A 1153433-nucleotide genomic window follows, 5' to 3' on the forward strand; every position below is an offset into this window, starting at 1 on the left:
ATGTTCGAGAAATTCATGTGTATGTTTATATATAGCAGTGGTGTGCTGTGTTTTCATTTTGATACAGTTGCCTATCCTATGAAATTACCACAATGTGCTTATCCATTCTGCTATTAATGGACATTTGAGTAATTTCCAGTTTGGGACTATAATGAATCCTGTCGCTATGAATATGCAGAAGTAGAATGGCTGAATTCTAGGGTAAACCTATCTTCAGTTATAGTATATAGTGCCAGCCTGTTTTCCAAAGTGGTGTACCAAAATTACACTCCTACTCTCCATATGAGAGTTCCTGTTGCTTCGCATCCTCACCCACACTGGGATTCATCAGCTCAAACACTATCCATTTGTATATTCTTTGTAACTCCTGTGTATCTGTCAGTCTTTATACTTTTGTACATCATGGTAGGTACATAGTGATATTGCACTGTGATTTTAATTTGCATTACTGATAATGAATGGGGCTGAGTTCTTCCTGTGAATCGTTTGTTCAAGACTCGCCATTCTTCTGTTGGAATGTTTGCTTCTTGCTGTTTTGTAGGAGTTCTTTTTATATTTTGGATATGGTCCCATCATCAGTTATGTATGTTGCAAAGATCTCCAACTCTGTGGTTTGTCTTTCCAGCCTTTAAATTGGTTGTTTCTGATGAATCAGAAGTTGTTAATTTAATGGGTCTGAATAACAATCTTTTCCTTATTGGTTGGTGCTTATTGTGTTCTGATTAGGACTTTTTTTTCCTGCACTGAGGCCATGAAGATAGTTTCCCATATTATCTTCTAGAAGCTTTATTGTTTTCTTTTAGCTTCTGGTTTACAATACACCTGGAATTGATTTTTGTGTGAAGTGTGAAATAGGGGTTGTTTTATTTTTCCCTCTCTACAGATATCCAATATTTCAGCTTTATTTATTAAAATATTGTCTCTTTCCCACTCTCAAGTAGAGCCACATTTGTTAGACATCAAGTGTGTGTGTGTGTGTGCGCGCGCATGTGTTGTGTTGCATTGCAAGGTTTCCCGGCTCTCTTCTATTCTTTTGGTCTATTTGTCCAACCCTGTGTCAAAACAACACTGTTTTAATTACTGTGCTTTTATAACAAAACACTTCTTCTTGAACATCTTGGTTGTTATGTTAGTCTGGATCCTCCAAGAAGCAGACACCAAAATGACATTAAAAATTAATAGATAAATTTTGTTAAGGGAAACACTTATGTGAGAAAAAATAAGGGAGAGGAGCTTGCTAAGGTTGGGAGAGCTGTCAGACTGCAGCACAAGTCTGATTCCAAGTGAAAGGGAGAAGAGAAGATTGGGTGGAATCATTCTAGGCTGCTGTGCAGTCAAAGACAGGTTTGACAAGGTTATTGGTGATTCCTAGAGCCAAAGCTGGCCATCAGAAGGGTCCTTTGTTTCTGAGAAACAGGCCTGCTTTAGTATCCTAAATGCATTCAGTCATTGGCTGGGAGCAGCCCATGAGAGGTCTGGCCTCCATACAAATCTGGTGATGAATCTCAAAGTACAGTAGCTGGGGCCCTTGGTCATTTACTCTCCCTATAGTTGGACGTCTGCAAGTCTCATGTTCACGACTGCCACAGTCTACGCCTTGTCATGGGCAGATCTTCTTCTCCACACAAGTTTGGAGAACAGCTCCTGTAAGCTTCCCTTTGACCAAGATTACGTGAAATCTACAGATCAGCTTGGGAAGAATTGTTATCTTTAAAATATAGGTCACCCAACCCATGAACCTGGTATACAGCTTTGTTTATTTACATCTTCTTTTATTTCTCTTCATAGTGTTTCATTGTTTTCTGTAAGGTCTTATAGTTTGTTGGATTAATTCCCAGGTATTTGATATTTTTTTGCTGTTTGTTGCTAGTATACACAAATGCAATTGATTCTTGTATATTGATCTACTATAGAGCAACCTTGCTAAACTCATTATTAATTCTGACAATTTATTTACACGTTATTTGGATTTTCTCTGTGCACAGTCGAATATATCCGTTACTGATTGTTTTATTTTTTTCTTTCTAATCCTTATATTTATTTTCCTTGCCGTATTGCACTGGCTACTTCCTGTACAATGTTGAATAGAAGTGGACATATTTGTCTTTGTCCGAATCTCAAAAGGGAAATTTCCCATGTTTTAATAGTAAATTAGATTATGCTGTATACTTTTTGTTTGCTTCCCCAGATCCATTCTCCCACTTTTCCACCTGCGCTGTGCTCCAGGAGGCAACTTGCAGGGCCTGAACCAATGGACTCCATTGCACTTTTGCTTTAGATTGGTTGTGGCCAGTCAGAGGCAGCGATGTGAGATAGGGTAGGGAGGAAAATTAAAATGGGGCATATGTTCCCCAGACTACCTCACTACCATGTCACATAGATTAAATGTGTCCTTCTACCAAAGGCCACAGCTTGTGTCATGTAGCCCTCTCCATGCAGCCACTCTTTCCGTCTTTTAGTAATTGCTTCCTTCTCTTTGCCCTTCAGGTCCTTCCGCCCATTACTAGCCCTGGGAGACTACATTATCCCTTGTCAGTTTCTTTAACCTCTACCCCACCTTTATAAACAGTTACTGTATTAAACTCTTTTCAAATCACCCCATCTGCGGGTGCCATCTGCTTTCTGCTGAGTCTCTAGAATAATTGAAGTTTACTGCACATTTTTATGTAGGTTGCCTTTATCAGATAAGGAAGTTTCCCTCTATTTCTTTTTAGCTGAGTTTTTTAAAAAAGTGTGAATCAATGTTGAGTTTTATCATGTGCTTTTTATGAATCTATTGAGATGATAATATGATTTTTATCCTTTATTTCATTAATGTGGTATATGGCACAATGTTACACCATCCTTGTATTCTTGGAATAAACTCAATGTGGTTTATTAATACACTCAATGGTGTATTATCATTTTTATAGACTTGAAATTAACTTGCTAATATTTTGTTAATGAATTTTGACTTAATAAAATATTAAATCTCAAGAACAAGATTTGGCCTGTAGTTTTCCTTTCTCACAGTGTTTTTTGTCAGTGTTGGTATCAATATTCTGTAGGCCTCATAATATGAGTTGAATTGTGTTTCTTCTTTTTCTAATATCTGGAAAATTTTGTTAAGATTGGCATTTTCTTTTTAAAGCTTTGGTTAAACTCCATGTAGAAGGCAAATGAACCAGAAAATTGAAGCAATTCAAAGTTATATGCACTTGATAACATAAAGTCGCATATATAAAGTAAAAATTGACAAACTAAAATAAAAAATAGACAAAATCACAATCAGATTTTAACCTACTTATCTCTGTAACTGATGAAGTAAGTACACAAAAATAAAAAAGATTTAAACAACACAATTAGCAAGCCAGGCACAGTGACATTATGGAACACAGAACCCAATAACTGCAGAACACACGTTGTTTTCAAGCTTACATTGAACCTTTACAGGAGGAAGTCAAGATGGCGGCGTAGGCAGACTCTGAGCTCCTCCCGCGGACACAGCCAATTTACAACTACTCGTGGAAAAATTACCCCTGAGACAGAACTGAAAACTGGATTAGAGGAACTCCTGCAACAACGGACAATCCTAACTGAGTTAGAAGAGGCAGAAACTCCCTTCTGGAGAGAAAAAACGCCGCCTTCACAAGCCGCAGTGCCTCATGGCCGCCTGGGAACAGCCCAAAGTTACGCAGCCCTCCCTGGAGGAGCAGGGCCCTGAGCCGGGGAGCGCCCCCACTGTGGGCATTTTGTGGACCCAGCGCAATCAAGACAAGCGGCATAATATCTGACTTTGCCTGCTACTAAAATGTTGGGGAGTACCCCCAGAAAAGCTGGTTCATAAAGAAAGTAAAACCCGCTCTTAAAGGGCCCACGTGCAAACTCACCCATTTCAGAAAGCATCCTAAAATCACCAGAAAGAAAGGTGCATAGTGCTTTGGTGAAAAGAGACTCACCTGATAGGCCCTGAGTGCATCTCAGTGAGAGGTGAGACCTCTCCAGGGACTGGGACAGTGGCCACAGCCATTGTTGTGGCCTGGTGTGGGCGTGCTGACACAGACGCCATTGGAGTTCTCCCTGGGGCCTGCTAGCCCAGGGCTGCCCCACCCGCTACAGCGCCGATTTAATCCAGCTCAGCCAGGGCAGGCAGCCCACCCTAGAGACTGGCCCCACCCAACAAGCCCTCAGGCAACTTGTGGGCCTGCATAGATTGGTGAACTGGATTCTCTGCAGCATGACAACTGAGCCGACTTCAGTGGGGCAGGGCGTGCACAAGGAGCCAGTGGAGAGTGTGGGGTGGTGGTGGAGTGTGTGGGGCTCCCTCCGTGGAGAGACTGGGTCCACTTCGGGAGGTCAGGGCACGCACACAGGGCAGGACTGTGTTGACTGTGTGTGTGGACCTGTGGGCTTGTCAGCTGCAGAAGACTTGTGCTTCTCAAAGACCCACATAGGGGGTTTAGCCCACCTTCCAAAGCCTGAAACAATTGGGTGCTCCCGTGCCTGAGGCCAGCCCCACCCAGCTGCAATCCTCAGAGAGCTGACAAGAGACCTAAAGGCTTATAGCAATTGTAAGGCCCTGAGCCTAACAACCTGCCACGCTGGGGGACTACTCACTTAAAAGAAATACTGCAACACAAATGTGGTATTAGAACTTGCAGCCAACTGTGCTGGGGCTCCCCACACCTGATAAGGAGACTGAAGGGCCCACAACAACTACAAGCAGCTGAGCATTACAACACCTGGCCAGGAGCATAACTCGGCCTCCCTGGGTGCCTACAGGGAGAGCAAACAGGCCACAACAGAAGGACACACGTAGCCCACATAGGGGTCACCCCTGGAACATTGAGAACTGAGGGAAGCACACTGCAGGCCTCCTAAGCCATCACTTACATAAGGTCACCTATCCAAGAGCAGGAGACGTAGCTGACCTACCTAACACATAGACACAAGCACAGGGAAAGAGGCAAAATGAGGAGGCAAAGGAATACATTCCAAGTAAGGGAACAGGACAAAACCCCAGTAAAGGAACTAAGTGAAACAGAAATGAGCAACCTACCCGACACAGAGTTCAAACAAAGAGTGTTAAGGATGCTCACTGATCTGGGGAGAAGAATAGATGAACTCAGTGAGAATGTCAACAAAGAAATGGAAGATATAAAAAGGAACCAATCAGAAATGAAGAATACAATACTGGAAATGAAAAATTCACTAGAGGGACTCAAAAGCAGAGTAGAGGATACAGAAGAACGGATCTGTGAGCTAGACGAAAGACTAGAAGAAATTACCCAAGCTGAACAGGTAAAAGAGAAAAGAATTAAAAAGAGTGAGGACAGTCTAAGGGACCTCTGGGACAACATCAAGCTCACTAACATCCGTGTTATAGGTGTCCCGGAAGGAGAAGAGCGAGACAAAGGGGCAGAGAATCTATTTCAAGAAATAATAGGTGAAAACTTCCCTAACCTAAGGAAGGAAACAGACATCCAGGTGCAGGAAGCACAGAGAGCCCCAAACAAGATAAACCCAAAGAGGCCCACATCAAGACACATCATAATCAAAATGTCCAGAATTAAAGATAAAGAGAGGAATCCTAAAAGCCGCAAGAGAAGACAAGTTACATGCAAAGGAAACCCCATAAGGCTATCAGCTGACTTCTCAGCGGAAACCTTACAGGCTAGAAGACAGTGGCACAATATATTTAAAGTGCTAAAAGGAAAAAACTTACAGCCAAGAATACTCTACCCAGCAAGGTTATCATTCAAAATGGAAGGAGAGATCAAAAATTTCCCAGACAAGCAAAAATTAAAGGAGTTTGTCACCAAGAAACCAGTGCTACAAGAAATGTTAAAGGGACTGATTTAAGGCAAAAAAAGAAGACCGCAAATAGGAAAAATTCTCTATTTCCATGATAAGAGGGTAATGGATACAAATGCACAAAAAAGAGGTTAGATATGATATCAAAAACATAAAAGGAGGGAGGAGGGGAGTTAAAGAGTAGACCTTTCAGACAGAGGTCAAACTAAAGAGACATCAATTCTGTATAGAAGAAGAAAGGAACAGAGAAGGACTACTAAAACACTGAGAAAAAAAAGTTAAAAAATGGCAGTAAGTACATACTTATCAATAGCTAGTTTAAACGTCAATGGACTAAATGCTCCAATTAAAAGGCATAGGGTGGCTGATTGGATAAAAAAACAAGACCCATATATATGCTGCATACAAGAGACACACTTCAGACCTAAAGACACTCACAAACTGAAAGTGAAGGGATGGAAAAAGATACTCCATGCAAATGGCAATGAAAAGAAATCTGGGGTAGCAGTACTCATATCAGACAAAATAGACTTTAAAACAAAAACTGTAAAAAGAGACAAAGAAGGGCATTACATAATCATCAAGGGAACAATCCAACAAGAGGATATAACACTATAACACTTGTAAATATCTACGCACCCAATGTAGGTGCACCTAAATATATAAAGCAATTATTAACAGACATAAAAACAGAAATAGAAAGTAACACAATAATAGTAGAGGACTTTAACACTCCACTTACACCAACGGATAGATCATCCAAACAGAAGATCAATAAGGAAACATTGGCCTTAAATGACACACTAGAACAGATGGACCTAGTAGATATATACAGAGCATTCCATCCAAAAACTGAAGAATACACGTTCTTTTCAAATGCACATGGAACATTCTCCAGGATTGATCACATATTAGGCCACAAAACAAGTCTCCATAAATTTAAGAAGATTGAAATAATACCAAGCATCTTTTCTGACCACAACGGTATAAAACTAGAAATCAACTATAGGAAGAAAATCAGAAAAGCCACAAATACGTGGAGAATAAACAAAATGCTACTGAACAATGACTGGGTCAACGAAGAAATCAAAGAAGAAATCAAAAAATACCTGGAGACAAATGAAAATGAAAATATGACATGCCAGAATTTATGGGATACAGCAAAAGCGGTTCTAAGGGGGAAGTTTATAGCAATACAGGCCTATCTCAACAAACAAGAAAAATCTCAAATAAACAATCTAACAATGCACCTAAATGAACTGAAAAAAGAAGAACAAACAAAGCCCAAAATCAGTAGAAGAAGGGAAATAATAAAAATCAGAGCAGAAATAAATGAAATAGAGACCAAAAAAACAATAGAAAAAATTAATAAAACCAAGAGCTGGTTCTTTGAAAAGATAAACAAAATTGACAAACCTTTAGCTAGACTCACCAAGAAAAAAAGAGAAGGCACAAATAAGTAAAATCAGAAATGAAAGAGGAGAAATTACAACAAACACTTCAGAGATACAAAAGATTATAAGAGACTACTATGAAAAGCTATATGCCAACCAATTCGACAATCTGGAAGAAATGGATAAATTCTTAGAATCATACAACCTTCCAAAACTGGATCAAGAAGAAGTAGAGAATTTGAATAGACCAATCACCAGTAAGGAGATCGAAACAGTAATCAAAAACCTCCCCCAAAATAAAAGTCCAGGACCAGACGGCTTCCCTGGTGAATTCTACCAAACATTCAAAGAATACTTAATACCTATCCTTCTCAAATTCTTCCAAAAAATTGAGGAGGGGGGGAAGCTCCCTAACTCATTCTACGAAGCCAACATTACCCTGATACCAAAACCAGACAAAGACAACACAAAAAAAGAAAATTACAGGCCAATAACACTGATGAACATCAATGCAAAAATCCTCAACAAAATACTAGCAAATGGCATACAACAATACGTTAAAAAGATTATACACCATGATCAAGTGGGATTTATTCCAGGTATGCAGGGATGGTTTAACATTTGCAAATCAATCAACGTGATACACCACATTAAGAAAATGAAGAATAAAAATCACATGATCATCTCAATAGATGCAGAGAAAGCATTTGACAAGATACAGCATCCATTTATGATAAAAACTCTGAATAAAATGGGTATAGTAGGAAAGTACCTCAACATAATAAAGACCATATATGAGAAACCCACAGCTAATATCATCCTCAATGGTGAAAAACTGAAAGCTATCCCTCTAAGAACAGGAACCAGACAAGGATGCCCACTGTCACCACTCCTATTTAACATAGTACTGGAAGTCCTAGCCAGAGCATCAGGCAAGAGAAAAAAATAAAAGGGATCCAAATTGGAAAGGAAGAAGTGAAACTGTCACTATTTGCAGATGACATGATTTTATATATAGAAAACCCTAAAGAATCCACCAGAAAACTTTTAGAAGTAATAAACGAATATGGTAAAGTTGCAGGATACAAAATCAACATACAAAAATCAGTTGCATTTCTATACACAAACAACAAAGTAGCAGAAAGAGAAATTAAGAATACCATCCCATTTACAATTGCAACAAAAAGAATAAAATACCTAGGAATAAACTTAACCAAAGAGGTGAAAGAGCTGTACACGGAAAACTATAAAACATTGCTGAAAGAAATTGAAGAAGACACGAAGAAATGGAAAGATATTCCGTGCTCTTGGATTGGAAGAATTAACATAGTTAAGATGTCCATACTTCCTAAAGCCATCTATAGATTCAATGCAATCCCTATCAAAGTTCCAACAACATTTTTCACAGAAATAGAACAAAGAATCCTAAAATTTATATGGAACAACAAAAGACCCCAAATAGGTAAAGGAATCCTGAGAAAAAAGAACAAAGCTGGAGGTATCACACTCCCTGATTTCAAAATATACTACAAAGCTATAGTAACCAAAACAGCATGGTACTGGCACAAAAACAGGCACACAGATCAATGGAATAGAATCAAAAGCCCAGAAATAAACCCACACATCTATGGACAGCTAATCTTTGACAAAGGAGCCAAGAACATACAATGGAGAAAAGAAAGTCTTTTCAATAAATGGTGTTGGGAAAACTGGATAGCCACATGCAAAAAAATGAAAGTAGACCCTTACCTTACACCATACACAAAAATTAACTCCAAATGGATTAAAGACTTGAATGTAAGACCTGAAACTATGAAACTTCTAGAAGAAAACATAGGCAGTACGCTCTTCGACATCGGTCTTAGCAACATATTTTCAAGCACCATGTCTGACCGGGCAAGAGAAACAATAGAAAAAATAAACAAATGGGACTACATCAAACTGAAAAGCTTCTGCACAGCAAAGGAAACCATCAACAAAACGAAAAGACAACCTAACAATTGGGAGGAGATATTTGCAAACCATACATCTGATAAGGGCTTAACCTCCAAAATATATAAAGAACTCATGCATCTCAACAACAAAAAAACTACCAACCCAATTAAAAAATGGGCAAAAGACCTGAACAGACATTTCTCCAAAGAAGATATACAGATGGCCAACAGACACATGAAAAGATGTTCAAAATCATTAACTATCAGGGAAATGCAAATCAAAACTACAATAAGATATCACCTCACGCCCGTCAGAATGGCTATAATTAACAAGACAGGAAACAACATGTGTTGGAGAGGATGTGGAGAGAAGAGAACTCTCATACACTGCTGGTGGGAGTGCAAACTGGTGCAGCCACTATGGAAAACAGTATGGAGATTCCTCAAAAAATCAAGGATACAACTACCATATGATCCAGCTATTCCGCTGCTGGGTATTTATCCAAAGAACTTGAAAACACCAATGCGTAAAGATACATGCACCCCTGTGTTCATTGTAGCGTTATTCACAATAGCCAAGACTTGGAAGCAACCTAAGTGCCCACCAAGGGACGAATGGATAAAGTAGATGTGGTATATATAGACAATGGAATACTACTCAGCCATAAGAAACGATGAAATCCAGCCATTTGTGACAACATGGATGGACATTGAGGGTATAATGCAAAGTGAAATAAGTCAGAGGGAGAAGGTCGAATACCGTATGATTTCCTTCATTAAGTAGTAGATAATAACAACAATAAACAAACACATAGAGACAGAGATTGGATTGGTGGTTACCGGAGGGGAAGAGGGGAGGGAGGAGGGTGAAAGGGATAATTTGGCACATGTGTGTGGTGATGGGTTGTAATTAGTATTTGGGTGGTGAACATGATGTAACCTATGCAGAAATAGAAGTATAATGATGTACACCTGAAATTTATACAATGTTATAAACCAATGTTACTGCAATAAACAAAACAAAACAAACAAAAAAAAACATTTACAAAACTTGACAGTGTCCTGGGCCATAAGCAAGTATCAAAAAAATGTAAAAAGATTAAAATAACACAGAGGTTTCTTCCCCCCACAATGTTGTTAAGTTAGAATTCAATTTGAAAATTAGAAAAAGATAAATAAAAAATTTATCACACATTTGGAAATCTAAACTTCACTTTTAAATAAACATAAACCAAAGAAGTAATCACAATGAAAATTGTAAATTATTTTAAACTGAATGATAATGAAAATACTATATATCAAAATATGTAGGTTATAGCTAAAGGTATGCTTATAGGGAAATATATAGCCTTAAATGCATATATTTTAATATATTAATTTTATATTAGGTAGTATAAATTTTAATATTAATAGTGTATAAGGGCCGGCCCCGTGGCTTAGTGGTTAAGTGCGTGCGCTCTGCTGCTGGCGGCCCGGGTTCGGATCCCGGGCGCGCACTGACACACTGCTTCTCCGGCCACGCTGAGGCCGTGTCCCACATACAGCAACTAGAAGAATGTACAGCTATGACATACAACTATGTACTGGGGATTTGGGGGGAAAAATAAATAAATAAAATCTTTAAAAAAAAAAATAGTGTATAAATATTATATTAATAAATTAATAATATACTAATTAATTAGTTAATGTAGTTACTAGTATATTTGAGTTTAAATTTAACATTTTACTAGGCTCTTTCTATTTTTCCTGCCTATTCTAGTTCCCCCCTTTCTGCTTTCTCGCTTTCTGTTGGATTTATTGAGTATATTATTATTCCTTTCACACTATTAGCTTGGGAATTATACATATATTATACAAATATTCTTTCAGTTTTCACCCTAGAAATTACAACATTCATCCTTGACTTATAAAGATTAGTAACATTACTGCACCCAGGATCTGAACCGGCGAACCCCGGGCCACCGAAGCAGAACGTATGAACTTAACCGCTATGCCGCTGGGCCGGCTTCTAAAGGAAAACTTTTTATTATGGACGTTAGTATATATATGGATCTGCATATCAAACATACACAGAGTGGAAAAAAATAGTATAATGAGTTCCTATGTGCTCATCATTCTGCTTCAATAAATATCAATATTCTTTCATTCTTTTACAAAATATATTGTCCCCTGCTGCTGCTGCCTGCCTTCTCCCTCTCCTCTTCCTCCTTCTTCAGTGGAGTGATTTAAAGCAAATCCAAGATATTAGCATATTTCTCTAACAGATATGGACTTTTCTTTTTAAGCATAACCACAAAATCGTCACAGCCAGCAATACTAACACTGATTCCTTAATGTCATCTACTACCCTGTCCAATTTAAGCCAGTCGTGGTGTGTCTTGGTTTTATCATCATCTGCCTGAATTTTTCACTGGGTTGGTCAAGACGTCATTAAGAAAGTGAATCTGAGTCTCTCTGAAATGCTGCAGTGTGTGCAAGGGACCCCCAAGGCTCCACGTAAACACCAACCAGCTGAGGTGCCCCTTCACACACTGGTCTCAACCCCTTTTATTACTGCTAGACTGTTTACATGTGCAACACTCTCCCGTGATTAACAGCTTTCGTTAGACACAGTAATTCTCCCCCGGGGAAGACAGACACAGCAGAGTGGGGTGGGGGTGGAGAAGGAGCTGAGACCACTACCATCATGTGCCGCATAACGACGTTTTGGTCAACAATGGACCTCGTATACAACGGTGGTCCCTTAAGATGAGTACCATATAGTCTACGTGTGTGATAGGCTATACCCTCCAGGTTTTGTAGGTACACTCTATGATGTTCACACAGCAACGAAATCGCCTAATGATGCATTTCTTAGAACATATCCCTGTCACTAAGCAACGCATGACTGTAGTTTGAAGAAACCTCTTGGAGAATCAAGCGGCTTCTCCGCTAGAGAGGTGTGCCTTCCCGCACCCCCCAAAATTAGTGTTTGACCCAGCATTTCCCAGAGTGTGGACTGAGTGACACAGTGTGCAAAGTGATTGTAGAGGAGACACAGCAATGGCAAGTGATAATAGTATCACAAGGTGAGACAATTTTTCCCTTTCAGTTCTCCTCAATACTTCTGACTGCATTAAGAAGAAAGTCTCATTTGGTGTTTATAAGTTTTCAAAACTTCTCCTACCTTTGTTCATCTCTATTTTTTTTTTTTTTTGTGAGGAGAACTAGCCCTGAGCTAACATCTGATGCCAATACTCCCCTTTTTTCTTGAGGAAGATTGGCCCTGAGCTAAAATCCGTGCCCATCCTCCTCTACTTTATATGGGACGCCGCCACAGCATGGCTTAACAAGCGGTGCGTCAGTGCGCGCCCGGGATGTGAACCTGCGAACCCCGGGCCGCCGCAGAGGAGCGCGCGCACTTAACCGCTTGCGCCACCGGGCCGGCCCCCATCTCTATTTTTTTTTTTTAAGATTTTATTTATTTATTTTTCCCCCAAAGCCTCAGTAGATAGTTATATGCCGTAGTTGCACATCCTTCTAGTTGCTGTATGTGGGACGCGGCCTCAGCATGGCCAGAGAAGCAGTGCATTGGTGCAGGCCCGGGATCCGAACCCAGGCTGCCAGCAGCGGAGCACGCGCACTTAACCGCTTGCGCCACTGGGCCGGCCTCCATCTCTATTTTTAACAAAGACAAAACTGGGCTTCCAGCAGGCGGTCTCTGGTTAATATTTAATAAATTGTTTGGTTTTCTTTGTGTTTATTTTTGCAATTATCTCTTATCTATGGCAAGAGATATGCCGTGAGTAGTAGCTAACACTTATCAGGTTCCAAGCAGTGTCGTGAATGCTTTTTGATCAGCAGCTCATTTCATCCTCATAACAACCCTGTGAAAGAGGTTCTAGGACCCCCATTTTACAGATCTAGAGACTGAGGTTTGGAGAATTCAGTAAACTACCTAGAGAGGCAGAGGTAGGAAATGGCCGAGCCTGGATTCAATCCAGAGCCCATGTTCTTAGCAACTACTCCACTCTTGTCCTCTTGTGTCATGCTACTAAGTTTCCTTTAAAAATCATTTAAACTAAAATGAGCTAATTTAGAGATAATTCTTAAGAGTTCAAGTAGAGGTACTATGAGAATGGGGCAAAAATTGAGACAGTGGTTCCCCAAAGATCCAAGTTTGGGAAACTTCCACTTAACTCAAGCTCCACTGTCCTCACCCAAGGGCTCCAAGTTCTCAGCCCTGGTCTGGTCACTGTGGGAGTCAGTGGAGAGCTTGTGGGGCTGAAGGCAGAAAGGAGGGGCCCATCTGATTCCCATTTCAATGCTGTTGCAGGGCAACCCATCCTGGGTGTGGGTTGACTTACACCCTTTTATCACTTTTGTATTTTTCACCATGTAATTGTATTACTGATTCAAACGATATGATGTGATATAATAGTATAAACTAGGGCTTTTTCCAGCAAACCTGGCATAGTAATTAAGAGTTGTTGTGAGGATGAATGAGTTAATACACATCAAGCATTTAGAATAGGGCCTCACGCCACCTAAGTGCACCTGTAAGGGTGTGTGGGGTGAGGATGGTTAAATGAGGATGAGAACGGGCTGAGGGCTGGGGAGAGGGGGCTCTCTGGCAGCCTTGGAAGAAGCAAATCCTTAACGAGCTCCCACTTGTTGCAGCTCAGCAATCGATCTGTCTGAGGTATTTCAGGACTTGCTTCGTTTCAGGCGGGTGTGCAGACTTGCCAGAGCCAGCTAGGGAGTGCCGGAGCAGTCTGCCTCTGTGCCTGGAGAAGCGGCGTCTGATCTGGGCCCACCATGCATCACCAGCGGCAGGATTCCACTGCCACAGGAGCAGAACACTAATGGATTCCCCTATCAACATTCCTCAAACACCTGCCCTGTGTTGAGGTCTGCACACAGCTGGCTGATCAATCAAGGAGTATATTTTTCCAGAGATGGGCACCGTCAGGCAGAAGCGGGCTTTTAAAGCTGGAGGAGATGGATTCTTCTATACCTCTGAATCAGTCAGACTAAGACCAAGAGAACAGGACTAGGCAGGAACCCAGGCTGCCCAGTGAGACCAGGTGCTAGGAGCTGGGACACGTTTCCACTCATCTGCTGGGCCCTTACCTTATGCAGGGCTCTGCAGTCTATAGGGCACCCCCAGACCTGAGGGTGGTTCAAAAGTAAGGCCTTGTATAGAGTGAACATGGGCGTGCCACTAACTAGTTGCCTAATCCCGTGCAAATCATTTGTCCTTCTGAGCCTCAGCTCAGGTGAGGTGACTGCCCCAGGACACACGGCTGCTAAAGGACAGAGCCCTGTTTCAAGCCCCAGTGCCCTCTACCCTGGGTAATATGTCCAGCGCACACTGTCACGTCCAGCTAGGGGCCCTCTGAACTGACCACAAAATGCAACAATCAAGTTCAGGACCCAGAGGTCAGCCTGGGACTCTTGTACACTTGGATAGACAAGGATTTGTTTTATGTGATTAAATCACCACTATGGACAAAAGTGGGCCAAAGTCTTCAGCTGGGGGTAGACGGGGATTAGTAAACTAATGAAGAGAAGCTTTATTTATACCTTTGCAGCTAAAGCTAATCATATGGGTTTTAAATGGGATATTCCACTTGTTGTATACTGCCTCTGAAAACGCACTTGAATTTCTATGTATGTGTTAGATTGTCACAGGCTCAGGGAAGGGCCTTTGTGTATGAGATCCACACTGACAATTTGGCTTCACGCTCAGGAATCACACTGCCTGAGATCAAGTCCTGGCTCCGCCACTTATTAGCTGAGCTGGTGGCTTTTTGGCAAGCAGCAGCTTCCTCATGTGTAAGATGGTGATGATAGCGTGTCTATTTCACAAGGTATCTGTTCATTAAGATGAGGCTTAATTGAGGCTGTGCTACATAAGGCACTTAGCACAGGGCCTGGCAAACAGGAGGTGCTCCATAATGATAGCTATGACCATAATTAAGACACAGAATCTCACTTAAACTTACAAAGCATTATCTTTGCAACCAAAATACCAACCAATTGTTCTCCCCAGTTGTGGACATGAATGATAGCTCCGTTTGGAGCCCTGGTGTCTAAGCTCCTGAATGCCTATTACCTTGGCAAATCCAGCCTCTGCATCTTGTGTGTCTCTATATCCCGCCCCGCTACCCCACTTCCTTCCCCAGGCGCAGTGCTTAGCACAGTGAAGTTCTCCGTAATGGTCTGCGCACTAGAACTGAATATGCCATCCATCAGCTGGGGGAAGTTGTTCCAGAGGGATGGCATAATGGCAATGTCTGGGTATGGGGCCAGGTAAAATGAAGCTGGGAGGACCCTGTTGGACAGACACCTGGCTGTGACTTCAGCAATGCCCATTCTGATTAAAGGTGATGCCTTTCCTGAGAACTTTCCAGCCATGTAATAATTGATGGGATGCTGATAACTCACAGCAAGATTTAATACAGCTGACCCTGGGTGGGTCATGTAGCCCCTCTCTGACTCAATTCTTGTCTCAAAAAACAGGAATAGACAATACCTGCCCTTTTAGATCAAGGATCAAATTAGCTCCTAAGTGTGATGCTCTATAGATGTAAAGACTCTCTCTCTCTCTCTCTCTCTCTCTCTCTTTCTTTCTCTCTCTCTCTCTCTCTCACACACACACACACACACACACATATATGGTTTACTAGCGATTGGTTTTTCCATCTTCCCACCTTGACAGACTGGTGGGAAGATAGGAGGGCCCAGACATCCCTTTTCCCTGCATTAGTTTGGTCCTATAAAGCTCCCTTCTTGACTGCAGCCTCCAGCTGGAAGCGGCCAGCACACTGCTTGCTGGGCAGCAAGAGACAGGTCATTAAACATGGTGGTGATGGTCCCAGGGGTTCATCACCCCAGTCAGCTCAGGAAGGAGACATTTTTCAGGCAGGAGATGCATGAGCATAAAGGCAATCCCCCTCTAAGAGCAAACACCTCTGCGCCAGGGCAGAAGGGAGCTCAGGTATTTGCTCTGGGAGGGGAGAGAGCTTACTGATTCCACCATGCTGCCCTCCTGTGGAGTCTGGACGGCTTCAGCTCAGCTCTGATTCGTCAGGACTCTGCCTTCCTCTGCGCTTCTGAACTGGCCCCTGCCTCAACTCCAGTGCTGGCATTGTCATGTACAATCCTCAATAAATAATAGTAGTAGTAATAATCATCGTAGTAGTGAGGGCTTTGCGTGCATTGTTTCATTTAATTCTTGTGACATCCCAGCAAGGCAAGTATTATTCTTATTTCTATTTTACAAGTTTGGAAACTGCGGCACAGAGAGGTTAAAATGTACCATGTTACAACCTATGCCTGGTAAATCAGGATTCAAACCCCGGCAGCCCAACTCCAGAGTCTATGCGTTTTACCCCTACACCTTACTACTGCCCACCACTTGGATAGAAGGGATGGAAGGAAGGAAGGAGGGAAAGAGTGAAGGAAGGAAGGAAAGAGAAGAAGGAAGGATGGATGGATATCTTCCAAGTCATGAGGATGGAACGAGAGACTGTGTGTGTGAAAGTGCTTTATAAAATTTAAAGTGCCAAAATGGATGAGAGCGTTGTCATTGTTAGATCACAGGTTGTCCCCTTCGGAAGGAAGTTTGTCTTCTCTAAGCTGGGACATCAGCACCTCTGGCATCTGACTGAGACTCTGGGGGCTTTTCCACCCTTCACTGCTCGCCTCACCCAACTCTAAGGCTTTTCTCTCCCTCTGGGATGTGAGGGGAACAAGCGCACCCCAGGACGGGGAGATTCAGAGCTTTCTGCCCTTGGCCGTCTTGTTGCTGTGTGTGACCTTGAACAAGTCCCTTCACCACTCTGTATCCACGAGTCTGACTGTCTCGAAAGAGAAGATCGCCCTGCCCCGGTGCTCTGTGAGAGCCTGTGCCTCACAGCACCTAATTCAGTTGCCAGGTTTCCAGCGCTCCACAGCCACAGCGACTAGAGGAGACAGAACTGCACAACACAGACACAGAACATTTCCATCACCACAGAACATTCTATCGGACAGTGCTGCTCAAGTTCAGTATTTGTTAACAGTTTTTTTTTTCTTTTGAGGTAAAACTTGCATGCAGTGAATCTTTTCACCCCAGAAAGTTCCATCATGCCCCATCCCAGTCAATCTCTACCCCCAACCCCAGAGGCAACTGCTGTTTTGATAATTCTTTTTAATCATAAATTAGTCTTGCCTGTTTATGAAAGACTTTGATTGCCATTGCCACGAGTCCGCTGAAAGCTGGCACCATTTTTCACTCCTCTCAGGAGAATGAGAGAGTCTTGGGACAAACGATTTCCATTTTCTCTCCTCCTCACTTCACTGGCTTCTCCTACATCCAACAGGCAACACAGAACAGAGCTGGTCTTTGGGAATTTGGAGATGGCCTGCCTTCAGGGACCCACTCCATTCTGCCTCCCTGTGTTTTAGATTTGACCCCTTAGGATGGGGATGAACATATTTCCCACTGTGTCCCTTTCCAGGAGTGTCTGATTGGCCTTCTCAGTGTGGGCTTTCTGCCACCATTTGCAGGACTGCCAGCTGGATGGGAGTAGGCAAGGAGAGCAGAGGTTGTCACCTTCTAAGGACTGTCAGAGAGGGGGTTGGCCCAGAGGCCGTTGTTCCGGGCCATACCCAACCTGGGCTGGTTGGTTGCTGGTGGCCCTGATCCTGTAGTGGGGATTATAGGAGATTTGAATCAAGTTTGAGCTGGAAAGTGGAAGCTATAAATTATTTTTGGTTTAAAACTCTGGGCAAGGAGCCACATTTTACCTTTTTGCTTCAGATTAGTTGAAAAAAGGCTCAAGAAGGGAAAACTAAATCTGAGTCTTTGCGTGGATATTATCACCAATGCTTGGAAAATTTCCAGCCTGCCCCTAGGTCAACCTGTCCCAGTGCCTGTGGTGCCGGGGGTGGCCAGAGAAGGCGTCTGTGTGCTGAGAGCCAGGCAGGAGGACAGGAACTGCGATTCCAGGGACTCCTGAGCTGGCGGAAAATGACCTTAATTGACTTTTCCTGGGTGAGGGAAGGCCCCCCCCCCCCACAGGGGTGGAGCTCGGAGGAGGGTGCAGGGAAAAATGTCACAGCACAGTGCTGGAGATTTCCTGAGCCGTCACAGGAGCTGGGGGTTGGCTCCAGCGCCCAGCAGGAGGGACCTCTATGCAAAGCCTGAGACTGTCACCTCCTGCTGTCGCTGTCTGTTGGTCATGCTCACTTCGGTGTGTACTGACTGGCAGCTAGGACAGGATGGAAGAAAAGGGCCTTGGGACCTGGATCACAGGAGGAGAAGGGAGGGCAGCTGGGGACACTGGATCCAGGGAGGAAAGAACTCAGGAAGGATGCAGCTGGGAGCTGCCCCGAGGAGCTGCTGGAGGTGGCAGATTCCAGAAGCTGCTGGGAAGGAAGCAGGCCTGAATGGTGAGGTGCCCAAGGACTTCTCTGGCAGCAGGGGGACCACAGGTATCCCTGAAAACTCAGGGTGGCCCGGCAAGAAAATGATGGGCCAGGAGTCAGGAGTGGAAAAGAACTTTTGTGCTCCTTAGGCACGGCCCCATGAGTGTGTGTGTGTGTGTGTGTGTGTGTGTGTGTGTGTGTGGCAGTGAGAATCTTGGGGGCTGACCTAGGGGCTTCAAGGCGCCCCTGTATCAGAGGCCTCCACAGAAAATCAGGAAGTCTCAGAGGTGTGTTCAGAGTGGTCCCAGCCTCTCCTTCCTGTCCCCTTCTGCGGCCCCAGAAGTCACAGCACACAGGCAGGTTGCTACCTGCAAGGTCTACCTATGTAGGAGGCCACCTGGCCTGCCTGGCCCTTTCCCCTCCCTCTGCCCAAACACACAGACTCAGAGAGAGAAAAATTCTTTCCCTCCAGCTGGGACCTCAGAGTTATCAAGCACCTGTCACCAAACTCGGGTTTGAAACCTGTATTGAGCACCAATGACCCACATAGCTCGGCCCTAGATATGTCAGGCAGGATGGCCAAATCCTATCCACTCAACAAGGGGCAGGAACAGGGCCATTTGTGGGGGGAGATGGGGTGTCGTTCCTGAGAAGCATTAAATAAACACTTTTTTATTTTGAGTAGTTGGAGCTGTCCAACCATAGATTGGTAGAAACTCACTAGAAAGATAGTGAGCTCTCCATCACTGGCGATATCCAAGGTGAGACTGGATAAACACTTGTGTGTATGTGTGTGTGTGTGTGTTTCAGAGGAGGAATGGCAATTCACACAACTATTGTGGGTTTGGAATAGGTTAGTGTTTCCCATTCATGTAGCACATTTTGGATTTTTGGCATATCTGTGACCCATTTAATTATTTCTATACACTTTTTACTTTAAATAATTCACTCTTTTGGACACAAATAAATATATGTTTAAGAAAACTTGAAATCAATACCATAAAGGAAAGCCAGAACCGTGTTATAAATAGAGGATAGCTCTTAAAATCGCCACCACCACCACCACAAACTGAAACAGTGTTATCAAATCCTAGCTGGATACCGTTGCCTGCCCTGTTGTCTAGGTCAAAATGGCGATAGCAGGGCCGGCTCCGTGGCTTAGTGGTTAAGTGCGTGCGCTCTGATGCTGGCGGCCCGGGTTCAGATCCCGGGCGCGCCCCAAGGCACCACCTCTCTGTCCAACGCGAGGCCGAGTCCCACGTACAGCAACTAGAAGGATGTGAACCTATGACATACAACTATCTACTGGGGCTTTGGGGGGAAAAAATGAATAAATAAAATCTTTAAAAAAAAAAAAAAAAAAATGGCGATAGCAGCCGTCGGAGAGATGCTGAAGAGAGATCCGCTCCCAATAAGTCTTTCCTCCTTCAGATCGGCAGAAGGATTGGGAATGAATTGAAAAGTGAACAGCCTCCTCCCTGGGTGATTCTATCTAACGCCCGCTCCAGGACCCCCCAACTGCCCCTTGGTTCTTTCCTTCTCACTGCAGCCTCCTGTGGCCTGGGGAAGGTACCTTCAACCCCGTTCCACCATCTGAAAAATGAGGGGTTTGATTGGAGACACTTGCTGGGGTCCCGTGCAGCTCTATCATTCCTTCCAACTTCCCTCCTATAGGAGTATTCCTTTCCTGTATGATTTCTCAGGTGGGCTTGCCCCAGCCATCATCCAGGGGGAGAGATGGGGTCAGGGCTGCGGCGACCCCCTCACCAGCTCCACTGTAAGCCGCTGCGAGCCCCGCAGGAGGAGCATGCTTCAGTGTTGGGCTTCTGTCTCCAGACTCTCCTCCGAGCCTCTCTGTGCCCCCTACCCCCATCCTCCCCGCTTGGAGTCTGGCAGCATTGAGAGCTTCATGTAGGCTAAATGTCGGTTTGAAAAATAGGATTCCATTAAAAGATTATTGTCTGCCTCCTTACTCGGGCCTCTGAGATGGAGTCTGTCCTTGTTTGATTTGGTTCAGCGGCACTTTCAAAAGAAGGGGTGGTGGGAGGTGGGGGGAGCCAATTTATCTCCGAGATCCAGACAGAGAAGCAGGTTTCATTTGGGGCTTTGTTTATAACTTGGAAAAGTGCTCTGAAATATGTCACCAGCAGGCGGTGGGCAGGGTGACGCCCGGTTAAGCACAGCACCCATGCCAGGATTCAGCAGCACCTGGCTTGAAGCAAGTTCACCATGTGAAAGTCAGGCCGGAGGAAGGAAAGGTAAATTAGTAGGTAATTATGCACTTTACACAGGAAGGGTTTCTATAAGGAATCCTTTAAACAGGCAATCCCTGGTGACTTTTAAATAAAATTCTATTTCTTCCCAGAGTGTGGTAAGGACTTAATAAGATGACCATGTTTCAACCAGATGCATTTTGGGGGTGAATTTCCCCCTGGAAACTACTCCTGTCTCTGTGGAGTTTCCTAATCTGGGCATTTCACAAAAATGAAATCATATAGTACGTGGCCTTTTGTGTCCAGCATCTCTCACTTAGCATCATGTTTTCAAGGTCCATCCATGTAGTAGTATGTGTCAGAACTTCATTCCTTTTTATGGCTGAATAATAATACTCCATTGTGTGCATATATCAACTCATTCATCCACTCGTCAGTTGATCGACATTTGGATTGTTTCCACTCTTTGGCTATTGTGAATGATGCTGCTATGAACATGTGTGGACATATGTTTTCGTTTCTCTTGGGTCTATACCTACGAGTGGAATTGCTGAATCACATGGTAACTCTGTGTTTAATTTTTGAGGAACCGCCAGACTGTTTTCCACAGCAGCTGCACCGTTTTACATTCCCAGCAGCAATGGACGAGGGTTCTGGTTTCCCCACAGCCCCACCAACACTCATCACGGTCCGTCTTTTTGTTCTAGCCATCCTAGTGGGTGTGAAGCAGTATCTCCTTGTGGTTTTGACTTGCATTTCCCTGATGCTCACCTGGGATTTGAACCCAAGTCTGTTGATACCCACTGGACCATAGATGTTCACGCTGCCAACAGAGTCAACAAACACAGAGATTCTCAAGGGTCCGCGCCAACTGCACCTTCCCTCCCTCCAACCCCTCCCGCAGGCTCCCTGAGCTGTGGAGCCGCCATTTTTGCTCGGGCTGGGGATGGTCCCTTGGGGATGCTGGGGCAAAATTAACACTGAAAACCACTGCTCTCGTGGCTGATATTTCACAGGGTAGTGTATTTCATCACTTTACAAGTGAATTATCAGTAATTTAAGTCTTGTTCGGAGGGCAATTATCATAGTTTTTAACCTTTGAATCCTCGGTGTCAGGCATATAATAGGCTTTCGATAAATGTTTGTTGAACTCATCCATCCCTTCATCAAATGTTTATTCAGCATCTGCTTTGTATCAGGCACTGTTCTAGGCTTCTAGGATACAGCAATGAATAAAATAACTAAAAATTCCTGCTCTCATGAGACTTAAATTCTGGTGGATGAGTGAATAAAGTTTACAAATTTGTGTTTGAGACAATGAATAAGAAGGGAATTTGTAAGCTTTACGTGCTACATAAAGGACTATATTCACGAAGAAATAGCAATAATACTAGCAACGCAACAGTTATGTGGAGGCATTGACTATGTGCCAGCCACTGTTCTAAATTATATATATGTGTATACATTATATAATATGAGCATTGTATATAATATATGTGAGAATTATATGTATGAGGATTAAATGGAATTATATATATTTTTTATATATATATGCACAAAAATATGTAAAAATCCATTTAACTCTCACAACAACCTTATAAGGTAGAAGTTATTATTGCCATCTCTGCTTTATAATTGAGAAAACTGAGGCACAGAGAGGTTAAGTAACTTGCCCGGGATCACACAGCAAGTGGGACAGGCGGGATTTGAAGCCAGGCATGTGGCCATAGTGCTTGTGTGCTTGACCATTATGCTATGGCCCCTCTCCATGGACGAGAAGCAGACATGAATTTGGTCTGAGCTGGCTTTCTGTGCTCTGAGTCCTGGTTGCCACAGTTTTTATTCACTGGGTCCAATCTGCACAGGCCTGGGATATTTGGGTTGGTGGCAAGCTAGCTGCGTCATCAGAGTGGAGGCAAGAAAGTCCTTCAGGATCTACTCTATCACCTGTCTGTCCCCACAGGGCCATCCTCAGCCTGCGTGGCCCATGACCTCATGCCCTTGAAGCTGACCCGCCCAGAGTTCGCTCCTTCCAGCCTGCCTGCTGCCCTTCTCCCAGCAAGAGTCCTAGCAAGAATCCTCACCCATTCCTGGCAGTCACTGAGTGACCTCATGGCTGTGGCAAGGGCTTAAGAGTCGAGAACCTTGCTTCCTGTACCTGGCCTGGTCAGTGTACCCAGGCAGGGCAGAGAGCCTTCCGGAAGCTGCAGGAGGGAGGAGGGCAGTGAGCAGGGGACTAACTGGGGTGTGTTCCCATTTTCTCCCTGACCCGGGTGAGCTGTGAACGTCCTCTAGGTTTCTCCCTGCAGAGGGTGGGGTGGTCCATCAAAAGCTGGTCTCAGCACCTTTGGTTCTGTTACTTGAAAACAGACTTTGGAAGCGCCTCCAAGCAGGAGTCTTGGGTTGGAGAAACATGCCAAGGACCCTGAGAATCCAAGAACATAGGCTACAAGAGCTTTCTGCTAAGCAGCAAGCAGGTAGGGCCCGCCGAGTCTTGTTCACAGCTCACTCCACTGCCAAGGCCAGGGCGGGGCACAGGGGAGGCACTCAGGGAGTATCTGTTGAATGAAACGGCTGAAAGGAAAGTAAATCCTATCTAGTCCAATCCTCTCATTTTACAGGAAACTGAGGCCCAGCTGGGGGAAGTGGCTCAGCTAAGCCAATATTTATAGCTAACAAAGAGCAGAAGCAGAGAATCAGGCCAGGCCTCCGGATGTGCACTTTAGAAGAGGTATTCTTTCCATGGCACCAGGTGGCCGAGGTCTACGGGGTGCCTCTCCTGGAGGGAGCCCATACACGGAGTCCCTGCCTCTCCTCTCCAGCGACTCCCTCCGATCTCCAGGAACATCTGCTCATTAGCAGCCCAAATTGGATAGCCAGGAGGCAGGGAGGAGCCAGTTAACCTTTCCAGTGTGAAGTATTTTCATGGGAGGAGGGGAAGGAAGAGAAGGACAGGGGAAAAAGGGAATAATGACAATAGTAATGGCTATGACTTGTTAAAGACCTACTATGGGCCAGCCACTGTGAACGGGCCTCTTTACATGCATCATTTTTAATTCTTCGACAGTCCTAACATATATTATTGCCCATGGTCAGATGGTCCTGGTTGCTGCTTAAAACAAAGAAATTGATGGAATTCTAAACACAATGGAAAAAAATATGGATGGGCCCAGGTACCCCAGACAAATGCTCAAGGGTCTTGTGCTCAGCCCAGCAGAGGAGTAGGCTAAGCTCTCACCACCTGAATTGTGGGCTGCCGCGGTCCTGAGGCCTGCAGCCCACAGCACAAAATATGCAGCCACAAGGTCTTGGCTTCCAGCCCAAGCCCAACACATGCAACCACTCACGTTCTAAAAGTGTGTGAGAATGCCTACCCCCCAGCATCGTAGAGAGGATGAAAGACGTGTGATGAAAAGAGCTCGAGTCCATAACGTGCCACATAGTAGGCATTTGGCGGTTGTCAGTTCTCTTTTCTCTCCTACCTGCAAACCAATGTCTACTGCCAAGAAAGACGATGGCCGTGCATCCTCTTCCCCCAAGGAGTCAGCATTTTAACTGATGACTCTTAGAAATCACAGTCTGGAGGCTCAAAGAAGTGTATTTCAAAAGGTAACTGAGAACATAAAAATAACCACTGACTTGTACCCTTCAGAAAAATCGAAATGTCCTGACATTTTTCAGCTGATATATGAAAGAAACTTGATAGAGGTTTTCCCAAATTTGGTAACAGTTCTGAAGATGTACATGACATTACCAATAATAAGTTGTGAAACTGAAGGGAACTTTTCTAAACTATCAGTGACAAACAAAATTTGGTAAAAAAAAAACCAAAAACTAATTGGGAGAGACAGGTAGGGGCAAAGGGGCTTCCCCCAGGTAGTCCCTGATGGGCCTTGGAGACTCCTTCAAGACTCAGGCAAGTTTCATCACTGCATCTTTTTCTGGGCTGCTCTCTCTGCAGCAGGGCCAGCCACCTGTGCAGGGAGGATGAGGTCTGGGAGATACCTGTGCAGCAGCTGAACCAAAGCCCTGACCTGCCCGTGTCAACCTCTCGGGGCTCAGTACGCCCTGCATACTGTGTGCTCTGCATGGAGGCTGGGGACGGGAGAAATGGGCAGTGGAGGCTGCCACTGGGGAGTTGGAACTGAGGAAGGACACTGGTGACCTCTGGCACCGGGTAAGGGACTAGGGTCTGCTACTATGAGAGTGTTGCAGTGTCTTATCACCATCTCGACAGGTGGGAGGAGGACAACAATGATAATTATCCTCATCGAATGTCCACAGATGGGGTGAACAGAGTCCCAGAATGCCTGAGATTAACCCTTGTAGGATGGGGACTCAGAGCAGATTAAGTTTGGTTTCAGAAAAGTGCTAAAAAGGGTAATGTTTCTTGTGCCTGAGTGTTGGGATAAAATTTACATATGCTACAGATGCATATTGCTAGCATATTTAAGTGTAATATAACAATATGGATCTATGCCCTTTTGTGTTTCCTTTAATGATATGGCCAAAGCCCTGATACTGTCACGGCTGGTTAAACCACAGTAGGTTAAGAGAGTAATTATAAAAATGATATATACATACTTTAAACATTTTATTCTAATTTACAATACATAAGCATACATTAATTTGGCTTTATTTTTACTCTTTGTTATGGAAAATTTTAAACATATACAAAATAACAGAATAGTTTAAGGAACTGTCATGCACCCATCAGCCAGCTTCAAAAATTATCGAATCATGGCCAAGCGTGTTTCTGTATCGGTCCCCCCAACACGCTGTTACTTTGAAGCAAATCTCAGATGTGATCTTACTTCCTCCCTTATATTTCAGTCTGCATCTGCTATGGACTGAACTGTATTCCTCCAAAATTCATATACTGAAGCCCTAGCCCTCAAAAGAAGAGACACCAAAGAGCTTGCTTCCTCTCTCTCCACCCGCACCCACTGAGGAAAGGCCACCTGAGGACACAGGGAGAAGGTGGCCCTCTGCAACCCCAGGAGAGAGCCCTCATCAGGCACTGACCTTGCTGGCAACTTGACCTTGGACTTCCAGGCTCCTGAACCGTGAGAAATAAATTCCTGTTGTTTAAGCCACCCAGTCCACGGTATTTTGTTATGGCAGCCCATGCTAGCTAAAACAGCATCTTTAAAAGATAAGGATTCTTTAAAACAAACAAACATAACAACAATAACACTATTGGACCTACAAAATGTATCACTGAATCCTTCATTTCGTCAGATATCAGCAGGTGAACTTATGATGTGGGGCTACGGCTCTTCTCTAGAGTGTGCATCAGCTCATTGGAGTCCTGCATTGCCTTTCAGCGAAAACCACATCCATGATGCATGATCTACAATGTGCAGTTATAGTTTTTTAATGTGGAAAGAGAACTTAAAGATATTTTTGAAGATATGAGAACAGGATCCTCCCAGGTAGTTATTACTCTCCCCTACCATCTTTTATGGTTGTCTCACTCACACCTATTTTGACATGATTTTTTTTTTTAGAAACTCACTTTTATTGAGCATTTCCAAAGCATTTACCTTAGCTTTCACAGAAATGACTCTCATTTTTGTACTCATACTTAGTTGATTTGTAATATTTGTAATATTTGTAAATATTTGTAATATTTAGTTATGAATTAACAATAACAAGTAGAGCTGGCATAAATAGGTTTGGGAATAAACACAATTGATTCCTGTTAACTCAACTACTTGTAGAAGGGCCTTGCTATACTGGAGAGTGGGTTATCGCACGGTGTGTTTTATGGAGGAACTAGGAGCATCAAATAATTTGGTAAGCCTTTTAGGTGGAGACTGAATAAATGAGCTTCTTATGGGTATTTTGGGGATCTTTTTTATTAGCACCACATCATTCTTTTCATATACTATATAGTATCCATTGTATAGACGTACCATATGTCTTAACCCGTATGTTTTTTATTGGTAGATATAGAAATTGTTTCTAGTTTCTGTCCGTTCATTTTGCTTTTTTGCCAACATATAAAATGCTTCATTGAGGCTCTGTACTCATATACCTTATAATTTTATTTATTTATTTTCCCCCCCAAAGCCCCAGGTTAGTTGTACGTCATAGCTGCACATCCTTCTAGTTGCTGTACGTGGGATGTGGCCTCAGCATGGCCGGAGAAGCAGTGCATCGGTGTGCGCCCGGGATCCGAACCCCGACTGCCAGCAGCGGAGCACATGCACTTAACCACTAAGCCACAGGGCCGGCCCTGTACTCATATACCTTGATGTACTTTAACAAGTATATATCTGCAGGATACATTTCTTAGTGTGGAATTGTTGGGTCAAACAAAAGATATATGTATTTAAATTTTTAATTGATATGGCAAATTGTTCTGCAAAATTGTTGCACTAATTTATACTCCCACCAACAGTATTTAAAAGTGTGTATTGCATACCCACTCACCAACTATTACCAAACTTTTTCGTCCTTACCAGCCTTATAAATAAAAAGTGATATCTTCCTGTTGTTTCTATTTAAATTGCTTTAATTTTGAATGAACTTTCGCATTTTTCATGTGTTTAATGGGTATTTGCACTTATTTTTCTATGAACTATGAGTTCATATCCTTTACTCTGCTGGTCTTTTAAAATAGATTTGTGAAACTCCATTTAATTTAACAATATTCGCCCTTTGCTTTTCTATGTGTGTCATAAATTCACAAAGAGGCTGAGGTGGCTGACTTTCATCAAAAAGGTGTACTCTTCCTTCCTGTGTGTGGCGTCGTCCCTGGGAAGAAGTTACCAGCTGGGGACTACATTTCCCAGCCCGTTTTAGGGTAGGTGGAGCCGTGTGACTGAGTTCCAGCCAGTGGCTACAAGCAGGGATGATACACACTACTGCCAGGCTTAGCCTGTTAGAATTTCCAGCAGCTTTCCTGGATGCCAAGGGTCACAGCTGGCAAGACCTCTGTCAGTCTGCTCTGTGGATGATTTAGAGAAGTGGAGCTGCCCTGTTCTGTACTGTTAGTTGAAACCACTGGGCTTGAACTATTATGCATTTTAAGGTCTATCTCTTTTTAAATAGTAGTTAGCCTCCACTAGCTAGTACACAAAATACCTAAGTAACGTATTCTAACTTATATATTAAATATGTGCAGTAATTGGTTTTTGACCTTTTCCATGCTATTTATTTCTTAACAATACAGATTTTAAAAATGTTTTACATGGTCACTTTTTAAAAAAATGACTTGGGTTTTGTGTTATGCTTGGAGAGAATCTCTCTACCCCAAGATGATTTTTTGAGTTATCTATGTGTCTTCCTAGAAGTTTTAAGTTTTACATTTTTCATTAAAATTTTTGCTCCATCTGTAGTTCAGTTCAGGGTAAGGTATAAAGTGGGTTTTCAGCTTAGTTTTTTTTCCCCCTAAATGGTTAGGCAGTTGTTACCATTCCATTTATGGAATAATCTATTCTTTATCACTGATTTGAATTACACTTTTATCGTATACCAAATTCAAACATGCATTTGGGTTTACATATGGACTCTTTCCTGTTTTGTGAATTTGTTTGTCTATTAATGGACTGTCCCAAAGTGTTTTAGTTATTGTAGATTTACAACAAATACTTTTAAATATCCGGTGAGGAAGTATATCTTCATTTTTTCCCCATCGTTTTCCTCTATTAGTTTCTCCAGATAAACTTTAGAATAAATTTGTCTAGTCCAAAGAAATTATGTGGATATGTTCACCAGGATTGCTTTGAATGAGGAAAAGTGAGATTTTTACAAGACTGAAACTTGTGTTCAAGAATATGTCATTTAATTCATTCAAATACTATTACAATTCCTCAGTGGAGGGTTCAAGTTTTTTTCATACAGATCCTGCACAGTTCTTGTGAAATTTATTCTTAGGTGTTTCATCTTTTTTCTTACTATAAATGAGATCTTTTCTTCAAGCATATTCTCTAACTGGCTGTTGTTTGTATAAGAGGAAACCACCCAACTCAATTCTGTTTTTGTTTCTAAATGTTTTCAGTTGATTTGAATTTATAATCATATCACCTGCAAATCATATTCAATCTACTTCCTCCTTTCTAATGTATTTACTTCTTGCTTTTCTCCTTATCTAATTGCTTTGGCTTATACTTCCAGAACAATATTCAACCACGATGTTGGTGGCAGATTCTTTTGTCATCTGTTGGCTGCCATCAAACTCTGTCAGAGGAAGAGGGGAGTTTGGCATGGGAGGCCTCTGAGGACAGACATTTCTTGCTAGACAGGCCCTCCCTGACCACGCTCTGGGTGATAGTAACCCCACCACCTCAGCCACCTAACCTCCTGCTTGACCCCTCCTAGCACTGATGACGTGGCACAGGAAACACTGTCTCTCCACGAGAACGTAAGCTCTTCCAGGGCAGAAGCAGGTCCTTTTGTTTACTGCTGTTCCCCCAGCCTTGTCACATAGGAAACATGCAATCGATACGTGGTCAATGAAATGACACAATCACTGATAGACTTAGGCTGTATCCTATCAAAAATGTCCTTGCTGATAGCTGCCTCTCACATTTCTACAGCCCTTTCTGGTAACAAAGCCCTTTCATAGACATTATCTTGCTTGACCCTCTCATCAAAAACCCTGCAAATTTTTCCTTCTTAATTCTCCTTTTACAGGTGTGGAAAAGGAGGTTCAGAGACATTCAGCGACTGGCTCAAGATGGCTCAGCTAATAAGGGGCAGAGCGGGATTCCATTGTAGCCTTCTGGTCTTTCCACTGGGCCGTGCTGCTGCTTAGTCAACCATCCTTTGGAAGGTAGCTCTGAAGATTTTCCATCCTGAGAATGAAATGTGACTTTTTTTAAGGCTATCAGCTGAGGGGGAATTGGAGAGTGAAGGAAGGAAGTTGTGCCCCCAAGAAGTTGCTGTTGACTGTGTTCCTAGCAGCAAAGGTATGTTTGTGTGGGATTCTGGGAAGGTGGGATAGGACTGGAGCGAGGGGAGGTGGGTGTGAGAGGGGTGGCAGCCTAGACTTTCCTCAACTCGTTATTCAGATGAGCAGACCTAAACTGTGGTGTCTGAGAGCCCCTGGGCACAGTGACGCAACGTTGGCCCCTTGGGGCTGAGTTTGGGCCTCTTGGTTAGTGGTCCTGTGGAGGGTACCACAGACCTCTGGTACTTTGTGGCCCTCCCTGCGCACACAATCCTGTTCTAGCCACTTTGGGATGGCCCAAAGGAGAGAACAATAGCACCTTAACCCTCAGGGGCCCACATTCTGAAGGGACAGAGGAATTTAACACCTATCACACCGCCCAGATGCAAGCCATCTCACAGGCATCATATTTCACTTAGTCCTCACCACAACTCAAGAGGGAGCTCTAATGATGTCCATAAACAGTCTCAGAGAGTGAGGGTCACAAAGTCCCCCCACTCGCCAGTGTCAGAGCTGGAATTCCAGCCCCAGGTCTGCAGTGCCCACACTCTTTCCCTTGCGCCTCGCCGCCCTCCCCCAGGAAGGCGTGGGCTGATGCACACAGAGAAATGTGGGGCGGCAGAGCAGGGTCCCATCGGGATGGAATCAAGGAGGCTGCCTGGAAGGTGAATTGGAGGAGGCAGGTGAATGGCCCCGGGGGAAGGCAGCAGGCTCTGAGAGGGATGGGTAAACAGTTTGGTCTGGCAGTAAGGAGAGACGAGAGGGATTAGACCCAGGCTCTGCGTTAAAGGGTAACTTCTGAGTCAGCAATACTGAAGGCCACATTCCCCTGAATGGCTGACCTTGGCGAGATGGTGATGTCAATAAAGTTTAGTTACTTTTCCACTCCCCTCCCTGAGCCCAGACTGGATTCTGATCCCACGAGGCCCTTCAATCAGCTACATGTCCCCCACTCTGCCTCCCGCCCACCATGTCAAGCTCCTCCCCTGTATGTCTGCAGATATTTATGCCACTTAAGGGGTTCTCGGAGACCTGAAAGCCTTCCAGGCTGTCTGTGGAGAAGGAATTTCTACCGTGGGCGTTCGGGCGGTGTACAGGCTGCAGGAGGACCTCCTGGCACCCCTTACTGTCTGCGGGACCACTCTCTGCCTGCTGCCAAGCCCACCTTGGTGGTCCACAGGTTCAGGAAGTTGGGGAGCTCAGTGAACGACTTTTTTTCCCACCTTGATGCTGACTCGGAGAGAGCACTGCTGGTGGCTTTCCCCTTCCCTGGCCCTGGTACAAGGCCTTCCAGTGTCATCGAGTCCCCTCTAAAGAAGCAAAGTGGAGCAGTGATCCCCAGTGGCAGTCCGCTGTTGGTCGACTCGATTTCACTATCAGGACGGAAAATCTCGAGGGGTTATTATTTTCCAAAGGGCTGGCCACCTCCCACCCCCATCTCTATTAGTGGCTTCTTAAAATGCAATCCAATATCCTGGTGAATATCACTTTGAAACCAAATCTGGTGTCCTCTGCCTCGCCTTAATCCCTGTATGCCTCCTGCCCAGCACTCAGGGCTGACTCTTCACTGGCCCCCTGCGGCTAGATCCTAACATGACTTGGCTTGGGAGGCAGGATGGAATGAAAGTGGAGGCTCATATGTATGGAGGGACAATGAGAGACTTAATCTGAGGCACTGCCCTTAGGAATTTGGGCTGCCATAAATGGTAGGTAACAAGTAATCCACAAATATGTACACCCTCAGCAAGCATGAAAAATCCTTAGTCAAGGATAATATTGACGTGCAAGGGTCCTGCCAAATTAGAAGATGGGGTTCTAAGTTATAAAACAAGATAGTAGGAGTCAATTCCCCTGAAACTTTCCTGAGGTCAAGGGCGTCACTAGCTTCCTAACCCCTGTCTGTTTGACACCCAATTCTTTAATCTACCCTAAAGAACAAGGACTTCAGATATGAAGACCTATCACATTTCTCATCAAGATTTACACACACGCACACACACACGTACATCCTTGCCTCTCACTTCCCCGGTTAACTCCCTTTTACTTCTAAAAGGAATTAAGACTCTGTGAGGCTAAACTAGCTCAGCAAAGTTTCTCTGAAAGAACCAGGTTCCAAACAATCTGGATACAGCCCCTGATTGACTTTCAAAAATGCTTAAACGAACTCCTGTTACCACCTTATACTCTTTGCTTAAGAAGCTAGAACAGTGACCCCTTCAACACCCCACATCTGATCTAATAGTCAAGATCCTTCTCTGGGTCTCCATTGCTCTGCAGTTCCCCCCACCGCCCCCCAATGTGTGTGCGCACAAACTGTCTCTCCCTCTCATCCCTTCACTTTCCCTCTCCTTACTAAAGACCTGCCTCCCTGTGTCTGCCCTCTGCCTGTGCCATGGGACCCATGCCTCCAGGCTAAGCCTGGTGTCTTCTTTTGCCTTAGGTCTCCTCTGATGCACAGTTCCTTCTGTTCTCAGAATGCCGGGAGCATTTAGAATGTGATTATACCCCACTTTCCTTCTCTGTCACTCTTTTAGCTCCTTGTTTTACAGGCACAGAGCCTTTCTCCCTACCTCTTTTGCAAACTCCATGAGGACACATCTCCTCCTCTGTTACCCCCCTGTGCCTACCACAGGCTTGGCACACAGTTGGCCCTCAGGAAATATTGAATAATTGATTGAGAATTTTGGTTTCCAATCTCAAGGAATAATTCCTAGTTGTTTAAAAAAAAACCCAAAGAAAGTGAGGTAGAAGAAATATAATCAGGAAACATTTGGATATTTTTCACAAGATGTTCTAAGCGTGCCTCCTTCTGTGCGTGTGTGTGCACGTGTCCGCATGTGTGCATGTGTGTGTGTACATGGGTGTGCTTGCCCCCCATAGGTATACATGTGGTGCTTTGGATCCAAGGCAAAATTAGGCTCATTAAGAAGATTCTTGCTGACCACCTGCATATGGGTGCATCCCCACAGTCCTTAAATTGTCCTCATTTGAGATGCCTTTTTCTTCACACATTGCAACAAGCCCTCAGTAATGACAGGGAGCTGAGGCTGGAATGCCTAATGAGCTGTGGATTAAGAAATGATGTGATAGCATCTTGCAGATTGTAATTAACACGCGGCCTCTATTATGTCTTATCAGAACTGCATCTTCTTGCTGACAAGTAATTCCCCAAAATAATCACTTGTCTTTCAACATCTTGATGCAAGGACTAATTGGGAAGAGCTCCTGCCTAGAAAGGCCGCTGGAGCAATTCGAGGACAATTATGTGGGAACCAGTGGCTGCTGGGCACAATTACCTGGACTTGAATACGTAGTGAGTGAGACCAATGGAGGGGAATGAGACCAGGCATGCAGATAGCACCCGCCCATGGCCGCTGGCTTCTTGGTGGGTTTTCTACAGAACTAACATGTTGCCCCAGAGGAGAAAAATAAAGCGCTCATCAGGAGGATTTGAAAGGACTTGAATCATTTTGTTGTTGTTGTTAAATGATACTAGTCATGATTATCTGTAGAAAAATTGGAAAATATAGATAGGGGCTGGCTCCGTGGCATAGTGGTTAAGCTTGGTGCATTCTGCTTCAGCGGCCCAGGTTCATGGGTTCAGATCCTGGGCATGGACCTACACTCCTTGTCGGCCATGCTGTGGTGGTGGCCCACATATAAAGTAGAAGAAGATTGGCACAGATATTAGCTCAGAGCTAATCTTCCTCAAGCAAAAAAAAAAAGAGGAAGATTGGTAATAGATGTTAGCTCAGGGCTGTCTTCCTCAGCAAAAAAAAAAAAAAAGAAAGGAAAATATAGATATAAACAACAAAAAACAAAACCACTACCAACATCTTGGTTAGCATAGTCACTATTATTGCCAACCATCATTATCATCATTACTATCAAAATTGCTACCATTTAGGAGTTTATACTCCATTCTACATACTTTGGTAGGCATCTTAAATATGTTATCTCTAGATCTAACAAAAGTCTTGCAAGGTGAGTAACTATAATCCCATTTTATAGATGAAAAACCAAGGCTCATGCCTGTCCCAGCTCATGCAAAGCAGTAGCTATTAGAGGTGGAATTTCAATTCAGGTCTGTGTGTCTCAAATCTGTGTACATGCTGCCACGCCTGTATCTGTCCTCATCTTTAAGATGGGATGGTGACCCTTTCTCGCCTGGCTGCCATGAATAGTTGCTGTGAGAATTGAATGAGAGACTGGATGTGAAAACTTTGCAAACTGTAAAGTTTTGAATAGATTCAGGGCTTGTTAGGCAGTGCCTGGCATCTGTCCAGATACCATACCCAGTTGGCGAGTACGTGAGCAATATTGATTGAATGGTATTTAATTGAGTCTCATTGAGAAGCAGAGCCTGGGAAGGGCTGTGCAGTTTTCCCCTGGGGAAGAGGAAGGAAGGGAGAGGAGCAAAGCTAGGCAAAGCTGCTGGACATCATGAGTTGAGGGGAAGGAGAATCACTTACTGACTGGAACAGAGATTGTACTGGGCAGTGGGGACACCCTGATCATTCCCATAGTCACCGCAAATAACTATTTATTCAAAATCAAAACAATATGCATAGTATGCAACTGCAGCCTCGAAACAAGTTCCCTAGCCCCTCTTCCAACCAGATTGTCAACTTCTTACATAAAAATTCTATAGCCACCACAGTTGTGGGGCAAGGAGGACGTGAGTTTAAAGACGTGGGGTGAGCACAGTTAAAGGCCTGAGTGTGAGAGATGGACCAGAGCCAGACGTGGAACGGTGTTCTCTCTGCTTCTGTGTCACCCTCGCTCAGCTTTCTCTCTGCTTCGTCTCTGCCTGCCTCACTGCCTCTCTTTCCTTCCTTTCATTCTGACTCTTGACTTCAGGAAATATGTGGAATTCAAAAGCTTTGTTCCTATTGTGTGTGTGTGAGTGTTGGAATCAGGAACTGGTTCTCATATTGAAAGGCAGAGGTACAGAGGCCTCGAATCCTATAGGTCTACCTGGATGCCAGCCAAGTGCCCTGCCAGGCTTGGACGCTGAGCTCTGCTCCCATGTTGGAGGTCCTGATGGCAACCTGAGAAATTAATTGAAGTTCTGTTGGGCAGCTCTCCGCGAGGGCAACTCTCCAGCCCCCTGTGGCTTCTGCATTTGTCTTGGAAGATCACCAAGCCAGGAATGGAGTTTGACCAAAAGTAGGTGGAATTGACTCATAAGAGCCAACTCAGACAGTCACTACCTTCCAAAAAAGAAAGGAGAAGGTGGATGGGGAGGAAATTGGTCAGCATCAATGAAGATGGTACTTTGCTGGGAAGAACTTTCAGCCATGCCTGGGAAGGGGACAAGGTGGGGTACGTGCAGCCACACATATCCTCCAGCTGGGGCCCAGGCAAGAAATGGAGTCTGACCTTGACTTCCACATCCATACACTGTGAAGGTGAATTCTCCCAGGTCCCATCTATCCTGGCCTGCAGAAAAGTAACCAGGCTGGTGATATAACGGGGGACTGTTCACACTGACCAGGCATCTTGCAACTGGCTGTGCAGCCCTGTGGTCAGTGAACTGGGAAGTAGGGAGCCAATGATTGCTATTCTGCTCACGGTTATATGGTGATACCCTTAGAGGGGGCAGCAGAGGCCATGAACTTTCTTTCTTGGCACTGTGTTCTATGTATCAAATACCCCTTCTGCCTTCATTCTTGAAATTGCTGCTGGGCCTAACAGAGAAAGGAGTGTTGTTGTTGTATTTGCTCTGGGGAGGTTTCTAAAGAGTGATGTGAGGAGGAGGGATAATGGATGGAGGAGGTTTTCTCAATGGAAAGGAATGAATGAATGTTTAGGAAATTAAGCTGTTGAGTTGCAGCAGTAAACAGAGTACTGGATAATTTGAGCTGAAAAATCACATAGGACCAAAAAAAATGTGCATACACACATAATTGAATTGGAGTTCTACACCAGGGGTCTGCCAACCCAGTAACCACTATCAATCAGTAGATCTTGATGTTGATGCCGAAGTTCCCCCACAGGAGTCTGCGGGGATTTCCAGAGGAAGCGAGTAATGCTGTACTCAGTGTCTCCTCCGCATTGGGCAGCACGTTGCCCCTCCACGCTGTCCTGCACTGTAGCCAGATTATCACAGGGAAGTGAGAGAGAGAGATCTGGTCAAGATGGGACTTGGCCCCTGGAATGTGGAGCTGAAAGTTGTCATAGCCCAGTTTAATTCTCCACCTAAAGATAGACAGGGTGACTGAGAGGGCGTTGTGAGCCTCCTTATACCTTACTTAGATGGGCTCGCATGAGGTAAACCTCAGAAATACCAGTTAAATAACAGAATCTCCAGGGATTCAGCCACAGAGCCCTATCAACTCCTGGCATCCCTTGTCCCCAGGCTAACCCAGTGGATAGTCCAGCATTGATGTCCTCACGGATCTCTACTCTGGAGTGAGACGTCAGGAACTATTTCTTTGAGCCTCTGACCCAAAAGTCCCTCATTTTTCATCCTGTTCTCTCAGTCTCTGGGTCCATCAAATTCTACCTGCACCTCAGCTGCGTTCCATCTCCCTTTCATGGGGCAGGAGCCACTCTCTCCTTGCCTCCCTTGTTTCAATCTGTCAAAATGCTTGATGAGGCTCTAGAAACAAAGTTTTATGAAAGATGTCTGAAGAATGATGGGATACTTAGATAGGAGAAGAGGAGATGCCAGAAAGAAGCATCACCCCTCTCTTAAACCTACTGACATGTGTGTGTATATCTGGAAGAGGAATCAGATTCAGGTGGCCCAAGAGGTAGAATTAAGATCCGTGGGTGGGAGCTGGAGGGGGACAGATTCCAGGTCATATAAGGAAGTTAGCAGCTCTAAGAGGAGTTAAGCCACCGTTCGAGCAGCTGATACTATTGGGTTTTACCTATTATCAACATTATCATCGTCTTCATGATCATCACCATTTACTGAGCACTTACTGGGCGCCAGGCCCTCTGCTAAGCACTTAACCTGCATGATCTCACTTAGTGTCCCTTCTACCTACTGCCACCTTCTTTTCTCTCAGATCCTCATCCTCCCTATCCCCTAACTCCCCTGGCTTTGGTCCTCACCAGGTTCAGAACATGAGACCAGGAGTCTCGATGAGGCTGGAGAGTCTGGAGAGAGGGTGGTCCCGGTAGGCATGTGCCTACAGAACTGCACGGCTTAGAAAACAAAGTCCTTGTCATATGCAGAAATAAATTCACCCTTATGTATCTGACAACTAAGCCTCGTCCTTAATCAAGTAAGCAGATAAATGTATCCCTTGGCCCAGCCCTCCCTTTCTGAGCCCCTTAACCTCACATGCCATGAGATATACCCTCACCACCCCCCATCCCACCCCATGTGGAAAGCTGCAGAGAGAAATGAGTTATTCACAAGTTTATGTGTAATTTAAAGACTTTGGTTTCTTTTTCCAGGGCAATTTTTTCTACTAAAGCTGATCTTTTATAATACAATGAAAGTTTTTGTTGTCTTATTATTAAAAGAATGTTGTGGCTCTGAGAGCCAGTGGGAGCATTTCAGGGGGCTTGGCAGGAGGCTTGGTTCCCCTCCAACCATGTTACATGGAAAGATAAAGGGGACAGATAAGGATGGATAGAAGGGGGATGAAGAGTTTTTGTTTAATGGGTACGGAGCTTTAGTTTGCAATGATGAAAAAATTCTAGAGATGGATACTGGTGATGGTTGCACAACATCGTGAATGTACTTAATGCCATTGAATCGCACACTTAAAAATGGTTAAAATGGTCAAAGAAAAAAAAAAGAAACAGCGGCTAGGCTTAGTGTTTGGAGACATGGGTGGTAGCTAGCAGAAGAAACAATGAAAAGAGTTAAAAAGGATTGCTTCCTATTGTACATTGCTAGAGGAGGTGCAAAATGGTACAACCCCAATGGGGAGCAATTGGCAATATCAATCAGAATCACAGGTGCTCATGCCCTTGGAGTCAACGATCTCACTACTTGGAATTCATTCTAGGGGTGTGCCTGCCCTTGCACAAAATCATGATGGACGAGGGTCTTCACTGCAGCAGTGTCAGGAACAATGGAAGACTGGCATCGGAAATAGCCCAGTGTCCACCCAGAGGGGGCTGGTCAAGGAAACTATGATGGAGCCACACTATGGTATGCAGTGTAGCTCTGTGTGTGTGTGTGTGTGTGTGTGTGTGTGTGTGTGTGTGAGAGAGAGAGAGAGAGAGAGAGCGCTTCCTATGTGCTAATGTGGAAGCATCTCCAGTAGGATCTGTCCATAGTAAAGATTTATTATAAGGTAAAAACATCAAAGAACAGAATAGTGTAAATAGAATGCTACCTTTGTGTAAGAAAAGAGGGGAAAATCTGAATATATGCATATTGTACATGCCTAAAAGAACACTGGAGGATACCTAAGAAACTAAAAATGTGGCTCCCTGAGGGGGCAGCAGTGAGGAAGGGAGTGGGTAGGCAGAGACAGGGGTGGGAGCTGCACTCTCATTGGATATTGTTTTGATTTTTTAACTGTATGAATAAATTATCTAGTCAGATTTTCTTTAAAAAAAAAAAAAGAATGGCCTGGAGGAGTCTTTGCAAATTCTAACACACCGTACAGATATAAGGAGTTAATGAGAAAACAATACTGATAATAATAATACTCTAATTGCTACCATTTCTCAAGGTACCAGATGCTTGCTAAATACTTTGTATCTATGATCTTCTCTGATCCTCACACAATCTTAAGGGCATAATGATCTTCATTTTTCTAGATGGGGAAACTGGCAATCAGAGGAGTTAATTAGATTGTCCAAGGCTACACTTCTAGAAAGGCGCGGAACTGGGGAATTTGAAGCCAGATCCATTTGACTCTATGCCGCTCTTCCCTTCATGCCATTGCCCTATGGTAGATTTTCTTATACGGGGAGCTTTCTTTGTTTTCTACACTGCCAGGGCGTCCCTTGGCATTGACATGGCCATTTTCCAAGGAAAGCTCAACTCTTTAGTAGTCTTCTTCCATGTGCCATTCTTGGAAAAAACCGAACACCTTGACACCACCGTCTGCCTCAGGCCGTGCGTGTGGTCATTCTGTCTTCAGGAGGTATTTTTGGTCGCAATTTTCCTGCAATATCCGGGCAAGTGCCATGATTAGACACAACGCTTCCTTGCAGTTATTCCTAGCCTTCCTGAAATATCCATCCAGGACCACGCTGGCTCCACTGCCTTGGATGGAGCCCAGAAGAAGGTTTTTGTGGAACACATCTTTAAATTGGTTACCGATTTAGGAAAAACTTGGCAACAAAGGCAATATGCACACGTATGCACGACAATATCGTTTCCTGTGTTCAGAGAACCTCGGAGCCATACACTTAAACCTGCAAATAGGACCTGGTGATTACATGGTCCCAGAGGAGGTCCAACAGTGAAATGAAAATTTGGTCATAAAAATAATTGGATCGCAGGATATTTAAAAATAGGGTCCAGAAGTAGAGCTGCTGGCTTCACCTTCATCTGACTTCAGAGAAGGGACCCCAAGTAGAGAAGCAAAGTGCTGGTATTTTGCAGATTGAAATTCCAGGCTACATTTCCCAGGGCACATGTCTGCTGCTGGTGGGATTGCCAGATGGAAGAAGAAGCCTTTTCAAAAGATTCCACTGGGGAAGTTCGCAGCCTGCCAGTGCCCAGTGTGTTTCCATAAATGGAGCCCAAACCACCATTTCCCAGCACCATGCTTGATGACTTGTCTCTCCTACAACAGTTTATACATTTTTTAAGTTAACGGTGCTCTGTGCCCAGAGAGTGAGGCAACGGACGTGCAAGTGCTTCCCTGGAGGGATGAGTTATGGGATGTCTTGTGGAAACTGAAGGACCAGCTTGTTTCAGGATAAATGGCCTTATTGTGTTCTGTTTTTCTTATCTCAGCTGGTTTCCCACAGCCAGCCTATGGCAGTTGGGTGTAGCACTGGGTAGGAAGAAGAAACAGTAGCATTTTTTTGTTTTTTGCCATAATCTGCAGCCCAGGTATCCTAGAATATCATCTCCCCTCAGGCCATCTCCTCCACCGAGGATCCGAGCATGAGGTTACAGTTGAAGTCTCCCTGGCTAAATCAAGTTCCCTCTCAGGGTTTCTAGACCTCTTCCTGGTAAAGTTTGTTGGTGGGGAACTGGCATTTCCTCCCGGTGATGGATATGTTGAAAACCAATGATGCTTTCTACGAAGATGTCAAGGGTGGCACATACTATGATGGGGAGAGAGAACTCTGACAAACTAGCCCCTGAATCTACACACTGTCTGACCATCTCCATGGGGGTTTCCGTCAGAAGCTTTGGAAGCACTGGCTCCTGTGCAGGTCTTGGACGCTGCCCCAGCTATGGGCTGTCGGTGAGCCTGGAGGTCTCCCCTAGTTAGTGACACATTTGGTAGTGGTGGCTCAGCAGAGTGGTTGGCCTATGCTGTGGGTAGTTTCTCTTTCCTGTAGCAAGCTTCAGTAAGCCCCTCAGCAAGATGCTGCTCCTGCGATTTTGTGGATTTTTGTGGATCTTGCTTTAGAATTCTCAGCCTGCTTCCTGGCAGCTCTTCTAAGGAACTTGTTCCCATATTCCTAGAGTTGGAAAGTCACTGTAGAGACATAGTTACACCTGGAGTTTCTTACTCCCTAAAGAAATGTTCCTGGGATTGCAGAAAGAATTCACTAGTCCTTGGTGGTCGTCTCTGACCTCAGATGGCCATTGGTGACAGCTCCAAATTCTCCTTCCTGTGTCCCACTGTGGGCTAACCTGGCAAACCAAATCCTAGAGGGAACCCTATAACTGGGGTTCCTGCTGCTCCTTGGGATGGTCATGCAAATCATCTCCAACGTGACCCCGAGGTTACTTTCAGCTGGGGTCGGGTACAGGAGAGTCTTGTTCCACAAACACAAGTGAGGTATGAGTGGAGACGTCAAGCTGGCTCCAAGAATTTATTTATATGTTCACTGTACACAGGCAGACCTCTCCCACCCTTCTTCTGCTGAAGTGGTGTAGGTCTTGTATCTCTGCTTTAGGGAAGGCAGGCCCTGATGGTAGTAGCTCCACGGATATAGGAATATTGGTTTCCCACAAAGGCAACCACTCCACCATTCACACTCAATCCTCTAATGCAGGCTTTCTCAACACTATTGGCATTTTGGACCACATAATTCTTTGTTGTCAGAGGCTGTTCTGTGCATTGAAGTATGTGTAGCAGCAGTCCTGGATTCCAGCTAATAGATGCCAGTAGCAAAACCCCTCTCCCCTAGAATTGACAACCAAAAACGTCTCCAGACATTGCCAAATGTCTCTGGTGGGGGGGTCGGGAGTGGGGTGGCAAAGTCACCCTGATTGAGAACCACTGCTCTAGCGATACCAACCTGCTTAGAGTTCCCTGCACGTGTCACTCCACATGCATTCGGGTGTTTGCTCATATTCCTACCATCAGGGATGCTTCCCTCCTCCCCAGTTCTTTGCCAGCAAACACCTGATCCTCTTTCCACTGAGACTTTCTCTCCGGGAAACCTTCCGTTACCTCCCCCTCTTGCCAGTGTTCTCAGAGGACCTCTGCGTGCCTCTGCCATAGCTTTGACCACGTTGGAGTGGTCATTGCTTATGCATCTCTCTTGAGCTCCTAGGGATCCAGGACAGGATCTTACTCTAGGTTGTAGCGTACCTGGCACATAGCAGGCACTCAGCTGAGTGGGATCCCCGCAGCCAACAGCAGACTATGAGGTGTGTCCTCTCTTGAGGGCTGGAACATCCTGGCCACTTAAGATGGTCACTCGTGAATTGGCCCCAATCTTTTCAAGTTGCTTAAATAGCCTGCCAGTACTATCTCTTGAGGGTAATAAGTTCTTTTCTACTCTCACTGAGGCAGTTCTCAATCCCCAGGGATTCGTGGATGCACTTCAGGGGGTCTGCAGGATCGCTGAAAGTTTTGTATATATGTGCAAACAGGCATTGATTTCTTGACCCCTGGGGGGGGGGTGGGGTCAGATCCCCCAGATTTCATCAATTTTCCAAATGGATCCATGAGTTAAAAGCTGTTAAGAATAATTGCTTTAGTTGAATAACCTAGAGCCTACAGTCTAAACACCTACTGCTGGCTCAGCTGAGTGCTGTGGGGGAGACAGGGAGGTGTTAGACTCAGACTAGCTATGAAACAATTAAAGATGGTTTCAGAGCTGGACTGCACAGTACAAATGATCAGTGCAAAGGGGTTCTAAACAGGAGGATCAGTTACGATGCCAGGTTCTGGGAGGGCCCATGTGCTTTAGGGTTGTTGGCTCTCAGGTTCTTTGGTCTAAAACTTTCAGTGACTATGAAGAAAAGCAGTCAATTGTCACTATATACAATACCTTCTTTAAAATCAATTAGTGTATATCTTGAAAACCTGCTCTATCCAAAGTTCTGTGTCCATTGCTTGAAGAAAAAGTGCAGCCTTTTAGAGGGAAAAAAAGCCTGTTTCCCATCAGCTCTGCCATGTAGGAGCTTGGGGCTTGGACAAGTCACTCAGCCTCGGAGTCTCAGAACCTCATTTGTGAAATGATGATAATAAAATCTACTCTTGTGGAACTGATCGTTTTGTCAGTTCCCTTCTGTTGGAGAAGTACTCCTTCCCTACCTCCATCATGAGGTTCCAGTTGGGGGTTTTGATTATAATACCCCATACTCCAGGCTGGATAGACACACTTGATTGGCACTTGTCCAATCACAATGGCCTATCCTCCAGGGCTCACTGATGGGCTGGGAGTGGGGCTGGGATTCAAACTTGGCCAGTCAGAGCCTTCCTTGGGGTTTTTCTAGTGGGAGATCCATCTCTGTCCTTACTTTTAGGTTAGAGTGGTTTAAATTGGGGCTGTTTTCTGCAACCAAAATTGTAGTGACTAACAAAGCACCTTCATTGTGAGATTTATTGAAGAAGTATAAATAATGTATATAGAATAGTTAGTGTGGTACCTGGCACCTAGATGCTTGAAAACATACATTTTAAAAAATAACAGAACAAAATGTTGCAATTAAGAAGGATCGCTATTTACCCCATATTTGAATTTGGGCTACTGAAATGTGTTAGGCACACCCTCCCTTCGTGTCTTTGCTCACGCAGGTTTCTCTGCTTGCAATGGCTCCCCTCTCCACTTGCCATTACACTATGTCAGTTCTGCTTATTCTTATTCTCAAGTCTATTTTGTCTGATAATAAAACAGCTAAACAGCTTTTGTTGGGTTAGATTTGTCTGGTGCATCTTTCCCCAGTCCTTTACTTTCAACTTTTCTGGCTTCTTAAATTATATATGTGTTTCTGGGAAATCACACATTCCTAAACAATTTAAATCCAATAAGTACTTTCTTTTAATTGGTGGGTTGAATCTATTTACACTTACTGTAATTTTAGATATGTTTAAGTACATTCTGACATTTTATTTTATTATTTCTGTTTACTTTAGCTGCTTCCCCCCCACCCTCCTCTTTTCTGGCATCTTTGTTTCCCTTTTTATCCCTCTTTGATTTGGGAGCTATCCATTCATTCCATTTTCATTCTTTCAGTGGTTACCCCTAAAATTTTAACATGTTTACTAGACTTAACAATATCAAGTTAGTTCATACCTCTACCCTCTTACAAACAAAGGCTCTTGAGATGCCCTGATGCACTGTCTCTGTCTAACATGCTATTGTGTCTAGTATTTTGGTTCCATCTTGTTTGGAACTGCCCAAATTTATCATGAATATTATGGCTGTTGTTTCAGAAATCAATGCTTGTTTAGTGGTACCCATTTGGTAATGGGTATCTTTGCTGGTCAGTGCTTCCTCATGCCTCCCTTCTGGGTTCACTTTCTATCCCCTGAAGTTTATTCTTCAGAAATTCTTTCAGGAAGTCTGTTGGTGACAGATTCTCTGTTTTTGTTTGTCTAAAAACATTTTATTTCAGCCTCACAGTGAGTCACAATGTAGCTCAGCACAGAATTCTAGGCTGACAGTTATTTTCATTCAGTTCTTTGAAGATTTTGTTCCAGCGTCCCTGGCTTCAGTTTTGCTGTTGAGAAGTCTGCTAATTGCCCTTCCTCCGTAGGTAATTTCTCTTTTCTCTCGTGTTGCTTTTAATATTTCACTCTGACTTTGGTGAATTTCAGTTTCTCTACAAGGCATCTATAGGTGGTTTTTATTATCCTGCTTAGAACTTGTGCTTTCTGAATTTATGAATTCTTATTTTTCATCAATTCTCAGCCATTATCTCTTTGAATATTATCTCTCCCTATTGTCTATGATCTTTTACTGGAACTCCCATTAGATATACTATATGATAGACATTCTCATTCTATCTGCTGTCCCTCTGTGTCAATGGTCTTATTTATTTTTCCTTTTGTATACTACGTTCCGGGCATATTTCTCAGATCTATTTTTATTTGCCTAATTCGTATAGTCCAATCAAGTCTAATCTGCTATTTATCCTACTCACTGAGTTTTAAATTTTCAGTGTCCATTAAGAATTTTCTTCCATAAGTTCTTTTTGGTTCTTTTCCAAATCTGCTTGTTTTTTGTTCTATTGTGTTTTTTTTTTTCCATTTTAATTTTTTTCCATTTCCTTCTTTTACACCTTTAATAATTTAAAGTTGCTAATTTTATGTTCTCACTCGTATTATTCATTTACGTGAAGTTCTTGGCAGTCTGATTTGTTCTTGCTTTCCTTCTATCTATTGACATTTGCTCATGATGAGATTGTTTTTCATGGATTTTTCAATTTTCAATTGTGAATTCATATTCAATGAGGCTTTATCCTTGGGAATCTTTCCCATCTTGAGTTGAGGATGTGTATCTTCTTTTTCAAAATTTTTTTATTCTTGGCAATTAATATACTTTCATGTGCATCTTAGATGCCCAATAAGCTCTTGTTCATGATATGGGCAACCTATAAAAAGATAACTAAATCTCCTTACTCCCTTTATTGGAAGGAGACCTATCTCTCTACCACATTCCGTCTAAGCGTTTTTGCTTGAGTCTGTGAGATTTTCATTGTTGTTGAGACATACATTCTTGGGACAAGAGAATGCAGCTGACCTTGGGAGAAGAGAAATGAGCAAAGGTTCTGGAAAGGAGGAAAAGAGAATGGAACAATGCTTCAGTCACAGGAGGAATGACAACACTGAACAGCAAACAAAGATGAGTAAACAAGAATACTATCATGCCTGAGTTGAGATAGGGGAGCAAAGACAAGAATAACATGGCAATGGACCAAAGAGGTGGAGGGAGGTATCTCATTGTGTGCTTCAGAGGATGGAGACTCCAGGAAAGTGGAAATAAGTTTATATAACTGCTTTTCTGCTTTTATTAATAATAGCAAAGGACAGTAAAAGGCCAAGACTTGCCATGTGCCGGGTACTGTGGTAAGAGCTTTATTTGGATTCTTTCATTTGATCTTCATACAACTCATTGAGGAAACACTTTCATTCTCCCTAATATACAGATGAGAAAACTGAAATTTGAGAAGCTAAGAAACTTAACCATACCCCACAGCCAGAGAGAGGAGTAGAGCTGAAATTTGAACCCAGCTCTGTCGAACTCCAGAGCAGGAACATGTAGCCAGTTCAGGGCTGAACTAGCTCTTCCACTGGGTTATGATGTAAAACACTTTAATGCATGTGGTAGCTGCTCCAGGGACTCCTCACATGGTGGTGGGGAGAGCTGCTGCGGATGGGAAGACTCCATTTATTGAAATTGTTAATAGTACAAAGCACATGGCACATGGTGAGTGCTTAATAAATATTTGCCTAATAAATAAATGTTTTTTCCTTTGTAGAGTTGAGGAGCTGAGTCCTGGAGAAGTAGAATAGGACATTTTAGGACTTTCCTTCCTATTCTTCCCTTGGGTTTAAAGAACTGCACAGTCAGATGGAGAGACCAATGTCCTGGTCACTTTCCCTGGCAAGGACGCTGGGCTGGGTGGGATTCTCAAGAGGCATGTCACACTGTAGGCTGATAACAGTGACTAGGAGTCACTGCCTGGCTGTTTGGATCGTTTCCTGGCTGGGTGGCAATTTCTAGGTACTGGTCCTTCTGAGCTCTGTTATTGTCAATCCTCATCTTGGTGATGAGAACAGAATACATAATGAAGGGATTCCTCCCTTGTCCCACCTTCTGCACACACAGCCCAGGCTCACCCCCAGCCAGTGCAAACCCCAAGACTTTATAGGGCTGGAATGTCCATGCTGTAGGGTCTCCCCCGACGTGTGCCGTGCAGGCAGACCCAGCATCTCAAGTATCTATTCTCCCTGAGAAAGGATACAGCCCAGAGTGACGGGAATTTGCGGGGGTGGGGGGTGGTGGGAAAGTTCACCTGCCAGGAATTTGCCACCACGATTCCTAGCCTTCCTTTGTAAGGGAAATGACTTGTTTCTTACTGCTGAAGCTTTGGAACCTCCTTATATTACAGCTGCAACCTGTCTGTGTTTGCCAGGGAAGTGGAGCTCCCAGAAGAGGCCATCAACTGGGACAGCTGTGTGTCTCTTTGTCTTCCTCGTGTCTTGGGTCTCCTTGTTTCTCTGTCTTTTTCTTTCTTTTTTGTTTTCTTTCTTTCTTTCTTTTTCTTCCTTCCTTCCTTTCTCGCTTTAACTTTTCATTGCCTTTCTTCCCTCTCCTTCTCTGCCCCCACAACTCCTCTCCCACGCCTCACACCTCTGTTTCTGTGTACTTTTCCACAGCTCTACCTACCTCCCAATGCCTTCCTTCTCTCCAAAGGCGCAGCACGACCCCCAGTCCTGTCATTTTCCCTCACCCCCACCAGGCCTGAAAAGGTCCTGGCTTGCCTGCACCCCCAGCGCTCATCCCACAGAGGTTCTTCAAAGCCCCCGTCCTGCCTCAGACTGCGCCTGGGTTCCGGGGAGAGGCCGAGGAGCTGGGCTGCCAGATGCACCTGCTGAGTTTAAAGTCCGCTACTCCGGGAGCATTTCCTGGGCCAACTGGGACACCGGGCCCCTGCAGGGTGCACAGAGGCACAGACGCTGTGGGGGCGAACTCCCTGGGTGCCTGCTGTCAGCCTGGGGGACTTCTGAGGTCCTTTGTGCTGACCTGGCAGTGGGCTCCCAATGGGGCAACGAGCACCATGGGGCTCAGAGACCCAGATTAGCATTTTAAAGAAAGGTCAGCAAGAAAGGATTTCTGAGACCTGCCGGGAGCAGAAGGCATGATGGTGAGGAAAGTTCACCACCCCCAGGCTCCCAACAGGCCCATCTGCTGACCAGGTGGCATTCGACAGGGCAGATAGGCACCAGATAAGGAAGGGGGAGAGGTGGATTCTAACTTCAGCTCAGACACCGGCGAGCAGTTTGGGCAGGTTACTTATCATCTCTAAGCCTTACCTCCCTCCCCGCTCAAGAGAAAAAGTCAGACAAAATGATCTCTAAAGTCCTCCCAGCCCTAGAATTATGATGGTCCAGGGAGGGGGCAGAGGCTGGGTGACTGTTGTCCACTGGCCTGTGGGAAAGCCTCAGAACAAACACCAGCTCTGTGTGTGACTTTGGACCGGATACTTGACCTATCTGAGCCTCAGTTTCCACACCTGTCTAGTGCGAGTAATACATACTTTATGGGACCCTATGAGAACTAAACCAAGTAGAAAAGCATAGCGTGATTTCAACGACGATTTTAACTCATACTTGATCCAGGCACTCACTGAGAAGGTCGTGCCCTGTGCAATTCTTTCTCCACCCCGACTGCCACGGAGACAGCTGGCGTGCCCTCTGACGCCTCTATAACACTTACCAATTTCTCCTTTTAGCAAAGGGAGGCAGGCCTTAGGGTAAGGGCCTTCAGTTGACAACACCAAGCTCTGATTTAATAACATCAATTTTTATTCATAATGTCTATTTTTACAATTTCCTTCTATTTATTATTTATTTATTCATATTGTTACCTTATTTATTTTGATTTTATTTATTATAATTTATTTACCTTCTATTTATGGCGATGCTGGTTTTCCATGAAGGTAGTGTTACCAAATCTCCTTCTGAGACAAATTTGAGTAAATAAAAGGAGTCAACTGGAGACAAATATTAAGCAAGTAACAGTAAAGGCAGCATGACCATCTGGTAAAAACTGTGAAGGCAATCTAAGAATTGGGGAAATGTTTGCACTAAATTTGGGGACAAGTAAAGTGCCCCTTCTGGTCCCCGAGCTCTTCAGTGGGTAATCATGACTATATCTGCCCTGGGAGGAAGGGCATGTGCTGCCTGCATGCCATTTCTCTGCCTGTCACCTCAGCTCTGGTGGTGCTGATGCCACCAGTCTCCCTGGAGGACCCAGGAGTGACAGAGCAGAGCCAGCCTTCTGGGCAGTGCAAAATGGGGATAAGTTCTGTTCAGTCTTTACATTGGTTCTGGCTCCAATGGTCTCCCCCATTGAATTTAATGGACAGTCGTTGCAATGGCCACCACATTATGAACCACTGAATTTCTACACTAATGATAAAGGGGCTGGAGTCCCCATCTGAGCCATTGTATTTTAAACAGAATATGTATTACCTTCTGAAATAAAAGCCACTTATACATACCAACCAATCTATCTCAGTATAGTGTCACCAAGACAGATCTTGACGGAAGAGCCAAGAGCAAGTCACATAAAATCTTCAAGTCCATGACTGTCATCACCAGGGAGTTCTCAGGACTGTTAAGGGCAGCTTGTGGGTTACTTTGCTCAACTTACAGCTTTTAATTTTGTTCTAAGGAGGGAAGAACAAAATAGATAACTAAGAGGATGTTTTTTGCAAGCCTCCAATCCAGTGCAGCAGCTTGCAGAAGATGCACTTAGCGCAGTGTCCTGGGGCTCCTGGAGGAATTCTGAAAGTGAAGACTCAGCCACGTGCCCCACAGTGTCTGCCTCAAACAGTCCGCTCTGTCCCAGCTGCATAGTGCAAGGTGTCTTTCTGGAAGCATCTAACGTATCTAGAGTTTGTGGTCACATAAGCCCATGTGAGAGGTTCCCAGGGAGGAAGAGCTGGTGAGGCACTCAGTGGATGTCCCCAAACAGCAGTGGCTTTGGCACCTAGAGAAACCAGAGGTCGCCCTTCTCTGTGTTTGGACTTGCTAGAATGGCCAGGCAATTGGCACAGCTCTCCTTGTGGATTGGTAGGACAGCCATGCAAAGTCCACAGGGAAAAATCCCCTTGGTGGTAGACTTAAGGACTCAGGTCCTGGCCAACGGTAAGGATCTACTGCTCCTTCTTGTCCTCAGGAAGTATTCCTAGAATGCTGTTTCATACATTCTGGAAATCTAACAGTGACCTTCTGCTGAAACATGGCAAGCCCCTTCTTAAAGACTTTCAATGAACTTGTCTCTTGAACTCGGTGGCCAGTTTATTGGGCCATGTTTCCTTTACGGCTTATTCTTCTGCAACTCCCAGGACATTGCCAGATTGCGGTTTGCCTTCTCTTGTTTGTTTTTGCAAAAATATTGAAAAAGCAGAATTTCTTGGTTTCACATAGAGAGCTTTACCTCTCACAAGAATACCATGGTTTATAATTTTTTAAGCCATTAAATTATGACCTCATCTTTGGGAAGCAGGAAGCTTGGCAACTGTGGGAATAGATACTAAAGATGAAGACGGGACGTGACTTCAGGGAGGCCAGCTGTCAGTGTGAAATAAAGGGATCCTGCTTTGGACGACATTGTGCCAAAAGCAGACACCAAGGGAGCAAGCTGGAGTCAGAAGGTGGTGAAACCCACAGAGATGTCTGACGTTCGACTCGTCTAGTCTTATTCTCTAGTGGGTTAATAAGTGGGAAGGGTGAGCTCAGCATTGTCTTTATTTGCTAATGTGGCAAGAACTACTAGGCAGGGGCGGGATTGTGGCTCATCTGCACAGTGTCTTTTGTGATGGAGTCATTAGAGCACCTTGGAGCATGAGGGAGGAGTTGAGTCCTAGACTGCCCAGATCTTGAACCAGAGTTTTTGCAAAGATCAAATCAGGGGCCCTCTCAGAAAAGGGTGAGGAGGTCTGTTGGTCTGGAAGTCAGAAGAACAAGTGGGGAGTACTGAGAAGAATCTCTTTCCCTTTGGCACCTCCTTTTCCCAAAAGTAAAAATGGGTGGACTCATTTTTGCCCCACCTACTTCCCAGAGGCAAGGTCCACAGTACTGGTGTTCTGGTGGGACGGCAGTGATCACTGAGATGAAAGGGAGGTGGGAATTTGCAGAACTGTTATTCAGAATAGAGAAGTGGGGGATGAGTTCTAACCAGGCACGGTCCATGAGTTGGGTCTCATTTGACCCAGCCATGGATGTAGTTTAGGGTAATGAAGACTATGTCTCTGCAAGTGTATCCTGGCACTGGGGACAATGATGGGGGACGATATCATTTTCCCCAAAGGCACTGGCTTTAATGTGTTAGAAAAGGGGAGACTTTTTCTGTAGGTGCCTTGTCCTGGCCCACTAATTCTTCACTCGGAATTGTCTGACATGAAGCCAGTGATGTGGGGAACGCTCTCACAGGCACCCTCCGTGGTAGACAGGCCTGGGTCTAGGACGTCAGAATATCAGTGGAAATCTTCTTCAGGACATCTTTTTGACTACCATGAATCACTTACACACAGTTTTAAGACTAATTTAAAACACATTAAATTTTGGAATAACCTAGATATCAGTACTACCCCATCTAATGGGATATTATTCAATTATTTTTTAAAAAGTGTTTTTCATGATATTTAATGACATGGAGAAAAATGCTTACAATTTAACGTAAAGGGAAAATAGGATAAAAATTAGGTGTTCAATCTAACCCCAATTTTGCAAAAATACACACCCAAGAAAAAAGTGTGAAAGAAATATATTAAAATATTAATAATGGTTTATCTGTGGGTAGTGGGATTTTATGTTCTTTTACAAAACTTTTCTAAATTCTTTACGAGTCTGAATTATTCTTATAAACAGAAATAAATATAAAATAAATATTTATAATTAAAAAAACTCCTTAAAGCTTGCTCTGAGTCCCTTTCTCCATTCTGGAGACCAGTACTCCCTTCTGGTACTCAAAGGCCCTTGGGCATGATTTCAAGGGCTGGGCTACTGTGGTCTTCCTCCTTCACTATAAAGCACAAAGAGATAAATTACTCCAAAGGTACAGGCTCTCTTGTCATGCCACGTAACTCAGCAGATCCAAGCCTCAGCTTCCTTACTTGTAAAGTGGGAGAATAGCTACTGCTCTTTCTTACACAATAAAGAGATTACATATAAAGACAAAAGAAAATAAGGAAGAGGAGAGTACTATTAGCTTGTTAGAAGAGAACACAGTGGTAATTTAAGGAGTGGTAGGTTACCAATAGCAGTTATAGCTTGGAAGATCTGACATGAAATCATGGTAACAATCTGAACCATGTTAGCTACCTTTATCACAATAGCTGGTAGGACTGGCAAGTGGGTAATTAATATTATTGTGGTTGCATATTTTTGCAGCACGACTTTGGTATTTTCATATCTCAAATTTCTGACTGTTTTAATAAGCCCCTTTTCCGAACAGTCACAAAATAATATTATGTACCAGAAAGAGTCACCAGAGGGCGCTAGATCACTGATAGAAGCCACCTGGCTCCTCCACAGCAAAAGCACCAAGATTATGTCAAGAATACTGGACCTGGGTCCAGGACCCAGAAAAATGAAATCCAGTGTACATTGATTACGATGTTGAGCCAACATTTAAGTAAATATGTTTAACTGTTCTCCTTGGCTATTACTTTAGTTGCTTTACTTTTTTGGTTTGTATGTTTATGCACTTACTTTTATTTATTTCTCTTAAATCAGTCGAGATTGTTCAGATTAGAATTCTTTAGAAATCTGAAACCCTGGTTGACTTTGAAAGCCGCCACAGGCACGTGTTCACATGATAAATAGGCTGACTTCCTCTCTGAGAAGCTTGTAAATGTATTTGGAAATAAATAAGTGGCCCATATTGTTTTCAGAACAGAGGAGGTTGAAATTTCTATTTTTGTTGAGGCTTTCCATTCTTGTGCCATAGCCCTCAATTCCTGGCCTGCAGACACAGCGACAGGAGCTGAAATGCACCAGGGCTATTCGTAGGTGCTTCTCTACACTCCTCACATTTCCGAGGCTGTCCCAGGGAGGCAATGAGTGGACGTGCGTGTCAGGGTTGAGATAGCCCATTCAGGCTGGAGCGGCTCTGCCAGGCCCTGGGGACTGTCCATATCGGGCTGTCTGTGGTCTGTAGTGTAACGGCTGCAGCAGAGGGCTGGGGCAACTTGCCTCTGTTCTCATTCTAGTGAGGGGCCTTGTGGGGTGCAGAACAGTGAAGTGGGGACAGGGAGCAACAATCCTGTCTGCACTCGCCTCCCTCACTCACCTCACGTGCGTGCACACACATGAGTACTGGCTTGGGGTCAGAAGATCTCGTCCTAGTTTGGCTGTCTGTTTCTGGGTCACAGTCATTACAAATAAGATCTGTATGCCTTCTTTTTCATCCTTACAAATAGCACTTTGAAGTAGGCAGGGCAATTCCTGTTTTTATTCCAATTTACAAATGAGGAAACACAATGAATCAAAGATATCTAGGGTTCCTTTTAAGTTTGAGGTTCCGTCCTGTGTGTGTAGAATCTCTTCCTCGATTGATAAGGCCACATGCCAGGTTTTCTGAACCTGTTGTAGAAGTCTGTGGATGATAAGGAAGTTCCAGGAGAGAGCTGGGCAAAGGCCCGATGAGGCCTATTTCTGGTGGGTGGTGGTGGGTGATGGCACTGTCTCATTCAGTGCCTACCAGTCAGGCCATTCGGGGAGGTGGTGAGGGATTGGGGATTGCAGGAACGGTACGCTCTCGACTTTGACAATGAGGGTCTCTGACGAATCCCAACTAAGCTGAGGTTTTGGATAACACAGAAGTTGCTAAAGGTTTCAATCAGCAAAGGCTGGGTAATAAAGAAGGCAGAAGGAGGTGATGTCTGGGGTCGCCCAGCACCCTCTGGTGAGATGATAAAGGTGATGGTGGAGGAGAAACACAGCTGGGGATTCTGCAATTGGGAAATCAACCAGTGGCCTCTTGCTACTAGCCCCAGACCGGCGTTTCAGAGGAACCCAGGCTGTGGGGGAAGTCCAGGAAGGCCTGGAGGGGATTCATTGGTTTGCAAAGCTCAATTTCGTGGGGGAGGGAATCCATCCTGGGGGTTTCACATCCTACTGGGGAGACAGTCCTATCCTTTGCTGCTCTTTGTATGTTATGGGTGTTTTGTTTTTAAATTTCAAATCTTGGACTTGATTTAAGGAAAGTCCTTAACTTTCCTGGCATAGGCAGAGGCCCAAAGGCAGCAAAACATAGCCATTTAGAAGGCTAATAAGTCAGGGAACCTCAAGATGGCAGAAAGGACCCAGGGCTTTTGCATACATGGGACTGATTCAACAGGGAGGTGTTCAGAGTGGCTGCTGAACATGGAAGATAGAGGCAGGAGGTACCATCCTAGTGACAGATAATTTCACTTTCTGGAAAATACTGTCTGTAGCTCCCTTTTACATACTGCTTTTTAAGTACCAAATACTCAAGGAACTCTTGCCTCATTCCATTGGCCTTGACTCTTTTCTAATGGATGTGTGTCCTGAGCCCAGTGAATGTCTTCTGAATCAAGCACGAATCAAGGATGCAAACATCCCCTTCCGCCTTTCTGCCCAGCTCCGCCTCCTTTGCCAGGTCCTCCCCTGCATCCTAGGGCCTCTGAGGGTGAAGGGAAGGGCTGAGCTGCCGCTCAGGCAGAAAGAGCAACGGGCCTGTACAGAGGAGGATGCTAACTTGGCTGTCACCACTGGAAGGGCTGAGAGGAGCCTGAGAATTCCAATTAGGCTTAAACTAATGAGCTGGAAACTTCGGGGAAACCACTGTGGGCAATGAGGGGAGAGTGTGCTCATCTTCCTTTTAATTTGCATTGGAAAATCTTGTGGTCCAGCTGGTAGTAGGAGGGTGGACAGCGTCCAGAGGGAGCAAAGTTTCTGAGTATCAGAAGGGGGATTCCCCTGGTGGTGTAGGGATAGAGGCTGCAGAACAAACCCAGACTCCTCCCTCATCTTTAACGGGGGAGGAGGGAAGACCCTAAATGGGGAAAGGCGGGCTTGAATGGAGCCTCCCTTCTCCCAGCCGCCCTCCTCACACAATGGAGTCTGAGGCTAGATAAAAGAGGAGGCTTAAGGGAACTTTATTGTCCCTTCCTGAGGCCAGGTCCCTCCTGCCCATCTCTGCCTGTTCTCTTAGGTAGCCTCTGTGCTTCATAAGGAAAAGGAAGAGAAGTCACCTGCTGCTGTCAAAAGTCACAGACCACCTGCCAGCCTCCCGGGTGGTCCTGCCTTCCAGCCATGCAAGGGGCACTGGGGCACCTAGGAAAGGGAGAGGGAAGAGCGAATTAGGGGTCAGTAGGGGTTGATCCTGAAGGGGTGTAGATCCTGAAGAAGGGTCCTCCTTACTCAGGAAGCCCAAGGATCGTGGGGTGTCTGACCAGTGGAATCGAGTCTACAGCTGGGCACTCCTCCCCTCCCCACTGGGGACTCCTTTGGGAAAAACGGCCTGCCACGGGCGCCCCGCTATCCTCCTCGGGTCCCTCAGGGCGCTCGGCTGGGGGCGCAGCACCTTGGAGAGAGGTGCCAGGTCCCGCGCCTGGGCTTGGGGCGCTCTACCTGGCGCACTGGGGGTCAGGGGTGTGTGCCAGGCCGCCGCCAAGGGGTCTGCCTGCTCCCTGCCCAGCACCGAGGAGAGGCGAGCCAGCGTGGCGAGCCTCCTCCCCTCCCGCCCGGCCGGCCTGAGCCCGCGCCCGCTCCAGTTGCTGCAGCTGCTGCTGCTGGCGGCTGCGGGGAGCGTGGGGCGCGCGCCGGAGAGGCTCGGGCGGCGAGGACCAGGACGAGGAGGAGCCGGAGGAGGCGAGGAGGAAGAACGAGAGCGGAGGCCGAGGGGGCTCAGCGGCGTGGCGACGCGGCTCAGGGATCCCGGGAGCGTGGGCTACCGGCGGCGGCGGCGGCCAGGGAGCCGGACGCGGTGAACCTGCCGCGGCCCGGCGCGCACGGGGTCGACGAGCGGGAGCCGAGCGCAGCCAGGGGAGGAGGGCTGGCGCGGGGGCGTCCGGGCGGAGGGGGCTGATTATACATTATTAACGAGCTGCCGCCTAATAAGAAAAGAGCGGCTCGTTCGCGGCGCGAGGAGCCGGCGGCGCGCGGGGAGGGGGTCCCCGGCCGGAGCGCAGCGAACACGCGTGGCGCACGGCAAGCAGCGCGACTCCGAGGGCACCCGGGCTCGCGCGCAGAGCCGGGGCGGGCCAGGGGGCGGCGCAGACCCCGGGCGCGGGCGGCCCGCGGCGTCCCCTCGCTCTCGGCGCTCGGGGCCGGCGCAGGCCGGGGCCAGCGGGGCGCGGGCCGAGGAGGGGGAGCTGCCCGCGCGCCCCATCCCCCTCCCCCCCGGGCGGGCGGGCCGGTGGCCGGGGGGAGGGCGGGCGGCGGCGGCTCGCTGTATATATCTCCGCGCACCCCGCCAGGTCGCGCACAGCGCCCCGAGCTCAGGCGCCTCCCCGCCCCCCTCCCTGCGCGCGGCGGCGGCAGCAGTAGCAGCAATATGGCTGTGGATGGGTGTTCGGGGTGGCGCTGGCGGCGGGAGGAGCTCCCCCGAGCCCCTGCGCTGGCTGCCCGTTGCTAGCTATGGCAAATGGTGGCGGCGGCGGCGGCGGCAGCAGCGGCGGCGGCGGCGGCGGCGGCGGTGGAGGCAGCAGTCTTAGAATGAGTAGCAATATCCACGCGAACCATCTCAGCCTAGACGCGTCCTCCTCCTCCTCCTCTTCCTCCTCTTCTTCCTCCTCCTCCTCTTCTTCCTCCTCGTCCTCGGTCCACGAGCCCAAGATGGATGCGCTCATCATCCCGGTGACCATGGAGGTGCCGTGCGACAGCCGGGGCCAACGCATGTGGTGGGCTTTCCTGGCCTCTTCCATGGTGACTTTCTTCGGGGGCCTTTTCATCATCTTGCTCTGGCGGACGCTCAAGTACCTGTGGACCGTTTGCTGCCACTGCGGGGGCAAGACGAAGGTAACGCGTGCCCCGGGCGCCCGTCCCCTGCGCCAGCCCCGCCACTTCTTGGCGTCTCCTGCAGCCCACCTCCTCGCTCCACAAGGCGCCGTGCCTCCTTCCATCCCTGCCTGCCTTCCTCTCGCCGCCTTCCCTTCTCTCCGCTCTCCCTGCGCCCTCGGCTCGGGGCAGCGGGCGGCGCGCCGGGGGCGAGGAGTTGCCCCCAACCGGTGCGCTCCTCCGGGACGCGGACGCCCAATCCCGTCCCCTTGTTTATTGTAGGGTTGTTTGCGGCTGCGGCTGGGGCCGAGGTGGGGGACGCGCGCCCCTCGGTTCCGTGGTGTGGGGTAGGCAGAGCCAGCCCTGCGGGCACGGAGGAAGCTGGGGGCCGCTAGGTTCGTGTTCCGCACGCATCACCTGCCGCGGCTCAGCTCCTTGAGGTGGGCGAGGAGGAGCACAGCAGCCCGCAGTTTAGAAACCTGTTGGGGAGATGAGTTCCTGGAGTCAGAAAGAAAGGAAAACGCTTTGGGCTGGGGAGAAAATCTTTTGGACTAGGGAATCCCGAGGGAGGAAATGGCCAGAGGAAGTGGGGGACCTTGGGAGGGAATAAAGAAAGTTGGGGAGATCCGTCCAGTTTTGGAGGGAACCCATGGAAGCTGCCACTTTAGGAATGTGGCCGGGTCGCAAATCTGATGTCACCTCCCTCTCCATCCCTTAGATATTCTCGTGGAACAGATTCCCACCCCAAGTTCTTCGATCTCTGTATTCTTGCCCCAGGCCTCCCCGTTTAGGTACCCGGAAATGCCACCAGCGGCGCGGAGCTGGAGTGGGAGGTCAACCCGAGAGCCGGCAGAGGCCGCGGCTTCACGCGGAGCCTCCTCCCCGACGCTTTTGAGGTGGCTGGATGTCGGCTTAAGCTATTCCTGGCGCAGAGACGCCCACCAGCACCGAGGCTCACTACATCTTATGTATGGTTGCTAGGCTGAATGCCTGGTCTGTTGCTGTGTCCCTAGAGATGCTGTGTCCACCCCCCCCCCCTCCCCCCGTCTCTGGTTAGGGATGGGGGCAGTTTTTCATAGAAAACTACAGAATGAAAAAGAAAGAACTGGAAAAAAGAGTGGCAGAGCTGCTTTCTGTTTGAGTAATTTCCATCCTAGGGGACTTCCCAGCGCCACCGTTTGCAGAGGGAAGGGAGGTCAAGGGGAGTAGGGGGACAGCGCAAGGGGCACGCAGATCTCTGGTGGAGTGTTCCCACCTTTTCTAGTAAAGTTAATCCAGAGGACCCCTCCAACTTCCGCAGGGTACAGCCACTTGTAGCCATCTCCTTAGTTGCTACGGGAAGAAGTAGGAAAGCCAGGGGCTATGAGTGAAACACCAGGGTGAACCGAAGCTCTCTTTTCTGATCATTAATTATACATCCTGTTTAGTGCTGGAGCTCAGCTGTGTTTTGTGGCAGCACATTTGTGTTTTGGAAAATACTGGTGTGTTGGAAATAAGGGAGAAAAAGAAAAGCCACCATTCTCTTCCTTCTCCTCCTCCTCCAGATGTTGGCCAGCCAGCTTTCTTTGGAGTTCCCTTCCTAACCATAGAACTTTCTTCTCCTTACTTGTCAAGGTGGAAAACCCACATTCCAGAGAAGCCCTCCAAGGAAGCAAAATCCTAACCACGAGACCCTGAGCCCATGCCCCTTGCCCAGTGCTCCTCCTGACAAGCAGTGATTCCCAGAGCCGCCTTCTTTGCACTTTGCCTCTCTTCCGCCTCCCCGCCAGTCTTCAGTGCTGGGAGTCTTTCCTTTACTGAGATTCAGTGTGCCCTTAGGGGAAAGGTGGCTCAGAGTTGTGTGCGTCTCAAATGTTCTCTAGACTGAGTGATTTTGGTGAACTTTTTAACTGCCTTCTTATCCTTAAGTAACTGTGCAATCTGGACCAGAATGAGAACTTTTTTCAATGAGTGAAAGTTGGTTTTGGTGTTTTTGTGATCCTGGGGTTTTCAGTACAGCTTCTAACGTGTTTCCACTCTGGGGGGTACATCAGTGCTGCTGCAGTGCCTGTGATGAGATGCTAATCGTGTCGTTCCCATAAAGAATCTCTTTCCTAAATGATGACCAAGCAGAACTTCTGTCAGTTTTCTCAAGAAAGTAGGTTCTTGGCAATGATCATGAGAGAAAACAACCCCCAAATATTTGGCTCTATTTGTAGCTCCGAGACCTGCGGAGTTGAATGTAACTGGAAGTTTCTACAAAGAATCAGCCTGAGACGAGAGATGTTTGCAGTTGGTTGGGGAGATGTGAGGCATGTAAAATGAGATCAGGTCACTTTCGATACCGTTCGAGTCCATTTTAAAACATGCCCAGAATCTCTTAATACCCGCCCCTTGATTGCTCAATTAATGTAGCCAGCTCATTATACCCAATAATAGTAACTTAGGCTTTTTACAAGCTTTTTTTCCTACGCTTGAGGTCTGTATTTTTACTGCAATCATGGTTTTGTGTCCTTCATTCTTTTTGCTTTCCAAGTATTTGGTAATTGTCAAGACTCTGTACAGAAGAATGCATTTGGCTTAAGTTTGGAATAATTATTTTAGTGCTAGGTTTCCCAAGCAAACTTAGGCTGCTTTTCACTGAATTCTACCGGCCCTCAGATGTGTTCACTCTCATTCTCTTTCAGCCCTAAGATGGTTTGGTCAGGAGGAAGGTGGGTCTTGTTAGCATCTGAAATTCCGTGGGAGATAAGTTTCAGCAGGGAGCTCTGGAATCACAAGCATTCAGCCCCTGGGTCTGCACCATCCTTTTTGATCAAAGGTGCCGGGAACTGTGGGTGTGCATCATGAGGCATCTCATCATTAGGACCTTTGGCTCCGAATCTCAAATGGTGAATGACTTTACTATTTTAAAAAGAATGGTATGTGGATTTTTTTAGGAAATAAAGAAAAATAATGACATTTCCCCCCGGTTGGGAACTGGGCACAATCATTCCAGTCCTGTGTTCTTCGCTGCACTTTTTCACTTTCCTGTTTTTTCTCTGTTGGATTTCATCAGAACTGTGTATTTCCTTGGCTGTGACATTTTGAGGTCCAATCCAGTCACACACTGTAGCGAACAGGGAGCTGCTCTGGCAGCTTGAATAAGGCGGTGACCTTGAAGAAGTCATTTAACCTCTTGGTCTCTCTTTTCTTGTGTTTAAAATGTGGGGATTGAATTCTGAGTTCTAACGTCCCTTCCTGCTCTGTGATTCAGTGTAGGAGAGTGGAAGGAGTTGACGAACTATGGGTAAAGTTTCTAGCTGAGAATGTGGTTTGCAATTCCTTTAGGAACTCAGCCTCTGAGCACTTATATGTCTTTATTCCCATCTTCTGCTCTTCTTCCAGCATGCAGTCTGCTTCTCTTTAAACGTCTGGGGAAACTGAGGCCAACTTCCTGGTGTAGCTGTGGTTTGCCGAGCCGCCTGAATGTGGCTGGGCATGGACTGCCTCCTGCTCTCAGTTTGAGCTGTCGTCCCCGTAGAAGTTTGGGCTTGATGGAGGCTGGTCTGCATGTCATGAATTATTGAGGTATTGTCTCCATGGCTGTGTCTGAGAAAACAACACGTTTTCTCTGTCAGGCTCGTGACTAATATAAATATCAGATCCCAGTGTGGCTGGGTAATTACACAGGGTCTGGCCTGATGCATCCAATCAGGGCTGGAGCTTCAGGGCCTCAGAATTCTTGATTCCAGATTGGCCCTGGTGCTTTGTTTTGTCCCGGGAGTTGGCTGCATCAGACGACCTTCAGATCATCCTTTTTGATCAGATCACTTAGGGTGGCCTTGGAGAAGTTCTCAGGTCCCAGTCACGGGGGAGCTCCAGCTGACCCTCCTTGTCCAGAGAGCTTTTGCTTCTCATTCCTGGCTCTCTTTGTGGAAATGCACACTTTTAGTAGAGACTCTGCAATCAGACAGACCCAAGTGCAAATTGTGGATCTCACACTTATTAGCAGGGCATCTTTGGCTGGCAAGCCTTGATTTCTTCATCTGTAAAAAGAGCGTAATGATGTTTACTTTGTAAGATTCTTATAAGGAGTGGCAGTAATGGGTGTACAGCACCCAGCAAATGCCTGGCACTTAGGCCTCCTGTAGATGGGAGCTGCCATAGCTTCACAAAGTGGTGAGGTTATTCTCCCTTTGATTCCTTGAACTCTTGGCCCCGATAGGGTACAGACTACGGCAGATAGAACTTTTGAGCCAATAGCAATTTCTAAACCCTGAAGTCTACTGTCCTTGGGTCACACAACCAGTTAGGGTCAGAGTGAGATTTGGACTCATGGCCCTTGGCTGTTGTAAGGCCAGAAGATTGAGGAGGGACAGCCAAGGAAGGGTCCATGGATGATGGCCTGGCAGGATAGCTTGTGTTTTGACGGTGGGGAAGTCAGTGGACTGGCATTGTGGGCTCCAGGAGCTGTAGACGTAGTAGGAATGAAAGGTCTCATGGGCAGGTGTGACTGTCCAGTGTCCCTTGAGAAGGGCTGAATTCCATCCCTGTTATCCCCAGTCCAGAGCCCCCAGTCCTGTTCCCCTGATAATGTGACAGTTCCCTAACCAGGGTGCTCTCTACTCGGACCAGCTTTACCTTGACAGCCCCTAGAGCAGTGTTTCCCAAAGTGTGTTCTGTGGCGTACTTGCCGTTGAAGTTACCTCGTGAAAACAAATTGAGAGTCGTGGCATACCTGAGCCACCCCTTGGAGAGTCACGTCAGAGGCTTGGAGAAGTCCTGTGGTAGAGAAATTGGTTCTGCTGCTCTTGACTGGGCTCACCTTGAGCAGCCTTGCCTAGATGTCAAGCCTGCGATGCATGCAGTACCCAAGAGTCAGCCCGTCACCTTGGGCAAGGACTTCTCTGCTTTATGTCTCAATCTCCTCGTCTGCAAATTGGGGATTGTAATAGAGCACAGCCCTAGGGGTGGGTACTCTCACCAACCCTTCTTATAGCATTTGCTAGGAGGACACTGGTGACCGCAGGCCATGGGCTGGCCCTGCTTCAGGTGCCCAGGGGCCTGTCCAAACATGCGTCAGGAGGAAAGGAAGAGCTGCCTTAATGTTTGGGCTGGGGGAGAAAAGATTCCAAGGGCAAGGCCAAGGAGGCCCCTCTTTGCCTCACCAATGTCTTCTTCCCTGGATGGGGACATTCACTGGGTGCCTGGTAGTAGGGAGTAAGTGCTTGCTCTGAGTCTCTCTCTCTTGCCAGGGCAAGAGAAGCCTGGTGCTGAAGCAAGCAGATTGGCACTGGATTGCAGTGCCAGGACCTCCTTCCCAAAGTGGGCAGCAGGGGTGTCCCAGCTCACAGTGGCAGTGGCTGTGCTAACCTGCGAATCACAGCAGCCAACACCACGTTCCTGGGACTTCAGAGCTGTAGAGCCCCTGGAGGGACGCCTCTGTGGTTCCGGCGAAAAGGCTATGTGCGTGCTGTGATGCTGCAGCACTCGGGGCCCTGCGAAGAACACTGGTCTTCCTGGAGACATGCCGGGGTCAGGCAAGGTCAGGCATCCTGCAGGACCTCCATGGTTCCACAGCCGTTCTGTGCACAGCAAGAGCCGATCCAGAGTCTCCCTTTTTGAAATGCTTCTTGAGTGGGTGGAATCCTGGCCCTGGGCACATGAAGAAGGAAACTTGGGGGCCCCACCCTCAGAGTTAGGGGTGTCTTAGCACTCTGGGCAGAAGGCTCAAGGAACGTTCGATTGGGGTATCAGATCTCCGCCTCCAAGGGCTGGAGAGAGCATCTAGTCCATCTAGTCTTGGGGCTTCTCACATCTTAATATGCATGCGAATCACCCCGGGAACTGTTAAAATGCCGATTCTGATTCAGAAGGTCCAGGGTGGGGCCTGGGATTCTACATTTTGAACAAGACACAGGTGATGCCGATGCTGTGCAGACCACACTTTGAGGAGCAAGGTTCTGGTCCATTCCTCAGTCTCCAAGCCATCCCTCCCTGAAGACACGCCTACTTTTAAATGGAAATTCCCAGCTCTTCAGCTGTGAGCAGGATGAGAGAGGCAGGTTTGCTGTGCTAGGACAGCCAGGTCAAGAAAACTGCTCAGGCCTCTCTGGGTTGCTGTGCTTCCGTCTGGACGTGTATTGCTCAAGCTGATTGTGCGGGCGCCTGCTCCCAAGGAACCCACGAGCACTGTTGGTTTGGAGTTGGACTGAGGCGGCCAGGGCAGCGTTCTGCAGATGTACAGGGTGTGGTCTGCGTGATGCCCATCAACGTGTGGGCTCTCCCTTGCGCCATTGGTCATGCTGCAAGGGGTGAGGCTTTCCGAAGTCCAGCATGGCAACTCAGCCAAACCACCTTCTTGCAAAATTAAATGCTTATGGTGTAGCCGGGGCTGCACTGTGGTGATGCTCCAGGTAGCCAGCTGCTGGCCACTCCCTCTGGAGTGTTTGAAGTCAGCGGGCAGCAAAACTGCCAGCCTGATTTTCCATAGGGCCCTGGGTGGGCCTTCGCAAATGGAGGCTTCAACCTGAAAGGCTCAGGTTCAAGACTTGGTCACTGAGTGGAGAGAGACGTGTGGCCCTGTGCTGTGCAACCCTCCAGTTGTACTTCTCAAGAATTCCAGCAGATTGAAATTGAAAGTAGCTCCTTTTCTCACCATAGCAAGGTTTTTCACAGCTCATACTGTTAGGGGACTTGTTCCTTGAGATGTGCTTTTTTATGTTGTTCCATCATCAACGAGGATTACCTGGAATAAACCATGAGCATCTTCAACAGCCACAACGAAGAAGGGCTTGGCATAAGACCCAGCACACAATAGGTTCTCAAATAAATCCTACGGTTATTATTGTTGTTGTTTTTGCTTTTATTGCGCAGTAAGTGCATACTGTGTGGCAGAAACCGAGCTAGGTGCTAGGGGAAAAAGAAGACCCAGTTCTGACTTTCTTTTGACAGGGTGGGAGGGAAAGAAACAGTTGTCTTCTCACGGGTGTGCACATGTGTGGTCTCTGAGTGGGGGCGGGAGCTGAGTCATGTAAGCGCAAGCACGCATATATGTTGGGAGGACCCTTTGCGTGGTGCTTAGCTGGGGCCTGGGTGGGAATGTAGTCAGTGCAAACACATTTTCCTGCCTTTTTGGGTAATTTGTTAGAAGCTATGGAGAAACTGGGTGAAAGAGATGGGCTTGATTTGGTGACAAAACAATGTTTGAGTCATTCCTGGATTTTAATTATTCATGCCACCCCAGTCTCTCTTGACCAGTGGATAACAAGGATTTAGTTCATGATGAGCAGTTGTTGGTGAGGTGGATGAGTCAGGCAGGGGAAGGAAGGACAGCTTTGAAAGCATGGCTACTTGAAGATGGAATTTGCTTTGTTTTCGGCATGATTTGCTGATCGTCTTTGGGACATTATATCTAATTGCCAATTTGGAAATGTAATTGTCACTCCAGGTCCAGAATGGATATACTTCACATCATCAGGCCAGCCTCCGAATCTTCTCCCTCTAAGATCTTGGTACCTGCATGACTAATGCTTCTTTACATGGCCAAAAGTGAAATTATTTAAAACATCTCATTTACTTTGTATTCTTTATGCTGTTTCATTGGCCTCCCTACCAGGCTTTCTCGGGGTCCAGATCTGGTTGACTCTGGCATTTCAAAGGTAATTAGTAGGGAAGCCTGTATGCCTTCCTTCTGCTCTTCATCGTTTCCTTTACTTCCATTCTTCCCTAGTGAGTCCTGCTAAGTCCAGGAGCAGAGGGACTGAAGTGTGCAGGTTAGTGGACAACAAATAGAGGCTTGATCTTGCAGGTTTAGAAGCACATGGAATTACAAAGTCATAGTGGTGGAAGGGAGCTATGGGGCCTGGGTCCTACTTCCTCCCCGGAGCCAGTGCTGGGGGGGTGCCCTCTGCCCCCTCGCCAGAGGGATGAGGGTGTTCATGATCTCCTGAGGACACCATTCCGCTGGGGACAAACCCACCTTAGAATGCATGCAAAAACTTTCTCCTTGCACCCCTCTTTGCTTCTGGTCTGTTTCCAGGACACAGAACAAGTCTTGATGGATGATAGATTTCAAATTCTAAGTCCGGCCCAGGAAGGCCCAGAGCTGGGTGGTGTTTAGATGTCACAATGTTGTTGAGACATAGAATGCCCTTAACTTGGTTGCTCCTATGCAGGCCACATTCTTTTCCTCTCTCATGACTTCTGGGGTCCTTCTTCTCCTAAAGTGGTGAGGTTTCCCCTTGCCCCATTCCCCAGAGTTTGGAAAACGGCCCATTTCAGTGGTTGGTTCTGGTAGTTTGCCCTCTGAGAGCTGTCGGGTCCTGTCAGAAGCTGCGGGTTTTGGCTGTCCCTGGGCCTCTTCATCACTGGCACGTGCCCTGATGGTTTCCAAAGTTTTGCTTCCTTCACAGTTTAGCCCTGAGCTTGGCTGAGAGCAGATGTGATTTTGGGGCTGTGCCAGGAATCCAGACGTAGAGTGCGGATCCTTTGTTAAGAAGCCTGAGTTGGACTCTGCTTTCTAGGTGTTGGCTCTCCCCAAAGGAGAGAGAACAGACAGCTATCTTGAGCCTCTTTTTGCGTCATTTAAATACAGCTGCTCCCTAGATTGGGGTTGTTCCTCCCCGCTGCTCATCTGTCTCTGCTCCTCTGGGCTTCTCTATACCACTGCTGACATTTTGTTGCACAGAAAGAAACCAGAAAAGAAAAGAACATACAAGAGGAGAAGGCGAGGGAGATGTTCACACAAAGAAAATAGACTCTCTCTTCTGGGAGCTAGAGGTTGGATAAATATATAATGGGGTGGATATTGTTTTTAGTCCCTCCACCTTTGTCTTAATGAGTAAATTCTGACAACTGACCTCACCTCCAAGGAGTGATGCGTTATTTAAAGACCAGTGGAAAGAGTGATTTCACTTTTGGAAGATTTTAGCTTTTCAAGTGAGAAGTTCCATCTAATTAAGTGCTGGCGGGTGCCTGTGTGGCCCTGTGGCCCTGACGCTAGGGGTTATTTGTGTGCGTGTTATATGGGAGCAGAATCTTCCTATTTGAGACTTTGGAAAGTGGACCTTTTGTGGCTGAAAGGGGAAAAAGTGGGCATCCTATGATAATCAAATGGAGAACTCAGAGATGAGGGCTCTAAGGCTTGAAGGAAAGATTTGGAAGATGAAAGGGTTTATCCAAGTGCTGGGGGTTTTCAGGACCAGCATGAGCTGGCAACAGCATTATATGTTGTTTTTCTTCTTTGTGCATCCGGGAATACTTGCCTCCTGGTGCTTAGAGGAATTGTTTTAGCTACCCGTGAATTACGGCCACTTCTCCCCTGGGTTGTGGCAGCCGCAGCCGATTGGGGGATGAGATTCCTGAACGGTGTAGGAATGGTGTCTCTAGCTGAACCCATAGAAGTCCAGGGTTTGCTTCAGTCTTAAAAAAGAAATCCATTTCGTAAGTTCATATGCAACACTGTTTTCCCCATCAGATTTCTTCTTCAACTTCAGTGTTTTACACCTTTGTCCTTAATCTTAAGCGTACTATATGTTCATTGTAGAAAATATAGGCAGTATAGAGAGGGGTTAAAAGAAAAGACACCTCACACCCACCAGGATGGTTACCATCCAAAACCCAGAAAACAACAAGTGTTGGCAAGGATGTGGAGAAACTGGAACCCTTGTGCACTGTTGGTGGGAATGTAGAATGATGCAGCCACTATGGAAAATCGTATGGTGGTTCCTCAAAATAATTAAAAATAGAATAACCATATGATCCAGAAATTCCACTTCTGTTTACATATCCAAAAGAAGATATTTGTACACCTGTGTTCATAGCAGCATTATTCATAATAGCCAAGAGGTGGAAGCAACCCAGATGTCCATCAGTGAAAGAATGGATAAACAAAATGTGATCTATACATGCAATGGAATATTGTTCATCTTGGAAGAGGAAGGAAATTCTGACACATGCTACAGCAGGCATGAACCTTGAAGACATTACGCTAAGTGAAATAAGCCAGACACAAAAGGATGAATGCTGTATGATTGTACTTATATGAGGCACCCAGAGTAGTCACATTCATAGGGACAGAAGTAGAAGGGTGGTTGCCAGGGGCTGGGAGGACTGGGGAATGAGGAATGGTTGTTTAATAGGCAGAGTTTCAGTTTTGCAAGATGAAAAAGTTCACAACAATGTGAATATGCTTAATACTACTGAACTGTACACTTAAAAATAAAGATGGTAATTTTATGTCATGTCTGTTTTTCCACGCTTATAAATAAAAAAAAAAAAAAAGAAAGAAAAAAATCCCTCCAAATCCCACTTCCTGGAGATGACCATCATCTTTGGGCATATTTTCTTTCCAGACACATTCTTCACCATGGTGCTCTCTTTGGTCGGTGGGGCAGCTAATATTCGTCCTCTAAGGATTGGTGAGTGGCAGTCCCATGAGAATTGGCCAGGCTGGTCTTGTTTGGTTTGGATAGTATCCACATCGAGAGCAGAACAGACAGAACAACCCTCTTTCTGCCCGTAGAGTCTGGTTTAATGGTGTCTGTTCTTAGAGTGAAGTTAAAGGACTACTGGGCTTTTTGCTTTTGACGTATGAGTAGCTGTGGGATCTTAGGCAGGTCGTTGTCTCTGGGCCCCAGTTTTCTCATATGTCGCATGCTCTCTGCTTCAATGATTTCAATATACAGCCGTGCCTTAAATCAGATTTCAAAGCTATCATTTTTATCTGAGAAAGAACCCAAGACTAGCGTATTTAAGGCAATCGGCCCACGGAGTGGTTCTGGTTCCACTAAAAATCACAAGAGTGAAATTTGACTGATGTGTCCCCGGAACTTCAATATTGACTTTGATGAGGTGGCATATTTAAGTATTACATTCTGGGGACACAAGCCCCATTGGAAATACCATCAAACTTGTCATTTTAAAAAAAAGTCTCAGAAATGGGTTTTTGTGACTCTGCTGTTTCTTCTAATGACATAGCCACACCACTATTGAGGTTTTAATTTTAATTTTTGGTGTGGGAGAAAGGTTGAAAACGTCTTTGATTATAGACTATAAATAGTGTACTATGACAGGCTGGCTTTGTTGAGGCTGGGCATAAGAAGAAACATTTGATTAAAAAGGAGGTCATGCAAGTCAACTAACTTTGACGCTTTTCCTTAACTGGCCCCAGAAGGCAACCGTGGAGCGAGAATGATCCTCTCAGGCCTGTTCCACGGAGCGTTCGAGCCGCCAAAAGCAGGGAGAAGGTGACCGGAGCTTCTGTGGCAATGGAGGGAGTGTCTGAAGGAATGATCCACACACTTAATAACTTCTGAAATAAAACTCCCCCCACATCGTGAGCAGCCAGTACACGAGAACTTAGTGAACAGTCTCTTAGGTTACATAACATCAATTAGATTGTGCTACTGGGGCCGTGTATTAAATTTTAACTTGTCACAAATACATTACATTAACACTTCATAGATCCACAGTGTGCCAGGTAGCTTTTGGGTGTTATCGAGTGAATTGGTGATTGTGTAGGACTTGACGAAGCCCCGACAAAAATACATGTTAGATTTTTCTGTATTGTAGTTTAACTCTTAATTGGGGGGCGCACGGGGCGGGGGGCGCAGTACAGACAGCCTGCAAATATTTCTTGCAAAATAAGCTAAAAATTGAAGCAGTAGTTATTGTATCTGCAGTACTGAATAGTTGATGTATGACCATGAATCAGAGATGACAGAGATTTTTAAAACTCAGGGAACCTTTTCATTTTCCAGTGGCAGAGTGTGCAAGCACTGTGTTTTTTAATTGGTCCCTTTTCTAAGTCAGGAGCTGAAGTGTTACCGCTCAAATCGCTCCTGAGTTGCATGGAAACTAATAAAATCGTGAAGGTTTCTATTTGTACTCTGTGAACACAGACGGTAATGAAACTGAAACAGCTTTCTCCAGGGATGCTGCTGTTTATGTGCCAGGCAGGGCTTTAAAATGGTTTTAGTGGTGAAAAGAGAAACTAGCACGTGAGGCGGTCCTGTTCTTTCTCCCTCCGTCCCTGGGGCCTCTTCATCTGTGCTCCTGTTTACCTCCCGACCTCCGAAAGAATGGATTCAGGACAAAGACCTCTGATCCCTAATATATCCTGTCCACCACCTGTTTTAGGAATCAGCAATTGTTCTCAAACATTCTCCCAGCCTCTCTGTCTTCCTCCTCAGACACTGCCTTGATCTCCACACTTACTGGTGCTGCTGTTTTGGTAAGTCTTTCTATGTGACCTGGAGTAACTGGCTTCCTAGGGAAAAAAAATTAACAACAAGCTTTTTTGAGTAGTTACTAAGCATTAAGCGCTGTTTTAAGCTCCTTATGTTTATTATGTTATTTAATCCTCAAAACAGTCCTGTGGAGTAAACAGTTTTATAATCCCCATTCTATAAATTAGAAGACTGAGGCATAGGGAATAAATATATATATATTTTTGGATAACTTTGAGGGCTTACTATGTGTCTGGTAGTTTCTAAGCTCTTTCTATGTATTGTCTTATTTAATCCTCACAACAGCCCAGTGAAGTAGAGGGTGTTATCACCCTCACTTTACAGATTAGGGAGCTGAGGCATGCTGAGGGTGAGTAACTTGCCCAGGGTCATACAGTAGTGAGGGGCAGAGCCAGGTTTCAGTGCAGGCAGGTGGGCAGTGGAGCCCATGTGTCTAACCCCTGCACTGTGCAACTACAGTTATACCTCCTGTAGTGGTATAATCACCTTTTCTCTATCCGATAGGCACATGTGCTGTGCGCAGTTGTGCAGGTTGCTCACTGCACAATTTTAGGGCTGCTATGAGATGAGACTCACATCAGATAATACATATTGTACTTTATGAACTATGGCACATGTACCATATGTATGTGGAGGCACAGAATAAATATTGGGGCATTTTTCTGAGTATCAATCTTCCTTGAAGTTTTGGATAAAAACACTATTTTTATTACTAACACATACATGGAAAATGTTAGGAATAGAATGCAGAATTCAAACATTTTTAAAAACTTAAGAGGGGGTGTGTGTGTGTGTGCATGCACATGCAGGAAAGCATGGAGGCATGGTAAAGTTTAACATCCACCAGCAAAGTCCTGTCATTAAACCATGGACCTACACATCGTGATGTGGAATGATGCCTTATTATTCCCACATGCTATTTGCTCATATCTCAAACGCAGAAACTGTGTTGTTAAAAGAATGGGAATTCTATGAAAAGCAAATAAATATATCTGAATTCTCTGATCTGTTATAAATAAAGTGCATTTGGGATGTCGTCGGGACATAGAATTTAATCTGCACACTCAGAAGAAGGTGGTGGTAACTCATTCAGTGGTTATGAATCTTGCCTCACCTTAGGAAGGTCGATTCCTTGCTCCTCTCTACCTCCACAGCCTGGAAATACATTATTGTATCACAATATGGATTTCTTTCTAGACCATTGGGCATTGAGGCCTCGTGCCTGCCAAACATGCATGGAATGTTTGGGAACCAGGAGATGAACTGGTCAGTCTGCGAATCTTTGTCAGCGTGGCTGTGCTTTTCCCAGGGTGCAGGCTTGTGGAACACATTGTTTCCTCCCTGGCAATGCCAGTAGCCGCATTACATGATTCCAGGGGCACCATTCACTTCGTAGACATGAACGAATCCCCTGGAATTGTGCAGTGCACAGCCTACACATTCATATCATGGTTTTTCTAGGCATCTCACTGGGTTGGTATAATAGACTCACATGAGAAATTAAAAACACAGTGCAAGGCCCATAATTCTTAATGGCAAAATGAGTAACAGAAGCATTAAGAACTTGAAATTCAGAAAAGGGGGACAACACTAAGAAGTGTTCAGAGAGGGGGTGGCTAGAGAGAGCCCACTGGGGAACGGGGGTGTGAAGGCAGACCCAGCCTGGCCATCCCTGGGCCCAGCCCCCAGGACAGACTGTTTCCATGACTCTGACCACTTTGTGGCTCCTGATGTGACATTGGAGGCGTCCCAGGCCCCCACGCTTGTTCTTAGCACGAGCCTTTGAGATGGGTGAATGCTTGGGTGCCTGCCCGAGCGTGTCCCTAAGGCCTGTAGATGAGATGTAACGGGACCCGGAGGATTTGGAAAAGGCTTCTCTGTTGCCAGCTGTGCTATTTTTAGCTCCCTCCCACGGCCCCTGCTGTCCCCAGGTGTTTGTCAGCAGAGCATCCTGCGCCTGTACGGAAATGGCAGTCAGAGCCCAGGCCTGCCTGGTAGGCCACAGTAGTCTCACTACCAGGCTCAGTGGCCAGGCCGGGTCTCTGAGGCTGGCAGGCAGCTGTGATTGCATAACTGGCCTTTCTGCCGGCCATGGTGCCTGCTGGTTCTGGGTGAGGAGGTCGAGCCAGAGTAAACAGGTCCACAGTCCACTGCCCCTCCCAAGCCCTGGTGCATTGGATCGGCTCATGGGCCTAGTGACAAGCTGGCACAGCTGCCTGACCATTGCTGCAGAGTGCCCAGGCCTGAGTGACATGCCTGTACTGGGAAATGTGGAGGTGGCCCAGCCTGGACCAGGCCATGGTCCAGATGTGATAGAAGGCTGGGCATGACCTCAGGGATGGCCTGCTCCTTCCCTTCCAATCCTCGCTTTGTCTTCCGCATCCTTCAAGGCTTAGCTCACTTGCTGGGAATGTCACCTTCTTGGAAAACCTACCCGAGTCAGGTCTTGCTCTCTCCCTTGATGCTCTGCACTCTGTTTGTCCTCTCCATCTCATGTGGAGATTGTCCATCTGATGCTCCCTGTGGACAGGGCTGGTAGTTTTCCTTTTTTGAACTTATCCTGTGCCTGGCGGGTGGTCCTGGAGAAAGGGCAGTGAATGTTGGCTGATCGATACCGGTGTGGCAGCTGGCTCCGAAGAAGGCCCTCGATGAACCACAACTCCTGGTATTCATGCTCTTGGGTGGTTCTCTCCTTTGAATCAGGGCTGGCTCTGAGACTTGCTCGTAACCAGTAGAATGTGGTGGGAGTGACACTGTGCCTTCTGAGGCTAGGTTAGAAGAACGCTGCAGCTTCCCTCTTGGTCTCTTGGAACACTGGCTTTTGGGAAGCCAGCCACCATACATAAGAAGTCTGACTGCCCTGAGCCCTTGCGTCTGATTGCTCTGAGCACAGGTAGTATTGCTGTGAGAAGTCCAGGCCACATGCAGAGGCCCTGGAGGATGAGATGCCACATGTGGGGAGAGAGAGAGACTCTCCAAGGAGCACCAAGGCACCAGACATGGTGGAAAGACCCATCTTGGAAGTGATCCTCCAGCCCCAGCTGACGTAAATCAGAGATGAACCAGACTGCTCGTCCTTGCCTGAATTCATGACTTAAAAATCATGAATAAAATAAAGGATTGTTTTAAGCCACTAAATTTGGAGGTGATTTGTTACACAGCAATAGATGACTAGAATAAATAACTACTATTTAGGGTAGTCCTTCCACAAGATCCAGCTCTTGCCTCTCTCTCTAGGTTCCTCTTAGCCTCTCTTCCCAATCTCCCTGCATCCAGCCATATAGGACTTCCTTCATTTCATTAAATTTTTTGTTTTTATGCCTCTGGGCCTTTGCACATGCTATCCACTCTGCCTGGAATTCTCTTTCCTTGTCCTTCCTCTCCTATTTCTCTTAGCTGATTCCTATTTATCTGGTGATGTGTTGGTAAGTGTTTAACAACTGGATCTCCAGGAAAAAAGCCCCTATTTGTAACATTTGTCGGTTCCCGTGGTGTAAATACTCCCCCCATGGCTGATTTCAAGATACCAACGTGATGTCACAGAACATGGAGGCAGGTGTTATTATCTGCATTGTGCAGGTGTGGAAACTGAGCTCAGAGATGTTCAGTCGCTTTCCTGGGTAGGTCATGGGCAGATATGGATTCTGGGCTGCTTGGCCTCAAAGACCGTGCTCATTCTGCTGCACTGGACTGTTTTCATGGAGAACCTGTAGCTGACCGTGAGCACAGGAGTATTGCTGTGTAGTAATATTGGGCTGTCCCATTTCTTCTAGACTAGTGGTCCTTCCTTTGCTTCTCTTGAGTTACTGCTGGCTCTTCCTCACTGGCTAATTTCTCTCTTGGAGCATGGTATGTTATCTAGACTCTGTGGTTCATGCAGTGATTGTGGAAGCAGTGAGCCAACAGGGACCTGTGAGTGCATCTTGAGGCTTGATTAACTGTATGTATTAGTCAGGCTAGGCCAGCTGCTGTAACAAGCAACCCCAATATGTCAGTGATTTAATACAGAAGTTTATGTATTGCTCATATGAGGTACCACTGATGGCGTGTGTGTGTGGGGGGGATGCGTATGGGGACTTGCTCCATGCAGTCATTCAGGGAACTTGGCTCCTTACACCTGTGGACCTGCCATCTTCTAGGTGGCCCTGAAGGTCTCTGCTGAGTCCTCTGCATCCCTCTGACAGATGAGGAATCAGAAGTAGGGATCATGAGGTACGGTTTTTGTGGGGGTAATTCTGGAAGTCATTCATATCACTTCTACCCACACAGTCCATTGGCCAGAACTCAGACATGTGGTACCTTCACTGCAAGGGATCCTGGGAAATGTAGTAGTGTTCCCGGGAGGAGTAGGAAATGGATTTGGAGAACACCCAGGCTGCAGAAGGGGCTCCAGAGTGCCATGCTGGGGGAGAACTGCGGTGAGGGCTTCTGCCGTCCATAGCTGGCTCTGCCACAATTAACAATTACCATGAGGCAGTAATAATACTGAATGTTTACTGGGTGCTGCGAGGTGTCAGACGTGGTGTTAAGCACTCTAGATGTTTTATCACACTTAATCCTCAATAAGCCTATGGTGTAGGTGTTATCATCATCATCCCCATTTTACAGATGAGCAAAAACTGAGGCTTGCAGTGGTTATGGCACCTGCCCAAGGGGCGTCAGTTAATAAGTGATGGGGGACTCCATTTGAACCCAGGATTTCCTGGCTCCAGGGTTAACTCTTAGCCGCTTCCTGTGCTGCTCTGGTGTTCCTCAGCGTTCCCTCTTCCTGTCCCTGCCTCTGTGTTTATAAGCTACTCTGCTTCTTAAACACTTTCAGGAACAAAGGGACCAAGGGGCTTAACTGCCTCCTCTCTCCACATTCCAAAGAGAACAAAGGTGTCTTGGCTGTCACGTTGTCCCTGATTCGTCATGGTAAGGGGTGGTGAATTGACAGTGGTTGCCTGTGCTGGCCCCTATGATTTGAAAGCATCGTCTGCCCCTCAGCTCTCTCCCGTTTTGAGTGTTACCGTAAGTGGCTCTTCTCCTGGAACGTCGAGAGCATACGGGGGTGGACGGCAGAGGGTGGTTCCCGGATCGCTCCTCTTCCCTCCTGTGGTGAAAGGCTTCACCCCGGGACACGTCACTTCACTTTAGCGTATTCCACCCGGTTCAAATTTCACGTTTTAGCAGAGAGAGTTCGAGAGTTCACTGCTGAGACAATACGGTTTGGACGTGAGTAATAACGTGAGTAATGTGGCCGCTTTTCTAAAACCCAGTGGACCAGGACGTACATGTCCAAATGAGCATCATCTCTCATTCTAGTTGGTTCAGTATAGTTACCAAGAGCATGTCCTCTGGAGCCAGACTACTTGGGCTCAAATCACAGTTCTGCTACTTGCTGACTTTTAGACCTTTGGCAAGTTGCTTTACCTCTCTGGGCCTCAGTTTACTCACCCTAGAAAGTGGGACTAATCAGAGTAACCACTTCATGGGGTTGTTGGGGGGATAATACGTGTTAATTGCATAGAGTAGCGCCTGACACATATTAAGTGCTATGTGTCAGTTATTCTCGTTCTTCACTTTGGTTGTCATTGGGAGACCGACTTTTCCCTAACATGGAGCATGACAGTAACCTCCTAGGTGGTCATTCCATCTTCCATAACTCTCCACTCTAGTCCACCCAGCTTCCAGAGGGATGGCTGGCATGCCTGTTCCCCTGCTGGAATGTAGCGTTCCCAAAGTCTGGGGCTGTGCGTGCCCATCTTTGCATCCGCGGTGCTTGGGGTGGTGGAGGTCCCCCCTGCAGAAGTTGTCTGAAGTATCGTCCCCATGTTGAGGGCTCCAAGAGGACAGGGACCTTGTTATGTTTATCTCTGTTTCCTTAGCAACCTAAAACTGTGTCCAGCATCACAAAATGCTTTTTGAATAAATGCAGGACTGAAAGAATGAATGGTTTCATCCGTACTTGGAAAACGAGGATCTCTCCTTGGGAATAGGCCTGTGATAGCATCGGTGCGTTCTTTTGAATGTTGCTAGGGTGACATCTCTCAGTATTGGAGAGTCAATTTGATTTCAGGAAACCATCTGAGGTAGTTTGCAGGCACGGATAAGGAATAAGAGAGGAAGCCAACGTGGATAAGGTATTTCTGGTTCTGCAAATGTGTAATTATAATGTATTGAATCTGAAGGTTCTGGGTGGAGTGTAAATTACCTCTGTAGGTGATTTCCAAAGAAAAGTTCCAGAGATGCTTTGAGTTTTGGCAGCATTGGAGTAAATGTGTAACTTCCTCTCCCTCCTCGCCACCGCAGAGGGGCAGCACTTATTTAAATGAATGTTAACTTTGGTCTCTTAAATTCAGGCTTGAACTTTATAGTCTAGCCTTAGAATTGGATAAAGGTGGGCTTGAATCCCAGCTCTATCTTGTAGTAGTTTGGTGGCTTTGGACAGTTTACTTAATCTCACCAAGCTTACTTTCTTCGTCGGTAAAATGTGAATTCTAAAAATGCCTGCCACATAGGGTTTTTGTATGGGTTAAATGAGGTGATCGCCATGAGCACTTAGCATCTCTTGATGCTTAATAGATGGCTCCTGTTATGATGAGGTTGGCTTGTTTTAGACCCCTCTCCCTCATCAATGGCCATGGCGAGGATGCCACTGGGATGAGGAGGCGGCTGCTGGAGGAAGCACGGTAGTGGGACCATCAGTGAGTACCAAGATGGGCCAACAGTGAGGAGGTCACTTTCCTTGGGACACTCCATATGGAGGCAGAGCTTAGGGTAAAAGAAAAGTGGAGTGAGAAATGCTTCCTTCCCTCTGCCTCGGCATCATCCTCCATCCCCACCCCACTATAGGAAGGAGGAGGAAGGGAGGAAATGGAGGGGAGGGGAGAGGGAGAATTTTGGAGTATGGGAGACGTCACTTTAAAAGCGAGGGGGCCTCAGTTGGCCCACCTCTACAATGAGAATTGGATGAGGCGATTCCAAGGGTCCCTTGCGACTCCAGCAATCCCCTGTGTTTTTGTAATAATTTTGGTTTTGCTTCTAAATGTTCTGCCCTGCACCGCTCACCTTCCACAACCTCAGGCAGATGGAGACAATAGCAGAGGGGACAAAAGGGAAGACAAGTTGTGGAGGGCCTGGAAAGCGCTTCTCCCAGAAGGCTGAGGGTCTGTGAAGAGGCTTTTGGGTTTGGTGGGCCTGTCTGTCTTCTGTTTGGGGCAGCCTTCCTGTCCTGTGAATGCCCACAGGGGCCTGGTGAGCTGTGAATGGACCAGAGGACCTTTTGGACTGTGAGGGCAAAGAAGAAGGGCCTTGTCGAACCTCAGCCTCCCCACCTGAGTGCGCTTATTTCTTATTTGACAGTTTCTCCCGTTTAGGAATAACTGCTTCTCTGATACGTGGAGGTAGGCCAGGTGCCTGTTTTAAGGTTTACATAACATGTGTTGTTTGTCCTCAGACTTTTTCCTCTACTGGGGATTATGTGTTCTGAGGCACCGAAAACATCTTTCTATACGCTGAACTCCAGGAAGACTTCCGGATCCTCTCTCTTTCCCACCTCCTACTTCCTCTTGTCTCAAGTTTATTCTGCCACAGTCATGTGGTTAAGCAAATATTTTGCTCATCAGCCACTTGTGTCAAACCAGGTCAGGCTATGAGGGGGATCCCAGGGCTTCAGTCCTGGTGGTGCTTCCTTGGGGGTGCTGGGTGAGGGGCGGACGTGGTTGCTCCTTCCTCTGCTTGTGTGGTGAGGAGGAAGGAGCGTGGGATTTGGGGCACAAGGACTGATGGGCTGTGTGGTCTTGGGCAAGTTTTCTACGCTCCCCAAGCCTCTGCCCTTGCCTGTAGGATGCAGACCACAGAGAAAATTCTACTTAGCCCGGGAAAAATACACAATAGGTAGTGGCCACCATGTTTATCATGGATCCAGGTGGAAGGATGCCATTTAGCAGAAGCAGATATATTCCAGCCCACTGTTGAACCCACCTTACACAAAGTGCTATGTTAGGTGGGGGGTGGAGATGAGCCCTAGAGAATTCTGTGTTGCTTCACTTGCTCAGCTCTCCAACTAGGTTGTAAGCTCCTTACTCTGGTCCTTCAGGATTCCGCACTCTCTGGACTGTGGGCTTCATTTACCTCTGTGCCCCGGAACGAAGCATACAGCCTGACACAGGGGTGCACTTGGAAGACATTGGTGAATGAATGAACAAACGAGCATTCAGCAGACTCTTGCTGATGAGTTGACTAATATTCCACATGGTTACGTTTATATTTTGGGCACTGAATCTCTTTCTTGTCTGCGGCTTCTTGAGCTCTGAGTGTATTTAATTACTTCTGGAAGCTGAGGTTGAGCCTTTCAGGTCACCTTCACCAAGTCCCAGGCTCCAAGGAGACGAGATGTCCATGCAGGCCTGGGCAGTGGCAGGGTGTGGGTGCCCGGGGTGGGCCTGCAGAGGTGGCCTCTCCCCATTCTGTTTGCCAGTGGTTTGGCACGGGGTCCTGAAGCATCTCACGCCCAGCTTCCCCAGAAGAAAGGCTATTTTATATGCTCTGTGTGTGTGCCGGACAGCAGCTTCCTGCCGCAGACAGTCTTTGCCTGTGTTTGATAAAGTGACAAGTTTGCTCTTTTCTTCCCCACCTCACCCCGTCTCCTTCTTTCATCCCCATGTGAAGGAGCCTCTGTCAGGCGAGCCACCAGCCGTCGTGAGAGGAGCCAAGTTGATCATCACACTGAGCTCAGCCGATTGCTGCAAATGGGAGGGAGGAGGCAATTTTAGTTTGAACGCAAACATCCTGTCAGAGAACAGAGCGATGATAGTTTTGGCTGCCCACGGGGGTATCAGCACAGAGGTGAATCTTGGCATCTGTTTACTGCTAATTAACGCTGGGGTGCACACTCGCGTTGCCACGTGAGCCGGCCTGCAGCCTGAACCACCTCCTCTGGGGAAGGCCCCTTGGTAGCCAAACTCAGTTGGCCCAAATGCCCCCATGGGCGTCTTGCTTTACTTTTACCCATACTGGGTCTGATTTTAGACAAAAGCGTTGTTTTTGGGCCAGATGGCTTTGAGTTGTTTAACGAGGCACAGAGTGTACTGGAGAGAAGTACAGAGCACCCAGGGGTGGGGTTGGTCAGTTCCAGCCAACCAGAGTTTACTGGGCTCCTGGGGAGGTTTAAACCCTGTGCTGTGACTAGGGGGAGGTCGGGGTAGGGGAGCTGCCATTTACTGAGAGCTCGCAGTGTGTCATATTCTGAGCTGGCCACTTTGCATCTTAACTGGTGAAATTCTCACAGCAACCTTGAGGGGCAGGTGTTCTTCAGGAGCTGAGACTCAGAGACGTTAAGTAATTGCCCTAGGGTCACACAGACATCCCAGGAGGTGGAAGACACAGACCTTGGGAGCTTACAGCCCTATTGTGTGGGCAAGAGTTCCAGACCTTTGTAGTTTATTCCCACAATAGACAATTATTGAGCACCTATTGTTTGCCTCTGTTCAGTGCAAGGGATCCAGAAATGAATCAGCCCCAGCTTTGTCTTCCCGGACAAAGGGAAGTTTTGGGGTCAGGAGCTGTGTCAGGGATGTGTGACAAGGTGAGGAGGTAGGGACTCATTCTCGTTGGCGATGAGAAGAAGGCTCCCTCAAGAATGTCACATATGAAACATGCCTTGGAGGATGAGAAGGAATCTGCCAATCTTTTGGCTTTCATTTTATAAATTGAGCTCTAAATACATACTGGGCATTAACAGACCTTAAATGTACAGGTTTGTGAATTTTCACACAGGTATGCACCTGTGTAACTGCCAGTTCTTGGAGGAAAGGATCCTGCGTTGTGTTCTGTGTTCAGGCAGCATGATGAGATGTGGACCGTGACTGCTCAGAGGATTTCAGAGGAAATGGAGCTCAATGAAGCCTCCCCAAATCTGGTTTCCATCATAAGGGAAAAGAAGTTGAATATTCATGTATCTTGATCTCTTTTTGTATCACTTACATTTTGCTTTCTCTGGATTTGAGGCTCCCCACCTGCCCCTGGGTTCTGAAGAATAATTGTTTCATGCATCATATTCCTGCTGCATTGGGAGGAAAAGAAGAGAGAAGAAAAGAAACTGAGGGAAAGAGAGAAATGCCTGGACTCCTTGAATAGTTGAGCCAGCTTCGTGTGCATGACCTGGAATGTGTCTGGGTCTCTGGTCTCTGGAATGTGTCTATTATCTTTGGGGTTTGTCGGGGGGAGTGTATTTGGATCTGGCTAGGCCCATGTGAGGGAGCAGAGGGAGCCAGGAGAAACCAGAAAGCCAGCAGAACTCCCAGCTCTTTCTTTCTGGAACTCTCTTAGCTTTTGTTGTCAAATTGCTTAAATCGTGTAAAGAGCAAATATGTGCTTTACTGTTTTGTGGACCTTGGTCATCTTGCCTTGCAGATGATCAGCTCCTCTGTCAGTTTCTGATCACAGTGCCTTGTCCTCCCCTTACGCTCTTCCCCCTGCCTACCTAGTCTTGTCTGAGCACACAGTAGATCAGCCATGAATGCTTGTTGTATGCACGGATGTTAGGGTCTTTGGTGAAGTTGTCGTCACAGGGACGTGGAATTGGGTTATAAGGTTATAAGCCAATGTCTGGTTATAAGCCAGTAGTGTTCGTTTATAGACATCTGGGTGAACATTGACCTTGGTGAATAGCATAGGAGAAATTTGGAAAAAAATCACAGTAGCTCACGCTTATTGAGAACTCACTATGTGCCAGGCCCAGAGTGAAGGACTTGACGTAGCTGAATCAGTTATGATGCTTTATTTTATTTTATTTTATTTTTGGGGGGAGGAAGATTGGCCCTGAGCTGACATCTGTGCCAGTCTTCCTCTATTTTGTATGTGGGACGCTGCCACAGCATGGCCTGTGCCTAGGATCTGAACCTGCGAACCCCGGGCCCCTGAAGCGGAGTGCACGAAGTTAACCACTATGGCACTGGGCTGGCCCCTCAGTTATGATACTTTTGATTGCAAATAGCAGAAATGCTGACTTTAATTGGCTTAAACATTAAAGGGACTTCATTGCCTCATATAATTGAAAAGGTGAGTGATTTCAGGTGAGGCTTGATCCAGTGGCTCAGTGATATCTCCAAGGACCCAGTTTCTGTCTCTCCAATCTACTCTCCTTACAGGTGGCCTCATCCTGAGGCTACTTTGCCTCTAGGTTCCAAGATGGCTGCTACAGCTCTGGAGGGCACCTTGCTGTTATGTTTTTACTTGTCAGGAAATAAAACACCTTTGTTCCAGCATTCCTTGCACAGGTCCTGAGGGTCACTGTAACTGGACAGGCTGAGGCCCGGGGTTATGATCAGTCTCCTGAGAACCTTAAAGATCCCCAAATGGAAAACAGGATCTGCAAGGAAGGGGGAAGATGGATGTTTGGAAACCAGTCAACCAAAGTCCCCTACACATGGATGGCTGCATTTAATCCTCACAACACCCTTGTGAGGTTGGCATGACTGTTACCCCCATTTACAGATAGAGAAGCTGAGGTACAGAGAGGCCAAGTTGTAATTTGCCTGAGTTCATACAGCTCATGACTCGAACCGGGAGTTGAGTCTGGACAGTCTGACTCCAGAGCCTGCAATCCTGACTACTCCATGGCATATTTCAATAGGTCTTTTCTTCTATTTAGTTGAGACAAAATTATCCTTTTAAAGTGTACAGCTCATTAGTTTTTAGTATGTTCACAAAGTTGTGCAAACATCACCACTATCTAATTTTAGAACATTTTCACGACTCCAAATGGAAGCCCTGTACCCATTTAGTAGTCACCCCCCACTTCTCATCCTCCCACCCCCTGAGTAATCTACCCTCTATCTCTGTGGATGTGCCTAATCTGGACATTTCATATAAATGGGATCACCCAGTATGTGGCTTTTGTGTCTGGCTTCTTTCACTTCGCCAGTGAGTTGTTTGTGACTAGGATTTGCTGTGCTTGATCTCAAGGATTCTCCATTCCCATCTCTCCCATCGTGGCACAGAGAGTGCTGCTGGCGGGCTGGGGAGGAAAGGGGTTCTGTGTGCTATTGAAGGAGAGAGAGACTCTGCAGATGGGTGCTCTATTTACTTTCTGGGGAGCCACCAGGCTGGGGCTCTGTGAGGGCAGGGGGGCCTTTGTCTGTGTGCCCCTGTGTCTTCCGCATATGCACAGCGAGGGTTCCTCTGCATTCTCGAGCACCCCCATGGGCCAGGCACTGTTTGAAACCCTGGGAAAACAGCAAGAAGAGGGCTGGGTTGGGAGCAGGGGTGGGTGGGGCGGGTAATCTACCATCAGTAACTAAAGGAGAGAATTTCTAGTGGCACAGTGGAGAAAACTGAAGAGGGAGATGGCAGCGGGGGTGTTGGAGGGGCCAGCTCAGTGGGTGGCCTGGGAAGGCTTTTCTGAGGAGGTGGTCGTGGAGCTGAGACCTGCCTGAGGAGAGAGGCGGCTGAGGATTCCTGGCAGCGGGGCAGCGTGCCCCAGCCCGGGGAACTGCGGTGTGGGTGGGGCCTGGGTAGGAGCTGGGTGGTGTTAGAGCTAATTGGAAATGGTGGTGACCGCCACCTTGTTTCTGCTTTTCCCAAATGGTTCCTCCCTCGTTGGGACCTTCTTTTACCCACAACTTCTGCCCCAGAAGTGTTTGGCCACTGCCTAAAGGTTGTGGGGAGATTCATCCCTGAAGGCTTTGGATTCTGTTTGGGGCTTTATCTCCTGTGTTCCTCCTGGTTCTGACTCAGGCCTGAGGGGGCCGATTAGCTGTCTTTTTTTTTAAAAGAAAAATTTGATTATTCAAAGGCCTTCATGTTCTTTCTCTTTCAGCATTGTGTCAGCCAAATTTCAGGGGCTAAAGGCCTGGTCCAGACGCTCCAATGGGAGCTACAGAGGCTGGTGTTTGTTGAGTCCGCTGTGTCGGGGAGTAGGGGTAGCAAGATGAGGTTCTTGCCTTCAGGGAGGTTGTATATTTGAGAGGAAAGACCTAGCACACACCATACAACCCACACCACAGCAGTGATGGAAGGGCTTGTTTTGGCAGAGGTGCTAAATGAAGCAGTTCCAGGCAGAGGGCGTCATTGAAGGCGCCCACCATGGTGGGGATGGATTCAGGAGTGAACAAGACATCCACGATCCCTGCCTTCAGGGCCAAGTAATCAGTTTGTCAGGGCCTGGATTGAACAGATAATCTCTCTCTTACACACACGCACACACACACAGGCACACGCACACGCACACACGGGAGTCTAGAGTCTGATGAAAGACCATGGAATATGGCAGGGTCTGTCCTCATCTGCTGCAGGGCTCAGGGGAGGCTCCTCTGCAGAAGTGGGACCTGAAGGAGAGGAGATGTTAGCCAGGCCCAGGCGGGTGAAGAATGTGCAGAGGGATCAGTGTGTTTGAAGAATCCGCGGCCCCAGCGAAGCTTCATGGAGGGGGTGGGCTGGAAGGTGGAAGGACGGAGAGGATTAGAGAGGCGGATGGCAGCGTATTCCAGGCCACAGGGATAAAGACGGAGGGAGAGAGAATAACTATAACCTCTAGGAGGGGAGGGATGGGTCTCTTTTACTCATAGCTTAACCTCTAGTGGCTGGCATGGTGCTGAGCATGGAGAAGGCACCCTGACTTGTATTATTAGTGTGTATTAGTTTCCTACTGCTGCTGTGAGAAATTACCCCAAACTTAGTGGCTTAAGGCACCACAAATTATTCTCTTACAGTTCTGGACGTCAGAAGTTTGTAATTGGTTTCACTAGGCTAAGGTCAAGGCATCTGCAGGGCTGGCTTCTTCTGGGGGCTCTGAGGGGAGAATCCTGTCCTGGCCTTTTGCAGCTTCCAGTAGCTGCCTGTGTTCTTTGTCTTCCTCCATCTTCAGAGCACATCAGTGCAGTCTCTGTTTCCACCATCACATCTCCTACGTTCTCTTCTATAGTCAGATCTCCCCCTGCCTCCCTCTTCTCAGGACCCTTGTGATCACATTTAGGGATAATCCAGGATTCTTTCCCCATCTCCAGATCCTTCACTTAATCACATCTGCAGGGCCCCCTTTGCCATATAAGGAACATTTGCAGATTCTGGGGATTAGGACGTGGACTTCGTGGGGGGCCTGCTTCAGCTGACCAAAGTATGTAAATGGGTGACGTTTTTAAGGGAGTGGGAGGGTGGGCAGTCTAAGAAGCATGCTCGGCAGAGGAGCAGCCCCTTGAAAACACGTGAGGAAGACGACCTGTTGGCCGGCCCGACTCCGCAGTGCTGCCCTCCATCTGTAACTGCTCCTCATCTTCTCCTTATTACTGCTGAGTGAGACGAGCTGGTGTCCTCAGAGTCTCAGAAGTATCCCACTCACACCCTTTCCTGACATTCAGCTCCTTTCCTGCCTCACAGTTCTTCTTCCTGTTTTGTTTCACTTTCTATCTGATAAATCCCTGTATTTGTCAAAATGTTGCCTAAACATCTCACCCTAGAGACACCCCAAGTTCTGCATCACTCGCCTCACCCCTGCCCGGTTGGGTTAGCTGAGTCAGAACTCCAGGCCAGGCCAGGGTGATTGATTGGAGGCAGACAGTCCGGGGGAGGGAGAATTGAGCAAGGCCACTGCCGAGGGCCGGCTGCCGGTGGGGTGGTTCTCTGGGCAGGTTGGCTTCCCCAGATGTCTTGTCGCTGGTCAGGGTCCCCAAGGTGGCATGGGGTGACTAACACAGCTCTTTGCAAGAGTGTGTTGGCCGAACATGATCAACCCCTGATGGGACTGCCTGCTTCAGGAGTGGAGGGCTCCACGGCACCACGGGAGGCCTAGTGATGGAGTGATGCTGCCTGCTCAGCTCGGGGCCCCAGGAAAGGGCTAGGAAGAAGGGACTGCCACATGCAGACATGTCTTTCTTGCCTCTAGGGAGGGGCGCCTTTCTGTGGGTCCTTGGCACTTGCTGCTCTGGGTCTGGATGTTTCTCTGGAAGAGGTGCTTGTACCTGACTGTTCTATCCCCTTTCTTTCAGACTTCAGTCAGGGCTTGGTGACCCTAAACTTAGAGCCAGCCTAGCCTTTCAATAGCTTTATCTGCAAGGGGGCTCAGGCAGAAGGGGTCAGGGCAGGCAGGGGGTCTGAGCGAAGGGTGGAAGGCAGAGCCTGAGGAGAGTGCCAAGGCTGGGGAGATGGTGACCAAGTGGACACATCTATGGGTGTGGCCCCAGGAGGCGGAGCGTTGTGGCAGGGGGTGCGGATTCAGTCCCAGCTCTGCCATTTATAGCTGTGGGGCCTTGGACAAGTTGCATATCCTCCATAAATCTCAGTTTTCTGTAAAATGGGCACCTCCCTCATAGAGTGTTTGTGGCGAAGCAGTAAGCTAATCAGGGTAAAGTACGGGCATTTAGGAAGCACCGACTGAGTGTGAGCCACTTCTGTTACCACACCAAGTGTCGGCTGGCCCAAGGGCCTGCGGGGCATGGCCTGCCTGGAACATGGAAAAGCTTTCTAGAAAGGGGAGTAGGAGATGGAGGCCGCCCCTCCCCCAGCCATGGTAGAGTGTGGGGAGGCCTCTTGGGACTCGCTCCCCCGAGACACTGGGGACTGTCCCAGCAGGTGCGGGAGGCTGCCCTGGAAGCCGACGTGCCCTGGGTCGGGAGGGCACTTAGCAGTGGGCTGAGAGGCTGCAGAGCCCTGTCTAGCATCCCTGACGGCCTGCCACCCGGCCTCTCCAGGAGCCATTGAGAAAGAGGGAAGTGGGCAAAGCCCATGTTTGAAGACAGACAGGCCTGGCTTGAAGCCCAGTGCAGTCACTTCCTGGTTGTGTAAATTCTCAGAGCCTCAGTTTCCCCATCTGAAAGATAAGAATCATGCCCAACTTGTTGGGGTGCTTTTAGGCTTAGGGAAGATGAAGGGTGCCATTCACGGAGTCCTCCCGGCTGCAGGCCCACTGCCGGCTCTTTCTACCTGACCTCCTTCCAGGAGGGCGTCTGAGGCGGCCCCTGGTCTGAGTGCTGGTGAGCACCCAGTGAAGCGCCTCTTCCTACAGGTGGCCTCTGAGGACCTCGCAATCCTGTGGCTGCAGGAGTGGGTGGGGTTCTGGGGAGGAACATCTTGCTGCGGTTCAAGGGAGCCCAGCAGCTGGCTTCTTTGCTCCAGCGTCTGGGGTGTCTGCTGTTAGAGCTGCGGGTTTTTATGGCTGTTCCCTTGTGCTCAGCCTCCAGGCTGTTTTACGAGTCCCTGTGTTCTTGGAGCCACACCTCAGATGGAGCCAGGCCTTTTGAGGTGTCCCAGAGCCTCTCTGGGCCACAGTGGCAGATGGTGGCCACACCAAGCTGCCCGTGAAAGGAAGGGGTGGGGGAGGGGCGAGGTCACAAGGCCAGGACCTAGGGTTTCCAGTGACCCTGAGGCCTTCAGAGAAGTGTTGGATTTCCAGGTGCCCTGCTCTGTTGACAGCCGTCTGCTAATCTCTAGGAAGGGAATGACAGCCTGGTTTCTGTGCTCCGACATAAGTTAATCTCAAAGGACCCGAAGAGGAGAATTTGGTAACTTTTAAGAATGAATAAATGCCATGCCATGCCTGCCGGTTGTTTTTTCTTAAGAGGCTTATTTTAAGTTATTTTTTTCAGTTCCTATTTCCCTGTTCCTCGCTGTCCTTGACAAGAAAGGCTTTTTGTGCCCCCTGTGGGTGTTACAGGAAGCAGTTTGGTATAGGTGGTTGGAGGCACGGGCTTAGGGTCAGACAAACCTTGGTTTGAATCCTGTCCTCACCACTCGATTGTTTGGACTGTCACCTGGACTGGGGGAGCACTGTCAGCAGTTACTTCCCAGGGGCCAGGGAGAGTCAGCATCCTGCCGTGTGTGGGGCAGCCCGTGACTCTCAAGAGTTGCCCCACCCCCAATGCCAGTAGCTTCCCTGGAGAGACGTTATTCGCGGGTCCCCAGTAATATCTGGCATTTATTGCACACTTTTATGTGTCAGGCACTGTTGTAAGAGCTTCAGAATAACCCTGTGAGGTAGGAAGCATTATTATCCTCATTTTATTTTATTGATTTATTGATTTTTTTGTGAGGAAGATCAGCCCTGAGCTAACATCCATGCCAATCCTCTCTTTTTTGCTGAGGAAGACTGGCCCTGGGCTAACATCCGTGCCCATCTTCCTCCACTTTATGTGGGATGCCGCCACAGCATGGCCTGATAAGGAGTGCGTCGGTGCTCGCCCGGGATCCGAACCCGGGGCCGCCAGCAGCGGAGCGCGCACTTAACTGCTACGCCACGGGGCCGGCCCCTATTATCCTCATTTTAGAGATGGAGAACTGAGCTTGAGTAACTTGTCCAAGGTCACACCCCTGGTAAGTGGTGGAGCTGGAGTTAGAACCCAGGCAGCTGACGCCAGGTCCACCTCATGATCATCAAGCTATGTTGCTCCCGAAGCTGTTCTCTCTCCAAGAGACCCGGGTTCTGCGTGAGTATTCGGCAGCCCTGGGGGTGGGGGTCTGTGGAAGGAGCAGGAGGCGGCACTTCCTGCTGTGTAATGGGAGGGGGTGAGTGTGAGCTCAGGCTGACATATCTGCCCCAGCTGTCCCCACCCCCCACTTTAGACTCCTTCCTCTAAACACCAGCCAGGACCCCAGAGAGTGGGGGGTGGGGTGTCGCATCATTGAATGGATCTGTACCCTTCCCCCCACTAACACAGAGGCTCAGACCCTGTTCTGAAGGGACACAGCACTTGTCCACATGTTTGCTTCTCAAGCTCCGAGCCACGTCCTTGAAGTGGGACATCAGAAGGCAGTCTGTCTCAGCCTCGTGGTCCGTGGAAACGTTTCTCTCAGTCCTGGACTCCTTGCTGCTCCCCTTGAGCTATAGAAATCCACGCCGAAGTTGGGGAGAAAGCCTAGGGAAGGAAAATCGAAGGGAGCCCAGAGCGAGGCTGGCCCTGCAGGGAGTCCTGAGAACTCTGGCATCACAAATGCCAGGGCCTGTTGCTTTATTTTTAGCAGTATGAGGGGCCCTGAGGGCAGCAGGGGGATGTGGGAATCCTATTTTTTGCTCTGTCTTGCTAATGGAGCCTCCAGCAGTTTTTATGCCTGGTTTGTTTTCCTCTGAAGTCTGTCATGCCTGCAGCCCCAAGCTGTACTTTTCCTTAGACACAGCTTGGAGGAACACAGATGATGGTGTCAACTGTCGGGCTCGCAGTCTCCCTTCCTACCAGCTCCAGCTTCTCCAAGAAGGAAAGTGGCCGTCTCTGGTTTCATAGTCTTCCGCATCCCGGGCTCCGGTAAAAGCAGCCAGCTTCTCTACCGGATGAATGAATATTCCCAGAGGTGTTTCTTGGGAATGTTCTGAAAATGTTCCCATGCCTGCCTTGATTGCTTAGAACTCTTGAGTCCATGGGAGGGATGAGGGCGGTTGCTTGGAAGGAGGGGCCTGGTGAGGGCTGGACAATGGAAGGATAACGTGTGGGGTGCTGGGCCCACTGCTGTAGGACTGCAAGGAGTGCCAAGGATATGAGGACCCAGTGCAGGGGTGACAAATGGTAAGATGTGGAGCAGGGAAGTACCTCCTAACTCATCTTCTCTCTCTTCATCATCAAAATTTAAAAAAATAATAGTTTTTTGAGATATCACTCACATACCATAAAGTTTCCCCTTTTAAAATGGTTTTTAGTATATTCACAGAATTGTGCAACCATCACCGTTATCTAATTCCAGAACATTTTCATCACCCCAAAAAGAAACCGCTTGCCCCTGAGCAGTCACTCCCCATTCCTTCCACACCCCAGCCCTGGCAGCCTCTAGACTGCTTTCAGCCTCTGTGATTTGCCTGTTCTGGCCATTTCATATAATTTAGATCACACAATAGGTGGCCTCTCTGATCTCCATGTCATGCTACACGAGTGAGCCTCTATCCTTTCTCTGAGCACTTTTGTCTACAGCAGACACGAAGGTCATAAGAACCTGAGAAGTTACCACCATGAGGGCATCTCTTTCTCTCCCAACCCAGGCTTCAGTGCCTGGGTGGAGATGGGAGACCTGGGGCGTCCACCAACAAATTTTGCTGTCAAGCATTGGTGAGTTTCGTGTGCCTTGCAAGATGGAATAAATTCAGAAAGCCCCTCCTACCAACTGAGATGGTGAAATGTATCAAGGGTGGCCTCATTCTCAGTGCCCTTTAGTATACTTTTGGTGAGAAGCAAAGTTAGTTTTTTAGGTGGCAAGGATCTTCTTGTAAACAAAGGAGCAAGGGTTGAGCGCGTGACCTCTGACGATAAACAGATCAATAGAACCAGACTGTGGCCTCCGAAAGCCTGCCGCCTTCTGCGTTGGAACCAAATGCAGGAGCTACGTCATCCTGGGGCTGGTGGGAGTGAGCTGCCGATAGATATTTTGGTTCCTAGATTATGAAAGGGGAGCAAATGTACACTCCAAGGGTATAAAGGTCAGTGGTCCACGTCTAAGGCGACGGCGCTCTTTGTGCTTGATTGACCAAATCATGGGATGACTGCTTCCTCATTCATATCACCAAACACACACTAATCAACATCACAAATTTGGGTTTGAATATAGGTTTCGTTGTAGCTCTGCTTTTTAATGAAATGTTTGAGATGGACCTTTCTTTCCACTGGTGAGGGTTTGGTTGGGATGGAGATAATGATGGGCCCTGGTGCCCCTGGATATGAGTGTGCTGGTCCAGCCCTGGGACCTGGGGCAGAACCTTCACATGTGAGCCTCAGTGACCTTGTCTGTCAAGTCCCTGAATCTCAGGGTGTAAAGCTCGGATGAGATCATGTTTCTGAACGTATTTTGCAAAGGTGGAAAGTGCTGGCCATACCACACAGTCAGACCTTCCTGTGCAAGAAGGGCCAGGATGCAGTCTCTCCTTTGCGTCACAGATGAGAAATGGTCTTCGCTCAGCAGGAGGAACGTTTGACCATCTCCATCTGGGGAGAATCATTATGTGCCCGTTACGTGGCTGTCGCTGTGTTAGGCAATTTAACAAGCAGTTTCATGCCCTGTAGTGGGAGGCAGAGTGGCATAGTGGAGGGGGCATGAGGCCTGGAGCAGAGGCCCTTGGTGCATACCTGGGCTCTGTCACCTCTTGACTCTGTTACCTTGTGACTGTGTTACCTGTTACATAATACCTTGTGTATTTCGTAGTAACTTCTCTATATGTCCTAATATCTAAGAGAACTATTGTGAGGGCTAAGTGAGGAAATGTGTGCAAAGTGCTTGGACACGCTCAATAAATCCTGCTTCCTGCTCAGCCTTCCTCCTCCTCCTCCTTTTGGTTGGTCTATGACCCTCATTTTATAGATGAGGAGACCTGGGCCACTCTTTATCTTGTGTAGAAATACCTTCTGTAACAATATTGTGGGGGGCATTCCCGCCTTTGTTTAAATACCCCCGGGGGAGGAGGGTTTACTCTACCCACTGAGGCATCCCGTTCATTTTGGAATAGCTTCACGGGAATCTTTGAATACCGAGGTGGATGGTGAAGTATTTACATCACAATGATGAGCTGTTCATCTTGAGAAGGTGAAATGAGCAGCCCACTTCCCGCAGTACAGGTTTGGGATGATTTTTCTTGACATGGAGATGGGTTGACAGTGAACTTTCTCTTGACTTGATGTCCCCTTCGTACAGGTGAAGACCCGTGGCATTTTAGGGACTACTGAGCGTTCAGGATGGAGGTGGAGATTAGCCCAGGAGTTAGTTACAGGGTTGAAGAGAGGAGGTGGCCATCAGGAGAGCTCTGGCAGCTGAGGTAGGTTGACATCATTATGTCCAGGGTCACAGCCCTTGTTGCGCCTGACCTTGAAAGTCTGCGTTGGGTTAGGGGCGTCCAGTGCTGTGCAGTCCTACGTTAAAACAGACGAAGGGGGGACAACTATGTGATGATCTCTCTAATTGGGGAAGAAGCATTCAGTATAATCCAGTGGGCACTTTGTGAGAGCACATGGCAAACTTGGCAGAGAAAGGAGTTTTCTTAATTTGATGATGGATTGCTACTAGACTCTATAGCAAATGTTATTAGTTTTAATAGGTAAACGTGAGACGCATTCCCTACAAGTTAAGAATACGACAGGAATGCCCGCTATCACCTCTCTTATTCGACATTGAACTGTAGGTTCCAGCTGGTGCAATAAGACGAGAGAGCCATATGCAGTGGACAGGAAGAGATACAAGTGTCATCATTTGCTGGTGATCTGATCATCTGGCCAGAGGAAATCCTAGACTCAGAATTTATAAATTGTTAGAAGCAATGGAGTTCAGCCATGTGGCCAGAGGTCAAGTACAAAAATGCATGGCTTTCTAATAGACCACCAGTCACTAAGTGGAAAACCAGGTCGAAGACACCAAGGTTCTGTGTAGTGCGAGGTGTTGACGTTATGCCACGTGGCATCTGTTGTGTCGATTGTCTCCTAGCTTATATTTATACAGTGCGATAAAGCACTGTCACACACAGCCAGCCCGCTGGGGCAAGACAGACATCTTTATTTTGATTTTTACAGAGGAGGAACCTGTGGCTCAGAGAGGTTCAAGTGACCTTGCCCAAGGTCACTCCGGGAATGGGGGGCAGAGCTGGGACCTGGCCTCCCAGGTCAGGGCCCCTTCCTCTTTGCTGCTCTCCACCCTTCCTTCAGCCCTTACTGTCCCCAGCGATTGGTCTTGTCCGGTCAGTTCTTTGTTAGCCATCTCAAATAGCGGCGGAGCTTGATGGGAGGGATGGTCCTGGAGCACTGATATTTGGGTTAGAACGCACTCTATGATTTCTTTTATGAGCAACAGCTTGTCCTTCCTAGTATGCTTGTGTGTGTAAGGCTGGGAGGGGTTGGCTTTCTTCTGAGAATGCCCAGCCTGAGACGGGAGGAGGAAGACAGGTCAAGCAGTTTGGGGGCATATCTAGGTTTCCTCTCTCTTCATTTTGGTTTGACTGCCCTCCACTCTGCTTCCTCTTAGTCCGATTTACATCTTTGCTTTTTTGTTTTATTAAATGCCTCTTCAACATTTGTAACAACGTACGTTCACTGCAACTGGTGCAATAACAGTATAGAAGAAAAGATAGTCTTCTTTATTTCTTCTTTGACAGCTCTCTGCTGCCATGCACTTCTCTCCTTCAGCTTCACTGACCAGTGGTAAGAGCCTCGTATAGACTCTTCCATTCATGTCTCCAGGCGCACGTCAAGATGTGCAAACAGGTTTCCCGTTCGTTCAGTGGGGTTGACAGGCACTGTGTAGACACTGGGGATACTGCAGTGAACAAGAGACAAAAATCCCTGCTCTCGTGGAGCTTACAGTCTAGAGGGGTGAAGTATCTGATGGTGAAATACCTGATAGTGAAGTGTCTAAAGTGCCAGCCAATGATAAGGGCTACAAAAAAAAAAAAAGGAGGAACCCCCCCCCACCTTTGTAGTTTTGAATGAGAAGGTCATGGTAGAATTTACTGAGAAGATGAAGTTTGTACAGAGACCTAAAGGATATGTGGGAGAAAGCTATGCAGATCTCTAGGGAGGAGCATTGAGGCTGAGGGTGAGTGCAAAGGCCCTGGGGCAGGATTGTGCCTGGTAATGCACTCTGTCAAGTGAGCAGAGCATGTGATGGGAAGAGAGGTAGGAAATGAAGTCACAGAGGGAGGGGGAAGGAAATGGAGGAGGGAAGATGGTGTGGGGCCTTGTGGGCATTGTCTAGGGCTTTCTGGTTGTGTCATGAGAAGGGGATCTTATTATACTCTTTTTCCTTGTAACTTGCTTTTCTTATTTAATAATATTATCATGGCTCCCTCCTCCCCCCCAGGTCTGTAGATAGAGATCTCATTTTAAAAATAATTACAAAATATTCATGTACCATAAATGATTCAGCCATTCTCTGTTGATGGACTTTCATTTTGTTTTGAGGTTCTTTCTTTCCCCACTATGGCAGTGCTGTAATAAATATCCTTGTGTATGTTGCCTTCCATTCTGGTGCTTTTTATATGTTGGAGTGTAGGATTTCCAGATCAAGGGGTGTGTGTCTTATTTAATTTTAATAGATATTGTTAGAGTTCTCTCTAGAAAGGTTGTAGCCCCTTTTTATGATGGAACTGTTCCTATGTCTTAGATAGCTGGCTTCGTCTCCAAGTTGCTAAATAGCTAGTCTGCAGAGAGGGGAACTCACACCTCCAAAAAAGAACAGCTCTGGAATCCTTCATCTGGTGGGAAGGTGTGTGGCCTTTTGAAGTGTGCTGTTGAGAACAATATCATTTGCTTCTTTTTTGGAGCTTGTATTCGATGGTTGTGACGTCAAGATAGCCAAGAAGATGAAAACACACCTGTTGCTGTGTTGTTTGCATTATGGCTAATTTTCCATATGCTTAAAATAAGCCCAATAACGAGGAGCTGCACGGACACAGATTCACACCTTGTCAAATATTGGATCGTGTTCCTGTAGCATCTTAAGGATAGGCTTCCTCATAGTGTCCGGCCCTGTGAGCGTGTGAGTGCTGGTAGAAGGGCAGTGGGCGTGTGCTTGCTCGGCCCTCCTCCCCCTGTAATGTTCTGGAGCGGGATCTCATAAACTCTGAAGCCGACTTCTCAGCTGTTTAATAGCCGTATGTACGTGTGTGATTTGTCCTGTTGGACATTTAGGCTGTTTCCCATCTGTCACAATTCAAACAATGAATAATCTTGTGCATGAGTCTTTGCACATGTGTGAGGATATCTGTTGGGTAGATTTCTAGAAGTAGAGCCACTGAATTGAAAGGAATTTGTCACTTATCTGTTGAAAGATATTACCAAATTGACTTTCCTCCAAGAGGGACCGGTGTCCCCGTCCATGGGCATTGCGAAAGAGTGCCTTCTTCCCAAACCCTCTGCCACACAGGGTCTTATCACACGTTTTGATTTTTGCCAGTCTGGTGGGTGAGATGTGTATCTCATTGCCATTTCATTTTGTATTTATTTCTCATGAGTAAGGGCGAACCCCTCTTCAGATGTTCAAGAACTAGTTCTGTTTTATGTCGGTGAACTGTCTTTCAAATCCTTTGCCCTTTTTTATTTTCCTGGTGGATTATCAGTCCCTTATCTGGCCCCTTCCAGCATGGTCTGTCCACATGGTGAGGACATTTGACACTGGGATCAGATAACCTAACCTGTCTGACTAGTTAGAGGTCAGTCCACTGCCGTCTTCATTGTCAGGAGTGACAGTCTAGGCATTCGAGAAAAGGAAGCATGTCTCAACAAGAAACTGTGGATCAGGGCTGCATTTTGACAAGTGTGTTGTCCTGACTGTTCCTCAAACAGGTTAAATGCGGTGTAACGGAGAGCTGTTGGACTCCAGGGTCCATCAGCCTGGGAACATCTTTTACATGGTTTCATTTTTATCCCATCACTGGTTTGAGGAAATATAAGGAAACTTGGCTGTTTGCTACTATAATTTTTTTCTCCATTTGCTCAAATTTACAACCCCATTGTGCGAGTTTTCAGAGCAGTGACTCCACTGGATCATGATACTAGTCCAGGTGGCTAACTGCTATTGCAGACAACTCCCAACTTCAGTACTTAACGCAATAAAAGGGTGTCTGCCACCTCCATGACATGTATTATAATACCAACGTGGGTGTTCCTGATGGGGCAGCACCCCCAAGTGTCTGGTCAAGGATCCAGGCTCCTTCTGTCCATGGCTCAGCCCTTTCCAGGTCCCCAGAGGCCTCCTCTGTGTCCTCGGCTGGCAGAGGGGAAAAGAAAGAAGAGGTTCGTGTATGGGAGGGTGTTGTGGGCCAGACTCTCTGCCCACACTCCACTGGCCAGAACTCAATCTTGTGTCCCCTCTCACCGGAGGGAGGCTGGGCAGTGGAGGCCAGTGCGTGCCCCAGGTGATCGGTCCTGAGCCAAGGTGCTTGGTGTGCCGTGCTATCTTAGCACTGTGTGGGACTTGTAAGGTTTCAAAGTGTCTTCTCAAGTGTGATCTCACTCCGTCCTTTGACAGCTCTGTGAGGGAGGTAAGATGGATGCTTATAACCTCTATTTGGAGCCAAGGAGGCTGAGGCCCAGGGAGGTAAGTATCCTCTGCAAGGCGAGGCTCTTAGGTATGGACACAAGGTGCATGTAGAGTAGGTTGGAGAACAAAGCCCTCACCTGGCTGGCCCTTTCTAACATGACACAAGGGCAGTCACCCACTCTGGGCATGCCTGGGCCAACCTCTGTGCATGAGAGAACAGGGCTTTGGTTAGGGGACAGAGGAGGTTGGCTGGAGCATATCCTCTACCCTGGTGTGTGGCAAGAGGGGAAGGTGTCTCTTGCTCTTTGTAAATAGCAGCCAAGTACTGCTACTGGTAGTGGGCTTGGCCAGGGTGTCCCACGTGGGACAGACCACTGTAAACCTGGTGCCTTCAGGGGAGCTTTCCCTCCCCTTGACTTTGGCCATCATCCATCATTTCCATGGGACACTACCATTGAAATTGGGGTTTTCTTCACACCCCCATTTCCCTTTATTTAATTATTTTAAAACATCCGATGCTGCAGTGAGATCAACATGTGACCTGTGATATCTCAAGCAGCAGGGAAACAAATGTGGGATGCTGTTGCCTCCCCTCTGAGTAAGGACTGTGTCTCCAAGAGCCCATTGGATGGACTGAGCCAAGGCAGCTCTGGGTACACTTTGGATGCTTTCCCCTCCAGGGTGGACACCTGGGTTTCCTTATAGTGCAAATGCCTTAAACTAACCTGGTCAAAGCCTGTAGAAACACACTTTTAGGTGGTTGTGTGGATTGTCATGGTAGCAAAGACAGGACCAAGCAACAGAAAGAAGATGAGGTATCAAAAAGCCGATGGTCGGGTCTTAGCACTGTCACTCCTAATTGAATGGCCACTGAACTTGGTTTTCTCATCTGTGCAAAAGAAATTACATCTTTCCAACTACTCTAACTGGATTCTTATGAGGATCACACAAGATGATGTCTATAAAAGTGCTTGGTAAAGGAAAAACAGTCTGCAATATAAATTATTGTATTAATAGTAACAAGTGTCATTTGCAAGCCTGGTGATTCATCTGGGGTAGGAGACCATGGATCTCACCACTGCTACTGTTACTACCCTACGTTGTGCTTCAGAGCTGCAATTATCATGTGCAATTTCTTTTGATGCTTAATGATCATGGAATGTTAGTACTGGAGAGAATCTTAGAGACTAACTAATGCAACTGTATTACTTTATAGATGGTGAAATTGATCTGGAGGGGAGACACTTGTCTGTGGTCCCTAGAACCCGGGACTTCAGACTCTCAGTTCTGCAGAGTGGGCTGTTCTGCTTTTTGGGTTATGATACCCTCTGCTTTCTGAAGAGGCTGGAAACCGGGAGCTTTGGGTGGGATGTTTCTCCTTAGTCATTAGGTGGAGTTGCAGCTCTGACTCATGTCTGCTTGCTCACACTGACCCCACTCTGAGCTTCACTGCTCGAGGCTCTGGGCACATTAGGACAGTGCTCCCAGGAGAAGCTCAGATGCTGGGACGGTTGGGCACAGGGTCCAAGAGAGAAGGGAGTTGGAACTGAGTGGTTTGCCAGCAAGAAAAGGAGACCAGGGCAGGTCCGGAACAAGGAAGACAGAGGTGCACCTGCTGCTGACCTTGGTCCTTGTCAGGCCCCACGCCCCCTTCTGTGCTCTCTGCCATCTTCAGGGGTGCCGGCCATCAGGGCGCGCTCAGGAGGTGCAGCTGCAGGCCTCTGAGGCCCCCCCTGCAGAGAAGACTGAGGGGCACCCAGTGATATTGTAAGTATTTAGAGGGCAACCAGGCTTAGTCTAGATAGAGGAATAAGGACCAATGGGTGGAAGTCCTGGCAAGACTGATTTTGGCTTCATGTTCATTCACAACCCCCCCTCGTGGGCCCCTTTACTGCCTCCAGGTCTTGTTCACATGTCACCTTCTAGATGAGGCCTACAGGAACCCCTCTATCTAAACATGCGACTTGTACCCCCCACACTTGGATCTCTCTTTCTGGACTGGGTTCACCATCCAAAATATACAGAAAAGTTGCAGAGAGTTCCTGTCTACACCCGGCTTCCCCTCATGTTCACGTCTTAACCACAGAATGGAGCACTGCTGGACCCCCAAGATTTAACACTGGTCCAGTACCATTCACTGAACTACAGACCTTCTTCCACCGTCACCAGTGTTTCTACCAGTGTGCTTTCTCTTTTGCAGGATCCAATCCAGGATCCCTCATTGCGTTTATCTGTCATATCTCTTTAGTCTTCTCCAATCTGTGACATGACTTTATCTTTGATGACTTTGACATTTGTGAAGAGCACTGTTTAGTTTTTTTTTGTGGAATGTCCCCCAATTTGGGTTTGTCTGATGTCTTCTTATGGTTAATATGTATTGATTGTATTCACTGTTTGTTTGGCCTGTTCCTGAACTGGTATGTCGGCTGCCTCAGACCAAGCATCCTTGTCTTTCTGGTTGACTGATGTACCCCAGCCTCTACCGGAGTGCCTGGCACCTGTACGCAGTCAGATGAGGGGGTGAACTCCCCAGTGTTAGCAGAGCATCTGAGCTGAAGTGAGAGAAACCAGAGCAGCCGGGGGGCTGGCAGAGCCTTGGTGGGCGGCTGGGCTGGATGGGCCGTGAAGTCTCTTCCAGCATTCAGATTCTGTGATTTTATAACCCAGTGGCGGTATATGAGCTCAAGTTCATTAAATTCCACAGGTGTTAGCTAAACACGTGCTCGCTGTGGAACCCTGTGCTGGGCAAGGTGGGGGCATGGATGGGCACCTGGGATCTGGGCTCTGAAATGAATTTATATTCCCCGCAGGCCAAGAGCCTAGGGAAATGCATGAGAAGGGCCAGTGGGCATGCTGCAGACTGTTAGTGGTCTAGAATCTGGACTCTAGGTCAGTGGGTCCCAGATACCGGTTTGCTTCAGAATCACCAAGTGCACTCTGTTAAAACAGTTTGCTGACTCTCACCCGCAGAGTTTCTGGCTCACTTGGTCTGGGGTGGGGCCTGAGAATTTGCATTTCCAAGTTCCCAGGTGATGACGCTGCTAGTCTGGTGACCCCACTTTGAGAACCGCTGTTCTAGGTGTTCAGAGGAGAAACAGGCCACTGTCAATTAGCAAAAGCCAGGAAGGCTTCATGGAGGAGGAGGTCAGGCTTGAGTGGAATAGGATTTACACAAGTGGAGGTGGGGCTTGGATCATACACGGCCATCTTGCTGCTGCCACATGCAGTCTGTGGGTGCCTTTTGCCTGCCTTTACCCTGTTGGCCTCTGACCTCACTGTGGCCTTGTCTGACCTTCTCGGTACCATGAGCAGTCTTGGCCAAGGGAGTCTGAGCCCCCAAAAGAGGAGGCTGACTAAGCCTTTGACGGGAGTTGACCTTGGCCGGCTTGGATGAAGTCACTCTGAGGCCTGGACGCATCCCGTATTGCACAGGCTGTCTGAATGTGTTTATTTGCCTGGGCCTCACTCGCTGTCTGTTGGCACCGTTGGGGGTGTTGCTGTTGGGCTCTGTGGCTCTATTTCTGTTTTCCCGTCTGGCACCAGCTCAACGGGGGCAGATGAGGTGTGTGGCCACCCTTGCTTTCTTCCTGGCTCCATGTTCTTTTTGAGGCCGGCACTTGGTCAAGTAGAACATTTGTGTCTTACTGGAGTATCTACCGTGGAAGCAAATGGGCTGTTTCCAGAAGAGAGAAATTCTGTGAAGGAGGGAGAAAGCCTTTAGGGAGATAAATAATGAAATTACATTTGGACATAACACACAGTTATGGTAGGAATGTTTACACGTGTGCGTGTGTGTTTAAATTTCCAGAATCATTTAGGAATTTTTATTCCTTGAAGTGATGTTCAAAAATTGATGTTAGAGGTGAAGGGAGGCATCAGGAAGCTTGAGAGAGGCCATGTTGTTAGTGTGGTTGGAAGACTGGGCAGGAAGGCAGTGTGTCATCCACATCACCCAATGTTGGAATAAGAGGGTCATTGGTGTGCTTCTGGGTTAACCCCATCATTTTAACTGAGACCTTGAAAGGCTAAGTGACTTGTTGTGCTCAGATGTCACCACCTCAACTATCCCAGGCCAGACCAAATTGTTCTCTTTTTCCTCTGTGCTCCAAAATTGTTTTATTTATAACACACCTCTCTCGTTTTATAAACCGTCATGTACGGGTTTGTTTTACCCACTAAAGCAGGGATTAGCAAATTACAGGCTGCACGTCCAATCTGGCCCACTGCCTGTTTTTGTAAGTAAAGTTTTCCTGGAACTCAGCTGTCTTCGTTTGTTTATGTATTGGACATGGCTGCTTTTGCCCTACAGTGGCAGAAGTGAGTGGTTGCTAGAGGGACCCAATGACCTGCACAGCTTAAAATATTGACTATGTGGCCCTTTACAGAATAAATTTGCTGGCCCTTGCATTAGAAGGTGAGCCCCTTGAGGGCAGGAATGGAGTTTCACTTATCTTTGCGTCTTCCATTCCTCGCTCATAGTGGGCGCTCAATAAATATACGTTGACTAGGCTTGAAATGCAGTGGGTCGATTTGTCCGAGATTCGGCGTGCAGGGCTGGAGCCACCACCTGGCTGTCCTGGCTTCCCCAGCTTTCAGCCCACCATTGGACCACTCTGTGCCCCAGTTTTCTCTCTATCGAAAAAAGATAATATTGTCTGCCTTGCTGAGTTCATTGATGTGTGGTGAGGCTAGAACAAGATATTAAAATATCTTACTAGAGCTGCCAGCCTAGCTTCTGATCTTCCTGACCATCCTAACCCGGATTCGCACTGGACTTCTCTTTCTCAGACTTTGTCGCCCTCCACCCTCTCAGAAGCTCCCTTTTGCCTACAGGCTACAGTACTCACTGGGCCTGTCGTTCATGACCCTCCTTACTTTGACCTGGCCTACTTGTCTGTTTTGATCTTTCACCTCTCCAGTACGACCTTCTGCTGCATCCAGAGTCTTCTGCATGATGTCCCCTATATATTTGTTGCACCTTTGCCTGGGACTCCACCTCCCACCCGACCTTCCATCTTCCTGCTTCTCTGCTGGCAGGTCTTCCTTTATGCTGACCTTGCTGGAGTCCTTTGACCTTGGCCGGCATGAGTGACTGTCTCATTTGCCACTCAGCGTAGTGTTTTGTTGTTATATTTTAATTCTTGTGGATGCCTGTTGAAAAGCCAGGAGCACAGACCCTAGACCCAGGGAGGTAGAATCTCCACGAGGGGACCCAGGCCTTTTACTTGTTTTTCTAACAAGCTCCTCGTGTGGTTCTGATTCTGGCCACAGTTTGAGGAGCACTACATTAAAGTAGAGTGCTTTGCAGTAGTATTTATCCTTTTGTGGGACTCTTTCTTGTCTCTTCAAATAAACTAGAACCATCTTAAGGGCAGATCTGGGTCTCACTTTCATCCAGAGGAGCAAATATGAAGATTGGGGCTGTGAGATGTTTTGTCTGTGAGATTATCTCCTGCATCTGGCCTGCATCTGGTAGGCGCTCAGTAAATGTTTGCTTGTTGATCAATACAAGATATGAAAGTGCTTAAATGGGAAAGCAAAACAGGGTCTGCAAAGCAGGGGATTGTTGTTATCAGGAGCAGGCCTGTGTGTGCCTTCCTCCGATGCTGCTAAAGATGTCCTCAGATCTCTGGGTGCTCAGCAGCCCAGACGCAGAAAGTCAGCCCCTGAGAAACGCTCACCAAGCAGAATCCTGTGTGCCTGTAGCTCTGTTCTCTTTGCTTTGATCTCGCTAGGCTTATGCGAAAAGGCTCCTTTTTTCCCTCCCCTTTTGGCTTATCCCAGTAATGCAAAGCCATAGAAGTGCATGCTGCTGGGAAAAGTTTGTTTGGACACTTAAGAATGTAGAAGAGGGTTTCGCTTGTATAATGAGTTTTGCTTTCCCATTTAAAAAGCTCGGAGAGAAGTGCACATGTTTCATCTCTGCCTTGCGAGTTATACTGTCTGTTTACACAGGCCTGTACTCCGCGGCCTCAGCGAGGGCTCCTTGCTTTCTTCAGGGTGTGACAGCACAACTTTGGTGTTGAATCTCCAAGCAGATACGGTGCTCAGGCCTCGTGTCTTCTGTCCAGTTATGTGGCAGGAAGGGTATATTGCAGAAAAAATAATTTCAAGCAGTGCTTTGTTTAGAATTGTTGTGCAAGGTTATTTAGAACACCAGCAGGGAGAAGAGAGCCTTGTATGGACCACCCATCAAGGTTGTAAACTTGGGGCTGAGTCAGGGCTCTCTAATGGGACTGGAAATTCTTTGTTTGTAATGGAAAGAGATAAAACAATAAAAACAGATAAAATAAAAATAGAGCTAGGAGTCATAGTGAGGGCTGATTTAGGAGAATGCTCTGTACTTCCTGAGAAAGGTACAGCCTTCTAAGCATATATGTGAACCTTGGCTCTGGCAAATTATACAGAGAAAAACTTCCTTCTCCTGTTGTTTCATTATTAGCATGTTTTATGTGGGGGGAAAAAAGTAGGTTCTAGTACTTGCTCCCCTCCTCCCTCATGATTTCACTCCATTAATATGAGGCTTAATTATTCCAATTTATTATATTAGAGGCTTATTGTTTAATTTAAAAAATTGAATGGATTATTAGCTTTTTAATAAACAATAACATTTACTATCTACTGATGAGCGCTCAAATCATTTAATTTATTACTGTATCTCTGTTTTGTTTGTGAACTGGAACAAAAATTATTTATTACCTACCAGAAACTAGACCTGTGGACTATGCTCCTGTATATGTGGACAGTGGAGGGCGGCCCGTGCAGGATCCAGGACATGTTTCATATGAAGCACAAGAAGAGGCCATCAAAAAGGAGACAATATAGTTTGTGTCTAAATGCTAGAATCCGTTTTCTTCCGTTGTCCCCAGAATCAAGAGCACGGGTGGGAATAGCTCAATAGAGTGACCATGTGGTCTTGTGTTACAAATGAAGACAAAATCTGGCAGAGTCTCTCCAGTGATGACTCTGAAACTGATGGTTTCAGGTTCAGAAGTGGAGAGTGTTACATACTGATTTCAGAAAAATTTTGGATGAAAATTGGGGCCCTTTATTACGTAGAGGGGATAGAAAATGTGTGCTGATAAACACACTGTTTGACTTGGACATTCAATTTCATTGTGATGTAAAGTGCGCTTGGTCAAAGGGGCTTCTATTTTTGATAAAAATGAGATTCTGACAGGCCATTCTGGCTTATGCACTTGTGGGAAAGAGGTTTCAGAAAGGAGTTTTGGTGTGTTCCCTCACAGAAATAGCATGGCTGTAATCATTCCATCATAGAGGCTTGGCACTGAAGAATCAAAGCATGAGTGGACTCAATCTTTGTCATCGAGGAGGTTGCAGTCTGATGGGGACATACAGTATACCTACGCAGAAGGGTGTAACTAATGGTGGTGAGGACCTGTGTTCTTGGATGCCAAAGAAATCCAAAAACAAGGCAGGAAAGCTGTTCATCTGGGAACTCACAAAGCGTGTCAGCTTACTTACAGGAGTTGGCCTCTGAGCTCATCCTTGAGGAAGATATATTTTTTAAACAAACAGATGGAAGAGGTAAAGGAAACAGAAAAAGGTGATAATGTGCAGAGCATGTTCAAGGGAGGTTAATGAATGTTTTTTGAGAGCCTACTCTGTGCATGGAGCTCCAATTCATTGAAAGGAATCAGAAAAGAACTTGGTCCAAAACCGAGCAATATATCTTGTACTTACCTTCACTCCTTACGAAATTATTGCATGTAATAAACAATGTCTTTAATTGTGTTAATTCGTTTAGTCATGACGACAACCCGAGGAAGTAAGAACCGTAATTGTTCTAAGGTTATAGAAGAGGAAACTGAGATGCTCGTAGTTAAGTGAGTTGCTTAAGGTCACACAGCTAGTCTGCCAAGAAGGGGAGGCTCGCTCCTGCTAGTCCCACCCTGGAGCGTGCGCTGTGGCTGTGGCACCGTGCGCTGCCACTCCTCACCCTGAGCTGCAGGGCTTCATTGCTCTGCTCACCTCCCCAGCAGAGTGTGGCAGCTTGAGAACAGGAACTCGTCCACTCCTCTTGGTCCCCATCATCCAGCACACTGTCCGGGATGTGGCCCGAGTGCAGTGAGCGAATGTTGAGTAAAGAGATTTGCTATGGAGATTTTAAGGAGGGAGCGATCACATCTTCTGGGTTTTGAGGGACAGCTTGGAGAAGGTTAGGGAGGGCATCTCAGAGTGAGAGAAGAACACAAGCTAAGGGCTGGAGTGGGTACGTGAGAGAGGACTGTGCAGGGAGTGAAAGATCCTGGTGTCCCTTGGGCAGGAGTGTGGGGTACATATAGGGAGCTGGAGATGATGCTGGGGAGGGAGGTAGAGGCCATGCTGTGGGGAGTCATGCTGAAGTGCTGAGGAGTTCTGGCTTCTCTGTGGAACTTCTCAGGGTATGAAGGATTGGGTCAGACCTCTGACCTCTGAGTTGATGTCAGATGGCCAGGCCCTCTCCCAATCATGGTTTGGTGTCTGTAATCAGAGATAGAGTCTGGGACTGAATGACCCATGGCTGGATTCCAGGGAGTATTTCCTTGGTTAGAAACATTTATTGAACAACTTAAATGTACCACATTCTGTGGCTAGAGAGACAAATAAGGGTTGCTCACAGGCTAATGCACTTATCTGTATGTTGGCTTGTTGGTGCTTCTGGCTGGGAGAAGACTAGGTGGGTTGTGAGGCCCAAGGCCCAGCCAAGGCGGCTGGGGGTTATAAAGAACCAGCACTGTGGATGGACACTGTTCTTTGACCTGAGTTGCTGACTGGTAGAATATCCACATCCTGCTCACTGGGTTTTTGTAACTGAGCTAAGCAATTGAAGAAATCAACAAATTGTCACTAAATCGGGTCCTTGGTAAAGTATGATAAAGCATGACATATGAAAAAGGATACAAGTTGATCATCCTACTCCGTAAATCAAGCCCTCTGCAATCTGTGTCATTTATGAATGAGACTTTTCTCTTCAGAAATGGGAAACTCCTTTTAAATCTACAGGGAGTTACACCTCCTTAGTGTCTCCTCCCTGGGTGTGGTCAAGACTTGGGGTTGGAGAGCAGGTATTTAGGATGTGGGGTTGGATGTGTTGGTCTCTCCTGTTGAGCCAGCATTGAGGCTGAACTTGGAAGGTGGATGACAAGGTTGGGCTGTCTCTGGGAGAGCCCCAAAGCCATAAGGAGTCAACACCCCATCTCCTCTGCATCTATTCTGCCTCAAAGCCAAAGAGGTTACCCCAAAACCCAGGACTAATCTTGATCCTGCTCTGCCTGTTTGGAAAGTTAAGTCATTCGTTAGAGAAGGATAGACCAGTTTCCCTCAAGGATGGGCTATTTGTCATAAAGCTGATTTTTGTATTACTTTCTAAGATTTTCAGATCTTGGAAAATTATAGCAGCATGGGCTCCCAAGGCCAAACATTTTATGATCATTTCTTCTTTGGGATTAGACTCTTCTCGTGTTAGAACCAGTCCCTGGAGATACTGCCTTCTGAACTGGTATCCCTGTGTGAGAAATGATACCCACTCAGGCTTTGTTAAGCATGTGTGTGCCAGGACCTGGATTCCAGTGGCCATTTGTGCCCCTATGCTTCTTTCTGTGAAACGGGGCCAGTGATACATTGACCTGATTTATGATGCTCTGCGGCTACTCACTGTGTAATCGGCTGTGGTCAGGCCAGGATGGGGCTGACCAGGAAGAAGCCCAGCCTGGAAGTCCAGAGAGCAGAAGCAATGAGTCAGGGCCAAGGAGGAACGGGCAGAGCCATGGGGGTCAGGCTCTGAGTGGTCAGAGGTCGGCAAGAGCAGCCCTGCTCGTGAGTTTGGCACAGAGGTGCCCATTAGCCATGACAGTCCTTGACCTGTGAGCGATATTTGTAGCCACAAGAAGGTTGGAGGCCCACAGTGCTGCTGACTGAAGCAGGAGGGGCTGGAGATGCTGGAATTATCTCACCTCGCCAGGATCAACTTTGCCCTGCAAATTGGCAGATGTGGCTGGTAGCCAGTCATGGGTGCAGACAAATCACATAGAAAGTGGGGCCTCCCTGGCTGGCTGCTTGCCCCATGCTTTGGGACCATGCCCATGGCTAAGCAGTCACATGTCTATTAAATCAAGTCATCGAAAGTCTCACCTGGAAGCTAATATAGAACCAAACACCTGGGTGTCTGCCACGGCCTCAACCGCTCAGGTCAAGAAGGCCCCCAGAGGGGCATGGCCCTGGGAGCTGCTCTCGTGGGTGTCCTGGTGGGGGCGGGTGCTTCCTTGCAGTTGGTCAAAAGAGGGCAAATTGCTTGCTCGTCTTAGGGATTCCAAAGGGGAGAGATTCAGGGCATGGAGAGCAGAGGTTGCTTCCTCGTGAGAGCATTTCTTCAGGTTCCTAAATTCCAGCTTGAAGAAGATATTAATACTAAGTGCTAGTAGTTGTTAAGCTCTTATTCTACACATATTAACCCATTTACTCCTCATAACAACCCTGTGTGGCAGGCATTGTCATTTCTGTTTTACAGGGGAAGAAGCTGAGGTACAAGGACATTAAGTGACTTGCCAAGGCCAGTGAGCGTCAGGGCCAGGGATTCAACCCCAGGCCCAACCAGCTCCAGAGCCGTGCGCTGGGCTCAGTGTCTGGGGATGGCGTCGACGACTGTGGGGATGGACTCCGCTTTTGCCTTCGTGGGGCTGGGGTGAGATGCATTTGATCTTGCTAGAGAAATTGCCAATCTTCTAGGCTCTGGGAAATTTGAGAAGTGGAACGTCAGAGATATATCCTGAGGGCATGTCTTTTGGTTTGCTGAATTTTTAAAAAGAGGTTTTACTTTCTTTTTTGTGGCAGGCTTTCTTGCCGGGATATGGGAGACCTACAGTGGCTTGCAGACCCTGCCTCTGTCCTGGCTTTCTCTCCCACTCCTCCTCAAACTCAGATGCTCTTTGAAGGCCTCCCTTCACCTGTCAAGGGGTGTGTGCCTCTGTAGTCAGAGGCGGAGAGCAAGGCCCGACGGAGTGGGGTGGGGTGGGGTGGTCCTTCTGAGTCCAGCCCCTGGGCAGCATTCCAGTCACCAGCCCAAGGCTGCTGTGGAGTAAGTGGGGATGGTCACTGAGGAGGAATGCCTGTTCCCCAAGGAGGGAGAGAGTGGTGGGAGGAGGTGAATTGGGCTCGGGGACTGATTGGCCCAGGCCACTGAGTCTTTGTCCTGCGTGGGCTCAAAGTCCAGACGTGGGTGTCAGACAGATCCTGGTGCCTGTCCTGGCTTTGCCTCTTAGGGGCCTGGAGTAGAGGAGGCACGTCACAAATGTAATTTCTAACTGTGTCGTGGTTGGGCGGACAGGTGCTGGAGTCCAATGGCCTGAGTTCCCTAGTGAGCCGTGTGACCTGAGCCTCTTTACTCTAAGCAGGACCAGCTATCTAACTTGCTTTTAAGATGGTGACAGCAGAGCACTAAACCAAGCATGGGGCCTTCCTGAGTGCGGGGACCTGTATGACTGTACAGGTTGTACTCGAAGCCTCAGTTTCTCATCTGCAAAATGGAGATAATGGTGGTATATCCCTTACAGGCTTGTTGTGAGGTTTACAAAAGATGATAATGCACACAAAGCATTAGGCTATGTGGCGAGGGCTTGATAAATGTTAGCTCTTATACGTGCAAGGTCAGACATTTACAGCCTCTTTTTGCACCATTGGCAAAGGACTGTAGAGAGTGAAGGGACCTTCAGCAATGGCTCAACTTAAGGAACAGTTCTGGGCTTTGTTCTCTGCCCTCATCTGCTGTGGCTTGGGACTTTCACCTTCTTTGCAAAGTGTGGATGCTTCCTCTGAGGGAGCAAGAGGCTTCTCACATGTGCGCAGGCTGGGCCCTGGGTTCCCCAGCCGTGGACTGGAGGAGGGTCAGCAGAGATGGGTGCTGTTGTTGCTGCATTCATGGTTTTTTTTTTTTTTTTGGTGAGGAAGATTAGCCCTGAGCTAACATCCGTTGCCAATCCTCCTCTTTTTGTTGAGGAAGATTGGCCCTGGGCTAACATCCGTGCCCATCTTCCTCTACTTTATATGGGACACCGCCACAGCATGGCTTGACAAGCGGTGCATCAGTCCGCGCCTGGGATCCGAACCTGCGAACCTCAGGCCGCTGAAGCAGAGCACGTGAACTTAACCACTACACCACCAGGCCGGCCCCTGCATTCATTTTTTATTTGCTGAAATAACGTTCAAGTCAATTACTAACATCACAGCATTTCACTCCTAAAGATTTTTACTCTGCCTCTCTGAAAAATAAGGACGTTTTCTTATATATGCACAATAACATTGTTGTAGAAATCAAGGTTTTCTTTTCTTTTAAACAGCATTTTATGGAAAGTTTAGCTGGGTAGATGTGGGGAGGTAAAGTGATTAGTGTAGATTTGCTAGGGTGAAGGGCTGTTATCCAAATTCAAATTCTGCATGCTTGTTTACATTTAATTTAATTGCCATTCATAGAAGGCAGTGGCTCATAATTTTGATAAGAAAGATCACCGGACACCTGCCATTCTAACCCATTGGGAAGGGTTAGAATGAAAACCACTTCCAAGGGGAGTCTCTATGTCTTGTTTCCTTTGCTGAGGTCTTTTCCATCTTCCACCTAAACTATCCCAAGGGCCTCCTGAAGGGTCTCCTGGCCTCTGGAATAACACCCCCGCTGGTCCCTCTTCCACCAGCCACCAGAGAGGGCTCTTGAAATGTCATCTGGACCTTGTCATTCCCTTAATTAAAACTTCTACAGTGATGTACATCAATTATTTCTCAATAAAACTGGAAAAAAAAATCCTTTCAAAACCTCCCCATTGCCCACAGCAGGGGTTGGCAGCCCACCGCTATCTGTATGGCCCACAAGCTGGGTATGGTTTATACATCTTTCAATGGCTGGAAAAAAAATAAAAGAAGAAATTTTTTTTTTTTTTTTTGCTGAGGAAGATTCGCTGTGAGCTAACATCCGTTGCCATTCTTCCGCTTTTTTTTTTTGCTTGAGGAAGACTCACCCTGAGCTAACATCTGTGCCAGTCTTCCTCTATTTTATATGTGGGTCACCGCCACAGCATGGCTGATGAGTGGTGTAGTTTTGTGTCCGGGATCCGAAGCTGCGAACCTGGGCTGCTGAAGTGGAGCGTGCCGAACCCAACCACTATGCCCCAGGGCTGGCCCAAGAAAAATATTTTTTGACACATGAAAATTATGAGAAATTTAAATTTCAATGTCCATAAATAAAGTTTTTTTGGAACACAGCCATGCACATCTGTTTATGTGTCTTCTATGGCTGCTTTCACTTTACAGAGGCAGAATTGAGTAATTACACAGACCGTTACAGAAAAGTTTGCCCTCACCTGAGCTGTAGGATATAGTTCAGGCTTCTTGGCATACATGGCATCTGAGGCCTCTGTCACTGCTGCCTGCTTGCCTCCCCACCCCACCTCGCTTCTTTTGCCCTTTACACTCTTAGGAACTCTTAAATGCTTCAGGCCTTTTGCACCTCTGTGCTTTGCCCCTTCTGTTGTCTCCATCTTTTCCCCTTCCTTTGCTAGATGTCACTGACTCATCCTTGCAGAAATCACCTCCTCCAGGAGGCCTTCCCGACCTGCCTCTCTGGTTTAGTGGCTCCCTGCTCTGGGACTCACTGTTTGGACAGGAAAAATAGAGAGAAGCCCAGAGGCTCTAAGAGCTCAGCACAGGGGAAGCAGGGCCTGGGGCAGAAAAGGCTCACCCAGTCAGCAGACGTGATGGAGTGGCTAGAACATGCCATGCAGTCTAGAGGTGGAGACAGATGACAGACTTGGACTTTGTCTCAGGGGAAGACAGACAATGAGCACATACATTAACAAATATGTGAGAAAGAGTTTCTAGTCCTCGTATGTGCTCTGAAAGGGGGCAGGAATGATGGAAGGGTGGGTTGTCTAGTTAAGTAGGCCAGGAAGGCCTCCGAGGAGCTGACATCTAAGTCCTGAATGAGGCAGAGCACCAGAGAGCCGAAAGCTCCGGAGCTGGAGGGAAGGTTGAGATCTCTTAAAGCCGTCTCTTCCCCTTTCCTCCTCAGCCCCAGGGGACAGTGAGAGGCAGTCCTCTTCTTCTCCCCAGGCCCGCAGTGCCAGCATGCTGAGAGGTCACACCAGGCTCTCAGGTCAGAGCCTTCCCTCATGGGCGGCCTGCACCTTCCCTCACGCCCTTCTCTGGAGCCTCCTGGCACTTTTTCCCAAACACAGGACTTAACCAGGAGCCGCTCTTTGAGACCAGTGAAATGGCTGGGAGGGACCTCAAGCAATGGACCTGTCTGACCTGTTCCTTTCAAGAGGCAAAACTGAAACCCAGAGAAGCTGAGTCCCTTGGTCACTGGGCTAATCAGAGGCAGAGCCAGGACCAGAATCCTGGTCTCCTGACCCTCAGAGAAAGGGATCACTCATCTCCTTTTGAGTTTGTTGGGGGATGCCAGGATTGAGATTAGGCCATTAGAGGCCATTGGGAAACCCTTTGGATCAACACGCCACCTAAGATAAGAAGGCCCACTGGCTGAGACGCCTCCTGTGTGTCACCAGCGCTCTTTGCTGGAGGTGTCCAGAGGCACTGTCCGACACTACTGGCCTCTAATCCCACTGGTTTAATTTAGCTCCGGTCCTGAGGGAGGCTGTGCTAATTATAGCCAGCTGGCCATGCTGGAGCTATAAATGGGGTGGGAGGCACCTGTTTGGTCATCAGTAGGCATTTATCAAGGTACCTACCAAGGATTCAGCCATGGGGCTGGGCATGCTGTGGGCAGAGTAGGCATCTGCAAGCCTTGAACTCTGCTCTTAATTGATAGTTTAGTCAGAGGAAGTCAATGTGAACAGTGGAGTGGGAGGTCGAGACCATGACTTGGGAACTGGGCTGTCCGAGTTCAAACCCTGGCTGTTCACAGCTATGAGACCCTGGGAAAGTTACCCAAACTCTCTGTCCTTCGATTTTCTCACATGTAAAATGGAGGTCTTAATATCTGCAGAATAAGGATGTTGCAAGATTAAATGAGTATATATATAAAATATATTTTATATAATATAAATATATATTTATATATTACAGTTATATAATTATTATAATATATATTCTATTATATAATTATATATCTATATATAAATAATTTATGTGTATGTACGTATATATTATTTAGAGTAGCCTGGTATCGTAAGTGTAATGAAATTGTTTGTTAATTTATTGTATGAAATGGCGTAAGGACAGCTCCAGGCCTAACCTGCCCAGGAGTGACCATCTAGCCTGGAAACCTTGATCTTGGAAGAGTGCTGAGTCGAGGCCCCTCCCAGCCTTTGAGGAGACAGTACTGTGTGGCAGTTAAAGTATAGGTATTTTTGTGTGTGTGTGTGTGTGAGGAAGATTAGCCCTGAGCTAACATCTGTGGCCGATCTTCCTCTTTTTGCTGAAGAAGATTGGCCCTGGGCTAATCCGTGCCCATCTTCCACTACTTTATATGGGACACTGCCACAGCATGGCTTGACAAGCTGTGCGTCGGTCCGTGCCTGGGATCCGAACCTGCGAACTCTTGTCTGCCGGGCTGCTGAAGCGGAGCGCGTGAACTTAACCGCTATGCCACTGGGCCCACCCCTAAAGTGTAGGTTTCTCAACCTAGGGTTAAATTTTAGCTCTGTTACTTCCTCTTTGGCATATAACTTCCCATCTGTAAGTCTCCATTCTTTGTCAGTAAAATGGGGCACCGTAGTAATGAGCATTCATGGGGTTTTGATAGGAGTAAATGAGACTATATTTGTGGAGCACTTAACACAACACCTGGCACATAGTAGCTATTAAATAACGTAGTCGTTGTTAATATTCCTCTTCTCGTCTGACTTGGGCAGGTCAGGCAGCATCTCCAGGCTGATGGAGTCAGGTCGCCTGGAGAAGGGGGCCGGTACCTTAGACGGCAGAGGGCAGCAGTCTTGAGACGCCTGGGCCTGAAGATGTGAGGCCGAGTCTCCTTCCTTTGCAGTCCTCCGTTCCAGCTTTTAGCTGTTATGTTGCTCCTCTTGGGCCCCATGGCACCCTCTCTTACAATGCTGTTTCTCTGTCCTTGCATCCCAGCCGGCTTCTGAGTGCCTTGTCCCGGACTCGGCACGTGGTGGGCACCTAGGAAGCACGTCCCCAGTGGAGAGCTGTGTTTGTTGTGACATAAGAAGAAGAATTAAAGGGATGGGAATTGTTTGTTCTGTATAGAGAGAGGCCAAGGGGTGGAGGAAGGGACAAGATACCTGGGAGCTCTCCTGGGAGAGGGACGCATTCACTTTATCCTGTGCCTCAGAGCCAGGAGGTCAGAGTGGAGTGTCAAGGAGGCAGATCTCCATCAGGGAAAGGGCGAGTTCCCTGGGAGTTAGACATGCTAGTCTAGGCCTTCCTACTCCACACATGGAGAGAGGACCAGCGGCCTGGGTCCCACCCCAGCCCTGCTGAGCCCCAGTCTGAATTTTAACAAGATGTCCAGCTGTGCACACGGACGTCCGGGGAGCACGGCTCTAGACCAGTGCTTCTGAAGCCAGGAGTCATTCTTCCCAACCCCCCATTCTTCCCAAATTCTTCCCAATTTACAGCTGAGAAAACTGAGGCTGTTACAGGGGCCTTGAGCACTGGTTCTCTTCTCTCCCTGGGCCACCAGGGAGCACCGGCTCTTTCCCTGGAAGAGCCGCGTCAGCCACACTTGGGAGCTTGTTAGAAATGGAAATTCTCAGGCCCCAACCCAGAGCCAGTGAGTCCGAACCTCGGGGGGTGGGGCCAGGGCTGTTGTAACCAGCCCTCCAGGTGGCTCTAAAGCACCAGCGAGCTTGACTCCAGGAGCGAGAGCACTGCTCCTAGCCCCACTGCGTGCTGGAATCACTTGGGAAGATGAACAAAGGCAGTGCCTGGGCCACCAGAGAGCATCTGGTGTGGCAGGGACACTGGGAACGCCAGAAGCTCTCTAGTTGATTCTAATGTGCAGCAGGATTGAGAACCAGTGCTTTAGGCCCATGAAATAAACCTCAGTTTCCTCGGCTGTAAATTGGGTAGAATTGAGTAGAATAACCCCTGTTTGCCTTGGGGAGTGACAGTGACAGTGCCTTGGGGAGCCTTTCATTTAGCTCCCGGGGACCTGAAAAGCACAGAGGGAGGCGGGCTTCCATCTGTCAGCAAAGGTGCAGCCGAGATTCCTGTGCTGAGGGGAGGCTGGACTGGATACTGCTCCGGCCTCAGGGGCGGGATTGTAACGTGGTGGCTGGCTGTACTAAGTGCTAAAAGATGATATCCTGCTGGATGCGATAGCTCTGCTCCGGAGAAGGAAATCACTAGTACCTTGAGAGCCCAGTGCAGGCATCCTTCTCCTTCTGTGCTGTTGACCCTCTGCCACCAGTGCCTAATTCTGGGGCTTGCCTTCATGTTGGGGAGATCACGAAGTCTGCACCCTCCCAGGCTCCCGTGGATTAGAATGGTCGGGCTGTGGGGGAGCTGGGCCCCCTCCTTCTGAGCACTGGTGGTGGCAAGAATGAGGTTTAGAGAAATATTTACCCGAAGTAATCCCTCTGCTATGCCACTGCCCGTCTCCCAGGAAGCTGGGTAACAAACACAGCGTTCTGTGCATAATTTATTGAGGGACTGAGCTGAGCCTTCCAAGGACTAGGCAGAGGCGGGAAGAAGGGAGGTGGTTATGGTTTCCAGGCTCAGGCCCTACAGCGGCCAGGGTCTGGGGGCTCCTGAAAGTAGCCATTAGCTCCGACTACAAGGGACAAGCTGCATGGGCATCATAAATGCTGGATTCAAAAGCGTCATGAAACACCAGATGTGGAAAGTAATCATAATATAGTCTTAAAGACGAAACTACATGGTACTTACCCGGAGGCACCTTTTAAATATTGCCTCTTGTGATCCTCACAACCACCCCATGAGCTAAGTGTCGTTCTTGCCCCTATTTTCCACGAGCAGTTGCTCCTGCCGGGTCTGTGATGGTCAGCCTCTGCATTTCACAGATGGGGAAACTGAGGCACAGATGTTAGGTACATACCCAGGGGGGTCATAGTGAGTAAGCAGCAGAGGACATAATTAGAAGTCAGGTCCCAGTCGTTAAAGCACATCTTGAAAACCAAAGGGTTTAGCAAAACCTCTTCTTGATTTTCAGTCTGGGATGACTTGAATACAGAGTGCCTGGATTATGTAACACCAGAAAAAATAATTCACAGGATATTTGTTCTGAAAAGATTCACAAGAAATCCTTTAGCCAGTAAAATTGAAATTTTTTAGACCGTGTCCCACAGCAAGAAACATACTGTACGTTGTGTATATATGTGTATATTGTATATACATGTATATATAACACACACACATATGTATACGTATATATACTATATTAGATTATATATAATGTGTGCATGTGTCTGTCTGTGTCTCTACATATCTATCTCTCACAGAAACGAAAGTTAGTGAAGTAATGGCTGTTCTTACCGCATGGCCAACTTGATGTTTTCTATTTTATTAAGAAAAATATTGCTCATAATCCAGTAAGTAGATTTCATATTCAACCAGTAGGCTAAATCCTGCCATTTGCAAATTCCTGGTGTGGCCCGGCGCTCTCACATTGCATGAGGGAAAGCTGAAGCTTTGCCTCCCATTACGTATCTCAGCCACAAATCTGTAGGATCCAGCTTTACTGATTGCCACTCCCACCCTGCGCCAACCCCGCCATTGCACCTGAGACTTCTCTAAGAACATTTTGGGGCCGTTTGCTAACGTGTTCGGTGGTTTTATGCCCACGCTTTTTCTCCTCTCATGAATGCACTGCAACAGGCCTGGCCAGGCCCTCTCTGGCCATCATCCATCCCAATGCTTTGCTCCTCTCCTGGTCCCTGTTCTTTTCTGCCCTTTCTGAGAAGCAGAGCATGGATTTTGAGACTGAGTCCCAATGAGTTTTGGGTAGATGGATTTAAGTGTGAGGTATTCTGAGGGAGAGCTCATTTATCCGGGTCCACAATCCGTTGTTCACAATTGTGACATCCCCAAAGCTCTGAAAAGTGAGGGTTTTTACATAATCCATGTCGGGGGCAAACCTGCCCCGAACTGATGTGAGGCCGTTCATGGTCTTTGTTCATCCAGCTCAGTCCAAATAGTCATATGTATCAGGCAGAAATGGTAGTGTGTCTGAGTGTGATGTGTGGCCCAAACCCCACTGATTAATTTTCTAAAAATGGAAATAGTCGGAATTCTAAAACACATCTGGCCCCAGGGTTTTGGGCAAGGGATTGTGGACCTGTAGATATATTTGAAGTGTGTGTGAGTGTGTTATTGATTAATCAATGAATGTTTTTTGAGAAGAAAGATTGGTAGCTGGCAGAAAGTGCAGAGGACCAGTTATCGGAAAGTTGACTGTTAATGGCTATAAAATGAACCTTGGAGGGTTTTGTGAGAATGCAGTGAATGATGCCTATGAAAGCATAACAGTCTGTACCCATAGAAGGTGTTGGTGTGGTCTGGTTTTTTTAGAAAACTGGACTGTGGTCTCTAATGATGCACACTTTTCCAACTTGAACAAAGGCCTGCGTCGTGTGTGTGAGTGTGTGTGTGTGTGTGTGGTGTGTGTGTGTGTGTGTGCTGCAAAGGTGTCACTTTTATTTTGCTGTGTCACAGATGAGGAATAACTAAGCAAAACAAAACGACAGAGAGGAATGTCTCTGCATTCTTTGTAGACTCTGTTCACATCTACTCTGCTCTGTTCTAATATTTCCTTCTTCTTTGTTCGTTCTTCTTTATAATATTTCAGATGCCCCTTAATAGAAACTGCTGACTACACACTGGAATGCACTTTTCCTCATTACTGTTAGCCTGGAGGTCATTAAAACCTCACTGCCACTGCTTTTCTTCATTCCCAATAAAGGCTTCAAAATTTCAAAGTTTTTAAAGCTTCTGCCTTAGAGGGCCCTGGGAACTCTGGGCTCCTGAGACTCGAGAAAGGCATGTCCAGTTTTCGGTCAGGTAGAGGAAAGGGCACAGATCCAGGCCCTGAGAGATACTTTGATATGTCCCAAGGAAATCAGGCTGAGGGAGCATCAGACTTTAAGCCAAGATTGAAAGTGTGGCCTTTAGGATGGCCCAGGAGACCAGACCTTGGGTCCTTGCCAGGTGGGAAGCTAGAAATGAGATTCCTGCATAAAGCCAGCCCCTCTGGGGGCTACATCCTCAGGGAACAGGTGGTCCAGCAAACATCTGCCAGAGGGCAAAGGGAGCAGACAGGGAACTTACCTGTTTTTTTTTTTTGATGAGGAACATTGGCCCTGAGCTAACATCTGTTGCCAATCTTCCCTTTTTGCTTGAGGAAGATTGTCGCTGAGCTAATATCTGTGCCAGTCTTCCTCTATTTTGTATGTGGGACACCACCACAGCATGGCTTGATGAGCGGTGTGTAGGTCTGTGCCCAGGATCCGAACCCGCAAACCCGGGGCCACCAAAGTGGAGTGCGCGAGCTTAACCGCTACGCCACCAGGTCAGCCCAGAACTTACCTGTTTTGACTTTGGCTTGGTGGTGGGAGGATGAAACAATGTCTCCTGTGAGAATTTGTGATCATAGATCTGCCTTCTTGCAGGCTCAGATTTGAATTTATATTACCTGCATGACCCAGGAAACCCCAAGCTATGAAATTCACCTGATATAATTTTGGGTTAGTGATACCCCATAGTGTCTCTCAGAATTGAATGAAAATTCTCTCTGGAGGGACTTACTCATCGCTCAAGCATTGAAAGGTTCCTGTGGGTAAAACCTAGCCATTCAAACATGAGCTTTTTCCTTCAAATTACAAAACAGACAAGGAAACAAGTCACCATGAGTGAAAGTCAGCAGAAACAACAAATAGAAGAATCAGACCCCCAAGTGTTTCAGATATAAGAGTGATTGGAAAAACGGAGATATTGTGGGTTCAGTTCCAGACCACCACCATAAAGCGAACATTGCAATAAAGTGAATCACACGAATATTTTGGTTTCTCAGTGCATATAAAAGTTATGTTTACACTATACTGTAGTCTAGTAAGTGTGCAATAGCATTATATCTAAGAAAACAATGCACCTACCTTAATTAAAAAATACTTTATTGCTAAAAAATGCTAACCATCATCTGAGCCTTCAGCAAGTCATAATCTTTTTGCTGGTGGAGGGCATAAAAAACGTAATATCTGTGAAGCACAATAAAGTGAAATGCAATAAAATGGGGTATGCCTGTATAATGTATTTAAAATAATAATAATAATAAAATGTTAATAAAGTAAGTTGTAAAAAAGGAGCAAAAACACTATACTAATTTCAAAAATCTGTGGATGTTTGAAGAAAAACAAACAGAACCTCCAGAAATGAAAAATATGATGACTAAAATTGAAAATATGATCTTCAGCATCAGGCATGTACTTTTACAGGTTTTTAAAATTAGAGACATTAAGACAGCAATTCTGAATAAGGATACATCAAAGATAACATTAAAAAAATTAATCTGCACAGTTTTGCAGGATTGAATGCATTGCAATGTGTTAGAAAGAAACCAGTTGTGGGATCCAGGCAGGCTTTCATTTAATGGCTGTGTAACCTCGGGTTACTTCTTAACCTCTCTGATTCTCATCTTCCTCGTGTGTAATCTGACCCCACAAGTTTGCCCTGAGGGTTCAATTAGGTAATTTTTGAAAGAGTCTTGATTGCCCTTTTTTCTTCACTTCCCTTGATTCTGGAGACTACATGGTCTCCTCCACCTCCTCCCTTGGGAGGGGTCCTGCAATTTCTCATTTAATTAAATTAGCTCCTCAGATGAATAAGGGGACTGTGTTCATAATTGCTGATAGTTCCTGCAGGGACTTGTATATGCTCAAGAGTTACACATCTTCATCTGGAAGCTAGTGGGGGAGGCTGGTGGCTCTATGAGGGGGGAGCCTGGCGGCTCTACGAGGAGAGTGCCAGCATGGCTGAAAGGTCGGCTGCCTGCCAGAGAGGTCAGTCCCAGATAGCGAGGCTCTGGCCAGGCCTCCCCTCCTGGGGTGGTGATGGATGGCAGGTTCTGACTGGGAGAGGGTCCTCAATGTGGTTAATATGGTAACAGATAGGGATCTTGGTCAGACACACCCTGCAAATCCTATCCGCAATTAATCTAATCCCAACCCTTGGGAAATCTGAACTTGGCGTTGAGCTTGAACTCTCCTTTAGGGCTCAGGCCCAACCTGTTACATTGCCCTGCAGGCATCCTGCTCCCTGGCCCCTTGGTCAGCTCTACCAGAGGACGTCCCAGGGCCCCAGCTCCCTGAACAGTGGGGAGAGGGGTGGGGGGAAGTCTCTGGGGAGGGGTGCTCAGCAGCAAAAGCAGCCTTGTGTCCAGATCTCCTTCCTGTGCTTTCTCCTTCCTTCCCTCCCCCTTCCCTGCTTTCTCCTCTTTTCCCTTTCTTCCCAGCCATTCTTCTTTTCCTTCTCTCCTTTTTTCTCTTTCCCCTTTTCTCTCCCTTATTTTCTCTCTCTTTTAGCAGAGGAATGCCAGAGCATTTTTGTCATTCCGGGAAATGAGTACAGTGAGAACTTGAGAGGCAGGTCTCATCTGGGCTTGCCTGGATCCAGGACAATGCTTGGCACATAGTGAGATTTTAGAAGCTGTCAAATGGGGTTGTCCTGCACCTTGGAATAGCTTCTGGATCCTTCTGGTGTGAGTCCAAGTCATGACAATGGAATTCTACCCAGGAAGGGAAGCAGCAGACCTGAGCAGCGCTGGCCTCTGGCAGGAAATGGCAGGTACCCCTCCACAGTGACGTGGGCCCAGCCCCATCTTGGAACTCAGCACTGTCAGGCCTGCGGGTGACGTCACTGGCCTTCCTTGGGACAGCTGCAGCCGGCACCAGGACACTCCAGAAATGCCGGCAGTAATTGGAAACTTTATTTTCATGAGCTTCCCACAGCACTGATGCACGGAGAAGTGCCTCTGCTGTGGGACCTTTCAGGTGGCTGCCCCGAGCAGGGCCCCTGGGAGACCAGCGTACCTGAAGCCGACCTCCATCTTCTCTGGAGCAGGGCCCCTGGGGGCTGGGATGTGGGGCCATTCCCCAGAGGGCCTCAGCTTCATGTGAGTGGGGTTCCGTTTGAATAGGCTTCCAGAGCCCATGGGGTACATTCCTAGGCAATAATTTGCAAGGCCCTTTTTGGTTATTCCATTTAAAAAATGTTTTCTTCTTATTTACCTATCTCTGCTGCCTAATCTTCTCTGTGCACCAGGTGAACATAAGAGGAATGAAGGGAGACAGAAACACAAAGAAAGATTTTAGAGAAGAGACTACTTGGTGGGGACGCAGCAGCTGCCTTCCCACGTCTGAAGGTCTGTGATGGGGAAGAGGCATCAGCCGGTTCTGTGTGTCCCCTGATAAGAGAATTCGGGCTGTGGGGAGGCACATTTGGTCTTGGAATTCCAGTGGGATTGGGGAGCTCACATCTCACACCTGCTGTGGGACAGCCACAGTGCAGGGGGCTTGCTCATGAGCCTCAGGTGTTAGAGACACTTGATGCTTTGGGAGACAGCCTCTAGCTGTCATGAACTCTAATAGCCAGCAGTTACTGGGCCACTTAGCAATCTCAGTGCTGTACCCATCAACTCATTTAATTCTCACGACTGCCGGGTTGGGCAGGAGCTGTCATTTACGGCATTTTACAGATGGCGGAGATTGATTCACAGGGAATCTAGTTGCCCAAGGTCACAGGCTAGTAAGTGGCAGAGGCAGCATTGGGATCAAGGCAGGCTGACATCAGCGCTCCCCCCTCCCAGCTCCTAACTGGCGGGATTTACTGCTCCACGTTGTTTTAATGTGGGTTCAACCCTCCAGTCCTGCTCTCCACACTTTTTTCTCTACCTTCTTTTTACCATAGTCTTAACTGTCATATTAACATATTACCTTATAAAATCGTTGAGAGGATACGACTTGGGGAAAAGGTGCTCCGCAGTGAAAGCTCTCTCCCTGCTCGCCTGCCTCCTCGCTGTCCCTCTTCTTTCAGGGAGCGTACTATGGGAGTTGTCATCTAAACATGGACCGGCTCAGCTCGGGGGATTCAGGCGGGGGCGGTGATCACGTGTGGGAAGCTGGTGCTGGGTGTAGGGCAGGAGACTAGAGGACACTTGAGGTCCAGTCTAATGAGGACAGTCCCTGGGGTGGCCCTTGATGGAGCTCCCGCCGTCGTAGAGACGGGTGTTGCCAGAGGCGTGATTCGGCTGGGGAGGCGGTGGCATCCCGGCCTTCTCACCACCTGCCTGAATTATTGCAGTTGCCTCCCTACTGCTCTGCCAGGTTTACTTCACTCCCTTCCCCAGGCTGGCCTGCGCAGCTGCCAGATTCATCTCCCCAAATACCGGCTTCGTGATGTCACTCTGAGCTGCCTTTTCTCCCCTCTGCGCCAGAAGCCTGAGCTCCTCTACCCCAGAGTCAGGGCCGCTGCCCTGAGACCCCAGCTTGCCTTTCCAACCTCCCCTTCCTTATCTGCCCCCCTTGAACCCCACCCAGGCTGGACTGGTCTGCAGTGGGCCCTGAACAAGCCCTCACAACATACTTGTTCTTATCTGGAAGTCCCTGCTCCTCCCCCATGTGTCCAAGTTCCTTGTTCATTCAGGGCTCCATTTATGCCTTCATTCACTCAACACTCGTCTCTTATGAGGCGACTTGGTGCCAGGAAGAGGCTGGGAGAACGTAGACATAGAAGTCCCTTGCCCTTGAAGAGCTCTCCGTCTAGGGTAGGGGCGTGTAAGAAAGCACCTTTGATCAGCACGGTGGGAACCACTCCAGGTCGTGTACAAAGCCTCCTCTTCCAGGAAGCCTTCACTGATTGCTCTGTCACTATGAACTTGCCCTTCGCTGGAGCCCCATAGATAGATCCCAGTCTCTGTTCTTCTCTTTCAGTGCCTCACTTTCTGCCTGGTGTTATTCACTTTCATTTATTGCCAGTTTCTCTTGGACTTAATCCTAAAAGAACACACCACACTGTGCTGCACCAGGTGCCTATTAATAGAAATAAGCGTTCATATTGAGGTCTGATTACAAAGCCCATATGTTCACGTCCATGATTCTCCTTGATTCTCATAACAACACTATGGGACAGGCAGGACAGATATGATCAGCCCCAGTTTGCAGAGTGATAAGTGACTTGCTCCTAGGCGCACAGTTAATAAGTGGCAGAGCCAGCACTAGGGCCCGGGGTCTTGCATGTGTGTGCCACACAGCCCCACTGAAGGATGGATGGATGCAGTCCCGTCTGCATGGACTCTCCCCTGGGCCTGCAGAGTGTATGTTAGGGTAGGATGGGAGAGTGGAGAGGAGAATCTTGTGACTGAAATCCTGGGGATTCCTTATTGAGCAGGGAGGTACACGGTGGTGACCGGGGCTGGTTAGATAAAGGGTGATTTGTACCCCTAAATCTTCTCATCCAGGCACTCCACTCCTTCTCTTCCTCCGTGGAGACTGGGAATAGCTGGATGGAGCGAGCAGAAGGAATGGAGGGGTGGAGGTGGGGCTGGAGTGGGATAGGATGGATGAGCAGAGAGCAGGCGAGCAAGACCTGGGGACAGAGGCAGTCGGATGACCTGTCGCTTCTCCCTGTAGTAGGATGGGCCCTCTGGTTTCCTTATCTCACAGAGAGGAGGAAAAGCTTCGGGCCCACCCACGCAGCTTAAAAATTTCAGAATTCTATGGGAGTTCTTTAAATTATTTGGTGGAACTGGGGACAAGGTATACAGAAAGTGGAATCCCAGCTCCCTCTCACCCCTGCTGTTGATTTTTGGCTTTGCAATTACAGCAGAGGTGTTGCCACATGAACACAAGCTAATTGGAATGGTTAGGCTTTTGAAGCTCAGCTGTTTGAGCTATCTATGTGTTAAAAGAAAATCTTACCTTGCTTTAACAAAAACAAAATGTGTTTCTTTAGCCTGGGCATGAATCAAAAATAGTTGAACTTTTTTTTTTTTTTTTGCTCAAGTTTAAAAATAAAAAAGTCACCTTTGGGCTGAGATCAAGAACGGAAAATTTTAGGGCATAAGTGTAATTTTTTTTCCATCCTTTCTGGCAAGGGACGATAAGGCGTTTTGATGGAAGGTTTTCTGTAAATGTCAGCTGTGAGTCCCACTACGTTATTGCTTTGCGGCGTCTCCTTGGTTAAGGTGTCCGCGGTGAAGGGTCTCCTCCCTCCTCCTGGCACAACTGAATATGCAGAGTACGGAAGAGGCATGTGTACTTGAATATAAGCAACTAATTGGAATAGGCAAAGGAGGAGATTATTAAAATTAATAGAAGCTTCAGCCCCTACAAAGGTGGTTTTATTACGTAAAGTGCAGGTTAGTACCCTAAGTGATCAATTACTAAAGCTCTAGATTGGTTAGTGACAAGTGTCTAGAGATAACTGCCAGGCCTAAGAAATTGCACTGGCAAGTGAGAATAAGGATGGGGACACTTTTGAATTTTCATTAAAAAAAAATCTGGACGGCCCTTGACTACTGTAGTTAATTTTGAAAGATATTATGGTTAAAGCCTTGTTTGTTTGAGATACAGTAGTCCCCCCCTTATCTGTGGTTTCGCTTTCCGAGGTTTCCGTTACCTGGTTGACCGTGGGTGACGGAAACCACAGAAAGCGAAACTGCGGGTAAGGAGGAAAGCAAAACCGCAGATAAGCGGGGACTACTATAGGGTTTGGTACTATCTGTGGTTTCAAGCATTTGCTGGGAGTCTTGGAACGGTATCCCCCGTGGATAAGGGGGATAGCTGTACTCTATTTTTACAGTTTAATGTTATTAAGATATGAAGAAACTGTTTTATGTTAATTTTACTGTTTCTGACTACGTCTTCTGAGGAAGTATACATTTGTGCAACACACTGCCTCTGATGTTAATTCTAAATTTAGAAGCCACCTTCAATGGGTGCCAAATCAGTTACACAAAATTCAGGTGCTTACTCAAAAAATCTGGATGCCTATGAGGCTGGCACAGTCACTAGGTGGAAATTTGGGCAGCTAAACCTCTCTCTTAGGATCCCAGGATTGTCAGGGTGTGGTATACCAGCTGTGAACGGGCTTTAGACATGTGCATCAACTAATATTTATTGAGCAGTATCAGCATGGATGGAGAAAAGACAAACCGCCATCGACAAACCCTCCGGTTTGCACCAATCCAGGCCCCCTGGGTTTTCATCTGACTGTCGCTTACTAGCTGTGTGACCTTGGGCATGAGGCTTCCAATAGTAGCCTTTGGTTTCCTCATCTGTAAAATGAGAGTATTGAGTCATATATACTCAAGGGTCCTTTCCAGATCCCCAACCCTGTAATTAACAAACCAGAATTCAAAGATTCAAGTAGGAGCTTTAGCTCTCAGTTATCTGGGCTGTTTGTAGTGGTCAAAATTGATAACATATTGAAAAACTTCCCTTCTGGTTAAAATAGCCATTGCCCTGAGCTCTGTGTGTGTCTCATCGCTCTGACTCCTTCCCTGAAAGCCTCTGGACCTCCCCGGAGGCAGCTCCTTGAGGCCCACGTTCTGGCACTGCAGGGCATCTTCAGCCGAGGCCCCTGTCCATCCTGATGGTCACGGCCCTGCCTTTCCCATTGTTAAATATATTGACTGTCCCCTTGGCTTACGAGTACAGTCTCTGGGTGGAGGCGACACAAATGATGTGACTTTTCTGGGTCTCTGTTTCTGCACCTGAAAGTGGAGCTGATCACAAGCAGTAACCTGGAGGTGGTTAGGAGGGTGGGCTCTGAAGCGGCACCGCCTGGGTTCAAGTCTTGGCTCTGCCACCTCGTAGCTGTGTGATCTTGGGCAAGTCATGCAGCCTTTCTCACCTCAATTCATTGCCTGAAAAATGGGGATTATAATTATATAATTATAATAGCGCCTACTTTATCGAGCTGATGGTTGAATAATACGTATGAAATGCTTCGACTAGAATAAACATGGGAGAAGTGATAGCTCTGTGTGTGCGTGATGTTAATATATGCACCCGTGTCATAGGCTTTATTATTTATTGAGTGAGAGAATGTTGTCAGAAGGAGCCGTTCCCCTGTCCCTGGCTCTCACAAAGCACACAGTGTCCTCATTTTCCCAATGGCCCCAGGGGTGGGCCATCTGTGGAGACAGGCAGGCTGGCTAAAGGGCTCTAGTTACTTGCTGCAGCCTCAGCTTGAGGAAGGCCCCCTTGGGCCCAATGGCCCCATGGTTTGCTGGTGTCTTTAAGAACTTTGGAGGTGGCAGAGGAGGGTACTTGATGTGGAGCTTGGGCCCAAACCGTGCCACCCTCAGCCTGGCTGTGGGAACGGGGGCCCGACAAGCGTGTCTCTCTCAGGGCCTCCTGGCCGAGGTCAGCAGGTCAGGAGGTTTAGTCTGCTGGTGTGGTAAGACCAGCCACACTGGAGAACACTTGAGTGCAGCTCTTGGGGGCTGAAGAGCTGGCTGCTTAGCATCCAGGAAACCCAACGCTTGTGTCCAGAGCCAGAGCCGTTTAGAAGAGAAGCAAAGGCCGCAGGCCACATGGGCTGTAAACCAGCTCCAGGCTGCACACTCTCTCTAGTGGCCTTGTGCAGGTTACGCTGCTTCTCTGCCCCTCAGTTTCCTCGTCAGGGATGGGGTGGAATTAGCTAGATGAGGGGCTTTCAAACTTTGTTGTTTTCCTTGAGACCTACAATAAGAGATGCGTTTTCTTTCTCAACCCAGTGCGCACATCCGTGTATATAATTAAAATGAAAGTTTCAAGCAGCAGCGCCTTCCTGTATGCAACACTTTCCATTTTGTATGCTGTTATGTTATTTTTATTTCAGTTGGAAAATGCTGAACTATTAAATTGATTCTGGGCTGGCCCTGTGGCTTAGCGGTTAAGTGCGCGCGCTCGGCTGCTGGCGGCCCAGGTTCGGATCCCGGGCGTGCACTGACGCGCGGCTTCTCGTGCCATGCTGAGGCCGCGTCCCACATACAGCAACTAGAAGGATGTGCAGCTATGACATACAACAATCTACTGGAGCTTTGGGGGGAAAATAAATAAATAAAATCTTTTAAAAAAAAAAAAAAAATAAATAAATAAATAAATTGATTCTGTGACCTGCTAATGGGTCGTAACCTGCAGTTTAATAACACCAGGGTACATGATGGTTGCGGGCCCCTGAGCGCCGTTATGCTGTGATTCTGTCGGGACAGCTGTGGAGGGAGCCGTGGCTTCTCTCTGTCGGGCCGGAGACTGTGGGAAATGTCTAGTGTGTTGTCCCAACCAGGTTTGTAATTCCAGAGATGGAGCCAGGAGCTGCGGCTTTTTTTCCTTTTTTCTCAAAAACAAGTGGGTATTTACATAGACGCACAGACTCCAAGGTGTGGATTCAATCATGCAGAGCTGTAGTTCCTCCTCCAGTATTCCCCTGTTCCAGTGGGAATGATGGGGGGATCCCCAGCCGAAGAGGAGATCTGGGGGTGACCCCCTTTCACCTGTGGAGAACAATGGATGGTGTGGTCTCAGCTGGTTCTCAGCATAGCTCGGTCCTTGAGTCCTTCCACCACTGGGGCACTGAGGGTCAGTCTGCAGCACCATCGACTGAGCACACGCGGGGAGGGTGTTCGAATTGTTTCACGATTGCACAGCCCAGGCACTGATGCAGTCCTGAAGCAGCGTCCCCCTGCTGCGCCAGGTGCCGACTCTGGAGTTGCATTATGGTGAGGAGGTCTGGGGTTGCAGGAGAGGGGCCAGGGTGATGGTGGTGGCACACAGGAGTTCAGGGCAGCAGCTACTTACTAATATGTCCAAAGTATTTCATTATTTTAATGCTGGTAGAGCTGTACCAGTGCCTCTGTCCCAATCTCAGCCCTGGGCTATGCCCCGTTGCCTTAGGTTGTCCCCAAGAGGCCACCATTAGACCCCACCTGTTAGGGACCAGCCAAGGGTGGTCTGAGAACTTACTGAGTGTTGTAAGCCAACAGAGGCTGGACTGACTAAGGGCATAGAGAGTGCCTAGCCTTCTGGGGCTGAAGCCCTCAGGCAAAATAACCCATCTTGTCTTATCAAGCATATGGCCAGAAGTCACTAAGTCACTCATACTCCCAGGGTGGCGTTGGAGCCTAAACGTACACTGCTGTATTAGGATGAAGTTGTATCTGCGGCCCTCCACCTGAGGCTTATAGGTTGCGACCACTTTAAAAAAAGACTCATTAGGAAGCGTATTGCTTGGGGAGGCCCTGAGGCCCAGCAGGTGGGGACTGTGCCAGGGGTGCCGTCTAGACACCTGGCTTACTTCCGAGCCTCTGCTTCTTGGATTTACTGTGTGCCTTCTGCCCTCTTCCATCGGGACAGGCAGGGATCTCATTTGGAATTCTAAGACTGCTGTTGAGGCGTCTCTTGAGACGAAGCAGTGTTCCTGACTGGTAGGGGCAGGTCTGTGGACACAAACGTGCACAGTTGATACTCACTTTATTGTAGGAACCTATCTCCTTGGAACTGGTTGGAAGCCCGGCCTCTTCTCTCTTAGGACCCCCGCCCTCTAAGGCACTTCCTGGCACTGCTCTTAAGCTGGTGAACCATGGGTTGGAGTTCTCAGTTGCTCTCTTCCAGGGCCTTGATTGTCTCCCTCCCCCCTCCCCTGCCCCAGTATCATCCTGATCAAGTGGGTCTGATGAAATTGATATCTACCCACGGCTCAGAGAGGAGTGGTGCTCAGCCTATCCCTCTACAAGTCTGCACTCTGCGGGAGGTGCTGCCAGGTATCATCTGACTCAGGGGGCGTGTCCTATCCTTTGTGCTCTTATTTTTGTAAGACCAGAATTACGAACGTTCCAGGAGTCAACTGGAATCTGGAGAAGTGAGAGCCTGCTTTCTGAGCCTTTTCCTTATCCATTCAAGGGGGATAAGAATACCCACTTCACAGGTTGTTTGAAGATCAAACAAGATGGAGAACATGAGAAAGCCTGGCAAATGATTCAGCTCAAGGCTAAAAAAAATAATTTATCATCATTAATTAGTATTGCTCTTATTTAGCGTTTCTTATAATTTGCACACCCAAATGCCTTATTTGATGCAGTCTTTCTATGATTCCACACTGGGATGTTAGCTTACTTGCTTACAGAATGGTATAAAGAGAAAAAAATCACTTTCCGGGCAGTCTCGATTTCTTAACTTGGCCGGATGGCTTAAGTTTTTTTGTAAACATGGGGGAGGGGGTCCAGAATCACCCAGCCTCTCCTCTGATAGCACATTATTACTGTGTTTTCTCCATCTCCTGTTCATCTCTGGAAATATTAAAAAAGATGAGAATTATATTCTCCGTCAGTGCCCAAGAGTCTCCCATGAACCACATAGGCAGTACTGAGCTGCACACTTGTTTCTCGTAAACTCAGTTGGGCTAATATTATAGACCTGTTTCTGACACCTCTGGCTGGCTGGGTATTTGTGTTTATCTACACATCCTTTATGTCCAGGGCACACACGGTATAGGTGAAGCTTGTGCCCTCTCAGCTGGAGATTGCCCATAACTCATGAACTCAACATTGAAAGGCTAATTGTGGGCCTTGATTCACAGTGTTCCTGAAAGCTTTGGGGCAAGATTAAACTGCCTTTTGGCAGTGATTGACAGCTGCCAAGATTGAAATAATGAGCCCGGAGCCCCTGATTCCCCACAAACCACACTGGAGTTAATCTCCTTGCATGGCTCTCCCTACCTTTCAAAAACCTGCTTCTTGTGCTGCTCTTCACTCAGTCTGTTCACATCCATCTCCTGCTCTTTTGCCAGACTTAATTGCCAGAATTATCTGAGTGAGTTATTTATATTAGTCTACCACCAACCAGCTGTTGCAAATGGAGGATCATCAAATAGAACACATCCTCGATTGCCTTGGCGACTTTCAATCTGGGCCCTGGCAGGGCCATAGGAGATGTGTTTGAGGCACTGGGGTCTGATTGTGCCTATGATTGATGGGCGGGAGGCTGGAGCTGGGGAAATACCCCAATGATTGTATTTTCTTGGGCTGACAGTTGTTTTTGGGTCATAGGTATGCATCATTGTGGCATGACCATTGGGTGTTGATGGAAGATGGTTCCCTGGTGTGGGCATGATGCACTTGTCTGGGTGTGTTCATGACCCAGGGGTCTGTGCTCATCTTGATCCTCAGTTCTGGATGGATCTGATCCATATCTCCAGGTTCCTGGGCTCCACCTGATGCAGCATGATCATGGCTTCCAGATGAGTGAGGAGTGGCCTTATAGTATCACTGTCTTCACCGTCATCAACATGGACCCTTCCATAGGAGCACTTCAGAGGTGACAGAGGTCTGTCACCTGAAATATGACTTTCCATTCCTCCCAATCACTTTGAAAACTATAATTCCGTTTTTAAAGGTGAAGAACAGGCTCAGTGAGGTGAGGTGAGGTGACTTTCCTACAGTCCCCCACATGGCAGGTGGTAGAAAGTGGCTTCGAACCTCAATCTTGAAGCCCAAGCTCTTTCTCTCTGGCCACGCTGTGTATCCACTCTGGATTCTTGTCCAGTCCTCTTGGAGAGGAGCTCAGAGCGCTTTCAAAAACCTGCATTTTGCTACTGCTCCTTTGTAGAATGTCAGCGTTTGCCTAAGTTAGTTCTTAGGTAGTGATGATCAAGACTATAGTAGTTCATTGGGATTTACATAGTTGATTCTAGCATGGAACCAGAGGCCCAAAACACAAACAAGATTCCTGGCTTCTCTGGCATTAAGTCCATCTATAGATGCCATCCTCTTGAGGCGTGTGTGTGTGCAAGGGGGGTGGGGGAGCTAAGTTTGGATCTCTGCTCTGTTTCCTTGTCATCTGTTTAGCTTACCTCCAAAGTCGTATACCACGTTTTCTGTGCCAAATGGAAAATGATGTTTTTGTATTGCTTCATACATCATTTTTAACTCCTGCATGGGGGCTGCCATCTTGGAACACTTCAAGATACTCAGCACAGGACTCTGCTTAAAGCTATGAGAAGCTTTTGGATTTTTTTGTTGTGAAGTTAGCTGAACTACAGAACTAGCAGAACTTACAGTTTTATAGTTGTTTTTTGCGTGTGGTTCAGAAAGACAAGCTTGGAAAAACAGGTGACGGTGAATTGTACTTTAGTAAATGAATTTTTTTTGTTTCTGTTCGAAGGGAGGTTGGCTAGTCTTTGATTCTAATTTTCAGGTTATTTCTCCAAGATCTACATTTCCTTTTCTTTTCCTGACCCATGGGGTCTTCAGTCCTGGATATTCATACTTATAATAGTCTGAAATGACCCTTGATCCATAGAGTTTTATTTGGGCTCAAATCAAGTCTTAAGAGGCACCAAAGGCCTTGTGACTTTGTCGTATTGTCACCGTGGCCTGTGAGGAAGGGCCCTGCGGATCCTCTCCCTGGAGTACATCAGTCACATCTCCTCATCTTTCTGTTTCCCAGCTGCCCAGCTTAGTTCCCTAGAATGAATGCCCTCGTCTTCTCAGTCAGGGGAATTCTTTTTCTGATACATATTTTGTGGTGCACACCTGTGTGCATGTGTGCATATTTGTGTGTGTGTGAAAATGTGTGTGTCAGAGGGAAGAGATGGTGAGGGAAGAGGTATTGTAGGTAGAGTTCTCATTGGGGAATGGTTTTTGGCAGAAGAGAAATCACTTTCACATGATAGGAGAAGCTAGTAAGATGTTTACGCCAACCCTACCACACCCCCTTTGTGATTGACTGTTCCTGCATCTTCCTTGTTTCTCATCTTCCCCGACTCCCTCAGGAGTTGTCTAGTCCAAGAGGATGCACAGTGATGGTTGACTCCATGGGCTTTTTGCCGTGACCATGATGTCAGGGCCTTCCAAGTGCAAGGAGTCTTTGCAGGTGGCAGCGTTTCCAGGAACAAGAAGGCCTTGGAAAGTATGTGAGCTCATTAGCCAGAGGCGAAGGTGCTTTTGGATGTTTCCTTGGTCTTCTTCATTTCCAAATTGCAAAAGCAATTTCTTCGGAATCTTCCTCACCTCCTCAGAGAGGGCTTTGTTCTCAGGGAGTGTCTTCAGGGAGCCTTTGATAGTTTCTCTGCTGGACCCTATGGCATAGCCTGGGCTTTCAGAGGGTTAAAGAAACAGCAGACTTGCCCTCGGATGTGGAAAATCTGGCTCTGACCTAGCACCAAGGTATTTGTTTGGCCTGCTTTGAAGAGCTTGTATTGCCCCGCTGAGGGGCCCTGTGGCTTCTGCTTCCATTGTCTGTAGCAAGAGGCCTAGGCCAGTGCTTCCCAGTCACAGCCACAAGAGTCAACTCTTGGAACCTGAAAAAAAAAAAATCAATCCCTACCCCAGACCTACTTAATTGGAATATCCAGGAGTGGAGTATGAAATCTGTACCATTTAAACCAGCTCTACAGGGGGTTCTGATGCTCTTCCAGACCTGAGAACCACTAGACTCTTTACTCATCGACTAGGCAGTGGGAGAAGGCAGGAGGAGGGGCGAGAGGACACCCAGGTGGGTCCTTGTGTCCTTTTGGTCTCCTGGAGCTTGGCTCCTGGCTGCCCACCTTCATGGTGCTGGAAACAGCCTGCTGTTGACGTTGAGCCTGGGGTTGGGGGGCTCAGCAGGACACTCTAGGCCCTGGTAGGGGCATTTCCCCGGAAATGGCCCTGAGATAGAAGCCGCTGTCTGGGAGTGGGATGCTCCTGAAACAGTGCAGGTGGGCTCACTGCTGAGCAATTCAGTGTCTCCTCCTGGCCCACAGAGGTACCCAGGCCCTGGCTAGGTTGCATTATGGATGAGCAGCGTGGTTCGTGTTGCTGGGGGGCTTGGTTACTGCCCAGTGAGCGGCTGGCGCGCTTCTGGACCAGTGCTCACCCTGGGCCCACTGGTGGGGAGTTTTCATCTCACCTGAGGAGAGCCACCCGCCCCTGCCCTCTGTCCTCTCATCTCCCAAGTGCCCCTCTCTGTGTTGCAGTGGGAGAGGGAGGCTAGGGCAATGGTGAAGCGCCATTTATTCAGGAGGGCCAATTCAGGAACACTGAAAAGATTGGTGGGCCGCATTTTCAAAAATTCAAAACAAAGGTAGTTTTATGGAGTCACAAGGGGGCAAAAAATGAAAAAGAGATTTAGATTTTATATTTTGTGAATATATATGTATATTTCTAAAAAAAAAAAAAAATCCCAGTACTTGAAATTCCAAATGTAGAACATACATATACAGGCTGCCTACCCACGTGGTAGACAAATGCCCCCTTGGGTATTTATGATAGCTATGACCTAGAAAGTGCTAAGTGCTTGACCTCCCCACACCCCCACGATGTATACGCAGTTACTGTCCCTGTTTTCAGATGAGGAAACAGACCCAGAGAATTAAATAACCTTGTTAAGTTCACATAGCTGGTAAATGGAGGAGTTAGGATTTAAACCTGGTCAGTGGTTTGAACCACTGGAGACCTTGGGTTTAACCCCTGCTCAGCACTGCCTTTTCCTGCAGCAGAGGATAACTCAGTTCAGGGCTGTCCCACCTCACAGGACACATTCCGCTGTCCTGCCACCCTTTGTATTGGCAGGGCCCTGTGCTCCTAGGCCTCTCCCCGTCTCTTTGCATACAGTCTTCCTAGCCTTCTGCATCCACACCCTTTCCTTATCCCTCCAGGTTTCAGAAATGCCTGGAAATTGCAGAACTGTCCCAGGAGTGTGTTCCCACCGTGGCTCAGGGAGGTCTGTACCTCTGTTGTTGACACTGACCTCCTCCTTGCCACTGCTGGCCTTTCAGTGTGGCTGGACTGTGCAGGCATCTGTAAGCTTAGAAGCCTGGTGTCCGCTTTGTGGAAATCAACTTCCCAGAGCCATCCCCGGAAGGAGAGTGTGACTTCTGGGTGCACATCTGCTGTGGCTGGAGTAGATGTGCCGGCCAGGCTGGACGGTAGGGTCTTGGTTCTCCCTCGCTGCTTCACACACGCCGTGCTCAGGGGAGAGAGGGTCTTCCTTGCAGGATCAAGGCTACAGCATCAGCCAAACCCTGGCTGGAATCTTGAAGCATCACTGTGCTCATCAGAATTATTTAACTAAGGATGCATCTTAGTAGTGCACTGTCCCAGTCACTGGGCAAGACGAGTTAAATTGGAAGCAGTTACTGGCCTTTTGGGGGGCCCCTTAAAGCTGAGTGATAGTTTCCTGGAAATAGCATTGATCATGAGGCTCAGGGGTGTGGGATCCAGTCTGTATCTGCTCTTCTCTTTCTCTGATCTTGGTTTTCTCATCTGTAAAATGAGGCCGTTAGAAATTGAGTGCACAATATGACACCTTAAACTAACATGATGTTATATGTCAATTACATCTCCATAAAGCTGGAGAAAAAAAGAAACTTGGTGCTTCTGAGAATTTTCTACAGAAGTTCTTAAATGGGAGAGAAGAATAAAGGTAAATGAACCCCTCCCTCCATCTCTTCCCTCAAAATATAGGAGCAAAATCCAAAGTCACCCACTCTGTACACAACATTTACTTAATGAACTTGTGCAGGTTGTTTCTGCCCCTCCACGATGGATGTGTTTTATTCAGTGTAGAAATAGTGTTTTCCCTACATCTTTGAATCAATTTTATTCTCTATGAGTATGTTCTGTGAGTGGATTTGCATACCCCTGACACCAAAATCTTGGTTGGGGCCTTACCTTTGGGAGGCAAAGCTGGGGGAGCAGGGCGTGTGTCCGGCTTGGGTTGGGGGGCAGCATATAAATATAGTACCCCACATGGGCTTGTGCTTGTCTGCTTGTCTGCTTGTTTCAGGGTCTTGTTCTCACACTGCTTTAGCATCTTTCCTTCACAGACTTAATGATTATGTCAACATTTTATTTTAAAAATGCTTCACTTTTGAAATGTGCTCAGAAGGAGCACATCCAGCCCTCGCCACTCCCCAGCCTTGCTTGCTTCTGCCTAGACACAGCCTGGTTCCCCGGGGAGAGGCATGCCCAAATCTGAGATGCTTGCTCCGGAATATTTTCCAAGGCCCCTTCCAGCTCTTCTGTTCTGTGGGTCTACATGAGGTCACAAAGCTAAGACAAGCATGTTGACAACTTTGTGGATGGCACAGCAATATGTTAATCCAAGAGATAAAAGAGAAAGCAAGGGAGGAGAGAACAGTGTGAAATCCCAGAGGGAGCTCGAGGCTCCAGGGACTTCCCGTTGCTTCCAGCAGCAGAACGAAGACAGCTCCGGATCCTGTGGCACCTCTGGGGACCAAACATGCTCCAGTCTACACGGCAGGCATTGAGAGAGAGGCAGCCCCAGCCAGAACCAATATCAGATGGGAGCCTCCAGGGAGAGGTGATCTGATCTGACCTGGGAACAGGGCCAGCCCTCCGTCTTCTCCGACACCCCACCCTTCCAACCAATGCGCCAGGACTTCCCAAGAGGCGAGTTCTGTCTCGGCCTTCTTTTCCATTCTCCCTTGCTCTGCTCGGGCTCTGGTGGTGAGAACACCAAACATGAGCATCATTGCTTGGCTCCAGAGAGTCTCTTGAATGGCTGGGGTGGGGTCCCTGTAAAGCCCCTGAATCTTACACTTCTTCTCCGTGCTCCATGCTCTCTCCCCCTTAGCATCTTCCTCTTCTGAAAAGGAAGCTGTTATCTCCCTGAATAAACTAGCACTTTCATCCTCTAACATTGGCCGTGGAGAAAAATACTCCACGTGGGCAAAGGTAGCTGAATGCCACTGACTCTAATTTTACCTGTCTCTTGGGGAATTTCTTACTTATTAGTACTACCACCAAGATACTAGTTTTTTTTTTTTTTGTGAGGAAGACCAGCCTTGAGCTAACATCCGATGCCAATCCTTCTCTTTTTTGCTGAGGAAGACTGGCCCTGGGCTAACATCCGTGCCCATCTTCCTCCACTTTATATAGGATGCCGCCACAGCATGGCTTAACAAGCGGTGTGTTGGTGCGCGCACGGGATCTGAACTGGCAAACCCTGGGCCACCGCAGTGGAGCGCGTGCACTTAACCGCTTGTGCCACCGGGCCGGCACCCCAAGATACTAGTTTTAAGGGGGTGCCATTTTCCTCTAACCATGGTGGCCCATGCTTGGGTGCATGGCTTTCCAATCTTTTCCTGATTTCTTCTGTTGTGTTGAGAATCTGGCCTGGCGTTTAAATAGGACTTTACTGAAAGCCTGGGGATAGCAAAAGGGAAATAAACGCAGGGTAACAGAGGCAGATAACTGCCTTACAGGGCATAACTTATCTCTCTTAGCTCACAGGGCCCCTGCCAGCATCCTAATTGTTGGCCCACCTCCATGGGCTGAGGTCACTGCTCTCTCTGCAGCCCACAATTGGATATCTGCCCTCCCGGAAATCCCCAGCTAGGAGAGTGTGGCCTGGAGAGAGAGATGCAAGGTCCATCTCCTGGTCAGTTCCAGGCCTGTCTCTTGGGTACAGCTCTCCTGTTGGGAGCCATCCTCTTCTGTGGTGACTGAAATAGGGAATGAGAGCTGCCTTTCCTCATTCTGGGAGACTTCTTCCCAACCTTGAGGGACGTGGCTTTACTCCTCAAGATCACAATGGATGATTTCAACACAGCAAGTTCAACACCTCCAGCCAGCATAGGAGATATCAAAAGGGGTAGGACACTTACATTTCCTTCTCAGTAGAGGCAGGATAACATAGTAGTTAGAGATGTGTGCCCTAGCGTCAGACTGCTGGGGTTGTAATCTTGTCTTTGGCTTTGACCTGTTGTTTTGTCCTGGGAAAATAGCTTTGCTGCTCTGGGCCCCAGCTTGCTTGTCAAGCATATGTATTTATAGTGTCTTCCTCAGTGTTGAGGGCTGCTTGTGATTGTGGGGTTACTACATAGACAGCATTTAGAACAGTTCCTGGCCAATGACTGTTGTTGGTGATTTATTCCCGGAGGTCTGCTCTGTGTGAGTCCAGCCCATAAACGGCCCAGAGTGGGCAGACAGTGTCACCACGATGCAGGTGTAGCACAATGTGGTTTCTCAGAGTATTCCCGCATGCGGTCCTTAGTAGGTTCCAGTCCAGCCCTAGTGTGTAAGCTCCGTGAGGCAGGCTGTTGCCCATCTTGTTTGCCACTATATCTCAAGAGCTGAGAATAATGTCTGGCCAGTAGTAGGTGCTCAGTAATTGTTGAATGACTGAGCTCTGTGAGTGAGGCACAGCGGGTAGTATTAACCCATTCAACAGAAGAAAAAGCTGAGGCCCAGAGACATGAAGCGACTCTCCTAAGGTTGTATGAGGAGTCAGCAGCAGAGCGGGAACGAGACCCCAGGTCTCCTGAGTCCTGGTCCAGTGCCCCTGCCCCGATGTGCTGTTGCCTCTGTCAAGAGTCCTGCCCCTAGGAAGGCTGGAGCAGGGCCTAGATAAAAGGTGGGCTGCTCTCAGGTCTGCTTCCTGCTCCGCCATCCACCCTCTGCCCTGGGCCTGTCTGTGTGCACTTATGTGTGTGTGCTGTGAGATGGAGGCTCTGGGGCTTGTCTACCAGTGGTATCTGCTGTGTGAAATCCTGCCAGGGGACAGCTTCGGGCCAGGCTTCTGCCCCTTCACCAAGTGGGTGGAGCAGATGGCCGTGTGCCTTCCTGAAGCAGGCATTGCTCGCATTAGGCCTCCAGGTCTGGAGGTGGGTGCAGAGTGAGGCTGCATGGTTGCACCAGGTGTGTTGGTTTGGACTCCCGAAGGTGGTACACAGATTGTCCTTCTGTAAATAGGATATCTGTCACGTGAGGTACTGGGTACCAGGCACCCTGTCCCTTTTTTAGCTTCCTGTGGGGCTGGAAGGGTCCTCCAGGGCCATTTTTTCTATCCTTTTCCCTCCATGCAAGATTGTACCAAATATATTCTAGAGAAATTATTTGCTGTCTAAATGGCTGAAGAAATAGGCCCACCCACTTCTGAAAGATTTTCTAAATCGAGGGTCACAAATTTTTTTTCGGTAAACAGCCAAATAGTAAATTTTTTAGGCTTTGTGGGCCGTGCTGTTGCAACTACTCAACTGGGCCTTTGTAGTATGGAATCAGCCATAGATAATACATAACAGGTGAGCGTGGGTGTGTTCCAATAAAGCTTTATTTACAAAAACAAACAGGCCAGATTTGGCCCAGGTTCTGTTAGTTTGCCAACTCTTATTCTAAATGATCGTCTTTGGGGTCAGCTCATTTCGTTTGGTCTTGCTGGTCCTGGGTGCTGCTTAATCATCCAAGGGGAAGGCAATTCCATGTTGACTTCTTTTCTCAGCCTTTACTTCAAAACCCTTCTCAGGGAATACCTGCTCACAAGAGGGCCTGAGAGGTTCTGGAAACATGTGCCTTCAGTGCAGAAGGCTTACTGCGTGTGGAAGGCTGGCTGTCACCCCAAACTCCAGTTGATCTGGAAAAGCCACACAGAAGTGGGCCTGGATGGGGAGGCCCAGTCTTGAGTGAGGCTGGATTACTGTAAATGCTCAGACACTTGGGTTCTTGGTTACATAGCCCCTCCCTGCCTTCCTAAAGCCAAGAAAAATCAAAGGCAAGGGCTGTCTGAACTTAGGCAAAATATTTAAGGTTTAGTGGGTAGGATGAAATATAATTGACCAGTTCTGTTCCTTCAGCCAAGCCTGCATGATTCCTTAATAATACATGGTGGGGATTGCAGCTGGGTGGGGAAGCAGTGGGGCTCCTCAGTAGGCTTGGGATAGATGTCTGGATTCCGGGAGGTACTGGCTTCTGAGAGGCAGATGCAGCACGATTTTTGCAGCTCATCTTTGCACAAGGAGATTTTTATGGAAATCTGAACACTCCCAGCTAAACACCCTTGCTATTAGCATCTTTCATTTTGACAGAGGAGTTTTCTTCCTCTGGTCTGATGGATTATCCAGGCTGGGCTGGGTTCCTGTGTGGAGTTATGGGCAGTCTTTAGGGGAAATGTTTGGTGTGGTAGGAAGATCGTGGTTTCTGGGATTAGATTTGTGTCTTGGCCGTGTGCCATTACTTGTAATGGCCTCAGGCAGGTTCCTTAACCTCTCTGAGCTTCAGACTTCACCTGCACAAGGGGGTGATGGTACTGTCCCTACTGTTTCTGAGGAGGACTGAATGAAAGTTGATATGCGAAGTAATGAGTAGAGTGCCAGACACATAGTAGGTGCCCTATAAAACAAAAATTCAGTTGTATTATCCAGGTCTAGTTGCACGTCTTTGAGGTTGTCTATGTGCTTCCCTGACAAGTAACCACCCAGCAGTAACGTTTTAAAATGAGGATGCCTGGAAGGACAGGCCACTGCACAGTGAACAGGCGTCTCTGAGAGTCAGCCTGTCCCCTCCTCTCCCACTGGAAACAGTCAGCCAGTCTGGGGGCCAGGTAGCACCAGGGGAAGGGGCACAGGTCTGAGAATCTTGGGAAATAACCTTCTTGTGTGCACTTCTCCAGAAGAAGGGGACAGGAATGGCCTGGGACTCTGGATATTTCAGGATACCTGCTTTGAAGAGCTTGTCTTGCCCCTCTCCTTGTACTGGTGCTTTTGTAGGTTCTTGGAGGCTGAAATGTTCTTTTATTGTTCCCTTACATGAGGCACCTTCTGTCCAACAGCCTACTTCCCCTGCTTCCTGTGTCCCGTATATCTGTGCAGGTGCTAGTGTTTCTCATCCTTTTCCTGGTGGGTGGACCAGAGCTTTCTGCAGGTTCTCCATGGAGCCGGGTGCCCCTAGCACTCTGGGAGCTGGTGGGAGGCAGTCAGCTGGGAACTGAGTGGAGGAGGGAGGCCTTGAAGGTTTGGAGAGGGGATAGGACAGGACGAGGAGAAGACAAAGGAGAAGGAGGAGGAAGCAGCTGAGATAGCGTTTGCTTACTGCAGAGTGTGTGATCACAGCCAGCCCCACGCAGACTTCCCTCCAAATGAGAAGGGAGTGAAAATGTAATTTTAGTGTCTGGCTTTTGACTGGTTCCCTGTGGAGGTTCCTTCTGGGCTGTGGTGTTGGGTGTCTCCCCTCCCCTGCAGGGACAGACAGCTGGCCAGGATAAGTGAGTTCAGATGTTGCCTGGGGAACAGCCTGAGGAGGAAGTGGAGAGCAAGGCATGTGCCTGGGGGGCCTGGGGGCTTGGATTTTGGGACATGGAAGTGACATCAGGGACACTGCAGAGGATTTAGGGACAAGGTAGTGGGGTCATCAGCCCGACTCAGTCTGGGCTGAGCTATATTAGGTCTCTGTTCCTACGCCGAGGCATGAAGCCATGTTTTCCAGGCCCTGTTCCATGGCCCCGCTGCCAACACAGGTGTGTATTTTGGTGGAGGCCTGCCGACCTCTGTGCAAAACCAAGGCAGTGGAATCTTTCCTTGGAATAATACCCTGCTGGGAAGTGTGCAGTCCGGGGAGAATGTGTTCCCGGAAAGGCCTGGGGGGCCTCTGTGCCTAGCTGCCTTGTGGCTCCTGGCACAGGAGATGCCAAGCGGTATGCACTGCTGGCTGTACAGACTGTTGCATCTGTGTGTGAAAAGCAAACTTGGGGAGATTATAAACCAAACAGAGTCCCCCACCCCAACCCTGCAGCCTGCACCTAGCCCAGAGAGCGCTCAGTGATAGTGTAGGGAGGATTCACATTTGGTGGAAAATCTACTTAACGTTTTCATCCTACTTTCCCTCCCCTCACTGCCAGTCAGCGTGTTAGGGGAGTAGAAACTCATTCAGATATGAGTCTATGAATAAATATGATTAGGAAGATAAATTGAAAAATGCATAAAATATGCTTACGTGCCAGATACAAATTACTTTATCCACACCTCTATACCCATCCATTAACCTGGAGAGTTGGGAGTTGTCTGTGGCATGAAACTCTCTTGGGAGATTTCCCCAGGGAACCCAACTCTTAAGAACTCCTTAAAAGCAGAACTTAAATGATAGCATATAGATAAGAGCTTCTTGGAAACCTCGTGATTCCATTTAAATTCATCGTTCAATGACTTCATCATGGGTCAGAAAAAAATGCAATCTCTTTTTGGTGCCTTTTGCACCTGGTGTGGGCTCACTTGGGGAGGAAGAAGGCTGGGCAGATAAGGGTCATGTGACTCTTGTCTTTCTATGTTGGAAGGTAATGCCATATGGAAAGAGGTCAGACTTTTTTGGTGTGTCCCCACAGAGCAGATTAAGTGCCATTAGTTAGAAGTTATAGAAAGATAGATCTTGGATCAATATAAGAGATCACTGTCTAGCAAAGCATTTTGGTTAAAAACATGGGTTTGAGAGTCAACTGGAATGTAGGTTGAAGTCCAGATCTACCACTTACTAGCTGTGGGACCTTGGGAAAATTCACTTCTCTGAGTCTCAGGCTCTTCAACAGGAAAATGGAGAAAACAGTAATGAAACCTTATAACCTCATAGGGTTGCTCTGAGGATTCAAGGAGACTGTAGAAGAGTATGATTAGCTCACAGTTAGGGCAATTCAATAAAAAGTAGGTAGGTGGTGTTGTTAGAAGATACAGCAAAGGTAGCAGTAGTAAGAAAATTAGCTGTACTATAAAGTTAAAGTTGTCTTGCAGTGGGATGAGACAATTGGGCGATTGTGAGTGCCACTTCATCCATGGAGATTTTGGCAACAGCTGGCTGGACGGCTTCTTCTCAGGAGCGCTGCGTGGAGATTTCTGGGTGAGATTCAGAAATCATATTCTTGGGCTGGATTTAGTGGTCTTCAAACTTGGCTCTGATCACCTCAACCACTGGGGAGTTTTTTTCCTCTTAAAAATAACAACAATTGTTTTAGAAAATATTCACTACAAATAATTCAAGCAACAGCAATGTTCAGAGAGAAATTCAGAATCTCACCACCTGCAAATAACCGTCTGGAACAGTATGAGAAGATCACTAAAGAATCTTTCTATGGATATATACAGCTGGAAGGCTGCATAGCTCATAGATTAACAGAAATAATTTTAGAATAATAGGATCACGCTCTACATCCTAAGTAACAAAGAGTGCTATTATACTTTGCTTAATATTCTGAGAGGAAACATCTGAAGGAAGTGCTGAGCTCTGTATAAATATTTCTTCATTGAAACATATTTTTTAAAAGATCTCACTAAGGTTATGAAAAATATTAAGAGGCTGGAGTCACTACTTTCTGTTAACAACTACTTTCAATTTTAGACTTTTGAGTCCATACTGTAAAACATAAAGAAATTAGCACTCACATGCTTCCTCCTACTTCCTGCCTCTGCCTTATTTTAGTGATAGCATTGTTTTTACGTTGTTAAAAGTTGGTAATATTTAATAAGCCCCAGAGTTGTCTAGTCTCATTTCTGTCTCTTACGCAGGAAGTCAATTTTCACTTGCATTCTCTCTGTCACTAATTTATTCAGCAATCTGAAATGGTGTTATTTTGGTCTTCAGTTTGTTTTCTTTGATCTGTAATCTAACTTTTCTTGTTTTATTGAATATATATTCTGATTAATTTCTTCTATGCATTAAGCACTTGTAGAAAATTTCTTCTGTTTCTTTGGTTGGGTTTTCTTCTAAACAGCGTTCTTCATCTTCTTTGTGCTGTGTTCCTTATTTTTTCCCCTGTAGTATGCATATACAAATGCCATGATATTTTTTATCTTGCTTATGCTGCACTTGTATAGCTTTGTCTAGTCCTTCTAATAGCTCTGATACTGTGGGCAAATGCTTTATGACTCCTTTTGTAACTGATCTAAAACCTCTGCCTTGGTATCTGAGCTGAAGTTTGAGATGATTTCTGATGCCTGAGAACATTGTAGGGGAGCATGGGGATGCAGGAGCGTTAAGAGCTCAGAGCTATGTGTTCCTTTGGGTAGGACTGCACGCTGTTCTCCTGAGATTTTGTTAAATGTCCTGTTCCAAGGTTCATTCCACTCATGGAGGATGTACCGTTTTCCATGAGGGGATACCCTTGACATTTAGATGATCTCCTTAATTAAGCATTGAACCCTGGAGCCTGTGCTTCTGTGAGAAAGACCCCTACTTGTTCACACTACTGTTTTACAGCCCTCTTCCTAGTAGTTTCCAATTTATCTCTTCAGCTCTCTCCCTATCAAACAGAAAAGGGAAAGAAAATAACAATACAATTATCCTGCATACATACAACCAAAGTCTGCCTCTTTCCAAATGTGTAGCGATTATTGAAGTATCTCAGGATTTTGGCCTCAGCAATAATGCTTCTGGGGGGTGGGGCGGGAACAGGAACCTCACAAGTCATGCCAAATCCTGTTCCCCCTCCCTCACCGCAGGTGTCCCCCTTTTGATGTTGATAGTATTCGTTGTTTGATCGCTGCTAGCTTTTCTCCTTCTCTTTTTTTTTTGTTTAATTATGTGTTCAGACATGGAGTTATTGTGATCTGGCTACACTCTACCATCTTTCTCCAAAAGTCTCTCCGAGTATCTTTTAAAAAATATTGTTTCCCAGGCTTGAGCCAGATACCTGGAATCAGATTCCCCTGGGGGGCAGGGTCACAGAAATCAATAGTTTAGCAAAGTTTCCAAGGTAGTTCTAACAGTCAGCCAAGTCTAGGATCCATTTTAAGTTTCCTGTAAGATTCTTTCTTATAACACCCCTAAGATTCTGTGATTCATTCTGTTCTCTTGAAGAATCAGGGAGGGGGTGTTAGTTAACACAGGGATTCTGTCAGCTCTTTTCCCAGATATTCCCTTGGTTTCCCCTCACTATGCAGAAGAAGGGGTCTTCTTATCTCCCCTTATTCCAGTTATTTCTTTTTCTAACTGTAGGCAGAGGGGATGAGGTTGGAGGGTCATCTAATTTCTGCTTTCCACAACGACCTAAAAGTACCTCTGTCTTTTAGCAAACTTGCCCTTGAGTTTGTGTGCAGATAAATTGTTCTCAACCCTGCCTGTATGTTAGGATCACTTTGGAAGCTTAAAAAATACTGATGCCTGGGCCTCATCCCTAGAGATGCTGTGTTAATTGGTCTGGGGCCCAAATCACTGGCCTTTTCTTAGAGCACCCCGAGGTGTCCTAGCTAATCTGCTTCCGGGATTGAAAATCAGTAGACTGTTCTTTCTTATTTCTTTAATGACTCATGACCCTTTCTCCAATTTCCTTACTCATACTCCAAGCCTTGGTTATGGAACATGTATTTTCCAGCCACTAAATATTTCCCAAGGTAATGTTACGTAGAACAATAGAGTGTCGTGGTTGAAAATGTGTGCTTTGGAGTAAGAGAAAGCTGAGCGTGGGTCCTCTTTTTCCCCTGCTGCCTGTGTGACCTTGGGCAAGTAACCTAACCTCTCTGTTCCTTAGTCTCCTGATGCAAAATAGGGATTTCACATCTATCTTGCACTGTTTTGAGAACCCAAATTAGTTTTGAGGACTTAAATTAGTTTTCAATGACAATCATTCCATATTATACCGGTTTTCTTTCAGTTAGTGTTTGCCTGGTGTATTGGTTTTTGTCTCTTTATTCTCAGCCTTTTCGTATGGTTTTACTTTAGATGTGTCTTTTGTAATCATCACATGATTGAATTTTGTTCAACTTTTTAATCCAATCTGATAATCTCTATCTTTTAATAGGTAATTTTAATCCATTTATGTTTATTATAATCACTGATATAATTTCTAAGTTTTTCCTACTGTTTTATTTTGAGTTTCTGTTTACCAGTCCTTTGCTCCTCTTTTCTCTCTCCTATCTCATGTTGATGGGACATGAGGACATCCCCTCCTTTTTTCCTTTGCTGGTTCACAAACTGTAGATCATTTTCTATTCTCTTATTGATTACTCTTAAATTTTTAATATACATACTTAACCAAAAATTTTTTAGAAACATTGAAAGTGATATAGTATTATTAATAAAATATTGTATATAAAGAATCCAGAACAGTGCCTGAAAGCCATTAAAATGCATAATAATTTCCGGTTTCTAGTGCTGCCTTACTACTGCCAACACTATAATTAACATTAATATCATCATTTTACCCAAAGAGCTGCTAAATATTTTTATCCATGAGTACATTATCAAGAAGCTTTTAACATTAGAAAATAATTCAGAAGAAATTCTAGTCTGAATAGTGACAGTTTTTCCTAAAGGAGGACCTGTTAGGAAAGATAGCTCTGTGTCCTGGTGCATTTTGTTCCTGGGTTTATGACAACGTCTTTTCACGTGTGTCTTCTCATTTGTAAAATGTTAACTCTGAGTAATCAATGATGTTGATTAAATGTTGCAAAGCACTTAGCACGTAGTAGGTGTTCAATAATTGGTAGATGTTTTATCGATACCAAGCTGAACTTCCCTTTTCAAAGATCACAGCCTTGACTCATTACATTGCCTTGTTCCCCTAAAAGCCAGTTCTTGGTGTGCATCCCTCTGGCTCTGACTCCCTGACGCCTGATCCTGTGGGCCGAGCATGGACGTGACTGCTCAGCTCCACTTGGCTAGGGTACAGCCGGGCAGGAGGCAACCTAGTGCTGTGAAATCAATCACGATGATTTCGGGAGGAATTATTGGTGAATTAGCGGAATGCTACGAGGGATGGTCCAGATGGAGGTAGGTGTAAAGTAGAGCTTTGCTGGATGGAGTTGTTTTTGCACAACATATTGATCTCCTTGGGGTGGGAGCAAAAAGAAACAGCAGCTCCTCGCCCCTCTCCCGGAGTGGCGGGTGGGAGAGGACAGGTGGGAGTCTGTGGGCCCCCTCAGCTGGTTTTTTTTAGATGTACCATCAGGTACTGCAGCTGTATTCCCACTGCTCCCCCGGCAATGGAAAGGGCAGATTACTAAGCAGGGCTGGGCTGGCAGCGAGCTTTGCTCTGTTTTCCCTCAGCAGCTATAGTGTTCCTGGAGGTAGGTGGTGCAGATACGCTGAGAGGGGACGATGCCCATGCCTGGTGCCCACAGACTGAGCTCAGAACAGAGAAGTATGGCTGGAAATCCAACCCATGGCTCCCTAGTGCCTGGGTTGCCCACCTCTGATGGACCCTGGAAATAGAAGGAACTAGCAGTAGGGTGAGCCTGAATATCTGGAGACAAGGGACCTGGCCAGACCTGGGTCCCATCCTTGCAGTTGTCTCCAAGATCTACCCTTGAGAGACCAGAGTTCTGGTCACCAAGTCTCGGTTCTGTGTCACCTCCACAATACATTATCTGGGATGTCCTAGGCCACTCACCTATCCCACCTGGGAGTCTATTCCCTAACCTGTAAAATGAGAATTGCAGGTATTTTAGTGGATTAGGGGTCAGGAGATGAGACCGAGGTTTTATTTCTACTTCCATCACTGTGTGATCTTGGACAAGCCACCTGACTTGAGTGTTTCACCATCTGTAAAATGCAAAATAACACCACCTGTCCTTGCTACCTCCCAAGGAAGTTGGGAAGGGCAAGTGAGAGAATGGCCTTGCAGGCTCTGGATCCGAGAGAGAGTTAAAGAAAAGAGGGTTCCTCAGGGACATCTGCTTCTTAGCTAGCCTGGGGGGAGCTGGTATATGGGTGGTGTAAGTCTCAGAGTCCCCAGCCTCTTCCTGGAGGTACTCCTGGACCAAGTAGCCTGTATTGACATCTCTTCAACCCCATGGACAGATGCAGGACCATGACTAGTGGCACAGGGGAGACAGGTCACTGCTCAGAGGGAGGAGGGACCTGCTCAGAAAGCAGCCCAGCCTTGGAGGTAACTTGTACTAAGCGGAGCCCCGTGCCGGGCCCTGTGCTAACCAGTTCCCATGCAGTATCCCACTTGATCAGTATCTTAACCACCAGCCCCTGACAGGCACTCACCAGTCAGATTAGATGGTTTTTGTGGAGCTAGAACAGGATCCTAGAGGCCCCCCCGTTAGGTCAGGCTTAACACTTTAGTCATAGGTTGTGGGAAGATCCAGGGGGTCCATGGAGGAGGGACCAGGGTGGGGGGTCCTTGAGGGCTTCATAGGCTCACGACTTCATGGTCTAGCTGGGCTGTTGAGGACTGGCTTCATATTAGCCCTGGAGTTTGGTACTGGCACTCTCCAAGACACACATGAGGAAATTGAGGTTCAGAGAGGTTAAGTGGCTTTGCCAATGCCACACAGCTAGTAAGCAGTGGAGCTGGGATTTGAACTCAGATCTGGCTAACTAAGGAGTGTAGGTGGGGATAAGGATACCAATGACGGCTCTGGAGTTGGAAGGGGCCAGACTGAAGTGGCCACAGGGGTCCTTTAGTGGCCAAAGAGCCTGGTGGGGAATCCTGGCTCACAAGACCGCAGTTGGGATTCCTGGGTGCTGGTGGCCAAGAGTGAGAGTGTGTGTGTGAGTGTGTGTGAGGAGGCTGTAGGGTGTAGCTTGTGTACAGAGTGTGTGTGTAGGGTGGGCATTCGGTGTGTGTAGGGTGTAGAGTTGTGTGAGTGTGTAGAGTATGTGAGTATGTGTGTGTAGGGTGGGGATTGTGTCTGTGTAGGTGGGGATTGTGTGTGTGTAGAGTGTAGAGTGGGTATAGAGATGTACGAGTGTGATGAGTATGTGAGTGTGTGTGTGTAGGTGGGGATCGTGTGTGTGTAGGGTGTAGGGTGGGTGTAGAGTTGTGCGAGTGTGTGTGTAGGGTGGGGATTGTGTGTGTGTGTGTGTGGAGTGCTCCTCAAAGGCCCCTCTCTGCCAGCAGCCTGCTCATCCATCATAACAGAAACCCATTCCGTTCCCGCTGAGTCCCGCCAAAAAATTAGAGGGAGGGAAAGCCATAAAGAATGTGCACACCCATGGAGGAGCGGGCAGCGTTTTATGGTCTGAACAGCCCATTGTGATGATTTGGGTGACAGTGGGGCCAGCGTTGCCACAGAGACTCTTAATGACTCCTTAGGAGCTATTGTATTCTTAATAACAGATAGTTCCCCAATTCTCAGTGCTAAGTAGGTTTTTTAAAACATTGTTTCTTCTTTTAAAGGCAGAACAGAAGGAGGAAAAGGGGGAGACAGAGCAAGAGAGATTGAGAGATTTCAGGTGTCATCGAGTAAATTCTGAGGCTCTAAGTCAGAAGAAAGAATTCTGAGTGATTTTTATTTGTTTTCGCAGTCATGGAAGGATCTCAGTATGGAAGATTCTTTCTAAGCAAACTCACGTGTCTTGGACTATGGGAGAGCTCTTCTCAGGCCTTGTTCTGGTGTGTGTTTGTGGTTTGGGGAAGGTGGGCCAACAGGGAGCTGTGTAAGGATGAGATTTCTCCTATAGCAAGCCTTGCACACTGCAGACTCAACTTGATTCCGCTGAGTGAGGGGCCCTGGTGGCAGAAATACATCCCTTGAGTTGGCAACTGGTGAGGCATGGCATAGGATGGAGCAAAAGAAGGCATTTCTTATCACTGAATTTGAAAGTGTAGGGAAAGTGATGGAGGAGAAGAGAAGCTTGGTTCTAGAGAGAGTTCAAAGATCTTGTGAGTGTGGGGGTTAGGTGACGCGGTTCCTTCCAACTCTGGGGCTCTGTGTGTTCCCTTGGAGATTTTAGAATGGGTGATACCCAGTGTTTAGGACTGTCTCTGGGAAATAAACATGAACATAAAATAATAAGGGGCCCCTTTGAAGGAAATGAATGAGGGTCAGTAAGCTGTGATTTCTTGCTCTGTGCCAGGCATGTTACTAGGTCATGCAAATTGCTCAGAAATGAGTAAGACACGGTGTTTGCCTCTAGGGCCTCAGGCTCTGTGCAGTAGACTGAGGTTTTTGCTTTTCCCTGTCATTGGCTGTGGTGAATTATGTATCCTCCTTGTATCCAACAGAAAGCGTTGTCAAGATGGCTGCTGAGAGAAAGGTACAGAGTTGGCTTGTGTTGGGAGGAAACTAGTAATACTACTACTGTTTATTGAGGACCTCCTGTGGTGTTTTAGATAGTTGGCTTTTAAAGTTCAGATGACCACCCTGTCAGATGGGCCTTTGTTCCTCCAGTTGACGGATGTATTAGAGTGTAATGGTAAGAGCGTGGGAGACAGACTGCCTGGGTTCAATCCCAGCCCACTGCCAGCTATCTGAGGACCCTGAGCAAGTTCCTTACCTCTCTGTGCCTCTACTTACTCGTCTCTAAAATGGGGGTGATAGTAATAGTACCTCCTGCTAGTCTCATAATCGGGCTGTTGAGAGGAATAGATTAGTTCTCAAATGTAAAGCCCTTAGCTTTAGTATTTAGTGCGTTCTAAGGGCTAAAAAATGTTGATATTACTGTTATCAGTGGAGATTGAAGCTCGGTGAGGTGAGATAACTCACGCTTGGTCATTTACCAAAACCTGGAGGAGCTGGAATTCCAAATCCGGCTTCAGGGGAGGCCACATGCCGACGTTGGCCTCAGCCTCAGCCTCTTCTGCTCTTACTAGCTGGATGTGGGAGAAGAAAAGGGATCTTGACTTTTGCAATGCCGTCTGCTTGAGAAAGGAGAGGCTTTTTGTCTTAGAGGACTTGGAGTCTCGGTGGTGATATCTTCGGTGCTGTGGAACAACACTCTGGTCTTCCCAGTGGCATCCCAACCACGGCAGGACATAAGCCCTCGGGAAAGCCCGCGCTCTCTGATTTTAACAAGAAAGGCTGCTGGCTTCCTTCTCCTCCTAGACACTAGCGACCATGCCCTCACCTGAGGGAAAATTCGAAACCATTATTTCTAGACAAAGAGTAGTTGCCAATTTGGATAATCACACAAAATGCACCTGCCAGTGTGTGTTTTCCTTTTCTTTCTTTGTCTTTTTTAAAAAAACAGAATTGTCTTCTGTCTATATTTTTCAAAAGGAGGGAGGTAAACTTCTTGGACCAAACCTGAGATTCTCTGAGAAGTGTTGGGTAGATGAACAGGAGTCACATCGTGGCCATTTTGACTTTTGAGCCCTAGTAGGAATCTTCTAGAATGTTAGCTTTTCCTTCAGGAATCAAGATCCACTGACTGAATCGATGTGTTTTTGGTATTGGAGTGTGTATGTGTGAGTAGATCTCAAGAAATCATAATAATTTCATGCCTCACCTTCATATCACATCTTCATGTAAAGATTGGCACTTGGGTGATCCCCACAACCCTTTTAGCAACTCTGTAGGTTGTAGATTTGGGTTGTAGGTATAGGCTAGGTTGTAGATATGGGTTGTATTTGTAGATTGTAGGTGTGGGTATAGTTTGCACGTTGTAGGTTGTAGATGTGGGTTGTAGGTGTAGGTTGTGGATATACGTTGTAGATTATAGGCTGTATTTGTAGGTGTGGGTTAGTTTGTAGGTGTAGATATAGGCCCTAGGTTGTAGATGTAGGTTGTAAGTATAGGTTGTAGGTATAGGTTATAGGTTGTAGACATAGGTTGTAGGTGTAGGTTGTAGCTGAGAAATAGAAACAAGAGGCCTTTCACTTCTCAAAGTCACATGCCTTTGGGAACAGACAGACCTGGACCTTGAACCCAGATCTTTTGATGCCAACATCCTTGATCTTTCTGAGTACATGTTTCTCCATGAGAAATGAGATGTATTTCAAAGGTAATGTTTGTATTTTGATGCTATAAATAGACATAAATGTGGATAGAGGAGCGACCTTGTCTCTGGTCTCTCTGCACAGACACCCATTAGTTACCTTTTGATGTGTTTCCTTCAAGCCTCTTTATTTTGTACAGATTTTTAAATTATTTCCCTTTCCTTAGCTATGATTGTACTCTTTATCCAATTTTGTATGCTGCCTTTCCCCACCCCCAGTTACTCTAACAAACATTTCCTGTGCTGTTATAAGTCTGCAAACATTTTTTATGACTGCATGCTACTCGGTATGGCTGCACCACCCTTTCTTAGCCTTTCTCTAGTGTGGAATATTTAGGCTGTTTATACTGTTTGGCTTTATAGTTAAGATAACAACAATCATCTTTGTGCTAAAAGTTTTCTTAATGATGATATCTTTAGGTTCCCAGCGGGAGTGTGGGGCTGGGTGTCACCATGTCTAGAAGAGGCTGGGGAGGGCCTGGTGACTCTCTGAAGGGGAAGCCTCGCCTGGGGTTACATGGCCGCCTGGCTCAAGTGTGCTCTTGGCAGGGGCTGCTGGTCAGGAGGCCAGCCCTGGGCAGTGTAGTGGGCCAGGCCTGGGGTAGATGGAGCAATAGAGGGAAGGGTTCTCCCTCCTTTAGACAGGAGTAGGATATTCAGGCACACAGAGCTAAGGAAAAGGGATGTCTTTCAGAGATTTGGATTATAGAGCCAGTAGAGGTAGGCCCAGTGTTGGAAGGAGCAGCCACACATTTGTAACCTCCCCACAACTCGTCCTTCTGACATTTCTGCTGTAAGTTGTACAAGTGACAGGCGATTCTCTCTCACAGCCGAAGCTGGGGCAATCCGCCCTCCTTTGTCAGGGCTTGGGAAACCCTAGTTGATGCTCATCAGAGGGCTCTTTGGAGGTCAGTGGCTAGAAGAGTGACCCTTTTTTAGGGTTGGGTGAATCTTTCAGGGAGGGCGGAGGAGGGGAGAGGGAGGGGGAGAGCCTGGCACAAAGAGGGGTGGGGGATGAGATACGGGAGAAAGACTGGCCCCTGCACTTGAGGAGGTTATGATCCTCAGAAGTCCTTCTTCCACCCCTGGATGTTCCACATCATGGGATGCGTTTCTTCCTCGTTTGGCTTGCTTTTGCATACGAAGCGGTCAGGTCCTGGAGAAGTTAAATTATTTGTCCAAAGCCGTGTAGTCATTGAATGGGGACCGGAAACTGGACCAGAGAGCTCTAGTTTCCCTGGTGCCACAGCTACCGTGTCTCTAATGCAGCCTCTTGCTTGTGTTGGCTTGTCTTCCTGGTAGGCGCTCTGCTCTGTGGGAGTCAGGGTTGTTTTCTTACCTTGTTGAATCCCCCACACACGTGACATGACATTGTGAGGACACTATGGGCACGTTAGCAACACGGAGTGGTTTCCCAGGTGAAGACGGCAAGGGCCTATCATGGGGCAGGTGGTCGGCCCATGTTTGGGGAATGCATAGCGTTCTTCATCAGAAACACACATGCATTCATTCTGCAAATAATTTTAAGTACTTACTACGTCCATCCTGAGTGTAACAGTAGAGCTTCTATTTCTGTAGAGGAGAAAGTCATCAACAAGAGTTATAAAATTAATTAATTACAGATGGTAGAAGAGCCAAGGAAGAGTGACTTCAGGTTGCCAAGAGAACGTATGCACAGGGGCATGGTCGAGTTTGGGGGCCACCTTTCAGGATCACCAGATGTCCTGGGCTCAGAAGTCAGGGTCTCATAGTGCTAAGGAGAGAGTTTCATTAAAACAACTAGATTTTTCCACTTGGTCTCTGGTTTTGGCTCTACTGTTGACTAGCCGGCTTACTTTCAAAAAGGCATTTGCTTCTTTATGTCTTGTTTGCGTTATCTATAAGCAAGAGATTACATGAATGAAGGCATTGTAAAACCCTACTGTAAATCATTTAACTACCCCATTACCTCCACCACCACCACAATGGAAACACACCAAGGAACTCTTAACCCTGCCTTAAAATATTCAGTACATGCAATATTTTAGTGTTTGTGTTTTCTCTTTTGAGTGGGATTTGACCTTGGCTGGTTCCTGGTAGGTAAAACTTGGAGGGAGGGATGTTGTCCCGGCTTAAGTGAGTAAAAAAAAAAGATCTGGGAAGAAATATATTGACCCCAGCTCCTTCCCACCCAATGGGAGCATGCTTGGTAGGGAGCACATCTGTCTTTTCATTTGCTGGTCAGTCCCTCATCTGCTGCCAGCCTCTCGCCCTCCTCACTTGGTCAGATGGTCCAGAGAGCCCACCGCTCTGCAGGGCAGAGTCTGTGCCTTTTGTACACTTGGTGGAGAGGCTCAAAGGCATCTTGTGTTGGAGTAAAATGACGTGTTAGCACGTGCCTGCTTGGGGGATCCTTCTGCTGTTGACATATTGCATGACACGCAGGGGGTTTTGCATCATGCTGAAATGCATGGCAAGCCTCTTCTCTCTCCGAGCACCAATTCAGTGCATTTTCCCCCAATTGCCGCTTTTTGTAGGAGATTATTTCTGATGCATATTGACTTGTTACTGCAAAACACTTCAGAGGGATAATGAGCTGGGTAGTTTTCCTCTTCATTTTTCTTTGTTATTGTTGTTGTTGAATTCATATGGGTAACTGGGCTCTCCACTTACACTTTATTGATTCCTGAATTTAGGGGATGGCTGTGTAATTGAAAATTTGCTCCATGTAATGTGGGCAGAAAGAAGTATCGTTACCTGTGGATGCTGACTCTACCAGAAGCCATGTGATTCCAGGACCAAGGCTGTTGCCTGAGATGCGAGTGCTTCCATCCAGCCCGGGCCTGACACAGCTGAGTGCCCTTGAGCAAGTCCCGTACTGCCTCTTCCCTGGCTCTGGTTTTCCCTTGCTGTCCTACGGGGCGGTCAGACCAGGTGACTTTGGGCACCGGCCCTCCTGGTTCTCACATTTTCCAGGCTGAGATGGAAGCCCTTTTCTTTGGTGGTTTGGTGTGTGAAAGTCCTGGGCATTCCTGCGTTCACGGATGACACCACTGACCCCGCGTGTTCTTGCCATTGTTTTCCCAGGAGGCCTGAGAGATGTGTGCTGAGTCACACTCACGCACAGCCAGAGTCCCTTGTGACTAAGCTGTGCATTTTTGGGAGGGCTGGCAGGGCCAGTGGTGCAGCCTTTGGACTGGGACAGCCTGAACCTAGCGTTGCCTGGATGGGGAATAAACCGTGACCTTGCCGGTGTGGGGGAGGGGCACCTGCTCAGGGAGCTAACCCCTCTGGGCTCGTGCAGCCATCTCCTTCTCTCCATTCTGCTACTCTGGCTGTCAGCTTTGCTTATGCATAGATGAATTACTCTTGTTTCAGATTATCATGGAAAATCTTACTGTCAAGTTCTTAGGACAGGATTAAGTAGAATAGGTGATAAAGGTCATCAGCATTATTTACAGTCTCTTGACTTTTATTCACCCCTGTAGCCTGTAGACAAGCTGGATGCTTACAAGAGTGGCCAAGTCTTGGGATTTGGAATTAGGCACACCCGTGTTTGAAGCCCAGTGGTGGTGCTTTTGCTGCGTCACCTTAAACGCTGGCCTCCCTGAGCCTCAGTTTACCTTCTCTGAGATGGTAGAAAATAGCATTGACCTAAGAGGGTTGCTGGTGAAGACTGAGTGAGTGAATGCTGTGTTTTGCAGCATCTCAGCACTGGTGGGATGCTCTTAGGTGGGATACAGACAAATTTCTTATTATAGTTGTGTATTTGAATGTGCTTGTGAAAAAATAGAACTAGCACATCAGAGCTCGTGATTTCACAGATATTATTGCTCAGGACAATGCTAATTTTAAAAAAGCGAGACAATTTAAAGTTGGTTTAAAGAATAATGTGCAGTGAATTTTAGTGTAGGGCATGCAGATATGGCAGAAATCAAAAGGTGGGCGAGTAGGACAGAATCTTGGGTACTGCAAGCTATGTTATACTGAAAATCTCATACAGAACACAGGCAATCTCATATAGAACACATTGCCTGTAGGAGCAGAATCAATCTTTGCTTTCTTGTCCACTCCTGGTGCAGGGGAGCTGTAGGGAGCTGGTGTAAGAAGCTCAAAGGGAAATGTTGCTGGTAGCTCAGCTTTGCATATTGCATCAGCCTGACGGGTGATGCTGTTTGCTCCCAGCCATGAGTTCGCTGTGATTATGGGCAATTCAGCCACTTTTCTAGATCCTTCCAGGGCAAATGTTAGTCATTACAGAATTAGAGCCTTAGAGCTAGGTGTGATCTTGGAGACAATCTACTCCATTTTATACTAGACTTAGGTGATTTTTAAAAAAAGTTATTTTAGGGGCCGGCCCACTGGTGTAGTGGTTAAGTTCGCACGTTCTGCTTTGGCGGCCGGGGGTTCACCGGTTTGGATCCTGGGCGCGGACCTACTCACCGCTCATCAAGCCATGCTGAGGAGGCGTCCTGTGTAGAAGAGCTACAATTCTACAGCTATGACACACAACTATGTACTGGGGCTTTGGGTAGAAAAAAAGAAAAAAGACGAAGATTGCCAACATATGTTAGCACAGGGCCAATCTCCCTCAAAAAAAAAAAAAAGTTATTTTATGCAAGAGAACCCAGAGAGGTATAGATTTATTCAAAGACACACAATTAGTGAAGTGGCTGGACCAGTCTTTAGGCGTCTTTCCCTAAAGATCTTTCTTTCCTCTGTCCTGCTTCCCATCATGGACAATAGCTTCATTGTTTGAAGTGCGTTCTCAGAAGAGGACCCACCTGGACTCAGATGTGTAAGTCCAGTGCCATGAGGATCTGCTCTTCAGCATTTCTTGTGTTTCTCCTGTTGGTGAGAGGATCGGAGAGCCAACTGTTTAGACTTTGTGGGAAGAAGAGGAAATGAATTTGAAAATCACAAGTTTTGGCTTTTTGTGCCTGCACTGTTGCATACTAGCTGTGTGACCTGGGCCTGCTGCTGACCTCCCAGGGCCTGAGTTTCCCCCTCTGTGGGCTGGTTTGACTTCTGCAGGTTTGAATGGAATAAGAGATGGGAAAGGCCTAGTGCCTGGCTCCCTCCATCCATGTAGTTGAGGCTGAATCTGAGGCCAGGCTGTCTGCTCTAACATGAGCTCAGGACCTCTTGGCTCCCCAGCCCCTGACTTGTCTGAGAGGGGCCGCTTCTGGTGCCTTGAATTGGCCTGGTCACTGCCTGCTCGGGGTCTCAAGGTCCTTTTCCCTGGAGAGGTTCTGGCATGGGGGGTGGGGTTGAGGTTAAGTTATCTAGGAATTGAATCTCCCTTATTTATACTACTTTTTATTTCCTTTCTGCTGATTTCTAGATAATAGTCTGTAATTTTAACTCATTCATTCATTTATATAATTTTTCTCTGCTAGGCTCTAGGGATACAAGGGGGAATTGGACGTAGCCTTTGTTTGGAAGAAACCTGCAGTGGGGTTGGGGAGCTCTGTTGGGAATACACGGAACATGGCATTTTGGTGAGGGTAGGCAGGGCGTGCTGATGTGGGAGCCCAGAGGAGGAGGCCGCTGAACCCAGTCTGGGAGAGGGCTGCTCAAGGGAAAGGCTTGCCGAGTAGGCAGTGCCTGAGCTGGGTCCTGGGGCAGGAGGGGATGTGGCAGGGTGCTGGGGGTGGCAGGGGTGCACTCCCGGTGGAGAGAATAACACAAGAAAGGCCCGGAGGGGCCAAGCTGCCTGGCATAGATGAGAAACTACAGGCAGTGTGGTGCAGGCAGTGAGGGGCAGGTAGGGGCACAGGAGTGGAGCTCAGTGTATGGCAGCAATCCCTCAGTCCCCCAACCTGGGTGCCTCTATCCTCCCTTACCTCATCAGGCAGGAGGTCTCAGGGGAGAAGAGTCTGAGAGCTGCACATTTTCTGGGTTCTTTTTGTGTGTGTATGTCAAAATGCACATACCATAAAAGTTACTGTTTTCACCATTTTAAAGTATACAGTCACAAAGTTGTGCAGTCATTAGTGCTATCTAGTTCCAGAACTTTTTCATCACTCCAAAGGGAAACCCCTTATCTGTTAGCGGTGACCCCCCATTTCCTCCTTCCCCTAGCCTCTGGATCCATGGATCTGCTTTCTGCTTCTATGGATCATACAACATATGGCCTTTTGTATCTGGCTTCTTTCACACAGCATCGTGTTTTCGAGGTTCAGCCGTGTTATAGCATGTATCACTGCTTCCTTCCTTTCTATGGCTGAATAAGACCCCATCGTATGCATCCACCACATTTCATTCAGCCATTCCTCTGTTGATGGACATTTGGGCTGTTTCCACCTTGGCTATCGTGAATAGTGCTGCTATGAACATTTGTATACATGTTTTTCTTTGAACACTTGTTTTTAATTCTTTTGGGTATGTGCCTAGGAGTGAAATTACTGGGTCATAAAGGTAATGCTGTGTTTAATGTATTGAGGAAATTGCTGGATTTTTGAGGGGTATATTTCCACCCCACTCTCTGCTCAGAGCCGAGCCTTTCTCACTTGTACAGTTAGGTGCAAGCTCTGAGAAAGAGATTGAATGGTTGCCGTGTGCCAGGCGTGGTTTTGCATCATCACTAGCAACCCCAGGAGGTGGGTGCTATTCTTGTTCCCAGTTGTCAGATGAGGAGACTGAGGCACGTAGTTGTTAAACATCATACCCAAGTCATGTGGCTCCTGAGTAGTGGATCTGGGATTTGTTCTTTGTTTTTTTTTTTATAATTTTATTTATTTATTTATTTTTCCCCCAAAGCCCCAGTAGATAGTTGTATGTCATAGTTGCACATCCTTCTAGTTGCTGTATGTGGGACGCGGCCTCAGCATGGCCGGAGAAGCGGTGCGTCAGTGCGCGCCGGGGATCCGAACCCGGGATGCCAGCAGCAGAGCACGCGCACTTAACCACTAAGCCACGGGGCCGGCCCCAGATCTGGGATTTGAACCCAACCAGATTGTCTCCAGAGCCTTGTCTTTTCCCGACATACCACATGACGCCTTAGAGATGGGAGTGTCCACAGATGACGTCACGGGCTGAGCCCGGGAGCCCTCCTGACTTGCGATGGGAGGCTTTGTGTGTGGCATGGAGCCCACGAAAGCCCCTGGGTTTGAGGGCTGCTTTGGGGCCTACTCAGCTGTACCCCCATTCTTTTGTTCCTTTTTCGCCTTGCCTCTCCTCCCCCACCATCCCCTCTCTTTTCGTTAATGGAAGTGGTTTATGGGCTCTCCTAGAAGTAACACCGTAGAAGGACCCTGCCCTCTGGTTAACTGGAGAGAGAGCGAGCGAGAGAGTGCGAGTGAGCACGAGCTCTTTCAGCACAGCTGGGGAGGACCCGCGGGACCACTGAGCCTGGGGGTGTTCATGCTGCCTCCAGGCCTGCTGCAGAGGTGACGCTGAGTTGGGCTGAGGCTCTGGTGTCTGAGTGCGCCCCCTGCCTTGTGACTGCCCACAGGACTGTCTCCATCTGTTGTTGTACGAACAGTGCCCACAGCGGACACTCCACGCTAGGGCTGTTAACGGCTTGTTGAAGAGCCCATGTGTGTTCCCCTGGCTGCAGCTGAAGATGGGGAACCCTGGGGAAGGGGTGGCCTGGCCTTGGAGAGGGAGAATGCCCTCCGGGGAAATGAAGAGGGAGCCCCCAACCAGTTTGTCCTGTGGGAGCTGGCCCCAATTATGGTTTACTGTGCAAATTTGGGAGCATGCCAGGGCTGTATTAATACTGCATGAGGCAGTAAGGGGACCTCGGGCTTGAAACCGGAGCTCTGGCCTAGAATGGAACTGAACAGTGGGCCTTGTCTTAAAGGGACATGACGTGCTCCCAGAAGTATGTGCGGCATTATTTCCCTCTAATGCTGTGTACTATATTTGCACACAATGCCCCCGAAGGGTTTAAAAAGGAAATGGCAATGGAAGACTTGGGAGGTGTTTTTTGTTGCACATGGTAGCACCATTTAATGCTCATTGACTTAATTATTGTTTCTTTTGTTACCTTGGTGAGGAGGGAGGGGATGAGTGAGAGAGAGGAGGAGGAAACCTGTGTTTCTCTCTGATGTTTTACTGAACTCTTTCAGCTGGTAAGCAGATTGAGAAATCTGGGACTCATTCACAGGTAGAACAAAATGAATAACACTTTGAAAGCTCAGATGCACCGACATAACAGAATTCTGCCTTCAAGGTGCCAATTTTGAGTCTTTTGCTCTTGTAATTGAGTTCATGGCTGTGCCCATTGTTTCCACAGAGAAGGGCAAGTCAGTGCTGTTTCTTGTTAGAATATTCGGGCCACTTGCATTTGTCCAGAAACCAAGCAACTGCAAAGTGTAAATATCTGGATGCTACTTGGCTTATGAGGAAGAAATGGAAGGGAAGTGAGTGATCTATTTGAAAGGGTAACCTCCATCCAGATGGTGTCCTACAGCATTTTCTGAGACATTAAAGGAAGATTCAGCTGTGTATAGCATAATTTTAGTGTTGAGAGTTTCGTGTTTTAGAGTATTTTTATTCTTTTCAAATTGGTGGTAATAGGATGCTTTTGGCTGCAAGTAATGGGAAACACTGACTCAAATTGGCTTATAGTAAGGAAGTGTATCTCTCATAAGCAGAGAGAGGTGGCAGGGGTGGGGGTGGGGGCTCTCTGGTGTGGATGGCTCAGTGGCTGAGTGATCAGGTTGAAGCTTTGGCTCCTTTTGTTTCTCTACTCTACCGTCCTTAGTGACAGCTTCATTCTAAATCTGGTTGCTCTCATGGCTGCAAAATGGCTGCAGCAGTTCCAGGCATCACATTGGTCATGGCAATGCCCAGAGGCAGGGTGGGGACCCTCTCTTCTGGCAAGGGCTTTATATAGAGAGGACACCTTTCTGGGAAGCCCCCCAACAATTTCTCCATCTGTCTCATTGACCAGAACTAGGCCAGTTGCCCACCCCTAAAACAGTCAGTGGCAGGTGGAATTGGAATGCCCATTGAGATAGACTAGACAGGACCCAGCAGCTGGCGAGGGAATGGGCTCAGCCTACCTGAGACCCAAGGCAGTGTAGAGAAGGGGTGGGAACCTGAACACAATGAGGCCATGCTAGGAAAGAGGAGGGGGTAATGTCTGACTGTCTCTTGTGTCCATGAATAGCAAAAGGCAGCTCCCATTTACCTGGAATGCACAAGGCATCATGGAATGCTAGAACTTGGAAGGAAAATTAGAGACAGTGTACTTCATACAGACGAAGAAACTGAGCCCTAAGAGTGGGGGTGACTTGCCCAAACTCACTGGATCCACCCTGGCACTCAGGCTCCCACTGTGTGGGTATAACGGGTGGTTGAGGTTATTCTGGCTGATGTTACGCAGCTTGTGGGAGAGTACCAGACCTGGGGTAGGAGAATGTTGGCAGGGCTTGTAGAAACTATTTGTGGGGCCTGTCATTATCATTCAATAAATTTATTGATCAACCACTGAGTCTCTAACCCTGCCCTCTCTGGGTGCTACAAGGAAAAGCACAGTAAGGGAGCCTCGAGGAAGCCACAAGAAAACATGTTCCAACCCACGATGGCATAGCCGAAACCTGGTATGTGTTCTCTTCTGGAGAGAGTTCTCGTTTTTCATAGTCTCACTACCTGATTCCAAGGACTTACTGTGGTGTCTGGAACACAATTGGTGCTCCATAAGTGCATGTCAAATTACATCAATTAAAACTGCATGAGGCCCAGGAAATGTTGATTTCACCTTATTTTAACCTATACAAGGTGGCTATAAAATTCAGTTATGGTAATGATTCTCTACACAAGATTGTCCAAAGAAAAATACTATACCACCTGCCTTCCTGAAAGTGAACCTGTCTGGCCTCATTTGGGGACTGAGATCTTGGTGGTTGGGTATTGACTCGGTTAGGGAATCAGGCAGTGATGGTGGTGCAGGCATCTGGTGCCGAGGGAGGATGGAGCTCATGTCCGTGCAGGTCCTCCATGACTGCCCTTGACCCCAGTGCCTAGAGGAGGTGTGTCCCCCTCTTGCCTCCTGCATAACCCTCAGGGCACGCCTCAGAGCCTTCTCCCACCATCAAGGTGGCTCTGGTTGTCCGTTAGGGTCTGACGTCAGTTGCAGAAAATGTGGGTGGAGAGTGGCTCGTGGATAACTAGGCCCAGACTCCTCAGTCTCTAGATGCCACCCCGAATAAAGCAAAAAAGCAACCCATAGCTGCATCAGTGTGCCTGGCATTTTCCTTTTTTCCTCTAGACCAGAGTCACTGGGGCTGTAAATCATTCAGAACTCAGAACACTACATGCACACCACCGTGCCGAGGTTTCTAAAATCAGGCTTGGGTTCCTGTGTGATCTTGAGAGTGTCAGAAACTCCAAAACATTTGAAGGCTCCCAGAGGAGCAAGGAGTAGCCTTCTTGTTATTCCGAGCGAGTGTAGTTTGCACATTCTTGGCTTCCTCGGCATTTGGATTCTTGAGCTCATTCGGTCTGGGGATGAAGAGCAAACTCTGTCAGAGCCGCTCCTCTTGTCATGCCGATGGAAACTTCTCTGCATCTGTTTTCTTACTCAAGCGTTCCATGTTCCCTTTCGACATCTCACACACTCCTGCTCCTTGCCTTTGTGCAATGGAGAGCTCTCTTACTTTCTAGGTGGTAACAGGTGAGTTCTCTGTAGAGCGAATTTTTGTAAAACAAATTCTATTCTCATATTGACTTCACTTGGACAGTGAAGATAAGTTCCCATGGGGGAAATATTGTTTAATCATTTCTTTTTCACTTTTTTAATTGAATTGTAATATGACACTGAGAAGGGAACACACCATAAAGTCTATGCATCTACGCAAACCGAATACACCCACGTCACCAACACCCAAATCAAAAAACAGAACGTCTTCGTAATTTCTTGAAATAAACACTTAACTAGAGATCCAAGGCACATGTATGTCCTTTCAGTAGCATTTCTGTACTCCAGCCTCTCCTCTGACACCATCTCGCCTACACATCAACAAACTGTGGGAATTTCTCTCCCACGTGGGGGTACCTGGCTTTCATTTCCTGTGTCTTAGCTTCTGCCTTTGCTTGTTGTATGAATATACCTCCATTTTAAGCAAACCCAACATATGAAAAGCCACGTTTACCAATGAAACCAACTGGGATGGATCTTATTGAACACCAATGTGGCTTTCTTTTTTACTGTTCCCTCAAATGGGTGAGCTCCTCTCTTGCATTTGTAAAGTGATTCACCTTAACAAGCCATAACTATTTATTAAGCACCTACTGTGTGCCAGGCATTCTGGCTGAGACTGTGTGTTTATCTGTGATGTGAGTGCAGTGGAGGCAAGATCCAAGGTTGAGTAAGACATGGCGTCTTTTCTCAAGCATGTGCCAGGCTAGGCGGAGACAAGATGGGCACTAGCTTGACCGTGATCTTGCTACATAAGCGAGATATCAGAGAATTGCTGTGAGAGAATTGGGGGAGGAAAAAAACACCCCCTTCTGAGGGAGGGAGGGGAATTCAAGAGGACTGTGGGAAGGGGGGAACATTTTGCATTGCCACATGGAGACATGACTCTGCTCCTTGATGGGACCCACGCTTACAGTAAACGATGTGAACACCAGGGAAAGGAGTCTTATTATGCTTTGATAGTTGGTGCTGCTATTTAATGCATGAAGCTTACTCAAAGGGAAGATTTTGGGTTTATTAAAGGAAATTAGAGCTCTCTGCGTTAGCAGTTCTGTAAGTTCAAAATGTGATACACGGGTTTACTTAACCATGGAGATCACCCTCCGGGGGTAGAGGCCAGAAGCTAGGGCCCGCCAAACTCTGCTCCCTACGTATCCCGCTCCCCAGCTAGCTTGCTCAAGCCCTGCTCCTGGGCAGCAGTAGCTGGGAGGTGTGGGTGAGGGGCTGTTGCTAAGAAAACGCTGATTCCAGCTTGCCTTGTCTGACGTGTGTGTTTAAATTAGCATCTTTAAATGCGGTTCCAAACAGTTATTCCATTTTGAAACTACTGGGGATTTGGGGGCAGGTGGGGGGTGTTGAGGGAGAGGAGAGGCGATTTGAAAAGGCAAAACATTTGGGGGTGTTTTTTAGAAAGTCGAATAAAGGGAAGAATATCAGCTAGGGGAATGTGAGTCTCAGCGTGGTTGCAGAACCCCCCTTGTGGGATGGCAGAACCCCTCTATTCTGCCCCAAGGAGCTAGAGGCGGCCTCGAGGAGCCAGTTGGGAATGGCTCGTGGGAACATATAGGAGGGCCTGAGTCCTCTTAGAGTCCCCAGAAAGCACTGTATTGAGTGAGGATTTGGGATGGTACCTCTGACTGATAACCACCCCCAAGGCAAGAGGGCTCGGGTGTTTGGGAATCTGGATGAGGTTCTGAGGTGGGTGTCATTCATCCACCCAGTCATCGCTCCCAAGGGTCCAGTTGGAGAAGGGGAATCTAATAATAAAAATGGTGATGCTTAAAATAGATAAAGATAATGCTCGCTTTCACTGGGTACCACCTGTGTGTCAGGGACTGAGCTAAGAGCTTCACATCTTTTAACTTCTCTAGTCCTTACAGCGGCTCTCAGAATTGGTTCTCTGTTATGCACGGTTTAGAGATGAGGGAACTGAGGCACAGAGAAGTTAAGTAACCTCACCCAAATCACTGAAGCAGTAAGCGGCAGAGCTGGGGTTGAAATCCTAGCTTCCCTGCACTAGTGTGCATGCCTCTAACCTTGCACTTTGCTGCCACCAGGAATTAGGTACCAGGATGGAAACTGAGGAAATCAGATGAGGGCAAGAATGTGGAAGTGGAAGATAGGAGATGGGGCTCAGAGAGATTTCCTGAACTGAAGATGGTGCCTCCTCTGGCTTTTTAAAGGTTGCTTTTGGATGAGGGTGACACAAAGGTGTCAGTCTGTCCTGGACATTATCTACCCCTAGAATGCTGTCTACAAAGAACATGCCATGCTGTTGTGTACCTCAGGGCCTTTGCATGTGCTGTTTTCAGGTGGCTAGAATCATTGTTCTGCCTGCTTTTTGTATGCTAGCTCCTTCTCATCTGTCATGTTTTAGCCACTGGGACAGAGAAGCCTTCCTGACCATCCAACAACACTCATTCAACAAATACTTATTGTGCATTCATACACATTATTCTAGGCACATGGCACATAGTATTGAACAGACATAAATCAGTGCCCTTCTATTGGGAGGAGATAGAAAATAATAAACAGAACATATAAGTAAAATTTTGTAGTGTGTGACTTTGTTATTCTCTATTCCAGCATCCTGTTTGCTTATTTCAAAGCCTTTATCATGATTTGTCATTATTTTCTTGTTTTTGCTTGATCCTTGTCTGCTAACCTCCAGTGAAGTCCCATGAGGAGAGAGACCTTGACTGTCTTGGTCACACTCTATCCAAGTGCCCAGTTCAGAGCCTGGCACACAGCAGATGCCCAGTAAATGTTTGTCGAGTAAGCAAATGAGAAGTAAGCCTCTGGGACTTTGGGGGAATAACTATATTGAGATGTTTGGAAGAATTTTCTGTAGCTGAGCCTTTTGGGATTTCAGTGTCTTCCAAAGGCCAGGGTTGTTGTGGGAAATGGTGCCCACTCCAACACAGGATGTCATCTGAGCTCTAGTTCACGCCTTTCCCTCCAGGCAGTCCTTGAGAAAGTCTCCTGGATGCCTCACAGGCTGCCTCTGTGAAATGGGGCTGGTAGTGCCCTTCCTCTCCGGTAGGGGAGGAGACAGGGTGAGGGAGCAGGCTTGGCGTGAGCGGGCTCCAGGAATGAGGACTGTATGGTGTGGTCGGGCCAGTGGCCTCCCCTGGGGTGAGTGCTGCACATAGGGCGGGCTGAGGGGTAGCAGAGGACATGCCGTTCTGGTCTCCATTCCTGAGAGCCCGCCTGGGTTGGCGTGGGGACCAAAGAGATCACATCATCGTACTTGAGATGTTATTGTCATTGATAATAACTATTATAATAGGAGCTACTGTTTAGGGAGCACGGCTACATGCTGGACACCATGCCAAGACCTTGAAGTGCATCCTTCCGTGGCGTCCTCACTGGCCGCTGTGTGATGTGGGAACCTGCCAGGTGAAGTGACTTGCCCAAGGTCACACAGCCAGTGGAGCTGGGAACCCAACCCAAGCCAGCCCCAGACCTCACACTCTACACCCTCAAACAGGTCCCTTTTCTCGTTTTTCGTGTCACCAAGCAGAAGGCATTTACATTGTCAAGAGATTTCTAGCTTGAACCTTAGAAAAATTTTTCCATTCTGTGTTTCACCAGGGAAGGCCTTAACTGTTGAGGTAATAGCAGAATTAATGTGCCTTGTAGGCACTCATGTTATTTATTCTTCTTGCTATTGTTAATAAAAGCCATAATAACTCAGTCTTTGGGTTAGAGAGGCAGCAGGAGGGAGCTGGGTGACCTTGGTGGGGATGTTAATACTCTTTTGCAGTCTCCTCTCCATTATTCAGGCTAATGGAATGGGAACCAATGCCCACAAATAATCATAAACAAAAAAATAAATTATCTGCTCACTGGGGTGTTGACTGACAAGTAGGTACTAAGCCTTTTATGAGGTGGCCTTCAAATGTGACTCTCATCTCTGGTCGTCTCATAGAGAGCGTGAGGTGGGAAATAATCCATGCTCTGCAAGTGAGGGATGGAGAAGCCGCTTTTGCTCTGGCCTTTCATCTCCGAGTAGACACGGCGTGTGAATAGCATCAGCAGCCAAGGTGGGGCTAGTACTGTTTTATTCTTTCCTAAAGCAACTCGGGTGGTGGAGCGAGTTGTCTTAATCCCCCCTGAGCATTTTGCTGGCTGGTGTGGCCGCGTGGAAAATGTCAGCGTGCTGGGCCGGGCCAGGCGCAGGTTGAGGCCAGCGCGTCTTAGAGCTCTGCAGGGCTGACGTGGCGTGCAGCTTGAAGGGAATGGAAAGGTCATAAGGGCCTGAGACAAGGGAATGGACAGAGCCAATGGCACTGTCCCGTAACATTATACAGAAGATGAAATTGTAGTGTGGAGCCGAGAGATGCCGGGCGGGGGAAAGAGACCTCAGCATTTTCCATGATTAACTTTCTAATAGTAACTGTGTGTGTATAGATGGTGCTTAGCAATGGGGAGATGATCTTCACTGAGTGTGCATTAATACAAGTGCATGTGGCTTCCCACCAGCGTTGGGTTTTCCCCATTTTGTTTCTATCATCATCAGACCACAAATCTGTCGTCCTAGGTGGCAACGAAGGTAGGCAGCTAAATTTGTCTAATCTCCTAATCGATCCACTCCTGCCCCACCCCCCGGAATCCCCAAGCCTTAGGTGACCACAGAAGTCCCTCTCAGCAGTGTCGTGAAGAAACAGATGCTGAGCGAGTTTACCCAGGAGTTGAGCGTGGAGCTGGGACTGGCGCCCAGGCCTCCTCCCGTCCAGTCCTGTGCTCTGGAAGGCAGTCCTGTGCTTTCTTCCTTCTCCACGTGGGGGAGGGGGAGAGGCTGAGAACACCCCTTAGGTATTTGTGTCCTTGTCTCATGGCCCTCGGGGAGGGGTTGGTGGGGAACAGGCCTTCTTGCCCTGTGAGCCCCAGCCCAGCAGAAAGACCAGCAGGTCGTCGCCCCTCCGAGCCTTGCTGTTCCCACAGACCGCGATATTCGTCAGCTATGTAGCTAATAATAAAGCGCTCACATACTGCACTAATGCCTCTGTTGCTTTCTGGAATCTCCAGGGAATCCAGATCTATGTGTTTAGCCCTGGTGTGAAATCACTAGGAGCCTGAGCTGCCTCTGAGGGACGCAGTGACCCCACGCTCAGGGAGCTCGAGGCACCCGTGCATCGTCTTGGCCTGTGTTGTCCAGGGGCTGTTTTGATTGCCCGGTTGTAGCTGTGTAGTCGCCTTCTGGTCCTTTAACGCAGGAGGCCTGGGTTTCCTTCCAATATTTTTTGATATAAATCAGGCAGCTAGAAACAGGACGGAATTCTTGCAGAGGACCAAGGGCAGTGCGGTCCTCCTCCCCATCTGTCTTTCCAGCCAGAGTTTGCAGCAGGAAGAGGAAGCACCAGCACCTGCTCCCGCCAACACACCTCCCCGCGTTCACACACACGTGCGCACATCCATGCGTGCGTGCCTGCTTCCCCTCACTCTCACCTTTTTTAACGCATATCCCCGTGTCCACAACATCCTTGCCCCTCAACCACTCGCTCGTGCGCCCACACACATCCACTCCCCGATCATGCACACTGGCTCACACATCTGCAGCTCACCAAACACGCCTCTGTGTGTGGGCCCTCTCCACCCCTCGGTCCACCTCTGCACACTCAGATGCTCACCCTACATGGGCACCCCCAGCACATTCTCTTACACTTACACAGAGGGGTTCTTGACCTGCTTTGGAAGCACCTGAGCTGCAGAAACATGATGAGGTGTCAGAAATGGAAAGTTCTGTCTTGCTCACTGATAGCATAAGAGGAGGAGGAGGCAGGGTCCCAGCTGCTTCTCGGGCACGTGGGGGCTCAGAGGGCTTGACTTTGGGCCATACTTTTTGAAAGGATCTTACTTCCTCCTTCTTAAATTTAGTCATTTATGGGGCCGGCCTGGTGGCGTAGTGGTTACGTTCACCCGCTCCACTTCGGCAGCCCACGGGTTCACAGGTCCCGGGTGCGGACCTATGCACTGCTCATCAAGCCATGCTGTGGCAGCATCCCGCGTTCAGAATAGAGGAAGCTTGGCACAGATGTTATCTCAGGGCTAATCTTCCTCACACACACACAAAATAATAAATTTACTCATTTAGCCAACATTTATTATGCCCCACCGTGTGTCAGGCACTGTCCTAGGTGCTAGGGATATGGCAGAGAATGAAGCAGACGCAGGCCCTGCTCTCATGGGTTTCTGTTCTAGTGGTGGGGCAGACCATAAAAGGGATAATTAGGTAAAGAGAGTAAGTCAGATGGTGATAGGGGCAAATGGACAAATAAAGGAGAGAAAGGGGGACATAGTGTTGAGGAGGTGCTCTGGTACACAGGGCGGTGAGACCAGCTCTTTGGAAGGGCAAGCTGTGAGCAGCTGTGGGGAGAGCATTGCAGGAGAAGGGGCAGCAAGTGTGGGATGTGGCGTGGACCCGGTGTCGGGGGGCTCTAGTAGAGAAAGGCCAGGGCTAGGGCGGTCTTGGGTGGGGGCAGCAGGTGGCAGGGGGAGGGTCCTCTTGATGGGGGGTTTCTTAAACATCTGTTGCCCCCAAAAGACTGTGATCCTCTGAAGCCCCTGGATGGGTGGGACTCATCTCAGTGGCCTTATGTGCGCCTCACGTGGTGCACCGATTGGTGCTCAGAAAACATTTGCTCCTTCACGCTTTGCCTGGTTCAGTTCTACGTGGAGCTTTTTCTGTGTTCCGAGATATCCGTGCTGGCTGCAGGGATGATGGGTTGTAAAGACCCAGCCCTTCCCTCCAGAAGCTCCCAGCTAGTGAGATGGCCAGCCAGATGAGTGACTGTTGTGAGTGACCGGAGAGGGATGTGCCAGGACTGGTGGACCAGGGGCTGGCAGGAGGGCACTATGTAGGTGACAGCTCTTTGGAGGAGCTGATACTCGAGCAGAATCTTCAGGAAGGAGAGAAATTGGCCTTGAGTGGGGAGAAGGAGGAGGAAAGAGACACTGCAGGCAGAGGGGTGACTCACAAGGAGTTAGGAATGACACCCGCGTGGTGTATGGTGGGGGTTCCCAGCAGGTGGGGGCTCCAGGAGTGCTATCTACTCCTGCATTCCCACTCTGTTTGTGCTGGGCAAAGGAGGGAGCAAGACAGGCCCCAAATACTTCACCTGGCGAGCTGCCGCTGTCACGGGGCCAGCCCTACGGCTCTGTCCTCCCTCCCCGATCCCTGTGACTAGGAACACCTGGAACACCTGACCCATGCTGTTCCCTGTCCCTCCTGGTCATCATCCTGGTTCCCTCCCCAAAATGTGGGGAGTCAAATTTCCTGGCTTATGGGTCCAGCCTCGCCCTCTGGCTGGTGCTGCTGTTTGAGAGACAGGCCAGGAAGGCCTCCCTAGTGATACGCAGAGAAAGATGGAGGCCTCTGAGCATGCTCCCCAGAATCCAGTCACCCACCCTCCCTTTCAGAGGGAACAACTGGTGGTCTGCAAGTGTGTTTGGTTTGGCCTGCAGGCTTTCACAGTGATTTTTTTGCATTAATTGCCTACATTTACAAACGAAGAGGTTTTTGTTGAAAAAATTGGATTAAAAAATTTAAAAATCTAGCTTTTCTTGAAAAAATGATTGAAAGTGGGCATTTGTCGGCCTGTGTCCCCTCATGGTGGACACAGGTGGATGACTGGCTGGGAGAACAGGTGCAGCCCTTCCCACGCAGAGCCCCTTACTTACTGTAGCAGCCTGGCCCCAGGGCACATGAGCTCGGACCCCTTTTTCCAATGAAGGAAACAAACACACAAGTGTTCAGGGATGGCTTTTGAGCCCTTAAATTCTTTCAGGTCATTCTCATTTCTCAACTAGAAGCCAGTGGGTGGGAGCCCCCTCTCTGTTTTTATTTGCTGCAGGACAGCTGGGTCTCACTGTACGTCAGAAATAGTGGGGGGAAGTGGGAGTGGGCAGGGCTGTAGACCACATTGTTGAAAGACATGGGCCACACCTCCTGACATCTGTAAAACTGGTGTCTAGACCTGGGTGAAGAGGCAGAAGGTCAGTGGTCTTGGAAATCTCAAAGGCTGAGCGCAGAGAGCTCACGGGGGCACAGTCAGGGTCTCCTTTTCTCCTCTCTCGCTCCCCAACTTTCCTCTCATCCCAGTCTACTCACCAAGCCGGGTCCTCAGTGCATCTTTATAGGAAGAAAGAAAAAGACACGGCTGATATGGCAAAGGGTCTAATGAGATGGTTACCCCTTCCCCCACACCCCATCGCCTGGGGTTCCCGTTGGCTTCTAGGATTCACACGTGGTCATTTCCAGTAAGTGGGAAGTCTGGGGGTGGGCTGAGAGGAGGCGCTGCACTGGGAATTTGCCTCTTGAGTCTTCACCAAAGTGGGGAGTCGTGTTCTGTCCTCTCACCTCTGGTCCATGCTCTGAGGAGGGGACTAAACTTACACCGCCTGGGCAAGCTGCTTTGATGGGACCACACGTGATTAGGTGTCAGATGACCACCTGGGGAATGTGCCAGTTGGGCAGCCAGGACACAGTGTGATTTGCTGCCCCCTTGCCAGTCCTGTCCAAGGTCTGGTGTTTGCCTGCAGCTTCGGGAGAGACCAGGTGTAACACTGAGGGCAGATCACCCTTGGGCTCAGCAGTCTGTAAGGTGGCACTACCAGGCCCTCCAGACCTTCAACAAGGCCTACTGTTTGAGGGCGGGGTGGGGAGCCACATGCCGCCCGCCGCTGATGTTGGCGGGGAGGCTCCAGGCTCAGGTGCCAGGCGGGTAAATTGATTTTTCAGCCTGCAGAACTTCTAAAGATAGGCTTGGGTGGCGCTCTGCTGGCACCGGGAGTGATGGGCCATCTGTGAATCACAGGCCTGGCCGCTGCGGGAGTGCAGGCCCCGGGCAGGCTGCGCTGCAGTGAGAGGGGCCCAGATGCGGGAGGGGAGGGCTAATGCAATGAGGGTGAGTCAGCCTGCTCACCAGGCCAGGATCTCCTCCCAGGCCACCCCCAAGGAGGGGTTCTGTCACCTGGCTCCGGGAGGGCTGCAGCCGCCTGTAATTTATGGGGTCCCTATGAGCAGATAAAGCCTGAATAGAATAAATGAATCGTCAGTGTCATTTGTGCCTCTCAAGCCTGCAAGCCTCACAGATTTAAGAAAATGGGTTACTTGGTTTATTTCTTAAATCTCCATTTGAAGTCCCTCCATGTTCACCCTGAATTGTCCATCCTCCCCTTCCTTTTTCCCTATTTTCTTTGAATTACTCGGTTGGCTCTTTTGGGTACTTGTGACATTCACTTACATTTATGCAGAACTTCGCAGTTTGCAAAGCACTTTCAGGCAGCACATATTTACTGAGCTCCTTGTAGGCACTGGACGGGTGCTGGGGCAGCAGCAGTGTGTAGACAGACTCGGTGCTTGCTCTCAGGGAGGCGACGATAAGCTAGTGCTAACATCTAGGGAGAAAACAGCATGAAATGAAACCGAGTGATTCGTTATGATGGGTGAGAAAGGCCTCTCTGAGCAGGAGCCATTCGACCTGAGAGGAAGCCAGCCGGGTGGAAATTTGGGGGAAAACATTCCAGGCAGTGGGAACAGCTAGTACAATGGCCCCGAGGTAGGAATAAGCTGGCTTGTTTCAGAGACAGCAAAAAAGCCACTCTGAACAAAGTTTAGGGCATGGGGGGAAAGTGCTATGGAAGGAGGTTGGCAGGAGCCGTTTCTTGTATGGCTTTGTAGGTCGTGGTGCAGAGTCTGGATTTCCTTCTCAGTGTGATGGGGCATTCTTGGAGGGGTTTGAGTAGCTATGCATGTGATCTGATTAACATTTTTAAAAGCTTGCTCTTACAGCATAAGGCCAGGAAGTGAGGGCAGGAACAGAAGCAGAAGGGCCTGTTAGGTGGCTACTGTACATATCTTGGTAAGAATTAATGGTGCAACTGTACCTTAGGCTCTAAGGCTCAATTCACAGTTACCATTTCAATCCTACAGCAGCCCAATTAGAGAGAGAGGAAGAAACAGAAGTTCAAAGAGTACCAATGACTTGTCCCCTGGCCGGTACACAGCAAGGCTAAAAATTGCAGCCAGAGCCCCAGTGTAAGGTCTCCCACACTCTCCTCACCTCAACTGTGGTGTCTCAGGAGGCCTCCCCGCCTCTCTCTTGCATGACGTGTTGCTGGGTTGTGAGCTGAGGGTGATCCCTGTGAGCCCCATATTAGTTTGCTAGTGCTGCCATGACAAATACCATTGACTGGGTGGCTGTTAGTTTGCAAACTGGCCCCACCACACGGAGGGCAAGGAGACACCAAAGAAAGAGGCAGACCACTCCAGATTGGTAGGTGGCTGGTTTAATAAACAAGAGGACTTACATACAAGGTTTGCTTTGGGCAGCCACAAGGTGAGTAGATCACCACACCAGCCCACCAGAATCTTAAGAGTTTATACGTAGGCCTTAACAACACCTTACTCTCTCAAGGCTGCGTCCTTGGAACAGCTCCCACTGTGGGAACCATGGGCAGAATGTACATTTCAAGGACAGGGGAGGGGGTGGGGAGCCTCCAATTGCCCAGGTCCAGCTCACAGTTCAATGGGCAGTCATGTCCTCTTGATGACCTCCTCCAACAGAGGCTTCAACAACAGAATTTTATTTTCTTACAATTCTGAAGGCTAGAAGTCTGTGATCAAGGTGGCGGCTTCCTTCTGAAGCCTTTCTCCTTGCCTTGTGGATGGCTGCCTTCCCCCATCTTCACGTGGTCTTCCCTCTGTACGTGTCTGTGTCCTCATCTCCTCTTCTGAGGGCGCCAGTCATATTGGATTAGCGCTCACTGTAATGACCTCATTTTAACTTAATTACCTTTTTAAAGTCCTTGTCTCCACAAACAGTCATGTTCTGAGGTACTGGGGGTTAGGACTTCAACATATGACTTTTGGGAGAACACAGTTCAGCCCTTCACATTCCCTTTCTGCATAGAGCCAGCTCGGTAGCAGCATGGAGTGCACACGTGGTGCTGCTTTCCTTTGAACACTTGGGGCCCACACTTGGTTTGTCTCCAGGACGATGGCTGGCCAGTGCTAACAGACATTTGCGGGTGTCTGTGTGCAAGAGTCCAGCTCCACTGCCACAAGCAGGGGAGGGCAGATAGGGTCCGCGAAGAAAGTGAGTGCCCTCTGTTTGTGCGAGGAGGTGGGTGGGAGAAGGAATGAGCTACGTCATCTCTCATAACTACTGACTTTAAAAAGTGTCACCTGGGGCTGGCCCTGTGGCATAGTGGTTAAGTTCCCACATTCCGCTTTGGCGGCCCAGAGTTTGCAGGTTCGAGTCCCTGGTGCGGACCTACACACCACTCATTAAGCCATGCTGCGGTGGCGTCCCACATACAAAATAGAGGAAGGTGGGCACAGATGTTTAGCTCAGGGCCAGTCCTCCTCACACACACACACAAAAGTGTCACCTGGCAGCACACAGATGATGAGCCGTTTGCCAGATGAGGTGGTTAAATAATAAAGTTATCAAAAAGAATAACCAGTATTTCTTGAGCATTTAGTAAGTACCAGGCTCTCTCCCCAGCATCCTGAATGCTTCATTTTGACATCACAGAATTTCTATGAACTAGATGTTGTCGTCATTATTATCCCCATTTGAGAGATAAGGAAACTGTGGCTTGGAAAATTTTAGTAACTTGTCCATGCTCTTTGGCCAGGAGGTGGTGGAGCAGAGATTGGCACCTCTGCTCTTTTCTGTTACAAGAGTCTGTTTATCAAACTACTATGAAATGCTTCCTTTAAGAACTTGTCCCAGAAGAGAATGGATGTTTCAAGCTCTGAATTAGACTTGATTTCTTTGGTGTAGCAGAAATTAGACAGATTTCGTCTATGTCTGGTGTTAAGCTTATATTTGAGGAGTTTTTTACTGTCTACATCAATGGTTTTCAAAGTGGGGTCCCTGGACCAGCAGCATCATCACCTGAGAATTTGTTAGAAATGCAAATTCTCAGGCACTACCCCAGGTCTACTGAGTCAGAAACTGGGGCTAGGATCAATCCAGCACTCTGTGGTTTCACAGACCCTCCAGGTGATTCTCATGCTTGCTAAATTTTGAGGCCACCAGTCCACACCAACTCTGATGTACTAGCAGGAGTTTGCATTTGGAAATCCGTGGCAGGATATCTTTGAGAGCCAGATTTCAAGGCTTCAGGTGGGATGAGGACTAGAGCAGCATCTCTCAAAGTCAATTCAATGTGATGTTAGTAGGTGTTATGTCAAAAAGGTATCTGTGGTCAATATGTTTGAGAAACGTGGGTTTCTTTATTGCAAACCTTTAATATGTTGATTATTGTTTTGCTTTTTTGGGAGGTACTGATGTTTGTGTTTCCCAAACTTGTTTGACCATGAAATCCCCTTTTGGGGGAGGAAATAACAGGACTAATGTTTGTGAAACATTGCAGTCCATAGAGGCTTCGGGGGAGATACAAATGATTGGATTGGGATCCTCACAATGATGAGTTCCAATCAATCAATTAAGCAGTATTTACTAGGAGGTATGCTGTGTTCCTTCCTGTGGCAGAAGCTATGAGCAGTTCCAGAAATGGATAGAGATCATTATTTATCAAACACCAAAGGCAGGCAGAGTGCAAGACCCTACAACCTTAAGGGCTTGATACCATCAGTCCCAGTTAGCAGATGAGAAAACTGAGGCACAGAAAGTGAAATTGCTTGTCTTAACAGCTGGTGGGTGGTGGAGCTGGGATTGTTCTCCAGGACTGTGTGAGCCCCAGATCTCCTCTCTTTCTCTTTCTGTGTTACCTCATGGAGCTTGGAGAGGGAGACAGGAGCCCACTCATGGAACAGAGGACCTGACCCCCAAGTGGCATCTGTGAGATGATGCTCTGCAGTGCTGAGGGCAGGAGGAGGGCTTATATTAGCCCGGCAGCATTGATAGATGAGGTGGGCAGCATTCAATGAGCGCTCACGTTTTCAAAAACAATATTAATTATTTTTCTGATTATAAACATAACACATGCTTCTGGTAGGAAACTGAAAATACATAAAAGTGTAAAAATGCATACCCATTAAGATGGCCATTATCAAAAAACAGAAAATAGCAAGTGTTGGCGAGGGTATAGAGAAATTGGAACCTTTGGGCATTGCTGGTGGGAATGTAAAATGGTACAGCTGCTGTGGAAAACAGTATGGCGATTGCTCAAAAAATTAAATGTAGAATTACCACAGGACCCGACAACTCCACTATTAGGTATATACCCAAAAGAAATGGAAACAAGGACTCGAACAGATATTTGCACGTTCATAGCAGCATTATTCACAATAGCCAAAAGGTGGAAGGAACCCAAGTGTCAGTTGACAGAAGAATGGATAAACAAAATGTGATATATACATACATGGGAATATTATTCAGCCTTAAAAAGGAAGGAATTTCTGACACATGCTACAACATGGATGAACCCCGAAGACATTATGCTCAGTGAAATAAGCCGGTTACAAAAGCACAAATACTGTATGATTCTACTTATATGAGATTCCTAGAGTAGTCACATTCACAGAGACAGAAGGTAGAAGGGTGGGTGCCTGGCGTGGGGGCAGGGGGAGGTGGAGTTATTGTTTAATGGGTACGGTGTGTTAGTTGGGGAAGATGGAAAAGTTCTTGAGATGGGTAGCGGTGATGGTTGCACAACAATGTGAATATACTTAATGCCACAGAACTGTACACTTAAATAGTTAAAATGGTAAATTTTATGCTATGGATATTTTACACACATTTTTTAAAAGTATAATAATGAAAGCAACTATTACATCCCAGAGATGATTACTGTAAATATTTGGGTATATTTCACATCATTCTTTTCTGTATGCATTTAGATGCGTATATGGATCTTTTGCCATTTCATCAACAGTTCTTTGAAAATATGCCTTTTAATGATGCATATTGGTTTCTCAAGTAGATGCACTGCAATCTAATTAAATAGATGGTTAATCTATTTAACCATCTCCCTGTTGTTGGTCCTGTAAGTTAGTTTCAGGTTTTGCACTGTTTTAGGCTGTGCTGTAGTTAAGGTCTGTCTGTGTCCATTTCTATTCACATCACAGGTTGTTTCCTTGGGCCAGACTCCGAGAAGGGGAATTTGCTGGGCCAGAGTCTGCGTGTTTTTAAGATTCTCTATACGCATTGCCAAGTTGCTTTTCAGAAAGGTCGTGCAGCTTTCCTGCCATCTGACCAAAAGTGTGTGAAAAAGACTGTCTTTTCTCGTTAGCTTTCTCTGCTTCCTGAAAGGGAGCCTAGAGGATGTAGAGGGACAGAGAGAAGGGCAGCCTGGTCCCTTCAGATCTCAGGGCTGGGTCTCAGCCTCTGCATTTTTCTCTTGGGCAGGGAGTGGGCGCCTGGCTGGCAAGCCAGGTCGGGGCTGATTAGCTCTCTGAATGGCCAGGGGTTCCGAGCTCGCCTGCGGGAAAGAACAGCCAGTTCAGGGATAATCCCTTGGTATCGGTGCTGTGGTTCCAGTCTAGAGATTTTTATCAGGGCTGATTGCCAGTCCAGCTCTGGGCTGGGGCAGTGCTGGGCAGTCTGCCGAGCTGGTCAGGCAGGGTTCACTGAGCCTCCTGGTTTGGCCCTCAGGTCTCATTTCAGGGGGGCACATTTGAAAGCCATCTCTGTGCTGCTTTTCTCCAGTATTCCCTGGTCTGATATTTTAAGGAGTGAGAAAACAGTGCCTGCTCTCTCATGGACACTCTTCTATTCAACAGGGAGCTAAACAAAGTGGCAAGAATATATATTTTCCTATGGCATTCTTTTTTTTGTTTTGTGAGGAAGATCAGCCCTGAGCTAACATCCATGCCAATCCTCTTCTTTTTGCTGAGGAAGACTGGCCCTGAGCTAACATCTATTGCCAATCCTCCTCCTTTTTTTTTTTTTTTTTCCCTTTTTCTCCCCAAAGCTGCAGTAGACAGTTGCATGTCATAGTTGCACATCCTTCTAGTTGCTGTATGTGGGACACTGCCTCAGCATGGCTGGACAAGCAATGCATCAGTGCGTGCCCAGGATCTGAACCTGGGCTGCCAGTAGCGGAGCGTGCACACTTAACCGCCAAGCCACGGGGCCAGCCCCCACCATGGCACTCTTGATAGCCATTTACCTTTTGAATGAAAAAAATGAATTTGGAGGCTGCAAAGCATTTTCTTTGTATATACATATATATATATGTGTGTGTGTGTATATATATATATATATATTTTTTTTTTTTGAGAAAGATTAACCCCAAGCTAACATCTGTTGCCAATCCTCCTCTTTTTTGGCTGAGGAAGATTGGCCCTGGGCTAACATCCATGCTCATTTTCCTCTACTTTATATGGGACGCTTGCCACAGCATGGCTTTGATAAGCGATGAGTAGGTCCGTGCCCGGGCTCTGAACCTGTGAATCCTGGGCTGCTGAAGTGCAGCGCTCAAACTTAACTGCTACGCCACCTGGCTGGCCCCAGTATTTTCTTTTTTTTTAAAATTTTTTGTGGATTATAGAAACAAATGTTTGCTTGCCCCAGCCAATTTGGGCAATAGCGCGCTGCTCTTTATTCTGAGCCGACAGCATAAACATTGGTCTGGAATGAATGGCCTATTCCTCTGGAATTAAGCTCTGTGATGGGCGGTAGGAGGGGCTTAGAACCCTGGCCTGGGAGGTGGCTGGGAGCTGAAGGCTTCAGAGGAAGACCTCTTTATTCCATCTCTCTTTCTCTCTCCGTCTCCCTTTTTCACTCTCTCCGCATTTAAAAGCTCTCTCTCTCTCTCTTTCTCTCTCTTTCACACACACACACACACACACACACACACGCATCTGGTACTTGGGAACGTCCTCTCTGGCTGTGTCCTTGGTTTCTCTCTGGGTGTAGGAAGCCCAACAAGGCTCCCTGAAAATTCCTTTTGATTTTGGATTGTTCTTGAAAGGACATGTTTCCCGGGTCTAACCATACCAGGGGGAGTGCGGCTCCCTTGATCTGCATCCCTTCGATGTGGAAATGATGGGAGGAAGCAGGATGAGTCATGGGCCTGAAGATTAGGGTTCCACTGAGAAGGCTCACTGTTGGTGGTTTCAGAACTTTCAGAAGAAAGTCTCATTAGCTCCACACATGAGCCAGTGGGGTTAAATTCACCAAAGACGGATGGGAAAGCCATGATACAGTTTCCTAAGGGGATATGGGAAAAGAGTTTCTCTCTCCCAAGCAGCATGGTTTTCAGGGACTGACATCCCCTTGTCCCTTTTCTAGTCTGTTGCCAAATCCTGGCGGTTCTCCGTTAGCTATTTCCTGCGTGCATTCCTCCTCTCCATTGCCGCTGCCTCTTATCTAGTTCAGGCTTCCATTGCTGCTTGCTTGGACTATTGCAGTAGTCTACCAGCTGGCCTTACGATTCTCTTGTTTCTGATTATTCATGTGACTACCCAATTAAACTTTCTAAATGTTAGCTGATTATTTCACTTGTCTCATCAACTACTTTTCCATGGCTCCTCATTAGCCAAAGGAAAATGAAAAATCCAAACATCTTTTCTTGGTGTTCAAAGATCTCCATAATTCCTCCCTGTCTTCCCTCCCCTGTATGTTCCTGGGCGCCAGCCCGCCTAACTACTGCCTGTTTGTGCACCTCTATTTTCTGCCTCGTATGGTAGTTCATTCTATCCTTTCTGCTTCCTTGTCTGTGCACCCCTGAATCTCACCAATTTCTTCATTGTCTGGGGCCAAATCTAGTTCTTCCAAGATTCTCCAAGCTAGGAGCAATCTCTCTCTCCTTTAACCAGCACTCTTCCCCTCAGTTCCCTCTCGTAAAGCGCTGATCTTTTGTACCTTGTTTTAGAGTTTTCTGAATACTAGTCTTACGTCTTGGAGCTTTGTAAAGTTCTGATTCACCATTGAGTGCCTGTTGCCAGGGTACGTGCCTTGCACACGACAAATACGCAATAGTATTTGATGACTAAGTGAACAAATGACCAAGGGGGTCCCATGGTGGTCAGCCTTCATTTTCACTCTGCTCTGTTTGCCCGGCCCTCACTTGGACTGGTTCCTGCTGGTGAGCAGCGTGCTGCCTGGGTACCACTTCACTTAAGCACGCTCGTATATTTCCAGGCACACAGCAAGGGGCAGCAGGTTAGGGATTCATGAGTAGGTGGAAAAGGTGATTGCCTTGAGAGCTGCTGACTCAGCCGCCAGCCGCTAACCTGGGGCTCCTTTAGGCTGTGAATCAAGAGCGATGGTATGAATGAACAGACGGTCGTGGAATCTCAGGGGACCCAGGTCTCCTGGATCTGTACTTCCCAGCTTTAGAAGTACACAGCCCAGGGCGTCATGCGGGAGTGCTGGAAGCCTTAGTATAAAATAAACATGGCACATTTTCTTGCAGAACTAGTTCTTCTTGAAGGTTTGGGAATAAATATTCTTTAATATTCAATCGCAGTTATCATGGGGAGGAATGCAAATATGCATGAATTTTAAAAGATAAAATATAACACTTTTAAAGAAGCTTTCTGCCTGTGGAAGCCTTGCTTCAGATTTCAACCCAGGCTCCCTGAGGTAGGAGGTGTTCATTCTTCTCACCTTTAGGGGCTGTGATGGAAAAGTTTGCAAGGATCTGGGCTAGTTCAGCTGCCTCCCCACCTGGATGCTAGTTTCTCCATCACCGCTTCCCCACCCGATGGGCGATCTTCGGCAGGGTGTAGACAGCAGAGGTTAGACTTGGAGGCTGCACAGAGCTGGGTCTGAATCTCTCCCGATGGACAGACACCATATTCAGAGGACAATGGCGGAAGGGGCACTCTTGCTCTGTCTTTCCAGAAGAGGGGCGTGAATGCTGGAAACATCATAAGACTATGAAAAGTACATGTGGCATAAATCACATACCCAGTGAAGTGTAATAAGCCCCATGGGGATCAGCCTGAGAAACGCACTCTTTTCAGGCAGGAACATAACCCAAAATGAGTAACAGAGGTTTTTGGTGCTTGATGCCTTGTGACTAATAAGGCACGGACCCCTCCCTGCACTGGAGAATCCCACAGCACCTTTGCAGTTCAAACAGGGGAATGGACCAGCCATTTGCTCCCTTGGGTTTCCACAGAAGCTGGTTAAAGAATGCCAGCTGCATGTGGGCAGGGACTTGCCTGATGCACCCCTTATTCCTGCCTGCTGGAACAGCATCTGCCGCTTCGTAGGTGCTGGACCAGTATTGGATGGCCAGATGCAGGAAGTAGATCCATGAACACACAAGCCAGCTGGGCACCAGAGAATGTGCTCAGAATCTCTGAAAAGTTGCTTACTAAAATGTCGTGAATTTAATGACTTCTTCAATTTGAAGTAAAGCTGCCAGGCTTGTCTGGATCTTTCTCTAGGAGCCTAGAACTAAACTCTGGGTCTCATGGAGTGCCCCGGCTGGGTGGGTGAGTGGGGCTCCCCACCTATAGAGGTGTCTAGAATATAAGTGAAGTGACCTTTCTCTCCAAGCCACTGGTCCTGGGGGGAGATGTGTCTTTTGTGCCTTTGTGTACCCTGTATATTCATTGCTCAGAAAAAAAAGAAAAAGAAAGACATTGATTCCTATGATGAAGAGGTGATAGTTTCCCCTCTGAACTATCTGTTGTGCTCCCACCTGAGACTCTTGAGGTGGTGAGGTTACATTTTTTTTGGAAGTTGGATTTTATTATTACATTTTTAAACCAAGAAGTCTGTTACCACCCCATCTCCTTCCATGACCTAGAGGGTTTGGAGTTGATATATCTGCAATGTTTTACCCAAAAAGGGTCTTACTTCTCTATACTTCTTTGACAGAGTTGCCAAGTGGTCTTGGACAGATCAAAGCAAATTGAAAAGTATGTATTACACACAAATGATATTTTCCATCATCATTATCATTGTCATTTTTATTATAGTGACTTCTATTCAGTATCTATTGGGGATGCTTGGAGCTTTATACATATAATCTCATTTAACCCTTACAACAGCCTGGAAGGAAGGTAGTGTTACTGCCAATTTCTAGGTGGGAAAACTGAGGCGCAGAGAGTTTAAATGGTTTGCCCAATTACACAATGTGGGTAAGTGATAGAGGTGAAATTTGAATTCGATGAGGTGCAAGTTCGGGCTTTGCCATCAGGCAGACCTAGTCCTTCTCCTGGTGTCTGTGGGGTGTCGGAGATGTAGGCACTGTGCTCTTTCCTTCCAGATCAGACACAGCTAGCAGTCTGAGGACAAGCCAGATGGTGTATGGTTAAACCTGCGCTCTGATTCCTCCAGGGGATCCTGGTGGCAACAGGCAGGGTGAGAGGAAGTTCAGAGAGAGGGCTTCCTGGAGGGGAGGCTCTGTAAGGGCCTGGAGCTTTTGGGCAGGTAGGAGGAGGGGCAGGCATTTCGAGTACAGGAAGTAATCTGAGAAAGGATTCAGAGGCAGCTTGCTCAAGTGTTCTGGCCTCGGTCTCCCCATCTTCCTAGGCATGTTTAACTATGGATGAAGCAACACAGGAGGCATTTTCTCCATGTAAGAAAAGTGCTATAAAGAAAAACCTTTTCCGGTGTCAGAAGCACGATTATCAGTGGGAGTGTCAGGTAGAAACTTCTCTTCGTGACTTTTTCTCTCTTCCCAGGCACTGCAGCTGTTGTGTTTCATGGCAACCCAATGTAGTAGAAAGAAGCTTCTTTTGGAGTCTTCAGATATGTGTTTTAGTATTTGCTGTTAGATTTTTCTGCCGTGTGACCTTGGGGCTGCCCCAGAGCCTCTCTGTGCTTCATGGGTCTCACCTGCCAGATGAGGGGTTACCCTGGTTGATTTCCTTGGGCACTTGCATCTCTAAAATGCTTAAGCGTTTGATCTAATCGTGATGACACACAGTCAGCAACAGTGAAATCCCTGCCACATCTCAAATTTGAATTACATCTTTATGAGTGGAAAAATTGTCTCCTGCTTCCTGGGACATTTGCATTTAACTAGGACACCCCTGACCCTGGTCTGCTTTGCTGTGGGGTCCCCTGCTCCTGCGGGGTCTGTGCCTGCCCCTGCTCCTTCCCCTCAGCGTCCTGGGATATGCCGGGGGGGCCCCCCTGTGTGCTGGCTTCCTCTCCTCTGCAGAGACTAGAGCCTGGGGTCTGCGTCTGCCTCTGCCCAGCTCTGCAGACTCACCAGGGGGACGAGGATGGGGCTCGGAGGCAGGGATGGAGGGCAATGTGGGCGGGGAAAGGAGGCCTGAAATGAGAAGTTCAGTGAGTCACTCAGCGTCTGCTCCAGCTGGAGAGAGTCAGGGAGGGGTTTATGGTGCTGCCTCATGCAGCAGGCAAGAAAGCAGCCGTGAGATGGCATCTGTTCATTGTCGGGGGTGGCACATCCTCCCTGGGCATAGGAACGGAGGAGTGGGCACGGAAGTAGGTTCACTGAACTGAGAGGCAGGAGAGCAAAGGGCTTCGAGGTGGGCTTTGCTGTGCATCCCTGAATCAGAGCGAGAGCCGTCAATGAGTGCTTTACAGAAGTGATCTCACCCCATCCTCACAGCCATACCCGGAGGGAGGCACTATTGTTCTTCTCTGTTTGTGGATGATGAATCTGAGGCACAGAGAGGTTAAGCATCTTGTCTGAAGTCACCCAGCAATGACTAAACAGGGCTGGATGGCTCTTGGGCTTGGGAGCCTATGGGCTTAATCACTGCATCAGTGGTTCTCAGCCTGGAACCTGCCTCAGAACCGCCTGGAGGGCTGGGCCCCACCTCATAGTTTCTGATTCTGATTGGGCCTGGGATGGGCCCAAGAATGTGCATTTCTAGTAAATTTGCAGGTGATGCTGATGCTGTGGGTCAGAGACCACACATGGAGACCCACTATTCTATACTCATCTTCTCCATCCCAGTCTCCTCACCTGTGAAATGAGAGAGAGAGTTGGATTCTTCTACCATGAATGCCATCCTTCTAATCATTCGTAATTATGTTTCATTTTGGCCAATCTAATTTATGAAAGAGCAGCAGCGGTTTGATAAACTCTCCTGCTTCCACTGTGTTTCTGTCACTTGTCTCCTTTCATTGTTGACAGTTCGCTTTATATGTTTGGATCCTTTCTTACTCTGTGCCTGAAGTCCTGGACTTTCAGACATTCACTTTGGATTATACTCTTTATCAGTATAAAACCTCTTGCAGTGTCTAATTTAATATCTCGTGTCTTGAAAATTTCTTGATCCAGATACCAGTGCCTCCAACCTGGCATCATGCCTTTTACTTGATCTTTGCTGACATATTTTGATCCATTCTTTTACTTTTAACCTTATTTTATCATTCTGTTTAGGGTATATTTCTTATAAAAAGTATATAACTTTATATATTTATTCACCGTATATTATACCATATATTTTATAGTGTGTATATATACACACACACACATATATGACACATATTTTATTCTACATATGTATTTTATTCTAAAAGTGAATATGTTTTGGCCTCCTGACTTTCTTCTGTTTTTTATATTTCTTTGCTGTGTCGTCTTTGTGTTGCTCTAATGAATCATTTTTAATTTTATTTTATGCTTTTCTCTAGTAAACTGAATGTTAGCTCTACATTTGTTGCTCCTCAGATATTTAAAGTTATTTTTCAACCATATTTTGCTAAAGGTTAATACACAGAGTGAAACAGCGTCTCTTGACTCCATACCATGTATCGTAAATAACAGTACGTTTTCCTTCTTTTCATTCCCCCACCCTATCATGTTACGTGTTACATTCATGTGTTTATTGTATAATCTGATATTTTAAATCTCTATTGCATTATTATTACATTTTACATTTTTGTACTTTTATCTTCTCTTTAAAGAAGTTTTATTCTTAATTTTCTTTTTGATTTGTGATCTGTCACATTTATAACAATTATTTAGATAACAATAATAACAATTATTTAGACCTAATGGATCTTAACGTTCATTGCCGGATCATTACCACGGCATCCCCTATTATTGAATTCCTTATTTGGATTAATGTCTTTGTCATAAATATGAAATGCTTGACACCTATATAACTTTCCTGAAAAATTTATTCTGATTTATTGCCCTTTGTGTCTTTCAGTATGAATGACAGCTTGGCCCTGTTATTGAGTTTTACAGGAGAGAAGTCAGATACCAGCCTGAGTTTTCTTCCTTTCATGGGTAATCTGTCACCTTCTGTTTGGATGCTTATACTTCTTCATTGTGAAATACATACATAAATATATATATATAATATATACATATATATATAATACATAGTGGTCTGTGAGCCTTTTGACCTTCGGACCTAGGTCTGTCTTTAGCGTAGGAATGTTTTAGTGTATTTTCATAATTTTTCCATTCAGTTCATTCTGAATTGGCTGCCTGTCCTCTGTATCTGTCATCTTTTTGTATAACCTGCTGTCTTAGACCTCACAATATTTCTGCCCATATCTTACTTCCTCTTCATTTTGGGAGTGATTTTAAAATTTGTCTTTCACGGCACATCTTATTTCAGAGATAAGTCCTCTTGACTTTTATTGCAGATGTAGAATAGATATGCTTTCTCGATGCTTCAGTTATCATGAGTTATCCTTTACGGAGCACCTCTGTGCTCTAGGTAGTGTGCTAAGCGTACATTACTCCCTATAATCCTCAGGACAAGTCTGAGAGGCATGTGCTCTGAGTGTCCTCACTCTATGGATTGGGGAAACAGGTGCCCAGAGAGGTTGAACCCTACTCAGCCTCACTGGGTAGCGAGTGCTGGGGCCAGGATTCAGGGCCAGCTGGTTTCACAACAGAGCCTCTGTTTTTGGCCATGATGATATAACGCCTTTCTAACCTCTAATTCTTTTTCATATCTCTTCTTTCTTCATTTTGATTGCTATGTTCTCTGCTTTTTGTGTTTAAGAATGCTTTCACAGGTCTGGTGGGAGGTTTTTGTGTTTTCCGTCTTTGAATGCGGACAGTGTTTGCCTGTAACTAGGCAGGGTCAGTTCTCCTGGGTCCCTTTGCTGTCCAGCTCACTGCTGATAGAATGCTCCTCTCGGCTCTTACACCAGGGCACTGCTTGATGAAATGAAGTCTTATGTGATGCAGTGAACTGTAAGATGGGGCGGGTGAGCTGGAGTCATGAGTAGTTCCAGAAGGGAAACTTAATCCCCGTGATATTTCTTCTCTGAGTTTGGTGAACCCATTGCACCATGAGCCAACTGTTTGCATCTGGCTTGTTGTTTGACCTGGCCACCGTGCCGGGTACAGACTGTGCTTGAACTTGTCCTCCTTCCTGGAGCTGCCACCTGCCATGTCAGGGACAAGTTCTTGCCCCAGCCAGTTTTCTGCTTGGTGTACCTGCCGTGTGATTCCTGGGACTTCCCAGGGCCGCTGCTGACACACGCTGCTGTGGATCCTCAGTGACAAGAGAGAGCCTGGTGTGTGCAGCTTCCCTGTCCCATGCTTGGCTCCCCGTCCTGCCCAGTCCTCCCCATCTGGGCAGCTCTGATCTGCGGCTCTTCAGCAGTCTCCACTCCTGTTGCACAACCATTCTGCCACTTCTCACAAAGCAAGGCTGCCCAAGGGGCCTCACTGCTTTCTCTCTTTCTTCATCACTTTGTTTTTCAGAGATTCTTTTAGGTTTCTGGCAGAAGGATGGCACCTAGTCCTAGATTCCCGAGCTGTGCAGGTTTTCCAGGCTTGCTGTACTCGTTTGGTTATGTCAGCAGGAATCTGGGCAGAAAGGCGTTGCCTGTCTGTGCTCATGTTGCCGTGGTGACCCATAAATGGACAGTTCCCCGTGATGCTGTTTGCATAGGCTTTTTCCCTCCACTGCCCATGCTCTTGAGTGTGGGGACTGGGGACAAGTTCCTACTTCGTCCTGACTTCTCCTCTACTCAACTACTAGTTGCATCTTCCACTTTCTACCTTTCTCCCCACCTCAGCAGGAGAAGACTGGGGCCTCTGGATTTGACATTGAGGCCACTGCAGCCTCAGATTCTATGACTCTGTGACAGCACTGGTCTAGGTAATGGAAGTCAGGTTAAACTAAGCTTTCTTTTAGGAGATCAAGAGACTTTATAATAAGGAGTGAGTCCTCTGCCAGCTCTCCTTATACCTCACATGGTCTCAAGTTGGGAACTTGGGTTTTAGAAGCCTGTCTGGTGGTTTCTGGAACTCCGGGGTGGGTGCAATAATGTAGCATTGATTCATTGTCAGGAGGTGAGAGTGGCAGCAGTGTCCAGAATAGCCTGAGTGTGTAAGCTCACTCACTCTCAGGGGGTGTGGACTTGCTGTGTCACTTCCAAATCCATTCTAGGCACAGTCACATCCTTGAGGTTTAGTTGATGGACAGTCATTTCTATCAAGGTACCTGACACTCCAGAGGCATCAAATGTGATATGCGAATTGTCTTCACTCCCAGGCTGAGAAAGGATGGTCCTTCCCCAGTGGACTTTGATTATTCATTAAGTGAGCTTGCAGGGTTTTTCCAATGAGAGCTAGGACAGAAAACCAAAAGGACACATTAAGATCGGTGACGAACTCCCAAGGCGAGTCTGAGGTTTGTTTTCTGAAGGTTGCTTGCTGCTATGCACTGGCCTCTGCATAGACCTTCGGAGACACTGCTCCTTTAGTTTGCCTTGCTAGCAGAGTAGATGGTGATGACCTAGTGGGGAGAAAGAGTACAAGAGCAAGGTCAGAGGGCAGGGCTGGTGAGGAAGGGAACAGCAAGCTCGAGGAGGGGAAAACAATGAGTTGAACTTTGGAGAGGCTGAGTTTGAGGTACCCACGGGACACCAGGTAAAGACAGCCAGTAGACAACAGGAGTGAGGAGAATAGGTCTGTGGTGGTGCAGAGGGTGGCATCGGGCTCCTATTTAGCTCTGTGTTTTGGGAAATCCACTTAACGTTTTTGAACTTCAATTACTGTACCTATAAAAGAAGAATGTTCATAGCTCCCTCCCAGTGCTGTTATGAAATCAAGTAAGTCAATAAACCTGGTGTTGCTTTGGGTTTATATTAGAAAATATAAACAGCACCACAACGTGTGTTTGTCTGCACACATACACACATACATATTTACGTCATTTATGCAATTCCTAGGAGTAGGATGCAGAGATAAATTTACTTATGCATATATTGGAATAAATGGACTCAACTTTTATTAGAAATTAAAAACAAATTTTGGACCTCAGGTGCACATAATTGGGTGCGTCAATTTAAAATTAATTCGTATTCCCCACTTGTCTTTCAGAAAGTTTATAGCAATTATAATTTACATTTTCATCAACATGATATTTAATTATCATGATAAACCACATAATATTTGTTTATCATCATTTGTTGCCACTGGTCTGACAGGGTGTTCAAAATCTCTTCCTTGAAGAGTGATTTTTTTGAAATATTCCAAAAAATAAGACAGCCACGAAGTGCTCTCTTATCTGGAAAGCCTGTCCCCTAGTGAGGAGGATTTTGATTAGAAGGGCGACAGAGATATAGGATTTTGTTGTCAGTGAGGGTAGGGAAGGTTCTGGAGTTCAGGATGGTACTGAGGGCTTTCCAGGCTGTGTGGTCAGGTGGGTACAGCTGCATCAAAGATGATTCGGGGGCCCTGGGGCCAAGGAAGAAGAGGTGGGCAGAGAGTCCTCAGGCAACCTTTGCTGGAGATTAAGTGCTAAGACCGTCCACACCCAGATGAGCCTTCTGCCTCCTTCTGGGGTTGGGCTTTTGGGCCTCCAAGGAGGGCTCTGCTTCTTTATCAGACTGATGCTTGCTGAGAATCTCTGGCAGATGGTTTCAGCCAGCCTTGGTGCCAGCGAGCTTCCCAGACAGGAGACTTCCAGAGACTGGCATCCTTCCTTGAGAAACTGCAGGGAGCGAGGCAGAGGAGGCTCGGTAGCTGTCTGCTTCCTCCTCAGGAAAGGAGATGTCTGTCTCTGGTCTGAGGGTCTCTTCTCACGCTCTGCGCAGTGTGGGGCCACTTTCCTCCTTTGCCCACCCCTTGAGCTGGGGCCAGAGCACAGCCACCTGTGTCTGCCTGCGCCAGCCTCTGAGACGGCAGCCTTGACTTGGGCTCCTAGTGCACTTCCTCGAGGTTTCTCAGGCAAGTGTTCGGGAGTGGATGCATGGAGACTTTGCTTTTTCTCCCTTTTACGAATGAGAAAACAGGGCATTGAGAAGTCAAGGGCACTCACTAGCTAATGTTTTTATTGGCACATATCTCCAGAGAAATGAGCAGAAGGAAATGGGCAGGCCACGTTCTGTCTTCTAGACAGTGGGAGCAGTCTGGGGCTGTAGAGCAGGACAGTGCCATGACAGAGGTGGGACTCGATGGTAAGATTCCAGGTCCGGCAGCCTGATGCTGGAAGGCATAGAAGGGAGACAGACCAAAGTCAGAGCAGCCGGCAAGGAGTCCGCCACAGTGATGCAGGCACGAGGCCACGAAGGCAGGGGCCAGAGCCAGGAAGGCGTTTCAGACGTCTAGCCTACTTCTCGGGAGGCGGCCCCAGAATATCAGGAATGTTAGCAATTCCAACTTGGCTTTTTTTAAAACTATTTTTCCTTTGGGGAACCCAAGTATTGTAGGTTGGATTATGTCCCCCAAAAGATATTGAAGTCCTAGCCCACCTTCCCCCCAGTACCTATGAATGTGACTTTATTTGGAAATAGAGTCTTTGCAGATGATGAGTTAAGAGTAAACTTATGAGTTATGAGTTAAGATGAGGTCATTAGGGTGGACCCTAATCCAACATGACTGGTGTCCTTATAGAAAAGGGAAATTTAGACACAGACACACACACAGGGAGAATGCTGTGTGAAGAGGAAGGCAGAGATGGGAGTGATGCATCTACAAGCCAAGGAACGCCAGAGATTGCTAGCACACCACCAGAAGCTAGGGGAGAGGCCTGGAACAGAGTCTCCCTCAGAGCCCTGTTGACACCTTGATCTCAGTCTTCTGGCCTCCAGAACTGTGAGACAATAAATTTCTGCTTGAGCCACCTAGTCTGCGGGACTTTGTTACCACAGCCTTTGGCAGATGAATACACCAAGCTTTCCAGATCCCATTTTTCCACTCCTTGGAAAACTGCTTCCACTGATGTCACAGGATCATGTGTATGACTTCCTGACACTCAGGAGTTCACTGATGATAAGCCCTCCCTGTAGGGTGGCAGAAGCTGCTCTCTGAGCCACAGGGAATCCAGGTAGCTCCTATGGGCAGAGGCTGCCAGTTCACGGGGGCGTTCCTCCCTGTTCCCTTCCTCCCTGTTCCCCATGTACCTGCCTGACCAGCTGCTCTGAAACCCCTGTGGGGTCTGGCGGCAGGCGAAGCTGCCCCTGCCAGGGAACATGTGTGCCGAGCCGCAGCAGACAGCTGGGCCAGCCTCCTTCTGCACAGCCCTCCTTAGGAATTCCCTCAGCACCTCTCCCGCCCTTGACCCTAAGCCAAGGAAGGGCTGGGCCGCGAAGACTGGGACCTCATTGCTGGGAAGCCCGTAGTCTGGTTGGTGAGATACACACACTGAACAGAAGCCACCTTTCAAAGTCAAGTGCAACGTGGTGAGTTGTTTGGACATTCACAGTCCTCTTCCATGGTTGTCTTATTCTACTGAGTGGCACAGTGGCTTGTGTATTTATCCCGCAGCCCTGTATTGTGGTTATCGACTTTTCCATCTTTGATTCCATCCCCTTCATATTACTTACTAGCCTCTCTCTGTCTTGTTCACCCTTGCACAGGGGATGCCAGCGTTTGCCTGGGGCTTGCCTCCGTTGGCCTCAGTCAGCAGGCCTGCATGGGATGTGTTGTTAGTATCATCCTCATTGTGCAGGGGAGGAAACAAGACTCCAGGGATCGAGTGACTTTGTCTAGCAGAGCTAGACACAGGAGTCCCTGGCACATAATAGGATCACAAGAAATAGGGTAACTTGATTGGCACCACATCAGAGTTCTGTGTTTAACGATGCCCTCCAGTGTTCCACTGGTGCCAATCTTGTGTCCTCGGCTAAAACCATGAGCCACAGGGGACAGGGATAACATCTTCTCTGCAGCCCCCGGGCTCCCAGCCCCGGCTTGGACACACTCCCGTCCTGTGCTGATTGATGGGCATGGTGTTAAACGTGTGGCCTTTTGCGGGCAACTCTAGGAGGGCGATGAGCTTTACAAATCTGCCCGGTGCCTAAAATGGAAGCACGCACATAATTCACTCACACAGATCTGCTCAGTCGGGGTTACATTCTCTCTGCCATCCTGCCTCCAGCTCACGCTTGAGGCCTTACAAGTCTGGACTTCTCCTCCAGCACACGGTAGCATGGCTGGCCTGTCCCAAATTCCTGACCTTTAGGCCTTGGGTCCCTGTGGGCAGCTTGCTGCCATCCGAACACCGGGTCCTGGCCCTCAGTGAGTCTCCTCCAAGTGTCCTGCCATCTTCCTCTGCTTTCGAAGCACGGTGCCTGCCTGGGGGTAGGTGGAGAAGGGCGCCAGGGAGGGGCCGGCGCTCCTGATCTGCAGCCAGGGCCCCCCCAGTTAGAAAGCCTTGTCAGAAACCTAGAGTTGTTATTGACTGTTTAAAGGGCCCGACTCAGTGCCAGGCACTGCAGGGAATGTGAAGACACAATCACTGATTCCAGAGAGACAAGACAACCAGCAGATGATTCTAGTTAAAGCTCAGACTCATGTTCAACTACCGGTTCAAATCACCATTCACTAGCTTTGACCTTAGGCGAATGATTTCATTTCTCTTAACTTAATTTCTTTGTGAACGTTTACAAGGTTTTCATGAGCATTAGCATAGCACGTGGCACGTTGCAGGCACCCAGTAAACACCAGGTTAAAATGCTGGCCTCTCCACCTCCACTGCAAGGGTAAGAGCTGACCGTCTACAGTGCCTGCTGTGTGTCAGGCCCCTTTAAAGGGGCTTTATAAGTGTTAACTCATTTCGTCCTCACGGGAGCTCAGGGAAAGACTGAAGCACAGACTGGTTTTAAGGAACAGTCTAAGACTCCAAGGTGTGCAGCTGGGGTTTGGCACAGGCAGTCCAGCCTGGATCTGTACCTTTTACCACCACGCTACTGGTCTTGCTTAGACCCACCTGTGAGACCTTGGACAACTTCCCTATACCTCGGTTTCCTCGTCTTTAAAATTGGGATGATGAGGGTTCGAACAGGACCCCTAAGAGAATTCCTGGAGCTTTGTAAAGAGCTTATAGGAAGCCTAGTACATCATAAGTGCTTAGTAAATGGCAGCAGTTCATTTGATAAGGAGCATATGTGCACAGGTGACCAAGGATGCAAGCCATCACATGCAGAATGCCGGCAAGGCGATACAGCTCTTTTATTACAGGTGTTTAGAGCATGGAGCTGAGCATGGGCTGGAGTAGGAGAGATGGGGAGGGGGTTCCAAATGAGAGGGTCAGCTTGGCCAACAGGGCGGAGGTGGGAAAGGAGAGAGCGTGGAGGCCGGGGTGCCAGGAGGGTTTGGGAAGTTAGGTTGAGGACTCTGAGGATGGGTTTTGACCTGTGGGCCGTGGGGAGGCACTGAGGGTTGTCACGGTCGTGGGATCATTTCAGAGTCTTCTGGCCTGTTAGCAGGTTGGCTGTCACGGATGGGAGGGACTTCTTGTTCATTCAAATCAGCCGCCTATCTCTGGTGAACAGAGCAGTAGTCACAAAGGCAGGGACCAGCAGGGCACATAGGATGCTTGCCCGTTCCCTCCACCTGCCACCCCAAGGGGCTGGCCCAGACCCTGAACACATCTAAGGCTACGAGTTTATTGCCTTTCAGCTGCTGTTTGTGTCACAAATGCCTGTCCCACCAGGGACATTAAAAATAACCCGGTGGCTAATAGCATTTCTCAAAATAACTGCTTGCAAAGTGCTTTGCTGAGGCGAATGGCTACTAAAATTAGACTCCCTGGAGAGTGTGTGTGTGTGATTTGTAAACCCATTTCCCCCAGGGTGAGGCCCACAGTTTGTGCCCTTTTGTTCTGTGCCTCCTCCTGCCATCGCTGGGTGTCCCGAGTGTGTTGACTGGCTCACCCCCGAGATGCCCTCTTCCATCTCTGGGAGATTGGAGCAGCTGCTGCCCTACATTGCCTGGTTGTCCTGCCCTGAGGAGCAGAATTTTGAAGAATCTTGGGGGGCGGGGTGGCCTCATTGTAGCAGTGGCCTCATTCTTCGGTACGCCAGGTAATAATAGCACGCCATGGGGGGAATCTCGCTCAGCACGCTGTCCAAGGGGGAAACTGGGCCACGGAGCAGCGTGGCAGCCCCACTCAAGGTGCCCTAGTAACTGAGGGCACGACACGCACTTTTCCAGGCCCTTGTTCCAGGCTGAGGCTCCGGAATTCTTCAGTAGTCTCCCGGGCCAGTCCTTTGGGCCACCAGGCAGTTAACTGGGTCACTCAAGTCCACTCTATTCTCCGTTCAGTCGTAATACAAAAGGGGACGTGGGTATCCTGAGAGGAGTTATAACAAAGTGAATCAGCACTGGGGGGAATGTGGGTGTGGGACAAACAGAAGCTGAGGGCCGGACCCTGGTTTTCCCTGAGCTAATGACCTGCATTGAAAGCAGTGGGCCTCAGTATGCACATCTTTGAAATGGAGGAACACTCAGTGATCCAGTTAATGAGCATTTATTGACTCCCTGCATGGGCCTGACTCTGCAGCAGGCACTGGAGTTACAGAGTGGGTCAAGGTGAAAGGGAGGTCAAGAAAAATTTACACGCCAGTGTGCTGTGAGTATGTGACAGCCCCACAGGGCCTGGGGTTCTGCGTGGTACAGTGAGGAATGCATCCTGCACATGCTGGCTGCCTTGCTGTGCCTGCTGCCTTGAATGGTCCCTAGAGATTTGGGTCCTATGAGTGTTTTAACCAGAATGGATGCCCAGAGGGTAGTGAATTTCCTGTTCCTGTGGGAACTGCATGTGACGGAATGTTTCTGTAGTGGAAAGAGCACAGGCTGTGGAATCAGGTGGACTGTGTGACTTCAGACAAATTGCTTAACCTCTCTGAACCTGTTTTTTTCAACTGCTAAGTGTGAATCAGCATAGCACCGCCCTCCAAGGGCTGTTGTGAGGATTAAATGACGTAACAGATCCAAAGTGCCAAGCGTGGGCCTGGTGTGTAGTAGGCACTTCACATGTTATAGATATTAGCAGTTGTAGTTATGTTAGTATTAAACTAATCAAAACTGTGTTTGCCTGAGAAGTTCTGATGCTCATCGCCTTCAATCAGGGTGATAGTAATTTCATTTTTGAGTATTATCAAGTCATTGCTGTCTGTAAGGTCATCAAAAAGCTGGAGTCACTTACTGGAAACTGGTTAGGTTAATTTCTGAATGCTAGAGTCAGAGTGAGGTGGAGGTACATTTTTAAAAGTTTACACGTAATCAGATCTTGGTAAATCACATTGTATGTTAGATTCATTATGGGAGCTGGATGTTTAAGAGGAATCTTTTCCACAAACCCACATGTAAAGCCAAAAATTGTTGACTCTTAAAGTTGGCGGGGACCAACTTCAGACATCAGAACAAATGGTCCTCTAGCCCAGTGATTCTTGACCAGGCGTGATTTTGTACCCACCCCCCCATGGGACATTACTGGTGTAATGTCCAACTTAGGTGGGACATTACTGGTGTCTGGTGGGTAGAGGCCAGAGGTGTTGTTAAACATTCTGCAATGCACAAGACAGCTCCACACAATGAAGAACTATCTAGACCAAAGTGTCAATAGTGCAAGGGCTGAGAAACCCTGCCCTAACCTGAAGGTGAGAGAACTGGCCCCTGGTGGGGGGAAGTGACTTGCTGAGATCATCCAGCCTGTCTGAGCCAGAGCTGGGACCCAACACTGGGTTGGTTGACCAGAGGCCAGGTTGTTTCCTGATGCACCTTGGTGACTTTGTATGGGAGGAAGAGATTTCCTTTACCCTCTGGGTCCTTCTGGCTGGGGTACGAATTAAATTGACATGAGACATAATAACAGGAGAAAATCAAACAAAACTTTATAACATGTATACATGGAAGAGACCCAGGAAAAACTGGGTAACTCAACGAAATGGCACAGGCTCTCATCTTAAATACCATCTTCAGCTACAGTCAAAGGAGGATGTTGAGGGTGGGGTGAGTCAATTATGGGACGTTACCAGAAAAGCACAGTGGACAAGAGTAAGGTTATTATGCAGATTTAAGTCCTTGCCTTCTGTATTGATAAGAGTTTCTAGAGATAAGGTCATCCCCCCTTTTTCTTGGTACAGAGAGGGAGATACCTTTACAGATGGAGATTTCCCTTACAAATGTAAATGTATCTTACAAAGGGTAAATTCTGCTTTTCAGAGCTTCTCCCACGTCTGCAGTTTTTAAAAGTAACCAGCCCAAAATAATCCTCACACGAAAGAGACACACTTTGATCCCCCACACCTTCATCTCCTTGTGTGAAGCAAATCATCAACTTTATCATGCTACTGAGGTCTTAGTCTATACTTCTTCACTTTCAAGGCTCGTTCTCTCATGATGTCCTGAGTTCTGCCTCAGGAAATCCAGGTTTCCTATTCTACGCTAGCTGATAGAGTCAGGTTGCTCGATTGAGCAAATAAAAATACAGGATGCCCAGTTACATTCGTATTTCAGGTAAACAAGATATAATTTTTTGGTTTAAGTGTGTCCTCTGCAGTATTTGGGCATACTATCTTAATAAATTATTTCTTGTTTATCTGAAATGAAATTCAAACATAACTGGGCATCCTGTCTTTGACCTGGCAACCCTATGACCTGAGATCACGTGCAGGCCGTGGGACCTCCCTGCCTCTGCGTGAGACTTCCAGCATTACTCATAGGCCCCTCTGCCTGGAGGGGGAAGGTGGAAAGGGGTGGGTGGCCCTGCAAGTTGAGCACGCATCCCTCGCTCCTGGCCTGCCGGTGTCTGGGAGGGACTGGCCGTCTACACCGGGCTAAAGGGAAACAGCCTGTAAGCTGAGAGGGCAGCCGAGCTATCCCTTTTTATAACTGGAGAGTAGTTCAAGTGAAGCGTCGGCAAGTGAGCCGTGTCCCTGGAACACCAGGTCTGCGGAAGTCCTGGCAACTTTGCTCCTCAACCAGGAGCAGAGTGTCCTCTTCATCCTGCTGGCTTCCAGAGAACACTGCCACCTGGGCCCAAGGACCACCTGAGCTGCAGCTGGGCCGAGGCACCTTCCAGGACTGAGGTGCTCTCCCTGCATGGTCCCTGGGCTCTGGGCCTGCCACGAGGGCTGGAACCAGGTGGCTGCAGTCAGCTCAGGGGGAGAAGACAGGCGCAGGGGGATGCACCCCCAGAGCTGCCTTTGAGCGGCGGGCCTGGCCACTGCCAGCTCCTATGCCCCAGCGCCCTTGTTTGGAAGAGGCCGAGATGTGGATGCTGTCAACAGGCTGTGTGAGACGGGGGTGCTGGCCTGGCTGCTCCTCTCTCTCAGCCTCACCCTGTCCTGCCTCCTCTGTTGGCCCTGCTCAAAGCAGGTAGAGGTTAGGTGCTGACAGCCAGTGGCGGGGTGGGCGGGTAGGCTGCTCTCCTGCCCCATTGCCAGTGCCTCCCCACCTAAGGTCCAGGCTTGCTGCTCCTGGGTGTCAGGATGCTGTCTCTTCCCTCTCCCGCAGCTTCCTGCTGGGGGAGCTCATCCCCCCAGCCATTCCTGAAGGACAGTCAGCTGGCCACGGCCTCAGCATGGTGGCCTTTCTTCATGTTGACTGAGAACAGCCTTTGGGGGTCTTTGGAGGTAACTGCTTACGGGATTGACCACATTGCCTGCCGTCTTGCGGACATCCACAGCCACCTGAGGACCAATGGGTACAGCTGGCCTTTGCTGTGTGGGTGCTTAATAAGTGCATGTTGAGTGAATACATGAAAGAGAAGAGCACAGTAACTGCATATTGCAGAAGGTGTCTGATGATAAAGGTTCTCAAACTTGAGTGGGCATCAGCATCAAGGCCTTGCTACAACAGAGACCAGCCCCAACCTCAGGATCCTGGCTCCACAGATCTGGGGTAGGGACTAAGACTTTGCGTTTCTAACATGTTCCTAGGTGATGCTGCTGGTCCGGGGCCGTACTTTGAGAACCACTGGCTTAAATTATTACCCTTCTTGAATGCCTTGCATTTCAATTTTACTTGTATTAAAATATTCACTAATTAACTAATTAAACAAATCTTTATTGAATGCCTACTCTGTCCCGTGCACCAAGTTTGGGGGATAAAAAGATAAAAACGGCCTCAAGGAGGGCCAGCCCCAGTGATCTAATGGTTAGGTTTAGCCCTCTCTGCTTCGGTGGCCCGGGTTCAGTTGCCAGGTGTGGACAGACACCACTCCTCAGTGGCCATGCTGTGGCAGTGACCTAAATACAAAATAGAGGAAGATTGGCACAGATGTTAGCTCAGGGTGATTCTTCCTCAGCAAAAAAAACCCAAAAACAGCCTCAAGGAACTCACAGTACAGTGAGAGAACTGCACAATAAAAACAATCACCAACTAATCTAATTGCTTTTACTGGGATATTTTGTCCGAAGTGCCATGGGAGTGTAGGAAAAGGGGCAGTCGGCGGGGGAATCCCTTTGAAGGCGAGTGTGATAGGGTTTCTCACTCTGTGTATTGCACTTCTGTGTGGCTTGTCTCTCTAGTTGACCCACATGTGAAATCCCTAAGGGCAGAGGCTGAGGTGAATCTTGGTCTTCCTTTTCTAAAAGTGTTCTAGTTCTGGGGACATAGTAGGCAACCAAAAAAATGTATTGCCTGAAGAAAAGATGTCAGTGGCAAAGAAGTGAATCCCTAATGGTAGAATTTCAAGCCCAGGTGTTCGTGAGGGCTTACTGATTTGGATTCTATTATACATGCCTACTTTTAGGGCTGCCCTGGATGGAGACCAGCTTAAGCAGGAGGGCACTGTCCCTGGTCCCCAGCATCAACTTGCTGCCTGAGTTTATGGGGAAATGCTGCTGACATCTCACCTGCAGAGATTCTTGAAACCTGCCATGCTCTTAGAAAGCTCCTTTCCAAGAGCCTTATGGCCCCAGGAGACATGCCCTCCTAGCAGGAGGAGGAGGCCTAGTTAACTTTCTTTCTTCAGAATCTGGGGGCTGAGGAGGCAGGGAGCCCCTCCATGGTGACTGCTTGGGGTTATGAGCTCCACTGGAAATTGAGAAAGGAAGAGCCTGCTGCTTGTTCTCAACAGGGCCAGGAGATACCCTCGGGCTTTGCCCGGGGCCAGGGCTGGCTTCCCTGTGACTTTCCTCCACCCACCCCTGCTCTTCTCCTCCCCGGCTTCAGGAGTGGCAAGCAGGAGCAGAAGTAAGCGTGCTATCCATCATTAGTAACAAAAGTATTCATAACAGCGCATGCTCCTGGAGCACTTACTGTGTGCAGGGCGCCGTTCCTTACAAATACCTTAGATTCTTAACAGATGGAAAAGAGTCAAGAGAGATTAACAATAGTCAATATTGATGGAGAACATACTCTCAGACACAGGTCCAAAGCACTCTGCGTGCATTACTCATTCAGTCTTTAAAACAGCCCTCAGAAGTAGCCATATAATTGGCCCCATTTTAAAGAAGAGAATACTGAGGCTGCAGGAATTTGCACAAAGCTGCCCTTTGGAATATGGGAAGAAAATAGTAAAACTTCTATTTCCTTCTTGCCATTCTTTTAAATGACCATTTCTGTGTACATTTATAATGTATGCAGTATTAGTGCAGTATGGCATCTGATGCACATTCATACAGGCACGTGAGGGTGTACACTGATGGGGGCTGCTCATCCAGAAGTCTCTCCGTGCTTCCAAAGAAGAGGTACTTTAATGACAATCAGATTTCTTGGCTAGAGGATAGATATTAGAATCACTTTCAGCAGAGGAAGGTCCAGATGAAGAACAGAGTGAGTTTTAGTGTAAATTGGCTTAGAACATCCCTCAGTTGATGTTTAACTGTTGCAGATGATGCTTAAGTGTCTCTATGGATGATGTGTAATCTATTTATGGCAACAAGTCTCAAGGGAGTGGTTCCGTGTACGGGGAGGTAGCTTTCTGCAGTCACGTTTTGCACACCTTGTTTCATCACATCTCTAAGAGGATGAATGTGTCAGCTGATAGGTGACAGGAGGCAGCATTAAATAGAGCAGTGGTTCTCAAAGTGGGGTCCTCAGACGAGCAGCATGAACATTACCATGGAACTTGTTGGAAATGCAAATTCTTAGGCTTCACCTCAGACCCCCAGAATCAGAGACTCTGGGAGTGGGGGCCCAGCATGCTTTGCTTTAACGAGCCCTGCAGGTGATTCTGATGCATGGGGAAAATTGAGAACCACTGAGAAACACTGGCAGGAGCCTGGAGTTTGAGCCTTGGTTCTGCTGGTTCTGTGGCCTTGGACAGGTTACTAATGGCCCTAAGTCTTGGTTTTCCCATCTGACTAATGGAAGTTGTAACACCTCTCTCCCAACTTTAGTATGAGGATTAAAATAGGAGATAGCACCATAGAGAACCTGTAAGAGGTGCTCGATAGTGAGTGTCAGCTGTTGTTTTTCTCATTAATTGGATTGTGATGAGGTGGTAGCACCTTCTATAGGAAGGAAACCCAGAAACATCTGATTCTCAGTCCCTTCACTCACTAGCTCTGTGACCTTTGACAAGTCAGTCTCCTTGTCTATCAAATGGGGATAATAACACCCATCTAATAGGATCAAATGAGAGAAGGTGCCTAAAGTACTTTGTAATTTGTAAAGTACCAATCAAATATGAGAAATTTTTAGGGAGTTATTTGCTGAGGGGATTCATGTTTTGTCCTCTTGGAAAATACTTCCCCTTGTCCCAAATCATAAAAGAAAGTTGGAGATCCCTCACGTGGGACCTGCAGGCTGGGTCACAGAGGGCTTTTTGCCCCAAGATCCACTTCGTTTTCTCTCTGTGCCACTTCTGTTCCCTCCCACCCTGATCCTACCCGCCAGATCCTGTCCTCAACTTGCTTCCCCCTCGGGTCTGATGTTGATCCTTTATTAAAATGTCAGCTGCAAGTTGTGAAAACTCTGTCTGGTTTCCTGGAGGAGGGAGGGTGGTGGTGACTGCCCAGCACACCCTTTCGTCATTACGATAATTGCTTGGGTGGCTGTGCCAAGACATCAAATAAATTGCCTCCTCCCCTTAAATGTCTCAGGGCTGTTTTTGCAACGTGAATTGTCCCAGTGTGGAGCTAAGCTTTGCTTATCATTTCACCAGATTCTTAAATGAGGAAAATGGGTAAACAGCTTTCCCTTCCTCACACACTCCCACTTTTTCCATGACAACGTCCAGTGACAGCACATCCATCACCAGAGTGTCCCTGAGCCTGCCAGCACGGGCTGAGGGAAGGTTCCTGTCCTCCCCCGAGAGTGCTGAGGGCCCCATGAGGGTGTCTGCAGAGCAGAGATAGAGCAGAGATCCTGGGGAAGAGAGCCTTCCACCCTGGTATTTCCCATCAGGAGGAGATAGCTCCTCTGGGGATGAGAGGGCATCCTTCCCCCTCGTCTCCTGCCTCAATGAGCCACACGTTGATGAAGTGAGAGCTTGTGTCACAGCTACAACTCCTCATTAGGCTGGTGGTGAATCAGGACAGCAGGAAAAATGAGTTGGGCTCTGCTGTGGCATTTCTCTACCTTTCCAGAAAACTGCCAGGATGTCCTTCTCCTGTAAGAGTTGAAGGGAATGGGGGAGAGGAGAAGGGTTGGAGTGGAGAGATTTCTGATATGCTGTTAATGGTGCAGGCAATTAAAAAGAAATTAAAACAGAAATCTCTGCTGGCTGCTGGAATGCAAAGGCTCGTCCCCTGGCCCCTCTGAACCCTTGAACAGATTAATTGGATGTTGACTGGGTGTCAGCCAAATTCTTAGATACCGGTTCTTCTTTCTGTGGTGGGCAGAGAGGAAGGAGTGTATGGGGGTGGGAGGGCCCGGGGGCTGTGGGGGCGGGTGAGGGACAGCTCAGGGATTGAAAGCACGCTGCATGAGATTTGAGCATTTGGGGGTAGAGGAGACAAAATCTGCTGGGATTTCATCTTGAAGATAATCAAAGGACTGGGAGAGAGACCTTCTCTAGCCCTGGAGAAGACAGTTTGAGGCTGTGAAGCACTCTTGTGTTTGAATTCTTTTTCTCTCTAGACTCTCAAGCCTTGTGAGGGATAAAATGAGCTGTCAGGAAGGCTTTTGTGACTGAGAGTGTTGCTGGAAGGGGCGAGTGAAAGGTCCAGAACGGCCCCACGGTGCTATTAGTTGGCAGGGTGATGGACGGGATGACTTTGCCCTTACGCCGTGTCACGCATTTGTCTGGAAGCTTTTTCCACTGTGTGATCAGGTGACCTGGGAAAGAGACGGGGGAGGAGGCCGCCTCCCCTTCCTGGGACCTGGACGTTTTGGGTCATCTGAGTTCCTCCCTGACCTTGTGAGGTCCTCAGCCTGCTTCCCCACAAGCTCTCTTTCCTTTTCGTAGATTCTCTTCAAGAACTTAGAAAATGGCAGCTGTGGCGCTTTGGCCCGAGGATCTAGAATGAGCATCTTCTTGTGGCCAGGGCAGATGAGCTGGCAGGGAGCAGAGCCCTGTGATGCCTCTGCTTCTGGCGGCCTCGGCCGGCTGCTGCTCTGTCCCAGGGACAGTGGTCGCCTCCCTGGGAACGGTTCCTGCCACACACTGAGCCATAAAAAATTAAACTGCGGGATTATCAAATATTTAATTGGCCTGATGAATGAACACTTGCAAATTCTTATGAATTCTTTGCTTTGATTAAATAAAATTGAAGGATGGGAGTTGTCTTCTCAGCACTTTAGCAAAAGGCGGGTCAGGGCAGTTTCTTTCTGCCCAGGGTCTGGTCCCCAGGAACAGCTCGAGTCCTGTAGAACCCACCTGCTTTGTGTGTCATCACTGACTCTCTATCCTCCAGGGTTTTGGACTTTGCCCGGGTCGTGGTCAAGAAAAGGGCAGTTCTAAGACAGCAGCCCTTTACAGTTTATAAAGCATTATCCCAACAGATCCCAACTCCAATATTCTCAGCCTTGGCTAGCCCTCTGATCTTCATTTTTATTACCTGTAAAATAATAATAATAATAATACCTTACTTATAAGATTATTGTATGAGATAAATATCAAATGCCTCATACCTAGCCCCGAGTAGGTTCTAAGAAATTATTACTATCATTATTGCTTTATTTCTACAATACCATGATTGGGTTGAGTATCTCCCTGTATTTTGGAAAAGCATGATTTTGGAGGAGGATGTACTTATCTAGGCTGCTGCCCACAGTTCCTTGGAGTCATCAACTGACCAGTCTACTAACAAGCCCACTTGTTCATTTATTTGCTAATTCAAGGCTATTGGGTCCGCTCTTCAGCTAGACGCAGGAAGTATAAGCGATTGGACCCCTGATTTTAAGGAAAATATGCTTTCACTGGAGAAATAACATGTATACACTATCTATGTATGTACATGTGTGTGTCTTAATATGTTCATCATACGGGGAGAAGAAAGGGTCATAGAAGTTGGGATTTCTGTAGGTAGAGTTATCAGGGACGGCTTTCCTGGGAGATGAGACCCGTGCAGGGCAAGGTGTGGGGCCAGCACTTTGGTGAAGTCTGCAGCAGTCCCTGTGGTTTCAAAAGAATTCAGCACGGGGAGCCACAGCCCACTGTCTTCAAGTGCGCAGCACCTTTGGGGCAAGCTTAGGCCTACAGGATGCAATTGTAACTACAGTCTCCTTCCTCAGACCTTTATTTGCTGAATTTCCTGCTCTGGGCGAGGGGGACTGCTTCCTTATTTGCCTGGTACTTTAATGGTGCAGGAAAAGTAAACATGGCCCTGTCTGAGTACTTTTGGCTCAGCTGGAAGAAGATGGACTCTGCTGTAGTTTAGGAAGGGACATTGTAGATTGTGTCAGATCAGACTAGACCAGAGTTTTATGACTCGGACTTGCCTGCTGGAGCCCTGGATCACTGTGCCAGGCCCAACCACAGGGCAGAAACTTGAATTGGATCCCGGTGGCCAGAGGAAGGCGGGCAGGGCCAGCCCTTCCTTGTCACTGGCCTGTAGCCAGCCCAGGTTTGGTGGGAAGTGAGGGACACGTCCTGATGTCTGAGTGCCCTGCGATTTATTGGCTGGTGGCTCAGTTCCGCAGGAAGCAAATGTCAACATCACAGTTGACATACGTTGGTGTCCTGGTTGGTAAGGTCAGCGTGTCCTGAAGGAGGTGCATCCGGTTTCTGTCTTGGTTGAAGGCCAAGGTGCCCCATGGGACCATCCTACTCTTTAGCCTATTCAATCAATCAGTCATTGTGCAAGTATTTCCTGAGACCTGAGGTGTCAAGTATTGAAAAAATCTCTAAGCTTGGCTCTGTAGGGTACACAGAAATTATAATGTAGGGACCCCCTCCTCCACCCAAGGAGCTCACAGTCCAGTGGAGGGAAGCAAGAGAGAGATACACATGAAAGGTTATACAACTTGTACTAGCCTCAAAGACAAGACCCTTGGGCAACAACCCAGGAGATGTCCTAAGGCAGGATCTGCTCAGTGCTCCAAATGTCCAGATTGGGGAATGACCGCTGGGCACGGAGGGGAGAGCCTGCCTCCTTGGGCAGACACAGCATCTGTGTCTCTTTGTTTCATTAGTTTCTCTATGTGAGAAGGGATAAATTCTCTCTGTCTCTTTCCAAATCCCGACAAAGATGAATAGTATCTGTGGACATCCTTTTCTATTTCTTAGTCCCCTCCCACTGCTTACGGAAGTCCTATGGGCACATTGTAAATATTTGCAAAGAACAGAAGAGTGCAAAGAAGCAGAAGTAAAATCGCCCGTAATAACATCAGAAACATCAACTACCTTTCACATTTTGCTTTATTTTCTCCGAACAGTATTACTGTGCATTTTTCCTTATAATGCTGAGATCATAAAGTACGTGCAATTTAGTGTTCTGCTTTTTTTCCTTAACATCATCAAACCAGCAATATTTCCACATGTCATTAGGACTCTATAAACATATTTTTAAATGACTAATATGCCACTATATGGATACTCACTCTTCCTTATATTCGCCCTTTAGTTTTTCCTTTTTTTTGCTATTGTAAATAGAATTGCCCTGAGTATCTTCCTGCAGGATTATAGACCTTACCTCATTTGTTCATTTATTTAAAAAACTTGGAATATCTGTCAGGGCTAAAAGACAGAGTGCTTTTAGCCCTGAGAGGGAAAGGGCTTTTGGACACAGAGTAGGGTATTGAGAATGTTATGGGAAGGCTTGAGGGGAAACCTTAGGAGGAAATAGCAAAAAAGGAGCATATATGAGTTACTTAGGAATATGCACAGGTTTGTGATGCTGTTATCAATAGTCACTATTCCTGGCTTGTGATAGGACCATAGGCAGGTTAATTGTGCTGGGCCTCAGTTTCCACATCTGTAGTCACTAGAGGGGTTTGAAGCTGCTTCCTGCCTCCGACAATCTGTGGTTCCACCTGCACATGTGAGATCACCCAAGGGTGCCTCTTTCCTGATGCCTCCCTGAGGCTGTTTGTGTCTGTAGTGTGCCTGGTGCACAGATGCTGCTGCTGCTGGGCCTGGACACAGCCTGCTCTCTTTCCCTCTGGGTCATGATCGCGGTGTTCATCTGCTCAGCTCTTCTTTTGCATAAGTAGTTCAGGGCTTGACGGCAGCCCAGCTCTGTCTGGAATTAGCACAGACATAATAGAATTTTATGAAATTGTGAGCAGAGCAACCAAGGAAGTACAACTCTTCACCAAATGCTGACATGCCAAGAGAGAGGTCCCCTTTAAAACTTGAGCAGGGTAACCTTAGGCAATTGGGAGGAGCTCCTGCTGCATTAAGCCCATGATAAACTCCTGAGAAGTGTTGGAAGTCCTGAGAAAGTCGCCAAGACTTTTAAAAGATGCCATGGAATTAAAGGCGAGAGGATATCTGGTACCTACAGGGTACGTTAGCTGGGTGATTTTGTGTGGCAGGGCCCACGTTCCACAGACCCCAGATAATGGTACACAAATTTGTGAGATACTGTTCTCAGTTTATGAATAACATAATTGAAACAAGCTAGCACATTTAAACGGAGACTGAGAGACCAGCTCATGTATTAAGGATAGTGGTTTCCTGCTGGGATCATGCCTTTAGCTTTGCTGGCTCAAAGAACTTAATGTTAACAATTCACACAGAAGGAATCAGGGTCAGGGAATTGGCCAACCCTCAGCTTACTCTGGAATGACTGGAGGATCCAACCACAAAGGCATGCAACAAGGAGTGTGGTTGAGTGGGGGTATCATCTGTCTAAGTCATAAATGACAAGTGCCACCTCCTAGCCCTTACCCGTCATGGGCATCCTTAATCTATCAGGACACTCTTCAGCTAAGCCCAGATGCAGGCTCAGAATCCTTCTTTTTTGTTAAATAATTTTTATTTATTTATTTTTCCCCCCCAAAGCCCCAGTAGATAGTTGTACGTCATAGCTGCACATCCTTCTAGTTTCTGTATGTGGGACGCGGCCTCAGCATGGCTGGAGAAGCAGTATGTCGGTGCTCGCCCAGGATCCGAACCCGGGCCGCCAGCAGTGGAGCGCGCGCACTTAACTGCTAAGCCATGGGGCCGGCCCTCAGAATCCTTCTTAACACAGTGCTCTAAGCAGCCACTGCCAAACCAGTGGAGTTCATTTGCTCCCAGTGTAAAACCTTCTTGTCATTCCCGTACATAGATGCATTATTTCTCCTAGGGGCAACACCATATGGGAAAATAAGTCACCATCTAGAAGGTTCCTTGGTAAGTGCAGACATATGGTGGCCTGAAAAATTGTCTTTCTCTCCTCTAGGGATGTTTGTCCAAGGAACTGGGTGCCATCTTGAGTAAGACCAGTGAATGCAGAAAAACATAGATGTTCTTTTTATTACTAGTCACCAGAACAAAGTTTGGTTCATGTTGCGATAACGAGTTCTGTCGTAGGCACTTCCCAAAGGGCTCGTCGCTGTGATTTATCTTGTGTTCGCCATAGCAACACCTGTGGGATAGGCGAGGTTGGTATTATCTCCATGGAGCAGATGATGGAGGCTCACGGAAGATAAATGACCTGCACGGAGCAAGTCACACAGCTAGGCGCTTTCCCTGGAAACCCGGTGTCCCTGCCTCCAGGTGCCAGTTCTCTTGGTGTTCTTTTTTAAACACATTAAAATTTTTTTAACCTGTCAATTTTGCGTTAATGTGGGCACCTTCTAGGGCAGGGTCATGTCTAACTTATTTCTGTATGTTTGATTACTTTTCCTCCCCAATCTCAAGTACTGTGACTAATACACAGGAAGTGCTCCAGAAAATATTTATGGCATATAAGTCAGCAGAAGATTCATTCATTCGTGTAAGAAACAGGGGTGCCCCCCCTTCCACGCTGGCCTTTTCCAATCCCTTGTGGGGTAGGGAGTGCGCTGAGCTTTAGTTACAAGAGCAGTTAGGCTGTGAGGCTGCCTTGGCACAGGCACCAGAGCAGCAGATAACGACTTTATCGGTTCACTGGAGGCTGTCTTCCGCACAAAGAAGCTAGTCATTAAATCCTTGTTTGTAGCCCCTGACAGCAGGAGCCACAAGCCTCTGTCCAGCTCAAGACCAGGGGTTAGAGCTGCCTGGGTCCTGAATGGGGGGATCCCTGTGAAGCAGGACTTCCAAGGGAGTGGTAGTGCCACCGTTGCCAAAGCTTGGGGAGCACTCAGGGCAAGGCTGCAGGAGAGAAACCAGCAACGTGAGGGAGTGCGGCATGGAGGGGCGGGAAGTACGTTGGGTTTAGGGCTGTAGGGAGGGGTGGGAGGCCAGATAGTCCATCTCCCCAGTCCCTCCCTGGACCATCTTTGTTTTCTGATTTGTAATGCGTCCCCTTTGGGGATGGCCTTTTGACATGTGCTAATTGTAAGTTGTCCTTCAGTGCATTCCTTGAGAGTTCTAATAATTAGAATTTCTAATTCCAGTCCTCTGAGCTGTTCCCAGCAGCCTTATCCTGAGAGGAGCGCTTGACACATTTGCTGTCATGCTCAAAGTCACTGCAGGAGGCCAGGAGCATGCAGCCTGGAGGAAGGATCCAGATTTGGGGATTAGGGATGGAAACTTCTTCTAGAAACCCAATACAAATGTCCCAGAAGACCTTCTCTTTGTCTTCTGGAATATTTAAAGAGGAATATTTTCAAGGCAAATGGACAGGGTGGAATGGTCTAAGAAACAGACCCCTGGGTTCTGGTCCCAGCCTGGCCAGAGCCTCACTGTGGGACCCTGGGCAAGGGACTCTTTGGACCTCAGTTTCCTTGCCTACAGACCGAGGGAATCACACCAGTGATCACCCAGGGCCCTTCTACTTCTGAGATTATTTGAATCTATGAAACGTGGTCACAGTGTGTTCTGAGTTGAAGCCCTCAGATCACATAGTGACTCTGCCAGGGCCAGCTACATAACTTCATTTGCATGTACTTTGATAACAAGATATTAAATAACTTTGTTTGAGGTGAAGGTAAGAGCCCAAGCCCTGTGTTTTTTTCCACGCTAACACAGTGTCTTGCTTAACCTCCCCAGCCTTGGTTTCTTCATCTGTGAAATGGGAAGGATAATCCTTGGGAGGTGGTATTGGTGAAGCTCTGTGTAAAGTGCAGAGCGCTAAGCATGCATCAGGGATCTTCACACTCTGGCCTTGCACCGGTCCTTTGGAAGAGGCGCGTTGTTTCTTCACTGCCTCATCCCACACAGGACCACAATCCTAAAGCATCTTTAGGGCCTTGTTGCACTTTGGTGCCCAGGATTCTGGTGGGGAGAAGATGGGTGCTCCGTGCCAACTCTGACCAAAGACTCACCCTGCCTTGCTGGGGAGTGGCCTCTTGGGGACTCTGACAGATGTGGATGTCAGTCCTGAGAGACCACTGGGCATCCGCCCTTTCTTCTTGTACGCTAGTGATGGCGAGCCTGTGTGGATGGGAGGATGTTTTACTGGTACACAGCACGTGGGTTCTCGTTATCGTATTTACAGATGTGAGGTTGGGGAGGGAGGTGCCCAAGGCCATGCAGCTAGTGAACCAAGGAACAAGATGGGCAGGACAGGAACCGAAGCTTCTAGCTCCAAGAAATAGCCCCACAGCCGCACCACATCACTCCCACCTCTGTGTGCTTCTCCTGCGGTCGTCCCACTCTGCCCTCCAGGCCTCTCTGTCTGGGCTTGTGCCCCACAGCTGCCCCTTTCGAGGTAAGGTCCTCAAGCCATAAAACTTGTAGAGAGTGTTAGTGCTGGAGGGACCCTTAGATGTCATTTGGTCCAACTGTTTCAGTCAGCTGATGCTGGAGAGGGGCTAAGATGATGGAGTGATTCCATGACCACATAGCTTGTGAAAGCAGCCTGGGGAAACCAGCTCTCCGGCCAGAGGCCCAGTGGCCATTCTCCTACACCCTATTGCCTTTCTTTCCTTGGAATTCCATCAAGGAGTCAGACACTGGTGAAAGCGAGGTCCAAGGCTCTGTTTTGTTTGGCTAATCTTTGAGAGAGAGAGAAAAAAAATTATTTAAAGCCTCCAGACATGGCATGCACCCCACTCCCTGTGTTAGTCAGCTCGGGCTGCTGTAGCAAATACCCCAGACTGGGTGGCTAGACAGCAGACGCTTATTGTCTCTGTTCTAGAGCCTAGAAGCCTGAGATCAAGGTGCTGGCCAGGTTGGTTTCTTCTGAGGCCTCTCTCCTTGACTTGTAGATGGCTGTCTTCTCTTTGTCTCCTCACATGGTCTTCCCTCCGTGTGTCTGTGTCTGAATCCCCTCTTCGTATAAGGACACCATATCGGCTCATACTGGCTTAAGGCCCGCCTCAATGACCTCATTTTAACTTAATCACCTCTTTAAAGACCCTGTCTCCAAATACAGTCCCATTCTGAGGTGCTGCAGGTTACAGCTTCAACATATGGATTTTGAGGGGGGCAGTTCAGCCCCTAACAGTCCCTCTCCCGTTACCCTGTCTGATTTACACCTTTTGCTGTTTGTCTGGCCCCTGTGGGCACTTGCATTTTCAACCCTGTCATCTATTGGGAGTCTTGGTGAATGATCAGGAGAGACCCCCAGATGGAATGAATGTCCCGGGGACGCTAGAGAGGGGGATGCAGAAGGGCCGCCTGTGGCCTCCACCACCTTCATCCTGTGGTGACTGTACCATGGACCAGCTTGGAGTGAGGACGGGAGGACCGAACCTGCTCAGAACATAGTCAGGGCCGAGGAGGGAGCTGGCAGTCCTTCTAGGGAGCGTAGCTGATTAAAATAATCATATTAACTGGCCCTCAAAGAGACATATTTATAGCCGTGGTGACATGTTATTAAGGATCTAATTTGGATCAAGACTCTGGGAATCTTATTTTTAGGCCCAGATGAGAGTCCTTCAGGCAGATGACCAGGAGCTCTCCAGTGGCTGTGTGTTCATTCTGTTGAAATGAAGACTCAAGGTTGGAAGAAATTCAAAAGGTCCTGTTAACCCGTCCTTCCACCTGATAAGCATCACTTATCACTTTGTATCACTGCTCCAGTGTCCCCCTCGAGGGACCACCCAACCTCCTCCTAAATGCCTCCTGTGCCAGGGAGCCCTTTCCATCCAAGGAGGGCCATCCTTCCTAGGAAAGTCAGAAGGAACTTTCTTCTTTCTAAATCTTCTGTCTTTTGCTTCTGGTTCCGCCTTTGAGATGGACGGAATATGTCTAACCATTTGGCAGCTCTTCAGAGCTCTTGGAGGCCGAGCTAAAGGTCTTCTTGGTCTTCACTGCTTCAGGCTAAGGGCCCCAGTTTATCCTTCAGCAGCTCCTCTCAGGACCTGGCTGCACTCTGATTTTTGACGGATATGAATGTTGAGTTCTGGGTTCCAGGACCTCCTCCAATGCCTACCTCATGGGGACAGCTGTAATTCTGTCCACTTGGCCAGTTGTAGTTAACTGACTTTTGTTGAGGAACTTTGGGGAAAACAGGCTACTTTTAAAAAGAAACCCTTCCACAGGCACCTGTGCTATAGGTTTGGCGAGGAGAAAGACAGAGGCTGAGTACTCATAGAGGGGGATTGCCCCACGTGAGGTGCAGCACCATGCCCCTGCAGGGACCCAGGTCAGGCTACACCAGAGAGGGGATAAGCCAGAGCACTCTGATGGGTGGGCCTTCTGGGAAATGGACCTTTGGACAGCTTTAGTTTGCACACCCACCCTGCCCAGCCTGAGAACAGTGGAGTGTCTGTTGGTGCCCCTGACTGACAGGGTGAGCCGGGGTGCATCCTGTGCAAGGCTGCGTCCCCTGGCTCACAGCAGCACACCTTCGGTGTCACGCTGAATGGATTTCGTGCACTCAAGCCCCAGCTCTGCGGCTGAACTACCCCTTGTGGGAACTTGAGCAAGTGTCCTCACTTCTCCGATCTCTAGGTTCTCCCTGCCTCCTCTGCTGTTCTGAGGATGAAATGGGACGATGCCTGTGAATAAACGCAAGCTCTGAAGTTCTCCACAAATGTCACAGATGGAAGATTAGGAAGCTGCCTCTGAGTGCACAGCTATTTATATTGTAGTGCCTAACAACAAAAACAGAACAGAGAGAAATAAATTAGTTTTCACATGTTGGAAAATAAGACTTCAGAAGATATTTTATAGGAACTGTCCTAGTAGGTTTGGCCTAATTGTCCAAACACCAATTTTTTTCTGTTCCCTTTAAAAATTCTCTATTTTCTATTAAAAACAAGAAAATAAACTGTGTGTATATATATGTGTGGATATGTGTGTGTGTGCATGTGTGTGTATGTATATGTATGAAGAGTGTGTGTGTTGTGTGTGTATGTAGTGTTTGGCTGTGTGTGGTATGTGCATGTGTATGAAGTGTGTGTATGTAATATGTGTATGCATGTGTGGCATGTGTGTATATGTAATGTGTGTATATAGTGTGGTGCATGTGTGGTGTGTGTGTGTGATGTGTGTATGTATGTAGTATATGTGTGTGTGTGTATGCATATGTGTGTGTGTGTGTGTGTGTGTGGTGTGTGTTTATTCTTTGCACAAACCATGGGTGTTTCTCTGGGCAAGAAAGCCCTCACACCCACTCCCACCCCCACCGCAGTTTCCTCCTCTCCTCCTCAGCTGGCGTAGTTGTGCTTACATTACCTAAAGGAGCACAACAGGAGAATCCAAGTTTCAGGACAAACAAATGCCTAGAAATTGCACTTCTCGGGGAAATAGCTTTTGGTGGCTCTTCTAGAGAAACCCTTGTCGCTTGAAGTAAGATGAGATTTTCCCGAGTTAGACCCCAGCAAGATGGCAGATCCTGTGGGCAGGCTTTTAAAAATGATGACACTGCTCGTTCAGTATGATCAGGATTATAGTCGAGTGGCTTATTTCTACTCTTCTGCTTGGCTTGCAGCTAAAAATAAGATACAGGTATTAGATTTTTCTTTTTTGTCTTCATCAAAGAGCAGCCTCCGTGAGTGCTGGCACTGTTCCCGAGGAGAGTCCCTGCTCAGAGGCCTCCTACGGTGACCGAGTCTCCCAGCAGCTCTGGGCGCTCAGTTTAAGGTGTGTGGCCTTTGGCTTGTGTTGCTGGGGTAAAGTTCTTCTGACATGCCCTTCCTCCAAGGGGAGACTCCATCTGGGATGCCATCCTACAATCTGACCCCAATCCCAATTCTGGTTACCAACTAAGATTCTGGTCACCAATTACCATGTGTAAGTTTTTTCCCCACCAGCAAGCAATTCTTGGACACCAGCCGGGTGTCCTACAGTTCAACTCAATTCTGACTCTGTTTACATGGCGATAGCGCAGATCCCACGGGTTAAGGGCTCAGTCCCACAAGACTGTGGCTCACGTAACTCACAGAAACATTTTACTTACTAGATTACCAGTTTATTATAAAAGGATGTAACTCAGGAACGGCCAGATGGAAGAGATGTATAGGGCAAGGTATGGGGAAAAGGGTGTGGTGCTTGCATGCTCTCTCCCAGCGGGCCGTTATACCCCAATCTCCACATGTCTGCCAACCTGGAAGCTCTCCAAACCCTGTCCTTTTGGGTTTTTATGGAGACTCCGTTACATAGGCACGATTGTTTAAATCATTGGCCGCTGGTGATTGAACTCCATCTCCAGCCCCTTTCCCCTCCCCGGAGATGGGGGGTAGGGGTGGAAGTGAAAGTTCCAATCCTCTAAGCACATTGTTGGTTCCCCTGGCAACCAGCCCCCATCCTTGGGTGACCTAGGGGCATTCCAAAAGTCATCTCATTAGCATAACAAAAGACACCTTTATAGGGTGCTCAGCATTTACGAAAATTTAAAGATTTTAGGAGCTCTGTGCCAGGAATGGGGTCAAAGACCAAATACATATTTCTTATTATAAATCACAATATTATACACCCCAAGTGTTCCCTTTGCAGTGACCAGTGAGGGACTTTAATGACATGATTCTGCAGCATTACCTTGGTTTGCTCAACCAGAATCCTTGCTGGACCATAAACTCCATGAGGGCAGAGACTGGGTCCATCTTAATCTTCATTGTATCTACCACGTAGTGTAGACAGTCCATAATCATTTGTGGGATAAGTGAATATATTTCCATGTCTAAGGCCTTCCCCAGAATTGCCATGGGGAACAGAGAATTCCATCTGCGTCTCTTTCCTAGATCCCTCCAAACAGGCAGTGAGCAGTGGAGAAGATGCCTGTGGGGTTTCTCCCCCAGCTCGCAAATCCTTTGTCCCTCCAAAAGAGGCCCAGGCATCCCTCTGAAAGAGGCTCAGACGATGGAGAGCCAGAGGCACAAGTAGGCGTCTGACCTTTGCCTCCTTGCTCACCATGATTGATGGGATTAATAGAGTCTTGGCAGCATCCTTAGATCTTCGTCTGCTATTAGCTAATTAAAATTACAAAAAAAAAAAAAAAATCTGCATTCCCGGACAGCCTGTTCTTGATGCAGTTAAAGAAAGACTAAGGAGTTATATCAGCTACTTCCTGGCTCCTGTCATCCTATTTTTGGCATCAAACCCATTGTGAATTGCTATCTTTCCCCCAACCATCAGCGGGAAAATCCATTAACGAATTAAAATTCCCTCCAGAGTCAGAAGGCTTTAGTTTCTGGGTTTCTAAGTGACCTTAGTTTTAATCACCAATGCCATAGAGGTTTGGAAGCAGCCACAGTCACTGAAACTCTTGCTACTGCTCGCTGAGACAGCAGAGTGCTGGGGTTTTCAGTTTGGCCAAGCTTCTGGGCTCATGGTAGTCCCTCTGGAAGCCTTGTTGGTTTCTGAAGGTTTTTGTGCTCCTTCCTGTATTGGCCTGTCCCAAACAGTTTCTCAGTTTGCTTTTGAAAAGTTCCCACACTTATGGGTTAACATGTTCTAGGCCCTCAGGAATCCCCTCTGGAGACTGTTACTGCCTTCAGGGACCCTTTGCAAGACACACTGAGAACAACTGAGACAAAATTCTCAAGCTGCCACCAACAGGCTGCATTATCCTTGGGTGGCTGGGAGAGCTGTCCAGGGCCGTGTCAGCTCTCTAGCTCATTTCAAAGTAAACCCTCTTGACGGGAAATCCTCCCTCTCCAATAAACTGAAAGGCGAGGCTTCTGATTTCCATCGTCTGGAGCTTTGGATGGCCTGTAGATGTGTTTTTGTCACTTCTGTTTTCTGGAGCTGCATTCTACGTTGTTTAACTTTGATAAACTGGAGGAGAATCAAGGTTCCTATTTGGGCCTTCGAGAGTGTTGGTGGCGAGAAGGTGGGGATTGGCAGGCAGGCCCTAAAGCATGATGCGTGGGAGTGACAGCTAGATGGGCGGGAGCGGAGGGAAGTCGTGTGAGTGCAGGGCTGGGAATTCAGACCCCTTTGCTTTGAGGTCCTTGGGGTGAAGCGGTTGTTGGGGGGCGAGGCTAGAACCGTGAAGACTTCGGCTAACATGAAGAATTTGTTGTTCTTCGCTTTACTTGTAAGCCTCTTTGCTCACACAGAAGAGTAAGATAAAGCAGTTTGCCAAGACCAGGTTGAGTTAAGGCTCCTTGTTGGTAATAAGAAGTGTGAGAAACATGTTGGGCACTTGCTGAGTGCCAGGACCTGGGTACTCAACACAGCTCTGTGAGGAAGGGACTGCTATTATCTGCATTTTCCCGATGAGGAAAGCGAGGCGCTGTATTAGTTTGCTGGGCCGCTGTAATAAATACCACAGCCTGGGTGGCTCAAACAACAGAAATTTATTTTCTTTTAGTTCTGGAGGCCAGAACTCTGAGATCAATGTGTCAGCAGTGTTGGTTCCTTCTTGGGGCCGTGCTGCAAGGATCTGTTCTAGGCCTCTCTGCTTGGCTTGTAGATGGCCTTCTTCTCCGTGTCTTCACGTTGTCCTCCCTCTGTACTTCCCTTCGCCTGTGTCCGATTTCCTCTTCTTAGAAGGACATCAGTCCTTTTGGATTAGAGCCCACTCTAATGACCTCATTTAACTTAATCACCTCCTTAAAGACCTTATCTCCAAGTACAGTCACATTCTGAGGTACTGGAGGTTAGGACCTCAACATGATTTTTTTTGAGGGGGACACAGTTCATCCCATAACAGGCACAGATAGGCTAGGTAACTTGCTTGAGGTCACACAGCTACAGGACTAGAAGTTAGGCAGTCTAACTCCAGAATCCCCTGATTCTGTACATATTGAAAAAAAAAATAAAAATGAAGAAAATGTCAAAGCAGGGTTATGCAAATTATGGTTTATTTTAAATGTTTAATGTTTTTTAATGAATTAAAAGAAGGAGGTCTTTTAAAAAGAAAAAAATTGAATACAATATGATTATGCTATCAGAGGACAATTGCTTAATATGTAAACTTAATATTAATTCTTAGTGTACCACCAGGGATAAAATCTGGTACCTGGTAAAGTCTAAACTTGATGGGCAATGGTATCCTTTCCCCCACTCCATGAATGCATCTCCGTGGATGTATGTACGCCCTCATCAGGGATAGCTTCGAGGTCTAAATTTGAGCCTCTCTGTGAGTGTAGAACTTGGCTAGTGGCCTCCTGTGCCTCCTTGTCCTCTTGGGGCAGCCTTTCTGAAACTTTGAGACTCCCCAGTCTGTGGTCTTGGACCACTGTGCTCTGCTTCCTCCCAAGTCTAGAAACTTGGCTTCTGGTCTCAACTCTGCCAGGAAGCAGCAGTGACCGTGGAAAGGTCAAATGCCTCAAGCTTACCTTCCCTGTCTGCAAATGGAGGTGTTGGGGTAAAAGGTGACCTTCATGGGCTCTGCAGCTCCAGACGTCCTCACGCCTCTGATGCCGTGACTGAGGGCACTGTCACCCGATTCTATGGCTGTATATTAAGCCAAACTAAATTGCAATGTCTGGAACCCTGTTGGATTGTCCTTGATGGCACCCAGAACCTTTGGGGTCTTCTAATCACCCAGCGTTATATCTGCTGAACGCTGCTCAGCCAACATCATTGCAGACGATCACATGGGATACGGAATTGCCATCATGAAAAAATACAGTCAATAAAGAGGGGTTGATTGAAGTGTAGTGATTTGATGTGAAGCCTGTCCTTTCCTACTGAGAGCGTAGCAATAGCCTCTGCAACGTAAGATTTGTTTTAACAGAGGGATATGTCAGGCCAAGAGCCAGCGGGAGGTGATGATGCCCGTCAAATAGAGGTGGCAATAGCTGTATAACGTGGTGTCCTTCACAGCCTGGCTGGAGGGCACCCTGGAATCTTGCAGGAGGCTCCGTGTTCTTCAGCTGGGTTCCCCTGCACAGGTTTCTTTCTTTCTGTTTCCTTTACTTTTTTCTCTCCTCTTCCTTTTCCATCCCTTCCCTTTCTTTCTCTCTCCCTATCCCTCTCTCCTTCCTTCCTCCCTTTTTTCTTTTAAGGACAGTTTATGTCATTTAGGCTTCACTTTCTCCAGGGCTTTCCAATCAAATGTAACAATTGCCTCCCCCGTGGGCGTCACCATTCCCTGTGACATAACACACGTGTCCTCAGCTCTGCTAATGGGTGTCCAAGAGTACAGAACTCTCTTGCATAGAAGCGTTATTTGCTCCGTTTCTCCCCTCTCTTACCTCCTGGCCCCTTGCTATCTGGGTAGAGCTAGATTCAGCCTGTCTCCTGCCTGGCTCTTTCTCTGACTCTTGAAGCCTTCAATGATTGGTTATAAAATGCAGTGGCTCCTTTTTTGGAAGTCATCATGATGTAACACATGTATGATGTACGTGATATGGCTGTGTGCTTGGCTGGCCTTTGTCTCTCATGAGAGGATAGCTCTTTGAGGACAGGGACCCTGTCTACCTTTTTCACTGGTGCACTCCCAGAGCTTAGCACAGGATGTGGCTTACAGTAGGTTCTCAAAGCGTGTTTGTTGAATGCGTGCGTGAGGTAGGCAGGTGGGTAAGTCAGTCTTCTTTGGAGCTGAAGAGGCAGGTTCAGATAGCTAGGTGGCTTGTCCCAAGCTTCACTGCTAGCCAGCAGATGACACAGACCTGGGCTCTCTCACTGTACTCCGTTCAAAGGGACCACAGCGGCACTGGTCACTCCCCTGCCTGTGGGGAGCTTACTCTCTAGCTCGGGAGACCAGGGGAAGGAGGGGGAGAGCTGTGCAAGCCAGGCTTCAGAGGGGCAGGAAGCTCTGGGCCAGGGACTGGCGGGTCACCTGTGAGCCACACGGCCTGTCTTTGCCTCTACCTTCAGCAGCTGCAGTTGGATTCTGATGTTCTGGCCAAGGGTGTGACTTTACTGGACTTCTCACTTCCTGCCAGCTGAGCCCCTGCCAGGAGCACTTTCTGGGGTGCTCATGTTCCCTGCCAGGGTGGATTTGGGTCTGTCCTTTCCCTCTCAGCATTCCATGGCCATCTCCATAGGCTGAGGCAGGGTATGGGCTGCCCAGCCCCAGGGGCCACCGTACATCAAGACCATGATGTGGGCAGCGCCCCCTGTCGTTGTGCAGTGGCAGAGGGATGGAACTAGAGTCTGGCAGGGACTGGCCGACTCTCTTAATATAATAGATGAAGGAAGAGATCATTCGCAGGAAGGGCCCACCCCTGAACACCGTTTATTTGTTTTACATCGGAGGAAGGAGCCAACACTCATTATATGTCTGTTGTTTGCCACGTGCCAGCGAGATGCTTTGTATGTGGTATCGTATTTGGTCCTCCCTACAGCCCTCTGAGGCTGATACCGTTATTATCCCCATTTTACAGATGAGAAGCTGAGGTTCAATGTGTTTAAGTGGTTTACTCAAGGTGGGCACCGCTAGTAAGTAGTAGAGTCTAGATTCAAGCTTGGGCTCCTCTAACTCCAATCCCCCAAGTATTTCTATGATACCACAATGCCTTCTAAGACCTGAGAAAAGCCAGGCGGCTCTGGAGATGGGAGGTGCTGTCCTGGAGCCAGAAGGGAGGGCCCAGTCTGGACCCCAGGACCCCTCTCTTTCCATTTGCGTTAAAATGCCCTTGTAGCTGCAGACTGCCTGGTGCCCCTGGGTCGGGGCTACTAGCTTTGTGCTGAGCTGGATCTCCAGCCTGAGAGCCCTTGCCAGAGCCCAAGAAGGCCAACCAGTTTGCTCTCAGTGTTCTCGGGCATCAGCTGTGGGTCAGGAGCCTGGCTTCTGCACATGTCTCCCTGCTGCTCCCGGCATCATCAGAGACTGTGTTTGGGCTGCAGGTGGGGGCCCAGAAGGACCCAAGCCTGGCCTTCTCAGGGCTTAACATCTGAATTACTCATTAGTGCCTGTGTTCCATTTTGGGTGTACTTAAGTCTCCCAGCTGCATTTGGTTTAGGATTTGTGAGCCGTATCTCTTGGTTCCCTACCCCTGTAGATTTACACACAATCACAGTCCTGTGTGGAAGACAGGTGCTCAGCCATCTCAGCCCCTGGAGCTAATGGAGGGAAGCAATGAATTTGATCAAGCAAGATAAGCAATAATTTAGAAACATTCTAAGTTCTGTGATATAATTTCCTCCCATGGCAGATTTACCTCCTCAATTCTGTTCAACTCAGACCAACATGAGAATGGCTTTCCCCTTTCTGTCTGCACACCACTCTGGGTTAGCTGTCAAGGACACAAGTACCCTGAAGTCTTGAAGAGAGTTTGCCTTAGAAGGCAGGGAGCCTGGTCCTTGTCCTGGCCCTGCCTCTCACTGGCTGTGTGACTTTGACACGTTCACATAACCACTCGGAGCCTGGGAAGACTCATTCCTCATATGGAAATTCAGTAGTGATACCTGAATTGCCTGAAGGCAAGGGACAGTGCTGGACCTGGGATTTCAGGATGGAATGCTCTATAGCATACCTCAGATTTGCTGCTTCCCCATTAGCGAGAGGCTTTTTTTTTTTTTTAAGGGGGTGTGGATTGAGAGCCATTAAGATTTAAAATGAAATTAGGAGACCATCTTTCTGGTCTCTGTGTCCTTCAGGGATCATTTCACCTTCCTCTCTGTGCAACAATGACATCAAGAAGGGGGAAGGGAGCAGCCTGGTAGGAATGGAATCATTTGTTTGTAAAGGCCATCCCACTTCTCCAAGGGCTTGCAGATGGAGAATCTGACTTGAGCCTCCTGGAACGCATGAGAGAGAAACAAGGCTCACTCACCCCATAGTCCAGATGAGGAAACTCCAGCACCTAGAGAGGTTCAGTGATTTTCACAAAATCACACAGAAATTTGAAGGCAACAGCTGGGGCAGAACTTAGGGGTTTTGACTCCCCATCCAGTGCTTCTCAAACTTTAGTTTGCACAGAAATCTACTGGGGATCTTGTGGAAATGCAGATCAGGAGGTCTAGGGTGGGGCCTGAGATTCGGTATTTCTGACAAGATTCCCAAGTGATGCTGATGCTGATGCTGCTGGTCCAGGGACCTTGCTTGGAGTAGCAAGGGGCTCCATGAAGCCAGAAGGCTGGGGTCTTTGCAGCCTGATCAAGCCAGAGTGGCCCTCTGCCCTGTGTGAAACCTCTCCCACCTCCCTACTGATTTGTGTGCCCCCAACTCTTTCCCGAGGTTTCTTTCCCTCGTGCGCTAAGGCCTGGGCTCCTCCCTCAGTGCTGCCCTGGCCTGTTTTCTCCAGTTTCTCCCGTCTCATCTTGCTAGCATTGAAGTAAACGTCACAGTTTCTGTGGGGCCCCTGGCTCACAAGCCTACGGCTCTAGGCCCATAGTCCCTGTTCCATGGAGATTCGAATGCCGGAATTAACTCCTCCCTAGAGAGTAAACCACCCTGAGTGCTAACCTAGTTTGTATTTTTAGAGTGTGCTCCATCAATTACTTAACTTGCAGAGCAGCTCTGCTCTGCTCACCGGGGAGGTGCCGGCAAGGAATGTTCTTCCTTGGGCTTTCTCGGGTTACCTCCCTCCTTGTTCCCATCTCTCACGAGCTCAGAGTCCTTTTGCTTGGTGCAGTATCCCTAGCATTTAGGATGGAGAGTTTGTTCACCCCATTTGGTGGGTGTGGCGGAAACACCGAGGCCCAGAGTGAGTGAGGGCTCAGGCTTGGGCAGGGCACTGTGATGGGGCCAAGAAGCTGGGCTCCTAAGCCCTTCACGTCCCCGTGGGGAGAGCTCATGAAAAAGGACATCTTCCCAGGCCACACAGAGTGGAGGGCTCTCTCTCTCTGAGCCACTGTTTGGCAAGATGGTGGTCTGAAGGGAAGCCAGGTGGGGGCCGTGTCCCATGTCACCCTCAGGTAGAGTGAGCTCCTGGCTTTGGTTTTTATTTATGAAGTTCTGCTGGGAAGTCCACATGCTGGGAGAATGAGGCCAGGGCCGCTTCAGCCAGGGATTTCTGCCACGCCCTCCCCACCCTAGGGAGACCGTTGACTCCAGTCCCAGACAAGTGGCCAAATGACTTGCTTTGAGTTTCGTCATGGCGTCTCCCACCTCTGGCAGAGGCGTGAATGAGCAGCACTCCGCCAGGAGGCCGGCAAGAGGCAGACTGGTTCCCAAGCTGGGTGGGGCTGGGGAGGCGTCTCTGGGTTGTGGGGAGAGAGCGGCTTTGAAACTCAGGGGTGACGTGGTCCGCGGGCAGCACTTCTTAACCAAACTCTGCCCTGGACCTAAGGCTCATGGGTATGACAACCCTTCATCCTTCCACTAGTGAAACGGGAGCATCAGCTGTGTTGAAGGCGCCGGGCAGGATGCTATGGGTGTTAAAGGTCTCAGGGTGGGGAGGAAGTGAACAGGACACAGCTTCTTTCTCAGGGACCTTAGACATCTTCCTGGGAAAGCAGCAAACACAGTGCATGCGTGTGTGTGAGTGTGTGTGCCTGTGTGTATGGGCCTGTGGCAGTATGTGGGCGTGTATAGGTGTACGTGTGAGCGTGTGTATGTGTCTGAGTGCACGTTTGTGTTTATGTGTGTGAATATGTCTGTTAGAGTGTTAGTGTGCATGTGTGTTTATGTGTCTCTGCGTGCATGTATCTGTGTGTCTGTGTACCTGTGTGCTCATGTGCATGGATGTTATGTGTCAGTGTCAGTGCGTGTCTTTGTTTATATGTGTGTTTATGTGTGCGTATGTGTGTGTGAATATGCGAACCTATGTGTGTTTATGCCAGTGTGTGCATGTGTCAGTGTCTCTGTGTGCATGTTTGTGTGTGTATGTGTGCGAGTGGGTGTGTGCATGTATCTGTGTGTATGTGTCTGACTTTGTGTGTCAGCAAGCATGCTTTGAGCCGTGACTCTTTGAAGCCCATCCTCCCTGGGAGGCACCCGAACAGCGCCAGGCTGCTCTGGAGTCGGCCCTTGATACCTTGGATAGTGGGTGGGACAGGGACCCGTTCCCTGTGGAATGTCTCTGTTTGGGTCTGTCCTGGAGGTCCCCTCTGCACAGGAGACACTGGGCAGTACTCACAGGTGCGGGGAGAGGAAGAAAAAGCAAACAGGACCAACTCCACTGGATTCAGCAGGTGCCTGGTCCCACACTGGATGCACAGCAGACTCAAGAGTGCACCAGACTAGTCTAGTGTGGGGGACAAGCCTCATATGTGCTCTGCCCGGAGGGAAGCTGAGGCAGGAAGTAAAGAGCCTCCGCGGGAGGGGGCAGTGTAGCTCAGACCTAAACTGAGGCTGGAACGGCCCCCGGACATGGACAGTGGGTGGTTGGCAGTGGAGCTTGCACTGCCGAGCAATTTGCACCCTCTCCCCTCCAATATTATAGCTTCTTTAAGCTTAAGACTACACTGAATTAAGACTCAGGACATTGAGTCTCTGGTGCTGACCCTCACTGTGTGACCTTGAGAAAGTCACTGGACCTCTCTGGGCCTCACTTCTCTACCTGTAAAATGAAGACACTGGATCATCTCCTCATCTTACAGGAACCATTAAATTCTGCAACTGAATGAGTCACTCCACAGGTGGCAGTCTGGACAAGTGTCGCAATAGAAGAGCAAGCACAGTGCTCTGGGGATAAGGCCTAGAAAAGAGGGAAGGTCTAGAAAGGCTTCTTGAGCTTGGCCTTGAAGGATGAGCGGAGGGGGAGGCAGAGGAGACAATGCAAGAAGAGTGTGAGAGGCAGGACGGCACAGCATACTTTATTCATTTAACAAACATTTATGTGGCACTTACATAGGGCGGGCATCGTTCTAAGGTACGACCTGCAGGGCCATCTGGCCCACCCCCTGCTTTATAAATAGAGTTTTATTGGAATATCCATGCCCATTCATTTACCGATTGCCTATGGCTGCTTTGGCCTCCAGGGCAGAGTTGAGAAGTTGCTACAGAGACCACATGGCCAGCAAAGCCTCAAGTACTTACTATTTGGCCCCTTACAGAAGAAGTTTGCCACCCCACTCTAAGTCCTTTACAAATATGGACTCATTGAATCCTCAGAATTTGAGAAGGTATTATTGTGCCCACGTGGCAAATGAGGACACTCAAGCTCAGAGATATCAAATAATGTGCCTAACTCCACACAGTTAGGAAGTAGGAGATGGGCTGTGACCCAGGCAGTTGGGCTCCAGAGGGCCTGAGCTCTGGCCACTGTGCTGAGCTGAGGGCAGCCCCCTGCGGAGGGAGGACAGGCTGAGAAGATGTTGAGGGCTGGGCTTCAGAGTACTACCTTGACTTTGCTGGACTTTTGACCAGGGCAGTGATGTCTCAGAGCTCTGTTTTGGAAATTGCCATATCGTCGATATTCAGGGGCCAGCCTGCCAAATGGGGGTACTCAGTCTCCAAACTCTGTCTCTTAAGCTCTAGATAGTTCTTGGAGGCAACACCTGCGTGTATTAGCCAGGCATTGCTCACAAAGGCTTCTCCATAAAGACTTCCTAATTTAGTTTATTGGTCAGTGTTTATTCAGTTGCCGTGTGCTGTGGTATGTGTTCTGGTTGCCTGCCTTGGATCATAAATGATTGGAAGACCTGGGTTATGTCTTTCTTGGTGTTTTGTCCAGGGGAGAATGGCTTCTCGTCAGGCCAGAGGATTCTGGGGCCACAGTCCTATTGGGCGGGAGCTGTCAAAATGCCTATACCCAGAGGCACTTCAACAAGAGCAGAGTTATGTAGAGGGGGGACCAGTGATGGTAACAGATGCTGTCAGTGCCCTGCCCATGTGCTCCAGCACGCTCCATTCCTGTCCTACCCAGCTGTTCCTACTGTCAGCGCCCTCCCCCTCCCCCTCACTTCCTGGAGCCATAGTGAGCCAGGACAGCTGGAAGTGCCCGGAATCGACACCCCCAGGAGCAGCCCCAATTGTAGACCCCCATGGGAGTATAAATACCCCAGATTCTGGCCCCTCAGGTGGCACAGCTCTGAGGCGTGTTCTACACCAGCGCTGCCCATAGAACGGGGCACAGAACTTCCGTGATGGTGGAAACATTCTATATCCGTGCCATCCAATATGGTAGCCACCAGCCACATGTGGCTATTGAGCTCTTGAAATGTGGCTAGTAAGACCGAGGAACTGATTTTTTAATTCTAAATAATTTAAACGTAAGTAGGCAGACGTAGCTGGTGCCTGCCGTGTTGAGCAGGGCCATTCTGCCCTGCCTCCCAGAGGTCCCCAGTGGGACTGGGCCTCCGTTGTCCACAGCAGTGTCCTGACTGTCATCAAACCCTGCATTGAATTCCTCTACTTCCCCACTCCCTGACTCGTTCTTCCCTGGAATTGCCACCCAAATCAACTATTCATTCAACTCATAGGAAATTGCCAATTTTGGGTCAAAAAATGGTTGAATGTCAGTACTTTCATATGATTGAGTTTGCACTGAAATCCCCACTTTGGGTCTGCGTCTGGGGGAACCCAGCCTCATGGGGTGTTGAGGTTTGTGTTGGTCCCTGTGTGCAAGTCGTGGGAGGGTGGTTGAAGTCGTTCTCTGCTTTGGCTGGGTTCTAATCCTGGCTCTGCCTCAAAGTGGCTTTGTGGCCTTGGGCAAGCCACTGACCCTCTCTGTGCCTCAGTCTTTGGTGAGGATAATCCTGCCTGCACCCCTGGCCTGGTGCCTGCCCTACCTGCCTTGCAGAATGGTTGGAAGGAACAAGGGAGCTCATGGATGGGGCTGTTCATTAAAAGAAGTGAGCCCTGTGAGAATGTAAGGTGCCCTCCTGAGTGGGGCTCTTCCAAGGTGCAGTGTCCCGGCTGCACGCTCTCTGGGGTGAAGGATGCGGTTCACGGCTGATGGAATCCAGACAGCGTGTGTCTTGGATGCTACAGAACTGGCATCCCCAGCTGCCCCAGGCCCCCGATGCGAGTGCCCAGAAGCTGTCTTTGCACGTTTGGGTCTTTTGGGCAGGGAGCACTTAGCAGCTAGCATGAGCTCCTGAGCAGGAATGCTGGGAAAACTCACCCTGGCTGCCATTTGATCAGAGCGGGAGCACGATTTAACGGATGGCTGCTCAGGGCCTCACGTTTATTTCCCTTGTCCCCAAAAAGGCAGTAAACAGTTTAACTAGGAGGTGATTGTGAGGCTTTTCATTTTTAGCTTTTTCCTGGAATGGAACTGGACAGGATGCGGGCAATGTACCTACAGCCTTGTTGGTTTTCCTTGCTTCCTCCATCTTCTTGACATTCCTAGGGGTTTGTTTCTTCAGCTCAGACTGGCCTTTCCCAGAAGCTGAGAGCCTCCCAGAATGCCCATGCTGGAGGGAGGCTGCTGGTCCATCGAGGACCATTCGGGAAACCTGAGCTCATGCCAACAAGTGTAGTAGAAGGAGTTTATATGTAGGTATAAAGGAGCTGGGTATAAAGGTGTTGGAAGAGGTCAAAAGTCAAGCAGGAAATGGAGAGGCAACCAGGAAACAACAATAGCAGGAGGCTGCTCGCATCCCTAGGCCTGGAGGGACAGGGAGCAGCTGGTTTCCTGGAGCCAAGGATCCAGCAGCACCTGGGGATGCCGGAACTTGGCAAGGCCTGCTGGGTGGGGCAGGACTGTCACAGAGGAACGGACTCTCTGGGGAGAGCAGGAGACCACAGGTGGTAAAGCCAGTGTGCGGGTACCACCCAAAGCAGAGAGAGAGGGAGAAGCACCCTTCCCCCCTCCTTTTCACAGGCAGAATACAGTCTCTGCCTGTGTTCCTACTGGCCAGACCTACTAGAAGGCAGAGGAGGGGGGCCGGGAGAGTGTAGTCTTTAGAGGAGGGGTCAGGACCGAGTCTGAGGGCAAGCAGGCAAATGACCAGCATGGGGGCCTGAGAGAAAGCCTTTAGATGAGATGTTCTCATCCTGGGGCCTGGGGATGAGCTTCAGGGAGTCCGTGCACCTCTAGGAGATGTAGGCACTGTTTTGTCACTGTGTACGCACATGCATGTCACTAGAAAGAGAGTCGATATCTTTCTTCAGCTTCTCAAATTGGTCTGTACCACCAAAAGTTTCAGCATAATCAATAATCTGAATATCTCGTCTCATGCGTGGGAAATCTGAGGGTGCAGAGAAGCACCCACAAGTGCCTATAATCTTGGTGCCTGCACTATATCTGTATCTGTATCTATATCTATAGTAGAAATTCTGCTAAGTGGCGTTGCCCATCAGTTGTCCCAGCTGAGCGAGCCTGTTAGGAAAGTCCTCTCTCTGCTCTCTGCCTCTCCAGAACCAGCTCTGTGTCTCATCCTCCCGGGCAGCCTTCCTGGTCTCAAGCACACAGCCCTGCTCCCTCCAGCCTGCTCCTGCCGCCCGTGGCAGCCGTGCCACTGATCTGGCCCAGGTGCACCACACAGGGTGTGAGGCAGGCAGAGCTGGCACTGGAACTAGAACCCAGCTCCCCTTCATTCAGTTTCCCTCCTTTAAAAAACATGTACCTTGCACCTACCACGTGCCAGGCATTTTCCTACATGCTGGGGAGACAGTAGTGATCAAGATAGATGATGTCCCTGCTGTGGTAGAGGTAGAAGTAGAGTCAGAAAATAAAGAAGAGAACAAATACACAAACAAGATAATTTCTAATCATGATAAATGCCAAGAAGATAATGGACACGATGATGGGATAGAGTATTGAGAGTGGAGTATGGGAGCTACTTTTGATGGGGCAGGCCTCTCCTAGGAGATCATCTTTAGGCTGAGATGTGAGGGATAAGAAGGAGTCAGTTTTCCAAGGTCTGGGTAGAAAGCATGTCAGATGAGGACAAGAGCCAGTGCAAAGGCCCTAGGGTGAGAATGAGGACAAAAACCAAACCAAACCAAAACAAACACAACACATGGGCCTATGCTATTAAAGTTAAATGAGAGCTCCTGCCTTACAGTCCTTGACTCTTGTGACTGGCCCTGCCACGCGTCATGCAGACTCTTCTTTAGTGGATGAGTGGGTGGCAGAGTGCCCCTTTCTTAGCCATGCTCCATTCTCAACAGGGTGTCTGGCAGGTGGCTCGAAGCTGGCTTTCTGCCTCCCGAAACAGCGGCTGAACATTTTGGTGTCTCCGAGATGCCAGGAGGATGGCAGATTGTTTCTGTTCAGTCCATCAGTTGCACAAAAGCCCTGAGATCAAAGAGCATGGGCTTAATTTATTTTGTTTATTTTTCAGAGGAAATAGTGCTTCCTTGGACTGAAAGCTCTGAAGACTAAAAGCTGAATGGAGAGGGGGAGTTTGGATTAAATGAATGGGCTGGCCAGCTCTGACCCAGTTTCCACCCAGCACAGCAGTGATGGGGGAGGGAATTGCATTCCGGTTCTCTCTGCGCTGGCCCAGGGGCCAGTCACTTTCCAGCCTGCCCTTTCATGGGGGACAAGCCTTCTGTGCAAGTCAGGCTTGATGGAAGTGTCCTTGAAGGTAGCTCAAGAGGAGGGGGGGAGGGTCGCAGTGTGCAGCAGCCTCGCACCCTGTCCGATCCTTCAGACCTGCCTGACGTCACCCCATCACCTAAGCAGTGAGGGCAGGTGCAATGTAGGCAAATGTCACTTCAGCTTTTTTATGAACCCATCAAATGTGAATGAACTGGGGGGAAGAAATCACTGCTCCTCTGGGCTGCAAAGGAGCACCCAAAATGGGGAGTTCTGAGGAGGCCTGGAGCGGGCTGGGCAGGGAGGGCAGAGGACATTCCAGCTCCTCACTGTGACCAGTTTAGTGCTCTGGTTACAGTGAGCAAGGCGTGCCCATGAGGGCTTGGTTCTGGGAGTCCTGGGTTCGTGTTCCTGGTCCACGTTTCATTAGCTGTGTGACCTTGATCAGGTTACTTTGTCTCTTTTAAAGGCCTCAGCTGCCTCACCTCTAAAGTGGGGGTAATGATACCTGTGTGTTCTACCTCTCAGGGTTGGTGTGACGTTCCAAAGGGATTCAGGGCTTGAAAGTACTGCTGGGCACATAGTAGGTACTCAGTAAATACTGGTTTGCTTAAATGAAAGAATGCGTGAATAACTGAAAGAGGCGAAGGCTGGTGTATTATTATAGAACTTTATACGACTGTAAGGAATGAGGATTAATATAGCAGTGATGGGGAGAGTTAAGGCAGACGGTTGCAAGGGGCCGGTGGAGATCCGCCACCCCAGGGGCTTGGCCAGCTCTTTCAAGTGCCCTGTCTCTGGACAGACTGCAGGTTGTCCTGCTCACGTAGGCTGGATAACTGGGAAGCACAACCTTGGGGTGCTTGGGTCTGTTCATGGATTTCTTGCTCCTCTAGATTGCTTTAGACAGCTGTTCATATGAGGACCTTAAAGGAGAATAGAGCCCAAGAGTGATGGAAGTCTCTAGCCATGGCGTTTTGAGTATGCTCCACTAATTAAATAATTACATTGTTAATCCCCAAATGAAGAAGGGAAGAGTGAAGGCGTCAAAAGAAGAGGACACGTTCATATGCAGTGATTGCTGACAAACTCTGATTGTAATAGACCCTGATGATTGAGGAATAAAGAATCCTCTAACTTAGGGTCGATCAAAGAGGTTCAGGAAGGCAGAATCACAGGATAAACTAGTAAAAATGGCTAGAGATAGCCATGGACCTCTGTAAAATAATAGGCCCACAATTAGAAGATGGACAAGCCAGGATAGTATCACTACTCAGGAAAGATGACCCGGTTAGCAGACAGAGAAACAAAATAGAAAGTGAGCATTTCTGTGTTTTCTCTGTCTTCTCCACCTAGAATGACTCTCTTGATAATGAAAAAGATTGCGCTAGTCTCTTGCAAGGAACTGGAGAGTCATTTTAAAATGTGTTTCTGGAGCCAGGTGGGTTCCGTGGCAGGGTCTTGAAATACACTGGGGATGTGATTGACTTTTAGGGGAGTCTTTTGATTGATTTTTCTTTTCATTATGGGTTGTATTTTCTGGCTCCTTTGCATGCCTCGTAATTTTCGATTGGATGCCAGACATCATAAATTTTACCTCCTTGGGTGCTGGATATTTTAGTACTCCTATAAATATTCTTGAGCTTTGTTCTGGGACATGGTTAAGTTACATGGAAACAGTCTGACTCTTTTGGTCTTGCTTTTAAGCTTTATTAGGTGGGACCAGAGCTGCCTTAATCTAGGGTTAATTTTTCCCCCCTAGAGGCAATACCATTCTGAGTACTAGTATTAGTTTGCTTGGGCTGCCACAACAAGACAGCACAGCCTGAGTGTCTTAACAACAGAAATTATTTTCTCACTGAAGAAGGCTAGAGCTAGAAGTCTGAGATCAAGGAGTTGGCTGGGTTGTTTCTGTGAGGTCTCTCTCCTTGGCTTACAGATGGCCATTGTCTTGCTGTATCCTCACATGGTCGTTCCTCTGTCTGTGTTGTCTGTATCCTAACCTCCTCTTATAAGGACACTAGGTGTATTGGATTAGGGCCCACTCTAATGACCCCATTTTAATTTATTTACCTCTTTAAAGACCTTATTTCCAAATACAGTCACATTTGGAGGCACTGGGGGTTAGGACTTCAGCATAGGGATTTTGAGGGGACACAATTCAGCCCATAACAGTACTCCGCCTGATGCCCCATGAGTTTTGAGGCTTCCTGCTCTGGCTGATGGGATATGACCTATTCCCAGCCCATGTGAGCTCCAGGGTTGTTCTCTATGCTCCTTCAGGGCGTTCTCTTCTCTGATTCCATGCCCCCAGCCCCCTCCTGCTCTTCCCGCCCCCCGCCCAAACCTTGGGCAGTCTCCTCACGTGCCTGTGCTGATCAATACTTAGCTGAACACTCAAGGGGGCCCCTTGGCTGATCTCGGGATTGTTGTCTGGGCAGCTCTCTCCTCTTTGGTGCCCTGCCCTGTGAACTCTAGGTGCCTCAGCCTCCCTGGAATCCCAGTTCTCTCTCCTCAACTCAGCGAGACCCTGGGCTCCACCTGGGTCCGCCTTTTCTGCGCTGTGGGCTGGACACTCTCCAGGCTGGAGGCTGGGGCAGTCGTGGGCTCACCTTGTTTGTTTCTCAGAGATTGCTCTCCTGCCTCGCCTGAGCTCCACTGTCTGCAAACCCTTGTTTCAAATGTCAAGTCGGATTTTTTAGTTGTTTCAGGAGGGGGTGTAAATCAGGTCCCTGCTGCTTCCTGTGGAGAGTCTTTGAATAGTGAGAAACACCTCTAGTGTTCTGGAACTTCTCATTCTTGCTAGTATTTCTCAGGGAGTGTTAGAAGATGGATTTTGGAATCTGCATTCTAATGATGTGCTTTATCCCTGGGAATAATTTTTGATTGGATTGTTAAGCTGTGAGTGCTTCTGAGCCCTTAGAGATGCAAGTGGTGGTCCCAGGAGCCAACCTGGACTTCATACAAACAGGTCAATGTAGCACCACCAGTTGTTAAGGAACCCATGTCAACCTAGAGGGCTTCCTTTACCATGACTAACTTTAAGTCACCGCAGTGAGTTTTTACTACGTACCAGGATTTCCTCTGTGCCGGGTTTTGTCCTTATGGTATCCCTGTTTTCCAGGTGAGGAAACTGCAGAGAGGTTAAGGAAGTTTCCCAAATCTAGAGTTTGAACTCAGTTCTGCCGGCCCTTAAATAAGATGCTCCGTTGTCCAGCATCTTCATCAGTGTCTTGATTGGGGAGGATCCAAGAACTGGAACTTCAACTCAAATCAGCAAAACAAAAACAACACATCAGATGCAACATGAAGGGTCCTCCTTTGTCCCTGCATTGAGACAAGAAAACATGCCCAGAAGCAGATGGAGGCTAAATATTTATTCCTAGAAAAGGCCTCATTTTTGGAAGGGAATTTAGAGATTATTCAGTTCCCAACTTACAGCTGGGGTTAGAAGGGGGCCAGTGGCCAATAGATCCTGTATCAGTGTCTCATGGGCAGACAGGAAGCTTCCCTGGCAGGACTTTCCCCCAGGGAAAGTTGTATCAATCTCCGTGGTATGAAGGGACTTTTCCTTGCTCATTTCTCAAGTGTAGCTGATGGTTACAACTTTGTCGATTATAAATAAATCATCACCTCGCCTCCTCATCACCATCAAAATGTCTTTCACGCTCCAATTAAATTAACCCACTTACTTCATTCTTTAATAAACTTTTCCCAAAGTTAACCCCCCGACTCCATCTAGAGAAGAACCCTGGTTAGATGTCAATTATGCTTTGCTCTCCTGGGTGCCTGCCTCCCTCTGCCCTATGAGTGTACCTCCCTCTGTGTGACCATTGCGCCTGATCTAGGGTCCCCTGTGTGGTCTGGGTAGCCACACGAGGCATAACCAGTCTTACTCCACTGTGTGGGGGACCTGGACTGAAGGAGAGGAGGGGCAGGTGGGGAGAAGATCAGAGTCTGGTGACTCCTTCCAGTGGCCAGGTAGGGCGGTGAGGGGAAGGGGAGAGTCTTGTTGAGTTTTATTAAAAGAGCACTTTGCTGTCCTGGAATGCCAGCTTGTGTCCAGAGCAGTGAGCAAACATAGGATTTGTGCTTTTATTGTCATTGCTATTAGCAAAGTTTTGGTGGGAAGGAGGCATCGAGTGGGGAGTTTAGGCAGAGCCAGGGGTGTTCCACAGAAAATACTTGTTGAGCCTAGTTTTCTGTAGTGAAAAGATTCATGAAATTCAAAAAAAATGTTGTGACTATCCATGAACTTTTGTTTCCTGTGGATTTGTAATTGAGCTATATGCCCTGGGTAGAAAAAAAACAGGCACATAGGTCTCTGGAAATATAGGTGCCCTGACATGGCTGGCAGCCTTATCCATAAGCAGAAGGGGCAGTCACTAGAACATGTGGTACTTACGCTGCAGAGATGGCCCACACCTGGGCAGGTGAACACCTGGCCTCTATTTGAATACATCCAGACTGCCAACCCAGTTCACAGGCTACCTCTTCTGGAAACCATCCTTACACCCCAGGCTGGAAGTGAGCTTCCCTCCTCTGAACCCCAATTACTCTTCATCCATATCTGTGCTGTTAGGGCTCTGGTCACTCTCTGCCTGGGATTTGAGTCAGTTACATACCTTCTTCCCTCCTCACCTGGACTGCACCCTCCTTTGAGGACAGGGTCCAGGTCTGGGTCATCTTTGTGACCTCTTCAGTGCTTTGCACAGAGCAGATGTGGCCTCTTGTTGGTGGACAGATGACCTGCAGGGTCAAGAGGTTCCTTTTTCTTTCAGCCCAATGTTCTCCAGCCAGTGTATTGCTCAGGGTGAAAATAAGAGGAAGGTTCTTCCCCTGTTTAATTCTGGGGTACCTCTGGGTCAGGCTGCCCTTGTATTTCAAGGGCCCAGAGCTGATGGAGAGTGGCTTCAGCTGGGATTTGAGGCTAAGCCAGTACGGCCTTGGGTCTGCTGTGTTAGCTGGCCTCTTGTAATGGGTCTCATGTGGCCCTTTCCCTCTCCGGGACTCAAGACAGTATGACCTTTTGGCTGTGTCTGAGGCAGGACATGACTAGTGAAACCCTGAAATTTCTAAGGTCTTTATTAGAGGTAGTACATCCTCTTACTAATAGGATTTCTTAAAGTTTAAAAAAGAGACTTTTTATGATAATAAAATCATGTTTATGGTAGAAATCTTGGGAAATACAAAAAAATTATAAAGAGAAAGTCTCATCTGTAATTCTGCAATGCAGCAATCATATTTTGGTGTATTTTATTATTATAATGAAATCTTATTCTGAAAACATGATTGGATCATAATATATGTAAAGCTTTAAAATATATTTATTTTTTAAAATAAAAGTAACACATATGATCAACATTCATATAATTCATAAAATGAAAAGTAAAAGTTTTCTGCCCACCCATCCACCTTGCCCTTGAAACCTCTCTGCAAAGGTGTCTACCCTTCAAAGAGTCTTTCCTATCCCTCCATAGAGAGGAGTACATACTGGCTTTTATATGCATGAGTAGTTAGGCTTATTTCTTACTTTTTAAACTCAGAAATAGGAAATGAGCATTTCCTCCTGTTGCTACTGCTGCTTCAAAAATATTTTTAATGGCACCACCCCAGTCCATCATGACTGTTTATTCTCTGTTGTTGGACATTTAGTTTCTTTCCAGTTTATTTGTTATTAAAAGTAGCACTTCATAATAAAAACATCTTTTACATGTAATTTTGCCCACTTCTGCTTGTTTTTTCAGGACAGATTTCCAGAATAATTCCAGAAATGGAATTATTATAGCAAAGAACAGAAACTTTTATGGTCGCTGGTAGATACTGTTAAATTATGATCCAGATTTTCTGTAGAAATAGGACCATTTCTCTTGCCCATAAATTCTTTCTGATGTTTTGAAGATTAAAAAAGTAATACAAGAAGACTTGCTCTTTATAACAAATTCAAATAGTACAGGAGTCCATGGAATGAAAACTAAAAGGCATCCCTCCTCCATTTCCCTCCTCCTCTCCTCTGAAATAAGCCCTGTGAGAGCCAAACCAGGAATTGGACAGACCTGGATTGAAGTTCGAATGTTGCTGTTGATTAGCTGTGTGATAGTGGACTAGTTATGCAGTTGCTGGGCCTTGGTGTCTTCATCCGTAAAATGGATGTGCCCAGACTCGCCTTGTGGGATTGTGTGAGGATGAAGTGGGTGTGTGCAGAGGGCCTGGCCTATGGTCGGCACTATTACAGTTGTCATCTTTGTTAAATGACTGATTGCTGTTCTTTGTGTGAGGCGTAATCCACAGGCTCAGGCTGAAATCGTGCTAGAAAGCAACGCCCTCCTTCTGATGAATGCCGACCCCTCTCTGCAAGTTTGCTTTCAATCTGAGCTGATAGATCACAATCCTTGAGCTCCCCAAGTAGGAGACGGTGTTTCCAGCAGCCTGGGGAGCTGCAGCTGTTCCCCTGAGCTTCGGCATGTGTCCTGGTGTGTTGTCCAGGCCCTTTGAGTAGCAGGATATCATCACTCCTTTATTAGTATGGACACACCCTCGATTACTAGTCTTGAGAACTCTGACATTCAGGAGAATGGAATCAGGCAAGAGAAGTCCCAGCTTGGATGGGCATTCACTGAGTGCCCCCTTGGCACATCGGCCTGCTCAAAATTGTAGGCATGACACCATACACTCTGCTATTTATATTGCACTAAACTCTGCAAATATCTTTAGTAACACTAAGCCCTGGGTTGTTTTAACAGCATCTCTAATTATAACCTTTTTAACATTTACCGTGCTGTCACGCCATCCTGATTAAAGTGCCATGGTGAGCAAGGCTGTTTGCACCTAGTGGCAGCATTGCTGATGAGAAGGTGCCGCTAAAGCTGACCTTCCAGGAAAAAAGGGCTGAGCCATCACTTAGATCGCTGAGGACCCAATGAGCCACTGCGCTGGATCTCAGGATCCAAAACGTCCCAATTCAAGCATCTCCCGTGTGGTCTTCAGGCTGCAGGTGTGAGATGAAAGAGAAAGTGCGCTGTGTGATTTCGAGGGAGCCAGAGGAAGGCAGTTTCTCATAATGGTCTTTCCATTGCCTTGGCTTCAGCATCATTTAGTCTACCTGATCAACAGCTACCTGAGTGTGCCTGGAAGAGGGGCGGCTCTGTGAGAGCTCAGTCAACAGGTAGAAACTTAAATTATCCCATCTGTTTGTCAAACGTTCATTGAACATCTTCTGTGGGAGACACCCAGGTTATAATAATAGCCAACCATTGACTACCAAGAAGGATGGGCACTGCTGCAGAGTGGGTTCTCTGGAAACAGATGCTGAGTTTGGGCGATGGATGTTTATTAGGGATCGATACCTGTGAAAGGAGGGGTAGAGGCAGGATCAGAGGGACAAGTGGAGGCCTGGTGCGGGCTTCCCCAAGCATCAGCCAGCCCCACAGGGAGTTGGGAGTAAATATTGCCCCACAAAGTTGATCCCTTTGGGCCAGAAGGGCTGGACCTCTATATCCCTGCCTCATGTAGTCATCAGATGGTGACTGTACAGGAAGGGTGTGACCTTGGATGAAGCCACTCTGCAGCTGAGGTGGACCATGATGGAGCTGATAGCTGGAGGCTGTTTGCTGACCCCACGTCCTTAAGTTGGGCAATACGTCCTTCCTTGAAGGGGCATCGGGCGAGGGCGTCTCCACAGGCAGGCACAGCTGATGAGGGAGCTTGAGTTGAACCTGAACCCTGAAGGACGTCTTGGGCTTTCATAGTCACAGAGGAACAGGGAGAGCTTCCAGGTGAACAAGATAGTGTGAGTGAAGGTACAGAGGTAGGAAAATAGCACATCGCAAGCCAGAGCCAGTTTGAAAATCATCGCAGCGTGGATGTCCAGGCAGAGACCCTGACACCATTGAGAAATGGCCCAGGGGGCCACCTCTTGTGTCACCTTCCCAGTTGTTTGCTTTCTGCCTATCCTCTGAAGCCTGTTATTCCCATCACCTTTATGGAAGCCAGGCTGACCTGGTGATGCATCCTCCCAAGTGACCCAGAGTGGCCTTTCCTCCGTGTCCTCCAGCCGGTGTACCTGGGGCAACTAGGGAGATTATCTGCTTCTTCCTGCACAGAGCCTGGATTTTCAGGGCTTATCCCTGATGGAAGTGGAGATGACTTCTGGGGCAGCTGACCAGGGCCCTGAGAATCTCCTTGAGCCTGGGCACCCATTTTGATTCACAGGCTCTTCTGAGGCTGTCCAAGGGGTCCGGTTAGAGCTCCCCAACTCCCAAGTGTGGAGGGCCTGCCCTCACCCTCTGACCAGCATCTAGGCGAAGCTGCCAGCCAGGCAGCCATATTTACCAGGTGTCTTGTAGCCCCTCAGATGAAGAAAGACTGGTCTTTGGCCTGATGGCCTGTCTGTCTTGATTCCTGAGACGGCCCTGGGGTGAAGGAGTTTTCGTAGGCAGTGGCTCTGTTCAGCTTCACTGGTGGTCTGGGGTGCTTGAAGCATCAAAGAGAAGAATACAGAAGCAGAATTGTCATCCCAATGGGGCAGGTTACCGGCACCTGCCTTACTCTCTTCCTTTCACATGCTCCCTGTTCCTCTACAGCCTTCTGCCTTCCTCCGGCTCTCCAGCCCATGCTGTCACTTGACTGACAAGGGCCACACCTTGAGTCCTTGTTGCATGAAATTGGATTTCCTCTCGACTTTCCTCAGAGGCCCTGGCTTGGGTGTCCTCATGGTATTTTGGGATGTGACGAAGGAGGGGAGGTAGAGTGGCCCCGTGGCCTATTTGTGGCTAACCTACCTCGGCCTTGACTGATGACTGCGGTGACATCTGTGGACAGTAAGCAGGTCCCAGTGCAGCCCTGTGTGATTGAGTTTCCTGAGTTATTCCATATCAGCAGTCAAGAAGCCAGACTGCTGGCTGCTAATTGTGCTCACTTGTACCTGGTGTGGAGAACGGGTTTCAGGTCCCTCCCTCCCGCTCACTGCAGAGTTCTATTGGGAAATATTGCGCAGCTAAAGTAACAATTACTCTACAAGTATAGTAATAGAAGTGTCCAAAGGTGAAGTTAATCAGGAATTTTCATTAAAGGATCTTGTTGAAATTGGTCATTCGTTGATATTTTTCTGATCTACAAATCAACCATAAGCACATTTATAGATTTTTATTTTCCTATATATACTTGCATCGTGTGTGTGTGTGTGAGTGTGTCAGGGCTGGGGGAGGGAGGGAGGGAGAATATTTCTGCAGAAGATCCTGAATGGGTTGTTTCCCTTTAAGTGGGGCCTGCATGAGCTCAGCACACAAGATATTCTTGGAGCTTGCCATGATAGAAAGCTGAGATACTAGCCACACTTTTTTTTCCTGTGGCTTCCCTGGGTTTTTCTGGACCTGAGCAAAGCTTGTTTTCCATCTCTAAATACTGCTGGCTGGTTTTTGCTGTTGGGATTCCAGCATGTGGGCCTTTCTGGGGCAAGCCCTGGGCATCTCATAGGTGTTCCTGCAGCCGCACTTGGGTTGCTATGGGAACCAAATCTCCTGGTGTAGCACCGGGCCTGTCTAGTTCTCCATGCACTGCTCCTGACCTGGGAAGTACCAGTGATGGTGACACCTTTGCTCATGGCACCAGCTGGGAATTCCCTGTCCCATCCAGCAAAGCTTTTCAAGGCCCCGACCATGGCGACCACCACAGGGAGTCAGTAACTCTTGGGGGTGTTTTTCCCCTTGCTCAGGGAAGCCTTCACCTTTAGACAGGCTGCCCAGCTGCCCCTCCAGGCTCAGCAGCGCTCACTGGGGCAGGGAGTCCTCGGGCCTTTGGGGATGCCTGGGAACCACCCAGGATAACCTCTGGAGTGGCTGGGAACACAGGGCAGATAACCACCCTGGGACTGCCTCCCCCTCTTAGACTGGAGACAACTGAGGCATATTGCTTGGCATTTTACATCTCGAGAACCAGCTGATGGGATTGTGAATGTACTTGCCATGTGGCAAATTAAGCTTACAGGTGTCGTTTCATTATTAATTCTAATCAAAGGCATTAGTTACTATTTAAGAATCTAGGTGCTTGGCCACCTACACCATACTTCATCTGGCTGCCTGCAGCTTTTGAAGAAGAGGGAGAAAAGGTCTCTTTGTCTTCCCTGCTGCTCATCCTTGGAGAATTTACTTTGGTGAAACATTGGGTGATTCTCAGGACTAAATCTTTCCCCAGAGCAGAGGGAGTCAGACAAGTCACCACAATAATTCTGCATGCTTGAAAGTCTCAGCCCCATTAAGCAAGCTCCTACTATGTGCTTACCACCTTTCTAAATTATATCCTTGTATTCTCAAAACAGCCCTTTGTGGAAGGCATTTTTTTTATTGTGAAATTTTTGTTGTACATTATTGTTTGTCAGTCACCATATAAAGGGGCATCCCTTCACCCCTTGTGCCCACCCCTCACCCACCTTGCCCCTGGTAACCACCAAACAGTTCTATCTGTCCGTGTGTTGGTTTATTGTGGAAGGCATTTTTTTAATCCCCATTTCTCAGATGAGGACATTGAGGCTCAGTGAGTTTAAATGGATCACCAGCGTTCACCTAGCTAGGAAGTGGCATGGCTAAGATTTGACCCTGGCCTCTGATTCCAAAGGCTGATCCCTTCATGTGCCACCTGAGAGCCAGTGCAGGGCCAGGCGGGCCTGATTCCTCGTGTGCTGAGGTCTCTGTACTTCATGAGGACTGTCATTCTCTCCAATGGGCAGATATCTGGTCCTGTCCTCTGTGGCCCCCATGACGCCCGGCCTAGATGACCTCCCCTAAGAAGAATTTTCCCAGCACGACCACAACCAATAAGTGGCTCTGAAAATGCCCATGAGGGGGTTTAGTTATGGATCTGAAGGAGGTAGGTGTCTGTGGCAGCCCTCGCCAGCAGAAGCGTCCCAGAAGCCTGCTGGGACCACCGAGAAGACCTTTCCTTTGGGAAAACATGCATGAGGAGAAAGCCTGGCCCCTCAGTGGGAGACCGGTGACCCCCAAGGGCTTTTCTCCTGCCCGGTTGCCCATCTGTATGTGTGCAGCCATCCACTCCTGGATCCCAGGTGATCCCGGGCCATCACCATGGTATCCGTGTTGCTGGGCAAGCACATTAGCTGAAAAGCAAACACATGCCAGGAAGGAGGGCTCCCCCGGCACCTTGGCGACCTGTGTGAAGCCAGGGCCTCCGAGCCAGGACAGGAGGAGGGAAGATGACAGAGGGTAAACAGCAGGTGTCAGACAGCTAGGGAAATGTGTTGAGACTCGCACTGGACAGGATCAGGAGCCCCAGGTACAGAAGTTGAGTGTGCAGACTCCCGTTGCCACCTGGCCTTCTGCTGGGGCGTGAAGGGGGATGAGGGGAGGGGGAGAAACCAGCCACTCACGTGCTGAGTCCCGTGCACATGGGACGTGGGGGCCCGATGTAAGTAAAAGCTGCCAGTGACACTCCTTGGGGAGCATTGCCATGTGCCAGGCTCCAGAAGGAACCCTTTACATGCTCTCTTTCACTGCTCCTCATAAGCAATCCCAGTATCGGGATCGTGCCCATTGGACAGTTGAGGAAACTGAGGCACTGAGCGATTAAGCCACTTGCCCAAGGTCTTACAATTAGTAAAGTAGCAGATCCAGAAGACAAAGCCCAGGCTCCTTTGACTTCAAAACTGAGTCCCCTCTGAGGTTGCGGGGGCTGGAGGGCAGCTTAGGAGCTGGGGCAAGAGACAGCTGATGTGTAGGGTGCAGAAAGCCCGTCTGGGAGGGTGAGGACACTGGTCGGCATGAGTGACGGTGGTGATGGAGTTGGAGAGGGGCCAGGTCCAGATGGTGAGGGGAAGGGGGTCCCTCAGTGCCGGGCTTCCTTTTGCGCGTGCCGGGAATCCAGAACAGGTGTTCCTGCCCTTGGATGCTCACGTAGCTCACCTCCCAGTTCTAGGTCCCAAGAATCGACCCCTTGTGGTGGCTGCTATAGATAGCCTAGGAGTGTGGTGGGGCAGGAGTGATGGCTGAACATGGGCACAGTGGGTGGTCAGGTAGAAAAGGCCTTGGGTGACAAGTGCTAGGTCTTGATCTCATGGGCAAGGAGACCCTCAAAGCAAATGGACCTTTCCAGTCTCCTGGCTGATCTCTTTCCTGATCCCCAACCTCCTCTAAGAACTCTGAGTGGCCAATCAATCTCCACTGCTGGCTCAGCTGGGAGAGGGGAGGTCCCCAGCAGACCAGGGCGTTTCTGAAGCTGCCTTAGGCTGTTGTGGCCTGGACCAAGTGAGTAAACCCCCCACACTCCTCATTCTGCCACCTGGGGCCCCTATCTTTGTTTGCAAGACAGAAAAAATCTCAGCCTATTGTCCAACACTGCTATTTATAGCCACCAAATAATTAAGCAGATCAACCTGTCCAGGATCAGTGGGGCCACCTGGCTGGTGGGCCATATGGTGAGTCTGCAGGGTCGCCACGTGGCTAATAGGAGGAGAGAGGACTGTTTGGAGAGCCTCTTGTTGATGTTCACGCTTCATTTCTTCCCAGTGTGTTGTTGGTCAACAGGAGGATTAAAAATAGCATTTGAAAAAAAATTCTGTTCTCTGGATATGACCCTGGAGGGCCCTATGGATCACGTTTGCTTGCTTTCCTGATGACACAGTGTGCTAAATTCTAAACAGCCCTAGGAGGAAGCCCAACTGAAGACTCTAGTTGTCCCCCTTCCTGGTGGCTTCCTGAGGCGTATCATGACCGTAACCTCTTGTTGTCCTTTGTCCAGACCCAAGGGCTCCTTGGCCAACACCTGTGATAATTCATCAGGTTCTCTCACTGCCACCCTCTAGTGTATCCAGTATATCACCTGCAGATATTTTGGTCGTGATACTTCTCTACCCTCCCTCCAATCCCTCCATGGCTCCCTATTACTTAGAGGGTAAAGTTCTGACTCCTTAGCCTGGTGTCTGAGGCCCCTGAGGTTTGGAATCCACCCACCTTTCCAGCTCTGTACCCTGCTATCCTAGGCCACCTTCAGTCCTTTGGGGACCCCACCTCTCCAAATACGGGGGCTGCCTCTTTGAAGTTTGACTCTTGCTGGAATGCTCTCTCCCTTCCTCTTTGCCTGTTCAAATCCTGCTCACCCTGCAAAAGCTGGTTCCCATTCCATCTCCCGGGCTTCCTACAATCTCAGAATGATCTCACTTTTTTTTTTTCTGGACCTTTAGAGCAATTCTGTCTGAAGGCTTTCATTTGGCAATTAATCATGTTCTGCCTGGCAGTATTTTCCCCACTATTATCTCAAAGAGTTATTTAAATATTTCATAAGCATTTAAATCTTGCTATTTGTCCTGCCACTTCAACTGGGCTGAGTCTTGCTGGAGGGCAGAGAGAGGGTCCTGGGCTTCTCTGGTGGGCAGTGATGTGTGATGATTGCCCACACAGATTCCAGAGCCTGCTGCTGCATTTCCCCTCACTCTGCCTCTTGCTAACCATGTGACCTTAGGCAAGTTGTAACTTCTCTGTGCCTCAGTTTCCCCACTATAAAGTGTGGATCAAAATCGCGCCCATCTCTTAGAGTTGTAAGGATTCAGTGAATTAATACGTGTGAAGAAAGGGCTTAGAACAGGGCTTTGTAGTGTCTGCTGAGATCCTTGTATGCCCGCTTCCCCTCCGCCCAGCCCTGGCCCACTGTCTTGGACATAGTAGACAGGCCAGATTTGCTTGTTCTTTTCATTTGGTGTAGAGTCATTTGTATAGATGAGAAAGCTCTGACCCAGAGAGGGCAGGAGGGTTACTGAAGGGTGGCCTAAGGTGACAGGGCTGAGATTCCAGTGCTCCAGGAGCCGCAAAGCCTTACTTTTCATATGCTGCCCCATTGAGGGTCTTTACTTTGCAAGGGGCTCTGAGAGAAAGCTGTTTTTTTAAATGGTTGAACACCTTTTCCATGGAGCAGATGGACTGGGGTTGGCAGGGATGCCACCACCCTGCAGGACTCTAGGGGGACCATTCACATTGTCTTCTATGGGAATGGCCTCCCCTTGAGGTGACAAAGAGGCCTTGGCTGGGAAATTTCTCTGACAGCCCTCCATCTCACTCCTGGGCCTGGTGACGGAGCCCGAGGCCGCCTGCAGTGGGAAAACACAGAAGCGTCATAGCCAAGGGCTTCTGTGTGAATCCCCTTGAACAGGTGAAGGCCTCTGAAGGTGGGCACAGCTTCCCTTTCCTGTAGAGTTCCCCTCCTGCTGTCCCCTGGCCACTTCTGTGAGACCCCTCAGGACTCAGCAGGTATTTTGAGGTGGGGAGCTGCTCCCCCATACCTTCCCTCCCTGTTTTGTGCCGGAGGGAGAAATCAGAGGCTGGCTGGGACATGTGGAATGATGGTGCGCACAGTTGTTCCAAGATGAAGACGCCCCTTCCCGCCTGCCCCAGTCTTACCCCTAGCCTGGGAGGGAATGGGATGAGTGGGTCTCAGAAGGTGCCAAATGATTTCTAACTCAGAAATGGCAACATCTGAGAGTATTTTGCAGGTTGCTTTTCAAATGGAACGGAAGGTGACAACCTTTGGATAGATTTTTAGTCAGGCAATACAATAAAATGTAATAATGCTCATTGTAGAATCTAGGTGGTGAGTATTCAGGTGTTCTCTGTGACATCCATCCTTGTATGGTTGAAATTTTTCATAATAAAATGTTGGGGGCAGATGGAGTGAGGACTTTGTAGCTGACTGCCTGGGTAGCCAATCCTGGCTCTGCTCCTTTCTAGCCATGTGACCTTTGACAAGTTACTTAACCTCTCTGAGCCTCAGTTTCCTCATTTGTAAAAATGGGGCTAATCATAGATGGTATCCTAAGGTGGTAAGATAATGCATTTCAAGTATTTCTTAGGCAAAGACTTGGGACAGTGTCTGGTGTGCTTAAGCCATCTGATCAATACCAGCCATTATTATTATTATCAATTAGAGAGCTTGTTTGGATAGGATCTTAGAAGAGGACATTGAATTAGGCAGTTCAAAGGTTATTAGTAACCTGAAAGAATAATTCTAGGAGCATGGTGGGGTAGGGAGGAGCAGCCAGATGAAGGGGTTTAAGCAGAGAGGGGGTGGGTGGAGAAGTCATGCATAGACTCCACTTTCAGACGGCTTGTTAGCAATCGGAGAGAGAGCTGGGGTGAACGCTTGAGAGGGCAGGGAATTTGGGGGAGAGAGGAGACTTGTTTGTGGGCCACAGGGAGAGAGAGAATGGGCAGGAGGGAAGGAGAGTTACAGACTGGCTGCTTTGCTCCTCAAAGTGTGGTCTGAGGACTAGCAGTAGCCGCAGCACCTGGGAGCTTGTCAGAAAAGCAGAATGCTTGTGTTTGTTCAAGTTAGAGAACCTCTGAGCTGGAATACACAGTCGAACTGAGGACTGGAAGGGTCTTGCCAGGCTCCAGCAGGAAGCTCAGATGCCCAGTCTCCCAGCCTGAGTCAGGAGGCAGCGTCCAGTGGTCCAGCCAGGCACTTTGTCACTTTTCCCTGGGATCAAGGAACCTCAGATGGGGCCCCGCCTGGACCTTTGCAGAAGCTCCTCCCCACTCTAGCGACTGATATTGTTAGTTCTACCCAGAAGTTTTCTATTGCCCTTTTTCTTGTCAGTCTCCTCTGACAGAAGTGGTGTCTTGGGGGAGCCCTGGGGCCAGCGATGCCTGCACTGTGTAGTAATAAAGCAGGGGCCAGACAGAGGCCAACTTGATATCCTACACTCCTAGGGCATTTCTGGAACGTCTGACCCAGAGAACACATCCAGGGTTTGTGTCACCTTCAGGGTGCTTACGTTTTTCAAAGAATTCGATGCCCGCATCCTCTTCCTTTCCCTACAAGTTTTCTTTAGAGCTTGAGAACCTGCCAAGGAGTTAATAATCTGTTAACAAACACTTAGGTGTTCCAGGGAAGCTCAGACTACAAAGGGTTGCTTGTGGAGAGTGAAGAATCTTCTTGTAATATAAATAGTCAACTACAATTTAAGGTTTTAACTTTGCTAGGCCTCTGGTTTAACTTAAGTGTTCTTTGCCCAGCTCTACCTGGGATTCTGGGACTCCATCCCAGAATGGGAAGCAGGGCCGGGGCCTGGGGCCTGTGGCCTGCGAAGGCCAGCTTTGCCGTGGTCTTCCTGATTTCCTGAGGAAGGGGCGTGAATTGGGCCCGTTGTGCAAGCCTCCTGCCGCAGCTCTTAGGGACGTCTGGGGCTCCTGTTCTGTCTTCCCTTCCCAATTCAGACACGTCTGTATCTGCCAAGACTGATTGCTCCGTTGCTTGGGTGTCATTTGGCTGATTCCGCTCAAGGTCTAAGATGGGGAACAAAAGCGTTTTAAAAGCCCTCCGCCTGTTCAGGATTCTGGGTCCCATGGTACAATCGAAGACTGAGAACTCTTCTTCTCAGTCTGTTGAACTGGGCAGTCTCTCCCCTCTCTGGTCTTTTGTGTCCTCGCTTGTAACCTGAAGACTGTAGGGTGTATTTAACCTTGGGGGGCCGGAAAATTTGGAAACCTAATTCAGCCAGCAGCCCAGTGTTGTTCGAGCGTTGTCTGTCTTCCTTGTTCCTGATTTCTCTGACATTCAGTCATGTACTTGTGGTGTTAGAGAATCTGGACGTGGACAGAACCTTAGAGGTTAGGGTTTAGGGTTTCCTGTGCGAGAAGCACCCGTGGGAAGTATGCCAGGTCCCTCATGATATGTGGACAGGACCTTGAATCATGAGGAAGAGTCCCTTTGCAGTTTTCTTCGAGTCCTTCTGACTATCTGAGGGAGAAAGTCTCCGTTTGGTGATTTGAACACCTCTCAACGCTTGCTCGCCCGTGTCCCTACTGAATGAAGGCACAGCTAGCCTCAGGCCGGGAGCCTTTGCCACTGGAGGCATCTAGCTGGAATTTTGTGACCTGGTTTTGTTTTGCATTGTGTTTTTTTTGAAGGTTATCTTCTGTTTTTTCACAAGTAATACCAATTTTTCACATATGGCAATGTTACAAGGTTTCATTAAAACATATCTACTTAATTAAAAAATATGAGTCTGCATAAAGAAAAAACTTCAGTAGTCGACAGTGTAGGCGGCGTATAGGGCAGAGGCTGTGATGGGGTGTGTGAACGGCACGTTTAGGAGGCCCTGACTCAGTCCTTCTGGATTAGTCCAAGAACTGCTGATCCTGACCCCATTTCTGACCTCACCATTGACAAATAATATCGGGGCAGCTTCCACCAGCCAGAAAGTTCCTTGAAGTTGGGGCAGCTTCTCTTTCATCCTTGTCATCCCGCGCCCTGCACAGGGACCTCAGCATATTATTATGCATCTACTTAACACACATATTGATGAGACACCTGCTTTTCAGCAGCCTTGTGCTGGGCCTGGGGTCCGGAGTGAGAGCCATCACTCCCCAGGCTCTCAAGCTTTGAGGACACTGGTAGATGCTGTGTGGACTGTGGAATATCTTTATACGAAAGAATTCACACTAGGTTTGTAATGACCCAAAACACACGTCACACAAGCAGGTCGGCCTCTCACTGAGGAAAGGGCTAAGCTGGCATCTCGAGGTTGGCCTTGAGATGTGTGTGGGGAAGGCTGCTGCTCCAGAACACAATATCTCCTGGTTCTGGTCGCTTCCAACTCTATTCCACACTGTCCAGAACCACGATCCTTGTCTAGGAGCCTGCCATTCTCCCCTAGCACGGCAGAAAGTATAGTTGTTCTGGTGCAGTCTGATTTCCCCGCAGTCGGTTCTTCCATGGGGAAAATGACCACAAAGGTGAGAGACAGGCCCTGCTACAGATGTCAGAGAGTATGCATATATGAGGGTGGTCTGATATAAGGGTGACACCCCACCACCCCAGGGGTCCACACGGCTCTGAGGCTAGCCTTCGTGTGTTACTTCAATGACGCAGGTGCTATGGTTGTATGGTTGGGCAAGCAGAAGGAAGCTCGAAGCTAGCTGGGGATGGCGGGGATAAAAGTGCTGTGTTGGGCGAGGGAGGGGTACCTTTGAGGTGATGGCAGGTTGGTGCCATAAAGTTTGGCTGAGCTCCTCAAAGAGGGGCATTCTGTGCCGGATGTGGCTCTGATTGCATCGCAGTTACCTTTGTAGCCAGGGAGCCAGGCTCCGGGCAGTTAGGACCTTGTGCCGCACTTAGGCCTGATGCCGCTGTGTGGTTTGGTGATGACAGAATGATCTGTCAAAAAGTGAAATCACTTTTTTTTTTAAAAATTAAAGCAGATCTTATGATCGTTGCCTGATTCCCGAGCCCCTGACCTTTCTCAGTTCTGAAATATGAAGTCATGTCTTCTTTCATATCATGAACAGACTTTGCTGATCTTTCCTCACCCCGACCCTGCTCCATCCCTGACCTTGACCCCTCCATGACCCTCACTCAGTCCCTTACCTCACACCCACTGTTCTTTTTTATTTTGTGTGAGGAAGATTAGCACTGAGCTAACATCTGTTGCCAATCTTCCTCTTTTTGCTGAGGAGGATTGGCCATGGGCTAACATCTGTGCCCATCTTCCTCCACTTTATGTGTGGGACGCTGCCACAACATGGCTTGATGAGTGGTGCGTAGGTCTACACCTGAGATCTGAACCTGTGAACCGCAGGCTGCCGAAGTGGAGCACACGCACTTAACCCGCTGTGCCACCAGGCTGGTCCCCACACCTACCGTTCTTGACCCTCACCCTCCTCCCCATCCCACCCCTGGCCCATCTATAAGTCTCTCCCACCCAGGTAGAGGATAGCAAAGTCAGTTTGGCATCTTGCTTGATAATTAAAAAACATTGAAAGTTTAAGGCTTTGTTTTTTAAGTTGTACCAGAATGTCCCAGCTTTAAATGACTGTGTAGGGAAAGTGCTGGGTTGAAAGTGGAGGTCTTTGAGGTCTCTGCCTTCTGGGCCTGGCTCGGCACCACCTCCCCGTGTGCTGATACCTGGGGCCTTTCACTTTCCCAGGACCCCGTTTTCTCATTGGCCATTGAAGGGATTTGGGCCAGATGAGTGAGTCTCGTTATTTCTGGATGTCAGCCTGCTCCGAGGTGTAACAGTGATGCCAAAGCTAATCTCCAAGGCCTCTTGCCATTTGAAAGTTCCGTGAGACTGACACTGGGTGGCTGTACTTGAGTCCCACAGTTGTGAAATGAGGAAGTGAAATCAGGACGGCTGCTTGTTTTAGATGGATTTTATGAGGAAGGCATCATAATAGAAGAAGATCAACAAGTGAGCAGGGCCTTCTCTGTCTTGTTCACCACCATATGCCCGGCGCCTAGAATAGTGCCAATAAAAATGGGCTGGTTGAGTGAAAGAACACTAGGTGATTGTGTGTTTCGTGCAAAGCGATAAATAAGCCTCAAGGAGGCAAAGTCCCTTTGGCCTCTCCTTGAGTAATACCTTACCCCGGTAAGCCGAAGGTGCCAGCAAGGGGAAAGGGAAGGAGAAAGGAAGTGTGAAAATGTGGCTTTCTGAGTCTGGAATTCTGTACATGTGAGAGCTTTTCCACTCCTCCGGGTCCCAGCCTCTGAGCCCCATGCTCAGTTTTCTAATAGCATGGACTCCAAGGGGAAGCTGCAAATATCCGGCAGAAGCTGCTACATTCCAACAGCTGCAGCTGTTGAGACACCTGTTGGCTGCAGCTACCCTGGGGCTGAGCCCTCAGCCTCCACTCAGTGGCCTGCGGTCACCTCTGTATTCTTCAGACTGGCTGGAGCCAAAGTAAACCAGGAGAGGGGTCCCAGGCCTGCCCTCCAGTTTAGACCCTTCTCCATTCCCGTGTCCTTATGCCCTTCTGCTTGGAAAGTGACAAAGGGCCTGGAGCAATCCCTGGGATCATCTTCTTCTCCCCAGGGGGGAAAGAGTATCTCTGGGATACCAGGGGCCTCGAGGCATGATTATATTTTAATCCCCAAGCAAAATTGTAGACTGTCACACCATCAACAGTTTCCCTCTTGATATTATTTTAATAGTTTTGCAGTCTGACAATGGGAGCCAATCTCTGGTCCCTCCACTGCTCTGTCTTGGCAGCTGAGACCGTCAGGTGAGCGAATGTTCGGTCACTGCATGTGGTCTGGCTCAGAGTGACAGGAAACTAATACCTTGTTATACTGCCTTCAGGAGGGACATTGGGCCAGCTGATCTGAGCTGGAAATTGATCTCTTATCTCTTGGAACTGGTGCAAGTGCAGAGACGGACAGTGGACACTTCAGGGGAAGGGGCAGCTGCTGTCCCTAAAGAGAGCAGTTCTCTGCAGCCTGGAAAGGCCAGGGTGGAATGTGACCCAAGAAAATCGGGAAGAAGACAGAGAGGAGTGGAAAGGCTTTATTGTGTTATCAATGATCTGTGCATTTTAATCAAGGCACATTGATGGTCAAGGCCTCGGTCTTTGTTGGCTGACATATTCCTTCTGCCAAACTTCATTGAGGCCCACTTTGTGCCAGCCACGATACAAAGGTGCATTGTATCCATACAAAGACAAGTTAGGTTGAGTGACTGTGGCGGGAACTGCACTGAGAAGGGCTGGTGAGGTGTGTATGGACGTGATGCTAAGTGGGTGGTGCCTCCCTGTATCCCTCCGTGGTTATGGTGGTCACCATCGTGAGCTCCTCCTTGACTGCCCGCAGAAAGCATCTGCTTTGTTTGCTCTCCTGGGGAATGTTCACGGTGATATTTCACTAGCTTTAGCTTCCCTGTGAATGTTCTGGATGGTGCTGGTGGCACCAAATTGTGGCATGGCTGTGGGAGGATAGACTTCTTTTTTGTTATGGATAACATCCAAATCATTTGTACAGCAAGAAGTAGACTGGGAATCAGGATGCCAGGCTTCTAGACATGGCTCCCCACTCTTCTGTTAATAGGATTTAGAAACGTGACTGGCTTAGTGCTTCAGTTCATTTAGTCAATGGAGAGGGTGGGTATATTATGCACACACACATATATAAAAATCTCATGATATATTGTTTGCAACATTAGCTCTGAAAGATGTAAATAAATAATAAAGGGGTTTTCTTTGAGAAAATTTGCAAAATACTAGGTTAAACAAAGTTATTAAACAGGTTTCTTCTTACTGCAGAACTTTCCAGGGCCTTTCGTATACTAATACGGGGAACATCACAGGAGAGTACAGTATGCAGTGATTCGCAAACTTAGTTGACCATGGAATACTTGTGTTATAGAGGACCTTACTGAACTAACGTTCCTTGGAATCTACTTTGGGAATTGCTCATCTAGATCAGTGGTTCTCAACTGGTGGCAATTTTGCCCCCTAGGGGACATTTGGCAATGTCTGGAGACATCTTAGTTGTCACAACCTGGGAGGGGGGAGGGTGCTATTAACATCCGGGAATGCTGTTAAACATCCTATAACGCACAGCACAGAGACCCACAGCAAAGGTTTATCCGGCCAAAATGTCACTAGTGCCAGGGTTGAGAAGCCCTGAACGAGATGGCCCCTAAACCCCCCACCCCCCTCCCAGCTCTAATACTCAGGGTTTGGTGACACTCCTCCACTTTGTACACCGGTCTACCTTGAGGGATCTCTGGTCTTTGAACATCATTTCTCTCTAGAAGGCAGGAGAGGTGAGGCCATTCTGCCTCTTCCTTGTAGATACTCTCACACTCCTGGCTCAAGAGCCATGTATCCATAGATCCATATGTTCAGGAACCATGGTCCTGCATTTCTGGCAGCTCAAGGGCTGCTGTCTAGGTGAGAAGAACATGAAATCTCCCTTTCCTGGGTCTTGTTTCTACCCTCAGTGGCTAAGCTGGGGGAGCTTACTTTGCTCTGTTGCCTGAGAAACTTGGATTTCAAAGCCCACAGCCTGCCAGGAGCCGTTCCCGCAGACGGAGCTGAGATTCCAAGAAGAGTCTCCAGCTCACAGAGATTCATCATCTTTATGAAGTTTTAAACTCACAGATGGTTTTTATGGATACTCAATGTATTCCAGCTTTTCATGCTTCTTCTTGACCCCCCCTTCCCCAAACACACATTTTTCTCCAGTGACCAAAACACAGTAGGTAATGGAAATTCCGTCACAGGCTGACCCATAGAGATCCAAATGGGATCGGTGCAATTATATGTGAAGCAAGGCACTGTCATGACTAATTAGCCTCTCATAGAAATGCATTTTCCTGTGGACAACTTCAGGGAGAGCAGCCTGCCACATCTCGAGGTACACTCTTTGTGAGCTTCCCTTCCTTCTTGAGGCTTTGGAGGTATGATTTCTCTCAGGATTCTCTGCCACCAGTGGGCCATGGGAACACTCCAACCCAAGGTGAAACTCACTTCCTGCCCACCCTCCAGCCCGTGAGTCCTGTGCTTGTTCTCATCACAGAGGGCCTCATTATTTTTAGGAGTCTGAGCCATTTACTGAGAAACTTGCTTCTCAGTGATCAGCAGGCTTAGCAAGCCCATCTCCCACTGACAGTGGCTTAGGAGGGCCTTGGGGATGCCATGTTGGGATTTTCCATCTCTGTCTTTCTCATCCGTAGAGGGGGGAGCATTGTTCTGTATCCAGAGATATCAGAGGAGATTGAATGAGTGAAATTTATGCAGCAAACGTTATTGGCCATTGGGCCTGGAGGGGATTGTGTGAAACACCTTTTTCAGAAGGACACTCAGTGATGGATGACTTATTGGGTGACACCCCAGGCTCTTGCTTAATTGGTTCAGACATTTATGGAGTGTGCTAGAGAGTACTGCTATTTCTTCTGAAGATTGCAGAAGCTGTAAATATGGAGACATAGAGAAGAGACTGGAAGGTTCTTGTAAGGTTTTGGGTCAGGCATAAGAGGGGACACCAAAGACCCCCCCCCCCCACCAGTCAGCACCGATTCAGTCCTGGCACTTTGCCCAGTATTTTTTGCATCTCAGCTGATTCTCACAGATACCCTTTGTGGGAGATATTAACAACCCCCATTTCCAGGTGAGGGAACTGAGGCTCATGGGAGGTTAAGAACCCACCCAGATTAATAACTTGCAGAACCAGGATTTGAACTCATTTCCAGCAGACTCTAAAGCCATGATCTTAATTCTGTGCCTCCCATGAGTGCTGACTTGAATCTGGGTCCTTAGCTCTCAGCTTGTACCCTGTCTCCACGGCCTCAGGCTCCAGCCAGGCTCAGGGCTCTGGAGGAGGGTCTGAGTGACCATCCGGGCTGTGGCAGCACCATGGTGCTCACACGCAGTGGACACGGCCGTCTAGCTCCTCCTTTGGGAAGGATAGCTGTGCATTACGCCCAGAAATTTTATGTTCATGTTAGAACTGAACTCCTCTAAGAAGAATTTTTTAAGCTGTGGCCACAGCCCATAAGTGGATTATAAAATCAATTTAGTGGGTTGCAACCAATATTAAAAAAACAGAAGATATGAAAGTACATCTCTTATAATAAGGTTAGGTATTGTTTCATGAGTCCGTCGTTGTCATTACTTATATACTAGATGCGTATGCATCACGATGTAAAACGTATTTCTTACTTTGGGTGGAGGTCACAGGTTTGAAAGCTCTGCCATGAGGGAAGCTGGGCAGGCAGCAGACTCTCCAGAGAGAGGCCTGGAGTGTTTGCTCTTTGAGTCTTTGCTGGGGGATGGGTTGAAGGAGGCGGAGAGCACAGCAGGTCTTGGCAGGTCGGTCAGCAAGGGTTGGCTGAGGGTCCACTCCAAGCCAGACTCTGTTAGGGGCTTTGGGGGCTTCAGAGATGTTAGAGAGGAGGCCTGTGCCCATCCTCAAGCTCTTCCTTTCCAGTCAGAGAGACCAGGTCTGCCCAATAAGACAAGAGGATGTAGCCAGGGGCCGGCCCCGTGGCTTAGCGGTTAAGTGCGTGCGCTCCGCTACTGGTGGCCCGGGTTCGGATCCTGGGCACGCACTGACGCACCGCTTCTCCGGCCATGCTGAGGCCGCGTCCCACATACAGCAACTAGAAGGATGTGCAACTATGACATACAACTATCTACTGGGGCTTTGGGAAAAAAAAAAAAGGGGGGCGGGAGGCTTGGCAATAGGTGTTAGCTCAGGCTGGTCTTCCTCAACAAAAAGAAGAGGATTAGCACGGATATTAGTTCAGGGCTGATCTTCCTTACAAAAAAATAAATAAATAAATAAGAGGATGTAGCCAGGCAACAGCTATAAGAATCGTGATTGAGCGGGATGATGTATCCGTGGTTAAGAGCATGAACTCCAGAACAGCCTGTCTGGGTTTAAATCTCGGCTCAACTCAACTGCTTATAGCTCTGTGACCTTGGGTCTATCACCTAACTTCTCTGTGCCTCAGTTTCCTCGTCTGTAAAATGGGCGTAATAATGGTATACACTGCATAAAGCTGTTATGAGGATTGAGTTAGTATTTACAGAATGCTCAGAACAATGCCTGGCACAGAGCCCCCATAGATACGTGTTTGTCATATAAAAATGAGTTATGTGAGCTTTATTTGAGTGTCTAACAGAAAGCTTTACCAAGGCAAGACTTGAAGCAGGTCTTAAAGATTACTCCATTTAATATTCTTCTTTTTATCATGATCATCCATAACTATTCTTGTCATAAATATATTTCAGACACTGTGCAGTCTTCCACATATGTCCAGTGAAGTGGGAATCATTATGCCCATTTTACAGACGGGAAATGAGTGTTTAAAGGGGCCAAGCCAGTCTCCAGACCCAAGTTGGTCTGGCTCTGCAGGTTGTGCTCTTGAACCAGAGGACACATTCTGCCCTTAGGAGGGCCTTGGGGATGCCATGGCCCTCCTGCCGCCAGTTTCCTGGCGCCACTGTTTCCTTTGAAGATGTGGCCACTTTGGTCCTTTTCTGGTCCTGAGAAAGGGTACTGTGCTCCCTACTGGGCGGAGGGAGGGTTTTGAAGCACACTGGCTCTGCAGAGTGCCCCAGGCCCGCCCTGAGGGGTGACTCAGACATACACTATGGAGACCTGGTTTCCTGATGGCTCCTGCAGCTGTTCGGCCCCCCAGACGGCCTTGTCTGGTTGTGCTGAAGTCTGAGATGTGTCAGCAGCCTGCTCTGCCCCACGCCTGGCTCACCCTCTCTCCATCTCATAAGCCAAGGCCCTGCCTGGACAGAGGGCCTGTGACAAACGCAGGACCCCTATTTGAAGTGCTGTGTTAAAGAGGCTTCCAAAAAGGATGGGCAGCCCAGCAGAGACACATGCATTTTAAACGCCCTCCTGCCTTTGGAGGAAGGTCCTCGAAAACTGCTGGAATCATTAGGGCTCTTAGTCACCTGGCTCAGCACCGGGTAACTAAGGGTCCTGGTTCTGTTCTCAGCAGGAGAAGTCCTGCCGTCTGGGCAAGGCTGGCCCACCAGGGAGACCCACCCTGCACCCGTGCTTCCAGGGAGGGCACGGGCTGATAGGCAGTCGACTGATGGGAAGAAATGCAGACAGCGCAGTGGCGGGCCTCTCAGCTGCCCGCCATCGATAGACTTGACTCAGCCCACTGGATGCCCAGGCCTCCCCCAAGCACAGTGGACGAACGTGGAGGAGAAGGCAGGGCTGGGGAGACACCTGCTCACGGGCCTAAACCCGAGCACTGTTGGAGTCTGGGGGTGGGATGGGGGAACCAGAGGATCGGGAAAGCTTCCCACGGGAGAGAAGACAGGTGAGAGTAACCAAGGATGTGGAATTACTACAGTGGTAGATTTGGGCAATGTCCTTACATGTCACGTTCACTCCTTCTGGAAGCAACCACCAGCTCTCCAACGCTTACCTCATTCATTCATTCAACAAATACCTCCTATGTGCCTGCTCTGACCCGGGCCCTGGGTGAACCGTGGTGAGCACAGTAGCATGCTGCCTCTCCCCCGGGCTCATGGTCTAGTGAAGGACACTGACATGAAATAAATCTGCAAATGTGTGTGAAATTAAAACACACAGAGAGTCCGACAGAGGAAGCAAATGGGTTGCTGTGAGAAAGAACAAGGGGGTCCTAATTTAGACGGAGCCGTGCTGTGTGCATCTGTCAAAACCATGCCCATCCTTCGAGGCTCGGCAGAAGTCCCACTTTCTTCCTGAAATGAGCCTGCTCCACAAAGACCATCTCCTGCCATCTAACGGGCCTCTGCCGTGCTCTGTCTTCCTCTCTGGTGCCATAGTCTACTTTTATTTAGTTTCGGGCACTTGTCTTGTTTGCCCTGATAGAGCTTCAACTCCTGGAAGGAGAGGCTGTATTTTATTGTCTGAGAACCTACTGTGAGCATTCCCTCTATGAGCAGTGCACAGGTAAATTGTTGTTGAATGAATGAATAGATATAAGCCTCATTCCTAACCCCACAGACCCCCTATGGGAATGTGGCAGATCCCTGTGCTGAGAGCACAGGCTCCACAGCCAGGCTGCCTGGGCTTATTTCAGTTGCTTACTGGCTGTGTGACCATGGGCAAGTGCCTTGACCTCTCAGTGCCTCTGAGTCCTCATCTGCAGAATGGGAGGTGTTAGTTATAAGGATGAGAAAGATGAGTGCATGTGCATTACTTAGATTCAGACTTAGCACATAGTAAGTGCTTTACAAGTTAGTAGTAATGTACCAGACACATTCAATATCTCACAAAATCCTCACAAAACCCCTGCAAAGCATTTATTATTATTTTATCTTAAAGCCAGAAACCTGGGGTTTCAAATGGTTTTCTACCTGCTCAGCAAATTAGAATTTACTACAAAATAAAACAAACATAAAATGAGGAAAACTTGCAAACCCAGGACTGTTTATCCCCTGTGAAAGCATGCCATTCCTCTGACTAGCTTCATTCTCAACTCTGTAGTCAGAAGCTGAGATGTGGATGTTCTGGAAGGCCACTCTTCTGGCCAAAGACTGATGTGTTGTTCACGGATCGACTGGACATTCGAAATTAGATGCTGGCCTTGGAAGAGATGAGGGAGGGAGTACTTAAATTCTGGGGATGGGGGGACCTCTGCTCCGCCTGTCTCAAAGAATCAGACCCCTCTCTTATTTTTCAAGGGCCTTAGGGTAGAGAGGGCATCCCGAAAGTCTCATGATCTCCTGGGGAGAAAACAGGGCCTTGTCCCCCCTACGAAACATCTGAAGGGTTTCCGGTTCACACCGACTCTGTGTGAGCAGCCATCCTGGTTGGCATGGACTGGAGAGGCAAGGAGGGCATTTGGTTTGTTCTGATTTTTCATTCTGTGGCCTCTGACCTTGAGAATACGGAGTCCCTCCCCCTGGTGTCCCCTTTCTCGCCATCAACAATGACAAGCTGTGTCACATTCTCTTCGTGGCTCCTTCCTAAGGTATCGGGCACATAACTATGTCTGCTTCTTTTGAGAATAAAAATTATACCCCTTATTTTTCCAGAATGAGAGGGGTGTAACTTATGACTAAAACTAGGATGCCCAGACTGTGAAAATATCTCCTGCTTATCCATTTCCATGTCAATTAGAGAAGGCATTTCTAGCTCAGACCCAGAGGAGAAGAAACTTTATTTGTCACTGAGAAGCCCCTTGCCAGTGTCTCCCAGTGAGAACAGGACCAGTGGAGCCAGGATGGGGAAAAGCTAAGTCTCCTTAATTTATTCATTGACTTTTGTTTTAGACCGAAAAATAAGCACGTGCTTTTTGCCAAAACCAGCCCTGGGGCAGGAATCCAGCAAAACATCACATTAATTAGGTAATCTAATTTCCAAAGAGAGACCCCAGCTCAAGCACCCACCAGCTAGCAGTGATGAGAAAAGGATCATAGAGCTGGGGCCTGTCATTCCCCTAAAGTTCATATGGACACCCACCAAGGTTAAGGCTTGGCCAGAGCTTCATCTGTCCTCAGACTAGAACGTTTTAGGACTGTGTGTATGTGTGAAACTCTCGTATCTGTGATGGTGAGAAACACACAGTCTGTGGAAAGAATGCTACAGACTGGGTGCTTAAAATGACAGAAATGTATTCTTTCACAGTTCTGGAGGCCAGAAGTCCAAGATCAAGGATCTGCAGGACCAGGCTCCCTCTGACACTATCGGGGAGAATCCTTCCTTGTCTCTTCCTGGCTTCTGGTGGTGGCTGTCCATTGTTGGAGTTCCGTGGCTTGCAGCTGCATCACACCAGTCTCTGCTTCTGCCATCACATGGCCTTCTTCCTGTGTCTCTGTCTTCACATGGCACTCTTCTCCCTGTGTCTCTTTCTCCTCCTCTTGTGAGGACACTAGTCATATTGGATTAAGGGCTCACTTAATTACATTTGCAAAGACCCTATTTCCAAATAAAGTTACATTCACAGGTAACGGGTGTAGGACTTATATCTTTTTGGGAGAGACAACGCAACCCATGACAGGTGCCTTGCCTTATGCTAGGGAGATGGGTCAGGGTTTCCTCTGCCAGTGTGAGGAAGTAGACAAGTTGGGGCTCTCCTGGGAATCAGGTCCTTGGAAGGAGGAGGAAACCTCAGGTGGAGAACTTAAGCCTTGAAGGTCCTTTTTTTAGGTCACTGATTCTCAAAGTGGGGTCCCCAGACTAGCAGCATCAGCATCAGCTGAGAACTTGTGAGAAATGTAAATTCTTAGGCCCCATTCTAGACCTATTGAATCAGAAACTCTGGGGTGGGGCTCAGCAATCTCTGTTTTAACAAGTCTTCCAAGTGATTCTGATGCACACTAAAGTTTGAGAACCATTCCTCTAAGTTCTTGCCTTTTATCCTCACTACAGCACTTGCTAATGGGGTTGCCTGTGGATACTGGTAGATGTTTTGGGTTCAAGTAGAATCTTCTGTTGTCAGTGAGTTTGGGAAGCACTGTATTGGTCTAAGTCAAACAAGTTCCTTGACCAAAGGATAGTTCTGAGCTTTTGATATGCTTTATGTACTGAAGGTTGAAAATTTCCAGGAAGGAGAACAGTAGCATTTCCAGATTTCATTGATAAATGAACTGTCCTTTTTGTGTGGAGTATTCCATTGGACTGGCATTCTTAAGAGTGTACACTGGGAAACACTGCTCTTGTCTGCATATCCAGACAGTCAACAGATTTTTATGAATCACCTTCTAAGAACCAGGCCCTGTGCTGGGGGAATACATCAGTGAAAAAGACATAGTTTCTCTCTCCATGATCTTACAGTCTAGTGCAGGAGCTGGCAAACTACAGGCCGCGGGCCAAGTCTGGCCTGCCATCTGTTTTTGTGTGGCCTGTGAGCTGAGAATGGTTTTTACAGTTTTTAAAAAGTTGAAAAAAATTTTAAATGAAGGATATTTCATGAATCTGAAAATTATGTGAAATTCAAATTTCAGTGTCCGTAAATAAAATTTTATTGGAACATAACCACTCTCATCTGTTTACATATTGTCTGTAGCCACTTTTGCTCTATGATAACGGAGTTGAGTAGTTGCTCATATGGCATAGAGCCATATGGCATAGAGCCCACGGAACCTAAAATATTGACTGTCTGACCCTTTACAGAAACAATTTGCCGACCCCTGGTCTAGTGAAAGAAAGAGATGCTGACCAGGTTTTTGCAGGTGCCTTGAATGTTATGGAGGAGGAATGCGAGGACCACACCACTGATGGTGGTGGTGGTGGTAGAGGTTGGGGAGGGGTGTTGGGAGGCTTTCTGGAGAAAGATCTTGAAGATGAGTAGAAAGTCTGGAATGTGACTGAATGGAAAAGGTTGTTCCAGGCAAAGGAAATAGAATGTGCCCATCCATGAGTCAGAAAAGAGGACCACTCATTGAAGGGATGGAAGAAAGTCCAGTATGGCCAGAGCAGAAGAAAGGTGAGGCTGCGAGTGGTTTGATACGTGACCAGACACCAGGCAAAGACCAGACACGCAAGAGCACCTTTGAAGGCCGTGCTGAGGGTTTTGAACTCTACCCTAAGAGCAGTGGGGCGTCACTGAAGGGTTTCAGCACAGGAATGACACGAGTGGTCTAAATTTTGAGGTCTCTCTGGCTTCAGTGTGGAGAATGGCTGGGCGACTGGAGCAGGAGTGGCTACTGCACAAATAATTATGAAGCTTAGCAGTCAGCCAGCGGAGAAAAGGTGGGGATGGAGAGAAGTGAGTGGATCTGAGATGTAAAGGCTCTCTGTGATGTTCATCCTCCCTGCTGGGCCCTTGTGTGCTCCTCGACAACCAAAAGAACCTTGTTTCCTAGGGGCTGGGCCTGCATCCTCTCAGACCCTGATTTATTAATAAGCATTGATTGCTTGTTGCACACCTACTACCTATCCTTAGGCACAGTGCTAGATGTAGATATAAAAATATATATTTATAATTTATAGATGCAAGAATTAAAAAGACCCGGTTTCTGACCTCAAGGTTTTTAGCTGGGGGAATGATGGATATATCCACAGTGCTTGAATGTAATGAGGGCTAATAACCAGAGGAACAAGTAATACGCCAAAGGGACAAAGAGGAAGTGTTGAGCTAACACCGCTGGGAGATGTTAATTCTAATTAAGAAATCTGGAGAGGCTTCATGGCGGAGGTGGCTTTTAAGGTGCATCTTGAAGAATGTGTAGGATTTGGAAAGGGGGGAGAGGTAATTAATCTAACATGAGCACAATGATGGACTTGTGACAGTGTGAGGTATGTACAGGGCAGGACTAGGGGAGTGGCTGGAATGAGTGATAAGTGGAGGCTTATGGAGGGCAAAGAGGTGGTCCTGGGGCTCCCGAGCTGGTTTGGAAACTTGACCCAGACCCCTGGCTGCTTAGTGTTCTCACCATCGTAATCCAGGCTGTGCTGAGACCATGAGTAACTCTCGGGAGTGGATTGACAGGGCAGCAGAGGCTCACTCTTTCTCTGATGGTCAGGACCCTGCCCACCTCATTTCATGACCTCCCAAGGCAGGTACAAACCATGAAACACATCCGCCTCCCCATGACCTTGTTTATAGGCAGAGCCCTTAACCTGGGCCAACAGCAAACTGTTGTATCAACAAGTCCTCTTGGGTTTCTTGCCCGTCCATCCTATGACTCTTTCTAATTGCCTTTGACTTCTGCTTCCAACTTTCTCCTTCTGACTGGTGCTTGGCCCTTGGCTGTGCCCCAAGACCAATTTTCTGGTTCTTGGTCCTGTTGTCCAGGGCTGTGATGCAGAGTTATTTCTGTCCTATGTCAGAAGATACTTAATAAATATGGGTGATGATGATGAGTCCCTTAAGAATAGTTTGGCTGATTTATTTTTAAAAGCCTTTTTAAAAATAGTGAAATAAATACACAGAAAAGTATATAAAACATAAAAGTACAAACTAGTGGATAATCATGAGAAAATCCGTGTAACTACCAGCTGGGTTAAGACAGAATATTGCCAGTCTCCCCAGAGCTTCTCCAAGTGTGCTTTCTCCTTGGCTGGCTTCTTACCTTTGATGTATCAAGGCTAAGAAATCTGAGTAAAAATGATCTCTGTCTAGCTTCTGGTCAGAAAAGCAGCTACAGAACGAGAAGAGAAACAGACAGAGACATGGGATTGGGGCAACAATCTGACCTTTCTTCTAGAGCTGCCCATACAAAGGAGGTGCCATCTCTACACGTTCTAGGGGCTGGCCTGAGGGTTTTTCTGGCAACATGGGGCTCAGGTGACGGCTGCAGTGCTCCACGGGGAGCCCTGTCCTGCGGGGCACTTAGATCGTCACGTTAAGAGACTTCTGAGATTTAAAAGAAGCTTCCCCTCTCATGTTACCTTTGTCTCGGTGCCCACCTGGTGTGGCCTTTCCCTCTAGAGGGATTGTCCAGGGGAGATCGTGGGTCCTTAGGCAAGAATGTGGCAGAACCGACGACAGTTCAGTAATAATTCATTAGTAAACTTGACATTCAGGTCACAGCCATTTTTGCAAACTGCGTTTTCTAGCAATTATCTTGGGATCCCTTCTGGTTGCAGTCTGTATTCGTGGAAGGAGGCCAGTCTGAACAGGCAGGAGGGAAAAGCAATCTCCATCGGAAGAGAAGGCTGAAAGACTTCTCTTCCAGGAGAAAGGTGTGCACTTTTCGCGATTTCAATTGTTGAATCACTTGTCCTGGTAGCTCTCCAATACTTATACTGGGTGCATTGCAACCAGACTTGCAAATTCAGAAAATTCGGAGGAGAGAGGGATGCTGTAGGGAGGGAGGCCCCTGTGTGTGCAAGTGTGTGGGCAAGACCTTTTGGCTTCCTGTTGGCTCGTGTTCTCTATCTGATCTCATCTTGGACTGGACCTGCCACTTTGTCAAGTGTGCCCTCCTGAGCAAGGTCTGGAGACCAGGAAAGGGTGTGGGTGCCCCTGGGAGTAGCGAGCTGAGGTCCAGACACTTGGTGTGCTCTGTCTGGGTGGAAAACCTCATCTGAAGCCAGACTGAATCACACCAGTTTCTACGACATTCCTCAACCATGTTAGGCAAAAGAGTCCCCTGCTGACAAGCTGGGGTAGAAGGAAACCTGATATAATTTTGGAAAAACCGTCTTTGAGAAAGAAGGTTCTCACAGCTGCTGAGCCTCTCGCCGACATCCAGGGTTGGAGTGGTCCCAGGCCTCCGGGAGGAGATTGATGGGTCCAGGGGGGCCAAGTAGAGAGCTGAGGCTTTGCAGTGCCGGGGTGCTCGCCATTCCTAGCTCCCTCAGGGAGTGAGAAGGAGAAGGAGAAGTAGTCGCCTAAACCTGGTAGAAATGGAAGTCCTCTCTCCTCTCCCCCAGCTGTTGAATTATTGTTATTATTTCACATTAGCAGCCAGTCCAGACTTTCTTGTATTTGGCTGCTGGGTTGGAAACCTAGATGGAAACTAGGATTGTGGGAGCCCAGGAGCATAGGAGGCTGAGGTTTCGGAGCCTAGCCAGGCCTCCCAAGGGGGTGCAGAATCGTAGTGCAGGGAGACAGGCAGCTCTTGGGAGCCTGGAGGTCTGACCCTGGGCCCCCATGCTGGGCGGCTGTTAGCATTGCTCGGTCCTGCATGCATCTATAACCTGGCCATCTTTCTCCCTCTTGAGGTCTCTCTCACTTGCTAGGCCTTGGTTTCCTGAATGGGGTCATATTATGCATTGGGAAAGGCAGTGGGACGACATAATTGCGACAGCTCTTTTGACCTGAAGCCAAACCCCATCCCCAAGTTCAGCAAATGAAAGAGGCAAAAAAATGTTCATTTGGTGAGATCTATAGGCGTGTACTGGATTAGGTCTTAAATCATGGTGGAAATTTTCCTGGAACAAGACAAATCCTTTTGTAAACAAGAACATTCATCTTTCTTTGACTGATGTGCCTGGTGAGGCATGTGCCTTTCAGAAGCCCCGTGACATCCGATCTTGTTTGGGAGTTGGTGTTTGTATTTGAAAATGTACCTGCACTGAAGAACAGCAATTTTGGAGCCAGTGCTTGGTTCACGCTTCAAGTCATGGAAACTGGCCTGGTTTAGCCAGGATGTCAGTGGTGCGGGCGAAAGGGCTTGCTTTTCCAGTGCCTACTGAGCAGTAGGCATTTACTCAATCAGTACATCTCTATTAATCACTTGCTGTATGCCAGACACACTGGGTATAAAAAAATGGGCTTTGACTTCAAGGAGCTTTCAGGCTAATTGGGGCAATATGACATGCATGGATAAAAAGACAGCTGAGGCCGCCTGCCAGTGCCTGTCCAGTGTTGAGTGAGGGGACTGGAGTGTGGGCCCGGGAGTTAGGACAGGGAGAGCTGCAGGCGGCTATAGCCAGGGAGAGGGCTTCACCAGACCCCTGGGTTTGATTGAGGGGGATGAAGATGGGTAGAGAGCAATGGAGAGGGCGTCCCAGGAGTGGGAACAGCTGGCACAAAGGTGTGCAGGTAAGGAGGACCAAATCAGGTCAGAGAAATCTGGTGGGAGAGCAGGCTCAATGAGGAGCAGGGAGGGTGGCAGGCAGGCCTGAAGACCAGGCCTGGAGGGGTTTGAGTTCTGTGCTATGGGCAGTGAGGACTGGGGAAGATTTTGAGATTCCAGAAAATATGAAGAGAGTAAAATCAAAGCAGAACAAATAGACAGAATTGGTTTAATCATTCTTTTTTTTTTTTGCTGAGGAAGATTTACCCCGAGCTAACATCCGTTGCCAATCCTCCTCTTTTTTCGCTTGAGGAAGATTAGCCCTGAGCTAACATCTGTGCCAGTCTTTCCTCTATTTTTTTGCATGTGGGACACTGCCGGAGCATGGCTGGTGAGTGGAGTAGGTCCAAGCCCAGGATCTGAACCTCTGAAGCCTGGGCCACCGAAGTGGAGCGCACAGAACTTGAACCACTCGGCCACGGGGCTGGGCCTTGTTTAATCATTCTTTTAACACCTTATTAAGTCTCCACTGTGTGCCAGGCACTGTTTCCGGCTCTGAGGATGTGGAGGGAGCAAGTCGGGCCAAGACCCTGCCCTCCTGGAGCTTCCACTGTTGTGAAAGTTGACAGAGAATAAGCACACCGTGTATGAGGTTAGGTAGTGGTAAGTGTTATGAGGGAAAGTGCACAAGCTAAGAGGATGAAAGCGATCTGTTTCATCCAGGGCATGGAGCTCTTACTTAGATTGTTAGTGAGTTACTCAGATTGTTAGTGAGTTACTCAGCTTTTTATCCATGTTACTTCTGTCTGTTGACTTGGAGGGCAATATTCAGCCACAAGCAGTTCATCCCAGCTGCTGTCTATTGGTAAATTCTCCCTGCTTGCCTCCTGAATGGTTTGGGCCACGGCAACAATTGCGGGTTTCCGGGGAGGTTGTTTTAGTTCTGTGCGTTTCCCGCTGTAGAAGTAGTGAGGGCTTCCAAACTCAGCAGTGAGGATGGGAACTTGGGCCCCTTGGTGTGGCCTTGACCCCTGGCAGCTGGTGCCTCCCTCCTCTCTGCTCTCTGGGCCAGTGCTAGCTGAGCTGTTGGAGCCTGAGGGAACTTGCCTCCATTCCTCTGGCCCTACATTTGCTGGCCCCAAGTCTGACCCCGATTGATGTGACAGACACACCCTCAGCACCATGTAGTGGGCCTGGCCACTATGAGCTTGGCCTCTCTGGGCCTTAAGTTGCCCTCTGTAGAATGTGGACTAGGTGAGTGGTTCCTAGACTTTCCATGGGACAGTCAATTAAACTTTAAAAAACATAGAGAATATCACAGGGTTGCCAGCTTTTTATTTTGACAAGCGAAGACATAAAAAAGAAACTGTCAAATGCCAGCTCTGCCATCATTGTCATTTCATTAAAAGGGCATGTTAATACCCAAAAAAGGAGTGATGACATAATGTCAAAGAAAAGGACACTTCTTCCCTGGAGAAGAGTTTCGGCCGTCTTTCACTCACACGTGTACGTTACATTGTGCTGCTGCTTTGCATTTCCAAACTCCATGCTGGGCGGTGCTGTTCCATGACCCAACACGCATGGACCGCGGGCCCACAGGGGCTGTGAGCCAACCTCCCAGGATCCTTTGCTATGGAAAGCAAGACCCCACCTGGGCCAGGTCTTCTTCCCTATCCACAGATGGCGATACTCTCCCTTCCTTCTTCTGCTTCTCCCTCCTTGACCCTTCCACTGTCTGTCTCTCTCAGTAACTCCTCTCTGGAAGTGGGGACATTCCAGATTGTCCCAGGCTGCTTTTCGGGAGCTGGGAGAACCTGGGAGAGAGGAAGAGCCCGTGACCTCACTGATCAGATGCACTGGTCCCTCAGCCATCTGAACTCCTCGTCCTTGGGTAGCATTCAGTGGTTCTCCAACCATGTTCACGTGCTTTTTTAGACTCTATTTGCCTTTTTCCCCAATACTTTGAGTCATAAAAGTTACCACAGCCATTGTATGGAGATTCTCCCTTCTTTTATGAAAATGAGGGGTGGATTTCCTGTGGGTCTTAGATATCCGTATCCAGCCTGTCTTGACTAGAAACAAAATTTGGCCTCCACTTTGGTGAAGTGGGCAGATGAGATTTGCTGTCTGGAAAATATGGATTCACATCCTGATCAACCTTTATTAGCTGTGGGACCTTGGGCAGATCATTGTCCAAGGTCGTACAAGTGCATAGTCTGACACTTAGCTATTAATAATAACTGCTGTTTGCTGAGCCCTCACCACGTGCTTTGCATACATTGTCATGGTTGACCCTCACAGATACTCTCTGAGGAAGATCTTTGTAAGCCTACTTTTCCAATGAGGAAACTGAAGCTAGATTGGGGTGGAGTGACATGCTCTAGGTCACACAGCTTGTAAGAGGGGAAGCCAGGAATAAGACTCAGACTCTCAGGCAATGACACTTGTGCCTCCCACACTTCTCGTGCCATCTCTCATCCACGTGGGGCTATACACAGTCTCTTGTATGAACAAGCTGTGTTTCCTTGAAAAGGCCCACACCCTTCTATGACCGTACGCTCCTCCTTTCTAAGGGGAGGGAACCAGACCTCATAATTCTAAGGTCCCTCGCGGCTCTGACCTCTACAGCTTTGTGACTCTGAGAGTCATTTCATTTTTAAAAAAGAAACGAAATGTTTTTTGAAGGGATTTGAGTGATCTCCTTGAAACAAGTAGTCATGCTAGATTGCCTTCCCATAAAGTACAAGATTCTTCCTACAAGGAAAAGCGATTTATATTGAGCTCCCTGGGCCTCAGTGGGATTTGCAAGGCCACTGTACTAACCGTAGACCTTCAAAGAGCCTCTGTGCCTCAGTTGTTCATCTTTAAAATGGAGAAATAATGCCTAACTTGCAATATTATTAACAGGATTAGCTGAGCTCACAAAAGACATTCAGAAATTTGCATCCATTATTAATCCTCCCGAACTTCTGGCCCTGCCTCAGCCTTGCCTGGTGTGATTATAAGTTATCCCTCGATTGGAAAACAAATGTGATTTTTGTCTTCTGACTGGGCCCCTGTGATGGTTTTCTTGGCTAGGTGGTTCCTGAGCTGTTCCCTAGCACAGAGCAGGCTGCCCTGCAGACTGGCAGCTCAGCCACCACCTCTTTGCAGGTGAGCAGGCCAACTTGGACCCTGCCCGGCTCACTCTGGCTGAGGGATCAGAGCTGAGGTCTCCACTAATCCAATTTCACGTCCCTGAGGCCCAGATAGTGAACTCTGGACTGTCACTCATATCTTCCCATTTTATGAAGCTAATTGAAAGAGAAGGAGATCATTATTTTGCAAATTTGGTATATTGGCCGAGATATATGCGTTAGTCCTGAAAGTTTGGGGTTGACTTATTAATTTTAAGCAGCAAATGTGGCCATTTGAGAACATATCTCATCACAGGATATTATGTCTAATGGGTCATTCTGTTTCCAGATTAGAACCCCCTCCTGTAGGCCATTTCTCCAACTCCCTATCCATACATGGCTGATTAGAACCAGATTTAGATGTCTGTACTACGAAATGTTGTCATTTAGAAGCCATAGGGTATAAGAGGATTGTTTCGGTAGTAGTAACAAACAGCATTTTATAAGGAGCTCCCATCTCTTCGTATGTTTGCCTATCCCGAGGCATCAAGGACTAGGAGAAAAACATGGCCTCTAGTCTTAGAATAGACTGGATTTAAATTTCAGCTCTGCCACTTACGAGATGAGTGATCTTGGAATTACTCAGCCTCTCTGAGCCCCGTAACATTCCTACCTTGCAGGCTTGTCGTGAGGATTAAATAAGATGCCGTAAAACCACCAAGTAGAGAACATGGCGCATAGATGCAGGAGGGAGTCAAGCGTTTCCTGAGGGCCAGCCGACCCCCTGGGTGCTCAGGAGACTGGTGGGCAGCTCAGAGCGTGGCCCTGAGAAGAGCCTGGAGGGACCTCCATCCTCTCCCATTCCACACTGCCAGACACGTGTGAGTGAGGGACTTACAATCCAGACCTGAGGTCACGCGGTTTCAGAGCCAGACAGAACCTTAGGGAGCATTTACACAGCCCCTTTAACTTTGAGACGAAACCTGAGGCACAAAGATGGTAAGCAGCTCGTTAAAGGTCACATGGCCTCTTTCTGCGTCACTGTTTTCTCCCACAAAGACTTATGAAGAGCGGGTGTTCATACACAGCACAGGGATGCTCCTAGGAGTGGGACTCTGGATGGTGCACCCAGGTAGCAAGAGCTAAAAATGCCTGTGATCGTGAAATATCTTACGAGACCCAGTAAACTCGGATGGTTTTCCAACATCCCAGAACAATTGCTATATCCACACTTCTTTTTAAGCTCCTGTGGCCTGAATCTGTGGACACTGTGCCCCTTTCCTGGAGGTGTAGCCTGTAGTTAGCGAACAGGTGGCTACCATGTGGGTTCATCTGACACAAATGTGGTTCCCCCTTGTACATGCGGGGTCCCAGGGGATGGATGGGGAGGCTGCAAGGTGCAAGGGAGGCTCTGACCTTCCAGGGAGGGGTTGGATAAGCAGAACTTCCCAAGGGCAGAAACCAACTATGCCACCCCATCCCACCAGCTCCACGTGGGGCCTGGGTCCTCTGCTGCCCTGTCTCCCCTGCCCCCGAGTATCAGAGCAGCCACCTCCTCCCTCCTCTCCCTTTGCAGAACTCTTGCCATGAAAATCCCAGTTGGTGGTGCCCATGTTATGCTTTATTTGCTTGAGCTGCTTTAGGTAATCGGCCTAATCCCTAATATGCAGGATTATTTGTACCTGGGAGAATCCCGCAGCCACCCGCCCAGGATGGGGAAGAGGCTGTGGGGAGAGTTTCCTCCTGGCCTGTTTGGCAGGAGTGGGGGTGGCTGGAAGACCCTTCCCGGCATTTAGGCCTGGGCAGAGGGGCCAGGAGAGAGGCCCACATGGAGGTACTAGAAGCCCCATGAGTTTGTAGGTTTTGAAGTTCAGGCATTTCTGGGTCTTAGGCCAAACTGTGCCACAGAATGTCATAATCATTGCCATGAAATAAAGCATCTTTTACAAGCTAAAATGGGCCTATGGAGTTTTACTCAGTGGATTTCAAACTTTTTTTCTGCAGAAAACCCCTTCACTCAGATACAGTCTAGCACAGAACCTTAATAGGTAAAAACTCCTCAGTGCAGAGATGCCTTAATTTTCCTAGGGGCCAGGGGCCTTGCCTCCTCTGTGCTCCCTTGCTAACCTCCTAAGGCACCTCACAGAATACACACCACTGGGCTCCAAGGAACAGAACACTATGGGTTTAACCTACTGCTCCCCTTCTTTTCTTAGATGAGGACTTTGCTCAGAGAGGTTAGGTGACTGGGCAAGGCCACACAGCCTGTCCCTGGCAGAGCCAGGCCTAACTTTCAGCCCAGAGCTCTTCACTCTGCCACCATCCCTCTAACAGGAGAGAAAAGCTCTTGCTTTGTGCTCAGTTGAGGGCAGCTGCATGCAGGGGCTGCTGGGTCAGTTTTGACAGATGAGAAGGGGCAGGGAGAGGGAGGAGAGGCTGCTGGGGACGGGGCAAGGGTGAGAGTTCCAGGCAGATCGAAGGAATAACCCAGAAGCAGAATCTGTCAATGCCAACTCGGGAGAAATGGCTTTCTGATGTCAACCAGGGAAATTTGAGGACAAAGTAGGCCTGTGAGACGTGAGGGGAGGGCAGATGGAGGCCTCCTGGTCCTTCTTTCCCCCGCAGCCCCTGGAAGTGGAGCACGGGGGAAATGTCCCATGGTACCAAGGCCCTGGGCAGAGGGTCCGGGCGTGGCCTTCCAGGGATGGAAGGTGCTCCTGGCCCCTACTCTGGTCCCAGAGGGATTAGGGGAGGTGGTTCCCTATTGGAACCCACCCCACCCGGGTGCCACAGACCGTCGGTGCAGGCCAGGATTGCCTCCCAGGGCATCAGAGTGCTCAGGACCGCTGGGCAGAGCAGGCAGGCGTTAAGGCCCTCTGACGAGGCGGACGGCGCCGAGGGAGGCCACATCTTCTCCTTTGGTGGCATCTGCCTAGAGAACCTCAGTGCTTAGCAGGAGGGTTTCACAGCCTGTCAGCTCTGCCATGTTCATTTCCGATTCGATGCTCTGCTCTATGAAGGATGATTTATGGTTCCGAGCTGGTTCTTGGCTGAGAAGGGAACCTCTGTCCTTGATTTAACCGCCCTCTCAAGGCACAGGGACCCTGAAGAAGGGTGTCTGAGGTGCACGCAGTACCCAGACGTGGGATGAACTGAGTGCTCGTGCTGATAATAAACCTTTCGCCAACACTTTGTGATAGTCCGTAATCCTTGCGCACGCGTCGCCCCATTTGCTCCTCATGCTGTCCCTGGAAGGACGTCAGGACAGGTACTTGTCTCTTTCTGGTGTCAGACAGCTGGGTTTAAATTCTGACTGTGTCTTCCTGGACCAGCTACTTAACCCCTTGTCTGCAAGTGAGTGTATTTGTACCCATGTCTAGAGTTATTGGGCCCATGCTCGAAAACGGTAGCCAGTATTATTATCATCACCACTGATTAGTATTAGTATCTGTTCTAGATATTGTGCATGCCAAGAATTGACTCCCATTTGCTGCAGCTCTCCTTTCTCCTTCCCTCCCTCCTTTGCTTTCTTTACCCTTCCTTCCTACGTTTCACCAAGATGTGTCAAGTGCTTACTTTGAGCTTATAATCTTTCGTTGTTGAGGATCCAGCAGTGAGCAAAAGAGACGAAAATTCTTTCCCTCATGGAGCTTACAGACAATAAAAGATGATTACAGTATGCAGACTACTAGATGGTGGTATAAATGCTCAGAGGAGGCACAGAGCATGGATGGGGAGTGATCAGGGTGGGGTGGGGTGTCATTTTCAGTGTGGTGGCAGGGAAGCTCTCACAAAGACCTGAGTGAGACGCGGCAGCAGCAGTGTGGATATCTGGGGCAGGGGGAGCAACCAGTGCAATCAGCCCAAGATGGCAGTGGGCCTGGAACATTCTGGCGGCACAAGGAGGCCAAGGGAGCTGAAATGAGTTAGTGAGAGACTTGTAGGGTGATGGGCAGGAGGGGGACAGAGGGGTGGGTTGGAGTGTGTGAAGTATGACTTGTCCTCTGAGTGAGACCAGAAGCCACGGGGAGGGTGTCAGCCCAGCAGTGACAGGATCTGACATACATTTTTTTGTTGTTGTTGGTGAGGATGATTGACCCCGCATTAACATCTGTTGCTAATTGTCCTCTTTTTGCTTGATGAAGATGGTCCCTGGGCTAACATCTGTGCCCATCTTCCTCTATTTTGTGTGTGGGACGCTGCCACAGCATGGCTTGATGAGCAATGTGTAGGTCTGTGCCTGGGATCTGAACCCAAGAACCCCTGGCTGCCAAAGCAGAGCCTGTGACCTTAACTCACTACACCACCGGGCTGGGCCCTGGCATACATTTTTAAGAGTAGTTTTCCTCCCAGATGATCACTTCAACAGCTTCCCAGATCTGGGATGAGGAGCCAGTGTCCACAGAACTGAGATGTAATTAAAGCCAAGACAGACTTGGAGCTTTGGAGGTGGGGGCAGCCCTGGCAGGGAGCAGTGAGGGGACTCTGGAGTCCTCTGGCAGCTGGCCCCCCCATCCCTGATGCAGTCACCCAGCAGGTGTGGTGCCCAGGGTGACCTTGGCACCTGGTTCGGCCTGACAGGTGTTGGTGCAAATGTGCCTAGGGGGTGAGTGAGCCCATCGGGCAGGAGCAGGTGTGGCGGCGCCTCACAGGGAGGGTGTGGCCAGCATGGCAGGCCTCCTGGCAGGACTTGGCAATTCCAACATCCTGTTGGGGTGCAGGTGGATTACCAGGGCCCCTCCCTGCAAGGTGCAGCTGGGTGGGGATCTGAGAGTTGAGCCACATGCTCTGCGAGGCCTGGCTTTGGGGAATGGGACCCCTTTCTCCAGAGCAGCACTGCTTCCTGCTCAGAACCAGGCCATCCTTGCCCATCTTTCATAAAGTAGTTGGTATTTTCAGAAAGTGCTGTGTTCCCCCTTACCAGATTACAAGGCAGGACTCATCTCTATTTACAGAAGAGGCTTTGAGAAATGAAATGACTTGTCCAAGGCCATCCAGAAAAGCTGGACTTGGACTTGGGTATCTTTCCATCCTCAGAGAGATCATCCTACCGCATCACAGACTTGAAGTTCCCAGTATACTGGGTCCAACTCAGGAAGGACTAGAGACAGGGCAACAGCCCAGATCTGAGGACTGGGGACTGTGGGGTCCTGGGATTGAACGGGCTTGCTCTCCAGCACTGGGCCAGGGCAGCTCCCACTTCTAGGGTAGGCTGGGCCCTTTGAAGACAAGAAGGGTTACCCTGCAGAGCCCCACACCCAAACCCGCTGGTAGCAGGCCACGTGGAGGCTTCTGCTGGTCTTAGGAACACCTGGACTCCAGGTTGCAGGCTGGTGTGGTAGAGGGAACTGCCTGTGATTGATGGGTTCCCTTGGGCTAGATTTGGAGGAATCATCCTGTCAGAGAGACAACAAGAGATGGGAGAAATAGAGCCCAGTGGCAGTTTATGTCTTGGCTCTGTGGTCACCTGGCTGGGCTGGGTGGCAGTGGGCATGTGGCTTCCTCCCAGGCCCTCAGTGTTCCCATCTGTAAAGTGAGGGGGGTTGGCATGTGAAGGGATTGCTGAGGTCCCTTCTCAGGCTTTGGGCTTTGATCTGGTGGTTCAGGGAAAATGCCCAAACATCCGACAGGTACGTGCTCTGTATAGTGAGTACAAGGGACTGTGGTCCTGTTGGGCCCTAGGCCACAGGTGACACAGGACGTATGAGGCCTTCTGTGGCCATGTCAACAGAAGGTCACTGAGGGGAACGCCAGTAAAAGGAATGGGGAAAAGGCAAAAAAGGGTTGAGGCCATGAGCCTGTGAGAGGCTGCCCGTGTGGGTGGGCGGTAGGAGGGGACTGCCGGCCACTCTGCTCTCTGGGGTCCCCCTAGATACCTGTACCCTGCAGCCCTCCTCACCCTCTGGTCTGGGCACTGTCCCCAGGAGGCAGCTGTAGTCTGTTTTACACAAGACCCTGGTGGGGAGAGAGGGCAGGGCTGGAGGGAAGAATGGCTTCCAAAGCAAGACTGAGCCTCTTTCTCAGGGGGATGGCTACAGCCAGGCCTCCACCTTCCAGGACACCCCCAGGCCCCACCCAGTCTCACCTCTTCCCTGCTCCTCCCTCCTCCATGTTCCTCTTCCTCACAAGGCATCCTTTTCTCCATTTCGGAGAATCTCTGGTGGCCTGTCTGTGACCAGGGTAGCTAGAACCTGCAGCTGGTGGGGTTTCTCTCTCTGACACACACACACACACACACACACACACACACACACACACACGCACAGTGATTTCCTGGAGGATGAGTAGGGGTCAGGGCCAGGTCTCTCCTGACATGGGGGTAGCCTGTCTGACCTTGCTCAGAAGTCCTCCCTGTGTAGGGGCTCGGTCCTTCTCTGCAGTGGGAAGTGGAAGATTTAGGGGTGGAGGGACGCCCACTTTGCTATTCAGAACAAAGCTCTGGTTCCCCCTGAGGCAGTGTCCTGTGCAGCACAGGAGAGAGCATTGTACTGGGACCCAGGAGGCAGCCTCTCTCTGGTCCTCAGCCTCATCTCGAATGGGAGGTTGATCTGATGGAGTTTAGAGTCAGAAGGGATCTAAGAGTCACCCGGTCCAGGGCTCACTTAGTGTAGGAATCCCTGCCCCAGCTGTCCTGGAGGGAGTGCCACACAGATCCTGCTGGAAGCCCTCAAGTTGGGGCATGTGAGCTCCCAGGGGTCCATTGCCTATATGAAGGGTCATAGCCATTAGAACCTACACTCATTTATCCTTTATGCTGTAATTATTTATTAAGGTTTCACTTTGGTCAAGTGTCCCTCCCAGGGCGACCAATCGATGAAGTGGTATGGCTTTAACTGAATATCCTTAGAGGTAACAGTCCCATCAATGGGTGCTCTGTCTCGGCACCTCTAACTGCCACATGCTGAGCACTGTGCGTTGCTTATTTCACTTATACTTCGCCACCACCTTGATGGGGTTGGCACGCCTACCCCCCTGTCACATGGAGGAGGCTGAGGCTCCTGAACTGACTTGCCTGCGGTAGCCAGCTTGTAAGTGGCGGAGCAGACCTAAGCCCAGATGGGCTCTCTGCCTCCAGCTCAAGCTCTCAGCCTCTGTGCCTTCCCCTGAGAAATGCCTGCTCTCAGTTGCCCTGTCTGTAAAATGGGGAGAATTCCACCTGCCTGTTGGATTTAGTATAAGTTCTAAGCGAGATAATGCATAGAAAACACTTAATTGTTAGCTGCTGGCACCCAGTTCTGGCTTAATAAATGGGGCCGATCACTATTACATAATGGGCTGTGCCCCTTACCACCGCCCCTGCCTCCCTCGGGTATCCCCAGCAAGGCCAGAACCTCTCTGGGCCTCTGCTGTCTTTTCTCCGGAGTATGGGGTTACAATACCTGCTCCCGGTGAGGGATGCTTTGGCCAAAGTGAGGTCAGAGATGGACAGGGCCTTTCCCTTCAGGCCAAGGAGCGCTAACCTGGCCGCTGGCATCAGGCTTTGCAGAGCTCCCGCCCTCTCCTCATTCTCGCCTCCACTCCCCCAGTCCTGCCTCCCACATGTGGTAATTAAGCTCACGACATCTAGTGTAAGCAAATAATAACAAGGGTGTTATCTCCCTTTCGTCTGTGTGTTTCCTTGCCTATCATAAAGTAATTAAAATAATGAATGCCGTGTGAACAATCCGTAAGAGAACTGGTGCGAGCGTTATCTGCCATATACCTCTTGTGCTGCGAAGTTTTGAAGCCTTGAAACCACGTACGGAGAGCGCTCCCTGCCTCCCAGCCGTCTTCATGCCGTTCCCTCCTCCAGGGTCGGCCAGGTGGCTGCTGTGCCTGAGGAACAGAGAGCTAGCCCTCCAGGACCCAGGCTGTGGGCGTGGACCAGTTCAGAAGCATCCCTGAGGGGCACTGCTCAAAAGGAAACACAAAAGCCTCTGATTTGCGGGCCTTCTCCCTTCCCTGATCTCTTCTCGGTCCACCCCACATTCTCTGGTTCTGAAAGAAGCAGGTGGTTCTGTGCCTGGGTGAAGGGCGAGGCCAGGAGAGAGCTGGGGTTAAGATCCTTGTCCCATGTCAGTTCAGGGCAGGGATGATCAAGCCATGCCAGGATGATTAGGAGCAGTGGCTCTCAAAGTGGGGTTCCCAGACCAGCAGCATCAGCATTACCTGGGAACTTGTTGGAAATGCTAGTTTGAGGTGGGGCCCAGTACTCTGTGTTTTAACCAGCCCTCCAGGTGGTTCTGATGCCCATTCAAGTTTGAGAATCACTGCTAGAGTGTCAGTGCCTCGAGGAGAAGTGGGAGGTGGGGGACTAATTAATCGAACATGTATTATGTGCCACTGGGCACTGGTTAATCCCTGCAGTGCCCATGAGGCAGGCAATAGTGGCCCCGTCTTACGGGGGAGGTCCCACAGGGGTGGGAGAACTGAATCCACATCTTCAGTTACTGAGGCTGCCTTGGTCAGGGCCTCCGTGTCTTCCAGGTCACCCACCTGTGCAGTCTTCACGTGGCCAAGACTTGGGGTCCTAACAGCCCACTGAGACTGTCCTTAGACTTGGGCAGAATGCTCCACGGATGTCAGCAGGCAGCCCCCAAATATGCCCGCCCTGTGTGCCCCACCCCCTGTCCGGCATCCTCTTGGACTGTTTTAGCTCTGTGGGGCCCAATACACCTGGAAATAAAACATGAGCACCAGTGTTGCTTCTCTCTTCCCAGCTTCCCTGAGCCAGGGGAGGCCGGAGTGGGAGGACCAGGGGTCAGGAGCAGCTTTCTGCCGGCCTGCAGTTCTCCAAGAGGACGACCTCCCAGCTCTCCTCTCCTCACTGCCCACCCACTGCAGGCAGAGATTTTCACCTCTGTCCTTGGTCTTCCCCCCTTCCCCCCAAATCGCCGTGATCTCCAGTGTCAGTTTGGTTTGGAAATTAATTCTGGCTTTTAAATGATGAACATACTTGCTGGCGTCTTTTTGAACATCTGTATCTACAGAAATCGTTAGTGGGTATTTGAGTAGAGGGCCCCATTAAATTTAAATTTTAGGTAACTAATGAATAAGTTTTTAGTATAAAGTGTGTACTGTGTGATGTTTGAGGCATACTTATACTAAAAAGGTATTTGTTGTTTGTCTGAAATTCAAATTTCTCTGGGTGTCGTGTATTTTATTCAGCCACCCTGAGCCCAGGCTCTGTGGTCAGTGAGGGGCTTAACTCATAACCCTTTTTATTCATTCATTCATGTTTATTGAGCCAACTATATTCCAGGCGCTCTTTTAGGCACTTGGGATACAGCATTTGGGGGAGGCAGACTGTAAATGAAGTAAGTGAGTGAATTATAGAGTGTATTAGAGGTTTTAAGCGCTATGGGGAAAAATAAGGTGGAAAGGTGGTACTGTTGTAAGGCAGAGTTACAACTTTAAAAGGGTAGCCAGAGAAGACTTCATTGAAAAGGTGATATTTGAGCAAAGACTTGAGGGAGGTGAGGGAGCAGGCTGTTGACTCTCTGTGGGAGAAGACTATTCCAGGCAGAGGGCGCATTGCATGCAAAAGTGTACAATTTAGGGTCCTTTGTGGGGCTCAGTTATCTGACGAGTTCAGCCTTCTTTCCTCAAGCACATTCTAAGCCACGAAAGGGAATGTATTGTCTCCTGTAACTGAAAAGGTCTGGTGTGGATTTCAGGTGCAGCTGGATTCAGGCATTCAAATGATGACATCAGTATTCTGTCACTTCTCCTACTTTCCTCTGTGGCGGCTTCATTCTTAGGGAAGAGTAGAGTCCTACTCTTTCCAGCAAAAGTCCCAGGCTTGAGTCATATTGGGTTGGTGTGGGTCACGTGACCATCCCTGGCCCCATCACTACTGCCAGGGGGATGGAATAGTCTGACTGACATTCTTGATTCCCGGAGCCAGCGTGGGCCGATTAGTCCCTTTTGAATCACACAGACCTAGATGAGGATAAGGGGATTTCCTCAGGAAAGACAGGGTGTTCCTGTGAGAAGGGCTCAAAGGCTGGGCAGGCAGACCACAGCACGCCGACCCACCTCCCTCCCAGCCACTCTGTGACCCCAGCAGGATGCTTCCTTTTCTGAGCTTTGTGATTTTTTTTCTTTAAAACAGGAAGAGAATAATCTCATTCTTTCTTTCACAAAGATATTTTGAGGAAATAAAAGATTCTTTTAAAAAAGATTAAAAAAAATATCAAAGCCCTATCCGTCTGTTCTCCCCTACCCCTGTACATTCAAGCCAGTTCCCACCTCAGCCTGGACCCTTCTGGCTTTGATTCTTTTGGGTGGGGTTGTATTTTTTAAATCCTCTTGGTCTCTATGTCTCAACTCTTGTTCTCTCTGTTGCCAGGAGGCCCAGAAGATTAACAATGGCTCAAGCCAGGCGGATGGCACTCTCAAGCCAGTGGACGAAAAGGAGGAGGCGGTGGCAGCCGAGGTCGGCTGGATGACCTCCGTGAAGGACTGGGCGGGGGTGATGATATCGGCCCAGACACTGACTGGTAGAGTCCTGGTGAGTCCCCAGCTCCCTCTTCACACGAGGAGCCCCTGCTGTCTGGTCCTCGATTGCCTTGTTTATAGGGACGTGATGTTTTGCTGGGTCTTCTCCAGGCCTCTGGCTGTTGGGAGGTGGGGGTGAACAGGGAGTGCTCCATATGGTCATGGAGGACAGGCTGGGTTCTTCATGCACATCTAAGCTAGTGGTTTGTGGAGGGATTTGCAGAGAGTGGGCCGGTGTCCGGGGAGAGAGGGTCTTTTGGGGAAGGATCCATGGAGTTCTGCATGCGTGTGTGTGTGTGTTTGTGTGTGTGTGTTTGCTGGCCTTCTGGGGATGCTACTGTTGTCCTCTGGCATCATGTAGAGAGCCCTTTTTGGGACAGTTTCCTAATCTCCTGCCCTATGTGACCTGGATGCCGCCCACAGTGGAAATCCTCAGTCATGCTGGTGGTGAAACTTGTTGGCAGCCCACCTGTGGCTGCCTGGCCCCGTGTTTGGTGCATTGCTCATATGAATGCACCATATGCGTGTGATGGAATGAATGGGGATGCCTTGATGGCTGGGAAGATCAGGCAGAGATGCTGGAAAATAGATGTCAGCACCCTCAACGTTTCTTGGCAAAAACTCAGTGAGGAGGTGACTGTAGCTTATTTCTGATGAGGCTGTCTCCTAGCCCCATCTGTAGCCAGGGCTCGTCCTGCCCCTTCTCTGTGCACTTCCTGCCTTCTCTCTGATCTGCTTGTATAGAGCTTGGCTTCACTGGCTGGTCTCATGAGCTTCTGGTTCTTGACAAGGATCATGGGTAGGACAAGCATATAGTGATCGACCATCCCAGTTTGCCTGGGACTGAGGAGTACCTGGGACATGAGTCTTTCAGTGCAAAGACCAGGAAAGTCCTGGGCAAACAGGCACGAATTGGTCACTCTGAACAGGCTATGTTCCTGCCACGTGTGGGCCCTCCCCTGAGGTAGCCATGTATACCAGCTTTCTTGGGTCTGCTTTGAGTCAGGAGTTTCCCTGAGAAGGATGTTGCATTCAAAATGATTTCTCGTTATAATTGTGGAAGCTGTTTTGTGTGGTCTGCCCTTGCTGGGCCTGAAGCTTGGGCTCAGTCAAGAGTCATTTGGCTCGTAGATGGAATGAATGGGGATGCCCTGATGGCTGGGAGGATCAGGCAGAGATGCTGGAAAATAGATGTCAGCACCCTCAAAGTTTCATGGCAAAAACTCAATGAGGAGGTGACTGTAGCTGTAGGGAGGTAGTGAAAATTTCACCCATCAGAATCCTTCTTGGGGAGAATTCTACATTATGTTTGGGGGGATAAATATCTCACAAATGGCTTGAGGGAAGGAGTAAGACACTGAATGCCATGCTTGAGTCAAAAAGGTGGCGGCCAAACAGCCTTTAAAGAGGACAGGGTTCCGTTAACTGAGAGACCAGTCCTGAGCTGAGCCTTCTGAAGAGTCTAGACATGAAGCCATGGCTGACATCAATTGGTGGCAAAATAGAAAGGGGAGAAATTTAAAGTTGGGATTTTGGAGGAGGAGGAGAGAGAGACTGGTGAGGCCAGTTGCTGCACGAGGAAGACAGAGGGGGGATGATCTGGGTTCGTGGGACCCAGGAGAGACTGGGCAGCACTGAGGGTCTAATGAGGAATTGAAGGTGGCTTGTTCTGGCCTGTGCTGTGTAACCACCATCCTTGTCTCCCCTCCTGATTCTTCAGTAAAGTCTCCATTGCTCTTTATGCTTGTATATGAGTGGATTCTATGTGGGAAACTTAAAGACATTGAATTCTGGATCTTGGCATTCATTCACATGGGGTAAAGTGGAGGCAGTGCATTCTACAGGTGGTGACGGTGGATGAGGAACAGCAGGCAGTTTGTTGCACAGATATGACGCCTGTTGCTTCCATGTGGCCATTGTAAACAGTTCTAATTATCTTCATCAGCATTAACCAAGAATTACTGAGCACCAATTCTGGGCCAGGTGTTTTTTTTCAGCCCTGTGGAAAACAAGAATGATCTTGATTCCATTGCACCGTAAGTGGAAGTTTTTGAAGGAATGTCTGGAGGAGAAATGCTATGTGTACAAGCATTGTGTATGTGTGTGTGTGTAGGGGGATGGCTGAGTCTGGGGAAGTAGGGGGGATCATGAAAGCCTTTGGAGGGAGGAAAGCCTTTGAGCTGAAACTTCTGTTTCAAGATGAATTGAACACACGCTTTATGATAGAGATGATATAAAAAATGAAAACATAGTCGAGCTTGAAAAGAAGAAAGAAACCACTTAGTGTGTCAGAAGCTGAGAAGAATACCTAATAAAACAGAAAGGGTTTGAGTTGAGTTTTGAAATGTGAGTTAGGATCTTGAAAGTCAAAGGAGAGGGAATCCTTCCAGAGTGAGGGAATAGCAGGAGCAGAGAACGGGCATGGTGCATTGGGGGAAGGACGCCCGCACTGCGCGTGCAGAGGCACCCGAGGGGAAGTAAGACTGCGAAGGTGGGCTGCAGACAGCTTGTCACCTCTTCAAATGCCAAGCTAAAGAATTCAGACTGGATTTTGTAGGGAAAGGAGATTTTGCGGGAGGGGTCTCAGGATTGGTGGTTGTGCAGAGAGATCTGGTGAATAAGCGGAGACAAGATCGGTGAGGCAGGAGCTCGGAGATGGTAGGATCTGTTAGGGTGGTGAGCTGCCAGCCCCTGTGACAGGATGAGAGAGGATTACTGCAGTGGCCCTAGTCAAGCAAGGCCTGAACTAACACAGAGCAGCGGAGGCCGGAAGGTGGATGTGGGTGATACTGTGGAAGAAGAACTCACAGGCCAAGTGCATCCAGCAGCCACCTCGATATTACTGCTAACAATTACATTATCAAGAGTCTTTTGTGAGCCAGGCACTATGCTAGGCCCTGTACATTATGATCAGTTTGAAGGCTAAGGACCATGTTGTATCCACGTGTGTCTCTCATTTTGCTGTTGTGTTGTAGGGGTTCATTACAAGGAAGCAAGCAAGCCAATCTTACCAATGAATTCATCTCTCTTTGACAGTTGAGAAAACCAAGACATAGGCAGGGCAGTGACTTGCTAAGAACATGCAGCCTCAAGTGACAGAACCAGGCTAGTACCTGCAGGCCTCCAGACTCCCTGTCTAGTGCTCTTTCTGTGTCATTACTTCCCAGTCGAAGATAATGCCTCTTCTTTTCTAAACCACTGCCAGTTGTCGCTTTGTCTGTGACATTTTGACATTACCATCTCTGAGCCAATTAAGTCTTGAGGCTGCTCGGCCTGGTTCTCTTAACATTTGCATAGACAAGCCTGGTCTGCGCAGGCCTCCTTGCCTGGGACTGCCCATGATGCCAGTTGCTCTCTGAATGTCTCCGTGGAGAAAATCCTGCCCCGGCTGCTCTGGTGCACTCAGCAGAGCAGGTCCCGCTGCATAGGAGCAGGCATCTCCGAGTTCCGGGCCCTACCTTCAGAACAGGCATCTCCTTTAGGAGAAGGCAGGTCCTGGCTCTGAGCAAGGAGCAGATTTCACACTGAAGTCTCGGTGCACAGGAGAAAGCAGCTCTGCCTGTTCAGAACCCAAAGCTATGTCTGTCTTGAGCTGTCCAAATGTTTATCCTTGCAACAATGGGACTAAAGCAAGACTAGACACCCGGCTGTTCAGAGTTTCCCTTTTCAATTTTTAATTTGTTTTCCTTGACGCACAGCTCAGGAACTTGGCTTCCACATCTGGGCCTGTTTCTCACCTGTCTCATTGTCACAGGTGAGAGTCTCAAAGGTGGGACATTGTGGGTAAGGCCCAGCTGGGGAAGGATTCACCAAGACAGCCTCAGGCTATCTGTAGACTCACCTGTTGTCTTGGGAACCTCAGGATCCATTTGACGAGCACACCATTCATTCACTAAGTGCTTATTTCTCCCCTGTACCAGGCACTGTTTTAGGCACTGGGCGTAAAGCAGTGAGCAACAGAGATCCAGGGTGTGAATTATTTATATTGATACACTGGATATAAAGTTGTAAAAAGTGACAAGTGATAGTCACCATTCATCAGTGCTTTTTATAGTTAACAGCCAGAGCTTCATTATCAAAGTGATAAAAATTCCTTGACCAGGTAGGTGTCAGAATAGCCTGTCTTTGCCTTGCCTCTCACTTCAGCACTCAGGCTCTGCTTCACGCGACAGCAGGGCTGGACAGACCTTCTCGCGGAGCGCATGGCTGAGCGACTCCGTGTCAGAGTGAACACCAGGCTGTCGAGGTGTTCGCTTCCTTACTGCTTCCTTTATCTTTTTTGTTTTTAATTTACAATATTTATTTTCTGATTATACAAAAAGTACATGCTTATTTCAAAATTCTGGAGTATACTGGAGAATTGCTGATAAATTCCACTTTGGGATTTCGAGTTGGCCCACACCGAGGGACATCTCAATGTGGCAGTACCTGTGATTGGGACACCTCTCAGCTGTGGGGGACTTTGTTCACTGCATCTCACATTATCCGCTTTCCGCAGAGACTCGGGGATGAATGGTGCTTTGGTCCAGGGTTTGCTCTGGTCCTCCTGGTAAACCCCCAGTGAACACTCGATCGGGAAGGGGACTGTGGCCCTCTTTTTATAGTGGCTGCTAGGAGCCAAATTCGTGGCCCACTGAAAATACACTGCGTCTCAGGTTTTTATTCTATATATTTACCTCTCCCTGGCTTTGTCTCCACGTCTCTTCTCTCATTTTCTCCTTGCCCTGATTTCCTCACTCTCCTATTTGAACTTTACATGTTACATATGTGGTTATGTGCTTCATACAGTTTTGTGAGCCAGATTAAATCCTTTGAAGAGTAAGGCAGTATATATATAAATAAAGAGGGCAAGAAACACACAGAGTAGGCTTTTGTGTCTTTTGGTTGTACTTTATAGAATCATAGGCCAAAATCAATATTAGAGATAGTCTAGTTCAGGGTTGGTAAGTTTTTCTCTAAAGGGCCAGATAGTAAATATTTTAGACTTTGCAGACCGTAGGGACTCTGTCACAACTACTCAATTCTGCCATTGTAGTTTGAAGGCAGCCACAGACATGTACCAGGTGTGACTGTGTTCCAGTAAAACTTTATTGACAAAAACAGGTGGTGGGCCAGATTTGTTTCATGAGCCATAGTTTGCTGACTCTTTCGTCTTGTTCAACTCCTTATTTTATAAATAAAGAAATTGAAAGGCAGAAATTGAAAGAAATTCCTTAGGAAGGAATTTCCTAAAATAATATAGCACAAAAGCAAGAGTACTAGAGAACCCATTTATAATGGGAAAAGTTATAGACACGCAGAGACACACACGGGTAAATACAGGCACACACGCTCACACCATCTCCATTAGCACCTTATGTCTGAGTATTCATATGTAATTTCCACCTTGACCTCAGTGACTGTCTCCCTAGGAAAACTATGTCTTGTGGCCAAGCAGGGCCTCACCTCAAGGTGTAAGCTGTGTTTACACTGCCTGGGCTGTACCTCAGCCCCTTTACAGATTCATGTTTTGTGCTGCTCTTCAAAGACTGATCTTGCCAATATAGCTATCAGCTCCTTGAGCAAAGATAGAGACCTTAGGGCCGGCCCCGTGGCTTAGCGGTTAAGCGCACGCTCCGCTGCTGGCAGCCCGGGTTCGGATCCCGGGCGCGCACCGATGCACCGCTTCTCTGGCCATGCTGAGGCCACGTCCCACATACAGCAACTAGAAGGATGTGCAACTATGACATACAACTATCTACTGGGGCTTTGGGGGAAAAAATAAATAAATAAAATTATTAAAAAAAAAAAATCCTTCATGTCCAAAAAACACCAAGCAGAACCTTCCCTTTAAAAAAGATAGAGACCTTAGAATTACTCTTTTTGGTTATTTTCCCCATATTTCCATGCGATGACATTTGAATATTGCTCCAGGAAACATACACATCTAATCCATGAACTGAAAATATGTGCTACTTGCTTTAACGTGAGGGGGATGATCTATCGAAATCAGGAGAAAGAAAAACACCGGTCTTTCCCTTTATCTTCCCAAATATATCGCATGTATGGCATTTTACATTAACATTGTGTACACAGGCTGGACCACTCCATCCTTATCTCCTAGGGCCCAAAAGAAAATATGTATCAAATATGTACGTCTTTCAAATAGAAATAATCCTGTTGGTTTAATAGAAGTTAAATAGATGCGTTCCCTGCTGTGCTGTTTGCACATGAAATTGGACCAGTTGAACAAAGTGGAGGTGCACATGAGTATACACTTGATCAAATATGTGACATTCATGGCCTTCATTTCTCCCTTTAGGTGGCTCGTGGTGCTGGTGACATTTTCTTCAGCATCCTCTACTTTTTTTTTCAGTGGTACCTGGTGGTAAATTCACACGCAGCTCACGTTTCCATCTTACTCTCTCTTCCTCTCATCTATGCTCCCCGCTACCTGTTTTTTTGTACATTTTAGGCAAATCTACATAAAATTCTTATATCACCTACAAATGCCGTACCTAAAGACCAGAGGCTTCAAGGGCCTGTATTTTTAGTAAGAAGGCTCCCATAGCAAACATTTAGGTCCTGCTCTGTGCAATTGGGAGTAAACTGAGATTTCATTTGAGTTTTTTTTAAGTCCCCTAAGTGAGGTTTCTTCTCAAGGAAGCATGTGGTAATTCCCCTCCAGGACTTGATAATGGCTCTTCATTTTATCCTATAATACCCATAAATAGAATTTATATTTTGGGTATGAATCAATAAGTTGAAGGTGTGCTTTCTTTATATTATTAAACATGAAATTTTGTCTTCGTTTGATGAAAGATGCACTAGATTGCACTAGATTTGTTACTGGTGACCCAGCATCACTGGATGGGGAAACATGAGTCAGAGGAGTCACTGAATCCAGCAGGCACCCACAATAGGTTGTGAACTGCCTGTCACTGGAGATGTTCAAAGGGAGGCAGCATCACATTTGGTGGTGCTGTTGCTGACTGTTGGTCAGACTTCATCCTTGTTGTTTTAATTAGGTTTTACAGAAAACTAGATCTAGGAGATTCTCCAGGATAAAAATGGAACTTGGACAGAATTCATTCTCATCCCCTTTCGAGATGGCCATGTGTATCAGCGTGTAAGGCGCGAAGAAGTCCTGCAGTAAGAAAGCAGGACGTCGTTTTGCCCAGCATTTCCCATTCCTCTTTCACCACAGAACCTTTTCCCTGTGAAGCACCTGTAGGCATCACAAAGCACACACTTTGGGAAACGTGTAACTGCCCAGGGATGGGCAAACTGTGACCAGTGGCTCACAGCTGGGTCACTGCCTGTTTTGTACAGCTCACGAGCTAAGGATGGTTTTTACATTTTAAAAAAAAAATCAAAAGAATATTTTGTGACATGTGAAAATTATATGAAATTCAAATTTCAGTGTTCATAAACAAGATTTAATTGGGACGCAGCCATGTTCACTCATTTACATATCATCTCTGGCTGCTTTTGCAATGCGCTACAACGGCAGAATTGAGTAGTATCCACCGAGTCCGAAATACCCGCTAGCCTAAAATAGTTACTGTCTGGCCCTGTACAGGAAAAGTTTGCCAACCTCGGGACTAGATCATCAAGTTCCCCTTCTGCTCTATGACTGTCAAGATTCCTCTCTAAGTGGCCAATGGGACTTGGTCCACTCTTCCCCGTGGCACAAGGTGATGGATAAGATGTACCATCTATCCCCTTCTCATGGAGAGCCGCTACATTTACTTCCACAAGCTCAACTAAATGATGCGGTAGACATGTGGAGACAGAAGCCAGAGCCAGGTGGGCCCCCAAGTTCCACAGCAGGTTCTCAGCTGGCTCAGCATATGGATTTCCCGTTCCCAAGGTCAGTGGAAAGTGTCTGGGAATTTGTAGCAGGGTCATTCCTGAAGTCTTCCCTCCACCTGTCTGCATCCCCTGCAGTCAGCACACCCCAGGCCCCTCCCGGCAGCCCAGAGTCTAGTCCCTACCACGAGGACACTCTTGGTTCGGGCCTGCAGGCCAGGCGCCTCAGCCACGCTGGCTGCTGCAGGCCACGTGCTCGGTGTGCCGACCTCTCCAGCGCATTCTGTAAAGAGCAGCTGTTAATTTTACTAGCTGGTGTGCTGGCTTCTCTGACCTCCCCTGTGAAAAGGAAGGAGAGGTTCAGAAATCAGTCTTCACTCTAGAGAGAGGAAGATCCTCCTGGCCCAGGAACAACCTGCTTCGTCCCAGCCATTCATCTCTGGCTCCCAGGGCCTCTGGGCTCCCGTGGCAAGTGCTGATGCTGCTGTTGCCTCTCTCCTCTGGAGTTTCTGGGGGAAGTGGGTGCTTGCTTTGTCCTTCCACCTCATCTGTCTGTCCGTTCATCCATCTTTCCAGTCCACATACCTTTACTGGTGTTCCTCGGAACACAGAATTGAATGTAACACCCAGTCAGTGGGTGCCTAATAAATAAGGCAGGGCACTTCAGGGCCTTCCCTTGCCGGTCAGCAGTGCATCTGTTCTCTGTGTTTCAGCTTCTCTGTCGGGACTGGGAGATAGGAGCCCTGCCCCCTTGCTGATCCAGCGTTATCTGAACTGGGGCTCCTACTCTCCTCTGATCTCCGTCTGGCTCCTTGTGTCACCTTCTCATTTGATTGGAACCAACAAGGAGGATAGGTGGAGCACTTAGCATCCCCAGGTCTCCAGCTCCTGCTTTTCCTCTCTCCCCAGAACATGCACTTGTGGGAAGGGGTGCTGAGGCCCTTGGAACGTGGAGGGCTGCTATGTGTGGTACAATAGGGCGGTTAGGAACCCAGCCTCTACAGTCACTCTGCTGAGTCCCAGCTGCACCACTCCCTAGGGCTTTTTCCCTGGGCTAGTCGCTTCATCTTTTGGTGCCTCTGTTTCCTCATCCCCCTTCAATGGGCATAATAATAGTCCCTGTCTCTTAATGTTGTTGTGAAGATTTGATGCATTAATACATGTGAAATGTTTGGAATGGTGCTTATTACATGGTTAGTGCCTAATAAGCATTAGTGATTATTATTTTGTTATTGTTGTGTGAGCCCAGTCAGTATGTCCTGGAGGAAATGGGCTCGTGCGGAGACACACGGGGTAGGGAGAGGAGAATAAATCCTTTCCTGGGACAGAGATGGAGCAGCCCTGAGACCTCACCAAACTCAGACGTCCTCTCAGAGTACTGAGCTAGCTCTGGGCATGGCCACTTGAAAGGGGTCTGAGTGTCTCAGGCAGGGCCTGGTTTCGGTCCAGCCAGCTGAGGATGTTTGCTCCACGCACACAATTCAGACCCTGTCATTTCTGAAGCTGGCTCATGCAGCCTGACTCACCATTGTCCAGTCAGCCAGGAAATTCTCACTTCCTATAGCCTCCCTGAGCTGGCCGGGGGCCGAAGGCAGGCTGGGCTCTCCCTGGGAGCTGTGCGTTGTCAGCGCGTGTATCACAGGAAACGCCTTGGCAGGATGACAGATGCGTCTTCATTGCATTCACTGTGGTCCCTGTGTCCAGTCCTCCCTGGGTGTGGGCGAGGCTGACAGACACAGGGCTGGTTTCAGAGGGCACGTCAGCACCAGCATGCAGGGAGGTGTCTTTAACATCCATTTTGGTGTGCAACAACCACAAATCCATTGGAAGGAGGCAGGAAAGTGTAAGTCACCAGAAGATAAGGAGACAGATTCTCCTGTACATGCAAGGCGTCTCCTCTGAGCTATTTCATCCTTTCCTTCAAATGTTCCTGGGGCACCTGCTAGGTGTCAGACGCTATTCAAGGCACTGGACACATGTTGGTTTTTCTAGCAAAATCTGTAAAGTGAAATCATCCACAGTGCTGAAATGAAAATGTGATGACTGCATTTTGTTACAATGCTTTTGGGTAGCAAGATTTGTGAAGTAGTTTGGTGATAAATCAGAGCCTGTGACCTGCGCATCAGCCCTTGGACAGGCCTGGGAGCCTGACTCTTCTAATCTTGATCTCACATCTTGGGTCTTCCTGTTGCTGGACTCAAGGGGCCTGAGCAAATGTGTTAGACTCACTCACGCCTTCCTTCCTTCCTTCCTTCCTCCCTCCCTCCCTCCCTCCCTCCCTTCCACCAGAGAGCTGGCGCCCCCTGGAGGCTCTGTAGGAAATGGAACGCCTGTATTTGGAGCCCACCATCTTGGGCTGGGAGAGCTTCTCACCCAGCTTTTCCCCAGGGGCTTTCGGAGGATGCCAGTAGTGTAGCAGCCCCTATTTGCCAGAAAAATATGCCGGTGGACTGAGACTCTCCTTAGGGCCTCCATTTCCGCTGCGAGGAAGTTGGTTTAGCAGGGATGCTCAAAAATAGAGATGATGATGATGACGAAGTCACCAGCCATTGTCGTGGCGGGGAGGCACGTGCTTGGAAAGTCACACTTGGGGCCCCATGCAAGCTGATGCTTCCAAGTTTAGTGTACTAGGCTATGTTTAGGAGGAGGCAGACTGATGCATGCCTCCAGGCCCCAAACATCCCAATTTGGTGCACTAGAAGCCCCATTTTTAGGGTCTGGGTCCAGAGTGAGGCTTTTTCCAGAAAAACAGCTACTTCAGGGGAATGACAACAGAAATCCACCATTTGCCCTAAAAATTTTATTGCAAAAAATATTCTCCTGTGTTTGAGTAGTGAGGGAAGTAGGACAGGACAGTTGCTTCTCTGTCTTTCTTAAGGAATTAGGGCACTCGATTCCTGGGTGCATCTAAGGAATTAGACGCACCCAGGCCTCTTACGCACCAGGGCTATCTTTTTGCCCATCCAGTTAATTTAAGTTCAGAAAATTGGCCTGGTGCTGGCATGGCAGGCACAAAGAAGCCGGGAAGCCAGGGGCCTGTCTGAGTTGAAACTTTGTTCCCAGTTCCCAAGCCTGCGGGGACACAGATCTTTCCCGAGGGCCTGGAAGGTTACCTGTAAACTGTGCCTTCTCCCTGGGCAAGCAGACCTCTGGGCCTTCCTTGTTTGTGGGAGGTGGGTTAATCCAGAAAGTAAATGGACTGGGCATACTGGTTTCTTATACCTGTGGAGAATCTAGGATCCAACAGATTAATCTGAAGGGTTGAGAAACCCTCATGATCCTAGAACTCTTCCCAGACTGCCTTAGCAAAGAGGCTCAATTTTGACCTTTACCCCATTTCTCTTTTTAGTCTTTTTTTTTTTCCTTTCCTTTTTGTGGCTGTTGGTGGAGCAACTGTCCTAAGGGAAACGGGGAGCAGCTCGTTGAAAAGCAGAGAGGAAGAAAAGACCCTGTTCCCACACCACCCTCCCTCAAATTCAGGCTTTGTTTACAGTAAAAATAGCTTGAAACAGAGGCCAAATCACAAAAAGGTGGCATTGCAGAGGGCAGAGGCTGCTGGTTCCCTGGCTGCCACACCAGCCTGCTGGGTTTGTTGGCCTCTGGGCCCCGACTTGCACAGGAAGGCGTGGGATTTGGAATCCCATTGGGAGGAGTCCAGACCATCCTCCTTGTGTGTCCTGCTGGATCTTTCTGGAGCTAATTATACCAGCCGGGTACTCACAGAGCCTTCTGCCTGGGCTTGTGCCCTGGGGGAGAAAATAACTTCCGGCAAAGGAAAGCGGCTGTTTTCAGGACCTGCTTAATCTCACGGGCAAAACTACGTGGGCTCCCAGGGAAGCTGCCCAGAGCCGTGAGGTGGGCAACTTGGTTGCCACCTTAGACCTCTCCAGGAGGAAAGCTTAGATCATCAGAAAGGACAAGTTTACTCACCTAGGTTCATGCTGTGTGTGTCTCTGGGCCTTGGAGATTGGTGACCGTGTTTGAGATCAGTTTGGGATCTGAGAGTAGAGGTGACAATCACTTACTTTCATCTGAGGAACTGTGATCAGCAGAAAACTGGGTTCTTATCCTGGCTCTGCCGTAACCTCTCTGGTGACCTTGGACAAGTCAATTCCCTTTCAAGGCCTCGGTGCCTCCATGGATAAAATGAGTGGGGGAGCGATAGTCTGTGCCCTTGCAGCCCAAAATGTTTCTATGTTTTCTCGTTCCCTCTACTGTCCTTCAATCAGCAAAGGCAGCAAGGGTTTACGGCAGACCTATTATGCACTTGGCAATGTGCTAGGCACTAGGAGAACTGCAGAAGGAGAGAGAAGATTAGTCCTCTTGTCCGGAGCAGCTGGAGAGAAGCAGGGTATAGTCCAGGGGCATCCCTGCGTGGCCCTCTCCTGGCTTTGCGTTTCATTAAAAATAAATCCGAAAACTCTCCCTGTGTGATAAGGCCTGTGCCTCTCACTCATCTCCTACAACTCTTTTCTTCTGGACTCCTTTCCAGGTGTATCTCAATATACAGAGAAGGGAAGCATCTAGCAGAGGGAGCAGGGCCCGTGACCATGGAGTTGGGCAGGATGAAGGATGCCTTGTGAGGAGAGGGTCACATCTCCAAGGGCCAGGTCCTTCCCAGAGAAGTTAGCTTCTTTGAAGCCATTTCAGTCTTGAATCTCCCTCCTTGAGCCATCTTCAGTCGGAAACCTCTGAGGGGATCACGTTCCGATTCCTCCAGCACCAAAATTGACGTTAAGAGCCTTTTCGCCATTGAGCAGCCTCTGCTTGCGGAGACCCTGGGTGAGATACGGCATCTGTCCTGTGCTCTTTGCCTTGCTTTGACAGAAGTGCTGCTGAAGCAAGTCATTGTTCCTGAAAGTCCATTCCTCTTCCGGAGGCAGAAGCAGCTCCATCTCTTTGTACCTGTAAACATTTCATAATAGGCTCATTTATTTAAAATAATGACCGGCAGAGGCACCCAGGAGGGGCTGGGGAGCTAGGAAGCATTGCTGCGGCGAAAGTCGTTTTTTATTTCTGGAGCAAGGTAGCACACCCAGGGTGCTGGTGGGAGTTGCCAGGCTAACCCCCAAATTTACAGCCAGGGTGCGAAATTTGAGGATTCTTAGTGGATTTGGTGTTGCAGAAATTCTCCAAATGAAGCTTCATTTTGGGTGAACTTCTTAAATGAACTTAACAGACAACCACAGCAAACCCTCAGCTGGCTGACAATTTCAAGTGTTTCCAGTTTACAAACATGATTGAAGCAAAGACTGTCTGTAACTTTGGGAGTAAGGACTGAGCCCTTCCCTGGATGCTAAATTACAAAACATCGCTGTTCCTCTGACCTGTGCCCACTTTGCAAACCAGCGGGTTTATCTGGTTGTTCTTCCCAGAAAGTTTCAGCGCTGAAGCAGGTTTCCATAGCAGCCAGGCCCAGAGGGAGTTGCTGTGCTGGGGGCTCAGGGTCATCTCCAGCAAATAAGGCTTGTAGAGGCAGTTTGGCAAGCCACCCTTCCAGCCCCAAAAGATACAATTCCTCTTCCCCGGGTTGCGATGGAGAGATCTAGAGAGAACAGAAATAAATAAGTAACCAGACTCTCTGTCATTTGACTCTCTTTCAGACACAGCCTCTGGTGCTAATTATTTCTGCTGTAGATTTTGTCAGACCTTGAATCCCAATCCTTTTGCCATAGGTGGTATATTTTAGAGATGCAAAATGACATGAAAAATAATCCTCTTTCCTGAAAGATAATTTTGTGTACATTAAACACACATTAAACCATTTACAGGTGAGATGTTTGTTCTCAGGGATCTGGAGGAAATCTAAATTTCTAATTCTGGGCTCTTTAGTAATTTTCAAAAGAACCGAGGGTAATAATTAAATGTCTTGGAACTTCCCCAGGCTGTCTTCTTTTCCATGATCTCAAAGCATTTGAAAAGGAGCATAATTCTCTACCTTGATGAAATTTTGAAGACCTTGGCCCCAGGAGGTCCTTTTTAGCAGAATGGGGGAACGTAAGGTCAAGAGGCTCAGGAAAATGCACAAGGTCACTCTCGGAGCTTCAGACATGGAGTTGAGTGAAGGGCCTTCAAGCCAGTTTTTTTCTTCATGGCCTTGTCTGCTAAGACTTGGAAAAGAGGCCAAGGAGAAGAGAAAAGAGAGGTAGAACTTAGTTAAGGGTATTTGCAATGAGAATACATGTGATGCGTAGCATTTTATAGCTTTGGGGTTCAAGGCTCAGAAGAGATCTAGCCCAGAGACAGTGAACAAGTTTCATCTCCTGGGCTGGTTCTGATTAATCGGTAGTGGTTGCTGAGAATGCTTTGCCTAAGGTTCAAGGCTCAGCAACAGAGTAATTGGGGCTCTGCTCTACAGAATGCTGTGATTGATTAGTGATGTCTGCCATGAGCCATAGCTTGTAGGGTGGCAGTACCAGTGTTATTTACGCCTTATTATGCCTTAGCTATCTCTGTTCTAGATCATTTTCCCTAAAGTTTATTTTATGTGTGATTTAAGTGAGGCTTGTCCAAGGTCACACAATCAGTCCCAAGCAGCAAATGGACAAGAACTCATGTTTCCCAACTCTGTCTAGTATTTGATACTCCAGCTCCATAGGTTAGATCTCAGGGGAGCAAAAGGTTGTCAGCTTCTTGTATGAGCCTTTTTTTCTTTTCTTTTTTTTTTCATATTGCAGCCTGACTTTGGATTTTTCCATCTGGAGACTTTCTTTAGTGTTTGGAGAAGTGGAGGGGGTGGATTTCAGATCCACAGTGATTCTACAGACACACAGAAATGCAAGCACAATTTTCCCACTTGTTCGGTCTGCTCTCAAAACTCTCCTAGCACAGAGCACAGGTTGATCGTGGCCCTCCCACTGCAAAGCTTTCCCCTTGGCCCACTCCCGGGGTTCCATTCTCCCAACCTCTGCAGATGCCTTTCCCCACACCCCGCTCCCCCGGCACCAGGATAAGCTTTTGGTGGGGACTGATGCGTCATCGTTTCCTCTTCTGAAGAAGCCTCACCTCCAATTTCTTCCTGTTTTCTCCCTTAATGTTTTCTCTCTTCAGGTATTCATGCTCACATCTTAATGGCTGAGCTTTCAAAGATAAATACATTTTGCCTCTGACCAAAAGCAGTTTCTGCCCTGACTTGAATTTAAAAGTCTGCGAGTTGCAGGGTGGGAGCAGGGGTAGGGTCCTCAAGCTTCATCCTGGGAGCCATAAAATTTGCTAGGATTTTATTGCCTCCATAAAGATGAAAATGGGGTTCCGAGGCTTCAAATATGATAGATAAATAATAAGGAAAAGTCCAGCTTTTGTCAAAGCAAAGTTCTCTTTACCAGTTTCATGAGTCTACCTGTTGTGCCCCTTCCCTGGCATCTATTTCATTCTGATGTCGGATAGAATCTTCTCCAGGAATTTATGCAAAACTGGGGCTGCATAGAGGATTTCAGACAATTGGTAGAGCTTGGAGGAAGACTGACAAATTGTGTTCTTGGGCCATAACTCACTCCCAAACTCCTCATCCGTTCCTCAATTCTTGCTCGTCCCCTGCCAGCATAATGGGAATTGGAATGGAAAGCTCCATTAGCTGTAAGACCCAGGCCGGGTTTAGATTCTGGGGTTGTGATTGATAGGGTAGTGTAACAGACAGGACTGCAGTTTGATGTACCAGGCTATCTTTCATGTTTGAGGTGGCTGGGATTCTTTGTCAGTATTAAATTGCCATCTTGGCTTCAGTAACCAGCCGCATACAGATGGGAATACCTCAGTCTACATTTCCATGCACTGCTCAACACAGCCCCATGTTTCACCTTCTCTGGAAAGCGGTGCTGCAGGGAGCCCATGTGCCACTCTGCATGGCCAGGAAAGTGCCCAGTGAATGCTCCCTGGAACTTGTTTCTGATTTGAGTGATTTGAAACAGATATAGGGAAGCTTATATAGCTATCTTACATTCTAACTGTAGCCAAGTCCTGTGGATTTGCCCTCCGTGCTCCTGCCTCATTCTCCTGGTTTAGGTCCTGTATCCTCTTCTTTCACCCATTGTAACAGCTGCTGTGTCACTCTCCCCATTTGCCCCATCTCTTTCCTTTAGTCCACCTTGCATGCCATTGCCAGATGAATTTTCCCCAAAGCCAGCTTTGCTTATGGCTCAGAGACTTTCAGTGGCACCCCACAGCCTAAAGCCTAGACTCCTTATGCAGATGGTCAGGGCTCACCACTCTCTTCCAGCCAGCCTTCCCTCTCTACTTTCCAGTGCTCTTGTGTGTTCACATCCTACTCATCTTTAAGATGCAGCGTGGGCTCTTCCCCTCCTCTGTAACCCACCTCTCTTGTACACTGTTCACGTACATTTGTGCAGGTAACGTATGTGCCTTATTAAAGGCAGCAACTGAGTAGTTAGGGACACTGGTTGTATAGCCAGCCTGGCTGAGTTTGACTTTTGCTCTGCCATGTACTAGTGTAACCTTGGGCCAATGACAGTTGTACAGACAGTACCTACCTCATGGGATTATTATGAAGATTAAATGAGCTAATATTTATAAAGTGCTTAGAACAGTAGCTGACACAGACTAAGTATTATATAAATTGTTTGTTAAACAAATATAGTAAACTGTAAATTCTTTGAGAACAGGAAACATGTATTTTAATATTATAATGCCCTTTGTTTTATGCTGGGCTAAAATAATCCTGAACCAGATTGCTGTGACAATGAAATTAAAAAAGAGAGAGAGAGAGAAAACATGTGAAAGCACTTTTTCACTTCTTCATTCAACTGATATTATTGAGTATCTGGAAGTACCAGGCTCTCTGCTAGGTAGTTGTTGTTGATCAAAATGGAGTGCGATATGGGTTCAGTATTCAAGGAGCTCAGTCTAGGGGAAAAGACAGAGATATAAATCAATATCTAAGCACGTTGAGTATAACTGTGTGGAAGACAAGTGACAAACATCATTCTGTTCTCACTCCCATGTTACAGATAAGAAAACCAAGGCACAGAGATTTTTTAATAACTTAGGGAAGACCATCCAGGAAGCATCAGAATTGGAATTTAAACCTGGGTTCCAGTGACTTGATGGTCCAGACTCTTTCTGCTGTACCATGGTGCTTCTCATTGAAGAATGAATGAAGGAATGTATGAATGTGTGGAAAAAATGAATTGGAAGATCCCAAAGACACATGGCTCTAGAAAGAGGAGATCAAACCAGAGATTTACTGTAAAGGATGAGTTCTAAGTCAGGTTGGGCATGTAGTAAACCCCTGAAGCCATAATCATTTGTCTAGTAAGCATTTACTTTGATGGACGGTTGGGGCAGCTTCATTGCTTATCTTTTTGGGGCCACTTCACCCCAATTGTTGTACCTCGATGGCCTCTAGCGATTTCTCTCTCATGCAAAGGTGGTTTTATTTTCTTCTCTTTTGGGTAATACCCAGGACAAAAGGTGGATGCGACGATGGATGGAAAGTGTACATAACCATTCCCTCTTTGATCTGCTTTCATCATAATGGGCCCGTTTGGAAGGTTTCCATAGGTACAGGGACAATGCCTCTCCACTGGGCTTCATCAGCCACCAAATGATCAAGGCGTCAGGGAGAAGTCTGGAGTGAGGCTGGCTGGTTTCCATGGCAACTGCTGCTTGCCTCAACCCTGCACACACTTCCCTCTTTCCACGTAGGCATGTGTTTATTTATTATTGCCTCAACCCGGGAGTGCCCGAGTGGCTACGGAGGTGCTGTCTCTGCCTCCCCTGCTGAGGTCACTCTCTCAGTTTAGAGATGGACCCACAGGTGGGTGGCCAGAGGCACAAGGTTTGTCCCACCGGGAAAGTTCTCCTTTACGCCCCAGACCTTCTGCTATCTATAAGCGTGATGACGGCGATCCCGGGGGTGGGGGTGGGGCATTAGAGATGCTGATCTAGAACTATTAAGAGTCAGACATCATGAAGGGTCCTGCAGTGAATCACAAACTGCCCTGGAGAGCTGATGATGACGCACATACCTTTCATAAACGGACGGCTTGTTACGCACTCTTGGGGATGCCCGTGAGGTGGCTGAGTGTGCATGGGCCTGAGAAACTCTAGACCTGGGCTGTTCAGCACAGGATCCATTAACCCCAGGTGGCTGTTGAGCATTTGAAATACAGCCAGTCCAAACTGAGATGTGCTCTAAGTGTAAAATTTAGTACAAAAATGTAGTACAGAAAGAAGACTGCAAAATATTTTATTAATAATTTTTATGTTGATTACATCTTGAAATGATAATATTTCAGACAATCTAGCCAAAACCTAATCCAGGTTAAATTAACTATCTTATTAAAGTTAGTTTCACCTGTTTCGTTTTGCTTTTTAAAAATGTACCTGCTAGGGCCGGCCCCGTGGCTTAGCAGTTAAGTGCACGTGCTCCGCTACTGGTGGCCCGGGTTCGGATCCCGGGCGCACATGGACGCACCGCTTCTCCGGCCATGCTGAGGCCACGTCCCACATACAGCAACTAGAAGGATGTGCAACTATGACATACAACTATCTACTGGGGCTTTGGGGAAAAAAAAGGAGGAGGATTGGCAAAAGATGTTAGCTTAGAGCCGGTCTTCCTCAGCAAAAAGAGGAGGATTAGCATTGATGTTAGCTCAGGGCTGATCTTCCTCACACACACACAAAAATAAATAAAAAATAAAAATGTACCTTCTACATGGATAGTGATGATGATTGTTCATTGTGAATGTAATTAATGCCATTGAACTGTTACTTAAAAATGGTTAAAATGGTAAATCTTTCCTTATGTATTTTTTTTACCACAATTAAAAGAAAGCAAAAAGAAAAAAATGTCTGATGAGAAAGGAAGCATCTCTTCCAGGTGTCTTAGGAGTCTGGATCACTTGCTCAGGTGCCCCAGGACACCTCCCATTTATTTCATGGGCCAGGACTGAGTCACATGCTTGGTCCTAAACCAACTGCTGGTAAAGGAATGAGGCCACCTGGTTGGTTTAGACTAAATAGGCCTCCCCAGGAGTGAGGCCAGGGACCTGCCTCCCTGAACGAAACCCAGGCTCTCTGAGGAAGGGAGAGAGGGAGAAATGGTGGCCAACACTGTAACCTTTAAGGAAAATGTACAAGCAAAGCAATGTATGTGAGCTTCAAATGAAAGTAATTTGAAAACGTTCTCCCCCTACTTGGAATATTATTATTTGCGTTTATATCTGTCTATAGTTGTAAATAAATCAGTTAAGTGTTAAAAATATATGCCTCCTAGAAAACTTAAAATTACATATGTGGCTTGTATTATAGTTCTTTTGACAGTGCTGCTTTATAGCGTTAGTGGTTAAATGCAGGGTCTGGGCTCTTCTCTTCCATTTGCAACCTCGGTGACCTCGGCCAAGCTGCTTTACTGTTTCTCATTTGCTGCATCCATAAAATGGGAAGAACGGTAATGCCTGCTTCATGGGGTTGTGGGTTGAGTTTATATACATAAAGTACGTAGAACCATATCTGGCACCTAGAAAGAACCTAAGGAAGCTCAGCTCTCATTAGGGCTGCATGGGGACCAGTGGCTGTTCCCAGAGCCTCCAGGCCCCCTCTAACCTGCACGCCACATCTCCTCCGGCAGGCACAATGCTGACTCCGAGATGCGGAGGAATCACCCCAAAGGGAGCTTTAATCAGATGTGGTGATGAGTGCTTGATGGATGGCTTTCCTTCTCTGGATGTTCCCAAGCTGGCTTTTCCTAGATGAAGGGCCTCCTCCTGAGCTGTGTGTCAGCTTCGTGGAAAATAAAGAGGGAAAAAAGATCCAGGAGGAGGAACCCTTTTTTGGGTGCCACTTCTTCGGGGCAGCCCTGAATTAATTGAATTCGAGCTGCTGTGCTCACTTGCGTGGCTCCCGGATAAGCAGGCGTTTGAGGCTGGGTTGGCCAGCGTCCTTGCTGTCAGAGTCCCACTTTATGACCCTTTTTAGGGGTTCGTGTCTATCAGGAGGGTGTCTTGAGGATATCTGAGGAGAAGAAGGTCCCGGGTTTAAAGTTGTTTCCAAGTCAACAATTGAAGAAAATAAAATCACAAGTGAATTTGTGATTGCTCTCACAATTATTTGGGATCAAGGACACACATGGAGGGTTTGTGGGATCTCCAGGAAGTGGGGTGTTCTTTATGTCATTGAACCTTAGACCACAATCATTAGATGTTGACAAACTCTGGTCTCAGCTCAGATTGCTACCTATTACCTAGAGAAATAGAATTTCAGTGCTAGAAGGTACTATGGAGAGTAAAGCAGAGAGGAAACTGAGGCTTGGAGGGAGCAGGGGACATGTGCATGTTTACACAGCAAATTAGTGTCAAGCATCACATTTTTCTGAAGGAGTTTCCCTTATATTTTTGTAACTTTCAATTAATTTTTTGTAACTTCCTCCTATTTTAAACTACTTCTATTTCCTGTCCTTCGTATCTTTTATTTTTCTTTATAACACTTATAATTCTCTAATATAGTATATACTTTACTTATTTATTGTATTTATCAGCTGTCTTTTCCTGCCCCCACTAGAACGCACACTAGCTCCATAAAACAGGGATTTGTGTCTGTTTGGGTCTCTGCTGTGTCATTAGCTTCTAGTTCCTCGAATATAGTAGGTGCTGAATGAATGAATCTGTTGATTGAATGGATGAAAGACTAACGGGTCTCAAAGATCCATCTAATGCAGAGTCTCTTGGAGAGAAATAAGAAAGCCATTTCCACCTCAAATTGGACGCTAAGGTCAGAAAGGCATAGATGTGCCCAGGACTAAGCTGTAAATATTGACTTTCTAAGAGGTGATAAGTTTTGGGACATTGTGCTTTCTCTTTGGAGGTAGAAAAGTCATTTCACATCATCATGCCCACTACGCCGCCTGAAGTAAACAGCAGACAGGGTGGCTACTCGGGGCATCATTCCTTCAAAACAGAAGGCATCTTTCGTATGAAGTGCCGGTAGGGTTTTACTAGGTAAAGGGGAAGGGAGCAGGTGTTCCAAGGGAAGGGACTGCCAGAAGCGAAGCTGCGAAGGCAGACATGATTCTCCACTCAGCAGACATTCATCTGGGCACCTCCTCTGTGCTGGGCTCTGAGCTGGATGTGGATCTGTGGCTTGTTTATGGGTTCAGTTGAAGGAATAAGGGTTCATGACTAGGACACTGGGAGAGAGAAGGATTAACATTTTCTGCCGGGTTCCTGAAATGGGCCTTCATTCTTCCCTGACGTAGGCTGAGCAAGAAAGTAATGCAGGAAGAGTCTCTTTAAAGGAACCCTTCTAGGGGCTCTAGATGAAAGGATTCCTGTGTGAGAGAAATGAAGGAAGGAAGCAGAAGTGATTCTGTGCTTGAACCACAGGCTGAATGAAGACCTGAAATAAGGGAAATGCTTCTCAAAATTAGTGTGGCTGGGCTTCCTAAAAAAGACACGTGGGGAGGGGGACCCACCAAGCTAGAGGGCTTGGTGTGGAAACCAGACAGAGGCAGGAAGGCAATGCACGTCTGGAAGAAACTGAAGACTGTTCTTTATGTTGGGGATGAGAGGAGGCTGGTGCTGAGTATGACGCCTTCAACCTAATAAAGAGAGAACTTTAGGATGATGATATAAAATTTCCAAAATATTTTTCCTCAGTCTATACACACACATTCATTCTTTAACAAATGTGAATGTTTATTAAGGATTTACTAAGTGCCACATCTAGTGCCAGGTGCCCTCCCTGTGTTAACGTCTTTCATCCCTACTATGAGGTGGGTACCATGTTCATCCCCATTCTATGACCCTGTAGGTGAGGAGACTGGCATGAGGAGGCTAGGTAACTTCCCTTAGTAAGCGGCAGCCCTGATGGAAACGCTGGCCCGTGTAGACATCAAATGTTTTATACTGAAAAATAATATAGCATGACATTGTGGGGAGAGATGAGGAGCTGCTGGCCCATGAGCTGGATGCAGTCTTGATGTGATTTTACGCCATTGAGGAAGCAGTTACTAAGAGGTTACATACCCTTTAACTCCTGTAATTGTAAATCTGTCGCATAGCTTTAAAAGCTTTGAGTGATAATCTTCCAAAATTAGAGGGTGCTTTATGAAAGTTTCTATTTATTTCTCATTTTATTGTTGTTTGGTTAGTTGATTGTTTTCTTTTCTGCTTACCTGTGTCTGATTTTCTCTCTCTGCATCCTAGAGGTTTTTCTCAACCACTTCTCTCTGTTTCTTTTCCATCACCCTTGTTTTCTCCTCTTATATATTTATCCAGCTGTCTTCTTTTTTTTACTTTTCCCTTTTCTCTGTACTATCAGCATCCCTTAAATGCCCGTGAAAAAGAATTCGTGTGTTCTTATTGCTTGTTGAGTAGAAGACAGTTATATGCTTTAATTTTAAAATTGTTGATGATTTTAATACTTCTCTCTTTAACATATAATAATATTAAGCAGCTTTTTTACGTAATTAGTATCAGAAAATTATTCTGTTTCCCTCTTGTACAGTGGTCCTTGATGGGGGGGTGGGGAAAGGTTTGCAATTCTCTGTTAACCAGTTGTGTCAAGAAGTTCCTATTCAGTCTCTTGTTTTTCCTGGTTAGTTATTACTTGATTTAACATAGAAATTGTTCAACAGACACTGTTTTCTACAGTGTCAGGAGAAGGCCTTGTTGTTTCCCAAACATCAAATGAAACACTGCTTGTGAACCAAGAACTTCTGAATAGAAACCAGACAATTACCCAAGGTGTCATCAGCATCTCATGTTGGTGTTTGTAATCGAACAATGAAAACGAATGTACGCGGAGGGGCCATGGAATGCAGCTTTTAATTTGAATCAGAGGATGGGGTGAAGAGCTGTCATTTGCATCACACGAGTAGTCCTATAATGAATAGTAATTCTGTCTTGAAATTACTTCCTTACATTCTTCCTGCCAAGTGATCACCATAGATTAGTTGGTTTATCATGAAAATAATAGTGCTTTATATTTGCATAGGGTGCTTCTTGCTTGTCAAGGTGTTCTCTCATACCCTATCTTATTTGGCATTTGAACATCTCAAATGTCCTGAAAGTAAGGAGACCTGGAACTAAGATCTCTCTTTACAATGTGGATACTGGGGATCAGAGAGGCTATGTCACTTGCCTTATAACATATAGTAAGTCAGTAGTGACAGCTGACCTAATCCATGTCTCCAGACTCCAGAGCAGGGTTTTCTCCTGAATGCATATGGCGGGCGGGTGACATCACACTATCCGTTGTGCTGAAGGTGGAGGATGGAGAACTTGGCAGAGTCAGCTCACCAGCTGTATGGCTCTCACCTTAGGAAGAGCAGATTCTCCTTCCTCTTCCTGAAGAGTCAAGACAAAAGCAACTGTCTTCAACTTTTCCTGGCTAAGCCTTTGCCCCAAACCTTAGGCACTTGTGAGAAGGGGGTGGGGCAATGAGGAGATGTAAACACATGATCCACAGAAAGGCTGCATCCTCAGCACCTTGCCCGGGTCCCTAGGAAACCATTCCAGCTGCGGGGGTGAGTCGATGCATTTTATCTTCATGGCCCGTTGGCTCCAGGGGCCCTTGGGGCTGCGGTGACCAGTGCTGCTTCAGGTGGATGAGGACAGAGCACTTTCAGAACTATACCTTATTTTCTCAGCTTTCAAGCAATTTAAACGCTAAGGACTTCTTTGAACTCAGTAGAAGAAGTTAAAGCCCCTACCTTCGTATCCCTAGGATTGGGTGCTCCTCTTCTACTCCAGACAATGAAAAGGGAAAATACTCCCTTAAAGAATATCTCATGAGGGCCGGCCCCGTGGCTTGGTGGTTAAGTGAGCGCGCTCCACTGCTGGCGACCCGGGTTCGGATCCCGGGCTCGCACCGACGCGCTGCTTCTCCGGCCATGCTGAGGCCGCGTCCCACATACAGCAGCTAGAAGGATGTGCAGCTATGACACACAACTATCTACTGGGGCTTTGGGGAAAAATAAATAAATAAAATCTTTAAAAAAAAAAAAAAAAAGAATATCTCATGTGCTGCCAGTGGCTTCTCACATTTATTGAGCACTCGCTCTGAGCCAGGCACAGAAGCACTTAGTGGGCCTTACCTCGTTTAACTCTCACACCCGGACTAGGAGTTAGGCACTGTTATAATTGCTGCTTTACACAAAAAGAACCTGAGCTCAGAGGGGTTGAGTGACTTGCTGAGGGTTGCAGGGCCACTAAGTAGTCTGACTTATGGCCTCTGCTCTGCGGGATCTCCAGCAAGGGAGTTCTTCTAAGGTAGTGGCTTTTACACTCTTAAAGGCCTGCAGCTCTGTGTAAACTGACGAAAGCCCAGCTGCTTTGGTTACAGGGTTGGGTTTGGTCGGGGGGCGGCTAGAGCTCCCTTCTCTGGGAGCCTGTCTCCTTTGACGAGGAGATCATTTCCACGACGCCCAGGAGGGACCTGTCTCAGTCAGTGCTACCTGCTTGGCCTCTGCTTCTCTCCTGTGAAATCAGGAGTTCCCATCCTCTAGGCAGGGAAGAGCCAGCAGCTGTGTCTCCTCGGCCTGCCTCTTCCTTTGGCAAACCAGCCACCAGCAATTGCACAGGTGTCATCTTTGTCCTTGGGAGTGGGAAAGGGAGCAGGCCCTCTCTGGGAGGACGTAGATGTGAGTGCAGGAGATAGGGGTCCTTCTCAGCAAGCCCCTCGCTTGGGGAGAAAGCACTGGTGGGGGAGGGGTGAGGTAGAAAACGCCATTCTCCCGTAGCGGCTGAAGGTTGGTGACAGGTAAGCTGAGATGTCTAAGGCAAGCTGGTTCTGACACAAGGTGAGCCAAGGGGGCTGCTCTGGAGTGTGCTGTGGGCAGACCTGCCTAGATCCCACTAGCTGCACCAGCTGTTCCATCTGTGTGAGCCGGCTCTGACCAGGCCTGAGGGCGTGTGGGCTCCACTAGTTCCCTCTCTTCCTCACCTCACTACCAAAAAGAACTTAATGGCATTTTAAATCTAAATGTTCCAATTCTTCATTTAAAAAGTGAAGCATTTTATGTTTCTTTGAATTAACTTAAAAAAAAAACTAATGCTGCAATTGATAAAATTGTTGTTTTTTTTTTTTTGGCTGAGGAAGATTTGCCCTGAGCTTACATCTGTTGCCAATCTTCCTCTTTTTTTTTTTTTCCTGCTTGAGGAAGATTAGCCCTGAGCTCACATCTGTGCCAGTCTTCCTCTACTTTATATGTGGGTTGCTGCCTCAGCATGGTTGACGAGTGGTGTAGGTCCACGCCCGGGATCCGAACCTGTGAACCTGGGTCCCCAAAATGGAGCATGCTGAACTTAACCACTATGTCATGGGGCTGGCCCCAAAATAATTGTTTTGAAATTAGTCATTTATCTTCTAGAAAAAATTGTTGCTGGTTCTTCTGATGTTGGTAGGAGCTTCCTCCTCCCTCAGGGTGACTTTCCAAATAATGCCCTGAGGTGACCATGCTTCATCATTTCTGTTTATCTGCACCATTCAAGGCCCTCAGTGACTCTGGGGATAGAAAGTGGGCGCTGTCCCATTGCAGGGTTCCCTCTTGTGTGTTCCATTGCTTCCTTCATCTCGCTGCCGAGGACTGACTCTCCCCACTATGTGGGGACATTGAACCTGGCTTTGGTGACTGTCTACAGAGCCCAGCCTCTGCCTGAAATTTCCCAGCCCCTGTTGGATACAACTAGGTGCCTGATTTTCCCTGATGGGGGAATTGCCTGTGTGGAGGAGCGGCCCTCTGGGTGGTCGCAGCGCCCCCATGGGCCATCTTACTTACCCTGCACTCTCGGCCATGCCAACAGCAAGAGCTCCTGGGACCCAGAGGGGCCAGCACCACAGCCTGGCTGGGCACACGGGGTCTGGGTAATGCTCTGGATTTAGCAGGCAGGGAGTCTTGTTTCCAACATTTATTCAATCAACAAGTACAGGGTTTGTTCCAGGTAGGGTTCTTGGGAAGCAGATTCTGAGGTGGAGTTGAGTGTGCAGGGTGTTTGTTAGGGAGTGTCTGTGGGACCACTGCCCATGGGAGGAGGGGAAAGAGGCAGGGTTGCACAGAGGTTGAGCTGTGAGGCAGGCCTGTTGCAGCCTCAGCCGACCCCGTGGAGAGAGCTGAAATGGAACTGAGATGGTCTGCCAGTGTCGTCCAGGGGTGAGCTGAAATGGGCCTCAAGTCCCTAGTCCTGATCAGTCAGAGGAGGTGGGCTGGCCCCGAAGGGCGTGACCTTGGGCCAGGCAGCTCTCTGCTTCTGAGCAAGCCCTGAAGAGGCTGCCAGCAGCCCTCCCAGCAGCTGGGCAGCAAGTCCTTCCTGGAAGCGGGGTCCGTGTCCGTCAGGGTTTTCTCGTGGCTGAGGCACTGTGTTAAGGCCCTGCAGACAGAGTTGAAAGGCTTGGTCTCTGCCTTTAAAGTGGCTCAGACTCCAGGGTGATGGATGCTGGCATGGAGGGCACGTACCTGGTCTTCCAGAGCCTCATTACTCCCCTTGGCATCCCTACGAGGTATATACCAGCACCTCATTTTGCTGATGAGGAAAATGAGGCTCTGCGATGTTGAGTAACTTGCAGGGGTCACACAGCTGGTAGGGAAAGGCACCTGGATTCGAACTGAGGTCCAACTCGGAAGGCTGCATGCTTTCCTTTATTCAAAATTGCCTCTGAAACTGGAGGCAGGGCCAGCAGGAAAGATGCAACTGTGGGAGCTCTGTAGCCTCCCCTCTGCTAGCCCTGCCCACACCTAGCCTTGCCTCGGGGTCTTGGCTGTAGCCATTCCCCCGCCTATGATGCCATCTCTTCACACTTCCTCCAGAAAGCTTTCCCCCCTTCTCCAGCCCACATGGCTTCCTCCTCACCTCAGCTTTTCTCAGCTGGCTATAATTATGTTCTCTGGTCGTGCACTGGAAAAAATCCCATTAGTCCTGTAAGCCTGCACACTTCCAAAGGGCAGGAGTGTTGTACATGTGCTGACCTAGGCCTTGTGGGAGATTCCTGTGCTCATAGTCTAGGAAGTTTGGTGTGAGCCACTTCCTTCCCCCAATAGAGATATTTCTTGAACATTCCTCTCTGGGAGTCAGGGTGTTGTGAAACTCTGGCACTCAGCCCTGGGGGTCATGGGGGAACCCACCGGCTTGCCCACTGGAAGTCCAATTGGTAAAATGTCCTCATATCTGTGCCTTCTTCAGGGACCTGTATTTCCCTACCTCGTGTACCTATGAGAGAAGGTGTAGAGCAGACCAGGCATCGGTGTCTGAAGGAGTCCAGTGATTCCCACGTTTACTGAAACATGAGGCTGGCATTGAAGCCATTTGAAAGCAGATTTGGACAAAACCCAAAGGTTCCAGGGCCTTGACATCCAGCCCCTGTGACCTACCACTTAATCAGCTGGCCAAGGACGTGTTAAGAGGGAGAAATGTGTAAATGTTTAGAGAGCAGTGAGTTGTAGCTGTAAATGGCCCTGGCATGTTTATAAGAAATGAGCAGGCCAGAAAAGAAACCCCAATAGGGTTTTTTTTTTTTTCCCTTGGGTAGAATTACCAAACTGATGGATGGAGAGAGTGCTCTGGTTGTTAAATATTTGGGCCTCGAGAGTCTTTTGATGTAGCGCCTTGTGACAACTGCTTGCAAAGTGAGCTCAGACTAGCTTAAATTAGCTCAGGGCCACATGTTTGGAAAGAGAGGCTAGAGGTTGGAGTAGACTCCCTCCATGGTTGTTTGCAGCTCTGCTGTCCAAGAGTTCAGGACTATGGTAGTGGGAGTACCTAGCCTTGGCCAGATCATGGCACCTGGGGAAGGATTTGTCTCTGCTAATTTACCACCACGTGTGGTACTCACGGTCTGGGTGATGTGGAGAAGGATCAGATCAAGGAAACTTGTGATTTTCAGTCAGATATTGACATATATCAAGACCAGTCAGTCTCTCTCTCCATCTCCATCTGCCGCTGTCCACCTTTCCCACAGCCTTCTCAGCAGCCAGCCACGACTGCTCCCTGGTCACTTTGCATGTCCCCCTCCCCTGCTGCATCCAGTCCTGTCTGCCACCCACAGTTCCTTCAGCCGAGGATGCTCATGTGACCTCTCTCTAAATAGTCCTCCTTAAACCTTCAGGGGCAAGCTCAAAAGAGCATCTCTTCCACAAAGTCATCCTGGACCCGCCAGCTAGAAGCAATCACAATTTTTTCTAAATGCTGTTTCAGTCAATTTGATAGATTCAGAGTGAAAGTAGGAACCATCTTTGTTTTGTATTAGTTGGCTAGATGGGTGGAAAGATGGTTGAGTAGACAGGTGAAGAGATGAATGGAAGGAAACATGGATGGAGGGATGAATGTAGTGTCTTCTGACTAAAAAACACTATATTTCAGCTTTCTTAACCTCATCTGTAAATGGGACTAGTAACAATAGCACCTACCTCATTATGCGAGAATTAAATGGGATGGTGCTTGATGCCTGGGGCTGGATAAGCATTAGCTATTGTTATTGTTGTTTTTGGAAATAACTCCTAAGATGTTCAACCTTATGAGGAAATTATTCTTTTTAAGATTCTGTATTAAAATCAAAGATTCCTAGGGCTTGTAGTTCCCCACCTAGACCCACTCTCTCATGTTACTGATGAGCAAACTGAGTCCAGAAGAGAGAGGGAGAGACTTGCTACACTCTCAGAGTTGGTGGCAGGCTTGGTGTCAAAGTACAATTTTCAAAAAGTTAGAAACGTGACTCATACAAACATTGAACGTGCACATGTCAAGAAGTGCATTCAGCTCCTTAATGAGGGAATCAATAGAGTAGCAAAGTGTCCTTATACAGGCACTGGAGAACAAACATTGAAATAAGATTGCTAGATTAGATACAAAACTAGTTAAGGCCTTACAGGGAAATAAAATCATAAACTTGGGGATTATCTTTTCTACTGAACAGAAATCATTTGTATTTCTACTAGGCAAAACCCCACACATGAGCATGCAACTTCACAGACTCAGAGTCTTTAATGATAGTAAACAAGTCAAACAGAGGCGCTTTCCCCTAGGTAATTAAATATTCTTTGGGTGGGATGTTAAACAAGACCCCAAATATGACATTGAAAAGACATGCTGCCCTTCCTGTGCCTTAATCCTGATAATAGAACCAAGTCTTTTCACCAAACCCACTCCTCTGCCTTCCTCTTTCTGCTCTCCCCATACAGGCATAGAGCCTGGGTCCTTGCTTCCATTTCCTCATTGGCAAAATGAGGATCATAATACCTCCCCTGTAGGCTGTTTATGCTCATTTATGGCTTGGCATGGGGCAGGTGCATGGAAGAAGGTCACACAGTCCCAGCACTGGAGGGACTTGACATCCACGAGTGAGGCTGACTTGTGCAGAAAATTGCACCACCGTTTGGCAGTGGCTGACAGGCAAGAGCAAAGTGCTGTGGGAGCCTAGAGAGGAGTGGCCTGGCAGAGTAAGGGAAGAGAAAAAGACCAAGACAGGAATGTTAGATATGGAGTTTCCAAGCCCAGTAGATCTGGTGGTTGGTGAAAAGGAAGAAAGACATGCTTGGTCAGGGAAACAGCATACGCAAATGTGTAGGGAGTAAAAAGTAAGGTGCTTTTCATTTGATGTGTATATGTTGAGCTTCTATCATGTGCCAAGTTCTGTGTTTGACCCTGAGGTGTGTGTAGGGAGTGGAAGAGATGGGGACACTCATCAATGAGGCGGAAAACAAGTCCTAGTCCTTTTGGAGTGTTTCCAGGAGACTAGGGTCTTGGATGCATTTGGGAGGAGTGCAGGGAGATGGAGTGGAGCGGAGACGAATGAGGCTGGAGAGGCAGGGGAGACCAGCCTTTAGCTGAGTGATGATATTGATGATAATCATTGACCAAACAATTCATCTCTGTCCAGAACTTCCTCTGGGCAAAGCCTGTGCCTCTGGGGAAGGCAAACGAGTGTAAGCACCTGGTGAACTCCTCAAGGGGGGGAACAGGACACCCTCACAGGAAAAGCTAACAATGTGCGGTGGTGGGTGAGATAACTGTTTGCTCAAGGCTTTGGGAGACGGAGAGCTCTTTGTAGCTTGGGTGGTCAGGAGAGGAGAGGAGAGGAGACACGGTTTGTGGAGAGGAGACACTCTTGATAGGGTTGGGTAAACAAAAGAGCGGGGAGGGCGTTCTAAGCAGGGGAATAGCTCCTAACAGAGGCCTGGAAGCAGGGAGATTTCCCAGGGTTCCTGCAAGAAGAATTTGAACAGGTCTGGTGGGCTGGATGGTGAGCACCTTGAGTGTCCAGGTGAGGAACTGGAAGTCCGTATTGCATCAGGGGTTGAAAACCCCGATGCTGATAGGGCCTAAGAAGGTCATACAGTGAGGGAAGAGGGCTTGGTGGGGGCCTTGATCAGCAGAGTGAGAGTCTTCCCAGAGGAGGGAGCAGCTACCTCGGAGCTCTGGCTAACCATGGCCATTTGGCCAGTTTGTGATTTTTCGAAGGAAATCAGAAATCTGCGTTTTTGTGAAGTTTGATGGCTTTTTACATGTTGTCAACTAAGTATAAAAAAATTAAAATCACCCCTTGAGTCAAGAAATAGACATGTGACCTGTGGCGCTCCAGCCTGTGACTTCTCTGTAGACGGTGTAGTCACTGAAGGTCATTACAGGCTTGGGTGCCACAGGGCAGATGGTAGAGGGAAGATGGAGGTGCAGCATCAGGATCAGGGCCATGTGCAGTTGTGGCCAGGGGTCACAATTAAGACCGAGCAGGGCTCACCCTGACCAAAAACCACAGACCCAGAACAGAGGGAAGGAAACCAAAGGAAAGGGAGTGAGGTCTCTGGTTCAGGGCTGGGTGAACAGCACAAATCCAGTTTCTTTTCCTTTATCTTTAAAGAAGCCTGGGTGGTGCTGGCCTGTACTTGTGAGGAGGGCAGGGGATTTCACACTTAACCCAGGTGGGCTTACTGGAATGGCTCAGCGTCTTCATATGGTGGGACTATGAAAAGAGCATTGGACTGGGAGTCAGGAGATCAGGGTTATAGAAGTTATTGCTGTATACTGAGTACCCACTGTGTGTCAGGCACTTCGTGCACATCCTCACTAATTTTCCTAATCTCCAAGTTGCCTGTGAAGTAGAGAACACTGACTCTACTTTCTCACAGTCAACACCACAGAGCTAATCAATGTCAAGGCTGGTATTGGAAGCCAAGTCAGTTGGATCCAAAGGCCAAGTCCTTCCCCATGGAGTCCTCTACTGCTCTGGCTCATGCTGAGTCCCTCCCTATACTCCGTGTCCAGCATTGTGTGACCTTGGATGTGTCACTTCCACCTTCTCACAGAAGAGCAAGAGAGAAAACCTCAGGGCTTGCCTGGTCCAACCTCAGCATGCTGCGATTCTGCAATTGAAGTATTTGTTGGGATATTATGATCTGAAGGTCTTCAATGTTTATCTTTAAACAAAGAGCTAGGATTCAGAGATGTGTCATCCTCAGATAGGCAGTGGTGAGTGTTGAGAATGAACTTGGCAGCCCCGCAGGAAAGGATGTGTTCTCGTCATTCTTGGAAGGGCTTTTTGTAGGAAATAGGTACATGGATGTCTAAAAAATAGGCATTCCAGCATGGCTGTCACTGAGGCTCCAAACTGGAGGCCTACAATGCAGCTTTTGCTGTTTTCATATCTTTCTGCCTATCTATCCTCTTTGAATGTTCATAAACCCTCCAAAGGACCTGCAGCTTCAAAGAGAAGTATTTTTGATGTGTTGGGTCTATCTTTGGCTGGCTGGGGTTGGTGCAGATCCAAAATGAAAGCACTAAGTTTTACATCCATTTTATCTATATCAGCTCCTCTCTCCCCCAAATCTATTAAAAGATAACAGAAACAGAACTGTCTTGAGGCAGCATTCAATTGGTCCATATTTTGGGGGCCAATATGTCATGCCCCACCTTGCCATAGCTGAGACATGCATTTAACATTTACAAGGAGCCACAGAAAAAGACATAGGAAAACTTCCATTTGCCCTTAGAGATTAGAGGAGGGTTTTTCTCTTGAATATGGAGCTGTTTCTCTGACTCAGCAGGAGAAGGAGGTGGATATGAAAGCGAAAGATATTCCCTTGCTGTGAAACCAGTATTTTGGGTCACAGATCTTATTGATTAGACTTATGCAATTGGACGTTTCTCTTGTGCATGCACATGTTCTCTCTCTCCTCTGTCTCTTGCTGCCTCAGTAACTTCCAGAGAGACTTCTGAAGACAAGAGGCAGCCAGAAGATGGGCTTCTGGAATCTTGCATCAGTTCCTGGGTTGGTGGGGAAAGACAATCCTCAAGTATAGGAGATGTGTTGGAGCAATAGAGGGGGTTTGGTAAATCTGTCAATCAAAATTGCTCCTCGAGGGGCCGGCCCAGTGGCGTAGTGGTTAAGTTCATGTGCTCTGCTTCAGCAGCCCGGGTTCGCAGGTTTGGATCCCAGGCCCGGACCTGTGCACCACTCATCAAGCCATGCCATGGTGGCATCCTGTATATAAAGTAGAGGAAGACTGGCAACAGATGTTAGCTCAGGGTCAATCTTCCTCACCAAAAAAACAAATAAAAAAAAATTGCTCCTCAAAAATTCTCAGTGAGGTAACCCTTGTCCTCAGGTGATTCTGATGTACAATGCGGGTGAGAAGCAATGAACCAAGGGCCTTAATCAGACTGACTTAATGAGCATGAGGCCAGAGCCATGGGAACCTAGATTCTCATAAGTGCTTGCCTGAGTCTAGAGTAGGAGTTTACACCTGGTTGCCACTTAGAATCACCTGGAGAACTTAGAAAAATTCCAGTGCCTAAGCCCACCTTCAGAGATTCTTATTCAATTGGTCTAGTTGGGACCCAGTCATCCATATTTTGTAACTCTTCCCAGGTGACTTCACTGTGATTTCCATTCTAGAGCAGTGTGCTTCTCAAAGGCTAATGTGCGGAAAAGTTACTGGAGATCTTGTTAAAACAAAGATTCTGAAGATTTGAAAACATGGCAAAACATACCATGTTCATGGACTAGAAGGCTCATCAGTAAAGATGTCAGTTCTCCCCAAATTTCTCTATACATTTGACACAATTCCAATGAAAGTCTAAGCAAGGCTTTGTGTAGATATAAATGAGCCAGTTTCGGGGGGGGCCCCGTGGCGTAGCGGTTAAGTGCCTGCGCTCCGCTGCTGGCATCCTGGGTTCGGATCCTGGGCATGCACCGAGTCACCGCTTGTCAGGCCATGCTGTGGCAGCATCCCATATAAAGTGGAGGAAGATAGGCACAGATGTTAGCTCAGGGCCAATCTTCCTCAGCAAAAAGAGGAGGATTGGCATGGATGTTAGCTTAGGGCTGATGTTCCTCACCAAAAAAAAAAAAAAGAGCCAATTTCTAAAATTTTATGTAGAAAGGCAGAGTAGGTACAACAGCTAAAATAATTTTGAAAAAGAGTATCTGGAGGAATCGCATTACCTGATTTTAAGACTTAGGAACTATAGTAATTAAGAGAATGTGATATTGGCAAAGAAATAGACACATAGGTCAATGGAGCAGAAAAGAGAGGCCAGAAATAGACCCACAAATATGGCAATTGCTTTTTGACAGAAGTGCAAAGACAATTCAATGAAGAAAGGACAGTCTTTTCTACAAATGGAGTTGAAACAATTGGACATCCAAAGGCAAAAAAACCCACTTCGACCTAAACTGCACACTCATACAAGTTTACTCAAAATGGACCACAGATACAAATGTAAAACTATAAAACTTTTAGAAGAAAACCTTTGTGACCTGTGGTTAGGCAAAGAGTTCTTAGACATGATACCAAATAGATGATCCATAAAAGAAAAATGGATCAATTGCATTTCATCAGAATTAAAAACTTTTGCTCTGTGACAGTCACTGTTTTGAGAATGAAAAGGCACACTACATATTGGGAGAAAATACTTGAAAATCACATATCTCACAAAGGACTTTGTGTAGCCAGGATATATAAAGAACTCTCAAAATTCAACAGTAAGAAAACAACCCAATTTAAAAATGGGCAAAAGACTTGAACGAACGCTTCATCAGTTGTCAGTGTCTGACAATTGGCAAAGTGCTTCCTTGGAACTAACTCCAGAAGTTAGGAGGATCCTAAGGAAGATACATTGAATTATTCACCTCAGCATAGTTGGTCAGTTTTATTCTTTTCTTAAAGCGATTGTGTATTATTCTCTTAGATATTCTACATTTATCTGGGATTCTAGGCAAGGATTCTTCTCCCCATCTTGCAGGGAGTGTCACTGAGACCCTGGGAGGTTAAAGTTATAGAGGATTGAGTGAAAGAACATGGAGGAAACCAGTTTCCTACCCGCCAGAGTGCCCAAGATCCCAGTGAGAGGCATGTTGAGTGGCCTGAACCATCGTGGAGCACAAAGCACAGGGAATAGGTTCTCAGGACTCTGGTGGGGAGTCTGCTGCGAGCTCACACAGGAAGGTGGAGATGGCGGTATAAAAGGCTGGATGGAGGTAGAGAGCAGGGGGAAGGGAAAGATGAGAGGAAAGAAAATGTGCTGTCAAGTCCAGGTTCAAATACACAGTGAAGGACTGAGGGTGCACCTTTGTCAAGTGGTGGTCTGCGGGAAGCCCTACCATCACCTCCTGCTAATTACCTTTCCTCCGCCCCCAACCAGCGGGGGTCATGCATGAAAGTCCCAGGGTTGAATGAGAGGCTCTTTAGAGTCAGAACATCTGGGCTTCAGTCCTGCTTCAGCTGACAGCCGCCTTGTTGAGGGATCTTGAATAAGTCAATTACACCTCCACAAGGTCCCTGGAAAGGGTATCTGGGTTGCTGCAGGTTTGGGAGTGGGCAGTGTCCATGAATTACCATTGCCTGCCCTGGGGTGGGTCATGGTGCCTTTGAGGGAGGCGGCAAGAGGAGCCAGGGGACCTCTAGGATGAGGTGCACCTGTTTCCTAGGTTGGGGTGTTGGGGTGTGAAGTAATGATGTTTCTGTCACTTGCTCCAAGTGCCACTGTCCTCAGTTATGCTTTGGTTAATAACCTCAGTCGATTCTTCTATGCGTATGGCCCTTGCACCTCAATTTTCTTGGCAATTGCTCCTCGACAGAACCCTCTTTGCTGCATGCAACCTCAATTAGTCCTTAGTTAAAATGCCAGAGAGGCTGAAAAGCTTTTTTCTCTTGTTCCCTTTTTTCCCTCTGAGCAGATTGGATTTTGTGCAGCTCCATTGGAAAAGGAGTCAGCTTTGAAAGCAGGTTCAGATTTTAGCCCAGTTCCCACTTATTTATAGCCCAAGTTATTTCAGCAACTGCTGTCAAGTAAAAACTGTTTAATCAGAGGCAGGTAAACATGCCAATTCTATTTTATTACCCAAGCAGCCCTCTCTGCTGTGGTGAAGGAGTGATGCCACGCTGGGTCTAGTCCTCGCTGCCGGGGGATTGGGGACCAACACAGTTAAGACTTGCTCCCCGTTCAAGTCTGGGTACCCAGGTTATTGTCACTTATGTCATTTGGTGGAAAAGGCAAGAAGTTATGAACCAGAGGTTCCAGTTCTGGTTTGGCCGCTTGCTGGCACCATGACTTGTAAAAGTTGCTTAGCTTCTTGGAGTCAGGATTTACTCATTTTAAAATGGCAGTGTTAGTAACTACAGATATAAATGAGCTAATGTAAGCCTCCAGTACAGTGCTTGGTAGGCAGTGGTTTCTTAATTCATGGTTCATGGAAGCTCTTTGAATGAATGAAGTCGAGCATTGGAGAATTGAATGAATAAATGAACACATTTGTTCAGCAAAGATTTGTTGAAGATCTGGTAGGTGTGAGACATTATGCAAGCTGGTGGAGAAAATTAGATATGGTCCTTGGCTTCATAGAGCTTACATGGTGGAGAAGGAGAGGACGATGAACATAGAAATGTATAATCGTGCATAATAAATCTGCTTTTAAAACACCTGAAAGAGAGAAAGGGGTGGGAATAACTTGCACTGGGGAGTAGTCAGGGGAGTTATCTTTGAGGAAGCAGCGTTTGAGCCGAGACCAGAGAGGGGGTGGGGATTGACGGGATAAAGAAGAGGAAGAGCACGTATCCACTCCTGAGGCAAGAAACAGCTGCACGTATTCAAGGAAGGGAAAATAAGGCCAGGGAGGCTGGAGTGTGGTGAGCAAGGAGGGGCCTGGCAGAAAGGAGGCTGGAGAGAAGGGCAAGATCATGTGAGTCTTGCAGGCAGTAGGAAGTATTTTGCATCTTATTTTGGGCGCCACCGAAAGCCAACAAAGGGTTTTAGGCAAGGAAGTAATATAATTCTATTTATTAGGATCAGATGAAGTTGAATTGAATAAAATATTACAAAGAATACAAATGTCATTTTTATGGGAAGAGCTGTGCACTCAGCCCTGAGGGCTGGCATAAGGCAAGGTGGCCTTGATGATTGTCTTTAATTCTTCCTGACTCTGGTCCCTGCTGTGGAGCTGGGGACAGGCTCATAGATGCTGCAGCCTCTGGGGTCCATGGGGTTCTGCCCCTCTGAAGCTATGGACTTTCCCGTGACCTGGACCCATTACACCTTTGGTTCTGAGAATCCCCGGGAGTAGGAATCCAGAAAATGTCAGCTGTGTGGCCTGAACTGGAATTCCAACTGGATGATTGAATTCCACTATTGACTGGAAAAGGAACAGTGAAGCTGTGACGTCAGCTGAAATAAACTGGGTTGAGGAGGCATACCATGTATTTTTCAGAAAAAAAATTTCTTAAGAAACTCAAACCACTCTCCATATTATGAGTCACCTTGACAGCACAGGGATTAGAATTGTCTGCCTCTCAGCCTAGTGCTCTTGGTGCTTCTGGGTACCTGTCCCCACTGGGAGATGGTTCATGCTAAGCCAGCCGTGCCTCTTTCCTTCCACTCACAGGGGACCCTAAACACTTTGAAAGGGGACATGTGTCCCCCGTCCCAACTTCAGCTTCATCTGTGGAGTGGCGTGGCCTAGAGAGCAGCAGAGACTCTTTCCACAGTGTTCTTCCTCTTTATACAAGCGAGTAATCTGGGGAGAGATTCATCAGAGGCCCGTTTGGCTGGTGCATGTCTTTTTTTTTTTTTTTTTTTTTTTACTTATTTATTTTTTCCCCCAAAGCCCCAGTACATAGTTGTATGTCATAGCTGCACATCCTTCTAGTTGCTGTACGTGGGACGCGGCCTCAGCATGGCCGGAGAAGCGGTGCCTCGGTGCGCACCCGGGATCTGAACCCGGGACGCCAGCAGCGGAGCGCGTGCACTTAACCGCTAAGCCACGGGGCCGACCCTGGTGCGTGTCTTTTTATAAGCTAACCATCCAGCAGAGAGTCCCTTCTAACTAAGAAGAGGCTATGGCAGAGCAAGATAAGGGAAACTCAGGCAGACAGGCTGCAGCTCCCATGTCCTGCGTGGCTGCAGCTGCCCTATAAGCTGGGTAGCCAGGTCTGAGGCAGGATGTTGGGCAAGGTCCATCCAAAGAGCATCTCTCATTTATTGAGAGCCTGTTACCTGTGGGGTCTGCCCTTTTCCTCATGCCATCCCATTTATCCTTCCCAGTGATGCTCTGTGTTCTAGATGGAGCCACTGAAGCTCAGAGTGGTTACATAGGCATAAGGGCATGTGCCTCAGAACCATAGTGCCCAAAGGTATAAGGGCAAGATATAGACTGAATATTTGTGTCCCCTCAAATTCATATGTTGAAACCTTATCCCTAATGTGATGGTATTTGGAGGTGGGGCCTTTGGGAGGTGATTAGGTCATGAAGGTGGAGCTGTCATGGGATCAGTGCCCTTCTAAAAGACCCTAGAAAGCTCCCTCACCCCTTCCACCCTGGGAGGACACAGAGAGAAGATGGTCATCTGTGAACCAGGAAGCGGGGTCTCACCAGACACCAGTCTTGGACTTCCACCTTCCAGAACCGTGAGAAGTAAACGCGTGTTGTTTAAGCCATCAGTCTATGGTATTTTTGTCATCGCAGCCCGAATGGACTATGACATGGGTAGAACTGGATTTGAATACAAATCTTTCTGGTTCTTTCCACGTTGTCTCACAGCCTATCCCAGCTTCCTGTGTGTGTGTGTGTGTGCGCGCGCGCGCGTGTGCGTGCATGTCGGGGAGAGGGTCAGTGATGCCCTCCTCCCAAGCATGTGTCCTGGTGCTAAGTCACTCTCCTCAGGGGGTGGAATGAAGGGGCCCTGGGTTGGGAGGGTCCCAGGGTTGGCTCTGGCCTGTCAGCAGGCCATCATTTCCTCCTCTGTGAGGCAGGGTCAGTGTGCCCGCCTTGCTGGCCTGCCCTCTGCCAGCCTGTGTGAGATAATGGATGTGAAATGTCTTTGTGAGGACAGAGTGTGGGAGAGGAGGCCAAGGTGCTAATGGGCAGCTGGGACTGCGGCAGCCTGCTGAGGGCGACCCTGGGCCTGGATCAGCTACGAATGGGCTCGGCTCCAAGGGAATAGAGAATTGGGCCATGGTGTGCCTGGGCTGGGTCAGAAAGGGCATTTCCTGAGCCACATCACCAGCTTCCGTTTGCATGGTGGGGAAGTGCCTGGGTGTACTGCTCCCTGCTTGGCTTTGTGTGTAGACCCTCTTGTCCTTCGTCTTAGAGCCCAGCACTAGCCAGGGGTGGCTCTTGGCCCACAAGATGGACCATGCAGGCTAGCCGGAAAGTCCCTTGGCCTACTCCCAGCTGGAGTCAGTGCTCCTGTTGACAGCCAGTGACCTGGACCACCAGCCCCGTCCAGCTCTCCTTCTACTTCTGTTCTCACCTCCTCCTTGCAATTACTCTGCAGTTGCAGTGGGAGGTTAGGGTTAGGGTTAGTGCTCTCCTGCCCTGCCTTCCTGTTCTTTGCTAAAAGCAAATCCAGGGACCAGCCAGTCACCTTGTTGCTGGGGGGAAGATGGAACCCCAGGCAAGTGGCACAGTGGCCTCCGTGGGAGGAAAGTCTCGTGTTTGGGAGCACACACCATTTGGGACTCCTCTAGGGCTATTCTACTTCAGGGCCCCCGTTCTCATTCTTGTCTGCCAGAGCAAAGGCCTCTGGATTCAGAGTTGGGAAGCCTGGGGCCTGGTCTGAGATATGTCTAACCTTGATGATGATGATAGCAATACTAATAGTTAAAATAGCTATTATTCACCCATGGCTTATTTAGTGCCAGAGCAATTTAGGCCTCATTGCGTTTAATCCTAACAACATTTCTGCAAGACAGGCATTTTAATCACTTTACAGATGAGAAAATTAATGCTCAGAGAGGTTGAGTGACTTGCCCAGAGTTAAACAGCTGGAAGGTTACTGAGCTGAGGTTTGCGCTGGTATCTTGGTGACTTTAAAGCCTAGCTCTGTCCACTGACGCACTCTGACACATAACTTCAGAGAGCCCCAGGGTCACTCACTCAGAGCCCCCCCCAGAGCTGGTGGGGCTCCAAATCATTCTAGCTGCCTCACCCTGACAGTGAGGAGTCTCACTGTGCCTTGGCTCTTTAGCTCCTCCCTCCCGCCCTCCCTGCGGCCTGCGGAGAGCCCCGTGGTCTGAGCGTGCTTTAGCTAGGCTGGACGCTTTGGAAAGTACCGGGCAGCGAAGGAAACTCGGAGCAGCCTGACTCAGCTTCTCGCCTGAGTCTCCCTTTGGAGGCCTGAGAAACGCATCTGGGATGTGGATGGGAGGAGAGAAAAAGTGAGCAAAACTGGAACAAGAAGACAGAGGACCTCAGAGGTACAGAGGATGGTCATCTCCCCAGGTGCTCAGGGAAACACCTATCTTTAGAGTGGCCTAAGGGGGCGGGGTGCCCTCCGGAGACTCTGCTAGCCTCGACTCTCTACTTCCCTGAGACAATCAGAGACCAAAACAAGGAGGGCTTCCCCTGGGAGAGCTGGGAAGCCCAGCACCTCTCTGGCCCCTGGGCCTACAGAGGGGACGGTTCTTGGAAGCTGTCCTCTCTATCCGCATTGGCTATCCTGCTTCTCCCTAGGCTCTTATCCTTCCTCAAGGCTCACTCACCTGTCACCTCTTCTGGGAAGCCTTCCCTGGCTGCCCCAGAATCATGACTCCAGACGTTATTCTAGAACATCTATTGCATTATAGCCTACCTACCACTTTATATGTTTTCCTTCCTTTTCTCCAAGACAAGACTATGAACTCTTGAGCCTGGGATGGTTTCTTCTTCTGTGTGTAGTCAGTTCCATGAAATATTTAAAATACTGCTGGCGTAATTCAGCATACACAATGAGTTTATACTCTTGTGTATTTAGATCAGATTATCATCCCTTTCTTCGTAGTTGGTATTATTAATTATTCTTATTAATTCTTTCTTTTTTACAGCTTTGCTTCCCGCTGCCTTTCCCTCCTTGGCATGTGTCTGTTTCTTCAACAAATAGCCATTGAGCACCTGCTATCTGTCAGACACGGTTTTAGGTGCTGAAGGGAACAGGGGTGCAGAAGGGAACAGAATATTTATTGGCTCATGCAATTGAAAGCACAGAATTAGGGCCAGTTGGGGTAAGGCTCGATCCATTGGCTCAACTGTCACCGCTAGAGCTGACATCCCCATGGGAGCTCCCTTTGTGGGTTGAGTGAGTAATTGGGGGGCTGTTCTGGGACAAGCCTCAAGTCTTTCTTGAATGAGTGGTTCGTCTGGTAATGAATGAGGCTACCCAGGCTCACACACACTTGTTCCTGGAGTTGGAGCCTCCTTCTAAGGTTTCATAATGAGAACACACTTTTTAGGGGAGCAGGTGTGTGGTAGATTCTGGACTCCTATGCCGCTGTCTTCTGATTATTCCCAGAGAACTGCACCTCTCCAATCTGGTTTGGCTAAGGCTGTTTTTGTCACCCCCACAGGGCTGCGTTGTTTGTTCCTGGAGCAGAGAGACATCTGTCATCCTTGCTGAGACCTGACAGGTGCCACATTCAAATAAGCGGCACCCATTTAAACACACACAGCAGCAGCAGCAGCTCTGTCATTGCCACCCTAGCTCAGATTCTGCACTCTTGTTTTCCCATCCTGTGGCCTGCCCTTCCTCCTGCTGGGCACACCTTCCTGCCAACCCATTTTTCCATGCTGGGGGTACAGAAACAACGGTATCTGTGTGCGCTATGACACCCAGCAGACTTCAGCAAGAGGGTTTGAGCCTATGAGATGCGAAGGAGGGTCCCACTGTCGAATTGCAGGTTGTAAGCACTTGCTTGGCTGTGAGCACATCTCTGCCTCTCTGGGTTGGAGCAGGGTTTGGATGGTTAATCGCGAGCAGTTGGGAAAAGCAGACAGGACCTTACCACCTTTGGGATATGAATGAGTCTTCCTATAGGAAGTGCCTTACTTGGCCCCCGTTCTTTTCAGGAGAGAAAGCTTGGAGAAATGGTGTGTGCACACAAAATGGGGCTCACTTTTAGTGTTAAGGGGGAGCTCAGGATGCTCTTTCTATATCATAAGAGAAGGAAGGCTTAACTGAGGATGACTTCTAAAGCAAGACTTAGAGAGATGAAGAGCAGGATGGGGTGGTGGGATGAGAAGACAAAGATGAAGCAGGCATGAATTCACGTTTAGTTGTATGAAGACCTTGCAAATGTTTTACTGTGTTGTAGAACATTTCTTCTTATTTTATAAAATCATCCTAGTTTTTGATACTTTATCATTCCCTCCCTATCCTACCAGTAATAATCCTAGCAGTAATAATCCTGAACCAATTTTTGGACTTGTTTTGGAAAAGGTTGGCTTGAGTGTGGGGATAGTAGGGAATATCCTCCTCCTTGGCAGGCTCCTGGAGGGAGATGGCAGCCTGGGGAAAGATGCTGGAGGGCCAGGTCCCTGGGGCCTTGGAGAGAAGAAGGAAGAGGTGAGTCCAGGGGGAGAGGAGACAGTCATTTGTTAGGTCCTAGGCAGTGTCCTAGTGTGGTGTCCCAGATGGGAGGGTAGGGGAGATATCAGCCCATAGATAGCATCCTGCTCTGGTGGTTGGGCATGGGAAAGTGGGGAAGAAGAATGTTGCATATATTTAACCAGATCTACTACAGATAAGCCAATGAGAGAAGTCCTACTCTTTACCATGAATGCTTATAAAAGACCACTAGATGAAGAAGACTGGTCTAATCCTGAAAGGACTTCTGATTCTCAGCTGATCTTCGCTGCTCCTCCTTAAACTTCTCTCTTCAAAAGAGCCCTTCTACTTATATATTTTTCTTACATTGTGCTTTTGCTTAAATATTTTATTTGGAAAAAGGCATCAGGAACTAAAACACTTCTTTATATCCTGAATCAGATCATCTGCAAGCTCCTTCTGACTCTAAGCTGGTTTTGTGACTTGGTGTTCCAGAGACCCCAGCCCACTTCACCTTATCTTGCTTTTTATTTTTAAGCTGCTCTTTCTTTCTTAAACTGACATTTGAATCCCTAGGTTGTTCTTTCTGCATTTCCCCAGATTATATTTGTGACTAATCCTCTGAATGTTATTTTAAGTAATGAAGAGGATCTGAATCTAGCAATAAAACTGAAAGCCTTCTTCATAACTATGGAAGTTTCTGGAATCTGTAAAACATCAGTTTGTATATAGGAAACTGTAGTTTAAGACCTGCTAGTTTTTTCCCTTAATTTAAGTGACTGAATCTCATGGGAAATTTAATTTTTAAAATAAATCCCATATTTCAATAAAGAGGAAAGTGCTGCTAAATAAACAATGAAGATGTTTGCTTAAAAAATGATTCTTTATTCAGCTAGAGAGGAACCAGGGGAAGAGAGGGAGATAAAAAGCGCTGAATGGAATCTACAAGACCAGATTGTGAAATCAAGGCTAAATTTATCATCCCTCCTTTTCAGTGTACTCTACCTAAGCAGAGCCCAAGCAGACCCTCTCCTGGACACCCCCTGTCTTGGCTCTAGCAGCACCAGAGAGGCTGCCAGAATGCCGCCTGAAGCCCAGGAGTGTCAGGCTGCAAAGCCAGTACCTGTTAAGAGGTAGAAAGCCTCACCAGGGTGACAGCCTGTAGCATCTGAGATTTTTTGTATACAAATGAGAGAAATCTGGTTCAAGCTGCTTAAGCAGAAACAAAGACAAAAACAAAAACAAAGAACGAGTGGGGAGGGATTTGAGGACTCTGGGAAGGGAAAAGCCCAGGTGGCTAGGTTTGGCTTCTGACTTAGCTGACTCCAGGCACTTGAATGATGTCTTTAAGTCTCGTTCTTACTGGTTCACTCCATTTCTCCTTCCATCTCATACTGCTGCTTCTGTGTTGGTTTCGTACTCCAGCAGGCTTCCTCCACATGGGGTCCTGCAACAGAATCAAATACGTATTATATTCACTTCTTACCCTTAGCTCTCAGTGGAAAGACAACTTCTCTTTTATGTAAGAAGTTCCAGCAAAAGTCCCAGAGCTGACTCTCATTGGAACAGATTGGTTCACATGCTCGTTCCTGAACCAGTCATCATGGCCAGGAAGATGAGTCTGGTGCTCCTTCTGGGCAAGCCTGGTGGATACCTGCTCCTGGAGCTGGAAGGGGGAGGTGGGGCCTTTCTGAACCACTAGGGTTGAGATTGAGGAAGAGTTTTGTTATCAGAAGGGGCGATGGATGCTAGGCAGGTAAAGACGATAGCTATCCACTATCTGATATGGTTTGGTCAGGTGGATTTGAGGGGCCAGGCCTAGGGTGACCCATGTTTGCCAACCGATCCTGTTAGGTGATTTCTTCCTGTTTGGTTTCCTGCAGAGTACCTCAGTTGTTGGCATGGTCCTCCTGCCACCTTGCTCCTATGTGTTGAAAGGGTATGCAGAGCCTAATTTATCAACTTGGACCTGATCCAGAAGGCAAGGCAAGCTCTGTGCCTACACTTCCTCCCCAATTACAGGGTAAAGAAATTACTTCTGCTCTCTAGGCTTAATATTAATTTTTGGCCATCAATTGAGAGCTGATGGCTGTTGGAGATTTAAAAAACTATGTATGTATGTATCTGTCTAATTTTACAATCTAAATTACTTAATATTATTAATTGAACAAATATTTATGAAATACTTTTAGCTGCCTACTATTGAGTACTCTGTACCAGGTGGTTGCAAGTCTTATAACATTAAGTCATATTTTGACAACAACCCCGTGAGATACACGATTAGCTGTATTTTACAAGAGAGGAAACAGGGTCAGAGTGTTACGTGATTTGTCAGAGGCCATGCAGCCTGGAGCATCCAGCATGCTTATGTGTTTGTGCTGGGTTCATATAGGGATGCATGAGACATGTTCTCTACCCTTGAGCATTGTGTAATTGCTGTGTGTATAGTTATATAAAAGAATGAGTAATGTGCTTCTATCAGAATAAAAAATAAAACAGAAGGAAGTGATTAATTTTGCCTGAGTGTACTCTAGGAGGCAGGAAGGGACATTTGAGCTAGCCTTTGATGAGTGAGTAGGAGTTTCCCACGTGGGTACAGTGCAGAGGGAATTTGTTCTTTAACTGAGTAATGCATAAGTTCTGTATGAGAGGGAGCTGCAAGTTTCAGGGGATGTAGTATCATCTTGGATTCTGTCTTCTCATTTTACCGTATGGCCTAAGTGCTATGCATTTGTATTAGTTCAGATGCTTTTGTTTGTAAAGAACAGAAACCCTGACACAAACTGGCTTAAACAATAAAGGGGATTTATTGTCTCATCTAATTGAAAAGCACAAAATTAGGGCTGGCTTAGGGCGAGGCTTGATCCATGGGCTCAGTAATATCACCAAGGGTCTGGTTTCTTTCCATATCTCCGTTTTGTCTTATGCAATGGTGTTTTCATCAAAGTCTGGCTCCTTTTAGAGCCCTAAGGTGGCTGACAGAGTTCCTGGGGCTATATGTTTCCTTTATCATGGCCATCAGGAAGGAAAGGTGGATTTGTCCCAGGATTCCCAGCCAAAGACCTGAGAGTCACTCAATTGGACTGTCTTAGTCATGTGCTCAACTCTGAGCCAATCATTGTTGCCAAGGGACAGAGACCATTGACGGAGTCAATCTCCCTAGAACTGCATGGATTCCCAAATGGAATTTTGGGGACTGATGGATGGGGGAACTGGACAATGGATGCTGAGACGCCATCAAAGAAATGTTTATTACAGCACTCAAGTTTGTATATTCTCTCTTTGGAGTGTAAAGGTGGCATATACTTACTGCACATAACCTTTGATGCTCAATCTGTTGTACCTCAAACCCTAGGCTTGGCTTGACGTTGGGTAATCCAGCCGTTGAATTACCTTTTTCTTCTGTGTTGTCTCTTTCTAGTTTGTCCTCTGAACAAGCTTTCTTTGACTTTATCCGAGGACACCCACTCTTTCTTAGTATATGATGAATTTTGTGGACAGACCAAGGTGCTCTGGGCACGATGGCATAAGTACCACTCAGCGTGGTCTATGACTTTACAGCAACTAATTTCTTAGGCCTTTCACAGAGCTGCTTTCTTCAAAGAGGGTAAAAATCTGACACAGCATTTTCTAAAACTCTTGCCAAACTCCAACATCACCACTCTAGCTAAATTTATTCTCAGTCATGGAATGGCAAAAAGGGGGCTTCCCAGGATGTCCTGCACTGATGAGAGGAAGAAATATCCAAGGCCAGTAGCCAGAGGTGGCAAATCCTGTGTGGATTATAGTTGAGGCAAGGTGGCTCTAGGAAAGGCTGAGTAGTTGGAGATGGGCAGGCCTGGATTTCAAGTCCTGGTGCCGGCCCTTTTTAAGAGGCAGAATGCCGTGAGGGCGAAGAATGCAGACTGTAGTCAGATGGCGTGTGCCTGAATCCTAGCTCTGCTGTTTCTGAGCTTTGCCTGGGTTCATGTCCCAGCTCTACCATTTACTAGAGCTGGATCAGGAAATAGTCACCAAGTTCTCATCTTCCATTCAGGGGATGGTTCTCTGACGTTTCCTCTTGTCATTTGGCCTTCCAATTTAGTTGGGAAGATGATGACTGTCACTTTACCTCTTTGGTTGTAATTGTTTCATCTGTAAAATATGGATATGAATAATATCCACATTAGAGGGTTGTTGTAAGAATTAAATGAGTTAATATATGGAAAACACTTGGATCAGCATCTAGCAAGCACTAACGGTGCAGATAATTAGATATATCTTGTAGGGTTACTGTGAGCCTTAGAGACATTGCATATATATTGTCTGGCATATAGCAGACGCCTGACAAATGTTAGCCATTATTAGTAATAATTATGTTGATCAAACTGCTTAATAATAATATGAGTCATCTAAATAGAGCTTTATCATTTCTGGAGTGGTTGCTGCCAATATTATCCTCCTGGACCTCACAGCTACTCAACGATGGGGCTCCTTTTCCTGTCCAGTGGATCTCAGGGGAGGGTTGAGTGCCTTCCCAGGGTGTCCTGGCCAGGTGGTCACTATCAGGACCAGGACAGAACTCACAGCGAAAAGCTTCCCAGTCCAGGGCTTGCTCTACACCCCCACTCCCTCCATCCTGGAGGCTTCCCAGCCATTTGTCACAGCCTCGTTTGAAATGCATGTGGTTCTCATCTGTAATATCCTGATTGTCCCATTAATCTCCTTTAAGCTTCATAAAAAATACAAAGGGCCGGTTCAGGAAATAGTCACCAAGTTCTAATTTTGTGTTCAGGGGATTGTTTTCCACGGCCGTGAAGAGACTGATGTTTCCCATTTGGCATTTGGCTTTCCAGCTAAGTCGGGGATAGCTGTCGCCTTCTGAATTATCAACCATTTTACAAAGTTGTATCTATATTTTGCCTCTAATGTGTCTGTACTTTTTGTTGCTTCTCTGTCTGCATGTGCTCTTTCTCCTAATGGATGTTGAACTGTACTGCCCAGAGAGAGTGCTAAGGAAATTTCTTTGGATGAGACCTTAGAGCAGCAAGAAGCCTAGAACTTCTAATCACCCCCCTGTGCATATTCTTTAGACCCTGACCACAGATCAGTGATCACTACAGAAACAATAGTGTTTTGTTAAAACACACACACACACAAACACACACTCCCAGGTCTTGAGTTCTAGATTAGTTCACTGTTGAATATGGTAGCTGCCAGCCACGTATGGCTATTTAAGTTTAAATGAAATCACAAGTTCAGCTGCTCAGTCTCGTTAGCCACATATCAAGTGCTCAAAAGTCAGATGTGGCTAGTGGCTATCATATTGGATAGCACAGATAGAGAACATTTCCATCAATGGAGAAAGTTGTGTTGGAGAGGTTTTGCATAAAGGAGAAGGGGAGAGGGGCCTGGCACATGAGTGTCAGCGTTTAGCCATGTAGCACCACAGACCAGCAAATATTAAATATTCCTCTTCTTAACTCTCTGCATATATTTCCCCTGCAATTTCCAAGAACCTGTATACCAGGAGAAATTGGAGACTATTGTTCCCTGATCTAATACAAGCATTCAATGAAAATAGGATTTTTTTATGTTATAGAGAAATATAAATGCATATTTTGTTACCTAATATGAACAGTGAACTTGGACAGCATATTACATATGCTTCATCCTGTTGGTGACCGGCCTGAGTGTGACCAGAAAGCCAGTGTAGAACCTTGCTTGTATTAGAGACAGAGGGGTTCAGGAAGACTATTCCTGGACATTGCCTGACAAATTGAGCACTGGTCAAACAATTTTCAATATTCCTGTACAATCTGAACTTTAAAATTTCTGGCTGTGGACCACTGTGGTGGGCACATCTACTCGTGGATGACCCAATCTACTAATTTGTCTCCGAAAAGCATGCACAGAATGACTGGAAGAACAGACTTGCTTTGGATAATATCAGGCTGGTGTTTGCTGTTGTTTTTTTACTATCAATAGAGTACTCAGCAGTGTCAGATCCAAAGAGATGACCATCGTTGTGTGAATATTTTAAGAAATCTGTGGACCTCCGGGGATCCCCCAGACTTAGTTTTGAGAATGATCAATTTAATCAGTTTGCAGAGTTTAATTCACATACTCAGACAAGGGTTCTGAATCCTTCTGTCCTTGGAAGGAAGGAAAAGCAGAGGGTGGCATTGGCTGTCTGGGCTAACAAGAAAGCACGGGGGATCTGTGGTGTGGGGAAGGGTGGGTGTAGCTGCCTGAGACGGGCTTATCCAGCCGCGCCCACAGCCTCTGGTGAGTATCGAGGTTATTGTGTTCCAAATCGTCTGTGGCTGGCTTACCAAACAGACTGGAGTCTGATGGAGAATATCTGTAGAATTTTCCAGTGACCGGAAGCCTCCGGACAAGAGGATAATCTTCCCCAAATGTCCTCTTTGTCTTGAGTTAATTGTGGCATCCTGGGAATTTCAACCCATGTTAGGGGTCATCTTTTTGGTGCCCTTTGACCTTTGGTCCCCTCAGAGTTGACTGGTGACATTAAGATGAGAATTTCTTGACTCTTGTCTTTGATAAAGCTCTTAAAAGATTTATAATACTCGAAACATATTGCATTAATAAATGTAGTAATATATCTTTCCATTTTTGCAGCCTTTTGAATAAAGCCCCCCAGAAGCATTATCCTAGTGGTTTTCAAATTCTTTTCTTTTGGATCCTTCAAAATCTTTGTTCAAATGACACCTTGGCTAGAACCCAACATATAGTACAGATAAAAGTGGAGTTGTAACTGAAGGCAGAGAAAGGGTAGAGCTCAGCTCCCTGAACCTCTGCTTTCCCCAAACCCTCCCCTAGCCTTTGAGTCAGCCCCTGAGTCTCCACTGAGTGATCTCAGAGCATCCCCACTGAGTCCTCACAGTCACCAGAGAGGGTATCGTGTCCTCCGGTCATCACAGTGATGTGGTGCTGCCCTGGAATTAGGGAGGCAGCTGAAGAGGAGAGAGTGGCCCCCACACTGCTTGGCCCAATTCAAGGAAGGTCTGTAGTGACAGGAACACAGGGACAGGAACTCGTCCAAGGTCACTGGTGGAGAAGGGACTAGATTCCCCGTAGGCTCTTTTCTAGAGTAGAGCATATCCTAATAGAACTCGGCTCACAGTTTCCTAAGCAAAGTTAGAGTTTTGGAGCACTGGCCTCCATGAAGCCTGTCTTCACAGTGGCTGTATGCTCCACTCAAGGATTCTGCTGTAAAGACCCTTAGGAGATTTTTCAGCTGATCTTGAACTCTAGGCTGCACCAGTTCCTCTTGCTTTGCAAACTCAGGCGTGAGCACCTGGAAGCCCATGCGGTGGTCTCCACCGAGGCTCATAAGATCCACTGTGCTCATTTGGCCTCTTACACTGTCGCCACAAATACAACTGCAGTTATAGTGCCCATGGGTGCATTTAGTTCTTGCACAAGGGTGAAAGAACAGTTGTCCTCCAGGGAGTCTTGTTTCTGTCACATGTCATGTGCCCAATGCCTCAGTATTCTTGCCTGTGAAATGAGCATATAAATAAATTATGTAAGACTCACTGGAAGATTAAAGCTCTTAAAAAGTATTGACTAATGGCAGATTTTCCCAAATAAATGTTTATTGTAGGCCCATAAAGTTGGAATGGCTGGCCTCTATCTCAGAGACAGTTACCACCATGCTCCGTAAAATATCATCGCTGTTCTTGTTCTGAACTTGAAACCAAAGGAACCAAAGCCGTGGCTTCTTATCTAACCTTTGCTGATGATTTTCAGATTGACTCCATATGCAAAAGACTCTCTGCGCCAAGCAGTTTCTTATAGGGGAAAGCAGAGGATGGGGAGGAAAGGAATGAGCTTATTTTCCAAATTCCCTTTCCCTACTGACTCACCCAGTGGGTTGGAAGCAACTTTCTGAGTCTCCACATACACCACAGAGATGGGGTTGATGTTGCCCTTTTGCCTAGTCAATGGGACGATGGGGTGAATTCCAAGGATTGCATTAAGGAAGTGAGTTGCAGATTAAAGGAACTCCTCCTCAGAGGCCAATACAATCTTAGTAATCTTATGAAAAGCCTTTCCTGTTTTAGAATTAGCTGCAACGAATTTGGCACCAGATTTTAGATTTGTTCAGAGAATGAGTGAGAGGGAAGGAGATGCTGCTTTTGTTTGGAATTCCCGTACCTTCCTTTGCAAGGCCAGCAATGCAGAGATATACCCCAAAGAATAATGGCAGCCTATACTTGGAACGGAAGCACTTAATTTGGTCTAATTGTGGCAATTTCTAGGAGTCATTGGGAAATTCTGCAGCTAACAAACGTGCCCCTGTTCTGTCAGATCCCTATTGGATTATTCAGTATTACCTTTTTCGTACTTATCAGCTAAGGGAATTACAGAAATCTGCCTCTGGAGCCTGCTGGGGATAAGAGCAGGGACATAACAACCTCCTTCTTTCCCACCGGATGGGTCCCCACAGCCCAGGTGAATGTCACATCTGTGGTAAAAGGGCCACTGATTCCCAGCAGGCTCTGACCAGGGCCTCTGCTTCCCAGGCCTGTGTCAGGCTGACCTCCTTTCCCTGGGCCCCTTGCTGGGGCCTCCGAGGACTGTCCATTCAGCGTGTGGCTTGTGGTTGTCCATGTCTGCAGGCAGACACACTTCTACAGATCTGGACCAGAGGCCAAAAACATGGGAGCAAGGACATTGGGCTGTTCACTTTTCCCTCCTCTCTCCTTTTGCCTTGAACTTAGTGTTTCCAGCAGCTGATGGGCGGCTGTTCTATGCAGAGTAAATGACTCAGATGTGGTATTTCTGAAATCATACTTCAGGATGTACTGGTGCCCCTCAAAGTTTGGGGAAGGCTGCATACTCTTATCTCCCTCTTGATGATTTCCACGCATATTAAAGACCGTGGAAGTCCTGTAGTAAAGTGACCTGGACAAGCTCGCCTCTGTTTATCCCAGCAGTTCCCATGAGACCAGGAGACTGCTCTTCTGCAGGGCACAGGGCAGATGTGTGGCTCACCTGGACTGACTCATCCTTTGAATAAAGTTTGGATGCAGCCAGGTGAATATCAAGACTGTAAGTTTTCTGTGTCTAGTTTTGTGCCTTTGAGCAAGTTACCTAACTGTTACATGCCTCAGTTTCTTCACCTGTAAAAGGGGATAATAAAAAGTACCTATTGCATAGCATTGTTATAAGAATTAAGTGCTTTAGTTAGGTTCTTAGCACAATTTCTGAAATATAATATGTCTTATATGTGTTAGCTATTATTATTAGTAGTACATTAATTATTTACTAAAAGCTTTGAACACTGTGCTAAGTGTTAGTGCCTTCTCTTCATGTCGTAGAGCATGGGATAGTATAAGAATCCTACCTTGGGTGAAAGATCACAAGCACCACTGTTTTGTTTAAGCCTCACAGCAGACTTACAAGGAAATTGCAATTGTCTTGTCTTATGGTGGAGGAAGGTGAAGCATACATACCTGAGCAGTAGAGACTAGTCCTTAGTCCACTCAACACATAGAGGACTCAAAGTCAGGCCTGCTGGCTCCAGGTCCACGATACCCAAGCATCTCTGTAGAGCTGCCTGTCAACCAGCCCTTGACGGGGACCTGGAGACATGGGCCTGATGTCAGCTCTGATAGGAGGCCCCCTCCACGTGGATCCTCCTCACATGGTGAAGGGAGACCTGGGTTCAAATCCTAGTTTCACCCCTCCCCAGTTCCTTGCCTTTGTGCAGGTTACTTGACTTCTCTGATCTTCAGTTTTCTCTGCTGCAAAACAGAGTTGGCAATACCCATGTCTTACGGGTGCAGTGAGGCTAATGACATTATGTATGCAAGGGTCAAGCACAAGACCTGGCATATAGTTAGTGCTCAATAAGTCTTAGCTCCTAATGACACTCTGCATCAGGCTTTGTGCTAGTCTGCTTTACACGCATGATCTCATGTAATCCTCACAACACCACCAGGAGATCTGTACTCCTCATTTTTCAGATGGGGAATCTGAGACTATGCGATTAAGTGACTTGCTCAAGGTCGTAAAGCCACGGATTGTGAAGTTGAGGTTCAAAACCTGGCAGCCTTACTCCATGGAAATACCTTTCTCATTCCTCTTCCTTGGAGCCATGTGCCAGGATGCATGCAAGGCTTATGCATGACCGTGTTCCTTGGTCAGCAGGACAGTTGGGCAATGAACATTTTTATCAAGTCTGTGTGGGACAGTACTGTCATTTGGACGTGAGGACAATGTTCCTGAGCCAGGAGAGTAAGGCAGAAGTTTAGTGCTGTTTCGCCAGGAGGGATTCACCATCTCCAGTCTTGGGTCCAGTGGTTCCATCAGTGATGGTGGTCCATTCATATGTGCATGCGTGGCTGGGGTTAGCTTCTGTGCCCCCAGCACAGGATCCAGTAACCCCATGAGTCTATTTACCTGTTTAAGAGTCCAGGTGACCAGAGGAAACACTTTCTTGCAAGATGAACTTAAAAGGACCCAGCCAGTCTTCCAGCTTGTTAGGGGAAGAAACTCAATGGATTGCAGGACAATGAGAGAGCCTTGAACAAATTCATAATTTGAATTCTCCAGATAAACTCTAGTTAACAATTCCAAAACTGGATGCCCTTCAGCCTGAGGGCCAAGAGCAAAACAAATGACGCAAGGTACCAGATGCAAGAATAGGAAGGGGAGGGGAATGCAGGGGAGAGTCCAAGGTTACTACCATGCTTTTCCTATGCAGTTGGCTCTGAGTCCAAGGGAAGACCAAGGTGGGTTATTAAGGGAGTATTGATTTGGATGTGCTGAGAGGTTGGAATGTTTTTGTTCCCCAGATGTGAAAGCACACTTGGCTTTGCATGATTGGGTTTTAAATTGCTCAGTGGAGCATCACTTTGCGCTGGCCTGAGTCTGTGAAGTCGCACAGTTCGGGTAGGACAGCACTTTTGCATTTCAGGGTTGGTCATGGGGAACAGCAGTTTCCAGTGCTCAATTAAAGCACATTTTCCCGGGATATTCTTATTTTACCTTCCTTGGCTCAGGGTCCTGTAAGGATCCCTGTGGGGGAGGGGAGTACAATCCAAGGTTGGTTGGTACACGAATGTGTCCAAGACTTGGGTCCAAGGGGATGGAGCCAGGTGCAACTGGGCAGTTGTGGGAGTGGAAGGTGAAGGCAGGGCCAAGGCAGGAAGGGAATGGGGATCCTTCATTCATTCATCCAGGTGGCATTTACTGAACACCCACTGTGTGCCAGGCATTGTTCAAGGCATGGACATAAAGCCGTGATCACTGAGGTCAAGCAGAACTCCACACAGTCACGTCACAGGCAGAGAGAGCCATGGGAGCAACATGGTGGAGAGGAGGGAGTGCTTGACTGGGGGGGGTCAAAGACCTGTTTGTATGACGATACTTTCTTAACAACCCACCCTTGTTCTTCTCCACTCTCAGAGCCAATTTAGTAGGAAAAGCACTTTACTTTCTTCCTCTCCTTCCTCCCACCCTAGCATCTAGCAGTTGGTACTCCAGGATATTTATTTTGCCTTTGTCCCTCAGGCTGAAATGTGGACACAGATATGAAGCCCATAACTTCATCTCTCCGGGATTCAGTTTGTGGACAGAGGGAGGGAGACTGGGGTCTTCTGGACCTGCTAAGGTCAGCCCTGTGCTTCTCAGGGGAAGCTCCTCCTCGTGAATCTTTGGTTTGGTTGTTTTTCTGGAGGAACTTAGCCTGTGATTTCAGATCAAGGCAGCACTGCCTGGCAAAAGAGTTGCTGGGAGACCTGAGCTGGTCAATGAGGTGCAGTTCTAAGTACCAGACGTGGGGCGGGTGCCAGGGAGAACAAGCTAGAGGTGAGGGTTCAACCAAATAATAAATGGAGAGAATTTGGGACCATGCCTGGCACATAGAAGGTTCAGTAAAAGTTGAAAATAAATAACCCTGGGAAAGAAAACAGGAAACCCAAGGTAGCCATTGGTTCCATATTCATTCATTCAATCAACAAATATTTCTTAAATACCTAAGTCAAAAGAGCATGGATTCTGGAGCCAGACTGCCTGGGTTCAAATCCTGGCTGTTTTATTTGCTATCTTTGTAACCTTGAGCAAGTCACTTAATTATTCTCCATGCTTCGGTTTTTCTCCTCCTTATTTGTAAATTGGGAATAATCAGTAACAAAAAGTGGAGGTTGTCATGAGAACTAGAAAAGACTAAGAGCTGCATGCATTCTTTATTAGTATCTTTTTGTTCTTGTTGTTATTAGTATCTTTTTGTTCATGTCTTCAGTGGCTGTTCATTGGTCAGGTGTTGGGATCTAGTCCGTGGCGACAGGCAAGGGCACTGCTTTTACTCATCTTACATTCCACTGGAAGAGCCAGATTATCAAAAGAGCAAATAAACCGACAAATAATATATTTTAAGAGAGTGATAAGTGCTAGGAAGGAAACGAGAGAATACTGGGAAGTGAGTGAGTAGGGGTAAGGACCAATAGTACATAGAGAGGGCACAGTGTGGTGGGGTGAGGGGGAAGCAGGCGCTCCGCACAAAGACCATCCTCTTGAAAAAGATGAAATAAGCAAGTCTTTGGAATTTACCAAAGAGAGAGAGAGAAAGCACTCCTTGAGTTTCCAAGAGAAGCAAGCAGGATGAGCAGCCAAAAATAAATACAGTTAAATAAAGATTGATTCTGGGGCCAAACAAGCTTCAAGATAATTATTTCTCCTGGTAGTGAATCATTATGGCTCACAAATAAACTCGTCTTTTCATGTTTTCAGTTCCGAAGGTCCTTGATAGATGGATTAATCCTCCTTTTCACCTGGCTTCCTTCACCTGATCCCCTCATCTCATTGAATTGAAATTAAGGGCCATTCATTTGGAAAAACCTATTAAGTCCCTGCTCCTCAGTGGCTCCCTTTCCACTCAGCCTGGCCGGGTTCCACCTCTTAGGGTGTGAGACCTCATGCATCTGCTGTCTCCATTTCCGTCCCCTGTGGGCCTGTGGCTGAGGCAGTAAGTCTCTTGAATATTCCATTTGCTCCTATACGTTTCCCATCCCCTATGGTTAGGAGGGATATGGGAACCTAGGAGACAGGCGTCACTTCTGGGCTGAGGGGGGGATCTCCTCGTGGGGTGCTTCCATCACTCCCTTTCCTTGTGATGGCACCCGAAGAGGTTGGGTGCTGCTGGTGGTACCCTGCAAGATGGCAGAGCTCCCGAGAGTCTGGGCCCCCCAGTGGGTAGTGGAGCTGAGCGCTGCTCCCTTTGTCTTCATGGGTCTCTAACTTCTGGCCTCTCAAGGGCCTCAAGGACTCGTAACTCCCTGCATTGTGTAGGCATTCCAAAACCTCTACCAATGAATTATTCAGCCTTGACTAGGTGTAAGTCGTTTTCCCCGATTCTTAAAGTTAACTTTTTCCCTCCTAAAACAACTTCCACACCTCTTCCTGCCTGGTGACTCTATCTGACTTCCCTGTTTTATTTTCTTTATTGTATTTGCCATTCGATGACATTATCTTATTTGTATGTTTATATATTATCTGTGTCTTCTCACTAGACTATAATCTCCGTCTGTTTATACACTGCCGTCTCCTCAGTGCCTAGAATAATATCTGATGCAAAGGAGCCTGATAAAAATGTGAACGCATGACTGCCAGTCGCCAGGGAGGCACTCCCCTCCCACCCCATCACTTCTCCCATGGCTTTTCCCTTACTTCAGGGCTCGGCTGTGTGGACTCATTGAGGCAGGAGAAGATATGGTTAGGATGATGGCTTACATACAGCATACCACCTGTGTAGCCTTGGGCAAGTTCATCTTGTGCCTCAGTTTCCTCATCTATAAAATCAGGATAGTAGCAGTAGCTATCCATCACATGGATAGGTTTTTCAGATTAAATAAGTTAATAGATGTAAAACACTCAGTAAAGTGCCTGACTCATAGTAAGAGCATGTAAGTATTACCATTGTCACCAATTGTTGGGGGAGGAGAGGGACCTGCCCCCTATCTGGCACCCCCCTTCAGTAACCTGGAGACCTGGCCTCACTAGTCACTTGGGGTCCCCCAGGGTCCATTCAGCAAGAAGGTACCCTCATGCTGAACTCCAGTCTGTAAGCCCAGGAGGCATGGACCAAGCCAGGCTAGAGGAGAAGTCCCTGAGAAAAACGGCCGACCTGGATGAGGACAGAAGGTCCTTCTCTCAAGGTTGAAGCTCTCCAAGCCTCGGTGTGGCCCCGCCCTCAAGGCTCTGTCCTTTCCTCAGCCCTTCAGCAATGTTTCCATAATGTCATTAAAAACCGACATGTGCTGGCCAGATGAGTGACACTTTCCAGTGATGGGGCTGTGCTCTGCTCCTCTGGGCACGGAGAACTTGTTGAATTATGTGCCACCCTGTGATGGGCCCAATCACAGGCGCACACAAGAGCTTCTGATTATACGCTTGTTGAGTTTCTCTTGACAGGAAGGAAATGAATTTACCTCGTGTCACCTCTGTAGTTTGCAAGCAGCCTCAGCTTCTGTGATAATAGCACCTGTCACATTTTGTGAGACCAAGGAAGAAATGGCCGTTTGGTGGCCAGTCCTCAGTGGCCTGCGTGTTCAAGCCTGGAGGCAGCTCGAGCTGATGCCTCACAGGGATGATTGCCTCGGGGCTCAGAGGGAGCTGGGGCTGCAGTGAGCAGAGCCCAGAATTCACACTCTTGGGTCTTGAATCACCGAGGCCTTGGGCAAATTACTGACCCTCCCTGGGTCTCCACTTCTGTTTGTCAAATGCGCATAATAATAGTAGTTACCTTACAGGGTTGGTGTGAAATTAAATGAGCTAATATATGAAAAGCACTGATAGCAGTGCTTGGCATGTAGTAAATGCTACATAAGTTTTTCTTTTATTAAAAAAATTTATTTTTTAAATAAAAGTAAATGGGCCTGCCATGTATGGAGACTTGGTGCTGGGCCTGTAAGGGATGAGATCTTCAGAAACTTGAGCAAACTAGGCAAATTGCTATGTCCCTCCACTGTGAACATGAATGGGAGTTGGGGAAGAAGGGAGGAAAAGCCAGATAGAGACAGAGACACCTACAGAGAGTTGGAGAGGAGAGTAGAGTGAGACCAGGAAATGAGAAGACTCTTAGAAAACGAGTTGGGAAATGAGACAAACTCACAGAAGGGAAGGTAGAAAATCGTCACGATAGCTATCAAGTATTGACAACATAGTGTGTACTGGGGACTGAGATTTGCACTTTGCGTATTATTTCTCATTTAATCTTTGCAACAATACTATGATGCAAGTTCTGTTCTCAACTTCATTTTATAGTGAAAACAGTGGACATTCAGAAAGGTCAGATATCTTATGTAAGGTCACACAGCTTTTGATGAGGAGTCAGGACTAGGACCTAGGTCTGCTTGACTTCAAAGCTCATGTGCTTATCTCCCTGCAGAGAGGCTGTGACCCCAGGAGTGTGGGTCCGTGTGGCAGTGTGGCAGAGCACCTCTGAGCCCCCTGCGTGCCCAGACACTGAGAGGCATAAGGCATTCTCTTTTGTAGTAGAGATGTGTTTGTAAAGAGACTTCAGGGAAGGCAGATGGGTGAGTATTCTGCATCTTACCCCTGACCCCTGTGTTACTTAGGATGCTTTTGGGAAACAACAGAGAAAAGCATTTTCCTGCACAAAAAGGGGTCTAGCCATAGGTGGTTGTGGTGCTAGTTCAGCTGCTATATCGTGTCAAGATTGATCTCTCTAGAATGTCAAGATTCTCTTGGCTTTTCCCTTATGGTTGCAGGACAAATGGGCAGCTTCAGACTTGGTGTGTATTTTAAGGTAGAAAGAAGAGGAAGACCAATGTCAGGTTGAGCTGTCCCCTCCTCCTTCTTAGACTTCCTGCCATGCGGGAGTATATGGCATGGCCACCCGGAGCTGCAGGAGAGGCTAGAAGGTGATCATTTAGCTTTCAAGCCTCTGGGATAGGCAGGTTGGGAATCCACCTTGGGTGGGCCAAACTACTGTGTCTGCCATTTTCCAACAAACCAGCTGAAGCCCAAACCACCAGTAACCCTCAACCTCGGCGGGGGTGGGGGGGGGCGGGGGGCTGGAGGGGCTCATTTAGTTCTCATGAAAGTCACAGGTGAGCCGTGACTTGAGGCCCCATTCCGTGTGGAGCTGGGTGTAGGGGGAGGCAGGGGCGCTCAGCTCCTTCCAGCCCTGCTGCTGCTGGAGTTGGGTATGAACACAGTCACGTCTGTCGTGTCTGGAAAACCAAGACTGGAGTCTCTCAGCTCTCCAGTGCCTGCTTTCTCCGCAGCCAACTGCACGGCTCACATCCCAGGAGAGGCAGCGGATTAGATCAGTGAGGGAGCAGAGAGGCCAGGAAGGGGGTGGAGGAGGAATGAATGTGGATTTGACAGAATTTTTGAAAATATCATATTATTGATTTGGAAGAGACACGAGAGAGGAAATGTAAGAGATGGGAGATAAGAGGCTCAACCGAGATGGCCATGAGAGAGGCTGCCTGGTTTTTGATTGGAGGTAACATCAGACCAGTGTTTCTCAACTTATTTTTCATTATTGCCTGCCTATGGAGCCTATTAAAACATTTTTTCCTAGTCATCACCTCCCGCCAATGAAATTTTAATATCACGGATATACTGTGTATCTGTTCATGTACTGTATGTATATCTGTGCTTATACATAAGAAGAGTAAGATTTTTTTGCACCCTCAAATACCAATTTTTGCCTCCTTGGAGATCTCGCCCTTTGAGAATATATGCATTGGATTCATCTCTGGGGCACATCTGGGCTTCCTTGGGGTGGGGAAGAGCAGGCCCCACCCTCTAAGCCCAGACCTTCTTGTGGAGAAGGGGAGCTGGAGTAGGCTCACATTTCCTGAGCACCTGTTATATGCCAGACGCCAAGATGGAAGCTTTAGATACCTCATCTCACCTGAGGGTGGACAGAGCTATGACCCCATTTCACAAGTAAAGACATCAAGATTCAGAGGTTCACCCCTCCTTTGAAGAGACCAAACTTGTCCAGATGAATGAGGTGACACTATTCCTATGACAGGGTATGGTTGGATGTCAAATGAGTTCAGAGCTGGTAGGATAAGAACAGAATGGGCTGGAGTTTGTGGTGGCATTTTCTGGAGGAGACGGATGGGAACAGGCTTTGAAGGCCCAGAAATGAGAAGGGGGAAGCAGTGGGGACGGCAGGAGCTTAGGAGGCTTAGGGCCTGTAGGGGACCCTGGCTGAGGATTCTTACTGGGGAGCTGAGGGAAAGTAGGGTGCAGCCACCCCAGGCAACAAGAAGAAGCCACGGTGTCCTGTTTATTCTGCAGGCTCTGGTGAGAATGTGGTGTTGAGCACAATTACAGTACTTAGCACAATTGCCGTAAGGCAGAGGAGATGGAGACGTAAAAGGCAGGAATCTGGGCTTGCTAACTCAGGGGCTTTTGGAAATTCAGCGGTCTTTTCAGAGTGTCCCAGTGAAAGTACAGAGTGTGTGACCAAGGAGAGATTAGACTCTTGTTTCTTTTTCACTCCCAAGACCCTCCGGCTCACTCACCCCTTCCCTTACATGGACTTTGCTGGAGCTCTTATGGACATGGCTGGATCAGCGAGGACAGGCTCCAGTAACAAACAACCCCAAATCCTGAGGGCAGTGCAACAAAGGTGTGCTTCCCACTCGTGTTTCATGCTCCTCATACTTTATACTGGAACAGGCTTCTGGATTACGTTCTTCCCCAAAGCCTTTATTTTCACGTGTGCTTCCACTGTCTCTGTAGTGGGGGGCGAGAACATGGACAATCGTGCACGGCTCCTAAAGTTTCTGCCAAGATGTGACTCATGTCACTTCTGTGGACATTTCATTGGCCAACGTAGGTTACATGGCTTAGCCTAACTTCAAAGGGAGCAGGGAAATGTAATCCTACCATGTACCCTGGATGTAAAGAGCAGGAGATATTTGTGAACGGCACTAAGGATGACCACAATGGTAATAAGAAATGATGACGATATTAAATTGACTTTTCAAGATCAAGTAGAGATGGTTTTTTTTTTCTCTGTTTTCACTGCATAGCACTCTGATTATTTCTCCATTTGTGTTCATATTATGCTGTTTGGTAAATGTTTATTTGTTGCCCCAACTAAAGTCAAAACTCCTAAGGGCAAGGAGTATGTTGAATGAGAGACCTACAAATATTTATTGAGGACCAATGCACTGTATACCAGGTGCAGTGCTGGTACACAGAACAAAATCCTAGTCTCTCAGGGTTATAGGTCTCGTAAGGGTGACAGATGAGTTGCCTCTGACTTCCAGAACAGCCTGAGAATGGCCCTATCCTAGCACTGACTAGTCCAACTGCTTGTTGATTGGCTCTCTAAGTTAGACATGGGAAGCAGGGAAGGAGGGAGCTTCCAGAAGAAGATGGCCTGTGAACCAGTGACCCAGCACAGGCCCCACGTATGGCAGGTGTGTGATGCATTCTTGACCTTCATAGTACTTTGCTCTTGGCATTGGTTCATTCATTCTCTTATCCCACTTGTTGCTTTAGATAGGGCAGATATTGTTAGCCTCATTTGACAGATAGGTAAACAGTCTCAGAGTTGGCCGGTTAACCTAGTTGGCTTAGTTCCTTGAGGATGAGAGCTCATCTCCTCTCTGGCTGTGTCAGCTGAGCTGGACCTGCCAAGTTCAGGCTTCCCATCACTCAGCTCCCAACGCCATCAATCAAGCATTCTCAAATTGGTGGAGCTGAAAAATGACAGCCATTTGAAACTGAGTAGAATTCAGTATTATTAAAATAGCATTCTAAATTTTAATCTTGTGCATCGACTTTTTAATAGCTTCTACTTTCACTAAAAATTATGAGTCCCGCTCACAGACATTCAATTTAAATACTGTCAGGCAAGACTGATTTCTCTTCCAGTATTACCAGATCCTTGCTTCCTTCCGTACCTCCCTCCTCTCTTTTCTTCTTCCTTTTTTTTTTGTACTAAGTTAATTTTTCACTACTTGGTGATTTTACAGGGTAAGAACTCTAAGAAAGAGAGTGTATCTTTGTTTATGGCCCTTTTATTCTTTCTCTTCTATTCTTTGGCCTTCTTTCCAGTCTATGCATTGTTGAGGGAAGGCTGGCTCCCCTGTGAGAGCCAGATAATGGTATGTTTTCTGGGGCATTTTTTCTCGTCACTACCTCATTGTTGTGATACCGAACAAGTTTAGTGATCAACATTGGTACCCTCCGCCCATGTTCATTGCTCAGTCTCTTCAATACTGGCGAAAGTCTCCCAGGAAATGCTGGCCCTTTATGGAGGATGCCTCTCCCTCCCTGATGCATCACTACTATTTTTCTTTTCCAACTCCCCCCCACCCCTGCCCCGAATCCCTTCCTGCCTGGTTATCTTCATTCTCTCATTCCCGTCCCAGTTTCTCACCTTGAACCAAGATTGGGGTGGGGGAGATGGGGGCAGGATTGATAATGAGGAGGGCCAAGTGCTGATAAGGAGGAATGAGCATGGGTTTTGGAGTCAGACCTGGTTTGAATTTCTTCCTTTGCCAATTGCTAACTATGTGACCCTGGAAAAGTCACTTAGCCTCTCAGAGCCTCAGTTTCCTCACCTGTAAAATGGGGTTAGTGATACCTATCTCAGAGGGTTGTGGTATGGAAATGAGAAAATGTACATAAAGCCCAGTGCTCAGCACTGTGGACAACTGTGGCATCTATAGCTAACAGGCCCTTCTTTCATCCCCTCTACCCTGCAGTTCCTATACCCCAGCCCGGCAGTTCTCAGCCCTAGACACACATTAGACTCATGTAGGAGCCTTTCAAAGGTGCCCATATCCCCTGGCTTCACTCTAGACCAATTAAATCAGAATGTGGGGGTGTATGCTTATGGCATCTTTACTTTAAAAATTCTTTCCAGGTGAGTCTGATGCATGCAAGGGTTGGGAACACCTCTCAATCCTTAGGGTTGCCTAAAGTCTGAATATATTTGTCTTTTGAGATCAGAGGGATCTTATTTTAGTGTTTGTGGGCAAAGACCCAGATCTCTTATTAGCGCTGGAATGGGATTTTTCCTTTTCTGACTGTGCCTAAGAGGATGAAGAGAAGAGGTGGGGTGGAGCATGGGTTCTCAGTTCTAACTAGGCACTCTCTCTGTTTCCTTCTTGGGATGCCTGTGCATTCCTGCAGCCATCACCCTTGCTTCCAGATGGTGGGTGGAGGGGAAGGGAGGGAAGGAAAGAGGAGGAAGAAAGGAGGGAGGAGGGGTGACTCTCATGGGGTCTTCTCCAGATTCCGTAGCCTGCTAAGGTACTCCTCTCCTCTATACTCTGAAAACCCTTTGGTCTAACCTCGAGCTGTCCAATATGGTGGCCACTAGCCACATATGGCTGTTAGACACTTGAAATATGGCTAGTCTGAATTGAGGTGTGCTGTGTCCTGTATATATTTAAAGACTAAGTAAAAAAAAAAGAATGTAAAATATCTCATTGACAAAATTTTTAAAATATTGGGTACATGTTGAAATGATAATATTTTGGATATATTGGGTTGCATAAAATATTACTAAAATTAATTTCACCTGTTTCTTTTTAATTTTTATTGTGGCTCCTAGAAAAATTTAAATTACCTAGGTAGCTCGCGTTGTTATATTTCTATCGGATAGCCCTGGTTTAACTTCTCATTTGACACTCGCTGTGTGTTTCATAGTATGTCTTCACGGTTCCATCAGACGGGCAGTTTGAGGACAGGGACCTCAGCATCCCATTCATTTTAAGTGCCCCCATTACCTGTCATCAAAGCACATTGTACTCAGCAGACAGTGGTAAATGTTTTCTGTAATTGCTGCTGATGGTGATGGCGCAGATGGTTATGGTGTTGAAGAAGATGATGATGTAATAAAGCTCAAATGATATATTGGGGCCAAGTTGCAAAATTTTTGAAAAACTATGAAGATGAAATGGTTACTTTTTTTAGAATAAGCGTCCTCAAATACATCTTAATCGTTTGATTAATGTATACATATAAAGATCCTTGGTACATGAAACAGAAACATCTTCAGTCATTTCTATTTAGAGATGGAGCAATTTTTAAAAAGTCTCATGATTAAAGCTCTCCTAAAGTGTTTAGTGAACTGTTGCTAGGGGCCAGTACTAGGTTTGCCTGAGCAGTGAATGAGTGAGATAAAAATCCCTGCTCTTTGGACCTTATACAGTATGTGAAAGTCAACACATTTCCAAGTAAAATGTTTCTAGGTCAGATGGTGTAATACACAGCCTGGAGAAAAATAAAACAAGGCAAAGGAGAGGGTGTGTGGTGGGGTCAGGTGGGTGACTTGTGAATCTTTCATGAGGGTGCCATTGAATAAATGACAATTAACCAAATGGCTGAAGAAGGCGAGCAAATCTCTCGGGGCTCACTTTATCTTATTATTTCTGTAATTCATCTAATATCATGTTTCTTTCAGTCATTTATTCATCCACAAATACATGTATTGAAATATTTTTGTGTGCTTCAGGCAATGGTGAGACGAGGAAGTGGCTTCCACCTCCCAAGGAGCTCACAGCTTAGTCTCAGAAGCATGAAAAATGCACCAATTATACATCACACTCACATCCTCTTTAAAGAAGATCCTCAGTTAAACAACACTTCAGCCTCTGTAGTGGTGTATACACTTTCTAGTATTCTCAGGTAACACAAGTGCATCTCATCTGAGATGTCCTCTAATGCAGGATGCACTGGAGCTGTTGTCTGTGGAGAGACCTCTCAAGGTGCCTGGGTCCTACAAGCAAATGCCACGAGGCTCTGGTAATTGTTTTGAGCGCAAAATGAGTTGAGGGCTAAAAATGCTGCAATTTCATTGCAGTGTGGTAGTTTCAATTTAGTCACAAAGATTATTTTGGAATTAGAAGCATGTGACTGGTTTGTAGTGATGTGGTTTGAGAAGACTTGTGGGTTATTTTCCAGGCCATTCTTGATAACGTGCTGTCTCACCCATTTAGGCCATTAAGAGAGGAGCTAACAGGCCCTCTGTCCAGGGCAGTCCAAGGGAGTAGAGCTCACATCCTGCTCTATACCATCTATGGCATTGCTGTTTTACCTTCTGGAACTGACTGGCAGAATCAAGACCCACCTTGACCATATGAGGCCATCCTGGAGCTCCAGGCAGGAAGCAGAATGAAAACATGTGTTTGTTTTACTCGTAGCTGGTGAGTCCACATTCTCTGTGTAAGGGCCCCATTGGTTAAAGAGAGAAGAATCTTGTCTTTGTTAATTTCACCTTTGAAAATAGAAAAGTTGTCTTTAACTAGATTAGCACGCACTTATGGCTAAATGAGTCCAGTATCTCTCTCAGTTAGTCTGGAATTTGGAAGCTGGGATGAGGCCGATTAAATGACTTTCTTCTGAGAGCTGTGTGCTTCTGTGATTTCCATTTCTTTCCTTTCAATCCCTAACCTGTCTTCTGACTTTCTTGCTGCCATCCCACCAATGTATTCAAGCAGACTGCTAGTTCCTTGTCACTCCAAAATTCTCCTAGCTCTGCCTGGTGAGCCCATAAATCCCCAGTGTTTCTTATCTCGTGCTTTGGGGAGGGAAGCAGATGGCAGGGCTGTTCATTCTGCCACCGAGGGAGGCAGGTGGAGGGGCAGCTAGGGTGACAGCAGTAGGTGGGGAGGTGGGGCTTCAGGGCTGAGCTTGAAGGAGACACCAAATCATCCACGGCCCCTGGGCAGAACAGCTCGCCTGGAACCAGCACTGCCAGCAGAAGGTGGCAGCAGCTGGAGGCTGCTTCAGCTCTTGAGCAAGCAAAGAACAATGTTGGGTAGGTGACTGGGAGTTGCTGCATTTATGGATTCGCACTTGCTGCTCACCCTCTCACATCTTTAGAGTGGCTGCATTGAGGTCCTCAAGCTTTGTGACAAGTGGATTTTTGCTCAAGTCTTCTTGATCCAGGGCAACTTCCTCTCATTTCCCCCCCTCCTTCCCTGGCCAACTCTTTGAGCTGAACGTCCTCGGTTCAGGGAAAGTGCCCCTCCTCTGTGCTTCCCCAGCCCCAAGCATTTGGCCCACTCCACTGCTTCGTACTTGCTTCTGTAATCTGTCTCCCACACTGGGTGGTGACTTCTTTGGTGGCTGGGACTATGTCTTGTCTTTCATTATATTTGCAGGGCCCTGCAGACTATACCAGGCACTCTGAATATTTGTTGTCTTGAGTGGATCCCATCTATGAGCATGGTATCATTTAATTAATTACAGACATCTCTAGATTATCCACTAAATGAGAGGAAGTAGCAGCCTGGAAAATCCAGAAGAGCAGATAATCCAAAATTTCTTTCTTTAAGGCTCTGCAGTGCTCCATAGGGCAATTTGGGAGAAGGGGACAGATTATCCATCTTCCTGATCATTGCTATAGTTGTTAAATAAAAATGAGGATTTTGGTGGTGTTTGAATATCAATAATTATAAAATGCCTTTCGCTGCCTTCATCATCAGCATCATTTCATCCTTATTGGTTCTACCTAGTCAAGACAGGAAGGATCGTTTATGGAAATAGATATGTTTCGTTGACCTACCGTTGCCATGATGCCGTATATATCATAAGGCACTATTGAATAAATTGAACATAAGGATAAGCAGAGTTTTCTAAGTTATTAGGAATTATGTTTCCCCTGCTCATACCTGCTGCCAGTCAGTGTTAGGAGTCTGGGAGTGTGCCAAGTGTGGTGAGCCAGGCCAGAATGGGATTTAAAACTTTTCCAGATAAACCACATGTGATAACTGAGCTCTCTGCAGTCCAGGCATGTGACAGGCAGGTACATCAGAGAGCAGGGAGGGGGAAGGGACAGTAGGACATTGACATTTGTTTGAAGCCAGTGTATGTTACTGCCTCCTTTAGCCTAGATTCCATGTGTCTTTGCACATTGGCAATAGAACTGGGCTGGCCTGACAATGACAATAATGACAACAGTGTCTTTTTGTTCAACCTCATGTCTGTGCCAGTCAGTAGGCTCAGCACTTTGCCGGCATTATTGTTCACCCACCAACATCTTGAATGGGAAATACTACGTATTTCCATTTTACAGATGAGGAAACTGAGTATTCATAGGTTAATTCACTTTCCCAAAATCACACAGCTAGTAAGTGGAACTGGGATTCAGAGTTCTCCCTGGCTGCTTTTCCATGCTTTTCACACTAGACCTTGCTGCCTGAAGAGCCAGCCTGGGCTGTCCTGAATTTGCCATTCACTGGTAGCTGTGTGACTTTTAGCGAGTCACATCAATCTCTGGGCCTCAGCTACCTTTTCTGTATAATGGGGATAATACTCATTGCTTGCTTTGGAAGGATGCTAAGAAGATTGAGTGAACTAAGGTGCATGGCAGTGTTCAGGAAAGTATTGTGAGTTCAGGATCAGATGGGGGCGTTATCATCGCTTGTCTTCCCTCCTGATCGCTGGAGTTTCTGAGTCGCAGACTGGGAATATTGAGCTAACACTGAGCATTCTTCAAAGGAGCCAAACAATTGGGGCCTTGGCTTTGGTGATCTGCGCAGCTGGTGTCAGCCTTGTGAGCCTGCTTGGCCCCTCTGGAGGCTGACAGAGTGATGGAGAAGCAAGTAGGGGGTGCCCTCAAGCATGACTGAGCAAGGGGTGGAGAGTGGCTCTGTTGTGATATGGACTGAGGGCACTTAAGCTCTCCATGGCTTTTTGGGAAATTGTGGCCTTTGTGTTTTTACTGTCTCCCATTTTAAGAAATTGCTGAGTTCTTTTTAAGTTGCACTCAGTGGGTGGGTGAGTAAACAAACTCTCCTCATCTCTTACTTGATCACTTGCCACAGTTTGCTCACGAGAGGGATAGAAGGGGAGCAGACGATAAGAGCAGAGAAAAGGAGAGGCATCCATGCAAACCAAGATATAGGAGAGAAAAAGTTTCATCTTTGTTGAGTCTGATTTGGAACAATAATAACAACAAAGACAATTATAATATTAATAACAATAATGTTTATACTTACTGACTTCTTACTATAATACATGCACTTTCTAAGAGATTTAGGTGCATTGTCTTATTTAATTTTTAAAATAACCTTATGAACTGAGTCCTAATTTTTGTTTTTGTAGGGGGTCTTCCAGTGAGGACTGGAAAACCTGCTAGACAAATTCTAAAAGAGCTGTAACACTCTGAGTACTATTTTTATGATTATTTTTATAGCTGAATGAACTGAGACATAAAGAGATGAAGGAACTGGCCCAAAGTTGCCTTCTGATAAGTGAGGAGTTACGATCGGAATCCAGGCAGTTTGATTCCAGAGCCTCACTCTTCATACGTATTCTCTGCCACCTCTTTGCAGTAGGTAAATTAGAAACTAGAAGAATTAACTCATTTCAGGATAGGAGACCCATGTTGTTCAATTATCCAGGCTAACAGAGGGGAGCCAATGATTCCTCATGTAGTTTATGTTAGCTCTGGTATGCATTATGAGGTTCTTTTTGATGATAAGTTTAGAATCAGGAGCACAATAGGTGGGGAAGCCCAGTTACTAAGCAAAAACATGTTTATTCTCAATAATTGTGTTTACGTGAACATGATTCCAAAGAGTCTCTTTCCTCCTTGGCAATCTCTCAGAAGTCATGACTTCCCATCAGTCTTTGTCCGCTTGTCTTTTTAAGGACCATGGACAGAGGCCTGGGTGTTGGAGTGGGCAAACATTTTGTTTAAACTGTGCCTGTGTTCTTGGCTTAGTTTATCTTCCACAGGACATTTTTCTAAGCCTTGTAGGAAGTCACACTAGCATTGTCTGAGTACACACATGCTGACAAGCTTTAAACATTTTTCAAAGATAATCTGCAGAGTTGGCAATGGCCCTTTTCTGCTTTCTCTAGCCTTATTGGGACTTGTTAGGCTTGACCCTTTGCCTTACAGTATGGCCTGTCTGCCTGAGATTTTGGTCCTCAAGTGTGGTTAGTGCCAAAATCAAAGAACTAAATAAGCATTTACCTGTTCTTCAGTATCATTAAATGATGATGATATTATGCGTGATAACAATACATGTTTCTTGAGTGCTTATTGTGAGCCAGACTTTGCCCTGAGTGCTTTGCATGTATTACTTTTTATTTAATCTCCACAACCTCAATGGTCCTAGGCAATGTGGATGACTATTGCATTTTTACAGATGAAGAAAACGAGACACAGAGATATTAACTAAATTGCTCCAGAGAACCCAGTTAGGCAATAAGCAGTAGAGTAGAGTCCACACTCTGAACCTCAGCGTCATCCTGTGTCCACTCCCATGGGGTCCTCAGGATAGGAAGAGAGGGATGAACTTTTCCAAGCAGATGCAGGAGGTGTGGTTAGTATTGGATAGGATTTGATGCTTGGTCCCTTGTTCTGCTTATGATCCAAGCTTGTCCAGACAAGAGGGTAGTGATACTCTCGAAGCCAGGGATGGCAGGTGTAGTTGCCTTAGGAGGCATAAAGCGTGGGCGCTGAAGCAGAAATGGGTGTGCCAGGCAGAAGGGTTAATAAGCACCTCCAGTCTGGATCATTTTGCTGCAACATCTGCTGCTAACCCACTGCTGGGAGAGGGAATGCCAACCTTGATGCTGCCTGGAGTAACCTTTAAAACAGAAAACATTTGGACCGGCCGCGTGGCTTAGCGGTTAAGTGCGCACGCTCCGCTACTGGCAGCCCGGGTTCGGAACCCCGGGCCCGCACCGACGCACCGCTTCTCCGCCATGCTGAGGCCACGTCCCACATACAGCAACTAGAGGGATGTGCAACTATGGCATACAACTATCTACTGGGACTTTGGGGAAAAAACAAAAGGAGGAGGATTGGCAATAGATGTTAGCTCAGAGCCGGTCTTCCTCAGCAAAAAGACGAGGATTAGCACGGATGTTAGCTCAGGGCTGATCTTCCTCACAGAAAAAAAAAACAAAAAACAAAAAAACCAGAAAGCATTTGCATGTTGCAGTGAGGCTTGTGTTCTGTTGGTTGGCTAAATCCCAGTTTCTACCATTTCCCCAGTGGTGTGCTTGCATTTGTGTGCCAAGGCATACTGGGTAGGGATGACCCATATGGATGGAGGGTGGGCTCACTTTGGTGTTGACTCATCTCATTAATAACCACAGAATTGCAATATCATCACTATATGGAAGCTCAGATCCTTCTAGAAAACTCATTTTTATACAACAGAGGAAGCTGAGGCCCAGAGTGGGAAAGCAGGACTAAAAGTCAGTATTTGACCTCTAATCCAATGCTCTCTCCGTGACTCTATACTGTCAAACCTGCAAACATGATTAATATCAATAAAACATTATCAATAGTATTAATATTATCAATAAAGCTTCCACTAAGGGTAAAGCATTGGGCTTTGTGCTTTGAAGTTTGTCAATACAAAGTGAATAGTGGTCCTTCCCCTCAAGGAGGGGATTGACGATTTGAGATTTGACATGTAAAACAAAGAGTTATCACCATCGTTGGCACCATCATCACCATCACCATCACCATCATCATCATCATCAACATCAAAGAAACCTATTTTGAGCACTTAATATGTGCCAGGCACTATGCTACGTGTTTTATTTATATTGTGTCTTAATTTAAAACTTATGGCAAACCTGTTATTAACCACACTTACAGATTAGGTTCAGAGGCATTAAGTAACTATTACAAAGCCTTCCATTATGAAACTCCACATGGAGGATGCAGTTAATCAGGTACAATAGAAGCTTAGAAAAACCAGAACACTGTAGAGGCTTGGAGAAGGTGAAACTTTCAGGGGACTTTGAGCTAAGCTGCAAAGTGTGATTAGGACAGTGAAAACAAACAGGAAAAGGAGGACACTCCAGAGTGAGGAGCTATCTTAATGGTGTTTGGAGTGAAGAAGGCTGAAGGTTAGACCAGGGAACAATGTGTAGAGCGGTCTGAGTAATGAATGAATGACCTTCCAATCACTAATGAGCACATTTCGTGGTTCAGACCCCGTACAAGGGTGTAAGGGGGCACTGGGCACGCAGCCCTGCACGCAGGATGGAGGAGAAGACCCCCAAAATAGACAATCATCATTCTGTATGATAAAGGCTAGGCAAGGGGCAAACTTAAGGGACCATGTGAGTTCAGAGGAATGGGGTCAAACTCAATCCTCAGTGGCTTGCTAAGGGTTTGGGCTTTATATTGAAAGCCAGAGGAGCCAGGGAAGGATTCTGAGTGAGAGCGTGACCTGGCAAGTCATCCATTTGGGGAGACACTGCTGTTACTGTGAAGGATGGCCTGGGGACAAGGAGACCTGTTGAGGCAGTGGGGGTGAGCACAAGGTCCCAGCTGGTAACTGGCCTTGAAGGTCGTCCTCTCTCCCTGCCTGCCTCTTCCCTGCCTGTGAGCAAGACAGGGAGAACTTCTGTTAGTGCTGTTCCCTGGCATGGTCAGCTGCCAGAGCTGCAGCCCAAAGCGCGGAGCTCCTTGCAGCCAGAGCTCGGGGCTGTCAGGGGATCTCACTCCACACAAAGACTGTTTCCCCTCTGCGGCTGGACTCGGCGTGTTTGCGTCTCCTGTGCCAGCCACTCCTGCCCTCCTCAATTCCCAGAGCCGAAGCTGGGCGGCTGCCGAAGGGCGGGCTTCCGGGAGACCAGGCTCACAGTGCGGGAAGGAGGGGAGGGACGCAGCTGGTGCCAAGAGAAATATTAACTTGACATTTAGCAAAAGGGTGAATCCATTTATTGCGCTGCAACAATGAAGTGTTTGCATCCTGAGTTGCCTTCTGTTTTCCCATTGTCTTTGCTCCTCAGTAGTCTGGCCAGGTTGCAGTCTTGGCAATTTAAATCAGTGTGGTAACGAAGGGAAGCCTCCTAGTCAGTTCGAAGTCAGTCTCTCTGTCTCTAACTCTCTCTCTGTCTCTCTCTCTCTCACACCCTCACACACACACACACACATACACACACAGAGTCCCCAAAGCTGTACAGATTGTTCAGAAGTCTTCTTCTCCCTGGTTCCTTTCTTGATACCCCTAAAGTTGTAACTCTAGCCCAAACAACTTGGATGTTTTGAAGTGCCTCCACCCTGGCCTGGCTTTCCAGCTACTAACAAAAACCATTTCCAGGCAGGATGGAGCATGGATTGAACTGCTATGTGCCTTCAGGAATGCTGAGAACATGACAAAAATCACCTACAGAGGCACACAGGATTTTAGTATTTACAGGACTTTTGCCCTTTCATTATCTCCCAGTGGCTCGGTGAGACAGGCAGGGCGGGTGCCATTCTAGGTGAGGAAGCTAAGGCCTAGGCTCTTGGATACTTATCCGGGCTCAGTATTGGGTTCTTTAATTGCATTACATCATTTAATTCTCATCAGGACCCAGTGGGGTAGGTCTAGTTGTCCCATTTTATAGATGAGGAGACTGGAAGAGTTTGAGAATTTTCTCAGCTGGGAAGTGGCAGAGCTGGGAAGGATGCCATGTCTACCTGACCCTGAAAGCTGCCACGCCACAGCTGCAGGGGGCTTGGGTCAATCTGCAGAGTGGGTAGTATCCAGTGGGTGCCATGCTCTCTGGTCCTCATTCGCACCAGTAGCCTGCAGTGGTCCATGGTGGAGTGGTGGGTGTTCTGGAGAAGGAGGGAACACTCCTTTTGCTTCAACACCCACACTGTCCCCAGAATCCCCAGAGAAAACATTGCTTCTTACCCTCTTGTCTTGCTCCAACTGGATCCAGTAACTCAACATCTGAAAATCTACCTCAGAACCACTCAGAAGCTCATAAAATATTCTCTCCAGAAATTTCCTCCAGACCTCATCCATGACAGCCCTAGGCCAGTGGATGGCTCTACTGCTTTGAGCCCAGTCTCAACTCTGGAACACCCCTATCACTGAATCACCCTGCCCCAGGCCCCTCACTCTACAGCAAGACAGAGATCCCACAGGCCTGACATGATACCTGACCTCTAAGGTTTACAGTGGTATGTGAGGCAGGAGAGAGAAGTGGAAAACACATACAGTTGTCCCTCGGTATCTGCAGGGGATTGGTTCCAGGACCCCCCATGGATACCAAAATTTGTGGATGCTCAAGTCCCTTATATAAAATTGCATAGTATTTGCATATAACCTATGCACATCCTCTTGTATACTTTAAACCATCCCAGGTTACGTATAATATCTAGTACAATGTAAATGTTATGTAAATAGTTGTTATACTGTATTGTTTAGGGAATAATGACAAGAAGAAAAAGTCTGTACATGTTCAGTACAGACACAACCACCGTCGTAGGCATTTCTATCCATAGTTGGTTGAATTCGCGGACGTGGAACCCGCAGGTACAGGGGATTGACGGTATTCTACTGTATATTATGCAACTTTTCTTCAATCACTAAATTAGCACTCTCAGCTCTCCCAAGCTATCTACACATTCATATCACCCCTCTCACAGCTCGGTAGGTATGGTAAATCTCTTGCCACAAAATTATGCTCTTGTAAAGCGATGGACCTGACCGCAGGTGGAGGGGACAAGAAGCAAACACACAGGTTTAAAGTGGAGTCCTGTTCTTTTAGAGCCATCTGTGTGTCTGTGTCCCAAGTGGATTCTCAATCTGGAATGGAAAGGCCGGTACTACTTACCATTGGCAAAGGTTTTGTTCATTAGAATATGTTCCCACCTCAAACTCATTCTTCCAAGCTTATAAACATTCTTCAAGGAAGTTGCACTTGTCACTAAAGGGAAAATCCAACTTCTAGGAGCCTTGGTTTCCAAATGAGGGGACCAGTCGCTTATCTGATGTGCCAGTCTGTTGTCAACATGAAGACCAGCCTCAACCCCTTTGCCCTCCATTGTATGTTGATGGGAGCCCAGTGGTCTGCTGATCTTGGTTTGGTCCAAATCAGTTACTTGGTCTTGGATCTCATTTTAAGACTGAATAAGTCAATCCTAGTGCTAGTAGGGACCTTGTATTTTCCTCCAGTGCAATGGCTGCCAAATATGGTTGTATATCAGGATTACCTGGGGTGTTTATTAATATGCAGATTCCTGAGCTCCATACTAGATTGACTGAATTAGAATTTTAGAGTCTATATGTATTTTTAACAGTCAGTTCTCCTTCTGGTGTTTGGGAACAATGATCTCCTTTATCTGCCAGCTCTCAGGCAGAGGAAAATTTGCAGTGAAATCCTCCCAGTATGGGTGCTGTTGGCCAGGCCTCACTCCCTCCCCCACCCTGACAACTTTTATTCTGCTTCTGAGGAGCAGGTTTCTCATCAAAAGCTCAGGGTGACCCTCCTCCTGTCCATTCTTCTGTTCCCAAAGCACAGGTAGTAGTTCCATATGGCACTCCTGGGATACTAAGAGGACAAAGAGAAGAGAGGAAACCTTTGGGTTCTAATAAACACACCTGTGCCACATACCTGATGAGCTGCACAGTGTTCTGTATCCCCTTGTCACCTCTGGTGACGATTTCCTGATGAACTTGGAGCACAAACTTTAAAGGCTGGCATTCAAGAGTTGCTAAGTAGATAACAACATAATAAAGAGTCCCAGCACTACAAAGTGATAACCAATGTGGAGAGACATTTAATGACCATCAAATAACCATGTCCTCTCCCACGCTTCCATGGCTCCTTGTAGTTGGGTAGACTCTGAGCAGAAATGATATGTGTCACTTCCAGCCTGAGTTATTGAGAAACCCCTGCCTGCTTCCCCATGCTCTCCTTTGCCCTCTTATGGCAATCGCAGAGGCCAGGTGTTGAGAAGGTAGAACCATTAGATAAAACCAGCCTGGATCCCCGAGTTGTCTCTTTGGAAGAAGCTATTTTGGAGAGCCACCAGACCCAAAGTGACTTTGCATGAGTGAGAAATAAAGGATGAAATGCAAAGTCTTTGGAATTTCAGGGTTTCTTTGTTACTGCAGCATAACCTTGCCTATCCTGATTAATATGGTTGATGTCGGCCTGCAGCAGACTTCCTTGTGGATGAAGCCTCTGGTTCCTGGAATTTGTAGGTTACTTCTCCTCCTAAAGACTGAATGGAACTAGAACTTTCTAGGAACCCTTTCAAGCTGCAATAATGATTTACTGAAGCAGAAAGAATGTGGTTATTTTGAGCCCCAGAAGAACAAAACAAAACAAACTTAGGACTGTTTGTCTTCCCCCCAGAAAGGAATTAAAAATAGAGGCACATGGAAAGGAGAAAAACAACAACACTGCCTGATCTGGTGTGGATGTGTTCTTTGAACATATTAATTACACACTCATGCCACTTAAAAATATTAATTTAAATGCATGCAGCTTGCAAATCTCTTCTTATTCTGTCTCCTGGGTGACTTGGAACAAAGCTAGCTGAGAATTAATTGATTAATAACAAGCTACAGCCTGTGTGTGTTTTCACTGACAATATCCTCAGGACTTGGGCTTCTTAGAGCTGCTTTTCTGTCTTTGGGAGAAGTGGTTTCCTCTTTAGGGGAATTTTACCACTCAGCAGAGTTATCTAATCCTTTCTCCTCTGGTAATGACAAAAGTCACTTATTTGAGAATGGATACTTGTGTGGTATTTTGGGAGTTTTGTGTAAGAGGCTTATTTGGCATATGTGGTATATAGAGTGACATATAGGGTGAGGTACTCAAGAAAAGGTCTTTTGTCCATCATGACATCAAAAGGGTCTTCTGTCCATTGTGATCCATTGCAAACTAAAAATTCCTCTATGAGTAATGCATGTCTTTACATTAAAAATATAAAGAAATATCATCCCCAGAAGTGATTTGATATCTTCCTAGTAAGACATTAACAGCATAAAATTGAGATTTCCATATAAAATCCCTGAGAGAATGGGACACAGGTCATATAGGTACTGATATGGCATGTGAAATAGGGAGGTGAGCCACTGAGGACAGACTGTAGCAGGGTGAGTGATCAGGATGCTGTAGTGGAGGACTGGGCACCCCAAAGGCCCTGACCCTAGATGTGGACAATGAAGTGGGTTTGGGTGATGAAAGATCCAAGTTTGGTAGGGGTCAGCCGTGAATGTTTGCCTTGGCGTGTCATAAAGGTCCTGTGGGGTTGATTTCTTTCACATTACACACAGGCTTCCTGAACGTTTTAGAGCTGTGTTGGGGTTTTCCCTGTAACTCCTAGGCTGGAGTCATGTCATAGCATGTATAGGTCAAATGATCTGTCTGCTGTCCTCAGATGTGGTGGGGCTGGCAGGTAAGAAGGAGAGAGAAGTGAGGCAGGGTCCAAATCAGGAAGAACCTACTTTTGTGCATCCTGGTCTGGGGAGTAGGCTGGGAGGGGGCAGGAGTGGGCAGACCTGCCAAGGCTCTGACACCTGGATGCCGATAAGGTCTGGCCCAGTGATGCAGAGTGCCGAATGCCATGGAGCTGCTTCTTTCTTCTCCGAGTTTGCTTGGGGTCCCATCCTCAGCTTTAGAGTTCAGAGCCACATTCAAATTCAATTCGTAGGGAATTATTCCCTTCCTTTCTTGCAGAAAAGCATTCATGAGGGTTTGGAGGATATCGCCTCCCTCTTGAAGGCATCTTATATCCAGGTTAATCCTACTGTTTCTGGTGTCTCCACTATGTTTACACCTACCTTTCTCGTGGCACTTACCAGAGCATATTTCTGTGCCAATTAGAAGCTCCTTCTCCAGAATTCTTCTTGGAGTCCATCATTTTGTTTAGAAAAAATATGTTGATGAGTCTCTTGAGGGTGAGGGGTGAGACCTCAAGGAGAATCTTCAACTATAAAAACATGCCATAAACTGCCTTTTGCAGAGTATGGATTCTATTACCTGCAGGATCTTTTTTTGCTTGCTGAGTGCCAGAATTAGTTGAGTGACAGTATGCATGTAGATCAGGGCAGAGCTGAATTGTTTTGCGTCAAAGAGGCTATATCAATCAGGTTAGGCCATGCTATGCTACAGTAACAAACAACCCCAACAGTGGTGTAACACAGGAAATGTTTATTTCATGCTCAATACATGTATAATATCACTCACGGAGGGAAGGGGGAGTGAAGGGGGGGCTCTTCATTAAAGTCACTCAGGGAACCAAACTGGTGAAGCTCCATCTTGGCATTTACTTCCAACATCATCGTGGCCCAAGGCAGTGGTGCACCACTCTGCCTGAAATGCCTCAAAGCTTCCATCCAGAAATGGGACACATCACTTTGCTCATGATTCATTGGCTAGAGCAAACCACTTGGCCACATTTAACTTCAAAGGAGGCTGAAAAGTATCCTACCAATTTCCCAGTAAGAGGAAAGAATTGGAATATTTGGGATTATCCCTAATGATGTCCATAGTGGGGAATCCCGATGGAGAGGGAGGGTGAGGGTCAAGGGGTATTTGGAGGGAGAATGAGGGACTTAGGCTTCTCAGGGCCATGTTTCTACCTGGAGGGGCTATGTGGGGAAGGGTCAGGGAAGGAATCCTTGGTTGTACCATGGCCTAGAAGAAGAATTGAGGTGAACTCAAAATCTCCTCTTAGATCCATTTGCTGTGAGGTGTGTGATTTAAATCCCTTTTCCACCTTACCTGTGAAATCTTCAAGTCTGTGTTATTCCTTATTGGTGGTGTCTGGGAACATGGGGTGGAGGTGGGGGGCAAGAGGGAGGGTCTCAAACAGGCGTCGCATTCAGGTGTCAGTCATTCAGGGTAAAACCAGAGGCTGGAGCCAGACACTGGATAAGCCAGAGACAGCTGACATCTGAGTGAATCCGTTATTTTTCCTCCTAGATCGTACATTTCTCAAGGTCAAAGACTGTTTATTATTTACATGTATGTCCCCTGCAGAGCACAGAACTACTTTAGGTACTCAATTGCCTGAAGTGTTATTTGTGGGTGAACGAATAAATGAGTGAGTGCATTTCTGCCTCCTACCCTTGTGCTCGGAAGCCTTGCTGGGGGCCGGCAGCCAGGGAAAGACATGCAGTGGGCCAGAGCTCTGTATGCTCAGAAAAGCAACTCTCCTCACCCTGCACCCAGCCTTGACTTCTAAGCCTGTTACAGGAATAAAGGCTCCAACTGCTCTCAAAGTGGGTTATAGGAAGCTTCCTTGACTGTTCTTCCTCTGCTGATGGACACTGGGCTCTGGAGACTGGCTCCGTTATGCCGAGAGGTGGGCAGTAGTGTAGGAGCCCTGGACCAGGAGATGGTCAGGGGCTGGCAGGCAGGGGAGCAAAGCATCTCTGAGAAGTGAGGAGTGGGTGTTGTGGGTAATAGATGGGATGCCAACCTTGGAATACCTTCCTTCACTTGCCCACACACTCATTTGCTCACTCACTCCTTCACTCATTTATTTATGACTTCATTCATTCCCTCTATCATCCACAAGGATAAAACAGGATTGTGTATACTGAGCTCCTGATATGTTGCCTGGCACATAACGACTGCCAGGGATATGTGTTCGGTCGTTCATTCATCAGCAGTATTTTTTGAGTGCCTCTTTTGTACCAGGCACTCCACTGGACCCTGGGGAATAGCAGAGAACAAACAGATAGACAAAGGTCTCTGCTCTCATGGAGCTTGCATTCACATGGATGCATGGGAGTTATTATTATTACTTTGAAGTATTTATGATGTTCTGGGAATCTATAGAAATTGACAATATGGTCTTGCTCCTCAGGGAGATGAAAAACTAGTGGGAGACAAAACACACGCACCTGGAATATGAAACACGATGAGCGGGGCTACGCGGGGCCCCCAAGGGCTGTGTGCTCGGGGCTGTCAGACTCTGGGGGAGGGAGTGCTCCTGGTGGCTTCACGCTCTGGCAGGGCGGAGAGGCAGGGATGGGTCTCGGTGGGGTGGGACAGGAGTGAGGGGTGGAGGGATGGATTGTGACTGCAGACTGCTCTACTCCATACTAGCTTTGTGACTGTGCGCAAGTTACCTAACGTTTCTGTGCTCCTTTTCCTCCTCTGTAAAACCTCAAAAGGCTCGTATGAGTTAATATTTTGTGACGCTCTTGCAGCAGTATAGGGCTAACCACTACATACAAATAACCACTACATACAGGTTTGTTATATCAATACATGAATAAAAGAGGGGGGTTGGAGGATCCATCTTAGAAAGTGTGGCAGGCGACCTAGAGGAGAGCCCCGAATAGCACTGAAAGATTATGGGTATACAAGAGTCTACTTGTTTCCTAAGGAAACATTTAGTTTCATCCATCATTCCTGTCCCTGTCTTTCCTCCCTCTTTTTCGCTTTCTCCCCAGCTGTGTGCAGTGTCTGAGTCACCTCTGTGCCTCCAGTGCCTAGCACAGTGCCAGGAAGACAGCTGGTGTGTGAATATTGTCCAATGAACCAATGGATATTCTTTCATCAGTGTTGCTGGACTTGACGTGGTTTTTTGTAGGAACCGACCTCTAACTTGCAGGTCCCTAAACTCTCATAGGGGCCTTGAGGAGGCTGGAAGCATAGAAATCCTTGTATCGCCCCAACTCACCATCTGCTGAATGTCATCCCATCACTGACCCTCAGCTGTTGGTCTTTCCTCTGAGCCTCCCCCAGGGCACAGAGGGAGGCAGGTCTGTCCTCTGACGGACTCCTCTCGAGTCGTTGCTGGAAGCGGGTGAGAGTGGGGCTGAGCTGCTGGGAGAGGGAGTCATTTCATCAGCTATTGCCTTCATTATCCTCGGATGGTTCCAGTCTTCCTTCTCATCCTCCTGAGGCCGGTAGTAGTAATAGTGATCATCACCATCATTATGACAGCAGATAGCACTTAAGATGGGGTGTTCCCTTGTTACCAGGCTCTGTTCCAAATACTTTACCTGTATTGAAGCCGAAGTTCCCAGTGCCCCGCTCGTATCCCTATGACCACTCCCAGAGGTCGCTGGAAGGTGGCTCCTGAAGATGGTCACCTGAAGACAGACCTCATCCACACAGATGGCTCCCTGCATCTCCTGCCTGAGGGTGTTCTGTCTCCGTGGGGGGCCGGCCTGAAGTGCCAGGGAGTTAGCGCCCCCGCAGTACCCTCTAGCAATGATGGTGTGTTGGGGGAGTAGGTAACCCAACTTCCTCATCCTCAGTGGCACCTCCTCTTAGAGAGGCCCTAGTGGGACTGAGCCCCAGTTGCCCACAGCAGGAATCGCTGGCTCATCAATGCACCGTTATTGGTGTCCTCCTTTCCCTGTCTCGCTTCCCTACCCATCATTGTGTTTCCCTGGATCATCTTCCCAATAAATTACTTGCAGTAGGTCTTAGCCCTTGGGGCTGCTTTAGAAGGAACTCAGCTGAAGACTCATGTTATTATCCCCGTTTTATACATGTGGTGAAAGACGTAACTAGCCAAGGTGACACAGCTGGTAAGTGGTGCAGCCAGGACTGAGCCCAGCCTGGGTCCAGAGCCCCCAACTCTAATGACTTGCAGCCCCTCCTCTCCCTCTGTGATTTTTAAGTCAGGTGCTGCGGGCTGTTTGCTCCAAGTCTTGGGTCCCCAAAAGCAGACCCGAATTGCCCCCACGTCCCTAGCTCGGTATCCTTGGGAACAGTCCGGACAGTAAGACTCTGCCTGGTTCAGGCAGAAGCTCCACTCCCTCCTTTTCTTGTCAAGGAGCTGCGCCCCCCTTCCCCCTTAGTATTTGTTGGCAAGACACAGTAAAAGCGTTCCCGAATTAAAGGCACGGTGAAGTGACACTTGAATTCTCTGGGGAACAATTCTGCTATGATGGATAAACATGTTAATTGCTCAGAATTTAACCTCCAGCTGCTGCCTTTGCGGAGTTTTCTCCTCTCAGCCTGAGCTTGAGGCCTGGTGTGGTGGACTCTCCGGGGGCTCTCTCTGGCCCGTATCCCCAGACACAGCCGACCCCTGGGCGGTAGTGAGTGGAGGGATCCAGAGCCCAGGCTCTGGTGCTGCATGGCTGGGGTTCAAATCTCAGCTCTACCACTCATGACCTGTAGGCTCTTGAGCAAGTACTTCAGCCTTGCTGTGCCTCACTTTTTCTATCTGTAAAATGAGTTGCTGTGAAGATTAAATATGTTAACATCTGGAAGGACTTAGGGACTTAGACGTGTCCGTGCTGTGTAAGGAAGTGTTTGCTGTTACTATTATTACAAGCCTCACGCAGATGGCCACCTCAGTGCCCTGCTCTCCCCTCCACAGGATTTTCTGGGTTCCTTTTTCTTTAGTGTCCCCACTGCCTTGCTCCAAGCTCTCTTAGAGAACTTTGCAACTCACTTTTTCTGAGCCTAATTTCAGCTCCCCCAAAGGAGAGTGGAATGGGGCACATTTGTCAAGTCTTCTAGGACACGAGTAGGGACTGCCCATCAGTTCATTTATATGTAAAACATTTAAAGAGTGCCTACTAGGTGCCAGGCCCTATACCCAAAGCTGGCGCTGCAGCCTCCACTGAGATGTGGTTCGTAACTTCACGCAACTTTCTTATGGGAAGGCAGAATCACGGTGGTTTGTGGAGTGGTGGGTGGTATGATAGAGGCCAGAGGGTCCTCTCTGGTCGTGTGCCTTGCAGCTCCCCTGTAACGAGGGCAGAGCACGGCAGCATGGGCTTCAGAATCCGACAGACATGGATTCCAATACCAGCTGAGCATCTTTACTGCTGTGACCTCGAGCAAGGCATTTCACCTCTCTAAGCCTCAAGTTCCAGTTAGAAAATGCAGATGGTAACAGTGCTCACCCAATGGGATTGTTGTGAAAATATAGGCGAATCCTAGGCCCAGTTACCTAGAAAGCACTCAGTAAGTGTCAGTCAATGTGATGATGCCGATATTGCTAATGATAGCCTCTCCAAGTTGAGTGTCCTTGCCTAAAAATAGTGCCTCCCTCACTGAGTTTATGATAATTAAATGATTGGTACAAAACACTTAGCACTTTCTGGGTACAAAACAATGATGGGTGACATTTACTTAGGGCTTTTTTTTGTCAGTGTCCCTTCTCCCTCTGCTTCTGCCTCCCTGGGCACCTGGTGGAGACCCCCCGTTGGAGGCCCAGTTGGGCTCAAGATTCCCCAAGGAGCCAGGCAAGGAGATTCCAGCCTTCAGTTTCAAAATCGTAAACTTCTGGGCTCTCTAGGCTGGAAATGACTTGCTGCTCATGGGATCATTAAGAGTGTCAGCTAGATCTGATCTCTGCATTCAGAGGTTTATTAATATCACTTCGAATTTATCTTCTTTGATGGGGAAATTTTGCCAGCATCTGATAAAGGCAAAATGCACAGTGGCCTTGTGCCAACAAGAGCCCATTCCCTGCCATCAGCTGTTAGCAGAAAGCTGGTGCAGTGGGCTGTGACGGGGATAATGAAAATATAGGGAGAAATGAGTTTTGTATCTTCAGCACAGAATTTGGACTTTGAACCTCCTCCAGAGCCCCCACTTCCCCAGACTGGGCTGTGAAAATAAATTTCAAATCTGCATCTCCCTCTGAGTGTTCCTCATCCTCCAATACCCACCTGAACACAACGCTCCCCATGAAACCATACTTGTGCTCTCTAAACACTTCCATGAATTCCACTTATCATCCAGCCTAGAATGCAACCGCAAAAGAATATCAATGAGCAGCATAAATGGAGCTGGTTGCAAATGAGAGAAGAAAATCGTGGCGGCATGCAGTAGGGCTTCAGCAAGAAGGATCCCAGCTTTACCTGCTGAGAAAGTGGGCCCCTCAGCCTGTGTTAGCTGAGTCAGGTGGGGTACAGCCAAGCTGAGGACCCTCCAGGGCGGAGGAATGAGGCCGTGATTCCAAGGCAGTGTTGAGTCGTCCTGCTGGAGACCCGGCAGTGGGAAGCCTGCGGTGGCAAGGAGGGTTTGGGGAGGCTGTACTGATGTATGGTGCTGAGTGGTAGGGGGAGGAGCAAAGGGCTTTGGAAGCTTCTAGTTCAAAGACACCCTCAGTCTATTATAAAATGTCTAATTCCCTTATTTCATTAATGAGGACATGAAGCCCAGAGAGGGGAAGCCATTTGCCCAGGTTCACACAGCAGTGGTGGCAGAGCTAGAAGTAGATTGGATGTCTGGCTTCCCTATCCAGCAGTCTTTCCACTAGACCATATTCCTTCCTTTCTTCCTTATGTTGTTAACTTGAGTTGAGCCCTTTCTACCTGCCAAGCACCCTGCTAAGCAATGGATGTTCTCCTTTGACCTTCGCAACAACCTCGTGAGAAAGATGCTCTTGGTGCCTTTGTTGAACTTGGTGTCATGGGGCTGGGAGAGTTTAATGACTTGCCTGAAGTCACAGAGTAGTAAGTGTTGGATTCAGGGCTCCAACCTAGACAGCTAGCCCCAGAGCCTTGCTTGTATTCAGCAGTCTAAACCAGTGCTTCTCAAAGTGGGGTGCCTGGAGGAGCGGCATCAACCTGGGAACTTGTTAGAGATGCAAATTCCTGAATCAGAAACTTTGGAGGTGGGGCTAGCTGTCTGTGTTTGAATAAGTTTTAGTTGGTCTAAACTATTTAAGCCATAAATCTGCCATTTTATAGTGTCTTCCTTCCCATGCTTCGTAAACCAAATTGCTGACTTCTCACACCTCAGGAAATTTACAAGGTCATTGCTACCTCTCAGCAACCCAGCTTCCAGTGGCCTCTTTTAACAGTGGGATTCTTCAGGAAGGCTGAGACTGGCACAGGTTGTCTGCCACCCAAAGGGGTTAAGTGTGTGTCTGAGCTTGAAGACAGCAAAGTTGGCATTGCTGAACCTTCTGTTGGCCAGAGGGGATTCTGAGAGGCCTGTCTGCTTTCATCTGAACTTGGAAAATTTGGTCCAGTCAAGTGGAAAATTAACAAACCAGAAAGGAAGGGGACACAATTCGAGACCAAATGTTCATTGCAACCAGGGCGCTGCCAGACTTCTAAGCATTGCTCTTATGAAGCTGTTAGGAATCCCACAGTGGAGAGGTTTTCTTCTTGGTTCAGCAACCTTTTATCTTGCACCCACCAAATGCCAGGCACTTTGCTTAGGATTGGAATAGAAAGATGGAGGGATGTGGTCCCTGCCCACAGGGAATCCACAGTCTAGTGTGATTATCTGGTAATGGGGTTCTCTATTGGGGAAAATACGGTGGCTTTTGGTTGTTAATGATGTCTTGTTAATAGAGTGTCATAAAAATAAATACCCCGATTACCCCTTTGGTGATTGGTGACCCTGCATACTAGTGAAGGCAGCACTCTTTGATGGTGTAGGGTATAAGAATTGCAGCCCAGTGAAGTAGAGTCTGATGAAGACTTCATTATTTAATGAACCATGTCACTGTGAACAGCTGTGGTGTAAACCAGCCAGGACAATTATACAAGTTGGATTATGTCTCCAGTAAATTGATTCTACTTTATTTGATTAGGTTGGTTCTCCAAAGACAATTTCTTCCAAGTTGGGTTGGGGAAAAAAAATCACCATTCAGATTTTGCTTCTAACTTTTAATCTTGGAAATGCTTTTGCTCTTAAATCTTTGGAGGAAACACATGATGGCTGCCATGTTGTTATTAGCAAGAGAACCAAGAATAATCACGTATTTGCAATGGCTGTTCACATGCTCTGAACAAGACTCATGCAGTCTTCTCTCAATGAGCTTGCCCACAGGGGCAATAAGAGACAGGCAGGAGATTGTGACCACTCCTTTGTGAGCCCCTAGAGCAGCCAGGCTCCAGCTCACCAGGTGGTTATCTTCCTTTACACACAGCCAAATGTAAGCATGCAGCTGAACATAATAAAAAGAAATGGGATTGATGTGAAATTCTTCCCAGAACCCCATCCTGCCATTTTCAGAGTATGAGACCATCTAGTCCAGTGTCACTGTGGGCCATAATGCATTAGTAGCTTGTGAAATCTATTTAATGGGTCATCACCAACATCATTAAAAATGAAGTAGAATAAAATGAAATATGCATCTCATTATACATAGTAAGAGTGAGCATTGCTTCATGAAACTGTATTTTGGTTTGTGTGTGTGTGTGTGTATGTGTGTGTCTATGTGATGTGGTGTGTTCTGAACCATGTCGCAATTCCCAGAGCCAGACAGTCTGTAAGTGGAACAGGCTGCTTCGAGATGAAATTCATTTCCTATAACAAGAGAAGTCCAGAAAGGCTGGAAAATCACTTGTCCCAGATGTAGTCTCTAAGGTAGTGAAATCGCTGGATGAATGTTGGATTCATCGGTGGCTTTTGGACTTGTTAAGACAGGGTACACTCAGTACACACACCCATACCCCACAAACACAAGTCTGACTTATCTATACTTATCCTTACCATATGTGATGCACTCTGATCTAGTCTATCCTAGTCCATTCCATTCCCCTTTCATCTATAAAATGATGTCAGGACTCATTAGATAGGTCGATTTCATGATCCACTAATGGGTTGCAATTAAAAACACACCAGATTAGGTTACATTTAAATTCCCTTTCAATCCAGAAATTCTGTGAATCCAATGTAAATTACCACCATAATAGTAGGGTGTAAAATTGTATATGCAGCAGGGTCCCAGATAAACTTGTTGACTGACTGAAAACCATCTGTTATTAATCACTCATTGATTCACTCACTCAGTCATTCCACTCATTACTTACCATGTACCAGGTACTGTGCTAAGCCATGGTGATATACAGTGAATAAAACATGAGGTCCCTGCCTTCAAAGAGTTCATAGTTATAGGGACACTGATTAGGTTTCCTGGACTTGTGAGGGTCCCAGCAGCTCCCTCCCTGGGAGGGAGGACCCTTCAACTTGATCTCCAGCTCATTCTCCTCTTTGTTCCTGGGTGAAGTATCTGGCACTAAAGTCTTAGTCCAACAGCAGAGAATTTAACAGGCTGCAGTTAATAAACAGCAAACTCAAAATGAACATATGCTACAAAATAAGGCCATTGGAGCTGTGGAGGCCCTGTCCCTTCCTGGGCCCTCTCACAGGTATCAGGAGCCCTAATTAGTTCTTGTGTATTGATTAGATTCCCCTATAGACCACTGATCCCGTGGACAGACTTGCAGGGACTAATAAATGAGATTGCTCAGTGCTGGGGGCTAATCAGATTTCTCATGTCTATACCAGCTTTACGCTAGGGCTTAAGGGAGCTCTTGACTGAAGTCCCGGAAATGCTCTATTGAACCATTACCCAGATGGGTTGAGGTGAGCTGGGCCCATTGGTGTGGAGAGTGGGGCTGGACATTCCTTAAGGCTCTCCCACAATGAGAAGTTCTCCTCAGATGTCCCATTCAGTGTTGACCCTTCCTGAGCTTCAGGACTTCTGAGGGCAGTTGGGAGGGCAGCCACATGTCAGTTTAGAATCACGTGCTGAGTTTTTCGTAATTATTTATTTTGCTCCCCAGCTAGATTGTATACTCCCCAAAAGGAGTAGCTGGCTGACTAGGTCCAGTCACTCCATGGCTCTGAGTTACTCCTTCTTTATGTATAAAATGGGAACACGTACGTCCCCCAGCAGACTCGGGGGGAGGGCTGAGTGACAACCTGGCCCTCAGTAAGGGCCATTACCTTCTCCCTCCAGTCCCCCTACCACTGCCTGGAAAGCCAGCACCGGGCACATGGCTTGTACCTCCAACCCGATAACTCCCTTTTCTCCCTTCAGTCCAGCCCTGGAAATACCAGCACGTCATTGAACCTCCTGCTATTTCATCCACGTTTCTGCCCTACCTCTCTGCCCTCATCTCATGCTGTACCCCTCATTCCACTTTAGACCAATCAGCCAGAATTACAGATAGTTCCCCAAACTGGAGGGGCTGTTAGTGTTCACAGTCCCCTGCTTCTGCTCATGGTTTACCCTTTGCCTGGGGAGCTTCCCTCACACTCCGTGCAGTTCCCCCACCCCAGCACTCTCCACACTGAATAGAATGACCTCTTTTGGTGTTCTTCTCTCTTGAGTTTCTTCACTTGAGCAGTATTACAGTGGCCAGCACCTAGTGGGCTTTGCACACCGGAATTTGAAGGTTGAACCCAATGACATCAGTGAGGTGGGGTGTAAGTGGCTGGGTGGGGTACCATGACATTCTGGCTTGCCTGCCATACCGTGGCTTGAGTGAGCACCAGGACACCCGGGCACCCTCAGGAATGTGTGTGATGGGCCCACTGAGATGATCTCCTCGAGAGTAGACCATTGTAAGGGAGGCATTGTGGCTTGGGAGATGGATAAGGCTCGGGTCTCTGAGTGAGGCAGATAGATTCTAGTCCTGCAGAATGTCATGCTTATTTATGTCTTTTACACTGAGGGCTGCAAGACGAGAAAGGGCCATTCCCAATGACTAGCCTGGTTAGACAAGCCATTGGATTCTGGGGCATTGGAGCTGCAAAGGTTTTGCTGGATCATCTCTAGTCCAACCCTCTCCTTTTACAGATGGACAAGCCAAGGTACAGAGCTGGGGCACGACTTGCCCAAGGTCAGTGAGAGCTATAATCACCAACGTGTGGGTGGCAGCTGCCTGGGCTGTGAGGAAAGGAGGCTTGTTGCTGCTTCTCCTTCCCCTGGTTGCCACTGTCTTTTCTTGGGTGTCCTTGTCTTTCCCTGGAGCCAAGAGACAGGGAGGAAGGAGCATCCATTGCCATGGAAACCAGCCCACAGCGCGGGCAGGCTGCTCTCCACACTGACTCTAACTCTGCTAACGGGCTGCTGCTGATTCTGTTGCTGGGAACATCCTGGTGGGGGTACTGGGACCAGTCACCATATTTGTCAGGAGAGAAAGCTGGGTGAACAACAGACATCTTTTAACAAATGGCACAGGCTTAGCACAGTGGGCCTGATTGTGCATTGTGGCCAATTTTTTTGCTTTCTTACATCAGTTTCTCCTCTGCCAGAGACTGCTAACAGGATTTAGGAATCTTTTTTAGAAAGAGATCAGCCTTCAGCAGACTTTGGTGTTCAGATGCCAGAACTAAACTTTTGAACTGATAGCAGCTCTGGCTGAAAAGGTTCTGTTTGTCAGACCTGTCAGAAGAAAATCTAAAATGAAGAGTTGGAGTTGAGGGAAAGAGGAAAAGAGGAAATTTATTTTGTTTTCAGATATATTTCAGTCTCCTAAATCCTCCAGGAATTAAGTTGCCATAAAAATCAATAGACTTTCCTGTTCACGTGGGACTGAAGAGTTCAGGGGTTGGAAAGGGCCTTATTAGGTCATTTCATCCATCCCTCTGCCTCCAGGCCTATTCTAATCCCTCTTGTTTATAAGACTCTCTGGAGAAGATGATTTCATAAGCTCCCACAATAATTTGTTCCACTGTCTAACAAGTCTTGATCTTAAAACCATCTTCCTTATAGCAGGGCCAAACTCCTCTTGCTGCCTCTGAAGCTTGTCTGTCTACGGGCCAAGGCTGCTCAAAGGCAGTTGGGATTTTATGAAATGAGCATGGACTTGGAATTATCATCGTTGTTCAAGTCCTACCCTTTCCACTCATAGATGAAATGACCTTGGACAAGTCACTTAACTGTTCCAAGCCTCAGTTTCTTAATCTGAGAAGGTCAGTGTGAAAGTTATAGGAAGTAATACATGGACACGTGCCTAACGTGGGTCCTGACGTTTTGTGATGCTCAACAAATGTGCCGTGTTGCTCTGGGTTGGCTGGGGGGTGCCACAGTCTGGGCATCTTTTGAATCAAGACCTTAGGCATTAACCCTCTGCTTGTTGGATCATAGGGTTGAGGGACGATGGGGGAATGAAGAAGTAGGGGCAGCTGAGGGCATTCATGGAGCTTGACCGTTGGCTATTTGCCAACCAGTACAAAAGGTTTCACTATATTAGAGGCCTGTTTGGCTGTACCAGTGCATACTGTCTAAAGTATGAGCCTTGGTGGTTCCTTCAAAGATGCCAAGCAAATCCCTGGCTCCAAGTCTTTGTGTGTGCTGCTTGCACCCTCTAGGCTTTTGTTGCCTTCTTGAATCCCACCCACCCATCAATGAAGACCCAGCTCAAATCCAGCCTCATACATGAGTATGACTCAGCTCCAAACCCATAAACTTCACGCTCTGCATTCTCTATCCAGGATGGAAGAAAGTGGAAGACAGGTTGTCCCTGCATGGCCAGTTGAGCCGTTGGCTGAGTCAAGCCATTAGAGAGCCTCAGAGAGCATTCAGCCTGAGAACCATAGACGAGGAAACTGAGGCCAGAGGTGGGCAGGGACTCGCCCCAGGCCACCCAGTCATCAACAACAGGTCTAGAACTTCAGTCTCCTGACTTGCTGCCTAGGCTTCTTATTCAGTACTCCTTGACTGAGACTGTTCTTTGAGCCTGGAATTAGAACAGAGTCAGCCCCGCCCTGCACAGCACCTCTCCTACCCCTGCACATGCTTGCTGAGTCCCTGGGAGAGGAGGCGGGTAGGGGGAAGAACACACTTTGTTTTGGAGAATGCACATGCCAGTCAGGAAAACTGAAGCTGGGCAGTCAGTGTGGGTGAGGTCTCCCCTCCGGGTCCCCACCCCAACACTCACACCAGGGTGGAGTGCTGGGGAAATGAAAAGCATTGGTGTCTTTCTTACCCATCTGGTGAGGGCGGGTAACTTTAAGCCACATGCTGAGAGGGTGGCAGTTTTACTGTTGATTAGATATCTTGCTTGGCTTAACTTTTCTAGGACTTGCTTTTGAATGGAAATTCCTTAGACCAACTTATTCTGCTGTCAGGGAGGTGCTGGCCAGCCTCTGAAGCACCTGGGTCATAGAAACATCTGGAGGGGGTTATTCAGGCTGAGATGCCATGAGGTAGATGTTTGTGTGTTTGTGTGTGCGTGTGTGTCTACAATCCCCTTTGTTGGCTTCAAATTCTGTCATTGCATCATGGAAAAAAGTCCTTCCTAAGGAGAGTAGCAGGTGCAAAGATGCTGATGCTGGATCCATTGAGGAAATACAGTTTGGGTCATAAAAATGGTGTCTATGCACCGAATTGGCACGTGGTTGGCCCAGATGGGGAAAATACTGTTGAGATGGCCAGGCTCCTTTGGGTAAGGGACATAGAGTGGCTCCTGGAGCACTAGGGGACAGTATAAGATAGGGACGCATGGTGCTTTGGAGCTCACAGGACTGGAGTTCAAATCCTGACTTTACTGCCTTCCAGCTGAGTGCCTTTTGGCAACTCTCCAACGCTTAAGGCTGCTTTGTGTGTAGGGGCTCAGTGTAAATTCCAGGTTCCTTCTCAGGGGGCTTTCAAGGATAAACACAGCTGAATATCTCAGGGGAAAATGGCCAGTAGTTTTGAGCCTTCCAGCCTTAGACATAAGAATGGACTCAGGGCCGGAAGAGGTATGTATGGTGGTGGAGAGACCCACACATAAAGTGACCCCTTGGGCTGCCGTTTTGGCCACATCTCTGTGCTAGGAAACCGCCAGCTGGCCTGCTTAATTTCCTGAGTTCTGACAAGGCAGCAGCTGGAGTCTTCTTTGCTGATATCTGGAACAGCTGCTGGGATTTAATAGTGCACTTAGAGGAATTACCTGGAATCGCGCAGCAGGCATTAGGAAATGGGAATGCATTTCTGTAAGCCAAGCTAATGTTTGAGAGTAAGAGAGTTTGAGAGTAAGGGTCTTTGCTCCCGTAGTGGGTGAGACACAAAAGGGACAGGCCTGTGATTGTGCTGCAAATATGAGCAGTAATTTCATCTGGGTTGTACTCAGCATGGGACACAGGTTGGATAGTGTGTGAAAATGAATGAATGGATCTGATTGGCGGTCCTCTTTTCAGATCGAATGCTCAAGGAAGCCACTGTCTCCAGACACCTGGGGAGTGACAGCCGCCTTGGCCACTACTTGAGGACAACTGTGGACAGCACAGTGCTCTGAGCCCCTCCCCTACTTGCTCTCCCCTGTTTATCTGGCATCACAATGGTCCCGTTAGGTATCTCCCTCTCTTTCAAGCCCAGATGTTCTTCTCTCAAATCAGCCAATTCTATTTCCTAGTATTTAGTTGGCGCTCCCCTGTGGCATCACACTGCTGGGTGTACTGTGCTTGTTTTCTAGTGGTTTAAAGTCTTTTTGGGAAATATGATTAATGATTAATTAATATGATTGATAAATATTAATGATAAATATGATTAATTATTAGACAAGAATAAAGACAGTATAAATTACGGTTATAAATTGAATCTAAGCAGGATAGATATGTATAGGGTTGATATAAATGCCCTTGGAGCTTAGAAGAGGGAGAAACTCCTGAAGGCTGGCAGAGAATGTTTTCGGATGAGCCATATAAAACCAGAGCTCTGCACAGCCTATTGGGAAATGCAGCAGCTTCAGGGGCCATGGCCCCTCTGCTGACCCTGCGTTTGATGAACTCTGAGCCTGAGGCAGTAGCAGAGTCTGGGTTAAATAGAAGGAAAAAGGTTCTGCCTCATGTGTCCTTTTGCAAGCTAAGGATTCCATCTGGCCTGGGGACTGCTGGGGTTGCCATACATCTGCCATGGTGGCCTGGATGGGTGGTCACTTAAGTTACTACCAACACTGGCTGCTGAGTGGCTTCTAGCTGTGACCTGGCTAGTGAGATTGGATTCGAGGCACGTTGCAAACGCTGAGTCAGTGAATGATCGCCATTTGGCTCTTATGCACCCCTCAGAGCCCTGCCCTGTGTTGTGCTGAGCACCAGCAAAGCCCACGCCGAGGCTGACAGCCCCAGTCAGTCCGACCTCCTAGGTGTTGCTATGGTCCATTCACTTCTCACCTGATTGATGCTGCCGTCACTTGCGTAGACAACAGCAAGTGTGTCCTAAAAATCCGCTGGCATTCCCTCTAGCCACTCCCTCCCCATCAGATCCCTTTTTCCAACAATGACCAGCGAGATCTTTCTAAAATGGTTTTCTGATCATGTTAATTCTCTTTAAAAAATTCTTCACTTGTCCCCATTGTGCTTAGAAGAAAATCCAATCTCCTTATCATGGGTCATTCGCTCCTGAACTTTTCTCATTCTCTATGTGCCACTCATAATGTAACTTAAAAACAAAAAACAGCTGGCCTCTACCCATGTGGCTCCCTCCACTGGGAATGTCTCCCCTCCCCACTGCCATCCCTCACCTTTTGCCTCGCTTCCTCCTATTCATCCTTTGTGGACATCACCCCTTACCTGACCAGGATGGCTGCTCCAGTACGTCCCAGCTTGCTGACCTTTCCCTTTGTAGCCCCTCATGAACTACCATATGTCATCTGTGTAGTTTTTTGTTTGTTTGTTTGATGTTTCACGTCTAGTTTTTCTCTCCTATCCTCCTTCCAACCACTCGCAAGGTCCCTGAGGGCAGGAACCACCCGTATCTTGCTGGCTACTGCTCAGGACCTAGCAGAGAGCCTGTAACTCAGCAGGAGTTGGGACATGTTTATAGAGGTAGTCGATCGTTTGGGTTTCCAGAGCTTCCTCATGGGTTCCAGCCATGTGTCCTACTGACCAGGGAACTGTAGGGGTGAAATGAGCACCAGGCAGCTCGGCCAGATGTTTCCATCTTTAGATGACCTTCATGCCCAGGCGTGTAGCAGAAGAAACTATTTTGACTCATAAACCGAGCAAATTTATAGTGGAAATAAGTGGGAGAGAATAAATATGAATCCCCATGATGTCATTTTATGAGCTACTTTATAGATTGTAATCACCCATTAGAGTTTGCAGGCTATTAATTTTGTTTGTGGAAAGCCAGGACTCTTGGGGACAGAATTTATAGGGCTGTGGTGTCAGACACATGGATCTAGGCCTTCAACCCTGAAAGGTTTTGGAAAGAGAAGGATAAGCAGTCTTTGTGTGGCTGGGACTGAGGGCTCTTTCCTCTAGCTCGCCTCCTGGACATAATTTTTAAAATATTTTTTAAAAATATTTGTTCACTGTTTTATTATCTTAATTTTACCCCTCCTTCCTGTAAGCTAAGTGGCTGTGTGGAATTGTGCATTCAACATTTAGTAGAGAGAACTCCCCTTCTGAGAGCTTGAGGAGGCCTGGGTCAGACAGAACTGCGTGGAATCCAGCTCTGCCCCTCAGCTTGTGATCTTGAGCCAGTGTTTGTTGTTGTAAATTTTTAGATGCTCCCTTTCTTTTTCTTTTTTTTGGACTAGCCCTGAGCTAACATCCAATGCCAATCCTCCTCTGTTTTTGCTGAGGAAGATTGGCCCTGGCCTAACCTCTGTGCCCCTCTTCCTCTACTTTATCTAGGACGCCACCACAGCATGGCTTGACAAGCGGTGCATCGGGGCATGCCCTGGATCTGAACCTGCAAACCCTGGGCCGCCGAAGTGGAGCACGTGCACTTAACTGCTGCGCCACTGGGCTGGCCCTAGATGCTCCCTTTTTTACTCTATCCACTGTCCCCAAACTCAAAGGGTGATTGTAAAGATAAAGGAGATGAAATAGGAAAACCACTTGGTACTCAAAAAGAGTTGTAGGTAATACAATGATTATGGTGATTGCTGTTTAAAGTAAGCCTGGGACACTGGGAACAAAGTGAAAACCAAGAGTCAGGACACTTGGTCCCAACCCTGTTACTGACATGCTGGGTGATCTTGGGCAAATTAATCAGCCTCTCTGGTCCCAGGTTGAAATGAGAAGTTTGGCTCAAATGATCTCGAAGATGGTGCTACTCAAAATGTGGTCTGTGGACCAGCATCACCTGGGGATTTGTTGGAAATGAAGATTCTCAGGCTCTGTGGTAACTTCTGGCTCGAACACATCAAGTCCATGGCCCTAACATCATGTCTAATGTTGGCTCCCCAAGCAGCAGTCACCCCTAGAGCCTTCCTCCTTGGGGTCTTGGACCCCAGTGGCCTTTGGCAAGAGGAGAACAGAGTGGAGTAGGAGACAGAGCACAGCATCTTAAATCAAGACCCGGCAGCCTGATGCAGTGTCTGTCTGTGCAGCCACCACCTGGTTCCTTCTCAGTGGTATGGCCTCTGCCTCTTCTTTGGTCAAATTATTCAAACCCACTGGGCCCCATTTTCCCCATCTGTAAATTGGGGAGGATTCTACTACCTATATTATAGGGTTGTTGTGGGGATTACGTGAATTACATGAGAAAAGTGCCCACAGGACCTGCACATAATCGGTACTGAGTGTGTTAGCTGCTAATGTTACCATCAGTGTCCTCTTCCTCCTCCTCCTCCTCCTCATGGCTCCATGAATATAACTACATAGGACTTTGAGTGAGATGGAAGATAAGGGACCAGAACTCAAGTTTGCTAATTTGCTCTCTGACCTTGGGCAAGTCATTTACGCTTAGAGAGGTAAAATTTCCTCATTTCTAAAATGGGAATGTTTATTTTTTGCTGGTGTTTATTGAGTGTCTTTTAAGTGCTGACACTGGGCCAGACCCAGTGCTGGAAATGCAGCACGAGGAAGGCGGATGGGGTTCCTGCTCTCACTCAGCCCCCTTTCTCTGAGTCCTGGGGTCATTGGGGGATTTGGTGAGATAAACATGAGAAAGCCTATCACGTTTGTTAATCATGATCATCTTATCAGCACGGATGAGGAGTATGTCGTGGACTTAGACAGCCTTGATCATTCTTGTGCTGACTGTTTCCGAGATTTATTCCCAGGAGTCAGGCCCTGTGAGACCCCTCAGAGAGAAGAGGAGGGGGCCCTGCCTGGACAGCACTAGGTACCTGTGGCAGGTATACCTGCTTCCTGATAGGCTGACCAACCGCTGCGCCCTCAAACCGGAGGGCTCCCGCTGTGTGGTTTGGGCCATCATTGGAGGTAGCCCTCAAAAACCTGATGTGGAGGTGAGCCAAGGCACCTGTGCCCTCCACAGCCTCTGCTGTGACCAGGTCTGTTTTGGTCTTTATTCGCTGCCTGCACAGGTTCTGTCTTGGAGGTTTCTTTAGAGCCTAACTAGGTGCATCAGTGTATTAGTGCATCCAGAGTCCACATCAGACAGGAGCCTGCAGCTACAGAGCAGGGAGGGAAGGGAAGGCAGGTCCTTTAGGGTACTGTTGGTTGAGTTTGTCTTCGAGAAGTTGCTTTAAATATTTATTGTGGGAATTGCACTTGGCCTTGCCCTCAGCCTGACCATATGCAGAGGTCTGCCTGTGGTTTACCTCTCTGGGCAGTTAGAGGAGGAAGACAAGGACAGGTCCCCTGATGCCACATTTGAGTTCCTGCAGTCCTACCAGCCTCTGGGGTCCTCAAGAGCCAGGCTTCTCCTGGGGAGAGGAGCATGACTGTCAGGGCTGCCTTGTCCTAGCTCACCTAAAAAGCACCATCCGCGTTCAAGTTTGGGGTCCGTGCTCTGAGCAGTGGTCTGTTCCTTCTGTCCACCTAGGGCTTAAGGAGCATCAGCTGTGAGCCCAGCCCTCTACTAAGCAGAGGGGGAGGCAAAACGATGCCATGGGCTCTGCCTTCCATGAGTTTGCTCTCTAGTTGGTGAGCTGAATCTAAGTCACAGAAAGAATGCCAGTGTTTACACAAGGTGGAATGTCACCTTGTGTAGGATTTGAGTGCGCAGCCAGAAGTGAGGGGAGGAGAGGACCTTGAGAGCTGGGGGTGAGGAGGGCTTCGTGGAAGACATGGCACTGTAGCTGGACCTGAACGACGGGAAGACAAATGGGTGGGCTTTTTGAGGGAGAACAACACTTGGACAAAGACCCAGGCAGACATGGGGAGGTTGGTTAATCCATAACCATAGCACTTGTAGTGAGAGGCTCAGTTCACAAACTTAGGTGTGCATACAATAGCATCTCTATTTTTTAATCTTCTAATCAACTGAAACCTGATTCCAGGTTTTCACCTATATGTTTATTGGGGGGATTTTCTCCTACTCAGGGTTGTAAAAAGCTGCTGGGTCTAAGAAAGCACCCAGTCATAGGCTTCTGGCCACTAATGATGTGTGCACATGGTCCCTGCCAGGTGCTTGTTGTGATCTGAGTCCACCTGGGTTTGGGGCCCTGCTGCATATGTGCTGCGCACGGAGTGTGGGAGTCTCGGGGTGGTCCTTCCTCCCCAGGGTACCATGCACCCCCACTCCCTGAGGTCTTGTCCTCTCACTGCCACCAGGAAGTTGAGAATCTCTTACTCATAAGCCCCCACCTCCTACTCCTCTTTAGTCTGGAGAAAATCTCTCCCTCTCTGCTTTGGTTGCCCTTAAACGCTTTCCCTAGCACCTGTCTCTTCTGTGAACCCCATTGTATGAACCAGAAGAAGAGCCCTTGTCGTCAAGCCACCTATGATTTCTCACCTGCAGAAATCCCCTGGGTAAGACCAACTGCTGGATGTGAGCAGCCTACAGGGAGGACAGACTAAATTGCTGTTTCTGGAAGTTATCCCGCCACATGTTTTAGAGCCAGAAGAACAGGAGTAACATCTTAAAGTAGACGAAGTCAATCCTACCCTTTGGGCAGATATTAACTGGTTGCTCAGGGCTGCACTGGATTCAAGTGCTGACTTACTCAGGGGCCAAGAAAGACCAAGATCAGGCAGCTGGCTACCAGTAACTCACCTCTGGTTAGCTTGAGACGAAAGCAAATAGTTCTTTGACCATTCACCCCAAAATGCTCTCCCTAAGTCATTTTACCATCTCAGCACACATTGGTCCCACCTGGAGACCCACTCTCCAGAAGCAAGGAAACAAGAAGAGGGTCCTCCTCCACTTGGCTGTCAAAATTCCCTGCTCCTGGCCTCGGGGACTGGCCTGAAGGACCAGGGCAGAGAGTGTATGGAGACCCTGGTGCTGAGGGTCCCTCTCCTGTGGAGATGAAGATAAGAGGAGTGACTCATAGTGAATGGGGGACCAGAATGGGGTCATCTCCAGAAACTTCAGATTGTCTAAGACATGATTATTGGCTATTGCTAAGCAATAACAGATGGCAAGATAGTATTATTTTTCCAATCCCTTGCTAATAACATACAGTTATTTCTCCAAGACCTCCCTAGTTGAAGAAGATGCCTACAGGATGAGGATTGTGGCCTCATTCTTTGTCTTTGTCATTTTTCCTTCCACCGTTTCTCCTTTCATATATTTCTGGGGTGGAGGGGAGGGGCTGGAGGGAGTCCAGCTCCATGAGCAGGAAAATCAGGCAGCTGGGGTGTGATCTGAGGTACCATTATGGTCCTGTGGTCCATCAACATGTCCCATTCATTCCTTATCATTGACCTGAAGTGCTCGTGTTTCTTATTCCTTTGAGTCAAAGCATAAAGACATCTGTCAAAATGCCAGTCTTTTCTCTGATATGGAAAATAAGAAAGGGTGATTAATTTAATGTGAAAAGCTGATATTGTTTTAAAGTCAATAGCCAGTTGAGGCTGGAAATGTGTACATTGCAGTGAGTCTAATCCTCAATTTTATTGCTGATAAGGAGAAACCGTATAGTATAATGGTTAAGAGAACAGACCCTGGAGCAGGACTCCATGGGCTCAAATTCTGGAATTTGCTGCATTGGACAAGTCACTTAGCCTCTTTGTTCCTTACTTTTCTCATATATAAAATGTGGACAATATTAGTACTTATATTTTGATAAATATGAGATAAAAGTTGTAATGGATAAAACTCTTGAGTTAACATATACTGAGAACAGTGCCTGGGATAGAGTAGGTACTACTTCCTGGGTTAGAGTAGGTACTACTTAAGTGTTGGCTAAAATTTCTTTTGCCTAAGGTTACACTGTTTGTCTTTGAAGACCTAAAACTAGACATTTGCGTTTTCCCAGGACCTGAGGAGCCAGTCGCTTAGATATGTGATGTGACCAAGACGGTTTGATGGGGTGGTGAGGACCAAGGAGGGCTGTTGATAAAGGCCTCCATCAGTGCACATTAGAACTCAGGGAACTTTTTAAAATCCCAATGCCTGGGCCACCCCTTCCCTCCATATCAATTAAATCAGAGTCTCTAGAAGTGGGGCCTACTCTTTAGTATTTTTAAAATTTCTCCCAGATGATTCTAATGTGCAGCCAGAGTGTTGAACTAGTGGTCACAGCTTCACAAGTCTTATAAAAACTACCTTGTAATCTTGTTACAACAGCTTCTAGACCTCAGCCCCAGCTATTCGGGTTCTGTAGATTGGAGCCCAAGAGTTGGCATTCCTAGCCAGCTCCCGGGGTGCTGGTCTGCAGGCCACACCCAGTGGCAAGGTCAGAGCACAGTGCGGGAGGGAATGTGCTTCTGTGGTCTGCAAGGGAGGGTTGTGGAGGCCCAGGAGCAACATGGGATTTAGCCTTACCTCCATCACCTCTGGATTTTTCTGGAATGGGAGTTACAGGTGGAGAAGAGGATGGCTGGATTAAATAGTATGAGTCTGCCAGAAGCCCTTTCAGTTTAGAAAAATGTCCTCGGTAGGCTTCAGAATCCATTATGAGACAATGATCTTTAGGCACCAACAGTGAGCTATGCCCTGAGGGAATAAAAGGAAAACAAGACCTACTCTGAAGGGGTTTTATGAGACACACACCCTTGGAAAGGTGGATAATGGAGCTGTGTGAATCTGTGCTTCTGGAGACACATTCATAATGGTGAGAATGAACACCCAATTCTTGTTCACTCTTCTAAAGGCCATCATAAATGAATTCATTTAATGTTCATAGCATAGTAGGTATTATTTCCATCTCAAAGATGAAGAAACTGAGGCCAGAGAGGTTAGGTAACTTGCCCAAGGCTACACAGCTTGTAATTGGCAGAATGGGGATTTGAACCCACGATGGGTCACAGGACAGCAGTAGTTAAGTCTTTAAGGAGCACTGTAGAGGGGGAGCAATACAAAATGCAAAAACAGAATTCTTGACCAAGAGCTTCTGGAATTCAGAAGAGCACCCCATTCTCCAGGTCTGGGTTCATGGGTTGGGAGCAAATTCTTCCCCATTTTGGTGGAAAGATCCTTGGAAGTCAGAGGGACCAGGGCTGAATCCCCCCAGGTGTGCTGTTTATTATCTCTGTGACCTGTGGCAGCCCAAATTTAATCCCTGCATCCTGGTGACTGTGAGAAGGAAGTTAAATGAGACAGTCCACGTGATGGACCCAACCCAACTCCTGGCACCCAGTGCACCCTCAATATTTGGTAGCTTTCTCCACTTGGCCCATTGCAACTCTGCTCCCAGGCCCTGAAGGCTGGGATGAGAGGTCACCCCGCCTGGCTTTAATTGGCTTTGATTTGCCACCATGTTTCCCAGGCTCACAGCGACTCTGCTTTCTGATGGGTTGAAAACATTAAGCCATTGTGAGATGTTCCCATTATTGTGATTTAAAAGCATCTTTAATGCCTGGTGTAGCTATGCACTGGATTGCCTATTTCTCAGAGAATTAAACATTTAGTGCCCCATCAGATAGTTTCCAATGCTGAATACACGTGGAAATGTATGTGCAACCCCTCCAGGGGGTCAATTAAAGTGCAGTTGAAGCCAACTCACACTAATTCTCCAATGCGGGGTAGCGCCTCTGTGGTTGCTGAAGTGAGGAATGTTTATAATTTGCTGGAGTGTATTTCTGAAAGTAGAAGATGGAGGGGAAACCAGAGCTGCCATAAAGAGAAAAGCTTGGCGTGGAGGCAAGAGAAAAAAGGAGAAAAAAATCCCTCAAGAGTGGATCTAGTTTACCTAGAAACAGATTGACCCAAAATATGAGATGAAATTTGCTTCTCATGATTATCCTCTTGTTCACCATTTCTTATGGAATCAGCCAGCGTCAGAGTGATCTCGCATTCTCAGCATGGTTGGTTTAGAGAATTAGATTATTCGTAAGTTAAAAGATTTCTACAAAATTCAAAATAGGTTAATATCCAGGTATCTGAGCTTACTTGGCTAGGAAGAAGGGATCATTTTAAGGTAGGTTTCTTCATTTCCTAGCTTCAAATTGCCTTCAAAGTCTTATCCCGATCACAAAACAAAGGCCCTGCCTGCGGAAGAGCCTTTCCTTTGTCACGGTGTTCTGCGACCTGAGCTAGTGAGATAGTGAGCTAGTGAGGGCTGCGATTCTCCTGACTTCAAGAGGCGGGCCAGCTACTTGTTAGCTCTGGGCTTAGGGGGAATTCAGACACCAGAAGGCCATGCGACTGACCAGAGCCATAGTTCTCCATCCTGGCTGCAAATTACAGTCATCTGGGGAGCTTTTAAAAATCCTGATGCCCAGTCCTCACTTCCACTAATTAAATCAAGGCTCTGGCATGGCCCAGCTCCCCAGGATCTCAGAACCACTGGACCACGTGCTCCCTCACGCCCTCCCACGAGGCTCCTCAGAGTTTGGCTTTGAGAGCACTGGAAGGAGTCTGGAGGGGCTGGGAAAGGAAGGAGATGCTGGCTTGGATGGCACCTATACCCCTAGGGGTGTTACTAGAGACTAAGCTGCAAAATTCCCCCAGAAGAAGGGAGTCTTGAACATTACATTTGTTGCTATGTGTGAAATGATAATTAAAAGATTATATTTCCTTGATTCTAAAATACCTCGGTTAGTCACATACACCATTGATTTAATAACTGCTTTTTGGAAAGCAGGGATAGGAGAAAACTCTGTATTAAATATCTACTAAAATAAGCGTTTATTATAAGATGTATCTCAACTTTACAATCATCTGTTGGAAAATGTGACTCTTAGAATTGTTATAATAACATAATGATACAGTGCTTTACATAAATATGCTTATTTAATCCTCACAACAACCCCACAAAACGAGTGCTACCATCGTCCCCATTTTATGGGGGAGGAATTTAAGGCACAGAGAGGTTAAATAATCTGTCCAGTGTCACAGAGATGCTCAGTAATGGAACTAGAATTTAAAGTTTGGTTTTCAGAGGTAACACAGAAAATGTAGTGAGAGCCAAGGCTGCACTTTCTTAGGTTTCTTCCTGTCCCCAGAGCCCAGGGAGGTGGCTTTACCCTAAACAGAGCCCTAAATGCCCTAAGAGTAGGGGCATCCTGTACAGTTGCTCCTGTTGTGCACTGCACAGGGGTGCCTGGCTGAAGGAATGAGTGTGGATAAAATCCAACTTGAGGTCCCTCACCAGGCCCTGAACTGAAGGAGCTGCTGCTTCTAATTCCACAAGGGCTTAGCGTGAGCCAGTGGAGCCCTGCTTGAGGGAGAGGAGCCAATGTGACTGGGTCCAGGAGACAGCTCCGCGCAGGGAGTGGGGCCTCCCCATCACTTCCTGGTGGCTTTTTTAAGCTCACCTTTCATGCACAGCTTCGTCAGGAATCATTGTGGTGGATTCGTTTGATGGTGGAGGACGAGGGAGAAGGCATTTGAGGTCCCTCTAGCTCTGTGGCCTTTGACGCTGTGCTTTCAGGCCAAAAGTCTCTGCTTTCCCCGGCAGTTTGCTCCGACAGGTGTGGTGGAAATGGAAGAGGGGCCGGCAGGCTGAGCAGGAACCACAGAACCCCCAGCTCTGAGTTCCTGACCCCAGTCCTTCTTGCACAGGTTTCGCCTCCTTTGTTTTTTCATTTTTCTCAAGCTGCTTGACGGAAAGGGCAGCTGCACCTCTTAGGAGCTGCATTCCAGAACAACCTGGTAATGGAAAACACAAGAACAACTTACACTTGTTTCCAAGGCTTTGATGGGTTACACTGACTTCTCAGAAAGCGTCCATTTGGACCCAGAATATGAAATAACATTTCACGTCTCACTGGAGGAGGGCCAGGGGTTACGCAGCTCCGGGCGTGGACCAGATGGGAAATCCAGACGCTGGCCTGGTGAAGGAGGTCCATTTTGCTGCTCATTTGGGCTGTCAAAGCAGCAGCATCCTTAGGACCCGCACTGCAAGCCTTGAAATGCTGCTCTGTAGGGAGAATTTCAGATGGGAGGGAAGGTTTAATCAGTACACGTGGCGTTTCACTGGCGTTTAGAATGATGGTTGTTTATTAGAATGATGGGGGGACATGGGTAGCAGCAGTGTCAGGGGTGGGAGAGGATGTTAGAGGATGTGGTCTTTAACTCTCTCCATCTCTATCACATTCAAAAAGTCAACTCCATTTCCGCATGCAATCTAAATTAAAATAGTCGGCCGGATCTGCAAATGCATGTTGAGAAAACCCCCAGCTCCCCCGTGTGATAAGACTGTGTGATTTTAGAGCCAGCGCTGGTGAACGTGATTGAATGGAGAAACAGCAACAGCAAAATCAGTTGTTCCAAACACTGACTTATTATTCCTTAAATTCCTGATGTGCTAGGGCACAGATTTCTTGGGTGCCTGTAGAGTGGGTGTCCAAGATCATGTGTGCCCAGGCCAGCTGCGGCCCCAGCTGCCCACAGTGAAGACCTCCTGCAGACTCTCCCTCCTGTCCCGCATACAGCGGGAGCCCAGTCTGGCTGTGGGTTCCAGTGGACACTGGAAAGAACACCACTGGATGCTGAGGGCCAATCCTCTGTAGACTTGCTGGCTCTCAGGCAGGGAGTGACAGGGAACCTTAAATGAGGGGACCTCTGAGAGGTCATCTGATGTGGTAGGGCCTAAACTCGGCTGGGTTTTTTTTCATCTGGAGATTATTCCCAGTAGAGCACACCCCTCGTCCCCATTAAAGTGGGTCTGCAGTGGGGCCCAAACATCCATTTTTAATAAGCTTCTCCATTATTTCTGATGGTTCGGGGAGCCTCTCTGATAAACCCCTTCCACTTGACTCTTAGAGGGGCATTTGTGGCCACTCAGTTCTCCTTGTTGACAGACTTTTTCTGGTTTAGCAGAGCATGCTAGGTTACAATTATTGTTGCATTCTTATGATAGAATTCATGAAGCTGGTGTGGATACACGAAAGAGGTTGTTTCTTGACAACATCAAGGGCCTGCCTTGGGAGGAAATGGTTAGCAAGGCCTTTGGGATGGATACCAACTGCTGCCCTGAGGGTTAGCACCGTTTGGTGTCGCTACTAGGACACTCATGTGGGGGCCAGTTAAGGCACAGATCTCTTCATTTGGGTGTCCGTCTTGGAATCCAGGCAGGAGCAATTAACCAGGGAATGAAGAGCATCTCCCTTTCTCCACAGCTGTGATGTTCAGATCTTGGCAATAAAGAGGCTGAAAGAGTGGAGAGAAGACCTAACCTGGCTGAAGAAGAAAGTGTGTTTTATTTTTTTTCTCCCCTTCCTCTCATAGGTAAAGACTGCCTCTTTTGTACCATCTGTCTTAGAGCACAGCCAAATTAATTATGTGTGTATTTAGAGCTTTACTAGCCTTGCCACCAGGCGTGTGTGTAGTGCCTTACAGTTTACAAAATGGGTTCACATACTAATCTCCTTTGACTTAATGAGATGATGATTCAATGGGTTATAAATCACGAAAGCAGCACCATGCATGACAACCACGGAGCTTGGGCGAAGCTGTCACTTGAGTGAAAGAAAATGATAAAGGCTGTGTTCCCCAAGCAGAAAAAGAAAACAGCTCTGAAGTTTCCATTGAGGTTCTCGCTATTATATCTTTAGCTCTTGAATAATCTCATGTTTAAGATATCTAAGAATTTTGGCAACAACATCCTTTAGATGAAATGTGGGTTGAGACAATTGGTTGGGCTCCACGTTGCATAATGTTGGGTATGATACGGCCACCTGGTTTGGCTCTATTCTTGGAAAAGAGACAATGGAACTCTGTCTTGGTTTTGTAGTTCTTTGGAAGCCAGAAGAAGGCTATGATTATAAGCCTCACCTCTCACAGTTTCCTTTGTATCTCAGCAAAATCTTCTTCAGAGGGAGTATGTCCTGGGTCTTCATAGTGAGGGGTGGTTTTAGCTTCTGGAACAATGAGGCAAGTCTACATCCTCCTTGGATGTCTTGAGTGCGACCAGGTGAATAGGTCAAAGGCAGAGGGAAGTTCAGGCTCACAGTGGGCTTTTCCAAAGTCCCAGGAAGAGCTTTGTTCCTCTCCATGTTAGCCCCCTAGACATCATTCCTCTTACGTTTTATAACCTCCATCCAGCAGGTTGGCAGGTAAGGCCTCTCATCTGTTTCCTTTCTGTTGGCATGTCACCTGCATGACAAATAGGACTGACACATGCTAGGGTAGAAATGCCATTCTTTTAAGAGAGTAGCAATAAGGCCAGATGGTTGCTGAGTTTACCCTGGTGTGGGGCTGGGGATGGTGGCTGTATCAGACTGACTCAGGGAGATGTTTGTCATTCATCAGACTTCATTGTAACTGACAGTGTTATGGAAAACCTGTCGTGTCTCCAGCAAAGGATCAGTCAGGGCTGATGAACTGCCATTTGGGGCAAGCCCGTTTGATTGTCCCCTTCTGACACATGAATTAGACTGTTTGAAAGGTATACTCCTGTATTAGTTTCTGATCACTGCTGTAACAAACTACCACAAACTTAGTGGCTTAAAACAACCCAAACTTATTTTTATGTTTTGGAGCTTGGAAGTCTAAAATTAGTCTCACTAGGTTGAAGTCAAGGTGTCAGCAGGACTAGAGGCTCTAGAGCAGAATCCGTTCCCTTGCCTTTTCCAGTTTATAGAGGCTGCCTGTATTACTTGACTCATGACCCCTTCCTCACATCACTCTGACCTCTGCTTCTGTTGTCATTTCTTCTCTGACGCTGACCTTCCTGCTTCCCGCTTATAAGGACCCTGTGATTACATTTAGGGCCCACCTGAATAATCCAGGATAATCTGCCATCTCAATATCCTTAACTTAGTCACATCAACAGAGTCCCTTTTGCTCTGTCAAGTGATATATTCACAGGTTCTGGGGATTAAGATATGGACATCTTTGGGGGACCATTATTCTGTCTACCACACCTTCCAATCAGTGATTTCTGTTTTATTCACCAAAGCCTCAGGGAGCATTGCATTTGCTCTTTTAAAACATTATTTTTCAGAGATAAAATATGTACTTTGAAAAAAGAAAAAGGTACAAAAATGGATATACTTAAAAATTTCCCCTGCTCAGACGTGAAAACCACGTTCATTAACAATTTCTAGTGTATCCTTCCAGTGAGAATCTGTGCATATACCAGCAATCCATGCATACACAAATATGTCTGTATATATATAACTCTCCCATTTTTTAAAACAAATTCTAGCTCATTTTCATGCTACTGTATTTCTTAGTGATCTGTTCATATCAGGATTTCTATACCTACCCTTTCTAACAGCTACATCCTTTTCCATTAAATTGATGTGTCAGAATACATGTAACCAGCCCCTTAGTCATAGACCTTATTTTGTTTCTTTTGCTCTAACAATGTAACAACAAACACCTTCTCACTCTTGTCTTTGCACACTCGTGCCAGTATATCTATGGAGTAAGCTCCTATGAGTGGCATTGTCAGGTCCCAGGTTATGTGCATCTTAAACTTTGATAGTTATTGCCACATTGCCTTCCAAGGGGAATATGTCACCATATACTTGGAGACCCTGGCGCTTGGGCATGGTCAGATGCAGTGCTGAGCAGGGCTCTGCTGCATCACTCACTGATCACCCCTGGGGCATCTCATCAAAGCCCTGTCTCTGACCACATCCACCTTCCCTATATGAGGATTAAGTCCAGGATTACAACCCTTCCCGCCAATCCCCATTGGACAAGCCACTGCAGACCTGGAGCGCATTGCAACCAGGGCAGACATGTGTACTCAAAAGGATATTCATGAAGCATCGCATTCCCAGATACCGTGTCAAAAGCTGGAGACACAATAACAGTGCCTCTTCAAAAACCACCAATTCCTTTTGTCTCTCTAAGTCTCTGGAGCCAGACAGTGTCAAGACTTTGACTTGAGTACCGCAGTGGCGGGCTGTTCTGGGAGGACCAGACCTGAAAGACGCACTGAATTTGCCAGAGGTTGCAGCCGTGCTGGCTGGGGCTAGAGTGCTTGGATATGACACAGCTATTGTTTGTGAAAGAGATTTGATGCTTCATTAGAGAAAAACTGTGTACAGAAACCCGGCAGAGATTTCTTAATGGCATTCTGATTAAAGGAGCAAACAACCTAAATGCCAGATTAGTAGCATTTCGGGGAAGAATGCACGATGGGGCCTGCATTTCTATTTTCTCTTTTCCCTCAGCTTTGCTTGGCAGCATACATTTGTCACTTTGAGGAAATAAGAAAGAAGCTGGCTGCTGTAGCAGAGAAAGAACTGGAAAGCAAACAAAGCATGGAGATTTGCAGCTCTCTGGTAGTCCGAGGGGGCAGGTGAGAGCTTCTGACTCCTGGAGTGCTGGAGGGAAGGTCTGGACAGTCTAGTGGACCACCTCGGAATGCAAGGCTGTGCTGGTGTGCACCGATCTTTCCACCAGGAACCTTCCAGAATGGTTGAGGAGAGGACCGTCACAGCCTTTGAGGGACGAGCTGTCATGCACACCAGTGGTTACCTCTCCTCTCCTTTGGTCACAGAATGTGATGAAGCTGTTATCAAGGAAACCAAAGTGTCTCCCTAAAAATCATGCTTCAGGAGCTGTGATTGTCCCCTCTGTTCCTTTTTGTGCAAGTTGACTAGGGGGGTGGTTAGTCGTCTCTTAGATGGGATAATATACGTGGATAGGGAAGGATTTGGGGGAGGGGTATTTAAAAATCTCCCTCGCTCTCTATGGACAATAAGGAAAATTTCCTATACGTTGGCCAAAGTGATTGTGGCTCTTTAAACACACAGGCTAGTTTTTGCATCACAACCTTTGTCAGGCTGTTTCCCTGCCTGAGTGCCCTTCCCTTGGCCTCTCATAGGTGGATTCCACTGCATGCCTCAGGTCTTGGGGGAGATGTCCCCTCGCCATCTGGCATAGCCTGTGCCCCTGACTCCTGCCATCTTGCTGCTAATTTTCTTCAAACCACCAGGAACTATTATTTAATCATTTATTTGATGGTTTTCTGGCCCTTTGGATTTCACCCCACTAGAATGTAAGTTCTAAGAGGGCAGGGATCTGGTTAGTCATGTGCAATGCCTGTAGGGGTCATAGTCCAGTCAGGAACACAGGGTGGCTCAAGAGAGGGAATTTAATTTGAGGAACTAGGTACCTGGGTTTAGGAAGAGCAGAGAAGCCAAATAGGCCACCACAGGCAACCCAGAGGTTAGGAAGAGATGGGAACCTGGGCCTGGAGAAGACCAAGGGAGGAGGTGGTGATGTGGAGGCGATCCCATCACTGCTGGAGGCACCACCTGAGGGGGAGGGGGTGAAGGAGTGGGGTAGGGAGAGGAGAGAGGAGAGAGGAGCCAGCACAGTCCAGCATCTCCTTTCTCCCACCTCCAGGCTTCCACTGTACTTTCATTGGCTGAACCTAGCAGTGAACCAGCTGGCAAGGGTACCACCAGGAAAACATAGTCTGAGGGGGTTCACCCCTGTAACCAAGAACAGAGCAGGAGACAGGTGGGGAACAGATCTGAGAACAAGCCAATGACTAGTGCCTGCTCTATGCCCAGCTTCTCTGGCAGTCCTTGGCACATAATAGGTCCTCAATAAGTAGTTGTTGAAGGAATGGAATACACCATTCCACACGGATCAGTTCCAGTGTCAGTTCTAATGGGGCTGACCCCTGTTAAAATGCCAGAACCTCAGCGGGAGGAGCTCTGAGGCTTGTGCTTGACACTCACTCCCTGTGGCCCTGAGAGGTTCTGAGCCTGGTGTGACTTCTCTCTCTGTTGGTCTAGCCCAGGGGATAGAAAAGGATTCTTATTTCTGGAAATAACAGTCTTTCATGAGCCCTTTAATCTAAGCCCACTGACGCTTTTATATATGCAGGGTTATGTTACTTGAGGAATTCCTTTGAAGACAATTTTAAACTTTCATTCCTTCGTTCAGTTTTAAAATGTGTAACATTTGGGGCTCTTCCCAGAGCCCTGGATTTATTCGTGGTCTCTGGGTGTTAAGGGACTGGAGGTGAATTCCACATTCCTCTTGATCTCTACGTGGTGACCCTGGGGAATTGATTCCACGTAGAGGAGCCTCTGTTTGTCTGTAAAGTGGAGTTAAGAACGGCTTGGAGGAAACATGAAATAGTGAAATAAACAACCCAAGTAGAGCACCAGCACGTGTGAGGCACTTGATAGTGTTGATTCCTTTCTCCCAAACACCGGGAGGTGGCTCAGGTGTCCCATATCCCAGGTCCCGCCCATGGCTCATCCAGCCTCTGTGTTGACTTGCAGGTTTCCTCCTCTGATTATCTTCCAGGGAAGAATTTGGCTGAAGCACAGGCAATGGTTGGCCACTCATTAATATACCTCCTTCTCGTGACATTTTGCTCTGCTAAAGGAGTAATTGTGTGTTTTCCATGAATTTTTCTTTAAGGGTTGTCTGTGTTAAAAAAAAATTGTAGTCTGTCTGAACTGATTTATGTGGGTACTTTATGGAGTGCGTGTTTTTCTTTTTTTCCTCTTTTTTTTTGCCTTTGCTGCCTCATCCCTGGAGTTTTGTACTACGGTTGAATTTTGAGCTGCAACCGTTTTTCCCATTTATTTATTTATTTTTTCTGAGAAAGACCAGCTCTGAGCTCACATCTATTGCCAATCCTCCTCCTTCCCCCCCCCCAAAGCCCCAGTAGATAGTTGTATGTCATAGTTGCACATCCTTCTAGTTGCTGTATGTGGGACGCGGTCTCAGCATGGCCGGGATCCCAACCCGGGCCGCCAGTAGTGGAGCGCGCGCACTTAACCCTAAGCCACGGGGCCGGCCCTGTTTTTCCCATTTAAATGTTAGGGTTGACTGGTGTTTTATCAAAAGTTCTGTAAGTACCTTTTATTATAGGAAATCTCAGCAGGTTTGAATCCAGGGACTTTTATTTAAACCTCTGATGTAACAATGACACTGACCTGTAATTAAGACATTTCTGGAAGTTACTTCCATTGCAGAAAGGAAGATAACAGCCCACGGGGGCTGGTGCTGAATTCACGGGACAGAAATGTGCGGAAGCTGTGGTTCCTGCGAGTGTGGTGTGGGGGGTATGTGTCTGTTAACTTTCCAAGATTTCAGTCTGAATTGCTAATATGATGGAAGGTGAAGGGCGCCTTTTAAAGAGCGCTGTGCATCTTGTAAACATCCTGTAGCTTGAGTCTCCCGGACTTCTCTCCACATCCACTCCTAGTCGGCCTCACGAGACACTGATCAAAAAGAGGCTGCAGCTTTCAAAACAGTTAACTTCTCCCCTATCAATTCACAGAACTGGGCTTAGTCAAGCTTGTGATGACAGTTTTCCTCACTTTCAAGAGTACTGGTTAAGTCTTTTTGTCCCCTGCTCTTCAAAAGCGGAGTCATTGTGTTTTTCTTTTTCAGAGGCACCGTCAGGGCTGTCAGAAAGTGGAATTTCCCACAAGACCAGAATTTCATCAGCCTTCATTCATGACCTTAGTACTTTCAGTTTTAAAAGACAAACTTGCCCTATTTTGACTGTGGAAGGAAAACAGCTAACTCTCAATTATGGGTCTGTGCACTTAAATAATTGTGTAATAGAATTTAAGTGCATGAAGAAACAACTCCCCTCAGGTGCCCCCTTTTCACACATGAGGAGAGTGAAGTTCTGAGAGGCAAGGGCTGTGGGTGGGAGGGGTGAGGGGACCCAGGCCCTCAGACTCTCATTTAGTAGAAGGTTGTAAAGCCTAATTTGACGTCTTTCTCCAAACACTACAACTCTTATTACATCCTCCATGTCCTTTTTATCTTAAAAGCACTTTAGTATGCTATTTTATTTAATCTCCATTGCAACTGTATCCACTTAAAGTTCTTATTAGAGAATCAATAGTATTCTAAATATGATCTAATTTAGAAAAAAATATGAAGAAAAGTCATCTTTGGAGAACAATCTAATCATGGGCCTTTTAAACATTCTCATTTTGTAAATTATCATACAGTAAAATGGACTTTTTTCCTTTTGTGTACAATTCTATGAATTTTAGCACGTGCGTAGGTGCATGTATCCACCATCATAATCTGGATACAAAGCTATGCCTTGACCCCATAAAGCTGCTGCCCTCCACCCATAACCCCTGGCAACCACTGGTCTATTTCCCATCACTATAATTTTGTCTTTTGGAGAGTGTCAGATAAGTAGAATTTGCGGTATGTGACCTTTTGAGACTGCCTTCTCTTACGGGTCTTTCTTTTTTTCTTTTTGGTGAGGAAGATTAGCCCTGAGCTAACATCTGTTACCAATCCTCCTCTTTTTGCTGAGGAAGATTGGCCCTGGGCTAACATCCGTGCCCATCTTCCTCGACTTTATATGTGGGACGCCACCACAGCATGGCTTGATAAGCGGTGCGTAGGTCTGCGTCTGGGATCCAAATCTGTGAAAACCCCAGGGTTATGGGTCTTTTTTGATGGAAGCAGATACTCATCCTTTGGGGTCATCTGTATCATTTCGTTATTTACTTCTTTTGTGCAAGCTTGGAAGAGTTTGAATGGTTCCTTAAAAGAGAACTTACTCAGGAAATTGGTGACAGGGACAAAGAGTGGCTTTGAGAGCCTAATTTCTGTCCCAGACACTGACACCTAGTGGGCCCTTGGTGACTTCTGGCTGCTGTCCATATCTCTCACAAAAGTGCAGGTGTAGGTTGTGTGCCTGGAGGGAGGCCGGCTGGAATTCCAGATGCCCGCTGATAATTGGAATATAGTGGAATATACTTCCACTTAGCCAAGTATACTGGAGTCATGGGGCCCTCTCAAACCCTGACAGCACATGTTGTTGTGGGGGCAGGAATCACATTAATACCCTCGAGATCCCCATGCCTCTGGGGCTGGGCTCTGCCAGGAGGGAGGCATAGTCTGCTTGGCTCAAGGTGGAAAAGGAACGGCTCCATTGTGGTCGCTTACCAAGGAGGTAATTGGGAGAATGGGTTTGGAGATCTCCATCTGACAGCCAACAGGAGACTTCCCAGGGAGCAGGAGGCGATAAGCCTGTCAGGATCCTCCCTGCTGTTTCAGGCCCAGGATTATCACTGCTGCAAGGCAGGGCTTCAGTCCCCCCAAAAAGGGAGCAAGCAAGTTGCAGCAGCGCCAAGGAATCACAGACCCCATGGCTAAGCTGAATGGAACCAACCATGTCATCTGGTCAGCGGACGCCAGTCAACCTTTCTTCTGATCTAGCCAGTGGATGGCATTCACTTTTGAGACACAAGCCTCAGGTTGTGTTATGTAATTTCATCCCCGTCTCTCAAAAGAACATGTTGAAATGTGAGTGAGAATAGCCTTTTATCTTAAGCCTCAAATCTCCTCTAATCGACAATCTGTCAATTAACTGGCAATAACTGATAGCTGCTATTAACCTTATTGAGGGGCATTATAGTGGAGTAGTTAAGAGCAGGGCTCTGGAGCCAGACCACATGGGTTCCAGCTGAGCCTCTGGCTGGCTGGGTGACCCCTGGGCAAGTTGTCGACCTTTCTGAGTCTTGGTTTCTCCATCTGTAAAATGGGGATGACAATAGTATCTCCTTTACAGGATGAGTGTGAAGATTAAATTTGTCAATACATAGAAAGCAACTAACAAATACCAGCCTTTCATTATAAATGAGTTTTGAGGCCTTCATATCTGGACTCTTCCCCTGTATTGCCACGTTTAGGTTGAGAACTGCTGATCAGTCTAATAGTTTCACTTTACAGAGAAGAAAGCTGAGGTTTGTGAAGGCTCAGTGATGTGCCCAGGGGCAGAAGCAGGACTGGTGATGTCCCTTGGCCCTTAATCTCTTTCTTCACACTGCAAAGCAGAAAGCTGTTGATCCATATAAACTGTTGGCTCTTGGGCACTTTGTTAACTGGAAATCTCTGTTAACTTGGACTCTCATGCCTTGTCAAGACAATAGTAATTGCTTTTCAGATTAACAAACCCATGTCACTGGAGAACACTAGAGTAAGTTGTCCCTTACTTGAGTACGCTTCTCGTGTTAAGCATATTTTTGCGGTGCTTATCTGCATAATGACCACCATATATGGTACGTGGAGTAGTTCATAGTGAACCAGAATGTTTGCTTAGCAAGAACCTTTTGCTTGCTGACCAGGAGAGGTAACTGTTTGTTGCCACTTGATCCCTTCGGCTGGCCCATCTGGGTCAACTTGTTTCTGTCTGGTGTTCACCCTTTCCATCAAATGGTTCCAGTGATTAACAACCTGGTTTAGTGATGACAGGTTTGTTCATCGTGGAGCTCAAGATAAGGCAGTGTTAACTCCCTTTGCCCTGAGAATTTGCTGCCTGCCTGTTGAGTGATCCAGGGACCTGTCAGCCCTTGGAGCTGACGGGTGAGGTGCTGGCAGTAGGGAAAAGCACTTGGTGTGCCTTCAGCTTGCACACGTGTCCCCGTGCTCAGCACTCAGCTGGCCAGCACCCCACCCCCTTCCAGGAAACCTCTCTCTCTCCTTGCAGACAATACTCATGCCAACTCCCATCTAAAAAATAAGTGCCTTCGACTTAGAAATACATTTTCTTAGATGCACAGAAGGTGTTCACAGTTTTGGCTTTTGCTCTGTCCACAAATCAGATGACTCCCATTGTCCATATGAATGATCTGTAGTCAAATTTAGAATCCCAGATTGGGATTTCCTGTCGCTGATCGAGTTTCTGGACTAGGCAGCATCATCAAACATTGCTAAAGTGGATGTGACAGGCAGAGAGGAGGAGGTAACACCAATTCAGAGCCTCTCTGTGCAGGTAGATAGTGCTTGCCTGGTCCAGGCTCCGTGAATGTGAGGATTGTTTGTGGGGTGCTTCTGAATTACCTGTGTAATACGTTTGCCTCTCTGAGTGTGAAGAAGCAAAGTTAATCGTATGCACAGGAAAGGGACTTCCTCCACGTGTATGTCTTTGCCTTTCCATTCATCTTATTAGAGTGGTGCAAATCCTGAAGCATGAATTAACTGGGTCTGTGGCTGAATAAGTTCAGATTTGCTGAGCAGGCCAATTCAGGAAACTGTCCGTGACTCCCCTGCTGTTTACTGTGTACAGACACCTCTCCTAAGTGAACGTGGCATTTGTATTGGATGAAGGCCGTAGCTCAGTATGAAACGTACTTCATGTCTACTCTAATCCTCAAACAGGCAATACTTTCCATGTAGGGTGTTTTAAAGAACGTGTATATTGGTGGACTCACATAATATTTGGGTCAAAGGCATTTATAGACAGAGATAGAAGGTATCAACCATCAGCTGAGAAATCTAACCTCAGGAGAGATGAGCATCTGACTGTATGTATATGTATATATATGTTTATATATATATGTGTGTGTGTATATATGTATATGTATATATATGTTTATATATATATGTGTGTGTATATATATGTATATATATGTTTATACACACCATCCCTGGTCAAATTTGCAAAGATTCACTAATAAGCTAATAATATTGCTGCTTGCCAGGGGAATTCACAGGTCTGTAAATTTCCTGAATTCTAATGTCTCACTTTGCAATTTTAGAAATGAATGGGCTAGAATTAATTGAGAGTCTTCCTTCCAAGGGAATATTGGAAGTATTTTTTGCTGCTGTGAAGCACTGTTTGCTTATCCACAAAACCCTGCAAATTGCAACAGAAGTAACTCTAGATGGCACTGAGAGATGGGTGTCACTAGGATTTTAGATGATGGGCTGAGCCAGCATATATGATACAGACTCGCATGGTGAGAGGGTTATGTTTCCTTTTACATTCTGTTTACCACAGGGGGAAAGTCTCCCCTTGGTTCTGCCCCATCTTTGACACCTCTCTAAACTGTGATGATCAGCCTCAACCCTCAGGCTCTGAGTCTTTGCTGGGGTAACAGTATGAAGGTAGAACCTAAATTACTTGGGCTTTCTTTTTTGCTATATATTTAGGGTTACCTTCTAGTTATGGCAGATGAGATGGGCTTTCCATTTCTGGTAGTGATATAAAGTTCCATTTAAGAAATAAATTTAGAAGGATGCAGTTTAAAGAAAAAAATATTGCATAATTAATTGTGCAAGTGGAACCCAGTTATAACATATTTTCTTTCAGGACAGGACAGGTTAGGAGACCCCGGCATAGGGGATGATGGGTGCTCTGATTGCGGGGCAGGCAGTAGGGATGGGCTCCTCCTTCCCCTTCTAAACGCTGCCACAGTTTCCAGCAGAGGAACGCTGATCTCTAACCTTTACAGAGGCTAAGCAAGTATCTTTCATATATCTCCTTTAATCATTCAAACAACCCCATGTAATGTGTATTATTACAATCCTCTTGTTTTAAAGACGTGGAAGTTGGAGCTTAGAGGTGGTGACTGACATTTCCAAGGACACATGACTGGGAAGGGGCAGAGCCAGCATCTGAAAACAGGCAACTTGACTCTGGAGCCTGGCATTTCACTCTCTGCCACATCCCACTTCATATCTAATAACACCTCCAGGCAGCTGACCAGGGAAAGGGAATACGAGAAAACTCTAGTCATTCCACTTTTCTACCTGTTGGCAAATTGAATTTATAGTGAGGAAAAAGAAAAACACATTTTAAAAAAAGAGAGCGAAAACACCAACCTAAACTTACGCAGTTGAGACCCATATGCAGTCCCCATGTGACAGCTTCGTTTTTACCTCTGTTTCACTGTCCCTTCTTTGTTTCTCTCATGCTGATGACTACTAAAGATCGATGGATGCTCTTGAAACCCCTAGTTTGCTCACTAACAGTTAGATTTTATTATTCTTTTCTCAAAGTCTAGATCGCCAAAGCCTTTGGATTTGGAATGCCTGGCTTGGCTATACGCCAATATTTATACATTGATATGAAGGTTTTTTAAACTTTAAAGGAGGAATCCTTTTGCAGTTAGACTTGATTGAGGGGCCATTAGCAGTATTGTTACATATTTAGCACGACCATTGTAGGATAATATATGCTGTCTATAAATATACACGATGGTCAGCTAGGCTGAATGCACTTACTCCTTTTTTGTAAGTTTTCTGGGTAAATTTCAAGACCATCAGGATATGACTTAAGTTGGTAGATTTTATTAAACCTCCAAGAACGTAATTAACTCATTTTACAAATTGTTAATGCTTGTAGAAACTCATGATAAATGAGACCACTTAAGACCATTTCATGAGAAAACAGGAAAAAGCAGTGTGTTAATACTGGTCCCATTTTCTGATATTGTGAGAAATAAATGAATGTTTATCACTAGCTTTTACAACCTTAATTTGAGAATTCTTTAAATTCTTTAAATTACGTATATTTACAGAGAAATAACGCTGCCATTTAGTTCAGTGTTTTCAGCTTAACAGAGTCTCCACTGAAAGAGGATTGCAAATCCATGCCGCGGCAGTCAAAGATACGTTTGAGTTGGTTCTGCTCTAATTTTAACATTTGAATATGGCTGTGTCACCACTTTGCCCATTTTAAGAAATAAAAAAAAAATTATCAACGGTAGGTCTCAATCTCTGTTCAATTGCACTTTTGGTCTGCAGGGTTTTGTTTCAGGTACTTTTTTTTTTTTTTTGGTGAGGAAGATTGGTGCTGGGCTGACATCTGTTGCCCATCTTCCTCTTTTTTTTGCTGAGGAAGATTGGCTCTGAGCTAACGTCTGTGCCAATCCTCCTCCATTTCGTACATGGGATGCTCCACAGCATGGCTTGACGAGCAGTGCGTAAGTCCATGCCCAAGATTTGAACCTGTGAACCCTGGGCTGCCAAAGTGGAGTGTGCACCCTTAACCACTATGCCACTGGGCTGGCCCCTTATTTCTGGTACTTTTGTTCTAGATGCTTACTGTGGGGGCTGTATTTCCAGCAAAGAGTTTTACCATGCACCCCCTTCTTCTGATCGCACCCTGTAACCCTAACCTCTCCCGAACCATTCAGAATCATCCTCCTCTTCCCAAGCCCTGCGTCTCACTCTCCTCCTCAGTGTTTGGGCTCCAGTCGTGTTGGCTCGGCCCAGTTTTCCAATACCGTACACTTTCTCGTCACTGAGCTTTGTCAGTCCGTTCTGTCTGCTTGGAGAACTCTTTCTCCTCTCTCTTCCCCTACAATGCACATCTTTCACCTGGATAGCACCTGCTTATCCTTCAGATGTCACCTCAAGTGCTACTTTCTCTGGAAACTTCCTTTCACCCTGTGCCTTTGTTAGCAGCTCTCCTAGAATTATGTTCCATTCTTTCATGTTTTTATCTCAGTTTGGGTTCACTTGTCATTGGGGGTGACTATTGGATGAGTACCTTCCTTGGTAAATTAAGTTCCCTAAAAGCAGCTACAGTCTAGGTTTTGCTACAGTTACAGCCATCCCCAGCATCTAACTCCATATCCAGCATATGATAAGCACTCAATTAAGTATTTGTGGAATATGTAAGTGAATAAAAGTGTTCTGCACTCTCCCTTCAGTGCCAAGGAACACAGCCCTCTACCATCCTGCTTGAATTCTCACTGACACGGCCTCTGATTTTGACCCAACACAAGTACTTGAAGGGACTAGAGAATTCCTGGCATTTGCTGTAACTTATCAAGAACCTGTTGGGGAGAGTGGCTGTCTCTGTCGAGGGGTCAGTCTGTACATCTGTGTGTCACTGTCCTGATAAGCACCATCCTGGCTAGCTCTGGGGCCACTGGTGTTTCTTCCCGAGCAGCAGGACCACCATGCTGCAGTGGACTGGCTGATCTGGAAATGAAACCTGCCTCTTCCACACTCCTCCTCAAGACAGAGGGAAGTGGTTTTAGATTCTATCTAGATAGCCCAGAGATTGGCAGAAGAGGAAATATAAAGTCTTATTGAATTTATTGATAAAGAAAGAGGAAGTTGCAGGTGAAGAAAGAAAATGGATATTTACTGACTACTCACCGTGCTGCCAGTGCTGAGCTAGGACACACACACACCCGTTGTCACCTTTCATTCCACCATAGTCGCCGATTAGTAAACTAATAAAGAGGGAAAGGATTGGTATTTAAACCGAGGCCTGTTTGGCTCCAAAGCCTATGTGTTTTCCACTGTAACATGCATCCACAAAGGAACTTCCACCCGCCCTGGTCGGACTCCGAAAGTAGGGAAGCTCATCCTGCCAGAGGTGGGAATGTATTTGGCCCAGGGGCTTGGGAGATAGTCATGACCATGACCGCTAGGAGGGCAGAATGGATGACCATCAACAAAATGAAAAGACAGCCTAACAATTGGGAGAAGATATTTGCAAATTATGTATCTGATAAAGGGTTAATATCCAAAATATGTAAAGAACTCATACATGTTAACAACAAAAAAATGAACAACCCAATTAAAAAATGGGCTAAAGATCAGAACAGATACTTTTCCAAAGAAGATACACAGGTGGCCACCAGGCACATGAAAAGATGTTCAACATCACTAATTATTAGGGAAATGCAAATCAAAACTACAATGAGACATCACCTAACTCCAATCAGAATGGCTATAATTAACAAGACAGGAAACAATCAGTGTTGAAGAGGATATGGAGAAAAGGGAACTCTGATACACTGCTGGTGGGAGTGCAAAATAGTGCAGCCACTATGGAAAACAGTATGGAGATTCATCAAAAAAATTAAGAATAGAACTATCATATGATCCAGACTATTCCACTTCTGAGTGTTTATCCAAAGAACACAAAAACATGAATGCATAAAGATATATGCACCCCTATGTTCATTGCAGCATTATTCACAATAGCCAAGGCTTGGAAACAACGTAAGTGCTCATCAATGAGTGAATGGATAAAGATGTGGTATATATATACAAGGCAATACTACTCAGCTATAAAAAAAAGAAAACAGAAGAAATCTTGCCGTTTCCAATAACGTGGATGGACTTTGAGGGTATTATGCTAAGCAAAATAAGTCAGAGGGAGAAAGTCAAATACCGTATGATTTCACTCATAAGTAGAAGATAAAAACAACAACAACAAACAAATATGTAGATACAGAGATTAGAGTGGTGATTACCAGAAGGGAAGCAGGGAGGATGGTGGGTGAAAGGGGAGATAGGGCACATGTGTATGGTGATGGATGGTAATTAGTCTTTGGGTGATGAACATGATGTAGTCTACACAGAAATTGAAATATAATGAGGTACACCTGAAATTTATATAATGGTAAACCAATGTTACCTCAATTGAAAAAAAGAGAGAGAGAGAGAGAATGGATGAAAAAATATTCCATAGGGGAAGTCTGTCTGCCTCTGATTCCTGGGGCATCATCTAGTCAACAAAGTCCTATAATATGTGAATTTAACTTAGAGGATTCACATACATCTGCCCTATGCACGGACACACATACATGAGAAGTGTTGCTGTGAGAGCCAATGGATTAAAAATTAGGAAGGCTTCCCAGAGCAACACTTGGCTTGAGCTCTGAAGGACGAATAAGTGTTATCTGAAGGAAGTGGTGTGGATGGAGGAGGGTCAGAGAGAATAGCATTTTCAAAGACCTAGAGGGGGGGGTGGAGGAAGGTGCATCTGAGGAAAGGCTAGTGTGGCTGGGGCTTGTAGCAGGGGAGGGAGCCTGATGCTGGGTGTCAGGGCAGCGAGAAGAACCAAATCTGTACAGATTTTGCTCTCCTGCCATCCTGTGGGGAAAAGAATAAGGGGGGAAAGGGGTAAGATCTAAGTGATGGAATGACCCTGGGAAACGTTGGGGAGAAAGGCTGTGACAGTAACTGAAAATGAGTTCTAAGAGCATATTTTAAGGAGAGTGGCAGAACTAGCCAGTACTACAGATTGGGAGAATAAAGCATAAGAATGAGTTGAACCCTTCTGTTAACCCATCCTGAGGTCTCCCTTCCCTGAACTCCTGGGCCCTTTGTCATCATCAGCATCATAACATCCAGGCACACAGCTGGGCTGTCTTGGGGAAACTCCTTCGATGGTCTGCACCAAACCCTAGCTCTAGGCTCTAGGCAACCACTAATCTGTTTTCTCTTTCTATAGATTTGCCTATTCTGGACATTTAATATAAATTGAATCATATACTATGCCATCTTTTGTGTCTGGCTCCTTTCACTTAGCATATTGATTTCAAGGTTGATCCCTGTTGTAGCAGGTATCAGTACTTCACTCCTTTGTATTGATGCTCAGGTACTTCTTGACCCCTGAGAAAAGCGTTCAATCACGGGGCAGTCACCAGTTCCCATGTGTGGTTAGAGCAGAGTGCCAGAGAGTTAGTGATTGTCTTCAATCCTTTTGGACCTCAGTGGTCTAAATCAGGTCACCTGGACACAGGCCTCTCAGTTTTTCTCTTGCCCTGCTGGGTAGCAGCTATGCTGTAGGTGTACATTCCTGTTATGGTTCTGGGTCTTGGGCTATGAGTGTTCCTTCTCTCCAGGGCCACCGTGTGGAGTTGTGCAGGTTGAGCACTGCCTGAGGGTGCCCAGCTGAAGGCACAAGAAAGGGCTCGAACACAGTCTGCATGCCACTTGCCAAATGTTGATGCAAATAACCCATAATCAATCCATAAATCAAAATTGGGGCGAGTTTATTATATGAGCCAGGTCTGAGGACCATAGCCTAGAGGCTTCCTTCTCCAAGGAAGGAAGCACACCAAAGAAGTGGGGTGTACAAAGTAGTTATATACCATATTGGAACAAAGAGCATACATCGCATATGACAGGAATATCTCTTTAGTACTGCCACGAGATGCTTAGCTGACATGGCAGGTCAGTGGTCATAAGATGAGCACAGCAAGTCAGTAATTAATCCTTAGTTTCTAGGAAGAGATGCTTAACCTTAAAGAAATGCTGACATGGGGGGAAAGCTACATCCCTATCTTTAAAGGCATCATTCTTGTCTTTGGGACACTGTAAATGTTTAAAGCAGATGTACAGTGCACGCTCAACAGGCAACATGAGGCCTTTCTGGAAAAACAAGGTCAGGTCCAATTAGTTTTAAACCAAATGGCTTGCTTATATACTCCAATATATCCTTTTGCTTTTCATTTATTCATCACAAGCCATAAGCCTCAGAATGGGGCTATGTCCATCCAGAGGAGGTTTCCTTTTTCTAACTCACACAAAGCTTTACCAGGTCTTCTGCAGTTCTTTGGATGGCATGCTGCCCTGTCTTTGACACTTGTCAGAGCTGAGGTCTTGGGCCCAGTTAATGTGCCTTATATTTCAGTTAACAAGATTTAGGTGGTGACAAGCGAGAGGATGCAATTACAGATGTTTTCTAATTTATGGATTTGTTCCCACAAGAAAAACTTCCCCTACCTTGTGTTTAGAAGTCTACAGCTCTACCATGAGCAAGAGGAATTTTCAACCTCTGTATTTTCTCCATCAGTTCTCTTCCGAGTTCTAACATCTCTTACTGTTCTCATCTGTGTTTCTAACTTTGGGTTAGAGCATTTCTGAGGTTGAATTGGTGTTAAGAAATAATTTTCACAAAAAGGGTAAAGTCATGACTGTCAGATATCAAAATGAATACATGTTACAGATTTCATTCTACTTCGTAATCAATGAGGGAACCGGGCAGATGTTATAACAGGTTGGAAAGAATAGACACATTTATAGATCAAGAATATTGTACGGAATGTGCAAATGGAGGCAAAGCTGTTTTTTTCTGCAGGGGGAGGGAGAAGTCAATTGAACCTCTCCTGGGCAGGACAGAATTTACATGTCTATAGACAAGAATTATTTGCATTGCTATCATTTATCTACAATTTACAGAATTGCAAAGTAGCTTCCATGCAGTCAGAATCAGATAACTCAAAGGGATATTCTCTAGCCTAATGATGCGTCTTTTTCTGTGAAATCACACATTTCCCCTACACTGGTTATTTGTGGTGTCTCTAGCACATTGGTGAACTTAGATAAGCTTGTGTTATTCCAGTTGAGATTTCAAGATGAGGACAAGATTTCCTTCAGGTTCCAAGTGATCTTGCTACCGAAGCAAAATGAATTCGCTCTGTGGGAGATCAAAATTTGGCCACCCTGAAATATGTCTCTTTACCTTGATTATTTTCTCTGATGGACATTTGACCTCCCCCAAACTGCCTAAAGAATTTAACATAGAAGACCTGTTCCAGGAAGGAGTTACTATCATATGATGGCTATAATATAATGTAAAATAGATGTTACAATAGGAAAGGCACTAACAAGCCCATCTTATCAAAATTCTGTCTCTCCCAGGCCACATTTTCTAGATGGCCCTGCAAAGAGTTGACAGACAAACATTTACATTTATAAGGGAAATCTCCATTTGTAAAGGTATCTCCCTCTCTGTGCTGGGGGAAGGGGGGATGGCCTCTCTAGAAACTTGTCTGTGTGGAGGATAAGGTCTTAAGTCTACATACCCTTGATTACTGTGATTTCTGTCTCCCTCCCTGCCCCCAACATCCTCCTTCATCCTTAGCTAAAGATGGTATTTAAGATGAGAATCTCTGCCATTGTGTTGAGAAACTCAGTTTCCCTGGTTTCTCCCATGTATACATGTTATTAAACTTGGTATTATTGTCTCCTGCTAACCTGTGTTTTTAATTATTTGGCCAGCCATAAGAACCTTAAGGGAAAGGGTGGAGGGGGATTCTCCCTCTTCTCTGACAGCTCCCTGGTGAGTTAAAATCAGACTTGCCAGCAAAAGTAGTCGTAGCACAAAGTAAAGTGTATTTACAGCAAATAGGAGACCACGCAGAGTAATTTCCAAAGTCATGGTGCTCTTTGAACAAAGGGAAGCAGGCTCTTTTATTTCAGGTGGGGAATGGCTATTTAGAAGGGAAGTTTTGTCGTCACATGGAGAGACGGGTATTAGCTGGCGCAGGGCAGTCTGAAGGCATGCTCTCACATACATCGCGTGTTATCTAGTGAGGCCTAGGCTCCTCCTAGGATGGAGAGTATAGTATTAACATGAAGCGAAGGGCATTTTCTGGTCATCTTCGGGTCATCTGTGCCGGTGCTGCCCTTGCAGTGGGGCTCGATCTGGTTCAGGCCTGTTGATGCTGGTATCTCTTCCCAACATAGCTCTGAAAAACAAGCCTAAGGGAGTGTTAAGCACATTTGAACTTCCTTTGAGCTGCTTAGGGAATGTACGGTGACAATCTTTGGTATGTGATGTTCTCTGTTGGAGGACCAAGAATCTGGGTGTTTTCAAAGACACCACCATGTTTGGTTGAAAGAACAAGAAGGAGACACATGGCAGGCTTGGAGGGAGGAAGCTGTGAGACCAGAGACTGGGGAATAAGGTCTGGATTTTATTCTTGAAATCATTACACACTTTCTGTGTGACCTTTGGGCTTGCCATTTATCTCCCTGCCTCTTTGAGACAGGAAAATAAGTATTATTTGTGAAGTGCGTTGAGGTTCCCTCGTGAAAGCTACCAGTTAAGTGTGGAGTGGTATCATTAATTTGTTCAGCCTTGCCCTTTGTATTCCTGCTGCCATTCTGACACCCTGGATAGATTGGTCTTCCATCTCTTCTCTCTTCCCACCATTGATTTCCACTGTAGCAGGTGGGGCCCCCACCATGGGATTAAGCATTTTCAACGACTGCTCTGGGATTTTTCTATTTATTCTCGAAAAATCTGTCGTAAAAAAGCCTAAAACATCCACCCCGGTTTCTTTCCTTTCCTCTAAAACGTTTAAGTAAGTAGTCAAAGGAATAATTATTCTAAATGTAGTAGAGTATCACATTGTCTTATAAAACTTGCTATAAACTCAAAATTAGTCATGTCAAAGCTGAGTGGAACTCTTCGGCTCTGCCAGGCACGGCTCTACTGGCCCAGTGCTGCAAGGGGTGGAAAGGAAAATGCTGGAGCTTCCAAAAAAAAAGTATGGGAATGCTTCTGAGATCTACAAATCTAGAATTGACTCTGTTTCCATTATGAGGGGGTCTTTAGGTATATTTTCACTTTATGAGGAAAAACCATTTATGTAGGAATGTCTATAACATTTGCAATGTGATATGCTGTGTATATCTACACAGCTTCACTTCACAAAACTGACTAGCAGTGGGGTGGCTGGAAGACTTATTTTTTCTTTTAGCTTTGCCTCTGTGATGACTTTATTATGCCTCAGTTTTCCCCCTGGGCTGGCGTAATATTGTTTTACAAGTTAAGTCATGCAATTCTTAACTTTTACCACACCAAATCCTATATACCTCGCTTCAATTGTTGAGTTGCTTTGGGTGACCCAGTATGGCAGGGAAAATTATTTTTGTCTTCACCGTCATGACAAGTTTCCAGATGACTCAGATGAGGCTGGAGTTTGGAGACTGCTTTGTTATTTCCAGACAACTGCAGGAGGGAAGCACAGCAGCAGCATTTTAATCCAGTGCACTAAAATATTTGTCGCTTTTCGGGATGCAGTGCTAGGACTCCATTACACTGTACACGTTTATCACTTTACTTACTTTTTTGGGGCTGGGGAGGAAGATCGGCTCTGAGCTAACATGCATTGCCAATCTTCCTCTTTTTGCTGAGGAAGATTAGCTCTGAGCTAACATCCGTGCCCAATCTTCCTCTATTTTGTATATGGGATATTTCCACAGCATGCCTTGATGAGCAGTGCATAGGTCTGCACCCGGGATCCGAACCTGTGAACCCTGGGCCGCCAAAGCAGAGCACACGAACTTACCCACTACACCACCGGGACGGCCCCCCACTTTACTTATTTTTGATAGATTATTTTCCCAGCAATTCCAGCCACACTGATTATCTGCTTCTCAATTCCTAAGGTTTTTTATCTCTCCTACTGATAGTTTCATTTAACCATACAATCTGATATGATTGTCAGTCTATTTGTTGGGGATTCATTTTGTCTCCCCATGGGACATATATATTCGTTGAAAGAGAGAATCATGTTTTATATTTCTCTTTTGTCCTCTGTAGCACCTAGCAGGTGACCAGAGTCACCATAAGTGCTGAGCAAATGCTTTCAATTTCCTAAATGCAAATGCCATTGGCTGCTCTTGCGCTAAGTTACGTAGGTTGTCACAAAGGTCTACAATAGAGCACACTGATTATATACATATAATCAGCAGGACCGACCTGAGAAATAAGCCATGCTCATTTTTGAGTGAGAGTGGGCACGGTGTGATTCAGCTGAATGGGCAGCTCTTGGCACTGATTAATGGAAGGGTATAACGCTTTAATTATTTGGATGGAAAGGAAACATGTCTAGCATTCTTTTTCTTTGTGAATGAACTATTAGAAACTGAAAGATCTCAATAGCACATTTCCGTGGGAATAACTGTAGACTTCTCAGGCAACTTCGAACATCAGCACCCTCCCATTGAGCCTGGTGCTTAGGGTCAAGTGTAGAAGCAAGGAGACCAGTTAGGAGGATTGTGTAATAATCTGGTGAAAGATGATGATGCTTTGGACCTGGTTTGGTGCAGTGGGAGTGGTGAGAAGTGTGATCTGCTGAATCTATTTTGAAAATAGAGCCACTTACATGGATAAATGATCAGGGCCCTTTCAGTGATTCCAGAAGTCCAGAGAATGAGTGCCAGGAGGAATGCCACTCTCACTGTGGAGATACTCCCTGTCGCTAGAGGTGAGTTGTCAGAGGCAGATCTTGGGTGCTGGTGTCCATGTTGTGGTCAGTCCCAGCTTCTCTGATGGGTTGGCTTGTGGACTGTGCGATCCTCTTGGCTAATTCCTCTCCCTAGGGAGGCAGCATCAATCATTCAGAAGTTTTAAAAATGCGTCAGCTGGCTGGACAGTTCCCGCATCCTGATCCTAGCCACATCATGGAAAAGCTAACAGGGTGCAGCCTCTGCATTTTGTATTAGTCGACCTCTTTATTGTGAGGAGCCCCTCGGAGCAGAGTTCCAGGGGATGCTCCTTCTTGTTAGGATTTGGCCTGGAGCACAGCCCTACAAACACTGCCAGTGGATGGAATGGGCCATATTGACAGCTCCTCACCTCCTCCTCTCCTCTGTTTGGGGAAGGAGAGCTTTTTCCAAGGCAAGGTAAAGCTGTCTGTAAGGCAGGACGACTTGCTGAGCACATCTCAGCAGATCCCAGGGCAGAGACAACAAAGAGAAGGGACGAACTGTGCAGCTGGCAGGCATCTCAGGAAGGAGGGGTGGTTATAAGAATCCCAACTCTGCTGTTTACTGCTGCGGGATGTTGGGCAAATAACCCAATAGCCCTGGGCCTCAGTTTTCTCAGCTATAAAATGGGGATAATAGTAATAGTACTTATCTCCTAGAATGTTTTGTGGGGATTAAATGAATTAATATAAGTAAAATATTTAGAGTAGTACCTGGCACAAAATATGTACCATATACATGTTTGCCGCTATTAATATTATATTAGTAATTTATTATATGTTATATATTTATTATATTAAGTTATTATATAGTTATTATGCTATTAGTATGCTCCCAAGCCAGGCCCAATCACTAGCCTTTTGATACCTACTCCCCGTTGATTTGGTTCAGGTTAGTTACCAGGTCAGCCTTTGTGAATCCTGACAGACCTCACTCATAATGCAAACACTTCGAATTGAGTACGTACTATGCATGGATCTGTGTAGGAAACTCCACATCCATGAGCCACAAACCTGCAATGTCTGTTTTAGAGGTAAAGAAACCTGAAGCCCAGAGGGTTAAGAAACTTCCACGGGCCACACGGGGAGGGTTAACATCAGGTCCTCTGAGTGTAAGCCCAGTCCCCTCTCCATGACCAGTGTTTATAGTGCCAAGTCAGCACGTGTTTCCTCATGTCCACTCTACGCCCGGTGCTGTGGGAGGCACTCTGAGGCAGTTATTCTCAACCTGCATCGAGATTCTGAGTTTGCAGTCTGGCGTTAGACCTAGGCATCTGCATGTTAGCAGGCACCTCTGGGAGCTTCCAGTGCAAGCAGCCTCAGAGCATACTCCAGGCACATTGGTGGAAGGTATTCAAAGGATGGCCTCAGCTCCTGAGATATCTCATGATGGAGGTGATCATCAAATTAAATAAAAGTGCATAGCAGGCACCAATTCTGTGCATGTCTGCTATGCCCACTCTGAGAAGCAGCCCAGTTAACTGGTGAGGTCTGTGATACGCATGTTGTCCGTGCTCAGAGAAGGACGATGTCATGTGGGCCAGGAGTGGCTAGGAGAATAGAGGTCCACGGACTGGGAAGATTTGCGGATGTGGAGAAGAGGGGTGAGGGCAGTGCACCCAGGGGCACCATTTGAAGAAAGGTTCAGAGGTGAAAGGAATATGGGGTGCAACAGTGATGGTGAGGACTCCCCCTGGCACGGAAATGTTTCACTCTCTCTAGTGAACTGAAGACTTTTTCTGCAAAGTCAGTGGCTTTTTCACATTACTTTCCTCTGTTTTCACCAAGGGGAACCTTGGCAGAGAGATGGAAAGCGGCTTAACCTCCCTATTTGGTAAGAAAGTGGATTGCATAAATGAGTTGGACCTTGGAGAGTGCTGGGCCTCCCTTGGGCATCCTTTTTTCCTGGTGACGGTGTTGTGTGCTCCTCTCATCTCCCTCTCACCCTTCTGCTGAGAGATGATGGTAGACCAGTGTAGCCTGCTGAGAACTCCCTGCAGAAGTGAATGGTGCCCATCTGTTTTGTGGGCTTTGTTGTGGTTTTGTAAGTCTTATGCTTGTGAGTAGGTTGACTAGGGGTGCCCTCTCTCAGGGAACAACCACTAGGACTATGGCAAGTTGAAGGCAGACCCTCTGGGCTTTTCCCTTCCTTCTTTGTCATGCATCCTCCTAATGTTGCCTTTGCCTCTGACTCACAGTAGGGCCTTGGACGGTGGATCAATTTCTCACTGGGTTCCAATTTTCTCCCCTAAAAGGCAGGCCCAGGCGTAGATGACCTTGATGATTCCTTCTCAGAGTAACATTCAATGACTTTTTTGAATCCTTGGAACCATCCTTGGTGTTCAGTTCTCTTGGCTTTGAGAAGACTTCCTCCTTCACTGTTAGGTACTTGAGTAATGGCCCAGATTTCCTGGGTTCATTCCCCTTTGAACCTCCTGCTAGACTGGAGCTAGTCAAGAAATCAAGAAGGGAATCCTAATGCCTAGGGCCATTCCCTCAATACTTTGTCAAGCACTTTTCATTGGTAAAGGCTCTCTGGGGTCAAAGCCTTCCAAATTGGAAGAACCTGCTGTCTGTGTAGTTGACCATCCATGATCATCCAGTGACCATCCATGAAAGAGATTCTCAGATGATAAGCCCTTCCATACACAAGATAATTGTTCCCAAGGTTTTTCACTAAAGCACAGATCTGAACAGGGACCTTATGATTAATCACTGGGTATGAACTACCAAGAAAGCAACAAGCATCCCTCTTCCACCTAGAGGAAAAAATCTCCTGGGATGGCAGACACTGTGGCAAGCTGAGTCCCACCCCCACCTCCATCTTTATTACTTCCCTTCTCAGCTTCTCTCCTTCCGAAGCTCACCACGAGATCACTTGTGGCAGTGAGGTTTACCATCCAATAGAAAGGAAACCCAAGAGCACTTGGCTAACAGACCAAACTTACTGCGTTTCCTCTGACAATCGATAATTATTAAGCACCTGCATTCTCCCAAAAGCTGTACACCCGCCTCCCTTTTGTGTCTCTGGGACAGCAAACGGAGCGAGGGTTTCACCCGCCAAGGTTTGTGATGCCCACTGTGCTTGTGTTTGTGCTTTTGGCTCACAGACTGCCTTTGCTAGGATGAAATAGTGGGCCTTCCGCTAGGCACGGCTCAGCAACTCTGCCAGTGTCTGTGCTTTATTGGGCAATAAATTAATACAGAGCGCTGCCAAGGAAAGAGATAAATGGATAGGACAGCAAACACATTTTTAACAAGGAAAATGGCTTTGTTTCTCAGTAGCATCATTTAAATGATTAGCTCAGTAATTGTGTAGGTTCCTTGATTGGAGGTGGGGGAGAGGATCCTGATTCAACATATCCCTGGGAGGAACTGTGTGGGCACCCTCACTGCCTCTGGGGGGTTTGGGGAGGAGGAGGAGATTTGTTTAGGATCTTGGGTCCTAGAAGAGGCTTGCATTTTTGTCATGTGTGAGACAAATTCTGCCTGGGTTTTAGCCTATAAATAGTGTGTGGTTCATGGTTGGCTGTACTTGCCGACTATAATCAGGATAGTCACACTTTGAAGGAGTTAGGAGAAATCTTTTTTTTTTTTTTTGGTGAGGAAGGTTGTCCCTGGAGTAACATCTATTGCCAATCTTCCTCTTTTTGCTTGAGGAAGATTGTCCCTGAGCTCACATCTGTGTCAATCTTTCTCTATTTTGTATGTGGGACACCACCGCAGCATGGCTGGATGAACGGTGTGCAGGTCCGCGCCTGGGATCTGAACCCGCGGACCCCAGGCCGCCAAAGCGGAGTGCATGAACTCACCACCACGCCACCGGGCCGGCCCTGAGGAGTAATCTTTTGTGATTTGTCATAGTCATTAACTGCATCCCACCGTTAATATTGGCGAGAGGGAATGAGAAAGGAAAAGATAGACTCCGTGAGAGGAAGCTCCTTGTTTGCAACGCAATCTTCAAGTGCAGGGAAATTCTAGATGTCATCATAAAGGAAAACCTTCAAGACTCAAGAAAAAGGAACAGAAAAGAAAAAATAAATCCTTCCTTTTCCTGTATGTACATGTAAACATCAGATTGTGCATGTCTTGTTATAACTAATTTCTGGAAAGAGTCCTCTCCCCACCAGAATATCAACTGCATAAAGGGTCTTTGTCGCTTGTCCTCTGCAGTATCCCTTGTGCTGGGATGGTTGCCCAGCATATAGTAGGAGATCAATAAAAATGTGTGAATAAATGAAATTATCAGTGGACTGTTTTCCAGCCTCCAAATTCTACCCATTATTCCTTGCCAGCTTAACCACACTTCCACCAGCTGCTTCCCCAATTGTACCTACCAAATGACCATTCTCCCCTCTGCTCACCTGATTAACTCTATCTTTTTTTCAATTGGAAATTGAACCCTTGCTTGGGATCATCTTTTCTGTTGTCTCAATTTGACATTAAAATCTTATAGTATTGATCTTTTTTATATCCGTTCGGCAAACCTTTTCAGGTTGCTATAAAATTTTTATCTGCGTTGCTCTAAGAATAGATGAGTTGCATAAATGTGAATTCAATTCATCTTGCAAGTGTAATAGCTTATCATAATAGACCCTTCATGTAATAAGTGCATCAGAAAATAATTTAGCCTTAATGGGATTTTTTTCCTGCTTCAAATGACTGGTCTGTATGCTTAATCGCTTAAGAACTCAGCTGTCTATAGAAATTGAATTTATATTTGCATGTGACCAACCTCCTGATTTTTGTTTTAGAAAGACAGAAAGAGAAGAAAAATAGGGAGGAGGCAGGAGAAAACAGAATGAAAGAAAGAGAAAGAAAATATGGATGTATATTCATGTCCATGGCTTACTTTATTCTAAGTTTTGAAAGCTTATTTACAACTATCTTATAGAAAATATTTACAAAAAGTAAGTGCTGTAGGATTTGAAATGGGAGAAGAGAGGGCAGACATATTGATGCTTCTTCTGCCTTAGGGAATGTATCTTGGTAACTTCTGATAAAGGGACCTTTTCAAGCTTTCTCATCTCTGGTGCTTATCATGTTTCCATGTAGCTCTTCTTGGTAGGGGGTTTAGAAGAAATAGCAGCTTTTTGCCAAGGAATTCCTTTATTGGAACAAATCATTTGCAATAGAAATGTGGTTTCTAAGATAAGTGCCATTTTAAATGTAGTGTGCTGTACCCCTGGCAAAGAATCTTAAAGATGACTCAAAGCTTTTTTGAAACACTGCCATATAGTTAAAGAAATCCAACTCAATGATCTAACGTTTAACATTATTCTTTACAGTTTTACTCTTGGACTGGAAAATAGTTGCAAAAATAGCTTCATTTAATTAGAATGAGAAACATAACACACACATATAGATGTATGTATATATATATTTACTTCATTTTGCAAATTATTATTTGTAGAAATAGTCCACTATGTGTGCCCAGAAAAATTAATTTAGGGACTGTGCTTTATCCTTCTCATTCACTGATCAAGTATTCATTGAGGACGTGCCTTATGTTGGGCATCAAGAGGGCGGCAGGAGGAGTGTAACGTTCAGGACACAACCTCAAGGGGCTTGTAGTCTAGTTGGAGAGACAAGACATATGCACAAAAATAGTTAACCATATATATCAAGCAGTGTGGAAGGGAGTGTTCTCAAAGTGTGAAAATTGAAATGTGCTTTGGAATATCCAACAAGGACACGCAGGGGAATCCACATATCAAGGAGGACATTCATTCATTCCTTCATTCAGCAATTCTATATAAATCACCTGCTGTGTTCCAGCCAGTGATCTGGGTGTTGGGGTTACAGCAAGGACCGAATAGACCAGGTCTCTGTCCTTATAGAGTTGATCTTCTCTTGAAGTTAGACAAGCAATAAACAAATAAAGGAGTAAATAAACAAAGTGATTTCAGGGAATGATAAGCCAACGAGGAAATGAAACAGTGTGAGGGGGCAGGCCAGTGCTGTGTGCACCTGTGTGCAGTGCGTGCTCACTCACACTCGTGACATGGCTTGAGAAAGGATAGACTTCTGTGGAAAGGCTTCTGTGGAGGAGCTGGCCTGAGCTCAGGCCTGAATGAGGAGAAGGAGCCTACAGAAGGGGTGGCATTTCATCCTTGATTGGAGGACCAGAAAGATATGATTTGAAGGACGGGAAAGGGACAGACATTCTGGAACATTTCAGAGCTCCTTTTCCCCCAAGGTGTGGGGTCGCAGTGCTTTGCATAAAGTAAGAACTCAATAAATATTTGTTGAGTGAATCAGTGAATGATACTGGCAACCAGAAGGTTGGTAGCTGTTTACAGGTGAGAGATTTTTTTTTGTATCTTCCAGTAAGATCATTCTGGAATGAAATATGTCAATGTGCTCAGTGCCCCCCCCATCAGCAGCCATCGTGCTGGAAATTTATTTATTTTACATTTACTTATAGAGCACTTACTACATGGCAGACACTGTTTTGAGTGCTTTACAAATATTAACTTATTTAATCCTTATAACTCTGAGGCCAATGCTCTTCTTACTGCCTTCTGACAGATGTGGGAACCAGGCATAGAGAGTGATCTGCTTAAGGTCACATGGCTGGTAAGTGTCTGGGTGCACAATTGTAGCCTTTAACCATTGTTAAAGACTTCCTTCGCATGAGAGGAGGGAGCACCCACATCACTCAGGACGTTTCTGAGCATCCTTGTCCTGGACCGGTAGAAAGAGAATAGAGACCTTTTCAATTGGTTAAGGGGTTTAGAGCTGTGCATCACATAAGACGCTGTATTGTAGTGGGTGTGTTAGGCTCACAGATTGTTTCTAGTATCTAATTAATAATTTTCAACATTAATTGCGTGTTGAAGTAAAACTATTTTGGATATATTGGGTTAAATATAAAATATTTTAACATGAATATCACTTGTTTATTTTATTTTGTTTTTTTAAATGTGACTACTAGGAAATTGTTGGTGGTCTGGTGGTTAAGATTCGGCGCTCTCACTGCTGCCACCCAGGTTTGTTTCCTGGTCAGGGAACCACATCACCTGTCTGTTGATTGTCATACTGTGGTGGCTGTGTGTTGCTGTGATGCTGAAAGCTATGCCACTGATATTTCAAATACCAGCAGGGTTGCCCACGGTGGACAGGTTTCAGCGGGGCTTCCAGACTAAGACAGACTAGGAAGACCCGGCCACCCACTTCCGATAAAAATTGGCCATGAAAACCCTATGAACAGCAGCGGAGCATTGTCTGATACAGCACCAAAAGGCGAGAGGATGGTGCGAAAAGACTGGGCAGGGTTCCACTCTACTGTCCACAGAGTTGCTAGGACTCAGAATTGACTTGGTGGCACTAACAACGACAAACTACGAAGTTTGAAATTATAAATGTGGCTTGAATTCTGTTACTATTGGATGACGCTGGCCTAAAGTTCACCCTTATGCCACTAGAAAGAGTACTTGAACAGAGAGGAAATAATACCTATTGTGTTTTGGTGGACGTTGTGCCGTCATCCTGATGGCCAGTTCTCCACGGACCCTGGGGTCCTCACTGTCTTCATTCCAGTCGCCAGTCCCCAGGGACCAACACGTGCTGCTGTGACTTAGGTTTCACAGATGGAATGCCACAACGTGGAGGTTCGTGGAAACTCATCCATGGCATATGACCCTTGTTTTGCTCAAAAAGATGTGGAATTGGTTGGAGTTGGCGATGGTCTCTGAACCAGATTCCACTCACACCTTCTGCTTTTTCCTGTTTCTTGGCAAAGACTGAGGCCTGCATTGCTGCTGGCAGGAAGCAGCTGTCTGCCCATCCCCATGCTTGAGGACCAAACCCTGAACCTGGCCCCAAGGGTGCCACGGAGCAGGGAGAGAGATGGCTGTGCTTGCTCAAGGGACCCGGCAGAGCCAGGGAACAGACTGCCCAAACAGCTCAGGCTGCTGAAACTCAGATGGCAGCAAATGGCTCCATCAGTGCCAGGCTCTGGCTCAGTCCTAGCCCTCACACGTCATCCGTGTCCCCGTAGAGGTCCGGTGTGCAGCAGCCTCCCTGTTGGCCTTGGTTTCAAAGAGGGGTGTGGGTATATGTGGGAGAGGCAGGGCTCCTCAGTGACTGAGTTAAGTGAGGCCCACTCTTCCAGGGCTGCTCAAGCGGAAACATTGGAGACCGGGAAGCTCTGTTGACAGTTACCCACTTTGTCAATGGAGACCTGACTCTGTGTTGGGCTTTCATCTCCCCAGGCCCCCGACTGTCATAGTATATTCCACTTCCCTCTGCCTTAAGATTCCTCCCAATCCCTGCTCAGGTGATGGCGGTTTTTGTTATATATATATATATTTATTTTATTTATTATTTTTTTTGTGAGGAAGATCGGCCCTGAGCAGACATCTGCCAATCTTTGCTGAGGAAGACTGGCCCTGGGCTAACATCCATGCCCATCTTCCTCCACTTTATATGGGACACTGCCACAGCTATGGCTTGACAAGTGGTCCGTTGGTGCGCGCCCAGGATCCTAACCGGCGAACCCCAGACCGCTGCAGGGGAGCGCGCGCACTTAACCGCTTGCACCACCGGGCTGGCCCCTGACCACGGTTTTTAGATACATGTAATTAGTGGTTCTTAGCCCAGGCTGCACATGAGAATCACCTGGGGAGCTTTATTTTCTAATACATCAGAAAAATACTGATGCCTGGTCTTTTTCCCCAGAGATGCTGATATCATTGCCCTGGGGTGTAACTTGGCGATCTGGGTTTTAAAAACTCTTCAAGTTCTTCTTCCCAGAGAGGAACTGATGCATTAAATGGATCTTTCTCAAAATCGTCAGAATTACAGGGGCATGTTGTGCTTGTTGAAAATGCAGATTTCTGAGTTCTTCCTCAAACCTTCGGTATCAGAGTATTTGGAAATGCATTTTTAATGAACAGCCTCAGTGGATCACAGGCACACTATGATTTCAGCGTCGCTATATTAAATCACTAACAGCTTAGTATGGATTTGCTTGTTAGCCTTTGTGCTTATTAAGAGGGCTAAGAAAGAAGGTTAATGTAAAACTCAAAGGAAGTAATCTCTAATGGTAAAAATTTCACAGTCTTTGATGGGGAGATCTTTTTGGGGATGAGGGGCTCTTCCAGAAGCCCCTGAAGTGATGATGTGGAGGTGAGCACCCATTCCTCAAGCCAGGCTGGGGCAGTGTTTCAGTGAGTCATTCGGGGTGGAGGGCAATGACTGTGCAGTGGGAAAGCAGCCTATGATGTAGCTTGGCCAAGCCTCCTTGAGCAGTTCTCTTCTTTGCAAGCTGAGGATTGCTGGGAGCTTCTGCCATGAAATGCTTGGGTTGTATTTCTCTGTATTGGTGCAATGTCTGCGGGGGTTGCTTTATGTTCAGTTATACTGGGGCTGGTGTTCAATGAGTCACTCTGCATACACGGCAGCAGTTTAGAGTCACCCTCTGCCAAAATTGAGCCAGCCATGTGTGGCGTTGTGTTCCAGCCCATTCTGTGTGGTCTAACATTTTCCTTAGAAATAGTAGTCGCTGTTGAATGTAGTTTGCTAGTATTTTGTTGAGGATTTTTACATCTATGTTCTTCAGGGTCATTGGCCTATAATTTTCTTTTCTTGTAGTGCCCTTATCTGGCTTTGATATCAAGGTAATACTGGCTTCATAAAATTAGTTTGGAAGTGTTCCTCCTCTTCAGTTTTTGGGAAGAGGTTGAGAAGGGTTGGTATTAATTCTTCTGTAAATGTTTGGTAGAATTCACCAGTGAAGCTGTCTGGTCCTGGGTTTTTCTGTGTTGGGAGATTTTTAATTACTGCTTCAATCTCCTTACTTGTTACTGGTCTGTCCAGATTTTCTATTCTTCATGATTCAGTCTTGATAGGTATATGTTTCTAGGAATGTATCCATTTCTTCTGGGTTATCCAATTTGTTGGTGTATAATTGTTCATAGTAGTCTCTTATGATCCTATGTATTTCTGTAGTATTAATTGTAATGTCTCCTCTTTCATGTATAATTTTATTCATTTGAGTCCTCTCTCTTTTTTTCTTGGTTAGTCTAGCTAAATGTTTTTTCAATTTTGTTTATCTTAAAAAAAACTCTTAATTTTGTTGTTCTTTTCTATTGTCTTTCTAGTCTCTGTTTCATTTATTTCTGCTCTAATCCTTATTATTTCCTTCCTTCTTCTAACTGTGGGCTTTGTTTGTTCTTCTTTTTCTAGCTCCTTGAGGTATAAACTTAGGTTTCTTATTTGAGATCTTTCATTTTTTTTAATGAAAGCATTTATCACTATAAATTTCCTTCTTAGAACTGCTTTGGCTGCATCCCATAAGTTTTGGTATGTTGTGTTTCCATTTTCATTTCTCTCAAGATACTTTTTGGTTTCCCTTTTGACTTCTTGTTTGACTCATTGGTTGTTCATGAGTGTGTTTAGTTTACACATAATTATTACACATTACACATATTTGTGAGTTTTCTAATTTTCCTGTTATTGATTTCTGGTTTCATACCATTGTGGTGGGAAAAGTTTTTTGATATGATTTCAGTCTTCTTAAATTTGTTAAACCTTGTTTTGTGGCCAGCGTATGATCCATCCTGGAGAATATTCTGGGTGAACTTGAGAAGAATGTCTATTCTGCTGCTGTTTGATGGAATTTTCTATGTATGTTTGTTAGATCCTTTGGTCTATAGTGTCATTCAAGTCTGCTGTTTTCTTACTGCTTTTCTAACTAAATGATCAATTTGTTATTGGGAGTGGGATATTGAAGTCCCCTGCTGTTTTGTATTATGGAACAGAATAGACAGCCCAGAAATAAACCCATGCACATATGGTCAACTAATCTTTGACAAGAGCACCAAGAATACACAATGGGGAAAGGATAGCCTCTTCAATAAATGATGTTGAGAAACTGGATATCTACATGCAAAAGAATTGAATTGGACCCTTATCTTACATTGTATATAAAAATTAACTCCAGATGGATTAAAGACTTAACTGTTAATACCTGAAACCATAAAACTCCTAGAAGAAAACGTAGGGAGAAAGCTGCCTGACATTTGTCTTGGCAATGATTTTTTTCAATACGACACCAAAAGCACAGGCACAAAAGCAAAAATAAACAAGTGGGACTACATCAAACCAATAACCTTCTGCATAGCAAAGGTAACAATCAGCAAAATGAAAAGGCAACCTACAAAGAATGGGAGAAAATATTTGCAAACCATCCATCTGATAAGAAATTAATATCCCAAATATATAAGGATCTCATACAACCCAATAGCAAAAAAGCAACCCAATTAAAAATGGGCAAAGGACCTGAATAGACATTTTTCTGAAGGAGACATACAAGTGGCCAACAGATAGATGAAAAGATGCTCAATGTCACTAATCATCAGGGAAATGCAAGTCAAAATAACAATGAGATATCACCTCATACCTCTTAGAATGGCTGTAATCAAAAAGACAAGCGATAAACCAGTGTTATTGAGGGTGTGGAGAAAAGGGAACCCTTCTCTGTTGTTGGTGGGAATGTAAATTGGTACAGCCATTACGGAAAACATTATGGAGCTTCCTCAAAAAGTTAAAAATAGAACTACCATAAGATCCAGCAATTTCACTTCTGAGTATATATCCAAAGGTAAAGAAATCAATATCTTAAAGAGGTATCTGCACTTCCATGTTCATGCAGCGTTATTTGGAATAGCCAAGACATGGAAACAAACTGTGTGCCCATTGATGGGTGAATGGATAAAGAAAATGTAAAATCTATATCTATATCTATATCTATATCTATATCTATATCTATATCTATATCTATATCTACAATGCAATATTAGTTAGCCATAAGAAGAAAGAAATCCTGTCATTTGTGGTAACATGGATGAGCCTAGAGGACATTATGCTAAATGAAATAGACCAGATAGAGAAAGACAAATACTGCATGATCACTTATATGTGTAATCTAAAAAGGTCGAACTCACAAAAGCAGAGAGTAGAATGGTGGTTGCCAGGGGCTGGGTGGTGGGTGGGGAATGAAGAGATGTTGGTCAAGCGTACAAACTTTCAGATATAAAGTGAATAGCTTCGGGGAACCTAACATACAGCTTTGTGACTATAGTTAATAATACTGTATTGTATACTTGAAATTTGCTGAAAGAGTAGATCTTAAGTGTTCTCATCGCACATACACAAATGGTAAATATATGAGGTAATGGGTGTGTTAATTAGCTTGATTGAGGTAATCATTTTACAGTGTATACTTATATCGAATCATAATGTTGTACATCTTAGATATATACAATTTTTATTTGCCAATTATGCCTCAATAAAGCTTAAAAAAAGTTAAATAAAATAGTAGCCTTGAGCAATTTGTTCTCACCACTTCCTGCATTATTATTTTGTACAGAGAGCATATGACACAGGCCCAAAAGCCCCATGGGCTGGAGTTCAGTGTGGGATCAGAGGCTGGATTGTTCTTTTCACCAAGAACCAATTTTGAGAGTAAGTTGTGTTAGATGCTCCTCCAGCCTACAGATGCCACTTCCCATGGCTTCCAGAACTGGCTTTTAATGATCTGCTTTTGATCTGAAATCTTGATATCTATTTTCCTCCTTCTCAGCATCCAGTGATTCAGTTGAAGTGAATCAGTCCCCATCTTCTCCAACAATTTATTAGTCATGTCCAGTGCCAGCCAAAACCTTAAAAAAAAACACTCATTCATCAAGATCCCATAGATGTCATAGAAAGGTTACCAGCCTCTATCTTTCCTGTACTATGCAAACTATATGAGTGTCTCTGTGTTTGCACGTGTGCACAAGTGAAAAAGAGAGAATTTGTAAGAAGTAATGGAGGTTTTAAACATTCACCTGTTGGTTGTCAGGTATATCAGGTTATTAAGCAGAGAACGAGAAGTTCTTCTGATGTGGCTGTAAGAACACTACAAGTTCTAAGTAGTCCTTTCCCATCTTCTTCTGGATATTTAGCAGCCACTGTATTAGGCCTTTCCAAGGGTCCAGTGTGTCTTAAATTGGATGATCATATTCTTTGTCAGTTGAGAGTGAAAAGGGGTGCTCTTCATAGTTATTCCAGGACATCAGGCAAACTGGGAAGTATAGTCACCATAGGCGTACACACTTAACACAGTCTCTACTGTCAAGAAGCTTCTAACTTGACTTGTTAAAATTGTATCAGAAGCTGGTATAATAAGCAAATTCCTTCCATGGTGTTCCTGGAAGGTGATCTCCTCTATCTACTTGAATATCCCCAGGGGCAGAAGGCTCAGTACTACATGCAGCAGCTCATTCCATTGTTGGGTGATTCTCATTGTTAGATTTGGATTTAATAGAAGAATTTTCCAATATAGGTTATAAGAGTGGGAAAATATGCTAATAACATATATAATAAAGCAGTAAATATACAGTTTCCTTAGAGATGAGAGAAAGGGTTGCTTGTGGTTTGGGGGACAAGTGGAATCAATGTCTACGTTTTGTATCTCCATTTTTGGGAGGTGTGACATCATGGTCATCCAAGAAAACCTTCCAGCCTTGATGCTTCTTCACCAAGGAACTCAGAGAAAGCTGATGGAATTCCACAGAGTTCCACCAGGGGAAGTGTGATGGGGAAGGTATTTGGGACATTGGAGGCTTCAGAACCTCAAATTCGGAAGTAGCTTTGGTGTCATGGATTAAAGAACAAAGGCAGGGAGGCAAACTTGGATTTGAGGCCCAGCTCTGCCTGTTGCAGAGCTCCCTGTGCCTTAGCCTCTCCACCCTCCAAATGGAGATCCTTCTTCCTTCTTGAGGACAGTGAGTTGTCCTTCAATTTGACTTAGTCAGTGTTTCACCCTGCCCTCACCCCACACTGTCGTGGTGAGTGCAGAACACCATCGTGGTCCTTTCATTCCCTCAGCAAACATCAATGGGACAATGGTTAAGAAGCTTTGGACATGCTGTTTTCTGTGTGTGAAATGCTCATCTTATTCTAGTCAACTCCTCCTCATCCTTCTTCCTCTGGGCAACCTCCTTGGGCCCCACAGTAGACAAAGCTCTCCTCTCCTCTTCAGAGTCCTCCTCGCCCTGTGTGACCTCATTAGTGTGACCATTGGTTGAGTGTCTGTCTTTCCTCTAGACTGTAAGGTTCATGAGGGCACAGACCTCTTTGGTTTTCTGCTGTATATCCAGGCCTACCACAAAGCTTGGTATGCAGTAGTCACTCAATAAATGTTTGTGGAATGAATAAGTGAATGGTGGGGACACAGAATGAATGATACACTTTCTAGCCTGAAGGAGATCACAGACAGGACACTGAGAAGAAAACTGATGACAACAGTAGAGAATGTGAAAAGTGCTTTGCTTCAAGTCTACCAGGGTCTTTTGGGAGGCTGCCTCAGTGGAGCAGCAGCTGAAGGGTAGTTAGGGAAAGCTAAGAGTTGTCACTTCATCTGTGTCTGAATTGCTTGATTTTTCAATAGAAGAAACAAACAAACAAACAAAAAAAAAAAAGGAAAAAGAAACAAGTCAGAAAAAAATCCAACCACTCTATGTAGTTGAAAGCGCATTTAAAACAAAATCTAGAATGGCAACTGAAAATGACATACGTGGCTGCTACTGGAGAGAACGTTCCAAACAGACCATGTTCTTATGAAGGTCTGTCAGCACAGAGCACGCAGGGAAGCCAAATTACTTCCAGAAGGTTCTTGCAGGGGTGGAGCCTGAACAAAGAGTGTTGATGTGTCCTCCTTCTGTCTTAGACCTGTCTAGGGAAGATGGCAGAGGCGTGACCTTCGGTTCCTTCGTTTTTGGAAGCCATGTGGGCAACTGTTCTTCTGTAACTCTGTTCCTCTCCAGCAATAAAGGAAATAGTTTATTGATGAGTTCCCATTTTCCATTTGTGGTACTTTCTGTTACTTTCTTTGGAAACTGAAGTCTCCTCAGCCACACCTTTTACAAGTCTTATAATCCCTGGGTGGAAGTATGTCTCCAGAAATCTAAGCCTACATATTGGAAATGGGGGTCTTAATAGTTTTATCAGCAGGGGTGACATGCTATCTAAATTCACAAGGTAGCTTTCTGTGGAGAAGATATATCAACTTAATAACAAAAACCATCTTGCTGGCATTGTCTAGCTCATCAAACTAGAGTATGAAAATGATTTTGAATAATATTTCAAGATAAAGAGTTCTAGCCAAGTTTTTCCCTTTCAGAAGCCTTTGAAGTATCTCTTTATAGCTATTGTAAGGGAATTTTGTCCCAATAGCACATACCTAAAATAACCAATTTAAAATGTTTTTACACTCATATTCAAAAAAGAAAGAATATCTTGAAAGGATAAACGTTTTTTATTGTGTGATGATTTAAAGCAGTGGTTCTCAAAATATGGTCCCTGATCCAGCAGCATTAGCATCACTTGCAGCTTGTTAGAGATGCAGATTCTCTGGCTTCCTCAGACCTACAGAATCAGAATCTCCGGGATGGATTCAGTAGTCTGTGTCTTCACAGGCCCTACTGATAATTCCAATGCACACTGAAGTTTGAGAACCACTGTTAGACTAGGGCATAGACATCTTGAAAGGCTTTTGATGCTTGGAACCTCATCTTGGCATCTGTCATCCTGCTTTGCACAAGAATGAATACTAGAGTTCGAGTTCTCTGAAGCAGGGGCATTCTTCTCCAACTCGGTGACCCCTGACAGCTCTACCCTGAGTCCATAGTGGACACTCAGCAACTGTGTGCAATGAATGAATGGATAACTGTAGAATGGTGTAGGGAGTTCAGAGGAATGTGCATAAAGATCTTTTAATATAGTGGATGGAGAGGGGAATTTGGTGATGGTCTGATTATGACAATAGAGCACCTAAACCCCAAGAATGTGATGGTTCTCCCCCACATAGAAATTGAAAACTTGGAAAACCGATACAAAAGCCTTAAGGACATCCACCTCAGTTCTAATTTCTCCTTGATAACTATTTTAAAGCTCTTAAAAATAGGAAATAAAAAATTCTTCCCACATTTTCTGGCACATTCCCCTGCCTTGCTGAAGTGCTAACCATGTGCCTGGTCGGCCTGTCAGAGATGCTGAAGTATGAAGCAGACCTGAACATCAGACACACGATCTTCCTCTTTTTAAACGGCCTTGAAAAGACAACAAGTGGCATTCTACAGACAGCCCTCTTTTCTCCTTTTTTGTTTCCAAAATAAGTGTAAGGCTGAGACAGGCAGGAAACCTCGTGTCACCTGACCACGCTCACTTCCCCCACCCTCTAACATTTGTCCCGTGAAAATGGAGCTTGTGGTTTTCTGACTTGGTCTCCAGTAAGCCAGACCTCCAGTTACCCCATACGACATTATTCGCGTCTGATCCTCACTGGATGACAGGGAGATTTGTGAGACATTGCGGGAAGTGGGGCGGCAGCTGGGACTATGGCCCAACCTTTCTAAATTAGCAGTGATGCAATGTTTGGTGGGGCATCCAGCCATCACTCAGGGTGACCATCATTGCATGTGTTGAGGATTGTGCTGCTGATTGACCCTGCCTTCTGATTTTCCAGGCTGTGGGAATGGGAATTTGTGAGCACGAGGAATGCTATCTTGTGAAGCTTTCTACTTCCTTCAGGAAGGGTAGCTTATCTGTAAGAATTCAATAGTAAATAGCAAAAAAAAAAAAAATTTTCCCTGAGGTGAAGGAAGGAGGGAGAGATGTCAGAAGTGGACAAGCCAGTGCCTTCTTTTTGGAGACCTGGATTGCAACCCACCGTAAACCTTAACAAAATGGGCTTGCTACTTTCATTCTTATCCCAGATGGCATTTGCCAAGGCCAACCCCTTTGTTATGGTCAGCAGTTGGCCCTACAAAGGAGAAAATGGAGAGTGATGCTTTTGGAACCAAGTGTGTGAATTTGCACATCCGCGCTCAATCCCAGCATGGGGGGCTGATGGATTCTGAAGCCTAGTCAATGTTGGTGTCAATGTTGAATTGTCAGTGAATGGTTGTTTATTGTCTTTGGCCAACTCTCTTGATGCTGAGTGGCTTTGGTGGCACTTTTTTCAAGAGTGCATTGACAATCTTTTTTATAATCAACACCTTTGGTGGGAAAATCATTACTGTAGAAGATGGAAATTTCTAGGGGTGACTTTAAGGTCCCACTAACCCTCTGAGGGGCTGTGACCAAGTCATTACTGCAGCTTGGCCTTGAGGTTTGGACCTAGAGACCAAATTCCCTGTGTCTATTCCATTATCTATTAGAGGAAATTGTTATATGTTTTTAAAGTGGTTATAAGCCAAGGGCACACTCTTATTTTTCTTATTGTGGTAAAAGGCACACTTTTTTAGAAGTCCCAATCCTATCTGGGACTTGAGCTACAGTCACCAAAAGACAAGTAGGTTCTGGCTCCAGTCAGAAGCCCTGATCCCTAAGAAACTCACAACTCACTTCATGCATCAGTGATAGACGAGGATGGGAATGGGAGGAGAAAGTGGGGACCCATGTAAGGTCTCTGTGGCTAACTGGGATAGATTCTGCAAACTAAAGGAGAAATTCCAGCTTACTAAGGGATCTGATCAAACATCCCGGAGAGGCGAGTCACTTGTATGTAACACAAGTTTCTTAGAGATACCCACTGCCATTGAAAGGAGAGATAATAGTATCCCTCTGAGAAGGTGATTATGTTTAAGTTTTGAAATGTAAATATACTGCTGGATTCTACTTGCAGGTTCTCAGAATTTTCCTTCCATTTTTTGTATCATGATAAAATATATGTACATAAGATTTACCATTTTAGCCATATGTAAGTGTACAATTCAGTGGCTTACATACATTCACAACATTGTACTATCATCACCATTATCCATTTCCAGACATTTTTCATCAACCTAAACAAAAACTCTATGCACATTAATCAATTACTCCCCATCTCCCTCTCCCACCTGACAACCACCATTCTACTTTCTGTCTCCATGAACTTGACACTCTAGGTACCTCATAGAAGTGAAATCATGCAATATTTGTCCTTTTGTGTCTGGCTTATTTCACTTAGCATAATATCTTTGAGGTTCATCCATGTTGTAGCATGTGTCAGAATTTCCTTCCTTTTTAAGGAGTAATATTGAGTAATATTCTCTTGGATGTCTATACCACGTTTTGTTTATTCATACATCCATCAATGGACTCTTGGGTTGCTTCCATCCCTTGGCTATTGTGAGTAAAGCTGTTGTGAACTTGGTGTACAGGTATCTGTTTGAGTCCCTGCTTTCAATTCCATTTTTGTCTTTAATGTACTATAAGAACTGGCAAGATTTTAGAAGTAGGACAAAGATGGCCATAAATTTAGTCCTTGGTGACAAAAAGTGGGAACTGGTGACCTAACAGTGCTACCAAAGTTTTCTTGTCTTATAAACCTAATTAAATTAAAAATCCAGTTGGCCAAACCCACATGCACTTAAGCCAGACGGTTTCTCAAAAAGCTCCTTAGCTGCAAACTTGAGAGCTCCACCAGGAGATGGAACTTTTTCTCTAGATTTTTCAATAATTAGAAAAAGGTCTTTCAAACTTTAGACCATGAGTGGGAGATCTTATCTTGCTTGCCAATGCATTAGTTTTAATGCCCGTGGTAAAAATATGCAAAAATCAACCTTTTAAGTTTTATGATGCAATGATGTAAGATTTCAGAGTCATTAAACCTTGACTCTCAGGAAGGACACAGATTTTAAGGAAAATTTTCTGACTTAATGTTACAATTGCTTTCGGTCATTTCAGTTTCTTATCTCAGTTATAGTAAATTGAGGCCTTAGAGGAACACACTGAACTCTTCTTTTTTTTTTTTTTGTGAGGAAGATCAGCCCTGAGCTAACATCCATGCTAATCCTCCTCTTTTTGCTGAGGAAGACCGGCTCTGAGCTAACATCTATTGCCAATCCTCCTTTTTTTCCCCCCAAAGCCCCAGTAGATAGTTGTACGTCATAGTTGCACATCCTTCTAGTTGCTGTACGTGGGACGCGGCCTCAGCATGGCCGGACAAGTGGTGCCTCGGTGCGCGCCCGGGATCCGAACCCGGGCCGCCAGTAGTGGAGCGCGCGCACTTCACCGCTAAGCCATGGGGCCGGCCCTCTTCTGTATTTTTAAGTTGTGCAAAATGAGATGAGCATGGTCAACAAAATCCAGGATGTAAGAGATATGACACTCCTGAGACGACTGGCGACACTAACCTGGAGAAGTTCACACAGCTCATGCCCTAGAGTTACATCAATGTGGGCTCTCAGAAGGGAAAAGATTAGGCAATTGGCTTATAATTTATGCCCAGATTCTTCTATGGGAAACATAAAATAACCAAGAATCCAGACCTTCTATATCTATCTGTATTAGTCAAATTCTCCTCTGCCTTCTCCAGAAAACTCATTATTGTACTTAATTTTGTCTATATACAAGTAGATGTGTGACTTGTAATAAACTTATCCTTTGCAGCTTACACTAAGAAGGAGCCCTATTATTTTCCAGGGCTTCCTTTGTGTCTATAGTAATTTCAGAATTACCTGATTTGAAAATGGACAGAGACACGTTGCTGGGAATGTAGTTGGTTAATAAATATTGATAGAGACCCAGCATTTGTGATTGATTGGTGGAGTATCAGTTTATCTCTGTGTACTTTGCAGAGTCTGTGTGTGTGTACATACATACATATATATTCATGTATTGTTTACACATTCATATTTATGTTATTTGGTGTCTCACCTCCTCAGGACATATGCTTCACTTGGTTTCCACAGTTTCCTAGTCCTGATCCCAATCTAAATTCTCAGCTTCTTCACCTAACACTCCTGCCATCTACCACCTTAATGGAACCTGTTTTTCCTAGAGACATAGTTTCGCTTACTTTTCTCTATGGAGGTTGCTTGTTTCTTCATAGCCTGGGGACCACTGGACACTGCTGCCGCCCATTGCCCCTTCCATCCTTGTGCAAAACCTTTTCTCTGGAGGCTTCTGCCATCCAACTAAATCTTCACTCTGTCCACTCTCCCTGATGCTGTCATCTACTCCCTCCAGGCCCCTCCACTACTCAGTGATGGCTTCCATCCTTGACTCTATTTTCAAGCTCAGCTCCAGCCGTCCCCTTCACGTCTGTGCACGTGAATCTGCCAGCTACCCCTGTGCATCCCAGATCCTCGACTTCCTCAACTACAACGTGCTTCAGCCAGGTGTCCCTTGGGTCCTGCCATCACGGGGAACTACTCCTCACCTCTGTCTGAGGTTTTAACATCTGAAGTCTTGTTCAGTGAGGGTCCATATCCTTCTAGCAATCTTTTGCTTTCACTGTACCCAGTCTCCAAACTTGTTCTCCAGTCTTTTCTCCAAATGCTCATTTATTTAACAAATATTGATTGAGATGCTTTGCTAGCTTCTGGGAATTTAGTGATGAGTAAAAATAGACATGCACCCTGTCTTTACAAAACTTGCAGTCCAGCAGAAGAGAGAGGCATTTACCAAATGATTACACAAAGATATGTAAAATTGCTGCTGTGATAAGTGCTACAAAGTACAGACTATACTCATGGGGGACCTTCTGCATTAAATGGGCAGAGAGATGGCAGTAGAGCTGAGATCTGAAGGGTGAATAGTCTTTGAGGGGAAGCAAGTCTTCTAGGAGGAAGGAAGTGCTTGTGCAAAGGCCCCGTGGTAGTCAGGCAGAGGGGGGAGCACATGGTGAATAAGAACTGAAATTTCCGTTAACTGGAGTCTAGAGAGGGAGAGAATGTGAGATAAAGCTGGAGAGGAGGAAAGGGCCAGAGTTTTTAGGGTCTTGTAAAGTATATCAGGGATTTTTTTGCTTCATACCAAAAGCCATGGAAGTCATTTGAAGCAATTGAAGTGGGGGGCCTCTCCAGTTTGTATCGTGTGTCCTAAAAATCGAGTCCATTCTGCACTGAGTATGGCTATATAGTATTGCATTTTTGGAAGCACCAGATTTAAATGCCCACAAAATCACAGGCATTTTTACCAGTCTTCCTTACATTTGAATAAAGCGGTTTTTCTCTTATCTGGAAGTCCCATGTATTTTATAATGCTATAATTCTAAATACTGACTATGAAAGCAATTCTTTCTTCTTCCTTCCTTTCATCTTGAATACATCTATATCTAAACCATAGTTTGGAGTCTTGTTTCCAGGGAATCAGTTTACAGCATTTACTGTAAGCAGTTCCAGAAGTCAAATGTAACATGCCTGAATGTTAGGTTGGAAACTTAGGGGACCTTTGGGTGTTTAAATGGCACTATCAAAATATTGGTTTTATCCTTTACAAATCTTTTATTATTTATGATAACAAAAATATCTTTTTTTGGTAGCAAGATTATATCTTCTCCTATTAAGAACCACTAATGGTTTAGAGATGAGAAAAACATATTACTGTACTTGCCAGATTGTGATGGAAAAAAAATATCCTTCCCTATTTCCCTTAAGAAAACACTGAGACTCAGAGAGTGAGCTTCTTGGAGTAAAACCAACAGAAACACGGGCTTTTCAAAGAATCACAGAGGCAGGAGAGGGGCTGGGTTAGACCACCACTCAGCTCCCGGTAGCCCTGGCAGAGCTGAGGCACAGGCCCAGGAGAAAGCCCATCAGCGGCCTCTCTAGGTTTTGTTTTAAACGGCATTCATTTGGCATAAAAGAGTGCTGCTTTTTCAGAGCAGAAGTTTTTAGTTCTTTCGCTGTATGTGATAACCTATCAAGGTCCCCCCTGATAATCATCTGTTCCAATCCCACCATTTCACAGATTGGGAAACTGAGTCCCAGAGACATTAAGTGATGTGCTCAAGGGCATACTGCTTATTGGCAGAGTGAAGATTCAAACCCAGGCAGGCCTCCTGACTGGAGTCCTGTGCTGCGCCCGCCACGTGTCAGGCCTATGATGCGCCTGGTGTCTGCCCTTCTCTGGCACAGCCAGGTGGCCCTGGAGTGTCAGGAATTCTTCTCTCCTCCCTCTTGGTTTTCCGTTCTCCCCTTCCACTTCCCCTTTGGGAGTTTGCAGTGGTGGTTGTGTTTGTTCTGTCCCCCTCCCTCCCTAGACTTCCCAGAAGTGTCTGTTTATATGTGTAGCATTTACAAAATTCACAAGGGACTGCTGAGTAATTTAAACTTCTGGATTCTATGAGCGTTGAGGGCAAAGACCAGGCCTGACTTAGCTATTCTAGTTTTCTCTTTCCCCCTGTCTCCCTCTGGGCCTTGTGCATAGGCATTCGATAAATGTTTGTTGGAGGTGTAAAATTCACCAGACCAAACCTTATAATTTGGATGTTGGAATGATGTTATCTCTCATAAACAAAATGTCCCCAGATGGTTTTGCCTTGGGAGTTCTTATGTCTATTTTTTTTACATAGTGAGTTTTACTGTATATAAATTATGCCTCAATTAAAAAAAAAGTCATGTACCTTTGAGATCGTAGATAGAAAATTGTCCGTTATCTGAGGGGTCACTGCTGCCAGTAGCTGGCTAGGTCCCTATCAAACATGCAGAATCATTAGTTAGGGTCATTTGTTCTGCTGTGAGCTGAGCAGAATGTGTAAAACCTGCTCAGGAGAGAATTAATTCCTCCTCCTCTCGGTACTTTTTAGAGCGCTCCTAGCACGATTCTCAAAGCCTGCAGGCCTCATACATATGTTCTAATGGGCTAATTGTTAAGGTGACATTTGTAAATTAATCTCTGACTTGAGCTAAGTGGTTTCTCCTAATGGCTTTAATTCAGTGACTCCCATTCTTGGCCACACATCAGATCCACTGAAGGAGCTTGTTAAAAATAGAGATGCCCAGCCTCGCTCTTCCCCTAGCTCCCGATTATCTGGTCCCAGAGCAGGACGAGGGCATCTCTGTTTTTTAGGACTTGGGTGGTAGCCACCTTTGTGAGTCTCTGCTCCAAATCCATGTCTGAAGCCCTGTGTAGCCTCATGTGCTGATTGAAAGCATTTAGACCTAAACCAGACAACTGGAAACCAGGTTCTAGAACAGGCAATGTCTCTGAAGAGCCAACTTTCCTGATCCATTTGCCTCCGTATTCACATTACTAGATCTGTCTTTTCCTTGAGATGCTATAGTGACTTGAGGGAGGATACTCTGCTTTGCCGTACTGTTTTCCATTTTTATGAACTTTCTGAGATGTTTGGAATATCTTCAGGGCCGGTTGGAATTTCCATCATGAAGATGGCTGTGAATGTCTCCTCTCTGTTCTCCATTTATCATCAGACCCCTGCTGTCAGGTGTTAGAGGCTGACATTCTTTTAGTACAGTGTGTGTGTGTGTGTGTGTGTGTGTGTGTCTGGGTTCCTGGCATTATTCTGTGCAAACACATGTCACTGTGTGTGTGTGTATGTGTGTGTGTGTCTCGTTCCTGGCATTCTTCTGTGCAAACACATGTCATGTTTGATCTTGGAGTTTTGAAAATAGATGACTCACGAGCACCATTGTTCCAATGACATTTATCAAATTGCTTTTGTTTTTAGGAATCTGGCACTCTGTAAATATCGCTCAGTGCTCAGTATACTCAGTATCACTACACAGCCTCAGTGTTTTCAGTAAATCTAAGAATATGGCAGTTAGCACCATGCAAGGTAGCAAGGTGGTCTGGTGAACCCAGACCATGAAAAGTTAGAAAGGCTGGACAGGCTCTGGTGAAGGTTAGCATGGGTGTGCCCCGAGACGGAATGCTCACTTGTCATGTGTGTTGCAGTGTGTTCACATGCTCTTGTTTGTGACAGTGCTTTGTAAAGTGCTTGGTCGTTGTAAGAGGTTTTCTGTGACTCAGCTGCTGGAGGGTGAGTGCTGCCCTGTCTGATGTATTATGCTTTTCTTGGCCTCATCTTACATGTCCCTTGGGCTTCAGTGCCCCTTATCCCTGGGACTACAGAAGCACGTGGAAGGATTCCCGGTGGCCCTCCCCCTTACTGAAGGAGTATTAGGGTGGCCATAACATGGAGGAAGAAGGGACGCTTTGAGAACGAGGAGGGTATTGAGACAGGAGCCCCTGTGGTTCCTACCTGTCCCGAACTCCTTCTCCATTTATGTATGTTCCACCTAGTCAATAGCTTATTATATGTTGACTAGACTTATACCATACAAGTGAGCACTAATTGCATAATAGCTTAGATTCCTGTAGGTAAGGATTCCTCTACAGGGGAGTATATTTTGTGACTCCAAGTGGACTTCTTTCTCTTGTTTTTCCTAGGGCCTTATGCATAGCCAATATGAAATAAATACTTAGATGATTATTTGGGGGTGCTCTATCACATAACCATTACCATTTAGGCTACAATCTAATCGTTTTGTGTACTTGGACTAAATCTTTTCATACGTAGAGTAGGATTTTCAGACAATGAGGGATTTATTAGAGAGCTAGAGGTAAGAGATGGAGAGACAGAGAGATAGAGACAGAGAGAGAGAGAGAGAGAACTGGTCCTTTGCTAGGGCCCTGTAGAAGATGAGTCTCTGTTGGATTCCTGTTTTCTTGGCCAAATCCAAAGGCTTGATTCATTTTCTGTGGCACTTGGATCAAGGTTGACAGTGTAATCAGGCCTGACATGATAAAGAGCTGTTTAGCAAGTTTAAAAATCACACGCACAGTTGCCTCAATGCTGAGGAGCAGATCCTCTCCCAGTGATCATTTCCTGCCTGGAGGCAGGCGAGGGGGGGGGTGTGGGGTGGTGGGACAGTCTGGACACCCTGTACCTCATTTAGAGAAAGGGTTCTGGCTGAACATGTGGACCCAGCGAGGTCCACTCATCAGGATCTTTGGTTCCTGGGGGTTCTGGAGGTCATTTTCTCCTGGATGTCTTCCCTCCCTGACCCTATCAGAGAGATGCTGATATTTGAGTTTGCATCTTAAGAGGATAGCAGGATTCCTTCCCTCCTGTTGGTGGCTGATTTACTTAAATATGCTGCACATTATTCCTGATCACAGAGGCCAAGCCGAGGCAGCTGGGACAAATTAGTGTCAGCTACATAGTCTAGCCACCCCAAGGCTGGGGAATCATCGCGTTGCGGGAGAGCTTAGATTTTGAGTTCATTTCAGAATGGTTCTTACAAATACCATTTGTAAGAACTTCTTTCCTTTTCCTTTCCTCTTTCCTTTCTTTCCTCCCCTCCTCCCCTCTCCTCTCCCTGCCTCTCCACCTCTTCCATTATCTTCTCTCCAGCTTTAATGGAATAGGCATGTGTAGCCAGCTCTGACAGAAGCTCAGCATTCACACACACACACACACACACACACACACACACACACACACACGGAGCCAAATTGACAGGGATTAGTCTTGGATCAGCTGTTTATGAATGAAGACGAGGTCCTCCCGCTTTGTTCTGGCCACACCCCTTCTCTGCAGCGTTTTGAGAATGAGGTCAGGGCCGGGATCTAAATGCTTATGTCTCAGAAATAGCAGCACAGGTCAAAATTAATCTTAAGCTATTTGTTTTGCTGTCTCATTCAGATAAGAGAGGGAAAAGCAGAGGCCTGGTTATGTTTTTGTTTGTTTGTTCTTGTGTATAACTTTGCAAAGAATGCATGAATGAATGTGTGTGAGGGGAGAGACGGAGGCGAGCCTGCCAGGGGGCCTAGCACTGGGTCGATGGTAATTACTGACAGACTGCAGGAGTTTCCTTGGGTTCAACGAGAGCATGTTTTAGTTTTTAAAACAAAATGGAAGAATAAAATAAACCCCAGTGGTGTATTGTTTTAACACAACCTGTCATAAGGAGCATTTATCAGGTGCTATGAAACTGCGTATTCCTTTTATACTGTCCAGTTGTTTTAACTGTCAGTTGTTTACTTTGTAACCCACCATCCCTCCCAGTAGCTCCATGGAGTTTTGTAATGTTTTAAATGAATATCTCATGGAGATTTCATTTTCTATCAGCCGCTTTGGCACACACACACAATAGAGATGTGTGTGCGTGTACAGATGTGTATGCACGATTCTCTCTTTCACACACACACACACACACACACACAGCTTGATCACACCTAGTCTTTACATCAATTGGGATTCATATCTATCCACCAGCTGATGCCAGAGGGATGTCAGTATATGGATACTCTGAAGACACGGACACTTCTAACACCTTTCAGTCTGCAGTCCCTCTAGGATATTAGCAAGTCTAAAAGGTCTTTGTTGAGCCCTGGCATTCTGTGTGTGGTGGTGGTGTTTATCTTTTGTTCTGAAGTTTAGTTGTTAGCCCTGAGCGTCTTATTTAAAATTTTTGAACATCCTTTTGGTTGCACTACTAGTCTCCTCTATGAAAGATTAAATAAACAAATTGAAATGTTGAGTGAGGATAGAAGTGTTAGTGTCAGCCTACTCTGCTACGTATTCATCTGATGGACTTTAGTGTGACAGGTATCCTTTGAAGGAGATGCCAAAACTGTCTTTTATATCAATGGTGATTAATTTTGAGTGACGAGCTTAAAGAAGAACAAGCATTGTCTTATAACTGGCCTAATATATTACCTAATTTGGCTTCCTGCACCTAAACGGTTTCCAAAATACTTGAGAAGTATAATAACCACACACACACACACACACACAAGAGTGTGCATGCACACACACATGCACATTTTGTATATATGCGGTGAATATATTCATAGGTACACACATACGTATACAGACGTTTATCCGCGCAGCATACACACACACGTATATGGAAATTTGTACTTTTTGATTGATATTTCTTGTATAGAAACAGAAAGTAAATTAGTGAATTAGTGGTTATCTAGGGCTGAGGGTAGGAACGGGGATTAACTGTTAACGGGCATGAGGGATCTTACCAGGATGATTAAATTAGATTATGGTGATGGTTGCACAACTTGGTAAATTTATTCAGTCATTGAATTGTACTGGGTGGATGAATTGTATGGTATGTAAATTATACCTCAGTAAAGCTGTTAAAAATTGATAGTCCTGTATTTGAGTTCCTTTGGGGCCTAGGTTACATATAATATGAAAAATTATATCACCTCAATTTTTTACCTGCTCTTTTCCCACTGAAGTGTGTTGGCTTCAGTTGTGGAGAAGCTGGACCCTGAGATAACAGGGCCAGATACAAACCCAGTGCCGTGAGATACAAAAGTCTGCCCTGACCCCTGTGGGCCAGCAGCGAGGTTGCTGGCCACTGCCAGGTAAGGAGCCGACATTAGGGTGGTATGTGGGGGCAGCAAGGGGATGAACTTCCCAGGCAGGCCCCAGAAAGCAATGGACACCATGCTTCCGAGCTGCTGCTGCGTGTCATATAAATAAATAAATAAATGAATAAATGAATGAATGAATGAATGAATAAATGAATAAATAAAAATCCCCGTGTTCAGCTCTTAAGTGATGGCATTTTTCTCTTCTTTTACAGGTTGTCTTAGTCTTTGCTCTCAGCATTGGTGCACTTGTAATATACTTCATAGATTCGTCAAAGTGAGTATTCAAATACATTGTCTTGTCCTCTTTTCTTTGCACTGATCAGTTGATTTACTTTAACACCAACCCTTGCAAGAGCCTCCTGAGTGAGGAAGACTTTTAGAGGAAGGCAGGGCTGTCTGTGCTGATTTTCTGAATGGGACAGCAAGCTCTCACGAGGAAGACCAGTTTGATTATGCTGGCCTAGGAGGGAGGAAGAGGCAGCTGAGGTCAAGCCTTTTTGCTGGTTATTATTTATTTTAAAATAGCTGTTTCCTGATGAAGCATTTGCACTGAAGGTGCAAAGAGGGCTTTGATGTGAATTTGCAACCTCTGGGAGAGTTACAAGAATGAAGCATCCTTGCCGTGGCGGTAGGGCCCTTTTCTTCTTAGGGTTTCCAATGCTTTAATCTTATTGGAGGTCAAATCAGCAAGCATGACACTATCCTTTGCACCTGCCAGCCAAATGTTCGGTGGAAGCATCGCTCACTGGTGCCTCCTGACTTGTTGTGAAGGTAAGGAGATGGGATGGAGGAGTTCATGACTCCCAGAGGTGGAGGCCCATAGCCATCTGAGAATTCCTGTAGTGGACACTCATGCAGACCCCTGGGGTGCCAGCTGAGTGAATAGGTGCTCCATCCTGGGGTCCTGTCTGTGCAACAGACAGTAAAGACTTTGTAGGAGGCAGAAGAGGGCACTGAGCAGAGCTGCTAGGTGGCGGTCAGTTCTGCCCTGGTTCCTGCAGGTGTTACCCCCGGGTGTATTATTTGTTTCAACTATTCTGCTGTAAGCTTGAAGCTGACAGCATCTGGGAAACTAGAGCTGAGCTGGTCTGACTCGCCTCTCTGTGCTGACATGAACTTGACAACTGGACAATGGCCTTGAGCTCTTTGCCTGTGTTGTCCACTGTGAGAGTGTTTTTAACTGCTTGAACTCTGTCCCTGCTACTGCTGGACACTGGAGTTTGATCAAGGAAACCTGCTTGGTATCCTTGTTGGCTCAGACCAGGGTGTGCCTGAATTCTGAGCTTAGCGCTCTTTTTCTGTGGCTCGGGATGGTAGCAGTTTCATGCACTCCTAGACTCTGAATTTCTCAGAATCATCTGGTCACTAGCCAAAGGCTTTTGTGCATTTGGGTGCAAAAGCCAAAATGTCATGTCAGGGAAAATAAATAAAACATCTCCTCTAATCACCTGTCTCTGGGAATCAGCCACGTCTGGAATATTAGAGATTTTTCAGCCCATCCCCACACACAAGGCTGGGCTGCTGTCACCCATCTCAGGTGGAGGGTCCTTTAAAAGTCCTCCAGGAGACGAGATTCCACACGCTCCTTCGTCAGCTCTTCCTGACCAAGAAAAAGAAGAGCTTTTCAAGTTTGGAAACTCCAAGCGATATGTCATTAAAGGTAAGCCTCTTTTCAATATCTCCTCCTAATAATTCTGGATCATATTTGAATTGAACCAAAGATCTTCTAAAGCCTCTGGTCTTATTTCTCCATTCTCTCCCCAGGAGTGAGGAGTGTTTTCACGAGTTGTGGGTACATACTCTGCCAACTTCCTGCCGGGGCTCGGGAAGTAGGTTCGGGTATGTAGTCTGAGTGCCCGAGGCAGAGCAAAGCCTTACATGGAGGTGAGTGTGGTGATCGGTTAGAGGGACAGATGCCTCGGCGCCTTCTTGCCCTCCTCTCTCTTTGCTCCTCTGTATTTCTCAGAAATAAAATGCTCTTGCTAGATGAGTTTGAAGTGCGTCCTTTTTTTACAGTGTCTACTATAAGGCAGTCTTTGGTCTCTAGATCCTGGTGTTCTCGGCTCCATGTGAGAGGATGGAAAGGGATGGAATTCCCGAAGGCAAGACCCCCTTCCCTGGAGCCCTGCACCACCTCAGTGTCTTTTGGATTTAGTTACAATTCTGCTAAGCCTGGGAAAGCTAGCATTGGGAATCCTCTCTGGTTCTGGTTTCTTTTATGAACTTGCAAAGAGTCTATTCCAAGGATGGACCTTTGGTCCTATTCTCAGCTTTTCCTAGCAAAAGTGCCAATAATCTTAGAACCAAGACTGTCCTCACTCTTCCTGAGGACTGTCCTAGCCACGTCCTAGCCTCAGTCTTTCTTCTCTGTCACTAAACTCTGTGGTTTGTCATAGCGAGCCCTTGTTTATAAGATGACTTTATGTTTATTTATGTAGCTGTTTCCACTTTTCATTTGAATTACTACATTTGGTTCTGAAGCCCTATCCCAAGGTTCTAGTCTGTGGGTGACCTGATCAGCAGAGTCAATACCGAAGAGTCTACCATCTACCTGGGGAAAGCCAGCATGCTCACTTGAAGTAAAGTGAAGAATTAGAGTGTAATCTATAAAGTAACCTTTATGATAAGCCAGAGATTCCCAGGAATTAAAAAAAAAAACCCATCAGAGTCAAGCATAGTAAACGAGATAAAAAATTCTGTCCACACGTAAGATGCAAATGGACCTTAGGTAAGAAAGCAGAATGTAAATTCTTAAAATTTATCCTTTTCATTCAAAACTATCACTGGTTTTACACACTCGTGGTTGGCTGACCATCTAGGCACCTTGGAAAGAGAGCTTTAAACTTCTTTTGGAAGTTATACTAATTCATCACCCTGAAAAACATACCCAGTATTTTTCAGATCAACTTTAGTTAGTATGTACAGTCATGCACCCTATAACGACGTTTTGGTCAATGACAGACCACATATACAACGGTGGTCCCACAAGATTAGTACCATATAGCCTAGGTGTGTAGTAGGCTATATCATCTGTGTTTGTGTAAGTACATTCTATGATGTTCACACAACAACAAAATTGCCTAACAACGCATTTCTCAGAATGTATCCCCATCGTTAAGTGACACGTGACAGTACCCCCTTCAAATAGATAAATCAAAAGACAGTATATTGGCTTTCCCTTGTGTGAACATAATGGGGCAGACATTGTCCATGACTTGGCTTGTCCTAGTGAATTTTAACTAGAGCTGGCCTCCCCCAAAATGGTGGGGATGCCCCAGCAGCACAAGTTCAAGATGTGAGGCTCTCTGCGCCCAACCCTTGGAAAAGTGGGAGGAATGCATATTCGTCTATACAACAGGCTCTCCTTGTCTGCTCTGCTGGCTCAGTGTCAGGGCAGGCCGGTTCAGGTTGTGTGAGCGAACAGGCAGGCCGAGTGATTGTTCTACTTCTGTGCAGCACGTGGGGAGGGCAGTTCAGATGAATGTCATAAAGGGTGGGTTTATGATCTTTCCTAATCTTTCAAAGCTTATTTTACTATCAAGAGGCAGTGGGTAGGTCGTTTTCAAAGATGTCCTCTGCTACACGTCTTTCCTTTTCCGTTGTTAGACCAAGATAGATCCCTGAGCAGTTCTTTTTCATTCAGGGGGTTGAGAAGCCTATCTTTGGGTCTTAATTTTCCTAGAGCGATCACCACAGAAGGATCACTTGTGCAGCCTCAAGTGATTACCACCTAGCTAAGATGGATTGTGCTCAGAGGTCCTGGAGCTGAAAACCAGAAAGAATTACATTAAAGTGTGTTAAAATGATGCTTCCTCATCCCAGCAGTAGACTCTCTAGAAACACCCAAGCAGAGGGAGATGTTCCACCCAGTCTTTTCTTAATGTCAATTTCTTAACAGACACAGAGAAGCATTAAGCCAGCTGCACACAGTAATCCCATCCCCCAAAAGATGCTAAATTAGCCACACATGGCAGATATTGTCCAAAAGAACTCCATTTCCTTTTCATTCTTTTTAAAGGTGTTGTGCCCGATGTAAGGCACATGGAACTCCAGCTCCTAATTCTGATGTCTTTCCATGCCTATGACAACCTTTCCTCCCACACACTCTGATGCTCTGTGAAGCAAAGATTTTTTAAAAATTGTACAACCAAGTCAAAAGTGCCCTTAGATGCCCTGTGGGTGATAATGTCACCATTGCTGGGTTCCATCTCTGTCTATTTTCTCTCTTTGACATAGGAACAGTAATTCTTTTCTAATAGATAAGAAGGAAAAAAAGACCCAATGATGTCAGTGTGAGGGCAGGATTCATGGGTTGTATAATGCAGCAGTTCCTGCTGCTTCTAGAATTTCAGGAGAGAGTTGGGAGAGACAGTCTCAGGACTCTGGGTATTTGCATTTTTTCCAGAGGCATTCTGGGAAAGGGTGACTCACCTGTGTGGAGATATTTATTCCTTTGATTCATGTTTAAACTCTGCTATTTCTTATGCTACAGTTACATGGATTATGAATATTTAATGCTGCGTGTACTGAAAATGAAGGTCAAGTCTGCTTACTGGTGACTTCAGTGCAGGCTTGAGGCTCTGAAGGGCAAGCTACCTGCTGTTGGCAGAGTAAAGCTGAAAGGTTATACGTTGTTAAAATTTTCCTTAATGACTTTATCTACTCCAAAATGGCTGGTGCACAGTAGGGGCACCTGCTGATGTTGCCAGTCTTTGCTCTTGGCTTCTGGTATCAGCAGTGCTGTTTTGAGGACACGGACACGAGGAAGGGAGAGGGGACAGCAGTAAATTGTGGAGAGCTTCTAATCCAAGGGCTGGATTCCAGGGTAACAGTGGTGTTACGATGTGAAAATGGCCTTCCCTCAGTCTTTAAAATTTTACGTTTGTATTCATTGATTCATTCCTTTCATATTCATTCATTCATTCGAGACATCTTCCATGTGATAATACTGAATATTTTCCACACAGTATAATTGCTTACAGTTAGATACGGTTGAGGAAAACTATCTTTAAGATAGCAATAGAAATTGACCAGATTGTTTTCATAGTCTCTGGAAGTAAAACTGGCACCATTGATGTAATGGGGTTACTCACAGCTTTAGCAGAACAGGCCAGTCACCCAGTTGTTTTACCCACCCAAGTCTTTACACAGCCAGGCCCCTAGTCCCTCAGCCTAGAAATTCTCCTCAAAAGGGAAGAGAGGGGCAGGTGGTTAGAGGGCTCTAACATTCACTGATCACCTGCTGTGTGCAAGGTATCGTGCTAAGCACTTTAAAATAAATAAAACGTGCAATCTCATTGAATCCTCCCAACAACATGATAGGGTAGGTATTATTACTTTACAGATGAGGAGGCTGAAGCTGCAACATTTGCCCAAAACTACATAGCTAGTAAGTTGTGGAGCCAGGATTTGAATCCAGCATGTCTAAAGGCATCTCTCTTCCAAGTGTCAGGATGTGAAAGTACCGATTGTAGAAGGGACTAAATGGGTTGAGTGAGATGTGGCGAGAATGAGAGGGCACTTAGCCTCATCCTGCCAACTCATCTGTCTTGTTTTTTCTACCTCCCCATTTCTCACCTTTGGGGCCAAGTCTGTAAGTCAGCAGTGCTTATGAGGGTCCTGTCACAGCTTTCTCCTTAGGATGTGAGACATAAGCTGTCTGATGCCTATTTGGGCCTTAATTCATTTCTTCCTAAACTATGGCTTAAGACTCGCTTCTCTTTTATCTCAGTGGAGCGGCAGCATTTCATGATGGAATAGGGTCACTTCAGTAAAGAACAAAGAAAGTTGGTTGTTTCTCCAGGGCTCCTCCCACCTAAGGGATTCTTTCCCACTAGAAAGACCCTTTGCCCTCCTCTCCTTACCTAGTTCTCTGTGCCTGTTATTTGACACACCAAAGTGAGATAGATTCTTTTATCTCTTTAGAGGTAATTTGTTATAGATTTGCATTGTGTGCCTAGAGCCTTAGTATTATCAAACCGACGGACTTTAGGAAACTTTGGTTCAAAAGAGGTTTCTGTGGAGGTCTTTGAAACAATGTACCATATCTGACCGCCTCCTGCACTTCTGGTCTTACTGTGCACTCAGATGTTGACCTAGTGTCTCCCATGTGCCTCGTGGCAGGTGCCTAGCAGAGCTGTGAGGACAGCGTAGATCACGTTCATGACAGTGCATTGTAAACTGTAAAGTCCTGTGAATGCTTTCACTATCACCATTAGCACACCCTCTGCCCTGCAGCAGGAATAGCTGGGTAGCCCCTGGCATAGAGAAGGAAGCTCACCAGCTCCTTCAGTGCCCAGCTCCTTTATGGAACTCAGCCTTTCTAGGTCGTGTTCTGGGAAATTCGCTCCAGCTCTCCGCCTTTATGCCCCTTTGAGAAGTCATGGCATGCACTTAACCTTTGTTGAGGAAATCAACACAAATCACTGTGTATGTAAAGCATCTCCCTAATCGTTTTTTTTTTCTTTCTTTTTAAATACTCCCCCCAATTTTCTCCATCTCTCACTGGCATTTTTATTACCAGGCTTTGGTTTGGAAAATTATGGGTAGGGAAAGTTCAAGGGCAGGATGTTCAGAACAGCACTGCACATCTGTGAAGGGAACACCACAGGAGAGCTAGCAGCTGTTGAAAGAATGGAATGTCAGATGGTGGGGGAGCGAGCCCACTGAAGGGGGGGAGAAGAGGAGACGCCTTCAGGGCAAAGAGGCTGTAAATAACTCCCAATGGGAAGTCCTTGTCCCCTCTTAGAATTTAACCTTTAAAGGCAACACTCAGTTCTCTGACATGGGAGCAACCCTAACCCAACCATTCTACCTGGTGTAGTTTTCCAAATTGCCATTCCTTCATGGGTTGGGTATAAACCTGGTAGAGAAGACAGGTGGAGGTTTATCAAGAGGGTAAGCGGAGTCTTTCTCCTTCCACCTTCCACATTGGGGAGGTGGTCTCGGCTTCCTCGCTTATCTCTCATTGTGCATGTAATACATGGGTACTTCATGCATCAGCATCTAGAAACATCATGGGAACTGCTCCTCTTTGGCATTGCCTTGTTAAAAATCAGGGACTGTGTTAGGAGTGGGAAGGAGAATAGAGCTAGACCTTCCCGGTTTGCTACAAAAGATGACTTTAGAATATAATGTTAAAAGTTGAGGAGGCTTCAGAGTCCACTTGGTGCCACCCATGCATGTTCCCTGTGCCTCAGCATCCTCTCCTGAGAAGGAGGGTTCAGTGACCTGCTCAAGGTCACCCAGCTAGCCCAGAGCAGTCAGGGGCCAGAGCTCTTCCCTCTCAGTCCAGGCCCTTTTCTGCTTGATCTCTTGGATTCTTTCTACTAAATAAAAAATGAACCAAGATGTGCTAGCAAATATTATCCATTGAATAGTGAAGCAAATTGACTTTTTACCCCAATTCTGGAGTTTCAGGCTGTCATCATGGGGGGAACTTCAGGACCATGGAAAAGAACAAATATAGTCCCAGGGGGAAAAGATCAAGCCCTGCCAGGTGGGTGCTTGGAATTCGTTTATTTCACCTCCCTTGGCACGAGGCCTTGAATTCCTTGATGTTATGGTCCTGCTGCTCTTTTTTCTTTTTTCTGTACTATTTCAGGGAGGAGGTAAGAGTTTAACTCTGTTCTGGAGAGTTAACAAGACTGAACACATTGGTTTGCCCTGTTTGGAATTTATTGTGCATAACTTTTGAGGACATTTTGCCCAATTGCTCATTTGTTTCTCCTGTGCAAACACTCTCTGATAACTTTGTCTGTAAATCCATATCTGCTCTACCCTCCAAAATTAGAATGAATTATTTCTTCTCTTCTTACCACTCTCCAAAATTTGAGAAGGAAAGCTTTGGATTATCTGACACTGTCACAGCCCTCTTGCTTCTTTTAAAGGAATGATTGTTTCAGGGCAAATTGAAGAAAATGCATTCCCTTTCAGGCCTCATTAGTTATTTATGTCTTCTGCAATTAGCATGTGTTTATACCACAGAGGGCTGGATTCCGCCGCCCCCCCCCCCCCCCCCCCAGTCGCATGGCGCTGGTCCTCCACCTAAAGTCGCAGCCAGACGTGCGTGTAGAAACTGCCGAGAGATCAGGGTAGGAGCCAGCTGGAGGGAGAGGCTGGAGCTCAGAACAGTTTAATCCAAATGCAAGGGCAGAGCTCATGCTTAACACAACCATGGCCGTGCTGAGCTGTGGTGTCGACTGCTATAGCTTCATCGTGGGTTTTATGGGCTGCAGACAGGAATGGAGCTGTGACCTCTGCCTTTGCTTTTATTTCCCTGCCCTTCTTCTTGACAGCCTGACAAATTGTAGCTTTGGGGAGACCCTGGTCAGTGTTGAGTCATTTGTAGTTTAAAAATAGAATCCCTTGCAGCAAGGATGTCCTTGGGACATTTTGATACACGTCACTATTCACAGAATTTGGGAGAAGGGAGCATGTGTGTGTGTGTGTGCCTGTGTGTGTGTGTGCCTGTGTGTAGGGAACAATCCTATCCCACCTATAAATCGATGAGAAAGCGTAGCATGGGAGGACTGACCACCAGTCTCATCATAATAACTGAGATGAGGCTGGCAGCCATGTACCTGTGCCCTTAAAGGTATCAGTCAGGTAGTAGAGCTCTATTAAGTACCGACCTTGTGCAAGGCATTTTGCTAGGTACTAGGGGATTTAAAATACTATCTATAAGGCTAGATCTTTTCCATTAATATGATTAAATTGTATATGTTTTTACCAAGGGTCAGGAAGTCCAGCGTAAATACAGGAAAAGTGAGTTAACAAAACAAGATAGCAAGTGAGATATCACAAGGCAATATGTCATCAATTACTAATCTGAGCATGGCTAACAATAAGTGCTGAAGGTTGAGGAGCTGACAAGGTAGCTGGATCTTATGGAGTGTTTTGGCTCTGGGGAGGTTTTGAGTTGAAGAGACAGAAAACTCAGCCTCCTCCCAAGTCTAGGAATCCACCAGAGGGAACTGTCATCATGACCTGCACTTTGGCCTCTTGGCTTTTGTTTTCAGTGTGTGCTGAGTCCAGCGAGGCCCTGCCTTGAAATCAGCCGCTGAGATTAAGGATTGAGAATGCTTCAAGGATGGCATAGCAGAATGAGAAAAGCAAACTGTCTCTGGTGGTGGTATTGCTTATTCTCCAATTACATGTGATGAAAACTTTTGGAAACTTCTATTTGGAAGTTTCCAGAAGTGGCAGACTGAAAGGCATCCAATCCAGCTTTTTGAAATCAAGGTCAAGGTGTAATGTGCCTTGCAGGGGCCTCATTTATGACATTACCATATGCAGACCATCCGGGATGTGGTGGGGAGGAGTCATGGATAAGTGAGGCTATGCTACTGGCAAACTGGCCACAGCATGCCCCAAGATGTTTCTGGAAACCAGTGTTTGCCCCGAAGATGCACTGTGATGTTCACGGGCCCTAGGTACTTATGCCTTCTCCATAAAGAATATTAAAAGTTATATTTTACTACTGTGTTTGTATAAAGATGAATATAATCAGGGATGGATTCATTATTACATATTCGTTATTATTATATTTATTTTTCTTCTGATTTTAAAGAAATTAAAATGAAGACATTTTCATGGGTCGCTAGAAGTATGGTGACCCTAGGCGCTGTGTCTGCCGTGCCTGGTGGAGACCTGGTTCTGTTTCCTCCCTTCCTGTCAGCCCCATCCATCTGGAAATTTTCACAGATAAGAAGACATGCCCAGAGACAGATGCCTTAAAGCACACCCCTTCCACTGTCATCTAATTGTTTCAGATGAGAAAATAAAAATAAACATTCCATTTCAAACCCCATCTTCTGACTTGGCTTTGGGAACTATTAACTTCAGCAACCTAGCATTAAAAAAAAATGGCACTTGTGGATATGTCAAAAATTTTAAGAAAACCTAATAATCTTGCTTTTCTTGAGTTTTGGAGAAACATGTGCTCTGTCCATCCTTGTATCTGAAAATGAGTCTTGGCAGTGAGGAGATCTGTTTTCTGAGAGTACCACAGTAAAAAATAACATTTCCTACACGGAGGTTTGCAAGCTCAAGTCGACAGAGGTGGGCGGGTGTTAGAGATGAGGGAAGCAAATCTGATGAGGACCAGGATAAGCTGAGAGCCGGAGCTCCCCCTGGAGTGACTTCCCAACTCTGGCTGAAGGTCGCCAAGTGGGTATGCAGACTTGTGCAGCCAGATCTTCCGTGTTTCAAAGAGAAGAGAGGAAACTGGGCTTTTATGTTGAATCTCCAGCTTTAAAATATTGTCCACGACTCCAAACCTTTTAAAGTACTCTGCAGGCCAAACCAAACATGTCTGCAGGCCAGATTTGGGCCTCCCGTTTTCAATCTCTGTTCTAAACTGTCTCTCTTTCTGGTCTTGAATTAGCTCTGTTCCCTGAGTGCCAGAAAATGTTCTTAACTCTTGGTCCTCTGTCTCCCGAAAAGGGCTCCTTCTCTCTCCAAGGTGAGGAGTCTTTGGTCCCTAGATGTTCCGGCTTGTTTCCCACTTAACACGTTTTCAAATGCTGCTAAAGTAAATGTCCACTTTTCTCTAGGCAAATACTGTATGTCACGGCAATAAATCACCCACAACTTACTGTAAAGCCCCGAAGCTACATATCACTGACTTTATGTCATCCCTGAAAATAACGTCGTTAGGACCTCATAAACATACGCTCTGTTTGTTTAAGAACTGCAAAAGCTTTTTAAACATGGTTGCTAAGTCACAAGAGTGTATTTTCCAGGACATAAATGGAAGCGAACATAACCCCTTAAATTGTCAGATTCTTTGTGAGAAAAGAGGCCCAAAGCTGTCTGTTCTGCCAGTGTATCAACTTGACCAAAACAGAGTTGATTATACTAGGCATGTAAGTGTCGATGATTGTTCGACACTGTCTTCTGACTTATTTGGCTAAATGGGCACGTTATATGAAACTTGGTTTAATTTCTAACACATGTGAATGTGAAAGCATGTGTTAATATAGATACATCAGAAAAATGGCAGAAGCATCACTGGACTTTTCTTCCCAGATATGGTCCCAAGTTTGAGCTCTATCTCCATCTCCTGACCTTTCACTTTTCACATGATAACTTGACTCTTAATGTTAGGGTAGCCTTAGGCTCTGCTTGAATACAGAGCCCGGAGCTCAGATATTTTCAGAGCTGAGAAAAAGATGGCCACTCCGTTATAACAACCTTTATTCCAGTAGAGCTGCTTCATCAGTCTGGTTTCCAGATGGAAAACACTCATACTACCCTTCACCTATCACGGTTCTCTCGGGAGGAAACTGTAGGTAGGACTCCAGGCCTACTTTTTGGATGTTGGAATCTACTGGAAGGCACTTGTCCTGCTCTGCCGCATGTTCCTATTCACACTCAGACAGAGAACTCTTATCTCTTCCTTTGACAGCTGGTGTTTTCACCTCCTCCCCCTAACCCCAGAAAATGAACTCATGGCTCAGTTTGACATACACTTGATCTTGATCCTAGAGGGAACTGCAGGAACGGGACATAGAGAGAGGGGAAGACCTTGCATGCTATTAGATGGCTCTACCTGGCACGTGCTTTTCCTCTAGCAGCAGGAGGAAGTGGGTGAGGAGTACATTGGGGATTTTGCCCTCTTCATAATAGCGTGAACAGGGATAATAAGGCAAGGTCTGTAAAGAGCAGCATTAATAATTGAGATGTGCTCCAGGCGGCCGTGCCACCTGTCAGTGCCTTCGAGCACAATCTGTTATCTAGTATGTGGTGAGGCTGGGGAGTAGACCAGGAGGATGCATTTGGTGGCTCTGTGTCTGCATGCATGTATGTGCATATGCTTGGAGGAGGCATGAGTGAGTAAGAGTTGATAGCTACAGCAAGTAAAATTATAGAAGGCAATGTGTGTAGGTTACCATGTGGAATGGTGGTGGTTCTTTTGTGAGCCAAGCTCCCCTTTGGGAATTTGATGAATGCTATAGGTATTTTGCTTACCAGGGACACTATAGTTGTCCATGGACCCCAAGCTAAGGATTTTTGCTCTGTAGGACTGGTTCATCTGCTCACTCCCTCCTGTTTCTTCTGCCACAAAGATCACTTGGCAAACAGAGGGCAGTTTTCATACCCAAAGGTTAAGCAGAGATTGATCGAGAACCCTCCTTGTCCTGGCATACAAAATACGTCTGAGCGCAAGTCTCTCTACAGTGTGTTCTTTCTTCTTGAGCAAGCATTCCCCCTTTCCCCCAGTGCATTTGAAATCTGGAAAATGGAGGGGCAATGCTAATGAAACTGGAGACGGGAGGCCCTAGGCTTCCTAGCTCCTCCTTTAATATCAGGCAACACTGAGAGCAGTATGTGAGAAGGGATGGGGCCACAGCACAGAGCCTAAGCCCTCTTTGTTTTCTGTTTCTCTTATATAGCATGGGTTAGCACCTGTCTTTAGTGGAAAATTTCCCTCTTGGGCTGCGATTCAGGAATGCAAATAATCTCCAGCCAAAATCATTTCTTCTGAGACCCCGCACTGGGGCACCAGGATGTAGGCAACGTTGGGATGCCCAAACAGATGTGAGCAGCTGCCACTTCTCCACAAGTCTGTGTCCCTCACCCACCACTGGAGTCACTGGGGACCTCTGTGGGCTTCAGACCAGTTTGACAGAAAACAGAAGAGTGGCTTCTGAGAGAAGCTCCATCTCCCCTGAATTCCCTGCTTCCTTCAGATTTCTTCCTGCCTGCACCTGTCTCCAAGCCAGCTGACTGTGACAGTTTAATTGGTGCGGGGAAAGCAGGGCGGGGAGAAGCAGGCAGGGGTGATTGGTGTTCTGGAAGAAGGAGACTCCCTAGAGATGAGTGAGGGGAACTGTGACAGACAGGCCTGAGAGTGCTGTGTACGGGCAGAAGGTCACTGACCCTTGCTTGAAAAAACACTGGCTAAAGAGGAAATGTTTGCCAGCTTCCTCCTCCCCGAGCCGCTTGGGCCAGTATCATGCGTTCATATGTATTGTCAGTGCCCTGTCCACTAAGGGGCAAAGAGCTCGGCTGGGAGGCTGGGGCCTGGAATGAGAACGGGTGGAAAAGAAAGGCAGAGCTTCCTGGTGGTTAGTGTCAGGATTTGGAATCAGAATTTCCTGGGCTTAATCCTAATCTAACACTTTATGGCTGTGTCCCCTTGGGCAAGCTAGTCAACCTTTCCAAGCTGTAAAGTCTTTCCTTTTTGAAATGGGGTGAAAATGATGATGAAGGATGACAATAATACCTACTTCATAGTAGGGTGTGGAAAGAATGAGGGGATGCATGTAAGAGCTCTTAGTGTAGTGCCCAGCGTGAAAGGGGCCAAAAAAGTATTAGATATTATTGTTGTTCTTTTGAGGTTTGTTTTGAAGCTTTTAATCAGGTTTTTAGAGAGGAAAGATGTAGACACATTAAAGTTAAGAAACAAAACGAGCTGTATTGCAAGGCAGTGATGTGATTAATTATCAAGGTAGTGGACAAGACCTGAGCTTCTTAAAACTGCCAATCTCGACTCATGGATGGTTTGTGAAAACCATAGAGTGGGTCACAACAAGCGTTGAAAAAAGATTAGATTGAACAATCTTAGATAAAAGTACTGCTCTGGAAGATCAATGTGATTATATCAAACATTTATTTCAGTTATAGACAGAGATCTATATATACTGTATAAAATATGTGTGTACTGGTTTGTGATGTAAATATATTTCTTACTGTGGCTTGAGAAACACTAGCTCTGAGTACAGAAGACAGTGTGCTCTCTGGGCTGCAGGAATTCCTTCAGGGAGGAAGGGAGACTAGAACTGGGTCTCCAGGCATGGCTAGAACTTAGATAATACAGAAGAAGAGGAGAGGGTGAGTGGTCCACAAGACCCTCTCACCTCTGACGCTCACTGCAAGTTCCGGGAGTTCACCAAACCACCCTCAGCTTTGATAATTCACTAGAAGGACCAGAGAGCTCACTGAAAGCTGTTATACTCACAGGCGGTTTACTACAGGGAAAGGATACAGATTAAAATCAGCCACGGGAACAGGTGTGTGGGGCGGATCCGGGAAAGTACCGAACACGGAGCTTCCATTGTTCTCTTCCTGTGGAGTCATGGACAGTGTTACTCTTTCAGTGTCGATGTATGACAACATACAAGGAGTATTGCCAACAGGGGAAGCTCACCGAGCCTCAGTGTTCAGAGTTCTTACTGGGGTCTCAATCACATAAATTTGGGCGACTGCCCACATGGCTGACCTCGGTCTCCAGCCATTTTTGACGTTGACAAATACCATATGACCCAAAGCCCCCACTATATATCACACTGTTAGACTTTCCGGTGTGGTTAACCCCCCCACCCCCACCCCCCAATCACATTGTTACCATCTGGCTGATCTGAGACACCCAGGCAAAGACTTTTTATCAGGCATGACATGCCAATAGCCGAGGGCCAAGGCCAGACCACTCTTTGGGCAACATTAATGTCTTTACAGCAGAGTCAGTGAGGGAACTGGGCTGGCTGGAGGAGGCTCTCTCCAGGAGAGGACTGGGAGTGAGTTTTTTGATTACGTGCATGAATAGCAGAGGAGAGGCAAATGCTGCTTCACAAAGTCTGGTGTTTCCAGGGTATTTAAATGTCAGCAAAAATCACTGTTGAAAACAATATGATTTATCCATCCCCTTGACACCTGCGTACACCCACGCTGAATAGCTTGTCAGGTGAGCCTGCAGCTGGTAAAGTGATACTGGGCCCAGGGGACAGGAAAGGGGCCACCAGGATGCATGCTCCCCATGCAGGTGAGCTGCCCTGGGCACAGTGGGCCTTTGATTTGACCTCATTTGCTGCCATCTCCAGGTGACCAGGACTCTTCCTGTGCTCCATTCCTTTGCAGACCCAGTGGATGGGCCTCCAGGTGCCCTTGGCTGCTTTGGTAAGGAGAACATCTGTCTCTCTGGTCCAGTTTAACTTCCCTACTGCAAGCCTTGCTGAGGTCAAAACCAGAAAACACTGAGACCTCATGCTGGGGATAAAATGCAGATCCGGCATGTCATTAGGCCGTGCTGCCCCCTTGCCACCTGACAGATGAGACAATCTCCAGCCAGGGACAGTTTGTAATTGTGCAATCAAATTAACTTGGATTTCAGCTTAATGAAGTGCTTAATGTCCTGAATGAGGCCGAGCCCTAATATTTAGAGAAGCAAGCTGGACCCCAGGAAAGGAAAGAACAGACTTCAATTAATGCCTGTTAGTATTTATTGCACTTGCAAAGTAAACCTTTTCAGAAATTCATCCTCTCATATGAGGCAATCCATTAGCACCCAGTTCTTCTATATTTTTGCTAAGAGGTTTCCCTACTGTGGCTCATAAATAGGAGAGTGGAAAGAACATTTTACTGGAAATCTCTGCTGAATTCTACGTCCCAAGGCATATTTCTTAACTTCACAGGATCTCAGCTTTCTCTTTCAATTGAACCATAAGAAAAATCCTCCTCTCTTTCTCTGAAATTCCTATTTTTTTCCTTAGAAATGTTTTATTGTAGTTAAAAACTGATATTCTGGAAGCATGTAGACCTGGTTACAAATCCTGACTCTGTCACTTACTAGCTGTGTGACCCTGGGAAGAAATTCACCTCTCTGAGCCTTAGCTTCCACAACTGTAAATATGGATAATAATAATTCCTGCTCCTTAGTACTGAGAACAGTAAATGAGATGCTGCACGTGAAGCACTTAGTGCAGGACATAGGACATATTAGCATTTATTCAATCTGATGATGATATAAATGTGAAATTATTTTCAGTATGAATTATACATCACTATCTTGGTATCAGTAGTTTTTATTTTCATTAAGCTGATGATTTAGCTCTTGTTTAGAAAATGACTGATGACTTAGTAATTAACTCAATAAATATTTATTGAATGGCTATTATGTGCTAGGCCCTATTTTCAGTCCTAGGCACTTACCAATTGTGTCAGAGGAAGACAGACAAGAACCACCTCGACAACTAAATAAGATAATTTCAGTTGATGATCAGTGCTGGGAAGAAAATAAAATTGCTAATGGAAAAAGCAGGGTTTCTTAGCTTGTTTTGTGCTGAGGACTCCTTTGGCCATCTCCTGAAGACCATGAGCCCCTTTTTGGAATAGTTATAAATGCATAATATAAAAACATTGGATTATAAGAAAACCAATTATATTGAAATACAGTTATTAGAATATGAAAAACAAATTCATGATAGAGCACATGTGCTTATTGATTAGGACATTATTCTCGAGACCAAGTGCAACAGTTCTAATGCACCCCTATAATTTTAAGGTAAGATTAATGTAAATGATATTTTGAGATATCTGCAACAATTGTAATCTTACCTGCAAATATTTGGGATTTTTATTGCTAACAAAGTCAGCGGTATCATTAATACTATTCTAGTTTGTGGCCCACATTTATAATTAAAGGAAATGCTAAATTTGAGTTAGAGGTTAATAAAAATAAAGCTGTAATTTTTCTCATACAAGTTCATGGACTTCCTGAATATTATCCAAAGACTTCTTGGGAATCTGTGGCCCTGGGTAAGAACCCTTGGAATAGAGAGTGACTTGTGCTGGGGGGTGAGCTGTTTTACTGAGAGATGAATAATGTGATTTCTGCTTTTAAAAAGCCATACTGGACATATAGATTAATGGAATAAAACTGAGAGTCTGGAAATAAATCCATACATCTATAGTTGACTGATTTTCAACAAGGATGCTAAGATCATTCAATGGGGAAAGAATAGTATTTTCAAAAAATGATACTGGGACAACTGGATAGCCACATGTAAAGGAATGCAGTTGGACCCTGACTTCACACCATATACAAAATTAAACTGGATCAAACTGGATCAAAGATCTAAATGTAAGAGCAGAAACTATTAAACTTTTAGGAGAAAACATAGGGGTAAACCTTTGTCACATTGGATTTGGCAATTAATTCTTAGATATGATATCAAAAGCATAAGCAACAAAAGAAAAAATAGATAAATTGGATCTCATCAAAATTTAACTTTTGCCTTTCAAAGATTTTATTTATTTATTTTCCCCCAAAGCCCCAGTACATAGTTGTCTGTCATAGCTGCACATCCTTCTAGTTGCTGTATGTGGGACGCGGCCTCAGCATGGCTGGAGGAGTGGTGCCTCGGTGCGCACCCGGGATCCGAACCCGGGCCGCCGGCAGCGGAGCACACGCACTTAACCGCTAAGCCACGGGGCCGGCCCAACTTTTGCCTTTCAAAGGACACTACCAAGAAGTGAAAAGACAACCCATAGAATGGGAAAAAATATTTGCATATCATCTATCTGATAAGAGACTTGTATCCAGAATATATAAAGAACTCTTACAACTCAGTAATAAAAAGACAACCCAATTAAAAAATGAGGAAAGGATAGATATTCATCAACACATTCATCATCAGGGAAGTGCAAATCAAAACCACAATGAAATACTTCACTGGTATAGCTATAATCAAAAAGACAGCTCATAATGAATGTTGGTGAGGATGAGGATGTGGACAGTTGGCAACCTTTGTGCATTGCTGGTCGGAATGTAAAATGATGCAGCAACTTTGCAAGGCAATCTGGCAATTCCTCAAAAAGTTAAACATAGAGTTACCATGAGACATAGCTATTCCACTCTAGCTATATAACCAAGAGAAATGAAAACATACATCTGCATAAAACTTGTACCTGAATGTTTATAGCAGCATTATTTCTAATAATCAATAGTCAGTTGGATTAACACAATGTGGTAGTCATGCAATGGAATATTATTTGGCCATAAAAAGGAATGAAGTACTGATAATAGCCACAACGTGGATGAACCTTGAAAACATTATGCTAAGTGAAAGAAGCCGGTGACAAAAGACCACATATTATGACCTTTTCTGTGAAATATCCAGAATAGGCAAATATATAGAGATGGAGAATAGATTAGTGGTTGCTTAGGGCTTGCAGGGGTGAGAAGATTGGGGATTGATAGCTAAAGGATGCAGGTTTCTTTTTGAGGTGATGAAAATGTTCTAAAATTGATTGCGGTGATGGTCGCACAACTCTGTGGATATACGGAAACCATTGACTTGTACACTTTAAATGGGTGAATTGTCTGGTATATGAATTATAACTCAATAAAGCTGTTAACAAAAAGTCATTCAGACTGTGATGTGGAGAATAGAGTGTAAGGTGCAAGATAAAAGCAAGAAGACTGTTGGGGAGGCTGTTGCATTCGTCCCGGTTGAGAGGATGATGTCTTGGGCTGGGCTGGAGGCAGTGGAGGTGATGAACACGTGCTGGACGTATCACAGACAGAATGTGTTGTTTAGTTGAAAATAGAAATCAAGGATGATTTCTAGGTTGTTGACTTTGATAACTGGTATTTTCCTCTTAGAAGACCTGAATTTCAGTTACAATTGTAGAAATGTTGAGAGGATTAGTGGTAGACCTATACACTGCAAACTCTTTGGAGAGTTGCGTTGCAAGGTGTTATCATCATCAATTTCATTGTACTTTTTAACAGGGAAGAATATTCGTTATACATATGTGTATGCACACAATCAAATGCATCTTCACATGCATATTCACGCATGCAAAGCAACAACATAAAAACTACACACTTGAGAAAGCCAAGCCAGGGGAGAAAGTATAAACCCCCAGCCTCATGGCTTCTCATGATGATGCTAAACTTGTTCAGTGGAAAGAGATCAGTGATCAGAGCAGGTAGGAAAGACTCTATTCAGGAATTTATGTATCTTAAACATATCCATCAAGCATCATTTTCTCCCGGTCACATGTGCAAATAGTAAAGGAGAGGAAAATGTCATTTCAGGGCCTTGAGTATTACAGGATTTGGATAATGTCAGCCAAATAATGGATAAAACGACCATGATTTCTCCAGTCATTTGGTCCCAGCTAAAGCCCAGGCTAAGTAAATTGTCAGTCCAGGCATGTTAAAATCTGAGCTACTTAGGGTCCTTCTCTAGAGACAGCGTGGCTTCAGAATGAATGAGCTCTGGAAATTAAAGAAGTAATCAGATTGTTAATTGAGGTTATCCACTTCACCTCAAGCAGAAGCAAATGAAACAGACTCTTCCTGAACATGTAAATTACCCCATTGAGGGGAATCAAGGGTGTTCCCCGATGCTGAATTCCTGATGGCTTATGTTCACGTAGAACTAGAAGGCCATTTTCCCTGGGGTCGAGGTGGAGGAAGACTTCCCAAGAATTGTAGCCTTGAGCCAGAGAGGCAGTAGTTAGAATCCACTGAGTTATGCTTGAGGAAGATATATTTCCCCCAATATTTTTCTCCTTTTCCTCTTGTGCCCCTTGGGAGCTGGGACGTCCAGCTCCGTTAAATTAATTTAGAGAAGGTTCATTTCTAATTCTGTCTGCACCAGCGGAACTTTAGCTGTATGACTCCAGGTTAGACAGTTAGACCTGCGTGGCTTACTTTCCTTATCCAGAGAGAACAGAATGGAATAGAAAACTCGAGAAATCGTCTTCTGCTCTTTACCACTAGGTTTTTTTTTTAATTGAGGAGAAATTCACATAACGTAAAATTCACCATTAACCATATTAGAGTGTATGATTCAGTGGCATTTAGTACATTCACAATGTTATGCAACTGTCACCTCTATCTAGTTCCAAGACATTTTCATCACTCCAAAAGGAAAGCCAGTACCCATTAAGCAGTCACTTACTGTTCCCCCATTCTGCCTGCCCCTGGCAACCACCAATTTGCTTTCTATGGATTTGCCTCTTCTGGATGTTTCCTGTAAATGGAATGACACATATGACCTGTTGTGTCTGGCTTCTTTCACTGAGCGTATTTTCAAGGTTCATCCATGTTGTAACATGTATTCGTTCTTCATTCCTTTTTATGGCTGATTAACCATTGTTTGGATATATCACATTTTGTCTATTCATTCTTCAGTTGATGGGCATTTGGGTTGTTTCCACCTTTTCACTATTGTGAATAATGCTGCTATGAACATTTGTGCACAAGTACTTGTTTGAATTCCTGTTTTCAAATCTTATATACCTAGGAGTGGAATTGCTGAGCCAACTGATAATTTTAAGTTTTTCAGAAATCACTAAACTGTTTTGAACAGTAGCTGTATCATTTTACATTCCCACCAACAATGTATAAGGATTGCAATTTGTCCACATCCTTGCCAACACTTGTTATTTTCTGTTTTGTTTTGTTTTGTTTTGTTTTTGGTTTGCTTATAGCTACTAGTCTTTGTTTTTGATTTCTAGAGTAAAAGCAGCTCACAGTCAGCATTTGGTTTCCACTCTGGTTCATCTGAGGGGGTTTGCTCCACCTACCATGACAGCTTCAGGTGTGGGCCAGCAGGGCCATGTGGGAAGAGCACAGACTTTAGACTCAGACAGAGCTGGGATTCAAATCCAGGTCTGCCTCTTTCTAGGAGTGTAACTTTGGGCAAGTTATAATCTCTGCAAGTCTTGGTCATTTCGTCTGTACAATGGCCATGATACCCCCTACTTTAACACTGGGGTGAACATGTGAATAACTTCCTAGCACATACCAGGCAGATAGTAGGCTGAATAAATGCTCTTCCTTCTCGATGATGAATACCAGTAGAAAGAAAGAGATGAATTTTAAACCATCTGCTTTTAAATTCTTCTTCTTTTTGATGTTAGACCTTTTATCATAGAATGTCTTCTTTGCCATGGATTTCTTGCCAAATCATGCTTGATTAAATTAATATTAAAATGTTAATATGTTATTCTCTATGTGTACACCAGGTGATGGGAGTGAGGGAGATAGTCTACATGACAAAATCAGGAAGATAAACTGAGCTAACTCTTGACCTTGAGATCCCTCAGGTGGATGATCTGCCTTGTTTACTTTCCATTGTGTCCATGTTTCAGGATGGAGTGGTCATAGATCTCTATGTTCCTTCCAGAACATGGCCTTCTTATTCATTCTAAAAAAATGAAAACTGTCAGCCACAAACTCCTTCATTAATTTTGGAGCAGTCAACAACTATTTTTACTACTTATGATGTAAACATGCATCTCTACATAAAAATTGCAGCCACATCTCTCAAATAACACCCACTGATAAGTCCCAGTGATATAGTTTCCATTGTGGATTGTTCTTTTCTTCTTCCCAAGCACTGTAGGTCCTCACACAGCCAGCGCTGAGGGCTACTCCTTCCTTGGGGTTTGGCCCTGTGGTGGTGAGCATTCTGGACTGGTGCCTCGTGAGCAGGGAGGTGCCGCATGACTACAGGTGGCCTGTGTTGGAATTTCTCATCACTGGAAGTGGTTGCATAATGAGAGAAAATGAGAAAAGCAGTGAGAGTGTTTAGGCCCAATGCCTAGTTAGCTCAGAGCATGGCAGACCAAGGAGACGCCAGGACAGGCTAATAATTTTGCATGCCTTCAAATTGATACTCTTTACATATTTATTACATATTTATTTAGTGGAGAGACTGAGCTTTGTATGGGGAAAGAGAAAGATGAGGAAGAAGAACACTATTACAGAGGTGCCTCCGAGGCCCTGGCCAGCTACCTTAGCAGTTCAGAGACCCTCTGGTCTTTGAATTTGTCCTTATGGAGTCTTTCCTCCTCACAAGGTGCTTTTCCAAGTATTCTTCCTAATGATGCGTAGTAAGTACTCTTGCTAAAAATCCCGTTTTTCCGTCTTGTTCCTTTTCCTGTGATCTCTTGGGCACCTTATAGATTGACCCCCCCCCCAGGAAACTGACCAGTTGGCTCACCCTCTAATTCATGTCTGGTTGAGAGTTTTCTAAAAAAGTTTTTTTTTTTTTTTGGGGGGGGGTCCATGTTTTCAAGCTTTTTTTTTTTTTTTTAAAGATTTTATTTATTTCCCCCGCAAAGCCCCAGTAGATAGTTGTATGTCATAGTTGCACATCCTTCTAGTTGCTGTATGTGGGACGCGGCCTCAGCATGGCTGGAGAAGCGGTGCATCGGTGCGCGTCCGGGATCCAAACCTGGGCCGCCAGCAGCAGAGCGCGCACACTTAACCGCTAAGCCACGGGGCCGGCCCTTCTAAAAAATTTTTAATTAAATGCTTACTCTATAGCAGGCGTTGTGATAAGCCTCTTATAAGTATCACCTCATTCAATCCTCACAACAGCCTATAAGGTAGGTACTACTGTTTTCCCCATCGTACAGGTGAGGAAGCCAAGGCACAGAGAGGTTAAAGTGGCTTGCTCAAAGTGACAGCTAGGACATGGCAGAAGGAGGGTTTGACTCCAGACCTTTAACTTTAATCCCTACATTTGTCTTGGGCAAAATCGCATATTATTTCTTTCAAAGTCAGGATTTCAGACCCCTGATAATGACAGCAAAATGGAAGCAGTTTGGGGACAATTTGATCCTAAAACATCACACATACCAACCCTAGTGATTTATTTCAGAATCAAAGTTGTTATAATAGTGAAGTGTAAGTATCCATAATGTGGATCTTTCTGAGAACTGGTCGGAGCTACCCATCAGTAAAGGTGGTTCTGTTGTAGTTTGGTTCCCAGGAAGTATAGCATTTATGTCATAATTTGCATTTGGCAGCACCTTCCAAGTCACTGACTGATACCGAGGCTGTGGAATGATGGAACGCTGAAGTTTACAGGCATCTTCTGGGGCCTGGTGAACCTCAGAAGCAGAACCTGGGTCTACTCAGACACTCAGGAAGGAAAGTGATTGATCATTTTCCTATCTGTAACTAATTGCAAAAAAAAATGCCAGGAACTTAAAAGGGAAAATTTTCCATCTTCTGCTTTTCTCCATGGACCTCAAATTGCTTGATATTCTGGCTGTTTCCAGGGTGTTGACGTCACTGGAAACGGCATGCACAGAATAATTAGCTAATATGCCATAAACTCCATGGTATGGTCTGGCAAAGGAAGCACTGCCCCAGGCAAAGGGGAAGTCTGATTATATAAAAAAGCAATAAGCTTTTCCTTAATTACTCCCAAAGAAGGAGAATTCTGGCTTTTAAGATGGAACTAAAAGTACAAAAAGAGCATTTTGTGATGAGGGAGGTACACCTCTCCCTTAAAATACTGAAATTATTCTACTGGACGTTGGCTGTTAGTAAAATGGAGATCATAAAAAATCTCCAGTTATACGCCCCGGATTGTGTGGCCATCCCGATAGCCCCCCTTTTATCTGAAGCCCCTCCTTGTGGGGTGAACAGGTTTCCTCAGAGCCAATGTGATTTATTCCTCTTCTCTCCTGAAAGCATCAAGTCCTGGGCTGGGCGAGGGAGAGATAAATGACTCCCAGTGGCCACGTTGTAGATTACTTAGTGCCAGTTGTCGGTTCTTTTCTCCCTGGGAAGGGTTTGAAATGAGATTGTTTTCGACAGACTATCCATGATAAATGATTTTCTGAGTAAGAAATTGCTTTCAGTGCTGAACCTCACCAAATCACCCTGACAGATGTTTGCGGCTGCAGGGGGCCTTCTGTCGCTGTCTCAGGCTTGGGGGAGTGGGAGGCCTGGATCTCAAGCCGGGATGGAACAAATAGGGTATCTCCTGGGTAAAGACAAAGAGGAACAAGGATCTTTGTTTCTGGACTGTGCATTTGGTCAGCTCCTTTCTGCTGTTGCTAAAAACCTTTTTATGGTTGCTGAAAATCCAGAATATTCCAGATCTGAGAGAAGAAGTGGGCAAGGGATGTATACATTGGTTAATTCTGGATTATTGTATTATTTCCATATATAACTATTAAGAGTGAGGCGACTAGTGTCGGTTGTAAGTAGAACAGTGATATATACACACAACGGGGTAAGAAGCCTCTAGGTGATGTTCTCAACCTCTTAGTCCATGACCTTTCCTGAAAAATCGTAAAAATAGCCTGTCCCCCTTTAATATTATTTGGCATTTCAGAAGAGATTAAATACCATGTCTAAAATCAGAAGGACTGTCAGAGCATGCCTTCTCTAGCTGTACAGAGCCCCCATTCTCCCGCAGATTCCAGGAGAGTAGGGGCCTCGTGCATGACAGTCACATATCGCTTGGCAACAGAGGCCCCCAGGGCAATGGCAGGAAGATACCTCTAGAGCTGGAATCTGAGCTCTCAGTCTGCGGCATCACTGGGTTGTTTAGTCAGGGCCCAGGTGAGTTACGATCCTGCAAGAGGGGGCCACAGTGCTGTCTGAGCTCAGATGGGACCTCAGCAGTTCCAGTTTCAAAGGGGGTTGTTACTCTCCTCCATCTAGGCCTGTGGCCTCCACGGCTCCTTGGCTGCTTGCCAGGTCCCAGTCCCTGCCTCCTCCTGAGACCATCTAGTGATGGTTACACAGTGGTCAACAGCCCAGGCCATTTGTAAGCTGCAGGAGTGTCACTTCCTGCTGCATGGGGTCAGAGGGGAGACACAGTGGGATGCTGCACTCTAAGAGCCTATGCTAAGGAGGAACTGGCTCCCAGGTGGATGGGGGGCAACAGACACCCTGGGGATGCCAGTTGGCTTCTACTGTGCCTTCAGAAGCAGGGCCTATTGAAAGCCTGCTGGTTTTCCTAGTCATGATGGAGTCTCCTGGGACAGGTGGAGAAAGATGGGTCATGCTCCTGGTTCTTCCTGAAATGATGCCCCATATTCCTAATAATTTCAGCCTCTATTTAGATGCACAAATGGATGTGCCCAAGACCACCCAGTTGGTCAACTTCAATGCCAGTCTGTTTTACTGCGATGTCCGTTCCCTTTTGTCTGTCTTTGCCTCACTCAGATCCTCTCTGCCTGGTGTGCCCAGTGACATTCTCCCCTCTCTCAGCATACTGCGGGAGGACCAGCGCTACCTTCTGGATTGATATCATTCACTCATGCAGCAAATATTTACTGAACCTTATTATGCACCCTTACAATGCACACCATGCTGTGTGCTGGGTGCTGGGGCCACAGAAGAGAATAGAAAAAATTTCCTGCCCTCAAGGGGCTCAGAGTCTCACATGGAATCTGACAAGTGGTAGTAGTGGTGACAACAACAACAACAACAGCAACGGGAGTATAGTGAGTGCTTACTATGTTCTCATACATTCCAGTCCACGTTCTAGGCTTCTTATTAACTCATCTGAGCCTTACCGCTATTGTCATCCTCATTTTATAGATGAGGAGACTGGGGTTCACAGTCACATAGATAATAGGTGACACCACCAAGATCTGAATCCTGGGATCTCGAGCTCCAGGGATAGATGCTCTAAATTGGTGCTACCGAGGAGATGAGTCTAGGGCAGGGTGGACATAAGGGGAGGGAGTGGTCAGTATCTCAGTGGGGTAAGGACGAGTTGCTGTAGGGAGCTGATGCTTGAGCTGGGTGCGGAATCTTCCCAAGACATGCTGGTCTTCAGCGTTGATGGGAAGCAGCCTTGCTTTCCTGATCCTCTGGGCGTGGACTCTAGGTGCTGGGATTGCCCCACAGCCTTTTTTTGTAGGGTGAGGACCTTCACAAAGGAGTTAAGTTCACCAGTGTTCTTCATTTGGCTCCAGGTATTTGGGAGCTGTTTGCAAAGAGGAGAAAATATGTATATCCATGTGCTCAGCTCTATCTTTAGAACACAACTTTCAAAGTCACAAAAGCCTTTTAGGAACTGTTTAGAAGGAATGAAACTTCTCCCAATCTGGGGTTATGAGCCATGACCTACGTCATGCCTTGTTGGTTAGAACAGAAATTAGAATAATTGACTCTCTATTTTGGGAGCAGACACATCTAGGGCTAATTAGATCAGCTGAACTCCAGGTGTGTCTGGGTCTTGTAACATCCCAGATATTCAGCAAATATGGCAAAAAGAGAGAGACAGAGGCAGAGATGGAGATCGGCTGACTCAAGGAAAGCACCCATTTCCCTGTGCCCCGGCGTCAGCAGCAGGCCAATAGCAGAGGCGTGGTGGGGAAATCAGTCTAAACCCGTCCATAGCCACCAGGTTTGTGCTGGGAGAGTCATAGTCCAGTTGTTCAATGACTCTTCTATTCTGGAACTTCTCTGATGTCAGGCAGTGTTCCAAGTAGTGAAGACTCCCACACACTTCCTTACTGCCCTAGATCTCTGGCTTGTTGGGCTGTTTGGTTCTGCAAGTGAACCAGCACCACTAAGACTTTCTACTTCCCTCTTCACTTCGCCCATGATCTCTGCCAGGTGACTACATTTGTGGCCTAAGCTCACCCTCCTTGACACTGTGCTATCTGAAACTGTGCTGCCTAAAGAAGCCTTCCTCTGTTAGGGGACTATTGTAATGAGGAAGGAAGGGAGGCATGACAACCAGTGAGAGCCAGGAGAGAGGGCAAAACACCTGTGTTTGAGAAAATGGACTTGTGGCCTAGGGAGTGTCATTGGCCCTGGCAGTGGCTCTTAGAGCTTTTGGCCTGATCTTCCTGCCTTCTAGGTTTCCTACCACCATGTCCAGTCAAGAAGGTATCCTAGACGCCACCCCTGTTTTGTGGTTCTCATTTTTGATGGATCCTAGGTACATTCTAACTCTCCTGCACTTTCTTTTAAACTTGTTTTGGGGTCAGATAGCTTCTCTAACTGGGGAGCGAGGATGATACTAGGGATTTTAGAGACAATACAGGTGGACAGGAGTCACCTGAGAAGTACCAAAATGAGCAATTGGCTGGGTCAACGTCATCCGAAAAACCAACACATTCTCTGCTACAACGTGGTCTGATGAGAAAAACTGTGACCACTATAAATGGTTTCCAAATTATAGTTCTTTAAAGCCAAAGAGAAATGGCATAATTATTTAAATGCAGTTCAACCCTGCAGTAACACATCCCACAATCCAATTCGTAGTGTAAAATCAGATATCTAGAGAATGGCAATTAACTCCAATCTCTAACCTAGTCTCAGCTAATTAGGCTAAAATTCTTTTTTTCTGGGGGTTGGGGCTACTTTGCCTTGGGAAGCAGGAATGCAGAGGGTGGGCTTCTCTTGTCCTCACTGTTTTTCTGTCTTTATCTCCCTGGAATCTGGAATCTGCCCAATAAAACAGGCGCCAACTAATCTGGATGTTCTTGGAATCATTGCTGTTGACCTGGAAGCCCCAGCAACCAAAGGATCTAGAATCATCCCATTGGTATTTACCCCGGAGCAGCCAACTGGCCCAGGTAGAACCAGGGATGGAGAAGATGTGGATCTTGCAGCAGAGCCCCTGGTGGCTGGCTGCGCAGGCTCCCTCAGGTCATTTTAGTACCCTTACAGTGATGCAACTTCACATTTTACATGATTGAAATATTTGGACCTCGTTTATCATAGTATGTTGGGGGCAAGGGGGCAGTGGGTAGAGTGGTGGGGAAGCAGAGGGTTGGAGGTTTATTTTAATTCAGATTGGGCATTTCACCGTGAGATCCATAAAAAGCATTATAATCTACTATGATGATCAAAAAAGAGTGCTCCTACTATCTGGTTCTTGTCGATTTCTCAGGGACCATACCTATCTGATTGTCTTTGTAGAACAGTGACCTTCATCTGTAAGCTTGAGATGCACCTCTCAAAGACAGGAGAGCAAGTTCATTGCCAATGAGCCTAGATCAACCTTTTGCTCTCTCCTGTAGAGAGGATTTTCATTTTGCCCCTTCTGTATATGAATGCCACCTGCTTTCATGTATTATTTTGTTTAATCACCCAATAATCCTGTAATGAAGTCATTATTATGATCATCATTGTACAGATGAGGAAACCGAGGCTCAAGGAAGTTAAGACACTTGTCTAAATTCATACAGCTTGTAAGTGACTGAGCTGGGATTTGAACCTGAGTCTGCCTGGCTCCCAAGTCCAAGCTCTCCCACTCTGCATCATAAATGTCCTTGTGATGCAGCGGTTGGGTAGGGATGGATTAGTTCTTTAAGGCTTGATGCTCTTTTTTGGAGGGTGGTGGGGGATGTAGACCTCTTTGAGAATTTTACGAAAACTGAATCTCTGGGTGGGCAGGGAGTCAGGAAACACCCCAACTCCACAATTTTGCATACAATTTCTGGGAGTCCAGGAGGCCCCTGAAGCCCATCTGTGGATTATTTGGGACTAGAGGAGTCCCAGGATCCCAGGTTAAGCTGATTAGGGTCTTGGGAAGGTTCATTAAAAGTCAAAGGTTCATTAAAATTTTTTAAAGAAAAAGATTGGGTGATTGGAAGACCATTTTCAGAAATTTCCTTTTGACTCTTCAGGAATAAAGAACAGGGATGAGGAGATAGGAGGATGGAGAGGAAATGAGTGAAGGGAAGAGGAAGCAGGATGGAAGGCATTAAGGAATTATCCAGCAAGCAGTAAAAGCAATTTACACTGTGAATAATTAAGGTTGTTCAGACCCTACAGACTTGGCTGAAGCACCATTCACAAGCACTTTCTTTTCAGGTTAAAATTAATTGGAGTGTTGGTTTATTTATCTTTTCCCTTGGTGAACCAAATGACTCATCCTGATTTATAAACCTTCCACCTACCTTCTCTCTATTAAGATCAGTGGGGGTGAGCGATTGATGATGTTATTGAGTTCCCCAGGGCCATTGTTAGTAAAACTCAGGTGCTAGTGGCTGAGTCAGTGACCGCAGAGACTTCTCAGAGCTCCAGAATCTCTAGTTTCTATGAAAAGAGAACACAGGTGGCCTCATGAGTCTGGGTGTCATTTATGTCTTCAGGTAGACTTTTTAAAAGAAACTGGAATATATGCTAAGGGAGTAAAGATTAGATCCAAGAGCCTGGGGATTTTTAGATTTCAAAACTAGATAGAATTTCGAACCCACCAGGAAGGATACCAGATACAAGTTCCTGCTCCTTTTATTTAGAGAAGACCCCTTGGGACCACTATCAGAGTAGCCCCTTTTTATGCACAAGAATGACCCAGAATTCCTTCATATGGCTTATCTCCTCTGCCAGGAGTTTTTAATCTCTTGAGATTTCAGAAATAAATAAGACAAGGAAACGTTTTTCCAGCCTAGCTCTGAGGAAGGTAGAGCATTTATCCCAGACCCTGTCGGGCAGTCTTTGGAGACACCGCAGAGGAGACTTGACACCACAGTGATCTAGAGAGGCCCTAGAGCACATGGCTACTCCTGAGGCTTGAAATTCTGACCGTACAGGGTCAGCTTGCAGTTCTAGTCCTGACCAGCGCTATGACCTTGGCAAGTCAGCCTAGAAGTTAAAGCACAGCTTTGGTGTCAAACTGCCTGAGTTCAAACTCTGCCTAATCCCTCGCCAGCTAGGTGAACTTGGGCATGTTACTTAACCTTCTCTCTCTGCCTCAGTTTCCTCCTCTGTAATACGAAGGTAATAACATCAGTCATAGCACAAATAAGGTTGTTATGAGGATCAATTATATGAAAGTACTTAGAACAGTGCCTGACATGTTTAGAGGGTTAGAACAGTGCCCTTAAGGAATCTTAGTTATTATTTAAACTCTCGCAGTTTCAGGTTCTCTGCTTATGGAATAGAGCTGATAATAATGGGGCTGTTGTGAGGATAATGAGATAATGCAGCAAATGTGCTTAAAACAGTGCAAGGCAGAGCACTCATGCTCAGTCAATGTTTGGCAGCAGTGAGTCATAACTCTAATGACAAGAAACAGACCGGGGGGACCTTGACAGTTCTCTCAATCCAGAGTTGAGCTTGCTGCGAAACCTTATAGTCAGTAAGAACCCTTAAAGTGCTGGTCTTTACCTTCTATGTCCTAGGTAGCTTCAGTCAGTGCCAAAGCATCTGAGGCCCAGAGCAGCACACCTCTTGGCACCCGAGATACCAAGCCCGCCAGGGTATGGGATTTGCAACTCTGTCATGGCCCCCGGTTTGAGCACAATGAACTGAGTGCCCGTGCCTTTGTATATTAAGTTTCTGGTGCTAGCTCACTGGTTAATTGTGCTTCAAAGACATGAATGTATTAGGTTCTTCTTAGAAGAACGACTTCAAGATTGTATTATGCTGATGGAAAGCAGAAAAAAAAAAAATCAATCCTCCTTTCTATGCCTTGTGGTCTAAATGGGTGAAATTAATTTATTAAGCATGTCTGTGAAGCAGAAACTCCGGAGGTGTGACTCTGATGTTGATTCTGGGGACAGGAGTGATACAGAGTAACGATTGTCACTAGATGAAGAGAACCAGGCAGGTACTTCAAGACCAGAGGATCTGAAAGAATTTGGGTTGGATCTAAAAAGAGAAAATGTAATACATTTTTTAAAAAAGGAAAAAGAAACAGTCTCGTAAATGTTGAAAACTGACCCAAGAGTAGAGAAATGATCTTCTTGAGAGCATGGATATTTGTGGGCTATTGGTGGAAAGCTGAACTGCCTCCCGGCTGAAGTGGTTGAACCATGTGATGGGGCTTAGCTCCAAAGGGCCTTCTTTGGGGATTGAAGTGAAAATGCCCACAGGAGTCAGGCTGAACGTAGTGCAATAAGTAGTAGTGGGGACTGGAGAGACCTGTCTACAGGGGACACCTACTCAACTCTAGTGAATTATTCCCCAGTGGGAACATGGCATAAGTCTTTCAGGTCTTCTGTTTATTCAAGTGCTTCTCGAAATCCATTTTTTGTTGTTGTTGTTTTTTTCTTTAATGTAACATTTCTGATTTTAAAAAACTATGTGGGTGGCAATTTTGTAGCCTTTGACTATAGCAGACGACCAGGGAGCTAGCTGCTTTGTTTGTGCAAGGAGGCCATAGGGGTCATCTGGCACTGGGGTGCTGGACTCCTTCAGCTTTGGCCACCCCATCAGCTGTCACAAGAGAAGGGCTCACAGCTTTCGGGGACCTGAGTGAGATACTCTTCTCTAAGCACTCCCCCACCAACAGCCTCCAATGGTGGTCCTGGAATTCCATTCCACTTCCTCATCCTCTTCCAGAAAGCATCCCTTCAGCCCTACCATTGTATTGAAATACATATTTAAAGCATTGTGGAAATGACTGTTATAATTAGAGTAGATAGGCACATTTTTAAAATCTTTTAAAAATGTTTTAGTCTCATGACATTCCTGCCCACCAAGAGTCCAAAGCGAGTTATGGAATATTTATGCATAGGTGGGCCCCACTTGGAAAACAAACAAACAAACCTGAATTCAAAACAGAGATCAGGAATTGACTATTCTGAGCATGAGAGGATCTTTCTCATTATAAAAGTTTCCATCACAAGGTTCCCTCACAGTGTCCTTGTTGAATTTACAATAAGATTTAGTTTATAAGTCAATTTGATCTATACATAATTTTCCGGAAAACAACTGCAGCATAAATTGAGGTGCACCTGCACTTCATGCCACTTTTTTCTCATTTTGTTTTTTCATTTTCCACTTTGCTCTGTCTGTGTCATCTTTAAGTATCTCTGTGTTTTCATTCTTGCAGCTCTTGGGGACTTCATTGCAAACCCACATATTGAAAGTAGGGGGCCCAAAAGTGGCCAAAAACACTCTCCACAAATGGATCATAATCCCCATTCCTTTAATATATACCAATTGATGTTGGGAGCAGGTGACCAAGAAAAAGTGAGGGATGAGATGATGGGGATTGGTCTGGTATCTATATCTCTATAGCGGATATCGGAAAAAGTAGGATTCATTTAAAAAACCTATAATGAAGGCCTCTGCTCACAAGGTTTTCTCATTTGAGCTTTTCATTCATAATGTTGTGGCAGAGTGGAGCCTTAGAGATGTGGCTTAGAATCCTGGCTATGCTACTTACTAACTATGGGAGATTTCTACAGCCCATTTCCTTGTCTGCAAATTGGGAGCATAATACTTGTCTTGAAGGATAGTTGTTGAGGATTAAATGAATCATGTATTCAATGTCAAAGTCACGTGCAAAGCCAATGTCCAACTTATAGTACTCATTTGATAAACGATAGTTCTTTTTTCTTATGAATGAGTTCATAGTTAAGGAGTATCTTCAAAAAAGTAATTTCTATTTAGAAAGCATCAGGAGCTGATGCTTAGAATCGAAGAAAGCTACCATATGTCATTCTAACATATAAGATTTTAAAAACTATTTTAACATTTCCAAAGTCAAGAAGTGTCTTTACAATTGATGGCTTCTTTTTTTATTTTTTTTATTGCAGTAATGTTGGCTAATAACATTATATAAATTTCAGATGTACATCATTATATTTCAATTTCTGTATAGATTATATCACGCTCACCACCCAAAGACTAATTATAATCCATTGCCATACACATGTGCCTAATCACCCCTTTTGCCCTCCTCCCTCCCCCCTTCCCCTCTGGTAACCACTAATTCAATCTCTGTCTCTATGTGATTGTTTGTTGTTGTTTTTATCTTCTGTTTATGAGTGAGATCATATGGTATTTGACTTTCTCCCTCTTACTTATTCCGCTTAGCATAATACCCTCAAGGTCCATCCATGTTGTCACAAATGGCCAGATTTCATCGTTTTTTAATGGCCGAGTAGTATTCCATTGTGTATATATACCACATCTTCTTTATTCATTTGTCCCTTGATGGGCATCTAGGTTGCTTCCAAGTCTTGGCTATTGTGAATAATGCTGCAGTGAACATAGGGGTGCATATATCTTTACACATGCCTGTTTTCATGTTCTTTGGATAAATACCCAGGAGTAGAATAGCTGGATCACATGGTAGTTCTTTTCTTAATTTTTTGAGGAATCTCCATACTGTTTTCCATAGTGGCTGTACCAGTTTGCACTCCCACCAGCAGTGTATGGGAGTTCCCTTGTCTCCACATCCTCTCCAACGCTCGTTATTTCCTGTTTTGTTAATTATAGCCATTCTGACGGGAGTGAGGTGATATCTCATTGTAGTTTTGATTTGCTTTTCCCTGATAGTGATGTTTAACATCTTTTTATGTGCATGTTGGCCGTCAGTATATCTTCTTTGGAGAAATGTCTGTTCAGGTCTTTTGCCCATTTTTTAATTGGATTTGTTATTTTTGTTGTTCTTGAGATGTATGAGTTCTTCATATATTTTGGATATTAACCCCTTATCAGATATATAGTTTGCAAATATTTTCTCCCATTTGTCAGGCTGTCTTTCATTTTGTTGATGGTTTCCTTTGCTGTGCAGAAGCTTTTTAGTTTGATGTAGTCCCATTTGTTTATTTTTTCTGTTGTTTCTCTTGCCCGGTCAGACATGGTACTTGAAAATATGCTGCTAAGACCAATGTCAAAGAGCATACTGCCTATGTTTTCTTCTAGAAGTTTCATGTCTTACATTCAAGTCTTTAATCCATTTTGAGTTAATTTTTGTGTATTGTCTAAGATAATGATCTGCTTTCATTCTTTTGCATGTGGCTGTCCAGTTTTCCCAACACCATTTATTGAAGAGACTTTCCTTTCTCCATTGTATGTTCTTGGCTCCCTTGTCAAATATTAGCTGTCCACAGATGTGTGGGTTTATTTCTTGGCTCTTGATTCCGTTCCATTGGTCTGTGTGTCTGTTTTTGTGCCAGTACCATGCTGTTTTGGTGACTATAGCTTTGTAGTATATTTTGAAAACAGGGAATGTGATACCTCCAGTTTTGTTCTTTTTTCTCAGTGTTCCTTTGGCTATTCATAGTCTTTTGTTGTTCCATATAAATTTTAGGATTCTTTGTCCTATTTCTGTGAAAAATTTTGTTGGAACTTTGACAGGGATTGCATTGAATCTGTAGATTGCTTTAGGAAGTATAGACATTTTAACTATGTTAATTCTTCCAATCCAAGAGCACGGAATATCTTTCCATTTCTTTGTATCTTCTTCAATTTCTTTCAACAGTGTTTTATAGTTTTCAGTGTACAGATCTTTCACCTCTTTGGTTAAGTTTATTCCTAGGTATTTTATTCTTTTTGTTGCAATTGTAAATGGGATTGTATTCTTAATTTATGTTTCTGCTACTTCATTGTTAGTGTATAGAAATGCAACTGAGTTTTGTGTGTTGATTTTGTATCCTGCAATTTTACCGTATTCATTTATTATTTCTGAAAGTTTTCTGGTGGATTCTTTAGGGTTTTCTATATATAAAATCATGTCATCTGCAAAAAGTGACAGTTTCACTTCTTCCTTTCCAATTCAGATGCCTTTTATTTCTTTTTCTTGCCTGATTGCTCTGGCTGGGACTTCCAATACTATGTTAAATAAGAGTGGTGAAAGTGGGCATCCTTGTCTCGTTTCTGTTCTTAGAGAGATGGCTTTCAGTTTTCCTCCATTGGGAATGATATTAGCTGTGGGTTTGTCATATATGGCCTTTATTATGTTGAGATACTTTCCTTATATACCCATTTTATTCAGAGATTTAATCATAAATGGATGCTGTATCTTGTCAAATGCTTTCTCTGCATCTATGGTGATGATCATGTGATTTTTATTCTTCATTTTTTGTGTGTGTGAGGAAGATCAGCCCTGAGCTAATATCCATGCTAATCCTCCTCTTTTTGCTGAGGAAGACTGGCTCTGAGCTAACATCTATTGCTGATCCTCCTCCTTTTTTTTTTTTGTTTTCCCCCAAAGCCCCAGTAGATAGTTGTATGTCATAGTTGCACATCCTTCTAGTTGCTGTATGTGGGACACGGCCTCAGCATGGCCAGAGAAGCGGTGCATCGGTGTGCGCCCGGGATCCGAACCCGGGCCGCCAGTAGCGGAGTGTGCGCGCTTAACCGATAAGCCACTGGGCCAGCCCATTATCCTTCATTTTTTTAATGTGATGTATCACATTGATTGATTTGCAGATGTTGAACCATCCCTGCATCCCTGGAATAAATCCCACTTGATCATGGTGTATGATCTTTTTAATGTATTGTTGTATTCAATTTGCTAGTATTTTGTTGAGGATTTTTGTGTCGATGTTCATCAGTGATATTGGCCTGTAATTTTCTTTTTTTTGTGTTGTCCTTGTTTGGTTTTGGTATCAGGGTAATGTTGGCTTCGTAGAATGAGTTAGGAAGCTTCCCCTCCTCTTCAATTTTTTGGAAGAATTTGAGAACGATAGTTATTAAGTCTTCTTTAAATGTTTGGTAGAATTCTCCAGAGAAGCCATCTGGTCCTGAACTTTTATTTTTTGGGAGGTTTTTGATTACTGTTTCAATCTCCTTACTGGTGATTGGTCTATTCAAAATCTCTGTTTCTTCTTGATTCAGTTTTGGAAGGTTGTCTGATTCTAAGAATTTATCCATTTCTTCTAGATTATCCAATTTCTTGGTGTATAGCTTTTCATAGTATTCTCTTATAATCTTGTGTATTTCTGAGGAGTCTGTTGTAATTTCTCCTCTTTCATTTCTGATTTTATTTATTTGAGACTTATTTCTTTTTTTCTTGGTGAGTCTAGCTAAAGGCTTGCCAATTTTGTTTATCTTTTCAAAGAACCAGCTTTTAGTTTCACTGATTTTTTTCCTATTGTTTTTTAGTCTCTATTTCATTTATTTCTGCTCTGATTTTTATTATTTCCTTCCTTCTACTGATTTGGGGCTTTTTTTGTTCTTCTTTTTCCAGTTCCTTTAGGTGTACTGTTAGATTGTTTATTTGAAATTTTTCTTGTTTGTTGAGATAGGCCTGTACTGCTATAAACTTCCCTCTTAGAACTGCTTTTGCTATATCCCATAAATTTTGGCATGTCATATTTTCATTTTCATTTGTCTCCAGGTATTTTGTGATTTCTCCTTTGATTTCTTCATTGATCCAATCATTGTTCAGTAGTGTTTTGTCACATATTTGTGGCTTTTCTGATTTTCTTCCTGTAGTTGATTTCTAGTTTCATACTGTTGTGGTCAGAAAAGATGCTTGGTATTATTTCAGTCTTCTTAAATTTATTGAGACTTGTTTTGTGGCCTAATATGTGATCTGTCCTGGAGAATGTTCCATGTGCATTTGAAAAGAATGTGCATTCTGCTGTTTTTGGATGTAATGTTCTGTATATATGTACTAAATCCATCTTGTCTAGGTGTCATTTAAGGTCAATGTTTCCTTATTGATCTTCTGTTTGGATGATCTATCCATTGCTGTAAGTGGAGTGTAGAGTCCCCTACTATTACTATTACTGTCTATTTCACCTTTTATGTCTGTTAATAATTGCTTTATATATATAGGTGTTCCTGTGTTGGGTGCATAGATATTTGCAAAGGTTATATCCTCTTGTTGGATTGTTCCCTTGATCATTATGTAGTGCCCTTCTCTGTCTCTTGTTACAGTTTTTGTTTTAGAGTCTATTTTGTCTGATCTAAGTATTGCTACCCCAGCTTTCTTTTCATTGCCATTTGCATGGAATATCTTCTTCCATCCCTTCACTTTCAGTTTGTGAGTGTCTTTAGGTCTGAAGTGTGTCTCTTGTATGCAGCATATATATGTGTCTTGTTTTTTTATCCAATCAACCACCCTATGCCTTTTGATTGGAGCATTTAGTCCATTGACAGTTAAAGTAGCTATTGATGAGTATGTATTTGTTGCCATTTTGTTACTTTTTTTCTGAGTGCTTTAGTAATAGTTCTCTGTTCCTTTCTTCTTCTCTTGCTCTCTTCCCTTGTGGTTTGATGGCTTTCTTTAGTATTATGTTTGGGTTCCTTTCTCTTAATTTTTTGTGTATTTATTATGGGTTTCTGGTTTGTGATTACCATGAGGTTCATATATAATAACCTACGTATATAGCAATCTATATAAGGTTGACAGTCTCTTTAGTTGACCTCTTGCTAAAAGCTCTTCTCTTTTGCTCCCCTCCTCCCACATTTTCTGTTTTTGATATCATATCTAACGTCTTTTTTGTGCGTGTGTATCCATTGCCCTCTTATCATAAAAATAGATAATTTTAGTACTTTTGTCTTTTAACCTTCATATTCTCTTCATAGGTGGTTTATCCGCTACCTTTATTGTATATTTGCCTTTACCAGTGATTTTATTGCTTTTTTTCTTTTTGATAATTTTCTTATTCCTATTTGTGGTCTTCTCTTTCCCACTTAAATAAGTCCCTTTAGCATTTCCTATAAGGCTGGTTTCTTAGTGATAAACTCCTTTAGTTTTTGCTTGTCTGGGAACTCTATCTCTCCTTCCATTCTGAATGATAACCTTGCCGAGTAGAGTATTCTTGGCTGTAGGTTTTTTCCTTTCAGTGCTTTAAATGTATTGTGCCACTCCCTTCTAGCCTGTAAGGTGTCTGCTGAGAAGTCATCTGATAGCCTCATGGGGTTTCCTTTGTATGTAACTTGTTGCCTTTCTCTTGCGGCTTTTAGGAGTCTCTCTTTTTCTTTAATTCTTGACATTTTAATTATAATGCATCTTGGTGTGGGCCTCTTTGAGTTCATCTTGTTTGGTGCTCTCTGTGCTTCCTGCACCTGGATGTCTGTTTCCTTCCTTAGGTTAGGAAAGTTTTCTGCTGTTATTTCTTCAGATAGATTCTCTGCCCCTTTGTCTCTCTCTTCTCTTTCTGGGACACCTATAATATGGATGTTAGTGCACTTGATATTGTCACAGAGGTCCCTTAGACTGTCCTCCTTCTTTTTAATTCTTTTATCCATTCAGCTTGGGTGGTTTCCTCTAGTCTTTCATCCAGCTCACTGATCTGTTCTTCTGTGTATTATCTACTCTGCTATTGAGTCCCTCTAGTGAATTTTTCGTTTCCAGTATTCTTCATTTCTGATTGGTTATTTTTTATATTTTCCAATTCTTTGTTGAAGTTATCACTGAGTTTATCCATTCTTCTCCCCAAATCAGTGAGCATCCTTATGACTTTTCGTTTGAACTCTTTGTCAGGTAGATTATTTTTGTTTTGTTTATTTATTTTTCTGGGGTTTTGTCCTGTTCCCTTACTTGGAACATATTCCTTTGTCTCCTCATTTTGCCTCTTTCACTTGATGGCTTCTCTAGGCTATAATTGGCAGATTTTTTTCCTTCTTGATGGTACATAAAATTGTGGTCCATCTTCTTATCGATGGCAATTTAGATTCAATGAAATTGAGTATTTATAATTTTAAAGGTGAGCGTATAGTTATAGATTCCATTTGTAATGTATAACTTCTCCTTCTCCTCTTTCTTCTCCCACTTCCTCTTCTTTCTCTTTTCCTTCCTATTAACAGCTTTATTGAGATACATCTCATATATGATAAAATTTACCCATTTATAATGGGTCACTGGTTTTTAGTATATTCACCAAGTTGTGCAACCATCACCACAATCTAATTCTAGAACATTTTTAACACCCCAAAAAGAAATGCCGTATCCATTTTCAGTCACTCCATTATCTTCACTCCTCTTCAGAGAAGTGGGAGTGACTACCCTGCCCCCAATATTTCCAACCCTAGGCAACCACTAATCTACTTTCTTTCTTTATGGATTTGCCTAATCTGCCATTTCACATAAATAGAATCTTATAATACATGGCCTTTTGTGACTGGCTTCTTTCACTTAGCCTAATATTTTCAAGGTTTGTCCATGTTGTAGCATGCATTAGTACCTTGTCCAAATAATATTCCATTGTATGGATATGCCAAATTTTGTTTTTCCATTCATTAGTTGGTGGACATTTAGGTTGATTCCACTTTTTTCTATTATAAATAGTGCTTCTATGAACATTTGCATACAGGTTTTTGTGTAGATGTATGTTTTCGTTTCTCTTAAGTATACACCTAGGAGTGGAATTACTGGGTCATATGATGTCTTAGTCAGCATGGGCTGCCGTAACAAAATACCTTATAGTGGGTGGTTTAAACAATAGAGATTTATTTCTTACAGTTCTGGAGGCTGGGAAGTCCGAGAACAAGGTGCCAGCGTGGTGGGCCTCTGGTGAGAGCCCTCTTCTTGGCTTGCAGATAGCCACCTTCTCCCTGTGTTGTCACATGGCAGAGAGAGGGAGCAAGCGAGGAAGCTCTCTTGTGTGTCTTCTTTTAAGGGCACTCATGATCTCATCTAAACCTGATTATCTCCCAAAGGCCTCATCTCCAAATACTATCACATTGGAGTTTAGGCCTTCAACATACGAATTTTGGGAAGACTCACTTCAGTCTGTAACATATGATGTCTCTCTGTTTAACTTTTTGAAGAACTTTTAGCTTCTTTTATTATTAGCTCTGTTTTGGCCCCAGCTTTTATAGTGACCCTTATGAGTTTACTATGAGGTATATAATCTGCAGCTTACAGATGCCCAAACCGTGGTCATTCATTTATTCATTCAGTGGAAACTTACCAGATCTGTGCTTGATGCTGTAGATTAGCAAGCCAGTAAACATAATCAGGGAACATTTATAATCTAGTGGGGGAGACAGGACAAAAAATAACAAACAAATATGAAAAACCAATTTCAATCTGTAATCATGCTCTGAAAATAAAAAAGGAAACCAGTCAAACAGAAGATGGCAGTGGCTTGACCTGGGGAGGTGGTACAGTAGAGATGTTAAAGAGAAGAGAGACATCTTAGACAGGAGTCACTGATGGGGTGGATGTGGAGTGAATGAAAGGAGGAATCAAGGGTCCTTCTCAGTGTTTGGCTTGAGTGACAGGTGGTCGATGATGGTGCCATTTAGGAAAGGGCCACATTGGGGGTAAGCCGTTTGGAGAGAAATCAGGATTTCTGTCATGGATATGTTAAATTTGAGAAGTCTGTGAGACATGGAAGAGGAAATGTCAAGTAGGAAGTTAGAAATGAGAGTTCAGAACTTGGAAGAGGGTCTGAGCTGGAGTTATACTTTCAGGAAATAGAAAGACGATTTTGAACTCCTGGGAATGGATGGGAACCTCTAGGGGAGAGAGGAGAAAGTGGCCCAGGGTGGAGGGAGGAGTGTCCCCAACATTTAGAGGTTGGGTAAAGCAGGAGTAGCCTGGATGGGAAACTGAGAAAGAACATAACCTGGGAGAGTGGGATAGCAGAAGCCTGGGGAAGAGAGCGTTTCAAGGAGGAGGAAGTGGTCCTCTGCCAAATGCTGCTGAGATATCAGAGAAGACCAGGGCCCAGGGTCATCTGTAGAGGTTGCTACATGGGCATTGTTGGTGTCCTTGACGAGTGCAGACTTAGCAAGTGGTAGAGAGGGGGCCAGGGTGAGGTGGACTGAGGGATGGAGCTCTTTTGAAAATCTGGCTGTCTATAAAGATAGTAAGAGCTGAGTATCTGAGTGGGATATGAGATCAAGGAATGTTTTGTTTTATATAGCGGAAGATAGCTGAGCAAGTTTATATTTTGGTGCCAGGACTCCAGTAGTGAGGGAGAGATGACAAGAGCAGCATAGACGGAACAAAGCTGAAAGAGCATCCGTGAGGGCTCAGCCTTTGGTAAGAGGAAGGAAACTTGCTCCATTGAAGGAGGAGCAAAGAGGAGAGACTGGGTGCATGTGAGCGCAGGCTTGGAGGCTCCTAGTGGGAAAAAGAGCAAAACTCGATCTGATTTCGCATATTATTTTTAATGGCATTATGAAGTGAGGCCATCGGCTGAGGGTGATGGTACAGAAAAGGACACGGGAGGTTAGAGGCGAGAGAGAAACGATGAAGTAGTGGCCTGGGGAAATTGGAAAGCAAACAATTCAGAAAAATAGCAGTTTGACAGTCAGTATTGAGTGTCAATTTGCAGTGTGAGATCATGAGTTCAAAATGAAACCAGTCATTTCACTTTTGTGGTTTTATCCAGAAATTTTCAGCTGCTCAGGATCCCATGTGGAGCAGAGGAAGATTTAAGTGCAGCATGGCGAGGACTTTGTTTGGGATGGAGGGTGGCTGCAGAGGGGTGATGATAATGCTGGACTGTGGATATTAGGCTGGACAAGGAGGGTTGTGGGGTGGGGCAGGGAGCAAATGGCTGGCGGGGGGCGGTGTTTGTGTGTTGAGGGGGGACTTGGAGATTTCTCTGAGGTTGAAGAATGGTGCCAGTGGGGAACTCTTGAGCAGGTGAGCCCAAGGGGTAAGAGCCTGTGGCTGAAGAATGGGGTGTTTGGGGTCGAGATATCAGACATTTTGCAGTTGGTGCTGCTGACCAGTCCAGAGCATGACTGTGGAAGTTGGTGGGTGGCGTGCAGCGAAGGGAAAGGTCATGGACAATTAGAAGAGCACGGAACCGAGAGGCCAGCATTTGCAGTGGCTCATCTATGTCACAGTTATCAAGAAGGTGACAGGAGGTGGAGTGGATGGGGAGGACTGTGAGCCAGGAACTGTGTCCCCAGTCATGATCATTAGGCCCAGTTGTAGTTTTGTATGTGAGTCTTGTGCCCTGATTACAATTTTTTTTTTTTATTTATTTATTCAGTTTTTTCCCCCCAAAGCCCCAGTAGATAGTTGTATGTCATAGGTTCACATCCTTCTAGTTGCTGTACGTGGGACTCGGCCTCGCGTTGGACGGAGAAGTGGTGCCTCGGGGCGCTCCCGGGATCCGAACCCGGGCCGCCAGCATCAGAGCGCGCGCACTTAACCGCTAAGCCACGGAGCCGGCCCCCTGATTACAATTTTGAACTCAAAGCTGATGTGCAAGAGTGAAAGTTTCAGAAATCCCAGTCCGTCTCTTGCAGCTCCTGCTTTATGCTTTGAGGATGGTTGTTTTGGTGACCTGGTCCTTGGAGATGTGGGTGCTTCTGCCCTCACAAGTACCTTCTTCATGACTCCTCTGCTGCTGCCTTTGATTCATTCGCACAGAGTGTAGACATCAAGGGTTAGATTAATGAGATAAAGATGAATAGGACGTTCAAGTCTAGATGCTGAAAGCTACTTCTCAGGTCTCCAAGCTTAGCTGCATTCCACACATGCAAGACTAGAGCTGTTTGCTCCTTGCAGGGTACCCTGTGAATTACACCACATTGTTACACATCATAATTGTATCATTGCACGTCATTAACAATGGGATTTTAACAGTCATTATTGAACATTCCAATTATGTGATTACTCAGTCTTTCATCAATTATGTAATTAGATTTAATTACACCAATTGCACAAATAAACGATAGTCAACTACAAATTACTTAAAATAAAATCCAGAACTGTGCATATGTCAGCAATTGCCCTGAAAACAAAAATAGAAAACAAGAAAAGGAAGAAGGCATAGGAAACCAATTAGCAAGTGAGAGGAATGATGTGATCTGGACAGATCTTTAAGGATCATGTCAGGGAGTCACCTTGTCTGGAAGTTTCCTGCCATTTTTTCCTCCCACGGAGTGTGGTGGTAAGAATTGAGGATGTCGACGTCAAGAATACTGATCTGCCTTTGCCATGCCTCAAAGAGTGGATTACTCTTACTTCCTTAATAAGGAGAGGGGGAAGGGAAGAGAGCAGGAGAGAGAAAAGAGCAAAAGAGATTGATGAGAAGCAGGGAGGGGGAGGGGAGAGAGAGGAGAAGCAGAGGAAGAGAGAGAAGGGAGGGGGAGGGAAAGAATATAACAAGTTGGACTTTAGGGCCAGGGGCTGTCTCAGGTTACCAGCTTTTTTCTATGGAGCCATCTCAGAGGTGGTCTTGTTGAGAGTAGGTTTTCTCTGGCTCAGGCCTCAGAGCCAGAATGCAGAACAGTGATAACTGCACTCGTCACAGTTTCCTCAGCTTCTTCTGTGCCTGGGAAAACGACTACCCCAGTGCTTCTAGAGAGGGGAGGCAGAGAACGCTCTGTGGAGGTGGCAGCGTGCAGGTATCTGGCAGAGCGCCCGCCACATATGAGCTCTCACAAAGAGATATAATTGGTAGGTGCCATTTAAGCACATATACACTTAGGGAAAATTACCCACTGGGCTTGGCTGGGTACGCATAACCACTGAGCACCAGGATTGCTCAGCATCTGCCCCAAGATCTTACAGTGGCTGACAGGATGAGGATTACTTCAAAAGGACACATAATGGCTGGTGCGTGTACGTCACACTGCTATAAAAATAAGTCTCCATGCTATTGAGGATCAGATTGGGGGTTCAGTGTACTTGGTTAGCTCTTGCCTGTATGTTAAAAATGAACAAACTGCATAGCTGCAATAACACAAATGAGGGGGAAAATGTGCCTTTAAATCTAAAACAAAGGCATGTTAATGCATTCTCTTTTCTATGGGTTTGTATATGGAAGCCCCTGATATGGACAGCAGAAGCAAAGGGACCTTGATCTAGACATATTCATCTGTCCTCTGGTTTCTCCTTAGCTCTAGGATTGTGTTTCATTTTTTGCTCTCTGTGATGGGCATTCATTTCTGCATGAATTTTAATGTCTGTTGAGGTCAACCTGCAGCTGTGGAAGGTGGCACCCGGGATAGGGTAGTACCGATATGTTAAAAATTTGAGCAAGCGAATCCTGTGAAGTTGGGACTAAGGGGGGAGTTGGGCTGGAACTTTGCAGTCCAGATATCTCTCTTCTCCTCTCCAAAAATCCACCAGATCAAACAAGTTAAGTCGATGCTTATCAGCAAGTTTGCAATAGTGTGGCATTCCGCTCTCTACTTTTCTTGTCAAAAACTAGAAGCGTGCAAAATGGAAGATGTGCTGATATTAAGTAGTCAAAGCTATTTTCTAAATGAGAGCGAAAGAAGCATAAGCAGTTTGCACAAACAAGTCAAATCGCTGAGCTGTTATAATCTGCTTTCCAGATTCTCAGCCCAGAGCTGGTCATTCTTGGTTAGCTCTTCTAAACAGAAATGCCAATGCACAGATTAAAGTGGAGTGTTCTGTTGTATGAAGGCGTGAGCAGGAGCTAGCATCAGAGTCTTACAGAGGCACTTCCCTAATTAAGCATCTGTGGTATGCATGCAATTCTGGTTATAATAGGCTCAAAGAAAGAGATTCTATAAAATACATCGCATAAGTGTAGGAAGCACCATACAACCTGAACAGACGTCAGCAGAGAAGGGAGGGGAGGGCCGCCATGTGGCCAGTCACCAGGAAGCAGCCATTCATTTGGCCAATATTGATCGAATATTCACGAGGTCAGGCGCTGGGTTAGCTAGCTATCCTTAAGAGATTCTGACTTTAGTTCTGATTTGCCCTTTCTAGGCCTATAAGCAGTTTCTATATTTATTGAAAACTTACTATGTGCAAAGATAAGCCCTTTACAAACTTATCTTTTTATTCTACTCAGTAGCACCTCTGTGATTTTCTCCATTTGATGAATGAAGAAAGGGGGCCTCAGAAAGATTAAATAACTTGCCTGAGGTCACATGGTTACTAATTAGGACCAGAATTTGAGCCCGTAGTCTGAAACCAGAGTTTTTTTCTTAACTCTAGAATTATACACCTGTTATATGCCAATCTATAAGGAACCCTGGACAATTTCATCATTGTAAGCTCTCTTTAAGTGTGGAAGGTTTGCGTAACTGAGCTAAAATTTATTTAGGGATACTTCTCTATTAAGTGTACCTAATAAGAAGAGCTTTGGATTAACATGGGACAGGCTGTCAGTTTCTTCTTCACTAACCTAGAAAAGCAATTGACAAGGAGATGTTCTGTTTTGCCTTCAAGTGAGATTGGAAGTGTGTGTGGTTAAGTGTTAAGTCAAATTTTAGATATTAAACATCTTTCCAGGTGCATATATTATAGAATATTAAATTATCAAGGGACTTCTTATGCTGCAATGAGAGAAATGAAAATCTTTTGATGTGGGTACAAAAGTCATGCATGCCTAGAAACTGAGGAGGGTGCAACCTCTTGCTAGTAACCATGGTGTGACAAGGGCCACACTAGCAAACTATTATTGACCCTAGACTGAATCTGAGTGAGGTTGAGCTAGGACTTTAATCTCCCTCCCTCCCTCTCTTTCTTTTATTCCTTCCTTTTGTCCTCCATTTATTTTTTTATTCATTTAGCAAAGTTTATTGAGTACCTACTATGTTCCAGGCACAAGTTTAGGCTCTGGTGAGGCCATGAACAAGGCAAGGAAGTTTTGTGCTTTCATGGAGCTTGCATTCCAGTGGAGATGGACAAAAACTTGGGGATTCGGAGGGACAGAAAGAAGGTGAATGTGGTTGGAGCTTAGCAGGCAAGAGGGAGAGTGCTGTACTGTGTGCTGTAGAAAACTTACGTAGAAACAAAAGAAGTCCAGTTTGCAGTGAGACCTACCCAAGGCACGTAGAAGCTTGGTTAGGGCTTTACACTGAACAACATCAACAGGTAACAGTTAATGAGCCTTTACTGGGCGCCAGCGACTGTCTAAGCACGTGTCATATTTTAACTAATTTACACTTCACACCTCCACTCAATGAATTTTAAAACATCTCTACTAAATTGAAAAACAATGAAGTCAATGTCAGATGGATAATTCTAAAAACTTTTATTGATTTAACAGTGAGTCAGGACATAACATTAATTATTTTTTTCAGTTTCAAACAATGAAGATGCTGTTCTGATTTCATTGCCTTAGCAGTAATAGGTAATGTTTTAACTGAAGAAAAGTATTTTATATTTAATGGGATTGTTTTGAAGCTTTAAATTAGTGTTCTCCTTCCTTATGGTGAAATTGGCTCAGTTGCAGATGAGTCCACTGAATGGCTTTGTTTTGCTCTGTTCACCCTATGATATCATGTTGTTCATAGTTTCATCCGAGCGAAAGTGGTGTTTTCATTCATACAATTTTGTTGCTACTCATAATAAATGAATATTATTACATCCTTGCTTCTCTACTATGCGTTAGCTCACACTTAGCTACATCCAGTCTTTCTAGAATTGCTTTCACAGAGCATGGTGACAACTTGAAAAATTTTTACGGTTTCCTATGATTTAAGAAAATAATCCTGACTTTCTTATCCACTTAATATTTAGGGAAAGTGATGATGAGAAGGAGCTGCCCATCAAAATATATGCTGATTTGAGAGGACAAATTGAAGGGAAGGTCACTGTTAGATGATTTAAATGCTTGGTTCAGAGGCAGTCCCTAACGGAACCTTCATCCCGTGTGCAGCACGGGGTAAAGACTGTGATTAGGATCCTCTTCATCTGTGTCAGACTGCATTGAACATTACTGTATTTTTTGAAGGTTAGAATCTGTTATATTTGGCATTACTTGAACAATAGAGCGTGTTGGTTCATATCCAGTAAGACTAGTCTGTTTGGAAGCAGACGTGTTGGGTTCAAATCCTCATCTAAACTCCTGCTCCATGTGTTTTTACGGGACCCTTTAATTTTTCTCTTTCCATTGTTACTTCAACGCTTGATTCTTTGGATTGGGTTCCTCGAGAAGTAGATCAGCAAGAGGGACTTGAGTTGACTTCCTAACATCTGATATCTGCAGACGTGTCTAGATTTTTAGCTTATGTTGTTAATACACTTAATGTCAAGTTTGGATCGAGCTTCCTTATCTAGAGAACAAAAAAATACATCATTTGAAGAAAACAGAGAAGAATGAACTGAGACTCCAGGCATCTCCATGTATTATTTCCATCCAGGCCTCCCAGTGATAGAAGATAATCCTCATTTAAAGAGAAAAACGCATATCCATTAGTTGAAGAGAAATGAGTTTTCATTTGGTTTTAGGCATTTAGTTTTGTGATGCCTAATGACACAGAGAAACCAAATGCCCTGGGGAAGATGTTCCTACTGTAGGATTCAAAATCTCCTCTAATCCTCTCAGGGCTTTGGCTTTTCATGGCTCATAGGTCAGATGGCTTTGCTGACTGGTGAATCCTCCTATCTCCAAGACCATTCCCATTCTAAGACTTAGAATTTTCTCTTTAAAAATCTTAGGTGAGATGACCTGTAACTCTTCTGGGAGATGGGAGGAGTCCATAAATCAGTGCTTTGAGGACACTGCCTCCTCTAGCAATTGTAGCAATGTCGTAGCCGGTGTAAGTGTCCTATGACTTAAGTTCTGAATCTGTATGGGATCCGGGGCCATTTAAAGTCATGTCAGAAGATGAAATTTCCCTAATAGGCTTGGCACCTCATCTGGTGCTGTTGGATTATAATCAGTTTTCCCCAGGTCCTTTCATTTTCTCGCTCTATCCTTGTATTTTTCTCCTCTTCCTTAAACATTTGTTGAGAGCTTGCTGTGTGGGTACTGTGCTAGTGGGAACACAGACACAAAAAACAAAGCCCCTCTCCTTAGGGAGCTCACCATCTAGCAGAGAAGGGAGAGAGATGAGCAAACAAATAAAGGACCACTGCATGAGTGATGACTGTCCCAACAGAAGCACCCAGGAAGAGAGGGAAAACCCAGAAAAGGAAGGGCTCAGTTACCTCTGGGCGAGGGGAGGATCAAGGAAGGCTTCCTGGAGGAGGTAACCACTGGGCTGGGTGTTCAGAGATAAATGAGTAAGAGTTTGCAAAAGACTAGTATGAGTATGAAAGAGAAAGATGAGTTTAGTAGCCTGTTCTTTCTTAGCTGTTGTTCGTTCTTACAGATGCCAGACATTTCTGTGAGTTTTCTGTCTTCCACTGGTGAAGAAATTCATAAAAAAATTATTGCAATTAGGATAGGACCCTTCTTTACAGTAGGAGTTTCCCAGCTCTTCAGGGAATGGTTTGAATAACTCATTTGTTTCCAGTTCGAGTTGTTGTGGTTATCTTTTAAACAGCTGGAGAAAGGTGCAAGTTCAGACTCCTTATAGGCCCAGACCCCCTGCAGGTAGTCAGTGTTAGGTGAATGGCAATGCCACATCGTCTGTTTCAGGAGGGATTGAAGTGGCTCTTCCTGGATATTCATTTGTGAGGCTTCAGTTCCAGGAGGTTGTATTCTTTGCACATGTCTCCATTTTTCTTTTGTTCCTATTAGAGAAAGCTTCTCAGAAACATAAAACGGTTGACATGTTCCTTGTAAAGTCTTTGACGATCTAAGGATCCTTGCTTACCACCTCATTTTGGCATTGGCTTTACTTCCGATAGAATTGCCGAGGACAAGCATTATTTTAGTAGGTAGAGTGGATGGCCACCCTTGAGTGATTTTGGTGGTGCTGCAAAGACCCCTATACTCCAAAGTATCCTTCCTTCTAACTTGCAATTTACCTGAAATTCCACGATTAGAAATTCCATCTTGAAGCCTTCCTGGTTGTTTTTAAAAATCAAAGTAGCTCTTAGTATCACTTGTACCTTAATTAAGCAAATATCAGTGATTGGCTCCTCAGTCTGGTGAGCACTGAGCTCTGGAAAGGGAAAGAGAGGCTGAAAAAAACAAGCAAAACATAGCTTAGTTCAGGACCAGCTTCATGTTAAGTGGGGAGGCCATTATAACATGAGTAGCATTATTCCACACAGCTTGTCACCTGACATCTGCTTACCTGAGGAGACTACTGTGGGTTAATTCCAGGAGCTTCCTTATCACATTAATGACCTATCTTTATTGACAGGGATTCTGTCTTGAGAGATTGTCTGTGAGAATTTGCATAGGAGATAAACATCTTTGCCTCAATTACTGTTCCTCTGAGAAAGGGAGTGAGATAGTTAATACTGATTGGTATTGCCAGTCTATCTTATACCTGTTTTGTATCTTTTGGAATTGAACACAGTACTACACATACAACAGGTGCCAAATAAATGCTTTGTAAAGAAATCAGTTCGTATATTTTTTCAAGCTCATGTCACCACAAATAAAATACTAGCCTGACACCTGGCTAAGGTAAAACCAAGCAGGTCAAATAACTGATTGTTTTGTTATTATAACTTTGTTTTGAAATAGTTGAGGATTCTCAAGAAGTTGCAAAAGCAACACAGAGTTTCTGTGTACTGTTCCCCCAATGATGGTACTATATGTTACACAGCCATAGTCAGGGAGTTGACATTGCCACAATACTGTGCTCAGATACAGACCTTTTTGGGGTTTTTGCCAGTTTTTAGAAGCACTTTTTTCTTTATAGTTAGAAGACATTTTATCACATGTAGATCTGTGTTTTTCCCTCCCCAATCAGAATACAGAACTCTTCCATCAGCACAAAGAAACTCCCTTGTAAGAAACTAAATTTTTCAAAGTGAAATAAACAAATTGAAAAATATACACCCAAATTTTTATAAGGTCACATTGATGAATATTAAAATGGTATTAATTTCAAAATGAATTAGATTGAGGTTTAAAATCAACTAAAAAACAATTGTTATTCAGTTGACTACTTGTAAATACAGTATGTGTAGCTTTAAAAACATCACGTTTTCTTTTTATAGCCTCTCTGAAGAAGAGCATCCTCAAACCTTGGTCGGTTATGTTGATCAAAGTGTAAACCTGCTATCTACTGAACGTTGTTCTCACTTTGTCGTGCTCATCTAGAATCAGACACGGATGCATACACATGCAGGTGCACACGGTCGTCCCCGTGTCTTGCCAGGAGCACAGGTTTTGGTGGAGCGGGTGAAGCAGACCTACTTACTGAGTTGCTGGGAAAGACATTGGGGAACATGGACAGGAGCTCTCAGCTCTTGCCTTTTTCCCATTGGCTTCTATCCAATGAGTACCAGGAGAGTAACCTGGGGAAGGTATTGAGGCCCTGATGCTACTTTATATTGTCACCTCTTTGTGTTCTGCACGTGTATGTTTGTTCATCTACTGGGGCAGCAGTAGGGAGAAAACGTTGTTGTTGGGTATCCATCTTTTCACCCAGTTGGGAGAGAAAGGGAGAGGCATGAGGTAGCTGAGAATAATTCACACTACTCTCAGACAAGACAAACCTACCCCTTCCTCTGTTCTTCAGAGATAACAGCCACCTGGATTGGATCTTTTCTTTTCAGCGTTAGTTAGGACCTATTATACTCTCCTTTGAAATGAGGGCGTGTGCCAGCAGCTGCCCCACAGAGACGCCTTCTTGCTGAGCCTTACCATTTCGTTGAGTGTCTGCTAATAACACAGTGGCAGTCACTTTACAGAGTATTGGTCTGTGTTCCTACTAAGGGTTCCATTCACTATGTTTTCTTCTTTATAAGTCCAAGTGCAGAGGGTTTATTCTTTCCCCCATGTCAGTGTTTGTACTGTTATCCTGGCTTCATGGAAACTCCAAATTAGGATGGACTTGGAACAAATGAAAATCCACCAAGTAAGTGTGATCACGTGGTCACAGCAGTATATAAACCAAACTTTCCTGTGTCTACTTCACCAGCTGAGGGTACAGAGTTCCCACCACACTCCTACTTGAAAGTTGGGCTAAGTGAGCATCCAACACACTTGGTAACTTTTAAAGAGAAAGCACATTATCAGAAATGGCCTTTTCTCTCTTACTGTCTTGACTGCAACCAAAAGAAAGCTATATCCCCCAGGTTTCACATTCTCAGGCAACCCTCTGGGGTCTGAGGATATCTAAACCCCTAAAGAACAGGACTCTGAAGGGAAACCAGTTCATCATGCTCATAGACGCCTAGGTGCACATAGGGTTTGATGAACGTTTAAAAAGCACTTGAGAATGATGGCTTGGTGGCATTGCTAACCAAGTTCTTTAGAAAATGAGCAGAGAAAGTGGAGGCAGAGAAAAGGTTAGCTATAACTCTTCTACATGCCTCTGTACATTCACATGTAATTTGTCTATAATTGTTGGCATGTACAGGTGCCCCCATTCAAGGTACTGAAATTTGTCCATTGCATGTAGATTGTAACTATAATTTAGAGATTGCTCTCCAAAGAGCAGAGAGAGCAGCTTCTTAACAGGCTGGGTCCTTTCAAAAGAAAAAGAGACACATACTTTGTGACACAAAGATTGCAGTAGATGTGGAGGCAGAGTACTCTGTAGGAGAAATAACCATGTGGTTTAGGTAACTGCTTCAGTGACAGTGTGAGCCGAATCCCTCTTCCTAGAGAACCCCTGGCAGCATCCTGCCCTGAAGAAGGGGCATTTTCCAGGATTTCAGGTTACTTTAATTGTGCTGCAACAACAGTTTCCATCTTAGTATTTGCATAGGTGACTTTTTTCCTTTGGAATTTTATTTGACTCATTGACCTCTTTGCCTCTGCATTCTCCTGCTTCCAATTCCTTCTCTATATCGTCACCAGAGTTAACTTCCTACAAAACAAAGACAATGGCATATTCTCCTGCATTGAAACTTCTGTGAACTTCTTGTTCCCTATAGGATAAAGACTAGACCTGCTGCAGAGGTACACACATGCTCCACAGTCTCCCTGCCAGCCTCATCTCTTGCCAACCCTACAGTCTACTTAGGATCTTGCCAATCCTACAGTTTACTTAGGATCCAGTCATATGGCTCCTCCCCTCATTCCCAGAGTGCACTGTGTCCTCTTATGCCTCCAAGTTTCTGCCCATGCTTATCCCTCTGCTTCAATACCTTATCCTGCTTTCTCTCCCTGACAAATTTCTGCTCATCACTCAAGACCTACTTCAAAGTTAGGCAGAAGCCATCTTTTATTTCCAGCGGCCTTGGTTTCTTACCTGTATTTGAGTACTAATGATCATATTAGCTAAAAGTGACATAGCATTTACCATGTGCCAGCCACTAACAAAACAGTTAACATTTACTAACTCATTTATTCCTCCCCACGACTTGAGGAGGTGGATATTATTTGCATTTTATACATGAGGAGGCTGAGGTGCAGACAGATTAAATAACATGCCCCAGGTCATCCAGAATTTTGAAGAAACGCACTCTTGCAAGTGTGCTTCCAGAAATGAAAATCTGGGTAGACTCCTCTACACAGTGGAAAACTACTCAAGAGCAGGAACCGTGTTTGGTTGAATTTTATGTCCCTAAAGCGAGTATAGTGCCTGTCACAGAAGAAGAACCTCGGAGAAATTTGTTGAATGAATGTACAGACTATTATGTTTTCATTAAAAACTATGATCTTTGTGAAAACATGTCATTCAGCTGAGGCTTTTAAGTGTTTAATCGATAAGGGGATAAATTGTGATCAAGTGGAAACAGCTGCGTCTTGAGGCGTGCGGAAGGCGGAGGGGAGGAGTCGCGTGTTTCACTTCTGCCTGCGTTCACCCGCACGTTCCCACGTGCTCGGGTCCTGGTGGATGCTCGGCTCTCCCTGAGCACGGAAGCTTGAATTGGTCCCTGCTCGGTCACATGGGGCCTGGGTTCCCCCTCACGGCTGTAATCACACACGCAGGGGATGGCAGGCTGAGCTCCAGGAGGACATTTTAAGAGGAGAACCTGCTTTCCTCTCACTATTTCCAGTCAGAACCAGGAGGGAGAAATTGTGAGTTAGGGCTAGACCACACCATCCTTTGAGTGGGTTCAATGTGTTAGAGATCACGAGAGGCAAAAGAGGAGGAAAAAGAAAACAGATGTTAAGTAGGCAGTTCACAGGAAAGCATTTCTCAGATATCCCATGTGGCCTTGATATTGGAGGGGAGCTTGAGGGGCCCCTGCTGAATTGGTAGTATTTTTATTTCTTTAAGAAGTTTAAACTTTTTTTTTTTTTTTGCTGATCAATCAATTTTGATTAAAACACCTTTGAGGAATCTCACCTGTAACTAAAGTTCTGTGAAATGGTCAAGGTATATGTGGTGAACTCACTTGTGACACCATGCATGCTGAGATGAAGAAAAGATGGTTCCCCCCAAGTGTGGGTTTAAATTCAGGGTCCTAGGTGGCTGTCAAGGTTGTAGTTACATAGAGTTACCTACCCTTGCACCACCCGAGTTTTCACCACTGTTGGGTTCCTTCAATGCCATGTTATGCCTCGGGAGTCACCATGAGCTCTGTAACCAAAGTGTTGAGGATGTTGGCACTTAACTGTCTCTTATTTATCTGACCAGCTCAGCTCTGCTTCTCTAACGAACTGTAATCACAGGAAATAGTGGTGTGTATTTTTATGTTATTGACGCCTTCTCCTGAATTTTCAAAACATCTTAAAAGCGATGGTTGATGTTAAAGACTCTAATGAGGTTATTTGTTGAAGCAACATATGTATAAAAAGACATGCACATGAAATGATGGCCAGGGAAACCATCTCATCAGAGTAACAACCAGTTCTGTCCTCACCTTCCCTCCTCTGTCTCTCCCCTCCTCGTCCCCAAAGCTGCCTCTTCTCGCGTGTAATGCCAGTGCTCTGTACAGTGTTCTGTTTATAGTGGTTTGAACATTTTTCTGCCCGTGTCTTTCATTGCTGAAGTAACTCACCTCTCTCATATCGACTCTTACCCAGGAGCCGCACTGCAGACTCTTTGATGTAGGTCTTTTCTGCATGGCAGCTAAGGCCAAGCTGTGGTTTTCATTGCATGATGCAACTTCACCCTTTTGGTTGTCGCCTCCAGGTTAACAGATCCTTTTCCTGCATTGCCCATGCATGTTGCGTGCTTTCCCCCAGGGCCTGGACCTGAATGTCATGAGCGCTGGGCGCATGCATGGATTAAAGTGGCAGGCATCCCAATACACTGAAGCACTGGGATTCAGGATTCTCTTTGGACATCCTTGTGGGCCCTCAATTTGCTGTGATACCACAAAGGCCACTGTATCCCTTGAAAACTCAAGACTAGAACATCGGGGAAGAGAGAAATAAATCTCCTGTTTTTAGGTGTAGGCTGAGCGAAGGCTAATGACAAGGAATTTAGAAGTGAGGATCAGTTTTCCAGGTAACAACTTACCTGATGATCAGTCCTACAAATTCCCAGCTCTGCATGGATGTGCCCAAAGTGTCCAGGATTACAGTACCTTATCACATCTTTCTGAACACTGTTGTCTAGTTTGGTTTTGCTAAGATCTAATCAATATATAAATGTATATACTTAAAAACAACACCTCTTAGGCTAAATGCCCTGGGAAATACAATCATTGGCATTTGTCTTAGTTTATTGTGTAAACAGGAGTGACACTAATTTAACTTTAAAAGATGTAAGATGGTAGTACTGTAAAGGAATACGATATTTGTTGAAGCACTTTGGCATTGCATTATGGATTAGTAATTGTGATCGTTTTCTCTCGTTGAAATATATTTTTGCCTTAGGGCTGTCTAATGACTTGCTCTAAAACTGCTTTTCTTTTTTTTAACATGTGTTTTTGTCCCCTGTTTTTTCTCCCTTTTATTCTCAGAAATGGACTTTTATAAAACATAATTGTCAGGATCTGTTTTCTTACTGGATTTTTTTGTTATTTCATAGAAATAGATACTTTACATTTTAGACATAGCTTGACTGTAAATTGAGAAAGATGACTGGTGGGCGTTACCAAGCTCTGATAATCCTAGGGTGGGAATAAGAGTTCCCAGAGAATTCCTGGTGGTATGGGCTTGCTAGAGCCTCTTAGATTAAAACAACGTACTACGCAGTCATGACACAAAATTGAAGGCTTTGTATCTCGTTTTTATTTTTCCTCGTGAATCGTGATTTCCTTGTATCTGGGGGATTGAGTAGATTGAAGCTCTTTCCACACTCCTTTTTTCACCTATTCTATTAAACATATCCTATTCACCCTATAGAAATAGACTTTGCTTAGACTTTCATAACGTGTTCTTTTGGTAACCAGGATAAAAGTCCTGTAACTGGGAGCGTTTCCCGTTCGGAAGGAGCTTAGGTGGAATGACAGTGAAACCTGTGCAGAGCTGGGGACCCTGAGCAGCACGCTGAGATGCTTTCTCTTCACTGGAGCTGTCATCTGAAGGTTTGGTAAAGGAAACAGCTGATTCTCCTTTGTGAGGTCCTTCAGGAAAGAGACCCACTCCTCTTTCTCAGAAAAACACAGCACTTCTGGATAAAATGAAAGGGTTTCTGAAACCCAACCTAGAGTGAGGATAAGTGGATCCATTCTTGGAGACAAAGGAGAAAATCCTAAGAAATCAGCTTCCTAGGGGCATCCTGGGTCCCTCACAGAGATGTTTTTACGGTGATGGGAAAAACAACTCTGGAGAAAAATCAAAGATCTGGCAATAGAACTAAAAAGAAGAACTGCAGGAGGAAGCAAGGAGAAACAAACTACCCTGAGAGCATGTCGTTCATGATCTTCCTTTCTAAATTTGGATCCAAACGTCAATTGGACACCATTGATATGGCAGGAAGAGCTATTATTTCTGAGGCATGAGCAGGACAGTTTTGATAAATAAGTGATTTCCAGTGCTAACCAGAAGCAAGCAGGAGAGAAAAAAATGAAGAGAAGAAGTGTTCCAGGAGATAAGTTGTTTTCATCAAGTAGTTAAGAAGGAAATTAAAAGAGTGCATACTTGCAGATATGTGTATGGGATAATCATAGGATTTAACGAGTTGCTATCATTTTCTCTGTTGATGATGACAATTTGTTTCTAAAGGTAACTTGTCACATCTAATTTTCTGCGGGGATGTTGCTTTCCACTGGCCAGGTCGCTTTATAGCATTCCTAAGGAGTGACTCCTGCTTTGAACTCAGCAGACTCATGACTTCTAATCAACAACATCTCAGACTCTCCTTTTTGGCTGTGAGGCTGCTGGGCTCTCAACAAAACTCCTAAATAGGAATACTTACAAAACTTCCATGCCTCAGCAGTCAGCCAAAGGCAGAGCTAAGACACGGCTATTTTATTTTCTGGTGTAATAAAGGTATAATTGTTTTCCATGCCAGATGTCAGAAAGACTTGTACTAGGTCTTTGTCTTCTTAAAAAAAAAATCTCAACCAAAAAACAACCTCAGGATGTCAGAAACATCATAATTATCCTTTAGCATCACATATAAATTTATGTGTAACTTTTAACAATCACCAGTGTCCTGGTGGTTAGTATACGTGTTATGTGACAGTGTTTTCTATTCTTCAAAGTGAAGCAGCAGATAAATGGAACAACTGTTTCTTTACATAATTATTTTCTCCCGAATGCTCTCGGGCCTCCTAAAATCGGTGCCAGGCAGGTCTTCAGTGTTGACGCTCTTTGTCATTGTAGCTCTTTGAATGAGACCGCTGAGGGGATTGTGTGCCATTCTGCCTGGGTCTAGAAGTGGCTGGGAGATAGCAAGTTGAAACTGTAGTAGGTCTTAGGCTGCTGGCAGAATATTGGAGTTCATTGAAGAGACTAGTAAGGGATCTGTCTCACGCATCCTCATTATCCCCATCTGATTAGACTGCCAGTCTGGGACGCGGGACAGGCTGGGCTTGGCTATAGCATCAGTAGTTTCAGCTTCCCCAGTCTAAGTCCTTGCAGGTAGACCCATAGCAAGGAGGCATTGCCAAGGTCAGGCTGTCCAGGTGTGTCAGGATTACAACAAAGCCGGGGAGCAGGACAGGGATGGGAGCATAGGGCATAAGCTAAGTAGAAAACTAGTGAGGTGACCAGGGAATACCCAGAAGAATCCAAGACAAACATCTGGAGAAGAAGGCTCAAACAGAAGAATTTTGAGGTCTGCACTCAATAACCACCCAAAAAGAGGTGCCAGAGTGATTTGAGAGCCTGTTGTACTGTGGGGATCCCAGCCCACCTGCTCAGCCTTGCCCTGATTGGCTGGCCTTTGAAAATAGAGGGCTCTGGCTTTTTCTTAGGATCCTTTACCATTCTCTGTGCAATTATGAGAGCTCCTTATTTGGGAAGTCTTGAAAATCTGCCCTCAGGCTGCTTTCTCATGGTTGCTCTCTCCTTAAGAAACAGTGACACCAGGCAATTGCTCCCCAGTGTCTGGGAGATGCCTGTTGGTTATTACTGGCTAGAGAGTATTGTTTATGGGCCTCTTCACACATGTGTGGCAACATTTAATATTCAGAAAAAAGGCATTGGAGGCCGAAGGTAGTGGTAGGGTGAATCCTGTATTCTTGCTCCTTCAGGTGTAAGTTTTTGTAGGCATGAGAGGAGTATGGTTTCAGGCATTGCCAGGCATTGTGTCTGGGTTTCCTGCTCTCCATTCAGACCTGGGACTTCCTCTCTTCCCCCTTTTTCTCCCCATTTCTAGTCACCTCGCCCGGGCTGTCATGTTTTGTGTATGGTCCCAGGGTGAGGTTGGGGTTGGGTAGAGAGCATACATTTGTGCTGGAAGGCTGTGGATATATGAACATGTGTGTGTGTGTGTATGTGCCCACCCACATGTACCACCCCACAACTGTACATGGTTCATTGACCCTTCCCTTGAAGAGCTCTCAGTATGTTTTGTAGTATTTATGCGTGAGTGTGTATTCATTAAGTACCATTTGAATCATCTACTCCATCACATCCCTCGACTAGATAAACGAGAATTTACTAATGAAGACATGGCTAGAGTCAGTGGAGGTAGGGAAATGAGAGAGTGAGAATCAGTCAGTTATGACTCCTCAGATAGTTCAGTGAAAACTAAAGCAGCACTCATTTTGCAAGACTCTGTTTTATGTAGTAGCTTAACTCTAATTTATTACAGCAAAGTTGCTGGCAAATATGAACACTAATTCTACTCTGGTAACAACTGTGACTGAAATAATTGTAGTCTGTAGACAAGCTGGGGAAAACAAGCATTAGTGGGTAGGTTGTCTTGGACATCATTCCAAGAGTCCAACAGTGAAGAAATACATAATCTTACAGATGGAGAATTGGAAGAGACATTTAGAAGACATATGAGTGGTTCCTCCCCCTGCCTCTCCTCCAGATCCGTGCTAAGCAAACCAGGCAAATGAAACTGCCTCCTCCGCTAAAGACCCGGGAAAAGGAGAATACACAATCTCCTGTGGCCACCCATTAAGGTGACTCATGGCTTTCTCTGTCAGGAAGTCTTAGTTAATTATTTAGTATTTATGAGACTGTGTGGCTGCCTTCATGGAAATAGAAATTTCCTGGTGATTCTTCTTTAATATTACCCAAAATTAATGCTCTAATATATGGATCACATCAGATGTTAGCCCACTGTGTATCCTGTTGGGCATTTGAATTACATCGCAACACCTGAGAAGGAGGCCATAAAGCACACAAATGGAAAAATAAAGTGTGAAGTAACTGATTCTGTCAGTTTTTGTTCATTTGGATGATTGCTTTTTTTTGGCATTCTTCTACAGACAGTTCTTACGACCACTATTGTTATTACTTTAGTGTTTAAAATAACTCTCACTTGTTCAGTGCTTGTCTTGACTCATTATCTGATTTCATCCTCACAACAGCCCTTGAGGTTTGTATCCTTATCTCCAATTTACAGACGAGAAAACCAAGGCTTAGAGAGGTCAAATTGTTTGCTTACCGTCATACAGCTAGTAAGCGACAGAGCTGGGATTTTAACTCTTCCATCGAACTTCAAGACTACCTAACTGCTAACCGCTCTTGAGGTCAACTTGTAATGCTCACATTTTGCTTTTGATTTATTTGTTTGGGTGCATTTGTGGTTGAGAAGATACGGAATAAGGATGAGAGGGAGAACCTAAGCTCAGATAGGTTATTGAAATCTTGTGAGAAAATCTAGAAGAGCTCCATGAGAAAGTGACAGAGATTTTACCATCTGAGTTTCATGAAAACAAATTCTCTGTGTTTCATTGAGAAATCCAATGTGTAAGGAACTGACATATTTTGTTCTCTCCATCAGCAATCTATGTCATTTTCTTTGTCTCCTAGAAGAATACTTAATTATTAGGACTAATTGTTCAGGTAGTCACCCAGAGCCATACAACTGCTCTGAAGTCTACCGCTATCATTGTTCCAGAATTCTTTGTATCACTCAACGCTCAGGAAGACAGAGCACATAGGATTCCAAAGAATAGTGAGGGTTTATATACCACCTCTTAATTTGTTCCAATTCATTTCAACATGACCCTTATGAGGCATGAGATTGTAGCTATTGGATCACATCTCATCAATCGAGCAGAGGCATAATCAGAAGCCTGCTGCTGTCAGAAAGATTGATAGACCTATTGATACAAACCCATAACTGAAGATTTCTCAACAAAGCTATTTAACCAGCTGGCTTGGGATTGTGATAGATCAATATTGCAAGTAACAAACAGTGTTTTCAATTAGAACCATTGCATGATCTAAGAAAAGTGTTTTAAGATAAAACAAAGGGCCCATTTTGATGTTATTATCATTAGTATTGATTAATGATGGAAACACAAACTTACCCATCGACAATAACAACATCTTAGAAGACAACTATTCCAAGATGTTCTGGGATAAAGTCACATGACGGTCAACAGAAGAGGCTTGCTTCTATTTGTTAAAACTAGTAAAAACTACACAACTTACTGAATATGCCCTACCCCGCATAAACATCAAAAGCACCAACATTGGAAAGATAAGCTCTTAAGTACATAGCTCTGACAAGGTAATTAAAATTGGGGCACTAAGAAAAGCAAAAAGATAGAAAGCTTTCAACTTTGATCCGTTCAGGACCTGAGCAGTCCTGGGGTGCTGTCCAGGAAGAAGACAACCTCCTATATAAAGATTATTGCTTTCTCAATGGTTAATTTGTATCATGTCATTCACACTAAATCCACTCTTGTTACTAGCTTTCAAAATGTTTTTCTGAGACCTAAAATTATGGAAATAGTAACACTGATTTCTAATTTGGAGTACATTGCAAGGACTTGCCTTTTAAAATTTCTTTGTCTCATAATCTGATTAGCTAGGTGCTTTTATTCCTATTTTGTAGGCAGGAAAACTGAGGCACTTGGCTTATCCCATATATCCAGACATTACTAGGAAAACCTCACTTAGATTTACTCCCTGTTGGTTCCAGGTAGGTTCCATGGTATCCACAACTATATGATGTCATCATTTTCCTTTATTTCGATTGAATGGAATGGGATGCAAAGCTTATTAATTGTCTAGTCCATAATTAGAAGTGTTCAAAGTATCTAACTATTATCATCCATCACTATGTTCATTCTTGTTCTTCTAGAATAAGAGAGGGTAAGAGAAGATTGAGGCACCTTGAGGATCGTCCGTCTTTAACCAGATGGATAACTAGCAGATGGATGATTCCTCTATAAGCAGAGGAATTTGCCCTCAGCAGATGGTGTCAGTCTCCATGATGCCACTACTGCTCAGGGTCCCAGGAAGGCCTTCTGGAGGTAATGTCCCACAAGACAGTCTTTACAGAGCAGAGTTAGATACAGGTTGTACAGGTAAACTTCCTCTGAATTTTCCCAGGCCATTTGACAAACACATGAATTTTTTCTAGGGCAGTTTGACCTCCTCCATCAATCAGTCCACCCCTATTGTTTTTGCATTACTCCATGCAAGGCTCTGTGGATAGCAGATACCATGTCTCTTCCTCTCCAAGGAGGTTGCAGTTCATTGGGAGAAGTGAGTTGGTATGGCAGAAAGGGTATTGGGTCTCTATCCCAACTCCACCACTTAGCTACATGATCTTGGTTAGGTTTCTGAGCCTCTGCTTCTCTGTCTGTAAAATGGAGATGATAACAAACTATCTACTTTATTTTGCCAAATTGTGAGGGCCAAATGCAATAGTATGCATAACTCTATACAATTGCCAGGTATTATTATATTGAATTAAATAATAACCAATATTACAAGACAGTTTAGAATTCCTTGCTCCTAATACTGTAGGAATTCAGAGATGGGAGAGGTCATTGAGGTCACAAGTAATTTGCTGAGCCATGCCTTGAGGTTGGCCTTGAAGGCTACCTAAGTTTTGAACACAAAGAGGGAAGAGCATTTGAAGAGGCCAACAGCAAAAGCATAGGTTTAGAATTAGGAATATAGGAACATGTGGGTCACACTCATGAAATCCTGAAGGCACCAGCTCATGGTAGAAAAAGGCTTGGCCTGGAGCACAGTAGAAAATAAAATGGGAGATGGAGTGAGGGTAGGTTTTAGAAGTTCTTCATAGTCAGGCTTAGAGTTGATGTGTGAGGCAGGAGGGAACCATGATGGTGGATGAATGACATCTTTTAATTAAATTAACCTGTCAGCATTGCAGAGGTGAGACTAGGGGAGTCTGGAATCGTTAAGCTTGTTGTATTGATTCATGTCTGCAGTGCTGTGGGCCTGAACTCTGGTGGTCCATAATCCTGGTGGGAATTGAGAAGCCTCCATCCAATTTAAAAACAGACTAGCCACAAGAGTGAGGAGAATTTAAATGTTTGAAATTATTTCACAAAGTGCTATTTTGTTCCTCAGCTAGTCCCTTCTCTCTCATGTAGTGATTTATTAAATCATCTTGGATGTTTGCTGTTGTTGTTGTTGTTCCTAAGCTGTTTAACATTTCTTTATCTGTTACAAATGATGGTCTCCATAACCTCTCCCCATCTATATTTCACCTTTCCTTTTAATCTTAAACTAAAAGTGTGCTCCTCAGGCACTCTCTGATTGTTATTTGGATGTTATTGGTGAAGCTTGCATAGTGGTGTTGTAATTACTTCCCTGTATCGTCTTAATTTTTTTCCCCCTTGTTCACATCTGAAACTGAAAATATCTGTTCAACCCTTTGATCTCAGCAATTAGTTAAGTGGAATGCAGCTGGTTATCTGGGGGTGGGCTCAAATGCTTCATCATCTCTATTCAGATCTGAATGGGAGTCTTCTTGAGCAGCAACACTTGTAATTAGTGTGCAGTTGCAAGAAAGTGCTTCTGGAGCAGTGGTTCTCAAAGTGTGGTCCCCAGAAGAGCAGCAGCATCTGGGAAATTGTTAGAAATGCAAATTCTCGGGGCCCCATCCTAGACCTACTAAATCAGAAACTCTGGGGAGGGATAGGGGGCGGCTACCAATGTTTTAACAAGCCCTCCAGGTGCATGCTGAAGTTGAACCACTGTCCTGGAAAAATGTCTTCATGGGGTTGGGCAGCCAGACTCAAGGATGTAGGAAAACAGACTCCAGAAAACACCGGGGAAGTTTAGAGGCTGAGACAAGAGGGCAGTTACTTCCGTCTTGGAGATGATGTGGAAGTCCAGAGGATCACCTGTGAGAAGTGAGATCTTTGTCCTTAGCCCCCTGCCCTTTGAAAGAAAACCTGGGTCGCCACTGCTTGCCTTGAGCTTTAGGAAGACAAGTTCTTAAGTCAGTCTTCAGGAAGGACTGTTGGATCTTCCTGCTCAGGGTCTTCATTGGATATTATATTGTTAAATAGATGAAGAAAGCGATATACTTCCCACTTTGGATGTGTCTCATTTTCCTCTATAGAGACATATAAATACCGAGGATATGCTTACATGATGGTCAAGAGGAGATAGGAGTTTGTATTTCAACCTCTACCCTACACTGAACATTTATCCCAGGAGAAGCAGCTCTTCACTGAGGTTCTTTTGAAGGTGCCCCAGTCATGGAGTCCTGAGAAAAACACTAAATTTGGCTAAGGTTTCAGTATCACACTTGATCCATGGACTGTGGGAGCTTAGGAATGAATAGTCCATCAGCTTACCAAGTATCTTGTGTCCTTTAATTAGTTAATCAAGAACAGTTTAGGGAAAGTCAGTTTTCTACTACCAGGATCAGAACTAGCATCCATATTTTAGTTCTTAAAACTCCACTTTTTTTTTTCTATTGACAACATATGTCTATATAAAGCCTATTCTGACGTGGGCATACCTCATCAGAATGGCAATCCCAATTTGTGTGTTATCCAAGGTCACTTTCCTTTATAGTTAAAAAAAAAGTGATTTATTTTTCTTCTAGCTTTTGAAACCTCTGTGTATCTAGACAAGGAACTCTGTATTTTACACAAGAAGGAAGAGGAGTTTGTGTTTCATTCTCCATCCTACAATAAAATTAATCATTAAGATAAAATCTCTTTAGGAGGAAAATAAATCCTAGCTGATATGGCCAACCCTTTTGTTGTTGAATTATGTATTTTCTTTTTATAAGATCAATGCACTTCTCCTTGGGCTGTTTCCATTTGAGGAATGAAATGATGAGGCTTTAGAATCTCACTCCGTGGTCTCTGATTGTGTGAGTCCCTGGACTAAAGGCACTAGGAGGATTTATCTCAGAGGGGATCCTGATAAACAGTTCTGTTGCCGATTGAGAAAACTAGGCTGGACATTTCTCCTTGGAATCTCATGGCAAGCAGGAAAGAGCTAAAGGGATAGAAAACAAACTCCCTGATCACTCTGGTCCTACCTGGGCCCTGGGGACTGGCCCTCTTGTCCCAGAGCTTCCTGCTTCTCTCCCGGCTTCCTCTCAGCAGAGTGTGCTCATATTGTTGGTGAGCTTCAGCCAGAGGAAGAGCCACCGGCACCAGCAACATAATTTACTCCCTTTATTATTTCAGCTCGAAGTTTAGGACTCAAGGAATGATAGAAAACAATGATTAAATCAGTTCTAAATTTTTGAAAGAAAGACTAGAGAAAAGGTCTATTATGGTTTCAACATTGCTCTCTGTAAATCAGGGGTGCTGTTGAGGTATATTTTTCAGCACAGTGTCCTTTAGCATCAAGCCCTCTCTTTGTTGCCTTTGGATATGGGCAATATAGGAGGGAGCAGCAGAAATGACAAGAAGGCAAGAAACAATGGAAAGAAGCTGCTACGGCCTGATTCCTTATACTCTTGAACATCTGCTTCTGTTTATGTTGAACCAAAATATCCTCAACGGCATTCAGCTAACATCTCTCCTCCCACTATTCTATTCTCTTCCACAGCCTAGCAAATACTTTCCCTATTAGATGCATTTCAAGGTTACTACCAAATTAACCACAGAGGCCATGGAATTAATAGGAACTTGAGAACTCACAGGACCCCCAAATATGCCATGAATAACTATGATGAGGGCACTAGAAGGTTACTGTTTGGCCTTGGTGAATTGATATTGGGTTTTCCATAATAGTCTTGGGAACCAAGACTTTCTTTCTGTCCGCTTGACTGTGTACACATCAGTCTTGATGAATACAAATTTATAATGCACAGCTAAGTCACTGCTGGCAAGAGTGAAGGCGTGAGTGCAATATTTACCAACAGAGCTCTCCATTCTCACTCTCTTGCTCTCTGTCTTACACACACACACACACACACACACACACATACACACACCACACCATTTATTCTTCAGTAGCACATCATACCAGTGGCTTACATAGCATAGAGATGCGTTGTCTTTTTATCCCTTGGAATCTCTAGTGGATTTCTGGTCAACCTACATGTACTTCTTTTCACTGCAGCTAGAGTAGCTCAGAACTCTAACACCTGTGGCTCTTGTGGGTCTTGTTCTTGAGATGAAACAAAACACCCTCATGGCTTGGGAATTGCAGAAATGTCACTTATTAACTCTAGGCCTGAATTTTCCTTTTTATTAATACCTGTATAGGAGAGCAGGCCAAGAGCAGTGGTAGGCTGTGATGTTTTAGCTTCTTTTGCTCCTGCCTCCTTTCAGCGTTGGACTAAGCAAATTCCATGCTGTCTTTCCTCCTACTTCCCTACCTTAGTGAAAATCTAGCAGTTGTCATTTTTTTTTTAAATAAAAGAACTGTTTTTCAGTGTTTGTTTTTTGTTCAGTCCACTTAGTCTGTAAATGCAAATATAGATTCCTCTTAATGCTTGTCTGGAGGTTTTTCCACGTATTTGTGATTTGGGAGATGACAAACGGCATGTTTGACTTGTAGTAGAGATGAAGAATGGATAAATCCAGTGCATGTAATACGATTGGAGAGTCCCACAGACTGACCCGCCATGCCTCTGCCCTGCATTCATTACCATACTGCACAGATTCCTGCCTGTGGAACAACCAAGCATCATCCTTACAGAAGTACAACTATACTAACTGGTATTGCGTACAGCGATTTCCAAAGTGGCGATACTCGGAAATCCTCCATCCTGCATTTCTCAAGCTAGCCCTCTCCTGGCCCAGAGGTCCACTTGCTTCCCATCTGGGGAAAGTATTCTGCTTCTCTCCATACGCCCTCTCCCTTCCCTCACCTCACTTTATTTATGTTCCTGGCCTGAGTGTTACCATTTGCTTACCAATAACGGTATACTATGAATTTTCATTCACAGCTTTGAGATGCTTATGAGGCTTTCCTGCTTCCCACCCAGCCCCAAACTTGGGACTTTTCACACACTGATCCTCTGATCAGTTTGACGCAGGAAAGCACACGGAAGCCACGTACCAGTTTGTATAGTAGTACCCTTTTGAACTGCCTACTCTTGAACAAAGTAGAGTGTGCTGGGAGTTTGCATTCGCTGCTTGACACAAACAAAGCCAATTAACTTGCATGCCAAAAAAAGAAAAAGAATTAACCCTTAGAGTACTGCTTCAACATGTTGGTTTAATGGTCTTGAATTTTACCGGTTGGGCAATGCTTCTTTCCCCAGGTCAGAGAGCTGCACATAAAGTCCATACTTAGTCTAGTCAGAACATCAACCAGCATCCTCACCTCCACAGCTTTCCTGAGATGTTCCTGGGTCCTTTATTATTAACCAACTGATGGCTTTAAAACGGTCCAAAACACAGCCACTGTGTTTCATTGAAAATGGGCTCCACTTCCAACGTGCTGGAGGGTGTGAGGGACTGTTTTTAGCTTTGGTCTGTGTCCTCTAAAAGAAAGAAGTCAGTTCTTTAAGGGTTAATACAAAATTAAGGAATTTGTTGGTCTCTCCTGCTTGTCCTTCTTCCCAGGTGTCTGCATGATCCTCTTTAGATTCTTAGCTCAACTGTTGAATGATGATAAAAAATAGTATATATATAAAATTACAAAAACAAATAAAAGAACAAAAGACTGAATGGTTGAATGGAAAGATCCCTTGGCAATGCTTGCTTGATTATCACAGAGGGTAGAAAGACCATATGTTTTATTTTGTGAACATTCATTTTGTCCTCTGCCCTGAGCACCGCCACTGCACAGCCTGTGGAAGACTTGATGATGCTTTTCATTTACCTCTTGTTTTTTCTTCTTCCTGTCTAATAGCCCAATAGAATCCTGCCAGAATTTCTACAAAGATTTCACATTACAGATCGACATGGCTTTCAACGTGTTCTTCCTTCTCTACTTTGGCTTGCGGGTAAGTTTGCTCATCCCCGCTCAGTATGGCGATGGGGCATGTAAGTCTTGTACGCAGGGGCCATTCCCCATCAGCATCTGCTCTCGCAGGCCAGACAAAGCCCAGTGCTTCCAGGGGAGACAGCAGACCTACGTTCTGATTTTCAGGCTGTGAGAGACCCCTTTCCTTAGCTCAGTATTTTCTGAAGTACATGTTAATTTTGTTCCAAGGGGGAGAAATAGGGATTGAAATCACTATTATACCTCCAGTGTTGACTGTTTCTCTTCCCTCTATTCAAACATGAGTGCATTGTTTCCTTAAATAGAAAAAAAAAGCTTTCTTCTCTTAAAATTATGTTTATCAGCGCTCACTTAGCTGAATCCTGAGAGAACAGTTGTGAGGGTGAAATGAGGGGGGTAAATTGGCAGAATTTGGGGCTTGGGGGATTTATACTAGACTCTGGTTATGAAGGGAGCTGTTGAGAACGTAGATTACAGAGAAGTGTGTGTGTGCATGTGAAGGAATGCATACACGTATGCTTTATTTACAGTTATATTTACATTAGAGAGTCTAATGAAGGTGAGATCACTCAACCTTCCCTATGGTGCTGTTGAAAAGCCACATAAAAATATACTACCTGATCTTTCTTCAAGGCTAACATAGCATGTATTCATGCTCTAGAAAAGGCTGTGTATTGGAATTCTTAGACAAAAATAGAATGTGATTTGTGTAGATATGAGAAGAACATAACATCTCCCTCCAGAACCCCATGAAAAACCAAAACATACCCTTTGGCAAATGAGTATAGTTACCATGCTTCTCATTTCTCTCTCTCTTTTTTTTTTTCTTTCCCTCAGTTTATTGCAGCCAATGATAAGCTGTGGTTCTGGCTGGAAGTGAACTCTGTGGTAGATTTCTTCACGGTCCCCCCAGTGTTTGTGTCTGTGTACTTAAACAGAAGTTGGCTTGGTAAGTCCATCTCTCTTCCTCTCTTCTTACTGGCTCTGAGCCATGGCTAAAATATAGAATCTAGGGTGGATCAGAGGGCTGGGCTGTCCCCACAGAAAGAAAGTTTTCTGTATTAATGTGAACAGCTCTTGGAGTTTTCAAAGTTGATGGGGACAGTTGTCTTTGGAGCACTAGCCCAGAAGGATTTGCACAGTTAGTGCTTCACATAATACAGTTCTATCGTTGTTGAAGGCTAGTGGTCATCACTGTCACAGTCAGGACCTCTACGTTCATGGTTCTGTCACTTTCATTCAGGAACTTGGAATTAGGACTGGACAAAGGAGCCCACAGGGACAAAGCCAACTTTCCCAGTAGCTGGTTCAGGTGCCCCAAAGGCCTGCATGCCAAAGTTAGCTTCTACCTGCTTCTTAGTTTTATGAAGAGTGAGTCCTGCATGGTTCATTTATAGTTATGAGTTCCTTTGTGCGACAGGGTGAGGTAAAGCGTCTCGAGTCACCCTTCACTTTGAAGGAGATTGAGCTCCCTTCCTGTGTGAAAGGAACAGCTTTTGCTGGTGCTGTGTTCACATCGCACTTCCCATATCTGCTCAGCATGTCACTTCCTGTCTCTGCTTGGCAGGTCACTTCCTGTATCAGGACTAGGACACTTTGTTGGGAAAAGTAACTACTGGCTCAGAGGATGGTCATGGCAGCCAAAGGCTCACAGAGAGAGCTTCGAAGGTTCTCTTTGCTGCGTTGAATAATTTTTTCAGAATGTTCCTGCTGCCACAGGGTCCACTGGGGAAGAAGAGATGCTGAAACAGGACTTGGAGGACTACTTGTGGGTTCCTTCTGTCTTCATTTTAAAAAAATTTTTTGCTTAATCTAAATTTTTTCAAAGTTATATATATGTATTATAGTCAGCATAAACATTCAAAGATATATAAAGAAAATACTAATCATCTCTTACCCCTACATCCATCACTGCCTCTCCTTGGGTTGTTCAGTGTTAACAGCTTCCACATCTTTTATGCTCATTCCAACACAAGTCAACGTGGATGTGCATGTATAATAGTGTTTTATAGGCGGTGGTCCTTGTACCAAATAATCGTATCAATCACATTGCTCTGCAGTTTAGTTTTCCTACTAACTAATAAGTGATGGACATCCCTTCAGTTCTGTAATAATTCACTTTATAACAGATACGTAAAATTCTATAAATTGTTGTACCAGTTTTTTCAGCCATAACCCTAATGATGGACCACCTGTTTTTTTTTTTTCCACTATAAACAATGGTTTAATAAACACCCTCATCCACATATCCTACAATTCTATTCTATAGATAGTTCCAGGTGCCTGGAAGAAGACTTGCTAGATCAAATAACGTGTGTATTTTAGTCTGTACAGATATAAATGGACAACTTGTCTAAAATGTAGTGTCGAGGTATGCTTCCACTAGCAAACTGTTTTGATGGCCTTGCTAGCACTGTGAGTTTATTATATACCTAGTATCAAGTATTTAGAAAACAAGCATACTTTATATGTAATGTATGCAATAATCACATACACACATATATGTGTGTGCACGCGTGTGTGTATCCTATAAGGATTCTATTTTCTACTACTTTTCTCATTAGAATTATATTCACTTGCTCAGTGGAGTAGTTTTCACCCTTGATGTGAGATGTGCTTGCTTAGATGGGGTTCTCCAGCCAGCATGATGAGACCATGAGAGCCGCACACAAATCTTAGAAGCATCCTGAGTGTGACCTAAATGTGCTCTGGTCCCAAAGGTCGCTGCTGCCTCAGCTTAGCTGGTAACTGGCTTTGTGACCTGGGGAACTCCCTTGTCTTCACTCAGCCTGCTGTTTTTCATCTGTAAAATAAAGGCTGGGCTGCATGATCTCGAAGGTTCTTTCAGCTCAAAAGTCTAGACTAAATTACCTTCCAGTCCTCACACTTTGTGAATCTGAATTTTACGTCTGGATCCATTCTCTCTTGGTCCTTTGTGGGCCTGGATGACAGAGGGGGCCCCTCATGCCTGTGGTGGAGACATCCCTCCTCTGCACGAGCAGATCTCACCCCAGGTGAGGGTGTGGAGCAGTCTCCTTGTTGGGAGTGAAATGTCCCCTAAAGCATCTTAGTGTTGGGAGAACCTGGATGTTTTTAAACCCATGCCTTTTTGTGGATGATTTAATCCTGATTTTTGGAGATGTGTTCTGATTTAGTGAAAATCTATCAGAGCAAATGGTAGAAAGGGAAGAAAGAGAAAAAAAAGGAAAAGAGAAGAGTAATGAGATACAATGAGATACACCTTTGCATCAACTGTGGTTGCTCTTCAGAACTGTCCTCTAAAATGTGCTTCAATTTGTTCATTAATTGAACAAGATTTATTAAGCACCTACTATGTGCAGGCACTATTCCAGATGATTAGAAAACAACAGTGAATAAAATACACAGTGTTCTGCCCACTGACATTGCCGTGGTGGGGGGTTCGGGGGACAGGAAAAAAATGAACCTAACAAATCAGTACATTATGTAGTATGTTAGGAAGCATAAGTGCTATTGAAACTGAAAACATAGACCAATAACTTCTTGGGCCATGAAAAAATAATAATAACAATAATGATGATAGTAATAATAATAGCAAAAACGACAACAAATATAACCTTTCTCCTCTTGTAGGAGAGGACGCCTTTAATGAAATACTTTTGGTTCTTTGGTAACTAAGACACTTGGGTGAAATGCAAAACTAGTCTACCTGTTATGGAGGAGAATTCAGTATAATGTTTCAAGAAGGTTCCGTGTCTGAATTAATACATGGGTTATTACATCGTGGGCAATTATTGTACCGATGAGCTGCCAGAGATAAATTGAACATTCCCATGGGGTATGGCTTATAGGAGAAGGAGTAATCCCATTAAATGGGGCATTTCAGGAAGTGCTGCCCCCCTCTCGGAAAACGAAAAGGTGGCCTTTACTGGCTGAAGTTTGGGATAAGATCCACAAAACGGAATCTATCCCAGTTCTCCTGCACACACTTCCTGAGCACTGCTGCGACAGAGCGTGGTGCTATAGCTGGCACTGTGGTGGAGAAAAAAACAAATGAATGCCACGACCCCTGCCCGTACCTTTCCCAGAGCATAACCCACACCATGTTTGATTTCGTAGCGTTAATATGTGGTCGCATATTACCTAGTATAATATGTAGTTACTTTATTGCGTGTATCGTCTTTGTGCATTTGGCAGTGTATTAATAATAACAGCAAATATTTATTCCTCTTCTACTGTGTACGGGGCACTCTGATAAGCCTGTTACGTTCATGAACTAAACCCTCAGAGCAAACCTCTGAGCTAGGAATTATTTTCTGCATTTCACAGATAAGGAAACTGAGGCTCAGAGATATTAACTCTCTTGTCCAAGGTCACAGAGCCTGGGAGTGGTGGAAGGGGTGATTTGCCCCAGGTTTGGTCTGTGTCCATACTCATGCTGCTCTGCTGCCTCTGTCCTCACCCTTGAAAGATTTTGGGTTTTGAGGACTGGTTAGGGATGACTGAGCTGATTTTGATACTTTATGTTGGCACCCTTCCATCTCTTCTTACTCATAGAGGGCGTCACTTCAGGCAGGAAGGGAGGAGAAGAGATCTTTTTTAAGAACACACATCCTTAAGTCTCTTCTTCTCCGTCCCACACCTCCTTACCCACCTCCAGTTTCTAGAGTTGCCGCCACGACCAGGCAAAGACATAGAGCTAGTGTGATGTCTCCTGAGTCCCAGGGTACCTTAACACCTTGGAGACTGGACCTGCTACACATCCTCAGTCAATAGAGCAGAGGGCTTCAGAGCCAAGCTTTGGGCTCGACCACCTCAATTCACATCTTGCTCAGCCACTTGCTCACTTTGAGCAAGGTCATTGTACCTGTCTTAAACTCAGCTTTCTCACCTGAGCAATGGGGGTAATTACAGCACTCATTTCCTGGGGTGGCAGTGGGGGTTCAGTGAGGTAATGTGAGTCAAATACCATGTACATGGGAGCCACTTAATCATTACCCCTGGCCTCTCTTTCTAACCTATCATATTTTAAAGTACCAGGGAAGAAAACAAACCAGGATGGAACCAAAAATAAGGCAGTGGGATGTGAGGACATCCACGTTGGCAGGTGGCAAGTCGCTGCTTATTTTAATTCCTGTTCCCACACACCAGCTTATTCATTTTTGTTTCTCTCCTTAAATGTTTCTCTCCACAAATCCTTATCCTACCTCACTAAAATAAATGTACCTTGAAATGAGAGATGTGTCTCATTTTGAGACTTGAATAACATGCTCTGGGGAGAACTCTTTTGTCTGTTTGTCTCATCCTTTTGGGAACTGTATCCCCAAGGTAGTCAGTGGGCTGTGCCTGCTTTGTGTGTTTATTTCTGTGTTTTTGTTGAGGGCTATCTTGTGTGGTTAAAGGAAGAGAGCAGAAAAAAAAAATAATGCACTCCTGGCCGGTCATCTAACTGGTTTTGTTGAGCACTACTGTGTACTCAGCACTGGGATAAGAGGAACACATGTGTGGCCACCTTCTTTCCTAGTTTTACTGTGATTTCCAAGATTGTCCGCTCTGCTCCAACTGATGAAATGACGGTATGGTAAGGAGCCACAGTCATTGGAACTGTGCCTAAAAAACTGTAATCCTGGGCCGGCCCGGTGGCATAGCGGTTAAGTGTGCGCGCTCTGCTGCTGGCGGCCCGGGTTCGGATCCCGGGCGCGCACCAACACACCGCTTCTCCTGAGCGTCTCCATGCTGAGGCCGCGTCCCACATACAGCAACTAGAAGGATGTGCAACTATGACATACAACTATCTGCTGGGGCTTTGGGGGAAAAAATAAATAAATAAAATTATAAGCTACTACTTAAGACTTTGTCAAGGTGGTGTTTTCCCTTATTTAAAAAAAAAAAAAACAAAAAACAACTGTAATCCTGCTTCTCTACCCCATGTTAGACCCGGCCTTGGACCTTACCTTAGACCCTTCAGCAAACTTTATTAGAAAATAGAAAACTCTGCCAAAAAATAGAAAAACGAGTTAGTGCCCAGCCATAGGGCAATTAAAATGATTTAGGATATCTGCTTATAAATATATGCCTGGGCAGTGTCAAAAGGTGATAAAAACAGGATTGTAAAAAAAAGTACAGGTCCTTCAAAACACCAACAAAAGGACAAAACAGTTCCTGTTTCAGACCAAGGTTTCAATCTAGATTTGGAACCAAAATAAACACACATGCAGCAACAGCAGGTAACACTACTCACTATATCATTAAGGCCAAAATTCCAAGGTACAGGCTGTAAGGGCCGTGGGAGTTCAGAGGAGAAAGAGCTCACGTGGGTGGAGGAATGCGAGGAGGCTTCTGCGAGAGGTTGGGACTCAGCCGAAGTTGGCAATGATGGGTGAAACAGGCAGCGAGGGAAGCAGTGAGCGTTTCTGGGGGGAGAGAAGCATTTCTAGGGGGGAGAGAGGATGACGAGTGCCCATGAATGATAATACCATCCTAGATAAGGACATGTCCTTTTCGAGTGCCAGCCATCAGCCTCACAACCCTGTAAGACAGATGTGTTAGTTTCCTCTTGCTGCAGTAACAAATTGCCGCAAATGCAGTACCTTAAAACAACACAAATGTATCGTCTTACAGGTCTGTAGGTTAGAAGTCAACACGGGTCTCGCTGGGCTAAGATAAAGTGTTTCTGGGCTGTGCTCCTTTCTGGAAGCTCTAAGGAAGATTCCTTAGAGAATTTTCTTGCCTTTTCCAGCTTCCGGAGGCCACCCACATTCCTTGGCTCATGGCCCCTTCCTCCATCTTCAAAGCCAGCAATAGTGGGTTGAGTCCTTCTCATATTGCATCTCGCTGATCTTGCTGTCTGTCATCACCTCCCTCTGACTCTCTTTTCTGCCTCCCTCTTCTACTTTTAACGACCCTTGTGATTTCATTGGGGGCCCACCTGGATAATCCAGGATAATCTCCCCATATTAAGGTTAGCTGATTAGTCTGCTACTTTGATTACCTTTTACCATGTAAGTTACCATATTCACAGGTTCTGAGGATTACCGTGAACATTTTTGGGAGACCATTATTCTGCCCACCAAGAGATATTATTATTCTCATTTCGTCAAAGAGGAAACTGAGGCTCAGAGGGTAACTTGCCCAAAGTCAGAGAGCCAGGAAAAGTTAGAGCTGGGACCCATGCCCCTGTTCAGACCTGCCAGTGGTTCTGCATAGCCTTTGGGAGCCCAAAAGCTCTCACAGGCATTCAGGGCCCTTTGTGACCTTGCCTCATTGTAGTTTTCCAGGCTGTTATGGGAGGAGACCTTTGGGGAGATATTGTTTGGAGCCTGAGAGCTTCCCCTTCTCCTCACTTCCATGTAGTTTTTTTTTTTCCTTGGGAACAGGTGAATTTCTAGACAGATATGTCTGTTATCTATTGTTGTTAAGCAAGTTACACTGAGGTCTGGGCGCCCCTTCCTGTGAGGCTGCAGCAACTGAGGGGAACGTGTTAGTTCTGCATATCCCCTGCTTAAAAGCCCTCTTTTCTTGGATCTCTTTCCTTCCTGCCTTTTTGGAGTTTACTTAAAATAGTAGAGAGAAAACAGGATTTTAGAGTGCCAAACGAGGGGAACACGTTGTGATGGTGTCACCATTTTCCCAAGGAAAGCAACACACGGGGTCAGAACACCACTGCCCCCTGTTAGTGGTCTTTATTCCAGGAGCTCAGCTACAGTCTCAGGGGTCTCTCTGTTGCTCGTCCACTTTATAGCGCGTCTGGCCCCAGGGCCACTCCTGTGTGTGAAGAACCCACCACAGGTGAGGTGAGGTAAATATCTGGACCCTATGTTGACGAGCCTCTGCATTTGGTAAGAATAATCAAGAATGAAACCCTTTGGTTTTTGTTTCCTGACATTAGTAATTTTCAGTGTACTGAGATTTAAAAAACAAAACAAAAAACTGAAAATGGAATATAGTTTGTCCAGAGAGTGGAGACAGCCCCTCATGGGCAGTCTCAGGCAACACAGCCCTGACTCCAGCCTCCCCTTCCCCTTAGATGTCCTGCCCCGGGTCCACCAGGCTGCTGGGTGCGTCTGCCGCGCTGCCGCTGCGTCTTCCCTTGTGCCTGCCTGAGGAGTAGCTTCTGCCCCACCTCTCTGGTTGGCATCCCTCTCCCCACTGAGGCACAGCCTTGACTCCACCTCCTGTGTGAGGCTTTCCCCACTCTCCCAGTTGGAATGAATTCCTCCCTGCCCTTTCTTGCCTTTGCTTTTATGATTAGTGCTATAAGAACGGTATAATCAGTCTCCTTTGTACTCTCAGGTTAGAATGCAATTCCACGACAACAGTGTGGCAGGCACCTTGACTGTCTTGTTTTTTAGCTGTGTCCCTGGTGCCAGAACAGTGCCTGGCACACAGTTTATGCTTGCTGAATGAATGAATGAGTCTTCATACAATAAGATAATAATGAACAATTATTGACTGCTTATTAAGAGCAGATACTGGGCTCAGCATCTCATAGGCATTATCTCAGTTAGTATTCACAGCCACCCAATGAGTAAATGCTTTTAGTCCAATTTTACAATTTAAGTGGCTGAGGTTTGGGGGTTAGGTAACTTTCCTAGGTAGTAAATGGTAGATCCAGAACTCAGCCCAGGTTTGAATCTGGAGCCCATATTTTTAAAGTTACAAGGCCGGTGGTTCTCAAAGTGTGGTTCCCAGACTAACAGCATAAGCATCACCTAAAAACTTGGTAGAAATGAGGATTCTTAGAACCCAACCCAGACTCACTGAATCAGAAACTCAGCATTGGATCCAGTGTTAGGCTACACTGGGATGGTTATCAAATTTGGCTGTCCATTAGAATCCCTCAGAGAGCTTTTAAAACTCATCATGATCAGGCCAAACCTCCAACCAATTAAATCAGAGTCTCTGGGTTGGGGAGGGGGTGGGTCACCTAGGAGCAGCATGTTTTTAACACTCCCCAGTTGCATCTAAAATGCAATAAGAATGAGAACCACTTGTGTGTATCTTCTAACTATGATTGTTGAGTTAATTCCTCCCTCGAAGAGTGCTTCCTAAATTTCAGTGTGCATATGAAGCACCAAGAGGTCTTGTTAGAATGCAACTTCTGATTCAGGAGGTGTGGAGTGGGATCAGAGATTCTGCATTTCCACAAGCTCCCAGGTGATGCTGGTGCTTATGGTCCAGGGACCATACTTGAAGTAGCAAGACTCTCCAGTCTAGACTGTGCTGTCCAATATGGCAGCCACTAGTCACATTTGGCTATGTAAATGTAGATTAATCAATTTACATAAAATAAACACTCAGTTTTTCACTCATACTAGCCACATTTCAAGCACTCAATGGCCTCATATGGCTAGTGGCTATGGTGTTGGACAGCACAAATACTGAACATTTCCATCATTGTAGAAAGCTCTATTAGACCGTGTTGCTCTAGAATGGGAGTCTTGTAGTAGAGAGCACCATGAATTTTTACTTTTTGTAATTCCAAGACACTCTTGCACACCGTGGAAGATTAACAAATGTTTATTGAAGTGGTTTTTAGTGAAAGGACCGTTGGTAAAAAATGTATATCTAAAAGAAGTAAATAACTTTCTTGAATGGATGCTAGAGCATTAGTACACTGTCAGAATGAAACCCCACCCCCACCCCACCCGAAATTAAATTAAGTGGACTTAAGGCCCTGGTAGGCACAAATGCACAAAAGAAGACATGGGCCTGGCCGTAGCCCCGACTTCCTCCCCAGGACTCTATTACTGCCGCTGAAATGGCCTTGTGGGCTCTGAAAGGAAAGGTCTCTGGCTCCCCCTACAGGACTGTCCTGGAGTTTGCTAGATTAGTGTGAGATTAAGCAGGCAGCAGGAGGGAAGGGAGACCGATTGGCCACACTCAAATGAGCAGTTTGTGGTTAGCAGAGGTGGGGGTAGGCTCGGTTTGCACTTCCATAAGGTATTTGACATCTGATAACTTGACTTGACTCAACTACTATGACCATGAACTCCCCATTTCTCCTCCTCAAAGGGGTTCCCAGCCCCAGCTCTGGAAGGAAGGGCCTCTGAGAGCCCCCAGAGGTCACCTGCTCCATACCCTGAGGCTCAGACACCTAGATTTTCTAAAGCCCAAAGCCTTCTAAGTAAACCCCTCCATATAGTCAGTGGTTTTATTTAAAATAATAGTAATAAAATAAAGAAAAGAAAAGGCATGGCTTCTTTTTGGGGGGCCAGATGTCTTTGGGGACAGGGGGAGAGAGAGAGAGAAAAAGAGAGCTCTAAAAGAGAAAGTACTTCTATAACCAGAGTAGTGTTGGATGTGTTCATATTATACATATACGTGTATGTGCATATGCATATACAATATAATTATTTCAGGTAATGTTCCAAACAATACTATGAAATAGGTGTCATTTTTAGCCCATATTACAGATGGGGAAACCAAGGCCTGGAAAGGTTTGGTCACTTGCTGAGTCACGTAGTGAGAAAGTGGCAGAGCCTGGACCCAGGCAATCTACCTCCAAGCTCCATGGTCCTCAATACCATATTATGCTGGCTCCCAAGCTATAACCTTATTTAGCCATAATAGTTACACTTAAAAAAAAAAATCAGTCTAATGGTTTTGTCCAATCAGATCAAGTACTGAATGCAGTTTCCTCCTCACTCTAGTCCCCTGACAAAAGGCAGAGAGACTCCCTAACAGAATGTCACTGGTTCTCCCAGATGAGAAAGGAAATTAAGAAGAAAAGTAACTCAATCCATTCTTTGGAAAAATTGAGTTAATGCAATTCCTTCAGCTTGCCAGCCTCCAAACTACTTTTTTTTCCCCTTTAAAAACGTATTTTTTGGGCCGGCCCCGTGGCTTGGTGGTTAGGTGCACGCGCTCCGATGCTGGTGGCCTGGGTTCGGATCCCGGGCGCGCACCGAGGCACCGCTTCTCCGTCCATCCTGAGGCCGAGTCCCACATGCAGCAACTAGAAGGATGTGCAGCTATGCCATACAACTATCTACTGAGGCTTTGGGGGGAAAAAATAAATAAAAATAAAATCTTTAAAAAAAAAAAAAAAAACGTATTTTTTTCCTTTTTACCAGGCCCCTCTTCTGAGCTTCTTGGTTTATTCTATGCAAGTAGCCAAATAAATAAAAATATCCACGTTACTACTGTTAGACCATCGTGAAATAGTATCATATTAGGGATTATGGGCTCTACTCTTTCCTTAAGCTTATTTTGTGGCGGTAGGGGGACCGCAGTGGCACCATGCATGTTGGGAACAGCACTGAGACTGAATTGCTGTGGTGGGGCAAGAGAAATGAACTCATTAAGTTCTGTCCCTGTGGTTGGGCTCTGAGGAAGGCAGACCGGCAAAGTGGAATGCTAGAAGTTTAGATGTTTCTCAGGGAGCTGATTGCCGTTCTGGTAGCTGCTGCAGCTGAAACAGCTTCTAGAGAAATTATTCCCCTGTAAGAGATTTCCAATTGTGTTCCCTTGATATTGCTTTGTCAGGGACATGCTTTAAATAAGATGCCCTCTGTAGATAGCAGAAATTCTAAATCCTCATTGACTTGCACAACTCTGCTATATGCCAAATTGGAAATAACATCCTAAAATGAGTGTCTTCAAGGAACAAATTCAGCAGTAGGTTTTCATAGATGCCAAAAGCTCTCCAGATGGCTGTACTTCATCTGGGGTGTTATTGGAACAGCCTCCTCGAGCAACCTAAATGTCTAGGACTGGATGTATATTTACCTTTGCATCATCTTAAAAAAATAGATGCCTTGATTCTCCTTCATGAGCTCAGGGCCCTGATGGCTGGATGGACCTGGCTAGCAGATCAGGTAGGGAGAAGAGTAACATGGGGAAGCAGCTCTGAGACACTACTATACTTATTCAAGTGAACATCTACTATGGGCAAGCCACCGATTCCTAGGAGTGCCCCAGAGGTGGGGGAAAACATAGACCTTGCCTTTAAGATGTTGATCATTTAGTTGGGTGGGTACTTTATAAGGAATAACAATAAATGTATAGCAATTCAGAGGAGGATCAGAGGGGGGAAAGTTGCCCATCCCAGCCCAGAGTAGATTTCAGATATCTAAGAAGTAGGCGTATTCCTCCTAGAGCAGTGCTACTAAGGTGTGGTCTGCAGGTGAGCACATCACCTGGGAGCTCATTAGAAATAAAAATTCTTGGGCCCAACCCCAAACCTATACACTCTCTGGGGGGGTAGGGCTGAGGAATCGGTTTACTATATTATCCGCACCGTTCTTATACATGCTTAAGTGACCTCGGCAATATATTAGAATCACCTGGGGAGCTTTGACGTTTCCCCCTAGCCAGATTATACTTCAGACCAAGTACATCAGAATTGCTGGGGTGGAACTCAGCCATCAGAACGTTTTCAAGTTCCCTGGGTAATTCCAGCATGCAGGCAGGGTTGAGAAGCCCTGCACAGTGGTGGTTCTTAAATCTGGAATGCACGCGAACACCTGACAAACTTCAAAACCAAAATTAAAACATTTAAGCCCCTTCCCAGATCTGTTGAGTCAGACTCTCTGGTCGTGATTAGAGACAGTTGCTTTAGAACACGGATACTACATATTCTCAATAGACCAATGGTTCTCAAACTTTAGCCTGCATCAGAATTACCTGGAGGGGCTGCTTAAAACACAGATTGCTGGTCCCCCTTCTCAGAGTTTCTGATTCAGTACATCTGGGGTGTGGCCTGTGGATTTGCATCGCTACCAAGTTCCCAAGAGATGGCTGATACTGCTGGTCTGGGGCTACACTTTGAGAACCACTGGTTTAGCCTGGCATGAAGATGAACTTGAATTCTAGTAGTGGCTGCTATGCCAGTTTCCAGGATTCTCACATTCCAGTAAACCTTGCTATTTTTGTGCAGCAAAATATCACTATCTGTATTGATGTAATCCTTTATTTCAGTATGTCTTTTTAAATTAAAATCTGAATCATTTACACCTTCAGATATACCCAGCATATTATATTCCACATTATGAGTTCAACTTGAACAGAGGAGCCCTCTTTAGAAGGACTTCTGGTCTCCCACGTGTAATCCTCTTCTATGGTATTCTAAGTCCTGGGTTACTAGTGAGAGTGATGACCTTTGCTTGTGTTTATTAATCACTGATATTTCCTCCAGAGCCAGTTTGGGTTGATGTCTCTTCCTAAACTCCCTGGAATTGGGATAGAGTTGGCTCATTATGGAAAATAGGAAGAGGGTGTGTTGGAGATTTAGGAAGGAGAGTGGAGGAGGCAGATCCCAGGCCCAATTCCCATTCCTTCCCTTGAGCCTGACATCCTCCCTCCCCCAGGGATAGAGTCCTTCAGCTCCCTCCTCCAGGGAAGGATTCTCTTAGGGCCTGACCCCTCCCCACGCCCAAGATAATTTATTTTAACAAACATTCTTTCACAGTCATCCTGCCTGGAAACATCTCAGGCCTGGACTTGGGACTGCGTGTAAAAGTAAGGGCATATGAGGGTGATGAGAAGAGCTCCATTTTTAATGAAATACATCACATCGCTCAAAATAAATACCAAATACCAGTATGGTGCCACTTTACTACCACATCACAATCACTAAATTAAACTTCTCTCTTTAAGACCTGATAAGAATTTAGCAACCCACCTCAAAAAGGGTACCATTAACTTATTATTTCCTGAGTGGATTGCAAAACATCCCCCTGGCCAGATTGGAGGCACAGCAAACTGTTCCTTTTTGTAAGAACTCACTCTCATTGTCTTTGTCCTTTATAGTCTCAACCAACCTCCTTTTCCACCCCTATTCTCTGCCTCTCTGTGAGTTTCTCCCGTTTTTTCTCCAACTAGCCCACTTACCAGCCACTTCCACCCCAAATATATTCTATCTCCATGACTTTGATAGTTCCCCTGTCTAGCAGATACTGACTCATCCTCTCTACTCACCTGAACTTGACCAGTTATGATCTTGCCTCTTCTAAAACAATTATTATCTGAATCACTCATGGGTGGTCTTCTGATGTGGGCTGTATTTTTATAAGTAGTATGTACCTGTCCTGGCTCATCAACTAGATCAGGAATTGGCAAATCTGGCCCACTGCTTGTTTTTATAAATAAAGTTTTATTAGAACACAGCTATGCCCATTCACTTACCTATTGTCTATGGCAATGAGACAGAGGCCTACAGCCCACAAAGCCTAAAATATTTACTGTTTGGCTCTTTACAGCAAGTTTGTGATCTGATTCTTGCTCTAGATTAGCAGTTACCTTATATATTTTTACATTCCTCTAAATGTCTGGCACAGTGTTTTGCACATAGCAGCTACTAATCAGATTTGATAAACTGGGCTTTTCTCTGAAATCTGTTAGAAATGTAATAGTAATAAAATAAAACATTATTTTTGCTGCTGTTATTGTTGTTATTATTATAGCTACCATGTATTATGTGGCAGGTATTGGATAAGCTCTTTATGTGCCTATCTCATTTAATCCTCTAACGGCCCTATAAGATAGATAGAAGAACCTGGGACTTAGAGAGGCTTAGATATACCAGCGCTTATATGTGATGAGAGACAGAAATCTTCAGAAACCCTGTCAATGAAATAAGGCCTATAAACAAAACTGGCGTATTATTATAAAGGGAACCAGGAGGAGGCAGCACCCTGCAAGTGAGCACCTCCTTAGATTTTGTTCCCTGGGTACCTCACTCACTTTACTCTAATCTCCACCCTCATTAAGAAACTCTATTAAATATCGCCATTGTTATTATTATCATCTTCATTTATGCATTCACTAAACAAACCGTAAAACAAGTGTCATGTGTTAGTTGCTGTGCTAAGCTGTGAATAAGATATCTTTCCCCTCCTGTGGGAAAGACAAGTCTATAAACCCCAGGTTGCAAACCCAAATATTTATGGGGACAGGAAGATAACAAATGAGTGAAGCATGCCAGGTGGAGGCTGTCTCTACCTGGAGAGCGAAAACTCCTCTTAAAGTGCAGCTGTTGATCACCTTTGGCTGATTCGTGCCATATTGACACCTTCTCAATGTCCAGTAGCGCCTTCTCCTCCCCACCCCAGCCTCCTCCTCCTCCACCTCCTTCTCCTCCAGATGAATTATTTTTGGCATCAGTGACTCACCCTTTGGAAACTGGTATAGGTTGCAGCGTTATTTCTCTGCTTGGATGCAGGAAATTCTGGTGTCTTCTCTGTAGGAAATGGTCGTCTTAGACTGTTTTCCTTCTTACCCCATCTATTGTCCAGTATCATTACAAAGCCTGTAATTTGGCATCTGCTGACAACACCAAACAGTTTACAGCAAATTAACCAGTAAAAAATTCTTAACGTGGTAGGTGAATGTCTTAGGAAACTTAAAACACTATAACTTGGATTTACAAACTGAGTCAGAAATCCTTTTTCAAATGTTATAGCGTTTGGAACAAAGTGCTCTGAGGACTTATTCTTCTCATTTTTGGTTTTTTATTCATTTTAGGCAATCGCCTTTGCTTCCCTTCCATCAGTAAAAGTGCTTCTAGTCTGGTGGAGAGGAAGGACCCAGGCTCCATTGTAAGCACAAGGAAACCTGTGGGAAACACAGATGTCACAGGCTTTTCCCTGCGCTGACCTGCCCCAGGTGTCTGCTGTCTTCCCACAGCCCTCAGAGGCTCTCCTTAATCCCGCACCTCAGCACAGCTGCGTTTCCCAGGCCGCTGGGCTGAAGAGATTTGTTGTGCAGTTACGCCACCTAGTGAGAGGAAGTGGAGTGAAAACTGTATAGTGGCTGTTGTCCTCAGAATTCTCTCTCCTTGAATCCTGGTTAATTAACCTCGGCTAAAGGAAAGCCCTAAGTTTTTAACTCTTAGAAGACAACACATTCCCCAGACGGTCCCCAGACTGTGTGGAGAAACCCGAAAAAGACACATGTCAGGCCAGTAGCTAGGATGTTGAAAAGTAGGCATGTGTCTTCAGCTAAGCCAGCGCTGAAACCACTCCCCTTACAAAACCAAGTCTCAGTGGACTTCCCAGGCAGGTGGAAGGGAGCATTCTAGCCTGACTCCAGAGTGAAGATGTTACCTGTTTCACTGAAACGAAGAACTGTCTTCAATTGTTCACGTAATCTTTCTAAGCCCAATAAGATATTTTCCTTCTGTCTTTTGACCGAATTGGTTTTGGATTTGAAAAAATATTGAAGTGATCTGTCACTTTCCTCTTTGCATGTCAAGCTGTCAGCTTCGAAAAATGAAAGAATGCACACATTCTGAATAGACATGTTTGTTAAACCTGCACAGAAATAGGAACTGTATTAATAAACTTGAATGTAGTCATAATATGTGCACCCCAATAAAGCTGCATTGAGATAGGAACCAGAACTACAGCATTGAAATGAGGCTGCCCTGTTTTAGTGCTGTAAGTGTTATTGTTTCATGCTTTCCTCCAGGGAGGCGAGTTAGCATAATATTACCATTGACTACCATTGAGTGGATCCCAAAGGTCATTTCTGTGGAAGAAAATAGAGCTTTTCATATGATATGCATTCAGCCGCCTAGCAGATGCAGCATAATATGAAAAGAAGCCAAAAAAAGTAGTGAATATTTTTATCCTCAGTTGTCATTCCTTGTATCAACTCATTTTTAGGGAAGTGAAAGCCTGGCTTTTTTCTGTTATGACATTTCTGTCCTTTCCTTTGAGACTATGGGTGGACTTGATCTCAGCAAAGTTGAAAAACTATATTTTAGATAGAAAAAAAAAATGAGAAGAAACTTGAAGAGGAATGAGAACTGCGACATAAGGAGAAACAGAACTCTGGGTGCCCTATTGCCATATGGAAAGTTTAGGGTTTTCAAGGAGGAAACACGTTCACACAGTTGGTTCTGTTATTCCAGGGCTAACAGGAATCCTGGGAGCATTTGTGGTTGGGCAATGGGCACCCCACTTATCTGGCTATGGCAGCTGTGGAACCAGGAAGTTAAGAGGGCAAGAAAAACAAATGACCCAGGGGTGCAAATGTGCTTTTGTCCAGACCACTTCCATGGGTTTAGAGAGCAAAGGAAACCAACTACTTCCAGAGGGAGAAAGAGCCACGAAGTAATCCTGGAATCAGGTTTTCAGAGCTCCTTTTGTTCCAAGATCTTTAAAAAAACAACCAGTAGCATGTATGTGTGTGCGCATGCATGTTTGTGTGGTGTGTGGGGACAATGGGGGTGTTTGTGTGTGTATGTGTGTGTTTTAAAATAGCCACCCATCTTGAAGTCACAATTTAAAAATGGATGTGGAAAGAAAACCGTAATTCTTAGTTCTAATGGGCCAATTTATGAAGCCAGTGGTCATCTCGCTTCTCTGCTGGTGTGTGTTCAGCCTGGCCACCCTTTCTGCCAAAGACCTTGAGCAGACCTTGGCTAAAACCCCAAGGTATACTCCCTGTTCACTGTCAGCAGTGATCTGTGGAATGGATTGGTGTGGGCTGCGTTGCCTCAGGCAGAGTTCATGTGTCATTCAGGAGACAATGTATCAGGCTGCAGAGGCAGAAGGAGGCTGCCTTATGTCCACGGAAATGAGTGAATCAGAAAGCCAGATGGGGGCCAGCTCTAAGGGCATGAGGAATTGCAGAGTGCAAAACTGGAAAGACTTGGGAACATCATGTCCTTTATTTTACTTATGAGAAAACTGAGGCCTAGGGATGCCAAGGAATTTGCCCACATATCTTCCATTAATTACTGAATTCTTTCTTTGATTCAACAATGATACCCAAGTGTCTCCTGTGTGTCAGGCCTTGTTCTAGGTGCTGGGGTTATAAAGAGGACGAATGTCACACAGAGAGCAGAGGCTTGTCACAAGTCAATCTAAAAGAGAAGCCCCATTGAGAAGCAAGAGTCTCTGGGCAGACAAATAGAGAAAGGAGAAGAGAGCCATCTTAGTGCTGTACAGTTTGGGCACTGATTTGACGATCTGAAATAATTATAGTAACTATCAGTATATAATGGAAAGTCACCCCACACACCGTTTCTTAGCACCCATCAGAATTGTAATTGCAAAGGTACCTGTAGATTATTTGATTGATCTCTTTCTCCTGCTCCAGACTGTGAGTTTCATTGTGCTGGTACCTTTCTTGGCTCTATATTTTATCCCCAGAACCTGGCAGAACACTTGACACGTGGTAGATCTCCATTCAGTGAACAAGGGAATGAATGATAAAATGATCTGGGTGCCCAAGTTCTATTCTGTAGGACAGGGATCGGCACATTTTTGTAAAGATCCAGAAAGTAAATGTTTGAGGCTTTGGGGGCTATAGAATTTCTATCGCAACTGTTCAACTCTGCCTCTGTAGCAGGAAAGCAGCCATAGAAAGTATGTGAAAGAATGGGCATGGCTGCATCCCGGTGAAGCTTCACTCGTGGATACTGAAGTTTTAATTCATCCGATTTTCACATGCATGAAATACTATTGTAATATTTTTCAATTATTTAAAAATGTTAAAAGAATTCTTAGCTTGCAGGCTGTACAGAAAGAGATAACAGGTCAGATTCGGCCCACAGCCTGTAGCTTACCAACCCCTGCTATAGGAGTAGAGGAATGGTTAGAGTAAAGCTTGTATGAAATTTTTAATTGATTGATTCATTCATCCATTCAAACATTTGTTGAGTACCTGCCCTATGCCAGGTTCTGTACCGGGAATAGAAATAAGACACAGTATCTGTCCTCAGGTGGTTTAGCATCTAATTAAAGAAAATACATGTAAAAAAATAAGTGTAATAAACATATAGTGGAGTGACCTAAGCTTGCCACAGGGAGGGAGTGGTCAGTTCTATTCTAGAAGGACAGGAGAGCTTCATGGAGATGGTGTTGCTTGTATCAAGGCCTGAATGATGAGTAAGTGATGGCCAGGAATAGACAGGGAAGGAGCCACATGAGGAAAAGCTCAGAAACAATTTCTTTTGTGGGACTCTAATTGCTCTCTTATAGATAGATGTGATGGGGACAGAACCCTAGAAAGGCAGCCCTGGGAGGCAGAGGCCATATCTGCCAAGACTTTGAGTATCATGTGAAGGAGTTTGAAATGTGCAAGTCTGATCTTGACAGTGTCTCCCTGAAACCCGTTTAGAATCCTGTAGTCTACAGGGAAGAGTGTGGAGAACACCCTGTGGTGGGGCATTAGGTGGAGACTGGGGACTACTTGCAACCACTTCAGAATCTAGGAAAGAAGTCCTAAGGGCCTGTGTTCATTAAGGCAGTGGCAGGAGTTACGGAGAGGAGGGGAAAATCAAGAGAAACATCAAGGAGGAAGACCCCAATAGATTTTGTGGCTGATGGATATGTGGAGGATGAGGGAGTAGGAAAAATCTAAAATGACTGGTTTTTGACTCGGTTGTCTCCCCATCAATGGTACCATCATCCACACAGAAAATAGTGAAGGAGAGAATGTTTTAGGAGAGGGTGATTGGATCTCTGGTGCTTCCTTCTTTGGTGATTTTTAAAGCGTTCTCCTCATGAAGTTTAATTCCTATATCTGTATATAATTATTTCTGTACTCCTTTTGGGAAACAGAATTGTTATGACCAGCCTCTCTTGGCAGTCGTAACGATGATTAGTCACTGGAATAAAGATAAGATCATTATCCTCAGCAGGTCAGACCTTTGAAGGACGAGTCACGACCATGTAGTAAATAACCTCTCAGTCCATTTAATTTATATATGCAAAGTGCTCTAAAATTAATTGGGGATTTCTAGACTACACCTTCCAAACATCACAAGCATCTTTCAAACGTTCCCTAGTTATAGATTGGAAAAATCAATGTAGATGGAGTGATTTTCCCACTATCTCTAAGTCAATTTGCCTGTCTAGTGCTCAGAAACTTGCTGCTTGCTCTCTCATTCTTTGCCTTTGGAGAGTGCCAGAGGATTTTTAGATAACTTCCTTAGAGGTTAGAGAGAGGGATTTAGAAAAAACATCCTGAGCTCCTCTCCTTTGGCTTGGATCTTCCCATTCTTCATCTTGATTAAAACTAGAGGCAAAGATGTTATCTCCGAATTATAGTCAGAAAACAATAAAACTCCCTGTCAATTTTATTTACTGAAGATGGAAAGTGGTCCAGGAAAATATTAGTAAAAATAGAAGTAAGGTGAGATCAGATCCTTAAAAGGTTTTGCATAATACGTTTCTTGTTTGTCTCTTTCTGGCCTCTCAATAATCCGTTATACCCCAGCTAGTAGTTTATTTCTCCATCACCAACAATTTTGTAATCTTTCAGAATCCTTTTGGGGATTCCAGAGCAAATGGCGTTGAACAGGAATTTAATTGTCTGAGAGATTTTATTTGCTTATTAGAACTGTTAGGTCCCCAGCATCATCTGCATGGGGGAATAATTCTCTTAGCTGCAGTCAGCTTTACAGTTCTTGCTCATAGGATTACAGTTCTTTTTACATAAAAGGATGCTTGGAATGTGGCCACCCAGGGTGCCAATTTTGGGTGCTTTTAACTGGACCCAAAGTAATAACAATTTAGTAGAATTAGTGTGCCTTTGAAGTCTGGAAAAAAGACAGAGAGAGGAAAGAGCAGAATTTGAGGATGCAATTTGAGATTTATAAATGATTCATTCAACAGATAATGTATTGATCATAGCACTGTGTTTTCCATGCAGGGTATACTGTGAAATGTAAGACACAATTTCAGACTAGAGTAACTTAATCTAGTTATGGATATGGGAGTTCAAAATATCTTGTCTATAACGGGAGTTTAAAGTCTTTTATGAGTAAATATAACAAAGGAATGAATAAACAAATAATAACACTGAGGAGTAAACATGAGAAGATGTACATTGAAATGCATGCAAATGTACTTTTTACTTTGGATATAATTCACACATTATCAGTGTGTTGATTACATGAGACACACACATGTCTATACACACACATAATTGAGTTCAACCTAGTAGGATAGTAATTGAATGATGGAATCTGGTGTGCCTGACTTTCTCAGATCAGGTATCTTATTGGCACAACGCAGTAACTAATATTAAGCCAGTGGAATATATCAGTGAGCCAAATGGAAAGTCCTCTCTGTCCTCACCTTGCCCTGAATGAATGAATACAGGCATCAGCAAAACAGCTGTTATTTATTTCCCTACCTCACATCTGTCCTTGAAGGCCATCACGTGGGCAAGGGCCGGGGAGTGGGCAATGTTTCCATCAGCCGGCAGCATAAGCCAAGCCTGTGGCTGACCACACTGAGTGGAGGAAAGAGCCTTGGAGGGACTGGGCCACCTAGAATAATAGGCTTTTAAGTCAAGAGCAGGGTGTCAGCTCCCTGTGTATATTTCATGGAGAGAGTGAAAGCAGACCTAAATTATGAGTTGTTGAGTCTCCTGCTCAAATGTTCAATTCTTAATTTGAAAGAAGGCTCGGTGCTAGGGGAGTATAAATAGGAAAGGCGTGGCCTCAATGACTAACAGAAACCAGGGCCTATCAGGACTGCTTGAGTTTATTTCTGTGTATTTATAAGACACACAACATTTCTGTAGCTGTTCAACTACATGAAACATTTTGTGAACGCTGTTGTATTTAATCAACTCTCTGAGGTAGGTGTTATTGTTCGCCCCAGTTTGGCAGTTGTGGACAAGGATGTTCCAAGAGGTCTGTGATTGCTGCAATACCCCACAACTAGGCTAGAATTAGCATTCTTTTCACCAGTCACGTTCCCACTATGATGTGAGAGCTGTGGCATGCCCCTGCTTTCTCAATGCTGACCGGTTGGTTTAGGCATATGCTCAGAGGGGTGAATTATCGTCTGGGTAGGAGCCACGTGTATGGTACGCATAGCGCTGTGAGCTAAAAGCATGTGCCTGTTCCCTGGGGCCTTGCTGTGGGAGTGGGACTTGAGCCTTCGAGCATGTGTAGAGTTTGACTAAACGGCGTAGAGGGGAAAGGTAAGTAGGGGGAGGAATTTGCATGCTGCTTTGGGGAGCCAGTAAGTAGACTAGCGTGGCTATTTCGGTGTTTGGGTGGTGGGGTCGCCGATGGATCTGCAGCGGTGGTGAAAGTAACTGGAGTGGATTTACTCCAGTGAAGGCAGGCCGGTTGAAGCCCTTTGGGGAAGATTAGGGAACTGGAGGAGAGCCTTCCCTGTTACCCCATTATGGTCCTTCTCCTTGACCACCTCCTACAGATGCACAGTAGATGGAATTCATTCACCTACCCATCCACCCATTCCTTCACTTCACTTCATTTTGTTTCATTCAGCAGACATTTATTACGCACCTGCTGTGTTCCAGGCACTGTGTTAAGCCTTGTGAAGTTATTAAAAGGAACCCTCAATGTTTGATGAATTAATACATGAATGAATGAACAAAAGAAGTGGGACATGGGCTGATGAGCTCATTCATGGGGGAGAGAGAAGTAAATAAAACATTCTAGTGCATGGAGCTGAGTAGGGAAGTGTAGTGCTCTGGGAACAAACAGAGAAGAGAAGCCCAGGAAAGGCTTCCCAAAATAAGTGGTGTTTTGCTTGGTTCTTGGAGTCTGAAGTAGGACTTTGCTAGCTAGAGAAGGGGAGGGTAGGCAGGTCAAACTGAGTTAGTGTTTGACAAGGAACAAAGGCCTAAAAATTTGTGGAAAAGCAAGAAAGTAGGTGTGACTCAAGCTGAAAGGGGGAGGAAGGTAATGGCAGAAGATGCAGGAAAAATGTTTCCATGTCAGACCGAACAGGACCACCTGGTCCCAGGTCATGTCTACATCCCCTTAGGCAGGCCCTGGGCAAAAATGGTACCGCTCTGGGAAATTTTCTGATTCAGAGCCCAAAACCGAGCTCACCTTTCTCACAAAAAGGCTGAAGGAACATCTGTCTAAGGCTAGATGCCCAGTCATTTAGGAAGAAAGAGAAAAGACAGTGATACAGTATAGAAGAAAGGAAAGAAGGGAGGGGATGGTAATACTGGACTATTTTTTTCCTAAAACAAAAGCAAGAAATGAAGTACCTTTTAATAGCTGGCCTAGAATGCAATTCTCGGGGCTTAGGAAAAAATCAAAATGTATTAGAGCTCTCTTCAGACCTTGGATGGTTTATGGCAACATCTAAAATTGCTGGTAAAATTATGACCTTGTAATTCACAGCTGTGTCGTATATTCTCTAGCACACAGTGTGATTTATATACCAAGATCATTGCTTTGAAAAAGAATGAGGAAAAAACTCACAGAACAGAAAGTTTATAAAGTGTTGTTATTTTTAATGTATAATATGTTTCACTAAACCTGTATTGATAGGTCACGTGTGTGGGCGGGTATGTGCTCTTGGTCAAGGTTATTGGCACAGCTCTTACAGGGTGGGGTGAGGTATGAGGATTACTTATTACATTTACACATGGGGTGGCCAGGCTGCAATATCCAGACACAGAATCCTGCCCCCCTCCCTGCCCCAAAGAGAGCTGTCACCTTGAACCCCTTCTTCCCTTGAAATGATACCTTGGCATCTACCAGAGCTTGACTCGACTAGCATTAAACTCAATCAAGAAACTTAACCTCCTCTGGGAATCCTTCCTCCCTAGGAAATGAAGGGGCCCTGCAGGACAGCTTGTTAGGAAGTCATAAATGGGATTTCCACCAAGCTTTTCAAATCAGCATGGTTTTGACCCCTGTTGTGGAACTAGCAAGGAAAGGAGCTAGGAGCAGGCTAGGACCCGTGGAGGAGGGACTGTGGGGAATATCAGATTCATACAACTCTCACTTCTTTGAGAAGGTGGAGGGAGAGAGAGAGGAGATCCCACAGCCCAGTGATCAGGCGGGAAAAGCCCTGGACGTGAGTCGAGAGACCCAGCTATGGTCCAGGCTGGACCTCAGCCAGTCTGGTTGACCTTGAACAACTCACCTGTAAAAAGGAGCTGAGCTCTTGCCTTTGCTACCTAAGGGAGTTATTGTAAAGATCAAAGGAAACGTAGCTTTTAATCCTAAGCCAATAGCTAGGGTCATTATTTTTCTCTTGCTCTGCCTGTTTCATTTTCTTCTTATTTCGTGCAGCCCTTTTACCTCAAAGAAGATTCTTGAGGATGATGACCTGACTCAGACTTCCTTCTCTCTAAATGTATTTTCTTCTGTTCAGTCTCATTTCTGTCTTTGCAGCTATTCCTGATTGTTTTCCCTGAGGCTGTTGGAAATCTGATCATTTCCCTGGGTGGGACCTGTTCGCACTCCTTCTTTGGTGTGACCAGCAGCTTCTCTAGATCAGACCCTTAATTCTTCTGGCTCATTTCCTGCTTGCCCCCAACTCGCGGGGCACCAGAAGCAAGGAGAAGGGAGGCAGCTCATCGCTGAGCAGAAGGACCTTGCTGGGGCATTTGGGATGCAGGTGACCAGAGGCCAGAGCTCACTGCAGAGGTCATCGAGAAGGTGCCAGGACTCTGTTCCCATTAAAGGCAGTGGGGCTTGGAGGACACTGCAACATCATGCTCAGAACCTCCCAGGCGTGGCCCTCACTGGGGAACTTGGCCTAGCTCAAGGCAGGATGAGGGGCTCTGTTGGTTGGTTGGTACATCGCATCCCGGAAATCATAAAAAATACTTCCAAACCCTCCAAGAGAAGGAAGCCCTTATTTTATCCCAACATGAAGAGGATTTTATCTTATGGGATTGAGTAAAAGAAGTCTAGACATCTTAATTTTATATTTTCAATTATAATTTTTATAAAAATGATACATTGCCATTTAAAAGAAATGGAAGCAACACAGAAATTGCAAAGAATACGTCAAGCTAAAACAAACAATATAAAAATTCTGATAACTAGGTGAAGATCATTTTAGACATCTTCCTATATATTAGATAAGTGAATATTACATAAATAGAAATTTATATAAAATGAGTGCGTACTGTATGTGCTGTTTTACAAATAAAAAATGTTAAATTTAAGTTTATGTGAACATAACAGGAAAAGAAAATTGAAGTAATTGCCAAACTTTGATAACTTTTAGTTCCCAAGACATGCTGGTGGGATTACTAGAAAACAATTCGGAAAAATCATGGCGGTGGAGTCATGTTTTCCTTGAGCTCTGTTTTTTAATTTGATGTAATACAGATGAACTTTTCTGCTATGAAAGGAGAGAAAATGACCATATTTACATTTTCTTCCACATTTTCCCCCTCACTGATTACTTGCATTATTATTTTCATTTTGTCAAGTGTTTATAATATTCTCTTCTGGAACTAGAGTTCCCATTTTTATTTTTATTTTCCCATTTTAGTCTTAATTAAGTATTTTGAAGTGTGGAGTCCTCACCCCAGGTCCTTTCTTTGCATGTCTTCCTCTTCAGGTTTTGGTTCAGATAGTAGGAGTGGAGAGACTGCCTCCATGAGACTAGGAAGCCCAGCTCCATCACCTAATTGCTGGGTGAGCTTGGGCAAGCTATTAACCTCTCTGTGCCTTACTTGCTGCATCTGTAAAATGGGGACAGCTAGTACAGCCCCCTCATATACGGCTTTGTGAGGATGAAATGAGTTATTTAAAATTGCTTAGAGAGGTACCACTGTGTTTGTTGTTGTTATAGAATCATACTTTTTGGAGATTAGTAAGTAGCAGGTGAGAAAGCATGCTCTGAGAATCTCATACTTGTCTCCCTTCTCTCATTGCTGGCAAGGATGTTGTAAAATGTCAAACCCTTTCAATCTGGTCATGTCGTTCACCTGCTTTATATACTCTTTTATGCCTTTCCTTGTTCTTAGACTAACACCCAGTCTCCTTCTTATGGCCTAAGGCCTGCGGTGGTGGGCTCCTGCCTTCTCCTGCATCCTTGCTTGGGCCTCCCCCTGCCCCATTTACCGTGGGTGGCACCCTTGCCCTTTCCTGGCTCTAGAAAGCCACACATACTGCCCGCTCTCTTGGATGGTGCTTGCTCCTGCTTCCCTGTGTGTGGCTCTATCTTACCCTTCAGTTCTCAGCTGATCTGCTGCCTCATTAGAAGGGGCGGGTCTGACCACACAGTCTCAAGTGCCCCCCGCAGAAGTCTGTTTCCTTCATAACCACTTGTAGCAATTTGTAATTAGGTATTTGTTTGTTCACTTGTTTATTTGTGTAGTCTGTCTGCCCCTCTGGGCTGTAACTCCTTGAGTGCTGGGATCATGTCTTTCTCATTCGGTGCTGTATTCCCAGAACATAGCCCGATGCCTGGCACCAGCAGGAGCTCAGTAAATATCTGTTGAACAAAATATTTGTTTATCTACCTACCTACAGATAGGTAGCTCTACAGATATAGACAGATCTATCTGTCTATAGCTATCAGTATGCATTTATCTATATCTCGTATAGCTACCTATCTGTAGGTACATAGATAAGTAAATACACATACGCACATGTGCACAGACACACACACACTTTTTGGAGATCAGAAAGTGGCAAGCTGACATTATACAGATATAGATAGAGATATTCACTAAGTGGCTTGAATTATTCAGGCAACGTTCTTACCCTCTCATCATTCCATTTTCTCTTCACATGACAATTGTTGAAGTCAATAAAGACTTGAATCAGGGTTCTTGTGGGAATGGTTAGAGGGGGGATTTGAAAGGCAGGTGACGTTCGTGGCGCGTCAGCTGTGTGCTGCACAGTGCTGGATGCTTTGTGTTGTATTTTACTCCATCTTTATAACAACCCGTAAACTAGACTCATTTTCCCATTTTACAAATGGTGCTGGGAAAGTTATTTAACCTCTCAAAGTTTATAAGTGTCAGAACCTGACTGGAGACTCACATCCATTAGGTAACGTGGCCTGTTAAAGCAGTATGATGTGGTAACTGCTAGCCAACTTCAGGCAGATGCAAGGAGCTCTTTCTTTGGAGGTATGAGCTATACATGTGGGTCCCAGAAAGAGTTGTTTCAAATCGCAAGCCAACACCAGCATGAACCTGAGAGATAAAAACTAAGGGAATCATCAGTGTGGGTTTGAGTTCATCAAGAAAGGAGGTGAAATCAGAAGATTTGGGTGGCACTAAGAAAACGTATCTGTCAGCAGAATTTTTGGAGGTGAGCTTAAAATTATGGAATGGTTTCCTGGGTGATATTCACCAGTCTCAGGCCTTCTTTTCCCAAAATGTGCTTCTTGGAATTTTGGATTGCACGGAAAGTCGGTAGGCATTATGAAAAGGACGCTCTGTGGTCAAGTAAGTTTGGGAAATTGTAGTTTAATTAGAGAGTTTCTTAACTGCAAGAATTCTCAGAGTCTTTAATATGCCGGTGAGCATTGTCAGTTTCCAAGGACAGGATGTGGCATTTCTCTGGACCTATGGTGTCTTCAGATGCCCTTGGGGCAGGGTTTGTCTCCCTGACCCCGCCTCCCAGCAGTAAGGCCTCAGTAAATGGAGAAACAGAGCAGAGAGTAGCAATAGTGACAAGTCCTTTCCTTATACTGTTTCATTTAAGCCTCATAACAACTTAAGAGGTAGGTTTTATTATTCCCCTGAGGCGGCCCAGTTGGTGCCCCACCCAGAGCCCTTGCCCTTACTTCTGTGCAGGGTTTTGAATTGCCAGCATCAGCATTTCTGTGCCTGCGAGTTTTCTCTGGTCACTGAAGCCTGTTTGTTGGCCTGCCTTCAGGTCATAAGCACTCAGGAATTAATGCTCCCCTGCCAGTGACCGACTAATGGTGATGGATCAGTACTCCAGCCCCTCGCCCTCAGTGAGAGAACTCTGCAGACACCCTCTACACTGGCTGCAGAGCTCCCCAGCAGGAGTCTGCTCAGTTGCCCACAGTGCTACTTGCTCTTTATTGCCGCCTTCTTTCCCATCCCGTTCTCATGTCCCCACTCCCCTACTTGTGTTTCTTGAGATCTCCCAAATGAACTATTTATAATCGAATTCTTTGCTCAGGTTCTGCTTCAGGGGAACCCAAACAGAGATATCGCATTTTACAAAAAGTAAAAAACAAAAAAACCGTAGGTCACAGCCTGTGAATGGTAAAGCCAGGATTTTAATTTAATAACACATTTACTGAGCACCTACTATGTGCTGGGCACTTTCCTAGATGCTGAGATGACAAAATGAAAAAGAACTCTGTCTTGAACAATAGACAGAAATAAATTAGTCCAGGCCTGTCTTCCAAGTCCCTGCCCTTAAGCACAGTACTCTACCAATTCTCCCAGGATGGATGCTTGACCCCTTCTAACCTGGGAAACCCTTTCCATACCAGACCCATGGTGACTTCTCATTCAGAAGCTGTGATGTTCAGCTCCTACACTGCCCTCTAGGCCATATAAAAATGCCTCAGATCAAGGCTTTCGGTTCGTGATCAATGCTGGAGAAAATGGCAAGATTTGCTGACTCGATGATTCTCCTGCCCAGTGTAACATCTCTCTTAATTAATGAGTTGCGATTAGCATTCAGAAAAAGAAATCATTCTACAAGGTGAGGCCACTGAGATGTAACATCTTGTTCCAAAGCCGTCCTCCTGGTGTGAATGGGATCATTCAGAAATTAGGCATCTTAATAAGCCTGGTGCTCCAGCATTCAAATACATCTGGTCCAGCTGGGAGGGCAGGGGCGGCGGCAGGCCAGGGAGGTTTACAGCAGTGAGTCTGCTCCATATACAGGAGCATTTGTTCATGGTTACAAAGTCGTTACAGAAATTGAAGACTTCTCAAAATGATTTGTATTTTTCCTCTCTTGGCTGTTTTTAAAGTATTATTTCTTTGTTCATGAGTGATCTCTAGAAGTAAAGAGCCACATAATTATAGAAATTTGATTTGAAAAGGGCATTATCTGCTACTAACACTCCCAATTCCTTCCTTCCTTCCTCCCCCACCCCCCCTTCCTCCTGGTGAGAAACCTAAATCATCAAGAGGGAAGTTAACACGGTGTGCACTCTGGAGCACTCGCAGAGCACTCTGGAACTGGAACCCACTTAGTTCTTCAAACTGTCATACAGACGTTCTTTCCAGAGCCACCGGAAATCTTTTTATTTTAATTGTCTTCTTTGTGTCTCTCAGCAGTTCTGACATAATAATTATCATGAAAAGAAGTTTGATTTGTCAACCAACATGAGGTTTTGCGTTATCCATGAATTTCTGCTTTGTGGACCATGCTGTCCACACTTTAAAATCTTAGTCTGTTCCAATAAATGGTTATGATTATTTATTTGCGATTTTTCATTTTATTTTTTGTTATTGTTTGTGCTTCTTTAGAGTAGAGACTATGTCTTAAAGTGCTTCTGGCCCTAACAGCTCCCAGAAAAGGACAAAACATGGATGAGGGATGCAGTGACTTATTGCTGATTAGTTAATTTCTTTCTTTCTTTCTTTTTGGCTTTTTTTTTTTTTTGAGGAAGATTGGCCCTGAGCTAACATCTGCCAATCCTCCTCTTTTTGCTGAGGAAGACTAGCCCTGGGCTAACATCCATGCCCATCTTACTCCACTTTATATGGGACGCCGCCACAGCGTGGCTTGACAAGCGGTGCGGTGGTGCACACCCAGGATCCGAACCGGCGAACCCCGGGCCGCTGCAGTGGAGCACGCGCACTTAACTGCTTGCGCCACCGGGCCGGCCCCCTAGTTAATTTCTTTTATCTATATTCTTCCTGTTTTTTTCTGGGTTTGAAACTTGTGCCCATTTATTTCCTCTCTCGTTCTCTCGCACAGTCAGTGCAATGGCCAGAGGAAGGCGTTTGATGGAAGAAGAGGAAAGAGCTGGCCTGTTTTACCCCCTAATTGAATTATCAGTGCAGAATCATGGTGGTTTGATTTTATTCCCAAACCCACACCTCAGGCAGTTGGCAAAGAAAAACAGCATTAGTAATAACGTGCGCGTGTTGTTCATTTACATCCTCAATTCGTCTGTGGCAGGAAGAAAGAATCCATTTATTGCTAATGATAAAGCAATGACCTACCTTATTTATTTTCACATAAATCATGTCTCGGCAGGCCTTCTCGTAGTCCGAGACCAGCTCGCGGCAGTTTGTCTTATCTGTGAGATGGTTCCTGTTGTGTATGAGCTATTTTGTAGAGATCAAGAATCAGCGCTTAAGTGTGATCCATCTTCATCAGTGAAGTAATATGCTGTAAGGACTTTCCAGACGTTATCTGTTGCCACGTCACCATTAAGCAGATGGTTTTGTGCCTCCTGCACTGGTTCTGTGAAATGATGGAGATTTCAGTCCTCATCCCCTGTCACTCAGACTTAGATGCAGAAATGGGTGAGGCCAATGGAACTGGCAGGTCAATGAAGGCTGCCATTCAAACTCAGATCAGTGACCTCCTTGTACGTGGGGACAAATTGGGGTTAGGGATGCAGGCTGAGATTGGAGACGGATTGTTTCACTAGGTGGTGCTAAATTTGGGTTTGAACTAAGCAGCCCAACAGCACAAGGTCTTGCCTAATAGAATATTGTAACTGTCTGAGACAGCTGGCAAAGGTTTTTAGCATAACAAAGAGTTTATGAGCTAACCCCAACTTATATTCGTTTCCTCATTCCTTCAACACATATTTATTGAATACTACCATATGCTGGACATTGGGGATGTGAACAGGAGACAGAAGTTATATAGCCATTTACTTATAGGAAAAAATACTGAAATAAACACATGAGCCAAGGACTTTGGAATCACAAAGTGGGACTTGCTAACTTGGTTTTGGTTAGAACAAATTGGTTGATGCCTTTAACATAGCTTTATTCAGGACTTATTAGAAGCATGGTACACATGGGGAGGAGGGGTGACAATCCATTCTTTGGAAGAAACTATTTCTCAGGTTAAAAAGATCTGCAAGTCCTCACGTATCAAAACCAGAGATGTATATCACCCTTGTTCAGCAATGGAAAAAAGTCATTTTAAGCAAGTGCAACATGCCGGGCAGTGCTAGGCATGACAGATTATACACAAAGATGGGGGACAGAGACCCTGACCTCAAGGAGTTCATAGTCTGAAACGATTTATACATATTGGAATTAAACTAGGAAAATAAAAACAGCGTGCTTTCAGGTGCTGAAATGAGTTACAGAAAACAGAAGAAACTACCAAGTGTTGCTAAGTACAGAAATCTAACTTGGAGAAGCACCTATTGGCCAGTTGATCATTCTTTCCTCTCTCCAAAATGCCAGTAGATCAGAGGTTGGCATGTGATGGCCTGCAGGCTGAATCTGGTCCCCCACCTATTTTTGGAAGTAAACTTTTATTGGAACATAGCCAAGCTCATTTTCTTACGTATGTCTATGGCTAGTTTTCACACTGCAATGGCCAAGTTGGGTAGTTTTAACAGAAATTATATGGCTCGCAAAGCCTGAGGTATTTATTATTGGCCCTTTACAGAAAAAATTGTGCTGACCCCTGATTTTGATTATCCAGATTTATCTTGGTGTTAATTTAGAGCATCAGAACAAAACATAGCTGAGGTATACCTGGTGGCAAATTAATCCCCCCAAAATAAACTTCGTTTTCATCATCTGAGTTTACCTTAAATTAATTTTAAGCATCAGACTTAAACATAGCTAAATCCCGTGGCACCTGAGGCCCTTGTGAAAATGTTTTTCCTGGCCTGAGATTCAGTGTTCTGCTTTTTGCCTTTACAGAGAGCTAAATCAAGAGCACCCGTTTGGAAGGAATGCCTCTGTTCTTTGCAGACTGTAATTGAAAATATAATTCACTGTGTTCCTCAGTCTTTATTCAAAGCCGCTGGCACAAAAATTCTGCTTGAATTTAATTTTAGGATAACGTTGATCTCTGAATTGACTCTATAGGTTTTCCCTGTTCACAACAATCATAACCTAATATGTTTCTCTCTTGCCATAGGTGACAGGAAATGCAGAGCCAATCTCAGAGGCAAACTTAGTAATAGACTCATTGCAGGTGCCTGTCCTGGAACTAGGGTGAGGCAAGAGAGGGGCGTAGGGTGCAAGATTTAAGGAGGCACTCACTCTTGGGGCAATGCAAGGGCAGGATTGGCTTTAAAAAGGAGTGCCTCCTTAAATTTTGTGTCCTAATTGCCTCTCTTTTCTCCTGATGCTGGCAGGTTCCTGGTAACATCCATCCTCTCTACTTCCAGATGGCTAGGGCCCTGTCCTGGTTTATCCCTATATATGGATTTGTCTGGTTGGTTTTTTTTTAACCATGTAAACTGATTCAGGTCCTCCCTGCAGTAGATGGGAGTGAAAAAATCTCAAAAATCAAACTTGTAAGCACTTTAGTGACTGGGGACTGCCATCTGTCCCCCTGTGGGTCCAAATGTCAGGCAGGATGGAAGCTCAGGGCCATGTGTCAGCTTCCTAGCCGGGTTTACCATGGGAAGTGGGATTAGGGAGGATTATTCCAGTTCTCTTCATGGAGCTCAGGTTTTCAGCTTGGGGAAGAGGAGGGGATACTGGACGCAACTCCAATCTCACACGTGGTGTGCTAGGACAGACAGAGGCTGTTAATTGGAAATGAGAGGAAAGTACAGGGACCAAGAAGTTGGTGATGGTCAATCCTAGTTAGTGATGAGAGGGAGGATGAGGAGGGGAGAATGGACTGAATTATAGACTGCTCTACCCTTCAGATGGTTAGTTCTCAGGGGGAAGGAAGGAAGAAAGGGAGGGAGAGAGGAAGATGGGGTGGGGTCAGGGGAGGCAGAATAACTGGAGATTAGGTGAAATTTTCTTGACTAGACAAACCAGGGACCAAAGTGAAGCATCTTTTTCCCTTGTCACTTGAGGCCTGTGCAAACGCTGCAAGCTTCTGGTCTCCAATTTAAAAGGAATAAGAGTGTGAGGAGGTGACCTGCAGGCACTTAATTCACATGGTCTGGGATTTGGGGAATAAATTGTAGTATCAGAAATACATGCCTGGTCATAGATTCAGCCTTGACGTTTGACTTCTCTACTTAAATCACACACGTTGGATGACTCTTGTCAGCTAAAAATAGGGCCATCACTTGCCAACAAGTAGAGTTGGTTTTAGTACACGATTTGCTTCACAGTTTGCCCCTTTCTACTCTGTCCTCTGCACCTGCTCCCCTCCCCCATGCCCAGGTGGCTTTATAGTTTTTCTCCCACCCCTATCAACCCCTTCTTTCTAACTGAGGGATAAATAGACTCCTAGGCAGATGTGCATTTTAAGAGAGACCAGACCATTAGACCCTAGGAGGAGTTCAGGGGCTTCAGAATGAGTATTTATGTAGCACATTCTGAGTGTTAGATATTTTAAAACATACATTGTCAATTTATTTTCACAACCCCTTAGAGGCATAATTATTATCTTCATTATTTATGTGTGGTAATAGGCTTGCTGGTCTCATATAACCAGCCCAGGTTCTCACAGTGCATAAGGAAGGGAGCCAGGGTTCAAACCCACATCCATCTGAGGCCAGAAGCACAGGTGTTTCTTACTACTACTGCTGCTTCTCTAGTGGTGAGATTTCAGGTGTCAATGAACAAGTGAAGGAAAGTGTTAATTTTGGGGTCTTCCCCTGAAATAAAATAATGTAGGTAGTTGTCTTTCCTATCTAATTAAGTATAGTTGTAGATTGTAAGCTGCTCCACAAAACTGTAAACTCCTTGACGATGGATTTGTAGCTCAGCGCGTTTGTATCCCCAGTGTGCCTAGCTCAGTGTCTGATTCACAGTACAGTCGGCCCTCTCTGTCCATGGGTTCCGAATCCGAGGGTTCAGCCAACCTCAGATGGGAAGGCCTACCATGACTGCATCTGTACTGAACATGTACAGGCTTTTTTTTCTTGTCATTATTCCCTAAGCAATACAGTATAACAATTATTTACATAGCATTTACATTGTGTTAGGTATTATAAGTAATCTACAGATGATTTAAAGTATACAGGAGGGTGTGCATATGTTATATGCAAATACTATGACGTTTTATAAAAAGGACTTGAGCATCTGCAGATTTTGGTATCCTTTGGGGTCCTGGAACCAATCCCCCAAGGATACCAAAGGAAGACTGTGATAATAATAGCAAACATTCATTGACACTATGTGCCAAGGACAATTGTAACTATTATAGATACATGATTTATTCCTTACAACCACCCTATGAGGTGGGTTAGTGTTACCATTCTCATTTTGTACTTGTACAAACAGAGACATTGTGAGTTGAAGGAACCAGCTGATGTTCACTCCCAAGCCATGGCAGAGCAGGGATTTGAATCTCATCATTCTGAGTCCAGAATCCTGTCTGTCTTCTAAATAGGTGTTTAATTAGAATTTGTAGTTGAATAAATGTACTACCAGTTTGTACAAGATCTAGGGAATTGGGTATCTGTTGGTTTCACTGAAGAGGTCAGTTGTGTCCGAGTTAATTGCTTGGTCAATATTTTTAGAAGAATGGATTAATATCCTCATGTTCTTCTTTCCTGCCCACCCGCTCCCCTGCCCATGAGAAACAAGTCTGATGCGGGGAAGAGAAAGCAGGGCCTTTTCACACAGTGACTGTAGATGAAGGACAGTACTCTATGTTGGCAACACTGGGCCTTCAGGGACAAATAAAACTCTCATTGACTTCCTGAGGGCGGATGACATAGGGGAGCCACTGTGGGACACACTGAGGGGAGTGTAAAATGTGGATACAGTTTAGGACAATTTTTTGCAGTACTCACATGTCCAGAGAAATGATCCCCAATTCATTTGAGTGTGTGCAGATGTTTGCATAGAATTCTCTTTAAATTTTTAAAAAATATTGTAAGAAACCCTTTATTGTGGTGAACTGGTTTATTTTGAGAAGTTTTTCCCATTTTAAAAGTCAAGGACTTGGGGCCGGCCCAGTGGTGTAGTGGTTAAGTTCGCCACTCCACTTCAGTGGCCCAGGGTTCACGGGTTCAGATCCTGGGTGAGGACATGCCCACCGCTCATCAAGCCATGCTGCGGTGGCGGCATACCGTATACAAAATAGGGGACGATGGGCACAGATGTTAGCTCAGGGCCAATCTCCCTCACCAAAAAAAAAAAAAAAAAAGAAAAGTCAAGGACTTCAGGCAGGGTTTGAATAACTTTCCCAAGAGCACATGGTTCATAAATGGAGATGCTGGGGCCCAAATCCTAGCCATCTGGCTCCAGAGGCCACACTTCTCGTGACCACACCAGTGAGATCTTGTGAAGGAGCTGGCAGGCCTGCTCTCTAGAGATAGGAAGGGATTTCAGTATTGACACTAGGAAGCCAAGTTGCCCATTAATGGTGGGGCATTCCATGAGCCAAAGATAGATCAGTTTGGCCAGGCCCTAGAGCTCTGATAGATTGATAGAGGAGAATCTGCTGAGTACAACCTTGTGTCAGTTCCTGTGCAGGGCTTCGCACACATTATTTAATCTGGATGGTCATCTGTGAGGTAGATATTAAAATCACTATTTGAGAAATGGGGAAACTGAGGCTACGGGTCACATAGCTTGTTCAGCCCCACAGCTGTGATGGCAGAGCCTAAATATTAAGTCCTTTGCTCTTTCCATTCAACCAGCCGTGTCTCTGAGTTGCTGGTGTTTTGTGACCCTGGTGTCCACTCAAAGTTGGGAGGGAATTGATAGGGTTACAGCAGATGATCTCTGTGTGAGACACCAGGGTCAACTTCAGCGTTCCCCAGGTTGGTACAAGTAGCCTCTGTTTGAATACCTCTGGTGACCGGGAGATCACTGTCTCAGGAGCCAGCCCATCTCACTGTTTTTGGTGAGGTATATTAGACATAAAATAAAATGCATAGATTTTAGTGGTGCAGTTCAATGAGCTTTGACAGATGTATGCACCCATGTGACATAGTCCATCACCCGTATCAAGATACAGGACACTTCCATTATCCTGAAAAGTTTCCTTGTGGCTGCTTCTGGTTAATAACTGCCCTCTTCCCTCGGCCACAGGCAATCATTGTCCTGATTTCTATCTCTGTAGATTAGTTTTACCTGCTTTTGAACTTCGTGTAAGTGGAATCTGACAGGGTATTCCTTTTTGTGTCTAGCTCCTTTCACTCAACGTAAAGTTTTTGAGATTCATACATGTTGCTGTATGTATCAGTAGATTGTTCCTTTTTATTGCTAATAATCTTCCGTTATGTGGATATGCCACAATTTATTTATCCAGTCACCTGTTGATGGACACGTAGGTTGTTTTTGACCTTTCGTTATTTTGAATAAAATTGTTATGAACATCTTATACAAGTGATTTAGTGAACATATGTTTTGATTTTTCTTGAATAAATACTTAGAAATGGAATTTCTGGGTCATAGGATAGATGAATAATTAACTTTATGAGAAGCTGCCAAACAATTTTCCAGAGGTACACTATTTTACACCTCTACCATTAACATATGAGAGCGGCAGTTGCTTTGTTTCCCCATTAACAATTGGTGTTGTCAACTTTTTAATTTTAGCCATTTTAATGGATTTGTGGTGATATTTTATTGAGGTTTTAATTTGCATTTCCTTAAGTTCTTTGTCAGATAAAAGTATTGCAAATATTTTCTCCCAATCTGTGGCTTATCTTTTAAAGTTCTTAAGTGTCTTTTGATGAGACGTTTTTAATTTTAATGATATTTAATTTATCAATTGTTTTGTTTAACAGTCAGTGCCTTTTGTGTTCTAAGAAATCTTTACCTACCCCAGTGTCCTCAAGGTACTCTCCAATGCTCCTTTTTAGAAGCTTTATATTTAGCTTTTACACTTAAGTCTGTGATCCATCTCAAACTGATTTTGTATCTGGTATTAGATAAGAGTTCAGATACATTTCTTTGCCTTTAGAGACTTCCACTTTTCCCAGCAGCATTCGTTGAGCAGACTTTCCTTTTCCCATGGAATTATATTGGTGCTTTTGTTGTACATCAATTGACTGTATATCTGTGGGTCTATTTCTTTATTCTATTCTGTTTCATTAAGCCACTTGTCTTTGTTTAGGCCGTGGCACACTGCCTTAAACACTTACCATATAGCTTTATATGTTGTATTTTGTCAAGATTTTTTTCTGGTGTCTTTTAAAATAGTCATAGATTTTTCTCTTTTAATTTGTTACTGTGGTGAATTACATTATTGGTTTTCATTTGTTAAACTAATTCCTGGGATAAATTCCACTTGGTCATGATGTATTGTCCTTTTTATATTCTTCCAGATTAATTTTAGTAGTATGTGTTTAAGGATTGTTGTGCCTATGTTGATGAGGTATATTGGTCTGTAATTTCTTTTGTTTTTTGGTAATGCCCTTGTCGGGTTTTGGTGTCATAGTTAGGTTGACATCATAAAACAATTTGGAAAATGTTTCCTCTTCCTCTAGTCTCTAAAAAAGTTTGTGTAAGATTGGTATTATTTCCTTCTTAAACGTTTGGTAGAACTCTCCAGTAGAAACCATCTAGACCTGAAATTTCCTTTGTGAGGATGTTTTTAATTGAAGTTTCAGTTTCTCTAACAGATATATGGCTGTTTAGATTTTCTATTTCTTCTGGTGTCATTTTGAAAAAGTTGTGTTTTTAACAAAATTTGTCTGTTTCATTTAGTTTTCAAATTTATAGACATAATATTGTTTATAATATTTCTTCATTATCTTCTTAATGCCTGTAGGATCTGTGGTTACGTCTATCATTTCCAGAGAACTGTAGGTGTTAAAAAGTTAGTCTCCTATCAGTTGTTTCATTTTAGACACATTGAGTTCCTTTTAAGTCAGGAACAAGCCATTTTCTTCCCTCTTTAGGATATTTGTCATGCTGTTTCCTCAGCCTAAAAGAATTCCCCTTACCACAACCTTTGTCTGTTTTCATCTGGCTGCCTGCTGCTCAACTGTTAGGATTCAGAATTAATGTGAAGCCCTTTCTGTACACACATCGCAACATCTTCCATGCACATACGCATCCAGATACACATATATGTACCATACACACACACACACACACACACACACGCACTCACATAGATAGCTACTTATGCTTTTCCTTTGCAACACTTTACTCATATTATTAATTAAAATTATGATAGAACCTTTACATTGCTTCTCTCTCCTACTAGACTATAAACTCCATCGAGTCTGGCCTTGTATTGTTCCAGGTGATTGCTGAATCCCTGGCACTCGGCACAATGCTTGGCATGTGATAGAGGCTCAGTGTGACATGGTTGGGTGGATGAAATAATCTACATTCAGGAGAAATAAGTTATTCTTTCTGAAAATTCCTTCTGATGATTTTAGCTTTGCTAGAAGGTGGTGTGAAGGCTGGAAAAAGAGGTAGGGGACAGGTTATGGGGAGCCTTGACTAACAGCTTGTGGAATCTAGATATTTCTCTGTTTATATTTTTAATATTTTCTCTGTCTCTGTCCCTGCTCTATTTTTGTTTACACTCAGTGCCATGGGGAAAAGAGGGGACGGTGTTGGTAATGAGAGGAGATGCTGAGAACTACAGGATGGGGGAGTCTGGGGGGCGAGGAACTCTAACAAGAGTGTCTCCTCCCATCTTCCACTGGAAAGCCCAGAGCCCTTCCTCTGCCTCGGTCCCACATGCAGGATTAGCAGAGGATTTGCGTATCTGGGTTATGTTGGTGGTGGGAGGTGGGACGGAATGAATGGGGCCATTCATTTTTTTTCTCTAGTTGGGCATCACATCCTATAAGGAAGTCCTCCCTGTGAATCCTCAGTCATCAGACAAGATCATTAAAATGAAAGAAATGGCCCAGTGGGCTCCAAATGCAGCCTCCCCCCACCCTATTCTGTATTCCCTGATTTGAGAATTATAGCCTTTTCTCCTTCCATCCCCCTAAACCATGTCCAAAGGAGCTTATGTTGTAATTTCCAGAGTGAAGCTGATTGATCAGCTTGTAGAACATAATGGATCAGAGTGCTTCCCCCTCCTTTCCCAGCTGCCTTTCTGAGGTGGCTTCATGCGGCTGAAGCCAGAGCATGCTGGGATCTTGCAGGTGGACTGGTGAGTGAAGGAGGAGAGCCTCTGTGTTTGCTCCACCAGGATATGCATGCTAGAGAGCCACACTGTGCTGGACGGGAGGACCTGTTTGCAGCACAGGTCAGAGGAACAGAGGCTCCTCCGGGTCCTTCCAGACCACAGCTTGTGCAAGGAGTGAATTGAAGGGAACTGGAGCCCAGCCTGGCTCTCTGCCTCCACCATGATCCCCAGTAAGATTCTGGCCTACCATCCCTCACCCAACAGCACCGGCACAGAGGTTTACAGACCCACGAGGCGCCGCAAAAAGTCCCTGGGGGATTTGTTCCATAATGGCTACCGGGTGAGGTCCGGGCCCGCCGCGCCTGAGAAGGAGGAACCGCAGGCCTTCTGGCAGTCGTTGGTGTCTTGCTGCAGGGTTTGCACCTCTTGGGGTAAGGTCCCTCCCAACCCCACACTTATCCCCCCAAAAGTATCCCATATTCCCGGAAGTTGCCCGGGAAAGAAGTGCCCTCCCTACCGACTGGATTTTGGGTACTGTCCAGTGGATGGGCGATAGCCTCCTCCATTTCCCTTTGCTTGGCAGACCCCCTGAACTCAGATGTGCTGAGCCAGGCAGAAATCCTGTCCTTCCTTTTTAGATGAATTTCACTGGCCTCTAGTGCTCCTGAATGTTTTTGAGCTATTAAAGAATATATTTCAGAAATGCTGGGGAAAGCTTGGCAAATGACAGGAACAGCCTCCTTCTGGTTTATTAAGTGGTAATAATTTCCGGTGACTCAGCATGCTCAGAAGAGGCATTTGAAGGTATCGACAATATTTTTTTTCAGGGACAACAGTGCTGTTTCAGTTTGCTTTCTTCTGTCCTCACACTGGGCCCTGGGAGTGCTTTCCTGGCCGTTTTGGGTGGTACTTCATTATTCTCACCCAGCAGAGATCATAAGAGATGTACTCCAGGCAGACTGTCTTGTCTCAACTGCTTTCCGATAGAGATTTGGTTTTATTTGGGCATCCATAATGTATAGGAGTTTGAAATAAATGGCTTAAATTTACATTTCTGGACCTAAAATTCCAGTCTTAGAAGAGATATCTTTTATTTCCAGAAAGGTTAGTGGTACCAGGAGCTTCTTTAAAATGAAGTATAGTCCCTTTGAAACCCAGCTTAGGATTCTGATGTGGATAGGCACAGCTCAAACTATCTCTGCATTGTATAATTATGTACAGCAAAATTCCAATTAGCAAGCAGGAGGTAGGTGAGTCCTAGTCAGTGCTTTTCCTTAGAACTGGCATGAAAGGCTTCCTTGGGCTGAAACATCTGCTTGGACTTCATCTGGAATCTCATATTCATGCCCCATGTCTGTGACCCTAGATCTGCTGCCTAGGTTGTTATATTCCCTCTCCCTTCACTTCAAGAAAGAGCTGCTTTGTGCTTTATAACATCCCGCATTGATAAGGGCCAATATTTAAAGCAGCTAGAGAGAGGAGCGTGAATGATGGGGTTATTAAGCTGAGAGAAAATTGACCATTTCTTGAGAAAGAGTTGAGTAACTGAGTAAAACCACAGGTTTAACTTAGTGTTCAAACTTCTTCTTACTTTTCCTTTGAAAGAGTTTCTCATAAATTCATTCATTCGTTTTCAGTAGTGAGTGCTTACTATGTGGCAGTCATCACTGTTCTAGAAGATGATGGACACAGTGGTGAACAGGTGTATGAGGTGCCTGCTGCAGTGAAGCTGTCTTTTCCTGAGGGAGATAGGTAAATAAACAAGCCAATGAGATCATTATAGATAGTGATACATACTCTAAAGAAGAAGAGAGTAATGAGGGAGCACATGAGATCACTGTAGATAGTGATACATACTCTAAAAAAGAACGTGGTAGTCAGGGTGGAGGGGCTCCAGATTGGGTGGCCAGAAAAGACCTCTCCGAAGCAGTGTCAGTTGAGCCAGCCTTACAATGATCTAGGGCAAGAACATTCCAGAAAGGAATGGAAGAGAAGGCCCTGAGCTGAGAATAATCTGGGGTACATTCGGGGAGCAGAGGTGCAGTGTGGAGAGTGTGAGGATGGGGAGAGTGAAAATGAGATCGTGTGGAGACGAGATCATGTAAAGCCTTCCAGAGCAAGGTAAGGAATCTGGACTTTATTTTTAGTGAGATGGAAGCCATCTGAGGGCTTTTAGCTGGGAGTAGTGTGATCTGATTGACATCTGAAAAGATCGTGCTGGCTGCTTTCTGGAGAAGGGACAGTAGGGCATGGCGGGCTTGAGGGAATAAAAGTGAAGCAGGAAGACCAGCTTGGGGGCTGCTGGCCAAGTTAGAGGCAACAGTGGCTTGGACCATGGTTTTGGCAGTGGAGAGGGAACAGATGAGTAATTTCTTATATATTTAATAGGTAAAATCAATAAGACTTGTTTGTTGCCTTTTAAAAAATTTATGTCTACTTCCTGGCTCCCCTATTCAAATAGAAGACTCTTGAAGCAGGAGCTTCACTCCTGGGCCTTCAAAGTCTGGAACAGCGGGTGACTGGTACAGGGCACCTGTATGGCGTGAATGATTGAATAATGACTAGGTGACAATCCCAGTTTGAATGTCAACTGATGCTTCGTATCTGAGAGACAGGAAGCGGGACTGGGATAAGGTGGGGAACAAAACAACCTGAGCAATTACCCAGGGACAAGATTTGAGAAGGTCAGACAAGCAAGCACTGTTTCTGAAACGCACTCTCTGACTGGAGGAACAAAAGCCCCCGGGCACTTGAGAGCAAGACAGTCCTCTCCCTGCACCTGGGATGGAGGGGCTCTGATTCACTCTGTGCTGGGGCTGAGGACCACGTGGTCCAGCAGTGCTGGAGCTGGGGGAGGGAGGTGGGACCAGTGATGGAAGAAGGGTGCAGGGGCCCCCCCTGGAGAAGCATCCCTGTGCTTGTGTCTCTCCCCCTTTACCCTGAGAACTCCTGTCCCCGGTTAGAGCTCTCGGGCTGCAAGGCCAGATGGCTATGACCTTGTCAGACACCACAAAAATAATTGCTCTTCAGGATTTGTGTGGGGGTGGAGGGATTGGAAAGGACAGAGGTTTATGTGAACCTTTCAGCTTTTTGGATTTAAAGATTAAGGAGTTAAAGGGAGTGGAAAATAGCAAATTGGAAAACTCCAGCATGCTCTCCACCACGGGCTGGGATGAGTTTGCTTTTGTGTTGTCTCTGTCTTGTACTGTAATGGGACCTTGCTTACAGGAGTCTCCAGAGTCCTTTCTGTCCTGGGGTAATGGGAACCCTGAATGGTGAATGATTTTTCATTTACTTGCATGTCCCTCAATCTCTGTCACTTTCTCATCCAGCTTCCATCTGAGAAAGAGGTAAATCCCTTAACCTGTCTAGTTGGCCAGTGCAAAAATTCCATGGCGCTAGTTCTCAGGATGACCCTAACCTGGTTATTCAGGTCTCAGGCAGCAAGTTTGACCCTCTGAAGGGACAGCAGTGGCTGGGGGTCCTCCTTGTCTGGAGCACCGGCCTCAAGTTAAATCTTTGATGTGGGCACAGGGCTCAGAGGCAAACGACCTGCACTCCGTCCTGACTTGCCACTGACTTTATAACAACAGCAACAAAAAATTATGAATAAAAATAGAAATTTTATATAAATATCATAGAAAAATTTAAAAACTTGAGAAAATTAAAGAGACCCAAAAGTCTTTCCTCTGTCACACAACTGCTTTCATCATTTCGTTTATTCTTCTAGTTTTTATTTTTTACGTACCTATAGTGTTGATAGTTTTATCCTAGAGAATATGCACGTTATATCTTACTTCTTTTTTTCCTTCAGTGTTTCCAGTTTGCTATTTTTTTTATTGTGGTAAAAAATACATAACATAAAATTTTCCATCTTAAGTATTTTTAAGTTTGCAGTTCAGTAGTGTTAAGTATATTTGCACTGTTGCAAAACAGATCTCCAGATCATTTTCATCTTGCAAATCTGAAACTGTGTACCCATTAAACAGTTACTCTTTCCCCCCACTCTCAGCCTCTAATAACCACCATTCTACTTTCTATAGCCTACTTCTTTAACTTAGCGTTATATCATAGGCATTTTCCTTGTTGTTACGTTATTTTTTGAACTTGTGTAATATCCCATAAAGAAGATGGACTATATTTAAGAAGACCTATTTTTAGATATTAAGCTACTTTCTATTTTTCTTCTTTAATGAATAATTTTGCAATGAACATCTTTGTTTCTGTAGCATTTTTCCATATTTTGTTATATTTTCTTAGGTCATATTCCCAGAGATGGAATTAATTTGATTCATAATGCAGAATTACTTTCTGAAAATGCTGTATAAATTTACAATTCCACCATCAAATTATAAGACTGTTTCATTGCGGAGTCATCTCTAGTAGGTGCAACTCAAATATATTGCTAGTTAAGTAGAATAAACATGTTACTGTGTTTTTGTTTAATTTGCATTTCTTTTATTTCAACCAAGTGTAATAATTTCTTTTGTTATTTACTAGTTATATTTCCTATTTCATGATGTGCCTGTTTATGATTTTTTTTACCTCTTCATGTACTAGTGAAATAGTATTTTACATACATGCTTTTGACATTACAAAGAATTTATCCTTACTATATCGTATTTGATTAAATTATTTTTCTAGTAGGTTATTTTATCTTCATTACTTTTTTTTACATGTAGAATTTTGATATTTTTATGATGGTTGATGTGATATTTAAATATTTTTATGATTCCTTTTACATCTGAGTTTAGAAATCCTTCTTGTCTTCAGAGGACTAATAAATACATAATTACATTTTCTTCAGTTTTTCTATGGCTTATTATTTATATTTAATTTTAATTCATTTCAAATTAATTTAATTATGGTATGAGGTGACTGTTTAAATTGATTGAATTGGTTAAATTGAAACCAATTGTCCCATCATTGTTGCATCGTGCTTGTCTCTCTTTCGATTTGTGATGACTTCTTTACCGTATATTAAATTCTTCTCTGTATAATAGAGTCTTTTTGGCCTATCCTTTTGTGATTTTCTTGTTCTATTGCTTTGTGGTAAACGTGGCCTATATGATTTCTGCATTTTGGAATTTGGTGAACTTTCTCCATGGCCTAACACGTGGACAGTTTTTGTGATTGTTCAGTGGTTGTTATTAAAGAATGTGTGTTCCTAGTTTACTGAGTAATATACATATGTGTCTGTCTCTCCATCCATTCAGATACATATGTATGAATATATCCCAAGGGATTATATGTTTTGCAAATATTCTATATTTGTGTTTATTTTTTGGCTAGTTTCTGAAAAATGAACATCAGACTTTTCCACTGTGATGTGGTATTGTCAATTTTTTGTTGTTTGATGCATTTTTGTCAGATTCTGTTTTATGTATATCTCAAAGGTATATTCTTAGGTGTGTCAAGTTTTTTCACTGTTACATATTCTTGGTGGATTGTTCTTTTTATCAATATGAAGAATTACTCTTTATTTCTTTTATAAATTTTCACAGTAGCTGCCACTTTATTTGATATCATTATTGCTTTGTTTGCCTCTTTTTTTTGGTCAGCATTTGCCTACATATCTTTCAGCCTTTCATTTCTGACTTTCCTATGTGTTTTGTTCTCAGTGTATCTCAGAAATAGCAGGCATCTGGAATGTGTTATTGCTGTTTTTATGCTGTCTGAGAGTCTTTGTCAATTAATAGATGAATTTAACTCATTCAATTTTGTCATGATTATTAATATAGTTAGGCTCTTTTTACTGTTGCAATAGTATTTTCTAATTAATATTCTTTTTTTTTTTTTTGAGGAAGATTAGCCCTGAGCTAACATCTGTTGCCAATCTTCCTTTTTTTTTGCTGAGGAAGATTGGCTCTGGGCTAACATCCATGCCTATCTTCCTCTACTTTATATGGGATGCCGCCACAGTGTGGCTTTGATAAGCGGTGTGTAGGTCTGTGCCCAGGATCCAAACCTGCCAACCCTGGACCACCACAAGCAGAGTGCATGAACTTAACCACTATGCCACCGGGCCGGCCCCATTGATATGCTTTTTTTTGTTTCTTTTTTCACAATTCTTTTCCTTTATTTGGATTTATCAAATTCTTTTGTTCTCTTCTCCCCTCTAAGATTTGGAATTTATAATTCCAAATATATTCTTAAGTTTTTAATACTTAAGATATTTAAGGTCTGGGAAACTTTCTTCTAATATTATTTTGAATTTTTCCTGCTTTCTATTGCCTTTATTTCCTCCTTCTGGCAAGCACTCCTGTCTTCCATGTCTCTTAATTTTTCTTTTGTACTTTTCATCTTTTTGTCCCTTTGTATGAAGAGACCTCTGTTTGATAGTCCAGTCCTCCAAGTTTGTATGTAGCTATGTCCATTCTTCTGTTTAGTTGGTCTTTTCAATTTTTAATACTCAGAATTTTAATTTCTAAGATATCTAGTTAATTTTTGTTGAGTTGACGTATTTTCTCACAACTTTTTATGTGTTCCAGTTAAACTTTTCCTAAAGTTGTTGCTTTGTCAATGTTGTATCCTCAAGTGTCAGTTTGCTAGAATACGTGCCTTTATTCAAAGAAGGCTTGGCTTTCCTCAAATGTTTGGTGATTCTTGATTTTGCACTCCTCTTTGGATTTGAGATTTTCTGTTAGCCTGTATGTGAATGCTGTCTTTGCTTGTTGCAACTTGTGTGGGGAGTGCTGGGGTGTGTGACAGTGCATTTTGGGCCAATAGCTTGTCTTACAGCTGTGGAGACCACCTTTTTGTTTCTAGGAGTCCCAGTTCACTCAGGATCTTGCTTTAACAACTAAACTGCCCACACTTATACTGTATACTGGGTGAGCTGGTTTGTACCCCATTCAGTGTCATTGTCCCAGCTTCTGTCTTTCCACTGTCAATCAACTCATTTCATTTCCTCTTTTGGACAGTTCTTTTCTTCTTCACTATGATCCCCCTCACCGCCCCCCATCTCAGTCTTTGTGGAATTCCTCATCAAAATTTATTGACCAAGGACATTTCTGATATTCTGTTATTATTATGGATATATATATATTTTTTTCTTACTATATGTGTGGTACAAATGTGAAGTTAGGATTCTCAGCTCTCCCAAGTTAATTTCCAACAGAATATTCACTTTTCATTTATGAACATGTTGCTGTTATCTCTTATAGGCTGTAGTCTCTCTTCCCTTCTTTTTGTCCTTGTGAGATTTTACTGCTTTTTCCCCCTTTAGTATTATATAGTGAGGTTTTGAGAGGAGGAAGAGATAAACTATTTTGTTCAATCAGCTGTGTTTAACTAGAATGCTCTGGATTATTATTTTAATAAATTATCTGTATTGGTATTTTATGTAGAATTTTAGCATTTCTAATCTTAGTGAGATTATTTTACTTGTGTGCTTTGAGAGTCAATTTTTGGTACTAGGTTTATGCTCATTTTATAAAACAAGTTTAGTAGCTTTCCATCTTTTTTGTGTTGTAGAATAGTTTAGAATTTCAGTAAAATGTAAACATTTTAAAGAATTTCATAATAAATTATATGGGTGCAAAGTCTTTGAGAGGAAACTGTTAATAAAATTTTCAAATTATATCTCAATTATTATTCTATAATATTTTTTTTTCTTTCTGAGGAAGATTAGCCCCGAGCTAACATCCGTTGCCAATCCTTCTCTTTTTGCTGAGGAAGATTGGCCCTGAGCTGACATCCGTGCCCATCTTCCTCTACTTTATATGGGACACTGCCACAGCATGGCTTGATAAGCAATGCGTCAGTCCACGCCCGGGATCCGAACCTGCGAACCCCAGGCCACTGAAGCGCAGCATGTGAACTTAACTGCTACGCCACTGGGCTGGCCACCTATAGTGGTTTTTTTGTGAAAAAAAAATCAACTTTAAAGTTTACATTTTTTAGAAAGGCATCCCCCTCACTGAGATTTTCAAGTTTTATTTATTTATTTATTTATTTATTTATTTATTTATTTATTTATTTATTTATTTATTTATTTATTTTTGTGAGGGAGATCAGCCCTGAGCTAACATCCATGCTAATCCTCCTTTTTTGCTGAGGAAGACCGGCTCTGACCTAACATCTATTGCCAGTCCTCCTCCTTTTTTTCTTCCCCAAAGCCCCAGTAGATAGTTGTATGTCATAGATGCACATCCTTCTAGTTGCTGTATGTGGGACGCTGCCTCAGCATGGCCGGAGAAGTGGTGTGTCGGTGTGCGCCCGGATCCGAACCCAGGCGCCAGTAGTGGAGAGCGAGCACTTAACTGCTAAGCCACTGGGCCGGCCCCTCAAGTTTTATTAGTATTTAATTGTGCATGACTTTTTTTTCTATTTACTTCTTTATTGGATCAGCCAGTACTTTATTTTATTGTATTTGTTTTATTATTGTTATTGTTTGCCCCCGTAAAATGATTGGGGACATTTTATCACTTTTAATCTTCATTGGTTTTCAGACTATTTTATTATAAACACTAAAGTAGAAATCATCTACTTTCATAGTATTGTTAAGACTGCTTTTTCTCTAAGATCTTAAGCTGAATGCATTATTTTATAACTAGTCTCTTTATTATAGTATTGATTTCTTCTAACTTATAATTAGCTAGCATGTTCTTTAAAATTAATTTAAGTAAAGAGACAGCAGGTTTAGTGAGTATATTACCAGTTTTAGATTATTCAAGTGATTACTCAGGTAAAGGGAAATTTGCTAACTATTTAGGAGACAAAATAAAACTTGGTCCCTTTGGTACACTATTAACCAAAATAAATAAATACATCAATATGGATTAACAAGTTAAAGGTTAAAAGAAGTAAAAAAAAAATACTCTGAACTGGTGGTTCCCAAACTTGGCTGCATGATGGAATCGTCTGGGGAGTTATAAAAAATTCCCATGCCCTGGTTGCACCCCAGACCGATTACGTAAATGACTGTATTGGGGTGGGAGGCAGGCATCAGTATTGTTTTAAAATCCCCAGGTGATTGTAATGGCAGCAAAGTCTGGTGATCACTGCCCTGCAGCCTCATTTTCTCCAACTGTAGTCTTCTGACCAAGAGTATTGGCCACATCTTATAGCTGGTTAGAAATGCAGAGTATCAGGCCCCATCTCAGACCCACTGAATCAGAATCTGAATGTCAACAAATCCCGGGTGATTCATGTGCACATGGAATTTGGATAGCTGGTCTATAAAACAGGGGCAGCAAACTAGGCCCCAAGGCCTGTTTATTTGAATAATGTTTTACTGGAATATAGCCACGCCCACTTATTAGCATATCGTTTGCAGTAGAGTGGGTGGTTGTGACAGAACCTAAAATATTTACTATCTGCCCATTTACAGAAAAAGTTTGCAATGCTTCTCAACCTTGCTGGCTCATTGGAATCGCCTCAGAGCGTTAAAACTCCCTCTGCCTGCCTGTATCCAGGGTCCCTTAAGTCAGAATGGGGGAGGAGGAAGTGACACCCAGGTATCAAAATTCTTAAAGCTTCCCAGGTGATTTAAATGTGCAGCCAAGGTTCAGAACCACTGCCCTAAAAGTACAAAGAGAAATGTAAATACATTTATAAAAATCTGTTTTTATGATGGAGGTGACCATTTTTGAATATTTTTTAAAAAAAAGAAACAATGATGGGAAGCCCAATATATTTGAGCATATAAAAAACTTTAGAATTCGGAAAAAAAAACCCAAAAAACCACCTTAAGCAAAATTTTAAACTTAGAAAAAAAAAAACTTTAAGCAAAATTAAAAGAAGAATAATGAACTGTGTGAGGTAATATATTTTAACATATCCTCATTGTAAAAGAGCTCAACTGTATTAAGAATAAGATGAACACACAGGTAAACCAGCAAAGGCCACTATAAAGCACTTCAAAGAAGAAAATAAAATGGCTAATAATTATATGAAAAAATAATTAACTTCATTTGTTAACATAGAAAAGCAAAATAGGGCCGGCTCCGTGGCTTAGCGGTTAAGTGCGCGCGCTCTGATGCTGGCGGCCCGGGTTCGGATCCCGGGAGTGCCCCGAGGCACCACTTCTCCGTCCAACGCGAGGCCGAGTCCCACGTACAGCAACTGGAAGGATGTGAACCTATGACATACAACTATCTACTGGGGCTTTGGGGGGAAAAAACTGAATAAATAAAATCTTTAAAAAAAAAAAGAAAAGCAAAATAAAACAGCAATGAGCTCCTATTTGGGGCCACTCAAATGAAGACTTAAGTTCCTCCCTCCCTCCCTCTCTCCCCTCCTTCCTTCCTCTCCTTCCCTCCCCTCCCTCCCTTCCCTCCCTCCCTTTCCCCCCTCTTCCTCTCCCCTCCACTCCCTTCCCTTCCCCTCCCCTCTCTCCCTTCCTTCCTTCCTCTCCTCCCGTCCTCTCCCCTCCCTTCCCTCCTTCCCTTCCCTTCTCCCCTCTTCCTCTCCCCTCCACTCCCTTCCCTTCCCCTCCCTCTCTCCCTCCCTTCCTTCCTCTCCTCCCCTCCCCTCCCCTCCCTTCCCTCCCTCCCTTCCCTTCTCCCCTCTTCCTCTCCCCTCCACTCTCTTCCCTTCCCCTCCCCTCTCTCCCTTCCTCCTTCCTTCCTTCCTTTCCTCCTTTCTTCCTGTTTTCTTTGTCATAATACTCAATCTAGTGGGGATATGGGCAAAAGATCATTTACATATTGATAGAAATGCAAACTATTAGGAGAGTTTGGCCAGATAATCAGTGTTGAAAGTGATGTTATTTGAATACTGATGTTTGGAATTGGATCTGACCTGCCAAAGTCTGTGCCAGGGCAGTGATTCCACGCTTGGGCTTTGTGGAGTTAGACAAATTTGGGTTGAAACCTGGCTCTGTTGCTTACAAACTGTGTGCTGAACACGATATCTAGTCTGTTTATCTTTAGCTATTTTCTTCAGTTGTGTGGAGTAAATAAGAGATAGTTAAAGGGTTTGGCGTGTAGATGTAATTAAAATGGTAGGTGACCAGTCATAATAGATTTACGTCATTGTCAACATCATCATTTCACAAATAATGTAAAATAACAACAACACTAGATGCCAAAAGTGTGTGTGTGTGTGTCTTTGTGTGTGTGTGCGTCTTTCTCAGCATTCTAGTTGTTTTGTTGACTTTCCTGTGGAGTTGTGTACAATCTTATGCTGTTTTAATTCTATAGCTTCACATGGTGAAATTGGCATTTACTGAGTACCTCCAATGTGCCCACGTGCATTATCAGAATTACTTAGTCTTCTGTCGTAGTCTCCAGGGTAGGTTTTAATGCCCATGTCTGTGAGAGAAGAAGGGAACTGGGATGGGATGGAGAGCTCCAGCTGTGGTGCAGCTGCACCAGAGGCCTCAGCCCATCCCACAGGTTGCTCTGTAGCTGGACGGCCCTTCAGAGTTGCCCCAAGTCAGGCAAGGCAGCAGACTGTTGTCCCCACATCTGCCAGTCATGGGGGGCCACCACTGGTAGGGGTGTGGCCTTGGGTAAGGTCACTCCCCAGGACCCAGGGATGAATAAAGATCCCTGAAGAGGGGACCTGGGCTGCATCCCACAACACCTGCTATAGCTCACGTGTGTTATTCATTTAATGTAAGATACAATATGCTAGTGTTTTATGTAGGGTTGTTGTGGTTACTGTGACGAGCTAGCTATTTTTTTTAAATGTGTGTGGTACCTGTTTCTAGGTAATGCAAGCTTTCTAAACCAATACAGAACACAGAAAAAGAGAGAAAATTCCACTTTTATTACTTCACTCTATAATAGAGAATATGTAGAGAAGTTTACTATTTTTTGGTAGTTTAAAGGAAGTCACTTGTAAAACCATCTGGACCTGGTACCTTTGGGGGGGCATAATTCATGTTTTTTGGTACACACACATTTTCTTGTTCACAATTCTGTTATAGCCATTTTCTGTTTCCCCAGGAAATCATTTTATTTCAGAGATTTTAAATTATATGGAATAAATAATAAGAATATAGTATTATAAAGCAAAGAAGATGAATAATTTGTCACTTAGGCATTGCCCGTCCTCCACTCCTTTTCCTTGGCCTCCCTATGTAACCTGAGATTGCTGTCCATACTCCTTCAGGACCTCTCTGGGGGCAGCAGAGTGACCACTGGTTAAGGCTCTTCCCTGGTTGGGCTTCTTTATATTCCCTAAGAGCGTCAGCCCTGACCTCTGTCAGGTGAACCCTCAGAGCTCGTGGCTTTTCCCTTCAGTAAGCAAGGTGTAGTCTCAGAGTTCCGAAAGCACAGTATCTAACCGTTAGCTCTCTGCCAGCTAATTCTTTCTCAAAAGTCTGATTCATTCATTCAATTCAAGCAAGTATTTACTGCGTATCCACTTTATGTCAGGCACCATTTTAGGTATATGAAAAGAAGCCGTGAACAAAGCAGTCCCTCCCCTCATAGAGCTGACACTACAGATAAGAGACAGAAAGCAAATAACATAAATAAGTAAGACACTATACTTCATGCTGTGGAGAAAAGTGAAGCAGACAAGAGGAATGAAGAGTTTTGGGGGGCAGTGAGGAGCAGTTGCAGTTTTGGATAGGGTAGCCGGGGAAGGTCTCACTGAGCTAGTGACATTGCGTGAACACCTGAAGGAGGTGAGGGAGTGCATCATGTAGTCCTCTGGGAAAGTGGTCCAGGCAGAGAGAACAGCATTTGCAAAGGCCCTGAGGCAGAGCATGCCTGCACAGTCAGGAATCACTGAGGAAGACAGCCAGATCAGAGGGAAAGTAATAGGAGGAGCAGGCCACCAGCTCCAAAAGGAAATGGGAGGTGGTGTTGCTTTAGGTCCTTGAGGACTTTGACTTTTACCATGTGTGAAAGAGGGGACATTAGAGGATTTTGAGCAGAGGAGTCGCATGCTCCATTGTACCTTTTCACAGGCTTGCTCTGGTTGCTGCACTGAGAATAACCCACAAGAGGGCCCAGGCAGAAAGCAGTTAGGGGGCTGCTGTGAGCTGTGGCCTGAGGATCCATACTTCAGACCAACCATTTCTCCAGACGGCCTGGCTGCATCTAAGGATAAAATGTAGACGGATTTTTTTTAACCCACGTAGAACTTTGTTTACTCCTTTGCGTTAATGAAACCCAGTGCCGTGAAAATGACCAGCACGAGGCAGTAGGGCACGCAAGGCCCACCTTGCTGAGCCCATGAGACTGTTGCTTCTGTTGCTTCTGGGTTCCTTTTGCAGGGAGACACTTCTCTCTGGTCTCCATCCTGGGAAAAACTGTTCTCCCGAGAACCAGCTCGTTTTTCCTTTTTATGCCTTGTTCATCTTCCAGTGTCTCCCTGTCTGCCTTTGTTGACCAAGTGCTCAGAGCTGGGTCTACACTTTACCTCTAGCGAGAGTGCACGACCTTGTGGCTGCTGCATTCATTCTTTCCCCACCTTTATTTTCATACACCTCAATTAAAAGAGAAGCTTTTATTCTATTCTATTTTTGTGAGTCACTTTAAAAGATGGCCAGCTACAAACACACAAATAATACTATAGGATGCAAAAGACATCACTTAATGATAAAAAGGAAGAAATCCAGTTCAAAGTTTGGGTCATTTGTATTTTTTTTTTTTTTTTGTGAGGAAGATCAGTCCTGTGCTAATATCTGCCAATCCTCCTCTTTTTTTTTCTTTGCTGAGGAAGACTGGCCCTGGGCTAACATCCATGGCCATCTTCCTCCACTTTATATGGGACGCCGCCACAGCATAGCTTGCCAAGCAGTGCGTCAGTGCGCTCCCGGGATCTGAACCTGCAAACCCTGTGCCGCCGCGGCGGAGTGCGCTCACTTAACCGCTTGCGCCACCGGGCCAGCCCCAGGTCATTTGTATTCTATTTCTGTTTCCGTAAGTGAAAAAAACATATATATGCACACACAGGATTTTCAGGATAAAACCATTACTGGCTAATACATTACTAAAGCATCCCTATGTCCTTGACTGGTTTCAGTGCAGCCCCTTATTGTGCCTCAGGTTTCTAAATTTGTTATTTTTTCTCCCAGTACTGTGCGACAACAGTGCTGGGGTGAGAGCAGCCGTATAGGGTGGGCTGGATGCTTAGGACCAACAGTAGGGTTTGTGGAAAATACACTTTCCAGCCCCCACTACTCATTCTGATTTAATAAGCCTGGTGAACTTCTTTGAAGATGTTTTGCACAAACAATATATTTTCTGAGACTTTGGATATTTGAAACTATTTTTTTCAATTGCCTTTACTGTTAGACAACTTACTTGACTGGGTATAAAAATGTTGGGTCGGACTCTCCTTTTCTTAAAATTCTGAGTGTGGCCCAGTTGTCGTTTATCACCTAGTGGTATATAATATGACCTTAGTTGTGTTAGTGGTAACTCTCTCCCCATCCTGATACTTCATTTCTATTTTTATTTTTTTCATTTATTTTAATGCTTAAAATTTGAAGAAAAAAACGTCAGATGCTTCTCGACATCTCTCTCTCTAAGAGCTGGTCATTCATTTTACCTTTTAATCTCGAGTCACTGTTTCATATCTAGAAAGTTCTTTCCTATCATGTCCTGGCCGTTACTTATGATCTACGTGTTGTGTTGTTTGTACCTCCCTTGGGAACACATTTTATTCATAGGCTGGATCTCTGTGATCTCCACTCTGCTTTGATTTTCTAAGTTTCATCTTTTTTTCTCTTTTCCTATTTTCTCTGCTTTCTGAGATTACGTCTCAATTTTGTACTCTGCATCCAGTTCACTTTTCAGCAGTGTTAAGTCAACCTTTCTTCAGTTTGGTTAAGACTGTGTTTTGGCTCCTGAGCCTTTTCATTTCATCAACATCCTTCTCATCTCTGCACTTTCCTGTTTAAATAAAAGTAATACGAACATCATTTACACTAGAAGGCCAGTGTTTTCTGAAAAAATCTTCTGTTCATGAAGGTAAACCTTTTCAGATGAGAAACTTTCCTTTTGAGCCGTTATCCTTTCTCCCTCTCGTGCAGTGTGATTTTTCCCCCCGTTGGCTTTAAGTTGGTTTTGCCTTGTTACCTTGTGCTTAAACAGGGAGTAATCTAACTGGGCAAAGTGGAGCTGTCTAGGGAAGACTTCCCGTCTGTCTCCGTCCCTTGATTCTTCCTGGGGTCTCTAGTGAATCTCCACCGCTTCTTCCCGCCACTGTGCATTCGACCCCCCTTACTGCCCCACACATAGGGGCAGAATAAAGTCTCACCCATTGGCTTTGAGCTCCCTGTCAGCAATTTAGCCCACCCTGTGCTTAGCACCATGCTTGGCACCTGGGGGCGCTTAACAAAATGCTTTCAGAAAATCTGCAAAAGAAAATCCCCTCCCTAGAGGATCCGATATTGAAAGTGTCTCCAAGCTGTGATAATCAGTATTCTGTAAGCAGTTCTCTTGCATGATGGGCAAGCATTAAAGCTCCGTGAGTGACTCAGAATGTTTTTGACTCATGAATTTGATCTCCGCAGAAATATATTTTGCCCTGGGCTATTAAAACACAGTAGTAATATATATTTTCTTTGATCCTTAATTACGTCTTCATTCCCCGTCTCCCTCTTTCTTTTGCCGCTTAGAACACTGGCTCTTCTTCTCCATTCATGAGAGCTTGCTGATTTAGAAAGGACAAACATTTATCTTGACACTTAGTAAAGTGGAATTGTATATAAGTTTTGAATCCTGAAGTTATGGGGTGTGAGATCTTACTGATCTGATATATTTTTTTTGATTGGGAGAAAAATACAGAACCTTGTAGAAAACAGATAATGCTGTGGGCTATACTCTTCATTTTATCAGGACTAAAGATAAAGATAAAAAAATCCATCAAAGACATAAGGTTATCCGATTTTTTCCTAATCTGCTCTTAGCACAAGGGTTACCCTGAGCTGTTCCCAGTATTTTTCAGAGACCAAATCCTCTTAGACAACTAGGTAACTTAGAAACAGTGCTTTACATCAGCGATGGGCAAACGAGAACCTCATTACCCTGGGCTCTCCCTACCACAGTGGCTCCACACAGGCCTCCTGTAATGAGAAAGTCAGTTTACCAGCTGAGATTAAACCAGTCAAGAATCAAAATGAAAGACTACGTCCAAGGTACCAGATGGTTCAATCTTCTGCGAGAACTTCATCTCCCTTCAACCCTGGCAGCTATAAATCAAACAGAGTGTGCACATTAAAACCACACATTGAAAATAATGCGTCTGTATTTCACTTCTCTTTCCAGGTTTAAGATTTTTAAGAGCTCTCAGACTGATCCAGTTTTCAGAAATTTTGCAGTTTCTGAATATCCTTAAAACAAGGTAAGATGTTATTTTTCATATTTTTCCCTCATTCTGGTCCCCAGTGCCAAGTTGTAAATATCAGGTGTCTTGGCTTTCATCACAATCAAGTTAGAGTTCTGTTATTCACAGAAAGAGTGATTTAACACAGACATGTGGAGAAAGCCCAGAGTAGGGTTTGGCTTGCTCTCTTCTGCAGAGCTGGGGACTATAGAGTAAAGAGAGAGAAACAGCCATGCATGTGGGGAAGTAGAGGCAGTTTTGGGGGACCAGGTGGGGTTGCTTGGAAATCAGCCCGGCATCCTGGGGAGACGTGCACAGTGGATGAGGGATAAATCTGCTCATTGACTGGGAAGTCCTTGCTCCCAGGTTCTAAATCGCCCCTTTATTACATCACTAAATAAGAAACTGAACCTGGCTATAAAAGCAATAGAAGCAATGCTCTTTGAGAGGCAATCACAAACCTCATACGGCAAACAGAAAATCATTTCATTTCAAAGTACATTTTAGATGCTCACTTTATAGCTAGTGTAGCCCTTGGGGCTTGCTCTGTGAATTGCCTTTTGGGGAATACCTAAAAATCTCCTGCCAAATGCACCGAGGCTACTTCTGTTAACTGTGTTATGATCTGGAAAACACTACTGGACCAGGAGGAAAAATCCCCCAGAGATCCCTTTCCTGATGACCTGTGGTTTCGCAGAGCTGGCCTGAACCCAGGGCCGTCTTGATGAATAAACTAATAAAAGAGGTTAGACGTACTCTAATGGAGAATAAGTACAGGTCATAAATTTCTCTTATAGGAAATTGCACTTTAAGAAGCTCACTGCTAATGTTCCATTTCCTCTTTGGTTGGCCTTAACATGTTTGATAAATGATTAAAAACAGGGCACCTCTGTATTTTGTGATTTATAATTAATGCACCTGCATTTTGAGGGCCTTGGATTCGGCACTGTTTTCCCAGTAACTGAGGCTGGGACTCAGCTTCCCGATTCTGTCACAACCAATAAATGCGACTTGCTGTTGGTTTTCCTCTTTGGGTCTTGGTGTTTTTTATTTGTTTATTTTGGTTTGTTTTAATTCCACATTGGTTTCCCCTCCCCAACTATTCATCAATGGGAATGTGGGGTCAATTCACTTTCTATTAGCCAAGTTAAAAAGAAAATGAGCATCTAATGTCCCAGAAGTCTTTTATAGTAAGCCCTACCACCCTTTACTTTCATTGTCCCGGGGTCAGGATTTATCTGTCCTCCATTTAATAGTGTGTAATAGAAAATGATAAAACAGGCTATCCTACTTTGGGCACATCAAGAGAAGGCAGGATTCTTTGGAAAAGACAATAATGTTGAGAAAATAGGAGGCAGCAGGAAGAGAGAAAGACAAAATATGAGATGGATTGACTCCACAGAGGAAGCCATAGGCATGAGTCTGCAGGAGCTGAGTAGGGCTGTTCAGGACAGGACATTGTGGACATCACTCATTCGTAGGGGCACCAGGAGTCGGAGCCGACTGGACGGCACGTAACTACAACAAATATTATTGACGTAGAGTGAATGTTGTTATTCTTCCTTTTCCCTCTGAGTGACAGTAATCTTCATTCTGCCTCTTTATGGGTCTTCTGTGCAGTGGACTCATATTACTCTTGAAGTTAAAATTGTGAACAAAGCTAACAAGCCCCAATGTTTACCTATATTGTGTTTGCTCCACTAGATCTTTTGAAAGGTAGAATCGGTGAACACAGGGGCGGTCCTTAAGAGACACTCGTTCTTTTCCACCGGTGACAGTGTTATGTGGAGCCATCCATGCTCTCTGACATGGTATAATGCCTCTCTCTCCCTGTTTTGCATTTGCTTCATAAATTAGGGGGGTTTTAATTCTCTGACACCAGCGTTTTAAGAAGATGCCATTACTCCGAGGAATAATGCAGAGAGAACTGTGTTCTCACCTTCCTTGTATTCCGTGTGGATCCTTTCTGGACTTGGGAGAATGAAGAGCCATCTGCATAAAATGTCTTTTTCTGGAGTTTTGCTGAGAGACCCACCGATCTCCCCTTCCTTGGAAAAGATTCCTTTCTTTTGGATGCAGGAAATAGCACTAGCATGCTGGTGAACAGTCCACCTGCTAACTCTGCAGTCATGAGTGGTTCATTCTCCCAGGGCAGAGGGGACAAAGCTGAGCAGCCAGCTAGGGAAAGAGGTGTTTATAAATTGGGAGAGAGCGGCCCTAGGGAGCAGTCATGGGGTGGCAGGATTCTGGGGGTCTGCTGTCCTAAGCTCAAAACTGCATTTCCCCAGTCCCCCACTTCCCACTGAATTAAACTCCTTCTATTGTCAGAGGGTGCTTTTCATCACAACCCCACAACTTGGATTGTCCCAGTTCCTGTAGCCTATGGTCACTAGCAGGTGATTGAGTCCGTTCAACAAGCCTGAATTCAGCACCCATTTGTGCCTGCAGCGAGATGGGTGCTAGGATATTGTGCTGCTATTAGAGAGCTCACTGGGGGAGGGAGAGCCTGGCAGTGTGGTTGGTCTGAGATACAAGTATGCCCAGGGGTGTGAGGGACGGAGGGGGGTAATTTAGTTGGGCTTGGCGTGAGTGTGGGGCAGTCAAGGATCTTTTCAAGGTGAAGGGTGTGTCTTAGGTAAGCCTTGTGGAACGCTAGGTGTCACCCTGGTGGGGCTGGGGTTGGGCACGTGAGAGGTAGGGAAGGTGAGGCTGACTTGCAATCAAGGAGGCTGCAGAAGGCGCACAGGTGAGAGACCATGGCCCTTGGGGGAACTTTGAGTGAATCTGTGCTCCTGGAGACTGGGGGTTCTCTGGTGGAAAAAAGGAAAGATGAGGTTAGGAGGGCAGGTAAAGGCCGGATCACCAGGCACAGATTAAACCTTCATTTAACTGTAACAACCCTAGAGCTTGAGAACAACTCTCTGAGCCCATTCTCTCTCCAGGCCTGGCTAATCTTGGCTCCTTCCTTCTGTGCACCTGCAAGCACAGAGCCCATGGGCTCTGCCACCGAGAAATGGAAGCCTGGGTTTTTGCAGGGCTTCGGACTTTGAGCGATTTCCTGGCGACTCCCCTGTTCTCTACTGCTTTCACGATGGCCTTCCAGGAGGGTGGGTGGAGCTCCACAAGCTTTAGGGGGATTTTGTCTGGATTTTCTCTGCTGGCCGGTCCCCATCAATCTGTAGCACAGGGAGGGATGGACACATTGCAGATATGATTTGAAATTACAATTTCATTTTCTGTTCTTTGGCTGCTTCGCTTGGCCAAGAGCTGGAAGAAACAAAGCAGACAAATATATGATGGGGGTGGGGTGGGGAGGGCGGTACGGGGAGAGGAGAGAATGAGAGACAGAGAGAAAGAATTAAGAGGCAGCAAAAGGAAACCAGAGTAAATAGGATGACAGAAAAAACGTAAATGAAAGAGGCAAATCACAGTTATGAGACAGCATCAGAGCCATTCCCCAAATGGCCAGCTAACTGAAGGGCCTACAATGCCCTGTGTCCTGAAAATGGCATTTTAAGGGGGCGCTGGGAGACTCCATGTCATTGTCGGCCCTTCTGGCAGCTCCTCAGTTGCCCTGCAAACTGGCGAGCAGACTTAGAGGGGAACAGACACTTATTCTACCATCAGAGCAGAGTAAGCAGCTCTGTGTAAAGGCCATTGTCCCACAGCTCATTTAATGTGGTAGATATTGTTGATGAAAACATGGATCACCTAGTGATGTTTTTAAACATGGAAATTGCCTTACTGTTTCCTCTAATTAGTAAAGTAGAATATGCTCGTTGTAAACATGTCAACATATAGGAAAACATCAAGAATAAAGTAAAATTTCCCTACCACCACCAATGGTTGAGATAACCATTACTGATATTCTGCCATGTCACTTTTATTTCCCACATAGTGTTCCATGATTTTTATGTACCATCATTTACCTAAACAAGACATTTTTCTTTTTGCACACTTTGGGGACTAAAATTACTGTACTACATATATGACCTCAGAAATGGTTCCAAGGCTAAGTTCGTAAAAAAGAATATTTAGATATGGAGACTGTAAGGGGATGTGCAGGTAGAAGCCACATCATGAAGGTTCTCAGATGTCATGGATTTAACTCAGAGAGTGAGAGAGAGTTGTTGAAAGTTTTAAGCAGGAGAAGGAGGTGGTCAGATTTAGATTTTAGAAAGATCCACTATTTCACCAGTTGTATAGAGAGTGGGTTTGAAGTGTCTAAGACCATTGACCATGAGACCAGTTGGGGCAGTTGGCCAGGCAAGCGGTCTTAGGGAATGGCCTCAGGCAGTGCAAGTCAGGTGGAGCAGAGGAGGAGGGGTCTAGAGACATTTAAGGGGTAGAACTGACAGAACTCTATTTTGCATTGTTCCATGTCTATAGTTCAGACCGTTTATCTCAGTGTGGGACAGTCCAGTTGATTTTTCAGGGGTGGGTATTTCACATCTGTCCAGCAAAGGTAACAATAAAACAAAATAAGGCCATTGGCACCTGGCTGTACCCTAAGCCAGAAACAAAGAGGAAGATAGTGGACAGGCAGAACAGGGACAAATTTGCACTTTTTTGTGGAAAATGGATGACATTTTCAGTGTTAACCACAACATCTTGTTGAATACACTGAGGGCGAAGATGGCCCCATTGGCTCTGGGTTTACAGCTATCATCTCAGAAAGAAACAGACTCTCATTTTCCCAGTGTCTGTGGAGACAGACTCTGTCTCTCCTAGTATCTACGAAGTCCTGGAAAAGGTCTCCAATCCACAAGAACAGAAAGGTCTCTTGTGCCTGCCCTTGGATGATTCACTGTATCCACTGATGTGCATTTCTCTAATGCCTGGTGAGAACTCATGAGATAGGGACCCAGAAATGACCACGGAAAACCCAAAAACGATTTTCTTTAGGTGAGTTAGGTTCTCATGATAAGGTCACAATCCATCCCTCCCTCAAGGCATGGGAAGGGGGCTAGAATCTAAATAGTTCCAATCATTCTAACCATTGGGAACTTCATGTTTGGCTCAGAGCCTGGGCTTGGCCATGAAGCTTATGACTATCTCCTGTGGCCTCTTTTGCCTGCAGAGCACACAACCCTGCCCCTGCTACCCCCTCGCTCCTTCCAAGGAGCCTTATGCAACCTGGTGAGGTTTGAGTTTCAAAGTATGGAGAAAGTCCTCCAAGACTTAATCTTGCATCTTTTGCACAGAGCTTTTAGATGATCTCCTGGTCATAGAGTTTAATTTGGAAAGCAAATTCCTAATACTGGGGATCTGTAATGATGCTGATGCCATAAAAGTAATCAGATTTCAGTGCTGAATATGGACACGTTCAGCAACAATGATTAAATGTTCTACGCACAGCAAGAGCTCCCTTAAGCACTATTACTATCACTGTGACAATCATTTAGAGATTAATAATCACCGTATTTTAGGTCATTTTTCCAAAGCAGTAAGAGGCTCAGAGACTCCGATAGTTTTAATCTCTCAAGAGGGCTCCACATGGTTATTGGTGGGACGCTGCTTTGTTCAGGCCCCAAGGATCTGGGCGTGTGTAGTGAATCAACCTGGTACTTAATTATCCTCTGAGAAAATGAACAATACGCGCTTCCCTGAGATTTCTCCGTTTGCCACAGGCTACCTGTGCCTCATCTCTTGCGTTAGAGCGCACCATGGAGGGCTTACCAGGTAGAGGTGGAGGAGGATTTTGCTCTATTTTGACTTCCCATTGAGAGCTAGTTGGGGACATGATGTGGTGGGGATGTAGCCACAACAATGTTTAGCTCACTGCTTCACCTGATATGGCTCGTTCAGTGGATGCCTTATACCTATGTGTCTTACTTCCATTCCTCCAATCCCTGGTTGTGGGAGTGGTATTTTCCAGAGAAAGAAGACTCTAGAAGGCCAGTGAGTAGGCCTCTGGGGCTGGGTGGCTACTCCAGACCACAGAAAGGCAAGAGTTATGGTATCTCTCAGCTCTAAGGAAAGGCTTAGATAGAAGACTTTAAACATTGTTTTGGTCAGTTGGTGATCTCCATTCACAGCTATAGAAACTACTTAGAGGGGAGGTGGTGCCAACATGGCTGATGGTAATGTTTGGAAAAAGGGACAAAGGCCAGGATTTGGCAGATGTGTGCTTTCCCTTGTAAATGTAGATTCATACCAGAACTTCCAGAGCCACAGAGGTAATTGCACAATAGCGGGTGGTATAGGATCCACCCTTTTTACTCAGATGCAGACAGTCCCAGACCTATTTCATAGACCTGATCCCTTGTTAGGTTCTCAGAGAGCATGCTGGATATCAGTCCCTTCTGTTGTAGGCAGATGACATTTAATTGCAAGTGACAGAGCCTACCTCAAACTAGCCTTGGTAATGACTTGAGGTCCAAGAGGGAACTGGGAATGTCTAGATCGAGAGGTTCAAATTCTCTCATCTGGATTCTGCCTCTCTATCTCTTTTGGGTTTCCTTCTCAGGCAGGCTTTCTCCAGGGCAGATGGTCCTCTAGAGCTCCAGGCTTATGTTTTTTACACCCAGATCTCAGAAGGAGAAAGATGCTCTCTCTCATTCAGTTTCTGAAAAATGTCTCTGATAGGCCTTACCTCAGAGCTCCATAGAGCTGGGGGTTTCTCCACTGGCCAGCCTGGCTCAGGCCACTCGGGTAGAAGGAGAGGTGGGGGCCTTTGATTGACACCCAACCCATCCACAGGGCTGTCGCTGAGAAAGAGACGTAGAGGAAACCAAAGAGTGCTAGAAACAGAGGTCCATGCGGCTCCTCTGTACTGTGTCTCCAAATTATTGAAGTGAGCAGCCTTTGGATCAGACACTCTCGGGTTTGAATATCGACCCCATCACTTACCAACCATGTCTCCTCGGGAAGCTGGTTAAGCTCACTGAGCCTCAGTTTCCTTACCTGGTGAGTGGGAACAATGATGTACCTGTATCCAAGGGTAAATGGTAGAAATCTGAAGAAAATGAAGAACTCAACACAGTGCCTAGCAGATAATAAGGGCTCAATAAATATTGGCAATTATGATAATCTGGCAACTCTAGAAATCACCAAGAAAGACAGAGTGGGCATCTTTGTTGTTTTTCTAGTCCGTTTTTGAACCAGAAGGAAGTTGTTCCACACATTTCAAAAGATCAGTCTCACCCACAGAACTGAAAATGTCTGCTTATTCTTTCCCTGAACTGTCAGAGCCAACTCTGGGAAACTAAGACCGTGGGTTCCTCTGCTGAGTTACTAAGAGAGAAAAGATTGAAGGGAAAGGAAAGCTGGGCTCAGGCATTGTGCCTGTCCTCGAATCATTGACCCTGAGCTCCTCTGAGGGGTCCTCCTCCAACCCCTGGGCTACCTGATCCACCACAACCCCTTCCTGCATTCCTCCACATGTGGCCCCCGTATAGATGTAATTAACAGAATTTTTCTTTCCATTGTCTTCTGTGGTAGTTTAAGAGGTTGATCAATATGTCGAGATAGTCTCTCTCCTCCTTGAGCAGCGCTCTCTGACCTTTTTCATAGCCTATGCACAGCCTGTGGGGGAGGCACAGCTTTGCTTTTACCATCGAGGAAGACTTTCAGACGGACGCCAGTCTGTGGCTATTGTTCTACAGTGTGGTGGCCGAGAGGGCACACTCTGCAGCCAAACTGCCTGGGTTCAGATTCCAAGCCTGCTGCTTGCTGTGTGAACTTGGGTCAATTTCTTAACTTTTGGATGACCTCATAGAGTGGTTATGAAGGTTAGATGAGTTAATATACATGAAGCACTTAGAACTGTGGGGTGTGTGGCAAGCACTGTAAAAAAGCACTGTGAAACTATTAGCCGTTCCTATTACTGTGATCATAAACTCTTAGAATTTACATCATTGGTTCTCCTTGAGAGAGAGGTGGGAGAGGGAAGAGATCAATCAATTGACAATGATGGGCTGAACCACCCTGTGGGCTGTTAGGCCACCGTGGGGAGACTGAAAGAGGCAGAACACTGACTTCTTGTCTGCAAGATGCAGTTAGGAACACAAGAGTCAAATAGCAATCTAAAGCGACATTACGAAAGATGTCTTAAGACACTCGGATCAATTACCAATGAGTGGCTGCAGGGTAGAGCCATGAGGAGAAGTCACTCTGTATGGCAGGTGGCTGGAACCACTTTAAGGAGGAGGTGGGGATTGAGTCAGGCTTTGAAGAGAGGGAAATATTTGGATAGATGGGCAGGGCTTTCCAGCTGAGTAATAGCATAAATGTAGATATAGTTAATAAGTTTGGCTGTGATGAAAGTTCCAAGAGTTTATGTAGAAGAATAGTGGTAGGTGAGGCTGGAACTTCAGCGGGTGCTGAAGATGGAAGGAGAGCGTTTGGATATACCATTTAGTTGGCAGGGAGCCTTTGGATGGGGAAGTGACCTGCTGACAGTAGCGTTCAAGGAGCTGTACCCCAGTGGGGGAGAACAGGGTGAAGTTTAGTGGGAAGAGTACAGAGGAGGAGACCAGTTCCCTCAGTACGTATTCATAGAGGCCCTACTATGTGCCAGGGACTCACTGCTCCCGGGATCCAGACAGACAAGGCCCCTGCTCTCAGGGCACTGAAAATTTAATGAGTTCTAATTGATCCACTCAGGGAACACCAGTGGATTTTGACATTATTAGGTATAAGGTTGTTAGGGAACAGGATATTCATATGGTCTCAGAGCCTCACTACGCAGATGACATATTAGTTACAAAGGGAAATGGGCTCCTTCCAGTGGCAAAATTTGGTATTCCCACCTTAATCAAGTGACTGGACCTAGTGTAATTGAGTTGGTATTTCCTGATGTGATGCCATCCTAGCCAGATATTTTTTTTTTTTAAAGCCATGTCTTTTTTTTTTTTAATGCTTTTTTTTTTGTTTTTTGAGGAAGATGGGCCCTCAGCTAACATCTGTTGCCAATCTTCCTCTTTTCTTCTTTTTTCTCCCCAAAGCCCCAGCACATAGTTGTATATCCTAGTTGTAGGTACTTCTAGTTCTTCTATGTGGGATACCACCTCAGCATGGCTTGATGAGCAGTGAGTAGGTCCGCACCCAGGATCCGAACCGGTTAACCCCGGGCTGCAGAAACGGAACGCTCGAACTTAACCGCTACGCCACCAGGCTGGCCCTCTAGCCAGATATTCTTTTTTTTTTTTTTAAAGATTTTATTTATTTATTTTTTCCCCCCAAAGCCCCAGTAGATAGTTGCGTGTCACAGCTGCACATCCCTCCAGTTGCTGTATGTGGGACGCGGCCTCAGCATGGCCGGAGAAACAGTGCGTCGGTGCGAGCCCAGGATCCGAACCCAGGTCGCCAGCAGTGGAGCGCGCTCACTTAACCACCAAGCCACGGGGCCGGCCCAGCCAGATATTCTTAACAGAAGTATTTACACAGGATATAATCATGGGGGAACCATCAGACAAATCCAAAATATGGGACATTCTATAAGACAGCTGACCTGGGTGCGCAGAAAAGTAAATGTCATTAAAAACAAACAAAAAAGGGCAGGGGGTGTGGATTGTAGGCTAAAGGAGAATAAAGCAGGGATTGGCAAATTATATAGCCCACGGGTAATCCAGCCCACTGCCTGTTTTTGTAAATAAAGTTTTATTGGAACACAGCCATCCCTATTCCTTTACATGTTCTCTAAGGCTGCTCTCATGATACAGTGGTGGAGTTGAGTAATTGCAACAGACTCTATGCCCTACAAAGCCTGAAATGTTTACTATCTGTCCTTTACAGAAAGAGTTTCCTGACCCCTGGATTAAAGCAGCATCATAACTAAATGCAATGCATGAACCTCGATTAGTTCCTGGATCAGGGTGAAGAAATTAAAACACCAGTAAACATAATTTCAGGGCGACTGGAGACATTTAAGTAAGGAGTGCTCATTAGATGACATCACGGAATTCGTGTCCACTTTCTTAGGCGTGACAATTGTGTGTGATTGTGTTGCACAGTGTCCTTCTTAGGTGTTGAATGCTGAAGTATTTAGGGAGATGTGTCATGATGTCTACAATGTACTTGTAAATGGTTCAGCCAAAAAAAGAGAAAGAATAGAAAAAGAGAAAATAAAAGAGAAAGAATAGAGATAAAGCAAATATGGTAAAATGTTGATCAGTCAATCTAGGTGAAGGGCACACAAGCGTTCATTGCACTGTTCTTTCAATATTTCTGTAGAGTTAAAAATTTTAAAAATAAAAGTTAGTTAAAAAAATCTAAACACAATTGGAGGGGTTCATTTAGGGATCACTTTCAGGAGCCCAGATGTGATCTTCCTATAGGCTCTGACCTTCCGGGGCCTTCCCTTCGGATGGAGAAGACATTGAGGGGTTAGCCGCCTCTCCCCTAAAGGGGCGCCATCAATCTGGAAGGCAGCCCCACCAGGGTCTTATGTAACTTGGGGCTTTTGCTTGTTGTCTCTTTTGCACAGTAATTCCATCAAGCTGGTGAATCTGCTCTCCATATTTATCAGCACGTGGCTAACGGCAGCCGGGTTCATCCATTTGGTAAGTGATCTTGCAGATGCTTCAGTTCTGGGTTTTCTTGAACAAGCCCTTCTCTGAGTCATTTTATTACCTGAAATTTTTCTGGACGAAACTTCAGTCCAGCTGTAGAATGTAGGAAAAGGAGAAGCAACTGCACAATTGTCTGGGTTTCCAACCCTTGTACCCCAAACTAGTTCCAAATGGTGAGTAATGTTTGCACTGTTATTCTGTGTTTCAGCTCACGGGTATTGCAGCGGGGGCTTTGGTAGATTTTCCATTCTGTCTGCAATAACCCCAGTAAGTCACAAGATGGCAGTGCTTCCTCAGCAAATGCCTGAAACAGCCTGGAGACAAGGTGGGAAGATTGACCCACATCTCTTAGTAAACAACAAATTCAGATCTCTCAATTTCTCTCCACCTCCCCCTTACAAAAAGCCACCTTTGAAAGCCACCTTTGATTCTTTTGTCTGATTGCTTGTCAAGTTATTTTGTATCTCAAAAATATTAATTCTTTTGAATTAATGACTCTTTGAAAGCCTTATATTATTAAGTCAAGCTGTTCTTGCCTCCCCAAGGCAGACTTTCTTCCTGCTTTTAGGAACACAGCTATTGTAGGAAGCACGTTTCATACAAATGCAAACTCTTACAACTGGAAGGAGCCTCATCTAACCCTGAAGCTTTGAGTAAAGTTGCCCTTCCCCTGCCGAGCCTTTATCTGCATAAGGCATAGAAGGACTCATTTAGTTACCTGTCACTGGGATTTATGTAATTAAAAAAGGAAGATGGCCTGGGATGGAAACCGTGGTGCTCATTCAGTCACTAGATCTAATGGCTCCCCACCCACCCCTTTATGCTAGTGGGATTCTTGGCTGAAATCACTCTTAGATAATCACCCTAATTCTGCCACGTGCCAAAATCACAGATGTGGAGGGGTGAGTTGTATTCACCAGGCCAGTGACCCCACCTGGTACTTCACCTGGTGAAGTACCTTCTGCTTCACCAGGAAACCTCCATAAAAATGGCACATTGAGGACAAGGTGTGAAAGAGGCCAGGTCCTGGAAACTTTCTGCAGAGGCAGAGCTGGAGGCCTGCAGGCTGGCCACCCACATGGGCCATGCTGGTGGATCACAGGCATTGGCCATCCGCTGTATCGTAGGGCTGGGATCTGGGGTAGACCTGGAGATCCAGCCCCCGTCTCTCCCTCTCTCCTGAGAGTATCCAAAGTACCTCTCCTACCTACCTCACAGCTTTGTTGGCAGATCAAATATGATGAGAGGAAAGGAAGTGTTCTGTAAAGTCTAAAGCAGAGATGGGCAGACTACAACCCTAGGGCTGAAGCGCCTCAAATGCACCACGCACGTTTCTTTAAGGATTGCCTCTGGCTGATTTCATGCTACAACTGCAGAGTTGAGTTGGTGCTACAGAGATCAGACACTGCATGGACCACAAAGCTGAAAATATTGACTATCTTGCCTTTTACAGAAAAAGCTTGCTGGCCCTCAGTCTAAAGGTTGTGCAAATGCAAATTGTTCTCATGAGCTCACTTTTCGTGCTCCCAGGGAAATTCCTGCAGGTCGTTGTTGACATTCTGCAAAGCAGGGAGAGCAGAGTCTGACTCCAGGAGGTGCTGTTTGGGGTTCGGGCGTAAGATCTGAAGGAGCGAGGCCCACCGGGCATCTCCTTGGTCAAAATGATGAAAGGCGGAGGCCTTCTGTGGGAGGGTCTAGAATTTCTTTGGGACCCTGTGAACTAGGCCCTCAGAGACAGAGCAGGAACTCACAGAGAAAGGGCAGGGCAGGGCTCTCTGGCCCTTCCGTGAAGAGAGGGCTGTAAAACATGGTTAGAGGCAATGCCCTAAAATTCAGCTGGCCTCAAAACTTGCAAAATGAGAAGAAAAACGGAGGAGGGGTATTTCCTTCCATTCCTTCCCCTTTCTGTCCCAGTCAGCTCCGCAGGCTTGTTTGGGTTACGCCCACTCAACTTCTCTGTTACCTGCTCGGAGGTTATGACCCATCACTTATAGAAGTCAGCCCAGGCAGCAAATGCCTGGTGTTGAAGGGGCTGCACATTCGGAGATTTTGTGTTCCTGGTTTATTGTGTGTATATAACATTTTCTTTTTCCTCCCCCGTTTCCTTGCTTTAGGTGGAGAATTCAGGGGACCCATGGGAAAATTTCCAAAACAACCAGGCTCTTACATACTGGGAATGTGTCTATTTACTCATGGTCACAATGTCCACTGTTGGTTATGGGGACGTTTATGCAAAAACCACGCTCGGGCGCCTCTTCATGGTCTTCTTCATCCTCGGGGGACTGGTAAAAACTCTTTATTATGCCATTGATTTTATGGTCATTAATATTTTCTATTATCCATTTCCTGAAAGCTCTGTATTTTGATACTGTGTTTCTGCATTAGAAGCAAGTGATTGCCTCAGTGTTACAACCAGGCTAAGTAAATCCAAACGCGATGGTGGCTTTTGTGCATATTTCTTTAGTGTATTAAACGTGTTTCCCAGAGACCCAGGCACGTTGCCCTCGTCAGGGACATTTAGCCAGGAGCAAACCTAGTTGTCTTAGAAAGTGATGCTGACTTATTATGTGAGAGTGTCTGTCCCTTAGTAAAGTAATTCGGCATCTGATATTCTGCAAGGACAGTGGCTGTCACCTGACCCAGTAGATGCTGTCGATACTCTGTAGACAGTTTGCGGTTTCAAGAGCTCCACCAGCCCCTGCACAGTCCTCCCCAAACTTCCAACAAACACTGTGGCTGGGGCCTGCCCTCAAGAGTAGGGTCCCCACATCAGAGGACGGAAAGCCTACTGGTCTCGTCCAGGGGGACATCACCACATGAGCCAAGTACGGTTTTGTAAAGAGCCAATGAACTCCATCATGCGGTGACACGGGAGATATATTTCCTCCCCCTCTGTAAGTCAGAAAGTTTCGCTATTTGCTTTTCTGGTCCAGGCAGATCATCACAGTCGGTTATGATGTAATTTTCAAGGGGGATTTCTAGCAACACATTGGCAGTTGCTGCATTTGATCTTTCAAAGTAGCTCATTTTAAGTTTAGATTTTTGCTGTGTATGAGGTAAGTGATTAAAATCCTACTTCACACACAGCTTTCGCACATGTACACTGCACACACATTTATGCTATGCATACACATCTCTCTGTTTTGTATGCATATGACGTATACATATACAAATGTATATAAATGTCTGTGTGCGTGTCCATTGACACAAGCATCTCCACAGCATCTGTGAGGTCCCTGCAGCTAATGAGACCCATTTATCCAGCCACAAGCACAATGTTTGTTGGACAAAACATGGCAGATTTGTGTTTCTTCTTGCTATCCTTTCCTCCCGTGTGGTTTCCTAAATTTACCTTTTGTGCTTTTTAGTGATTTTTTTTTAAATGGAAAAGTTTAATATTTTTTAAATCTTCTTTAGGTGTTTATTGTCTTTAATCGCTCGTAAAGGCGTTGACTCTCCTTTGGGTTTTAACTAGAAAGAAAGGCGTCCTCTTGCCCTGACGTGTGTGCGTGCGTGTGTGTGTGTAATTGCACCAGCATGCACCCTCTTCCCTTATTTCTCTTCAGGAAGAAGAACTAGATGTCAACTTATTTATTTCTGTCTCCCTCGTAGTTTTCTCAACTGTGATTTTTTTTTTTAGTTGTCTAGGTTGGCCAATGTTTGTTTTGTCCTGTGTATTTTCAGGATCTGGACCTTTTTGTGCTTTAATTTTTTATAATCCAACATATTAACATAACCTTCGCAGTTCTAATCCTCTCGTGTTTTCAGATCTTAGTATCCCCCCTTCTGAAAAGGTCTCCCCCCTTTCTCTGGCCTGTCTTTTTAGTCTCTCTTCTGTCTCCTATCTTCTCCTCAGGCCATGTTTGCCAGCTACGTCCCTGAAATCATAGAGTTAATAGGAAACCGCAAGAAATACGGGGGCTCCTATAGTGCGGTTAGTGGAAGAAAGTAAGTATGCCAAGGGGTTTTGCTGCCTTCGCTGCGGTAGAATCCTCTCTGCATGCCATTTTTTTTTTGGCTCTTGTTTCTTTGTTTCATGCATGTAGGCAATGTTTGCCCGCTACGTGCCAGAAATTGCTGCTCTCATCCTGAATCGGAATAAATTCGGCGGGACTTTTAACAAACATGGAGGCAGAAAGTAAGTCAGTCGCACCAGAAAAGATGTGGTTGAGTGACTTTCAAGAGTCCCTATGGGGATGATACCTGAATCCTGCCCTTCTCCCGCCCCGCCTGGGGGCTTCTGTGAGGGAAGGGCCACATTCTGCCTGGGGTGTGAGGTCAGAGGTTACCCAGGAAGTTGTCACACATGGACCAACTACTTAGGCCTGATCCCATTCACAACTTTCTTCCCCACCCGTCTTTCCAAGAGACATAATGGATTTATCCTTGAAGGGGTCCATATATCACTGGGCCTGTATTTTCTGTTCTGATCCCTAACAAGTAAACCAAGCTCAATTGTTCTTCACACCAACTGGCTTAGTGATTACATTCTCATCCCTCAGACTAATGTGACGCCATCCTTTCGGTTTTTTTGTGCAGCAATAACATGGGCTCCTACTTCAGCAGGGAAGTCCTGGGGACGGTAAGATCAAGGTCATCTTGCCTCCTGTAAGGCATTGTGCACAGGAAACCAGTTCTCTTTAGCCACGAGACACCGAGCTTGTCCTCAAAGGGCCTCATTAGTCAGTTGAAATTCCTTGTGGGCAAGAAATATCATATTTATAGGATGTCAGGGCACTACAGGCTCTTCCTGATGGGTCTTTTGTTTGGCTTCCCATACACAAATGCTTTCTTCTTGGGGACTATTTCAATCTGTGCTCAGACCACTTTATCAATATCAATATCAATATCAATATCAATATCAATATCAATGTATGGGTCCATTATTAGCCAAAAGTTTACTCCTAAGTGAATGGCAGGCCCTGAGTCTGTCCTCTCTGCCAGAGCACCGTCTCCAGAGGAGAGTGTTGAGGGAGGCAGGGCTGCCAGCAACCATTCTTGAGTTTTTTTTTTAAAGCTCATTCTTGTACGCTCAGCTTTGGTTTTGTTTTTGAGGTTTTTGTTTTTTGATTTTGAGTTTTGTTTTTGTTTTAACTTCCATAGAGTAAGATGTACACATCTTTCATGTACAGCTCGAGGAGTAGGTACCAATGTGCACACTCAGTAACTACCACCCAGATCAAGATGTAGACTGTCTTCATCACTCACGCCTCTTCCCAGTCACGGAAGGGCCTATCAGGGAACTAGTTTTTTTTTTCCTATTTATTTTCAATTCTTGAGTATTCATTCTTGAATAGCCTATTTTGATTTTTAAGAGAAAGTCAAACAGTAGCACCACATCTCCCTCCATCACTGCTTCCTCCTTGCCTGACAGTCATGTTGGATGGAGCGGACCTCCCCTCCTGTTGGTGATTCCAGGGCGTCCTGAGCTCAGGTGTCCAGTCCTCCGTTCAGAAAATGAGGAGGTGGAAAAAAAGGCTCATTTTCTTGAACTACCCACAGGACACCAGTTTCCTTTCAAAGGAACAAAGGACAGTGGCCGAGAGGAGGCCAGTTGGCGTCTTTTCCATGGAGGCAGCACATTCCTCCACCTTCCCTCTAATGGAGCCCTCCTCTTCCTATTATCTTAACAGCCCTGGATCAGATTAAAACCAAGCTGTTCTGATTTCTGGGCCATTGGTTGGATCCAAAAGGCCAAATAAGTCCAGAGATTCTCATTGGTCATTTGTTCCATGCCAAGAGGAAAACAGCTTCTCTGTTCATTTGCCTTTAAGGTGTGGACAGGTCGCCATAAAGCAGAAGGCATTCCGAGGGCTGGGGCTCTTTATGGTCTGCCCACCCTCTGTCTCAGCCAGCATTCCCTTATCACTGCCCCTGAAAAAGTCAATAAAATCAATTGCCCTGGAGTCTATATTGAAAATATTTCTTGACTCTCATTCCAGGTAAATTTTTTTCCCCAAAATACTTTCCCTGGTGAAATGCGGGTGGGCCTGTGGCTGGCGGCTCTTGTTGACGGGTGACCCAGAGGAGGTCCCCAGACCAACGCTCGCTCAGGGCCCCTGGTCTGATTCAGTCATCTTTTTGCCTTGACACGTCCACTCAAACCCCCGTGGGCTAACGACTTCAGATCACAGACTTCTCGCAGCTTTTGTTCTGGCGCCTTCTCTGTAATCTTTTTTCACCGCTTTTAGCCTGGTTTTTTCTCTCTCTTTTTTTCTTCTCCCTTTATGAAAATGCACACTTTGCTTTTAATATTCTCTTTGGGTCTCCAGTGTCCCCTGACCCTGCGGACAGAGAGTCGGTTCTGTCATCAACACTGGGACTGTTCGCTTTACTTTACGCATTGTTTCCTGGTTCAAAAGCTAATTACTAAGTAGTTTAAAGAAGCCCTTTGGTCACTTAGATCTTTCATCAGAAAATATAAGCTTGGGAAAGGAACGGTAATAAAGGGCCATTAGCTGCCTTTGTTTGATGTTGTTTTTCCAGTCAGTAGAACAAGATTGATGAAATGTTATGTTTGGCCAAAATTTGAGTTTTCATTTGGAATTCAGTGTTGAGAGAATGGGCTGTCAGAATCAATAAGTTTTCTTTCGCTTGGGATATGGGCATGTGGTAGTAATTAGCAATATAAGGTCTTTAGTTGAGCAACCAAGCATGGATTCTGGCAGCAAACATAATGAGAAACTACAGTTGTTCTATTTCTAACGTCAAAAAGTTTCCAGATAAAATTAAATGCATTTGCAAAAGGAAAGCAGCTAAACTTTGTTGAAAGATAGAATTCAGACTCTTAAAATAGCGTGCTGCGCCCTGTGTTTTTGTGTATGCATAAATGTATGTGCTGTGCTCGTGGACACACATACATATACGCTTCTCCTTAGGATTTAATCGAGTGAATGTCCAGAAAGTAATTAAAACATATACAGAGTTAAGGGATTTGTTTATGTGTGCATATTTTACTCAGAAATCACCTCTCTAACAATGCATTAACTTGTCAGAGAACTCAAGGTAACTCTTGACCCAAAGCTGTGGAGACACAACACTTTGAAATTCAAAGATTATTTAAAGTAAGGAAAATTTAGGCAGAGAAACTCAGAGTTTTGTTTATGCAACACCCAATATCAGGATATTGGGGAATATGAAGATTTCATTGGCACCTGATTTTCAGCTTTAATCTGTATGTTTGGCATAATCTAAACACTTTAGTAGCATTCCCAGAATATCTTCACCATCAGCATGGTACCAAGGGCCTACGGTGGCTTGCTCCAATGCTCTCACCAATATTCCTCACCTGACCTCTCACAGGACGTCCAGAGCCAGCAGTGGATGTGGGAACATATACATGTGTATGAGTGTCAGCTGTTCTCTAATTTATCCTATTATGATATATTAGGCTTCTAAGAGTAGGGACTTAGGTGTCAACAACCAAGAGTTCGATGAGTGGCCGAGGCAGGCAGTATCTCCGACTGGGAGGTCTTGGGGACAATTAGTCTCTTGGGCTGAGTCCCCAGATCTTATTCAAAAGAGTAGCCCTCCTGCAGCCCAGCCTGCCTCCTGAGGCCACTCCCTCCTCCTCCTTCCCTTCATGTAAGGTCAAAGCAGCTCAGAGGTGGGGTGAGGCTCCCATGGCCTTTGGGATCCCAGCTTGCTCTCCTTCCTCCCACGGCCCCCACCATTTCCCCCAGAGGTTTCCTCTCTGCGTGTGACTCAGCCCACTACTGGTTAGTTTATGAGAACTGACAAGATCATGGTTCAGGGTCACATGGCTAAGGGCCATGGAAAATAATCGGCCACAGGGAGGAATCCATCTGCTGTAACCCCCTTGTTAGAGGCGGTCAGGCTGGCGAGCCATCCAGACCTCGTATTTCCCATGATGGGCTTCTGGGGCCTGAAACTGAGGCCATCCTAGGCCAGGTGTTTGGGACGGGAGAATGGGATGGGTATGGATGCTTCTACTGATTCTTGGTAGCCAAATGCTGAGAGGACTCAGAGAGAGGAATGAATAACAGAGGACAAGGAGTAGGCAAAGAGGAACAGGAGAGTGAATGTAATTAACTTGGAGGAAAGGTGCTGGCTGGATAAGTAAGCTGGGCCCCACTTCTGGTTGGGGGAATTGTTGTCACAGACTAAGCTGGCTTTAGCTCCAATTCAGGAAAGCCATCTGTGAAACTTAAGTGCTATGGCTTCTCTTAGAACTCTTCTTTATATAGACAGAGGAGTGCCACAAACTTCCAGTAATGAGAACGTGAATCCATACAGCCCGAAGCCCTCGGACAGTAATAATACCTGCAAACACTTGCATATTTCTTAATCCTCACAGCAAACCTGTGAGGGAGGTATTATCATCATCTCCATGTGGAATGGGTGAGGAAACTGAGGAGCAGAACGGTTAAGTGACTTGCCTGACATCACACAGCTGGTAAAGGGTAGATCTGGGATTTGAACCCACGGCCAGTCTGCTCCACTGGGTCATGCTGCCTCTCTAGATCATCTCTTGAGATCCCTTTCTGCTCTAAACTCAATGCTCCTAGCATATGTTTTCCTCCACCTCTACCCGTAAGTGGGGCCAGGATACTGTGCCCATGATGGAGAGGAAGAGAAAGGCATGAGTATCATTGTCTCCTCCTTTTGCTCACCTGTTGCCTCTAACGATCCTGGCCCCGGAGTCAAGGAGGCAGGGAGGGGACTAAACCATTTTGTCCTTTATTTATCTCATTTGGTTAGACTAGAAATGTGTTTACCTCTTGAACACTTGTAGCAATGAAAGGCTCTCAAGGATGGACAGATGGACCATTGCCCAAAATGAGATGTGTGCCTTATTTTTGGGTTTTAACATTTTCAACCCTTTCCTGGCTCCATCCTTTTCGGGGAGTTCATTTCCTAGGTTACCAGCCCTGGTGGACTATAGTGACCTCCCAACTTGGACTCCCTCACGGGCAGAGCTTCCCTGCATACCATCTTTAGAAGAGCATTCTCTGCCCTGGCAGACCTATCCAACTGTTCCCTTCCATTGCTCAGCTGGTCTGCAGCACAGCTCAGAGCTTCCCTGATGGTGGTTTCTTAACTGTTGGTGAGAATTAGAGTGGCCGGAGCCTCTTCTGGAAAGTCCTGTGCAGGGTACACTCTCTGGGTTTGTTTCCTAGCTTTGAGTTGGACTATTAACCCTCAGCAGGCTGCATCCTCCTGGAGGGAGTTAGGGCAATCTGCCTTCAATCCCTGGTGTATCCTCAGGCTTGTAAGAAGGACCTTAAAGCCACGGAGGTGGGCAGAATTTATCTTGCTTTTCCACTTAAAAATGAAAACAGAGTGCTTTAATATGTTCTTTTATATAAATGCTCATATTTTAAAGAGTATTCAGTAATTTAGAACAAAATTTCGAGAACTAAGAGTTGCTAGGCACAGTTAGTTACCTGCCTCACTATGCATTCCTGTTATTATCTCCATTGGTTCATTCATTCAGCCCATGGACATTCACTGAGTATCTCTGTGCCAGGCACAGTGCTGGGCTGTGTTGGTGCTGGGGATTCGGTGGTGAGCAAGCTACCCATGGAACCTGTCCTCGTGGAGGTACAATCTCCAGGAGGTGACAGGCAATGAGCAAGGGTATAACTAAGGAAAATACAATTACAAATTTTAACACGTGCAGCAAAAATGACAACAAAAAAATCTAAGATTTTCGTTATAGACCAAAACAGGGATTATTTACCCTCGGTAAAGTGGTCCTAGGAGGTGATACTCGGAGGAAGGGAAGCTACAGCCTATTCAGTGGCTACTTAACCCAGCTTTTGTTACCTTATACGCTGAGGGGAGCTAACACCCTAGGTTTTAAAATTTGGATTACGTGAACCCCTCTTGCAACCATCAGTCCTTAGTTCTGCCTCCATGGGACTAAGTCTTAAAATCTGATTTCTCTCTCGGGCTCTAGTTTGCCCGAACGGTACTCCCCACTTACCTGGCGGGAGAGGGCATCCTGTGTACCTTTCCTGGTTCCTTCTCATTGGGCCCTTATTTTACTCTGTGTCTTTCCTCTTATCAGAAATAGACGCTTCGTCTCCCTCCACATCCTTGCTTCCTTTCTGAGACGCTTTCTGGTCCCTCCTGCCTGGCTGTCTTGTATCAGTATGAAATTCCACTCCGTTTTCTCCATCACACTCAGGTTTTACCCACCATGCTTCTAGGTCATTTTTTTTTTTTTTTAGAGAATTGGAATTTTAAGTGATTTGATGAACATGGATCATTTCTTTACAAAGACTCATTTACTCTTTCCCCCATAGTCCACCCCACCTAAAAGAGAACTAACATGAGTCATGCCTTCATCTCCATCCGTTCCACGTGTGTTTATTGAGTGCTTGCTACACGCCAGGCACTGAGGAGAGATGTATTTCTACACCCCATAAAAATCTCCCAATACGCCACATCTCTTTTGAGCTTCGCGTTATATTATTTGGCCACCAGAGTGGTTGGGGAGTTCAAACCTCCCCTGTTGGCTCCCAGAGGTGACAGTCTTCCTACAACAACATTTCCATCTCTACTTTTTTTGAGGAGGCCTGACCCTCGCGCTTGGGAGTGGGATGCCGGGTTAATTCACGTGGCGTTGTCTTGGGCTGAGTGCCTTGGGCCTCCTTTCCTTTCCCGTCTACGTGTAGCTTGGGCAACACTCACTCTCCCTTCTTCACGGCCTCCCGGGAAAGACTGCTCCTGTGAGGGGTGTTCCCTCTAAGACGTCATTTACAATTTCTGTATCACAGACATCACTCTGGTTGAAATGTGACCGAAGCTCCGTGTTTTATATAAACTTTGATGCCTCTACAAGTAAGCTGTTGAGCCCTCTTGTTGCGTGGCCCTTGTGCTCCCCAACCTGAACTCCCCAGCAATGTCTTCAGATTCCTGGATTTTAAAAGCCATAAATTAGCAAATCATCAACATATCACCAGGAAGGATCATCTGGTAGCCATTCTAGTCAGACGGAAACACAGGCCCCAATAACTGATCTTCACAAAGATATGAAGAACTGTAGACAGACAGATACAGTAAATAGGAAGACAAACAGATAATTCAAGTTGACAGACCATCTTGGACGGATTAGGCATTCTGCTTTGATTAGCATTAAACTTTTGAGGAAGGAAAAAAAAATGAGATTGCCCTAATACTCTGGAAAAATGACCCCTTGACTACTTCTGAAATTCAGTGCTGAGGGGCAGATACCAAAAGCAAGTGTCATTAGATGCTGTATCATATAACGTGATATGCCAGGTATTCCTTTCCGGTGAGAGGGGTCTTGGTGGGTGTGGATGTGGGCGCTTCTTTCTCTGCATCTGCTTTGGATTCTTGTAAGCCACATCTTCAGTCCCTTTCAAACTTGAAGCTCTATTTAAAGAGACTTGGATGCATATTAAATCAATTTCCTGATAATACTAATGGAATGAAGGCTTGTTCCCCACCCTCAACACTTTCCTGCTGTCTCCCTTCCCTTATACACACTTATCAAAATGTTCCAGCTATTGTTCTGAAAACAAGAATAGAAATGTAGGTGGGAGATGAACTGTGCACCTAAAAAAATAAAAAGTCATATTCAAGCCTAGACTTTTGCCTTCAAATATTCTTTCTTCCACTAAAAAAAAAAAACCTCTGAATATGACTTTTCTAATTATAATCCCGGAAGATTCTTTCTGCTCAATGTCACGTTTGATTGGGTGAATCCCTGCTGGGTAGATTCCGAATCTAAAGAATAAACCAAACCGTCCAAGACTAAGTTGTACCATGTTCACTCTTCCTACCGTGGCATTCGTCCTGATAGAAGTCTTTCCAGAGCTGTGCAAAGCAGTTCCTAGCAGATTTGAGGTTCATCCCAATGATGCTGCCATCACACATTGAAAATACACCAGGAAACTTTCTAACAGGCCAAGTCCAGTGTCTCTTTTTATTAAAATAACTATAGAGGCTGATACAATGTGAAGCTTATGGAAACCTGATTCTGTGGCTCTCAGGGTTGGAGCCTCCACAGCTAGTACTGGTGTCGCATAATAATGGCGTGCTTCCACCCCCAAAACCACAGCAACTGCTCCAAATGTGGGTACCAGTTGTCAGTAAAAGCAGTCTTATCTCTCCGTTGTATACTTTCTCGAAAAGAGGACATGGAGGCGGTATAGAGATAGATGCATGCTCATCTCTGTGAGAGGTTTTATGGCCTTAGCCACCGACCCCAAAGGCAAATCTCAGCTAGTATACAGAACAGATTTAGGAAAGCGCCCATCCCAGCATATTTTCTCAACTAAAGATTATTTGAGCCCCTGCCATGTTCCAGGCACTGTGCTAGGTGCTGTGGTTAAAAGGATGAGCAAGAAACTGTGTTTCTTGCTCTCTAGGAGCTTACCCGAGACTTTGACCAACCAGAGACATCCAAGGAGCCAGTGGCAGCTAAACAGAAGCTTGATTACTAGGAGCATTGTCCCAGTGAAATGCTCTTTTGGCAGGAATTTTGTTCAGTAAAATCATGAAGGTATGAAACAATCATGAAGGCTGTAAGCATTTTAGAAGGAATGCTCCTAAAAACATTTGGTAGTTCACATTGTCAAATGCACCCACTGGAGTACTTTTGGGGAAAGATAACAGCAGTGTGACTTGCACACCTGAAAACCTATGGATCTCATGGTGGACCCAGTAAATGAGAGGTGCAGAGAGATTGGGAGGGTGGGGAGCTGCTGATGCTACCCTGAGTTCTGTTCCTTTCCAAACCTTACAAACATCCCTCTGTGGCATATGATGCCTCAGCAAGCCTGGAACCTGTGGACTCCTCCCAGTTCTTGTGTGTGTAACAGATGCTGGAGGCCTGCTGAGGCCTTTGCAAGTGTGTTGGGTCTACTCAGAGTGGGTGGCTAGCAGCACAAGCTAGCTGGGGTAACACCCTTGGGTGGGGCTGGGGAACAACGCCAGGATGTGTCAACTTGATTGTCATTATGGGAGGGTCAATCCCAACAGCATGTGCTCTAGGTCCCAGATGCATGATTTACCAGGGGTGTTAGGAAGGAAGGTGGAGCTCAATTTGCAAATCAAAGCTACATGCCTTTCTTTTCCATGGCAAAATTAAGACCCATTTCTTTGCTTGGGACTCATTCTCCCTCTATTCCACCCTCATCCCCAAAGGGAGTGGCTGACCTTTGCCTTAATCTTCTCTTCTCTTGGTCCCTCCTGTTCAAAAGCAGCATTACCATGTGGAGACAAGCAAATCTGCTTTGATCTGATTAGAGGAAAGTGCTGTTCAGTACCCCAGTTACTCTGTAAGAGCAGAAAACTATCTAGGATTAGAAGCATCAGGTCAAGGAAAGATTGGCTTACTTAAAATTGACCAAAGGCCACCAAGCCTGCAGTAATGGGATGAATAAAATGCAGAGGAACGAAGCTGTGGGGGAGAGACATAAGGAAGAACCATGCAATTTGTGAGAGCTCAGCAGTTATGGAATTGCTTGTTTAAGAAGGCTGTATATTGGGGCCGGCCCCGTGGCTTGGCGGTTCGGTGTGCGTGCTCAGCTACTGGCAGCCTGGGTTCAGATCCTGGGCGTGCACTGGCGCACCGCTTGGCCGGCCATGCTGAGGCGGCGTCCCACACACAGCAACTAGCAGGATGTGCAACTACGACATACAGCTATCTACTGGGGCTTTGGGGAGAAAAAGGGAAAAAAAGGAGGAGGATTGGTAAAAAAAAAAAAAAAAGAAGGCTGTATACCTTTCCCAGGAAGGAAGGAAAGAAAGAAGGAAGAGAGAAAAAGAAACCAAAATGGTGGTGATAATATCTGCATACTGGGTTATTGTGAGAATTAAATGAGAAACTAAAGGTAAACAAATCCAGTTAGAGTTCTTTGGTTACAGGCATCAGAAACTGATTCTTGCTGACTTAAGCAGAAAAAGAATTTTTTTTTTTGAAGGTTAGAGTACCTTATGGAATTCAGAGGAAAGCTAAAGAGCAAAATCCCAGAAAAGACAGGGATGAGCCAGAGAAGCAGCTCTGGGATCCAGCAAGCAGAAACTCAGAGGCAGTCGATACAGGGTTTTGCCATCAGGATGGAATCAGCTCCCACCGTGAACTTAGTGTCTCTCCATTCAAGCCTGAAAAGCACTGATTGGCTTAGCTTGGGCAGGGAACCTTGATTAAAGGTCCCAGGACTGTGTCTGATTGGGAAGAGGTGGTTCCCCAAATTAAAAATGAGGTGCTCTTGACAGAAGGGAAGGTGTGTGCTGGACAGGCAGAAACAACCAATGTCTCCTACATTGAGATTCTCAGAATTTAGTTTTAAGACTTGGCCTGGGACTCCTTTTAGGCAAGAAGCTGCAAAAGATGAGTGATCATTCCTCATGGGCGTGGTCTAATTATGGAGATGTAATTGTGATTTGGGATGGTGGAGGTGCAGACACACATCCCTCTGGGGTGGTTTAGATCCTGACTGTTTGCATATGATAAGATGTACCCGCTTCGTGCAGAAAGTTCTGGTCTGGTCAGGACATCCCAGTATTCTCTGTTGGGGTGGCCCAGTAGTCTCTCCTCTGACCTTGGGGCTCTGTCATACAGAGGTGCCTTTGCTGCACTCTTGGGGTCTATTTGCTCAGCCTTCTGTCTCCATTTAGGGAAAGGGCAAAACAGCCTGTCTCCCACCGAACAGCTCTATTGACAGCTGGGTAAGATGGTTACTTTGCTCTCTTCCTCACTAGGAGGGAGAAGGCATTTCCTTCCATTGTGATAGCAAAGTACTAGATATTACCCTGGGTAAGAAATTGTCTTATCTCCAACCTCCTTGGACTTTTTTTTGTTTGCTTGCTTTTGTGTTTTCATTTGTTTTAGCAGGAAATGGTTAAAGCCGGGGTTTGGGATTGTAGGCACCATATGTGCTTGCAATTGTTTTATTTTTATTTTTGTCATCCTCATGTGTACTGTTCTCCCATAAACTTAAAATATGGTAGTATATCCAAGGTGGCAGAATCAGCCAATGATCAGACAGGCTTGCTGTTAACTGTTAAATTTCTTCTCCACTAACCATGGTATAGGGTGTCCAAGCTAAGCACGCTTCACCAACCAGTCTAGTGCTCAACAGATAGTTTTTAAAAGCCCAGCAAGTTCCAGGGTCCTGAGCTATGCCTCAGGGTGCGGTGGAAGGACGGGGCCCAAACAGCCTGGATTTGCCTTTGTTTGCTGAAGATGACCTCCCCAATGTGGAAGTCCTTTGGGACAGGCTCTCAGTACAGGAGGAAATGGGAAGGCCTGAGCTGGATTAGTCTTCCTCCTCTGGGGTGGTACTTTGAGTACTGATCACTGTGTGATTTGGGTGGTGGGTCTCCTGCCTCCCCCACTGCTTTCTATATGATAAAACACTGCTAAATTCCCTTGACAAATCCTTCTTAAAATTCATTCCCGTCTAGTCAGTGGCTACCAATGGTGGGAGTCATTGGGGAGGAGGTGGGATGAGGAAAGCATGATTAGAAGGCTCAGCAGAAAGACAGAAGAGATTCTAGCATATGTATCTGATATAAATATTACAGTTTTACAGAGACATCTAGATCAATATATGCCACATTTCATCTACCTCTTTGACAAAGTGAGCACAATGTATTCAGGGAAAGCTGTATAGGATTTTCAATTTACTCTGTATGATTTATTGTGACAGGATAGCTATGGGTTTCTTAAGTTCTTTATATTTGTTCCAGTAGAAATGGATATAGTATCTTTAAAAATAAACAGCGTGGAGCTGTGCATTTTACATTGTCTTCCTAGAATGAGGCTCTGCTAAAGAGAGAGCTAAGGCCCGCCTGCCCTTGTGGGACCTGATGCAGTTGGATTTGCTCAGTCTTCACTCTTTAGCTTTTCGGAGGGGTGCCAGTTGTGGGAAGAGTAAACAGGGAACTGAGTTAGGAGGCTATTGCAGACGTCTAGACAAGGTAGGATGAAGGCGTGAGCTAATGTGAGGGCAGAGAACTGGAACCATGTGGGAGGATTCATCAGTGTCTGTGGGTGCAGCCCAGTCAGTCTGGGCCTCTTCATTTTATAGTGCCTAGCCCCAGGTCACACAGGACTAGACCCCCAAGTCACATGGGACTGGAGCCCCAGGTCACACAGGACTGGCCCCCGAGTCTCCTGACTCCCAGCCCAGGCTCCTTTCAGCGGAACCCGCTGCTGCCTCTATTTAGAAGGCATCACATTGCAGGGGCAGGTCTGCCCTCGCTCTGGCATTCACCTTGCACTGAGTCTCTGGACCTCAGTTTCCACATCAGAATAATGCAGGCACTAGACTAAACATTCGCCAAGGGTCATTCTGATAAATGTGAGAACACGGAAGGGACATTCTGATAAATGTGAGAACCCGGAAGGGAGCATATCACTGTCACAGCTCCCTTTTTCAAAGGCTACTGGCTCTAAGAAACACTACCTGAGTATTTTAAAAGTGTGTAGATTTTAGTTCTCATTGAGCTAAACCCAACCTCAGTGGATCTGTGGATGCCTCATTCCCTGGAGTCTTGAAAAGCTTTATCTGGCGGCCTCCTCTCTGTCCTCCTCTTATGCTTCCTGCCGTAAGTCACTTCTCCTGAGTTGTCCATTCTGAAAGGCACCAGTGAGATTGAGCTCTAAAACTGAGGTTCCCACTCAACCAGGGCATTCCAGCTTTCCTGGTCCATCTCCAAGAAGGGAGTAGAGTGATTGAGGAGGATGTGCAGGATTTCATTTTGGAAGTAGAGATGGTTAATAATGGGAGAGGTACATCAATATATATTTAGTGAAGATGCATCCATGAAATAAGCAATTGGCAGTTTTCTGGTGAGCCCTGATAGAGTTCATAGTAGTTAAGCATTATTCTTGCTCTGATTAAGTCACACTTAGCCACTTGATGCTATGCTTGCTCCATGACCCACTAGTGTTACCTACCCCTAATTCAATCCAGCCCATGTTTATGGAGCCCTTACCCCAAACCAGGCATGCTTGCTTACACTAGATGAGTTATGCATTTCCACAAAATGCCATCTGCTACTATTTTGGCATTTAAGATGCTTCTTTGTGCATTTGAGATGGATCTTTTAATCCAAGCCCTTAACATTGGTTTATCTCAAGAAAGACTTGTTGACAGTACTAGACAAACTTTAAAAACCAAGAGGTCCATAAGATCAGAAACAGTTATTGATTTAGGTTTATTGGCCATCTTCACAAACCAGGTGGCCAAGCCTTCTAGAAATCAGTCATTAAGTCTGCCAGTAGTCTAAAAAATTCAAATTCAGAGCCACAGATGGGAACAGTGTTAGCTACCTTCATAGCTTAACTTTACTAATTATTCTCCAGTGTAAATAGATCATTTAGATTTCTGTTATCCTCGGGATCCTTGGGCTGGTGAGGAAGTCCTGAGCTGGATATGGCATATAATATCTAAAATGGACATTTGCATCACATTGCAGCCCCTTGGCTTGCCAAATTGTGTGGCTTAAGTTGAAAACTTGGTTTAGAGTTTCTGCTGTCACTCAGCCTTTGCTGTCTTGAGCCCTCTGGCCCAGCTGACCAGGTGCAGTCAGAATCTAGTGATACTGCAATGCTGTGATGCTTTAAGTGAAGTCCATCTCTGTCCACCCCAGTCCCCAGGCTAAGCCTCTCTCCTGGCCCAGTGAGGATCCCTTCGACAGCCCATCCACCGGATGTCCAAGAGAACCTCTTGTTGACCCAGCCCTGCCTGTCATTAAGGAGCAGAAGCTGAAATACTCAAGCCCCTGCTCTCTCTACTTCATCACCTTCGTCTTAGTAAAAATTAGAGTCAGCAACCTGGATCACATCCTGGGCAAGTCACTTTTACTTGCTGTGGGATGTCAGGCATGTGACTTAAGGAAATTGAGGTTTAGAGAAGTTATCTGAAAAGATGCAGATAGCAGGAACATAATGTTGTTTGAGAATTAGGTGAGATTCCAGGGGTCACAGAGCACTTTATGTCTGTTACATACTGATTTACAGATATCACATGAATCCTACCATTTAATAATGCTTACCATGGGCCAGACCCTTCACTAGGCCCTCACATGTATTATCTATTTAAATAAATCCTCAAGATAACCTCATGAATCAGATACTAGCTCCAGCCCCTCAGAGACTCTGACTTTATAGTTGTGAAATGCAGAATTGATACCTTGCCCAATGCTATTTAGTTATTTAGTGTCTGAGCTGAGCTAACGCGGGACTATCAAAGTTTGAATCTTACACAGTAGATTTGTAGGTGTCATGGAACTCGACAGAGATAATTTTGGATGAGGATCTTTTTGGCATTCTTTAAATCATGCACCGTGAACAACCATGACGCTGCTTCCAAGGAAGACATGCCATGCTCTCAGTCTTAGAATATTTTCAAGCACTAGGGATACAAGAAATTCTGCTTCTCTTCTCCCCGCAATAGCATCCTTCCCAAAACCACTGCCCCTGGAACTTTCAAAAGTCCTGAGGATATTTCTGGAAAATAAATTTTCCCCTTTCACCATCCATCCCTCAGACTTCTGCACGGCCCTCGGCACTCTGTCAGACATGGGCTGGTGGGAGCAGATCTTCCGAATGCAGATGCTGAGTTAGAGAGGCGGCTTCTCCCTATCCATCAATTCTAACTGCATTCAAACATCTTCAATATGTGGGCTACTTGCTACCTTGCACTGTATGGAAAACAAAATGGAGGGAAATGATTATTGGCACAAAAGTGGGAAGCCGTAAATCTTCGAATCAGATATAGGACAGATTGGAACAATATGGGTTCTCCAAGGGTGCCATGATAATGTACCTAATAACTCTCCTGGGGCAAAAAGGCAATCTGCTTTCAATCAATCCTGCTTTTTCTGAGCAAAAATACCAATTATGTTGAAGGAAGATTTTTTTTCTCCCTTTTTGATAAAGACTGCTTTCCACCCCAGAAATCATGCTGTAGCTAAAAGATATATATTTTCAATTGTCTGGAATGGTATTGGACAGCTAGCACCAAATGAGAAAAGTCAATCTTTTTTTTCTCCTCTCTCCTGCCAGCATTTGTCTACTTCTTAAGAGAAGTGAAAGCTAATTAAAGGCTTAGGGATAATATTGATTGCATTGGAATATATTTTATATGTACCCAGCACATTTTCAACTAAGAGAACCCTGACTCTTTCTAAGGCTGAATAAATCAGCTGGCTGAGCCTTTGATTCAAGGGTGGGAGGGTGAACTCATCTCCTTCCCTTTCACTTCTCACACATCTGTCCTAGAGATGAATGATCTCAGAAGAGGAAGAGGGAATGCTGGCAGATGTTCATTCAGTTCTTTGCGTACAGGATAGGAAGGATGGATGTTCAGGCATTTCCCCGGACCTATCATTGATTTGAGTCCAGCTTGAATAATAACCAGGCTTATGCTGGTATAGAATTTTGAGCTTTGCAATGCCTGATGCAGGAGGCTGGCTGGTGGTATTAACCTCTCAGCTCCTTCATCTATTGAATGGGGATAAGTCACTTCCCCAGGATTACACACATCCTTGGTGGCAGAGCACAGAACCAAATCTGGCTTACTTTCACATACAGGTGACGGGAAGAGCCCCGACCACACATCTGTCCTGTGGAGGGGCCCATATGTTGGGTTCATGCTGGCTTTACTCTCAATCATGGAAGTTTGTGGGCAGAAAGTGTTAGAATTGCCCCCAGCACACTGTCGTTTGTGGAGAGGTCAAATCGGGAGGGAGATCCTGTTTCTTGGTCACTTTCTGAACACACTTGGCAAATTCAGAATCAGAAATCTTATTCAGAACATGCAAATTCATTTGCAGCCTGTTTTGTCCATATAAATGCACATGTGCCACAAGAAACATTTTAAGTTATGACATGATAAAAATGTGTATAATCCAAATGTTAATTACCATCGTGTATGCTGACATACTGTGTGTTTCAGAAGGAATTTAGTCATATGGGTTTTGGGCATAACATTTGAGTGGGTGACCAAGGGATCTCGCTCAACCTAGCTGGAACTGGCTAGAGAGCAAAGTGATCATGTTAAAACGTCTCTTCTGAGGTAGGCCATTGACATTCTTCCTTCCCTGTGATGGCCTCCGCTTGCCCGATCGCTAAGGCAGCACCGTAACAATAACAGTCCATAATGGTGATATTATTAACTGCATTGTGCATATTATTGATTTACTCTTTGTTCTGCATCATTATCCTTTCGCCAATGAGTTTACTGCATTATTCTCACATACTTAGTCAAGCACCAAATTACAATGAAAGGGCAGGCTCTTGTAATGGCATCTAATGGAACGTTGCATAAGCGATCATCACTGCCTCCTATTATGAGTCGCCTCCAGCCAATGAGCTTTCTGTTTTATTGGAATGTACACAGAGCAATTATGAAGTGCAAGGGACTTGGCCATTCTAAATTTTTCCCATGAAATTATTGTGCTTCATGTTCGCCACCTGCCCAACCAGGGATTCAGCGTGTGTCACTATCAGCCTGAGGGGCGCAGGGACCTGGGCTGAACCCCTTGCTACAGCCTCTTTACTAGAAGCCAGTGAGTTTTGTTTCCAAGGTCAGTCCCCGGCTTTTGGTCATGAGGCTCTTGCACCAAAGTGCTTAGTCCCGATCGAGCATCATGCAGCGAACATATGTGGTCACAGTACAGCCTAGTGTCAAAGTCAAATTGGTCCAGGAGCCCAACGATGTTGGGTGGACTGTTGTTCCAGCAGTTCTAGAAGAATGGCTCATCGCCTCAGGGGGAGCGTCATCTCCAGAAACAGAAGTCCAAACTACCCTAGAACAAGGCAAACAATTTCAGCCTCATCCCTTCCTAGCTTCTCCCCATCTTGAGATGAATTCCTTTGGCTCTTGTGGAACTCCCAGACACCCTAAGGAATCAGCTGTCTGGGGATGAACAGCCTGTAGCACGATCTCCCATTCCATAGGCGTCCCATTTTCATTTAGCCCTGAGTAATGCTCACTTACTGTAAAGTGTTACATGCCCCCATTGTCGGAGGAGTTATGGCGGAAAAATGCAAAATTTCCTTTTTACTGCTTATGGCCAGCCGAGCCCATAACGTGTCAAGCTGCACATTAGCCACCCTGATAAAAGTCCGCTTTCTTACACACAAAATCATCGTTTCAGCAAGATTTGTTATCTCATTACCTGATAAGCTCTATGTCATAAACCAAGACTCGTTCGGTAAATCTCCCGGGAGGACGCTTTGTGGGCAGAAAGGGAGAGATATGAATCTGCAAGGGACTTGATAATGCAGCATTTAAGCGCAAGCATAATGTCACTTATTGTTAAATGCATAAAACCACTTGGCCAAACGGTTGGGCTTTTAATAGGGTTTTGTGCAGCATCAGGTGAGAAGCCATATGCCTTTTCTGTCGAGGAGTCTCTGAGCACCTGCCAGCACTGCAGCTTTGCCTCACAGCCCTCTAGGGATGGGAGCTGGGCTTTTATTGAGGCCTGGGGGGAGATGAATGCTTCCCTGCAGCTGTGCACTTCCTCTGTCTTGCTGGGGGTGGGTGCCAGGTCGTCACTGGGTCGGCCTCCTCTAACTGGCCTCTCCCATTCAGGCACATTGTGGTTTGTGGACACATCACTCTGGAGAGTGTTTCCAATTTCCTGAAGGACTTTCTGCACAAGGACCGGGATGATGTCAACGTGGAGATCGTCTTTCTTCACAAGTAAGAGGCCCTCCACCCAACCAGGCACCCCAAGGGGCCTCCCTGAGTGTCTGTAGGAGTGGTGATTAGAGGGCGCTGTTAGGGGATGGGGCAGAGTTGAATCAGCACCATCCCTGCTGGCCTCATTGGAGAGGACGACATGGGACCAATGGAAAGGGAAGCAACACATTAGTTCAGTGATGAGAGCAACACCTGCCTCTGTGGAGGCAATTCTGGCAAATAACAGTGGAGTTCATTATGGGTCAAACACATCATTACTGTCCCCTCAGCTGTCTGGATCTGTGTGATCCAGGTGTGTCCACAATGTCTGATGTAGAATGACTAGCTCTATGGTGTGGATGCTTTACGAGTGCAGGAGTGACACAGTGACCAAGCAAGACCCAAACACGAGAGGAAGCAGGGTATAAGGTAATAATAACAAGAACTGCCATTCATAGAACCCTTCAGTGTGGGACGCTGTGCTAGACACCAAGCACACAGTCTCTCCTTTAATCTGTAGAGGGTACATGTTCTGGACTCAGAGTCCTCCGTCCGAATCCTGACTCAACCAATTACTTGCTGAACAAGTTACTTAACTTCCCTGGGCCTCAGTTTCCACATCCGTGAGGTAGGGAGATCATAATCGTTTCTATCTACCTCCTTGGGCTGTTGTGAGATGAAAAGAAGTAATCCAGGTAAAAGATGAAGAACAGAATCAGGCACAGAGTAAGTGCTCAATGAATGTTAGCTATTATGTGTAAGAAAATATATGAGGCCGTATTATCAACTTACGAGGTAGCTCTTATCATGTTTATTTTACGGGTGAGGAAAGCGAGGTATCTCCCATCCACTCAATGTTGTTGAGATTTTAAGCTTTGCCTGGTCCCCTTTTAGGTAAAAGGTAGTGTGCCACAGGGATGGAGAGTTGGGGGGCTCAGCCATGTTGACAGGGTGGCACCGTCGTCTTCTTTTATGGAGATGGGGCCATCATGGGGCCAGCCCTAGCCCCAAGTTGCCAGAGAACAAAGCTCATGTGTTGGTGTTGGTTCCATATGGGGTTGACTGCCCAGGACTCAATCCTGCTCTGAGAGCCCACTGAGGTTGACTTCCCTACAAGCTCCATTCTGTACATCTCCTTCCTTTTGGCATTTGTTCACAGAATATCAAGCTGGCCACCATGTTTGAGCACCAACATTTTTCTTCTCAGCACTGACTTCTCCAAGTTTGAAAAGACTGGCCTGGCCAAAGGCACAGGAGCAGAACCCACAGATCCAACAGTGCTTATTAGCCACTGATTACCAGCCGTGGGGCCCGTCCTTTCCTGAGCGTTTTAGAAGTTCAAGAGTATAGTGTATGGGTTCTGCCCTCATAGTGGTTGGACATTTCAAGATGAGCACATGTGCCAATATTAGAACACAACATCAATCCTTTATTAACTGACTGAAGTCCAGTTAATCAAGTGGCAGAATCGCACAGGGCATCTTTTTCAGGGAGAGACCACCACTTCTTGCATTACCGGGGCAGGCTGCCCGAGAGAGGCCCAGCTTGTAATGGATCTGGAAGACTGGTTGGATTTGCACAGGCAGCTGCTTTGCTCTCACCCACTGCTTTAGTCTGGATCAACAAGCTGGCTGCTAGTGCTTCAATTGCTTGGATTCATTTTCGTGTCCCCTGTATCTATCAGTGTCAGCATTGTGGTAGATGGCCCAGTTAATTAAGCTCTCGAAGCTTTGGATTGATAACTACCTTATTCTAGGGTTGTTTTGAGGTTTAAATGAGTTAATACTTGTCAAGTGCTTAGAGTGGTGTCCACCACATAGTAAATGCTCAAAAACAATTATTATTATTACTAAGTACTTAACAAATGTTAGGCAGGTGTTGATTAGCATAGTACCTGTCACCTAGTAGATTCTAACTAAATATCTCCCAGGTCCTAGCAGTGTACCTTATAGAGAGTAGGTATTTTCCATTTCTGCAGGATTAATAAATGAATATATAGGTCAATCAGTGTTTTAATCTTTGTCCTCCAGTGGGGGTGCACATGTGTGAATCAAGAGCAGTGCTGAGAGTAAATTAACTCTGTGTGGCCGCTCAGGGGTGACATTTTTTGATCCAGGCCCTGGGGGATGAGAAGTCCATGAGGTGGAGAAGCAGGGAAGAGGCTGTTGATGGAGGGAATGGCAGGAGGCTCTGCCAGGGGGCCCTTTGGCTAATCTTGATGTCATGGCCTCAGTTTCTCTATTCGTAAATTAGGGGTTCCGTTCATAATGAAGTTGAAGACATTTCTCCCCAGAGACCTCAGACTCTCTTTATTTGACCTTGGTGATGATTTGGGTTTTCTGTTGGGCTAGGGTTTTACTTCTCTTGAGTGTGAGCTTTTATTTATGGCAAGAAAAGGGGCTACTTTGAAGGTGACAGCCTTTTACCAGCTCTCCCTCTGTGGAAATCCAAGAGAAGGGAGGCCATGGAGGCTGAAATGCTTGAGTCTGTTATGTTAATGGCTGTTTCTTCTCTCCCTGCACAGCATTTCTCCTAACCTGGAGCTTGAAGCTCTGTTTAAACGACATTTTACTCAGGTGGAATTTTATCAGGGTTCAGTCCTCAATCCACATGATCTTGCCAGAGTCAAGGTAAGAAAGAAGAGGTGACTTTTGCTTTTCCTCCATCTGAGAGGGGGGTCTGAATCTGTGATGAGGGGACATGCCTCCCAGGATGGCCAAGAGTCACTTCCAAACCCCTAATGAGTTAAGTCACATACCACCAGCCTTGACATCACCCTTCCACTGGTCCCAGGACCTCGTTCTGCTGGCACATGCTAACACCTGTAAGCATTCCACACTTGGACTAGTTACAACATGAAACTTATTTTGCTAGTGCCCTCAATATCAGTGTTGCTAAAGGAAGGAGACCACTTGTATGGACTCAGTAGTCTCATATACAGCATAATAATCAAGTAATCCCATCTTGAATACTTAAGTTGGATTCAACGTAGCTCTGAAATCGATTATTTGCATCAGAAAGGAGAATTAGGGATAAAGTGTAAAATAACATTTTACCAAGCCGTAAAACATTTTGAGCTTCTTTTTTTACCCCCACCAAAGACTAAAGGTGTGAAACTAAACAGGCAGGTATCTGATATCACTTGATAATGGGCTAATCTTTCTTTCTAGAACCTGCTAAGTTAGAATCTTCTTATAAAGCATACCAGAGGCTTATAAGGGAAAGGGCATTTGCTACTTTACTCATTTCATGTAGGTTTTGTAAGCACGTCCAATATTTGCATGCGAGTGAGTGTAAATTAATGTTGTGAATCCACTGACATCTAAATGCTAACTGTGGTCACTGCAGAATTCAGTAAATGATGTAATTGGCAAACACGAGTAAGTCAAGAGGATTTGGGTAAATTCTTTGGATTATTAAAGAAAACTGGAGACAATTTGTGACATACCATGGAGAAAACCATGCCCTCCCACCAAGTGCAGGGATGGCCTATTAAGTACAACATACCAAGTAGGACAGATTGCAGGCCTGAGCCAGCATGAGAATTCTGACGCTTGTAGAGTCCAGTTAATCTTAATATTATCCAGACATGATCCAAGTTATGGCTAATGTGAAATCTTATGAGAACTTGGAGAAAATACTTACTGTTTATGGACCTAATTTAGATGCAAGCAATTATTAGCACAACTCATGATCCCCTCAAAGGAGTAAATTTTTTTTGTTTCGTGTTTAGATAAGTCAGGAGGTTGTATTTTGAGCTCATCTGTAACACATCATTTCATACACATAGATTTGTTGTCTTTTGAATATCTGAATGCTAATTGAGTACTAAACAGCCCTGGGCTTTTATCTGATTTAGGGTTCTCATTTCTGTAGTTAATGAAGATGTGAAAAAGGTTAGATGAAGGACTTTGGAGTCTAAATTTCTGAATCCTCAACTACGCAGTTAACTTGGTAACATGAGAGAAGGGGGTTAGCCCACCTAACTCCATTTCCCGGCTGGAAAAATTAGGATGATGGTAGACAGTGGGGAAAGGAGGCGAGGAGGGGACTGAAAGGCTTAATTAATTGTTATTAAAGAAATCTGGAAAGCTTACAAGTAAGAGACTGTGCAAAATGAAAAGTATAATTACCAAGGTACATGTTGTACCCTCCAGCAGCCACAAGATGAAATGTTTATACCATAACAAGAGCTTGCAACCTACACTTTTGACAAAAACTATAATCTCTCAGGATTATTTTTTCTTTCCTTGCAAAGCACCAGGTTCCCCAAGAGGTGTCAACAGAGAGAGACTGCGACCAAGCATGGCTATTTATATGTTTGTGTTCTGTGATTTTCCTTTTGGTGTCTTAGATAGAGTCAGCAGATGCGTGCCTAATCCTTGCCAATAAGTACTGCGCTGACCCCGATGCAGAAGATGCCTCCAACATCATGAGGTAACTGTGGGGAGGCTGGGAAGGCTCTGGGCTTGGCGCTCTGCAGCCCATTTGCTGCCCTTTTGGGTCCTCTGCAGAGCACCATCTCTGTGGGACCTTCTTTCCCCCATAAGCCACCCCACAACTTGTCAAAAGCACAGGTCCAGGGGAAACTGAGGCTATGGCAGCCGTGGGGCAAGGACACAAGTCATCATCAACAGAAAGCTCATCCTCAGCAGATGAGAGCACTGGGGCTTACCACTGGTCTTGGGTTTGAGATACTTCAGACAGGACTAGAAAAGGAGAGACAGATTTAGGTGAGTACAGGCCTGAAGTAAGGTACCGTGTTCCCTAAGGGGGAGTGGGCCTGAGATATCTTAACTGTGGGCAGTTTTGTCCCCCAGGGGACATTTTGAAATATCTGGAGACGTTCTTGGTTGTCGTAACTAGGGGATAGTGCTGCTCATGTCTGGTGGGGGGAGGCCAGGGATGCTGCTCAGCACCCTGCATGTACAGGAGAGCCCCTCATAGCAGAGAATTATCTGGCCCCAAATGTCACTAGTGCCAAGGTTGAGGAGCCCCACGTTAGAGCTTTGCAAGTGTGTCTAGAGCACATTGATGAATATTCCCCACAAAGAGGAGTTTGTTGACCAATTATGAAATAGTTCCCCAAGATGAAATCGTTTTCTTCACTGAAAGCATTCTCAGTGCTTTTAAAACTGACAGGAATTTCTACGATAATATTCTACAGAGAATTTATCCAACCCATTTGGCTACAAGCAACCCCCCTCCCCTTTCTACAGAACATCTCCTGGGGCAAGGAGGGGCACTCTTTGGAAAACACTGCCCGATGCCTTTCCTGCAAGTGGGCTGGCCCACCTACAGCCATTCTCTGCCCAACTCCTATTGCTTCTCATTTCAGAAGAAACTCGTGCCATTTCTGTTCTTTCCATAGGCCAGACGTCTTGTGACTATGAAATTACTAAAAAGTTAAGATATTTTGCTCCAGACAGTTAAAGCCCTTTTGGATTCTCTTCTCCTCCGGCATAAATTGCAGAATGGTTAAGAGAGCTGGGAGGGAATAATAAAGAGAACCTTCTGGAGAAAAGATGAACTAAGAGAAAGCATTTCACTCCCACTGTATTCCCAGGAACTCTTGCCTAATTGTGAACAGCCCTCCTTTTGGTCTAGACAAAGATTCCCCTCTCCCTGCAGCTTGGTTTACTGTGTCCTGGGAATTTACCTGAGGTGGAAGGTTGAGAGGTTGCCTTTACATCATCACAATGCTCGCATCTCCCTTTCTTTGCTTTTAATCAGTGGCCTCAAGTGACATGAGCTTTCCCATCAGTGAGGTGGGGGAATTCCTCTGGCATGTCTCAGATGAGCAAGACTTCCCCTCAGCATCTGGTCCTTGTGTCTGGCAAGCGACATCTGGCACAATGTTCTCTTTCTACTCGCTTTTCTTTGGCAATATGCTTAGTGCGCTCATTTTAAGGAAGTTGATGCATGAACTCTTGTAAGCATTGGGCTTGCCAGTCTGCAGGGACATGGTGGCATGGGGACATGCTTCCATACCTGGGTCCATCCTCTCACTAGTCACAGCTGGAAAGTGACTACAACAGCCTCTGCTTAGGGTGCATCGGTTGGCCCTTTCCTTGAACTGGGATTTCCATCCTTCACCACATTTTTGTGTCATTTGAAATGATAAAAATGTAGCCTTTAAGGAACTAGGCTTCAGTATCTTCAAATTTTCAAGCAAAAAACCAAGGGAGGAAAAAGTTTAACGTTTTGATCCCACATAGAAGTTTGGGGCTAGCACTGCTTTATTTTCTAAAAGTGAGTAACTGAAATGAATAATGGCTTTGAAATGGGCATTTCTCTTAAACGCAATATTTTATTTAAGCCCTGACTGCGCTGGGGTTAATATGAAGACATATAGGTTATCAGGGTGACTGGCGTGATGCCAAGGCATAAAAATGACTGAGCAAAGGTGGTGTCAGAAATGTAATTAAACCATCCATTAACCAGAATGGGAACTGAGGTACAGGCAGCAAAAGGAAATGGAAAGTTCAGGGTTAAAAATGGGCTCTGTCTTTCCCTTATTTGTATAATCCTCCTTTCTCCTTAGTTTAATGAGACCAATCTGCCCCTTTTGAAATTAAAATGTCAAAAATCCATTTGAAATGAACTAATACAGAAAACTGGCTGATGCTGTGAACTGAATTCAGAGGGCTGACAGAGGCTCAAAGTCCTTGAGTTATAAGCATGGGCCAATACAACACTTTTTCAAAAATAAAATGAAATCCTTCAAGTGCAAAAGCCCAGGATGAATTTGTGCAGGGAGAGGCTGATGCATGATCCATTTCCTAAATTCACAAGTTGTAGCTTTTCAGACAAAGCTGTTCCCTGGCTGCCTTCTCTCCATCTTTGCACAAAATGGGGCGAAGCATAGAGTGTGTCTTGGTGGGAAGTTTGTAGGGGTGGTCATAACAAATGCACTTGCATTTCTGATTAGGCTTAGGATTCCTTTCTGTGGAATTCCTTTCTTTAGCCTTCCTTGTCACAGAAGGAAATGTACAATGTCACCTCTGACAGAGTCGGTAATGACAAAAACCATAACTTACACGTGGAGAGAGCTTTTAATGATTTCAAAGCATTTTCACATCTGGTCTTTCATTTGCTGCTCATTCCAAGCCTGTGAAATAAATAAAGCAGGTCCTGTTGCCCCCAATGTGCAGATGAGGAAACAGTCACAGAGAGGCCAGGGATTTCCTGAAGGTCACCCAGTTCCTTAGTACACTAGCTCAGACTGGAATCCAGGTGTTTCTATTCTGCTGCTCCCTGCCCCTCCCCGTTTAGCACAGTGATTGTCATGGGGAGCAGAAGTGAGGATTAGGGTGGGGGCAGGCAGTGATTAACCCTGAGTAGGGACTGAGGGCAGTTTGGGGGCAATTTTCGACTCAATCATGACCTCCACAAGGCCTTGGCACTTATCTCTAAGCAGCGTTCAAGTCATCATTTAGATGCTGTTAGCTATTGAAGGCTGAGTCATTGATCCCAGCCTAAGAGCCCTGCTTAGAAATCGTTTTTGTCGGAGTGATCATGTGTATGTGACAATTAGAATCATTTGTCAGGCTGCTTGTTTTGATTTCTCATTGTTGTCTCAAATTGTTTACTTGGAAAACTGGACTCAGAGCAAATTGTTTCTAGGCTGGTCCCTAGGGTGTGTAAGATTGCAAACCTCTGTTGGCCCCATGAATTGAGCTTGTTTTACTTAGATGCCTATATAGTCAGTAAGCCCGTGACCCCTGCTCCAGACCCCCCCCGACCCCAGTACACACATGCTCACATACCATCGCCAGGGCACCACAGGACCTCTCTCTTCTTTTACGCCCAGGACACAGTCTGTGGCCATTTTGTGACTTCTTTTTCACACTACCATGGGGTACAGCGGTGGAAACATGTTTAACTTGGCCCAGTGCCTGCAACCCCTCTAGATGGCCCTGGCTGCTGCCCGCACATTCACTCCGTTTGGATGTAATCAAATTAATCTCATCAGATTTCAGTTGTAAGTCAGACTCTGCCTCAGCTTTGGTTCTTTCTTTTTCAGAGTAATCTCCATAAAGAACTACCATCCGAAGATAAGAATCATCACTCAGATGCTGCAGTATCACAACAAGGTAGGATGGTGAGAGCCTGTCCCAGGCTCAAAGATGCACGTGTGAGTCCAGTCTCTTCTCCCTCACCATACAGCTGCACACACACACCGATGCAATCCAAACGCCTGGATAAAGAGAGGTGGTGGTAAAAACCTCCATGGGACATTTCTTCAGTCCAAACACCTCAATTACAGTTGGTCACTGGAAGGAAGCTCCTTCATGTACTGATCATTCATTCAGGAAACATCTGTTGAACCCCTAGGTTCAGAAATATTGGTGCATTCTTAGATCCCATTCCAACAACTTCCATTTTTACGTGCTGCACTCATTTCTTCAGTCGGCGTTTTTGTTGACTGAACTGGTCTTATGTGGTCAACACTCTGCCAGGCCCTCCTCAGCTCCCATGGATATGAGTGAAGGAGAAGTCCCATTTTACGCCCTCAGGAATTTAGCATCAAGGCATAGAGAGTGTCCCAAGTAAGTGATAAGACTTTTCTCCCTGACCAGGTGAGCTGGGAGGAATGCAACATGCACTGAGTGGAGAATGTGGAACATGGCATTCTCAAATTCAAGATGAAAATTTGCATGGTTGCAGGAAAATAGTTGGCTATCCAGAGATTAAACATAATGGAATTTTCCTACTGTTGCAGTTTACAAGAGGGACTGGAAAAAAAACAAACGTTGGAGTCTGTGTTGTGATATAGACTTGTGATTACTTCTCAGTAAACCAGAGTCCAGTCTCTCATTCATAGGCAATGCTCCTTCACTAGGCTCATCATTAAACTCCCAGGAAAACAGCTTTGGGGGAGGGAAGGTGGCACCTTTCTCTGTTTGATATGGAACCGGTTATCCCCTTAATGAGGCTCAGAAACCGGAGGCTTTCAGTACCTGGAACCAGGTGTTCTGTCTGAACAGAATAACTCCCTGCTGGGTTATGAGTGAGCGTGTGTCCCATCTTATAGGCCATATTCCTCACGAAATAGGCAGTCAGGTGATCCAGAGAAGACCTTGTTCTGCCAAATGCACCAGTGCTGTGCCATTATTTCTTAATTGCTGGCAAGAGCTGCCCCATTTTGCTGTGTGGAGGCCCATCAGAGGCTGTTGTTGAGTGGAGCCTGCTGTCGGTGACTGGCCTACCACCCGGGTCTACTGCCCACTGCCAACCATTGCCCAGCCCTCGGCAGGTGGTTCTGTTGCAGAACGTGTTGCGCTTCAGCCAGTGGGTTTGGTGGTGGGCACCCAAGGTCACATTGTCCTGTCTGTCTTTGGAAAACCCAAGGATGCTAAAGAGATAAAGGGAGGATATTGGTAACTTGCGTACATCAATCTGGAGAAGTCTTTTGACAGCAGCTCCTGTAGGTGGAGGTAGATTGTATTAGCAAGGCTGTGGCTGGTGACAGCTCCTGAGGCAACGAACTCCCCTTCTTTCATTTGTGATTTGAAATTTCATTTAGTGTGGGTGTGCTTTAAGCTGTTGTTTGGATTTTTGGCTGCATTTAGATTGAATAGGAAAATTAATGTTGTATGTTCAGAAAGGGAAGGCAGTTCCTTTTTTTCTCCTTCCAATGAGTGCTGATGCAGCCTCTTCAAGAAATTAAGGAGGATTTCAGCTATCTGATTCTTGTCAAACTCAAAGTAGCTCAACGGACCTAGGATCCAGATGGCATCTGTCAGTATTCACATGATCATAGCAAGCGGAATGTCTTTTACCAACCTCTACATTGTAATTATTCAAAAACAATGAACACATCAACCGATCTGTGATTATTTGCTCAAAACATTTTGTTTAGAACCGCTCCACTCTATCTGGGTTTCAGAGTTAGGCAAACTCACTTATGAGACTTTGCCCCTGTAAGATTAGTAAGGGTGCAAGGGACACAGTGACTTTGACACAGGGCATTTTCTCTATCATTTCTTTTCTCTTTTGTAGAGAAAGAATAGAAAGTCCAGTGGTCATTGTTTGTCATCTCATTCTTCGTAGAAATGGACATTCTTCACGCTGCTTTACAGTTTTGCTCTGTTTCCTACGATGCTTCACCTTCCCTGTCAATATGTTTTATTCCCATTGCCTTACAATATTATTTTTCGTTCTCTATTGGCACTTTCTCTTCATCTATGATTAGATGCCCAGAGATCTCCACCCACTAAAACTTGCTTTCCAGAAAGAACCTGGTACATGTGTATAAACTTATGTCACTATCAACATATTGCAAGGAATAGTTAATTCCATAATTGGATACCAGACTGAAAATACGAAGAATTTCAATCCCCTGTAATCTAATGATGGGGGTATCCTAGGGCCTAGATGGATATAGGAAAGCTCCCTACTTTCTCTCCATGTAAAACTGGTTCTGAATTTGTCATCATAATAATTTCAGACATATGTGTTATAGTTTATGGTTTTAAAAGAGCTTTGGCATACATTATCTCATTTAATTCTCATTTGACCATCTGTGCATTTTAGCGTCCCAGTGTGACTTCTGACCAGGGTCTAAGCTCTGTCTCAGACATGGCAGCTCTGGTGGGTACAACTCATGTCACTTGGCAGCCAGTGAGCTAAGAGACAGAACTGCCAACTGCCACCTTCTCTTTAAATAGAGCCACAGCCCAATGAACCAAACTGTGTTTCTTCAGAGTAGGTAGGCCTTATAGAAGGACTGATGTTCTCCAATTGGATCTGTTTAATATCCCTAGAATTCATGGATAGAAACACTCAGTCTAGCCATCTCTGGACACTGAAAGAAGATGGTGCAGGGCATTTTCTGATTTGAGTGTAAGTGGCTTGCAGCTCTTCAAGGACAGAATGGTTTATGACATTTTGGAAAAGTGTCACTCCTAATGATTTAGCTCTTAATGAATTTTTTTTATGTTCCCAGCAGACTCTAGAGAAAGAGGTCTTTGTCTCTGATCTAGAAGCCAAGTCCCAGTGGCCCAATGGAGATGCAAGTTCTTTGAGCTTTCTCAATACAAACCCTTACACTTGGACAGTAGTGTTCAAGTGTTTTCTCTGAAATGACCTTCTTTGTTCTTCGTGGTGGCTTCCCCAAAGTTGTATGTGTAGTGAGAGATTGAACTGGGACCGGAATTCATCTCTCCTGGTTTCCCAGGACAGCCTGTTTTTATGTTCCTTCTTCTTGAGATGAGGTGTGGTCCAAGAGCAGAAACAGAAGGAAGCCCTGGTCCTGCTAGACGTGCCTCCATGGGTCTAATTCTCCAGATTAGAGAGGATTTGCCTCTAGACTCCTGTGCAGTAATGCTGGCACTTTTCACCAGACCCAAATTTCCCTCAAATGAAAAAGGACAGAGCTGCCAGAAACAAAAGAATTTGAATTCCTGGGTCAATCTTCTCTCTTTGTTTCATGCACACAGACTTCCCTCTCAGCCTTTGGCACATCCCTTGTGGCTCCCTGCCCTACGATTGGAGGAAATATGGTGGTCAAAAAAGGAGGCTGTGAGAGCCTGAGAAATGAAACAAACTTGACTTTCCTGTGTAATAACATGTAAAATATGTCTAAGGAACTCAAACCAGATGGTTACATGAGGTACACAAGGCCCAAAGGCCTGGACATCATACCCTGAATGGCACATGGGGATGGCATATGAAAAGGTTTTGTTTGTTTGTTCATTTGAAGGTGCCATGAAGGTTATGTGGTGTCTGTCTGGGGCTTGGACCACCCAAATCTCCTTTCACACTCGATGATTTACTTATTCATTACTTAGATTTAATTTCTCCTCATTCTTCTCAGATGATGTTAATGCATATGAGTATTTCTTCACTTAGACTAATGTATTATTCTCTACAGTGCCAGGGAAGTAAAGGGGAAAAGCGGCCTTCTTAAGCCAGTGAAGAGTTGGTAGAGAAATGGGATCAAGGGCAGGGCTAGTTGCTGGAATTGAGTATATGATGTGGGAAGGTCTCATATTCAGCTTGACAGAAATTACTGTCTGCTGCGGCCCACACATGGGACTATTTTAACTGTGCTCTCATCAGGGAGGATAGATCATCTCTCCCAGGAGTAAACACTGCTGCGTTAGGACACATGAGATGTCACAGAACTGGATCTTGCAAGAAGGAATTTCAGGAGAGGGGTATTTCTGAAAGCGCAGAGCCATTGGACTTGCTCTTTGTTTCCACAATGGAGTCTTCCATCCCTTCTATTACAACTATCATATATTGTCCTGAAACTGAAGGGAAGCCTCCTTGGTGCTCCTTGCATTTGTCAATACTTGGAGAGAAATAGTAATTTCAGGGCCATAGAGTCTTGGCATTAGCGGGGACCCAGAAGGGCTCTCTGATTCAACCTCCCACGGCAAAGCAAGAAGTCTTTCCACTGCGACTTGGAGAAACAGTTACTGAGTTTTAGGGACAAAGACCTTTCATTTTTGGAGGCTGCCATCTCCATTTATTAGACAAATTTCATCCTTAGAAAGGTCCTTTATAAAACAAGCCAAAAAGCTGCTTTCTTGTGATGTACACCAGTCAGTCCTAATCCTGGCCCCTGGAACAAAGCCAGACAAGCCTCATCTCCCTTCCTCACAGTAGCACCTGAGGTGTTCTGAGGTAACCATCCTGTCTCCACGTAGGCGTGGCCCTTCTTCAGGCCAAACACTGCTGGCTCTCTTAGCTATTTCTCAAAAGATATTTTCCAGAACCCACACCTCCCCTTGTGCTTGTCATTTTTCTCTGGAAGTTATTCAATTTATCAGCTTCCCTTTTTAAATCTGACTGTTACAACTGGATCAAGTACTCTGGAACTAGCCGGACCAGTTTCCAGCAGAACGAAACGTTCATTTCCCTTGATCTGAAGACCATTTCTAACAACCAAGTATTGGCTTTCTCTGTAATGTGTCACACGGTTGGCCTCTCTTTGGGGTTTTAGTTACCCACACACTTCAGTTTTGTTTTTTTTTTTCCCCTCATGTCTGCTGCCAAGTTCGGTCTTCTCGTTTTGAATTTATATAATTGATTTTTTGTAACCTCAGTGCTGTACTTGACATTAAGGCCTTTTAAATCTTTTCTGGTTGGTTTTTTGCCCATTTTTCCAACTCTGGAGTTGGAAAATCTTGATTATTTTATCCAATGTATCATCTCTGACTCTCTGCTTCATGCCACTTAAAAATAATTGGATGAGCATGCCTCTTGGTCCTTATCTCAGGGTCTGACCTAACTGTTGAATAGGATCAGTCTGTCTGCAAGAGATTGTGAGATGTCTACACTCTGTGTGTGCCTGATGATTTAGGGCACTGTTTCTCAAAGTTTGGTCCCCAGATCAGCTCTCAGCATCACCTCAAACCTGTTAGAAATGCAAATTCTCCAGTCTTACCCCACACCCACTGAATCAGAAACTGTGGGAGAGGAGCCAGCAATATGTATTTGTTGTAGAAAACCCTCCAGGTGATTCTGATGCCCACTCCACTTTGGGAGCCACTGATCTGGAGAACTGGGAAGGCAGATAAAAAGGAAACCTAAAATACACAAACATCAAGCAGTCTTAGAGTTTACTTGAGGAGCCAGTTTAGAACAACCTAGCCAGACATCCTAGTAGCATGGGCTGATGTGTCTGTTACAAGAGGAAATTCCCTCTGGGCTCTCTCTGGCTGAATGACAGACCCGAGGGGAGGACTTGGGCTTGGTCGGTGCAGAAGCAGTGTTCCAGACAGACTGAGGTCTGATCAATAGAAGAGTTGAATAAAACACCACACACCAGACCCAGCCAAGAGAAAGAAAGGAGTCTGGATGACCCTGAGCATTGGGCAATGCTGCATTTCCCAGAGGAGATTTTAAACAATTGAACATTTAACAAAGTAAGGTCTCATACCTGTTTTTGTTTCCACAGGCCCATCTGCTAAACATTCCAAGCTGGAATTGGAAAGAGGGTGATGATGCAATCTGCCTCGCAGAGCTGAAGCTGGGGTTCATAGCCCAGAGCTGCCTGGCTCAAGGCCTCTCCACCATGCTCGCCAACCTCTTCTCCATGAGGTCATTCATAAAGGTAACGTCTTGTCCTATTAGAGCACATTAGCCCCGGATTCAGTTTGTCATGGGGTTGAGTAGAGAGCACATCTTAAACTCAAAACAGATCGACGAGCTTTAACCACTTTGGTTAAGGAGAAATTCCTTGTTACAGATTTGGGCATGAGGCCAACTTCTTTCAAAATTATGTTTTTATTTTTATTTGGCACATCCACGGCCATTAAATGATTGTTCAAAGCACAATCCTCTCTCTTTTTAGATAAACCACATGTTTATCTATCAACAAAGCCTCCGCTGTTAAAACAAAAATATGATTTATATACATTCCATATGGCACCAGAGCGCCTAAAGAAAAGAATTATCATTTTGCTCTTTTACATCAAGTGGCTGGTGGACCTCTCACTGTGCGGATAAATGCGGACCATGTGTTTGTGCTGAAGCCCAAACCCCAACAACATAATTCATTTATTTATTTCTGCACAATCAAGGAGACCAGCAGGGCTGACATGCCATGGTTGTTTGAATGGAGAGTGAAACGAGGAACTGAGTCCTCGGCAGTGGCACCATTTACCCCGTGAGATAGGCAGTCTGGATACGCTCATCTGCTTGTCAGCCGGTTCACCCCACAGCGCTGACTGAGCAGCCACTCCCAGGTCCCCAAAGTGGCCCCTGCCTGCTGGACCAACTCACACAAAGAAAGACCAAACTCCACCCTCACAGGCCAGGCCGGGAGTGTTTCCAGGACGTTGCATTGAGGGTCTAGCCCCCTACTAAGAGGGTTTTAGGATCTTAGTATAATGATAACAACAGTCCTTGGACTGTTCTTTACCTAGATGGTCAAGGTGGCAAACCAGTGCAGTAAAGCCTGTCTAATGTGAGCCTTTCTGATTTGGCCTTTAGCTCAGGATCTGGGCTTACATTTCCCTCCCTGTTATTGATTTATTTACATTCTTTTTCCTGAATTAGTAATGGTTGAGGTGGGAAATTAGTGAGTCACCAGGAGGTCCCACAAAGTGGGCCAGAAGCTCTGAAATCAGAGGTGTGAAATCTCTAGCCTTTTGCTGCCATTGTGCTGTAACCACCACCAGCAGTAAGTTGTTCGGTGGAGTTGAGGAAATGGCCCTGGATGCAGTGAGAAGGATGGGTGGGAAGGATGGGGATGCAGGTGATGAACTAACTCTGTGTTAATGCTCATCCTGGGCATCCACAAGTTGTGTGACTTACAGCAGGATTTTTTTCTGGTTCTGTACCCTCTGTACCCACCTAGTTTACATTATTTAGGCAATTTATAGTTAGCATCACTGTATGTAAAAGAACAAATTGGTTTGGAGTCCCTTCAATCACTTTAGCAGTGGAAGCGTTGATTAAAAACTCCTTCTACTCACTATGGGCCCAAAGACCTCAACTCCACAGAACTCCTGGCTCAGCCCTAGCTCACAAATAAGGGCGTTGCATTCCTTTAAATGGCTTCTTTAATCCAGGCTGCTATTCCCCTGCCTGGATGAAACTGAATGCTGGCAAAATGGAGGCGACAGGGAGGTCTGTGTGGCTGGACTTAGAGACAAACCCAAAGCCAGATGTAGCCTTGTGTCTCCCAGGGCTTTTATATTTAACACAAGGAGCCCAGACCCAGGATAAAGGACTGTCACCAAGAGAGTTCCTCTGGCTTGTTCATCCAAACTCTGGTGGTTTCTACCAGCAGGGAATTGCCCACAGCACCAGGCACAGTGTCTGAGGACCTGGGCTCTGCTTCCTCATGTTGATGTAACACATCCTTGGCAGGGCCCCACTGCACATGGGGCACTTGACATGCGTATGTTTTGATTTTGTGGTGCCTGCACGGAAACTAGAGCTGCCTGTCAAGAAAATTAATAAAATGGATATGACGCTGATTCCTCAGTGTTATTACCAGCAGGGGGAAAGAACCTCTGTCCAACTTTCCTCAAGACCCTGAAGGGCTTCACCTCTGCAGCCAAGGACATCCCCTCCAGCCCAACTAATCCCACTGCCAAGTTCCTATTTAGGAAGAGCCTGATGTAACTGAAAACACATTTCCCTCCTGGGGTTCTGTTACCGTGTTATTTCTGCTAGGGGACGACTCCCCTGTATTTGGAGGTAGCTCTCTGAATATGGCCTTTTGACACTGCGGTGGTCTTTGTGTTGGAATTTGCTAAGGCACATGACCTGGAAAGAACAAGGCCTCCCTTCATATATTCTTTTCATTTAAACTAGAGACAGCATGTGCTCCCCATTCTGTAGTGTCGTCTTTGTGTACTTACCCTCCGAATCCCAGATCCTTGTCTCTTTTAGGTCATAATAAAACCATAATGATGCTCTCCTTGGCATGTTTTATGCATTATCTCCCATTCCAGGGGTCACAAAGCCTTCACTTATTTTTATTTGGGGGACAGGTGGAAAAAAGGGAATCTATAAATGGATTATTGTTTACAGGAATGGCTTCCTTCCTCAGTGTCCCTTATGTCCTACGGCAGAGAATTTATCAGCACTTCCATGGGGACAGGCAGGCCTATTAGGATGGAGGGAGATGGAATGAGGCTTTGGCAGCATTTGATCCCTTGAGAACACTTAGCATTTCTGGAAGCCAAAGGTGGAGTGTGAGCGCACCTGCTTCCTTGCCCTGGGCAGGTATAGTGTCTGTTTCCTGGTTCTGCAGAATACATTATACTCTGCTCCTGCTGAAATAAGAAGAAAGAGGAAGACGACTGAAACAGTGATTCTGTGTCACAGGCAGAAGGACAGTGACTATCCACTGTGCGTTTAATATGTGTGAGACCAAAAACCAGGACTGAAAGTGAGGGTGATAGAGCTCAACAAGAGAGATGGACTGTGGTATATAGGAGTTACAAAAGAGACCCAGCCCAGGGGTCCCAGGAAATACAGGGGGAGCACTTGTTTATGTCCTCAGCAATGCCACTTTCAAAGATCCCAGTCATTGCCCCTGAAAGCCTAGCTCTCGTTTTGAATATGTTATCTCTGAATTGATCTACACTTTTTGGGAATCTATTTATATTTTTAGCTCAGATCTTTGAGGGTAATGAATTCCTTAAGTTTTCTAACTACTGTTAAAGACTTTTTTCTGGCTATTTGTCCTTAATTTGCTCCACTTAACCTTCAAGGCATGCCCTCTACAGTTTCTGCTGTGCTGGGATTTGTTTAACGATTCCATGCTAACTTTGTAGGCAATACCTTTATGAAAGAGGCTCAGGTTGGCCACTCAGGCGTCCTCTGGCCCAGCAGCACGCTGTTGATGACGGGTTAAGCGTTTTGGCCAGCAGTATCCAGTTTTCGCCCTTGAGTTCCTTTAAGGAGTGTAGGTGAATATCCCGGTTCCTGTGCCTTATCAGCATCTATGTTATCGACCGGGCCTGGAACATCCTGTTCACTTACCACTATCTGATCTCCTATCATCCCCCTGTCAGGTTCAAGTGAGAATCTTCCTAGTGTCTTCTGTAAAGACCAGGACAGTGAACGTACTTGGCCTATCTTGCCATCGCCTCCTCCCTGAATAAGTGGCCACACTTATCCTCTACTTGGCTTCCTCACTTGGATATGATTTAAGATCCACTGACTTTTGTTATTGTTGTTGTTTTATAGTTTTACCATGTAATACTTAATTTTCTCTTCAACATATCTGGTTTCAAGTTGGGGCTTGACCTGCCGTCTTCGTGAATTCTTACTGGGATTAGCTGTCCTTGGACATGATAAATTGTGTATATGGGTGTATGTGTGTGTTTAGAGGGTGAGTAAATCTTAAAATTTCTTTTTGGTCTACTCTGAGTCTTCAGATTTAGCACATTGAAATCATTCTCAGGATTGCCAGCTATTTTAACTCTGCTAACCTACCATTTTACACACACACACACACACACACACACACACACACACAAATTCACAGAGCCTGGAACATGGCATGCACTCCGTAATTATTTCTTGGTTGAATAAATCAATTATGAAATTGGAGAAAGAATGTGATGCACTTCTTATACTTTTTCCCAATTTTACAAGATTTGGAATTTCTGAGTGAAATGTTACTTAATATTGACCACAACACAGTCTCCTCCATCACATCACATTTTCTGGATGAGGAATTACTAAATCAGGCCCATGTTATTTGGACTGTATCTTGGCTGAGGTGGACTTTGCTGGACATGAAAATCACTTGCTCATTCTTGTTTTTACCATATTGAGATAAACTTTCAGCAATACATAGTCCTAGCACTAATTGTAGCCAAGGGAATCGTTTTTAATACCTTTGTTTTGGGTTATGTTTATGTGTATATGTGTGTTTGTATATATATACATGTATGAAAACATTATGGTTTAGGAGCTAGAACTATAAATCAAGAATCTTGAATAATAGCTAAAATCTACTGGGTTCTAACTATGTGCCAAGCCCTATATTAAGTGCCTTATATGCATCATTTTGTATAATTCTTGCAATTACCCTACCCAAACTTGGCACTATTATTATCCCCACTTTACAGTGGCAGACACTGTGGGTTAGGAGAAGTTCAGCAACCTGTGTGAGGACATAAAGCTTGGAATTGACAAACTCATGTGTCCAACCAGGCAAACTGGTTCCAGGTTTGTCTTGAGTATACGAAGAGGAAATATGATAGATGATAAGAGGGAACCTTAGCTAGTGCCATCATCTTAGCTTTATATAGTTTATTTTATGGAAACTATTAATTCAATAGAGATTGCCTGGGCACTTACCATATTCCAGGCAGTGTGCTAATCACATTGTCATCCTTATGGTTAGGAGGTACTCGTAAGCTTCAGGAAGCTTCTGTTCTTACTGGGATGTGTAGGCACAGCCCCGTCCTGTGGGTCTTGTTGGCCTTTCTCTCTGGCCAGCTCTGCAAGGGCAGAAGTCACTCCATCAAGACAGGTGATGGGTTAGCCTAAGCTGGGATGAGTCAGGGTGGGGAAATGAACTAGGATCTCAAGAGGAAAATGACACTACACACTGCTCTTTTTGGGGGGTAATGCTAATTGGCTTAGGTAGGTGCTTCTGGGAGACAACAAGCAATTCTTATTGGCTGATGGGTGTAAGCTCTGCAGACTGGAGGTATTCATCCAGGTGAGGGAGACCTTCTAGAAGCAAGGCTCAACCCTGTGTGGAGTGGGAGAGAGATGGGTGACAGGATCTCTGAAATGGGGTCAGGGCTCCAACTGATAAGGCTAGGATCAGGTGGCTCTCTGCTTCCAGGAGGGAATGCTAATGTTGGCAAAGTAGAGGGTTTGTCTGTCAAAGTAAACCCACATGGTGTAAGTTAGATAGTGAGACGCAAACTCTTACACAGTCCGTACCCGTGGGCCATGTCACTCTAATCACAAATGGTGACATGACAGTGGACTTCTGCAGATATCCTTCACCAGCAGAGAGTGGCTCCCAATACAAGTGTATTCACTTCCTTGGCAATCTCATTTATTCTCATAACTTCTGCATATATAGATGACTCCCAGATTTATATCTCCATCCAGAATCTCTCCACTGAACCCAGTGTTGAACCCACTATTTAACTGCTACTCGACATCTCTATTTGAATGTCTCATCTGATCTGAGACCTAACACATCCAGAATTGAATATGTTCTTTGTCCTTAAACCTGGTCTTCTCCCATTCCCCCGTTGGCAATGCCATCCTTCCCATTGCTCAGACTAAAATCTTTGGAGCCAGGCTTAGATCCTTTCTTTTTCTCATGCACCATATTCAATTCAGCAAGAAATCCTCCTGGTTCAATTTTCAAAATATGCCCGGAATCAGAGCACGTCCTATCACCTCCACTCTTACTATCAGATCCAAACCACCGTCCTCTGTCTCCTAGAGTATTACACCAGCCTCCTAACTGATCTCCCTGCTCTGCCCTTATCCCTCCCCAACTCTGTCTATCCTCAATAAAGCATCCAGAACAGTCCTTCTCAAGCATGAATCAGATCCTGTCACCCCTCTGCATAAATCTCTCCGTGATGTCTGATCTCATCAGAATAAAGTTCTTACAAAGGTCTATAGGTCCTAAGCAGTTGGGTTCTGGTGACCTCACTGCCTCATCTTTTAAGTGTTCCTCTGCTCGTTAACATCAGCGTCTCCTTAACATCACACTCTCTTTGGTTATAGGGGTTTTGCGCTTACTGTTCCCTCTGGCTGAAATGCTCTTCCCTTAGGTGGCTGTGAAACTTCCCTCCATCAAATCCTCCATGTCTTTGCTTAGTGTTAATTTCTCAGGGAGACCTTTCTCTAAAACATTAGAATTGCATTTTTAAAAAGGGATTAAAAACAAATTTTTAATTGAAGTATAATATACAGACATAAAAGTGTGCATCTAATAAATGGACAGCTTGTTAAATATTCACAAACTTAACACTCCTATGTAACCAAGACCCAGATTAAGAAACAGTACATTATCCGTGCCCCAGGGGCCCCTGTTTTTTTTATGTCACATAACAGTGTATGTGTGAGTCTGTTTCTGGGCTCCCTTGGGGAAAATTGACATTTCTACAATGTTGACTTCTCCAATCTGTGAATATGGTATATCTCTCAGAAAAGGATGCTGTATGATTCAGCAGTTTTCCTGGAAAATGCAGGAAAATCAAGAAGAAAGTGACTAAACTCATAAATTTCTTTGGGGCTTCTGAAAGTCCTTAGAGGGAGTAGATGTCCCACCTCACCATGTTTTCTAGGAAGGATCTAGATGTTCTCCTTGGCCTCATGGGGTGAATAAAGTTTCCATGTGAAAAAACATCAGAATTGCATTTTAAAAATTTGCGGCACTCTCTCCTCCACACTCCATACATCCACGTCCTTATCTACCCTCCTGGCTTTGGTTTTCTCCATGACATTTATTGTTTATTTCCTCTTTTCCCTGAAATGGTATAAGCACTGTGAAGCCTAGAACAGCACCTGACTTATAACAGGTTCTCAATAAATGTGTGTTGAGTAAATGAATGAATAAATTGGCTTCAGCCTAGCCTGGCCAGCCTTTATTACGGACAGCTGGGTGGGGCCAGGACCAGCAGGAACTTACAATTTGGGGTGATTTGGGTGCTGAAAACTTCCTTTGCTACTGTACATGGTTCCCTTGCCAAATTAAAGAGCTTTGACTCCATGTAGAAACTTGAAAGGCAAAGCTTTATAATCCTTGGCGAGGATGCATGGACGCTGGTTAGATTTGGTTATAAACCATTTCGACTGCCAGAAAATCCAGTCACTGTGTTGTTTAAATTCACAAATCAAAATAAACACCCATGAATTGAAATGAATTTGCTAAACCTCAATATCCCATTTGGGTCAACATCTTTGTGTATCCTCTTTTCTTCCTATTTGAATCTCATTAGATAGCGGGTCTGCCTGTCTCCCCCCATCCTGTTCACACTGCCCACGATGACTAATGCCCATCTGAAAGTAGAGCAACTTCCCTGAAAACGATTTCAAATGAAGAGAGAATTAATCCATGAACTAGTAACAAGGATTCCATTCCCCTCTGGCCCTGGTAATTTCTAGAACATTGAATTAAAGAGTTCTCAGACCTTTACAAATTCTCTAGGCAAACATTATTAGCAAAGAGAAGCCCATACAGCATGTTAGAGGATTGCCAGAAAATGTCAATGGAATTTCTGAATAAAATAAAAGAAGCTGCAACTCCCCCTTCCCATCTTCTCCTCTTCTCCCTCCCTTCCTCTCCCTAACGTGATTAGAAAGTCATTTCACGTGTCTTATATGTTTGGTCAATCAAAGGCAAACGTACATGATTGATGGTGACAAGGAACACATTTAACTCATTATTCTTTACTTTGCAGCAAAATGATTTGTGTAAACTGTCTGCCTAGCATTAAAGGTAAAACAAACTTAGAAACCCCAAAATGTTATATTTTTCTCTAATATTTTCCTTTTGGTTTCATAGCTGTAATCACATATGGATTCTTTTATTTGGCTCTTGGCATGGACTGAACAAAGAGGAAGATTATGTAACATACAAACAGAGCCCTGTGCCCAGTGAGGACTGAGCCACAGAGCTGCAATGGCCAAGACTCAATGTGAAAACCAGGAGAAGCTGCCACTCACCCTGGTCCTTATCAGCTGGCAGGATATTGTCACTAATGTGACACAAGGCCCTCTTGACCAAGCCTCTGGTCAGACATCAAAACGAGCTTTTCGAGAGATTATTGGCCTTTAATTGTGTGCATTTCTGAGTACATCTGGGCATCCACAGGCTGAGTCCTCCTGGCCTCCCCTTCCTTCCAATTTCCTAACTTAGGTTTTATGGGCACCACCCACTGTTGGTGATTTTTCAAACAAAAATCTGAAAATGCTATTAAACCATTAGTAATAAAATCTCTGATTCCCTTATTAAATCTATTGGTTACCACTGCCCAGTGGTACCAAGTGTAAATCTATGCCCAGAACAATGATGAGGAACCTGGGACTTGGAGGCAGCTATTCTACATATCGAGGGGGTTCAAAGCGAGGAACCACCGTTGATTCAATCTTGTGGGTATTTTGTCAAGAACTTTAAAATTATAATAGTACCCTAATTTGCATAGCACTTTACAGTTTCTAAGACATACATTTTTACTTAAATTATTTTTTATTTGACCAGATACACAAGCATTTTATTGAATATCATTTGGGAAAAGTGCCTAATGCAAAGTAACTGGCATCTCTCACCCTTCCTCATCTGTAGCGTAGGAAGAAATAGGAGAAGGGGAAATAGGAAGTTGACTGACTTCTGATTGCACAGCTGGATGGGAAATGGGAGAATGGGGGCCAGAACTCTGGGGTTCTTAGATCTAGATCTATGGGGTTCTTAGCTCTATGCTTTCCCCACCATTAAACATTTCTTCCCCTAGAGAAATGTCTAAAATATAAACAATGCTTATTTTGTATTCAAATCAATAGCATCTAAGAATAGAAATCAGTTCACAATATTTGCTAAAGTAGCATCCTAGGTTTCCCCAACCATCGCAAACTGTGTGATATAAAAATTAAGATATTTTTCAAGGGTAGGAAATTCCTATGTCTGCCCTATTCCCTCCATTGTGTCTTACTCTGAAAAAGACCCAGGCAGTGCTGTCTTCCTAGACCATAATGCCTTGTCATGTGCAGGAATTTGTTGCTCATGTCAAGTGTTGCAGTTGAACAGGGCAGAGAAATGATGACCTATTTGCTCAGGGGGATGTAAGAAAAGCTCAAAAGCTTAGTCCCAACCACCTGAAGGAAGGAATGAGTGGGTCAGAATGCAGTATGGTGGATTTCCAACACAGGGAGGGAGTGATCCTGAAGGGTTAGACAGTGCTGATAAAAAGAAGAAAGGGGAAGGAGTATAGCTAATCCTAATCCTTGCAGGCTCCTTATGATCATAATAAAAACATTCAAGTAACGCAAACAATTTTGGCACAGGTAGTGGGGCTTTGAATTGAGGTCCTCGAGATTAGTAGAGAAATCTAGTTGTATTTACTACTGGCTGTTTTCCATTATAGGAATATGCTCAAAGTATGTGGTCACAGTAAGATTCAGAAGTAATTTCAGTTATTGTCCAGATGTCTCCTTCTTTAATTTTTTAAAAAATTAACTTATAGTAAAATTGATTGTGTGTGTGTGTGTGTACACAGCTCTCTGCATTTTAACACATATGTAGAGTCATGCAATCATTACCAAAATCAGGATTCAGAACAATCTCAGTATCCCCCAGATTCCCTCTTGCTCTCACTTTGCAGTCATACCCTCCCTGCACCCCCAGCCCCACAGCCCCTAGCAACCACTTGTTGTTCTCTGTCACTATCCTTTTGTCTTTTTGAGAATGTCTTGTAAATGGAATCATACAGTGTGTAACCTTTTGAGACCAGCTTTTTTCACTCAGTACAATTCCCTTGAGATCCACCCAGGTTATTGTGTGTATCAATATTTCATTTCCTTTCTACTGCTGAATAGTATGGCATTCATGGATGTGCCTGGTTTGTTTATCCATTCATTCCTTTAGTGGCATTTACGCTGCTCCCAGTTTGGGATGATTATGAATAGAGCTGATAGAAACATTTGTGTAGAAGTTTGTGTGGATGTAAGTTTTAATTTCTCTAGGGTAAATACCTAGAAGTAGGATTGTTAGATTATAAGATAAGTGTATGTTTAAAAGAAACTGTTAAAGTGTTTTCCAGAATGGCTGTACCATTTATTATTCCCACCAGCAATGTGTGAGAGTTCTTGTTGCTCTGCATCCTTGTCAGCACTTGGTATTGTGAGTATTTTTTGTTTTTGCCATTCTAATGAGTGTGTAGTGGTATCTCATTGTGCTTTAAACATATATTTCCCTAATGGCTAATGATGTTGAACATAGGCTAATTTGTCATCTGTGTATCCTTTTTGGTGAAGTGTTTGGCCTGTTTCTTTTTTTACTAGGCTTTAGTTTTTTAAAGCAGTTTTAGGTTCACAGGAAAATTGAGTGGAGATACAGAGATTTCCCTTATACTCCCCGCCCCCACACACTTCCTCCATTATCAACATCTTCCACCAGAGTGGTACATTTGTTACAATTGATGAACCTCTTCCCCGCTAGTCTCTGGCCAACACTTTTCTTTTTACTGTCTCCAGAGTTTTGCCTTTTCTAGAGTGTCATATAGTTGGAATCATACAGTATGTAGCCTTTTCAGATTGTCTTCTTTCACTTAGTAATATGCTGCTAAGTTTCCTCCATGTCTTTTCATAGCTTGGTAGCTCTTTTCTTTTTAGCACTGAATAATATTCCGTGGTCTGAATGGACCATGTTTATTTATTGATTCACCTACTGAAGGACATCTTGGTTGATTCCATGTTTTGGCAATTATGAATAAAGTTGCTATGGACCTGCATGTGCAGGTTTTTGTGTGGACATAGGTTTTCAACTTCTTTGGTTAAATACCAAGATGTGTAATTGCTGGATTGTATGGTAAGAGTATGTTTAGTTTTTTAAAAAATCGCCAAATTGTCTTCCAAAGTGACTGTACTATTTTGCATTCCCATCAGCAATTTCGTGGTGGGATTCCTTGCCAGCATTTGGTGTTATCGGTGTTTGGCTCATTTTTTAATTGGGTTGTTTGCTTTCTGCTGTGCAGTTTAAGAGTTCCTTATATATTCTGGATATCTTGGGTATGGGACTCGTAAATATTTTCTCCCAGTTTGTAGCTTGTGTTTTCATTTTCTTAACCCTGTATTTTCTGGACGAAAGTTTTTAATTTTGAAAATTTGGAGGGTTTTCTCAAATGTTAAATATAGAGTTTCCACATAACTCAACAATTCCACTCTTAGGTATCTACCTGGGATACCTATATATTAATCCCATATGTATTAATTTCCCATGGCTGCTATAATACATTACCACAAACTTAGTTGCTTAAAACAATGCAAGTTTTTTCTCTTCCTTTTCTGGAGACCAAAAGTCTGAAATCAATTTCACTGGGCTAAAGTCAAGGTGGTGGGTAGGGCTGGTTCCTTCTGGAAGCTCTGGGGGAGAATCTGTTTCCTTGCATTTTCTAGCTTATGGAAGCTGCCTGCATTCCTTGGCTCATGACTCCTTCCTCACATCACTTTAACCTTTTGCTTCCAGTGTCAACATCTCCTATTTCCTCTTTTTAGTCAAATCCTCACCTACCTGCCTCCTTCTTATAAGAACACTTGAGATTACAATTAGGACCCTCTTGGATAATACAGAATAGTCTCCCATCCCAACATCCTTAATTTACTTACATCTGCAAAGTCCTTTTTGCCATATAAGGTAACATTCACAGGTTCCAGAGATTAGGGTGTGGATATCTTTGGGGGCCATTATTCAGTCTACCATACTCTGCTCTCTGGCTCTCAAAGAGAGCCCACATGCAAAATATATTCACTCATCCTAACATCCTTAGACGTTTCAACCCTGCACTACCAATTCAAGGTCAAAACTTCACCTAAATATCATGAACTTAAAAGTCCAAATTTCATTATCTCAATTATATAAATCAGTTATGGGTAAGACTCTGGGTATGATCCATACTGGGGCAAAGTTCCTTTCCATCTGTGGATCTGTAAAACCAGAAAACAAGTATTCTGCCTCCAAAATATAATGGTAGAGCAGCCATAGGATAACAGTTATAGGCATTCCCATTCCAAAGGAGAGAAAATAGAAGGAAGAAAAGAGCTTCCAGCCCCAAGTACCTTCAAAATCTAATCAGACAAATTGCATTAGGTTTCTAGATCAGGGAATAATCCTCTGTGGCTTAAAATTGGCGTTAGGTAATGTGATTTCTCCAAATGTATTCTTTTTCAGAAGTGTTTTGGCTATTCTAGTGTTTTTACCTTTCCATGTAAATTTTAGAATCAGCTTGACTATATCTACAAAAAATCCTACTGGTATTTTGATTGCCATTGTGTTAAACCTATAGACCAAATTGCGGGGCGTTGGCATCCGTTGAACATGGGTTCCAATCCATGAACATGTTTGCTCTATTTATTTAGATAGTCTTTAACTTCTTTCATCAGTGTTTTGTAGTTTTCAGCAAATAGATTTTGTATATTTTTGTTAGATTTAGACATAAATATTACATTATTTTGGTGCTATTATAAATGGCATCTTAAAAAAATTCAGTTACCAATTGTTCACTGGTGGTACATAGAAATATATATTATTTTTCTAAGTTGCCCTTTTATCCTGCAACCACATTGCACTGGCTAGCACTTCTTGCAGGATGTTGAATAGGAGGAGTGAGAGTAGACATCTTTGATTTGTTCCCACTCTTAGGGGGAAAATATTCAGCGTTTCAACATAAAGTATAATGTTAGCTGCAGATGGCCTTCTTTTGAGGTTGAGAAAGTTCTTTTCTATTAATAATTTGATGAGAGTTTTTATCGTGAATGAATGTTGAATTTTGCCAAATGCTTTTTCTGCATCAATTGATATAATCATGTTGTTTTTCTTCTTCAGACTGTTAATATGGTAGGTTACATTGCCTGATTTAAGAATATTGAATCAGCCACTGTCCATTCCAAGATAAATCCCACTTGGTCATAATGTGATTTAGATAGATAGGTAGGTAGGTAGATAGACAGATAGGTAGATAGATAGGTAGATTTGATTTGCTAACATTTTTATGAAGATTTTTTGCATATATGTTTGTGAGTAGATATTGTTCTATAAATTTCTTACACTGTCTTTGTCTGCTTTTAATATCAGCGTAATGTTGGCCTCATTAAATGAGTAGGGAAGTCTTCCCTTTCCTTCTATGTTCTGGAAGGGATTATATAGAATTGGTGTTATTTTTTCTTTAAATGTTTAGTAGAAATCACTAGTGAAACCAACTGGGCCTGAATTTCTTTTTCCAAAGGTTTTTAAAGACTAATTCAATTTCTTTAATAGTTATAGGTCTTCTCAGGTTATTTATTAATCTTGGGTGAGTTGTGGCAGTTTGAAGTATTAGTCTAATTTATCTGAGTTGCTCAATTTATGTACGTAGAGTTGTTCATAGTTTTCCATTATTGTCCATTTAATGTCTGCGGGGCCTGTAGTGATAACCCCTCTCTCATTCCTAATTGTGTAATTCATTTCTTCTTGCTTTTTTTATTTGTCAGTGTTACTACATGTAAATTTTGCTGATCTTTTCAAAAATTCACCTTTTGGTTTCATTATTTTCTTTATTTTTCTGTTTTCTTTCTGCTTGCTTTGAGTTTGTTTTACTCTTTTCTAGCTTCTTAAGATGAAGCTTAGGTTATTGATTTGAGACTCTTTTTTAATATAAGCATTTAATGCTGTATATTTCCTTCTAAGCACTGCTTTAGCTGCATTAGCTGCATTCCACAAATTTTGATATGTTGTATTTTCATTGTCATTCAGTTAAAAATATTTTATAGTTTCACTTGAGACTTATTTGACCCATGGGTTATTTAAATGTCTTGCTTAATTTCCAAGTATTTGGAGATATTCCTTTTATCTTTATTTTATTGATTTGTGGTCTGATTCCATTCTAGTTAGAGAACCTACTTTGTAAGATTTCAATTCTTTTATATTTGTTAAAGTGTGTTTTATGTGATCTGTCTTGGTGAATGTTCCATGTGAGCTTGAGAAGAATGTGTCTTCTGCCGTTGTTGGGTAGAGTGTTCTATAAATGTCAATTAGCGCCAGCTGGTTGATGGTGGCGTTCAGTTCTTCTATACCCTTGCTCATTTTGTGTCTACTAGTTCTACCCATTACAATGAGAAGAGTGCTGAAGTCTCTAACGGTAATTGTGGATTTGTCTATTTTAGTTCTGTCAGATTAATAATAATAATCATCTCTAATATCCTTGGTAATTTTCTTTGTTCTGAAGTCTAGTAGACTCCAGATCTGATGTTAATAGACCCACTCAAGCTTTCTTTTTGATTAATGTTTTCATAGAAAAAATATATCATTTCTCATCATTTTTTGTTTGAACCAAACTATATCTTTAAATTTTAAATGATTTTTGTGTAGACAGCTTGTTGTTGGGTCATTTTTTAAAAAATCCATTCGGTGAATCTCTGTTTGTTACAAGGCACGCTAGACTATTGATCTCTAATGTAATTATTGATATGTTTGGATTCAGATCTAATATTTTGTTATTTGTTTTCTCTTTGTTTCTTCTGTTTTAGTTCTCCTCTATCTTTTCTTATTTTGGGTTCTTTTGAATGTTTTTAGTATTCCCTTTTTTTACAGTGTTTCTTTATATAATTTTTTTAACTGGGTGCTTTTGGGATTGTACCTTTTCAAATGTAATGTAGAAACCTTACCAGTCTATAGGTCTCTTTATCTTCCCTATTTTATGTTATAGTTGCATTATGTATTACATCTATATACATTGAAAACCCCATCAGACAATGTTATAATTTTTGCTTTCAACCATCAAACATTTTTTAGAGAACTCAGTAGAAGTATAGTCTTTTTATATTTATCCTGATATTTCCCATTTCTATTGTTTTCTCTTCATTCCTGATGTTCTAACTTTCCCTTTGGTATCATTTCCATTCTGCAATTCCTTTAGAGTAGTCTGCTGGAATCAAATACTATTTTTCCTCATCTGAGAATGTCTTTATTTCACCTTCATTCCCAAAGGGCATTTTTAGTGGATATAGAGTTCTGGGTTGACAATTCTTTTCTTTTGGTACTATAAAAATGTTGTTCCACTTCCTTCTTGCCTCCATTGTTTCTGATGAGAAATCTATATTTATTTGAATTGTTGTTAACTGTAAGTAGTGAGTCATTTTTATCTGGTTGCTTTCAAAATTTTTCTTTTTGTCTTTAGTTTTCTTTCATCTGATTACAATGTGTTTGAGCATTATTTCTTTTGTTTTCTCTGCTGGGGATCATTGAGATTCTTGAGTCTCTAGGTTTGTCTTTGGTGGAATTGGGGAAGTTTTCATTCATTATTTCTTCAAATATTTTTTCTGCACCATACTCTTTCTGCTCTCCTTCTGGGATTCCTGTGACACAAATGTTGGGCCTTTTTCTAATGTTTCACAGGATCCTAAGGCTCTATTCACGTTTTTTTTTCCAATCTTTTTTTTCTCTCTGTTGTTCAAATTGCACAATTTATATTGATCTAACTTCAAGTTCATTGACTCTTTCTTCTATCATCTCTGTTCTGCTATTGAACTCATCCATTGAGTCAGTTATTATGTTTTTCAACTCTAGAATTTCTATATGATTTTTCTTTTTATCTTGTTTCTTTAGTAAGGCTTTCTATCTTTCAATTCTTTACAAAAGTGTTATCCCTTAGTTATTAGAACATTTTTATAATAGCTGATTTAAGGCCCTTCTTAGATAATTCTAATATTTGTGCCATCTAGGCATTGGATGCAAGTTGAGATTTTCCTGGTTATTCATATGTCAAGTATCCTAGACATTTTAATTAATTTATTATGAAACTCTGGGTCTTTTTTACATCTTACAAAAATGCTGATAATTTTATTTTGGCACATAATTGGCCTGTTTGATTTGAGGCTGCAAGTTCTGACCAAGCTTCTATGGATTGTGATTCCAATGTTAGTTGAGTTTTCAAAGCATCGGTAGTGCTATTTGGATCTGTCCCACATCAGTCTCAGACTGGGCAGTAGCCTATATTATAGTTTAGTTCTAAAATTTATATATGCTGTGTAGGGTCAGTTCCATCCACGGATAGCTCGGGGTGAGCCCAGGAATTCAAGAACAATTGTAAGGAGCTACTTTCCCAAGTCCTCCTTCTCTGTGATCTCCAGGGAACTTTCAGCTTCCATGGGGCCTGCCTTTTTTTTTCCTCTGACCAGAAAGCTGGGGTTTAGGTACCCTGCTTTACTGTACACTTCCTACTACTGTGTCCCTACCTGGTACAAGCCAGTCGGAGGACAAGGAGAGACAAAAAGCAGCAGGGCTTTGCGTCACTCTCTTGGGACCTCAGATCCTCTAGCCAGAGAAGCTTTTCCCCCTTCTTTTAATCTCCTTCCACCTCCCGTTGCCACTGCTACTACTGTCCCCACTGGATGCCTTAGGGGCAAGGATACAAGAAAAGACTAGAGAAGAAAAAGAGAGAAAAAAACTGTGATTTCCCCCATTCTCTTTAAGTTCTAAGAATTCCCTCTATCATCTTTGAGCCAGAATGAGAGCTTCTCTTGGAGCTTTCTCAGTCCACATCCTGGTCCTCACTTGCAGGTCTGGAGTGCCTTAAGGTCAAGCTAGAGGATACCAGAGGAAAAACAATGGTAAACTCATTGCTGATTTGGTGGTACTTCCAATTCTGGTCATTTCCCCCAATCAGCCTGCTACTATTTGCTTCTCAGAGTCTTCAGATTGCTCCATGAATTCTGTCCAGGTTTAATAGATACATTGAGTGAAAGAGATGGGGTAGAGTGCTCTTATACCTTCTTACCCAGAACCAGAAACCCAGATACCACTTTAAAAGCCATATTCTGTGTTTGTCCCTTATAGCCAGACTAGGGAGAATATTGCCTCTAAGGCAGTGTCATCATCGTCATGTCCTTTTAGCATATTCAGTAATCATTCTTTTTGGGATGAGTTTGAGATAATCCACCTTTTCATCAGAGGCTGTGAATAACATAATATGGCAAGCTGCATTACAGTGGAATCCTGTGCATCTCCGGGTAGAACAATGTGAGGTGGTTGTTTCAACTTCATACTCATTTGGCTGATTTAGAGAAACTTTGGGACACCAGTAAAATGATGCTGAGATCAATTTAGGCTTCCATCTGCCATCTTGAAAAATGACGTGCAATAAAACCTTTCAGCTGGGTATAATTTTGGAGTTTTTATCATTGACTGCCACATGTATTTCATAGTAACAAGAGTGAAGCAGGCCCACTGATTAGGGTTTCAAGTTCAAAGAAATACAGATTTCCTGCCTCAGTGCTGCACTTTGTGTACACTAGAGGCTGCAAAGTAGGATGGGAAGTGGATGGAATTAATTGACATATATGAGTGAGAGATAGCGCTTCCTCCCTCTTCCCCATACTATGTCAGTAGGAAGGGTATCTCTGCCCACTGAGAAGTAGCATATATCTCTGTGCCCACTGACCTTGGTGTGCAAGGTTGCACACTTTGTTGTCAGTCTGTCAAGAGAAATCTGTGTTTATTTCTTGCCTCCATATTTATGACACTGCCTTTTAGGACAATGGATTTAATTGATTTCTCCTTTTTCCAGACTATGACAAAACACCTATCATTTTTTAAGGAGTTTCCGTTGGTTTCTTGTTTTAGCTAAAGTTTTGCAGTGAGAAGCCCATTTCTTTCAGTGGTTGGGTATTTTTTCTTCTCCCTGAGTAGACTAGTGAGGAAAGAACAGTGAAAGAGGAATATCTGGTACTCCTTTCAGAATTTGGATTAGGTATTAGACTTGATCGCCCAAAGATCTTGGATGATGTTTCCCTATCTAGATAAACCCATGGAGCACTATGTTATCCAAATTTTCCAGCACAGCCCTCACCCTTCATTTGTGCGATGTGAAGGTAGCTGTGTAGCTGTGCAGTGGGCAGAAGGATGGGGTAGGGAACGAGTTGTAAGACTCTGATTTAGGACATGATTTGTTATAAGACCTTGGACTACATACTCAATTTTTCTGAGCTTCATATTCACCAACTGTAAAAAGTGGAAGAGCCTGGAGGATTTCTGGAAAGATTACCAGTGCATGAGAACACCTAACCCCCTTCTTCCTTCTCAGGAGTGGGTGGTACTGTTTGGGTTTCTATTTGTGGTGAGACTTGAGACTGAGTTAGGATTGGGTCACTGATGGGAGAAGGTTGAGGGATGGGCCTAATATAAAACCATCCTGTAGGATGGCGTAAAGGCATCCCTCCCTATGTTGCTTGCAGTTTTGTGTTGCCAACATCTTTGTAAATAACTGATGTTGGGGGAGGTCCATGGAACTTTTTGGGGTGAGATACACAGCTGGCAGAATTTTCTGCCTGAATACATTTTGTAGGGCAGCAGCATTGTTCGTCAGCATTGTTCATCAGCCTAAATGACACTGGTTCCCTCAACCCCTTCAAACGTTCTGTCAAAAATCCACCCCCTACCCTGGGAGCTAGAAGATTTTATCTGCGTGTACAGGTGAAAGTTGTGTGCGTCTATCTGGCTTTCCCTGGGCCTCTGCAGTGAGTGGAGATTTGCTGACTGTTCTTTCTCATATGTAATGAAAGCCCACCTAGCAAGTGCAGCCTTGCCCAGGACAGAGCCATGCAGTGGCAGTGACTGGGACAAACAGCTATGTGCTGGAATGAGTATCTGTAGAGAACACAGAGACAGTAGCAACCTCCTGGGGCCTTCCTGGAGGACTGAAATGTACTATTGGCTTGAACTTGCTCATGGGACCAGTGAGCATAGGGACAGAGATATATCTCCCTGCCCAAGCAGGATCATCACAAGTCCTCTCTTTCTTCTCATCTCTTACCAACTGCAGGATGAGGGCCAGCCTGGCAGTTTTCTGGGAATATTGAACTATGATGAGTGCTAAAATCTTCCTAGAAATGCAACAAGAAGGAGAAAAATGTGCCTTCTAGAACTCTTCTCAAGAGGTGTAAAGTCTGGTTGGAAGGGATACTTTGGTAAACTATTTGGAGTGCGAGGGATGAGTTGCTTTCTCCCAAGAGGCACGTTCAAGTAACAACAGAAATTTTCTAACTTGGCTTCTAAAGAGGATGAATCCACTTAACTGTAAGGCTTTTCTTTTGCTGACGGGAGTATGCAAAATTGGGGCCAGGATTGAATTGCTGAGGGCAGTAGAGGCTGAGGGCTCTGACAAGTGGTCATTCTTCTCTCTTATCTCCCCACCCAGTGCTCAGCCTCTCCTCCAAGAACAAGTTGAACAAGTATTTTTAAAAATAATGTTTGAACAAGCACCAGTTTATTAGCACATCTGTCCTGTGGACCAAGGATGTGCCAGGTATCAGTTAAAATCAGTCTGGGAGTCAAGGCTGGAAACAAGGAGCAAAGCCATTTGCTAGGAAGGAAGATGAGAGATAGAGTAGAGTGTAGGGGGGCGACTGGCCCCATGGCCTAGTGGTTAAGTTTGGCACACTCTGCTTCAGTGGCCCAAGTTGGTGGGTTTGGATCCCGGGCGTGGACCTACACCACTTGTCAGCCATGCTGTGGCGGCAACCCATATGCAAAATAGAGGAAGATTGGCACAGATTTTAGCTCAGGGCAAAACTTCCTCAAGCAAAAAGAGGAAGATTGGCAACAGATGTTAGTTCAGGGAGAATCTTCCTCAGCAAAAAAAACAAAACAAAACAAAACAAAGAATAGAGTGTAGGGAGTCCCCAGTTGAGGGATGTGAGCAAAAGTTAAGTCCAGGAACCAGAAGATGCTAGTCCAGTCTACTCATCAGGATGTTGCTGGCTCAGGGCTCCTTTCAGAAGGCGAGGTTGAGTCTTCCTACGTTCACTTAAAGGTACTGTCCACACATGACCCTTCTCCTATTTTGGGAGACCATCATTTCCTCCAAATACCTAACTTCTCTCTTATAATCATATATATTCAGAGTGAACTTGCTGGCCACTAGGAAAGGTGGGGGGTAGGAAGGACCTTCAGAAAACACTGCTGTCTTTTAGGATAGTTTGTTGTAGAACACTGCAATAAACTCAAGCTGCTTAGATTTTCTCTTCAACACAGAGGATCATTTGATGATCAGTGATGTTCCAGGCTTTTCTAGCAGCAGGTAAGCAATAGGAAGCCGTGAATCACAGGCCCAACATCAAACTGGCCTATGTTCCTTTGTGTGAGTGATAGAGATGTCTTCATCATCACCATCACCATCACCATCACCATCCTACCATCACCATCACCATCACCATCATCATCTTCATCACCATCACCGTAATCACCACCATCATCATCATTATCGTCACCATCATCACCATCACCATCATCACCATCATCTTCATCACCGTCACCATGATCACCACCATCATCATCACTATCATCACCATTACTATCACCATCATCACCATCACCATCATCATCACTTATTACTTATAATGATAGCTAACATTTATAGAACACCTACAGGGTACACACACAATAAATGCCATCTTTTAGTATGATTAAACCACAAGAGCCCCTGACACATAGGAAGCACTCAGCAAGCATTAGTTGTTTGCCAGGCACTATGTTAATCACTTTATACACATCACCTCATTTCACTGCCTTCCTACGAGGGAGGTACTATTTTTGCTCTCATTTTGCAGGTGAGCGACTGAGGCTTAGAGAGGTTACACAACTTGGCCCAGGGGTACTTGGTGAGGCTGGGATTTGAACCCGAGCTTGCATGTGCTTCAGTACTTCCTACACTGCTACTGCACCTCAGGATCATGGCTCCCCGCAAAAGGAAACTACTAAGCCCAGTTAAATACCTCAGCAATTTATAGGCTGCCCACTTTCAATCTCTGAACCAAATATCTTTTTGATAAGGCCTAAAATCCACTCTAGGAAGCCGCAGAGGGAAATTTTGAAGTCATTTCTAACTTCCTGTGAAAATATTCTCTCGCTGGCAAGAGATTTTCCAGATAACAATGAATACACAATAAAGTGCGTGCCTCTGCCTTGGATACCTGGCTCACAAATAACCCATTTGGCTTCCCAATCACCCTGATACCTAAAACTAGCAGAATTTATGCTCGTGGCTGGAATGGCTCTGTTCAGCCAGAAAGCAAAAGTTTATGGCCAAACCCTTTCCTCTGAAATGAAATCTAGTCTCTTTGGCTCAACTTTATTAGGCCGTATTGTACAGCGATAGGAGACATAAGTATCCAGAATCTGCTGTCACTAAAACGAGACTGAGTTGGCAAGCATTTTCATCCTCACACTCAACACTCTATCCTAAAATGGGAAAGTTGAATAGAAATTAGGGATACAAATCAGGGCCATTTTCTGAAACTTTATTTTTAATTGAATTAAATACAGCCATGTCATTGTTCTCTCTTTACAAGCCCACATTGAAATGGAGACCAAGCTATCATTGGGGTCACTGGATCAATGGAGAGAGACTGAGTAGATAAATCTGGATCCCTGAAATATTGTTTAGACTAATTACCACAGCAACGCAAACACTTGGATACCCATCTTGCGCTTAATTATCTGTAAGCTTTCTCTGTAACTGGCTCCAATATTTAGGGATACTCATGGAGAGCATTCTTTATTGTCTCTAACTCAAATCCTTTGGGCTGTGATTGATTCCCCTTAATCTCTGGTCCTCAAAGGCATGACGGAGAATACTTGTTCCCTGTTCTTCTCTGTCTTTGGGAATAGCTCCTTGCTATTCAAAGCGTGGTCCATGTTTGGGCAGCATCAGTGTTGTCTGGGAGCTTGTTACAAATGCACAATCTTAGACACACTCCACACCTCCCCCCCGCCCCAGGACTGCAGCATCAGAAATCACATTTTACTAAGACCCTTGGGTGATTTACATGCACATTGGGATTTGGACTCACAGCTGTACAGGACTTTTGTTAAGTAAGCCCTCAGATGCACCCACTGGTGAGAAATTATCCTGAGTGTTCACAGCAGTGGTTGTGGTGGGATTCTCACCAAACTGTTTAAAATATTGAAGATTCTATAAAGACATAGGCAACTTTCTAGTGGTTTGTCTCCTCAAAAGCAAGCTTATAATTCCTGTGCTGATTCAAATACTTTTCTTTCTAACCCCTTTCCTCTTCTCCCAGTTCTAGATAGATAACCAACCATTGTTTTTGACCTCAATTTTAGAATTTAGGAGTAATGGAATTGCCAGATATAACTTTTGCTGGGCTCAGTGTATTTCCTGTTGAATTCTTGTTTGACTCTACATTGGAATCCAAAAAGTGAAGACAAGGAGGAGACAGAGGGCTAAGTCCCATGGGGAAGATAGCATAGTCATGAGACAAAGGAGAAAAGGAGGCTCCTTTCCGTAGGGATGGAGATGGAACTCCTAGCTAGTATGAGGAAGGACTTCAGTTAGATTGGTGGTGATACACCAGGTTTTGAGAGTGCCTTCTTTCAAATTCAAGCCTCTAAGTTATTGGATTTAGAATTTAGAAAACCATAAGCCACTTGCTAAGTAGCCCAAGATGTTCTGTGATGACAAAATTTTCCAGAAAAATATTGCTCATAGTAAGAAGTTTTCTGGGAGTTTAAAAATGACCCAATTATATATGCTCCCTATTAGATCCCAAGAGTGCAGAATTTTTCAGCATTTGGAGGCAGAAACTGGTTCATTTCATGGTCTGACGTGAAATGCTATGAAGTTATCAGTGCTTACTTGTGATTAGATGCCTGGAGAAATTGTGTTTATTTCTTTGTGTCTCTTTCTCCAGTTTTGTCCTGCTCAGTTCAATTCAACTAATTAGTATTAATTATAAAGCACCTTATAAAGTACTATGCTGCTTGTTCTAGAAGATACAAAGTTGAGTGCGTAAGGGAGGGGCTCATATTCCAAATTCCAGTTTATTGTAGTTCTCATCAGATGTTAGAAGACTCAAATGCTATGACAGTAGCTGATGATAACTAACATATACTGGGTGCTTATTGTGGGCCAGGTTGTGTTCTCAGCATCCTATATCCATCATCTCATTTAGCCCTCCCAGCCTCCCTAGATAGAGACGGCATCAAGTTGGGGAAATGAGGAAAGGTCTCTTTATAGGAAGAGTTGGATTTTGATGACTGAAAATGGCCATAGAGAGATATATTTCTGACAGAAGGATCAAGGGAAACGAAGGAGTGGAAGAGAGAGGAAGTTTTTAGATTAGCATTGCCCATCTCCATGAGCTGCTCCTTGAAATACAGGATTCTGAGACTAAATACCATGTTTTCCCCTTGGAAATTTACAATTCATATTAACAGTTAAATACTCGAAGCATTGCACTAAAAAAAACCCCAATTTGGCTTTGTTAAATCCAGTGCTTCCCAAATTTATTTCATCCATTCAATAAATAATATTGAGCCACTACTATGTACCATGCATTGTTCCAGGAGGTGGAGATTCAGGTAAAATTTTCTGCCTTTGTATTAATCCATAAAACCCGCTCTCTACTCTATGTTCAAGATAACACCCGTTAGTAAGTTCTGTCGAGCTTACTTTGGGAAATATTAGTTGAGAATAATTCTACTCTACTGAAACTTGAGGGTAATTGTGGGAAGTAAGGTTTGTAAGATAGAGTGGGACAGCGCAACTTCAAGTTCAGGCCATGGATAGGTGCTGTGAACTGTTTGCTACTCACCCACAAAGAGATAAGTACAGACAATGAGAGTAAGTGCTTAGAAACTTTTATAGCAATTTGACAGATTAATTTTATCTTGGTTGAATCTAATGATAAATATTTTGGACTTGCACTTTTCATGTCTTTTCGTTTCTTTTTTTGGAATTCATTTCTGTTAGATTTTGTAGAATTTTGAGTCTGCAAAAGAATGGATATTAGAAAGAAAAACAAAACCCTGGTCCCTCACCTCCAATAGATTGAGAAGCTCTGTCCTGGAAAATTCTGCATGCTGAGGGCTGAATTGTCCTCATGAGGATTGCTTGGCAGACGTCTGCCTGAGGACATTTGCTTCCTGCTTGCTCTGCCCAGATTAAAATTATTTTTAGTGGTATTTTAAGAACCTTATTATTTCAAGCACAAATGAGGATGTTCTTAACTATTAGCAAGATTGCAAAACCAAAGTCCCATTTGGACAGATAGAGAATAGGCCAATCTTTTAAAAAGTCTGACATCTCTTAAGCATACACACCTCTTCTACACTGGAGAGAAAAATAAGGAGGGGGTAGAAAAACCTTCTACATATTGAAAAAAGTACCAATTTCCTGCCACATAGGCAACATTTTCTTAAATAATTTCTAAATAATAAATCTTTTTAGAAGTTCTCATATCACTCTTTCTGCTAACCCTGCCTTGAACTTCGATTCCTCCAGCACTCTTTGTCTCTTCGGAAATAATCTGGGATGGGGTAATGTAGTGGGGAAAATGACACGTATTCTAACACTTTTGCGTGTGGTGCAGTCTGTTAATCACTCTCTGTACACCTCATGTGGGCTAATTTTTTTTTTTCATAATGGAAATGGAAGAAATCTGATGGAAGAAATCTCATTTGATAGTCTGCAGCCCACTAGTCTGGGAATAAGAGATTTGGCTCAAGTCCACCCGAAATTAATCTTTGGAGTTGTTTATTTATTCGTTCAGTGCTGAAGCAACCAGTTATCTGGCATTCCATCAAATCCCAAGTAATTTGTTTTAATTGACATTGTCCTGAAGCCTTTGGAAAAATCTGAGATCCTTTCGTCCTTTCTCACATTCTGGAAAATGCAATCTGAAATAGACCATAATTGTGGAATGCCAAATCATAATGGAGCCCCTGAAATCCAGTGCTGCTCTCGGAGGGGCAGCCGACCTGAGTCCACATCCAAGAAGTCCAGCGTTGATATGCAATTTGGCACAGAGGAGAAATATATTCTGAAAAGATGCAAATCACCATTTGTTCCCCATCTTTTCTGTCTCTTTCCTTGGTGTCAACTTTATCACCGGTTTGCTCCACCCCTAGAAAGCTGTGCAGTGAGGCGTTCTCTGTTCTGGCACCTGTGAGGACCTAAGCCAGCAAAATGCAGGCGTTTTGTTTTTTAATTCCATGAATTCATTTTAGGATTTGTAATTATAGTGAAGAATGTTGAGGTGACAAAGGGAGGGAGGAAGAGATAGCCACATGCTCATTGATAAAAACTGGGGCAAGTTTGTTAACACTGGACCACAGAGGGAAATAGAGGAGGAGAGAGAGAGTCCGGGAAGCCCAATGATAAAGTCTTCTTAACACTCAATTGTCCTTAACGTTGTTCTTTCCAGCACGAAATGATTAGATGCAACATTAAATCAGATTTTTCCCATGTTGTTGAGGAATGGGGATAAATGACCCCACACATTTTAGTAACCAGCCCTTACGCTCCTCAGCCTAGAGCCCATAAAAGCTAATTCTTTTTATTGTTGTAGTCAAGGGCTTGACACTTCCTGTGGGTATTCTCTCTTTTTTGTAGGAATAAATATGTTTTTATGGGATCTGAGATATGTCGGTCAGTTCATGTCACTGAACATTTTAGTCTGTCACATTATAAAGGATAGTGACAATGTACTGTGTAATTTATATATACAAGTATTCATTCACATGTGGCCAATTAATTCTTATTAAGCAGTTTTATGATTGAAAACTGTGCATCCTTTAGAGGAAGAATGTTAACTGAGAATTTGGATACAATTTTAAAAATTAGTAAATGCAATAAATACCTGCTAATGCACTAGCCTCCTACTAGCAGTTTGGGGCAATGTTAGTGTGTATGTTACAACTCACCTCTTCTTATTGCAGCTATTAACATAATGGTTATTGGTTTTTATAATTTCATTTTAGTTCATTATTTTTATGTGCGTAATATAACATATTTGGATTAAAACAGTGTACTTGTTTTCAATTAAATAAGGATTGGTATATGATAATCTTTGGAATTATTTAAATGACTCCAGAGGTAGGGCTAGACTTTTGCAAAATTATTTGGCTGTAATCAATATGGTTATTCAGACTCTCTGCTGGGAACAGAAAAGACGGTGTTGTAACATACCCCAGCCAAGATGGTTGATTTTTCACATTCACAGGGCTGTTAGCATTAGAGAAACACAGTTTCACTCTAATCGGAGAAAGCATAAAAAATAAAAGGTGTCATTACCAACCCACCATTAGTAACACATGCAGAATCTGGGATCAAGAAGATGTTACTTTCCCTGGAGCCAAGGCTGATGTTTCCACTTGGAAGGTACCTTTGATGGTGGAGCCGTCTGCCCATGGATTGGTGTGAACCACTTACTTTGTGGGGTTGAACTAGACTTGTTGAAAAATTAGATAATGAAGGATAGTTAAATAAGATCATGAGAAGTGTAGATGAGCTAGCCCAATGGCTCAATTCCCTTTTCTCACTGAAGATGCTGTGAGTATTTGATGAATAAGGATCCACAGCACATCACCTGCACCTCTTTGCTAGACACTCTTCTAAAACAGCTGGAGTTTGATGTGACAGCCGAAGGAGAAATTGCTGCCTCAGGAAATGCTTTGCCTTTGACTGATTGCTGAGTGGCTGGCAAATTAATTTTGGCACCTTTCCCTAAGTCATTTTGGCCCCATTCCTTCATTTTTCTGCTGGGAAGTGTGTATTCACATTACAGTTAAAAATACGTTGGCAACACAAATGTGGAGAACAGCATGTACTATTTTAGGAAAGAAGTTGTAGGCTGGGATGGTTCCATTTTGTAGAATAGAAATGATGCCGTCATGCTCTGAGAGGAAGCCTGAACTCTCCTTTCAGCTCTAATCAAAATCAATATTACTTCTCACTGACCTCTTAGAAAGTCCTGGGCTCCAGGGTTTAAGATTTTGAGTCCTTCCGGAGCTTCTGTTCTGATATTTTCCCCTTAGGTACTTATATAGAGCAAACCCTCGCTGCTCCTTAAAATCCTAGCACCACTACTACCCTATATATTTACCCTGTCATCTCTAGCAAGAAGTATTATGGTGGGTGGTTAAGAACATGAACTCTGAATCCTGTTGGTACCGCTAATTAGCTTTGTGACCTTCAGTGGGTTACTTAACCTCCCTGTGCCTCCGTTGTATCATCTCTTACAGGGCAGTCATAATGACAAGAACTTGCTCCACCCTCTCTAGATCTCTTTGTTTACTGTCATTTTCTGTGTTAAGGCACAAGTGTTTTAAACTCAACGTATTTTACACTGATTTTTCCTTTCCTAAGAAGGCATTTCATTACTGCTGACAAAGGTAAAAGGAATGCACACTTTTGGTTTTGCTTTTTCAAAGTAAGTCAAAGATGCCATGCTTAAGATTAGCAAGGTCAACCTTGATAGGAAGTGATCGCTCAAGCCCTCACCTCAGGATGAAGGTTACCTTCTGTCGCCTGAGTTTGTGACGCTCCACAGTGTCATAAGCCTGGGTGTCTGCTCCCTGACTCTCCCGACCTGATGGCCTGGTCCTGTCCTTGTTCTATTACAACTCGTCATTCTTGCCCTCACGGATTAAAAAGTCTCAGTATTAATTATAGTGATTGATTCTTCTGTTCTTATGTTATACATATGGGTTTTAAAAATTTTTTAAATTGTGGTAAAATACATATAACATAAAATTTACATCTTAACCATTTTTTGGTGTTTTTTTTGGAAATAGTGTTAAAGATGTAGAAATCTTAAAGGGTTATGACAATGAATTTAAACTCCTCAGCATTTATACAGTCCATTCAATGCTACTATATCTAGCATTGTAGATACCACCTGGGAATCTGTATATGGATATGAAGCGGCATTTTGCTCTCTAGAAAAGTTCTGTATATTTTTTCCAGTTTTTTGGCTTTCAGTCCTCAAGCATTTCAGATCAGCCACAAAGGCAAACTTGCAGAGAAAGGAATATGGGAAAAAATCAGTGAAAGTCAAATATAACTCAGCCAGCAATATCTGGTGCTTTTTCCAGCAAAGAGAAAAATATGGGAAAATAAATACCAGTTTAAATAAGATTTAGTCGATAATTAGAACAGGTCCTAAGATACAGAATCTGCTCAATAAATATTTGCTGAATGAATGAATCAATGAAACAAACAGTTTTTGCTAATTCAAAACAAATATGAATAATATTGTTATCCTACAAAAAATCTGTTTCTACTTATTTAAAAAGTTTAGTGATTAACTTTAGTGATTAATAAAATTTGTTCTAAAGAGTAGTTCCATTAGGACATAGAAACATGAAAATGCTGACCATAACTAAAAGAACCCTGTTAAAACCATATTAATTGAGGAATACTACCAACAATCAATAATAATGGAGATAAAGGTTCATGTTTTCATTATTTTTGAAAATCAAGTGTAATATTTAAATTAACAACATAAGCAATGCATTTTAAAAGGAATGTCTTTGCTAAAAGAATAGGCTGAATTCTTCCACTTCAAGAATACTATTCGCCCATAGAGATCTACTATGAGGGTTTATAATTGGCAATTCCTCATCTAGTATCCTATCTACTGATAAAAGAAATTATGATAATATAATGCCCAAAATATTCTATATTTTAAATTATTTACTAATGCAGACTAGACTTTCTTCAAATTAGTTAGAATTAATGACTTTTGCTTATAAAGTCAAGTATCTTTTATTTGAAAAAAAGTTGAAATCTTATGATTGGGTGAAATTAAAAAGTTTGTGCTTAGCTAAACACATTGCAGTTAATTTTTAAAATCATACAGTTTAGCAACAGAAATGGTTGAGTGCCTTTTTTTTTTTTTTTTTTAATACCCCACTCTGGGGAAGACCCATTTGTAGATAAACAACCCGTACCCAGCAGCATTGCATAGCTAATGTCTAATGTGTGGGAGTAGGTTAGAAGCAGCTCAAACTAATGAGGTTAACCCACATAATCTAATCACCCAGACTGAGCACAAAGCAGACAAATAGCATAGAAGCAGGGAGCATTCAATTTATTTCTAAATTATTCCTGGCTTTTGTCTTGCAGACTGTCACCAAGTAGATGGTAGGTGTGCATTACCCAAGGTTTGCAAGTTTCTCTCAACTTTGAGCGTTGCATTTCCCCTCGTTAACTGACTATTGGGCCATAGGCAAGAGGCCTTTTAATTCAACATCAGCACAAAAAATTGTAAAGAGCCACTTCCTGTTGGCTGGGAAGCTCCTTCTCATCCTCCCCCTCATCTAACATCAGTGGGGGTGAATGTGGGAGGCAGCAGCTTACAGAGACCCAAGGACCACACAGCCTCCCTGCCTGCCTTGGGAATGCCTGAGATCCCCAGGCTTCCGGAGGGGCTCAGTGTTCTTGTTGTTATTCACTTCATAATTTTTAAAGATTGATCCTAATCTAAAATCCTTCCAGAAATGACTAGCATGAAGAAGGTTGTTGGGAAAACCAGTTGAACTTGACTGATTAGGGGAAAAAAAACATTTTAATGAAATTTGGGGTAAGATCGTTCTGAAACTATATTTTACTTTTTGTGATATTCAAGGTGGGGTTGGAAAAATCTACTTTTTTTCTAAACCAGAAATAGATGTATTGTTTCATTGTAATATATGTAAGCTCATTGTAAAAGCCTTCAAACAATGCAGAAATCTATAGAGAAAAAAACATCATTTTACATCTCAGAGATAGCAACTGTTAGAGTTTTGGTATAAAGCGTTCTAGATTTTTCTATGCCTTTACCAACATTCAGATAATTATAGTATATTTTAAAAAAATAGGATCAGACTACACACGCTATTTAGTAATGTGGCTTTTTACGTAATTTCTGTATGAACTGATATTCATTTTCATCATAATTTTAATTGCTTCTCTGTATTCCATTGTATAAACGTACCATTTGTGGTTATTTCCAATTTTTCATGAATAGGAAGGATGTTCTTATACATGTGTCTTTGTATATTGTCTACTTGTTTCTTTGCCATGAATCCTTAAAATGGAATTGTTGTGTAAAAGACTATGTACATATATAAATTTTGATAACAATTGTAAAATTGCTTTCCAAAAAATTGTATCAATTTACCTGCCCACCAATATTGTGAGTGAGTGTCCATGCCTCCACACCCTTGGAAAATGTACAGGTTTAAAAAGAGGTAGTGCTTTAGATGAGACATACTTCTCGTCTATGAGTGTAGGGTCATGGAAAGCTTCATGTGGACGGTGTAGTTGTGTGCATGGTTGCTGAAGAAGGTCGCCATCACATAACCAGAGCATTCATTTGTTTACTAGGTGGTATAACTCAAGTTTCCCTTTTCCATCCTACTGGCATATCTTAAACCCTCCTCTTGCGTTCTCCTTTAGATTGAGGAAGACACGTGGCAGAAATACTACTTGGAAGGAGTCTCAAATGAAATGTACACAGAATATCTCTCCAGTGCCTTCGTGGGTCTGTCCTTCCCTACTGTTTGTGAGTAAGTGACCGTTAACCATATGCTCTTTGGCTCTCAGGGATATTTAATGTGCCCCTTGCAAGACAGACATCCCACGTCTGCCCAGCACAGTGGGGGCAATTGACAATTACTGAGGGTGTGCTGTGCGCTCAGCCTTGTGTGATGAATGGGAAGGTGGGTCATTACATGGTCCCTGCCTTGGGGATTTCTGCTGGCCCTACGTTTCCCTCTAGTCCTGAGACTCTCAGGCTTGGACCTATCATTTGTACTAAATTATCAACTGCAGTTTTCCTGCTTGTCTTGAATTATGCTCCTGTGATGCAGACACATTTATGAAGGGTGGCGTGAACCCATGTCTCTCTGATTTTACCAGGGCAAAACCAATCTTGCTAACCCCTTGATGAAAGGAATTTTAATGTCTTTCAATTAAATCAGATCATAGAGACATCAGAGAAGCCGCTGTTCAAAGTGTGTTCTCAATTTGCTGAGGAAATGTGGAAGCAAATGTACAGAAGGAGGCCTTGAAGAAGTCCTTAGCAAGTTGGCCCCTGAAATGGACAACCACCATATTACAACAAGAAGAAAGCTTAGCTTCTCCTTCTACTGACTCAGCAGAACAGACCTGAGCAGGGCCAGCCCCAGCCTGTCATGGCCCCTCGAGGTAGAATAGGGATCACCTATTCTACCCTAAGGGGTATAACCTCAGGATCTCCAGGTGTCCTGGACCCCAAGATTCCCCGCTTAGAATCTCAGATGTTGGGTTCAAGTCAAACAGGGGTTTTGTCCCCTGTGAAAACACAAACTCCCTGGGAATGCTAAAACATTAAGCCTGATCCACTGACACCTTAGCAAAGGATTTGATAAGCTCAGTCTCACTGATAAAAACTGGAAAGACACAAGGGAATCTGGGAACCTGTTGGGGTGAGGAAGCAAAGCCGTTCTCTTGTGCTGTCTGCCTGCCTGCAAACCAAACCTGCCTTCTGGAAAGGGAGATCTGAAGAGGATAGTCCCAGGGACTCTCGGGCTCCTCTGTCTCCTAGTTCTCTGTTCTGTCCACAGCGGAGAGGGGCCGAGTGCCTGGTAGCTTGGTGTTTACCTGGAGACTGCTGTCAGCACACAGCAGGTGCACTCTCCTTGTCCCTGGGCCCAGACCCTAAGCAATCCAAAATGGTTTGCCTGTTTACTGAAATTTCTCACCCTGTCTCTAAGCGAAAGTTTAAATGCTAAATGGACTGGAAAAGTGAATAGGTAATTGATTCGGAAGGAATTATTTTCTGAAAATGGATGCCCTTTTGTAACTCCCACGTGTTCTTTTGTTTGAGAGCTATTTCTTTTTCTGCCACGGAAGGAAGTTAACCATTGAGAGACATTGGGTCCTGGAACACTGAGGCTGTCCCAGGGGATCTTCTCCACCTTTGAGTTTGGCCTGCCTGGGATAGAAAGCCCAGGAGAATTCAGGACTTATAATGGAAGGTGGCTTTATAAAAAGGCAATTGAGGCCCCCTATATCTAATGTAGGGACAGTCTGAGGACACGACAGAGCTGCCAATGCCTGGAGAAGTCCTGTGGCATTGGGGGCATTAGCAGGGGAGCGTGCGAAGCCCCCTTCGGCTGTTAATTTTCCCTGGCTTAACCAGTGGTTATGTCTAACATGGGTGCTCCCTCGGAAGCCTGCTTTTCCTCTTATTCTGCTCCTGGGACCCAAGTTTAAGAGTGTTAAGCTGGAGGGTTAGGATTGCTCCCCCTAGGGGCTGCAACTGGCATACCCACAGGGTGAATTTGACTCGCATTTGTCCTGTACAGTATTTAATTTCTTAAAAGTTAGTTGCTGATATTTCAAAAGAGTGGTATTTCACATAAAAACTAGATTTCTGGCCTTTCTTGAAAATCTGATGAGCCAACACAGGATTTGCATTTCTACCGAATGCTCACTGGCTCCAATTTGCTGTAAGGAAGGGTTTAGTGTAGGCCTTCCCCTCCCTGATGTCTTAAATCAGACCAGATTTGCATTTATATCCCAGGCCTGGCCCCTAAACATGTGAGTTTGCCAACTCTGACCTGCTGGGTGGTGTGAAACTTCACTGCCCTTCGGATCCAGCTCAAGAACTGGGCACCAGTGGCTGCTATAAATATTTCCCTTGATTGATTTCCATGTTTAGAACAGTCCCAAGGAGGAGAAAACCGCTCACACACACCTTGTTGTCAGAGAATTTAGTATTTGTTCAGTACAGCTTCTGCAATACAAAAAAACAAAAAAACTTCTGATGTGAGTGAGAATGTGTTCAACTTAGTGCTATTATTCGTTTAACACAATGATACAGTGGAGGTAGAAATAATCAATAAAGAAAGGGCATTTAATGAGATTTAGGAACATCCCAAAACATTGAAGCTCTCCTCAAGCATTTGATTATCTGGAGGCTTAATTATCTGTGTTTTCTACTTTAAATTAAAGAAAAGCCATAACTCAAAGTTACCAGCAGTTTAATGATAACACTCTTCAATTCAGGTTAATTAAAGCACAGCCATAATTAGAGTGTGGTGTTGTATATCACCCGGCTGGCGCATAAGTATTTTCATTACAGTAAGAATTGGCTATTCAATTTCAAGATGACATAAAGGACGCCAAAATATATTTTAAGCTGGTTCATGTAGAAGAAAAAGAATTGGGGAATATTCTGGCTATAATAAAGCACAGATAAAATATACAGATTTTCAGAGCAGTTTCTGTAATTATGTACTGCATTAAAACAATATGAAGCCAATAACATCTTAAAGCATGAAAAGAAATAAATTTGCTCTCCCCCTGAGCTGTCAGAGTGCCCCCTTGCAGGGTGGAATCACCACACTGGGGAGCTTGGAATTTTCTCAGAAGCTGGGAGAGTCATTCTATGAAAAGATAAAGGGGCAGGATAAAGGGGTGAAATTTGAGGTCATTTCCCAAGAGAACAGAAGGGGGCAGAACAGAGGCTAGAGGGGCAGGAGACCCCCCAAGGCAAGCTTTTTAAAAATTTCCAGCAGAGAGATGCTCTCTTGTCCAGGTGAGATTCACGCCGGCTGGACACTCTGCCTTCTCTGCACCAGCCTTTTGGCTTTACCATGTGTATCACCGGAAGATGCAACTTGGTTCCAAAAACAGGAACTAATTTAGGCAAGGTGCAATATCATTTCTAAATATTTCATTTACATTTTCTCATTTAATCCTCACAACAATCCTGTGACGTTTGTATTCATATCACTATCCCTGTTTATAAACGAAGACGCTGAGACTCAGAGGACGTTGCCCCTTCCAAAGTCAATTAGCAGACAAGTTACAGAATCAGGATTCCGATGCCAGGGCCCTGTGCAGTTGGGAGCAGCTTGGAGTAGCTGCTAGATGAAGCTGGCTAATTAAGAATCTCCTAGGGAGCTTATTAAATGGAGAGGTTTCTAGGCACCATTTCCAGATTTTAATATATGGGATAAGGCCTTAAAAAATCTGAATTTTTTACAAGCAAGTCAGGTGATTCTGATTTAAAGTCTGATGACTGGGAACCCCCACTGACCTCATCCCTTCGTACCACAGGCTAGAATAACCTCTTCTTATTCCCCACTTTGGGCTCAGTGACTGGAATGTTTCTCTCTGATTTTAGCCAAGTCATAGAATCATAGGTGGGCCACATCTTGCAGGCTAATGTTAGGATTTGGGCCTCTCTGTGAGCTTGCTCGCCATCATCCCTTCTTCACGTAGGGTATTCTGCAATCTCCAGGAATAAGTCTGCACTCTACCATGCTAAGCAAACCTCTGACTGCTCTCCCCACTCCTCAGGCCTCATCCAGATCAGTATAGGGAAAAGACATGGGGGTACCGAGCCCTTTAATGCTCTCGGCCAGGTTTCCACTAGGGGTCATAAAAGCAGTTTCAGGCTGGGAGAACCCATAAGCGCTAAATGCGGAGAAGTACAGGAGAAACAAGGATGGTTCAGGATGCGACCCTCAAAGATGCCTCTTAACCTTGTTGGAGATCATGGTGGGCATGTCCTGGGCCTTCCCCAGGATACCCCTTTAAGCGCCAGCAACTACTGAACATCTCCCCTTGGTTTTGCATGGCTGGCTTGCCCCTGAGCCTGTGCGGCTATAAGATCAAAGCAGAGGAGCTTTGGGATCTGAAGGAGAGAGTGCCATCCATTGTTCTCTGAACACCAGAAAACCACCTGCTCCCTTTTTCCTCCCATTCCCTTCCTGTCTCAGCAGGTGACTCTGGAGGGTGCAGATGGCTAGTGCGAAGCCTGCAGAAGTGAGGGGCTAGGGTTTGAGGCCGTGTTTGCCACTGTGAGTGGTTCCCATAGTAAGATGCTGTGTGATGTCATGGAATGTGAGCTGTGGAGTCACAAAGGCCTGGGGTCAAACCCCCAGATCAGCCACTTGCTGGATATGCGATTTGGGACAAGATAGTTGATTTCTGCATAGCTCCTTCCTTTCATAGGTACCAGCTGCCTGACCTTGGGCTTGGTGCTTACCTCTAGTTTCCTCATTTCTGAAATAGGAATGGTATTACTTATCTCACAGTACTAGCTAATATCCTTTTCCACTCTCCCCCCCACCCCACCTCTCTGTCCTGACCCATGGAGTATAATGTAAACATCAAGAAAGAAAGAAACACGTTGTGGCATTCCAGGTTATATTTACTCTTACCTTTTAGAAAATTCTGCCATCAGTTACCAGCCAGTCAATCAACTAGATATTTAATGATCTTGGGATATGTATGCCAGTATGCCAGGCATGGTGCCATCTCTAGAGGAACCTGCAATTATATTTGATCAAATATATGCACAATAAGAGATTAAAAACGATACTTATAAATGCCAGGTAAAAGATCTGTTTCCCTACAGCATCTGCCTTCTGAGAGTTTGCAGTCTGGCTAAGGAAAATAATACCCATCCTCAGGGAGAGCTAAGCACCCATTGATAAGTGTTTGATGGATACACACAACTGGAGGACAGATGCTGAGAGTTACAGGGAGACAGAGCTCCTTGTAGGCTGGAGGTGACCAGGAGAGTCTTCCTGGAAGAAATGACATTTGATCTGTGCCTTGTAAGGTGGTTGGATTCAGAGAGGAACTAAAGCGGGAAGAGGGGATTCTAAGTGGTAGGGAATCAGGAGGCTGGGAGCCACACAGTACCACACAGAACTCTCTTAACACTCAGGTCTCTTTGAAAATTTCCAACGAGAGCAAATTGTTTTCCACTTTAAATGGGAGAAGGAGACAAATCAGATTTCTTTTGATATGTGATGTTTTCAGGGGGAAACAGCAATAGTGCTTGAACTAGCAAATGTGAGGATGCACCCCTGCTGCCTCCAGATAGGAGAGTGAAAGCAGAGGGGAGAGGAAGGAGGAGCTGGGGGAATCCACAGGTTCAGAGGTTGGGCTACTGCCAAGAGCAAGAACGCTGTGTTCCAGGTTCTGAATCCCACAGTGATCATATTAGTCAGTCAGTCATCACTTGCAAAATATAAAAGCTTAATTGTATCGGGTTTTACAGCTCAGAGGGAATTAGGACAAAAGATGTGTTTAAAATAAGGTGTGTCTCTCTCTGTCACTTGCATCTGATGGAGCAGTTAAAATTCAGATTTGATGTGGAGTATTAAATGCCTGGGGAAGTTGGGGAACTCGGATCAGATCTTCGCTGTGCTCACGGGCGGGAGTTCTGACCTCAAGCCCGGGTGCAAGCACGGATGCCCCTGCGCTGGGTTAAGAGTGTGGGGCCTAGGGGAGGGGGGGGTTGTTCTCCATTCTCTCATCCACCTGCATTCAAGGCCCCTAAACATTCAGAAAATCATGCTCTCATCCTGTGTTGTTGTGCATGGACAGATCTTTCCAATGAAGCCACTTGAGAAAGCAAAATTTAAGACTAAGTGCTTAGAGAAAGCTGGGTCTCCTGTCCAATGAAAACTACAGCTAGTTGAGCTTGAGTTCTGTGAAATCATTAGTTTTTAGAGAATGACATTCAAATTTGAACATGGAACATAAAGAAGCCGTCACACCCGATTATTATATGATAGATTTATTTAACCAGGCTGCAGAAATGAGCATTTTATGAGAATTTATGGAGAGGCTCAAGTCTCATCTTTAAAAAATATTTTTCCTCAAAAAACTGGCCCTATTCGTCCAATTATTTTGGAGGTATTATAATTAGGACTGAACATATAGGAAAACTAGTAATACAATATGTATGATTATTTCTACTACAGGCACCTAGAAAAGGACCAATAATCCTTCTACATGCTAGTGAATAAACCCAAATCTGTTACCTTCAATCTATTAAAACCCTTAATCGAAGGCTACAGAGGCAGGGGCAGGCCTGGAAGTCTCTATAGGAGGGGTCAAGGAAGCAGTCCAGTTGGAAGTAGGATGGATGCTAGGGGCTCCACTTGCTGCTGGGTATGCATAACAAGCACACAGTTTACATATTATGTTTCTGATTAATAATAATAGCAAAACCTTCTAAAAATGCTTTTATTTACATTTTAGGCAAATGCTAATTGTCCGTATCAAAGACTGTAATTATTTTAAAATTCAGGTGTCTTAGGTGTGCTAGAGGAGATATGGTGAGCGTGTTTGTGTGTGTGTGTGTTTGAGGGTGAGGGTGTTCTAAAGCCTCCCAGTCCACTTCTATCAAAGCCATTGGGAAATGGCGTCTGAACAACATTTTAAATCACTTCCATTTTCTTGGCGCTGAGTTTTACAAATCCCACTGTTTCAAGTTTTCTTTAACTAGATATTTCCATTTCAAGAGCCTATCATTTTAAATCAAAGCTCCTATATGTGAATCTTTTTCATTCTAGCCTCTGGATCCTAAAGATCTGGTTTCCCAAAACATGGTATTTACGTCCGCATCTACCCTGATTACATGCGTCGGTCTGACATTCCCAGGGTCCCTCTTATAACAGAAGCGGGGCCGGTGCTTCGGGATGGGGTTGGGTTTGGGGGGCACGATGAGAGCTGCCTCTTCTGTCCTCACCCACCTCACTCCTGGGTGAGCCATCTTCAGCAGCCCCAAACCACATCTTTGCATACTCCTCCTGAGCACGTTAGGAGGTGCAAACTCTACGACAAGTTTCTATGCTGAATTCGCACCAGCAAGCAATCTTTGTAGTCAAGAGGGCTGATTTAGTGGCAAGAACAATTTATTTCCCTCTGGGTAGGTAGAAACAGTTGGACTCTAATTCTTAAGAGCCTTTGTTCAGGAACATCTGGGTTGAAACTACTGTAGTTAACAGATGATGCTGGCAGTAAAGAAAAAAAAAGGCTTTGTATAATGTCGTTGTCAAATTTGGTAGACCTCTACTTAATAATTATCAAGAAAGCAATCTAACTTGTTATTACAACAGTTTTATTGCAGATTGCTGGTTTAAGACCTTTTTGTGACAACTGGCATTTTTTTTTTTAAAGAAGTCGTTTCTGTTCCCTTGTAATTATTTTTGCAACCAGTGAACACTTTCTGTATTGGACGTATTGGGACATTTTATTTTAGAAATGGAGAAATAAATTCTTGCTAACATAAGACTGATTTCCTCCTGTTTATCACATTGTGAAAGCTTTTTTGCTTCTTTCTTATACCCTACCTCACCCTAAGCCTCCTTTCTCATCCCACCATAGGCCTGTATATGTTTAAACACCCTAGACTGAGTAAAGTCATAAGAATGACTATAGGGATTGGATGAGCAAAGCCCATTTTGCTTTACCAAAAAAAAAGTATCAAATAATGCAAGTAAATATTTAATCTCAGGACATCAATTTTGGGTAGTCTGAAGGCACACTGTTGGGAATGAACCCCTTGTAACAAGATCTGCAGAGGGTCCCAAGGAGAAATTGCTCTCTATATCTTAGAATTGTACTTACATCATTGCATAGTGGATTGACGGCAAAAATTAGATCCACCAGAGCATGTCACTGCTATTATTTCCATCTACACCCTTCTTTTCCAATCTGTCTGCTTCTAACAAACAAGTTAAGATGCATCTTGTTTCAGGATTCTATACTCACTTTCAAGCCTTCTCTGCCTAAACTAGCCTTTCCTAGTTTACCACTTTATCTCTTCTGTATCATTCCAGCAACTCATGAGATTCTGCTGCCCAGTCTTACATACATTTATTTAATCAGCATTTATTGAAAGCTTACTCTCTGCACTTTGCAAAATGCCAGGGAGACAAAGCCGTGTCTTGCACTGAAGAAGCTGAGTATTGAGGGCAGAGAGATGAGTAAACAGGTGATTACCACCCAGCCAACACCCACTCTCCTGTTTATTAGCCTTGACCCGCTCTTCTCCATGGAAGCCCCGACAGAGGCTGTACCTCTCCTGCAGCCTTAAGCACAGCACCCTGACATTGGCCAGCTCTTTGTGACAGAATCTAACAAAAAACTGTGATTTTAACAGGGGGAGAGATAGTTGTGTTTCCAGTATAAATTGTAAATTACTCAAGATTTGTATTTTGCAAACTTCCAGAGGATACTCTTTACAGCAGAGATTAAACACTTAGATGCCTGTAGGGGGCAGGCAGTTAGCAACAAAGAATGAAGAGAGAGGAGGTCTGAGACAACAGGCAGTGGTAGGGACTGTGGCACATTGGAGATCACATGTCCCATCCAGAGGTATAAGTGCTTCAAAGCTCCAGTTCCTTTTAGCCGTACAAAATGTCGCTCCAGGATGGCCATACCTGATTTATCAAGGAAAGCTGAAAAGCTAGTTTTTATATGAAATCACCTGTTGGTATCTAATTCCAGTTTTTTAAAAAACACTCTACTGACCAAATGGAACATGTCTGCATGTTGGGCTTCTGGCCCCCACTTCATTTCCTCCCCACTGATGAGAAGCAACTGTGCAGCATACTGCACTGAGTCTTGATTTCCACTTTTGACATTTCTACATACAATTTGTTTAACCTTGAACAAGTTTCTTGATTTCCACTTTTGGTTTTCTCCATAAAGGCCGTTTGACCTTGAGGAAGTCGCTTTCCCCTCTTTGGACCTCAGTTTATCATCTGTATAAGAAGGGCAGGACCAGCCAATCTTGAGGGCTTGAGTCTGAAAATCTGCAGGTGTGGCACTGCTTGCATATAATCACTTTGTTCTTATCACTCTGTCCCTTTTCTCTTTGCTTCTTTGGCTAGTGAGCAAAGGTTTGTTTTAGGCCAAAGCCCTTCTTAAAAAGAAGCTTCTATAAGGCAGTATAGAATCATCTTAGATATGTATTTGAAAGTTATGAGAGAGGACTCAGAGATCTGCTGGTCCACCCCCTGCTAGGTTAAGGAATGTGCACAAGGCCACATAGATTTTATTGACTTTTCTGCGTTAGAAAGCTCCTTTCTTTTAAATTTAGTTAGAAAATGGTATCAGAGTAGCTAGGAAGACATAATTCACCATTACTGTGAACTATTTCTTCTCTTCTCACCAGTAGGATCCGGTTGGTAAAGCAATTAAGATCCTTGGTCCCATGAACCACCAGAGTCCCAAACTAGAGTGGTCCTTGCTCATAGAATAACAGCAGATTGGCTTCTTCATGATCCATGCTAAGTTAAGATCAGTCTTTTCCTTGAGTTTTTGGCATTTAGCTGCTATTTACATTAGAAAGTTGTTACTTAATCTGGTAATTTGGTTCAACAAATATTGCATAAGCCATCAGATATTTTAAACAATTTAAGCTCCAGAAGTAGCAGCCCTGTAAAGGGTGCGTGTTGACGGTGCTCTATGGGACATAAGTTCAGAAGAGCATTTTTCCAGCTGTAGTTGGATACATGAGTTGGTGTTTCAGCAAACTGCATAATCAGCACAAAGCCCGGGTCATTAGAGTCTGCTGGCAGGAATCAGAAAACCTTCAAATCGCTGGAGAACCCAAATACGCCTGGAGGGAAGTGGTCCTTTGAAGTCTGACTGTCTGTTCAAAGCAATACGGGGGACCATGACCTCACATGAGGGAATGAGCAATTGGTCTGATTCCCACTGGAGAGCATGAGGCCTTCAGCAGCACCTTACCTGCAAGCAACACATCCACAAGTCCAACACGTCTGATTATGTTGCTCTTCAATTTAAAACCAACCCAGAGCCTTCCATTCCACTTAGAATAAGCTGCAGACTCCTTGCTGTGGTCAGCAAAGGCTTCATGATCTTGCTCCTGCCCAGTTCCCTGACCTACTCACTATCACTCTAGACTTTGCTTACTCAGCCACAGTCTCTCTACCCTTATTGCTGGTCCTCAAAAACCCTGAATTTCTTCTTGCCTCAGGGCCCTTGCACTTGTTGTTTCCACTCCCTAGAAGACTCTTTCTCCAGATCCTTTCATTGCCTGCCTCTTCTCATCATGCTCCTGTGCTCTGTGCTTTAGCGTCACCTCCTCAGAATGGTCCTCCTGGACCATCGCAGATAGCACACCTTCCCAGTTGCCCTTTATCCTGTTAGGTTGTTTTATTTTCTGCATAGTACTTGTCCTCATCTGGAAATTTATTATTTATTCACTTGTATATTTGCCTCTTGCCTATCACTCCCAATGCAAAATAGGCTTCACTGGGGCTGAAGATGTTGTGTATCCTGCCAGGTACTAGCTGGAGACCTTGGGCAAGTTACATGGGCTTTCTGAGCCTTATTTTCATTACCTGTAAAATAGAGATATAAATAGCAGTCTGAATAAAGAGGGTAATATCTCCCTCTTTGGGAAATTGTGGGGATTAAATGAGACCACCAAGAAAGGCCCTGACCTGTGACCCCGCACCTCCTCCACCTTACAATGCTGGAGCTAAATAACCATCAACTCATTTCTCAATCTATCAGTCAACCAATGTTTTATTATCCAAAAAGTCCATAAAACATAAGTGATAATGCTCATTGTAGAAACTTGTGGTATATAATATATAATTCTTTTTTTCTTGGTGTGAGTTTTTATTTCTATGAATATATAAAAATATATTTTCACCAAATTGTCTCATGTTATTCACATGTTTGTATCTATAGGGATAATGCTCATTGTAGAAACTTGTGGTATATAATATACAATTCTTTTTTTCTTGGTGTGAGTTTTTATTTCTATGAATATATAAAAATATATTTTCACCAAATTGTCTCATGTTATTCACATGTTTGTATCTATATAATATTATTTGTTGATCTTATACCTTGAAATATTCTTCAGAAAGTCATTTTGAATGCTAGTACTATATTGTACCATACTTTATTTAACCATTGCCTTATTATTGGACATTTAGATTGCTTTCAATTTTCTTTTACTCTGTATAAACATTACCAGCTTGAACATCTTTATGCATAAATATTTTATTGGACCTTTTATTATTTTCTTAGAATTGAACCCCGGTAAGTAGAAATAATTCATTTATCAAGCTTCTCTCTGATATTGAGTATCAGTGGTTCCATATACAGACACTACTGTGGGGAATCTAAAGTGCGAAACTTAAAGAAACAGACAAAGTTCAGACACGTGAAACATCAGAAGTAACCACAGCCAGTGTAAAATTGACTAAGGGCTAAATGGTGTGGTTGCAGACAAGGTGCTGGAGGAGTTCTGAGAATAGAAAATCAGAGGGTGGCAGCAGCTGGAGAAGACCTACATGGAAGGTTAGATTTGACATGGGCCTGGGTTGGCTCTGGGAATGGAGGATGGGTTGGGAGGAGAGGCGAGGAGAAGGCATTCTGAGGGGTAGGAACTGCATCAGTGAAGACCTGGAGGCAGGAACAAGCCAGCCTCAAAGCAGTGTGAGCTGCGGGCATGAGCACCGGGCAGATGAGGTGAGACAGCTTGGACGGAGCCAGGAGTGACGGTGCTGTAGTCATGTGCTGGGCACTTACACGGGGGCTAAGCATTATTACCATCATTCTGAGCGCACAGGGGTCTGCTCGAAACAACAATATGAGCCATTTGTACAAAAGACGAAATGGAATCCAAATAACAGGTCCAGCTGCTCCCAATACCTCCCTCCTCCTGCAGTTAACATTTTACTACCCGACTGAGTAACTAATGAATCTGGCCCGGCATAAATCCCCAGGCACAAATCCCTGCTTGGGGTCTGTGTCTAGACAACCAGACCTGAGTGCAATTTGCACTTTGAACATTCAGCGCCTTATCACTTGCAAGAAATCAGGTTTAATGGGGAAGATGGGGAGGTGTCGCTCCCACCCGCCTCCCTTTGGCACAGTGACTGTGGAATGAGGGTCCCTTGCATAATAACTGCATTAGGAGATGGAAAGGTGGCAACAGTGCTTGTTATATGGCTCTGGTTGTTGGGAAGCACTGACTGGGATGCGTTTCTATCTCGTTGCAGGCTGTGTTTTGTGAAGCTCAAGCTCCTGATGATAGCCATTGAGTACAAGTCCGCCAATCGAGAGAGCCGGTAAGTTTGCCGTGACCCAGCAGCTGACTGACATTTATGATGGTGACAGTGCACTGAGAACGCTTGGTCCCCTTCTTTCGTACACATTATTTATTTGCTCGGGACCCTGATGGAACACCTCTCTGACCCTAGGGCACATTTCAAGGCATGCTCAACCAGACACTGCCGCTTCTGTCCCAGACCTGCCTGGCATCCCAAGCCCCACTGGGCATTCAGAGAGAGTTTCTCCAGGGGAAAGGGATGAGGCGTCTCAATCTCCACTCAATCGGGCCAACTTGCACTTTTCACCCTCTCAGCATAACACCAGGGCACAGACCCTGGCCAAAAACGCTTTTTTTTTACTGCTGTGAGCAAAAAGCTGGTGGACTCTGGCCTCCTTCACAGCAGGCATGGGGCAGAGCTGTGATGGGAGATACCAGCTCTCTTGATAGCCAAATTACAAGCAGCCTATTGTGTACCATATGTGCTTCTCCCGGTGCAACCGAAATCCAGGTGGCAGAATATCAGCTTCTTATAAATTAGAGAGGAAAGCAGAGCTCAGAAGCAGGAGCCCTCTTTATTTATTTATTTTGCACTTAATTATGTGCAAATCAGACTGATGAGGACCTGGGTCTGGTTGAAATAGATAACACCCCAGTCAATATATGAGTTCATGCTGGAAGAAGGAAGCTTCACATTAATGAGGAATTTTGTTGATGGAGTACTGTATGCATTACAGATAAAATAGGGATGGTTTTTGCTTCCCAATTCTTATCAATAGTTTTGGAGGAAAGGGAGGTCATTGAGAGATGCCCGGGCGTTTGTCCTCTGAAATGACATTCACAGTTTGCTCCCAGCTATAGTAAATAAGTTTTCCTGTAGATGCCCAAGTGAAGAATATAGATGCCCTCCAACATACACCTTAATAACTGAGCAGAGTGGCAGGGCAAGACTAGAAGTTTCCTGCTATCATCATTTAAGGAGTTTTCATTATCTGGATGAATGACTTAATAAAGCCAGACTTCCAAATGTGCAGTCTGTGTCTCTATCACAAAAGAACACTGGATTGTAAGCAAGTCAATCCAATGTTCTCTGTTACTGTAATCCCCAGATCAGGTTGCTCACAAAGTCAACCTGATCAAATGTTAGACTATTTTGAAAATCCAAATCAACCAGAAGGAAGGAAAAATGGTAGATTTGGTGGCTATATGTAGAACATGGCTGTAGCAATTAACGAACATGTATATAGATATACATCTTTCTTTTCTGCGTTGGCAAACTGAAGAATATTATTTGCAAAAAACTGAGGGTCCTGGCTATTTGCCGTTCAACAGATAAGGTGGATGTTTCTGGGATTGCTGCTTGCCTATGTTGTTGACAATACTCACCCGTACCTGTGTCAGGGCAAAATGTGTATCCTGGGTTTTTGCAAAAGATATTCTTCATGTTGCCAAGTCAGTAAATCTTTGTGTAATTCAGTGTTCTCTCTTTATCCCTTTTGTGCATCTCTCAAAGAAGTGTGATGTTGTGGGTGATGATGATGCTGAGTAGTGTTTCTCTGCCATTATGGAATAATTTCATGGCAGGAGACTGCACCCTGAACCTTGACCAGTCATCTCCCACCTGCCACCGTTTGGTCACCAGAAGGGAGGCAGAAAGGCTGTTAATGGTTCAGTGTGAATCCACTGTCACCATTCTAAGAAAAATAACTCAGAGCTCTCCCTGAAGATAAAATCTTTTCTTTGATGGGCCCTCCAATTAATTCACAAATCTGAGAAAGCCATGTTTATAGATAAAGATAGATTTTTAGATTTTTGTTTTTTAGAAAGGGGCGAAAAGAACTTGTTTGGCTTTGTTTTGGCTTTCTGTGTGCAGTTACCAGCTTTAATCCTCAAATGTGGCTTGGTCTCAATGTGGAAGCACATTGGTTCTTGTGGAAAAAGGTGTGTTTGAGGGAATGTGGATCATGCCTCTGAGAAAACACAGGACTTGTCAAACACAGTATCCATGTAAAAAAGGATCGAGTTTTGACCCTTCCTGAGATAATAATTTTGAGTTTTTTCTTCATTTAAACATTTCCCGTTTTCTTTCCTCTTGCATTTTCTAAGTGACCGGGTGTTAAAATTCAGAGAACCCTGCTTCTCCTGCCCACCCCCTGCCTCCAACCTGTGTTTAACTACCTCCTCCATGGTTGTTTCACCCCGTGATACTGTTTCCATGCTTTGCTGAAAAACCTTGTTTTCACATACATCCTTCAAATAATTTGAAACAAAGGTTTTATTTCTTCTTTCCTTCTGGTGTCAGTCAATTTATTATCAAGTTGTTTGATTTTAAATTCTTTTCTTGTCGTTTTGCAGAAGCCGAAAGCGGTATGCACTCTTCGTTGTTAACTTTCCTCCCAACCTCACCCTCTGTCTTCACTTCTAACCACAGGACTAACCATTTGCCAAGAATTCAGGAAGATAGAGATTATATATATGTGTATATGTATATATAATCCCATTCCCTTGTTTAGTGTGTATGTATATATATATATATATATATATATATTTATATACAAACCCCTCTCCAGCTAGAGTACATAAAAATTGAAAGTAGCATATTGCTTTTCTTGTTGGATTTGTTGATTCTTTTGGATGACGCACTAACTTCTTTGCAGGAAATCTAAAACAAACAAAAGGCATGATCCTGTTTTCAGTCCTGGCACCAATGATGGGAACAAATGCTGTTAAAATTGAAAAGGAGGACGTGTCTCTCCAGCCCCTGGTGTCTGTTTCTGTCCTGTCCTGATGTGTCTTGGTGTCCACCAGACTCTGTGGTGCCATTTGTCTACATACTGCATCCACATTCCCAGTGACCTCCTCCTTCCTGTGTCCAGTTCCAGTTCGTAGAGCCGAATTCATGTCCTTTTATCCACAAAACAGAGACCAAGCCCTTACACTTAACTCTCTTACATTTATTTTGATGATAACATTTTGCATATTTTATTTCTCGAGCAGTACTCAGTGCAGACTTAGAACACTGCTACTAAATTACCAGATTATCACTTTTGATTTCCCAAATGAGTACTGTTTCTTGAGAGGAACTCATGGCTTTATTTTATTCCTGGTGTGTTTGGGCATATTTCTTAATATGAAGCATCTCCACTTTCACCGTGTGACCTCACCCTGTTTTGTTGCTGTTTTATGTTGCACGAAGCATGACTAAATCCTCATTGATAGCTCTCTTATTTTTTTTAACTTTTTGGGTTAATATTTTCAGTGTAGTTTTTCAATAATGTGTTCTCTAAGACAATATTGTTGAAAACATACTATTGAGATGCCCACTAGTCGATCTTCTCAAGAGTTGTTTTTCTCCGTGGTTGTAATCACTGTCACATTTGTGTTTGTAATTGTGTGTGTGTTTGTCTGGAATTCTTTCCCAAGTCAGATTCTTACGTGATTTTTCGAGTAGATGCGTGAAAATAGAGGTGGCTTCCTGTCAGTTTGGTATTATTGATATGATCCAACTGCGAGAAGTTACTGCAACACTTTGCATCTTCAAAGTTCCACAGTGGTTGCACCTCTGCTGTTGGCTTTTGGCCTTTGAGTCCTTTTATCTTGTGGCGAAGGCATGTTGTAATGTAGGCATGACTTGTCCTAAATTGTACCAGAAAGTGACATGGCTTGCTCCCAGAACCCTATATCCAACATTGTCCTTCCCAAATGAACTATCTTTTCCCCATCTCATATGGCTACTTTTTTCTTTATGTGCAAAATATATTTTAAAATACCGTTTCTAAAATTATTGAGGTGGATTTAGGCTAAGCAAGTCCTTGCCCATATCATTGGCGGACTGCAGCGGAGGTCATTTGAGTCTGACCAACTGGGAGCAATCTTTATTATGCTGTCTCTGTGTAAGTGAACTGGGCTTAAGTATATTGAAGCATGGAATACACAACCATGTCTCCTACATATATTTTATTAGTAAAAGTGTGTGTGTCTAGTTGTGTGGGACTCTAGCAGCATATATTTTAAAGCCCAGAAGAAATGAAAAGTTCCAGAAAAGCAATAAGATTTCAGATTTGGGGTTTCCATAGGCTGTGCCCTAACACAGCCCATAACCTGCAGGGCAGTTGTGCTGCCTGAGAGGGGACACAATTGTTTCAAACAAAGGCCCACGCAATAGTATATGACCTTGTGTGGTCACAGGGGCAACTTCCCAGGGGCATGATTCATCTGGGCACTGCATGAACTGAAGGCCTTGATGGTTCTAATTCTCTTGCTCTAGTTAACGAAGTCCCATTAGCTTGCTAGACACATATGATTGCCCTGTTATCAAGTACAAACTGTATTCTCATGTGAGTGATATTTTTGCAATTGCTTGGGGGAATGGTACATTACACCTACCAAAATTGGAGCGGGGAGGAGAGAAATGAAATACACACCTGTCATATTTATCCATAATGGATAAAAGTTTCCTTTAAAAAAATATCTGTTTCAGTTGAATTACCAATCATTGGTTATCTCCAAAAGCAGCAAACAAGTAAAGTTTATGATGATTGAAGAATTATTATGCATATGTGATGGAGAAAGGGAATAAATCATTTTGCCCCATTAAGTGCCAAATGTCCAACCTGACCAAAGTTCAGCAAGAGATACACAACAGAATGCGTTGCAGCTTGAAACCTGGAGCTCCTCTCCCAGAGCAACCTGACAGGGACATTTCCCTGTTGGACTGAGCCCTGCTAGCCAGTTCCATGTGAATGTGTTTTAAGTTTAGGAACACAGATTTCAGTTCTAAGTGAGTGGTGTTTTCAAGATTGAAATCAATTGCTTCAGCTCCCCAAGTGGCTGGCTGTTTATATATTTATATATTTACACTTCATGCATCTGGGAGATTGTTAGCCCATTTGCCCACCTACTGGAAGAGGTGTGGTCCCTCCTTTGGTTGGCGTGAGTGATGAGAATTGCAGCTTGGTCTGTGAAAGAACAACTGTGACTACCTTTCTCCTTACTAGAGAGGGAAATGAACACTTGGAACTGAGACCAATGACATGTTTTTCATTCATTCAGCAAATAGTTGAAAAGTGCCTACTACATGCAGGGCTCTAAGCTTGCTACTGTGAGAAACTTCTTTACAAAAGTAAATAAAATATGATCATGCTTTTCATTCCTTTACCCAACTGTGGGTTCCCTACACAAAATATGTATTTGCTTCATACAGTGGGTGAGGAGCCAAAGAATAAGCTAAGAATAAAACTAGCCTGAGAGCAAAAGAAAAAGAGAGAGCAAGAATCCTTGGGGAAGAGACCGCACCAGCCCTTTGCCTCCAGCTGTCACTGAATGTTTTCACTTGAAATTAACAAGGTCGTAGAAGAAGGCAGATAATTTATACGTTCCTTGAAATGAGGGAAAGTTTGCCCTTGCCAAGAAGATGTCCCTATTGGAATTCTGCTAATTGATCTATGGGCTTTTTTCTTAGAGATTTTCTTGATTCTTCACATGACACATCTCAAAGTTTATCTCTGATAAGCTAGTGAATTAGACAAAGTTGGAGCCAGAGATTGATTTCAAGTGATGCACAGGGAGGGAGACTTTTGGCAGTCAAAAGAACAAAACAAACTTAACAGTGGATATTCTTTTAAGAGATCAAAGATCTTTGGAAAGATTTATGTATTCCCATTAGAAGGTCAATAACAAATTCTAAGGGTATTAGGCACTTTGCAGGGAAAAAAAAAGTTACTTCTGTCTAGGATCCTTATCTTTTTATATTTTCAAAAGAAGAAGATTAAAACTTTAAACTTTCTAGATTTGGAATGTGTATAGAAGTCTTAATGTCTAAAATATCAAAAAGACTAATATATTTCCTCAGAGTCTTTGAAACTTTGTACCCTTACACGGAGAGTATTATATGCAGTGGTCCCCTGAATCAGGGGCACATGGTTCTTTACCAAATGCTTAAATATATGAGTGGAATCTAGCACAATGGGCATCTTTATGTATCTAGATTTTGTTCCTTCATTATTCTCAACAGTTGGGCTCATTCTTTCGATTCCCACCCAGAAGGCTGTCTTAGCCTAATCTGGATAGCTGCAAGTGATACAGCCTCACACCTCACACAGGGAGGGTTTAAACCCTCTCACCCCTGTCCAAAGAGAATAAGAGGGCATCCTGGAGTCACACCATCAGCAATGTCCTTGGCGTGCTATGGTGCCTTACACAATCAGCCATAAGGTTTAAGGAACAGAGAGATACTCCACTGTGCAGCCAAAAGCCAATCCAAATTACCCCATCTCCAGATGTTATGCAGGGATAAGATGTTTTGGATACTGCTCAGTAGAAACGTCTTTCAATGACAGTGGGTACCTCCTGGGTAGTTTATTAGCATCAAGGATAAAATGGAGAGCTGTGATGCTGTGAGAGATTATTTACCTCTCATTTAGTTGCTGTAATCACCTTGCTTACTATTAATAGTGACCATTTGTTAACGACCTGCTATGTGGCTGTCACTCAGCACACAGTATGTACTTTAATTCTCTTAGTGACACTGTAAGCTAGTGATTATTCAGCCCATTTTACAGATGAGGAGAGGGAGGCTTAGCTGCATCCACATGCCCAAAGCCAGAACCTGAACTTGTAATGCCTGGCACATGCACCTGCTCGTTTAACCAACATTGGCAGCGAACCTGACATTTGAACACACATCTGCCTTACATCTGTGCCCAAAATCTTTCCTTTCCACCACTTGACTAAAGCAAGCTTGAAGACTGTAATAAATTCTCTCAACCTCTCAGTCTCTGGAATGCCAATCCCAAATTCTCACTGTAGGAGAATTCTTGTTCACTATTGATAAAGAACAGAGGAAATGAAAGGAAACTTTCCATTGATAGGAGACTTGCTCTCACTGTATTCCCACCATGACGCAGTGGGCTGGATCATGGGAGTACAATTGATGAAGCACATAATGTAAAAATGGGAAACGGGTCTGCGCGAGGCTTGTTTTGCACATACGTGTCACCCAGACACTGATGAGTGTCAAATTTCTCCTTTTGAATTGCATTATTGAAATCATAATAGGGTTTTTTTTCACTCAGAAGTTTTTTATACACTCATATGAATACATATCAAAATGTAGACTTTTCCAACTTTAAGGAATTACCTCTTTTAGACCCCAGAGGTACCTGGAATTTTTCATGTGTGTCCTGCACATTATTCTGGATTGTACAGTTCTTCACCCTATAACTTCATCTCATTGTAGATAGGATATTTTGATACAAAGCCCTGTGTTCCATTCCATGGAGCCAGCTAAAGAAAATCTGAAAATCCCATTGAAAATGAAATATACTTTTGACTCTTTTTGCAATAATAAATAATAAAAGTAACAGTGACCAACATGCATTGAGCTTTCTGGGCATTATCTCCCTTAGTCCTCTAAAGAAAGACTATGGTTATCATCATCCCCACCTTGTAGGTGAGGAAATTGACTTCTAGGGAGGTTTAGTAACTTACCAAAGTCAGACAGCTACTAAATAGCAATGCTGGAATTTGGACCCAATTTCTGATTGCAGAGCCAGGGCAAATAAAAACTGCCTTGCAGGAAAGGGGGTAAGAAAGTGTGTAAAATGCAGAATCCTGCATTTCTAAAACATCGTATTTAATTGGCTTTGAAAAAGGAATCCATCTAAACTGTATGAGGTCTGAACCTTTTCTCCTCATGGTCTTGAGAAGTCAGAGGGCTGATAGACCAACGTGAAGAGCTGGTGGAGGGTAATTAGTCGGTGCCTGTGCCACACCGCTGCCCGTTGCAAGCTGTGCTGTTAATGTGGCCTGCTGCTTCCTGATTTGTGAGGAATCTCATTGTTGCCTGTGGTTCTGGGGCAGAACAGTCAAGTCTTCATGGACTCTCGCTATTATTTAGTGTTAGTAACAGCGATGACACGGGATTGGTCTCCTTCTGTCAGGTCTTGTCATGGGTAAGAGTGTATGTTCTTGTGAGCATAAACAATTATTTTGCAGTAATGATCTACTCTGAGTTCTCCCGACAGAACAAAAGTTCACCTGGGTCCTTCCTGTATTGCTACATCACTCTGTTGGCTACAGCACTTTTCTGGAATGGTTTTACCAGCAGAAAAAGATTACATGTAAATTGTCATCCTCCATTTTGATTGTTTTTACATAGTTGAGGACTTCCTTTAGCCTGATTGCAAACGTTTATTACCTTAAACACCAACTTTCCAGATCAAAGAATCCCTATGTTTTATCTACTGCTGCAGTTAGTTTCCCTAACTTGTGTGTCCGTTCAGCCCAGAGCCTCATCTCGGTCTGAGGGTGAGACATTCTGGTATTCTGTTTTCGCTCTGCAGAAAATTAAACTTGTTTGTTTCACCCATTTATTAGATTAGGAAACATTTATTTCTTCTGTCAGTCCAAACACAACCTGGTCAGCTAATCTATTTATACCACTTTGAAATAGGACAGGGTAATTTTAGGTTCATACTTCCCTGCAGGGGAAGTTTTTTTAGGGGTAATTTGCATTTGTTTTCTAATTGCAGTTTGCCCCAATCAGGATGTACTACACACACACCTTATTCAAGCACTCCCATCCAATTTTGTAAACAGCAGACTGGAATCATTAGGTATTTCAAACTGCTGGCATTTTCGCTTTTCACTTTTCTGATAGAACTAATTCTTTCTACATAGGCTGCACATGGAATCTACTTCCATGTTCTTATCAGTGTCATGCAGATATTCTCTTTGCTTCTGCATTGGTTACGGGTGTCTTGTACCATTCCCTGCAGTAACATGTGCTGTGTATACATGTATGTTTCTGTATGCATATAGGGGTCCCATTAATGCTCTGTCATGTAATGGAAAATTGGTGTGACAATAGCTTTATTAGACCAATAACACTCATTGTTGACCATCCACAGCAGTTTCCAAAGGGAAACATTGTTAGGAACTTTGCTTTAAGTCAGAAGCCCATGATGGCAGCCCCATTATACAAACCCAGCCCTAAAACCTCGATTTGCTTTGATTTCTGCAACTGGGAGTATGCCAACCTGGGAATTAAGCAGTAGAGCTTTATGATGGCATTATTCAACCAATGTGGGACAGTGGACATCAGGCTCTAGACAAAAATCTTTGGGGAAAGCATTAGACTAGTGGGCCCCCTATAAAATTAACAGCACGGTGTAGCCTTCAAGGTTTTACTCAGAATGTGACCTCACAAATGTATCTTCTTTGTTTGTTTTTGTTCACTGAGCAGTATATTAATTAACCCTGGAAACCATCTTAAGATCCAAGAAGGTACTTTAGGATTTTTCATCGCAAGTGATGCCAAAGAAGTTAAGAGGTAAGAGTTTATTTTCACCTGCCTTTCTTTCTGGCCCAGCCATAGACATCTTGATCCACTGAGCTGGGGCATGCTTCCAATACATGCAGGGCCCTACCCCCAAAACTTCTTAACATGTCCCTGGGCATCAAATGGTGCCAAGTCTTAGGAAAAAGAGATTGTGCTTTCAAATGCTTCCACAGACTCCTCTTCACATAATCAACTCCATGTCTTTGACTTAGAATAATAGCATTTTAGAACTAGGAGGGTCTAGTTTCCTGCACCTTCATTTTCCAAGGGAAGAAAGCTAGTCCCAGAGAGAATCACCGTGATTCTTAATGACCAGAACAATGTAACATGGGACAAGTGGCTCCTTGTCTAGTGCTCTTTACTTAATATTATCCAGGAAAATTTACTTGAGAATTATCAGTTATCTACTTTAAATGCTAAATGGAATCTCAAAGAGTTTGGATTAAGTTCAGATGAAATACTAAACTGGCTATATTTCTATTTGTGGCCTTCTAGGTAAGTGGCTGAAGTTGTCAGGTTCAATTCTTAAGCCTCGGTGGGTACAGCCCAGGATTTCATTGGCCTCAATGTTTTAGGACACTTGGATTAGTATCCTTAACCCTGTTTAAGCAGCCTAGGAAATCATAGAGCTCTTTGCAGAACACCATGGAATATTGTTATATTTGATTCTATCCTATGAACTAGGAAAAATTTACCAGCAGAAAATGTGACTCACATGGTCAGACAGGTAACTCAGTTCAACAATAAAATGTCACATAAAATATTTTAAATAAATTATTAATTGTGAAGGTCTATAATTATCATGTAAGCGGGTTGTTTTCATTTAATGAGTTCCTACTGAAAGCCAGGCCTGTGCTAGGTGTCTATGTTCTTTATTGCTGCTTCTCAAAATAGCCTTGTAAGGTAAGTCTTCTAAAACACTCAGGGCTTTGGTTTCCTCATCTGTAAAATTCAGATAAATGATTTGTCCAAGGCCACGCAGCACCTAAGGAAGTGGCAGAACCCAGACTGGACTAAAACCCACACATTCTACCAAATTTAATAATACTAGCAAATTCTTCCGTAGAGTTTAATGTGTGCCAGCACTGTTCTAAGTACCAGGTACCAGCTCTTGCTGAACTCGTTTAATCCTCTCGACAACCTTAGGAGCGAGGGAGCATTGCTATTCCCATTTTACATGTGAGGGAGCTGAAGCACTGACAGTTAACTAACTTGCCCAAAACCTCACTGCTAGTGAGCAGTGAAGCCAGGATTTAAAACCAGGAGGTCCAGTTCCAGAGCTTATGTTCTTAGTTATTTGCCAAGAAGTGAACCTGATATGCTGAGCACAGAACTACGATATTTGACAACTGATGCTTATTATTTTCTTCCTCTTCATTCCCTCTTGCAAACTAGCCATACCAGTTATAGAAGCTTTTGGGGGAAAAAAAAAATGGGGTGGAGAAGCGAAAAAAAAAAAAATCCTTAAAACGGAGCTATCTAATGACTTAAATTTACTTCTGCAAATTGGGAAAGGATTGCCATTATTCAGGTGTGGGAGAGGAAAACCTCCTTATCCAGTTCATGGATCCTCACTGTTCTTCAGGAGTACCGTGAGAACTGGGTTCCCCTGAGAAAGGAAAGTGAGGGTGAGTGGGACTGAAGCCCCCCTGGTCCTCTGGAAGAGAAGGTTATGCCCATGTCCAGACTGTGAGACACAAAAGCCGAAAGCAGGATCTGAGCACCGCGTCCAGGGGGCTGGGGAGCACAGCGGCACCGCGGATCACGTGTGCCTCCCAGATAGCGAATATAACATGAAACTCCCATTTGTGTAATTCTATTTCCTATTGCATCTCTCACTAATGAATGTCACAGATACCAGGCAGTCCAAAAAACAAATTACCTCCTATATTAGGGAGTGCAATATGTCTCATTTCAGTGCTTTATGGTATTCACAAATACATGCTGACACAATCAGCTACAACACCAGCCTGTAATTTTCCGTGGTGTGTGATGTGTCAGAGCAAACGCTGTCAGTTAGGGGATTTCAAATAGATGAAGACTGCAGAAAACCACAGAAAGGACATTGGAGATTTGAATGAAACTAAACAAGTTTTATAAAAATGGAAAAGTAGATGATGATGATCTAGTATTGAGTTTGCACCCTCTGCTGCTGCAAAAAACACCAAAGAAGTGAATGGATTCAGGCTCATAGCAACTTTCAGATGCGGTGTTTTAGGAAAAGAGGAGTGAAACCATCCAATTCTAATCTTAGGTCACTGTGGGATGAGCATTTGGGCCCTTGTCCTTTACCCCTGGCCACGAAATATTTTCCTTTTTAAATAACCTTGGAACATATTCTGTAATGTAAGAGTTACAAAATGGTGCCTCATTGACTCAACTTGGCTTGCAGACGTGATTCGAGTCACAATTTTAAAAAATAAATTAGTTGCCAAGATGAAGTTGTCATAATCTTTTATATAAAAATCCTTATTACTAGTTTCTCCTGAAAATCTTGCAGATCCAGCATTACTGGGCAGCATTCTCATGCTCATTCACTCATGAAGTGTCTGTAGGTCAGTCAGAATATTTCCAGAATACCCTGTACTAGGTGCCAGGGAAACAGTGGAGAACAACAGAGGGAAGTCCCCGCTCTCGTGGGCTCACATTCTAGGGAGGAGAGGGTTGTAGTTTTGTTTATTCATGGTGCAAAGAATGAATGCAGCTGGGTCAATGATTGAGATTGGGTGTAAGTGAAGGCTGCTCTGAGGGAGGGATACCTGAGCAGAGATGTAGGTGATGGGAGAGAATCCATCATACCAAGAACAGAAGGGAAGGGGAGACATGGTGGGAACAATTTTGTTGTGTTCAGGGAACCAAGGGAAAGAAAGTGTGCCTGGGGAGTGGAGTGGTGGGATGAGGTTAGAGAGAAAGGTAAGGGCGGTTCCCATAGGTCTTTATACAGAGGTTGAGTATGTTGTAAAATGGAGTCATTGATGGTTTTAAGCTAGGGATGATGTGGTCTGATTATTATTAAAAGGTCTTTCCACCTGCATTGTAGAGAATGGGATATAGTGGAGCCGGAGAGGAGGCTGAGAGACTCAGAGACGGCTGCAGAGTTTAGGTGAGAGAGGATAACTCGGGCTAGACTGGTGACTGGAGAGACCACTTCAGCATAGAGAGTCTATGGGACCCACTGATGAACTGGATGTAAGAAATGAGGGAAATAGAGGAATCGAGAATGGAGCCTATGCAATTGGGTGGATGATGGCTCCATCTTACTGAGATGGGGGAAACTGTAGGAGGAGAAAGTTTGTGTGGTAGGAAATTAAGAATTCTATTTTGGTTATATTAAGTCAGAGATATGTACTAAACATACTTATGGAGATGTCATAAAGGCAGTTGGATCTAAGATTCTGGAGTTCTGGGGAAAGGTGAGGGTTGGAGATGTAAGATTGGGTGCTATATCAGTGATGGTCCTGACAAGAAACAGATGACGCACTTAAATGGGAAAAGGGAAGAGAGTTTTATGAAGGGACTGTATAAAGCTGTGGGCAGAGAGTTAAGGAAAGTCAACAAAGGATGGCACAGCACCTCAGAGCTAGCAACAGAGAGGAGCCACTCTCAGCCCTAGATGTGCAGAGTCAAGGGGCAGGAGGGCTGTCAGAACCTGGAGAGAGAGGTTGTGGTGTAAGCTGCCTGGCAGGAGCTGTGTCCTTCAGTAGAGGAATGCTGTCACTACCATTTCATGACTTGACAGGGAGGAACTCATCTCTTCTCACCCTCCAGTCTCCTACTGGCTCCTCTCATTGGCCAAACACAACAGGAAACCAGAGGACAAGGAGACCCCAATGACCAGTCTTACAGGATGTGGATCTGGTCTTATTGATGATGTGTGTGTCAAGATCACCAGCTGAAGGCTGCTTGGGGAAGGGGTGACGTGAGCAGGAGAGGATTTGGAGGGGAGACCAGAGAGGACTGAGGTGGGAGGAGGAGGTATAGAGTAGATCTTGGGGAGTGTGAAAAGGCCCCTGAAATCCATGGCCGTGGATCTCAAGTACGATCAGTCAGCACGGTTGTGTTTCCTTTCCCCAGCGTCACTCAGCTGCTCAGTGCAGGTGTGCAGTAAGGCAGGGCTTTGCCAGATGAGCATGAGAGAGGCAGAGACGGGTGGGGAAGAGACTAGTGCTTGCAGAGAAGTGCCACTTGGCAAAAATCAGCTGGAGCTTAGATACTCCGCCCCCTCCAGCGGGGGGATGTGTCTCTAGGTCACCACAGACCCTCACCCCCACCCCATTTCACTTATTAACTTTACCTGTCTGGCCCCTATGGTTATTTCATTTTCAGAATCTAGTTTTAATTCATGAAGTAATCACACTTTATCTTTTCAACAGTCTATTCAGACTCATCATCATTTCATCACCTCCTTAGGAGAGATGTGTCTAAGACCTTGGGCTCTGGGACTAGACTACGTGGGTTTGAATCCTGGCTCTGCCACTCATACCTGTGTGACCTCAGGCAGGTCACTTAACCTCTCTGTGCTTCAGTTTTATCTGTAAAACAGAGATAATAATCATACCTCCTTCAAAGGATTGTTTGAGGATCAAATTCATTAACACATAAAATGCTTAGAATAGTGCCTGGCCTATAGTCTGTGCTCTATAAATGTTAGCTATTATTATTGTTATCATTATTATTATGTGTAGGAGCATCAAATGGGGGAGAAAATGGCCAAAGGAAGTGGAAGCAAAATTGCTTCCTCCTTTCCTGTCCTTTGCCTTTCAAGGCAGGTCACCATTGATTGGGTTGTTAGCCACATTGCCACTCAGGGCAAACAGTCAGCTACCTTTTCTTTTTTTGCAGCATGGATGAGAAATGGCATTTCCAGAAACAGCGGATGAGCTGCTAGGGTGGAAAGAGTATTGGGCTTGGATTTAGAAGTCCTGGGGCCAGCCAAGTTCTAGCACAGGATGACTGTGGATGATGGGTCATGACAACCTCCTCAGTTTACAGATGAGGACACTGAGCCTCAGAGACTTTGGCTGCGTGATTGCCAAGATCTCTTCCAGATCCCAAAGTCTTACCATTAGTTTCCAGCCAGTGCCAATCACAAATGCAAGTCCTGTGAAAAACATAGAAAGGAACCTAGGAATAAATGGATTAAGAATTGTGTTTATTTCTTTATAGCCCTGGTCAAGGAAAGACTATGTTTATCCCTGGAATTCAGTTTCATGTTGGGAGTGGTGAAGGTGTTAAGCCAGGGATATTGTTAGTCCCCATATCCAGAAGTTTGTTAAGGCTGTTCCTGTGAATTTTATGACAGTACTCCCCAGGAGTGAAAGGACGCAGACCTCCAGTATTGTCCTTCTAGGCCCTGTGCATTTTAAATAGTGTTTGAATGATCTTATTTTGTCTCACCCAGAATATCTTTAACACAGCCAGTGTACTTTGTAACCACCTATTGACACTTACGTTGGAGCAGGGGCTTTTGTTGCTGATTGCTTCCTCTGGTCTCCTTCTACCCACCCCAACCCTGTGATACCCTCTACCCTCCCCACTCCAGTGGTCAGCTGAGCTGTGCTCCATAGGGAGAAGAAAACCTTCATTTATTACATGTTCTCAGGGCTGGAGAGTATGGAAGTTGGTCCTGCCAGTATGGGAGTAAATATGGCTGTGAAATCCCAGAGGGGTTTTGACAGAGGACTCGCTTGATGCATCACTTTTGTTTTATCCTCTCCACCTTCCTCCTTAACCTCTCTCACTTTGACTGAAAAGAAATAGTGCTTTCAGAGTGACAAGACTAGTGTTTTTATTTGACTGAGGAACATCATCCTTGTATCCCCTTTGATGTATTTGACTAGATTGTGAGGGTTTCAGAGAGATATTTAACTTCCTCAGCAAGGGTCCAGGTGTTGCGCATGTGTCCTGATGAGCAGCATTGAATGCTTTTCTCAAAAATGAAAGATGAGTGAGCAGACGCAGTGTGTCACATCGGCAACCTTTCCCCCCGTTCCTTTTCAAATGAAAGTTTATTAAAAGAAGCACTAACTCAAATTGCAGAGTCCTGTGTTTGAAATAAATGGTCTTGCAACAAACATTTCCGTCTGTAAACGTCTAAACCTTTCAGAAGATTAAAGGAAATTAGTGCTGGCGTGTTTCATTAATTTGGCAGCTCAGTGGAGGAAATGTGGTGCTCATTTTATTTGGGTGGATTATGAAACGTGTCAGTTTTTCCATTCTCTTTCTACAGGGCATTTTTTTACTGCAAGGCCTGTCATGATGACATCACAGATCCCAAAAGAATAAAAAAATGCGGCTGCAAACGGCGTAAGTAGTGTCTCTTTCCCCCTCCCCGCCCTCTCTCCTTCCTTTTCCCCAAATTCGTTTCCCTTCTCCTTTTCCTATTAAAGAAACACTAAACATCAAGAGGTTTCTTGAATATGTTTATGTTTCACCCAACAGTTTAAAGAGACATGAAATAAATACCTGTCCTCGCTTTATTAAAGCAGAGGACAAGAAATCAGCACCATCAGCACCTAGGAGTGAGGCTAGTTCTGATCCCCATTCTTGACTCTAAAGAGATGCCTGAGTAGATGTGTCCAGTCGAACAAAGGAAGTCCAGTGGGTGAAAAGGAGGACAGCTATGGATGTGGAGGAGGGAATATTTCTGTATAGTGATCTCCAGTGGATGGGGGACCACCAAGTGTAAAGATGGCCATACTAGGGGTGAGAGGGAAACTGAGTCTGAGGACTTGATCTCCCAAATGGGAGCTGACTTTCTTTCCATTTGGGGTTGCTGCACGTTTTGGTACCAAAGATGGGAGTTTTCAGTTGTGACACCCCCCAGACTAGTCTGAGAAAAGAACTTGGCCATCACCAATGGGCATTCCATTGCCCCAGTGACCAACCTCAAACACCATTGCTCTTTGGGGTGGACTAGATTGGGCTCAGCACCTTCTGGCATATCCTGTCTCAAATCCTTTCCAAAGCAGCTTGCCAATGGGGCCTCTTGAGAAAGATATGGTCAGTCAGGAATGTTGGATCATGAGCCCCTGAGAAACTAGGGCTTAAAGTGGGCTTTGCCTTGAGAAGCCCATGCTTTTTGCAGTAATTATGTTGCACTGCCTAATAGAAATTGTTCGCAGCACTTAAGAAAACAATATTAATGAGGCCTGCCTTCCTATGGTGATGGTGTGTTTTCAAAGCTCCTTAGGATCATTATTTTCTTTGATCCTCACCGTAACCCTGTGTAATTGTCAGGGGTGCTATTAATTCCATTTTACAAAAACAGGACACTAAGGTTCTAAGTTTAGTGAGAGGATGAGATTCCTGAGAGTCACACAGACCCAACAGGCAGGGGTTCAGGCTCAAGGATGCTGTGCTTTCAATGGCCTCATCTTTTTTTGCAGGAGAGAAGGGCAAGGTGGGTGACCTTGGATCTGATTAGTAAGAACACAGTTATGAAAGGTCATCCTGTAAAATACTTTTTCACAAGCAGAAACCAGACAGAAGAACACCATTCCTGAGATAGGCCAACGGAAGCAAGGGCTCTTTTCACTGCACGTCGAAAGGGGGGCACAGTAAATGCACAGCCAGTAAGATACAAGTATCGCTCTGCTGGAGCACGGAGAACAGTCTCCTAGGCAAACACCCATGGGGAGCATTCTTGGTCTCTAGCAGTTCCTGGAGAAATTCTCTCCGGCTAGGTCCCAAGTTCGGGGCAGCTTAGGCCCATGGTTTTTCTCTCCTTTTCTCCACTGACTTAATGCACACAGCCCCATCACCCCCCCAGTTCTGACACCATCAATAAGATGAGTATTTATTGGTATCTCAGAACAAGAGCCTTGAACTTCTTGGGGCCTAAGAGTTCCCCGATTCTGACAACCTACCAGGAAGAGTGTCTAAGGGCATGTAAGGTGCAGAACAAACCCACTCCCTACCAATCCCCCCAACTCCATGACACAAAGGACCCTTCTCACCAGGCAGTGTCCCCCAGCCATGCTCAGCTAGCTGTGAACACAGAAGTACAGCTCAGCTGACCAGGTATCTCCTGGATCATTTCCATCAGAAGGAACACTACATCCCCAGGTGGAAGTAGGCGAGAGAGTAACAAATGCAAGAGGGTGAACTCCTTTGTAAAGAAACTCTTGTAGTGGAGGGGGTTGGGAAACCCAGGAGAGTGTTGAGGCCAGTAACCCATGACAGGATGTTTGCCAGAGAACTTAGTCCCCTGGGGGTGTCAATGACATTCACTTATTGATTAGTCATTCACGTATTTTTGAGTACCTTCTTTGTGCAAGGCTCTATTCTTGGTACGGAGGAGGGAGTGTTCCTGCCCTCCTGAAGCCTTCCCGCTAGTTAATGGAGACAAACAGTGCTCATAGAAACGATTAAATACATTCAGATAGAGACAGGTGCTATGAAGAGAGAGGAGACTGCCTGAGGGTGTGAGGAACCTTGTAGGGATGCTGCTTTAGCTGAAAGGTCTGGAGGGCCTCCCTTGGCAGGTGACACTGAAGCTGAGAGCCAATCTGGGTAGGCAGAAGAGCAAGGGCAGAGGCCAAGAGGCGGGAATAAGTTTGTAGTGTTTGAGGGAAGGTAGGAAGGCCAGTGGGGCTGGTGGGATTGGGGAGAGTGTGGTATGAGATGAGACCAGAGAGGAAGGCAGGGGCTATGGTAAGAAACTTGGGTTTTAGTCCTATAATAAATATACCCATTGGAAGATTTTAAGCAAGGAAATTACATCATCAATTCCCAGTTTAAAGGATCTTCCTGGTGACTGGATAGAGAACAGACTCTAGGGAGGCGAGAGTGGAAGTGGAAGGATAAAGAGAGAGCATCTTGACTGTCTCTCTGATACCGGAATGTTCCTCGCAGGGCACTATAGTGGAACCCAGCAGACAGTTTATTAAGTCCCTAGAAATGAGGATTTGGCCTCTAGGATAGTTTTCCATCTTGGTTCCAGGCAAGCAAACAGCAGCTGACTTGAACTTCATGCTGGAGAGAAAGGCACATAATTGTTTGAAATAATTTTATTCTCTTCATTTCCCTTAAAGTTGGTTCAGCTAATGAAGTGTATGATTTCCCATCATGCTTGGCACAGATGCTGCAAAAGGACCGCCTCTCCAAAGCCAAGCCAGTGTGCAAGGGTCCCGCTCCCTTTACTATACACCCCACTCCCCACTTGGACTCCTCATCTCATAGACACCTTCAGCTGTGAGGTCAATATTTGATAACAATCAGAATTGTGCAAATATTGTTCTTCCTAATTAAAAGGCCATAGCAGCCTGTGTTACAGAGGGCAGGATGCAGATGTGTAGGTGTAAGTGGTGGTTAGAATAAAGTGAGTTATTAAGCATGAACCTCCCCATGCCTACCAGGCAAGTGAGGAAATTGGGGAAGATAGGTTTTGGTTGCAAGGCAACTTTCATTAAAAGGAGCTATAATTGTGAATAATGCATTGGGGGGAGAGGTTCCCATGCTTTGGATTGCGCATTGCCTGGTGCCTAGAGTTGGAGAGGGCAGCTGACCCACATAGTCATCTGTCCAAACCTGTTGAGCCAGGCATTAATAATTCACCCTGGAATGATACATCTCCATAAGGGCAGAGCTGGTGACAGTCACTGGTCTTTATCCACAGCTTCCTAACCCTCCTCTCCCAACCCAGCTCTTCTCCTTCCAGCCCCTCCCCCACTTCACCCTTTGCTTTCATTCAGTAACCTTAAATGTTTTCGTTGTCATACTGTCTGGAGAACTACCAAATGTGGATGTTCCATTTCTGGAAATTCTGTGGTGGTATAGTTTAACTTGTGTATTTCTTTCCATTTCTTCATAGCTCTCCATCAAGGAAGAGAGTCAAATTCAGCTGTCTGGCCCAGGAGCAAGCTCTCAGAGTCTACTATTTACTCATTTTCTTTCTCTGTGTAACAAAGCTGGTCTAATGATTTACATTTTCTCCCCCAGCCGCTACAAGTTTGCCAAAGGATGGACCGCTAGGGGACAAGTCATGTCTAAATTGATGTGTTTGAAGGAATTTTCTTTAACTTCTAATCATTGACATATTTTTGATTTATTTTTTTCCCTTTGCTGCCTTGGAATACGACCCCTACTCTATTTTAACTGCACACTGGTAGTGATATATTGTGAGTAAAACGGGTTCCCAGAAGCCCAGAGTCCAGTTCCCCTGTCTTTCTCTAGAAGAGATACTTCTTTTATTTTCTGTACAGTTTCGGTTCCTTTTTTCTTTGGTATTTATGTTGCATGTAGCAGTGACATCATGCCCCAGCTCCCTCATCCAGCACCCTCTGCAGAGTAGCCTGGAGCTGGAGAACCCTGAAAGCAGGGAACCCCCTCCGTTCATCCACCCACCCCCAGCCTCTTGCCAGCTTCTGGCGCTGTCTTATTTTTCCATTCGAAAATAAGACCTTGACAACAGTATTCCTCTTGCCGGCCTCGTCTCAGTGACCTTTAGAGGGCACTGAGTAGGCTGAGGTAATTACCACTTTAGCTCCAGATGCCTCGTCAAGTGGGGTCATTGCCATGCTTGCCTTTGATGAATTATACTTGGTCTCCTCTGCTATTGAGCTTGAATTCCTATCCCGAAGGAAACACATATGCTATATATATATTCCTGTGTTGTGATATATATATGATATGTACCAATACTTTATATGTAAAAGTGTACATTTTTATATATAAGCCTAGAGATATTTTATAGAGAGTGATGTATTTATTACAATATGTGTGCCTCTCTATACAAGAAAGTGCTTGCTAGAGAATGAATTGGCCACCCGACTTTGGGACTGTTTAGTATTTAAACCACCTTACTGGAGACAAGTATTTCCACAGTGGTAATTATTTCCTACAGTCTATGAAGTTCCCTTGCTTTAAAATTAAAGTTTCTCTCTCAATCAATTCTCAATAGGACATACTTAGTTCCTCTGTGGGGGTCAGGAATATAGGCATCTTGGAAGATCCATTTACTTGTTTAAGGTGGGAAAGATGGCTCAAGGAGAATGTTCCATTTCTTTAGTGAGCTATGGAGAAGTCTGAACAAGTAAATGTAAGTCTCTGAGCCCCCAATTTACTCAAGGAGTAGGACCCCTCTCATCCAACAAGATGTGGCAATTTTAGGGCCAGTATTTTTGTGTGTGACTTAGAGCAATGCTGCTTTCAGTGGCACCAGCAACGAGCATCAGGTCTTTGCTCCTGTACACGAGACTCCACTGAAAACGAGAAGCAACCTGCAGACCAGTTCAGCCCAACGACCCTCATTTTGGAGGATATGTCCCAGCACTCAGTCCTCTCATGTTGCTTCGCAGCAGAAGAGGCAAGTTGGTCATCTGCTTTTGGCTAGTCGTCAGAGTTTGCAGGTATAGAACGCTCCGTGTACAAACAAAACAAAACAAGGACCTTCTTCAGTGTGATGCACAATTCTGCCAAAAGTGACTCCGTGGCTCCCTTTATCTGCTGAACACCTTTAAGGGTGGCACGAGGGCATGAGCCATTTTCATACCTGCAGAGCTGCCTTCTGTGTCCAATGATCCTTCAGAATCGGAGAAAACATGATGTCAATCAACAAACAACTCTAGTGCCGAATTCTTCTGCCCACCCTAGCTACAGTATGGTTTGGGGGCAGGATGAACTAGCTCTGTGTGCTCTTGCTGCTGACATTAACTAGCTTTTTCCTCCCTTCTTTCTGTTCTTGGAAGACCACTTGGAAGATCTTTCTTCTCCCTCCAGAAGCAAATAGGAGGAATTTTGCAAAGTGAAGACATCGTTCCTCATTTATAGGACTTGAAAGAATGCTCTCTGATTCCCAGTGTCACATCAGACAAATGCCTCAGCTTTACATCCCACTGGACTTTTCTCCCATGGATATTTTTACTTATCATTTACATTGCTGCCGGGCATGTAAAGAGCAGCTCTAGGGTTCAGGCTTGGAAAGAATCGGTCCTTCATTGGACTGATTTTAAACGTGAGGTTGTGATCTGAAAAGTGTCTGTGAACTGAATGGTAGGGTTTTTTTTCTTCCACACCAGTCTTCCCCTAAATTGCTCCATTTGAAATGTAAAATGTTTCCCCAGCTGTTGGGAGACTCCACCTGAGCCTCTCCATCCAGCGCCACTTTTCCTGCCCCTTCCAGCCCACCCTGGAAATTAAGATTCTGCAATTGGAAATTGGCTGACAATTTGGTTGCTGATGCAGGAGGCAGATGGTGCTGAGAACAGGATGGGATCCAACTCTCTCTTCCATTCCAGACTTGGCTCGGAAGGGCTAACCAGCAGAGAACCTGAGTTTGACAGCTGATTGTCAGTTTGACGCAAGGAAAGAGCAGTAACTAAGCCTCATCGACAGCAGCCATTTCTCCACAGGTTTCCTTTCTCGTGATCATGACCTTTGAAAATATAGGAAAAGTTGTCCAAGAGTACATCTGTGAAATCTTCCAGTTTTAAACACTTAAAAGTAAACAGGTAGCTTTGACGATGTCCACTAGGGAAATACTTTTATTTTTGTCTCTAGAAATAGCACTAGGAAGTCATAATGGAAATAGTGGATGAATATCCACTTCATTGTGGTGAAGGAAAGCACATAAAAGCTTTTTCTCAAATTGTAAAACTGCTAGGACAGAGTTCTTTGGAGGAAGGTGAGACCCAGGGTCTAATTCTCGGCAACCACATAACCTCTTTGAATATGTGGCACTGGTCCAAGAACAAGAACCTTATGATGTGGGCCAAAGAAAAACTAAGTCCCCAGAGGCTTATATTTCTGCTTTCCTAGAGTTAAACCGGCCTATGGGGGCAATTAATTGAGCATAACCTTCCAAGAGCCCTAAGAGGGAATGACAATTAGCTGCAGTATTCACACCTACCAGAGACAGGCTGTCTGTTGGCTGTGGTTGCAGAGCCAATGTGCTCGCCCGTGTTGAACACTCTAGCACCATCTCCTTGAACCAATCACCCCTTCGTCCCTTTGCCCCCTAAACATCTGCTGTAGATTGCAAGAAGCCATTGAATTGAAATGACACTGCACACATTTCAATTCTTAGAGACGCATAGGGTCCTCTTTCTGCTTCCTTTCAGAGAAAGGCCCGCTGGTTCAGGTAGTCTGTTAACTAGTTGCTCTTCCGCACAGATCCACTAGATGTCCTCAGAGATCTACTTTGTATTACCATTGAAATCCTGGGGAAAACTCCCTTTTCTGAGGATTGGGATCTGGGAAGAGAACATTGGGTGACTATGTAAAAAAGAAGATCAGCAAACACCGAAGGAGAGAGTGCACTTTACGTGGCCAGGGAGTAGATATATGAAACTTACTTCTGTTTTAAATAAATACTGAAACTTGCAAAGTTACTCTTTGAAACCTAACCTTGAGAGTTTTAAGTGGCACTCTGATATCTGAAGTTAACCTTCTAACCTACATCAGCTCTAGAAAAGGAAACAACCACCGAGAACTGGAAATAAAATACCGGTGGTTCTGAATATTCATGATTCACTAAAGCAAAACCAAAGGGTCCGGATGCCAGAGAGAGAGAATTGAGGGAGACGGGGGGTGGTATTTTCCAAATTAGGTGGTCCACGACTTAATTTTGATATGATTTTATTTTACCACTTGAGAGTATAATTTTACACACAGAGTGTACACGTCTTCTGGGACAGCTACCATTGGGGAGGAAAATCCTCATCCGTTTTTAGTTAAAGAGCTTGTTCGTGACTCACATCACAGCCCAGAGGAAGGCTCTTCCTGGCTGGGACACAGGTCCTTGGAGCCTGACGGATCACTCCACCAGATGGGAGGTCAGAATGGGCCTTACCTTTTAAGGAAGTCGACCTGGAAGTATATAGGTGAAGACACCTGACAGGGGGCCAATGAAAATGGACTATCCCAGAAGTAGAGCAAAAGAGCCACCCTCCCGGTCAGTGGCACCTTGGTCTAGACATTGTAATTCACGAAGGTTTGTCAACGTGTGGGGCTCAATCATTTTTAACTGTTTCTGTCTTGTCTTTGAGCCTCTCATTGATCATTCTTGCTGATTTTTTGTGTGGTGGTGCTTGTTTGTCTTCTGAGATTTCTATTTTGTATTTGATGTGAGTGTAAACACGATGACTGGGAAGGAATGACGAGTAATAGCATGTTTTCCTTTTTATGCACATGCTGCTTTGGAATGTGACTGCTTATAATTAACATTTAATCTTCTTACAGCAAATGGTTTTTTGCTGCTTCGATTACCAGTTTCAGCCTGTTCCTGCATGCTAACAATATGAAATTTTAGAACAGTGCATGGTCTCCAGAACAGGCAACAATAACAGTTGCAAACAGTCCCTGAGAGGCACTGGTTTGAAGTGTATTTCCTCCCGAACCCTTATCAAGTAAGAGGTTTAAATCACCCACTATGATGGGCTTACCTCTGACAAAATCGTTTCAGTAGTTATTCCACCCCATCCTACCTCCCCTTGTCCTTAAAAATGGTGTATATATATATATAAGAACTTTCTTTCCCTATAAATGTGTCAGATTCTATTATTGTATATGTACCCAAAATGGCAGTATGGAAATGAAAACCAGGGACTGTTGCTAATGAGAAGCATAGCATTTCAGAGTTTGATGGGCTTCTCTTCTACTACAGCATTTGATTAAAATTTTTTTTCAAAACAATTTATCTACAGTGAAACAAAAAATCATCTTAATTTCCCTCCTCTGTGTAAATAACAAATCAATATTTCCAGTCAAAGAACTAAGAAAGAAAAAACAAGCGAGTCGTCTCCAAGTTGTGCACCAGATCTGGATGCATTTAAAATAACTTTATTTTCATGTCTTCAACTGAAGACTTTTTTTTCTTTCTTGACTTCAACAACTGCTGTTTGGGGTGTATGGGCATTCACACCATGCCTTCTAAATTCTTCTGATTCAAATGCTATAGTGGAACTTTTTTTTTTTCTTTCTTTTGATAAAAGCTGAGCTCAGGAATGATGTACCACGTGTTGAACAGGGCTGGGGGTGCATGATGATGATCTGAACAACTGACTAGCTAGGATGCTAAAAGAACATGTCACTAAAAACGTGAGCCAAGTTTACAGGAATGGAGTTGCTGCTGAAGAGATCTCTCATTCATCTCCCCCAGTGCCTGTTCTTCACAATCATAACGTTACTCCTGCTTGACAAATATACTGTATGGCAAGTCATAAAGGTCTTAGAACAGGACTTGACCCATTTGAGAGATTTAAACCCCTCTTCCTGGTGACTGTAACATTCAAAGAGGGCAAAACCACAAGCCATATTTTAAAGTAGAAGTGCCACCATTCTCCACAAAGAAAAAGAAAGAGGGGGAAAAAATGACTTTCAAAATGGAAGATGTGGGTGCAGGGAATAACACCTCTCCTGTTCAGGTTGCTGTTTGACTGTGATGCTTGGAATAAATACGAATTCTTCTCCCATTTGGTGAGAGAACCAAGCCAGTTCACGCTAAGTGAAAGCAAACATATTTGCTTGTTGTAGCATCAAATGAGGTACGAAAATCTTCTCGTTGTACTGAAATATAAATTGGCCTGAAGGGTAATGGTGAATGGACTTGAGAACTACTACTGATGTCCCGCAACTTTTGTAGGTTAGCACCTGCATTGGATCCCCAGGCAGTGCAGAACCTATGATACTAGCTTTAGAACTATCAATACTGCATGCAAATCTCAATAAGATAGTTTACATGGAATCTGTTCTCTTATTTCATGTTTTGTAATTTTTAATATATTTTAACCAATATTTTCTGTATAAGAAAAAATTATGATTAACCAGTAGCCCGATTGCTTTCTGACTTTTAGGTGGGTGGGAAGAGAAGAACAGATGCGATTTTCAGATTCTTTCAGCTTTAAGCAGAAAATACACCCATGAGTAGCTAAATGCATTCCAGTAGACCAACATCTCTTATGCTTTTGGTGATTTCTTGTTTGTGAACTGCCTTTAATGTCAAATATGCAGCGTTAGCCTTGAGTCGCTGCATTTCTTATATGGACAGATTTGGATATTTGTTCTGTCAAGAGTAAATTTAAATTCCTGTAGGCATCATGTAAACTCACTCTGGGGAAGTTCAGCAGAGGCATCCTCAGATTCTATATTAACACGTAATCGTTTTACATCTAATTTGATGAAAGCTTGTCCCAGCTCTGCCTAATGCCCAGAAATGGATGGAAATTAGAAAGCCTACATATTAGATATTTTTGCATCTTGCAAAAACCATTTATTGTACCAAATAAGCAATTAATGGATTGGCTGTGTGTATATTTTGTCCTCCTGTATTAATTGTGCCAGGGGAAAAATGTTGGTTATATTTTTGCTGTCTATAATGTGCTCTTCTTCTCATCCAAGAACCCGGTTGTAATCAGCCATGCCCTTTTCCTGTGGTCTCCCAGTTTAGCTAAGGGAGAAAAATAATATGCAACAGCCTTGGGAGACTAGAAAGGCAATTTATATTTTCACTGCTTTTTTTGATGTACAACCAAACTATTCCCAACAGTCACTCTGCATTTTTTTCTGGGTCAAGACTGTTAACGTGAACTAAGACCTGTGTTAAATCCCTTCAGCTCCCTTCCAGCTGCCTCGCTGTGTGTGACCTTGCCATTAACTACCGCTCTTCCTCTCCTCTCATCCAACCACATGGTTATAGCCAAGATGTCCATCTACAAGACAATGAGACGGGCATGTTGTTTTGATTGCGGACGTTCTGAGCGTGACTGCTCGTGCATGTCAGGCCGTGTGCGTGGTAACGTGGACACCCTTGAGAGAGCCTTCCCACTTTCTTCTGTCTCTGTTCATGATTGCTCCACCAGTTTCCGTGCCTGTAAGTTTAACCCCAACACACGCAGTTCCATGTCTGTGCTGTTTGTGGTATCATCCCCGTCTTGTGTCGTGCCCTGTGGTTCTGTGAGTCCGTCGGGTTGTTGTTTTCTTCCCCATGTGACCTCGTGTGTGGTGATGTGTTTCCCCAGCTGCCTGTGTCACTGTGTATGTGCTGGGGAAGGCCTCCTTTCCCATTCTGTTAACTCGTGCTTCTTGTAATAGCGTGCAGGACTGTGATAGTACAGTCTGGTGATAGTCTCCCTCTCTCCTTTAAGTAAATATAAATGGAAATTAACGTGGCAGTAAATCAAAACTATATTAATAGAGAGATGTGTGGAAACGTATATCTTAATATTTGGGGAAAGGGTAGACATTGGATTAAGTCGAAGGGAGGAAGGAAAAGGGTGTAGAGACATCGAGCCAACTCTAACATTAAGTTGCTTTCAGTGAGCTTAGATGGTTTCCAAAATACAACAGGGTTTAGATGCAGATGGATATTTTTTTAGTGTGTCTCCCTCAGCTGTGTCTCATTCCTCCAGTGCCAGATTGTGTCCTATGTTCTGAAAAAGTCTTCTAAATCTGCCGACCTATATAGACTGGTGGATTCTAGAGCTTCCCCTCAGAAAGATGACTAATTCAAAGGATCATTCCATTAATATCTTTTATTTTTCCAAAAAGAGAGCCCCCTGTTTAACTAAGATATCGTGTAGCAATTGTAGCAAAATAACAACAAAAACCGTAAACTATGAACTTCCATGATCCCCCTGAGTCCGTTGCACGGATCTTTGAGGTCAGTCTTCTTTATCGCCCACAAGCTCAGAGATGTTCAAGAACCTGTCAAGGCCTTGCAGCTGGTGGCTGGCAAAGCTGAGATCCACCAGATTCCTGAGACCTCGCTCGTCCTTGCTTCAGCACGGACTTATTGACATAGTTCACAGGTGACGTTACTGAAAGTTCCAGCTTGTACACTGAGACGCTGGGACATGGGTCCTCGCCTAAGAGCAGAAGAGGTTGTGGTTCGCGGGAGGACTTGGGATGCCTTAAAGTGTGGCTGTAAGCTTATTTTCACATTTTTGGTAGCGTGGGAGATAGAAGACAGTTCTTCCTCTGTGCTTCATCGTTTCCTCTTGAAGCACCCAACGCGTGTCTTGGTGACCATATTGACACCCATTCTCTCCTAAGTGCCCAGAGCTAGTTGGACTAAACTTTCACCAGCAGGGGTTAATTCACGCTGGCAACAGGATGGAGAAGAACAGTTAACTCTTGAGCATTTACTCCCATGAAATACTTGCTCGACTCGCCTGCGCCCGTACTGAAGGTGGTCCCCACATGGTGTGCTTGTTTGGTGGTGATCCATAGAGGCTTCTAGGGCTGAAGGAGCCCTAACTTCACCGTGTGCAGTGGAGTGTTGTGCCATGCCAGATACCGGGGTTTGTACCTGCATTTCAGGTCTGAGGCATGATCTGTGCCTTGAGCTGTCTTAGAGGCATTTGGAAAAGTTCGAACTAGAACCCGAGATTCGTCCTCTGATTCATGATTTAGTGCCCCTCCAGACGGTGCCCAGGGACAGATTCGTTTATAAAAGTGATACCGAATGGAGGTTGTATTGAGAGGGGTTTTGGACTGTCCCAACCACATTGGCCTAAAAAGAAACTTTTTAGGAAGGAAGTTTCCTTTTACATCTTTCTTACAGATGCTACAGCATGAATCCTTACCCTTTTATCCTCATCACAAGAGTTCTCTCTAGTTCACATGACACTACCAAGGTGGATGAGGTCACAACCACACAAAAAATTTGTCCACAGTGTGTGGCAAGGCACCAGGTTCAAAGATAGGAACTGGGGAGGAAGGGCAAAGGGGTGAGCTCTGGTGGCACGGTTCGGCCGCATCTCTTTGATTCATTGTGGCAAATGTAACCACCAGCCGCCTGGGTTACCCTTCTGCCTAAGGCACATCTTCTGTTTTCAGATAGCCACTAGGCTCTAAAACCTTGGCCAGAGATTCAGTGGAGAAAAGAAAGGAGCCACTCAGGCTCTAAATGAGGGCCTTGTGGTCATGTCTTGGCACTGGCCACCCATACCAATCACAGAAAAATCTGTGTCCCCCGCGGGAGGCCCATGATACCCAGTGTGTGTAATTTCCATTTTATCCAGGAAAAACCATAATTGGAGGGATTTCTCAGCTCTGCAATTTAATCCAAGCATTGATGGAGGCCGGGAGAAGAAAAACTTCGGGTGGGATTGTCCCATCCTCTCAGAAACATCCTGTGCATGAGATTGTTCTCCTTCCTACCCCTCCGAAATCAGCCACACCGTGGAAAACATGGGGCTTTGGGCTGTATGTTGAAGCCTTAACTGGTTCTGACAGCTCGGGGCGGGGGTTGCCTCCTCTGTTTCATCAGTCTCCCTGCCGTCATCACTCCATCAAACAAAAGCAGATTTCATCCATCCCTGGGTTAGACCACTCACCTTTGACCATTAATAATAAGTTAGAAAAATCCATTCCAATTTGAGCCCCTTCATGTGCCCACATAAGCCCTTCTTCTCCAATTAAAAAATGTCTATCTTTCTGCAGAATTCCACTGGCAGAGCTCCAAGAGCAATCTCTGGGCTTCCCTGGCTGGTGGTGGGGTTGGGTGGTGCCCATTTGACAGAGCTGGTTGACTCAAAGAGCAGTGGTGAGAGTGGGCTTTTCATTAAATATGAGCAGATGTGAAATGTAGAGGGTTTGTCAATTAGAAATGGCAGGAGAAGGGCCCTTGAATCAAAGTGAGGTCAGATGGGCGGATCAGATTACTTCTCATACATTCTTTAGTTGTTCTGAAAATCATGTTGAATTAGTGTCAGCAGAGCCATGATGGGTTTTGCCCTTTGTCTTTTCTGCGAGGGCTGTATTGTTTCCCAAGACACTCATTAAAGGTCATTATATTATTACGGAGCTTGCTTTGGTCGCAGTTTCACAGTTGAGCCAGTGTGCTTTGGAGACGGCCTAATTCATTTCTCTCTTGCCTTTCGTCTCCCTCCTTGCTATTTTTTTTCTCATAAGGGGAAAGATTTCCGTTTTCAAGGGACGTTAAATGGAAACACAAAGTCCCATTATGTGTTTTCTGAAGTGAAAAGAGAAGTAGCCAATTCCCAGAAGAGTGGTAATATATTAAAAGTGTTCACACAGTTTTAGAAGTCTGCCATCCAACAGGAGGGCCTGCCTGCTCCACACAACTCTCCTTGGAGGTGTGGCCCCTCACCGTGCGTTGGTGGTTGTGAAGTCACGTGCTGTTCTAACAGTTGTCTCCTGTTGAACTCAGGAGATGTAAGGCCAGACTGTGCTGACAAAAAGATCTGCAGAGAAGAAGGACTCATTTACAAAACAAGACTTAGAGAACAGTGTCAGAAAAGTAAAGCAAAGAATGACCAGTAAGGATGCATCACAAGACGATTCTATGTTTGGCAAGACTGAATTGTTCATTATGGTAGGCTAGAATCAGTGTACGTAGCATCATTTTCGGATCATCCCAATTTTGTTTCCATTCCATATGGTCCTGGGCAGGAGTACCAGCTCTCTTAAAAGACACCAGGATGGTATGGGCCCTAGACTTTTCACAGGTAGCTGTGTTCTAGTACTATCACATATCAGAAATGTATGTCTAGGCTGTTGTAAATAATGCTGCAGTGAACATAGGGGTCCATAGATCTCTTCGAATTTGCGTTTTTGTTTTCTTCAGATAAATACCCAGAGGTGGAATTGTTGGATCGTATAGTAGTTCTACTTTTAATTTTTTCAGGAACCTCCATACTGTTTTCTATAGTGGCTGCACCGATTTACATTCTCACCAATGCGGTGAGGCTTCCTGAATCACTCTGATGTACACCGGAAACTAACAGGATATTGTATGTCAACTATCCTTCCGTAAAAAAGTATATATATATATGTCTAGCAACACACACACGCATAAATATAGATTTAGGTTCTAATCAGTTCCATTTCCCTTCAATATAATTTTGTAAAATGGTCCTTTTTCTCTGTTCAGAATTTACTCTTGTTATTTCAGTCTGGCCTGATATCTGATTGCTAAGTCTAATAGAAAGGGACAATTAAATTATGATGCAGTGACAACATAGGATCCTGTTGATTCATATCTGCTGAGATCTGCCTGACATGGTGCTGGCTGCAAACCGTCAGTAACCCTGGCATGAATGAATTAATCGTGTGCTGGAAGAGAAGCAGATCTTCAGACTTGAACTTGGAAATAGTTTTAGCTAAAGTACATGTGTGATCACTCACACCAACCTTTCAATTTACTAATAGTTTAAACCTGTACAGTTACATGCACTCTTTGCAAACTACTGTAGCTAATTTTAAATTGTGCATGACTTTTATTTTGGACATAAATATAACACAAGGAAGCATTCACCTCCGTTGGTTAAGTTGAGAGGAGAAGTCCAGTACAATTAGGTTGAAGGGAGACATACCAAAATCAGTTTAGTGTGATCTTGAGTCTTGTCAGATAATAAACAAAAATCAGCTTATCCCAAGTAGCCTTTAGTTTGTACAGGCAGAGAATTAACATTGTCAATAGAACTCAAGTCACTCCAGTGAACTAATGGCATTTTGAAGTACATAAAATCAGATACGAGGGCGGGGGTGGAAACAGCTCTAAGAAAATGTCTATAATAGGACACACCCTCTGCTGACAGTCTCCAACACCTGCTAAACGAAGATTTAATTTAATAAGCTGCATTTACAAATCAACAGCATAGAATGATCTCATTCCTTTTATGTGTAGTTTTGGGTAACTTCCTCAAGCTCCCCAATCCTAAATGTTTATTTTACTTCTGGGCCCTGAAAACCAAAGATTCTCCCTTCCTACCACCACCATCAGTGATAGAAAGATAGAAAAAGGAGAGCCAGAGGAAGCTCAGCCCAAATCAATTTCATCATAGTTTTCCATGCATTTTTTTAAGCCAATTCATTCTGGATCTGCAGTTGCTCCCATTTTCTCTTGCAGGCTGGTATGGTCTCTCTCTGTCTCTCTTTCAACATCCGTGACACCAAACAGTAAAGCAGCCTTTGAATTCTAGCTCTTCCGCTATCCCTGGCCCACGAGTGCCGATTGGCCATTTGTACTTCATTCGGAAGTGAAAACAGGAAGGCAATAGGCCTAAGCAGTGGGTTCCTCATTCCCTGAGACTAATAATGTACCTGGGAGGGCCTCTTAGGGCACTTTTGTTAGCAGCAGGCAAGGCTGCAGAAGCCAATGCCTCTCACTTGATTTTGTGGTAGCCACATTTAGCAAATGGTTGACTGGAAATATGCCTTCCTACATGCTTACATAGTGGTCTGCTCATTAAATCAGCATTGCAAGGCAAAAATCATGCCTGGGCAAAATTTCCTTTGAAAAGAATCCCTTCAGTTGCCCATCTCTGAAGAGCTCCAAACAAACCAGGTTTTTATACATAGTAAACAGCTGGGTTTTTTCAATTTAGTGTCAGGTGAAGTAGTTGACTTGCATTTGGGGACCTTGTTGTGCTCTCCTCTTGCCCCCCAAAAAGTATTGTTGAATTCTTTAAGGTAAATATGCTGTGAAGAGGCACCACATATAGACGAAAGAGAAAAGGAACAGTAGGCAAACGGCAGCCAACTTTTCAAAACAGATCCTTTGCAGCAGAGTTGGGAGACGAACAGTAGAAAGGTCAGAGTGAGGAAAGACGAAAGGGTCGCTGTGTGTACTCCGGCCACTTGGACACCTCCCTTCCCAGGGATATGACGCTTTAATAAGTGACTGGGCTCTTCAAGGACAAACTAGAAAAGACGTTGGCGTGCCACAAGTAAGCTGAGCAGAGGTCCTTATGCAAGGTGACATGGAAATTATGTTTGCATTTTTATTCAGGACAGTGGCCAGTTGTCACGATACTCACCCTGACAGCTCCTACCACCAGGCAGCAGATTCTCCATCTTACCTCCATGGTGGAGGACAGATGAGGCCAGTTAGCTCTTCATCTCCACCCCTCCTCCACTATCTCGGGCGACAGATGCCAGGGCCAGCCCGCCTTTCACTTGAGCTTTCTTGTCAAGGCTCTGCCTTGAGCCCAAATCCTGACCTTTACTGTATGAAATAAAGTCCTGATGAACAAGCAGAGGTTTGAATTAGAGCAGGCTTGGAGCAAATGTCAAGTCCATCTCTGCCTCCCGCCTCCACCTGCACCAGGAGCCTGGATTAGACCCAGTCTGGAGTTTGCAGCGCCTTAGGCTTTATGGGTCTGGGGAGACATAACTTATTAACAAAGAGTTATTAAATTTTTATCAATTTTACAACACAATGTAAATGCCTCCTATGAATCTACATTGTATTCATTATCATTTAAAACGTTAATTAAGTCAAAGTTGCATTTAATTTCTCTCTAAATGGGCCTCTGGGAAGAGGCTTTTAGAAACATCTGTGGGAAAGTGTGGCTCATGGAGACAGGGAATCCCCCAGCCCGCGTTCAGGATAGCCCCCTGAGTTGATTGCTATCGCGTGTCTGTGCCTAATTTGTTGTGATGCGATTGGGCATTGTCTCAAATTAGTATCAGACCAATAATGGTGTAAAGCCACTAGAGAGAGGCCTGTGGGGCGGCACAGGCTCCACTGCATCCTGCCTTCAAATCCCATCCAGACGGAAATGAGCAGTTGATCCGCAGCACCTCTGGTCCCAATCATGCCTTGGGATCCTCCCTTCTCATATGGTGCCCATCATTTCAGTTGGATGCTTCCTTCATCTGAGATGGACATTTGTCATCTGGCCCAACAAATTTAGGACATTTGCCAGCATGCTTATGGGAAAGATCTTAGTGTTTGGGATCTTTGACTTGCATTTAAGTCTAGAAGCAATGAGCACAGAACAGCATAATGGGAACCAGTTTCAGAATGGAGTGGATGTGGAGATTATAAACAGATCATGCTCATTGGTAAGGGGAGAAGAAGGGTGAGGCCTACTAAGATTTGCTGAAAAATTGCTTTCCCTTTTTGAGGCTAGGTTGGTGTTTTTGTCTTATCTGAATACAGGCCCACTCCCCAGACAGATTTACTGTCATGATATGTGTCTCCCATCGCCCATTAATTGCTTGTTAATGTGGTGGTTGTAGGATATGGCCAATTGCTTAATTTGGTTTCATGTTAAGACGACTTAATGTAGTCTCTAATCTTACTATATGCAAGGTACTCTGCCAACACAGCAAGAGTGTGTGTGTGTGTGTGGGGGGGGTTTGTGCATATGTGCATGTATGTATGTTGTTAAATTTAACACTCACAGCATTTGCTTCATTGCAGGCACTGGTCTATGTCCTTTATGAATATTAATTAACCTGATCCTTATTATGAGGTAGTAACTGTTATTTGCAGTTGAGGCAACTGTAAACGGAGGCATCCGTCAACTGTGCCATTTACAGATGAGGCAACGAAGGTGCAAAGAGGTTAAATGACTTCCCAGGAGTCACACAGTGAATCAGTGGTGGTGCTGGGATTTGAAAACAAACGGGGTGGCTCCATGGCCTGTGGAGTCAGTTGAGTTACTCAGTTACTTACGCAGTTGAAGATCCGTAGGTCAGTCTGTCTCCAAGGAAGGAGAAAAAGATAAGGATTCCAATAAGGAAAACTTGAGACAGCATGGGGAGTGCTGTAAGAAAGAGGTCGTCTCCTGTTCGTCAGTGAGGAAAGGTCCCATGGGATGTGGCATTTCAGATGTGCCTGGAAAAATGGGAGAGAAAGGGTGTTGTGCCTAACAGCATAAGAAAAGGCGTGGCAGTGGGGAGGCCTGGAGCCTCCTGCTCCACAGCTCGTCACCCAGTTTGGCTGGAGCTTAAGACCTGTTCAGGGGAGCACAGAGAGAGGAGCCTGAAGGCCCTCTCTTGGCAGGGGCCAGGCCATGAAGGTTTTGTTCTTAATCTGTAATACAATAGAAAGCATTCAAAGTGTTTGATCAGGGAAATGACTATGAGGCTTTGTTTCCGGAGACTTCTATGGCGGCTGTGGAAGAAGGGCCTGGAGCTGAGGAGGCAGTTGGGAGACTCCCTCTGAGGGTGGAGAAGACCAGCGGAGGGAGGCTGTGGAAGGAGGAGGCGGCACAGAGCTGTTCTGAGAAGTCTTGGGAAGGAAGGCGTGATCTCCAGCCTCCAGGACTCCACAGCTGAAGCACATTATCCAAATGCAAATCAAAAAAGTTAAAATCTTTGTAAAGAAAGTTTAATTAATGGCTCTGAAGCAGTTGAATTCCATTAGCTAAATTTCTTGAGCATAATTCTCCCCAGCTGACCCGGCACTCATCGCAATTCCTACTTGGGCTCAGTGGTGTTTTCTTCTTCTTGGAGGAGAATTGACTCAAGTCTCGGCCAGGACTGGAGACCTACAGGGCTGCATCCACTGCCCCTGGTCTTGGGGATCTACTGCATCTGTTTCCTTTTTCTAACCAGTGTTTCTTCTTCCTTACTCACCGTCTTCCGCATTTCCAATAAGACTCACATCTTGAGTGTGTTGAAGGTAACAGCGGCAGGCAGCTCTCAATTGCTGGCACGAATGGCGTTGAACCAGGCTGGGGGACAGAAAGAAAGCAAGTCAAAGCCACCAGCTGGGACATGTAACCAGCCCTGAGGGTCTTGGCTCAAACTGCATGCGGTAGCTTTAGTTAGAGCTCCTGGGAATTATTTTTTAAATCCCTGTGTATGGCAATGAGACTTTTCTCCTCCCATCTTTCTCCTGGAAACAGCACGTCTCCTTACATCTATGGAGGAAAAAAAATTAATAAAGTACTTCACATCCCGTTCACTGAAAATCCACTGCAGTTTTCAACCACTTATCCTACTGCAGTGGAAATACAAAACACATTTCCTGTGAAGTATTGCCACGCAAAATCTGAGAAAGTCATGTGGCATCTAAGTACCATGGCACAATTTTCCTTTCCCTTTTATTTCTCTGTGCACAAGACCTTTGTCTGTGTTCATTGTATCTGTGTGTCAGCATCCATGACTGTAGGATTTATACACACTGTCGACCCCAAAGGGTCATGAAAGCAGCACAGAAAAGCACTTGAGTCCCGGGTTCCCTCATGGTAGCGTGCTGAGAATGCCGACTTCTGGAAGTGGAATGAGGCAAAGTGCACCCAATCAATTGGCTGTGTGTTGTCTTTCCTCTCTTGGGGGCTTTCTCCCAAACCACCGTGTTGAATTACCTAGATAATTAGGGAATCTTCCATCCCCATGTTTGCTTACAAGAGTTCTGCTTCCCCAGCCAACCATTTTCCCAAGAGGAATCTAAAAGTCCGGCATTGTCAGACCCATGCATTTGAAATCTGAGAGGGCATTAAAAAGGCCTTTTTGTAAATAGTTAGATAGTGCCTGGTTTGGAGGGAGATTCTAGGCATGCTTATAGAATCTTGTTCTGAGGGACAGTCGTCTGATGTCCAACTCAGACGAGCTGGGCAAAGGGTCTGGAGATTCCAAAGTGACCACTCTTCTCTGACCATCTCATTCAGTCATCCTCATGAGGAGCTGTCCTCCCACAAAGAAGGGAAACGGTGGGAGAAAAACTCCCCTGGCCCCTTCTAGTAAACCTGAAAGCTCTCATTCTATCCCCTCCAATATGGCAAGGTGAGAACCCCTGTGCAAACTCAAAGTGGAAGCTTTTGAGGCAGATCTGCATCAGGGATGATCAACTGCACTGAGAGACCTTTAAATGAAGTGAGAAAGACTGCTCCCCAGAGCCGGAGCCACTCAAGATGTATCGACAGTGCAGAGAGGGGCATCTGTAGACCACAGAGCAGGGGCCGTATTCTGGGAGTGGAGCTGACTGCTTGCATTGCAGTGATTTCCATTTTGGCCAATGCCAGCTTTCTGGGCTGGAGCCTCTTGGATTGCACTCCATCAAGAAAGGACCCAGGAGCTGCCTGCCTTCCCTCCAAGGTCAGAAATGTAGGCTGCTGGCATCCTTCGCCTGGCTTCGGGTATTGGCAAGAATACCTGAGTAGGAACTGGCCTGAAGGATTCCAGCTCAGTAAATATTTGATGAGTAAAAGGATGAATAAATTAAGGGATTCCCAGTCGTCAGTTAGAGGAGTAGGTGGTGTGCCAGAAGCAGGATGGTCCTGGATCCGTGAAGTTTCCTAAAAGTTTCTAAGCAGCTAAGAACTGAGATACAAGCAGATTAAGAGGGGAAAATGTAGCAAGAAAAACAAGGACAGAACTAAAGGGTCTTGAAAATCATCAACTAGTAGGTACAATCCATATTCTTTTTGAAGATTAAATATTGGGGGGAAAAAGAAGATCTAGAAACAAACACAGACAAAAAAATCACAGTAGGCAAAAATCCACCAATGTTTCAAGTGAGGAGAGAGAGGGATACTACCACACAAAAGATACATGTGTATGTAGATCATTTGTCCTAGAAAATCAAGGACATGTGATTCAGTTTTACTAATTTTGATGGACCTGATCATTTTCCTGTGAGTCAGAGTGACACAAAAATATTAATGCATCGGGTAGGGCCAAGGTGAGGAAAGGGGCCCGTTTGTAGAGAGCTGTCACCATCTGCAGATGGCCACATCAGACTGTCCAAATGTGGAGCAACATTTAGGGCCACTCATGCCCATTAGGGTCATTGACTTGGACTTGAGGCAGGCAGATCGAATCCAACAGCACCCAAGTGATAATTCCTCCCCCCTCAAGGTGTCCAAAGGCTCAGCGTCTCACGAATATTTTCTGTTGTGTCATTATTCTCTGTATTCTGCTTGAGACAAGGAGGGGGCAGGGAGCTTTTCTGATTGCTCACAGAGCCCTCCCAGGCTGTACCAAGCACTCTCTTACCCTTGAGTGGCTTTGAATTGCTCTCTGCATTTTGTCAAGGTTGATGTGGCCATTTCTTCAGTGCAGATGAGTAAATTTCCACATATGGCCTGAAACATATCCAACTGAGAGAACATGTCTGGCAGGGATGCTGCACGGCCAAAGCCCTAAACAGGTATTACTGAAAAAGGAGGTGCAGTCACCTGCAGAGAGGAGAGACGCTGGTGAAAATGACAGCATGAAACTTGCTAGGAATGTAGATGGGGAGGTGGGTGGGGGCGGGTCATGTGGCCTGGAAGTCTTGGGATGTGGATGTGAAATGTGCAGGGGGCTAGTTGCTGGAAGGGCCACTCCACAGATTTCTTCAATGGAGATGGAGATGGACATCTGTTAGGCAGGCGTCTCCTGTCTTCTCTGCTGTATATTAGGGGATTCCCCTCACCGTGCAGTGAACTAAGTTAGCTGCTTGGCAATTAAAGCCTGAAATTCTGGGGAACCTCAGAGCAGGGCAAGGGAGACAAGGGATGAGATTTGTGTGTTTTCTGGAGACTTTGGAAATCAGTCCTGGCGCGGTCAAGTTTTGATATGTTCACCAAATGAATACTCAGTGGATGCCGATTGCTGTAAGAGTAATGCCTTCCACGTGCATGAGTCTTTATACTTCTCAAGGCACCGATATTATCTCATTTCATCTCGGCAAACTCAGAATAGACATCATCCCTTGCTACAGTGGGACTTTGGGCAAGTTCCAGAACTTCTCTATTCCTTAGTTTCCCCATCTGTAAAATAGACATAATAATAAGAGCAACTGTGACTTTGCTTCTCATCATCCCTCATCTTACTGAAACTGCCTTTATAACCATTCCATCTCTAAAATGGACATGAAATAGTGAATTCAGTGTGTTCTTGGAAGATGGAAGGAAGGTTGGAGAGCAAACAAGAGGGGAACAGATGGTGGGGAGAGATGACATTTCTTTCCTTTCAAATTCTTTTAAAATTTCTTTTTTTGATGATGGTCTTGATGTCAACCCATCTTTGAGGTTGGTGTTGAGGCTTCACATCATCTCCTTTCCTGAATTGCTTTATGAGTGCTTGGGCTCTGCTCGTTGATTTTCTATTGGTGAGATAAGTGCAGGAACTGAGGCCAAGTCCTTCCCCCATGCCCTGCCATTGCCCCTTTCTTTGAGGAGACCTGATGTGAGGACAGGTCTAGAGGCTGGTTGAGTGAGTATCGATATGCATTTTAAAATCCTAAGGATTCCATTATCCCACTCTCTCCTCCATCCTACTGATGGCCGAGTCCTCTGATTTGATCTCTGGATTACATTTCAAACCTTGTCTCCTCATCCTCAGTGGCACTGCCAAGTTCAGGCACTCATTTTTTTCTCACCTGGTCTATCACCATTGCCCTCCAATGAATTAGTCTCCCTTGTCACTAAAACACCACAGCTTTTATTATATTAAAGCACAGATTTGATCATGTCATCCCATTTTAAAGAGAAAAAAAACAAAAACTTTTGATGACTCCTTCTCTTCAATAGGACAACCTCCAGCCTTCTTAACATGGCATTCCAGGCCCTTCACAGTTGGGCCTCAACTTATTTTTCTAGTTCTCTTCTCCACGTAAGTATCTTTCATCTAACCATTGTCTAAAAATTTCTTGTTTTTGTTACTTAACACATTTCTATAACTTTTTCCTGTGCCTGTGTTTCTTTTCTCCTACTCTTCTAGCTGATGGAAGCTTACCCATCCTTTAAAGCATGGTCAGCAAATTGTGGCCCATGGACCAAATCTGGCCCATCTCCTGTTTTAGTAAACAAAGTTTTATTGTGACACAGTCACGGCCATTCATTTGCACATTGCCCATGGCTGCTTTCAAGTGAAAACAGCAAAGTTGAGTAGTTGCAACAGAGAGCATATGGTTCACAAAGCCCCGAATAGTTACTGTCTGACCTTTACAGAAAAAGTTTGCTGACTCCTGCGTTAAACACACAGCTCAAATATCACCATCTCTGTGAAGACATCTTGACTGCCCTATCCCCCACCTCAAACTAGAATTAATGAATCTCTCTTCTGTAATCCTGCAACACTTCATATAAACCCCATTTACAGTAGTTTTCATGTTGAGCATTTTAGAAGTCAACAACAAACAAAAACTCTCAGTGGTCTTCAAATTCTCAGCATATTGCACACAGCAGCCAAGGCACACAGTAGGAATTCAACAAATATTTGCTGAATAACTTATAAACTATGTCAGGACTATGTTCCCATAGTTTATTAGGCACATATCTCAAGAGAAAAGAGAATCTTACTCCTAGAGTCTTGCTTCTTGTTCCTTCGTACCGCCTGGAACAAAACATTTGTTTCTGAACAGCTGCTTCTTTTGATTGCTGGAGCACTCTTGAATAGCTTGAATTAGAATCCATCACCTCTGCTTTTGAAGGTGATACATTTCTTCCACTGCTTTTCTGACAGGCACAGTGTTTGGACCCTCGTGGATATGGGGATGCTGACATATTCCCCTTCCGTACATCATTGGGTGTTGAGTGTGGATGGGTAGAGGTGCACGTTGGGAATGCATGGCAAACCCATTGTTTCACTACTTGCTGAGTGACCTCCCTCTGCTTTTCAGATCCACAATACATTTCTAACTCAGGTAAACTCTTTTCATCCATCTATGATTCCCCATTGATTTGAATTTATCCGAAGTGTTCTGAAGCCAGGGATTGTACCTTTAATCACTCAGGCCCCAGCTGGCTGTGGGGACCGTCTCTGGCTGTGCTGATACACTAGCTGATACACTAGGAGTTATATCCAGGCAGGGTAAGTCCCCAGCTTAAATCTTGACAGCCCTAATCTCCACCAGATTCCCCCACACCCTCCACATCTGCCTGAAATGGCTCCTGCCAACCCTGTCTCTCCACAGCCAGTGGTAACCAGTCGAGGTAGGAGGTGAGATGCTCTCTCCTATGCCTGACACCCTTCTCCTCAAGAGTTGTCTCCCTGTGATAGATAACTGGAGACACTTTGGGCTCAAAGGAAGCACTTCGACATTTGATTCTCTTTACATATGTGCCTTGCCCAACTTAGACAGATGGAAGAACTGAATGTTAAGGGCTTCCACAGTTCCCATCAGAAATAACAAAATTGAGTGTGTATGTGTTGTAAGGGGTACACTTTTGGTTGCTGCATGAGCAATCTTTTTTTGTTGTAGTTGTTAGAGATTAAATCTCAATAACTTTTTGAGATTAGAGTGGGCTTCCCACCAGCTGAATGGGCAGTGGCACTCAACTTCTTCCCATAACAATCCAAGAAGGGCCCTGCCTTCCTCCTAAGCTCTGGAATGTTATCAGCGTAGTAGTTTTGCTTGAGATCAAATCAGGGCACCATAGGAACTGTCATTTTTCATTTACTGGGGCCCTTTGATCCTATTTGAGGTTTATTTGTTTCAAGTGAAAAATACGATTCCTCTTGCATACATCTATCCTGTAGAGGACTTTTTAATTTTTTTCTGTTAGAGATCAAATCCGAGTTGTAAGTAGTATGGTCATTAGTTATCACCACCAGATTTCACAGCCTACACTTTATTTCTGTTCTTACAAAATCACCAGCCTTCTCTGTTGCATAACGATCACTCGTAGAAGCTACAGTATGCCTTTCATGGGTGCTTGGGTGTTAATTTATTTCACAGTTTCCTCTGCAGATATAATCAGAGTCAGCTAGCACATTCCTGTTTTCCTTTTATTGTGTTCCTTTGCTATCGTGTTTGTGTGATCTTTTTCTGAAAAATGACAGGTAGTGTTTCTCTGCTCCCTGTATCAGTGACTTATATTCTCCATGACTTCTCTATTGCCATTTAAAAAATGTAACATTTTATAGATGTAATCTTAGTTATTTATAACTCAGGTTTTGTTAGATGAGAAAATCTCCTAAATGACATTTTGGTTTAGGTAAATTTTTTAGAGAAAGGGAAAAATATTCTCTGCAAAACTATTTTTGTTTAAATTGTAAATGAGGGAAAAGCTCTCAGTCAGTAAGATTATAAGGCATTTCTCCTGATTTCTTAGTACATAGAAATGTATGAACATTATTTTTACGTAAGTGATCAAGTTGTGGTGTTTAATAACACGTTGTTAGAGGAAAAAGAGCTATCCCTTTTGATTTATTTGGATATTTACTGGGTGACTTACAGTGCTTTACATATTAGAATTGGTTTGTCAACAATTAACATTCTAGGTTTTTATATAACCCATACTTCAGGTAATAGAGGATTATTAAACTGCAAGCAGTGTGTTAGAAATCTGCCGACTGGTAATAAAATTCTTATGTATAACAGCAGCTGAGAAATACTGCTGTATATTTATGCATAGATTGCAAGATAGATGATAGCCAGCAAACTGCCGAGGGGCTTGAAATGCACGTCTACCAGCAGGTGGCGCTGCTTTTCTATATATGAAACCCTCCTCCGGGATGTATCTAGGCCCTCACTGCCCCGCAACTTTCTTTCTTTTCCAAATTCCCCTTTATTTCTCTAAAATGAGTTTCTAAAACTGTGTTTGCTTGTTTGTTTGTTGGGGAGCTATACCTCCCCTAAGACAACAGCTCTTAATTGCTAAAATTTCTTTAAATCCAACTTGTTTGATTTAATGCTCATTTGGAACAAGTCCTAGTTAAATCAATGTTACTGTTTTTAAAAGGTAACGACAAAATGCCAGGTTCGCATCTTTGAGACTGGGTTACCTCCACCACCTGATTATTGTGGCCGGTCCCCATTGTTATCTAGTAATTATTTATACAAACGAATTCCCTAGGCTACATTCCACACCAGGATGAAGAGGGACATTTTTATATAGGTGGCTTATGTACCGGATTAATGTGCTGTGTAAAAATAATTTTAACATGATGCTGTGTCATTGAGAATTACTTTAGAATCCAAGTTAACCAAAGAATGTTGCTTTTCTCACTGGGCTAGAACTAAATTTCTGACAACAGGATCAGAGATTTTTTTTTTTTTTTTACATAAGATTGTCCATACAAAGGCTGATCACCTTTGTCCATTTGGGCATCAAGGAAGCAAAAAAAAACAAACATGTAAGCAAAGCTTTGTTTTCTTTTGGTTCTTTAGTCCACACATGTCTATTTTTCATTTTTATTTTTAAAAGTCACTGCTATGTCTTTTTACTAACTTTTTTTTTTTTTAAACCTACACTATTCCTTTTCTACATGGTATTTGGGTGTAAACACGGGCCTGTATAGGAGACAATGGATTTATTGAGGTTATAGAAGGAGAGAATTAAAATACATGCCAGGATGACTCACTTATTTGTTTATTTTCTTCATTTTTAAGTGTTACCTGTTATATCATAAAGAACTTTGAATGCAAGTATTTTAATCTTTTTGTAATTAAAAAATCTGAAACCATTTTGAGACTCCAATAGGAATTTTCTCTTTTGAGTTTTTAAATGTTGTTTAGGCACACTAGGTTGTGGGGACAGGTCAAGGATCCAGATAATATGAGGTACATTCGTATTTTGTTCACTTATATGCTTTTGACGGAGAAAATCCTGAAGTGTTATTGATTAGGTGAAACCGAGCAGTAGAGGATCGGGGAAACACTTCTTTCTCAGTGAATCTACTCGAAAGTACTGGTTTTGTTGAAAATGTTTTTTGAAATATTGATTGCAATCAGTTTTCTTGTTAAAGTCAAACCCCGATGACTTTTCTTTCAGTTCCCTTTATAGGGGACGGAATCAACCTGAGTAGTTGGAGACAGGAAGTAACCGCCCCAGAGTAAAGGTTGGATTTACCTGCCTGGATCTGGGGAAGCAGCCTTGTGAGTTTCACAGGACCCTTTTCCAAGGCATTAAATAACTTTATTTTCCTGTCAAATACACTTTCCAGAATAAAAGCGAGACCTCCAGTGGAACTGTACCATTGCCGGGGACCTCCTTCTCATCTTTAGTTTCATGCATGTATGTGTGTGTCTTATCTTGGATCCTTATAACTTTTAAGTGGCCAGAGAGAAAATTGGCTGAGTTAGGGGTTTTGATAGACTTTGCCAAGATGCAAACCGCCCGCTGCCCTCTTTGATTTTGAGTATTTAAATCGAAGGAAAAATAACTTTCAGAGGATTCAAACTATTACCCAATATTATCCAAATTCTGTCATTTGGAATTTAAAGCAGTACACTGTCTGCCCCTTATACTCCCAACGATGCCCCAAAATGAATCTTCTGCTTCAGCCAAACTGATTTTCTCATGGTTCCCTAGCTTAGTACTTTGGCACCCTCTAGTTTATTCAGCATCATGGCTTGAGTGCCCCCAGTGTGCCAGGCCTGTGTTTGGTTCTGGGGATCTGCAGGTAAACAAGGCTGACATCTCTCTCCATCCGACTGCTGTTTCAAATCTTACGTTTTTTCCTGGACCACCCCAGACCTTTCTGGCACTTATTGTCTAAGGCATTTCATTCAGCCCTCACCTGACATTATCATGCAACATCTTTTGTACTATTTCCTGTAACTTGTGAATATGTGTATATTTAATGCAATTGTTTCGTTTCTCCAGCTAGCCTTGTGACTCTCTCTTATTGTGCATCTTTAAAAAGATTTTTGAAAGAAAGGAAAAAGCAATGCCCAGCCCCTGCCCTCAGATTTTTGTTAACTTGGTCTGAGGTGGGACTCAAGCATCAGTAGTCTGTCAAGTTCTGCAGTTCATTTTATTGAAAGGCAGGGTTGAGAACCACTGAGCTAGACTGCACTTTCCTTGGACCAGGAATCCTGCTGTTCCCATTCTGTAGTGCTTCTGGGTTGAGTCTGGTAGGAAGTGCTGGGTAATTATTTGTGGCTGGAGAGTTATGAGACCTTCTGTGGCTCCCGTGATATCCGTCAAGTAACAGAAGAGAACATTAAGCCCAGAACCATTGCAAATGGTCCTTATACTTAATTAATGCCAATCCTCCAGGAGGGGGGGTGTCTTGCCAAAGCCACACAGTTGATCCAAGCCGGGACTAGAACCCCAGCTCCTCACCATTACACTGTGCTTCTCCTCTTGGCAATGCCGTCTCTCTGGCAACTAGGAGCTATTTATTAGGAACCTTACCAGGGGCTCAGCACTATGAGAGATTCAGAGATTTGTAAACTACCATAGAGGTGCTTATAGGTCCAGCTGGGGAGCAGGACACATTGAAATGGACAACAAATTATAATGCAAAAAGTAAGGGGATGTCAGAGGAGTGTGAGATGAGAAGTTCCAAGGGGTTTTTAAAGAAAAGAGAGATTCTACCTTGTTACAGTCATCAGGGAAGGCTTCCTGGAGGAGGTAGGCTAATCTATTTCTTGAAGGGTGGGTGGAGTAGGTAGGTGAAAGGAAGACCTGGTGGGAAGGAATAGTGAAGGAGTCACTGCCCCTCTACCCCTTCGTTCCCCTGCCCCCCCCATCTCCCACATGGATGCCCAATCCCTTGACCTCCCACCAGAAATTCAAGGGAAAGAGCCCCTTACAATCAGGCAGCACGAATTTCCTGTAATTTAGAGGGAACAGTGGGGTTTCCATGTTTCCATCTGACTTTCATTTGTTATTGCTCTGAATGGTCCCAGCCTTCTCCAATGAGTCCTGTTTAAACATTTTCTGGTTTTTCTTGTTTTTATGACACTTGGCATAGCCTAATTATTTTGACCTGAGCAGTTCACTGGGGCCATAAGAAATATGGGACAAAGGTGACAGTCAAACAAGATGCAGAGGATGGGGGTGGTGGGCTTGCATCTCACCTCGTTATCGTGGTTGAATACCAGATCACTTGCTTGGGGCAGAAGAGAGAGCGAGAACCCATTTAAGTAGATCAGAGTCAAAAGATAGCAGATGGGCACTGTGAAGGACCCTGTGGTCGAGAGCTCTAATTACTTTGATTTTTCAAAGCCAAGATGATGACAGTGGGTAACATTTATGAAGAGCTTACCAGGAACTCTTCTAAGCACTTTTCATGTTTTCAGTCCATTCTCACAACAACCCTATGAGGAAAGTACCCTGATTATTCCCATTTTATAGGTGAGAAAACTGAAGTTAGGTAATTTGGTTTGGACCCAGTGTAACTTCAAGGCCTGTGTGCTTAATGAACTGTTACCTTTCTTGCAGCTCAATATGAGTTGACATCTGTAGAGGGATCTTCTATGCCTTACAATTCTCATCTCAGGGATGGCACACTTGAGTGTGGCTGAAGCCAGGGCCAAGAGATGTGAAGGAGGGGTGTTGCCTTATGGCTGGAGTACGGTAAGCAGCCTTGGGGCGTTTGACCAGCTGGTGAGCTCGCGCACCATGAGACAGTTGTCTTCCTGGAATGGGAGCCCAGTCTTCTGCAAGATCTTAAAACAGAAGTTAAAAAATCCATGTTTTTATGGACAATCTTCAGACTTAAAGCACACCGGGACAGTATTTGGTCCTTAGTCTGTCAGTGTGTGGCCTCTGGTTATTTCATTTAACCCTACGGCATCTCCAAATCTTGGTGTCTTCATCTGTCCAGAGGGGATAACAACAGATCTTGTGACATTGCGGTGTTGAGTAACTTGTCTGAGATCAGAGCTCTAATGAGGGTCAGAGCTGGGACTTGGGCAGGGGGCCTGACTCCAGAAGCTCGTATCCTCACACTCTTCTCATGTGCAGAATTCTGACAGCAATGATCTGGATTAGAAGTCAGCAGACCTCAGCCCTGGTTCTAGGTCTGCATTTTAGCGTAGCCTTGAGCCTAAAGAGGGTGAGCCCAGAACATTCCTCCACCGTTTCCAGCCCTGCTTCTGTATCCCATACCTTGTTCTCTAACTGTGTTGATCAGAACGGGGCCCACCATGCACTAGCATTTAAAAATGTTGCATAGGATGTTTCCGAGGATAATTTATAGTAGAATACAATACAGATAATGATTTTATAGTTCACGAACATCTTTAGAAAGTGACTATGCCCTTAAGAAATCTACTAAATGCTGTGTTTAGTGTAAAATCACAATCCAGACTGGTCCTTACCTCCCAAGGTTAAAAGCATACAGTATTTCTAAAGTGTTCTGGCAGAACATTCTTCATCAGGCTATGCTTTGCACCTGGGTTGCACTAAAAACCCATGCGTTTTACCTTTATCTGAGTTTCAAAGAAAGTATCGGTGCAACCATCTGGAATACATATTAGAATTCTGGGGGCCTCTTGACACAACCGGCTCAATGGAAGATATGGTGTTTATGGATGAGCCGATAATAATAACGATATTAATAATAATAATGGTCTTCATCTGTATAGCATTTTATGGTTTAAAAAACAATTTCACATATACACAATTAGATTCTAGGCTGGGCTTCAAATAGATTATTGGGGCAAGCATTAATTTTAAAAATGTAAATAGCAAAGTGAAAATATGATTGACATTTTCTGCCAGTCATGTTTCCTTGCAGCTGTTTAGGAGAGGAAAAACAAAAAGAGAAGGAAGTTAACATCTGAGTCAAAACATATAAACAAATAAAAACTTCTACCACAAAGTGGAAATGTAAATCAACGTTGTGTTAACCAGGGGAATTTGATGTGAGGTGTGAAATAAAGTCCATGAGAGACCTGACCCTTTCTCTCTTTTCTGTTTCTCACCCTGGGCAGGTGGCAAATCTCAGATTCCTGAGGCAGCATGATCTTTTCTCCACTCCCTTGTGTGTCTGACAATTTGTAAATCCATGAGGAAGCCTTTCTTGCAAGAATCTTCCTTAACCATCTCATGCAAACAGCATGAAGAGACCAAAAGAAATAACTCATGTTTTATATTTGCTTTGTCCAGTTCTGAACAAGGGAGCACGTAGACACACATGCACATACAAACTAAGATAACATCTTTGTATTGACAGGCGGGGGGTGGCAGAACCAATGCCTAGAACTCCCTTGAGAAAGGGACAGGGCAGGGCCAGGACTAGATGGAAGAGAGTAGGCGTTTGCCTTGGGCACCAAATTTAAGGAGGCACCGAAAACCTCAGTAATCTAGATTAATATAGTTTAATGTAATATTTTTTGAAAAATAAAAATGCAAAAATAATCCATGATGAAAAATATGTCAGAATTTTAAATAAAGACAGGCTAAATGACCATTTTCATGCTGCATTTAAGTACTGAATTTCACAAGCCAGTACGGCTTCTAACAACAAGCACAACAGAAAACTGACAGCTGCTTCCATTTCTGTGAGCACTTCCTGTGTACCAGGAACAGTGTGCAATACCTTACAGGCATTTTCTCTGGATACATTTCAGAGGAACCCGATTTGTCCTACAAGAAATCCAAATCTATTTGATAATAAACCATGTTAGAAAAATAGTTCCTTTACAGGGTCCATAAATTCCATTACAGTCCATTTTGTCTTTGTTAAATGTATGAGTTGAAAATTACAATCCCTTTATTCACAATGATCATTTTAGACACTCAGCTCAAAAAGATCAGCATTAACTTAAAAAAATATATTAGCATGCTTGTATCTATTAAGCATCATTGCTTTGTAGGCTCCAGCCAATGATTTTATTAAGTATACTGCAGGAGGGGCAAAAATCAAGGATAATTATAAATTCATAAATACATAATTCATTGGCATAAAGTGATTTTAATGGAATGGATGCAGAATTATCTATTTCCTCACGAAAATAACAGAGATGTTCTGATTAAGCCCATAATCTAGTATATGTGAAATTCTAGCCGAACTGATGGGGCACATTTTCTTTTCTGAAACTACCTTTGATAAGAAATGCATTACAAACTCATCAGTTTGGCTTCCTGTTAACAAAGAGACAGCAGCCGTCTGGATCATTCTGGATTCACAGTGAAGCTGCCACACCATGTATCCTCCAACTAAAGCTGTGCAAGTTTGACAAGGGGCAGATGAATCCAGGAGTTATTGTGCAGGGGTTTAAATCTATGCGGCAGCTGACGGTTGAAATAATCATCTATATATCGCTCTGAGCTAGCTGGGGAAAGGTTGAAGCTGTATATTTTCAACATATCTAGTCTAATGGTTAATCTGTTGTCTTGTACGGGCTCTGGCAGCGTGGACTTGCAGCACGCACTGACAGCTGCGAGGAATTGCTCATGGTGGATGTGGAATGCCTTAATTCTCAGAGTACAGATTGGATGAATCTGACTTAGCTTGAGTTGGAAAATGGGAAACTCAACTAACTCGTATCCCTAAACGCAAGGAGACTCACAAGACTGATAGCAGGTTGGGTGGTAGGGACACTAGAGTCACTAAACTACCTCTATCCCTCCTGACTTCCCCAAATCTGTGCACTTGCAGTGGGCTCTGTATGTTTCTTTTGTTGTTTGGCTGTCTTGGCAGTTTGGGATTGACATCGTCCTTTTTGAAAACTGGAAAGCTAGGAAAATATGAGAAGGTAAATGAGAGCAGAGATCAGCAAGGGCCAGCTGGTGAATGTCTTAGGCTTTGTGGGCCATACCTCTCTATTGCAACTACTCAGCTCTGTTGTTGTGGCGCGAAAATAGCCATAGACAGTAGGTAAACAAACGACTGTGGCCATGTTTCGATAAAACTTTATTTATAGTCACTGAAATTTGAATTTCATATCATTTTAATGTGTTATGGAATATTATTCTTCTTAGATTTTTTCCCTCCAACCATTTAAAAGTGTAAAAACCATTTTCAGCTCATGGGCCATATAAAAACATGTTTCAGACTACAGTTTGCTGACCTTTGAACTTGAGAAATATAAGAAGAAGGAAGGCAGCTGTTGGTGCCAGGGGCTTGGCGGGTTTCATCCCTATTTGGAAACTTGTCTGCCACCAACATGTACTGCAAATGGCAGGGCTACATAAAGGAGCCTGCTACACTTTTTGGCCCCGAAGCTTTTACTAACTCATCAGTGTTGGGAGTAGGGGGTAGAGGGGGAAGGAGGAAAGTGGAGAAGAGGCTATTTTTGTTGGACTCCTGCACATTTTTTTCCAGTTTAATTCAAAGTAAAAGTTATCTTTCATCTTCTATTACCTTTCCAATCTCCAAACTTCATTGCAGTAATTCAAGGAAATTCTTGCATTTCTCATTCAGTTGTGTATTTGGTCTTAGAATTCCGTTGTTCATCTCCGTGTCTCATCTCTGAGAAGCTAATATCTAGTGATCTTTGCCTGAGTCTTTTCTTTGCCCTTGAGGTGATAGAAGCAGTCTGTTCCAAGAAAAAAGGAAAGAAAAGAGCCAAAGGCAACCAGATCTCCAGAAGGAATTTTCTACCAAATCCTGAACAGAGCAGAGCACCTTGGGCAAGTTACTATAGCAGGTCAAGTTTTTAGTGAAGATATATGAACTGAGATTCTAGATACAGGGGACACTGATCAATGTTGGACTCTTACCAGGACACAGACAGAACATGAGGCTTATGGTTTGAGATGGGGGGGTGAGGATACAGTAGATACATCAAGCCACCAAATTTGATTCTAGAGGATCCATTAGGGTCACAGTGTTCCTTTAGAGAATATTGCATTTCAGGTCATGTGGATTCTGATAATATATTTATATAGTATTTTTTCTCTCTCCCATGTAGGAGGTGAATTCTTTCATTACTCTGTTGATGGACGCAAACTTACACAATTCAGGTTTCCTAGGCAATGAATAGAGCCAGAAATATACCCTGTGATTAACTTCTACATAACCTATTGTTCCTTAAATTCTCCCTCCCCATTCTCCTATTAGCTCCACAAAAGCCAGAAATGAAAAAACTCCAACAAGCCTCCCCTTCCCTGCCCCCTCAGCCCACCTCAGAGTGGGTGTTCCCTGTGCCTGTGCTAGGACAGGGTGGGCCACTTGGAGATGCTTTCTGTCCTCATTTTACAAAATGGCAGGTGGTGGTGGTTGTCAACCTACATCATCTAGGTTTTCCAAATAAATATTTTTCCTGTTTCTCAAGTAGAAGTTGTGAGATGATCCTGCCCATTAATGTATATGATAAAGTGATTGTTCAACTGTAGAGAGTTATATATATGTTGAAGATATTGTTGTTGGCATTGCTTTTGAGAGGCATCATCCTTCATCTTTTCATTATCTGTGTATTAACATTCACCATGATCTTTCAAAAAATAGCTTTATGGATTGATGTTATTAATACTGCAAAGTGATCACCAAACTTCTTGGTGATAAGTGTTATCCCAAGGTTGCCAGACCTGAAACTCTCATTCCAAGGATATCACCTACTTTAACTCCTCCCCTATGTTCTGATGTTGAGCTGCCCCTGACTCTCTAGGCATAGAACTTGGCCCCGATGGCTGTCTTACCTTCCTAGCTGTGCTTAGCTGCTCAACCTCACTGATGGGCGCGTGGCATTCCCCACTACGGGGTTCATCCTGAAACAACAGTCAAGAGCTCCTTTACAGCAATTGTAGGACCAAACTCACAGTATGGGTTATTTATCTGGCATTTGTTGTTCTTGTTGTTGTTGTTTTTCCTTCACTGCTAATGCAAATGTCCATACCTTCCCACCAGTCTGGTTTATGTGACAGGCAGCCAGAGTTCTGGTGGTCTAAAATTACAAGACAGGAAACGGCCTTCTGGAAAGCAGGCACCATTCTGTGCTCCAATCCAAGGATTGCTCTTCTGTGGTCACATTGTGAGACCTTGAGAGTTAACTAGCCCAGATTTTACGGTGAAGTTCTTGGGCGGTCTTATTAGAGAGAGGACAAGTCAGCTTGGGAGTTTTTTCCATTGTGAACTACATATTGCAAAATGACCATATTACTATGACTTACATGATTTTTCTTGGGGGGCAAGTTTGGTAAACCCACAGAAAATAGGAAGCACACTGTTAGATCCATAGTCCAGCAATTTTCCCCCTCTCCATACCCTCAGTTTTAGTAAAATGACATTTGCATCCTGAAAAACTGAAAACATACACCTAAGTTTCACTGACATCGCTCATGAGACAAGGAGATGTGACACATCCCCCTTTCTTAGGAGTGGCAAACCCATGGCGTTTAATGCAACTTAGGCAGCAGTATCACAACCAAGGGGTCTGACTGGCCAGCGATAGTTTAACATTGAGGGTTGATGACTTGGAATATAATGGTTGTTCAGTAGGATGCATTTTAGCAGGTTTCAGGAGATAATGGTCTGGTCTTGCTGCTAAACCAAGTTTTCTGTGTCTGTGTATATTGTAGAGGAGAGGGGGACTCTGTATGTTTTTGGAAATTATTGCACAAACAAGATTGTCTTCGGACATATTATCCCATCTGACATTGATGACAATAACACAGCAAAAAGAATTTTGAGAAGTCATTGGGGTAAAAGAAAAGAAAAAAAAAAAAACTTGAATTCAGTTGTGAGGGAGAAACTTAAAACTATGCTTCTATTCATTGTTAAAACTGGTTTGGAACAATTCTAATGAAAAAATTCACAAAGGATTAATTTCCGTTTTCTTTTCTCATTATTATTTGGCAGTCAAGATTCAAGCTAGATCCCGCTATCCCAAAGACCCATTTGTGTTCAAGAACACAACTCACAATTCTCAGCTTGTGACCGAGCCAGGTGAAGGAGTTCTGGAACCCATCCCAATTTTTAATAACTGCACCCCTCAATGTTCTACCTTAACATGCTGAGCTCAGTTGAAGAAGAAAGATGCACTAGTATAGATGTCAGCATGCATTTAGCTTGTTGGGCGGCAAAATACCAAAGAGAAAAACCATAAAAAACAATAAATAATAATTAAAACTACCTTACGCCCAAATTAGCAGCTTGCTCAAGACTTCAGTCGGAAGCCCCGTTAGCTAGATGCCTTTGCGTTCAAGCCACTGTGCATGCCTCTTACTCTGAGTGGTTCCAGTGTGAATATGACAATACTAATGACCTGCTAAGTGTATGCAGATGTGGGTTTCTCCAGATGTGGTGATTAGTAATGTAATGGAGATAGCCAGTCGATTCATGTTTATGGGTTGTTTGCCTTTTATTACTTTTCCGAGTTTATTTGCTTTGAACTATTTTTTAACTCCAGCCAACAAACTCACCTTTAAGTCTCAAAGGGCTTTATCCCCCTAAACTGTGTTGAGGAAACAGGGAAGAAAGAATGTGCCCCCAGGCTGGAGCTGAGCATCAGGTCCATCACATGTCAGCTTTGGACTATTTGGGAAAACTGAAAGTTAGAATCATTGCTCCATTTTACTGGAAGGGCCCACAAAGAGGCAATGGTGAACCCTGACAGTGTTTGCAAGCTGGCTAGGCCATAAAGAAAGAGATTTCTTTTTAAAAAAAATCCAGGGAAATATATGATCATCTTGAAGTAAGCCCAAAGTTCTGGCCAGTGTTTCTGGAAGATGTTGCCTTGCTTTCATTTGAAAACAGAATGCCGATGAAAAGTCGAGTAAAATGTTGTTACAGATGTTCAACTGTGCATTAAGGCTGTTGGAATTGCCACCACATCTTAAATCAATTCCCAGAACATTGTCTGGAGGTTATGTCATTGAAATAATGAATCCTCTTTAGTCAAGTATAAGCAAACATGTTAAAACATCATTGTAACTTTAAATTAAACTCTAGTGCAAACCAAGGGATCTGAAGCCTCATTAGACTTGCCTGACATTTTTCTAGCACTGAGTCTTCCCAAACTGTAAAACTGTTCGATTCAGTGCCTATTAGACAGGCGAGCGCTGGGAAGTTACTACAGCACATTAAGTGTTATACTTAGGGATGTGCAAAAACAAGCCCTTGAATTTTATGAGTACTTGGAGACTGGATGGAGTTCAGCTCCTATAAAAATTCCACATTGGATTCCTGAACTTGTTTGTGCTTTAAAGAAGCTGGTAAGTCAGGTTCCTTTAAAAGACCATATCTTCATGCGGCTTCCACAGCATGATACAAGGGAAAATGCTAGAGACAGAGGTGTGTTGTAATTAGCCAAAAAGCGGGTTAAACATGAACCTGTAAATGTGCTTCGACGTGAGGTAGTGGCCTGTTACTTCAATACATTTGTCTTTCATGAAAGTAGGTAAATTTAAGTCTCCCTTTTAATTCAATTTTTATTCCTCTCATGTAGTCACAGAAGCCATGAAATGAAAATTATATTTTATAGCTTAACTAAAAGTTTTCCTAGATCTACTTTCTTTAAATATGCAGAAATTGATAGAATCCATATAAAGGATAATAATTAAATATGGTTTATATCCTACTTATGAGAAAGAAGTTATCATGGCTTCTCTTGTGAGATCTATGCCATCTGTAATGGTCTCCATTACACGACGTTCATATATTTAAGCTGGAGACATTTTCCCCCATCTCTTCAGGGAACAGATCTGCATTTCCAGGCTGTGAGTACAGGAGGAAACCTTTGAACACGAGTTTCATTTAAGAGAACAAATCCCAGTTTAAATGCAGTATGATTATGATGGATGATCTTTCTGAGCTGCAATGAAAATAAATAGTTTCCTTGCGTAGAAGGAGGCATAAGTTTAGCACCAGGACAAGGTGTCTCCCTGGAGCTGGGTAACAGGTATTAACTTGCAAGTCTTCCATCTGAAGATCACTGCACGTAAACAAACAGCCACAAGGTGCCAGGATAATGGGCGTTTAACTGAAGAGAGTTATTTATCTCAGGCACATTGCAAATGGAGAAACAAAAGTTCAGCAAAGAATCCAACAGAAATGCCAGTGAGGGTGACTCCTGTACAGGTCTTAACTAATATAGACTCCTTGTATGATAGGACAAAACCACGGCAACATCTGGTGGCCTTGAATAAAGCCAGCCCTAGTAGACTAGGTTACGTAAAAGACCTTTTTGAATATTTCATTCTAACCATAAGAAGACTTGTGTGATAGAGAAGAAAAGAACTTTCACCCCCACTAGACCCGCTCACATGCACACACATTATTTAGTTCATCTTGCTACTCAACTAATCTAGATCACCCTGAAGACAATACAGTGGCAAGTGGTCCATACTAAGAGATGACCTTGTATTATGGATGGAGGCAAGACTTTCTACGCCATCCTAAAATGGGGAAAGTGTAGAAGTATACTTACACACGCACACATTCTCTCTCTCTCTCTCTCTCTCTCTCAATATAACTGCCTTTCTACCCCATTATTGCCTGGGATGCCCAACCCCCTATCCTGTGAAAGGAAGATGAATTCAGGTCAAGCTCAGAGTGCTTGTTTGCTTGCTGAGAGATGCATATCAACTCTAAGTGATTTTTTTCAATACCATTTATGTGGCTTGTATTTATTTCCTTTAATCTTTTAAGTGCTGTTTAGTCTCTGTGTGATTTGCTGTGGATACTCATTTCTGATAAGATGCGATATCCTCCCAGCTACATAGTTCCTGCCTGGAGCCCTAAGTGACTGATACTGTTGCAGCCTGAGCCCGGGCCTCTGGGGGGTGCCGGTGGGGGGAGCAGGTGGTAGAGTGAGTTGGCTGTGGGCATTTGCAGGCGCTTTCTTGCCTTCATTTCTTCTGGTATCGCCCTCATCTGAAACCACATGCTTGTTCTCTTTCCCTGTGTTGGCCAGAATTTAGACAACCCCTAACTGCCAGTGTAATAGGGGCTTATACCAAGTATGCTACTTTGAAGCAAGTTTGGAGGGTAGTTGGATTATTATAATCCCTTTGGAACCATGCATCATAACATACTAAATTTATTTAGAGTTTTCATGGATATACCATATAATGCATGTCCTGATATGGGTCTTCCTGGATAATATCAAGTAGCTGAGATGGCATTTTCTCCCCCACCTAAGACTTGTACACCATTAACATATATCAAGCTTCTATTGATGTTGTCACTGCTAATATTTCTCTTCTTAGCTTTAAGGTAACTGCCGTGCATTCCAGGTTTCAGGGGTGCTTCCTCCCAGTCTGTGTTGCAGTCAACTATAAGAATCCAAGGATCCTATTTTTCCCTCTTGACATTACAGCTTTGGCATGAATCGTGGGGGTGGGTGAGGACTAGAATTTTGCCGCTGATGCCCTTGGGTGGCAGGCTGGGTATGCATCTGCTAATTATCAAGCAGCTCTCTTAAAAAGAAGCATGATACAGGCTAATACATCTACAAAGCTTATTAGTGGGTGTCTTTGGGCAAAAGCCATAGAGTGTGCTGTGTTGTTTGTGAGCAAAGCTTCACATTGCTTAGCGACCTGTGTGGTTTAGACATTTGGAAAACAGCGTTTGATTTCCAATCTCCTGTGCTTCCCTCTCTCCCTGCCCCCCACCACATCATCAGAGAATCATTCAATGGCAACCTCCTCCTTCATTTGATGCTCTTCGGCAGCCCGGTTCTCCAACCTTGCAGCCTGGTCCTCCTGTCTTAATGAGTTAAGAAAGGATTCCATGTGCACGGTCCTACATGCCCTCCCTCTTGGGAGGTGGAGGGACTCGAGCTGAGTTGGGCTGGGGATCCTTGAGCCAGCATGCACCAATGTTCCCAGTCCTGACTGATTGAAACATTGGCTGTGGGGGCCTCAAATCCTTACCTCTCCAAGGCTCAACCTCTGGTGTACACGGATTAGGAACCAGTTAAGTTGGTTCATTTGCAGAAGCAGCAGGCTGGCAGCTATTATGTCGCTGTTTCAAATACAACTTTATTTCTGGGTTACGAGAAAACCCAGAAAAGCAAAGTAACCAAAATTAACTCTAAGGATAATGATTGGGTGTTCCCATATATATATATATTTTGTATGCAGATAAACCGTGATTTCTTTTTCTTATGGCAGGGCATTTACAAACTATTTTAGTCTGTTTAAAGTGCATGTTCAAATGCTGGCGTGTAAAGAGGTGATGCTCCCACCTTTTCTAAGCCGGCCTCTTTGACTAACACATTTGGTCTTTGTCATTGGGTCCTAAAAGACAACCATGAATTCCTAGTGAGTGACTGAGCCATGAGTGTGTGTCTTTTGATATCTTGCCTGTATTTCACAGTCTGCCCTCAAACTGTTCGTAATCTCATGAGCTGCCTGTATTTCCAGTTGAAGATGAACAGCCGTCAACGCTGTCCCCAAAAAAGAAGCAACGCAACGGAGGCATGCGGAACTCACCGAGCTCCTCGCCCAAGCTGATGAGGTGAGGAGAGGGGCTGCAGGCTACACGGGTTCCCCCCCAGCTCCTTCTCTTCCTCTCCTTGCCCCCTCCCCAGCCTGCCTAGGCCTGAAGCCTCCCCTCCCCAACCAGCATGAGGCGGGGGAGGGGACAAGATGGTTAGATGGCTTCTTAAAGGCTGGAGTATTTATTCTGTCAGCTTGTCAGCAGTTAATGATAGAGCTGAAAAAATTCTGTCATGAAAAACAGTTTGAAAAGCTGTTTGAAAAATACATAGGCTTTAAAGTCTTAGCTGTCACCATGTCCTGTCTATGTGTAGTTTCTAAACAGCAGTGGCACTAATGACGGCGGCAACCAATCAGAGGAACTCGTGTGGTTAGTTTGCCTCCGGCAAGTCTCTTTCTGCTGGAGTCCCTCTGAGGACTGTTTTCTGTACTTAAGGCCATGTGTGAGATGTATCATCACAATCAAAAATGAACCTGAAGATTACCTTCCTTTTATCCTGTCGATTGAAATCAAATTTCTGTTAATTGATTTTGACCGATAAAAAAGTCTAATAATCTGTGGACTTGCCAAAGTAAAGTTCAAAAGTAATCCAGTTCTGCTCAGGCTAAAAGCAATATTAATTATGAAATACAGTGTGTGTGCATTCGTTATTTCTCTCTCTCTCCTTCCTTCCTTCCTTCCCTCCCTTCTTTCCATCTTGACTATGGCTTCCTCTAGGAAATGGCAAGTGAAACCAAATTTCAATAGAGCTCTGCAGCTTCCTCTTCTTGGCATCTTCCTCTTTCATCTCCCCTTTTTTGTCTTCGATTCATCTGCCAATCTCAGTGCTTATTTCCTCCAACATCCTGACTCTCTAGCACCTCAATGAAACAAGAGTGATTTCAGATTTGCACTGCTCTCCCTAAATGGTTACTGCCATGGAAACGCCTGCCATCTTGACGTTACTTTCTTCTTTTCATTGGCATTGGCCGCTCTCCTCTCTTTGATTACTGAAATACAGTAATGGCGATTTCCCCCGCTGTCCCCCCTTCTCCATCACATTCACATCTTTCTGGCCCTCCACGACCACCTTTCTAGGAAGTGGACAGGGGCAGCCCTTCTCCATGCCGCTGAGGACACAGGTTCCAGTGGAAGACTCACCCAGGCCATGGCCTTTTCCATTATGACCATCTCTTCCTGTTAGATGTTTCTTTAACAGTTCTCTGCCTGCCCCTTGGCTCAGCCCTGCTCCACTATCGCTGATTTACATGCTTGTTTACAGTTTATGAGGAGGAATAAAACGCACCAACTGCCAAGCTTCTCATTTTTATGACTCCAGTTGTCATGCTAGCATCCGTTTCCTATTTACTCACCTTTAGGTAATCGCCTTATCTAATGCAAATAGTTTTATCCATTTAAAGTAGAGAAAAGCACAGGCGCTTTCTTTTGCCTAAATTTAGAGAAGCAAATAAATAAATAAAGAGAAATCTGAAAAATCTGAAACCTTTGGAGCCAAATTCCCTGTCCCTGTTTGCTATGTAAAGTATGGCTCATTTCTTTGATCTTGAGTAATAATAATTCTGAGGAGTTACTACTGTTTTCATATGCTTCAAAGCTGTGTCAAAGTTTTGCTGCTTAAGGGTACTTCTTTATTCTGTTGGCTCTTGGGTACCAAGATGACAGGTCTTCTGTACGAGGTGGAAGCTTTTTTAAGTCGTAGCCTTCAGCAAAACATCAAATTACCAAATCCAGGGTAACATACTTCTACACAAATGCCTTTCCTGTAGATATATTATACCATATATATTAAATACTTTAGTGTTACACGCTACATTTTATGTGCAATAGAAAGTGATGGTTTGAGGTAGCCTTGGGGGGACTTTTTTTCCACAAGCAGAAAAAACTAGTGTATACGGTATCAAGTATGGTTTTTACAGGACTTTCTGCCCGAAGGCCTTGCTAAATAAGTAATGATCAACAGATTGGCTGTGGGTTTTTGAAAAGCATGCCTGTGTCAGTTTGCATGATGAGGGAGAATTTTCAAAGTGGGTCTTGCTTTCATTGCCTGTCGGAGAGGGGCTGAGGGAGGCAGTCATCCCAGGCTGGAGCTGTCTGCTCCGTGGTACATCAGAATTGCTAAACGTGGGTCAGGCGGTGAGCTGAAACTCGCCAAGCTGCAGAACTTGGGTTTCTGGTGTTGGTGCCTTTGGCTGCTGCTACGGCATGGCTACTGCTTTATCCCACCAGCCCACAGTGGTCTCGGTTGCAGCTCAGCTGGACTGCCCCCACAGGCGGGCTGTCCCATGACAAGTGAGAAAGTCTTAGACACCCCTCCTTTACCATGACTTTCTCTGTTCCAGGTGTTCTCCATGCTCTGTGTGATGTGGGAGCAAAGACAGGGTGCCAAGCTCTCTCTCTATTTCCCGGGTATGAATGAAGAGCCCATGGGCAGGTTGCTTTGGTTTGAATATCCGGCACTGGCGGTGAGGTTGCCTTGGCCTATTTTTGCTAGATTGCTCTTGTTGATTGACAGAAAACAGAGGGGCTCACGCGGCACCTTGTGGCTTCCCCAGGTCTCCCCCCCCCACACACATCTTCAGACATTCCCCTTCTACTCTACAGAAGATAGTACTCCCAGGTCCTATTCCTTATGACCTGAAAAATCCATAAAGGAAACTAATGACTTATTTGAAGTGGGTTTTTTGACGTGAGTTTGTGGCTTACTGTTTGAGCAGAATCAATCATTCTGAATGCGGGCAGGTTTTAGTGGCCTATGGGCAGTGATAGGAATAGCTCCAGGAGAACTGGAGAGCCCAGAATGGGCTAGGATGGGCTTTAATTTACCACTGTGGCTTCCGCAAATAAAACAACCTCCTGCGTGAGGGATCCTTGCAAACCATCTGGCAGCATGAAATGCTACTGAGACTCTGCACTAATGGTCTTTGTCTCCCCTTTGTTCTGGTATCAGGCTTACCCTGATTTCTAAGTGTCACTTAACTCTCTGCACAATCATTAGGTGAACAGCCTCGTTTTGTGTGTCTGGATCCTGACGCAGTATGTTTTTTAGTCACCCTGACAGAAGACAACCCTCACGGTCAGACTGAGCCAAATGGCTAGTGTCTGTGCTCCAAGCCAGGGATTGGTGTGTCATGATAGATAACCTTTGGCATCACACCGCAAGGAGGAGCAGGCCATGGAGGTTACCAGTGCTGTTATTCACTTTCCTTGTTGGTCTTCTAACATGGAATTATTTAAGGAGCCTTTCGTAGTTTTCTTCTAAAATCAGCAAGCACCTGTTATGTAGTTCTCCCTACTTAGTGGGTTTGTGCCTTATAAGGATAGCTGTGTCTTTCTTCAGTTGAAAGGCCCTAGTGGGCAAGACCTTTGTCTCTAAATAACTAAGTCAAGAGTTCTTAATTTGGGGGCCTCACAGACCCCATTGAATATTCAAAGAAAGCTCTCTAGGGGGAAAAAAAAAAAAATGGTACAGTGGACACCATTGTGACTACAGTCGAAGCAGATTCATGAATTCCCTAAATGTCTGCCCCGGTTACGGTCACATTCAGTTCCTTCCACAGTCACCTTCAGGTAGTTGCATTCACACATGCTTTTAGGATGCTGAGAATATTCCTCCAGTGGGCAGATGATGTGGAGTAAATGCCTGGGCTCTCTCACGGTATCCTCAAATGCAACCCAAAAAGGCTGTGCATTTCAGCTGCCTGCTTCTATTCCTTTTCTCAGATTAATTCCAATCCAGCAAATGTTTAGTGAGAGCTTAGTATATTCAAGGTGTTGTGGGAGGTCTTTGAGGGGTGTAAGTAAGATGGATTAGAGTCAGTCCCTATCTTCATAATGCTCATAGTTTAATGAAGGACACAGACAGGCATATACAGGAAAATAGAATAGGAACCGCTTGGAGATCTACTAGCGTGGGCTGTGAGAGCAGAGAGAGCTCTCATTACTTCTGATTTGGGAGGCTGAGCCTGATGTATGAAGGAGGTTTCATTTAACCTAGCTCTGTATGATGAGGGCTGATAATATTACCTACCCTTGTTCATTGTTTCCTGGGTGCTAGGCATCATTCCAAGAGTGTTATGCCCGTGAACTCATTGAATCCTAACTACTACTCCATGAGTACATCTTACCCTTTCCCCCATTTTACAGATGAGGAAGCTGAGTCCCAGAGATGTAAAGTCTGGTAAATCTAGTAAGTCTTACCTAATTAGGAATATTTGAACCCAGATAGTTTCGCTTCCAAACCCATGTTATTAACTCCTTCCCTATTCTGCTCAATGGAAGAAATATGGAAAGTGCTCAGGCCTCAGTAAGTAACTTGGTGTGGCTAGAGCATCCTTAGTGTAGGATGACTGGAGTTGAAAATATGAGAGTGTCTGGCACCCACTCCTGAAGGCCTTGGCCTGTTGGAGACATTGGGGAACCCTTGCAGGTTTTTGAGGAGGCAGTGCCCTAACTGGTGTTTTGGGAGGATCACTGATGGCAGTAGAAGGAAGCGTTTAGAACCCTTTATCGGGGCCTTCCAGAGATACACGTTATATAAATGCAGAGGTGGAAAGAGAAGGCCCAGCCCAGCCCTAGCCTCTGCCAAGGTTGTTTGGGTCCAAGATTACTCAGGGTCTGCTGTGGAATCATGGACCAGAAGTGGGCTAGACAATTTTCCCAAGAAGGACACACAGCATTCCTGACATCAGTCCATGTTACACCTATTTGTCCAGGACCTACGGGACTTGGAGTGAGATAGAGTAGCATGGGCCATGAGGATTGATGCTGGATAGTCAGGTAGACAATTTTCACAAAGAGAGAGCCCCCAGCCGGGCTAGCAAGGGTAACTGATGACACTAAAAACAGAGCAATTGAACACTGTGAAAGGAGCTTCGTGTCATGAGACCCAGGAAATATTAGAAATTAGTTTCCTCAATAGGAGGGGAAATAAGATTTGAGGACAAGAGATTACCCTCTTGGGCATTAACCGATCATTAAGTGAAATAAACTCATCTGCTTGTTAAGTCCCATTCCCTCTCTTTTGACTCATACCTTTCATGAGGTCTTTGTTAGGACTGCCAACTTGAAAGGTTTTGTAATAGAAAATGGCAAAATGGCCTGAGCCCACTCAGAGTTGGGGACAGAATGCCACTCTCACTGTTCCTTCCACTGGGCAGAAGAAAGAAGGAAGGCAGGGACAGCTTAGCTAAGTAAATGCACCTCTTAATGCACAAACAAATAGCAAATGACAGGCCCCCACGGGACCGGAGAGGAAAGAAATAGTGGGTCTCATCATACCAAGGCTTGGGTGGATTTGACACAATGTCCCTGGACAAGATGCATGCTCAGCAGAGGGTCATTATCCTGTCCTCTTGTTTCAAGAGCATCTTGTACACTCTCCTCTCGGACTGAAGAACATGTCAGTTCTCCCGGGTTGTCTCCCAAACATCAAGGCAGTAATTTCCTTCTTCCTCCGAGAGTGGTGGCTGCCTAACAAGAGATGACGTATTAGGTGCCAGCAGTTCCTGACTGTTTACTTGTTAGGCAGAAAAAAAAAGTAAGTGGATAGATACAGAAAAGTTGAAAGGGACTCTAGTTTTCCAGAGTCGCTAGGGCCTGGCCTGAAGGTTTTGTCAAGGTGGCTCCGGGGACGGCCATCTGGTGGGAGATGGGGCAGGGGTAGTGGGCAGGTGGGTCTCAGGAGAGATGGTCGTTACACAGGAGGGTAGAGACAGTGTTGAAAGATGAGCTAAGGCAGGAGCCAAAATCTGAAATTCAGACTCCTTGCAACATAGCAGGAAATAGTATTCACCTAGAAATAAAGTGCACCCTAGAATGAGGCAGATCCAATCAGAACCATTTATGGTGCTGAAAACCCAAATATGAGCCCTTTTGAGGAGACCTTCTGAGACCCTCTCCAGTCTCCTGTGACCAGCACAGCCAGAGCCCCACTCAGGTGGCCTGACACTCTTGAACATTGCATTTAGGGACTTAGTTGTCTAAGTTGCCATGTTGTCTTCTATGAAATGGAAGAAGCAATGGGGAGAAAGGAGGGTAGAAAACTGCAGTATAAGTATTGCTCTTTACAAGAACTAATATTTCATTTGTTTTTCATGTTTGTTTATTTGCTGATTAGCTCATGGAAATAGAGGTCAGCAAGAGAGAGTCATTAGTGTGGCATCCAGGATAGGAATCCCCATCAAGTGTTGACACAACTCTTCAAGTTCCAGGGTCACAGAGAGAGTCAGCGTAGCTGACCTGTCACTAGTCCTGTGCTTTTCATTTGGATAGCAGGGCCAGGATTAGGGTAAGGCATGTGAGGTGCCTCCTTAAATCTTATACCTGGGCCCCTCACTTGCCCCACTCTAGTCCTGGCTTTGCTGAATAGAACCATAGCCTTCCAGTCAGTACGTTGGAAACAGTTGCTAACTTTAGTAGAATTGACTCAAACAACAGTTTCTCTATCTGGGAAAAACTTTATAACAATGGTTCTCAAACATTAGCATACATCAGAATTAACTAGAGCACCTGTTAAAACAGAGCCTGCTTGGGTAGGTCTGGGCTGGGCTGGAGAATCTGCATGTCTGTCAAGCTCTCAGATGATACTGATATGGCTGGCATGGGGCTCACTTTGAGAAATGCTCTTACACGAATTGGGGCAGTGGGAGAAGCTTGACGTGATAGGGGCCCTCCTCCTCTTAGAAATGTTTAGACGAGTCATTGGAGCACTAAATAGTTGCTTAATTAAGAATACCTGTCCTGACCACTGTTGGACATCAAACACTAGTCCTCCCTGCCCATCAGTTACAGCAGCTGGCTCCAGGCACATCCCAGGCAGCCTGACTGGTGAGAGACATATTTCAGAGTCTCCCTTCAGATCATGATGCCCTACTTCAAACAGTCCCTGTAAAGTGAAAAACAGTGCAAGAGCCTTACTTGTTCCCCAAACAAATTGTGGCAAAGTATCAGAGGTGAATGGGCTCTCACCGGGCACATTTTCTGGTCTCCGCAAAAGGTCTGGTGAGCTTCTGTTGGCTGGTTTAAGAGTGTTCAGAGACTAGAGATCATTCATCAGCTCCTCTTGTTAGTTGTTTATTGAGCATCTACTGTGTCCTCTGCTGGGTTCTGGAAATACATCCAAGAGTCAAATAGGGGTTCCCTGCCCTCAAGCAGCTCACATCTAATGGATGAGACAGAGATGCAAATTATTATCTCTGAAAGAGCGTCTCTGACTTCTGTAGGAGCGTCTAAGAAGGGAAAACAGCTTCTGTCTCTGTGGCTATCGAGGAGGACAGCTTTGAGAGCAACATTTGAAGCAAACTTGGAGCCTCAGAAATGTCCTGACAGCTCTGCCGTGATGCCTGACATAATAGATATTCGACACAATTAGTGTTTGCCCCTTGGCTGAAAAGCCTGCAGAGGGATGAGAAATTTGCCCACGTTTTATGGAGCCTCCATTTCCCAGGGAGACTACTGCCGGGTGGGCCTCCACCTAAATGGATACCAGTAATGAGAGGAGAGACCTTCTGTGATGAGAAATGAGGTCCCAAAGATCAAGCAAGGAAAAGGCTGCAGTTTTAACACCATTTTGTAACTTTCCTCTTTCATAACTTTTCTTTGGGTTTGGTTCCTTGTACTTGAAGGTCAATTTCTGAAGTCCAGCGTTGTCCCCACTGCCGCGGGGAAAAACTGAGATTTGCTGTATTTGCCTGTAAGGGGAACTGGGCTCTTTAAAATATAATACTGGCTTCCTCACAGCAGGTTTGCTGGAAAAGGGGTTTGTGGTGTTGCTTGAGGCTGTTGTCTTCAAGACAAGCTTTTTGTGCCTCTGCTGTAGCAGGGCCTTTAGTTCACTTCCTGAGATTAATTGATGGCAAGTGGCATTCCTTGCTTTGCAAACCCTCAAAACAATGATCTTTTATTCTTCATCTGAGGTCAGGCATGCTTAATTTCTAGCTGTGGACTCTGGAGGTGTGAGCTGAGATTCAAGAGGCATAGATATGAAAGATTTAACTCACTGGAGCGCCTTGGTTGTTATAACAATGTGGATGTTCCTCAGTGGAGCCTTCAGATATTGGGAGATGGCAAAAGCTCACCCAGCCTTAATTGATTATGGAGGCTTTCCTTAGCACGTTGTCCTGACAAGGGCTCAAGGGCAATTTTCTACTGATTATTCACACCAGCTGTGCATTTTATAAATGCCCGCCATGCTGGTCTCCCTGTATTTGCAGCTTAGTGCACTGTGGCTTGGGGCACTGCAGTGGAGAATGATCAAGATCCAGCTGCCTCCTGCAAGTGGGAGGGGACAGAATGGGGGCCAAGCAGCACTGGCTTCCAGTCAGAAGACCTCTCTGTTCAAAGCCTTCCCTCTCTTCTCACTAGCTGTGCCATGTTAGCTATGTGACTTCTCCACTCTGTTTCCCATCCATACAAATGGGTAATAATAACAGAAATTACCTACAAGTGTTATCGTGGTGGGTAAATCATAAAATGTAGGTAAAAGTTGTAGCACAGCAATGTTTGTAAGTGTTCGACTCATGGTAGATATCCATCTTAGTAGCAACAGTTGTCGTAATAGTAACGCTACATCTTTATTATTGAACTGCTCTACCTTTACTGTCTCCTTTTACCATTATAAGAGCTACAAATATATGAGTGGGTTCTAAGCAAAGTATAAAGAATGGTCATAAGAATGGTAATTAACACTTATCGAGGGCACGCTCTGTATCAGGTTCTATGCTAAGTGTATAACACAACTTTACTCATGTAAATCTCAAATTGAATCCATTAGGTAATGATGATGAGTAACACTCCCATTTTACAGATGAAGAAACTGAGGCAAGGCACATATAGCAAGTAACAGATGAGCCAAGACTTGAAGACAGACATTTTGGCTTTGGAGCCACTGTGCTATATTGTCACTAAGGAAGTAGGTGGTTTCCTGCCCTCAGTGTTACCCACCCCCAAAACACTCCCTGTGGAGACAGACTTTTGGTTCAACTGAATAAATTAACTGGCCAGTGTCTAGGATTCCTCTTTTCTTTGGGTTGGGCTGTCATAAGTATTAATCCTCAAATCCGGGTGTCAGTTAAAGACCAGAGAGAAGTTCCCTCTGGGGCAGAGCAGATCTAATTGTGTATGTATGTTGGGCAGGGGGTATGGTGTTGGGGAGGGTAGAGACATTGGCCCAAACTCTTTCAAGAAGATATTGTGTATTTCTGGTGTATTTCCATGTATTCCTAAACTGGTGGCAGGATGCTTTTCTCCCAAAAAGGAACAGGTGAGACTAAAGTGCAAGGAGGGCAGCCGGGGTCTTCAGTGGAGTGATATATGATACATTGTGTGCATTTTTCTTCAAGGTAGACTATTGTATTAGTTGATTAGGGTTGCCATAACCAAGTACCATATATTTGGTGTCTTATGCAACAGATATTTATTTTCTCACAGTTCTGGAGGTTGGAAGTCTGCGATCAAAGTGTTAGCAGAGTTGGTTCCTTCTGAGGCCGTGAAGGAAGGATCTGTTCCAGGCCTCTCTCCTTGGCTTGTAGATGACTGTCTTATGCCTGTGTCTTTGCATCGTCTTCCCTCTGTACGTGTCTGTGTCCAAATTTCCTCTTCTTATAAGGACACCAGTCATATTGGATTAGGTCCCACCCTAATGACCTCAGTTTAACTTAATTACCTCTTTAAAGACTGTATCTCAAAATACAGTCACATTCTGAGGTACTGGGAGTTAGGACTTCAACACACGGACTTCATGGAGGACGCAATTCAGCCCCTAACAACTATACACCAGATACTCCTCACCTCGTAGAGCTTCTATTACCCTAAATAAGGCATGTACATTGGCTAAGTGCTAAGTGACAAATAAGCCTTGAATTAATTATGGTGCATTTTAGGGGGAGTTGGGATTACTTTTTGAGTTGTGGAAATACATAAAATAATTGAGATGTGAAAGGCAATATCCAGTAGTGGTCTTCAGTTCCAACTAAGTAGTCTTTGAGGAGTTGTCTGAGAGCCTGTGGAAGTGGTTCTCCATCATTTTGAAACTGATAATGTTGGGATACTTTGTTCAGGGAGGTTTCTGATGATCCTTCTTTCCATGTACAACAAACTGCCTAATTCTTCTCCTGGGCCTCCCCCAAGCACAACAGTGTTGGTTGTTGTGCTCAATGGCAAATGCTTGGACTTTCTTCTGTTAACATAAACTCCAAAAACCTCAATTTAGAAACAGAAGTTCCTGGGGAAACTAGTCTTCCCTCTTTACCTATGTCAGAGATCTCTCACAAGCCAACCTAAGGCCCTTGAAATTACTGTAGGAACAGACATGGTAATGAAATTTATCCTGTCTGGCCCAAAGTAGTTACAGACTCCTGTGTTGCTAGAATGAATCATGTTCCAAGCTTCTGCCCAGACAGTAGAATCTAGTGAATGAGGAACAGTTTTAGCCTTAATGGAACTATAAAGTAATCAGTCTTCAGTTCTTCTTATCTCCCATCTTTGCTCCAATAACAACTTTTCTTCACTTACTCAGTGCCCTCCAGCCTTTTGATGCCCAACAGTGGTCCAATATTTCCCAAATCTTTCTAGCCACCTCTGTCTCAATGACAGCACACTGCTTCAAACCATAAAGGTCTTCTAGGCTCACCCAACATTTATAATGAAATCCCCTCCATATCCCCAGCTCTTCTGGAATAGCTCAAATGATGAGAAATCCACTGACTGCCTTGGGAAACAACTCATGTCATTTTTGAAAAACCTTCAATTTTTATAATGTAAGTTTTGTTTTTGGAAGCTTGATTTTTGTTCCATCTAAATCCCACACGTCGTTAGTCTGCTCTCAATCAGTTGACTACATCTTCCACTTGACTGCCATTGCACATCTGAGGACAGCTGGTGTGCCTGGCCTGAGTCTTCTATACCTTAGGTTACACACTACCATAGCTGACATCTCCATCCAAGGTTTTGGGTGCCATTCTTTGGCTCTTTTCATCCGGGCCTCAATTCTTTTAGTGGGTCCTAATGTCTACCAGTGGATCAACAGTGAAATATGCTAAGATTCCTCCTCACCTTTCAGGGCTCAGATCAAATGTTACTTTCTCTTGAAGCCTTCCTTGATGTTACTCAAATGCCAGGCAATTGACAGCTTCTTTCTTGGTGTTCTCCTACCACCTTGTACATGAATTTGCTATGACACTTAGCACAGTGTATCACAACCATTGATTGACATTTTCTCTTTCTCGCTATGTTATGACCCTCTCTTTGACTAGGGACTGTGTCTTAATCTTAATCATTATGGCATCCTCCATTCCTGGCTTAGAAGAGGAGATTCATGTTTATTGGTTGCTTTGCTGATTCAAGAAACCAAAGTTCCAATTCCAGGTACTGTGACTAGTCAGAAAAGGAAATATCTTTTTGGGGGGAGATTTTTGACAGTGCTCAGATCAGACCCTGTGAGGAAAATCCTGAAAGACATATTTAAATTATCCAGGGCAGGCCGAGAGACTTTTGGGGAGTACAGAGTGCAGCATGGCATGCCACTGAGACTTTTCAGATGCTTCTGGATATTCAGAAGCAAATCATGGCCTGCAGCCCTACTGTCAAATTATACCCGGTTTCCCCAGACCCCCACCCCAGGTAATGAGGCTTGACATTGAAAAGTGGACTTTTTTCCTCTCATTTAGGGGCGATTGATCATCAGGCTTGTTTATTTACTTTTCTAAGGTGAAGGTTGGAGACCCGTGTTACCAAGAAATGATTCTTCCCCAAAAAGAGGGGGAACCAAAATGTCTGTCCTCTCTTCCAAGGCGTGTATTTTCTAAAAGGAATGTTGGCCAGCTTGCTATATCATTTGCTTGCTTTCTGATGTTACATGAATGAAGTCCTGGGCATCTTTTAAATCCTGAGTGCATTAGGGGCAGGTCTTAGAACTTCCTGAGATGATCTTCCTCTCCAACCAATAAACAGGGCAAGAGCATTTGAATCTAGCTGTATATCTTCAGAGCAAATTTATTAAGATCCTCTTGCAACTAAAATATGTTCTTTTAGGGCTGGAAAGAGTTCATTCTGTTCGTTTTCTCAAATCTCTTCTCTATAGTGGTTTCTGTCCACCCACCTATCTCAGAAGGATATCTACAGAACTATTAAAGTTTCTTCAAGGAGAAAAAAATTCAAAATGTGTTCTTGTCCTGATCTGTGACCAGTTCTTATCAGCAACTGCCTTTTTATTTTAGCGTTTTTTACCAAGTTCAGTGTTTGAAAGGTGGCCTGGTGGTTTACAACACCTCAGGACTTCCCAACAACCCAGCTACTGAGCTGCTATTCTGAGGTGGATTCTTCTTCTCCTTTAAAGATCAGATATGACAGTTCATATAGTGATCTAGCATGTTCATTGAAGATGGCTTTGCAGGATTGCTTCACATGGTATTTGTCATTTGGTGTAGCCTAAAAGCAAATTCGCAGGAATAAATAAATGTGGTGAGAGTTTTCCTATCTTAAGTGAGAGTGGGAAACATGTTGAGAGGGTCATGGTAGATATCCCGAAAGCTTAATTCTAGGTCTGTGAACCAAGTAGTGGGATTGCTGTCCCGCTCTCTGTGTTCTGGACATATAGGTGAGAAATATCAGATAAATTTCAGAAGGAGAAATGCTAAAAACTAAATCAAGTTCACCCTTTGATGCTTGAAATGGATCATTTAAAAGGTAAAATCAGTTTACAATAAATATTTGGAATTTGGACCTATTTATATTTTTTATCTTGTTATTCAGGGAAAATAACTTCACTGCACAGACAGTTAGCTATCCCTGGAACTAATTATATGCGGCCATTGTTGTAGAAACCCAAATGACCTCCCTCAAAGCTAAGGTACAGAATCACTCTCAGAGAGAGTATCTGGACAGTGGATATGACCCAAGATGCAGGAGTATGTTTCTTATGCTGTAAACTTGTCAGACCTGCCTGATTTTATTGAAATTCTTAAGTTTGTGGGTGAGGCTCTGCCAACCCACTGGAGGGGAGGTCTCTGTAGAAGGATCTGCCTTTTCCACCAGTAAACAAGGCAAGAGAGGGTAAATGTAGCCCTGAGAATTCAAGACAAGTTTATTAAGATGCATCTGAGCTTGAGGCTCTCGTCCAAGGAATGCTGCAGTTGGGAGGTGAAGATGGGGGAGTCCCCCCTCCCCGTCATTGGACAGTCAGTGCAGATACAGTTGTCAAGGCAAGGAGAGAGGGTGTTGTTTAGTATTGAAATCATGTATTCCAGATGTGGGCATTTGGTAGTCAATCTGCTCTGAAGTGACATGCTGCTGAATCTTTAAAGGGCTTCAGCCGGGGAGAGCAAAATCTGATTGGGCAAATTGCTAAAATATTTAAAGTGCAGACTGTTAAAGCTTTTACTGCGAAGAGCATCACGTCAGAAGTTGTAGTCAGAAAGAGCGAGTAATTGGCTTTCCATCCTCATGCCAGTCAGTCAGCGTGAGGCTCTATTCCTATTCCTTCCCCTTCATTGCCAATGCTAATAACAACCCTTTGGGGGTGTGTGTGTGTGTGTATGTGCGTGCACACATGTGTGCTAGATAGCTGGTAAAATGAGAGAAGAAGAAGTGAGATATCCATAAAAAGGGAAAGTAAATCCACAAAATGATGTGAAGGCCATTTTAGAAAAAGGGAAACAGGAGAGAAAGACAGAATTATTACCTGACAAAAGTCACCTGCACTTCCAGGTGGTGATGGTGTTTGGGGCAGTTGTCTTTCAAAGGATGGAGGATTTCTGCAAGCAAAGAATGGCCTTCAGTGACAACCACTTCCTCTCCATCTTTCGTCTCCTCCGAGATATAACTCAGGGGGCACTTTCCATTTATAATTTATCACATTTTCCACTTAGGTTTTCCTGTCCCTTTCTCCCCAGGCATGACCCCTTGTTAATTCCTGGCAATGATCAGATTGACAACATGGACTCCAATGTGAAGAAATACGACTCCACTGGGATGTTTCACTGGTGCGCACCCAAGGAGATAGAGAAAGTCATCTTGGTGAGTGATGCACCGTGGAGCTCTGCCATCCACGACTGTCCCAAATAACATTTGCTGGGGGTGAAGTTTTCCTAACTGGATGGTGGGATGATGCAATCTCTGGTCCTAATTATTTTTGATAGTTGAAATTCAGGACACATATTGAAGCAGCTAGAGCTCTCATCAGAACATGAATCAAGAGTGAAATTTTCAATCTCTGAGTATTTATTGGCCCATTACAATAGGAGGTGATCACGTGCTCTGTGAAAGGCATCATGGGAGGCAGTATGCACCATAAATCCTGTGGACTTGGCTCTGGAGCCAGAGCCTGCCTGTGTCATTTAGTAGCTGCATGGCCTTGGACAAATCACTTGACCTTTTGCACTTCAGTTTTCTTATGAGTAAGAAGATGAGATGAGAATGACCCTAACCCATAGGTTGTAGTGAAGATTAAAACCCCGCACACGACTCAATAAACTTACATATTATTATTATTATTTATTATTATTAAATGCCATGAAGAAATCCAAATGCTGCCTGTATTGTTATTTGTTTATAACAATGTCTTGTAGCCTTCTAGATAAGAGCCTTGCGTATTCGTGATCCTTCTTAGTATACAGTGTAGACAGGCAGAATGCATTTGCTGACGATGACAATAACGAACCATGGGTCCACCTCGGGAAGCCAGGGGCTCAGAGTCCTATTCCATGGTTGGCTCATCGCAGTAGCAGCAGTGGGCTTCTTCTGGTCTGTCCCAGGAATGTCAGCATAGACAATAGTCCATTCTACTCTTTAGACTTGTCCTCTTAACAGCTTTAGGTTTTAGTGCCTACATGGACTTTCCTAGAGTTTATTGTCTTGCTAATCCATGAAAAATGGATTAATAACCAGGAAGGTCAGATGGAAGGGTTCTTTCTCCGTTGCACCTTCTAATCCCCAGATTGCTGTGGCCCGCTCCTTTATGTCAGCTGGGAAAATCCTATCATTTCTGATGTCATGGCTGCCCTTCCTAAAAAAGGACTTTTCCAGTTCCTCAGAATGGCTTTGTACTCTAATCCACTAGATTTTTCACTGTGTTTTATCTGAATGTGTGCTTGTGTGTTTTCTCTAATTATAACGGAGCGTTCAGAGCCAATACAGCATTGTGCTGGAGGCTGTCTCAGAAGTGTGAAAGTTGCAGACAAAAGCACAGCAAGTCAGAATTGTCAGGAAACAGCTATTGGCCAACTTACCAGGAGTGCAAATGGTTCTAATCATGAAGCTGCTCCGTGTATTTACATCCTGGTGTTGTATCCACCACGCTTTTGCTCTGGTGATCTAAACTCAGCCTGGTGTTACCCACCTGTGACAGGTCCAAGGCTAGGTGCCATCTCTGGAATCCAGATTTTATTGGCTTACCTAGATATTCCTGAGGAGTGTATGGCTAACTGACATCCAACTGAAGTCCCCTTTCGGCATGAAAGAGTTTAGGGAGGCGAGTCACTACTTCTTTGGTCTGAAAAATAATATCATTTAACAAAACACATATAACAAGCCTTTTGTGTGTTAGGCACTGTTCTCATTGCAGAGGGCACAGCCCCTGACATTGACCTCTCTTATAGAGCTTTGTATTCTAGTGGGGCAAAAAGAAGACCTCCAGGTAGGCAAATGAATATGTAATAACATTTCAGATATTGATGAAGTGCTATGAAGAAAATAAAGCAGGGTCCTGGGCTAGAAAGGGACTGGGAGGTGTTGTTTAGAGTGTGGTCCAAGAAGCTCTCTCTAAAGTGACATCAGAACAGAGAGGAGAATGCTCACAAGAGCCAGCTCTGTGAAGCTTTGGGATTGCAGGTACCCACTGGGTGTAGGACACTAAATCCTTTGGGGGTGAGAAAATAGGAGATGGCCTCAATCTTGAGGAAATGATCATCTCATTAGAGAGAAGACATAAGATGTAACCACGAAACAATATATCTAAAGCTAACCATGAAACAATGTATTTAAAGCTAAGTGTTAGGAGGAACAAAGTGCTGTTCAAATTTAGAGGAGAAGGACCAGTGTGTATGTAAGTGGACAGGGAAGTCTTATTGGATACAAACAGGTTGTGCTTCAAAGGTTTTAAGGCCATTAAGGCCCAGCTTGGGTTAGACCTTGAAGGATGCATAGGAAACACAAGATGCATGCGTGAGTAGTTTCTTTAGTGGGTCTTATATGTGGCAGAATCAGACTCTCCAGGGCAGAGGCCCAGGAATTGGGATCTTTACAAGGTTCTCCAGGTGATATTGCTGTGGCCAGTCTAAGGATTGGTGTTTTGGTCCCCAGATCTAAGCTCCTGGGGTCAGCGTCTGTGCCTCGGCCACTCTGCTAACTGGTGCCTTCCCTACCTCCCTATTGTAGAATTCTGTCCTCCACTCTGGACACAGGTTGTATTCATTGGGCTTGTCGAAGGGAGCTAGCCTTCCAGGTGACCTGGCCAGTTAAAAATAATTAGAGGGTTGGCCCAGTGGCGTAGTGGTTAAGTTTGCGTGCTCCGCTTCTGCTGCCCGGGGTTAGCGGGTTCGTATCCCAGGCGCAGACCTACACACTGCTCATCAAGCCATGTGTAGCGGCGTCCCATATGCAAAATAGAGGAAGATTGGCAACATATGTTAGCTCAGGGCCAATCTTCCTCACCAAAAAAAAATTAAGAGCCCCATCACAATACATCACGGACTGGTTGACCCTGTGCTCCTGGTACCCAGCCACTCACACTTCCATGCAGCCGAGATAACTAACTCCAGGTCTTCTTCATTGAAGCAGTGATGTGGGATGTGACTCCCCAGTGGGTCCTCCTTGGTCACCGTTTATAAGACATTTCTTACAGCCCCTGTCTTAGGTGTCGCTGTACTGTTGCAGAGGGAAACCAATAATGGCAACAGCCCTTGCTTTATTCTAACGAGCAGGGAGTGAAAGCTAGCTTCTTCCTCTCCTCGGGGGTTACTATAATAACACTGACATTGCCATGAATTGCCATATTGACATTTAAACAATCAATACACCGGTCAATTCTAGGGATTAAATCGAGCAGAGTTTGATATGTGCAGTGGACATTAATATGCCTCCCCCAAAGCGTTGTAAGCCACATGGGGCCATCCAGGCATGCAGTGTGTGGACAGAGAGGAAGGAAGGCAAGATGGGAGGTATTGGACTAGAAGGAGAGGCCCAAAACTGGCCTCCTTGTGTTGTTCTCTTCACTAACACAGTGAGCAAAAGGACCAGCAACAGGTAACCATTTGCATTTCCTGGGAAGCTGGGGTCCTCCTCTAACTGGGGTGATTTTATTCTTTCATTTGTCTTCTTTGTAGATACAGACTTGGGGATGGGGGAAGACATGGGCTTGTTGCTCTTGCTGATCTATCTTTGGATCCTTTTAATTATTATTTGGGAGTATTCCTCTGATGACCTGCACAGGTAGCCACTCCAGGCATGCCCCTGGAAACTCCAAGGCAGCAGTGGACAGGGGTCAGCAAACTCTTTCTGTAAAGGGTCATATGATAAATAATTTAGGTTTTGCTGGCCATACGGTCTCTGTGACAGCTAATGAACTCTGCCATTGTAATGTAGAAGCAGCCATAGGCAATACCTAAATGAATGAGATTGGCTGTGTTCCAATAAAATTTTATTGGAATCTGGATTTCATATAATTTTCACATATTATGAAATATTCTTTTTTCAAAAATTTTCAACCATTTTAAAATGTGAAAACCAGTCTCAGCTCACTGGCCATGGCCATACAAAAGCAGGTGGTAGACCAGATTTGGCCTGTGGGCCATAGTTTGCCAGCGCCTGGCTTAGGATATCATGTTCTATCTACTGATGCAGTGGTGTACTGTGAAATCCCGCTGATGAGTCTAGAACTCAAAACTCAGATTTCTCAAGCTGAGACCAACACAGACTTGGACCATTTTATCATGATCTCAGCAGGAGAGACAGAAAGGGCAGCTCATTTTATCAACAATTTCATGGAAACTAAGACTTCTCTTTCCGAATATCATAAGTATTGCATTTCCTCTTATTTCCCTCCCTGAAAATCATTATTAAAGAACTCCTGCTTATATGTATGTATGGTATATCTTTCTTAAATCTTTTCTCAAAGAAGGTAGTGATATGTGTGGATATATGTTTCCATATGTTTATTACACCAATATAATATATACACACATATGGTGTACTATGAATTGTAAATTAGAAATTATACATTTATATATGACACATATATAACATCGATGAAATAAAAATAATAGCACATAGTAAGCACTCAACAAATGTTTACATGGTCCTTTAAATGGTTTTTTTAGTCTTTACCACAGCCCTCTGAGGTCTTTTCTCCAATGCTCGTGCACTTCTCCCCGCTGCAGACTCGAAGTGAAGCTGCCATGACTGTCCTGAGTGGCCACGTCGTGGTCTGCATCTTTGGTGATGTCAGCTCTGCCCTGATTGGCCTCCGGAACCTGGTGATGCCACTCCGTGCCAGCAATTTTCATTACCACGAGCTCAAGCACATCGTGTTTGTGGGCTCCATTGAGTACCTCAAGCGGGAATGGGAGACGCTTCATAACTTCCCCAAAGTGTCCATATTGCCTGTAAGTCCAAGGTCGCATTATTGATGTTTTTTTTTTCCTTTTCATTCGAAAAAGAAAATCCCAGATGGATATAATAGTCGTAGCTTTGATCATGCCTCTGCTTCTTCATCTGGTTCTGGGCCTGAGGACTCAGCCCTTCCCCTGTGCTCTGTCCAAGAATATCCAAACCCTGGGAGACCTTATTAAAAGGAATTTGCAGCCAAGTTCAGTTGCTCATCAGGCGTGAAGTTTCGCTGGTGTCAAATGTATTAACCGTATCAGTGTCTAAACACTCTCTCTCTTGCCTACCCAAACCTAGTGCTTTGCAATATTATGATACTTATAATACAATTTACTTATGGAACTATTTATATCATCTTGTTTACGACATTATTAATGCTTGGGAATTCTTGATTGTACCGTGTTCTGTTTGTAACTAATTGTATTTAACAGACTTCTTTATTTCTGCTGTACAGAAGGCCAACCCCTTCTGCTGGTCAACCCCTACCTCCCATTCTTTTAGAAGCCCAGCAGTGTTTTCATTGGTTTGTGTGTGTGCATGCACGTATGTGCTTGTGATTCTTGATTACAAAACACTAGTACCCAAATCTAAAAGGAACAGTTTGGAACTCCACAATTTAGTGTAAGGACATGGGATACATGATCTGGGAGTCATGTAACTAACTACTTCCTAATCATTAATCAATATGTTTTCCACAAACTTTCAAAAAATTTTATTGTACATTTCAACATTTGATATAGTTCTCCATGTCACAAATCCTTGCAAATTTCACTTATTCTCCACATGTTTTTCTTAGAAGTTCACATCCCTGAAACTGAGGAACATGAATTTGGTGCTACATTTCAAGAGGTCTGGGTTTTTTCCCACTTACAGAGCTCAAATTCGTTATTTCTATTATCACCTCCTCAGAAATGGAAAATTAAGAATCCAGTAATATAATTCAATGAAGAACACATAAGAATCTACCCATAAATAATATCCACTAGTAGCCACCCTTTGTCCTTACATATGCCTGGCACAATAGGTACTCAGTAAATATTTAAAGAAGTGAGAAAAATATAGATGGATATCTTTTCAATGCTGGGCCAAAAACTCACTGACTTAATAAACACATGGAGTTAAAAATAGTCACCTGCAGAAAAACAAATAGTCACACATATAGAAGAGCATAAACTGATACATACCTTGCTAATTTCAGACATGATAGATTTGATTGCGTATTTCCATGATCTTCTTACATGTGCTCTTTACATGGTACCCTGGGAGCACATGGACTAGGATCTAAAAGTATTTTGTAAAGAGCTTATTATTTTGCTGGGCTACATGAGTGCGTGTATGTGTGTGTGTGTGTGTGTGTGTAGCATTTGGTGTGTATTTGTGTGTGTGTGATGTTTGGTATGTATATGTGCATGGTGTGTGTGTGTGTGTTTCCTCTATGTGCCCTTGTGTACATCCACTCACATGCCTGCATATATATGAATGAGCTCTTATATTTGCAGGTCCTTTTCAAACCCTCCAAAGTTTAGCACACTCAAGAACAATATATTTGTATAAAATAGGCTTTCACCTATGTCTTCACATATTTCCTTGTTTAACCAGTGCCCCACAAATAGGGCCAGCTTAGAGAAACACAAGGCGTTTCTATGTATGTCGTTTGTATTTCCTGAGTTTTAAAATCATGTGTATACAACTGAGCGGGGATTGTCTTACATCACAATTACTGCTGGATTCCCTACAAGGTGCAAATTAAAAGAATATGGATGTAGGCAATTGAGGTTTATGCACTGGTGAAATGATTCAGGAAGTTGGTCAGACTTATTTTGTACCAAGAGATCCCAGGAGAAAAGGGGATTCTTCTCCTTCTCCCACAAGATACTGCTCCGGAGCCTAGGACTAGTAGCTTCCCAGCCTCATAGCACTAAATGCCTCTTCCTCCCTAATTCCACTTTGCAGCAATATTTTGGGGGTCGAGAAAAGAATCATGACTGTCACTGAGCCATACAAGAGAGGTGATAGTCTCGATCTCTGCAGCCAATTCCCATCTTCTCAAAGTCCCTTCTCCAGGAAGGAGAATGAGAGGAAGGCATCCAGAAATATATGGCAGTGGGCAGTCCCTCTCCCTACACAGTCAGTGAGTTGAAGGCGACTCGAGTCTCCATGCAGAAGCTGGATTCAGGCTGGAGGACTAAGGAGGCTGGTGGCCGGATGTGAACTCCAAAATGATGCCACATGGCCCCTGGGGAGCTCTGCCATGGGATGGCCTGATTAGTTCTGCTGTGACCCCTCCTGAGGACACAGAGCATGTGGAGGCCATGCCCCTCTTGTCCAACACTAACCTTTCTCTTTTACCTGTGGTTGCATTCCCAGCATCTCTGTCATTACCTCCATGATCTGGGGGGTTTTCCACTGTTTTTTGCTGTTATGAGATTTTTAAAAAATCTGTTTACTGGCTTATTTATTTTTAATTACACCAGTAATATACAAATATGTTCTTGTTGTGAAATATTCAAACAATACAGAAGTATATAAAGTCAAAAACAAACTTCTCCCTTCATCCCTGATCTTATTCTCCTCCCCAGAAGTAATTACTGTTATTAGTTTAGTGTGTATTTTTCCTGAACTTTCTCTCTGAATGTACATACATTTATAAATACATAGTTAATAGTTACATAAATATATAGTTTTATTTTGTGGGTTTCTTTTTACATACATGAAATCATACTTTTTGAATTGTCTAGAACAGTTTTTTTCATTTATCTATTTTAGAGATCCTTCCAAGGTGATGCCTACGTGAGGCTATGTCAGTCCCTTTACCTGCTGCATAGACTTCCGCTGTCTATATGTCCCATGGTGTGTTTAACCGTTCCTGTGTTGTTGGACAATCAGGCGATTTCCTTGTTTTATTTCTTGATGAAAATATGCAATAAAATTATATGACCTGAAGCTTAACTCCTTTCCGTCTCCCCTTTGTAAGGCGCACATTAATTCCACTCCCTCCTACATCCTCCAAATGGAGGATGCTTTCGGCACCCCCCAACCCCCCATCACACCATGCTCACTGGCTATTTCCCCTTGCTGCCTTGGAAATTCTAGTTGGAGCTGCTGTCTTTTGCCTGAGACAGAAGTGACCTGCTATTAAATAAACAGGCATTTGAAACCCACCCCCTTGTTACATTCTGAAAGCCAGAGGTTGCCACAGGACAGTTACTTAAATCAAGACAATCTCCAGGCAGGAAGAAGATATAGAACCCTGGCATTATTCCTCTCCCTCGTTTGTTAGTAATGGCTTGATTGAGTATTGAGAACAAGCCTAAAATGCTGCCATCAGCACCGACTACCCTTTAGATTAGCACACAGCTCCTAGTCCCTTGAATATAGTTAGGCCAGCTTAATGTCAAGGCATAAAAAAGATACTTGTTAAATAATTTCCCAGAGCCCCGGCTCAATCTTTAATTTGTTTTTATTTTTTTCCTCTTTCCCTCGCATTCCTCAGTCTCACTTTTGCTTCTCTTTTTTTTTTTTTCTTTCCCTTATGCCGAAGGGTACGCCATTAAGTCGGGCTGATTTAAGGGCCGTCAACATCAACCTCTGTGACATGTGCGTTATCCTGTCAGCCAATCAGAATAATATTGATGATACTTCGCTGCAGGACAAGGAATGCATCTTGGCGTCACTCAACATCAAATCTATGCAGTTTGATGACAGCATTGGGGTCTTGCAGGCTAATTCCCAAGGTAAGGACAGCCTGTTATACTTCTCTGCTGTGCCTACAGGGGACAGGGGCTGGCAAGAGGGATATCCTTCACTCAGTAATTCAGAGAGGTTCACATCAGCCTGCCTGGCAGTGAAACCGGCGGTTGCTGCGATGGCTTTCAAAGGGGCATCTGCTGCCTCTTCTTGCCATCCCGGGAAGCAAGCTTGAGACCTGAACACCCGCACTCAGAATAGGTTGCCTTCTCAGAGAGTAAACCAAATTTTAAATCACCACCCCCTCAGCCATTCCAAACAGTAGCTTTATGACCGGGGTCATCAGCTAAATGTCAGAGCACCGAAAAGACACTGGCTGAACAGTTCCGTGTTTCTCCTCAGTCTATATTTTTGCCATTGACCTGTTAAGGTTTGCCATTGTTATCGCTGCATGGAGATGTTAAGCTTTACATTGTTATCTGCTGACCAAGGGATGGTGATCTCTGGAGAGTGGACTCTATATGGACATTAAAAGTCATTTAGCAAGAGGTGATGCTCATCAGCCCACGCATTCTCTATAGGAGACACAGTGGCGTAAAATGATGCACATCTGCCTTCTCTGCTCTGCCCCAGTCTTCCCTGTCATTTTCTCTGGGATCCTGGGCAGACAGTTACAAGTAAAGATGTCACCTAGGAGTCTCAGAGAAGCAGCACAGCAAAAACCCCACAACAAACAGCTTCACTCATCAGGACCTGGCAGGATAGAATGTGAAGCATTTTCCTCTGAGTAACACCTCAGTGTAGGCTTGCTGTGTGAACTGTAGGATCATTGTCATATGTGGTCTACTGGAAGGGTGGCATTGGGTGCCTGATGAGGGCCTGAATTCCATCATTTTAGGATCGAAAGTGGAGGGAGCAAGCCCATGAGAACTATAGCTGCTAGGATATGAAGCGCCACCTTATTGATATGATAAGGCTCAGCTCGATCATGCAGCCTAGACCTCTGTGCTACATTATCTTTTGTGGACTCAGCATCACCACCACCTCCTTCTGACATCTGCAAGACATTACAACAAAGCCAGGGCTAATGGTTCCTAGAATCCTTTTCCTTGCGTGGTTCTAGGCTGGAGTCTGCCAATGAGAGTGGAGAACAAGGCTGAGATTTGGACATTAGAAGAGATAAAGAGGTCTTGATTCTTTGGAGGCAGCTGCAGCCAGACACTGAGCCGATGCGAGGTTCGGAGCAGCTCTCAGGCGAACCTTCTGAGAACCACTGGCTTTGCTGCTAGGGACTGAGAGAGGGGCTGCAGGCTTCTCTGAATGTCTTGAGATTTACAGCACCTTCTGGGAAGCTCAGGAGAACCTTCCACTTGGTGTTGCAGGTGAAATGGCTAATGGTGGCCTCTTTGAATTGTGCTCCTATAGTCCTTCCAATGGTTGTGTCAACCTGTAATTTTCTCCATACTTGGAACACAGTGACTTCTATTCTTGACATAACCCTGCCTGATACAGCCTGAAGCCTAGTTTTGACCTCTCTCCTCCATCATCCTCCACCTCTCTCCAAAATCTAGATCTTGGTATCCGCTTGCTCATCCACGCCCACAGGGCAGAGCAACATGTTAAGGCTCTAAGAGAGAGCTCTTATCGACCCAGCTGCCTCCTGGGGAGGCAGGGCCTGTTTCCTGCATGGCCTGCTCAGGGAGTGGAGGTGACAAAGGATGTGAGGAGACAGTAAGCTGGCCTTCTAGGAGCTGGAAGAGGCAAGCTGGCATTTGGTTCCTGCCTTTAAGTACTTGTTCTCCAATGTGGGTCCTCCCTCCCCCGCCCCAGCGTGGGCATCACTTTGGGGATGTTTGTTAGAAATGCAGAATCTCATGTCCACCCCAGGCCTACTGGGTCAGAATCTGCATTCTAACAGGGTCCCCAGGTGACTCAAATGCACTGCTTTAAGGCACAAGAAATCTTCATGCTAACAAAACCGGGTCCACTGAACATGCTGACCAGCTCGATTAGACGCTTCTCTTCTCCTGGTAAGAAGTAGCAAGGGGAATGGAAAGAAGAGGAAGCCAGGCAAGGGCTCCCTTCGGGTGGAGATGGAACTGAGCAGGAAAGGCAGGAGAACGCTCCCTTTCCCCAACATACCTATTTCTTCTCTGTTCAATAATTGTGATTTTTGAGGTCCATAGATCAGAATTCCAAAGTATAATTTAGTTATATATGTATGTGACATAGCTGTTCCTTCCAGCTCTCATAAACCTTATCCTAGCCTCTCAGATCCTGTGTGATGGCCAAACTGGTAAAAATGCTTCCCCTCCCCTCTGCGGATACTCACCCAATTCTCAAAAGCCTTCTTTACTGTTTTTAGCACAGGACTAAGCAAGAAAAATAGATTTTGGTGGGAGCTAAGGAAGAAAGGCAAAGGGAGCTCATTTCTCCTGCAAAAAAAGAGGACACTCCTTCTTTTGTACACACACACACACACACACACCCACACACCAAAAGAAGACAGAGGATGTGCTCTTGGCCAGTCCATTTTCGTGGACTCCTGGCCAGCGATGGAGTGGAACACACGCCCCACAGTAGCGAGCTCTCTGTTTTGCTCTCAGTGAGAAAATGTTGAAGCTGTAGGCGCACAGAGCCCAGGTTTCCCCTCGTTTTCTTACTCTGTCTGCTTTTCTCTTGTCCTTGGTTTCTAACACTCTTCTCTGGTGAAACTTTGATCTTCCAAAATGCAGTGGTCCAGTGGTGGCCATCAACATGGGAGGTCGCTTTCTCCCCGAGGGGCGAGTGCTATGTGTTCACCTCTGCCTGCTCCCAGTGCAGCTCACTCTTCGGGTTCATCCCAGCCTGTGGGGCCAGATGGACAAGCTGCATTTCCCTGCCACTGTCCCTCCTTGAGACCCTTCTGACCAACAGTAATGCTCATTGGCCTCAGATATTTTTATGACCCTTCATCTGGGCATTTGGCACAATCACATTCCAAGTGGATTGGAATTACAGAGTACAAAATAGATTTTGTGTTACTCTTTTCATTTTGGGAAACAAATCTAACTTCCCCTGAGTGATAACTATGTAGATTTCTGGCCACTACCACCCAGTTTTCGTCAGTATTCATTCTGTAGTTCTTATGAAACCCCATCCTTTGCTTTGTCCTGAGAGCTATACTACCATCTCTCTAGAACACAGCAGGATAGAAAGGTGGACTGAGAACAGATGTGTGTGCTCTTGGACCAGAGTATTCATACATCCTCATGGAAGGTTTTTCTAACATGATACAATGTAATATGAAAAATGTCTTAACATTGAGCAGGTAGAGTCTTCGTTGGGATTTGTGTTCAGACACTTGCCACCGCGTGTTACCTGGTCTCCTAGACTAACCAAACCTCCTCTCCCTCTTTTCTTTTTACATTCTCTTCTGGCGTCACTATTCTAGCCCACATGGTGTCAGAACTGATCCAGCCTAGGGATTCCGGACCAGACACTTTCCGAAAAGATCTGAGATGTGATGGCTGGTTGTCAAAAACAATTACAGAGAAAGGTGGCATACCCCATGCTGGATGGTATATCCAATGTGACAGTTGGGTCTGTGAGATGCAGTTTTAATATACAGCAGGCAAGACTGCAGTGACAATTATATAAAGCAGGTGAAGCCGCTTCTTGCTGGTCAGCAAACATCAGCTCAGAACCACTTTACAGCTCTTTACCAGCAACTAAGTGCCTTTATTTACAGAGCGCCTGTCACTTCCCTTTGGCTGGAGAGCTGGTGTATTATTTAGCACGCATTTATCTGGGGAAAACATTTCAATTTAAATCTACTGGTGTAACAGTGGCTCTTGCCAGACTGCTTCCCTGTGGTTCTAAAAGACACGAACTGAGTCTGATTTTGGAAGGGAGGGTGAGCAGAGGGAGGAAGGGTCCATTCTCAGAGAGCCGCTTGAGTCAGTACCTGAAAAGAGGGAGCATGTGATTGAGTTTCCCATTATACTTTTATATCAAGTTGTGAAATGAGCGTCTTATAGTTTCTTCCTGCTTACCCTTCCAGTAACGGTAACTCTTAAGGGAAAGAAAGAGGAATAAGTGAGTGCCTGCTGTGCATCAGGCACTATAAAGGCTCAGGACACAAAGATGTCTAGGATTCAGCCACTCACCGTCCTTGAGGGGCTCAGGTGAGTGGAGGAGGCACCTCTGTAAATAATTACAGTGCAATGAGACAGGACCAGGCTAGAAATACAGGAGCACAGAGGGCTCCTCATTTTGTGTATTTCAAGGAGTTGAGAAGGCTTCCAAAAAGAAGTGACATTTGTGGATGAGTTGAATACATGTTGCTACTGAGCACTTGAAATGTGGCTAGTGTGACTGAGGAACTGAATTTTTCCTTTTATTCAATTATAATAAATTGAAATTTAAATAGTGACATGCGGCTAGTGGCTACCATGTTGAAGAGCCCAGGTCTAGAGCATAGGCTTGTTGCCTTGCTAAGGGTGTGGGTTATAGGAAGATGATGATTAAATCCATCTTTTAAAAAGAAAACAGGGAAAAATATGAGCACAGTTTACAGGTGAAAAGAGATGGCAGCCTGAGCTATGTAGGAAAACTATTGCAATGGATTAGAAGGGATGGGATGAAGGCTGAAGGTACATCTTTAGTGATGTCAGTCACAAAGGCAAGACAAAAATTTAGATGGATTTGAAACATAAAAGATAGCCATTGAAGGCCAGTAGGATGGGAAAGAGGTATGGATGAACAAGAAGGAGGAGTTGGGAATGAGTTTTGAGGTTGGCTACTAGGTGGATATAAAAGTGATTAAGTAAGCAGAGGACCCAGGAGGAGAAACAGACTTGGGGCAGAAGGTAAAGAATTTAGTCCTGGTCCATTTGTGTTGGAAGTATCTGTAGACTATCCAACAAGAAATAAGAATATACAGCTATAGGGATAAAGTTAGATTTGAAGCTATAGACTTGGAAATCATTGGTGATGGACAGTGTATAGGCCTTGAAAGTGGGTATTTCCCAGGGAGAGAGGCAGAGCAACTAAGAGAAAAGAGCTTAACATGGAACCTTGAGAAACATCAACATTGAAGGGACAAACAGAAGAAGAGAATCCAGTGAAAGGGGCTGAGGACAAAGATTTAGGGAAGGAGGACTGGGTGCCGTGAAAGGTAAAGGAGAAGAGAGTTCAATAAATTCCAGATAGCAACTTAGAATATATCCTAATTATTTGTTGCTATGTGTGTTTTCTTGGGTAGGCTGTGAGCTCTTTGAGAGACAAGGACTATTCCTTGTCTTCCTCATCTTCATGTCCCTAAGTGCCTCTAGCACAAGATCTGACATAGAGTTGGTATACCATAAGAATTTGTTGAGCTGAACTGATTTAAAAGGAAGTGATGATTAGCACTGTCAGATACTACAAAATAGTCAAGTAGATGAGGGCCTAAAAGAGGCAACGGTGCATTTGACCCTCAGGAAGTTGTTGATGACCTTAGCAAGAACAGTTGAGTAGCTTGTTGCCACTAGAAGCTGGCATTCAGGGGCCTGCAGCATTAATGGGAGATGAATATTGGAGACCGTATATTACTCGTTAAGCACTGACAGGGAGAGAAATAGGATGTTTTGGAGGAGCTCATCAAAGAAGAGATTTCCTTTTTGTTTTTAGAATGGGGAGAAATACAGCATATTTGTTGGCTGCAGTAGACTGAGGTAAGTAGACTCACAAAGAGAGGGAAAGTTTGAAGCTATAGGAGAAAGTTGTTAAATGACAGAGAGAGGGACAGAGAGAAGCAGGAGATGATGTGGCCTTAAAAAGGAGAAGGATTGATACTCATTCCTCTGAGACAGAAGGCTGAGTGGGAAGATGAAGCTGGAGGAAGCTCAGTCCAATGGCTTCTGCTTTCTTCATGAAGCAGCCAGATTGGTTTTCCTTGAGGAGTTCCAGGAATGGGACAGTTGGGACAGGGAACTGATGGTGATAAAGGCTTAGAGCAGACATCATGAGAAACATGTAAGGGAAATGACTGGAGTTAGGTGAAAGCATGAGTGAGCACTGGTGAGAACCAGCTGAGGTTGGCCTTGTGAAGGTGTAATGAACCCAGTCAGCACAGCGCTGCAGTTTTCTCTGCAGTGCTTGGCAGAAAGAACAGAGAAAGTAGAAATTGGCTTTAGCTTGGGACGGACATTTGGAGGAGGCAAACAATGCCATGGTGCTGTTAAGAGAATAATAAAATGAGTGGCTACCAGATCTAAGGTGGTAAGTGGAGATGTCAAACCAGAGTTGGGACTTGTAGACAAAGAGGCCAAAAACAAAGCAAGAATAAATCCCTGTGAGGTCAAAGAACAGGGCTGTGAAGTAAGGGGTGGGAGAGCCAAAGGGTGGGAATTTTGATCAGAGGGAGGAATATGTGATGACCTAGGAGAATGAAATCTTCCTTGCAGAGCCAGAACAGAGCTTGGTGGTATTACACTGAAAACAATTTTTCTCCATGAGAACTCCATGCCCAAATCAAAGCCCATCTGAACACCATCATCACTACCACTACCACCTCCTCCTCTCCCCTGAGGCTCTCCCCTGCTCCTAGTAGATCTCTTCTGTGACCCTCTACTGTATTCAAGACTTCATTTCCACCCATCTGCTTTTCATGCCCACCTGGATTTCCCACTAAGTCCACATGGAAATGAACCATAACTCAAAGCCAACACTACCAACAACAACCGTAATAATAATGCTAATTCTTCACGAACATTTGCTGCCGTGTTGTGGTAGGCATTTTGCCAACCGAGACAATATGCATTTCTTTTTCTTTCAATCCTCCTCCTTTTTTTCCCCCTTTTTCTCCTCAAAGCCCCAGTAGATAGTTGTATGTCATAGTTGCACATCCTTCTATTTGCTGTATGTGGGACGCCACCTCAGCATGGCCGGACAAGCGGTGCATGGGTGCACGCCCAGGATCCAAACCCGGGCCGCCAGTAGCGGAGCGCACGCACTTAACCGCTAAGCCACAGGGCCGGCCCCAATATGCATTTCTTAGATCACTGGTTTTCACCCTTGGCTGCACATTGTAATCACCTGAGAAACTTTAAAAACTGTGGATGCCTGAATTGCACCTCAGCAACTGGGATTTAACTAGTCTAGGGTACCACCTGGGCATCAGGAGTTTTATAAGCTCCTGGGTGTTTCCCATGTGCAGCCAGGGTTGAGAAACACTGCTCTAGGTGGTACTCAGAAAAGGTATGTGAGGGAAGGAGGTTACTATTTTGATTGTAAAGAGGAAGGAACTGAGGCACAGAGAGGTTAAGTAATGATTTTAACATGGGTCTCCTGGCCTCCTGGGAATCCTAACCTTTAAACCATTTTGCTTCTTCAGGACAATTCTGTTGGCTCAACTTGTTGGTCTGCCTTCTACCTTTCATATTTTTTGGATAGTCATTAGCTTTCCCAAGACTGAAAAGCCTTAAGTGGAGAATAAGAGATGAGGGAATGCGTTGGAGACACCAGGCTCTAACAGCTTTCTGCCTAACTGGCTGCATTTGTCGATCTTGTCTCTGTCATATGTCTCAAGGCGATAAGTAAGGATGTTAGGTGCCCGGTGGACAGGTCTTCTTCCTGAACGCAGCTTTTGAAAGGCGGCAGAGCTGAGATCCAATACTACACTGCTATTAAACAGCAAAGTTGCTCACCTCCAAAGCCAGGAGCATGCTCCTCTCAGAGCATGGGTCTCTTTAAGAAAATGGAACGTGTGAATTTCAATGTCTGGGCTAAATTTGGATGTTGGTGTTAAGGTTTCTCTGTTGTTCCCTTTCCTGTTACATGCTCTGCATTCATCTAGTTCATGAGATGAACTACCTGTCCTGAAGGTGTCAATTGAATTCCACAGACACTTATTAAACACCTGTCGTGTGCCTGGACTGTGCATGGCACACATTGCTGGGAAGACAGAGTCATGACGCACACTCCTGATCCTTGCAACCTCCGATGCAAACATATACCTCTGCCTTGGAATGCTGGTTTATTACTGTGAGAGAATTACAATCCATGGAGCTAATGTTGGAGACAGGAAGAGAAAGAGAGTGGCTTTAAGAGAAATGCTGAAAAAAATGCATAGGATTTCAGTGGGTGGAAACAAACAGAGTTGGCTGAAGTCAGAGAGAAGAATAGAAGTGAAAGGGCAGAGGTACATGGGGACATGTTTGAGGGACAGCAATGAGTACAATTGGGCAAGAATACAGGGTATGTATGAGACAGCAGGAAGACATGAGGCTGAAGTGTGGGTTGAGTGTTGAGGATTTTTTTTTTTAGTTAGGAAGCTGTAAATAACTTTTTATCAGTTTATGAGTTAGGAAGCTATAAATAATTCAGTAGGCACTGGGGAGCTACAGAAGGTTTCAAAGCATGAGAGTGATGGGATTGGGCCTGAGCTTTAGGGAGATTGATCTGTCAGCCCTGGGAAGCATTGTTTGGAGTGGGAAAGAAGAGGATATGAGGTCAGTTGGTAGGAACTGTGGTTATCCAGAGGGAGACCAGGAACCTTGAAAGGAAAAAGAACAGGAGGTTCTAGTGTGAGAAGTAGTAGATGTAAAACAGACTGCATGAATGTGAGCTTCCTTCCCGGGAGGGAGGATGATGATGTGCTCATGGGAAGAGGCCTGCGGAGAGGAGAGACTGGCGGCAGGAGAAAGTGGTGTTGGTAGTGTTGGGTTTTAGTCATGGTTCATTTTTGCGTGGACTTGGTGGAAAAGCCAGGTGGGCGTTAAAAGCAGATGGGTGGAAATGAGGTCCTGAATCCAGAAGAGGGTCACAGCTAGAGATCCGCCCCATTGCACATGCTCTAGGAGCAGAGGAGAGCCTCAGGGGAGAGGATGAGGAGAGAGGATTGAAGGACAGAAGTCTGAAGAGTGTCTTGGAAAGGGCAGAGGGAACCACTGGTAGAAGCTGCAAGACCATAAGCTGAGCTGGGCTCCCAATGTCCCTTGGTGGGGAGGAGCATATGTCCCAAACCCAGGAAGAATGTCCACTGGTGGTTTTCCTCACCTCCTCTAAATTATTTTTCCATATTCTATGCCTCTTTATAGCCACCAAGTTAAAAAAAATTATAGTGGAATTACACAAACACACCAACAGGCACACAAGCATGCATGCATGGGCACAAGGCATACATGTGCATGCAGGCGCGCGCGCGCGCACACACACACACACATACACACACATGGTTCCTCAAGCCCTCCATGACCCTCAGCCACAGTTACACTAAATGATGTCCACATATAAGTAGATGCTCTCCTTTGTCTGCATTTCAACAAAGGTTAAGAGCCTCAAGGAGGGAAGGAGAAATTATTTTTGGAAGTATGACCGTGGTCCTTGGAAAGACAGCGTTTATTGGGGGCAGAGGGTACATCCTAAGGTCTGAGAAAGCTTTTACTGTTCCAGAGAAGAAAATGTGAATTTATCTTATGCCTGGGGAGACCATGTGGATTATGAGCTCTAAATTATTGGATAGCAGGAATCAGGATTCAAAAGGATCTTCCAGTTTAACCTGGAACTTTGGGACAAAACCCATAGGATGGAAGGTAATGAAGACCACTGAGCATTAAGTTTCAAATAATCAGTAAAGACAGGCTGGATAGACCTCATTGATAGAAGCATAATTTATTTTGAGCAGTGGTAGTTTCATCCCGGTCAGTCTGAGAGTGTGTCAAGAGCTATGAAGATTTTGAAGGGAGGAATCGACACACATGAGAATGTTGCCAAGGGGATAACCAGAATGGGGAAATGCTTGGATAACATGTCATTTACACCAAGTGGTTAAGAGAATGGGGCTAGCGGACCGAGAGGGCTTCATTGGACAAAACCAGAACCGATGGCTAATGATTAAGGAGAACAAGATTTTAGCCCTACAGAAGGAAGGCATTTCCAAAACAGAATGCACTGCCTAAAAATGTAGTGAGCATCCTATCATCGCATGTCCATTTGCCAAAGGAAAGTTACTGACGTGATCTTTGTGATGGGAGGGTAATTGAATGAGATGAGTTCTGTGGTCCTTTATAACTGAGGGTCACAGGTATTTTCTTGATTCTTATGACACAGGGATCTGTGTTTTAGATGATTTACATTCTTACTCCAGAGGGAGAGCTGGGCTGTTTGGCAGGATTGGGGTCATAATGGGTCTTTTAGTGGAAGCTTTCACAGCCTTCCAGAATGGCACCGTCTTTGTGTCTAAAATGGGGAGCAACCTGCATTGGGGTGAACGGCTGCACATCTGGCTTTTCCATTAATCCGACAGACCACCCCCATCTTCAGCTCCCATGTCACCCTCCTCAGCACTCGCCCTTCCCCCTCCCCTTCTTCTTCCACTCCTCCAAGCATCGCCTCCTGCACACACAGGTTGCTCCCTCTCACTTGCAAACATACCTATACACATATCCTCACACCCAGTCTCCCTCCCTGAAATCAGAGAAGCATTTTTTCAGCTGCTCCTATATAACATTTCATGACCACAATATTCTCTCTCAATTCTGAAATGGTGGCGGGGGAGAAGCCATTTCTCTTCATGCCCACTGAATGAATAAAGCTCAGTGCTAAAATATTTTTCTTCGGTTGTAACTGAAACTGCTGTTGGCTTCCGTCCCAAAAACCAGAAAGACAATTATACTTAACTGTTTAGAGATTTATAAATACCACACTGGAGTAGCCTCTAGGTAGTAACTTTAGATACCCAGCCCAATAATTTTCTTTTATTGGTTTGTGATTTAGGTCTTATTTTGAGTCTTCTATAATAAGAGTAGTACATTTCATTAAAAGAGCTTACTAAACAATAAAGAAAATCTGGCTTAGGGCTCCGAGCAGGTCTCCAGTCCAGAAAGGGGCCTGCCCTGTTACATTTCTTCCGTGGACATCATAAGACGAATCTCAGCCCAGTGGTGCAGATGTATTTCAGCAATGCAGCCATTGGAGCTGTTTTCTAAATGAGTTCAACTTGGGAGAATTTTTCCTACACAGCATATTTCACCACGTGAGAGATCCTCTGAAGACTGCTGTTTACTGTTCCAGTAATAGATTCCCAGTGAAGGAAACAAGGAAAAACAACAACAACAATAGCTGTAACAAGAGATCGAGAAAGCTGGACTACTTTCTGAACCTGCGGAGGTGTTTAGGCCCTCCGTAAATGAAGGTCTTCTTGGGGAGTGAAGAAAAAGTAACAACAGACAAAATAACCTTTTCCTTCCAACTGCATGCAAAGCAGGTTCACTTCCCCACTCAGGCTGTGCCCAGCTTGGGACAGTTGCAGGGAAAGGAAATCTTAGCTTCAGAGACAGAAAACAGATGTGGGCTGGTGCTGGGGTTGGGCTGAACTCATCGCCTAGCATCAGGCTTTCGTGAGCTGCTTTACTCCTCAAAACTTGTGTGCCTAGGTAAAGCTCCTTTTTAAAAATTATAATTCCTTTTTTTTTTCAGGTGAGTAATGCACCAGTCACATTTACGTATAATATCTCATTTGATCTTCCCGACAACTTGCTGAGGCAGAGGTTTTTAATCTCCATTTTACAGAGGAGAAAACCGAGGCTCAGGAAAATTCAGCAACTTGCCCAAGTCTCATAGCTAGTCAGGAGCAGGTGGAGTTGATCCCCAAACTGTCTGATTCCAAGGCCTGGTCTTTTCTCACCACATCAATCTGCCCCATAAAAGAAAACAAGGGTTATTCTGGTGAGAACAGGCTTGAGTCTATACATCTGCGTTTAAGGGTCATGGAAACATCCCCGGGGACAAATATTCAGGGAAATGAAAGCACTCAAGGCATGTGCCAGCTCTACTCCTAAGCTGCTCCTTGCACCCAAGGGCTGGAGTTTGTTTAGCATGTTCGGGTCTCTGTGCATCCCCATTTCGTGAGTCTCTGGCCCTCCCCTCCTCAACAAGCAGAGACTCTAGGATTCTCTTGGTCCCAGTCTTCCTTGCAACAACAACTAGACAAACGAGTAGACTTGGGAGAAGTTTGAAGGGTTCTGTTTAGTCTGCCTCTCTGAACAGTATAATTGTTTGAGCTTTTTTTTTCCTGTTTATATAGATTTGATTTTGGAGCTGTCAGAAAGAGGGTGGAAAGTTTGAGACCTATATATTGCTTTCTTTTGTCCAGAAAGTGACAAAATATTTCCAGGTTTTATCTACTCATCCCAGTCTCCATGTGGAAGTTTCCATGGAGGGCAGTAGATGAGAATGAACAGACCACTCTAGCCCCCAAAGCCTAGGATTTCAGGCTGTATGTTATACTCACAAAATGGTCCAGATAAATTGTCCTGTAGGAGGAAAGTGCAGTTGTATAATGAGAGAAAGGTAAAACAAGTCTTGTCATCCCATGGACTCTCTAAGGCCCCTGTTGCGATTCCGGATAAAGATGGATCAATCGACAGTTCTTTTCCCGAGCATCAGTTTGGTTTATATCCTATGCCTGAGGTTAGTGTCCCTGCTCTTTCCGTGGTAAATGCCCTCATGATGCTAATGGCATCTATAGGCAGAAGTGACACAGACATATAAAATAAGTTGTATGGCACAACTTGAACACACATATTTAACAATATGGGTTTTGGAATATTCCAGAGTACCTTGCAAAATGCATGGTGTGAGTCATTTGTAATTTTCTGAGGCATGAATTTAATTCACATGCTGTGAAGATAGCATGCATGCCTCAAGCTAGCAAATGAGCCTAGCCAACCATCCAATGCATTTTCGTCTTTACGCATTCTTTTATAGGCAAAAACTCATGTGAAGTCCTGAAACCTTTATTTCTTTTCTGAAAAAATGGCCCTGCAAAGAAGCCAACTGATTTATAAATGACTTCAGTTCTAGATTTATGGAATATGTAAGGATATGACTAGTCCTTAAGTACTTCGGTTATACTTTGTGGAAGGTTTTGGGGGAAATTATTCCCCAAATTCTAGAAGAGTAGTATAGTAGTTATTGAGCATCTGGTTACATATCTTCAGTAAAGATTTTTTACCAGATCTTCTAAGTGCCCATGGATGGTACTGCACTGTGTTATGAGAAGGCAAAGTTTGCTTTGAGTGCAGTGTTCCGGGAGGTGGGCTCCAGAGTAAGTGGAGCTGAGTTTGAAAATAGGTATGATTATCATAAGTGAAGGGGCTACAGGCAGATGGAAGAGACCGAGGCTGAGTGAGAGAATGTACATAAACAAGAAAGGCCAAGTGTATTCATGAAAGGGTACTTGGTTATGTGTCTACTAATGATGTAACTGAGGGGGCTTAAAGGTCTCGGAGTGTCAAAGGAAATGATTATAGGTGAGTCGCTGTTAACTTGATAGGCCCTTAAAAGAATAGCCTGTTCTGTCATCCTAATGACCTCCCCATTCCCACCAACTGTCAGAAATATATTTAAATGCTTACACAGCACCTCACACCAAGTGGACACTTAGTAGAGATTTGTGGAGTGAGCAAATAAATGATTTAATCCCAACATCTGTTGTTTGCAGCCTGCTCTGTCTTAGTTTGCCCTCCAGTGAGATGAAGGAGCTGGATACCTTTATTAAATACCACATCCTTTCCTTCCAGGCTTTAGTCACTCTATTCATTCGACAGCTGGGCACTGGGCAAGGCTTACAAAGGTGGAAGACATTGGACTTGTCAGTAGTAGCCGTGGTCAGACTTGTCCAGGCTCTGGTGTAAGTCATCCCATTCCTTTAACCTTTACTGATAGCTTCTGATCCTCCACTTTTTACTGGGCTCATTGCAGGTACTGTCACATGGTACCAGCCCAGGGCCTGAGCAGGCTGTAGGATTGAGACCTCCAAAGTTCAAAAAAGGGCAGAAAACATCTCTGCTTTCTGCTCCAGGGAGCTTTGAATGGTTCCTGAGAGCTTTCCTGGCCACGTGGAGATGGACCCTCCTCTCATTTACCAGCAGACTGGTACATGGCGTTCTAGCACCTGGGCAGGAGGAATTCAGCAGATGGGTTTTGTTGCTGTAGTGTTTGACGGTGAATCACAAACAGGGCTGTCAGAGTGATGACACAATCGTTTAGGGTCAAGGTACCAGGTTTTAAATCCTAGGTCTGTCAATCATGTGTTATTTGGATAAACACCCCATGATTTCATTTCCTCATCTGTAAAGTGGGGTTTGTTAAAGTGGCCCCACCTAATACCCTGAGGGATCGTGTGTGAATCCAAAGAGATGGTGGCTGCAGAGGGGTTTTATAAAACATCAGTGGCTATAGAAATAGCACTTTACAGTTGAGTTAACCATGGCGTATGTGGGCTCGGGAACAGATAGCTTGGGTTTGAATGCCAGCTCTGCCACCTACTAGGTCTGGGCAAACTGTTTAACCTCTCTGTGCCTCTTTCTCACTGAGAACACTAACCGCACCTGACTCATCAAATTGCTGTGAGAAATAAATGAGAATAGGGCTTTCTCTAGTCCATACGGTACATTTACGGGAGTCAGAAAAAGTCACTCCTTTCTCAAGACACTTTGCTTCCATCTGTTGAAAAATTGTCATCACATACTGATTATGTTTGAACAATACACTTTGCTACCATGTGCTAGGAAAAAATATTGTAATAAATGCAAATATACCATATCCGTGATATGAGTAGTGCCCACTTAGATGAGCTATTGTCCAGTGCCCAACCTTAGCAACCACAGCAGCCCTGAGTGAATGGATGTAAAGCACTTAGTACCTGGGATATAGTTAGAGATCAAGCAACATTAGCTATTTTTGTTATTATTGGATAGTTTTACCATTTTCTTTCATTTGATCCCCCAAAATAACAAATAGCAAGGTAGGGTTATCCATTTGTACCCAGCAGGCAGAATTACTGTTGATTCTACTTGTCAATAGACATGCATGGAAACCAAGACACCTTTGGGAGGTGAGCAATCTAGGTAAGGTAGGCTTACAAAAGCCTATAGAGGAGTTGAGGAAGAACTGGGGCAGCCACAGGGGTTTTCCCGCCATTGACAGGCTAGAGTGGCACCCCACAATGGAGCTTCTCTATGAAGCAGAGAGTCTAGGCCTCGGACAGCTCACAGACAGAAGACCTCATACACACCTGCTCTATGGCAGTTGGTTATGGCCAGAGTCCTAATGATTGGGTGAAATGACACCAATCCAAAGTTGCTACTGGCAGAGTAGGGTCCATGCTACTCCAGCTAGGTGATAGGTGGCACCTGGCTTCCCTCTTTTTCCCTAAAAACGTAATTTTGGCCCTCCACCAGGAGACCTGGGGAATTATTAGTTCTTAATTGGGGATGGGGTCTTGGATCCCTTAAAATATCTAATAAAATGATGGATCTTCTCTCTGTCCCTCCCCCTACCTCTCCAAAGATGTATGCTGAAATATTTGCATACCAATTCAAGAAGTTTACCTAGCCCAGTGGTTTTTCCACCTTAGCTCACATTATAATCCACTGGGGAACTTTTTGTTTGTTTGTTTGTTTGTTTTTTGGGTTTTTTTGTGAGGAAGATTGGCCCTGAGCTAGCATCTGTTGCCAATCTTCCTCTTTTTTTTTGTTTGGTTGAGGAAGATTGTCCCTGAGCTAACATCTGTGCCAGTTTTCCTCTTTTTGTATATGGGAGGCCGCCACAGCATGGTTTGAGTGGTGTGTAGGTCCACGCTCGGGATCCGAATCTGTGAACCCTGGGCTGCTGAAGTGGAGCGCATGAACCTAACCACTATGCCACTGGGCTGGCCCCTCAACTGGGGAACTTTTAAACCATACCACGCCCAGGCCACATCCCAGAGCAATTAAACCAGACTGTGGGCATAGGATGCAGGCATCATGGCAGGCATAGGATGCAGCATTCCAAGGTGTGGCCCAAGTTGAGAAGCACAGGCCTAGCCCCTTCTTTACCCAAGGTAACTGTGTGTGATCCTCATAGCAGGGCTGCTGATTCACCAATCTTAAATCTCCAGAGAACTGGCAGCCTCCTAAGGGTGATTGTGGGGAAGTTTGGAAGGCATATAATGGACATTCTGAAAATGCAGGGTATATGAGAAATCAACTCTGACTCTCGAACTTCCAGGTGGTTCCCATCCTTACATCATCCCAATCCAAAAAAGAGCAGAGAAAATAAACCAGGGGAGTGTGCATGGGAGAGATCAAGGCAGGTGGGTGCAGGTTGTTCTCGAATGCCTAATCGGCACACGAAACGGAAGAATTTTGAAAATCAATTAGACCCTGGGTCTAAGGCAGGGAAGGACAGTAAATACTGAGAACATCAGAGTTGACGTTTCACACTTAATCTATAAACCAACTTTTAATAGGCCCCCAGGTGATTATAAATTCACGGTGGCTTCTTTTTTATTGGTTTACATGAGGCTGTTCTATGGTTCTAAAGGAAGTCCAGGTGTGTCTCTTTCTTATTTATGTATTTATTTATTTGCATTTAGGATACCGAGGAATTAAAAAAAAATCTTTTTTTATGAGCATTAATTATATACCATGCAAGGAAGCAATTGCCTCTGTATTATGAAATATTAAATCAAAATGCTTCCCATTTCCAGATGTCCCAGAGATAAATACAGCAGTATTTTGAAGCCCCTCTTGGAGCTGTTTTGCCTGCAAATTTATTGTTTTGTCTCCATTTTCAGAAAGCCCTGTTTTCTGTGAAGTATAGCACTCTAGGTAGTTTTTAAGGCACAAACTCCTCTGGAGTTGCCTGTGTCGGCAACAACTCTCATGTAGATGGCACACGAGGGATGGCGCGTTGATCGGCTCCTTTAAGATGACAAATGGGCAGAGAGTGTTATTGTCTTTGATTGCATGCCTTACATCATCTGTATGTAGAAATAAGAGGGCCATACTTTATCTTTAGCCATTTTATAAATATTTAAGTCCTTATAGTTGCCTAAAGATATTAAAGCATATTTTACAGTAGTCGGAATATAAATATTATATATAGCACAAGATACCAAAGTAGTTTAATGAATTCATAATTTTCTGTTCACATTTATTGGAATGTATTTTATGTTCCAAAAGTTCCATTTAAAGAATAAGATACCATTCTGCTTCCTGACAACACGCCAAGTGTTGGCTGGCGTTTCGGGCGGGGTCTCCATTCCGATGTCTATAGAGGTTTTCATTAGGAAGCAGGGAGGCAGGAAGTCAGGGCCTTGGGATATATTTCCTCAATCTCTACATTAAAAAATATATATAAATAACTTTTTGAATAAACAATTCTGGTGCTTATTTAAATGATAAAGTGTTCCAAAGAGAAAACTTTTTATAGCTCCTTTCCTATATTTCAAGGAGATTAATTAAAAAAAAACCTAAGTAAGAGCAATAAAGATATAGTCTGCAATTTTCCTGTCCTCCCCACGCCACCCCCTTTTGTAAACAGGGAAGCAGACTCTCTTTGCTGGTATACAGCCCAACTCGGGGTCTTGATTTGGACAGTGACTTCCCAGTGCATTCTGAACATTTCTCCCGAAGTTAAAGACTTTCAACTCGCTCCTTGCTTTTCCTAAATGCAAGGCAGTGACAGGAAGAATATTACTGCACCTCTTTTCAATTTTCCAGTGAAATATAAAGACTTTCCTCTTTAATATTTCACTAAGTTTCTCCAGCTCCCAGTGGGAGTCCATGCTCGGTAATGTTTGCTAATTACCAACAACAAAACTAGACATACAATGCTGGTGAATTACCTGACCCTTTCCTTGTAATGAGACAACAAGGATTTCGCGAAGTGATGTTGTTTCACTGGTTAATGGTGTCAGCAGTGTTGTAATTGTGGGTTGAGACACATTAGCTAACAACCACGTGTAGAAAGGGCTTTCTCTCTACAAGCCCTTTGGAGACTAGAACCATATTATCATTAAGCCTTTGTCATTTGCATGCTGCTAATCACTTACTTTATTATCCCAAGTATCCATTGTCTTTCTTTAATTGCTCTTTAAATTAAAATTAAAAATAGTTCTAAGCCCACAATGGCTGGGATAGCATCTTGATTATAAAGATAACTTCAAGAAAATGGAACAACTGGTAACATATTGCCAGGATTAGGAGAGAGTCCCACTGTTATGTACTGCACCTGGAGGCCCCAGGGGCCTAATTGTAGCGGTTTCTCTTCCTTTAGCCCATACTGTTTGTTTAATAAATGGTTACTTATGGCCTTTTCGGCCATTATAGCAACTTTGGAGAAAGTATATCCTTCTCATTGGTTTGGGCACTGAAATTTCATTAGGGCAAGGGTATAAAATTGAATTGAAAGGCAGGATCATCACTAGAGCTGGTAAGGGCCTCTGAAAAGAGACTCTCTTGATTCTTCCTGCTAGTTTATTTTGTACGAGCTTATTTTTAAAATTTGGGGTTATGAAAGAGACGTAAACTTCAGAGCTGAAAGGAACCTCAGAGTCATCCCCATTTTACAGATGAAGAAACTGAGGACCAGAGCAGTTGCCATGACTATGATCACACAGGAGGAGAGGAACCTGGATTGTCTGTTAGTGGGGTGGATTTAGGGCACCTGGAGGGAGGATCATGCCTTATGGGCTACTCCTGAGAGAGGACATGATGTCATGCCTAGAGTTCGGCTATGCAAACCACATGATTGTCATGGTACAGTGCATTTAGTGTGTGTCTCTCGTATGCATATATCGGTGTGTTTGTTGATACAGACTATGTGCTAGGATACTGGAAAAGAGGGCTTGTGTCTTCCACTTCCTTAAAAAAACAACCCCGTGAATGACTCTGCAGTCATTCCTGAATATTAAGTGATTAAACCGAGTTATCATGGTTCCAATTTTATATATGATACCCTAGAACTAGGATCATAGGTTTTTGAGAGCCAGAAGGGGTTGGGGCATTGCCTTGTCTGCCTCAGTTTTACAGAGGGGAAAACCAAGTTTGGATAAGACATTGAATCCCTCTAAGTTCTCACAGGGAGTTGGTGGTTGATCTGGGGCCAAAACCCATGTCTTTTGATTCTCTGTCCATTTCTCTGTCAGCATTACCATTATTATATTGACATATACCAGTATTATATTGACCTAAAGTGCTTACTCTGTGCCAGGAACTGTTGTAAACAGTGTATTACCAAACTCATTTTAATCTTTATGACAAATTACTCTTCCGTTTTACAGATGAGGGGACTGAGACACAGAATTTAAGTAAATTGCCCCAGATCACAAAACTGGAAACCAAATGAGGCCTCACTGAAACTCAGGCATTCTACTCCAGAATTCAAGTTCTTAAGCACGGCATTATGGCTCCGTTCAGGTTATGGTCAAAGGATATTGGTCATGGTGTGAACCAAGTTGCTCAAAATCAGACTAGCACCAATCAACCTCTTTAGTGAAGATTTTGGGTGTGTGAGTAGGAAAGCCTGAACCCCAGGATCCAAGATCCTAGTTACATGTTCATCTGCTAGTGTAAACATATATGCAGGAAAGCCTTTAAAACTTAAAAGAAAACGTTTACAGTGCTTTCTTTTAAAGGACTATCAAATGTTTGGCACCTCAGCCGCTATCTCGGGCCAGGCGCCCTGTCTCAAGAACCTTTCAGAGACAGCTGGCTGAAAGTTGTCTGTGATGGGATTCTGCTTTTCCTGAATTGCATGGCAACGCCTTGGATCACTTGGCAAATCCGTCTCTTACAGCTACTTAATTTTCTGCGCGCTGGAGATATGGATGTTTTCATTTGCTTGTGATTTCGTAGCTCTGGTTTTTGCTACACTGGCTGTTGGTTCATACTAAACCAAACAACTGGGGCCCATTTGGCATTTGGTGTTTTAAATGTAAAAGGACATTTGAACTACGTGACAAATGCTGGAAAACAAAGCCCATAGCCCTGAGAATGTAAAGAAACTGTTTATAATGTGAAGGTGGCTACATTTCAGTCAATCTATCACTTTAATGAGCTCTTTGCATTTCTTTGATTAATGCTCACAAAAGGGGGAGAAAAAAAATTGATATAATGGAAACAAAATGGTATATAGTTTTGGCAGCATGAGGGAGGTTTCTGTGTGTTTATTAGTATCCACTTCATATCACTGTCTTGCAATATAGGTGTCTACCTTTTCCCTGGCATAGTATGCCTCTAGTTTACTGGAAATGTGACCCAGCATGAAAAGGAGATCCTCTATTAGTGGCAAAACAGCCTTTGTTCTCTTATGGTGGCAGCAAAGAGTCCATGCTTAGTTCATGCCATATTGAATTGAAGAATCCAATAGGTATGAAGATAAACAAAAGAGAACATTAAAGACGCCTTAAAAACATTTAAACATTAGCATGTAGTAATTAGTAGTAATTTGTACGGTTTAAAATAGTAAATAAAGGGAATAAAAAAGTGCAGAAGATATCTTCATGAAGTAGATAATTGGGGGAGAGAAGGTAGTCAAGGCAGACTTCCTGGAGGAGGTGAAGGAGGGGCAGGAGCTGGGTTGGGAGGGAAGGGAGGGGACAGCATTTCTGAAGTGGGTAAGGCTTGGTGGGAGCAAGGATGAGAATCAGCAAGTGCCACTCTTCTGTGCTGGAAACCAGCTCTGACCGCTCCTCCCCTCAGCCGTGTGCATGGAGCTCTCTGGGTTTCCATGAGCTCTTTAGAGCCATGTGAACATTCAGCGTCCTTTGCTCTGAGATTGAGCAGCTCTTATAAAATGGTGGGAAGTTGTAATAGCAGAGAACTGGGAACCTTGAAAGCTCTTTTTTGGCCCGATTCTTCTAAAGCCCCTTAATCTGTAACCTTTGACTGATCACTTCCGTCCCAGAACCTCAGTTTCCCCAACTTCCAAAGCAAGTAGGTTCTCAAAATGACCCTTAGGATCCTTACAGCTCAACAAGTTGTGTCCATCTACCATGTCAACCAGCTGTTCTCAGCCCATAAAAGTCACACAAGATTTCAAAGTTTCAGGTTTTTTTCTCTTATTAGTTCATAGAAGTAATAAGTTCTATGAACTTATTAACTTATTAACTAATAGTTAATAGAACTCTATTAGTTCACAATTTTAGCAAATTTTTTTCTCCTTGCACAAATAAAACATATTAATTTTAGAAAATTTAGCAACTACATATAAGCAAAAAGAAAATATGCATTCCTATAATTTTATCATGTAGACATAAGAAAGTTGACACATTAGTTTTGCTTCTGTAGATAAAAATACTTTCCCCCTCAAAAATGGATCATATATGTTAGTATAGGACCTGTGTTTTCCCGCAAATATTCTATCCTGGCCATTTTTCCATGTCATTACATGTTTTTCTGCATTTTTTTTTAGTGGATGCATACTTAACATAATCAGTTTCCTAAAACTGAACATTTATGTTGTTTTCAATTTAACATTTCTACTTAATAACTAAAAATGAAGAACATTGTAACCAAATCTTTAATATAAGGAAATTATTCCTGTACATATATTTTTAGAAGTGAAATTGATTAGGCCAAAGGGTATGTGAAATTTTAAATCATTTGATTCATATTACCAAAGTATATCTTACTTTTAAGTTGTAAGATGAATTAGGAGGCGGTAAAAGGCAATTGAGAAGTTGTAGAAAATGCACTATGACACCCTGGGCTCTTGGGCAAACCAAGATATTAGACCAGGGGAATATTAGGTTTCTTTCCAAATTTGTGGTCTTGGTTGTGTTTGAGTTATGACTAGTTTTGTTCTTTCCTTGCTCCCTCCCTCCCTTCCTTCCTTCCATCAACCCTTCTGAGAGACAGATATTAGGAAAAGTAAGCTCTTTAAGCTAACTTTAAGGAAAGAGACTGTCTGCTTGGAGAGACAACTCTTGCAAATATATTTGCTTCATGTGTGTGAGACTTGTCTAAGTGCTGAATATATCTTATGAAACTTAGTGAGCAAATAGCTATAGAGAACTTTGGTTGGTTGGTTGGTTGGTTGGTTGGTTGGTTGGTTGGTTGGTTTAGTTTGCTTTGGTTTAGTTCAGACCCAAAACACAAACTCTAAAAAAGATGAGGTACTTAACACAGTGGGTAGAGCCAGCTTCCCAAGGCATTCATCAAATACAGTCTCTAGAAAAAAGTACTGTTAAAAATACCATTGTTACTTATTGCAAATAGAGGAAATGGAGGGGGGTATTGATCCCGGTCTTATCCCTGGTCACTGGAAGGGAACGAGAAACCTTGAATGAAGATACAGTCACTTGTTTTGATAGAAATTCAGATGTGCATAAACCATTTCACCAAGCAAAGAACAGAGATTTTTCTCAGTTACTGTACTATTTGGAGCATTTTGGTTGCAAGAGCTAGAAATCCGACTCAAAAAGGCTTAAATAAAAAGGGCGTCATATAACTGGGGTGCCTCTGGCTTTAGGCACATTTGGGCCAAGGAATTTGCATGGTGTCAGAGCTCTGTCTCATTCTCTTCACCTCTTGATTCATTTGCCCCATCGTGGGCTAGACGGTCACCAAAGTCCCATATTTACATCCTTCTGGCTTTGTACCCGCAGCATCTCTAACATCTTTTACGTCAGGGCCTAGGGAGAACAGAGATTGGCCCCAGCTTGGAGAACAGACGATCTTCAACCATCCGTGTGTCCAGGATGATGGGAGACCATCTTGCCGACTCTGTGAAGTCAGACTGCCTGGCCTCATGTTGCCACTCCTGTGACTGGGGTGGGGACAGAGTTGTCCTACCCACCACCATCACTAAACACTGTGGAATGGGTTCCGGGGGTGGAGAAGGAGTCGAAGGGGAGAAGATAACAACAGATATCAACTGTCCTGGCTCTGCCACCAACTGGTTCTGTGACCTTGGCTATAATAATTTCTCCTTTCTGATCCTCGGTTTCTTCGTCTGTAGAACGGAGGGATTGATTAGAGGATTTCCAGAGTTCTTGCACCTTTAACATAGAGTGATTGGTAAAAAGGCAAAAGAGACCCAATAGTGTGGTTTAGATTTCTCAGAATTGTCTATTTATACGGTTTTTAAGTTCTGTTTTTAGTCTCTGGGTAGGGGCAGTTATCAGCTCCAAGCACACGAATTATTTAGAATACAGCAGATAACAACGCAGTTGAAACTGTCAGGGGCATTTTCCCCCCATACCTCCCCGACATTGACCTCCAGCACCCTGTTGGTGCCAGCTCCACCTCGGGCTCCCAAGTGGAAAGTGGTCAGATGGAGTAGCCCTCGTGCAGTGTCAGGAGAAGCTACTGCCTTGGTAAATAAGGGTTTGTTATTGAGTCAACACTGGTCAGCTGCCTAGCCGTCATGACTCAGGACTCCAACTTTGTGGAAAGCCACTGAAAACTACTATGAAAAAATATTACAAGGTTAAACTGAGGTTTTCTCTTGGCCAGATTTCTCTTGCAGACTTTTCCAAAACTCTATTTCCGAAATCAAGCCTGTGCACTTGGATTTTCTCCCCACAAGTTAGAAAGCAACTGTGCATCTATACATGGAATTTTCTCTACTTCAGCTGCTGAAGAATTTGTTGGAATACATACTGCAAAAAATGACTACTGTGGCTATTACTGTACTTGCTCAGGGGAGCTATTCAGATGCCTCATTTATTGGAGCTTAATAGATTAAAAATCCAAATTGAGTCTCATGATATAAGCCTAATCAAGTTCTAATCTGCATAATTTTCCCATAAGCAGCAATGGGAAATTTGGATAATTTATGTTTCAGCAGTTGCCAATCATGTGTTAAATAGCATTGTTGCATTTACTTATCAAAATATTTTTATTGATCTTCACTTCATCTGACATTTGGCTTTGGGACTTTTTTTTCCCCTGGCATTAACAGGAAATTTAATTCATCTCATAGATGATGTAATATGAGATGTTTCTCTTGATTTTAACATGTCTTTATAGATCATTTTTAACGGTGATCTTTCCCTTTTACAACTTCATATTGAATACCTGTCTCAGCAAACCTAGATGACTCTGCCTAATTTATTTCCTTAGTTTAACGTAGCATATGGATTTCTAACTATCATTTATATGCACACAATAAAAGATAATTTGGCCCACCATTCGAAACTATTCCTTTATGTTAAATCTATGGGGGTGATGGAGGCACTTACCTTCATTTCTCCATCTATTCTAGGGGAGGTGATTGATACGCATTTCCATCTCCCACTCTCCCTGGAAAGGCTTAGGGATTTAACTAGGGAAGATTTAGAAAGTATTTTGTGTTTTCCCCCATGGAAAAGTACTGTAATAAAGCATTTGTTATATGTACTGAGCTGTGCATGCTACCATACCCAAGCAAGTTAAGCATAACTACAATGGCTCCCAGTTGTTATCTGCTATTGTTTAAAAGTGGAAACAATAAAAGAGTAAGACTGGCTCGGGCCTCAAACTTGCCTGCCAAGGTCGGCGCATGAGGAGAGACCATCACATGCAGAGGGAAGGCGGCATGGAGCGCGGCTGTCGGTGGGCTCTGAACTCAGACGGCCTGGCTGCAACTCCCACATCTGCTGCTTACAACTCTGTGTGTGCTTGAGGAAGTTATTTGGCTGCTCTGAATCTTATTTCCCTCATCTACAAAATGGGAATATTAATATAAAGAGTCCTTCACTCATAGGGTTGTTATGAGGAATAAACGAAGTGGCCCATGAAAAAGCCCTCAGTACAGCTTTGGTGCATAATAAGAAGCAATATGGCATGGTGGCTTAGAGGAGACTCTGGAGCCAGTTTACCTGGGTTTAAATCTGAGATCTGCTAATTCCTAGATGTATACCCTGGAGCAAATTGCTTACCTTCTCTGTGCTTCAGTTTCCTCATCTGTAAGATGGTAGTATCTACACAGGATGGTTTTAGAACTGAAGTTATTACATGAGCAGAGTTTAGTATATAGTAAGCACTCAATAAATGTTGGCTATTTTTTTCTTGAGGTTCTATTTAAGCCCACCGTCTTCATTCTCAATTGTCTTAATTAGTCTAGATCGAGAACATGCTTGCCTTTGCTTTAAGTTCCACAGGGACCATGACGTTGTCTTTCTCATTTTCTAATGCACTCATGTCTTCATTACCCTGGAACCCTTATCTAGCCATTCCTTCTGGTAGGTCTTGTCTGAGCCACAGCATTTCTTCTTGTAACCACATGGTGCCTCTTGGATGCTGTGCATATATGCATGCATGCAGCAGGTACCCCAAACAATTAATTGAAAAAATGAAACCTTGGTGATCTTGTTATTCCAGTGTCTCTTCTCGCACTTCTTAGGAATAGGCCAAGTGTTTGTGTTAAATTGTTTAATTCCAAGTCATCCTAACTGAAACACCCTTGTCTAATTTAACTAAAAGTCACTTACCCTTCCAGTAACTTCCCAGGCAGAGGCTGAGTGCTGCCTGCCCTTGGAATAAGCATTTCATGAAAAGAATATCAGACACTGCTGATTTTGTTCCCTTGGACCCAACAGTGGCACATATGGTCAAGAACACAAATGCTGGAAGAGAATGTAGAGAGTAGTGAAAACCATTTTCAAAGGAGCCTAAAAAACAAGAGAGGAAAGTTTATGCCCCTAAATAATTAAGAGAAGTGGGAGTTTAAGTCTAGAAAACAGAAGACTCCAGAGAGATTCTGCAATTGCTAGAAAGAATTAAGAACCTTTCACACACGAAGACTGGACACCGCTTTTTCACATACCTAAAGAAAATCCTAGCTATCCCCATATCCTGAATCCTCCTTCCTTAAATATTTTGGGGCACTGGCCCGGTGGCGTAGTGGTTCAGTTCACACACTCCACTTCAGCAGCCCAGGGTTCTCGAGTTCAGATCCCAGGCGTGGACCTACACACTGCTCATCAACCCATGCTGTGGCGGCGTCCTACATACAAAATAGAGGAAGATAGGCACAGATATTAGCTCAGTGACAATCTTCCTCAGCCAAAAAGAGGAAGATTGGCAACAGATGTTAGCTCAGGGCCAATCTTCCTCACCAAAAAAGAATAAATAAATAAATAATTGGGGGCTGTATTTTTATCACTGGGTTGGTCTGATTATTTCTACCAAAATATACCCACTCTGCTCATTGCCTTCCCATTGATTTTCCAGGATTTTCTCTACGTGAAAATTCCTTTTAAAAATGTGCCAAAAGCCACCTCAGTTCTTTCTCCATAGGGAAGGGGTAGTGAGGGGTGCTGTGCCTGTCCACAAATATTGATTGTGTACCTAGTAAAATATTAACATCAATAGTCAACATTTTTGAGTACTTGCTTCATACCAGGTGTTGTATGTTTTGAATACACTATTTCATTTTATCCTCACAACACAGGTAGGGAATGTCCTACCCCATGAAGGAGATGCTTTCGGTTTATAAACAAAGAAGCAGAGGCTTGGAGAGAGTTTGTGCTGTGCTCACAGTTACATGGCTAATAAGTGGGTGAGCCAGAATTTAACGCAAGACTTCTGACTTCAAAGTCTGTGCTCTTAACTATTGTGCTCTGTTTTCTTCTCTATGGTCCAGGCATTCTGTAGACAATCTGGAATGTTGAAAGAAATAGAAAACCCAGTCTTGGGCCTAAAGTTCGCATACAACATATGGAATGCGCTTGCTTGACAGGGGCGATGTTGGGCCCAACTATAGCTGATGCCAAAGGAATAGAACTGGTAATGTAAGCCGTCACATCTGCCCCTGAGGATTGGAAGGAGGTCAGGTAGTCTTTGGAAGTCATTTTTAGCCCAAAACTTCCCTCCCACGTCCATGCTCAATAGAGAGCAACGTGGATACATCTGAAGATTCAAGAGGCCATCTTGGTAAGAGCTTGGGCTGTAGATGATTAAACTTGAATCTTTTCCTGACTGACAACTTCTCATTCCAGCTCTCTAAAGCCAAAATTCTTAGTCACATCTTCTGGCAAAATAAGTGGTTGTTTCTAAAATTAATTTCCCAAGTGTTAGTTTAAGCAATAAAGGGAGTATTCCCCAATTGCACTGTTTTCTAGCTGTAGATTAGGATCCCTGGAATATATTCCATGTGTCAGTGCTTTCACATGCAGAGCTGGAGCCCTGTTTTATGTAGAGAGACTTAAAGTTCAACCAAAGATGTATCCACTGCAGCAAACAATAATGGGATGAGGAGCAAGACAATCAGAGACCTGGACACAATTTAGACCTGCCCCTTTATCAATTGCTGCTCTGATGAATGGGGTAGATGGCGTCAAGTGGCATCAAAGGCTGGATTGCCTCCTCCCTTCCAAAGGAAGGTGCCTGAATTTCTGTTCTCTTCAAGGTCATTTAGGGAATCTGGGTTAGCCCTGCCATTTCAAACCACAATTTTCCCATGTTAGGACCTCTAAGAAAGAAGCACTGCTAATAAATTCTGTTCATCTTTAATACAACTCCACACAAGGGAAAAAAAAAGATGAAACCTATTTCTTTGTCTTTGCCTTTTGCTTTTAAAGATGTGTGGCTAGAAAAGTAGCAAAATAGAAAGAGATGTTATCATTACTGAAGTTTTCTTGCCAACAAAAGTGCCCTGTTCTTGGGGTCATGCGTAGGAGAGAGAAAGACCTTTAATGGAGAGATGTCTTTGGACACCCACCATAGTTTGCCATTTGCAGATGCTAATGGAACCAGGCTTAGCGACTGAAGGGGAAAATGGAATATGAAAGCAAAATGAAAGAGGCCTATGAGGCAGGCATGTCATTTCTAAATGAAGGTTTCATGCAAAGGAATTGAGTCTTTTCACAGCTGAAAATGGAATCTTTAAATAAGACGAAATAAAAGGATGCTTTGGCTTGTTGCAGATTCTGGTAATGAAATACAGTTTTCCTAATACCGTGTGACCTGCATTTCTCCCTGTTTTATGGGTGCTATTCCTTGACATACAAACTCGTATTTTCTCAAGTCAGCATTTGATGATGGATGTCAAAATACAGGCCATGTATTATGCATATAGCATTACCGATTTAAGGTGTTTACTTGTCAAGTTGAAGAAATTCAAAAACGTCATATCCACTGAATCTGCACAGCTGTCACTTGCAGTTTTTCAAGCTTTTGAATGAAACTTCTGATGAAAACAGTTTAGTTTTCCCCTCCACTACTCTAGGGGAAGAAAACAGCTAGCATTTAAAATGCATGTCCTTGGTTATGTGGTTGGCTGAAAAACACACATTCCAAAGTTTAGAAAGATGGACACTATAGTGTCATTCAAAATTACTTACCCTGTGCTCAGTATATCAATATAAAGAATAAACTTATGTGCAATCAGAGAAGGAATAGTAAATAAAACTTTTTTTTTCTTTCTGGAAGTATGGCACTCAGTAGTATGAAATTTATACACAGGAGAGCAGAAAATAGGAAAACCCTTTTATATTTTTCTGGCATTTCATGCATTGTACACCTCCAAAACCACAGGCAATTATTGAGCACCTGTCATTTCATTCCTGATAGATAAAGCTTCACACATATCATAATGCCAGAATCAACCCAATCTTGTCACATTACTGGAGAGTAAGTCAGGAATCTGGTCACACAGTCTATTTGGAATTTTGTCCTTTAAAACTTAGCAAGTGACTTTATATCTATAAGTCTCAAATTCATTGATAAGCCCACGTAGCCATTCACTGAGGGCAAAGAAGAGAAACCAAAGTGAATGTGAATGTCTGCCTGTCCTCTAAGGTGGGGGAGCAAATTGGGCCTTGCAGCCAGCATGGAGCTGGCGGTACCACTTGCTGTGTGCTTCACTTGGTAAAATTAATTTTCACCAAATGAATATATGAGGTAAATAAATGCCTCATGTTTCTGTGTCTCTCTGCACATCCTTAAAGAGGCAGCCATTCAGCCTAGCTGGGACGATTTCTCACCCTCACTAAACTTGAAGGTGTGGTTGCACCAGGCTCATTCTAATATGTACTTGGGATTTGGGTCTGAGACCCAAAGAAGCCCAAACTGCAGAAATCAAAAACCAAGTAGCTTGCTTTCCAATTTACTGTGTCCACATCTGCCTTCTGAGGTCTGTGTTTTCAAGGGTCCACTATAGGCAGGTGGCATATGTAGCACTCAGGATGACTTTAGCTGCAGTTAAAAAAATAACTCCTCAATTTGGCTTAAACTAAAGGAAATATATATATATATAATTGTGTGTGTATATATATATATAGTGTGTGTGTGTGTGTGTATATATGTATGTATGTATATAAAATTATCACACCTCAGGAATTTTTACCATAAGAAATTATGCATGTGTGTATGTGTACATATGTGTGTATATATAAATATGTGTATATATATATATATATAATGCGTGTATATATATATATATATGTGTGTGTGTGTATATATATATATATATACACACATAAAATCTCATATAGTAAGAAATCCTGAGGTCACTTGGTTTGGTCATAGGGCTGGTTAATTCAGGAACTCGAGGGCAGTCATTCCTGTCATTCAATCTTTCTATCATTCAGTTTAGCTAGCATCGTTAAGCTGGCTTTTTCCTCACCTGGTGCCCATCCTAGTTGCAGGATGGCTGCCACAGTTTCAAGCACTATAGGCCCAAAGGCAATGTCCAGTGGATTAAAAGAGAATCCCTTCCTATGTGATTCTTTTTAAGAGCAAGGAAACACTTCCTAAAAGCCCGCAAGCAGATGGCCTCCCACTTCACCTTGGCTAGAACTGTGTCAAAAACCCAGGCTTGAATCACTCACTGCGAGAGAATAAGCAATCAGTTGGTTTAAGATAAGAGTCAGGATAGGTTAGGTTATGCTGTGGTAACAACAACAACAAAACAAATCTCAGTGGCTTAAAGCAACACATGTTGCTTTTTCACTCACTCAGAACGCTTTGTGGGTCTGCGCTACTGTCCAGGGCTGCTGCCCAACCTTTGTCTCCATAGTAACCCATGTTCCCATAGTTGCCATGGTCTGGGAACAGAGGCAGAGAGTCAAATACTTGTACCAGAAGTGATGATATACATTGTTCTGTTCACTTTTCATGGGCCAGAGCATTTCCTATGTAACACGGCCATATTTAACTTCAAGTAGGCGCAGAGGTACAGTCCGCGTTGATTGTACCTGGAGGGAGAGGGGAACAAAAATCTGTGAGCAAGATCAATAATTGGTTTAGAGACTGGTTTTTAGGGAACTATCAAAGAGGGTTACAATTATTTATAATGGTTTCCTTCTTTGTTCTTCTAAAAAACAACTCTTCAGAGTTTATCCTGGGAATGCTAATTGTTGACCTATAAATAATACATAAGCTACATTTTTGGGGGGGGATTGTGTATATACACTATACTCTGATTATTTCCAAATTTCCATGTCTGATTTTTCTCACTTCTCTCTTTCCTTCCCACTAGGGTTCACACCTCCAGGAATGGACAGATCTTCTCCGGATAACAGCCCAGTGCATGGGATGTTACGCCAGCCATCCATCACGACTGGGGTCAACATCCCCATCATCACTGAACTAGGTAGGGGTGAATGTCAGCTTTAGGTGGATTTTTTTGTCCTCTCTTCCAACCATGTAGGGTAGGAGGAGGTTGGCCTATTTCTTAGCTCCTTCAGCATAGTAGGCTCTAGTGGGGTTTGTTTTGGGGGAGGTTTGAGAGAGGTATGGGTAGCAGTATCACAGATTATCAAAGGGAAAACTGATCTATCTTTCCTCCGAAATGAATAGGCAGTTTCCTTCATGCTGGTCACTGTTTTCCAAAGAGCGTGAGATGATGGATTTGAGATTGGTCGTAAATTAGGGAAGAGGGAGGAAGGAAGGAAAGGCATAGTCCATGGACTGTTTCTGGTGATTTTCATTGGAAGCACCTCTGGACAGAAGCCTCAGGTCTAAGCCAAACCCACTTTGAGAACTGGATAGAAGCATTGGGCTAATGTGTAATAACTCTACGTTTGATCTATCCTAGTTGAACTTCTCAGCTGAAGGCCATTTTCAGTGAATGCCTCTCTGGTCCAAAACATGGTGGGGTTTTGAGGGCCATGATCGTTGGCCTGTGGAATCCACCTTTTAAACCGGGCATGGCACTACCTGCTACCATTTGTGAATTTGCAAAACTGCTGAGTGGTCTTTTTCCCCCAAGACAAATACTACCTACCTACCTATGGTCCTGAGTCCCTTTACTTGAGAATGTTTCCTCTGTTATTCCCTCACTCTTTTCTTTTTCTGTACTTTCCTCCACTCCCTTTCCCCAACCCTTAAATGCTGTACCCAATTAGCTAAACCTGGCAAGTTGCCTTTGGTATCAGTCAATCAGGAAAAAAACAGTGGGACGCACATTCTAATGATAACTGAACTGGGTAAGAAGCACTGTTTTTCTTCACATCAGTATCTTCTTTTGTTCTGTTGTTGGTGTTTCCAACTATCATCAGCTTGTTTTTTATTTCACTGGCTGTAACAGAAAGGCTACCCCATGGCACTGCTTTGAATGTGTTTTATTTGTGGCTCTGGTTGGAATCGACTGTCTTGTTCTGGCCTTTCTTAATGATTTTTTTTCCCCACACAGCATCAGTAAACCTTTGATCACACCCATCTGACCTGGCAGTTATGTCCAAAGCATCTTTGCTCTAATTCATTTTCTTTGGCCTGGGCCTTTTTTTTTCTTTTCCACGTTCCCCCTGCTCTCTCGCCTTCTCCCTTAGATTCCTCTTCCAACACACTGTCAGTTTGACTGACATGTCTTCACAGCTCTCAGAGGAAGTCAAAGGAGAAGTATAAAAATTTTAAGACAAGAAACCTGAGACGATGCCTTCCCTCCAGCTGTTTATTTTCCTTTATTCTGACTTCATTTGCGTTTTTTTCCTACTAGACCCTTTCTCAGAAGTTCTGGTTCTGAAGCCATGAAAGCAGCCAGCTCCTAGGGGACCTTTTCTTACTAAAGCCAGATTTCAAGAAGGGTGCCAAGGAGGAGCTTAGCAACCACTGAGGCACAGCCCTGCACTCTGACCCCACCCTGCTGGCCCAGAGTCCTCTCTGGGAGATTCAGAGTGGACTCATTGGGAAGAACAAGGGCTTCGGTCATGACTGCATTTGTCAAGCCCTTCCCCGTTGCCCCATGACTTGGTTAATAACTCCATGAAAGGCACCCATCAGCAGCAGGTCACAGAACTGGGGATTGATCTTCTAAATAGAGACAGCAAAAGTGCTCCTTGGCGGAGGGGTGGATAGAGAGGTGGGGAGCACCTGCCTTCAAATGACTCACAAATGAAACTAACATGCCATTTTCTTGGCCCCAAAATATATTTCAAAATAAGAGAGCAGGCTTTTAACACAGTAATCTTGCTTGTGAAGTGTCTAGAAACTAAGGAATAAATTGTCCACCATTCAGCACTGCATTATTGTAGACGTAGCTATTTATCAGGACAGATTCTCTCCGGTCAGGGAGTATCACACTATTTTCTATTTCCAACAGTAGGAGAGGTGTCTTTGTCATGTTTAGAGAAGTTGGCTAAAAGCCAAGGTTTCTGGATTGCTCTTCTCAGAACCTTAGGGTTGTGAGAGACCCAGGGAGCTCTTGTGGCCCAGACCTCTGGTTGGAAAATTCATCGAAACATCTCCATCTTAGAAACCTTCAGCAGCATTTCAAAATCATCACTGCTTGGAATTTCTTTCTCTATTTGGAATTCATGTGCTGCCAGCTAACTAGAATATCTTGATTTGTGATTAGTGAAAGAGAAAAGGGAAAGCTTGGTACCCCAAAACTGAGGCAACATTTCAGACATTCAAATAGCATAATTGAATCTCTTGAAGCCTTTGTCTCTCACCAGATTTCTTCTATGAGCTCAGAGAACCTTCCATTTGTTCACCTCACCCATACCCTCTGCCTTAAGCCATATTTTTTGAGTGCCATACCACCTTTGGCAATCATACCATCATCCTCTGACCACTTCACCTCTCCACATCCCCACAAGTATTTCCTATTTACCTACATGTTCTGAGATGTAGTCTGCATTACATCAAGCCAGTAAAATGCCTTTTTAAAGACACAGAGGATACCAAGGTCAAGCAAGTTTTTTAAATGCTGTAGTATATACCAATCTTCATCCACTTGGAGAGTCTCAGTTGATGTTAGTGGGCCAGAGGCTCCTAGGAGTTCCCAAGAAGGAAATTTGTTTAAAGCTGTTTAACCTGTTTCCCAGTTGTATTTGACCATGTACATTTGGGAGTGATTGTTTTAATTACCTCTTAGCACCCATATGATTACCGTTCTGTGAAAGCAGCTTTAGGTATTACTGGCTGCTCTCCCTCTGAGACTGGGTAACCCAGAGCAACACACAGGATTTTCACTGAACCCTGGCTCGTGCCTTGGAGTTCTTTCTCAATGACTCAAATCCCCAGCTCGCTGAAAATCTAGAGTCATCTCTCCCGACTTGTAGCCACTTCCCCTCCAAGTCTAGCCCCAAGCCTTCCTCATCGTCTTGAGGAGAGGTAACAGACACTGCTCCTTTTGGTGTGTTGATGCACATGCCCTCTTGACTATTACAAGTAATTAAAACCACACTCCTCTGTATGTTGTCCTGAGTTCACATTTTCTGATTCACAAAGCAGGAAGGCTAAATATACTGTGGCCTACAACATGCTCTTGGGTAAGTGGAAGGAGGGGACGAAAAGCTACCACTTGACCCTGGTAGGATCCCTGAGCAAGTCCTTACGTACTTTTGAGAGGACGGAGGGAAGCTGGGAATTTTACCAACTTAGTGGGTGCACAGAACATGGATCATGAGAGCAGCTAACATTTATCAAGGAGCGGGGCCAGGCTCACCAAGCACAATCTATAGGAGTCTCCTGACAACTTCATGAAAGCTGCTATCATTTCTCCCATTTTACAGAGAGAGAAACTGTAGAATGATGAAAGGCTTTACCCAACAGAGTCACCGCACAGCCTGGATTCAAAACTTAGTTGTCAGATCCTGATTTTGTACTTTCACCCACTAGCCTGTAATCCAAGTGCTGCTGAGACAATGGGGGGCCCAGATGTGATAAACTTTGGAAGAACAGAGCAAAGCTTTTCCCCCATTAGGATCTTTCTCTAGGGAAACAAGGCAGTGTCATTTAAAAATAATTCCATGCCTAGCCATTATCCTATTTTCATTTATTCTACCTCATACAACAAACAAACAAAAGTTAAAAAAAAAAAAAGGAAAAGTTATCCAAAAGTTACTTTCAGAAAAAAATTAAAACAATAACTCTGGGAAAGAGAATTAGCTGCTGATACGTTTAGAAACGAATCAGAACAAGGAAAACCTCATCTATTCTTTTCCTAAAAGCATGATAATTATTCCAGAAATCACGAGTGCTCATCTCCTCCCCCACCACACACTTTCTCCCCTATTACTTGCTCTGTAAAACTGATAATTTCTGAAGCCAAGATGGGAATGGAAATTAATTTGTCATTTAATTTTTAATAAGTTAAAGACATCTCAGTGACACAACCAATCAGTCTGCACGTGCATGCCGGAGGAGTCCTTGAGGAATCCTCAGATGGAAATGAAATACAGCATCAAATGCTGCATCTGCTTGAACTGGAGCACTGGAAAGATGGAGCTGCTTAGAAGGGGAAAGGGGGCACGTGGGCGTCTCCATGCAACTCAGAATGCAGAGGAAGTCTTTGTCTCAGGCAGCTGGAGACAGCCAGGGATCCAACCCACCTGGGGTTGCCTTTGTACTAAACAGGGCCTATCGCGTGTGGGCCTGGATTCTGGGCCAGGGACACCAGGCGCTACCCAGGCAGATCCCCCGGACAGGCTGTGGGTTGCATCTGCAGGTGAATTCCTTGCTATTTGTCTTTGCTGTGCTCGCAGTGTATTGCTCTTCACTCTCAATAAGTTGCTTTCTTTTCCTTGTGGCTAAACTTACCATCCCGGCATGGCTACTCATCATTGAAATATGTCCATCTCTCAAAGGACTTGGCTACCAAAAAACGCTTCAAGGTGTTTTTCGGTCATGATTCTAAAACTATACCAAAGGATTGGCCAGTACTGTCACTAGTCCTCCAGCAGCCTGCCACGGAGCAAGTCTGCTTGAACTCATTGCTCTCCAGGCCTCGGAAACTTGAGCAATCACATAGGAGCAGTCCATTGAGTCCCACTGACCCCCACCCTAAGATCCATCCATAGCTTCTCCCATGCTTTTCTTTCCTCTTCAGTGACTTCAGTGTTTCTAAACCACTAGCCTGCTCTCTCTCTCTAGCTTCGCTGCCTGTATGTGGTCTTTTGAGTTAATTCTTATTTTACACTTTTTCTAGTGAACGATACTAATGTTCAGTTTTTGGACCAAGACGATGACGATGATCCCGACACAGAACTGTACCTCACGCAGCCATTTGCATGTGGGACAGCATTTGCCGTCAGCGTCCTGGACTCGCTCATGAGTGCGGTGAGTGGGTGGGGGTGCGGGAGTGGAACACCTCCAACCTCCAACATGAGAGGCACGGGGCAGGATCTTTAGCTGCAGTGGAGAGCAAAACCATGCAAAGCCTGCAGTCTGGAAAGGGATACTGACGTTAATCAAACTACAGGCATACCTCCTTTTATTGCACTTTGCTTTATTGTGCTTTGCAGATATTGCGTTTTTTACAAATTGAAGGTATGTGACAACCCTGCGTTGAGCAAGTCTGTCGGCACCATTTTTCCAACAGCATTTGCCCACTTTGTGTCTCTGTGTCTCATTTTGATAATTATTGCAATATTTAAAACTTTTTCATTGTTATTATATTTGTTATGGTGACCTGTGATCAGTGATCTTTGATGTTACTATTGTAGTTGTTTTGGGGTGCTGCAAACTGCACCCATATAAGACGGCAAACTTAATCGGTAAATGTTGTGTGTGTTCTGACTGCTCCACTGATAGGCCATTCCTCCCTCTCTTCTTCTCTCTTTGAGCCTCCCTATTCCCTGAGACACAACAATATTGAAATTGGGCCAATTAATAACCCTACAATGGCCTCTAAGTGTTCAAGTGAAAGGAAGAGTTGCATATCTCTCACTTAGTATCAAAAGCTAGAAATGATTAAGCTTAGTGAGGAAGCCATGTGGAAAGCTAAGACAGGCCCAAAACTAGCCCTTTTGCACAAGTTAGCCAAGTTGTGAATGCAAAGGAAAAGTTCTTGAAGGAAATTAAAAGCTCTACTCCAGTGAACACATGGATGATAAGAAAGCAAAATAGCCTTATTGCTGACGTGGAGAAAGTTTTAGTGGTCTGGATAAAAGATCAAACCAGCCACAACATTCCTTAGCCAAAGCCTAATCCAGAGCAAGGCCCCAACTGTCTTCAATTCTGTGAAGGCTGAGAGAGGTGAGGAAGCTGCAGAAGAAAAGTTTGAAGCTAGCAGAGGTTGGTTCATGAGGTTTGAGGAAAGAAGCCATCTCTGTAACATAAAAGTGCAAGGTGAAGCAGCAAGTGCTGATGTAGACGCTGCAGCACGTTATCCAGAAGATCTAGCTAAGGTAATTAATGGAGGTGGCTACACTGAACAACAGATTTTCAGTGTAGACAAAACAGCCTTTTATTGGAAGAAGATGCCATCTAGGACTTTCATAGCTGGAGAGGAGATGTCAATTCCTGGCTTCAAATCTTCGAAGGACAGGCTGACGCTTCTTGTTAGGGGCTAATGCAGCGGGTGACTTTCTGTTAAAGCTGATGCTCATTTACCATTCCAAAACTCCTAGGGGCCTTAAGAATTATATTAAATTTATTCTGCCTATGCTCTAAAGCATGGCACAACAAAGCTTGAGTGACAGTACATCTATTTCCAACATGGTTTACTGAATATTTTAAGCCCACTGATGAGTCTCACTGCTCAAAAAAAAAAGATTCCTTTCAAAATATTACTGCTCATTGACAATGCACCTGGTCACCCAAGAGCTATGATGGAGATGTACAATGAGATTAACGTTGTTTTCATACCTGCTAACACAACACCATTCTGCAGCCCATGGATGAAGGAGTAATTTTGACTTTCAAGACTTATTTTAAAAACACATTTCATAAGGCTGTAGCTGCCGTAGATAGTGATTCCTCTGATGGGTCTGGGCAAAGTAAACTGAGAACCTTCTGGAAAGGATTCACCATTCTAGATGCCATTAAGAACATTGATGATTCATGGGAAGAGGTCAAAAATATCAACATTAATAGGGCTTTGGAAGAAGTTGATTTCAATCCTCATGGATGATTTTGAGGGGTTCAAGACTTCAGTGGAGGAAGTAACTGCAGATGTGGTGGAAATAGCAAGACAACTAGAATTAGAAGTGGAGCCTGAAGGCGGGACTGAATTGCTGCAATCCCGTGATAAAACTTTAATGGATGAGAAGTTACTTCTTATGGATGAGCAAAGAAAGTGGTTTCATGAGATGGAATCTACTCCTGGTGAAGATGCTGTGAAGATTATTGAAATGACAACAAATGATTTAGAATATTACACAAACTTGGTTGATAAAGCAGCGGCAGGGTTTGAGAGGATTGACTCCAATTTTGAAAGAAGTTCTACTGTGGGTAAAATGCTATCAAACAGCATCGCATGCTACAGAGAAATCGTTCATGAAAGGAACAGTCAGTTGAAGCTGCAAACTTCATTGTTGTCTTATTTTGAGAAATTCCCACAGCCATCCCAACCTTCAGCAACCACCACCCTGATCAGTCAGAAGCCATCAATATTGAGGCAAGACCTGCCACCAACAAAAAGATTACGACTCACTGAAGGCTCAGGTGATGGTTAGCATTTTTTAGCAATAAAGTATTTTTTAAGGTATGTACATTTGTTTTTTTTTAGACATAATGCTATTGCACTCAATAGACTATAGTATGTGTAAACATAACTTTTATATGCACTGGGAGACCAAAAAACTCATGTGACTCGCTTTATTTTGATATTTGCTTTATTTTAGTTATCTGGAACCAAACCCACAGTATCTCTGAGGTTTGCCTGTGTCATACAAATAAACGTTTGATTATAAATTCTTGAAAATGTGAGGAAAACAAGGAAGGCTATGAAATAAGTGAGCACTTGGCCTGGTCTTGGGATCAGAAAAAGATTCCTCAAAGAAATAAAATATATTTTATGTCAAGAGCACTCAATACAGAGGGGAGATTTTTGTGTGGAAGGGTATCCCCGAAGAAGGAAAGCCAAGGCAAAGGCCTGGTGGGGGGAACCTAACAGTCTTAGGGAAGCCAAAGAAGCCTGTGTAGCTGGACCACAGTGAGAAAGGGAAAGAGGAGGATGAAGCAAGTTTGCACCCATAAGACCTTGAAACCCATTTTCATGGTTTTGGTCTTTTTCTTAAGAGCAATGAGGAGGCCTTGAAGGCCTTTATGCTGGCAAGTGATGTGATCAGGTTTATGTTTTCAGGGAAGTGCCTTGGCTGGTGCATGAAGGATGGCTCGGGAGGCAAGATGGCAGCAGGAAGTCGCAGTTAGAGGCTGTCATAGCAGAGCTGGAGGGAGGTGGATGGATTTGAGTGGTGTTCGTTAGTAAAACTGATATGACTTGGGAATAGATGGAATATGAGCAGAAGGCAGAAGAGGGCAAAGTATCAGGAGTGACTCCTAGGTCACTGCCAGTCACTGAGACAGAGTCCTGGGAGAGGACCAGGCGTGAGGGCCAGGCCTGGCTAGTTCTCTACTGCAGGGAAGGAATGGAGCGGTGGCAAAGAGGAGGGTGGGCTGGCCAAGGGATCAAAAGAATCTTTGGTTTCTTTTATAACTTGGTATGTATCAAATAGTCAAAGCATTTGTTTTTTGACTTTTGAGACCAAAAACAAATAACAATTTAAAAGTAGGTCCCACTTTAACAGAGCCATCTTGATCTGCAAAAGGCAAGCAGACATTAGAACAGGTCATAACCTGGGGATTGTGAAGTGTTCCCACTGAGTGTCTTTATTTATTATATAGAAAAGCCTCTTTATTTTGGAATTCTCAAATTCGCAATTTGTGAAAATACAGACATAGACTGGATAAAAACTGACCTTTGGAGAATCCATGAAAAAGAGTTTTATTGAACGCATTAAAGCCATAAACGTAGCTCAGAGAGTTTTTATACACATACATTTCTTAAAGTGCTTAAGAAGACTATTCTCCTGAATGTGTTAAACAACTGATGTGCTAATTGTACATTATTCTCATCTATTCATTAAACCTAATCCCAGAAGGACTTCTATTTGAGGAAAGAAAAAAACATAAAGCTTTTTAAGACTAATTTAGGTTATTCTATATTCCTGAATGTGGTCCAACTGCAAGCATATCATAGTTAAAAATCAGAATTATGGATTTAAAAATAATTATGAAATGACATTCATCTGAATTAAGGTTGACTGGGCTTTATGCTGTACCATTGCTTTCCAAGCCAAGAAGGAGAGAAAATGGTCCCTAGAGAAGGGCATTCTTGGTTTCCCAGGGCTCATGACCTTTCCGATGGCCTGAGGATACTGAGCCTAACCTTTCTACCTGCTAGTGGTGTTGGGCTCAGTTTGGGCAAACTCCTAAAGCAGGCCAGAGGGAATGATAGAAGCTATAGGATGTGCTCATTCACAGTGCCATAATCCCTGTAATAGTCCTCGTAGTCTCCAAATCCAGTTTCAAACAAATTTCTGTTATTCATCTCTTTGGAAATTTCATTTTACTTCTGATCCTAATTAGAGAGATTTCCGAACACTGTTCTCACTAAGAGGTTATTAAACTGTTTACAGTAGGTTTTTTTTTAAGAACTACAAAATACTTCACTAAAATTTTTAAAAATCCAATTTCATAAAATTATTTATGTTTCTACTTATCAAACATTCAGTATATTCCAGGCAGGACCAGCTACATAATTTGCAAGGCCACTTTTTCAGGAATTGTTAAGAATTTCAAAATAGGTGACAGAAGAACATTAAACCAAATGAGGGGCCCTTCTGAGCATGGGCCCTGGGCAGCTGCACAGGCCACACATTCATGAAGCCAACCTTGGTTCCAAGAAATAAAACTGGTTTTAGGCACCAAAGAACTTCACCTGTACACAGCCAAGGGGGCACATGGTGACCATGGGTTGGGGGTGGGGGACGCATCTGGATTTGAGTTGTGCAGCTGTCTTTCTCAGCATCACTAGGGAGTCAGTTTTTGGAAACTCAGATGAGAAATCAAAGTGGATTGGTTTGAAGTTAAAAAAAAGCTACCTCTAATGTCCTTTGAAATGCAAACTAAAATGTTTTGGGAGAGGTTGGCTAAGGCAAGTATGGATACAATAGTCTGTGAGCAGCATTTCTTCTGAATTCCAGCCTAGGGAAAGAGGGTGTCAAGGAATCTAGTAACTGTCATTGTAATTATCATCAGCAGCATCATTTATTTAGGGTCCAGAACTGTGTGAAGCACATCAGCTACAGTGTCTGACCTTTTGGACAATAATGTGAATAAACCTGGTTTAAGTGTTGAAGCAAGACGTGTTTAACTGATCTACTGATGATAGTGACTTTTCAAATCATTAATCAAAATGCCTATCCAATCATTCCAGGTCTTGTTTTCATTGTCTAGAATGAGAACAGTGTAACTTGTTCCACAGTGAGGTCTCGAATCCAACAGACGCAGTTGGATCTAGACCTTCTGATAAAATGTTACCTGGGATTTATTTGCATTCCACCCAACCCTAATTTATGAAAAAATAGGAGATCAGTCAAGTACTGAGGCAGTAACTAGAAGGAACTGAAAGGGTTGGCAGGAGTATAAATTGAGAAAGTGAGACTCCTCCAAACAGCAGGAACAGGAGGGAAGCTTCCATCTCAGGCCTTCATTTACAGCAACATCATGACATCCACACACTCATCTCTTTAGATGTCGATGATCTCCTTTTTCCAGCACTCCTCCCAAAATTGCCATTTAATTATGTGTCTAAACATTCCCTGAATATTGTCCTTCAGAACTCAACTCCTGCTGCTTACTGCTTCATTTGTTAAAAGAAGAGTGTTTTGATTCATCACAGGCATTCCTGGGACAGATAGGGATGTTACAGACATGGCCTCATGGCTTTCTCCTGCGAATCAACAGCAGAAGCACATGATGAGAGGGGATAATTATGCTTATGGGTATATGCCTCTAAGAATAAGATTGTAATTAAGAAATGTATTTTGCAGATTGATACCAGCTTGCTGCTCACATATACACACAAAAAAGATGAAAGGGAGCCTCTGTATTTAGAGCTGGAACTAACACATGAGTATTCAGATTTCTTTTCCACATAGCCACCACTTCCCCCTACCCTCACCCCCAACTGGAGTTCCACCTGGACCCTCCCTACAAAGAAAAGAGAAGTCATGGACACAAGAGCCAGACTGCTTGAATGTGCATCCCAGCACCACCATTTACTGGCTGTGTAACCTTAACCTCTCTGTGCCTTGGTTTTCTCATATTTAAAATCGGGATAATACCTCGTAGGTCTTATAGGATTGTTGAGATGATTCAATGAGTTAGGTTGTAAAGGGACTAATGCAGTGCTGAGCACAAGACAAGCTCTATATGTATTTGTTGTTATTAATCAATACATTTATTGGGCACTTATTAAATGCCAGGCACTATTTACCAGCTGGGGATTCAGCAGTGAAGAAGAAAGATGAAGACCCTGCTGTCATGTTGTTTGAAACTTCATTCTAGTGGGTGGTAACTGTGTGTCACGGTAACATGTAAGTGAGTAAATAAACAGTGTCAGATGGGAATAACTGATTCAAAGAACACAAAATAGTTTGAACGGGTGTGGAGACCTGTTTTAGCCACAGTGGTAAGAGTCAAGCTGTCTTAGGAGGTAACTTTGAAGTTGACACTGAAAAATCAGAAGAAGAGGACACGGTGGGGCGAGGGTGACTGGCTTTCCCAGGCAGAAGGAAGAGCCAAGACAAAGACTGAAAAGTGGTGATGAGCTGGGTTTGGTTTTTCTGAAGGAGTGGTTGCAGCCCATCATGGTTGGAATGTAGTAGATATGGGAGAGGGATATACAAGAAGCTGTCGGACAGGCACGGCCATCGCCGTATTGTGAGTACTCTACTGAGTACAGACGACCACGTCCAGTCAAGTTTTAAGTCTGGGGTTAGACACTGCAGTCTTGGTTAGAGGAAGCACCTTCTTTTGGATACCACCAGCACCCTCATAATGCCACTGTTTCCTGTGTGGGCTGGCTGGGAGGACAAACCCGTCACTGAGTTGATTCCTGAAGTACAACCCCTGATTATTTTTCTGTCCAACACCCCATCCTATTGCACTTATTTCAGGAGAAGAAAGAAGGAGAAACAGCACAGTTCTGTTGGCATGAGTGCCTGGATTGATATCTTGCTTCTAATAAATGATCTAACATAGAAGTCTCAAAACAGCACATTGTGGGAGACACATCCCATAGACAACTTCTGCATTTCCCAAAGTTTCTAGTTTTAAATGGAATTTGTTGCCAACATTTTAAAATTATAAGATTTTACATAAAATATGGATTTCCAGCTTCTATTAATTTTAGTCAAAAGGCAGATTCACAGATTCCCACAAAGCAACAATTGGCTAGAGCTGAGCAGTGCTCCCTTTAGCCACAGTCCGCACTGTACCCTGTTACATACCACTAGGCCTGCTTCATTCATCCCACTGGTGCCTGCTTGTCCATCCCACTGAACCAGCCTTACCAGTCTCCTCCTTCTAATTTTGTGAGCTTGTGTTACAGTGTCTGTGGTCAGACAGCATCCTCTGTCTTCTGGCCATTCTCTGTCCTCTGAGTCAGAATGTTGAGCACATGATGTCCATTTTCCTTGAGCCCTCAACCTTTCCCACAGATGTCTACCACACTGAACCATCAGTATTGAAGGAGCAGTGAGGATACAACCCCTTCTTGGGAGAAAAAGGGACATCCTACTCTAAGGGCTAATGCATTCCAATGCACATAGCTTGATAGTGTTGTCACTTTTTTAGAAAATAAGATTTCATGAAGTTTCAAGTTTGTAGGGTCTACCTAATCTGGGAAGAATAAAGGAAAAGCCATACCATAACAGTATAAAGAGAAAGGGCAGAGAAAAGCCAAGGCCCCCTTTGCCAGTGCACTCTATCTGAGAAGCATTATAGGCTTCTCAGAGGATGTCATCCTATTGAGGGATCCTTGCTGCCAAATGCCCCAGGAGCCAAAGAGAAACTTCAATATAAGCATTATGCCACTGCACCACAGTGCCCACGGTGGGTGTTTGCATGTCCAATGAATTAGTATTTCACAACAAAGGCAATGACTTGGAGGAGGAACAGTGTGGCACTGGGCCATGAGTTAGGACTTATAGCTTCTGGTCCCAGCTCACCAGCAGCCCCATGTCTTTTCCACTGTCTGGGACTCAGTCGGCTCTAACTGCTAATGGGAATGATATTAACAATTCCTCTCCACTGTAGAGTGATCAGGTAAGGACTAAAGTATATGAAAATCTTTCACAGAGCAGACAAATATTTCTTAAGATCAAATGTAACTACAAAGAAGTAGATTTATTATGTATGTGTGTGTTTGTACAAGTATATGTACATATATGCGTGTGTGTGTACTTACACTCACACGCATATATACACATACGTATATATATTTATAATGTTTCTGTGTTCTATTCTCTAATATCAGAGAGCTGGCCTTTGTTCGCCAGAAATAACTGAACTTATGTTGGTAAGACTGGAGAAGGTGACCATCTAGAAGATGGACCCATGTGATTTACTCTCTTAACCATACTTGTGTGAAGGGCCCAACCCCTGAAGTGTGTTGCGGAGAAGACCAAGTTCTTAGTCAGCCCAGGCTAACCCAGTGCCATGTGAAGTCAGTCACATAAACAAATTACCCCTCCGTGGTCCTGTTCCTTACTCTCCACTCCAGAGCCTCCATTTCCAGTGCTCACCAGCAGAGACACTATCCAGGGGCCGTCTTGAGGCAGATGAGCTAGCCCCGTGTCAGCGTGGCAAACGATGGTGTGTTCTGCTGGACTCAGAACATACCACCGCTGCCACATCAGGCCAGGCAGGCCTGGGATTGAAAAAAAACTCAAATACTTCTCATCCCTCATGAAAGAAAAATACTAAAAATAAAAATCTACACCATGAAAACTAGCAAATATAAAAAATGGCAGCTATGACATGGAAAATGACAATTTTAGAGCAATTATAAACGAAAGGCAAAGTGCCATTAAAGTTAAGGCAATGTTATTAAAAGATGTGTTAATTTTCAGTTAAATTTTCTATAAAAGACCAATTAGTTTAAAAGGCTTGACAGCGTTAACTGTGAAACATAAGCTCTGGTAATTATACTTTAAAAAAATAAAAAGAGGAAGATGCTCCAGCGTATTGGAGACACGCGCTCAGAGGGCGGCACAAAGCGGGCTAGATGGCGCTGCAGGCTCAGACTTCCCTGTTGCAATCAGTTCGTCCTCCCCCAGCATTTGTTGGTTTCCTCCATGCCTGTTCTGTCTACTTTAATGATCTGCGAATCATCCAAGTTTAGAGGCCAAGGGGGCCACACATGTGATCTGGGCCAGCCCTCTGATATTAGAGCTGAGAACACAGAGGCACGGGGAGAAGGGAATTTTCTAAATTGGTTGCATTGCTAGTTGGTTGTTCTTTTTGTAAACTACTATTTATTGAGTATTCATGGCACGTTAGAAGTTCACAAAGTATCTCATTTAACACCACCTTATAAGCTGTTTTTTTTTAAATCCCTGTTGTATGGATGAGGACTCTGAGGCATAGAAAAGTTAGGCAGTTTTCCCGTTGTCACTATTTAATGGCAGAATAGGGATTTAAAACCATACTAGCTGAATCCTGAAGTCTGTAGGCACAACCAGGGGCGCCGTGTTGCCTTACTTAGAGGAAAGGCTTCCCTGTCCAGGTGTGGAACCTTGACCTTGGCAGTGGGAAGAGGGACTCCCATATCCCTTAGACTACACGGGTCTCCTGTTTCCTGGCTCTGAACAGGACCCTAACTCTGTTCTCATAAGCTCCCCAATGCCCATGTGACACAGGAACAGCCATAGCAAAGGCCTCTGCCCAAAGCATCCCTGGAGACTAGTCCTGCCTGGGTGAGAGGTTCTGTGGACGAGTTCCTCACCAGGATTCTAGCACAGGTGTAGTGAACATGGGCCATGGTAAGGCACAGAAAAGACTAGCAGTATAATAGCTTAGGAGACAAAGGATCACACCTACATATTACAATCCTTCCTTCAGAATTTTTGGTTTCTTCCATTTTGGTGTTTCTGTTAACCCAAAGAAGAAGTGTGCCTTCTGTGTCAGATGAGTTGTAGGGAGGTTTGTTCTAGCTGGCACATCCTCCACAGGAATCGTCTTTGATAATTTGAAGTCCTAGCACCTGGTTTGCCCTATGATTCTGAAACAGCCGCTTCCTGTGCAGGAAGCCCTGGATTTTGTGCTTTATTGCAGACTGCTGTATGCTCTGTGAGCGGTACTCCGATGACGTAAAGAAAATTTGTGCCCTCCAATATGACTGATTGTGCATCCTTTTTCAGGGAAAGCATTGTCTTTCCACCAAGTTACTCAGATCACAAAAAGACCTTGATACTCATTCAGAGTACACCTGTATGCGGTGCTCAAAGGACTTCTCTGCAGCTGAATATTGAGGCATCAAAACGTGAGCAAGAGCGCTCAGCTGACAGAAAGACATCTTATTCTATGTCATAGCAGATACTGCTGCCCACAGCACTGCTCCTTGATGCCTGCGTGGAAAAGTCAAGGAGAGAGGTCTGGGATACAGTACCAGCTCAGAGGGCAAAGAATTGCGTTCAGAGTCGTGAGCAATTCCGGAGTTGTTCAGGCACCTTTGAAACCCTGTGACCCACCCTGAAATTATACCCATTGATGGGCAGTTTTGAAAGTGACACATTCTTTCAAAAGCATAGAATTTCAGGCCAAACCAAGACCCAGGGATTAGTAGGTGCTCACTAAATGTCGGCGGCTGACTGATAGAAAAGATTCTGCAGTTTCAGCGTAACTGATTTCAACACAGAAGGGGAAACATGTGAAGGTCAAATCCTAAAGGTCTTACAAAACAATAACCTGTCATGCTGACCTTCTAGACTTATCATTGCAAAGCAGAACTTATAGTGTTCTTTGTTTAAAAATCGACTGTGTTTTCATTAGAAAAGTTATTCATGCTCAGTGTGGAAATTTGGAAAGCACAGAAACAAACAAAGAAGAAAATTTAAATGAACCATGTTCCCAACACCCAAAGATAAGCATGGTTAATATTTTGGTATATTTACTTCTAGATGTGTAGATAAATGTGGAATCATCCAGTTTTATGTCTTGGTTTGTCTTTTCTTTTCACGGTTAGTGTTTTATCCAGAGCATTTAATCATGTCGTATTCCTGGGTGTCATGATTTGCAAAGCCTCCACAGGACTTCATGGGACTCCAACACATGGGTGTTCTGGAATCTGTTTAACCATTATCTATTGTGGGGCATTTTGCTTTTCAAATTTTTGATTGTAACAATAATTAACCCTGCATAAACATTATTATACATGAATCTTTGAACAAGTAGCAACTTATTATCTTGAGGTAAACTTACTGGGATTTTCACAAATATGAACATTTTTAAAGCTCTTGTACATCTTGCCAGATTATCTCCCAGAAACATTTGTACCAATTTGTGCTACATCTCTGGTGTGTAAATGCCATCTCATGCATTTTCGCTAGGAGGCCCTTTAATTGTGTTTCGATCTGTGCAAAATCATATAAATACACATTGTCTTTTGTGAATTCTATAGTTTTTAATGCTTAAAAAATGCTTACCCAACAAGAGAACTAGCAGGTATCCTGAGATCAGCTAAGTATTCAGCTATATTTTCATCAGGTTGTCTGTGGGTACATTTTTTGCCTTTAATTATTTTATAACATTTACCTCCTTTTCCCCCTCAGCTTTATTGAGATATAATTGACTTATAACATTATGTAAGTTTAAGATGTACAAAGTAATGATTTGATATATGTGTACATTGCAAAATGATTACCACAGTAAGGTTATTTAACACATCCATCACCTCACCTAGTTACAATGTATATGTGTGTGAGAACTTTTAAAATCTACTTTCTTAGCAACTTTCAAATATACAGTACAGTGTGTTAACTATAATCACGATGCTGTACATTACATCCCCAGAACTTATTCATCTTGTGACTGGAAGTTTGTATCTTTTGACCCCCTTCACCCATCTCCCCCACCCCCCACCTCCCACCCCTCAACCCCCAATCTTGTCTCTGTTTGTATAAGATCAATTTTTTTAGATTCCACATATAAATGAGATCATACAGTATTTGTATTTCTTTGACTTATTTCGCTTAACATAATGATCTAAGGATTCAACCATGTTGCTGTAAATGTAAATGTAAATGTAAAAAAGAAGGATTTCCTTCTTTTTACGGCTGAATAGTATTCCTTTGTGTTTATGTATACACACACATATAGATACACCACATTTTCTTTATCCATTTATCCATCAATGGACAGCTGGACACTTAGGTTGTGTCCATGTCTTGGCTGTTGTAAATAATGGTGCAATGAACATGGGAATGCAGAAGATATCTCTTTGAGATTGTGATTTCCTTTGGATACATCCCCAGAAGTGGAATTGCTGGATCATACAGTAGTTCTATTTGTAACTTTGAGAAGCCACCATACGGTTTCCCATAGTGGCTGTACCAATTTACATTCCCACCAATAATGTACAAAGGTTTCCTTTTGTCCACATCCTTGCCAACATTTGTTATTTCTTGTCTTCTTGACAATAGTCATTCTAACAGATGTGAGATGATATCTCGTTATGGTTTTGATTTGCATTTCCCTGATGATTAGTGATGTTGAGCACTTTTTCATGTACTTGTTGGCCATTTGAATATCTTCTTTGGAAAAAATGTCTCTTCGGTTCCTTTGCTCATTTTTTAATTTGATTTTTTGTTTTTTTGCTATTGAGTTACATGAATTCTATTTACTTCTCTTTTTTTTTTTCCTTTTTTTTTTTTGGTGAAGAACATTGGCCCTGAGCTAACATCTGTGCCAATCTTCCTCTATTTTGTATGTGGGACACCACCACAGCATGGCTGACAAGTGGTGTAGGTCTGCACCCAGGATCTGCACCTGCGAATCCCAGGCTGCCCATGAGGAGCATGCGAACTTAACCACTATGCCACTGGGCCGGGCCCATCCATTTACTTCGTTTTTTAGAAATTTAAAATAAATATATTTTCACAGTAGAAAGTATATAAAATATGTAAAATTATAGGAAAAAATAAAAATTAATAAGAATTTTTTCACCAAGAATTAATCACCAAATAAAATTTTGGGGTGATAAGTATATTTATTTTTAAATAAATATAAATATATCAGTTGAGGTCTGCACTTTTAACATGAATTTTATATCATGGTGTTTTTGGATCCTGTTTTTTTGAATATTTTAATATGATATCATATAATTGTTACCATGCCATTAAATATTCTCTGAAAGCATAATATTAATATATGTTCAATGTAAGTCATGTAAGTGTATCATTTTTTATTTAATCATTACCATATTTTTGAAATTTTTTTCCAGATAGCAAGTTTCCCCTAAATCATTTGTTGAGTAAACATTCCTTCCTCATGATGCTTTTCTTATCATATTAAGGAGTGGATCAGCAAACATTTTTTTTGTAAAGGGCCAGATGGTGAATATCTTAGGCCTTTGAGAGCGGTACAGACTCTGTCAAAACTACTCAACTCTGCCATTATCACACAAAAGCCTGTTCATAAACAACTGGGTATGTCTGGGTCCCAATAAAACTTTGTTTAAAAAAAGAGGTGGCAGGCCAGATTTTGCCCAAGGGCAGGATTTGCCAACTCCTGTTGGCAAAGGTCTTATAACTACTAAACTATGGTTCTCATGAATCCATTCTGGTTGATTGATCTTCTAATTATGTTGTCCAAAACGTTTAGTTATGAAATCTTTAATATTTATTCTAATACCTGGGAGGACAATTTCATAAACTGTTTCCAGAGGAAATTTAGCATAATTGTATCAAGTTTAAAAAACATCCAGTTGAATCTGTAATTAGGCAGATATCACACTTAAAAATTTTACTAGAAAAATATGACATCATGTCGTCCAGTTTACATGTTAAGGAACGTGGAATTTCTTTTTCTAATAATTTTCTCTGTCTCTTTGTAGATGATCATTTCTTTGCTTTTTAAAAAACAGTAACTGTTCTTCTTACTCATGTCCAGTGACTGTGGTATTAAAGAGAGCTTCCAGAATAATAGTGTTAATTCTCAAACATATATGACATTATATTCTCTTTCTTTTTTTTTTTTTTAAAGATTTTATTTATTTATTTTTCCCCCAAAGCCCCAGTACATAGTTGTCTGTCATAGCTGCACATCCTTCTAGTTGTTGTATGTGGGACGCGGCCTCAGCATGGCTGGAGGAGTGGTGCCTCGGTGCGCACCCGGGATCCGAACCCGGGCCGCCGGCAGCGGAGCGCACGCACTTAACCGCTAAGCCACGGGGCCGGCCCTATATTCTCTTTCTTATTTCTAATTTTATTTCTGTTTTTTTTTCAGTTATATTTGTCATAGGTTTATTTTATTTTTTCAAAGAAATATTTCATCATTTATCAATTCACTAAATATTCTCTTGCTATTTCACTAATTGATGCTTTATTACTTTTCATCCTCTTGCTTTCTTAGATAAAAAAGAACAATAAAAGACAATTCTTTTAATGGTTAGAATTGTTTATTGTAATTCTTTCTTAATAATAAAAGCATTTAAGGCTCTGAATTTATCTCTGTAGCTTTGGCCTCAATCCATAACAGTTTTATATGTCATTTTCAGATAGTCGTTAATTTGTAAATACTCTATATTCTAAGTTTGATTTCTATCTTGACCTATAGTTATTTAGGATACTTTTTTTAAACACTTGGAAATGTTAGGATATTTACTTTTGTTTCTAGTATTATATTAATTTTTTAAATGTCGATTGTACAGCTCATACTTTATTCTATATATTGAAATGTTATACTTTGGGCCATTGATCATTTTTTTGTAATTGTTGTTTGGAAGCTATCTGAAAATGTTACAAAGTTTAGCACAAATCTACTAAATCACTCTTGTTATAGCCTTAGTTTTCTTTTATTTTGGTCTGTTAGAGCTGTGAAAGCTAGAAACAGTGATATTTCGCATATCACCGTCACTTATCACTCTCAATCCATATTTATTTTACTGTAATTGTTAATTAGTTTTGCTTTTTATATTTCAGTTATATTATTTTGCCCATAAATAAGTTACATCTTTATTATAAATACGAACTGTCAATATAAAGTTAACTCACTTAATGTAATATTTTAAAATTTTCCCTTGAAATATTCTTTTCTGTGCCTGTTTTGTTTTTTCCTGTTTGTCTCTGAAGATATGAGAGTTTGATTTTAGTTATTGAACAAGTTGGAGAATCTTTGCCATTTTATCAAATCATTTATCTCATTTATGTTTAGTTATATAATATAATGCTATAATTTTGCATTATGCTTTACACATGCTTCTATAATTGTGTCTTTTATTCTCCATCTTTGGGTATATGGACGATATTTTGTATGCTTATTTTCTCTAGTGATGTGTAAACTATTCATTCTATTTTTATCTCTAGTTAGTAGTTACCAGACATTCTATAAATATACTTGAAACTATATTTTCTAAGTATTATTATCTAGGAAAATTCAGTAGCTCTTGAATCCTCCCTCTATAAGATCAGGGAGTCTATTACATGCCTTTATGTCCATCTTCCTCTCTCCTAACTCATTTTTCTGACTTTTACAAATAATTTAATGTTACTGTATTCATAGGTAATTTTACGTCATATTCTTTTCTTTTAAGAATTACTTTTGACATTTGCATTTAGTTTTGTAATAATATATACAATAGTTTTTTTAAATCCATGTTTCAATATATTTCACCAGTATTTTTAAACCAAATATGCTCATTTTTTAAATTTTAAAAGTTTTAAATCGTCTTGAAGGAAGCTGATTTTTGTTTCTGAGTATTTTTTTTAATGAAGTAAATCAATAAATGCTTAGGTACTCAGAGATTCAAAAATACTTCTGTTGCCTTCACAAATAATTGACAATTTAGCTGCATGTAGAATTCTTAGAATAAATGTGTCCTTTCAAAACTCAGTTGATGTTGCTCTTAAATTTTCTAGAGAAGTCTCTGGCTAACCTGATCTTGTGCTTTTTTTTCCTTACAGCATTGTGTTAAGTCGTTTTTTCTTCATTTAATATTTTAAAATTCAAATATTCACCTAGTCCAGGTCTAGGTGTCGGACACATTCACTTGGTGAACCATTTTTATCCTCATTCTCAGTTCATTCTTCAACTCAGGACAGGTTGTATTCATTTGTTTCCTTGCTTGCTCATTTTTACTTGCTTGAATTTTGTTTACAGCCTTAACTTGTGAACACTTGCTATTTATCAATTTGATCTCTGTTATCTTTCATCAATATCTACCAGCATTCTTGTTTAAAAAAAAGAAGAAAGGAAATCTCTACACGTTTCTCTATATACTTTAGGCCAACTTCTTAGTTTTACTTCCACATCACTGATTTTGCGTGTGTGATTTTTAGTTCTACAACTTACAGCTGCTTTTTTTTTATTGTGATAAGAACAGTTAACATCAGATCTACCCACTTAACAAATTTTTCAGTGTACAGTACGGTATTGTTAATTATTGCTTAACAGATAAAAATCCGACTATTACAAGTTTAGTTACCTTTTAGCTATTTCCTTTTTTTAACATCTGTGTTGAGATATAATTAACATCATGCAATTCACCCATTTAAACTGTACAATATCATGGTTTTTGATATCATCACAAATGTGTACAACCATCACCACAGTCAATTTTAGAACATTTTCATTATCTCAAAAAGAAACTCCGTACCCTTTTCACTACCCCCGCTACCCTTTTGTCCCCCACCCCCAGCCCTAAGCAACCATTAATCTACTACCTATCTCTATAGATTTGCCTCTTCTGGACATTTCATCTAAATGGAATCATATATGTAGTCTTTTGTGACTGATTTCTTTCACTTAGCATAATGTTTTCAAGGTTCATCCGTGTTGGAGCATGTACTAGTACTTCATTCCTTTTTATGGCCAAATAATATTCATGCATGGATATAACACATTTTGTATATGCATTCATTAGGTGATGGACATTTGGGTTATTCCACCTTTTAGCTATTATGAATAATGCTGCTATAAACATCCATGTACAAGTTTTCATACGGACTTTTTCATTTTTCTTGAGTATATACATAGGAGTAGAATTCTGAGTTATATGATAACTCTATGTTTAACCATATGAGGAACTGAGAAACTATTTCCCAAAGTGGCTATATCATTTTATATTCCTACCAGCAGTGTGTTAGGGTTCCAATTTATCCACATCCTCACAAACTCTTGATATGATATATCTTTTTGATTATATTGGGTGTGAAGAGGTATCTCGTGGTTTTGATTTGCATTTCCCTGATGATTAGTGATGTTGAGCATCTTTTCATTTGTTAGTTGACCATTTGTGTATCTTTTTTTGAGAAATGTTTAGTCAAGTTTTTTGTCCATTTTTAAAATTGGGTTATTTGTCTTTATGTTATTGAATTGTAAGTTTTTTTAATATATTCTGGATACTAGACCCTTATCAAATATATGATTTGCAAACATTTTCTCTCATTTTGTAGGTTTTCTTTTCACTTTCTGGGTAGTGTACTTGGATGCAAAAAAATTTTTTAATTTTGATGAAGTTCAATTTATCTGTTTCTTTCTTATGTTGTCTGTGTTTTGGGTATCGTATCTAAGAATCCAATTTCCTAAATGTAATTTTACATTTAGATCTTTGATCCATTTTGAATGAACTTTTGCATATGGTGTGAGATAGGGGTCCAACTATTTTTCTGAGTGTGGATCCCTAGTTGTTGTAGCACCATTTGCTTAAGAGACTATATTCTTTCTCCATAGGATGGTCTTGGCACTCTTGTTGAAAATCAATTGACCAAAAGTTTACTTCTGCCTCTCGATTTGATTCCAGTGGTCCATATGTCTATTCTTATGTCAATACCATAGTGTCTTGATTACAGTAGCTTCATAATGTGTTTTGAAAACAGGAAGTGTGAATCCTCCAACTTTGTTTTTTCTTTTTCAAGGTTGTTTGGTTATTTGGGATTGCTTGCAATGTCATATGAATTTTAGAATCAGCTTTTTCATTTCTGTAAAAACGGTCTTTGGGATTTTGATAGAGATTGCATTGAATCTGTAGATCATGTGGGGGAGTATTGCCATTTTAATAATAGTAAGTCTTCCAGTCTATGAACATGGGATGTCTTTCCATTTATCTAGATTTTCTTTAATTTCTTTCAACAATATTTTGCAGTTTTCAGTGTACCAGTCTTGTACCTCCTTGGTTAAATTTATTTCTAAGTATTTTACTCTTTGTGATGCTTTTGTAAGTGGAATTGTTTTCTTAATTTCATTCTCATATTGTTCATTGCAAGTGCACAGATACACAAATGATATTTGCATATTGATTTTGTATCCTGCAACCTTGCTGAACTCATTTTTTACCTATAATAGCATTTTAGTGGATTCCTTAGGATTTTCTATATGCGAGATCATGTTCTCTGCAGATAGAGATAGTTTCACTCCTTCTTTTCTGATATGGATACCTTTATTTCTTTCTAGCCTTGGCTAGAACCTCCAGTGCTATGTTGAATAGAAGCAGTGAGAGCCAACTTCCTCCTCTTGTTTCTGATCTTAAGGGGAAGCATCCAGTCTTTCACCAATAAGTCTGATGTTAGCTGTGGGTTTTAATACATGCCCTTTACCAGGTTGAGGAAATTCTCTTCTGTTCCTAGTCTGTTGAGTGTGTTTATCATGAAAGGGTACTGGATTCTTTGAATTATTTCTTATCACATCCATTTTAATTTTAGTATCTAACAAAAAGTAATTCAATAGTTGTATGAAGTTAGTTTTCCTATCATCTGATCTTTTACTTGTTATAGATACTCTGTTTGTAAAATTTTTATTTTGATTCCAAAACACATGCTTCCTAAATTTTTCTTTTACTTCTTCCAGTAACTATTTAGCCAGTTAAAAAGATGCTTTTCTATCTTAAACACTGTGGTTCCTTTTTAAAAAATATTTATCTCGGCTCTTTTTTTCTCTCGCTACCTTTGAGCAAGGAGAGGTCTGGTTTTCAGTATACGAGGTCTTGGATGGTCTGCTGTCCACCTTGGGGGGTGCTAAACTCTTCCCCTCTGTCTTGATCTACAAGGGTAATTATAGCCCAAAGGCCTTTGTCAAAGTTCTGTGTCCAGTACTCACTTATTTAATGTGCTGCAGGGCTGGAGGTGGGGCCTCCTGCTTCTAATGATGGGTTATCAGACTATAGGGAAGAGGATTTACCTCTGAAAACTTTGGGAAATGTTCATATCTGTGCCCTGAACCAATCTCCACTAGAATGCACCTCTGGTGGCCTGTCCTACTGCTGCTGTCCCATCCCGGGACGCAGTCCCCCGTGACCCTCGCTGTGCCATTCCTGAGTCTAAATGGGGTCTTAGAATGGAGGCAGACTGAGAAGTGTGGATTCAAGGGTAAAATGAATAGCCTTGGTTTGCACACACTCCTAAAAAAAATAGAAAAGATTTTTTAAAAGGGAAGGTTAGGAATGAGCTGACTGTCCCTCTCCTCAGCAAAGGCCCCAAGTCTCTGATATCAGGCCCGAAGTGTTGATTAGTGCTTCTTTTGCACCAAGCACTTTTCTAAGTGCTTCATGTGTATTAAGTTAGATAATCCTTATAACCACTCTATTATGACCTTTTACAGATCAAGAAACTAAGGCACAAAAATGTTAAGTATCTTTCCAAGGTCCCGCAGCTTCTGAGTGGTGAAGGCAGCATTAAACCCGCAGCCTGACTCTCATCCTTAACCACTCCAGCAACATTTCCTCCTCCTTGGCCGTGTTCTGCTTCTCTGCCCCAGCACATCTGAGCTCTGGTGGAGGATACGTTCTCCTTACGGTCAGGCACATTCTGAATGATGTTCCCGGTTTCCTTTGCGGTTGGAATTCTGTATCACTTTGGGTGTTTTTGTGAGTATTTCACTGAGGAGAGTGAAGCCAGCCCCCGCTAGCAGCTGTCCTCTTAACTCCGAAGTCCTCATGGGATTCTTTGCTTATAAACTTGATCTTAGCAACAGTGCTTATTTTACGGGTGAGAAAATCTACGCCCAGAATGATTAGGCTGCCTCTCCCAAGACACAGGCTGCGTCATGGCAAAGCACAGTGAGATCTCCTCCCTCCCTGGTGTGTCCCCACTATGTCTTTTCAGGTAAACTGTCTAAGAAACTGCTGAAGTAAAAATGCGCCCGTCAATTCTAACCTGTTCCCAAAGGTCCATACATCCTCAAGTGCCCCAGGCAAAATTTGGTTTGATTTTATTTAGCCTGTTGGATTTCCTCTTACACTGGAAAATGAAATGCAGGCCCTTAACTGAGATTTTTCTCAAATTAGACCGGGTGACAAATGTCTTTTGGAGCTCTTTTATTTGACATGCTATTAATTTTTTTAAAACTCCCATTGTTTTATTCCTGACAGACCTGTTATGTTTTAGATGTGAGACAAATGTACATGTAGAGGAAAACTTCTCTAATAAGCTATTTTTGCCTCAGACTACTGAGGTTATTTGAAAAATAAAACCTCAAAAGGTGCACACACCAGGACATCCACGTTGTCATAAATTTATCTGGCGTATTTAATTGATAGAGACTTTTGGGTTAGACCGTTATCAAAGCATGCCATAAATTGTTGAGCGTGTGGCCTTAAGGATGCTCTAGCATCTCATTCCCATACAGAATGAAGTTTTGCCACTGTTGAGGGGAGATGGCATCCTGGCAGATGGGTGACAGGTCCTGAGAGGCAGTCCTGCTTGGGTTAACAGCCTGGGCAGGCTGCATTTTATTACACACGTCCTTGTAGACACATAAGACTCGAAGAGGGGAAGCAGTATTTGCATCCCTACTAGCACCAATTATGGTAAACACCAACCATTTAGACTTTAGCCCTTTAGTAAAAATCCCCTGAATTGGTTTTTAAAAGTCAGGCTCTCATGGCAGAACCAAGTAGGAGAGAAAAGAATAGAATAATTGGAGGCTGCTGTCTAATTGGAGGCTGCTGTCTTTTCACTTCCCACGTAAAATTATTTGAAGAGACAGGCCAGAACTTTAAACAGGAGATACCAAGAAAAGTTGTAATGTAGATGTCGGTTGTCGTGACTTTGGGGTGTTTGCTTAAAGGACTCTTCCCCCATCTTGCTCTCTCTTCCCAGACATACTTCAATGACAATATCCTTACCCTGATCCGGACCCTGGTGACCGGAGGAGCCACGCCAGAGCTCGAGGCTCTGATTGCTGAGGAGAATGCACTTCGAGGGGGCTATAGCACCCCCCAGACGCTGGCCAATAGGGACCGCTGCCGTGTGGCCCAGTTAGCGCTGCTGGATGGGCCCTTTGCGGACTTGGGGGTGAGTTCATGGCACAGAGGTCTCCTGAGCCTGCTGTTTGGGAATAGCTTGTCCAAATGAACTGGGTGCCTGACAGTGACACACTAAGCAGCTGTCTTTTCTATCTTGTACAGTAAACAACTGTAAGAGGTGATGTTGATGGTTTACTGTGTATCAAGCACTGTGTTTTACGTATAGTCACTCATTTTTATCCTCATGGCTACACTTTGATGTAGGTTCTGTTATCAGACACTCTAAGGAAACTGAGGCTCAGATAGACTGAAGACTGGCCCTCTCAGGAATTCGCACCAGGAACCCTGGCTTCGGAGCCTGTGGGCTTACTCACTCCCCTCAGGTATCCTCAACCATGAGATAGGAGGCAGCAGGTAATTCCAACATGTAGCCAAGGCTGGGGATGCTTTCTACAGGGTCTTAGCATAGCTCAGGGCTACTTAACCCCGATTGCACATTAATAGCCCGTGAGGAGCTTTTAAAAACCATTGATGGACATGCCCAGACTCCAGGATTCTGAATTTCTGTGTCTGGGTATGACCCAGGCACTGACGGCTTTCAGAACACCACCGGTAATTATGTGCATCCAGAACCACTGGGCAAACACACAGCATCTCATGCAGATCCTTTAATGTCTCCAATTGCAGACCTGGGTCTTCTGATTTCTAGGCTGGACCCAGTCACTCTTCCCCATGCCCTCCCTGCTGCAGAGGTGACCAATGCCTCACTTTGAGTTCCATGCACCAGCCTGATTCAAGCACTTTGGCAGAAGTATGCAGTCTTGACCTTTATTCCCAGCCCTGCTCCACGAATGTGTTCACAGCGTGGAGCCACAAGCCTTGGGAACCAATAAACCCATTGCACGAACAGTAGTGTTGCTCAAGGAAAGCGTCACTTTCTCCATTTCTTCTGAAACCCCGATGCCAACTTGTACCATATTTTAGTTTGGTTATGAGCAGGGACCTATGTTAGACTGGGCTTTTTTGAAAGGCAGCTTCCACAGCTAGTGGCTCTTTTTGTCTGTCATTTACTGACTGATACACTTTAGAAGGATAAAGACTTTAAATAATGGTAAGATTTGGTTCTGTTTGTGTTCTCTAATATGATGCCCCTATGGAAATTCCAATGACAGGAAGGACAAATGCAGTCACTTTATTCCCAGTGAAGCCATTCTTCAGTGCCCTTCCTATAATAACACCTACCTGAAGCCACCTGGCTGCGTGAAGCCAGCATTTCCAGCGAATGAATTTGCTTTCACATTCCGCATCAGGCCCCAGACTCTCGGGAGGTGATTGTGAACTGATTAGAACTGTGAATCCCAGTTATTCAGCCTGCAAACCTTCAGCTCCAGGGGAAACACATTCTCTTCCACCCTCGCCATCTCTGAGGTCTGCAAATTGTGCTTTTCACACAGTCCTTCCCTGAAAGAGTCTGTCACCGTAGTACCTGGTGAGGTCTTTTCTCCTTGCAGTGATTTTCATTATCACTCGAGCAGTTTTGACAACACGGTCAGATCCCAGTGATTACAGCTGAGCTGGGGCTAAATGTAATCACCATGTTGCAGAGCTGGTTTCTTCTCCTCAGTGAACATCCATCTGAGATCTTCCAGCTTTACGGCCTCACTTAAAGTGAGGGAGAGGCACAGTCTCCTCAGAGCTCTCATTGCTATAGATGGAAAACTGCAGAGGAAAATCCCATTATTATCTGAACCCTACAAATCACCAGTATTGGGTGTAGGCTGTTAACCACATTGACTTTTCAGCCACAGTCTCTCGCTACAGACCCTCCAACTCAAGAGACACAAAAACGAGCTTTCATGAAAAGGCCCTTTTCTCCCTGGACTTCTACTTTCAGGCAAATAAAGATGACGTTTCTCTCTGTCCTTTTGTTGTCTCCCAGGATGGTGGTTGTTATGGTGATCTGTTCTGCAAGGCTCTGAAAACCTATAACATGCTTTGTTTTGGCATTTACCGGCTGAGAGATGCTCACCTCAGCACCCCCAGCCAATGCACGAAGAGGTATGTTTCCACTCTGCTCTCTCACCCCAAATGCAGTGACACAAATGCCCTCTCCTGTCCCCCACTGGGAAGGCAAAGGTCTAAATACAGGCTCCCAACATGCAAATTACCCTGCCATGATTAAATCCAACACTGAGTTTGGAGGATTTTTTCCTTTGGGAAGCTTTTTTTCTTTAATTACTAATAGCAGATGTAAAGACATTGTGGGAAGAAGCCAAATTTTATAGAATAATTTCATCACCTAATTACAAAAGTCTGAATAGAAGCATATCCTCCAAACTCTAGCTACTGGGATAATTCTGTTGGTATTTAATATAGAGATATTTCATATTGCTAATGTTTGAGATAAATGGGTCCTTTGCCATATCTTAGACGCCTATATTTTTACTTAATATATTTTTTAATTGACTCACTTTTTACTTTTATATATTTATTTTAAGAAAATTGTATATTATCACCTTAAGCAGGAAAAAAATAAGTTTTTGTGTGCTAGTTATATTTTTCTAATATGCATTAAAATAAATTCATAGCAGCTCCAAATTAAAAGTACATCCTAGAATTACCAAAATCAGTGCATTTGCATAATATACCTCGGGAACAATGCTATAGAGATGAGTGTTTCTCAGCTCTGCTTGCATATTACAATCACCGGGGGTGCTTTTTAAAAAATACTCTGATTACTCTGACTTAACTGTTCTGGAATGAGAATATATATAATTTTTTAATGTCCAGAGATGACCGTATATAGCCAGAGTTGAGAGTAATTGCTACAGACCAGTGGGTTCTCAAAGTTTAGTAAGCATAAGAATCACCTGCAAAGCCTATTAAAACACAAATTGCTATTCCCCACATCCAGAGTGTCTGATTCAGTAGGTCTGGGGTGGGGTTGCTTAAGAATTTGCATTTTTAAGAAGTTTCCAGGTGATGCTGATATGTCTGGCCCAAGGACCACACTTTGAGATCCACCACTGTACATGAAACACAGTGATTTTTTTAGTCATGTCTGGCGTTATCCGGAGAAAGCTTCATCATATTGAGAACAGTTAAAGCAGGACTGACAAATAGGCATGGGGGTGTTTTATCATCTTCCATTTCATAAACCTCCCACCAAATTTTGAAAGGAGAAGAGTGAGGAAGGACTAACAAGATGCTAGGTCATGGTAAACAAAGATCCTATGACATGTGTCTGGGATTGTCAGAACACACTAGCATGAAAGTCACAATGTAGTTCATGAAACCTCCTGCATGCGGTTGGGCTACTCAGGCTCAGAAGTGAACTTGACATTGTATTGAAAGGGCACACAGACCAGAGGAAGCGCAGCGTGGTTCCCCCATTAATTGGGAGAACTGGCACTAATTAAGCATCTCTGCCAGGGCTCATGGTTGCCCTCTTCTGTTGCCTTAAGCAGAGGAAGATTTAGTTGAGTTTGGAAGATAATTTTTAAGGCCTTGGACCAGCTAGAAGTCCATCTTCCAGATCCTCTGGTAGACCTGAGGGACCAGGCAGTTCCTTATGGTTCAGTCAGGGGTGAATTCTACACCCACTTATCTTCAGGCTGTGACCTCTTTGCTTTCCCATCCAGGTATGTCATCACCAACCCCCCGTACGAGTTTGAACTTGTGCCGACGGACCTGATCTTCTGCTTAATGCAGTTTGACCACAACGCCGGCCAGTCCCGGGCCAGCCTCTCCCATTCCTCCCACTCATCCCAGTCCTCCAGCAAGAAGAGTTCCTCTGTTCACTCCATCCCATCCACAGCAAACCGACAGAACCGGCCCAAGTCCCGGGAGTCCCGAGACAAACAGAAGTACGTGCAGGAAGAACGGCTCTGATATGTGTATCCACTGCCACCGTGTGTGAAACTGTTATCTGCCACTCATTTCCCCAGTGGGTGTTCCCAACAGTAACTTTCCCCATTTTCCCCTGTAGTCCCCCCCCCTTTTTTTACACATATTTGCATATGTATGATAGTGTGCATGTGATTGTCATTTTTATTTCACCACCATAAAACCCTTGAGCACAACAGCAAATAAGCAGAAGGACCAAAAGTTATTTATGATTCTAGGGGAGAAATAACCCAAAGGCATGCTCCCGACATAAATAGCTCACTGCAGGAACGAGTTCACAGATTAGAAGAGAGCGCTTGCGATCAATGTCAGTTATGCAAAGCAAGTTTAGTTCATGTAGAAGAAAAGTTTATTCTGATTTATCAGGATTATCAGGGTGCTTTGGGTTTTGATTTTGTTGTTGCTGTTTTCCTTTCTTTCTTTCTTTTTTTTATACACACACAACAATATATACACAGGTGTTTATTTGAAACAAGCAACCAAAAAGCAAAGAAAACATATCAATTGTTTCCACTCTCTGGGCCGAAGTATCGAGAAGCATCTGAAAGGCTTTCGCCATTTGTGTAGATGATTATTAAGCACCTGCTTGTCATAAGACAACATCAGAGATTTTTTCTTACTCACCAAGGCCTTTTGTCCCAGAGCTAGCTTCCTTCGGGAGTTCCTATGAACGTTTCTACTCTTACTATAGAGGAGAGAATAGTATTCCATTCGTGAATGTATCAAATTCTAGTCATTTAATTTAAGTGAAAAGATCTTTGATTGCATATTAAATTGTTATTCTGTCTCCTTATGCTGCCATATGAATAGCTATTTTTTTTCTTTCACTTTTGACATTTGGGATGAAAAGCCATATGTATCATAAATATCAGATGTAAGTCATTAAAAACTGCCTTCCTGGGACTTTTACATCCTTTAAAAGGTGAATTACTTACCTTATGTACAGAATAAATAATGCTCAGAAAAGAGCAAGTATTTTTCCACACATTCTCAGGGGACCTTTTGACTCCCCTTCGTTTGATTAGCTCGGGCCCCAAGGCCAGGGCGGGGGCCGTGGTCCAGGAGGGGAAGATAAAACCAGCAGCGGATCATGTTTTTCTAGGAGCCCAGTTGCTAAATAAATCAGAATGCAGGAGGATCAAGCCACAGTTGACTCAACAAAGGCAAAAGCCAGCTACCACCTCAAACTGCTGGGACAGCTGCATGGTGCTGGCTGTCCCAAAGCAGAAAGCTGGGGGGAAAAATTCCTCCTCATCAAGGTCTTTAACGTAGCCAATTCACCTAGGCAGGTGACTGACAATAGCGGAGAACTGCTCCTTGTCGTTATGAGGTGGAGGAGAAGAAGATGAGTACAACAGTGAGCCAAACACATTTTGGTATAATTATTCTTTCTTTTGTTTTCTTTCTTTCTTTCTTTGTTTTACAGTTAGTAAGCATGAGTGGAAAGGTAGGAAAATACCCTTTTTTCCGTATACAGTTGTCAGATATTTTATGCATGCAAATCATGCTTCAGGCAGTGCAGTAGAAAGTCGGCCAGCTCCACCGTAACCAAATTCTTGGATGCATGGACTAGCCCTGGCCTGGCATATACATATTTGAAATGTTTACTTTGAAAAAATTCCATGAAACAGAATAGGGGTGGAGGGGAGGAGAAAAATGTCACAGCTGTACCATCTCTACAAAGGTGTTTTTATGGTGAATGTTTTGGGTTTAGATTTTGGATCCCTTGTCCCCCAAAGCATGATAGTTTTGGAGATTTGCTTGCTGTGTGAATTGACAAGCACTTTTACTGACAAAATGGTGAGACTCAGTCAGAACCTCCACCCCCACACCAGAGACAGGGCGGTGCAGTGTTCAAACCGGTAATGGGGTGGGGAATAATTGTATACATGTATATTAAAAAGCCCTATGAGTGCAAGACTTTTTTTCAAATTATTTTTGTCCTTATATATTGATTTATATGTTACTCGTAACTATCTTTTTATATATAATAACTATATATATCTATATATATACACATATATACATATATATGTGTATATATATACACACACATATCCCCTAGTTTTGGATCATGAAGAGCTCTTCATGCATTCTTTGCAAAGGAAGTTATAAAGTTATGCCCTCAGAACATTTATAACTATAAGAATGTGCCAGTTAAAGTGCTCAACAGGAAATATGACAGTTTAAAAGCATTGTAAAACTCACATAGCTTACTTCTCTCTCTAAAGTGCAACAAGGATGAATAGAATGGGCCAAGGTATGACAATTAATGGTTCTGCATGACCTAGCCACTGCTGGGGGTTTTCTTCTATAACGTTGTCCTTGTGAAAACTTTTGTGAAATTAAAAAAAAAAGGAGTTACAAATTTTATTCTGTTATTGGTTGGTTTATTTTTATTTATATTGTTCTGTTTGTGGTTTTCTTTATTTTGTTTTGCTTTTTTTTCTTCCCCATTTTCCCTCCTTTTCCCTTCCCTCTTCTCCTCCTCGTTCCTCCACTTTCTAAATTGCTCAGCGCAATGAGGCTGTGCTGCTGCTACTGCTAGATCCCTTAGAGTTTGTTTTGATGTTCCTGGGTTTGGGGTTGGGTAATCTGGGGGGAACTTCTCTCCATCTGGCTTGCCTTTAAATCTGCACGTGGCCTCCCTGCCCACCTTGGTACCTTGCTCCAAGTCCAAAAGCATTTTCCCATCAAGAAACCCAGCTTCTCCACTTCCCCCCATTACCACCACCCCAACCCAGTCCCCCATCAGTCTGTCCACATCTCTGTGTTCATCTTGGGAAGACCTACTAAATCAAGTGATGATGCCAGGCGATAAACTTTTCTGGAAAACCTTTGGAGCTATTCCATTTGGCAAACCTACTTCTCAGTTAATATTTTATCCTCCTTTTGGTTTAAACCAGGAGGGTTATTAATGGCAAAAGCATTGGTCTTCTTTATGTTTGATCAGTGTGACCTCAAATTAAAACTGTTCAGCTGTATGTATCAACTCAATAGCCCACAGCCAGTTATCTGGGGGCTGACGATTCAGTCTCTGTATTACCCAGGTCTCTCCTGCCACCTGTCTTTCAGACATTTGTTAAATCCCAACCAGAGATTGGGCAGATAGAGAGAAGTAAATCCGAAATGCGTTTTATATACAGTCTGTTAGCCGCTCTGATGAGATGATTTGTGATGGGAATGGAGTGGAAACAGACTGACATGAGGTGAAATTTTGGGATTTTCCCCTGGACTTCAGGCACAAAATTGAGAGTTGACTGTACTTGGGTAATGATATATTCAACGATGACAAAAGTATCATTATTACTTCTATTTTATTAGCCAAAACCACTGTATTATACTTTCCTCAATAGAACAAAGAGTCTCCTCCATTGTCTTCCGTGTGACCCCAAACTTCCCATTCCTCCTTCAGGTTCTCTTAGGAAGGAGGCATACAAGGCTCTTATATTAGTTCTCTCCTCCTGCCCCTCCCCACCAAGAAAAGAAACAAGTAGGCAAGGATAGAAAGGGAAGGAGTTATTTAAAGAGAAAATATGTGCATTTAAAAAGAACGACAGCCAGAAACTCAATTATCTGCACCATTCTACAAGAGAAGCACTTTGTAAACCATTCAGTCCAATTTGCTTTAGGCTTTGAAAGGGCTGAGCCTTAAGTAAGTGGGTAGACCAGGAGCAGTGAAGCCTTCTTAGCCGCAATGCTCAGATGATCATGAAATCATCAACATCCCTAATGACTGCTACCCGGGGTCCTTCCTGAAGCCAGTTCAAATGGATAAAGAGAAAGCTGGACCCTATTCATATAGTTAGATTTTTACCACAATTGAGAGAAGTTTCAAATTCTGTCACAAATATTAAAGGTTATGACCCGGAACCTTACAATAGGTGCTCAATAACTACTTCGAGACAAATTGACCTTCAACATTTTGATACCTGTCATCATTTTATAAATTATCTTTACCCCCTTGGCTTATCTTTCGAAAAAAATACAACGAATGCCTCTAGGTGCTTCACGATGCTCTGTGCTGTTGGTACTTCCTTGAGCTAGGAACACAGCTTCTGCGAAACGGGAACAGCCCTGTAACCCTGTAAGTTCAGTGAGTAGAGAGATGACTGTGCTTCCTGCCAGCACTGTCAAGATCCCAGATGACCAGAAAAGCCTTTTGACTGGCTCTTCCTCAGCCTGGGAAAAGCCTCAAGGTGTCTGCATCCCAATAGAGACAATTAAATCAACCTGCCAGGTTCCTGTAGCGACAGGCTCCTGAAGGAGAAAGAGGGGAGTGCAGAAACTCAGGGCCTGTGGAAGTCAAGACAGGGTAAAAATCAATGTCTCAATCACTTCTTTCAGCCCATCCTTGCTTCGTCATAACACGATAAAGAAGTAGCTGAGGGCACCTGTCACTAGACTTGTTGACTGTGTCTCACCAGGAGATTGCACATTTATTGCACAGGCACAGGGAGTTGAGGGGGATTATCCCCTGCCATCTGAAAGGGAAGAGTGAAAAGTCTGCCTTCGGGGTGTCGGCTGGACCAAGGGCCACAGAAGTGGGCGGAGAGGGGGCAATTTGCTCTGCTCAGTGACCGGCAGCATTAGACTTTCAGTTAAAAGAGGCAAATAGAGTCATGGTGGATGATTGCAAAGAAGTGAGACAGTTTTCATAAACAGAAACTGCTCTGGTTTCTGATTTTCATTTCTATGTAATAGCCATAGTTCGCCTGCGGAGAGGAAGGGAGGCAGTGTATGTGGCGGGCAGTCCGCTGGGGGCCTTGGGTTCTCCGGGCAGAGGGTGAGTGTCAGATGGGCTCTCCGCAATGTGAGCTGTGGAACCACACAGCGTTACTCTTGAAGGTTTGAGCTCCTTGTTGGCTCTTACTGTTCTCAGCTGTTATCTCCATCCAAATGGAAGCTTTTCCTTTCAAGTCATTTCTCTGTAAACCTCAGCTTGTGTTGAATGAGAACAGGGCCAATTATTCCAAATGCCGTTGCTGTATCCTTGTCTCCCCTTTAATACACTCTTCTCTGGGGAGTAGTTGTGTGAAAAGGCTGAATCCCACAGCACTGACAACCCACAGAGCCAGCAAAGAGGCTTAATTTTCACAGTGCAGCCTGTTTCTCTGCTTCTGAGTACCCAGGCAGTTATATCAGCCCAGGTCTGGGCCCTCCCCCACCATAGCCCACTCCTCTGGAGGAAGTCCTGACCCTTATTCTGGACTCTTCGATCTCAGTGATGAAAGTAGAAATGGAAGACACAGATGGTTTGAAGATAGGGTAGGGCACCTGTGGAGAGAAAACCAATATTTCAAGACACAGATATCACAGGAGGGTAGCAGCCCTGAACTCCCCAGATAGAACATTGGGTCACCCCTTCCTCTCCTCACCTTCCAAAGGAGGACTACCCAGCCAAACCCTCCTCATCTCTACTGCCACAATCCCCATTCTTCAGGCCAGCACCCCAATTTATACACCTCGATTCTCCACCTCCAGCCATTTGCAATCACACCAAAAGGTACCATCCATCCTTACGTAGTTGTTTAGTACTGAGAGTACTCATATTAATGCTAACCTTACACTAAAAGCCAGCACCTTAGTGATTACCATGGGCCAGACACTATTCTAAGCACTACGTACATTAACTCATCCAGTCCTCATGACAGCCTCAGATGTAGATTGCGGTAGTATCTCCGTTTGAAAGATGCAGGATCTGAGGGACAGATTTGTTCAAAGTCACCCAGCCAGGAAGTGGCAGAGTGGAATTTAAAACTAAAGTCTATGAACTTTTGCCACTTTGCTATAGTGACTGCTAATATTGCTAATAATACTGACAGTCTTAACAGCTCACATTTATGGACCATGTATCTGGACCTGTAGTAAGTGCTTCATGGGCACTAGCCCCTTTTATCTAAACGTCAACGTTAGGAAGGTGCAATCGTTAGTCCCATTTTACAGAAGGGAAACTGAAGCTATGATAAATTATGTGACAACTTGCTGAGAGCCATGCAAGTAGTACGTGAGAGAGCCAGATCAGTTTGACCTTAATCCACAGCCTTACGCCACCTCCTTGGCCTACGCCTCATTGCTTGTTCATGGTGGACAGCTCATGGCATGGCTGGTCTTGATCAGTGACATCACCCAATAGCAGTTCTTTTACCAGCATCTCTCTGTAGTTATATTCTACTAGCCTGCTTACCACAGGCTGTGAAATGCCACTCCTTCCCTACCTCCAGGCAGATCACACATTGTACTCACAGTGATGACATCATGCATCTCATCCTCAAGAAGCTTATTAGCAAATGGAGCTATTTTTCTCTCACAGTGAGGAGTCTGTCACAGCCAGACGCACTGCCCTTCTCATTTTAGGGATGAAAATAAAGCGTCCGGAAATCTTTCCGGCATGTGGGATGAGGCAGGGAGAGGAGATAAACTCAAGGATTGGATTTATCCTGGACCATTTCAGCACTCGTTTGAATTCCTTCCCTGAGTGCTCTTCCTTATGGCCCATTTTGGAGCCACCCATTAGCGCAGTTTCTTCTTTGGAAAGCAAGATTCAATAAACCCAAGTGTCATTGTCATATCGAAGCAATCTCCATTGAAGTAGAATGGCTGGCCATCGATAAAGTGTGTGTTCCTCTGAAGCCCTTTGGGAGAATTTCTTCATAAAAATACCTTTGCCCCCAGACACTTTAGTAAGACGCTCAGAGCATTAATATATTTCCATTTCCTCACCATTCTATTAAACTAACCAAGTCTCCAACAACACGTATATCTATATCTTACAAGGCACCAAATTAAAAAGCCTGTTTCTCAGTCATAATGAAAACCTCAACTCATCACCAGGATGTGCTTTAACACAACTCCTTGTTGTGTTGAAGCTGAATGGTCAAAACACGGGGGCTACTCTGCTTAGATTTTTTTATGGCAAGAAATTTAAAAGGAAAGAGAGAAAGCAGCTTAAATGGGGAAATAATGCTTTCTTTCTTACAGACAGCAGAAGGAAATTGATATTCTCTCTGCCGTGAAAGGTCAAAAAGGCCAACTTTGAATTGAACTGTAAAGACTAAATTCTGAGCAATTATTCTCTGCAGCAGTTGTAAAAATTTCAGCAAATTGTAGCTGTCTTAGGTCTTCCACTCAAAAGACCTACTCGTTTCCATCAGCAGAGTTCACTTTCCCTTCCAACCTGGCATGTCCAACCTAGCACTAAATCCTTTTGCGAAATCAGTCCACATAATGGCTGGCCAAAACCAAGGGCGGCTCAGGCAAACAGCACAGACGCTGGGTTCAGCTCTTCTGAAAATCATCTTTACACATAAACCATTGGAAAAAGTCGTGGTTTGAAATTGTTTCAGCGGCCTGGCAATGCTTTTAAAACATGATAACCATCGCGCTTTACTCCTCTCTGAAAGGTTAGTTTAATCGTAGATCACAAAAAATTGGTTTCCACAAATACATAATGGTTCATCTATGTCACACTTGAACTAAATGGTTTTTTAAATGGAGCTGAAATTATTTTGATGTGTACACAGTCCCAGATTTCTATACAACCTTTTTTAACCAGCCCATCAGGAACCTTGCCTCTAAAGCCTCATTAATAATTCAGATGTGCTGATGACTTTAAAAGATATATGGAATTGAAGCTTAGGGAGAAAAAAAAAAAAAACTCTGCTTGACAAAAAGATAAATGAATGTAGAAAGAAGCTGTAGGAGTCTGGCAAGCTGTAGATCATCTCAGAACAGATTGTAACTTTATCATTCTGTCAGGGGGAATAATTTAAAGCACTTAATCAGTTAGCTTCACTGTGAGGATGTAGCATTATGAATTCCTATCGTCCAATCTGTTCAAATCAAAGTGAACTTAATTATAATAGGTGAGAGAGTCAGCTCAGGAGAGAGGGGGTAGAGAATGATCCAAGAGGCAGTAAGTTTCCTGGGGGGTAAACTGAGCTGCTGAATAAAGGATAGTGAGTGGGGCTTTCACCAGGGCACACCCCACTCCAGCGACACTGTTATACTCAGGGCTCAGGGCACTTGACACAGCAAGAGAAAGTATGGACCAAGGATACAAGCAGAGTGGTCATGAGCTGATCATCGATGCTGAATTTATGAATCATTAGCCAAACAGGGAGACACACACACACACACACACACACACACACACACACACGCTCCTCTGTCAAGCCAGGTGAGCAATTTTTGTTAACATATCAATCCAGCACCCCTGACAAGGCAGTTTTGAATTGTTCTCATTGGCAGGAGAGGAGACCAGAGAGGCCGTTATCTCTATAGCAGTGGATGTGCTTGAAAGTTTTTTCCCTTTTTCTTTTCTTTTCCTAAGCCACTAAAATGAGGCAACTGATTCCCAAGTTAGAATGTCTGATTCTCCCAGTCCCTTCATATCTATACACGTGGGCGATTTCCCAGAAATTTTCCATCCTAGAAAGAGGTGGGGATGAGGGCTGAGTCTTAGGAAAGAGCACTGAACTGCTGAGAGGATGCCAGGGCGTTTGCATTCTCACCCCAGCTGGGGAACGCCCTGCCTCAGCATTCTTTCTCAGCCATCTCTGTATTTAGGGTGGAAATGAAATGCCAAGACTGTGTTGAGCTCCCTTGTCAACAGCTTGGGTTATTATAGGCGGCTAAGATATTGCCACTAGGAATTCTTTTCATAACTTTACACCAACACCAAGTTTTCTTTTTGAAATAAAAACCTTTTCTTCCTCTCAATATCCTCTTAAAACATTGGTTGCTATTCTGATTTTCACTGTCGTTGGCCAGAAAAATCTGTGGGCTTGCTTTAAGATCCCCAAAACTGGCTGCAAAAGAAACAAGAAAGGTATAATTGAGATATTCCTTTAAGGATGCTTGTTACAAGTAAAGGCTGGGAGGAGGAGATCCTGCATAAGATTCTAGATCACTCACTCTGTGGCAGGGACAATGTCCCTCATGTTCCACTCAAATCAATGGATGCACAAATCTTTCCTCTGGCACAATGTCCATATCCAATATTTGATATAGTCAGCATCTCCTCCTTACCAAAGCTTTTCAGGCCACTAAGGGAGCCCCAGGGAACATTGCCAGAGTTTACTTTCCAAGCCTCTTTATTCTCTGAAGTCCACTCACGGTGCCTCCACGTCCCAGTGGCCCATTGGGTCATCACTTGCTTACAGGCAGCAGAGGTATGTTTCGGGTGCTGGGGTTCTCCCACTCTGTACTGTCTCTCTGAGCAATTACTCACCATCAGCTTCTATCGATTACCTTTTTGCATTTTTCGATGAAATTTCCAAAGTCTTTACCCTAGGACTAACTAAGCTTCTCATTTCTCCTTCTTGTTCTCTATCCATTTTGCCCTTTAGCAGAAAAGAAATGGTTTACAGATGAACTGGATAATGCCTATCCCAGAAACATTCAAATCAAGCCCATGAGTACCCACATGGCTAACCAGATCAACCAATATAAATCCACAAGCAGCTTGATTCCACCAATCAGAGAAGTTGAAGACGAATGTTGACTCCCAGGAGACCAGAACTATTTTTTTAAAGCCTGACAAACTTCATAAATGGTGACGTGACTTTTCTTCCTCTTACGTGCTGAATCACTGGTGGAAACATTAGGATAAGCAAGAATTGCAAGAAAAATAAAGTAGACAGATCTTTCTCTTTGTCTGCCTTGAATATCGCTTCCATGTATTTTGGAAAAGAAAATGATTTCATTTATAAATGAACATACTAACATAGTCATGTATAGCCTCTAGCATTTTAAATTATTTTTATTTATTAGAAAGAAAATATATTTTTTCTTTTTTTTTCATTGTCAAATATCTTCCCTTTATCTAACAATGCAAAATCAAAATGAATAAGTGGCCAGATTCCTTAATGAAATTTCTCTTCTATATCTCTTCATCTTTGAGGAGAATGATGGTCACCACCACAATTAATTGTAATTAAGGGAAATGGATTATGAAAACAATTTAAAAATGGTCTAATGATGTAAACATGTATTTTAGTAAATTCAAAAAAGAAGACAAAAGGGGGCAGGTGAATTTCCTAGATGGGTGTATATTTTGGCTGCATTGACACCAGCTGTTAATAAATGCAAACATTTATTTTCACAGTTGAAAGTCATATTTTTGTAGTTTTAGTTTTCATTCTGTATTTCTCACCCCTCTGTTCATATATTTAAAGGGAAGACCTTCTTGCACCTTTTCTATAACTGCCAGATCACGTTCACCTGGCCAACTATTGCTACCAGGAGGGTTGTGAGCATGCCTGGGACGTGGTATTTGAGGACCAGATGCAGACAAGACATTTTGCTCTTTTTGTTGTTCTAATGGTGGAGACTCTTACATGCTGTTATGCTTCTCATTTCGTATCTCCAAACCACCCAAGCAAGTAATTTCAACTTTGGAAGGGTCTGGTGGACTTTCTCCCCACTTCCCAGGTCTCAGAGCTTTTAGCCTGAAAATTTGTAAACACCAATGAATAGTTTTACTTAACAATAGAATATATAACACATTCATTCTTTTCACTGAACTTTTGTGTAAAAGCCAGAAATTTTCCAAGGAGATGACTTTTGCCCAAATTTTAATTTTGCAGACTTCCCTTTAGCTGCTGGGACAAAACACACAAACTTGCTACAACAACATAAAAAATAATAACAAAAGGAAAGCAACAAATACACTTAATAGAGACTGTTAGAAAAGGCCTTTGAAAATTACCAGTAATGAAATCAAATCTATCAGCCACTTTAAACTGTGGTCAAAAGATTTTTCTAGCCGTCAGACACAACTATGATGTCTCCGAGCTCTGCTATCACTTGCATGCTCAGTGTACAGTTGTCCAGGCAACTGTTATGTTCCAAACAATTAAGCAAGTCTTTCGACTTCACAATTAGCAATCTTTGATACAATCATCAGGGTCTCTGGAGAAGCATGGATGTGATAGTGATTTTTATTTTCTTAAAAATGTGAATTGTGAACACTTAAAGAAACCAAACTAACTAAAATATTCCCTAAAGTCCCATGATATCTATTCCATTAATTCTTTAGGCTATGACCCTGTGGTACCTAGTATGTTAGTGCAAATCAGATCAGAGCCAAGCAATGAAATCGCCATGAGAACATATGTCCATTAAGTACTCCAATTACCAACGTAGGCAAAATGAGCTTCCACCTCTGTCCACTCCCTGAAGAGCCAATGTAGTTGTGCTTCCACCTTGTAGGCGCCTTCTTAAAGTGGCTTGTCAGACTGTGGTTACCCTGTCGTCACATTTTGTAGAATTAGTTCTATAAAAGTATTGTGAATATAGTGTATGTCCAATTGGATTGTTTGAAAACTGCTAATAACCAATCACTAGTCTACTCAGCAGACTAAAATGATGTCCGCAGTCTATATTCAGGCTTACAAACATTTCCTGGTTTCCAACAGAAGTAAAACGGGTTTGTGGGCAAATCCCTTGCTAGGATTTTACAACTTTCCTGAAAGCTAGGCCTTCTTCTACATAACGATTTTGCATTGGGGTCACCTTAGTACATTCACATCAATCCACGCTCTTCTTTCCTTCATGAACCCTAGTGGGTTCCTGATAAGCTGATAACATTTCTGAATTTGTCATAATTATTTGGTCTCCTCTTGCAGGTGATGGTGGCCACCTAAATGATCTTCCATTAGAGGAAGTTAGGCCGCGGTGTCCCATGCCTACTGCCCTCTCTTCCCCATCTCTCAGTATCAAGGCAGTCTGGAAGCTAAGCGCAAACTCCATGTCCATCGTGGCTACAGATTTGAAATGGAAACTTCACCTTTTTTTAAACAAAATGGCTAAGATGATTTTCTACAGCAAAAGGCTCCCCCTCAAAAACCAATTCGCAGGAATCCATTTTCTTCTAAGGTAGAGCAGCAAGCTCATGCTGTTTTGCCGTTGTAGTAATGAATTGTTCTGGGCCAGAAAATAAAATCAGGCATTTTTTAAAGGAAGTATGCAAAATGACCAGTTGGTAGCTCCTTTGGCAAAAACTGGTGCCTGGTAGATTGAAAGTGAAATGAAAACAGAAACTAGATTGTAAGACCACTGAAGGGCTCAAGGGCATGCCAGAGCTTCCTGATTTGCTTCTATTTGTTGAGATCTCTGGCCCTGAGGGGGTCCTCATCCCACCCCACTGTGACGGACCCGTCTTTCTGGCTAAATTCAGCATAGACCAATGATGCTCATCATTGGGACAGTCCGTGTCGTAAGGTTCTGATCTCCCACCCCAGTTTAGGATTCCAGAAAAGCCATTTTTCCAAACTAATGACTCTTGGGTCCTTTGGGAATCAAAGACTCACCAACAGGCTATTTAAAAAGCAGAAAGCCTCTACTTAACAAAGACATCATCACCATCATCATCTTTCTCGTTAAGAAAACTTTTACTTTCATCTGAGCAATTTTGTATTTTAAAATATCACCTTGAACTAATATAGAACACCTTAAATAAAAGTGATTGTGACTAAGGTATATTGGGGACGCCTGGAAGCTCTTTCCTTCCAAAGCTTAGGGCATCTTATGATGTACTTTGTAAAAATTTAATTGAACACTTTAAATAAACAGGCAATTAAAACTGGTTAGGATTGGAAAGGGGGAAGTGAGAAAGCGTAAGAAACTTGGGGATATTTCCATGTTGAAAGGCATAGGAGTCCAATTTTCCTACTTAGGGTTTCATATGAGGGTTCAAGAGCTACATCTGCAAATAACTAGCTATGCACTTTGAAAATGTTCTCTAGACTCTGAGTCTCAGTGACCTCATTTGTAAATGAAAGTGATTCATCTAGATGACTCTAAGGTCCCTTTCAGATCTGAGAGGATGTGACCTAAGTTAGGAGTGGGAGAATGGGAACAAGCCAAGCCCTTGGAGACAGTCTTGTCCTGTCCTAGAATAATGGTCCTTCTTGCTGCATCACCCAAGCAATACTCTGGAGGGTAGTATGCATTTTCTGCTCTGGACATATAGTAATTAGGTTCATTCCTCTGCTTTACACTTTGGAGTCTTCTTAGGGTCAAAATACAAATTTCAAAATTCAAATTCATCTGAATCACGTTGACCAGATTTTTCTGCATTTTCCTAGGGTTTTCTTCTCAGTTTCATCTCTGCCTACCTTTTTTCTTGGTTTAAGGTTCAGTTTTTAGTAAATCCCTGCATCTCTAGCCCATATCTCCATTTCCAATATGTTGCTAGAAGCTCATGACTCCTGAATTCCTGCAGCTTTTCTCATTTTTACTTCTGCATGTGGATCTGGGCTTTAGGAAGTAATCAGTCTTACATCTCACTTCATTTCCTGTCCTCTGTTTATTTGATTTTTTTTCTCATTATACTATCTCCTTGCTACTTACATTCACAGATCTAATTTTGATCTATCATTTTTCATTGTCAAAGAGAACCTCAGTAAAGGAAGAAAGGAAGGAAAGGACAAAAGGAGGAAGAGAGGTAGAAGAGAGATCAAAAAGGTTATCGCACCAATTGACTGGGACGTGAGCCACCTTGCTCATAAGAGACTAAGAAAATCCATTCAACTTGGACATGGAATTCTAGAGCAGAATCTGTCCACTTTCTATCCTGTCTCTATAGTCTGTTTTCTATTGTGTTCCTATTTGCTGCTTTGGAATGGTGGTGAAATCACCAATCACTGTGGCCCTTGAAAGGGCCTTTGCTAACTAGAGCTTGACTCACCTTTTGTAAAAAGCAGAAGGAACTGAGAATTCACTTACAACTTCCCTGCTAAATTACTTTTCTGCCCCTCCCCTATTCACCCCAGGTTCCCAAAGGCCATTTTTTTCCTATCCAGTAAAGATGATTTAACATTTAAATCCCATGATCATTTGAGGAGGTGATGTGGCTCTTTGGATTTATTTACGAGAGAATAATCATTGGAAAGGATTTCCAGTCAGTTGGTACTAGTGGGGCCATATTGGTTGTTTAAGTGAAATCTGTTCTGATTAGTTGTTGCCCACGTAATGCCAGTTGTTAACATTTTCAAAATATCCATAAAATAAGACAATTCAGAGAATACTTTTATCTTTATTTTTATCTCCCAAGGAATTACAGAGCCTAATTTGCCACTCCTATGTTAAGCGTGCTTGGAACATGTATGAAGAGAAAGGAGCCCATGTGCCCAAAGGCAGCAGCCCTTTAGCCAAACAACGGTTGGAGACACCATGATATCACAGCCCCATGTGGTTAGACCTGGGGAGGAATTTTGAGTTAGATTATTTGTACCAGACTTTCATTTTGCCTCATTTTTTAGCATGAAAATGGGCCTGAGACTTCTGCATCTAAAGACAGGGCAAATTCAGGACATACATCAAGAAGTTGGGAAGAAAAAACAAAAACAAGAGGATATAAATAGTATTTTGAAACGCCATCAACCAGAAGCATGTATGTGGTGTTAAAAGTTAGTGCTTTGGGTTGAAAGGAGAAAGAGGTTGCATTGAACTACAATGTGTTGGGCAGAATGCAGAAGAATATGATGCTTTGGGCTTTGGAGGTATTTCAGTAGGAAAGAGATGGCTGGAGAAATGTGGAGTATAAGGGTTTCCAGGAGAGGGGGCTTAATGGGCCATAGCTGATTGGTTAGAATACCATTTCAATACATAGACCATTTTGTCTATGGCGACAAGTTTGTGTAGGAAAGCTGAGGGAAACTAAGATGTGACTTAATGGAAGGGTCCTTGGCTTAAGGACCAAGATAAGAGGTAGAGACTTGATTTAGAAAGTCATGGAAAGCCACGAAATTTTTAAATAGTGATGAACCGTGCATTTTTTAGGTTGAAAGTTTTGAGATGTCCATTCTTCCTGGAAGTCATCATGAGAGTATACTCAAAACTGAACATTTTCTCAGCAGCATGGAGTTCTCATGGGTGCACACAAGTCAAAAAAACTCAGCATGCAAAGCACCTCCCTTCCTCAAATAAGTGTCATGGATCATAATAGTTGTAGAAGCTTAGTTGGAGTTATAGGGGTTTGTGTGTGGGCTGGGTATTGGGGCAATGGCTGTGGCTCTGGATAAAGTTGTCTGTGAAAGGAACACTAAATTTGGGGCTCAAGGGAGGAATCAGGCGGAAGAATAAAAAGGAAAGGAGACAGGAGGGGAGCCAGCGAATGCAGGAGGCTGAGAAATATTGCGTTGGATTCATCCAGAGTGGAAGAAGCTGAGAGCTATCCATAAAAGAAGGGCTTGCAGGAAAAAGGAGTAAGGGAAGTAGAGCTAAGGAAAGGGTTACAGCAGCCCCCGTGGATTAGGAAGTCAGACCCACAGAGGTGATTGCACGTGGGAAGCATGGGTGAGTTCTCTGAAGGAGGAAGTGTAGGTATGGAAGATCAGCTGGCAGAAGACTGTTAGGGGACTACAACTATATTTTTAGGGGCTAAAAATACCAAAATAAGTAGACAGTCTTGAGATAGCAGATTGAGGGTACCCCAGAACCAGGATAATGGTAAACAAGAGAGGGGAAATTTAAGATAGAGAGGGTGGGTCATCTATGAGGTTGGAGATGAAGGGTATTGGAGATGGTGACTCAGAAGTAAAAGAACTCACTTGACAAGGGCAGGGACTTTGCTTATTGTCTTTATCTCCAGAGCTTGTCATGAGGTCTGGCTCAGGGTGGGCAGTCAGTTGGACACTATGTGTTCCTTTGGACGCCATGGGCAATGGAGGTTGGACAGGATTTTAGGTCGCTGGCATTCTTCCTGGAGAAGGGCTCAAAACAGAGGGATCTTGAGGTGGGCCTCTTATTCCACTTCCCTGTTCACTTCACTCATTGTTCCTCATCCTCCACTGAACAGCACACACACTGGCAGCTTTGGTTTCAGGGTTCTTAAAATAAATTTGACCACCACCTTGTGTTGGTGGCTTTTCTGGACAGGCAGCATGAGGAGAGAGGTTTTCTTCTAGGTAGATTTTAAATTTAAAAAGGTTTCCTTTGGTCTGTTTATCCCCTTGAGGACTTCTGTGTTTCTTCTCCTCCACCTTGCTCTTCAGCAGAACAGGGACGAAAGTGACACCAAAGTTCTCCAGTGTGCCTGCCTTAGGAAGCATTACCGGGCCCGCTGTTCAGAATCTTAGACAGAAATGTACACATGGCGCTGACACACGCCTGCCAGAGCAAACCAGAGCTTTCCTCCCAGGGGATTCAGGGTCAGTGTGAGAAAGCAGCCAGCAGGTAAGGGAGCCCTGCCAGCAAGGCTGAGGGAGCCCCACTTCCACACTAAACCAAAACCCCAGCTGCCCCAGAGCGGCCTGCTCCCCTTCCCCTCCTTCCGCTGAGTACAGCCTGAGACACATGTGACCAGAACTGCAACATTTCAAATGTAAACCAAGACTGCTTAGAAATCCTAATTAAAATGTTCCATTCCCAGGAGGCGCAATCACATCCTGCCTAAAACTTCTGGCCCACATCCCCCAACCCAGACGCTGAAGAGAAACCTTCCCCCCCTTAGCCCCAAAACCGGCTCTCAACATTCCTTCAGGAGAGAAAGAGAAAAAGTACTCTTACACAGAGGTCAGCCTACGTGTTCATTAAGGAAAAAGAGCGTGGCTTATTCATCTGTCTTTCACACTTTTGATTGTTGGCATTACGATGATGATTAATTACTATGACCTAATAGGAAGTGGAGGAGAGAATAAATGCTGGTGCTCTGAAATGATCTACGCAACTCTGTCATCTGTAACAACCAGTGATAACTCTCTTGTCTTGTAAAAAGGGTTTGTACATAACTTGTACATGGTTTCATTTTGTATTTTTCGCAGATTAAAAATTTATGTATTTGTGTTCTAAAACAATGAGTGTTTCTTGTGTCTCTGTAGCACCCACATGGCCATGGGGGTGGTGAGGGGTGGGTGGTGATTGCAACAAAGTCCCTGAGTTCCTGTCAGGCTGCTTTAGCAAAGTTGTGGACTGATAGAAGCCACAGGCTTGCCTTTCCAACTTTGAGCGCAAACAGACCCCCAGACCTCCAAGGAGACTGTCACTGGGTGCGAGCCCAAGATTGCAATGGACAGTGGAGGAGAGGGAGAGCTGCTGTCATTAGATGTAGCACCTGAGAATCCCTACAGGGCCATACCGTTGCCAGCGGGACCACATGCTCCTGCACAAGGCCCCAGCATGCAGACCTCTAAAGAAATGAGCAGCCTTCAGATAGGCCCTTGGAAAGTTAGAACGTTTCTCTCCTCAGCCACCTGCTCCCAAGTAGTTACCCTTTCTTGACATCTGCACAGTGAAGCAATGTTCTTTTCTCCTACATCTGACTTATCAAAACCCAGGACAACCTTCTAAAGGTTTGACTCATCCTGCCCCACTCTCACCCCTAATAAGGTGATAGATGAAACTTTGTCTCAAGGCAAAAAAAAAAATGCCTCTTAAAAAATTAGTGCTGTAGTTTCAGGGCCATGGTTTAAATCTTCTTCAGAAACTCTTTGGGGGAGGCTGGCTGCCAAGGTTAAGGCTAGTCTAGCCTGGAGCAAGGGAAGGACCTGAACCTTGGAGAAAAGCCATTGAAGTTGTATGTATGTAATACATATAATGTATTGACATTTAATGTATTCTAGAGATTGTCCCATTTGTTCATCAGTCAAATATTGACTGAATAGCTATTATGCTCACATTCCTCTACTGGGAGCTGGGGATACGACAGTGGGTAACATCCTGATCCCAGGCTCCAGTCTGGGGAGGGATGGAGCCCACAAATAAACAGGTGATCGTCATGTATTAAAAATTGATCTATAGGGGCAAGCACAATATGCCATTGGGAACACATAAGAGAGGCACTTAGCCATTTGCAGAACAATCTACCAATTGCTTGATCCTTTCAAAAACTAGTCCCTATTCTTCCTAATCCAATACAGCCCAAACCAGAATTCATTCACAGGGGTCAGCAAAAGCGGGTTTACCTGTCAGAATGTGCCAATTCCCGACTATCTTTGCATTCCAGTTTGTCAACTTGCCTTCGCCAATATTTGCTAACAAATCTGAACATTGTTGGGGAATGTAATTGCAGAGCATATGGTCCCCATTAGTTAGGCAAACTCCACTGCCAAAGTCGGCTCCAAGGAAGGAGTCTGCATAAAGGATGAAGTATTAGGAAAAGATCGACAGTGACAGAGAAAGCAAATAAAAGAGATGAGACAGTGAGTTACAAAATAGCAGGCTCGGCACTCCCAGCACAATGAATGTGGAACATATTTTTCTATTTGTTGAGAAAACAATATATGTGAATTTGTGCTAAAATCTCCCTGTAGCAAAAATCAAAGTAGACCACTCACCAGAATCAATGTTAACTGCCTTGCGACGTCAGATAAGATAGATTCTGCCTGGGAGAAAAACTAGGGGGAACAGAATAGACAGCGTGCAAAGGAAATAAAGCATGAACGACATCAAAATGTAAATGCGGGCTTACCGCTATTTTAAATGGCAATGGACCAGCCCTTTGAGAGAAGAAACAGAATCTCCTGCTTACTAAACTTTCGCATTCAGAGAGTCTGAAAATGTAGGCTAAAAATCAGAGATACGAGGTCCCCCAAGACCTGGAAAGGGTGACTGGGCAAGGTGGGAGCGTGGGGTGTCGTCAGGCAGAAGGCAGGTCCCCTGCTTCCTCCAGCCTAGGAAAACTGCGGAGGAAGTGGGGCAGCGTCTGCGCCCACATGCACCCTGACAGCTTGGCCTGCTGTTTCCAAAGAGCTAATGTGGGGGCCTTTACACCCACTGTGCACCTCATGCTCCTTGGTTTTCAGTCTGTTGTAGTTATCTCACCCATACCTAATCTGACAGATTTTTTTTAAAGCAATTTACCTTAATCAGGTCTTTCCAAAAATAAGCAACTTTGTTTTTGTAGAAACAACAATCTCTTTCTTATACTTTTATTTCTTTGGTTAACATACTATTTAATTGAATATCATACTACAATAACAAGTACAAATGTTTAAACAATCTTGGGACTGCTGGCGAAAGCACAGGGAGACAGGTGCAGTAAAGGGCAGCCCACAAGGCATACAATGTCAGTGCACCATGGAAAGCAGTGTGCGTGTTCACAAGGGGATGGAGAGAGACCATCAGCTAACCCAGCTAGTCGATAAGTAGTGCTTGGTTAAGAGGGCTTCTAATGGAAGTGATTGTAGATGTCTTTCAATGAGGGAGGAGTTAAATGAATTTATTTATTCATTCAATGGAGTACTAGGCACCTAGTAAAAAGGATGAGGTAGATTCATGTGTATCAGGCAAACTTAGTTGGCAAATAGGTCTCATAGGCCAAATGTGGTCTGCTGCCTGTTTTGTAAATAAAGTTTTATTGGAACACAGCTGTGTCCATTCATTCTATATCATATATGGCTGATTTCTTGCTGTAATAGCAGAGATGAGTAATTGCAACAGAGACTGTATGGTGTGTGAAGCCTACAATATTTACTACCCTACCTTTTACAGAAAAAGGTTGCTAACTCCTAGCCTATATTTCATACAGGGAGAAAATACAATGTGTAGTAGGATCCCATTTCTGTTAAATGTTTAGATATATTTATACATTCATTAAAATTTGGAAGGAAATAAACAGTGATTGTCAAGGTAAGGCAGGAGGCAGGGGGGAAAATTGGGAGACGGATGCACTTCATATATTTTTGTTTTATTTAGGTTTATGTAGATTAAACATGCATAATAATCATCAGGAAAAGTGATTAAGATACTTCTTTTGAGGAAAAATGAATAAATAAGGGCCTAAGGCCACTAGCTTTACCAGTATGGAAATGAAGTTCTGCTCACTCCATAGACCATTCTAGGGCTCCACATCTCCTAGTTCCCTATTTCCAAATGTCCAGTATGCAGCAGGCAAGCCTGAGACACAGTGACATTTTCTCTACCATTCTGAGTGTACCGCAGTTGTTGAGCTCTGGATCTGCCAGACAAGCAAGCATGTGTCCTTTTCCACCACAAACTGTTCTTCCTGTAATTGAACCCCCAGCACCAACACGGCACCCTCTGCACAGCTGCGGGAGCAGGATGCAGGACTGAGCCGCCTCACTCCGAGCTCCAAGGCTGCACTCTTGCAAAGGCCTCAACTTGGCAACATCAGTCTGGGTTATGGCCTTATTCTGTTTTGCATAGTCTTCTTTCTCGAGGTATCTTCCCAATAAAGGATATGTCTTTTAAGGATCTTTTATCCATTAATTAATTAAAGCAAGAATTAATTAATTAATTATGATAGATCATGCATACTAGTCGCACACATCTTAAAGGTATGAAATAAGTAAACAGTGAAAAAAAGTCTCCCTCCTATTTCTTAGTCACCCAGCTCCGCTCCTTACAGACAATCATGATTAAGTTTCTTTTTTATCCTTCCAGAAATAGTTTATGCATTTACAAGCATAATTCAAGCATAGTATGCTATACACTTTATTTACACTCTATATAGCTTTTTAAGAACAATATAATACATAAGTTGTTTTTTAATTCCATCCATCAATCTTTCTAAGGGCTACATAATATTTCATATAAAAAGTAATTTATTGAGCATTTTTCCTACTGACGAACATTTAGGTTGTTTTCAGTCTTCTTCTATTTCATTCACAGCTCCAATGAACATACTGTGCATATGTCTTTGTGCACAGATGTGAGTATGACAATAGGATAACTTCCTAGAACTGGAATTGCTCTGTCATTTTAAAAAACGTTTTAACTGTATTTGATATTGTCGAATTATCCCCAGAGGATGGTGTCTTATATCATGGTTCTTCCATCTATCACTGAGTCCCTGGTTTTCCACACCCTCTTCAAAGTAGAATATTATGTAAACCAGGATGCTTTTGACTGCAAATAAGAGAAGACCCAGCTAAACGTGGCTAGGACATTACATGTTTATCATCTGTTAAAATGAAAAGTCCAGAGGTGAGTTGGTTACAGGGTTGGTAGATGCAAGAATGCACCATCTTTACCAAGAGTCCCAGCACTTTCCATTTGTGTGCGCTGCTGCTTTCAGCGTGTTGGCAGCATCTGTGCTTGTGGTCAGACGATGGCTGCAGTTTTTTCAGCAGTCACACCAGACACAATGATGTCCTGTGAAGGAGAGGACATTTTCTCTCATGAGACTCTTTCTATTATAGAGGAAACGTTTTCTAGGGGCACCCAGCACACTTCACTCAGGTCCCATTAGCCAGGATGGGGTCCTAGGCCCACACCCAAAATAATAGCCAGAAAAGGATCCGACAGTAGTGTTTGACTTAGATTTTGAGCATTCACGGTTTATCCGTGTTAGACCGGGATCACCTCCCCCATTACATGGGTTGGGGATCAAGCAAACAAAAGACGAAATTGTCACAGAGTGGCCACCACATAGTGGGCCATTCTGGGAGTTGGAAAATGGACTTTCACTGTCACCTAAATTTAAATTTTTAAATTGTGAACAAAGTTAAGCATCTCTTCATATTTTTATTGCCAATTTTTCCATTTATATTTTTTCTTATTGAACTTCCTAATTTAAAGTTATACATTTCTTTAATTTGTACATTAAATTTCTCTTTAAAACTTCAAAAGCAGCACATGCTCACCACAAACAATGAGAAGATAAAAAAGTAATCTCACACCTCCTTTATTCTCTCAATCCCCTCAATTGTGAAACCAATCTTAAGACATGCAAATATATAAAATTATGTGGAGAAATGTTTAACAATTTTTTGGGAAAAAAGGGCTCATACTGTAAATATGAATGTGCAACTTGCTTTTCTTAAGTTAAAAATACAAAAATAAATTCCCTCCAGATTAATAGAATAAATTTAACTTATCCTTTTACATATTAAATTATCACAATAAAAAGATACTGAATTTTACTATTTTGTATTATGTACTTATCTAAGTTAAAAAGCCACTCATTTTTATGGCATTCACGCTGTTTCCTTTTTTTCCCCAACCTCTGGAGTTCCCTTCTCTCTGGGAGAGCAGGGGTGATGCTCTCCTGAGGAGACACATGCGAAAAAGGGTGTGGCCAATGCGATGAGTCTTAAGGATCGTGGTCTGTAGGTTAGAGTTTTTGCTTTGCTCACCAAATCCCAACAGCCTTAAATATATCAGAGGAAAAAAATGCTGTTAATGGATAACCATTAGTGGTACTAAAAATGGAATATATGCAGTCTGAAATTTCAGAACTAAAACACTACACAAAGCAAAGCAAACATAGGCATATCATGAAAGATTAACAAACAAAAGAGGAGACAAAAAATAGAAAATGCGATGGCAAATTTAAGACTGGACATATTATATATATAAATAAATAAAAATGAGTTATTATTTTTTAAAAAGACTTATGATGGAAAAGTAAAACCTAAAAGTATGCTGTATAAAAATGTTAACAAAAAAGAGACTTAGACTAGTTGAAAGTATAAGCATGTGCAAAAGCATTTTGGGCAATTATAATTTTTTTTAAGCAGAGGATACTAGGTTCTTAATATTAGATGATGTTTAACCTCAGGACAAAAATCATTAAATAAGAAAAATCCTTGTGCTTTTTATGATAAAGGTACGATGCAATCACCCAAGGTCTAACAATCACAGATATCAGACTTGAAGATCACATCATCACATTTCATAAAGCAAAAATATGTAGAATATTTGTAAAATATATGTAGAATATGAAATGTAGAGATCAATACTTAGATGCAAATTAGTAGTAAAGTAGATTAGTTCATTTGTCTCATTCCATTAATTATCAAGTGGACAAAAATAAGCAAGTTTATAAAAGAATTAATGGACATTATTAATAAAGTATACTCTATATGTAAGTTTCACATACATGTATAGATATTCATATTTATGTACACACAAACATATAAATACTAAAAACAGAGAATACCTTCCATTTTCAGATTCCCATGAAACATTCTCAAAACTATACCACATATTATTACACAAAAAACCAGTAAATGCCACAAATAGAAATTACATACATTATCTAATGCGAGAAAATTAATAACTAATAACAATACCAGAAGGGAAAAATAAACCTACTAACTAGAAATTAAATAATTTTTTAAAGCATAAACCAAATTGAGAGATTATCTAGAAAAAGACAATAACAAAAATACTGCATGCAGCATCTATGGAGTGCTGCTAAAACACTGCTCAAAGGAAAATTCATACCCTTACATATATATATATATATTTATGCATATGTATATATGAAAGAAATAAAATAAATAAACTCAGCATACAACACAACGAGTTAGAAAGAAAATAAATGAAATCAACTTTAGAGAAGCAAAAGAAATTAAATATAAAAAGATTTCAGCAGACATTAATGAATTAGACAAAAAAGTTGTTGAACTAATGCATATGAAAGAGTAATTATATAACAACAGGAACAAAAAACAATGAAATAACAAAGGAGAAAGCACAACTTCATAAAATAAAAATATGAATGGGGAAATAATTACAAATACAAATAATATGAATCTCAAATGTGTTCAACTCTCCTAAAGTAAATTTGAAAATCTGAATGAAATAGAAATCTTAGGAAAATACAAACTGGCGTGGGAAGAGATATAAATAGAAATTGACCAATTGCCATGAAAAAATTAGAGGAATTGTTGAAGTACAATCACCTCTAATACAAAACTTGTTAGGCCTATGTACTTTTGCAGATGAATTCTACCAAAAATTTAAAGAATAGGAATTTCCAATGCTATTCCAGAGCATAAAAAAGAATTAATGCTTCCAATTATTTTATGAAATATTCAAATAATTGCTTATAAAACTTGCCAATTATATAAAAAAATTATGGACCAATTTCACTTATAAATATTGATTCAAATATAGTAAACATTATAAAACGAACCCTGTAGCATATATACAAAATGCATCTTTTAATATTAGGAATTATAATAATATAATTCTTCGTATCAATAGATCTGAGGCAAACATCATGATATCATTTCCATATATAGTGAAAGAGATTTGATAAAATCCAACACCTATTCTTGATCAAAACTTCTAATAAAATAGGTATCGATGATTATTTTCTTAACATTACAAAGAAGGTAAATTGCATTTAAAAACCAGCATTACACACCATGAGGGAACTCTAAAAGTCTTTCCATTCAAAGAACAGTTCAAGAAAGAAAGTCTAATAATATTTAACTTTGTTTATTTTGTCTGGCTTATTTTATCAGATAATAAAAATATGTGAAATGTCTTCAAATTCGGAATGCAGGTGAGGTTTTATAATTTTCAGATTATGATTATGTCTATGAAAAACCCAAGAGAATCAACTGGAAAACACTGACAAATTATAAAAGAATTAAACAAGGTGGCTGGGTAAAAAATTGAACTACAGAAGTCAATAGCTTTCCTAAATACAATCACAAATTATATAAGTGTAAAAATATAATGTAAAAAATATTTTTAAAAACGTACTTCATGTATAAAAACATTAAAATTAAAATATTAATAATAGGCTTAAAAGAAACATTCAATGAAAAGATGCTCACTCAACACCATTAGTCATCAGGAAAAGGTAAATTAAAACTACAATTAGATACCAGTTCACATCCACTAGGATGGTTAAAATCTAAAAGACTGACAATACCAAGGGTTGTAAGGATGTGGAGCAACTAGAACTCTCATACATTGATGGTGGGAATGCCACTTTGGAAAACAATTTGACAGTTCTTAGTAATGTTATACATGTACTTTCAATGAAACCCAGCAATCCCACTTCTAGAAATAATATGCATAGCAGCTTTATTCATAATAACCTCAAACTGGAAACAACCCCAAATCCATCAATAGGTGAATTATAAAAGAATTGTAATATATTCATGCAATGAATTACTACACAACAATGAAAAAGAATGAACTAGTGATATATACAAGAAAATGGATGAATTTTAAAAATATTATGCTGAACCAAAGAAGCAACAAAAAAAAGATGCATGCTCTATAATTTCGTTTACATGAAACTCTAGAAAAAACCCATCTATAGTGACAGAAAGCACATATGTGGTTGCCTGGGGATAGGAATAGGAGGAGAGGATTGACTGGGATGTAAGATGAGGGAAATCTGAGAGTGATAGGAATTTTCTATAACTAATTGTAGTGACGGCTATGTGGTTGTATAACTTTGTCAGAATTAATGGAATGCATAGTTAAAATCAGTCCATTTTATGGCATGTAAACTATACCTTGATAAAGTTGACTAATAAAACAAGACACATATTACAAAGCGACAATAATCAAAACTGTAGTTCTAATGAATAACTTGACAGACTGATTAAAGAAATAGAATAGAGAGACCAGAAATTTATCCCCCAAATCTGGTAATTTATAATACGATAAGGATGGCATTACTTATTAGTGGAGAAAAGGTGGTAATTCAAATGATATTGAGATAATAGAGTAGTCATTGGGGGGACAATAAAACTTCATGCCTGTTATGAGTTAAATTGCGTCCCCCAAAAAGACATATTGAAGTTCTAACTCCTAATACCTTAGAATGTGACTTTATTTGGAGATAGCGTCATTGCAAACGTAATTAGTTAAGAGGAGGTCACACTTGAATAGGTTGGGCCCCTAATCCAATATAACTGGTGTCCTTATAAGAGGAGACAGAGACACAGATGGAAGAAGGCCATGTAATAATGGATGCAGAGACTGGAATGATGAATCTACAAGCCAAGGAACACTAAGGATCGTTGGGCACCACCAGAAGCTGGGACAAGTCAGGGAAGGATTATACTCAGGGTCTCAGAGGGAGCCTGGCCCTGCTGAGATCGAGATTTAGGACTTCTAGCCTTTGGAACTGTGAGAGAATAAATTTTGGTTGTTTTAAATCACCCAGTTAGTGTTACTTTATTATGGCCCTAGGAAACTGACACAAGACCTATCTAACACCTTATGCAAAAAATAAATTACTTGCAAGATGAATAAGTTCTAGATCTGCAGCACAACATCTGGCCTATAGTTAACAATATTGTACCATGCACTTAAAAATCTATCAAGAGGGTAGATCTCATGTTAAGTGTTCTTATTAAAATAAAATAAAACTAGCTAAATAAATAAAGGATTAAAAAGAAAATGTAACAGAAGAAAACATACCAGACATAAAAAGTAAATTTCAGATTGGGGAAGGTATTTTAACTATAACACAACATTCAAAAGGCATGTGTTAACACATTGCTGTAAAAAACTAAATGGTTTTTAAAGAATTCTTCTAAAAAATAATTAAATATTACATATATAATACCATAAACCCATTCATCAAAAGACAAAGATGGTATTTTTATTTCTGATAATCACAAACTGGTAAATTGTTCCAAATGTTCCACTGAGAACAACTGGGAAAGCTATAAAAAATTTTTTAAAAGACAACTGCCTTTTAAAGGCATTGGTAAGCTAAGAAGGCATGAAGAGTTAAAAGATCAAGATTTATTACTAGGTATTTAATGCTTTTTCATGAACTTTAAATGGATTAATTTTTTTTGTGTGTGTGTGAGGAGATCAGCCCTGTGCTAACATCTGCCAATCCTCCTCTTTTTTTTGCCGAGGAAGACTGGCCCTGGGCTAACATCCATGCCCATCTTCCTCCACTTTATATGGGACACCGCCACAGCATGGCTTGCCAAGCAGTGCATCGGTGCACACCGGGGATCTGAACTGGCGAACCCCGGGCTGCTGCAGTGGAGCACGTGCACTTAACCGCTTGTGCCACTAGGCAGGCCCCTAAATGGATTAATTTTTTAAATTTCATGTTCTTTATGTTTGTTTGTCACATATAGACATTCATATACATTTTTGTATATTGATCATATATACAGTGACTTTCCCAAATTTACTTATCAATTCTAATAATTTGGCTTTATTCTTTTGTATATCCTACATATATAATTATGTCTTCCAATAAATGGTAGTACTATTCTTCGTTTTCTTTCTTTTTTTGTTCTTTATTGTGAAATTTTTGTTGTACATTATTGTTTGTCAGTCACCATATAAATGCATCCTTTCACCACTTGTGCCCACCCCCAACCTCCTTGCACCTGGTAACCATCAAACAATCCTCCCTGTCGGTGTGTTAGTTTATCTTCCACTTATGAGTGAAACCATGTGGTGTTTGTCTTTCTCTTTCTGGCTTATTTCGCTTAACATAATACCCTCCAGGTCCACCCATGTTGTTGCAAATGGGATGATTTTGTCTTTTTTTATGGCTGAGTAGTATATATACCACATCTTCTTTATCCACTCATAAGGTGAGGGACACTTGGGTTGCTTCCATGTCTTGGCTATAGTGAATAATGCTGCGATGAACATAGGGGTGCATAAGCCTCTTTGGATTGTTGATTTCAGGTTCGTTGGGTAGACACCCAGTAGTGGGACAGCTGGATCATAAGGTGTTTCTATTTTCAGGTTCGTTGGGTAGACACCCAGTAGTGGGACAGCTGGATCATAAGGTGTTTATATTTTTAATTTTTTGAGGAATCTCCATACTATTTTCCATAGAGGCTGTGCCAGTTTGCATTCCCACCAGCAGTGAATTAGGGTTCCCGTTTCTCCACAGCCTTCGTTTTCAATTATTCTACTTCTATTTACTTTTTTGCCTTATTGCTCTAGCTAAGACCTCCAGTGCAGTGTTTAGTAGAAGTGGTGTAGTGACCACACTCGTGTTGTTCCCAATACCAGGCAGTAAGGTTTCTTCACCTTAGCATGAAGTATGGTGCTTGCTGTAGTTAACCATTATCAGATTAAAGAAGTCTTCTTCTCTGCTTAGTTTATTGAATTTTGTGTTTTAACATAAATGAGCACTGACTCATAAAATCCTTTTCCTCCTTTAGCTATTGGAGAGGATCATATGATTTTTCTCCTTTATTGGTCTAAATAAGTAGATTACAGTGATCGACTTTTGAATGCTAAACCACCGTTGTACTCCTGTTATCAAGTCTGTGGTATGTTGTTGTAGATCTCTTGATTTGATTTGCCATGTGATAAGGATTTTTTTCTACGTGCATGAGAGAAATAGCCTGTAATCTGCTACTCTTTGGTTTTCCATTCATTTTCAGGTCTTGGTATCAAGATTATGCTGGCCTGATAAAAATGAGCTGGAAAGTGTTCTTACATTTTCTATTCTCTGAAAGAGTTTGTATAAAATTAGAGGGTTTTTTGCCCCCATAATTATTAGAAGAATTCTCTCATGAAGTTTTTTGTGTTTGGAGATTACTTTTCTTTTAACCACTTTATTGAGATATGATTAACATACAAAAAGCTGTATCTATTTATTGTTTACAGCTTGATGAATTTGTAGATAAGTATACACGCATGAAACCATTACCACAATCTATGCCATAAACATATCCAACACCTCTAAAAGTCTCCTCCTGCTTACTTATTATTTTTGTGACAAGAATATTTAATATCAGATCTACTCGCAGCTAATTTTTAAGTATACAATACAGTATTAACTATAGGCACTATGCTGCACAGTGTATTTCTAGGACTACTTCATCTTGTGTAATAGAAACTTTGTACCTTTTGACTGATACTTCCCAATATCCTCCTCCCCTAAGTTCCTGGTATCCACCATTCTACTCTCTGCTTCTATGAGTTTGACTTAGATTCCTCAAATAAGTGGTATCAGGCGGTGTTTGTCCTTCTGTGTCTGGCTTATTTCACTTAGCATAATGTTCTCCATGCTCATCCATGTTGTCACAAATGTCAGAATTTCCTTCTTTTTGAAGGCTGAATAATATTCCGTTGTATGTGCATGCGATATTTTCTTTATCCATTCATCTGTTGACGGACATTGAGTTGCTGTTATATCTTGGCTACTGTGAATAATGCTGCAATGAACATGGGAGTGCAGATATCTCTTTGAGATCCTGATTTCAATTCCTTTGGATATATAACCAGAAGTGGGACTACTGAATCATATGGTAGTTCCATTTTTAATTTTTTGAGGAACTTCCACACGCCAATTCACATTTCCATCAACAGTGCACAAAGGTTCCTTTTTCTTCATATCCTCGCCAACGCTTGTTCTTTTTTCTTTTTTTGCTGACAGCCATCCTAACAGATGTGAGTCGATATCTCACTGTGGTATTACTTTGCATTCCCCTGGTGATTAGTGATGTCGAGCATCTTTTCATGTAACTTTTGGACCTTTGTATGTCTTCTTTGGAAAAATGTCTACCCAGATCCTTTACTCATTTTAAAATTGGTAATTGGGTTTTTTGCTATTGAGTTGTAGGAGTACCTTACATATTTTGGATATTAACCCTTCATCAGATAAATGGTTTGCAAATATTTTCTCCTGTTCTGTAGGTTGCCTTTTCATTTTGTTGATTGTTTCCTTTGCTGTGCAGAAGTTTTTTTTGTTTTGATGTAATGTCACTTATCTATTTTTGTTTTTTGTTGCCTATGTTTTTGGTATGATAGTCAGGAAATTATTGCTGAAGTCAATGTCAAAAAGCTTTTTCCCTATGTTTTCTTCTAGGAGTCTTATGGTTTCAGGTCTTACATTTAAGTCTTTAATCCACTTTCAGTTGATTTTTGTGTATGGTGTTAGATAAGGGTCCAATTTCATTCTTCTGCATGTGAATATCCATTTTCCCAGCACCATTTATTTAAGAGACTATCCTTTCTCCATTATGTATTCTTGGGACCCTTGTTGAAGATCAGTAAACTGTATGGCTTGGATTTATTTCTGAGCTCTCTATTCTATTGGTTTATATTGTCTGTTTTTGTTCCAGTACCAAACTGTTTTGATTACTTTAGCTTGGTAATATATTTTGAAATCAAGAAGTATGATGCCTCCAGCTGTGGACTTTTCATATATGGCCTTTTTTGTTTTAAGGTAATTTCCTTCTACGCCTATTTTGTGGAGAGTTTTTATAAACACCTCCTATTCTGCCGTCTTGCTGACATCACTCAGTGATCACTTTGTGGGATGTATTTTTATTATATATAAAATTTCTTTCATAGATATGGTGCTATTTTGATTTTCTGTCTCTTCTGTTGGTTTTGGTAAATTGTGTTTTCCAGGAATTTGTCTATTTTTTGTAAATTTTCAAAAATTTTAGTATAAATTGTTCATAATATCCTTTTATTATCTTTTTAATATTGAAAAGATCTGTAGACATGCCCTCTATTTTTTTTTTTTTTTTTTGGTGAGGAAGATTGGCCCAGAGCTAATGTCTGTTGCCAATATTCCTCTTTTTGCTTGAGGAAGAGTGGCCCTGAGCTAACATCTGTACCCACCTTCCTCTGTTTTATATGTGGGACGCTGACACAGCATGGCTTGATGAGTAGTATAGGTACATGCCTGGGATCTGAATCCACAAACCCCAGGCCGCCGAAGTGGAGAGTGCCAAACTTAACCACTGTGCCACTGGGCCAGCCCCAACTTGTCCTCTTTTTTATTCTTATTATTGGTGATTTATGTCTTTCTTTTTACCTCATGTAAATACCTAAGAGTCTATTGGTGATGAACTCTTAGTTTTTGCTGTCTGAAAATATCTTTATTTTTCGCTTGACCTTGAATGATAATTTAGCAAGGAATATAATTCTAGTCTGGTTTAGACAGTCTCAACAGTCTAATTGTCTTTCCTTTTTAGGTAATCTGTCTCTTATTTCTGGCTACATACAAGATATTCTCTTTGTTCTTGGTGTTCTGTGATTTCACAATGAGTGGAATCTATTTCAAGTAAGTTTTCAAGATTTTTAGGATAAAGTTATTCATAATATTCTCTTATATCTTTTTAATATTGGGAGGGTCTAAAGGGATGCTCTGTTTTTTATTTCATTTTGGTGATTTGTGTCTTTCTTTTTCCTCTTTTTTTTTTTATTTTGAGTAATCTTATTTGTTTATTAGTCTTTTCAAAGAATCAACTTTTTGCCTGGAATAAGGATAATGATCACACAAGGAAATTGTAAAATACAGAAAGAAGAGTGAGGAAATAAATTACCAAATAAATCTAAGGAAACAATGATTGTAAAAAGGAAAGCAATAAATAAGAGCTAAGGAAAATACAGTTTAACAATATAAGAGGGATGGATATAGAGTGGTGATCAGAGTTAAAACGTTCTAAATTCTTTGAATTGCTCAGAAGAAGGGCAGAGCTATTTATAGTTTTTAGACGTTAAATTTAGTGTGCAATGTTAAAATTTAAGAATATTCATTAAAAAGAAGAGATAGAGCATTTAATTTCCAAATCAGTAAAGAAGAAAATTCAACAAAAAATATATCAATCTAAAATAAAGCAGAAAAGGATTTTTAAAAAGAAACATTAAAAAGGCAGCACACTTAAGGTGGTGGAAGTAAGTCAAAATATATACATAAATATACATGAATGAGCTGAACATATTTGTTAAACATTAGTTAAAACTTTGTTTATGCGACTTCCGGAGGCAGCCAAGGTGAAGTCAGAATGCTGTGGCTATCTGAGAAGTTTTCAACCGTTATTTCCTTAAGTATTTTTTCTGCTTCATTCTCTCTCTCCTCTCTCTCTGGTAATTTTATTAAATGTATGTTGGTGAGCTTAATGGTGTCCCACATTTCTCTGAGATACTGTTCATTTTTCTCTCTTCTTTGTATTGCATAATCTCTAACACTTTATCTTCGAGTTTTATGTTTATTTTCCCAGTTCAAATATACTCTAGAGTCCTTCTAGTAAATATTTCATTTCTGTTATTGTACTTTTCCACTCCAGAATTTTTATTTGTTCTCTCTCTTTTTTATTTATAATTTCTTTATATTTACTGATATTCTCTATTTGTTAAAACATTGTCATCATACCTTTCTCTACTTCTTTAGGCATGGTTTCCTTTAGTTCTTTGAACTTATTTTTAATAGCTGCTTTGAAGTTTTTGTCTGCTCAGTCCCACATCTTGGCCCTCTCATGAGTTGATTCTGTTGCCATCTTATTTTCTTGTGTATGGTTCACATATTCCTCTTCCTTTGCATGTCTCATAATTTTTATTGAAAATTGGACACTTTAGATAATATATTGTAGCAACTCTGAGTACTGATTCTTACTCCCAATAATACCTTGTTATAATTATTACATTATGTAATTTTATGTCTTATAAAGAAGCCAAGAGAAGAAACGAGAGAAATTATACATTTATGGAGGTTTTTTAATTCTAACCTTATTAGTGTAACCTCTTCTTAGACACTTTTTGTTGTTTGCTTGTGAATTTTTTTACTGACTTGCAAAGACTATTTTAGTAAATTTTATTTCTCCCTAAAGTGTGAAGCCTCTGATGTCACTCCTTAGGGGGCTCAATCTAAGGCATGGGGATAGTCACACTGGGATTACAGTGGTTTTAGCATGGCTCTATGACTGTCTCTTGCTCTGTTTCTCTGTTAAGCTGTCTTTCTTGGCATCACACCCAGCTGTTTAGGCTCCACTAATTGCAGGCTGATTGCTCTATTGTTTTCTGATAATACCCTGGGGCATAAATTGCTCCACAGTTTGATCCAATTAAATTACTCCCCTTTGTAGGGGTAGTTTTTGAAGTAAGTTGTTGAGGCTTGTTTTGACTCCTGGAGAGCTCTTCTTAGCTGTCTCTTTTCCTGGTTCTTTCTGGTAAACTAGCAGGCATACAGTTTAGCTGATGCAGTCATGGAAATACCAGCCTCCTCTTAATTGCCTACCATCAAAATCTCCCTTGTTTTCAAGAGTGATCTTAGGCTTGAATTTTCCTACACTCTGTTCCAAATAAAGTAAGTTCCCTTGGGGAGAGCTTTGGAGCTAGCTCTTTATTCTTTATGGCCTACTTCTTCTCCCTAGCAAAAATTTTTAGCCACTGCTGTGGAGCTGGGGAAGGGGAGTCAGTGGCATGCTTCTCTTGAGTGACACTCTTGCTTTATGAGCATGGTGCTGGATGGAGAAAGTTGCCTTTGGCATTTTGTTGCCTCCCCAGGCACGGAACTTTTGCCTTACAATCATATTCAGTCAAGGGAAATCAGGGCCCCAGTATTCTTAGCCTGTTACATGTGATCTAGAGCCTCTGCCCTACAAGTCAGGCCTGGTTAGAGGAAGGGAACCCCTAACCTCTCGGTCACACTCACCTGGAATTTAGCATCTGAAACATGGAGCTAGAAGAGGATGAGAAATGCTGGTGGCCTGCCTCTCAGAGAGAGATACAGTAGCCATTGACTGGGAACTGGTTGGAGAGGGAGCCTCATCTTTTTGACCAAACCCACTCAGCGAAGTGCCTCCCTCATGCTGAGCTGGGAAAGGTGAGGGAGAGACTGGGTCATGGCGCTAGTAAAATAGACTTTCCCTGTTCTTACCAAGATTTAATAGATTTTCTTGAATAAATGTTTCTTCATTTGCTGTATCCCCTAGGAAAAATTCCAGAGACTTTAAACATCTGTCTTTTTGTAATTTTTACTGGTTATAGTTACTCCACTCAGGAGAGGTTTTGCATAGCTCCTCACACCACCATTTCAGACACTGTCTTCTTCAGGAAGGTCTTTTTCAAGACACAAAGAAGTATAAACCACAAGAGAGAAGAAAAGTACATTTAACTGCATTAAAACTAAGAAATTCTCTTAATTAAAAAAGAGTGTAGCAACAGTAAAAAGATAGGTCACATATTGGGAGAAGTTTTTTGAAACAAATAAAGCCAATAAAACCAGGAACAAGTATGTAGAATATATAAAGAACTCCTCAAAATCAATAAGAAAGACCACAATCAAATGGAAGAAAATGAGCAAATATGAATTGACAATTTATGGGACCAGAAACTCAAATAGTCAAAATACTCATACAAATATTCCACCTAAGTAGTTATCTAGGTAATTTAAATTAAAACCACAGTGGGGTTTTATACATTTATACCATGATACACCCATCAAATTAACAAAAATTAAAATATCTTGTGAACACCCTCAGTACCCAGATTATGGACTCCAAATGCCATTTCCCACTAAAAGAAACCAAGGTTCCTTGGGGAAGTGGATTATTCCAATTATGAGAAAGGATAAATACAGGATGAGCATGGAATATCCTATCAAAGTAGATATCAAGGAGGACATCAAAACTGTCAAAGGGACTCAGGATCCAGTTCAAGGAGGTTCCATCAGCCAAAGTTGAGAAATCAGAGCGTCAGAAAGAACAGGAACTAGAATGGATTGAAGCTCATTAAATATATTTGAATTCATGAGCTTTTATAAATTATTTTATCATTATGAATTCAAGATAATACAAAAAATAAATTTATTGGTTGTCATTGAAGGATGGTTGTAAACCAAGTTAGTTTTTCAAGAACTGGTAAATAAATGGGATGAATCATCTTTATCTCCTCTTTACTATATAAGTCCTATCACGAAATAAGCCCATAGTAGAGAAAGGGAAATTTCTCCTTATAGAAGTATTCCTGCTAATCAATTAAGAAGGAATGAGAGTGGGCCGGCCCCGTGGCTTGGTGGTTGAGTGAGCGCGCTCCACTGCTGGCGACCCGGGTTCGGATCCCGGGCTCGCACTGACGCGCTGCTTCTCCGGCCACGCTGAGGCCGCGTCCCACATACAGCAACTAGAAGGATGCGCAGCTATGACATACAACTATCTACTGGGGCTTTGGTGGGAAAAAATAAATAAATAAAATCTTTAAAAAAAAAAAAAAGAAGGAATGAGAGGATTAGAATGCAGTATATTATAATACCAAATGAATTAATGAATCTAGAGATTAAAGATCAAAATAAATGAGACAACCAGACATTATGATGGAAAAATACAACATCAACCCAGTAGCTGTAGAACAAACTAGCAATTTACAGGAACATGTCAAATGATACCATGGAAAGGCAATCAGCAGCATCCAGTCTACGGGAAATTCTACAGGACAAAATATCTAATTTTTTTAACAAATAAATAAAGTGGGGGGGCTGGAAATGGAAATGCAATCTGTAGACTAAAAGATGTAAGAGACAAATCAACCAATTGCAATATGTGGATTTTATTTGATACTGGTTAAAACAAACTATCAAAAATTTTTATGGTAATGATGGCACTATTGGAAATATGCTATTAAGAAATTGTTTTTGAGATGTGGTAACGGTATTGTGGTCATTTTTTAAGAGACTTCTTACAGTTTTAACATAATAAAATATTTACAGATTAAATGATAATGATACGTATGTCTGAGGTTTGTTTAAAAATGACATATGATAGAGAGAGTGGGCAGAAGTACAAATGAAACAAGATCAGCTGTGAGATGATAACTCTTGAGACTGGGTGATGGCTACATAGGGTCTATTATACTATTCTATTTTTTATATGTTTGAAATTCTCCATAAAAAACTTAAAAGTTTTTGACAACACTAAGGTTTAGTAAGGATTTGGAGCAACTAGTACTTTTACAGACTGCTGGTAAGAAGGGAAATTGGTTCACTTTTGGGTAGAAATATAGCAATCTCTAGTATATTTGAAGATGTGCATACCCTACAACCAGCCAATTCTGCTCCTGCGTTATCTACTATAGAGGTACCCTCACAGATGTGCACAAGCAGGCAGGCAAAATATTTTCAGAGCAGCATATTTTTGCATGTGAAAAGAACTGGAAGCACACTAGATGTCCATCAACAGGAAAATAGACAGATTGTGTTGTATTCATCAAATGTATTTCAATAGAGCAGTAAAAGTTAATGAACTATAGCTACATAAATCATCTTCAATGACTCTCACAGACACAATCTGGAGAGAAAAAAAGAGAAAGGAAGAAAGCAAATTTTAGAAGAATCCATATATTTTATATAAAATTTTAAACATATTTAACAATGTTGTACCCACATATATAAGAATAAAGTTAGATGGTGTAAAATTATAATGAAATGCAGAAGAATGACAGGTGCCAAATTCTGGGTAATAGGAACCTGTAGGGGAGGGAGAAAATGTGTTTTGGGAAGGGTCCAAAATGGGCTTCCAATGTATTGGTAATGCATTAACTGTTATGCTTGGTTTTACACATTACACAAGTGTTTGTTTTAATACCTTATATCATTTTTTATGCCTGAAGTTTCACAATTTTAAAATGTCAAAGTGTGTGAAGGAATAAAATAAAGATTGTGAACATGGTGGAGTATGAACATGAAGTGGGGACATAGGCCCCCAGCCACACAGTATGTAGCTTTGAATTCACATTTGCCATCTCCTTGTAACTCGATGACTTTTTGCTGTGGTTTCTCAACAACACTTTTGAAAATTCAACTCTTTAGATTGTTCCTTTTCTATCCATATTAGAAAGTAGCGGGCTTTATGGCAAAGCATAAAACCAAGAATTAACTGACATTTGCACCCCTACAAGACAAATAAACCTTTGCTTTGTCTATTTTCAAGATAATTAAAACCGCTTAGGACGGTAATGTGCCTCTTGAGCCAGTTTTACCAAAGCCCAATTCCCAACTAGGAGTAGGAATGAGGAAAGGAAAGACAGAGGTGAAGAAGTAACAATATTCTACCACGTTTATGGTGAAGAGCTGGCTAAAGACACACTTGCTCAATTCTAGATCACAGCCTTAGTTATTGTCATCAATGTGCCATCTGATTAGACCACACAGTCTTTAAGTCACACCAGTGAATCAGGCATGGGCAAAACTTTCAGGTCCTGATATCCTTGCTCAAAGCAGGAAATCTACCTCAATAATAAATTTTCTAGGAAAAACAAAGAAAATGCACACAGATATGGACCACCCAGGCAAGCTTCTCTGACACCAAATTTGGAGACACAGATGTAGGGATTTCAGAAAACTTTCTGAACCAGACTAAAGTCAGAGCTACAGGACCAACCACTAGGCAGTCAACTCCAAAGAATGTCTGCAAGCAACAACCCTCCCAGCCCCTGACACGACCACCCCAAGCCTTACCTCATATCCCCATGTTCCTGAGCATCTCTCAGTTACATAGGCTTATTTACATGTGGGCCATTACTCCACTACTGGCTTTGGAACTACCTCCCCAATAATGAGTGTATCTAGTCCTTCCCATGCACAATTTTCTAACCAGAAGCTTGTTGTCCCAGTTCTGGCTGTAATGGCCCCAAACACAGTGGGTCTTATGTGATTGGAAGTCACTATTCAAGCAGTCAGGGTCCTGGTATTAGCCACTTGAAGCGACTATCCTTCTAGAACAAGCACTGAGGGACAAAACTCAGTGCAAACCTCAGAAAGCCCAACTCCGTCCCCTCTAATGATCACTATGTACATCATATCCCCCCCACCCCAATACTGATGCCAGGCACAATCTCCACATAGCATAGCACAGCCAGGAAGGCAGCTGGGTGGCTTCTGCAGCCAGACTGCCTGGTTTGAATCCTCTGCTGACCATTAGCTGTGTGGCCTCTGTTTCATCTCTGTTCCTCGGTTTCACTGTTTGAAAAAATGGGGATGATAATAATAGCGCCTACAATCATTATTATGAAGACTGAGTTAACGTTGGTAGCTGTGCTTAAGACAATGCCATGCACACAGTCAGTGCTGTATGTGATGATCAAAATAACAACCCATCCAATACTAAGTCCTCTCTAGACACAGCTGTTCAGTTTCTAAGATGTTACACCTGCATTTCCAAGACCAGAAAAGGAAAACTGTCAAGGATAATGACAGGCTGAGGAGAAATTGAGCAAAAAAAGGAAACCTGGAGGTGCTGGCCCAGTGGCGCAGCGGTTAAGTGCACGCGCTCCCCTGTGGCGGCCAGGGGTTTGCAGGTTCGGATCCCTGGCACGCACCGATGCACTGCTTGTCAGGCCATACTGTGGCAGTTTCCCATATAAAGTGGAGGAAGATGGGCATGGATGTTAGCCCAGGGCAAATCTTCCTCGGCAAAAAGAGGAGGATTGGCATCAGATGTTAGCTCAGGGCTGATCTGCCTCACCAAAAAAGAAAAAAAGGAAAACTGGAAAGAAACAATCAAAAGGCCAGCACACAGCCCATCCCAGGCAACAGCCTTGAACCTTGGCTAGCTCTCATGAAGCTAGTACCTATAAACCTCGACCCCCACTCAAAGAAATGGAGACAGACCAACAGAAAGGAAGCACAAGACTCCAGCTAGAGAATTAACAAGCTTCTTTCCACTTGAAAAAAAGAAACCAGGCATAAGTTCCTAGTTGTAGCTACTGAGACGCTTCCTGGAGGAAGGTGGCTGACTTTTTATCAGATGTGTCACTCGGTGAAATAATTGCTGGTAGTGATGGTGCAATAGCAGTCTGCTCAGAGTTCTATTTATCCATGTCTGTTCTATCCTTCAACTTCAAAGCGCCCACTGCCTCACAGAGCACATCAAAATGACACCACTGCGTTAATGACAGTGGTCTAACGCAACACACAGAAGTCAAGCGATTTCTCGAGATAGGCAAAAGAAAAAAAATCCCTTGTGGAGAAGCAAGTCTTGTGTGTGCACACGTCCTGATGCTCTGTTTTAATTCACAGGTGGGGGAGATGGAGCTGGATTACAGATTTAGTCACCTTCAGGAAACACTGGAATCTGAGGGTGGCAAGGGGAGATGAGACATGGAGGAATAAAGCCAATAAAGAGAATATAGAAAGAGTATTATTTTTCTGGTTTTCCCAGGAATTTGTTCCCATGTTGCTGGTGGCCAGGTCTCCTTGTGATATCAGAAAAAGCATGAAATCAATTGTGAATAAGAGGGCAAAGGCTTCCATTATCTTTTACCTCCGTTCCACCTCAGCAGCCTGCTTGTATCACTATACGTTTACCTGACCATCTCCTGTCATTCACTGCAGGAAAGTGACATTTAGACATTATGACAGCCTTAAATCCCTTAACCTTGGATAAAACTCCCTATCAATCTTCTCCACGGTGGGATTATTTCCACCTTACCTGTGTGGTTAATGTGAATTAATCAAATCAACTACATTCTCTTAGACTTCTCAGTTTCATCTTCTTCTTAGTCTTTTCCTTATATATCCTACAAATTTCATGTATTCTGGATCAACACATCTCTCTCTTCTCTTTGAGTCTATCTCCAAGCTGACCACCAAGAGTTCACGTTGAGAATCTGATAACCATGATGATAAGCTACTTTACATGCTTATGATTTCCAGTCTCACTCGGGCCTATATTTCTCCAAATCCATTTTCTCATCTCTAGTCAATTGCTTTTCATATTTCTAAAGCAGCTCTTCATGAAGTCAATAGCCAATTAAGGGGCTTTTTAAAACACATATTTCTGGGCCCCATTTCAAGAGATTCCGATTCAATAGACCTACAATAGATTCAAGATCTGCAATAGAACTTGTTGTTCTAACAAGCTTCCAGGTGACATTAATGATATTGGAACATAGGCTGTACTTTCAGTAGCACTAATATACAGCTCCTGGCCTATAGTAAATTTGCGCTATATAATTGCTTTAAAAGACCTCAATCCTTTCCTTTCCCACTTTAGCAGACCTCTTCTACTTGGCAACAACAACAAGAATTACTGTAAAATACAAACTCTTTTAACTTACTTTCTTGACCCCCTAAACTTATGTTTTTCCCCAACTCTAACCTTTCCCTTCATGTGTTAAAGGAAGAAGGTGTGACTTCTTTGCTAGTTTCTTGAAGTAGATGGGACAATAGGAGGTTTACAGATGAAGACCCGAGTCTGGTCTTACTTACTCCATCATCTGCCCTCAGCACTGCAGGGAAATAGACGCAGGAAAGGTTAGGGACCTCCCCCTGGCCAGACCCAAAAGTCTGACACAGCCGACCATTTTTCTCTTGACTCTGGAAAATGGGAATGTGCCTCACAAATGGCATAGTAGCAAGAGCAAGGACTCCGGAGCCAGGCAGACCCAACCTTATACACAAGCTGCATCCTGGCCTACCTGCGTGGCCTATGGAAGTCACCTTAACCTCTTCTCCTAGATGCAGTTTTACTGATTATTACAGATACGTATCTTTGACCACAAATTTAGCAGTGCGAGAAATATAACTTCCTTTATTTTTCTCTCGTGTTTAAAGCCCCTATTCAGTTAGAGGACAAATATTCAATCATTTCAAGGATTTCCCCTTCTTTTCCCCAATGCCTTTTCTTTGTTCTCCGGGACTCATGCAGTTCTAAGATTTGGGTTGAGGCTTTCTGATCCTGGGTAGTCAGGATCCAACCACACTGACATCTGCTGAGATGCCCATTCCCATCCGGTCTTTTGTTGTCAGTCCATGCAGGTTGGCGCTGAGTCATGCCTCATTCCGGAACGCAGGGTCTTGGCAGCCTCACCCCTATCTGAACTAGTTTCATGCCCTTCAGGAATGTACAGGAGCCAGTCCACTGCTGCCGGGCTTTGTTGGGCTGTAAGAAACTCAGGGGGGCTCTTTAAGACCCTCCCCCACTTCCATGCCACTCTCAGCTCGAGTCCTTCTACTGCCCTTGCTCCTTGCTGGGACACCAGGAACTCTGTGGAGCTGCCCGTGGCCCATCATGTAGGTCACGTCAGGGTGCCATGTCCACCCCAGGCCTTCCTGCTTCCCAGGGCTCTAACTGAGAATTAGAGACACGACTCTCTTGGTTTTCAAGTTCTCTAAATCTATTTATTTTTGGAAATTAACTCTTGGGCTCCTTAAAATCAAAAGTCTTTTTCTCCCCCTTTCTTTTATAACATTCATTCTTTGAATTAATGGGTGCCACATGGGAAAAGGCTAATGGGTACATAGAGATTCCAGGAAAAACGTCAGTTAATATTTCAAAACATCTCAACCACTTGTATAAAGTGGAACAAGATTACTTTTAGGCCTATTATGAGGATTCAATGGCATAACACATGTTAAGTTTACAGCAGTGTCTGATTTAAAACAGACACTAGATAAATATTAGTTCCCTTCTCTTAGATCCTCCTACCTTCTGACCATCTGTCTTTTCCTCAATGGCTATTCTTCCCCTACCTTTTTTTTAAAAATCTAGTGGTTCCTTAGTTGTTGTGTGTTTATCTCTCAGAACGTCCTACTTTTTATACCCCTCCTGAGCATCCACAGACACCTCACACTCATCTTGTCCAGAACTGCACCCAGTGTCATCTCTCCAATTTCTCCTTCTTCTCAGAACTCCAAATGTCAGTAATAGCACAACATTCACAACTTTGCTTGAGAGAAACCTAGCATCAGTCATGATTTCTTCCTTCTGCTGAAGGAAGTTATCAGAGCTGTTAGTAACAGTTCTCAGTTACTGAATGTTTCTCCCTTCTGACCCCTCCTTCTATTCTCACTGCCACTGGCACAGCTGAGGTCCTCAACATATCATGCGTTACATCATCTCCTCCTAACTGGTGCCCTACCTACCTTCCTGTTTCTGGCCATCCTCTGGCCATCCACTGAGAATATTCTATTTCTAATATTTAGATGTGAGTACGTCATCCCCCCAGCTTAGCTACGCACAATGGTGATTCATTGCCTAAAAGCAATGGTGTTTAAAGGCCTTGGCTATCCAGTGCCAATCTTCATGTCCATTTTTAATCCTCTCTTCTTTTTTCTTCTCCTTTATCCTTTATCCACATCCCACATCAATGCTTAGCAGTGGTATTACAAAAATAAACTCGAGGGTGTGACCAACTGTGCTCTGACACAAGAACTTTATCACAACTAAAAAATTAGAGGTGTATGGGGCCACAGTGGTTAAGTTTGCATGCTCCGCTTTGGTGGCCTGGGGTTCGCTGGTTAGGATCCTGGGCACGGACCTACTCACTGCTCATCAAGCCATGCTGAGGCGGCGTCCCACATAGAAGAACTAGAAGGACCTATGACTAGCATATACAACTATGTACTGGGGGCTTTGGGGAGAAAAAAAAAAAGAGGAAGATTGGCAACAGATGTTAGCTCAGGGCCAATTTTCCCCAAAAGAAAAAAAATTAGAGGTTTAGAAATGTATATAATATATAAATTATATATTTGTATATTTTTAATATTTTTATAAGTATATATATTTATTATATATATTTATATAATTTATTTGTTATAAATATTCATATATATAATTGCTTTTAAAAGACCTCAATTCTGTCTTTTCCCCACTCCAGCAGATCTCTTCTACTTGGCAACAACAACAACAAGAATTACTGTAAAATATGAATCCTTTTAACTTTCTTGTATGTTACTTTCTTGTGTATATAATAGCATGTTATATAATATACAGTATATTTATTATATAGAGAGTAGTGAGTTCCTATAATAGTGTCACATTTATAACAGAAAAAAAAAAGAAAAAGGGCAAAAAAAAATGGATGAATGTTAACACCCCATCTGCATCATGGTGGTATGTATTGCACAGTCCAGGGCTTGGGAACGTAGTCGATTCTCAACAAGCAGTTCCTGACTAAATGAACACACCTTTGGAGGTTTGCCGCTGCCCTCCACTCCGCCTTACAGGGTCGCTCCTGCTGGGTGGAGATCACATGATGCCAATCCCTTAGGCACTGCTGCTGGGAGTTCCCTTTTCCCATTCAAGCCACTATGTTTTCTTCCTGGCACGATCATACTCATTCTCAAGCTCAGCTTAAATATGAACTCCTATATTAAGCCTGTGTTGATACTGTAGATTATTTCTCCCTTCCCAGAGAAATTAGTTGTTTCCTACTTTGTTGTTCCACACCACTTGGTGAATGCATTTTCCAAGTGCTTCAGCACTATGGATTTCACTATTTGGTATACGTATTATATCTTATGCCCCCTCCCACACACACACAAAGTGAGCTCCTTGAAAAGCCTGTTTTCTTCTTTTGATTCTAGCATCAGCATGTGCAGCAGACACTCTGAATTTTGGTTTTGTTTAGCCGGGTGGAGAATTTGAAGGCAAGAAGATTAAGAGCTGTTAACCCAACCAAACACATTGAACAGTGAGCCTGGGTTTTATTTTTAAGTAAAATATGACAGTTTGGCTTTCCAGGATGTTAGAATTATCTTTATCTAATAATGCTTTCTTCCTCCTATTGGCTCACCCAGATACAGGGAAAATCCAGGTCATGATTCCCCAGGAGTTCCTGAGGGGACAGTGGATTACGAATCCATGGTTTTCTTGCGTCCCAAACTTCCAACACTCCAGTGAACAAACATGCATTTGAAGACCCTCTTTCCATAGCAGCAGTATGGGAGATTAGTTGTGGAAGGTCAAGTAGATCTTTTCCTTCTGACACACAGAGCTTTAGAACACAGTGGAATGCCCATTATGCGCCCCATCTCAAGCACACTCATTTGGTTATGGTGCATTGTAGTTCTTGAGACACAACATCTGCTCCTTTTCCCAATGAATGATTGAAATATATGGTCTAATTTTTGAAGATAAACACATTTCCCCACCTGTTAGCACAGGATTTCTGCAAAGACAAACTCTTCTCATTGGCAAATTTCCTACTTCTAGCCAGAGCTCATCCTGTTGCTCCACCGGAAACCTTTGATTTCCATTTATGTTCCCTCAGGGAAAAAAAAAAAAGACACCCCAGAAATTTTGGAAATCAATTTCTCAAGTTACTTGTACCGAGAGACTCAACTTAAAAATTATCTAACCGTCTCGAGATACCATAGCCCCCAAAAGAACACTATCCAGAGTCCAACTGGTCTCAACACCCAAATGTGGAAGCTAATTATTGAAACCATGTCCTCCTTGATTTAAGATCTTTTAATGGACAGCTAGAAGCTTGGCCATCACTTCACACCTGCCATAGTGTCAATCAGTTGGAGGAAAAAGACATTTTTATGTCCATCAAGAAATCCTTGGGGATATTGTAGCCTGTTGTGATGCATCACCCTTTAGCCACTGTGATTTAAAGGCTCTGGCATTAAAGAGCATGTGCTAGAAATAATTAGAAGCTAATCTTAATTGTTTTCATAAATAAATAAAGCGTTTAGCACTGGGGTGTCTATGCTGTCTGGACAAGAAGGCTGGAGAGTCCATCTCCCCTCATGCCACCATCAGCGTCACTATTAATCAAATGTAGTGGGTTGAGATTCAAAGCCTTTGCTTGAACACTGCAAATATTTAACACCAATGTGATTACTATTATCCAGTATTAATGTCCTGCCACGAGTGTTAACAAGGCCAGTATAGCAAACTGACTAATTTTCAATGCCCCTAGCACCCCGTGGTGAGAGAGATGGATTTTCCAGGAAACAGCCATTGTGGAAAACAGCAAAATATAGGGCTGAGGCTGGCCTTAAACATTTTAGTGGTTACAAAAATGTCTCCCCCCAACCCCTTGTGAGTTACAGCTCACTGAGGTATGACACTGAATCGCCTTATCTCTCCCAGTAACTGCTCTGTTGTGCCTGGCTCAGGGGCATTCATCTGAATGACACTAACCTCAAAATCAGAATTTGGGCTCTAAATCTTGAGCTTGTGATATTTTTCTTCATGGGCTAGATTTCAGAGAGCCCGAAAGAAGAGCGACAATCACCAGCACACACCTGGCTTGCACTTGTTCACAGCTCATGTTGGCTATTGCAACATCCTGTCCTTAGAATGACCTTACAGAAAAGGAGAGCTAAAGGGAATAGCTACAAAAATGAGAATGGCTGAGGAGTAAATAAAACAACAGGAAGGCAGGCAGAGGCTGCGGTGCCCAGACTGAACCAAAATAAAGCAAATTCATTATACTGTAAATTGCTCATGCTATATAGGAGTCTATTACCAGGAGTTTGTGAGAACCGGGAAGAGGGGTGGATTCCGACTATAATCAGAGCCCATCCATCACTCCCAAATCCCCAGAGCCAAAGAAATCTAACTCCTGGTGGATTGTTCATGATTGTAGATGGTGAGTCGACGTAGGTAAATTAAACCCCCAGATAGCTCTATCCATGGGGTGAAGTACCTTACAGGTCTTTCTTCTGCATTTGGGCTGTGAACACTTGAGGATAATTTGCTATCCTGAGGGCCCAGTATGAGGACAGTTGGAATGTCTAGTGCTCAGTATATTTCCGCTGACTCCAAGAGGATCGTCCTGAAGTGTTAAAGCACTTAGCACATAGTAAGCACTCAATAAATATCAGTGATTCAGTTGCTGCACAATCACCTCCTCCATTTAAGCTTCCTTCCTCCACCAAGGATGTGTAAAACACATTACAGGATATATGAGCCTTCCCATTCTCACATCACTGCTTCATTCATTCGTTCGTTTGTTCATTCATTCATTTAACAAACATTGATAGAGCAGTTACTATGTGCCAGGCACTGTCAATCACATGTTCTGGACTCTGGTAAAATCTTTGGCATCAGACAGATCTGGGTTCATATCCTGGCTCTGTGATATTGAGTAAGTTCCTTAATGTCTCTAAGCTTCAGTTTCCACACCCACAAAATGAACCTAAAAATAACGCCTCCTTCGGGTTCTTGTGAGGATTAAAAGAGCTTGTATAGTGAGATGAGACATTTAACACAGAGCTTAACACATGGTAAGCTCCATAGATGTAGTGGCTTTAAGGCCCCACCTGATCCAGCATCACTGTGACCGCTACCCTGTCTTACACAGTCCCTGTTAATTTTGTCTTACCCTGAACTCAATTAGTACTTGTTGTCTGTTCTATCAAGTTTAGTTCTTGACTTTTTAATTCACTTGGTAGTCTTTCTTCCTTGGACTATTATTTCACGAATCTCTGTCTTTGGCTTTGCCCATGGAGAAACACAATGGCAAAGGAGCCCAGGCTACGAGTAAATTATGAGCTGGGGACTGAGTCCAGATGAAGATCAATGCAGGAAAAAGCTCATCTTCACAAAGGTAGAGCGAGGCTTGAGGGAGGGTGAATAGACTCCTTGTATGGAAAAGCAGGATGGGGCTCAGAAAGGAGAGGAACAGATGAGCACATGATGGTTACCCCAGAGAGAGTGGGACATATTCTGTAGCATGGGGAGTCCCCTGGAGCATAGGGATTCTGTGGAGGAAGCTGTGCGAGGACAGTGGTTCACAACACTGGGATGGGGAAGTGGATTTCCCATATGAATTATGGGGCATGCAACACAGTTGGGGGCTGTTAATAGTCATTTGTACCCTATGTGTTCACCTCTAATCTTTAACACTTGTTGGCTATAAGCAACTCTAGTCTCTTTGGTAGGAAGAGAGGATCCAAAAGTGACTTTACCTCTGCACTTCCTGAGCCCCTTGGTGTATCCGGGTGCCCAGTCATAGGCTGGGATCCAGGAACATAATTCTAAAGAATGGTCTGATCAGTAGCAGAGAGGTGAGAGGCAGGCAGTTATGGCCCCTGAATCTCAGTGTTACTGTTCTTCTTAAAGTGGGATTCTTAACCCTCTGAAATTGTAAGCACAGTGTTATGAATGTGTGCATGGGGACATTTTTTTCCCTAAGAAGAGGGTCAGTAGATTTCATCAGATTCTCAAAGAGCACTGTAAATTGCCCCTGCTCTGCTTTACTCAGAGACATGGAACAGTCTATGCTCCCTTGACATCCCCTGAACATTCTCAACGGCTGCCACCAGGGGCAGGAAGAGAAGGACAGAGAATATAGGGCCAGCCCCTGCCTCCCCCTACTTCAGTAAGAGCAATTCTTTTTTAATTTGTTTTTTCATATAGAAACAGTTTTACTCTATAAAAATTTGGAAGAATAATCAGAAAAATGAAGAGTAGGATTATCTAGCTGAAGTGGGTCCTTCAGCTCCTGTATCCACCTCCACATCGTAGCCACGCCTCTTATACTGTGGTGCCCAGTGTCTACTCAGTGTCTGGGCTCCAGTCCTGGATGACAAACACACAACATACTTTATGCTTTATTGATTTCCCAACTGACAACTCCATTTCTCATTTCCTGTTTTCATACTTGCTATGTCAATATTATTTTATTTATGTAATTTCTGGCAACTACTTTGACTTTTCTCGAGGGTGATTCTGTTTCTCCACACCAGCTATGCTGCCCCAGATCTCCTTAGGTAGTGCTTTTTCCAATTCAGTCCAGCCCCAGATCTCTCCAGGCCTGACTCCTATCGAATAGGTAGAATGTCCACTGGGCTCACTTGAGTCCTGGGCCCTAGAGGCAGATTTGGATATCTGCCATGAGTTAGAAAATATGACCACTGCATAGACATAAGCCCTTCAAGCTCCACACCCATTCATTCCCAGAGGGTATTCAAATCAGCCCATCCCAACACCAACCCACAATTGCAGCCCATCACAGTGCACAGCTGCCTATAACTCTCAATTCCTCAAATTTAAATAACACAGAAATTGAAAAAAACTTATATTCACAGCAGTAGGAAAATGGTCAAATATATTGTAGTATGTTCATTCAATGTAATGGAACGTGGACAATTTAACTGATACGAAAAATGTTTAATAGCGTATGAAAAATATATATGTAACTTAATCCTAAAAGAAAAGAAAGTAAAACCCAATTATACAAAAGCTTCCTGAGAAGTGATGGATAAAAGGCAAATTATTTGAGATGTTGCCAATCTTTATGATTCTCCTTGTTATTTCTGATGGTTAAATGATGGCTGCTGCAGCTCTAACCATCAAGTCTACATTCCAGCAGGAACAAAGTCGGAGGAATAAGGAGAAAAGGATATTAACGAAATCAAGAAGCAAAAGCTTTCTCCAAAATCCCAAGGCACAATTCTGCATATGTCCCATTGGCCAGCACTTTGACACAAGACCAGGCCTGGCTGGAAAATAGATAAAGAAAAGGAGGTTGGGAATGGGGTTTGGGTCAGCTGATCAATTAGTGCCCTGGTGGTAAATGAAAAGTTCTGGGCTTGAAATAGTGTACCACAGTAACCACTGGATTGAGTAAGGCCAGAATATGCAGAGAAATTTTGTTCCTTCCTTCCTTTCTTCTTCCCTTCCTCCCTCCTTTGTAAGATCAGAACTTTCAAGTGCTGCCTTGACAGCTTTGAGCCTCACAGGGCCCCAAAGGCCTAGCTGTGCGTTTCCCTGTTCTTGCCGGATATGGCCCCAACTCAGGAGGCAAGGCTCCCTCCCTGGCAAGGTCCCCTGTCAGCTGGACCAGCTGCACCCTACCTCGTCTTCCACCTAATGGCTTTCCCCTCCCTGTCAGATTGTAAAATTATTCAGACAGGCCAATCACATCCTCCCAAGTGAACTAAGGGTCACCTCACTCTCTTCTCACCACAAAGCCTGACTCCCACAGCCCTTCTGGTCCACTCTGCCCCTAAGTGCAGTCCTTGTGCGGTCCTGCGTGGCCTGTGGTGTCCTCCTCCCCTGGGCTGTGAGTATTTATGGCTAATCAACTGCTGTCTGTTTCATCTGTGTGATATCTGGTGTTGTGTGTTGGGCCACCTCTTACTTTTTAGGGTAGAGGATCCTTCCCATCCCAATGGGGTGCACAGGAGGTGATCAGAATACCCTTCAATCATCCTTCCTTTCTTCTTTCCTGCCTGCCTGCCAACACGCCAGGCACTTCTCTAGGCACTGGCATTACAACAGTGAACAAGATACACTCAGGCCTTGCCCTCGGGGATTATCTAGTCAGAAATGTATTTGCTTGTATGATGTGTCTGCTTCTCCAGGTGCTGGGGTAGAGTGCCGTGGGAGCACATGACAGGAACAACAAATCCAGAGTGGACTGTGTGTGTGTGTGTGTGTTTATACATGCATCAGAGAAGTCTGGGGTGAGAGGGAGTTACCCAGGCAGAGGGACTAGAAGAGTGAGAGAGGGAATTTTTAAGTTCAGGGTAGCTGAAGCTGAGAGTTTGAGGAGCTGAGAACCTTGCAGAGAGGATGCAGCTGAAAAGAACTGGCTGAAGGAGAGGCTAGAGAGGGACACAGAGCCTGATCGTGGAAGGCCTTCTCAGCAGAGCAAAGAAGTTCAGACTTTCGCAAGTGAGCGTGGAAATGCTGCCTTCAGCAGGCATGTATGGATTAGCAGTTGCCTTCAGAAAGACCTCTGTGGCATCAGTGTGGAGGACGGGAGTCCACCACGATGGAGAACAGAAGAAAATCAGGGAGGCAGGTTGCTGTGGTCCAGGCAGATGAAGATCATGCCCTGAACCAGCAAAGTGGCAAAACTATAGGGACATGTGGAGGGAGGGTCTATGAAGTCATGGGCCAGTAGAAGCAGAGAAATCTGTGGCCTCTAAGTCACTTTACACCGAAGGGTTTCTGTTTCTACTATCCTTATAAGGGGCAGGGAGGTAAAAATTTCCTGCTCACCTAGGACAAGGGTCCAATTGCCCATAGCACAGTTTTATTCCAGAATTTTCTGCATCTGCAAGTAAAAGAAAATACAACTCTCTGGCTTACACAAATTTGGACCTATTCCTACAGGAAAAGGTGGTTGGCTAAAAGATATTAGAACAGATACCACGTTTAGAGTTTCCTTCATTGAGACAAGATAGCTGCTGCAGCTCCATCCATTATGCATTCAAGGCAGTAGAAAGTGTAATTGGGAAAGGCTGTGTCAGCATCATGTGTCCTTATATTAGGAAAGAGAAATATTTTACAAAAGACCTTTCCCAGAAGACTTCTGCTTATTCCTCAAGGACACTGGCTACTCTAGCTGCACAGGAAGCTGCGATGGCAAGTATTGCTTTTTAGGACTCTGTAGGAGGCAGAAAGGGAGAAGGGGGCTGGGAATGGCTGTTCAGCAGCCAATCAACAGTGTTTTCCACAAGTGCACTACAAGTCTGGGTTATATTTGATGGGGAAGGGGAAGCTGTGGAGGCAAGCATGTAGCAGAGGTCAGTCACAGTCATGAATTTTATGAAAGGTTTGCTGGGAAACTACATTTAAGAAAATATATATGGTGACGGTGATTCCCCCGACAGCACGACCGAGTGATTTGCAATGTACTTGCATTTCATGGCCCTCGTTCCAAGTACTGTCACTCTCTTTCATGTCAGACACTTGAGTTGTTTCAAAATCACCAGGCTGGCCCACTATTAAATTACATTCACGTGCACACTCACAGACCCCTTAGGAGCCCCCAGTGTACGGTGAGAAGTGTGCTTGCTCTTCTGATGGCTGTGGCATCAACACTATTGATTGTTTGGGCAAATATGCTTCTTTGCAAGACTGGAACTCCGGGAAGATAAAACTGCCATCTGCCCCAGGTCTCTTGCCGAAGGTCTGGAGTCTAAATTCCTTTAAAGCAGTTTTATACCCGTGGTATCATTTGATGCTCATGGCAATCCTGCAAAGCAAGCTTTGCTCATCATTTTAGAAGGGGAAACTGGCCCAGAGAAGTGAAATGGTTTCCTTAAGATCACCAGCAGAGTGTGGAGGTCAGCAGCCCTGCTCTAAAGGAAGACTTCCTGGGTTCAAGTCCCAGCTCCCTCTCATGCCGGATGACTCAAAAGGCTTTCAGGGAGCAGCAAAAAGGCTTTCAGGGAGCAGGAAAGAAGCTGTTCTGTTTGTCCACATGCTAACAAAGCACCCCAAAACTTAGTCTCTTAAAACACTGACTATCTTATTATACTGATGGATTCTGTGGTTCAAGAACTCAGACAGATCACGGTGGGGATGGTTTGTCTGCTCCATGATGTCTGGGCCCTCAGCTGGGAAGAGTTAAACGGCTGTGGGTTACTCCACGGCTGGGCGCTGGAATCATCTGAAGACTTTCACTCGCATGTCTGGCTCCTGGGCTGGGATGACTCCAAGCCTGGGCTCAGATGGGATTATTGACTTCAGCACGTATGCATGGCCTCTCTATGTGGCTTGGGCTTCCTCACAGCATGGCAACCTCAGGGTAATTGGACATTTTACATGACAGCTTAGAGTTCTAAGAGATTGTGCTCCAGCAAACAAAGCAAAAGCTAGTGGCCCTTCGTGGCCTAGCCTTGGAAATCACATAGTGTCATCTTCACCATACTCTATTGGTTGAAATAGTCTCAACCCCACCTAGATTCAAGATGAGGGGATTCCTCTTGATGGGAATTGTGTCAGACTATTTGCAGCCATGTTTTAAACCAGTACAGAAGCCAATATGAATTGGTAACCTTTATTTTGAATTGATATTGAGTAGGAGAAATGTATCATAATTTCTTTGCAGAGCTTTTTATCTTTAAATGTATTTATCTGACCCTAATACTATCACTTACTAGCTGTGTGACCATAAGAATCTTACCTGGTTTCTCTGAATCCCACTTTCTCTGTCTTTAAAATGGGGATAATACTTATACCCACCTCACTGGGCTTCCATGAGAAGGAAGTGAGATAACATACACCAAGTGCTTAGCAAGGACCTATTCCATGTTTATTCAACACACATATCTAGTGCATACTACATGCCAAGCTCCACTCTAAGTGTTTCACAAAGATTATGTCATTTAATCCTCGTTTACCCCTAGAACATAGACACTGCTCTTATTCCTGTTTTAAGGATGAGTAAACAGAAGTGCAGAGAGGGTAGTGACTTGTCCATGGTCACAAAGCACATAAGTGGCAGGCCAGGACCTGAACCGAGCAATGTGGCTCTAGAGTCCATACTTGCAACCACTCTGCTGTGCTGCTTGTCAGTGGAAAGTACAGCTGTGAAGACACACACGCGTATACAATTTCTTGAGCATCCACAAGTGCCAGCGTGAGCCCCGGACTTTGGTTTGTGCAAGGACTCTGTTCATCCAGACCAGGGGTCTGCAAACTATGACTTTGGTCCAAATCCGGCCCTTCCCATTCATTGTGTGTTACCTATGGCTGCTTCCACATTATGACAGCACACTTGAATAGCTGTAACAGAGACTGTATGGCCTGGAAAGCTGAAAATATTTATTATCTGGCCCTTTATGGAAAGGCCAGCTCTATTCTAGACCTTACTGGCAACAACCCTTAATGCTGGATTTCTTGGAACTTCAAACTTGTTGAACTTTGTCCTGATTAATTCCTTCATTTAACATGTGTTTAGTGAGTACCTAATATAGGCAGCCATTGCTTTAGACTTTGGAGCTACTTGAGAGATGTGTTCTTAAGAGACGGTTACTTAAGAGATGTGTACTTAAGAGAGATGTGTTCCTTGCCTTCAGGAAGTTTGTGTTCGGTAGAGGGAAATTACAGAAAAAAGTAAAACAGTAAGCAAAAAACAAATGACTGTAGATTGTAATGGTTGCTATGAAAAAAGAAACATGATAACAAATAACTGAAGTTAGTGAGTGGATTTCTTATAAATAGAAGCCATTTTAGATGGGAACTCCATTACTGCAGCTAAAGCATCATAAGAAGGTACGTGGAGAGGATACATTATGAAATTGTCATCTCTGAGAGAGGAATGGAATGCTTTCTGGCAGGCGTGGAAGGACGGCTGCTCAGAGCAGTTGCCTCAGGATGTGAGACGGAATTGAATGTGAAGCTAGTCATCCTGATGGGCTGATTTTTCTCTTCTGCAATCTGAAGCAAGTTGAATGCAGACCTGGAGAAAGCAGATAGTGAGTTCAACAAAAGTTGAAGTTTTAGAGATGACCAATCAATGGCAATAAGGTGAGAGGTGAATGGACAAATTTAGCCAGGAGACAAATTTTGTTTGGCTCACACGTTGTATTAAGACTACACATTTGAATGCCTTTAGATGGAGCACAATCAGTTTGGTTCACCTCATCCCTACCCGTTTTTGTGGTGTCCTCTCTTGCCTCTTTCACTTGTTTACGTTTCCTGCCTGACCCTGTAAGCTTTTGAGATTGCAAGCTCTGAATTATAGTAGTAGATGACAGACTCTTACCTGCATGGGAAGAAAATGAAAAGAGAGAGAGAACTAAAGAATGACGAGAGAGTGGTAGGATTAATGAATTAGAGACTAGAGTTTTGATGAGGTAAGATGAAAGCCAAGGAACAATTAAAGTCAGAACTGGAAATATAGGAAGGTCACTTAAGAACGAAATATTAGAAATCAAGATTCTGGAGGTAGTAGACTGATGTTTACAAGTTAAAGAGTGTGACGTTGGGAGTGGGGGCTGAGGTAGGAAAAAGCAAAATGTTATATATACACACACACACACACACATATCTGAAATGTGTGTATATAGCATGCATATATACATATACATAAATTCATACACACACATGCTTTGAAGTGATTTTAAGAGGCTACCTGGCATTGAAATTTAAGAAAATATCTCCAGACAATGAAGATGTACTTTTTTGATGGCTTTTCTAGACACATGATGAAAAGAGTCATTAGGAAACAGCCCAAATGCAATCAGCCCATGGCAAGCCTAAGCTAGACTACAAGGAATCCTTTTTATGACAAAACAACTTTTCTTTTTTCTACAGAAAAATCAGGGCAATTGAATTATTAAAAACATACCTAGGGCTTCCAGGGAGCCAAAGACAATGACTGCTTCCTAGGCTGGTGTCTCCCATATATCTGCACATATCCTCTCTCTTTCCCTCCCTCCTTCTCCTTTTTCCTCCCTTCCTGTCTCTCTCTTTTCAATAACCACACCTTAAATAGAACAGAGGGAATGCCCAGCTTCAAAGCAATTGCAATTTTATAAAGGGAAAACATGAAATCCCAGTGAGCAGTCTTTCACACACACTCCCACCACAAGCCTTTGAGGTGAGCAAAGACTAAAATAGTGAAAGGAAGAGAGATGAGGGGAAGTAACAGTTAGCCTAAAATTGCTCTAAAACAACCACCAAAATGAGAAGCCACCCTGTGTGTGAAAACATTAAAAATGTTTCCTGGTAGATGAGAGCACTAACTAGAGGGGAGGAGTTTAAAACAAGTAATTCAAAGAGGCAGATTTTGAAAGGCATAGCTTCTGGAGGACAGAAAAGGAAAAAGGAAGGCAGAAGTTCTCTTTGGCAATTGGGTGGTGAAAGAGAATAGAAACAAAAAGGAAAAATTTATGATCCTGCAAAACAAAAAAAGAAAAAAAACTCAAAAAATGAGAATACACAAAACTCTCTCCCATAAATAAACATCCTACTAAAGGAACTGGGCTTTACAATACTGAGAAAGGAGGATGACATTGAACTAAGAATCTTGCAATATATCCTAAATCTAGAAATGGGACAGAAGGAAAAAAAAGTCTATAGAGAGTTAGTACAAAAAATTATAAAACAAAAATTCTTCACCTCAAGTGATGAAACTGCCTATACCTCCAAAAAGGAAAGAAAGAAGGAAAGGAGGGAGGGTGGGAGGGAGGGAGAGAGAGAGAGAGAGAGAGAAAGAGAGAGAGAGAGAGAGAGAAGGAAGGAAGGAAGGAGGGAAGGAAGGAAGGAAAGAGAAAGAAAGAAAGAAGAAAGGAAGGAAGGAAGGAAGGAAGGAAGGAGGGAAGGAAGGAAGGAAGGAAGGAAGGAAGGAAGAACAATGAAATAAAAAAAATTCTGAGCAAAGCTCCATATTATTTAAATAACCTTAAATAAGCATTTGAGAATGTAAAAAAGCACACTGAATCAGAAATTTAATAACTAAGAACAGAAATGGACAAAAAAAAGGAAGAAATAAAAAAATAAATTTATTGAATTCAGAAAAGAAATGGAAGAGAAAGAAAAAATATCATCTCAGAAATAAACACTTAATTAGAAGATGTCCAAAGGAATGGTAGCAAGTGAAAATTTAAGAAGGGCAATTGAAAAAATTTGGGAAACTAACCAAGAAAATAAAAGAGACATAAAGAAAAAAATGAAAGCTCAGAGGAAAGTGGTGGGAATGAAGGACAGGAAAAGAAGGAATAATGTATGTATCATTGGGGTCTGAAAAGACAAAAACAAAGTAACATAAATAATATTTGAAATTATAATCCAAGAAAACTTTCGGAAAAAAACTGAATCTGCATATTGGAATGTCCCATTTGGTACCTAGGAAAATGAAGCCAGTATGATCAGCTCCAAATATGTTCCAGTAAAACTGTTAGACTTCAAAGATGAGGAAAAATCTCACTGCCTCCTGGCAAAGAGATAAAATAACTTACAGTAGTAAAACAATTAGACTAGCATCATACTTCTCAAACACAACATAAAAAGCAAGGCAAAAACAGAGCAGTGTTTCCAAAAAACTCAGCAAAATAAAGTGTACACCAAGAATTTTCTATCCGGTCAAGCTATCTATGAAGTATCAAGGTTATACGAAATGTTCTAAACGTACTAGGACTCAGATTTGTATAGCCCTAGTCCTTCTCAAGGAATCTTCTAGAGGAAGGGCTTCATTCACCCAGGATATCACTGGGAAAACTTATGAAAAAGGACTAATGGTGAGCACTTTACAAAACAAATAAATAAACACACATAAATACTATATTATATATATATTAGATTAAGATTAAAACAAAGGTTGAGATGAAGGGAAAGATTAATGTGCAAATGCTACATATTGTGACAAAGCTGAAATAATGCAATTAAAAGTGGGATGAAAAGGGAGAGGGAAACGGAAGGGGAATGAGCTCATTGCACAGGCAACAGTTAAGAGCTAAAGGGTATCATGAAAAACTGACATCTGATGATCAAAGTTTAAATAAGAAAACACAGAACTATGGGCTTTTTAAAAAGGTATTCATACAAAAGTAACCATCAGAACTCTAATATATGCCTTCTTAAATATTAATAAAAAAGGAAAAAAGAGAAAGAAAAGAAAAAAATCAAAGAATACTACCAAATAGATCAAGAAATATAGCAATAGAATACACAAAATTATACAATATTATGACAGAGTTGGAACCAAATATATCAATCATATTGATAAATTAGAATGGGCTTTACTCACTAGAAAAAACATTTTAAATTTGTCTCATAAAATAAGACCCAACTGTATACTGTATTCAGACACTTACCTAAATTAAAGTGATTTGAAATGCTTAAAAAGAAAATGATATGGATGGACAAAGGTATACTAGGGAACTGGAATTAAAAAGAAAGTAGATAGAAGACAAACATCCTTGGGCCGGCCCGTGGTGCAAGTGGTTAGGTGCGCACGCTCTGCCCCGGCGGCCAGGGGTTCACTGGTTCGGATCAGAGGCGCGCACGGACGCACTGCTTGTCAAGCCGTGCTGTGGCCGTGTCCCACATAAAGTGGAGGAAGATGGGCACGGATGTTGGCCCAGGGCCGGTCTTCCTCAGCAAAAAAGAGGAGGATTGGCAGATGTTAGCTCAGGGCTGATCTTCCTTACAAAAAAAAAAAAGAAAGAAAGAAAGAAAGAAAAACATCCTTATAGCAGACAAAGTAGAATTTACACCAAAAAACATTAAATGAAGCACAGAAAGACTACATGCCAAAATTCGCAATAGAGATATTTTATAGATATCTATGCACTTAATAACACAATGATCACCTTTAAGAAGCAAAACCTATAGGAGATGCAAGGATACACTCTAATAATTGAGACTTTAAAACATCGCTCTCAGTACAAAAACTATCAGTTGGACAAAAAAGTGCGTAACAATACAGAAGACCTAAACACATTCCGTAAAGTAGATCTTATGAATATATACTGAATTTTACACCTGTGATGGGTTGAATTATGTCAGCCAAAAATATACATTGAAATCCTAGCACCTATACTTCAGTGTTAATAAAGAAAAGATAAAACTTTCTCAACTTGCAGATGATATGATAACATACCTGGAAAGCCTAAAGTAACAGAATATAAAATTAATATGTAGAAATCAACGGCCGTTATATATACCACAATAACCAGTTAGAAGATATAATGGTAGAAAGACTCCATTTACAACAGCAACAAAGATAAAATAGTTAAGAATAAACTTAACTAGAAATGTGCAAAATCTCTATGAGAAAAAGTTTTAAGAACTTTTGAAAGACACAAAGTAAACTTGAACCAATAGAAAGACATTGCCTGTTCTTGCATAGAAAGACTCAATTTTATACAAATGTCAGCACTCCCTAAATTAATTTATAAATTTAGCAAAATCCTAATTAAAATAACACATATTTCACATGAAACTAGGCTAGTTTACCCTAAAATTAATGTGGAAAATTAGACATGATAAAATAGTCAAGAAAACAAGGAAAAAGAAAGATATGAGGGGGTTGAGAGTTGAACTAGCCTTACCCTACATTAAAATATATCATAAAGCGTCCATAATTAAAAGAGTTTCAGGTAGGCTCAGGAATAGGCAAATAGGCCAGTGGACTAGAATAAAAAATCTAAAAATAGACCCAAGAACATATGGACACTTAATATGTGATAAAGATGTTATCTCTAATCAATGGGGCTAAGATGGACTTCTAACAAATATGCTGGGATAACTGGGTAACCAATTCAAAAAGATCAAATTAGATCCATTTCTTACATCATACACAAGTATAAACTCTAAAGAGTTTATTTGTGTCAGAGATTTAGATCCAAAGAATTTCTATATTATGCTACCTTCTGGATAAGAAATAAGAGAAAATAACAAAACATATACGTTAAGCACAGGAAGCTAAAGAAGGATAAATCAAAAAGTTGTTTACAACGTAGAGAATAAAATAAGAATTCACTAGTCCACACTATTATAAAGAACTAATTGAATAAATTGAAAAATGAGGGAGAAAAGAATGCTCTTCCTTACAGCTGAATTCCAAGTAATAAACATAGATGGAATGACGAAAATAGAAAATCACCACAGTGGTGATCATTTCAGGTAAGTATTATCAATGAATATTAAAACTTGGGGTGGAAACAAAAGTGGGATGAGAAACAGGATTTTTATGTAATCTCAAAGTAACTTCTTATGAGATGCAAAGAAAAGGAAAAATAGAGATAATTGAGAACATCACTATAACAAAGTGATCTAAGTTAGCGTTACCAGTTATGGGACAAAGTGATCAATTAGAATTGGTAAAGAAGATATAAAACCTCTGAACTGTGCACTGAGAAGAACACAACATCACTCTTGTATTCTTGCCAAAAGGGCAGACTTCAATTTATTCATAAACAAGCATCAGACAAACCCAAATTGAGGGACATTCTATAAAATAGCTGGCTAATGCTCTTTAAACATGTCAAATCATGAAAGACAAAGGCTGAGGAACTGTTTCAGATTAATAGTTATGACGGAGGCATAATAATTAAATGTAATGTGTGATACTGGATTGGACTCTGGACCTGAACATTAGTGGGCCAATTGATGAAATTTTAATAAGGCTTATAGTTTAGGTAATACCATTGTATCAATATTAATTTCCTGATTTTGATAATTGTATTGTTGACATTTGCAGAATCTGGATGAAGTTCATACAGGAATTCTTTGCACTGATTTTCCAGTATTTTTGTCAATTTGAGATTATATTGAAATCAAAGTTAAAGCAACAAACATCTAATAATCTAATTTCTCATTTGTGTATAGTGGCATATGCTTAAATGATTTATACAATAGCATCTTTTTTCTTTTTCTTTGTGTAATTATGCAAGAAACAGCCAGATCTAGCCACTGGTTCCTTCAGTGTTCTCTTGATACAGCAGTTAGGAAAAAAATGAAAAGTATCCTTTGGACGTTCAGCTTGCCAAGCTGAATATATTCATTTTACCCTCTATCCAGGATAATTATTGGCCATTCATTGATTTCCCCCCCTATTTGTTAATGAAATTAACATTACTCTTAACTGGAGAATCTTCTTTTAATTAGTGATCTCAGTGATGTTTGTTAGCCAGAAAGGAATTAGTAAGAGCTTAAGATATCACTGAAAAGCTTTTCTCAGTTTTTTGTGAGTTGAACAAGGCAAACACAGGGTTTCCTTCAAAAGCTGTGTTCAGGCCCCTGGGAGCTTCCTGTTGACTCTGTCTGGGTGAATGGGAGAGTCATAGTTAACCGAATGCGTATGGTCAGCAAATGTTTCTTCGACACAGTGAATCGTTATTGTTATCGTCATTGCAAGAGACAGACTAATCCACTCATGGGCTGGATTGGAAATTCCAAAATGTGTATTTAGAGAAAGTCTCACCTTCTTAAAATGCCTGAGCCCTCTGAGCACTCACCTTGCCCTTCCTGTAAAAGATCCACACTGGAACTTTCGGGCCCACACCACAGCCTGATCAATAGTTGTGGTGCATATAAAGTTCTGTCTTACAGGATGTCAATATTAACCTTTCAAGTGTGCATCTTTTATGATTTATTCATCAATAGAACTACTAAATATATTTTATATGCTGCAAGCACTTATGTTTACCAGACAAGGAAACTGACTTTTCAAAGCTAACTACCCTTCACCAGGACATCATCTCCGGAATCAGGGAGACATCTCGCCTCGCTGGGCTGGCTCTCACCGGTCGAATACTCGTCCACGGAAACTCTAAAGCAGCACCCTGTAACCATCTCAAGGGCGAATATTTTTAAACCCACCACAGCACCTAAAATTGTCCTGAGCACTGAGTAAATGCTCAAATAAACTGAGTTAATGCTCAAAGTGTTTATGGAGCGTTTAGCATGAATCTAAATGCCGCCCATTTTGTCATCAATTATTTGACTATTAATTGTTTAATGGCTATATTTTTCAAATCAGTTGCTACATGACAGGTTTCCAAATTTTAAATAATTCCATTTACTACTCAGACAAATCTGCAAAGGTAGATAATGTTATTCCTTTTCATAGACAAATAAAAATAGGTAGAGTAACTTCCCCAAAGTCACTTGGCTAACACAAATGGGAGACTTGGTATTTGCAACCCGAAAGTGGTGCTCATTCTTTATGCAGTGTGTACCAGCAGCACTCACAGGGGAATAGAACTTGGAATTTAGGAGCCCTCCAAGTACTTCAAATCTGTCCTGTGGTAAGAAGCAACATGTGCTACTAATCCAACTATTCAAATAACCCAGTTATCTAAGGGGATTTTGTGCCTGGGTAATGAGACATAAAATTTTTAATTTTGCCTGAGGTACCATGATACCTGTATTAAGTTCCTCTTTTGGTGGTAACAACTTGCCCCAAACTCTGGCCTAAAACAACACAAATTTATTATCTTCCAGTTCTGGAGATCAGAAGTCTATAATCAGTCTCACTAGGCTAAAGTCAAGGTGTTGGCAGGGCTGCTTCCTTCTGGAGGCCCCAAGGGAGAATCTGTTTCCGTGCCCTTTTCAGTTTCTAGAGGCTGCCTGTGCTTCTTGGCTCATGGCCCCTTTTTCACATTACTCCAACCTTGTTTCTGTCATCACAGCTCCTACTATGGACCCTGACCCTCCTGCCTTCCTCCTATAAGGACCCTTAATTATATTGGACCCACTCAGATAATCCAGGTTAATCTCCCCATCTCAATATCCTTAATTAATCACATTGGCAAAGTCTCTTTTACTATATAAGATAACATATTAAAAAATTCTGGGAATTAGGATGTGGACACATTTGCAGATCCCTTATTCAGTCTACCACAATACCACAGACATAAAATTTCAAAGTGAGCTGACACACAAACATGCAAAATTTCAAAGCAAATAACTGAGCTGGTTTCACGACTCTTAAAACCCCTCAACCACTTGGTGGGCATAAAATTGTCAAGAGTGGATTATGAGAGGAGGATTTCTTTGGTAAAAGCTGGACTATGAATCCTTCTCAACAGGAAAAGAGAGGAAGTACCTACTCCCTTGCTTAATGACTTCTGGGAAACCACTTGGGGAGCTGATATATGTCCCCTGGAGTTTGACCACTGTCAGACCATGTCTGAGGAATCTCAGAGGAAAGGGCTGTGGCTGCTGACCTGAACAGCAGGGCTAAGGGAAAGTAAAGGTCTGCATTTGAAAATAACCCTGCACCCATCAAAGCATAGCATCGCATATTTCCTCTGGACCAAGAGCAGTCCATACAGGAGAAAGAGAGTAAGCTTGGGGCCATTTAACAATTCTGCTGTTGAGTACCACCTAAGGGGTGATAGGATGCTAACAGAGAGAGGTCTAGGAAGAGGAGTTCTCCAACAACCTAAGGCTGGAGAAAAGCCTGGAGGATGTATACTTCTCATATGACAGGAATACAGTCAGAGGAGCCCCAAAAACACCTGTAAGAGAAATCATCACTTTAAACTCCCCTCTACTGCCCTGTGACGGGAGAGGAATCCTTCTTTGAAAGAAGTTAGTATCATCTTGCATCTCTACATTTTCTTTATTATATATATGTAATAAATAAATTACTAGAACCAATGAACATATAAAAAGGTGCTCAATATCATTCGTCATCAGAGATGCAAAATAAAACCGTTACAAGACACTATTACATACCCACGAGAGTGGCTAAAATGAGGTGTTGGAGAAGAGGGAGAACAACTGGAACATCTTATGTCCGGGCATTCCTGGAAGGTCTGTGACTGAGAGTTGGGCTGTACTTGCTCAAGACAAGATTATTTGAAGGTTTCCAAAGAGCAGGTTCTATGGAGAAGAGAACTAAATACATGGTAAATTATTTGGAAATACCTTCTAAAGATAAATATCTTATATACAGTGTAACCCAATAACTCCACTCTTTGATATGTACCCAATAGAAATGAGAGGTTATACGTATCAAAAGTCATGTATAAGAATAATCATAGCAAGTAGACTTAAATACCACCATATGGAAGCAGCCTCTGTGTCCATCAAGAATAGAACAGTAAATAATGTGTGAAAAATTCAGATAATGGAATAATACACACAACGGGAAAAAGCACAAACTACTGATACACACGACAACACGGATGAATCTGAAGACATCATAAAGTGAATGATGTTAGACATAAAAGAGTACATAAAATGTTATTTCATTTATATGAAGTATAAAAACTGATCTGTAGAGATAGAAAATCAGAATTACGGCTACTTCCAGGGCACTAGTGATTAGGAGCAAGCATAAACAAGCCTTCCAGGATTTGGAAATATTCTATATCTCGATCTAAGTGGTAGTTACACAGTCATTACACATACATAATAATTCATAAGATTGCAAACTTAAGATTTTTGCGTTTTTTTATGTATTATACCTCAATTCAAAAAAATACTAGTTACAAAAAGACAGGATCCTAACCAAAAACTAAGAGAAAAATAATGCAGAAAATAGAAACAGACCCATCGTGATTTGGTTGACAAAGGTTTTAAAATAAAAGCGATTAATTTGTTTGACAGTAGACATAAAGATGGACAAAATAAATTAAAAGATGGAGAATTTCTCTAAAGTATCAGAATCTATAAAAAAGATAAAATAAAATGTCTAGAATTTAAAAAATACAATATCTGGTTTTCCTTTACTCTATGATGGAGAAACTGATACTAAACTAGCCCTCCCGTTATTAATAAATACAAACCCCACAAAAGTTTATAAAGTATTGGACAATAGAGAACACAGGACTGTAATCTCTGAAAAAGAGAAACTGAAGAAATAGGCCCCACTTAAGGATGATTGGCCTAGATCTCTGCCTGAGGACAATTCTTCAATCATGGTGCAGCACACTAAAGTCTAGACAGAGTTCAAGGGTCTTGCTAAACTGAGGAGGCAGAGATCAGAGTTTAGGGGAGCTGCAGAGTCTGGAATCTGTGGATGGGACTTGAGAAAGGAGAAAGCTGTGCAGAGACGAGGCCCCAGCAGTATGTGTGGCAATTCCATGGAAGTATATGACTAAGAGCTGAGCTATATTTGCACAGGACAAGATAAACTGAGGATTTCCAAAGAGCAAGTTCACCGGAGATGAGAGTAGATCAGAGAAACTAGAGGTCAAGCAGTGCTAGGGAACAATGGAAGTCAAGCCCAACTGGAGTAGAGAGTTCTCATTAACTCCTTGTTGAAGTCTCAGACATCCAACTGAGATACCCAAAAGGCCAAACCTTCACAATAGGGACCTGCTCCAGAAAGCCTACTCTAAAGTCTTCCCAATAAAGCCTAAAACCAACACCTGACAAATTCTATAGAGAGGGAAGAGTTTGGAAGGTGAGTCCTTCCAAGTTAAAAAAAATTTTTAAATTAAGAAAAAGTTTAGGATTTTCACAGGTCTGCCCTAAGAAAGTATAAAACCAAGCCTACACAAATTCAGTTTGATGAACTCATAATGGAACTATACACTTGAACAAAAATCAACTTTCTGCAGAAGAATATAATAAAATCTAGAGTATCTACAATGTATCATCAACAATATCTAGGAAAGAATAAAAATCTACTACACATGGAAAGAAATAAGAAAATTATGGCCCATAGTCAAGGAAAAAGAAATAGTCAGGAAACAGACCCAAGTAGGGCCAGATGTTAGATTTAGCAAGACAGAAACTTCGAAGTGGCTGTTGTAAATATATTCAAAGAACTAGAGGAATATATATTCAAAGAATTAAAGGAAAATATGATCTTCTTAAAGGAATACATAGGAAATCTATTCAGAGAACTGGGAACTATAGAGAAAAAAACAAACGGAAATTCTAGATCTGAAAAAAAAATACTGAAATGGAAAAAAAATGGATGTGCTTAACAGCCAATTTTGGATGACAGAAGAAAGAGGCAAAGCAGATAAATGAATAGAAATTATCCAAACTTAAAAAAAGGGAAAAAGAGTTGAAGAAAAGTGAACAGTGCATCAAAGACCTGTGGGCAATATCACACAGCCCAGAATATGTGTACTAGCAGTCTCAGAAAGAGGAAAGAGTGAAGATGAGGCAGAAAAATATTTTGAGGGAATAATAGCCAATATTTCCCAAATTTGATTTTAAAAACATTTATTTTTCTGAGATTCAAGAAACTCAGAAAACCCCAAGCAGAATAGATACACATATACACACCCTGCCTCCCACCCCTAAACACAACATAGTAAAATTTCAAGGGAAATTTTGAAAGCATAAAGAGAAAAACACACTTTACATCTTTACATATAGGGAAATAATAACATGAATTAACATTGACTTCTTAGAAACAGTGAAGGCCAGAAAGGGTAAAATTGTTGGATAAACAAAATCTGAAAGAATTTGTCAACAGCAGACCTGCACTATAAGAAATCCTAAAGGAGGCTCTTCAGACTGAAGGAAAATGATACCAGATAGAAATTCAAATCTACAGGAATCTAAAACAAAATAGTGCAAGATGTACATCCATTGCAATGCTTTTTGCCGAAGCAAAACGTTGGAAACATGCTAAATGGCCAACAAAAAGAGGTCATTCAATTTCATTGTGCAGCTATTCAAGAAAAAACTATAAAGGCATTAAGAATGAAATTAAAGATCTGAATGACATAAGAAAATGTTCAGGATATCTTACATTTTTTGTCTTCTTTATCTGATAATTTCCGAGAAAATTGTGTGAAATATTCTACTATGATTTTTGTCTGTGTGTATTGTAGTTGGATACATGAGGTCATGATTTTTATATAGCCTCAATTAATTGCTGCTTCTATCTGTAGTTTTTGTATTTCTAATGATACTTTTTATGTTAAATTATATGTTGTTGTTATTGACAAAGTCATACCAGTTTTCTTTTGGTGATATTTTCCTGATTTATCTTTTTTCTAAATTGTTGCATTTAACTTTTTTGCATCATTTTTTATGGCATTAGTTTATAAATGAGTGGTTTTTTTTCATTCAGTCTGATAGTCACTCTTTTTAAATGAACACTGTCTCATTTTGTCTTGACTCCTGAGGTATTTGCCTTATGTTTTCCATCCTATTTTGCCTTTCTTTTTTCCATCTCTTTTTCTTGCATTTTGTTTACATTGTTCTCTGCCTTCTGTTCATCCTTCTTTCCTCACTGAAAATTATAGATTATTAAAAATTATAATTATGTATATTTGTTTTTAACATTTTAAGAATGGCAATGCAATTCTGAATTATTTTTATATCTATCTCCTGAATATGGAAGCGAATTATCATGTTTTAACTATCCATTAGCATATTCACTTACCCATCTCCTCTCTCAAACTCTCCGTTTGATCTAATAGAACTCTTAAACACAAAAAGACAAACTCAACACATTTAAAATTATCTCTATTATGCAGACTGCCTTTTCTAATCACGGTAAAATAAAATTAGAAATAAAAAATAAAAGGCAATAAAGAACAAACATCAGTTTGGAAATGAACATTCCTGTCTTTAACACTTGAGTTAGAGAAGACACCACAAAGAAGTTTATGACACATTTAGAATCCCAACAGGAATATTGCATGTAAAAGCTTGTGAGATGCAGCTGAAGTATTGCTCAGAGGTAAATTTGTGTCCACATATAAAGATATTTTAAAATAAAAAGGTACTGAAAATAAAAGAGGTAATCTTGCAACTATGTACAAAAAGAAAAAGCAAAACAAATTATGAGTGGACATCAAAGTAAGTAAAGTGAAGAAGAAAATAAAGTTAGAGGCAGAAAATAAAATAAAGAATAAAGAAGTGACAGTAAGCACAATAAACTGAAAACTTTTTTTAAAAAACAGATCAATAACATAGACAAATCTCAGGAAAACAAGACGAAATAAACAATATAAGCAAAATAAAGAAAAAGAAAGCTGAAGTCTAGAATCTCTGGAAATAAAAAATCATTTAAAAGTGTGATGAATAATTATGACAATAACTTTGAAAAATGTAGATAAAATGGACTACAGATGAGGACATTACAGATTGCTACAACCGTCTTAAGAAAACTTGAAGAACAGAATAAATCAATAACCATCAAAAATCAAATCAATTTCTAAAACCCTTTCTTCCCCAAACAACGGCAACAACAAAATAGTTTTATAGGAAATTTGCTATCCTTCAAAAAACATATGTCTTATAAATTGTTTCAGATAATAAAAGAGGGAAAAATGTCCTGCTCACTCTCTTAGGTTAGTATAACTTGGATAATATGATCAGACAAGGATAGGTCAAGAAAATAAAACGATAGACCAGTTTTATCCATAAACATAGATGCAAGAATCCTATATATAATATTATTAATTGTATGTCAGCATTGTATTAAACATATAATGTCAAATACTTGTATTAAGTACAGTAGTGTGAATATGTATTTATATAGAAAATTAATATATGTGATGTAGATGATTCACCTGCTTATTTACTTATGAAAACTATGTAAGCATAGTTCATTGTGAAGAAAACCTTGTGTATTCTACCATATTACCATTGAATATATTAAGTATATAAACACTGTGTTTGGGTATTAAATATATAATATATACTGTCATATATTTATTAAATAAAATCAATTCCTATATTAAGAAATCTAAATCTATATGTATATTAAACAAAGCAATGGTAATTCCATATCAGGAAATCTCTCCTGTAAGTCATGAGATTAAAAGAGTAAAGAGAAGGGAATATGGTCATTTTAACAAACACAGAGAAGGAATTTAATAAAATTGAACATTCATTGTGGCTTTTAAAAAAGGGAAAGATCTTATCAAAATGCAAAATGAAGGAATCCTTCTTTAATCTGGTAAAATATTATTTCTCAAATACCTATTGAAAACAGCTTACTTAGAGGTACAACTTTAGAAACCTTTAAAGTTAGATGCCAATTTAGGATTCCTGCTATCACTGCTTCTGTTTAACATTTTATTGACGTTCCTAACCAACATAATAAGAGAAGAAAAAGAAACAAAAGGTATAAGTATTGGAAAGGAAGGGGCAAATTCTGCTGTGAGAATACCGTTATCTACATTAAAAATCCAAGAGAATCTAAAAAGTATTAGAAATAATAAGATTGTTAGATAAAAGATCAAAATGAAAAAATTAGTAATATTTCTACGTGCTGGCAATAACCAGAATTAAAAAACATAATTCCCAATAGCAACAAAGCTTTTAGAACATCATGGATAAAAGAAACACATTTTATTGATGGACATGAAAAATACCTAAAAAAGGGGGGGATATACTGTGTTTATTCCTGAGAAGTTTCAATATTCCCAAATTTTCTGTAAATTTATGTATAAATTACATGCAATTTCAATTGAAATGTGTCAGGGAAAACAATTTCTATTAATGCTGGAAAGCATATGGCAAATAAAATGATCAAGAATGCTCGCTGCGAACCTGCTTCCAAGTGCCAAGACAGACCAGTGTCAACGAACACTGCCTGGACGGCAGCACTGAGCTTTCGTGGCATGCGATGACATCTTCAAGCATAAAGGAATGGCAGTGCAACAAGTATTTGGTAATTTTTGGATTTGGCAGCACCCACAATTGCACACTTCCCAGAGCCGTTGGGTTAGTGGTAGTCACACTGATGTTTGCTGATAGCCATCTGACTTCTGTTGAGTTTCTATATTTTTGTGTAAACAAATCAGGAACTTACAGTGCCTGTGTATGGTCTCCTTTCCTCCCTCCACCAGTAACCCATCTGAAAGAATGCAAAATTGTAGCAGTGATATTTCGTGGAACTTAACAAGGTGGTTCTAAAATTCATATGAAAAGGAAAAAATATAACAAAAGTAAAGCCAACTGTGAAAATAAAATGAAGGGGAAATTGCCTATTGAGTAATAAGTCTTATTAAAGTGATAATTGTTAAGACGCTGTGGTATTCATGCACAGATAGAAAAATTAACCAGTAGGTCAGAGTAGCCCAGCATTGAAGCCACAAATAAATGTAGGAATTTGGTGTGTGACAGGTGTGCAATACAGATCAGTGGGGAAAGGACTTATTAAGTAAATGAAGTTGAGGTAATGTGTTAGCCTCATGGAAACAAATAAAATTTGGTCCTTACCTCACAATTTAGCTTTTTTCCAGAAGATTAAAGGTGTGAAAATCAAAACTTTAAAACTTTAGGTGAAAGTACAGAAGAATATCTTTACAGGATTGTGGAAGGATATCCTAAATAAGACACAGAAAACAGAGATCATAAAGAAAAAGATCGATACATTTGACCACCTTAAAATCTTCCGTTTAATCAAATCTCCGGTGAAAAGACAAGCGACAAACAGGAAGAAGAAATTTGCAACATATATAACTGACAAAATTTTAGAAGTCAGAATATACAAAGGACTCCTACACATCAATAAGAAAAAGCTACTCAACCCTATCAAGGTGACAATAGGCAATTTAAAGAGGAGGAAACAAAGTGACCAAGACCTATGAAAAGAAAGGCAACCTGATGAATAATCAGGAAAATGCAAATTTTAAAAGTGAGATATTTCACAATCATCAGACTTAGAAGTTTTTCAAAATGAAGTGTTGGCAAGAAGTAGTGAAAAAACAACTCTTGTACACAGCTAGTGAGAGCCAAATTGGTTTAACGACTTTGGAAAGTATTTTGGCAATTCCACTTGTAAGTATACTCACCAGATAAACTCATACATATGCAGAAGGAGACATGGTCAGGAATAATCATTGAAGCATTGTTTGTAATAACAACAAATTAAAAATGTCCTAGAAGTCCATCAGTAAGTAAATAAGAATAAACTGGTATATCCCTGCAATGGAACATTATACAGCAGATGAAATTAATCAACTACAGCCAAAAGTGTCAATATGGATAAATTGTAATAGTGGGTGCTTAGTTAAAAGACAGGTTACAGAATTATCCATACAGTGGGATGCCATTAATATAAAATTTTAAAACACAGAACAATACCATGAGTTTTATGGATACATATATATGCATTAAAATTTCAAAAATCTACATGGGACAGTTTTACAAAACTTCCTGATAGTGTAACGTCCAGGTTGGGAACGAGAGAGACTAGGATTGGATGGGGTGCCAAAGGGGTTTCAATTGTACCTGTAATGTTTTATTCCCTTAAAAATGATTTAAAGCAAAAATAGAAAGATGTTAAGATTTGTTAAATCTTGATAGTAGGTACGTAACTGTTCATTATATTATTCTTTCTGCTTTTCTGAATGTTTGAAATTTTCATAATGAAAAAAATGTGAATAACAAAAGTGAATTGCAAAACTTTATACTCATCTGCTTTTGTTTAAAATTTAAAAAATGACTGTGTGTATGCATGCGTGTGTATAAATTTGCTAAGGCTGTCATAGCAAATATCACAGACTGAGTAGCTTAAACAACAGAAATTTATTTTCACATAGTTCTGGAAGCTAGAAGTCAGAGATCAAGCTGTTGGCAAAGTTTTTTCTTCTGAGGCCTCTCTCCTTGGCTTGTACATGGCCATCTTCTCCCTGTATTTTCATATAGTCTTTCCTCTGAGAACGTCTGTGTTCTAATCTCCTCTTCTTATGAGGAATAAGTCATATTGGATTAGAGCCCACCCTAATGATATCATTTAACTTTAATTACCTCTTTAAAGGCTCTAATTCCAATTACAGTCACATTCTGAGGTACTGGGGATTAGGAGTTTAACATATGAATTTGGGAGAGACACCATTCAGCCCATAAGAGTGTGTGTGTGCACACAATATTTTTCCATCTTCTCATCTTCTCCTGTCCTGTTCACAGTCTCAGCCCTGATGTAAATCATTAGCTTAAGCTTGTCCTGTCTCTTTCTCCTAGGAAGTCAAGTCATATAAACATGGTCATCCCCTTTGAGCATCCCACTTCTTCCCCAACCCATGTGACTACCCATGAGTGGGTACCCTTTAGGAATTTTAGAACCTTCCTTTCTTCCTTTGAAACATTAACTTATAACACTTCAGACTGAGCCCCACAAAAACAACTATGCCACATGTACAGTGTAGAGACCAATGGATCATTATTCTGGTTTACTCCATATATTTTGTCTTATGTGGGTCTCCTTGTAAGATTTGTTTATTTTTTTTTTTTGGTCTCAGGATTTATGCCAAACAAAAGCAAACAAATAATCATTAGTGTGTAAGAAGATTCTAAACTTCATAAACATGAATAAATCCATTTTTTTAAAAAGTTAAATTAAAAATGATCTTATCACAATACCAAAAATGTTGTAAACAAGAAAATTTTTCTTTGAACCTAGTTGCAAACTTTTTTATTCTACCTCGACTCAGTGTTTTTTCTCATTCAGAACCCTTCCACATTGGAAATGAAAACAAATTCCTGTCATTGACTTGAAGTGGTACAGACTCATTAAGACAATGATCACATTTTTAGAGATGATGACTGATGATATCTCCAAAAAGTGGTTTAAAAACTATGAGTTCTGCCTGTGGTGTCTGTCTACACTCAAATGGATAAAACAGAGATGAACCCATTTTTGGCAAGACTTAATATTGTACAGATCTGGAGAAAACTCAGGTCAAATTGTGGTCCCTGACAAGGAACCACTATGAAACAGATCAGCTGTGTGCACAACACTACAGCACTAAAAAAGTTCCAATCTTTAGGAGGGAAGAGGAGGTGGGAGATTTTGATTTGAAATCTCTAACCCCATCTATTGAAAATCTACTTCATTGGCAATTATTTTCTGAGTGTAGATAGGGTGCAAATCCCTACACTTGGTGCTCAGGGTACATTTAATGACCTAAGGAAGACTGGGGAAAAATGTAATATGCATTCGTACAACCACCCTCAGCTGTCTTCCAGGATTATTAAGTACCCAGCACTGTAAACTCCTACTTGTTTCTTTAAAAATTGTTAAAGCAGGAGTGACGTCAGCATCATGGCGGAGTGAGCTTTCCCGTGAACTCTTCCCCCGACAAGATACAACAAAAGCAACAGTCACAGACTAACAACGGAATCCCAGACAGTGAAAACCTAGAGTGGAGGGATCCACACTGCCACACACCTGAGAGCGGAACGTGCTGGGCCCCCGGAAGGGAGTGGGGAGAGGTAAGGAGAACTCCTCTCCCTCCCCATCAGATCAGCGATCCCGGTCCATGCGGCTCCCAGAGGGGGGGGAGGGGCGGCCCTCGGCGGGGAAACCGTGGCTCTTCGGACTCTCTCAGCCAGTGGGAAACTCCCGCACAGAGGACTCAGAGGAGCTACAGGGCTACCATCAACATCTGAGCGCCCCAGAGAGCGGATAAAGAGGGGCAAACGAGAAGCCTCCCATGTCAGGGACCCAGAGGGCAAAAGAGAGAGCTCCCCCCTCCCCGCAACCCGGACTCTGCAGCTCAACCGACCTGACCAGACCTAGCGATCCGAGGCAGACCTGATCAAACGACTGGACCCGTGGATCGCAGCGGGGAAAAAAAAAAAAAAAAAAACTGCGGATCGCAGCAGAAAAACCGGGGCAGAGCGCAGGGGGCTTAGACTACACAGCCCTTTACCACCAGACAGTGGCGGCAGGTGGAAATTGCAACCAGAGACTTCCAGGATGAGGAAAAACAAAACCAACACAGGAACCACAATGCAAAAATATATGAAATCACCAGACCAGAAACAAAATGACAAGCACCCAGAAATCAACCCCGAAGACACAGAAATCCATAAACTAAATGACAGAGATTTCAAAATAGCTATCATAAAAACACTCAACGAAATACGAGACAACACAGACAAACAATTCAATGAGATTAGGAGTTTCTTCACAAAAGAGTTTGAAATCATAAAGAAAAACCAATCAGTGCTGATGGAGATGAAGAACACAATGGAGGAGATAAAGGAGAATCTGGAATCTTTAAAGAACAGAGCTGACAATATGGAGGAAAGAATTAGTACTTTAGAGGATAGGAATACAGATATACTCCATATGGAAGAGGAGAGAGAACTAAGACTAAAAAGAAATGAAGAAAGACTCCGAGAAATATCTGACTCTATTAGAAAATGTAACATAAGAATTATAGGTATTCCTGAGGGAGAGGAGAGGGAAAGAGGAACAGAGAGCCTGTTCAAGGAAATAATAGCTGAGAATTTTCCAAATCTGGGGAAGAAGCAGGAAATACCAGTAAGCGAAGCCAACAGGACACCTATATATATTAACAGACAAAGGCCTTCACCACGACACCTAGTGGTAAGGCTAGCCAGGGTCAACGACAAAGAAACAATATTAAGGGCAGCTAGACAAAAACAAAAAATAACGTACAAAGGAACTCCCATCAGGCTCTCAGCGGATTTCTCAACAGAAACTTTTCAGGCTAGAAGAGACTGGAATGATATATTCAAAATACTGAAAGACAAAAACTTTCAGCCAAGAATACTCTATCCAGCAAAAATATCCTTCAAATATGATGGAGAAATAGTAACTCTCCCAGATAAACAAAAGCTAAGGGAGTTCATGGCCACGAGGCCCCCACTACAAGAAATACTCAAGAAGGCCCTCAGGCCTGAAAAAAAGAAGAGAAAGGGAACACAAAGCTTGGAGGAAGGAGAAAAGTAGGTAGACAAAATCAGAGAAATAGTAGATCTTTACCGGAATAGGTTAGCAACCACTTAAATACCAAACTCAAAGATCAAAGGAAGAAATTCACCAAAAATAAATTTAACCTCATCACTGTAAACACACAGCCACAACACAAGATAGAATTAGGTATAACAAGAACAACTTAGAAGGGGAAGAGGAAAGTGACTGAATTGACTTAGTATAAGGAAATAGGAGGCTATCAGATAATGGACTATCTCATACACAAGATTTTTTGCCCAAACCTCAAGGTAACCACTAAACAAATAATCAAAGCGAAACCACATATGATAAACAAAGAGAAAACTAGAAGAATCATAAGACAGAACAACCAAACTGAATTGGCAGTCCAAAACAAATGGGACAAGAAACAAAGGAAATGCAAAAGAACCAGAAAATAAGTGACAACACAGCAATATTAAGCCCTCATATATCAATAATTACCCTAAATGTAAATGGATTGAACTCTCCAATCAAAAGATACAGAGTGGCAGGATGGATTAAAAAGCAAGACCCAACAATATGCTGCCTTCAGGAAACACATCTTAGCACTAAAGACAAGCACAGGCTCAGAGTGAAAGGATGGAAGACAATACTCCAAGCTAATGGCAAACAAAAGAAAGCAGGTGTTGCCATACTCATATCAGACAAAGTAGACTTCAAGATAAAACAGGTTAAGAAAGACAAAGAAGGGAAATATATAATGATAAAAGGGACACTACATCAAGAAGACATATCACTTATAAATATATATGCACCCAACGTAGGAGCACCAATGTACATAAAACAACTATTAACAAACCTAAAAGGAGAAATCAACAACAACACAATAATAGTAGGGGATCTTAACACCCCACTTACAGCAATGGATAGATCATCCAGACAAAAAGTTAATAAAGAAATATTAGACTTAAATGAAAAACTGGACGAGATGGACCTAGTAGACATATACAGAGCACTCCATCCAAAAACAGCTGACTACACATTCTTCTCAAGCGCGCATGGAACATTCTCTAGGATAGACCATATGTTGGGAAACAAAGCAAGCCTCAATAAATTTAAGAAGATTGAAATCATAACAAGCATCTTTTCAGACCATAAGGCTACGAAACTGGAAATGAACCATGAAAAAAAAACTGGGAAAGTGACAAAAATATGGAGATTAAACAACATGCTACTGAACAACCAATGGATCATTGATGAAATTAAAGGAGAAATCAAAAACTATCTGGAAACAAACGAAAATGATAACATGCCATATCAAACCATATGGGATGCAGCAAAAGCGGTCCTGAGAGGGAAACTCATAGCGATACAAGCCCACCTTAACAAACAAGAAAAAGCCCTAATAGGCAACCTTAAATTACACCTAACAGAACTAGAAAAAGGAGAACAAACAAAGCCCAAAGCCAGCAGAAGGAGAGAAATAATAAAAATCAGAGCAGAAATAAATGAAATTGAGACCAAAAATCAGTAGAAAGGATTAATGAAACAAAGAGTTGGTTCTTCGAGAAGATAAACAAAATCGACAAACCCTTAGCCAGGCTTACTAAGAAAAAAAGAGAAAAGGCTCAAGTAAATAAAATTAGAAATGAAAGAGGAGAAATTACAACGGATACCATGGAAATACAGAGGATTATAAGAGAATACTATGAGAAATTATATGCCAACAAATTGGACAATCTAGAAGAAATGGATAAATTCTTAGACTTATATAACCTCCCAAAATTGAACCAAGAAGAAATGGAGAATCTGAATAGACCAATAACAAGTAAAGAGATTGAAATAGTAATCAAAAACCTCCCAAAAAGTAAAAGTCCAGGACCAGATGGCTTCTCCAGTGAATTTTACCAAACATTCAAAGAAGATTTAATACCCATCCTTCTCAAACTATTCCAAAAAATAGAGGAAGATGAAACACTTCCTAAATCATTCTATGAGGCCAACATCACCCTGATACCAAAACCAGACAAAGACAATACAAAGAAAGAAAATTACAGGCCAATATCGCTGATGAACATTGATGCAAAAATCCTCAACAAAATATTGGCAAACCGAATACAACAATACATTAAAAAGATCATACACCATGATCAAGTGGGATTTATACCAGGGACGCAGGGATGGTTCAACATCCGCAAATCAATCAACGTGATACATCACATCAACAAAACAAAGAATAAAAACCACATGATCATCTCAATAGACGCAGAGAAGGCATTTGACAAGATACAACATCCATTTATGATAAAAACTCTCAATAAAATGGGAATAGAAGGAAAGTACCTCAACATAATAAAGGCCATATATGACACACCCACAGCCAACATCATACTCAACGGGGAAAGACTGAAAGCCATTCCTCTGAGAACAGGAACGAGGCAGGGCTGCCCACTCTCACCACTCCTGTTCAACATAGTACTGGAGGTTTTGGCCAGAGCAATTAGGCAAGAAAAAGGAATAAAAGGAATCCAAATAGGTAACGAAGAAGTGAAACTCTCACTATTTGCAGATGACATGATTGTATATATAGAAAACCCTAAAGAATCTGTTGGAAAACTATTAGAAACAATCAAAAACTACAGCAAAGTTGCAGGGTACAAAATCAATCTACAAAAATCAGTTGCATTTCTATATGCTAAGAATGAACTAACAGAAAGAGAGCTCTAAAAGATAATACCATTTACAATTGCATCAAAAAGAATAAAATACCTAGGAATAAATCTTACCAAGGAGGTGAAGGACCTATACAATGAGAACTACAAGACATTATTGAAAGAAATCCATGATGACATAAAGAAATGGAAAGATATCCCATGCACGTGGATTGGAAGAATAAACATAGTTAAAATGTCTATATTACCTAAAGCAATCTACAGATTCAATGTAATCCCAATCAGAATCCCAATGACATTCTTCACAGAAATAGAAAAAAGAATACTAAAATTTATATGTGGCAACAAAAGACCCCGAATAGCTAAAGAAATCCTAAAGAAAAAGAACAAAGCAGGAGGCATCACAATCCCTGACTTCAAAACATACTACAAAGCAATAGTAATCAAAACAGCATGGTACTGGTACAAAAACAGGCACACAGATCAATGGAACAGAATTGAAAGCCCAGAAATAAAACCACACATATACGGACAGCTAATTTTCGACAAAGGTGCTAAGAACATGCAATGGAGAAAGGAAAGTCTCTTCAATAAATGGTGTTGGGAAAACTGGACAGCCACATGCAAAAGAATGAAAGTGGACCATGTGCTATCGCCATTCACAAAAATTAACTCAAAATGGATCAAAGACCTGAAGGTGAGACCTGAAACTATAAAACTCATAGAAGAAAATATAGGCAACACACTATTTGACATTGGTTTTAAAGGAATCTTTTCGGATGACATGCCTACCCAGACTAGGGAAACTAAAGAAAAAATAAACAAGTGGGACTTTATCAGATTAAAGAGCTTCTACAAGACAAATGAAACCAGAATCAAGATGAACAGACAACCAACCAGCTGGGAGAGAATATTTGCAAAACATGCATCTGACAAGGGGTTGATCTCCATAATATATAAAGAACTCACACAATTGAACAACAAAAAAACAAACAACCCGATCGAAAAATGGGCAGAGGAAATGAACAGACACTTCTCCAAGGAAGATATACAGATGGCCAGTAGGCACATGAAAAGATGCTCAACATCACTAATCATCAGGGAAATGCAAATCAAAACAACACTAAGATACCACCTCACGCCTGTTAGAATGGCTATAATCACCAAGACAAAAACAACAAATGTTGGAGAGGATGTGGAGAAACAGGAACCCTCATACACAGCTGGTGGGAATGCAAATTGGTGCAGCCTCTATGGAAAACGGTATGGAGATTCCTCAAAGAATTAAAAATAGAGATGCCCTATGATCCAGCCATCCCACTACTGGGAATCTATCCAACGCACCTGAAATCAACAATCCAAAGAGGCTTATGCACCCCTATGTTCATTGCAGCATTATTCACCATAGCCAAGAAGTGGAAGCAACCTAAGTGTCCCTCGACTGACGATTGGATTAAGAAAATGTGGTATATATATACAATGGAATACTACTCAGCCATAAAAAAAGACAAAATCGTCCCATTTGCAACAACATGGATGGGCCTGGAGCATATTATGTTAAGTGAAATAAGCCAGAAAGAGAAAGACAAACACTGTATGATCTCACTCATATGTGGAATATAAACCAACACATGGACAGAGAAAACTGGACTGTGGTTACCAGGGGCAGTGGGGGTGGGGGGGGCACAAGGGGTGAAGGGAGTCATATATATGGTGATGGACAAACAAAAATGTACAACCCAAAATTTCACAATGTTAGAAACCATTAAAACATCAATAAAAAAAAAATTGTTAAAGCAGAAATGCCAGCATGTCAATAGCAGAGTAATATCCAAATCATATATTATTCCTTCCAAGAGGCTGGAAAAAAGCAACGTGTATCCCCCAATGAGGGCAAGACTAATCGCAGAGCCAGTAGCAAGCCTGTGGAGATTTCCCCGGGGAGCCCATCATTTTATCACATGTCACAGTGTCTCTCAGTCTCATCATGTTCTCCGGAGCACATTCCTTGCCCTCCAAAGGCACCACCATTCTGGCGAAAAAGCCCTCTAGCAAAATCTGCCTAGGATAGGGCTGGCCTGGTTCAGGAGTCCATGGTAGTTGCACCCTAAGAAAACAGAGAGATACAGAGGTCCTGTCCCTACCTGAGGACAGTGGCTTGACTCATACCAGCATCCAGAGCAGCAATTGGTAATTCATGGCAATTACTTGTTTTGGGTATTTAAGTGAAAGAGGATTGGCTGCCAACAGCCCAAATGTCATCCCTCCTTCCACTGCTTTCTGTCTTCTTCATCCCTCCACGAGCATAGCTATGAAGGGCTTTGGAAATATGAGCATTCTCACATGCACATGTGCATACACATACGTACACGAACACACGTGAGGAAGGGAGGTTGTCAATACGGTTTTGAAATCTCTGCTTAGCTAGATCAAGATGCATAACTTTTATCATCATGGAAGGCTGCAAGATTGTGCGTTACTGTCGTTCTCCTACACCTGGATTGTTCAGGAAGGGTTAACTCTGTCACTTCCACATCATCTATAAAACTAAATGTCCTCTCAGCTATGCTCGTTTTGACCTGCTCCTGCAAATCTAGAGAAATGCATTAAATTATCCATTCAGGATAGGTGCAATTAAACCTCATAATGGTGGAGAATATCAAGCAGTGCTGCAAAGTATTGAGAAGTCACAGCAGCATGTTGGTTAACCTGATCTGAGGTCACCAGAAGCCAAGAGCTTCCTCTAGTGATCAAGACCTCAGGCAGATACAATGATGGAGAATGGATCCCATATAGAGCACAAGATTGGCCACAGGGTCAAAGAATCCTGGGGTTCTTTAGGGTTCCCAGAGGGTGGGTAGAACTCTTCCCAGGTCTAAAACTCCATGATTGTGATGCAGAGTTGCCTCAATCCTGCTAGCCAAAAAAAAAAAAAAAGTTGAATGTTTACTGCAGTGGCATTGGATTGACGTGGCCAGAGACCAAAATGTTCTTTCTATCCTTTATTCTCCCAAGTTACACTGCACTGGCTCAGCCCATACTTGTGAGAGAGCCAAGATGGACAACAGGTGCTGTTAAATATCTTGGTTGACAATGTATAGAAATGAAGTGACTGTCAGCAGACTCCTGTGAAGGTTGCAGGGACGGGAGAGGGCAACTGTTTTCTGAAGTACAGTTGTCACTCTCTGTTAATAACTGCATCTGACCTTTCCCTGACAAAGATTCTTTGCTGGGTTCCACATTGAGCAGCCAGAATGATTTAAAATTTAAGCCCTGACAACAGGGGACCATCCATTTGAGTGAGCAAAGCACCGCACTTTGTTTTCTCCAAAACCTTTGCCTGTCATGGAAGCTCTGCGGAAGGCAAAAAAGGGCGAAAAATAACACCAGGGCCACTCCCCAGAGCAAGCTGTGCTGGTAACTAAAGAGCTTCACGCTTAAAACTACAATTCAAACCTTTTTAAAAATCAACTAAGGCACCATTTCTTCTTTAGCCTCAGGGTTAAGTGACTAAAAATAACTAATAAATATTTGTGTATCTCTCTCACCACTAGACCTAGGTAACCTCACACTATACCTTCCTCCGCCATTAAAACTGATCTTTCTATTCAACTCCAACTCTCAAATTGATGTCTCAGTCCAATTCTCCTTTCATATTCCTCCTGCTAGCTTTCCCACAGCCTGTTGTGCAGATAGCCCACTGTTCCCTGAGCTATTGGCACTATTCATGAGCTCTCTGGAGAGCTTTATGGTATATTATCCTCAGCTATTATATAACTAGGATCTTGTCTTCTACTTCTGTATGAACCCATCAAGCTTGCCTTGTCTCTAGAAGCAATAAAAACTCAATAGCAAAGTGGTGATTTCATATGGAGACCTATTAGTTGAAGACACTGCATTAGGCCCTTGAGAAAAGCAGAGAAAGGTCAACTGTGAGCGTTTACCCACAAGGCCCTTCTGGTCTAGTGGTGCAGAGACAGCCAGGGGGGACCTGATGGAAGAGGCCAGTCAAGGCTGAGGAGATAGCTTCCAAACCGAGGTTAGCAGGAGAGTAGGACCCAAGATCAAAAGATTCTTAATGCTAAAATTCCTTCAATTTACATATGCCCAAACTGAGGGCCAAAAGGTGAAATGACTTGCTATTGGCAAAAATCAGCAGAGTCAGGATGCTACAATACTATTAGGAGTTAATAATAATGATTACAAACATTCATGAGCTCTTGCTAAGAGTCAGGGCCTGTGCTAAGAGCTTTACATGCAGCTGCTCATGTCATCCTCACCACAACCCAAGTGGTTGGTCCTATTGTTTTTCTCCATGTTTACCAATGCAGAAATTGACAGATTAAGTGACTTTTCTAAGGCCACAGAGTTAGAGAGCAGATGAGCCACGTTGAGAATCCAGGGCTCTGCAATCCCCATCTGTGCACCTTTGGCCCTCTATTCTTGCTCCAACTTCATTCAAATAAGAAAAAAAAAAAATGAAATGAAATTAAAACTCCTTACCTGTGTGCATGATTTCCTTGCTCTTTGCGAAACCTGACCCTGGTTTCTTCTGGTTCAGAGATCCAGGTGTCCTTAAAAGCATCAGTCACAGACAGGATCTCTTGCTAAAGGGCCTTGGTTACCTCACTTGTAAAATGAGTGGGTAAGACCAGATAATCTCAGAGGTACCTTCTAGTTCTTACAGTCTATGATTCTATGATTCCAATCAAAGATTGCCATCCTCAAAGACTGTAAATTTCATCTCCTTTCAGAAGCCCTAAAGAGGAAGGAAAGGGAAGAAGAATTGATTGCATGCTTGTGCAAATTTAAGTAATAGAGAACAGAGATGCTACCCTTGTGAATTCCTGGGTGATATGCATGACTTGGAAAAAGAAGAAAAGTATTTCATGCAATACCGTAGGGCACCCTTAGCTCAGCCTTTCTTCCTGAAATAAAAATACAAGTGAGTTTTTCAAGTTAGTTGGTTGATGTATTACTCTGTTCCCCCTCATCATTCTCGTATGATTCAACAAACATTAGAGACAAATTTGTCTGCTTAAATTCCTTCCTGCAACAGAAGTAAATATCTTACTTTTATAAAATACATTTCTTAAAGATAAAATACAGTTCTACAATGCTGTTTCAGATAGATTTGCCATAAGTCAGATACCCTTGTTCAAATAATGGACTATGAACATAATCCATCTTGGGGAGTCAGGAAATACAGAACTTGGTCTTATTAAGGTGCTGTGTTATGAGGCCCAGTCACTGAGACAATGAATTGTTTTTCAACTGGGCTGTGGCTGCCACCATAAGTCTTCAGCTTGAATGAAAAGGCAATTAAGAAAGGAAGTTGGAACAAGAAACTCAAACTAAATACCCTTCTTTTTCCAGTGCTAACATAGTTAAAATGGTGTCTAACTGCCAGTTGGCTAAAACTAAATAAAAATGTGCAATTAAGGACACACAGTGAGACCAACTATACCTCAAAAAACTCTCTCTCCTACTCTCGCCACTGGATTCTTACTTTTCTTTCTTGCAGAAGTTTCTTCTAAGTTGTAGTAAACTCTGCATCGGGCAGTGGAAAGTCTGCAAATCCCAGTTCCCCGTTTCATGACCTTTAGCTGCTCTAGAGCTGGTTGCCCCTGAAGGACGTAACACACTTCCTGCCACTTAGCACAGGAGTCATTCATTAGTCAGAGAGTGTTCAAACTCTATAGCCCAGCTTACTTTCTTATGTAACCATGATAAGAAGTCTCCCAAGAAGGCAAAAAACTGTACTCCATCAGGGACTGTATTAGTAACCTATGGCTGTGTAACAGAGTACTACGAAACTTGGTGGCTGAAAAAAATACAGAACTCTTATCTCACTATTTTTTGGGTCAAGAATCTGGGCATGACATAGCTGGGTCATTGAGTGGAGGGTCTCCCATAGGACTGTAATGAAGATTTAACTGAAGTGGGATCTGCTTCCTAATTCATTTGGTGGTTGTTGTCAGTCTTCAATGCCTTGAGGACTGTTGGATTGAGGGCCTCAGTTCCTTGCTGGCTGTTGGCTGGAGGCCACCCTCAGTTCTTTGCCACATGGCCTCTCCAGTATGGCAGCTTGTTTTATCCAGGCCAGCCAGAGAGAGAGTCTGCTAACAAGAGAAAGTCACAATCTTTGGTAAAATAATCATAGAATTGATATCACATCGTCTTATCATACCTTATCATATCTTATTGGTTAGAAGTAAGTCACTAAGTCAGTCAGTAGATGCTCAAGAGATTACACAAGGGTGTGAATGTGTACCAGGACCTGGGGATCATTGGGAGTTATCTTAAAAGTCACCGACTACAAGGACAAATGGGGTTCCAAGACTTGACCAATCCCCATATGATAATTAGAGGCTGGGGTCTAATCAGTTAGCCTCTTTCCCAATATTTATAGCAAAATTATTGTTCTAGGAAGAATATACTCATCAGTTATAGGTGTTCCCCTCATTTCCACTACTACCTACATAGTAGGTAGTGTGATCTTCATAGCTACTATTTGCAAAGAGAATCTTTTCCTGTATAGCAGCTAAAATCACACTGTTGTATTGTTTCTCTCAGAATTTACAATAGTAACCGTTGTAGTTTGGTTGCTGTTAATACTAGTGTGACCTAAGTGTATAAAACTGTTTTGAATCTACCAGTAAATTCCTTCCCCACTTTGGGCCTAAATTTCCTTACCTGAAAAGCAAGAAGTTTGCATTAGATAGCGACTAAGCTCCCTATAGCTTTGTCAATTTATGGTTTTATTTTGGGTCAATTGAAAGAAGTACAATCAAAACCTCACTGAATTTCTCATGGTCCATATGGGCCAGCTGCTTGCATCTGGTGTCTATCTGTTAGTGTTCTTTGTTTTAAGCAACAGGAACTGACTCTGCCTAGCTCAAGCTCAAAACAATGGTTTGAGGGAGGAGGGAATTTGTTGAAGAACAATACGGGCTCACAGACTGAAAGGAAGAGTAAAATAACTAGGCCACCAGACGGGAAGAAGGCAAAGCTCCTCCAGGGCTTGCAGCAGTGGGTCCGTCTCTCTAGGGCCCCTTCATATCAGAGTATGGCACCAAATATATTACATTCCTGTATGTCTTCTCTGACTAAGCCAGTATTTAAATCCATAGGAGAGTGATTCTGATCAGCTTCACTGAGATTACCATCCTACCCCTGTAGTCAAGGGGAAAGAGTCTTATGATTGCCAGTCTCACCAGAACCACATGTGATGGGGGAGGAGCATTTCCCTAAAAGAGGTGATGTTGAATAGATTAAAGCAATTGACATCACTACTTTCAGTCAAAAGGATGGCTGAGATGATGAATGTTTGTGGGAGATAATTTAAGAATATGTAATCCACCCACATTCTCCAGCCTGATTTATGGGTCAAGTTAGGCCACAGAAAATATCAAGGTTAGTCAAATTAGCTTTATTCTAAGAATGCCTTCATCAGTCAGCGGTACTTAATAGTAACCATATCTATTCCATTAGAATGTAAGTCCCATGAGGGCAGGAATCTTTGGTTTACTAATGCATCATAAGTGCCTAGGACAAGGCATTGCTGATAGTTGACCCTCAATAAATAGTGGTTAAGTAAATGCATTGAATGCACATTGCTGGCACAAGTGTACATTGGTACAAGTGAACCATATCTTGCACAGAGGTTAGATTCTAAAGTCAATTTGTAAGGGAGAGCTGTTTCTCATAAAAATTACCACATGATGATGGAGGACTTTGTAAGCCACACTGAACTTGGACATTTTAGACCATTTTTCTACATAATAACTCCAACAAATTCTTTTCTTTCTGAGGTTTTTTTTTTTTTGGTTGAGTCCCACAAAAAGTGATTCCTTTGCATTTAGTGGCCACAATGTGTAAAAGTGTGCATCATTAAACGTTTCATGACAGGCCTCAGGAACCGAGAAGGGCTGAGCATGAGCAGGTTCGTTTGTCCTGTCTTGTACTTCCTCCAGGATATACACTTGCACCTATGCTGCCTTTTTTGGAAAGTATCAAATCCTTAAAGATGTTCAGACTATTGGATCCAGTGTGACTACAACTTGGAAATTATCACAGGAAAATGCTCAGAGCTATACAGGGATGTATATTGCAGTGTTAGTTTTAATAGCAAAATTCAAAGCTATTAAAATGTAAAATAGTCAGAGAAAGGTTAAATAAGCACTTTGTGTCTATATAATTAAATACTCTGCAGCTTTTAAAACTCTTGCTTGTTGGTAGTAAAATGTTACCACACTCATTTTACCAGTGGGGAAGCTAAAGTTAGAGAGATTCAGTTCCTGGTACAATGTTATTGACCTCTGGTCATTTAATCCAACTTTCATTTAAGTGAGAGTCTTCTACATTCTGCTCCAAGGGGTCCTCTGACAAGCTTGCTACCTGCAATGGATGCTGAAATAGGCAGAATAAAGACCCTTCAAAGATGTCTACATCTTGAGGCCAGCCCAGTGGCATAGCGGTTAAGTGGGCACACTCCGCTTTGGCGGCCCGGGGTGCGCAGGTTTGGATCCCTGGCACGCACCGACACACCGCTTGTCAAGCCATGCTGAGTTGGTGTCCCATATAAACTAGAAGAAGATGGGCATGGATGTTAGCCCAGGGCCAGTCTTCCTCACACACACACAAAAAAGATGTCTACATCTTTATTCCAATGAACCTGTAAATATGTTATTTTACATGGCAAAGAGAAATTAAGGTTGCAGATGGGATTGAAGTTGCTAAGTAGCTGACCTTAAAATAGGAAGATATTCCTGAATTATCTGGGTGGGCCCAATGTAATCACAAGAGTCCTTAAAAGTGAAAGAGAAAGAAGAGAGTCAGAGGGAGCTGTGACTACGAAAGAATGGCCAGAGACCTGGGACATCGCTTGCTTTGAAGACAGAGGAAAGCGGCCACAAGCCAAGGAATGCAAGCAGTGTGCAGAAGCTGGAAAAAGTGAAGAAACAGATTCTCTCTTAGACCCTCTGGAGAAATGCTGTGTTGCTGACTCTGTTCAGCCCAGTCAGACCCATTTTGGACTATGACCTCCAGAACTCAAAGATAACAAATTTGTATTGTTTAAGCCACCAAGCTTGTTGTAATTGGTTAGAGCAACCGTAGGAAACTAATCCAGTGAGAAGCTCACCACTTCTCAGATCTTGCAAGGCAGCGAGGAAGAGATTAAAGGTGGAGGAATGGATTAAATATTTTATTGACCAGGATAAACCTGGAAAATAGACTTTGGAATACATTTCTGATGTCTTACCTCAGATCTTAAGGTAAAAACACATTCCAATTCATTGAAATTATGTTGTATAACAGATCTCAGCATATTGTCTTGGCAATTATACGTTGCTTTTGGCTATCTCAGTCTGGGTTACCTCTCAAATGAGGTTTTACATAGTGCCTTGAATTCCTCTGCTTTCTTAAAATTCTTGGACACACAATCTGGTGAGTAATTAAATCTCTTTGAATAAGTGAATAGACTATAATAATTGATGAAGTTGAAGACCTACTCAAAGGCTTATTCATAACCTATAGCCTGGGCTTCTTAGTAGGGGTTTAATAAAGAGTGTTTTCCTCTTACACAGTTTACCAGACTTAAATTGTTAGAGAGGAAATAGAGGAGTCATCAAGTTATATGGTTACATATTAATCATGAGATTTTGTAGTTGGTCATAGTTATTTTATTTATTACCATTTTATGCATCAAGTGCAATATTCAGAAGCATAGAGACAGTTACATATATTCAGGAGCTTATAACCTATAAAAAGTGGGCTTGCTTTCTCTCTGTGCCCTTTGTTTACTTGCATGAATCAAAGGATGCATTTCCAATTATGTCGGGACATCACCCAAAGATGTGATTGTTGTTAAAAGATCACAAATTAAACAGCAAAAACCGAAGGCAACCCAGAGTTTTTTGAGAGCAATCTTAGAGCTTGGAGAATTCATAAACCAAGTAAACCTTCTGACATAACTATAAAATGTGGTATAAACCCTAGAAAAAAATGGCCATCTTGAAAGGGTAACAGCACTTTTATGAGAATTCCAACCGCACCATGGCAACATCAACCCGTCAAAGCAAATGAAGGGTAGTAAAAGTAAAATTAAACATGATGAAGGGGACACCAGCTTGCTAACAGCTTTCCAAGCAGTAAAGCTTTCAAATGTTATCTCTTCATTGGTCTGTTCAATCACACATGCCTGCTACCAAGCTTTATCATATTATGTATCTTTCTCATCACTGCAGCCTGCCACGGATTTGATGGGCTTGTCTGGATATTCACAAAGGAGAGAAAGAGAGCACTCCCTTTCCCCCACTGCAGCCCCCTCCTTGTGTGCCCTCATCCCTCTTCTGTATTCTTCTCTCCCACCGTCCTCTCTTGCCCTTGTTCTGGGATCCAACATGAGTCTCTCTAGCATAACAAAGGTGGCTATGTAGCTCTGACCTTTGGGGACTGAATATAGATCAAATCCCATCCTACCCTCAGTCGTCCAAAGACAGGTTCCAATGAACCTCTGACTCTGTCCTCTCTGCTTCCAAAAATCAGCATCTTTCTCTCCAGGATTCTTTTTCCTCTCAACTAACCCCTCTTCCCTATGCCTTCTTCAACCTCCTGCAGGGAAAATTGTGAAGGCATTTTCATGTGTTAACTAACAGACTTGTTAATCCCCTGATCTGAATACCTTTGCCTTGTTTGCCAAGACCCAGAAATCTCAAGGTTACAATTATTCTCTGAACTACTCAACCACCAGGGAGTCAGGACAAATTGTGGTCTTTTCAGTGTTTTAAACCTCTTCCCGAATCTATTTCTCAGTTCTAAACAAATAAGGTTCCCATTCACTGTGTGTGCAGTGTCTGCACATGCCAAATTCCTCAGGCTGTAGACCATATGAGTTATTCAATTGCATGGGAAGGAAAAAGAAAAACAAATGACTAATCAGCCAACTTAGGCTTTCCATAGCCCACACAGTGATGAGGAGATTCAGGAAAAAATAAAAAAGCCGGGCTACTATGCTGTGGTGCTTACAAATAGTCAATGGGGGGGTGGAAATTAAAGGAGAACCCAAGAAAAGAAAGGCAAAGTTGCCGCAGCCAAGAGTCTCATAAAATTGCTGTGTTTTAGCCCGAGCTTGTTGTCTGTTAGTGTTGAATTGCTTTCTCTTCTGTGGGCTAGTATGGGAATCCGCCTCCTTTTTCTGCGATCAACATTAAAGTGTGCAACCAGTTAAATCAGCTCCTTTGATTCATTCATCGATTCAACACGTACTTATTGAGCCTCAACACCTTGCAGAGGAGGACTTAGAAGGCATTTGAAGTTTGAGAAAGGGCAGCACAGAACTTAGCCATGGGGACTTGGTGGGGAAGATCCCTAAATATGCTTTGATGGCTCCCACCATCTCTCTCTTCGCCTGTTTCTTTCCATGATGTCTTATACGAGTTCAATCTCAGACATTTGGTTGTTCTAGCCCTAACCTTTAGCCAGGAACCTGGATGTCTGCCTTTGCTGATTTTCCATCTCTTATTCTGTTTTTATAGGATTACCATATCTTTGCCCACCTCCTGTCTACAGTTGCTGCTTAAAGCACAGGCATTTATTTGGGAAAGTGCTAAAAGTATGAATGAGATCATACTTCCAAAAAAAGCCCGTAAGGATTCTGACAAATTGAATCATGTGTGTGATTGTACACATGCACAAACACACACATTTGTGCACGCTAGTGCAAATGGGCACACACACACTTTACTTTTTTTACTTCAATTGATCCCAATATAATCGAATCAATCAGACATCTTCTTCCCAAGTGTAAGAATTTGTTTATGTGGTTTATGATGTCAAAGCCAACACATTGTATTTCTTGGAGGGTCCTCACATAAGTTGAAAATCATATAAATTGAATCACATAATCACACAAATTTGGGGTTGAAACAGGGTTGAGATCTAAATGAATAGAGGGCTCTTTTTCTAATCACAGTCTCTCACCAATTTGCTGTGTGGCCTTTGACAAGTCATTTTTATTTTAAAATATAGACATAAACATAAAGTTATAAGTACAAATATGTATCTACCTATATCTTTAGCACCAACTATACTTGAATAATTCGTATTAGTTGTATTAGTTTGCTAGAGTTGCCAGAACAAAATATCATAGGCTGGATGGTTCAACCAACAGATATTAATTTTTTCACAGTTCTGGAGGCTGGAAGTACAAGACCAGGGTGTTGCAGGTTTGGTTTCTTCTGAGGCCTCTCTCCTTTTCTTGCAGATGGCCACTTTCTGGCTGTGTCCTCACGTGGCTTTTCCTCTGTGCGTGCTCATCGCTAGTGTCTCTTCCTCTTCTTATAACTGCCTCATTTCAACTTAATCACCCCTTTAAAGACCTAATCTCCAAATATGGTTACATTCTGCAGTACTGGGGGTTGGGGACTTCAATATGAGAATTTGGGAGGGGGATACAATTCAGCCCATAACTCTAGATGTTAGTGCAACAAAAATAAATGGGGCATAGTCCCTGCCCTCAAGGATCTAGTCATCGAGACAGAAATAAAGTTAATTGTACCCCAGTGTAAGAAGTGAAGCAAGAGAGACAGATACTGAGTCCAGTGAAGGCACAGAGGAGAAGTCAGCAAGTTGCTTGACTGGATCACAGAAAATATCAAGAGGGAGATAGTACTTGTACAGGGTCTTGCAGTTTAGTAGGCCTTCTCCAGGCCGTCTGGGAAGGATGAGGAGCAGTGTAGACGTTTTATAAGAGTAGGTATTTAGGGTCAACCCAGGGGGTCATGCAGGCCCGTGTTGTCTTATAGTAATGACCTCCTGTAATACTTGGAGGAGAAAAATGTGCCCAGCTGTCCTCAGCCAGTTGGATCCCCAACTGGTCTAAACCTCGTCTGACCCCGTTTGAACCAGGGTGAATTTTGTAGGTCTTTACTCTGTGTGTAGTGCTGTCCTGGGGTCCCTGGAAGATAGAAAAGACACTCTTTCTCCTTACAGTCTGAATATGGAGGTCAGATACAGTTGAAACAATGGGAACAATATTACAAAGCAACAAATGAATAATTCCAAAAAATACTTGCCTCTTCCCTTCTGGGCCTAGTTTCCTGGTAATAAAAAGAAGAATGTTAGACTGAATCTCCTCTAAGTTCTGCTCAAGAAATCAAACAGACTATGACAGTGTTTCTCAAACTTGAGTAATATGTCTAAAGGAAAAAAAAAATCCACAGATCTTCCTCATGTCAGCTTAAATTATGAATATTATTTAAGAACATAGACTCAGGAGTCACACTGCCTGGGTTTGAATCTCAGATCTGCCATTTACTGGTTATGTGACCTTGGCCAAATCACTAAACTTCTCTTTGCCTCAGTCTCTTCATCTATAAAATGGGGGTAATAACAATACTTATATTTATAATATTGTTATGAGAATTAAATGAGTTAATACTTGCAAAGCACTTAAAACAGGTGCCTGTCATATAATAGGTGTTACATAAGTATTAAATAAAAATTTTTATAAATGTATAAATATAAAACTAGGAATGAAATCTTTATGCATATAGCTCTTACTCAACTGTAAAATAAAACAATTTGAACACTATCAGCTATAAAGCAAAATAACTTGAAAATTAAGTTAAAGCAGAACTATAAAACCAATAAAATTCAAATTTACAACGTTAATTCAGTGTGATAGTTAATATTGTTTTTGTTGAAACTAAATCATAGAAGTTGTCATTAATTATAGAAGGATTTAGCCTCAGATCCAGTTCTACAGTGAATGTTTTTCTGTATTTTGACTTTAATAATACTAACGCAGAGGAAGCCTGCCTGCAAAGTAAGCTATTCAGTATGCTACAAATACCATCAAGACTTTGTTTGCTATGTCAGGACAATCAGATCTCCTTCTTCTTTATCAATACTTTACTAGTGAGCAGTCCTGGAACATCAATTTTGATTAAGGATAAGGTCAACATTACAGTATTAGTGAGACCTGCATGAAATTGTTCTCTAAATCACAAAGTTGCTGAAGTCAGAAGTTGAGAACCCATTTATGATTTCTATCTCTCTATCCTCATCCTTTAACTGAGCAAATATACCTCCAAAATATTCCCGGACTCTATCATCTTCTTTTCTTCTCCTCCTAAATGTATGAACTCCTGAGAATATGTGTTCAGACTCCTGGAGTTAGAGACCCTAGTTTGAGTAACCTTGTGTCCCATACATGCTTGTGATCTCTGTGAAGACTGTATAAGAGGGTTGTTGCATGGGAGTGTTGTCTATAGAAGTGGGGCTACAAGGTACTCAGTCACACATGCACCTCTTCTTTGTATTTCCGTTGGGCAGAACTTAGGTTCTAAAGTAACCTAGAGTTGCCGATTGGTATGATTAGGTCCTTGATAAGCAAAAGTTTCAAAGCGATTATCCTATGGCTTTCTGAGTTCCAATTTCTGTATTACACTCGAATCTAACCTGGGAGCTTCTTTCTCATGTTAACTGTTAGGATGTAGTCTGTGATCCTCTCCAGCTTCAATCAATACACTTCACCATTAATGAAATACACCTCTTTGTAAAGAGCTTTGCCTTTCAGCTGGATTTGGGTTGGGACAGCAACAGAGATGTCCTGCTGTGCTGGCCTGTGGGCCATTGGCCCTTAATAAAACCATGCTGACTGCACCTTTAAAGCACAGAATCATGAAACCCCAGCAGGCAATGGGAAATAACCAAGTTCAACCTCCTTGTTTTACATGTTGAGAAACCAGCCAATGCTGAACTTCCCAAACAGAACAAAAACCTTCAAGACATCGTACTTCTTGGAGCATCTCTATTGGGTAGGAAGAGTAATTGTGGAAAATCTTTTCTTCTTAGAAGCACTGTGGTCTAGTTCAAGGTGCTCTGGGATGATCCGAATATTTCTATCATTTGGCTATGTAACCTTGGCTTAAATGGGGGAGAATTTCTTGACCCCTTGGTTTATGCAGAGGCAGATTTAACCCCTCTGTCCTCTCTGTTCTCAGGCTGCTCAGGCCACCAAGCTGTCCCAGCCTTTGTTACAGGCCATTGCATGAGTTTGCATATCATCCCCTCCTACTACAAATTTCCCAAATAATACGAATGTATGTCTTGCTGGCAAAAAGATTCTGTGGTCAAATAATTGTTGAAGTGCAGAATTAAATAGAGAGGTTTTCCTAGGACTTCTTAGAACATTTAATATATCCACGTACATTGCAAATCTCTACCAGGGAAATAAGAAGGAGGTTGAAATTCACACATTTTTTTTTGAACCAGAAACTTTTATTTTTAGGGCACATGTGTTGGGACCTTGAAAAACACTACTTTACCTAGATTTGAATCCCCTGTACACAGTTATAATGTCTTAGTTCTCTTTGTGCTTGAAACATAGAGCACTATGCTGAGCAGAAGATAGGTTACCAAACATGTTTAATAAAAGAATGAATGAAGTTACGTATTTTCCCAAGTTTTCAATGTGCTCATCCATGATACACAGAGTTAAGATACATGTTATTTTGCTTGGTTGGTTTTAAAGTGTTCAGGAGGAGAAGGATTTGAATGAACATAAATTATTAAACTGGAAAATACTTGGCATGTTTTGTGTTACTATCAACATCACTACTACCACTATCAATCTACTACTATGAATAAGTGCTTCATAGAAAACTGTTCGTTTTAACCCTTGTTCTATGTGGGGTATTAAACAGCTCATAAGTTTTATTACTATAATATATATAGCTTTTAGAAGGAATCAGGGGCCAGCCCTGGTGGCCTAGTGGTTAAGTTCAGCAGGCTCCTGCTTCGGTGGCCCAGGTTGGGTTCCCAGGCATGGACCTACACCACTCGTCTGTCAGTGGCCTTGCTGTGGTGGTGGCTCACATACAAAAAGGAGAAGATTGGCAATAGATGTTAGCTCAGGACGAATCTTCCTCAGCAAAAAAACCCAATAAAATAAAAATAAAAAGGATCAGGTAGAACTTAACAGAATTCACCAAACACAGGTAAATGGATTATTTGCTGGATCCTTGCTTTCTAAGTTGCCTAGGCCTGAAAAAAAAGGGTACTCATATAGATCAATAAATATTCACTTGCAATCCTCATTCATCTGGTTATAGTTTTTGGAATTATAATTATTACTATAACTATGTATATGATAACTATTACTATAGCTATATGTATATATATGATATATATGATAGCATATATATGATAGCATATAGAATTTATTGAGCAACTACTATGTGCCAGATATGGTGACAGGCACTTTATATATATTGTTTTCATCCTCACAACAACCCTGCAAATGCTGGCATTATTATCCCTATTCTAAAAAGAGGAAGCTAAGGACTAGAAATGTTAGATAACCACCCAGAAGGATAGGGACCCTGTGCCTCAATTCTCTGAAAGAATCCTCAAGAAGTACTTGCTCAGCCTAGAACAGACTTGCTCATATCTTGCATTTATACTGCTTACTGTGATAAATTATACCCAAAACAAGAATATCCAACCTGGATGGAGGGCAGATGGTAGCCAAGCAACAGAGTAATATTTGCAGCCTAGTGCTGTGTTGCTGTAACTCAAGACCCCCACCCACCCGAGGCCCAGAGGAAGGGCAGTTTGCCTCAAGTCACAGTGAACATTTGCGTGATGCCATCACACACCTGGCCTTATTCTCAGCTTTTCACCTTGCTCACAATCCTCACAACAACCATATGTGGGCCACAATTATTTAAACCATTTTGCAGATAAGGTAAAACAGAGGCCTGGAGAGTTGGAGCAATTTGCCCATGGTCGCAGAGCTAGTAAGAGGCCAGCTGGGACCTGAACCCAGCAAAGCTAATTTAGTAGCCGGGTGCTTAACTCCTACACCAGTACCAGCAGTTTCAACACACTTACTGCCTCCTTAAATCCTGCTCCACCTCGGTTGCTAAGTCGTAATCAATCCATGCTTCCGTCTAACCAAGTTACCCTGTAACCATTACCTTGTGATGTTTCATCACCATAACTGTCTCCCCAGTGACTTTCAGCTGGTTCTCCCATCTGTGCCTCCACAAACCCCCACTGAAGTCGATGGGCCACAGGCGTTCAGCTGCTCTCCCTTGCAGTCCAATTCTACTCCTCCCCACTGCTCAAACTACTGCTGGAGTTCTGACTCCCGATGCAAGGTTTGTAAGGAAGTTATCATTGCACAATTACTCTCAACCATGCAGCGCTGACAACGCAATCATCTGTCAGCAAATGAGCTGAGCGAGTCCTGCATGTGACTGTCTAGACCACACTTGGCAAAATCAGGTTATTACCTTCATGCCTTCTAACCAAACACAAACAATAGAGCTCTCCATTACCCAGAATGGGAGCACAGTTTTCTTCGGCTTTCCTGCGCACATGCTGAGATTCAGATAGAAGCCACAAAGGTAGGGGGAAAATATCTCAAGAAAAACTGCCTTTGTCCCATCTCTTTAACTAAAAAGAGTTGAATATGTTTTGTAGAATGCTCTTGGAAACCAATTATAATATTCCCTGTGTACTGTTTCACCGAACAGCGTGTTCCTAGTGTTATCTGGCAGATTTGTCTTCTGGATAGTCAAAATTTCATCATTTTATCTAGTCAATGGATAAAGATAAAGATTGATTTAGAGACCCATGGGATTCTCAGGGCACAAAGCCCCTGTGTCCTGTCAAAGCTGACCAGGTAATGAAGACCCTCCCTCTCATCTCTTTTTCCCCCCAACATTGTATTATGAAAAATTTCCAACATACAGAAAAGTTGAAAGGATTTTACAGTGAACCCCACCCCGCCCCACTTAGGTTTTGTTATACTTGCTTTATGCCATATCTATCCACCTGTCCATCCCTCTATCCACTTATCAATCCATCTTACATTAAAAGGGCATTTTAAAGTAAGTTGTAGACTTTGATACACTTCACCGCAAATACTCTAGCACACATATCATTAATTAAATTTAATTTTTATTTATACTTCTCTCTTTTGAGTTTTGAGGTAGAGTTTGCATGCAATATAGTGTAGAAAACTTAAGTGGACCCTTCACTGAGTTTTGACATATGCATACACCCATGTAATGCAAACCCCTATTGAGATATAGAATATGACCATTGCTCCAGAAAGTTCTCTCATTCTATATCTCAGTCAATCCTTGACTCACCTCCCCAGAGGCAACCACTATTATGATTTTTTTGCCCACCATAGATTAGTTTTGCTTGCTGTAGAGCGTCATATATATGGAATCACAGAATAAGTACTTTTGTGTGTGAATTTCCTCTCAGCATAATGTTTTTGAGGTTCGATCATGTTGCTGTGTGTATCAGTAATTCATTCCTTTTTATTGCTAAGTAGTCTTGCCTATGGATGGATAGACCACACTTTGTTTATCCACCACCTGTAAATGAACACCTGGGCTGTTTCCAGATTTTGGCTATCATGAATAAAGCTGCTGTGAATATTCGTGTACAAGTCTTTGTGTGCACATATGTTTTCATTCTCTCGGATAAATACGTAGGAGTAGAATTGCTGGTGACAGGGTAGGTGTATGTATAGTTTTATAAGAAATTGCAAACCTTTTTTCCAAAGTATTTATCTCATTTTATACTCTCGCCAATAATGTTTGCTCTATATCCTCACCGACGTTGAGTGTTGTCAGTCTTTTTAATTTTAGTCATTCCTGTGGTGGTGTAGGTATCTCACTGAGGTGTTTACACTTCCAAGATGACTAATGATGTTGAGCACTTTTCACATGCTTATGGCCATTCATATGTCTTCTGTTGTGAAATGTGTATTCAAATCTTTTGCTCAATTTTTTTAAGAGAGGTTCTGGTCAAATGTTGGCCCTCATTCCAGAGAGACAAATCCACAACCTTCTGCCTGTGCATGCATTAGGAAGCTCCAATCCATCCCCTGCCCGGGCTCAAAAGAACCTGAAGAGAGAATTTTTGAATAAATGTTGGTTGCACTCCTCATTTGTCGGGCGCTGCCAACAGGCAGCAGGAATTGACGGCTTGTTAGCAAAGCCTGGCCCCTTTGTGAGATGTTTTCAGAATGATTGATTTACAATAAAGTGGTTCCTGGTGGGTGCATGCAGGTGGAACTGATGCGGATCGATTCCAGTGGCGCTAACTAATCAGCTGTTTAAACTGGCAGGGAGAGTGCTCAGTGACAGACACGGCGCGACCGTCATTTTCCCCCTAAGATTACAAATTAACTTGTTGGGGTTTGCTGGGGTGTGTGACAACCTGGAGCCCAGCCTCAGAGGAGGGGCAGGCGGCTGTGCCTTCAGGGAGGCCTCTGTGGGATCGCCTTTCCGATGAGGCTGGACCTCGGCAAAAAGCACCCTAGCTGGAGGAAAAGAGTCTCATCCAGGAAAGCGGGGATTTTCATCCTCGTTGATGTTCATCTCCCCCACTCTAGTGAGGGGGCCAGCTGAGTTTTAAAGGGCCCACGCCTGTTCCTCTTTAATTCTTTCTGTTAGCTATTTGCTTGACCCCATGGCAGACCTATCTCACTTCCTTTCTTCACATAGGATGAACACACAGGAAACCATCATCATTTTCCCCTCTGCTCTTGAAGAAAACTCAGTATCCTCAAATCCAAGCTCTTTGGGATTGAGGAGGGCCATTAGTTTGTTTGTTTCTAAGGTTCTTCACTTTATAGCAGGGTTATATTGTGGCATCTTTTAAGCATTGAGACATATGATTTTACAATATTAATCACAAAACTTGATCCTGAAAACTGGGAGGTTTTAGGCTGAAGAGGCCATGTAAGGTGTGCAGAGCAATGAAGATGAAATGAGAGAGGCTGGTGCAACTGTGGCCCAGTCATGGCCACCAATAGGAAGGCCTAGCCCAGCTCCAGACTCTAGGACTAGTCTTGGCCTCTTGCCCATAAAAGTTTTTTCATATATCATTTTATCCTTGCAATAGCTTGATGCAATGCACAGGGACCACCACATTACATATGAGAAAGCAGAAACTAAAAGACATCCTTAAGTAGATACTGAAAGTGGTGAGACCTGACCTCAAATGCAGGCCTTTGGATTTTAGTATTTCCAATTATAGCTCTGGAAACCTGCATTAGCAGGCTAAACAATATATGTGCTATATGAAGTGTCTGGAATGGCATTCCAATATAAGAAGGTGAATCTGTTAAAATACTCCAAACTAACACTTCAGAAAGATTTGTTTCTCAGAACTCGATGCTGTTATTCTAAAGTGCTACTGGAGGAATAACCAGGTGAGAGCAGGCACAGGCTGCAACCAGATATTAAAACTTAGGGTAAAGCTGCAATAATTATATTAGGGTGGCCCCAGGGATAAACAAACAGACAAATGAAGTAGAATAGGTGGCTGTGTAACAGACTTTAGTATCTGAAAAAGCAAAATATGATAAAAGAGTTATCAAAAACATGTAGAGAGGGGATGTGCAAGATTAGTCAACAAATGGTTCTGCCACAATTAGAAAATTATTAAGAAGAAAAAAGTATATTTAGATCTTCAACAGATGCTGTGCTCCAAAATTAATGCCAAATATTTCAATATTTAAATGTAGAAATCCAAATCATAAGTCTTCAAACATTTAGGTGATTATTTAAGTCTTTGGATTAAGAAAGCCTAAGGAGCAGAAAAGCAAAGGAAAAATCAGAAATGAAAACATTGGTGGATTTAATTCATAAAAATAAAGTTCTGTATATCTACAAAACAATGCAAAGATTAAAGGTCAACAACAAACTAGGAGGCACATTTGTAAAAATTATGCCGAAGGGCTAATATCACTTAATATATAAAATCATAAAACAAGACACTCGCATACACTTAAGGATGAAGGTTCAATTGCACAACTTTTCCGGTCTACATGCCTGTATGTTGTGCCTCCTGACCCCTCCAGTCTTATCTCATACAGCTTTCTCCTTTGCTCTCTGTTCCAGGATAAGGGAATTCTTTTATCAGTCGTTGTCACACAGCTTTGCCATATGACTAGAAAGCTCTCAGACTTCCTCTGCCTTTCCTTCTCTTACTTCCTCCTCTTCCTTTTCATTCCTCTCCTCTACCCGCTTCCCCTCTTCCTCAGACTTCCCCTCTTCCATTTTCTTTGCTCCTCCCCTTCTTCCCTTTTTCCTCCCATTCTTCCTCTTCCTCTTCCCCTTCCTTGCCATCGTCTAGTTAAGTCTTACTCATCCTTGACATTTCGGATCAAACATTACTTACTCAATGCAGTCTCCTTATTCTCCCTCAAAGTGTCTCATTGGTTATTTTTTCTTATAACACCTTGTAATTTTCCCTTACAACACTAATCACAACTGGAATTTATATATTTGTAATTATTTGATTAGTATGTTGCTCCCTCCCAGAATCACATGGACTGTGTCACCTTTAATGACTATTGAATCTCCAGGTATAGCAAGGTGCCAGAAAATAAGAGGGTTGATACATATTTATTGGATGTTTTGACTGCTGACTTCCCCAAAGACCACTAGAATAAACTGAGGCCGAAGCAAAGCTAAAACTTTATCAGACCTACTGCAGTAAGTGAAAATCTACCTTGACAGAGTCTTAGTCATGTCTCAGAAGAGGTTGTGGGTTGAAATTTATAGGGGTTTGGGGATCTGGGCTCAAGGGGTTTAAGGCAGGTCATTTGTGTGAAGATCTGGTAGGAATGGCCAAAGTTTATGATGAAATAGTTGAAGATTGGAGAACAGAGCAAGATAAGGATCTTTAAGCAAGTCTTCTAAGTAAAAATAGTTTGATATGTGAACTGTTTGCCCCCATGAGCAATCTATTGTTTTGACAAGGGGTATGTTTATCCAGATGAACAAATTAATTATTCATATAACTTAGTTTTCAGAAAATTTCTAAAGCTGACAGTGAAGTTATTTATTGGTTTACAGCCTTATATTGATGCGCCACAATTTCCTGGAAGAAAGAGTAAAATCATATTGATACAGCTAGTCTCAGTTCTCCATCCTGAGAGTTAAGCTATGTGGCCGCAGGAGGTCTCAGTTCTGAGACAAATAAATGGAATGCCATTTTGGCAATATACATTAAGGTTCTGAAAAACGTTTTTACAATTTTTCGTAGTAGTTCCTTTCTAAGAGTCTATCATAAAAAAAATCAAGAACACAAAGTTTTAGTGCTGCATCACTTTGAGAAATCTGGGCAACCAGTAAGAAGCAAGACGACCCAGCCCTTTGGAGAAAAGAAGGGCTAAAACTTATAAAGGAGAGAGAAGTAGAGGTGAAGTGGAAAAATTGCCAAGAATTTCTCAATTTTGCTTTTGATCCATTTACGGAAACTGTATTCAATATCTATTGATGGATTCTCCTCTTCTCTGCCCAGAACTGATCACATGTTGCTAAGACACACACACGAATGACTCACGCTCCAGGAAAGCCTATGATTAAAGCTCTATCTCTACAGTTAACGAGTGAGTGGGAAACACGTTGATCTCAGCTCATGGCAGAGTAATAATCGCCTGATGAGACCCATGGTGGGGAAAAGGCTACACATTCCATGTAGTTACAAGGCTAAGGTTTTTTCTGAATATCTAGAGCTCTTTCTATGACTCTTCATTATCATAACAATGCCTGTAATGTACAAAATAAACTCATATTTTCTTTGGTCTTCCTGGTCAAAGGACATGTTTTTTGTGCTGAAATCTGTGGTACTGAGTGTGTGGCAAGTGAGTCCCTCGATAGTTAGCAAGATTGTAAGAGAGTGAGTTGTGGTTCTACCTGAGTGCATAGCTCCTTAATGGCTGGACTTATATCTCAAGGTATGAAGGCATCTTCCAAATAAGATCCCTAACATTAGGAGAAGTGCTAGATGATAAGAGAGCGAGAAAACCAAAACCAAAAAGGAGAGGCATGGCAAACTATACATCTGAGATATTTTTGATCAAAATTACAAGCTGCATTATGAGTACTGAGGAGAAAAAGCAGTTCCCACCAGGACCTGAGATGGTGTCATTAAGAAAGAATCACGACAAACCACATTTCCTGTTTTTGATGTTGTTTGTAGATCAAACATATGTATACATTATACATGGATTTTTTTTTATGGCGTTTGACCAAATCCTCAAAATATCTTTGTGGACAAATATGGGGATGACATACTCACTCAGTAAGGTGGCTAGTACTTGGCTTAAGGATTGTACCCAAAGGGTATGGATTAATATATTGATTTTAACCTGCATTAATATATTCATTTTAATTTGTGGATATTCAGAATAACTATAAACCAGCAGAGGTCAGTCATAGTGCAATAAAAGCTTATGTTATGTATAATACCTTGATGGACCAAGATCATACTCAGAGTCAATTAAAAGTCCATATGTTCTGCAACAGAAAATCGGGAAATGCTTCCTGTCTCACAATCTTTTAAAAAATCATGAGATTTGATGTTTTAATGGTGATAATATTTTTTGTCTGAGTTACCTGAAGTCAACAGCTCCTGAGTCAAAATATACAGCCTCATTGAGCTATCTAAACAGTGTGTAGAGTTTCTTATTTTCACAGTACACTTCAGTGTCAAATCTATTTCAGCCAATGATTGTTAATTTCAACAACAAGCTCAAAAAACTCTTCAGTAATTGAAGGTGGTAGATGAGTTGGAGCTAATTATGAAACAGTTAAAGTCTATGAAGATAAAAATATATGAATATCGTATTGCTACATCACGTTAAAAGAGTCATTCACCTAGCATGTATCACTGTGTTCATATCACTCCAACCACCACCTAGACCATGTTAGGAAGTCAGGCTATTAATAAGTAGATGGTAAGTCATAAACAATAAAGTTATGGTAATTACTTTGTACTTACACATAATGTAAATCTCATAATGCATGTGGTAACCGGATAGAAAATAGAATATCACTTTTAATGTCACAATATTATATATTCTGTAAAAGTTATGGGAAAATATCTTTTAATCCAATGAGGAAGTAACTTTCGAATTGGTTCCTGAATTACTAGGCAAAATCAGCCAGCCATGTCAGGACAGGAGCAGAAAGTTCCAGGCAGAGGAAGAGAGAGAAAAAGTCCTGAAGTGGGAATGAGCATGTTCTATTTCAGGAACCAAAGAAGTCTTTCATAGCTGGAGTAGGGGGAAGGGATTAGAGCGAATCTGGTTGAGGTGCAGAGGTGGGCAGGGGCCAGTTCAAGTAGTGACTTGCAGTCCAAGGACAAGAAGTTGGATTTCAGTCTAAGCAAAGTGGGAAGCCAGCGGAGGCTTTCAGAGAGGGAAGCAACATTACCTGGTTTGTTTTTAAAAGGTTCTCTCATGGCTGTTGAGGGGACTATGGAGCACAGATGAGTAAGAATAATAAGCAGGGAGACCAGTTAGAAAACTATTACATCAGTCTAGACAAGAAACGATGTTGGCTTGCACTAGGGTGGAAGCTGACAGAAGAGAAGTAGAGGCATTCGGGACATATTTTGAAGGTAGAGCTAAAAGAATTTGACGGTGTGGATGGAGTGTGAAGGGGCAGATGAATCAAGGTTGGCTCCTAATTTGGGAGCTTGAGTGAATTTAGTGGATGGTGGTGCTGTTAAATATACATTAAAAATATGAACTGAGCATCTACTATGTGGATGACACTTTTTTTGGCAAGATATATTTTTCTAACGTCTAAAACACTTTTATTACTAACAGATCGTGGACGCAAATTACATCGAGATTTAATTGTCATCGATATTTCTATTTTATCTCAAGCAAATATTCTAAGTAAGCACTTTTTTCTGTCTCTCTCATTATCTTTGTTATTGTAACATAGATCAGAGGTCGGCAAACTTTTTCTGAAAAGAGCCAGATGGTAAATATTTTAGGCTTTGCAGTCTCAATGAACTTTGTTGCAACTACTCAACCCTGATGTTGCAGTGTGAAAACAACCATAGACACTACATTAAGAAATGAGTGTGGCTGTGCTTCAATAAAACTTGATTTACAAAACAGGCAGTGGGCCACATTTGGTCTGTAGGTAGTAGTTTGCTGACCCTTGACATAGACTACAGATCCCTAAACAAGACAATCGAGAGGAAGAAAATCAGGTTATGAGAAAAGAAGTCAAATACTTATTTGTTGATTGACAACAATGCACAGTTGTTATAACTAAAAAGCTATAGTTTTTATTTATTTTTAATTTTTTCCCCTCAGTGTTATTTCCTAGAGTCACTCTTCCGATTTCTTCAGGATCCCTCACTCCATATAATCCTGATAAGAGTATAAATCACAGTATTTTGCTCTCTACCACAATGGTAGGTCCTTACCCAGATTGGCCAAACTGAGTAGTCCCTTTTCCATAGTCACAGTGACTGGGTGAGAGGTGGGTGCACAGTTTAAGCAAGGCCAATTAGACTCTTCCCTGAACTTGATATACAGATAGTAGGAGTCAATTTTCTTGACTGAGGGACTGCTAAGAGAGGGGCTGAAAATCTATAACTTACAATGGCTATTCTGCCAGGCATTTGATCAGTGCTTATGTTCAAAACAACTCCAAGCAGAGATAAACAGAGCCAAGAGCCATGACAGCATTGTTTGGGAAGCTAAATCCAGCTATTCCTCAAGCCAGAGACATGCCAGGTCTTCCTAGTTATGTGAATTAGTAAATTCTCTTTTTGCTTAAGTTAGTTTGAGTTGAGTTTTGATCAGACAAAAGATTGTAGGCAAAAATACTGCTTCATTGAATCTGGGAGAAGACAATTAACATTTGAATTCCTTGATTGTGCCAAGCATAACACATGCTAATCTTAGTTAAACTTAAAGTAGCTTTATGTTTAAGGTTGAGTGAACAGGGACTCAGAGATAGGTGATTTGCCTGAAGTTGTGTAAGTTTCTGGTAGAGTTATGATTTGACTGCTGATGTTTCTGACTCCAAACACCATGCTATTTATATGATACCATGTAGAAGGAAGCATAGAAATTAAATAAAAAATAACAAAATATAATTTTGGATTTCTCTATTTCTTTTAAATTAGTTTCATCTCGGGCTCCAAAACTGAGTGAGAGAATAAAGATGATTCTCAAAGCATCGGAAAGACAGCTGAATCTCCAAGAAGTTTCTTTAGTAGATGCAGTATATGAGCTGTTAAGCAGTCACTCTCGGATGGACTTTCAAAGGTGCTTTGAATCTTAAAATGGAATGTTTCTAGCCTAATTGTCCATAGGCTAAAGCTGGAAAATGTTACCTTTTTTCCCCATGCTTAGGGAGACCAGATTTCAGATGCATGCAGGAAGTGTGGAGTCAGGCAAACTGTTCATTTCCATATCTCTAAGTAGGCTATGTGAGCTTGACAAGGCAGGGCAAGTAAGGGATATGAAATCACCATCAAAGATTCAAGCTGAGGAAACTCTTCCTGAGAGCTATATGGAGACAGGGGTACAAGAGGGGTTTCTTTCTAGGTGGAAAGAGGTAATAATTGAACACAATTTGTAGAAGAAAATTAATAGCGATAGACTTGAATCCTTTATAGCACATGTAAATTTCAAAGCAATTTTGTGTAGAGAAGTAAAAAGCTATAATATATGGCTGAGTGGTATATGCTGACAGTAATGGTCCTCTTGTGCAGTGAGTTATTAAAGACTTTCATCTCTTGGTTTTCAATAATGAAAAGGGAGGCAGTTTAGGGGCATTTTCTGAGATATGTCCCTTGTGTTGATTTAGCTTGTACGATCAGAAGGTTATCTCAACAGCTGCATGAAAAAGGTTAAATTTGCTAAGGAGGTAAACGACTAAAATGTGAGAAGCATGCTATTTTAGGAAGATGTATTATTTCTTCTCTGAGACTAACAAACTATGACCTTGGGCAAGTCATTTAATCTCTCTGGGGCTTGGTCTCCACGTCTTGTCAATGGCTTTTTCCAACTCCAATAATTTATGATTCCTTCTTATGATAAAAAAAATCCTCTTGGAAACGGGCATTCCTTCCTCTCTTTAGGAAGTTTTTCCTGAAGAAACCTCAGGGATATTTTGCTTGGGGTCATTCTCTCTCTCTCTTCCCTTATTTTTGAAATGGATTCTAGAATCAGCTCCAGCACTCCATCTCCTTCATTGAGCAAGGAACAGAGATAGTGAAGGACCAGAGACATTTCACAAAGCTTGTTGCTCAAGCTTTCATAGGAGCTACAGAAGGAAAACTTGTCTGGGAATCAATAGCTCAGCTTAACGGTCACAATACAAATGACTATGGGTTTGGGTGTTCTTGAACAGTCTTGCCTTGTGAGGATTGGACCACAAGGAAATGAGAGATGGGACTCTGAAAGAAGGAAAAGATCATATATTTTTTTGATAGTTTACTTCATTTATCAAACTTCTGAGGGGTTCTATATAGGGGCTTAATGTTAATAAATCATGTTTTTATAGACCTTAAATCATTCATGTTCTGGAGCAGAGATAAACAGTAATCTTCCATTAGTATGATGTATTTGACAAAACTAATTAACCAATATCGACTTATTATTGCTAACTAAAGTCCAAACTTTATTCAGATTTACTTAGTTTTTACTTAGTGTCCTTTTGCTGTTCCAGGATTCCATCTAGAATAGAATAATACCTTTGGTCGTCATGACTCCATATTCGCCTTCTAGACTGTGAAAATTTCTCAAATATTCCTTGCTTTCCATTACTTGGACACTTTAGAAAAGTACTAACAGATACTGGGTAGCATGTTTCTCAATTTGGGTTTGTCTGATGTTTCTTCTCATGATTAAACTGGAGTTGTGGGATCTTGGAAGACCACAGAGTTTTAAAGTGCCATTCTTATCACAGCATATCAAGCGTACATGCTACTGATGTGATTTATCACTGATGGTGTTAAACTTGATCACGTGGCTGAAGCAGTGTTTGTCAAGTTTCTCCACTGTAAAGTTACTCTCCTTCCACCTGCACATTCCGTACTATACTATTTAGAGGCAAGTGGATCCCTCCCACACGTAAGGGAGTAGGGAGTTATGATCTGCCTCTTTGAGGGGAGAGTAGCTACATATATTGTTTGGAATTCTTCTGTATGGGAGATTTGCCTATTTTTATTAATTAATTAATTAAATCATTTATTTATATCTGTATAGACTCATAGATATTTATATTTATATTTATACATTGGGTTCTATTCCAATACATGCTATTTATTTTTTTGCTCAAATTGTTTCAGCTTTGGCCTTTGGGAGCTCTTTCAGTTGGCTTCTGTGTCCCTCTGATGTAACCCTATTGTTTGCTTGTCTTTTTGTCACTTCATTACTTTTTCTGACACTACAAAATGCTCCAAGCTCATCCTGTATATCATTGCCTCATCCCTGGACACTGATTTATCCCAGAAGCCCTAGTTTCTTTTATTGGAGAATGGTACTTAAGGGAGGGAGGAATGGGGAGGTATTTTTTAATGGATACAGAGTTTCAGTTTGGGAAGATGAAAAAAGTTCTGGAGATGGATAGTGGTGGTGGTTGCATAATAATGTGAATGCACTTAATGCCACTAAACTGTAAACTTAAAAATGGTTAAAATGGTAAAATTTGCTATGTATATTTACCATAATTTAAAAATGTTTTACCCCCCCCAAAAAAACTTGTCAACTTGTTTCCAAAGTGGTTATACCATTTTGCAATCCCAGGAGAGATGAACAAGAGTTCCTGTTGCTCCACATCCTCACCAGTTTGTTTGTTTTTTTTTTTGTTTTTTGTTTTAGCTATCCTAATAGATATGTAGTGATATCTCGTTGTTGTTTTAATTTGCATTTCCCTAATTATGTATGATTGTTGAGTATCATTTCATATGCTCATTTGCCATCTGTAGATCCCCTTTGATGATGTATTTGATATTTTGCTCCCTTTTAAATCGGGTTTTTTGTTTTCTTGGTACTGAGTTTTAAGAGTTCTTTGTACATTCTGAATACATGTCCTTTATCAGATATGTGATTTGTAAATATTTTCTCCCAGTCCGTGGCTTTTCTTTTCATTCCCTTAACAATGTATTTCACAGAGCAAGTTTTTAATTTGAATAACATCCAACTTACCCATTTTTTTCTTGCATGGATCATGCTTTTGGTTTTATATCTAAAAGGTCATCAGCAAACCCAATGTCATACAGGTTTTCTTCTAGAAGTTTTATAGTTTTGCCTTTAACATTTAGGTGTATATCCATTTTGAGTTAATTCTTGTGAAGTTTTGAGGTCCATGTCTATATACATATATGTCATATGTATATCTAATTGTTCCACCACTATTTGTTGGAAAGACAACATTTCTCCATTGAATTTCCTTTGCACATTTGTCAAAAATCAGTTGACTATCTTTATGTGGTATCTTTATTTTCTTCCATTGGTCTACGTGTTTATTCTTTCACCAATACCATAGAGTCTTTAATGGAGGTATAATGTATATTACATTTTGAAACTGGACAATGTGAGCCCTCCAACTTTATTCTTCTTGATTCAGTATTGTGTGGCTATTCTAAGTTTTTTGCTTTGCTATATAAATTTTAGAGTCAGTTACAAAAAACCTTGATGGCACTTTGATTGGGGTTGCCTTGACTGTTTAGATCAAGTTGGGAAGAACTGACATCTTAATTATGAGACCTCTAATGCAAGAACATGGAATATACATTGATTATGTTAGATCTTTTTTTCTTTCTTTTATCAGTGTCTTATAGTGTTCTACATACAGATTCTGTGCATATTTTGTTTATTTATAGCTAAGTATTTCCTTTTCTGGTGCTATTGTAAATGATATTTTAAAAAATTTTAAATTCCAATTGTTTATTTGCTTATATATGGGAAAGCAATTGACTTTTGCATATTGGCCTTGTATCCGGTGACTTTACTATACTCATTTATTAGTTCCAAGAGTTTGTTTGCTTATTTGTTCTTTTGTAGGACTGTTGAGGTTTTCTACATAGACATCATGTCATCTGTGAATAAAAATAGTTTTATTTCTTCCTTTCCAATCTCTATAACTTTTATTTTTTTCTTTTCTTATTGCACTAGCTAGGATTTCCATTATAATGTTGAATACATGTAGTGAGAAAGGACATCTTTGTTTTATTCCCAAACACAGGGAGAAAGAGTTCCGTGTCTCCTGCTGTTAGCTATAGGGGTTCTTTAGTGTATCCCTTACTAGGTTAAGGAAATTCTCTTTATTCTAGTTTTTAAAAATGCTAAATGGATGTTGAATTTTGTTAAATTTCTGCATCTATTTATATGAGCATATGGGTTTTTCTTATTCAGTCCATTAACGTAATGAATTACATTGATTGATTTATGATGATGAACCATCCTTAACTTCCTGGAATGAACCCCACTAAGTAGTGCTGTATTATCCTTTTTAAACATTACTGGAGTCAATTTACTCGTATTTTGTTAAAAATATTTTGGCCATGTTTATGGGATATATCGGCCTGTAGTTTCCTTTCTTGTAATGTCCTTCCTTGGTTTTTGTATTAGGGTAATGCTGGCCTCATAAAATGAGTTGGAATGTGTTCCCTCTTCTTTCATGAAGAAATTTTCTTGAAGAGATTGTAGAGAATTGGTATCATTTCTTCCTTAAATGTTTGGTAGAATTCACTGGTAAAACCACCTGGATCTGGTGATTACATTTTTGGAAGGTAGTAAATGATGAACTCAGTTTCTTTAATAGTTATGGTATTCAGATTATCTATTTTTCCTTAAGTGAGTTATGGTAGTTTATGTGATTGAAGACATTGGTCCATTTCATCTAAGTTATCAAATTTGTGGGCATAGAGTTGTTCATAGTTCTTCCTTGTTATCCTTTTCATGTCCTTGGGAGTAGCAATAATGACCCCTTTCTCATTCCTGATATTTATAATTTGTACCTTCTTTCTTTTTTTCAGGTTTAGCCTGTCTAGAGGCTTATCAATTTTTATTAATCTTTTCAAAGAAACACTTTATGTTTCATTTATTTTCTCTATTATTTTCCTGGTTTAACTTTTGTTGATTTCTGTTCTAGTTTTTATAATTTCTTTTCCTCTGCTTGCTTTAGGTTTAATTTGTTCTTCTTTCTATAGTTTTCTTAGATGGAAGTTTAGATTATTGACTTTAAATCTTTCTTCTTTTCTAATATATGTATTAAATGCTATAAATTTCCCTCTAAGCATGGCTTTTACTGTATCCCACAAATTTTGATATTATATTTTTATTTAGTTTAAAGTATTTTTAATTTTTTTTGAAACTTCTTATTAGACCTAGTGATTATTTAGAAGTGTGTTGTTTAATCTCCGAGTATTTGGGCATTTTCCAGCTATCTTTCTGTTATTGATTTCCAGTTTAATTTGTGGTAATCTGACACCATACTTTGTATGATTTCTATTCTTTTAAAAATTTTGAGGTGTATTTTGTGGCCCAGTGTGTCTTCTTTCTTGGTGAATATTACATGTGTGCTTGAGACGAATGTATACTCTGCTGTTCTCTGAGGGAGTATTCTATATACATCAATTTGATCAAATTGATTTATAGTGCTGTTCAGGTCACTTAAATCTTTACTGATTTTTGGCCTTCTTGATCTATCAAATACTCTGTTGAAGTCTCCAAATATAATAGTATACTTGCTTATTCTTCTTTCTGTTCTATTAGTTATTGCCTCATGTATTTTGATGCTCTTTTGTTAGGTACATACATGCTTATAATTTTTTTATGTGTTCTTGAGCAATTGACCTCGCTCAATTATTATGTAATATCCCTCTTTATACCTAATAATCTTTTCCTGTTCTGAAGCTCACTTTGTCTGAAATTAATATAGTTACTCCATCTTTATTTTGATTAATATTAGCATGTTATATCCTTTTCCATCCCTTTACTTTAGCCAGAGTCTTTATGTTTAAAGTGGCTTTCTTCTAGATGGCACATAATTATGTTTCTTTCTCTAATCTGACAATCTCTGACTTTTATTTGTTGTGTCTAGACCATTTACATTTAAAGTGATTATTGATATAGTTGGATTAAAATCTACCAACTTTGTAACTGTTCTCTAAACATTACATTTGTTCTTTGCTTCTTTTTACTTCCTGTCTTCTCTGGTTTTAATTGAGCATTTTATACGATTCTCTCTTATCTTCTCTTGGCATATCATTTATACTTTCTTTTAAAATGTTTTTAGTGACTGCCTTAGGGTTCACAACATATAGATTAAAAATAATCTAAATCAACTTTCAAATAACACTGTACCACTTCATGTATAGTGCAGGGACTTTATAACAGAGTGTTCCCAATTCCTCTAATCGTCCCTTGTGAAATTTCTGTAGTATATTTCACTTATCCATATGTTATAATTACCCAGTATATTGTTATTATAGCTTTGAACAAACAGGTGTCTTTTAGATGAATTAAGAATAATAAAATAAAATGTTTATTTTTACCTTTATTTATTCTTCCTCTGACATTCTTCCTTTCTTTACATAGATCTAAGTTTCTGTCTTATATAACTTTCCATCTGCCTGAAGAAATTTTTATGATTTTTTTATAGGACTGTTCTGCTGATAACAAATGGTCTAAACTTTTGTTTGTCTGATAAAGTCTATTTCTTCTTGACTTTTAAAGAATAATTTCATGGGATATAGAATTCTATGTTTGCAGGGTTTTTTTCTTTCAACACTTTCAATATTTCACTGCGTTCTCTTTTTGCTTGCATGGATTCTGCTGAGAAGTCTGCTGTGTTCTTATCCTTGTTCCTATGTAGGAAAGGTTTTTCTCCCCTCTCTAGTTTCTTTCAAGATTTTCTCTTTGTCTTTGGTTTTCTATGGTTGATTATGATATGTTGAGTTGTGGTGGGGTTTTTTGATATTTTTCTTGCTTGGTGTTCTCTGAGCTTCTGAAACCTGTGGTTTGGTGTCTGTCAATAATTTTGGTAACATCTCAGCCATTATTACTTCAAAAATTTCTTCTTCTGCTCCACTCCTTCCTTTTTCTCTTTCTGGTATTGCAATTATGCATATGTTTTATATATATATTTTTATATATAGTTTTAAAATATTTTTATATATTTATATATTTTTAAAATATTGATATATATTTATATATTTTTAAAATATTGATATATATTTATATATTTTTAAAATATTGATATACATTTATATATATATATATATAAAATCTCCCCATAGTTCTTGGATATTCTATTCTGTTATTTTGGTTGTTTGTCTTTGCTTCAGGTTGGAAAGTTTCTATTGACCTATCTTCAAGTTCACTTATTCTTTCCTTGGCTGTGTCGGGTCCATTTAAAATTCTGCTCAAGACATTCTTTATTTCTGTGCTTTTGATTTCTAACATTTTCTTTTGATTTCATTACAGTTTCCCCCACTCTGCTGACATTACTCAATGATCTTGCATGTTGTCTGTTCTTTTTCATTAGGACTCTAAATATATTAATCACAGTTATTTTAAATTACTTACCTGTTAATTCACATATCTGAACATGGTTATGATGATTGCTTTTCTCCTCAAATTGTGTTTTTTCCTTGCCTTTTGGAGTGCCTTTTAATTTTTATTGACAGTCACCATGTTGGATCAATAGTAGCTACTGAAGTAAATAGACCTTTTGGGGGGAGAATTTATGTTAATATGATTATGAGTTGGGCTGTGTTTAATGTTTGCTGTAGCTGTAGGTAGTAGAGACTCCAAATTCCTCTAGTGTCATTGTTTTTGTTTCCCCACTTGGCTTTGTCTTCTTTTTGTACTACTTCTCAAAGGGACTCTATGTTTTATACCTTTTTCAGTAGTAATTCTCCATTTGTTAGTGTGAAATAAGCTGAAAGTTTGTTGGTTGGATGTGGGAAAGGGAAGAAGTCTCAGTTTTTTAGTGGACCTCTGTTTCATGGTGTGGCCTTCACAGGTGTTTCTGTCCCTCTTCAAATCATATAGCTCCCCGTATCTTCCTTGTACCAAATTCCCAATACGTTTCCTTTAAGCTCTGTCCCTTATTAACTTTTACTCCCCCTCCTTAGGTGAAATACAAATGCTAAAAAGGACTGCAGGGGAAGGAAATCTCTTTCCCCAGGTGAGATAAGGTTTCAGTATTTCTCTATAGAAAAGTATTTCTCCGTGGAGATTAAATACCCTTTGTTATAGAGAAGGAAATGAGAGAGTTACATTTGCTGTTTTTCCCCTCTCCTTGTCAGAGCCACAAGAGATTTTTCTTGGATCCTCACTGCAAGAACCTGTGGAGTTCCTGGAAGGAAAGCCCAAGAATGTGTGGAGGCTCTCTTTTGAATGCAGTCCCCAGGAATTTGTCATGATCAAGCTGGTTAGCACTCAGCCTATAGAGCAATTTATCAAAATTGCTAGCAAAGTAATTGGTTTTACAACTTATGGCTTCCAGTGGCTTCAGCTCCAGGTAAGCAAATCTCTAGCACTATACCTCTCTGGATGCACTAGTCTTTCCAGATTTTGGAGTGGCAGTTTGCCCTGTGACCTCAATTCTCTGACGGGTTCAAGAACAGTTGTTGATTTGCGTTTTGCCCAACTTTTTCTTCTAATGACAGGAGTGATGACTTGCAAACTCCTTACACGTCAGAGCTGAAATGGATAAAACCATCTATTAACTTTAATGGGAAAAATTAGATGTGGTCCATTTCAACCCTAGAGACCCACACAATTTGCACAAATGGAAAGGTATGTAGATTGAACAATAAACAACTTTATATAAGATACAAGCAATAATTTAAAAAACTGATAGATACATAATATAATACAGGTTTATTGGACTTACCATGGGATGAAGAGAAAATTTCAGAGTGGGTGCTATTGGTGGAGGAGAGGTGCAAAGGGTTACTCTTCGGAAGGTGCATTCATCATTCTGTACCTATTTCTTAGTTAACATCTTGGAGTTCTTACACTCAAACTCTTGTAAATAAAAGAACAGAAAAACATCTAAAAAAAAAAAGGCTAAATCCAAAAGCACATTGGAACATGTGGAAAAAGCACACGTACTCAACAGACTGAAGAGATGAAGAAGCAGCTCCTCTTTATCCTTCTCACTTGGCAAATATTCACAAATAAAAGTGTTTTGGTTCATTGAACCATGACTTACTTGTAGTTTAAATTTTTTCCATATGACATTTCCTGACTAGAAAGTATGTCTAGTAAATTGGTGAACGTGTCGTTGCTTGAAAATGTACCATCTTAGAACATATTTACTTAATGTGTTTGTAGGTGAAAAATCATTATACCAAAAAGAAAAGGAGCTGTGTTCAAAAAAATGGTATACTTTTTCAAGACCTGTTATAGCAAAACATCATTAACTGAGTAGTCTCTATGTAAGGTAATTCTGTAATTAGTTATAGCTTGTATTTCTTTGAAAATCTGGAATCAGTTAATTAGTAACTATGTCTCCTGCAGAGCAATGTAAAAATCAAAGGACACTTTTATTTTCCTCATTTTTTCCCCTAGCCTCCACCAATACCCGTGTGGAAACCGCCTGGAATTTTCATTCATGTTATTTTTAAAATTCTTTTGTTTTCATAATAAGTACTTATTTAGATCTAACAAGTGGTTCCCACTTCTCTGTTAATTATTTCTTCACACGTACTACTGCTTCTTGAGGAATTCGCTTTCTTTGTTGACATAGTTCATCCTCAAAGTAGCTATATTCAGACCCGGTCTATAAGTTATAGACCTTCTGTGTCCAAACTTACCCTTAAATGACCATGTGTGTGGGTATGGATTTCTAAGATCAAAAGTATTTCTTCAGCACTTTCAAGTGCTCCACTGTCTTTTTGTATCCAATACTGTTGATGACAAATCTAGTGTCATCTGAATTCTTGAACCAAGTTCTGAGGCAAAGATGTATGAATAAATAGATTTTCTCTTTACTGTTAATGCCCTGAAGTGTATCTACAATATGTCAATATAGCATTGGTGCTGTTGCTGTTGTGTGTATTTTAGTCCTGCTCTGTCATCCCTTTCAATTTAAGAACATATATCTTTTAGTTATTAGAAATCATCAGTTATTTTTTTGGAATATTGCTTTCTGTTCATTCTCTCCATTCCTTCCTCCAAAATATCTATTACATATGTGTTGGGACTTCTGTTCTATCCCCATAATAATAGTCTACACATACAGATGGTCCCTGGCTTATGATGGTTCGACTTAACGATTTTTCGGCTTTACAATGGTGTGAAAGTGATACACATTCAGTAGAAACCGTACTTCAAATTTTGAATTTTGATCTTTTCCCTGGCTAGCGATATGCCCTACGATACTCTTCCATGATGCTGGGCAACACAGCCAGCTGCAGCTCACGATCAGCTGTGCGATGACATGGGTGAAGAAGCGGTATACTTAACAGCCATTCTGTATCCAGACAACCATTCTGTTTTTCACTTTCAGTACAGTATTCAATAAATTACATGAGATAGTCAATATTTTATTATAACATAGGCTTTGTGTTATACAATTTTGCCCAACTGTAGGCTAATATAAGTGTTCTGAGCACGTTTAAGGTAGGCTAGGCTAAGCTATGGTGTTTGGTAGGTTAGGTGTATTAAATGTATCTTCGACTTATGATATTTTCAACTTATGATGTGTTTATTGGGACGTTAACTCCACTGTAAGTAGAAGAAGATCTGTATCTAAAATTGGATTGTTTGTTTCTTACAATAAAATATTTGGAGTTTTTTATATATTCTGATTATAAGTCCCTTGTCAGATATCTGATTTGCAAATATATTCTCCCAATCTGTGGCCTGTCTCTTTATTCTCTTAACAGTATCATTCAAAAAGCAGAAGTCCTTAATTTGGATAAAGTCCAACTTATATTTTTTTATGATTTCTCCTTTTAGTATTAGATCTAGGAAAGCTATTCTCCTACATTTTCTTCTAGAAATTTTATAGTTTTAGGTGTTATATTTAGGTTCATAATCCACTTTGAGTTAATTTTTGTAAATATTACAAGGTATCAATTAAAGTTCTTTTTTTTTTTTGCATATAGATGTTAACTTTTTCCAGTATCATTTGTTGAAATGGCTGTTTATTCTCCACCAAATAACTTTTCCCTCTACGTTTAAAGTCAACTAACCACATCTGTAGGAGTCTATTTCTAGTTTCTCTATTCTGTTACATTGTTCATCTATCTTGACTCTAATATCACACCCTTTTGATTACTGTAGCTTTATAATAAATCTTGAAGTCAGATGGTATAATTCCTCCAACTTTTCAAAAGCAAACTTTTTCAAAGTTGTTTTAGCATTTCTAGGTCATTTCCATTTCCATAGGAATTTTAGAAATAGCTTTTCAACATCTACTGAAAAGCCTTCTGGAAATCTGATTGGAATTGCATTGAATCTATAGTTCAATTTGGGAAGAATTGATATAAATATGATACTGAATCTTCACATCCATGAATATAATATACCTCTCTAACTGCTTATGTCTTCTTAAATTTCTCTGAGCTGTAGGAAGGAAAATTCATCAACCTGGTGAAAAACCTACAGCTGAAATTATACATAAGACTGAATGCTTTATGTCTATGATAGGAAACAAAGAAAGATGTCTGCTTTCACCATCTCTACTTAATGTTGTGTGAGAGATCTTAACTAGTGCAATAAGGCAAGAAAAAGAAGTAAAAGTGAATAGACTTAAAAGATTTAAAAGGAATAAGGAATACTATACGTATTTGCAGACAACATGGTCCTCTAAGTAGAAAATCCCAGGAATCTACTAAAAGCTACACAGACTAGTGAGTGATTTTAGTAAGATGGCAGGATATGATGTCAATATACGAAACTGATTATATTTCTATACACTGACAGTCAACAATTGGAAATTGCAATTAAAAATAATACCATTCACAATATCGTAAACGTGAAATATTTACAGATAAACATAAGACAATCTGTACAAGAGCTGTATGTTGAAAACTGCAAAATATTGTTAACAAAATTGTACAGTGTTTATACATCTGGAGATTGAATAATGTTATAATGTCAAATTTTACAAAAATAACGTAGAGATTCAATGTAATCTCAATCAAAATTCCAGTAGGATTTTTAAAGAAATTGATAATTTGATTCTAAATTTTATGGAAATGCAAAGGCCAGAATATTTTGAAAGTGAAGATCACTGGATTATGTAACCTGTTAGCAAGACCAACTATTAAGTTACAGTAATTAAAACAGTGTGATAGACATATAGTTTAATGGAATAGACAATCTAGAAATAGTCTCACACCTACATGGTTAATTGATTTTCGACAAATCTGCCAAAATAATTCAATGGGAGAGAGAAAATTATTTTCAAGAAATGGTGCTGAAAAAACTGGATATCATATAGAAAAAGTGAACCTCAACCCTTATCTCACACCATATATGATAAATAACTCATCATGGATCATAGAACTAAAATGAAGAGCTAAAACCATACAATTTGTAGAAAAATGTAATGGAGAAAATCTTTGTGACCTTGAGTTAAGCAAAGCTTTCTTGATAGGGCACAAAAAAGCGTGAATCATAAAAGGAAGAGAAAATAATGAAGTGGCTTCATCAAAATTAAGAAATATATTGTTTTGAAAATGAAAAAGCAAGTTACACACTGGGAGAAAATTTGCAAACATACCTGATAACGAACTTGTATTCAGAATAAATAAAGAACTCTTACAGTGAAATATTAAGAAAAAATACTTTTTAAAAATGACCAAATGATTTGAACAGACACTTTATCAAAGAGTGTATATGACTAGATAAGAAATGAAAAGATGCTAAACATCCATGCAAAATTGAAATGGAAATTAAAACCAGATGAAAAACTTTTACATATCCAGTAGAATGTCTAAAATAAAGAGACCAGCAACCTAAGTGCTGGTGAGGATACGAAGTAGCTAGACCTCTCATACATTGCTGGTTTGAACACAAAGTTATACAGCCACTTTAAAAAAATCTTGGCAGTTTCTAATAAAGTTAAACATCTTTACCATTCAGCCGGCATTCCCACTTCTGAGTATTTATTCAAGGGAAATGAAAATACATGTCTGTCAAAAGATTTGTACTCAAATGTTCATATCTGCTTTATTCTTAATAGTTAATAACTGAAAAAACCCAAAAGTATGTTGATTGGTGAATGAATAAACATATTGTGGCATATCCATTCAAGGAATACTACTCAGCAGTACGAAAGTACCAACTATTGAAATAATCAACAACAAGATGAATCTTAAAAGTGCTATGCTAACTAAAAGAAGACTGATACAAAAGACTATATATTGTATGATTCCATTGGGATAAAAGTCTAGAAAAGGCAAAATCATAGTAATAGCAAGCAATTCAGTGATTGCCTATGGCTGGCATGGGAGGGAGTTGACTGCAATGGGGCAGAAAGGAACTTGTGGGGTTGATGGAATTATTTCTATATCTTGATTGTTGTTACTGTTACATGACTATATATTTTTGCCAAACTCATAGAATTGTACATTTAAAATTGATGATATTTTTTGTATGTAAAGTTTACCTCAACAAAACTGATAATGAAAAAGAAAGGCTCAGAGATGATGGAGAAAATAAAGATCAATTTTTCTTTGGGAAGAAAAAACTGAGGGTATTACAACAGACCTGTTAGGATACTTTCATTACGTCAAAATCAGAAGTGGCTCTGCTAGGAAACTCTCCTAAAGAATCTAGCTGTGTTCTTTGCTCAAGACCAAAGTTCTTCTAATTTTCTTTTTCTCTGGTTTCTTTTGTTTCCTTTTCCTTGAGATTAAAGATTAATTGTTCCTTTATTGGCAAAGAACCTTTAAAATTTCAGTTTTGATATGAAAAAGGTAAACAAAGGCCAGTATTCTCATTTCCTCATTTCTGAGGAGACAGTATGGGAGAGGCGGAGTTTGTGATTGGGCTGGTAAAGTCCTCCTCCACCCCCACCACCCCCACCTCCCCACCCTGAGGGCATGCTACCTGCAGCTCCAAGGCTGATTGCCTAACCATTAACCCAGACCATCAGTCTGGGTTTGGACATGAGCCTACAGAATAAAGGGCTTTGTGACTCTTTCCCTTGCCTTAACAGCTGCTTAGGCCTAAGAGCTGTCTAGCTATAAAAGATTTGTAACACAACAGGAATTGTGGACTCAAAATATTTCTAACCTCGGTAAAAAAACCCAGAGGTCATGGTAATCATTTTCAGTCATTCTTATTAGCTTGCCATACATGTATCAATGGCTTCATTACCAACACACACAGAAGTATTTAAAAGTTTACTTCTATTTGGAACATCTTTATCCCACACCTTTTACGGCTTTTTCATCTTCCATAACTGTCATCTTCAGCATTTGCAGCCCTTCTCAAGAGAGAGGAAGAAAAATATGTTGTGTATATAATATATGGTGACTCAACCCTGTTGTTATCATCACTCATAGGAGAGATGGGGAATCATAAGGTATGAGTTATCCCTGATTCCCTCATTCACAGTGATAAAAACATAGAAATGCCATCCCAACATTTAGGCAAGATATACATACTAGGAATGGTAGAGAAAAATAAATTGACCCAGTGACTCCTATATTCTTTCCACAATAAAAACAGTAGGATTGAGGGAAGCAATGGAAGCCTTTAGAATAAAATCACTGTTCCACCAAATTCAATCTTTATATTTATTTGGGGAAAAAAAGTCTCCCAGTGTTTTGGGTGTTCCAGCAGCTACAGGAACCAAAGAGTCTTTAAACACATCTACTTGCACATGGAATGGGCAGGTTCAAGTAGATGGTTCTCTGGTACAAGAACTAGATTTGCTTGTGGGATTCAGGGAACCATGAAACTCTGCAAACTTTCTGAGCAATAACCCTAAAAAAGAGCTTTGACTTTGTAACCTTGAACTTATTCTTCACCATACTCAGCAAAAATGTACATTCCACAGCACGACCCATGTTAATGTCTATGCACAATGGCCTGTTCCTGGATGAGGCTTCAAGATCCTTGTTTAAATGTTTTACCATACTGCAACTTTGTATATTTGGAGCTCTGAAAATCCTAACAATCGATTCTAGTTTTTGTATGAGATAATCACTGTCCCACCAAAGTTTACCCCCTAAGTTGCATTTCTACAGGAATTTGTGAACCTGTGGTATTAAAATCCCTTAAGATATATGTAGAGTAATCCAATGATATTTACTGTTCAATATATTTTTCTCTCCAGCAACATATAGCTCTTTAAATAATGTTCTCAAAAATATTGAACATATTTCAAACTTTCTTGCATTTACCAGCCCTGTTATACATCATCCTTGCCAAGCAACACGGGAACTGAAAAAAAATTAAAAGACCATTCCAGAAAGGTTTTACGTGTGGACTCTTGTTTGTGGCAAAATCATCTTTCATCCTTAGTGAGACTATTAGAACTGCACGGGGACCTTAAGGACTGTTAAGATGATTAAGAGCCACACTTAATAGTTGCTCCGGCAGTATCTTGACAAACATTTTAATATTATATATCTCAAGTAAGCTCATAAAACAGCATGATCTAAAAATTCTTAACAAATATATTAATAAAAATTTAAACATGCATGTATTACTTATGCTGTTTTGAGTTAATTACATAATAATATTGCCTTGTATACACCTTAATTAGATTAAATATTGATCAGTGCACTTTCCATTGGTATTTCATTAACACACAATAACCGTCTTGTTATATCTAGAATGTAACTTTAAATTAATTAAAGAGCCTGGCTGGAAATGAAAGTTATGGAAAGACATACAAAGCGAGCCCTTTTAAACATAAACAGGATTGGAAAGCTTAGCCTATTAATTAAAGAAGAGAAGAAAAGTTAAACTCTACCTACTTTAAGAGTTTAAAGTAATTAGATCTATGAATGACGATCCACAATTTTTTTTCCATAGGGTTTCAGCTGTAATATCAGTTAGACTAGGTTCCTATCGCTCTGTATTAAGGAAGAGATTATGAAATATTACAATTATTCCTGAGGATTATGGTCTTTGTTTATTTCAAAAAGAACCTAGATTTTAAACAGCATCGAAGATCTCTTAAGCATGTGATTAAGGCTGTTTATTTTAATGCTGATGAGCTGAGAGCTGTTTCAATAGGGAGATGCTGTAATTTTTCCATGATCTGGAAAATAATTCATGGCACTTTTTATGTTGTCATTAACTGTCACTTTTCTTGAGTTAAATATGAGCTCTGTCATTTGGAAGTCAGAAAGCGGCTCCTAAATTTCTCAATTTCATTAGCAATTGATTCAAATCATTTCCCGAAAATAGTCTGAATTGACATATGAATTGTAGTGGTTCCTCAGCTTGGTGATTAATTAATCAAGCCATCAGGTTCACATTAAACTATTTATCAATCTTACGATTTCCTGCTTTTCAGAAAAAATTAAAAAGCACTCTAATGATATTTTATGAGTTTTGAGAAAAATTAAAATGGGACCAAAAAAGTAATCTGTCCTTCCTGATTCAGAAGCTCTGCAATGTCGATTTCTGTAAGCCAAGACACTAAAAGGCTGGGATGGGGATGGACTCTATATCCCAGAGAAGGCACGTGGATCATTTCTATAGGCTTCAGTTTCTTCATCTATAAAATAAGAAAATTGAACTAAACAATTTCCCATTTTTCTCTAACTTTTAAAATTACATTTATCTGTGAATCAAAATGTAATATGATTATTATTGTTACTTTTTATTTTTATTATTTTGATGTTCCATTGTTTTTACATTGAAAAACAAAAAAACAAACAACTTATGGTTATTGATAGAGCCTCAAAGACTCCAAATTAAAATTGTAATTGATGTTCCTTGAGCAGCATTGGACACTGTTCTACAATTTGCATTTGAAATACTATTTTCCACTAAAGGCCACATTAGTCTGGGTCTTTTCTATTGTGCTATTATAACAAGGGACCACAGCCGATTGCTTCAGCCCAGGATGACAGTATCAACATTTCCAAGATTGGGGCACACCAAAAGCTGTTTGTTGGCTGAGAGAACTGCTGGCAAAACATCAAGTTGTTTGCCTATTTAATTTCATTCAAACTTTGCTGAGTTCAGTTAATAGCTGGTTCTTTTCAAAATAAACAACTAGCCAACCGAATTCAGCCCTTCTCTTTCAAATTTGCTGTGTGTCTAACTACAAAACGAATGTCTCATTCCACACAAATCCCTCTGGTAGCATTTACAGAAAACCGAGGTGTCTCTCTTAGAGCTAACTGCATTTTAAGTGCTGGGCTGCCTCTGGTGTTCTAGGACAGAGAGTGCAAGCCACATAGAAGGACCCTACATGCACGGTTAGAGTGGATGGGACAAAGGCGAGAGCTGTGGTGTCTAAAGTGACAGAGGCAGATTTCTTGCTTCATCCCTTTGCCACTCCCTTTTCAGGAAGGTCAGAAGGATTCATAGAAATGAAATGTGCTTTTCTCCGTTTCTTCTCATCCTCAGGGAAAGTTGTGCCTGGTTCGCCCTGCACAGCGCCAACTGCAGAGAAGGAGCCTCAGACAGAGAGTGACCCACAGAGAAACCACCCCAAGAGTGGTTTCCCTGGAGCTGGGTGAAGCTGCTCTTCTCTTTGACAGCAGCTACGGAATGCCTCTCATCCTGAGGAAATGGGCTAGTAGAGACCTTTGGGTTTGGGGTCTCACTTTGGACTGCCGCGGCACTAAGAATCCCCTACCTCTTGCCGGACACATATGCATCTTATAGATGAGAACAAGAGCCAGAAAAAATAAGTAAGTTGCCCAAGAATGAAACTTTTTGGAAAGCTATGGCCTCCAGGAGAATGGAGTGGAAATGGGAAAGCAGAAAGCCTGTTTGATACATAAACACACAAAGGATTTCACGTTTAGACTTTAACTTTATCCCAAAATGAGGTTATTCATACAGTTGCTGGGATGTCTGATGGAATTGGAGAAAAAATAAAGTTCATCATGCAACCAGAACTTGTGTACCATTACGAAAAATATTGTCCATAATCCCTATTTTTATCAATTGCTTGATTATCTTAGGTGTAGGAAACAATATTGCATTTTATTTATTTTTTAACTTAAAGAGTTTATTTGTTTGACATAACCATTTAAAAATATAACATGATTTTTATAACTGTGTTTCAGTATTTCCTTATTTTTTTCGTAGACCAAGAGCCTCAAAAAATGGAGAAGCCTAGGCCTCTTTCGACCTCTCTGAGGCCTTGCACTTTTGTACTGTGCATCCTTCATTTTAGTCTCCATGATGCCAGAGTCCCACCCTGTGGGAAGAGAAAGCTATGTAGTAAAAGGAAAATAACATATGGGAGAGGCATATTACAAGTACCCAATGAACGACCTAAGCCCTGTGACAGCCTTGGTGCATTGCCAAAAGACATCTCCAATTATATTACTAAAGAGAAGGAAAAATCCCTCACCTCTACATCATATCCTACTTCTGCTATTTTGTTATAACGCACTTGTAATGCATAACTATCCCAAACCCTTTCTGGAATATGCCATGCTTTCAAACTCCTGGGCTAACACCATAAGGATGAAAAGGAATTGCATTTGCAAATGTCAGCCTACCTCATCCATCTCCCCTCATTCAAACAATACGCATTTGAGGTTCAGCAATCAGAGTTATATATTTTTCCTTAATGTTGTTGTAAGGTAATGGTTCTCTTATCTGAAATTCATCAGCCTGCTATAAATTTAAACTCCATTACTGCCAATAGAGAAAAGCTAAGCACCAAACCACTTTCAATAAATTTGCACTTATGCAATTGAACTGATATGGCCTCAGAGGAAAAGGTGAAACTCGTCTTGAGATATTTAAGTTAGTCTGAGTCACTGCTTCGTCTGGTGTTAAATTGGATCCATCGAGAAATGTAGGGCAGCACTCATCAGCCCTGAGTTATAAGAAGAGATTTCAAGCTGAAAAAAATTCTGTCTCCAGCATTCATTATTAGGCGGCGTAATTCTAAGAAACCACTGGCTAGGGCTCTGTTATTTGGCACAACTAAATGCTGCAAATGGAAACCCTGATGGATGAATATTGTTATGAATAATATTAATGAGGCTTGGGCCAGCCCAAGTCCTGGAGATTTGTCATGTCCAGTCGTGAAGCTGTGAGGATTTCTATACACTCAAAGCAAGGAGGGTATTTGCATGAGGCTTCAGGATTTACAGATAACACCACTTTTAGTCTATACACCCACCTGGGGATACAACAATTGTTGTTTACCATCTTCTATTTCTGATGAGGAAAGTGAGGCTCAGATATGTGAAATGACGGCCTTTACTGGGTGTGTCAGGGCAGTGACTTGATATCATGACTTCCTGGCTCTGTGTCTTTGGCAGAGGAAGATCGAGAACACACCCAATTCAGCAGGCTCAAAAGGCTGCCAGGATCTCTTAATCATGAAAGACATCTTGATCAGGAGCCAAAAGAGTAAAATGAGCTACCCACAGTGTCATGGCTGTAGCTTCCTTGGAGAGGAGGCCTCCAGAGGCTGACCTTCGGAAGCTTCCAGCCTGGGGAGAGAGGTCTGCTGGCCAATTAGAGTTGATGGTTTTACAGGCGGAGGACAGCATGACCAGGCAAGAGCTCCAGGGCTATTAAGGATTGGGGATTTAGAAATTTAAGATGAGCTCTATTTATGGTTGGAAAAAACATCTCTCTGTGGACGCGAGCATGGGAAGTTTAACTCCCAGAACGTAATGAGCGTGCTACAAGTTGTGGGGGCTTAGCTGTCAGACACACACCCACATGCTCACAACCATACACCCTCCCCAACCCCTTCTCCCATCCCCAGCCTCAGTGCCCATTCTAAGGCCAGAACTGGCATCACATGCCAGTTGCAAGAACTGAACAGCATTTGCACTTAATTGGACGAGATACATTATTCATGAATCTTGAGTCTGTGATGATTTTGGCATTCATTACGGGGGAAAAACGGGGCATTAGTTTTCTTGTTACAAAATACTCAGTATTAAACTTCATTTGCAATCCACTTTTACAATGTGAGGAATTAGAAATGCTTTTAAGCAAAGTTAGGAACTATGAAATAGCTGGAGAACAAGCTGCAGCAACTTCTAAAGATGGTGAAGAAAGGAGTAAGAGCTGGGATTTTCGGATGTCTCAATACTCAGAGCTCCAAGCTCTGAGTATAGGAGAGGGAGAGTCAGCCTAAAATTCAGGTAGGTTAATAAAATTGTAATGATAATACTGATGAATGTTTGTATGCAGATACATAGACTTATGTATGTATATACCATATATAATATATATGAACACCTATATTTTATATTTGAATTTGAATATATATGTATGCACATACATCTATTCAAAAGTTATTTCAAAGCAATGGATGAGTTGTGGAGTTTTTTTTTCTACCTGTATTTTTCCAAAATAAAAGACATCATATGCTGAGAGATAAATGAGGCATGGTTTAGGGTTGTAACATGACCTCTTCGTTCTATTTAGAATAAAGACTTTAGAACCTACCAGAAGCTTCTGTAGACTGAGGTTGAATTTGCCTAGGTTCCCGTTCATAAGTGTATCTAGAATCTCAGAATTGAGATCATCTTAGTCAATCTCCTTATTCTGCAAATGAAGAAACTGAGGCACAATGAGGGGTCTGGGCTCCCTAGTGTTCAAGGGATGACAAGTAGAGAAAATTGGGTTTTCTCGGCAACTTTCCTACACCCCCTCCTGCATGGCCACAGCTCCCTTGGAAAGTCTCTTAGTTAGGGGCTTTGAAGTCAAACAAATCTGTGTGCAAACACTATAGGATCGTGGGCAAGCCTCTTCATCTTGTTAATCCTCAATTCTTCACTTATAAAATGAAGATAAATTTTGGGTGTTTCTTAGGAGGTTTAGAGGCAAACTACAGGTAAAACCCTTAGGACAATGCCTGGCATACACTAGGCCGCCATAAAGCTTCCTTGTGATTGTCTTGTTTTTTTAATAAAGTCTGAACACACAGCCCACCTGGACATTCTGTCTATAGCTTGCTGGTTGTCCCACATCGGTAACATTTGTCTACTTTTCTCAGTTAGACATGGAATTCCTTAGATCAGAGTCATCTTTTAGTCAGTTAGTATCCCCCAGTGCTTGGCCTTAATTCAACTAGCAGGTGCTCACTAATGATACAAATTGTGTTTTACACGGTGGGCAATTTATAACACGCAGTCTTTTCATGTGCTCCTATGATGATGATATACCTGCCATCAGAAATCAGTGCTGATTCTCTGCTTTAATACTGCAGAAAAATCCCATTTACAAGAATGTTGACAAGCAAAATTCCCCTCTTTGTCTCAGTTAATGCTCACAAGAACTCAGGCAGGCGGATACCACCATCCCCATTTAAGAGAGGAGGAGAGTTTTGGGGAAATGGGAGCTATGTCCCCAAAGTTCAGTAACAAAAGGATCGGCCTGGAAAATAATCCCATCCCACATCCCTGTGGATTCCACTCAATACCCTGTCTTTCAGTGTAGACTCACTGTCTATTGCTGTGGGTTGAATTCCATAAAGCGAGGTCTCTATTTAAGGATGGTGCTTTCAGAAGAGTAGGATAAATAGGTTGTCTAATATCTGAAAGTATTTTATTTGGGAAGGCCCCAAAGCCAGAATAAAATGACTGCCTATCACCAAGGGTTGGAAACATAGCTCCAAGAAGGCTCATCACAAGAGTGAAATTTCTTTGACGTTGCCCATTAAAATTCATGTCCATTTGAGTCAACTCCACATTAAAATATGTGTGCTTATTTTAATGCACATTTACTCCTTAAATCTTGAAGTAAAATAAGCATTCCAAGAAAATGCACCATTTTATCTTACGGTTCAGGGCATCCACGGCCTGCAACTGTACCAAGATTCGGCAGAATGTTTGGGGGGCTCTCTATCTCTACAGTAATCCCCAAATCTCAGCTTAAGGCCGAATGTGTGATGACACCACAGTCTATTATTTTCAGGGCACAGCTAACAGGCCTCGATGAGGGCGTGCGTGCCTGCAGACAGCAACCAGGCTGACCCATCCATCAATTTTTCTTAAGGAGCCACTGAGGATGCTTGCCTTCCCACAAAAGCCCTAAGAGCCGCTGAACTCATTTCTCTTCTGTCCATGTGTATTAATTCCTGTTTTTGTAATGAGATACAGAAGAGAAAAAAGGGGAAGAGGACTGATGTGGAATCAGATTGGGCCTGATGAGTTATGGAACCTGCCTTCTCATCAGCGATGTAAAACAGCCAGGCTCTATTTACTGCCGCTGTCAGCAGGATCGATAAATAACATTTTCAGTGACATGAAGAGGGAATGCGTGAGCTCAATGAAATGAAGAGGAGCCAGAGGTAGAAGCAGACAATGCCCTTTTTCTCTTCCTGCCCTGGCAGGAGTCACCTGTTTGGCTGGGAGAAAGAGGGGGGCATAAATTTGGCTTGGCTTTTAAGGAAGGAGGAGGATGCATCCCTGGGAGGAGCAGAGGGCTTCTCTGCTGAGAGGGGAGGCAAGGAAGGACGTGGTCCATTGTCAGCGTAACTTCCCTCTTATGTCAAGCCACACTCCATCTGAGCCTATAAGCCATCATTAGCTGGCTTGGGTGGGCAATCTTCTTGGCCACTTCAGAGGGAGGTATTTGGCTTATTGTTTATACTTGATAAAGAGTACAGGGCTAAAGTAGAACTCAGAGGAGGTGTGTTTGTCTGCCAGAGGGCTGAGAGGATGCGGACCGTTAAGAAAGACCTCCATGGTTAGAGGGGTTAGGTGGAGTGACCTAAAGTACAGCGGAAATCCAGTTCCCTCCAACAAGAGTATGGAGTCAAGAATTAACATAATCACAGAATTTCCTTTTAAAGGAATCTTGTCCAATCTCCCACCTAACATCAGAATCATCTCTTCAGAACATGTGAGGGGCTGACTTAGCCTCTGGACACAGGGAAATTGCTAGCTCTTTCCATTATAGGTCTCCACTATGCTGCATGGGTGGTTGAAGCATCTGATGCAAGACAGCAGCACAGGGGCCAGCCGGGTGGTGTTGTGGTTAAGTTCATGCGTTCTGCTTCGGCAGCCCGGGGTTCTCTGTTTTGGATCCTGGGCGCAAACTTACTCACGGCTCATCAAGCTATGCTAAGGCAGTGTCCCACATAGAAGAGCTACAACTCTACAACTATGATACACACCTATGTACTGGGGCTTTGGGGAGAAAAGAAGAAAAGAGGAAGATAGGCAACAGATGTTAGCACAGGGCCAATCGTCCTAAAAAAAAAAAAAAAAGACAGCAGCACAGCTAACTGCAGTCTGGCTGCTTTGCATGCTCTGTGAGACTGGCATTCTGCTGGCAGGCTCAGATACCAGCAACACTAAAGACGGCCCCTGGGTGGCCTCTCCTGCCTTTGCTTGGTGGACAGCTTTGTAACAAGATGCCCTCAGCTGACAGCACGGCAAAGAAGCTCACTTTCAGGTTTGGTGAACAAAAATAACTTGGAGGGCTTCGTTTGTATTAATTTTTCTTTTCCCCCTCCATTTTCTTAGCGTATTCATTTGGGTTAAAAACCATGGGCAGTTAAGAGTCATTTATAAATCTTGGCTATCTCAGATTCTTTGTGGCATTTAAAAGTTTTGGCAGAAAGCAGTTGTGAAAGCGCCAGAGCATCTGGTGGAGAGAGAGAGGAAGAGAAGCGAGGAAGTCCTTAGCGTGGGAGTGGACACAGTGGTGGGCAGAGCGAGGAGAGAGGTGGATAAAAAGACAATAAGAAAGAAAAGAGGGGAAGAGGGACACAGGGAATAAGAGGAAAAAGAGAGGAAAAAGAGGAAGGGGGCTGAAGGAAAGGAGATGTGAGAAGGAGAGGGTGGGAGACTGCTCAGCAAATCCCTGTTCTCATCAACTCTGCTCGAAATTCATAAACACTGTTAACTGGGTGGAAAACAACATCACCAAAAGAAGCTCTTCCCCAGACACCGTGTTAAAAAGTGCCACTATATTATTATATATTATATATATTACATATGTAATATGTATAGTGTGTATATATATACACATATATACAACTTCTAGGATATCCAAATATCCTTTGGGTAAATCCAATGAAATCCCTCTGGCAACATGAATATGTCGGAATTAAAGTCCTTTTTTATACTCTTAATAGTGAGTGCTTACTAGATGCCATGCATTGTTCAAAGTTAATACTTGACCATTATTAGTGTAGTAAAGTACATTAATACTTTACCAGTATTAATGTATGGAATCCACCTGCCAAGCCTATGAAATTGGGGCCATTGCCATGTCTGTTTTGCCAGGAAGCATAGAGACTGAGCAGCTAGGGCCACACACCAGGAAGGTCGGAGCCAGGATTTGATCCCGCACAGTCTGGCTCCAGAGCCTGGGCATTTGACCACTGTATGATTCTGCCTCTCATTCACTTTTGAGTCATTCATTCATTCAATAGACATTTATTGAGCGCCTACTATGCGTCAGTCAGTCAGGCTTGAAACTTCCCCAATAACACCTCCTGGGCACAAAGGATACAAGCAAGAAGAGGCACATTCTCTGCTCTGAAGGACAACCAGTCTGATGGGTGAGACCACACAACGAATGGTAGCTGCTTGGTTATTTGTCTCTGTGCTCTGAAAGGGGTAAGCAAGACAGGAGCACAAGAATTTGCATTTCTAATACGCTCCCACATGACATCAATGTTGCCGGTCTGGGGACCACCCTTTGACAACCTCTGGGTTGGAGATGGTGTTGTAAGCAAAAAGAACTGAAACCTAGATCTAGAATATCATGGAGAGGTTTCCGGGTGAAGAGGCACAAGGAGAGAATGTCTACAGGCCTCAAGGCAATAGGCAGATGCCACTTTGGGAAATGGGGTGATGACAGGAACCTGAAGTGTAAAGCTAGTGAGGGAAGGGAGGTGATGCTGAAGAGGCAACTCAGAGGCCAGGTAAGTTTAACAGAGCTCTCACCCAATCCAGCAGAGAGTCATTCTCCACTCAAAATCCCACTGAGGTACCACATAGCGTTCGTTGTTTCCAAAAAGTAAGTCGTCTTTTGATATGAAAGGCAAGTCAGATTTCTAATCACTTACCTGTCCTTCCTCCTTGGAGAATTTGCCCCAGGCTGGCTGAGCTTGTGTTTCTGTTGCTATATGAGAATAATAAACACGTCCAAGTCTATCATGTGGCTTTGTCCATGAAAAAACCCAGCTCTCTATGGCGATCACATAGGTGAATGCTTCTGCAGATGGGTTTGAGAGGAACTGGAAGGTTCCACTGGTTGGTCGAGATGTTCCAAATCCCACTATTGTAGCGTTCCTTTTAATCTATCGGATCACCATGGCACTCCTATTAATATGCAAACATGTATGCAGGGAAGGTAATTTATTTCTATCATAATCCGCTTGAATATAGTCATGGAGAGAACTTTATCAGGATGTCTACTTGTTATCCATGGCCTGGGCTGGGGTTGGGGGAGCAGAGGGGTCTATCTCAACATTCCCTGATAGATGTCTCCACCTGCTTAGAAGTCACTGCTGTTTATAATCACCAGACTGTGACAGACACATGCATACACAGCTGTGTCCAGGATCATCTATACACACATTCAATTTGATATTTATCGACTGTTCATTTCAGTCCATGTGATAGTTGCGTCAGGGTTCATATAGGTAGACGTATACATTCTCTCTGGAACTGTTTTACTGCCCCAATCACAAATGGACATCAAAATTTTAGGCGCCATATGTTAGGGGTAGAAGGTGAGAGTGGGTACCTAAATGAGTGGTCATTAGGAATACGTAAAAATACAGCACGAAGGAAAAGAGAGAAGTGGAGTAAACTCCAAGTGGACTTGGAGAGAGAGGGACAGAGAAGAGAATAGATGGGGCAGCTATGGGTGCCAGATGCAAAACTCCCTTCTATGAGGCTCATTACTTAAGATTCTGTCGGGGAAGGAGTGGGTTGAACTTACATGGGTCAGTGGGTTGGTAGTGAGCCCAGCAGAGGTATGATATTACTACCTTGCTCTCTAAATGATAGAGAATTCTGCTCTGGACTGACACAAATCTTTCAAGATAGAAACTAAAAAAATCCCCAAAAACATCAAAAAAACAAAACAAAACAAAACAAAACCCTATCATTTAAGCTCTGAAACATGAACTATAGTTTGAGTTTTCTTTTCTTCTGCCAAGAAGTATGCTTCATAGAGCACCTTAAGGCATCTAGCAGTTATCCTGGGACGACATAGGTGGGGATGTGGCATGAGGAATATGGATAAGTTCTAATCCTCCCAACCATCGCAACCACTGATGATACAAAAAAGTGACTCTTTCTTTTTGGTGTGGGTTAGCAAGACTCAGTGAACTTTCTTTTTTAGCCTCATCAGATGTTGATCAGGAGGACTGTTAACGTTTTTCTCTGTCTCTCATATCTGATATATTTTAGGTCCCCAGCTTGTTAGCCGCAGATTTGGCCCTCATTTGTTGCTGCTTCAGATGACTGCCTTATTTATCTTGGCTTAGTACATGACCACGCCAACATATACTAGTGGATAGGTTTTCTTTTATTATGCTCAAGTAGCATATTGAAGCATGCTTCAATTTAAAGAGACACACAAATCTAAATTTCTCAATCTTTTTTGACTCAGTGGTAACACAATACGGGCATAACAGACACTGTGCAGTCTATTAGCAATTTTACAGTGAATCACTGTTAGAGTCTGTCATCTTAGTATTTATTTAACTAAGTTGCATATGATCTAATTGGACATTTCATATATGACTGTATTTTGTCTCCTGACAACCTGTGTAGAAAGCACACCTAGAATGGTATATGAAATATGCACGTGTCCTCCCATGAAAATATTTATAAATCCATGATGTTAATAGTGAAAAGCTTTCACAAGTTGATTCTGCTCCAATACGCATATTATTATTGAATTTGTAAACTCATTAAAGGAAACAATCTGAAGAAGGAGCTTTAAGAACTAGGGACACTGCATCAGTTTTGTGTTTCTGAGGCTCTTTCTGGGCGAAGAGATGGGGAGAGTTTTCAGTTAGCCACAAGACCACAACAAAAAAATTCGTTGACCTTTTTCTGATTATGGTGGGAATTTTTTTTCTTATTTGTTGCTTTAGAAAATAATAAAAAAGACCCATGAGAAAATTCATATTTGTCTACAAGCACTACTAATTCAATCACAACAGCACGTAAATAGATCTGAAAACAGTATATACATATACACACACACATCCATGAGATAATGCAGTATATATGTGTGTATGTGTGCATGTGTGTATATACATATACAATTCGTGTGTGTGTGTGTACATATATAATCACTGTGTGAAGGAAAGTTATATCTTATCTTCCATGTTCTTAAACTCAATTTTGAACCATTCTTCTCAACTCATTCCTTACTTGTCCTTCAAACAGTCTTGGGTAACTACCCTGTTTATAGCCCTTTAAACTTTTCAGCTGGCTGTGCCTTGGCTTTATTTAGCAATAGTGCTTCATTCCTAGAGTATTAGTCAGGATCATTTTTATCAAAAGTGCTAAAGACTTTCCAGTTACATCAGACAATGAATTTCTTTGTTGTTGCTGTTTTGCTGCTGTTTCTTCATTTAACCTAGTTGGAAAGGGGTTATAGGATGTATAGCTTTAGGCATTGTTAGATCCAGGTGCTCAAATGATGTTGTCAAGGCTCTGGCTCTCTTGCCATGTCTGGATTCACTTCCCACTGTATGATTGTGTCATTCTCAGATAAGCTCTTTCCAGGTGGTAAAAGAAAGATGGTTGTTAGCATCCCCATGCCTTTATACTAATGGCTCATGACCTAAAAGGAAGAGAAACATTCTTTCAGTGCCAAAATGTAGACTCTCAGAGAGGTTTCTAACTGGCCCCACTTAGTGACACCCCCGATCACTGGACCTGTTTACACTTTGGGTCTAGCCTGGTGACTTGAGCACAGCTTAGGGCCAGGGAGCTAAATGGTGTTCCATGATTAACAGCCCCATCAGAACCACATGGAAGGGTGTGTGTGTTGTGGGGGGTGGGTTGGGGAGGGCAGCTGCCGCAGAAAAGGGGAAATGGAAGTAGAAACCACCTCCCCACCTTAGATACCCAAGTGCCTTGACTCAGATCACCAGAAAGAATCATCTCTCCCTATTTTACCACATTTGGGACTCTCCAATCCCTTACCCTCCATCCAGGCCTCAATGACTTTTTTCCCTAAGCATCCTCTAAACCACAGCTGAAGTTGCTCAGGACTTTTCCAGGGAAGTCAGGAGCCAACAAGAGCCGAAGAGATAAAATACTTGCATGGCCAATAAGCCTTAAAATAGGCAGTAAAAGATGGGCAGATGGTCTCCATTCAAGAGTCTTGGAATAGCAGCCAGATGTTCTGTGCACACTTAATAAACATCAAACAAATCACAGACACCCACGAAGATGAGTTCTTCTCATGGCCACTGGCTGGATCCCTGGAAGAAGAAGAAAAACATACTCTCAATTGTGTTTCCTAGCCCAGTTCCTCCTTCCATCCCCAAATTATCTTGCCGTTGAATATAAGCCTTCCCTAGAATGACTTGTGGTCTAGTACATGGTGCTAAAATTCTAGGGTAAGATAGACTTGTGACAATGAGAGTAACTTACCTAATCTCTGTAAGCTTGGTTTGGTTTATCCTTTATCTGTAGCATGGGATAAGAGTATTTATTTCATGGGACAGTTGTGAGAGTTTAATCTCTTAACCTCTTTAAGCTTCAATTTTGTGATCTGAACAATGGGCATATAATAATACCTTGCTCATAGGGTTAGTCAGAGTTGCCTACTCGATATCCATTCTGCTCATCCTCTTTAGTAACATAATCCCAGCTTTGGTAGGGGTGGCAATATGCCATGGTTTTAAAAAGACCCAGCCTTCCTTGCAGATAGGGATGGTGCATGAGATATAAGCGGAAATTGTTAAGAGTGATGTAGAGAAACCCTTTTAAAGGGGGCTGATGCAGCTGAGAGCCATACTCTTTTACTTTTATTTCTTCTTTCTATCTGCAATTAGGATGTGATGTCTTCAAGCTTCATCAGCTATTTTGGGTCCATGAGGAAAACACAAAAAGAATTGCTGAGACCTTGGTTCTGACATCATTGGGCTGCTGAAACAGTGCCAGCAAACTCTTACTTCTAGACTTCTTGTTATTTGAAAAGAAAATAAATCCTTTTGTGTTTAGTCCTCTGTAGTTGGGCCTCTGTTACTTGCAGCCTAATGCAATACGTAATTGTACAAGATTTTTTAAGGATTCAAAGTAGTCTGTATAAAGCACTCACTGCAAAAATCTGCAATATTGAGTCTAGACACTTTGATGCTGTTGTTTTTTGTTCTTACTGGAAAATGTCAATGGAAGGTTTTCTTCCAGCTATGTCACAAAGGCCACCTGGCTAACAACAAATGTACACTGGGATTGATTTATAAGATATACCTGAGTTCAGAAATATTAGGGCAAATAGTATATCTTAGAATCAGTGAAATAAGATAATAATAGTAGCTAACATATATAAAGCAATTTGTATTCTTATTCACAAATGTAACCGTGCTAAGGCATTGCTAGTTACATGGTAGGTGCTCAAAGTGTTGTGTCCTCTCCTTCCATTCTTATCCCTCCTTCTAATGCCAGGGTGTGTCTGCACAGGAGGAGACAGCCTCCTTCAATAATATATAAATGGTGCTAAGTTCCAGGTGCTCTCAGGAGATGGTCACAGAACAGTGCTTTCTCACTACAACGAAAACCTAAACACGAATTTTGGGAAAATTAATGAGTTTTGTAGCAAACTATCTTTTACAAGGGACCTGACAAGGTTTGTCCCTAATTCCATTTGGCTCTTCAGAGTAGGTCTCATTAATGGGCTGGAATTAGCACTGTTGGGACCCACCAGTTCATTGAAATATTCAGTCTCCTATCAATGTTGTCCTCTACGCAGGCCTGGGGGGGAGGCAGCCTCCACCATCAGCCATCAGCGTTACCATGACAATGCAGTACATTTAGTCAGCAGCACCTCCCGAGTAAACAGTAATCCTTCAGAAAAACAAGAAGGTCATTACAGCAACTTGTCAAATCAATGCAGAGTGTGTCGAGGCCGATTAAGGCATCTTCTTCCGCAGCTGACACAGTGTCAATAGTACTGGGCCACTACTGCTCCGGCAGATGATTGAAGTGAAGTGCCCATCAGTCAGGGCGTTGAGGTGGACTAACGATTCCCTGCGCTGCCTATTAGAGCTACATGACAACTCAATCCTGTTTGCTGGCAAAGAGAGAGAGGGAGAGAGAGAGAGAGAAGGGGAACAAATAGTGACCTTGTTGCTTTGTTTGAAGCTGAATTACATCGACAAGAGCAGCTAATCTTTACCCAGGGCGATTAACAGAATTAAGGACCACAACAAAGGCACCCGAGGTTTTAACATCTATGCAAGGGCTCAGGGATGTTTATGATGGAGGAAGCTTTCCTTTGGTTTTCAGGTACGATCCAGATATATATTCTGGGCCAAGCCTTCTCCAAATGAAGCATGGGTAATCCCATTAACACCCTGCCAAAGCAATGTGTAAGGACACAAGGCATTCACTGAATCTGCCTCTTCACGTATCAGCTGGGAAGCCTACTCTTCCCAGTGGCACTGGCTGATTATTTTAGGCTTGTGAATCTGGGCCCTGGAAAGCCATAAATACACAGAGTTTTTAATGTATTTCCCTGGAGAAATATTTTGCCTTAATTTAAATCTTCTAAGCCCACGATTCCGCAGCAATTTTTTCAAAACCATCCAATGGCTCAGCAAAATAAGGGAAGTGCCTCAAGGCAGGAGAACAGAACTCCCAAGGAAGAAAATGAGCAGCTTGAGAGATTCTTGGACAGAAATTTTTTTTTCTCACTTACTGGAACATTCTATCCTTGATGCAATTAAAGGCATGGGATCTAGCATGAACAAATTAGAACAATGCTATCAAGAATGAAAATTTTACTTTTATATATAAAATTGTGTTTAACATTTACTAAGAATATTCTTCAATGACCAAAAGCAGTGGTCATCAAATCTTTTTCTGTCAAGGGTCAGACAGTAAATATTTTAGGCTTTGTGGACCTTATCATCTCTGTTGCAACTACTGAACTCTACTATGGTAGCATGAAAAGAGTCATAGACAATACGTAAATGAGTAGGAGTGGTTGTGTTCCAAGAAAACTGTTATTTACAATAACAGGCAGTGGACTGGATTTGGCCTGCTGGCTGCAGTTTGCAGACCCCAGATCAAAAAGATTATAGCAATTCTGTTCAACCAACATTCATGCAGTGCCTTCTATTTGTCAGGCACAGGACTAGCTTTTAGAGAAAAAAGATGGAACAGACCCAGTCCCTGCGTTTGAAGATCCTACAACGTATGAAGAAGACAGTTATTTGTGTGCATGACTACAATATAGTACATTAGGTGCTGTAGTTAAAAAACAAACAAAAAAAATCCCACAAATGAAAGTAATAGATTCTTCCTAGGGCGAAAGAGGTCAGAAAAAATGACAGAAAATAGGAGATTTGGGGGCTACACATTCAAGAAACTTTAGGTGGATAAGGTGGGTAAGGGCATCACAGCTTCAGTGTGGTCAGAGTTTACTCTGTGTGTGTGTGTGTGTGTGTGTGTGTGTGTGTGTGTGTGGTGAGAGAGAGAGGAGGGACAGAGAGAGATCAGGAAACAGACACAACAAGTGAAATGAGAAGGGCAAGGCAGAGGGAAGAAAACTTTGGAGGATAAACTGGTTGCAGAAAAGACTAGAGAGGTATTTGGGCACCAGATGAAAGGATTTGTATGACAAGCTAAGGAATTCAGATTTATTCATGTAAAGGTAACAAAGAGCAATTAATAACTTTAGACAGGGAATAATGCAATCAGGTGGCTGTGTGGAGAGACGGAAAGACTAGGCAGAGCCTATTATAATAGTTCTAGGTCACAAGAATAAATCTTGGACTGGGGTTGGTCAGGTACAGAGAGAAGGACAAAGATGTGAGAAATGTTTTACAAATACGATCTATCAAGTGCCTGCTCTGAGGGATAGGGTAAATATGGCTGAAGGGTTACCTTGGCCTCCGTTCCAAGAAAGTTGGTCTTGGGGGAGTGTAGGACCTTGAGAAGAATTTGCACAGGGCCAACTAAGGCAGCACAGCCAAGGAAGAAATATAGTCTAAGAGGGTAGCCAAGAATATCGCCCTGGAAATAGTCTTTAAGAGCCAAGTATGGAAGATGATCCAAAGGTAAGAGTGAGGTATTGGATCACTGAGGTGGGAAGCTCATCAGAGTTGGTGGAGGTCAGAATGCAGAGCTGGAAATACAGTAGTGCAAATTGTTCAGGCCTGAGGTGAGCAGGAGATCGTTCCTCACTTTGGTGTGGTGCCAGGGAGATTTATTAATATACGGGCTCATATAAACTCAGATACAATCAATAACACCAGGAATTATTCCAAGAATTCTAGCTGGGCAATTCAAAGCAGGGTGATTTTAACAGAGTTAGTGAAGACAGAAGATGATGTAGGCAGAATGATATTGAGTTTACTTTGGGGCATGATGAATTGGAATCACCTATATGCTAACTTGTGGCTTGTTGAATGTAATGATGTAGAGCTTAGAATTAGACATAAAATTTTGAAACTAATCAGTATGTAGCTGTGGTTGAAGCCATGGGAATGGATGAGAACACCCAAAAAGAAGGTGTCTGAGGAGAACTGGGAGGAAAACAGAATCCTATGAAAAACTCTTATGGAGAGGACAGAGAGAGCTGACTCACTAAAAGAGACAGAGAAAGACTGGTCAGAGAAGCAGGAGGGAAGTCAAGGGAGAATAACATTTCTGGAGTGGGAGGATGGTTAACAACAAATGCTACAGGGAAATGAATTTAGTTAAAATCCAAACAGAACAGAAAAGGCTTTGGGCTAGTTGTTGGCAATCCTGCGTTATAAGAGTAGTATGGATAGAAACCAGATTAACCTAGTGAGGTTAGGGTGAGGACTAAATGAGAGGCACTGTCGAGACTTTTGATGATAAAAAGAGATGAGAGATATGTTGCTAAATTTAGAAGATATATAGCAGAGGGAAGATGATTTAAGAATGAGAAATACTTAAAGATATTTGAGATCAGAAGAGAAACCAATAGAGTGTGAAAATATTAGAGAGGAGATACAGAAAAGTCTAGGATAGTGTTTCCTAAATTAACCTGTAAACAAGAATTACCTGTGGATACTTGTTAACTATATTCCTGGGCCCCAATTCAAACCTTCTAAATTAGTGTTTCCACCAGAGGGCCCTGGGGGGTCTGAACAGCTAATAAACATCCCATATGATTCTTATAATCAGATAGTCCAGGAAGTTGCTCTAGAGATAGCTGAGATTAGAGCAGTGGTCCATGAATGTGACTGATCATTGTAAACAACTGAGGAGCTTTAAAAATATATCAATGCCTGGATCCTACCCCTAAGAGATGCTGATTTAATTGTCTAGAGTTCTTCCTGGATATGGAGAATTTTATAATTTTTCTCATGGGATTCTAATGTGCAGCTAAGTTTGAGGTGTAGATGTGGGAAGATGAGGATGAGTGGAAATAAGTTTGGAGGAAAATATGCTTGTTTCATACTTCCATGGCCTCTATTACATCGAAGAAGTAAAAGGCTCCATCATCTGTTGAGAGGGAAGAGGCAGAAGTGGAGTGTTGGACTTAGGGAAAGAAGTAAAGAGAATGGACAAGAATATGAGATTTAAGAACATTAAAGATGCTGCTGAAATGATGGTTTTTTTCAGCAGAGGGCAATTATTCAGAAATAGGGTATCTGGGTGGGTCTCTCTCTGGTTCTGGGGTTGACAGGAAAAAATGCAGCAATATGACAGAGGAGAAGAGAACTGAGGGAATTGGAGAGAACTGGACTAACGTTCCAGAAGGAGGCATGGTTACATGGGGACTGTTGCGATTAGTAAATCATGATTTTAGTTTATGATCTTGGAACCTCAAGTCCACAAAGTATAGCCACAGGGATGGCTTTCCCAGATGGAGTGAGAGTGAATCTCTTTGGAGTAGAGTTGGTTAAGGAATATGAAGTTTGAGTTTGGGGATATGAGATTGCCTAGTGGGGTAAAGAGCTTGAACTCTAAATTTGGCAAACCTGGTTCTTTCACTTACTAGCTGTGTAACCTGAGACAAGTTATTCAACCCATGGAAAATTCAACTTTTTCATCTGTCAAATGGGGATAATAATAATAATTAGAAAATTGCATGAACAAGGGAATGGTCAACAATGTCAAAGCCTTCAGAAAAGGCCCAATTGGATAAGAAATAAGGAGAAGGCTTTGAATTGGTCAATAAGATGATTATTGCTGATGAGTTCCAATAGAGTGATGAGGGCAGTAGCCAAATTCCAATGGGTTGCAAAGGAAAGTCATGAAGTAGAGACTCTTTTGAGAAGTTTCATGAAGAGAAAGAGACACGTTGTGATAAATTTAGGAAAAGGCATGGCCTATGGATTACTTATAGGGTTGTTGTGATAATTAAATTAAATAATGGACACAAAGCATTTAGCCCAGTGGGCACACAGTACTTAATAAAAGCTATCTATCATTATTATTATTACTACTGCTATTAACAATACCACAATGTTGTGGATGATCATCACTGGTTTGGGAAAATAGGAATATCGTTTGCTTTGTGGATTTGGTGATTGTGTTGACTAAATGAAAAATTTATGACATGTGGCTTGAAGTGGTGAAAAATATTATATTCAACATCAGGGACATTATAGCAGACTGATGGGTAAAGTAGCTATATGGGTAACCTAAGTCTATTAGACAATGTTCTGACTATTTTGTTGTCATGTTTGCTGCTAAAATGGGGTGCCATTACAAATCTATTTATAACTATTTTTAAAACTTGGGGCCATTCTAAACTTGTTTGATGAAATCTGCCTTTGTATTTGCATCATGTTTCTCTGCAACTCATCAGTTTATATTACTGACTTACTCAATCAAATAAAATAAAATGCTGCCAGGAATGGAAACAGTGAGAAGGAGAGTAAGAGAATACATTTCAAAAAAATGTGAATGAGAGAAAGCATGACAGAAAATCAGAAATAATAGTTTTCATTACTGCTCCTGAGCCCTGCTGGGCACATGTCTATATCCTATAACTAAGTAAAGCACTCTAACATCCAGAAGAAGAAATCACTGCCGTAGATGCTTTGCTGTATGGAGGGCTGGATTCTAGAGAAGATCCAAAATGGGCATTTCTGAGAGGGATCTGGTATACTTAGCAAACGTGGAAAAACATCCTACAACCTATCTTAGGGACAATCATGCAGAAGCCTAGTTATTTCTGCAAATAGAGCAGAACCAACCACCAAAACAAGGAACGTTCCACAATCTAGGAAGACAGGTTTAATGGAGCACTTGGTTTCAAATAACAGCTCCAGTGAGCCAGACCTATTTCTGAGGTCCTCGGAGCACTGGGAGGTAGAATTATTATAGTGACTTTTAGTTGGCGATACTGGATCCAGTGGATGGAAGTTGAAGGGAGGGAGATGTCAGATTAACCTATGCCTAAGAAAAGGCATCTGTACAACCACAGATACCAAAAAACAAAAACAAATAATAGGCTGCATAGGAAGTAGTGATTTTTGTTTGCAACTGGAAACCCACAAGATGAAATCAATAACCAGTTGCTGAAGATCTTGTGGAGGGGTTTAAACATCCAATAGGAGATTAGATTCTCAGGTTTCCCTTCTGACTCTGAGATGTTATTTTTGATGTTTTGAAAATATTGGGGCCAGATTTAATACTCTAATGCTAGGATGAACTTAACTCTTCCTTGGAGGAAGACAAGATTGGGTTGGTTAAAGCTCTTTCTGAGTAGAAAAGCAGCAGGATATTGTAGATCTCTGAAAAAAGTTGTAAAGAGAAAATTGTTTAGGGAAGAGGGGCTTCCATTTATGTCTGTGGAGGCATATCATGTTAGAGAATGTACTGCAGAGTTGTTTTAGTTTATCTCATTTAATTTTCACTAAAGAACCATGAGGTAAGTACTATAATCTCTCATTGTTGGGTGAGGATATGGAGGGATTAGAGTAGTTAAATGTCATACATGATCACACAGCTAGAAAATCAGTATTTAAAACCACATTTATCTTATCCTATAGTTTGGGCTCTTATCACTATATTCTATTGTTCTCAGCTTCTATCACTGACTAACTGCATGATTTTGAGTATACTACCCATACAGCCTCAAAACTTTTACTTTGATTATAAAATTGGTGTTTTGTTCTACAATGATACATAGGGAACTTCTGGGTAGTTGAAAATAATAGCAGATAGCTGGGTCTACACTTTCCACATGGCCTGTAAAAATAATAGAGAACAACAAGAAGAACAAATAAAACTACACAAGACCCACAATCTCAGCATAACTAGAACACAGAAATATCAAACTTTAAAATAATTGCATAAATAAAATTTACCAAATCCCAGTGAGCTGTCACTCATGCTTCTACCAAAAACTATTTAAGATGAACAAGAGCAATTTGAAAAAACCACAAGAAAAAGAGAAAATAGGAGCTAAAGGTGGACTTAAATTTTTCTAAAACTATAGCCAGAAAGACAAAGTTTACCTTAGGTGTGAAAATACTAAAAAAGTCTATTGACAGATGGGATTATTGATGACAAGAAAGGTCCTTAAAAGTACCAAAAAAAATCTCCAAAAAATGGAGGACATGGAAAATCTCCCCTGCATCACTCACACACGTGCACGCACACACACACACACACACACACACACACACAATCCACCAAAGAATTTGACTTTGCCACACTGGCAGAAGAAGGTGGCATTGAATTATAAATCTTCTAAATATCAAAAAAATCTTTAAAAAAAAATCAGTGGAAGTTAGTTAAAAAGTCTATTCAAAGTTATAAAACATCAGAAAACAAGAGTCAACACATTTCAGTTGATGAAAATTCTCTCTCAAAAGATAACCATGAAACAGAAAAAAACCTGCAAGATAACATTGCAAAGTTAATTAAACATACACAAGCAAGCATTTGGAAATATAAAAAAATCATCTTGAATCAGAAATTCAAAAAGCAAAAACAGAAATAAATAAAAAGCAAAAAAAAATGAAAAGACAGTTAATTGAACCAAGGACAGAAAAAAAAATAATCAAAATTATTTCAGAAATGAAGACTAAATTATAAGATGCTCTGGGGGAAATAGATCCAAATGAAAATTTAATATATGGTATTGATTAAAGGAAGGCAATAGCCAAGAGAATGGAAAAGAGGTAAAGAAAGAAGGAAAAAGTCAGAGAAAAAATGTTGGTAATGGAAGACAGACAAAGAAGAAATAACATACATATAATTGGAGGCCCACAACAAGAAAAGTAAAATAACAGAACATATCTAATATTTAAAACTTTAATACAATACTATTTTCCAGAAACAAAAGAAAACTTGAATCTATATATTGAAAGGGCCAATCAAATTCTTGGGAAATTAACCCAGGATGATCAACACTGAAACATATCATATAAAACTACTAGACTTCAAAGATAAAGAAGAAATCCTTGAGGCTACGAGTATACAAACATACACACAATAAACTGATAACAGAGAATATAGCTTCTTCTAAAACACTCACAGATCATCACAAAATTGATCCTATATTAAGTCACAAAGAAATCAGCAGTTAGTTTCCTGAAGTAGAAATATTATAAATAACACTGTCTGCTCACTATGCAGAAACACACGCCTAGATACCATTAAGAAAAAAACCCCAAATCAGTTCTACCTGAAATTGAAAAACAATCTCATATAAAGGGAAAACACAAATTGAAAATATAGAATTTGTAAAAATTAATGATAATGGAAATATCGATAGTTAGAATCTATGAATATATTTAAAGCAATGATTGGAGTAAACCGCATAGCCCTAAATACTCCTTTAATAAACATGAAACAATGAGAGTAAGTAAATAATTAGATATTCAGCTCAACAAAAATACAGAAAAGTTACAAGAAAATAAACTACAAGAGCACAAGGAAGAGAATAAAAACAGAAGTTACTGCAGTAGAGAATGGGTAAGAGCGTGGAGAGACACCATTCTGCATCACAGGTGCATGCGGCAGGCTGACAGTTGAGTGTGGAGCAGGAGCGCTGAGAAGCACTATCCCATCCATAGCCCCCAACCTAAACACAAGGTAATGCTAGAAAATTTAAAGCTAAAGTACCTCATAGGTAGCATTAGAAACAATAAAACCCAAACCACCTTGGGTCTTAACTCAATGGATTAAACCCATACACTAATGGCCCAACAGAAAAATGTGCCTATTTCCGGGCATAAATACTATTTCCCTCAGTGGCCACTGGTTTATGCACAATGTCTGTCACTCAGTCAAAAATGATAAGATGCTAAAAAGCAAGAAAATGCATCCACTGGCAAAAGACAAAGTAATCAGCAGAATCAGACTGAAAGGTGAACCAGATATTGTAAACATTAGACAGGAAATTAGCATAATTGTGACTAATATATTAAAGTCTCCAGTAAAAATGGTAGACAACATTCATAAACAATAAACAGGTGGAGGATTTTTGTAGAAAGAAGAAAACTATAAGAAAAATCCATATGGGAATCCTAGAAATGAAAATACATGGTAACAGACATGAACAGTGTTCTTGATGGGCTTATCAGTAGACTCAACACGATGGGGAAAGAATCAGTGAACTTGAAGACAGGTCTACAGAAATTACCCAAACTGAAACACAAGGAGAAAAATGAGTGGGAATAGGGGGGACACAGAATACAGCATCCTAGAGCTGTGAGACAATATCAAATGCTCTAATGTCAAGAATAGAAAAAAAGAGTTCTAATTAATATATCAAAATTCTGTTTTTGAAAATATATATATATATACATGCCACTTGTTACCTTGAGCAAGAAAAAAAATTAAGGCTGTGTTACAAAGACACAGAAGCCAACATGAAGAGGCTCCCAATGGGCAAATCTAGGAAACTTTAAAGAACATAATAAATAATTACAGCAATCAGTTATAACCCATAGATTAAAATAAGAATCTATGGCTTTATACTATCATATACTTACATACTGATACTTATATAAATATATACTTATACATTTATACACTGATGTAAAGGAATGAATGAATGAGACAGCTTATTCTTACAGCATAATTCCAACTAACGCATGTAGAAGGAATTGTGGTAATAGAAAACCACCATTTGAGAAACATCACAGTAATAATTGTTTCAAGCAAGAATCATCAGCAGATGCTAAAATTAGTGGGTGGAAGCATGATCAGAAACAGGATATTTATATGGTCTTAAAATATCTCCACACAGTATACTTCTTAATTACAAATGGAAAAAATAATATCCACAGTGAAGACACCTAGCCTTAACGAAGTGAAAATGTCATCAGTAATGGCACAAATCAATAAGTGCCTCCTGAAATGTACTTGGAGAAGGACACAACATCAATTTTTCAGTATTTTTGCCAAAAGTTTACGTCAGAATGTAATCACGTGAAGACATTAGACAAACTCAAATTGAGGATCAATCTACAAAATAAATGACCAGTGCTCTTCAAAAGTGCTGAGGTCATGAAAAACAAAGGCAGACTGAGCAACAGTCCCAGAGCTACTAACTAAAGGTGTCATAACTAAATGCAGCATGCAGCATTCTGTATTGAATCCTGGACCAAAAGAACGACATTGGTGGGACAACTGGTGATTTCTAATAAGGTCTGTAGATTAGATAATAGCAGAGTATCAATAGTATTGCATCAATTGTGTTAAGATTTAACTGTTGGGGATTGTAGGTGAAGGATATTTGAAAAGCTTTTGTGCCTTTTTTGTGCCTTAATGATTTTAAAATGGCAAGTTGTTAAAAATTTTAAAGTCGAAAAAAAAATAAAGTGACATAAAACGGCCTGCTGCTCCTCGTCATACTTCTCATCAATGGATTTTCTAGTGCACAAATCTAACCATTTTCTCCCCTGTTCAAAACCTTCTAAGCCTCTGGGTTTCCTGACCTGGTCCCTGCCCGCCTCATCAGACTCAGCTCTTGTTGTTCCCGACACCTGTCCTAGACTCCCACCATCTCATGAGCTCTTTGAATGCACCAGGTTCTCTCAAGCCTATGGGCACCAGGGGCCTCCTTCTCTAAGCCACAGCACCAGTGCTGGACCTAGTGCAGCAGACGTCCAAAGCAGATTGTTTTTTAATGTTTCCCTCCTCTAAATGATGAAATTATTTTCAGTTGAGATCACATAATAATGAATAATAATAATTATTTTTCCTAATTTGTTCATTAGTTTAAAAACAAACAATTGACAATTTTAAAGAATATCTTTTAAATGTCAATTTAAAAGATATTTGTAGAATATTTCATAGATTAATTAAAATCTCTCCCTACCTGTAACAAAACAATTACTACTTGTAGTTTGTACTGTTTCCTTATTTTTCATTTTAAACACAAATAGGTGGTCACTTAAGATGAAGTAACTGTAGTCCTGTTATCTTTCCAACCATTGTGCTATCATTGCTTACTTTGAATCTATTGTTTAAATTCAGGAATATGTAGTATTACAAAGGCTGGAGACACAGGGTGCATCTGAAGTGAGTGTTTCTGTACCATTATGCACCTACTCTGGAAACAAATGAGTGTAATCGGGTCTGCATGAGTCAGGGGCTGACTCTATAATTGGGGGTTCTCTGAATTAACTTCCATGTAGAATGGAATGTTTCCTAAAAGACAGGTGACAGAAATGTGCTAATGTCCTGTTTGTGTATATATTATTCAAAGTCGACAGTAACTCCAGCAATTGTTTAGAATTTAGACCAAGAAATGATTTTTGGGAGAAGGAGAATTTTATCACTGACATTGTTTAGAATTGATTATCACATAATGCTAATAAAAAGTCTAACTGTCAGCTGATTCTATTATTATCTTTAATTTCTCCTCAATGCATCCTCTCATTGCCTGCTGCTGGCTGCTCCTTCCACCGTTCCACCTTTGGGACACCCTTGCATAGTACCCTATGTTTCCTTCTCTCATATCTGCCACCCTGCTTTGTAATAGCTCACTGATATATCTATCTCGTATAGGGTATTATGAGCTATTTGAGGGTAGAGTCCATGTTTTATTTGTTCATGTCTATATGCCCAACACCTGATGCACAGTAGGTTCTCAATAACTGTTTGCTGAGGGAAGAGTGATTCAATGAACACACGCATACAAGAAGTGGGCCAAGATTCCTACATATATAACCCTGGCAAAGGTAAAAAAACTTCCAAATTTAACACCGCCCAGAGTCTTAGGACTTCCCAACTGGAGTCTGTGGGGACTTTGGATGAAGCAGAGGAGGTGGTCTCAGCCAAAGGGTCAAGCTTTCTTATCTGTACAGCAAATACTCCAGGACTGCGAGGTGGTGAAGAACTCGAAATTGGTGTTAGACAATGATGGGTGTATGTCCCACCTCTGCCACTTAGTGGCAACGTTTGCAAAATTGCTTGACTTCATTAAGCCTCAGTTTCCTCATCAGTGATGGAGGGCATAATCTCTACATGACATAGGATTCTCGTGATATTTAAATGAAAGGTCTTTGTTGTCGTGTCTCTGGCACAGAGTCTGGCCATAGAGAGGCTAAGTGAATGATGGTTGTCATCCCATTGCCCTTTTTTATCTGATGACTGATGCTTAAACACACTCCAACTTCATCTCCAATAAATTTATAAAATCCAAAGGACATCTTCTATGTAGCATGACATTTCATTTAAGATAGGAAACATATATTACAATTTGGGGATGTGGCGGTTGTAAATATTTTTCATCAGCTACAAGAAGATTCAGTCCTGTTACTCCAGGCTTCCCTTGATGCTGTCAAGACCATCCAGTGTACACTGTGGGTGGCTGACAGAGGAACTGGAGAATCATTTCCTAAAACTCTGCTGGAGGTCAGTTGAGGTCCATGGAGCCCAAAAGCCAGAATTAACCAGCATCATGTTCTCTCCTTTCAGTAGATACTTAATTGGTGCCTGTTAATCAACCTGACCGTGTTCCAATAATCACAACTTATTTTCCAACTTGACAGGACATGCTTAGAGGAAGAGAAAAAGAGACCACACATGGGGATAGGTGTAGCAATGGATAGATAATCAACATTTTTAATTGAATTTCACGTTTGAGCTTAAGCCTCTCATTGGAGATTCTATATTGGATCTACATTAGCAGAATAATTCTACTCTCTTTTTCTCATTATTTTAAATTGACCAGCAAAAGAGAAGTGTGGTGTCTGAGCACATATGTTTCTTGGGAAAATTAACTGACATGATCGAAGTGATAGTTTAATCCAATGCTACCTAATAGAACTTCCTGCAATGCTGAAAATATTCTATTCTGTGCTATGTTATATGGTAGCTATTAGCCACATGTGGTTACTGAACACTTGCAATGTGGATAGTGCAAGTGAATTTTTAATTTTATTTAATTTTAATTAATTTAAATAAAAGTAGCCACATATGGCTAGTGACTACTATAATGGACATATAGATAAGAGATCACAATAAAAACAAAGTCCACTGAATGTCGTCATGCTCTCAGAGGATTAGTGTTGGAGCTGCATTGTTATAAGGGCTGCCTGACTCCATGCTTCAAGCTTTCCTGCATGTTCCTTTCCAGCTTGTGCTCCTCCAAGTTATCTTCAAATTGCTTCCACAGACCTCTAGCTATTGTTTACCGATGTCTACTTCATGAGCTGCCCTCTCCCTGGTTTTCTAAGGCCTCTGCAGTTGGTTTCTCTTATTGTTTTCTGCCCTGCATGCATGTACCTTTAGGTAAGAGCTTCCCAGTTTTCTTTGGAGAACCATCTTTTCTCCTTCCCTACCCACAATTCAAGTGGTTTGGGCACAGTTGACTCTATCCTGGGACTCTAGAGATGCACACTGTGAGCAGGCCAAGCAAAGCACTGCATCCCTCTGGCCTCAGTAATTGGTGCAGAGATCGACACATGGCACAAGTCTATCCAGTGAGACACTCATGGAATTGTTTGCTGGTGTCATTATAAAAGTGAAGCTCCCTTTCCAGTGGGATTGCTGAGTTAATAGAATGGAAATGCGGAGTGCTGGTGACCATTTGCCACTATGTAGAGATGAGTTCAATATAGAGGATAATACAATTAAAATGGGTGAAGGGCATTTCTGATGACATTACCTTTGAACACCTGGATCCAGGCATGGCTGAAGATATGTACACTAATTATTTTCTTTTCTTTCTCCCTTCCTTCCTTCCTTCTTCCTTTTTCCTTCTCTTTCTTTCTTTCTTTTTCTTTTCTTTTCTCTTCTTTTTTTTTTCCTCGACTAAGCAAGTTTGAGTTGGGGTTCCAGGACTTTCAGATAAAAAGGATTCTGAAAAATATATAGTTACTATAATAAATCATCTACAAATTTGACCCCTTCCTACATCTCCTTTTATTTCTCAGTACTACTATAAATGTACCCTATACTGGAATCAAGCATATCAACCCACTCCCATTCTCTGTGTCTTTGCTTGTGGTGTCTTTTCCATGCCCAGTATAGCATACTTTCTTTTCTTCTTCTTTCCAAGTATTCTCCTGGGTTCATAATCCAGGTCAAAGCCCATCTCCCCCCGACTTCTCCAGCTCACCTCCTCTCCCTCTCCTCTGAGCTCCTGCATATCACTTCAATCATAGTCACCCTCCTGTGTTCCCTGCTCTATGAGTTTGTCTTTATGCGCAACAAGACTTTGAGCCTCCCTGAGGGCAGACACCACATTGAATTCATTTTTATTTCTTGCGTATAGCTTTTCTCAGGGCCCAGTACAGTAGTGCTCAATAATTGATTGACTGAGTGATTAGCAGAAAGCACATATTTCACAAATGCTCCTTTGTGTAAGAAGGCAGATGGTGTAAGAGGCAGCCTTGACAAGAAAACCACCAAAACTCACTAAAAATGTATTTGAACCACCTTCTGTTTATTTTTACATTTTTGTGGAAATTTCATTCACATTCTCAGTCTAGAGTAGTGTTCTTTGTTCAGAATTGGCTTCTGTCATTACCCAGGTCTAATGTTAGTAAAAAATGGAGAGGATTAATTATAGCGGAGATCCAGGGAGTCAACCATGAAAGGCTGAGGTGGTAAAAGTTTAGGAGAATCTACAGTCCATTTGTCTCCTAATGATACTACCATTCAAATAGAATGTGTTTACAAAAAGACCACTCAGTGCCCCCAAATAAAGGCAATGGGGGATGGAAGAAAAGACAGAGGCTCTTTCTCTGTGTTCAGGTCATCCCAAGCTCCTTAGATGAAAAGTTAACATTGCTGAGATGGCAATATATAATGAACTCTGTGGGGTAGATCAGTGGTGTACAATTTAAGAGATGTGGGAGTTCACAGAGGGTTGTAGGAGTCACTGAAATTGTCTTAGAGAAGGTAGGACTTAGGTTGGGTTTTGAAGAATAGATAAGATTTGAATGAATAGAGAGAAGATTTAACTGGGCATAAAAAGAAAATTTAAAGAAATAAAATGTTGTTGGCTTTTAAACTTAATAAGAGTGATTCAGAGGTCTGCTATTTTATGGTTCTGATTGAAGATCACTTTTTAATGTTTTAAGCTTTTTAAATTAAATTAAATCAGAGGCAGGGCTTCTTGGTTTGGATGTACAGGCTGTGCATGCATATCTAAGAGACTCCATTCACAATGTAAGCATCATAGATGTGCATATATTACAACATTTCCTTGCAGATGATAGTAAAGTAACTTGCTCTCACAAAATTACTATGCTAATGTGTGAGAAATAGAAGTCCTTAAGGGAGGAGTGCCTTTTTCTTATTCTTACAAAGTCACCCTATGGGTGCCTGGAAGCTTAAAATTCAAAGGTAGGGAGGACATGCCCTTCATAATCAGCATTCATAGATTCTCTTGTCTCCAAAGTCAGGAGACCCTCAGGGAAAAAGGAAACGTCAAGGCCCGGACTCTGTTTAAGAAGTCTCTAGGGAAACCCAAAGACAACAGAGGAGGCAAAACCAAAAATACTAGAGGAAATTTCAGCCTTTGATACCTACAGCAACAGCAAACACTAAATGCAGCCCAACTCCTAGCCAGATAAACAGAAAAACCCAAACTAAAGGCCTATTTACTTCAGTTTCTTTAACCCAATATATTACATCTGACTTTCAACAAAAAATTACGGGCATATTAAAAGGCAAAACACAGTTTTAAGAGACAATGCAAGCATTGGAACCAGACTCAGCTATGGCACAGATTTAGAATTATCAGACCAGGAATTTAAAAATGACTTTGATTAATATGCTAAGGCTCTAATGGAACCAGTGAACTACAGAACAGATGGCCAATGTAAGCAGAAAGATGAAAACCCTAAGAAAGATTCAAAAGGAAATGTGGCAATTCAAAAACACTGTCACAGAAATTAAGAATGCCTTTGAAGGGCTCTTCTGTAGACTGGATACAACTGAGGAAAGAATCAATGAACTTGAAGATACATCCATAGAAACTTCTCAAACTGAAAATAAAGAGAAAAAGGAATGGAAGTAAAAAGGAACAGAATACCCAAGAGCTGTGAGACAATTACAAAAGATGTAACATGTGCATAATGGGAATACCAGAGGAAAAGTGAGTGAAAAAGGAGCAGAAGAAATATTTGAAGTACTAATGGCTGAGAAATTTCCAAAATTAGTGACAGACAAAAACCTCAGATCCAGAAAGCTTAAGGAACACCAAAAAGGATAAATATGAAGAAATCTACACATAGGCACATCATATTCAAACTTCAGAAAATCAAAGAAAAGAGATAATCTTCAAAGAAACAGGAGGTTGGGGGCACCTTCCATATGGAGGAACAAGGTTAAAATTTACAGAAACCATGCAAGCAAGAAAGCAGTAGAGTGAAATATTTAAAGTGTTGAAAGGAAAAAAACCCCACCAACCTAGAATTCTGTATCCTGCAAAATTATTCTTCTAAAATGAGGGATAAGTAAAGACTTTCTCAGACAAACAAAAATTAAGAAAACTTATCTCCAATACACCTGCCTTGAAAGAAACGTTAAATGAAGTTTTTTAGAGAAAAGATACATGATATAAGGGAGAAATTCAGATCTACATAAAGAAAGGAAGAGTGCTAGAGAAGGAATAAATGAGAGTAAAATTAAATTTTTAATTTTTCTTATTTTTAATTGATCTAACAGATGGCAATTTGTTTAAAATAACAATAGCAACAATGTATTCAGTCGTTGTCACTTATAGATTAAAAGTGAAATGATTAACAACAATGTTATAAGAGATGGGAAGGAGGAAATGGGAAAACTCTTATAAAGTACTTGTACTAGTCATGAAGCAGTAAAGTGTTATTTGAAAGCGGACATAGATTAATTGTAAATTTATATTAAAAACTTTAGTGAAGTCACTAAAAACTTTTATAATTGATATGCTAAGAGAGAAAATAAAATGGAATCATATAAAATGTTCAGTTAAAACCAGAGAAGGTAGAAAAAGAGTGGAAGACAAGAAAAGAAAAAAAGAACAGAGCAATGGATTGAAGCTGGTTACAAATATGGTGGATATTAAGCCAACTATATCAATAGTCACTTTAAATGGGAATGGTTTGAATACACCAATTAAAAGATAGACTGTGAGAGTGGGTTAAAAACAACAACTACCAAATATACGTTGTCTACAAGAAACCCACTTTAAATATGAATATACTGATATGTTAAAAGCAAAGGGATGGAGAAAGATATACTATGCTAAAACTTGTAAAAGTTGGAGTACCTATATTAATCTAAGACAAAGCAAACTTCAGAGCAAGGAAAATATTCAGAGATAAATCGAGACATTTATCTAGATAAATAATTTATCTAGATAAATAATGACACAGGAGTCAATTCTCCAAGAAGACATAACAATCCTTAATGTGTATCTGTCTAACAACAGAGCATTAAAACACATGTGACAAAACCTGATAGACCTACAAGGAGAAAAAGACAAATTCACTGTTATAGTTGGAGATTTCAACACCTCTCCAACAGAATTGACAGATCTAGCAGTCAACTATATAAGGGTATGTGTTGAACAGAACAGACCATCAATCAACTGAATCTAGTTGACATTTATAGAATATTTCATCCAACAGCAGATGAATACATATTTTCCTCTTGCACACATGGAACATTTACCAAAATAAAATTTTGGTATGTATGGTATGTATGGCCACATTCTTGGCTATAAAACATACCATCACATATTTAAAAGAATAGAAATCATAGAAAGTAGTCTCTGAGACCACCAAGGAATTAAACTAGAAATCAATAACACAAAGATAGCTGGAAAATCCTAAAGAATTTGGAAATTAAACAACACACTGATAAATAACATTTGGGTCAAAGAGGAAGTGTGAAGAGAAATTTTAAAATGTCTTGAACCAAATGAAAATGAAAATACAACTTATCAAAATGTGTGGGATGCAGGAAAGCAGTGCTTGGAGGGAAATTTATAGCACTGAGGGTACATAATAAAAGAGAAGAAAAACCAAAATGAATAACCAAAGCTTCCACCTTAGGAAACTAGAAAAAGAAGAGCAAATTAGATATAAAATAAGAAAAAAAAAATGAAGAAAAAATAAAAATTAGAGATGAAATTGAAATAAGGAAATCAGTAGAGAAAATCAATGAAAACAAAAGCTGGTTCTTTGCAAATATCAATAAAATAGATAAACATCTAGTCAGGCTAACCAGGAAAAAAAGAGAGAAGGTCCAAATTACTAATACCAGAAATGAAAGCGGCCATCACTACTGATCTTGTGGACATTAAGAGGATAGCAAGAGACTATTAACAACTCTATGCCCACAAATTTGGGAACTAAGATGAAATGGACCAATTGCTTGAATGACACAAATCTACCAAAACTCACACAAGGAGAAATAGATAACCTGGGTAGGCCTATATCTATTAAAGAAATTGAATCAATAATGAATAATGGGAAATGCAGGGAAAGGTGAGGATGTAGAGAAAAGGAAACCCTTGTGTACTCGGTTGGTGGGAATGTAAATTGATGCAGCCACTATGGAAAACAGTATGGAGATTCCTCAAAAATTAAAAATAGAACTACTGGGCTGGCCCGGTGGCTTAGCAGTTAAGTGCGAACGCATCGCTACTGGCGGCCCTGGTTCGGAACCCCGGGCGCGCACCGATGCACCGCTTTTCCAGCCATGCTGAGGCCGCGTCCCACGTACAGCAACTAGAAGGTTGTGCAACTATGACATACAACTATCTACTGGGGCTTTGGGGAAAAAAAGGAGGAGGATTGGCAATAGATGTTAGCTCAGAGCCGGTCTTCCTCAGCAAAAAAAGAGGAAGATTAGCATGGATGTTAGCTCAGGGCTGATCTTCCTCACAAAAAAACAAAAAAAAAATAGAACTACCATATGATCCAGTAATTCCACTTCTAGGTATTTATCTGAAGGAAACAAAATCACTATCTCAAAAAGATATCTGCACCCCATGGTTATTATAGTGTTATTTACAATAGCCAAGACATGGAAACAACCTAAGTGCTCATTGACAGATGACTTGATGAAGAAAATGGGGTATATAGACACAATGGAATATTTTTCAGCCATAAAAAAGAAATCCTGCCATTTACAACAACATGGATGGACCTTGAGGGCATTATGCTAATTGAAATGTCAGACAGAGAAAGACAAATATTGTATGATCTGACTTAGACATGGAATCCAAAAAAACAAAAAACAAACACAAAACTGCACTCATAGATACAGAGAGCAGACTGGTAGTTGCCAGAGGGCAGGGTGGTGGGGGTGCGTGGGTGAAATGAGCCATGGTGGTCAAAAAAAAGAAAAAAGAATAACCTTCCAAAACAGAAAATACCTGGCCCAAATGGTTTCACTGGTATATTCTACCAAACATTTAAGGAAGATATTATGCCATTTATCCACAATTTTGTCCAGAAAAATAGAATTAGAGGGAACATTTCCTATCACTTTTCTTGAGGTCAGCATTACCCTAATATCAAAGCCAGGCAAAGACATTATAAAAAACAAAAACTACGGACAAATATCTCTCATGAACATTGATGCAAAAATCATCAAAAAAATACTAGCAAAGTGAATCTAACAATGTATAAAAAGAATTAAATAGCACAACCAAGTGAGATTTATCCTAGGTATGCAAGGCTAGTTTAACATTCAAAAATAAATTATTGTAATCCATCACATCAACAGGCTAAAGAAGAAAATCAGATGATCATATCAATAGATGCAGAAAAAGTATTTGACAACATCCAACACTCACTCGTGATAAAATCTCTCAGCAAAATAGGAATGGAGGGGAACTTCTACAACTTGATGCACATCTACAGAAAATCTACCATTAACATCACACTTAATGGTGAGAAACTAAAAGCTTTCCCCATAATAACAGAAATAAGACAAGGATGTCCCCTCTAGCCAACCCTATTTAACATTATACTGGAAGTCCTAGCTAATACAATGAGACAAGGAAAGAAGACAAAAGGAATGTAATTGAGAAGGAAGAAATAAAACTGTTTTCGTTTGCAGCTGACATTATGGTTTATGTAGAAAATCCAAAGAATCCACAAAGAAACTGTTGGAAATAATAATGCTTATTGATTAGGTTGCAAGAGACAAGGTTAATATAAAAAAAGTTGTTTTCCTATATACCATCAATGAACAATGGAATTTTAATTTATAAACACAACATCATTTACATTGGCACCAAAAAAAGAAAGAAATACTTAGGTATAAATCTAACAAAACATATACATTTTATATCTGTGTGTATATACACACACACACACACACACACACACACACAAATAATATAAATTTAAAAATGTTTGAGGAAAACTACAAAATACTGAGGAAAGAAATCATAGAGGATCGAAATAAATGGAGAGATATTCTATGTTCATGGATAAGAAGACACAATATTGTTGAGCTGTGAGTTTTTCCCATCTTGATCTTAGATTCAATGCAATCCCAATCAAAATCCCTATAGTTATTTTCTGGAATCGACAAACTGATTCTAAAGTTTACATGGAAAGGCAATAGACCCGCATAATCTACACAGTATTGAAAAAGAAGAACAAATTTGAAAGACTCACACTACCCAATTTCAAGACTTGCTATAAAGCTTCAGTAATCAAACAGTGTGATATTGGCAAATGAAAAGACAAACAGATCAATAGAACAGAGCAGAGAGCCCAGAAACAGACCCACATAAAGATAGAGTGGTTTCATTTTCTGTGGTTTCAGTTATCCTAGTCAACCATGGTCCAAAAATATTAAATGGAAAATTCCAGAAGTAAATAATTCATAAGTTTTAAATTGCCTGCCGTTCTGAATAGCATGAAGAAATCTCAAGCTGTCCCATTCTGTCCTGCCTGAGACATGAATCATCCCTTTGTCCAGCATATCCTCTCTGTATATGCTACCCACCCATTAGTCACTTAGTAACCTTTTCAGTTATCAGATCGACTATTGCAATATCACAGTGCTTGTGTTCAAGTAACCCTTATTTTACTTAATAACGGCCCCAAAGCTCAAGAGTAGTGATGCTGGCAATTCAGATATGCCCAAGACAAGTTATTGTCATCAATCTCTTACTGTGTCTAATTTATAAATTAAACCTTATCATAGGTATGCATGCATAGGTAGAAACATAGTGTATATAGGGTTTGGTACTATCTGTATTTTCAGGCATCCACTGGGGGTCTTGGAACATATCCCCCGTGGATAAGGAGGGGCTACCGTAGGCAACTGATCTTTAACAAAGGAGCAAAGGCAATTCAATGCAAAATGTACAGTCTTTTCAACAAATGATATTGGAACAACCGGACATTCACATGTGAAAAAAAATGAATCTGGACACAGACGTTATACCTTTCACAAAAATTAACCCAAAATGGATCATAGACCTAAAAGTAAAATGCAAATATATAAGACTCCTATAAGATGATATATGAGAAAATCTAGGTGACCTTGGGTTTGTTGATGGCTTTTTAGATAGAACACCAAAAGCATGATCCATGAAAGAAAAAATTGGTAAGTTGGACTTCATTAAAATTAAAAACTTCTTCTCTGTGAAGGACATTGTTAAGAGAATGAGAAGGCAAGGCACAGCTTGGGAGAATATTTTCAAAACACGTATCTGATAAAGGACTTGCAGCCAAAATATACAAAGAACGCCTAAAACTCAATAAGAAAGCAGATAGCCAAATTTAAAAATGGGTAAAGGATCTGAACAGATCTCAAAAAAGAAGATATACAGATAGAAAATTAGCATATGAAAAGATGCTCAACATCATAAGTCCTTAGGGAATTGCAAATTAAAACAACAATGAGATGCCACTATACACCTATTAGAATAGAAAAAAAATCTAAAACACTGACAACATCAAATGCTGGCGAGAATGTGGAGCAACGGGAACTCTTATCCATTACTGCTGGAAACGCAAAATAGTATAGCAACTTTGGAAGATAGTCTGGCAGTTTCTTACAAACCTAAACATACTCTTCTATATGGTTCAGCAATATATTTACTCAAATGAGTTGAAAATTTACATCCCCAGAAAAACCTGCACATGATTGTTTATAGCAGCTGTATTCATAATTGACAAAACTTGGAAGCAACAAGATGTTCTTCAAAAGGTGAGTGGATCAACAAACCATGGTACATCCATATAATGGAATATTATTCAGTAATAAAAGGAAATGAACTACCACACTGTGAAAGACTTGACAGAACTTTAAATTTATGTTGCTAAGTGAAAGAAGTCAGTCTGCACAGGCTACACACTGTATGATTCCAACTATACATTATGGAAAAGGTAGTTGCCAGGGTTTGGGGCTAGGGAGGAAGGGATTAATAATTGGAGCACAGGAGATTTTTTAGGGCAGTGAAACTATTTTGTATGATACTATAATGGTGGATACATGAAATCATGCATTTATAAGAACGCATAGAACTGTACAACACCAAAAAGTGAATCCTAGTGTAAACTATGGACGTTAGTTAATAATAATATTTCAATATTGGTTCTTCAATTGTAATAAATGTATCACAATGAAAGATGTTAATAGGGAAAACTGTCAAGTGGGAGTGGGGAGAAGGGGGTATATAGGAACTGTCAGTACTTTCTGCTCAACTTTTCTGTAAACCTAAAACTGCTTTAAAAAATAAAGTCTCTTAATTTTAAAAGACCACGTGGAATTTTGGAATATAATTTAAGAACATTTTAAGCAACAGGAAAGCCAAAGTATTAGTTTTCCAAGTTCAAGACGGAGTCGCCACACACAACCCCGTGATCCACAGAGCCTTCCCATGTGCCATCCATTGCATGCTTAAGGGCATAATACAAGTGGCAGAAACTGGTGTCATTAGAAAGAGTCAGGAATATTATTGTCACATGAGAAGGCACAAAAGTCTTTCCATCAGAGATTGTCTACTCTAAACATGCTGTAAATCCACTTACGGGCAGTGCTGTTCCATTCCCTGAAATAACTCCCACAGTACATTTACACTTTCCTCAATATTTATCAAGTCAGTCTAGTATAGCAGGTCAGAGCAAAAGCCCTGGCGTGAGATAGCCCAGGTTTACTTTCTGACTCCACTACCTATTTGCTGAGTGACTTTGGGCAAGAAATGTCATGTCTTTGTGCCTTGACATTCCCATTTGTAAAATGAGGGTAATAATACTATCTACTTCATGGAATCATGAAGATTAAAATAAGTTAATTCACATGAAGTGTATAGAACACTGTCCTTTCGAAACATGTCTCTTTTGGAGATGCACAAAACACATTAATGCATTAAAGGCTCTGATAAGTCCTGTAATAAAAAATGTTATTAACCACAGGTTTTCTAAATTCATCTGACTAAACAATCTCTCTCTTTTTCAATCAATAACTATTAACATTCTGCAGAACAGATGTGAATTGGAAGCTATTTTGAGCGACGCTGGAGCCAAACATCAGCCCTCTCTGCCCATCATTTATGTCCCGGCCCTTTTATCTTACCCTTTACCACATGATCTAAACAAGAATCACAATCTTGTTTCCAACGACCTCTGTATGATTGGGCTGAATTTTCTCTTAAAGAGAGAGATATTTGGAAGAGAGTGACCCTTCTGTATCATCTCTCTGGTGGATAAGATTTCCTCCTGCTGTTTATGATATTCTCTCCATCAGAAACCCACAACAAAAGAATCGTAAATTGCTGGATAGATGCTCGGTCCAGTGTGGGTCTGTTTTGTGTCATGTATTGTGTGCTGGCAGCCAGTAAATATTCAACAACAATAGGCACCAAATACCATGTGAAAGCATAGAGGAGTTTCCTGACAAGAGTGCTTAGGGGGAAGCAAGTACCAGAACACTTAATTCGGAAATGAAGCAAGTTGAGAGGAAGCCAGCATTTCTAGAGCTGCTTCACTCCCCTTTCTGCTTAGAATTAGCCATCCAAAATCGCCAAGTTCCAAGCAAACTCTAACTAAAGAAACACAACAAATGACATTGTTAGTGAAGAAAAGTGAATACCCACCATTCGTTTGTTGGCTCATGGGGTTGCTTTTGAAAGGAAGTCTTGGTTTGAAGGATTGGATCCAATTTCCAGAGCGAGGAAATACGTACCAGACATAGTGCACCCATGAGACTGTCAGAAAGAATTAGAGCCCCTCTATATAGGGAAAAGGCACTTCTCTTGGTGGCAGGAAGACTTGTCTTGCTCCATGGCATGTCAATGCTACCACACACCATAGAGTCTCACATTCCACAGATGAAAGACATTATCCCACCCAGGAAGATAGCAGTTACTCCCCCAAATGAATCAGAGTATGTCGTACTCATATGGACACAATTTGTGGAGTGTTTATAGGAAAACTATGAAATTTAATAGGCTGGAGAAAAAAAAAAACTTTAAAAACAGTCAAGTAGAGAAAAAAAATACAAAAAGTTTATGGTTGCCACCAAGATCTGTTTTAAGAATGTCATTATTTCTCAAACTGTGTTTCTAGGAACACCAGAATTGAGCAAGAGGGTCTTGAAGAAAATGTTCTGTGGTCCAATAAGATCAGAATAGTCTGTGCTCTACAGTCCCTGTTGGTGAATGATACGTTAAAGACTTTGAAAGTCCCAGACTAAAATTTTTAAAAATCTTGTTTCATTTTGGCTTATCCTGACGTTGCCCAAATGTACACGAACATACAACCATTTTATTTAGAACTTCTATTACATTTACTACATTCTAGGAGGTAGTAATAGTGATCATTTCCTCTCTAGCTATCAACCTTTGTTAATCTTTAAACTGGATCAGGTGACTCAAAGTTGACAATACCTGCCCCTTCCAATTGGACGGGCCAAGAAATTTCATGGGTGTTGAGTGTTTTGAGAAGCTTAGAATGTTTGCACAAATACATCTCGGGTACCATGTTGCTGAAGGCTTGCAGAAGCGAGCTCGCCCTGATTGGCAAGGCTAATTAGTTGAATGAATCTATTTAGATGCCACTGTCTGTTAGGATTTCCTACAATGTGAGATTTTTTTTTCCCTGAACAAAATGTAGAGCAGAACGCAAGATGATAAAAGTTACGGTTTGATTGAAGGGAAAACAACAAACCCTATAAGCTTAGGCAACGCAGATTTTCAACAATGAACTCATCTATTCAACAACTGTTTATCAGCCTTTATATAGTTAGGATTCTTTCTGTGACTATTGATAGAAAGTCTAACCCAGATGGACTTTATCAAAAAGGACTTGTGTAGGGTGAGATGAGTTCCCAAACAAAAATCAGGGGTTACCATTGGTAAAAGATTGCTTGAATACTAAACAACTAAACGACAAGTACATTTTTTAAAAGAAATTAAAAACAAAGGTCAACTATAAGCACCACTTTAGATAAAAAATAAAAGTGAATATTTGTTAAGTGCTTAATTTGTACAAAGCAGAGTTCTAAGTGCTTTCCATGTATTAATTCATTAAAGCCTTCACAACTATTATGAGATAGATACTGTAAATATCACCATTTTACGAAAAAATGAAAGAAAGTTACAAAGTTAGAAATTGACCGAGTCTACATGGTTAGCAAATAGCAGAGCTGAGATTCAAACCTAAACAGTCTGGCTCGAGACAGCATTTTAGTCACTGAGCTATAGTGACTTGTAATAATCTTAGTAGATTCTAGGGAAACAGAAATGAACAAATGGGGTGTCTAATTAGAAAACTGTTTTACTAGTGGAGGACAAAAACACGTGACTACATAATTGCAACTCAATGTGCCCATTTCTCTAAGAAATGCGAAAGGCATAAAGTGCTGTGAGGGCTAGGAAGATGGAGTAGTACTTACACCTGGGGTGGAAACTCTACAAAAACGCCAAAGAGGAGGTGACATTGAGCTGGCCCCTGAAATATAATGGGGCCCCCTTGGGTTGGAGTAGAAGAGGGAAGGATGTTCCAGGTGGTATATGCCAGGAAAGATGATGTGTTTTTCTAAAAACTATCCAGAGTTACTCATTCTTTCAAAATGTATTTATTGAGCACCTACTCGGTACCAGGCACACTTGTAGGGACTTAGGGTACGTCAGTAACAAGGTAGATAAGGATTACCGTCCTTGTACACCTTACATGCCGTCAGCTTACCAGGGATGCTGTCCATGCTTCAGCAAGAACACTGGACAGCCACATCCTCATTTCCTTTTAGGCAGGCTGGGATGGCCCCTTCATCCAAGCCAGCTGGCTCTGACATCTTCTATACTTCACTAGATTTTCCCCAAGAAGAGAAAGGCCAATTCTGATCTTAGCTGTTGCTACCTGCACAGAGCCAGAATACAACCTAGAGTCCCTGTAAGAAGCAAAGAAGTGAAAACCCTTCCCCCTCGGCTGAGCATGTTGGCCCAGGCTGATACAAGCACAAGACAGATTGGTGTGTGTGAGTGTGTGTGTGTGTGTGTGTGTGTGGTGGGCACTTGCATGCATGTGCATTGTGTATGCCTGGTTGCACATGCGTTGTGTGTGGCAGGCTCCAGGGGGAGGGAAGGCAGTGGGGCTCCATTCTTCACTGGTGGATCAGCAGTCCAAAGCTTGGGGAGGCTGGCCGGGCATTAATCATGCAGGGAAGAGGATGGCATGTTAGTTTTCAGTAAATGACAAACTTTATTAGAGAAAAAGAGAGAAGCAGACACATCCTGTTCTTTCCCAGAGTTCCTCACGGGACATGCAGAGTTCAGTGAAAGACTGGAGGGAAGAACAAACATCCCTTTTCCCAGGGATAATTGAAGTGGTCTGTACTGTTTTATTAGAAAAAAAATTCCTCCCTCCTAACTGACATCCTCAACATTATGTACTGAAAATTTCCAAAGAAAAGTCACACTACCCAATGCGAATTTTAAAGATAATTATTTTTGTCGTCTCTTCTGGAATCTGAGTTCTGGGATTTGGTTCAAAACTTGAGTCCCAAAAAAAGAAAACCATGTCTCTTGGCTTTTTCTCCCTGAACCCTGAACAGTTACACTCAATACTCTTTCTTTTTAAAAAATCCACACCCATCACACAGTAATCTCTTCATTCATTCATTCATTCATTTCATTTACTCAACAAATTTATTTTCAGCCCCTCCTATTGTCAGGCACTGAGCTGGGCAACGAAGCTATAGGATGATGGGATAGACTTGGTCCTTGTGCTCATCGAGCTCAGTCTAGCTCATGACTGATATCTGTGATGGGGATAAGGGAAGTGTGCGTAGGAGAAGAGCAAAGAGCCATGGAATACTTCAAATCCAGAGTTTTCCATAGGACTACCACAAGGCAGAGGGTAGCACTAACTTCCTCCTCCAAGCTTGCAATTTGGTGCACATTCTATCTCCATCAAGCCAGCAGAAATAATCATTTTAATGCTATTTTACCTGAACGCATTGTGTGGGTGTTAGGAGACATGAGCACTTATGAGGGCAGTTGGCCCAGACCCCACTTCTCCATTAAGATCGCTCTGCAGCCTTGTTAGCTGAGACCCCAGACTCAAGATCCTGACTGCTTGATTTCAAGCCTTGGCTTCGTCATTTCTCAGCCATGTGACCTCAAACAAGTTACTTAACTCGTAACATGATAGTAAGCATTATTCCTAATATTATGTCCATTTTATAGATGAGGAAACTGAGGTACAGAGAGGTTACTTTGCGTAAGGTGTGTACAGTGGTATCTAGCATATAATAAGCCCTTTAGTTTTAGAAGATTACCTCTAGACACTGGGAATCATTCGCTCAACAAATACTTACCAAATACCTGCTATACCCGGCACTGTGTGACTCGCTGTGGATGTGAATGCAATAGAAGATCAGGGGGATCTTTCTTCTCGTGAAGCTCACATTATTCTAGTGGAAATGCAAAGTTACAGAAGTGCAAAAGTCACTATTTTTGGGAATGGATTTATTTCCTGGGTTTGGAGTTGTCTCCCAATTGATGTTTCTTTACTATTCTGATTAGGGCTGCCATGACCGCCTGATCTCTGCAGACATTGGAGCCTCCAGCCCCAGGGTCTTGCTAGAGAATGGGAGTGACTCTCAAGTGGTTAAACTATAGATGACCTATGGAGGGATTGGGGTGTTGCCATGGCAATGCAGGGTCAACAACAAGAGGGCTTTTATCTTTTTGCCACTAAAAAGCACCCCCCCGCCCCCCACCCCCGCACTCTTGCTATGAGCATGAAGGTCTCTATATCTAAGGAGGTGTAAATACATTACTGTTTGGATTGAGATTCCCTCCAGAAGGAGACAAAGGGAGCCCAGGGGGTCCTCAGGGGGTAGGCCTTCATTCACACTCCCTCCCTGAATGCTGTACCTCCCAAATAACTGACAAATATCATATCTTACCCCTAGAACCTTCAGGTCATAGAATCTGTGAACTACCCTCAATCTAGCAAACCCAGCTTTGCAAAGAACGCAGCGCTGGAGGCAGGGTGTTCGCTGTCTATCAGCTTGACTGATAGAGCAGGTGCTTGATAAATGTAGAATAACTGAAGGATATATTTCCATCCCTGAGCTCAAGATGATCTGAGAAAATATGATAGGAAACATGGAATACTAGATATCAGGAAATAGAATTAGAAAAAGAGTGGGACATCTTTAAATATAGCTTTCTGGCACTGAATTCTGCCAGCTACTGCCTCCACCTCTAATATAGATGCACATTATAATTAATAGCTACTGGATTTTGAGCACTTATCATGAGCTAGGCACTCCTCATACTTCATCCAATTTAATCTAATGTAATACTTCATCTAATGTAATTCTCACCCCCACCATGAACACACAGTTATGATTACCTTCATTTTACAAATGAAGAAACCAAGACTGAGAGCAGTTTGATAACTTGCCTGAGGTCTCAGAGCTCAAGTGTGAGATGTGAATCCAGGTGAGCTTGATTCCAAAGCTCTTAGCCACCACCTGATACTGCCCCCCCATCAGAACAAGGGGAAGGTGGATGACAAGCTTGTGGCAAAGCAGTCACAAAAAGGGAGACCAGGTCTGCAAGGGTGGCAAGGATTGTTCTGTAATGGAAGCCACACGGCTGAGATGAGAAGGTGTCTTAAGCAGCCGGGCTGGGGTTTGATGGGGGGTAAATGGGGGGAAGCATCATTGTAGAGGCCCCAGTCAAATATCTAATCAATCGACAAGGTCTGACCTAGCATCTCTGTAAGCCCTGTAGAGAAGGTACCACCCAGGGCCTGCCCTCGGAGCCCTGAACACCTGAAAAGGGCTCGGAGTAACAGCCAGAAGACCTGGGTTCTAGTGTTACTTCTGTATCTCACTTGCTCTTCAGTTGCAAAAAGGCACTTCCCCTCTTTGTGCTTTGGTTTCCTCATGAGCAAAAGGAAGGGCCTCAACATTCTATAACACTGTGATGCTATCACTAATATGAATGAAACCTTCGTGAAGAAATAGATTAATATATCACTTAGAGAACCCAGAACCTAAATTGGATGATCTCCCACAGCCTTTACCCCATCTCCCTCAATGGCTTCCAAAATAACTCAAGATTCCACCAAAAGTCCTGCTAACACCAGAAGAGCTAATCCCAAAAGAGCTCATCCTTTTCCCTGGTGCCACTTCCACACCTCCCACCAAACAAAGGGACGATGAAATATATCATTTTAATACAGGAATTACAGTAATAATAATCATTAATGATGATAACTAACAATGACTGAGAGCTTATTATGCTCTGATTTAGTTCTGAATGCATTACATTCATTAATTCTTTAATCCTCGTAACATCACTGCTATTATTATCTCCATTTTGTAGATAAGAAAACAGATCTAAAACAGTGAAGGGACTTGCCAAGCTCACCCAGTTAGTGAGTGTGGTGATGGGATTCCAACCCATCACTGTGTGGTTCAAGAGCTCTCCACACTGTCCTTGTAAAAGTGCAATCTGGAGTTGCCAGCAAACTCTCTCCCACTACACTCCCTGTCCACCACACCCCAGTCGCTGGAACGTCCCTTTCCCAACCTCTTGCTTCTCTCTCTTAGTCCTATTGGGATGCTAGTCTAGGGTAGAGTAAAAGTTGTAGGAATAAGGGATTTGACATCCTTTCCCATGCTTAGAAAATTCTTTGTCATTCCTCCTAAGGGAAACTCAAAGTTTTCTAGGAAATTAAGTATAGCATCATCTTTACAACAAAACAAAACAAAAACTTTGTGCCAATCATACCATCCACCAATCCACACTTATTGGAAAAAAAGCAGGTATGGAAAAACTTGGTTCTCAGTAAGAACATGTTTTAATTTTGAGAGAGGCAATTCTTGGCCAAAAGTAGGGATGGGGGCACACATCTGTGTTAATAAATGATCCTGGTAAACTTTCAGCCATCATGGCCGTATGGGGAGTTGCAGTATGGCCCCTTCTGCAACATTTATATCTTAGCATATTGTTTCAGGAATGCAGTTTGTTCTAAAAGAAAGAAAATTATTTTTGGAGTCAGAGAAGGCTAAGGTCAAATCACAGGTTGACCATTTATTAAACAAGTAACACCAAGCAACTCATGGAACATCTCTGAGCCTCAGTTTCCTCATCTATAGAATGTGCCTAACACATTACAGGAATTATGGGAAAATTAAATGGAGTAACATAGTATAAAATACATAACACACTGGTTGGTGCAGAATAGAAACTCTTTGTTGGTTCCTTCCCCATGGTGTCTTGACTCTATAATAAACATTAAGGTCAGGAATTGAGGGAAAAGGAAGCTACAAGATGGCAGGCTTGAGGGGACTGTGGGAAATGCACAAGACCCAGCCAACCTGTGTGTGTTAGTGATAACACAGGGGAGGTGTAAACTGAATGAACGACTCCAGCCACATATAGAGGAAGTCACCTCCTCTGATCTTCCTGGAACACTCAGTAACCAGAAGTAGGAGTGAAGAGGTAGGGATGGGTAGCAGTGGGCAGAATAATGGGCAGTGAAGGCCTTGGTGAGAAGTGCTTAAATCAAATGGGACCCACAGTGCACGGACAGCATTCGTTTTCATATAAGTCACACTTAGTGTCCTTCATGACTGGCACTTCCTTGAAGGACAGGCATTAAGTGTTGATTTATAACATGTTATTGCTCTTCTTTCATAATCCAGTGCTCTTTGTGGTCTAATCTTTCATTTTAACTCTAACACGATTCTCCAGGGAATTGTCAGACTGGGGCCCAGTCACCCACATTTGCAGAGAACAATTGCTAAATCACCTAGCTCTTCCCAGTTGAATGTGTTGTAAGTCAGTTAACGGGTTCTAACTAACTGTCCAGGGCCATCCTGACCTACCTTCTGCTTATCCTCACAGCGAGGTTCTTCCCACCTCTGGGGCCGCTTGTCCACCATCGACTTGAGCTCTTGACTCACTCCTGTCCTAGGTAGCAGGTAACTATGAGCTCAAACTTAATGCTCAGAGAACACGCTGGCTCTGAGCTTGAGGTCCGGTTCTAGTTAACTCATTCCTGTGGCCAAATGTCAGTTCCAAGGACTGGGTCTTGCTTTAATACTATGTTCTTTTGAAACTGTGGCATATTCTAGTTTTGCTGGGGTGCCCCCAGCCCTGTGCGTACAGCTCTGATTCTTGTGGCCGCTCTCCACTCAGGAGGTCTACTTTCCTGGTTCATTATTTGGCTCTTCATTTACTTCCCATTAGCAAACTTGACCTGTTCACCTGAAGGAATATACAAGCTCTTCTCTGGACCATCTTGGACACTATGCTCTTCGGGATGCTCTGTTTCACCACCTGCCCGGACTTCCCACACTGGAAGGGGAGGCCATGAAGTTAGAGGTCAAGGGCTTACCTAGCTGCCCCCTCTCACCACACTGAGCACTAAAGGCAACTAAATGAGGAGCAAGGAGGAAAGGCAGGAAAATTTACCACAGAAACTAATGTGGACTAGAATCTGAATCTAAGGAAGAGACAAAAGAGAGATTTTATAGCTACTGCAACAAGGAAGGAAAGAAAAGTCTTTAATTTTTTTGTTTTTGCTACTCTACAGTACAGATAAAATTCTAAATGAGCAGGTTATAAATGAAAATGCTCAGGTAAGGTAATAGGTTACTATAAGCAGAATGTTTTGGGGCACTAGACATAGGCACAAAAAGAAAAACTCTCATGCTGGAAATAAATGAAATCACTTTGTATTCATAATTCTTAGCTAAGAAAATACATGAGTGCTAGTCCATCATTGAACAAAACTTTGTAAAACACCTACTATTTATGAAGCCCACTGTCAGGTACTCTGTTCAAATAAAGCATAGATTTGTATAAAGATAAAAGAACATAGAACAGTTCAGAGACAATCAAAGTAAAATTTGGAAGAGATAGAGAATGATAGACAAATGGTGAGATATTATAAATCTTAAATATTGACTCTTTCTGCATTTATAAGGCCCGTGTTGCTTTATTCAGTAGCAGTTGCTTTTAGAACAGAAAAGAAACAAATTCATAGTAATTTCCATTGCACTATTTTGTTTCAAAGCCATATTCGTACTGGCTCTTTAATGCATCAAGCTACAGCAATTAACATGCATGTTTCCACCAAAATGGAGACCTCATGATTGGTAAGTTGGTGCTGGCTTGCCTCTGATTTTAGTGAATATTAAATTCTTACTGTTTCAAGTTCTGGTGGGCTTGGGCCTGGCTCAACCTAGACAAAGAAGTAGAGTCAGTGCTGGGGATCTAAGACTGCTATAGCCATAAACCAAGGTGCTTCATACTGGGAGTTACAACTGGGAACAGATGGCAAGTATTTCACCAGGTAACTTGCGCCCCCACCACAATCATTCTCTCCTCTCCTCTCTGGCGGTGAAAAGCTGGACAGGACTCTAACGGCTGGCTAATGAGCATGATTAAAACCCAGTAATGACTCATCCTGGGAGAAAATGTTCAACTCTGCAGAATGCGTTCTGCTTTATTATCTGTGAACTTCTCGCTGATGGGGACTGGAGATTGACGGATTTCTATTACGCAGAGGGTGCATGGTTTGCTGGAAATGGAAGGTATCTTCAAATTGTCGTGGCTTGTGATGCTCTTCTGCAGACAGGAAGGCCCCTCCCAGGGATGTGCTAAGGAGTACGTTTTTTTTCTCTTTAAAGCCCCTGCCTCTGATCTGGCAAGAGGAGCAGTCATTGAGTCTAAACAGAAATGTGTTGTTTTCTGCATAGATTTGATTAACACTGTGCTGTCGAGTCTTTACGGTCAGGCCAGATTATATTACAGTCATGACAAGTAGTTAATGAATTTACATTGACTAATCCATACAATGCTAAAGATTTTTCTGTCAGGATTAATATCCAAAATGTGCAGGACACTGTCTGATGTATGGCTTTGCTCCTCACACCAATGTGACCTGTGGCTGGTGTTTAATGTCCCATGATCAGAGCTAAGTGACAGACAGGAGCTGGACACTGGGATTCAGGATTGTTTGGAGAATTTTGTAAATAAATGCCAAGGATGATCTTATTCTTCTCTGATTAGGCATCTGATATCTTGCCTTCTTCTCTAGGAGCCAGGTCAAGAAACTCTGAGAATCCTCGTAGGGACCATGACATGTCTGGAAATGGCATCATAGTTTTCTTGCTCTTGTCTGGCTACCTATCTTACTACTGCTTACTCTGGCCCTTTGTTTCCTCAGCTGTGTCTATTCAGCATGATTCTGACCTCTTATTTTGTTTTGGCCTTAGGTACCTGCCTTCCTACCACATCAAACATAATACAATCCAGACTACTCACCTCTTCCAGACCCCTGGCTCCACCCTGACCATGACCTCACCAGCCCCTCTAGCCTCCCTTAGTTCTAGCCTCAGCATTTCTCTGCGGATTTGAGGCTGTCGATGGCCATCCCTTGATGTTGGTGGAAGGCCCCTGTTATACCCATCTGGATGGTAAATAGCAAACAATAGTGGGCATCAGAATCAACTGCAGAACATGTCAAGCATGCCAATTCACCGCCCTGTCCATTAGGTCTGCAGTGAGCCCCATGAACCTGCTTTTTATCAAGTAGCACAAGTGATTCTTCACGCTTGATAAAAAGGTATTCATGGTCCACACTTCAAGAATCAAAGATGCCTTTTGTCAGTTCATCTCCAGCAAGTCCCTGTTTCTTGGCAGCAGTGTCTGCACTAACAAATTTATTGACAGTGTGACATGGGTAGATACAGCCACTATGGGACCAATTCTCTGAGAGTAGACCCTCCCAATACCAAAAAATTCTAGTGTTTCCCATAGCTTGATTTAAGCCTATGAAATTCAAAATCGTTGGCCCCCACTGGCTTTCTTTACCCTCAAACTTGGGTTATTAGAGGTGGTAAAAATGTATTATACTGACTAAATGAAAGCCCTTTCTGGAGAGACTATCTGGATGAGACCTCAGTGGGAAATTGGCAAGGGAGAGAATGAGGGGGTAGGCTAATGTCCTAGTGGTTGCAGCCTCCACATGGTCACTTGTAACTCAATTAGCTATAAGTCTAAGGCTTACATGAAACTTACACAAGTCCAGGAAGTTTGGTTTATACTCTATACAAATGGAAGTTGGGGTAAGAGGTAAGAGAAATATCACTAGATTGGGGATCATGACAAGGAGCTTGAATTAGGCCTATTAAGAGTCATAATTCTATGACACATTAAGATGGGTGCTAACTTGTACTGAGGACCTCTTGGGTGCTCGGGTTTTAGAAGCATCGTTGCTTTTACTCTTAAGAACAATCCTGTGTGATGAGTAAATTTGTTACCATTTCCTAGTTGAGGAAATTCAGGTTCAGAGAATCTAAGTAGCCTGCCCCAGGTCATACATGTAGCATTGGCAGAACCAAGATTCAAACTCAGGTCAGCCTGACTATCCCACTGCAAAACATTATGTCTTGAGGATACTGAAGATGTGAATTTGACCTAAATCTGTGGGAGCTTTCTGTCTGAAAGACAGTGTCACCACATTAACTCTTGTCTTCATATCTTCCGTTTCAGGGGACAATACAGTGTTTGTCAGGCTTCAGTTGGCACCTTATGAGTGGCTAACACAAGACTATTGAGAAGCCATTACATTAAATGATTATCCACGACCAAGGTCTTAAGTGTACAAGTGTTTTCTTCTGAGTAAATCTCAGCACTGTAACTACTTAATCATGTGTGGATTTATTCTTAGAGCCTCTGAAGGTTGGGAGGGCATGTACCATCTATTTCCCTCTTGCATGATCCTATTTGCATCTCAGTTCAAACACTTCCTCTTCCATGAAGCCTTCTTGATTTTTATAATTGAAATTTGCACCCTTTCCTCTGTGTCCTCCATTGGCCTTTGTATGTACATCATCATGTTCTGTGATTGCCATTGCTTGGATCCATATCCATCTCCTCCCTCAGATTGTCCATGCCTACAGGAAAAGAATTGAACTTTATTCATTTTTTGTTCAAAGACAATGTTAAATAAATTATGATCGAATTCACAAATGGTAAATAAACCATATTGCTAAGTGGATTCTTTGCCCAAAGTCTCATACTTAATATGCGCCACGAAACTCTGGTCTTCTAGACTCTGAGAACTCAAGTAATCACAAATATCCCCTGCAAGTCGTTGATCGAGAGCCCCGTGTTGGCAGAAATGCCAGTGAGGAAGTCAGCATCTCGGGCCCAGGCAGCTTAAGTCTTACCAGGCCCAGACCCAAAAGGGCAGATCTGGGCAGCTAGGAGGCTGAATTCCCCTCATTTCTCCCCACCACAAGAGACCCATTGTTGTTTGGTACAACTAGTCAGCAGGAATCTTTTCTCTTATTTCATGGCAAATCAGTCATCCCGTGCTTGTCCTTCCTCAGAAGGGGTCTGGCCCACTGCAGCATTCCCACTCTGTCCTCTCTGAACTGCTCCCAACTGTCTCAATGGCATTTTCCATTTTCCAAGGGCTGAGCCACAGCCTGGAAGAGCCTCCAGGTTCATGTCAAAGGCCCATCCCAGCTTGTGACTCCCAGCCATGGGGCTGGAGTACCACGGGGCTTCCAAGAATGCTCATGAAGGGGCCAGTTGTAGCATTCACCCTCCCTCGGAACATATTCTTTGTGTCCTAGTTGGTTCTGGCTGAGGGGATAGCTGGACAAGAACAAGAAGGCATACACATTCCCAAAGTCTAGCCCGTGTGACCAGGGCACTGCAGGGAACTCGGTGGGAGACTTTCTTAAGCTCGTTGGCACTCCCGGCATGGTCACCCTTTAATATCACTTTATTTGGACATTTTATGATGTTTGTTTGCATGCTTGTGGCTGTTTCTCCCCGGTTGGAAAACTCCTTTTTGGAGCCAGGTTTTAGATTCTTTTCAGAGTGAGGAAATTTCTGTTCTTCTTCAAGCAGAGGTGTTGAAAGGTCTTGCTTGTCCAATGAGTACTTTTTACAAGAGGAGAAAAGCATATCAAAATATGATTTTTCTTTAGGCTTGGGCTGGTTGGGGAAAATACTAGCCCTGGCTCTAACTTGGGAATCAGCCTTTTGACATTTACTCATTTGACGAAGTTATTAAACACTTACCCTTACATCTGGCATCGCACTAGACACTGATGTGCTAGAAAGGAAAACAAAGTTCCTACTCCTGGGTAGATTCCAGAAGAGCTGCAGAAGCAAAATCTTCACCCTACAAACAGCAGGAGCATAACTGCCAAGCAATGAAGGCTACTCTACGCATGGGTTCTTTATGAGGAATCCAGGAATTCCGGGTCCACAAATGTGATTCTACGTGTAACAGTGCATGCACGTGTATGTGGGAGATATTTGCATCTAGAAATACAAACATATATATGTCTTTTTTTCTGGGGAAAAGAATGTATAGTTTACCAAAATCCTCAAAGGGTCTCTAAAATAAACTCCACTGTGTTAGAGGTAACTAACTTCTTATATATTGGGGCTCCACTCCCAAATCTGGATCTCCAGGCTAACATATGCCAAAGTGAACAAACTCATCTTGTCTTTCATCTTATCTTTTACCCACCACCTTAGATCCTGACTAGGAGGTTGTGTGTACCAGATTTCACTTGCTCAAGTGTTATCAATCTGTATTTTAAAAGGCATATATTTAAATGTGGAAGCTCTCTCTCTCTCTCTTCGTAGATAGGATTTTGTTAATGAGCATTTTTCTCTGCAGACAAACTTCAGTATTGTTGGTAAACTCTCTCTTTCCTGCCTAGACCAGATTAGGAAAATAATATTTTATTTCAAATGAGATAATACATAATGCACTACCTGTGCAACTGTGATGGCATTCAATCATAGATAACCAATAACTGTGCGCTGTGTCAACCAATAACTGTGCACTGTGTCTTAATTCAGTCCTTTCCCTAGAAAGAATGTGAGTTCCCAGAAGGAGAGAAAGAGCTATGTCTTAAAATATTTTAGCATCCAAAAGTTCTAGATTGAGGAGAGCCAATATTCCATCTAATCATCATAACTTCCCGGTCTCCCAGCCTCCCCTGGGCCATCTCTGGTGACAAGGCATGTAGTAACTCTGAAGATCTCCATGCTGATCCAGAATGCTGCAGCGCATAACCACAATGTTAACGGCACTTCCTGGAATTGTGCAACATGGTGGCCTTGATACAGCTGTAAGTAAGTTCTTCCTTGCACCACTCACTGTGTCCTCACATGCTGGACCTGCCTTCTGCCATCTAGGGCCACCTAGAACAGGTTGGATCTGTTTTATAAGGGGACTCCTTTCAGAAGTAGAAGCTTCAGCTTGAAGTCTAACACCAAAGAGAATTGAGTGAGAAAATCAATAAGAGAATGAAGGAGTTTCTTGTTGATCCTGTGCTAGAAATAGAGGGACCAGGGAGAATGGCCAAAATCAGAGCGACCCAGAGGTTGTCAGGTAAGTTCATGGCTGCTGGGAGACGACAATTAGTTCACTTCTTTTTACCTCTGGTCTCTAGTGGCTAGTTCTGTGGTTGGTTAACTTGGTGGTTAGAATATAGGGCCAATAAAACCAAGGTCTCAGATGTAATCCACCTCAGACGCACCTATTGTTGTTATTCTTTTCCCTGGTCACAGACTGCACTCCTTACTGTTACCACGCAGATTTATCCCTCTCTCCTTAATACACAACACACACTATTCTCAAAAGTTTCTAAAAAAGGGTATAGAGTTGCTGAAAATAGAGGCACAGGACATCATTTGAAAGGAAACTGAGAAGTCATTCAGTCCCATCTCTGATCTGAGCCCCCACCCCAGGCACACCTATAATATCTTTGACCTGTATTTACCCAGCCTGAAGATAATAATAACTACTCTTACTGCTATTATGATTATGATTTATTGAACTCTTATGGTACGTGCATTATCTCATGTAGCCTTCACCAAAACTCTATGAGATTGGTACAGCTAATGCATACGTTTTACAGATAAGGAAGCCATAGCTGAGAAGGGTTTGGTAAAATTGCCAGGATCATGCAGCTTTTAAGTTGCAGTGGCCAAATTTTAGCCCAGGTCTGCCTGACTCAGAAGAATCCAGCTCTTAGTCACTATTCTCTCCTACACTATGTTTTTGCCCCCCCCTCCAGTGACAGGGGCTCACTTTCTTTCAGTGATGCTGTTAGAAAGCTCTTTCTCATACAAATTTATTTTCTAATTTATTCATTCCTCCATTCAGCACACATATATTGAGTTCTTTGTTCCGAGTACTGGATAGTTTCCACATACACAAGTCTTCCAAATCTGCTGCCTGGGATCATGCAACAACTCTATTTCCTTCCGCTATCTGGAGGCAGCAGACCAATTTAGAACCTGCTCCGATGCCTGTTAGAGCAGAACTATCATCTTCCTCAAGGAAGCATTGTAATGACAGGGGCCTCTGGTGTATCATTTCCAAACCATTTCCTAGTTTTGCTACAAATAGTAACAAATAAAAATGACTAACATTGATTGAGAATTTACTCTATACTAGCTACTGTTTAAAATGCTTTACATGAATTAACTCATTTCATCTTCACGCCAACCCCATGAGGTGTATATAATTATTGTCCACAATTTATGGATGAGGAAACTGAGGTTCTGAGAGGTGGAGGAACTTGCCCAAAGTCGTTCAGATAACCAAACCCCAACAGGCTTGTTCCAGAGGCAACACTTTCCCTCTCACAATGTTTTTTATTAGCTCATGAAGAGTAGCTCCAACCAGCTAAGGCCAGTTCCTCAGCACAGTTCCTTCTGAGACCTTCCAGGGTCCACAGAGCAGGCTGTGTGGGCTCATGACAGATACACCCCAGCTCAGCATCCCTTAGTTCTGCCTCTCTGTTTCATGCTCAAAACCCTCCTAAAGCCTCTGCATCCCAAACCCAGGTTTTTCCTCTGCTGAAGGCACAGGGCTCCTTATTTGAAAGGATATCTTTATTCTTCTTCCCCAAATCCTCCGTTAGGGAAGAAAACCGCAAAACTCCTCCTTCAGTGCCCCAGCTGCAGGATGGGAGATAGACATACTCACCAACAATTAAGCCCCTAAAAATATGTATTCCTTAAAACAGTAGATTTTTTACAAAGTTAAACAATATCCGTTTTTTAGTATCTGCTACAAATCCTTCTTATAAACTATTAGTTAACATTTACTAGTCCTGTCATTCTTTATAGGAAAATGTTTTTTGAACCTCCTATTATATATGGGCAGAATTTTCTCCCCAAGGAGAAAAACTACGCAAACTTAACAGCTCCTTTATTTGTAATTTAAAGATGGTTCTTTTTCCTGAACGTGTATAATTTATGTTTTTGCATTAATTCTGTAATTAATGGTTATAAAATACATCAAATATGTAAAGTGCCGCATAAGTGCTTAATTAAAATAAAAACAAAAAAGTGATGATAATTAATTGTTCATCCCAAAGGCTAGACAGTATTATAGTTCACAGTGACTATCAATTAATATTCCTATTGTTAACAATACGCTCAACTTTTTATGTAAAATACAACATGTTAAAATTTCCTGATTAAACACTGAGTCACAAGAAAAAAGTTCCTTAAAAATATTTTCATCATATAAAACGTCCGTGGGAAAACAGCTTTGAAATTTTGCATTTCAAATCCTTGCTTAAATTCAGCTTCATTATAAATTTTTGACTGGGAATTATGCTATTATAATACTACAATTTTCATGTTCCTATTCCTCCCCCAAGGAATCCTAAAAATACAGAAAACCCAAGGAGAATGATCTTAGTTACAAATATCGGTTTGTTAGTGTTTTAAATGGCTAATACACCATAAGGCACCTACTATGGGGAAGAAACTGTGCCAAGTGCTTTGGTAGTATTCTTTTTGTTCTTTTGACAAGTTTATTGAGTACCCACTGTGTGTTGCACACTGTGGTAGGCGCTAGAAATGCAATAGAGAGTAAAAGCAGGTGCAGGTTCAACCCTCCCTGGTACTCATGATCCGGGGAAGGACGCAGACATAAAATAAGAATTGCACACATGATGAGTACCGCAAGGAGGAAATATTCCTACCTTGAGTTCTGGTTTTGCAGATAAAGCAATTCCAATATTAGATGGTAAACAGCTGAATATTGTCATTTAGCCTTTGCTACTTTGTTGTTCTATGTTAGTTTAAACAGGTTCCCTGCTTTTTAAAATGACATCTTCATGAACAATCCATCTGTTTTGACTTAATTAACCAAGAAAAGGTAAATCAATCAAATGGATATTATTTTACTTACTTTACTCAGAGGGTCAATTCACTGAAAATAGACAAACTAATGTGCATTTATGGAGAGCTTTCATTCACCAGCTATCCTTACAAGTTCATTTGGAATTGCTCAAGCTTCCTTTGTCAACTGCACACAGCAGCATGATTGGCAGGTCACTGGGCCTGCCCACTTTTTCTTGGCTGGCAGTGGGTCAGGGGACCTCTGCCTATAGAAGTCCTGTTTCTTAAGAACTGGCTCTGCCACATATTTTGCAGGCTCAACTGCCTTTCACTGCTTATGTCCTCTCCAGAAGCAGTAGGCCATTAAGGAGAGACAAATAATCTTATTTTGAAAAGTGAAATATAACTTCCTGTTCACTATGCTAATGAAGCAATAAAGTTGGAATTCATAAAATATTGTATTTAATGAAAATACTGCCAAGATGGGATTTCAGTGTGGTGCATTCTAGAATAGCCACCCACACAGAGCTCTTCCTTTTGTACATACTTTGGCACTGGATCTTATACTTTTAGATCTCAAGACTTTTAACCCTATGATAGAAAAATCCCTAGTCTCAATAGATTAGCACATCTCATGCTCGGAGCACCGTCCTGGACTCACCCGTGGGCAGGTGTCCTTCTCTCTGTAATAGAAATATAGTGCCACCCCTTAGCCAGCCGTCTTGACCTTCTTGGCCAGGAATTTTAATTTGGTCCATGGATAGACTTCAAAGTATTAATATAAGTACATTTTACATACCATGGATTTGTCTTGGGAGAGGTTGCATTCTTTTTTATTTGACTCTCAAAATGGTCTATTGATTTTTCAAAAATATTTTAAAACTATTACCTTTCCGGGGTCCTACGGTAGATGCCATAAAGGACTCAAATTCTTCACCTTTCCCTCTACCCACATTTTGATCATGTGACTGTGCAGTTCTTGCTATGTTCCTACCCCTTGAATCTAGGCTCAGCCCTGTGATGTGCTTTCACCAATGGAATGAGGAAGAGATTTAGTGTGTCATTTCTAAGGTTAGGCCTTAAGAGACCTTGTGTGTTTCTGCTTGGTTTCTTAAGCTCCTGCCATCACTATAGGAAAGACATGTCTGCACCAGCCTACAGATCCTAAGACGAGGATGAGGAATCCTGAGCTGCCACAACCAATGTGCCTCAGCTAAGCCCAGCTCAGAGCAACCCTCACACACATGAGCAAGCCCAACTGAGATGAACCAAAGTTAGTCATTATCAGGAACACCCAGCTGATCCACAAATATGCAACCTATAATAACAAATGGTTGTTGTTTTAAACCACTGAATTGGGGATAGTTTGTTACACAGCAATAGCTAACTGACCCAACTCCCAATACTTAAGGAGACATTCCTGGCCTGCTCTAAAATCTCTGGAAGGATCCTTGGGATCTGCTATTCTTATCAATGCAGACATGGCCTGAAGTCCAATCTCTGATAACTTTTCTCTATATCTGTCCCCTGCCCAAAAATCTTGGGGTAACTCCATAGGTCCTTCTTCCAGAATTGTTCTGTAGCATCCTGTGGAGAGTTCCCCAACCCACTTTGCTCCGTGTCCAACAATTACTGTTCTTAAATTACTGTAGGCAGGATTCATGGGAGGGAAAGTTTTCTATTAACTCATGTTAGTATCAGGAGAGGACATGAGCAGAATGAAAGCGAGATGATAATAGAATATAAGTGCTATTGAGTTGCTAAGGCCAAAAAGAGGGCAGGCACACTGGCTATGGTTAATGAGAAAGTATATGCTTTGATATCTATCCATGCCCTGTTTTTTTTCGCTTTTGTTTTTGTTTTTTTGTGAGGAAGATCAGCCCTGTGCTAACATCTGCCAATCCTCCTCCTTTTTTGCTGAGGAAGACTGGCCCTGGGCTAACATCCATGCCCATCTTCCTCCACTTTATATGGGACACTGCCACAGCATGGCTTGCCAAGTGGTGCGTCAGCGCATGCCCGGGATCTGAACCGGCGAACCCCGGGCTGCTGCAGTGGAGCATGCACACTTAACCACTTAAGCCACCAGGCTGGCCCCCATGCCCTATTTTAATTCTACTTAGGATCTTTCATTGCATTAAAAGCAAACTTTCTCTGGCAACATGGTCCTTTGGACACAATTCATCATGTAACTCCTTCGTCTAGAGTCAATTTTCTCTCCCCTTCTCTAGTAGAAATACCTGAGGGAGGAGGGTCAGCTCAATCTCTCCCTGTCCACTGGCCTTCTGACATAGCCCATAGACTATACTCTAACCTAAACAAAGACTTCAGTGCATCCAAAACACCCAGTTACATGCCCCCACACACATCCAGTACTCTCCTATACTGTAGCTTTGTGATCTTGAGTCAGTCCCATCATCTTTCTGGGCTTGGGCTTCCACGTTTGCAAACTTAAGGAACTGGATCCCTAATTAACCTTTATGGCTTGTGATCACAAAATTCTCTGATTAGTCTTATCTATTCAACCAGATTCACAGAAACATCAATTTTTAACTTTGGAAGGAACTTTCAAAATTCTCCAGTCCCAACACTTTAATTTATGAAAGAGAAAACAAAGCCCCAGACAGATGAAATGAGTTGCCTGGGCCCACCCAGCAAGTTAACAGCAGAGCTGAGATGAGGACCCGGGCTTCTTTCCTTTCCAACATTGTCTCTCATTGAACCTCCTTGAGGATAGGGGATAATTTCAAATTCATCTTTTTCATCTTCAGCCACACAGTCCAAGAATTGTAACCAACACTCAATAAATCTCAATAAATATTTGTTGATTTAAATTGGGAATGAGTAAGCATTGGTTACACAGCCAAGAACCAAATTTCTGAGTCTGTTCAGCCAAGACAGCATGACTGCCACATACCCTGGAGGTCTTCTCTTGGGCGGGGAGGAGTATGATCACACATCACTAGTTTCTTAAGTTACATTTTGATCAAAGAGCCAAAACAGCTCCTTATCCACCACTAGGTTGATATCACTGGGTCTTCAAACACCAGCCCTGCTCACTATGAAGGTGTGGTGGGCAATTTACACATAATTTCTCACTCACAGTTTAGGTTTGAGAGGAGAGATAGGCTGTGGGCAAGGACATGATGGATTGGATTTAGGCAGACAGCCACTAAAAGTGCTTGTTGTTTCATGGTGAATTAATGCTTCTCTGAATAGAGAATAATTTATACTCACAGGGAAGGTAAAGTAAAGGAGTCAAGTACTGAGGACAATCAGGCTTGGATTATTTGTCATAGTCCCAGATACTTTCTTCTCCCATTTTTGGAGCTGTATAAGGTTGAATATGGTCCTCTCCTGGGTGGCATTGCAATTAGAATGAGGAGACACAAAACCACACTTCATCCCGGCTGCTCTCTTGAGAAAGCACATTAATAAAGCTCAGTTGGCTCTCAAACTAGCCACGTAAAGTATTCTAAGGGCACTAGTTCTGCATCTTAATGAAAGTCCCATAGAAAAATGTCCTGCTCTCAAACATGTTTGGGAAATTCTTGGTTAAAGTCTTCTTAAAGTTTAGTTTCTTTTTAAAAATTATGGAAATGATTATGTGATATTTGATACATAAAAAGAATATGTGGCATTTTTAAATTATGACGTTTAATGGTAAAATAAATATCCATGAGCCCATAATCAAATTAAAGAAGAAAACATTGCCAATATCTCTGAATCTTCTTGTGAATTCCTCCCTGCTTCCTTTAACTGCCCCCCGACATATACACACTTATATATACACATGTGTCAGACATGATTTAATTTTTTTTGTAATTTTATGAAAATTGAATCATACTGTACAGTCTTAAAGGACTTGAGTTTTTTTCATTCATTTTTATATGTCTAAGATTTACCCATTTTGTAGTACACGACTATATTTGTTGTACACAACTGTAGATTATGACACTGTTAATGTTTCATGATGTGAAAATCCTACTACTCATTTGTCTGTATATTGTAGATGGACATTTTAGTCGTTTTCAGTTTTTAGCTGTTGTGAGTAATGATGGAATGAATAGCCTTATAAATGACTCCTATGACAAATATGCAAGAAATTGTCTAGTATGTACACCTAGGAGCAGAACTCCTGAGTCATAAGTGAGGTGCATGTTTAACTTGACAAGATAAACACAGATTGTTTTCCAAAGTGATTATATTGACACATTCTCCACAGCAGTGTTCAAGAACAGTATGGCCTTTATACCCAGGCAAGAAGTCTCTGCCCAGGCCTGTATCACAGGCAATTGTGCACTTTGGACTGCCTTCCTGAACATTTTCTAAGTTCCCCTTCAGGCATAAGACTGGTTTGGAACAGGATTAGTGTCTGGGTAGGGCATTCTAGGCCTTATTTAGCCTCTCTAGGGTTCTCTCTGACCTTCCAACCTCCCACCCAACCCACCTGCCCCATCCACAAATGAGAAGTTCCCAGACTCCCGTCTATGGTGCTGTCCTGGGGTCCTGAGGTGGGGTCTCTGTTCCAGGGCTTGACCTGGCTAGCACATTGCTTCCGTTGGCTGAGGCAGTATTTCTTTTGCAGGATTGTGTGAGATTGGGCTGCCAGAATAGTGCTGACAAGCTGATTCAGGGTGATTCTAATTGTCTATATAGACACAGTCCCTGAAAAATATATTTGTTTATAAGCCCACACACTCTAGGTGTGGTCATGTGTCAGAGTTCTCAGTATTCTACAACCCCATCACCACTCAGTACTGTAGAGCTTCTTAATTTTTGCAACCCAGCAGGTGTGAAATGGTATCTCATTGTGGTGGTAATTTGCATATCCCTGATTACTAGTTAATTTGATCATTTTTTCCTATTTTTATTTGCCATTATAATAACTTTTCTGTGAAATGACTTTTCAGGTCCTTTATTTTTTAAAATTGTGGTAAAATACACATAACATAATATTTACCCTCAAATATTTTTAAGTGTACAGTCCAGTAATGTCAAGTATATTCATATACTTGGTTGTACAACCAATCTCCAGAACCTTTTCTCTTGCAAAACTGAAACTCTATACCTAGTGAACAACAACTCCCCATTTTCCCCTTTCCCCAGCCCCTGGCAGCTACCATTCTACTTTCTGCTAAAATAAATTCAACTACTTTAGATATCTCACATAAGTGGAGTCATACAGTGTTTGTCTTTTTGTGACTAATTTATTTCATCTAGCATAATGTCCTCCAGGGTCATCCATGTTGTAGCATGTGTCAGAACTTCCTTCCTTTTTAAGGCTGAATAATATTCCATTGTATGTATACACCACATTTTGTTTATCCATTCATCTGTCAAAGGGCATTTGTGTTGCTTTCACATTTTGACTATTGTGAATAATGCTGCTATAAACATGGGTGTGCAAATATCTCTTCAAGACCTTGCTTTTGATTCTTTTAGATAAATACCCAAAAGTGGAATTGCTGGATCATATGGTAATTCTATTTTTAATTTTTTGAGGAGCTACCATAATATTTTCCATAGTGGCTGCAGCATTTTACATTTCCACCAACGGTGCACAAGGGTTCCAATTTCTCTAATTCCTCATCAACTTATTTATTTATTTTATAATAGCCATTCTAATAGATGTGAGGTGGTATCTCATTGTGGTTTGTTTTGCATTACCCTAACGATTAGTGATGTTGAGCATCTTTTACATGCTTGTTGGCCATTTGTATATCTTCCTTGAAGAATGTCTATTCAAGTCCTTTGCCCATTTTTCAATCTGGTTGTTTTATTGTTGTTGTTGTTGTTGAGCTGTAGGAGCTCCGCTTCATAGATTCTGGATGTTACCCTCTCACCAGATAAATGACGTGCAAATATTTTCTCCCATTCTGTAGGCTGCCTTTTCACTCTGTTGATTGTGTCCTTTGATGCATGGAAGGTTTTTAATTTTGATGTAGTCAAATTTATCTATTTTTAATTTTGTTACCTATGCTTTTGGTATCATAGCCAAGATATCATTACTGAATCCAATGTTATAAAGCTTTACCTCTATGTTCTTCTAGGAGTTTAGAATTTTAGGTTTTTCTTTAATTGATTTTGAGTTAATTTTTGTATAGAGTGTAAGGTAAGTGTCCAACTTCATTCTTTTGCATGTGTATATCCAGTTTTCTCAACTGGATTTGTTGAAAACACAATTGTCTTGAAAACCATTGTGTGAAAAGACTGTCATTTCCCCATTGAATGGTCTTGGCACCCTTGTTGCAAACCATTTGAACATATTTAGGCAAGGTTTATTTCTGGGCTCTCTCTTCTCTTCCATTGATCTGTCTTTATGCCAGTACCACACTTTGTTGATTACTGCAGCTTTCTAATAAGTTTTGAAATTAGGAAGTATGAGACCCAACTTTATTCTTCAAGATTGCTTTGGCTACTCAGTGTCCCTTGAGATGCCATCTGAATTTTAGAATGAATTTCTATTTCTGGAAAAATTGCCAGTGAGATTTTGATAGGAATAGCGTTAATTCTGTAGATAACTTGGGTAGTACTGACATGAAATATTAAGCCTTCCAATCTATGAACATGTATATCTTTCCATTTATTTGTGTTGTCTTAATTTCTTTCAGCAATGTTTTGTAGTTTTCAGTGTACAAGTCTCTTGCCTCCTTTGTTAAGTTTATTCCTAAGTATTCTTTTTGATGCTATTGTAAATGAAATTGTTTTCTTCGTTTCTTCTCAGATGGTTCATTGTTAGTGTACAGAAATGCAAGTGATTTTTGCATGTTGATTTTGTATCTTGCAACTTTGTTGAATTCGTTTCTTAGGTCTAACAGTCTTTTTTTGGTGGAATCTTTAGGGTTTCCTTTAACCATTTTTTTTAATGTATCTTTTTTTTTAATTTGGAAAAGTTCATTATGCTTTTTCAATACTAATCCTTCATTGGTGACATGCAACAGAAATACTTTCCCCGGTATAATGGCTTGTCTTTCATTCTTTTTATTGTGTCCTTGGAGGAACAAAAATACTTATTTTGATGTAGTTGAATTTAGTTCTTTTGGTTAGCCTCTTTGAGTTTTGTTTAAGAAATCATTTCCTTGCTCAATTTTATGAAGATATTGTCTTTTACATCCTTACAAATTTTAATTGTTTAATATTTCTATTTAAGCATGTAATTTCTATTTATTCATGTAATTCATCTGGAACTGATTGTGTGGTATGAGGTAAGTACATAATTTTACTTCATTTTCATCAGTAAAGGCTTCCATCTGGGTACCAATTATTTACTAGTCCCTCAGTGATGTGACATGTTTCTTCTGGCATATATCAAGTATTTATTTATGTATGAGATTCTGTCTGGACTCTTTATTTTGTTCCATATTAAATTTCTCTACACAATAGCAAAAGTACCTTAATATTCGGCTTTAAAATGAGTCCTGATATCTAGTAGGGAATGTCCCCTCATCCTATTTATCTTCTGTAGGAGTGCTTTGGCTATTTGGGGGCATTTGCCCTTTCATGCACATTTTAGAAACAGCTTATCAACTTCCTTAAAAAAACCTCAATTACAATTTTTGTTGGAATTACATTGAATCTATAAGTAGATTTAGGAGAACTGGCATCTTTAGGATTTTGAGTCTTTCAAAACTTAAACAAGGAATATTCTCCATTTATTTATGTTCCTTTAATGTCTTTCGATATATATTTTTAATGTTTCTACATCAAGAAATTGTAGATCTTTTGTTAAATTTACTTGTAGGTATTTATTTTTTGTTATTATAAATGGTGTACTTTTACTTAAATTACATCTTCTAATGTTTATTTTTGATATAGGCCATGCATTTGATTTTTTTTATATGGATCTTATATCCAGCCACCTTGGGAAGTGCTCATTAATTTTTATAATTTATCTTCAGAGCCTTTTGAATTTTCAGTGTAATCAATTACATCATCTGTGTTGATATTACTTCCTCGTTTCCATCCTTATATCTTTTGCTTCTTACCCTTTTCCTACTGCACCAGATGGGATCCCCATTGCAATATTTAACAGAAGTGGTAATGTTGGGACTCCTTTTTTCCCTCTGACTTTCTAGGGAATAACTCTCTAAATTCACTGTTAAGAATGCTATTTTTGTAGTTGTTTTGTTAAATACCTTTTGTAAAGTTAAGGTAGGACACTCCTATTCCAAAGATTTTTTGTTTGTTCATTTTGTTTTGTTTCCCCTTTGTTAATAGTTGTTTAATTTTATCAAAAGATTTTTTCTGTAGCTATTGATATAATTAAGTATTTTTCTCTTTAATAATTATATATTTAATCTTTTTCAATGGAATTCACAGATAGAGGAACATAATATATGCTATTAAATAGTAGGAAATCCACAATTAAACACATAACAATAACAATAATAATTAATAATATAATAATAAATTTATATCACACCAAAGACAAAAGATCTTAAAAATAGCAAGAGAGAAAAATCAGACACTTAAAAATGATATGAGATGAAAGCAATAGTAATAATTGAAGCCAAAAGATGATGGTTAATACATGTAAAATGGTGACTCGTGTAACCAGAAAAACCTTCTTTCCAGAATGAAAATGAAATAGAGAGAGATTTACAGACAATTTCCATCAACAAATGTTCACTCAAAGAACTGGCAGCTCTGAAAAAGTTAAACATAAAATTACCAGCAATTCTATTCCTAGGTACATAATTCAAAGTATTGAAAACAGGTATTCAAACAAATACTTGTACATGAATGTTCATAGTAGCACCATTCACAATAGCCAAAAGGTGGAAACAGCCCAAATGTGCATCAGTGGACTAACAGATAAACAAAATGTGATATATATATATAGAATTACTCAGCCATAAAAGGAAAAAGAACTGATACATGCTACAATGTGGATGAGCCTCAAAACATCATGCTAAGTTAAAGAAGCCAGACACAAAGGTCACCTATTATATGATTTCATTTATATGAAATATCTGGAATAGTGAAATCCATAGGGATAGAAAGAAGATTGGTGGTGGCCAGGGGATGGCGTAGGGGAGAATGGAGAGTGACTGCTTAATGAGTGCAGGGTTTTCTTTTGGGATGATGAAAACTTGGAACTAGATAGAGGTGGTGGTTGCAAAACATTGGAAATATACTAAATGCCATAGTATATTTCCTTGTACTATAAAGTTGTTTTATAGTACTTTATACTTTATAGAATTGTACTATAAGATGGCTAAGTTTGGGGCCAGCCCAGTGGCGTAGTGGTTAAGTTCTCGCGCTCTGCTATGGCGGCTCGGGGTTCGCAGGTTTAGATCCTGGGTGCAGACCGAAGTGCTGCTTGTGAAGCCATGCTGTGGCGGCATCCCATATAAAGTAGAGGAAGACGGGCACGCACGTTAGCCCGGGGCCAATCTTCCTCAGCAAAAAGAGGAGGATTGGCAATGGATGTTAGCTCAGGGCTGATCTTCCTCCCACACACACAAAAAGAAGGTTAAGTTTACGCTATGTGAATTTCAACTCAATAAAAAACCATTTATGGTAATTTTCCCAGTTCTGGGTGTACTTTAGCACGCAGTCCATTGTATACCGGAATTAGAATTTTGTTTTTTCACCTGCAGCATCCCTCAGCTGGTTTAATATACAACATACACTGACGCCTTCCCAGTGAGAGAGAGAACATGCAGGGCCTCGGGGGGAGGACAGTGGGAGTGGGAAGTCTGACTTGCAAGAGAGCCCGGGTGTGGCAGCAGTGGTAGTGTGCAAGCAGCTGCTGTTGTTGTAGCAACGGCTGACGTTGAGGAGTGTCTGCTTCATACTCTGTTCTAGGCAAACTATAGCAGGTAACTCCCACCATCCTCATAAAAACTCTGTGAGGTAGGTTGCATTCTTATCCCCACTTACAGATAAGGAAGCTGAGTCCCAGCTACTTAATGGGGGACATGGGTTCAGTCTAGCACTTGGATCTCTTGGCCAACAAATACTCGTAGTTCAAAAGTTCCTTAAGGTGAACGCTCACAGCTAGTCAGGAGCTCTGGGCAAGAGTAAGCACTGACAGAACGGTGGTCTGAGAGAAAAGCAGCTGAAGAACCATGGGAGCACTCCCACCCAGACTGTGGGGGAGCTGTGAGTATGGGTAGTAGATTTCCCATCGCTGCATTCTTCTGTGAGCACTCACTTCCCTCCTGTGAAGAAGGCTTTGCTCCAGAGCCCACCTTCTGTTTTGCGCCTCTTTGTCCCAGTTCAATGTCCTCCTCTTACCTCTTAATTATCGTCAGATATATAACCTCTAAGGTATCTATGATCTAAGATAACTTTATAACCTCTAAGGTACCTATGATCTAAGATATCTATATAACCTCTTAGGTACCTCTAAGGTACATGAGCCCTGAGCTCACACTCCTTTTGGGGATAATATATGCTTCTGTGTGTCTTTAAGGTGTCCAGACGCATGCCACAGGACTAATTCAATGTGGGCATTAGTACCAGGAAGGGAGGTAGACTTGGGATTGACTGATTTTCCTCCTGTTCCTACCCAGAGCCTGCTCCTCAACTTCCCTCTCCATGGGCTCCCGTCACCCTCAGCACCATCCATCACAGCTGCAGCTCAGACCGGTGATGTATTACACTAACATATCATTAGTGCAACGGCAGAGCAAGGAGCTTTGATGATGTATTGGGGCCATACATCATCAGAATGAGTCACTCTGATGATGTATAACTCAAAAGATGGTACTATCCAGGGAAATGTGGACATACCATAAATCAGGGACAACGTTAAAGAAGAAAACTCAGGACAGCCTCGAAGGAAAATAAAGGTTCAGAGGTCTCCCGCAGTAGGGGTCGAGAGACAAAGCTAGTAAATTCTTAACGGCTCAGATTGAAGCTTTCTGTTAGCTGTGGCATTTGTAATGACTAAACCAGATCATCAGCATCCCAGGGTGACACTTGGATTTCCTTTCCATCTGGAATTCAGTTTGGTTTCTGCTTGCCTGCAAAGCCCTCGTGTCCTGATGGAGATGTGGAGTCCATCAGATCAAAGGCGCAATGCTCCAGGTCTGTGCTCCATCCGGGTCCTCTTGGATTCGTCAAACATAGAATGGATTGTGGGGGCGTATCTCTCTATGGTTCAAGCTTACGTTCTCTCAGAAGTTCTCGCCTGTAGCCATTGATTACTGAAGTTCCTTAGACTCACGAAGGGCTGTGAGTCTGAAACTAGATTGTAAAAATAGAGCCAGGGGAGCCTTGCTTGGCTTGGGGGTTATGAACTTTTAGAACATAGTTGAGGATTCCTGTTTGTCAACAGGCTAGATCTTGCTGAAAATTTCTTTTTCTTTCTACAAAATAGCAACAGAAAAGGAAGGAACCTATGTAACATTTAGTTCAAGGAACAGAAAATTCCCAAATTAGATTTTCATGCTGTCAGCTACTCACCTGGACTAGCAGTGTTGATACTTGGGTATGGGACCTCTGTTGAAGTCCCTTCCCTTCCATCCCTCTAACTTTTCCAGATTTACTCCATCCACAGGGAGATAAATTATGGAAAGTGTCAGCCTCCCTTCAGTATCCTCAGATTGGGCAGAGACAAATGATATTCTCATAGGTAAGAGCATAAACCTCTTTGTAATTTTTAAAACTGGTAGATAAAGAAAGTCTTAAGGAAAGGGAGTAGAAAGCCATAGGGCAGAAGAGGGAGGTAAGACCACACACAGGCACACTGGAAAAAGAAATTCATATTGGAGTTTAATGCTTTATTTAATGCTGAACTGTCAACTTGAGATCTGAGGCCCAAGCATACTGATTCTACCCCTCCACCCATCCAAAATAAAATAAAAATCAAAGCCTAGGTGCTTCAGGACTGGAGAATATCAGAACTCAGCCCTTGGCATATGGGATCCATTACAGGCAAGAAGACTTCCTCTGGGGGTTCCTTCCCCTGGTCCCCACCCACATTCCCGCAGGGGAGGGGTCCGAAAGCAAAGGCTCTTCCAGTCGACCCTGGTCATGTTTCTGTGACTCATTGCCTTTGTTTATTGCAAACTCTGCTGCGGACTCTGTCCCGGAGGGCAGCACAATTGGAGGGCCCTCTGAGGGGGTGCAGGAGAAGGGCCTGAGCCAATCATAAAATGCAACCGCCCCTCCCTACCCTCCCTGTGAAGGACAAGGGGGACTTCACCACCTGAGCAGCAGTTGAGAAACAAAATGCTTTTTTTTGGTTCTCAAATAGCTGTGCCTTCAAAGGCTTTTAAAAGTTGAAACAAAACAGATCATGCCTCCACTCTTTATTTATTTTTTTGGTGAGGGGAAGAGGAGGAGAATGAGGGAGCTGATAAAGCCAGCACATTCTTTGGGAGTCGTTTATAAAGGAGCAGGCACTAGAAGTGTCCCATATGCCTTAGGGACCCTCTTGCTGTTGAACGGGATGCAGTCACTTGCATCTGTGTGCAGGGCTTCCCTCTGCCTGTGTGGGAAAGAGCTGTGAGGCATGGGGCATCAGACATCCGGGGATGCATGTCCAGATTGGAAAGCCAGGGATGGCTACGGATGATGCCAAGGTGTGCGTTGAGGGAGCAGTTGGGACCTACAGGAAAGTACAACTTGGTGGTCAATATGAGGACAAGAGAGAACATAGAGAATTTTCCAGAAACGATTGTTTTAGCCATTAGTGCCAGTCGACTTCACCCAAGAGTGACTTCAGTCAAGCTGTGTTGTGGTATAGCCATTGACTGACCCCACAGATTTGGCCCCTGAGGCCTGCAGGTTAGTGCTGTATGTCCGCTCGTGGGACCTGCTAGATCCTGAGAATGTCAACAATAGGAGTAGCAGCAACAGGTACCCAAATTATTACACATTCATCGTATTTCAGCACTGTGTTAAGCACTTGACTTACATTATATCTCAATCATCACAATAGCTTGAAGGGGTAGTTTTATGCACCTGATTTTTAGATGAGGAAACTGAGGCTGGCACCACTGAATATCTTTTCTTGGTCACATGGCTAATGAGTGGCAAAACAAGGTTTCAACTCGATTTCCTTTGGCTCCTAAGCTTCTACTTGTCAGTGCTATGTGACCTGCAATGGAGGGGCAGACCTGCAATGTCACCGAATCAGGCTTCGAATCTCTCCCTTGATTAATCCCTTTCTCAAGCTGCCTGCCTTCAGGGATAGCTCAGACTTCCCTTCAAGAACCTATGCCCAACTGCTTTGAAACTTTGAAGAAGAATTGTATCCTGAAGCCCCTGTTGTTTTGTGCATGAATTAAAGAGCAGAGAAATGGTCCTAAAGACCAAAGGGCATTTGCCCAAAGGCACAAACTAAAGGAAGAAAAGGGTTGAGTTTGATGCATCTGCCTAGGAAGCTGCTCTTGCTTGGCGGAGAGCTTGGAACCTACCACATGCTTGAGTTTCCATCATTAGGTCGGGAACTGGTCTCAAAACTGTGGCCTGGCCCTTTGATAACATGTCCATCCCTTCCCTGCTTTTGGAGAGACAGTGCGCCCAGAGTCCAGAGGGCAGCAGAACCTCACAGAGATAAAACAATTCAAATTTACCTAAATTATCTGAATCTCCAGAATAAATAATAACAATAATAATAATAAAACACCTTTGCTATGTTATTTTATGCGCTCCCCAACTTCAACAAAATAATGCATGGTTGTACGAGATGGAGGTGCAAGAACTAATAAAATATATGGTTTAATTAACTAAACTTATGCTGTAGTCCACATTAGAAGGCCATGATTTAGCATGCACTCTCATCCTCGGGACAGAATAATGCAAACAGCATAATTAAAAGTTGATGAGAAGTATATTTATTGGGCACGCAGAAAGAAGAGACACCAAGATTTATGACACATAAAGTAAACCTTTAGTTTACAATATAATTAATATTTTAAAAACCACAGCGTGCATATAATGCAATCGAAAAGTCCGCCTCCGCGGAAGGATAATTTCTTTGGTGCTGATCTTGGCCCCGTTTAATAGTAAATTATGTTCCTGGGCACATACAAATGTAACATGATCTATTATGATCTAGAGATGATGCTCATTGAGATGTCTGCGGTTGTGATAGATCATGGTTGTGTGTCTCTGAAGACGTGGAAGATGGCTGAAGGGCCAATTATTTATCTGTGGCACGAATTCCATGGCTATTAGTCACACACAAGGTGACGCAAAATGAGGGTATGCCACTACATTTTAATCAATCTCCGCTCAAGAAAACCCCTCCTTAACACAGAGCTGAGGACATTGGAAGTTTGCAGGGGAAGGAGGGAGCTTTAGAAAAGCAAGAGGGTTAGGTGAGAGTGACAGGCTTAGAGCAATAGGAAGCAGCCAAACATCTACCAGCATTTACAGTCTTGGGTTATGGTTTTAATCTCATTTGATACTTACAATGACCCCCTGTGATAAGTACAATGTTTTCATGCCTATTGTGCAGACAGGGAAACTGAGGCCCTGAGAAATTAATTAGCATGGCAATAAAGGCAGAGCCAGGATTCCTAGCCAGGAATTGTCCGAGCTAGGATTCCCAGCCAGGTTGTACAGCTCATTCCGCTCCACCTGGGTCTTCCATGGAGGACCCTGGAGAGAGCTGAGTAATATTTCTCTACAATTCAGTCCACACTTCTTGTTAGGGTTCAGAAGCTCAGGGAACCTCCTCTTGCACAGATTCTAGGTTTCTCCTCTCGGACATACCCCAAATTGCCTTTTTGGGACGCAAATGTCTGCCACCATTCATCCCCTTTCCTTTTGCAGTTATTCCAAAGGCAGTAGTGATCCTGCAGTATCTGAGACCCTCGCCCTTGATCCTAACCTCAAGGTTAATCCAAATAGGGTCATGTTTTCAGCCATTTAATGTGTTTTTCCTTGGAAAAAAAAATGCCCTGATGTATAATTAAATAAGTGAATTACCTTCCTTCCCTTCCTTCTAATCTTCCTTTCTTTCTCCCTTCCCACCTCCCTCCCTTACTGTTTTTTTTCCTTGCTCCCTTCCTTCATATTTTTTTTAACCTGGGGTTTGGGTTTAAAAGAGAGACTTATATTTTCCTTTTACTGAAGCAGAAATACTACATACTTTGGGGAGAAAACCAAGATGGCTTTTGTCCATGTTTCTCTAGTATCCATCCTAAATTCTCCAGGCTGATTAGTCTATCTCACTCCATAAGCTGTAAAGAATGTGGACACAGTATCTACTAGAGCAGTACTCTTCCAATTATCTGTTCACTCTGCTCGTCCTAGCACCTGGACCTTTGCTTAGGGAGCCACTGAAGGATTTCAGGAAGGAATAACTGGGTAATTCATTCTACCCAATCTACATGCTTCACAGGCCATGGAATAGTTATGAGCATCTTACAGTGAATGGGTGAATGGTGCCCAGCCACATTGCAGAACTCCTAAGAGCCACAAGTCTCTGGACTTGAGACTTTGGATCCTGTTGCTTCAGCCACATCCTAGTCTGGTCCCTCACACCCAAGGATCATAACCACAGACAAGGAGAAGTCCAATCTAGCACGAACCACACTTCCTATTATGTACCCCAGACTCAAAGTGGAAATCAGCATGGCTACCTTAGACCCAGGTGGGACCCATTTGGCTTGAGGCTTGAGAAGGAATTCACTGGAGCCTGAGTGACACCAAGTCCCAAAAAGGGGTGGCTTGTCCTGGGAATGAGCTTTGAGACCCTGTCCTGGGTTGTCTGGACAGGATTCTATCCAGCTTTTAAATCAGGATTTTTACCAGGTTTCAATGGAACTAAATGAAACATTTACCTACAATCCTAATGTTGTTGAAAACACTCTCAGGGAAGAGGTATGCAAAGGAAACACGCAAAATAAACTAAATACAAAGTAGATAAAGAGAATAATATGAGTTCTTCTTCATTATCTGGTTCATTACACTTTTTAGTGTTTATTAGAATTGTTGTTAAATGATTTAATTTTGTTTTGGAAAAAAGTGGATGAAGAAGGGAATAGAGATTGAGGAGATAAACTGCTGAGGTTTCCATTTTGGAACTGGTTACAGAACAAGGAAACGATGAGAAAATTAATTTGTAGGTGTCTCTGGGGGAGCCGTCAACACCAGGCACCACAACACACACATTTGCCTTATTCTTTACTTAATTGGCACGGCCTTCTCTGGGGAGAGCTCAGCCTAAGTCAAGTAAGAGGGTAAATCACCTTTAGTGTGGCCCCTTCTGGGTCACTGATAATTTTTCTGACAGCCATGTCGGATCAGGATGCTAATATGTCAGCTAGTGCCTCTGTGTCTCAGCATTGAGAGTGTAATTTCCTTCCTATTAGCACACATACACACAAACACACTCCCCAGGGTGGTTTAGTGAAGGTCTCCAGCACTGACGTGGCAAAGAAGATCTCTGAGAGAACCTAGGATGTTCTAGGCCAGGATAGATAGCAATCTTTGCTTCTAGAACCACCTTGCCGCCCCCTTCAAGAGGGCTTCTTCCATCTTACCATGCATGATCTTAGTATCTTCTAGTTGCCCCAGTGCCCTGAAATGCATGCCACTGTATAATCTGGTAGGTTTGTGGTGGTGGCAGTTGTCCAGCTGAGGTCCTAGTTTTTCGTGACAAACAACATCAGAGCACGTTGTCTTTACCAGGTAAAATATTTAGAGCTTAATATATGCCTATAGGACACCATACCTGAACGTACATGAATAACACTAACGGTGGAAATGTTGCATTTTAAGATGAGCTCATAGAAAAATATTGCAGGAAAGGGGAGACTTTGTGTGCTCTTCCAAATGCAGCATGTAGACCACAGAAGGCCCAAATAACTCTACTAACTGCAGTGTGGATGCCCTGGGTTGGCTCCAGATGCTAGAAGGCCCAAGTTTGGTCTCCTGAAGACTTTCTTAAGAAGTAGATCCTCTGGGCCTCTAGATCCAGTCCTGGAATCACCAGGTATTAATGTGCAATTCTAGGGAAGGACCTAAACATGCCCTTGACCTCCTGGCCTCAGTCTACTTTCTGGTCTCACCTTAACTGAGACCACCCTAAGTACCAGTCATACCAAACTATCTGACATTCCCCGAATGCACTTTCATTTTTCCACCCTTCTGCTCCCTGAGGCAGAGAGAATTGCCCCTATCGACCACAGCACTCATCCCAATGAATGAGCACTGTTTATTCATGTAATATCTTACCTCACCAGGCTATGAGCACCTTGATGAGCACCTTGAGGGCAGGGACCATTGTCTTATGCATTATCAAATGGATATCATAGATATCATAGGGCCTGGCACATGGTAGGCCCTCAATAAATGCTGAGTCAATTGAATAGGACATGGGAAAATCTTACCTCAAAGAAAAGTAGAGGAGATAAGAGAGTGTACCAATAGTTTCAAGGCAAAGTAGAAAGTGCCAAGGCCCTTAACAGAGGTGCATGTCTTAAAGGTTACACCAGTTTAGTTAGGGAAAGAACTGAGAAGAGTTGTGTTACCTTGAGGGCCTCCCTTGGCTCTGAACATGTGTGATTCTGAGATGCAGAGATGCTGTCCCCAAAGGGGCATGGCATGGATCAGAACGGTGCTGGGGGCACCTGCAGAAGGGCTCACAAACGAAGTCCTAGGGCATAAAGCATCTTCTCTTTGAGTTCTAGAAGTTGGTTTTTGTTTTTCTTCCCCAAACCTGCCTCTTCAACAATATTAGTCTCTCCTACAATATCAAGCCCTTTCATATCTCAGTCCATGCCTAATGGGAAGACCTTTGGGAACCCAGCCATTGGACAAAGACAACCATGAGTGCTGACAACCGGGACTGCTGAGGCTGACAACAATGCCTCCTAAGGGTGAAAAGAGTGGTCTCTTTGCTGCCTCTAACAATGGAGAGCACCTAGTCAGACAGGCTGGGGGCCTGGAAAGTCCTTGGCAGTGAGGACTTAACATTCTCCTCCATGAGCATCCATCCCATGCTTACTGACCGTCTATATTAGGTGCAGGGAATTTGCCATGTCTTCTGCTAGAGATAAAGCATGCAGCTATTCTCATCTTTTCTGCTGCCCAGAGGCTTCCACTCACTGCTCAGTGTGAGTAACATCATTAATGGGAGAGAAAACAAGCAAGGGAGCTGGCACTGACCATCAGCAGAGCAGGGCTGGCCTGGGCAGGTGCCAGGGATGACCAAGCAAAATCTGTCCTTTATCCTGATGCTTCCCCTCCCTGGAGCCTTCGGTCTCCATTACTAAATGCTCTGCAAACTGCAGTGAGGGCGAAAAGCAAGCCTCTGCCTTTCATAATGGATTTGGGCATAAAGGAAGATTGTTTCTAGGTAACTTTCCCTGCCCTACTTCCTCCCACCTGCTTTCTAACAAAGTCAACCAGAGAGCAAACAGAGTTGGGCTTTCAAAGCCTGAGAGTTAAAACAGAAAAATCCTCCCTTTCATGGTGCCTGTACTTACAAATATGTATTCCGTATTTATACAGCATATTAAAACCCAAAACCTACAGTAATGCAACATTAAAGTCAAGAAATGCAAAAGTGAAGGGTTTATGGCATTGTTAGCTTACCCACATTGTGCAGTCTGCATAATGAACCTCAGCTCGAAATTCAGGCCATATACCATGTGGTGGAGTTCACCCCACCAGGCAAACCTTATACTTTTTGCATTTTGTGAATTTCATTACCTCAAATTGCAATATTAATAACTGAAATGTGCAGCCAAGAAAATGCTAATTTTCTGCTTTTCTTTTAGTTTTTTCTTTCATCTATTTTCCTCTCTAATTAAAAAAACGGGGAAGGTAGAGAAACAAAGAGAAGAGGAGGGGAAAAGCTGAAGAGGAGAAAAGCTACCACAAAAATCACACAATGTTAGACAATTTTATGGGAGGGGAAACTGAGGCCCAGAGGGAGATGTCCACGGTTACTCAGATTTGTGGAGACCTCACAGTAAGTTTATCACTGTAAACTCAATGCTCTTTGGCTGCGTTTCCCTGCCAATTCTTTGATGAGGCCCCAAATTCAAATGGGGAAATGGATCCAATAGCAAATAAAGGAAAAGCCACAGCCAAAATTTCTGTGAGCAGCTAGAACTGCTTTTCTTCCATTTACGCTATCTGGTTTATCATCACTTAGCATAACTCTGATCTCAAGGGGTACAGAATGATTTTAAATTACTGGCATTCAAAGAAGACTCACGTTTCAAACAATAAAAGGAATGCATTCTCTCTTTGATTATATAATTCCCAAGAAGAAGACCACATTTAACTCACAAAATAGCCAGCATAGATAGAGCCCCAGGGGCCACACATTACAATCAGCAATATCCCTTTCAACCCAATGAGCTGGCACCCTTGCAGGGACGGTTGCTCCCCATTTCTTGTGGAGAAACAGATATGGGGTCTGAGACGGAAAGCCTGTTGTCAGTCCTGGCTTCTTCTCCAGCAGCCTGTTGTCTGGGCAGGCTGGGGTCATCTGGAAAGAGGAAAGGTCAGTGTGACCTCGAGTCAGACTTCTCAGTGAATCTGGAACCAGAGCTGCCTTGGCACTTGGGGTACTCACAGAATCAGCAAAAAATGGCATAGATGGATTTTTATTCCAAGAAATCTTACCATAGAACATGCCTTTGTCTGCTTCTCGGCTAGAATGCATCTGAAGGCAAGGCCAACTTGGCAAATGTTGGCCCCACTGAAAGAAAGAGAAGAGAGAGGAGAGGAGAGAAAATGCATCTCCACAACCCCAGGAAGAGATGCTCTTGGATGTTAAGCATCAACTTCTAGAACTTCTCTACCCAATTGAACTGAGAGTTTCCCTATAAAGGGAATGTTTCAGTGGTACCCTTACTGTCTCACACACCCCGGAGATCTGGGGGTCAGGTTTCGGTTTTGTGAAATTGGTTGGAATTGCAGTGAGTTATTCTGTGCTGGAAGGCTGGAGGCCCTTCTGTCTGGGACCTCGCTCTGCAGAGATGTTTATGAGGAGGGTAGCAACTTCAGGGCAGTGGTCTAGTTCTTACCCCTGCCCATGGTGCAATGAGAACAAAGTGCTACAAGTGGGAGGTCGGGGGAGGAGAAGAAAGTCTCCAAAAGGGCTTTGCTTAGTTAGAGGACTCCTTTACAAATGATGACGAAACCCAGTGGGTGGAGCTGAAACAGATTTAATGAGGCCAAAGGTGAGGAAAAGATGGGCTGGCCCAGTGGCATAGTGGTAAGTTTGCATGCTCCGCTTTGGCGGTCTGGGGTTCCCAGGTTCAGATCTTGGGCATGGACCTGTGTACCGCTCATCAAGCCATGCTGTGGCGGCGTCCCATATACGAAATAGAGGAAGATGGGCACAGATGTTAGCTCAGGACTAATCTTCCTCAGCAAAAAGAGGAAGATGGGCAATGGATGTTAGCTCAGGGCCAACCTTCCTCACCAAAAATAAGGTGGGGAAAAGAGGAAACACCCAAAGGTGGCAGATCGAAGTCAGAAACTGATGTCCATCAAACAGGAGACAGGAGGAAACGGGGTTTTCCTTACTCTATCAATCCTGCTTAGAAGTGACTTAACCTTTCTCGGTCAGTTTATTGAATCCAAAAGGTGCTTACCCCAGCCAACGGCAGCCTGCTCTCCCTTCTCCCACCTCTCTCCTCGTGTCCCTGCTGCTCTCCTCCTAACAGATGGTAGATATTTTTTTCTTGCTCCTGATGCTAAGCATGATTTACAGACTTGAGTTATTATTTATCATTATTCATTTTCTGTCAGCAGTGCATTGAAGGTTAATAGAAATGCCAGCATGCTCACTGATTTACTTAGTAAAATATTTGTTCCAAGGTTTAGGTCATATGATTGGTGTCTGGGTGAGTTTCAGGTTTATGCATTATGAAAAGCAAGATGACTTGACCTTCAGCCACCAACACTAGCACCATATATTACTTTAGTGAGTGACCTTCAGAGACCTGAGATGCAGTAGATGTATTCAACACGTGTTAGCCTCCTCCATGTTGCTGGCATTGTATACACACCAGCTGAGTTTACTCAGTGTAAGCTGAGCCCTAGAGCCCACCTAATGAATGGAAGGCAGATGAGATGTAAACTCAGGCTAAACCAGATCCTCTTCTTAAGATAATAAACTGGCTTTGCAGCCCAGCTGCGCTGAGGCTGTATGTACACAGGGGGACTTCACATTGCCCCCTGGCCTTCTAGCAGCTCAGCAGAGAAAAGGAGGCAGACAAAAGGACAGTTCTGAAGGAAACTGGTCTGAGATGAGCAATTAGTCAGGGCCCCAAGGGGAGAGTGGGCTGGGAGGGATCTGCCATGCTGATATCTCATTTGCTGGGCTTGCAGGCTAGAGGTGACAGAGGAGGGAGGGAGCAAAGAAGGAAGGGACATGAGCCTGGGTCTTTAGAGCTGAGGGCCAGGTTGGCAGAAGAGATCTAAACAGCATTACAGTGACACAGAAGTAAAAACTATGCCAAAAGCAAACAATGCATAACTATTTCTAAAGGGCCCGTTCTAACTATTACTACAGAGATAATGTAGTACAGTGTAGTGGGTTCAAGGCATGGGCCCGGATTTAGGATGCATGAGTTTGAGTCCCATCCAACTGGGCAAGTTGGCTTAACCTCTTGAAAGCCTCAGCTTTCTTATTTTTAAAATGAGGATAATAAGTGTACCTCCCTCTTGGGGCTGTCGAGAGGGGCAATTGCTGTAATACACGAAATGTGCCTAGCACAGGGGCTGGTACACTCATCAAATGTTTGCCGTTATCGTAAATTCTGTGAATGGGTGGTAGAGAGATTGCTGAGAACAGCTGGCAAATCTTCATGTTTCAGAAGGGACTTGATATGAGAGTTAAAGAGGAAAAAGAAATAATGCAGGCTGGTGGGGAAAATGGGGTCCTGAAAGAACAGAAAGCCTGCTGGGTGCCAGACACATGTCCCAACCCTGGAGCTAGAAACGAACGTCAGAATGTCTGAGAGCATAACTTGTTTTATATTCTCAAACTGTGTTCCTTCCCTAAAGTTCTTCAAAGAGGCTATCAGTGTCCCTTTATCAATAGTTTACTAAATATCATTTACTTTCAAATCCAAAGACATTTCTTCAGGCCTTTAGAATTGCCTTGAACATGGTTTTAAAGTTCAATGATCAGCTGACATGCTCCCAAGAGCCTCCGCAGTCACTCCTTTAATCTGTCCCTTCCCTTCCTTGTTTTTGGCACATTCCACTGATACCTGGACTTCCCACCTTGCAGGCAACACATATAATGTCTAAGTTCATTCACCCAGATTTAAGTGACTGGGACTACATCAACGATTCATGCTCATGGAAGGGGGCAGGTGTTTTGTTCCTTAACATACTGCCTTTGGTGTCTGCACAGGTAGTTGTAACACCCCTGAGCCCCATCCACTTCTCCTGAAAGTGGCATAAACCCTCTTTCCCACATGTTGTTATACTAAGAGAATTGCCCATATTGGACAAGGGTCAGGGAAGGTGGCTTAACATCCAAGGGGAAATACCCTAACCAGGAATTAAACACAGGCAGTTTTCTTCAGAGAAATCAAATATTGGAAATGGATCCAGAGATTCCCCTTACATCAGCCCAAAGGAGAAGACAATATTGTATTTGAAGTAAAAATTGTCCCTCACTGGGCACACTACAGTGAACTAAATCCAATCTCCAAAGAATAGAAGATAGCCCCATTGGTCATTTGTTTATCCATTAATTCTAAATACAATGTTTGCTGGGGTGGTGGGGAGGAGGAGTTTCTACTGTCAAGGCATTCACTCAGTCTAGTAGCCAAACTCCTCAAGGTCAAGGCCATAATACTGGGACTGTGTTCTTCATACTGATCATTTATCACAGAATCACAGTCTTAGCACGAGACAAGATCTGAGAGGTCATTGAGTCTGATCTTTTCCCTTTGCCAGTGAGAACTGTGAAGCCCAGATTTGTTGATCTGTGATTGATAGTGGCAGAAATAGGCCTGGAACAGAGATCTCCTGGCTCCTGGGAGTGCTCTTTGCCCCTCTCTACATTTGCCTCTGTTCCAAAAATCCCTTCTCCAAATCTGGCCCTAGCAGTAAGCTACAACTGAGCTCTAGCTGCCCAGACTACAGGCCCACTCTCAGGAAAGCCACATTTCCTCCCCTTGACCAAGGATGGGAATGCCAAGAAACCCATGGTGTGTCAGAAATGTTGATGGCTAAATATTGCAATGTAATAGCAAAGACAACCTTTGGAGAAATAAGGAAACAAAGCAATTTAAATCTTATTTAAATAATTTTCCCTTCTTCACCCTATCTTCACCCTACTCTAGCCAATGAGCCCATCTAAATGCTGAGGGTATGTTTATCCTCTTGCAATGGGGGCTGAGTGCTAGAAATGTCCTTTCGTTTAATTTCCAGTACTAGCTAAATTATCTATTGCCACGATCTGTGATTGATTTAGTTTTTATTGCTCATGGCTGTGACAATCTATAAGGACCCAGCTGATTTTCCCTTTTTGGGTTTTAGGTTTTATTACTGTCATTTTAATGACAGATATTAAACACAGGGAATTCTCATCTGAATTTTCTCCAATAGGCTGAGCTGTATGTTGTATTTGAATGTGAAATGATATCAAGAACTGGTTCTTCCAAAGTCTCCTTCTCCTACTTGCTCCCTGCAACCATGCCAGGAATCTGTGACAATTCTGAAGAAGAACACATGTATCATCAGGCTAATTTCATTATCGGGATATCAAATATATAGTAAGTATCTAATAAATATTTGATGAATAAACTAATGAATGAAGACTTCATTAACCCTTAGGCATGTGAACTTTTCCATGAATCTGCCATTAATCTTCATTTCCAAATGCTAACTGAGCACCTACTGTGTGCAAGGAAATTATGCTAGGTGTTATTCAAAGAAGTATTTGATCTTACTTTCCATGAACTTGCAATTTATTGATAAAAACCAAGTATATATGTAAAAAAAATCAGTATTAAAATGTATGAAATGGTGATAAATGAGATAGCAAATTTTCTAAGTGTGTAAAAGTGTGCAATATTTCCTTGAGTTGAGCAAACAAAAAGAAGTAGGAAAGATGATGTAAGTTAAATGGGAGAGGGAACTATTTGATACTGTGTTGGGTGCTTTTCAGCTACAAGAGACAGAAACCAGTTCAAGTCAACTTATTGGCTCACATGACTGGCTTCAGACACTGGTAGGTTAAGGGCTCATATGACATCATGAGGAATCCAAAATATCTGTCCACTACAAGACCAGAGGAATGATGGTTCTGTTCTACCCTACATCTATATTCCTTTTTACAGAGTTTCCAACTAAATGTTTTTTCTCTATTCTTCAAACTTAGAAACAATTTGTTCAGTATAACAAATATAAAATTTCTAAATTTTGTTTTGAGATGTCTTCTTAAGTCTTAAAAATATATGTTCAAATCAGGCTGAAATCCAAGAGCAGCAGCATAGTCAAGTCAAGTAAGAAGTTCGCAGATAAATTGTTGGAAAGCCCAAAATTAAACTCTGCATTCATGTTGATCAATGATAGACTCAAAAGGGGTTGTCGCCCTCCTTTACCATGCACACTTTCATGCGATGCCTTACTCAATCATATCCTAGCTCCTGCTCTTGGGTGCTGTTCCTGATGCTGTAACAAACTCAAGTGTCACTCTAGGGTATCCATTCAGAGTTGACTGTTAGAAGAGAAATAAAGAAATTTATTTATGCTTGACTATTATGAGATTTTTACGTATGGTGATGGTGAGAATGGGAAAGTCACCATCTAAAAAAATATAATAACCCCACAGAATTGGATTTTTGCCTGGTCAAGAAGCACAGAAAATATGTGTAGGTAGTAGTAATGTATTATTAATATATTGTATGTATATAACATAATTATATGTATAAATATTATATCTTAGATGATACAAAAAGATAAGTTATTGTTATTATTTTTCTTGTATGAAGACTTGAATGATGACAATGAAGGCGTACTTATCAAATCTATAGATGACACAAAGTTTTGATGAAGGAATCCACATTTGAAGAGATATCTACAATGCTTTTTCCATTAGTCCTCAAAATTCAGAATACATATAACACACAATGTAGGAAAATGGGTTTCAAAACAACACAAAGGAAATGGAGTATTAAGTTCCTCCTTTTCCTACCTTTTCTTTCGATCCCTCCAAAAAAGTAGTTTTAAGTCAGCTACCAGAATTCTGGGCTTCTAGCAGGCCTAACTGGTAGAGGCACTTGAATTGCTTCTGATAAGAATAAAGCTTGGTGATTTGAGAGAATTAAATTTAACCTGAAGTTTTAGAGGTTGGGGTTTGTTTTCTTTTGGAAAACTTGATTTTCCTCATTCTGAGAAAAGAGGTTCTTAGAACACTGGAAATTTCAAAGGACTTTCATTAAATCAAAGTCATTCATTCATTCAATAAATGCTTACTGAGTAGTTTCCATGATCCATTTACTATTCCAGGAGGTAGAGATACATTGACAAACAAAATTGGTAAAGAGTTCCTACCCTTTTCTGGCTTACCATCAAGTGGAAAGAAGTGACTTTGGAACATACCAAGGGGTACCCACCTTTACCAGCAGGGAAATTAAGAGGACAAACTCAGGAGATGAGAGAGGTGAGAGAGATACTGGCTGGGGTGGGGGTGGGAGTAGATTTGGGGGACTCTTTGAATTACACAGAAAATAAAACAAATTGAGGAGTTTAGTAAATGTCCAATACTCTATAGCATCTTTGACCCCAGGCCTGGTATTTTCCACCCACCTCTATGCCTCTTGAGGAACATCACAGCCAGCATCTCCACCAAACCCATTTCCTAATCCTCCAAGCAGAGAGAACCTGAAGTTGGCAGTGGTGTTGAGAGGTCATCTGTCACCCTGGAAGGGCCCTGGGAGGAGGAAGAGTCTAACAGAGCATCCAAATATCTCAAATGAATCCAAATTCAATCAGAGGACCTAGCACTGTCATCCAATGCGAGCAATAAGGAAACCAACAATCATAGATGATTGTGCTTCAGGTGCTTTGTGCATGTTCTACGCTGTTTTCAAAAGGGGCTTTAGAGTCAGAAAATGGATTGAAATTCTAGCTATGATGATTTTTAGCTGTGACTTGAGTAACAGTGTAAAACACAGTATGTTCTACTAGTATTATTATTACTACTACTCTACAACTGTTACTTTTACTACTACTGTAACTATTATCATGATTACCTTGTTGGATGTTATATAATTCACCCTGAAACCTTATGCAGTAGGTATTACTATACCCATTATACCAACAAGAACACACAAGAAAGAAAAAAAGAAAAGTAAAACTAAGATCTATTAAACAGTTTGTCCAATGTTTTATAGCAAGGAAGTAGTAGGACTAGTCTTTGAGTCCAGATTTGTTTGACTTCAAAACCTGGGGGCATCATTGAAGACTCACGTGTCTTACGTGGAGTCATGATTAACAAGGATGTGACCCATCCACTAATGCGGCACTATATCAAGAACCCTCGCATTGTGCTGCTGGATTCTTCTCTAGAATACAAGAAAGGGGAAAGCCAGACTGACATTGAGATCACACGAGAGGAAGACTTCACCCGAATCCTCCAAATGGAAGAAGAGTACATCCAGCAGCTCTGTGAGGACATTATCCATCTGAAGCCTGACGTGGTCATCACAGAAAAGGGCATCTCAGATTTAGCTCAGCACTACTTCATGCGGGCCAATATCACAGCCATCTGCAGAGTCCGGAAGACAGACAATAATTGCATTGCTAGAGCCTGTGGGGCCCGGATAGTCAGCTGACCAGAGGAGTTGAGAGAAGAAGATGTTGGGACAGGAGCAAGCCTGTTGGAAATCAAGAAAATTGGAGATGAGTACTTTACATTCATCACTGAGTGCAAAGACCCCAAGGCCTGCACCATTCTCCTTCAGGGGTCCAGCAAAGAGATTCTCTCGGAAGTAGAACGCAACCTCCAGGATGCCATGCAAGTGTGCCGCAATGTTCTCCTGGACCCTCAGCTGGTGCCAGGGGGTGGAGCCTCTGAGATGGCTGTGGCCCATGCCTTGACAGAAAAATCCAAGGCCATGACTGGTGTGGAGCAGTGGCCATACAGGGCTGTTGCCCAGGCCCTAGAGGTCATCCCTCGTACTCTTATCCAGAACTGTGGGGCCAGTACCATTTGTCTACTTACCTCCCTTTGGGCCAAGCACACCCAGGAAAACTGTGAGACCTGGGGCTTAATGGTGAGACAGGTACTTTGATGGACATGAAAGAACTGGGCATCTGGGAGCCACTGGCTATAAAGCTGCAAACATACAAGACAGCAGTGGAGACTGCAGTTCTGCTGCTGCAGATTGATGACATCGTCTCAGGCCACAAAAAGAAAGGCAATGACCAGAGCCGATAAGGTGGGGCTCCTGATGCTGGCCAGGAATGAGCGGCGGGCAAGGCGACCTCAACGCACAGAGCCAGCAGTCTCCCACTCCGCTGAGCCAGACTGCCAGGGACACCGTGGATGTCTTTGTTTGGAAGGGATCAGGTTGAGGGGAAGCCCCAGTCCTTTTCTGTCCCAGCTCAGTTTGCAAAAGGCACTGACATGTAATTCTTCTCTGTTGTAAGCATTCCATTTAGTTTGCTTCCGATGATTAAATCTAAGTCATTTGAAAAAAAAAAAAAAAGCCCCAGGTGTATCCAATAATCCACAATACCTATAGGGTGGGCAAGAATCTAGCTCCTTTAGAGCCAAGGAAAAGAGAGAGAGAAGAACAGTTGCTCAAGATCCTAAAGAGCAGAAAAAACTCTTAGCAGAGCAAGGAGGACCAGAGGGAGCATGGCTCTGGGACCATCTCAGACACCATCCAAAAAGACCACCCCAGTCCTGAAGCCTGCTTGTAATTTTCCCTAGACCTTCCCTGTGCAAGCCAACTTTTGCTTGGTATAGATCACTGTTGGACCATCCTCTCAGTTCTGCTGTGGGAATGCATATCTCTAGTGGAGCCCAATTGTCCAAGACAGTTAGCATTTAAAATATGTGGTCCTACTCTTTTACAAATCACTGAAATACTCTAGAAATTCTGATATTTATGTGTCTAAAACAATCTTATGTTGACTCTTACACCTAGAAATAGTTGAAATAAATTTATTGGGCTTATTTTTAGTTTGGAAAATACAGCTGAAAGAGCAGGATCCATCTCCAGTTCAGCTTGCTAGCACCTGTTGCTGCTAACTGTGCAGAAGGGTTGCATTGCTGCCTGAGTCAGAACAGGAACTCAGAGCCTGACATCCTGAAGAGGGGAGTAGTGACATCCAGAAAGCTCCTCAGGGTACCATGAATAATAGCAACAAGGAAGTACTTTATATTTATATACCACTTGACACCAGATCCTCACAAACTCCTCGTGAGGAAGACCAGATGTCTTACAGATGAGAAAGGGAATACATAAAGGAAGGGGCAGGGATTTGGTATCTAGTAGGCAGGTGTTATACCTGAGCTGGCTCATGTACTCATCTCACAGCTCTGGTGGGTGGAGGTGAGTTATTTTCTTTCATTTATAAGTGAGGAAATTCAAGTTCAGATGGTTGAAGTAATTTTCCCATGGTTAGCACATAGTCACCTGGAACAAGGCTTCTAGATCTTTCCATGGGTCCACACTACCTTTCTCTCCCAGACCACAAGTCTCCATGATCCCATTCCCAAACACCCACTTCAAGGCATGCAGGCCCTGCACCCTCATATAGAGAAGTAAAATTTAGGTAGATTATGAAGGCTTCCATGTTTAGGAGTATGTTTTTAAACCCAGACCGTATTGAGAAGTTCCCATCCAAAAGGCTAGAGTGTAGTCTCCTCCTGAAGAAAGCCCTCCCCTACATCTGCAGGGTAGGTGAGGGAGCAAATGTGAAAACTGATTCACACCACTTTATTATCTGGCACACACATCTCTCCAGGTCTTGCATTCAGAGAGTATCCAGGGCTCCTTGCTTAATCACTGCCATCTCTCCCAAGCATAGAAAACTTGGACTTGAGCCTTCTTTCTTCTTTGGGGAAATCAACTTCAAACATAGTTCACTATTTGGGGCAAATGAACTTTTGCAAGTATAAAGAATTTTACCATTTTATCAAATTCTTCCTACCATTTTATCCATCATTTTATCAAACGCTTCCTGTGTGCTCAATGCTTTAAATATATGTATGTATTTTATCCTTACAATAACCCTATGAGCTACATGGTTTTACTTTCTCATTTTATAGAAGAGAAAACTACAGATCTGAGTTAGCCAGGGCCCTTTAATAGGAAAGTGGCCAGGCTGGAATTCAAACCCAGGTCATTCTGGTTCTACAGCCTTACACTTGAAATAGGCTGGTATCCTTCAGAAGGGTTGCCTTTACTGAGATTTCTGCTGCATCCTAGGTATTATTGAACTTTTCTTCAGACACTTGTTCCATTTCTATTTGGGATGCAGGGTGAAGGACATCCCCACAGCTTCAGCCCTTGGGAGAGTGGTTTGGATTTATAGGACTAGAGTTTGAGGTCACCTGCCTTCCTACCGCCTGACTGTCACTTGTCAAAAAACCAGGAAATATACCTGGTGTTATTGCCATGGAATCATACTGGTACCAGGTGAAGGGGGTATTGAGAGAGTCTACCTGTGTCTAGCCTGAAGTGGAAGAGGAGAGGTGCTCTCTGCATGGTATCATTTATCAGGGGGTTCCACCACCACCTCCACCATTCAAACCCAGGCTATGGCATTCTGCATGTCCAAGGGGAGGGAGCGTGAGTACACACAAGCCGCATAACCTCACCAGATCCCTTCCCAAGTGGTCAGCAGAACCCATTCAGAAGTAACTGCCAAGCACCAGGCACCCAAAAGCAAAGACCTTTTGTTCTCTTGAAAACTTGTCTTTGTTGGTGAGGCTGCTATTGTTGTGGTCTTGGAAGGGAGGAAAATGCCGACATCTCCAGTTTTTTAATATGGTAAATGTCAGTGTTTATGCCTGCACGGGCTGGCCTAATTATCCCGTGTCCTCTAAAAATCTTCTGCTGTAATTACCACTCACCGCAGTGACACCTACTGCTAAAGGGAGAGCCATCAGCTGCAGGAGATCAAAGCCAGAGCACACTCAGCAAACTGCAAGCGACACCAGCAGCTGTTTCTGGTTTCGAAGCAGTGGGAGCTTCATAAGCCATTTTCCCTGGTCCCTCCAGAGTAAATGCCACCATGGTTGAAAAGTTGGAAATGTTTGTCAGGCCCAGAACAAAGCTGTGAATGAATACTACAATAATTTGCTTTCCCACAATCCGCTCCTTTCTCCAAACCAGCCATGGAAGCAACTGATGGGACTAGAGCAAAAAAAAGACTATTAGCATCAGTGGTATCTGGTATGTCATTGCTATTATGGGTATAATGGCCTTTGTGTTATCTACGTATGTACTGTAATGCATAGAGAACGAGCTGAAGAGTTGAGACAGCTCATGAGAATAGCTTTTAAGTAAAACGCTATGCTAAAGAGACTGATTGTCCATCTAAAAAAAATTGCCCATTTGTACACATAGGCAGCATTGAATTGTGTTTGCAGTGTAGAGGGAATAGTTTGGCCTGGCTTCTGTGCTTGCAACTGTACAGAAGGAGGAGGGGAAGATGAAGAAGAAGGAGAAGGAGAAGGAAAAAAATCAATAAATTCAGTGTAAGCAAAGTCACAGCAACCTTTAAAATAATAAGACAAATCCATTTATTTCACAAATGTCTTCATTTCCAAATGCCATTGTTTGGGGCTCTCTGCTGTCATTGTCCATGACATTTTCAAAAACTTGGCTCTTAATCATTTAGGTGTAGCTGGAGTTCTCCAGAAACAGCCAAGTTAAAAGATTATACATTCACCCCACTGCTCTGGCAGGGAAGATCGACTTTAACAGCCTTGTCCTGTGGGGTGAAGGAGGGAGGCTGGCGGTGGGGGAAGAGGCTGGGAGAAAGACAAGGCTTAAATATGGACAGAAAATCTCAGCTGTATTGCTATATACAATGAAAAGTAATTACAGAGAAAAATGAAAGCTGTTTCTTGCTGTTAGCAGGAAGAATAAGAGAATTCTGTACCTTTTTAAAGCTCTGAGTCCATTTTGATGTAATTGGTTCTGGAATTATTTATGACATTAATTGCTGCGCTATCGACTGCCTGTCAGTGGCTCTGGCAGTTAGTCCATCTTTCTTAGCAGAGACAGCCTGCTCAGCCCAAACTAGACTGACAAGCTAATTATACCCATCTTCCCCTTCAATGACAAATGCTGCTCATCGGAAACCTTTCTAGAAATAAGCTCTCATTCTTTTCCCTTTTTCCTGAGCCAGACATAACGGATATCTCAAGGTGCAGATCGCAGCTAAAACTCAGCTCACAGGGCTATTAGCTCCGAACGTCTCACTTGAGCCAAAAAACCTAAGCATCTTATGTTATCAAACTGTATGTCATTCCCTGATGCTAGTTTTCAGGGATGAGCAGGGGCCCGGCCTGTCAGTCAGAGCAGGGCAGAGAGAGCCAAGCTGACTGAATTAGCCAAGCTCTTCTTAACCGTCAACCATGTCCTACTCAGGTGATGATATGGCGGCTAGGGGAAATGCCTTCTGTGCTTTGTGCAGATGCTATAGGGGTCATTTTGGGGATGCTCACTGCAGGGGGCCATTTTAGGGAGGCAAGGTGGATAGTTTCCCTGGCCACCTTTTATCCAAAAGCCTCTTTGTGATTTAGTTGTGTAAATTGTTCTTTTGTTTAAGGTTTATTTTGTAGCCAATTTTAGTAGACCGTTTTGGAGGCATAATACCTACTCCATCAGGCATTGCTTGGAAAAGTGGGCACCCTTGGATGTGGCACAGTGGAGGAGGCACAAGAGAAGAAATGTGATTCTCTTGCTTTAGGAGCATGCAGTCTAGTTTGGAAGACAAGACATGCACGTACAGGCATGAACAGTCTTTTCTCAAAGCATTAGGTAAACACATGAAAGTCATATATTTACAAGAATGATGGAAAGCGTAACAAAAAGAAGCAATTCTCCTCTGGAAATACCCCTGGTTTATTCTCTCCCGTAGGTATTTTTGCTCTATTTTGTGCTGTCCAAGATAAGTTGGCAAATGAATTCTCTTTTTAAAAGATAAAGGCACTTCAGAAAAGAAAGGCTCATCTGTGCATTGTTACTCAGTTGGGAGGAAAGTCAGGAGGCTAGAATTCAAGTCCCTCCACTTGGGCCTTGAGCAAGACACAAGCTCTGTAACATGAATTGAATAATCCCAGCTTGCCGACCAGACAAGCTTTGGTAGGAATAAATTTAGGAAAATTATACAAACACTGAATAAACAAGAACTCTGTCATATAGCTGCAAAACATAGTGATGAGAACAAGGCTGAAATATGAGCTTTGGAGCAGGAAAGTCATTGGATATGGCTTCTTTTGAGAAAGATCTTAGAAGGCCTTTGAGATTGTGGGATCCCTAGGGTAGTATTAGGTGCATTGGGATCCTTCACATAATTTTTGCTATGGTCTTTCTTTACTGCTGGAAGGGCTGTTTATGGAAGCCAAGTCAACAAGGGCTGGAGTGTGGTGGATTTGTATAGTATTAGCTTAGCTAAACTGGAACATTTCCCAGAATTCCTTTCCTTGCATAGTTCGAAGTTAATGTGGGTCACACAGACATTTTGTGTGAGATTTGGAAGGGGGAAATGGAGATGTGGCCACATTCCTTTACTCTTGGGAAGTCAGTGGAGGCAGCTCATGCATTGCCACTTATTGGCTGGCTCATCAGATTGGTGTGGGAAAGAAGTCAGGCTCACACCTCCTCCAGCTCCTACTGAGTCTTCTGCTTCAACTTTTCCAACACCTGGAACAGGTGCTAGCTTGACAAATGGGGCCAGCTTCTCCTGCAGCCCATCCTCTCATCAAAGCTGGAGGCCTATAGGAGGTAAGAGACCAACATGAGTTCCAGGCTGTCCTCCTGAGTTCCAACTCAGCCTGGTAGGTTCCAGCTTGTTGTTGCTTTCCCCACTTCACATCTGTCTTTCTTTCTTGGCTGTCTGCTATGGACTTCAGGCCCTAGTACCAGTATAAAATATATACTAGTATGGAATATATATATATATTTCCATATCCTCAGGATTACTCATTGTCCAGCTGGTGCAAGAACCAAGAACCCTATGGAAGAAAGATTCCAGTAAAAGACTCCTCAGCACGTGGGAGCAGGCATCAGCTACTGGGTCCATAAAGACATGGACATCAGTGCGCCCCACCAGATTTGATTTTCCTGTAAGCATAAGGCAAATGAGAGAAGGAAAACTGTGAAATTTGATCTCTATCTTTATAACCCTCAATACCTAGACACCACCTGATATTTTGACTCCAGAACACCGAACACTTATGTAGCTAGAAAATGGACCTTGTTTTCATGTAGAGGGTTGACATTCTATAAATGTAAGTTACTGATCCAGTGCATAGCATAGTGAAACTTGATCTACAAAGGAGTGTAAATACGGTGACCAACTGTCCTGGTTTGCTCAGGGCTGAGAGATTTCATGGGTCACGGTACCTTCAGTGCTAACACCAAGACAGTCCTGGGCAAACTGCGACGGTTGATTACTCTAAGCATAAGACAACTTTCTTGCCATACGACTTAGCCAGCCCAGTGTTATAATGCTTTTAGTCTCTCTGAGTCTGTTTCCTCACCTCTAAAGTAGTTTGTCTCAGGGTAAATTGTTATAGTATATGTAAGACACTTACCGTAGTTCTTGAAAAATAAACACTAAATATATAGTTACTAATAATTAGCAAATAACATTATCAGAAAAAGTAACATGAATATATGAAAGTATAAGAAAAAACTCATCTGTGATGTAAAATACGCATTAAGTGATGATGAAATTATGTCCTACAGAGTCTATGGGGAGATACAACATGAGGGCAGGAGGTTCTTGAATTTATTTACTCAATAGAATGCCTACTCTGGGGCAGTAGCCGGCTCAGTGCCAAGTTTAATTTGGTGAATCAAGTAGACATTTTTTCCTACCTTCATGGGACTTTCAATCTGTGGGAAAGTCAGACATTAAACAAAACACAAGCAAAAATATATGAGTAGTATGAGAGAAAATAATTGAGTACTCTCAGAGAAAATTTGGGGGGAGATCTAATTTAAGTTGGGTAATCAGAGAGGAGTTCTCTGATGAAGTTGAGGATGGGACTCCTGAAGGATGAGAAGGAGCCAGCCAGATAAAAAGCAGAAGAAAGCACAGCCCACACAGGGGAAGAACAGGGCTCAGAGACTGGATCTTGGAAGAGGTGGGATTTGAATTGGGTGTTAAAGAATAGGTGAGGTTCCAATGGACACAGAGAAATAATGCCTATCATGGGCCCTTCTAGCTCCTTGCTGACGTTGGGGAAATTCTTTTTATCACCAGCCCTCAATTTCTTCTTCCACGAAATAAACAGTTTCAACTGAATGATCCTTATGGAGGAATTATGTTGATATGATTGAATATGCCCAAGAAGATGAACACATAAGAATCAAAAGCCACTTGCCATTAACCATGGCCACACACAAATATCCCACAAGCAGTGGAGGAAAAATGCAGGTTCCCCTGGTTGCTATAGTCACTGCCCATTAATTGAATGGGCTTAGATGTGAAGACTTGAACAGATGATGGGCTGCCAATTAGGCCTGCCCAGGAGCACATCTGATGCATGTGTCCACCTCTTTAGGAGGAATTTGTGCTTCTTATTTTCAGTGAATGATTTCAGTGGGTCAGAAAAAAGGAGTTTCCCTTTATGAAGTCCCTTCCCTACTAGGAGGAAGGGGATAATTGAATAGCTAAACTGTGGACATTTTACACTATATATATTTTTTTCTCCTGGTAAACTCCTTGGAAAAACGCACATAAATTTAGCATGAAGCTTTAAAAATTGGCTCCTTTAAACCACTCTCTGCCTATAAATTGTGCGGTGCTGAGGGCAGCTTTCTTAGGCCATTCTTTTCACTGAGTGTGCAGAGCTGCTGAAATAGGGGGATCAGGAGGAAGATTATTATTCAAGTCCTCACCCCATCCCCAGGCAGCCAAGGTTTCACTGCTATGCTTCTCCCTCAAAATTGCCAAAAAAGGAGGAAATTAGGACCTCTCTGAGACCTTCAGCTAAACCGGTGAGCCCCACAAGGGCAGAAGAGTCTGCCCTGTGCCACCGACTCATGGTGCAGAGCCTGGCCCAAGTGAGAACTCAGGAACTGTCAGTTGAATGGATACATTAACTTCAAGCCAAGATCTGATTTGATTTGATCTGGCTAATGTGGAAATTGAGGAATGTCAAAGAGATTGGGGAAGCATTTAGGGAAAGAATAGCATGCTGACACTTGGCCAGAAAAATAGACTCACAGTCAAGCTGTAGGGGAGAGCTGCCTCCTGGGGCCCTCAGCAAGGTGACCTTGACCCTGGTGACTGTTCTCTAGTCTGAGCTCCCAGGTAAAAACTTCTCTCCTAGCTGGGAAAATGTCCTTAAAAAAATAAAGTGAACTCGGCAAATAGCCTTTCAATTCTGTAGCTTAGACTTTTGAGTAAACAAACATTTTGCAACATGACATAGGATGGCTTACACTTAGCCCTGATAAAGACAGAAATCATCTAGCAATTGTAATAAAAATATCAATAGTATCTTATAGTTAGTAAACAGATCATAGGCTCCAAAGTCATTTTACATACGTTATCCCATTTAGAATGGCACAACCATAACTTAAGCTCCAATGTGGGCAGGGACCAGGTGTCTTTTGCTTATGCTGTATTTGCCTCATTTCAATAAATATTTATTGAGTAAATCAGTGACAGCAAATAGGATGCTAAAGCTTAGAAATGCCCTATCCCTTTCCCAATGTCCAATAGTTCATAAGTGGCTGAACAGTTACTTTTTGGCACAGGTAGCTCAGAATGTTTTCCAGGTGTGCTCATAACTCAGCCTCTTGCCACACCCACAATGGCAGGTAGATGCACCTTCAGCTTCATTGATACAGGTAGTGTTCAAGTTGAAGAATGGAGAAAAAGAAAAATATAGAAAAACAACAACAACCCAATGTAGATAGTTTCATAGAAATTAGCTCATAAATCCAAAAGAAAATCAACCCTCATTATAGCTTTGTGTTATATTATGGCTTACCATGCTGTATGGGTTTATATTTTAAGGTCAATGAACAATGTTTTTTGAAGTTCACTAAAATGCCCAAGTAATATTTCCCTTTCTTAAACTCTTTTGAATTTTCTGTACAAGTATCCTTTGACCAAAATTTAGCTATTACGCAGATGATATGCATATGTCTTTCATCTTTAAGAATAATATTATTTAGCACTCTATCTATGGCTTCTGGAAATTATCCTCTGGGTGCTTCCAAAATGTCTCTTGCTGAGGAAGTTCCATATCTGACCATTTACCAGTCTTCGGGATAGCAGGTAAGTGGAACCTTCACATCCAGCCAAGATCACAAAGGCTACAGTACTTAACTCCAGGGAAATCTCTGTATTCAGTGGTGCTTTCTCTTTTTAATTTCTGAATTTAAGGCTGCAGTTGGAAAGAAGAGAAAGATGGTCACCCCTCTTTCCTTTTGGTCGATAAGCTCACATCAGCTTGCCCGGTACTCACAGATGTTATCTTCACCTGGGACAGCTGGCGGAAGGGGTGGTTTGCTCCCTCCTCGCCCTGTCCCTTTAGGTTTCCAATATTTTTGAGACACATGTAGAATTTTTTTCAGGTGAATGCCACAAGAGATCTAATAGAAGATGCATTTGTTTTTGACTTCTAATTAATCAAGATAACATCTCTCTCAACCATTAGACAGTAAAATCAATACTTCACACGGCTGCACCGCCAGTTAGACTTATGCACCAATACGTATTATTGGCAAATCAGTGATGTATTTAACCGTGTTGTACTCTATCATTTTATAATATGTGAGCAATGTGACTATATTGAGGGTGCACAGAGGGGGTGATTTTTGCCCCTGGACTCAGTATTGGGGATTTCGGCTACATCCCCAGCCCTGGCCCACTTCCTCTCACACCCAGAGCTAGGGCAAAGATTCATTTCCCAGGCTCTGGTTGGCATGAAACCACTCACTCACGAGGAGGGATGCCAGAATCCCAGAACGTGGGAAACACAGATAGAGCAAGATCCTGGATAAAGAGGTGGCCAACAACCACAAGAAATGTGGGTGCATCAAGAACTCCTTCCATGCACAGGCTGCGGTGGCCTGGAGCAGGAGGAGCCCTGGCTATTCTGAGGCCCTGCTCTCCAATTGAGGAGTAGACAGAGGGGAATAAAGAGTAGGGAAGGGGAGAGGTGAGGTCCCTCTCTGGAAACAGCATGTGGAGATGTCTAAGGTCTAGCTGAGAGGGGAACAAGTTTCTGGGGGATTCCCTGTAGAATTTGCCTAAGTGGCACCTGCCCTAGTCACGGTAAACATTATTCAAGGCAAAACCCACCAAGTCAAGGGCTCCATGGAGGCAGGGGGGCTTTCTCTTTGAGGCAACCTATTGCCTCCTCCTCACCCAGAGCTAGAGCACTGAGTGCATGACATGTTCCAGCAACTGGCTAGGTATCTGAGTCACTGTGTGGCAGACCAAGAAAGCCTATAAGGCAAGTAACTCTCCCCTGGTCCCTACATATAGTGCTGTTAAGTCACTCAAGTCCTGCATCACTATTCCTCTTTACTAGGGTGCCCTAAGTTTCAATCATCCCAAGTTTTCATCTAATTTGTAAGTATTCTGTAAGCAAGACTCAGGAAGGCATGATGAACTCCAGATGACCTGGGTCTTCTGAAGAAGACCCTCTTACAAACGTGAGAAAGAGGCTGGGGAAGTGACAAGACTGTAGGGGCTGAATAGTGGGACCTGCTGGGGCCCCAAGGCACAAGGGAGCTGGTGCTAGGCTTTACACAGACACTCTTCTGAATGATCCTTTTCCAGAAAGCACTCTCTGACTCCTCAGGCTTCCCCCTCGGGGTACACCCCGGCTGTATTTAGTAACCTCTCTATACCACATGTTACAGTGAGTGACTTGTTTCCTGTCTCCTCCCTGAGTGACTGTGAGCCCCATGGGTCTTGATCCCCCTTGGTTCAGGGAGCATTCTGTCAAGGGTAGCTATTTTGGTGTGGACATTCAGTTGCAGGCAGCACTCAGCAATGAGGTTAGGACACCACAGGTTAGGTTAGCCTGAGAGCAAAAGCGTTAAGGAGCACTAGGTCAGTTTCATTTTTTGGGATACTTGCTGAGGGAAGGATCACACTTCTATAGCTCCTGTATTTTAGGCAAGATGGTAGAGATAGTAATAACAACAATAATATCTATCATTATTATGAAAATACGTATGTGGCACTGTGTGTGTCTCTCTGGGGTTCGTGTTAATACCCTATCGTATTGATGAGGAAACTGACTCTGAGAGGTCAAATAATACACCCAAGGTCACAGCATTTGAAGTTGAGTAGGTCTGACTCTAAAACCTGTGCTCCTTCCATTCTGCTACGTCACCTGCCATATAAAGCTCTGAAATGGCATTTCTTCAGTTTTGACTGACACATTTTCACTTTTTCCTCAATACTCGGTTTCTTTCCCAGACCTCATGATGGTCACAGCCTTGTGTTCCTCTCACCAGAAAGCTACACTTGGAGAGTCGACATATACAGAAAAGTAAATTTTTAGGAATACTACATTTTTAGGAATGCTACCAGGATCTATTCTTTTGACACCAAGATGATGATTCAGTGAATTACAGACATTGCCCTGAAGACTTATGTGCAAAAACCCCCTACAAGTGGGGGGAACAACCCATCATCAACAAACGATGAACTTCTGCTGACCCTGCCTCTAATCAAGAGGCCTCAATTAGGTGCCCAAAGTCATTCCCCAGCAACTTGAGCTGTGGACTCAATGAGAGACCCTCTTCTATTCCTTGTTCTATATGCAAACTGATATAGCTAAGAGTTTATATTGTCTATGAGCTTGGCTAAATTTCTCACCGCAATATTTTGTTTAAACATGTTCTTGGGTGGGAGGCTGAATCTGTAATTTGCAGCACAAGTTTGGGACATAATACCTCTGGCCTCAGTCTTCAAGGCACTTCCCTCTTAATGACATTTTCACATTCCCACCTCATATTGTCTTGAGTTATATAGTCTGTTCCATTTGAATAGAAAGTCCTGTATCAACCACAACATGCAGCCCAATACATCACTCATAGGTTGGTGGGAATGAATCAGGGTTTTGATTAATTACCTGGTGTCTGAGCCTTGATGTCAAATCTCACCCTTAACGTATTACCATGTGAACATGCATTATGGATTGGGAAACCACTCACCCACACAGGAAGTTGTTTGGCTGACATTTAATTTTACCACTTGTCAGCACTATGATATGAGAGATGAACCATCTTTTGACAGGAAGTGCTCTGAATTCTCCTAGAGATTTGATGGTGATGCACCAACCTCTGCAGGGCATCTCACGATTGTTCTTCCAGTCCAGCATTCATGTTTCAAATGCTGTTTGTTTGAGTCCCTCAGTATTAGTCAGCAAAGTCAAAGGTGGCTGGTCTTCCATAAAACACAGACTGGTCAGGTGTGTCTTTGACTCACACTCTCTTGTGGTAACCTATTCACTGTGGTCCCTTCCCTGTGGTTCCTGGGAGCTTCAGGTAACCTGTAATACTGGCTCCTCCTTCCCTGGTCCAGGCCACAGCCAGACCTGCGGCTCTGATACAACCACCAATGTCAGCCATGTCTGCTTTCTTGCATTAATTCTTTATTTTTATATTCATTCATTCATTGATTCATTCATTTAAGAAATATTGGTTGAGCATCGTCTATGTAACAGGCACCCTGCTAGATGCTAGGGATAAAGTAATGATTATGATTGACATGGTCCTTGTATTCATGATTGTTAGAATTTATTGGGGGAAATGGACAGTAATGAAGTACATACAAATAAATGTGTAATTATAAATCATAATAAATGCTAGAAGGAAAATAATAGCATGCTATAAAAAAAGAATAAGAGGATACCTACTTGAGATGGGTTGGTGGGAGTCAGCCTGTGGATTCCTCACTTTCTGATCAGATCAAGGAGCTCAGTGCCTCTTCCCTCTGCCCTTGAGAAATTGTCCTTAGCTGAAGAGAGCTGCTCCATCCAAGAAAACACACCCTTCCTGGAGCACTTGAACCCAATGACTGTCCACATGGAGATACAAAGGCATGATTCCCTTGCCTCAGGGCAGGACAGCTCTGAAGACCGTCCCAGCTCCAAAGCCCGCTTTGGGGTCAGCTGAGGCCTCTGGTCCAGATGCATCCAATTCAACTTCTCTATCTGCTCATCCGTCTCCCTTCACTCTCTTATAGGACTTGTTCTAGTGAGTGCTCCCCAATAAACCTGCATGCAAATCTCAGAGTCTCAGAGCCTGGTTCCTCAAGAACTTGACCTATGATGCAGCCAGTTCCAAGATCTGGCATTTAGCTGAGGCCAGCAGCAGGAAGAATGGGGAGATATCTCACCAGGCAGAGGGAACAGCACATGCAAAGGCCTAGAAGGAGAAGCACTGGGAAGTAATCGTAGGTCAGTAGTTGTAGAGCTGCTGCACTCTGAGGGTCCTCCCTCTCACACTGACATCCCAGGGCCTCCAGCATGTGACCTGGGCTCGCCTCTCCACATGCCTCCTGATCTACTTCCCCTCAGAAACTGTACACAAGCTAGACCAGTTTCCCCCTGCCTCCGAGCCTCTGATCACAGACTGCAGTGCCTGCAGTGCCTTCCTCTTCTCTTATCAATTGCCATCCATATTCATTTTTTTGAATTCTTGATTCCAAGCTTATTATTCTCTCCTCTCAACTTCTACAACTTAGTGCTTAAGAGTAATGATTCTGCTTTGTTTATTTGAGTTTTTAAAAATGTTTTGCTTGTGTAATACTTACAACCCTGATGAGACCAAAAGATGCCTCTTGGAAGGAATTGTTTGGGAACTTCTACAGCATCCTCTTTTGCCTACGCAGAGGGCTGAAGTGGAGATGAAGTAGGGTATCAGTGAGGGTTTTTAGTTATGGACAGCAAGACCCAATCTGGCTAGTTCAAGAAAGAAAGAAATTATGTGGTTCATAATACCTGGGAGAACAGAATATCTGGGAGAGCCACAGAATCGGGCTTGGAAGCTGCTATTCAGGGAAACACAGCCTCTTTCATTATGGGCTATGTCAATGGGGACATCACTGCCACCTGGCCAAGACTTTGCAGCTCACACACAACCCTGATGCTGAGCCAGGACATGTCACTAGATCTGTTGTCCCTAGGACATCTGTCCCCCCATTCGCTCAGAGATAGAGCGAATAGATGCCTGGCATCTATTTTGCTGAGTCCCTAGCTTCTGAATCAGAGTCTCACACAGGGCCATCTGATCAGTGGAGCCTAGGTCACATGCCTGCACTGCAAGAGAAACTGGCAAACCAAGTTTCTGGCATCCACTGTAGGGTGGTGCTAATTCATAGGTGGAAAAATTGGAACCTTAGAAACAGTGTTCAAATGTGATGAACAGCCAGAAGCAATGACTAATGAGCACTGCATATGCATGGAGCAGGGAGCTGGAGTTAGAGCTTTAAGGGCCTCTAGCATCAGTCTAGGAAGTTGAACCATATCTCGGGGTCATCGCCCACCTCCCTCTCTCTCTTCATATCCAATCCCTGAGAAAGACCTGATTTACTTCTTAACCATCTCTTAAAATTTTGTGTCTCCCTTACCATCGTCCTAGTCCAGGGGTCAGTAAACTTCAGTCTGTAGGCCAAATCCAGCCCATCTCCTGGTTTTGTAAATCAAATTTATTGGACACAGCCATGCCCATTCATTAACATATTGTCTATGGCTACCTCGAGTAGAATAGTTTTGCTAGGGACCATACGGCTGACAAAGCCTAAAATATTTACTACCTAGTCCTTTACAGAAAAGGTTTGCTGACCCCTGTCCTAGTCTAAGCCACCACCATCTCTTACTGGACTTCTGCAAGAGCTTCCTAAAGAACCCCACATTTCTTATCAGTGCCTACAATCTGATGTCACATTATAGCCAGTACTCATTGTGAAACACAAATACAATCCTGTGAATCCAAGACAAAATCATTCAATAAACTCATATTATACTTAATATAAAGAGGAACATCCTCAATATGGCAATAAGACCGTGCAAAATTTTACTTGTGTCTACATGCATGGTTGACCAGTGGGACCATAATATTGAGTAAAAGACACCAACAGATGTGGTTAGAGAATATGACATTTCTATGATGGTCAAGGATGAGAAGCGATGTTCTGACCAAGCCTGAGATGAGAGCTTGCCCCCAGACACCGAATACAGGGAGGGGCTTCTCCCTTTCCCAAGTCCCTTACAGAACAAACAGCCGCTGTGGACAACACTGCTATGGAATGAGGATTCAGCCAGCTGCAAGAAGCCCGCTTTTGCCATTCTCCTGTTTTTAAAAATACCTTCCTGTCTCCCCCTTTCCTAACACACTCATCTGATGTGAAGTCTGTGAATATGGTCCTGCTTGCTCATTGGGCACAAGTGACAAATACTTTATATCCCAGCACATTCCTCTTTACTGCAGGACTGTATAAATTAATGGTTAATTTTCCAGCAGGCTCATGCTTCAAGCATGCGTGAGGTCCATTCCTGAAACATAGCCTCTGATTTAAGATTAAATATTCTCACAGTATCATTTCAGCAGATTTAGTTTTTTTGTTGGTTTACTTGATTTGTGTTTTTTATTTTGTTTTTATGTTTTGTTTTGTCTTTCTAAAAAAAACTCTTTTCTTATGGGTAGTATACAATCATCACTTGAACTACACAATGAGGGGAAAGCACAGCATCAAGCAAATGAATCAATTATTTTATCAATTGACTAATTTGCCCATTTTTGTGAGTATATATCTGTGTCCCTTTTGAGGATCAGTAATAGACTTACCACGTTTTACAGTTTAACGAGTTCTAATAATTGCAGTAATAGCTTTTTTATTTTATAAAGCCTCCAGTTGTTACTACGGGACAACTAGGCATCCTTTTCTTCAGGCTGACTGCTCTATTATTTTTAATACTATTCCTAGGAACTGCTGAAGATATTCTTGCTTTGTGCCAATATCAAGGTATTCTGTCCTGCCCCAAACATGTAATGAGCACTCTCCAGAGAGCCCTGGGTATCTATCTCTATCTGCCTGTCTATCATCTATCTATCTATCTATCTATCTATCTATCTATCTATCTATCTATCTATCTACCTACCTACCTACCTACCTACCTACCTACCTGTCTGTCTATCTATCTATCATGTATCTGTTTATTTCTCTGGGGTACAGTATTAGAAACCAAAATTGGTTCGACTATATGAGGTAGGCATGGTGACAATAGGCATATTATTTCTTTATTTTTAGAAATTTCAAATAAAAATTTTATTGGAATATGATGTACATGCAGAATACTACACAGAACGTAACAGAATAGAGCTCAATGGGTTTTCCACAAAGTGGACACAGCCATATAACCACCACCCAGATCAAGAAATACATTACCAGTACCACCCAAGATCCCTCATAGCCCATGCCAGTCACTGGCCCTCCAAAGGTAACAACTACTAAGAGAGCTGTCACATTGTGTCTCTTCCTCTTCTTATGAGGACACCATTTATATTGGATTAGGGCTCCCTCAACACATTTTTTGGAGGGATATATTTCAACACATAAGAGTTTTTAAGCTCTGTAGTTAGTTGCATACCTAGTTAGGATTGTTATGTCTTTTTGGTAAATTGATTTTTTTAACATTCTATACTGTCCATCTTTATCCTTGGTAATTTTTTTCCTCTAAATCCTATTTTGTCTGATATTAATATAGATACTTTAGCTTTCTTTTGATTAATGTTTGCAAGGTATATCTTTTTTTTTTTACTCTTAACCTACGTATACTATACTTCCAGAGAGTTTCTATAGTTTCTTATAGTTATATCATATATCTATCAATTCTGATGATCTCTTATAATTGTTGTTTTTACACCATTAATATTTAGTGAAATTGACAGGTATTGGTTTAAGTCTACCATTTTACCATTTTTCTTTCTCTTTTGTTCCTCTGTTTCCTTTTCCTGCCTTCTTTTCAGTTATTTGGACATTTTCAGCCTTCTATTTTAAATTGTGTGTTGTGTTTTTAAATATATATATATATTTTGGTAAGGAAGATTGTCCCTGAGCTAACATCTGTTGCCAATTCTCCTCTCTTTGCTTGAGGAAGATTGGCCCTGAGTTAACATCTGTACCAATCTTCCTCTATTTTATACGTGGGTCATTGCCACAGCATGGCTTGAGGAATGATGCAGGTCTGTGCCCAGGATCCGAACCTGCAAACCCAGGCCGCTGAAGCAGAGTGCACCAAACTTAACCACTATGCAACTGGGCCGGCCCCTAAATGTATTTCTTTATATAGGTTTCTCTTTTTTTGGTTGTTTGATTGCTGTTCTAGGGATCACAAAATACAATCTCGACTTTTAGCATTCTATTTAGAATTAATATTTTACCACTTCAAGCGTAATGTAGGAAGTGTACCACAACATAAGTCCCTTTACCTTCCCCTCTTTATGTTACAGTTGTCTTATATATTACATTTATATACACTGAAAACCCCTTGAGATAATTCTTTCATTTTTATTTCAATAAATACATTTTTAAAGAACTCAATAAGAGGAGAATAGTCCATTATATTTACCCAGATATTTACTATTCTTTTGCTCTTCCTTCATTTCTGTAGTTTTGAGTTTTCTTCTGTTATCATATCCCTCTGAAGAATTTTCTTTTAGGTCAGACTTGTTTCTGGCAACAAATTCTTGCAGTTTTCCTTCATCTGAGAAGTTTTCACTTCACCTTCATTCCTAAAGGATACTTTCGCTGGATATAGAAGTCTGGGTTGACAATTCTTTTCCTTCAGCACTTTAGAAATGTTACTTCCTTCTGGCGTCCACAGCTTCTGCTGAGAAATTCAGTTACCATAATCATTACCTCTCTAATTAATGCTTCATTTTGCTCTGCTTGCTTTCAAGGTTTTTTCCTTCGTCTTTAGTTTGCTTCAGTTTGTGATGTGCCTGTCAGTGGTCATCTTCCTGAGTTTCTCCCTCTCTGCAAACTTCCTGGTAGTTTCCAGCCTCCTAGGGCTCTGCTTTTCTAGTCCTCTGATGAGAGAGTTGGGACTTTAATGACCCTCCCACTGTACACTTCCCAAAATGGTGTCAGCCAAGCAGCAGGAGGACAGAGAGAGAATAGAAAGCTACAGAGATTTACTCCACCCTCTTGGGAGTACAATTCCTCCAATTGGAGAGGAAATTTCCCTCCTCCATCAGTCCCCACTGCCTCCACTGCTACCACCACCCCATCACAGAATTGTTTGGAGGCTAGCTTGCAACTGAACAGAGGAAAGAAAGAGAGAGGGAGAAGAGATAGAGATAGAGATAAATAGATATATAGGTAGGAAGAGAGAGACAGAGAAGAAAAACTCTCATAGATTTCCAAAATATTTCTGAGCATTAGGAGACTTCTTTTCCATTAGAACTATAGGATTCTGAAGATTCTCTGTCTGTGTCAATAGCTCTTCTGGGTTGCAGACTGTATGAGTGCAGACCAAGGATACTGGAAGGCAGAAAATAAAAGGTAAATGCTCTGCTAGTTCAATGGTATTTTGAATTCTGGTCTTCTTCCACAAGTCTACCTATTAAGTTTTCACAGTCCTCAAATAGCTGCTAGGGTTTATAGCTGCATATAGTGGGAGAGATAGAATGAGTGTGTTTACTCCATGTAACTTGGAAATGGTACCTGTATATATAGACTTTCTATTGTTTTCCTTTTTCTGTTTTTTTTTTTGAGTCCATTTTTCTGTTGATATTCCCAGTCTGTCCACTTATTAATACTATTTTCTTTTAACACTTTGAACATATTTTCTTTACCCATATTTATAATAGCTGCTTTGATACTCTGTCCACTAAGTACAACATATGGGCCTGCTTGGAGTCAATTTCTATTGTCTGTTATTTTTTCCCCATATGGGGTCATACTTCCTCTTTCTTTGCATGTCTAATAATTTTGCTTGCCAACAGGATATTGTAGATAAAACATTCATATGAAAGTCTGAAATTTATTTTATTCTTCTGAGGATCAATGATTTTGCTGTCATTTTGTTTGTCTTGTTCTAGAATGCAGTTAACTTACCTGGATACAGTCTGCAAAGTCTCCTCTCTATTGTATAGCAGCAAATGTCATTGTACAGTTTTTTAGCTTCTTTTCTGTTTCTTTTTAGCCTGGCCACTGGGGGGGAGTGGGAGTGAATCTCCCCTCTACCTGCCTAGTATCCCTCTATAGCCAGAAATTTGGGGACAGTTTATACTTGGATGTTGGGGATCGTGCTTCATGTGGTTACCCTCCTTCTAATCTTCCTTCCACCCTCAAAATGCCAGTAACTCTGCCAGCCCTGAGTTCTTCCATGTGATGCCTCTGGCCAGTAAGTTTTCCCCTGTTTGCTGCCTGAGTTGTGTGTGGATTGGGGAACATACCTGGGAAAGATGCAGCAAGCTGACGAATCTCAACAGGAGAATTTTATCTTTCAAGATAAAACCCTCTTCTCTAGTTTCTGCCTGCTTTTTCACAAGACTCCCTGGGTTCTTTCACATGCATGTATCATTTAGCAATCAGCCAGGGATTTGGGCAAGATTTTGGATCTCAGCCCTTCTGTGGCTCTCTCATTACTCAATTTACTCCTTTAATGTCTACCTGCCCTGCTGCTGTGAACTCTGTCACCTGCCATCTCAAGGCAGTAAGGCTGTGGATTTCCACCACCAGGCTTAGGGATGGGATGATGGTTGGGGAGCCCCCCAAGGCAAGAAAGACACAGTGCTCACCTGATGCAGTTGCGATCTATCGAGAGTAAACTCGTAGCGTTCATCATGCCATTTGTCAGTCTCCTGTGCCTTCAGATAATTCTTGTTGATCATTTTTATCCAGTTTTTATTATTGCTATCTGTGGGAGTAATTACCCTACCTCTTCGTGTTACTATTCCCATAAGTCAGCCTATTTTTCACCCTTGTACAAGTATAACATTGCTTTAATTACTGAAGCTTTATAAGAAACTTTTATCATAAAGCTTTGTTTTTCTTGTTCAAGAGTGTCTTGGCTCTTCTTGCTCTCTGCCATTTCATATAAAATTCAGAACAAGGTTTTTAATTTCAATGATAAAAAATGTCTAAGGAATTTTATTGGGATTGTGTTAAATCGATAGATCAATTTGGAGGGAACTGACATTATTATAATATTACATCTTCCAATGCGTGAATAGGGTATATCCATCCCTCTCTTTATTTACACCTATTGAAATTTCTCTCAATATTTTTTTTTTTTTTTTTTAGGATTTCAAATTTTTTTTGTTTATTGCAGTAACATTGGTTTATAACATTGCAAAAATTTCAGGTGTACATCATTGTACTTCTATTTCTGCATGGACTACATCATGTTCACCACCAAAATACTAATTACAACCCATCACCACACACATGTACCAAATTATCCCTTTCACCCTCCTCCCTCCCCCCTTCCCCTCTGGTAACCACCAATCCAATCTCTGTCCCTATGTGTTTGTTTATTGTTGTTATTATCTACTACTTAATGAAGGAAATCATACGGTATTTGGCCTTCTCCCTCTGACTTATTTCACTTTGTATTATACCCTCAATGTCCATCCATGTTGTCACAAATGGCTGGATTTCATCGTTTCTTATGGCTGAGTAGTATTCCATTGTGTATATATACCACAGCTTCTTTATCCATTCGTCCCTTGATGGGCACTTAGGTTGCTTCCAAGTCTTGGCTATCGTGAATAAGGCTGCAATGAACACAGGGGTGCATGTACCTTTGCAAATTGGTGTTTTCAAGTTCTTTGGATAAATACCCAACAGTGGAATAGCTGGATCATATGGTAGTTCTATCGTTGATTTTTTGAGGAATCTCCATACTGTTTTCCATAGTGGCTGCACCAGTTTGCACTCCCACCAGCAGTGTATGAGAGTTCCCTTCTCTCCACATCCTCTCCAACACATGTTGTTTCCTGTCTTGTTAATTATAGCCATTCTGACAGGCGTGAGGTGATATCTCATTGTAGTTTTGATTTGCATTTCCCTGATAGTTAGTGATTTTGAACATCTTTTCATGTGTCTGTTGGCCATCTGTATATCTTCTTTGGAGAAATGTCTGTTAGGTCTTTTGCCCATTTTTTAATTGGGTTGGTAGTTTTTTTGTTGGTGAGATGCATAAGTTCTTTATATATTTTGGAGATTAAGCCCTTATCAGATGTATGGTTTGCAAATATCTTCTCCCAATTGTTAGGTTGTCTTTTCGTTTTGTTGATGGTTTCCTTTGCTGTGCAGAAGCTTTTTAGTTTGATGTAGTCCCATTTGTTTATTTTTTCTATTGTTTCTCTTGCCCGGTCAGATGTGGTGTTTGAAAAGATGTTGCTAAGACCGATGTCAAAGAGCGTACTGCCTATGTTTTCTTCTAGAACTTTCACAGTTTCAGGTCTTACATTCAAGTCTTTAATCCATTTGGAGTTAATTTTTGTGTATGGTGTAAGGTAAGGATCTACTTTCATTTTTGCATATGGCTATCCAGTTTTCCCAACACCATTTGTTGAAGAGACTTTCTTTTCCCCATTGTATGTTCTTGGCTCCTTTGTCAAAGATTAGCTGTCCATAGATGTGTGGGTTTATTTCTGGGCTTTCGATTCTATTCCATTGATCTGTGTGTCTGTTTTTGTGCCAGTACCATGCTGTTTTGGTTACTATAGCTTTGTAGTATATTTTGAAATCAGGGAGTGTGATACCTCCAGCTTTGTTCTTTTTTCTCAGGATTCCTTTAGCTATTCGGGGTCTTTTGTTGTTCCATATGAATTTTAGGATTCTTTGTTCTATTTCTGTGAAAAATGTTGTTGGAACTTTGATAGGGATTGCATTGAATCTATAGATGGCTTCAGGAAGTATGGCCATCTTAACTAATATTTCTTGGTACTTTTCAGTGTAGAGAACTTGTACACCATTCATGAGTCATGAGACTTATTCTTCAGAATTTGATGTTTTATGATGCTATTTTAAGTGGTATTTTTAAAATTTCATTTTCTAAATGCTTGTTGCTGGTATATAGTAATACAATTGATTTTTAATATCAACTTTGTTCCTTGTATTCTTGCAAAATTCACTTATTAATACTAAATTTTCCGTAGATGTTTTTCGAATTTTCTACAAAACAACATTGTCATCTGAAAATAATACGGTTTTATTTCTTAATTTCCAAGCTTTCTCATACATTTTATCTCATTTAAATGCCTTATTGAATTGGCTAGAACTTTACCTACTGTGTTAAATAGGAGTAGTGACAGCTGGCATCTGTGTGTTGTTCCTGATCTCAGAGGAGAAGCTTTCAACATTTGACTATAAATGAAAATTGTGAGCTATAAATTTTTGTTAGATACTCTTATTAAAGAATTTCCTTTCCAATTGTCCTTGTTATGTTTTTGCGTCAAGAGTATGCTTGCCTCATAAAATGAGTTGAGAACCATATCCGCTTTTTCTCTTCTCTTGAAAAGCTCACGTAAAATTGTTGTTGATTCTATTTTCCCTGTTTGGAAGAATTCACCAGTGAAGCCATCTGGGCTCGAAGATTTCTCTTGGGGAAAATTTTAATTACAAATTCAATTTCTTTATCAGATATATGAATAATCAGATTTTCCATTTCTTCTTATGTCAGTTTTAGTGAGTTGGTTTTTAAAAAAAAGCTTGAATGTTTCATCTAGTTTTTCAAATCTATTGGCTTAAGTTGTTCATGATACCCTTTTTCTAATGTCTGTAGGATCTGCATTTTTGTCCCCTTATTCATTCTTGATATTTGTAATTTCTGCCTTTCTCATTTTTCTTGATCAATCTTCCTAGGGGTTTATCAAGAAAAAGAGAAAAGACATAAATTACAAACATGGAATAAGGAATGCATGACTAGTGCAGCTCTGAATATTAATGTACATGTCTTTGTATGGATGTATGTTTTTATTTCTCTTGGATAGATTACTAGGAATAGAAATATTGGGTCATATAGTAAATTTATCTTCAAATTTTTAAGAAACTGCCAGACTGTTTTCCAAAGTTTCTGTGCTATTTTACATTGGCAATGCATAAGGGTTCCAGTTTCTTCACTTTCTCACCAATACTTGGTATTGTCTTTCTTTTTGACTATAGACATTCTAATGGGTGTGTAATAATATCTCATTGTGATTTTAATTTGTATTTCTCTAATAATTAATGATGTTAAACACTGTGTGTTAATTAGCCATTTCTATATATTATTTGATAAAATGACTATTCAAATATTTTACCTATACTTTAATTGCATTTTTGTCTTATTATTGAGTTATAGGAGTTATTTATATATTCTAATTATGAGGCATTCATTAAAAATTCAGGCTGTTTTCAGTCTGCCCTGCGTTTTACTGTCCTCTAGTCCCTTTTGAGTCGTGTATTTCATGTGTGCAGCCTCAGGGTAAGTCAGGAATGTGAAAAAAGCTTGGAGGCTCTCTGTGTCCACTGAGCACATGTACAGAGTCAGGAAGGAATATGCTTGGCCCAATCAGGACTACAGCTTCAGGCTACTAGAATGGAGCCATTGGTCTTTCCACCTGTTTGTCTCAGAGAAGTCAGTTCCATTGAACATGGGCATTACCCACTGCCCCAAATGGAGTGAGTCCCCTTCAACTGCGTTAGAGAAACTATTGGTCCTTATGGCCTGCCCACCCTGGCAGAACCTCCACATCACCCGTTGGAGGAAGGGGTAATGGGAGCAGCCCCAGACCCAGGCCTGGATGCCACAGACTCCCATTGTTCTTATCCTAAGTGCAGCAGTTTATCACAGATTGTTGTATGACTTTGGTAGAATTCCAGAGTGATGACATGAGATTTTTTTGTCAATTTTGTCTAGCTTTATAGTACCTTTTGGGGAGAGTATGTATTAATCTCACTTGGCCAGAAGTCCTGGCCTTCATATCTTTGACTTCTACGCTTTTTTCTTTTTAATATAAGCATTTAATTCTATGTATTTCCTTCTAAGAGAAGCTTAAAATGCATAGCATAAGTTTTGATATGTTTTATTTCATAATAATTCATTTTAAAATATTTTTAATTTTGCCTCTGGGTCATTTATAACTGTATTGCTTAATTGCACATTGTGGGGAGTTTTTAATAATCTTTTGTTATTGATTAGTGTCTTCATTAAACCATTTTTTAAAAACGTACTGTAAATCAGTCATAATTTTGTCCCCCCAGGGAGCATTTGGCAATATCTGGAGAAATTTGTTATTGTCATAACTGTGGGGGGCGGGGAGCTGATACTGGCATCCAGTGGATAGAAGTCAAGGATACTGTTATGCTTCCTATAATGCATAGGACAGCCTCTCACAACAAAGAATTGTCTAGCCCAAAATGTCAATAGTGTCAAGGATAAGAAATCCTGAAATTTGTTGAGACTAACCTTACAGTCTAGCTTGTCACAAATTTTGGTAAATGTTCTACATCTACTGGAAAAGAATGTGATTCTCTCACTGTTTGATTCAGTGTCCTCTATTAGATTCATGTTTGTTAATTATGTTGTTAATGGATTCTATATTCTTACTAATTCTTTGTCTGCTTGTTCTACCAATTATTGAGAGGTATGTTAAATTCTCCCATTTTACTTATGGATTTATTTATTTTTATTTTTTCAATTATTGCTTTATATATTTTGAAGTAATTTTCAGGTTCATATAGATGTAAATTTTTCTATCTATCTTCCTGGCTAATAGACTTTTCGTCATTATGAAAATCTAGTAATGCTTCACACCTTATCTGATATTACACCAGGTTTCTTATGGTTAGTGTTTCTGTATCTTTTTTTCATGTGTGTGTGAGGAAGATCAGCCTTGAGCTAACATCCATGCCAATCCTCTTCTTTTTTTGCTGAGGAAGACTGGCCCTGGGATAACATCTGTGCCCATCTTCCTCCACTTTATATGGGATTCTGCCACAGCATGGCCTGACAAGCGGTATGTCGGTGCATGCCTGGGATCCAAACCTGGGCCTCCAGCAGCAGAGCGTGCACACTTAACTGCTACACCACAGGGCCAGCCCCTCCATATCTTTCTTCCATCCTTTTATTTTCAACCTCTCTAAAAGTTGTCTTAAGTTGTCTCTTATAAGCATAATATAATTGGCTTTTGGTTTTTATCAAGTCTAATAATATTTGTCTTTTATTAAAATATTCAGGCAATTTACATTTAATATTATTACTGATGTATTTGTGTTTATATCTACCATCTTAATGTTTTTTATTTATCACTTACTTTTCCTTCTTTTTTCTCTCCTTTCTTCAAAGATTTTTGATTAATCAAATATTTTTATTATTCTTTCCTCTTTATTTTCTTCCTTATTACAAAGCATTTTTTCCTTCTATTCTTTTAGTGGTTGTCCTGGGTATCACAAAATGCATTCTTGAGTTATTAGGATCTAATGTAAGATGTAATGTATCTTCCCAGATATTTCTAAGAATTTAGAATACTTAACCTCCATTTACTCTTTAGCATCTTTGGTGTTTTTTGTGTTGTTATCATACATTTTGATTTTGTATACGTATTTTACACCACACAGACATTGTTATTTTGTACATGCCACGTGCCTTTGTTGTTACCCTCATTTTCACCTTTCCCATCATGCTCCTCATTTCTTCCTGCATACCCTTGATTCTGTCTGGTCATTTTCCTTCTACCAGAATTCTCTTTAGTATTTATTTAGCTCAGAATTGCAGGCAGCAGATTCTCTCAGTCTTTGTCTGTAAATTATCTTTATATTTGTCTTCACTTTTGAAGGATATTTTTCCTGGATATGGAATTATTAAGTGGCAGTTCTTTTCTTTTCAGCATTTTAAATATATCATCCAGTTCTCCTCAAGCTGCTATAGTTTCTCTTGGGACCTCAGCTGTCTGCCTTACTATTGTTCCTTTTAAAGGCAATGTGCTAATTTCAAGCCCTAGAAGTGAGTTCAGAGTGGTTTGGGCAGAAAACTCTAGGGTATTTGATAATCAAAACATGGTGCAGATGGAAGTACGTGGACTTGGGGTGAGTACCTCCTCTTGGCTCTTGCAGATTCTTTACCCCGTGGGAAGGGGCACTGTTTTAGTCAGCTTGACCTGTTATAACAAAATACCATAGACTGAGTAGCTTAAACAACAATCGTTTATTTCTCACAATTCTGGAATCTGTGAAGTCCAAAATCAAGATTCTGGCAGATTTAGCTCCTGGTGAGAGCTCTCTTATTGGCTTGCAGATAGTGGCCTTCTCTCTGTGTCTTCATATGATAGAGAGAGAAAGAGAGTTCTGGTCTCTCTCTCTCCTTATAAGGACACTAGTCCCACCATGGCAGCCCCATGCTCATGATCTCATATAAATATAATTATGTCCCAAAGGTCCCACCTCCAAATCCCATCACATTGTGAGGTTAGGGCTTCAGCATACAAACTTTGGGGAGACACAAGTATTCAATCCCTGACAGGCACAGTCAGATGAAAGGGCCAGAGCAGGGCCCTCTAAAGAGAGATCAAAGACATGAACCCTTATATCAGTACCCTAATATGGGTACTGATGCTAATATTGAGTCTATAACAAAGATTAAACCATAAAATTAGGACTCAAAGTAAATAAATAAAATTGGCAATTAGGATGACACCATAGAATACAAATAATATATGCTCCAATAATACAGAAATTATACAAATAAAAATAGAGCAATGAAGGGGAAAAAGATGAGAGGCAGAAAAGTATGCTGATTTCCTCATCTTTAACAGCTAGAAATCAAAGGATACCATTTAAAGTTCACATCAAGTTCAAATCAAGTACAGTCTATCCTCCACAATGCATATTTCTGTGACATGAATTAGGTCATATGTGATTTGAAATTGGTAGAGGTGATGCTGGTATACTGTGGAAGTCATTGATTCATGTGTGATATTTATCAGCATGTTACTATTTTAAACCACCAGGGAACAACAGCTGAATGTAGCAAGCCAGAGAGGAGTACAGGACTGTACACTGTAGGATCCCAAAAAGGAAATCCAACTCCAGTCTCGGGAAGGCGAGGACCCACAGACACAGGAGACCGAGCTTGATGCAAACGCACGAGGTTTTATTAAGCGGAGCTCCGGGTCGACACGTATCTCTCGCAGGAGACAGAGGGGTCGACCCCGAACCTTAAGGGGCAAGCTCTTTTATAGGATTCGGAAGCATAAAGCGGGAAAAGGTTGGCGCGGTCTTACATAATTGGCTAATTTAAAACATTTAAACAGTTACATTTTATGGCGCGAATTGCTATGGCGCAAAGCAATTATCAGGTTACACACACGCGTCCCCATCTGGACCCCCTCCACCCCGACCCTCCCAAACTTATCCCTCTGGAGCACTCTCTTGTTCTCAATTTTCCCCGAACAGTTTAGGGCGAGTCTTCTATGAATAGAGTCAGTCAGGATCGATAAACGTTCCCCCTTATACCAGGAATCCTTAGGGTGTGGAGGTGCCTGTCTCTAAGGTAGTAACTTTTACATTTTTAATATAATTTACTTCCTTCATTCCCCACTTCTTCTTTTGTCCCTAGTTCTAATCTTAGAACTTAGTTTTCGGTGTCTACTATCAGTGGCTCATTGCGTGGGAGAGCTTGGTAATGGCGTTGGAGCATCATAGCATGCACTGCATTGACCCTTTTTCTTATGAAAGCAGTAATTCTATTGAAAACACACGGTCCGAAAACTAAAAGTAGACAAAGAATCAGCAAGGGTCCTGCTAGGGAGGATAGTAAGGTCGTCATCCAGGGGGACTTAGTGAACCAGGATTCAAACCAGCTTTGTTGCGCCTCCCTGCTTCGCTGCCTCATGTCTAATCTTTTCTTTAATCTTTGCATTGAATCTCGGACTACCCCTGTGTGATCTGCATAGAAACAGCAGTCTTCTTTAAGGGCCGCACAAAGTCCTCCCTCTCTTAAAAACAGCAGATCTAATCCTCTTCTATTCTGGAGCACTACTTCAGACAGGGAGGTGAGGGACTCTTCTAATTTAGAGATGGACTGTTCTAAAGTCCTGAGGTCTTCATCTATAGCATTGCTCAAGGCAGTTAATCCCCTTTCTCCTGTGACTAAGGCCGTAGTGCCAGTCCCTACGCCCGCGGCAACTCCCAGTCCCAGGAGTACAGCCAGGGTGAGGGATACTGGTTCCCTTCTCCATAATCTGGATCTCTGGTCAAATTCATCCTCGAAACTATTGGCAGTATGATAATAAATTCTAGGCACCAACTGCACAAGCACGCAAAAATCTTGTGACGAATTGAATACGCTAGTTGAGCTGCAGGGGGTTAGGCCCGTGGTGCAGGCCCACCACCTATTGGGTCCTGGTACCAAAAAATGACCAGGAGTAGTCGGAAGGCTGACTTCAATCTTATTACATAGAGCCTGGTAGCCCGGGGGAATTTTTCCTAAGCATAGTCCTGAACCGGTCCCCGACACATCCGTTAGGGTTAGCCGCCCTTCTTTGCCCCAAAGACAAGTCGTGTGGTCTGAGGTGTTATTATAGACCCCCATGGTGGCAATTCCTTCATAATAAGGGGGGCTGACCGCTAGGCATAGCCAGCATGATTCAGTCATTTCAGGGTTGGAATCATTCAAGGCGTAGTAAGCTCCCCATACTAAGTTAAACAGTCTGTGCCATCTTTGCTCAGTAGGTACTGCGGGAGGTGGCGTAGATGGTGGTCGCAGAGCAGATCTGGTGACCATATCTACGGTCCCATTTAGGGTTATGGATTTTACCTGGGGGTTTGGGGCTATTTAACCCTATAGGTCTGCTGGCGGGGATTTTTGGGACAGAGGGGCCTCTGATCGGCTAGGATCCCGTTTGGCCCTATTGGTCTGCTGGCGGGGGTTCTATTTTTACTCTAATGGAGAAGGCCAGGCCATCATCGTCCCGTTCTTTGTCCAATCTTATCCCCCATGAATGACCATTCCCGATCCAGGTTTTAATTGTTTTTCCCTTCCCTGTGAACTGAATGGTTAAGGGGTGGCACCAGGTATTGCATTCTGAGCCCGACTCATCTGGTGGCTATAATTTGCTCTAACCCTGATTAAATCCCAAGAAGAGGAGGGTTCCCAATAAGTAGTCCCACTGGTTTCACATCCCCAGTTTTTACAGTAGAAGTCTTCTTTGCCCCCGCACCAGGAGTCAATTGAACGAGGTCTGTGGTGACCGGGGCACACGTAAAAGGAGTATGCCTTTAGTTTACCCTTGCGATGGGGGGAGTGGCATCCTCCGGCTTGTTTTGCCCCCCTTCGTCGACCCATGAAATCCCAGTCGGGGGGTCCTATAGCCAGTTTACAAAGGTCAGGGTGTAAGTCTGGCCACCATGTCCAAGGGGAAGCAGTTTTTTGGATTGACCAGGTTATATCTCCTACCTGGGAGACGACTTGCCACGTGAGCAGTTGAGGAGCGTGGGGATTAGGATTGGACGACCTGCTCGCTGTTCCCATGACGCAAACGCAGCTTAAGAGGGTTATCAGTCTTTTCCACCTTCCAGAGATCTGCTGCATTCTGGGGTGCCTTCTTTACGTGTGTGGCGTGAACCCAAGAGGTTATACCGTCCACCTTGACTGCTGTGGGCGTAGTGAGGAGCACCACGTAGGGCCCCTTCCAACGTGGCTCTAATGACCCCGTCCGATGTCGTCTCACAAGGACAGAGTCCCCAACCTGGAATTGGTGCGGGATGAGCAGATCACCAGGCTGGTAGGCCTCTTTTAGCTGGTTCCAGATGTCACGCCTGACGGCCTCGAGTGCTTTCAAGCGGGCTGACAAAGGTATAGAAGGTATAATGTCAGGGTCATGTATCCCTATTTGTGCCAAAGGGGGAGGGGTTCCATAGAGGATTTCAAAGGGTGTAAGTTTTAAGGGTCCCTGTGGGGTGTCCCGGGCGCGGAACAGGGCAAAGGGCAGGAGGGCTGTCCAGTCACTATCGCCGGTCTCTATGGACAATTTAGTTAGGGTCTCTTTAATTGTTCTATTCATCCTTTCTACCTGGCCTGAGCTCTGGGGTCTATAAGCACAATGTAATTTCCAATTGATCCCCAGTTGACTGGCCAGTCCCTGACTTACCTGGGCAACGAATGCAGGACCATTGTCAGATCCAATTACCTTTGGGATCCCGAATCTCGGGAGGATTTCTTCCAATATCTTCTTGGCTACTACAGAGGCAGTCTCTTTTCGGGTGGGGAAAGCCTCTACCCATCCCGAGAAGGTATCTACAAATACTAGAAGATATTTATTTCCATACCGGGCCGGTTTGATTTCAGTAAAGTCTATTTCCCAAAAGGTTCCGGCCTATCTCCCGGAGTCTATGTCCAGTGCGGTATTTGGTAACTGCAGCATTTGTGAGAGCGCAAGCTCTACAATCCTTATAAATTTCCTCAGCCGCCTTTCTCAAATCTGGTACCTGGTACGGGGAGGCCTCAATAATTTTAATTAGTTTCTGAGGGCTCAAGTGGGTTAGCCGGTGTAGATGTGATAGATATTCTCGCCCTTCTGCAACGGAAAGGACTTTCTCTTCTTTAGTTAGTTCCCCACCGGAGACAGTTTTGTTGACCTTAGCTCCCTGGAGAGTCAGGACCATAGGTCCTAGTGCCGCCCGCTTGGCTTCCAAATCTGCTAAGCGGTTCCCTTGAGCTATGGGGTCGGTGCCTTTCTGATGACCTGGGCAATGGATGATTGCCACCTTTTTAGGCAAATGTATAGCCTCTAGGAGGCCCAGAATCTCTTTTTTATTTTTGATATCTTTTCCGGCCGAGGTAAGCAGCCCTCTTTGTTTATAAATAGCCCCATGAACATGGGCGGTAGCAAAGGCATACCTGCTGTCCGTGTATATATTCACAGTCTTATTTTCAGCTAACCTTAACGCCTGTGTCAGGGCGATAAGCTCAGCCTTTTGTGCAGAAGTCCCTTCCGGCAAGCTGCTTGCCCACAGAGTCTTTTTCCCGTCTACCACAGCAGCCCCAGCCATCCTCTTACCTTCTGCCATAAAGCTGCTGCCGTCGGTGTACCAATTAGGGGCCCCAGCCCATGGCTTATCCGGCAGATCGGGTCGGGTCCCCGTTTCTGATGCCAAGATGTCGCCGCATTGGTGAACAGGTATTTCATCATCCGCTTCGGGCAGTAGTGTGGCCGGGTTTAAGATGGCCGGTGGGGCAAAGGTAATTCTCTCAGTTAGGAGCAGACTTTGGTAGTGAGTCATCCGGGCGTTAGTCATCCATCGATCTGGAGGCTGTCTGATAATGCTTTCTAAGGCATGGGGGGCTACTACGGTTATCTGTTGGCCCAGAGTTAACTTATCTGCATCTTTTACCAGCTGGGCAGTGGCGGCGATTGCCCTTAAGCAGGAGGGCCATCCACTGGCTACCGGATCCAGTTTTTGATAGATATGCGACTGGGCGCTTCCAGGGCCCAAGGGCTTGAGTTAGGACTCCCCGGGCGATTCCCTTTCTTTCATCTACATACAAGGTGAAGGGCTTGGTCAAATCTGGTAGGGCCAACGCGGGTGCCTCTAATAATGCCCGTTTTAGAGTCTCAAAAGCCTTCTGGTGCTCTAGAGTCCAGACAAAGTTCCCACTTTCCTTAGTCAATGGGTACAGTGGAGCAGCCAGGGTAGCAAACCCAGGGATCCACAATCGGCAGAAGCCGGCTGTCCCCAGGAATTCCCTTACCTGGCGAGCGGAGGTTGGGGCCAGAATCTGGGTCACAGTCTTTTTCCGTGCGTCGGTTAACCACCTTTGGCCGTCCTTTAGTGTGTAGCCTAAGTAGACTACTTTTTCCTGGCACAACTGTGCCTTTTTTTTCGACGCCCGGTATCCCAACTCACCCAACTCGGCCAGGAGGCGCTTGGTCCCTTCTTCACAGTCTCCCGGGGTTTCCGCCGCCAACAGTAGATCATCTACATACTGTAAAAGAGTCACTTGAGGGTTTTTAACCCTATAATCAGTCAAGTCCCTGTGGAGGGCTTCATCAAACAGGGTAGGGGAGGTTGTAAAACCTTGAGGTAGTCTCGTCCAAGTCAGTTGTCCAACGATCCCCATATCAGGGTCGCGCCACTCGAAAGCAAAAAGTAATTGGCTTTTTGGGTGAAGCCGTAGACAGAAGAATGCATCTTTCAGGTCCAAGACAGTGAACCATTTTCGTGATGGGGGGAGGGAGCTGAGTAGGTTATATGGGTTTGGCACGGTAGGGTGTAAATCCTGCACTCTCTTATTTATCTCTCTCAAATCCTGGACCGGCCTATAATCATTAGTTCCAGGCTTTTTTACAGGCAGGAGGGGGGTGTTCCAAGGAGACTGGCAAGGAACCAGGATTCCTTGTTGGAGCAGCCTCTGGATATGGGGGCGGATTCCTTCTCTGGCCTCTTTGCTTATTGGGTATTGACGCACCCTTATCGGGAGGGCTCCGGCCTTAAGATCTATCACGACTGGGAATTCTTGTAGCCGTCCCTAGTCCCCCGGTTTCAGCCCATGCCGTTGGAAATTCGATCAGCCACTTATCGGTATTGAGCCGAGCTCTAGGCTTAGGCTGCTGATGGAGCCGATATTCTTCCTCTAGCTCCAGGGCCAATATCATGGTGGTAGGTGCGGACCAGGATACTGTAGGCCGAGGTTGAGCAAAATCTATTTGAGCTTTCAGTTGGGTTAAAGCGTCTCTACCTAGCAATGGGGTCGGGCATTCAGGAATCACTAGGAAGGAATGGGACACCCTTCCTTTCCCCAAGTCCACTGTCCGGGAAGTAGTCCATGAGTATTGTTTCTGCCCAGTGGCTCCAACAACCAGAGTCTTTTTAGTTTTTAATTTCCCCAAAGGTTGCTTCAGTACTGAATATTCAGCCCCAGTATCAATCAGAAAACTCATAGGGGTCCCCTCAACAGTTAGGGTTACCCTAGGCTCGGGAAGGGGGCCCGAGCCCCGTCCCCGCTATTCTTCGTCCTCTCCTAAAGACAACACCTTGGGTGTGGCCCTTTTCTTGGGGCATTCCCTTGCCCAGTGTCCTCTCTCCTTACAATAGGCACATTGGTCCTTGTCCAAGGGTTGCCGTCTGCGTGAGCCTGGTCATGGGGCGTTGCCCAGGTTCCCTGACTGTCTGTGATCTGGCCCTGTCGCTTTTATCACTGCGGCCAGTATTTTAGTTAGTTTTTTTTCTCGTCTCCTGTCTCTCCTGTCTTCCCTCTCCTCAGCCTCCCTTCTCTCTCTCTCTCTCTCGCTTTTCCTCTTCACTCTCCCTTTTATGATACACCTTTTCAGCCTCCTTTATTACGTCCCGCAGGTCGTAGTCTTGCAGCCCCTCTAGCCTTTGTAATCTCCTCTTTATATCTGGGGCTGACTGTCCAATAAAGGCCATAATGACAGAGGCCTTCTGCCCTTCCGAGGACGGATCAAAGGGCGTGTACCTGCGGTAAGCCTCCATCAATCGTTCTAGAAAAACGGAGGGGGGTTCAGTGGGTCCTTGCTGAATCTCTCTTACCTTAGCCAAATTGGTGGGCCGCCTTGCGGCTCCCCGGAGACCCGCCACTAGAGCCCGGCGGTAAGCGGACAGCGACCCCCTACCTTCAGCCGTGTTATAGTCCCAGTTGGGGCGGTTGTGCGGAAACCCTTCTTCCGCCTCAGCTATCGTTGCCGGCTGCCCGTTGGTGCCTCGGATATTCTTTCTTGCTTCCTGTGTGATTCTTTCTCTCTCCTCCGTGGTGAAGAGTGCCTGTAAGAGCTGTTGACAGTCATCCCAAGTGGGCTGATGGGAAAACATTAGGGACTCTATCAGGGCGGTTAATCCGGCGGGGTTTTCTGAAAAGGGGGGATGGTTATTTTTCCAGTTATACAGGTCTGAGGAAGAGAAAGGCCAGTACTGGAGGGGTGACAGCTGGTTGGGCCCCGCAGGAGCTCCATACTCTCTTAGCGGGGGCGCCACCGTGGGAGCGGGCCCGTCCGGAGCGGCTCGCGGTGGCTTCGGGTTCCAGCGGAGGGACCCGAGCCAGTCGCCCTCCGTCCTGATTGCGATCCTGGAGCGGGGGAGGGGTAAGGGGGAGGCGAGAAAGGGGGCCATTCGGGAGGAGGCTCAATCTCAGGGTAGACCCCGGGGGGGGCCGAAGGGGTCTCCGACTCCGCTGTTCGAGTTGATTTCGATTTTTGCCGTGTCTCCGCATCCTGCAGCGCCAGGACTCGGGGGCTTAGTTTTTCTGCTTTTACCCATGGCTTAACCCACGGGAGTGGGTTCTGCACCAGATCCTGCCACACTGTAATATATGGTCGTTGGTCAGGATGGGACCCGGTCTCTCCTGGAAAACAATAGCCCTCACCGCGAGAATAACAGTTAGATTAAACGTCCCTCAGGGGCCAACCCACATTGAGGGAGGGCCACTCAGAGGTGCAAAAAGTCTGCCAACGCCCTTTTTTTATTTCTACTGACAAATCGTGCGCTCTCGCTCTCACTTCAGTCCAGTGGTCTAAGGTCAAAGAGAGGGGGGTCGTCATAGTCTGTCCCATCCTGTCAAATGAGGTCCACGTAACGAACAAAAACAGAACAATGAACATCAAAAACACAGCAAGACATAAACAACTTTGCCCGGTTGGTGTCTGTACAAGCCAACCGAAGGCGGTTTCAGACGGGAGGGGTTTTTGTGTCCTCCCTGGGAAAAAGAGTGCCGTTTCTTTTTCTACCTGAAAGGGGGTAGTCAGGCTTTCCTGACTCCCCTTGTCCCTTGGGGCGTCCCCCAGGGTTGCAGCCTGCAGTTCCCAGCACGTCTGCCACTGCAGCCGCTCGGCCCTCACGGCCCGAAGCGGCGGCTGCCCAGATACCGAGACCAAAGCAATGCTTCGCGGCGCCGCACACACTCACACACCCAGTCACTCAGGCTTACCTCCAAGGGGTCTTCGGAGTCTGGGGTGACTGCGCAGATCCCGGACGAGCCCCCAAATGTAGGATCCCAAAAAGGAAATCCAACTCCAGTCTCGGGAAGGCGCGGACCCACAGACACAGGAGACCGAGCTTGATGCAAACGCACGAGGTTTTATTAAGCGGAGCTCCGGGTCGACACGTATCTCTCGCAGGAGACAGAGGGGTCGACCCCGAACCTTAAGGGGCAAGCTCTTTTATAGGATTCGGAAGCATGAAGCGGGAAAAGGTTGGCGCGGTCTTACATGATTGGCTAATTTAAAACATTTAAACAGTTACATTTTATGGCGCGAATTGCTATGGCGCGAAGCAATTATCAGGTTACACACACGCGTCCCCATCTGGACCCCCTCCACCCCGACCCTCCCAAACTTATCCCTCTGGAGCACTCTCTTGTTCTCAATTTTCCCCGAACAGTTTAGGGCGAGTCTTCTATGAATAGAGTCAGTCAGGATCGATAAACGTTCCCCCTTATACCAGGAATCCTTAGGGTGTGGAGGTGCCTGTCTCTAAGGTATTAACTTTTAAATTTTTAATATAATTTACTTCCTTCAACACAACACCCAGCTACTCCATATTTTCCTTCTTGGCTCACTTTGTCCATGTCCACCATCCTTGAGGGCTTATTGCATATCACTCCCTAATCATTGTGCATTTTGCCCTTGTTTCCAGAAATCAGGAGATGCAACACTTGCTTATCCCTTCTCCCGTCAAACTATATTTTTATTTTTAAAAATATTGTATTGGGCCGGCCCCATGGCTTAGCGGTTAAGTGCGCGCGCTCCGCTGCTGGTGGCCCGGGTTCGGATCCTGGGCGTGCACCGATGCACCGCTTGTCCGGCCATGCTGGGGCCGCGTCCCACGTGCAGCAACTAGAGGGATGTGCAGCTATGGCATACAACTGTCTACTGGGGCTTTGGGGGAAAAAATAAAATAAATAAAAATTATATATTATATTTATCATTTATTCCTTTATTAGACATTTGACATGATTTATGGATTGAAGATTGATTACTCAGTGTTTTTGTTGGGATTATAACTGTTTTTGCTCTAATAACAAAGTTGCGTAGATTTTGAACAGTCTGATCTTAACCCCATTTTTCCCCAAAGTTTGTTGTATTCAGGTGACAGTTTTACGGAAGTGAGATTTTTTTTCAATACACACACACACTAAACTTTAATAACACTAAGAAGGATAAATAACTGAATAAAATCAAATAGCAGAGAAAGAAGAGGAGAAAGAATAAATAAGCTAATGTACTTATTGCCCATTTTAGGACACCGTGTCAGTTATTGCCCATTTTAGGACACCGTGTCAGTCAGGTTTCCACCAGAGAAACAGAACCAGCGATTATATGTATAGAGATTTATAGCAGAGAATTGGCTTATGTGATTGTGGGGTTAGCTAGGCAAGTCCAAAATCTATAGTGTGGGCAATTAAGGGAGGCTGGAAACTCTTGGGCAGGAGCTGATGCTCAAGTCCACAGGTGGAATTTCTTCTTCCTCAGAAAACCTCAGATTTCCTGCTCTTAAGACCTTTCGAGTGACTGGATCAAGCCCATCCAGATTATTAAAGATAATCTTTTATTTAAAGTCAACTGTCTATAGATGTTAATCACATCTGCTCAATACCCTCACAGCAGCACCTAGACTAGTGTTTGATGGAATAACTGGTACTATAGCCCAGCCTAGTTGACACATAAAGCTGACCATCACAGAAACTAATAGATAATTTCTAAAAGCAGATGATTAAGAGTATAGTAGGTAGTTATAGATATGAAAATATCCTCTGGCAGAAGTACAAGACTTCCTAAATATTAAGAGAATTACAAAATCAAAAAGCAGAGGAAAGAGTACAAACTGAAATATTTTAAGTGATACAAACAAAAAAACACATCATAGAATAATACAAATTAAAAGCACATATATATTACATTAATATTTTCAAATGAACTAAATCTGTCTCTTAAGACATAATTTCAGGTTGGATTAAAAAGCAAAACGCATAGGCATTCACTGTAAAAGTCTCAACTTTGCTGATTGTTAGAAATTTTCATAATAATACATTTGTACATAAATATTGATAGGGAAAAATAAAAGCATAACACAACTCCATGCTCTATCTATGAGTCATACCTAAAACAAAGTGACTCAGAAAATTTGGAAAAACAAAAAGGCAAATATAAATAAGAAAGATGAAATAAAAAAGAGAGTTAATTAGAGAACTTAACAATACCTAAGTTGAATTCAGCCCAAAATCTTCAAACGAAACAAAGAAAGACACTGTATCAGGCTACAGAGTACAATATACAATTGTATAATATACAATTATAACATAATATGTTATAATTATATGCATTCAATAATATAGAATTCACATTCATAAATCACAATTGTGAGAGCTACATGGATAAACAGGAACGCACTAATCTAAGATTTTAATTCATTGTCTTTAGAAGGAAACAAAATCTAAATAACGTAATTAAAAGGTATATTATTTGATATATTTTGAGCTTCAAACACCAAAAATAAAGATTATACCTTCTTTTCAAGGTACAGAATATTTGCAAAGCTTGCCAATATATTAGACCATTTGGAAGCCCCCAATAATTTCAAAAGGTGAAAATAGTATCAAAAAATGTACTATGCTTACAATGAAATAACACTAGTAATTAGTAACAAAACAATAATATAAAAAAAGTCCCATAAGCAGCTCTTTTTTCAAATATAAAATTGAAATTGAAATCAAAGAATATCTAGAAGAGAATGAATTGAGAACTCGAAAGATCAAATCCTATACATTCACATGGTAGAAACATACACGGAAAGATATACAATGGAAAGTGTATGTGTTTGAGTAAATATACAAAGCTTAGGCTCATTTGTAATATCAGCCGACGTTTCTAAATAATTTACCATTGTATTTGTATCAATTTTTACCTCTATACCACAATTAACAACTTCCAGGTCTAGATAATTTCATAAGGAAATTCTGGAAAACCTTTAATAATCAATAATTTTAAAGTTATATAAAACATTTTAGATCGTTAATTAAGGAGGAGGGTCCAAATTCATTTTACGAAGTGAGCATAACATTGGTATCATAATCCAATGAAGACAGCACAAAAAGAGAAAAACTACACAAAATCTCACTCATATATATCAATTGAAAACTCCAAAGTTAAATAATTTCAGACTCAATTCATAAGCATATTACAAGAATAATACAATATGATGAAGTGGAATTTATTCTGGAAATGCAAAGATGGTTCAATATTTAAAATAGACTCAATATAACTTAATATACATAATACATAACTTAATATATATAACATAACAATATATTAACAGACTTACAGAAAGAAATTTTAGGATTATTTTCATAGATGCTGAAAAAAGCATCTGCTCATTAAACATCTATTCCTGAATTTTCAAACTTTCATTAAAATAGGAATGGATTGTCAATGTAGAACTTATATTCATAATTTAACAAAAATATCAAATACCTAAAAATAAATCTAACAAAAGAAATGAAAGAATTTTACACAGAAAAATATAATTTTTTTGAGAAATATTTTACAGAAAGACTAAATAAATTGAATGATATACCATCATCTGGGATCTGAGGACTTAATTTGTTTTTTTGTGTGTGTGTCTGGAAGGTCAGCCCTGAGCCAACATCCGATGCCAATCCTCCTCTTTTTCGCTGAGGAAGATTGGCCCTGGGCTAATATCCGTGCCCATCTTCCTCTACTTTATATGGGACGCCGCCACAGCATGGCTTGACAAGCGGTGAGTCGGTGTGAACCCCGGGCTGCTGAAGCAGAGCACATGCATTTAACTGCTGTGCCACGCAGCTGGCCCCAGGACTTAATATTTTAAATACAATTTCTTCCCAAAGAGATACATAGATTCAATATAATCCTCATAAAATTCTAGCAGATTGTTTTTTGTGCAATTGATAAATTGATTTTAAAATTTATATGGAATTCCAAAAGACCAAGAATAGTGAAGATAATGTTAAAGGAAAGAACAGAATTAGAAAACTTTCTCTAATGGATATCAAGTTTTTATACAGTTACATTAGTTAAGACAGTGTGGTCTTATTCAAGCACAGACAAATAGACTGATGAACACAGTAAGGGTCCAGAAACAGTCTCATACGTATATGAATATTTGTGACATAGATGACATCACAGAATGGTCTTTGTAATAAATGGTGTTCGGTCATTGGATATTTGTCTGTTAAAACAAAGCAAACTCGATCACTACCTTACACCATATAGTTAGTGGATTCTCAGGGTGGATTGTAGATCTAAATATGAAAGGTGAAACATTAAAGTTTCTAGAAGATAACATCAGCATAGAAGACTATATTTGTGATCTTGATGCAGCAAAGATGTTTTAAATGAGAAAGAAGAACACTAACCATAAAAGAGGACTGAAAAATTAGGGTTTATAAAATTAAGTATTTTTGCTCATCCAAAGACACACTTAAGAGAGTAAAAAGGCAAGTCACTGTGTGGGAGAAGACATTTCTACCACATAAAACCAACAAAGGCCAATGTAAATAACAGTAGGTTATTGAAAAACAGGTTAGAGTTTTACCCTATTTTATATGAAAACTTACTAAATCTACAGTAATTAAAACTGCTGGCCCAGGGATAGACAATTAAACAAATGAAACAGAATAAAGCACCTTGCATTAGGGGGGAAAGAGAAATGTTTCCCACTATTTTTCATATTAGAAAAATTCAGTTCTTATTTCATGCCAATCTGCCATAATCACACTCATACAGTGGCTTAAAGACACGAGGATAAAAAGTATAGTTTCCAAACTTTAAAAGAAGATATGAGACTATCTTTACAATCTCATGGTTCAAAAATTTTCTTAAGAAAGATGCAAAAAGCACAGATCACAAAGATGGAAAAGAGATAAATTCAACGGTATTAAAAAGTTTCTTTGTTACAGAAGACACCACACACAATGTTAAACAATTAGATACGGAATTAGGAAGCATATTTTCAACACATAAAACTAATAATGAATTGGAAACCAGCATATATAAAATACTCTTAAGAATCAATAAGAAAAAGGAAAAAATCAAACCAGTAGGAAAGTGGGCAAAGGATATGAACAGATAAATCATAAAAGAAGAAATATAGAATGTCAGTAAACATTTGAAAGTATGCTCAATCTCACTGGTAACCAGTATTTAGGAAAATGTAAAATAAACCAATAGTAAGTTACCATTTAATATCTATTAAATGGGAAAATATGAAAAAGTATGATGATGTGAAGTGCTCATGAGGATGTAAATTATTGGAAAGTATAATATAGTCCTGTGGTGGTATAAAATTTTCCTAGATATTTAGAAATGTCAAATAAAGTTAAAGACACACACAGCCCACATATTTCCCCAAATCTACCTCTGAATGTATATCATAAAGAAATTCTCACACATGTCAAAGACTACAAATGAACAAGATTATTTGCTATACTATTACTTTCCATAGTGAAAAATTGGAAACAAACTAAATATCCATCAATAGGAGAAACCTGAAACTTATTGAACTACATGTATTGACATTGACAAATCTTGCAAAGGTAATGCTGGATGAAAAAAGCAAGGTATAGAATATAAGTTCAGTATGATAGCATTTAAATGAATATGAAACAGTCTGCAAAATATTATACTATATATTTCTTGGATACATACATATGTAAGAATGCCATAAAAGCATATTTAGGAATTGTAAACACCAAATGATGGACAGTAGATTTCTCTGTGGAGGAGTACTGGGAAATAGAATGAGGGAGGCGCACTTAAGATGGTGTACATGAGTTTGTTTTATTTTATAGGCTAAAGACATTCAAAGTGAATAAATCAAAATTTGAAAAAATTTGCTGAAGTTGAGTGTTGATTATTATGCTTGTTATGTGTTTTTCTCTATTCTTGAAATATATCTTGTGATAAAATATACAAACAAGAAAATAATGATTAAGAGTGGAAAAAAAGGGATCCCTGATTTCTATAGTAGAAAATGGCACTATGTGTATCAACATTGTGAGGAGAAAAGTAAGACTTAAGAATGTAACAAGGAGTCAAGTTGTTATTCAAGTAGAGGAGCAACGTGAAGACATTTTCTTTTTTTTTTTTTTTAATAATTTTATTTATTTATTTTTTCCCCCAAAAGCCCCAGTAGATAGTTGTATGTCATAGCTGCACATCCTTCTACTTGCTGTATGTGGGACACGGCCTCAGCATGGCCGGAGAAGCGGTGCGTCGGTGCACGCCTGGGATCCGAACCCAGGCCGCCAGCAGCGGAGCGCGCGAACTTAACCACTAAGCCACGGGGCCGGCCCCAACGTGAAGACATTTTTAAATGTGACAGAACTTGAGTGTATAGCACCCTTTAGTCCTTTTTCTTTTTTGGGGGGAGGGAGGAGATGGGAATAAAACCACCCAATGATTAAATACAACCTAATGAAAAAGAATGGCGACCATGTAGCAAAAGGAGCATGCAGTATTCAATGCCAGAAATCAGTACCACAATGTCTAAATCTTGCTGATAAAATGAAAGTAGGACTAAGAGAATGCAGCATTGAAGTTCCTTCTTGAGAAAAGTACTCCACAATCAAATCTAACCAAGTAGGAAGAATCTAAATGAAACATCCAGAAATGGAGAAGCTCCAGAGACATGACTGGTGGTGAGCAGTCAATTAATTCAAATAAAGAACCAAGACGATTAGACTCTGGACATTATGATTACAGAATGTAAATGTTGTAACTCTTGCTAAGTAAATTTGAGAAGTAGGAACAGGAGTCTTGACAGGAAGTACGAAAGGGTACCCACTCCCCTCCCTTAGTGTGAATTTGATCATGACTGATTAAAATTGGAGTTTTAAGAAGTATAATACGTCCACAATCTCTTAAAGTTGGAAGTTCATATTTTTTAACCTTAGATACTTAAGGCCTTTGTATATCTTGTGGTAAAGAAACAGCTGAAGTTAAGCAATTCCCTTAATTTTCATTATTTTTCTTTCTTCCTTAAAATCAAATAAAATTACATTCAATGTTTTTATTAAAATAATATGGTAGCATAATCCTATTTTAGTAAGATTTTTTTCCATCCATCCATCCATCCATCCACGCACCCATATATGCACACCAAGAGCAGTCTAGATGAATGTTATCTAATTTTATGACCTATTTATGGGCAGTATGACTTTGGATATTTTCAATTTTTTTCTTTTGGTTATGCTTTTCTTTATTCTGTATGCTTTGCCATATTGTTTGAAAAGTTCATGATGAACATGAATAATTTTAAAAAACAAACTATAAAAACCTTATTTCAAAAATCAAAATGGGGAGCAGATGTAGGAGGTTTTATGTAAGAAAATTGACAGATCTGGATAACTGCTTGACTATAGGGAGGAAAGGAAGAGGAGAATTCAAAGTCGTGCTGAGATTCAGAGGCTGGGACACAGGCAGAATGACAGAACCACAAACAGAATAGGGAACCCAGCAGAGAACACGACTGATGGGAAAAACAGATTCCTTCACCCTGGGACATAACGCGTTTCAGGGTTATTAGTATAGAGATGTAAGGTTAGAGTGAGAAGATAGAACCGGTTAGAAAGGCATATTTAGGAGTTAATGCTGTAGAAATGTGAGCTGGCTTTATGGAAAAGGATGAGATTCCAGGAGCCGTGTATGCGTAGGGAGGGCCTGTGGTCCTGATACTAGTTGACATCATCATTGCTTTCAGGCAGGCCCCCTGGAAAGGAGCTATTCTGTTAAAAGGGTCATCTCCAGTCACCAAGCACAAAACCAGAGCAGAAAGTGACTGAACCTAAGATGCAGCAGCACATGTGGCCCAAACTTATCTTGACACTCCACAGTGCAGGTTGCAGTTATAATATCTACTCCAGGTCCCTGCCATTCTCAAATTTCAGGCTCTACTTGGGTCACTGTGACACCAGAAGTCTCATTTCACTTCAGCATTGACTGTAGGCATTTGGAGTGGGAGACGGTCACACCACAGTTGGTTTATCACTCTGCCTGAGGCTCCAAGGAATTTTCAGTGGAAACCAGACTCAGAGCCTATATGTGCCACTGACTTTATATGAATAATATTTGTCGGATTTTTTTTAAATGAATGCGCTTATAAAGTCCTTATGTTATTTGAAAATGCTTAACTACAAGCCAGTGTACTGAGTTAAGAACTATTAAATAAACACACTCCCTGTTAGTAGGCTGGAAGGCCAGGCTAAAGATTATATACACATCTGCTATCATCCATCATGCCTTAATGCCAGTAAACCATCACTTCTGGGCTGGAGTTAATCAAGCTGGGCTCTCCCACCAGGTGAGCTTGGTTACCACCTGTTACTTTGGCTGGGTGAGAGGCCTAGCCATGGATTTTTATTTAGCAGAAATATTTGACTTTGGCAGACTGTTAAAAGAGGTAATATTTCAAAATAATGCAACAGAGCAATATTTATGAAACTATTTGCGCAGCATAACCGAGAAGCTAGCTCTCCTCACCCATTGTAAATCACTCTCCAGCCAGGTCAGAAGAGCAGGTTTGCCAAATATTTAGATCCTCTAGGATCTGCTACAGAGATCATTATATTAAAGGAATTAGAGTCATCAGAAGTTATTGGTGTAGGAAAATGCTGGCAGCACAAAAATCACATGCAGAAAGGTGGAAACGAACTGGGAGATTGAAACCCTTGACTTGGAGGGCAATGCAGAAAACAAAGAGAGCAAGCCAAACCACACCAACCCACGTGACCAGCCCTGCCTCCCCTCCTGACCCTCCCCAGCTGAAGCACACCCACTTTGGGTGGCTGATCCCACATTATTGTGGCTTGGCAACATCGTTTGGTCAGGAAAGGATGTTTATAAGTTTTCCGAACACTTCCCGCTGGCTCTGTCCATTTGTAGTTACCATTCTGGAGTCAGGGCATGACAAGGATTGGAAGTGACATACACCAAACTCTGCATGTCCTGGAGCCAGCCTCAATGGCTCTGCCACTGTCACGTCAAGCTCCGTCACTCCTGGACGCTCAGTGCCTGCACCCATGACACCTGTCAGAAACTTTCAAGTGTCTGCTTGTTTCTTCATCAGGCTTGCCTGCACAGCCTGAACAAGGAAGGGATGACATTTGGGATGAGGGAGGAATGGACAGCGTCTTCGTCTTTCTGCCTCCTCCAACTGTCAGTTTGGGTTTTCTCTCAACATATCAAAGTTTAGACCCAGTCGCCTTGTCATTTAGAAATGCACGCAGTGGTAACCAGGTTTGAAAACAATGTGGGAGAAAGAGAGCTTGGGCACATCTCCTTAGAGAACAATGCATTGTGAGGAAATTAAACAAGCAAAAGAGGCATCGCATGAGGCTATCTCTGCCCTTTTGAATGTGCTGCTTTGAGAGATGGGTGGATGTACTCAAGTCATCTACACACATGGAATCCTTTGCATTTTTTTCTCTTTCCATTCAAGTAGAATAATTTGGCATATGAGAGCTCCAAAACAGCAGAGATTTTCTTGATGGGAGGTTTCAGTTGTCTATTGTTTTTCTTTTTAATAACGCTTTCATTTTAATAAAGGATGGAGGGGCAAAAATATGTCTTAATTAAAGACAAACCTTCACAGTGTTGCAAGCTCTGTACGGATGTATGTCTGTAATTCGCTCTTCCCATGAACATAATTTGGACAAATAGGTATATGAGGAAGTGTTGCTTCTGGTCCACCCACATGTTTCCCAGTGGCTTGAACAGATAGTACCAGAGTTCTTTTTCCCGTCTTTTCCCAGGACAAAATGAGCATTTTCTTTTTCCTTTGGTCTGTCTGAGCTATTATAACACTCCAAACAGGATTCACAGAGTTAAACCGTGTCATTCTACTGCTTCATCTCCCATCAGTTTCTAGTGTGCTTACACTCCACCTCTTGCCACCAAAGTGTCACCCAAACCTTCCTTGCTGCATTCTATTACTATTTTATTTTGTTACCCCCACAATAAATAATTCTTTCCATTTACTCAGGGGATGTGCCTTCTCAAAGCAGGGCATTCAACTGGGGCTGATGGGGCTGGCTTTTCGTCAACCGTACCAGAGTCCTAGTGATTGCTGAGCTGTCCCGTGAGGTCTGGGCACACAGATGCAGTAGAAGGTGTGCTGGTTTTGGGGTCAGACGTGGTGTCTTATCCCAGTTCTGCCCCCAACTCTATTCTACGCCTTGAGCTAATGATTTCACCATTTTGTGCCTCTTGTCCCTGCACGTAGAATGGGAAGTTAAATCATGATTTGCCTCACTCATAAGATCCTTTTGAGACCCAAAGAGATAATAGTTATGAAATTACTTTGAAAAGAATAAAGGTATTATTAGTACAAAAGGGGAAGGTTTGGATAATTAGCACAAAGGCATCTTATAAATACTTCGAATGGGATTCTATGACCTGTTTTTTCCTTAACAACCACACATAAGAAGCAAATGGACCAAGAACCACGTTTTTATGAGGGGGTGTTGGCTAACTTCTGGAAAGTGAAGGAGAAGTAGAGATACACAGCTTGAGTAGGGAGATTGTGAAAGATGTTCTGAATACTTCAATTGTTCTGGGTTGGAACAGAAGATTGCAAAAGCTTTCAGGTAACTTGTACAAGACAGGAGAACTCTGTTTCCCCAAACGAAAGGACAAGGAGCTGATCATAACGGGTAACAGTGAAAGTGGGGGAGACTCTCCAGACTTTGTCTTAAAGGTAAAAAGGAAATCGCGAGAGAAAAGCAATATAAATATATAACTCTAAGGCTCCCTGTGGAGCAGGACGAAGGGCCATATGTCAACAGCAATGTTCATCTTCGCCGGCCAGCAGTTTGCTCCTCTCAGCTCACACCCAGGGCAGCACAGCTTGGAGGACTGGGAGGGACTTCAGGGAGAGAAAAGCAAACCCATGGAGCAGACAGTTCTCTCCACGTCCAGGTGTCTAACATCAAGTGACACCCTTAGAGAGTGTGAGATTTCAAGGAGAGGGAATGACGTGCTGAGAAGGATGTGAGCAGTTTCCAGGCTCACATCTGGGCCATCAGACCCTCAGACGAAAACTCACAAGGCCACGGACAATGGGCATTGCCACAGGGCCTTGTGTGTGGACAGGTAGGTCACCCTGGAAGAGGGACCTGCACCCACACAAGCTAGCCTCACCCCGCAGCAGACTAGGGTAACGGGACTCAGCGTCTATTTGTGAATGCAAGGAGATATGAGGGAACCGTTCCCCTCCCTGCTCAGGATTCCTCTTTGGCTCAGAAAACGGAGGTCACTCTTCAGAAGTATCATCTCTACTCACCCCAGGGGAGGAGTGAATCTGATGTGGAGAATTGGGCTCCGACCCTAGGGTGTGCAGCTCTGCCCCTCTGGGCTCTCTTTCCACGCTGTCCATTTGCCTGCCCGCAGGGCACTGATTTTACATTTTGTTCTGGTTGCCAGGAGGTAGGTAAGCTCACAGGAACAGAGTACCCCACTGCGCAACTGGCAAACAGGCTGTATGATTTTGGCTGGTAACATTCCATATACTTGAATTTAATTTTATCAACAATAGAGCTGATATTTCTGTCCCTATCTGACTCCTATGTCTATGTTTAATTGTTTTTTGACTCCTGGAGGAAACGGTTATTCAAAATCTTAACAGAAGAGTCTTACTGGTATAAATCAAATGAGTTCTTTCTCTGGCAACTTCTGTGAGAAGTTAGAGAACATTGACATAAATAGAACTGGGAGAAGTGATTAAAATGAGTCACAGGGAAACTCTCAGAGGCAATGCATGAGTTAAAACCTATGCACTGAACCTTGAATAATTTTCCCTACAATCCTGGTAGGGACTGTACTATAGTGGAAATGACTTGTTTCAGAGGTAGGAGCTTATGCCAACATCTAAAAATAAAATTTAGTAAATATAATTGTGAAGTTGTGAACTTAGTTCTAAAAAGCAAACTTCACAAATACACAATGAGGGAGTGTAGCTACACATACAGGAGATACACTACACGTAAAGACAGTTAGAGTTTGCCAGTAATCTCTGTGATTCTAAATGCCAATGAGAACTTTAAACACGGAGATTGGAGTCCCATCCCATTCTGGCCTGGTGGAACCACTCCTAGAATTTTGAGGCCAGGTTGAACGTGATACTTTGAGTAGGACATAGGAAAACCAGAGCAGGCCCACAAGAGACAAAGCAGGATGGTGAGAGCAGGGGAGCACAGGAGCTGAAGGCATAGGAAGGAGGCATGGGAGGAGGCATGATGGCCATCTTTAAACATCGAAGTGGTGGTCATGTGGAAGAGGAAGCTAGCTGTGTGGCTGTAAGAGGACCAAATGGTGAATATGATGAAGAGTTTTCTAACAATTAGACCTATTCAAAATAGAATACCTCCCATGCAGTGATTTCTTAGCTATCAAAGTACAATATAGGCAGAATTCATGCATTAGGTAAGAGCTGAATGGAGTGAGGTAATATATATGTTGTGATTCTAGCAAGTACTCTTATAACACTTATCCAGAATAGCCTTGAATTACTCTAACTATCTAATTCTGAATGTGGATTCTTGCCTCCTTTCTCCTTACTAGTTCACTCAAGGGGGCTAACCTAGTGCCTTTCACTTGAACACTTCATAAATGTTTACTGAATAAGTGAATAGTAGACACTCAAATATTTTTGATAATGGTGATGATATGCTTAATAATATTTAACTAGTGGATTAATAAACAAAAAGGGATGTTAAGTATTAGCAAAGTTTTTTCCTTATACTGTTTCTTAAAAAAGCAATTCTTCCTGATTTGGTAATATTTCTCTTTAACATTCTTTACATAAGAGTTGAATATAATATGCTGAACAGCCTTGAGGCATCTCCCAGTTTGAAAAAAAGCAATATAGTTTACATTTTACAAAGGATGCTCACATCCGTTATTTCTTTATAAACCTCAGAACAACTCTATGAGGCTGACATTTTCCAAAGGAGGAAACAAGGCCCAGAGATAGGAAGGAACTTGCTCAAGGACACGAAGCCATTAAGTAGCAGAGCCTGAACCACGGACAAAGTCCATTAATTCTAAGTCGCATGCTCTTTCCACTGTAGGTCAAATGCCTCCAACAAAGGTCTTACGGGAAAAGAAGAAAGGTTGTGTGCCTCCATCTGGTTAAGTTGGTCAGACTCACCTACCCCTCATTTTTCCCAAGTATCTCTCTTCCCAGCTTCCTGCATTCAGTAAAACCAACTGTTCATAGGATATGGCTCTGGTTTGCCTGGATGCTGAGCTGATGGTGATGCTATGTGAATACGACCATGACATAACTTGTCTTTATAAATATCCATTCCTTGCAGGCTTGTGAAACTACTCGCTTGAAATCTGAGTCTTTTTGGCAGGGAGACAGGGACAGGGCAGCTGTAAGTTGGCACAGTTACCCTAGGCTAGTCCATCGCAAGCCACCTCACTTAAAGGAGGACTGGAAGCTGGTGCAGTGGTTTAATACCAGGACTGCTGGCAGCTCCCACCTTGTGACCTGGAATTGCAAGGTGATCTATGAAGAGAGTCTTTGAAATATCATCAGATATGCTCCAAGGGTATGCTTGCTGCTGCTTAAGTGCTTTGGAGAAAGGACATCTATTAAACGTGTTCGGTGTTCTCCTTTCCTCTTCAATCACATCTTCTCTCATTGTTTTCTTTTCTCCCTTCTTGAGGAAATAGCCAAAAAAGTAACATGTTCTCATAATAATCAGATGAAGTTTCCTCGCATTAATTCATTTAATAAACATGAGCATTTACAAAGTGCCTGATGCTGGGCTAAGTTATGGAAATGTAGAACTGAAAAACACTGTTTATGCCATCAATGAGTTACAATCTAGTAGGCAAGACAGCAATTAGACAAACAAGTAAAATAAAAGGTTATTAGTACTATTATTGAGGTATCTGCAAGATACTCTAATTGGTATTCCTGAAGAAATTATCAGAAGCAGTGGACCGTAAATGATAACCTATGTACAATAAAAAATTTTCCCAAGCTGAATAAGAGTGGGCCTACAAAGGACTCACCACATATCAGGTAAATTCATTAAAAAAGACCAACATTTAAACATATCCTGAAGAAATTTAATTTTTTTAGTAATTGTTTTAGTTTGAATAAAGATTCTTAGCAGAAGCAAATAGTGATTATTTCCGGAAGAAAGCTTCCTCTTGTAAGGACTTTTATTATTGTTTAAATGATTTTGATTATGTGACTATAGCTCATGATAGAACAAAGTAATGTCATTTTTTTAATGCTTTATATTTTCCCTGGAGTTTCTAGTTGCCTTTACTTTATTCTTGAAGGCTATTTTTTTCACCTTCTTTAGGCCTTTTGCACAGATATCCTCCTTGTTTTTCCTTTGATAACTCTCTTGAGTTAAATCCACTGGTTCTTTGTATCCCCCCTCACAACACTTCCATTGGAGATCATTGCCCCGAATATGGTCACATGGCCATCTGAAAGCAAAAATAAAATTCAGCTTGTCACTAATTGACATATATCCTCAAGTAGCTTTCTGTGTCGATTTGGATTAGGTATAGCTGCATACAACAGGATAATAAAAAATAAATGTAACTTAAGCAATTAAAATTTTATTTCTCTATTACAAAGAGAAATTTAGAGATAACAGTACAGAGCTTGTATGATGGGCTCATATTGTCATCAGGGACATAGTTTCCCAGCTTTCTTTTCCATTATCCTTCACCTATGGTTTCATTCTCAAGGAAGCCAAAATGAATGTTAGAGCTCCGCCTACCATGTCTACAAATTAGAAGGAAGAACAAGAGGAGAACAATCCCTCTCTTTTAAAGATATCTCCATGAGGTCCCCCCTCACAACACATCCACTACAAATCATTGGCCAGAACGTGGTCATATAGCCATCCATAGCTGCAAGGGAGGCAGAGGAATGTAATTTTTTTAGCTTAGCTAGAATGTGTATAAGTAGAAACTGTTTTCGACTGCTAAGCTAAAAAGAAAAAAAAACAATGGATCATTGTGGGGAAGAGATTTCTCTCTCTTTCATGTCTGAAAATATATTTACTTTGATCTGACATTTGTTTCATATTTTGGCAGAGTATAGAATTCCAAGTTGAAAATAATTTTCGTTAGAATTTTAAAAGTATTTTTCTAGCATCATCTAGCATTCACTATTATGACAGCAGGTTAGTCCTACAGAGGTGTCATATTCGTCTGATACACTTATTTTTTTAGTCTCTGCAAGCTTTTAGTTCTTTATCGTTAATGTTCTGAAATTTCACAATGATTTTTCCATTTATTTTCATTTATCATATCCCTTAGCTCTTCAAAATTGTGTTCCATTATTTCTTTGAATATTTTCTTTCATTCATTTCCTATACCTTTTATTTCTATAACTTCTATTAATTGACTAGTAGACCTCTTGGATAGGTTATCTGTCACTTATCTTTTCTGTCATATTTTTGTCTCTACTTCCTTTCTATTCTTTTTCATGGAGGAGAGTATCCTGGAATTTTTTCTTTCAATTCTTCAACTCAATTCTTTGACTGAATGTCTTGTTTTGGCAATAATATTTTAATCATCAAGATCTCATTCTTTTTCTCTGAATCTTCCTTTTTCATAGCATCCTATTATGTTGCAGATGGAATATCAGCTCACATGTCTCTGCGGATATCAATAAAGGTTTTTTATTGTGTTTTTACCCCTATTCTAGAATATCTGTATTTCCTTTGAAACTTTTATTTGTTTATCTTAGAATCAATCTCATGTCATATTTTATTCTTCAAATATTTAGTGATTCTTGATTTTCTATTTATATTTAAGAATGGAAACATGTAGAAGAATTTCAGTTAGTATAGCTCATGAAGGAAACTCCCACCACTGCAAACATTATAGTGTTGGAATATACACACAAACACACATACTTGAGCTTAAAAGTAGGAAAGGAAAATTTTCAGCTTTCAAAAATAAAAAAACTCAAAGCCACAGCCGAGTATGAAAATAAAAGGCACATGGCCCAAAGGAGTATCAGATTTGAATATAAGCATAAATGCCTAAGTGGGGAGGTTTAAAGATTAAGGCCCTTAAGCACAATGAACTGAACCTGAGCCCCTGAATAAGGCTCTGAGCTTAGAAGGACATGACATGAGATCCAACTAACGGCTCTGAATAATATGTGGTAAAAGATTCGTTCATATGAAATTGGAAACTCAAGTCTGTGCAGTGGGAGATATGGAGTTCAAATTTGCACTCCACTCATAGGGAAGCAATTATAAGCAGAAAATGGACATAATATCTGCTCTGGAATTGGTAATAACCACAGGGTCTAGATTACGGAAATTTGAAATTGCCCAATAGAGATACTCTATAGCATAGAGCATCAAATGCTATCTTGGCAAATAAATATTGAGAAGAAGAAAAAGAAGAAGGAGAAGAACAGGCGGAGGAGGGGGTGGGAGAAAGGAAGGAAGAAAAACTATAAAGAAAAAAATCATAATGAGATTCTGCAGTTACTACAAACAGGAAAATTACACCTCATGAACCACAGGTAACAAACCAAATTGAAAGAAAGTTAAAAAAAAAAAAAAAAAGGCAAATTTGGAAAAGAATGAATTTCTAAAAATGAAAAACATAGCTAAATTTCTCCAATTTTGATGAAAACTATAAGACCACAGATTTAAGAAGCTCAACAAACCCCAAACAGAATAAACAAAAAGAAACCACACCACAGCACATCATAATCAAATTGCTGAAAACCAATGATAAAAAGAAAATCTTAAAAGCTGTTGGGGAAAAAAAAAAAAAGCCACATTATGTAAAGAGGAACGAGATTAGAATGACTGCAGATCAGAAATGATGCAAGACAGAGCATAGTGAAATGACATATTTAATGGGCTGAAAGGAAAAAGTGTCAACCTACAACTGTTTATCTAGTGAAAATATCCTTCAAAAATGAAGTTGAAATAAGGCCATGGCTAAACAAGCAAAAGCTGAGAAAATTTATTGCTAGCAAAACCACACTATAAGAAATGTTAAAGGAAGATTTTTATGCTAAAGAATAATGTTTCCAAACGGAAACTCAGATTTATACAAAGAAACAAAGAACGCTGGAAATAGTAAATATCAAATTAGAAAAATATGTGTGTGTCTCTAAACATTTTTCCTTATTTAAAATTTTTTTAAAGGATAATTAGCTGTTTAAATAAAAATAATAAAAATGTATTATGCATATTATAAATATATAGAAATAATATATATGACAATAACAGCACAAAGGATAGTGGGAATAGGGGGATGGAAGTATCTGCTAGAAGATACTACATTGCATGTGAAGTAAATATTAATTAAAGACATACTGTGATAAGTTGAAGACTATTACTGTAAACCTTGGAACAACCACACATACATAAAAAGGTAAACTGGAATACTAAAGCTACTAAACTAATCAATAAGAAGCAGGAAAAGACAACACAGGAGCAGAGAACAAATAGCACAAATAGAAAGCAAATAGCCAGATGGTAGAATTAATATAGCTAAATATACTAATAACTTGATTACATGTAAATTGTCTAAATGCTCCATTAGTAGGCAACTATATGCTTTGAATAGGAAAATAATTTTAAATACAAAGATAGGTTAAAAGTAAAAGGATGGAAAATGGAAAAAGATAAATCATACAAATACCGAAACAGCTATATTAATAACAAAGTAGATTTGAGGGTGATGAATATTATTTGAAATATGGCAGGACACTTAAAAATTAAAAAAGACAAATGCATCAAGAGTATATAATAATTCTAAATGTGTAAACAGCATCTAATAACAGCTTTACAACACATAAAGCAAAACCTTACAGACTAAAAGAAAATACAGAAAAATTCACATAGTTGGAGATTTGAACATACTTCTCCCAGTAATTAACGAAAATATATATGTTGAATCACTAAGGACATAAAAGATGTGAACAAAAATACAAACCACCTTGTGTTAGTTGACATTTGTGGACAATATGCCAACAATAGCAGGAGACACACTCTTTTCAAGTACACATGAAACAACATCCACCAAGCTAAGCTAAGCTTGACTATAAGCTAAGCTCAAACATTTACAAGGATCAAAGTCATACAGAGTATGTATCATACATACACACAAATTTAATAGAAAACAAATACAAAATATAATCTGAAAAATACTCAAATATTTGGAAATTAAACAATGCACTTCTAAATAATCCATAAGTCAAAGACGATACCACAAAGGACATTAATAAATATTTTTTAAAAAATGACATAAAATCACTACATATCAAAATGTGCAGGATGAAGCTAAAAAAGTACTGAGAGAGAAATGTATTGCTTTAAATGCTTTTATTAGAAAAGAAAACAGTTTTAAAATCAGTTTTCTAAGTTCTCACATTAGCAAACTGAGAAAAGAAAAGTAATGCAAAGTAAGTGAAAGGGAGAAAATAACAAAGTAAGATTGGAAGTTAACGAAATGGAAAACATACACACGAGAGAAAAATCAATGAAACCAAATCTGGTTCTCAGAAAAGATAAGAAAAATCAACCAACTTATAACAATCTCCTGGATCATGGATTAGCAAAAAGACATTAGTGGGACAACCAACGAAATGTAAGTAAGATCTATAGATTAAAAGTATTGTCCAACGTTAATTTTCTGGTTTGTATAATTGTATTATATAAAGTATTAACATTTGGGAAAGCTGGATGAACGGTATACAGAAACTCTTTGTGCTATTTTTTGGAAATTTTTTTGTAAGTCTGAAATTATTTCAAAATGAAAACGTTTTTAAGAAGACAGAAGAATCTCTGTTCCTCGAAAGACTATTAAGAAACCAAAAAGGCAAGCCATTGCCTGGGAGACAATATTTGCAATACATACAACTGACAAAGACTTGTATCAAGAATATACAAAGATAAGTAAGTCATGGGATGTAATGTACAGGATACAGAATATTGTCAATAATATTGTAATAAGTTTGTATGGTGACAGATGGTAACTAGACTTATCATGGTGATCATTTCATATTGTATAGAAATGTCAAATCACTATGACGTATCCTAATAGGATATTGTACGTCAATTATACTTCAATAAAATAAAAAGAATATATAAAGTATTCTTATAACTCAATCATAAGACACACAAACCAATTAAAAATAGGTAAAAGATTTGAACAGATATTTCACAAAAGAAGACATATGAATGTCCAACAAGTATATGCAAACATGCCCCAAATTGCTAATCATCAGGGAAATGCAAAATCACAATACTATAACACTATATACTATATAACACTACATTTGAAATGCAGTGTTCAAATTTTAGCCATTTTAAAAGACTAAAATTTAAAATTTTTAAAAGACTGATAACATTAAATGTTGGCTTGTACACAGAGCAACTGAACTCTCATACATTGCTGTTGGGAGTATGAAACGGTACAGCTTCTTTGGAAATGGTTTGAAAGTTTTAAATGAAGCTTAACATACTCTTAGCATATAACCCAACAATTACACAGCTAAGTATTTACCCAAAAGAAATAAAAATATATATCCAAAAAGACACGGACAAGAATGTTCATAGCAGCACTATTCAAAACACCTCAAGCTACAGTAATCAAACCAATGTGGCACTGGCATAAAGATAGACATAGTCAGCAATGAAATAGAATAGAGAGTCCAAAAATAAACCCTCACATGTATGGCCAACTGATTTTTGACAAGGGTGACAGGACCTTTCAAGTAGTCTTTTCAACAAATGGTGCTAGGAAAACGGGATAACCATATGCCAAAGAACGAAGCTGGACCCTCACTTTATGTTACATACAAAAATTAACTTGAAATGGAGGCCGGCCTGGTGGTGTAGTGGTTCAGTTTGTGCACTCTGCTTTGGTGGCCTGAGGTTCGCAGGTTTGGATCCCAGGCATGGACCTATGCACCGCTCATTAAGCCTTGCTGTGGTGGTGTCCCATATAAAAAATAGAGGAAGATGGGCACAGATGGTAGCTCAGGGCCAATCTTCCCCAGCAAAAAGAGGAAGATTGGCAATGGATGTTAGCTCATGGTCAATCTTCCTCACCAAAAAAAAAACAAAAGTTAACTCAAAATGGATGGAAGACTGAAACAAAGAGCCGAAATTATAAAACTCTTAAAGGAAAACAATAGAGGGAAATATTTATGACACTGAATCTAGCAAGGATTTCTTGGATATAACACCAAAAGCAAAGGCAACAACAACAACAAAAATGGATAAATTGGACTTCATCAAAATTTAAAACTTTTGTGAAACAGAGGACACTAACAAGAGAGTGAAAAGGCAACCCACAGAATGGGAGACAATATTTACAAATCATATATCTGATAAAGGATTAATATCCAGAACATATAAAGAACTCCTACAACTCAAAAAAAATAAAGCCAATTCAAAAATGAGCAAAGGACTTGAATAGACATTTTTCCAAAGAAGATATTCAAATGGCCAACAAGCACAAGAAAAAATGCTCAGCACCAGTAGTCATTAGGGAAATGCACATCAAAAACACAATGAGGTACCACTTCACACCACTAAATGGATATTATAAAACAAACAGGCAAAAAAATCCAGAAATTGAAACCCTTGTGTATTATGGTTGGAAACAGTGCAGCTGCTGTATAAAACAGTATGGCAGATCCTCAAAAAGTTACACAAAGTTACCATATGATCCTGGCAATTCCACTTCTAGGTATATACCCAACAGAATTGAAATCAGAGACTTAATCAGATACTTGTACATCCATTTTTATAGCAGCATTATTCACAATAGCCAAAGGGTTGAAACAACTCAAATATCCATCAAGATGAATGGATAAACAAAATGTGGCATATACATACAATGAAATATTATTCATCTTTAAAAAGGAATAAAATTCTGATACATGCTACAACATGAATGAACCTTGAAAACATCATGCTAAGTGAAACAAGCCAGACACAAAAGGATAAACATTGTAATGATTCCATTCCTATGAGGTATCTAGAATAGACAAATTCATAGAGACAGAAAGTATAGTAAAGTTACCCGGGCTGGGGGAAGGAGGAAATGGGGAGTTATTGTTTATTGGTTGTGGGATTTCTGTTTAGGATGATGAAAAGTTCTTGAAATGGATAGTGGTAAGGGTTACACAACATTGTGAATGTACTTAATGCCACTCAAATATAAACTTAAAAATGGTTAAATGATAAATTTTATATTATGTATATTTTATCACAATAAAAGAATAAGAAAAAAATACCCCCTAACTTGAAAAAAGGCAAATGTCCACAAAGGAAAGTGGAGATACAAACTGTGGTATCATCATACACTGGAATACTATTCAGTAATAAAAAGCAACAATATGGATAAATATCAGAAATACAATGCTGACATATGAAACCAGACACAAAATAAATATATGCTATATGACCTCATTTATATGAATTTCATGAAAAAGGAAAACTAATCTATAGTGACAGAAATAAATCAGCTGTTGGGTAGGGTTGGAGGTTCTGACTGTAGAGGAGTATAAGGGAACTTTTAGGGGTGATGGGAATGTTTTATATCTTGATTGGCATTGTGGTTACACAGGTGTGTGTATCTGACACAATTCATTGAACTCTAAACTTATAAGGAAGGCATTTATCATTCTATTGTATGTAAACCATAGCTCAATAAAATTGATGAAAGGAAGGAAGGGAGGGAGGGAGAGAGAAAGGGAGGAGGAAGTGAAGAAGGAGGAAGGAAAGAGGGAGGAAGGAAAAAAAATCACACAGCTATAGCAATTAGAATAGGGTAATACTGGCACAAGAAAAGGAAATTACACACGTTGAATAAAACAGAGAGCCCAGACATAATTCCACATATGTACACAAACTTGGTAATGTCGGAGATGACGTTAAAAAGGAGAAAAAAGATGAATTAAAATAAGCTAGCCATGTAGGATAAAGTTTAATTCTATCCCTGCATCACACCACCACACAGTAAATTCCAGATGGATCAAACACCTAAATATGCAAGACAAAATTTTACAGCTTTTACAAAAAAACATAGGAGAATAACTTTATGATTTCAAGGTAGCTTAAAACTTCACTAAGATTTTTGAAACATTCTGCATAATGAATGCCTACAAATTTCCAACTAAAGTTGCTTATTTTTCTCTCTCCACATTGTTCTATCACTGTTTTATATATATTTGAGCCTGTATTGACAGATGTATATGCATTCATAATCAAAGTATCTTTTTATTTAGTATTTCTTTTAGCAATATTATACCATTTGTATGTCAGAATTCTCCAGAGAAACAGAACCAATAGAAGATACATATATAATAAATATATAATATATACTATATGTAATAATCTATTACATATAATAGTATATATTAATATTATTAATAATATATAATAAAATATAATATGTAACTATTATAATAATTAATAATCTATAATCTATAATTATTATAGATTATAGATCTATAATATAGATTATTACATATATATAGCATTTATTATGAGGAGTTGGCACAAGTGAACATGGAGGCTGAGAAGTCTCATGACCTGTCATCTACAAGTTGGAGACCCAGGAAAGTCCATGGTGTAATTCAGCCCAAATCCGAAGGTCTGAGCACCAGTAGAGCCAATGGTATAAATCTCAGTCCAAGAGCAGTGAGGCAGGAAAAAAAGGGGCAAACTCCTCCTTCCTCTGCCTTTTGTTCTATTCACGCCCTCAGTGGATTGGATGATGCCCATTCACATTGGGAAAGGAAATCTACTTTACTGAGTCCACTAATTCAAATGCTAATCTCATTCAGAAACAGCCTCACAGAGACTTCCAGAAATAATGTTTAACCTGGGCACCCCATGGCCAGTCAAGTTGACACATAAAATTAACCATCGCACTATCCATCTTGTTCTTTAGGGCACGTTAAACGAAAAAAAAGAAGGTGCAGGACATTGCATATGTATCCATTTGTATAAAAAGAAAGGATTATGTACATATACATATACACACACACTAGTTCTCAGTTCTCCTTACGTGGGAAGAAATAGTGCTTTACAGTTAGGGGGAAAAGGAAAATGTGGGGTCCATTCTCTCATATACAGGCATTGATGAACAGCAGGCCATAGTCTTTCCCAGTTTCTGCCAAACTGTAGAAGAGGAAGACAACTTTCACGAGAAGAAATAAAAACCACAGGAAAATGCTTTAATAGCTAAGTGGGGAAAATACAAAGATAAGAGAAACCATCACAGATAAAACTTAGCCTTCAGTAATGAAGCTAGCTATAAGCCACAGTTTTTTAGCTGTAAATTAAACCAGGATTGAGTGTTGACAAGACTCAGGATTTTAAAATATACATCAAATAAGTGATGTCCAAATTCCCTCCAATCTTCCCCAAGGGGTGTGACCTAGTCAGGGTTGGGATTACAGTAGCCTGAAATAGAATTTCTCACCCAAGGCAACTGGGACATCAAAGGATTGAGAAAAGCAAAGGTCTGAGTAGAAGTGTCAAGACTCAAGATAGAAGAGTCAAACCAGAAGAAATGTCTGAAAATTTACTAAAACTAAATGAGAATGAATGGCCAAAATTAGAAGTGGCACCAAAGTCAGACATACAGCAAGGAATATAGGGTCAGAAAGATAAGAACAGATGAAACACATTGGAAACAGGAAGGGGAACGAGGATTTCTGAGTGATTACCTAGAAAACACACTGGTCTTGCTTACAAATATGGACTAGGCACAGAGCATGGGACACAGAATGTGGTTTGTCGGCTTTGATGCTTTAAGGATAGAACGGAACATGTGAATATAATGTTGTGCTGATCCATACTGGAGGCCGAGGCAAAAGGAAAAGTTTTTACTCAACATTTGATGTCTTGTTCATCGTAAATTTTTTGCAATAATGTTGATTTTTTAAGATACTGCATTAAAATATAATTTATCTTGATTACTGAGAGTTTTGGTGTGAGCTGATAACTGTACCCAAGGTGAGTGCCTCACTTGCCTCACCCTAGTCCAGCCCTGGTGAATAAACAGACACCAGAAGAAATATTAAATTCATACCTTCTGATTATGGTGAATACATAGTATAAGAGAAAAGCCATCTTATACTACTATCAAATGAAAACATGGCATGTGAAAAATACCACCCATGAAGTCTAAACAACACTAAAGCAGCATACAACTGACTATATGAGACTGAGCTATAACATGGTGACTAATTTTAGAATCCCCACTCCAGGAATGATGCAAACATTTGGTTTGTTTCAAAGTAGTCATCTTGAGAGACTATGTCCTGATTCCAAGAATGAATGTGATCACCTAAAATAGTTTTGAAACTTCTTGTTTTAAATTGCCTTCATAGTTTGCAGTTTACCATATAATCACATACACTTGGGCAGCACCTTATTTTGCAAAGCACTTTCATATACATTATATCTCACAAAGTCACTAAATTCCAAGTTTGGAGAAACATTGGTTATCCCCTCCTGACTTCAATAATGTCAGCCTCAGTTGCCTTTGGACACTTTCCATTTTCTCCCCAACCCGGCACAGAAACTGAAGACCAGATTGATGAGCAAAGCGAGGAGCAGAGCAGAACCCAGGTCTCTTGGCTCTGGTGCACCATTCATAACCATCCACTAAGATGGAGTTTTCCCAAATTTTCAACATAACTAATGATTGCCGACTGAAAGGCAGAAATCAGGATATGGGATTTCCAGGCTTTTAATTCTTTCATTACACTATGCTAATTGTTCATAGAAAATCTTCAAAAATCTTAAATCATAGAAAATATTTTTCATTTGAAGGTAGCTTGGATTTATTTATAGCGTGTTTTTTTTTTTTTTTGAACTTATTCTGGGGAATGAATTGGGTCTAGAGCTATGTAATGCCATTTTTTTCCTTTTGTTCACACTGAGCCTCACTTTATGAATGATTTGTAAGATTTTTAAAGTTTGTTCCAAAAGAGAAGTTTCAAAAATGTTTTGAGCAATATCTCCATCATTAGAAAATGTGAACTTACAAAGTAAGAGGATGCCCTTCATACAGATATTGCAGTGGTGAAGAACACAGACTCTGGACAAAGACAGCCTGAGTCAAAATCCTGGAGTCCACAAATAAGGAAATTGGAATAATACCTATGATTAAATTAGTTAACACATGTAAAAAGTTTTTATAGCATTTGTGTGAGTGATAATTATCATTACCTAACTAGATTCATAAATTCTATGCCCCATTCCCAACAGGAAAAAAATCTCATTATTTTATAGTCACCAATCAAGTTTTGAGATTTGGAAGCTAAATTACAAAGCTAAAATAAGTTAGTTTTATTCATGTTGGATAAAATAATAATTTAATAAGGTCTGAGAAAAGTTAGTTTCATAAATAATATTACTCTGTCTTTGAAGTTCTCTTTAAATCTTGCTTTAATTGTGTATATCTTATCATTATAATGGTATATAAGATTTATAATACAGATTAGACTTTTGTTTGAAAATTTTTAATTGGTTGAAAGAGAAGAGCTTCCACTTCCACACATACAGTCGTGAATATACAATGCCTAGGCGTGTCCACAACCAAATCCATATAGCCTGCTGGTTGCATGGGATGAACTGGAGAAGAAGGGCCTGTAAAGGTGACACTCCATCTCAAATCCTTCTAAGGTCAAGTTGCATATCATCTTGTCATTCTGCTTCTTGAGATTCATTTTCCTTTCCTGCTTCAGTCTTAACCCATTTTCATTGCCTCATGCTTCCAGATTGTACATTGTTCTGAAACTCAATGAGGTAGTTTGTTTGCTGGATCCAGGTTAAAGAAAAGGGGTAGAAATTTTTCAAATGAAAATTCCTTTGAAGAGAGAGACTCATCCTGTTTAATGTGCCACAACAAGCCAGTAAACATAGCCTAATAGACCTCTGTGAATTGGAACCATTCTTTCATTCATTCATAAAACAGTTATTTATTGAGTGGTTGCTACATGCAAGAAACTCTTTAGGCTCAGAATGGAACAAGTCTTTCCCTTTGTTTGGACAATAAATGACAAAACAAATAAATATGTAATATGTTAAGTGGTGATAAGTGAAACGGAGACAAAGCAAGGTAATGGAGTGCAATGGGTGGGGTGGGTGCTAATTTAGATAGAGTGGTCCGAGAAGGTCTCTCTAATGAGGTGGCATTTGAGCAAAGACCTTAATGGCAAGTACCAAGTCCAGGACCGCAGTGCTCACTGTAGACCAGTATGGCTGTAATTGGGTGTTAAATTCATTTAAATCTTGCTTCCAATGGAATTTCTTTTATAATAACACTTAATTATTATTATTTAAACTATGATTTAATAAATATAACCTTTGTGAGTGGGTAATGTATATTATTTCTTACCTATTTCAAGACTCCATAACTCGAATAGTCTAAATATTGTGGTTAAGCCCATTATGAGGCACCTTTGTCCCTCTCATCACAACTACACAAATTGAAAAGTTAATATTTAAAGGAAATTATCCCCAGTGCCATCCAAATTCATTCCTATTTCTAAGATTGAAGGAATTATTCCAATATGGAAAAGAAAAAGTTGATTTAAAGTAATCAATGTGACAAAACATAAACATTAATTACTTACAGAATATTGTGGATGTTAAGTCAGGTTATCCAATTGAACTTAGATGTCATCCACATCTCCTACGAGTTGGGTTATTGTTTACTGCCTGCACACAGGGACAGTCAAATCCCTTTACCAGTATCTTCAGCCCCACATAGGGGCCTTCATCATTTTCATTAAAATATCTTTTGCTTTTGTGTCATCTTGTCAAGGACCCATCTACCTCTGAACTTAATGAATATATAAAGACTTGGCATGAACATGAAACTATTTTCTCCCTTTGATCTTCTTACCCAGACAACAAGTTTTCTCCTTATTTTTTAGCCAGTCCAGCAACTAGGGAATTTACCATAGGATTCTGGTTTTTGTGGAATATTAGGTACAGGCCATAGTCATCTTTGTCCATATGTAGCCATACACATATGATAATTTATTCCCACAGTGCTTTGTCATCCCTCTTTTCCATACTGCTTCATTGTCTTGGGCAGAGAAACTTGTAAAACATTACTAAGTGATGGCACTCCTCACATATCAAAGATGATTCCATTTTGAGGAGAAAATATGGCTGAACACCAATTTAGTGCTGAACATCAGCAAACTTTCTAATTGGCACAAAACCATCTTTTCCCTTCCTTTCTTATTATTCCCTCAGCTCCCTATTTATCCCTATCTACTAAGAGTCCATACTTTAATTCTGCTTCAAGCTCTGCTTCATGCTCTCCCTTGGCATAATTCCATTTATTACCACTTATATCATCTTTACTTTAGCAACTCACCCAGAGGCACATTCCATACTTAGAATTTTCTTTTTTCTTTCTTAGGAAAACTCTCTTGTCCTAGGTTGCATGTTCTCCAGGCCATTCCTTGCTACTTTATAAAAATTAGCATATGCTAATATGTTAATATGTACAAATAACATGACATTACCTACCCCACCCACAAGGTGACAAATTAACATTTAGAATTATAATTACCCAAAGAAGAATTACTAATGCTGGAAAATTTCAGGTAAACTTGTAGGAAGACAATGATTTCAGATAGGTGGCTCTGTCTTGTAATGTTCTTCAAATCCCTTAAGTGTTTGCTGATGTATTAGATGTAACATACAGTACTCCACTAAGGGCTGACGGTCTGTTTGTCACACAAACAAGTAACCAACATGTTTTGTGCTCTTCTGGTCTCATTTCCATTTCCAAGTCTTAGTCAAAATAGTTTACAACATGGTATTTGGATAAGTTAGAGAGAGTAGAAGCAAGTAATAGTAACAGCCTTCTACGGTGAAGGCTTCCTCTTGGAAATAGAATTGGGAAAAGCAGATGGTGAATGTCACATTGGATCAGCTGCCATGGGTGGACAAAATGGAAGAGTCTCAATGGACCCTGTATTGTGCACCCTGGGCGTTAGGCAGTGACACAGATTTGACTTAGGCTACTCCTGTGAATAGCGACTACCGAACACTGTTATTGTTTTGATGAAAAGAGCCCTGTGGATTGTTTTTGATCTGTGTATTAACAAAGAATAGAAAGACAGCCAGGTTATTCCTTGAAGCAGCAGGAAATTTCCCTTGAAAATGTGCAAGATACACTCTGCTGGAAAACACACACACACACGGTCAATATAAGAAAACAAACAAAAACTGCTTTCATCCAGAATCTGTGGTTTGCTTTCTTTTATTCCTTAGTATACATGAATACGTGAAAATGCACAACTCTCAGACATGCAGCCTGATGAGTGATAATCTCTTATAATGTTCCTCTATTTAAAGCAACAAACAGATGGAGGGTTTATGAGCAAGGCTGGTAAAAGTAAAAGCAAATGATTGTAATAGTTGTACTTTTAATAGGACTCCCCACAATCTAAAACATTATTTCCCAAGGAACAAATTGTTCTATAAAATTACATTACTTAGGAAAGAGACAGTCCGCCCTGACTTTGCTGAGGCAACAGAGGACTGCAGGGTGGCCCTCTATGGCTGGAGGCTATCAAATCAGATCAGTGTCCTGAGAGATAGGATACAGGGATGTTGGGCACCATGATTCTCAAAGGAAAAGCTCCGTGGAATAGGGTAAAACGCAGAAAGATCAAGCGGAGAGAAAAGGGGTATGAAGTGTGACTGAGCTTTGATTGAATCTATTACCTTCTAATTCTCTACTTTGAAAAACAAGGTTTGGGAAATTCCTATGAATTTAAGATAAGCATGCAACATTGCTTCCTTCTCAACCAATTCAGACTGAAGTCTAGCTCCAGCATAGCAAATCTTGCTTAACAAACAGTGGAACCGTCAACAATCCAGCACTAATTCATTATCATTATTCCTTTTTAAGAAAAACAAAACTCACTATAATTCTATCATTAAGATGAATATGCCATAGTGATGGCCTTTACGTAAATTATAATTAAAGCTAATCTTAATTAAAGTTATTACACCACTTTGGAAGAAAATAAACAATCCAAAGAGAGGGAAACAATGTGGTCAATAACTCATTCCAAAAATATTTTTTGCCTCCAAAGCTCGCATTGAGGGAGACATTCCAGTGCGTGATACAAATGGTTCTGACATTAAGAAAAGTAAACAAGTAAGAAAAATAAAGATGGAAAAATTCTGTGGTCAGTTCACAAGTGCTTTTTTATTGTTTGAGGCAGGGTTAAAGCCTTTTATAAAGACAAGGATATACATCCCGCTAGATTGGATATGACATTGGACTAGTCCAGCCGCCCTCGCACAGAAATCTGGCTGTCCGTAATACGCCACGGACAAACGTGTGTTGGTGCTTCTAAACAAAGAAGTAGGGTGGGACCTAATGCAGCTAATTGAAAGCATTATCCCAGTGCTGTTTTGTCAATCAACTAGAGAAAAGATACTCAACTCTGGTTATTAATGGATTAGAGAGATAAAGGCAAACATTCAATATCCTCTAACTATTAACGGTCTTCAGGATTTTAATGTTAATTTGTCTTAATAACTGATTACCAAAGGCTGCATAATCTACAAGAGGGGCTCTTGCCAGCTTCAGTGCAAGTCATTCAAGGACTGTGTTGACTCAGTAGGCCAGAGGCCATGTAAATGAACTAAAACTGAGAAAGTAGATTCTTCTGGGTAGCTCAGAGATTCCCAGTCCCCAGAAACTTTTACAATAGCAACTCTCAGTCAATTGGTATCTATAATTTGGAAGGATTCCCCTTCAGGTTTTGCTGTTCTCAAATTAAACTAATACTGGGAGACCCAGGATGATGAACACCTAGTTTAAATAAAAGAAGCGAAAATAAATGCTATTGTGTCAAGAGCAATTAGCCATTCAAATATCTTCTAAAGTGATTTTAGTGGTATACCTGTAAAGCAAATGAAATTATAGCCACTCAACTAGCGTGATCATGCTTCTTTTCCTTGTAACATTAGTGCTGGAATACAGCCAAAGATGCATGAAGACATAGCACCATCTCACAAGCTACGGATTTCATTTCTGAGAGGTCCCAAGAAAGATACCAAATTCAAAGGGTTTGTGCCTTCTATTAAAATCTGTTTGGTCTGTTGGGTGTTTTCTACAGACTTTACTTTCTTTTTTAACATCCTGACCCAACTCTCTATCTTTTATCCCCTCACTACTTTTAAATAGCACCCAAAGCAAGCCAGCCCCAAACACAAATATGGCCATAGACATAGCTGGAAGTGTGTATGGTTAAAAATAAACAAATAAATAATTGCCCCTCATGCTGGGAAAGATGCCTGACACTGTCTGGTATTCAGGGCAAGAAGTGGATTTAGAAATGAACAAAACAAGATAAAATTCATGCTTTTGTAGTCAGGGATTTAGGGAAAGCTATTTACTCCAATACAGGAATTGTAACAACATGAAGCCGGCCATAAATGCATGACCTGGCTGAGAACTTATACCTTCTGTTCTCTGAAAAGCTGCATGCTGAAATGCATTGCCTGTGATAAAGATGCTAAAGGATGGTGGTGGGGGGAGGTGGGGGATGGGAAAGAGCACGCAGAATATAAGAGATTAAGATTTAAGAGGAATGAGGGAGAGTGACCTTCCTCCAAACTGTGACTATTTCACTAAAAATAAACCCACAGCACAATAGTATCAGAGGGATCTCCACTCAATAGGCAAGCTGAAGACACAATCTTTCTCACTTGACTACAGCCACTGAGCATGCTCAGGGAGGCCCCAGGTGTGACCTCTGCTCCCCTGTGAGCAGTGGAGGGGCCAGGCAATCTATCATGGTGTTCATCCTGTCAGCCCTGGTGCTTCGCTGCCGCTGTCTGTCACCCTGGTGGATGAGACCTGCTTAAGGGCAATCATGTCAATCTCTATGTGACCACTCAGTCTAAGGCAGGAGGATGATCTTGACAGGGCTGGCAAAGTCAGCAGAAGGTACCAAAAGCTGAAGTCATAGCCTTCCCACAGAGATGCAATGTGGGCCATTGTTTTTTCCTTCAGCTTTTTCTTTATTTTTGCTTTCCCTTTTTCTTTTACTCTCATGACACGGGTTAAGGCATACAGAACTTGCCTTCAGAGCTGGTCATCTCGGATAAACCTGTTGCCCTCTGAGTTTTTCCCATAGTAAACATAGCGACACTTCCCCAGGACACCTGCAAATAAAAGGAAACACATCATTACAGGTGGTACAATTAGTATAGCAAGGAAACATAGGTGCTGCAAAGCAGAAATGCCATGCAATCACAGACCCAATGGGCGGCAGCAAATGGATTAAGCCCCAGAAGCGAAGGACCCTATTTTCTTGTCCTCAGAGTTGACACTCAAATAAAACGTTACCAGAGCACAGGCTCCTAGGAATAACATGTTCCCTGCAGGATTTCTCTTGCACATTTTAGAGACTTTCCTAGTTTGGCCAATTACTCCTCAAAATAAAGCATAACCTTCTCCTCTCTTGAGGTTCTCTTAGTACAATTTCTAAAAACGGAAAATTAAGAGTTTAAAGACGGGCTGAGCCCAAGCAAAGGATATAGAACATCTTCCCAGAATGTATTTTCAAGTCCTTTATCCTGAATCAATATTGTTAACTTCCAGAGAGAACCTTTCAAATCCCAGGAGGCATCAAGCACATACTGGATGATTAGGGAAGAGAGGTGGTGTTAACAAAATGCCACAGAGAAAGTAACAAGAGCCTCTGACATTAAATGGCTTCTTCTTATACGCATCCTAAATGCTATTCTCAGGTTAGAATGCATTTGATTTTCATCTTCAGTTTTATTTTAAATAATTCTGTGGCTCCATATACAGCTTGCCTCTCATTCAACGAGGTTGTAGGAAGACTTAACTATGAAAAATACCCCTAGATAGGGTCACACGTTTTAATCAATTCAATATTTATTTAAGTATCCATAAGAAATCACCTGCCATAGTTATTATGAAAGCTTTGCAGGATTATTAAGCAAAAATAAGTTTTTTCCAAGAAAATACTTATAACTACAATTTGCTTTTTGTCACCTTGTTTTCTCTTCTAATTTTAGAAAAACTAACTTAAAATTTAGCTTCATAGAGTTGTCTTATTACTAATAGCACTTGAGTCTCTGAAATGTGCATAACCAGAAAAAAACAAAAAAAATAAATGTTCATAAAACATAAATTCATGAGCCACAATTCTGCCTGTAAAAAGAACTACTTATATTGGGGCTGGCCTGCTAGTGTAGTGGTTAAGTTTGCATGCTCCACTTGGCAGCCTGGGGTTCACCGGTTCAGATTCCGGGCACAGACCTACACACTGCTCATCAAGCCATGCTGTGGCAGTGTCCCACATATAAAATAGAGGAAGACGGGCACAGATGTTAACTCAGGGCTACTCTTCTTCAGCAAAAAGAGGAAGATTGGCAACAGATGTTAGCTCAGGGCCAATTTTCCTCACCAAAAGAAAAAATAGCTACCTATATGCATGATTATTTTTTTTTCTCATCAATTTGATAGTGTGAAACCAACAATCACCATCTATGGTTCATTTGGGATAAATTAGCACTTGAAATTATCCAGGTTCTTCACATCAGAAGTACTAAATAGTAAATATTTTTGTGATTGTACAAGAGATGTTTCTCCACTAAAGAACTTTAAACCTTATTCCTAAATAAGGATTAAAAATGACTCATAAAAACTTTTACAGACAGGGCAGATGCTCCCTGGTTGAAAGGCTTGGGCCAAAGTTGGGAATTGCTGGGATCACAGAATCTCTGAGAGTTGGCAGTAGGGAGAAGATGACATCATTCCATGGCCTCAAAACTGGTCTTGGGCTTGCTCTCATTACTTCTCTTTCCTGCCATGTTCCATGAGCAAGTCTGCTGTGGACCACTCTCCCCCCTTGGCCGTGCTTTCTCCTCAGCCCCTAATCCCCAATTTATGCTTTTCGGTATTGGTCTAGTGCCTGGAAACACTGAGCTGGGATGAAACCTTTCTGAGGCCCTTCTTCGGGCCTAAATTTTTCTCTTGGCTGTTGGCACTGAGATGTTCCCTTTATAGTACTGGGTTATGTAGCACCTGGGGTTGTATTAACATTGTCACTAATGCCAGGAACTAGTCTGTGGCCTTGGCTGGTCAGGCTCCATTCCAGGAACAGCATCCCCTACAGGCCTGGGTGGAAGTGTCTCAGATGTTTCTGAAAATCCACAAACAGCATCCTTAAACATAACTGATTCAAATAAACTCTCAAGAATCTGGAAGGCTGAGTCCGAGGGATGTTAATTTCTTTCTACAGCACTAGGACAGCATAAATTTTTATTAAAAAAATGGATAGGGCTGTCAGATATCATAAAGAACACAGTCTTTCTCTTGAGTAAAAGAATGAAAGGCAGACGCACACACACACATACACACACACACCTTCCCCCCCACCAGCAGGTGCATTCTCTCCAGTAAACTCTCAGGTACCTTCACGGATTGAATTTCCTTTCTCTACTCTATCTCCATAGTAAATTTCAACTCGGGATCTCACCTAGATGCCACCTGGATGGCAAGTGCCATCCTGGAAACAGGCTGGAAACTGCTGGAACGTAGGCTGTAATGTGGAGGAAAGTGAAGTGATCTGAGCCGCATTCCCCAGGCCTTCTTTCTGGGCAGCACTGATAAAAGTCCTTTTTAAGGCCTGCCCTGTTCCTTTGGGTCTGGAAGCAAGAATGTTTATAGACATCCTGGTGAGAGAGGGCTGTTTGATGAATGCAGGAGACTGTGGCGAGGTGTCAGAGCTTAGAAAATGAGGCAAGGACATGAGGTATTAATATTGTCAATGATCTCTTGACGGGAAAACAGATACCGCACTCATCGTCAGATTTAAATAGACATCAAGTGCATTAATGACAAAAGGGCAGACTTCAAACAAAGGGGCTGTGTGGTGGGGAGCAGAGCTAGTCTCTGTGCTGGCAATAACCTGATCTGAAAAGACACTGTCAGGGCTAGAGACAGGCCCAGGATTGTGTGCGGTGACAGAAAACAGAGATGCTGACAGAGATACCAGTGCCATATTATGCCAAAGATATTCTAACACTGTCTGCGGCTCTAACAAAAGCCGACATCAGTCTCTATCACTTGGGGTCTTCTCCGCCTGCTCCTGCAGAACAGTTCTCCCCAGACATCATTACAAAACTCGCTGCCCTGGTGAAGTTGCTGGCGGTCCTGTTCCGTCCGAGTGCTGGGGTCAAGGGGCCTAAGGATAACCTCAGTCAGTCTAAATTTGGACTTCGCAGGAGTGCGCTCATCCCCCCTGATATCTTGGCTACTTGAGGTGATCAGAGCGCCAACGTGTGAGGAGCTGTCACCTTGAATAAAATCCTTCAAGGGAAGGCACTCAGTCTGTGGGCTGTTCCAGGAAGGCACGGGGACGGCCTGGCAGCCAAAAATGAAATCCAGCTGCTGCTGCTGCTCCCCTGGGGAGAAAGGTAGTCCAGCTAGTGACAGTTAAGCTCGGCTGAAATTTTTGAACTTGAACCACCTACAATTGCTTAAATTAAGCAAGTGTTACCTCTGTTGAGACTCCCACCAGAGCTCACAGTTGGGAAGTGATTAACCCCCCAAATGGGACTTTTATGTTCAAAAAATAAACAAATAAATAACATTAACAAAGAAGGGGGAAAAAAAAGTACCATCCCATGTGCAGCCATAGGACTTTATCTATCAGTTTATTTGTAAAATAATAGGATCTGCTTATAAATTAAGTGAGGCGGCAGTGTGTTTTTCTCTCCCCTGACTCCCCACGGCCCTCCTTCCTCCGTCACGGCAACTGCCATAAACTGTGAAAATTACAGAGGGAACAGTTTGCTTGCAAAGAACATTTTGACGGGGAGGCGCTCCAAGGCTGGAATTTGGGAACCCGCTGGCTGTGACTCGGTAGGTGGTGGTTTCCATGTACAGCTGCGATGCATTCACTTGTTTGTATCTCCTCGAACTATAATGTCTTGGGACTGGAGGGGAACAACACATTTAATGGCATATGTAGTGTTTTTAATTAAAATATCGGGCTTTGGCCATAATAAGAGAAGCAAGCTTGCCATGCATCAGGCTGACGTGGAGCTGTCTTGCAGGGGTTTCTTTCCAGGGGCCCTGAAAAATGACAGTGTGCTGCCCCTGGGGAATCCTCTCCTGCCAAATGAGACTCCTAATTTTTCTTAAGTAGCCAGCTCTCTCATCACCATAAGCTCTTAAAACTATAATTATGAAAAAAAATGTATTGGGAAGAATCTGTTTTAAAGACATCCTTTATCTTTTAAATGTTCCCCCCCTCTGGAATGGATGTTCTAATTATGCAGGTTAAGCTATGACCTTGGGGCTGCCTGAGGGGGTGGGAATCAGCCTCTTTTCTTGGATGTAAGTTGTGACAGCAGGGACAGAACCAGAGTTACCTCCCTGGGGGAAAACCTCGAGCGTCCTGAGAAGGAAGTCCTTATACACTCATGCAGAGTCCAGCAAAGTCCCCAGGACTACTGGATCTCCCAGATGGCCTTGTACTTCCAGCTACATTTCGACTGTCTGTTTAGTAAGGGGAGGTGGGGAGGATCTGTATGTAAATCCAGCTCTGCCCCTAACAGTTATGTGACCATGTACAGGGCCCTTTCCCTCGCTGGGCTGGTTTCCCCATTTGTAAAATGAGGGCAAGGGGCCAGATAATCTGAGTTTCATTTTAGTTCTGAAATTGGTGATTTAGTATTTTCAAATGTTTCCCTTATGAAGATAAAGATGTCATTTCCAATATTGCCTGATGTAGGAGGCAAATCCATGGTCAGTTAATCAAAAATTTGATTTGGACCAAGTCAGCTCTTGAAACCCGTTCAGCCCATATTCATATAATATACAGAAGGGGAGCTCTGCTGGACCTCAACATCTCGAAGCAAGGAATTTCCACTAACTTTCCTGCAACCTGTATTTCATGCTTAGAGCTTGGAAGTGCTTACAACTAACTAGCCTACGTCCCACTAGCTTTGACAGAAGCTCAAGTTTCATAACTCCATATTCAAGAGAACTAAAGACTAGATATCAGAGTAAGTGGTCTGTCATTAATATTTCAGTTGTGAAATAATAATAATCTTTACACATACAAATACAAAAATTTATTTGATGATGGAGTATAGGTTGGATGAATAAATTCATATTTGTAATATAGAGAAATTAAATTATCAATTTATTATCATTATTAAGGTTAATGGTAATCATCATTTTAAACGATTGTAATTTTAAATGCTATTATCACAAATGTGTGTAAGTGTAGCCATGTAATGACAAACAGACTTTAATCTGTTTGTGATCACTAGGAGCTTACAATTAGACAGTGCTATGAAACAGGGAAGGGACAGAGGGCTCCTCATGGAACTCCTGTTCTCCAATCTGCATAAGTGAAGGAAGGCACTAGATTCTTCAGGGCCTCTGAAAATAGTGATGACAGTGTTGTGAAGAGGTGGATGGAACCAGTGACAGAGAGGGAAAGGGTACCAGGAGATTCCTTCCAGTCCATTCCAGAAGGTTCTAGAACTAAGCTTCCATGTGACACTATACATACCTGCTAACATACCTATTAACATGTCACCTCTACAATACTCTCCCTCCTCCCCAATTTCTAACACCCAGTGCCTAAAACAATACTTAGTACAAAGGAGGGATTCAATAAATAGTTGTCAAATAGATAAATTGATTAATACCATTAAAATTATGATCTGTACACAATTTAAACACAGTCCAGAAAGTAAGGAATTTCAATTGTTGAACACTCACTTTTTAACCTCTGCTAAGACTACAGACATTTGAAATGCTATAAAAATATATACAGATTAAATATTCGCCTTATTAAAGAAGAAGGCAAATTATCAAAGGCAACAGCCTCAATTCCTAAACACCGGTGTTGTTTTTATGCCTAACACTTTTCTCCCACGAAAACAAAGCAATCACAATGTCTGGTTGGAAAGAGAGAAGTGAACTGAATGTTATCATCCAGCCTTAAGAGCTGTAAACATCACACACAGGAAAGGACATTCCCCAGAAAGCACATTCCTCGGTCTTTGTTATGTGCAGGCTGTGAGTAAACTGGGAACTGGAAAGGAATAAACACCCATGTTTTATGATCCTGAGAAGTGGCTGGAGCAATACCCCGAGGTCAGCTTGTGTGATGTGCTATCAGCTCTGCTGTGGCTATCACACAGGATTTAGCAGAGCCTGCAGAATTACAGGCTCCTAGCAAACATCCTCCTTCCATGTAAGCTACTTAAATACTACAGCAATAGGAAAAGAAGAGAGATTTGAAAAGGTCTTCAAGGAAGGGGTTGTTTGGGAGTGTTTTGTGGAAGGAGGACCAAGTCCATCTTCCATGCCAGACATATTTTTCCGTCATCTGCAGATCCATCTGAGAAGCCTCAGGTTGGAAATGAAATGGAGAAAGGTTCTCCACCCGACCCAGCGGAAGGTAGAGAAGGCAAAGAAGAAAGTGAGACTTCCTTCGCAAACTAGTTGAGTGTGATTTCAGGCAAGAGTCTCAGTTTATAACCTGCATGTTGGGCTTGCTAATCCCAAAAAGGACTGTAAGGGTCCCTTGCTGTCTTCTCCACGGACCAGGGGGCATGCTGTCCTTGCTAAATACTGCAGTGACCACCTCAAACAGCTGTCTAAGGGAAGTTTCCTAGTCTCTCAACTGAGCACACTCTTGAACGCTTCTTCCTTATTATACAAAACAACCCCATGAGGGGTATTCTGGCCCTGCTATACTCACCCTGCTATTTGCAATGGTGGACATCTGAATTCTGCTATTTTGACCCCAAAGATGCTTTGGTTTCAGGCTTATGAACATAAACATTTAATGTTTAATTTTTCTTTGCAAAAATTAATTTTGCAGCCTTGTAATTTTTCTTTGCAAAAGCATTAATTATTCAGGGCAAACTCCATTTAGCCAATTTAATTCCTTAATTTTTAAACTCAAAGTTAAACCATATTCTATTTTTAACATTTTAATTTCTATTTTATTGAATTTATTTTCAATGGGATCAATTCTTTTCCACGTAATTTTTACATTAAGGTTAAATTTCTCATCAGCTTTTACCAAATATCAAATTTTACCAATTATATCTTCTAAATCTCTTTGAGTCATTTATTTTTACAAAGTCACATTTCCTTGAGCGAAATTTTGCAGATCTAAATTGTAACAGGAAGACTTGTATCCTGCGTTAAAGTTTAGTCAACACATTTTATTGCATGTAGTTTTAGTTCATTTCAATTTTATTTTGTTTTCATTATTTCCACCAAAGCTAATTCCTCCCCATGAAGTTGTGCAGTTTTCAATATACCAACAAGATATAAATCTTCAGTTAGTTTTTCATCCATAATAAATTGCATTATGTGCAGGTTTAAGTGCTGTCAGTTTTATTTCAGATTGATTATTTCTACCAGCAATATTTATATAAGTTAAAGTAAATGACAGTTTTTATTCATTTTTTAGCACAAAGAGTATGCAAGGCAAAGGTAAATACTGTGGATGCATGATAGGATACAAGCTGTGGGGTTATGATATACTGCTTTCTACCAACCATCAGTCAAAAAAACCCAGCCTAGGCCAACAAATCCAGAATTAGGTGGCGTCTATATCCTGAAAGAAAACAGACACGAATGCCAAGCAACCTATTCCTTTGAGAAGAGGGCATTTGGCCCCAATGCTCAGGCCCCTCCAGTGAGGCCTGATGGAAGGTTAAACTTTCCATGGAGAGAGAACAGATGATACTGCCTGCCTAGACAAATGCTGGGCCTTGTCAAGCCTCATGCATTCGTCTGTAAGGGAGAAAAAGCAGGGGAAGGAAACCAGGCAGCAAGGAAAGGATCTTGGCAAAATCTGCACTGAAGGTGATAGGAACGCGGGGCTGAGAAGCCAGCCGCCCAGCCTGGGGGAGGCTGCACAAACGGTCATGTGAGAGGGCAGACAAGCTGACGTGTGACAAGCCAGAGCCTGTGGAAAATGCACCCCGGGCTCCCAGGGAAGCTGAAATGAGGCTTGTCATTTTAGAAGAAGAGAAGGAGGTGGGAAAGAGAGGAGAGGGGAAAAAATGCGTGGCCAGGTTTTCTCTCACATAATCTGTTGGTGGGAAATCTAAAAGCTGTTCCAAGTCTGAGAAATAATTGCCCCCTTAGTAACCAGCTCCATTGCCCCACCTCGAGCCCCCGGTCCCCGCACTCAGACTGCAGATGCCAAGCCCCTACCTAAACCTGACTGCACCATTCCGTGTCCTCACCACATCAAGGAAATATTAGGCTGACAGATTTAAAAGTTATCTGGCAGCGGATGTTTCCATTATGTGAATCCTGGAAAGGAAACAGTCAACATGCTTTTCCTCAGATGTCGATGCTTTTTAAATTTTTTTGTATTGAGGGTCGTGTGGGTAGGCAGAGACTGATGGGGAAGAACCCCTGGTCTGAGGGTGTGCTCACTTGCTCTCCTTTTTTGAACATCATTAATATGACTGGCTCTTACTCTACACACGCTGTATTTCAATCAAATAGGAACATATACATGTCAGAGATCAAACGCCCTAGTAAATATTTCCCTGTTCCAACAACAGGCACTCCCAACAACAAAAAAACACTGCTAAATCTTAGCAATGCAAATTTTAGTTTTTCTTCTCAGGTTAAAATTTTTGTGCCAGTTTAAAATGAAGCCAAAAACATTTTTTACTGTGGCTTCCTAAACAATGATTTATTTATCACTCTTATAAGGATACTTTATTATTTTGCCGTACTTCCTAGTATGCTTAAACTCAGAACGGAAAACTTTTCTTTGAAAGTACTTCTTTGACTGTGTTGAAGAATTCTCGCTGGGGCAGAATTTAAAGATCTTCATTTTAGGCAAAGTCCATCATTTTATAGAGGAGGAAAATGGCGTTCAAAGTGGCATCTCCAATGTCACAGGACTAGACCAGACACTTGTACAACTCTACCTTTATAATCCAGATAGCTGTGAATTATAGGGCACTGCCTATAGGATAGGAGAACTTCAAAGATCACCAAAAACCTGACTTAGCCTCACTCTTACCTACATTTCCACTGGGAGAAACTTGAATTTTCAAGGTCAGCTTGCTGTGGGTGTGTTCCTCTCTCCCCCATCTCTGTATTCTACATGGGGTTTAATGGATTTGAGATGGGCTGGATTCCAAAGTGCATGCCAAGATGGGATGCAAATCAGTTAAGATTTGTGAAGTTCCCTTCAGTGCAGTTAACTGATGGATGTCACATCAACCAGACTGTCAGTCAAAATGGATAGTGGTCAAGTGGTATGGCTTCATTTTTCTTTCTCAGTTTTTGACTGAGGAACTCAGAACTCTTTCAGACAGGAAAGAGAAAAGAAAGAAAGAAGAAATTCATCCCTTCACTCCCCCCACCAGTCCCACCATTATCTCCACATTTATCTTTTCCACCTTCCAGTTGAAGGAGGGAGCATTGCCACTAGAGGGCAGCATGAATTTAGGAAAAACAGCAGCTTTCTTTTTAAAAATATAAAAGATGGCAACTATTCAGGCAGGGCCATTAAAGCCACACTGTGCTTTTGGTCACCAATTATAGGTTCTGTAATGGTCAATATGTCATGTTTGCTCAATCTGTGCTGAAGGCTTTCTGAGACTGGGGCTACCAGATACCCCTCTTTTGGATTCCTCTGGCCTTGATTTCAGAGATTAGGGACTGATTTTCTTTACCATGAATTGCTCTAATTAATCTTCCAGGCTCAGGGGTTGGTGATTTTTGCATATTACCTGCATAAATGTAAAGAAGCATGAAAACTGATAAACAAAGATAGATTCCTGCATTTCTTAGAGAAAGATCATTCTTATTGCGGAAGTCCAAAAAGAAGTCCACCCAATGCGAGTTGCCAATCAGCATTTGATAGTCAAAAAAATAAGAAACATAAAAGTAAAATAAAATAAAAACTGGATCAATGAGATATACAAAAGGTGTGTATACTCCATCCACGCAAATCACAGGTACCTCCTTTTAAGGCCCTTCCAGCCCAAAACTTACCAGCCCATTGTCTTCCCTTTTAGAGTACCTGGCCCAGATGAATCAGAAAAGAGAGGTAGAAGTTGCTCAAAATAATAATAATAATTCCAGCTTCTGTTCGATCATCATTTGGTCACCATCATTGGTCTCTTGCACATGGGCCAGTGATTATTTTCATGCTGGGAACAACAAATGACAACCTCCCTTTTGGAGAAAAGAGATTCTCATGGGTTTCCAGGGATTTCAAGCATATCATTATTTTTCTAAACAGCAATAAAGGTGTGACATTCCAGGGAATGGAATTTTAAATTAGAATTTTCTAGAATTAAAATAAATGAGTGGACTCAATCAGAGAAGAGAGTAAAGAAAAATTGGAATTATGGGACTCAGGGAAACCAGAGCTGAGTCCGGGTATGGCTCTCCATTTCAGCTGAGTGACCTCTCAAGTGGTCAGTGAAGCAAGTAAAGAATGGCTCTCACACATTTTCTTCCCTTACACTTTCTTTCCTAATATAACAGTCATGTGATTGACTAGCCACTAGGGGAATGTTGGGTTCCAGTTAATTAATTAAATTATCTCATTAACTCATGGTTAACTAGAAACCTTTCTGAGTTTTCTCTCACACATGAAACACGATGTAAAACCAAAGTCAGTGTCGTTGTCTTACAAGGTACATCAGAGTGACCACAACTGAGTATTTCTTTGAGTGTTTATAGTGAGGATGATACAGTTTGCAAATTTAGCTGGGGTGGGAAGATTGCTCACTGAACATTTCTCAAGGTCTTAGGATCTCCTTTTTATAGGAGTTCCAAGAGGGCGGAGATGACAGACTTTCATTCATGCTTCAGGAGGCTCAGGACATAGTAGGTAGGTACTTAATGGATTGTTTTTGATTGAGGAATAAATGAACGGATCTCAGGAGACTTTATCTAAACCCCAGTGTTTGCTATACATTCCTGGACATTTACAGGTAGAGGAACTGCATGGGTTGTCCCCATGCCAGCCATCCTCCAACTTGCCCGTGCATCAGAATCTCCTGGAAGCCTTGTTAAAACAGATTGCTGAGCCCCATCCCCAGAGTTTCTCACTTAGTAGGTCTGAGTTGGGGCCAAGAATTTGCATTTTTGCTAGTTCCCAGGTGACAGTGATGCTACTGATTAGGGGACCACACTTTAAGAAACACTGTTCTAGGATAACCTAAAAGGGCTCCCTTTTTTCCTTTTTTAAAAATAAAACCCTTGACATTAGCTTTTATTTTTGTAAAATCAAGACCACTCAAATTCAGACATAAAAAAACTGGTTGGCTGAGGGACTTAGGATATTGTTGAGTTTTAGTTAATGGAGGTCTTACTGTCTCCCCAGTAGCAGTCTGAAAACAAATGTTATTTAAAATAAAATAATAATAATATATCTTTAACATAAAACAAAAAACATGAAAGTTTAAATTTAAGTGATGTGCAGATTATATTAACAGAAGAAAAGAGATTTTTGAATAAGTAGAATGGAACTGAACATGCAAACCATATTTCTTGAAGTATAAGGAAAAAAAAATCTTGCAGAAAAAATTTCCCAGAAAGTCTTTAGCCTCGCGCTAAAATGACAGAATCTTATACGAACAAATCTGAGCAGTGGGGGTTTGAACGGGAATTTTGGCTTTGCTCTCAAGCAGAAATTTGCTTTTGGGTTTCAGATCTGTTCCTATTAGAAAGCTCACATCAAAAGTGGGGAAAACATCCACAGTTCTGTCTGGTTCTTCAGGCTAAAATTTCTCAAGAGAGTCATTGAAAATAAAGACAAGTTGTTTTTTTTTTGTTTTTTTTTTTAATTCATCAAGCTGCAAAAAACAGCCTTTCAAATAAAATTAAGCAGATCCACTAACAAGTGGGTTTGTCATAATTCAAACCCTGCAAGGATTGGGGAAAAGACCTTCCTTTCTTGGGCCCATTAGTCCAGCCTCCATCTGCCCTTCATTAGAATTCAAACAAATTTTTCCTGCACTGATATTACTATACTCTTTCCTAATTCCAGGACACTCTAAATTGCTTTCTCCAAAAGGAAAACAAAAGGAATCTGCTGATATGTGATCTAACTGAAAGAAGTTTGCAACATAAAAAAAAAATCAGGGGCCGGTTAAGTGCTAGCGCTCCGCTGTGGCGGCCCGGGGTTCGCCGGTTCAGATCCCGGGCGCACACCGACACACTGCTTGGCAAGCCATGCTGTGGCGGCATCCCATATAAAGTGGAGGAAGATGGGCACGGATGTTAGCCCAGGGCCAGTCTTCCTTAGCAGAAAAAGAGGAGGACTGGCAGATGTTAGCACAGGGCTGATCTCCTCACAAAAAAAAAAAAAAAATCAAAAGTATGTTGTCACAGAAAGCACAGCACAATTGTTGGGCACTAGCAAATCTCATGGCGAAATGCCAAAATATTTTCACTATTTCCTGATCTAAAACTCCCCATCCTCTAACGTGCTTTGAAAAAAAAAGTACAAATATATGTTAATGCTAATGAAACAAACTATAGGTTAAGTATGAATTAATAGGAAAAAGTAGTTGATAAGAGCAATATAAACCTCTTACACATTTTTTGTTTTGCCCAAGATAAAGATAACAGTAGAAGAGCATACAGTCACGTGGCACATAAAGGACATTTCAGTCAAGGATGGATTGCATATACAATGGTGGTCCCATAAGATTAGTACCATATAACCTAGGTTTGTAGTGGGCTATACCATCTAGGTTGTGTAAGTACACTCTATGATGTTCACACAATGACAAAATTGCCTAACGACACACTTCTCAGAATGCATCCCCATCCTTAAGCAATGCATGACTGTATTATAAAGACCTTCATTAGGGTCAGGCTCATTAAAACTTAATGAAGGCACCAGAGTCTCTCCAGCAATATGAAGAGGGGTGTACTTTTTGCCTATCAATGGAATGGCTTGGGTCAGAGAGACATTGCTGACAGTGGGTCGTACCAGGTGTTATCTGTTTCTAGAAAACACTACTTTGATGGCTTGGGATATTACCTCTTTTATTTGGCTGGCTTGAATTTGTCAGGATTCACCCTGTGGTGAGTTAACATGCCTCCATATTGAAAAAAAATTGCCCATGGGCCAATGTGAGCCTCGTACCTAATAGAATACATCTGGCTCTGACAGTTTGATGCCTAGCTCTGAGCCACGTTCAGCAACACAAATTAACAGCGTAGACATTGCCCATGCTGAGCAGGAAGTAATAACCTGCTACCTGCTACTTGGCCAAAATCTCATTATAAGCCATTACGGTAATTGAGGGCCAAGACTCTGTGGATATTAGACTCCCCAAGCGCCAGTTGTTAGTTCAGCAGAAGAAAGACTCCGAATGGAGGGGGAGGTGGGGCCAACTGAGGAGAAACTGCTTTGGACCATTGCGTGAATTCCCTCTACAAGGTATTCTGTGGCCTTGGGAGATGTGAGAGCTGTTTCTCTTCTGCCCCAAAGCCCACACGACCTCTCCTAGGGGCCCTCAGGACCCCAGGAAGATGATGTAACTCTTGGTAGGCCTCCAACAATGCTATGCAATTAAAATTTTGGTTTAAATGAATATTGGAGACAGCCACAAAAGGGAAGAAGAGGGCAGAAATGTCAGAGTGTTCCATAAGCAATAAGCGTAGAAGCTGGGGCAAGAAGAGGGGAAGGTGGAAGCCACTTATTCTTCCTAGAAGATGGAGGCTCTCTAGAATTACTGCACATATATGAGCTTCCACTCTTCTGTAGCGGGCAAAGCCAACTCCTTTTCCCATAAGGCTGGCCCTCTTAGTCTCTGTCCAGGGTTGGCAGCTATGGATAAAGTAGTGTGGGTTTGGGGGAGGGAATCAGGGCAGAAGTCCAATTGATAAATCAGTCAACTAGCTGATCAATTAACCTGATTTTTGGTACCATGAGGATGGCTTTGGATTGTAATAACAATGACAGCTATTGATAAGTGTTTCTTGGAAAGAGTTATATAGAACCGGGGAGAGGGAGTAATTGAAAACATAATAAACTGTCTCCAGAAATGCCTTCTTATTATGCCCCTCCACACACAAACACACACACACACACACACACACACACACACGAAGAATCAAATTTTCCAATCATGAGAGCAAGTTTATGCAAAGTTTTACCCAATGTAAAATAAAAGCTCCTGAGTACCATGTCTTCTCCAGACACCACCGGCAGCCAGGTTAATAAACCTTCCTGGCCATCCTGAAGTTTCCATTTCCTCCTACCCCAGGTCTCAGTGAAGGGCTCTTTGGCCTTGGCATTTCAAACGAAATGGTATTTTGGAAAAAATAAGCACCATGGTGGAGGAAATAGAGTATTTCTGAGGGTGAGTCCATCTGTGAGCATCAAGTCCACAGTCTGAACGCCCTAGGATAATCTTCCCAACCCAGCCATTCCAGCCTCATTATTTCTCTTCACCTAGAGGGTTAAGCACAGTCTGGAGCCTAGAAAATGGCTGCTGTTGGTACAAGCGAGGCCTTCCCTATAACTAGATCCTTCAGGAAAAAACAAATTAATCAACAGCGAGCTGAAGTGGGTTTAATGATTGCATTCTGCATACAATCAGCTTTTCCCTTTTCAAGGGCCATCAATATGTCAAGGGAAGACATATCTGAAGGATATAGCTCTTAACATCAAGGTTATCTATTCTCCACAAGGCTCCCACTCCTTGCCGGGCTGATACTCCGCACTGCTTGTGTCTAACATTTTCATCAACTCTGCAATCAATCAAGGTAATAATGTTGTGCAAAAAATCAATTAACAACGCAATTAAACTTTCCTTATTATCTCAAAGGGCTGAAATAATACCTAAAGGGAAGACAGACTCACTGAACGCAGACATCCATAATCCAACGTGGAAGTGAATTATGAGGTTGGACAGATGCAGGCATGTGCTGGTGCTGTTATTTTCCAGGGGTTATATCTCATCGTGGCAGTGTATCAGTCAGCCCCAATCCCAGACCCTAAAATTCCAAATTACTTTTAAGAAATATATGATGTGCAATATCCATTTCATATTCTCTTTTAAAGATAACCCCCTCCCCTCCAAAAAAAATTGAACAGCCATATTATTCAAAGACAAAATGATCTTTCAACAAGAACATAAAATATAAAAGCTATAATAACATTTACATCCGTATAGCACACATCTCTGTAAATGCAGGTCATCTATTATACATAATCTACAGCGCCTAAGAGACCCAGGATGTGGCACAACATTTAAAGCCCAAATGTGTAAATGCGCAAACTCCTATGGGATGGCTGTGGCTTCTTCCCCCAAGTCGAGGTGTCACCCTGCCTGTCTACACGCACGCGTGCGCACACACACACACATGCGCGCGTACACATATGCATGTAGAAGCATCAGGAACAATGGAAGTATTACTCATTTAAAATGAGAATGACTATATTATTTAGCAATTACACTTAACTTGCCCTGAAACACTGTCCTTAGAAATTGAGCATGTATAGTACATAAAAAAGGGACGACTATTAACCTTTTGCTGCAGCAAGGACAGCGAAGTGCTTGAAATTTCACACAGAAATGAGATACATAGTAGAAGAGGAAGAGGTTTCCTGACATTTACAGAGCTCATTTTAAACTGTTCAGTACTCACATCCATTGGTCTGACGCCAACAGAAAAAAGTCTACAATAGAAGGGGAAACAACCAGAAGAGGGAAGATTTAGTTGAACAAACAAACAAACATCACAGCAAAAGCCAGCAAACAAAAAGTGCTGATGGAAGACTAACATTTGAATATCCTCTTCAGTCTGGGAAGTAAAAAACACCACCACCAACTTAAAGGATAAATATGAACAAATATCAAATGCGAATGCCTATACAAAAATCAGCCAGTTCCTCTCTCCCTCCATTCGTCCTTCATCATTGCACCAGAGGCTTCCCTATGGCTGACTTTGAGGATCTCTCCAGTGTATATGGAAAGCTTAGGAGATCCCTAGAAATTCATAGGCGCCAAATGAACTCATCTAAGAAGGTACAATTCCAAATTTGGGAATCAGAGAGTTATCTGAATCAGAATAAGGAAGGATTTCCCTGTGTTTTGTTTTGTTTTGTGAGGAAGATCAGCCCTGAGCTAACATCCATGCTAATCCTCCTCTTTTTGCTGAGGAAGACGGGCCCTGAGCTAACATCCGTGTCAATCTTCCTCCACTTTATGTGGGATGCCACCACAGCAGGGCCTGACAAGCAGTGCGTCGCTGTGTGCCCAGGATTCGAACCCCGGGCTGCCAGCAGCGGAGTGCGCGCACTTAACCGCTATGCCACAGGGCCAGCCCTTCCCTGTGTTTATCAAATATGTTGCTACATGACCTCTAGGTTTTGATAATGCACAGCTATTGTCCTAGCAGTGTGGATTTCCACATCCACCACCTGGAGTTGTACAGGTATTGTTGTTTTAAAATATCATTGCCCAACAATGAATTCCTTTTTTGCAAGTTACTCATTTGTAACAAGGATCCATCTTCTTAAGCCCACTCTCTCCCGTTTTCAGCACAGCAAGGAGGCAGGACTGAGCCAAGTGCAGATTTAAATGAACAGTAAAACAAGACAAATACACACACGCTCACTGCATAATTTCTTAAGAAAAACAAGGAAGCAACCCGTGATGTACTTTTTGTTATAGAATTTCAACAGAGAAGTTGAACAGGTTAGCGAATCCTGCCATTTCTCTCCTAACCTTAAGGAACATAATTAATATGTTTTCATTTTCAATGACTATATTGTGTGTGTATCAACTGGAACTGCTCCTGCTGTGTATTTGATTCCACTGACGATGGGGTGGGTTGGATTTTAAATGATGTGTGAGCACTTCTGTTCTTTCCGTGCTCTGGTTTATGTGTTATTCATGACTTGCATTACAGACATGGCTGATACACAGATGTAAATGTTATTAAATCTTTTGTATTTTAGTGGCTTTGTAAAAGGCTTCTTTGTTTTCAAATAATCCTCTTAACCACCAAAAATAACCAGTAATACATGACAATGTCTTGGGAATTTTTTTTTTCACGGAATTTTCTGATGAAGAGGTTTTCTCCCCTCTACTACTATTTTTTCATCAAAATAAAAATGTAGCATAAGTTGGCAGATAGAAGAGTTACATCTTCATAGTAACAGTCAAGAACAAATTCATGTGTGTGTTTGTGTGTGCATGGGTATTACGTGTGGGCACGTGGGTGCTTGTATGTGTACTGTTGTATGTGTGCTCTGTCTGTGAATTGTGTTATACATGTTGTGTGTGCCCTTTTTGTGTGTGTGCATCTTGTACATGAGTGTGTTATGTGTGCACGTGTTATGTGTGCACATGGTATGTGCATGGGTATGAATATGTTGACATCATTATGCCAAATCAGAACTCAGAGTCACCCAATTCTCAATTACCTACTAAAGATGCAGTTGCCTCACTACATTTTGGTATGTGACATAATTTTTAATCTGTTTTCACTGTTCCATCCTCATCACATTTCTCAGGATTTCAACAGAAATGTAGCAGAGGATAAACCTCTTTATACAGACAGCACTTAATCAGTCTGTGCCTGTTACTGGCTCACTTTTCTTTATTGATTTTAAATTTAAACAATGCTCTGAGACTGAACAATGCACCTCCACAAACACAGCTTACTTGACTGAGGGAGGTCAAGAAAGACAGAGATGTACATTTTGGTCCTGAGATTAGCAGCCTGACTTGGAAGAGCTCTAAAAGGAGAGAAGGTTCAGGTCCTCTCCCCACCCTTAGGGCAGTGGGGGTACCTGCTTGATTTCCCAAGTATCCTTTTGGAAGCACAAGAGAAAGGTCATATCAACTCTGGTGAGTATGGTGCAGTCCATCAGGTTCCAGCTCCTGGTCTGTACTTACTGACCTGTGCAACTTGTCAATCTCTCTGGGCCTCAGTTTCTTAGCATCTGGAGAAAATGCTCTTGAGGGATATTTCTGTTCCAGTGAATATAACCCCTATTATCATCTAAGCAGATTGTCTATGCTATGCATAGCTCACATAGCTGACATGGTGATATAGACCTTTCCCTTTCCATGATCCTCTCTTGTTTTCCTTGGTTTGTCTCTTTCCTTCCTAGAACATCTAGGACCCTCATACTCCTTCTTGCTTTTCTTGCTGTTTCAACTCCAGAATCAAGATATAACTGTCCTCTTTCAGACGCCCATCCTTCACACCTTTTTGACACCTTTCACACTTTTTCTAAGCAATAACTAGTTCTCTGATCAACTAATTCACATAAGGATGCTAATAGTTGACAATTAAATAAAGCTTCATCACTTCAGATAAAACATTTCTTTTTTTTTTTTTGGTGAGGAAGATTGGGTCTGAGCTCACATTTGTTGCCAATCTTCATCTTTTTTTTGCTGAGAAAGATTGGCCCTGAGCTAACATGTGTGCCCATTTTCCCCTATTTTGTATGTGGGACGCCACCACAGCATGGCTTGATGAGTAGTGCATAGGTCCACACCCAGGATCTGAACCTGCGAACCGTGGACCACCCAAGCGAAGTGCACGAACTTAACCACTATGCCACTGGGCCGGCCCCAGAATATTTCATTTTTAAAAATAGACACATTAAAAAATAGACCAACTAAATAAGCCTCTAATGGGATTTCAGAAAAAACAGGTAAGTGGGGAAACATGATGTGCCAGGCACAGTCAATGATACCCAAAATAAAGAAGAAAAGGAAAGAAAGGGAAAGTCTCTTTCTACACGTGAGCAACTAATAGGCTGAAAGGGAGACGACATGTCAAATAAAAATTACTGCAATAAAATCTGTTATAATAATGTTATGTACAAAATGTTATGCAAACACAGGAAAAAAAAGGTTAGCTCTGCCTTGCGGAGTGAAGGAGTGAGCAGAAGACATAAAATGAAGAGAATTTCTCTACATGTATTTCTCTTCATAGTTGTGTTGTCACAAATGTAATGTCTGTTGTAACAAGTTAAACAATACAGAAAGTATTCTTAAAAACTTAATGATTACTCCTTTCAAGATTTCCTTGACCACGTGATATAGAGTGACTCCCAGGACACATTGCTGGAAGTTAGATAGAGAGATAGACAGATAGATAGACAGACAGACAGACATGCAGGGTATACTGCTAAGTAAGAATGCAAGGAGCAAAAAACTGCATAACTCAGTTACTTTTGAGCAAGAAAGAAGTAAAAAGATTAAAAAAATAAACACACATCTTCATCTATGTTTTGCAAAAAGAAACACAGGAAGGATAAACCATAGACTACTAAAATGACTACGTGTAGTGAGTGGGTGAAAATAGGGTAGAGGGGATCCGAATGGGACTGAGACTTCTCTGAATATATCTCTTTTCATATTCATATATTTTACATATTCAAAAAATAAAATAAATCAAAAAGGATGGAAAAAGCAACCCCTAAAACTAAATACAACCGGAAAAAATGATCCTAATTGTATATCAAATCGATAACATAATGACACAGAAAAAGAAATTAAAGTAATTCTGGAACACAGTATTTCAACCTGAGTGAGATCTATTCTGACTACAAAAGCAAAACAAAACAAAATAAAACTTTCAAGAAATCTTGAAATTAATTCTCAAATTATTTTGTGTATATTGTAGGATAGAGAAAATGTGTAAATATACTGAAGTTGTTGGAAGTCAGGTTTTCACTGTGAGAGAGGGGAAATCAAACAAAGAATGAGGGAAGATGTGATAGGTAGAATAATGGCCTCCAAGATGTCCACACTCGAATCCCTGGAACCTGTGAAAATGCTACCTTACATGGCAAAGGGACTTAGCAGAAGTGATTAAGGGTATGGACCTTAGGATGAAGACATTATTCTGGACTATCTGGCGGCTCTCAATCTAATCACATGAGTCCTTAGAAGGGGAGAAGCTTTTAAGGTTGTGGGTGGAGAGAGAGAAGTGACATGGAAGAATGACCAGAGAGATGCAATGTCACTGGCTTTGAAGGTAGAAGAAAGGGCCGGAAGCCAAAGAACATGGGAGACCTCCAGAAACTGGAGAAAAGGCAAGAAAATGGATTTTCCCCTTGAGTCTCCAGAAAGGAACTCAACCCTTCTGACACCTTGATTTTAGCTCAATGAAGACACATATTAGACTTCTGACCTACCGAACTATAAGATAATGAATATATGCTGTTTGAATCTATTCAGTTTGTAGTAATTCATTATGGTAGCCCTAGAAAACTAATATAAAGGATAATGATGATGATGATGATAATTCCACAAATTTAAATTGGAGGGATCTATAAGAAATTATTATTAAAAATTATACGTGTATGAATGCATGTGCACACATGTGTAGGCCATCTAGCATCTGCATACTGGTTCCCCAAAATATTTTCCATTAAAAATAACTAGGGCTTCCTGAGGAAATGGCTAATTCCAGCTGTGGGCAGGAAATGTACAAACGGAGTCTAGGACATCTCATTCCAGAAAGCAGGGAAAGAATCCAGGAGGTAGCTTGAAGAGGCTCTCTCTGGCCCAATTTGGCACTATCTGAACACTATCTGAATATCAAAAAGAACAATGATAGTAATTTGACAAATTGAATTTAAAAAACTATGAGTCCATAGTGATATTTAAACAAATAAACAAATAAATGCAATGGAAGAGGGAAAGCTCTTATTTAAAGAATGCCAGCTAATTAATGTAGAAAAAATGAAAAAATTAGAAAAATCACCATACTCCAATGTAGTAGTTCAGGCAAGTATTATCAATGAATGCTATAACTATTGGGGGAAAGTTTACTGGGGAAGAAAATATTCACACAGCCTTAGATTGCCATCCTTTAGGTTACTTATTAATTATAAAGGGGAACATATACCTTTAGTGCAGATCAATATGGTGGCAACCACCTCAACCAAACTGTCAATCAGCATCACTAAGAAAGGGATCGTTAAACATCATGTGACTCTCAACATGATGAAATATACCCCACATCACCTACACTTGCCAAAATGTTAAACCTGAATCAAATCATGAGGGAGCAATCAGAAAAATCCAGAATGTGGGACACTCTACAATGAAATGTAGAATAAAGAAAACAAATTGTCTTGAAAATCAGGAAAGGTGTGAGGTGTGTCCTAGATACATGGTTCTTCTGTTTGGGTGTACATCAGAATCACCTGGAGTGCTTGTTACAACACAGATTGCTGGGCTCACCCCCAGAGTTTCTTACTTGGTGGGTCTGGGGCAGGGCTCCGGCATTTTCATTTCTGACAAGTTCTCTAGCGATTCTGATGCTGCTCGTCTGGGGGTTACACTTGAGAAGCACTTTGTTAGATTTAGAAACACTTAAAAGACTTAACAACCAAATGCAAACTTTGATTGCATACTAGATTAAAACAGAAAGAGTTTTAAGAGACATCATTGGAAAAATTTGGAAAATTTAACTATGGACTGTATATTAGGCAATGGGTTTGGATTAATGTTAATTTTTTTAGCATTTTTGTTGCTTTGTAAGAAAAAGTTCTTATCTTAGGAGATGCATGCTGAAGTATTTAGGGATGAAGTATGATGATGTCTGCAATTTATTTAAACATTTCATAAAAAACGTGTATATACACATGCAGACTCATAGACATACACACAGAGAGAAAGCAAATGTGGCAAAATATTAACAATGAATTTAGGTAAAGAATAAGTGTATGTTCAATGTACTGTTCTTTTGACTTTTCTGTAGGTTTCAAAGTTTTCACAGTAATAATTTTGGAGGAAAAGCCTTTTTTATCTTGGCATATGATACTTGTAGAGCAATGACCCCAGGAACAATTTTCAAATCTGTGTTAACTCTCTTTGCCTTCTCTTCCCCTGATTCCATCAGGTGACCTATTTAAGCATCTCAGGCTAGCACTGATTGAGTTCCTTTCAGCCCAATGTGTTTTCACAAACAGCACTCTTGTTCAAAATAAAATAATTGAGAGTGAAAAATTATCAGTCCCTCCCAATCCAATCCCATTGCTCTATGTTTTCTTTTTGGTAAACACACATACACACATTCTCCACATACACAATCCATCCTTCTTCCATTCTTTCCTTCCATCTTTCCTTCACAAAAATGTATAAGGTAATGATTTTTCATGAAACATTTAAAAATGTAATTTGCATTACAGCATGACTAACTAGTAAAGATATTTATTTAATGTTATTAAGTCATGCCTTCTTCCACTACACAACTATTTACTGATCCTTCTATGTGCCAGTCACTGGGCTCTTAGATGACAATACAGCACTAGATAAGGTCTCAGCTTATGGACACTACAACCTAGTGCTGGAAGACAGGCAATAAGCAAGCATACAAAACTGAAAAATAAATAACTGTAAAACTTTTAGATATAAATATAATGAAGGTGATAAATCTATAATGAAAGTAGTAAAGGGTAAGAGGATAGAGCTAAGACATAGAATGCCTTGGTGCTAGTACTAATTTCTCACATTCCAGGCTTTTAAATTTCGGCAGGTCACATGACTTATGTGAACCTTGATTTTCATGTCTAAAATGGGAATAATAACCCTTGCCTATGTACCCAATCACTCTGACATGGTGACTATAAGGAACTCCAGCTACCAAATAATATGTATTATCATTGCCAAATGATACCATATCTTGGGATATGCCTTGATGATTTGTCATAACTCTTATAATGAGCCATCTTATAATTGTCCTACTACTGTATTAGTAAGGATTATGCAAGCTGCTATAACATACAAGCCCTGCGATTTCAGTGATCTAACCCAACAGAAGTTTATGCCTTCCTTACTCCAAGGTCCAATGCAGGAAGCTTCCTCCATGTGCGATTCTTGTGATTCTGCTGTCTCCTATTAAGTCCTGTCACAGGCATCAGGCCGGTGGAAGGGGAAAAAGCGAAGAAGGCTCAGCCATTTCTCAAAAGTCGTGGTAATGAAATCACACACATCACTTCCACTAACATTTCTTTGGCTAAAACATACAATGTAACCATATCCAACTGCAAGGGACAGTGAAATGGAGTCTGGCTTTGTATTCCCAAAAGAAGAAGATAATGTGGATTTTAGTGAGCAAAAAGCAATCTCTACTATATGACTAAAATGTTTTTTTCTTTCCATGTTCTTCCTCATTATGGAATAATGTAATATGTTAGAGAGAATAGAAGAGGTAATTTTACAGTCAGTTAAACATTTGTTATAGGCTGACTATGTACTAGGCACAATATTATACTGATGTTTTCACCTGTATAGCAAAGCACAGCTCCTATCATAGTGCCTGGAACACAGTGGCATTTCTGTATTTATTCACAGGTTAATGAATGAATGAACATCCCACTAGATTCCAAGCTCCGTGAGAGCAGGAAATCGGACTTGTCTACACTGTGCTCAGCATATAGTGAACAACAATTATATGCTAAGAATCTACATTTTGAAACCTAAAGTTACATTTTGTTCCTCAAATTGAGCATATGCATTTATAGCATATTCTTGGAGCAAAAACTTTTATGACACGTTTAATCATGTTAGAATAATTCCAAGCCATCCAGGCTTTACCTAAATACTCATGAATACTTAAATAACTGAAAATTCCAAACAGCCATTATAGCTATATTTTAATATCAAAGTGTAATAAGCAAATCAAGTAGATAGCATCTATTTTTAAAATGGAAATCAGTAGGTGCCTTTAACTGAAAATTAAAAACAAGGGACCTCAACTTCCAAGGAGCCTCAATTAATTAATTAATGCAATGAATTTGCAAGCTCCTGGATGACAGTGAGGTGTTCCTAGAGGCCAACATAGTTGTGTAAGGGCAACAAAAACAGCAGCAACCACAACAAGAACAAATATGAACTCAGGTCCTTTATGGCAAAGATCAAGACACAGTAACCTAGATGAGGAAGAGACGTTCTTCATCAAATTTACATAAAGACATTGTTTTTCATGATATATTCAGAGGGCAATGAATCCAGTTGAATCTGAACATAGCACCTTAAGTTGGCCTGACATGATCAACATACTCCAGGTAAAATTGTGAATAATCATAATCAACTGAGTCTGGGAGACATTCCACAATGTCCACACTTTACAGGTGTTCATGATTCTCTCTCTCTCAATCTATCCATCTATCTACAAAGGATTTTGTTTTTCTTCTTTTGTTACTGGAATGCCAGTACTCAAATTAAAATCCATTTCAAAGGCCATGTCGTCTTTGAAGAAAATGTTTATTTACTATTGCAACGATGCAAATAATAATTTAAATAAAAAATAGGATCTAAAATTCTGAGAATCACCTTGAAATAATTCAACCTAAGTCCACTCTGCGGTGATATTATATCAGGTATGTCAACTGCATTTGAGAAACACATAATTAGAAGAATTGTGATAACTAAAACAATTTAACTTTTTAATTTAGCATTCAGATTTTGGGTCCCCTGATCAAAACAATTAAATCCTGAAGTAAATGTTTCTACTCTCAGAAAATCTGAAATGACTTGTTCTGTAAACATATCATGACATTTTGTATGACAAGACTCCTTCTTCCAGATAGAATTCTCCCTGTCTTTCAAGGCCCAATTCAAATGCCATTTCTTCTTAGGAGCCTCCCCTGATTTCTCCTAGGCAGAATTAATGGCTCCTTCTTTGCTCTCCCTGGGTGCTATTCATTAAACAACAATTACACAAATCCCACCGCATCACAGCCAATCATTTCATTATTATTCCCACTTAAATGTAATCTACTTGAATGCAGGGATATTATCTTATTCATCTTTGAATCCATAATCCTAGAATATAAAATGTGGTTAAAATGCTAAATGAATAAAAACACGAATGTATGAACAAGCAAGTGACCCAGACTTTCTCTGTTTACCAAATGGAAGGCCTAGGAGGTCATGAGAAGAATCTGTAATCAAGCTATGGATAACAATCACACAATGGTTACCTGATGGCCATGATTATTAAAAGTAGAGGCTTAACGGAGGTGAAATTTGCCTTTTTACAAAAAGCTGAGGCACTAAAGAAGAAATGAATAACCTGAAGAACCTCATATCTCTTAATGAAATTGAATTCATAGTTTAATATCGGCCCCTGAAGATAAGTCCAGGCCCGAATGGCTTTAATGGCAAATTCAACCAAAGATTTACCAAAGAATAATACCAATTCTACACAAGCTTTTCCAGAATATTGAAGAGGTGGGAACACTTTCTAATTTATTTGATGAGTCCAGGATTATATTGATGCCAAAGCTAGACAAATATATCACAAGAAAAGAAAACTACAGAACAATATTCCTCATGTACGTGCATGCAAAAATCTATAATAAAATATTAGCAGATCAGATCTAGCAATATATAAAAAGTATAATACATCATGACCAAGTAGGGTTTATCCTACAAATACAAGGTTGGTTCAATATTCAAAAATAAATATAACTCACCATATCAACAATGAAAAAAATATAATCATCTCAACTGATGCAGGAAAAAAAAAACTGACAAAATTCAACATTTGTTCATTCATGATAAAAACTTCCAACAACATAGGAATAAAGGGAAGTTCCCTCTGGATAAAGGTCATCAGCAAAAAAACCCACAGCTAACATCATATTGAAAATGGAAAGACTGAGTGCTTTCCCTCCATCAGGAACAAGATGGGGTATCCACTCTCACTCTTGCTATTCAGTTCACATATCCTCATCTTTCTGTCTTGAATTACCTATGCCCATGTGCTGTAGGGACTGTATGGCATGATATCTAGCAATCCACTCTTGGATATTAAAGGCAATTAGAGTCCCTAACGGCTGCAGCATAGAGGCTGGCCTTCTTGTACTGGAGAAGCACTAGGCAGATTTCCCAAGGGCAAGAAGTGCTTGGGACATGTTGAGCAGTACTACGTTGGGTGATTGTGATGGGGTAGGGGTGGAGATTTTCTTTCTAATTTTAAGAGTGAAGGCATAACAAAATCTCTCCCCCTGAACATGGAATAATAAGTCCTCAGGCCATCTAACCATTAACATAATAAAAGGAGTTCTCAGTTCCAAGTGTTCTTTTAGTAGAATTGTCTTCTGCATCAGGCATGTCCTTGGAGATGGAGGTGGATTGTCCCCCAGAAGCACGGCACATTCTGAAGAGCTCTGTTGGTTGTCATAGCCCTTCACAGCATCAGTTATTTATTTGATCACTTTCTATGTGTAAGACACTATACTGAGTACTTTAAATATATCATCTCATTTAATCCCCACAATCACTAGGTAGGTTTTATTACTCCCAGTCCACAGATGAAGAAAGTGAGACATAGAAAGATTAAATAATGTGTTCAAAGAGACAGAATTATCACAGGGAAATCTATGGTTAGCTTTCAGTTCTTCTGACTCCAAATCCAGTACTCCTTCCATTACAACAAAGGTCTAAAAGGGATTGACGAGCCAGAGAAGAATGCAAAGAGCAGTGTTTCTCTGACTTCGGGCTTTATCAAAAAGTTTTATGTTTCATTTCATGATGAAATTTTCAAACTGCATTTTCCAGTTATAAACACAAAGCTTCTCCTGTTCAATGCAAATTTTTAACTGAAAGACATTTTATGGAGCAATATCTTAGCAGATTTCTTGCCCTTCCCTTTCTCCTCCTCCTCCTCCTCACCATCATCATCATAGCTAACTTCATTGAGTTTCCTATGTGTAGGCACTGTGATGAGCATTTTATATGGATTATCTCATCACTTGATCTGCTAAAAAACTCTATGCAGTAACTAGTATTATTTCTTGCCCTTTCTTTTACAGATTGCCTATAAAATGGATCTAAACAAAATTCAAATCTGTAAGTCCTTGGAGTGTTTGTGTTCTCTCTGGAGCCCACCAAATCAGTTTACAATGGAGTTCATGAAAATCCTTGCCCATAGCTCTCATTCCCTCTCCCTGCGTCCCTCAGTGCTTAAATCTATCACAACATATGATTTCACTTGATTCTGATCCATTGCAAGAAAGAACAGTCTTAAAAAGACCCAAAAATGTTTCCAAAATTCAGTTGCTCTGACATTCTTCCTGCATTCAAGTAGGAAATGAGTCTCCTGGGAACTTGAAATGGCACAGTCCTTGTCTTCTCTTCTGGTGAGCCTGTCAACTGGCAAACAGAGAGCTCCTCATGGCACCTCTGCTATTAGTGGGCCAAGGGGAAAGCTCAAAAGAAAGGTGTGTGGCAGATACTCCTGATCTTTCTGGAAACTAACTGTCCACCTCCCCTTGGCCAGTCAGCCCTTATGCTTGGCCTCAAAGACTTTCTCTTTGAAAAATAATGAAAACCCAGCCAACAAAGTTAAACCTATTGGTCCAAATCTTCTCACCTCTGAGTCCCCAAACTACTGTAGGAGTGGCCTCAGAAGTGAGTGTCCTCATTACCATATGAGACGATAAAGCCTCCCAAACAACTGGCATGCCACTAAAAATATCTGCTCAAATGGGATGTAGTCTCCCTGTCAAAGAAGATCAAGGAAAAGCTAGCGCAGAATTCAGGAGCCAGAGGAGCTCAGTCTCAAAGGAACACTGCCCTTTACTGCATTGCTGGAAAACCAAGAGTTTATAGTTGGTAGAACCGAGAGGAATTCAGTGTGGTTTGCAGCCCGGCTGCAGCAGAATCTGATTTCTGATTCTAGACACTTGCATTTTAACCAAGTTTATTGCGTTTCTTAAGCACACCAAAGTTTGAGAACTAATGTCATGGACTCAGGAGTCAGACAACCTGGGTACAAATCTCTTTGTGTCTCAATTTCTGCATCTGTAAAATGGGTATACTCATAACATCTAATTCCTAATATTAAATGAGATGTTGCATATAAAGAGAGCTCAAAGGTGACTAGCATATAATGAGCACTCAATTCTCGTTAGCTGTTAGTCATAAAAATTACATTTGCAGAGCAGAATTAGCCTTTCCAAAAAGAATCTCACAACTATAAAATCATATTTTTTTTACAACAATCCTAAAAGGCAATGAAAATTTCATCATGCCTATTTTAAAGGGGAGGAAATGAAAGTACAAGGGATACCAGAGGCTTAGAAAGGCAAACAGAATTCATCTGGTATACCAAGCACAGTTGATGGTAATGGTCACATATGGTGCAGTACTGAAAAGGTTCCTGAGGCTTCCTTGGTGCCACTTATACGTGGAACTTTGTTAAATCAACCTGCTATTGAGTGGCAGAGTTGAATTAAAATCAGGAAGTATTTTATTCCCAGGATCCATATTCCCCTTGTATCTTACATACAGATATCCTATGCTGTTGAGCATGGCAATGTGCTCATTGATGGTGGCCATAAAATAAAAGGGAATGTTGTGAAGGGCTCCTGGGACCTCTTTATAAAGAGAATTGGTTTTCTTGGCGGACTATCCTTCCTGCTACTTGGAACTTGGAAATAGGGTTGGTGCTGCAGCAACAATACTGTGACCAAAAATCAAACTTGAGGATGGGAGCTAGTCTGTTGGAAAGTAGAACAAAAATAAAAGAAGCTTGGGTTCCTGATGGTATCATACCCTCTGTGGACTGCTTACAGCTGGGGTTCATGTTATATGAAACTATCTTGTTGAAGCCACTGCTGTTTGGGGTGGTTGTTAGTTGCAGTTGAACACAGTTCCTAATTCATGCAAATCCTTTTTCTTACTATAATTACTCTTTCTTTTAGAACTATTTTCGTAAAGAACCTATTGCTGTTTGAGAGTTTGTTTTTTTAATTTTTTCTTATTATATCTACATGCCCATTATAAAAAAAAAATAAAGTGCAAAGAAAAATGAATAAAAATCATGTATAATTCCACTGCCCAGAGCTAACTATTAAAGTTAACATCGTGATGTTTTGCCTTCCAGTCTTTTTTCTATACATATGTCAGAAACATGGATGAGTTCATATATATCTTTCTTCATTTGTTCTCTTACATAAATATCTGCCTGTCATATTAAAAATTATTTTAAACATCACTTGAATGCTACATAACATTGCACTCTTCGGGTGTGCTATAATTTACTTAGCATTCTATCTAGTTGGATATTGACTGTTTTCTTTGTTTCGATGTTATAAACATTACTGCAGTGAACATTTTAATGTATAAAGATGCTTTGTTGATGCATTTCAGATTCTTTCCTTTGGTTTGATTCCTAAGTGTAGCATTATTAGGTCAAAGGACCAAAATATTCTCTAGCTTCAATGCATAGGGCCAAAGGCTTTTCAAAAACATATCAATATACACACAATCCACTCAATAGCACCAAGAATGGTTATTTCTTCATCTTAGCTAGCTTAATAAATGGGAAAATTATATCCCAGGGTTGTTTTACTTTTCAATTTTTTGATTATTATTGAAGGTGAACATTGCTCCTATTCATCATCACTTGTGTTTCCTACTGTGTTTTACGGATCTTTGCATCTCCAACATCTATCACATGCTCTGGATCACAGGATATACTCAATATGGCCTCACCAGAAAGATATGGTTATTCTTAATAATCATGTACCTGAGACGGTACATTATCTCATTCAAACCTCACAATAACACAATAACCCTGTGAGGTAGATGGTATCCCCATTTTAGGATTTGGAAGATGAGGCAAAAAGATGTTAAATCAATGGAATAAGGATGTGAACCCATGCAGTGTGATTCCAGAATGAGTTTTTACTCAGTGTTTCCAATGTGCGTGGAAACTTGTTAAGTGTTTTCCGGAATACCAAGAGGTGAAATAAACATGGCCCTGGCCTCCAAAGTTCAGTCTGGTCACACAGACAAAATGAAAGACAGTAAACATGGATAATAATGGTGATACTAACAACCAACATTTACTGAGGGTCAGTCATGGTTCTAAGTACTTAATCTTCTCAAAACACTCATGCTGTAGATACTATCATTTCTATCTTACAGATGAGGAAACTGAAGCAGACAGGTTATGCAATTTGTCTGCTCTTACACAGGTAGTAACTGAGGGAGCCAGGATTTGAATCTAGACAGAATCCAAAGCCTACTTTCTTAACCACTTTGTATAGAACTTTCCATGGTTGACTACAAAAGGACAGAAGATGGCATACGGTACTGCATACTTAACAGTCAAATGTGTTATGTGAATTCAGAACATACCACGTTCAACATGAGCTGGAACAATTGGGAGTGGCCCTACCATCCTTGACTATGAAATCAAAATGGCAGCTAAAGAAACATGGCATTAGAGAAAAGGCCTAGAGTGGAATCAGACAAATGTAGTTTTAAACTCCAGCTCGATCACTTCCTAGTGTAATGGGAATAAATATTCTTCTATAAAAAGGTGGTTATAAGGATGATATAAGTTGTTGTACAAAGGGCATCTAGCATAATGTCAAGCCTTTTGTAGGAACACTAAAATATGATTTATTTTACATAACAGACACTATGGATTGACTTCCTTTTATCCTGCCTTCCTCTACTATAAGAGTGTGGAAACTAAAATACTTGATTTTTTCAGCCTCCCAATGACGTGGTCTGGGCAATGAGAACCAGGCAGATATCTTCAGGAGCTGTCCATTTACAAATAAAAAGTGAATGCCTTGCAAGAAAAAGCCCTTCCCTCCTCATCCAGCCAGATTGCTGAAATGATGCCAGGTGGAGTAGCAGCCATTTTGAGGACATGAAAATGAAATTCACATGCTAAGGATAGTGAGCTAGAAAAACAGAAAGAGCCTGGGTGCTCACTGGCCTGCTTTTTCAGCCACCATAGCAGTCCTGGATTGCCTACCTCCATATTTACTTTTACATGAGAAAAATTAACACCTACACATTTAGGCTACTATTTGTTGGCTTTCTGTTGCTTGCAGCTGAATATGTTTATCTGATACACTTTCCTCACCTTTTGCCAGCGCTCCTTGTGTTTCCCCAGACCATGGCAGACACATATCTGAGGGTCACACTGCCCATCACCAAACAGCCAATGTCTACTTTTTTAGAGTCAATGGCTCAATGTTCTCCATAGGTAGGCCTCAAGATGGCAAGTTTGGGTGAGAAAGTATGAATCTAATCCTTCTGTCCATTAGCAGCCAGTTGGAGAGTTGGCTGGTTGCGGATTAGAATAAAAAGTTGGGGTCACTTAGTGATATTTTAATCACCAGTGACTACATGAGGCACTAGAACATGAGAGAGTATTGTATAGCTGAAATAGAGACAAACAGGCTGAGATTCAAATTCTGGAATGGGTACAGACTAACAGTTAACTACGAATGATTAGTTTAAACCCTAGGCCTCAGGTTTTGCCTCTGTAAGATGGAGGTAAAAATTCTTACCCTCTAGGATTACAATTAAGATTATGTATAGTATTATGTGTAAAACAACTATCACAGTGCCTAGAAATCATAATAGGTGATCAAAAAAATGGCTATAGTTATGATTATTAAAGGCAATAAGAAATAATAGTCTGAAATTCACTTAACTGCTGTTTGTAAGAACCTGCTATGGTCCAGGCCCTGGGATTCTAGGAACAAAGAAGAAAATCATGTTCCTGCCTCCCAGCCTCCTACCCACCTGCCCCTGACCACAGACCTTATATTAACATGGTGGAAACACAAAATAAATGAATAAAATAAATCAATCACCTAAGATAGTGAGAAGAACTAGGAAGAAAACTTAAGCAGGGTTCGGCACTGCCGGGGGAGTGGGCATCAGAAGTAGTGGGTGGAATGTCATCACAGTTAACAGTGAACAATGCTTTGGTCTACAGAACAAAGAGTTTCTCCCCATTTTGCTTATGGGAAGATGAAGGGCCAGAGAATCCATTAGTTTGGTTGACTAACCTAATGTCACATAACGCTGATTTCTTCTGAATCTTGGGTCCAATTAGAACACAAATTCTTGTCACTTAAAAAAAAATTTAAAGTATAAGATGTTATTCATATATTTTTAAAGGTCCAAATACTGGATATTTAAGTATTTTACCCCCTTGCCCTCTTTTCCTCATCCTACAGCCCTACCTCAATACCTATTGAACTATTTTCTTCAACGCTCTGCCATTAAATGTGAGGACTTTTAGGAGCTCTCAGACACCGAAGAGGATCTGAGACAGCTGGGTGCAAAAGGGACATTAAAAACATGCTCTCCATTGTCTAAAATGTTTCTAATTATTTTTATAAAGTGTATGCCATTTTCTAAGACCCCATTCTCCACAGGGATAATATACTCAGTCTGTTTTATTTTGGGGGAAAAAAAAAAAGAAAATGTAAAGCTGAACCGTGTCTATATTTTCTTGTTCAGAAGACAAAGCTATTTCTCTCCTTTTATTTCAGCCTGCTTCTGTCCAGCGAGATGGCACAGCTACTGGCAAAGTCCATTCTCCTTTAGTCAACACGATCCTACCAGATTCACAGCAGTGCTACAAAATATCGACTTGAAAAGTAATTAAGATATAAGTATTCCAAAAGAGAACACATGGTTATTTAAAGTCATTGGATACCGTTCAAAAGGAAAGATCTATGGAACACAAGGGCTGAGAGCCATCATGCTGTTTCTCTCCCACTTCTCACATTAAGAAAAAAGACTAATTATAAATCTCCAGCAAATATGACCTGGTAAAGAGTGTTCAAACAAAAGCCTGCACCGAACGGGATATCTGGCAGATCTGGGCACTTGTTTTCCCTAATAACCATTAAAGTTCTTCCTAGTAAACCATTTTACGGCAACATTAGAAATATCAGAGTTTACGTTTTCGTTAATGAATTGCTGCAGAATGTTAGCACTGCAGCCCGTCTCCAAATGACTCCTTATCCTCGCTTTGTCTCCAGGGTGCGTTTTCCCCCCTCAACATTTCATGTCCAATGACACGTCAGCCGTCTTTCACCAACCTCAAAGGAAAGTTGAATGCGGGGCTCACAAAGTTAAGCTGACATTTGCTCCCTTCCAATAAAAAATATTTAGTCCATTAAACATAAATAGCTGTCATTATGATACATGGACTGAGTGCAAACCTCCCGGTTCCCTCTGATGTTTATTACATCCAAGCAACTGCAGTGCCTGCATGTTTTCAACTTTAGTGTATTGATTAAACTTTTAAATGGCTGCCATATAACCCAGGGACAGCAGGAAGATTAATTTGCGTCAATGTTCATCTGTAATTCATTAGCCATTTATTCTTTACAACCACATGGGCTATCAAGAAAATGCAGGCCATTTTTCACTCGGCACAGGCTGAGAACAGATTCTGAAATTTGTGCTGCATACAAATAAGTTCCCTGGGCCTGGCCAGTGAAACTGCTTGGCTTTTCAAAAGTTGAAGTTGGGAAACGGCAGCACGGAAGGAGCGTTAAAAACCAGAAACAGGGAAAGACATACATCCTTAGGGTGCTCTGGGTTTAACAGAGTTTGTCCACTGTCTTTTCATCCATGGATTATGGTTTCTTATTTCAGTTGGATTAAAATAATGGAAACTTGTTTCTGGGCAAAGGCCATAAATAAAACAGGTTGCTTTTTCCCATCTCTCCCTCCCCACCCTCTTTCAAATATCTCCTAAAATGCTGTTTCTGGCAGGAAACTCCAGAGAGGGGCAGTGGAGTAGAGAAGTGCATAGCCTAGAGGAACTTGGAGCTGAACTCACAGGGACGGTGGTGTTTGAACCAACTCTCCCTGAAACAGTGGAATCTCACCCTGCCTTGAGTTGGGAAGGTGCCCAGCTAAATAGCGGTGTGTTTCCTGAGGGAAGAGGTAAGCCATCTGGCTTCTCCATGTGCCCTCCTGATCCCTTGGCAGAGCACAAAATGCATATTAAAGGCATAAACGGAATGAGCACCCCAGTGAAAGGCCCTTCTACACAAAAGGCACTTGGAGAGAGAAGGAAGGAGGAGCCCACGTGCACTCAGGTCGGGGCTGGAAGAGAATAAAGCACACCAGGGAAATTTTTCTTCATAAGGATGAATAATTAAAGTGGAGAGCTAAGCACCCTGGCCTCCCTGTGCCTAATGACTGCAATAGCGAGCAGCAAAAAATCAATGGTCAGGACAACGTCTGGGGAAGATGGCTGGCAGGCACCCATTTGCAGGACTTGTGAAAACCAACGTGCAGATGCTCAAGGCGACAACTCTTTTCTCTGGTCTACGGTGCCCACAGAAGTCAAAGTCACCAGGCACACTGGTAACCTTTGGTAACAAAGTCCATTAAAGAGATGAGAGTAGAGGGCTTGGGGAGGAGGCTGTAAATTACTCATTTACAATACAACTGCTCAGACTGCTTACAACCAAGGATAAAGGGAGCCCTCCACAAAAGCCTCCATCTGGAGCCCTCCTTGCCCCAGCCCAGGAGTCACCGGCACTATGAATCCGCAGCATACAACTCCTGCTCAAGCCTTTTGGGGAAATGGGTGGGGGATCATCACGCACCACAGAAATGCAGCTCGAGCAGTTTTATTAGTTTTGTGAATGTGACATGTAAGTGTCAAAAGGAATGCACATGAATTGTAGAAAAATGCACTGGATAGAACCTCAAGGTCATTAGATACAGCCCCCTACCATGCATAGGATCTGTCAACTTTATCTATTATTTTCACAGTTACAAGTACACTGGGCTTTGCACCTCACAGGAGTTCAATAAATGTTTGTAGAATGATTGATTAATTCAGCCTAAGCACACAGATTCATTCATTCAACCATTCAACAAATATTTATTGACTGTCTATCACGTCCCTGGCACTGTTCTAGATCTACAATAAGGTAGAAACAAGTGCAGCTGCAAACTCTTAGTAATAGGGTACTTCTATCAAAGTTGACTTTTACTTTCATGTGGAGCTAAGGGACATTCTAGAATCCCAGGACATCAGTTTTAGAGGACCAAGGCCATGTTCTTTGTCTAATCTTTCTACAGACAAACCCTGAAAATGATGGCACTTGAACAGCTTATGTTTTGTAAATTAATTGAATAAGAGCTAGAATAAAATGAGTCTGAAGTTCTAGAAAAATTCAAAACACATGTTTACTAAAAATTTCAAAGAACATTGATTCCAAGGATAAGTGTAACCTCTAGGTAAGAGTAGGGTAAGAGTTTATTTTTGGAGGCAGGAGTCCACAAATATGCTGCTTGCTAAATGCATCTATCATTATTTTATTCACCTTGAGTTTGAGGACAAAAAGGAATTTTGTCAATTAAGAGCAAATACTGAAGGCAACTATGCCTGCTACACTTTTTTGAGGATATTATAGAGTGTAAAGAATAAACAAAAATCATTGTCTCTACTCCCACGCAAGGCCAATACAATCTCTTTGAGGAGACAAAATTAACACGTTAAAGCTAACTAATACAGGACAACGGAGAATTACGGGAAAAAGTGTTTAATATTTTTTTTTTCTCTCTTAAATAATCCATAGTAAAATATTCACGCCCAGTGAAATCAAAGCTGTTGGAGGACCAGAACTCTCACACAAGAAACTGGGGGATGAAGCCATCTGATAACATACACCAAGAGGCTGAAATTGCTCTTTACTTTTGCCCCTCTAATTCTAATTCTTGATATCTATTCTAAGGAAATAATTCCCCAGAGAGAAGAAAACTATACCACAAAGATTTTACTGCAGAGTTTTTTTGTTGTACAGAACAGAGAGTAAAGCAAAGATTAAGTCAATAATAGTACACTGACTCTCTAGAATATTGGGTGGCCATTAAAATGGTAATAATACAATGCAGCAACATAGAAAAGCTTGAAACTATGCTAAAATAGCCTCCAAAACTGTAAGTTCACTAGGGTTACCACTGTGTAGTCATATTAAAAATACTGTAAGGGAATATATACAATTCATAATAGGGAGGTAGAGCTATACAAAATATGCCTTCTCTCTTTATCAGATGTTTTGTTTTATTGCTTTTATAATTAGAAAAAGTTCTCAAGTGTTTAAACTGTGTGGAACAGATTATAAATGCTACGAATATTGAAAGAAAGCTTTGTGCAGGAGGAGCTTGAGTTTGGCCTTAAAGAAAGATTCCTTGAAGAAACAGATCTTAGCATACAGAAAAGAAGAGAAAAAATATCCATGGCAAAGAATATTCTCGGGAAAGGCTGAGAATTTGAAATGTGCATGGCCTGAAGCAGGAATAATGAAGAGATTTGTCTGGCTAGAGTAGATGGGATGCTTTGAAGAAATAATGTCAGATAAACAACACTGGATAAATTTTTTAAAACTTTGGTTATGTCAGAGTGTAACTATTTCCTATCTACCTTCCCCTTTCTAAACTAATAGGTGTATTTCTTACTTTGGAATCCTATCTTTGCTCTCCTCAAGTTTATGGATCAAATGAAATTAAAAATAATATATCAAAAGGATTGGTTAAGTTTGTAGTTTTCAAGTTCAGGAAGTGATGCTGCATTTCATCTTAGTTAACAAATTTAGAAAAGGATAGTTCAGATCATTTTGAAATAGAAGAGCATGCTTAATGTTTGTAATTTTTAAAAAGTATCCAATAAAATGGAGGAAAAAAGAAAAAGAAGAATGAGGAGAAGGTGATGAGAATTACCATGACCTCATAAATAACAATTCTACAATAATTAAACAATCTGGAACTTGTAAAAAAAAAAAAAAAAAAAAAAAAAACAGCCACAAAGGGAGATTAATGGTACAAAATAGAAAGCAAAGAAGTAGATTCTATTATAAAGAAATTTAGACTATGATAAAGTTGACATTTTATATCAGTGAGGAAATGAAGTGCTGTTTAATAAATGTTAAAGGGACAAGTGGATTTGCAATCCTAACCAGATAAATAGTCAAATGTAAGAAAAGCAACGGTACAATAACAACAAAAAATGATTGGAGACTCTCTAATCTCTAGGGATATGCATAAAGTCAAAGGAAGGAATAATATAAGAAAACACTGTCAGATCTGGCCATGCAAAAAGTTAAAAGCCTCTGCATGCTAAAACACCATGAAAAGGTAAAACTCAAATTACACACATAAAAATATCATCTTTCTATCATCTATGACAGAGAGAGTTATTATCTCTAAGGTAGTAAACATTTTTTACAAAATAAGTGAAAATTATTAACATCTCCAGAGGAAAATGGGTAAATAATAAGAACAATTGTTTACAACATAAAAACAAAAATAGCCAATAAACTTACTGAGCATATTTAGCCTCACAAGGCATCAAAAAATATTTTAAAAAATAGGTGTTTTATTATTTTAAAAAATGGTAATATTTAGTGTTTGTGATCATGTACTGAAATGAACTCTATCACAGTCTGTTGGTAAAAGTGTGAATTGGTACAGCTTTGTGGGAAGGCTGTCTGTCAATGTGTATCAAACACTTTAAAAGAGCGTAAAACAAGTCAAACTAATTCAAAGAATTTCTCTTCCTGCTTCCCTCTCAAAAACACATGAATGGGTTTTTGCCTCTGAAAGATAGATTGGGTTGGGAGGACAATTTACTTTTCACTGAATAAGCTTTTGATTTTAAAAGAAATGCTTCAACTTTTGACCATTAAGAACAAAATAGTTTTTTTGTAAATACTCTTTATTTAGTTAAGAAGTTCCCTTCAATTCCTTATTCCATGAAAGAGTTTCATTATGAATGGATGCATGCCACGATTTATATATACATATTTTTTATTATCATTCAGCTTTAGGAATTTTTAATTTCTATCATTTTATGAGCCATGAATTATAGCTGTTGTTTCTAAAATATCCAAACATATGAGGTTTTACTAGTTAACTTATTATTAATTTCCAAGTACAAATTGTATTGTGGTCAGACAACATGTGTGTGATACTTAGTTTTTGAAATTTGTTAAAACTTGCTTTTATAGCTTATGGCGTGGTCAATTTTTAAAGTGTTCTGTATATGCTTCAGAAGATTTGTGTACAGTTCTGCAAATGTCTGTTAAAATCAGCTTAATTTTATTAATTTCTATATCTTTATTATTTTTGTCTGTTTGATCTATCACAAATTAAGAGAAATGTTTTGAAGTCTTTGACTATTATGTACATTTTTCTGTTCCTTTCCTACTATATAAACACTTGCTTTATATGGTATGAGGCTCTGAGAGTACACTGATTTTAAGACACTTTTTTTTTTCCACTTTTAACATCAGTCCTTTACATCATTTCAAACATTCCTTCCAAGATTATTTCCATTTTTTTTTTCAGGTACACGCTTTAGAAGTTCTTTTAGTTGAATACATGGGTAGAAAATTCTTCCCGTTTTGTCCATATCCATATTTCCTTATTTTGCACTCATTCTTGAAAGATAGTTTCACTTCTAACACAATTATAGGTTAATATTTATTTTTTATTAGTACTCTGAAAATATAATTCCACTGCTTCTTGGCTTCCATTTTGATGCTGAGAAATTTGCTTTCTGCCTTCACTCGAATTGTCATTTCTTTGTAGGGGATTTATTTTTTCTCTCTAGCTACTTATAAAATCTTCTCTTTGTCTTTGGTATTCTGCAGTTTTAATAATTTTGTTTAGGTGCAGCTTTTAAAAATTTATCCTGCTTGTTCTACCATGTGTGTCTTATACATTTTCATGTCTTTCATCCTTTTCAAGAATTCTCAAGCTATCATCTCTCCAAGTACTGCCTCTCCTCTCTTTTCTCTGTTCTCTCTTTCTGGAACTTTGATTTGCTGATGGAAAACCTCACTCGAGCCTGCATGTCATCCAACCTCTCAGACTTTCTATCTCCTTGTATGTCTGTGTTGCATTCTGTATGCTTTCTTTAGATCTGTTCATTAGCTTACTAATAATTCTCTTCGATGATCTAATCTATTTAATCTAACTACAGATTGTAAAAAGGTACCTAATTATATTTTATACTGAAAGTTTTGTTTGGATAGTTTTCAAATCAACTGGCTACTTTTTAAGTCTCTTACTGATTTCTCTATTTTATTTCTATCTTTATTTCTTTCATCATTTCATACAAATTTGTTTTATATTTGGACTGTAATAATTCCATCATCTGATCCCTTTGGAGTTTAATCTGTTTTTTTGCTAGCTCTTACTCTTACGTGAGGTTTCCTTGAATGTTTGGTAATTTCTGATTGTGTGCTTACAACTGTCTTTTCTTAACCTGTGGAAATCTTAACAGCCTAAATTGATGAGGCTTTCTCCTAGAAAGGATTTGTTCTACAGACTTGATACCTCTCAATTAAACTTCAGGGATCCAGACTTAATAAGGAGTTTTGGTTCACATCGCCCACCTTATGGTAGGTCCAAGTCCTTATCTTCATGTTCCAGTGTCTGGATTTGGAGCAAATATTTACTTCCTTCACTGACTTCAGCTCAATGTTTTTCTTGTTTTTTTTTTTTTCCCCTTTGGTGATTTCTCCTATTTCTAGCTGACCCAGAAATGTATTAACAATAATTATCTAGAAATAAGATATCTTAAAGAGGATGGGTACTCATGGTGTCTAGTCTGCCATACTTTCTAATATTCATTCACTATTAAAAAAAAAGAAATCTAACACATTGGGAATGATGGCACTAAATTCAAGCTAAAATTTGCCCCCAAATAATGACATTTAACTAATGAAAGTTTCCAAAATGCTTTTTTTGTAGATATACTGTTTGGCCTTCCAATGTATCTTCTAGAAATATAGCTAAAGGAGATATTCAGAAGTGCTATAAACCTAAGTTCAAGTGGCCTATGGAGTTACAAGAATAAACCCTTGTACAGACTCTCAAATTTTAAGATTATATTAAGTCCCTAATTTAATAACCAAGTATAAAAATTCTATGATACATGAGGTGGCCACACAGAACAGAAGCAGATACAGCACATCATGCCATAGTATTTCTTACTTCTCAGAGCCCCTGAGGGGCAGGTTCAGTAGCTTGAGACATGTCCACGGAACGTATTAGAAAGCACATCTTTTTCTATGCTCTTGCCCTTTTATACTCAAAGCTTACACAGTCATTCCAGAAGGATGTATTACAACAACGTACATGAGTTCATTTATGAGAAGTTTTACAGACATAGGACTCTCCTGGTTCTTGAGCAGGTGGAGGCAGTCGTCAACACTCAACTGTACTTGAATAGTAGCTCTATCTCCATATTTCTAGCTTTCTAGAAAGCCCATCTCTTCACGTTCCTATGAAGATGTGTGCACCAGAATGGTTATTACAGCATTATTTATAATGGTATAATAAGGTGTCTGACTCTATTCTTGATATATGACCACTGACAGCTTGCTGGCCCCGCTCCTCCACTTTTCCTTTTGCCCCACATCTGGGCAAGCTGGTAAGAAAGCCCGGGTGCTCCTTCCCTTGGTACTTGAGGGGAAGTTCAAGTCCTGTAAACCTTGGCCTGCATGTAGGAACCCTCTCCCTGGCACTATTGTTAACCACGATAAAAACTAAAGCCACTTGCCCTTTCACTGAAGCCAAATAGACCAGCTTGAATGCCTGCCCTGTTCTCTCCAGAAAGCCTCATGACGTGAGTAATGAATATCTTCTTACCCTCCTGGTGCATGTGTGGTGTCATGAGTCTTGACATGAGATCCAATTTTGGGAAGGGGTGCATGGTTCCACCCTCTGCTGAGCAACCACAAGACAACTGGCTTGTGAACACGATGGCCTAGGTGATGACCACCGTCACCTGGGGAACTTTCTTCTTTGGCTTTTGGCTTGCTAACAAGCTCTGATGCTCTGCTGCCTGCTGGCAGCATTTTTGAAGCCTGCTGGCTAGCACGCACTTTGAGCAGCATTTGCTGTGTCCCACCAAGTCTCTTTTATAGATTTAACCCACCTAAGTTAAAGTTTCCATATTGGCATGTAGGGACAGGAGTAGGGATCAGAGCTCTCCTTAAAGTAGCCTTAGGTCATGTATCTCAGCCCAGACCTATCCTTGTGCTTCAGATTAAATCTTATATCTCAATTCCAGTATAAACTGTGACTCATGCTAGGTTCAGGGAAATAACTATTACTCTGAGACTATTCATTGTGTCTCTCAACCAGGCATGGACCCTGCTCTATACTCAGGGCAAAGACCAATACTGATACCCTGTGCAATATATGGGCCCATTGGGTGCTGCTCCTGTAAAGAAAAACAGTCACTGCATGGTCTGTATCTGTCTATATTTGGTCTGTGGTCTATATTTCTAGAAGATCACTCACTAGGACCTCACAAGGTTTTACATGCTTCTGCTGCTGCCTATGCCTCTGCCACCAAAAACAAACCTGATCCTCAGAGTTATAAGGAAAGAACACCCATGCACCACATAGCACAGACACTTACAAAAAAATTGCCTTGAATGCTTTATCCCCACCCCTCTTAAAGGGCCAGAGGACATCATCACCCTATCGAACAACTACAAACTTCACCGACAAAGACTCTACATTCCATCACATTGAGTGACGTGGCTTATCAACATAAACCTTACTTAAGCCAGTGACCCTCCATCCAATAAACCAACAATCGCCATGGGGAAGGTCCTTAACCCTGATGATACTGAATTGGCACTCTCTGGAGGAAAAAAAGACTTATATAAATCTGAGCAGGGTAGAGAGGACCCCCAAAAGTATATCCAGCAACCATCCAAAAAAAAATGAGGGGTGGGGGAGAACTGAAAAGGAGATCCATAATTTGACCAAATTAGAAATCCAAAATTCAGTAAAAGAATTTAACAATAGAAAAGTGAAAAGGGTGCCAGTTGGCTTTTGTATCCTAAAACATAGAGTCTAAATTAACTCTAACCCATGCTGAGCTGCACAAATTGGCAAATCTTCATGGCCTCAACTGATACTGGTGCTCATATTACAGTTATACCTGGGTATTTCACTAAATTTAAAGTACTCCATACTCTTAGGGGAGTTAACAAAAGTAAAATAGAGTACAAACAGCTATGCTTCACCTTACCCACTGAAGTACTACCTTGTCTAAATTCTCCATGGTCTTAAAGCCCATTTCCTTAATATATCCCGCAGTAGACATGGACACTCCGATCCAATCAGTAATAAATTGAAATAAAATGAAATCTTTGACACTTAAAATCAGCTTGGCAAAATGGGACCCAATGGACCCAAAATGAGATCATGCCCCCTGAGTTAAAATAGTTAATATGGCCTAATATAGATTAAAACAAGATCTACAGAAATTAAGACCCATTATACAAAATGTACTTAAAAGAAGGAGGCCATTGTCTCTACTATCCTCCCATTTAACAGAGATGTTAAGCATCATTATTTTTTCTTCTGTTGTTTGTGCTTTTGGTGTCACAGCTAAGAAAACTTTAAAAACCCAAGGTCATTTGGACCTTACTCTTATGTTTTCTTCTAATAGTTTTATAGTTTTAGCTCTTACATTTAGGTTTATTTTGAGTAAATTTTGAGTAAATTTTTGTGTATAGTGTAAGGAAGGGGTCCAACTTTATTTTTTTTGCATGTGGATATCCTGTTGTCCCAGCGCCATTTGTTCAAAAGACTATTCTTTCCCCACTGAGATGCCTTGGCACCATTGTTGAAAATCAATTGACCTGAAATATAAGGATTTATTTCTAGACTTTCAATCTGTTACATTGATCTATATGTTTATCCTATGCCAGTACCATACTTTCTTCATTACTGTAGTTTTGCAGTAAGTTTTGAAACTGGGAAGTGTGAGTCCTCCAACTTTGTCTTCTTTTTCAAGATTCTGTATTTTATTCTGGATCCCTTGCATTTCCATATGAATTTTAAGATCAACTTGTCAATTTCTACAAAAAAGCCAGCTGGGATTTTGATAGAGATTGTGTTCTGTCTATAGATCAAATTGGGGAATACTGTCATTTTAATAATATTTAGTCTTACAATCCATGAACATAGGATGTCTTCCTATTCACTTAGGTCTTTAATTTTTCAATAACGTTTTGAGTTTTTGGAGTATAAGTTTTGTACTTCTTTTGTTAAATTTATTCCTAAGTAATTTATACTGTTATATACTATGTTAAATGGAATTATTTTCTTAACTTCATTTTTAGATTGTTCATTGTAAATGTATAGAAATAGAAGTGATTTTTTTGTATATTGATCTTGCATCTTGCAATCTTACTAACTCATTTATTAGTTCTAGTAGATTTTTAGTGGCTTCCTTGGGATTTTCTAACATATATGATCATTTGACTCCATCATCTGGCTGCTGACTGCTTTCAGATCCCACCCTTCTCCCTTCCTTTTTGCCCCACATCTGGCAAGCCAATAAGCCCAGGTGTCCCTTCCGTTGGCACTGGCAGGGAAGTTCAAACCCCTCAAACCCCAGCCTGCCCATGGGAACTCTCGTGCCTGCCTACCCCTAACCACAATAAAAACCAAGCCACTTGCCCCTTCTTCAGCCAAGCCGAGTAGACCAGCTTGGGTGCTTCTTCTGCTCTCCCCAGAAAGCCTCATGATGAGAAATAAATGTTTCCCTACTCTCTTGGTGCATGTGTGGCATCATTAGTCTTGACATATGAGGTGGTATAGCTCAGGGGTAGAGCATTTGACTGCATTAGTCTTGACATCTGAACCAATTAGGTGAAGGGAATATTGATCCCACCCTCTATGGGGCAACCACAAGACAAATGGCAAAAAATAGAAACAATTCAAACATCCTACAACAGGGGCGAGATTAAATACAGCCATTACAAATTATATATTTGAAAATCATTTAATAATATTGGCATATTCTCATGATATATTATTGTGAAAAAAAGAATACAAAAATGTATATGCAATATAATCTCAATTTTCATTTTAAATATATGCACACACATACATATGTAGAAGAAAGAAAGGAAGAAAACATGTTAGAAGTATTTACTACTGGGTGGCGGGAATGCAAGTTTATTTTTATTCCTTATAATTTTATATATTTTTCAAAGTTTTTATGAAGAATATTTATTATTTATTTTATCACTAATAAGAACAAATAAGAGCTAAAAATCCTACCAAGGAGCCATAGGTCTAATTTAAAAACAGGTTTGGGTGCTATGTCACTTGACCTGGCTGAAGTATAAAGGTAGATTCCCAAGGCTTTATTCTTGGGCACCTGTCTTTTGTTAGCTTAATTAGGCCCTAGGATCTACTTAATTATAATTTCCATTGGTCCTGAATTGTTCATTCAACAAAAATAAGCATTGAAACAAGTTTGCTTCTAAAAACCATGTGGTTAGCATAACCTTTGTAAAATAAACACTTTTGAGTAACAACAACAACAACAAAAAAGCTCACTCAAAACCTTTTGGTTGGTTTTGGCACTTACAGAATGCTGATTCACCTTCCATAACATCTCTTCTCTTTGTCCCCATGCCCCATGCTCCAGCTCTAAGTCTCGGTCCCCCTTCATTGCCCGTCGTTAACTCTAATCAGGGTTTTCTAATTCTGCTGTCTGTTTTCCAGGTTTCCCAAGAAGGCTGCTGCCAAAATGTAGTAAACTTGCAAAATGTAGTAAAATGTAGATCCCTCCCTATTTTATACCCCTAACAATATTTCAAATTTTGCAAGGCACAATGTACTCTTCATAAGGTGACTGTTGGTTTATTTTCTAATGCTCCCTCACTTTAAACTTAATTCTTCAACAATATCAAATGACCTTCAGGTCCCAAACCTGCCATGCTTTCACACCACTGTGCTCTTTGCCCAGAATGCCTTTTCTTTTTTGCATCCTCCTTGGCTTCAGATGAAGTGTTTCTTAGAACTGCCTTTCTGGATCCCTCTCCATTCAAGCAACATCTTCAGTTGCCTCCTATGTGCCTGTTTGTACATTAAACAAACCTTTATGGTAGCACTTAGCACACTGCACTGAAGTAACTTGTGTGGTGGAATAATATTTTTGAAATGTTTCCTTGGACCACCTAGCCATTGGTCTTCCATGCTGTCTTCCTCTAGTCCTGCAGTTTTAACAGTTTTCCTGATTCCTAGAATCTCTGTGCAGTTGTCTCATTGTATATTGCCAGCAGGACAGTGTAAGCAAGGCAGATGGAGGATATAGACCTCCTCCTTCATGCTTTATCAAGAACAGTTCCATTTTTATCTACTTTACAACCTGTCTTCAAAGAAGGAATCCATTGGAAGACAGGGGTCAATACTTATAAAAAAATCTACAGCTTAACCTGAAGACTGGACAGATATAGAGTGTGGGCCATGGAAGGGCAGATCTACTAGGTACACGGGGACAGGATCTTTCTCACAGTTGGGATAGTAGCTGAAGTTCTGGCAAGGCAGATAATCACATCCAGAGTCACAGGCTCTGGAAGTCCTCACCTCAACAATGATCATGGGTCATCAATTTGTGCAATAAAATTTCAGAGCCAGAAGGAATTATGAAATTATCTAACCCATTTTGCTTACTGTACAAGTGAAGAATGGATCCCGAGAGAAATTAAGTGGCTTCCTCAGGATACCTGGCCACACCACAACTTCCTGGTAGTCTGAGGATTAGAATTTGGTTCTTCTGGGCTCCCTGTCTGTGCTCTTCCCACTATACTTAGTCTACATGTAAGATGAGTCCTCTCTGTGATTCTCTGGAAACTGTGGTCACCAGCTGAAAGATTCCAATCATCATTGCTCATTTTGCTGCTCTCTGATAGGGAAGAAAAAGATTTTAACACCAGTATCTGGAAAAAAAATAAGCCACAAGTTTGTGCCTGAAACTTGTAAACATCAGGGGATTTGGGACACTCAGCTACTTTCACAGCCTAGTTGGAGCACGCTGGTCCTAAACCTCAGCCCAGAGCTCTCTTGTCAATGTCTGCTTAGCAGCCCAAGCATTTAGTTAGGGGTCTGAGTTTGAGGTAATCCAGACTGAACCCATCCCTGCCCCTTCACATTAACACACACACACACCTTCAATAGCACTCATTGTAGTTTATGCTTGTCTGCCTGTACCAGCAGTGACCTGGATGCTACGCCAGCCATAAAACCAAAAGGAACCATCTTAGAATTGAGATGGCTCATGAAATTCTGCTTTTGCACAGGCAGCCTCAATGTTTTCAAAATTGCCACTCTCAGATCTTTCTCACGCATCTTTCTCTGCTAACCATCATTCAGTGCCATTGGGGAAGAGCAAACTGATTGTCGTTTCCCAAAATTAATCAAAACTAGTATTTTGTAGGGGTTGCATTTATCATCCCATAATATTTTGAGGACTTAGGACCCTCCACGCCCTTTGCTTGTTAGCATGTACACCCAGCCCTCTGTGTTGCTTAGAAGTTCCCATATAAGCGTCATTTCAAGAAATGCTGGAAAATGGTTAGAAACTCAGGTTGCAAGATGCTTTAAAATGTAGGTCAGTATTCTCTGCCTCTTTTTGGTAGAGACAGATCAGCTCTCTCAGGTCTTCATCACTCCTGTCTAGGGTAGCAAATACATTTTATCTGATTGGTAATGGCTGCCTAGGTCCTATCTTGGAAAGGATTCTGGAGTCTGTTTGGGCACAGTGAAGGAGTGACATAATAGATTAGTGACATACCATGGCCTGGGCTATAGGAAAATAATCGGCAGATGGTTTTCATCCCTTATGTAGAGCAATGAGACTGAAGATAGAGGAAGAGATGGGGGAGGGGCACACTCATTCTATGGAGTCCTGAGCTAGGCTTCTAGTCTCCTCTGGAGATAACACTGGCCTGGCAATCCAACACATAGCTGGTCTTGTACTGTTCCACTCTGCCTCTCTCCACAACCTCTGAATAACACCAATCTCTTTTTGTAATCTGACAACACTCCATAACAAGGCCTGAGTAACTCCTAGACTTTAGACAAGATGGAAGCCACTTCAAAATATACATTTCTCCTGAAGATAAACTTGAGAAGTAAAGATTCCAAAAGGCAAATGTCTTTGGTTCATACTTGGAATATCAAAATTGATTACGAGGCAGATATAAAGGCTCTTGAATGGATACAGAATAGGGATAGATGCAGGGATCTTGTCCAGACCTATGACTTGATTGCCAAGAAGTTCAGAGTCATATATAGTTTATAGTAGAAGTTTCTCCCTCTCCTCCATGACTCACTCCAACTCCCCCCAACCCCACCAATCCAGCCAACCTTATCCATCCCAGTGGTACTCAAAGGGTGTCCTAGACTAGAAACATCAGGATCACCTGGGAACTCGTTAGAAATGTAAATTCTCAATCCTACTTATTCACATACTTACTCTACTCAAACTTACTCATACTTATACCACTCTACTTATTCTCATACTTGCTAAATCAGAATCTCTGGGAGTGGGCCTCAGCAATCTGTTTTTAAGAAACCCAAATGATTCTGACGCGTGCCAAAGTTTGAGAACCAACACCCTGCAGTGCTGCAATAGAATTTTCTGCAATACCAGAAACTATGTCCTATGTTTATACTGTACGATATCATAGCCACTAGCTACATGAAGCTATGGAGCACTTGAAATGTGCAAATGAGGAACTAAATTTTAAATTTTATTTAATTTTAATGAATTAAAACATAAATAAGCATATGGGGCAAGTAGCTACCATACTGATAGCATAGCTCTAGGATAGTAGCATTTAAATATTTGGGGTTCTGGGAACTTTTTGAGAATCTTAGGAAAACTATAAACCCTATCCCTAGAAAAAATGCGTATATTTCAATAAACAATAGTTGGTAAACAATTTCTGTAAGTCCAAGGGAGTTGCAGAGCATTCAAGAGAATCTATTAAATATCCATGCTCAAAATTTCCAGCAGCAGCACATCATGTGGAACTTATTTCTACATGAATGAAAACACAATTTATGTACATTGAATTCCAAGAGAAGCGTTTAAAAATATTTCACCAAAACAGCAAACCAATTTCCTGGACCCAGAAGCGGCTATGATGCTGAACATTAGGAACCCCAGCAAAGTTAAACAAATATGTTAAAATACTAATTACGCCTAAGATCACGTCCCCATCATAAAATACTCCTCAACGGTTGTCAATGGTATATTTTATAACATTGATCAGGTCAATAGTCTACGAGACCTAGTACAAAAGTGTCCACACATCTTGGATATCTGGTAGGATGGAGGCCACCTTCCCATGGAAGACTATTCTCTTGTATAAGAAATGATTTGCATGTGGAAGGCAAATTTTGTCCCCATCCCTGTGATCATTTCTGATGTACAAATGGGTAGTCCTGAACCTTACTCTATGTTCCAGTCTCCTAGTCTTCAATGTTCTTCTATGAAAATTAAATCCCATCATCTTTGAAGGTTCAGCTCAAATACCTCCTCCTCTGTCCAACACTGAGCTTTTCATTTTCCAAAATCTTAGTCCATGGATCCAAAAAAAGTCCCAGCATTTGTAACATTCACTTGAAATTTCATGCACTATTAGTTTCATCTTCTCAATTACAAGTTCCCACAGGGCAGGGACGATATCTTTTAACTTTCTTTAACCTGTATATTTTCTACCTCAGTGCTGAGAACAAAGTAGGTGCATATAAATACTTACAAGTGAATAACCTAACTCAGATTCAACTAGTATTTCAGTGCTCACTATGAAACAAATATTGTGCTAGATAATTTCCTACGTGTCCTCACATTCAGTCACCACAACAACCCTGAGAGGAAAATAGCATTAGATTAACTTTGAAGATAAGGATAGGAAGGTTCAGAGATAGCAGACCAGTTTTCCAATCCCAGTGCAAAATTAAATTTAAATATGGGCATTAGAGTTAAGACACCTGGGTTCATATAGCAGCTTCACCACCTATAACTGTGTGACATTGGATGTGTTATTTATGTGAAACTTCAGTTCTTTCATTTAAAAAATGGAGCTCTTAATTGTATTTAACTCACAAGGAGGAAATAAAATATTAGTGTTTAGAATAGTGTCCGGATTATGGCTTCTAAATATCTTTGTCCAGTAAAATTTTCCATTTCTCCTTGGAGAAATGACTGACTTCAGGGCTAGGGTAAAAGAAGTATAAGATAAGCCTGGAACAGAAAATAAGGAACAGCATAATAAATAATGGGAGCATGACAAAAAATACAAGAGTCAAATGGAAGGGTCTCCAACTGGAAAATCTTAAACAATTCAGTCAACAAAATAAATAATGATAGTAATGGATTATAACCCATAGAATGAAATAAAGATCCATGAGATCATAATGAAATTAGTTGATTAATTAATTAATAGGAGAGCATAATACACTCTTCTTTAGTAGAATTTCAACCAATAAATGTGGAAGGAACAACGGAAGTAGAGAATCCCCTTCTGGCAAATACCACAGTAATAACTGTTGCAGGTAAATACCACCAAAGGCTGCTAAGATTGGTGAATGAAACTATAACAAGAAACAAGATACTTACATAGTCTCAAAGTATCTTAGCATAGGATGCTTATTAAATACAAAGGCAAAACAGCAACTTTACAGCAGAGAGACCTGACAGACACTACCTTAACCAAGTTATCAAAGTCAGCATCACCAGAAATGTAACAAATTGATATCATGTACCTCCTGATATAATGCACTGAGAAGGACACAACACGCTATTCTTGTCAAATAGGCATTAGCTGAACTTACTCTAAAGGAATATCTAAAAAATCCAAATTTAGGGATATTCCGTAAAATAACCAGCCAGTACTCTTCAAAAATGTCAAAGTCGTTCTTGAAAGACAAAGAAAGCATGAGGAACTGTTTCAGATTAAAAAGGACTAAGGAGACATGACAACTAAATGCAATATGTGCTCCTGAGCTGGATCCTACACCAGAAGTAGAGCATCAGTACAAGAAAGGAAGAAATTTGATTAAGGTCTTTAGATGAGATAATGGTATTGCATCAATATTTGATAATTATACTGTGGTTATATAAGATGTTAACTCTTGGGAAAGCTAGGAGAATTCTTTGGACTAATTTTTCAACTTTTTGTAAATTTGAAATTAATTCAAAATGAAAGGTTAAAAAAAAAGTATAGTGCCTGATACCTAGCAAAGCTCCAGCAATGTGGGAATCCAGATGTCCATCAACTGAAGAATGGATGAATGCATGTAGTATATCCATGCAATGGAATATTACTAAACTATTAAAGGGTTAAAGCACTGATACATGCTACAACATGGATGAACCTTGAAAACACCATACTAAGTGAAAGAAGCCCATCACAAAAGACCACATTCTATGATTCCACTCATATGAAATGCCCAAAACAGAAAAATCTAGAGAGACAGAAAGTAGATTAGTAGTTGACAGGGGTTGGGGGATATAGGAGAATGGAGAGTGACTGGTAATGGATATGCAGTTTCTTTTTGGTGTGATAAAAATGTTCTATGATTAGATAATGGTGACAGTTGTACAACTCTGTAAATATACTAAAAATGACTGAAGTGTTATACTTCAAATGGGTGAATTTCACTGTACGTTAATTTTATCTCAATAAAGCTGTTTGTTTTTTTTTAAAAAAAGAATAGTATCTGGCACATAACAAATGCTCCAAAAATGTAGCACACGATGATGATGTCGACAACAATGATCACTAGTACTATTACTATCCTCATCATTGTTTTTTCCTCACTGGAGCTTATGGCCTTTCCAGCATTAACCTGTAAGGCTTATAAATAGGCTAAGGGGAAAATAACTTAGTTATTTATTAACTGTCTTTTCCTATCCTCCGGGGAACCAAACAATCTCTCTCTCTCCTAACTGAGGAAAGATCAAGGGTTAAAGGAGGACCCGTTTCAGTTGCAAGCGCTGATGAAGATGCTGGAAAACAAGGGCAAACTATGACCCAGGGGAGAGATATCAATCTGTTTAGGTTTTACAGATTTCTTTTGATTTGTCTTTCTGTTTACTAAGTAACCAATTAAAATGATTTTTTCATCTTTCAAAGGGTTGCATTACTGCCAAGCATCCTTGCTCAGCCCTCAATCTATCAGGTAAGAAAATCTCCAAGCATGTTTGTTGCAGGTGCAAAGAATAGACCAGGCTGACAAAAGCTGAGAATTTTTATAGGAAGGGACTGGGAGAAAACTCTAAAGAGCTTTGCATGCCAGGCGGGAGGAGGTGACTACATACGCAGGCACACATTCTATCCATAGCTGCTTGCAGACCATCCTCTATCTCTGGAAGTGGAAATGCTGAAGCCAGAGTGAACACCATCTTCTCTCAAGTCTCAGCACAGCCTCAGAGAGCTGAGGGCTGCCATTAATCTTGAGGAGCCTCCAAATGCAGTATTTGGCTGGGATTTATGAGAGGCCTTTGAAGGTTGCTCATTGCTGGTCACAACCTCAAGTCCTTGATTATTGTGAATGAAGCAAAGCCAAAGAAAACAATGCTGATAGCTGAGCACAGGCTGAGCTAGCCCTGTGGTGTCACAGTCAAAACTCACAATTGTTCCTATTTGCAAGCCCATGAAATAGGCTTTTCTGAAATTAATAAACGCCCACAAAGATCTCCTCAAGAGGAAGCTCTGATATTCTGGGAGAGAATGGAAAGGGGAGAAGGCCAGAAGGAATTGCTTTCTGCAGCTACATTCTTAACTAATTTGTTCCGAATATCCTCCAGTAATACATGTGAGAAATGACATCTGAGGGCAAGGGGCAACAGTTCAGAGATAAAACAAGTTGAAGGCATTTAAAGTACTTGCCAAGGAAAAGTGCTCATCTGATAAAAATTTAGACAGGAAGGATGCCAAAAAACCAGGAGAGACACAACTGAGAGATGTGATGAGGTGATTGCTGCTCCAGCTGTCAGACTTGTCAAGGGTGTGGAGATGCCAGATTTTAACTCAAATGCAATGTCAGCCCAAGAGGTGCCTCTATTTCCCTGCATGGTTTTCATTAAGAAAGCACTAAGACTTGGTTCCAACTATAAATATACTCCTTGGGGTGAGTTCAAGATGTAAATTTGTTGGTTGATCTGTCTCCTCTTCAAAAATGGATTGAAATAGGAGGAAGAGAATACAATCTGACATCCTTACCATCGCCCTACTGGAATGGAACCAGCAGGGGTTTACTTGGGTTGGAGTTGTGGGCATGCTGGAAAACAAGACATGAAGGGCAGGGTGGGCCTGAATTGCCTTGAGGAAGGCAACATTTTCCATATTAGTCTTTAAGGGTCTCGCCAGAAAACAATGGTATGAAGAGTGGCAATTTCTCCATAATTCTGGAATGTCAAACCAGATCAGGATTCTGTGTTATCACAAATGCTGGCCATAAACATAGGCCTAGGTACATGTGGACAATGAGACTGTGAGCAACATTGTATTCCATCTGCTTGCTGAAAATATATAAGATAAATATATACAGAGAAAGGTTGGATTTTTTTTTTAAGGGAAGAAGACTAGGGTCATGAGAGTGCATCCCCCCATTAAAGAGATGTCAAGGAATTGGGCAAAGGAAAAGGAGACATTGTAAAAATACTAATACAATTCTGGTTATTAAATGCTTATTTGTTTTCCATCAAGGAATTATTGTCCCAATATAATCCCCACAACTCATCATAATGAATCTCTTCAGTGCCTTCCTTGGAAGACAAGAAACCTATACCCCACCCCATCCACCAACATACAGTTACAGAATAGATGGAATATCTTGTTAGACAATTTAAAAGTCACTAATACAACATCAAAGCCTTTTTCTCCCCATTATGCCTGAACTCAGTGCTCTCTCTAACTTCCACACTTAGCAGAGTGCATCCAGGCCTTCTTAAACATCTACTTCTTAGCCAGATATGCAGACTCTTCTTGGTGTGACAAACACTCGTATTTAGATCCCAAAAGCATTGCTCCCCATTGAGGGCCATGAGATTCAGGAAACACTAACAAATTCCATGCAAAGATGACTTTGCCTGCATCTCTTTCACTTATAAGCATATAGCAGAGTTTGAAATATAATAATCAATAGCCAATGAGCTTCAAAGTGATGCTTGGTGAAAAGAAGGTTTTCTGATACTTTCAATTCCAACCAAGATGGGATAACAGGGACCAGATTTACCCCTCACCACCTGAAAACAACTAAAACACTGGACAAAATATATGAAAGAAGAGTTTTTAGTCATTAGATGTATGGCAGCCCAGGAATAGTGTAACCTAAGAAGAGAAATAAATGAAGTGACCTCCAGGATTGCCTGTTTACTGCCTGGAGAGAATTTCGAGGTCACACCATAGGAAACAGGGACCCAAGTGGAGCCCAGAGTCTCTCTGAATAGAGGAGGCGGGGCTGGTAGCAAAAGGTGGGTAAGGTGGCTAGAGTTCAAAGGACAGACTACTGAAGAAGAGACAGCTGCACCAAAAGAGCTCCAGGAAGCTTCAGAGAATCTGTCTCAAGTCTTTAACTGATCAGGACATGTGTATAAGGCAATTACACGAGTCTGGGAAGAGAATTATCTGAAAGGAGCACAGGCAATAATCCCCAGACATCATGCAGAGCTGGGAATAGTTCATGTTCTCACCAGCTAGAATGGAAAATCCAGTAAAGCATGCGGCTTTGGGTAGAGTACCCAGAAGGATATAGGCTCAACAGTAGGGCAAAATTATCCCTAGATTTAGGCTGCTTTTGTCGCAACTAACAAATGTTAAAAGTAAGTCTGAAAGGCAATAAGTCAATTAAAAAGAAATCAAAGGCATACACATTGGAAAAGAAGAAATAAAACTGTCTCTATATGCAGACAACATGATTGTCTACATGGAAAACCCCAAAAAATCTACAAAATAACTCCAAGAATAAGTAAGCTCTATAAGGTGGCAGGATACAAGATCAACACACAAAAATCAATTGCATTTTCTATATACTGACAATGAACAAATGAAATCTGAAATAAATAATGCAATACTATTTACAATTGCTGAAAGAATATGAAATTCTTAGTCATAAATCTAATGAAGTATGTATAGGATCTTTATGCTGAATATTATAAAATGCTAGCAAAAGTAATTTTAAAAAGACCTAAATACTTGGAGAGGCATACCATGTTCATGGATTGGAAGACTCATCATAGTAAAGATGTCAATTCTTCCTACATTGATCTATAGGTTTAATGCAACACCTATCAAAATCTCAATAAGTTTCTTAATAGGCACAGACAAACTTATTCTAATATTTATATGGAAAGATAAAGGAGCTGGAATAGCTGAAACAAATTTGAAAACAATAAAATGGGAGAAATCATTCTTCTATGTTAAGGTTTACTATACAAGTGCAGTAATCAAGATAGTATGGTATTGGTGAAGAGATAGATAGATTGATCAATGGAATAATACAGAGAATTCAGAAAAAGATCAACACAAATATGATCAATTAATTTTTGAATGAGGAGCAAAAGAATTCAATGGAGGAGGAAGATTATTTACAATAAATGATGCTGCAGGCAATTGGACATTCATTGGCAAAAAAAAAAAAAAAAAAATAGAACCTCAACATAAACCTCACACTTTATACAAATTTAACACAAAATGGATTGACTTAAATGTAAAACATAAAACTCCAAAACTTTCAGAAAAGATCTTTGGGATCAAGGACTAGGCAAAGAGTTCTTACAGTTGAGACCAAAGCACAATCCATAAGAGGAAAAATTAATATATCAGATCTCATCAAAAGTAAAAACTTTTGTTCAATAAAAGATCTTTTCAAAAAGATGTAAAAAGCATATTCTCTAGCAAAAATTAAATTAAATTAGAAGTCAATAACAGAAAGGTAACTGCAACATTTGGAAACAGAATATTAAATAAAGCTGAGTCAAAAGAAACCAAAATGGAAATTAGAAACTACTTTAAACCAATTAGAAATTAAAATACAATCTATTAAAAGTTTGAGGATGCAAATGAAACATTACTTAGAGCAAAAGCTATAGCACTAAGGATTAATATTAGAAAAGAAAAAAGGTCTCCCATCAATGACCTCAGCTACTACTTTAAAAACTTAAAAAAGAGGAAATTAAGTGCCAAGTAAGCAGTAGAGAAATAATAATAAATATAAGAGTAAATATCGATAAAATTGAGAACAAAAAAAGAAAAAATAATATCAAAGATGATCTTGGATAAGATCAATAAAACCATATGTCTCTAGTCAGACTTAGTCAGACTTAATCAGAAAAAATGAGAGAAGACATAAATCATCAGTATCAGGAATGAGAGAGGTAACACCAATACAGATACCATTGAAATTTAAAAGACAATGGAATTTTATCAACAATTTCATGCCAATAATTCTCACAACTGAGAAGAAATGGACAAATTCCTTGAAAGATACAAAATATGAAAGTTCATTCAAGAAAAAATGGAGTAGCACCATATATATTAAATAAAATTAATTTTTAGTTAAAAACTCTCCCTAAGATCAGGAACACAGGATGGCCACTTGAACACTACTGGAGGTTCCAACCAGTGTAATAAGGGAAGAAACAAAAGCAAAAGGCAACCACATTGGAAAGGAATAAGTAAAACTGCTTTTATTTGCAAGAGACATGATCATCTACATAGAAAATCACACAGAACGTACAAAAAAAGCTATTGGAACTAAAAATGGGGTTATTTAGGTAGCAGAATACAAGATCAATACACGAAAATCAATTGAATGTACATATAAAAGCAACAAACAATTAGGAATAGAAATTAAACAATAGCATGAAAATATGAAATGCTAAGGGATCAATTTGTAAACTGAAAACTATAAAACATTGCTGACAGAAATTAAATAATACCTAAATAAATGATAAATATACCATGTACATGGATTGGAAGAATCAATATCATTAATATTTCGATGCTACCCAAATTGATCTACAGGCTTAACAAAACTCCAATCAAAATCCCAGCAGCATTTTTTTTTAGAAACTGTCAAACTAATTCTAAAATTTATAAATAAATGTAAAGAACTAAAAATAGCTAAAATAACTTTGAAAAAGTTGAACAACTTCGGAGAACTCACCCTACCTGATTTACATTGAGGACAATATAAAGCTACAGAAATCAAGACTGTCTGGTATTGGCATCAAGATAGACAGATTAATGAAACAAAATGGAAAGTCCAGAAATATAGCCAAATGTATATAATTAATTCACTTTTTTACACAGACATCAAGGCAATTCAATGGGCAAAGGATAATCTTTTAAACAAATGGTGCTGGTAGATAATCAGGAGCCAAAAATAAAACACACCTTGATCATTACCTCACACTTTAACAAAAATTAACTGGAAAGAGATTATAAATCTAAATGTAATACTAATACTATAAAACTACTAGAAAAAAAAACAGGAAAAATTTCTAGTAAACTTGGGTTTGGCAGAGATGTCTTAAATATGACTCCAAAAGCAAGATCTATAACAGAGAACAATAAAGTAGACTTGATTAAGATTAAATATTTTTACTCTTCAAAAGACACTTGTTTAAAAACAGCCTGGGGGAAATATTTGCAAAATATATATCTGATAAAGAACTTATATCCAGAATATATAGAACACTCTTACAACTCATTAATGAGAAAACAACCCCATAGAAAAAATAAGCTAATGACATGAAATAGACATTTCACTTAAGTAGATACATGGATGACAAACAAGCACAGGAAGAAATTGCTTAACATCATTTGCCATTAGAGAAATGTAAATTAAAACCACAGTGAAAACTCATTACACACCTTTAGAATGACTATGATTAAAAGATTGAGGGCTGGCCCCATGGCTTAGCAGTTAAGTGTGCACTCTCTGTTACTGGCGGCCTGGGTTCTGATCCCGGGTGCGCACCGACGCACCACTTCTCCAGCCATGCTGAGGCCGCATCCCACGAACAGCAACTAGAAGGACGTGCAACTATGACATACAACTATCTACTGGGGCTTTGGGGGAAAAAAAGGAGGAGGATTGGCAATAGATGTTAGCTCAGAGCCAGTCTTCCTCAGCAAAAAGAGGAGGATTAGCATGGATGTTAGCTCAGGGCTGATCTTCCTCACAAAAAAAAAAAAAAAAAAAGATTGACGGCCAGCCTGGTGGCTTAGTGGTTAAGTTCATGGGCTCTGCTTCAGTGGCCCAGGGTTCGCAGGTTCGGATCCTAGGTGTGGACATACACACTGCTCATCAAGCCATGCTGTGGCAGTGTCCCACATAAAAAAAAAATGGAGGAAGATGCACACAGATCTTCGCTCAGGGCTAATCTTCCTCAGCAAAAAGAGGATTATTGGCAACAGATGTCAGCTCAGGGTCAATCTTCCTCACCATAAAAAAAAAAAAAAAGATTGACTATCCCAAATGTTGCTAAGGATTTGAAGCACTGGAACTCTTCCACACCGCTGGTGGAAATGTAGAATGGTACAACCACTTTGGAAAATAGTTTAGCAGTGACTTTGAAAGTTAAACATAACCCTATCATATAAAAGCATTCATACAAATATGTTTATAGCTGCTTTATTTGAAATAAAGTTAAAAATTGGAACTGATCTAAATATCCACCGAAAAGTAAATGAATCAAGAAATTATTGTATATTCACAGAATAGAATATTCAGCAATAATTAGTCATATCATAGATTGCTCAGAGGCAGGAGCAAGAGGTTATAAAGGGGTATAAGGAAAATTTGGGGGGTGATGGATATGCTTAACATCTTGATTGTGGGGATAGTTTCATGGGAGTATACACATGTCAAATTATATTAAATTGTACACTCTAAATATGTGTAGTATATTGTATTTCAGTAATAGCTCTATAAAGCTGTATAAAAAATGAGAAAAAAGAGAATTTTTTCTTCTAGTCTTATGGAATTTTTACTGGAGCTCCATGGAGACCATCAAAAATAAGTGAAAGATTAGAAACTAGGACCTGTAGTTACAGTGTTTTCCTATAGTATTTTTATCCAAACCACTTAGAGAAGGGAAAAATAACTCATGTAATTTGAGCACCTACTATTTCTAGGCTTTTAATATATGATGTCATTGTTATCCCACATACTCTACTACATTATTATCCTTAGTTTAGAAAGGAGAAAACTTATGGCTAGAGAGCTTAAGTTACCATGAACGTGGTAAGAGCCAACAGATTAAGAGCAGAGAGTCTGGATCATAGGGTTTCGAATCCTAGCTCTATCTCTTAGTAGCTGTGTCATCTTGGGCAAGTTGCTTAACCCCTCTGCGTATTAGTTTCCTCATCTGAAAAGGTAGATTATAAAAGTACCTACCTTATAGGGTTATGGCATATAGAAAGAGCTCAACAAATGTTAGTTTTAGTCATTATTTTTTCCCATTTCTTATTCCCACTAACACATTGTAAATTCTTGGAAGATGTGTCTTATACTCACCCTACCTCAAACATAATAGGTTCTCAAGAGCTTCACACAGACATGCCAGAGGTATCCCAAATCCCCATGCTCAAATCCAGTCTCTTTATATCTCTTAGACTTTACTTTGGCATTCTCTCATCTAGTTATGGTATCATAATCCTCACATGCATCCAAAATCCTTCCTCTGAGTCATCTTTTAATGCAACCCTTCTTCATCTTCCAGGGAAAAATCATTTCCCAAGTGCCCTCAACATTACCTCCAAAATATCTCTATTCCCCCATATTTTCTATGGCCTTAGACCAACTTCAAGCGCCTGATATCTTTTGCCTACAATATTATAATCATCTACTGGTCTTTTTAACTTTCATGTCTTGCTGATCCGCTACCACCTATAAGGAATGTCTTAAATCTTTAGTATTCATAGGAATACAGGATGCAAACCTAGAAATCAAGATTAAAGAGGTCAATGCGAAGGCCTAGAAAGGTGCACATTTAACATGCCTCACAAGGGGACTTGATGCAGCTGGACCATGAACCATACTTTGATAATCATCGTCTTACATGTTATTATTGCCTGAGGAAGAAAACTTTCCATCTCAGTAGGAGTAAATTAGCCTTTATTCAGATATCTATCTTCAATATCTTTATTCGTTGTCCAAATAGAAAGAGTTACAACTGTATCTGGGAGCTCCCACAAACCAGAGAGTGTCAGAGGAATCTCCATCATTTCCCCTCTCTTCCCTGTCCCAGGCCAGGGCCATTCCTGGACCTGATCTGCCTTGGCAGCCATGGCAGTGGCAGCAGCATAATCAGCCAAAACCCTGAGAGAAGACCTGTCTCCCTAGCCAGAGTTATTGGAAAGAGTAGCCTCTGCTGTCCGAAGAGTGCGGAGGGAATGCCCATTTCCTTTTTTTCCACTGTCTCTTCCCAAATATGGTCCCAGTTAAACAGAATTGTGTGACAGTGCAGGGACCTAAAACCCTGATAGAAACCTGACTTTCTAGCCAAAGGAACCAGAAAAAGGGGCTCCTAAGAGTCATAAAATATGGGGGAAATCTAAGAGAAGAGAGAGCTGAATAAAGGAATGTCCTAATTCTGTGTATGATATAACACAAGTTGCAGAATCAACCTTGAGCTGTGTATGTATAGAACATAGTAGAAGCTTTGAGAACTAATTATGATATAAACCACGGCCTGCGTAGTGGACAAACCCTGGCTGATGCATGCACTGGGCAGCCTCAGAGAGCATAGCAAAGGCTATGAAAACTTAACTGGCATTGGAACCACCACCTACAGAAGGCAAGACAGAACTTGTAGTGTGAAGCTCACTAGATTGATTGCCTCCTTTAAAAAACATCAATATATTTCAGAGAATTTTAACAAAAACTATAGCTTTACGTACATAATATTATAAATGATTTTTCTGGTTCTAAGTAAGATGGAGTAAGCACACTTCACCCGATTTCTGTCATAACCGTAATGAAAAACTCTGGAGTAAAATGTAATAAAGCATCTACCAGAAGATTCTGAAAGGAGATCATAGTATGAGAAGTGAGTGAGGGTCAGTACTCAAAGGATGGCTCAGTGATGAGGTCCCTGTTTTGCTTTTTTTGTTCGTTTTGTTTTTGCCTCCTATATATAGCAGCCTGGGAGCTATAGCAGCCCCAAAACTTCCAATAGATGCAGACATAAAATGCCCCTATGTGGGAGCAAGGATAAGAATTACAGTGGACTTCTTGTCAGAAATCATGCAAGCAAGAAGAGAGCAGAATAAAATATTTAAAGTAGATTCCTACATTTAGTGAAATTATCCTTTAAAGGTGAAGGAGAAATACTTCCTTAAACAAACAAATGTGAGATAATTCATTGTCAGTAACTCTATTCTGTGAGAAATGTTAAAAGAGTTCTTTAAGGAAAAAGAAAATGATATAGGTCATAAATTTAGATCTACAGGAAGAAAGGTAGAGTGTTGGAGAAGGAATAAATAAAGCTAAAATAAAATATTCTTTTTATTCTTTATTGATCTAACAGGTGACTGCTTCTTTAAAGCAATAATAGTAACAATGAGTTGGGTGATTATGGCATATAGATAACTGAAATAAATGACAGCAGTTTCACAGGGGACAGGTGGGGGTAATTATGAATATCCTGTTATAACATACCCACATTATTCATATTCAGTATTGGCACTGGCATAAAAATAGATATCTAGACCTATGGAATAGAATTGAGAGCCCAGATATAAACTCCCACACATATGGTCAACCAATATTTGACAAGAGAGCCAAGAATACTCAAAGGGGAAAGGATAGTCTCTGCAACAAATGGTGCCGGGAAAACTGAACTACCACATGTAGAATAATGAAATTGGACCCCTATCTTCACCACTCATGAAAATTAACTTGAAAGAGATTAAATGTAAGATTTGAAACTATAAAACTCCAAGAAAAAAAAAACATAAGGAAAAAGCTCTGTGACATAGGTCTTGGTAACGATTTTTTTGATATGACACCAAAGCACAAGCAACAAAGGCAAAAATAAATAAGCGAGACTGTATCAAACTAAAGAGCTTCTGCACAACAAAGGAAACAATTAATAAAATGAAAAGGCAAACTATGGAATGGCAGAAAATATTTTCAAACGATATATCTGAAAAGGGGTTAGTATCCAAAATATATAAAGAACTCACACAAATCAATAACAAACAATCCAATTAAAATTGGGCAGAGGAACTAAATAGACATTTTTCCAAAGATGATATACAACTGGCCAACAGGTACATGAAAAGGTAGACAATATCACTAATAATCAGGGAAACGCAAATTAAAACCACAATGAGATATCACCTCACACCTTTTAGAATGGTTGACATCAAAAAGACAAGAGATAAAAAAATGTCAATAAGGATATGGAGAAAAGGGAACTTTGTGCACTGTTGGCGGGAATGTAAATTGGTATAGCCACTATTGAAAACAGCATTGAGCTTCCTCAAAAAATTAAAAATAGAACTACTATACGATTCAGCAATTCCATTTCTGAGTATGTATACAAAGGAAATGAAATAATCATGTTGAAGAGATATCTGCACCCCCATGTTCATTGCAGCCTTATTTACAATAACCAAGACAAGGAAACAACCTAAGTGTCCATCAATGGATGAGCAGATAAGAGAATATGTGGTATATACATACAATGGAATATTACTCAGCCATAATAAAGAAGGAAATCCTGCCATTTGCAACAACATGGATGGACCTTGAGGGCATTATGCAAATTGAAATAAGTCAGACAGAGAAAGAGAAATACTGTATGATTTCACGTAAATGTGGAATCTAAAAAATCTGAACTTGTAGAAACAGAGAACGGATTGGTGGTTGCCAGAGGTAGGGAGTGGGAGGTGGGCAAAATGGGTGAAGGAGGTCAAAAAGTACATATTTCCAGTTATAAGGTAAATAAGTTCTGAGGATGTAATGTATAGCATGATGACTACAATTAACAATACTGCATTGTATATTTGGAAGTTGCTAAGATAGTAGACCTTAAAAGTTCTCATCACAAGAAAAAGAATTGTAACTATGTGAGATGATGAACATTAACTAAATTCATTGTGGTAATCATTTCACCAATATACACATGTATCAAATCATTATGCCATACATCTTAAACTAATATAATGTTATATGTCTTATATCTCAATGGGGGAAAGAAAGCCAGTCTTCATCTCTATCATAAATGTGTTAACTTCACTTATCAGCAGAATCAGGTAAAGGAAACATCATTTCAGGCCCTTTGCCAAAGCTTGAGAAGAAACCCAAAGGCTGAAAATGTCAGGGCTACCGACTTGGAATCAAACACAGGGTTAGAGATGTGTCCTATAGAGTTAAAAAAAAAAAAGCGTATAAATGGAATAAAGAAAACATCAACAAGTTTTGACTCGCTAGTTTTAATATCATTTAATAGAGTCATAGAAAAGAGGAAGATATCAAGAAGTCCTCATGATCCATATTAATTTATTAAACTGCCCATCTTTACATCTTGATGGATCCCAAAGGTAGAGACCAATAAGCTACAAATAAGGGTTTCTCAACTCTAACATGCTCCAAGAGAATGAATCACATCTCTTCTAACCTTTCTAAATGCTTCATTTTCAATTTTATCCCCATTATTCCTATGATTGAGTCACTGCTCCAGTGATAGAACTTCTTGTTCCTCAACACACAAGAACTGTCTGTAACCTGTTCTTTGAACTTATTGAGAAATTATTTTTCACTGGGTTCTATTATATAAGTTGAAGTCCTCTTCAAAGATGGCAACTCTACTTTGAGTTAAAGAAGCCTCGAAAGCCTGTAACTCACAAATATAGGATATCCACAGGCTCTCTAAATTCCATGCAAGTTATTTCTGTTGAAGAAGAAAATCGTCAAACCATCAAACTGGTTCTTTTATTTTACGTAGACAAAACTGACCAAAGAGAGACAAGATAACGTTTAGAAAGACTGATGAACCTGGAATTCATTTTAATTCACAAATTATATTCCTGGCTTTGTCACTAATGTCATGCATCAATTATGTGAACATAGGTGAGATATTAAATCTACCTAGATCTCAGTTACAACATTTGTAAAATGTGTGGGTTGGCATGGGCATCCTTTAAGATTTCTCCCAGTTCTAACATTCTATGACTCTAGAAATGATCAAATCTTTCACTTTCCAATTCACTATTTTTGTCTCATACACAGTATTAAGTACTCAACCCGAGTATATAACAAATCTTGGTGCAACAGGAAAATACCACCACCATATGGCTTTATAATAGTATAAGTGTAAGGCAGTATCACATATCAGTGGATTCCAACACTAATTCTTCTAGTAAGACCTAATATGTTTGGGAAAAAGTCAATGAAACAAAGAGCTACCTATGAATTTCAGATTTCATCTAATAGCAGTTGAGAAGTCAAAAAAGAAGACACACCATTTTCTTCCAATCTTTTCTCTGTTAACCAATCTGAGATTCAGCTTCCTTATCTGTAAAGTTCAGATAATCATAATCAACCTAAAAGATTGATAGGAAAACGAGGTGAAACAATATAAGTAAAGTAATTAGCTTAGAACTTTATTATTCATCGGAAATTCTCTGGGAATCATAATTGTTTTTGCTACAGAGCCTACTGAGTTGGCAACTTCTTAAGGAATCTCCTAATACCAGAAATAAAACAAGTTGAGGCTATATTCATCTAAATTTCAACAGGCCAGTTAACGGAAGAGAGGCAGGGCTAAGGCATATATGGTTCATATAGAATCATCAGTCTTAGGAAACAAAATGAGGGACAAAACGCCTAAATGCTTTGGACCCTCGACCTTTTTCTTTTAGGTACATGAAATAAATCAAAGCAACTTTCTTGAAGAACACATACTATTCTTGAAAGTTTCAGATTAGTTTCTAGTAGGCTAGTTAAAAATCACAGCATTTCAGAGTTCAACCATTCCTCAGCAATCAGTGTTTCTCATCAGGGCATTTTGGACAGGATAGTTATTCACTGTACAGGGCTGCCCCGTGCACTGCAAGACGTTAAAGGATACCCAGCCCCTTCCCACTATCTGTGGGATCAGAACAGGTTACATAATTCCTAGTGCCCAGTGCATAATGAAAACGCAGGACTCTCTGCTCAAAACTTACCAAGAATTTCAAGATGGTAACAGCAGAGAATTAAACCAAGCATTGGCCCTTCTGAGCATGGAGCCCTGTGTGACTACAAAGGGTGCACACCCATGAAGCTGGCCCTGTGTGGGAGGAGCCTTCTGAGTCACTATAACCCCTAACTAAGCCCCTCTCCCCTGCCCTACATTGCCAAGTGCCTTCTTTAAGAACATTTTAGTTCAAGCTATTGTCTTGGAGATAATAAAACTAAAGCCCACAAATACGCAAATTGCCTGAAGTCATGTTGGCAAGAAAATGCAAATGTAGGATTGAATCCTTGTTTTCTGACTTCATTTTAGTTTTTTTTTAAAATAAAAGCTTTATTGAAATATAATAAACATAGCATAAAATTCACTATTGTAAAGTGTATATTCAAGCTTTTTTGTACATTCACAGAGCATGTGCAATCACCCCCACCATTTGAGAACATTTTCATTAACTCAGAAAGAAATCTCATGCCCATTAGCAGTCATTCCTCATTCTTCTCCCCAAACCCCTCAGCCCTAGGCAACCACTAATTTTCTTTCTATCTGTAGAGATTCACCTTATACGTGATATTTTGTAACTGGGTTCTTTCACTTAGCATATTGTTTTCAAGGTTCATCCAGGTTGTAGCATATATCCGTACTTCATTTCTTTCAATTGCCAAATATTCCACTGTATGGATACTATATCTTATTTATCAAACCATCAATTGATGGTCATTTGATTGTTTCTACTTTTTTGGGCTATTATGAGTAACGATGCTATGAACATTTATGCACAAGTTTTTTTGAGTGGACATAAGTTTTCAGTTCTCCTGGGCATATATCTAGGAAAGGAATTGCTAGGTAATATGGTAACTCTATGTTTAATCTTTTGAGAAACTACCAGATTGTTTTCCAAAGCAGCTTCACAATTTTATATTCCCAACAGCAATGTATGAGGGTTCCAATTCTCCCACATCCTCGTCTACACTTGTTACTGTCTGTCTTTTCTGATTATAGCCATTCTAGTGGGTAAGAAGTCGTGTCTCTGAGGTTTTGATTTGCATTTCCCTGCTGGCTAATGATGTTGAGCATTTGGTTCTGTGTTTATCAACCATTTGTAAATCTTTTTTGAACAAATATCTATTCAGATCCTTTGCCCACTTTTTAAATGGGATATTTGCCTTTTTATTATTGAACTGTAAGTGTTCTTTATATATTCTGAATACAAGTCCTTTATCAGATATATGATTTGCAAAACCCATTCTAAGGGCTGTGGTATCACATTTTTGATGGTGTGTTTTGAAGAATACATATTTTTAATTTTGATGAAGTCCAATTTATTTATTTTTCTTTTTTGTCCCTTGTGATTTTGGTGTCATATCTAAGAAACCATTGCCTAACGCCAGGTTACAAAGATACATCTATGTTTTCATCCAGGAGTTTTATACTCTTAGGTCTTATATTTAGGTCTTTGATCTATTTTGAATCAAATCTTGGTAGGGGTCCAACTTTATTCTATTCCATGTGACTATCCAATGACCTCAGCACCATTTATTGAAATGACTGTTATTTCCCCATTGAATTGTCTTGCTACCCTTATCAAAAATCAGTTGACTATAAATGTGATGGTTTATTTCTAGACTCTCAATTCTATCCCATTGATCTATATGTCTATTCGTATGCCAGTACCACACTGTCTTGGTTATGGTAGCCTTGTGTAAGTTTGAAATTGGAAGAAAGTCAACTGCATTGAATCTCTAAGATCGATTTAGGGGCATAGTGCCATCCTCACATCCATGTTATTATGATGCAAATGTTTTCTTAATTTCACTTTCAGATTGTTCATTGTAAGTATATAGAAATACAATTGACTTTTCTATATTGATCTTATATCTTGATTTTAAATCAGTTAAGAGAAGAAATATGCATTTATGTTATCTTTTATTATTATTATCTTTGCTGGTGGTCTTTGTTTTTTAATGTGGTTTTGAATTAATACCTGGGGTCCTTTGCTTTTAGCCTAAAGAATTTCACTTAGTGTTTTTTGTAAGGCAGGTCTGCTAGCAATAAAAACTCTGTTTTCCTTTTGTAAACAAAAGGAATTCATTTTATAAAGAAAATGAATGTCTTTATTTCATCTTCATATTTGAAAGACAGTTTTGCTGGATATAAGAATCTTGTTTTATAGCTATTTTCTTTCAGCACTTTGAATATGTCATCCTACGGGCTTTTGGCCTCCACTGTTTCTGATGAGAAGTTAGTTGTTAATCCCTGCCCATGTGGGGAGATGGAGTGAGGAGTTATTGCTTAATGGTTATAGATTTTCTTCTGAGGGTGATGAAAAAGATTTGGAAATAGATAGTGGTGATGGCTGTACAATATTGTGAATGTAATTAATGCCACTGAATTGTACATGAACAGGAATAGTTTTTGAGGCTAGTATTTAAGGTTTCTTGTGAACCCAGGAGAGTTCTTTTAAGCTGTCTCTTTCCTGTGGTTCTGTCTGATAAATTTACTGACCTCTGCTTTAGCCTTTTGCTCTCACAGAGTTATTAGCCTCTTCATAATTGCTTACTACCAACACCTCCGCTGTTTATGAAAGTGCCCTTGGCATTGAACTCCTTGAAACACATTCTGTTTCAAACAAAGTCAGTTCCTTTGAGGAAAGTTTCAGAGCTCTCTGTTCTTCTTCTGAGAAGACCAGAGCCTACCTCCCCCTCCACTGCCTGAAGCAGTGGCTCAGAGATTTTTCCAGGGGGGAAGAGGCAGTCTATAAGAAAGGAGAGCTCTGGTCTTCTCAGCTTGCCTCTCCCTGTGTGAAACCTCCACCTTATGACCAAACTGAGGCAAGAGTAATCAAGGCCCCAGTATTCTCAGCTTGCTTCACTTGGAGGAGAGCCTCTACCTTATGAGTAGGGGTGGAGTAGAGAAAGAAGCCCCAAAGTTAAGGATGCACTCAGCAGGAATTTAACCACTACAACTCAGAGTTGGAGGGAATAAGAAATGCTGGCAGCTTGCCCTTCTTGGTAAGATACTATATTCCTTGAGCGGGAGCTGAAGGGAGATGGAGCCCAACCTTCTTGGCCACACTTGCCCAGGGTGGACTTTCCATCAAACTGAGCTGGGAAGGGGAGGGAGGAAATGGGTCATGTTTCAAGTGCCACAGAATATCATTGTTCCTTTTGAGTTTTAGTAAACTTTCTAGAATAAATATTTCTTCATTTGTTGTATTCCCCTATGATCATATCCTGAGATGTTAAATGTTTGGGTTTTTTTCATAATCTTAACCAGTTATGCTTGTTTCACTGAGGAGCAGGTCACAGAGCTCCTCACACTGCCTTTCTGGAAATGGATCTTGCTCTCTTTCCTTTTTTTTTAACCATCCTCCCTCCCACTCTTTTGATGCCTTGGGATTTTGGTTGATGAGCAAAGAGAATTTGTTATGGTGCTATCATCCTACCTTTAGGATACATTTCAGAGTTAGGTGACCCTTCCATGTTTTTCTTGTCTTCTATGACAAGAAGTTTAACTTTAAAATCCCTCCAGTTTTTCCAAACATATGCCTTACTTAAAGGATAGCTATTGTCAGAGGTATATACCTGAAAATGATTAAAAAGTAGTAAAAGCAACTAAACTACCTAATTATAAACTCCCTGCTGAATCATCTGTCATGTGAAAAAAGTGTTTTCTTTGTGGTAACTTTATCTTTCCTGGTCTATGCAAGGTTCAGAACTTTCTCTGAGACTCTTCAGAAAGATCTCAGCCTACTCTGCTTAAAAGCATACAATGGTTTAAATAAAACAGAAATATCCTCCAATACTCCCCCTAAAGGGTCAGCAATTATTAATGAAAAGCAAGCCTCAAAACTTGCCAACCAGTGATTAAAAGACATTTGCTCCAGAACGGTCTCGCTGTCTCAAATAAAAGAGATGAAGAAGGAAATTAAATTCTTGAAGAAATAAATTTTGACTGAAGTGAGAAATCACACTAAGAAGCTAATTTAAGGGAGATGAAATTAATTTTGATGACATTTATTCTATTTAGCAAAAATGGTGACAAAACATATAGTGGCTCTGTTAGCCAGAGATAAGAGGCGAGTAATTTAAGGCTGGGCACAGCTACAGTCTACAGCGATTTAATCCTGCTGCTACACATCCCTTGTGACCTATCATTAAAGGTTTAAAGTAAAAGTGACAATTATTATTAGCTAGTAATTGGATTTTGGAGATTCAGTATAAAGTTAGGATAATTTAAATGACTGTTGACATTGGAAAGATTATGTAAATGCTCTGAATCAGCTGAATTTATCAATTTATTTAGTCTTATAAAAATGAGCACACCCCAGCAGTAGGAAACCAGCACAAGGGGTAGTGACTTTCTCGGAACTGTCCTCAGGGAGCAAGCAGAGGCTTGAACTCAGATTTTCTTGAACTCAACACCCAAACTTGCATGCCAAATCTCTGTCAGGATGGTAGGCTTCAAACATCCAGCTCAGAACCCTCCAGACCTTTACTGAGCGAGTCACACCTCAGAAAATCAGGGCACCCCAGGAGAAAAATAAACTTGTCACTGGCCAATATTTTATGATAGGGATTTTTAATTATGAAGGCTGAAATTCAGAAACTAAAGATGGAATCAAAAACACAACCATCATTATAAATTTATAGCAATGTCCTCTGGCCAGCATAATTACTACAAGGCTACACTCCATAAATACTGACACAAACCCTGCCTGCTCCTTTGTCCAACCATAAACACCAGGTAACATTGGATTATTTAGGGAAATGCTTTACAAAATTAGTTCTGCTAAGAATGGAATTGCATCAAAATCAGTAACATCATTGTGTCTCCACCAACTGAGGCAGACGCTATTATTAATATTCCCCTCATCTTTAAATGCTTTCTTAAAGGGAGGGTTTTGTTTCCCTCTGAAATAATTACATCCCCATTCTTATTGCTAACATTCATCAGATACTATTTAAATCCTCTCATGTACCCAATGTTTTAGGACAGTACAATCTTACCCTATTATATTCCAGAACAGAAGGAACCATATATATTTCATATTTTCTGTAGCTTAGAAAAAGTGAGTTTTTACCTTAAAAATACCCATAGTTTTTGGCTTAGTAATTCCACTTCTAAAAAATCTATCCTAAGGGATTATTTAAGGCTACGTGCTTAGATTTAGCAGGCTGCATTACTGTTTATCAGAGCAACAAAATTTTAAAACACCTAATGGCTAAGAATAGAAAGTTGGTTAAGTAAATTATGGTACATCCCTATGATGAAATACATTATGCTGCCATTGGAATTCATGCTCCAGAAGAGTATGGACATTGAAGAATTTTTAATATGTTGCTAAGTAATAAAAGCAAGGCTATAAAGCAGGCTATGACTTTTTAAAAGAAGCCAAAGGAATTTATGCTGGTTATTAAGTTATTGTCTCTCAGCTCAAATCTACCCTTCATGCTGGGGCCGTGAATTGCAGATTATATTTCTCCTCTACCAGCAGTGACCTGTTAGATTCTACCTACAGAGGGCACTAAAGCGAGACCAGAAGGCTGAAGGAAGGGGAAAAGACATGTTCCTTCCAGTTTTTCCCATGTTCCCAAACACCACTCTCATTGTACCCCCATCACAGATGCCAGCACCAGCTGCTAGCACCCACTCCACAGAGGTCTGGATCCCAGTTCTGCAAGGCCCCTTATTCAAGCTTCTAGGTTCTCTGAACTCCAATCTCTTCCTTTTATACCTTTGGCCCTAAGGTAGGGTAGCTCCTTCTTGCAGTCACTATCTCTCCTATTTCAATGGTGTCTCCTTGCCTTTCCAGTCCTCCAATACTTGTTTGCTCTGGGTTGAATTGTGTCCCCCCTCCAAATCCCTATGTTGAAGTCCTAACCCCAGTACCTAGAATACGACTATGTTTGGAGATAGGGCCTTTATAGAGGTAATGAAGGTAAAATGAGGTCATATGGGTAGGCCCTCATCCAATATGACTGGTCTCCTTATAAGAAAAGGAGATTAGGACACAAACACACAGATCTAGGGGTGACCATGTAAGAACATGGATAGAAGGCAGCCATCAACAAGCCAAAGAAAGAGGCCTCAGAATAAACCAACCCTGCCAACACCTTTGATCTTCGACTTCTAGCCTCCACAACTGTGAGAAAATAAATTTCTGTTATTTAAGAAATCCAGTCTTTTAACAAATCCAGTGGTATTTATTAAAGCAGCCCTAGCGAACTATTACACTGTTTAACCAATTTCTATATTAAATTACTTCTGTCAAAATAATTGGTATGCTAGTGCTCAGAAGTGGTCCTAGGAAACAGACCCTCAAAGATGGGACTCTGGGGTTGTTTTGGACATATCCTTATCTTGCCTCCATTGTAAACAGTTGCATCAAGTTAATCAAATTATCACTGTGGTTGACTGTGCCTACTGCACCAAGTGTCTTAGGCAAACAAATGGCTGCTGCACTTAGCCATTAAGGCAGTAATGATGGCTGCAAGGACTGTGGAGTGGGAGGCTGCTCCTGGGTGCACTTGAGTACTTACAGAAAGAAAATGACACACTTAGGTCTTAAAATTTCAGCTCAAGTCACAAGGGAACCAGAAAGCCTCTATATCAGCCCTTAGTGAATATTTTATTTTGGGAGGCTCATATGACCATAGCTGCAAATGGTCCTGGTGACCCCAAAGCCTTGGGGTATCATAGGAGTGGTATCATAGGCATTGACCACTTGAGCACTTAAGATGCTCTTTGAGAAATTATGGAGGTATTTGAGTTTACTTCATTCTTATGGTTCTTTCCTTATTTTTGCTCAAAGGATTAAACAACAGGATGGCCAACAGACGAGCTTGAAGAGCAAGAAGTAGCAGTTGGAAACATGATCCAGGTATGCAAGCACAAATGAACGATCCTTGGTTAAATTCTCCACTGGCTGTATTCGGTCACTGGAATTCATCCAACTGCCCTAGCCGTCTCTCATCTGGGAATCCCTCTCCACCTTGAAGTGCTTTCTTAAGTCCTCTGTCTATTGCAGACATGCTGACTGGGTACCAATCCATTCTAATCTCTCACCACTTGTCCACTCATACTTTATGTTTGCAGTTCCCAACACACCAGGTTCTCTTGCCTCTGTAGCATCATAGTGCTCATCTCTTTTCTTGGAATACCCTTCCCTGTCATCATAACCTAGAGCCAATTCCCATTCCTCCTTCAAGACTCGGAATATACATAATTTCTTCTGGGAAGCTATTACTGCCTTTCCTCCATTCCCCTTCCAACTCCAAGGTATTTTCCTCAGGTGTAACGTAAGCACATCACAGCCCTTATACACAAATGGACTCATTGGCTGTTTGCATGCCTATTACTTTCCAGCACACCATGAAATCCTTGAGAGCAGGAAATTCTGATATTCATCTTGTATCCCTCCACTCTTAGTAGAGTGCAGGCACACTATGCTTAACAAACATTGGTTAAAAACTTTACGCCAGGACACCCAAGGTACCTTTTCCAAGAGTCTTGATGGACTGAGGGAGAAAAAAGGATCCACACAGCTTCTTTGGGGAGGCAGAAATGGGCTTAAACTATGTTATGTGTTTTCTTTCCCATGAAGGAAAGCAACTCCCCTCCCTATCATTTGCCAAAACATGAAGATGATCTATGCCAACTCTGAAAGTTGCCAGAATTTCTCAGAATAACAGTCTTCAAATAATATAAATTCACTTCTTCATTCAGAACATTTATTGTGCACCTACTATGTGCCAGGCATTGGACTAGTTCTGAAGATACACCTGTGAACAAGTTAGAGAAGGGTCCAGCTCTTGCAGAGATCACATTCTAGTTGGGAAGAGAGATAATAAGTAGGCAAACATATAAACAAGATAATTTGAGCTAGTGGCAAAGGATGTGAAGAGAATAAAGCAGTGATGCAGCAGAAAGTGGGTGGAGGGAATATGCAGCTGTCTTTTCTTCTTAGAATACAGTTCTGCTCCTTTGAAGTCCTCCCCTCCCCTCTGACATGCAGCAATTCTCTTTACCGGGTCTCTTAGGCTCATTCACTCATCTGCTCAAATACTCTAAAGCTTGCAGTGAAAGTAGTGCTGTTTTGCCCTGGAAGAAGTAAATTACAAAGCTGGCCTGTCATCACACTGAATCTGGTTACCATTCCACCTGCTGGTGGAGGGGAGCCATCTCCTCTGCACTGGGCAGCTGGGGCCCCACAAGATCCTGGTAGTAACCAAAGCACCCCATAAACTTCAGCGGCAGGAAGAGGCCCTTTCACAGTGATAGCCTTGCCTTTTGATTTACTATCATTTCCCTTTCCTGCATTTCCAACAAAATCCATCGGTCCCACTTCTGTCTCATTCCACTGTTGCTGCCTGTTTTTCCCTGCCGCAGCATCCGGGCTACATTACAGTATTTCAGTTGTGGTCTAAGGTTTTCTGGGTCCTGCAGCTACAGAGCTCTTCTCTGAGTCTGCTTTGGATACAGAGACGTGCTGACCAAAGAAGGGCATTTGGAGAGAGAAGGTCCACTCCTCAACCATGAGCCTTCCCTGGCTGCAGTCAGGCAAACTGCAGCCAGGCTCACTGAGGGGCCCAGTGGACTAGTAACAAATAAATCTTAAGAGGTCCTTTAAGGGGTCCTGAACTAATAACTTGCCAGCTTTATGCACTGTGGCTCTGTGTGCTGCCTCAGTCGGGTGGAAGGATTGAGGCACTTGTAGGGTTATTGAGCGCAGCATTTGCACAGGGGAACTGCAGGAAGTGATTTAGCAGCCACACAGGTATTTTCTTTAATTATGCGCTATCAGGAACATGGGCTGAGCTCAACAACCCCATTGTTTCCTGTGTGCTTTCCCAGTTGTCCAAGGCAGGACGTGCTGAGTAACCGGAGAAGACTGTTGTCTGGCTGAAGTGCTTCCTGGTGGCCAAGATACAGGGCATCTCCTCACTCGTACTCCTGAAACCTCCTTGCCTTGAAGACAAGTCTAGGTAGGGGAGTCTCCACTCAGCTCAGGCAGAGATGGTGCGGGATGCCAGGAGAACGATATGTCCATGGGAGAATCTCAACTTCTCATCACTAGAGTTGATACCGCTGGGACATCTTACCTGCCAAGCCCCAAAGCAGCTTGAAGTGAGATGGGCATCTAAGAGAGCTTCCAAAGAGGAGGTGGGTAAGGAGGAAGAGGATGGGTCTTCTAACCACTGGACCTCTAGACCTTTTCTGCTGGTGTCCTTTCACTACCTGTTCCCATCAACTGAAAGAACAGGACTTATTATACTCATTTTTTTCCCATACGGAGGAACTGAGGTGCAGATGGAACTAAAATAATACCAAGTCAGTTCTCCTAATTCCCAGCCTAGTTCTAAGAGACTCTTCTTTTTCCTTAAACTTTAAAGTGTATATGAATCACCAGGGGATCTTGAAAATAAATGCAGATTCTGGTTCATGAGGCTTAGGGTGTTACCTAAGAGACCACATTCTTAACAAAAGTCCAGGCGATTTTGTGTGGACCACACTTTGAGTAACACAAAAGCTTTTAGCACATCTCAGAGGGCAGGGGCCTTTCTTAATAGTTTGACAAGAATTCTCGACTCTCTCCGTTCACCATCTCCTTCTCCTATCAGGAAATTTATTTCACAACTATGCAACCTGGTTGTTTTCTCAAAACATGTTTATGGTTCTAGAATTAAGGGGAAGAATGTTTGCTAAAAACCAGTTAAGTATGATATCAGGCCTCTTTATTTCATATAAATCATTCTGGAAGCAAAGTACTAAATGCACCAACAGGTTGGTGTGGAAATCTGGGTGCTCACAGCCTGCTTCCTGACTAGGTGAATACAGAACGGATGTTTCAGTAGAGTTCACCACCAGTGATGTTCAACAAGGGCTCCATTGTAATTATGGAGTCACTAGAGATTTTCCATTCCCCAGGCTCTTGGTTCATGATGGAAAGACCTAAACACTTCCAAACCACACATCGTGATGATGGGATGAAGCTAAAACCCTTGCTAATTTCCCCTTGCTGCTCCACACAATCCATGAACACCTCAAGTATCTTTCCAGGAAAAGGTGTGTTTGCTACAATATGGTTATAAACAAAAGGCCTACTGTGCCTTTTGTGTTTTGTATTGTGCTTCCAACAAGCATAAACTTATTTAATTCTCAGAAGTCTGTCCTTATCCCTATTTTATAAATGAATAAATGGAGGCTTGAAAATTTTAAGTAATGTCTCCAAGATCATATGAGTAAAAATATCAGAGCCAGGATGTAAATACAAGTTTTATGGCTGTAAATATAGTACTCTCTGCAGCTGCTTTCTTTAAAAGTAAACATGTAAAATGTGCCCTCCCCAATGGGAGGAAAGAGAAGGCGGGAAGGAAGCTCTGCAATGAATTTATGAGTCCACAAACAGAGGGAAAGAACTTTCCAGTGGATTTTTGGAGAATGGGGAGACCAAGAGTGTTGGTGATACCTCCAACTCTTCCCATCTGTTCTCCCAAGTTTGCTGTGTTAACGCCATTCAAATTACACTTGTGTGTGCCCATCCTGTGTTGTGCACCCTGAGAGAAAAGCAGAAGATACACAGTTCCTGCCATCAAGACTTTTACAGCCTAGCTGGAGAAAAAGAACCAATTCACAGGAAACATTGAAAGAAATTCACTGCGGATGATAATCCACCCCTACAATGTGCGTTTATCAGCAAGGAACGTGTACAACATGGATCTTAATCTTGGTGGGACAATGGAATCATCAGAAAAATTTGCAAAAATACCGAAGCCACAAAGATTCTGATTTCATTGATAAAGGGCAAATATCCTCAAGTATGATTTTGGACTAACAGCATAAGCAATAACTTTTAGAAATACAAATTATCAAGTCCCAGACCTACTAACTCAGAAACTCTGGGTGTGAAGCCCAGTGATCTGTGTTTTAACATGCCCTCCAGGTGATTCTGATGCAGGATAAAGTTCTCCAAGCCCTGATGGAGGACGCAGCTTGAATTTTTTTTGTTTTAAAGTTCTCCAGGTGATTCTTTTATGCAGCAAAGTTTGGCAACCACTGATGTAGAAGATAACAAAGACCAGTCTCTAAGAGAGAAGATCCATATCATAGACCAGTAACTAAATAAGGGACAAATTATGGAGGACTTTGAATGTCAGACTAAGGCTCTCCTCTGCAAATCAGATATTGGGTGTTCTGTCTCCCTGCAAAGGGCATAAGCTCTCCAGAGACAAAGGTCATACCTTCTAATTGCTGTGTCTCATTCTGTGCTCATTTCACTGTGGTTGCTCAGTTCATATCAGTCACTAGAATTTCTGATTATTGAGTGGGAACAACTGTGAGTTAAGTCTTTGGAAACTAGGCCTCTGAGAAAAAGCCCAGGAAAATGATAGGATAGTCAAAGGGAGGATAACGGGTGAAAACAAGAAGTGCCTGAGTTATAAACACACATTTCCCATGCTCACCTTAAAGTGCATAACATTGGCAGAAGTATTAGCAGCAACCATTTCCTCTCCCAATTCCCACCCTCACTCAATCACACATTTTGCAGTGGCACCAAAGCACGTAAAGCGTTTATTAAACAGCATGAAATCCATTTAACGCTTCTCTGGATGCACTAATTAGGTTTTGTATTTTGGGGCAAAGCAATACAGGATGGAGGGCAAAATCCTGGGCTTATTAACATTCTGTGCTTCCCTTTTGGATGTCTCCATGAGATATCGAACCCCACTCCCATTATCAGAACCAAGTGATGGAGGAAGTTCCTTTTAGGGAGGACGGGGGGAAAGATTTCAAAATCTGAAGTCAAAAGTATAAACACTGGCAACAGCCTATCAATCTGTGGGGCTTTATCCCCAGTCCACAAAGTTCCCCATTTCCATTAATCAACCTCTCTAGGAACATTACAGTTCCTTTGGAAAATCCAAAGTGCTTGGCAAGGAGGTTTTGATTTCCAGCCAGCCCTTATGTGGTTTTGTGTGAGGAGGATCTGTTAAGCTTCACACAATTAGCAGGCAGAGACGAGCTCCAAGCAGGGAATATTTTTTAGTTCATTGAATCATACCAAATCTGAATCTATTTACCAAAAGGAATAAGAAATGTGCATCTGGCTAGGCTCTTAGTAGGGGCCTGAGAAAACCTTCACATTTTATTGACTTCTTATTGCTCTTCTGCCTTGACACTTGGAATTCACAATCAGAAGAGTGGAGGCTGCAAAGTCTCAAACTGAGTTAGTAGGCTGAGGAAACTGGCCTTATTGGTATCTGTGCATTAAGTACCAAATGTTATTAATACACTTGGAAAGCTTCATCAGGTGCTTACTAAGGACCTCTTAAAAAAAGAAAAAAAGCAAGAACAACAACAACAACAAGAAACTGTAGCCAAAGACGTTACACAGACAAGATTTCTGTGGCCCCTTAGTAGCTGGGTTTCCGACATGAGTGATTCAACAGTGCAGTGGTCTGAGGGGTCTTCCAAACTGTGTCTGATGTGAAGTAGAGTTGACCACATTCCTTAAAGATGAGTGCTCAGCTCATCAGGCCCTGTATTACTCGTGTCCAAAAGACAGCTTGTTTCCCCATATCCCATCTACCCCCAGGTATGACCACCAGGAAATAAAAAAGTCATATTGGTTCTACTCCGCATCCATAGCAGTACAATGACCAAATCAATCGACAAACGCAATTTGATAGGAGTATCAATAAACTTGCCTATGTGTGAACTATCAATAAGCTGTTTTTTATTCATCTAAATGTATACATGTAACAAAAAAATAACAGCATGTTCTTTCATGATTGATTAGTATTGGAAGTGAAAACAGTATTAAATATCCAATGCAGGCTGGTGCAGGTTCAGAGATTTATTGCAATGTCAAGATTTAATGTAAAATTCAACAACCCACCCTTGTCTGGAAGAGTGGAGTGGCTCCCCTCCAGGGGTCCTCAGACTGCAAATGTATACATAACAGTGAGGCCAATTTTTTCTTAATTAAACAGCCATTTTTTGGAAGGCACTAGAGGTGTGAAAGAAAACAAGCTACGATCCAAGTGAAATGGCCTAGAAAATGATGCATTTCTATCTGGCTTGTAGAAGCTTGAACGAGGAGAGTTCTCCCATTTCCCTCACTGAGACATGTTGTTTACCTGGCAATAACGTGCCCACATCCTTCCCTGGCATATTGGGTCTATAATATTTATCTTTATCAGTACAGCTAACACTTATTAGACAATTACAGTTGACTCTTATTGTTTATAGTAATGTTCTTAAAGTTTCTGCAAATACTGAGTTAGCAAATACTGAACCATCGCTCCAAAGGGAAATAGAAGGTTAGGTTCCTGAAAGCCTCTGATCACAAGATTTTCATCAGCTGACCAAAACATAACCTTGTCTTATGTGTTTTCCGTTTAAAAACAACATATTTAATATATATTGTTGAATCATTAACACTGAACTCACAGCCAGCAGCACTATAATTCATGCCCAAACAAAGTGTATCTACCACATGTGCTTCCTCCAAAAGGCACCTCACAGCCTTCTCGATCCAGGAACACTAGAGAGCACTTCAGCATTGCATCTGGAGGCAATTTTAAACAGCAAAATCACCAACAAAAAGCACAAAATGTGAAAGGCATAGCACTAAATAGGCCATGAAAAGGACATTTGTTTATAGTATGAGAGCTGAAACAAGAAGGCAGAGCATGGCCTCATTTGACCTTAGCTGGGAACATGTGCATTGCACAACTCAAATCTCTGCGCTCTGTGAACGTCTGTGAATGACCGTGAAAGCCTGCTGCAAGTATTGACTTTGAGGTTACAAACAAAGTATAGTAAGTAGGAAAATTTGCAAATACGAAATCAATTGTAATAATGAGGATCAATTGTACCTGACTTGAACTGAGGCTGACACAGAGAAAAGAAAATGGAAAAGCATTAAACTTTGAAAAGTCAAAACTAAAACCCTGAATGCTCCCTCCCAGTGGGAAACTGGCACCAAGTATGCTCTTTGTAGTGAAGAGAAGCCTGAAGGAATGCAAAGGACAGGGCATGGAGGATTCGTGGAGACAATGAAATGTGACTCTGACCATCCCCAGTCATCGAAGGAACTGCAGAACACGTTCAGGGTCAGAGTTATGGCCAAGAACACAATTTAAAAAACAACAACTCAACTCCATATCTTCAACACCTTTGTGTCCCTCAAAAAATTAAAGGCCAGGATCAAAACATCAACAATTTCACCCAAGTTCTGTTTTGTAGGATTAATATTTCAGAACTGTAAAAAATCAAAAGGAAAAAAAAACAAGGAGGTGATGAAACAAGAATGAAAGTCTTCCTTCAAGAGTTAGAAAAATGTTTCTTAACCATAGGAAGGTGGAAAAATAGGCTGGGCACATCAGATCATTGGTTTTTATTTTGAGTTTCAAGATCTGAAATGCTGCTTTTCGTGGGATGAGTGCAACTTTCTCAAAAGGCCTACTCCTTGGTCTTCACTGTGCACAAAGAAACTCAACACTTCTTTTTTTTTTTTTTTTTTTTTTTTTTTTTTAAAGATTTATTTATTTATTTTCACCCCAAAGCCCCAGTAGATAGTTGTATGTCATAGTTGCACATCCTTCTAGTTGCTGTATGTGGGACACGGCCTCAGCGTGGCCGGAGAAGCAGTGTGTCGGTGTGCGCCCGGGATCCGAACCCGGGCCGCCAGCATCAGAGAGCACGCACTCAACCGCTAAGCCACAGGGCCGGCCCTCAACACTTCTTTTAAGTAGCTACCTTATTAAAATGGGAGGACCACCTCACCTCAAAGTAAGACTCTCTTCTTTAAAGTATACAGACATGTTACTGAGCCTTTGGCCTAACTAATACATCTTTTCAATGGACATCTGAGTAGCCGGCTCTTGTGCTCATCATGTGTCCTCCATGACTGCTTTTGTAGCAGTGGGGGAAGCTCCAGCTCAGGGCTTGACCTCCCTCTATATTTCCTTTGAGAAGCTGGCATATACTGAACATGCTCCTGGGCCTCTGTGATAAAACTTTAGAGTGAGACAGTGTGCTACGACGTGCTCTGTCACAGAATATATTTGGTGGGGTTAAATAAAAATAGCTGGAAATATGGCCTCAATACATCCCACTGTAGAAGCCAGATCCATGCCCAAACCATAAGGTTGGAACTGAATCTGGCTATTGTCCCTTATTTAAGATGGCATCAGGAGCAAAGTAGAGACTGGATGGCTATTTCTGGGTAGGAAAGCTGTGCAAGGGGGTGCAGTCACACCCTTCTCACACTGTCACAGTGTTTCTGAGAGACACTCATACCCTTTCTCTACCCCTTCAACCTACACCCAAAAGAGAAAGAGGACGAATGTTAGTAGGATTGGCCAGGTTAGAAAACCTTTTCTTCAGTATGGTGCATGCAATGGAATCACTGGGCCTATACAAATTGATGTGGTCCTTCTAGATTCCTTTCTACCATTGTTTTCACACAGCCAGAGTGACAAGGTACATCACTCGGGACATTTCCTCCGACTCTTCAGGGGCTTTTTCATCTCTCACACAATTAGGTAGGTTGGTCCCAGAAGATATGCCTGCCCTCTCATCCCCACATGAACCCAGACCAGCCATAGGACTACACACTCCTGTTCTCGTGCTTTCATCTGTTGCTATCTGGGCGTGAGGCCTTTTATCACAGCAACATGGTAAGATTTACAACTTGATTTTGAGTTTGGAGAGGACATAGAAAGAATAGAGCTGTTGGCCTGCTTTCGTTTTAGCATAGACTCTTAAGTCAGCCTAAGCTGACTAAGATAAATGAATCCTCTGTGGAATCCATCCTAGCCCATCAGTGTTTTTTACTGGGGTGTATTTCCGAAGCCCTCAGCTTGTATTCAAGTCTTATTCCATCTTGTTTCAGCCTCTGTGCATACGTCTATCTTAGGACCTTGCAGGAAGAGGTGACTAGTAAAGTGCAGGATTCACTTCTTATGATCCTGGGGTTAAACAGCATTTTAAGACCATCAGAATTTCATACCAATACAATATCACCAATATATCTTAAGTTTTCTACTTCTAACCAAGGGATTTTCACATTGAAAATGAGAAGATGGATTATTGTCCTTTAACACCATCCCTCACTCCAGTTCTATAACGGTCACCAATTCTGGATAACTATAGATGTTGTTTCAAAGGGCAACTAAGTCTTAGATTCTACAAGACAATTTCTTCTATAAACAAAATCTCGCTTACTCTTTCCTGCAGACTTCATCTCAAATTGATTTTGACGGAAGGCTGGGGAACATGACATTCAACGGCCTTTCCAACCCTGGAATTCTAGGACGAGAAAGTCATGCTCTAAGATAAAACTCTGCACTCATCGTGGCTGCTCTCCCAAGCCACAAGAAGAAAAGAGGACAGAAATACAACGTGGCCTCAGTTGTACCCGATTCCTGCCCCGGACTCTCCACCAAGGAGAAACACATGTGAAAACTGCACCCAAATTGTCCTTCTCTCAACATCTCTAACCCTCTTCCTGTGGCTGTAAAACATCAGAATTTGTTACTCTCAGCATTTGAGACCTCTGCAAAGCCAGGAGATTACAAATAGTCCTGGCAGTTTCCACAAAAGTCTACTCTGTCATTGGGCACAACAGGGGAATCCACACATCTGCCCCAGGGAAAGGAAATGGAAAATACAAATGAAAGAGAAGCCAAAGTCATGGGAGATGAGAACAGCTTGCTTCTAGCTGAGTGAATGCAGACCAAAATCACCCGAAAGTCTCACTGGGTCATTTTTTTTCTTTATGCTTAAAGGACATGTGGGTTTTTAAAAAGATTATTAACTACTTCTAGGTTTTCTGTTTGTTTGCTTGTTTTAGGATGGCTAGGTTGGGAAAAAGAATAGTGCTGCCTCAGAGTGACCAAAATCTGCCTTTTGTGGGGGTCTGCATTAAACAACAAGAAAACACGCAATACAGACACTGCTACTTTAACAATGGAAGTCATACAATGAATGGCTCTTGTGTAGAACAATTCCATCATTCAATACACCAATGGAGATCAGATTCCTTAATGCAGTAACCCAATTACCAATCCTTTGTATATCTTTCTCTTCCATCTTGTACTTGATTCACCCTAAGAACTATTTATGTACAACAAATCAAGGAAGAATTCAAAATGGATGTTATTCTGGATTTAGCTTCATACTAAATGTCATTGATAGCCCCCAAATATGGTTTCAAAATAACTTATCAATGAAGCAGTTGTTGTGTAAGCCAAGAATACTAGACTGTAAATACAAACATGTGATTTTCAGTTCAGACTCTGTTACTAATTGCCTCTGTGACTTTAAGAAGTCTTTGAACCTTGGTGAACCGTCATTACATTTCTTATCTTTAAAATGAGTTTTGAGGATTAAATATAAAATTTTATACAAATATGGAATGTATGTGTATATATGTACATATATTTCTTTTACTTTCTTCTCATAGGATGTATTTTTATCTTTGATTCACTTATGCTTAATGCATTAAACCACACACTTGTGAACACTAGGACTCTCAATCAGCCAATTGAGTTCTAATTTAATTAAGGAATTTCTGGAATCTGTGCACCCAACTGCTGAGCTACAGTCAAAATCCATGCTATCTTCTATTTAAAACATAAATTTTTTTAGTTTCTACAGGAAAAAAATTACAAATGCATAAATTTATGTTTTAAACCCAGTATAAAACATGCTGTTGTGGTTACTGGTTTATCCACCCTGTATGATTTATTCATAAACAATGTAAGACTAGATAATCCATAACATGGCAAACAAATGTGCCCTGGTTTTGTTCAGAGCATTCCTCCAAGCAGATGCTTATCATAGCTACCTCAAAGCAAAACAGATGTTCCACTGTTGAAAATCTTGAGAATATATGTTAAGAGAAGACTGTGTATGTAGTAGAACCCACTGTAGAGGTGGAGGGCTTGGGGATCTCTTTGAATTCAGATACACTTTAGCCATGAGACTTCACTAAATATTTTCTGACAACCAAAGAGGCAAATCTTGACTATTCCATGTCAGCATGGCCAAATCTGACGTGGTAGAGTCCCAACAAATACATGCACATAAAGGGCAGCAGATCCAGCCTGGTTAAAAGATTCAATGAGTCCAACCCACTGATCAGTCCTGCAAGGACATTATGGGTCTCTGACCGGTGGGGAAGCCTGGTCACTGCTGATGATGACTGTCTTTTAACTGTTCTTTAGAATCATTCCTCCCCTATTCACGAGACCTCTAAATGTGTATATATGGAATATTACTTATCATTCATTTAACACATGTACTTATTCAAGGGCTACAATAAGCCAGTACTGTATAAGGAATAGGAGATTAAAATATATAGAAGTGCAGACCCTGTTGACACAGAGCTTAGTGACTAGTAGAGAAGTTACACGGCATAATGGAATTAACCCCTGTACTAGGAATTGAGAATCCTAAGATATAACGCCATCACAGTGCCTAAAATTTAGGATTATTTGATCAACATGCATTTACTTGACGAATGAAAGAATATATTAATGAATGAATGAATGAAACAAATATACAAAACCTTTGATGCTAACTCATCAAATTATATTACTTATCTTGTTAAACCTCTCTCTCCCACGGTCTTCCCATAAAATTTTAATTAAATCTAAACTCCCTACCCTAGCTTAAAAAATCTCTTCTTTTCTAGACCCTGCGTCCCTCCACATCCTGGTCTCATACCATCTTCCCATTAGGCTACTATGCTCCAGCTACCCCGGCTTTCTTTTAGATCCTATCCTCTACTTAATACCTTTGCACGAGCTCTCCTGCCTTTCATGCTCTCTCTTCCCATCTTTCCCTGGCTGACATCTCTTGTCATTTGGTGCTCATCTTACATTTCACGCCATCTGCCTATTAAAGGATAAGTTCTAACTTTCTAATATTTCAGTGACTTTCAAACACTTTGGAGGCAGCAAAAACAGGAAGTGATTTAGCTCTTTTGTTAGAAGAGAGTTAAGTGGTCTGGAGCCCATATTGTCTCCCCGCATCTCCTCTACAATAGGATGGCCTTGAGGTCCTGATCCAGAACCTCAGGGCTTCTTACCACTTATTATATTCCACATCCAAACTGAATGCTCCCCTACAGTTATGTGTATTTGAAGATGTGGAATAAGAGTGTAGGACATTTCCTCAAAAAATTAAAAATATAACTATCATATGATCCAGCAATTTCACTTTTGGGTATTTGTCCAAAGGAAACAAAAACACTAACTGGAAAGATACATGCACCCCCACGTTCACTGCAGCATTATTCACAACAGCCAAGATATGGAAACAACCTAAGTGTCCATCGATGGATGAATGGATAAAGAAATTGTGGTATATACAGGCATACCTCATTTTATTGCACTTCTCAGATACTATGTTTTTTACAAATTGAAGGTTTGTGGCAACCCTGCAACAAGCAAATCTATTGGTGCCATTTTTCCAACAGCATTTGCTCACTTTGTGTCTCTGTGTCACATTTTGGTAACTCTCACAACACTTCAAATTTTTTCATTATTATTATATTTGTTATGGTGATCTGTGATCAGTGATCTTTGATGTTACTATTGTAATCATTTTGGGGTGCCACGAACCGTGCCCATATAAGACAGTGAACTTAAATGTTGTGTGTGTTCTGACTGCTCAAATGACTGGCCATTCCTCCGTCCCTCTCTCTCTCCTCTATTCCTTGAGATACAACGATATTATAAAAAAAAAATTATAAAATAAATAAGTCATGGGGATGTAATGTACAGCATCGTGACTATAGTTAATAATACTGTATTCCATATTTGAAAGTTGCTACAAGAGTAGATCTTAAAAGTCCTCATCACAAGAAAACAATTTTATAATTATGTATGGTGACGGATGTTAACTAGACTTATTGTGGTGATCATTTTGCAATATATACAAATATTGCACACCTGAAACTAATACAATGTTACATATTAATATAATGTTATATATCAATTATACCTTAAGAAAAAAGAAACGAGTCTAGGACACAGGCAAACCAGTTGGTTTAAGCCATGTCATTAGACACTGTCCACTCTGTTGCCACTTTGATGATACATCTGATAAGTGACCTCTGAGCTGTACAAGGCTAGAATCTTAATCCCTACTTCCAATCTCTTCAGTTTCCCTCTCTAAAATATATCCATCCATATTATACCTCCTCAATCAAACAAGGAAGAAAATAGAGGTAAATTTTGGAGATAGATTATTCCTCTGAAGAAAAGCTTTACAAATGGCTAACGGCAGACAAAGCACTGGGAGAATCATCTATTGATGAATATAGTCTTTGCGTGTAGCACTGTTCAAAAAGAACCTGAAAAGTCCATCTGATTCTCTAGCTTGTTCAAAATATTCAATTGTCAGTAAAAGTATATCAAAACTCAATTCAGAAGGTCCACACAGAGGAATGCTTCCTATACATTCCAGATTAAGTTACATCACTTCAAACTTCAAGATTAGACTTCTACCCAATTTTAGAGTGGGGACATAAGCAAAGAATAATCCATAAAGCCTGCCTGTTGGTACTAGGAGAAAACTAGTCCTATTCAAAGATGAACATATAGAAACAGATAAATACACCTGCCACTATGGATTATATAAAAAAGATAACAATAACACCTAGGAAAGGAAATCTTCCGTACTGATTCAGGTAAAGAAGATATATTTGAAAATTAATTTCTATATGAGACAGAAGAAAGATTTATAACACATCTATTTGCTATCCTCAAAAATATATAAGAAAACACTGACCCTGTGAAACAGAATCAGAGTGCCAAAGTGAATGCAGAGATGATAAGGAAACTGACTGAATTAAGGAAATAGCTAAAGAAGACCAAAACACTATGGTACAATGAAAATCCATACTGGAGACAGTAAATCAGAAGTGACACTGTAAAAAATTAAATGAATAAGGTAGAGGAAAATTTTGAGAATATTTCCCAATATTTAGAGGAGAAAAAGAAATAGAAGAGAAGATGAAAGACACAGAAGATAATTTAGATCTAACTGAAGAGAGGTGTTACTGAGACAGAAATCAGAACAGAGAATTTACCATCAAAGATCTAATATAAATACTTATAAGTAAAAGAGCTTAGAGAGAAGCAAATAAAACAAATTTTTCAATGACTAGAAATATTAGGGAGGTTTCATTTCATTTTAGATTTCAATAAAATTTAAAATCTTTTAAAAATCAAACAAAGAATAAAAGCTTATCTCTAAAATAGCAAAAATAAGGCTGGCCTCACCCTTCTTCACAAAATCAAATGTCAGAAGACAATGAAACAATTTGTACAGAGTAGTGATTGGAAAAGTTTGTAACCTGAGAGATCTATATCCAAGTTGTTCATGTGAAAGGTGGCAGGAAGACATTTTGCTAAGCTTAAAATCATGAAAGATAAATCATTCATGTTCCCTTCCTGTGAAAGCGCAAAAAAATGAATACCTGTCAACTGATAAAGAGAAAGAGAAATCAAGAACTCAAGAGTGTAACAGTTAAAGTATAAAAGAAATGGCAAAGAACTTTGAAACCAATTAATTTTTTAGGATCAAATATGAAGAATTGTCAAATGGGCACATAATTAAATTCAAAGTCTGAAAAGATGTTGTATATGAAAAACAATTAGAATTTTATAACAAAAAGTTGATATCATAATACTAGATAAAAGGAGTAAACACTGGTAAATACAGAGAAGGAGAAAGTCAAGTTAAGCCCAGATAATTTAAATCCTCATTAGGAACTTGTTCTTAAATTTGATAGAGGAATATAGTTTTAATATGCATTTGATAAACAAAGAATTACCAATAGTAAACTTAATGAAAAGATTTCAGTCTTATAAGCCTCTACATAAGAAAAAAACAAAATCTAGAATAAAAAATAAAAAGCAAGAAAGCATTAGATAAGGTGATATATTTAAGCCCAAACATATGTTATAGCAATAGATTTAAATGCCATAAATTTTCCTAATAATTTGTGTTAAAGAATTAAATATATACAGATCACCAAAGACATTTAAATAAAATTTTTTAAATGGTTTAAAAATTGAAATAATGGTATACGAGAAAGTCTTGCAAAAAGCAATAATAGTAACAACATTGAAGGCAGAAAGCAATAACCTGGGAAAAGAAGATAAAATTTTGTGCTGATGAAAGTAATCCAATGTGATGAAGATATAATGGACATATAACTTATGTGGTAGATGATACCATCATCAATCACCAAAACATATACACCAAAAACTACCAGAAATAATGAATTGTGAAACATCATACAGTTGTCAGCCTATGACAGATTAAACAAATATTAAAAGGAATAAAACCTTTGAATAATATAAAATGTGAATATATAAACTTACATATACATATATGTCCTTATACCCTGAAAAAAGAAAATATATGTTCTTTTCAAACATCCAGGGGCATTTTAAAATTTGACCATTCATTCAGTTTTTTGATAATATTTTACAGAAAAAAATTATATTGTCAAGCCTCAATGCAATAAAACTAGAATTAATATAAAAATTTAAGAAAAATTGAAATAAAACTAGAAATTTCCTTAAAAAATATTAGATCAAAAAGAAAAGTCAATTATAACCTACTTTGGAAATAACGAAAATAAAGTATTTGTAGCAAAGCTTACAGAATCTAGACACAGCAGTAATAAAACACGTAAGGCTGTGAATAAACAGGAGATAACTAAAATGAATTAATTAAGCAATCAGCCTAAGGAGTCATAAAATGAAAGAACATATACAACAAAAGTCTGAAGAAGGAAAAAAAAGCATATAAGCAGAAATTATGAAAAAGAGAAAATATTACAACTAGTTCTCTAGGCAAACCAAAAACTGAAGAGGAACCTAGAGTCTTACTTAGAATAAATAAAATTTAAAACTTAGAAACGAAAATAGGAATATCGAAACAGATATAGCAATTTTTCAAGTCATAACATATAAACAGCATTTTTCATCTATCCAAACTGGTAAAATTGGAGAAATAATACTCAGTACTGGCTAGAGAATGGTTGTGCTACTACCATTGAAATCTAAAGTGGAAATACCATATTCAGATAGAAATATTTCACTATGTATCAAGTGCCTTAAAAATATTCATACTCTTTTACTAAGTAATTTTATGTTAATTTATGCTATGAGAGATATTAAAAAATTTGGATGATTTATGTTTTTATAGTACCTCCATATGTTGGAACATTAAGGAGCTGTTAAAAAAATTGCTTTTGAAGATTATTTAATGGCATGGTAAATCCACCCTATAATGTCTGGAGTAAAAAAGAAGGATATGAAACTAAACATATGGGGTGAATCCCATTTAGTGAAAAGCAAAACAAAGATGACAACACACTGAAATGTTAACCATAATTATTTCTGTGTAGTTGTATTATTGGTTATTTAAATATTTTCTATATACTTTTCTGTGGTTTCCAAGCATATGATAATGAGCATAAATTCTTTTACAATGAAAATAAATTCTTTAAATTAAATTAAAAAGATTTCTGGCCAAGATGGCACTGTGGGTTTACATATTCAATACCTCTTCCTTGAAATACCATAAAAAAAGGCAATTTTAGCTGAAATTTCCAAAATTAAAAGTTATATCTGTACCCAATACAAGACAAATATTTCCATATACCAGGAAAGTATTGAAACAGACAGCAGGGAGCAAATGCTGGAACTATGGTATTGTTGAACTCTAGGTCTAGAAATACAGAAAGGGTCACCAGCCAGACTCACAGCATGAAACTGGGAGCTGGTGGCGTTTCCCAACCTGTAGGGGGAAAAAAAACTGAGAGGAGACAGGGCTGTAGATTGTATTAAACTATATACATGTGAGACAGGAAGGAACAGAGCAAGTCACACAGATCAGATTTGTGACAAGCTGCTAAGCACTGGATCTGCAATGTCCCCAATACCATTATGGGACAGGAATCCCAGCCCACTAACATAAAACCTGTTTCTGGCCTGAGATTCTCAAGGAGGCATGTAGAAGCTACTGCAAATTTGTAATTTTCTGCTGAGCGATATTTAAAGTTTTTTTTAAAAAGATAACTTCCACTCTATATCAGCCAGAAAACTAAAATTCAAAACCAAAGAGGAAAAACAGGACCAAGAAGACATTCAACAAAATCAACAACCAGAGGATGATTTGACTCCTGAAAAAAATGCACATAGTTGTCTCTAAATAACCTTCAAATAAAGACATAAAGAGATAATATCTTTTATATAAGAAAATATTAGACAAAATAAAGCAGATATAAATTGAGAAAAATGAACAAAATAATCAATTAGAAATAAGAAGCAAGAAACAATGTAATTGAAATCTCAAATCTCCGTAAACGGAATAAACCTCAGAGTTTCTACAGTTAAAGGGAAAATTGGTGAATTGGAAGAAACCACTGAGGAAATCACTCTGAGTGCAGCACTGAGACACAATGAGGTAAAAAACAGAAAAGAGAAACTGAGAGGTATGGAGTCTCCAACTTATACCTAATAACATTTCCAGAATTAGGCAACAGAGGGAATACTAGGAAACAATTTAAAGAGATAACAATGGAAAACTTTTCCATAACTGAAGAAAGTCCTAAGTTCTCAGACTTAAGGCACACACCAACTGCTGGGTATAATAAATAAAGACAAATAGGCACCTGGATGTATTACAATAAAACGGCAAAACAAGTCTGGCCAAGGGGCTGTGAGTAGAAGTAACATGTCACTTTCCAGGCAAGTATAAAAAGTGGGTACGAGTTTTCCATGCGCTCTTTTCCCTGAAGCTCCAAGCTACCTTTTTTTGAGATGAAAACAGCCCGTATCTGTGGGTTACCACATGGATGGCAGGTGCCTGGAGAGTCACATAAGACACAGCAGACTTTGCAGAAGACTGTTGTTGCATTAACCTGCTGAGATTTTGGAACGGCTTGTCACCAGCTTAACCTAATAAAACAAGTTTATGGGAAACACATAGATATGGTTACAAAACATTAGGAAGAACTTAAATTTAGAAGATCAAGCAGCACAATCAGCAATCTTAACATAAAAGATATCTATAGAACTCGCATGCCAAGTAATAGAGATTGTGTTCCCTGTTATTCCCAGCTGATGTTTATTAAGCCTTTACACTATTCTGGGTCCTGAGGCATAGCAATGAATGAAAGAGTCAAAATCCCTGCTTTCATGAACGTTCCATTATAGTAAGGGAAGAAAATAAGTCATTTAAAAGGGAAAAAGTGATTAGGGAGTGGGGGTGTTTTGGGGTGCTATATGAAATAGCATAGTCAGGAAAGGCATTTCTGATAAGAAGACCTTTGAACAGAGACCTGAATGAAGAAAGGGAGCAACACATGAAAATGTCAGGCATATAAGCCTGCAGCAGTTGTGCAAAGGCCCTGAGGCAGCAGAATGTGACCCAGAGAAAGGGAGGAAAGGACTGCCATAAAATAGAATCAGAAAGGTAATAGGGAACTACATCATGGGGTATCTTGAAGGCCATGGCAAAGACTGTGTTCTTTACTCTGAAAGAAATGGAAAGCCTTTGGAGAGTTTTGAGCAGAGGAGTAACATGATTTGATTTACATATTTAAAGGACCATTCTGGCTGCTGTTGAATAAAGACAGAAGTATTTACCTCAGTGGAAGCAGTTCAGAAGCTACTACAATAGTCAGACAATAGTTGTAGCAGTGGTTAAGGAAGTGGTTCCAATAGCCAGATTCAGGCTAAGTTTTGAAGGCAAAGCCAACTGGATATGTAGACAAATTGCATATTGGTGTGAGAAAAAGAAAGGAGTTAAAGATGATTCTGCAGTTTTTGGCCTAAGGGACAGAAAAAAACAAAATAGTGTTGCCATCTTCTGAGATGAGGAAGACTGTGAAAAGAAGCAAGTTTGGGAGTTGAAGAAAACAAAACATATACATTATTTTCAAGCATACATCATACAGTTACAAAAAATTGCCATGTGCTAGGGTATAAACTAACTTTCCAAAATTTTTAAAGACTGTCAAACAGATCATGTCCATGACTACATGCAATTAAATTAAAAGTCAATAATAAAAAGACAGGAAAAACATCATGATTTAAAGACAAAAGAGAGGCGGAGTCAAAATGGCGGCGTAAGCAGACTCGGAACTCACCTCCTCCCGTGGACACAGCCAATTTACAACTACTTGTAGAAAAATTACCCCTGAGACAGAACTGAAAACTAGATAAGAGGAACTCCTGCAACAACAGACAATCCTAACTGAGGTGGAAGAGGCAGAGACTCCCTTCTGGAGAGAAAATGCCGCCTTCACAAGCCGCCAGCGTCACGGCCTCTGGGAGCAGTTCACAGGTACGCAGCCCTCCCTGGAGGCGCGGGGCCCAGAGCCGGGGAGCGCCCCGCTGTGGGCATTGTGTGGACCCAGAACAATCAACACCAGCGGCATAATATCTGACTTTGCCTGCTACTAAGCATTGGGGAGCACCCCCAGAAAACCCGGTTCACAAAAAAACTAAAACTGGCTCTTAAAGGGCCCGTGCGCAAACTCACCCGTTTCAGAAAGCATCCTAAAATCACCAGAAAGAAAGGTGCACAATGCTTTGGTGACAAGAGACTCACCTAATAGGCCCTGAGTGCATCTCCATGAGGGGTGAGACCTCTCCAGGGACTGGGACAGTGGCGGCAGCCATTGTTGTGGCCTGGTGTGGGCGTGCTGACACAGCCGCCATTGGAGTTCTCCCTGAGGCCTGCTAGCCCAGGGTCTGCCCCACCCGCTAGAGCACCGATTTAATCCAGCTCAGCCAGGGCAGGCAGCCCACCATAGAGACTGGCCCCACCCAACAACAAGCTCTCAGGCAACTGGTGGGCCTGCATAGATTGGTGACTGGATTCTCTGCAGCCTGGCAACTGAGCCGACTTGAGCAGGGCAGGGTGTGCACAAGGAGCGGGTGGAGAGTGTGGGGCGGTGGTGGAGTGTTTGGGGTTCCCGCCGTGGAGAGACTAGGTCCGCTTGGGGAGGTCGGGGCACTCACACGGGGCAGGACTGTGTTGACTGTGTGTGTGGACCTGTGGGCGGCAGGGCTTGTCAGCTGCAGAAGACTTGTGCTTCTCAAAGACCCACATAGGAGGTTTGCCCCACCTTCCAAAGCCTGAAACCATTGGGTGCTCCTGTGCCTGAGGCCAGCCCCACCCAGCTGCAATCCTCAGAGAGCTGACAAGAGACCTAATAGGCTAGAGGCTTACAGCAATTGTAAGGCCCTGAGCCTAACAACCTGCCACGCTGGGGGCCTACTCACTTAAAAGAAATACTGCAACACAAATGCGGTATTAGAACTTGCAGCCAACTGTGCTGGGGCTCCCCACCCTGATAAAGAGACTGAAGGGCCCACAACAACTACAAGCAGCTGAGCATTACAACAGCTGGCCAGGAGCATAACTCAGCCTCCCTGGGCGCCTACAGAGAGAGCAAACAGGCCACAACAGAAGGACACACGTAGCCCACATAGGGGTCACCCCTGGAACATTGAGAACTGAGGAAAGCACACTGGAAGCCTCCTAAGGCATCACTTACATAAGGTCACCTATCCAAGAGCAGGAGACATAGCTGACCTACCTAATACGTAGACACAAGCACAGGGAAAGAGGCAAAATGAGGAGGCAAAAGAATACCTTCCAAGTAAGGGAACAGGACAAAACCCCAGAAAAGGAACTAAGTGAAACAGAAATGAGCAACCTACCCGACAGAGAGTTCAAACTAAGAGTGTTAAGGATGCTCACTGATCTGGGGAGAAGAATAGATGAACTCAGTGAGAATGTCAACAAAGAAATGGAAGATATAAAAAAGAACCAATCAGAAATGAAGAATACAATACTGGAAATGAAAAATTCATTAGAGGGACTCAAAAGCAGAGTAGAGGATACAGAAGAACGGATCTGTGAGCTGGACGAAAGACTAGAAGAAATTACCCAAGGTGAACAGGTAAAAGAGAAAAGAATTAAAAAGACTGAGGACAGTCTAAGGGACCTCTGGGACAACATCAAGTGCACTAATATCCGTGTTATAGGTGTCCTGGAAGGACAAGAGTGAGACAAGGGGGCAGAGAATCTATTTCAAGAAATAATAGACGAAAACTTCCCTAAACTAAGGAAGGAAACAGACATCCAGGTACAGGAATCACAGAGAGCCCCAAACAAGGTAAACCCAAAGAGGCCCACACCAAGACACATCATAATCAAAATGTCCAGAATTAAAGATAAAGAGAGAATCCTAAAAGCCGCAAGAGAATGTCAAGTTACATACAAAGGAAACCCCATAAGGCTATCAGCTGACTTCTCAGCAGAAACCTTACAGGCTAGAAGAGAATGGCACGATATATTTAAAGTGCTAAAAGAAAAAAACTTACAGCCAAGAATACTCTACCCAGCAAGGTTATCATTCAAAATGGAAGGAGAGATCAAAATTTTCCCAGATAAGCAAAAATTAAAGGAGTTTGTCACCACGAAACCAGTGCTACAAGAAATGTTAAAGGGACTGATTTAAGGGGAAAAGAGAAGACCACAAATAGGAAAAATAATCTATTTCCATGATTAGAACGTAATGGATACAAATGCACAACAAAGAGGTTAGATATGATATCAAAAACATAAAAGGAGGGAGGAGGGGAGTTAAAGAGTACAGCTTTCAGACAGAGGTCAAACTAAAGTGACCATCAATTCTGTATAGAAGAAGAAAGGAACACAGAAGGACTACTAAAACACTGGGGAAAACAAAAAAGTTAAAAAATGGCAGTAAGTACATACTTATCAATAGCTACTTTAAATGTCAATGGACTAAATGCTCCAATTAAAAGGCATAGGGTGGATGACTGGATAAAACAACAAGACCCATATATATGCTGCATACAAGAGACACACTTCAGACCTAAAGACACTCACAAACTGAAAGTGAAGGGATGGAAAAAGATACTCCACGCAAATGGCAATGAAAAGAAAGCTGGGGTAGCAGTACTCATATCAGACAAAATAGACTTTAAAACAAAAACTGTAAAAAGAGACAAAGAAGGGCATTACATAATGATCAAGGGAACTATCCAACAAGAGCATATAACACTTGTAAATATCTACGCACCCAATGTAGATGCACCTAAATATATAAAGCAATTATTAACAGACATAAAAACAGAAATAGACAGTAACACAATAATAGTAGGGGACTTTAACACTCCACTTACACCAACGGATAGGTCATCCAAACAGAAGATCAATAAGGAAACATTGGCCTTAAACGACACACTACAACAGATGGACCTAGTAGATATTTACAGAGCATTCCATCCAAAAACCGAAGAATACACGTTCTTTTCAAATGCACATGGAACATTCTCCAGGATTGATCACATATTAGGCCACAAAACAAGTCTCCATAAATTTAAGAAGATTGAAATAATACCAAGCATCTTTTCTGACCACAACGGTATGAAACTAGAAATCTACTATAGGAAGAAAATCAGAAAAGCCACAAATATGTGGAGATTAAACAAAATGCTACTGAACAACGACTGGGTTAATGAAGAAATCAAAGAAGAAATCAAAAAATACCTGGAGACAAATGAAAATGAAAATACGACATGCCAGAATTTATGGGATACAGCAAAAGCAGTTCTAAGAGGGAAGTTTATAGCGATACAGGCCTATCTCAACAAACAAGAAAAATCTCAAATAAACAATCTAACAAGGCACCTAAAGGAACTGGAAAAAGAAGAACAAAGAAAGCCCAAAATCAGTAGAAGAAGGGAAATAATAAAAATCAGAGCAGAAATAAATGAAATAGAGACCAAAAAACAATAGAAAAATTAATAAAACCAAGAGCTGGTTCTTTGAAAAGATCAACAAAATTGACAAACCTTTAGCTAGACTCACCAAGAAAAAAAGAGAGAAGGCACAAATAAGTAAAATCAGAAATGAAAGAGGAGAGGTTACAACAGACACTTCAGAAATACAAAAGATTGTAAGAGAATACTATGAAAAGCTATATGCCACCCAATTTGACAATCTGGAAGAAATGGATAAATTCTTAGAATCATACAACCTTCCAAAACTGGATCAAGAAGTAGAGAATTTGAATAGACCAATCACCAGTAAGGAGATCGAAACAGTAATCACAAACCTCCCCAAAAATAAAAGTCCAGGACCAGACGGCTTCCCTGGTGAATTCTACCAAACATTCAAAGAAGACTTAATACCTATCCTTCTCAAACTCTTCCAAAAAATTGAGGAGGAGGGGAAGCTCCTAACTCATTCTCTGAAGCTGACATTACCCTGATACCAAAACCAGACAAGGACAACATAAAAAAAGAAAATTACAGGCCAATATCACTGATGAACATCGATGCAAAAATCCTCAACAAAATACTAGCAAATCGCATACAACAATACGTTAAAAAGATTATACACCATGATCAAGTGGGATTTATTCCAGGGATGCAGGGATGGTTTAACATTCGCAAATCAATCAACGTGATACACCACATTAATAAAATGAAGAATAAAAATCACATGATCATCTCAATAGATGCAGAGAAAGCATTTGAGAAGATACAGCATCCATTTATGATAAAAACTCTGAATAAAATGGGTATAGAAGGAAAGTACCTCAACATAATAAAGGTCATAGATGACAAACCGACAGCTAATGTCATCCTCACTGGTGAAAAACTGAAAGCTATCCCTCTAAGAACATGAACCAGACAACGATGCCCACTGTCACCACTCCTATTTAACATGGTACTGGAAGTCCTAGCCAGAGCAATCAGGCAAGAGAAAGAAATAAAAGGGATCCAAATTGGAAAGGAAGAAGTGAAACTGTCACTATTTGCAGATGACATGATTTTATATATAGAAAACCCTAAAGAATCCACCAGAAAACTTTTAGCAGTAATAAACGAATATGGTAAAGTTGCAGGATACAAAATCAACATACAAAAATCAGTTGCATTTCTGTACACTAAAAATGAAGTAGCAGAAAGAGAAATTAAGAATACCATCCCATTTACAATTGCAACAAAAAGAATAAAATACCTAGGAGTAAACTTATCCAAAGAGGTGAAAGATCTGTACACCGAAAACTATAAAACATTTCTGAAAGAAATTGAAGAAGACACAAAGAAATGGAAAGATATTCCGTGCTCTTGGATTGGAAGAATTAACATAGTTAAGATGTCCATACTTCCTAAAGCCATCTATAGATTCAATGCAATCCCTATCAAAGTTCCAACAACATTTTTCACAGAAATAGAACAAAGAATCCTAAAATTTATATGGAACAACAAAAGACCCCGAATAGCTAAAGGAATCCTGAGAAAAAAGAACTAAGCTGGAGGTATCACACTCCCTGATTTCAAAATATACTACAAAGCTGTAGTAACCAAAACAGCATGGTACTGGCACAGAAACAGACACACAGATCAATGGAATAGAATCGAAAGCCCAGAAATAAACCCACACATCTATGGACAGCTAATCTTTGACAAAGGAGCCAAGAACATACAATGGGGAAAAGAAAGTCTCTTCAACAAATGGTGTTGGGAAAACTGGATAGCCATATGCAAAAATGTGAAAGTAGACCCTTATCTTACACCATACACAAAAATTAACTCCAAATGGATTAAAGACTTGAATGTAAGACCTGAAACTGTGAAACTTCTAGAAGAAAATATAGGCAGTACACTCTTCGACATCAGTCTTAGCAACATCTTTTCAAATACCACGTCTGACCGGGCAAGAGAAACAATAGAAAAAATAAACAAATGGGACTACATCAAACTAAAAAGCTTCTGTACAGCAAACGAAACCATCAACAAAACGAAAAGACAACCTAACAATTGGGAGAAGATATTTGCAAACCATACTTCTGATAAGGGCTTAATCTCCAAAATATATAAAGAACTTATGCATCTCACCAACAAAAAAACTACCAACCCAATTAAAAAATGGGCAAAAGACCTGAACAGACATTTCTCCAAAGAAGATATACAGATGGCCAACAGACACATGAAAAGATGTTCAAAATCACTAACTATCAGGGAAATGCAAATCAAAACTACAATGAGATATCACCTCACGCCCGTCAGAATGGCTATAATTAACAAGACAGGAAACAACATGTGTTGGAGAGGATGTGGAGAGAAGGGAACTCTCATACACTGCTGGTGGGAGTACAAACTGGTGCAGCCACTATGGAAAACAGTATGGAGATTCCTCAAAAAATCAACGGTAGAACTACCATATGATCCAGCTATTCCACTGTTGGGTATTTATCCAAAGAACTTGAAAACACCAATTTGTAAAGGTACATGCACCCCTGTGTTCATTGCAGCGCTATTCACAATAGCCAAGACTTGGAAGCAACCTAAGTGCCCATCGAGGGACGAATGGATAAAGAAGATGTGGTATATATACACAATGGAATACTACTCAGCCATAAGAAACGATGAAATCCAGGCATTTGTGACAACATGGGTGGACATCGAGGGTATAATGCAAAGTGAAATAAGTCAGAGCGAGAAGGTCAAATACCATATGATTTCCTTCATTAAGTAGTAGATAATAACAACAATAAACAAACACATAGGGACAGAGATTGGATTGGTGGTTACCAGAGGGGAAGGGGGGAGGGAGGAGGGTAAAAGAGATAATTCAGTTCACGTGTGTGGTGATGGGTTGTAATTAGTATTTTGGTGGTGAACATGATGTAATCTATGCAGAAATAGAAGTACAATGATGTACACCTGAAATTTTTACAATGTTATAAACCAATGTTATGCAATAAACAAAAAATTAAAAAATAAAAAAAAATAAAGACAAAAAGCAAACTTCTAAATGATTTATGAGTCAGAGAGGAAAATGCAATGAAAATCACAAAATATTTACAATTATAAATGTCAAAGAGTTGCCACAAAACTTTTGGGATGCAGTTAAAGTAGTACTTAGAGAGAAAATATGTAGACATTAATGAATTTATTTTAAATCAAAAAGACTGAAAGTAAATATGTTAAGCTAAATCAGGAAGATAAAAGTACTGAGTGAATCCACAAAAAGTAGAAGGAAAGAAACAAGAAAAAATCAAAATTAATAAACTAGGAAAATATAAAATAAATCAATAAAAGATAATTCTTGCAAAAGAATAATGAAATATACAAACTCCTAACATGATTGATTAAGAAATCAAGAACACAGAAATAAATATCAATAAGAGTGAAAATAATAGAAGATAGCCATGTTGACCAAAAAAAAAGTTTTGATAACACTAAACATTGGAAATGATGGAAGGAAAACAAAAACTCTCAATGCTCTCTGGGTTGGAAATTACTGCAGCCACTTTGGAAAGCAATTTGAAAATATATAATAAGATATCTCTAAAAATATCAATTTTAAGTATATAGCCTTAACAAACAAAAACCTCACACATCTGTGCCACAGGATGGATATATATGGATGTGGATTACAGCTTTGTCACAATAGCAAAAATTTGGAAATGACAATCTGTCCAGGAATGGATAAACTGCATTACTGATATTATGGAATACTGTACCACAGTTAAAATGAATGAACTCTGTGTAAATACATCAACAAGGGTCGTTCTCAAAACTACAATGTTGATCAAATAAAAACAAATTGTCAAAAGATACAGTATAACGCTATTGAAATAATTTTCAAGGTACTAAAACAAAGCCCCTATACTGTCTGTGGATGTATAGATATCCATGCAATAAAAGCATAAAAATAGCCTGGATACACACCAAAGGCATGGCAGTGTTCGCTTCAGGGGAGCAACAGGAGGAGATGGGACGAGGGAGAGGAATGTGAGAGACTTCAGTATTTTCTAAATATTTTATTTCTTAATAATAAAAATGATCTGAAATCAATATGTTAAATTGTTAACACTTTTTCATACTCAGTGGTGGGAACGTGAGTTAACATTCATTACATTTTCTCTGTACTTTTTTATTTTAAAAAATGCTTAAGGAAAAAGCAAACAAAGAAAGCCTTTCATTGCCTCCCTCGGCTCCAAGTTCTCACTCGTCTGTCTTTGGGAATGTAGCAAGTCTTCGATTTGATCCTTGACAGACCTGGAATAAGATATTATCCAAGGAGGGACCCTGACTCAAACTTCTTCCTCTGTGTAGTCTCACCAATCTGGTTTGTTGAACTTATTTCCTGGAGAACAAATCCCATCTATATTTTCAAGGCTTTCCCAATGGGCAGTTGGAATGATATAAGCTATAACATGGCTGTGATTAACTTCAGCAAATGAAGAATTTACTGCTGGACATGTGTCCTGAGTTTGGGTAACAGACAAATAAACATCCATGATGACCCGCCATCTGTAGGGTCAGAAGCAAGCAGACCTCTAACGGGTGTCAGAGCCATGAAGAATGTTAATGCTTCAGAATCAGAACCTCCCCTTGCCAAGACCCTGAAGCAAAGAGGGACTGTGTGGTTAGATACCAGCAGAGACCTTTTCTAAAAGCAGGCAGTGCAGCTAGAAATACTATCACTGCCTTTCAGGAGAAAGGGGAAAAACTGACTACAGCAACTGTTGTGATATCAGTTTTCCATTCTTTATTGCTCACAAAATCCAGGGGTAAATTATCCTATTTCAGCTACCAAATCATGGAGAAAGGTAGGCATTTCTGGAATACTTAAAGGCTTTAGATCACCACATCCCCTCAAGGTTCCTAGAGAAGGGCACCTGTGTCTTATTCCACCAAGTATTTCCCATAGTGCTTTGCACTGTCCTTTGGCTTTAGTAAGTACACTACACACATACTAGGTACTCTATACACTATACATTATACACATATATACACACATACATATACATACACACATACATATAGCATATTATAAATATATTTACATAATATATACAGTATATACACACACACATACACATATATACTAATCAAGAATTTTTTTCTCCTTTCTCCTTCTGCCTGGTCTCAGCATTTTATAGAGTTTGGCTTTTGGTTAATATTATTCACCATCTTGGATTCCAAATCTTGAGTCTCTAACAGGCTCTTCCATTCTCCTTCAATATGTGATGAGGTAAGTTCTGAGAGCAACCCAAGCCCATGCTTGGCTAGATGTATTCTAGATGTGTAAACACCCCCAAACATCAGAATACAGATTCTTCGGGTCACAGAGTACCAGACAGAATAGAAAGCTTTCTGAACATGCTGAGCTACAGGACTTTGAGTGAGCTAATCAGAAAACTGTTTTTTGCTGTGCTTAAAAAAAAAACAATAAGGCTTGAATCCAGTCTCAAATTATCTTGCCTCTGGAGAACTGTCACCTCTCCACATCTCAGCTGAACGCAGCCTGGGGCCCAAGTCCAGCTCTCATGTCTCCGGTCTACCATAGCTTTGGCAATTCCTATCAAACAACATCTCCTCTTGAAGCTCTATTCTGAGCAAGCACTTTGCTGGGCTGCGCTGGGGAGAGGCCTTGAAACAAAGAGAAGAAGGTAATGGTCTTCTGAGAGAGCAGGGGCTCTTTATTAGGTTCAGATTAGATGAAGGTGATCCCTGCCAGAGAAAAACCTCGCTCCTCACCTCCCTTTTCCGCAATGCCAGCATTTTGTCACAGAGGAAAGACGAAGGCAACCACTCTGCTCAGAGAGTAGCTGAACATAGCTCTGGTTTGATGGCACTGGGACCCAGAAGCCTGAAAAGTAAAGAACTATCCATTTGGTAGTCATGTTAGATACCAAGAAAGGGAGCTGGGACTCATCCACTCAGCCTTCAAATTTGAGCTTTATTTCATCCAAGTAGGAGATGTGCATTGTCCTTTAGCCCATCCTCGACGAGATCTCTCCTCCCCCTGCGATTTAAGTCATCTAACCACACCCTATTACAGACAGGGGCTTTCTTCAAACAGCAATAGGATTTATGCTGCCTTCCCCAAGGTCAGGCTTAACTCAGTCTTTTATTTTTCTGTGCTTTACAGATTATTAGCAACCATGATTTTAATTAGAAAGATGCTTAATGAAGTAAAAACCAAGAGAAGAAACCAATATAAACTCAGAAGACTAAGATTAAATTAGTTAATTTTAATTTCTAAGCTCTCACAGAAGCAATCACCTATCTATTCCAAAAGATTTCAAATATTCTGGCATCCAAGGAAGAAAGCTCATCAAATGCCAAAATATCACCTTATAACCCATAATAAGTTAAAATCTAGATAGCTGATAGTGATAAGTATATGAAAAATTCCCCATGCCATGTCTAGAAGAAGCAAAGCTGTGGTTGAAACACAAATGTGGATAAAACACTAAACTCTACACTACATTGTCCTGACAGCTAGCAAAGTGATATTGAAGATGGTTTCATCTGTTAAGTTCCCTTAGTTTTTCTCAATATAATAGTAGCTATTACAAATGTCATGGCCCCATGTGTTTGCCATCCCCAAATCCCCAAAAGCTAACTAGTATAATCCAGTCAGCAAAGAACTGAAGTAAAACAGCAAATTCTAGACAAGAGCCACAATCTCAGAGTACTTCTGAGCATCACTCAAAGATGTGATGCAGGAGTTGGGAGCAGGCGATGGACCGTCAATGGAAAGATGCACATTATCTAGCTAGAGCTGTAAGCATTTTGAAAATAGAATTTGTAAGAGAATACAAAACAGAAAGACCCTTGAAGCAAACAAATATGTGCCTGTCAGGTTTAGCATTTGAAAATGTATACATCTGTTTGTCTTGGCTGAACTAAGTTCAGGTCCAAGGAACCTTGTACCTTTCATGATTCTAGGAAGTAGGAGGTGGCATTGTGCTGTTAAAGGAACAGTGGACTAGGGATGAAGACACCAAAATCCTACTCCTGATTCCACAGCTAATTATTCCTTGGCCATGCTTTTTGCCTCAGTTTCCTCATCTGTTATATCAAGATGTGAGATTAGTTCACCATTACGGTTTCTGCAAACTCTAAAATCAAATAATTTTATGAGATCTAAGTGGAGTAAATCCTCACCCAAATAAAGAAAGGGAATCACAAGAAAGGAAAGATGATTGTATCTTGCTTCCAAAAGTAAAACCTCCTACATTAGAAGACAACTGAATACCAAACAAGGAGCATAGTCATTATATGAGGCTTGCCTCAGAAGCTCAGCAACTATGATTTAGAAATATTTCTCAGAATACCTAAAAAGAAAAATCAACTGATTGTAAACAGAAAGGAGACCTTACATAGGATTTCATTTGCCCTCTCATTTTAAGGTTAAGAACCTCAGCCTCTGAGAGAGGAAGTGAGGGTGTGAGAAAAGATGTAAGACGCCTGACAGACCTCAGTCAGGACCCCAGGTCCAGGCAGCTTTTCTTTGGTTACTTCCTTCTATTAAACGTCTTTGCTTTGCGAGATGATGATGTTTTTCTTGCAGGTATGGCTCTAACAATCACAACTTAACTCTATACGCCAAACTAGAAATACTTCCAGGACAATAGCCTTATACTAATCCTTAGGAATTTCAAAGAAATGGGGATTTTCATCAGAGCAACTGAATTAAAAAGGAACACTTGTCTAAATCGGTGCTTTTCATGAAAATTTTATCTATTGAAATTTGAGAATAATACTCCAAAATGTTTCTAGATGTTCCAGGTGGGGATAGACTAGCTGGCAGATGAGGAGACAGCTGCCAACACCATGAAAATACTGCTTCAGTGAGCATGGTGCCACACAAATCCCACCTCCAGCTTTTTTCTCTTTTTCCTTTTTTTTATTAAGACAATTTTTTTTAGAGCATTTTAAGGTTTACAGCAAAATTGAGGGGGGAGGTATAGAGATTTCCCATATACCCACTGCCCCCACACACCCATATCCTCCCCCATTATCAACAACCCCTAGCAGAGTGGTAACATTTGTTGCAATTGATGAGCCTACATTGACACATCATTATCATCCAAAGCCCACAGTTTACATTAGGGTTCACTCTTGATGTACATTCTGTGGGTATGGACAAATGTATAATGACATGTATCCGTCATTATGGTATCACACACAGCATTTTCACTGCCCTAAAAATCCTCTGTACTCTGCCTATTCATCCCTCCTCCCGCTCCCCAACCCTTGGCAACCACTGATCTTTTTAACTATCTCCGTAGTTTTGCCTTTTCCAGAGTGTCATAGAGTTGGAATCATACAGTATGAAGCCTTTTCAGATTGGCTTCTTTCACTTACTAATATGCATTTAAGTTTCCTCCATGTCTTTTGATGGCTTGAAAACTCAGTTCCTTTTAGCACTGAATAATACTGCATTGTCTGCATGCACCATAGTTTACATATCCATTCACCTACTGAGGGACATCTTGGCTGTGTTCAAATTTTGGCAATTACGAATAAAGTTGCTCTAAACATCTGTGTGCAGGTATTTATGTGGACATATGTTTTCAGCTCCTTTGGGTAAATAGCAAGGAATGAGATTGCTGGATCACCTCCGGCTTTTGCAGCTTAGAATCTAGGAGAGGCAATGAATAAGACCTAATACATATGATCGTTTTGTAAAGATAAATAATCTGTAAAAAACTAAAGACAGAAAACCTATTTCATGTTAGGCAAGAACCAGGCATGGCATGTATATAAAGGATAAGGAGTCTTGGGAAGGGGAGTGAGAGGAAGTACATAATTGGGGAGAGGCATGGAAGGCATAACAGTGCAGGTCCACATCCTGCTGGCTGGGGCTGGAGAAGCAGGCAACTCCCCTCATTAAATTCTTAAGCCTTTCTGGTAGAGGAAGATTTTAGGGGTCTATGGGTAGATGGTTAATGCATGCAAGATAGGGCTTTATGTTTGTTTTGGCCTACTCTGTTTGTTGTTGTTTTTAGTTTGGATTTAGTTATTCATACGCATTATCTGATTAATAGTCCCAACACTCCTATGAGTTACATATTATTGGTATCCCCATTTTACAAATGACATAACTGTGACACTCAGACGTTCAGTAATTTTTTCAAGGTCTCACAGATAGTAAGAGAAAAAATGAGGATAAAACATTAAGTTGGCCATATAAATATTAATTGTTATTCCACACTGTCTCCCAAAGTTGGGAGAAATTTAGAAGTGTATTCTATGTGGTTTAGAATAGACCTTGATTCCAGTTGACTTGATTTCCCCCACCCTGAATTGCCATAAGCAAAATCCTAAGTCAGAGAAAGAGAGAGAGAGACCTTCTCAAGATGAAAGAGTCTCCCTATAACATAACTCATGCACCATCTGGGGTATGTTCCCTTCTCTGTAAATAATGAAGAAGCTGTTGATGGAAGGAACACAAGTGGAGGATTTACCAGAGAGAAGGAATACGAGAAGAAAAGATTCTTAGGTTGGTTTATTATGAGCTCAGTCAATTATAAGCAGCACATTCTGACACCACTGTAAATAATACACTTCTGTCAGAGTCAGCTGATGGAGATTATCTGCTCAATATATTGTCATAGACATGATGAAGGGGAGACGTTGGATGGCATATGCAGTACACAGGAATAAATATGTGAATAATCTCACAAGCTTTGAGACTTCCAAATACTAACTATGACAGATATGAACTACAGTACATTCCCATTCTAAGACTAGGGGACTAATGATGATAAGTCGAACAGTATACTATCCATCTTTACAGCATACAGCTGTATCTGACGGTTATGCTTGAAGGGACATCATTTGACCTGGCCTATTTCCAGTCATGTAATAATGAGAAGCATTTAACTGGGTCAGATGGAATGTTAGAGCTAAAAGGGATCTGAAATCATCCACCACTACCCTCCCATTCTATAAATGAGGGAAATAAGACTAAGCAAAGTTAATTGCCTTGTCCAAGATCAGTAATAAAGCCAGTTAAAGACAGTTCTACTGAACTCAGCGAAACTAAGAGAGAGCTGACCTTATTTCATGTCTAGATGGGGTGGTAGGGAAGTGAGGCCATTTTTGGAAGAGAGGAACATCCTCAATTTATTATTCATCCTGCACCATGATTATAGAAGATGATTTATTTAGCTATTTGAAGAGATACGTATTGTTGTTTAGTCAATTTGTCCACAAATGATAGGATTCACCCCATTCAATATTAGTTGACATCATCTAAATCTTACACGGCCAATGGGCTTTGCCCAAGTTTCAACTTTTCTAAAAAGCCTTCCCGGACTACGCTGCTCTCTTTCCCTCTGTAGTATGCACAGGCATCGCCTACCATAACCTGACTGATGGAGAATACTGGATTCTTTAACTGCTCTCACATCTTTAACTTAACTATTTAAAGAGCCAATTACTTGAGCCTGAGGACTATAACTCATGAGAATCCCCCAATACTGATGTGAATTCCTATGCTTTACCCCAGACCTTGCGATTCAGAAATTCTGGTGAGCTACGAGTAAGATTTTTAACCTCCCCTAGGGGTTCCTCTGCACCGTGTAGTTTGGGGACTTCTGCACTAAAGAACCTGCCTTTTGGCCCGAGTTCATTCAGAAGACATGATGCTAGCTGCTCTTCTGCTTCTGAGGTTTTTAGATAGCACAATGTTTGGAGAGAGCCCCAAAAGACACTCCTCCACCCACACCCCTGCATTGACCATAGGGGGTTGCCACTGCTACTGTCATCTCTGCAGGCATCTCTCCGATGTGCTGAGTAAGGCGGCCGCGATGCTCTGAGAGCCTGCATTCAGCAGTGAGGATCAGCAAGCACTTCTAACCCTCGTCCTCCAGGCACGAAGAGTCTAATTCTGAGGTTGCTCAGGTTAGTTCTGTGGTTTACACCCACTTGAATGAGATTAGGGAGCTCAGTGAATTTTTCTAAACTTTAGAGACAATATCTTTCCTTTTCATTGGCATAGGCCGGATCTTCCGGCTTGATCCTCTCTCTGCTAAGGATTGAGCAGTGCAAGGGGGGAACAGTGTTTCTGAATCAGAAGAACAGATTATGTATGAACAGTGACGCACTCCAAGCCCAGGCAAAAATTATGTAATCGGCCTTAAGTAGTAAAATTACTAGCAATATTAGGAAACAAGCTAATGTCACACATTTAAATGTCGCATATATCTCTCTTTGAGCATTTCTGCCTCACAAAATCTTCCACAAAATTAAAAACATTCTCTTTGGGGTCTGCAGTATTTCCTTTTAGAGTCTAAAATCTCCCTGTGTGCTTTTGTGTCACAGAGATAGTATTCGACCAGAAGAAAAATGTGTATGTTTGTCTTTGGCATACTCAAATTTAATTTCGGCAAAATATTAATGGAGTAAGCAGTCAAAATTAATTTCACTCATGTTCAGATTTTTAAAATCAAATACTGAGTTCAAATACAAAGTATGCACCATAAGGTTATTTATTTTAACTTTCCATCATATTTCAGTTAGGCTCAATTTTGACAATATGGTATATGTACATATAGCAAGTGTGCACATATACATCGTCTAAATATATATCTATAAATTGCCAGAAAATTGACAAACTTTATTAAAATATCTTTATGTTTGAATCATTCAAAAGCCATCTGAATACACATTAACATATACATTTGGATTCAAATTTATGAAACAGCATGAGAAATAGCTTTCTTAACTCCACAGTAATAAAGAATCAAGAAACAGATATTTTTTCAATTTCTCCCCATTACATTTTATGTCCACATTTAGATGTATCTGGGAAGATCTCTAAACCGACACCACTGTGAGAGGCCCCTGGGATTCACAAATATCATTTCCACGACACTCAGAAAACTGGGGGAAAACAGGAAAATGTGAGCGGCGATAAATTGGAGCTAATCTCTTTCTGCCACAACCTGAAATGATACTTGGCCAGGTAATCTCCCCATCCTCCACGCTGTAATAAGAGCTTGTCTATCTCTCCCAGATGCCCAACCTGAGTACTGGTATCTCCCTCAAAAGTTTGTACTAGAAATTTCCTAACAGAATTCCAAGGCTTTGCAAGAAAATGAAAAATAATTCTGTCATGCAATAAGCATTGTAGGTTTGAAGAAAAAGCAAAGCTTACTGTTTCAAGTCTGCAATAAATAAAACAAATAATGGATTCTTTTGGGTCGTAAAGCTCAACCAACCATAAAATGCACAAAGAGCCTCTGACAAGGGTCCTCTAAGCCCTCTGGAGCCCCAGTTGGTGTGGCGCTACTTTGAAAGCCCCAACCTGGCCCTGCCCCATTCCTGTCCAACCCAGGAAATTCTTGGATCTGAACATGAAGAGCACAGAGTGGCCCAGCGGTGCCCAGGCCCACTACACTGTGATTTTGAGTTTTGATCATGTCTTTGGAACACACATGATCAAGGACATCATTGTTTTGCACTAAAGGAAAGTGAAGCCCCATTAAGAACAGATCGTTGCCTTTGACTAGTTGGGTGACTTTGGACAAATCACTTAACTTCCCTAATCCTCAGTTTCTTCATCTGAAAATTAGTGACAGAACCCACCTCATGGTTGTTGTGAGGACCAAATAAAGTAAGCAGGTAAAGTACTTAGTGGAAGATTGGTCCAGAATAAGTGTCAGTGATTATCATCGTTTACCTTGTTGGTAGAAGTGGGACTCAATCTGGAGGTCTTGCCTGTTACAAATTCAATCAGACAAGCATCCTAAAGTAGGTTAGGAGAGAAGGGAAATGCACCCATTCCGCTTTTCCTGTGACTCCTTGAAAGGTTTACTCTGCCTCCTCTGCTCTCATCTTTTCTGTCACAGTGAGGCTTGGTGCTAATGTCACCAGATTCTGTGAGTCTTCTTCTCAACTTCCTGTCTTGTTTTACAGTTACTTGTCGGCATGTCTGTTTTCCTCACCAGGTATACATTACTTGAGTTCATGGATCATGAGTTACTCAGACCTCTGAACCCAGAGAAACCTGCCCAGAACTTTGAGCACAGTAGGTCTGCAATAAACATTTCCTGCGGGGGTTGGGGGGAGGGAAGCTAACTGAAAAGAGAAAAAAAACCCAAATAACTAAGGTATTAGGAGAAGCTTTACTCTTATCTTGGCTCTGGCAACAAATATCTCTTTAACCTTAGAAAAGTCACTTAATTTCTTTGGACATCAGTTTCCTCATCTTTAAAGATAATCTTCAATTTTCTTTGTTGCTCTAAAATTCCATAACTTGAAGAAAAACAGCTACAAAAGGATCCTCTGTTATCTGGTCTGCTAAGCTGCTGAAGCAGAAGAATGAGCCCAGCTGAGCCTAGACCAGTCCCTGAGCCCAACTTCTGCCCAACTTTTTTTTCTGTTGAGGAAGATTTTCCCTGTTTTTTTTTTTGTTGTTGTTGTTGAGGAAAAGTATCCCTGAGCTAACACCTGTTGCCAATCTTCCTCTTTTTTGCTGGAGGAAGATTGTTCCTGAGCTAACATCTGTGCCAGTCTTCCTCTATTTTGTATATGGGATGCTACCACAGCATGGCTTGATGAGCAGTGTGTAGGTCCATGCCTGGGATCCAAACCCACGAACCCTGGGCTGCCAAAGCGGAGTGTGAGAACTTAACCACTACACCACTGGGCCGGCCCCAACTTTTGCCCAACTTTTAAAACTCTAATTCCTTCCAGCTCTTTCAGCTGTTCTCACTCGTTCTATTTTATTTATTTATTTAGACTGTGAAAGTTCAAGGCAGTGAACCCATTGCTAGGACTCAAACATCACCGGGTCTGTGTCATTGCCATTCTACAGGGCTTGACCCAACAAAAGAGGAGAAAACGTGCTCACAAACCAGAGAACACCAGTTGGAGGAATGGCAGGAGCTGGCAGCTCAGGTATGTGGAGGAGAAAGAACGCAGACCCACCTGCCTCCGATTTTAGTGGTAATCTTCCCTAACGAAGCACTGTCCACCTGACAAATTGAAGTCTTGGCCAGATTTATGAGTTTTCTAAACTCAATCAGAATGGAGACTGCTCTGACCTACAGAAGGTCACTCAACCGTATTGAATATTTGTCAACATTCCATGGCCAAAGATAAAGTGAGTGAATATCCAAGACAGATTTAGAAATGTCTCTGTTTATTCCTGGAAACTGTGAGTGTCTGTCCGGGCGCAAAGAGCACAGGGGGTGGATTCTCCTTTCCTGAACACAGACACTCTCAGCACAGGGCCCCGAGGTGCCTGCTCAAAAACCAGCGTCTTGTCACCAGCACTCAGCAGCCTGTGCTGCAAGAAGCAAACGTGCAAGCACACTCTCTGCCCCACCTCACTGCACGAGGGTCCACTTGAAAACACACAGAGAAGGGGAAGGTGGCAGAGTTAAGAGTCTGCCCTGCAGTGGGCACCTCCTGCATTCTGCCAAAACCCCAAGCGACCTGAGTCTTCGGAGGGACCTCAAACCTGGCTTTACTTTCCTCACTTTCCCCATTCACAGCCCAACAGCAACAGAGCCTGTTCTTTACAAGCTTATTTTTCACTCAAAGTATCAATTAATGTTCTCCTTATGCGTCCCTGAGCAGCTATGGGAAATGGAAACTAGCCTCCATTTCACTAATTCTACCACGAGAATTAGGGAAATTCTCGTGGTAGCTCACTTGCTACTAAAACGAGGACATTAGAGACACTATGGCGGTATGAAATCACAGAGGTAGGGACTCAACACATCTAAGGTTCCTCTCATACAGATCTGATGTGAAAGTTTTAATATAACTAAAGCCTAGCACTTTCTCTTACTTCTGACACAACAGATGGGATTAAAGTAAAATTTGGAGAAATAACTAATATCCCAGTAGTTAACTCAATTGCTTAGTCCACCTAGTTTCTCCCAAGGCCTAATAATCTTTCTTTTCATCATCTGTTCAGTCTTTTTTATCCCCATTGTCTTTGCCAGAAAGATGAGTGTTAGAAGGACGTAGGAGAGAAATATTCATTCCTGAATTTTGCTTCTGGATAACAGCTTCTGAGAACTGGTGTAGCCTAATGAACTGATGACCCAAGGACCAACCTTTCGGGAAGGACAGCACTATGATAACCTGTGTGAAGACTATTCACCAAAGACAAGATGAGCAGGGGTGACATTATAGAGCCTCCCAACAGAAGGAAGTGTGATGTCAAAAATGTAATCAGCTGCTGATCTCCTCTTAAGTTTTTCTCATTTGAGCCTTTCTGAAGAGCAGGAAGGTAAATGCTTGACCTATGTAACTGCTCTGGACTCAGAGTCCTGGGATGCCTTTTTAGCTCTTCCCCACAGGTAGACTCTCCCTTTTGCCCTGAGAAGTGTCACAAAACATCTTCAGCTAACAGAGTCATCCTCTAGTGGCCTGAGTGAATTCATGTAGCTTGCAGGGCCTCATGAAAAAGAGATTTAACGTGAGGACACTGGGCGAGTGACACCACATTTGGGAAGAATTTTCTTATTCTGACCAAGGGCCAAGTCGTAGTTCTGCCAGTGCCTTCCCATGCAACCTGGAGAAATCACTTCACCTCCACCAGAGCCTGTGTTCTCATTTGCTAAAAGAGGGGTTGGGCCAGATAATCTTTAAATTCCTTTGTGAATTTAGATGTGAATATTTGACCATACCTTCCCTTCCTTGAGAACTGGGAATGAATGTGTAGCACAGATGACTCTTAATTTATCTATAAAATTAAATAGACTGCAAGAGAGTGGTCCAGTCCCTGGGCAGAAAGATCAGGGTGGCCCCATTCCAGGCTGCTTTCCCGGAGAAGCTTAAGAACAAAAAAGGGTCTATGTCTTCTTTATCTTTACAAATCCAACATCTAACACAGTGCCTGGCTATTAGCAGGTAATAAAGATTTGCTTAATTAATCCATGAATGAATGAAAAACTCAAAAACCAAGCAGATAATTAAGGCTGGGTGGCAGCTGCACTTTCCTGTGTGTGTGTATGTGCATGCATGTGTGTGTTTGTGTGTATACGTGTATACAGATACACATACCCATATACATACATCCATATCACTTATTACACATCACTTAGCACCCAGTACTGGTTGTTTTTTTCTTCTACTAGATGGTGAGCTCTTTGAGGATGGAGATCTCATCTTATTCATTGTTGTATCCTGAACATCTAGCAAGAGGCTGGCTGATGGTAAATGTTCAGCAGAGTTTATTGGTTGGATGGATAGATGGTTGGATTGATGGATATTGTACTTTGTGAAATATTCTGTGCAGATTCAATTCCCATTTGTCCCTTAAATGAAATAGAAAAAAGCAATCATCCTTCTTTTTCTACTTTTTTTTGTTGTTGTTGGGGGAGAGAAAGACAGAGAAGGACAAGAGAATGGAGTGAAGGGGGCTGGGGAGGAAAGAGAGAGAGAATTAGAGAGAAAGAGATTAAAACTGTAAGAAAGCCCAAGGGTTCTGCCTTTTTCAGTGGGCAGGAGGGAGCTTTCTGTTCAGAGCTCACTATAATAAGGACATTGATGCTTTGGAGAAATAAGATATTAAAGTTCCGGAATAAGGAAAAAGAAAAGGAGCTGAGAAGGCAACAGTTACCAAGAAAATGAATTATGCAAGGAAATATATTATGTTTTCTATTCTTTTGTTAATAATCCTTTAGGATTTTAATTTTTACATTTTTAAAGAGACAAAGTCTTCAGCCCAGGTGAGGTGGAGTGGGATTAATAATAAGTTTAAGCATCAACAATGCATTTGGATTTGGGAATTTGTCAAAGGTAAGGGATTGAATTTCTGCCTCAATATGCAAAAGCATTCTTATTTCCTATGCTGTCACACAAGTCATCGTGGTTACATCTGTGTTTAGCACAGGACAGGGAGTTTGGACTAGCTCACTCTAAGTGGGTGAGAATTAGATTCCATGACAAATGAGAATGGCTACCTGGTGATACAGGTAAAGAACAGGCTGGAGCAAATTAAGAGTCAGGTCCAAAGGAAAGCACAAACCAGCAACATTATCCATGGCCTCGGTCACTCCTCAGGAAAGGCTATTTCTGTTTCCCCAATTTCCCCGGCGCTATTGTAGAGAGCAGTGTTGATTACCAGATAACCAGAGCCTTTGGTCTTTCACAGAATCAACAGCTTGGCAGCCACAAAGTGACAGGCATCAATACTAATCACACAAGCCTGTCTGTAACTGGACCCCAGGACAGGCCACGCTACACCTGCCTGTCCAGGAAATGTACTCCAGGGCCTCCCCCATGGAAACCACTAACAACACTTATTAGCTGTTTCCTTGCCTGATAAGTGGTCTCTGCCTAGTTCTGGCTCCCATTATTATATTCATTTCAGCCTCTGTCCTGAAACCTGATACCTTTGTACTTGAGGGGTGTGCAGCCTGCCACCTGACAATGATTTGACATGACACAGTGACAGAAAAGAGGGAGAGGTAATGGAAATAAAGAACAAGGGATCCAAGCTGCTATGCTGGTGGCTCCAGGCAGGGGTGCCCATCAACACGGATACCTGTTAGCAGGAGCCCAGTCCCCACTGATGGAATGATCAGATCACTCATGTCAGAGCTCCATCAGGCTGGGAGATATCCATCTTCCTTCACTGGCCAAGGCCTTCTGCAAAATTACAGTGGGTTCTTCACCTGCACTTTGAGTTTAATGTGGCACAACTTCTGCCTCTCACCTCTCACTTCTATTCCCCTAGCACCTCATTCATCTTTTTGTTCCTACTTCCTGGGCCTCTGTCACTACACTAAGAGCTGTCATTGAGTTGGTGGACATAGATGCTGAACTGCCATAGCAACCACGTGTTAGCGCTACAATCATTCAAGAGACCATCTAAGGTGTGGGGGAGAAGGGAGGTAAGAGCCTTCAACCCCTGGCGGCCTCTATATAGGCACAGTTGTGGAAATGGTTAGGATTCTACAGAACGATTTTAAGGATAGAGTCTGTGACTAGCAGTGACCATGGGCAAGAGACAAGCCTAACCTGGGCCTCCTCAATAAAATGAACAAGATAAACTAGACCACTGACTTTAAAACCTTTTGTTTTTGTTATGTTAGCAATAAAAATTTTTAGTTAAATGATATTTTCCATTAGACCCCAGTATAAGAATAAATGAAAATGGAGTTGAGATGACTGAAGCCGTAGCTCAATGGTGCTGGGTCACCCACGTTCCCCTTACACCACTGACACATCTCCTTGGAATGCTAGAGCTCCACATAGCTCAGTGTGAAAACCATGGGGCAGGTAATTTCTAAGTTCCCTTCTAGCCCAAATGTTATTTTGGGTAAGGCCTGAGAGACAGGGAGCTTAGAGCGAGAGGATGGGACTTTATCTTCTGTTAGAATTCTATCTTCTCTCTCCCGTTTTATGTTTTCTTTTTGTCTTCAATGGCCCTGGAGCCCTGTGGACATCTGTAGGGAGATGGGATAGGTAGAGGAGGAGCGTGTGAGCCTGGGCCCACTCCCATTGCAGTTTGGAAAGCTCAGCTTTTATTTTTATACATATCGGACTTAGAGAGGAAGGGAGGGGTTTGAAAACAATCAGCCTAAACTCAGGTTTTACAATAGGAAATTATGTACCAGAAATATTTCCCAATATATTTGATATATTTTTGATCTATTACCTCTTTATTGTCATCATGACTACCACCACCACCAATGACAAATACAAGGCAGATATCACTGGTCATCAACTGGGGACGATAACAGGAAGAGGTAACATTTACAAACTTGGTTATGTGCTATTCTAAGAAGGTTACATTTACAATGGCCCTAGAGGAAGGTACGATTATGGCTCAAAAATGAGAAAACTGAGCCACAGGAAGTTAAGTATCTTTCTCAAGTCCCAGAATTGGTAAGTGGAAGAGCTGGGATTTGAACTCACACAGTTTGACTCTGAAGTCTATGCTCTTAACGCTGTTGCCATCCAGGCCAGAACAGGTGAGGAGAGAACTGGGCTGTAGCGGGGCTCAAACAAACGGTGAAGTCAGCAGAGTTGTTTTCCAATGGCATAAAGCTCCTAGTTATATGCTCTTTTTTGCATCTATGCCCCTTTCTATATCATCCCATCTTAAACATGTAAATTCACTCTCCAAGACACCTGATTATTATGTTGCTTATCCTCTTCTTACAGTTTTCAGATAATATTTAGATCAGCTTTTATAACTGATAACAGGTTAATCTGTTCTCTCAGGGAGAGTTGTGTTTTGTACCAGTAACCAAAGCCTTGAACTAAAGAGATGAAGCTCCACTTATAAAATTTCAGTGTCAGCATATAAATAGGGATTATGGTCTCTTGAAATCATCAGTCTTCCTAGTGCCCCTGAAATCTATTAGGTGGTTTTGAATTCATTAGGGAAAACCTGTCCAAATGGGGAAATGGAATATAATCTCTACTCCAGATACTATTCAATGGAAAAAACATCAGCAAGTTTTGGCCTTGGGTCTGCGGGGAGGGTGAGGAGTTGTGAGACAATTAGGAGGTTGAAATTACTTAATGACCCCATCTGAAACTATATTCTATACTGTCACTCCTGGGTCATCTGTGGGTTAACATTTCCTCCAAACATTCAAGCTCCTTCAAGTTATTTATTTATGTTTGGTCTTTTCTTTTATAGGGTAGAGAAAATGAAAGGAAAATAATATCCCCTTCCCCAAAAGCATTCAGTGTGACTCCCTACGAGGAAATGGTAGGGCTTGATGAGACACACAAACCCAGCCCTCACTTCTATACTACTCTCTCCTGCTGGCCTGGACAAATCACTCAGCACCCGTAATGAGAGGATGTAGTGGCTAATTTTACACCATAAATCATAAGGCTAATACTATGACTAAAAAGTGATACCATCAGCTTCTTTTCCTTCAAGGCTGTTAGATCTTAGTCAATTACTTATGAACGAAGTTCATAAGACTTCAGAAGCCTCTCTACCAATAAAAGATGCTTTTGCTATTAACTTTCTTTCCCTTTGTAAAGATTCTCCAACACCCCTGGAAGGGGTTCCAGCAGGTTCTCAGCATTTATAGGAAGAGTGTTTGCAAGGGAGCAGCAATTAACAATGCCAGGCTAATAGAAATCCTGGAGCCCCGACCCCTCTGAGTGATACTATCAACACTCCTAGGAGAAGAGGTGATAGGGAAGCACACAGAGATAGGGAAAAATATACCTTGTTTCCGACATATTTCTCAAGCTGTTTAAATATGAAACAAAATCCTACCAGGCTTCAAGTTTCCAGCTGTTATGATATCATATGATAAATTTAAAACTAGAGAAACAGCATGTTTGCTTTTATAAAGTAAGGAAATATAAATGTTCCAAGTGTTAAAACTGTCCAAACAAATTAATTCAAGTAAAAATAGTTGTCTCCCATTTGGTTCTCTCACATTTGCTTTCTTTTTATAGAGCTTGTGAGCACGCTTCTCTCAATGCTGAGAGGACAGGAAGGGCACTTCCATCTCAGCAGGCACCCCGTCTGCACGTGGAAACCCAAGAAGCCCTAAAGCAGGGAAGTTGGGTGGCCTCTGCTCACGCCTCCATTCATCTATTCATCAAAATCTTAATCTAGCCTCTTTGCAAGGGAAGAAAGATGGCACGTGAGGGGCTGCGGCTGGAAACCTTATGATGCGCTCCCGTTTTGGATGATCATTGTGAGCGAAAATGAAAAAAGAGTTTTTTTCCTCAGTGACTTTGAAAAGAATAGAGTGGTGATTAACAGCAATATTTTTTTTAATGAAACACAACCCGTCATCCCTGTCATCTTCTGGCCATCCTCGCTTGTACGCGCCTCCCTGACAAGAGGAATAATAACGGTCATACATCACTGCTCTGCAAGTCCAATCATCTAAATCTTCCCTCGCTGCAGCCTCTGAGACTCAATTACTTTATTGACATGCAATCTTCATAAGGGGAGAAATATTGTGCATGTAAGGTCACTTGGTTATGAAGACATATTATCATATTATCTGCATGAGGGTTGCAGGGCTAAGACCTGACAGAGCTAATTATAATGGTCCATGATAGAAAGCTCAGTACACATTATTCGCTTGGCTGCACTAAAGGTGAGGTAAGTCCATGACATCACGGTTTTTTGAAAACATAGTGCAACTTCGGCTTGGAGGCTGTAACTTTTTTTTTAACTCTCCCCATTTTTACTTTTTGGTTGTCATGGACAATGAAAGAACTAGTTAATGGATTCTTCAGATCTCAGGGAAGGGAGATGGCTTGCCCATGTAGTCTGTGTGCGTGTGTGTAATTGTCATGGTTATTCCCCCATCTAACACCAAGTTTCAGTCCATTTCCCAGCAAGTGAAATGAGAATCACTCAAGGGAGAAAGGTAAAGGGATACAAATGGGTCAATTTGATAACAGAGTAAAACTTCCCCTCACCCTCAATTAACCCCTTCTCAAATCCTTGCCCCTTTCTTTCTCTTGGTCTCACTGGCAGAGCCTGATCTTGCTAAGATTTAGTGCTCCTGAATGTGGTTTCTTTGTTCAGACATGTCAGGTTTCTTAAGCGTTCGCCATCAGATACATGCTAGAAGTTTCATGTACTGCTAAGATACACAGCTAGTCAGTCATTCTCTTCTGTGCATCCTTAGTCTGTTTATCATCCTTATTCCCCCCAGATGTATTTCATACTGAGAAGCCAGACTGAGGAGATCTAGTGACCTTTTTTCAAGAAAAGAGCATCCAGGAGAGGAATCCTGGCCAAGTTCCTGGGTCTTCCAGCCTTGCTACAGTTAACATGGGGCCCAGAAGGAAAACTGTGATAGATGGGTCTATGATGAGTCATCATGAAGTCGAAATCAAGTCAACCTCCATACATGGGCTTGGGATAGCATCAGAGCTTATACCCTGGACACACGTTCTACTTTGGGAGGGGTCTGTGAGCTTATAAAGAGGAGTAAAGGAGCCATTCAAAGCATCACTGCAATCCAACGTAGGCTAGCTCCTACATTCTCTCTCCCTCAGCAAAGAACTACTTTAACAAAGGAGAAGAAAAAGCTAAAGCCTTCTAAACTCCATAAACCGGCTTAGTCTTGCAACATGAGTGCTTTGGCTCAAATACAAGAAGCACAGAGCAGAACAAGAAATGGAGGTTGTCCAAATTTTTTCTTATTTAATACTCTAGTAACTCAACTTTCTCAAATTTTGTTACTAATGGCTCAAAAATAACGGTGACATTGGTAAAAAGCCACAAAGAGATTCAGACTTTTTTTCTGAATTGGAAATTAAATTGTACATAATAAGATATTGAGATTAAGTGAATCCAATGGTGATCCACGTACAGTAGAAATGGTAACTCTTTAGACATCAGAATTTTGGATTGGCTATTTTGGATTGGAGAGCTTAATGCATTGCATCTCCACCTCCAGGATCTCAAATGCCTTTCTGAAATAGGGAGGTTTATAAAGTACCTACTTCCAAAAGTTAAGGTACTAATTAAGATAAAATTGTATGGTCAGTAGAAAGAGAATTGGGCTAAGGTTTGGAGATAAAAATCTACTCCTGACCCAACCACCCATCATACATGCCAAAGCTCCTCAGCAAGGCACAATCTCTCTTTTCATGTCAGAGAAAGTACTTGGGAGAGGCAGTGAGGTATTGTGAAAAGACTATGGTATTGCCTAATAAACAAACTTGGTGGAAAATCTGGCCACATCATTTATTAGCTTCATAATCTTGAGCAAATTCTTTGCCTTCTAAGCCTCAATCCCCCTTCTTTAAAATGGGTAATAATATTGTCCACTTCAAAGGACTAAAAACTAAATGATATGAAATGAAAGTGAAGACATTTTGTAAACAAAATACACTTGGTAAATGGCAGTTATTGCTACTGTTTCAGTCCTACTTGTTTTAAACTGTTATGCAGGTGAATGACGTAAGTAAACACAGACTGTGAAGAAATTCCATACTAATATAAGGAATAACTGTAATTCCTGGTGTCACCAGACCGGACTCTCAAATATGAGAGACTTTTGAATTTTCTAATGTCAAAAGTCACTTTCATCAGAAAGTCCTTGACCATCCAGAGTCATTGGTACTGTCTCAGAAAACAGAAAGGAAAGCTGTGATGGCAAAAAGTGATATAATGGAGGAGAGAGTTGTTAAAGACCAGAAGACAACTCCAGATAAAAGGTGGGCCAGGACCTGGAATCCTGAAGGAACCCATCTGGTTATCAACTCCACATACGTGTCCTCACAGTCATCCAGAGGGTTTGAGACCAACAGTCCAGAGACTAAACTAATTCCTCCTTTTTTAGAATCAGAGCATACTCTGTAATATCCTTCCTCCCAGCCTACAAGTCAGGAGGCCCTCAGTCTAGTGGCCTTGGACACATCCCTTCACCCCCTGGGGCCTCATATCCTGCATCTGGGAAAGCGATTTCCAGGAGCTGATTTCCTACAATATCTCCTCAGTTGATTAGAGTCCACAATTTAAGAAAAGCAGACACTGGAGCAATGGGAACAATCATTCTAGTCAAGTTAGGGCATGAAATTTTGATCTGAGTCAAAAGGGCATGGTAATCTACTACTAAATAGTAAAAGTGAAAGTTTTGAATAGTGCCGTTCACTTTAGAAAGACCTTCATACTCATTAATTCTTAAATAATTATTTTATTTCAAACCCTTTGTGGAATCTGAAAAATCAATCAATTAATAACCATATGCATTATATATAATCCTCCCAACAACCTAATGAAATGGATATTACTGTCATCTCCATTTTAGTGGTGAAAAAATTAAGGCTAAGAGAAGTTAAATGAATTTCTCCAGGTTGAACAACTACGAAATGGCTCTATTTTACATTTTTTTAAATCCTCCATCTTCAAGGAGCTTTGAGTACTTGCTTTATAGCAGGAAATAGAAAAAATTTACCTCTTTTGCCTCTGGACCATTATTAGATAAAACAGATTATCACTTTCTGAAAGGGTTTTGAATTTGCCCAGCTGGTGGGCAGCACTGAGTTGGCTGGTTAAACTCTTCACCTTATTGCAGAGGTTCAGGAGTGCAAGGCCCTTTTCATATGAGGAAGCAACTTGCTATAAATGGACTGGAAAGAGCCAGTCTCAGATGAAGAGGGAAAATCCAAAAGTGATGTTGGCTGTGGTGGAGGTAGATGCCCCTGTGGTATTACTGAGAGCCAAGCAAACAATTGCAATGTCACAACTTCTATTCTTCTACCATGGATATTCCTGTCAAAGACTGCTAGCCTTCAGAACAGCCCTATCAATAAAATGCAAGTATGCCTTGGGAAGACTTTCACCTTAAAAATTAATACTTTGTTATCAGGATTTCTTCCACAATTACCCAAGAGTGAGACATGAAATAAGGGCCTGAGTAGAAAGAGGTTTAGCTTTATGATTAGACAGATTAAGGAGAGAAAGCGGTGGAGCTTGCTTGCTTTCTTTCTTTTTTGTGATCTTGATCATTTAGCTTCAAATTCAAGATCTGTCAAGTATAAATAAAATAATTTGATGACTGAGGTAGACTAGCTGATTGTAGACCAATAGGCCTACTCAGAAAAACTAGTAATAGTGAAAAAACTATGTATAGGAAATTTTATTTGAAGCCCACAGAGAGCTACTAAGGCAGTGAGGACATGACTGGATAAGATCCCAGAGAGAAAGATAGTAGAGAGAACAAAAGTGCAGAGATGAGGCCAACATCCAAGGCCACTTTTCCCTTGAGGCAATTTCAACTCTCAAGCTGCAGTTAAGAGGCTGAGAAGCAGAATCAAACTTCAAACAGTCTTAGAGGTCTTGGGGGACAAAAATAGATTTAAGGTATGCCAAGGAGAAGAGGCCCAAGTAGACATTACAGACTTTCAACTGGGACTCTGAAGATCTATATCTCAGGTAGCGTGACCAGTGGAAATAGATCTGCCCTCACAAAGTATGTAACCCAGCTTCCCATTCACTCCATCATTTTTTCCCCACCCTAAGTGACTCCCAGAAACAAAATAAATCTTCTCTGAAGGAAAATAACACTATTCAGAGCCTCAAATTACCTCCATAATTTCTGCACTTGGTGTTAGGTATTCTATGAAATATCATGTGGCATACACCCCAAAATCCAGAAAAAAATACAGAGCTATCAGAAATATAGATAGTGGAGTTATTAGCAATTTATCTGAACATATTAATCACATATATTTTAAACATGTTAGAGGACAAAATAGACAAATTTAGCAAAGAACTGAATATAAAACAGAATCAAATGAAAATTCAATGCTGAAATATACAATAGCTTAAACTAAGGATTCAATTGATGTATTTAAGAGAAGATTAGACACAACTGAAGAGATGATTAGGAAAAGAGAGAATAGGTCAGAAGGAACCTATATTAAATGTTAGTTAAGAGGTCACAATTTTAAATGTTAAACAGCCTATGTACCTCAATTAAAAGAAAGGATTTCACAATGGATTAAAAATACTATCTACTGCTTATAAGAAACACATATTAAATATAAGAATTCAGAGAATCTGAAAGCAACTGAAGAAACATATAACAAAAGTACTAACAATAAGGGAGGGTGTATATATACAAATACCAAGTGAATTAGACTTTAAAGCAAGGAACATTACTAAAAACAGAGGGGAAGTTTTATAATGATAAAAGAGTCAGTTTCTCAGGAAGATGTAAAAATTCTAAATTATATATAAATCAAATGGAGTCATGTGCCGCATAACAACATTTTGGTCAACAACAAACTGCATATACAATGGTGGTCCCATAAGATTAGTACCACATGGCCTAGGTGTGTAGTAGGCTACCTCATCTAGGTTTGTGTAAGTATACTCTATGATGTTCACACAATGACGAAATCACTTAATGATGCATTTCTCAGAATGTATCCCCATTCATAAGCAACATATGGCTATAATCTAAAAAAATATATGAAGCAAAAATTAACAGAACTAAAGGGAAAAAAAAAGACCACTTCACAACCATAGTAGGAAGTTTTAACAGACCTCTCAGTAAATGAATGAAGCAGATGACAAAAATCAAGTCATATAAAAGATTTGAACAGTACGATTAAGAAACTTGATCATACACACACAAAGCCAAATATACAAATGAAGACTATTGCACATAAAAACTGCAGAGACTGAACAACACAAAACATTCACTCAAATTAAACATATGCCAGGCTATAAAGCAAGTGTCAACAAATTTGAAAAGACTGAAATTATGCAGGATATATTTTCTGACCAGAGTGGAATTACCTAGAAATTATCTACAAAAGATAACTGAGAAATGCCTAAATGCTTCCAAATTAAGCAATGTACTTCTTATTAACTTAAGGGTCAAAAAATTAAACTATGGAAATCAGAAAAGATCTTGAACTGAATGACTATGAAAATATGACATAAAAAACTTGTAGGAGACAACTAAAGCCATGCTTAGTGATACTTTTGTATCCTTAAATGTATATGTTAGAAAAGAAGTAAGGCTAAAAATCACTGATCAAATTATCCATCTTCAGAAAGTAAAGAACTGCAAATAAAACCCAACAAACTGGAAGGAAGAAAATGGTAAAAAGAAAAGATCAAAAAATAATAAAATAAATGAAATATACATTAAAATAATCAATAAAGCCAAATTTTGGCTTTTTGAGAGGACGTAAAATGAGAAATTCTGGGATGAGGGTAGAGGTGAGACTGCTCAAGAGAAAAATAGAGAAGGTAGAAGATTACAGTATCAGAAACAAAAAGAGGGACATCAATACAGTGACCAGAAAAAAAAAGATAAGAGAATATGAATAATTTTATACAAATAAATTTGACTGTTAAATCCAATAAGAAAAACCTCTTGAAAACTACAACTTACCAAAGCAGACATCATAAAACAATAGAATAGTCCTATATCTTAAATAAAGTTGTAATTAAAAGCTTTCTCACAAAGAAAAGCCCAGGATTAAGTAGTTTCAGCCATTAATTTTTCCAAATACTTAGGGAAAGAAATAATACCAATTTTAAATAAAGTCTTCCAGAGAATAGAAAAAAGGAAAAAGTTCCCAACTTCTTTTTTGAGGCTAGTAAAATCTGATATTAATATTTGACAAGAGCATTAGAAGGAAGAAAAATTTTAGGACAATCCTTCTCATAAACAGTTTCAAAATTCATAAACAAAATATTATCAAATAAATTCTGTGTGTACGCATATGTGAGTGTATATGTATTAACATAACACAATCAAGTTGGGCAAATTCCAGGAACACAAGTTGCTTTAATGTTTAAAATCAATGTAATTCATCAAGAATTAACTTTCTGTTCAATTTTGCTATGAGCCTAAAGATGCTGTAAACATAAAGTCTATTAAAAATCAATAAACAGATCTTCCTTGACTTATGATGGGGTTACGTCCTGATAAACCCATCATAAGCTGAAAATATTATAAGTGGAAGACGCATTTAATACACAACCTACTGAACATCATAGCTTAGCCTAGCCTAGCTTAAATGTGCTCAGAATACTTACATTAGCCTACAGTTGGGAAAAATGCTCTAACATAAAGCCTGTTTTATAATAGCTGAATATCTATTTATAATGAGTTGAATATCTCATTCAGTTTATTGAATACTGTACTGAAAGTGAAAAATAGACTGGTTGTATGGGTACAGAATGGTTGTAAGCATATCGATTATTTACCCTCGTGATTGGGTGGCTTACTGGGAGCTGTGGCTTACTGCCACTGCCCAGCATTACAAGAGAGTAAAGTACCGCATATCACTAGCCCAGGAAAAGATCAAAATTCAAAATTCAAAGTACAGTTTCTACCACAGGTACATCACTTTCGTACCCACGTAAAGTGGAAAAATTGTAAGTCAAACCATCATAAGTTGGGGACCATTTGTAATTCATCACATTATTAAAATAAAGAAGGAAAAGCAAATGACAATCTCAATAGATGAACAAAAAACATTTCATATTTCACAAAATTCAACACTCATTTGGGTTAACTCTTAACAAAATAAGAATAGAAGATTTTCCTAATTGATTAAGAGTAGCTACAGAAATAATATAGCAACCATTAAAGTTAGTAGTGAAATTAAAAGCTGAGATTGAAAATGAGACAAGGATATCTTTCAACACCGTTTCTATTCAATATTGTACTGGAGGTCCTAGCCAGTGCTATACTGCAAGAAAAGAAATAAAAAATATAAGGATTAGACAGGAAGAAATAATTACTTATAGGAAATGAGATTTTATATATAGAAAATCAAAAGACTACAAATTCTTGGAATGAAAACATAAATTTAGCAAGGCTGCTGGCTTCAAGAGTGATATATGAAAATTATTTCTATCTCTATATACTGGCACCAAAAATTAAGTAAATGAAATTATAATGAAAATAGTGAAAAAAAAATTTAAAAATCATATACCTAGGAATAAGTCTATTGAAATATGTACAAGACCTCTCCCCTCACGACACACACACACACACTAAAATATTATTGAGATAAACTAAATCAGACCTAAATAAGTGCAAAGATATCCCCATGGTCATAGACCAGAAGACATCATATTATAAACCTATAAATTCTCAACAAATAAATCTATAAATTCAAGGTAAGCCTAATCAAAATCCTGTAAGTCTTTTTCATTGTTGTTGCTGTTACTAAAACAGATAAAATGGTTCCAAGATATATATGGAGATGCAAAGGGTCAAACATAGCCAATATAATCTTGATACATGACTAGGTACTAGGCCTTATTACAATACCTGTGGTAATTAAAAGATTGTGGCAGTAACCCAGAAGAGACACGTATGTGAGTGGAACCAAATAGAGAGTCCAGGAACAAATTCACATATATGCGGGCAATTATTTATAACAAAAGCAGCGAGGAATGAAACGTATTTTCAGATATCCTCATGACAAATTAATTCTTGATCCCTACCTCACATCAAATATGAAAATAAATATCAGATGTATTACAGTTCTAAATATGAAGGTAATATATAAGACTTCTAAAAGACAACAGGAGAATCTCTTCATGAACTTTGTGTAGACAACAGTTGCTTAAATAAGACTCCAAAAGTACTAACCATAAGGGAAAAGACTGATGTATTAGACTCCAATATTATGGAAGACTACATAATGTTGAAGAACAACCACAAAAAGAAGAAACTAATACATATGTATGCTTCAATTTATTTAAATTCAAAAGCAAGCAAAACTGATCTATGGTGTTAGAAATCTGAATGTTGACTACCTTTGGGGAGGAAGAAGGACTAGTGCCCAGGACAGAATATGAGAGGGCTTTTTTGGGGTACCAGTAATATTTTATTTTTTATCCATATAGTGATACTTTGTGATAATTTACAGAGTTGTACACCATGATTTGTGTATTTTCTGTATGTATACCATAGTTCACTTTAGAAGTTTATTTAAAAATAAATTATCAAGTGAACGCAAAGCATGTAGTGTAGTGTTTAAATTCTTTCCCTTTACACTGGAAGGATAAGGAGCACCTGAAGGACATACTAATAAATAGACATGAGAGAGCAACTTCACCATTTTGCTTTGTGCTAATCAGAAAGAATGAGCTTAAGGGGAATTAGTTTAAAAATATATATCAAGCAGGTGTGACCCAGGCTGTGACTGAAATAGACACACTACCAAATTGTATCCAGGGACTTCAAATTATTGATGCAATCTGTATTTTCCCAGATAATCCCATTGAGCCAGAGAAAAATATGACATGTTACATAAATTAATCTGTAGAAGGGGGTCAGGCAAGTAGAATACACAGCAGTGGGATTACCCTCGTCCAGCTCATTAGTGAGTGCAACACTTATGATCCAGGAGATGCATTGTGCCTCCTCCATCATAGATAGTATTTAATCACTGTATTGTAACTGCTAAAAGATAGAAATGCATGAATGGATAGTACAAACACACACACCTACGCCACACACAACACACAGAACACACACATATGCACAAAGGCACATTTCCTCAATCATTCCCTAACTACAAGCCAAGGGGTGCACGTCTGAGCACTGGGGAGATGGGGTAGAATAGGAGAAACAGACATGTAGCCTCTGCCATGGAGGCAGAAGTATTGTTATAATTATTTGATCTCTATCTCAGGTATTGGTAAACTCTGACACACGGATCTGCTAAGTGGATCCCTTGGAGTTGCACATCAAAATTGGAAGTACATGGAGGTATTTTTCCTGTTTTGTTTTGTTTTGTTGGTGAGAGGTTCCACAGTGCTGAGCACATCCTCCAAGGGGTCCTTGACTTTCCACAAATCATAACCACTGGTTAAGAATTTATCAACAAATTATCTTAATAATTTGTTAAATTATCAGATTTCTATTTAATAAGACCTTGGCACCTGCTCCAGGTCCTGGGCTTGTAGGATTGCCTTGTCCTTACAGGAATGCTGGAGAGGCAATTTTTTACTGATGGGGATGGGAAGTATACAGCTCTACAGCAGAGCCTTGGGACAAAGGTGTGACCACTCATTTGACCACATAGAGGTGAAGAATGGTCTCTATATGATCATACGACCATATAAAATTAACAAAATACTTTCACAAACATGATGTTTTTTGAATCTTATATCTACCCTGAGAAAAAGGCAACATGACAGGCAATATCTTCTTCTAAAGATTAGGACAATAAAGCTCAGAGAAGTTAAATGACTTGCCCAAGGCCACATATAAGCAGTAGAGCTGAGACTTGAATCAAGTGTATAACTCTTTTAAAATCTCTGAAAAACTTGGTATGTATCTACAAGAACCCCACCAGGGACAGGGAAAGCATGATTTCATGAGGTACTCCTTTCCACTCCAGGGCAAGCATCATTTGTAGAACTACCTTCAGAGAGCCATAAACCTGCCCTTTTGAAGATTCCACCCTAGTTCAGCTGTCTAGAGTTCCACTATATTAGTTTAATGCTTCCTCCTCAGGTCACGCCACCATTTGGATGGTTGAAGGTAGTCAGTGTGCTTCTCCCTGAGCCTCAGTATTTCTCAGACCCGGTTTAGAGGGGACACCCCACTATGTCAGGATACCTAAGTCTAGATTGATACTACAATGTGATACAGAGAACAGCAGCCTCACAAAGCCCTCTCCTAGCCTGGTTCACAAAATGTGTGTAAGCTAATTAGAAGCCCACTCTTGCTTCTCCCCTTCCACAGAGCCAGGCTAATGTGGAGGTTGCAGCTGGATTTAGGATTCCTCAAGAAGCAGCCTGTAGAACAAGGCATAGAGTCAGCCTGTGTCAGTGCCTCTCGTACATGCAGGAACATGTGTGCTGAGCTGCAGTGTGCAATAGACGACAGCCAAGCTGATAAAGTGTGGGAAGCATATGGCAGGGGTGGGGCCCATAGCTGTGTCAGGAATGCACACACATATGGTGACGATAATGTGCACAGGATATTATCCTTAATCTTTCTTTCTCAAAAAACTTATACACACACACACATACACACACACACACATCAGCCAAGATTAGGGAATGTTAACATGGGAACAGGTATTAGATATCATCTAGTCCGATCCCCTCATTTTATAAAAAAATCTGAGTCCCAGAATATACGGGAAAGATTATATTCTAGGGCTCACAGACATACCCAGGAACTAGTGTCTAAGACTCCTTATTTGCAATCTAGAGTTCTTTCCTCCATATCAAGCTCCTTGTCAAAAACTGAGAGCACCTAGCTTTATCTCCCCTTCCCAAAATGGAAGTAAACCTCTTCTAGACAGAACATCCCTGCAGCAGATCTCAAACAGGTATGAGAAAGAAGATTCAGACTCTGGACTGCTTTTACATCAACCTTTCGCCCTAAAACTCAAATGGAGCTACAGGAGCAGAAATCATTCAGCTTTGGAAAACCAGAAGGTCCCCAGACCAATCTCTTGGAAACATGCACAACTGTTCCCTCCAGCAAAGAAATAAGGTTATTACAAAGGCAGAGACACATGGATCCTTTGCACTTCCCCTCCCACAGACTCTCAGGAGGGAAGGTCCTGGATTCTGGCGGAGAGGAGATAGATTACATAGGTCTCGTTGGATTCCTTCAGACCCATAGCCAAAGAATCAAGGACTTATAGAGTCTTACCCTCCTTTTCTTCCCACTCTGCTGTATAACTACAGATGCCTGCCCTTCTCTCATTATCCTGAAGTCTCCAAACCAAATATGAGACTCCTTTCCTGGCCACTTTCCCATTCTGGTGAGCATATTCCTCCCAT

General features: G+C 42.9%; 2 protein-coding genes, 1 long non-coding RNA gene, 1 other non-coding gene and 1 pseudogene across 5 annotated transcripts in view; 3 read left to right on the forward strand and 2 right to left on the reverse strand.

Annotated features, from left to right (window-relative positions):
- LOC147916806 (uncharacterized) overlaps nt 1-2919 on the forward strand; it is a 12555-nt gene extending 9636 nt beyond the window's left edge. The window contains exon 5 of the long non-coding RNA XR_015552453.1: nt 2189-2919. This is a non-coding gene — a long non-coding RNA (uncharacterized LOC147916806). The remainder of the gene's footprint in view (nt 1-2188) is intronic.
- A 52129-nt stretch (nt 2920-55048) lies between these two features.
- KCNMA1 (potassium calcium-activated channel subfamily M alpha 1) lies at nt 55049-766210 on the forward strand. Of its 2 annotated transcripts, XM_004426905.3 has the most exons (28): nt 55049-55638; nt 265816-265977; nt 415875-415936; nt 481036-481129; nt 481966-482077; nt 536056-536131; nt 546543-546618; nt 548742-548912; nt 550484-550575; nt 568179-568289; nt 570793-570898; nt 572623-572705; nt 576295-576364; nt 582181-582336; nt 612665-612774; nt 625057-625125; nt 634351-634437; nt 640676-640752; nt 651083-651256; nt 681009-681102; nt 694971-695094; nt 699453-699677; nt 703220-703412; nt 733567-733680; nt 738460-738590; nt 759575-759769; nt 761660-761778; nt 763362-766210. In XM_004426905.3, exons 1-28 carry the CDS (start codon nt 55258-55260, stop codon nt 763609-763611), a joined length of 3714 nt encoding a protein of 1237 aa, XP_004426962.1. In that variant the 5' UTR covers nt 55049-55257; the 3' UTR covers nt 763612-766210. The 2 variants fall into 2 exon arrangements, with proteins under 2 accessions (XP_004426962.1, XP_087288117.1); XM_087431991.1 differs by lacking the exon at nt 651083-651256.
- Nucleotides 332565-332626, reverse strand: LOC147916807 (U7 small nuclear RNA). The gene has a single exon (XR_015552637.1). It is a non-coding gene; the product is annotated as a U7 small nuclear RNA (small nuclear RNA).
- Nucleotides 766211-779725: 13515 nt separating the features above from the next.
- Nucleotides 779726-961666, forward strand: LOC101391485 (T-complex protein 1 subunit gamma pseudogene; annotated as a pseudogene).
- Nucleotides 961667-1025494: 63828 nt separating this feature from the next.
- LRMDA (leucine rich melanocyte differentiation associated) overlaps nt 1025495-1153433 on the reverse strand; it is a 1038159-nt gene continuing 910220 nt past the window's right edge. The window contains exon 7 of the mRNA XM_087431992.1: nt 1025495-1027627. Within this exon, the coding sequence (XP_087288118.1) occupies nt 1027548-1027627 (80 nt within the window). The 3' untranslated portion in view covers nt 1025495-1027547. The remainder of the gene's footprint in view (nt 1027628-1153433) is intronic.

Source organism: Ceratotherium simum, chromosome 6 (assembly GCF_057802395.1).
Source record: "Ceratotherium simum simum isolate JZ-2026a chromosome 6, ASM5780239v1, whole genome shotgun sequence".
Lineage (NCBI taxonomy): Eukaryota > Metazoa > Chordata > Mammalia > Perissodactyla > Rhinocerotidae > Ceratotherium > Ceratotherium simum.

Coding starts and splice junctions, on each gene's coding strand:
- KCNMA1 (XM_004426905.3), top strand. CDS start 55,258: ATGGCAAATGGTGGCGGCGGCGGCGGCGGCAGCAGCGGCGGCGGCGGC. Junction 640,753..651,082: donor AAAATGCGGCTGCAAACGGC/GTAAGTAGTGTC, acceptor ACATGGTTATAG/CCAAGATGTCCATCTACAAG. Junction 681,103..694,970: donor TCCTCGCCCAAGCTGATGAG/GTGAGGAGAGGG, acceptor CTTTCTCCCCAG/GCATGACCCCTTGTTAATTC.